Source organism: Hemiscyllium ocellatum, chromosome 16 (genome assembly GCF_020745735.1).
Source record: "Hemiscyllium ocellatum isolate sHemOce1 chromosome 16, sHemOce1.pat.X.cur, whole genome shotgun sequence".
Lineage (NCBI taxonomy): Eukaryota > Metazoa > Chordata > Chondrichthyes > Orectolobiformes > Hemiscylliidae > Hemiscyllium > Hemiscyllium ocellatum.
The window spans coordinates 41,602,764-42,756,196 of record NC_083416.1 but is presented as its reverse complement, the minus strand read 5'-3'; the positions used below and the strand labels follow the sequence as shown (position 1 = coordinate 42,756,196).

Here is a 1,153,433-nt window from a genome sequence, read left to right as displayed (position 1 = left end):
CAAAACCATCTTATGGATATTTCAGGGAATTTAGGGAATTTGCTACCAACCTGATTTTCTCAGTCCACCTGCATATTGAAACCTCCGTGACTTTTGTAATAGTACTTTTCTTGCATGAGTTTTTTTTAATCTCCTGATGTATTTTCTTCCCTATATCTTGACTACTGCTAAGAGGTCTGTACACTACTCCCATCAGTGTCTTTTCTCCTTCTCTACCCACCCAGATTCCACACCTTCTGAATTTATATTACTTCTTCCTATTTATTTAATTTCATTTCTAACTTGCAAGAAAACCTCACTGTCTCTGCCTATCTGCCTGTCCTTTCGATAGGACATGTATCCTTGGATAGTTAGTTCTCCCTGATCCCCCTGCAGCCACATCTCTGTGCTAACCACAACAACTGAACTGCTGATTTCAAACTGTGCTACAAGGTCATTTACATTGCTTTGCATGCTGCATGCATTTAAATATAATACCCTCAGTCTTGCATAGTTGTCCATTTTTCTGCTGTGCTTGAAGCTAGATCCTAACCCTTTCCATATTTTCTGTGCTAATTTCTGGTGTGGAAACTTTAATAACCTCTGCTAAGCTCTCCCCATATCAAACATTTTCCATAATTTTTCCATGCAATGAAACATCTCCCACCCCCACCTATTTAGTTTAAAGCTGTATCCAACACACTCTTCTCTGGAATCAGGCAGTTACTTTAACATCAAAGCAAACTTGTGCCATCATAATTGAATTTCAGTTTCCAGTTCTACAATCTGCATTTATGCCTGGAGTGAAGGGAATTGAGACTTTGGGTTAAATTTCACCTTTCCACCTGTGAACCTAGAAGGCTTATAAAAGCTTGACCTGCAATAACAAAGGTACCTTGGTGTATACATGCCCTGATCAATTAAGGTGGCAGGATGGATTGAAAGAGCAGTTAAAGCATATAGAATTATAGGCTTGATAAATCGGACTATAGAACTGAAGGAAAGGAAATTATAAACCTGTTGAAACATCAGTCTGATCTCAACTAGATTTTTTTGTCTATTTCTGTGTGCCACACTTTAGGAAGAATGTGAAGATTTTAAAGAGGGTGCAGAAAAGATTCACAAGAATAGGTCCAGAGATGAGCAACTTCGATTATGTAGTTAGGTTGGAGTAGCTGGGACTGTTCTCCCTGGAGAGGAGAAGGCTGAGCAGAGATTTATCAGAAGTATTTAAAATCATGGGGCTCCTGGCTGAATAGAGAGGGAGAAACAATTCCCATTGGTGAGAGAATGAAGAATCAGACGGCATAGATTTAATATGATTTGCAAAAAGAAGAAATTCAGCATGAGAAAAAGCCTTTTTACATAGTGAGTTGTCAGAATGTGGCATCAAATTTGATCACACCATTTAAAAAGAAAATGGATCATTTCCAATGGATATGTGTTGTGGCCTCTTGGATGTCCTTACACTGACTCTATGGTAACCGCCTTGGACATTCAAACTTCCATTGGGTTTGTTCATGTTTGTGCAGCAATGGGGTAGGAGCGAGAGAACGAGAAAAGTACATGGGAATTTAATCTTCCAATGGGCATATACTCGACATTTGGAATCCTCAGATCCCTGAGCCATGTTTCTGTATGCTATTATATCCCAGTCCCATGTTCCTAACCATGCCGTGAGTTCATCTGCCTTCCCTGTTAGGCCCCTTGCATTGAAATAAATGCAGTTTAATTTATTAGTCCTACCTTGTCCCTGCCTGCCCTGACTGCTTGACTCACTTCTGTTCTCAACTGTACAAGTCTCAGATTGATCTCTTTCCTCACTATCTCCCTGCATCCCATCCCACCCCCGACTCCCCACCTCCCCCCCCCCCCAAGTTACTAGTTTAAATCCTCCCGAGCAGCTCTAGCAAATCCCACTGCCAGTATATTCATCCCCTTCCAATTTAGATGCAATCCGTCCTTCTTTTACAGATTGCTTCTACTCAAAAAGAGATTACAATGGTCCAAAAATGTGAATCCTCCCATACACCAGCTCCTCAGCCATGCATTCATCTGCTCTATCCTTTTATTTCTGCCTTCACTGGCTTGTAGCACCGGGAATTATCCAGAAATTACTACTCTCGAGGACCTCCTTTTTAAATTCCTGCCTAACTCTCTGTAATCTGCCTTCAGAATCTCAACCTTTTCCCTTCCTATGTCGTTGGTTCCAATGTGGACAATGACCTCTTGCTGGCCCCTCTCCCCCATGAAAACATTCTGCACCCTCTCTGAGACATCCTTGATCCTGGCACCAGGGAAGCAACACACCATTTTGATTTTTGGCTGCTGGCCACAGAAATGTCTGTCTGTACCTTGGACTAGAGATTCCCCTAACACAATTGATCTCTTGGAACCCAATGCACCCCTCATTGCATTAGCGCCAGTCTGAATACCAGAAACTTGGCTGTTCATGCTACTTTCCCCTGAAAATCCATCACCCTCTACATTATCCAAAACAGCACACTTGTTTGAAATGGGTATAGCCACAGAAGACTCCTGCACTATCTGTCTACCTCTCTTACCTTCCCTGGAGTTAACCCAGCTATGTGACTATATCTGAGTCATTCCCCCCTTCCTATTACTGCCATCCATCACGTACTGTTGCTGTTGCAAATTCCTAATTGTTTCTAACTGTCTCTCCAACCGATCCATTCAATCTGATAAGCTTCGCAACCAACAGCATTTATGGCAGATATAATCTGCAGTAAACTCTAAACTCTCTTTCACTCTACTAGAGGCCATTTTTGCTCCTTCACAGTCTACAGATCCAGAAAATAACACCGTCTTATTCCTCTACAAAACACTGCCCCAGGTTAAATTAATAGTTATGGCTTATATTTTAAGTTTAATCAAGTTTAATCACTCTACTCACTACTACAGACTTTCTGTAGGTCACACTTAAAAACAATACACTTATCTGCTTCTGTGCAGTGAATTTTGCCCAAACAGTTCCTCAAAGATCAGTTGTGAATTTCACTGTTAATTTTCCCAGATGCATTCCGATGTCCAGCGATGAATTCAAACAGCAAAGGTAGTAATTTCTCACTCTGTGGAAACTTCTCGTGACACACCATTATTTCAAGGGTGGAGGATGAAGGTATTAGATGGTCCAGAGATCAGTTGTTGTTTTACCTCATTGAAAAGAGAACATGGCTTGCTTTTTACATTTAAATATTCCCTGGGACTGATTATCTTAGCTGGAAAACATGTTTAAAGTCTTTGGAAACTCAATTGCCAACTCATACAGGGGACTGATTTTGCATTGTCCCTACTGTCCAGGGATGGATGGCATGGTGACATTCCTAGTACCTACCTTGCTACTTCCACTCTTCCTCACTCCTACTGCAATTTGACCTGCAGTGAGAGAGGGATAAGGAGGCCCACTCATCCTGTGAAAACTTCCTGGCCACTTAAGGGCCTGCACCCACCACCAATAGGCAGTGACAGATTGGCACCAGTGACCAGCCCATGTAATGAAACCTGCCAGACTGATGGCCAAGCTAGAGACAATACAGGTCATACCTCCCTGTGTCAGTTTGATGCCCATTCCCATCTTTTGGGTATTCCTGCTTGAATTATCCTCTCCCTCACCCTGCCAACTCCACTCCCTCACCTTCTTCAACAAGACCCATAGCCTGGCCCTGGACTCACCTTCAAGCTTAACTCAGTTGCAACTCATTTTTCTCTGGGTCTCATTGCAATCCCAGCAGTGGCCACTGTTTCCAATGGTACAGCTGGGGCCCAGTGATATACCAGCTATTAAATGACTACAGTACAGGCCGGGTGAGCTTGATGATTGCTTGACATTTATACTGGAGGCACAGACGCTGTCCCCAGTTTGACCATCAACTTAGCTGATCCCAGCTGGCATATCATGCACTGGAGGAAACACTGGACAAAATTCTTTAGCTAACCTAAGAATTCTCCCTGTTAAGATTTTTGTAAATGTAGAAAGAGTGCTGAGCAAAAGACTAACCCATCCCATTGCTAATTTGGATTATGAGTGTAAGTCAGATGTTTTTGGAACCTGATGGGTTCTAAAAGTACCTTCCTGCCTGGATGTGACTGTTTATCCTTTGCAAGTTGTGAATTTTGGACCTCTGGACATTTGTAGAAGGGAAAGACACAATTTGAAAGTATGTTATTGAATATACTTAGGCTTTTGCTATTAATGTTTGTCTGAAAAACAGACTGCTTGTCTATCTCAACTGGCAGGTCAGATTGTGCAAGACTCCTTCATCACCATGGCAATAGTATAATTTTCATCGATGCTGTACAACAAGCCTCCCTCAATTTTCTCAGAGCTGAAAGAAAAAAGTAAGACTTATTGGTGTGCTGTTTTCCATGCTGTTACTCCCCTAATAGGTAGTGAATAGCAACTTGGATGGAAATTGGTTTCATTCAACTATTATTAGATTTTCAGCACTCCCAATTTTCTGAGGAGGGGATTTTTGTGGTATTTAAAGAACCTGCTTCATTATGACAATGTGAAACAGGGAGGGTGAGTGATACTGCCAATTTCCTGGAAAATAAAACAGCTGAACTCGAAGTTACCAAATTCATAGAGAAGTTACTTGCATGAGTTTTGAGAAGATTTGTAGCTCAAGTTGAGGTTCTAGATGTAGGGGGGTTTGCTCGCTGAGCTGGAAGGTTTGTTTTCAGACCTTTTGTCACCTTTTATATGGTATAGAATTTAAATAGTTACACATATAAATAATGTATATCTACTTATATTCTAGAAAGTGGGCAACACCAACAGTGCCTCATCCGGAGGGTCACTGAAGATATTATCTAGTATGGTGACGAAACGTCTGAAAATGAACCTTCCAGCTCAGTGAGCAAATCTACATCCAGAAGCTACTTGCCCCTCCATCTTGTAGAATGTGGCCTAAACATGAGTTGGAAGGTATAGAGATCATTAGATAGTCAGTATTTTTAGGCCTTTTGTAAGCACTTCTTATAAGCTCTTTTATTTTCTGTTGGCACTTAAGTTTTCATTTGTCTTAAGCCAACTTTTTTTTGATATAGCTTCTTCAGATTTGAAGATCATTTAAGCTGAAAACATAGAGGTAAAGGACTTCCACTGCCACGCCTGGGTGCCCAAGTGATATTCCCATTGGCTTCTATAACCTCGATGAGTACAGTGAAATGTTAACATTCACTTTCCTTTGGAGGTGTTGCAAAGTGCATTTTTACAAAGGAGTTTGCACCAGCGTCAATCTGTCCACCCACCAGCAATCATTATTATGACATTGAAAGAATCTACGAACAGTTCTGTTGTCGAGTTCTTCAGATATGTCTCAGTCACACGATGTCAATGTTTACATGGTGGTGCATGGGGGAGGTTATGTCAGGGTAACCATTGGCTAATGTTAGGTTCTTAGCTATACCTACAAAATAATTTCTGCAGACATTAATTCACCTTATGTGAACATTATGACATTATCTGTTGTCTCAAAATCATGCTCAGGAGAAAGTGAGGACTGGAGATATTGGAGATCAGAGTTAAAGACAGTGATGCTGGAAAAGCACAACCAGTCAGACAGCATCCGAGGAGTAGGAGAATTGACATTTCAAACATAAGACCTTCATCAAGAGTGAGCTGACGCCAGTGGGTGCGGCTCATTCCTGATGAAGGGCTTATGCTCGAAACGTCGACTCTCCTGCTCCTTGGATGCTGCTTGACTGGCTGTGCTTTTTCAGTACCACACTCTTTGATTCAAAAACACACTCAGCAGAATGCATGCAAAACACTTCTGTCTCTCCTAATTATTTTGCATTTTTCCCTGAATTCTCACTTTTGCGTTAGCAAAATTCATGTTTGTTTCTTCAAAGTCTTTTATTATTACTTTAATTCTGTCTATTAATTGGCTGAAATACCCTGTCATATCATTCCACTGATAACATCTGCCTGTTTGTTTGGTTCCTTTGTATATTTCTGATCATTTTAATATGCCTGGCTATCTCCTATTACTGAAATTTGGTGCTGGAGAAGGGTGAGCTTCCTTCAGATGCTGATGACATGTTGCATATTTCTAGATTTTCGAGATTTTATTTCTATTTTCCAACAACACTATATTTTATTTGGTGCTCCACCACACAAGAGAGGCACAATTTGGACCTAAATCTTTACTGCACTTTCTTTTCTCACATATTATTTTACAGGAATAGGGCTGTGGAGTGAGACTGAAAGACAGCTTAAAGTTTACATAATATCAACTCAACTTCAGCAGCCCTCAAACACAGAGCTGGGTGTTGAGCCGCTCTGTCACCTGCCAAAAAATGTATAGTTGTACTTGAGGATTCCTTACCTTTACTTTGATCTGCCACTTCTTAATCAGCCTTAATCATCTCATAAGACTTAGCAAAGGCCAAAGATAATGCCTTTTAAGATTCTTGGAAAGCTTTCTGAATTTAAGTCTCTTGTATTGATGTGTTCAGAGTTGCGTTACTTTCGGTAACATTATGTTAACTTTGCTAAAATGAATACTGAAATTGTTCTCATTAAGAACAAATATCGTATAGAGCAACAAAATGTATTATAACTCTTTCACAGACATTATTACAGACTAGGCTGAAGCTGGTTGACTAACCGACTTCCTTGATGGATTAGAAAGTACAGCAGCAATTACTCAAGATAGAACTGTTATCATTATACAAGAATATCACAAAGTATACTCATGCCATCACTTAACTCTCTTAAAGGTGCATGCTTGCCTGATTACATGTACATGCAATATCACAACAATCTAAATTCCCACTAACTACACAATCCTATATTCCTTGTCATAAAATATTTTTGGGGAAATTTCCTTTCAAAGTGTTTCCATTGGCCTTTTCTAACTCATTGTTCCTGGTAACGTTTGAAATATTGACTGGCTTTCAACAAACAAGAGACAAAATTTTTGATTCATTTAACATTTGCAAGCAACTTAACCTCCACATATTTAATAATAGATTTATTTTTAAACATGTCACATCCATTGAATTCTTAGGGATTATTAGTTAACTTATGCTGAGGCGAAGAAATAAAACTGCAAACTGCAGAAAGTCTATGGCAAGTTTGATTCCCAGGCCAAATGCAATTTCAAAATTAATTTCTTAATATGGCTAGTAGTCTTAAATTTCCATTTATTTTTCAGAAGATCTTTTCATTTTAAATCTGTTAGATCAATAATTTATTTTGGCTGCTACAAAATCTGTATTTTATTATTATTTGCTTAATTTAGAATCAAGAGTCAAAGATGGAAAATAAAGTATTAGTTGTTCAGTGTCTCATAAGAATGCCAAAGCTGTTCTTTTCATTGTGTCTTATGAAATGTGAAAATTATTTTCACCTTGTTTTGCAGATTTTACATCATGAACTGCCAGACTAATTTGGAGTCATAGAGTTGTGCAGCAATTTGTCCATGCCGACCAGATATCCTAAATTAATCTAGTCCCATTTGCCAGCATTTGGCCCATATCCCTCTAAACCCTTCCTATTCATGTACCCATCCAGATGCCTTAAATTTTATAATTGTGCCAGTCTCCACCATTTCCTCTAGCAGTTCATTTCGTACACGCACCACCTTTGCATGAAAATGTTGCCCCTTAGGTTGCTTTTAAATCTTTCCCCTCTCACTTTCAACGTATGCCTTCTAGTTTTGGACTACCCTACCTTGGGTATTCACCCTATCCATGCCCCTCATGATTTTATAAACCTGCACAAGGTCACTCCTCTGCTTGCAATACTCCAGAGAAAACAGCCCCAGCCTATTCAGCATCTCCCTTTAGTTCAAACCCTCCAACCCCAGCAAAATCAGTGTCAATCTTTTCTGAACCCTTTCATGCAGAGAGTGGTATGGAATGAGCTGCCAGAGGAAGTGGTGGAAGCTGGTCGAATTAAAACATTTAAAAGTCTACTGGATGGGTACATGAATATGAAGGATTTAGAGGGATATGGGCCAAGTGGAGGCAAATGGGACTAGATTAGGTTAAGATATCTGGTTGGCATGGATGAGTTGGACTGACGGGTCTGTTTTTGTGTTGTATGACTCTATGACTCTAAGTTTAACATCTTTCCTATATCAGGGAGATCAGAATTGAATGCAGTATTCTAAAAGTGGCCTAACCAATGTTATATACAGCCCTAACATGACATCCCAACTCCTATACTCAGTGCATAGACCAATAAAGGCAAGTGTACGAAACACCTTCTTCACTAACCTGTCTACTGTAACTCCACCTTCACGGAACTATGAACTTTCACCCCAAGGTCTCTGTTTGTCAACACACACCATTACCATTAAGTGTATAAAGTTCTGCCCTTATTTATCCTACCAAAATACAACACCCCACATTTATTTAAATTAAATTCCATCTGGCACTCTTCGGCCCATCCACCCATCTGATCAAGATCCCATTCTGCTCTGAGGTAACCTCCTTCACTGTCCACTACATCACCAATTTTGGTGTCATCTGTAAACTTACTAACCATTCTTCCTATATTCACACGCAAATCATTTATATAAATGACAAAAAGCAGTGGATCCATCATGGATCCTTGTGGCACACCACTGGTCACAGGCCTCCAGTCCAAAAAACAACCCTCCACCACTTTGTCTTCAAACATATTGATATTGGAGAACTGCAACTAGGTTATTCTTGTTACTGAGACATGTCTCCTTATCAGCAGCATTTTCCATTTCACCTCAGCTCTCTCCCACTTCGCTGCCACACTCTCCTGGTTTGCTATTATTACCCAAAAATGATAAAAATTAGAACAACCTCAGGTCAGACCTTTGAACTTTTACAATTGCTATAATTTGGCATGTTGGCTTTTTATTGTGAATTTAAATATTCAGAAGTCAGGAATGTAAAAGAAAGAATGTTGAATGAGTTCAATAAACAAAGAAATCCATACAAATTTGGCACTTAGCTGATTTTTTTTTGTTTGTAAAATTCAACCCTACACGTTCTCCCCTTTACCATGGAAAAGTCAATTTCCCATCATAGCACCTTAGGTGCCACCTAATGGTGATTTTAAAATACTGCACATAAATGCATTAATCATGCTTCACATGGCAGTGTTGTAAGCAGTATTATTTCAACTTGAAGGAAAAAAAGGGCAAAAATCAAAATTTAAAAACAGAATTTAATAAATCTATATGACTTAGTGGAGAAAGATAAGTCCTTCATCAAGCACTAATGTTTTGTTTCATTTCACTTCAATTGAGTACATTTGAGTTCTTGAATTGAGATTTGCTTATTGCCATGCACTTCTGAAAATCATAGAATGTTGCAAGGATAATGTGGACTATACATAATAAAATAATTGTATGAGTCACCACAAGTAAAATAAGTAATTAATTCAGATTCTAAATAAAGCCAACAATGTATGTCAAATGAAAAATTAGGATGTAAAATATTACGGATGAAAAGCTAATTTCGAGAAAAGATAACAGTTGCTGAGACTATTATTTAATTACCGGTTAATGTTATGTTGGCCACTAATTTAATTTAATTTAATTTGTCCTGTGCATTGTGGCTGCCTCACTGGCCACATAAGAGTCACTGCAGTTAAGAGTAATTCACTGTTTGTGAATATTGTTTCAGAATGAAGTGTTGTATAAACGGAATGTTTTATCATTCAATGTATCACTAGTTTTGTCTCAGGTGCAGTGATTGTGTCATCTCTAACTGATGCCCCAAGTTGCTTTTTGCCAATCATCAACATGCATGTAATTTTCAGTTTGGTACATTTGTGACAAAATGAAATTGCGTTCAGCTTCAATTGTAAAAATGTAAACATTCTACATGTTTCCATGAAATGTTAAAATCATAGAATCCCTACTGTGTAGATAGAGGCCATTTCACCCAGTGACTTGACACCAACCCTCTGAATAACATCCCACACCTGCACTCCATCCTCGTATTTATCATGGCTAACCCACCTAGCCTGCAAAACCCTGGCCACTATGGGGCAATTTTTAGCATGGCCAATCCACCTAATCTAATAGAACCCCAGGTCCCTGGTGCTGAGAGGCAGCAGTGTAAACCACTGAGCCACTGAGCCACCCCTCATGACTGTGAGAACAATCAGAAAGAAAATGCCAGTCCAGAATGAACATTTGAAGAGAAAGATCTTTGACTTTACACTAGAGAGCTGTATTTGACAACTTAGTACCAACAGACAGAAGTAAGGGAGGTTTATAATACTTAGTGATTGCAAGCAGCCTCAGGGATAGCATATGTGCAGACACCAGAAATACTCCAGACTATTATCACAAAATGCAGGTAGCAGTGTTGCTTTAAAGCACAAGATAAAACATGAGCCACTTGATGGTTCCTTTAGTGGTGTGCATTTTATGTTTCAGATCGATATCTCTAACTTGTGAACAATAAATGTAAGGATTTTACTATAACAGTAGATACATAATGATTGCATAACAACAATGAATATGTAATTCTTATCTTGAGTTAAAACACTGTGAAGCTTATAGGTTTTGACACTATCCCAGCTGTAGTACATTGCAGATTTACACAAAAGCAATAACTGTTTTCCAGCAAAGCTACAGATTGAAGCTACAAGTCTAGAATCGAGCTGCTAATGTGGAAATTTGTCCAAGTATGTCTGCCCATTAAAAGCAGTGCAAATCTAGTTCAGCCAATTACCATTCCATTTGCATCTTCCCAATCATCAGCAGTGATGGAGAGATTCAGCAACAATACCATTAAGCAACTGCTTACCAAGAAACTGCTTCATGACCTTTCCATTCTCAAGCTTCCTGTGGGGAGCCAGTTTCTCAGGAAAAGCTTGCTGTTTCAATTCAAATTAGGCCTGAGCACTAAAACGACACAAGCGGAATAACCTCAACCACAGCCAACTTAATTAACACGATGACCTAAAGCAACACCATCAAAATAAAGGCATTTGCCAAGAAGATGATTGATGATACATGCTATCTTTTGCTGCCTTTTTTGTCAACATCATCTGAGAAGTGGAGACAACATGAACAACGTTGTCACTATCTGTTTTTCTAGTCTGCTTATCAAATTAATCTGCCATCAGTGAATATTGCTCTGAGTATTTCTGACTGACTGAAGTCCCAATCTACAACAGGTAATGAACACAGGCATTAAAACAGTTAACTTTACTTAAGCTAGAGGCAGGAAGCAGAATTGTGAAATAATATTTAATCAATCACTTGTCTTGAAACAATAATTTGATAATTGTGAAATGTCAAATTTCTCTATTATGATAACAAAAACTTCCACAACTTCATAACAACTCACATTTATTTTGGTTCATTTATGGGATGTGGGCATCACTGACTAGGCCAGCATTTATTGCCTGTCCCTGGTTGCCCTTGAGAAGGCAGGGATGAGCTGTCTTCTTGAACCACTGCAGTTAATGTGATGTAAGTAGACCCAAAATGCCCTTAGACAGGAATTCCAGAATACTGACTGTAGGTACAATGAAGAAATAGTGATAAATTTCCCAGTCAGTACAGTCAGTGGCTTAGAGGGAAAATTGATGGATATTAATTTTCCTCCAATGGTGCTGTTCTTATCCTTTGAGATGGGATTGACTGTGAGTCTGGAAAGTACTGGATCAGTGGTGCTGCTGCCTGGATTTCGCTGCTCGTTGGATGCTGCCTGAACTGCTGTGCTCTTCCAGCACCACTGATCCAGAATCTGGTTTCCAGCATCTGCAGTCATTGTTTTTACCCGTCTGGAAAGTGCTATCAAAGGAGCCTTAGTGAATGTCTGCAGTGCATCTTATTGATGGTACACATTGCTCTTTTTGAGTGACAGTATTGTTATTGATCTGGTGCTAATCTAGTGGGCTGTTTTATCCTGGATGGTGTTAAATTTCTCGAATGTTGTTGGAGATGCACCAATCCAGGCAAGTGCTCTATCACTCTCCTGACTCGTGTCTTGTAGATAGTTGACAGGCTTTGAGGACTCAGAAGGTGAGTTACTCACTGTAGCATTCTGAGCCTCTGACTTGCTCTTATTGCCACTGTTATTTACATGGTTAGTTCAGGTTCAATTTCTACTCAATGGTGTTGATAGTGATAATAATGCCATTGAAAATTAAAGCATGATGATTAGGTAAATGGAAGTCTTTTTTGAATGCTGTGCCATGAGCAGGGGTTCAGGAGAATGCCAGGCTTAATGAAAACCCAAGAGTAACAAGGAGAAATCAGGGGTGATTTGGGGATAGGGTTTTCAGATAGGGACCTAGAGAAATGGCAGGAGACTTCAAGTTAGAAGAGTGGGTTGGGTTGGGACGTGAAAGTGTATAGTGAGAAGACACTGGTGTTTTCCATCTGCCCGGGTGGCGGGGGTTTGGGGGTAGTCAGAGTAAAGAAGGGGAAACTGGTCACCATAGAATTGCCTGACAGGAGCCCGTTGGCTTGCTGGCATGTGGTCCTGCTTTATCTGATACTACACCCTGAGGAGAATACGCACTTGGAGGGTAGTCCCAGTGCAATGGCCAACCTTTTCATAGACAAAGATATGTGCTTTTATGTCTAAACAGTGGGAGAGCTCGTGGCGTGCAAAGACTCCTCAATGACCAAAGCAAAACTGTGCTTTTAACCACTGGAAACTCTGTTGTATATTCCCCTACACTCTTAGAAATGGACAGAATCTTTTCTTTGTGACCACAAGATCCAAAGACCTGTCATCATCCAAAGGCCTGTCCCCTTTGTGTCTGTGGTCCTGACAGTCACGGTTTCTATCAGTTACTGGAATATGGCTGTACTGTGCTCACAATGAATGCAGCCCTAATTCAAAATGGAACTTCTCCACGCCCTGGATGGGAATGGCTGCATTGATGGAAAATGCAGGTGAGACAGGTGATTGCGTACCAATGTGTGACTGATATCATTTTCCTTGGAGGTGGAATGTTTTTTTTCTCCAGGAGTGGCTCAGTCCTGACCTTTGAATTGCAGAGACCAATAAAGGAATACAAAAACAAACACAAAAAGCTTCCATAGTCTTTGAACACAGCACAGTTTCTGATGTGATCCTGAGTGCCCATATGGCTGTGCCAAGTTAGATTTCCTCTCACTTTAATCCCTTGTCACTCCAGCTTTGCTGTTAACTATAGTTGAAGCATAATTTTTGTTTAGAGTTAGTTCAACCCACCATCTTATGTAGATAAATAATAAGTCAATTGAGTTTGTTCAAAGTTCAACTGACTTTAATATCACCCTGGCATTGCCTTAACTTGGACCATGTGGACAGGGAGGAGGAATGGGCTGCCATTACTTTAAAAAAGACATTTTTAATTTGGTGGGGATGTTCTGAGGATGCCCTTTAACCTCACCCAGGAGAGAAAGCCTGCGCCCTCCACTCCGCCCACCCCCACCGTCTTTTCAATACGCATTGACCTCAATACACACTGATCCAATATCCTTGTTCTGCCCTACCCAAAGTGGAAAAGCCTTCCATGCCCCCAAATGGCTCGGATCCAGAATTCCATCAGACCACTGCAGAGCTCTGTCACTGCTGCAGCTGGCAGCCAATTAGATTGATTTGCAGTTCCAGAGTGTGGCTGTTATTGTGTGGGGCAGGCTTGCTCTTTATCTATTGACTGGCTTCAGAACAGTCCACAACCATGACTTTCTACCTGTAGGATTAGATTCTAATGTGCAGTTGGGATCTGAATGTCTGCAGTAGCTTTTAACATTGTCACTGCATTAAAATGTGATGTCTAGGTTGCCTGGCCAATGTAACATCAGTGGAATCGACAAATAAAGTTTTAACAGAAGATAGGGCCTCAGGCTTCCTTGTATTTATATGATGGAAGTTTCTGTTTATTCAGCACAAGTTATCAGACAAACAAGTTTGATAATTTAGAAATAGTGGAGTAATAGAGAGTGTCAATTGTAAGGTCACAGCTGGGTGCCATCAGTGTATTTTTTTTTTCTTTTTTTTCTTTAGACACAGTGAAAGACACAAGGTGCACGAATCCTTATTCAAATTTCCACCACCAGGAAGAAAGGAAACACCTGATTGGCCAGTGACAAGCATTGCCCTTCACACCAAAGGGCAATGTTGTGTGATTAAACAGTGAAGGGGAGGGCAGGGATCAAATCAAAATAGAGTTGGAGGGAAATAATGCACTCCACTCTCTGCGGCACCCACCTCTCCCTGAACCATAAGTGTATATGTGAAAATGCAATCATGTTTCCATTAAGTATACATAAAAACTAATTTCCAGTTAAATTTCTACCTTCTAGTAGTTAAAAACAATTCATAATATTTATTTAAATTGAAAATTTTATAAGTGAATTGGCTGTTTCTGCATTTATCATGGATAATAGTTAATACTATCATTAATTCCATGTATTCCTCATGCCTGTTTTCCTACAGCAGGTGAAGGTCATAAAAATAAGACTAAAATCATATTGGCCTTTCCGCAATTCACAGTCCTTGTTTGCAAGGTTGTTTCATTGGAATTCCCCTTTATATTTATATGGAACAACTTTAATTCTGGATCTTTTCATCCACTAAGTAATTTACATCAGAAATGTGTGTGCTTGCCAGAAATATTTATTTAAAATGGTCAGAAGACCATCAGCAATACAGTATTGAATTTCCAAACTACACTTCTGCTAGGCAAGGTGCCAAGTCAGTGGTATGATGTTTAAAATTGATCTGTATATATTAGTTTACCAAGTCAAGATTTATAAATGTTACAGCCTATCTCAGAAGCTACTGCAGATCATTTAAGTGTCAGCACCTTCCTATAAACTTCAGCACTCTTCATCTTACTGCCTTGTTTCATTGCAGTTTCCTTCATGAAATGATATTTATCAGTTTTTATTCTTTTCCATTTCTGCAGTTTGGTTTCTTGATCTTTTTCACACCACCTCCAAGCCCTGCCCTACTTGTAGCTCACAAATGCCCCAACATGACGAGTGAGCGTTACAAATTCAGATTTCCTAATATACAAAATATGCATTTGTTTCCAGGTGATCAGTTGCTTTTGCCAATTTAAATGTTTGAATCATTTTTGCATGTTTCTAAAAGAGTAGTTCAGATTTCTACAGTTTATAATTTGTAGTATATAGATCTGAATTCAGCCTTTAATGATTTCCATTCATTAGCAGTGCACTTTTACACAGCAATAATTTATTTTGTCAATGGGGTGAGTTTTAAGAAGCACATTAAAGGAGGAGAGAGAGTGTGTGGTTAAAGGAGGAAACTTTAGAACTTAGCTCCTCAATGTTTAAATCATGGCTGAATAGGGGGTCTTGCTCCAACAACGATCATGTCCCCCACCCCATCTCACTGCGTGTCTCTGCCACAAAGAACATTCCTAGTGCACACTTACTGTAATGTACACATTTACAAGTACCGTAAATTGGATAAACTTTAACTTGGAAGGCAAAAACACCAGCTGATCTGCTGCACAAACAAAACTGAGATTGATGAGAAGGAAATCAATCAGCAGAGATGTTTTCACACAGGAAAAACTTAGAGTAGGTCTTTATGTTTTAATTTATTTGAATTTGCTGCATCAACAGGATTTATTTATGTTTCATTCACAATTGAGAGACGAAGCTACAGATTCAAGTTCTGGAAGAATGCACCAGCAATCGTGTTTGAAGGAGGTTCTAAAATGTCTTAATTCAAAACTTGAATGGTGTAATACTCATTTGAAGCTAGCAAACCAACCCTAACATCTGCACAAACTCATGCCAATCTTTAGCCAAAGTCACAATGATATTAGAAATGACTCTGAAAAGGCAAACTTTTCTACCTGTCCGTAATATTCAACATGGTTGACCACACCATCCTTGTCCAGTGCCTGTCCAATGTTATCCAGTTGGGTGGGACACACTCTCTGGCTTAAATCATAGCAATGGATTCCCACCTACTCCCAGGCTATCACCTTTGATATCAATCAATGATGTAGCCCCTTCCTATTTCTCAATCATATGTTTCCCCACTGCAATATCGTATGAAGGCACCTTGCTGGATCAGTGTTTATTTGATCGTATGAAATTCAGATATCCAGGAAATATAGGGTAGTTCCTTGCCAATATATCTGCAAAGGAAAATGAAAAGTTCCAGCAAGCCATTACAAGCACTCTCTGTATAATAGAGTTCACTCTCTTTGAGATATACAAATTATGAAAGGAGGTAAGAAGGATGCAATATCAAACTAAAAATTAACAACACAGTCACAGTAAATTAGATGTTTAACCCAAGTTTTAGTACTAAGACTCATGGAAATTTTAATAAAAAGTAACAGAAAATCAGCATTGGCTGGATTTACAGCCTCCATTAGCTCCTTCCCCTTATCAGCAATAGCTTGGCCTATGCAGCATCTTTGTTTGGACTATACTGAAGGGCTCTCCCAGACTAGTCCAAGCAGTGGAATGTATCTTCAATGATCCCATAGTTTGTTTCACCATGACCTTGATCACATCATGTGCACAACTTATTAAAGGTGCTGCTTCAGCTAAATGAGCACACTTTACATCAAAAAGACAATGTCTGCTGTGTTCTGACCCCCTTCCCACCCCAGACCCATGACCACTCCACTTTTCATTGCACTCAATGGAGACCATTGTCATATGTAATGCAGCATTGTGCCCCTTGTTCCATAACGGTTCTGCAAATTTCACAAGTGACAGGCACCGTTGGACAGCATTCACCTTCTTTTAGTTAGTGCACTAATTTCTGCATCACTGAAATGACAATGTTAGTTTAGCCAGCATCAGTACCATAACACAATCTGTCTTTAACTTGCATTTGATGCATAAGCACATTCACTTGGCATATGAGGAAAGTAATATGTGCAAATTAAGTACAGCTGGAATTTGCTTTGAAACAGTTGCTTCATGTATTTGCCCTGCAACGTCTAATGTCCAGATGTGGCTTATGTGCTTTTGCCCATCAAACTGACTCTGACTTCAACCATCCTGGAAAACCACTTTCCTGTTGCATTCTATATGGAGAGAATGGCAAGTGGTGGCAGGGAATGCAGCTTGTCATGACACCATCAGCACTATTTGGTTGCCAGGTAACTTTATTCCCTTCCCCTCATTCTATCCTGACAGCCTATTTCCACCCATTGCACTTTCCTTCCCACAGTGTATGTTACATCTGCACCTAAATCTGTCCTCCTTATAGACCCCACATTCTACCTAATGATACCCACCCTGGTCCTCTATGCTTTATCTACGTTGTGGTCGTTGCCCATAACCATTCACCTGAGGGCCTACTGTGCCCTTTGATGCTGTGTTGACTTTGCTTTTCTCCCCAAACCTTGAATTCCCATCTCTTTTGGAAGTGATCTCCTCACACCTTCCTTAACAATCAACAGATTGACCAACCCCGTAGGACTGTATTCACCCCTCCCCCTCATACCTTTGATCAACTTGAACAAGACAGTCCTAATCAGAACCTCAACTGCCATTTTTGTTGCTTCCTGACTAATGTTACATGGTTCCTTTGACTGCTGCTGGCCTCACTGAATGGAACATTTCCTGTTCTGTGCATCAAAGTCAGAAAACTCCTCTGACAGCTGATGACCCAAGCTGTTGACAGCCCATGACCAAACCCCTTTACAGTGTGCAGACTGTGCACCTAACAGTACCAGGACACCCTGGTCAATGGCAGCCCTTCCTGATTGGACTGAGGCCTAGCTCTTACCCAGTTCCAACTTGACTATTCAATGTACAAAATTACAATGTATTGAAGTATATAAGGAAAGGGGAAAGGAACTTAAGCCTTTCTAATTCTTTCTTTAAAGGGGTCATGAAAAGTAATTAGCAAACAGGATTAATGTGAATCCCACGGCATTTTATACATACATAAAAAGAGGGTAGGCAGAAGAAAGGGTTGACCTATTCAAGGACAAAGTAGGAATATATATGTGGAGCCAGAAGAGGTAGGTAATGTCCTAAATGAATATTTTGTGTCGATATTCACCAAAGAGAATGAATTGGTGGAGGATGACCTCAGCGAAGGGAGTGTTGAATTTTTAAGCCAAGTTGGTATTAAAAAAGAAGAGGTGTTACACATCTAAAAAGTATTAAGTTAGTTAAGTCCTCTGGTCCTGATAGGATCTATCCCAGAATATTGAGGTAGATAAGAGAATAAATTGATAGACATCTTTGTTTTTTTTTGGCCACAGGTGGGATCTCAGAGGACTGGAGAAAAGCCAATGTTGTCCCATTGTTTAAGAATGGTAGCAGTGGTAATCCAGGGAATTACAGATCTGCGAGCCTTACATCAGTGGTAAGAAATTGTTGGAAAAGATTCTCAGGGATAAGATCTGTATGTATTTAGAAGCAAATGGACTTATTAGCGATAGACAGCATGGTTTTTTTGCAGGGGATGTTGTGCCTTACTAATTTGATTGACTTTTTTGGAGGAGGTGATAAAGAAGATTGAAGAGGGAAAGTGTTTGATGTTGTCTATATGGACTTCAGTGAAGCTTTTGACAAGATCCCTCATGGCAGATTGGTACAAAAGGTGAAGTCACATGGTATCAGGGCTGAGCTGGCAAGATGGATACAGGACTGGCTTAGTCATAGGAGACAGAGGGTAGCAGTGGAAGGATGCTTTTCAGAATGGAGGGCTGTGAGTAGTCATGTTCCACAGGGATCAGTGCTGGGACCTCTGTTGTTCGGGTTCTGCACAAATGATTTGGAGGAGACCATGGTTGGTGTAATCCTAAGTTTGTAGATGACATGACGTTTGGTGGAGTTGTGGATAGTGAGGAGAATTGTCAGAGGATACATCAGGATATAGATCAGTTGGAGGCATGGGTATGAAGATGGCAGATGGAGTTTAATACGGAAAAATGTGAGGTCATGCATTTTGGAAGGTGATGTACATGTGGAAATTATACAGAATAGAGGGATATGGATCCTGTATGTGAAGACAGTTTTAGTACGGAAGGGAAAAATTAGTTGGTGCAGGCTTGGAAGGTCAAAGGTCCAGTTCCTGTGCTGTATTGTTCTTAATGTTTCCTGCTCAGGCAAGTGACACATGCTGTAGGGGTTAAATTGGTGTTCTTGGTGTACTGTACAGCAAGATATTTCGCAACCAGCCCCTTCCTCCTCCACTGGACAGATTCTTAATGGCAAAAGCCTGTCAGTGTAGCTGTGCAAAATAGCACGTCAGTATAGAAATACTGAAAGTCTTTGGCACTGGCTGTAGTACTAACGCACTAACAGACATCATATGACAAGGCAAGGCACACTTGCTGATTGCAGGCACTAAATGAGTGAGTGCTAAGACAGCAAGTGAGCAGCCCGGAGATGCAGCCTGGTCCAATGTGGGTGCTTTCTCTGCACACAAGGTCCTGTTGCAGCCTTTCAATGTTAGTTGCAAATGTTCCCTATAGTGCAAATCTGTATGGCTTGAGAGAGATTTGCAAATTAATCAGAAATAATACACAACGGTTATGAGAGACTGGCACGCAACATTTGCCTATGTCCATGAAAGAGAAGGACATGCAGCTGCTGCCTTTAAATGCTGTTTGGTGCTGGGCAACATGGAAGTTGCTTGCAGCCAATGGTAAGCTGAAGTTGCTGGGTACCTGCTGATTTCCATGTCAAGGTTTTTCAACATCCAGCTTGTTTGGTGCATTTGTTAAAATAAGAAGCTGAATATTAATGAGGCAAGACACCTTCTTAATAAGCATTAATAAACACATTTAAAAAGCTATAATCCACTTAATTGGCAACTCACCGTTGCTGAGCGAGAAACTGACTGTGTCTCTTGGCAAATGCATAATATATGCAACAAGTTGTTTCTGATGTTTGGATAGGCCTTACTGACTCTTGTCCAATTCTGCCACATTTCTCAGCATAACCACTTTGCTTTTATAGGATTCTATCTTTAGTATTTATAACTTGCTTTATATATATTTCCCCCATTTGATGTTATTTTACTTGATATTTTAAGCATTTCTTTTATGTCATTTTACTTTTTTCTCAGTTGTTCTTGCATATTACAATTCCATGCTTGAATGCCTATTAATTTTTAATTCAAGGTCTGAAAACAAAATGTTTCACTTCTGCTGTAAAAGGGAATGAAGCATGATCACTTCAATGTTCAAAGCAATTTGCAGGCACAGTTTACTCTTTCTGACTGAGCAAGCACAAGTTTTTAATGTTCTATATTAAGCTACAACCTCAGCAGGGGAGAACAGACATCAATGTAAATAATGATCAGAGCCTCCCAGAAGCATCAGAAGCTTAGGTCTAAACACACAAAAAAAATCTAGGTGATGAGCAGGGAGATTAATATAAGGGACTATGACATTTTATTTCTTTCATGAACAGGAATCCATTCATTAGCAAAAGGAATTATCTTGTGAAATAATAATTTGATATTTACTAAGGCCAATAAACGTAAAATGATAATCTTTACTAATGGTATGAGTAGTGATATCGGAACTCAGTACCTGTTATTAACCTATGCGGTAGGATATAGAAATCAGCTTCTTTCTTTGATTGAAAGTCAATTATAATGACAATACCTCGAGATGTCATAGATGGTGCATACCACTGGGTGAACAATTCAATATGGAAATACACTCATCTTTTTCTGAGAAATTAGAATATACACCCATTTGACTTTAGAATCATAGAATCATCATAGAAGCCCAACAAGCCATTCGGCCCATCGGGGTAAGTGACCATAACTCTATTAGTTTTAAAACAGTGATGGGCAAGGGTAGACCGGATCTAAAAGTTAAAGTTCTAAATTGGAGAAAGGCCAATTTTAACGGTATTAGGCAAGAACTTTCAGAAGTTGATTGGGGGCACATGTGCACAGATAAAGGGTTGGCTGGAAAATGGGAAGCCTTCAAAAATGAGATAACCAGAGTCCAGAGACAGTATGTTCTTGTAAGGGCGAAAGGCAAGACCGGTATGTATAGAGAATGCTGGATGACTAGAGAAATTGAGGTTTTGGTCAAGAAAAGGAATGACACATATGTCAGGTATAGACAGCAGAGATCAAGTGAATCCTTAGAAGAGTATAAAGGCAGAAAGCGTATACCTAAAAGGGAATTCAGGAGGGTAAAAAGAGGACATGAGATAGCTTTGGAAAATAGAGTTAAGGAGAATCCAAGGAGTCTTTACAAATACATTAAGGACAAAAGGGTAACTAGGGAGGGAATCAAGCCCCTCAAAGATCAGCAAGGCAGCCTATGTGTGGAACCAGAGGATATAGGGGAGATACTAAACGAGTATTTTGCATCAGTGTTTACTGTGGATAAGGACATGGAAGACAAGAGAAATAGATGGTGACATCATTTTTAAGAAGTCCATATTACAGAGGAGGTGGTGCTGGATGTCTTAAAATGCATAAAGATGGATAAATCCCCAGGACCTGATCAGGTGTACCCTAGAACTCTGTGGGAAGATGTGAAAGTGATTGCTGTGCCCTTTGCTGAGATATTTGTATCATCGATAATCACAGGTAAGATATCAGAAGACTGGAGGTTAGCTAGCACGGTGCTACTAATTAAGAAAGGTGGTAAGGAAAAGTCAGGGAACTATATACCGGTGAGCCTGACATCAATGGTGAGCAAATTGTTGGAGGAAATCCTGTGGGACAGGATTTATCTATATTTGGAAAGGCAAGGACTGATTAGGGATAGTAAACATAGCTTTGTGCTTGGGAAATTATGTCTTACTAACTTGATTGAGTTTTTTGAAGAAGTATCAAAGAAGATTGAGGGCACAGTGATGGACATGATCTATGTGGATATCAGTAAGGCATTCAACAAGATTCCTCATGGTAGATAGGTTAGCAAGATTAGATCACACGGAATACAGGGAGAACTAGCTCGAAGGTAGAAGACAGGGTGGTTTTGGAGGGTTGTTATTCAGATCAGTGGTGTGCCTCAAGGATCAGTGCTGGGTTCACTGCTTTTAGTCATTTATATGAATGACTTGGATGTGAACATAGAAGATACAGTCAACTAGTTTGCAGGTGACACCAAAATTGAAGTTGTAGTGGACACTGAGGAAGGTTACCTCAGAGTACAATGGCAGGTTGATCAGATGGGCCAATGATTCAATTTAAATACATGTGGGGTACTGCATTTTGGAAAGGCAAATCAGGGCAGGACTTATACACTTAATGGTAGGATCCTGGGAAGTGTTGCTGAACTTGGAGTGCAAGTTCATAGTTGCTTGAAAATTGAGTCACAGGTAGACAGTGACAAAGGCTTTATTGGTCAGACTATAGGAGTTGAGAGGTCATGTTATGGTTGTTCAGGACATTGGATAGGCCACTTTGGGAATATTGTGTGCAATTCTGGTCTCCCTCTTATCGGAAGGATGTTGTGAAACTTGAAAGGGTACAGAAAAGATTTACAAGAATGTTGCCCAAGTTGGTGGGTTTGAGGTATAGTTGAAAAATGTGGCACTGGAAAAGCACAGCTGGTCAGGCAGCATCCAAGGAGCAGGAGCAGTATTCCTGATGAAGAGCTCATGCTCGAAAATTTGACTCACCTGCTCCTTGGATACTGCCTAACCGACTGTGCTTTTCCAGCGCCGGACTTTTTGATTCTGATCTCCAGCATCTGCAGTCCTCACTCTCTTCTGGGTTTGAGCTACAGGCTGAATAGGCTGGGGCTGTTTTCTCTGGAGTGTCAGAGCCTGAGGGGTAATCTTCTATAGATTTACAAAATCAAGAGGAGCATGGATAGGGTAAATGGACAAAATCATTTTCCCTCGGGTGGAGTAGTCCAGAATGAGAGGGCATAGGTTTTAGGGTGAGAGGAGAAGGACTTAAAAAGGACCGAAAGGGCAACTTTTTCACATAGAGGGTGGTACATGTATGGAATAAGCTGCAAAAGGAAGTGGTGGAGGCAGGTATTTTCAAATGTTGATTGGGGGCAGATGTCAAAGGCATCTGCATGGGTATATGAATAGAAAGGGATCAGAGGGATGTCAGCCAAGTCCTGGCAAATGGGGCTAGATTAATTTAGTCCACACCAACCCTCCAAAAGCAACCCAATCAGACCCATCCCTCTGCCCTATCCCTGCATTTCCCAAGACTAACCCACTTAACCTGCATATCTCCAGACACTAAGGGACAATTCACCGAGGTCAATCCACCTAACCTGCACATAATTGGATTGTGGGAGGAAACCAGAGCCCATGGAGGAAACCTCATGGAAACAGAGGAAGAATGTGCAAATTGCACCCAAATCAGTCATCTCTGATCCAGGGCATGGATTCTGAGTAATCCAAGATGGAGAGTAGGAAAAATTTCTGGCTGCAACAGCTGTTCCTTTTTGAGGTATTTTAGGTACTGAAGGTGATTTCCTCAAATTCAAGGAGGAGCAGTGACTGTTTTACATGCTGTTGCATTGTTTTGGAACTTTGGAAAAAAAAGTCAAAACAACAGCAGTTTTAAAAGGGAGAAAAACAGACAAAGGAAGCACGTGGTGAGGTCAGTCCAGTGAGGGGGTGGGGGGGGGGGGGGGAAGAGAGAGAGAGAGAGAGAGATAAACTGACACTGTCTTTGCTGTTTGAATTCATGTATCGCTGGACATTGGAGTGTGTCTGGGAAGATTAACAAACAGTGAAATTCACAACTGATCTTGGAGGAACTTTGGACAAAGTTCACAGCACAGAATCAGATAAGTGTATTGTTTTAAGTGGCCTACAGAAAGTCTACAGTAGTGAGTACAGTGGGCTTTTTCTTGATTATATGTTTTTAGAGATACATCTCTTGATTAAACTTAAAATATAAACCATAACTATTAATTTAACCTGGGGCAGTGTTTGTAGAGGAATAAGATGGTATTATATTCTGGGTCTGTATATTGTGAAGGAACAAAAATGGTCTTTAGTAGAGTGATATGTGCTTCTTGTCAGATGTGGGAGTTTAAAGAGAGTTTAAGGGTTACTGCGGATTATATCTGCTGTAAATGCTGTTGGTTGCAAGTCTTATCAGATTGAATGGATTGGTTGGAGAGACAATTAGAAGCAATGAGGAATTTGCAGCAGCAACAGTATGTGATGGATGGCAGTTATAGGAAGGTGGGGGGCGGAATCTCAGATACAGGCACATAGCTGGATTAACTCTAGGAAAGGTAAGAGAGGTAGGCAGCTAGTGCAGGAGTCTTTTGTGGCTATACTCATTTCAAACAGGTATGCTGATTTGGAAAATGTAGGGGGTGATGGATTCTCAGGGGAACGTAGCACAAACAGACAAGTTTCCAGTATTGAGACTAGCTCTAATGCAACGAGGGGTATGTTGGGTTCCAAGAGATCAACTGTTTTAGGAGAGTCTCTAATCCAAGGTACAGACAGACGTTTCTGTGGCAAGCAGCGAAAAATCAGCATGGTGTGTTGCTTCCCTGGTACCAGGATCAAGGATGTCTCAGAGAGGGTGCAGAATGTTCTCACGGGGGAAGAGGGGCCAGCAAGAAGTTATTGTCCACATTGGAACCAACGACATAGGAAGGGAAAAAGGTTGAGATTCTGAAAGGAGATTACAGAGAGTTAGGCAGGAATTTAAAAAGGTCTTCGAGAGTAGTAATATCTGGATTACTCCCGGTGCTACAAGCTAGTGAGGGCAAGAATAGGAGGATAGAGCAGATGAGTGCGTGGCTGAGGAACTGTTGTATGGGAGAAGGATTCACAGTTTTGGATCATTGGAATCTCTTTTGGGGTAGAAGTGACCTGTGCAAGAAGGGCGGATTGCACCTAAATTGGATGGAGACTAATATACTGGCTGAGACATTTGCTAGAGCTGCTCGGGAGGATTTAAACTAGTAAGTGGGTGGGTGGGGGGGGGAAACACCCAGGGAGGTGGTGAGGAAAGAGGTCAATCTGAGACTGGTACAATTGAGAACAGACGCGAGTCAAACAGTCAGGGCAGGCAGGGACAAGGTAGAACTAATAAATTAAACTGCATTTATTTCAATGCAAAGGGCCTAATAGGGAAGGCAGATGAACTCAGGGCATGGTTAGGAGCATGGGACTGTGATATCATAGCAATTACAGAAACACGGCTCAGTGATGAGCAGTACAGGCGGCTTAATGTTCCAGGATACAAATGCTACAGGAAAGATGGAAAGGGAGGCAAGAGAGGAGGGGGAGTGGCGTTTTTGATGAGGGATAGCATTACGGCAGTGCTGAGGGAGGATATTCATGGAAATACATCCAGGGAAGTTGTTTGGGTGGAACTGAGAAATATGAAAGGGATGATTACCTTATTGGGATTGTATTATAGACCTCCTAATAGTCAGAGGGAAATTGAGAAACAAACTTGTAAGGAGATCTGTAAGAACAATAGGGTGGTTATGGTAGGTGATTTTAACTTTCCAAACATAGACTGGGACTGCCATAGTGTTAAGGACTTAGACGGAGAGGAATTTGTGAAGTGTGTACAAGAAAATCTTCTGATTCAGTATGTGGATGTACCTACTTGAGAAGGTGAAAAACTTGACCTACTCTTGGGAAATAAAGCAGGGCAGGTGACTGAGACGTCAGTGGGGGAGCATTTTGGGGCCAGCAACCATAATTCAAATAGATTTAAAATAGTGATGGAAATGGATAGACCAGATCTAAAAGTTGAATATCTAAACTGGAGAAAGGCCAATTTTGACGGTATTAGGCAAGAACTTTCGAAAGTTGATTGGGGGCAGATGTTCGCAGATAAAGGGGTGGCTGGAAAATGGGAAGCCTTCACAAATGAAATAATGAGAATCCAGAGAAAGTACATTCCTGCTAGGTGAAAGGAAAGGTTGGTAGGTATGGGGAATGCTGGATGACTAAAGAAATTGAAGGTTTGGTGAAGAAAAAGGAAGCAAATGTAAGGTATAGACAAAATAGATCGAGAGAATCCTTAGAAGAGTATAAAGAAAGTAGGAATATTCTTAAGAGGGAAATCAGGAGAGTGAAAAGGGGACATGAGACAGCTTTGGCAAATAGAATTAAGGGGAATCCAAAGGGTTTTTGCAAATACATTAAGGGTAACTAGGGAGAGAATAGGGCCCCTCAAAGATCAGCAAGGCGGCCTTTGTGTGGAGCCACAGAAAATGGAGGAGATACTAAATAAGTATTTTGCATCAGTATTTACTGTGGAAAAGGACATGAACGATATAGGCTGTATGGAAATAGATGGTGACACTTTGCAAAATGTCCATATTACAGAGGAGGAAGTGCTAGATGTCTTGAAATGCATAAAGGTGGATAAATCCTCAGGACCTGATCAGGTGTACCCTAGAACTCTGTGGGAAGATAGAGAAGTGATTGCTGGGCCTCTTGCTGAGATACTTGTATCATCGATAGTCACAGATGAGGTACTGGAAGACTGGAGTTTGGCTAGCATGGTGCCACTGTTTAAGAAGGGTGGTAAGGACAAGCCAGGGAACTATAGATCAGTGAGCTGACCTCAGTGGTGGGAAAGTTGTTGGAGAGAATCTTGAGGGACAGGATGTACATGTATTTGGAAGGGCAAGGACTGATTAGGGATACTCAACATGGCTTTGTGTGTGGGAAATCATGTCTCACAAACTTGATTGAGTTTTTTGAAGAAGTAACAAAGAGGATTGATGAGGACAGAGCAGTAGATGTGATCTATATGGACTTTAGTAAGGCCTTCACCAAGGTTCCCCATGAGAGACTGGTTAGCAAGGTTGGATCTCACAGAATACAGGGAGAACTAGTCATTTGGATACAGAACTGGCTCAAAGGTAGAAGACAGAGGGTGGTGGTGGGGGGTTGTTTTTCAGACTGGAGGCCTGTGCCAGTGGAGTGCCACAAGGATCGGTGCTGGGTCCTCTACTTTTTATCATTTACATAAATGATTTGGATGCGAGCATAAGATGTACAGTTAGTAAGTTTGCAGCTGACACCAAAATTGGAGATGCAGTGGACAGCGAAGAGGGTTACTTCAGATTACAACTGGATCTTGACCAGATGGGCCAATGGGCTAAGAAGTGGCAGATGGAGTTTAATTTAGATAAATGTGAGGTGCTGCATTTTGGGAACACAAATCTTAGTAGGACTTATATACTTAATGGTAAGGTCCAAGGGAGTGTGGCTGAACAAAGAGACCTTGGAGTGCAGGTTCATAGCTCCTTGAAAGTGGAGTCATAGGTATAGGATAGTGAAGGCGGCATTTGGTATGCTTTCTTTTATTGGTGAGAGTATTGAATACAGGAGTTGGGAGGTCATGATGCGGCTGTACAGGACATTGGTTAGGCCACTGTTGGAATATTGCGTGCAATTCTGGTCTCCTTCCGATTGGAAAGATGCTGTGAAACTTGGAAGGGTTGAGAAAAGTTTTACAAAAATGTTGCCAGGGTTGGACGATTTGTGCTATAAATAGAGGTTGAACAGGCTGGGGTTGTTTTCCCTGGAACGTCAGAGGCTGAGGGGTGACCATATAGAGGTTTACAAAATTATGAGGAGTTTGGATTGGGTAAATAGACAAAGTCTTTTCTCTGGGGTCAGGGAGTCCAGAACTAGAGGGCATAGGTTTAGGGTGAGAGTGGAAAGATATAAAAGAGACCTAAGGGGCAACATTTTCACATAGAGGGTAGTATGTGTATGAAATGAGCTGCCAGAGGAAGTGGTGGAGGCTGGTACAATTGCATCATTTAAAAGGCATTTGGATGGGTTTATGAATAGGAAGGGTTTGGAGGGATATGGGCCGGGTGCTGGCAGGTGGAACTAGATTGGGTTGGGATATCTGGTCGGCATGGATGGGTTGGACCGAAGGGTCTGTTTCCGTGCTGTACACTCTATGACTCTACGACACCTCTGCAGGAATTCCTCAGTGTAGTGTCCTAGGCCCAACCATCTCCAGCCTCTTCATCAGTGGCCTTCCTTCCATCTTAATGTCAGAAGTGGGAATGTTTGCTGATGATTGAACAATATTCAGTCCCATTCGTTACCCCTCAGATACTGAAGTAGTCCAGGTTCAAAAGCTACAAGTTCTGGAAATGATATAGGCTTGGGCTGCCAAGTGACAAGTAACATTTCTGCCACACAAAGACCTTCACCAGTCAGAGATAGAGACAATCTGACCTCTGCCACTTAACATTCAACAGTGTTACCATCACTAATCCCCCACTATCAACATCCTGGAGTTATCATTGACACAGAAACTCAACTGGACTCATGGGCCGGGTGCTGGCAGGTGGGACTAGATTGGGTTGGGATATCTGGTTGGCATGGACGGGTTGGACCAAAGGGTCTGTTTCCATGCTGTACGTCTCTATGACATAAACAGAGTGGCCATAAGAGCAGGTAAGAGGCTAGGAAACTTTTGACGTGTAACTTACCTCCTCACTCCCCAGAGCCTGTCTGTCATCTATAATGCACAAGTCAGGAGTGCAATGGAATACTTCCCAGAATGAGTGCAGCTTTAATAACACTCAAGAAGCTTGATTTCATTCAGGACAAAGCAGCGCATTGATTGGCATTACATCCAGAAATATTCCCTCCACAACCAACACACAGGAGCAGCATTGTATATTGCCTGCAAGACACACTGCAGAAATTCACCAAATATCCTCAGACAGCACCTGTCAAACCCATCGTCACTTCCATAGAGAAGGATAAGGGCAGCAGATACATGGAAGTATCACCACCGTCAAGTTCCCCTCCAAGCCATTTACCATCCCGTCTTGGAAATATATCACCATTCCTTCACTGTCACTGGTTCAAACTCCTGGAATTCCCTCCATAATGGCATTGTGTCAACCCACAGCAGGTAGACCGCAGAGGTTCAAGAGACAGCTCACCACCACTTTCTCAAGGGCAAGTCGGGAGAGCGATAAATGCTGGCCAGCAACACCCATATCCTACAAATGAATTTTTAAAAACTCCAAAGATGAAACCTTGTTGTTAGAAATATTTATATCAGGTTTGTGTGTCTAGTATATAATTGAATGAAATCATCTCAAAAATATTTGAATGCACTTAAAAATTAACGAATGATACTCAGAACCTTTGAAATGTTGCATGTTTTATGTTAGTAACCAAACTGTAGGAATTGGAATTATTTTGTATGAGACAGGAACCATGTGAATCCAACATTGACACATTTATGTTTCCATGTATTTTCATGTATCAGAAATTTCACTATTGAGAATCTACTCTTCCAGGCTGGATTATTTGCTCTCGATGGGGTTTTATTAAGTAAAATAATGTTTTGACTTCAGTAGCTGCTTTGCAACAATTCTTCCACATACTTAACTCTCATCTTTCCTATGGACAATCCTATTTCACATCACTACCTACGACGAATTGAAAAAAACATGATAGCACATTTGAAATGGACTATTTGAGATTATTCGAGTCTTAAGATTTTAAAATTCCACTTAATCTGCAGTATATTAGATAGTGCCTAATGTATTATTCATCGCTAGTTCCCAGCCTTATGCTGACCTGTTTTCTGTCAGCATCACCTTTACTTTATACTAAATCCCATCTATTGCCATTTATGGAGTATCATACATAGACACATTTCTTATTTATACTTGCAACAATAAGAAATCCTGCACAATTTCTAAAATCAGCACTAAATAGTTATCCAGTCGTCAGTTATTATTAAAAGTTTATCAGGAAATCAACATCATTTTAGCAGCATTCACCACTCAGTTGATTATTTCTACACTGTGCCGAGTGAACTGTGACATTATTAGGAATTAACTGCCCAAGATAAAGAAAAAAAACTTTGAATCAACCATCGATATTCAACTTACAATTCCATACAGTCCATTAACTGTGTACAGGATAACATGCAAAATTGTTGAAACTGCTTTGATCACCTTACGGCGTGATAATCAGTTTAAGTATAGTTGCCAGATTTAATACAACAACAGGATAGAAATGTCATCTGTAAGACTTTAAGCTCCTTCATTTTAATCAAACGCTATTAGTCTTTAATATTTCTTCATCAAAATCTGATTTATGTTTAGTTGTCTTTCCAAAGTTCTGTGGGTTGTTGAGCCATTGTGATTTGCTCAGATTGTGAGACTAATTGTAATTTTCACCTCATTCAATGAAATATATTTTGCTCCTTGATAATCATGTGGAAACAGGCCATACCGCCCAACAGGCCCACACCGACCCTCTGAACAGCATCCCACCCAGACCCATCTCCTTACCTTATCCCTGTAACCCCATGACTACTGCACCTAACCTACACATCTCTGAACACGATGGACAATTTAGCATGGCCAATCCACCTAACTAGCATATCGTTGGAGGTCTAATATCAGAGTCAGCTTGAACCATGTCATTGGCCTCTCAGCAGATTCCTAGGAGGAAGAACTCCTCCTTGATGGACACTCCATGGTCGATGTGGGGGATCCCAGTATTACTGGTTGCCCCAGGCCCAAGGGAGTGACACCAGAACAACCTTCACCTCACCTCCAAGTCAATTTGGGTTATTAGACCTCACTTCTTTACATAATATTAATCTATCGGTTAACCAGTTTTGTTTTATATCACTGCATTTGGAAAAATCAGTCAATAGCAATTCACTCTGAAAGCCTGATTGAGTTATGTATTTGTTTGAGTTAGTATGTATTATGTTACAAAATTAATTAATTAGCTATATAATACAGACGCTAGGATACTCAGTAAATCAGTGATTCACTGTAGTGCAGATACATAGCTGATGGTTATATAAAGACATTGCAAACTCCAGCAACCCTTGTGTCAAAAGCTAGAAACTATGATCCAGTCAAGATTAATCAGGTTGTATCAGTGGAAGTGAACAGATGTTGCACATAATGAATAGGGCCCTATTTACTGCTGCACGTTTTTTTTAATCAGTTTGAATTTGTAATTAAAATAAAATCAAATTAGTAACAATCAGAACTAATAATTATTCTAGTTTGGCTCTGACTGCAAGATCGTGCTATGGGCAGAAAGGCATTAAAAAATGGAGTTTCATTAAGTCCTGATACACAGAATCAATAGAAGACTGTAATTGTAACAGCCCATTCTGAGGAATAAAGAGCTTCTCCATACGTGTGAAATACCAAGACCAGAGGTAAAGAGGAGACTGTTGAATGCACTGTGACCAAACCATAATCAGAAAGCACAACTGAATACAAAGCCATTATCAGAGGTTCGTTTGATATAATTTTGTAAAGTAAGTTTCTCAGGTAAGTCTCCAAGCATCCTGTTGCCTTAATCGATTTAATCTCTTCAGGATTAAAGGTGAATTCACCTACACCCTATTGGCTAGGCCTGCCCTTCCTTCCCAAAGGAACTCACCAAAATACACCCTCATGCTTGTGCTGTTGCCTCCAATAAGCACCAGTAAGAGAACTGAGTTGCTGAGCAACAACTCTATAGGACTGGCCTCCATCCAACTGAGGCAGCCACCTGTTAACTAGCCACAAATTGTCATGCCAGGGTCTTTTTGAAGGAGGATTGACTTCTGCTTTTGTTCTTTTGGCAGGACTACATCCTCTGCTGATATTTTAGACCTGTGTTTGAATGGATGTTAATGAATGATAAAGCAAAGAGAACTATGAACAAGGGATAGCCGGTATTAAAGGACAAGCTGCACAGGTTCAGGAATCACGAAAGGCAAATGGGTATTGCATGAAGAGAATTCACAGCATGAAAATTGTGATTGAAGCCAATTATAATATTTCCAGTAATTGTAAAATTGTGAACCCCCTCCCCCCCCCCAAAATTAAAACTGTACCAGATTAGTGCAACATTATTTACAGATCTATTGGAACCATTCACATTATAAAATAAATAAATCTAAACATGTTTCATGTTTTAAAACCACAAAACAATGTTCAAAATAATTCTTAGTATTATTCCAGTTTCTCTATCAATACTTCCGTGTAACATGGTTGTTGTAGTGACATCTATTGTAAATATTAACCCACAAATGCAAACCATCGTTCAGGGAACAAAATGACAGCGAAGACTCTCACACAGAACTGGAGACAATATTAGAAGAAAAATATGAATATTTTAATAGTTAATTCATCTAAAATGATTTACAAATGCTTTGTTTCATACGTGGAGATGGCGTTAGGTATATTGCTCAGAGAGCTGGTACAGATACAAGAGGCTGAATCATCTCCTCCGGAGCTCATGATTGTGGGAAGCGATTTGAGGAGGTGTGGGAGCTGAAGAATCAGGGCCATCAAGAAATACATTAACTCAATCTCACCAAGTGAGGAATAGGATTGATGCTCATGGTGTAAAGAAGTTAACGAAACACAAAGGAGGAAGAATTGTGCCAGATGTACTACAAATATAGTTTGTTTTATACTTGTGTTTAAACATTTAGCTTTATTTATATTTCAGAGTGGCCATATTGGATGCTCACGTCGAGGAGACTTGATATTCCCCCTGGATCATTTAAACATGGCCAGGTTTTCAAGGCTGAGTTTTTGGTGAAGAAATTGCTTGACAATTCCAGGCTGCTCCACTATTAAATAAAACTGGCATTTGTATCAACTTCCCACTATGCCATTTAAATTACTGACAGGAACAGGTCAGAAAGTAATTATTTTTAATTAGTTAACTTTCTAGATTTAAAAGTTATTTTAAAATTGTTACAAAATTATTAACCTCACTGAAACAACTCTTACTTCTTTGGGGATCGGAGAAATCCACTGTGTTACTTTGACTTTTAGTTTTGTTAATACCTGATTCCTGAGGCATCCATCCACAAGTACCCCCTTGTCTTCATGAGGTAGTCTTGGAACCAGCAACAACTGTCTTACTATGTACAGCAAAGGAAATACATCTACTTCTGCCTTTCTCTTCCTTTTGACTTTTTAATAGCTGTCATCAGGATTCCTATTTTTTGTCCTCTGTTGGATATCTTCCCTAACAAATGTCAATTTTTCAGCACCCATGATTTTCATGTGCTTCTGTCATCATTTGAGATTTGACATTCTTTAAATCTGAGCTACAGTTGGGAGATGTTCTCCCTGGAGCAAAGGAAATTGAGGGGGGATTTGATGGAGGTGGACCAGATTATGTCAGATTTAAATGAGGATCAAGGAAAAGCTGTTCCCATTATCTGATCATGCAAGGATTACAGGGGTGTAATTTTAGGTTTTGGGCAAGGGATGTAAGGGATTGTGAAGCAGAAAATGTTTTCTTAACAAATGGTAATGACTCTGACCCCTCTGCCTGTGAGAGTGCTGGAAGAAGAAAAACAATCAATGATTTTGAAAAGAAATTGAATGGAAACTCAAAGGGAATAAACTTTCAGGACTTTGTGGTTGGAGTGGGGGATTAGGACTGACTGGAATTCACTACAAAGAGCTAACATGGACTTGGAAGGCTGAATGTTCTTCTTATGAGCCAGAATGGGTTTGATTTTATTGGACACTGTAGTCCTCAAACAGGAACCCTCACCACCCCTACCAGGTTTAGAAGTCAGGGTGAACTCACATGCCATCCTGACAGTTATCCCAGTAGCACCAAGTGGTTGGAGGTAGGATTTCTGTTGAAAGAGAGTGGTCTCTACACAGAGGAGCCTGGGTATGTTTGAGTTCACAGATCCTGATGAGGATGGTGAATAGGATGGGGTTGGGGCACTGGCTCGATTAACCATGCGACGCACAGTTAAAGTTCAGGAAGGTCTTTACATTGCAGTGATGGACGGGTAACGTGGTCCATTGGAACCTTACAAAAGGAAGAATTAAAAGATCACCCCATCTGTGCTAAAACCAAGGATGACTGCAGGTCATTGCAGATGGAATGAGGTACTAGAGAAAATGGTGGATATTGGAATAATTACAGCATTCAAAAGGCATCTCAATGGGTATACGAAGAGGAAGGGTTTAGAGAGATATGAGCCAAGTGCTGGCAAATGGGACTAGATTAGGTTGGGGTATCTGGTCTGCATGGACAAGTTGGACCGAAGGGTCTGTTTCCATGCTGTACATCTCTATGACTTTAAATAATTCTACAGTTTCCCTCTGAAAGGCCCAGTGAAACTTGGTGGCGCATTCTAAGGAACAGCTACTTCAGTTGTCCCAACACATTCTTTCACTGCCCTTCCAAATCTATTTGGCTGCCAGTATCATCTCATTGTCCTCCCTATTACTGTCATGATTCCAGTTGTGTTCTATTGACTCTGCCAGTGGAGTGGATATCATCATCACTCTTCACATTTCTCTTGTTATGATCCCAGCTGATGATAATACTGGACAAGTTAAACACCAGAGGAAAATCTAGGTTGATAATGCCACTTGTTTTATCTTTGCAATTTGGTTAACATGGTGATCTGTCATTGAAAATATTTACGAAAGTCTGCCAGCATATCTTTGAACAAAATAATATTAATATTTATTACACACAAAGGAAAAGGAAACGAACTATTTCATACAATATATGGAGGGGCCTGGATTAACTGAAGTACACAGCCTTCATTCTGTTAATTGAATTCCAGATAATCGAATGCTGGAAAACATAGTGGAGTCAAGTATCGGGACCTTGTGTTTTTGCTGGATAATCTGATATTCGGATAATCGAATGCCAGATAATGGAGGTCCCTCTGTAAAGACTATGTGAAACAGCTTTAATACAAATATCAAGAGTGGAGGAATTTACCCTCAATAGCGTTACAGATACACAAACCTTAGTGAAGGGTCAGAGTCACCGTATTCTGGCGCATTTCTCTTAATAACTTCTAAGCAACTGAGGACTGCTTTTCTTCTGCCCTTAATATTCTGGAGATTACCAAAGTGTACTTCTGCTCTTATAGGCCTTATAGAACATAGAACGTTACAGCGCAGTAGAGGCCCTTCAGCCCTTGATATCCATCTAACCTACACCATTCCATTATTATCCATATGTATGTCCAATACCCATTTAAATGTCTTTAACGTCAGCGAGTCTACTACTGTTGCAGGCAGGAGAACTACCCCGAATATCTGTCCGAAATCTATCACCCCTCAATTTAAAGCTATGTCTCCTCGTGTTAGCCTTCACAATCTGAGGAAAAAGGCTCTCACTGTCCACTCTATCTAACCCTCTGATTATCTTCTACCGCTCAATTAAGTCACTTCTCAACCTTCTTCTGTCCAACGAAAACAGCCTCAGTTCCATCAGCCTTTCCTTGTAAGACCTTCCTTCCATACCAAGCAACATCCTAGTAAATGTCCTCTGAACCCTTTCCAAAGCTTCTACATCCTTCCTGCAATGCAGTGACCAGATCTGCACACAATAAATCCCCCTATCAATAAACGCCAACACACCATATGTCTTCTTAACAACCCTATCAACCTGGGTGGCAATTTTCAGGGATTTATGCACCAGGAAACAGAGATCTCTGTTCATCTACACTGCCAAGAATTTTACCATTAGCCCAGTACTCTGTATTCCTGTTATTTTTTCCGAAGTGAACTACCTCATATTTTTCCGCACTAAATTCCATCTGCCACTTCTCAGCCCAGCTCTGCATCTTATCTATGTCTGTCTGTAACTCATAACATCCTTCAGCACTATCCACAACTCTGCATACCTTAGCATCATCTGTACATTTACTAACCCATCCTTCTATGCCCACATCCAGATTACTTATAAAAATGACAAACAGCAGTGGCCCCAAAACAGATCCTTGCGGCACACCATTGGTAACTGAGCTCCATGATGGTTATTTCCCATCAACCATCACCCTCTGTCTTCTTTCAGCTAGCCAATTTCTGATCCAAACCGCTAAGTCACCTTCAATCCCAAAACCCCTAATTTTGTGCAATAGCCTACCGTGTGGAACCTTATCAAACACCTTACTGAAATCCATTTTCACCACATCAACTACTTTACCTTCATCTACCTGTTTTGTCACCTTCTTGAAGAACTCAATAAAGGTTAGTGAGGCACTACCTACCCTTCACAAAACTGGGTTGACTATCCCCAATCAAATTATTCCTTTCTAGATGATTATAAATCTTCTTACAACTTTTTCCAACACCTTCCACACAGCCGAAGTAAGGCTCACTGGTCTATAATTACCAGGGTTGTCCTAACTCCCCATAGTAAACTAAAGAACAACATTTGCTATCCTCCAGTCTTCTAGCTGTTGGCAGTGATGACAAAGATTGAAGTCAAAGGCTCTACAATCTCCTCCCTGGCTTCCTAGAGAATCAGAGGATAAATCCCATCTGACTCAGGAGTCATATCTATTTTCAGATCTTCCAAAATTGCTAAAACCTTCTGTTTGTCAACCTCAATCCCACCTAATCTTATAGCCTGTATGGATGTAGGTTTGCTCACTGAGCTTCAGTGAAACAGGTTTAGTGAAAACAAACCTTCTAGCTCAGCGAGCAAACCGACATTCAGAACCTTGACCTGAGCTCCAAATCTTCTCAAAACCCACTTGTAGCCTCTATCTCCGTATTCTCACTAGCATTGCCCTTTTCCAATGTGAATACTGACTAGAAGCATTCATTAAGCACTTCCTCTATGTCTCAGATTCCACAAACAGCTTTGTACTACTATCTTTGATTGGCTCTAATCTTACTCTAGTCATTCTTTTATTCCTGATATACCTATAGAAGGCCTTAGCGTTTTCTTTGATCCTATCCACCAACAAATTCTCAATTTCACTCCTGGCTCTTCTTAGCCTTCTCTTTAGATCTTTTCTGGACAACTTATAACTCTCAAGCTCCCTATCTGAGCCTTCATGCCTCATCCTCACATCAGCGTTTTTCTTCGTCTTGACAAGAGCTTCAACTTCTTTAGTAAACCATGGCTCCCTTTCTTGAAACTACCTCCCTGCCTGATAGGTATATATTAATCAAAGACCTGCAGTAGCTGTTCCTTGAATGAACTTCACATTTCAAGTGTGTCCATCCCCTACAGTTTCCTTCCCCATCCTATGCATTCTAAATCTTATCACATTATAATGGGCTTTCCCCTAGCTTTACCTCTTTCCCTGTGGTATATATCTATCCCTGTCCATTGCTATTGTAAACCTAATCGAATTGTCGTGATTGCCAAAGTGTTCACCTACCTCCAAATCTAACACCTGGTTGGGTTCATTCCCCAGTACCAAATCCAATATGGCACCATTCTCTTATTGGCCTGTCTACACTGTCAGAAAACCCTCCTGCACACATTGAACAAAAACCGACCTATCTAAACTATGTGAACTATAGTATTTTCAGTCAATTGTCGGGAAGTTAAAGTCCCCCATAACAACCACCCCATTACTCTTGCTCCTATCGAGAATCATCTTTGCAATCCTTCCCTCTACGTCCCTGGATCAATTCGGAGCTGATAGAAAACTCCCAGCAAGGTGACCTCTCCTTTCCTGTTTCTAACCTCAGCCCAAACTACCTCAGTGGATGAGTCCTCTCACGTTGTCTCAGCTGCTGTAATACTACCCTTGATTAACAATGCCAACACCCCCACTCCCAACTTTTTTTAACCATCATCTCTAAAACATCTAAATCCCAGAATCTGCAACAACCATTCCTGTCTCTCTTCTAGCCATGTCTCAAATGGCCACAGCATTGAAACCCCAGGTACTAACCCCATGCTGCAAGTTCACCCACCTTAATCCGGATGCTCTTGGTATTGAAGTACACACATTTCAAACCAAAATTCTGGTTGCCAGTGCGCTCTTGCAACCTTGTAAACTTGTCCCTGACCTCACTACCTTCAACCTCCTGTACATTGGAACTACAATTCAGGTTCCCATCCCCCTGCTGCATTAGTTTAAAACCCCCCACCGAGCACTAGCAAATGTCCCCCCCAGGATGTTGGTATCCCTCTGGTTCAGGTGAAGACCATCCTGTTTGCAGAGATCCTACCTTCCCCAGAAAGACCTCCAATTATCTAAGAATCCAAAACCCTCCCTTATGCACCATCACTGCAGCCACATGTTCAGCTCCACTCTCTCCCTGTTCCTTGCTTCACCAGCACGTGGCATGGGCAACAAACCAGAGATAACATCTGTTGATTCTATTCTAAAGCATTCACCCTAGCTCCCTGAATTTCTGCCTTAGATCCCCACCTTTCTTCCTACCTATGTCGCTAATGTCTATGTGGACCACAACTTGGGGCTGCTCCCCCTCCCCTCAAGCATCCTGAAAACATGATCAGAGAGATCATGAACCCTGGCACCTGGGAGACAACAAACCAACTGTGAGTCTCTCTCATTCCCATAAAATCTCCTATCTGTCTCCCTAACTAGAGTCCCCAATGACTAAAGCTCTGCTCTTCTTCACTTCCCATCTGAGCAACAGGGACAGACTCTGCACCGAAGACCTGTGTCTCATTGCTTATCCCTGGTAAGTCGCACCCTCCCCCAACAGCATCCAAAACTGTATACATGTTGTTGAGGGGAACTACCACAGGAGATCCCTGCACTGCCTGCCAGTTCCTTTTCCTACCCCTGACAATAATTCATCTACCTTCTTAATGAGGCTGTGGAGTAACTACCTCCCTGCAACTCCTCTCAATAACCCCCTCCTCCTCCCAAATGATCTGAAGTTCATCCAGCTCCAGTTCCCTAACACCGCTCTAGAGGAGCTGCAGTTGGGTGCACTTCCCACAAATGAAGTCAGCAGGGACACTAGATGTGACCCTTATCTCCCAGATACTGCAGTAGGTACATTCAACTGCCCTAGCCTCCATTCCCACTATTCTAAATTTTGAAAAAATGAAACATGAAACAAAAATACTTACCACCTAACCAACCACCACACAAAACATTTTTTTTAGTTAGAGGAGGAGGATGAGTGGGAGACACTACCAGAGTGGTGTTTCGAGTAAAGTAACCACCCAAATATGTAGCCTTGTGATTTCTCCGACAGCCTCCTGCTTGACGCTCCCACAATTCCTGCTGCTGGAACAGCATTTTCTCTCTGAATGCCTGCTGTCTCTGAAAAAAAACCTGTACAACCACTGACTTTCTGGATAGTTCGTTTTAAAGTAAACTATTTCTGTCTCTCTCTCCATGTGTCATAGGACATCTTGCTATTAGGCAACAACTCAATTTGTCATCTCCCTCGGCCCTTATTTTCTAAGCACTTAATTATTCATTTCTAACATAGTGATCTATTTAAATACTCATAAGCAAACTATAGACAATCCAAAATCACACTCAGAACTCAAGAGTCTAAAATGAAATGAATCCTATTTTTTCCTTCACAACAGAAATACAAATCAAACCTAAAGCTATACATGGTTCTGTTCATTTTATTAACTATGTACAAATAATATCTTGAACCCTCACCCCCTTCTAGAATATATGTTCACTTGTGAATAAAGCCCTTGCCATCACAAACAATCTTGACATTGGCCTTAATGGAGACATGGCTCAAGAGTGATGATATATTTCCCTTTAATGAAGCTTCCATGCCTGGCAATACATTCCACCACTTGCCTCAAGTAAACTTCAGATCGTCTTCAGATGTGAATAGGTCCCATTCTGGAGTCTGTTTGCAAGTTGGTTTGTAACATGTCAGAACGCAATGCAGGACAATAAACAGAAGCTGTTTGTAAATACTAGAAATATTTGGAGGTTGAATTTTTTAAAATTGGACCCTGTATGAGAAAGTATTGTAAGTACAATTGTTCCAAATTCGAATGCTTGTAAATCCAAGACCCTCTGTACTGTGACACCTCTAACGCACACCTGGATTAGCCTTCTCCTCCTCTGGCAACATCTCATCTTTCTCTCTTTTCTTTCTTCACACTTGCCATTTAAAATCCTTGTTCTGCACCCACTCATTCCAAGTTTCTCACTAAGAAAACTTCTGTTTTCCTTCCTCAGCCTCTCACTGAATATCCCTTGATTTCAATCTCCATCTCAGCTCTTCTTGCTCTCTCTCCACTCAGTTACCATCCTCCTTTCTTCCTAAGTATCTACATATAAACTTCCTTATACATGTAGATGGCAACCCTTTTGAGCTTATCAAGCCAAGTGTCTTTGCTACTTCCATCACCGTTATCACTCATTGTGCAGTCTATGACCACTTGTTCTAGCTGTTCTCTACCAATATTTCCCTTTACCCCTGGTTCAAACTCACTTCTGTCTGTGTCCACCCTGGTAAAAGAATCTTCCTCTGAAAAATTCACTTTCAAATTTCCAACAAACTTCCCTTTGGGCTACAATTCATCATGAAATTTCTACAGTTATGTCAGATCGTCCCCTGACCTATTTATGTCTTTGCTTTCATTAGAACTATTATTGACTTTCACACTTATCATTATCATGAGTAAACATTATCTGCACTCTCTTTTCCAAAGAGCACAGTACTTGAATGTCCTTGCTGAGCAACTTGCTTAAGCATCCATCTCCAGATCTGGCAAAAGCCACAAAGCATTTATCAAATTAGGCTGTTTTATGGAAAAGTTACTATTGAAAGATCGTTTAAGCATGCATAGAAAATCCTTGGCTTCTCTTCGCCACATACCCCTTTCACCCTCACCGTCTAACAATAAATGTAAAGAGCTCATAGACTTATCTGCCATAAATATCACAACCATTTATTCGCACCCCATCCTCAAAAAAACATTTACCCTTGATACCTTTGGCCTTGCAAACTATTGTACCATTTCCAAACTTTTTCATCTCCAAAGACATTTAACACATGGTCATTTCCCAAATCTGTATCCATTCTTTTAGCAATTCTTTAGTTAAATCCTCAATCAGGTTTTTGGCCAGGCCACAGTCTTAAAATCATACTTGTCAAAATTATACATTACATTGTGTGACAGTGACCGTAATCCTTTTTGTCTTAGAACTTATTTCATTCTTCTTCATCTAGCTTCAGTTTTCTTTACTAATTATGACACCACCCTCCTCTAATCCAGCATGGAACTGCCTTAACTTGGTTTGATTCTTGTTTATTGAATTGCTGTTAGAAAATCATCCACAATAGATCTTACCTCTGCACTGTTATTTTTGTAATTCTTCAAGGATCTCCTTTCTATTTTTCAACGACATGTTCCTCCTTCGTGACAACTTCTACAAAGATTCCACGTACATGCAAAAGACGTGGTTCTATTCCACCAGATGCACTTTTGACCCTTAAATGTCTCTGGTTTGCCACATTGTCTGATATCCAATATTAGATTAACTGAAATTTTGTCCAACTATGTGTCTAACTAAAGTCATTGCTTGTGGTTCCCATGGTCATAATTCCATCCATTGCAATGAATGAGCTAAGACCAGTCATAACCCAAATTTGTATTTTACTCTGAAATGAAACTTTCTGACATCTCTCAACCATCATCAACACTGTTTCTCACCTCTGTATTGTTATTTGATTCTGACATCACCGTATCTCATCAACTACTGAAATGCTCAACATACTTGTTGCTTCAATAAATGACTGTTCCTATGCTCTCCTGAGTAGACAGGCAGGAGGCTGGAAGAACACAGCAAGCCACGCAGCATTAAGAGGTGCAGAAGTTGATGTTTCAGGTGTGACCCTTCTTCAGGACAGGGGGGGGTGGATGTGGAGGGAACTGCAGATAAAAGCAGAGGTGGGGCAGGGAAAGTGGGGATAGGTGAAGACAGGTAGAGAGTACGACCTGGTTGTTCAATGGGAGGAATGAATATGGTCGATGTCAGGGAGCAATGGAAGGGAGGGGAAGAGAGTCAGGGGATGGGGAGGGAGGTTATTTGAAATTGTTGATTAGATTAGATTAGATTAGATTACTTACAGTGTGCAAACAGACCCTTCGGCCCAACAAGTCCACACCGACCCGCCGAAGCATAACCCACCCAGACCCATCCTCCTATATTTATCCCTTTATCTAACACTACAGGCAATTTAGCACGGTCAATTCACCTAACCTGCACATTTTTGGATGGTGGGAGGAAACCGGAGCACCCGGAGGAAACCCCCACAGACATGGGGAGAATGTGCAAACTCCACAGAGAGTCGCCTGAGTCGCCCGGGTCTCTGGCGCTGTGAGGCAGCAGTGCTAACCACCATGCCGCCCACAAAGTTGAGTCCTCCAGGCTGCAGGGTGCACAGGCAGAGGATATGGTGTAGTTCCTCCAATAGGACCTGTGGCTCATTTTAGTAATGGAGGTGACCAAGGGTGATCATGTCAGAAAGGGAGTGGTTGGGGGAGTTGAAATAGGTGGTGACTGGGAGATCCAGTTGGCCCCTGTGGGCCCGGCTGTGATGCTCGGTGAACCATTACCTAAGTTTATGTTTGGTCTTACATCCACCGCCTTACACACACACACACACACACACACACACACACACACACACAAACATGAAGTCTACAGTTCAAAACCAGGTTTTGTCAGGCTTGGGATCGTCACTGACCTTGCAGTATAAAATGCTTGTGCACACTGGAACTTGGCCCATTCTTTGCAGACAAAGAGAACATATACACATACTGCACATTTCAATTTTTAAAAAGGTGACAACCATCCCACAGGGGGTGGGGTTAACCAATCAAGTTCAACCTACCTAGTTTAAAATCTAAACAAAGCTTGACATTCAACTGTTACTTACCATATAATGGTGCATTTTCCATGATGGTGCCTCTACAAATCAGAGCTTTTATGCTGCATGAAAGGAAGCTGGCAAGTGGACTGTCTTCCCTTTACATTGGTATTTCTCATGAACTGTCCTGATGAGTGCAAACTGCAAGCTTCAATAAAACGTGTCGTTTCAGCAATACTCAAATTAAGATCATGTTTAAAAACCCCTCAATGGCCTTCTCACTCCGTCTCTGCTGCCTCCTTCAGCTCTCCAAGTAAGCCTTTGAGCTATTCAAATTTTGGTTTTTATATATCTCTGATTTTAGTAGCTCCAAGACTGACAGCTACTTTCAAACACCTTGGTCCTAATCCCTAGAATACTCTCCCTAAAGATCTCTGTCTCACTGTAAGATGCTTAAAATTTACCTTTAATCAAGCTTTGGTCTTCTGTCCTGCTTTTTTTTCCATGGTCTTTATTGACATTGCTTTTCAATGTGTCAAGAAATTCTACATATCTATAAGTTACTGATTTCCAGGAAGAGAATCTGGAATATCATGTAAGTAAAACTGCAATAGAAAAAATGTGATAAAGAACATAGAACAGTACAGCACAGGCCTTTCGCCTCAACGTTGTAGCGGCCTCTTATCCTACTAAGATCAGACTAACCCACATACCCTTCATTACATTCCACGTGTCTATCGAAGAGTCAGTAAATCTGTATTAATAGTGATTAAGTGATGCTTTCTCCTTAATGTACAAGCCAATTCTTTGTTATTTAGCTGTTTTAGCTCACAACTAGGGATAGACATTAAATGCTGGCCCAGCTGTGACACCCATATCCCATGAATGAAAAAATATGTAAATTCATATTATGACTGCAGATCCACAGTACTGATGTCTGGAGATTACTTTGGAAAAAGGTTGAATGCAAAATTATCTAAAATCACTGAAATGTCACAATCCAGCGTTCCTAAATGTCTTTTCTAATAGAAAAAGGTTGTATATATCTGTATCATTCAAAGGCAGGTTTTTCTTCTCCATGGCAGCTTGTGGGAAAAGTATCAAATTTGACAGGAATATGAGTGGCTGACTAGGAAGCTGACTAAGGCAGAAACTGAGGATTCATTGGCTGGCAGATGCAAATTAAGGCTGTAAATGGATTGTAAATCTTTGTTTTCTGGCATTGCAAAGGCTAGCTTATGAAGGTTGTCTTTTTCAATGTGCACAAGATCAAAATATTAGAAGATGACCTGAATGGTACCAATTAGTTATTTTTTCTAAATTGAAAGACCAAACGCAAGAGAATGTGATACTTTGATCAATTGAACTGCAAAGGTTTTAATGCTCATAAGTTTATCTGCTGTGGGGAAAAAAAAGATTCCACAAGTCAATTTTTAAAAATCCAAAGTTGGTACCAATCACATTTGCTTTTGAGTCATTACAATGTGTAAGCACTGCAGAAGTTCAGTTCAACCAGAGAGAGGTGAAGGTATACAGCAGGGCAGTTAATTTTCATATTTGTTCTCCTGCCCATCTACCTTAAGTTCAAGGGAAGAGCCGCACAGATTCTGCAAAAAAACACACCAAAGTGGGAACAGTGAATTCAAAACCTTGTTTCTTTACTGACAAACATCGGAGACCAAGTTGCCTGTATGTACTTACAGAAATGGATGGCGGTTTGGATAGATTTACAAAAGAAAATACACTGAGGATATTCAATACATTAATGTTGTATAAATATGGATGATACATCTGGAAACAATTGTTCAAAAACAGGCAAAAGAATTTTATTTTTCAAACATATTTTCAAATAAAATATTGCAACAGCAAAGTATCAGAAAATTCATCATTATACATCCAGTCACTGAAGATATTAATGTTATTGTTTCCTGGTCTTTGCTTCAAATAGGGAAAAAATAGCTTGGATAACAACGCATGGATTTTCTCATCTGGGTGGTGTGAAGATGATCTACCTTAAATCATCATAACTTATACTAAACTTACATGCATCCCTTATGGCCTTCACTCTTAAGTATGTTCTGTCACATTAACAGGGTAGTTAAACTGAACTAAACTTGGGGACTATGCAATTTAGATTTCATGCAATCTCGGTTTCAGATCAAATCAAGTTAAGGAACTCTCAACCACCATATAACCCTGAGCCTGTATCAGGTGGTAAGACAACCGAATTAAGGACGTAAACTAGTTACAGTCCCAACAACCTATTGTACACATTCCTTTAATGATGGTACTGGGAAGAGTGACCAATATACAGTCCTCCTCAAAGCAAAATTTCACTCTCATAATAAGGAGGTCCTCAATCATGCTACTATGTCAAAGCAGAACAAGGCCAGATCTAGCAACTCAGACTGGTATCCAAGAGGTGTTTGAACCAGTACATTATTGAACTGGAGAATGTTTGCATAACTGCAGCACAGATTTGTAAATGTGGTATGATGTACAAAAATGTAAATTTGTCCACCAGTAGCATGAAGAATTAAAAGAAAATGTTGCTTGAACAGGATGAAATTGCAGAACACTATGGTACAAATAGCTCTGAGTATTTAGGTACATCAAATCACAAAAGGTTAGTATGCAAGTGCAGCAACTGATTAGGAAGGCAAATGAAATGCTGTCATTTATGGTAAGGGACCATAATTTAAAAGGCAGAAACTGCTAGAGAAATCTGGCAGAATCTGTGGACAGAAAGCAGAGTTAACATTTTAGGTCCAATGATTCTTCTTCAGAACTGAAAAACGGTCACTGAACCTGTAATGCTGACTCTGCAGTGTCTCCACAGGTACTGCCAGACCTGCTGAGTTTCCCCAGCAATTTCTGTTTTTGCTTCAGATTTCCAGTATCAGCACTTCTTTAAATTTTCATTATTTAAACATGGTGTTTTGCCTCAGTTGCAACTATTACTCAGTATCTATGCTGATATTAAAGAAAGCTATACTTTTTGCATTAAAATACCTGATTTTCTTTAATATCCAAACAAAGACAAACTACTAAATCCAGAATAAAATTTTAGCTACTACATTTATCCAAAAAAAATTCAATATATTTTACCTTGCAGACACTAAAGCTCATGTTTATCAAATCAAATTAAAAAATTGTGCACAATGAACTTTGTAGTGAACACAACCCCTATTAAGTACCCATGTAACAGTGCTTATCGTGGTACCCTTTTTTGGGTTTGGAAATTAATAACACAGTATAATTAGAAGATTGTAAATGAGTTTAACATTTCTTTCCCGTGTGATAGACACAGAAGTAGTTATATTCATAACACTTTGCTGCATATAGCCTCCACATTTCAGAAGTAGTTCATTCTGCAAAGTGTCTTACCTTTTTTCTTAATTCATCCTTGCAATGAGATTTGAAAATGCTGAACTTGTAACTTAAAAAGCACCATATATCAATTCAACCTTTTAAACGAGAACTGTATTACAATGCGAATGCAAAGGCTGCGAATGATTCCAGAATATTCAGTAATTCAAGCGAGTTTTGTTATGATCAAAGGTCCAACGTTATCTCTAGTTTCTAAATTATGCTTCTCGTGAGTTCCATCACAGTAAGGGAACTGCAAAAGACAATCAGAGATCATTATTCAGAATTGAAAAGTATACCACCCCCAGATTCAGACTATTCAAGATTTATAAAATATATCATTAGCTCATTTTAGTATTTACTGAAGATACGCAAGTCGCAAACCAACAAAACCTCTCCCATGCAATCACAGGATATGTAACATACTTCCTCCCTCCTCACTGTCGAATGCCCCAAACAGACTTTCCAGGGGAATCACTGATTTATTTGTACTTCTGTCAATCCAATTACTAGATTCACTGCTTGGAATGCAACCTCCTCTACACGAGGGAGACCAAACAAACACTAGGTGACCACTTTGTGGAAAAGTTCTGCAAGCATGACTCAGAGCTTCTGGTTGTTTGTCATTTCAAAATGCTACCTTGTACACATTCCTGCTGCAGTGTTCATAAAGCCCAATTCAAGCTGGAGCAGCAGCACCTCGTTTCTATTTTACTTTACACAAAGGAACTTTAAATCCTTCTGTCTTGAACATGGAGTTTCAGATCATTAGATCTGTCCTACATTTTGCTGTATTTTTTATTTATCTTTGTTCCACTGTCTTTTTTCCATGATTTGTACTTTTGAAGTTGACCAAAAGTTCTGCTTTGGATCTATACTTTATCCCTTCTCTAAAACCTATCACCATTCCCTTTGCCTTTTGTTCCACTTAATCTTGATCTACCTGTCTCCTAACCTTTCCTTGATAGAACAAAGAAAATTTACAACTCAGGAACAGGCCCTTTGGCCCTCCGAGCCTGAGCTGATCCAAATCCACTGTCTAAACCCATCTGTATCCCTCTGCTCCACACCTACTCATGCATCTGTCCAGACACACCTTAAATGAATCTACCGTGCTTCCCTCTACTACTTCTGCTAACAACCCGTTCCAGACACCTACCACCCTGTGTAAAGTACTTTCTGCGTGTATACCCCTTAAACCTTTCACCTCTCACCTTGAACACGTGACGTCTCATTATTGAATCCTTCACCCTGGGAAAAAGCTTACCTAAATCCACCGTCTATACCCTTCATGATTTTGTAGATCACAATCAGGTACCCCCGCAATCTCCTTTTTTTCTAATGAAAACAATCCTAACCTACTCAACCTCTCTTCATAGCTAGCATCTTTCATACCAAGCAACATCCTCATAATTACTGTTCTGCACCCTCTCCAAAGCTTCCACATCCTTTTGGTAATGTGGCGACCAGAACTGTACACAGTATTGTAAATGCAGCCGAACCAAAGTCTTGTACGTTTTTAACATGACCTGTCAGCTTATACTCAATACCCCATCCAATGAAGGCAAGCATACCGTATGCTTTCTTGACCACTCTATCCACCTGTGCAGCCATCCTCAGGGTACAATGGACCTGAACTCCCAGATTCCTCTGCTCAACTTTTCCCAAGGCTCTTCCATTTACAGTATAGCTCACTCTAGAATTAGACTTCCCAAAATGCAGCACCTCTCTCATTTGCCTGGATTGAACTCCATCTGCCACTTCTCCACCACACTCTCCAATCTATCTATCTATATTCGCCTGTATTCTTTGACAGTCCCCTATGCATTCTGCTACTCCAATCTTCGTGTCATCTGCAAACTTACTGATCATACCAACAATGACCTCTTCCAGACCATTTATGCATATCAAACAAGTGGCCCCAGCACTGATCCCTGTGGAACACCACTGGTCACCTTTCTCCAATTCGAAAAACTCCCTTCAACTACTATTCTGTCTCCTGTTGCTCAACCAGTTCTTTATCCACCTAGCTAGAACACCCTGCACAGCATTTGACTTCACTTTCTCTATTAGTTTACCATGGAGAACCTTATCAAATGCCTTACTAAACTCCATGTATACGACATCGACTGCCCTTCCTTCATCTATCAATTTGGTCAATTCCTCAAAGTTCTCCATTAAGTTGGTAAGGCACGATCTCTCCCGTATAAAACCATGTTGCCTATCACTGATAAGCTAGTTCTTTTCCAAATATAAATAGATTTTATCCCTCAGTATCTTCTCCAGTAACTTGCCCACCACTTATGTCAGACTCCAATGGTCTGTAGTTACCTGGAATATCTCTACTACCCTTCTTGTACAGGGGGACATGAGCAATCCTCCAGTCCTCCGCCACTTCACCTGTGTTTAAGGATGCTACAAAGCTATTTGTCAGGGCCCCAGCTATTTCCTCTCTTGCCTCCCTCAGCAACCTGGGACAGATCCCATCCAGTCCTGGGACTTGTCCACCTTAATATCTTTTAGCCTACCCAACACTCCTTCCTTCTGTCAAGGTGATCCAGAGTAAACAAACTTCTATCTCTAATCTCAACATTCATCATGTCCTTCTCCTCAGTGAACACTGACGCAAAGCAATCATTGAGAATCTCACCCATTTTCTCAGGTTCAACACACAACCTTCCTTCCTTATCCTTTAGTGAACCAACCGTTTCTCTAGTTACCATCTTGCTTCTTATATAAGAATGAAACGCCCTTGGATTCTCTTTAGTTCTGCTCGCTATAGTTATTTCATGACCCCTTTTAGCCCGCTTGATTCCTCATTTAAGATTGGTCCTATTCAACTGATATTTCTCCAAGGCCTGTTCTGTTCTTAGCTACCTGAGCCTTATGTACCTCTTTTCCTCTTGGCTAGTTGCATTATTTCTCCTGTCGTCGATGGTTCACGAATTTTGCCTTTTCTATCCCTTGTTTTCAAAGGTACATGCCTATCCTGCACTATCTTCAAACTATCTTTGAAAGCTTCCCACATATCAAACATGGACTTTCCTTCTAATAGCTGCTCCCAATTCACATTTCCCAGCTCCTGTCGAATTTTAATATAATTGGACTTGACCCAGTTTAGTACTCTTCCCTTAGGACCACTTATCTTTATCTACGAATATTCAAAAACTTATAGAATTGTGGTCACTATTCTCAAAGAAATCCCCCACTGCAGCTTCTACCACTTGGCCTGGCTCATTCCCCAACACCAGATCCAATATGGCCCATTCCCTCATCAGACTATTGACATACTGCTCCAGAAAACTTTCCTGGATGCTCCTTACAAATTCTGCCCCATCCAGACCTCTGACACTCAGTGTATCCTAGTCAATGTTGGGAAAATTAAAATCTCCCATCATCACCACTCTGTTGTCTCTACACCTTTCCATAATCTGTTTACCTATTTGTTCTTCTATCTCACGTTCACTGTTGGGAGGCCTGTAATACAGCCCCAACAATGTAACTGCATCCTTCTTATTTCTCAGCTCTACGCATAATGCCTCACTGCTCAAGCCCTCCATAGTGTCTTCCTTTAGCACAGCCGCGATATCTCCCTTCTGTTACAATTGCTCCTTCCCCCTTTTCCAACAGAAAAAAAATATATTGTTATCAACTTCTCCTCAGTTCCAATGAAGACTCATATTGGGCTCAAAACACTAACTCTATTTCTCTCCATGCAGATGCCAGACCTGAAGATCTCTAAAACTTTGTTTTTATTTCAGATCTCCAGCATCTGCAATAAGTTTTACTTTTGCTTAATTCTCAATTCATTGCCACCTCTCTTTCACGAATGTCAAACTTGAAAAAGTTATGCTCTTCTGTACAAGATGTTGTTTTTTTCATGTGGTTCACTGTTAAGAAGATGTAGGAGTACTCTACTTTTAAGAGAGTTGAAGGACTTAGAGAAGCACATTCAGAGAACTGGAAAACTTAAAATGTAACATTTGGTCAAATGGCTAATTAGCTGAGTTGCCTGGATACAAAAACTAATTTGATTTTGGCCAATCAGTTTGAGTTATGCACAAGATACCAAACTCCAATCAGGTTTGAATTTGGTATTTTGACAATATTAAAACCAATTAAACAATCGGATGCTTTGGGGCATAAAACCAAAAAATATTAAGGGGAGGACTGCCATTCCAACAACACATACAGACTGGCTGCAGAATAGCTTTATTAGATGTATTTTTATCTATCAACGACTTGTGAAACATCCCCAAGAAGAAGACAGAGGGAGATACAAAGAGAAGATTAAACAGTTGGCTCGTTTTGAAATTTGAGTTTTTTGTTAAATCTTAAATCGGGAATTTTATTGAACCAGTACTGTATAAGGGGAAATAAAAGATAGGTTCAAGAAAGGAGTTGTAAATAGTTGTTAGCTATTTTTTAAAAGTCTGACAGTGAATAATTAAAGTTGTTAATTTTTACTTTAAATAGTGACTTTTGGGATATTTCTTGGCTCTTCAAATTTTCAGAGATTACCACATTCCTCTCTCTTCAAGTGTTAAGGAACACAAGTTCCAACCGTATATGAGGACCAACATTTCTCAGGATTCTTCCTCCCCTGCCTTTTCCTCTGACTCAATTTCTTCCTCTAATCACTCTTCATTGTGTATTCTCAGCTGCTGTCTGCTGAACAATCTGTGCTTAACAAAGAACTCAGCTTTATCCCCTCATGGGCCCGGATCAATTAATTTTGGGTGCAGCATGGTATTAAATTCTTCTTTTGCTACATTCACATGGTGGCTCAGTGGTTAGCAATGCTGCCTCACAGTGCCAGGGACCCGGGTACAATTCCCGCCTTGGGCGACTATCTGTGTGGAGTTTGCACATTCTCCCAGTTCTGCGTGTTTTTCCTCCGGGTGCTCCGACTTCTTTCTACAATCCAAAATGTGCAGGTCAGGTGAATTGGCCATGCTAGATTGCCTGTAATGTTGGGTGCATTAGTCAGTGGTAAAGATCGGGTAGAGGAATGGGTCGGTGTGGATTATTCTTCGGAGGGTTTGTGTGGACTTGTTGGGCTGAAGGGCCTGTTTCCATACTGTAGGGAATCTAATCTGATCACAAGAACTCTGTGGCCACTTCATGGAGCTGGTGCCCTCGTCCCGCTCAACCAACACTTTCACTCATTTCTAATACTGTCTGTTCACCTGGACTCCTCTGGCTTCTTACCCATTTTTGATCTTTTCATCGAGAGCTGTTGGCATGTTCATGGCCATCTTAATGTCTCCACTCCACTCCTCTAACCTCTACCCTTCTAGAACATAGAACATAGAAGGATACAGCGCAGTACAGGCCCTTCGGCCCTCGATGTTGCGCCGACCGAATCCTACCTAACCTATACTAGCCCAATAACTTCCAAATGCCTATCCAATGCCCGCTTAAATGACCATAAAGAGGGAGAGTTCACCACTGATACGGGCAGGGCATTCCATGAACTCACAACCCGCTGTGTGAAGAATCTACCCCTAACATCTGTCCTATACCTACCACCCCTTAATTTAAAGCTATGTCCCCTAGTAACACCTGACTCCATTAGCGGTAAAAGGTTCTTAGTATCTACCCTATCTAAACCCCTAATCATCTTATACACTTCTATCAGATCTCCCCTAAACCTTCTCTTCTCCAATGAGAACAGCCCCAAGTGCCTCAGCCTTTCCTCATAAGATTTTCCTACCATTCCAGGCAACATCCTGGTAAACCTCCTCTGCACTCGTTCTAAAGCTTCCACATCCTTCCTATAGTATGGCGACCAAAACTGCACACAATACTCCAGATGAGGCCGTTTCTGAGCTCATTGCACTCTGTTCTCTCAGGTCTCCTCCTGATTTTGTTATTAAACTTGCTGACAAGTGTGATGTCATTATCTGGAGTACAGATTTCTACTTTGGGAGAAGCCAAATACCAAATCCAATACAAAGTGTCCTATCTCCTCCAGACCATGACTCCACCACTGAACATTAAGCCGTTGCTTCCAGAATTGTGACTGGCCTGAAATCTTTGCTTCATAGCATCTGACCTCATTGAACCCCAAACTCAAACAGCTCACTTCTACTTACTTCTCAAAGTCCACAAACAGGACTACCCTGCAGACCTACTGTTTCAGCCCTCTGCCTCGCTGAGTTTATTTATTCTTATCTTGACTCTATTTATTCCTTCCTTGTCCAGTCTCTTTCCACTTATGTTTGTGATTCTTCTGAACACATCATTTCAACTATTTCCAATTTCCTGGCCTTAACTGCCTTCTCTTCACTACAGGTGTCTAATCCTTCTACACCTCAATCCCCCAAAAACATGTTCTCCTACTTTGACTGGAGGCCTGAGAAGTCCCTCTGCATCACCCTCCTCCTTTGTATGGCTGAGTTTGTCCACTCATTGAACAATTTATCCTCTACTCTTCATGTTTCCTGCAAATAAAAAAAGTGTAGCTATGTGGAGCATTTCTTGTTCCAGTCCCACAGTTCTCATTTTCTACACCACCAGCCTCTACATTCTAATGATCATCCTTAGTTACACCATCCACTTTGAACACTATGCCAAATACACCTTCTCGTGACTTTCTGTCAGCATTCTAAATGGGAACATTTTCTGGTCTCTCCTCTATTATCAACAACTCATTCCCCTCCCATTGCATCTTCCCTTGCAATTTAATGGGGTGAATAGCTGTCTTTCTACCTCTTCTTTTCAATCCAATGGCCCAAACATTTCTTTCAGGTGAACCAGCAAATGAGTTGTACTTACTTCAATCTCATCTACTGTGTTCATTGCTCACAATGTAGTCTCCTAAACTATAGCAAGACCAAATGTAGATTGGTAAGTGCTTGCAGAATACTTAGCCAGTAAGCATTACTCAAACCATCCAGTCCTTTGCCATTTAAGTGCACCATTTTGCCCTCATGCTCACATTGTTGTCCCAAGCCTGCTGTAGTATTAGCAAATCCCAATGCAAGCTTCAGGAACAACTCATTTCCACTTAAGTCATTACATTATATAACCTTCTGGACTCAATATTTGAGTTCAAAAAATTTAGAATCTGAACTCTATCCTTCATTTTGGTATTTTTTATCTTTCCTGGTGTGCATGCCTTTGTTTCATCTATTGCTTTTGGTTTGAGCCGACCTATGGTCTGCTCTAAAGACTTAGCCTAAAACTCTGCTTCGTCTCTTCTCTACAACCATTATCACTTCCTTTGCCTTTTGCTCTATAACATCTTTGATCTCTAATCTCTCTTGCTTTTTAACATTATCTTGACCTTTCCTTCTGTCCCACTTGAAACCCCTCCTTTTCAAAAGCAAAAAAAAATCACATTTCTACTTCTCTTCCATTCCCAAGAGCCAAACTGAACTTGGTTTCTTCTTTCCACAGATGCTGCCAGACCTGATGAGTTTCTCCAACACTTTCAGAACTCCTGCATCCTCAGTATTTTGCACTTAAAGGATAGAAAATGTTGTTTTTGTCTAAATTGTTTTCTCACTTTGCCAGACTATTTGATTTTTCCTCCGCAGCTTCACAATTTAAATGTGTCGGACTTGCACAAACTGTTTTAATCAATTATTAGGAATGCTCCGAGAATGATACTTTGGTTCTCCTACCTTTCATCTACCCTCCTTTCGAGAAACATGTGTACTCTCTATATCTGCCTGGTAAGGCAGGTGTAGTTGGATCTCACTAACAGAAACACAATCACCATCAAAAAGACATCACATAGTACACAAGTTTGCTTTGTATAATTCAGTCTCAGGCTGTAACCAACATCAAAATGAAGATTTCTTTTTAAAACTCAGCTGGTCCCCAACTGAGCTAGTCCCCGCTATTAAGTAATATTTCTATTTATATTGTAAACAAGCATTTACAAATAGTGAGCAAATAAACTACTTAAAACTGTTTCAAATTCCAGAGGCAAGATACCTTGAGTCATAATAATCCCTATGCTGTTCATTCAAGGGGTCAGGGAACAAAATGTCGATCATATCAAATTATGATCTATTTTTCAGGTCAATGGACAGTCAACTAGTCTTACAGTAATCAGCTTACTAATTGGAAAAGAAAAAAATTTATAAATTAGTCTTCCAAACTAATATCTTTACCAAATAGACACATTTTATATTTTTGAGCAACAAAAGCAGAAATTGCCGGAAAGGCTCAGCAGGTCTGGCAGCATCTGCGGAGAGAAATCAGAGTTACCTTTTCAGGTGGAGTGACCATTCCTCAGAACTAGAACTAGGTTCTGAGGAAGGGTCATTCTATGTGAAACCTTAACTATTACTTCTCTCCACAGGTGCTGCTAGACCTGCTAAACCTTTCCAGCAAGTTCTGTATGTTTCTTATTTATTGCATCCAGTTTTTAAACTTATAGTTTTTGAGCACCAGCTTAATCTTAAAAGGCATGAAAGGCAGAAAAAAAAAATGCTTATAAAAATGTTGAAGGATTAAATACAGATAAAACCACAGAAAAAAAATAAAAAATGATCCTTCTTAACAGACATTTTCTAACATTACCATTACAATTTAAAAAACGATTTTTGTACTGAAACAATGCTGAAGGAGGTAAAGTTGATAATGGAGGATGCTGTCAATACTGAAGAACACAAGATTGAAGTAAATCTGAAATTATATATCAAGCTTTGCTTTAAAGACAAAAGCAGCTGGATTTTTCCTCATAAATGACTATTAAGGATTAGGCTTACAAATAGGGAATAGATAGAAAAATATTACTATAGAAGGAAGGCAAGTCTGAAGGAGAAATATTAAAACAATGACGCAGAATTTTCAGTAATACTGGTGACTGATTGTCCTGGATACTGCCGTTAGCAGTGAAGGAACAGCATTATGCCCTACACCACACAGCTGCCGACACACATTGAGCAAACTTGCCAATACAGATTCCCAGTATTTTACCATCTGTTCAAGTCTCGCCAATTCTTCAGGAAATCTGTCTATGAGATGGGCAGCATCAGGAGAACCTTTCAACCAACTAATGAAATTGAAAAACCTGCATAGATGGCAAAAGCAGGAATTTAAAACAAAAAATTGGGAAATTAATTTAAATAATTGTGTAGGAAGCAAAATAAAGATTGGGATTACACACCTGTTCAAGGTGAAGTGAAAGACATAAGACCAAACACACAACTATACAATATCTGTAACACTAATTTTCTGAGGGAACAAGTCCATACTTGCACATTAATTTTCAAGGTTAGATAAATTGTACAGCAGTAATTATGATTTCTGCACTGAACACTCAGTTAGAAATAACTGAGCAACACTTAAGCCTCTCATCAAACTTAGTGTCTTTAATGTGATAATGTAATAAATTTAAGTTCACAGCATTTATATGTAGATTTCCTTCGCAAAGACTGCAACAGCATTGCTTCCGAAAGAGCGGAGTATCACTGGAAGAAATTCTGGAATTGTGTGCCTCACTGTCCAAAATATTATGATAAAAGTTGCTGCCAATTTTAACTTGGTTAACTGTAAATTCTAATAGCCTCAGCATTATTAGTACAAAGACTGGGTTAGACTGCAGTGTTTCCCAATCCTTCATTGCAAAATTCACACCACATTTGAAATCACCATAGCAACGATAGCATGGAGTAGTGTCCAGTATTTGAGTCACATTGAAGGTACGGAGTCTGACACAGAAGAACTGATTACTCTTTAATTTTTACAATGTAACCTGTCTGATCTGAAAGCGCAAGGATGGGTCACAGTTCAGACAGAATGCCTAGATCGGATCTAGTTGATCAATAGGCTTTTCATGACATAATAAAGCTGCACAAATGGATGTTTAAAAGGGATGCATATGTATACAGCTGTCTCCTGTAAAGCATTTTATCATTAGCCATATTTCATGACTGATTGCAATCCACACATAAAACCACAAAGCAACCTAAAAAATTTCCAGTTGTTGAAGCACTATTTAGATTAAAGTTTAGGATTTCAATTAAGTTATTAGAGCAAGTCAGAAAACAAATTCAATTACATACTGTGTATTTGAATACCGATTCTGAATTCTGATGCATCACAATGCTGTTAACAGAGTAAATTTGCTCTTGTAGTTGATATTAAGAGGAGTGGACAGATGATAAATCGGTTGTCCACCTTTTTATTTGTGAGGATCTCGGTGAGAGAGTGTACCTGTCCCAACAAATTATGACATGCCATACCTAATGCTATAAGTCACCCATGCTATAATGACCCAGATTTCACCATCATAATCCCCTTTACCATAGATCCACCATTAAAATTGTAAATTTTCAAGATAGTCAAGTCCATCAATTTCAGTGATCTGTCTTGATTTGAGCACAATAATGAGGGGCAGTGAATTTGCAACCTGAGATGTTAGTTTAGCACAGTTAATGTTTCTAGTTCAAACAAAACATTTTCAAAATAGCACCAGAGAAGAAGTTGGAGATCTGATGTGACTCAGATATTATGTGTTAGATAAAGAACTATTTCTTATACCCTGTTCAAGACTGTAAAGCAACATTAGACGAACTTTCACCTGGTCTAAATTGTATTCAGATCTAAAATTATTTTAAATTTATAGCTAGTTAACAATAGTTGAGGAAAATGTATTTGAATCTAAAGCTGGGAGGAAGCTTTAACAATGTGTAACAAGCTCCATTCTCTCCCACATCTTGCTGATCCTTTCCCTTGCAGTGCATCACTCCAACCTCATTTCCACCCGTTTAAGTGTCTCTTGCCTTTGCTGGAACATATTACGAAGCATAGAGCACACCATGATATACAACAAAATTTTGCAGATGAGTATTGTAGGGTTCATCCGAGCGATTTAGGTAACAAAAGTGCACTTTGAACAGGGAAACTGTTTGATGAAGATTCTTGTCACAAGATGGCTGTTATTGTAATGCCTTAGGAGTACAGATGTGGCAGAGATACAGCGAAAAGAATGCATCACCTCAGAGGATAGGTGTTGTCCCATGAAATGTGGAATGGAAGAGTGGAGAATATTTGTATCAATGGCAGATTTCAGGAAATTTTGCACAAAGATGAAAGCAGTTTTAAAATTGTGGTCCAGCTGTATAGTGGTATACCTATCCATTGTCGTTGCTTGACTTATCACTAGGCGCCCTAATGATCATATAGATACAATCAATGATACTCCCTTATTTGTAGGAATTGGATAATTGCAGCAGATCCAGCTGCATTCAGAACATGGAAGTCCCCAGTGAAAAATTTTATTTAAACTCTAACTTTCACATAAAGACAATCTGTAACCATAGTTATGCAACTGCATACACCCAACTGTGAAATGCCATTGAGATCCGCAGCTAAACTTTGAAATTATTTACAGGTGAAAAACTTCAAGACCACAGTTACCTTGACAACTTGTGGCAGGAACCAGCTATGACTAGACAACTCTGAACTCTTCATTGACAAGGGCACAGTTGTCTGCAACCAGCTGGAGCATCACAGTTGCCTTCAGCACTGTTTTCCTAACATGCTTACTTGCAATTTTTCTTATATATCTTGCGCTCTGGGTAGAGTCTCTTCTCCTCTGTGGTTCTGCATAATTGATGTTAGGCAATCCTTTCTCACTGCATATGTTGCTGCTGCAATGTTTCAACAGCTTCTGTGCATGGTGAAACAAGTAACTTCAGGTGCACTGCATGCTGCTCAAGTGACATCCAAGCAGGCTTGGTACAATGTCCAAAAGCCCAGCGTATACCAATTATCTTCACAGCCCAAGGTTGCAGCATGATGAGCTTTGGCAGCTTTTCAGTACATAAAATAAGATGTTTCAGCCGTTCAAATAATATACAAAATTTTACAAATACTTTCATTGCCTATTGACATAATTCTGCCAGACTCATCTCCATTCAACTGAAGGCTCATGATTCTCAGTCTTTGCCTGGAAAATTACTTGTCAGCTAATTTGGGGCCAGGTATTGCAACCTCAAACAGCTTAAATTTGAAAGGCAGCAATATGATTGGTCTCCATAATCTTTTCTGCTGTTGTAGATTTACTGCCATTAGAAACAGAGATGGGACGTCTGGCCATCCTATTGAGCTATCATCGTTTTTTTGCCAACTGCCATCGTTTTATCCTAACTTGGGACAGGAAACTGCAGCCCAAGTGTCAAGTCATCATAGATATGAGGCGTCAGCTATTGCTTCAGTTTGTGAGAAGCACAAAAAGCTACTTAAGAATTAAAGAAACAAGATTTAATATCCTAAAGAAATTTAAAACATTATGATGTAATGATTAATCTGTTTAAGTATGCAAAGGGTGCAGTTTACAAAACCTCTACATGTAGGGTTTGAAAGAGGCTGCACACAGACAGGAACAATCATTCGGATATAACTGGATGCCTTTCATACATCATTGATTTAAATGTAAAAATAGAAATAGAGAACACACACATTGAAGAAGTCAAGTTAATGAACAATTTAAAAAATAAACTATGTAATGACAAATGCAGCACTGAAAGTAGATCATCTTATAACACAACTTCCAGTAACAAGTTGCATTGGTAAGGGAGGACACTGAGCAGGGTAACTTGAGTAGTTGAGCTGTGACCTCCAGCAGCAGATGATGATGGCAAGGGGGAGAAGGCAGTTTGAGCAGTTGATTGGGCCCTTTCTGAATAAAAGGTCTTTTGAGAAAAGAGGGCTGATGGGAAGAAGCAAAGGATTCGTCAACTCAATTTAATTTGCATGCCTAGTTCCAAATAAAAATTTCCTTGTTTAACCTTAATGTTTGTAATGATCTGATGCCAATGGAATAAAAAAAAATCCTTGCTTCCTGATCTTTGGGTCATCCATTTGTTCAAATCTTGTGTTGTATTTTGCTGATAATTTTATCAGAAATGCAGAAGACCAGACTGTTTGCAGACATTCAAGTGAATTACAAATTACAACTGCTCAAAGGCAGTGTTTTAGAAATGTCTAAGACATTTCAGTCTGTTCTTTGAGAGTCTCGCACTCCTCAGGGATACGATTGCCTACGTGCAGGACAGAGGGTTGGACGCCTGCCTCATCAGCCTGGACCAGGAGAAAGCCTTTGACAGGATATCACATAGGTATATGAGAGATGTTCTCTCCAAAATGGGCTTTGGGGAGGAAATCTGCAATTGGATCAGACTGCTCTACACCAACATTGTCAGTGCAGTCTCAATCAATGGGTGGGAATCAGACAGCTTCCCAGTCAGATCTGGAGTCAGGCAGGGCTGCCCTCTCTCTCCTGCCTTGTTTGTGTGCTGCATAGAGCCATTTGCCGAGTCCATCAGGAAGGATGCGAGCCTGAGAGGGGTGACTATTCCTGGCAGCGGGGGCCTGCAGGTTAAGGCCTCCCTGTACATGGATGACGTCGCCGTTTTCTGCTCGGATCCGCTGTCCGTGCGCAGACTCATGTGCATCTGTGACCAGTTCGAACGGGCCTCGGGGGCCAAGGTAAACCGAGGCAAGAGCGAGGCCATGCTCTTCGGGAACTGGGCCGACCAATCCTCGATCCCCTTCACCGTCAGGACCGACCACTTAAAGGTGCTGGGTATTTGGTTCGGGGGGTGCTGGGGCGTGCGCCAAGTCTTGGGAGGAGCGTATCAGTAAAGTGAGGCAGAAACTGGGCAGATGGAAGCTACGGTCGCTCTCCATCGCGGGAAAAACTCTGGTCATCAGGTGTGAGGGACTGTCATTGCTGTTGTACGTGTCACAGGTCTGGCCTATTCCCAGAACCTGCACCGCTGCAGTCACCTGGGCCATCTTCCAGTTTATGTGGAGTTCAAAGATGGACCGGGTCCGAAGGGACTCGCTATACAAAGATCTGGGCAACGGGGGGAAAAAATACACCCAATACCACCCTCACCCTGATGGCCACCTTTGTGTGTGGCTGCATCAAGCTGTGAGTGGATCCCCAGTACGCAAACGCCAAGTGTCACTACGTACTGAGGTTCTACCTGTCCCCGGTGTTGCGAAGGATGGGCCTGGCCTCGCTGCCACGGAACGCTCCGAGTAGTTGGACCGTTCCGTATCACCTGTCCTTCGTGGAGAAGTTTATGAAGAAAAACACCTTTGACCACAAGTCCATCAGGAAGTGGTCAGCACATAGCGTCCTCCAGACCCTTAGGGAAAAGGAGAGGGCGGATCCTATCAAGCGGTTCCCTGAGTAGACTGTCAAAGCCATTTGGCAGAATGCCTCATCGCCAGAACTGTCCAACAAGCACCAAGACATGGTTTAGCTGGTGGTGAGAAGGGCTCTGCCTGTGAGATCCTTTATGCACGCCCGGACTCTCAGCCGCACCGCACGCTGCCCTCGAAGCGGCTGCGGGGGGGAGGAGACTGTCACACACCTCCTTCTGGAATGTGCCTATGCAGAGGAAGTCTGGAGAGGAATGCAGTGGTGTTTGTCGAGGTTCGCCGTGACGCAGGACTCCGTGCTCTGCGGCCTGTTCCCTGGGACGCACACTGAGACAAACATCAACTGTGCCTGGAGGGTCATCAACTCGGTGAAGGACGCTCTCTGGGTGGTCCGAAACCTGTTGATCTTCCAGCTGAAGGAGTTGACCCCGACTGAGTGTTGCAGACTGGCACATTCCAAGGTCCAGGACTACGTGTTGAAGGACGCGCTGAAGCTTGGGGCAGCTGCCGCCAAAGCGCGGTGAGGAAAGACCACCGTTTAACATCTGCCTGCCTAGAGAAGAACAGGGGGCCCATGCAATTGTTTTAGGCTCTGCTGACGCCTCAGCTAAATATATGGGCATATGAGTGAGAAAGGCACAGACCTGTATATCTGAAAATGTGTTGCTGGTTAAAGCACAGCAGGTCAGGCAGCATCCAAGGAACAGGAAATTCGACGTTTCGGGCATAAGCCCTTCATCAGGAATGAGGAAAGTGTGTTCAGCTAAGATAAAAGGTAAGGAGGAGGGACTTGGGGGAGGGGCGATGGAGATGTGATAGGTGGAAGGAGGTCAAGGTGAGGGTGATAGGCCGGAGTGGGGTGGGGGCGGAGAGGTCAGGAAGAAGATTGCAGGTTAGGAGGGCGGTGCTGAGTTTGAGGGAATCGACTGAGACAAGATGGGGGGAGGGGAAATGAGGAAAGTGGAGAAATCTGAGTTCATCCCTTGTGGTTGGAGGGTTTTACAGGTTCAAATGTGTTGCTGGTCAAAGCACAGCAGGTTAGGCAGCATCTCAGGAATAGAGAATTCGACGTTTCGAGCATAAGCCCTTCATCAGGAATCAGGGTTTTACAGGTTGCCCTGTTGGGTCCAAACTTTGTTGGTCGGAACGTAGTCCGGAGTCCGTGCGGGATCAGTCGGTTCCGTAGGCAGATGCTGAGGAAGGAGATGTGGCTGTGGTAGCGAGTCTGTTTGAGAACGTGGCTGAAAGCAACAGACCTATATATACCAATGATAATTTCTGATCTGTGTATGTAAATGTTGACATTTTTATGGCATGACCAAATGTACAGACCATCAAATTATTTTATGATTATTTTACGAATAAAGTATATTTTTGAAATAAAAAAAATTTCAATCTGTTCTTTGTAATGTTAAGACATGCAACGTATATATCTATGAACGACATGACAAATTGTACAGGTACCAATGATTTATTTCTATGAATAAAGTATATTTTGAAATTAAAAAAGACAGCAAATGATAAAAGTTTGCAAAAATCAAGCGAAAAATAATAATACAAAAATTAAGACTCTGCCATGGATTCCAGAAACTTGAAATATTAGCAAAATTGCTGGAAATACTCAAAATCAAGCAGCATTTCCAGAGAAATATGTTAATATTCCCTTTTCAATGGACACTGCTTAATACAAGGGTATTTCAAACATTTTGTTATTACGTTAGGCCAAAAATTACATTGGTCAATGCGATCAAGCCAAAAATTTGAAGGTATTAAATTATTTGAGAAAGTAAACATTGAATTTTAGCAAAAACTGTAATATTATTACTTCATTACTGAATTTTATCATACAAGTTGTGTCCTTTGAAAAATATCTGGTACTGGGAATACTGAATCTGACCAAACTGAGACAACTTATGGCAGTAACCAGCTATGACTGGAGAACTCTGAGCTCCTCATTGACAAGGGCACATTTGCACAGAGACTCTAGTCAAAATGGTCTCATTTGTATGTGCATATCACACCTACATAATACCTCTACCAGCCCTGCCAGTGGTGTCATTCTATCCTATTCACTCAAATCTATTGTGGTAATCTGAGCAGAACCATGTTTTTGTTTACTGGCAGGGTGTTTCACAGAGCTTTCTGCATGTGGAGTGAAACACAGGCTTTAAAGAATAAAGATCTCCCTACAAGTCAAAATGTGACACAGTACTAGTAATTTATCTACTAGAAAAATTATTATTATGGTGTAGACCAGCAGACACACAAAATGCTCTGCCTAAATTTTGGTGAATTTAAAAAAACAAAATAAACTAAATATTAGCCTCAAGTTAACAACACAAGAAAGAATTATTGAGAACTGGTCTTTTTTCTCTCATCCAATCTCCTTTTCCTAGTTTCAAATTATAAAAGATTGATATAATAGGCTTTATGGAAAGGAAAGAACTTGCACTCACAAAAGCATTTTCATGAATTTCAAACAGGCAAAGTGCTTTATAACACATGAGACAGCTGTAGTTGAAGTGTAGCCATTTCAAAGAGGTTTAAAATATTATGCTCCAGATGCAAGCTCCTAAAATCACCCATGTTAACATAAGAAATATTGGCACAAGTTGATATCAAAAAGTTAAAAATTTCTAAGGCCAAAATGACTTGTATTATTTCACTCACTGAGTTGGGGAAATTTCCATCTTTATCTACAGTTGTTCTCTAATCAACCTGTTCAGAGATGTTATTATGCACCTCTGGAGCAGATGGAACTTGAATCCAGGCCTCCTAGCTCAGAGATAGGGAAACTGCCACTACATAAGAATCCTACTCCAACTTTATCTACACAATAACCTTGGTAACACTGCATACCTGATAAAGGGCTGTAGACTGAAACATGCAACATTGGGCGGCACAGTGGTTAGCATTGTTGTCTCACAGCGCCAGAGACCTTGGTTCAATTCCCACCTCAGGCAACTGTCTGTGTGGAATTTGCACATTCTCCCCATGTGTGTGCAAAATATGCAGGTTGGGTGAATTGGCTAAATTACCCGTAGTGTTGGGTGAAATGTAGGGGAACGGGTTGCGGGTCAGTGTGAACTTGTTGGTCTGAAGGGCGTGCTTTCACACTAAGTAATCTAATCTAATTGGAATACCTTTGTTGTATATTTCTTAACCAGAAAAGAATCCAAGTTCAATTGAGACAGCATTGACTAAAGATTAAAACCCTCGGTAACTTTACCATTTTATGTCTGCTCCCCATGTTACGAATCGTGCTTTAAATGTCTAAAATCACTAACCTTTGAAGATCTCCAACATCTGCAAAAGGCCGTGTTGGCACCCAAATCTTCTATATCAAAACTATGAACCACTTTGGCAACATCTTTGCTGATTGCTCGGTTCACTCTGCTGTTCCTTTCTATTTTACTCCTAATCATTCGATACAGAAAATAGCCACCAACCATTCCTCCAACAGTTAATGGTAATATAATCCAGTAAGCTACAATTAGAAAAATAAATTAATACAACTTAAGTCAGAAGTTAACATGATCTAGACCATTACCTAACAATTCCTTTATGCATGTGATTTCTATTAATTTAATTCAATTTTCTGGTAATTTAACCAATTTCAAATTTATTTTCTCTTTTACCAGGATGCTAGAATAGCTGGCACCATTCAATTCTTTTGCATTTTGTGTAATATAACAGGCTATTCCTATGATAGGAAACTTTCAAGTTTGGAAGATCTAATCATTTGTAAAATAATGTAATTTTGGAACAGGCTTATCAAGGTTTTGTATCATGTCTTTTTAAATTGGAGTATGCATTTGAAATCAAGGCATAGTCTATATCTACAATTGTATGAAAACGTTCTTTTTCACATTATGTGCATGATCTTAAGAGTGGGAATTTGGATCAGAACGCCACGTGCATATTATTGACAATACAAATTAATTGCAGGGTATACGTCCAATAATACAAATTTCATCTCCCCAGAATGTATAAGTAATATCTTATACCTAAAATCTCCATAAAACATTAAACTTTAAGTTCTCCTTTGAGTGGAAAAAAGTACAGGCAAATCATACTGACTACAGTTTATTCAACAGTTTTACTGCAGTCATCCTTGTCAACTGATCAGAGTGTTTTAATGTGGTTTAGGAAAGTTTTAATTCCTATAAATTTAATTTAGATTCTGTATGTTTACCTCAGGTTTGCCCAATTAACACACAACGTTACTTTTCATAAGGAACGTAAGACACATTTTACTCAAAATTATAAAATGTTGAATTCTGTAAAATGCATTGTTCGCGCCCAAATGGCCGTCGGAAAACATTACAAAATAACGTGTTATTACCTACTTCACAGGACGGGGTCTATGATTGGAACAACCAAAATGGGAAAGTGGATAAAAATACAGACAATCCGATGATGGAAAGAAAAGGCAAATCCGTAAAATTATTTTTAAAAATAACCGCCCGCGGGTAATTATTAATTTCTACATTGATTGGCGAGGGGGGAGGAGTAACAGACAGACTATTTGTTACAGGTGTTCAATCCTGCAAATATCTGCCGCAGAATTTCAAACTAGAGAATTGAAGGTACGCACATTTCTGTTGGAGACCAGAGGCCCATGTCTGTCCAGGAGCCTCCACCCGGGTACCTCCCTGCACCTGCCCTTCCGACATGGCTGCTCCACCCAGGGGGCGGTTACCACCGCCTTCAGCCACTCTGTCCCCCCAACCTCTCTGTCTCCCTCCCTCTCTGTCCCCACCCACTCTGACCCCCCAACCTCTCTGTCCCCCTCCCTCTCTGTCCCCACCCACTCTGACCCCCCAACCTCTCTTTCCCCCTCCCTTCTCTGTCCCCACCCACTCTGACCCTCCCACTCTGACCCCACCCAATCTGACCCCCTCCCTCTCTGTCCCCACACACTCTGACCCTCCCACTCAATCCCTACCCACTTTGTCCCCCTCCCTCTCTGTCCCCCTCCCTTTCTGTCCCCACCCACTCTGACCCTCCCTCTCTGTCCCCCTCCCTCTCTGTCCCCACCCACTCTGACCCTCCCACTCAATCCCCACCCACTCTGACACCCTCCCTCTCTGTCCCCACACACTCTGACCCTCCCACTCAATCCCTACCCACTTTGTCCCCCTCCCTCTCTGTCCCCCTCCCTTTCTGTCCCCACCCACTCTGACCCTCCCTCTCTGTCCCCCTCCCTCTCTGTCCCCACCCACTCTGACCCTCCCACTCAATCCCCACCCACTCTGACACCCTCCCTCTCTGTCCCCACCCACTCTGACCCTCCCATTCAATCCCCACCCACTCTGTCCCCACCCACTCTGACCCCCTCCCTCTCTGACCCATGCCCACTCTGTCTCCCTCCCTCTCTGACCCCCACCCACTCTGACCCCCCCACCCTCTCTACACCCCCACCCCATCACCAAGTTTCCAGTCTAATCGGTTCACTTCCCCAGTGGTCAGGGAATGAGTTGTACATTTCTCACCCCGCTACACTTTAGTTTCTTTTTTTGATCGTTGGATTCTAAAGCACTGCTTTGTTTTGTTTTGTGAGAATTGGAAGTGTCTGACTCAGACCCAATGGGTGGATTGGCCTCCTCTTTCTGCAACAAAATGTGCCTGTTTGTGTTAAGGGGCATGGATCCTGAAGTCTAATGCTGACATCAGGATTAATGTTAAAAATCACACACCAGGTTGTAGTCCAACAGGTTTATTTGGAAGCACTAGCTTTCAGAGCGCTGCTCCTTCATCAGGTAACTAGTGGGGCAGGATCCTAACATTGAATCTATAGCAAAAGATCACAGAGTCATGCAATTAAAACGATATATTGAAATACTTAACAACAATCTAAGTTTGAACATGTGTTGCTGGTTAAAGCACAGCAGGTCAGGCAGCTTCCAAGGAATAGGAAATTCGACGTTTCGGGCATAAGCCCTTCATCAGGAATGAGGAGAGGGTGCCAGGCAGGCTAAGATAAAAGGTAGGGAGGAGGGACTTGGGGGAGGGGCGATGGAGATGTGATAGGTGGAAGAAGGTCAAGGTGAGGGTGATAGGCCGGAGTGGGGTGGGGGCGGAGAGGTCAGGAAGAAGATTGCAGGTTAGGAGGGCGGTGCTGAGTTGAGGGAACCGACTGAGACAAGGTGGGGGGAGGGGAAATGAGGAAACTGGAGAAATCTGAGTTCATCCCTTGTGGTTGGAGGGTTCCCAGGCGGAAGATGAGGCGCTCTTCCTCCAACCGTCGTGTTGTTATGTTTTGCCGGTGGAGGAGTCCAAGGACCTGCATGTCCTCGGTGGAGTGGGAGGGAGAGTTAAAGTTTTGAGCCACGGGGTGGTTGGGTTGGTTGGTCCGGGCGTCCCTGAGGTGTTCTCTGAAGCGTTCCGCAATAGGCGGCCCGTCTCCCCAATGTAGAGGAGGCCACATCGGGTGCAGCGGATGCAATAGATGATGTGTGTGGAGGTACAGGTGAACTTGTGGCGGATATGGAAGGATCCCTTGGGGCCTTGGAGGGAAGTGAGAGAGGAGGTGTGGGCGCAAGTTTTACATTTCCTGCGGTTGCAGGGGAAGGTGCCGGGAGTGGAGGTTGGGTTGGTGGGGGGTGTGGACCTGACGAGGGAGTCACGAAGGGAGTGGTCTTTGCGGAATGCTGATAGGGGAGGGGAGCGAAATATATCCCTGGTGGTGGGGTCCGTTTGGAGGTGGCAGAAATGACGGCGGATGATACGTTGTATACGGAGGTTGGTGGGGTGGAAGGTGAGAACCAGTGGGGTTCTGTCTTGGTGGCGGTTGGAGGAGCGGGGCTCAAGGGCAGAGGAGCGGGAAGTGGAGGAGATGCGGTGGAGGGCATCGTCGATCACGTTTGACTCCCTTCGTGACCACCAGGGATATATTTCCCTCCCCTCCCCATCAGCGTTCCACAAAGACCACTCCCTTCGTGACCACCAGGGATATATTTCCCTCCCCTCCCCTATCAGCGTTCCACAAAGACCACTCCCTTCGTGACTCCCTCGTCAGGTCCACACCCCCCCACCAACCCAACCTCCACTCCCGGCACCTTCCCCTGCAACCGCAGGAAATGTAAAACTTGCGCCCACACCTCCTCTCTCACTTCCCTCCAAGGCCCCAAGGGATCCTTCCATATCCGCTACAAGTTCACCTGTACCTCCACACACATCATCTATTGCATCCGCTGCACCCGATGTGGCCTCCTCTACATTGGGGAGACGGGCCGCCTATTGCGGAACGCTTCAGAGAACACCTCAGGGACGCCCGGACCAACCAACCCAACCACCCCGTGGCTCAAAACTTTAACTCTCCCTCCCACTCCACCGAGGACATGCAGGTCCTTGGACTCCTCCACCGGCAAAACATAACAACACGACGGTTGGAGGAAGAGCGCCTCATCTTCCGCCTGGGAACCCTCCAACCACAAGGGATGAACTCAGATTTCTCCAGTTTCCTCATTTCCCCTCCCCCCACCTTGTCTCAGTCGGTTCCCTCAACTCAGCACCGCCCTCCTAACCTGCAATCTTCTTCCTGACCTCTCCGCCCCCACCCCACTCCGGCCTATCACCCTCACCTTGACCTCCTTCCACCTATCACATCTCCATCGCCCCTCCCCCAAGTCCCTCCTCCCTACCTTTTATCTTAGCCTGCCTGGCACCCTCTCCTCATTCCTGATGAAGGGCTTATGCCCGAAACGTCGAATTTCCTATTCCTTGGATGCTGCCTGACCTGCTGTGCTTTAGCCAGCAACACATGTTCAACTGTGATCTCCAGCATCTGCAGACCTCATTTTTTACCCCAACAATCTAAGTTTGTTCAATATATCATTTTAATTGCATGCGCTGTGATCTTTTCCTATAAATTCTATGTTTTATGAACCTGCCCCACTAGTTACCTGATGACGGAGCAGCTCTCTGAAAGCTAGTACTTCTAAATAAACCTGCTGGGCTATTGTGTGATTTTTAAAATTGTCCACCTTGTCCATCATGGCTACCAGGATTAGATCCAGAGGTGCCCTCCACTGCTGTTTTCCTGTCAACAGGAAAACTCCTTGTGCATGGGTCAGGCTGGTATCCTTGCTAGATGTGCAAATCCCTTGTGCAAGCTGGTACTTATCAGCTGGTAAATTAATTCTGCTTCTGCCGTTTTGTGATTGTGTTACATATTACCTCATGCCTGTGTCTCATCACTGGAGTTTATTGTCACAGCTATTGTGTGAAAATGACACCACACTTTGATAATAATGTGGCACCTTAATTATAATCAATTTCTAAACTTTCATTTCCTGAGTGCAGTCCACCATGTCTCTGATATTAATAAAACACAACCAACTATTTCAAGATCTTCCAGGGTCAAAAATCTTACTTTTCAGATTTTTTAATTACAGGACTTGAACACAATTTCAATCCTGATATTTAAGTGCAGGACTGAGGAATTGCTGTGCTATTCGACTCAACTGTCTTTTGGATGAAAAGTCTAAACCAAAGCCCTGTTGTTCTCTCAGATGGATGTAAATAAAACCATGGCACTATCCCAAAGGATGGCAGGGAAGTTATCTCTAGTGACCTGGCCAGGATTTATCTCTCAAATCAACATCACAAAAGAAATTATATGGTCACTTCCATAAAAATGACTACACTTCAATGTAATTGGCTGCAAAGCATTTGCAATGCCTGGTGATTGTGAAAGTTGCTCATTTTCCTTTTTTATCATTGCAAGTACAGTACAGAGTTGAAAATGATTTTAATTAACTGCACCACAGATACTTTGTTATCTCGAACATCACAAAACCCTGGTGCTTAACACATTTCTGAGAGTTCATGCAAATTAGGTGCCATATTTCTCACATTACAAAATTGACTGCTCTTCATTGGGTGGCACGGTGGCACAGTGGTAAGCACTGCTGCCTCACAGCGCCAGAGACCCAGGTTCAATTCCCGCCTCAGGTGACTCTCTGTGTGGAGTTTGCACATTCTCAGGGTGCTCCGGTTTCCTCCCACAATCCAAAAATGTGCAGGTTAGGTAAATTGCCCGTAGTGGAATGGGTCTGGGTGGGTTGCACTTTGGTGGCTCGGTGTGGACTTGTTGGGCCGAAGGGCCTGTTTCCACACTGTAAATAATCTAAATTTAATTGGATGCAGACTACTTTCTGATATTCATAGTCATGATAAGCTTTCTTCTTTCACTGTTAGTTCATTTGGCTCCAACAGTTAGCTCTAGCTGTAAATTAATGACTAGTTTATCTGGGTGACTAACCAATGACTGCCCACCTACAGCATCCTTGCATCAGACCACTGTTTGGAACAGCTGCATTTCATTGTTGGATGACATTAAAAAATTACAAAAGATATTGAAAAATCTACTCATCAGTTGATTAAATTTCAAGTTTACCTTGTCTAGCTTACAATCTGTTTGTAGAAGTGCACCGTGACTTGTCATGTGAACTCTCTCATAATTGCTTTCAGTTTAGGAAGAGAAATTATTAAAGTCTGCACATGGAACACTGTTAGAAGTGAGCATCTGAAATTGTGAGGATTTTGATAGCTGGAGGAGAGCAAGGTACTGTAAGAAACTGTAACAATTAATTAGAACTGCCATCTGTAACTCATGTGAGTCAAGACGGCTTTGAATTTTCTAGTTCCTGTTCCTGTGGTGATAAGAGACAAAACTGGAGTGTTTTTTTTTAAACCAATCTCAATGAACAAACTTATGAAATAGCCACAGAGTTAAGCAGAAAACCTGAATATGTAAGAGTGCAACTCTGTTACCAGTGCTAGGGATAAAATGCAACACTCCGTATCACACCCTTGACCTGAGAAGCAGAGAAGTCAAACTGGTGAAATATTGAAGGCTTTGAAGATCCATTTTGAACATTATACTATCGTTACTTATGAACAGTATACATGTATCATGAAGTATTTTCTATGTTTCTAAGAAATATTTGCAGAAAGGTCAAGGCTGGCATAGGAAATGTAAATATTGTAAAGGAAACCACAGAAAAGGAAGCATATCCATCATGGGGAAACCAGTGCTTCAGCTATAACAAGTTGTATCACTTCACACCGAAGTGTTTCACTCCAAAGTAGAAAAGCAAACCTATGAAGAGTAACCTACAAGAATTTGGCACAATTATGGCTCCTAGTTTGATTTGTAACATTGGAGTTGACGCAAAACTAGAGTATCAAGTGATTGGGCCGGCTGGGGGTGTGAGTGTAGTGTCAGTTAGATAGCACTGCTTCATGCAATATTTTTATCCTGACAGATCTGTATGGTGTGGCTCAAGATGGTGACTGAGAAATTACACCAATGAAGGTAAACTTGAGGCTGGATGATGTAACAATACTCAACACAAAAAGACAAATGAAGCTGAGAGCCTAATTCAGTAGGAAGATCTATAGTTTTAAATAGCAGACATTAAGCAAATCTGCTCATCTCAGCTGAAACAAATCTAAAACTTGGACCAGTAAATTTACATATACCAGAATAAAGTTGCAGTGTTTTTGCAGGGCAGCGGGTCATCAACGTATCTAGAAAGATCTTCAAAAATTACTACAATAATTTTATAAGTTTTGGATGTCTTTCTCGTGAAAATAATCGCAGAGTAGATGTGAGTATAAGATCAATTCTGTATATGCCAATGAGCTTTCTAGCTGTCCTCAAGTCCAACGTAGAGGAAAAGATAAAGGAGATGCAAGGGAAGTGCCAACTCCTCCTGGATCAATTTCAATCATCCATGGTGAACATGAATGACCAGCTATATAGTCACAACAGCAGACATATACCTAACAGTGAAGACGCTGCCCCTTTGCTGCAGGCAGCTGATGTGGAATATGTGATGCCATTAACTGCACAGAGTACAGAATGATTATCAATCCCAGAGGTTCCACTTTCTCCAATAAAATTAATGGATTAGCAACAACAGCTATGATTGTAGCAACACTCACTGTGGGAATAAGAATCCATGGAGTAATTGATGACACCCATGCCTATCCTTAAAAGTCCTGAACACTTTAAGGATTAAGTCTGCAATGAGTGTGCAGAAATTAATGGGGGTGTGACTGGGGAAAAACAATTTTGTTCATGAGTGATGATTTTCTTTAAATAAAGATTGAGCAATTTGTAATTGCAAAGGATAGTGCATGCTTTTTTTTAAGAAACTGATTAGTAGCCATACTCGTAATGTAGGTAAAAACAATGACTGCAGATGCTGGAAACCAGATTCTGGATTAGTGCTGCTGGAAGAGCACAGTAGTTCAGACAGCATCCGAGGAGCAGTAAAATTGACATTTCGGGCAAAAGCCCTTCAACAGGAATAAAGGCAGAGAGCCTGAAGGGTGGAGAGATAAGCTAGAGGAGGATGGGGGTGGGGAGAAAGTAGCATAGAGTACAATAGGTGAGTGGGGGAAGGGATGAAGGTGATAGGTCAGGGAGGAGGGTAGAGTGGATAGGTGGAAAAGAAGATAGGCAGGTAGGACAAGTCATGGGGAGAGTGCTGAGTTGGAAGTTTGGAACTTGGGTGAGGTGGGGGAAGGGGAAATGAGGAAACTGTTGAAGTCCACATTGATGCCCTAGGGTTGAAGGGTTCCGAGGCGGAAGATGAGGCGTTCTTCCTCCAGGCATCTGGTGGTGAGGGAGCAGTGGTGACGGAGCCCCAGGACCTCAATGTCCTCGACAGAGAAGGAGGGAGAGTTGAAATGTTGGGCCACAGGATGGTGTGGTTGATTGGTGCGGGTGTCCCGGAGATGTTCCCTAAAGCGCTCTGTTAGGAGGCGTCCAGTCTCCCCAATGTAGAGGAGACCGCATCGGGAGCAATGGATACAATAAATGATATTGGTGGGTGTGCAGGTAAAACTTTGATGGATGTGGAAGGCTCCTTTAGGGCCTTGGATGGAGGTGAGGGAGGAGGTGTGGGTGCAGGTTTCGCAATTCCTGCGGTAGAAGGGGAAGGTGCCAAGATGTGATGCCAGGAAGGTGGGTTGTAGGAGAGGCGTAGACCTGACCAGGTAGTCACAGAGGGAACGGTCTTCGCAGAAGGCAGAAAGGGGTGGGGAGGGAAATATATCCCTGGTGGTGGAGGTGGCGGAAATGTCGGCGGATGGTTTGGTTTATGCGAAGGTTGGTAGGGTGGAAGGTGAGCACCAGGGGCGTTCTGTCCTTGTTATGGTTGGAGGGGTGGAGTCTGAGGGCGGAGGTACGGGATGTGGACGAGATGTGTTGGAGGGCATCTTTAATCACGTGGGAAGAGAAATTGCGGTCTCTAAAGAAGGAAGCCATCTGGTGTGTTCTGTGGTGGAACTAGTCCTCCTGGGAGCAGATACGGCAGAGGTGGAGGAATTGGGAATGCGGGATGGCATTTTTGCAAGAGGTAAGGTGGGAGGAGGTGTAATCCAGGTAGCTGTGGGAGTTGGTGGGTTTGTAAAAAATGTCAGTGTCAAGTCAGTTGTCATTAATGGAGATGGAGAGCCCCAGGAAGGGGAGGGAGGTGTCAGAGATGGTCCAGGTAAATTTAAGGTCAGGGTGGAATGTGTTGGTGAAGTTGATGAATTGCTCAACCTCCTCGCGGGAGCACGAGGTGGCGCCAATGCAGTCATCAATGTAGCAGAGGAAAAGGTGGGGAGTGGTGCCGGTGTAATTACGGAAGATCGACTGTTCTACATAGCCAACAAAGAGACAGGCATAGCTGGGGCCCATACGTGTGCCTATGGCTACCCCTTTGGTCTGGAGGAACTGGGAGGATTTAAAGGAGAAATTGTTAAGGGTGAGGACCAGTTCGGCCAAACGAATGAGAGTGTCGGTGGAAGGGTATAGTTGAGGATGTCAGGAGAGGAAAAAATGGAGGGCATGGAGGCCCTGGTCATGGCGGATGGAGGTGTAGAGGGATTGGATATCCATGGTGAAGATGAGGCGTTGGGGGCCAGGGAAACGGAAGTCTTGGAGGAGGTGGAGGGCGTGGATGGTGTCTCGAACGTATGTGGGGAGTTCCTGGACTAGGGGTGATAGGACAGTGTCAAGGTAGGTAGAAATGAGTTCAGTGGGGCAGGAGCATGCTGAGACAATGGGTCGGCCAGGGTGGTCAGGCTTGTGGATCTTGGGAAGGAGGTAGAACCGGGCAGTGCGGGGTTCCTGGACTATGACGTTGGAAGCTGTGGATGGGAGATCTCCTGAGGTGATGAGGTTCTGTATGGTGTGGGAGATGATGGTTTTGTAATGTGCCTTGCCATGGTCATGTGACTTCTGTTGTAGTAGGTTTGAGCTTGAGGAGGGGAACTATTATGGACCCAGCCCTCCAACCACGCCTCCATAAAAGATACCATAGATGATTATCCTGGTTCTACTGACTCTTCAGCTGCAGTCTATTTCCTAGCAGGGATTTCATTCTTGAGAGCCCAATTCAATTTCTCAACTACTTCTAGATCTTAGTTACCTTAAACATTATCCTGTATGGAATCCTGAGCACCTCCTGGATCTTCATTCCAGAGAAATATCTTTGCAGTTCCTTTGTCAATACTATCCATGAAACAGCCTTCCAAAACTGTCTCCATATCTGGGCAACAGTTTTGTCAATGCCTGAATGAAAACAGAAAATGGTGTAGAAACTCAGCAAGAGTCACAGGACATGAGACATGGACTCTGCTTTCTCTCTTCAGATGCTACCAGACCTGCTGACTTTCTCTTGCACTTTTTGTTTTTATTTCAAATTTCCAGTATCTGTGGTTCTTTGTTTTTGTCAGTGCTCAAGCCTGATTCTACTCTCCCTAAGTAACTTTATCCAAGATTTGGAATTTGGATTTTAATGGTAGACTGTTTCCTGTTTTTTTTTAATATATTCAGCATTCATAATCAGACCTTTTCTATTCTAATCACAATAGTGCTCTGTTGTTATAAGTTTTAGGTTTTCTTTACATCTTGAATCTTGAGCTGTTTTGAGGCAAACAAAATTCACACCACACATTACATACAAGTACTATCTCCAAGAAAAAGAGGTTAGCAATCTCTCTTTGACATTCAGAAGCATTGCCAACATGAAAATCTCTAACATCAACTTTCTGAGAATTATTATTGACAGAAGCCTCACCAGTCACATAAATGCTCTGGTTAAATTCCAAGTCAGAGACTCAGTCTTCGGCAGTGAGTGGCTCACTTCCCAACTCCAAGTCTGTCTAGTACCTTACAAACACAAGCCAGGAGTTTTATGATATATTCTCTATTTACTTGGATTTGTACAATTTCAACAACCACCCAAGGAGCTTTAAGAGGAAGCAGCCCATTTAATTTAAATCATCTACCACCTTAAATATTTAATGCCTCCCCCACCAGCATATAGTTCGCATATTAGTGTACACCCTCTACCTATACATTGCAGCAACTCTCTAAACCTTCCTTTACAGCATCTCCCAAACTTGCAACCTCCACTGCCAAGAAAGAAAAGGGCAACAGAGACATGGGAACATTGGCACCCCCAAATTCCCCATCATAATTACATAACATTCTGACCTGGAAATATATTGAAGTGCATTTGCTGTCACTGAGTCAAAGTCCTGGAACTCCCTCTCCAATAGCACTGTGGATCTATCTGTACTATTCCAAATGCTGTGGTTCAAGCAGGAAACTCACAACCACCTTATCAAGTGTAATTCAAGATGCTCATTAATTTATAGCCTGTCCAGTGATGCCCCATATCCATGAATCAACATGTTGTTAATATAAGATTTGAAATTTCTATTTCTATTCCTATATTAACATATTTTATTTTCTCTACCTTTGAAATTAAGCTCATTAAATTTTAATCGATAGTTTCATTAATATATCTTGAGATTTACGGTACAGAGTAAAATGGAACAAACTCTCCAATTTCAAGGAGAATAGTTTGTCTACTTCTGTTGATTTCATTTTTTTTTGTTTGTATACTTTCCAGGAATAATTAGCACAATGAACAGATGCAAAATTCTCTTGGTACTAACTTGGAACACAGCATTATAGGATACCACTTGGTTGAATTTGTTAATCATTACTGGTTTAAATGTTTCAGTTGTTGAATACTTTGAAGATGGATTAAAAAATGGAATTGAAGTAAGTACGTCAATGTATATCGGGGGAGATTATTTAGAAAAAGTACACTATCATGCAAATTTAGTTATTTGCAAAATATGTAAGTTCTAATTTATTGCATTACTAATATGTTGTATGAAAATATCTGCTCTACTGTAAATATGTTATTTCAAACATAAAACTCGTTTCCTCTTTTATCGCAAAAATCTTGACTTTTTTTTACCACATTTTTAAAGGAAGATGAAATATATGAGTTTGATAAGATTGACTTCCCATGCCCAATTTCATGAATATGACTATTGTGAGGGCAAATTTTATTCTTTTGAAGTGTAGACTTAAAAATTGGAAATTATTATTATATCAAGAAACTAGAAGAGAATGTTGCTGATGTTTTTTAAAACGGAAATCATTGTGTGTAGATCTACAATGTTGCCTTAGTCAAACCGGAAGGAAATATGCTAGACGCCTCTACTCTGTAGTTATGTGTCCAGGGTATCATTTTTTTTTGCTCAGCGGCAGACGTTTGATTGTTGTTCAGAGGACCAGTTGTGTATATCAGGAGTACTCAGCATGGTAACAACTTTTTGATTGGTTCCTGGAAAAGTGACTACAGCTCGATGTTTGGACTATACGGCAGAAACATGCAGCCTGGAAAGGAGAAAATATCTCTCTCTCTGTTCATTGAGCTGAGAGATAAAGAACATTACAAGCAGCCTCTGAAAATCCCTTTCTTCAAAGGAAAATGGGGTGTGTAAAAAAACTATCTGCAGGGACATTGAAAGGCTGAAACCACGATCGTTGAATGAGGTTGAGAATCAGTGTGTACACAACGTCATGTCCTCTTCAAAGAGTTGAAAGGAATCAGAAGGGTATTGAAAGAAAACATCCTGTCGACACCTACGATCTAGAACTGCTGCGAAAACAGTGCTTCACTTTTTGTTTGTTCCTTCTCCACTTGTAATATTCGTGTCTTGCATTTTGTTTTTTTTGTCTCTGCCCGTGCAAGGGAATTTCTTAACTAGGACAGAATTTAAGTTTATAGTTATTAGTTAAAAACAATCTGCTTTCAATAAATAGCTGTTTTATTGGGATGTACAGAAACTTGAAAAATGTTTTATTTTATTCAGTAGGTAAATTGGTGACTTTGGATAATTCAATCTTTTCACATTTGTGATGACTGCAGATACAATGAACTATTAAGTACAAAGAAATTACGCTATATAACTTAAATTCTATCCTAGTTAAGAATTTGCCTTGCACATGCAGAGACAAAACAACAAAAGACGAGACACAAATTTTACAAGTGGGCTTGATTTCCAATGCAGTAGCTCAGAGTCATGATAAAGTTTGGGGGCACTTATGGGATTTTGAAACAAAGACAACAGAACATTGGTTGTGGAGCTAGGCTAAGAGAGAAAGTTAAAAGAATAAACAATTTGTCTTGTATATACAGAAATAAGATGACATTAGAAGCTGCTAAAGCTTTTCTGCAAGTGGAGGAGCTAACTGATGAAAGTAAAAGAGAGCACTGAAGCCAGGTTATTTGAATTTGCAGGTAAATTAGGAGTGGAATTGCCTGCCAAAACTAAGAAGGCAGAGTTAATTGAAGAACTAGCAAAATATTTCAGTTTAATAGAAATACAAGCGAGACCTGGTAGAGAAACATAAGAATCCATTCACATTTAGTCACAGTTAAAGCAACATGAGGTAAAGGAACTATAGGAAAGGGAGATGGAATTGAGAAAACTGTAATTAGAATCACAAAGACAAAGAAGAGAAAGGCAGGGAAGAAGAATGGAGGCTTAAAATGCTGCAGTTTAATCGAAGATACTGATGCAGACTCTGATGGAGAGAATCCTCGTCATAACCTGAAGTTCAGTCAGGTGATGTTTTAAGTTTGTACAAGCCTTACCAAAGTTTGAGGTTAAAGCAGCACTCTATGTCAATGACAAATATGACACAAATGAATTGGCCAATGAAAACTGGACATTGCTTATTTGGAATAAAAAGTGAGGTCTGCAGATGCTGGAGATCAGAGCTGAAAATGTGTTGCTGGTTAAAGCACAGCAGGTTAGGCAGCATCCAAGGAACAGGAAATTGGCAAGCTGATGGGTATTTTCCACTGTTGGAGAAGGTTTCTAGGGAAAGAAAAATGCTGGGTGCATTTGAGTTACTTCCCATTTGGAAGTATATGGGCAGAAGTGTTCAAATTTCAGGAATAAAGCCTAGATAAATTTGCCTTGAATCTGAAACAGTTAAGCAAAATACTTTTGACAAGTAACTACCAGTATTAGAAGTTAAACCAATTAGATGTTCTCCAAGGGATCATCGTTTAGAAGAATTTGGAAACTCAGTGCCTTTTACAATAAGTTGGAGACTAAAGGGTTGCAGTTATGGCTTATAATAATGAGCTGATTCATAAAACTGAACCTTTTTTCCATCATCCCTCTAAACTTGAATAGAATAGAGTATGGGAGAGTGAAAGGAAGACAAGTAGTCAGGATAAAGAAAGGAGAGCTGGGAACGCAGTCTGCAGGTCAGAAATGAAGATGCTGAGGGTAGGGGGTGAAAATTGAAGACCAAAGTGTTACTATTATAATAAAGCAGGAAACCTTTGAACAGAATGCCGAAAATTACTAGGGAAACACATGGAATTTGTTAGGGTTTTGTCTGGAAAGGAACATCTGAAAACAATATCACAGGTCAAATTGTAGCTTTAACTATAACCAGGAAGTCAGAGATAGAAATGATAGACTATGAATGCAATTGAGGTGAATAGGGTAGATAAGAAATATAAAGGGTTTTTATCAAAAGGGAAAATAATTCTATTTTTTCTTCTAATGATGCACTGAAACTCATAACTATATTAAGGAGCTACTCAGACTTTTTGCCACCAGAGTGTTAATTGAAAGCCTAAGCACTGGTAAACAGGATCAATGCGAAAATGTTCTCAATTCCATTGTTGAATGTGCAATTGGAGTGTGACTTATTGTCTAGAACAGTGGTAACACAATAGTTAAGAAAATACCTATGGAAAGACTTATTCTGAGTAATGATTTGGCTGAAGTAAAAGTTATAACTTCACCCATAATCACAGAAAGCCCAAGGGAGGTTAAAGAGTTGGAATAGATTTCAGGTATAGTTCTATTGTGTGTAGTGACCAGAGCAATGACTAAGCAAAGTCCATCACCAGAAGTCAAAGTAATACTACAAGCAGATGTGAAGTAGCTGAAACTTGGATTACTATTATTCTTTTCAGGACAGAGTTCGGATGAAGAAATTATTTTATCTCTCAGATATGAGGAAAGGACTTGATCATTAGATAGTGGTATCACCCAAATGTTATATGGAGATGTTGTGAGCAGCCCATAAAATTCCTACAGCAGCACATGTAGGAATATGGAAAATTCAAGCATTCACAAATGGCATTTTACATAGCCAAGATTGCATTAAGACATTGTGCAATTCTGCATAATCACGTAATCAAACCATACTTTTAATACATATACCAGCTTTTAAAGAGCTATTTAATCATGTGTTGATAGATTTTGTAGCACCATTACCCAAAACAAAAGCAGAACATCAGTATGACCTTACCATTAATATGAGAATCCAATACAAGAGACTATTGCTTTCAGGTCCATTACAATATACTTAATGGTAAGGTCCTGGGGAATGTTGCTGAACAGAGACCTTGGAGTGCAGGTTCATAGTTCCTTGAAAGTGGAGTCGCATGTCGGTAGGATAGTGAAGAAGGTATTTGATACGCTTGCCTTCATTGGTCAGAGCATCGAGTATAGGAGTTGGAAGGTCATGTTGTGGCTTTACAGGACATTGGTTAGGCCACTTTTGGAATGTTGTGTTCATTTCTGGTCTCCCTGCTATAGAAAGGATATTGTGAAACTTGAAAAGGTTCAGAAAAGATTCACAGAGATGTTGTCAGGGTTGGAGGGTTTGAGCTACAAAGAGAGGCCGAATAGGCTAGGGCTATTTTCCCTTGAACATCAAAGGTTGCAGGGTACTTTATAGAGAATTATAAAATCATGAGGGGCATGGATAGGGTAAATAGACAAGGTCTTTTTCCTTGAAAGTGAAGTCGCAGGTTGATAGGATATGAACCAAATGCTGGCAAATGGGACTAAAATTTACCTCGGATATCAGGTTGGCATGGATGAGTTGGACTGAAAGGTATTTTTCTGTGCTGTACATGTCTATGACTCTATGACTACTTAATGAGGAGGTAGATAAGTTTTTGAAATATCGAGACATTGAGTGGTGTAATGAGCTGGCATGAAAGGGGAGTTGAGGCCTCAGGCAGTTCAGCCATTATCTCGAGAGAATGATAGGGCATGCTTGAAGAGATGAACACCCTACTCCTGCTCATCTTTCTAAGGCTCCTATGTTAGGCACAAATTTCTGATGAAACACATGCATTCCAAAAAATCTCATGATATCCTGTTTAGTTTCAGGAAAAGTGAATTCTAGCACAGCCTTTACTTTTGCCACTCTTGGCAATACTTAGCAGACTACAATATGTAGTAGGTAAGTTACCCTTTATTTTGTAAATTCACTTTTGGCCAGATTGATTACAAATCCAGCTAACAGTAATAGCTTAAATAGGTCCTCTAATTGCTTACATGCTCTTCATATCTATCACTATATATTACAGTATTATCTAAATAAAGGACAGAGTTTGTTATTTTAGCCACAACTTGATTCTTAAGTCTTTGGAATATAGCTGGTGTGAATTCAAATGGCAGCACCAACATTGATAAAACCCATTGAAGGTGGATATTTTGTCAATACCACTTCAACAGAACGACTTTAGAAAGAAGTAAGGCATTGCCAACCTTCAATATAGTCTTCCAAGTGAAAAATTGGATAAGCACCAAGTTATGTAATTGCAATTGCTTTTCTGCAATTAATGCAGAATCTAGCTATTCCATTTGGTTTAGGGATAAATACCACTTGTACACTCCAGCTGTTTTGACTAGGTTCAATCAAATGTCTTCCCCTATGTACTATATCTCTGTTAGCACCAGTATTTATCAGGGCTTAACTGACAAGAATGTGTTTTATCCGTATTAAGTCTCTTACAACTTGCTAACATTATATTTTCAAATGTATCACTACAGAAACCCTTTCGCTCCCTCAATGACCTGACCAGATCTTCCTATTCAAAAAAATTTCACCTATTTTTCTAGTCAACATGTTCAGAGATGTTATTACACATCATTGGAGCAAGTGGGTCTTGAACCCAAAGCTCCATGACCAGGGATAGGGACACTACCACTGTGCCACAAGAAAGCCCCTTTCTCTAAATACAGAAACACAATATCTAACTGTTTAGTTCATATTGGCTAATGGAATTGTAGGATGTTTGCTTTGTGAACTGACTACTTCTCCGTCTTTACCCTTACTGTCTCTGCCATCCTCCAAAATATTATCTCTCTCACCTTTTTCCCTGCAATTATATTGCTTCAACAAGTTTACATGACATCATCAATTTTTCTTCTTATGATCAGGAGTGTTGATTAGATAAGTCACCTTACTAACCCTCCTAACTACCTTTTAGGGACTATTGAATGTGGCTTTCAGTGATTCACCTTGTAAATATACCAATAATTTAGCTCCTGCTTGAAACATTCAAGGCATAGCATATTTGTCTGCACATTCATTAATTTTTGCTTGTGAGGTTTTTTAAATGCTCCTGTGTGACTTTCTATCTTCTTTAAGTCTCTCAAAAAATATGTTCACATAATCAAACATTTACAATTTTTTTTTGTTTCAAAGATTTTTTCCTTAGTCAATTTTAATGGACCACTTATCTCATGTCTATAGATCAGTTTGAATGGTCTGAACCCAATAGATTCATTTAGGGTAATTCTGGTAGCAGTTAATAAGAAATCTAATCGTATTTCAATCCTGTGGGTATCCTTAACAACACACTTTATATATTGTTCTGAGAATCTGACAATCTACCTGTTTTGTGGATGTTGGATAGTAGAAGATATTACAGCCATTTTACTGATTATGAGCAGGAAATGTTTAGTAATACAGGTGTAAAATTAGAGTTATGGAGATGTACAGCATGGAAACAGACCCTTCAGTCCAACTCGTCCATGCCGACTAGATATCCTAAATTAATTTAGTTCCATTTGCCAGCATTTGGCCATTATCCCTCTAAACCCTTTCTATTCATATACCCATCCAGATACCTTTTAAATGTTGTAAGTGTACCAGCCTCCACTACTTCCTCTGGCAGCTCACTCTATACACATACTACCCTTTGCGTGAAACAATTACCCCTTAAGTCACTTATAATTCTTTCCCCTCTCACCTTAAACCTATGCCCTCAAGTTTTGTGGACTCCTATACCCAAGGGAAAAGACCTTGTCTATTTACCGTATCCACGCCACTCATGATTTTATAAACCTGAATAAGGTTACCTCTCAACCTCTGATACTCCAGGGAAAATAGCCCCAGCCTAATCAGCTTTTCCCTATAGCTTAAACCCTCCAACCCTGACGACATCCTTGTAAATCTTTTCTGAACCCTTTCAAGTTTCACAACATCCTTCCTATAGCAGGGAGACCAAAATTACACACAGTACTGAAATTGTGGTATAACCAATGTCCTGTACAGCTGCAACATGGCTTCCTAACTCTTATACTCAATGCTCTGACAAATAAAGGCAAGCATACCGAACGTCTTCTTCACTATCCTATCTACCTGCGACTCCACTTTCAAGTAATTATGCACCTGCACTACAAGATCTCTTTGTTTAGCAACACTCTCGGGACCTGACCCCATTAGGTATATATGTCCTGCCCTGATTTGCCTTTCCAAAACCAGCACCTCACATTTATCTAAATTAAATTCCTTATGCCACTACTTGGTCCATTGGCCCATCTGATCAAGATCCTGTTGTATTCTGAGGTAAGCGTCTTCGCTGTCCACTACACCTCCAATTTTGGTGTCATCTGCAAACTTACTAACTATACCTCCTATGTTCACATCCAAATCATTTATATAAATTCCAAAAAGCAGTGGACCCAGCACCGATCCTTGTAGCATGCCATTGGTCACAGGCCTCCAGTCTGAAAAGCAACCCTCCACCACCACTCTCTGTCCTCTGTCTTTAAACCAGTTCAGTATCCAGATTGCGAGTTCTCCCTGTATCCCATGTGATCTAACCAATCTACCATGAGGAATCTTGTCGAACGCCTTATAGTCTATAGATCACGCCCACTCCTCTTCCCTCATCAATCCATTTTGTTACTTCTTCAAAAAAGTCAATCATTTTAGTGAGACACAATTTCCCACACAGAACACCACATTGACTATCTCTCATCAGTCCTTGCCTTTCCAAATACATGCAAATCCTGTCCCTCAGGATTCCCTCAAACAATTTTGTCACCACCGATGTCAACCTCAGCAGTCTATAGTTCCCTGGCTTTTCCTTACCCACCTTTCTTAAATAGTGGCACTATGTCAGCCAATCTCCAGTCTTCTGCCACCTCACCTGTGACTATTGATGATACAAATATCTCAACAAGGGGTCCAGCAATCACTTCCCTAGCTTCCCACAGAGTTCTAGGATACACCTGATCACACCCAGCGGTTTTATCCACCTTATGCGATATAAGACATCCAGCACCTCCTCCTCTGTAATATGGACATTTTTCAATATGTTGCTATTTATTTCCTCACATTGTATATTTTCCATAACCTTTTCCACAGTAAACACTGATGCAAAATATGCTTTTAGTATCTTCCCCATCACCTGTGGTTCCACACATAGACATCCTTACTGATTTTTAAGGGGCTCTATTCTCTCCCTAGTTACCCTTTGGTCTTTAATATATTTATAAAAATCCCTTTGGATTCTCCTTAATCCTATTTGTCAAAGCTATCTCATGTCCCCTTTTTGCCCTCCTGATTTCCCTCTTAAGTATATTCCTATTGCTTTTATACTCTTCTCAGGATTCACTCGATCTCCACTGACTATACCTAACACGTGCTTCCTTCTTTCTCTTTTTCTGGTGATCCAGCATTCCCTACACCACCAGCCTTACAGTCATCTAGAACTCTCAGAGGTAGAGAACATTAATCATTCACCACCCTCTCAGAGACGAAATGTCTTTGAATCTTAGTTTTAAATGAATATTCCCTTGTTCTATAAATATGTCCCCTAGTTCCTCCACTAGATTAGATTTACAGTGTGGAAACAGGCCCTTCGGCCTAACAAGTCCACACCGACCCGCTGAAGCGAAACCCACCCATACCCCTACATTTACCCCTTACCTAACACTATGGGCAATTTAGCATGGCAAATTCACCTGACCCGCACATCTTTGGACTGTGGGAGGAAACCGGAGCACCCGGAGGAAACCCACGCTGACACGGGGAGAATGTGCAAACTCCACACAGCCAGTCGCCTGAGTCGGGAAATGAACCCGGGTGTCAGGCGCTGTGTGGCAGCAGTGCTAACCACTGTGCCACCATGCCACCCACTAGTGGAAACATCTTCTCAACATCCACCCTGTCAATCTCCCTCAAAATCTTGAATGGCTCGATAAGATTACCCCTCTTATAAATTCTAATGAATAAAGGCCTAATCTGATTTTTTAAAAAGTTTTTTTTTTAAAATCCCTTCATCCCAGGAATTAGCTTTTGAAATGCCTCTAATATCAGTCTAGCTTTTCTTAAATATGGGGACTAAAACTGTACATAATTCTTCGGGTGTGGTTTCACTATCAAGGTGTACCATCGTAACAAGACTTCTCTATTTCAAAAACCCATCCCTTTAGCATTGAAAGTGTGTCTTTTCTTGTAACCTGGATTTGTCAATTGGTTAAGTTGGGGACTCTGGATAGTTTGATTAAATCTTTTACATCTGGGAAAAGTGGGGCTTGATTTCCTGAACACTACCCCAGTGAATTGTGATACTCGGCATTTTCATACTGAGTTTAGTTCTGTGTGAGTTATGTTTTATTCAGGGTTTTCATATCTGTCTAACCTGCCTAATATTTAATTGTAGCATAACCCATGGATGCAACAATAAGTCCCTCTTTGATCCAGACTTCAATATTAAAATGAGACAAGGTCAGGTCGAAATCGTTAATCTACTGTATTTTACAGACAGCGTGTACTGTACGCTTCATGTTTCCAAGTCAATCTTTTCATTTTTACTGGCTCTGCATTTGAGATAAGCAAATTCACACCTGACTTAATTTACCGACTGACTGAGTGATCCTGTGACTCCCTGTCCTTTTCTCTACCAAGTGGGAGGCCTAATATTCGTTCTTCTTCAGTCATGATTCACCAGAATGCCTCTGAATTAAATTGTCTGCTTCCCTGTTTTCCTTTTGGTGTTGGTTTATTACCTTGCTCATCTTGAGGAGAATATAGACATCCTGTCTTAACATTCAGCTGAATGAATTGACCTTGCTTTTTTTCAGTTTGAACCTGAACATACCACAAAACTGGCTCAACATGATTTAACACACACACAGTCTTTTGCAGGATCAGCATGCTTTTTCAATCAACCCAGCACATCTCTCATCAGGCACTGACTTTGCACAACACAGTTGAGTTGAAGAACTTTTCACAATGCAACTTTAAGGGATCATGCAGCATTCACAGACTGGTTGGTGGTTTTTCATTTCTGACTGCTGCTTGCCCTCTAAGTTTTTTTTCAGTTTGTTGTATCACTGAACTTATCAAAGTTCTCTCTGTGAGAAGAAACCTTTGATCAACTCAACAGGACATGAGATCACTAGATTTTTCATTCATGACACATTTTTTCAGACTGCACACAAATTAGCCTTTCATCATTAGCTTGTTATTTTTGTCGATTAGAAGAAATTCCACTCCCTTGGAGATCCCAATTGACTGACTTCCCAGGTATTATACAAGACATTTTAACTTGTCTCTGACTCTGAGTCAGAGCAGGAGACTTAGAAGTGTTGCAACTTCTGTACCCAGTTACTTAGGAAATATTAGATAAATTAAAGAGATGTCTAACTCCTAGGTAACTGTAATCTCTCATAATTACCCACTAATCCATCCTGAATGCCTGACCCATCACTGATCTCTCAACCTTCCAAACTCCCCCAATTCTCTGACTCCCACTTGAGCCTCTGACTTCCCATTAACCTCTGACATTCTCTGGCCATCTGACTGTCTCCCTGACCTTCAAGACCTGTAACTCCTCATCACCATCCAACATCCATCCTGACCCTCAGAGAAGTCCTGTCCCTCTGATCTCTATTTAAATCTCTGACTTCTTCCTGATTCCTAAATAGGCTTTGACCCTCTGAATCTTCCTGACTGTCCAATATTTCCCTCCATCTCCCTGAAACCATCTGACTCTCTCCTGATCTCTAAATCTTCTTCTGACTCTCTGATCACCCCAACCTGTCCATGACTAGACCTCACCACCCTGCTTAATTGCTTACCTTTTCACTTTATCCTCGTGGGCACCCCACTCACACTGCCTGTCTGCCATGCTTTCATCCTACATGGCTCACACCCTATTCTCTTACTTCAATCAATATTCACTAACACGGGGAGGAGCTACTTAAGTATCCGAATGCTTTGCAAATATTCGTGAATGATGACTTAACAGAATATGACAGTTAGTATTGTATAAAGGTAGCTTAGCTTGTCTTTCCATGACAATCCCGCACCCCAAAGAAGGACTTGGTTGTAACGCCACTTGAATTTGTAAAGATGCTAAGGTTGAGAGGTCCCAACCAAAAGTGCAAACCTCCATTGTTGGGTAAAATAAGTAGGAGCAGAGTGGCATTTCAGTGGTGATTGAGCTGAATCTTCTTAGTGGCAAAGCTTCAGACTGAATGTAACATATTCATTTTACTGATAATATTGGGTTAAGCAGGGAAGCAAGATGTGAGGAGAGTACAAAGGATGTGAAACTTATTGGTGTAGCAGGTGCATTAGAGACTGAAGTCCATTGTGTGTGGTGTCTTGCAGGGCTGGCTGCATCTTGCGTTCTGTTCTGATTGGAGCAGGTGCAAGCACACCTTGAATTACACATCTTGCTGTCCTGAAATCGCACATCCCAACCGACCGAAGTGTTGCCAACTGTAATTAAGCAATTCTAATCCTAGCAAAGGATTGGTAGATTTATGAAAGTTTTCTCATTATAAAACGTGTGAAAGTGCTCTGAAATATTTTTGGGGATATTGTGGAGATTTCTTGCATTTGCTAAAGATTGTTACTGTGATTGTTTTGGGTGATGCACAGAAGTGGGCAACCATATAAAGGTAGCTTTTCTGCTGCACTAGCAATATCCCTCCCTCTGGGCCTAAAGCCCTAGATTCAAGTCTTATTTGCTACATAAAAACCTTGGTCTGTTGAGGCATAGTGGTCGTGTCCCTACCACTAGGCTACATGACCTGGGTTCAGGTTTCATTTGCTCCAGAGGTGTGTCATAGCATTCCTGAATATGTTGATTAAAAAGCACTTATAAAGTTGACAACAGCATGAGGGCAAAACTGCCTATTATCGTTGTGTCTGCAGCATGTTACAAAGGTGGAACAGAATGTGTTGGGAGCTATGGATGCTGAACTGACTGTTTTTATCTGTCTCTACAGAATAACTGCAAAGATTCTTCACAATATCTATGAACATTTCTGATTTTTGTTTTCTGCTGAAAGACCCCCATAGCATTTATGGTGATTTTGTTTTAAAAGAGAAGCTGTGTTGAATTTTGAGGCTCCCTGTATGGTGAAAATGAGGCACTGATGCCCCTAAAGGAATTGTAATTAGAAACTGGGAACAGTAATTCTCTCCTTCTGACACCTCTGGGTGACCAGGGTGGCCTCCCTGCATCAGACAAATGAATTGTTTATAAAAGAAACCGTGGTCCTATGACATAAATAGAGACCAGACTACCATTTTAGGGCACTACTGGGTGACTCAATGAATTACAAAACTCTGGTGCGATCGCACTTGGAGTATTGTGTACAATTCTGGTCACCGCATTATAAGAAGGATGTGGAAGCTTTGGAAAGGGTGCAGAGGAGATTTACTAGGATGTTGCCTGGTATGGAGAGAAGGTCTTACGAGGAAAGGCTAAGGATCTTGAGGCTGTTTTCGTTAGAGGGTAGAAGGTTGAGACTTAATAGAGACATATAAGATAATCAGAGGGTTAGATAGGGTGGACAGGGAGAACCTTTTTCCAAGAATGGTGAGGGTGAGCACGAGGGGGCATAGCTTTAAATTGAGGGGTGATAGATATAGGACAGATGTCAGAGGTAGTTTCTTTACTCAGAGAGTAGTAAGGGTATGGAATGCTTTGCCTGCAATGGTAGTAGATTCACCAACTTTAAGTACATTTAAGTTATCATTGGACAAGCATATGGACGTACATGGAATAGTATAGGTTAGATGGGCTTCAGATTGGTTTGACAGGTTGGCCCAACATCGAGGGCCGAAGAGCCTGTACTACATTGTTATGTTCTATGTTCATTTAACATTATGGGATGAGGATGGGTAGAGTTGTTTCTGTAGGGTTCACAAAATTACTGTGGACTGCTCCAAGCCAAGTCCTATCTTCCCCTGTCCTTCCCTCCCCTAATCACCTTAACCTTACTTTTTTCCTCAGCCGCTACAGCCAGCAACCCATTGTATGACATTTTTGCAGCACGAAACCTATCTCAGTTGCCTTGAGGTGTCCATTTGTTGACAACTTATTGGTCAGATTTGAAATAGGTTCAGTCTTTTTTTGACTCCAGAAGGCTCTCCCTGCTGAAACCACCCCTCTGTAGACAATTTTGCTCATTTTTTGTACTCTCCTGATTCTGTTCCTTTTGACTTTGCCTGGGAAAAGAAAAGCTCAGCTTTCTGTTTTAAATTCTGTGAAGACAAGTTAATTTGCAGGATCAATATTTTAGAGACCAAATCCCCTTTCCAGCACCTAAATTATGGCCTGAGGGCCATCGTCTGACACTAATGTCTTCCTAAAAGCCTTTCTGTTTATATGATGGTGGTTTATACAGAGACTGTGACCCATCAATTAATCTATTTGGCTTGCAACTTTGACAGTGTCTACAACACTGTGACTCAACTCTTAATTAGATATATCCGGTTAGAAGCATCTGGGGATGAGGGTTCTTTAAAATTAGTTTTTTTACAAAACAGTTTTACATTAGTCAGCATTTTCCAAAGTTCAGTCGTGTGTTTTAAGGGTAACGTTCCACATAGAATGTTATGGAGTATAAAGCTCAAGGTTTAATGCAAAGATCACCAATCGTCTAGTTCAAAAGACTAGACTAGTCGCAAATGAACAGAGTTTACGGCTATGACAGACGATAACAGCATCCTAATATTGAGCAGGAGGATTTTGCATTTCATCAGGATATGGTTGAACAAACACAGCTGAGCCTTGAATCCTGCTACAACTGGTGAGAAGAGGTGAATCAGCAGGCCCTCTTCTCAAACTCCCTGGTTTGCTGCAACCAGTATTTAATGTTCTTTTTTGCACGAGGCTATATTTCATTCCAATAAAAATGTGGTCAATGATTTTTAGTGCAATGGTAAGGAACCAGTTACAAGCTTGTTTTGAGTGAGAGAGAGAGAGAGCAAATTTATTACCTGCTAATCCTGAGAAAGATAATAAAGACATGGTATCAAGCATACACACTGTTAAAAAAAGTTTTTTAAAAATTATGCTTTCCAGTACAAAAAGAAAACTGAAGGAATATACACTTTAAAGTATATAAAGTATCCTTAAGGCATAAATGTTTAGTCTGAGACCATGGTAGTTTATTTAAACCATCAGTAATTGTGATTACTTTAAGTAGTCCTTTGAGTTCTATGTTCTGATGTTTCTTTTTGATCAGTCTTGTCATCAGGTGAAAATTTCCATACAAGTATGAATCAAAATAGATCATGAGGGCTGTTTCAGTGCTGACAGGGTAGACTTGTAATTGTGTCTTTGATAACATTTCAATTTAGAATTGCTGACTTCATGAAAGTGTGTGACTTGACTACAGTGTGTGCTCAGGTGATTGCTGTGGAGATCCCACAAGGGGTATGGAGAGGAATAGTCTGGCATGGAACATATGAGGGCAATGGGGTAAGTGGAGAAGCATAGCTTGAACATGAAAGATATGAAGGGCCATGACAGAGCGTGGAGAATTATAGATTGGAGTGTGGACAAGGAAGGGTAAGACCTTGATGAAACCTTTCAAAAGCTTCCCTATCACCTCTGAGGCTCCGTAAATCATGAATCCTTTAAAAGCTTGCCTGATTCCAGGGAAAATTCAGATGACGAGGACATGCTTATCTCCACAATGGAGTTTGCCACTCACCCATTGTCAATAGTTCATATGTAGGCTTGTGTTCTGATCCCATCTGTGCCTTGTCCTGATTTAAAATGGGAAACCCAGAGAATGGGGTTTGGAAAGCTGGAATCAAATCTGGCCACTATTTTCATCTGTCCATGGAGTCACTCTGACACCATGAAAATCCAACCCTAACTGTCCATCCATTGACAATAGAGATTCATTTTACTATTGTCTTTGAGTGTACTTCAATTGAAAGTGCGACAATATGACAGGAAGATCAACAAGGCATCTGGGATTCTACATATCAAGAAACTGCTGAACATACTGGATACCGCAAAGTCTGTGAGCTCTGAATACCTGAATAGAGTTCAATATCTGTGCTGAAGACTTGAGCTTCAGAACCAGTCACACTCTTTTTAAAAAAAACCTTTCTAAAACCTAAATCCTCAAACTGAAAGCAATAATTATAACCATGGTGTAGCTATGCCATCCAAATGGGATATTTAGAACATGATCATGCATTTGTTAAAATATTTATTTGAAATCACAAAGTCTACAATGTTTAGCTTTTTGCCCCCTGCTGACAAATCAGCCCCCTTTTCTCCTTTAGTATAAATTATTATGAAAACTTGAAATTTCCATTTGTACTGACAAGTGGAAGAGGAAAAGCTGTGGCTATACATCTCTCTTTTTGTCAACTTTCAAGTTCTATAATACTGAGCAATTGATTATTTAATAGAAAATAAAATAAAGAAAAGGATGAATATTTATTTATAATGGATTTGATGGCATTTGGTAAAATGACAACACTTCTGGGATTCATAATGAGTACACATTCTTTCTCACCTGGAACTCACTAAAATATCAGTATATCCAGGAATTCTTCTCGATACGGGGTACATTTTCTTGATTCAGATTTACCTCATACTGGCATCAAATGTATATTTTAGAACTGAAACTATTTATTAGTATAAAATATATGTTTTCAGTTTCTCTTTATTATGAGCATATTCAAGAATTCACAACTGAGAATGGTTATGGAAGTGCATAGTACATTCTTTTTTAAAAAAAGATCATCCTTGGATAACCATAACATGTAACAAACTGCAGTGCCAGGAAGACTTCTTTTGTTCTTCATCTTCTCAGAGATGGAACAATTTATAATGACAGGAGTCTCCTGTTAACTCTGTTTTTCTTTCTTCTTTCCATTTCAGATTTCCAGCATCTACAGCAGTTTACTTTTGACCTACATAGAGTAAATGATTGTATGGACAGTTACACATAAACAGCTCTATAATAGATCTCCTGAGCATTGTGCACAGTGACTTAGAAGTTTATTAAGAATAGGGACATAATACAAATCATTACTTTACAGAATTTGAAGTTTTCTGTGATTTTGTTTTACAAACATCTGGATAACCTTCTCAAAGTGCAACCACATGCTGAGTCTGGGACTACAGAAAGACAACTGCTTGTCTTCCAAATCCATAAATTTAAGATCCTAAGATCCCTGTTGTGGTTATGGGATTTGATATCATTTGGAGAGGTAACCTGGTCCTAGGAATGTTAGGAAAGGAGTTTGAAAACTTTGCAAAGGTTAATGGGACTTGGAGTACACCTTGATACTAGAATTGGGCAGCACCTGTAATGCAGCATAGCCACTTGTGAGAGTTGAATATACAAACTAGAAACAGAAGAAGGACTTCTAGCCACTTGAGCCTATTCTGCCATTCAATAATATCATGACTCATCTGACTGTAACTTCAAATCCAGATTCCCACCGACACTGAGAAAGTTTCACCATTCTTGCTTAAAAACAATCAATCTATCCTTGCATTTTTTTAAATCATCAATTACTTCTTCTCAGATATCATAGAGTTATAGAGATGTACAGCATGGAAACAGATCCTTCAGTCCAACTTGTCCATGCTGACCAAATATCCCAACACAACCTAGTCCAATTTACTAGCACCCGGCCCATATTCCTCCAAACCCTTTCTATTCATAAACCCATCCAGATGCCTTTTAAATGTTGCAATTTTACCAGCCTCCACCACTTCCTCTGGCAGCTCATTCCATACATGCACCTCCCTCTGTGTGAAAAGCTACTCTTTAGGTCCCTTTTATATCTTTCCCATCTTACCCTTAAACCTATGCCCTCCTGTTCTGGACTCCCCCACCCCAGGGAGAGTGACCTTGTCAACTTACCCTTAACACACCACTCCTGATTTTATAAAGCTCTATAAGGTCACCCCTCAGGCCCTAACACTCCAGTGAAAACAGCCCCCGTTTATTCTTCCTATCCCTATTGCTCAAATCCTCCAACCCTGGTAACATCCTTGTAAATCTTTTCTGATCCCTTTTCAAGTTTCACAACATCCTTGATAGGAAGGAGACCAGAATTGCACACAATATTCCAAAAGCGGCCTAATCAACGTCCTGTACAGCTGTAACATGACCTCCCAACTCATATACTCAATACTCTGACCAATAAAGGAAAGCATACCAAATGCCTTCTTCACTATCCTATCTACCTGTAACTCTACTTTCAAGAAGCTATAAACCTGCACTCCAAGGTCGTTTTGTTCAGTAACACTCCCTAGGACATTACTATTAAGTGCTCTGATTTGCTTTTCCAAAACGCAGCACCTCGCATGTATCTAAATTAAACTCCATCTGCCATTCCTCAGTCCATTGGCCCATCTGATCAAGATCACGTTGTAATCTGAGGTAACCTTCTTCGCTGTCCACTATATCTCCAATTTTGCTGTCATATGCAAACCTACTAACTATACCTCCTATGTTCACATCCAAACCACTTCATCATTTACATAAAAGTAATGGACCCAACACTGATCCTTGTGGCACTCCACTGGTCACGGGCCTCGAGTCTGAAGAGCAATTCTCCACCACAACCCTCTATCTTCTACCTTTGAGCCAGTTCTGTGTCCAAATGATTGGTTCTCCCTGTATTCCATGAGATCTAACCTTGCTAAGCAGTCTCCCGTGGGGAACCTTGCCAAAAGCCTTCCTGAAGTCCATATAGATTACATCCACCACTCAGCCCTTGTTTACTACTTTTTCAAAAAAACTCAATCAAGTTCATGAGACATGATTTTCCACACACAAAGCCATGTTGACTATCCTTAATCAGTCTTTGCCTTTCCAAATATGTCTAAATCCTGTCCCTCAAGATTCCCTCCAAATTCTTGCCTACCACCGTCATCAGGCACCTCATCTGTGACTATTGATGATACAAATATCTCAGCAAGGGGCCCTGCAATCATTCCCCTAACTTTCCACAGAGTTCTAGAGTACTCCTGATCAGGTTCTGGTGATTTATCCACCTTTATGCATTTCAAGACATCCAGCATCTCCTCCTCTGTCATATGGACAATTTTTAAGATGTCACCATCTATTTTCCTACATTCTGTATCTTCCATGTCCTTCTCCACAGTAAGCACTGAAGCAAAATAATTGTTAAATATCTTTCCCCATCTCCTGCAGCTCTGCATATAGGCTGTCTTGTTGATCTTTGAAGGGCCCTATTCTCTCCCTAGTTACCCTTTTGTCCTTAATGTATTTGTAAAAACACTTTGGATTCTCCTTAACCTTATTTGCCTAAGCTATCTCATGTCCCCGTTTTGGTCTCCTTGTTTCCCTCTTAAGTATACTCCTATCTTTATACACTTCTAAAGATTCACTAAAATGAATCTATACCTGACATATGCTTCCTTCTTTTTATGAAGCAAAACCTCATTTTCTCTAGTCATTCAGCATTCCCTACACCGATCAGCCTTTCCTTTCACCCGAACGGGAATGTATTGCCTTGCCGTCAAGGAGTTAAATTAATGGACAGGAATCCACGATTGCAACAGATATGTTCCTAAGATACACAGGAAGTGCTCTTGTAGTAAATTTGTCAGTTTTTAAAGATTTTAGTAAGCTTCTGTTAGCATTTCTGTTAATAAAACTAATTATGTTGTAAGACAAAGCAAGCTTTATTATTTATATAGTTTTTATGGTCTTCATAAAAAGGTTAATATATTGTTTAAAAATATGAAGTTCATATTTATTTTGTGTGGGGGTGGGGAAGGGAAAGGGGGCTGGAATGATGACATAATGTTATTATTGTTGGACTCCTATGCAAGAAACCCAAGTAATGCTCTGGGGAACCAAACTGGTTGGACAAGTTGAACCAAAGGGTCTGTTTCCGTGCTGTATGACTCCATGACTTGCATCGTAGGCAGGTGGTGAATTTAATTTCAAAATGTCTGGAATTATCATTTATTTCAGCAGGAACAGGCAAAATGAGAAACAAAAACAGAAATTGCCGGATAAGCTCAGCAGGTCTTGCAGCATCTGCAGAGAGAAATCAGATTTAAGGTTTCAGGTCGAATGACCCTTCCTCAGAACCGGGCAAGGATCACCTGACACGAAATGTTAATTCAGATGTCTCTCCACAGATATGCCAGACCTGCAATTTCTGTTTTTGTTTCTGATTTATGGCATCCACAGTCATTTCGGTTTTTATTAGGCAAAGTGAAGATCCTGAGATGGGCAGTCAGCCTGACTGACAGAAGGCTAGGTGAGTTCCTTTAAACAGAGGAGCAGGTAAGGTGGGAATCCCATGACAAAGGGTTAAGAAAGGTAAAGCTTCTGATATATATTTAATATTCTTTAAACCAACAGCATATTCTGGTTAGGGTGAAAAAAAAGGCTGGTAGGAGTAGGGAATGCTGGATGACAAATTAATCCTAAGAAGAGTATAAAGGCAGTAGGAGTATATTTAAGAGGGAAATCAGGAAGAGGGTTAAGAAGAATCCAAAGAGTTTTTAGAAATACATTAAAGACAAAAGGGTAACTAGGGAGAGAATAGTGCCCCTGAAATATCAACAAGGCGGCCTTTGTGTGGAGTCGTAGGATATGGGAAAGATACTAAACAAATATTTTGCATCAGTGCATACTGTGGAAAAGGACATGGCAGATAGAGAATGTAGGGAAATAGATGGTGATATCTTGAAAAATGTCCATATTACAGTGGAGGAAGTGTTGGATGTCTTGAAACACACAAAGTGGATAAATCCCTAGTATGTGATGAGATGTATCTTAGAATTCGGTGGGAATCTAGGGAAGTGATTGTTGCTGAGATATTTGTATCATCAATAGTCATGGGTGAGATGCCGGAAGACTGGAGGTTGGATAACATGGTTCCACTGCTTAAGAAGGGCGGTAAGGATAAGCGAGGGAATTATAGACCGGAGAGCCTGATGTCGGTGGTGGGCAAGTTGTTGGAGAGAATCCTGAGGGACAGGATTTACGTGTATTTGGAAAGTAAAGGACTGATTAGGAATAGTCAACATGTCTTTATGTGTGGGAAATCATGTCTCAAAAACTTGATTGAGTTTTTTGAAGAAGTAACAAAGAGGATTGACGAGGGCAGAGCAATGGATGTGATCTATACGGACTTCAGTAAGGTATTCAACAAGGTTTCCCGTGGGAGATTGGTTAGCAAAGTTAGATCTCATGGAATACTGGGAGAACTAGCCATTTGGATGCAAAACTGGCTCGCAGGTAGAAGGCAGAGGGTGGTGATGTCTCAGACTGGAAGCCTGTGACCACTAGAGTGCCACAAGGATCTGTACTGGACCCACTGCTTTTCGTCATTTATATAAATGATTTGGATGAGACCATAAGAGGTATAGTTAGTAAGTTTGCAGATGACACCAAAATTGGAGGTGTAGTGGACAATGAAGAAGGTTACTTCAGATTACAATGTGATCTTGATTAGATGCGCTGATGGGCTGAGGAATAGCAGATGGAGTTTAATTTAGATAAATGCGAGTGCTGCATTTTGGGAAAGCAAATCTTTCCCAAAGCAGGTCTTATATACTCAATGGTAAGATCCTAGGGAGTGTTGTTGAACAGAGACCTTGGAGTGCAGGTTCATAACTCCTTGAAAGTAGAGTCGCAGGTAGATAGGATAGTGAAGAAGGCATCTGTTATGCTTTCTTTTATTTGTCAGAGTATTGAGTATAGGAGTTGAGAGGTCATGTTGCGGCTGTACAGGACGTTGGTTAGGCCACTTTTGGAATATTGCATGTAATTCTGGTCTCCTTCCTATCGGAAAGATGCTCTGAAACTTGAAAGGGTTCAGAAAAGATTTAAAAAGATGTTGCTAGTGTTGGAGGATTTGAGCTATAGGGAGAAGTTGAATAGGCCGAGGCTATTTTCCCTGGGGCATTGGAGGTTGAGGGTAGACCTTATCGAGGTTTATAAAATCATGAGGGGCATGAATATGATAAATAGACAAAGCCTCTTCCCTGGGGTAGGGGGAGTCCAGAACTAGAGGTCATAGGTTTAGAGTGAGAGGGGAAAGATGTAAAAGAGATCTAAGGGGCAACTTTTTCAGGCAGAAAGTGGTACATGTATGGAATGAGTTGCCAGAGGAGGTGACGGAGGCCAGTAAATTGCAACATTTAAAAGGCATTTCAATGGATATATGAATAGGAAACATTTGGAGGGACATGGGCTTGGTGCTGGCAGGGGGACTAGATTGGGTTGGGATATCTGATCGGCATGGACAAGTTGGACTGAAGGGCCTGTTTCCATGCTGTACATCTCTATGATTCTATGACTCTAAGAAGTAAAAGGAACAAGAGTAATTTAAGGGTACATTGTGGCACAGCAGTTTGGCCCAGTGGAATTCTCCTCCAATATGAAATGGGAGGTCAGGGACACATCCAATGTCTAGGGTGACCAGGTGCTCAGTGAGTATACCCAATAGCAGCTAATGGAAATCCATGTTTCATATCAGGAGCAGTTGAATGTTGCCTCTTTTATGAAGGTAAAATGGAAGAATAAATTTGCTCTGAACTCTGCCTGAGAACAAGCCACATCAGCTTGATTGGTGTAGGGATATGGGAAACTCAAGTCAAGAGATGTGTTGAGAAGATGCAAGTTATTCACACCTGTGGACAACTTCAAGACCAGCTGTGCTGACAATGGCTAGAATGTTAGTCTCCAATTCTCACTGGTAGATGTTGGGAATGTAGGATTTTCCAAATATTATACTTTAAACTCTCGGTTGAATTCCAGGTGTGGAGAAGGAAGAATGAATCGTAGCAATATCATTTCGAACTGGATACAAAGCCTCTATGTTTCATGTTGCCATGGAGATTTGGGTTCTAGGCATCACTGGTAGGGTCAACATTTTTTGTCCATCTTTAACTTGCCTTGACCTGAATAGTTTGTTTAACAATTTCAGTGAGCAATTGAGAGTCAGTGACGTTATGGTTGTCGTTCTGGACTACATAAGGTTGACAGGTTTTGATCCCTAAAGGATTAATTTTTTGGTGATGACCATGGTTTATATTAGGCCTTTTTTTTTTAATTCCAGGTTTTTAAATGTAATTTAAGTTATACCAGCTGCCATGGTGGGATTTGAACAAATGCCCACTGATCATGAGCCTGAGCCTCTATTATTTGTCCAGTGACATTCAATCCTTACAGCTACATCGGCATCTCTCCTTGATTGGTTAACAGACTTTTTAGCATTTTCACTGAAACTCCTGAACACAGGTGAGTCTGCAAAAAATCAGAGAGAGGGAAAACAGGAAGTAGAGGCAGCTAGTCCTGTCCCTAAATAAAAGAAAATCTTTATTACTAATTATTATACAGAACACAGATGGGAGCTCAGACCCACCTGAAGAGACTCTGCTTGTAAGGATGTAAGGAAGCTTTAAGATAACCCCAGCTTGGGCTTTAGGGAAGGGACCTCCCATGTAATCTTCACAGTGAAAATCAGTTCTGGCCTTATTATTCAGCAAGAAAAACTGAGGTAAGCACTTCAAACCCAAAAATAACTTTGGAATGAAATAGAAATTACTGGTGGAAGTCTGCAAGTCTGGCAACATCTGTGGAGAGAAAGTAGAGTTAATGTTTCAGGTTCAATTATTCATCTTCAGAAATTTGCTTGTTTGCTTTATAACTTTGAACTGGTTTTAAGGATTAATGGAGATAAATTGTGTCTCACTAACTTGATTGAGTTTATTTGAAGAAGTGATAAAGAAAATTAAAGAAGGCAGAGCAGTGCATGTTGTCTATATGGATTTCAGTAAAGTGTTTGACAAGGTTTTGCATGTTAGACTGCTCAGTAAAGTTAGATCACATGGAATCTTGGGGGACCTACCTAACTGAATACAAAATTAGCTTGAAGATAGGAGACAGAGGGTGGTGGTGGAGGGAAGGTTTTCAGACTACAGGCCTGTGACCAATGGTGTGCCACAAAGAATAGTTTTGGATCCATTGCTTTTCATCATTTGTGTAAATGATTCAGATGTGAATATAGGAGGTACAGTTGGTAAATTTGCAGATAACACCAAAATAAGTAGTGTAAATGACAGTGAAAAAGATTATCTCAGAGAAAAACGGGACCTTGATCTGCTCAGCCAATGGGCCAAGGAGTGGCAGGTGGAGTTTAATTTTGATAAATGTGAGATAAGGCAAACCAGGGCAAGACTTATGCAGTAACTGGAAAGGCCCAGGGGAGTGTTACCAAATAAAGAGACCGAGGGGTGCAGATGCGTAATTCCTTGAAAGTGGAGTTGCAATTAGGCAAGGTAGTGAAGAAGGTGTTTGGCACTCTTACCTTCATTGGTTATAACATTGAGCATAAGAGTTGGGAGGTCATGTTGTGATTGTACAGGACATTAGTTTGGCCACTTTGGGAATACTATGTGTCCTATAGGAAGGATGCTGTTAAATTTGAAAGAGTACAAAAAGTTTACAAGGATATTGCCAGGATTATAGGGTTTGAGCTGTAGGGAGAGACTGAATAGACAGCGTTGATAAAATCACGAAGAACATGGATAAGGAAAATAGCCAAGGTCTTTTTCCTAGGGTGAGGGCATGGGTTTAAGGAGAGAGGTGAAGGATTTAAAAAGGACCTGGGGGGATGCAGAGGATGGTGTGCTTATGGAATGAGCTGCCAGACGAGTGGTAGAGGCTCGGACAATTACAACATTTAAAAGGTACCTGGATGGGTATATGAATAGGAAGGGTTTAGAGGGATATGGGCCAAATGCTAAGAAATTGAACTAGGTCAGACTGGGATGTCTGATTGGCACAGATGAGTTAGATTGAAAAGTGTGCTTCATGTTGTCTGATTCGATGACTCCAAGACTTAAGGACAGCATAAGGTATAACAATGACAGGAAAATTTTGGCAATTTTAGTGGCTAGTTGGAGATCCTTTTTAACAATTGTGAATATAAGTTATCTTCCAAAGCAATGTTTGGTTAATGTTACTTTTAGCTTCATTTTACAATAAAAATCTTAAAAATGGAAATTTTGCTGTGTTTTCAATCTTTCCAGTCAGTCACTAGAAATTCAGATATCTTTCCAAAGGTTGTTGGTCTCTCTAGGTATCATCAACAACCTCAATTGTTTAACATAGATCTTTACTGAGTACTTAACATTAAAAGCAATTTTTGCATGATCTATTCTTTCAGGTAAAGAGTGGGTGAGTTATGGACCCTGGAACAGCAGCACCAAGAAGAATAGGTGAGGTGGGCACTTTGAGATAGGCAGTCCAACAGTACAAAAAGGAGTTGGTGAGTTAGGGGCACAGCAACAGGCAGTCCAACAACACACAGAGAATGGGCAAGGTGAGGGTTTTGTGGTAAGCAGTCAGAGACAAAGCTAATTTAATTGACACTGATTGAATTGATTCTTTCTCTACTTCAGAAAAAGTAGCTAGCTGTTTAACGATTGTCTACTGCGTCGTTAAGATCTTATCAATTCTTACATTTAAACATAGTGCACAAAATGGTGGTAAAGTCTGTAAAGTATATATAAGACAATGGATATAAATTAAACAATTAAAACCTACAAAGATGGCAGTTCCAGTGATGTGTTACTCCAATATGTAAGTGTTTCTAAATACCAATGTGATCAACATTCGCTGTAATGCCCAGCAGCCAATCAGAAGTCCCCTGCAAACCAATCAAATGCTGACACATTGACCTCTGCAAGTAGAAGTCGCTACTGCATACAGACCTTGGCGGTCCGAGTAGCGGAAAAAGAAAGGGGAGAATGTTCATTAACAAACATATTTGAAGTAAATTCATGATGTTTCATGATGGTCTTCAGTTCCAGATTTATGAACTACAGGCACAGCAATTCATCATCAAGGGGTTTCGCCTTGACTGTTTGTACCAGGAGTCGGTCACATCACTTTGGACAGAATCTCCTGTTTTGGTCAGTGGTCAGGGACAGGAGAGTATGACTGTGAATGAGCAGGTATGGAGAGTCAGAGGACAGGAATTTTAGCCCCAGCAATTGTCAAATACTTTTTAAGATCTCTCAGTTTGAATGAATGAGTCCAGGTCACACAGGGGGGATGTGCAATCTGGCCATATACTGGGAACCATTAAAGTGGGTGGAACAACAAGGAATGTGGTACTATTAGATGATAGCACACTGGGGGGAATTGGCACCATTCTTTGCAGCAAAGAGAGAGGGTCCAGACTGCTGTGTTGTCTGCACTGTTCCAAGTTTCAGGACATCTGCTCATGGCTGAAAAAAGATCTTCAGTGGGAAAAGGGAGGACTGGGTGGTCATGGTGCAGGTAGAACTAGGGAAAATGCTTTAAGTAGAGAGTATTAGAAGCTAGCCACTAAATTTAAAACTGAATCGTTAAGTTATAATCTCTGAAATTTTACTGGAGTTGCAATCTTTAATATAGATAATATTTTTAAAAACCCAGTAAAAACTGTAAGTCAGGGGGTAGAAGTGAGAGGAACTTAGTAAAATTACAACCACTAGAGATTGATGTTGACGGATAAGTCCCAGGATGAGGTGGATTAAATCCTAGTGTCTCTAAAGAGGTTGCTAATGAGGTAGTAGATATTTTACCCCCTTCAGGAATGGTTCCATTGAACTGGAAAGTATCAAATATAACTCAATTTATTCAAGAAGTGATGGAGGCAGAAAACAAAAACTGTAGGCTGGTTAGCTTGTTATAGGGAAGGTGTTAGAAATGATTTTTAAATGAATTTATAGCTTTGAAATTCTCAAGATAATTGGCAAGAGTCAACATGGTTTCTTCAAAGGGAAATGATGTCTAGACAATCCGGTAAAAGAATAAAACATACCGTGGATCTAGGGGAGTCTAACACACTGTCTTTGGATTTACAGCATGCACTTCAGTAGGTGCCATATGAAAGATTACTGTGGAAACTAAAATACCCATGGTGTAGCAACTAACAATTAGAATGGGTAGAAGACTGGCTGGCTGGCAGACAACAGAAAGCTTGCATCAATGGGCTTTTGTTTGTTTGGCAGGATGTGATGAGGGAAATCTCGCAGGAGTCTGTGTTGGGGTTTAAGCATTTTATTTGATTTATATTGATGACTTCAAAGAGGGGAACAAAGGCACGGTGGCTAAATTTGTAGATGACACCAAGTTGGGTGAGAACGTATGTTGGGGAAAAGATATATGGAAGTTGCAGATGGACATCTACAGGTAAGTGAGTGCACAAATACTGGCAGATGGGGTATAATGTGGGAAAAGATGAAGTTAATCACTTTGACATGAAGAATAAAAAAAGCACAGTATTACTTAAATAGAGAACAACTGCAGAATTATATACTGAATATGGATTTAGTAGAGGAACTGCATAGATAAGTAAAGATATAATGCTTCAGTTTACAGGGTATTGGTGAGATCCCATCTGGAATATTTTCTTCCAACATTTAAGGAAGTATGTAAATGCATTGGGGCAATTCAAAGAGGATTTACTAGATTGATTCCTGGATGATTGGATTGTTTTATGAAGATAAGTTGGACGCAATAAATTTGTTTCCACTGGAGTTTAGAAGGCTGCAGGGTGATTTGATTGAAATGTATAAGATGCTGAATGGTCTTGATGAGCTGGAAATGGAAAGGATGTCTGCTCTTGTGGGCCAGTCTGGAACTAAGGGGGAATTCTTTAAAATTAGAGGTAATTCTTTTAGGTCAGAGATGAGGAGGAGTTTTTGCTCTCAGAGAAGTGGGCAATGTTGGAATGGTCTGCCTCAGAAAGTAACGGGGGTGGAGTCATTGAATATTGTTAAGGCAGCATTGGATAGATTCTTGTTAGGCATGGGTATTAAGGGTTAATATAGGTAGATGGGAATGTGGAATTCAAAACACAAATCAATCAGCCATGATCTCATTGAATGTGTGAGCAGACAGTGGGCTACGTTTACTCCTATTTCTTATGGTTGTATTTTTATAAACAGTCTCTGTATTCTGCCATGTTTCTGTCTGAGATGCATTTCTGATCAGGTGAATGCCATACTAAAAGCAACTATGTTCACCTTAACAACATCACCTGACTCTTAGTGTGTCTCAGTGTATCTGTTGCTGAAGCTCTTATCTGTGTCTATGTTATGTTTAGACTGATCTATCCCAATTTACGACAGGCTGGCCTCTCAATACCTGAGTTTAGATCAGAGTGGTGCTGGAAAAGCAGAGCAGGTCAAGCAGCATCCGAGGGGCAGGAAAATCGGGAATAATGAAGGGCTTTTGCCGAAACGTCGATTTTCCTGCTCCACGGATGCTGCCTGACCTGCTGTGCTTTTCCAGCACCACTCTGATCTAAACTCTGGTTTCCAGCATCTGCAGTCCTCACTTTTGCCTAGCTGGCCTCTCAATACTTGTCTTCCAAACTTTTGAGGTCATGCAAAGGCGCAGCAAATTCTATTCACCATTCAAAGGTTCCTGGATAAGCATTGCAAACAATGCTGACCTATAGTTCTCTCCATACCTTCCTCCTCCATATCTCAGGAACAATTTCCATCCCTCCAATACTTTGAGATATGTTCAGTCATTTCTCCTGGATTCTTGAGCATCGCTGATTTCAATCAGCTTGCCATTGGTGGCTAAGCCTTCAGTTGCCAAGATACTAAGGTCTCAAATTGCCTCTCCAGACCTTTCAAACCTCTCTTTCCTCATTTAAGATGTACCTTAAAACCACGACTGTGACAAAGTTTGTGGTCATCCATCAACAAAACCTTTAAAATTCAAAGTCGTTTGGAAAGAAGCTCCCAAGTCTTTACAAGATCCAGACAAACCCTTCAACTCATAAAGGTTGCATGGTAGTAAGAGTTTGCAAAGCTGAACCTGCTCAGAATCCCAGAGTTACGTGTTAGTCAGTGAAAGTAGATTTGCCACTGATTAAAGAGATTGTAAAGGGGCTAAGACCTTCAAATAAAAACTTTTGCAAGGATATTAAAAGACTTAAAAGGCCATTCAAATTTTGCAATTAATCATGCTGTTATGACATATGTAACAGTTATATTTTTAAAAAGGAGATCTTGCTTCAAACTTTCTTTGAAGAAAGATCAGATGAAAATTGTTTCGAAGGGTGACAAATCTCTTTGCAAATACTGCCATCTAAGGGTAAGAATGAAGAACTACAATCACAGACCAACTTACATAGAACAAAACAAATTGAAAATGTCACCAGGCAAAGTCACCAGATCTGAATGCAAATATTGTTGAAGTACCTGTTGGTACTTTTGGTTTTGGATTTTAAGTTGGAAAGATGAAAGAGCACATAATTTTTAATCATGTTCAGACTGCTGAATGAGGATTATGTTTAAAAATGTGATGTAGGTTGATAAATTGGTTGGGAAAGAGGAGACAAAGACTAAAAGTCAGAATCTTTCCATCAACTGAGGGCGTGGGCAATGGCAAGAAAGTTGAGAAAATCATATTAGATGTCTGTCTTGAGCAAAATGGCTGACATTCCAACTAAATATTGAATGGTAAGATGAGATTCTTGCTAGTGTGCAGTGAGAGACACTAAGATGTAGGAGCAGAAGTAGGCCACTTGGCCCATTGAATCGAAAAATGTGGTGCTGGAAAAGTACAGCCACTCAGGCAGCATCTAAGGAACAGAAGAGTCGCCAGCCTGATCACCTATGCTTTTCTAGCCCCATACTTTTCGACTCTCCTAGCATCTGCAGTCCTCACTTTCTTCCACTTGGCTCATTGAGTCTGCTCCACCATTCAGTTATGGCTGATATGTTTCTCAATCCCATTCTCCTGCTTTCTCATGGTAACCTTGATTTTCTTACCAATCAAGAAACTACCTATGTTTTAAATATACTCAGTGATTTGGCCTCCACAGCCCTCTGCTGCAATGAGCTTCACAGATTCACCATCCTGTAGCTGACAAAATTCCTCCTCATCCTAGTTTAAAAGGATCGTCCCTTCACTCTGAGGCTGTGCCCTCAGGTCCTAGTCTCTCCTACTGGTGGAAACATCTTCTCCACATCCACTGTATTTAGGCCCCTCAGTGTACTGTAAGTTGCAATCAGACTCCCCCCCCCCCCCCCCCCCCCCCACCTCACTCTTCCTTCTAAACTCCATGGAGTGCAGACCCAGAGTCCTCAACCACTCCCCATATGACAAGTCCTTCATTCCTGGGATATTCCTTGTGAACCTCTTCTGAACCCCCTCGAAAGCCAGCACATTCTTCCTTCGATACAGGGTCCAAAACTGCTCACAGTGTGGTCTGACCAGAGTCTTATACAGCCTCAGCAGTACATCCTTGCTCTTGTACTCCAGTTTTCTCTAAATAAATTCTAACATTGCATTTGCTTTCTTAACTGAACCTGTATGTTTACCTGAAAAGAATCCTAAGTTTCTTTGTGTTTCAGATTTCTGAAGCCTTTCTCTATTTAGAAAATAGGCTATTCTTTCTATCAAAGTGCATAAACTCACACTTTCCCATGTTGAATTCCATCTGTCACTTCTTTGTCCACACTCCTAAGTTGTCCAAGTCCTTCTGCAGCCTCACCGCCTCCTCAACACTACCTGTCCCCCCGCCTATCTTAGTGTCATCTGCAAACTTAACAACAATACCCTCAGTCCTTTGTCCATATTGTTAATGTAAAACGTGGATAAGTCTATGTGAATGCATTCACATCTCATTATAACCTAAAGACACTCTTTAATGTTCAGTTGTCTACCCATGGGATAGAAAGGAGAATACTGATTCCAGACATGGAAGTCAGCGTGACTCCAGATTATCGTTTGTTCCTTTGGACCTCCATTTCAGGTACCAGGTATCAACATCCCAGGGCACACTACGTGTGCAGCCATGTACACATCTCTCCATACATGGACAGTGGCATTCAACAGATTATTAGCCTCACATCTTTGATCTGCTTACAGTATGGTTCTTTACTTTAATGCTGCACCTTAGAGTGTACCATTTCATTGCAATTTTACTGCATGCAGTCTTTATGCACAGAGGCTTGCACCTACATCATGATTGGACAGAAAGTCAGGTGTCCTACCATCTGTCTTGGCTCTTTCTGCCCTATCCTGGAATGAGCAAAAGGAAAGGATTGAGTGAGATGAAAGTGAATGGTCCTGCTGTTAGTACTAGTGCAGGTGGGGAGAAAGGTATCCTGGGTGAAGCTGAGTAAAAAGTGTAGAGACTATTCTGAGTGAATACTGTGGGAGCTTTGGGGTGAATAAGAGTAGATGAGGGAAGATGTTGCATGCAATATTGTAAGTGGTAGACCATGAGCATTGGTGGGAGGTGGATGCAGTAACAGGGATAGAGTGATGTTGATGGAGCAGAGTAAAGATGGTGCCACTTAACCTGATGGAGCAGATAAGGTCACTGACCTTCTTCTTATACTGTTGGGGATTTCTCCAGAACATGGAGACCACACAGAGCTGAGAGGCATCTTCAGACCCTGCTGACAGTGTCTAGTGATGTGGTCTCCCTTGCCAGTCCTGGGCAAGAGGTTGGTTCTCTTCTGAACCTAATCTTTTCACCAAGACCTCCAGATCTTTGTTTGCAAAGTTAGGGCACCAACGTGATTATAACAAATAAATCAAACTGACAGGGCAGTGCCTAGTTGACATGCATTTGACTGGGTGCACAAGGGCTTTTAAATATGGTGTTCTTGGATGTCCTGGGATGTCCCAGCAATGGCAAGTAGTTCAATAAGTTGGAGAATATATGAGATGGGCACCATAGGGGCATGATGCACAGATAATGAGGCTAATTTGAGTCAACATTGTGAGAAAACCCCACTAAACCTAATCAGGAGAAAACTCCATGACTTACCAAAAGTGGACTTTACCAGTTTCCTCATTTCCCCTCCACCCACCTTATCCCAGTTCCAACCCTCCAGCTCAGCACTATTCTCATGACCTGTCCTACCTGCCAATCTTCCTTCCCACCTATCTGCTCCACCCTCCTCTCTAACCTATCACCTTCATCCTCACCTCCATCCACCTCTTGCACTCTTAAATACCTTCTCCCCAGACCCACCCCCTCCCATTTATCTCTCCACCCCAGAGGTTCCCTGCCTCATTCCTGATGAAAGGCTTTTGCCCGAAACATCGAATTTCCTGCTCCTCAGATGCTGCCTGACCTGCTGTGCTTTTCCAGCACCACTCTAATCTTGACTCTGATCTCTAGCATCTGCATTCCTCACTTTCACCTACCAAAAATGACAGCCAATTCCCATTAAGATTCACTCTTACTGATAAAAGGGATATTCGCTTTGATAGCGTGGTGCTCCCCATGTATCTGAACTGTTGACTCAGTATTTTACCACATCTATCAATCAAGACGGTGAAGGAATACAGAGGGATGTATATCCAACTTTTCCAATGACAGAGATTAAGGAGGAACAACAAGTTGTGTAGGTCGGAGCATGGTGTTACAAAGAGACATTCACAATTTAAATAAATGGCTAAAACTATTATAATGCCATTCACTGGGTATCGAGAAAATCAAAAAGGCTTGGGTGTCTATCTACATAAATCACAATAATGTTCACAGGTTTGAAATGTGATCAAAAGACTCATGGAATGTTGATCTTCATCTCCAAGGGTATGCTACTCAAAAGTGAAGACATTTGGCTTCAAAGCTTTTGTTCAACTTCATCTGATGAAGTGTCTATAAAATCTCAGAAGATATATTGACTTTGCAAATAGCACTGTATAAATTCACCAGAGTTGTATTAATGATTAAATAATTAAATTATGAGGAAAAATTGCATACATTTTGCTGTATTCCTTTGTGTTTAGCAAGTTAAGGTGTTTAAAATAATAGATCAGTTAAATAGAATGGAGGAAGGGAAACTATTTCCTCTGGTGAAGGAATCTAGAACAATTAGGTATAAATTTCAAATTAGGGGTTGGACATTTTGGGTGAAATGAATACATTTCTTCTCACAAAGGGTAGCAAAACTAACATAATTTACAAAATACTGTGCAAGGACTCTAACAAACACTACATTGGAGAAACAGGCAGAAAACTAGCCACCAGGATACATGAACATCAACTAGCCACAAAAAGACATGGCCCTCTCTCACTAGTATCCCCACATACGGATGAGGAAGGACACCACTTCGACCGGGACAATACATCCATCCTAAGACAAACCAAACAAAGACACGCACGAGAACTCCTAGAAGCATAGCATTCCAACTGGAACTCTATCAACAAACACATCGAGTTAGACTCCATTTACCACCCCCTGAGAAAAGGAACAGGAAGTGACTTCACCAAGGAAATAATATACCACAGGAAATGACATCACCAACCCAAAGAAATCCAAACATATAAATAAAAAGCAGAAATTTTCAGCATTCCTTAGCATGAGGTCCATTGAAGATGTTACCTCGTATGGTAACGAAACATCTGGAAATGAACCTTTCAGCTCAGCGAGCAAAATTACATCCAAAACCTCAACCTGATCTATAAATCTTCTCAAAACTTGCAAATGGTAGTAAATGTCTGGATACTGTCCTCCAAAACGTTTGGCTGGTAGATCAACTCAAATTAAGATGAAATTGAATTTTGTTTGGTGGGGTATCAAACAACATTGAGCAACATCACTGGCAATGAACATGAGATATAGATTAGCCATGATCTAATCCAGGTTTGCTTGACAGATAACCCATGAACCAGAATATGGCACATCTACGAGTCCTACCTGTCTACAACACATCATTCAAATCCAGGAAAATACATGTGGGAAAGTTTGCAAGAAGCTGTTCCTCCATTCAAAGAGCATTTTTCCCACACTTCTGTTGGCTGCTGATGAGTAGCCAAATGTAGAAAGAAATGGCCTGTGATTGAAGAAGCAATGAGCTGTAAACGTTCCCACCTCCAGGGCACCAAGAATGGAATTGTGATTCCAGTCGTTTGGGGAGACTGCAAAGGACAGTTTGCTTGCTGGATAGGTCTGGGGATGGGGCGGAGTTGACAGCAGACATGCAGATTGGCAGCCCAATAACCAAATAGGTCAGGGAAAGATGCAGCTTGGCCTCCAACTTTGTCCTGTCCTGTGCTGGAAGATTTCTAGATTTCCTGGAGAAGATTGAGACTGCTTTAACCTAGGTGGCAACCTCAGACTAGGCAAGTCTTGGCGAAGGAGGAAGACCCTGCTATGTAAGTAGGGGGGCTGAGGGAACAGGTGATCTCCCCCTGTCAACCATGTTTGGGGCAAATGTCAGCAACCATGTGGCACAACTCAATCTTGTCAGTGGGCACAACAGGCTTTAGAAATGGCATTGGTACAAGGGATGCCAACAATTCAATGGATATTCACTGAGTGGCCAGTTGTTCTGGGAATGACGTGATAAAATGGGGCAGAAATCTGAGATAGGGCATGATAGGTAAGTAATGAATCGAATTTGCCAAGATAGGGTGAGAGATCTCTATGCTTCATAGTGAAAAGCCCTCCAAAGAACTAAACACAACTTGCTCTTAGCCAAAGAAAAATAAGATTCGGCCTAATGAATTGTGCTGAGTAACTGTCTTTAAATGTTTTCACACCGTGACCAGGCTGGTTTATGTGTAATTGTCGCTCTCCTTTTTTTTGAATGGTGTTGTCATGTTTGAAAACATCTAAGACCTCTGGCCCTATTCACAAGGAGAGATTATCACCAGACCCCTTTACAAGTTCCACTTTCCTCATTAACCTAGATAAATCTAATCCAGAATGACTCCTCCACTTTCAGCATTTACAACTGTTTGAAGACATCCAAAAAGAAATTCTTTTAGCCTGATTTTAGATCTACAAGGGAGGTAAGAGCTACTGGGGACAGGCTGGAAAGTGGATAAGGCCACAGTCAGTTCAGCTATGATGTTTAATGAATGATGGGACAAGATCAAATATCCAAATATCTATTCCTGCTCCTATTCCTTATGTTTCTTCTTCTTTTGATCCTATCCACTTCCTTTACAACTCCCATCTTTTGAGGGACATTGTAGCATCTTCTTTTGGAAAGACAAATACAAAGCACTCATTAAGCACTTCAGCCAGGTTCGCTGTCTTCATTCCTTTTGATTCCTAATTGGCCTCACCCGTCCTATGATTGTACATTTCCAATTTGAAAGCAGGACAAAAATAAAGAAATAGGATATGTAGAGTCACTATTAGTTACATCTGTGATCAACATAAGGTTCAGCTACGTAATATGAATGTCGGCATTGCAAAACTCTCAGAGCTTTTTATGAGAGCTGACAAGTAATGGTGCATTATAGTGCCAGCCAGAATGAGCAGCAGCAGCTGATCTCCTGACGAAATGGCAACAGAAGAAACGTGAGCAACAGCAGCTTGTCACACTCTGACAGGATTCTTAGCATTGTGATCATACAGTGAGTAAAGCCATGACCTTGTTTGCATTCATACATTCAGGAAGGTTGAAAACTTCATCTACGGCAGCATCCAAATACTTATTAGCCGATTCCAGGCTTTTTGCCTTCGTTATTTCATTTGGCAATTTATTCCATGTATTGCTCACTCTGTGTATACTTCATAAATTAATGTTGGCCTGGGCTGTAACTCTTGTTTATTGTCCTAATCTCATAGACCAAACTCCGAATTTGCTTCCATTGTAAGGAATCAGTAGGGTGGCCATACTCCTCCACATCACACTATGAATGACTAATCTACTTCTAACCCTCCAAGTTTTTCCCAATGCTCTTATTTGATGGACAAGATAGGATTGAAGCGGAAACACTCATAAATCATGATACTGCTGGAAGAAAGGATATTTTGACTATGTGTAGACATTAAAAGGCAGCAATATTTTGCTCAAAAATGGCTAAGTAAGTGGTAGTTTTGCAAGGATAGGATTAATTGGGGGTGGTTAACAATGAATGTTCTTCCATATTCGCAGATGTATCCCTAACGATTCTTGTATGGAAATCAAAACCATTATTTAGGAAGATAGATGAATGACATCTTCTGAAGGGAGGCTTTTGAGCATCAGTGAAATTTTCAATGCTGACTAACATGACAGTCTCAGTCTCAGTACTGCTGCCAATGCACCTTCAGTTTTCATGCATACATTTTCCTTTTAACATCTGGGTATCAAGAGAATTAAAGAGCAATCTCTGCAAATGCTCTGGAAACATTTTCTTTACTCAAATTGCTTTATCCTGTGCTTGAAGTTAATACTGCCACCTGCACATTATGAGATATGTCTGGAGTATCTCAAGCTGTGGGTCTCTACACACAGTCCCTGAGACTTCTTGCTCATCATCTCTAAGGCCCTTAGCTGTTTATCTACAGTAACACTTCATTCATTTACATCTGTCTGCAGTAAGCTCTCATATATAGCTCTCTAGTGTATTGTGTAAGATCACTCTCATTTCAAGCTCCTGCTAGGCTTATGTCTTCTCTCTCTTAGTGATGTCATGGTTATGTGATTAGTTATCTCATCATGAGTTATATGAGTTTATAACACACCTACTTGTTTCTGTTTCCTTGGTCTATGTTATCCCAGCTGTTTACTTTTAATTACTTGCATAGTCTTTGTAATCAACAACATAATTATTAACATCTTTATTACCACTATTACTGTTATTACCATTGTCACCATCGTCAGCCTACAAAGTCCACATTTCACAGATTGAGATCATCTGGAACTCTGACTGGGTGTATTGATCTGTCTCCTTGGAGATCAACACTAGGGTGATGTAATTGTACCATGTTTGAAATTGTTATACCTCTCAGAACATTGTCTCATGTAGTATAGGTTTTGCAAGGCTTGTAGTTTTTGTTTTGTATCTAAAGTTGCATTACTTCTGCTGCTTTTTTTTGTGGCTTTTCTTTTATTAGGTTACTTTCTGCTCCAGGTCTTTAACTTCTTAAACTTATTCCTTTCAGATAGTAAATATGTTATTAACTTACAACTTTCTCTAAAGTTTCTCAACTGGTCACACTTTTAGCACTCATCTCTCTTACTAGATATTTGTTATACTTGAAATTCTGTTTGGACACACATCTTGTATAACCTAATATTATGTTTATGATTCACTAGAACCATAAATAGAACATGAGGTAAACTTTAACGGGGAATACTTCATTGTAATTCCTCCCAGCTCCACAGTTATTTTTGGACTACATCCCCTAGCTGCTGCCTCCAGGTCACCTGACACACTCTCTTAAAGGGGCAAAACACACACAACTACATAAATTACGCCTCTTTGGTATTTTGTCAGGCATTCAGGACAATAATGATGCTATATTAGGGACTGAAATATTTGATGTGACAATATGAGAAAAATCCCAAAATGTTTCCAAACTGCACTGCCCCAATTTTGGTCCTGACTTCTGTCTGCATAGCAAATTAGGACGTATGTTCCGGTACTAAATAATGCATATATTGAGGAAAGTCTAATAAGTTCTCATCCATCCCAACAATTACTCTATAATTTCTAATGCATTGTTAAACCTGATTGTATAAATCCATTAAAAACACTTTCTATTGATTCTTCAAAATGTTCAAATTGCACATTGGATCTCACCCTTTCTATCACAAAATTTCTTTTCAAGCTACCATATGCATTGAATGGTTTAGTTAATGCATCATACTCCAAAAGTATTTTCTTCCATGCTTTGTCTAACCAGAAGATTAGCTATTGGTCCTACAGCATATAAAGTCAGCACATGCTGACGAGATGATGATATCCTTGTGTCAGCCTGAAATTGTCCTATAGCACTGAAATTGCCACTTCCTAAACTCCTATTCTGGTCGCACTATGGCATTCCATGTTGTCGAATGGTTGAGGTAAAGCAAACTTTTCACTGGAGCTGAAAGTGAGGACCGCAGCACTGGAGCTGCCATCCCTCATGTGCCTGATAGAGCTGGGAGAATGCTTGGGATTTGTCCTTCTTCCTGACAAGATGTTCCAATCCTGTGATATTCCTCCCCAAAATATTGCTGGTTTGTGACTAGAGTTTATAGTCTGCCAAAGTTCTTTTCCGCATCTGTCAATGTCTTTGTGTTCTGTAGATCTGTAGTCAAAGTCTTCTGAGGATTTTCCCAGCTGTTGGAGACTCTCCTTTTCCACTCTTTTTTTCTCTTTACATCAACCTTGACCTGTCTTTGACGTATTTCCTTTCAGCTGTGTTCCCTGGACTCTGTTTTAACTCCTGAAGGCTTTTAGCCCAAGCCACTGCTATGATTTATCTTGTGCTTTAAGGCAATGCTCCTAACTGCCTATTAGTATAGGTGATCAGTGGCTGCACATACACTTTCCCTGAGGCTGCTTTATCCTTATCTCTAAGTTTGGTTCTTCAGCTCCATAAGTACTCCTTCATTTTAATCTGTACATAGTAGGTTCTCAAACACAGCTCTCTAACATAGTGTCTCAGACCTGTCTTCACTAAACTGGTATTTTCTCTCTTATTGCTATCAAAGCCATGTGATGGCTGTATCATCTTAACTTACACCAATCTCACTCAAGCACATACACCAGTCTACAAAGCCAGTCTGTCACAAAGGCTACACTTCAATTATACTTCATTTAAAAAGGAGAATGCACTTCCAAACATCATTACGTAAGATGCATTAAGTCATATGAAATGAAGTCTCTCTGTCATCACCCAATCTTCCTTCCACTTCATCTGAAGGTCAAAGATGGATCATATTCACAAGGATGCCATGTACAAAGCTCCAGATAAAGGGAGTAAGGTTGTACCCAATGTCACTTTCATCCTAATAGCCACTTTTGTGTTCAGCTGTTTCAGGCCGTGCATAGACCCTCAGTACACAAATGTTAAGTGTCACTAAATATTAAGGTTCTAGCTAACCCCAGTGTTATGAAGGATGGGCTTGACCTTGTTGCTGCCGAATACTGCAAGTAGTTGGATCATTCTGCATCACCTGTCCCTCATGAACATTTGCAAAAGAAACATCAACTGTGCCTGGAAGACCATCACCTTGGTAAAAGACACTCTTTGATCTGCCTGAAACTTTTTGGTCTTCCTGTGTAAAGAGCTGACAGTGTTGTAGACTGGCACGTTCAAAGGTCCAGGACTATTTGCTGAGGAACACACTAAAGCCTGGGGCAGCTGCTGCCAAGGCGCAATGGGGAAAGACTTAGGATGGTCTAAGGTCTTTTCGCCAAAGTATAACGGGGCCAGATTCCCCTTGCCTCAGAATGTATGTAAATATTCTTCCTGCATGATTTAAAAAGGGCTTTGTTTTTGTAACTGCATGTTAATGCTATTGAATGCCAAATTCCAATATGCTATTTGTTTAGTTTCTCTCTGCAAAGACTACTGAATGGACTGAGATCGTATGTACTTATAGATAATTATTTATGAATAGAGTATATTTTTGCAATTAAAAAAGGAAGTGGCTCTAACAAACAAATGCCTTTGAACTATCTACTCTTCCTCTTTTAAGGTGGCTGACATGCCAAGAAAATGTAACTAGTATAGGAGCAGCACTGTGTAGAATATGACAGTACTCGCATTCCTGATGAAGGGCTCCGGCCTGAAACGTCGAATTTCCTGTTCCTTGGATGCTGCCTGACCTGCTGTGCTTTAACCAGCAACACATTTTCAGTACTTGCTGAGAACCAATGATAAACGTTCCTCAGCATTAAGGTGAAAAGAAAAGGATTGAGTTTTAACACCCAGACACAGTGGAGTTGGATTCAAGTAAGATGTTAACATTTTAAAAATCCCAAATACAATCCCAGCCCTCTCATTTAGAACCATTAGCAACTTTACAGCACATCAGGAGGTCATTCAACCTCTCATGTATGTACTAGCCGTAAAAGACAGCGTTGTGGAATGGTTATGTTAGAATTGTATAAACACTGGTTATACTATTGCTAGAGTACTGAGTACAGTTCTGATCACTACCTTAGTGGAAGGTCATGATCACATTAGAAAGCCGAGTCCCAGGATGTGTCTCCTGGTTTGTGACCATTCAAGTTACAAACCATTGAGTACATATCTAATTTTTTTTTTAATTCATGAGGGTTTGTGCTTCTGTCAAGCTTTCAGGCAACAGGCCTGAGACCATCCATAATATTCAGGTGAAAAACTATCCCTTTAACTTCTCGTCCCACTGGTTATGCTCACCTTCCTCACTTTTGATGGTACGCATTGCCTTTAATAGGCTTTGCATATAAATTAATCAATTAGAGTGGGTGATTTACTGGTAGTGGTTGATAGGTGAAAAATACCAAGGGTGACTTTATGATGGGGAAAAATCCTAACAAAAATGTTAAATCTATGTCACTTAGCTAGATATCTCTGAGAAGGGATATAGGTGGTTCTTATCCATTCTATCTGTTTTATAAGCATCCTGCGGTCTCCGCTGTTCTAAGACAACTCTAGCCTGACCATTACTCATAGTTAAATTCCCCAGTCCTAGCAGTATCCTTGTAAATGTCTGTGGCACCCCCCTAGTCTGATCAAACCTTTTTGTAAAAGTACCCCAGCTACACCTTATACAATTCTGATATAATCTCTTTGGTCTTATGGTCTATACCTCATCAAATAATGGCAAGTAACCCAAATGCCTGCTTGACCATTTTTTTTCTTGCTGTCCTTCATCCTTTAGAAATCCGTGGCCATTTATGTCAACTTGCAACATCCAAGTTTCCTTGAATTTCTTGGGATTCAACCATTTATTGTATATTCCTTTTCCTTGTTTCCTCTTTGTTGAAATCCATTTGTTACTTTCCTATGCCACCTTGCCCAGTCCATTGATAACTTTTTGCAGTCTGCCACATAACTAATTTTTGTATCATCTCCACACCACTTAACCATGCCATTAAACTTTGGTCCATTGATATATACTACAGAAAGCAAGCGATTTAGGTCTAAATCCTCAAGAACCTCTGAAAAGAACTATTCAGTCAAAAAAACAGCCATCCATTTCCCTCTGCATCATGCCACTGAACACATTTGTGATTTAACTTGCCACTTTTTCTAATATCCCATTTAATTTCCTGATTAGTCTACCATGTGGAATTGTCACAAATCTTCTTAAAATCCATGTAGACTGTTCATTTGATACAGTACCCTCATTCAATTTTTTGAGGAGGCAGCAAGGAAGATCAATCATATTAATCAGACATGACAAGTTTTTGCTGACTATTCTGAATAAACCAGCCTAAGTCAATTAGGATTGTCACTCAATTTCTTCCACCATCACAATTAGGCTGCCTGACCTGTAATCATTATGGTAAAAGAACTCAGAAGCAAGCAATTATTTTAAAACAATTATTCCCAAATGAAATAAATTGAGAGCTGTAATGCTATTGTTCCAGTAGGAATTAAAAAGCAAGACAAAGCCACATTTACAGATTTCTGACGACACGATTTTCTTTTCAAAATATCATTCAGGAGATATAACATGGGATTTGATTTTTTAGTGTGATCAAGACCTTTCAGTCGGTTTTGATCAGAACTATACTCAGTTCTCTAGCTATAGTGTAACCAGTGCTACATAGAGTCATAGAGATGTACAGCATGGAAACAGACCCTTCGGTCCAACTCGGCCATGTTGACCAGATATCCCACCCCAATCTTGTCCCACCTGCCAGCCCACATCCCTCCAAACCATTCCTATTCATATACCCATCCAGATGCCTTTTAAATATTGCCATTGTATGAACCTCCACTACTTCCTCTGGCAGCTCATTCCATAAACTCACCACCCTCTGTGAAAAAGTTGCCCCTTGAGTCTCTTTTATATCTTTCCCTCGCACCTAAACCTATGCCCTCTAGTTCTGGACTCCCCCACCCCAGGGGAGAGATTTTGTCTATTTACCCTACCCATGCTGCTCATGATTTTATAAACCTTTATAAGGTCACCTCTCAACCTCCGACGTTCCAGGGAAAACAGCCCCAGCCTATTCAACCTCTCCCTATAGCTCAAATCCTCCAACTCTGGCAACATCCTTGTAAATCTTTTCTGAACCCTTTCAAGTTTCACAACATCCTTCCGATAGGAAAGAGACCAGAATTGCATGCAATATTCCAACAGTGGCCTAACCAATATCCTATACAGCCACAACATGACCTTCCAACTCCTGTACTCAATATTCTGACCAACAAAGGAAAGCATATCAGATGCCTTCTTCACTATCCTGTCTTCCTGTGACTCTACTTTCAAGGAGCTATGAACCTGCACTCCAAGGTCTCTTTGTTCAGCAACACTCCCTAGGACCTTACCATTAAGTGTATAAGTCTTACTAAGATTTGCTTTCCCAAAATGTAGCACCTCACATTAATCTAAATTAAACTCCATCTGCCACTCCTCAGCTCATTGGCCCATCTGGTCAAGATCCTGTTGTACTCTGAAGTAACCTTCTTCATTGTCCACTATACCTCCAATTTTGGTGTCATCTGCAAACTTACTAACTGTACCTCTTATGCTCACATCCAAATCATTTATGCAAATGATGAAAAGAGGTAAACCCAGCACCGATCCTTGTGGCATTCCACTGGTCACAGGCCTCCTGTCTGTAAACAACCTTCTACCACCACCCTCTGTCTTCTACCTTTGAGCCAGTTCTGTATCCAAATTCTCCCTGTATTCCATAAGATCTAACCTTGCTAACCAGTCTCCCATAAGGAAAAGGAAGGGAGGAATATGTGCATTATCATGAAAATAGCGTAATTCATTACAAGCAATGAAGAAGCCAAGAGCTGGTTTTTATGCCCTTACTTTGAGTTTGGTTAAATCTTTGGCCATGTCCATATCCTTCTGAGGAAGAGTCACTCGACCCAAAATGTTAACTCTGATTTCTTTCCACAGATGCTGCCAGACCTGCTGAGCTTTTCCAGTGATTTCTGTTTTTGTTTCTAATGTTAAATATTCCATTCTGTAATAGCTGGCTTGTGCAGATGATAGGGTTTTGAAACTATAGGTTTCATGTCTTGTAAAAGACACACACCCACGATGTTTTGTAATACATCCACTTCAGGTATTATATCCTTTGGGTGTTATAATACCTTTATTGTATTGTGCAGGATTTGACTATTGGAACTTACTTGAGAGAATCTTATTGGTCATTTTTGTCACGCATATGGAATGGCCTTGAACAAATCTCTCAGCAGAGATACTTTTTCAGTGAAGTTGGGACCATAAGCTGAGAGGAAATTTAATATCCAAGACAACATTGCAGATCCTCTATACTCTCCTGTGAGGATAGAATTTAACATATTTAACATTTATTTAACATCCTCACACTTTATTGAATTGGGATAGACTCCATGGACAGATTAAATGGACCCAAAGGAGTTTATTTGGCTGGTGTTGACTTGCAGTTTGATGGTGTTACACAGCAGTCCTTGTTGTCACACTGCTGTCATCAGTAGGTGAAAGTTGTGGTCAGGCTCTGTCTTTATCTTACCCATAACCATATTACCATCAGCTATGCAAAAACAGCCAAGTACATATTCAATAATCCTATTCATGTGCTGCTGTAAACAGTATTTTCCAATGACATCCTAAATGTTGTGAGCTCTTGAGATTATTCTGCTAAATGAGCAGGCCAGTTTCTATGCATTTTATTATCTTGGAAAAAAATCTTCCACTGGAAAATTTGGGATTTAATTTTTCCACTCTCAGTATTTTGTGTGGACATCTGTTAAGTGAAAGGTTGAGGGATCTTGGATCTTGCGTATTCTTAAAATGCCACCTTAGTTTAAGATGAAATTGATGGAGCTACAAATCTGTGTGGTGGCTAACCTTCTGAACTGTAATATTTCACTCCATTTCATTCAGTTGTAGTCAAAACTTCCCCTGAAAATGCACATTACACCTCCTTGGACAATCAGTAATCCAAAGATGCAACTTTATCATCCCTAAAATGATCAAACATTTCAAATCATCTGGCTGCAGGCATTGTAAAACTTTAACTGATATGATTGTGTTTGCATCTGGTCTGTTCCACCACAATTGGTATGGTTTGAATTTCATGAATTGCGACTAAACTGAGATCTGCGCATATTGATATTGCTGCAACTGCAGGACTGATAGTATCTACCAAACAGAAGATTTTTGGAAGTGAAGATGAATTTGCATGTTGGCACTGCATTGTAATTCTGCCAAAGCACAGAACTGGTGAGCCATCATAAGCTATGAGATAGTCTTTAGTAAACTGCAGCATGGAATGCCACTTGCTTAGGTATATTTCTTTCAGAATGTGCAGTGTTAATGTGTTAGCACTAACCCCTGACTCAATCTTAGTTATTACTGTTAGTTGTCCTACCTTTTAGAACATATGATACTAATGATTGCAGAAGTCTCTGATCTTATTACAATTCACATCGTTAGTGAGATTAAAAATGAAAAGCTTGGTCATCTTCTGAATTTTGTATTTTTTTTAGTTAACTCTGAACTTAACAGACATGTTTATGTTTCTGCACCTTCTAACACTTCCTGTTTTTCCAACATTGAACAGTTGCACTGTCTGCTGGGCTGCTTCTTTATTCTTCTGGGGTTTGAGAGTCTATGGAACCAGATTTCCTGCATATGTTGCTTGTTGCCACGTGCTTTTCAGATATTGAGAAAAGCTAGACTGCTTTTGAGTGGGCATTGCACATCACACCTGTAAGAAAGATTGTTGGTTTGGTATATTTTGCTGTCTGTAACAGCAGTGTTAACTGCACCTAAAGGATGCAATTATAGTTGGCCTGCCACAAAAACTTCATACTTGCATTCATCCTCAAGTAATATACCAACTGTAAGGCCCTTTGTATTATCCAAATGGTGTTTTTTTTAAGGCAGCCAAGACATTGAAGTCTTTTCTAAGTGGTCAACACTGCTAACAGGGTGAGTTCACCTCAAACAAGGCATTTTACTTAAGGTTACAATGCACGTGTTTGCTCCTGCATAACATAAGAAACTGTGCATGGATAATGTGTTACTGAAGAATCCAAAAGACATGTATTGCAACAAAGTATTATGAACAAACACTACACTCCTCATGCACATTTGTGCCTGGGCTGTAATTAAGCTAGTAGTTTAAAACGAAAGAGCATGGTAACAGAAGAGTCTCATGATTAAAGTAACCCAAGAAATGGAGGATTTTAAGATCTTTGTTCACTCAGGATACATGCTATGATGCAGTGATGATATCATGAACATGTCACTAGATTGTGAAATAAACACAATCACAAATGAGGCACACAGGATACCAGCCAAAATGTAGATGAACGCAAATGAATTAACCCATTCATTTTGGGATTCTTGATTTTCATTTCATATTTTTCTCTTCCTTATAGTCATTTAAACTCCTCTAATTGCAGATCAATTCTTATCAAATTAATTTTAAACATTAGCCAGTATTTAAAAATGTGTGTCAACCCTTAATATTCCACAAAATGGGATGGATTTTACATGCTTACTTTCAGCATCAATACTCAGCTTAAATAGCTTATCGAGTTTTGAGAAGATTTGTAGCTCAGGTTGAGGTTTTGGATGGAGGTTTGCTCGCTGAGCTGAAAGGTTCATTTCCAGACGTTTTGTTTCCTTACTAGGTAACATCTTCGGTGGACCTCAAGTGAAGCAATGCTGAAAACTCCTGTTTTCTATTTATATGTTTGGGTTTCTTTGGGTGGGTGATGTCATTTCCTGTGGTGATGTTATTTTCTGTGGTGTTGGTGATGTCATTTCCTGTGGTGATGTTATTTTCTGTGGTGAAGCCACTTCCTGTTCCTTTTCTCGGGGGTGGTAGATGGGGTCTAACTCAATGTGTTTGTTGATAGAGTTCCGGTTGGAATGCCATGCTTCTAGGAATTCTCATGCATGTCTTTGTTTGGTTTGTCCTAGGATGGATGTATTGTCCCGGTCGAAGTGGTGTCCTTCCTCATCCGTATGTGACAATACTAATGAGAGAGGGTCATGTCTTTTTGTGGCTAGTTGGTGTTCATGTATCCTGGTGGCTAGTTTTCTGCCTATTTGTCCAATGTAGTGTTTGTTAGAGTCCTTCCATGATATTTTGTAAATGATGTTAGTTTTGCTCATTTTCTGTACAGGATCTTTCATGGCTCATTCTTAAATGGCTTATCATAATTCAATGCTGCTAAATCTGGAGCTCTGGTCAGTATAGCTTTCAAGCTATCAAAGGCACTCCAGCACTTTCATCCATTAACATTTCTTTGAGTAACTGTTGTGCTGAGAATCAAATGGTCCTGGTTTAATGTTGAATGAACTCCAATAAAATCTACACTTGCTGATATATCAATAATATATAATAATTCAAGACAGCCCCTGTTTTTACATCTTTGAATTCTACTTTATCTTGCCCCACAATGGGGCTCAAAAAGTCACCTTTGATTTGACAAATGTACTTTAAGTCACAGTTATGCAAATTCTTTATAACCAGTCCATACAAAGTGTGGAAGCAGGCCATTTGGCTAATTGAGTTCATACTGCCCCATCCATAACCTTGCATTTCCCATGGCCAATCGATATAACCCGCACATTTTTGGACTGTGGGAGGAAACCCACGTTGACATCGGCAGAATGTACAAACTCCACACAGACAGTTGACTTAGAGTGGAATCGAACTCACATCCTTAGCAGTGTGAGACAGCAGTGCTAACCACTGAGTCAGGTTATTTGCAGACTTGGCTGAACACAATTAAGTCATCTATACACACAACACAGTTGCATAATCCTTTTGACCTTAATGGTTAATCATTGAAAACTTACTGGTGCATTTTCCATTCAAAACAGCACAACTTTACATTGATAAGGTCCATTTGATGTTTCAAAGCTGATAACTTATTTTACTGCATTAGTCAATGGAACCTTGCTGAATGCATTCCACAGCTTTTCAGGATTTTTATGATTGTACACATCCATTCTTTTTGTGTTTAATCTTCAAAGATCCCCCTTACTGATGACAAGCAAGATTTTCAGAGCTCTTCTTAATATGAAGTGTAGATCAAAACCGCATGTTACTTAAAAAGTCATAATTCAGTGAAGACATCATTGGCTGCCCGGTCCATAATTGGTGGTTCCCTTCCATTTCATATTATATTGGTTTATTTAAGTGGGTTGATTTGAAGATACATGGGACTGTGCTATCATAGCAATTACAGAAACTTGGCTCAAGGATGGACAGGACTGGCAGCTTAATGTTCCAGGATACAAATGGTACAGGAAGGTTAGAAAGGGAGGCAAAACAGGAGAGGGAGTGGCGTTATGGCTATACTTAGGGAGAATCCTCCCAGGAATACATCCTGGGAGGTCATTTGGGTGAAACTGAGAAACAAGAAAGAGATTATCATCTTATTGAGATTTTATTGTAGATCCCCTAATAGCGAGCAGGAAATTGAGAAGCAAATTTGTAAGGAGATTTCAGTTATAACCTACCATAACCAATAACACGTTGATTATGGTAGGGGATTTTAACTTTCCAAACATAGACTGGGACTACCATTGTGTTAAGGGTTTAGATGGAGAGAATTTGTTAAGTACGTAAAAGAAAATATTCTGATTCAGTTTGTGGATGTACCTACTAGAGAAGGCGCAAAACTTGACCTACTCTTGGGAAATAAGGCAGGGCAGGTGACTGAGGTGCCAGTGGGGGAGCACTTTGGGGTCAGCGACAATAATTCTATTAGTTTTAAATAGTGATGGAAAAGGATAGACCGGATCCAAAAGTTGAAGTTCTAAATTGGAGAAAGGCTCATTTTTTTCAGTTTTAGGCAAGAACTTTCAAAAGCTGATTGGGGGCAAATGTTCGCATGTAATGGGATGGATGGAAAATGGGAAGCTTTCAAAAAGAGTCCAGCGACAGTATATTCCTGTTAGGGTGAAAGGAAAGGCAGGTAGGTGTAGGGAGTGCTGGATGACTAGAGAAATTGAGGTTTTGGTTAAGAAAAAGAAGGAAACATAGATAGAGTAAATAGTCAGAGACTTTTACCCAGGGTAGAAATGATTAACACAAGGGGACATAATTTTAATTTGATTGGAAGAAAGTTTAGGGGAGATGTCAGAGGTTGGTTCTTTACACAGAGAATGGTGGGTGCATGGAAGGCAATGCCAGTAGTGATAGTAGAATCAGATACATTAAGGACATTTAAGCAACTCTTGGATAGGTACATAGTAAACTGAAGGTATTTTGGCCAGTTTGATCTTAGAGTAGGATAAAAGATCAGCACAGCTTCATGGGCCAGGGGGCCTGTGCTGTGCTTTACTGTTCTATGACTATGTTCATATGTCAGATACAGGCAGGAGCAGTCGAGTGAATCCTAAGAGTATCACAGTAGTAGGGCAAAAAGGGAACACGAGATAGCTTTGGCAAATTTCGTTAAGGAGAATCCAAAGGGATTTTATAAATACATTAAGGACAAAAGAATAACTAGGGAAAGAATAGGATCAAAGATCAGCAAGGCAGCCTGTGTGTGGAGCTGTGCAGATGGGGAGATATTCAAAGAATATTTTTCTTCAGTCTTTACTGTGGAAAAGGGCATGGATGATATAGAATGTAAGGAAATAAATGGTGACGTTGAAAAATGTCCATATTACAGAGGAGGAGGTGCTAGATGTCTTGAAATGCATGGAAGTGAATAAATCCCCAGGACCTGATTAGGTGTACCCTAGAGCCCTGTGGGAAACTAGGGAAGTGATTGCTGGGCCCCTTGCTGAGAAATTTGATCATCGATAGTTACAGATGAGGTGCCAGAAGACTGGAGGTTGGCTAACATGGTGCCATTATTTAAGAAAAGTGGTAAGGAAAAGCCAAGGAACTATAGACCGTTGAGCTTGACTTTGGTGGTGGGCAAGTTGTTGGAGAGAATCTTGAGGGACAGGATTTACATGTGTTTGGAAAGGCAAGGACTGATTACGGATTGTCAGCATGGCTTTTTGCGTGGGAAATCATATCTCACAAACTTGATTGAGTTTTTTGAAGAAGTAACGAAGATGATTGATGATGGCAGAGTGGTAGATGTGATCTATATGGATTTCAGTAAGGCATTTGACAAGGTACCTCATGGGAGACTGGCTAGCAAGGTTATCATGGAATACAGGGAGAACTAGCCATTTGGATGCAGAACTGGCTGAAGGTAGAAGACGGAGGGTGGTAGTAGGGAATTGCTTTTTGGACTGGAGGCCTGTGGTCAGTAGTGTGCCATGGGGATCAGTGCTGGGTCCACTGTTTTTTTTATCATTTATATAAATGATTTGGATGTGAATATGGGAGGTATGGTTGGTAAGTTTGTGGATGACACCAGAATTGGAGGTGCAGTGAGTAGTGAAGAAGGTTACCTTGGAGTACAAAGGGATCTTCATTGGTTGGGCTCGTGGACTGAGGAGTGGCAGATGGAGTTGAGTTTGGATGAATGCGAGGTGCTCCATTTTGGAAAGGCAAATCAGAGCAGGACTTATACAATTAATGGCAAGGTCCTGGGGAGTGTGGCTGTACAAAGTTGGAGTGCAGATTCACAGTTCCTTGAAAGTAGAATCACAGGTAGATAGGATGGTGAAGAAGGCATTTGGTATGCTTTCTTTTATTGGTCAGAGTATTGAGTACAGGAGTTGGGAGGTCATGTTGTGGCTGTACAGGACGTTGGTTCAGCCACTGTTGGAATATTGCGTGCAATTCTGGTCTCCTTTCTATCGGAAGGATGTTGTGAAACTTGAAAGGGCTCGGAGGAGATTTGCAAGGATGTTGCCAGTGTTGGAGGATTTGAGCTATAGGAAAAGACTGAACAAGCTGGGGTTGTTTTCCCTGGAGCGTTGGAAGCTGAGCGGTGATCTTATAGAAGTTTATAAAATCATGAGGGGCATGGCTGGGTAAATAGGTAAGGTCTTTCCCCTGAGGGAGTCCAGAACTAGAGGCCATAGGTTTAGGGTGAGCAGGGAGAGCTATAAAAGAGACCTAAGGAGCAACCTTTTCATGCAGAGGATGGTATGTGTATGGAATGGGCTGTCAGAGGAAATGGTGGAGGTTGGTACAATTGCAACATTTAAAAGGCATCTGGATGGGTATATGAATAGGAAGGGTTTGGAGGGATATGGGCAGAATGCTGGAGGGTGGGACTAGATTGGGTTGGGGTATCTGGTCGGCATGGACAAGTTGGACCGAAGGGTCTGTTTCTATACTGTACATCTATATGACTCTGCGATAACAAGCTTGTGCTTTTTCATTAAGTACAGGCTTGTATAATTGCTGATTTCAGCCACTAGATGGTGGTCACGCAAAACATGGAATGTGTCTGTTGTGTTTTCCTCTCCTTTCATGCCAAATTGGATAGAAACAAAAATCACAAAATCAACTCATCTTTGCACAAAGGTGTTGAAAACAGTTTTAAACAACTTTTTCCAGCTGCTTTTTCTTCCATGAAAACTTCAGAGCTGCCAGTAATTACTGAGAGCAAGAGACTTGTTGGAAATTAGATTACTTACAGTGTGGAAACAGGCCCTTCGGCCCAACAAGTCCACACTGACCCGCCGAAGCGCAACCCACCCATACCCCTACATATACCCCTTACCTAACACTACGGGCAATTTAGCATGGCCAATTCACCTGACCCGCACATCTTTGGACTGTGGGACGAAACCAGAGCACCCGGAGGAAACCCACGCAGACACGGGGAGAACGTGCAAACTCCACACAGTCAGTCGCCTGAGGTGGGAATTGAACCCAGGTCCCTGGCGCTGTGAGGCAGCAGTGCTAACCACTGTGCCACCGTGCCGCCCTAAAGTTGGTACAGTAGCAGAGTTAAGGGAAGTGTGAGGTATCAGAGAGAGGATAATGGCACATATCTGATGGTGTGGAGAAAGGCACTGATGTGTTTCCAACAGGACTGCCATGTCCGGGGCATATGTCAGGAACCACGCCAGGCAGCTCTAGTCAGACAGTGCTTGTTCAGATACATATTGGGCTTTCAAAGTTGACACAAATGCAAGAGAGCCAGCAATCTCCAGGATACCTTTTGAGTGCTGTGTATTCACTTTGATAAGGAATGACAAGAGATCTTATTATGCCCCGTGTGAAAAACACTCCAGAAAACTCAGTGCAACCTGATTTAGTAAAAGAAATGTATGATTCAGCAGCATGGATTCTCTCTCTTTGAAAGTCTAGCTTTTTAAATTTGATTTTCCTTGCCTTTTTTGTTTCTCTTTTGCTATTAAGTTTATCATTTTCAAAATCCAGTTCATTCAAATCTTGCAGGCTCGTGGGAGTTTTCTTTTCCCTTCATTCTCTCCCTTTCTATTTCTCTTGACATCTTTCCTTCTCGCTTCTTAATTCTCCCTGTCTCATCTACTTTAAATTTCTAAGTTCTTTTTCTCTCTTAGAGTCAAGTTTTCCATTTTTAAATTAACATTAGCTAATTGTCACTGTGGCAAATTAAGTTCTGGTTAACTTTTCATTCTAAATTTGAATAATCACTTCCAGCTTTTAATACTATCTTCACTTTATCTGCTAACTTTCTGTGCAGCATTAATTTATGACTTCAAATAATCTAGTTCTATTTTTGACTCCTCGGATAATCTTAGCAACAGTCATTTTGAAAGTCCAATTAACATAATATATTTCATGACAGTACTTGGGGTTTACATATACTAATTTCTTTAAAGATTTAGAAATTTATTTCAAATTCAACTTCTTTCATTTCAATAATTCACAGGATGTGGACGTCACTAGCTAGACTAGCATTTCACTGATCATCCTTCATTGTCCCAGAAGTCAGTCGACAGTCAATCACTTTGCTGTCGATCTAAAGTCACATATGGGCAAGACCACGAAAATAGTGATCCTAAAGGACATTAATGAACCAGATCAATCTGACAATTGACAATGATTTTGGTTTCATTGTTATCATTAGCTTCTTAATTCCAGATTTATATTTGAATCAAAATTTTACCATCTGTCATGGCAGGATTTGAACCTACATCCCCAGCTCATTATTAGGGTCCTTGGATTAATAGTCTAGCGATAATATTCCAAAGTGTGTTCCATTAATAGAACCTACTTTGTTATGATTCCAGCTGATGGTAATATTGACCAGAATCCAGAGTGAAACCTGGCTTGATAGGCCATTGCCAATTTTCAGGAAAATTCAACCAAAATGTTATTTTCATGAAGGGTTTCTTTCTGTAAGCTGCTGTGAGTTTTCTCATCCAATATTATGCTGCTCACCAGTTCAAATGCACCAAGATATAAATTGTATTTCATAGTTGCAGCATGGGAACAATTGCCCTGGAGATGGTTGAGAGAGGCATGTTGACATTCCAAACTGCTAACAGGGATCTGAAGGTGTTGGTGGATGGATGGCAGAGAGGAGGGCTATCTTCTTTTCCCAGGACAACCTGAGAAGACCCTGAAAGCTTGGACCATGATAAGTACCAAGATCAGTGCAGTGATCACAATCTGGAAAAGTCTCGAGAATTTCAGTGAACCTTTACACCTCACAAAGATGAATACACCATCTTCTTTGACCTACTAACTCCAACTTAATAAGCTCTACTGCATTGTGCCACTATTTAAGAAAGGTGGTAATGAAAAGCCAGGTGAGCCTAATTTTACTGGTGGGCAAGCTTTTGGAGGGAATCGTGAGAGACAGGATTTACTTGTACTTGGAAAGCAAGGACTGATTAAAGATAGTCAACATGGCTTTGTACATGGAAATTGTGTCTCACTAACTTGACTGAGTTTTTTGGAGAAGTAACAAAGAGGGTTGTTGAGGGCATAGCACTGGACATGACCTATATAGAATTCAGTAAGGTGTTCAACAATGCTCCGTATGATAGACTGGTTAGCAAAGTTAGATCACTTGGAATACAGAGTGAACTATCTATTTGAATACAGAACTGGCTCGAAGGTAGAATGCAGAGGATTGGTGGAGGATTACTTTTCAGTGGTGTGTCACAAGGATCGGTGCTGGGTCCACTACTTTTCATCATTTATATAAATGAATTAGATTTGAACTTGGATGTTTGTTTCATAAATTTGCAGATAACACCAAAATTGGGGATGTACTGGACAGTGAAGAAGGTTACCTCAGAAAACAACAGGATCTTGATCAGATGGGCCAATGGGTTGAGGAGTGGCAAATGGAGTTTAATTTAGGTTAATGTGAGGTGTTGCATTTTGCAAAGGCAAATCAGGGCAGGGCTTATACAGTTAATGGTAATATCCTGATGTTGATTAACAAGGAGACCTTGGAGTGCAGGTCCACAGTTCCTTGAAAGTGGAGTCCCAGGTAGATAGGATAGTGAAGAAGACAGTAAGTAAGATTGCCTTTATTGGTCAGAGCATTGTGTATAGGAGTTGGGAGGTCATGTTGTGGCTATACAGGACATTGGTTAGGCCACTTTTGGAATACTGCATGCAATTCTGGTTTCCCTACTATAGGAAAGATGTTGTGAAACTTGAAATGGTTCAGAAAAGATTTGCCAGGATGATGTCAGGGTTGGAGGGTTTCAGCTATAGGGAGAGGCTGAATACTTTGGGGCTATTTTCCCTGGAGTGTCAGAGGCTGAGAGACAACCTTATAGAGGTTTATAAAATCATGATGGGCATGGATAGAGTAAAGTGTCAAGGTCTTTTCCTCGGGGTGAGGGAGTCCAGAACTGGACGGCATAGATTTGAGGTGAGAGGGGAATGACTTAAAGAGGACCTAAGGGACAACCTTTTCATGCAGAGGGTGGTGCGTGTATGGAATGAGCTTCAAGAGGAAGTGGTGGAGGCTGGTAGATTTACAACATTTAAAAGGCATCTGGATGGGTAGATGAATAGGAAGGGTTTAGAGGGATATGGGCCAAATGCGACTAAATTTATTTAGGGTATCTAGTTGGCATCGACTAGTTAGACTAAAGGATCTGTTTCCATGCTGTATAGCTCGATGACTCTATAACAGCAACAATTAAACTTTACTAAAATGTTCCATTGTATTTCACAGGAGCATTACACAGTAATGTTTGACACTAAGCTACATAAGACATGGGGCAGTTTCCAAAACTTGATATCAGTTGTAAGCTTCAAGGATCATCTTAATGGAAGGAGAAGAGATTTGGAGCTGAGGTTTCAGGAGGAAATTCCAGAGATTGTGGCTAATGCAACTGATGGCACCACTACCAATGATGGAGCAATTAAAATTGCAGATATGCAAGAGTCCAGAACAGACAAGTATGGATATCTCAGGTAGCATTTGGGCCGCAGGAGACTGCAGAGATGGACAGAGGTCAATCCGTGGAAGGACTTGAAAACAAGGGTGAGAATTTTAAAACTGAAGTTTTATTCAGGGGAAGCATGGTCTTAGTGATATTATCACTGGACTAGTAATCCGGAGTCCCAGACAATGTTCTGAGGATCTGGTTTTGGATACCACCAGAGCAGATGGTGAAGTTTGAATTCAATAATAATCTGGAATTAAGAGTTTAACTGTGGCCATGAATTCATTGTCAATTGCGTGAGAATCCCATTTGATTCACTGATGACCTTTAGTACAGCATAGAATAGAATAGAATAGAATAGATAGAATGCTTGGTGACCTGCTGCAAAGACAGCAATCCCTCCCTCAATCTCAGCAAAACTACAGAGCTGACCATCAACTTCAGGAAGCAAGGAGGAGGACATGCCCTTATCTACATCAATGGTGCTGAGATGGAGATGGTCAAGAGCATCAAGTTCCTGGGAGTGACGAGAACCAACAATCTGTCCTGGACCACACACATTGATGCGACATTCAAAAAACACCTCTTCCTCCTCAGAAGGCTGAGGGAATTTGGCATATCCACAAAGACCCTCATCAACTTTTACAGATTCACCATAGAGAGCATTCTATCTGGATGCATCGCAGCTGCCCTTCCCACGACTGTAAGAAACTACAAAAAGTTGTGAATAAGCCCAGACCATCGCGCAGGCCAACCTCCCATCCATTGGCACCATCTACATTACTTGCTGCCATGGAAAGGCAGCCAACATCATCAAGGACTCCTCCCATCCATCTCCTCCAACCTCTTCTGTCAGGCAGAAGATACAAAAGCTTAAATATACCAACCAGCAGGTTCAAGAACAGCTTCTTCCTCACAGTTATTAGACCTCTGAATGGAACGCTCAAATTTCAAATCTAATCTTGATCTTGCTTTTTGTACATCTTCTTTGCAGCCATAACTTTGTATTCCTTGCTCTTTTCAATCACCCTATGATCTGCTCTACTGCATACAAAACAAAATTTTTCACTGTACCTAGGTACATGTGACAATAATAGATCAAATCATAGGAAAGGAGACTACTGTCCTCACCTTGTCTCGTGTGCACATGACTCCAGACCCACAGCAATGTGTTTGATTCTTTACAGCTCTCCGGACAATTGGAGATGGGCAATAAACATTGGTTGAGCCAGGGAGACCCATCTCCTGTGACTGAATTTTTTAAAAAATTGCATGAATGGGTGAGGGCAGCAGCCATTATGTCTGACCTTGTGCTTATGGGAGATAGAATGTGTGGGGATAGCCAGTACTGTTTTGAAATAGTTGGATCTAAACATAACAAAAACATTTTCAATAGCAGACGAGCTGATGCATGGTCAGACTGAGCAATGCTTTGCAGAGATAGAAAGGGTTAGTCTTAGTGATAGGGAGAACATGTCAGAATCTCACCTGATGATCAAATAAAGCATGAAGATTACAGACAGCCTGGTTTGGTTTCTGATTCTTAACAGGGAGAAGGATGGAGTTGGTAGCTCAGGTATGGAGTCTCCAGCAAGGTCAGAAGACAGTGGCTTTCACCATTCCAATGTTTAATTGGAGGAAATCTCTTTTCATCTAGTATTGTCTTGTGGATAATCAGCCTGATAATTGAGCAACATTGCAGCAGTCAAGCAAGGTGGTGAGAAGCAGCCAACAAGTACAGTATTCCTACTCTCTGACCTGACCTTGTAGTCACTATACAGTGAGTCCAGTTCAGTTTCTGGTCAATTAAAACCCCATGGATGTTGATTGTGAGAGAATTCAGTGATGGTCATGCCATTGAATGTCAAGGAGTGGTGGTTAGATTGTCTCTTATTAGAGATGGTTATTGCCTGGCATTGAAGTAGCATGAATGTTACTTGTCACTTGTTATCTCAAGTCTGGATATTATCCAGATCTTGTTCCATTTGAACATGGATTGCTTCTGGATCTGAGGAATCACAAATTCTGCTGAATATTATGCAATCATCAGCAAATATCCTCACTTCTGACCTTAGGAAGGTCATTAATGAAGTAGTTGAAGGACACTACCCTTAGGAACTCCTCCAGTGATGCCTCGGAATTGAGAGGACTGACCTCACACAACCACAACCCTTTTCCTATGTGCCAGGTATGACTCCAATGAGTAAAGATTTTGCCCCTCGATACTCACAGATTCCAGTTTTTGCTAGGGCTCTTTGATGCCAAACTCAGCCAAATGTGGCATTGATGTCAAGGGCTATCACTCTCACCTCACCTCTGGAATTCAGCTCTTTTCTCCATGTTTGAACCAAGGTTATGAGTTGTATGACCATGGTGGAAATGAAACCGGGCGTCACTGAGTAAATTGTTGCTGCTGGGTAGCACTGCTGATAATATCTTCCATCACTTTTATGATGATCAAAAGTAGTCTGATGGAACAGAAATTGACCAGGTAAGATTTGTCCTGTTATTGTGTATAGAACATACCGGGGCAATTTTCTGCATCATCAGGTATGTCCTAGTGTTATAACTGTGCTGGAATAGCTTGGTTAGGGGAATGACAAGTTTTGGAGCACAAGAGTTCAATACTTTTCCTGGAATGTTGCCAAGGCATTTGCAGCATCCAGTACGTCCAATCATGTCTTGACATCACAAGGACTGAATCAAATCGTCTGAAAACTGGTATCAGTGATGCTAAGGACCACTGGAGGAGTCTGAGATGGATGATCCACTCAGAGATTAACATTAGATTTGGGACTCGGCAAGATCGCAGTGATTCTGTAGAACTGCTGTGGACAGCTCTGCCTAACATCCCTGGCCAACTTATATTTAAAACCTCACAGAACACTTATTTGTTAATTATTGCGAGTGGGAAGGATGCCCAAAGGGAAAAGGAGCAAGCAAACAGCAACAGGGAGGACACTCCCCTACAGCACCTTACACACCAGAGACTGCAGCAGCAGCAGCCTCTCTTGACTGCCCCGGGGACCCGACAGACTCACAGGAATTGGCTGCGGCGATGAAGAGACGTACCTTGAAGGTTGGGGCTGTGATTGAGGAGATCTGTGGGGAGATTCGTGCCCAGGTCCAATCCATCATATCCATGCTGCAGAAGCATGACTGGGAGATCCAGGGCCTCGGGAAGCTGCTGGAGGAGGTGAAGGGTTGAACCAAGGCTTCGGAAGCAGCGATGGAGACCTCATGCAATCAGATCCAGGTGCTGGAGCGAGAGAAGCGTGCCCTGAGAGACACATCGACGACCTTGAAAATCGAGGTCGGAGGATAAATCTTCAAATTGTCAGGCTCCCAGGTGAGCGAGGTGAGCAGCTAATCAGCTTCTTTGAAAGCTGGCTGCCAAAGTTTTGGGCCTTCAAATTGAGTCCAGCCAACTGCAAATTTAAAGGGCTTATCAGGTTACAGTGCCCAGGTCAGGGCCAGTACAGCGCTGCCCGATCCTGGTGCACTTCTACTCATATAAGGACAAGCAAAAAGTAGTAGAAGCCTCCAGATTACTGGGAAAAGATCCGCAGGCATTGCTGTACAAAGGGTCAAAAATCATGTTTTTCCATGATTTCTTGGCAGCTTTAATTCGAAAGAGGAAGTCCTTCGATGAAGTTAAAAAGAGGCTGAGGAACCTGGATATCCAGTACTCAATGAGGTATCTCGCAATGCTTTGTTTCAGCCACGAGGACTCGGTTTATACATTTGGTTCAGTGGATAAAGCTAAAAGCTTTGTAGACACTTTAAAATAGATGGACTAGCCTGAAGAATACGGTTAATGTTTGCCCTCTTTCCCCATGTTTTCCCTTCCTTTTCTTTCCCTTTCTTTCTCCCCAATCATTTATTTTTGGGAAAAAAAGCATGGAATATGTTGTTAAATTGTTTTTATAACTGGATTTAATAATGGGAAATTTTGTGGATGTTCTTTGTTGTTCCCGCCCCCCCCCCCCCCTTTTTGTTTGTTCTCTTTCTCTTTTAGTCACAAGTCAGGGTGACATGAAGCCAGGGTTGGGTGGAGTGCTCATCCTGACTTTGTCTTTTCTCTGTTGATTTAAGGATCATCTCCTTGTTTTTTTTCACCTCAGGCTGCGGCACAGCCCAGGCTTCATGGAGCTGTGAAGGAGGGGATGTGTAGGATGAGTGCCCCCTATGGGCAGGGGAGGAGAGTCTTCTGTTCAAGGATTTGTAGTTGGTTTTCTAGTAGTTTTTTGGTAGTAATTATTGTTTTTACTCACGATAGAGTAGTTTTTGTATACATAATTCTTTGACTCTATGAGTCTTTATTTACTTGTGGTTGGCGCTTTGTAAGCAGGGTTCTCCCTCCCAGGGGTTCAAGGGCCTCTGAAAGAGGATATGGCTAAGTGTCTTATTAAATGGTGCACCTGGAATATCAAGGGAAGTCATTCACCTGTTAAAAGGAAGAAAAAGTGCTTTCTATCCTTAAAAGGGAGAGGGTTGATATTGCTTTATAGCAGGAAACCATCTTGATGATGGGGAACACCTGAAGTTACAACAAGGGGGTTATGAACAGGTATTCTTTTCATCCTTTACTACTAAAAGTAGGGCAGTAGCAGTACTTATCCAGAAAAATCTTCCGTTCACATTATTAAAGCAGGTGAAAGATGAGCAGGGTCAGTTAAAGCTCTGATACATGGGGAGGAATATAACATTTTAAATGTCTACTGTCCTCTGGCGCACCCCCTCAAATTTTTGATTAGTGTTTTCTCTAAGCTGAGTGCCCTTGGAACATGGCACATTATAAAACATAGAACATAAGAACATAGAACATAGAACAGTACAACACAGAACAGGCCCTTCAACCCATGATGTTGTGCCGACCACTGATTCTCATGTATGCACCCTCAAATTTCTGTGACCATATGCATGTCCAGTAGTCTCTTAAATGTCCCCATTGACCTTGCTTCCAAAACTGCTTCTGGCAACACATTCCATGCTCTCACAACTCTCTGTGTAAAGAACCCGCCTCTGACATCCCCTCTATACTTTCCTGCAACCAGCTTAAAACTATGACCCCTCGTGTTAGTCATTTCTACCCTGGGAAATAGTCTCTGGCTATCAACTCTACCTATGTCTTGTATACCTCAATTAGGTCCCCTCTCTTCCTCCTTTTCTCCAATGAAAAACGTCCGAGCCCAGTCAACCTCTCTTCATGACATAAGCCCTCCAGTCCAGGCAGCATCCTGGTAAACCTCCTCTGAACCCTCCCCAAAGCATCCACATCTTTCCTATAATAGGGCAACCAGAACTGGACGCAGTATTCCAAATGCGTCTAACCAAAGTTTTATAGAGCTGCAACAAGATCTCACGACTCTTAAGTTCAATCCCCCTGTTAATGAAAGCCAAAACACCATATGCTTTCTTAATACCCTGTCCACTTGGGTGGCCATTTTAAGGGATCTATGTACCTGCACACCAAGATCCCTCTGTTCCTCCACACTGCCAAGAATCCTATCCCTAATCCTGTACTCAGCTTTCAAATTCAACCTTCCAAAATGCATCACCTCGCATTTATCCAGGTTGAACTCCATCTGCCACCTCTCAGCCCATCTCTGCATCCTGTCAGTGTCCTGCTGCAGCCTACAACATCCCTCTATACTGTCAACGACACCTCCAACCTTTGTGTCATCTGCAAACTTGCTGACCCATCCTTCAATTCCCTCATCTAAGTCATTAATAAAGATTACAAACAGTAGAGGCCCAAGCACAGAGCCCTGTGGAACACCACTCACCACTGACTTCCAGGCAGAATATTCTCCTTCTACTACCACTCGCTGTCTTCTGTTGGCCAGCCAATTCTGTATCCAGACAGCTAGGTTCCCCTGTATCCCATTCCTCCTGACCTTCTGAATGAGCCTACCATGGGGAACCTTATCAAATGTCTTGCTGAAGTATAGTGGCGATTATTATAGGGTGGGATTTTAATTGTTTTTTGGATCCAACAGAGGAGAGAATGCCTCGTGGGCCCTCAACTAGTTCTTCAAAGGCCAAGCAGGCAGCTGACTTATGCGAGGGGTTGGGGCTGGTGGACATTTGGAGATGTCTTCACACTACCAGCACGGACTTCACCTTTCTTTCAAACCCACATAAATGTCACATGACAATTGATCTCTTTCTGGTTCCCTCAGCTCTTTTGAATTTGGTTATGGGTTGTAAAATTGAGAATATAGCTATCTCTGATCATGTGGTGGTATATTTGGAAGTTAAGACTAAGAGTGAGGGACTAGGTTTCCAGCACTGGCATTTGGACCCTTTCTCCTTAAGGATTCCAAATTTGTGAAAAACTTTTTGAAGGATTTTCAGGAATTCTTGACAATCAACTCAGGCACAGCTAGTAGTCCGTCTGTACGGTGGGAGACCGCTAAGGCCTTTGCTAGGAGATTAGCTATTTCCTATTTGGCTAGCCAGAAACAACAGAAGGGGGAACGCTGTTGAAGGTTGCCAAGGCGGCACATTTTGCGTGGCCTTCGGTGATTAAGCTACAGCGGATCGCGGTCCTTCGGGCTGCATTGAATTCAGTACTTACACAGAATGCAAAGGAAGAACTTGCTTTTGCTCGACAAAGGCTGTTCAAGGGGATAGGCCAGGAAAATATTTTGCTTACCTGATTAGGAAAAAGCGTGCTCCCCAATCCATTACTGCAAATCCGAGACAGCGCCGGGGTCCTTACATATGATGCCAAAAGGATTAATGAGGCTTTTCTGAGTTGTTACTCTGAATTGTATCGGTCAGAAAGTTCTGAGGACAGGAACGCTAAAATGGAGGCCTTTTTTAAGAACCTGGACCTCCCAGGGGTAACCTTGGAACAGGCCTCTCTCCTTATAGCCCCCTTGACAGTTCAGGAAATACAGGAGGCAGCTAGGCAACTTCAGAGTGGGAAAGCGCCTGACCCTGATGGTCTCCCGGGTGAGTTTTGTAAGGAGTTCATAGGGATTCTGACAGGGCCAATGTTGGAGATGTACAATCACTTCTATATGCATGAATGCTTCGCACCATCTATGAGAGAAGCTAATATTTCCTTGATTCTTAAGAAGGGGAAAGTTCCTGAGGATTGTGCCTCATACAGGCCCATCTCGCTATTAAATTCAGATTTCAAGATTCTGTGTAAGATCCTGGCACTGAGATTGGAAAAGGTGTTGCGCCATATTGTTAAAGAGGACCAGACAGGCTTTATAAGGGACTATAGGTCCTCCAATAATTTTAGAAGGTTGCTGAATATGATCCAAGTTTGTCAACAATGATCGATTCAGGGTTGGTGATTTCCTTAGATGCAGAGAAAGCATTTCACAGGGTAGAATGGCCGTATCTTTTTTATGTCTTAGAGCGGTTTGGGTTGGGTGGGGTCTTTGCTATGTGGATAGATGTTTATATCGCCACCCTTTGGCCGTGGTCATCACCAATGGAGTGAAGTCTGGGAATCTTAGGATTGGTGGGGGTAGTCATCAAGGCTGCCCCCATTCACCATTGCTGTTTACATTGGTGCTAGAACCATTGGCAAACCCCATTTATCACAATGTCCATATAACCGCTCCAGAAGTGGGATCGAGGGCACACAAGATTACACTGTATGTGGATGATGTCCTGTTTTTATCGAACCCGATGACTTCTGCTCCCCATTTGAAACAATGTATCAATTCACTTGAGACTATTTAAGGAAATAAGATCAACTTTGCTTAATCGGAGGCTAAGCCTTTGGGGAACCTCAAGGATTGCTGGAGGTTGAAGGTGGCCCTAAGTTCCATTTTAAGTGGTCACAGATGGGGTTTCAATACCTAGGCATTTTTATTACCTCCAAGTTTGATCAATTATTTCGGACTAACTGTGCGCACTTGCTCGACAATATTAGGCGGGATCTCCAGAGATGGGAGGCTTTCCAATTTCATGGTGGGGCCGAGTATCTCTCATTAAGGTGAATGTTCTTCTTCGTTGGCTCCCTATAATGTTTTCCAAGTCAACAGTGTGGAAACTTATGGGATGGTTTGGTTCCTTTGTCTGGCATCATACTCGGCCCCTCATCAAATTTACTAAATTGCGGTTGCCTCAAGGAGGGGGAACAGTTGATTTCTCATCAGGAGGTATCAAGTGAATTCCTGTGGTCCTTTGTCTGTGATTGGGTAGGTAACGATCCGAACTCAATATGGCTGGATATTGAGGCCTCCCAGGCAAAATGCCCTCTTATTAACCTGTTGTTCATGGATAAGATGAGGACAGTTATGGACCACTGCTGGAACTCCATTGTTATTAGTACAGTCAAGGCATGGAGGGCGGTGCGTCAGGGTGAGGGTTGCTTATCCAAAACTTCGCCACTCACAACTCTAGGGATGATGGACTCAGGATTCAAATTCTGGGCAGCAAGAGGAGTTTCCATTTTGGGAGACTTGGTTGAGGGGAAGGTTCTGATGTCTTTTGAGCAACTGAACCACAATTACAGGTTGCCCAGCAGAGATTTTTTACGTTGGGTTTCAGGTTAGGGATTTCATCCAGAAGAAGACTACACTTCTCATTAAGCCGTATAAGCCCGATACAGAGAGGTTGTTGCGATGTTCGACAAGCACCTTTTTGGTTAATGCCCTCTATCGCCTGCTGGGCGGCATGGCCTGGCAGGATATGAACTAGTTATGTGAGCTGTGGGAGCAAGAGACACGAGTGGAGATCTCTTTTGAAACATGGGAGAACATATGGGAGAATGTTGAAAAGATCTCAATCTGTAATAGAACATGCTACACAGTTAAAAGTCCTGCACAGGGTTTATCTGGCACTGGACCATTTGGCAAAGTTTAAAAGAGAGGCCTCTCCAATGTGTCCCAAATGTAACATAAGTGTAGGTTCTCTTACCCATTGCTTCTGGACATGCCACAGGCTCCGTGTTTATTGGAGCGCGGTGGTGGGAGAGTATTGAGGACTGAAGTTAAAATAGACCTGATATCTCTCCTCTTAGGTCTACCAAATTTACCATCTTTAGACGGGCATGGGAAGAAACTATATAAAATTCTTGCATACTGTGCACAGAAGAATATTCTGATGAACTGGGTGTCTGAGAACCCGCGGGGGTTGCTGGGATGGCAGAAATTAATTATGGAGCACATTCTCTTGGATTCTTTTACAAACACAAAACAGACCATGTTTATAAGAAATGGCACCCCTACTTGAGTTATTTGAATACAGATTTGTATCTTAACTAGGGCGTTTGTTTAACCAGGATGGTTAGGTTTGTTGAGCCCCGGAGCTTGAAGGGGGTCTCCTGAGTTAATGCAGGCATATATGCAGCTTTCTTGTTCTTTTGTTTGGGAGCTTTGCAGACAGCATTGCTGTTTTGTATTTTGTGTTTTTTTTGTGTTTTCTTTTGGCTTTTTTTTATCTCTTAGTTACTTACTTATTTATTGGTGTTGCTTTATACACTCTTCAGGTTTGTTTTGTGTTGTAGAGTGGGTCAGTAGTTAGTAGACAGCAGTTGTATTGTAATTTGTGGGTTTTTTTTCTCTTTATTATACCATTATTTGTTATTGATTTTATTTTTCAATAACTTTATATGTTTGTAAAGTTAAAAAAATTTACTAATAAATATATTTACAAAAACAACATTAGATTTGAAATTTGAGAGGGCCATTCAGAAGTCTAATAACAGCAGGGAAGAAGCTGTTCTTGAAGTTGTTGGTACATGTGTTTAAGCTTTTGCACCTTTGACCCGATGAAAGAGGTTGGAAGAGACTATAAGCAAGGTGGGAGGGGTATTTGATTATGTTGTCTGCCTTGTCAAGACAGCGAGAACTAAAGATGGAGTCAAAGGATGGAAGGTTGGCTTGCGTGGTCAACTGGGCTCTTTCTGAAATTCACTGCAGCTTCTTATGGTCCTGGGGAGAGCAGTTGTCATTCCAAGCTGTGATCCATCCAGATAGAATGCTTTCTATAGTGCATCTACAAAAATTGGAAGGGGTTTTTACTGATATGCCAAATTTCCTTAGCCTCCTGAAGAAATAGAGGCATTGTTGTGCTTCTTGACTGTTGCATCAACATGGGTGGACCAGGGCAGATTATTGTTGAGACTGTGGTGCTGGAAAAGTACAGCAGGTCAGGCAGCGTGCATGCAACATGAAAATCGACATTTCAGGCAAAAGCCCTTCATCAGAAATGAAGGACGGTGATCATCACTCCTGGGAATGTGATACTCTCAACTATCTCCACCTCAACCCCACTGATGTAGATAGGGGTGTGCCCTCCACCTTGCTTCCTGATGTCAATGACCAGCTCTTTCTTTTTGCTGACATTGAGGGAGAGATTGTTATCTTTACACCCTGCCACCAAACATTCTACCTCTTTCCACTATTCGGTCTTCGCATTGTTTGCGATCTGGCCTAAAATGATGGTGTCGTCAGCAAAGTTGTAGATGAAATTTGGCCACACAGTAATGAGTGTATAGGGAGTATAGTAAGGGCTGAGTACACAGCCTTGCAGGGCACTGGTGTTGAGGATTACTGGGGAGGAGGTGTTGCTCATTCTCACTGATGGTGGACTATGGGTCAGAAAATCGAGGATCTTGTTGGTGAGGGCAGAGCAGGTCTCGGGGTTTGAAGATTAGGTTAGTTAGAATTATTGTTTTGAAAGCAGAGCTCTCGTCAATAATGTTATGGTGCGGAGGTCAAACACCTCTGCTAATTAAAACTTAAATACCCTGAAAAGCTTGCCCCACCTCGTAGTCTGCTAAAAGTGTGAGTAAGTGAAAGAAAACCCCTCATTTTGACTGTTTAAAGAAAATCTGACAATTTGTTTTCCTAACTGTAACAGTGGACATTAAACAAAAGCTTGTTATGTTCTGTCACCATAATCTTATCTGATCGTAGGGGCTGCTCTCTTATTAGAGAGAAGTGACTGGTGGTGATTTAACCTGAGGACCACCAGACCTCAGGTGAGGGAAGAGGTGAGAAAGAGAGCCCTTCATGGTAACCTCAAACTGGTGATGGGAATTGAACCCACACTGTTGGCATCACACTGCTCTGTAAACCAACAATCCAGCCAACTGAGCTAAACCAATTCTCAAACCAAAGCTATTAGCAAACTCAAGCCCTCTTCTTCTTAACTAATCACTATCTGACCCCAACTCTATTAAAATGCTGCTCCGATAACACAATTACTAAACATTAAATTAACTTAATCTCTCAAAACCCATAGAGTCTCTTATGCTGTTTTCCCTCCGGTCTTCTGAATCTGCTGTTTTCTTCTGTCTTTCTGATTCTGCTCTCTTCTTCATGGGCTATCTTCTACGTTATTTTTAAACTGTGGGTGTCTGTATAACATTCCTTGGTACCTGTAATAGATGGTGCCTTCTGAGAGATTTCTTTCAGAGCGTTGTGAGCCCTTTCAGATGATGTGTAGTCTCACATTCAATGGGTCGTTAGCTCTGACTAATATATTCAAAATGCCCTTCCTTTATTACATCCCTAAGACTCATATCCTGTCATTGGTCTGATATCAATACAATCAAATTCAAATTCAATTGGTTTTTGGTATCCTGGGCATAATTTAAATTATTTGGTTAAATTTAAATCCAGTTGCCTTAAATCAAACACAACCCCAAGTTGATTGTTACATATTATCAATTCTCAGCACTCTGCATCTGTCAGCTAGTCACAGACACGTGTGCTGTCACAATCTCCCAGCTCAGCAGAGCCCCTTCTCTCTTAAAGTGATCATACACTCTTTCAGCTTTGTAACAATAAGTAGGAGCCTGACATAGTTATCCAAATGTTCCAGGAATGAGTACAGGGCCAGGCAGATGGCATCAGCTGTGGATCTATTGCAGCAATAAGCAAATTGCAAGGGATCAAGGCAGGCTAGGAGGCTAGAGTTCATGAGATCCATAGCTACCCACTCAAAGCACTTAATAATTATGGAGGTCAGAGCCACTGGGCAGTAGTCATTGAGTATTGCTGCATGGGATTTCTTTGGCACCATGATCACGGTGGTTTTCTTGAAGTAGTTGGGAACTTCAGATCAAGGTAAGACGAGGTTAAAGATGTCAGCAAATACTTCACCAGCTGGTATGTGCAGGATCTGAGTGCATGGCCGGGGACTCCATCTGGGCCAGTTACTTTCCATGGGTTCACTCTCAAAAAGACCATTCTGACGTCTACAGCGGTGACTGAGGGAACAGGTGCATCCATGGCTGTTGGCCAGGTGACATCGTCTCACTGACCTGTTTGAAATGAGCATCAAATGCATTGAACGTGTATTAGGGACATCAGAATGTGACTGTAAGTGAGGCAGGTAGGGGGAACCTGAGTTCAGGAGTGCAGGAGCCTCAGCCCTTGACTTTGTCTAACAGGTATGAGATTCTTGCTCCCTGTACAGATGAAGAAAAGGGCTCTGGACAGGATGAGTCAGCTGACCACGGCACCATGGTGCAGAAGGCCACTCAAGAGGGGGGAGCAAAAAGACAAGTAGTTGTTATAGGGGATTCTATAATTAGGGGGACAGATAGTATGCTTTGCAAGCCGGATCGGGAGTCTCGCATGGTGTGTTGCCTGCCCGGTGCCAGGGTGCGGGACATCTCCGACCGGCTTGAAAGGATATTGGAGCGGGAGGGGGAGGATCCAGTTGTTGGGTCTACGTTGATACTAACAATATAGGCAAAACTAGCACTAGGAAGGAAATTGAAATATAGGTCCTCAAGGGTCATAATCTCCGGATTACTGCCTGAGCCACGTGCCAATTGGCATAGGGATAAGAAAATTAGGGAAGTAAACATGTGGCTAAGGGATTGGTGTGGGAAAGAGGGATTCCACTTCATGGGGCATTGGCATCAGTTTTGGAACAGGGGGGATCTGTACCGTTGGGACGGTCTCCACCTGAACCGATCAGGTATCAATGTTCTAGCGAAGAGGATAAATAGGGTGGTCAGTAGGACTTTAAACTTCTGAGTTGGGGGGAAGGGAAAGTGAAAGCGACAGGGAGTATGGAGTTAAATGGAAAGATAAGCAACAGGATAGCATATGTGCAGGTGGATTTAAACTCGAGGCAGACTGGGAATGCAGCAAAAAGGAAGGATAACTTAGGACATCTTATGACTTCCAATATCTCTAATGATAAGAAAGTTAGTATTAAGGCACTTTACCTGAATGCTAGTAGCATTCGTAACAAAGCAGATGAACTAATGGCACAGATCATAGTGAATGATTATGATGTGGTAGGCATCACAGAGACTTGGTTACAGGGGGTTCAGGGCTGGAAGTTAAACCTCCAAGGATTTTCAACTTATAGAAAAGACAGGGAGGTAGGCAGAGGGGGTGGGGTTGCCTTGTTAATTAAGAACAAAATTAAATCTATGGCACTGAATGACATAGCATCGGATGATGTGGAGTCTGTGTGGGTGGAATTGAGGGACCACAAAGGCAAAAAAACCATAATGGAAGTTAGGTACAGACCTCCTAACAGTGGTCAGGACCAGGGGCACAACATGTCCCGAGAAATAGAGAAGGCATGTCAAAAAGGCATGGTCATGGTGATCATGGGAGACTTCAATATGCAAGTGGACTGGGTAAATAATGTAGCCAGTGGATCCGAAGAAAGGGAATTCATGGAATGCTTACAGGATGGCTTTTTGTAACAGCTTGTGATAAAGCTCACAAGGGAGCAGGTTATTCTGGACCTAGTGCTATGTAATGAACCAGACTTTATAAAAGATCTTAAAGTAAGGGAACCCTTAGGAAGCAGCGATCATAATATGGTAGAGTTCAGTCTGCAGTTTGAAAGAGAGAAGGCAAAATCGGATGTAACGGTGTTACAGTTAAATAAAGGTAATTATGAGGGCATGAGAGAGGTACTGACAAAAATAGACTGGAAGTAGAGCAAAAATGGCAGGAGGTTGTGGGTATAATTGAGGACATTTTACAGAGGTTCATCCCCAAGAAAAGAAAGATTATCCAGGGAGGGATTAGACAGCCATGGCTGACAAAGGAAGTGGCCAAGAGCAGTGGGAAATCAGAAGATTGGGAAGGCTACAAAAATAAACAGAGGATAACAAAGAGAGAAATAGGGAAGGAGAGGATCAAATATGAAGGTAGGCTAGCCAGTAATATTAGAAATGATAGTAAAAGTTTCTTTCAATACATAAGAAACAAACGACAGGCAAAAGTAGACATTGGGCCACTTCAAACTGATGCTGGAAGCCTAGTGATGGGAGATAAGGAAATAGCAGGAGAACTTAACAAGTACTTTGTGTCAGTCTTCACAGTGGAAGACATGAGTAATATCCCAACAATTAAAGGGTGTCAGGGGGCTGAGTTGAGTATGGTTCCCATTACAAAAGAGAAAGTGCTAGAAAAGCTAAAAGGTCTTAAAATTGATAAATCTCCTGGCCCTGATGGGATACACCCTAGAATTCTGAGAGAGGTGGCTGAGGAAACAGCGGAGGCATTGGTTGAGATCTTTCAAAAGTCACTGGAGTCAGGGAAAGTCCCGGATGATTGGAAGATCGCTGTTGTAACCCCCTTGTTCAAGAAAGGATCAAGACAAAAGATGGAAAATTATAGGCCAATTAGCCTAACCTCGGTTGTTGGTAAAATTCTAGAATCCATCATTAAGGATGAGGTTTCTAAATTCTTGGAAGAGCAGAGTCTGATTAGAACAAGTCAACATGGATTTAGTAAGGGGAGGTCGTGTCTGACAAACCTGTTGGAATTCTTTGAAGAGGTGACAAGTAGGTTAGACCAGGGAAACCCAGTGAATGTGGTCTATTTAGACTTCCAAAAGGCCTTTGATAAGGTGCCACATGGGTGGCTGCTGAGCAAGGTGGGGGCCCATGGTGTTCGAGGTGAGCTACTGGGATGGATTGAGGATTGGCTGTCTGACAGAAGGCAGAGAGTTGGGATAAAAGGTTCTTTTTTGGAATAGCAGCTGGTGACAAGCGGTGTCCAACAGGGTTCAGTGTTGGGGCCGCAGCTGTTCACATGATATATTCATGATCTGGATGAAGGGACTGGGGGCATTCTAGCGAAGTTTGCTGATGATATGAAGTTAGGTGGACAGGTAGGTAGTACTGAGGAAGTGGGGAGGCTGCAGAAGGATCTAGACAGTTTGGGAGAGTGGTCCAGGAAATGGCTGATGGAATTCAATGTGAGCAAATGCGAGGTCTTGTACTTTGGAAAAAAGAATAAAAGCATTGACTACTTTCTAAATGGTGAGAAAATTTGTAAAGCCAAAGTACAAAGGGATCTGGGAGTGCTAGTCGAGGATTCTCTAAAGGTAAACATGCAGGTTGAGTCCGTGATTAAGAAATCTAATGCAATGTTGTCATTTATCTCAAGAGGGTTGGAATATAAAAGCACCGTTGTGCTACTGAGACTTTATAAAGCTCTGGTTAGCCCCCATTTGGAGTACTGTGTCCAGTTTTGGTTCCCACACCTCAGGAAGGACCTACTGGCACTGGAACGTGTTCAGTGGAGATTCACACGGATGATGCCTGGAATGGTTGGTCTAGCATATGAGGAACGGCTGAGGATCCTGGGATTGTATTCATTGGAGTTTAGAAGATTAAGGGGAGATTTAATAAAAACTTACAAGATAATACATGGCTTGGAAAGGGTGGACACTGGGAAATTGTTTCTGTTAGGCAAGGAGACTAGGACCCGTGGACACAGCCTTAGAATTAGAGGGGGTCAATTCAGAACAGAAATGCGGAGATATTTCTTCAGCCAGAGAGTGGAGGGCCTGTGGAATTCATTGATGCAGAGTGCAGTGGAGGCCGGGACGCTAAATGTCTTCAAGACAGAGATTGATAAATTCTTGATGTCACAAGGAATTAAGGGCTACGGGGAGAATGCTGGTAAGTGGAGTTGAAATGCCCATCAGCCATGATTGAATGGCGGAGTGGATTCGATGGGCCGAATGGCCTTAATTCCACTCTTATGTCTTATGGTGTTATGGTCTTATAGGGATGTCCAGGAATTTGAAGTGAAATTTAATAAATCAAGTTCCACATGCTCTCAAGAACTGATGAAGTGCATGGTTGAGAATTGGGAGTTCAAACTAAAAGGCGACTAATTTGCACATGATGATCTCCCGCAAATAACAATATGATAATGACCGAATAAAGTCTGTTCGATGATGTTGACTGAAAGATAAAATGAGTCAGGACACTGGGGGCACTGCGTCCTGGCTTCTTCAAAATAGTCTCATAGGATTTTTCACATCTACCTGAAAGTGTACGACAACACTTCAGTTTAACTTCTCATCTGAAAGACACTGATGGTGCACTCCCTCTACACTGAATTGAAGAATTAACCTAGTGTTTTATGCTGAAAGCTCTGAAGTAATTAAATCCACAACCTCTGATATAACAGTGCTTCCAACCAAGACACAAGGAACATTCCAGAAAAACAATCACTAGAATTCATAAATAGGGAACACTATCAGTCAAATAAATGAGAGTCATGGAGTCATAGTGTTTTACAGCATGGAAACAAACCCTTTGGTCCAACTCGACCATGCCCACCAGATACCATAAATTAATTTAGTCCCATTTGCCAGCATTAGGCCCATATCCTTCTAAAACCTTTCTATTTAAAACCCATCCAGATGCCTTTTAAATGGTGTAATTGCACTTCCACCACTTCCTCTGGCAGCTCGTTCCATACATGCACCATCCTCTACGTGAAAATGTTATGCCAAGGGTTCTTTTTAAATCTTTCCCCCCTCATCTTAAACCTAAGTCCATTAGTTTTGACTCCCTCACTAGGAGAAAGACTTTGACTATTCATCCTATCCATGCTAGTCATAATTTTCAAACCTCTAAAAAGTTGCCCAGTGCCTCTAAAACTCCAAGGAAAAACGTTCCAGCCTTTTTGGCCTCTTCATATCGCTTAAAAATTTTAACTCCGGAAATATCCTTAAATCTTTTCAGCAGCCTCTCAAGTTTAACATCTTTCTGATAGAAGGACAACCAAAATTGTACACAATATTCTATAAGTAATCTCACCAATGTCCTGTACAATTGCAATATGACATCCCACTCCTATACGCAATGTTCTGATCAATGAAGACAACCATGCTATTATATACTGATGATATATAATGGTGTCAGTCCTACATGATTATGTTGAGCAAACTAGGAGGGAGCAGAAACTCTTGGTGTTGAGAGAATATTTGTACAGACCAAATTGTAAATAGAGAATTCTTGCCAGAATTTCCATGGATTCAAGCATGAATATTTCAAGCAATTAAATAGAGTTAAACCCCATACATGCAACAAATATTGAGTACAAAACTTTGAGCAGTTGAGTGTGTGAAGACCCAGGTGTAAATTGTTGCAAATGGACTGCAACTCAGGCAACTGCTATTTTGTAGCTGTTGGCTTACAGTCATGAAAAAGCAGACATGCTGGTATTTTGGGAGAGAGAAACATGCTCCATTCTCATAGCAGCACTGCCTGGCATTTCTATGAATCGGCAGCTCATCTCTCATTGCAGGAAAGAGAAAAATGAGGAAATAACTGATGCCTTGAAATCCCCATTAATTCATTCATTGCTTTTTCCTACCTAGAACCTAAAATCTGGAAAGTAAACATTTCAGCTTCTACTAAATCTGAAAATAAATGACACCAACTTTTGATATAGGGGCTCGTTTATGGTAACCTTGGAGATGTCACAAGCTTCCTGGTAGACTGCTGTTGATGTATTTCAAGGTGTCAGCAAACTAGCTGGCTTTGGATTCATCCTCACATAAGAATCCATAAATGAAAGGTACATCAACAGCAGCTTTTGATCACAAAGGAGGGAAAAATGGACAGGTAAGCGCAAAGATATTGAAAGCACTCCTGTCCCTCTCAATTTCCAAATAACACTGATGAAACAGTATCTAGGGAAAATATGTCCTATGGGTGTGTGTTAGATGTCAAATTTTCTTCCTTATTTGGATGTGCCAACAAAGCTCCACTCTCTTTCTCTCAGGTAAGCGTTGGGATTAGCTCTCTTTAATTTTGGGTCTTGTAAACTAAAATTAGCCTAATTGTTATGTACTTAAAACAAATTTTAAAAAAAGGGAATTAATCACTCCTCCTCACTTGACCTTAACAATGTGGTGTTGGTACACCCTTGAGGAGGGGATTTTCAAGTTTTTAACCAGCCTCAGCGAAGAAATGACAATATTTATTAGTCAAGATGTCACGTGGTTTGCAGGAAAAGTTGTGTAGGGTGTGTTCCCATGCTAGTATGTTCCTTCATTGCTGGACAGAAGGGATATAAAAATAAGGAGGTTATGGTGCAGCTGTATATCATACTGGTAAGGCCACACATAGAGTACCGAGTACAGTTTGGTCTATTTACTTGAGAAAGGATTACTGGACTGGGGGTGAGAAAGCTGGTGGCCTTACACATCTGCTGTAGGATATGCGGGAAAGTGGTTGACCACAGGGAGGGGCCTATTTGTTCAGAAGAATTAAGGACATTGTTCTTAGTATCAATGGATCGGTGTAAATAAGGTGATAACATTTGTTCACTTGTGGAATGTGTGGTAGTATTTCCTTCTCACCCCAGGACTGGAAGCTGTGCATATTTCACTGAATTTCTGCTTTATATTGAAGACTCTTAAAATAACTCATACTCAATAAGAAGAGAACTTGTAATTTAATAGGTTGAGTGGAATATGCACATGAAGGAACAATCCTGATATATTTTCATGTATATCACACTGAGTAGGTTTGAATTTATGAAGCTCAGCTCCCTAATCTTGACTGTTCTGGAATGTGAATGTCTCATTACCCTAACAAGCTACGTAAACACAAAGGCTGAAACCGCCATAGTAAGAAAGTTGGAAGATGTTCATGTGTGTAAGAGAGAGAGAGAAAGAAAACATTTTTCTGTTAATTACATTCCAAGGGGTTAAAGGGACACTGGGGGGCGGAGAGAGAGAGAGAGAGAGGATGGAAGCTGGTGGAAAGGTTAACTCTTTGTGGTCTGATTTGAGTGTACATTTGCTTGTCATGGATTGAAAGTTTGTGTGTTGTTCCCTGGAGCTCAAGATCCGGGAACATTATGAATTTAATTTGCATTTTGGGAATCTAAGGTGATTTGAAAAGACAATGATACTCAGTATGTTAACTGAGCAAAGTTACCCATGACCTTTTCCACATAGTTTAAACTAGTCTGTCATTATGATGTACTGTTAAAAGGGAAGGTTATCCAGCAAAAGCAATTGATCATTTGGCCTAGCTTGATCAGGGTTCCCACTTTGATGTGCATATAGCTAATTTAGTCAAGCATGCTCAGACCTGTCAATGAGTTTCTCTTCCTCTGCAAACCTTTGCCATTTTATTGCTGCTTATCTAATTAAGGACATGTGGCGTTTTTGTAATTTTAATACCAATTTCTGTATAAGGACAGCTTGCTTGCAGCAATAAGGGAATAGCCTGAGAGAGTTCTAAGGGGTAAGAGCTGGCGCTGCTACTTTGCTAATGATTTTAGGACCTTTACTCAAGCCTGGCTTGTAGGTATCTATGTTTTAGTGTAACATTGATGCCATTGGTAAATAAAAGTAATAATTTAAACTAAACTATCTGTAAGAGCTTTATATTCCAGACTACCACAGAGTTTGATCTCAGGGGCGAACCAAGAGAGACTTACAGGTCGAGTCCATCAGGGATTCCCTGAGCCATCTTGAATCAGTACTTTAACAATTTGGCGCTGCAAGCGGAGTTCCAACAAAGGATAAGTGTGAGTGAAACTGGAAAAGAGGAGCTTCATCTAAAGGTCGGACTCAAGACCAATGGGCCCACAAGGTAAGTTTATACCTTGGTTGTTTCTGTCTGCATTTTTGTGTGCCACTCCCCCATTTCACCCTCACGTACCCTGACAGAACCCCAAATGAGATCATTTAAATTGGCACTGAAAGTAGAGACCTTGCGAAGGTAAGAGACAACGGTAAGAATTTTGTGAAGGTATACAATAAATAGGATAAATATGGGTGTGACCCTTTATAAGATAGAGGGCAAATGTCCCTTAATAGAGATAGTGAGTATGTATCCTCATTATGAGAAACAATTAAGGGGAATATCGGGTGCAACTGCCCAACAGAACAAGGACTGGCCTCTGGGAGGCACACATGATCTAAATCAACTTATGGAAGCTGAACAAGAGATATGCAAAAAAGGTTGTGGGAATAAAAAGAAAGAAGCCATATCCATGTTGAAAAGTGTAGCTAAAGAAAAGTGGGAATAATCCATACAGTCATCATGGAGACAAAATTGTATTAAAAGGGGTATCAGTCCATTAACTGAGGGAGGATCTGAATTAGGTTGGACAGAACTAAAACGCAAACGTGAAGCACGTGATTTAGAAACAGAATTGGAGTTGGCTAGAGAAAAAAACAGCAAAAAATAAAGAAGGCAGAGAACCACAACCTAGTCTGAAAATTCAGGGGCGCTGGCGAAAAGGTAAATACAATTCAGACTGCAGCTGCAGCGGCACAGCACCAGAGAGACAACAAGGACAACTCCTTATACCCCACCAATCCCAAAGATCTATAATTAGAGGATAATGATTCTCCTGCAAGTGAGGAATTTGAATCGGATTCAGAGGAGGAGGTCTTTTATTATGCCCCTTCCCTCCTGTAAACCGACTTCTTCCGATTCCTCAACAAGGATGTCCTCGAAACATACCCATAGTAAGACCAAAACAAACATGCGCTACGAAACAAAAACATCTAATCCCTCCCTTCCAATTCCGAGGATGACCGTGCCAAGGGCCATACCATTGTTCCCTCATTTGCCTCTCCTGTCCAGCACATTGAAAATTCGGATGATTGAGGTTACCATAATCCCATTGCCACCTGCACAAAGAATCAATTAAGATTAAGTCATGAAGGAAGTCATGAGAAGATACCTTCAAATGCCACTGCCCCACCACAAAAGAGTCCTGAAGACACTGATGAATTACAGTTCAGGTTTAGGGACCTTAATGTTAGTCCTCGCACTCACCATGGCATGAAATGGCCAAGGGGAAATTTCCCAAATAGAAAAGTCCCTAACCCACTTGTCCAGAATCAGAGACAAAATCCATTGGTTAATCTTTATCAATCTTGGAAGCCTCATGAACTCTCTAGCATCATCAATAAGGCTCCAGACTATGGAAAAATTCCAGAAGGATTCGATAATTATATTGATAGGACTAGGACTATTTACAAAATGGCCTCCCAAGACTTAATTAACCTCATAGAATGTGCTCTTCCCCATGAAAAATGGACTAAGTTCTTAAAAATTTTACAATGTAATAATCATACCCAACTCATGCGTAGCATCCAGGTAAACCTAATAAGTCAGATTGAATTATTACCTGTGTTCATCAAGCAGTGCATCATACAATCGACATGAGTAAGGTCCTCACATATAAACCTTTTTCAAGCAAAGGAGGTGAGGATTTCCTTGTTCGCTTTAAGGACTGGTATGGTGCTTACTCTGGTGACGCTCAGTACCCACAAGGACAATCACCCCAATGTAATGCCTTATGTATGAATGTCCTTCCTGACCAGGTACTGAAAGCTATTAAAACCCATAATATGCACTGCAATGTTGAATTATTCAACTGAGAAGTATGTTACTTCTGGGAACTAAAGAACCCTGACAGTAAGGGTTCTTCCCTTTTCTTCAGAATGGCAAGACAATTGTACATCAACAAAATTCCAACAGTCCATGATGCCCCTTACTCCCTATACATCCTCTCACTATTACTATTCCTCTCTGCCTCTTCCACTCCCTAGAGTATCTAAAAGACCAGACATTTGCTTCAACTGTAATCAACCAGGACATTGGTCCAAGAACTGCTGGTTCCCAAGGCAGCCCCTTGTTGATCACCAGAATGGAAGAAGCTAGCAACCTTCTGATCCCCCTCCCCAAGGACCCCACCAGGTTGCTTCTTTTACTGCACAGAGCCCTTTCTGAACCTGACTCCCTGACGTAGGTCATTCACTTCCCTTGAATCTTCCCATGGTTACCTCTAGCCCTGAGGATGACCCTATGCTAACCTTAATGATATTGAATTCATGTCGACACACCGAGCCACTGTTTCATCGCTTTCCGCTAATCTTGTAAATGTCTTTGACTTTCAAATCTCAGACGATGTTGAAGCCCTACAAGGTTTTGATGGTTCCTCTAATTGTTACGCAAATGCATGTCAGGATATGCGATTGTCACTTTGTCTCAAAAGATAGAAACTTATTTCATCGTTCCACCCTGTTCTGCTCAACAAGCCAAGCTCCTTGCTCTCACCTGTGCCTGCATACTTGCTGAAGGGAAGTCAGCTAATGTCTACATTATGACACTCACTAGACCTTCGGATTTTGGTCAGCTCTGGCAACAGCTTGGCTTTCTTACCTCATCAGTAACCATTATCCTCAATGTTGCCTACGTTGCTAACCTCCTCTGCACTATTCAACTTCCCTCTCAATTGGCAATTATCAAATGTTCCGCTCACTCCTCTAATGCTTCTGATGTCACTAAAAGCAACCATGCTGCTGATGTGGCTGCTAAGAAGGCAGCTTTTGAACAAAGAGATATGGTCACTCAAATGACAAACAGGAAACCAAAGGAAAATTCTCCTTTCTCCTCTTCTGATACCTCGACCATGCCTGACCTCGGACAAATAACGCCTTTGATGAGGAAAAACAAAAATGGATGAACCATGACGGTTATGTAAATTATTATACAGAAATTTGCGTTATGCTGGTAGGAAAGACACATCTGTCTGTTTAACTTTTGCCTATTCTAGTTGATTATGTTCATATCCATATGCAGGTAGGTAAGGAGGGAATGGTGGACAGAATTCCCCAAACTTGGTGGAATCCTTACCAAATCTTTGACCTAATTTGTCAAAAGCATAATTCCTGAAAGGTGTAAAGTGTCTACCTTTTGATACTATTCAATTGGATTTTTTAGAATTACCAAGATGCCATTGTTATAAGAATTGCTTGGTGATAATTGATGTATTTAATAGATGGATTGAAGCTTACCCCTGGATTGACTGCACAGCAAAAACAACCTGTAAGATTCTACTCAGGGAAATAGTACCCAGGTTTGGAATATCAATAACTGACTCTTCAGTTAATGGCCCTATTTCATGTGGAGCTAAACAAGGCACTCCGTAAGAGTTTGAACATGAATCAGAGATTCCATTGTGCTAACCATCCCCAAGAAGCGGGAATTGTAGAAAGACCAAATGGTAAGGCCATTTAAAAGGCCAACTAAGCAAGTTGGTAGAGGAAATGGGCCTTAATTGGCTGCACGTTCTCTCAATTGCCCTTTTTAATATGAGAACCATGGCCCAGAAAATGACGGGATTTTCATCGGCTGAACTAGTATATGGAAAGTCCCTGAGGACTCTCTGCTATGCACCATTGATGGTCTAACATCCTATTGGTGTGCAGGTCATGGCAGAAGAAATGCACATGTACCTGATTAAGCTAACCAAAGCATTGTAGTCTTATCAACAGGTCAAAGAAGCTTACCGGGCACCAGGGAAGGAAGAAGGAAGAGCTCCAATGTTTAAAGATATCAACCCTGATGACCACGTACTATTGAAAGACTTTAATCGGGAAAAATTGGGCCCTCTCTGGAAAGATCCTTCTGACAACTGAAACTGCAGGAATGTTCAACATGTGTCTACAAAGGACGTTGCAATTAATTTCATCACTCTAAACGATACTTCAGAGGATATCACATACTGAAACAATGAGACCATTAGATGCCCATCAATGGCTTGTCCTCTTACACCAACGACCATCACTATCACCTATATCGTTACACCACTCATGACATGAAACAGCAGAAATTAACAACACTTACTCTGCTAACCACTACCCGATTGCAATTCTGAACACTACCCTTGATACCGTGAGAAAACTAACGTGTTCCACTTGTGACACCAATGCCACTTGCAGAAACAAAACCAACAATTTAGGTGTAGAATACCAATGTAATCACAGCTACATTGACAATGGCATTGGTGCTTCGGGTAGCTCCGATGACAATGAATGTATTATTTTCCCCACTGCTCCCCCTGAAGATAGAATTTGTCAACTCCATGAAACGTATACCAATACTGTTGAAAGCTACTGTCCAGCTGAAACTCATTTAAGCTATTCACATTGCACATCCAAACTTCACTTTTGACATTATTGTCACCCTTGCAACACATCTATGCCAGTTGTCATGAGATGGCATGATTCCATAACGTCATCCACTCCATCAGCTGAAACGAGTTACTTTGAAATGTTTGTCTGTTCCCCTCCCAAAATGACCCAAATGAATTGCAGTATTGAACACATAATACCGACGTCACAGAACCCTAAGGCATCTATTGCTCTGAGACTGTCAACCTATATGATGGACTCTTCTCCTATCCAACCTAGTGCTACTGGCAGCTGCTGCAATCAGTAGCTATGGCAGTTAACAAGTCAAGCTGGAAAGGTGATAAAAGACCAAAAATACTATGCACTTCTAATCCCTCTTCTGTTGCCAATGGTTTATTTATTCAAACTAAACACCCCAATCCACGTGTTGTCTGCTCATTCTTCCATCATTCTGATGTACAATGTATGAATAAGACTTATCCACTTATGCAACCCTTCCCCTGCGATGACAAAACCCATTTGGTAGAAGATGCGCATCGCTGTGTGAAGTGCACTAACAAACCTGAAGGATTCAATATTCAGGTTGTTCCACTGTTAGAATGGTGCATTGAAAGAACTTCCGGTACCCACGACATGGGGCAAGAGAAACAAGTACTGTGTAAAAATGTTATAAAATACACTGGTCATACTCCTACTCTCCATCTGTTAATACACTTGGATAATCAAACTTTTGATAACATCCATTGTTTACAAGATTCAGCCCTTGCTCTGGGTGGACTCATCATTCATGCACAGAAGTGCAGTCTCGGAACTCTGTTTAGCCTTCATTGGCTATGCGAAAACAAGGCCTACCCAAATTTACCCAATGATTGGTATGGACATTGTGCTTTAGTGCACGCCTTACCACTTTTTGCCCTCCACCGTAAAATACTTAAGGTAGATGATGAATGGAAAGCCCATCAGTATGTGAATCGCTATGGAACAAAAATTAGAGGAAAAACAAAACAAGACTTACATGACGTCTTCCATCAACAAACCTGGTGGTCTAGGTTAACAGGAGGCCTTATCCCTGGCTGGGGTGTTGAGATGGCCCAAGATCAAATGGGTGACCTTGTGTATGACGTCAAAAAACTTGCCAACTCAACTAACCATGTTTGAAACTCATGTACAAAGACCTGGATGATAATGCTTCAGAATCGATTAGTGCTAGATTTCCTCCTTGCTAAAGGAGACGCTTGTTCTGGCCCACAATGTTGTACCTACATAGACGATTTCACTAAAGACATTTTATATGACACAGATATCATCAACAAGATGCAGGGAAGATAACTGCCTGACCATTGTCCGACTCATGTGGATGGAGACCCACCTTCTGGTTATGGTCACTGTGTAGATGGTTCATGTGGAATGCACTGATAATCCTTGGTCTCATTTTAGGATTATACATTGTTGTTACCTGGTTGATCCTGCCAGTAGCATATGCTTGTCTCAAAGATTAAGCCATGCATGTCTAAGTACTCACGGACGGTACAGTGAAACTGTGAATGCTCACTAAATCAGTTATAGTTCCTTGGATCGCTCCAAACGTTACTTGGATAACTGTGGTACTTCTAGAGCTAATACATGCAAATCAGCACTGACCCATGCGGGGATGCATGCATTTATCAGACCAAAACCAATACATTGTTGTCCGCTTATGCATAAAGTGGACAATGCATTGCTTTTCACCTAAGCCAAAGAGGAAACTTGTAAATTGACCATTGTTCACTCCTGTAGCACGATGTCTGAACTTTTATGCTAAAATCGGGTATGTTTCTGACTCTGCTTCTCCAGATGACGACTCACCAGAAGAGGCGCTTGACTTGTTAAAAGTACAAATTGACTGAATGGACAAATTATACTTGTATACTCTGTATTGGTATCATAAAATTGATAAAAGGAGGGAATGAGAAAGCAGGTAACCTTACACATCTGCTCATGATATGTGGGAAAGCACTTGACCATGGGGAGGGGCCCATTTGTTCAGAAGAATTAAGGACATCTCTTCTTAGTATCAATGGATCGTTGCAAATAAGATGATAACATTTGTTCACTTGTGGAATGTGTGGCAGTACTTCCTTCTCACTCTGAGGCTGGAAGCTGCACATATTTCACAGTGGGATATGGATAACTGTTTCTGGTTTATATTGAAGACTGCTAACAAAACTCAGCCTATTAAATTACAAGTTCTTTTCCTATTGAGTATGAGTGGAATATGAACATAACGGAACAATCCTGATACATTTTCTGGCATACTACACTGAGCAGGCTTGAATTTATGAAGCTCAGCTCCCTAATCTTGACTGTTCTGGAAAATGAATGTTTCATTACACTTACAAGCTAGGAAAACACAAAGGCTGAAACCAACATAGTAAGAAAGTTGGAAGATGTTTGTGTGTGTGCGTGCATGTGAGAGAGGGACAGAGAGAGAGAGAGAGAGCAAAGCATTTTTCTATTAATTACATGCACTGACTGAAGGGTTCAAGGGACACTGTGAGAGAGAGAGAGAGAGATGGAGATAGATAGATAGAGAGAAAGGACAGAAGCTGGTAGAAAGGTTAACCATTTGTGATCTGTTTTGAGTGTACACTTGCTTGTCATGGATTGAATGTTTGTGTGTTGTTCCCTGAAGCTCAAGATCCAGGAATGTTATGAATTTAATTTGCATTTTGGGAATTTAAGATGATTTTAAAAGAAAAAGCTATTTTGTAGGACAATGATACTGGGCATATTAGCTGAGCAAGGTTACCTCATGACCTTTTCCACATAGTTTAGACTAGTCTCTCATTATGATGTACTGTTAAAAGGGAAGGTTATCTAGCCAAAGCAATAAGGGGGCTTTTGCCCAAAACGTCAATTTTCCTGTTCCTCGGATGCTGCCTGACCTGCTGTGCTTTTCCGGCACCACTCTAATCTTGACTCTAATCTCCAGCATCTGCAGTACTCACTTTTGCCCAATTGGCCATTTGGCCTGGCTTGATCAAGGTTCCCATTTTGATGGACATGCAGCTGAATTAGTCAAGCGTACTCAGACGTGTCAATGAGTTTCTCTTCCTCTGCAAACCTTTGCCATTTTATTGCTACTTATCTGATTAAGGACATGTGGTGTTTTTGTAATTTTAATACCAATTTCTGTATAAAGACAGCTGGTTTGCAGCAATAAGGGGAGTAGCCTGAGAGACCTCTTAGGGGTAAGAGCTGGCACCACTACTCTATTAATGGTTTTAAAACCTTATCTCAAACCTGGCTTGTAGGTATCTATGCTATAGTGTAACATTTATGCCATTGGTAAATAAAGTTAATAATTTAAATTAAACTATCTGTAAGAGTTTTATATTCCAGTCTACCACAGAATTTGATCGCAGAGATGAACGAAGAGAGGCTTACAGGTCGAGTCCATTAGGGATTCTCTCCACCATCAAAAAATTGATACTTTAACAGAGTGGGTGCAGAAGAGGTTCACTAAGTTGATTTGGGATTTAAGAGGGTTGGCTTATCAGGAAAGATTGAGTAGATTGAGTCTACACTCATTGGAATTTAGAAGAATGAGGGGGGAATCTTATAGAAACATGTAAAATTATAGAGGTAATAAGTAAGATAGAAGCAGAGAGGTTGTTTCCACTGGTGGAACTAGGGGCATAGCCTTAAAATAAAGGGGAGCAGATGTAGGACTGAGTTGAGGAGGAACTTCTTCACTCAAAGGGCTGTGAATCTATGGAATTTCTTGTCTAGTAAAGCAGTTGAGGCTATCTCGTTGAATGTTTTTAAGGCAAAGATAGATGGATTTTTGAACAGTAAAGGAGTTAAGGGTAATGGAAAATAGGCAGGTAAGTGGAACTGAGTCCACAAAAAGATCAGCCAAGATCTTATTCAATTGTGGAGCAGCCTCGACAGACTAGATGGCTGACTTCTGCTCCTATTTCTTATGTTATTGTAAATTGGCTGCCCTTGTCCTATGAGGCAGCAGAGGTCATGGGTTTGCAAAGATGTTTGTGGATGTTGTTGCTCCTTGATGCCATTTCTGGAGGAAGTGAATATTTAAGGTGGTCTATGTGGTGCGGTGAGGCAGGCTATTTTGTTTTGGATGATTTTGAGGTTGGATCTTATTGGAACCACAATCATTCTAGGCAAATAGATAGTATACTATCACACTACTGAATTGTGCCTTCCAGATGTCAGACAGGCTTTGGGGAGTAAGAAGGTGAATTACACACCTCAGAATTCCCAGTCTCTAAAATGTTCTTACAGCTACTTTATTTATATGGCTGGTCCAGTTAAGTTTTTGGTCAATGGTTGCCCCAGGATGTTAATGGTGATAGATTCAATGATGGTAATATCTTTGACTGTCAAAGAAAGACGTTCTCTCCTGTTGAAAACGGTCAATACCAAGCACTTAAGTGGCAAATAACAATCTTACCAGACATGGCTGAAATGTTTGTGAGATATTGCTGTGTACAGTCTGCTTCAGTTTCTGAACCATCACAGAATGCTGTGCAATCATCAGTGCATATTCCCAATCTGGAGAGAAGACCATTGATGAAACAACTCAGGATTGCTAAGCCTAAGACACTCCTCTAAGGAGCTCCAGCACAATGTCGAGAGCTGAGATGACTGACCTCAAATTAACACCACTGGCTTCTTTTATGTAAAGTATGACCCCAACTGATCTTCAGTACTATAACCTTTACTCTTTCAGTTTCCAGACTGAAAATAATTTGTCTTGATATCACATAAAATAAATTAAAATAGTTTTAGACTGCCAGCTGAGATCCTGGGGACCTAAGGATGAAGACTGTATGGAACATCAAATTATTTCTGGCTAAAGATATTTGTATGTGTTTCAGTGTTGTTTTTTGTGTTGATGTGGTGGGCTGCCCTATCATTGAGGATAGAAGTATCTATGGATTTCTGCTTTGATTATTTGTTCTATTTTCTGATTGTTAACTTGTCCACTGACATCCATGGCTGGATGTGGTAGAAATGTTTCAGAGGAGGTAGTCTTATTTTAAGGTTTATTTTAGATGCTACCACTTAATAAAATCCATTGTATGAGGTATTAGAAACAAAACTACAACCGAGAAATTTCACCACTGTTTTGCAACCTTTGCCCAGGCATCTTTAATTACCCAACCTTTTGTTTTGGTCAGATTCTGTACCTATTAGGATGTCAGTTTAGGATAATGAATTCATCTCAACTTTCTGACAGGTGCAGCATCATTAAATGCAAGGTACTGCTTCATATCGACAGTTTATCTCAACTCCAGCCTCAAATCAGAAATGTTTACTGTATTAATATGATAACTAATTATTTTGTACAAGGTAACATAGGTTGTCTAAAAAGATTTAAAAGCAATTAACTTTGAACTTTGAACGGAAATCAACTATCAATGAATGTGCATTTCTGCTATGGTTTCAGAGGAAAGTTTCAGAATGACAAGCAACAGATGGTCAGCTTGACCAAGATGTTGGACATTCATAATTTCTGGAGCATCATGACAAGGCACTTCCTATCCCCTCACAATCTCCTGTGTAAAACAGTTCCATTTTATTAGATAAAACAAAGAATTTCAGATGCTTAAGATCTGAAACAAACAAAAACAGAAATTGCTGGAGAAACTCAGCAGGTCTGGCAGTATCTATGAAGAGAGAAACAGAGTTTACAGCTGAAGAATGGTCACCAGACTCAAAATGTTAACTGTGCTTTCCCTGCTAGATCTGTTGAATTTCTTTAGCAATTTCTGTTCTTGTTTGTTCCATTTTATTAGCTTGGGTTGACTTTAACCTCAGATATTAGAAAGGAATGGACAATGCACTAAATCATTTGGCCATCTAATTTGAATTGGCTCTATCAATCCTAGGATCATAAATATATATATAAAACAGAAAAAAAGTTAGCTGTGAAGCTTTCTAAATAATAAAATTCGCATTTACAGCATCCCAATAGAACATCTCCTTATTTAAGAAAGGATGCCCTGGCACTGGTAGGGGATGCAGAGGAGGTTCGCTAGGTTGGTTCTGAAGTTGAGGGGGTTGGCTTATGAAGAGAGACTGAGTAGACTGGGATTATATTCATTAGGATTTAGAAGATTATGGGGGGGGGGGGGGATCTTATAACATCATACGAAATTATGAAGGGAATAGATAAGATAAAAGTAGAGAGGATGTTTCTGCTGGCAGGTGACGCTAGGACAAGAGGGCATAGCCTCAAGATTAGAGACAGCAGGTATAGGACTTAATTGAGAAGGAACTTCTTCACCCAGAGGGTTGTTAATCTATGGAATAACTTGCCCAGTGAAGTTGTTCACACTACTTCAGTAAATGTTTTTAAAGCTAAGGTAAATATTGTCTTGAACAATAAAGGAATTAAAGGATACAGTGAGAGCACGGGTAAGTGGATGAGAATCCACGAAAAGATCAGCCATGATCTTATTGAATGGCAGAGCAGGCTCAACAGGCTGGACAGACTACTCCTGCTCCTAGTTCCTATGTTCAATAAGGCACAGATGACAATATATATCTTTAAATATTACCACCGCATATCCAGTATTTCAAATTTAAAGGTTCAGTAAAATGAAAACATATTATAACAATATGGACAATTTAACACAGAGATTCTTTTTTACAGTTTTAAACAGTAGTGCAATGATTGAGCAAAGTCAATATTTCTTCTGTACTGTACAGTGAATGGCAAATAGTTACATTTGGGTATTTCATGTTGCACACATGTACCATTCAAGTCTTAAGTGGAGATTTTACACTTGTAACATGTTGGAATGCTTTCCACAAAACAAAAAGGATACAATGTAAAACAATTCCAATAAACAGCTTGATCATAGATTACTACAAAACAAATAAACAGTATCATTTTATGAAAGCAAAAGCCAATCTTTACAAATAAGTTGTGAAAAAATTAACTTAGGTATTCATTAATTGATACAATCTGCATTGGTTGCATATTTATTTACACAGTTAAAATTGTGCTTACAATAACAAGTTACGCATTCCTGAAGTCTGACTAAGGAGGAGAAAGTGAGGACGACAGGTGCTGGAGATCAGAGTCGAAAAGTTTGGTGCTGGAAAAGCACAGGCTGTTAGGCAGCATCCAAGGAGTAGGAGAGTCGACGTTTCCAGCATCAGCTCTTTCCTGATGATGCTGCCTGACTGCCTGTGCTTTTCCAGCATCACTTTTCGACACTGAAGTCTGATCAAGGCTACCCTTAATTTTACCAGTTTCTAATTTGCTGATGAGTATTCATTAGCCAAAATTGCCAAGCATCATTCAATAGATGCCAAAATCTTATTTACAGATCCGTGAATATGACTACTTGACAAACTACTTTTGTGCAGCTAAAGCATCACATTGCCTGCCCAGGTTTTACGAACTTTGCCAATCCTTGCAAAATGAATTGATAGCTGTTCCATGAAGTAGAAAACTGTGACAGTCATGAGCAGCACACTGAATGAAGCTGGTTCTAGTCCTCACTTCTCAGGCTGATGGAGTTACACTGAGAACTGCTGCAGCTCTCATCCGGAGAAAGAGAGATTCACAGTAATTGCAGTTCCTGCTTCTCACTCACAAGACGAGACAGACTGACACCAAGCAAAGATGGTCCCAGAACTACATGATGTGCCCCATTGCTGATGCTCACACCCCAGGGTAAGATGAACCCATACTGAGTAATCTTACATATCCTGACAACCTTCTGAGTCTGATGTACTCTCTCTCACTAACTGCCTGAGGAAGGAGGGGACTCCAAACGCTTGTGGTTTCAAAATAAACCCATTAGATTATTAATCACCGAAGAGATTAACTCTTTCGGAGTGAATCTACTGCTGACTCTTCTCACACCCCGGGGACATTGACCTGTTCAGAGTGAACCCAGTGAAACCCTCACTCACTCCACAGGCACACTGGCCCTCTCAGAGCAAACCCCGTGATGACCCTCACTCACTTCCTCCCTCCCCAGGGACACTGACCCTCACTCACTCTCCAGAGGGACACTGACCCTCTCAGAGTGAACCCAGTGATGACCCTCACTCACTCCCCAGGGACACTGACCTGTTCAGAGTGAACCCAGTGATGACCCTCACTCACTCCCCAGGGACACTGACCCCCTTGGGGTGAACCCAGTGATGACCCTCACTCACTCCCCAGTGACACTGACCCTCTCAGAGTGAGCCCAGTGATGACCCTCACTCACTCTCCCGAGGGACACTGACCCTCTCAGAGTGAGCCCAGTGATGACCCTCACTCACTCCCCAGGGACACTGACCCGCTCGGGGTGAACCTGCCGCGGGTGGGTTGTCCCTCTTCGACTCCAGCCGCCGACCCTGACTGCGCCTGCGTGCTGCTGGAGGAGGGGGCGCAGCGTCCAGCGCTCGCGAGAGCTCGGAGACAATCGAGCCGCATCACCTCCCTCGGTGTGGCTCCGCCGCTGACTTCCTTTTCCAGAGGGACAAGGGGGGGAGCTGCTTCAAAAAGGCGGGGGGGGGTGGTCGTGTAGCTGTATTGGGAAATGTCACACACACACACACACAATTCACATAAAATCCAGGAGGGTGGGCAGGCGGTGTCTGAAAAGAGAGGGAAAGGGCGGGGGTGGGTGACTGGTGTGTGTGTGGAAATGAGTGTCGTTTCCCCCCCTCGGCAGCGCCTCCCCCTGCAGCTGGCGGACGGATACACGGGGACTACTTTAAAGCGGCCGGTCCTTTCCTTCTATTTTCTCGGTGTCTCCGAGCGGACTCGGCGGCTTTTCCGGGTTCGCCTTTAAACCCGGCTCTGAGCAGCAGCACACACATACACAGAGAGGGAGTGGGCCAGCACAGCAAACACAGCCCCTGCCCCCAGGCCTGGCCCGAAATCTAACCAGAGCAGACCCCAGCACCGCACAGCCCATTTGCACTCCAGTGTAGTCCAGCGCAGCCCGATAATCACAGCTAACGGCCCGGCACTCCTAACATGGCTCTCAAAAGAATCCACAAGGTAATGGGGGAAGCGGCACCCACACCCGCCGTTCATTGTCTCTCTCTCTCTCTCTCTATACAGCTCTCGGTTGTTTCTATTCAAGACGTTACCCCCTCCTTTCCTGCTCGCCACCACCTTCCCGACCGCAGGGCCCGGCCGACCATCCTCTATCCTCGCCATCCGATTGTTTCCTTCTCTTTCTCCCCCCCTCCCCCGACCGCCATTTGCTCTGAGGCCTGTGGTTTGGGGGGGGGAGACCAGGCCTCAATGCCAGGCCGCAGTGTACCCGAGTGGAGGAGGGGGGCTATGGGTTATCTTTTTGTTGTTGGGGGGGGGGGGGGGGGAAGGTGCCCGTTCAACGGTTCGGTTATGTGCAGCTTGCGGGCGGCGGTAGCGAGGCGGAGGGAGGGAGGCAGGTCGCCCCCCCCCCCCCCCCCCCCAGGCGCTTCCTTTCTCACTCCCACGCCCTAGGGGGTTCAGGAGGAAGTGGCGGGGGGCCCGGCCACCACCCAGGTGGGGACCGGGGGAAGGTGGGGGTGGTCGGCGGCTGGCCGTGCGGTTCCCATCGGGGGTAGTGGGTCGCGCCGTAATGTCAGAGTCACCCCCAGCACCGGAGCTGGGCCTCGGGTCGCAGCGGGAGTTTGTCTCCGGGTCCGATTGACCAGTCCCGGGCCTACTGCGTTTCTTCACACAAGCCCAGGGCGATGCTGGAGGACCTAAGACCCTGGGGCGCCCATTTTTTTCTCCCTCGGTGTTCTTACTCTGGAAGTTGGTTTCTTGCATCCTGTTTCCATGTGCGCTGTTTGTATTCTCTATTAGATTCCTCTCCGAAAAGCAGAAATCAAAATCCCATCTCCGTCCTCGCTGTCTCAGTTGATGAGTAGGAACTGGAAGCAATAACTGTAACTTTTTAATGAATAATAGGATGAGTTTTTTTTATGTAACTAAAGATGAGAAGATGTTTCTATTGATTGCACAGAGCGTGTGGATTGGCGTTGGATTTGCTAGTTTTCATTGGTGAATCTGAGTCTTTTGATCTGTCTTTCTCTTAGCGAAGAATTAGTACGAAAGAAAAACTTGGATCACGTTTAATTTACAGTTAATGTATTGTTGTCGTTACTTCCATTATCCACAGTAACGAAGCATAAGATTTCTGAAAGCTTGATTTCGTTATTTTTACTTGAATCTGATTAGTGATGAGTTGTGTATTCATAATTGGCATTTTGTAATTGTGCAAGTTGGCATTTGTTTTTAAGATTCTCATTTATGTGGTAAATTTTGATCATCTTATTACACTGGTTTCTTATGTTAATCTATTTGTTTGTCTTTAAGTCTGTTTACTTTGAAAAGTTTTCTGATTTTTGGGTCAAATGACCTTCAAGTACATAATGACTGCAATGAAAACTTTAAAATGTGACATCCTTGATTTGGGTTATGTCCTGTGGGAGCTCTTTATGAATAGTCAACTATTTCTTTAAAATCTGGATATATCGAGTCTTTGACGTCACTTAACATGGGTTGCAATTGTTCAATTAATCAAAAGTTTCTCAATTACTTTTTTAAAACTAGTTCTTAAATATTTTGGCATATAGCACCACTTACCTGTATTAACTAGCAAGCAGTGCCTTGAATTTATTGTTCATCTTTGCATTTAAGTCTCATGGCTTGACCCTTCCTATCCATACAATTCTTTTGAGAACTCTGAATTACTTTCATTCTGTATTCTTGTGCATCCCTGATTTTTATCTTGCTCCAACATTGACAACTAATGTTTCAGGTCTGTGGAATCTTAAAATTTCCCTTCAATAACCTCTGCACTACTTGATGTAGCTTTTGGCTAATAGTGTGCGTATGAAGCACTATGGCATGCTTTATTACTTTAAAGTCGGTATGTTGAGCAAATTCTTTGATTTTTAATAAATTGTTTTTGGAATTAGTCAACTTTTGTTACACTCCATGAGGTCATACTTTGCTGTGATTTGTCATGTTATTCGTCAAGATCATATGTGCAATGTTAATCACTTTTTAAAAATCTTTTGTTGCAACCTAATTTCAAAGTCAAGCTGTTGTGTTCATTTGCTTTATAAGAAAACATGTTGTTTCTGCTTCAATTGCATTTGTAGTCATGGAGACTCTTAGAAGGGAAACAGACCCTTTGGTCCAACTCGTCCATGCTGATCAGATATCCCAACTCAATTTAGTCTCACCTGCCAGGGTCCATATCCCTCCAAAACCTTGCTATTCATATACCCATCCAGATGCTTTTAAAATGTTACAATCGTACTAGCCTCCACCACTTCCTCTGGCAGCTCAGTCTGTACACGTTCCACCCTTTTCATGAAAAAGTTTCTCTTCTATCTTTCCCCTCTAACCCTAAACCTATGCCCTCTAGTTCTGGACTCCTCCCAACCCAGGCAAAATACTTTGTCTATTTATCCTATCCATGCCCCTCAGATTTTATAAACCTCTGAGATCCACCCTCCGCCTCTAATGCTCCAGGGAAAACAACCCCAGCCTATTCAACCTCTCCCTCAAATCCTCCAACCATGGCAACATCCTTGCAAATCTTTTCTGAACCCTTTCAAGTTTGAGCATCCTTTCAATAGGAAGGAGACCAGAATTACATGCAATATTCCAAAAGTAGCCTAACCATGTCCTGCACGGTGCAACGTGACCTCCCAACTCCCAAACTCAATACTCTGACCATTAAAGAATTCTGGACTTTTGTTTTCCCTGAAGGCAAGTATGCTTTAGGAATGGTGCAGTAAAAGACAGCTAAATTAGTAGTAGTGATTAGACACCTGAGTTTCCACAGGAAACTGTTGAAGCTGGAATTGTTTACTCTGCAAGCGCTGAGGTAATCTGACCGTCTTTTCTGTTGAAGATCCTTTGATGACGGACTCCAAAACATTTAACAAAGTTGCAGGTTCTTGCACACGTAAGCATAATCTTAAGCTTGGGTTGGGGTACATGGTGCCTTGCAACGGTTTTGTTTGTGCTAGGTTACAAAGTAGATGGAATGACCTACAAGGGAGTCAGAGGGAGCTGGTTTATGTATCAGGAAAATTGGTTTCTAACCTAACTCGAATTGTTCTCCAAGTAATGATGGATGCTGTGATATGTATTTCCCAGTCCTTGCAAGCTGACCAAAGGAACTAGTGATATTTTCTGATTTGTATGTTGCTTTGACATTTGTCTCACTAATTCATGGATGTATTCAGTACTCACAGAAACAGTACATATTTTGAAATTGTGTTCATTTTTACATCTGACCCCATTCACCCATCACCCTGTACTTGCTGATGTATCCTTGGGTAGCAATGTCACAGATTTTAAAAATCTCCTCTAGTTCAAATTCCTGTACCTCTCCACATCTCTGCAAATTCTTTCAGTCAATCAACTGAAATATTTTTCAAATTTGCATCTTCGCTTTTTCACATCAATTGGCTGCTTTCTCTGAAGCTGTAAAGATCATAAGCTCCTAAATTGGCGCACCCCCCCATGTCTCTTCTCTGCCCCTGTCAGGTACTTGTTCAGAGGTTAATTCAAACAAATATTTTGATTGCCTGTCTTAATGTCCTCTTGTGATTCAGTGTTGGATTTTTGTCTAACACCTATGAAGTGTTGCAGTGTAAAAATTCTTATTACAAAAGCAGTTAGCGCTGTAGCCACCTTTTTGGAGTTTAGTTAACAGATGAAGTGTATTTATTTGCAGTGTTTTAAAAATACTTGCTATTATAGTTAAAACTAGATTTTGTCTACACATTTTTTAGAACAGTGTGCAACAGCATCATGTGCTTCACTCAAATGACACATTCTTGTTCCTTTCAACTGTTAGAGACATTCTGATGTACCACAGGTTCTAATTGACATTGTTTCATGTCCTTGTTGTAAGTGTATTACAGAGCACTTGGAATCTGGTGCTGTATGTTCCTGAGATTAATACAACCTGTGTAAGGTAATGATAGTTTGCAAAATTTAACAAGTTGAATTTGGAAATGTATTGTTCTTTTGAGGTGATTGTAACCACTCAGGTGTTCAAGATATGAAGCTGACCATTTGGCCTATCAAGTCTGGTAGTCTCCACCTGCCCCAAGTTGTTTACTTTCTACATGTTATTCTGATTTATTTCTCACCTGTTGATTTCTAACTTTAAAAAAATCTGCCTTGCTGTTAATTCAACATCTAAAATTCACATCTGTATGGTTGTCAAACTCAAAAGCAAGTCGTACTTAAAATTTCAATGTTCTTGAATGGTACACGTTTGAAAATTATTGGTGAAAAATCAAACATGAAGTGCTAATCCAAGGGAGTAAATGTTGTCCAAACCTGCCAATAATCTGCACCCACCTGGGAATGACATGTTGAAATTAACGACCTTTCATTTACAAGTCGGCTACCAATTATATTTCTAGTAGCCGCATTACAGATCACTTCATACCCATTGGATCAGCCTGATGAGTTTCTTGGGGGTGTTGTTAAAAAGCAGGTGGAAAGAACATCTGTGTAAACAATTTTGGATGTGAGCATACGTATAGTTAGTAAGTTTGCAGATGACACCAAAATTGGAGGTGTAGTGGATAGCAAAGAAGATTACCCTTAGATTACAGTGGGAATCTTGATCGGATGGAGTTTAATTCAGATAAATGTGAGATGCTGCATTTTGGCAAGGCAAATCAGGCAGGACTTATACACTTAATGGTAAGGTCCAAGGAATGCTGCTGAACAAAGACACCTTGGGTTGCAGGTTCATAGTTCCTTGAAAGTGGAGTTGCAGGTAGATAGGATAGTGAAGGTATTGGGTCTGCTTTCCTTTTTGGTCAGAGCATTGAGTATAGGAGTTGAGAGGTCATGTCGTTGTTTTACAGGATATTGTAAAGGTCACTTTTGGAATACTGCATGCATTTCTGGTCTCCCTCATATTGGAAGGATGTTATGAAACTTGAAAGAGTACAGAAAAGGTTTATAAGCATGTTGCCAGGGTTGGTGGGTTTGAGCTACAGGGAGAGGCTGAATAGACTAGGGTCATCTTCCCTGGAGTGTCGGAAGCTGAGCGGTGAGCTTACAGGTTTATAAAATCATGAGGGGTATGCGTAGGATAAATAGAAAAGTCTTTTTCCTGGGCTGGTAGTCCAGAAATAGAAGTCATAGATTTAGGGTGAGGGGAAAGATTTAAGGGGCAACTATTTCATTGGGTGAAAAGAGGGTGGTGCGTGTATGGAATGAGCTGCCAGAGGAAGTGATGGACACTGGTACAATTGCAGCATTTAAAACGGATCTGAATGGGTATATGAATAGGAAGGGTTTAGTGGGATTTGGGCTAAGTGCTGGCAAATGTGACTAGATTAATTTAGGGTGTTTGGTTGGCATGCAAAGTTGGACCGAAAGGTCTGTTTACATGCTGTGCATCTGACTCTATAGTTAAACAACCCTTTTTTTTTCAAGGGTTTATTCCTATATAGTTTCTGAAATTTTACTGACTTAATTATAACATTTTTCCTTTTTAAAAGTCTCATTATTGGAAAGCTTAATTGACTTCATCCCAAAACACTTAATGGTAAGATCCTGGGGAATCTTGCAAATGAGGAGGATGATAATGGTTCATATTTTGCTGAAAGCCAATTAAGAATATGTAGATATTGGGAAAGACATATCACTCTCGGCGTGAGAGTCCAGGCTCTGCAGTGTTTGTATACTTGCAGTTTAAAGCTTGTTTTTGTCAAAACCTCTTGAAATGAGGTAATCACGAGCTAATGATACCTGTTGCACTATGCCTTAATATCAGCCACTGCAAATAGTTGTGAAAGCGGAAATTAAAAGTTTTGCACTATCCATTTTAATTCTGAAAGTTCGTCTGATATGAAAAGGTTACCTGTGTGCTTGGTGAACTTAATACCAAGTTTCTATTACTGATTTCCTACTGTAGTTGTGATGTTCGGCATCTAGATTTTTGGAAGTGTAATTAGTGGTACTTGCATACTTATTGAGCCTCTTGTTAACTCTTGAAATTGAAAACCGTGCCTAGAAAATGACGTGGGAAGGTAATCTTTTCTGCAATATGCAACATTTCTACATTCATGAAGAGAGTTCCTCACTTTAATTCCAAAGTTTGCTGAAATATCAGAAAATTGTGCAGTTGTGTGAAAATATTTGCTAAAGTGTTTCATTGAAGGTCAGGATCAAACCACACTTTGTACCTAATCACTTTTTACTTGCCACCCAGTTGTTGTTCTGCAAGTTGTGGAGAAGATTGTTACTTTGGGAAAACTACTTTTGAAGCTTCCAAGGTGCTTATTTATTGTGGAAATTGAGTTAAAGTTCAACCATCTCAAGTTTGCTTTAATGCCAATATAGTCAGATGCTCCCTGTTTACAAGAAAAGCTGTATTCATGATTTGTGGATTTGAGACCACCTGGAATGTAAATGAAGTTGTAAGCCATGAATCTTAGATTTTGCTGTTCACGTAAGGTTTACACCTCAAGGTAATGTATCCTTCTTTGATCTGGAATTTGCTGTGGTTGTACTGAAGTCCAGTGGTTTAATCAGAATTGCATCAAATGCAGGTGAATTGACTTGCTCCTGCTTCCATGTTGTCTCTAATCAGTTGGATCCATGCATGAACTCTTGATTCTAGAAATACTCATTATCATTGGGCATAGGCAACTTGCCTGTATTAATGACAAAAACTGTATTGAAATTGCTGTTTGGATGTCTCATTTGCTTAGAGTGGATTGTTTTCCAAAGACTGGAATTTATAACCATACTGAGGGGTCTTACCTGATGCCAAATATAATCTAAAATGCTATTGCGGTTCTGAGTCACTTTGAGAAACTTTGTTAAAGGTATACATTTGGTCTAAACAATTGCCACATAGATCACATTTTATAGAGTGGTTTTCATCTTTGGGGATAGAAAGCAAGCTGTCAGATCAGTTGGCTGTTTCTTCAACCCAGTTTTCATAATGAAAAGGGTGGCTGATTATTTTTCTTCTTGCCAATTTTCCATCCTTGATGAAATCATGCTTTTTTAAAATCTTTTTTGGTTGGGGGGGGGGGGGGGTGGTTTGAAGTTAGTCATTACTTTGGGCAGTAGCAGGATCTAGTTCTGGTCTCTTTCAGATCTTACCAAAAAAACCACCTGTACCCAGTGCATTCTCGTACTGCTGATTGGACTTTCAATGGCCTTTCTGTCCAGAATATGAAGTAGTAATGTCATGAGAGAAAGAAAGGTGATTTGTTCAGCTGACTTGTGTGTGAATGTCTTTAAATCGAACTTAGTATGCTCTTTTCATGTGAGTACAGATTATTGGCAGGTTTGGAAAGCAATTTTCCCCTTGCATCAACACTTTATTTTGCTGAAAATGCAAACAAATGTTTTGTGACTTGCTGTTCAGAGCATTGATGTTTTAAGTTGATCTTGCATTTGACAAGTATTCAGATGTTCTACTTAAATGCAGGATTGACAGTTCAAAGTTTTTGTTTTTCCTCTAACTTAATTTTGTATGTTTTTAATACTTTAGACCAAGGAAAGATGTCCTGAAACTCTAATGAAATAAGGATGCGAGGTTTCTGCAGTGTTGAAATGCAGGAAGGCATCCATCCCATTGACTATCAGCCAACTATCTTTGAGTAAGACTAGCTCATCCAATTTTCTCCACTCTTGGCCTTGTAGTTTAGTAATTTTTTTTTCTCATGTTTATATATTTCCCTTTTTGAAAGCCTGAAATCCAGCTACACATCATTCAAGTTCTTTGGCTTTTTCATAGTTGCACTATTGGTTTTAATTTTTAAACAATATTAACTGTTTTTAAGTACCTGGGTACTCAATTTCTTTGTGTCAGACCTCTAAATGTTTTCATATGCATATGCAACAGTTACAAGGGAAGAACTTCTGTGGCTTTCCAGACATTTAAAGTTACTGTGTAATCTCACATATCATTTAAAGGGAGCATCGTCTTTAACTTTGATCCATTATATCGTAGACACCAGACTTGTAACTTTCCAGTTGCAAAGACAGATATATTCTGAAGTCCCAAAACACTCATCCGTGTTTATTTTTTTGCTCCTGGTTAAACATGTGACATGTGCTTAAGCCCTATTTGTTTAAAGCACTGCTTTGGTTCCCTTGTGTGCTAGCAAACTTCAAAACTAATTTCTTCAAGCTGGCTTTTCTCTGCATAATATTACCACTCACCTTCCAGTTTAAAAATGCAATATGTTTGGCTGAACCACTCTTTCATAAAGCATTCCAAGTTTTTAATAACTTCCTGAACTAGCCATCTCTTTTAAAACGTTTCGGTGAACATTTTGAATTGAATATCCTCCATTGTTCTGGTTTGGGATAAGAAACGTTTCATCATATCAAACAATACTGTAACTTAAAAATTTCTGACCTTTTTATTAAGGGATTGGGACACTCTGGAGGCAGGAAACCTGTTTCCACTGATGGGTGAGTGCCGAACCAGAGGGCACAGCTTAAAAATACGGGGTAGACCATTTAGGACCGGGATGAGGAGAAACTTTTTCGCCCAGAGAGTGGTGGCTGTGTGGAATACTCTGCCTCAGAGGGCAGTGGAGGCTCAGTCTCTGGATTCATTTAAGAAAGAGTTGGATAAAGCTCTCAAGGATTGTAGAATCAAGGGTTATAGAGATAAGGCAGGAACAGGATACTGATTAAGGATGATCAGCCATGATCATATTGAATGCTGGTGCAGGCTCGAAGGGCAGAATGGCCTACTCCTGCACCTATTGTCTATTGACCTTTTTTGGCTGGGGTGGGAATAGCCAAAATATCCTGTCGTAATTTTTTTCATCCCTGGCATCATATGAATCAGTGCTGTCCGATGTCTTTAATACTTCCTTTATTGGGCTTTCTGGAATATATTTGATGTCTAGTTATGGAAGTCAGTGTGTTGTATTTTATTTTATTGCATTTTCACAAATGATTGTATAAAAATGCAATAGAAAGTGCAACATAAATGAAACCTATTAGAATTTGAATTGTGTAAGGTGTCATAGGGATAGCTGTATTTTCAGTTGTTTCATCCTACCCTTGCCAAAAACAAATCGTTCCATTCAGTGACCTGAAGAAGTTAGCATTTTTAAACTTTTCTCCAGGAATGAGAATTTGAAAAGGTTGCGCAAGATTAGTTGGAGGTATAAGAATTCACTTTATAAAGCACACTAAGCATTAAATGATGTCCAGTGAAGGAACATTGTTGTAAAGTGTCATCTTTGTTTTCAATTCCCTCTGTGGCCTTGCCCCTGCTCTCAAATATCTTCTCATCCTGCAACTGCCCCTGAACTTTTACTGTTTCACTATTGGTAGCTATACCTATAGCTCCTTGGGCTCTTAAGCTCTGGTCATCCGATTGTAATAGTTCCTTGTCTGGATGGTTTGTTTGATTGTGCTTTGAAATGTGCTGGGATGCTTTAAGTTAGAGATGTAACATTGATATTTGATGTATTGATGTAAAGTATTGATATGTAATCTTTGTGGTGTGTTCAAAGAAGCAGTTGAGAATAGAAGTGAAGAATTCCAAGACTGAAATGCTCTCCAAGTGTCACATGTGCAAAAGCACATGATGATCTGTTTGGTATGTATGTTGGCAGCTGTTCTGTGGTATCTCATAACCACATGCAGACACGTCAGAGCCCTAAATGCATACTTGCTTCGGTTAATGGTAACCCTTTTTACTCAGGTGGATTTGAGCTCACTGCATGTTAAGGTAATTGCCTTCTAGTTGAGCAGTTAACTGCCAATGGAGTGCTGCAAATGTGTAGTTTAGGTATATGCAGAAAAAAAAAACCAAATGTACCAAGCAGTTGTTGAATACAATCTGTTCTATTTCACTTTGTGTAGAAGAGCTGTTTGCGTAAATGGGATATGTCAATTTGTGCAAAAGCCTTCCTTTCATTGGTCTATTTTGTGAACTATGCAAGTTGTAGATAAAGAATTGCTTCAGAAAAACTAATGAGAAAATTGATTTTTACTTTTGCCCTTTTTCCTCAAAGATATACTTGATGTAAAAATAAATCAGGATGCATGTACCAAAGCCATTTGAAAATGTTTGTCTTCACCAATGATCCTTTTAGGGTAATGGTTTATGATTGTGCTTTGATGTATTCCCATTTAAGGAAAGCGATAATAATCTTAACTGAAATTCAACTTGAACATACTCAGCATTACGATTTCCCTGCTAATTAAAAAGAAATTGCATAAGTTTGGTTATGAGAGAAGGATAGAACAAGTTACACTTTTATTATATAGGGCACTAACATTTATGCACCAATTGACTTAAGCTGTGAGATTTTAAATGTAGCCATAGAATTTTTTTAAAAAGTTAATCTGTTCGGTGTGCGTAGGTGTTTCAAATACATTAGAGGTGGTAGGTGAACCTGCCCTCAAGTCCTTCACAACATTCTGGTCAGCCTGCTGGATAATTAACTCTCAGAAAAACCATTTCTTTATCATGTGAATGGAAGAAAAGGATGAGATTTCACCTTCAAGTAAGAGAATTGGCATTTTTTTTGGATGAGCAATGAGAGTTGATCGGGGCTGCCATAGCTAATTTGTTGGGGCTTGGAGTAGGTATCCTGCCAAAGGAGGGAAGAGCTGTTTTAGTGAGGTGACAATCTCCCTGTTGAAGCTGGACTGGAATGGAGAGGTTGCAAAAAGAGAACAATTTAAAACTTGTGAATAAAGGACCACTCGGCAAACTAGGAATAAGGAGTACATGAAATTCCTAAAATAATTAATTTACAAATGAATGTGGTATCTTGGTTCATGTGTTTAGGAGTTGGGAGGTGGTTTGGGTGATATGTCAGTTGTATTGCAATAAACTTTTTGTCAATTGTTAAATTTTAAATCTGATACTAAGATCTGTGACACTTACAGGTTGTCAAGAGCCAAATGAATGTGAAAGTAAGGACACCATGTTTCAATTGCACAGCATATTAGTAAAACCATGTTTCAAATGTGTGCAGTTTTAGTCTAGTTCAAAGGAGGTTAGCAGTTTGATATCTGCAATGAGTGGGTTGTTTTGAGGATAGATTGAAATAGAATGTTAGTGATGGATGATTTGAAGCATACAAGATTCTGAATGGCCTTGACAAGGAGGATCAGGAAAATATATTTCCTTTGGAGTCCAGAACAAAGGGATGTTCTTTTTTAAAAAGGAAAACGTTTCCCTTTTAGGACATATGTAAATTTTTTCTTGAGGGCTATGATACTTTAAACTTTGCTTCAGGTGGTAGTGGAGGCAGGAAAAATGAAATATTTTTAAGCTAGAGGTAGATTCTTAGAGAAGGGAATCGAAGGTCAAGAAGGGTACATGGCAGTCTAGAAATCAGGTCACAGATCAACCATGATCTTATGAGAAGTGGAGGCTGGGAGGGTTGAATGTCAAACTTTTGTATATATGAGCTTATTGGGCTGGAAGGTGTGTTTAGGGTGATGGCTTATTTTAATGCACAAGTTTCTGTCAGCTGCTTTGGAAAAATAAAATTTGCAAACTTAGGCTGCTTTTGTTGTGCCAGTTTATCTGCTGTGGTATCTAGGAAGTTAATGTTTTCCTTGTGTTGTGGCTTACGTTGAATGGGCAGTTGATAATTATACTTCCAATTCTGCATCCGAGTCCAAACAATGCACAAGTCAGCATAAATACAAAAGGTAATATTACTTTGTAACAGTAATGACCTCTGTGACCTAATAAGAGTTAATGTGAATGATGAAACACCTGAAAATTAAAAAAAAAGCCACTTGATATATATTGAGGGCTGAGCTGTGAGAAGGGAGAGGCCTGGTTGCTGAAATCAAAAGTTAAAACTGCAGTTCAGTTTGTTCAAATAAGCAATTTTTCCCCTGTGCAAAGAAAGAAACATTGAGATTTGGCTAACATAGACTATGTCATTTTTATCAACTAAGAAGAGAATTCTTCGTTAGAGTGAAGTTCACAGGAAGGCCAAATAGAGTAGCTCAAAACTGAAAGTTTTAATGGAATATGAACTAGCAGATACAGTTAAGGTGATTAGCAAAAGAATCCTTGGGGTTTGGTGGTGAGAGAAAAATGTGATGTTTTCTTTATACAGCAAGTACATGGAATATGCTGCCTGAGAGAGTGAGGAAAGAAGATTCTATATAAGTTTCAGAAGAGAATGGATTTGCCTAAGGGGGCAATATAGGGACATGGAGGAAGAGCAGGGCAGTGGAACCAATTGGATAGTTCCCTCTAAGAGCCAGCGCAGCCATCATTGGCGCGAGTGACCTCCTGTGTTCTGAGACTTGATGAGGTAGGTCAACACACCAATCAGTACTACTCTTGCATATAATTGCACTTATGTCATGAGTTGGGATAAGAACATAAAAAGAAAAAGTGGGGTAGGGCATTCATCACCTTGAGCCTTGTAAGATCGTGGTTGGTTTGGCCCAGGCTTCAACTCTATCATGTCAGCTCCTTGTAACTCTAACTCCTCAATTTCTAAACTCTACCTACCTCCTCTTTAATATTTTAATCTAGCTTCTGCAACTCTCTGTGGGTTAGAAGATACCAGGCGTTTACTACCCTCTGAGAGAAGTTCCCTCACATCATCTCTTTAAAATCAATATTCCCTCACTTTTGTAATTGGTGTAGTCGAGATTCCCTCAAGTAAAATATTTTCTCAATCAACCTTGTCAAAATTGGAGTCTTGGATATTTCAAAAAGATCACCCCTTGTTATAAATTCCAATAAATAAAGGCCTTTTTAAAAATCAACCTTTTCTTCCCAGGAATCAGCTTAATAAATCTGTTTTTGAAAGACCTCCCAAGCCAGTAATTCCCCATTAAATATGGGGGCGACAGTACTCCAAGTGTGCCACAGTGTACAGTATTAAAAAGACAACTCTATTTTTAAATTTCAATGTCCAAGTAATGAAGGCCAAGTTTCCACTGCTTTCATATTTACTTGCTGCATCTCCATGCTGGCTTTGTTTTCTGTACAATATCACCAATTCCTGATGAATTTTTTTGAAGTTTGTTTCCATTAAAATAAGAGTCTGCCTTTTAATTTTTCCTCAGTGTATAACTTCTCTTTCATGTATTCTATCTGCCATATTTTTGCTTGCTCACCCTATCCATATCCCCTTGCAGATCCCTTATCTCATCACAATATTCCCTCCCATCTATTTTAGTATCCACAAATTTGAATTGATTAGACTGTGGTCCCTCTTCAAAGTCATGCACGTAGATGGCAAATACTGAGATTCGAGCTGTCTTTCTGAACTGCAAAAGACTTCTTAATTCTGACTGTCTTTAGTGTGATAAACAATCCTCAAGCCATGCTAATGTTTGCCCCAATACAGAGATCTTGGGCAGTTGCTTTATATGTGGAATGGGGGCATCTTATCAAATGTCATACATTTGTTTTCCCCTTTAGCAACTCTGCTTTTTATCCTCCAAAGAATTCCAGCAAATTTGTCAAATGATTTCTCTATTACAACGTTGTTTGACTCTGATTGCATTAAGCTTTTTAAAATTGTGCTGCTATTGTTTTCTTTATAAATGGGCTCTGCCTATCATCTTTCGGGGAATGCTAGCTAGTTTGAAGTTTCCTGTTTTGTCTCCAACTTTCCCTTCAACAGCAACATCACATTAGAGGTGTTCTAATCACTGGAATCCTGTGTATTCTGGAACATTTCAGCCATTCAAACTTTGCTATCTCTGGAGCCATTCTTCAAAAGCTCTTGGATGCAGGAGGGGAAAGTAGCTGCGAATGTGATTGGTAGATGAAGGGTGGGGATGGGAGGGTGGAAAGGAAGATGGACAGTTAAAAGGGTCAGTACTGCATTGGAGGCTTGAACCTGGGATAAGGTGTGTGGAGGGAAAATGAGGAAACTGGTGAAATTGACATTGATCCCGTGTGGTTGCAGGGTCCCAAAGCAGAGCATAAGGCATTCTTCTTCCAAGTGTCAGATGACTAGGATTTGGTGGAGGAAGCCCAGGACTTGATTGTTCTTGGCGGAGTGGACGTGTAGGCGCATGTTTTGCACTACTTGTGGTGGCAGGGGAAGGTGGAGGGTGGGTTGGTGGAGGGCGTGTGGACCTAACAAGGGAGTTGTGGAGGGAAAGGTCTCAGTGGAACGCACGTAGGGGTGGGTGGGAAATATATCCCTGGTGATGAGGTCTATTTGTAGCTGGCGGAAATGGTAGAGGATGACGTATTGTATCTCAGCAACAAGGACAGACCCACCCCCACCTCTGCATACAACGCATCATCCTCTGCAACTCATTCATTCCTGATGAAGAGCTCATGCTGGAAGCATTGACTTTCCTGCTCTTCAGATGCTGCCTGACTGGCTGTGCTTTTCCAGCACCCCATGTTTCGACTGCTTTAGTTATTTTGTCAAATATCTTGTCATTTGTGGTAGAGACTGTTAAAGACTCTTGCTTCTGTTAGCACCTTACTTATCTGTCATCTTTGAGATGTTTAGTACCTCCCCCTCCCTCCACTAGGAAGACAAAGTATCTGTTTATATTGTCTGTATGGCATTTTCATATTCCCTGTTATCAATTCCCCAGTCACATCTCCAAGGGTCCCATACTCCAGCTGTTTGTTTTTCACATGAACTTAGAAGCTTTTGCTTCATACTTTTATTTTTTTGCCCATTTTCTTTCTTCAATTTTTTCCGTAATAGCTCATTTGACATCTGGTACCCTAAAGCAAAGTTGCCAATCCTGTGGCCTGCCATTTATGAATGCCTTCGGTTTTGATTAGATAATCTCCTTGACCACCTTTTTGTTAACCACAGGTGGTTCATCCTTCCCATTGACTCTTCCTTCCTGATCAGAATAATATTTTACTGGCCATTCTGGAATGTCTACTTAAATGTTTGTTTGCTGCTTATTGACTGACCACTTCCTTAGTCCAATTTTCCTAGCCAACTTCAAAATCTCTTTCTTCATGCCTCAGTTCTTGCCTTTAATGACACTTTCAAATCAGCGTTACCCTCCTCAAACTGAACTTGAATTTATACTGAGATGTAGTTGCTATCCTCTATAGATCCTTAACAAAGAGTGATTTTTTAAAAAATTGTCCCTCATTCCTCATAACTAGATTGAAAACTCCCTGTTTCTGGGTAGGATGTACTAAGTACCACTTCAAGAAACAATCCCTGATATATACTAAAAGTTAGTCTCTCATGTTACCTATGTGTGTCTGATTTGTCCAGTTAGTATGTAATTAAAATAATCAGTAACAGTCAGAATACTCTTGCTTCCAGTATTTCCTGTTTTCCGGTCTCTTCTACAGCGAGACAATCCTTTTGGGGGCCTATATAAATGATGTTCACCTATAATTTCTTTCCCTTGCTATTCCTTATTTCAACACTGATTTCATACTACAGTTATTTGCACCTATACCACTTCACCTTTTACTGATGCCTTCATTTATTAACAAGACTACTCCAATTCCTTATTGCCTATTTTTCAAAATATCGAATACAGTTGACTGTTAAGTTCCCAGTCCCATTCACCCTGCACCCACATATTACAAAATCCTCTAGTGATGGACAGAGAAATCAAGGGTTACAGTGCAAGGGCAATAAAGTGGACATGAAGAACGTCTGATCAGCCATGATCTTATTGAATGATGGAGCGGGCTCCAGGAGCTGAATGGTCAACTCCTGTTTCTATTTCTTCAGTCGTATTTGCTTATTTCTATTCTTGCAACTTTTTTTTTCTAAATAAAAATGCAACATGCATGTTCAGGTAAAGAACATTCAGCTTTTAGATTTCATGGTTGTTATTTATAATTACTTCTGACTCTAATTTTTGACACATTCTTTTGCTTCTATTATCTGCCTTTTTTCTATCTCATTTTGATTATCATTCACCTCTTCACTACCTTCACCTCTGCTGTCTTGTTTCCTTTTGATATTTTTGTTTAATGTAAACTTCCTCACTATCAATCTACCCAATCATCCAAAGCCTTAACAGCAGCCCAAGTAATGATTTGTGAGGATGCTGGTGCCAACATGGTTCAAATAAAGGCTGTGTCACAGGACACAGTTCACTCTTCCTAGAATTGGCAGCAGAGCCCATTTCTCCCACACTGTTCTTTGAGCTACACATTTACTGCGTGCCAGTTTTCATTACCATTGTGTTTATACCATTATGGTTCTTTCTAATTTGTGTCGAGCTGCTTGTAATCCCTCAGAATCTCCTTCCTGCTGGTACCTGTGTCATTGGTACCAAATGGATTCTTCTCCTATTCCCAAGTTACCTTACAACGCAGAAGAGATGTTCTGAGCTTTGGCACAAGATAGGCAACACAACCTGTGGGATGTGTCCTCTGGAAAAACAGCAAATATTGCTCTGTGATCACCTATTACTAATACATTTCTTTTTCCTCCACCTTATTGAATATTCTGTCACTGATTCACTTTAACTTGGTCATCCTCCCTGCAGGCCGTGTTGTTGTCCATGCTGGGAGGCGGACCATCCTATTTGAACAACGGCACTGGCTGAGTCTCATCCAAAGTTAAATTCTGGATCCCAATACTTCGTTCTGTGCTAGCTAAGGACACCTAGCACACCTCCCTATTTCGAACTGAGGACCATATTTAAGCGGTGTTAGGTTTTCAAGAGACAGTGTCCTGGTAATCTCTGCTCCCCCACCCCCCTCAGCCAGGTCAGTGTCCACAGTTCAAACTCCAGCTCATGATTTCCAAGCTGCAATTCCTCAAGCGGCCAGCATTTGCTGCAGAGGTGGTCACCGTGGATTTCACCAGCGTTCTGCACCTCCATATACTATAACTAGAACACACAACCCTGCCGGTCATCTTTATTTAATTCAATTAATCAATTGTGAATGTTAAATATTTAGTGAATTTCCCAAGGTACTCTTCAGCTTGTATGAAGCAACACAGAATAAATACCAACCAATCACCTTGCTGTTTCCCTGTGATGCCCCACTTTGACAGGTAGCATTTGAAGGGACACTGCCTCTTGTTTTCATCTCGCTGCTGCTGACCACCTCATGGAGGTCTGCTTTCCTAGTCTGCTTCACTGATGCTGACTGGCTGCATGCTTCTCCCCATCTGCTTCACAGTGATGCTATGACTTGGTATGGTGAATTCTGGACCTCAACCAGAGCCAAAGAAATGCTTCTCTTGGTGCAGTTGAGCACTGAAATCATTACTTTTTATGATGCTTACCCAATTCTGATTATTTTTTTGCTAGGTATTTAATTACTAAGTTATAAGCTAGTAAGTTCAGTTTTTTGAAGGGATGACTTTATCTGTCGTCTGGTTCTTTACACAAGAGCTCTTACTTTGCATTTAATGTTAGTTCTTGGGAATTAAACATCCTCCTCTTTCACAATCATACTACTTCCAGATAATGCAACAGATTGAAATTTGATCACCGTTTATTGCCTATTGCATTAAGTAGGATTTTTATCACTTCCTTGTCAGAGCTAAATTAATGGTTGTGTGCTGTAGGGGCATTGACACTAGAAACTAGATTGATTAACATCATGTGATTCTTCCAGTAGACTGAGGCGGCTTTCATCAAACAGTTTGGCAATAGTTAATCTGGTCCAGAAGTAGAAGTTTGAAATCTCTATGTACAACCTACTTTTGAAGATTTTTATTTTTTATAATTTGAATTTCTCCTGCAACTTGTAATCAGAGTCTATGGTTATACTAAATGTTCTGCTGAACTCATTTGTGCCCAAGCATATCAAGTGAAAAATAGTGGAATACAAAGTGAAGAGGGCAATCAAGAGGGCTCACCACAAGTAGCATCCTTTATTAAACTGATCTGGTAAACCATGACTGACTATATTTCCTAAGCTCCCCACCCCAAAAAAAAACAATTTTTACACTTTATCCCTCTTCTGTCTAGGATATAACCATAAGGCAGAGGAGCAGAAGTAGGCTATTCAGCCCTTTGAGTCTGTTTCTGTCATTCAGTAAGATCATAGCTGATCTGATCCTTTTTAACTGACTTTCCTGCCTTTTGCCGGTTAAGCTTTGATTCTCTTCCTCATTGAAAATCTGTCTGTCTCAGCTTTGAAGATGTTGAATAACAGCCTTGATAACGCTCTGCAGTGGCTCAGGTGCAAGACTGAATAACTATGCTAATATTGCTAGTAGTTACTGTACCTCCCTGATTTCAGATTCCCCTAGTTTCTCACCTATTTTCCCTTTGTCGCCATTTCTGGTTCACTTCCTGTTCCCACTAAACTGTTGGCAGCCAACTCCTGTTCCTGGCCTCCATGTTAGCTGATAATGTAATCATTTCCTCTCTTACTTTGCTGTCTCCAGTCTTCTCAAGCCCACATTCTTGACTCTACCATCCTTGCAAACTAGAATTCAGTTTCAAGTTTGCTTTCCTTGCGAGTCCTTGAAAATGTTTTGTCTAAAGTTCATACTCTTGCATGCTTAAATCCCTCCAAACTAATTTCCATCCCTCATGTAGTATAAATAAATGGCTTCCATCAAAACATAAGGTTGTTCATTGACTTACCTGATATGGATGCTGAAAATGTGTTGCTGGAAAAGCGCAGCAGGTCAGGCAGCATCCAAGGAGCAGGACAATCGACATTTTGGGCATGAGCCCTTCTTCAGGAATAAGGAGAGTGTGCCAAGCAGGCTAAGATAAAAGGTAGGGAGGAGGGACTTGGGGGATGGGCGTTGGAGATGTGATAGGTGGAAAGAGGTTAAGGTGAGGGTGATAGGCCAGGGTGGGGGCGGAGGCGGAGAGGTCAGGAAGAAGATTGCAGGTTAGGAAGGTGGTGCTGAGTTCAAGGGTTGGGATTGAGACAAGGTGGGGGGAGGGGAAATGAGGAAACTGGAGAAATGAGTTCATCCCTTGTGGTTGGAGGGTTCCTAGGCGGAAGATGAGACGCTCTTCCTCCAGCTGTCGTGTTGCTTTGGTCTGGTGATGGAGGAGTCCAAGGACTTGCATGTCCTTGGTGGAGTGGGAAGGGGAGTTGAAGTGTTGAGCCACGGGGTGGTTGGGTTGGTTGGTCCGCGTGTCCCAGAGGTGTTCTCTGAAACGTTCCGCAAGTAGGTGGCCTGTCTCCCCAATATGGAGGAGGCCACATTGGGTGCAGCGGATGCAGTAAATGATGTGTGTGGAGGTGCAGGTGAGTTTGTGGCGGATATGGAAGGATCCCTTGGGGCCTTGGAGGGAAGTAAGGGGGGAGGTGTGGGTGCAAGTTTTGCATTTCTTGCGATTGCAGGGGAAGGTGCCTGGATGGAGGTTGGGTTGGTGGGGGGTGTGGACCTGACGAGGGAATCACGGAGGGAGTGGTCTTTTCAGAACGCTGATAGGGGAGGGAAATATATCCCTGGTGGTGGGGTCCGTTTGGAGGTGGCGGAAATGACGACGGATGATGTGATGTATATGGAGGTTGGTGGGGTGGTAGATGAGGACCATTGGGGTTCTGTCCTGGTGGCGATTGGAGGGACGGGGCTCAAGGGTGGAGGAGCGGGAAGCGGAGGAGATGCGGTGGAGAGCATCGTCGATCACGTGTGGGGAGAATTTGCGGTCTTTGAAGAAGGAGGCCATCTGGGTTGTTCGGTATTGGAACTGGTCCTCCTGGGAACAGATGCAGCGGAGATGAAGGATTTGGCAATATGGGATGGTGTTTTTACAGGGGGCAGAGTGGGAGGAGGTGTAGTCTCGGTCGCTGTGAGAGTCTGTCAGTTTATAGTAAATGTTGATACGGTCGCCCGACATAGAAATGGAGAGGTCTAGGAAGGGGAGAGAGGGGTCTGAGACGGTCCAGGTACATTTGAGGTCGGGGTGGAAGGTGTGGTAAAGTGGATGAACTGTTCAACTCCTCGTGGGAGCACGAGGCAGCGCCGATACAGTCATCGATGTAGCGGAGGAAAAGGTGGGGGGCTCAACTCCCACTCCACCAAGGACATGCAAGTCCTTGGACGACTCCATCGCCAGACCATAGCAACACGACAGCTGGAGGAAGACTGCCTCATCTTCTGCCTAGGAACCCTCTAACCACAAGGGATGAAACTCAGATTTCTCCAGTTTCCTCATTTCCCCTCCCCCCACCTTGTCTCAGTCCCAACCCTCGAACTCAGCACCACCTTCCTAACCTGCAATCTTCTTCCTGACCTCTCCGCCCCGCCCCCACTCCGGTCTATCACCCTCACCTTAATTTCCTTCCACCTATCACATTTCCAATGCCTCTCCCCCAAGTCCCTCCTCCCTACCTTTTATCTTAGCCTGCTTGGCGCACTCTCCTTATTCCTGAAGGAAGGGCTCATGCCCGAAATGTCGATTCTCCTCCTTGGATGTTGCCTGACCTGTGCTTTTCCAGCAACACATTTTCAGCTCTGATCTCCAGCATCTGCAGTCCTCACCACCTCCTACCTGATATGGATGGCCATACCAAGCACCTCTTTGATCATCCAGCTTGATTCCGTTTTGCCCATGATAACACTTGAAGTGGTTTTTCCTCTTTTTGTTTCTGCACACTATTACTGAGAAATAAGTAGCCAAAGATTGATCCGGAAGCTGCCATAGTTACTTGGTGAGTTTTGTTAAGATTGCCACTTACCTGAAGCCTCCAGGCATGGTTTATAATTCTCAAGCTTGAGATGTTTCTGTTGTGGAGGAGGGCCTTGGAACTTGAGAAGGGAGTGCACTTTGTAATTCATTAGTGGATGCAGAAGGTATCTGCAATCTAAAAGGTTGAATAGAACTATAGTGACTGAACACTTTTTTTAGTTATGATTTAGTTATTACCCCAAATGCTTACTAAGCAATTTACTGCTTGTGGTCTTGATCAAAGTTAGGCTGTGTCTCCTGGCATGGCTGAAAAGGTCTGTGCATGCCCACTTCGTCAAATGCTCAGGCCGTAAAAATCATGGCACCCAAATGCATGCAACAAGTAAGTGAACAGAATGGAGTAATGTCCTGTCCTATGTGCCTTGATGGTGTCAGTAGGCCTCAGCGCCAGGGACCCAGGTTCAATTCCCACCTCCGGCAATGTGTGGAATTTGCACATTCTCCCTGTGTCTGTATGGGTTCCCTCCGGGTACTCTGGTTTCCTCCCACAATCCAAAGATGTACAGACTGTGCTAAATTGCCCATGGTGTTCAGGGATGTGTAAATTATGTGCATTAGTTAGGGATAAATGTAGAGTGATAGAGGAATGGATCTGAGTGGGTTGTGCGGACGTGTTGGTCCGAATGAATGGCCTGTTTCCACACTAGGATTGTATGATTTATAACCACAGGATTAATAATCCCTGTACCAGGGTATCAACTGAGGAATTCCTCTGTGTAGGTATTTTCTACTCGACCTGTTCAGACAGGTTATTACATACATCTGGAGCAGGCGGGACTCGGCTTAATCATCTTCAGCTGTTTCATCAATGAAACTGCCCCTAACATCAGGTGAAAGTATGCATTTTCACTTTTAAAACAATGACTCAGACAGGTTATGATCTGCCTCTGGCTGGCCTTCTGACCCACAGGTCACCTTTGCTTTGCAAGAACCCTTATGTGAGATGTACATCTTTTTTTAATTAACCTGTTCAGATTCATTACGATACACCATTGGAGCATTTGGGACAACCTCAAGTGTCTGGTCCAGAGATTTTTTTTTGGATTTGGCGGGGGTGCAGAATACTGCTATTGTATCACCAGCACTCAATGTTGTAACATTGGATTTTTTTTTTGAGGAAGCTTTTCCATGGATGGAAAGTTTTCAGGAGTTCCATTTGTTGTCAATTGGTACAAAATCTTTCATGGTATTCATTTAAAATTCTGGTTGTTTTCATGCATCGATCTGTAGCTCCCTTTCCTACTGCACATGTTTCTGACTGATATGAAATGTGTTGAACAGCAAGCAGTTCTAAGTTATGATGTTCAGGAGGGTCAAAATGACTGACAGTCATTTTGAGGGAGAAAGTGAGGACTGCAGATGCTGGAGATCAGAGCTGAAAATGTGTTGCTGGAAAAATGCAGCAGGTCAGGCAGCATCCAAGGAGCAGGAGAATTGATGTTTTGGGCATGAGCCCTTCTTGAAGAAGGGCTCATGCCCAAAACATCGATTCTCCTGCTCCTTGGATGCTGCCTGACCTGCGTCTTTCCAGCAACACATTTTCAGCACTGTCAGTCATTTTGAGTCAATCACAGTACTCAACCCAACGATCTGCCCAATCTGAACAAGAGATCCAAATCTGAAATTCACGTAATATTATAAGATTGAGAATTTAGTATGCAGTTTGAAGTTGGTTGGCTGCTTGGCAATGCAAAGTAATGCCAACAGTTTCAGTTCAATTCCCATACTGGCTGAGATTACCGTGAAGGAGTTCTATAGGTTGGGGCATGGCAACCCTCTGGTTAAACTGCTATCTCTGTCAAATGAAAGAGCGGTCCTGTGGTCCAGAAGGGCTACAGTGACTTTAGACCCATCTCTGACAAATAAAAACAAGGTTCATCAGCAAAGTCCTTACAGTTACTTCAAGAGCCAGTCAGCACCTTCTGTCGAATATTATTTTTGTCATTTTTTTTGCATAATATGGCAATTTAGTCAGTTCTGAACTTCTTGGTAAATTTGATACTTTAATCACGGGATGGACTTTGGTGTCCGGCATAGCAAACCATTTACTGGTGGTATTTAACATATAGTACCAAAACACTTGTTCTTGTTGATGCAGATGTTTTGAAGTTTATTAACAGCGCTAACTATTTATATTGCTGCAACATCACAGATTGGACACTTCAGTTTTTTGCTCAGTGATGATATACTTTACACACACGTGACAGAAGGCACCACACTGGCTCCATTTAAGTGGCTGAATGTGAGGTGGTAAGCTTTATACCTAACCATGTCATGTTGTGATGTCCTGTAACTACTTTAGAACTGTCTGGTTTGAAATGTGTGAACTACCATCAAATTCACTTTGTTCAGGTATGCTGAAAGCAAAGTGTAAACAACTATTGCGACAAATCAGCAATACCACTAATACAGTAAAAGGAGCTTGATGGAATAGTCAATTGCCAGAATGTAATTAATCATTTTTGAGATGGAAAGTCGGTGTGGTCTTGCATCATGGTTTTGGAATGAATTTTGTCTGGTAGTAGATCTCTTATTTTGTGGTGGTTGGAATTAATGTTTCACATAACATTGATCAAATGTCCTTTTATTAATGTCAGAAAAATCAAAGAGATGATCCTATCCCCATAGAACCTGTCAAATTACCACTTGTTTGCCTTTGAAGATTACTTTCTTAGAGAATCCTTGTTCTTAATGACTAGAATAGGTATGTTAGCTTGGACCTGTTAGATGCATTTGCAGCCACTGATGATCCCTTTTGAGCTGTTGCTGGTCGTTGTCTGACATAACTTGCTGAACTTGGCTGAACAATGATCAAAATGCTAGTGATCCATGTTAAGACTGTGGTCTTCCAGCTTAGGTTCATTTTAATATTCACATCTAGGTTTAAAGGAATATCTTAGTGAGATTTGAAAGTTGAAAAGTAGTAGAGATGGTCATTTGGGGACCTGGCTTGTATTGTAGATGAAAATATTATCCTTGAAGTTAAGTAGAAGTTGTAGTCATGGAGCAGTATTTGAGATTTTCTCCAGACCCTTGTTTCTAATAGTTCGCAGTTGTATGAAGAGTCAATTTTTTTTTAATATTAGAGTAATTAACCTGAGCTGTTGCAAGGACATTAGAACTGAATACACTTCATTGTCATCCAATAATGAACATACTAAGGCCTTTGAAGATGCCACTATTTCCCAATGTAATGAGTTTGTCGGAATTATAATATTGAAAGATGCATGTACTAGAAAAAGGCACATTTTTTGATCTTGCTGCATATGTTTTTTGAGAAAATCATGAAGGTTTAATACTTTAATCGCAAAACTCTGCGCATGGGAATTTAAGTTGAAGAAACTGAGACTTGAGGTCAGCTTTTGTCTTGCAGAGTAAATATCTTCTGCACATTTTGATAAAAACAAATCATACGGGTTGACTAGTAGATTGAACTGAAGTAATTGATTTGGCTTGTTGATATGTCACTCCATTCTCATGCTAAACAAAAGGCTAAACAGAGGAATCTCGATTATCCGAACAAGATGGGTGGGCACTATTTCATTTGGATAATTGATTTCCTATGAGGCTTGATGTTTTCTGTGAAGTCTGCTCTCCGTCCAGAAGACTAGGGCAGCAGCCCACCATGCGTGAGCCCCTGACCCTCAACTCCGCCTCCACTCCTGCCTGCCCCAGCCCTGTCTGCCCATCCCCAAAATCCTGTCCTGCCCATACTTCATCCGCTCCCAACCCTGTCCACTCATGCTCCCACCCTGTACACCTCCAATACCACCCCCAGGCAACCCGCTCCCTGCCACCGTGGGGCAATCGGACTGTACACCAACAGTAAGACTGCTGCCTTTGTGGGGTAAGTCTCCAAATAGCACACGCGTGCGCACCATTTTTTTTTTAACTGCAACATTTTGACAGGCCCAGTACAAAGTACAATGATGGAGATATTATCTGGCAAGGTAGACTCTGGTGTAGAACTCCAGGGACTGTGTGTGTGTGTGTATGTAGTGGCAGGTTAGTCATCTGGAGACAGCACCTGGGCTGTCTCTGCAGCATTTCAGTGAACCAAGTTCAAAATTTCATCATTGTACCTATAAACAAAAGACGTGATCAGGGTTGAAACAGCTCTTTGACATAATGTTTCCATTGGCACTTCGATCTCCTTCGGATTATCTGATATTCGGGTATTATAGGTTTCTTTGTACTTGATTACCACTAATGGGAAGCTTTATATCATGCTTATATTTAGTTTTTAAGAATTGCTGTATCATGTGATACAATCGCTAGTAGATTGGCAGCAAGCTGATGCATTTGTTAGAATGAGTCCTAACTGATGAATGAAATGGGAATCTGAAAACTCTACCAAAAGGTGTTCTAAGAAGTTAACTGTTCCTGTCTTGTTGGGGGAAGATGTGTGGACCAACATCCAATCCTGACATTGAGGTTGCACAAATACTTGCTCCTTAGAATGTGGAATTAAGCTCTCGGTGATTACATATCTTGTGTAGACATGCATTTTTGTGCATTATTAGGCCATTATTAGATCTAAACACATGCACATTACTGTCTGTCTTAAAAATGTACATAATTGACCATGCATCAATTAGTATGATGCTCGACTTTCTGGATTTTTCATCATGGAATCCAGTTCCAATTTGAATGCGTGCTGCACTTTTTTTGAGGTAAAAACTGAATTGAATGTCATCTTTCGTATGTAATTGTTTTTATCTATGAATGTTCCAAACTTGCATCCTTATTCTAGTAGAACATCAATGGTGACTTCCTTATCTTCTAAAGGACTTTATGGATATAGAGGACATGCCAGTTCTCTAAGCCTTTCAGCTTAACATCATGTCAACTTCACCTGACTGTTGTCAGTGACATGAACTTAAGCATGCAATTGGAAATTTGAGTCAAGCTGCAAGTTGATGTTCTGTAGTCTGAAATATTTTTTCATGATCTTTGTTTTCATAGTTAGAAATACTGAAACTTTATTCTTCCCAACACTTTCATTTCCCAAAATTAGTATGACTCTCTAAATTTGTTCTTTGTCAGTTCCCTGCTGCTCCATAATTTGTTCGAATAGCTGAAGTTCTAGTCTGTGGTTATATATTGCTTTCCATCTTTCTTTTGATTAGTTTATACTCAAAAAAAATCATGCAAAATTCTTTTTTGCGATGTAGTTTCATTGGCTTTTTATTTTGTTACTGCAGCTTTGAGTTGCTGCCCAGTTAAGCAGTCTGTCACTCAAAGGTGAAATTCAGAATCGGTGGCACTCTTCTTATGACCTTTTTTTAAAGTTTTGGTAAAGAAAATGGCAGTTTCAATTGAAATCTAGACATAGGTAAGTTTTTAGTATGAAAATATTTTTACTTTTTGTACTTAATGCAAGGATTGTATCTTTGATCATGGTTCTCCATCACTTCTAAAACACCTATGTTTTTTAATGAAGAGAGCGTACTTGCTGTGCTTCTAAATAGGCCTGTAGCCTTTAGTTTGTGTTGTACTATTATAGTCTTGGTTTGATTTATAACTTGGCTCCAAACTCCAATTTGGTTGGCTGATCAGGAAAAAACTGTTCACAACTGCTGTGTTGCTATTGTCTTTCCAACCTTCAGTGAGCACTTAGGATTGCACCTAGTTTGTGGTACTTTTTCTGATTCTTTAGTTGATTCGGTACAGTTAGGTTTTAAATTTGGGCTTGATTGTGTACTTGCTGACTTGGAAGATCTGGATGTTTAACATAAGCCAAAGGCTCTTTCTACTCCTTTTTGGTGTGAAATAAATAATATTTGCGTTAAGTTTTTACAGTAGATTTGATTATTTGGTTGTCCTTTATAGGATTTCAATGCACGGGAGCCAGCGATCACTTCCCTAGCCCCTCAGATTTCTAGGGGAGACCTGATCAGGTCCTGGAGAGTTATCCACTTTTATGCATTTCAAGGCATCCAGCACCACCATCTCTGTAAAATTTCCTTCCCCCCCCCCCCCCCCCCCCACAAAAAAATAAGATATCACCATCTATTTCCCCACATTCTGTATCTTCCATGTCCATCTTCACAGTAAATACTGATGCAAAATACTCACTTACTATCTCCGGCTACACACGTAGGCTGCCTTGCTAATCTTTGAGGGGCCCTATTCTGTTCCTTGTTACCCTTTTTGTCCTTTAATGTATTTATAAAATCCCTTTAGATTCTCCTTTACTCTTTGCCAAAGCGATCACATGTACCCTCTTTGCCCTCCTGACTTCTTTAAGTATGCTCCTATTGCCTTATACTCTTCTAAGGATTCACTCTATCTCTCCTGTCTATACTTGTGCTTCCTTTATTTTTCTTAAACAAAACCTCAGTTTCTCTAGTTATTCAGCTTTCCTACACCTACCAGCCTTTCCTTTCATCTGAAAAGGAATATGCTGTCTCTGGACCTTGGTTATCTCATTCTTGAATGGTTCCCATTTTCCAGCCGTCCTTTCTTACCTGCAAACAGCTGCCCCCAATCAGATTTTGAAAGTCCTCGCCTAATACCGTCAAAGTTATCCATCCTTCAATTTAGAGCTTCAATGTTTAGATCCAGTCTATCCTTTTCCACTACGATTTTAAAAATAATAGAATTTATAGTCGCTGGCCCCAAAGTGCTCTCGGACTGACACTCCAGACACCCACCCTGCCTTATTTTCTAAGAATAGGTCAAGGTTTGCTCCTTCTCTAGTAGGAACATCCACATACTGAATCAGAAAATTTTCCTGTGCACACTTAACAAATTCCTTTCCATCTAAACCTTCAACACTCTGGCAGTCCATCAGTTTGGTAACTTAAAAACCCCTACCATAACCATCCGGTTATTCTTACTGATAACTGAAATCTCCTTACAAATTTGTTTCTCAATTTCCTGCTGACTATTCGGGTGGATCTCATAAAATCCCAATTAGGTGATCATTCTTTTCTTATTTCTCCGTTCCACCTAAATAACTTCCCTGGATGTATTACCAGGAATATCTTCCTTTCCTAAGTACAGCAGTAACGCTATCCATCATGAAAAACGCCACTCACTCTCTTCTCTTGACCACCCCCCGCCCCCCAAAAAAAACCTTTTCTATCCTTCCTATTGCATTTGTATCCTGGAACGTTAAGCTGCCGGTCCTGTCCATCGCTGAGCCACATTTCTATAATTGCTGTGATATCACAGTCCCATGTTGCTTACCATGCCCTGAGTTCATCTGCCTTCTGTTAGGCCTCTTACATTGAAGTAAATGCAGCTTAATTTATCAGTCCTACTTTGTTCGCTGCTTTGTTCCTGTCTGCCCTGACTGTTTGACCCTCCTTTTCCCGACTGTACCAGTGCCTGATCGCTTTCCTCACAATTTCCTTGGGTTCCTTCCAAGTGTTAAATCCTCCTAAGCAGCTCTAGGAAATCTCCTGCCAGTATATTAATTCCTTCCAGTTCAAGTGCAGTCTGTCCTCCTTGTACAGGTCACGTCTACCCCTAGAAGAGATTTCAATGATCCAAAAAAGTGAATGCTTCTCCCCTGCACCAGCTCCTCAGCCATTCATCTGCTTTGTCCTCCTACTGCTATTTTCACTAGCTCATAATACCAGGAGTAATCCCGATATTACTACCCTCCAGGGTCTGCTTTTTAACTTCCGGCCTAACTTTATATGTTTTCCCTTCAGGACCTAATCATTTTTCCTTCCTATGTCATTAGTTCCAAGGCATATAATGGCTGGTCCCTCTCCCTTTTAAGAACATTCTGTACCCTTTTGTAGATATCCTTGATCCTGGTGCCAGGGAGACCATGTGCCATTCTGATTTTTCGCTGTTGGCTGCAGAAACATCTGTCTGTATCTCTGACTCGAGTCCCCTATCACAATCGATCACTTGGAAACAGACGTACCCCCCCATTACATTACAGCCAGTCTCAATACCAGAAACTTGGCTGTTTATGCTACATTCCCCTGATAGTCTATCATCACCTATATTTTCCTAAACCACATACTTGTTTGAAATGGGGATAGCCACAGAAGAATCCTACACTACCGGTTTACTACCCCTTCTACCTTTCCTCTAATTAACCCATCTACCTGACAGTATCTGCAGCTTTTCTCCCTTCCTATAACTGCCATCCATTATGCCCCTAGCTCTTATAAATTCCTCATTGCCTCTAACTGCTGCTTTAACCGATCCATGCGATCTGATAGGATTCGCAACCAAACACACTTGCTGCAGACAAAATCATCAGTAACATGGAAACTCGCCCTAATCTTCCATATCCAACAGGAAGAGCACATCACTACCATCTTTGTTCCTTCACAATCTACAGATCCAGAAAATTGCACTGTATTTTGATTTAAAACCGTGCTCCAGGCTAACTTAGTACTTATGGTTTATATTTCTAAAATTTTAATCGAGACATCGCAATAAAACATAATCGAGAAACAACCCACTCTATTCACTATTGTAGATTTACAGCAAGATTACACTTAGAATCTATGTAGTCATTTGTTCCTGTGCTGTGAGCGCGCTCTCACAGGTTCCTCCAAGGTCAGCTGTGAATTTTGCATTTTTTTTCCCCTAGAGGCACTCCAATGTCCAGAGATACATGAACTCAAACAGCAAAGGCAGTGACTGTGCAAATGCACAGCTGTGTCAGGTTTCTCTCTCTCTCTCTCCCTCTCTCTCTCTCTCTCTCTCACTGTCCATGTTTTTGCTGTCTTTCTGTGTGTCTGTCTCCTTTGAAATGTGCTGTTGTTTTGATCTTTGTCCCCCAAAGTTCCAAAACAATGCAACAGCTTATAAAACAGTAATTGCTGCTATTGGAGTTCGGGAAATAACTTCCAACACCTAAACTACCTCCAAAAGGAGCTGCTCTTACGGCCATGTTTTTCCATCCTCCATCTTGGATTACCCAGAATCCTTTCATTAAAAATATGTACAATAATAACAGAACATGGACACTATCTTGCATGTCTACCTTTGTTATAGCTTGTTTTATTTAATACTGGATAAGTAAAATAAGTAATGTGATGCACTGTATGAGTTTTATATAACTTAATGTAATTTATTTCAGAATTTGGATTTTGAACTGGTAGTATGTAGGCTTTTGTCTGTGAATGAAGGGGTTTTAATCAAATTGGTTTTTCTGGACCTATGATTTGTGTCAACTGGTATCGGAGAGAAGGCTCTTGAACTTTGTTAGTATTGTGAGAGTTATAAATAAATATTGACAAACATCAGCTAGCTCTCAATATAGAGTCAAGAATTGTTTTAAAAGTTTTGTAATGTAGTTTGCAAAGCTTTTGGGTTTCAGTTCACAAGTTCTTCTTTGAAATTAAATGTAAGAATATAGTAACAAATTACTACAAATGCAGGAATCTATATTGAAAACCAATTTTTGGAGATCATAGCAGGTCAGGCAGCATCCCTGGGGAGAGTAAGCTAACATTGAGTCCAGATGACACTTAACAGCTGAAGTATGGAAGGAAACTTATAAAGGTGGATATGTCCCCAGGACCTGATCAGGTGTACCTTAGGGGAGTGATTGCTGGGCCTCTTGCTGAGATATTTGTTTCATCGATAGTCACAGGTGAGGTGCTGGAAGTCTGGAGGTTGGCTAACGTGGTGCCACTGTTTAAGAAAGGTGGTAAAGACAAGCCAGTGAACTATAGACCAGGAAGCCTGACATCTGTGGTGGGCAAGTTGTTGGGGGGAATCCTGAGGGACAGGGTGTACGTGTATTGGAAAGGCAAGGACTGATTAGGAATAGTTAACATGGCTTTGTGTGTGGAAAATCATGTCTGTCAAACTTGATTGTTACTTCCTCAAACTCAAAGAGGATCGATGAGGGCAGAGCAGTAGATGTGATCTATATGGACTTCAGTAAGGCGTTTGACAAGGTTCCCTGTGGGAGACTGGTTAGCAAGGTTAGGTCTCGCAGAATACAGGGAGAACTCTCCATTTGGATATAGAACTGGCTCAAAGATAGATGAGAGAGGGTGGTGGAGCATTGTTTTTGAGACTGGAGGCCTGTGACCAGTGGAGTGCCACAAGGATTGGTGCTGGGTCCTCTACTTTTTGTCATTTACACAAATGATTGCATAAGAGGTATAGTTAGTAAGTTTGCAGATGACACCAAAATTGGAGCTGTAGTGGACAGGGAAGAAGGATACCTTGGATTGCAGCGGGATCTTGATCAGATGGGCCAATGTGCTGAGAAGTGGCAGATGGAGTTTAATTCAGATAAATGTGAGATGCTGCATTTTGGGAAAGCAAATCTTAGCAGGGCTTATACAGTTAATGTAATGTACTAGGGAGTGTTGTTGAACAAAGAGACCTTGGAGTGCATGTTCATACCTCCCTAGAAAGTGGAGTCGCAGGTAGATAGGATAGTGAAGAAGGCATTTGGTATGCTTTTAGTGGTCAGTGTATTGAGTACAGGAGTTGGGAGGTCATGTTGCGGCTGTACAGGACATTGGTTATGCCACTGTTGGAATATTGCGTGCAACTCTGTTCTCCTTCCTATCGGAAAGATGTTGTGAAACTTGAAAGGGTTCAGAAAAGATTTACAAGGATGTTGCCAGGGTTGGAGGATTTGAGCAATAGGGAGGGTTGAATAGGCTGGGGCTGTTTTCCTGGAGCGTTGGAGGCTGCGGGGTGACCTTAGAGGTTTACAAAATTGAGGAGCATGGATAGGGTAAATAGGCAAAGTCTTTTCCCTGGGGTCAGGGAGTCCAGAACTAGAGAGCATAGGTTTAGGGTGAGGGGAAAGATATAAAAGAGACCTAAGGGGCAACTTTTTTCACGCAGATGGTGGTACGTGTATGGAATGAGCTGCCACAGGAACTGGTGGAGGTTGATGCAATTGCAATATTTAAAAGGCTTTTGGATGGGTATATGAATAGGAAGGGTTTGGAGGGATATGGGCCAGGTGCTGGCAGGTGGGACTTGATTGGGTTGGCTATCTGGTCGGCATGGGTGGGTTGCACCGAAGGGTCTGTTTCCATGCTGTAAATTTCTATGATTCTATGACAGCATTTGTGCTGTACCTCAGGACATGGTGGTGGGCCTAGTGGTGTAGGGTGGTGTTGGGGAAAAAAATATGTTGATAATTCATTGTGAATGTGAGAATAGCAGAATAATCTGGTATGTCTCCTGCCCAGTGGGATGTGGGAAGAGTGGGCATGATAAGCTGAAAGAACGGAAAGAAATAGTTCACAATTTCAAAATGTTGAACTTAATATTAATTCCAGAAGGCTATAAAGTGCCTAGTCTGAAGATGAGATGATGTTCCTCCAGTTTGCACTGTGTTTCACTGGAACACTGCAGCATGCCAAGGACAGACATACTGTCAAAGCATCTTCTCACTTTCACCCTTGACTAACAACTGGGATATCATGGAGATCATAATATGGTACGTTTCAGGTATAAAATATTTTTTGGTAGTGTATAGAGCGTTGCTTAACACAAAGTTTGTTGGAATAAATAATTGGCCAGGATATTTAAATGTCGTTCACGGGTATAAATGTGGATTCCTTTGTTTTTCCTGAAACGTTGATCGGGCTCACTTCAGTTCACCCATGCAAAGGCGCAATAGTTTAAATGCAGCTTTTCTTGCACACACTCTACCAGCTTCCAGAAGCTGGTCTATCACATTTTGGGCAGGGAGCTTTCAAATCTTCATGCTGTATAAGCAGTAACCCAGAAGAGTGTCTAAAAGCAGTTCAAAACAAACAACTTTTCTGACCCAATTAGACTGATCAACACTCTCCTCTGTCACCATTCACTAACTGCCATCTGCTTGAACATGGTTCCATTAAGGCTAGAGAAGATCTAATTCCCAGGTACTGGCCTCGTTAATTGCAAACTTTTGCTATCTATTAAAAACAGACAGCTGTGCTCTTCTCAGAAGTCTGTTAAAACCTTTAAATTGAGGTTCAGCTTGCAAGCTTGGCCCTTCCAAGCAAACTTGCTTGGCCTGTTCTTTTCAATCCAAGCTGTCCAAACATCCATCAGTCCTTTTCAGCTAATAATTCAAAATTAATTCATTTAATTTTTAAATCATTGGTAAGAGTTCTCTCCTCTTTCCACTGTTTGAAATGAGGTTGTAATACATTTGTGGTATAATTTCTAGGACTGTACCTGCTATGTTGTGGGCAGTTTTGTCCTTTGTCAATGTAAGATTGTATTTGCCTTGGAAGGGATGTAGCCAAGTATTGTTAAATTGATTCCAAAAGAATGAGAGATGCTTTGATTTCAATGTTTAAATAAAGGAGTTTTAAACTGTGCTAAGTTTTTCCTGGCTGGAAATTTTAGATCTAAAGGGTCATATTCTATGATAAGGAGTTTAAATTTTGCTACTTTCAAATAATTTTACTCTAGGGCTTATGAAGCTTTCAATCCTGTTTCTCAGTTTCCGTTGGTTAATGTATTCTGGATGGAGATCAATTGATTTATGGATCCTACACAAATTGAGGGATTCCTAAAGAAATGAGGGCTGGAAAGTGAATTTCAGGTAGAAAATCAGCTGAACAGCTTCTAATGGCTGAGTAGCTCGATTTTAGTTTACTCATTACTTTTATTCCTTTGCTGTTATAATCCATGCACTTACAGAATCTGTCCCAAGAATATTTCCTTTATCTTCCTACCACTCCTGTCAACTAATACTAAATCAGTAACTAATGTCATATTCACCAACCTCTGGGAAGGTGGGCATTGGAAATTTAATAAACTGCATTTTATATTGGTTCCTCCATCTCCCAATTCTTACTGATTTTGCTGGGTAATTTTATGGATCATGTTCTTTGCATCCAGGCCTCTGTGGTTTAGATTTGGAATTGCAAGAGGTAAAAACAATGACTGCAGATGCTGGAAACCAGATTCTGGAATAGTGGTGCTGGAAAAGCACAGCAGTTCAGGCAGCATCCGAGGAGCAGGAAAATCGACGTTTTGGGTAAAAGCTCTTCATCAGGAATACAGGCAGAGTGCCTGAAGGGTGGAGAGATAAATGAGAGAAGGGTGGGGAGAAAGTAGCATGGAGTACAATAGGTGAGTGGTGGGGGAAGGGGGGGGTGAAGGTGATAGGTCAGAGAGGAGGGTGGACTGGATAAGTGGGACAGGTAGGACAAGTCATATAGACAGTGAGCTGTAAGATTGGAACTGGGGTGAGTTGGGGGAAGGGTAAATGAGGAAACTGTTGAAGTCCACATTGATGTCTAGGGGTTGAAGTGTTCCAAGGTGGAAGATGAGGTGTTTTTCCTCCAGGTGTCGGGTGGTGAGGGAGCGGCAGTGAAGGAGGCCCAGGACCTCCGTGTCCTCGGCAGAGTGGGAGGCGGAGTTGAAATGTTGGGCCATAAGGACGGTTGGTTGGTTGATTGGTGTAGGTGTCCCAGAGATGTTCCGTAAAGTGCTCTGCTAGAAGGTGTCCAGTTTCCCCGAGACCGCATCGGGAGCAATGGATACAATAAATTACATTGGTGGATGTGCAGGTAAAACTTTGGATGTGGAAGGCTCCTTTGGGGCCTTGGATGGAAGTGAGGGAGGAGGTGTGGGCAAACTGAAATATTTGGCATGGTTTTCATATCCTTTTGTAATGTGTGTATTTTAAAGTTGGCTACTTTGACTTGCTGTATAAATTGATATGTTGCAATGGAGAAATTAAGAGTTGAGAGTGTGGATCTTAATTTTGTAATTTTGGAATGAAAAAAATGCTTCCAACTTAAATACTCCTTTCACTGTGCAGTCATCCTAGTGTAATCTCTTGATTGTATTTTAATGTGAATATTCTGACCTTCAAAGGGAATCACGAAATTTTCATGCTCCTCATGCACTTCTCTTCACAGATAACCTAGTTCCCCCCTCCTGTTCTTCAGAGAGATTTATATTTGAATATTTGATCATTTTGGTCCTGTTAGTACTTCTTTTTCAAATGATCTATTCCCCAGATCTTGAGCAATGATGATTTTTAGTGGTGATGAGCCATCAATTTTTCTCTAAGCAAGGTAAGTTTTCTTCACGAAAGAACTAGCAAGGAAACAAATACAGAAATTATTTGAGAAACTCTGGTCTGGCAGCACTTGTGCTGAATGTGGAGCGGGAAAGAGGAGTGACAGGATTGGCAGTGATGGAGCCCAGGAAGGTAGAGAACAAGAGCTAGGGAGACAAAAAGCTGTTTTTCCTTGCTGGCAACAGTTCTGAATAACTGAACTTGAAGCATTGACTCTGCCTTCTCTCCACAGGTGCTGCTTGATCTACTGATTTTTTTTTCTTCAGCCATTTGATTTGTTTTCTGATTTCTGCAGTTCTTTGTTTGTTCCCTTGCTATAATAAGTGTAAAGTAATTCCAGAAATAAATGTGAATTTCATTAACTTGCTTCAGGACTTGCATTTATCAAGTGCTTCACATGATCATAAGTCATCTTGTAATCACTATAAATTGGGAAATGTAGGGTTACAAATGTATTTATACACAACAAATTCCACAGTGTCACATTTTTCTGGTTAACGATTTGTTAAGCAACACTACTTGTAACAGAGGTTAGGTGGATCCTCTGTTTAATATCTTGAGAGAGGCTCTATACCTTGCTCAGCTACTTCAGTACTTTATAAGTATTGAGCTAGGATTCTGTGTATTAGTTAGTTGAAGTTGTGGTTTAAAGCTCCACAGCATCTGATCTGTGCTAATGATCTCCTGCATTGGGCATCATGTTTTCCCTTTACTTGTCATCCTTTTTATCCACCCGTGGGTGCAAGTTTATTTGGAAGGGTTGTCTGTGTTGGGTTGACTTCACAGTTCAAGTTAATGCTTATTTCAAAATCCTATCATCATGCACTTGTATATTATACCAGACATCAAATATTTTTAATAACATTAGCCTGTTAGTGATGTGGCAATTTGAATTTTGTTTTTTTGGTAAATTTGTAACTGGTTTATGTGGTCTCATTTTATTGATCAGAGCAGGATAAATAGCTCCTAATTGTATCTTTGAATGAGTATATTGAAGCTTTTTTCAAATGCTCCCTATAGGAGTTGAATGATTTGGCCCGTGATCCACCAGCACAGTGTTCAGCAGGTCCAGTTGGTGACGACAGTAAGTACACTTTCTAAGTTGGTAAACGAAATATGAAAGAAATCTTGATACTTTCTACAGCAACACTAATATATGACTGAAGACTTTTTAAAATTCTTTCTGCAGTGTTCCACTGGCAAGCCACAATAATGGGACCGGTGAGTTAGTTACTTCTGTTAACCATAAGGGATGAGTGCGGTCTTAAACACATTGGATTCAAATTAAAATCTCTTTTTCTTTCCAACAGAATGACAGTCCTTACCAGGGTGGTGTATTTTTCTTGACCATTCACTTCCCCACAGATTACCCCTTTAAACCACCTAAGGCAAGTATACTTGTTTGCATCAAGTATCTCGTCAATATAACTCTGCCTTGATATTAAAATAACTTTCATATCTATGCATTTTGCTAGGTTGCATTTACAACAAGAATTTATCATCCAAATATTAACAGTAATGGCAGCATCTGTCTTGATATTCTACGGTCGCAATGGTCTCCGGCGTTAACTATTTCAAAAGGTATTTGTTTAGTTGAAATCTGGTGCTAATCTTAACATGAATGTTTTTCAAGTACTAATCTCCAAGACTCGCCAGCAAACTGTTAAAATGATGTCGAGCTATAAATACTGTAACATTAAGAAACATTCTGCATTGAAATCCTTAATATATTTCATAGCAAAGAGTACAATGCTCGTTTGTCCTAGCAAATAATGAGCTTGTGAAATGTTTCATTGAACAAAAGTGCTATTTGAAAGAATTTATTTCCCTTGCACTTTAACTCTGAGTCACTTCCCGAAGTTGCAACTTGAGAAATATATGTAATATAGTTTGGGGTCAAGTCCATGCTGAATTTTGGATCCTACCAGATTTTCAGGCCTAGTGCTTTTGACCAGGTTTGATAGACATGGCCAGGTCAAGTCAGGTGGGATTGTGAATTGCTCTGAAGACTTGGACAGTGGGCTTAGATTTGCTCGTGAAACCAATAACTAGCCTGCATTGATACCATACCTAACCAAACAAGCTAGTAAGTTATTTGACTAAGCTAATGAGAATTAAAATGTATGCATGGCAGCTTATAAAAGCATCGTTTGTCAGTCACCTGATTTTCGACTAGCTGGAATTGAGACACTAATTGCTGATGTTATCTTCTGAAACCTATCTCAGAACAAAGATAGATGGAAGCATTTGTGGCTGAATGAGTGTAGAAGTATTTTGATTCAGCCATTATAGAGCTGTTACCCGGAGTTGTGTGGTGGCCTGAAAGTGAAATGCATAAAATATAGGTGGTTTTGTTTTTGTTTTGAACTTTAGGAGATGGGAGAGACACTAAATGAATATTTAATGGCAGACTTGACTGGAGAAGGAAACTGGATCTAGAGAATGCAGAGAAATAAACTTTGATATTTTAAAAACTGTTCACATTACAGAAGTGGACATTTGGGAGGTCTTAAAGAATATAAAGGTGGATAAATCACCAGGACCTGATCTAATGTATCCCAGAATGTTGTGGGAAGTAAGGGAGGAAGTTATGGGACTCATTGCAGAAATTTGCATCACTTCACTTGAGTGAGGTGCCTTGATAATTGGAGGGTGGCTAAATTTGTAAGGAGAAATCAGAACAATAGACCTGTGAGTCTGACTTTGGTTATGGATAAATTGTTGGAAGTGATTATAAAAGACAGGATTTATTGATATTTTGTAGGCAGAAATTGATTAGGGATGGTCAGCATGGTTTTGTGTAAGGAAAATCATGTCTCCTCAAATTTGAGTTTTTTGAGGAAGTTACCGAAACGTTTGACAGAGCAGTAGATATTATTTACTTGGATTTTAATAAAACCGTTTTTGATAAGGTTCCGCATGGTAGACTAATAAGTAAAGTCCTCGTTTCTCATTTATATAAATGATTTAATGGGAATAAAGAAGACATAGTTAGTAAGTTCGTGGATGACACCAAAAATGAGCTTCAAGTGGGTCAATGAGCTGAAAATGGCAGATGGAGTTCAGTCTGGATAAATGCAGGGTATTGCACTTTGGCATAACAAACAAGGATAGAACTTGTACAATTAATTGTAAGGCCTTAGGTAGTGTTGTAGAATAATGACCTAGGCGTGCAGGTACATAATGTGTTTGAAGTTTGTGTTACATATGGACAAGATAGTTAAAATGTCTTTTGGCATGCTTGCCTTTGTTGCTCAGTTTTTTTGAGGCTTGGAGTTGAGAAGTCACATTGAGGTTGTACAAGACATTGGCGAGGACTTGTCTGGAATATTGCGTCCAGTTCTTGTCATCCATTTGCAGGAAGGATATTCTCAAGCTGGAGAGAGTTCAAAAATTTGCCAGGTTGTTGCATATGAGCTGTGAAGAAAGGCTGGAGTTTTTTTTCATGAGTAAGGAGGATGAGAGGTGACTTGACAAAATTAAATAATGAGAGGTATAGATAGAATTAATGGTAGTTGTCTTTCCTCTAGGATTGGGGATTTCAAGACTGGAGACATTTAAGGTGAGAGGAGAGAGATTGAAAAAAATGAAGGGAAGTTTTTTACGCAGGTAATTTGTTTGTGGAAAGAACTTCCTGAGGAAGTGGTGGATGCAGGTACAATTACAACATTTAAAAGATATTTGGATAGATACAAGAATAGAAAAGATCTGGAGGGAAAAGGGCTGGGAGCAGGCATTTGCGACTTGTTCAGTTTAGGATTATGTTCGGCATGCCAGCATGGACTGATGGAGATCTGTTTCCATGCTGTATAACTGACACTATGACCTGGTCCATGTTCCATTTTTTTTTAATCAATGTAACCAATAGAGATTAGTTGGATAAATTTATCTCAGGAATTGTCGTCTTGTTTAGAAGTTACATTTACTGGAAGAGTACCGAACTATAATGGCCTGCTTTAAGGCAAAGGCCATGATTAGTTGTAAATGTGGTACCAAATTTGAATTGGTACACTTAGCATTTTGTTGTTAAATACTTTGCGCACAACTATATTATCAGCCAGAAATTTATCCAGATTTTCTCTGCAATTGTTTTTGCGGCATGGTGGGCTGCATGTGGTAAACGTTTCCTTAAACGATTTGTTCAAATATCTTAATGTGCTCATTAATTAACCGCATCCACAGTTCTCAAGATTTTAACATTTGAATCATGACCCACCATCACCTCATCAATTCTGTATCCATTTGAATAATTTAATTTGTCACTTAGTTTTTCATTGTGCCAAATTATTTGGATTGGATGCATGTACTGTAATGTTTTGGTCAGATGCGCCAATGCATAATTTCTAAGCTCAAGGAATGATGCTTTGTAGTCCGGAGTTGTACAATTAAAATGCAGTTGAGTGCTAATATTGTAAAACAGCAACATAAGGAACAGGAATAGGAGTAGGAGGAGTAAGTCATCTGGCTCTTCCACTCTCTGGGTAATGAAATATCTTCTCTTACCAGTGTCTTAAATGACCTACCCTCTCGTTTAGACTCTGACCACTGGTTCTGAACTGCATGTTGATCGGAACATACTTCCTTTGTTTACCACGTCTAGTCCTATTAGAATTTTATAAGTTTCTGAGATTTCTTATTGAAAACAACCAAGATAAGAGGACTCATTACTTTAGACCCCCACAGGTAATAGTACAGCGCAAATTGCAAGCAATGGGTCCAGGCACTTTGTAGTGATGACAGCATAACTCCAGCCAACTCTCATTGCTGGATGTGCTGGTTGTAGGATATGGGCAAGATGACAAAAAGAAATGGTTATATTCTGAAGTTAATGACTTTGCAGCTTAAAGTGCTGTTCGTCATGCTTCAGTTTCAAGTTTCACTAAGGATGGAAGGTTCAGAGACAGAATAGTTGGAGACTTCAAAATGCAGTGACTGAATGTGGACTAAAAAGATGTCTAAGAAAGCCATCATCTGATCTGTTTCATCTCCCAGTGGATGGAGACTGCATCATGCGCAGTGAATGCAGTACAAAAGGATGAAGACTGCAAACCTATTGATAGGTAGACAAGGCTGTCCATGTTCTTCAATAAAAAATTCTATTTCGTGCAACCACTTATTTAAAATGGTTGATCTTAGTGCAGACAGCAAAACAAAATTTCCACATGTTTCAGCAATGTTGTTTTATTGTGAGGGAAATTGAATGCAAGCAAAAGGAGGTAATGTTTCAGTATGCCAGGTATTGGGGAGACCTCATCCAAAGTACTTTGATATATTGGTCACTGTATTTGTGTAAAGATGTGAAGGTTTACTAGACTAATACCTGGAAAGAGCAGATTGCCTTGTATAAGGGAAGTTTCTAGACAGGTTTAACCCGTGGCATGTGGAGTTCAGAAGAATCAAAGATGACTTGATAGAATTATACAAGCGCCTCTTGGGTGCATTTGGGTAGGGTGATTCTTCTTGAGGGAGAGTAAAGCACTAGGGGTCCATAGAATCTCAACAGGGAAGCGAGCCATTTGGCCCATCGTGTTGACACTGATCCTATGAAGAGCATCCCACCCCTCTACTCTATCCCATGGCTAATCTATCTAATCTGCACATCTTTGAATTGAGGGAGGAAACTGGAGCACCTGGAGGAAACCCATGCAGACAGGAGAATGTGCAAACTGCATGCAGTCACCCAAGGGTGGAATCTCCCCTGTGTCCCTGGTGCTGTGAGGCAGCAGTGCTGACCATTAAGCCACTGTGCTGCCCCTCCTAGAATATTTCCTAATTTGTCTAAATTGAGTGGTATTCCTATTTTAATGTTAAATATTGTTTTTGGAATTCCCTTCCTTTTTAAAAGGCAGTTGAACAGAATCTTGAAATATTTTAGTCAGATTCTTGGTTACCAGAGGGATGAATGATATTGAGAGTATGTTGAGACTGGAATCAGATCAGCCATGATCTTATTGAATGGCATGGAGACTTGAAGTGCTGAGTGGCCAACTCTTGCTCCTTGTTCCCAGTAATATCTTTTCACACAATTTCAATTCCAAATAATTTTCCAATCTCAATTCTGCATTTTTACTTTATCCTTCAATTTATCTTCCTTGGGTCTGTACAAACAATGTTAAGATTTCCTTCTGTGTCCACTGGTATGAACCTTTCAAAATTCTGATCTCCATTTTTTTTCAATTCTAGCAACAGTACCTTTCTACCCAGTTTGTCCTGTTGTAGAAACTGTACAGATTAAACGACTTCTTAGGTGACTGGTTCCCTTCAACTAAACTCCATTCTCAAGCTAGACTGAATTGTTCTCCCTTCTGAACTGAACTTCTGATCCTTCTGTTTTGAGGTCAAGCTAAGCCCAATTGCTTTCTGTTTTAAAACTCAGCAGTATAAATATTCTATTCATTAACATGACAGAGGATCATGTCTGCATAACTGCAGTGAGTATTTTCATGGAATTTATGGACTTGTCATCTTTCCAAGTAGCTTGTCGAATGAAATATTACTTCCTCAGAATTGACCTACAACCATCTATCTGCATTTTTGAAATCCAAGTGCAAAAACATTTCTGATTATCCACCTTTTTATCATTGTCCACATTACCCCTATTTATGATGCCCTGGTTCATTTTATGCTTTATATATCCTTGCACCTTCAGTAGTCTGTGCAATCCCGTATCCATCTATCTTGCACCCCATTTAAAGTTGCATCATTTGGCATGTATTTTCTCTCGTGATGAGAAGACTTATCTAACTTCAAAATTTTCTATACTTTCAACTTTGTCATATGCAAATTTTGGAATTGTAATGCATTAACAATTCCAATAAATCATTATCAAAAGTGACAATGTCCCAAGTACTAAATATTGGGAAACAGTGACTCAGCACGTCTTAACAACTTTGTATCCATAATCCTATTTTCCCCACTGGCTTCAAGTTTGCTGACAAGCTAAATAGTTGGAACTAATCAAATTCCCTTGATGATCTATTCCCATGTTTCATGTGTTGTCTTTCCCCAACTTGTAGATCAAGAAATGCAGTCATATTTTTCCATACATAATTTGTCTTGAATGAATGTTTTTGATTAATAATGAAGATCCATGCACATCCAAGTAGCTGACCGTTTCCTCCAGAATTTTGTTTATTTAACTTTGCTACTTTTGTCAGATTTTTCATTCAACCGTTTTTTTTGCTTTAGTGTGGTATTATATTTTCACCTCCCCAGTCTTTTGGCATTGTCCTTGTACATAAGAAGAAGAACTTGACATTTTGGTCAACATTTCTAAAAAAAAATCTGTCCTTTGTTTTCTTCTGCAACTTTGGCGCATCCAGACCAGATGAATTATCTATTTGCAGTAATGCCCTTTCTTCCTAATGCCAACTCTAATTAATTTTTTTTTCTCTTCACTAACCTGGCAACTCTTCATTTAACAAGGCTTTTGCTGCTCTTTCCCTTGGAAAACACCAATGCAAGATACTCCACTGAGTACCTTGACCATGTCATTTGCTGTCACCGATACAAGTACATTGCCTACTTAATCAGGCTCACTGCTCTTTGTAAGAATTTTCTTTTTACTGAACAGATCCGTAGAAACTCTTCAGCAATTATATAGTGGAGTCTTGGTTTTACTGTCTCTGTGCTGATGTTATTTCCTTTTCTCAGATGTGCGCTGTACTTATCAGCCTTATTTGTTCTTCCTTGTATTATCAAAGCTGCTATCTGAAATGCCCTTTTTTCTATTGCTTCCTATTTTCTAATTCTTACTGTCCAAAGAGTAAGACTTTGCTCCACTTTGCATTCCTATGAGGGAGAAATAGATCTGGAAGGTATCGAAAACAAACCATTACTACTTTAAAGGTTGTACATTGATATGTTCAATTTCTGCATGTCTTTTGGCTCCATTTTACCCATGCCACATCCACTTCAATTCAATCAACCCCCTCCTCTAGTTAACAAGCCAAATCTAAATTTTAAAAAAAATTGTGAATTGCCAAGCTTTGGTACAAAATTGCAGTTCTCAAACTGAGGAAAAATACAGCAAATTAAACTCAGGAAGATTGTTAGATATTTTAGGAGATGATGCAGTTCATTGCAGAGAAATGTGAAAGGTAACATTTAAGGAGTGAAAGAAATTTCATCCTAAAATGCAAAACTTGGATGTTTTCTGGGATTTTTGAGCATGGCGATTTTAAATACAGTATTGAAATGAGTGAATTGTCACAGTTGAGTTTGCATTTGCTGGGAAACAAAATCCAGTTCTTTCACATACAAATCAGGGAGTGACCGTGTGCAGCAGTTGAAATGCCATTCTTGAAAGATGAGAACACTAGAAAGGGGTAAGTTGATAACTTGTTAGACTTGATTTGGACCTTGATGACTGAGATTTAAGTTGCAAATTTTAAATTAATTTCTGATAGATTTTGGATCTTTGAATGCTCAGGCTGTGACCTATGGTTTCCAAATTGGTGACAAAATGACCTAAAGAGGATTTTAACAGGGTGGTTAGATTTAAATATAGATATTGAGGCAAGGCTATATAACATGTTCAAAGGAGCTAGTTCCACTTTCAGAATGTCTTGTAAAAGATTGCAGAACTGGAATTAAAATCTCAATTGCCGCAACTAAGCTAGCAGAGCCATAGTAAAGTAAATGACCTTCAATTTCTGTAACTTCACTGTTTGTTTGTGGAATTTGGAATAGCTGAATTGTGTAGTACCAGCAGTAGCATATATTATATGTTCAAAACTCTGGAACTTGGGCATGTGGTTCTTCCATAAGATGGGTTATGGGATTAAATATTTGTTGTACCATTCAGTTTAGGTTTTTACTTCCAGATTTCCTCTTGAGGTTCATCATACTTTAATCTTTTCTTTAATAAAAATGAAATGCCATGTTGATTTGTTCACTAACTATCCTTTGCAGTGATAAATAATGCACAAATGAAAATGAATTTCAAACTGGTACCATATATTTTAAGGTATTATCAGTTGCAATGTATTTCTAAGACTGGATGCAAACGTATACACTATTCAAACATTTTAATAAATTTAAGGATTTAAAATTATGCTGTATATAGTAAAGGCAAGTCAAATAGTAGAATTCACATCACAATTTAACTTCAATGTTTTTTTTCCAGTTCTTTTGTCCATTTGTTCACTGTTATGTGATCCAAATCCAGATGATCCCCTAGTGCCTGAGATTGCACGTATCTATAAAACAGATAGAGAAAAGTGAGTATTATGTTTCAGGTAGTTAAATTTAAAGATATTAATTAAGTCAAGTACCTTGCCTTACTAACCCTGAATAGGAAATACTTTGAAGAAACCATGTTCTGAGCAAAATGTGTTGTGGAACTCTGTAATGAGACTGACCATAAGTATTTCCAGAAGAGCCTTGATTATCTGAATATCAATTATCTGAATTTTGGATTATCCGAAGATGATCTCAAGATCCCGATAAAAACATTACATCAGGTGTTTCCAACACTGATCTCGTCTTTTGTTTACAGTGATTAAAAATGAACTCTCATTACTGAAATGCTGTCAAGAACAGTTCTGGACATCGATGGGAGCCTAGACACTGTCTCCAAATGACTGATCGTCTGCACTTCCTCTCTTCCCCACCCTTTCCCTGGAGTTCTACACAGGGATATGCCCTAAACCCCCCTTCCTCAGATAATCTTTCCAACGTTGTGTCCCGTACAGGGCAAAGGTGGAACTTGTCAAAAAGGCTGCGTGTGTGTGCTATTTTTGAGTCAACCCCAATGGCAGCAGCAGTCTTACTGTTGGTGTCCAGTCTGGTTGTCCCGCAGGGTTCTGGTTCAGTTGGAAGGCAGGGACTTGCACGAGGTGTGTTGCTGTCTGGTCTCCTGAAACAGGGAGTGGACTTGGCAAGTGTTCGCTGTGTCAATCCCATTGAATTGTTGGTGGGGGGGAAGCGGAGGCAAAGCTTCAGCAATGTTGCCGCTCCCTTACGCACGTGTCTGCTCCGAAACAAAACGAGACTCAGAGGGAACAAGGCAGGCAGAGTGAGGAAAAAGGAAACTTCAGAAAACTCTGAGCCCCGTTGAATCAATTAACCGAATAATCAATTATCCGAACGAAATAGTGCCCAACTATCTCATTCAGATAACTAGGTTCTTCTGTAATTATGCTTGTAAATGATGGAAATAGTTTTGTTTCTGTAGATTTCATTTGATTTACTCATTTGATTTTTACATTGACGTACTACTGACATTTACCCAAATTTCTAATTCTACAGTGGTTATTCCTGCCTTGTTTAAAATGTTGCATGCTGAAATTGGCCGATAAACCTTTTTTATTTAAATAAAAGTTGAAGTAGTGCTTTAATGTTTAGTTTTTGTTTTGCCGATTTGTCTCATGGCTGCGAACAAGTTAGCCCCAAATGTGTAATTGTATTCTGACCTGTTTTAGATCTCTTCCTTCCTGCTTTATTGTACCAAATTTACACCTGAATATTTCTGATTAGAACGCTAAATTAGTTATGAGGGTGTGTGCAACTACAAATTATCTCATTTGGTAATGTATGCAGTTTTAAATCTGGCTAAGGCTTTATTATTCAAATTGCAAAGTAAGTGTCCTTCAGTTTCTATGATTTTGCTGTTTATGACAGTTGGCATCGCTGAGTTGTGCAGTACCAACAGTAGCACATAATATAAATTCAAAACTTGAGCACATCACTGTTCCACAAATGGGATTAAATATTTAATATGGGATTTACCAGGTTTAATATTAAAAAAATTTATTTTAACTATTAATGTTAAAAATTTGATGTTTGATTAAAACTTTGCAGAAATATGGAGGAGGAGGAATTATTTGCCCCATTATGCCTGTTCTTTGAATGGGCTCACTTTGTTAGCTGATTCTGACTTAAAAGTTTAAAGCGAAATTGCTGAAGATTTTGATATACTTAACACTTTTTTTTTCCCTTTACTTTGTAGGTACAACAAAATAGCTCGGGAATGGACTCAGAAGTATGCAATGTGATTACATTAAAATGTTGACGAACCTCTTATACAGCTGGGGGAACTTGCAAAACAAATTTCTTTGGTTTCCATTTGACTGCTTTCTTTGAGCCCACGCCTCTTCCCCTGTGCACATGTTCACCTGATCCAGCAGTGCTGCGTTGTATTGTGTACATATTTGGAACAGCTGATAGAAATGCCCCTTTCTCAATTGTTTGAAATTCAGACTACTTACAAAGCGAGTGTTAATTGTCCAGTTCTTCAATCATAACATTTGTGAGACTAAAAGCATTCCTAGTCATTGTAACAAGATGGTTTAAAAAATTCAGGGTTTAAGTGCTTCCGGGGGTGGGAACTTTTCCTTTTATAAGATGTATGTTGGAATTCTTTTAAACTCATAATGGTTATGAATAATAGAATGAAGAACTTTAATTTGTTTAATGTTTTGCAATTTTTATGCTGAAGAATGCAAATCTACATTCTAGTTAAACGTTGGAATGGAAAGTTGAAAGCATACTTGTGTCCTATAAAATTGAACAGCCATTTGAATCATCACCCATCACAGTTAAATGGATTGGAGCTATTAGTTAGCCAGTCATTCAATTTTCAATACCTTTTTTGGGTTTATATTTGGCTTACAGTGAATGAGTAGCTAATAGCTCTAATTTTTTTTTGTTTTGTTAACTAATCTTAGAAGTCTCATCTGGATGTAAGGGTAAAAATTCATGACAGAACTTGTGTATATTTAATGACCCAAAGGCTCTACTGGAGCTTGTATGTTCAAAATGATTAATCTGTGTAATAAACTGATTACTAAAGTCATTAAGTATTTCTGTGAACAGGATAAAAGGCACATTGAACACTGCCATCTTCAGTAACTGATTAGAGTGCTAGTACTTGAGTTCAAGCAATAACCATGTGGCAACTAAGATCATAATCTGCAGTTGTTTTAATGATAGCATTCTGTTGTGCAGTGACTAACTTGCTAGAGTTCTCGTATTGAGTCTGGTAGTTACATGGTAGAGATTTACGTCTCAACTGCTAAAACTGTATCTTGTCCATTTTTACAAAAATGGGCACCTGACCTCCGAAAGTCCCTTTTTTTTTCCCCTTAGAAACCTGCATAGGATTTGATAAACTTGCAATACCTGTCATAGTATAGCAATCGTGTGCGATTGCACAAATCTTGCAGCATTGCAACAAATCCATTAAATATTCTGTTTTATGTAAAATTATCCTCTGGATTTAGAGGTTGCCTGTTGCCACATGGCACCCTGAACCTATGGTGCATTAGATATGCTATAACTGAAGTCATTGTCGTCGTACCCCCCCCCCCCGCCCCCAAGATTTAAAAGTTGATCTTTTTTTGTGTATTTATTGAGGAAGGATTACTTCTGGAAGTGCCAGTAGTTGCTTTTAACTTTTTGCCTATCCTTAAATGTTAAACCATTTTTTTCTTCTATCCAGATTCGTATCATTCAATCAGAAATGAGGCTATAACTACCCATAGTGCCTGTACCACCTCATTTGAAAGTGTGTTCCAATTTGCTGTATCATTTCCCTATTGCCTTCCATGTTTTCCCTTTTGACCTTTTTTAATGGTGGCTGTAAATTCATTCTTCAGGTGTTGTATGCTAGATCACGAACTCCCTGCAGGTTTTTTAACCAAAAAGTTAATTTCCTGTTTGGATCTTTAAGCATTCACCTTTTTAAATCTGTGCCCTTTGATTGCCAGTCTTTGGACACTCATTTACTCTCAAAACATCTTTTTAATATTTTGAACATCTGTTAATTTTCCCTGCTGGTCTTCCTGCTCCTGAGAAAACCAGCCCTATCCTTACTAGTCTCTTCATATCCCTAGCACAAATCTGCATCCTAACCAAGTTTTGACATCTTTTTCTAAAATGTGCCCAGAATTGGCTTGTGTTCCAGCTGGATCCTTAATGTTTTATAACACGTCAGTATAACTTGCTTTTGTATGCAGGATCTCTGATCAAGACTGTCACCCTTTAATGACAACTTTTCTTAACCATCATGAAAGGTTTAAATATATGCAACTTGAATGTTGATTTTTGCACTTCATTTAAAATGTTATTGCCCCCAAACAATTCTTGATATCAGTGTCACTTCACACTATGTATTTAATTTTGTTTTAGTTGCAGCAACCTGTATGCCCTCCAGAAGTCTATACTATCTTCACAATTTACTACCTTTCAGAATTGTCTTCTACAAATTGTGTGCTGTCTACCCAAGACTCTCATTAATATATTTTTTTAAAAACGCATGCTGGTAACAGTTGCTCGGGTTGCTGCAGGACATGCTTTTTGCTTCTCTCCAGACTGGGAAATTGCCATTTATCAAAACTTAATTTTACCTCTTGACTAATTTCATATAATTCTGTGAATTTCACTTTTTTTTTTGCTCATTCACTTGAGCTACTCTGTCAAACGTTATTTAAACTTCAGTTAGGCAACCATAATTTGCCTGTAACAATCTTTGCCTGACAACGCAGTTTTTTCAGTTGATCACTTTTCTTCAGCCTGTCAATTTCCCTGCCACAGGCATTCACCAGGTTGGTTAATAGTAGCTGGGTTTGCCCTTTCCTTAATTTGAGCATGTAACGTAACACTTGCAATCCTCCACTGCTCTATTTGCTTTTTCTAAGAAGGAATAGAAGGTTGCAGCCAAAGCTGCTGCTGTCTACAGTCCTTATTTGCCTCTGAAATTGGATGCATCTTGTTTGGATGACCACTGCAAATTTGAAAGAGGTTTCTAGAGGCCTATCACATTATGTACCTTCCATACTGGAATTCTTCTGGTTGCATCTGCAGCATGTTGGATATGGATATTAATTTTCAGCATCACTAGAAGGCCTTCCTGTTCGGCCTGGCCCTTAGAAATTTGCTCATTATTGCAAGACTGTCAATGGTTTTTCAGTAACTTAGTAAATTCAATGGCCTGTACTTTTTTTTGGCCCAGTTCATATTTTCCTTGAGAGATTTTGGATTCCTCCACATGTTTATCTCACCCCTCTCACTGATCACTTTGGTTCCAGTTTGCTTTGTGAAGTTTATTTTGCAAGTATTTAATCCCCAATTAAAAGTAAAACTGGATAATGCATTGAAACAATAGATTTTAAAAGGATGTGGAATGGTGTCAACCTGTTCTGAGGGTGTTGCCATATAACCAGATTGAAATCATTATTATTTTTAGAGACAAATGCTAATTAGTTTATCTCGATCCCCTTTTTTGTGTATGTGTACAAAATATACAAATTTATTTTAAATGTAACTTGTGGGTAAGACTGTAGGTTACTTTTGCACATACTGGCATTTTAAGGAGTGTTGCTATCAAATCCAAACCATTAAAGGAATGTGGTCAATGCTCTTTCATTTTCCTGTCCTGTCTCGACAGTAAGTGCTTGGTCATTGTCAGAGCACTTTTATCATGGTTAAACGTCTGTATTATGCTATTCAAGTATCTATATAGTTGTGATTCTAAATATCCACAGCTCTGTTGCTCCCCAAGTTGACTGCAAACATTTAAACAAATGCCCTGCTGGCAGAAATTGGCTGAATTGAAAGTAGAGCAAAAATAAAGTCTCCATGTACTTAAGATGGCTCCTGATTTAGAGATTTGATCTTTAAGTATGTTTTTCATATTCAAGAATTAATATTCCAGCATATTTGATATAAAAAATAAAAGTCTTGCTGTATTTTAGTTCGCCACTACACTTTTAAAGTCTCTTTATATGACTAAGAATTCAATTCCTAGTCACAATTGGCTTATTTTTAGCCTGATGTCTTATCACAAGCCATTAAATACATCAGTGGTTTAAACTGGGCATATGGACCGTTGAGTACAACCATGTGCAAGTTTGTACAAGGTATCCTGAGGTTGGTAGACAGGTAGCTTTATAGCTTGGGCCTAGATAAAAGAATAGCATACAGATTGAAGTAAATGGACTGTTTGGTCAGTTGGGTGCATTGCATGCACTTCATATTGCACTATTCAGTGGTTCTATGACTAAAATCTTTCTGAAAGCAAGCACTTCGCATTGCTGAAATGTTGGTCTGCGGTATTTTTATCTACTGTTCTATTTACCATTCCTGATGAAGGCTTTTACCTGAAACGTCATTTTTTTTTCCTGCTCCTCAAATGCTGCCTGACCTGTTTGTGTTTCTCCAGCACCACATTCTTGACTAATCTCTAGCATCTGCATTACTCTTTTTTTTAAATCTACTGTCAGGTAGTTGTATGAACATGGGTTATTCTTGGTCATGTTATCAAACTAACATTGAAAATTTGACTTAAATTCTTGGTTGCACGTAGATCGTCTTGATTGGTGAGCTTTTCTCAAGTTGGAGGAACGAAATAGTTATAGAAATTCTTGGACCATTTTGTTAACACCAACATTGCAGTCACGTTTTCAATCAATCTTTTCTAACAATTTCTGCAATAGCACTTTTACAGATCTTGTGCATCTCTGAAGAACCATTAATTATAAGCTTCATTGGATGCAATTAGTTTGTTGCAAAAAAGTACATTTGCAAAAATTTAGTACAAATTGGGAGCTTGGACTTTTTTGTTAATTAGAAAAGGTTGGGTACAATTTCTGAATTCTTTAGATTGGTAATAGTTTTTAGACAATTGTGAAGGTTGGAGGTCAGACTTAAATTTAATTCATTATTTTAAATGAGTCGACTTGGTTCTTTTTCTACCTGGCCTTTCTCTTGCCCCCCCCCCCCCCCCCCCCCCTCCAATTCTTAGCCAGACCTCTTCACAATGGAAGTAAAACTAAATGCCCATATCCCCATTTTTATTCGTACCATTTGTGTACTAGTATTGCAGGTTCAGAGAAATGAATAATTAATGAGATGTCGCATTGTTTTTTGTTTTTCTTTTGGTGAGCTTAACTATTTCCAGATGTAAGATTGGCACACTTGAATGCATGTAAACTAGATGATCGTGCTTGGCAGAATGTTGTTTTAGACTGGCAAGGTAATGGCAAACCTCAGGCCATGAAAACTTCAGTTAGCACACTGATGGACCACTCGGTTATTGTAATGAACTGGTGCAAAGTTTGTGACGCTCCAAGCCTATGGTGTATGTAAGAATCCAGCTCTTTGCAAGACTCATTACATTATGTCCCAGTGGTCTTTTTGCAAGATGATTCTGTTCTGAGCAGGTTGTTTAGCTAATATGGGATTGTAATAAAATCCGTTGGTTCTGTTGTTTTTGCATGAAGCAATGTGTGTTAGCTAAAACCAATTCTTGAAATCACTAAACATCACTCGGTATCATGTGGAGTTAAGCTAAACTATTTGTCATACCAAGATAAATTTTAATTATTGGGTCAGGTTTTGAGTTTTCTATTGATGGTTCACTGCATGGTTCCTCCTGAGTTTGTTACTCTTGTCAGTGCTAGTTAGTTTTTTATTCTAGCATTGAATTTAGCTGAATTATTTCCCATTAAATTCATTGACATTCTCTTGGCACTAGCTGTAATTCCTGCTGCCTTGCATTTTAGTGGGGAAGCATTCATCTGACAATTTTTTGGGGGTGGGTAGGGGCTTAACCATGAATGATGAATGTTAAAAGTTGATGAACTTTAAAAGCTGCCCAATCTTCTAAATCCTGACTACTGTCTGTGATGCAAACATTGCTGTTCAAACAAAATATTTTGAAGCTTTGATCCATGGAAACAGTGAACTTCATTTTTGAACCTTGCTAGTTTCTAAACTATGCTTTTGTTAAATTATTAAAGGAATTTTTTTTTAACAGTTTGTGCATGGGATTTTATCACTTTTTTTTTCCTCCCCACTCAAATCATTCTAGAAGTGGTAGACATTCTAAGCATGCTTTTCCCCAATATACCTGATTCCAGGTTGGTGTCATGTTACAACCTGATGGAACAAAATGGTAAGTAAATTATTTATTTTTAGGATCATTATAGTAATCAAATAGGATTTTGGATAAAAATGAATATTATGGAACCTAATCCAAAATTACCAGTGAAAGCAAAGCTATAACTTTACTGTAAGTGGTGTCAAGCACTGCTGCATTGTATAGCTACCTGGGAACACACACTCATCCCTGTATAACTCACTCTTTTTTTATTATTCAGTAACACTGAATAACTCAGTCATACTGGCAATTTCTCGCTATCTCTACTCAATAACATTCTGAACACTCAGGAATTGAACTAATGGAAGAAAACTCTATTCCATTTCAGTATAGGCTGCAGGGCCAGTACATCTTGTAGGTCCTTTTTGAAAAATAAGATTTGTGTTTCAAATGTGATCTCAAGTTGCTATATTCATGACGAGTAGTTGCATTGGAACGGAGTCTGTATTGATAGAGAAGGCATTTAGTTTGTTTTATATCTATCTACCTAGTTTAATCCACATCTGTCATGTGCAATACCCAGCGTGATCTGTGAGCTCCAAGGGTTAAGCTAGCAGGCAATTGCTTTCATGAAATTTAGGTTGTGATTTTTTTTCACTAAATATATGTATTTTCAAAAGATTGAATTGGAAAAAAGCATTTTTCCCCACCAGCTAAGGAATCTGGAACTAGAGCATGGTATTTAGAACCAAATCTTGAGTGAAATTTGACAGTACCAAAGGTGGTAGGAGTTTGTGAATCTCTTCTGCCAATGGCAGTTAATGCTAAATCAATCTAATTTAAAATTGTTGACTAAAGATATTCAGGGGACAAAGGTGGACATGGGTTACTTTGCAGATCAGCCATTTAGTTTGGGAATAGCAGAAGTTTCCATATTGTGCTCTTTCCCCCTACCCAGTTGAAACTTATAGATGCCCTAAATATTGTTTGTTCCAACTCAAAACAGCTACCTGTAATATGGGCAACTTCTGAGCTTTAAAGCAGTTTTATTATGGTTGGTCATGATTAACCTGTTTTAATAATTTCTACAAAAGACTACTAACTTGAGTCATTCCAAATTGATTGAAATGGTGCAGGAGAGCTAGGCACCAAATAACCATTATCAACAGCAAGAACTTAGTTTAGAACAAGTGACATTTCACCTAAATTTTGTATACAACTTGTCCTGTTGCCACACTCCTCCATAATACCCCCAAATTTTGGTCCTGACCAATCTTATGATGGAGCAAAGGAAATCTGCCTGTCTGCAGAACCCAGTGGAAGTGAATGAAATGAAAATTGGATAGCTCTTTAGCTGTTCTAACTCACTCCTGAGGTGTAGGCTTTGCTGGTTGGGCCTGCATTTATTGTTTATCTCTAGTTACCCTTAAAGGGGGTGGGGGCGCTATTTCATTACTCACACCCCTTTATACAAATCTGTTTCAGTAGCTTGAAAGATAATAAAGCTGAATTCTTGCGGAACTAATGTAAATCTCTTCCACAAACTGAATTTTCCATAAGTCTACATGGATATGTTTCTTTAGCCGTTGTTTTGCTATTGTTCAAGACCTGTTATATCCTAAATACTTTCAAACACTGGCTGTTTTCTCGTACAGCCCTTCTCACATATCTTGCCTCGTTAAATGCCACTACTGTTAGTTACATATGAAAAACTGCTTTGAACCAACTTTCACTTTTTTCCTGCTGATCACTGTTTATGTCCGACAAATGCTTTTATTCATCAACTTTAATGTGATAATTGTTCTTTATTTCCTCCTTTTTCTATTATCTCTTTTTAATCCTCCTGTTTCTTGGAATATTAAGCTTTGGTTTACAAAGCTAAACTCCCTGTCATCGATGCCACATTTTTCAAATGCTGCCTCGAAGGATTGTAGTAGAAGAGGAGTTACTGGGAATCAAATGGAAAGCTCTGGTTAGCAGAAATGGTGGTTGTTGATGGTCGATCTTTGTTCCTGCACAATCCTGTATGAGTTTCTCTAGCCCAACCAGCTTTGACTGCGATGTCAATGCTCTCCATTGTCAAGGTAGAAATGGGGATGTTTGCTGTTTGTGAATCGTACTGAATGTTATGCATTGACCCATACTGAAGCAATCCATGTCCATATGCTGCAAAACCTGAACAACATTTAGGGTTGAGCTAATAAGTAGGAATGCTAACCATTGAGCCACCATGCCACCTATTTTCATTCTATCTGACATGCAGGCTGGTACCACCATGAATCTTATGGCCTGTGCTTTTCACTAGAACTGCTTTTGAATGTTTCCACTTTACCATTTGATTTCTGGGTATATCAGAATTAATGGGTTTTTCATCCATGCCGTTGATGTGACATGGGTAGGAGGCATTTTGCCATTCTTCTACTTTTAACAATTCAGTTTTGGCTACAAGGTCTTTCAATAGTTTTTGAGTTCATTTGTCATCTTCCACAACGTTAGGCATTTTTGCTTTTAATTAAACCTACCCTGAGTACTGTGTCCAGTTCTGATCTGTTGTAGGAAGGGTAATAAGCTGGAGACTTTTTAAAAAATTCACTTTGTGGAATGTGAGCATTGCTGACTGGCTGGTATTTATTGCCCGTCCCTCATTAAAATTGAGAAAGTGGTGCTGAGCTGCCTTGAACTACCACAATCCATGTGCTATGGGTTGACCCACAATGCCATTATGGAAGGAATACCAGGATCTTGACCAAGTAACAGTGATTGTTTATTTCCAAGTCAGGATGGTGAGTGGCTTGAGGCACTTAAAGGTGATGTTTCCTCTGCTGCTCTTTTAGATAGAAGTAGTTGTGAAATTGGAAAATGCTATCTGAGCTTCTTTGAATTTCTGCAGTACATCTTGTAAGTAGTACACATTGCTGCTACTTTTGGTGGAGGGAGTGGTTGTGCTAATCAAGGCTGCTTTCTCCTGAGTGGTGGCAAGTTGCTTGAGTGTTAAGGCTGCACCCATCCAAGCAGATGGGAAGTGTTCCATCATGCTCCTGACTTGTACCTTGGAGATGATGGGTAGATTTTGGGGAGTCAGGAGCTGAGGTAGTAGCCGCAGTATTCCTAGCCTCCGGTCTGCTCTGTAACAACTGTTTGTGATGAGTCTCATTGAGTTTCTGGTTGATGACTTTTAGGATGTTGGTAATGGGGGATTCCGTGATGTTAACACCATTGAATGTCAAGGGCAGGTTGTTAGATTGGCCGTCACCAATAATAGACATGGTCAGGCATTTGTGTGGTACAAAGTTATTTGCTCCTTGTCAGCCAGAATCTGGATATCCAGATCTTGCACATGGACAGCTTTAGTATTTGAGTCGTCTTGAGTGAGGCTGAATATTGTGCAGTCATTGGCAAGCATCCCCATTTCTGACTTTTATGATGGAGGCAAGCTCATTGATGAAGTAGCTGAAGATGTTGGGCCTAAACACTACCCTGAGGAACTCCTGCAGAGATTTCCTGGAGATGAGGTTCTCACCTCCAGTAACCATGACCATCTTCCTATGTCAGGCATGACTCCAACCACTGGAAAGTTTTACCCGATACCCATTAATTCCATGGTGCTAGGGATCCTTGATGTCACACTCTGTCAAATGCAGCCTGGATGTCAAGAGCTGCCCTCTCTCCTCTCCTCTCCTCTCCTCTCCTCACCTCACCTCTGGAAATCAGAAGAGATTAACCGGGATGTTGCTAGGTAAAGAAGATTTACATTGAGGTTGTAGATTTATTTGCTGAGCTGATGTGTTTTTCTGCAGATGTTTCATCCCCTCACTAAGTAATGTCATCCGTGTGCCTCCAGTGAAGTATTGGAGGTCTGTCCTGCTTGGTATTTGTCCGTTTTCTGGTACTTCCAGCTCTGTATCTGAGTTTTTCTTTAGTATATGGGGCCTAGTTCAATAGGTTTATTGATTGAGTTCTAGTTGGAGTGGGAGAAAGCGAGGACTGCAGATGCTGGAGGTCAGAGTAGAGAGTATCTTATGCCCAAAACGTTGATTCTGCTGCTCTTATGTTGCCTGACCTATGTGTTTTCCAGTTGGAGTGCCAGGCTTCGAGGAATTCTCTTGCATGTCTGTTTTGCTTGGTTGGGTTATGTTGTCCCAGTTGAATTTGTCCTTTGTCTGTCTGAGTGGGAATAAAAGTACTGATTGTGTTTGGTGGTGGCGAGCTGATGTTCAGGCAGTTGTATAGTCAGTTTTCTTCCTGTTTGTCTTGTGTTTTTCAGCTCTTGCAGGGTATATTGTAGATTATGTTCATGCTGTTGGATGTGGGTGTTAGGTCTTTAACTTGTCAGGAGTTGGTGAAAGTTGTTTACTGGTTAGTGGGTCACTGAATCCTAGGACATTGGTTAGGCCACTTTTGGAAAACTCTGCAATTTTGGTCTCCTTCATATAGGACGGCTGTTTTGAAACTTGAAAGGGTTCAGAAAAGATTTACAAGGATGTTGCCGTGATTGGAAGGTTTGAATTTTAGGTAGAGACTGAATAGGCTGGGGCTGTTTTCCCTGGAGTGTCAGAGACTGAGGGGGTGACCCCTTAGAGATTTATGAAATCATGAGGCATGGATAGGATAAACAGACAAGGTTTTTTTCCCTGGGGTGGGGGAGTCCAGAACTATTGGGCATAGATTCAGGGTGAGGGAGGAAAGATATAAAAGAGACCTAAAGGGCAATCTTTATCACACTCAGGATGGTGCATGTATGGAATGAGCTGCCAGAGGAAGCGGTAGAAGCATCTGGATGAGTATATGAATAGGAAAGGTTTGGGGAGTTACAGGCCAAGTGCTGGCAAATGGGGCTAGATTAGGTCAGGATATCTGGTCGGCATGGACCGAAGGGTCTGTTTCCATGCTGTACATCTCTATGGCTCTAGTCATTTCTGATATGTTCTTAATGTAGGGTATGGTCACTATCATGTAGTGTTTTCTTCATTAGGTTTGTACAAATACAGTACTGGAGGGTAGCGCTCTTGAGGTACCCATTCTGTTTAAATCCTTGGAATAAGTATTCCTGTTCTGCTTGTGGAATTCTGGGTTGCTGCAGTGTGCCTTTGCCTATTTAAAGCTTCATTTGTACTCTCTCTTGTTTCCACCTACACAGAATGAAGGGCATAAATTCCACTGGGGCAATGTAATCATCCTAGCATAAGAGACATGCAAGAGAATTCCTTGAAACCTGGCACTCAATCAATAAACATGTTGAACTGGACCCCATAAACAAACCATTCAGATACAGAACTGGAAGTACCAGAAAATAGACACGAATGTCAAGTGGGATAGACCTCCAACACTTCACTGAGGTGGGCTGATTACATCAGCTCGTTAGGTGATGTCACATCAGCAGAAAAACGCCATAAGCTTGGTGAACGAGCCTATGACCTAATCTACATATCTTTTCAAAAACTGTTTAAGTTTTATAAATAGCTGGGACTTTTCACTAGAGCATAGAGGATTGAGGGGTGACCTTGGGTTTATAAAATCATGAGCATAAATAAAGGTGAACAGCTGGTGTCGTTTCCCTAGGGTGAGGGATTTCAAGATGGGGCATGTTTTGAAAGTGAGAGGAGAATGATTTACAAAGGACACTAGCACCTTACACAATGGCTTGTGTATGCAATGAACTTCCAGAGGAAGTGGATTTGGGTACAGTTATAATATTTGACACGTTTGGGTAAGTACATGGATAAGAAATGTTTCTAGGGATATGGGCAAGTGCAGGAAGGCAAGACTAGTTTAGCTTGGGATTATGGTGAGCATGGACTGATTGGACCAAAGGTTCTGTTTCTGTGCTGGATGACTCAGCTAAAGCTCTGTAATCTTTGTGAAACTTTGAATTTGATTCAAACCACTTGAACATATGTATGCATTGAATACATGATCCCCAGAAATTCATTCGGATGATTGGAGACCTCCGATATGTGACTAATGCAGGTCCCTATCATCTTGCCACAATTTGGTTTTGAATATCTTCAGGGTGTACTTTTTCTCCTTTCAGTGTTTCAGTGACATTGAATTTCTTCGCGATAGTTATTTGACAAATTACTAAATGTGATAACTTTTAACAAGAAGTCTTGTGCTCCCCAGGAAAATGAATCAAGTACACTTCTGTTCATTTGTATTACTTCAGTATGGAAGTATTTATTCCTGTGCATCTCGGCAGCAAGGCTCATAAATACTTAATCCCATATGCCAATTTATAACATTGTTCCACCATGCATTTTGAGGTTAAAATTTGAGGATGACTGTGAAAAAAATAGCATATTACTTCTCAGCAGGAAAAGGAATCCACTGAGGCCAAACATAGGCATAAGCATGATTTTTGGCTCCAAAGCATAGGGTCATTTTAAACACCAGGCTGTCTTCATTTGGCAATCAGTGACATGGATGTTTTCATTGTCTTGCACTATAGAGATGTACAGGATGGAAACAGACCCTTCGGTCCAACTTGTCCATGCCGACCAGATATCCCAACCCAATCTAGTTCCACCTGCCAGCACCTGGCCTATGTCCCTCCACACCCTTCCTGTTCATAAACTCACCCAGGTGCCTTTTTAAATATTGCAGTTGTACCAGCCTCCACCACAACCTCATTCCATACACGTACCACCTTCTGTGTGAAAACGTTACCCCTAAGGTCTCTTTTATATCCTTCCCCTCACCCTAAGCCTATGCCCTCTAGTTCTGGATTCCCTCCACCTCAGGTCTATTTATCCTTTCCATGCCCCTCATGATTTTATACACCTCTGTAGAGTCAGCTTCCGACGCTCCAGGGAAAACAGCCCTAGCCTATTCAACCTCTTCCCTATAGCTCAAATCCTCACATCCTTGCAATATCCTTATAAATCTTTTCTGAACCCTTTCAAGTTTCACAATCTTTCCGACAGGGAGGAGACCAGAATTGCAAGCAATATTCCAACCAATGTCCTGTAGAGCCGCAACATGACCTCTCAACTCTTGAACTCAATGTTCTGACAAAGGAAAGCATACCAAACGCCGCCTTCACTATCCTTTCTACCTGGGACTCCACTTTCAAGGAGCTATGAACCTGCACTCCAAGGTCTTTGTTCAGCGACACTCCCTAGGACCTTACCATTTAAGTGCATAAGGCCTGCTTCGATATGCTTTTCCAAAATGCAGCACCTTGCATTTATCTGAATTAAACTCCATCTGCTACTCAGCCCATTAGCCCACCTGATCAAGATCCTGTTGTAATCTGAAGTTGCAATGAAAGCAAATAACCATTTCTTGAGCACTTTTTTTTGTCATCTCATCTAGTAAGTATTAACTTACTCTGGCACTACACTTTGTAGATTAATTTCAGTTTGTTTTGTGGGCTGCATATTTCAGATCAAATTCCTGTTTTTATTCAGTCGTACACTTCATTCAGTGAGCCGGCAGGTTTTTAATTTTTCCTTCAGTTTGAAATTTCTTTTGAGTGTTGGGCTACACTGAGTAGCCACTGCAACATCTCATCATGCATTCATTCACCAAAAATGTAGAAGACTTTTATTTAGTTGTGAATGTGGTATCTACTTTGGATGAAGTGTCACAGAAATAGTTATTGAAATGTTTTAGGACAAAATTGTGTCTTGCTTTAAATTTTTGGTTGCTTTCTCTATTCTCCCTTTAGCTTAAAAGTTAATGTTCTGAACTTAATTTGTTTTTCACAATATTTTAGTGCATATTTGTTTTATTTGTATTAAATAACTTTTTAAAGTATAGGCACTTTTTTTTTCTTACTCTTACTGAAAGGAAAATCCAGAACTGGAGCAAGATCTGAGGCAGCAAAAAATGGACCATTTGAAGGGGTAATCGCTTAGGAGGGATCTTCTATTTTGAGAAGGCAAGCAGAGGAAAAAATATTTCTTCAAAATTACTGGCTCAAAGAAAAATCACTTTGAGTCCTAAGTTGGCGGTTCTGTTTAATACCCTTTCCTGTGCTTTCTAGCTTATTCTATTAAATGTCCAAACTTATTAAATGTCCAAAGGCCCTGGCACTATCCATACAACAAATAAATGCCTGTTTTGTTTGATATAGGTTCTGTTAAGGTAACTTGTTTCTTTGCAGAATGAAGCAGAGCTGTTATTCTTCATGCTAATCATGTATATCTCAATGAGAATAACTTGATAGGAATGTTGTTGGCAGGGAATAGGAATTATTGGGAAAAAAGTTTCAAAACAAAAATACCTTCTCCTATGACGGGCTATATTTGTTAGCATCTATACATCAATAAGGTTTTGAGTTGTCTCAGTAGCATGAGAGAACAGATAAAAGCAAACAGGAGAATGTATAGACAGCAAATGAGAGCACAAATAAAAGCAGTCAACCTAAGACAAGGTTATCTTACAAGTTTTCATTTCCCAAATGATTATAGATAAAAATGGATATCAAGCCAGAAGATGGTGAAAAATGTGACTGAATGTTTGGTTAAGTTAGGTGAATTGAAACAGTGGTTCAGAAGGCCTATAGGATCCTTGGGTTTATGAATGGAAGCCTAGTGTAAAAAAAAGGAAGTGATGCTACACCTGAATGAGTCATTGTCAGACCACACTTAAAGCATTTTGCTCTGTTCTGAGTAACTTCATTGAAGGAAGAATGTTAAACCCTGGAGTTAGTGCAAAGGAAACTTATTGGAATGATACCAAGAATGAGGGATTTCATTTGTAAAGAAAGATTAGAGAATTTGAGCATATTGTCCATGGAGCATTTCATTTAATGAAGTGTTCAAAATTGTGACAGCATAAAGAAGAATATTCTGTTTCCATTAATTGTTATGTCAGTAACTATGGGTCAAAATCTTGAGATTCCCAAAGAGAGCTGAGAGTGAGATGACAAAAAACATTTACAATTTGGAATGTGTTGTATGGGCGAGTAGAGGAGGCAGATTCAGTAGGAGGTTTCAAGAGTTGGATAAATATGTGAAAGTGAATAATCTAAAGGACTGCAGAAATAAGGCTGGAGACAGAGTCAAGCTGAGTAGGTTGGGAGCTGGTACAGATAAAATGGATCAAATGGTCTCCGGTACTATAAAAGTTTTTATATGCATGTTTGTGGGGTTGGAGGCAATTAGTGATTTGGGGTGGGTGGTGGAAAGCAGAAAATTGGAAATAATGAGAAATTGAAAAGGTTTGTTGCAGCCAACCAAGGTGTAGGTCAGCTAGTACAGGTGTTAGGTGATCAATATGGTTTGAGTTGAAGATACCTGCAACAGAATTCTTGGATTACTCTTGTATGGAGAGGGTAGAGGGAATAGGCAAGTCCTCTGGAGGTAGCAAAAGCATGAATGAATGTTTCTGCATCTGACTCAACCCTCACTGCTGTTAAAGAGGAGTAGTGAAGTCTATAACTAGATAACTGAGTTTAGAGGGGTGCTAAAGACCAGGAACTCTCTGCTCCTCCAATATCAGACAAGCTGTGTATTGGTATAGCAAGAGTAATGAGGCATTTCAATTGTTAATCTAAACATGATTGGAAGAAAATTATAAAATCAAGTTTACTAAGTAGTTTGGTGCCATCTTGTGGAACAAATTTCAATTTTATCAAACAATGCAATAAGAGCACTTGGCCTTTTCCTTTAAAGTGGTCCTTGCCTCCCTTCAACTTGAGGTTTGTCAAGATGAACCTGAGAATGACAACTTTGGTCCAAAAAGAATTAAGTTATTTTTAATAATGGTGAACAAGTATTCAAATATTGAATCAAATATATTTGTGATTGTTTTACTTAATATGAATTCAAAGCCATAACTCTGGGCTCGAGTCCCTTTATCTATGAACGGAGTTATCTGGACTGTCGAAGTTTACTGCATGAACCTCCTGATTTTTTTCACTTCAAATTGTGCCAATAAATCAAAAGAAACAGTATTCAGTGGTGGTTGGCGTAGTGTTAAATTGGCTTTGCAATGGTCTCCAGTTACCACTTTGGGAAAATCTATACAATCGCTAGCAGCTTGAAACCAGGCTGACTATCCACCTGAACTGAGAGAGACACCTTTTTGAGTCAGCAACAGGTGTTAGAATAGTCTAACATTGCACTAAGTTCAGGCATGGTAGGGTACCTCATTCATCAATGCAAATTCTGTGCCAGATAGGAAATCCAATATTTTGTGTTTTGGTTAACCATGTGCAGGCTGTTGGAGTTCATTCAAGGAGTTGAAGCTTTATCATAGCAATTGGTAGAATATTTGTAAGACTGAGACAGATTTTTTAGATTTTCAGAGATGTAGCCAGGGAAACATTCATTGCCTACTGTACTGAAGCAGGCCAAGTCATGTAGGTATATTCAGTGACTTAAGTATCAGGATATAAATCCTGTGACTGTGAAGCAGCAGTGATACAATTACTCAGTAGTAACGGTATGGAATGCTTTGCCTGCAACGGTAGTAGATTCGCCAAATTTAAGTGTATTTAAGTAGTCATTGGGCAGGCATATGGACGTACGTGGAATAGTGTAGGTGGGATGGGCTTGAGATTAGTATGACAGGGCGGCGCTACATCAAGAGCCGAAGGGCCTGTAGTGCGCTGTAATGTTCTATGTAATTCCAAATTGGGAGATAGTGGCCCAGTAGGTTACTAATCCAGAGTCCCAGTGAAATGATCTGGACAGCAGCATAGCTGATGATTGGATTTTGAATTCAATAAAGGCAGAATTAAAATCTAGCCAAATGGTTAAAAATCACACCACACCAGATTATAGTCCAACAGGTTTAATTGGAAGCATGCTAGTTTTCAGAGCGCTGCTCCTTAAGTGGTTGTGGAGGGTACAGTTGTAAGACAGAATTTATAGCAAAAGTTTACAGTGTGATGTAACTGAAATTATGCATTGAAAAATTCCTTGATTTTTTTTGTTGAGTCTTTCATCTGTCAGAATACCATAGTTTCACTTTCATATGTAAATCACAAGACTTTTTTAAAGTTATATTCTCAGGTTAACTGTAGCAATTGGTGCCAGCCAGATAATATGTTGAAAGTGTTAGCCCCCTGTGCTCCCTGTCTGTGCTATAATGTTTTGACTGATTCTAATCTGAAAAGTGAGTTACCAGAGTCTTACATGGATTCATGTCAAATGGTAATTATGAAATATCATTAAATCCAACTGAGTTCATTGTTATCCTTTTTTATGAAAGGAAATCTGCTGTCATTATCTAATCCAGCCTATGTGTGACTTCAGACCTTCAGCAATGTGGTTGATCTCTAATTACCATCTGAAATTTATCTAGCAAGTCACTCTATCTAACTACTCAAGTCTAAGGAACAAAACCAGATGGGACACCTATCAGTGGTCTGGACAGTCAGTTGAACTAAAATCTGGGAGCATATGCCAAAATGATATTTACTAATAAAGACTATAAAGACCAGCAGAGAGTGACTAAAATAATATAACGAGGTGCAAATTGGAGTATGAGAGGAAGCTAGCTAGAAACGTAAAACCATAGCAAGAGTTTCTATAGGTATTTAAGATGGAAAAGACCAAGCAAAATTTGTTAGTCATGGAGTTCAGAATTATCAAAGGTGACTGATAAATATAAAATTTTATAAGAGGGATGTTTCCTCTTAAGAGGATTGAGAGTTAAAGTTCATTATTAAATTCAGGTGTCTCCCTTTGAAAACAGCAATGGGGTGGACTTCTTTGAGTTGTAAGCTCTCTTGAAAAGTTGGGAGAAGCAGTCATTGATCCAACGAATCCTTACACTGCAAAAGGAGACCATTCAGCCCATCAAGTCCATAGTGAGCTGATAAAGAGCATACCACCCAGATAACCCTACACCCTATGCCTGCATTTACCATTGCTAACCTATCTACCCTATCCATCCTTTAACACAATGGGCAATTTAGCAAGGTCAATCCACCCAACTTGCACATCTTTGGACTGTGGGAGGAAACCAGAGCACCCAGAGGAAATTCATGCAGACGCTGTGAACCTGCAAACTCCACACAATCACCCAAGGCTGGAATCAAACCCAGGTCCCTGCTACTTACCACTATGTTGCCCCATTGAAATTTTTTTAAAAGGCAGAAATGGATGGATTATTACTAAGTGAGGGTCAGATAGATTTTCATCAGTAGAAAGGAATGTTAATTTGCAATTACAATCAGACCAGCCATCATGATGATAGAGTAGGTTCAAGGGGTTGAGTGGCATATTTCTGTTCTGACTTTGCATAATGTGTACATAGAACATCACCAAAATACTGTGACTTTATTAGTTGAGTGAGATTTAAAAAAAATTGGACTGACATTTTGACTGGGTTTGAGTATCTGTAAAGGATAATGCCAGAAAGCTGTTTTTGCTATATATTATTGCAACTGGGGTGACATTCTGTAAATTGAGCTTCAGTACTCCCAGAATTGTATCCAAGTGTTAAATTTTTTTAAAAGTACACTTAGTCTGACTTTCAGAAACCTGTGCTAACCAAGGATTATTGTTTTATTACAAGTCATTAGACTAGCTGCCAATAAACAGATATAAATCATTGACTAGCACTCTAATCCCTTTAAGGTCCACCTTTCCGACCCTGACACACTCATACCTGCACACAAACCGAGATGATAGATTGTGGGCTGAGATAGCAAAGTGATAATGTTTGTGGTATATTTCTCCTGTTCCTAATGATGAAATGACCCTTCAGCTGGCCAGACCCAGGTCAGATATGTGACAAACCCATGGATTCTTCTCTACAGAAGTACAGAGTGACCGACTTGGGAAACGTCTCTGATTTTATAAATTCAAAGGTCACAGCTTATAGCAACTGCTGCAGGAAAGATGATTCGTTTTTTCAAAGATGTTTTTCTTTTAAACCACAGGAGCGCAACTACACACATCTGTTTCCTTTTGTGTGTCTGTTTCTAACTGGCTTTGAGTTCAAACCTGCTCAGTTAGCTGAGAATCAATCCACTTCATTTGTAAATTGCTCCTCAGGTGCTGATCCACTCCACATAACAGAAGCCTGTTGCCCCTAAACATAACTCACCATAGGTATCAAATTCATTGCTGTGAAATGCAGCCATCCTGGTAAGTCTGTATTTCAATGACAACTCTTCCTCAGAGTCCACAGGTCAAAAGACATTTCCTATGTTATGATTTAAAATTGTTTCATATTGCCATATGAAATTAAAAAAATATGGCTTTGTTTTAAAAATAAATTCTCTTGGATAAAGAAACTTGTTAGTCTGTTTAAAAGTACATAGGCTGGAAGAACACAGCAAGCCAGGCAGCATCAGTAGGTGGAGAAGTCTGTTTCTGGTATAACCCACCTGAAAATTAGATGCTGCCTGGCTTGCTGTGTTCTTCCAGCCGTCTGCCTGTCTACTTTGCATTCCTGCATTTGCAGGGTTTTTTTTTGTCTCAAAGTATATTAGCAGCCTCCTATGACTGTTTCCCAGCCTCTGAATGACATGGGCCATTGTTCCAGAGTTTGCACAATACAGTGAGAATTTTTAAGAAAATGGGATTCTTGACATTGAGAAAAATAGTCTGATTTTCCATTTAATGTTTGACCTTTAGATGAGACTCCTTCTGGTGAGAGGTGAGGTGCCTAGTTGCATCTATTAACATCTCATTATCACCTAATCATAGAATCTCACCTCATTTATTTGCAGATTGTTACTTTCCCAGATACTGGTACTGGATGAATCCTGATTTTGGAAGTCTGGTTGTTAACAAGTGCCTGCAGCTCATCGGCATCTACTCCAAGTGTTTGCCATGTTCAGAATTCCTCAACATCTGAGGGTATGCTCCATTGATAGCAGCTGTCTGCACCATCCATCCTCAGCAGTTGGCGTTGGCAAAGCAGCCTTATGACATCATCATGGCATATTTTTTAATACAGTTTTGCACTTCAGTACTGCTTTTTGGAGCGCTCAGTTATGCTTTATTTTGAAATGGTAGTGTTAGACTCCTTGGTGCCTATGTCCAAGCATAATCATGCATTGAAACAGGATGCATTTCTGGCCACTTCGGTTGCTGTGTTCGTGTTCACTCCCTTTTCCTCTCCTTGGATGCTCTCAGAATATCTGCTTTGCGTTTTCGTGCATTGCTGCTTAATTCAGAAAGGAAATGTGGAAACCCACTGAGGGAAAATGCTGTATGTGACAGTGGGAGTGGTCACATTTAATCTAAAAGTTCCCTGACGGCATCACTATTTTCGGCCAGATCTCAAAACAATGAGAAGACCAAATACTGGAAAGAGAGAGTGACTAGTGGCCTGATGTAAAGATAACAAGCTCTCCCTCAACATCAGTAAAATGAAAGAGTTGGTCATTGACATCAGGAAGCAAGGAGGAGGGCATATCCCTACCTACTTCAGTGGGGCTGAGGTGGAGATGATTGAAAGCATCAATAATCTGTCCTAGTCTACCCATGACAGTCAAGAAAGCACAACAATGCCTCTTCTACTTTGGGAGGTTAAGGAAATTTGTCATGTCAGTAAAACCTCTACCAATTTTTAGATTGCTTTCTGTGATGCATCTATATCCAGATGGCTCACAGCTTGGAATGGCAATTGCTCTGTCTAGAGCCACAAGAAACTACAGAGTTGCCAAAAGAGCCCAGCTGATCTCTCAAGCTATCCTTTGACTTCATCTATAGTTCTCACTGTCTTGGGAAGGCAGGCAATATGATCGAAGACCCTTCCCACCCTGCTTCTACTCTCTTCCAATCTCTTTTGTTAGGTAGAATATACAAAAGCTTAAATACCTACCAACCAATTCAAGAACAGCTCCTTCCCGATTGTTGTTGTTGTTTGTTGTTGTTGGACTTCTGAATGGACCTCTACAATTTTGAATCTAATGTTAATCTCACTCTTTGTGCATTATCTCTGTAGTCATAACATTGTACTCTTCACTCAGTTCTATTATCCTAATGCACATTGTATAGTATGATCAGCCAATACTGCAAAACAAAACAAACTTTTCACCGTACCTAGCTACATATGCCAATAATTTGGGAAGCACATTGGCTTAGTGGTTAGCACTGCTACCTCAGTGACATGGAGCTGGGCTCGATTCTAGCTTCTGACTGTCTCCTCATGTCTGCGTGGGTTTCCTCCCACAGTCCAAAGATGTGAAGTTCAGGTGAGCTAAATGGCATGTTTCCACATTGTAGGGAATCAATGATAAATAGCTGTTTCCCTTGGAGTGTCAGAGGCTGAGGGGTGACCTTATAAAGGTTTATAAAATCATGACGGCCATGGATAGGATAAATAGACAAAATGTTTTCACTGGGGTAGGGAGTCCAGAACTAGAGGGCAAAGGTTTAGGGTGAGAGGGGGAGCGATATGAAAGAAACCTCAGAGGCAACTTTTTCACACACACTGTGGTACATGTATCAATGAGCTGCCAGTGGAAGTGATGGAGGCTAGTACAATTGCAACAGTTAAAAGGCATCTGGGAGCATACATGAATAGGAAGGGTTTGGAGGGATATCTAGCGGGCATGGATGAGTTGGACCGAAGGGTCTGTTTCTGTGCTGTATGGCTCTATGACTCCAAATCAAATCATCAAAACCACACGGGCGCTTTAATACTTGCTTTGTTTCTTGCAACAGTGAGTTCTACAGTTCAAAATAACTTAATCAGCTGCATGTAAAGCATTTGGGGGCATCCTGAAAAATGGCAGTTAGATACAAGTCTTTTTTTTCACTTTATCATGCTTTGTACACAAAGACGCATTACGAATTCCTGACTCAAAGTACGATTAGTTAGTTAACCTTGGCAAATAATGTGTCAATGACTCAGATACTCAGGCGTTCTGCTGTTTAGAAAATGTGGAGGATAAGACTGGAATGAGTTTATAGTTTAAAAAAAACCCTATAAGGTCTGTTGCCAAAACAGATATAGGAAACGTTAAGTCTTATTGCAAAAGATCAGATTTAGTTTTGGGTAGTTAACACTCTATGGGAGCTTTTTTTTATTGTGCATATCATCTTGATCGTCCATGCATTCTTTTGCTTTTCTGTCTCTCTATCTCTCCCATTCCTCTGGCTCTCGAGTTGCAATAGCACGTTTTAACAGAACAGCAAGCCAATTAGTTTTCCTGGTTGCCTCTTAGTTTGAGCTCCTGACACTTTGACTATGCCCTGAGTCAGTTCTGGAAAAGATCTGGATCTTGATTATCTTTCAAATTATACATCAAATTCCTGGGCTTGTCTTGACATAAAAATAATATTTTTGGACTTGATTACCTGGACAATAAGACTTAGCTTGACTTTAATCTGCTGTCTTTTGCTATATTTTGAAGCATTTTTGGGCCATGAGCAGCCTGCCCTTCTCTGCCCCCACCACCACCATCCTACCAGCAGGACCATCCTATCAGCACAACCATCTCCCCGCGCTAGTGACTGAGGAAATTTTATTTGATTAGATTAGATTAGACTTACAGTGTGGAAACAGGCCCTTCGGCCCAACAAGTGCACACCGACCCGCCGAAGCGCAACCCACCCATACCCCTTACCTAACACTACGGGCAATTTAGCTTGGCCAATTCACCTGACCCGCACATCTTTGGACTGTGGGAGGAAACCGGAGCACCCGGAGGAAACCCACGCAGACACGGGGAGAACGTGCAAACTCCACACAGTCAGTCGCCTGAGTCGGGAAATGAACCCGGGTCTACAGGCGCTGTGAGGCAGCAGTGCTAACCACTGTGCCACCGTGCCGCCCACTGCTGTGCCTGTGGCTTGCCACTGATTATACTAGATTTTCAGCTCCAGTCTGTTCCTGGCATGACCTTACTCAGATGGAACAGTACACCACACAAACAGGCTCTACAGCCCAACAAATCTGTGCTGACCATGATGCCATTCCAAAATGATCCCATCTGCACATGCTCTATTCCCTGTCTGTTCATCTGTCTCTCCAAATGCATCTTAAACTTTGCTAATGCATCTGCTTCTGGCAGCATTTTCTAGGTACCTAACACCATCTATGCAAAAAAAATGCCTCGTACATCACCTTTAAATTTTACTACTTTCACCTTAAATCTATGCCCCTGAGCGTTTGACATCCCCACCCTGGGAATAAGTCTGTAACTGTCCACCCTATTCACACGTCTCGTAATTTTGTTTTCTTCTATCTTAATGTATCCCTTGATCATCATTCACAATTCCACCAGTTTCCATGTCATCTAAAAGCTTATTAATCAAATTGGATCTTTATATAAATTATCATTTGTGACATTTTCGTCTAAATAGAGTCCCTGCACTGATCCTTGCAAAACACCACTGATCACTCACTTTGTCAGAAATAAACCTGCATGATTACCATCTCTCCTATGATGAAGCCAATTTTATTTTAATCCAACTTGCCAATTCACCATGGATCCCCTATGACTTAATCTTCTGGACCAGCCTAACATGAGGGACCTTGTCAAGGTCTTTAGTAAAGTCCATATAGGCAACATCCACTGCTCTATCTTCATCATGCCTCAAAAATCTCAATCAAATTTGTGAGACAAAACCTTTCCCACACAATGCCAACTACACCTCATAAGTCCATTCTTTTTCCAAATGTGAGCAAGTCTTGTCCCTAAGAATCTTCTCCGTGAATTTCACTGCCAATAATGTAAGGCAATTGTTTTGCTAGAGCATCCAAGGCTGAGAGGTGACCTGATAGAAGAAAATAAAATTACGTGACGTGTGAATAGGGTGGACAGTTGCAGATTTATTCCCAGCGTGGGGATGTCAAATGTTCAGGGGCATAGATTTAAGGTGATATACATTTATTCCTGTTACCCTTCTGAAACAAAGGAATAACATTGGCGTCCAGTTTTCTGGGACCTCACCTGTAGGTAGAGGATGCAAAGAGCTTTGTCAAAGCCCAGTGAGTTCCTCCATTTCCTCTTTCCCATCGGATTCTGGAGACTTAACCTAATTTAATGTTTTTCCAGATACATAAAACCACCACCTCCTTAATATTGGCATGCTGCAGGATGTCAACCTACCTTCCCTAATCTTACTATCATCCATGTCCTTCTCCTTGGTGAATACCAATGCAAAATGCTCATTAAGGATGTCACCCAGTTCCTCCAGCTCCATGCATAAATTCCCTCCTTTGTCTTTGGATGAACCTATTCTTTTCCTAGTTGCCCTCTTGCTCCTAATATACATATGAAATGTTTTGTGATTCTCGTTAATTCTCCTTGCCAAGGACATTTCATGGCCTCTTCTAGACCACCTAATTTATTTATGAAGGTGTTTTCTGATTCCTTTATACTCCGACAAGGGCCTTGTTGGATTTCAGTTTCCTAAACCTTGCATATGCTTCCTTTATCTTTCTGAAAAAAATTCAATATTTCTTGTTAATCTTTCATTCTCACACGGACATGTTAATCCTGAACTCTGATCAACTCGCCTATAAAAGACTCCCACACATCAGATATGGATTTACCCTCAAACAGCCAAGCCAAATCTAATTTCTCCAGTTCCTGCCTCCTACTGTTACAAATAGCCTTACTGCAATTTGGTACTTGCACTTGATGAGCAATCTTATCCTTGTCCATAGCAGTTTTACAAGCATGGAATTATGGTCACTGTTCCCAAGATGCTGCCCCACTGAAAAATCTGCCAAACTCATTCCCCAGTACAAGATCTAGTATGGTCCCTTTCTGAGTTGAACTATTTACATATTGTTTCAAGAAACTTTCCTGGATATACCCAACAAATTATTAGATTAGATTAGATTACTTACAGTGTGGAAACAGGCCCTTCGGCCCAACAAGTCCACACCGACCCGCCGAAGCGCAACCCACCCATACCCCTACATTTACCCCTTACCTAACACTACAGGCAATTTAGCATGGCCAATTCACCTGACCCGCACATCTTTGGACTGTGGGAGGAAACCGGAGCACCCGGAGGAAACCCACGCAGACACGGGGAGAATGTGCAAACTCCACACAGTCTGTCGCCTGAGTCGGGGATTGAACCCAGGTCTCAGGCGCTGTGAGGCAGCAGTGCTAACCACTGTGCCACCATGCCGCCCATGCCATCTCCCATCTGAACCCCTGGTACTGAGTCCCAGTCAATATTGAGGAAGCTAAAATAACCCACTATAACAACCTCATTGTTTTTCAATCTTTCCATGATATTTTTACGTTATCTGTTCCTCTTATGTCCCATCGCTATTCGGAGACCTATAGTATAACTTTTTAAATTTTAAAAATAAACTTTATTCATAAAATTATTTGGATCTCTATACAATTGGTCATGCCATTCTTGTGCAGACATTACACTGCTTTACATACAGATATTAAAATTTATTTTTCATATAAATGTCTGTACATTTACTATCCAGCTCTTCTCCTGAGGCATCAGCGGAGCCCAAATGACTGGGTGGACCCCCTGTTCTTAGGGGGGCAGATGTTACACGGTGGTCTTTCCCCACCGTGCCTTGGCAGCAGCTGCCCCAAGCTTCAGCGCATCCATCAACACGTAGTCCTGGAGCTTGGAATGTGCCAGTTTACAACACGCAGTTGGGGTCAACTCCTTCCGCTGGATAATCAACACGTTTTGGACTGCCTAGAGAGCGTCCTTCACTGAGTTGATGATCCTCCAGGCACAGTTGATGTTCGTCTCGTTGTGCATCCCGGGGAACAGATCGTAGAGCACGGAGTCCCATGTCACAGCTCTTCTTGGGATGAACCTTGACAAACGCCACTGCATTCTATTCTCTGGACGTTTTCTGCATAGGCACATTCCAGAAGGTGGTGTGTGAAAGTCTCATTCAACCCACACCCCCCAGCTGCTTCGAGGGCAGTGTGCGGTGCGAGAGAGAGTCAGGGTGTGCATAAAGGATCACACAGGCAGAGCCCTTCTCACCACCAGCCAAGCCATGTCTTGGTGCTTGTTGGAGAGTTCTGGCGATGAGGCATTCTGCCTAATGGCTTTGACAGTCTGCTCAGGGAAGTGCTTGATAGGATCCACCCTCTCCTTTTCCCGAATGGTCTCAAGAACACTACGTGCTGACCACTTCCTGATGGACTTGTGGCCAAAGGTGTTTTTCTTCATAAACTTCTCCACGAAGGACAGGTGATACGGAACGGTTCAACTACTTGGAGCATTCCGCGGCAGTGAAGCCAGGTCCATCCTTCACAACACCGGGGACAGGTAGAACCTCAGTATATAGTGACACTTGGTGTTTGCATACCGGGGATCCACGCATACCTTGATGCCGCCACACACAAAGGTGGCCATCAGGGTGAGGGTGGCATTGGGTGTATTTTTTTCCCCCTTTGCCCAGATATTTATACATCGAGTCCCTTCGGACCCGGTCCATCTTTGATCTCCATATAAATTGGAAGATGGCCCGGGTGACTGCAGCGGCATAGGTTCTGGGAATAGGCCAGAATAACAGAATAACTGGGAATAACAGTAATGACAGTGCCTCACACCTGATGACCAGGTTTTTTTCCTGCGATGGAGAGCGACCGTAGCTTCCATCTCCCCAGTTTCTGCCTCACTTTGCTGATACGCTCCTCCTAAGACTTGGCGCACGCCCCAACCTCCCCTAACCAAATGCCAAGCACCTTCAGGTGGTCGGTCCTGACGGTGAAGGGGATCGAGGATCGGTTGGCCCAGTTCCCGAAGAGCATAGCCTTGCTCTTGCATCTGTTTATCTTGGCCCCCGAGGCCCGTTTGAACTGGTCACAGATACACATCTCAGTGGATCCGAGCAAGAAAACAGCAATGTCATCCATGTACAGGGAGGCCTTAACCTGCAGGCCCCCACTGCTAGGAATAGTTACCCCTCTCAGGCTCGCATCTTTCCTGATTGACTCTGCAAATGGCTCTATGCAGCACACAAACAAGGCAGGAGAGAGAGAGGGCAGCCCTGCCTGACTCCAGATCTGACTGGGAAACTATCTGATTCCCATCCATTGATTGAGACTGCACTGACAATGTTGGTGTAGAGCCGTCTGATCCAATTGCATATTCCCTCCCCAAAGCCCATTTTGGAGAGAACGTCTCTCATTATACGTGTATGATATCCTGTCCAAGGCTTTCTCCTGGTCCAGGTTGATGAGGCACGTAGGCAATCGTATCCCTGAGGAGTGCGAGACTCTCAGCGATCTTCCTGCCTGGTCAGGGTGAATCACCAACCCCAGAGCAGACCTGACCCGGTGATTACCTTTGACAAGATTTTGTAATCCACATTCAATAGTGAGATTGGTCACCACTTTTTGAGTTCCTCCCTCTCCCCTTTCCGCTTGTCGATGAGGATGATGATGCCTTTTCTCATGGATTCACTCATGGTACCTGCCCAAAGCATACTGACATACATCTCTAGCAGGTCCTAACAGTCCCACAGAGCAGAATAGAGCTTGACCGGTAAGCCACTGCTTCCGGGAGTTTTATTCTTTACAAAGGACTCAAGGGCCTTGGTCAGCTCGTCTAGTCTCTCCTGTGTTCTGTCGTCTAAGACCTCCGTGATAGAGGACAGGAACGACTGAGAGGCTGCGCTGTTGGTTGGCTTCACGTCATACTGACAGGCATAGAAGGATTTGCTGATCCTCATGATGTCAGCCCGAGATGACGTTATCGAGCCATCTTCTTCCTTCAGGCTGCTGAGCACGGAGCTCTCTGTGCACCTTCTGGAAGAAGAAACGTGAGTGTGTCTTGTCCTGCTCCACAGAAAGGACTCAGGACTGGAAGATTATCTTGGAGGCCTCCGAGGCAAAGAGCGAGGCTTGCTGGCCCATCACCTCCTGGAGGTCCTCCGTGACATCGACCCCTATCGTCTGCAGCAGGAGCAGGTTCTGCATACTTTCCTGGAGCTGGGACAGTTTTCCCCGCCTCTCTCTCGCCTCCTGAACACCTTTGAGGATGAAGAACCTCTTGATGTTCCCTTTTACTATTTCCCACCAGTCTGCTGAAGACTCAAAGAGGGGCTTCACGGTTCTCCAACCTGCATAGTCCCTCTTGAGCTCCTCAATGTTTCCTGGGGTCCACAGCTTTGTGTTCAGCTTCCACGTTTCCTTACCAGCCCTCTGCTTGTCCTGTAGGTGACAGTCAGCTAGCAGGAGGCAGTGGTCAGAGAAGAACACCGGCTTGACATTGGTGGATCTTACTGAGAGCATTCGGGACACAAATAGGTAATCTATCTTTGAGCGGATAGACCCGTCTGCCCGTGACCAGGTGTATCTACACTGTGCTCCGTCTGCAGGGGTGCTGAAGATGTCATGCAGCTTGGCATCTTTTACCGTTTCCATCAAGGCTTTGGACATCCAGTGTACTGTTTCCCCGTCCCCCCACCACCGGATCGTCCATCTGCATCAATGATACAGTTGAAGTCTCCGGCCAGAATGACTGGCTTGAACGTAGCCAGCGACAGTGGAAGCTGCTGCAGGACTGCCAACCGTTCACTCTTACCCGCTGGGGCGTACACATTAATCAGTCTCAGGGGAGCATTCCTGTACATGACGTCGGTGATGAGGAGACGCCCACTCACCACCTCCTTAACCTCGGAGATGGTGAAGTTGCCTCCTCGCAAAAGGATACCCAGGCCGGAGGCATGGCTATCGTTGCTCCCCGACCAAACTGATGGCCCATGGGCCCACAAGCTTGACCATCTCCTGTAGCTGCTGAGGTGCGGTATCCCACACATTCCTGCAGAAACAGGATGTCGGCTTCAACTTTGGCCAGGAAGGCCATTGTAGAAACAGGACGTAGCCAATTTGATGCTACACACATTGATGCTGGCAATTTTTATCCCCATTTTAACAGTTTACGAGGTTACCAGTGTCCATTTGCTGCTGGTCTTGCCTCTCTGGGGTAGCTGTGTGCATCTCCATTGTGACGGCAAACTGCTGGACCCTCCCAGGGCTGAGATAGCTGTCCGGCTCCACGCTGAGGCCATTTCCCCACTCTGGTCGGGCCCAGGGTCCGCACATTCCAGTTCTCTGTCCGACAGCGGGGCTGTCACAGGACCGCTGCTCCCAGTTACCTGGAGCTGTGGGGTGGGGGGGGGGGTGGATACCTCTTGGTTCTCACCGGGTGGGGGGTGGTCTTTACCCATCCCCTCAGAAGTATCGCATTTTCCTGTTTGGGCGGTGCTGCCCTCCTTTTTCCCCGCAGCGCTCTGTCTCTTCCTCTAGTGACATTCCTCTTTGCGCCCGTCCTCACCGTCGGAAGAGCTGCCTGTATCCTCATCGTGTAGGTGTCATTTCCCCCTTTGCTGGGTAGCTTTGGGGGCCTGGCGAAGTTTCCTCTTCCTGCTTGTGACAGTAATCCAATCCTCTGCCTCCTTTGTTCCCTCCTCTTCCATTTCCTCCATCTGTCTTGAAGGAGCTTGGATCAGCTGCTGCACCTCCCCACTGTCTGTGGTCTGCTCCGCTGCAGCCTGCCCTTCCTTCCGGGTGCCACCAGACACCATTCCCTTGCTGGTTTGTGGTACCATGCTGGTCTTATGCGGTCCACGGCTCGTGTTGCCACCTCCGGCCATCTGTGCATATGTGGCGGCCTCTCGTCTTGGGCAGGCCTTGTACATGTGGCCCGCCTCTCTGCACAGATTACAGTTCTTGGCCACTTTACATTCCTTGGTCGGGTGGCCTACCTGCTTGCAGTTTCAACAGACAGTCACCTTACAATCTGCCGCCATGTGGCCTGACCTCCCGCAGGTTCGGCACACTTTCTGTGTCCTGCGTATGTCAGGTAACCTTTGCTTCCTCCGATAGCAAAGCTGGAGGGTGGGTGAAGGATGTTCCCACCGGCATCGACCCTCAGGGTTACCCTGACCTATCATTTGCTGGTCCAGATCCCGAAAGGATCGACAACATTGGTGCTTCCTCCCTTGACCTGGACGTATCTTCTCAGGAAGGTCAGGACATCCGCTGCTGGGATGTGGGGGTTGTACATATGGATTGTAACAACCCGACTCATCTGCGCAGGAAGCACACACAACAGGACCACCAACAAAATGGAGAACAGAGATTTCCCTTCCTTCTCTTTGAAGACCTTCAGGAACTGCTCACAATTCTTCACACTCCTGAAGGTCACGTCGAAATAGCCTGCCCCAGGGAAATCCTGCAGGCAGTACACATCCTTTCTTTTGTTTCAAAATATACTTTATTCATAGAAATAAATATTTGGTACCTGTACAATTTGTCATGTCATTCATAGATATATACATTGCATGTCTTAACATTACAAAGAACAGATTGAAATAATCGAATTTACAGTTATCCTATTTACAGTTCCCTTTATTAACCATCCAGTCTCTTATTATTTAGCTGTGGCTTCAGCGGAACCCACCTAGTGAGTGGGTGCCCTGTTATACGATAGCAAAGGAACCTCCTTTAATCCCCAGTTTATGGGGTTACCATTGTCCATTTGACTGTCCTGTGGTTGGTCCTCACGGTGAATGGGATTGAGGATTGGTCGGCCCAGTTCCCGAAGAGCATGGCCTCTCTCTTGCCTCGGATTTTGCTGGAGTGCTTCAAACCCGCAGCACTCCTGCAAAATCTTCTTAACAAACACTATCCGATCGACCGGTGTGCGCTCCTCCACCTTTTTCACAGTCACCCTGACTGTGTTGCGAATGCCCTGGTCTGGGCTGTGAGCGGCTGCTGAGGCCGTAGCTCTGAGGTTGGCTGGTACCTGAATTGATGTTAGGCCGAAGCCAGCATAAAGATGGTGCTGTTGGGATGCTATGGGTTCGCCACAGTGGATGTACACTGCCTGCAGGCACTTGATCTTCTTGTCGTGACAGGTGTCGAGTTGTGCGTCATCAGAGCTAGTGGAGATCATTGCTGGATTGTGATTGGATGTTGGAGGATTGTTTGGTTGTGCTGACCTGCTCTTGGTGGATCATCATGCTGGCTTCGGCCTAACGCCAATTCAGGTACTAGCCAACCTCAAGAGCTATGGCCTCAACAGCTGCCTGCAGCCCTGGACAGGGGGTTTGAAACACAGTCAGAGTGACTGTGAAGAAGGTCGAGGGTCGTACACCAGTCGATCGCATCCTGTTTATTAAGAAAGTGTTTTTGGGATGCTGTGGGTTTACCACAGACGGTTGGCTGTCCTGCAGAACCTGTTTCTGCTGCAGACGATGGGGGTCGATGTCACGGAGGACCTCAAGGAGGTGAAGGGCCAGCAAGCCTCACTCTTTGCCTCGGAAGCTTCCAAGATAAATTTTCAGTCCAGGGTCTGCTTGGTAGAGCAGGACGAGACGTGCTCACATTTCTTCTTCCAGAAGGTGCACAAAGAAAGCTCTGTGCTCAGCATCCTGAAGGAAGAAGACGGCTCGATAACGTCATCTCAGGTTTACGTCATGAGGATCAGTAAATCCTTCTATGCCAGTCTGTATGTCGCGAACCCGACCGACAGCGCGGCCTCCCAGTCGTTCCTGTCGACTATCACGGAGGTCTTAGACAACAGAACACGTGAGAGGCTGGACCAGCTGCTATCTCTGGACGAGCTGACCAAGGACCTTGAGTCCTTCGAAAAGAATAAAACTCCCGGAAGCGACGGCTTACCGGTCGAGCTCTATTCCGCTCTGTGGGACTTGATTGACCAGGACCTGCTGGAGGTGGATGTCAGTATGCTTCGGGCAGGTACCATAAGCGAATCCATGAGGAAAGGTATCATCACCCTCATTTACAAGCGGAAGGGGGAGGGGGAGGAACTCAAAAATTGGAGACCAATCACTCTGTTGAATGCGGATTACAAAATCCTGTCAAAGGTAATCGCCAACCGGGTCAGGTCTGCTCTGGGGTCAATGATTCACCCTGACGAAACCTGTGCTGTGCCGGGCAGGAAGATCACTGAGAGTGTCACACTCCTCAGGGATACGATCGCCTACGTGCAGGACAGAGTGTTGGTCGCCTGCCTCATCAGCCTGGAGCAGGAGAAAACCTTTGACAGGATATCACACAGGTATATGAGAGATGTTCTCTCCAAAACGGGCTTTGGGGAGGGAATCTGCAATTGGATCAGACTGCTCTACACCAACATTGTCAGTGCAGTCTCAATCAATGGGTGGGAATCAGATAGCTTCCCTGTAAGATCTGGAGTCAGGCAGGGCTGCCCTCTCTCTCTCCTGCCTTGTTTGTGAGTTGCATAGAGCCATTTGCCGAGTCCATCAGGAAGGATGCGAGCCTGAGAGGGGTGACTGTTCCTGGCAGCGGGGGCCTGCAAGTTAAGGCCTCCCTGTACATGGATGACGTCGCTGTTTTCTGCTCGGATCCGCTGTCCGTGCGCAGACTCATGTGCATCTGTGACCAGTTCGAACGGGCCTCGGGGGCCAAGGTAAACCGAGGCAAGAGCGAGGCCATGCTCTTCGGGAACTGGGCCGACCAATCCTCGATCCCCTTCACCGTCAGGACCGACCACCTGAAGGTGCTGGGTATTTAGTTCGGGGGTTGCTGGGGTGTGCGCCAAGTCTTGGGAGGAGCGTATCAGTAAAGGGAGGGATTCCGGTTTCTGGACAACTGGGGTCCTTTCTGGGGAAGGTGGGACCTCTATAAAAAGGATGGGCTACACCTGAACCTGAGGGGCACCAGTATCCTTGGGGGGAGGTTTGCTAGTGCTCTTTGAGAGGGTTTAAACTAACTCCGTGGGGGCATGGGAACCAGGACTGTAGCTTTAGGGTACAGGACCTTGAGTGTAGGGAGGTTAGGAATAATGCAGTGATCTCTAAGGAGGGTGCCTGTAACCAAAAGGGTGGATTGAAGTGTGTATACTTCAATGCCAGAAGTATAAGGAATAAGGTAGGTGAACTTGCAGCATGGGTTGGTACCTGGGACTTCGATGTTGTGGCCATTACAGAGACGTGGGTAGAACAGGGACAAGAATGGCTGTTGCACGTTCCAGGGTTCAAATGTTTTAGTAGGATCAGACATGGGGGTAAAAAAGGGGGAGGCGTGGCATTACTTGTCAAAGATAGTATCACAGCAGTGGAATGGACGATGGAAGAGGACTTGCCATCTGAGGTAGTTTGGGCTGAGGTTAGAAATAGGAAAGGTGAGGTCACCCTGTTAGGTGTTTTCTACAGGCCTCCTAATAGTCCTAGAGAAGTAGAGGATAATATTGCGAGGATGATTCAGGAAAAGAGTGAAGGTAGCAGGGTGGTTGTTATGGGGGACTTTAACTTCCCAGATATTGACTGGGAGAGCTATAGCTCGAGTTCATTAGATGGGTCGGTGTTTGTACAATGTGTGCAGGAGGGTTTCCTGACACAATATGTCGACAGGCCAACAAGAGGGGAGGCTATATTGGATTTGGTTCTAGGTAATGAACCAGGCCAGGTGTTAGACTTGGAGGTAGGTGAGCACTTCGGGGACAGTGACCACAACTCGGTGACTTTTACTTTAGTGATGGAGAGGGATAATCGTGCGCCGCAGGGCAAGAGTTATAGCTGGGGGCAGGGAAATTATGATGCAGTGAGGCATGACTTAGGATGTGTGGATTGGAAAAACAGGCTTCAAGAGAAGAACACTAATGAGATGTGGGGATTGTTCAAGGAGCAGCTACTGTGTGTCCTCGATAGGTATGTACCAGTCAGGCATGGTGTAAAGGGCCTTGTGAGGCAGCCGTGGTTTAGTAAGGAATTGGAGTCCCTTGTGAAAGGGAAGAAGGCGGCATATGTAAAGATGAGGCGTGAAGGTTCAGTAGGGGCGATTGAGAGTTATAAGGTAGCCAGGAAGGAGCTAAAGAGGGAGCTAAGAGAAGCGAGAAGGGGACATGAAAAGTCTTTAGCTGGTAGGATTAGGGAAAACCCAAAGGCTTTCTATAGGTATGTCAAGAATAAAAGGATGACTAGGGTAGGTATCGGTCCAGTCAAGGATAGTAGTGGGAAGTTGTGTGTGGAGGCGGAGGAGATTGGAGAGACATTAAATCAGTACTTTTCATCAGTATTCACTCAGGAACAGGACACTGTTGCTGATGTGAATATGGAATCACAAATAATTAGAATGGATGCCCTGGAAATATGCAGGGAAGAGGTTTTGGGAATATTGGAAAGGATGAATATAGATAAGTCTCCTGGGCCTGATGGCATTTACCCCAGGATCCTATGGGAAGCTAGGGAGGAGATAGAAGAGCCATTGGCCTGGATTTTTATGTCGTCATTGTCAACGGGAATAGTACCAGAGGACTGGAGGATAGCGAATGTGGTCCCATTGTTCAAGAAAGGGAGTAGGGATAGCCCTAGTAACTATAGGCCAGTGAGTCTGACTTCAGTGGTGGGCAAAGTCTTAGAGAGAATGGTAAGGGATAAGATTTATGAACATCTGGGTAGGAATAACGTGATCAGGGATAGCCAGCATGGTTTTGTGAAGGGCAGGTCGTGCCTCACAAACCTTATTGAGTTCTTTGAGAAGGTGACTAAGGAAGCGGACGAGGGTAAAGCAGTAGATGTTGTGTATATGGATTTTAGTAAGGCGTTCGATAAGGTTCCCCATGGTAGGCTAATGCTAAAACTACGGAGGTATGGCATTGAGGATACATTAGAGGTTTGGATTAGGAATTGGCTGGCTGGAAGGAGACAGAGGGTAGTAGTTGATGGATTATGTTCATCTTGGAGCGCAGTTACTAGCGGTGTACCACAAGGATCTGTTTTGGGACCATTGCTTTTTGTTATCTTTATAAATGATCTAGAGGAAGGACTTGAAAGCTGGGTAAGCAAGTTTGCGGATGACACAAAAGTCGGTGGAGTTGTGGATAGTGAGGAAGGAAGTGGTAGGTTACAGCAGGATATAGATAAGTTGCAGAGCTGGGCGGAAATGTGGCAAATGGAATTCAATGTAGCTAAGTGCGAAGTCGTTCACTTTGGTAGGAATAACAAGATGATGGATTACTGGGCTAATGGTAGGCTACTTGGTAGTGTGGATGAGCAGAGGGATCTTGGTGTCCATGTACACAGATCTCTGAAAGTTGCCACCCAGGTAAATAGTGCTGTGAGGAAGGCATATGGTGTACTGGGCTTTATTGGCAGAGGAATTGAGTTCCGGAGTACTGAGGTCATGTTGCAGTTGTATAAGACTCTGGTGAGGCCTCATCTGGAGTATTGTGTGCAGTTTTGGTCGCCATACTATAGGAAGGATGTGGAAGCTTTAGAACAAGTGCAGAGGAGGTTTACCAGGATGTTGCCTGGAATGGTAGGAAAATCTTATGAGGAAAGGCTGAGGCACTTGGGGCTGTTCTCATTGGAGAAGAGAAGGTTTAGGGGAGATCTGATAGAAGTGTATAAGATGATTAGGGGTTTAGATAGGGTAGATACTAAGAACCTTTTACCGCTAATGGAGTCAGGTGTTACTAGGGGACATAGCTTTAAATTAAGGGGTGGTAGGTATAGGACAGATGTTAGGGGTAGATTCTTCACACAGCGGGTTGTGAGTTCATGGAATGCCCTGCCAGTAGCAGTGGTGAACTCTCCCTCTTTATGGTCATTTAAGCGGGCATTGGATAGGCATTTGGAAGTTATTGGGCTAGTATAGGTTAGGTAGGATTCGGTCGGCGCAACATCGAGGGCCGAAGGGCCTGTACTGCGCTGTATCCTTCTATGTTCTATGTTCTATGTTCTAAAGTGAGGCAGAAACTGGGCAGATGGAAGCTACGGTCGCTCTCCATCACGGGAAAAAACCTGGTCATCAGGTGTGAGGCACTGTCATTGCTGTTGTACGTAGCACAGGTCTGGCCTATTCCCAGAACCTGCTCCGCTGCAGTCACCCGGGCCATCTTCCAGTTTATATGGAGTTCAAAGATGGACCGGGTCCGAAGGGACTCGCTATGCAAAGATCTGGGCAACGGGGGAAAAAATTCACCCAATGCCACCCTCACCCTGATGGCCACCTTTTGTGTGTGGCTGCATCAAGCTGTGCGTGGATCCCCGGTACGCAAACACCAAGTGTCACTACGTACTGAGGTTCTACCTATCCCCGTGTTGCGAAGGATGGGCCTGGCTTCACTGCCGCGGAACGCTCCGAGAAGTTGGACCGTTCCGTATCACCTGTCCTTCGTGGAGAAGTTTATGAAGAAAAACACCTTTGACCACAAGTCCATCAGGAAGTGGTCAGCACGTAGTGTCCTTGAGACCCTTCGGGAAAAGGAGAGAGCGGATCCTATCGAGCGGTTCCCTGAGCAGACTGTCAAAGCCATTTGGCAGAATGCCTCATCGCCAGAACTGTCCAATAAGCACCAAGACATGGCTTGGCTGGTGGTGAGAAGGGCTCTGCCTGTGAGATCCTTTATGCACGCCCGGACTCTCAGCCGCACCGCACGCTGCCCTCGAAGCGGCTGCGGGGGGGGGGGGGGAAGAGACTTTCACACACCTCCTTCTGGAATGTGCCTATGCAGAGGAAGTCTGGAGAGGAATGCAGTGGTGTTTGTCGAGGTTCGTCCCGAGCAGCGCCGTGACACGGCCTGTTCCTCGGGACGCACACCGAGACGAACATCAACTGTGCCTGGAGGATCATCAACTCAGTGAAGGACGCTCTCTGGGCTGTCCGAAACCTGTTGATCTTCCAGCTGAAGGAGTTGACCCCGACTGAGTGTTGCAGACTGGCACATTCCAAGGTCCAGGACTACGTGTTGAGGGAAACGCTGAAGCTTGGGGCAGCTGCCGCCAAGGCGCGGTGGAGAAAGACCACCGTTTAACATCTGCCTGCCTAGAGAAGAACAGGGGGCCCCTGCAGTTGTTTTAGGCTCTGCTGACGCCTCAGCTAAATATATGGGCATATGAGTGAGAAAGGCACAGACCTGTATATAACAATGATAATTTCTGATCTGTGTATGTAAATGTTGACATATGTATGGCATGACCAAATGTACAGACCATCAAATTATTTTATGATTATTTTACGAATAAAGTATATTTTTGAAATAAAAAAGAACGTGTACTGCCTGCAGGATTTCCCGGGGGCAGGCTACTTTGATGTGACCTTCAGAAGTGTGAAGTAGTGTGAGCAGCTCCTGAAGATCTTCAAGGAGAAGGAAGGGGACCCGCTATTCTCCATCTTGTCGGCGATCCCATTGTGTGTGCTTCCTGCACAGAGGAGTTGGGTTGTTACAATCCATATGTACAACCCCTATGTTCCAGCAGCTGACGTCCTGACCTTCCTGGGAAGGTACGTCCAAGTTGAGGGAGAAGCCACCGATGTGATCGAACCCATTGGGGTCTGGACCAGTAAGCGGCGGGTCAGGGTAACTCTGAGGGTCGATGATAATGGGATCATTCTCCACCCACCCTCGAGCTTCGCAATTGGAGGTAGCAGAGGCTACCTGACATATGCAGGGCAGCCGAAAGTGTGCCGAACCTGTGGGAAGGTGGGACACGTGGTGGCGGATTGCAAGGTGACCATCTGCAGGAATTGCAAACAGGAGTGTCACCTGACTAAGGACTGTTAGGAAGCAAAGAGCTGCAACCTGTGCGGAGAGGTGGGCCACGTGTACAAGACCTGCCCAAGATGGGGGGGGCCCCACTTACGCACAGATGGCTGGAGGTGGCAATGTGAGCCGTGGACTCCCAAAGACCAGCAAGATCCACCCAGACAGCAGGGAAACTGAGTCTGGTGGCACCCAGAAAGAAGAACAGGCTGGAGTGGAGGAGGCAGCAGCCAGCGGAGAGACACAGCAGCTGATCCTAGCTCTAGCTGGGCAGATGGAAGCAATGGAGGAGGAGGTAATCGAGAAGGCAGAGGAGTGGATACCTGTTAAAAACAGGAAGAGAAAATCCTGCCAGGCCCTCAAAACCTCCCAGCAAAGGGGTAAAAGACAGTTGCACGAGGGAGAGACGGCCAGCGCTTCGGATGGGGAAGACAGGCGCAAAGAAGGTCATCACCACCAGAAGAAGAGACAAAGCGCCATAGATAAAGAGGAGGGCATTTCCTCCCAACCAGGAAACGTAACTGAAAGCTGTGATCCTCTGACAGTCCCATTGTCAGACACAGAACTGGACGGTGCGGACCCTTGCCTTGGCTCAGCCCAGTGAAGGTCCAGCAGTTCGTGCTCACCATGGGGATGCAGACAGCTACCCCAGCGACAGGACAGTCAAATGGACAATGGTAACCCCATAAACTGGGGATTAAAGAAGGTTCCTTTGCTATCGTATAACAGGGCACCCACTCACTAGGTGGGTTCCGCTGAAGCCACAGCTAAATAATAAGAGACTGGATGGTTAATAAAGGGAACTGTAAATAGGATACTGTAAATTCAATTAATTCAATCTGTTCTTTGTAATGTTAAGACATGCAATGTATATATCTATGAACGACATGACAAATTATACAGGTACCAAATATTTATTTCTATGAATAAAGTATATTTTGAAATAAAAAAAAGAAATAAAAAAAAGAAGCCAGCATAAAGATCCACCAGAGCAGGTCAACACAACCAAACAAACCTCCAACGTCCTATCACGATCCAGCAATGGTCTCCAGTAGCTCTAACGACTTGCCAATGGCCCCCGTGATATCTCCCCTGCCAGCACAAACCTGCAGCACTCGAGCCGAATCTCTTCCATCGGCCCTCGGGAACTACGCATTGTTCTAAGCCAAGAGGCTGAGAAGCGATCTACAACTCATAACCTTGGTTCAAACATGGAGAAAAGAGCTGAATTCCAGAGGTGAGGTGAGAGTGATAGCCATAGATATCAAGGCCACATTTGGCTGAGTTTGGCATCAAAGTGCCCTAGCAAAACTGGAATCCGTGAGTATCGAGGGGCAAAATCTCTACTTGTTGGAGTCATACCTGGCACATAGGAAAAGGGTTGTGGTTGTGTGAGGTCAGTCCTCTCAATTCTGCAACATCACTGCAGGAGTTCCTAAGGGTAGTGTCCTAGAACCAACCACCTTCAACTACTTCATTAATGACCTTCCTAAGATCAGAAGTGAGGATATTTGCTGATGATTGCATAATATTCAGCACAACTTATGATTCCTCAGATCCAGAAGCAATTCATGTTCAAACGCATCAAGATCTGAACAATGTCCAGTCTTGAGATAGCAAGTGACAAGTAACATTCATGCCACGTAAATGCCAGGCAATAACCATCTTTAATAAGAGACAATCCAACCACCACCCCTTGACATTCAGTGGCATTACCATCACTGAATTCCCCCCAATCAACATCCATGAGGTTTTAATTGACCAGAAACTGACCTGGACTCACCGTTTAGTGGCTACAAGGTCAGGTCAGAGACTAGCAATACTGTACTTGTTGGCTGCTTCTCACCACCTTGCTTGACTGCTGCAATGTTGTTCAATTATCCACAAGACAATACTAGATGAAAAGAGATTTCTTTCAATTAAACATTGGGATGGTGACAGCCACTGTCTTCTGACCTTGCTGAAAACTCCATACCCGAGCTACCAACTCCATCCTTCTCCCTGTTAAGAGTCAAAAACCGAACCAGGCTGTCTGTAATCTTCGTGCTTTATTTGATCATCAGGTGAGATTCTGACATGTTCTCCCTATCACTAAGACTAACCCTTTCTATCTCTGCAAAGCATTGCTCAGTCTGACCATGCATCAGCTCGTCTGCTATTGAAAATGTTTTTGTTATGTTTAGATCCAACTATTTCAAAACAGTACTGGCTATCCCCACACATTCTATCTCCCATGAGCACAAGGTCGGACATAACGTCTGCTGCCCTCACCCATTATGCAATTTTTAAAAAATTCAGTCACAGGAGATGGGTCTCCCTGGCTCAACCAATGTTTATTGCCCATCCCTAATTGTCCGGAGAGCTGTAAAGAGTCAAGCACATTGCTGTGGGTCTGGAGTTACGTACAGACCAGACAAGGTGAGGACAGTAGTCTCCTTCCATATGATTTGATCTATTATTGTCACAGGTACCTAGGTACAGTGAAAAAACTTGTATGCAGTAGAGCAGATCATAGGGTGATTGAAAAGAGCAAGGGATACAAAGTTATGGCTGCAAAGAAGATGTACAAAAAGCAAGATCGAGATTAGATTTGAAATTTGAGCGTTCCATTCAGAGGTCTAATAACTGTGAGGAAGAAGCTGTTCTTGAACCTGCTGCTTGGTATGTTTAAGCTTTTGTATCTTCTGCCTGACAGAAGAGGTTGGAGGAGATTATAACCTGGATGGGAGGGGTCTTTGATGATGTTGGCTGTCTTTCCGTGGCAACAAGTAATGTAGATGGTGCCAGTGGATGGGAGGGTGGCCTCTGTGATAGTCTGAGCTTATTCACAATTTTTTTTGTAGTTTCTTACAGTCGTGGGAAGGGCAGATGCGATGCATCCAGATAGAATGCTCTCTGTAGTGAATCTGTAAAAGTTGATGAGGATCTTTGTGGATATGCCAAATTCCCTCAGCTTTCTGAGGAGGAAGAGGTGTTTCTTGAATGTCACATTAATGTGTGTTGTCCAGGACAGATTGTTGGTTCTCGTCACTCCCAGGAACTTGATGCTCTTGACCATCTCCACCTCAGCACCATTGATGTAGATAAGGGCATGTCCTCCTCCTTGCTTCCTGAAGTTGATGGTCAGTTCTGTAGTTTTGCTGAGATTGAGGGAGGAATTGTTGTCTTTGCAGCAGGTCACCAAACATTCTATTCTATTCTATTCTATGCTGTTCTAAAGTGAATCAAATAGGATTCTCAAGCAATTGACGATGAATTCATGGCCACCATTAGACTCTCAATTCAAGGTTATTATTGAATTCAAACTTCACCATCTGCTATGATGGTATCCCAAACCAGATCCTCAGAACATTGTCTGGGACTCCGGATTACTAGTCCAGCGATAATATCACTAAGCCCATGCTTCCCCTGAATAAAACTTCAGTTTTAAAATTCTCACCCTTGCTTTCAAGTCCTTCCACGGATTGACCTCTGTCCATCTCTGCAGTCTCCTGCGGCCCAAATGCTACCTGAGATGTCCACACTTGTCTGTTCTGGACTCTTGCATATCCACGATTTTAATTGCTCCATCATTGGTAGTGGCAGTAGCATTAGCCACAATCTCTGGAATTTCCTCCTGAAACCTCAGCTCCAAATCTCTTCTCCTTCCATTAAGATGATCTTTGAAGCTTACAACTGATATCAAGTTTTGGAAACTGCCCCATGTCTTATGTAGCTTAGTGTCAAACATTACTGTGTAATGTTCCAGTGTAATACAATGGAACAGTTTAGTAAAGTTTAATTGTTGCTGTTTTCGAGTCATAGAGCTATACAGCATAGAAACAGATCCTTTAGTCTAACTGGTCCATGCCGACCAGATATCCTAAATAAATCTAGTCCCATTTGCCAGCATTTGGCCATTATCCTCTCAACCCTTCCTTTTCATTTACCCATCCAGATGCCTTTTACGTGTTGTAATTGTACCAGCCTTCACCACTTCCTCTGGTAGCTCATTCCACACATGTACTACCCTCTGCATGAAAAAGTTGCCCTTAGGTCCCTTTTAAATCATTCCCTTCTCACCTTAAACCTGTGCCCTCTAGGCATGAGTCATAGAGATGTGCAGCATGGAAACAGACCCTTCGGTCCAACCCGTCCATGGCGACCAGATATCCCAACCCAATCTAGTCCCACCTGTCAGCACCCGGCCCATATCCCCCCAAACCCTTCCTATTCATATACCCATCCAAATGCCTCTTAAATTTTGCAATATTACCAGCCTCCACCACATTTTCTGGCTGCTCATTCCATACACGTACCGCCCTCTGCATGAAAAAGTTGCCCCTGAGGTCTCTTTTATATCTTTCCCCTCTCATCCTAAACCTATGCCCTCTAGTTTTAGATTAGATTACTTACAGTGTGGAAACAGGCCCTTCGGCCCAACAAGTCCACACCGACCCGCCGAGCGCAACCCACCCGTACCCCTACATTTACCCCTTATCTAACACTGCGGGCAATTTAGCATAGCCAATTCACCTGACCCACACATCTTTGTGACTGGGAGGAAACTGGAGAACCCGGAGGAAACCCACGCAGACACGGGGAGGATGTGCAAACTCCACACAGTCTGTCGCCTGAGTCAGGAATTGAACCTGGGTCTCTGGCGCTGTGAGGCAGCAGTGCTAACCACTGTGCCACCGTGCCGCCCACTTCTAGACTCCCCGACCCCAGGGAAAAAAATTTTGTCTATTTATCCTATCTATGCCCCTCATAATTTTGTAAACCTCTATAAGGTCACCCCTCGGCCTCAGACGCTCCAGGTAAAACAGCCCCAGCCTGTTCAGCCAATCCCTGTAGCTCGGATTCTCTAACCCTGGCAACATCCTTATAAATCTTTTCTGAACTCTTTCAAGTTTCACAACGTCTTTCCGCTAGGAAGGAGACCAGAATTGCATGCAATATTCCAACAGTGGCCTAACCAATGTCCTGTACTGCCGCAACATGATCTCCCAACTCCTGTACTCAATACTCTGACCAATAAAGGAAAGCATAGCGAACACCTCATTCCCTATCCTATCTACCTGTGACTCCACTTTCAAGAAGCTATGAACCTGCATTCCAAGGTCTCTTTGTTCAGCAACACTCCCTAGGACCTTACCATTAAGTGTATAAGTCCTGCTAAGATTTGCTTTCCCAAAATGCAGCACCCCCGTTTATCTGAATTAAACTCCATCTGCCACTTCTCAGCCCATTGGCCCATCTGGTCCAGATCCTGTTGTAATCTGAGGTAACCCTCTTCGCTCTCCACTACACCTCCAATTTTGGTGTCATCTGCAAACTTACTAACTGTACCTCTTATGCTTGCATCCAATTCATTTATATAAATGACAAAAAGTAGAGGGCCCAGCACCGATCCTTGTTTCACTCCACTGGTCACAGGCCTTCAGTTTGTAAAACAACCTTCCACCCTCTGTCCTCTACCTTTGAGCCAGTTCTGTATCCAAATAGCTAGTTCTCCCTGTACGTGGAACCTTGTCGAGCACCTTACTGAATTTAATACATAGATTATGTCCACCACTCTGCCCATATGAAGCCTTTTCATTGCTTCTTCAAAAAGCTCAATCAAGTTAGTGACAAGCAATTTCCCATGTGCAAAGCCATGTTGACTATACTTATTCATTCTTTGCCTTTCCAAAGGCAAGTAAATCCTGTCCATCATGATTCCTTCCAGCAACTTGCCCACCACTGATGATAGGCTCACCTGGCTTTTCCTTACCATCTTTCTTAAATAGTGGCACAATGTTTACCAACATTCAGTCTTCTGCCACCTCATTTGTGGTTATCGATGGGTGCAACTATCTCAGCAAGTGACTCAGCAATCACTTATCTAGCTTCCCCCAGAGTTCTAGGATACACCTCATCAGGTCCCAGAAAATTATCCACCTTTATGCATTTTAAGACGTCCAGCACCTCCTCTTCTGTAATATGGACAGTTTTCGAGATGTTGCTACTTATTTCTCCACATTCTCTATCTTCTCTATCCTTCTCCACAGTAAAAATTGTTGCAAAATACTTGTCCAGTATCTCATCCATCTTCTGAGGTTTCACATATAGCTCTTTTAGGGGTTCTATTCTCTCCCTTGTTACTCTGTTGTCCTTAATGGCCTTTTGGATTCTCCTTAACCCTATTTGCCAAAGCTATCTCATGGCCCCTTTTTGATCTCCTGTTTTCCTCTTTGGTATACTCCTACAGCCTTTATAGTCTTCTAAGGATTCACTTAATCCCTATTGTCTATATCTAAAATATGCTTCCTTCTTTTTCTTTATCGAAACCTCAATTTCTCCTGTCATCCAGAATTCCCTGCACCTACCAGCCTTGCCCTTCACCCTAATAAGACCATACTGTCTCCCAACTCGTCATCTCAATTTTGAAGGCTTCTCATTTTCCAGCCTGCCCTTTATCTGGGAACATCCACCTCTATCAACTTTTGAAAGTCCTTGCTGAATACCATCAAAATTGGCCTTCCTCAAATTTAAAACTTTAGCTTTTACATCTGGCATATCCTTTTCCATCATTTTTTAAGAACTAATATAATTATGGTTACTGGTTCCAAAGTGCTTCCCACTGACACCTCAGTAACTTGCCCTGCCTTATTTCCCAAGAGTAGGTCAAGTTTTGCACCTTCTCTAATAGGTACATTCACATATTGGATCAGAAAATTTTCTTGTACACACTTAATAAATTCCTCTCCATCCAAGCCCTTAGCACTATGGCAGTCCCAGTCGATGTTCGGAAAGTTAAAATCCCCTACCATAACCACCCTTGTTCAGTGTCCAGAGCTACAATGCCATTTGTAGAGCAACAGAGTTTCCTAATGCACACGTCTGCAGTAACCCATCAATGATCCTGTTTGGGGTTGTTAATCTGGTCCTGACTGACAAATATAAACAGCAGTGTTGGGGTTCTGTTCACTCTGGGACCCAGCTCTTTGCTAGCTGGGTCAGTGTCATATACTACGCATCTGTAAATAAAGGATGACTTGATGATGGGGTACTGACCGTCATGGAATTATTTCAGTTACAACGAGAGAAAAAAAAGCCACTGAATAGATTCACTCGCAACAGTTGTCTTTGAATTGGAATAAGCATTTCTGGCATCATGCCACTATTTGGGAAACTTGAATCTTTCAATTCTGTTGTAGAAGACTGAGCCTAGTATGTCAAAAGAATGTGCTATTTTCTCTGGGCAAATAACATTAGGGCTGAGGAAAAGCAATGAGTAATCTTTCTGACTGCTTGTGGGTCTGCAGCATTTTCAGCTATTAGACGTTTAACTTTCCCAGAGGCACCAGATACTAAAATCTTTCAACAGTTGTCAGATTTAGCTAAGGAATATTATGAACCCAAACCTCCACTAATTCAGAGACACTCACTTTAACTCAACAGTTCAATAATGAGGGGAATCCATATTGGGATTTTTGATGAGGGTAAGATGATTGGTAGCGGCATGTGACTTTGGTTTTACCCGAAGAAAGATGCTGAGAGAGAACTCCATACCATCCATTGTCCAATAGTCTGGCAGAAAGAGCAGTTCAATCTTTGGAGGCAGGCTTTAAGAAACACAGTCTACAGCTTCACTCCATATCAAACTCGCCCAGTTCCTGTTTGATTATAGGACCATCCCTCATACAACTATAGGGACAGTTCCAGCAGTTTTGCTAATGAGGTTAAACCTGATCTTCCCAGACATGGGGGACAGTGGTGAAACAGCGTCAGGAAAACCAATGCTGGACACAGGACTCCTCTAAGCAAAGGAGGCACTTTACTTCAGGGAATAAAGTTTGGTGTTGAAACTAGTCAAATGTCCCTGCATGTGTAACAGGCATGGTCAACGTGAGGTCAGCTCCCATGTCATACAAAGCTCGTGGAGGAAAGGTGGTCTTGAACAAGCAAATGGACCACATGAAAGCTACAAACAGGGCAAGAGCAAAACATACCCAGCCCATCAGAATATCCGGCAAGCCTGTCAGCCTAGCATCAATGAGTCCTCTGAGTCTGACATTGACACAACAGATATCGCAGCCTTGATACTGTTACCGCCTGAACAAGAAGATGAATTTCAGCCAAGAAGCTCTGGATGCAAGAGGCGGCTGCAGTCCTGTAAATGCTGCCAGTTTCCATGGCAGAAACGGAGGAAGTGGACTTGGTGTGAAAATACCCCAGGAAAAGCTATCAGAAAAAGAACAACCCTATGTCGCAAAACTCAGATGTAGTGAATGTAACAGGTTAGCTAGGTACACCTGATGGAAGATGAGTTCCCTGATTGGATCTGTTAACCCAGTCCAATCAAGGAACCTTGGCTGACAGATATAAACAAGGGTGTCAGGGGTTCTGTGTCATGTACTATGCACATATAAATAAAAGGTGACTTGATGACAGGATACTGGCGTTCATGGAGTTAATTCAACCACCTAAAACAACAAGAGCAACAAATAAATGGGTCCACCCCCACCATCTGCAGGTTCCCTTTAAATGATCATATCATCCTAACTCAAACATGTATCACCTTTATTGTCTATCACTGGGTCAAAATCCTGAATTCCCTTTCCTAACTTACTCTCCTTCCTTACTTCCAGTGTTTATGTTTTGAAGAAGTCTCACTAAACCCAACACATTAACTCTGCTTTCTCTCCACTGATGATGCCAGACCTGCTGAATTTCTCCAGCAATTTCTGTTTTGTTTCAGATTTCTAGCATCTGCAGTTCCTTTATTTTAATGTTTTCTTGGAATTGCCTTCTGTGTAGGAAATACTGCCATCTGGTGGACAGCATGTTACGGGTCAGACATTATGAGCAAGTGATCAAATTTACATTGAAACTTACAGCTCTGCCTACTGGCATCAGAGGAAAATGCAAGGTCAAGAGTAATGACATAAAATGGACTTTTTTTTAGCACTAAATGTCCTTTGCATAATTAATACAGTACTTTTCAATTTGTTAACTTTCTCCTCCAACATGTCCAATGAAAGTGAAACTTACTAATTCACCCAGGATGTACCATGATTGAAGCTTTTCAATTCTTTACAATTAACCTCTCTTGGGAATTTAGATCAAGGTGAAAGGTGACCACAAGGGAAGGAATTCTTTATTTTAATTTAACCATTTGTAATCATTAACGTGATGTTTAAATAAAGAAGGGCAACCAGTTTATTCCTCATTGCCTGGGAGCCTAATTGTTTGGTATATCCTGTCTAGAACTGTAATGAATTAGGCAACATCACTTAGCGTCTGGTCGTAACAATCTCTGACACATTCCACTCACATAACAATATTTGCAAAGTGGCTTTTATTAAAGAAATGAAGACTCAAGGAAAAACAGAAGTAATTTGCACCATCACCTTTAAATTGGTTCTTAACATACCCTTAATAATCAAACAACCATTAATAATGGGTCTGTTTACTATCATGCACAAATACAGTATTTTGTGAGTGAGAGCCAAAATGCACGACTGCTCCCTTGATGCTAATGAAATTGTAATATTTTGATACTTGTAGTGCAGGTTAGTTTCAAAGCAGAGACATGTGAAATTCAGTTCCTGAAGTACATTTTGTTAATCTGAAAATTCAAAGGCTGAAATTCCAAAAAAATTAATAGAACATTGTAGGTTAGGGAATTGTAATTTAGTGGTGTAGAATGTAATTTCATTCCATCTTTATGTTGTCATTTGGAATTGTTGCCTGTCTCTGAGAGACAACAGTGTATATGTAGACAAAGAATCAGTGGGAGATATTTCAGAGCACTATAAAACTCAATTAATTTATTAAGTACTTCAACAAATAACATACGCGTTTAACTACTAGAGATATCTGAATCACTGTCTTTCATTACCATGGGTTCTATAACTAATCCAAAACATTATTGCCTGCGACAGTTGGTAGCTGGCCAGGCTGGAAATCTTCTCAACATCTTCACCAGGCCTCTTAATATGGGGTACCTCCTGCAGTGTTAATCTTTGAAGTTCTGTTGAACAAAGGATTTTCTTAAGCTCTCTATGCACAGGTCTCTGTGCCAAGCGTAGGCCTTATTTGGAATTATCTATACACATGACCAATCTCAAATATTTCATCTTAATTTGGTAGAGATAGCAGTTCCTGAATTCTGGCACTCTTAACTGTTCGCAGACCTGAATGACTCACAAAGCAGCCCATTGTAAAGCCTGTTATCGGTTCCTGTTATCTTCAGCCTAATCCAACAGAATCTATATGACTACAATGGAGTTGGGGGTGAAAGATGATTATGCAGTGTCATATTCATAAAATCCTGTTTCATATTCACATCAGAAATACAAATGTTGTCTGGTTAAACAGGTGTCACGAACTATCTCAGGAGGTAAATAAAAATATTGGCATAAAGACTACTTTTGAAATTTTTTTCCCTTTTTTAAATTTTAAAACTTTTCAAAATCTTCTTCAAATTTTCAAACTTTTCAAATTTTAAATTTCAACTTATTTTTAAATATTGGCAACAACCAAAATTTTAAAGGTCCTATTAAGTTTGGTTCCGTAGTTTCATTTAGGAAGATCTTTCTGTCTCCAAGAATAGAGAAGACTCTACAATGGAATGAGATTTATGTCTTATCTACATATGGGTCACTATCTTTGGCCAATTTCTTGCAATTGGTGCTTCATAATTTTACTATGGCCGAAATTCACATCTCGATTTGGGCAGGAGGAAACATTTTGTGATGGCTACTGCAATGTCACATGGATAGCACCACCAGGAAAAGCAATTACATTTCGTTTTAAAATGTGCCTCCTGTCTTGCAAATGCATTTAATCATTTTATAGCAATTTAAATCTGGGATTACTATTATTATTAGACTGATAACACTTCCCGAGTGTAGGGGTATCAAAATTGCTGCCAACATGAACTAATAACACATTGTGCTAAATTTCAACTATAATGCTCTTTCCTATAAATGAATGTCAAAGAAGAAAAGATTAAGAGGTGCTTAAAATTGGATTAAAGAGATGTTTGGGGAGATGGAAGATATTAAAGGATATAAGGATAGTTAAAAAGGGGAAACTAAGTGGGGAGAGGTGGGGTGGTTGGTGAGTATGGCCTAGATGACTAAAATCCTGGCTGCTAATATTAGTTGACAGTGCGATTAGTGAGGCTGTCTTGTTGGGCAATAGCATGGACAGAGAGAGTTTAACGTAAACTGGAGTCTGTACAGGGTGGAGGAAGGACAGCTGTCCTGTAGAGCATCAGCTGATAGTCCAGCTATAAAGGGGATGGTGAGAACAGGTGTTTTTCAAGATATACAGACCCATGTTGGCTTCCTTATTTTTCTTGTTAACCGAAGCTAATGATGTCCAACCCTCAAAGTAGAAGGGACTGCTGCAGGATACAATTGGGTAGCTTGTCAGTGAGTAGAACCTCTCAGCCGTTTAAAAGTTCATAGAGGGAAATTACTTATCCCACCAGATTACACTTCAAATGTACTTTATTGAATTTAAAGTAACTTTATGTGTGCTGGGGACATGAAAGACACCCTGTAATTGAAAGGCATTATTTCACTACCTCACAAGCCAACCTAAATGTACAACCTACAATCTCAAACACCCATACTCCTGATAACTTTCCTTGCCATTACAATTCACTCAGTTATTTTTAAAAAATTAACATTTTTTTAATGTACTATGAAGAAAATCCTTAAATGCTGTTGGATACTTGGCCACACTTCATTCTTGTGAAATATTCTGAAAAGCCGGGCTACTTGCAGTACTGCGAAACAACAGGAGAGGGCATCCATTTCTTGATATTCCTGGAAATATGATTCAGATGCATTTTGTGAAACAATGAAAGAAACGAGCAGTCTTATGTAATGGAAGCTAGTCGTGGTCTCAATTTACCTGAAATGTGCCAGGAGATCAAAGTTTTTGTAAAATCTTTGAGGAAGTAAAAGTGCACTTGCATGAGATTTCTATTCAGATCTTGGCAAGCAAACTGGGGTGATTAGAATCAGGAATTCTCAAGAAGTGAGAATTGGAGTAATGTCCAAGAACAGATCATAGAGATGGGGGGGCAGAGGCCATGAAAGAATTTAAAATCAAGGATGAGAATTTTAAAGACAATACATTGCTCACTTTTTAAAAAATTCACTCATTGGCATCATCAGCTAAATCAGAATTTATTGTCCATCCCTGTTTGCCCTGGAAAAGGTGACAGTGAGCTGTCTCATTGAATTGCAGCAGTTGGTTTAGATAGTCCCTCAATGCTGTTAGAAAGGGAGTTCTCAGATTTTGACAAGAACACTGAAGAAATGGTGATATATTGCCAAATTAGGTTGCTGAGTGGCTTAGAGGAGAACTTGACCGTGATTGTGTTCCTATGTACCTGCTGTCCTTGACTTTCTAGGTGAAAGTGATTGTATGTTTAGAAGATGTTGTCTAAGGAACCTTACTGAATTTCTGTAGTACATCTTGTAAATAGTGTACACTGCTTTTACTAAACATTGGTGGTGGAGGGAACAGATGTTTATGGATGTGGTGGTGCCAATCAAGCGGGTTGCTTGGTCCTGGATGATATCAAGTTTCTTTAGTGTTGTTGGTGCTGCACTCAACCAGGCAGATGGGGGTGTATTCCATTAGACCCCTGTCTTGGCTGATGGACAGATTTTGGGGAGTCAGATGAGTTACTCACTGCTAGCCTCTGATCTGTTCTTGCAGCCATATGACTAGTCTTGTTCAGTTTCTGGTCAATGGTAAACATCAGTACCAGACAAGCCTGAAAATGAGGTGTCAACCTGGTAAAGCTACCAAACAGGGCAACTTGCATGTCAAACAGCATAAGCAGCAAGTGATTGACAGGGCTAAGTGATTCCACAACTAATGGATCAGATATAAGCTTTGCAGTCCTGCCAAAGTCATTCATAAATAGTGGGGAACAATTAAACAACTTGCTGGTGGAGGCAGCTCCACAAATATCCCCATCCTCAATGATGGACGAACCCAACACATCAGTGTAAAAGGTAAGCTGAAGTATCTGCAGCAATCTTCAGCAAGCAATGTCAAGTGGATGATCCACCTCAGCCTCAATCAATGGTTCCCAAGATTACAGATACCAGTCTTCAGCCAATTAAATTCGCTCTGATGATATCAAGAAGTGGTTGGAGACACTGGATACTGTAAAAGTTATGAACCCTGGCAACAGTACTGAAGAAAGCTCTTCCAGTACAGTTACAACACTGATATCTGTCCAACAATATGGAAAATTGCCTAGGTCCTGTACATAAAAAGCAGGACAAATTCAATCCTGCCAATTACCGCCCAATCAGTCTACTCTTAATCATCAGTGAAGTGATAGAAGGTGTCATCAACAACACTATCTAGCAGCACCTGCTCAGCACTAACCTGCTCAATGATACCCAGTTTGGGTTCCACAGGAACATTCAGCTCCTGACCTCATTACAGCTTTGGTTCAAACATGGACAAAAGCGTTCAATTCCAGACCTGAGGTGAGAGAGACAGCCCTTGACATCAAAGCTGCATTCGATGGAGTGTAATATGAAGGAGCCCCAGCAAAACTGGAATTAATGGGGTATCAGGCACAAACTCTCCATTGGTTGAAGTCATACCTTGCATATAAGAAGATAGTTGTGGTTGATGAAGATCAGTCATCTCAGCACCAGCACACACTGATGCAATCCATATCCATGTTCAAATGCAAGATTTGGACAGTCACCAGGCTTAGGCTGACAAATAGCAAGTAACATTTACGGTGCACAAATGCTGGACTATGACCATCACTAATAAGAGACAATCTAACCACTGCCTCTTAACAGTCAGTGGTGTTACCATCACTGAATCCCCCACTGTCAACATTCTGGGGGGTTACCATTGACCAGGAACTCAACTGGATTCACCACATAAATACAGTAGCTACAAGAGCAGGTCAGAGGCTAGGAATACTACGGTCAGTAACTCACCTCCTGACTCCCCAAAACCTGTCCATTATTTCCAAGGGACAAATCAAGAGTGTGATAGAATAGTCCCTACCTGCATGGATGATGCAACTCCAACAACACTCGAGAGAAAGCAGCCTGCATGATTGGCACCACACCCAATCCCTCTATCACTGATGCTCAGTAGCAGCAGTGTGTACTACCTACAAGATGCACTGCTGAAATTCACCAAAGACCCTGAGACAGCATCTTCCAAACCCACTACTACTTCCATTTAGAAGGAGGAGGACAGCAGAATTATGAGAACGCCACCACATTCAAGATCTCCCCCAAGTCATTCATCATCCTGATTTGGAAATATATCGCTGTTCCTTCACTGTTGCAAGGTCAAAATCCTGGAATTGCCTCCTAAGCACATTGTGGATTGATCACCAATACCTTCCTAGGGGCAACCATGGATGGGTAATAAATGCTGGCCAGCCAGCGGTGCCTACATCTCACAGAAAAAAAGGAAAAACATTTTCAGAATGCCTTCATTTGAAGAGCCAGTTGTGAACAAGGATGGTTACTTGGAAACTAGGATTATCCACTGCAACAATGGCTGATGATTCTTTTACCCAACCCCCGACTGAGGCTGATATAGACACCATGCAATTGATTCTTCAACCAAGTCCATCATATAACAGATGATAGGTCTCCGAAAGCTAAGCTTCCAATGTTTGGATAGTCTGGATGGGCCTTCCAGCATATTCCATGCAAGGTGAGTCCCATAAACGTAGCATGTTATGTTCAGCATAACTGGAGCAGGCAAGGAAGGATGTGCTGAACTTTGAATGACAGGCACAGCGACATATGAACATATAAACAAGAAAGAGGAGTCGGCTACTCTGCTCTTTAAACCTGCCCTGCCATTCAATAAGATCAAGGCTGATCTGATTTTAACCTTAACTCTACAATTATGATCTATCTCCAAGAACCTTTTATCCCCTTGATAATCAACAATCTATCGACCTAGATACTAACCTTCTGCAATTCATGCACTAGGACATCCAGATCGCTCACCATTTAGAAAATATGCTTTTTTCTTTATTTCTTTCTGCCAGATCAGATAATTTGACACTTCCTCACATTTTCCAGATCGTTGCCCACTTGCTTAACCTATCTGTATCATTTTGTAGGCTCCTCATGTCCACTTGAATACTCACTTTCATATTACCTTTTTGTCATCAATAAATTTAACTATTATATCTTTGATCCCTTCATCCAAATAATTTATATAAGTTGTACAGCATTAAGGCCCTAGTACTGACCTCTGTAGCAAACTAATTGTGACATCCTGTCAGCCAGGAAAAGACCCAATTCCTCCTGCTGTCTGCATCCAGCTAGCTGTCCATCTTCTATCCCTGCTAATATAGATGTGGCCAACTCCTACACCATAAGCTTCTATTTTCTGTGACAGCTGAGGACTTTGAACAGGAGGAACATCTCCTGCTGCATGATCGAGCTCTGCAGCGTTGGGTGCAACAATCCAGAATGGACTTAATTAATGCACTCTTCCAGTAGATATGCGCTGGGTGCAGTGATTGTTCATGAACTGTAAATTTGTGGTTGCTCAAAAGGCAAGTGTCCTTGTTTATTTCCACAAGCAAATGGATCTTTTGTTTGTTTTTTCTTTGCTTTTGCTATTGTTGAATCCAATGAGGATTTTCAACCATTTGAAGACTTGCCAGTATCTGGTAATGACACATTAAGATGGTATGCTGAGTACTGGGAAAGAGCAACATTCTTTTCCTCAGGGTTCTAAGATGGGATGATGCTAAGGATGGGCAGCCTGTGTAACATAATTTTTGTACATATAGTTACAATGACAGTCAATCAGATGGACGATGATGAAAGAGAGCAATATATTTACTATTGTCAACTTGTGATCACAATGATATGTCACTCATGCTACCTATGTGCTCCCATAAACCAGAAGTTACATGACACTACGTTATAGTTCAACAGGTTTATTTGAAATCACAATCTTTTTGAGCGCTGCTCCTTCATTAATTTCACCTCTGAAAGCTTGTGATTTTAAATAAACCTGTTGGACTATAACCTGGTGTCATGTGACTTCTGACTTTGTTTGCCACAGTCCAAACCAGGACTTTCACATGATGGCTCCCAGAAACTATCCTTTCTCATTTCTGTCCAACTGCATGCTTTTATGATAGGCATCTCCTGCTGGCAACCTTTCACCTGGTGCACAGATAAACTTTGATAATGACACTGGCACCTGGCAGATCCTGGCAATGGTGTATCTTTCTGAGTTTACGAGAACACAGTCAGTTGCTATAGAGGCTTGGTGCTTAGCTAATGAAGCAAGCTGCACAGGACAGAATGAGATAACTCACCAGAGCTCACAGATAGAAACTCATGAAATTCCAAAAAATTGATGCTTATTTAGGAAATTTCAGTCCATTGTTGTCAAATTGCACCTGATATTGTCATAAAACATCACCCTACACTGAAATGTGTGTAGAATCTGATAATGCATTTGTAATAACTCAGGAAGCCCGACCAGAGCATCATTTATTGTTGAACACAAAATACACGCATGGTGTACATAGGCTAGTCCAGCCCAAGACAGACAGTTCTGTGACCCATCCCTGGGCCTGCTTTATTTCTTTTTTAGTTCCAGTTGGGCAGGACATTGCCTGTTACCAAGGGAATTCATACTCAATGAGCTCAATAGGGAGATTAATTAGGGATTTCCCTTGGGCCTTATAGGAGACATCAGAGTATTCATCGATGTAAACCTTCTCCCCTCTCCTTGTGAGCTTCACATTTTTAAGGGTTTCTACCAAATTGGAACATCCGGGCTCCTGAACACGCCCCCACTTGTTGTTCACTTATTCTGTCCTGGGCTGTTGTTAATTTGATAATATTTGTTAGTTAAGTTACCTCTATTTCCAAATTAATCACACAACAAAAGCTACATACCAAAATAATGAGTACATTATTTAATACACTATAATTTAAAAGAAGTTAAAAAAAACATAAAGAACAGAAGCTTATGGTAAGCTCACTAGTGACATATGCAGAAATGCTAATAGGCGTATTGTCTGCACCCATCCAATCTCATCATTCCACAACAATTGAAACTTTGTTGGGGGAGGGCCTTTGTCAGATTTCTGCCTGCTAAGGGATGGAGAAACCAACTAGAGATGGCTGCCCAGCAGCCCCATTGGGAGTACAATACATTCTGCCCAGCAGCCCCATTGGGAGTACAATACATTCTGCCCAGCAGCCCCATTGGGAGTACAATACATTCTGCCCGTAGAAATATTAAAAATATTGTCACAAAATTTGAACCGAATTGCTCAATTGTATGAGTTGTAGAATTGTCTTCAGGGACGAAACATCACTGAGCTTTGGAGCATATGTGTAAGCTGCGGTTTCCATGGTGATCAAATGTGACTGGATCATTTCCAATCTTTAGCAATGGCTGCATTCAATCCACATGTCTGGTCATGAAGGCTATATCAGGACATGTCTATAAAGGATCATGACACTAAAAAGCTAAAGTTCAAACTCAGGGCGGCACGGTGGCACAGTGGCACAGTGGTTAGCACTGCTGCCTCACAGCACCAGGGACCTGGGTTCAATTCCCACCTCAGGTGACTGACTGTGTGGAGTTTGCACGTTCTCCCCGTGTCTGCGTGGGTTTCCTCCGGGTGCTCCGGTTTCCTCCCACAGTCCAAAGATGTGCGGGTCAGGTGAATTGGCCATGCTAAATTACCCATAGTGTTAGGTAAGGGGTAAATGTAGGGGTATGGGTGGGTTGCGCTTCGGCGGGTCGGTGTGGACTTGTTGGGCCGAAGGGCCTGTTTCCACACTGTAAGTAATCTAAAAAAAGCCAACTAATTTGCTCCTGAAATGTAGATCTCATTGATAGCTTTTATATAATCAACAACTTTTAGTGTGAATTTTCTGCAATCAGATTAATAAGACAGTTTCCATTTTATTAGAATAAATGTATAATTTTTCTGCATAGTTTTCTTTGAAATGTAAATGAAAGATATAAGTCATGATGAAGGGTTCTCACCCTTTTGCAATAAATCAGCTTTTGTCTCCATAAATGCTGAATTCCAGATTTCCAGAATTGTATTTCTTTTTTCTGAATTCCAGTTCCTGCAGTGTTTTGCTTTTGTTCACATATATTAATGATGGATGAATTAAAACTCAGATCAACAAATGAAAGATCAGTGAAGTTTTGTTCCCTGTAACTGATGTAACTTTGTCAGCTGATGTGAGGTGTGCTCTCAATCCTATGAATAGCAGGACTTTTACTTCCCTTCAAATCCATTTGCACCTTTTCTAATTGTTAAACTGAAGCTGCTCGTGAGCCATTAAATTGAATAATTCAAAGTAATTTCACAAGCTGTATCTTTGCATGACAGAACTAGGCAGCTGAATAGCAAGGAAATTATTAAATAATGGTCAAGATTTTACTTCTCAAATAACAATGAGTTTAATGTTGCTTGTTGTTAATAATGGACATGTCATTCGGCAATTTATGTTTGGGAAGAGGTTGTCTGTGATTTAGAGGTTTCACAATGTTGCTGGATGATTTATTCCATTCCACCATTAGTTTTGCAAATAGGAACTAATACTCAACTTTTCATGAGTTTCAAGAAATCACTGCATTTACACATTAATTGTCAAACAAATAGGTCTCAGAAAGGAAGCACTGGTAATTAACAGTGTAATTACCTTTTAAGTAAAACAAATTCTGTTCTTTCACCTGTCAACCAACTCTCTGTTGTAAAAGGCAATGGTTACAAAACTGTTTTTGTTAATTTTCTGTTGGGCTCCACCAATCCTGATGATGTGACATCATTTTTAGGTGAGAAATCAGGCAGTTTAGCAGAAGGTCCCAATGGAGACAGATGTTCCAGCTCTGGCTGTTGATAGTCGGCCAATGTTCTACCAGTTCTCACTGATAATTAGGCAGGCCCTTAGAAACAAAGGAGGATTTTGTTCACCTCAGTCTGCCTCACTTCTATGGTTAAGTCTGGACCCATGTTTTCTTGGAAAGGGAACATGCAGTGACTGCCATCTATGACTAGTAGGCACCATGGGGCTGAAGTGTATCATTGAAAATTATATCTTAATTTGAAATACATATGATTCCTTTGAAATGCTGAGTTTTGTTACAATACCACTTAAGGGTTGTCAGTGATAATTTTGATGATTTTCACCACCTGACCACTTTAAAATAGTCGAGTAAAAAATGAGGTCTGCAGATGCTGGAGATCACAGCTGCAAATGTGTTGCTGGTCAAAGCACAGCAGGTTAGGCAGCATCTCAGGAATAGAGAATTCGACGTTTCGAGCATAAGCCCTTCATCAGGAATAAGAGAGAGAGAGCCAAGCAGGCTGAGATAAAAGGTAGGGAGGAGGGACTAGGGGGAGGGGCGATGGAGGTGGGATAGGTGGAAGGAGGTCAAGGTGAGGGTGATAGGCCGGAGTGGGGTGGGGGCGGAGAGGTCAGGAAGAGGATTGCAGGTTAGGAGGGCGGTGCTGAGTTGAGGGAACCGACTGAGACAAGGTGGGGGGAGGGGAAATGAGGAAGCTGGAGAAATCTGAATTCATACCTTGTGGTTAGAGGGTTCCCAGGCGGAAGATGAGGCGCTCCTCCTCCAGCCGTCGTGTAGTTGTGTTCTGCCGGTGGAGGAGTCCAAGGACTTGCATGTCCTCGGTGGAGTGGGAGGGGGAGTTAAAGTGTTGAGCCACGGGGTGATTGGGTTGGTTGGTTCGGGCGGCCCAGAGGTGTTCTCTGAAGCGTTCCACAAGTAAGCGGCCTGTCTCACCAATATAGAGGAGGCCACATCGGGTGCAGCGGATGCAATAGATGATGTGTGTGGAGGTACAGGTGAACTTGTGGCGGATATGGAAGGATCCCTTGGGGCCTTGGAGGGAAGTGAGTGTGGAGGTGTGGGCGCAAGTTTTACATTTCCTGCGGTTGCAGGGGAAGGTGCCGGGGGTGGAGGTTGGGTTGGTGGGGGGTGTGGATCTGACAAGGGAGTCACGAAGGGAGTGGTCCTTGCGGAACGCTGATAGGGGAGGGGAGGGAAATATATCGACGATGCCCTCCACCGCATCTCCTCCACTTCCCGCTCCTCCGCCCTTGAGCCCCGCTCCTCCAACCGCCACCAAGACAGAACCCCACTGGTTCTCACCTACCACCCCACCAACCTGCACATACAACGTATCATCCGCCGCCATTTCCGCCACCTCCAAACGGACCCCACCACCAAGGATATATTTCCCTCCCCTCCCCTATCAGCGTTCCGCAAGGACCACTCCCTTCGTGACTCCCTTGTCAGATCCACACCCCCCACCAACCCAACCTCCACCCCCGGCACCTTCCCCTGCAACCGCAGGAAATGTAAAACTTGCACCCACACCTCCACACTCACTTCCCTCCAAGGCCCCAAGGGATCCTTCCATATCTGCCACAAGTTCACCTGTACCTCCACACACATCATCTATTGCATCCGCTGCACCCGATGTGGCCTCCTCTATATTGGTGAGACAGGCCGCTTACTTGTGGAACGCTTCAGAGAACACCTCTGGGCCGCCCGAACCAACCAACCCAATCACCCCGTGGCTCAACACTTTAACTCCCCCTCCCACTCCACCGAGGACATGCAAGTCCTTGGACTCCTCCACCGGCAGAACACAACTACACGACGGCTGGAGGAGGAGCGCCTCATCTTCCGCCTGGGAACCCTCCAACCACAAGGTATGAATTCAGATTTCTCCAGCTTCCTCATTTCCCCTCCCCCCACCTTGTCTCAGTCGGTTCCCTCAACTCAGCACCGCCCTCCTAACCTGCAATCCTCTTCCTGACCTCTCCGCCCCCACCCCACTCCGGCCTATCACCCTCACCTTGACCTCCTTCCACCTATCCCACCTCCATCGCCCCTCCCCCTAGTCCCTCCTCCCTACCTTTTATCTCAGCCTGCTTGGCTCCCTCTCTCTTATTCCTGATGAAGGGCTTATGCTCGAAACGTCGAATTCTCTATTCCTGAGATGCTGCCTAACCTGCTGTGCTTTGACCAGCAACACATTTGCAGCCACTTTAAAATAGTGGAAAGCAGAATTGGTGACTGTACTATACCCAAACTACTCAGAGGCAAACACAGTACTATTCAGCTTAGAACAGGAACAATTCAAGTTATAAAATTTCATTCTTATAATAAGTTGCTGCTGGAGACATTTAAAGAAAATTTATATTTTCTTTCTGTTTCTTTATTCCACTTTTTCTGAAAACAATCTTTGATTTTTTCTCGTTGTTTCTCTTTGCCTATTGGATTTCACTTGAATTAATTCTATTTCCTCCCTACCCTTCATCTGAATGTTTTTATAATCTTTAAGCTTCATTGTTTAAAGAGAATTCTTGATCCTAATGTTCACCAAGATGGTGGCTGTCCTGTTGCCTTTGCAAAAATAGGGGAAACTGATTGTTTAACCAACAGGACATACAATGCAATGCCCTGTTCCAGCAAGATCGACATGAAAATTATTGGTAAGAAATTGATCAGTTAATTTTTGGCATAATGGAAACTATAATAGCTCACTAGACATATTATTTCATTTCTTTGTATCCCTTGAATTTAGGCTGATTACCTTTTAGTGCTCACATCAGCTTGTGTTTTCTTTTATCTAGTACAACCTGGTGCTCTGAAAGGCCAGCTTCTGTGCTGCATCTATGTAATTCTATGTAACACCCAATGGTTTACATTTCTAAACTGGCCTCAGTAACATTTGGAGGAAGGCTTTCTGCTATGCTATTCATGGCAAAATTCTCAATACATGAATAAAAAGAGAACATTTCCCCAATATTAATCAATTATGACTTTGATGGACATATTATTATATATTGTTTTGTAAGTTATACATTAGGATCTAAACATAAGAACTAGGAGCAGGAATAGGCCATTCAACCCCTTGAGCCTGCTCCACCATTTGATACAATCATGCTAATCTCACCTTGACCTCAACTCCACTTTCCTGCCCGCTCTCTATAACCCATTAACCCATTATTAATTAAAAATATATTTATCTCCTCCTTAAGTTTACAGAATTTTCCAGCAACCACTGCCTGCTGGGTTGGGGAATTCCACAAATTCATGACCCTTTGAGAGAAGAAAAGTCTCCTCATCTCTGTTTTAAATCTGCTTTCCATTAGCCTAAAATTATGACGTCTTGTTCTAGATTACCTCAAATGAAGTAACATCCATTCTACATCTACTTTTTCAATCTCCCTTAGTTTATATACCTCAATTAGATCTCCACTCGTTTTCTAAACTCCAGATAGTATAGGCTTAAACTGCACAATCTTGTTTCATAAGTCAAACTCCTTGTCTCTGGAATCAGTCTAGTGAACCTCCTCTGAAATGCTTCCAATGCAGTTATATCCCACTTCAAGTAAGGGGCCCAAAATTGTGCACGATACTCAAGATACAGCCTTAGCAACTCTTTCCTACTCTTATACTCTAGTCCTTTATCAATAAATGCAAAAATTCCATTTGTTTTCCTAATCCCTGCCTGTAGCTTCATACCAATCTGGATACATGAGGACATCCAGATCCCTCTTCAGTGAAGCACTCTTAAGTTTCTCTCCATTAGATAATAGGTTGTTTTTCTGTTCCACCTACCAAAATGGATAACATCACACATATCCACATCAAATTTCAAGGGCCTGATTTTGGGTCATTCACCTAATCTATTCATATCATTTGTAAATTATTTTTTTCTTCACTGCGACTTACTTTGTCACCTATTTTAATATAGTACCTTTTATCCCTGTATGCAAATCTTTAACATAGGTTATAAATAGTTAGGGGTTGATAACCAAACCCTGTGGCATCCCACTAGATACTTCATGCAAACCAGAAAAAGACCTATAGAACAGTTTTGTTTACTTGAATCTAGTTTCAAGTTTCTTAAGTGTTAAACACATCCAGACAAATGATTTCAATATGGGTATTGAGGGCAAAGTCTCTAAATTTGCAGATGATACTAAGCTAGGAAGAGTGGTGAATTGTGAGGATGATGCTGAGTGACTTCAGAGAAACATTGACAAGTTGGTCAAACAGGCAGAAGCTGGCTGACGAATTTCAATGCAGAGAAATGTGATGATTTTGGTAGGAGAAATATGGAGAGACAATACAGATTCAATGGTACAACTTTGGGGGACCACAGGATTCATGTGAATTCTTCTCTGAAGGTGGCCAAGGAAGTTGAAACAATTGTTCATAAGTCTTATCCAATCCTTGGGTTTATAAGTAGAGGCACAGGGTATAAAAGCAAGGAAGTGATGCTATTCTCTTACAAATCATTGGTGAGACCACATTTGGAGTATAGTGGGCACATTCAGTTCTGGGCACTTCACTTAAAAATGATCTTTAAGTCCTGGAGAGAGTGCAAAGGAGATTTGCTAGAATGGTATCAGGATTTTAGATACAAGGAAAGATCAAAGAAATTGAGCTTACTTTCCTCAGAGCAGAGAAAATTAAAGGGTGACCTAATTGAGGTGCTCAAAATTACAAACAAGGGTAAAGCAGGGTGTTCTGTTTCCACTTGTTGGTATGTCAGTAACTAGGGATCACAATTTCAAGATTTCTGTAAGAGAGTGAGGCCCAAGATGAGGAGAAGCATCTTTACTCAGAGAGTTGTTAGCATTTGGAATGCACTGCCTGAGCGAGTGGTGGAGGCATATTCCATGGGAAGTTTCAAAAGAAAGTTGGGTATATATTAGAAAATGATGAATTTAGAAGGTTATGGAGATAGGGCTGGAGAGTGGAATTAGTTCGGTAGCTCTTTTGGGAGTTGGTACAGCCATGATGGGTTGACTGGCCTCCACCTGTTCTGTAAAATTCTATGATTCTATAATATCAATACTACCGGTAACCTTCACTAAATGACCTCAATGTTCAACTATCTGCTCTCCCCAAACTATTTTGAGATTGATCTGTACATCTTTTTTTAAAGCTTTTGTCTTTTTGGTCTCACTTTTTGTTTTTTAATCCATGTATACATGTATTGCATTCTTAATTTGCCTTGCATTTTGTAATGAATACTCTTACCTTGTGTTAATTCAAGAAACCTGGTTAAAACAGAAGTTCATTTGAATCAAGCAGAAAGATATCCAGAAGAGAAAATATTCTTTTTAAATTACTCTTGGTGTAACCAGCTGAGGAAGTGAGTGAATAAAGAAGGGAAGCTAGCTTATCCCTCCTTAGCTGAGGGCTTAACAGTTTGAACCATAATGAACTGGGAGACCTTGCTTGGGTCTGATCGTAACAATGCATTCCTGCCAAACAGCTGTCCAAAATATATGTCAGTAAGCCTTCCTTTAAGATTGGTGTTTAACATCCTGGGAACAACTGACCTAGTTCCAATTCAAGAGCAAACTATACAGTAAATGGAAAGGTCCCGAGGAAAATTGACATACAGACAGATCTGGGTGTTCAGGTTTATTGTTGCCTGAAGGTGGCGAGTCAGGTCAGTAAAGTGGTCAAGAAGGCATATGGCATGCTTTCCTTCATTGGACAGGGTATTGAATACAAGAGTTGGCAGGTCATGTAACAGTTGTACAGGACTTTGGCTGGGCCGCATTTGGAATATGGCTTTTAGTTCTCCACATTACCAAAAGGACGTGGATGCTTTGGAGAGGGTGCAGAGGAGGTTCACCACGATGTTGCCTGGTATGGAGAGTGCTAGCTATGAAGAGAGGTTGAATAGATCAGGATTATTTTTATTAGAAAGACAAAGGTTGAGGGGGGACCTTATTGAGATCTACAAAATCATGAGAGATATAGACAGGGCAGATAGCACAAAGGTTTTTCCCAGAGTGCGGAACTCAATTACTAAGGGTCACAAGTTCGCAGTGAGAAGGGAAATGGAAGGGATACATGAATGGGCAGGGAGCAAAGGGATAGAGATCTTTAGAAAATAGGCAGCAGGGTTATATAGCGGATCTGGATTGGCACAGGCTTGGCGGGCCAAAGGACCTGTTCTTGTACTGTAATTTTCTTTATTCTTTGTTCTTTTGACCTTCCTCTTGTGCCAATCTGCCAGCTGCCACTTATATTCTTTATGGGCTGGTAGTTGACTGCTGGCATTTAGATGAGGTCTGGGTGTTAAAATGTACCGCATCTGCAATCTATTGTATTAGGTATAATTTGTAATGCACCAGCCCACGTAAATTGTCTCAAGGTTAAAATCTACTGGTTCCTTACAATAGCTTAGAGAAAAAAAAAACAGTAAGCAAGAACTAGCCAATAGATTTTATACATTTGGTTTTAATGAGTTCTATGTCTTATATCCTTTTCTAAATAACTCAAATTTGACTTTTCTTTTACTTTAATTTCCAAGAAATCACTTTGCTTGACACTATTATTAATTGCTTCACAATAACCTAAGAACTAGGAGCAGGAGTAGGCAACTCAGCCTCTCCAGCCTGCTCTGCCATTTAATATATTCATGGCTGATCTTTTCTTGGTCCCCAACTCCATTTTGCTGCTGACTCCCCATAATGCTTTAACCCATTCCCAATTAAAATCCATCGTACTCCTCCTTAAATTTATTCAGTGTCCTGACATTCACCACACTCTGCAGTCATGAATTCCATAGATTCAAGAGCCTTTGGGACACTTCCTGTGATTTAAATCTACCACCTCTTAACCTAAAACTATGATCATTCTAGATTGAGCTTTATGGGCATTCAATTCAAAGTTCCATCACAAAATATGCAGTGCTTCTTTCCATTTCAGTTAAGGGAGATTTCTGTGATGGTCATTCTTTAGATATACTCTCGGTATATGTCTGAGCAGTGACTTTGTATATTGGACAAGTCTTGCACTTTATAACTTATTTTCCTCTTTTGTAATGGAGGTAAATAATAAAAGTAGGTTGTAATTTCATTTTTCCAGTTGCCACTTCTTATTACTTAAATTATTCACCAGACAAAAGCATTATTTCTAAAACAATGAGAATTCTGGAGAAACTAAGCAGATCTGGCATAATTTGTTTAGAATCTGATATATGTCTTCTTTTCTCCTACTAGACCGGAAACATTAACTCTGTTCCTCTCTTTACAGATGCTGCCAGACCTGCTAAGTTTCTTCAGCATTCTCTGTATGTATTTCAGATTTCCAGCAACGGCAGTATTTTGCTTTTCATAAAATCCCTACAGGCCATTTGGTCCAACAAGTCCACACCAACTCTCCAAACAGTATCCCTCCGAGAACCATTCCCCGTTACCCTACAGTTCCCCTGTCTAATGCACCTAATCTACATATCCCTGAACACTATAGGTAATTTAGCATGGCCAATTCACCTAAGCTGCACATCTTTGGACTGTGGGAGGAAACCAGAGTACCTGGAGGAAACGCATGCAAACACAGGGAGAATGTGCAAACTCCACACAGACAGTCGCCTGAGGCTGGTATAGAACCCAGGTCCCTGGTGCTGTGAAGCAGCCGTTATTAAAGCATTATTTCTGGTCTGTTTTTCTGGTTTATTTCTTCTTGCTGTGAACTAACATTTCACAGTTATAAATCTTCAACAACAAGAGTTCATAAAAGAAGCAATTTTACTAAAGTCTCTGCAAAGTACAAAAACACGTTGTTTGTAACATCAAAGTATTAGATTTTAAAGTCAAAGACTACTGTACTTCCATTTGTCACAGATCTTCCATAGGCTTTTGCACTGAAACAATATGGGGGTTATTGATAACACCATAGCTAGAAATCCAAATTGATGTTCTGAGGGCTTGGGTTCAAATCCTACCATCGTAAATGAGCAATTTTTTAAAAAAGTCTGGAATGAGGAAGGAAAAGCTGTTGATTGCCATAAAAACCCACTGATTCACTAGCATTCATTAAGGAAGAAAATTGGCCATCCCTATATGGTCTCGTCTACATGACTCCTGACCCAGAGCAGTATGGTTGACTCTGGGCAACTAGGGACGGGGAACAAATACTGACATAGCCAGTGACTTCTATATCCCATGAATTAATTTTTAAAAATCCAAGGGTTACAAAAACAGAAATTGCTGGAAAAAGCCAGCAGGTCTGACAGCATCTGTGGAGATAAATCAGAGTTAATGTTTCATGTCCAGTGAACTTGAAATCCAGCATTCACAGTTCTTTGGTTTTGTTTCAAAGGTTAGTTTAGCTGGAACACCTCAGTCAGATATCTGAAATCTGTGTGAGCAGGATAAGCAATTGTACATTTCCTTAATGAATCAGATTGGAGAAAAATGAATTTTTCTTTTTTTTTAATTAATGACTTGGATGAGGGAGTCGAAGGGTGGGTCAGCAAATTTGCAGATGATACGAAGATTGGTGGAGTTGTGGACAGTGAGGAGGGCTGTTGTCGGCTGCAAAGGGACTTAGATATGATGCAGAGCTGGGCTGAGGTGTGGCAGATGGAGTTCAACCCTGCCAAGTGTGAGGTTGTCCATTTTGGAAGAACAAATAAGAATGCAGAATACAGGGTTAACGGTAGTGTTCTAGGTCAGGTGGAGGAACAGAGGGATCTTGGGGTCTATGTACATAGATCTTTGAAAGTTGCCACTCAGGTGGATAGAGCTTGTAAGAAGGCCTATGGTGTATTAGCGTTCATTAGCAGAGGGATTGAATTCAAGAGTCGTGAAGTGATGTTGCAGCTGTACAGGACTTTGGTTAGGCCACATTTGGAGTACTGTGTGCAGTTCTGGTCGCCTCACTTTAGGAAAGATGTGGAAGCTTTGGAGAGGGTGCAGAGAAGATTGACCAGGATGTTGCCTGGAATGGAGAATAGGTTGTACGAGGATAGGTTGAGAGTTCTCGGCCTTTTCTCGTTGGAATGGCGAAGGATGAGGGGTGACTTGATAGAGGTTTATAAGATGATCAGAGGAATATATAGAGTAGACAGTCAGAAACTTTTTCCCCGGGTACAACAGAGTGTTACAAGGGGACATAAATTTAAGGTGAAGGGTGGAAGGTATAGGGGAGATGTCAGGGGTGGGTTCTTTACCCAGAGAGTGGTGGGGGCATGGAATGCGCTGCCCGTAGGAGTGGTAGAGTCAGAATCATTGGTGACCTTTAAGCGGCAATTGGATAGGTACATGGATGGGTGCTTAATCTAGGATAGATGTTCGGCACAACATCGTGGGCCGAAGGGCCTGTTCTGTGCTGTATTGTTCTATGTTCTATGTTCTATGTTCTATGAATGAGCTGTACAAAGTCTGAACCAATTTGAAGTGTCACTTAAGAATATTGAATTCAGTGCTCATCATAATCAGAAAGCAAAATAGAGAGAGGAAAGACATGAAAGAATGATAGAAAGAAAATTTAAAAGCAAATGTTTTGCTTAAATATTAATTTAAAAAAAATCTCCAACAACAATTAAAAATGTCAGGCATGGGATTTAACAGTTTCAAAAAAACTAATTTCTGTACCACAGTGGATGCTTGAAAATGATTGAGAAAGATCACTCTACTGAACATTTACTTACACCAGAATGGACAAATCCTGGCATTTCTGGTGAACTTAATGGGTATCTATCTTATAAGTACAACTTCACTACATTATTTAATCCACTTCTCTTGACATGATGCAGATCCAGTGAAGCTACTGGAGGGGTAGGCCAACAGACAACAACTTCCTGATGTCTGTGTTTGACTGCATATTTCTGTTTGGTAGAAGTTGCTGTCCAAATTACTTTTCAATAAGTGAGTGCTGATTGATGCACTATTAATTCTACTTTAAAATCCAAGCTAATATCATGAATTAAAGTTCTAAATCACCTCTAAAGAAATAAAAACATAGCTTTTGGGTTTATGTATCCTGCTTAGCTTGGCTAGCCAGTCAGTTATTTTCTGCACTTACATTTCGATATATTCATTTATGGTAGCATTGGGCTGAATTTTCCAATTCCACTTCCAATACAGGTAAGTACTTGCATCTTTTTACTGCCATCTCAACTCTCATACAGCTATCACTCAGTCTAATGCTCACACTATACAAACTTTGCACCAAGGCTCACTGACTATAATTCACGATTGCATGCAACATGTCCACTCAATTGCTCTCACTCACCTCATCCTCCTAAACCACAGACCACTCCTGTTCTCTGCACTTCACAACTCACTTGCTGGGGACATCTTACCATTTTTCCTGCTTCTGTATCATCAATAATGGCTCTTCCATTCACTTCCATCCCACTCAATCCCTTCCTTTGTACCATTAAAGGAAGATTTACCCCACCTTCAGGCTGGAAGGGCTAGGACTGAGTGAGGAGGGGAGGTGGTGGCAGATATAAGACACCACATGCCATAAGAAAATTCTTGAGCTGTCTCGGGAAGAACATGACCACTCACATGGGTTGGGGTAATCTCAATGTACAATCAGTCAAGACAGCTCAGTTTCATTGGGTTGTGTTATCCTCCTACTATGACCAGTGCTAACTCACTCTTTTTTTTAGATATTTTTATTAGAAATTTAACATTTTTATAAGTTTACAAAAATAAACAAAACTCTCAAATACAAACATTGATGTACAATTAAATCAAATATACAATAGTCAAAATTTAACAAAGGAAAGAAAAAAAAACAAAATTAAATTAAAAAAAACAAAACTCAACTTTCTACTAATCTAACCTATAACTAACCAGAGTGTATACTTAAGTCTCTTACATGCTCGGAATGTATTAACATCAAATGTAATAAAACCCGTATTCGTGCGGGATTCCTCTCCCAAGGGGCCCCGGAGCAGCCAGGTTTGTAATCTTCACTAAATAAAGGCCCTTGTTAGGATGGCCGAAATATCTGCATTTATGTAATTCAAAAAGGGCTGCCATATTTTATGGAATAATGCGGTCTTTCGTTGCACCATATTTGTAAGGAAGTCAAGGGGAATACATTCCATAATTAATCTGTGCCAATTTGAAAGTCCAGGGTGGCCCTCAGCCACCCAGTTCACCAAAATATTTTTCCTTGCACAGAAAGAGAGAATAGAAAATAGTCTCTTCCTGTGCATATCCAGGGAGGAAAAGTTCGAAAAGCCCAAAAGGAGAGATATAGGGTCCACTCTAATTTCCGTTCCTAAAATTTCTGTCAGGGTACTTGCTACTTTAGTCCAATATCTACGGATCTTATGACAAGTCCATAGGCAATGTACAAGAGTGCCCACCTCTATTTTGCATTTGGGACACATTGGAGATGCTCCTGCCTTAAATTTTGCCAATCGAGCCGGTGCTATATGGGCCTTATGAAGTATCTTCAGCTGGATAGCCTGGGTTCTGTTACAGATAGTAATTCTTCTAGCATTTTCCCAAATATCATTCCACGTTTCTATAGAGATTTCTAGTCCCAAATCCTGATCCCATGTTTTAAGCAGATTGTCCATATCTCCCGACACTTCATCATGTAGTAAATGATAAATAGTACTAACGGAGGATACCCCCACTGGTCGTAGGACATTACATTCTCTATCTGATTTATAAAGACTATCTATTAACGTAGTCTTCTTCTGTATATAATCTCGAATTTGGAAGTATCAAAAGAGGTCTCCATTAGGTAATCCGAATTTCTGACGCAGCTGTTCAAAGAACATCAGGACCCCATCTTTAAATAGGTCCCCTAAACATGAGATACCCCTGGATCTCCAGAGTTTAAAAGTGGCATCTGTAAACCCCGGTTGGAATCCCCATGCCCCTACTATCGGTGCATGGGGGGATGTTTTATATTCCAGGCCTTAATTGTGTTTAGTATTATGGGGTTTTTACAGTGATCTGTAATGATTTTCCTCTTGTCTGAAAATAAGAGGTTAATAAGTGGGTATTTTACTTGAGAGGCCTCAATGTCCAGCCAGATTGATTGTGGATCAGACAAGACCCAATCAGCTATGTAACTTAATAGAGAACTTAACTGATATTTCCTAAAGTCTGGGAGGTCCAGTCCTCCCCTTGCCTGTGGAAGCTGTAGCTTCTTCAGCTTAATAAGGGGCCGTCTATGATTCCAGATAAAGGAACCCAGCCAGCCATATAATTTACGTAGGGCCATCCTTGGCAGCATCACCGGGAGCATTCTCATAGGATATAGGAGACGGGGCAGAACATTCATTTTAATTAGTGCTATTCTACCCAACCAGGAAATTGGAAGGTCTCCCCATCGCTGGAGGTCCTGCCTTATCCTTTCCAGTAATTGCACAAAATTAGCCTTATACAACTGACCAAATACTGGAGTAATAAAAATACCTAAATATAAGAAGCCCTCCAGGGACCAACGAAAGGGAAAAAGGGATCCGTCCACTAAGTGGGGTGTCATAACCAGGCCACCCATTGGCATAGCCTCCGATTTTGAAAAATTAATTTTATAGCCTGAGAATGCACTAAATGTATTAATAACTTGAATTAGACGAGGTACGGACATCAGAGGATTATTGAGGAATAAAAGAACATCATCTGCATAAAGGGTAATTTTGTGTTTACCTGTACCAATCCTCGGGGCCGTTATATTAGGATCAGTCCATATAGCTTCTGCTAGAGGTTCAATTATTAGCGTAAATAACAATGGCGAGAGAGGGCATCCTTGACGGCAGCCCCTGCCCACACTGAAGCTATCCGAACCTAATCCATTGGTAACCACAACTGCTTTGGGATCACTATACAATGTTGAGACCCATTTGGTAAACACCTGTCCAACGCCAAACCTTTCCAATGTGTAAAACAAATATGACCATTCAACCCTATCGAATGCCTTTTCCGCGTCTAATGAAACTACTACTCCTGGTATCTTTCCCTGATGACAGGCTTGGATCATATTCAAAACCCTTCTAATATTATTGGATGATCTACGGCCCTTAATAAATCCCGTCTGATCCTCCTTTATAATATATGGCAGTACCCTTTCTAGTCTCAGTGCTAACATTTTAGAGAGGATTTTAAAATCTACATTTAGCAAGGATATTGGTCTATATGATGTACAGTCTTCTGGATCTTTTCCTTTTTTAAGGATAAGAGAGATATTTGCCTCTTTCAGCGAAGGCGGGAGACAGCCCTGACTATATGCATAGTTATACATGTCCATAAGTGGATCAGCCAATATTTCTGTAAATTCTTTATAGAATTCAGCTTGAAAACCATCTGGGCCAGGTGCCTTTCTGCTCTGGAGTTGCCTAATTGCATCAAGTATTTCTTGGACTGTTAGAGGAGCATTTAGGGCCGATACCTGTTCTGGAGTCAAGCTCGGAAAGGTCAAATTTTTAAAAAATGACTGTATCCTCCTAGTCCTATCTTCACAATCCTGCGATTTATATAACTCAGAATAAAATTTTCTAAAGATCGCATTAATCTTTTTATGATCATGAGTCAAGATACCTGTACTTTCCTTGATAGTCGTAATAGTCTGAGGGGCCTTCTTTTTCTTTGCAAGAAATGCTAAGTATCTACCCAGTTTGTCGCCATATTCATATAACCTTTGTTTTGCAAATAATATTTCCCTCTTAGCCGTTTGAGTAAGCGTAGTGTTTAGAGCTGTCCTAAGAGCCGTAATCCTTTGCAATTTTATAATAGAAGGTCTATCAGCGTATGCTGTTTCAGCTGCTTTTAAGCGAGCTTCGAGCAGACGCTGTTGCTCTCCCTTCAGTTTTTTCTGGGTCGCTGAGTAGGAGATGATCAAACCTCGTGCATAAGCTTTGATGGTCTCCCACATCATTGATGGGTTGCTAGCCGTACCTGAATTAATTTCTAAGAAAGTTTTAAATTCTTGGGAGAAGTACTTTACAAATTTACTATCTTTTATCAGGAAGGGGTCCATACGCCAATGCCGAGCGGATATCCCATTGTTCCTTGCCTTAGTTTCCATATATACAGCAGCGTGGTCGGAAATTGCTATAGTATCTATTTTACAGGATAATATAGAATTTTAAAAAATCAATGGGGCAAAAAACATATCAATTCTTGTATGACATTTATGTGGATTAGAGTAGAAAGAAAAATCTCTACCCTGTGGATGAAGACATCTCCATACATCTACCAATCCTAATTCTTTATTCAGATCCGCCAATTGTCTAGATCTGGGAGATACTCCGGCAGCACTCTTGGGAACCCTATCTATTTCCGGATCCATAATACAATTAAAGTCTCCCCCTATAATTGTATGATGGGCACCAAAGGCCATCAATTTTGACAAAGCTTCCGCTATAAATTTAGAGGGGTGTACCGGGGGGCAGTACAAATTTAGAATCCCATATTCCTCTCCATTTACGAGGGCTTTAATCAAAATATATCGTCCAGATTCGTCCTTTATCTGATTTAGAATTTTGAAAGGGAATTTCTTCCGAACAAGAATAACAACTCCCCTGCTTTTTGAGCTAAAAGAAGAGAAAAAGGCCTGATCAAATCCACCCTGCCGTAATTTTAAGTGTTCTTTATCCGACAGGTGTGTCTCCTGTAGGAGAGCTATATCAACTCTTTCTTTCTTAAGATTTGATAATATTTTCTTCCTTTTGACTGGCGAATTACTCCCCTTGACATTCTAGGTGCACCACTTAACCGACTGATCAACCATAATCATCTAGGCAGATCCGAGACCCCTTGGGAGGGGAAACCCTATCTGGAACATCCCGAGCATGGAACCTATAAAATTTACAAAAATAAAGGCTCTCTAATACACTCACAACAATATAATAAAAAACTATTTCTAAATAAAAAAAATATAAAACGTACCTAAATGGAGATTTTCCCCCTTGTTCCCAGGGAGCGTCACTTCCTCTCCAAAAGTCCATCTTATCCTCTCCCAACCAATGCCCCACCCTTGACCCAGGTGCTCCTCAATAAAATGAGGAGAATTCAAATATAATACAAAGCTAGAGTTAACAGTGAGCACCCTACCCCCTCCCACACCAACACCTGGATATACTTGGGAATGTTAATACCATATATAAATATATAACTATTAAATTACAATCTCAACAAGTAATAATTAGATATAATAATACAAAATAACAGGGGAAAAACAACCCCGCTCCTAAAGACAGAGGTAAAATAGAATAAGGTAACCACCTCCCCCCCACCAACATTAACCAATCACCCCAACATATATATACATAAAGTAATTTTTAAAAAACCCAAGCGGCGGGGGGGGGGAGAAAATCAAATCCCTCTCCCCGCCCCCCCATGATAATATTAAACAATGAGGTAAAAAAAAGAGAAAAAAAAGAGGGGGATATAGACCAAAGTGGAGGGAAAGGCAAACCAACATCCACAATCTCTTACAGTTTATTTAAGAGAGTCCAAGAATTCCTTAGCCTTTTCTGGTGATCCGAAGTTATATATGGATCCTTCGTGGTTAAAGCGTAGCGTCGCTGGATAGCGTAAGGAGTACTGAGTATTTAAGTCCCTTAAACGCTTCTTCACCTCATCGAATGCCTTCCTCTTTCGGACCAGAGCTGGGGAAAAGTCCTGAAATAGCATGATCTTGGATCCTTTATAGATCATGGCTTGGGGATCTTTTCCAAGATTTCTTGAGGCTTCTAGGAGCATCTGCCTCTCCCTATAGCTCTGCAGCTGGAACAGGACCGGGCGTGGGCGCTGGTTTGAGCCGGGCCCACGTATTGCGACCCGGTAGGCCCATTCCACCCTTACCTGGCCTGATCCAGCATGCAGATTTAAAAGCTGTGGCAGCCACTGCTTCCTCTTCCCGTTCAGGAAGGCCCAGCAACCGAATATGTTTTCGACGACCTCGATTATCGAGGTCGTCAGTATGATTTTCTAAGGCCTGGACTCGCTGCTTGAGAGTCCGGACCTGATCCGCGGCCAATTGAGCTGCAGTCTCGGAGGTCGCGGCCTTTAACTCCGCCCCTCCGACTCGGCGCTCGAGTTCCTGGATGTCTCGGCAGTGCTTCTGCAGCGCGGCCGAGAGTGATTCCCAGCGATTTCGGGACTCCTCGATAAAGGCATCAATCTTCGCGTCCAGCTTGGCAATCATCTCCACAAGGCTTGTTACCGTCGGTAAGTCCCCTGGGGCGGCTGTGGACGCCTCTGCTGCAGCTGAAGAGGGAGAGGGTGGGGGAGGGGTTCATGCTTGTTGAGAGCTGCAGGTTCCCTTCCCTTTGGTCATTTTTACTAAATATTAAACTATTTAAATGTAATACTAAGCAACTATTTAAAGTTAACAGCTATTATGAATGATTTGGTGAGTATGGTGGGGGTGGGTGACCCACTTTACCCAAGTCTTGGGAAGAGCACTATAGACTCAGACTTGCTGGGTCGCCGCCATCTTGGATCCCCCGCTAACTCATTCTTAACTTTCAAAAGCTTCTAATCCTCTCTGACAATGAATTCTTTTTCATCTCTTATGCAGACATTAGCAGCACCCAGCAAAAATCTATCTTAAACAGGCCACCAAAAATCTATCTTAAACAGGGACTCTCAACTCCATCTCCACCTCTGAGAAAGAAGCCACTGAACCCTCAGAGAATGAACCAGCAAAGTTTTCACCTTCACCTTCTACCAACTCAGAGACTTTTGAGGAGGAGGATGAAGACATTGAGGAGAAAGAACATCATCTTCTACATGATGGAATGCTACAACATCAAGTGCAATAAGCCAGATGAGACTTAATTGACACCCCTTTCCAGTAGATGAGAGCTAGGTGTAGTGACTCCTTAAGGATATTCATTGACTGCAAATTTGTTGATGAATGAAAAGCAAGAGACTTATCTGTTCCCAGCAGCTCTTGTGTAGTTTTATTTGCTGTTATTGAGTAAAATTGGATGTTTTCAACTGTTTGATAGCTTTACAATATGTGAAAGTCCACATTGAACAATGAGAAGATGTTGGACTTTACTGGGAATTGGGGAAAGAGTAGTATTGCTGTACTTAGAGTTCTAAGATAGGATGAGGCTAAGTGCGAGCAAGCTTGTAGCTTGGTACTTAAATAGCAATGAATTTATGAATGGACATTTGTATTTGCAATGATGTAAGAGTTGTGTCATCTATGGACCCTAAGATTCATTTGTTTTTCGTTCCCCTTCCACTTCATGCACAGCAATGGTTAGGAGTGTTTGACCTGGGTTTTAAAAATGACTTCCAGGGATCACAGAAGGAAATGCCTATGGCAAGTGGAAAGATACAATGAATGGGGACACAGAGGTGTGGCACATAGTCATTGAGACTGAAAGCAGATATTTGGCAGCAGTGAGCTTTCAAGAAAAAAAGTATTAAGAGAGGTGCAATCTTTCAATAAATTGAAAATATCTGTATAAAAGGAATACAGTTTTTTTGGCTCTTCTTTTGCTTTAGACAGATTTCATGTTAAAAGCAAGAAAATGGTTTAAAAATGCAAAAACAAAAGCTCATGGTAAGAAAGATAATTTGAAAATCTTGATAATATTTTCATCAAATTTAACACTAATTCTCAGCATATTTTCAAATAAAATAGAATAAACTGTTAAGGTCCATTTATTTAAATAAAACATTCTCCCTATGAAACCATTTCATTTTATTTGCAACTGAAACAGTTTAGGAAAAAAACCATTTATATCACTTGAACACGGAGAGTAAGTGCTATTACCTGAATTACTTCATAGTTCAAACCATTTTTAAGTTTATTAAATGGCGCAGTCATACTGCTGGTTAACATTAAATGCAAAGTCCTTTTGACTTCGCAATGGTAATAGTTTTGTAAAATGGACCTCAAGGCCTGAAATATCCCCGAAGAACAGTGGATGATTCGTAGACTGTAGAATCCTACAGAGTTCTATGTCAGGGTCTCAAATATTTACAATCTATATCAATGAAATGGGACTATATTAATGCAGGGACTGAAAGAATGGTAGATGAATTTCCTGATGATACCAAGATGGTTAGGATGGTAAGTGGTTAAGGAGAGATAGAGTGTCTTCAAAGGGATACAGATAGTTTTAGTGAGTGGGTAAAAAGAAATGGAGTAAAATGTGGAAAAGTGTGAACTTATCCACTTTGACTGGAAGAATAGAAAAAAAAACTATTTAAATGGAAGGGATTGCAGAACTCTGAGACACAGAGGGATCTGGGTACATACTGGTATATGAATCCAAAAGATTATTATGTTTTTGAGTCAGTTATCAGAAGGACAAAAGGAATGTTGGCATTTATTGCAAGGACAGAGTAATACAAGAATAAATGGATTTTACTGAAAAAGCATGTGCTTGTATTAGTAATCATTCAAAGAAAGATCAGTTGACTAATTTCTCAGATGAACAAGTTGTTCCATGAGGAAAGGTTGAATAGGTTCAGCCATGCCCACTGGAGTTCAGAAGAATGAGAGGTGATTTTATTGAAACACATTCAGCCACAAGATGAATTTATTAGGTGAGTACTGGGAGCACTCCCCTTGTGTGGGTGGGCTCGAACTCAGGGACACAGTTTAAGAACTGTGGCACTGTTTTGACGGAGATGAGCAGAATCTTTTTCTCCCAGAGCTTGTTCTCTACCGAATTCTCTTGCCCAGAAAGTAGTGAAGACTTCGTCATTAAATGTAATACAGAACTAGATGGATTTTTGAAAAGGAAGTCAAAGGTTGTGGGATAGGGGTGGAAGTGAGAGGACTAACAGGAAAGTGGGATTGGGATCATGACCAGCTTTGCCTTGATGTAACTGAAGGACAGTGCAGACTCAAATCACCAAATTATTTAATCCAGTTCTTATATCCAAAACTTTTATGTCTTACATTTCTATGGATAACTCAGTGTTGATTTGTGGTCTGATTCCAAATGCGTTTACTATATAACTGCAGCATCATTGCAAAGTGAAGATACTGTGAATTGATGCTGCAATTATTGTGTGAATGTATCCTGAAACGTCTTCTATGTGAAAGGCTAATTAACCCAGGCTATCCACAAACACACAAACTGCATGAACAATGCTTGCAGAGATCAGGACAATTGTCACTTTCAGGGGTCAATACTTTAATTTATTGGCTGCTGACATATAACATAGGACTGTATACATTTTACAGTTGGCTTTCAGAATGGTATTCATGCAACTAAATTTAATTACCATGCACTGTGCCTAAGTAAGCATATTATTATTAAATTTATCTGAAATAGATTAAATTAAAACAGTTAAGCTCTGATTAGAATCAGGTTTTGATGTGCAAAGTATTAATTTAATATTTCTTACCTATTATTTAAAATATTTTGCAAAACAATATTGAAATTTGAAATCAAATTTGTAAGCAATGGTACAGACACTAAAGCATGCCCAGGAAAATAACCACATCATTCCAGGAGAAAATTAGTAGTAATCAATGCAACTTGTAATAAACATCACAAATTTGTAGTGGAAATTTCAAAATAACAGTCCATAGCTGTACCAAACATATGACCAGCATTTTTTCCTAATGGAGAACTTACTTTCTTAAACGAGTCTTTTTGCAATTTACAATAATGTCTCACAAAATGGTATTCCCATTTAATTACACGTAACTGTATGTAAAAAAAAGATATATATTATTTTGCTATATAACCATGCAATGTCTGTTTTCAATGAGTTATGAAATATGTAGCATTACTATATATTTCATTGATCCTATTTAACTGTGAGCATAAACATTATTACTACGAAAGTTCTCCAACCTGATGGAGAACTTATACATTGTTCCTGGCATCCTGTGTTGTTACCATGTGATTGTAAACAGCCAATGGCTTTTTTATTTCCCCGTAACTTGGCAGCTCACATGCAGGAAAGTAGGTCATTATGTCATTATCCACAGGAAACTGTAAACCTGTGGATAAAACATTCAAATATAAGCTCATTTCATATCTGCACATAAATTAGCAAATTATGACTGGTACTAATAATCAAATACATAACTTTGAAAGATATTCAGAATGTTTTCAAATGGCTCAGACAATGTTAAAATAAATCATTATATTATAAATGAATAACTAGCTGGATATAGCCACAATTTCTAAATTGATTTATTCATAAATAGTATATTATGCCTTGCCCTTCCTGAGCAGCGGTGTGAATTGACTGCTGTTGCTTTTTGAGAACAATCACGAATAGTCAATAGTAATAAAGCAGCAACCGAATTCTGATTATCAAAAATAAAATTAGAAAATATTGAAAATGTAACATGGAATTAGAAAACAAAAGTATGAATAATGCATTGTCAATATTTTGTCAAAGCGTCTGCCTGAGGTTTTAATCAAGCTCCTTTCATTTGGCAACTGGTTGTGAGTTTTAATACATTTCTTAAAACTTTTATCATGCAATTATGCTGCTTAAAGGTATGAGTTATAATTAGCACTGTTAAAGCTTAAACCACTTCAACAATAAAGAGCAAGTAAATTATGTGAGGAAATTGTTCAGCATTTTATGATAAACCACTTGAGATGTTGGAGCATAGTATAATTAGACCATTCACTCATGGGCAGCATAATGATGCACTCAAACATAGTATACATTTTTCTAATTGAGCTCTGGGGAATGGGAATGGCACAAAACAAATTTTTGTGGACAACAGCTGCTTTGGCCTAGATAAACACACTCAGCTCAAATATTGTAGTTGGCATTTTGTGCTGCCTACGGTCTGTACTGCACTGGCACATACCTAGCAATCTATCACAGAAGTTGATTGTCATAGTTTCACATACTTAGAAGAAAATGAGGTACATTTGACCTCATATGGGCAGGCACGGTGGCACAGTGGTTAGCACTGTTGCCTCACAGCGCCAGAGACCTGGGTTCAATTTCTGCCTCAGGCAACTGTCTGTATGGAATTTGCACATTTTCCCCATGTCTGCATGGGTTTCCTCCGGGTGCTCTGGTTTCCTCCCACAGTCTAAAAATGTGCAGGTTAGGTGAACTGGCCACGCTAAATTGCCTGTCGTGTTAGGTGAAGGGGTAAATGTAGGGGAATAAGTCTGGGTTGATTGTTGTTCGGAGGGTCAGTGTGGACTGGTTGGGCCGAAGGGCCTGTTTCCACGCTGTAAATTAAACCAAATTTTAGAAACATTTTAATATATAAAATGATAACTATTTTCATTCATGGAAGATGAAGACTACTTCTAGTCATGTGCAATCCATGCTATTGGATAAATAAAACTATTGGGTTACCTTCTGTATTCTCATCTTTTTCCGTATATGAAGGTGACATGAAAAATCCAGGTCTTTTTAAAACTGTCATTTCTGAAAGAAGATTCCACCATTACTCATGTTACCAACATTCCTGTTATGTTTGGAACAATATTTTTCTAAATCACAGTGGATAATCCTTTCCACATGATTCTGTTCCTCAAAATATTTTGGTAAAACTGTTTCTGTAAGTTTTCTTTTGTCTTACAGCCCTGCTCTTCACAAGTACTAAGAAAACGCTTCAGCACAGACTTTTGCCTTGACAAAGAGGCTCTCTGTCATGGGATAAATGGAGGAAAAGGCAGGAAAGCAGAGTCCATCTCCAAACATGGTATTTCTCATTTTCATGGGAAGAGAATGGAGCCAGGTTGTCTTTTGTGCACGTGCTTACTATCATTAATACTTGTTCGTCTTTTATTCTGGGCACTCTCAACACCTGTTCCTGTTCCACCTGTTCCTTCTTGCCCTCTATCAATAATTTATAGCCCCTTTCAGTTCTGAAATATCAGACATGAATCATTAACTCTGTGTCTCTGTCCACAGATCCTGCCAGACCTGTTGAGCTTCTCCTGCACTTTCTGTTTTTATGAAAGATTTTCTACAGAAATCAAGGCTGGCAAGGTTTAAAATACTATGAATCCCGAATAAAAATGATGTAGTATTGTATATGAGATAATTCTTCTCAACATGTACTTGATCCGCATTCTCATTCTCAGAGACAGTCAAATTGAGAAGATTTTAGCTCTGCATTACTTCAAATTCATAAGAATAATTGTCACTCTTACACCTTGAAAATTAATCCTATAACTATTTTTCAAACTTGGCAAGTATTTCTTTATAAAAGAATTGTAAAAACATTGTTCTTGAAATATACCTCTAAATTTTCTTAATAAAATGAAATATGGTTAACTTTCAAACTTGACTTTTTTTGCCCTTTATTACATGTTTGGCTGTTTTAGCTCTGCGTCATTTATTGAGGATTTAATTAAACTAAATAAAAATGCACAATGATCATAATATTTCATATTTAAGACAGTATAATTCAACAAAGTCATTAATGTAATTGCTTGGCACATCTGTTCAGGAGTTTTAAAAATGTTTTTAATAATTCTGCTATCACTGACAAATTTTAATCACAAGCCATTAATAATTATAAGAAATCTAGTGTATCCTGTGGGAAAATGTGAAGTTGTTTATTTTGGAAGGGAAAACAAAAGAACAGAGCATTATTTAAGTTAAACTGCAGAAAGCTGCAAAAGAAAAAGATCTTGGAGATACTGATATACTGTGTTAGCACGCAGGTTGAGCAGATAATCAGAAATGTTAATGGTATGTTAGCACTTATTTTAAGGGAGTTGGAGTATAAGAGCAGGGAAGTCTTACTGTAACTGTACATGGTGCTGGTGAGACCACATCTGGAAAACTGTGGGAAAGTTTGGTCCCCTAGTTTAAGGAAAGAGGGGAGACAATGGTCTACTGGTATTATCACTGGACTATTAATCTAGAGACCCAAGTAATGTTCTGGGGAGTCAGGTTCACTGAAGTGGAGGGAAGCACTTAGGCACAGAATATATAGATAGAGGCACTGGATACCACAAAGATTATTGGCCCTGACGACATTTCAGCAATAGTAGTGAAGCTTTGTCCTCCAGAACTTTCCACATGGTAGCCAGGCTGTTCCAATACAGATACAACCCTAGCATGTCCACCTGTATATTCTGTGCCAGTGCGCTTCCCTCTACTTAACCAGATGAAGGGGCAGCCCTCCAAAAACTTGTGATTTCAAATAAGCTTGTTGGACTATAACCTGTTGTTGTGTGACTTCTGACTTTGTGAGGAAACCAATAAGAGGAAAAAATATACTTGACTTCATCCCGAAAGATGTAAAAAGGACCTAAGGGACAACTTTTTCATGCAAAGTGTGGTGGGTGTATGGAATGAGCTGCCAGAGGAAGTGATGGAGTTGAAAAATGTGGTGCTGGAAAAGCACAGCAGGTCAGGCAGCATCTAAGGAGCAGGGGAGTCGACATTTCGGACATAAGCCCTTTTTCAGGAATGTGAGGGTGGGGGGCTGAGAGATAAATAGGAGGGTGAGGGTGGGGCTGGGGAGAAGGTAGCTGGGAAGGCAATAGGTTTGTGCAGGTGGAAGGGTGATTGTGATAGGTCAGTGGGGAGGATGGAATGGATAGTTGGAAACAAAGATGAACAGATAGGACATCCTCTCTCCACAAGGACTGCCACCTTCCCAGCTATCTTCCCCCCAGCCCCACCCCCACCCAACTATTCATCTCTCAGGCCCCTTGCCACCCCCCCCCCCCCCCCTCCATTCCTGAGGAAGGGCATATGCCCGAAACATCGGTTCTCCTGCTGCTCGGATGCTACATGACGCGCTGTGCTTTTCCAATGCCACACTTTTCCACTCTGACTCTCCAGTATCTGTAGACCTCACTTTCTCTCAGAGAAGTGGTGGACGCAGGTATAATTAAAATATTTAAAAGTCATTTGGATGGGTACATGAATAGGAAAGGTTGGGGGATGCGGGCCAGGTGCTGGTGAATGGGACTAGATTAATTTAGGATATCTGGTTGGCATGGATGAGTTGGACTGAAGGACTGTTTCCATGCTGGACTGTTTCCATGCTGGACATCTCTACAGCTCTATGACTGACCAATCTGCCAGCTGCAAATGCATCTGTCCATGACAGAATTGAGTGTCATGGAGATGAAGTCCCATGGCAGAGCATATCCCCCAAACAACCACTTCCAGCAAACCAGGATATTAATCTTGCTTCAACAGAAAATGCACGAGGGCATGCCAGGAAAAACACCAGGCATACCAAAAAATGAGATGTCAACCTGGCGAAGCTATGAAACATAACTAGATACATGCCAAACAGCATAAGTAGCAAGTGGTAAACAGAGCCCATAACCAACAGATCACATTTAAGCTCTGCAGTCAGCTACATCTAGTCACAAATGATGGTGAACAACTAAACAACTCACTGGAGGAGAAGGTTTCACAAATATCCCCAGTCTCAATGACAGAAGAGCCCAGCATCTCAGTGCAAAAGATAAGGCTCAAACATTCACAAGGTAAAAACAATGACTGCAGATGCTGGAAACCAGACTCTGGATTAGAGGTGCTGGAAAAGCTCAGCAGTTCAGGCAGTAAAATCGACATTTCGGGCAAAAGCCCTTCATCAGGACTACAGGCAGAGTGCCTGAAGGGTGGAGAGATAAATGAGAGGAGGGTGAGGGTGGGGAGAAAGTAACATAGAGTACAAAAGCTTAGTGGGGGAGGGAATGAAGGTGATAGGCCAGGGAGGAGGGCAGAGCGGATAAGTGGAAAATAAGATAGGCAGGTAGGACAAGTCATGGGGACAGTGCTGAACTGGAAGTTTAGAACTGAGGTGAGGTGGGGGAAGGGGAAATGAGGAAACTGTTGAAGACCACATTGAAGCCCTGAGGTTGAAGTATTCCGAGGCAGAAAATGAGGCGTTCTTCCTCCAGGCGTCGGGTGGTGAGGGAGCGGCAGTGAAGGAGGCCCAGGACTTCCATGTCCTCGGCAGAGTGGAAGGGGGAGTTGAAATGTTGGGCCACAGGGTAGTGTGATTGATTGGTGCGGGTGTCCCAGAGATGTTCCGTAAAATGCTCCGCGAGGAGGTGTCTAGTCTCCCCAATGTAGAGGTGACGCATCGGGAGCAACGGATACAATAAATGATATTGGTGAATGTGCAGGTAAAACTTTGATGGATGTGGAAGACTCCTTTAAGGCCTTGGATGGAGGTGAGGGAGGAGGTGTGGGCGCAGGTTTTGTAATTCCTGCGGTAGCAGGGGAAGGTGCCAGGAGGGGAGGGTGGGTTGTAGGAGGGGCGTGGACCTGACCAGGTAGTCACGGATGGAACAGTCTTTGCGGAAGGTGGAAAGGGTGGGAAGGGAAATATATCCCTGGTGGTGGGGTCCGTTTGGAGGTGGTGGAAATGTCAGCGGATGATTTGGTTTATGCAAAGGTTGGTAGGGTGGAAGGTGAGCACCAGGGGCGTTCTGTCCTTGTTACGGTTGGAGAGGTGGGGTCTGAGGGCAGAGGTGCAGGATGTGGATGAGATGCGTTGGAGGGCATCTTTAACCATGTGGGAAGAGAAATTTCAGTTTCTAAAGAAGGACGCCATTGGGAATACGGGATGGCATTTTTGCAGGAGGTAGGGTGGGAAATGGTGTAATCCAGGTAGCTATGGGAGTCAGTGGGTTTGTAAAAAATGTCAGTGTCAAGTCGGTCGTCATTAATGGAGATGGAGAGGTTCAGGAAGGGGAGGGAGGTGTCAGAGATGGTCCAGGTAAATTTAAGGTCAGGGTGGAATGTGTTGGTGAAGTTGATGAATTGCTCAACCTCCTCACAGGAGCACGAGGTGACGCCAATGCAGTCATCAATGTAATGGAGGAAGAGGTGGGGAGTGGTGCCGGTGTAATTACGGAAAATGGACTGTTCTACATAACCAACAAAGAGACAGGCATAGCTCATACAGGTGCCCATAGCTACCTCTTTGGTTTGGAGGAAGTAGGAGCATTCGACGGAGAAATTGTTAAGGGTGAGGACCAGTTCGGCCAAACGAATGAGAGTGTCGGTGGAAGGGTACTGTTGAGGAACGTTGGGAGAGGAAGAAACGGAGGGTTTGGAGGCCCTGGTCATGGCCGATGGAGGTGTAAAGGGACTGGATATCCATGGTGAAGATGAGGCATAGGAGTCCGGGGAAATGGAAGTCTTGGAGGAGGTGGAGGGCATGGGTGGTGTCTCGAACATATGTGGGGAGTTCCTGGACTAGAGGAGATAGGACAGTGTTGATGTAGATAGAAATGAGTTCAGTAGGGCAGGAGCATGCTGAGACAATGGGTCGGCCAGGGTGGTCAGACGTGTGGATCTTGGAAAGGATCAGGCAGTGCGGTGTTCCTGGCCTATGAGGTTGGAAGCTGTGGGTGGGAGATCTCCTGCAGTGATGAGGTTCTGTATGGTCTGGGAGATGATGGTTTGCTGATGGGGGGGTGGGATCATGGTCGAGGGGGCATTAGGAAGAGGTGTCCTTGAGTTGGCGTCTGGCTCCAGCGGTGTAGAGGTCAGTGCGCCAAACTACCACTGCGCCCCCCTTATGTGCTGGTTTGATGGTAGGTCGGGATTGGAGCAGCGAGATTGGAGGGCTGTGCGTTTTGAGGGTGAGAGGTTGGAGTGGGGGAGGGGGGTAGACAGGTTGAGGCAGTTGATGTCCCAGCAGCAGTTGGAAATGAAGAGGTCAAGGGCAGGTAATAGGCCAGCACGGGGTGTCCAGGTGGATGGAGTGTGTTGGAGATGGACAAAGGGGTCCTCGGAAGGTGGGCGGGAGTCCTGATTGTGAAAGTAAGCTTGGAGGTGGAGGTAGCAGAAGAAGTCTTCGACGTCACGGCATGTATTAAATTCATTGATGCGTGGGCGGAGGGGGATGAAGATGAGTCCTTTGCTGAGGACCGATTGTTCGTCCTCAGTGAGGGGGAGGTCTGGAGGGATGGTGAAAACTCGGCAGGGCTGGGAGCTGAGATCTGGTGTGGGTGTGGAGCTGGGAGTGGGGGCGGAGCCTGTAACTGAAGTGGGTGTGGTGGTGGAGTCATGAGCAGGGGTGGTGTTCTCCTCAGAGTTCTGGGGGCCGGGGATGGTGACAGTGGGATCTGTGGGGGACGTGTCAGCAGAATGCAGGTGAGTGGCATTGGTGGGGGCGGAAGTGGTGGCAAACACGGCAGTGGGGGTGGGGGTGGAAGTCACTGAGCGTGTGACATCAGTGATGATGTGAGGGGTGGAAGTGATGTCACTTGTGGTGCATGAGGAATTGTGAGGGGTGGAAGTGGCCATGATAGGGATGGAAGTGATGTCATCAATATGAGTGGGGATGGTGGCTGCACCAGCCGCATGGCTAATGGCATCTGAGCAGTTCCAGAGGCCAGGGGAGTCTTCTGGAATGGTTGAGGAGTGCTGGCTATGGAGGTGGGTAGATAAAAGTTTGTTGTACTTACAGTTTTTGATGTTTGAGATGGAGTTGAAATACTGTTTGTTAAGAGTATGAATTTTCCTGAGGATGCAGTATGGAGTGGGTCCTTTGCAGTTCTGAAAGAGTGTGGCCCTCAGCAGTGGCAGGACTGACTATAGAGAGGTTAGGTGCATTGTGAATCGAACATTCACAAACAAACTTTAGCCAGAAGTGCCGAATGCATATCAGCCTCCTCCAGTGGTTCCCAACATCACAGATACCAGTCATCAGCCAATTTGATTCATTCCATGTGATACTAAGACATGTTCGGAGGCACTGGATACTACAAAGGTTACGGGTTCTGGCAATATTTCAACAATAGTAATGAAGACTTGTGCTCCAGAACTTACCACACTCTAACCAAGTTTCATTAAAGTTACAACCCTGGCATCTACCCAACAATGTGGAAAATTGCCCATGTCTGTCCTGCATACAAAAAAAAAGGATAAATCCAACTTGGCCATTTTCTGCCCAATCAGTTCACTCTTGATCATCAGTAAAGTGATGGAAGGTGTCAACAACAATGCCTACAGTTCGGACAGGTGATGAAAATTTTGTATGAACTTGGACAAATCTTTTTAAATTTGGAATTTGCTCAGTTTAGCTCAACATCAAGTATAGCAGTATATATTTATATAAATATTTTAACATAATAAAACATCCTAAGTTGAAGTATTATCTGACAAAATATTGCACAAAGTCAAGTAAGGAGATATCAGATCCTGATTAGAAATTTGATCCAAAGGGTAGACTGATACTCGAACGCTCAGAACTCTTCAGTGACAAGTGAGCAAGTAACCGTAAATGGTGAGACAAGATCCTTCACCGAGACAAGGACCGGGTGAACCCCACCAAAAAAAATATAAAAATAAGGGATTCTGTAGTCAGAAGTACAGATAGATGTTTCTGTGGCCAGCAGAGAAAAAACAGAATGCTGTGTTATTTCCATGGTGCCAGGATCAAGGATGTCTCAGAGAGGGTGCAGAATATTCTCATGGGGGAGAGGGGCCAGCAGGAGGTCATTGTCCACATTGGAACTAATGACATTGGAAGGGAAAAGGTTGAGACTCTGAAGGGAAATAGGCAGAAATTTAAAAAGGAGGTCCTCAAGGGTAGTAATATCTGGATAACTCAGTGCTACGAGCTAGTGAGGACAGGAATAAGAGGATAGAGCAGATGAATGCATGGCTGAGGAGCTGATGGATAGGAGAAGGATTCACATTTTTGGATCATTGGAATCTCTTTTGGGGTAGACATGACCTGTACAAGAAGGACAGATTGCACCTAAATTGGAAGGGGACTAATATACAGGCAGGGAAATTTGCTAGAACTACTTGAGAGGATTTAAACTAGTAAGGAGAGGGGGTGGGACCCAGGGAGATAGTGAGGAAAGAGATCGATCTGAGACAGGTACAGCTGAGAATAGAAGTGAGTCAACCAGTCAGGGCAGGCAGGGACAAGGTAGGACTAGTAAATTGAACTGCATTTATTTCAAGGGGCCTAACAGGTAAGGCAGATGAACTCAGGGCATGGTTAGGAACATGGGACTGGGATAACATAGCAATTACGGAAACATTCACAAACAAACTTTAGCCAAAACTGGAGGTGTAGTGGACAGTGAAGAGGGTTATCTCACATTACAACAGGATCCGGACTAGATGGGCCAATGGGCTGAGAAGTGGCAGATGGAGTTTAATTCAGATATGCAGGGATGGGCAGGACTGGCAGCTTAATGTTCCAGGATACAAATGCGATAGGAAGGATAGAAAGGGAAGCAAGAGACGAGGGGGAGTGGCATTTTTGATAAGGGATAGCATTACAGCAGTGCTGAGAGAGGATATTCCTGGAAATACATCCAGGGAAGTTATTTGGTGGAACTGAGAAATAAGAAAAGGATGATCACCTTATTGGGATTGTATTGTAGATCCCCCAATAGTCAGAGGGAAATTGAGAAACAAACTTGTCAGGAGATCTCAGCTATCTGTAAGAATAATAGGATAGTTATGGTAGGGGATTTTAACTTTACAACCATTGACTGGGACTGCCATAGTGTTCAAGGTTTATATGGAGAGGAATTTCTTAAGTATGTACAAGACAATTTTCTGATTCAGTATGTGGATGTACCTACTAGGGAAGGTGCAAAACTTGACCTACTCTTGGGAAATAAGGCAGGGCAGGTGACTGAGGTGTCAGTGGGGGAGCACTTTGGGGCCAGCATCCATAATTCTATTAATTTTAAAATAGTGATGGAAAAGGATAGACCAGATCTCAAAGTTGAAGTTCTAAATTGGAGAAAGGCCAATTTTGACTGTATTAGGCAAGAACTTTCAAAACTGATTGGAGGCAGATGTTCGCAGGTAAAGGGACGGCTGGAAAATAGGAAGCCTTCAGAAATGTGATAACAAGAATCCAGAGAAAGTATATTCCTATCAGGGTGAAAGGGAAGGCTGGTAGGTATAGGGAATGCTGGATGACTAAAGAAATTGAGGGTTTGGTTAAGAGAAAGAAGGAAGCATACGTCAGGTATAGACAGGATAGATCGAGTGAATGCTTAGAAGAGTATAAAGAAAGTTGGAGTATACTTAAGAGGGAAATCAGGAAGGCAAAATCGGGACATGAGATAACTTTGGCAAATAGAATTAAGGAGAATCGAAATGGTTTTTACAAATCTATTAAGGACAATAGGGTAACTAGGGAGAGAATAGGGCCCCTCAAAGATCAGCAAGGCGGCCTTTGTGTGGAGCCACAGAAAATGGGGGAGATACTAAATGAATATTTTGCATCAGTATTTACTGTGGAAAAGGATATGTAAGATATAGACTGTAGGGAAATGGATGGTGACATCTTGCAAAATGTCCAGATTACAGAGGAGGAAATGCTGGATGCCTTGAAACAGTTAAAGATGGATAAATCCCCAGGATCTGATCAGATGTACCCGAGAACTCTGTGGGAAGCTAGAGAAGTGATTGCTGGGCCTCTTGCTGAGATAGTTGTATCATCGATAGTCACAGATGAGGTGCCGGAAGACTGGAGGTTGGCAAACATGGTGCCACTGTTTACGAAGGGCGGTAAAGACAAGCCAGGGAAGAATAGACCGGTGAGCCTGACCTCGGTTGTGGGCAAGTTGTTGGAGGGAATCCTGAGGGACAGGATGTACATGTATTTGGAAAGGCAAGGACAAATTAGGGATAGTCAACATGGCTTTGTGCATGGGAAATCATGTCTCACAAACTTGAGTTTTTTGAAGAAGTAACAAAGAAGATTGATGAGGGCAGGGCAGTAGATGTGATCTATATGGACCTCAGTAAGGCGTTCGACAATGTTCCCCATGGGAGACTGATTAGCAAGGTTAGATCTCATGGAATACAGGGAGAACTCGCCATTTGGATACAGAACTGGCTCAAAGGTAGAAGATAGAAGGTGGTGGTGGAGGGTTGTTTTTTAGACTGAAGGCCTGTGACCAGTGGAGTGCCACAAGGATCAGTGCTGGGCCCTCTATTTTTTGTCATTTACATAAATGATTTGGATGCAAGCATAAGAGGTACAGTTAGTAAGTTTGCAGATGACACCAAAACTGGAGGTGTAGTGGACAGTGAAGAGGATTATCTCACATTACAACAGGATCCGGACTAGATGGGCCAATGGGCTGAGAAGTGGCAGATGGAGTTTAATTCAGATAAATGTGAGGTGCTGCATTTTGGGAAAGCAAATCTTAGCAGGACTTATACACTTAATGGTAGGGTCCTAGGAATTGTTACTAAACAAAGACACTGTGGAGTACAGGTTCATAGCTCCTTGAAAGTAGAGTCGCAGGTAGATAGGATAGTGAAGAAGGCATTTGGTATGCTTTCCTTTATTGGTCAGAGTATTGAGTACAGGAGTTGGGAGGTCATGTTGCGGCTGTACAGGACATTGGTTAGGCCACTGTTGGAATATTGTGTGCAATTCTGGTCTCCTTCCTATCGGAAAGATGTTGTGAAACTTGAAAGGATTCAGAAAAGATTCACAACGATGTTGCCCGGTTTGGAGGATCTGAGCTACAGGGAGAGGCTGAACAGGCTGGGGCTGTTTTCCCTGGACAATCTGAGGCTATGGGGTGACTTTTTAGAGGTTTACAAAATTATGAGGGGCATAGATAGTATAAATAGACAAAGACTGGGGAGTTCAGAAACAGAGGGCATAGGTTTAGGGTGAGAGGGGAAAGATATAAAAGAGACCTAAGGGGCAACTTTTTCACACAGAGGGTGGTACGTGTATGGAATGAACTGCCAGAGGAAGTGGTGGAGGCTGGTACAATTGCAACATTTAAGAGGCATTTAGATGGGTATATGAATAGGAAGGGTTTGGAGGGATATGGGCCAGGTGGTGGTGCTGGTTGGTGCATGTGTCCCAGAGATGTTCTCTGAAACGTTCCACAGGTTGACGGCTTGTCTCACCAATGTAGAGGAGACCACATCGAAAGCAATGACGTGTGTGGAAGTACAGGTAAATCTCTTCCAGATGTGGAAGGATCCTTTGGGACCTTTGGGGGAGGTGAGGGGGGAGCAGTGACCGCAGGTTTTACACTTTTTGCAATGGCAGGGGAAGGTGCCGGGAGGGGACTGTGGTTTGGTAGGAAGCGTGGACCTAAGAGGGGAGTCACGGAGTCCTTTCCAGCACCACACCTTTTGAGTCTGATCTCCAGTATCTGCAGTCATTACTTTCTCCTGAGCATCAGGGAGCAGATTATTTCTGTGCAAAATGCTGTTCCCTTTCATGACTTTGCCTATGATCAATAATAGACTTGTAGGATGATGAGTGACTGGCCAGGATTTGCTTCACATAGAGTAATTTTCCAAATTGCTGGGTAGTTATCAGAGTTGTCAGTGTTGTAGCTGTACTGGAACAGCTGGGCTTGGGATATGGCATATTCTAGAGCTTCAGTCCTATTGCTGGAATACTGTCAGGTCATTTATAATATCCAGTATCCATCTTTTTCCATATCTTGCAGTGAATTCATTTGGCTGAATATTGGTATCTGTGATACTAGGGATCTCTGAAGGAGGCCAAGATTTTTCATGCACTTGGCATTTCTGATCGAAGACAGTTCCAAATGTTCAGCCTTGCCTTTTGCTCTGATATACTGGGCTACCCCATCATTGAAAGTGGGAATATTTCTGGGGTTCCATCTCCAAGCACTTGATTAGTTGCCCAATTGGATTGATGTGACAGGTCTGCAGAGCTTAGACTTAATCCATGGTTGTGGAACCACATAGCTCTATCTAGCACTGTTACTTATGTTTGTTGGCACGGAAGTAGTCTTGTGTTGTGACTCCTCATTTTTGGTATGCTTGGTGCTGTTCCTGGTAGACCCACCTGCATTCTCCCTTGAACCAGCATTGATACCCTGGCTTCATCATATTGTTATACTGGAAGGATTCTGAAGGTACAGATTGTGGTTGAATGGGATACTACTGCTGTTGCACTGCCTAATGGATACCCACTTTTTAGTTGCTAGATTTGTTCAAAATCTTTCCATTGAGTATTGCGGTAGTCCCATTCAATATGATGGAGGGTATCTTCAATGTAAAGACAGGATTTTGGCTGATTGGCAGAAGGCAGAGAGTGGGTATAAAGCGATGGCAGTAGGTAACTAGTGGAGTTCCTTAGGGGTCTATTTGAGACCAAAACTGTTTGTGTTATACATTAATGATCTAGGCGAAGGATCAGCTGCTACATTTGTAGATTGCATAAAGACAGATGGATGGCCAAGTAGTGCTGTGGAGGCGCGGAGTTTGCAAAAGGACTTGGACAAGCTTGGAGAGTATGCAGAGAAACGTCACATAGAATACCCATGTGGGAAAATGTGAGGTTATGCATTTTGGAAGAAAGAACAAAGTTGTGGACCACTTTCTAAATGAGGAAAAACTTCAGAAATCTGAAGCACAAAGGAGTCCTAATCAGGATTCTCATCAGGTCAAAATTTAGGTTCAGTTGAAAGTAGGAATGCAAATGCAATGGTATTATTCTTTTCAAGAGAGCTAGAATACAAGAGCAGTGATATTGTATAAGGATCTGAGGTTGTATAAGGCTCTGATCAGATTTCATTTGGAATACTGTGAGCAGTTTTGGACCCTGCAGAATCACTAAATCATCATAGAATCTCAACAGTAAATATAGAGGGTATTTGTCCCACCAAGTCTGTACTAACCCTTCAAAAAGTATCGCACCCCTCTAACTCCAGATTTATCATTGCTAAGCTACCTAGCCTGCGTAACTCTGGACACTACGGAGCAATTTAGCATAGTCAATCCACCTAACCTGCACATCTTTGGACTGTGGGAGAAAACTGGAGCAACCCGATGAAACCCATGCAAACATGGGAAGAATGTGCAAACTCCACACTGGCAGGTACCAAGGCTGGAAACAAACCTGGGTCACAAGTATCCCAAACCTGAAGAGATGATCCTATAGAATAAGATGAGGAGGAATTTCTTCAGCCATATCGTAACAAATCTGTGGAACTCATTGCAGCAGAAGGTTGTGGAGGCCAAGTCATTGAGTACATTTAAGACAGAGATAAATAGGTTCTTGACAGTAGGGGGAATCAAAGGTTATGAAGAGAGAAAAGAGAATAGGATTGGTAAACTTATCAGCCATGATCAGATGATGGAGCAGACTCAATGGGCCAAATGGCCTAATTCTACTCCTATATCTTATGGTGTTATGGTTTTGACAAGGAGCCAATGGAAACGGTAAGCAAATGGACAAAAGGTGATTGATGCAAGTTAACACATGGGCAGCAGAGTTTTGCATAATCTCAAGTTAAAATGGGTAAAATGTGGTGGACTGGCCAGGAGTGTACTGGACTGGTCAGTCAAATCTAGAGGTAACAGAGGCATCAATGGTGGCTTTAACAGCAAATGAGCTGAGATTGGGCAAGGTCTGAAAATATTACAGAAGTAGAAATAAGCAGTCTTATTCTTAGCAACGGCATGAGTGTGAGGTCAGAAGTTCATTTTGGGGTCAAATGTGACACAAGGTTGTGAACAAACTGGCTTAATCTTAGACTGTTACCATGGAGAGGAATAGAGTAGTAGCTAGGGAACAGAATTTGGAGTGGTGTGCACAAGTGATGGCTTTGACCTTCCCAAAATTTAATGGAGGAAATTTCTGCTCATCCACGATTGCAGTTTGAATAAGCAATGCAATAGATTTTTCTAAATAAAATCCTATTTTACCTTTTAATGACTCTATCATTTTGTACTGGATAAAATCATATATGCGCTTATTGTTTTTATATTTGTCATGAAGATGTATTGTAAAATATTAATTAATATAATTTAACTGGATATGTGTGTGTATATATAAACATATATTAATCTGAATTTATTGAAAAAAAGCACTTTACAAATGGTGAATACTTCTACCTCAGCACAAATGCTACATTTACACAGAACACAAGCTGCTTGTTGCTTGGGCTACAGCACTTTGAAGGAGGTCACATGGCACAGACAGACACAGAGAACTTGTCACAGGGCACAGCCTTCTTTATCTGAAAACCATCTCATTAACGTATGTGAGCTGAAAACGCCTGGAAGGCGTCAGTACTGCAAATGGAGGGTACTTAAAGGAGAGGTTTGAATCTACAATATTATCTCCAGGAAAATAGAATTGAACTAGCCTTGACTGATCCAAAAAGTAAAGCCAGCATCAAAAGCTTACTTAGAAAGTTACTTTGCCCTACAGACCAGTTTTTTTGGACAATCTGTGAACAGTTCTTTTCTTTGACTTCAACCATTACTTGGCCCAAATAACTTAAAACGTAATATTCTTAGAGTTTTATATCTTTGTTCCAAACTTGGAGAGGTTGTGTTCATGCCTGTGTGTGCTATTTTCAAGAAAGGTAGTTGAATATATTTGCATTTTTAAAATCTTACTTAATAGGTTTTGTTTCTTTGGTTCACTTTTTTTTGTCAATTAATTAGTTTACCCCTCCTTACTGGTTTGGAACTGGGTTCTTTCATGAGGAACCCTAGAGTCTACAGTGTGGGAGCCCACAGTGCCTCTCATATGAGATTAAAACTCTTTGTACAGATCAGAATGGAATACAAGAAAGTCTACTTCAGAGGAAAACCTTGAAGTTGGATGGAAGAAGCATTGTGGTGTGAGGGTCATATGAACTGTACCTGGTTGGTCAAAAGGGCCTGTTCAATGAATGATCAACCATAAATTCAGTGATGATTCAAGAGAGGGAGGGATTAATTGGATGAGTGTGGGTAAAAGAGCACCTTCTGATCAAGTTTGGTTGACAATGGTGCAAAAACTACAAGGTAGAAGTTATGAAAGTGAGAGATGTGATCCCAGTCTGCACGCCCCTCAAAGAAAATACAAAGGAAAGCCTATCTAAACCTGACAATTATATTTGAATTTAAGTGTTATATTTGCATTTTTAAGTCTTTACATCATGTTACAATTTCTCTGAGAAATCTGAACCAAACAAAAATCTTACAGTTTAACAATAATGAAGGATTCAAGAGAGATGATAATGTGTTGGAGTGAGGAGTTATCAGTGTTTGTATACAGCAGAATTGTCTGATGGTAGGAAGGAATGTTTATTGGCTGGAGGCATGTTTTCTGCCACTAGGATACATTCGATCTTAGAGAGTTACCACACAATCTGATCAGCCAACAATTCTGTAGTCTCAGTAGTACCACAGGAGCATTGGCAAATTGTTGCAACAATAACTGGTACCACCAATCAAAATGCTGCAAACTTAGGATGGATGCCTGAAGAATGTGGTGTCATGATTTGAAGGTAAAGTGGGTGGGAGAATGGGCCAGTAATGGAGGTGTCCACCTTCCCACCCAAGAGGGATCACCTGTTGGGTTTCCTTCCTGCCTCTGTACACGCCCACCTCAACATTGGGGCATTAAATATTAAAATATGACTATTTAAGAGTCTCTACTAGGAAAAGAATGAATGGACCTTCCTCAGCCAACTGGGAAACCTATCAGAAATGCCCACCCTCAACTCATTGATAGGGTTCTGTAAAATTCTGCCTATGTAAACTAATGCTGTACTCACGGATGATGTCACTAAAGGTGAGCATGTAGATAAGAAATGTGTGGGACCAGGATTGGAAGAAGTTGAGGGTGAAAGTGAGGGAGTAGGAAGAGGACCAATTGAAAGTGTTTCTTTGGTTGTGGTAAGACTAGAACTGAGCTCCCGTGAGTTGGACATTTGCTGGATTCAGCAAGCTCCAAAAATACTGAATTGTTACTGTTATTGTCTAATTACTCACCCCTTCCCAGATCATCACTATATATTCCTGCGTGACCTTCTGGTGTACCCTCAAAGTTATCTGAGCAATTATGTAAAGATTTGTGCCATTTTTTCTGAATGTGCTCTTTGTCTGGAAAAATAAAGAAATAAAGGGGAGGAAAGGAAATCAAAAAGTTATTCAATCTTATTAGTTGTGATATTTTTTAACTTTTAGCACTGGATAACATTTGACTGAAGTGAATTGACTACCACTTATATAGTTTTTTGAAATTAACAAGATATAGTTTATTGCATTTATCAATGACTTACAAGTCACATTGACATGATAGACATTTTTACAGAAAGTTTGAGGAGGATCAGTTGTCAAGATTTCACTTCTGCAAGATCCTAAGATGGTAAGTATGTACATTAGCTCACTAAACTCGAAGGCATGTTTTCAGATGTTTTGTCCCCATACTAGGTAACATCATCAGTGAGAGTCTCTGGTGAAGCAATGGTGGTTTGTCCCACCTTTCTATTTATACGTCTTGGTTTCGTAAGGTGGGTGATGTCATTTCTGTTTCTTTTCTTCAAGGGGAGGTAGATCGGATCTAAATCGATGTGTTTATTGGTGGAGTTCGGTGAGACTGCTATGCCTCTAAAAAAATTTTGTGCATGTCTTTGTTTTGCCTGTCCTAGGATGTGTGTGTTGTCCCAGTCAAACTAGTAGACCTATGCCTCACCATCCACTTCACATTCAACAACAAAACCTACAAACAAATCAATGGAACACTTATAGGATCACCAATATCAGGGCTCATAGTGGAAGCAGTAATACAGAGACCTGAACAAGCTGCCCTCCCGTCTATCCAACCCAAACCTTGGGTCTACTACATAGATGACACCTTTGTCATCCCAAAACGGAATAAATTAGAGGAAACATCAACACTATCCTGACAGGCATAAAAGTCACAAAAGAGGAGGAGAACTTCCATTATTAGACATGACAGTTGAACGTACAATTAACAGAGAGCTTCAAACTAGCATCTATAGAAAAGCAACAAACCCAGACCAAATACTTAATTCCAGAAACAATCATCCCAAAACCCACAAACAGAGCTGCATAAAGACATTATTTCAATGACCCACATCACACTGCTGAACCCAAGAACTACAAAAGCAGAAGAAAAATATTTATACAATGTTTTCAAGAAAAATGGGTACCAATAAACACAATCCACCAATTTCTCAGAAACAAACCCAAACAAACTATAGCCACATTACCTTACATCAAAGAGATATCGGAAATGACTTCCAGACTACTCAGATCCCTTGGCATCATGGTAACCTATAAACCTACCAACACATTTAAAGAGCTAACTCCACTTGAAAAAAAGAAACAGGAATGATATCCCCCACCTTACAAAACCAAGACCTAAAAATAGAGAGGTGGGACATACCACCAGCACTTCACTGGAGACCCTCACTGATGATGTTAGCTAGTATGGCAACAAAACATCTGAAAACATAACTTGAAGCTCAGTGAGCTAACCTACATCCATATCATCAACCTGAACTACAAATATTCTCAAAAATCACTAAGATCCTAAGATGCTCTATCCACAAGCCCACATGACATCATCATAGGGTTTATGGCACTCGGTATTAACCCTTCCAGAATTGTACATAATATAATTTTGCATTACCTATTGGACCTACTGCCTAGCTTGCCAATGAAAACATTATTCTTTTATTTCGGTGGTTGTGACATATTTTGTTTAGAGATAACAAAAAGTAAACCACGGGCTAGTAGCAAGCTTAATTTTTGTCAGATAACTATTTTACCAGAAAGTGGCCAGTTAATGTAGACTCTCGAAACCACAGAATCAGGTTTTGATTCCAAATCTGTTTGTCATCTCAAATCCATTTATTTTATGCAATGGGATTAGATAGTAAAGGCTGAATAAATAGTTTGAATTTTATCATCCGCTTGCAGGGAAATACTGAAGTGTACGCCACACTCTCGACAGCTTCTGATGTCTGATTATTAATGAAACGCCATGAGAGAAATCCATGAACTACTATAGCCAAAGTGGGGGGGGGGGGGGGGTTAATAAAGTAGCTTATAAAAAGTAGAGAATCAGAAATATTATATAGAAACTGCACAGAAATTAAACACCATATGCTTTATAAATTATTTGCATATAGGAATTCACAAGCAACTAATTTAAATAAATATCTGACAAAAGAGTATATAGAATTTTATATTTTAAGAACTGCAATTAACTATGAGAAAGCAGAATTATAAATTAATAATACTTACGCTTTGTATGTGGGTAATATATAAATGGTTTTGGTTGACTGGTTTCACCATCAGAACGTCTACGCAACTGGACAAATACTGAGACAGGGTTTGTAATGTGAATGTCAAAATATTTTGGCGTCTTGAAAACAATGGCAAACTGGAAAACATAACAAATTTTACAATTTACTATATTTTCTGAGAACAAACAAAACGCAATCCCTCAATCTGCGAATAGAATCATTATTAAGATCAAATAGAGCAACTGAAATAAAAGGGCACCCTGAATCCAATTTGCCTGCAAACCTGCTGCCCCATCATTATAAATGGTTCCAATACTTATTGTCAAGCTACTTATTTTGAAGTGAAATTATTTCTAAACTAATGCACCTAACAAAAAATTGGCAAATGTTAGTTCAATATATCATTCAGAAATTTTTTAGACATCAGTATATAACAAGATATTTTGGCCTATTAATCATTTAGAAGAGACTTAATAAATTCTTGGCACTGTTGTGCAACAACATAGAACATAGAACAATATAGCGCAGAACAGGTCCTTTGGCCCTATTCTCAGCTCGTACTCCTCCACTATCCCAAAATCATCCATGTGCTTATCTAAGGATTGTTTAAATCTCCCTCATGTGGCTGAGTTGACTACATTTAGCAGGTGCAAATGTGTTGCTGGTCAAAGCACAGCAGGCCAGGCAGCATCTCAGGAATAGAGAATTCGACGTTTCGAGCATAAGATGCTGCCTGGCCTGCTGTGCTTTGACCAGCAACACATTTGCAGCTGTGATCTCCAGCATCTGCAGACCTCATTTTTTACTCTTTACATTTAGCAGGTAGTACACTCCATGCCCTTACCACTCTCTGCATAAAGAACCTGCCTCTGACATCTGTCTTAAATCTATCACCCCTCAATTTGTAGTTATGCCCCTCATACAAACTGAAGTAATCATCCTAGGAAAAAGACTTTCACTGTCTACCCTATCTAATCCTCTGATCATCTTGTATGTCTCTGTCAAATCCTCTCTTAGCCTTTTTCTTGCCAATGAGAACAGGTTCAAGTCTCTCAGCCTTTCCTCATAAGACCTTTCCTCCAGAGCAGGCACCATCCTGGTAAATCTCCTCTGTACCTTTTCCAATGCTTCTGCATTCTTCCTGAAATATTCCAAGTGTGGCTGCACCAGCGTTTTGTATAGTTGCAGCATGATATTGGGGCTCCGGAACTCAATCCCTCTAAAAATGAAACCTAACACACCGTATGCCTTCTTAACAGCACTATCTACCTGGGTGGCAACTTTTAGGGATGTATGTACATGGACTCCACGATCTCTCTGAACATCCACACTACCAAGAATCTTTCCATTGACCCAATACTGCCTTCCTGTTATTCTTCCCAAAGTGCATCACCTCACACTTAGCTGCATTAAACTCCATTTGTCACCTCTGAGCCCAATTCTAAAGCAACACTTTTGCACATAACAAAGGTTTATGATATGGAATGGCTGATTGATAGAAATTCAATAGCAACCCTCAAAAGGAAATTAAATAAATTGATGAAGAAGAGAACAGCTATAACAGAGTCAGTCTAAGGGATTAATTGGTTGTTCTTTGAAAGGGACAGAACAGAATTGTCAAAAACTGATATTTCTGGAACAAAAACAGAAATTGCTGGAAAATCTCAGCAGGTCTGGCAGACCAAAACCTGTTCTGAAGAAGGGTCATTGCACCTGAGACATTAACTCTCATTTGTCTCCACAGATACTGCCAGACTTGCTGAGATTTTCCAGCAATTTCTGCTTTTGTACCAGATTTCCAGCATCTGCAGTTCTTTGGTTTTGTTTTAAAATCAATAATCGTGTTATGTCAAGAGAACAATGAATTTGATTATCTAGATAGTTCTATGACTACATATAGGATTATCTTTTTGAATTCTTTTAAATTGACATTTCTTAGTTAGACAGTCATATGGGCATCTCAAAGACTCCCCGGTATCTAAAAACCTGAACTTTGACTGAGTCAGCATAGGAAGTTTTGGGGAATGGCAATTGGCTATACGGAGGTGGAGGATGAGGGGGGAATAGGAATATGGAGAATGAAAGCGAGGCAGGAGGGATGGGAAGGATAGGGGACTTCATATTCATAAAAAAAGGATCAATGCTCCAGCAAATTGGAACAGGCCTTCTAATGTTTTTCTTTGGAAGTGGACTACACCTGCTTCTGTTTCTACCCTTATGGATTTGGCGGGGGGGGGGGGGGGGGGGGGGGGGGGGGGTGAATAGAGGGAGGGGTGCAGACAATGATGGGGTGCAGCCCCAACTCCAGCCCACTCCCTCAGACTCTGGAAGTTAAAAAATGGAGGACATCCAAGAGGCTGGATGCGATGTTGGGAAATGGCTCAAATCATGATTCCAACCACAAAGGAAAATCTGGCGCAAAATACCCATAATGCATTGTTCATTAATATTAATACTCAAATTGTGAGGAGTTTATGTTTAATTTTGTGATCAATACATCCTCTACACAAAACATTTATTTTCAGGAGCTGATGAAGCAGGTCATTCTCATGGCCATACTTTACTCAAGGTTAAAATACACAATGACACAAATTGTTTAAGTGCACTGAAAGTATATTGAGCTTTATTCTTTAAAAATATGAATTTTTCTTTTAATTGCTGGATTTTTTCAATAATTATCTTAATTTTACTTCTTAAAAATTAATAGTTTGTAGTTTAAAGCCTGAACATCTATTTTGTGTAGAGCTATGAAATATTCTGGAGCATGCTACCTGTCTGTGAACATCAGCTGCACCAAATTTTCCAAATGCCTCCCAAATATGGCCACTCTCATCTTCTTGATAGAAGCGTACCTGAATATCATCTGAGGGAAAAAAAATTAATTCAAGCATTGATAATTATCTACGTTCCTTTTATTTCACACTAATAAAAGGATAATAATGTGGTTCAGCTTACATGCAAAACAGTAAAAGGTAAGAAAAAACCTGTCAAATAATAACATTTCACAAAACTATCTACTAATCTTCAAAATGACAAATCAAAATATCTGAAAGAAAAGTAGAAATAATGTGAAATTTTAATTATCAGATGGTTTACCTTTTTGGACCTTATCACAAAGCAGAAAGACCTCATCCCCACCCAGGACACTTCCAGCTGTTTTAGCCATTCTTGCTATTCGCAAACTTGATGCATTCGGTGCTTCTATAAAACAAAACAGAATATTTAAAACTCATTCTGTGTAAAATCTGCCACTTAATTCTTTCTAAAGATGGAAAGCAATATACCAGAAAAAAATGGTTAACTAACAAGAAAATTTAATTATAGTGTTTGGGGAAGGCAGAATTTTTTTTATTTACTCTTGAGACATTGGCATTGCTGGCATTTATTGCCCATCTCTAGTTGTCCTTGACGTGGTGGTGGTGAGCTGTCTTCTTGAACTATGACAATTCATGTGATGTAGGTGGACCATTAATGCTATGAGGGAGGGAGTTCCAAGATTTTGACACAGCTACAGTGAAGGGATGGTGATACGTTGTTATGTTAGGATGGTGAGTGGCTTGGAGAGGAAACTGTGGGTGGTGGTATTTGTATGTATCTGCATCTCTTGTACATCTGGATGGAAGTGATCATGGGTTTGGATGGTGCTCAGGAATCTTGACAAATTTCTGTGATGCATCTTGTAAATAATACACACTGCTGATACTGAGTATCAATGGTGGAGAGAATGGATATAGTTCCAATCAAACGGGCTGCTTTGTCCTGGATGGTGTCAAGTTTTTTGAGTGTTGTTGGAGGTACTCTTATTCAGGTAAGTGGGGAGTAATCCATCACACTGCTGATATGTGCCTTGTAGACAAAGAACAAACTGTGGGGAGTCAGCAGGTGAGTTACCTGCTGCAATATTCCTAGCCTCTGACCTGCTCTCGGAACAATTATTTTTATGTGGCAATTCCAGCTCAGTTTCCGATCAACACAATCCCCAGGGTGTTGATAATGGGGGATTCGGTGATGGTAACGCAACTAAATGTCAAGAGACAGTAGTTATATAGCCTTTTATTGGAGATGGTCATTGCTTCGCATTGTACAGCATGAATATTACTTGCCACTCTTCAGACCAAGCCTGGATATTGTCCAGGTTTTGTTGCTTTTGAACACATATTGCTTCAGTATCTGAGGTACTGAACTTTGTGTAATCATCAGTGAACATCCCCACTTCTGATCTTATGATGGAGGGAAAGTCATTGATGAAGCAGCTGAAAATGGTTGAGCTTGGGGTACTAGCCTGAAGAATGCCTGAAGGGATATTTTGGAGTAGAGTTGACTGACCTCCAACAACCATAGCCATTTTTCTATATGCCAGATATATTCCAATCAAAAGAGAGTTTGTTTCTGATTTTCATTGATTCCAGATTTGCTAGGGTACCTTAGTATCCCACTCATTCAAATGCAGTCCTGATGTCAAACACCATCAATCTCTGGAAGTCAGCCTTTTTATCCCATGTTTGAATCCAAAGTTGTAATGAGGTCATGAACTGAGTGGGCTTGGTAGAACCCAAACAGGGTTCCAGTGAGCAGGTTATTGCTGAGCAGGTGTTGCTTGATAGCACCACTGATGACACTTTCCATCACTATTCTGATGATTGGACTGATGGGCAGTAATTGGCCAGGTTGGATTTGTCCTGCTTTTTGTCTTCAGAACATATCTGGGCGATTTTCCACATTGTTGAGCAGATGCTAACATTGTGGCTGTATTGGAATAACCTGACTAGAGATGCAACAAATTCTGGAGCAGAAGTCTTCGGTATTATTGCTAGAATGTTGTCGGGGCCATAGGCTTCGCAGTACCCAGTACCTCCACTGTTTCTTGGTATCATATAGAGTGTATCAAATTTGGAACGGGCATCGGTTTGCCAGGCTTCTAATTAGTCAGGTCCAAATATTGGTAGCATGCAACATCAGCAGAGCCTTTATGGGTGTATCTGGGACAGTGTCAAGCAAGAGTGTGTGGGAAAAACTCCTAACACACATAATTGCCAGATAATGTCTGTTGTGAGTTCTATTGTAAGCCTAATAAAGGCCCCAGAATGCATCTCAGCAATGGGGGTAAATAGTCTCAGAGCATATTGATTATATATAAAGAGACACTGGCACAACAAACAAAGAAACAAAAGGCCCAAACATCTTTCGCTCTTTATGAGTCTCAGTGTCAAACATCATCACATCATTTTGTCCTCCAAATGTTTTGCTGACGGTTGGGAAGACATGACTGTTGAAGTGCTGTTAAAGTGCTTTCCTGGAATAAATTAAGAAGTTTGAAATTCACCCCTAAATATAAACTCACACAGGTATTGACAAGTTCTTTGCATTATTGATGACACTAACAAAATTGAATAATAAATAATTCACTTATTCAAAATTTGGATTTAGTTTGTCCAATTTCATGAAAGTCATACATGCCCCATACTTCTTATAATTATATGTTATAAGTGTGCACTGAAATGTTTGCCTTAATATAATTTGAGCCATCAAGGAAAATTCAAATGACGGCACAAGAATAATTAATGAGATAAAAGCATCTTATTTAACTAACACATACATGTATATAATTTTAAAAGCACTCACTGCTGTCATAGATGGGATCTGACATAACAGAGCTAAGTCTACGTGTAAATTTGCCATCACTTCCTGGTAGGTATGGAGTAAACATCAGACGAACGACACTGAGATCCATATACTTGGTCTGCTTCTGTGCTTGCTGGCGGATTCTTTCCCTGTCTTCTTCTAATAGCAAAACAGATCAATACAGCATTAACTCCATAATTGTTACCTAATTCCAAGGACTGCCACTATCAGACATGGGTCAATCATTTGATGTTATGGGGCAACAAATATAACACCTAACATTTGTTAGACTTGTTCTTGCCGATTTAGTTGTGACAATATTTAATGTCCAATGTTGTTGAAAGTGTGAGTTTGGTTTGATTTATTGTAGTTATGTGTACTGAAGTACAGTGAAACGTTTTGTTTAGTGAGCAGTACAGGCAGATCATTCCAAAACAGAAGAGTTGTATTGAAGTAAGAAAAACAGGGAAAGAAACAGCTACTCAAATTTAAAGATTGCGAAATTCACAATACACTAAGTGAGAAGGAAATATAATTTAAGTGAGTGAATTCAGTGCCAAATTAGGTACAGAAAGAGAACTAAAGTGAAGCAATGGAAGATTGGATTATGAGGGAGAAGCAGGTGGGGAAGGTGTGAGGAAAGAGAAAAATAGAAATATAGACAATAGGAGCAGGAGTAAGCCATTTGGCCCCTTGAGCCTGCCCCACCATCCATGGTTATTCTGGCTGATTACCCCAACTCTATAGCTTGTTCCCACCTTACCCCCCATTATCCTTTGATCCAACCTAAATGCTATATGCAACTGCTCCATTGAAATCATACAATGTTTTAGCCTTGAAAGAGAATAAAAAAAAATATTTTTTAAGTTTACATTTTTAACATCTCCAACCTAAAGAAATATTTTACACATTAACTTATTTTTTTGAGCTAGAGAGGTTGCTTGTTAACTATAACATTAATTTTACATTGCTAAAAGGGTATTTAGATTAAAATAGATAAACATGACTTTCAATGGTAAGTTCACTTAGTATCTAAGGTGCAAATACAGTTACTTTATGTCAATTAATGTATTCCTAAGGCTGAAGAGAGTGCACAAATTGCTTTTGTATGGCTAACACTAGTCTATCATATCTCAGATAGCAACCTTTAGCTTTATGCATTGAAACACAAGTCTGCCCTTACCTGAAGTTGCTGTAGTATTTCTGTATAAAACAGTGAGCACCATTATCCACACTGTTGTTGAATTAACTTCATAAAGCCCGTTATTGTGTTATCAAGTCACCCTTTATTTACAAGTGCATATTACAAGACACTGATCCAGCTAGCCCAGAGCTAGCTCCTATAGTGAACAGAACCCCTGTTTATAGCTATCAGCCAGGCCTTTCTTACTGGATTAGGATAACAGCCCCAATCAGGGAACTCATATTCTATGAGGTCCGTCTGACTGACCTTGTTCCAATCACTACAGTTGTTTTGACAGCAACTTATGATCCAATGTGTATGAATACTGATCAAGGTTGCAACATATAGAAATGTTTGCTAAGATTTCACTTTAAAATAATTTGGCCAGAAGTAATAAAGTTATTTCCTACAGTTTTAATTGAACAAAATCTGTCTTTCAGTTTTGTGTTTTTTTTTGCTGGTGACAGCCAATTTGAAAAAGTATACAATGAATCCACATTTGCAAAATTAATATAAGATTTGTTGTCTTATCCTGCTTCAATTGCCTCTTCCCAGTAGTGAAGTACTGTAATTAGATTTATAGAACTTCAACTCCATGCTTGAGTATTTTTCTACAGGAAAATAGTTGCATTTCTCACTTCAGTCAATGACCAATTGCCGGTAAAATTGTAAGCATTTTTGTTTATCTTACAGCTATTTTACCGGAATGCAATATCCAAATTTAATTTATGAAGGAGCATTTCCATTCAGCCAGCCAAAGCTAGATTTCAGAACTTATATTTTATTTATTACAAAATGCCTCTAACAACTGAAAAAACAAACTAACATTTTGTGTAAAGCCCCAACAATTGTGCATTTTGATTATGAAATGAGGAGCTCATAGCTTTACAACTGGTGGTGAAGCCAACTACCAGCAACTTACATGTAAACGTTTACAGAGTATTCTATATTGAGAGCTTTAAATACTGAATGAACAATACAGCTGAATAATATCAACTCACTCTTTAGTTGTTTCTGTTGCAATTCCATTTCATTTTCATCATTTCCATTAAGAAGTGAAGCATTCCCATTTTGGGCATCTGAGGTCCATGACTTAATCAGCTGTTGTTCTATAATTGCTACTACATCCTTCTTAGGGACATGAAGGATTCCAAGGTTGGGAAAGCTAATCAGAAAATACATTTGTTAGTCACTCTCACAGAGAGATGCAAAAGAAAATCAGTTCACTATAATAAATATTTATAACCTATTTCCAGTCAGTTGACCTCATAGGATATGATAACTTTATTTAAAATGTATCATTTTGTCATGCAATGAAATAACTCTCTATTCGTTAGTCTCTGGAACATTAGTTCAAATAATGTTCAGATTGCTTAGATCAAAGTTTCCTTCCTTTACTATATGTTTTAGAATTGACTTTTAGTTTCAGGAATTTAAGCTTTGAGTACACAATAAATGGAAACACTTGGTTAAGAAACTGTCATGCATCTAATGTAAATGCATATCAAGCACTCCTGTTCTTACTCCAGCAGAAAGATAAACTGTGCTTATTTTACAAGGACATAGTGAAAGTGAGAAAATTAAACAATGAATGGCCCATCTTGAACCTCTCAGTGGAAACACAAGTTGAAATGAGGGTAACATATCCAATTGAAATATAAATTCTTGATGTATATCCCAGAATCAAAGAGTTGGGTTGTGAGTATAACATAATTAGATTAGGAACACCTCCCAAAGGCACGGTACATTAGCAGAGAGTTGCATCATAGAGATTAGAAGCTTCATTTATCTGGGGTTTTCTCAGAGAGGGCAACTGCAGGTCTGGTCTTGGGTGGCAGCTCGTTTTAAGTTCTTGAGAGAAAAGGTGATTTCAATTAGCTTGAAGCTGGAGGAGAAAATCTAGTTATTTTCAGTTAGCTTGCAGAATGCAGTGAAGTTTAAGTTTAAGATAAAAAGTCCACAGCCAGGACATTTTGAAGAAAATGTGGAGGATCGCTGAGTCAAAAGGTAACTGAAGGATCTCCATGGCATTTCACACCTCATACAAAAGCTGGAACATTAATAAAAATATCAAAGGAAATTCCAGAGAGCTGTGTTTTTGTTAAGGGAAAGGGAATGAACCGTCAAGATTTCATAATATCAAGGAAGTCTTGCTGGGTGTGATGGTTGCAGGGAACAACAAATGGTGGAGATCACAGCAGGTCAGACAGCATCCATTGAGAGAGTGCAAGCTAACATTTCAAGTCTAGATGACTCTTCACCAGCGTTGAAGTGTGGAGGGAACAGCATATGCTGCAGTTTGGAGGGGCAGGCTAGTGGGTATATAGGATGCTGGTAGAGAAGAGATATTGATAGTTCAGATTAAGTGATCAGAACGTGAGAAGGCAGAAGAACAATGATGGTATGTCTCCTGCTAGACTTGAAAGGACAGTAACTAGGATGGGAGGAGGGGAAGACATGAGAACAAGCTAAAAGAAATGGAAGAAATTGTTCACAGTTTAAAGGTGATGAACTCAATTTTAAGTTCAGAAGGCTGAAACATGCATGCAGTGTGGAGGTGTTCTGCAAGGTGGCCACCCAATCTGTGTTTGGTTTCTCTAATGTAGAGTAGACCACATTAGGCACAGCGAATACAACACACAAGATTGGAGGAGGTACAGGTGAATGCTGCATCACCTGGAAAAACTGTTTAGGCCCTTGGATGGTGAGCAGGGAGGAGGTGAAAGGTCAGGTGTTACAATTTCTGTGGTTACATGGAAAGGTGCCATGCTGAGGGGGGGTGGTATTGGTGGTTGTGGGAAGGACTAGGGTGTACGAGAGGGACCAATCCCTGTGAAATGCAGACAGGTGCAGTGAGGAGTAGATGTGTTTGGTGGTGGTGTTCTACTAGAGTTGTCTAAAGTGGCAGAGAATTATCCTTTGATTGTGGAGGCTGGTGGGATGAAAAATAAGGACAAGGGAAACCTGATCGCGCTGTTGAGTGATGGGAAGGGGCAAGGCGGAAACACGGGTGAAAAGTCAGGTGCATTTGAGGGCCCTGTCAACCAGAGTGGGCAGGAAACCACTGTCATGGAAGGAGCCAGCCAAGTCAGCAGCTGTTTTGGAAAGTGACATCATCTGAACAGATGTAATGTAGACAAAGACACTGGGAGAATGGGATGGAGTCCTTTGTGGAATGTGTGGTGTGATGAGCTTTAGCAAAGGTAGCAATGGGAGTCAATGGCTTTCCAGTGGATGGCAGTGGACAGTTTATTCCCTGAAATATAGACAGAGGTCAAGGGAAGGAAGGGAAGTGTTGCAAATGGATGATATGAAAGTTAGAGAGGGGTGGAAATTGGAATAAAAATGAGTGCAGCTTTCGAGGTCCTTGTGGGACCATGAAGTGGCACCAAAGCAGTCATCAATGTATCAGAAAAAGAGTTGTGGGAAAGGGTCACTGTAGGATTGGAACAAGGACAGTTCTACATATCCGAGAAAGAGGCAATGCATAACTCGGACCCGTGCAGGTATCCATAGCTACTCCTTTGATTTGGTAGAAGTGAGATGAATTAAAGGAGAATTTGTTCAGTCTCAGGCTCAGAGGTTGCAGGGGTTGGGTGTGGGATTGTGAGACCGTGGTGGAAATGTAAAATGTAAATTGTAAAAGTAAATGTAAAATTGAATTTATAGCATATAAGTCTTTGAACTAGTGCTCTTTCCTCTCAGCGAGTCTGAATTATGCCAACTCCTACTGAGAGGGACTTCAGAGGAGGTACACACAGTACCCCAGAAGCTTGCTCTTAGAAGTCTCCAGAGGTGCCCGATTGCACCCATTACACATCCACCCCCACCATCCCTATGATGCCAAATTGAAGGAGGGTGAGCCTACATCTCATCAAAAATTCTAGGCCCATATGGTTCAGGGAGGAATACACAAATTCTTCCAAGCCAAAGGTGCAACTACAGATTAGGTCCTCTCCAACCCAGCTGCGAAACACAGGACTGCACTTAGGTATAGTAGAAGATGTAGGATGAAAGCACTTCTGAGGGCAAATGGGTAGTGCAATGACACATAATTGTAAATCAATCTTGCTTCTTGTAAATAATTATGCACTCATACTTTTAAATAGCCTCATCTAATGCCTTAGTCACTGTCAGACTTAGTGAAGTCACACTCATGTGAGGAATGAGCAGCCAGTTTTGTATCTCAAGGAAGTAAGACAATATAAAGGAATTGCTCAACTCTCACAAGAAACCAAACGTTGATCATAGAGAGCTTTGGGATGTCAGGGAGCTTTGGACCATGGCATTGATGACTGAAGTGAAGGCATCGCATGTTAATATAGAGGCACTGAGGCTAAATACAACGAGCAGTGATCATACTAAGGCTTGGCTGCAAACATCTTGCACATTTATACCTGCCTTGTGAGTGAGAATACAAAATCAGTGATAATACTACACATCTCTGAAGGCAAATTTTCATTTTATCAGATGTTGAAGTGAGTGCATTGCCATTCAAGACTGGGAACTCACATGTCCATTCTCCCTCATAGCATGGAGGTTGGCCAAGAGAAGCTGCACAAAATGCTGCCCCTCTCAGGTTCAACACTATCCAACAGAATGTTGAAGCATTTCAGGGTTGTTTAACAGTCTGCATGGACTCAGAAACATTGAAGGTCAACCAACAATGGAAGGGTCAATTGCCTTAGGGTTCCACTTGGTCTGCTGCTTTTTATGAGAAACTTTATTGCACATTACTAGAATATCCACCTAATCTTAGGGCATTGTATTACTGACTGCTGCCTTTTCTCTAAAAATCAGTCAGATTTTTAATGCGTAGATTTGAAAGTGTCAAGATGTTAAGTGCAAAGTCGGATGGATAAAAAGGTATTTATTCATCAACTGAAAAGGTCAAGGACTGCAAAAATAATCAGCATATGTCCTTTGTACTAAGCAGGGGCTGCTTGCCATATAACTGACAAAGGCTACACAAGTAAGTTCAAACCCAGCTCATTCATTTTGGAAACAGGTTTCATTTAAATTGTGCTTGGTTTCTTAGGTTGACAATGAATTGCTCTGTCATTCCTGTCCAATCTGGTCAATGCCCTGATGGTCATCCTCTGAAGAGTGCTGTTGATCCCCATTTCCTCTTCAGCAAGGACATTGTCCCTTTTACTGCTGTAGTTATGAATGGCACAGCATGCCATAAAAATGCACACACCCTTTCTGGGTTAAACTGCAATGTCCCACCAGAGTCATCCAGGAACTGAAACTCCATCTTAAATAGATCTATATCTGTTGCACCCTGACTGTAGCGGAAGCATTGTATCATTATTTTGTGTCAGTCTGAAGGTTTAACAAAGGTGTTCTGATCCATCTTTGGAGGGGTTATCTTTGCCTCTGAGTAACCATTGCTGCTTGGCCCAAGGACTGTGGAGGAAGCAAGAATCTCTGGCATGTGCACATCATTGCAATTACTGGAATTTTTGGGGAAGACCACTAAAATCTGGCTTTCATAATTACACATAATTTGAACATGGATGGATTGGAACCATTTTCTTTTGACTAACACTGTGGGCTGATGATAGGGTGCTCCCAAAGTGGCATAGGTGTGAGTTGTAATGCCCTGCAGTTGGGAAAGCCAGTGGTGGTGAAAAGTCCCACTGTTACCTCTGTCTCTTTTTTACAGGGGAAAGATATGAACAGCTGTGATCAGGGTAAAATGGTATCAGATGCCTTACAGATAGACTTGTTGGTTGAGGATTTGGAGATGTTATAGGGGTTTCCAGTTATTTGTTGAAATGAACTGCTGAAATAAATATCCAATAACCTTGTTGGGCATCTTTCTCCATTCTTTAGAGTGCAAATTCTGCTCCAGCAGATGACACACTTCTGTGCTGACAGCTTGGGATATCCCCAATATGCACCTACACAGTATTTCAGAAAGCTATAGATATTGACAGCGAGGTCTGCATTCTCTTCAACCTCCTCCAGGGACTTTCACTTGCTGCTTTGCCCTCTGGTGGCTGTACTGGAGGTTGCTGCTCAATGCTGTCTTTGCATTTGAAGTAATGCCACAAGGAGCCACAGCGATGTTCGTGGCAGATGCATGAGCAGATAATCTGTGGAGAATGTCAGATAAGGAGCACCGTTTCATGAATGGTACTCCTGAAGCTTCACATCAATTACAATGAAGCTTCATGTTAAGCCCTGATAAAATGTGACATGGAGGCTCCGCAAAGAGGCCAATGTCACGCCTTAATAAGAAGGTCTGAGACATGTATCTTCAACCAAATATATGTTATAGAACCAAAGTAGTTAGGTTACAGTAAGAGAGTAGAATTTTGGCCGTAGGTAACTATTATAGCACCACCACACCCCCTCCCAAAATAGGCAGCCTTGCATGACACAGACCATGTTCTTGCATGCTTATAATTTAATGTGCAAATGTGATTGTTCTGAAGCGTTGACTTCCATTGACAGCAATGGAATATTTTTAAGAAATGTTAAGCCCAGGTGATGCTTTTAAATTAGTGTCTGATTGCATTTGCTGAGCTGACTTGACAAGGAGACAATTCATGCAAACAATGTAATACGCATGATTGCTTGAGGCCATAACTTACAATGAACATTCTGGATGATGAATTATCTTCCAGTGGAGTGCAATTTGAGCCCAAATGGGTGGCATTACTGAATCAGTGGATGCATGATTAACACAACTGCCCTGAGCAGAGTCTCACATTCAATTAATTTTATTCATTACACCAAAAAGAAAAATATTAACTTACTCAGTGCACTTTGCATGCAGTGGCAGCCATTTTGTATCATTATTACTCAGTTGACTCTGGATCAAAGGTGGCAAAGTTTCAACTTCATGTCCTTGTGAGTGACTTTCAGGCTGTGCCTGAGATGCTGGATATTCCCATGATCCTTCATGTACCCTGTTTTTATTCAAACTGACAAACTTTTGGTATCTCCCATTTCTTTTCATCACTTTATATACCCATTAATGACCTCCGGAGCCCATGACTTTGTTAATTCTCATGCCATTGTTTCTAACTCCTTTACCCATTCCAGAGTGATTGTGACAAACAGCACACATGATGTGGTGAGGCTGATGACTGATATTGTTTACGTGGACCAAATTCAGATGTGAGCCCTGTCCATGGAGCATTTAGGGATGTTGTGGTGAAGTTAGAGTTAATTGAAGATCAGGACAAGAAAGTATTGAGTTGCTAGCACCAGGTTCCCACTCTGACTTTTATGTTGGGAATTTGTACCATGTATTTGTTAACAAATCACATGAGAATTGAAAATGGCATATAAATGCGATGAACTGGATTAGTAATGAACTGCAAATGCCTGGAAATAAAGTAATCACCACTTAATAGTGAGATTCTGAAGTCAATGGTTAAAGTTTAAGTGAAAATTGGGTATTTTGCTCCTCAATGTTGAGATTGTATTTTTTCATTTTTGTTGTATTTTCCCAACTTTCACTAGTCCTAACTCCAGGGAGCAGAAAATTTCAACTGGAGAAACCATTATCCTGAATTTACTGGTGTTGAAGATGAGCAGGGGAGCCCTCAAAATGTTAAACTGATTCATTTAACAGCTGTAACATCATTTATCCTAATGCATAAACACTAAGAATTGATTTTAGCCTAATTAGGAAAGCAGATATGAGGCCAATGAGAGATTAGCATTGAGTGTTTATTGTTGTGCTTTTAAATTGTCAACATTATTTTAAACATTACAGCTCTGAATTTCAGGATGGGTGACCATCAGAAATGCAATTCAATAATGTTAATTAAATCCTCATTATCATCTAATTTAAAATCACGGGGAATCCCATTTAAGCCTTGAGAAATCTGCAAACATTGTAAATCTACAAAGTAGAAACCAATATAAACAGGAACGTTCAGGTGTAGGATATCAGATCATTTTGCTATGTCCTGGGGCGTTTTCTGTTTCCAGGTTCTTTCATGTACTATGTATGTTCAGTTTAAAAATATGCTCTAGGAAGGATCTATTGACCCAAAATGACCAAGAGGATCAAATTGAACCTAGGTTGCTTAAACTTCCTTCATAAATTCTTGGGTATCTGAGATTGAAGTTATTCAAAATAAAGAGATTTTGGTATGGAGAAATTATTTTCCCTCCTAGGGTCATATATATGTTAAAGCTGGGTAACTCAGGAGTGAAATCAAGAAGCAGATTTTCACAGAAGGGACATTAGAAATGTAAAACATCTTTTCTACAAAAGGATGTGGATGCTGAACAACTGAAGATTTCAAGACTGAGATACAAAATTGGTAGGTAAGTATGTCTAAATAAGGTGGAAACAAGTCAGGAAAACTAAGTTTAATCTTGAAAGATTGAGACTGAAGAGGTGTCTTGCTATTTCTACAATTCCCAGGGATTGAAATTCTTTCAGATTCAAGTTTTCATACTTAGACAAGTATTTGGATTTTAAATTAGATGTATGTGACCTAGTTTCTAAAATAATATCCATCCCCTAATGAAATAATATTTTTAAAACTGTAATTTTAAGTGTTTATGCTCACTCCTTTACAACACATTAGTTTATTGGAATTACTTTATGTTGTCTCCAGATGAAAAAAGATAGAAATTATAACATTACATTCTTTTGATTGTTTTCCATTCAATACTAAGAATCTGCATTAGAGAAACCCTGACAATCAATTTGATCCAATGATTATTATCTTATCAAATACAACATTTTTCATCTGGTTCAGAATACTTTAACACATGAAGACATGAACACACTGACTCAGGATACTTTAACACATGAAGTGCATTTGTGCTTCAGTAAGGTTATCTTATTTATACCAGTTGCTAAGCATCCCTTTTCGATCCTTTAGTTTATCTTGTCCCTTCTGTCGCTATCACAAAATACTAACTGCTAGTTCCAAGAAACATTGATGCTCTGGAAATTGTTCGAGACAGCAGGAACATCCAATTTGAGATAGCAATATCACTAGGGAAAATTTATTTATAGCCAGAGAATGTTACCTCAAAATATTTCATTTTGTGAAAATTTGACATTGGTGTGGACATAATTTGGTGAAAATAGGTCAACCATTTCTACTGCATCTCACCCACTTTTCTTGCTACTGACTTTATTAGACAGACAAATCAAACATAATGGTCAATTACACTGACTATTTTCACCTCAACTTTATCAGTAACATGATTTTTCAATGTGAAGTACGGTATGGGATTTATGTATTGTCATTTGAGAGTTTTGAAGTAATTGTATGTGGATTTTCTGTGCATCTGAAGAGGTTTAATGATTAACTTGTAGATATTTCTATAGCCATGGCATGTTTTTCTAAAACAAACAGACCGAGAGAGAGTTCAGGGAGGTTAATGACAACTTATTTATAGTGAACAAAGCAAACAGTGTGGTGTATTAAGCTTTTGAATAGAAGATTCTGGAATTTCTTTTTGGCTTGGCTGAAACACTATCGCTTGGGTGAGAAAGAAAGATTTTTAGTTTGGGAAGTTTAGACGTGTTGGGTGAAGCTGTATAAACTGGTGCTCCTGAGAAAAGGAGGTATTCTATTTTATCTTAATTTCTTTTGCATAATAAATTTGTTTTAAAGCTAAACTGAGTATGCAGCATTGTCTGTTTGTATAAAATACCACCTCATTAAAATCAACACAACACAGTATCAAGCCAGATTTCAGACAGGGATCTGACTTGTCCAGCTAGAATTATAACAGTCAGTAATTGACAAAATTGGCTATCCATCACCCTGCTAAATGCAATGGAAAATAAAATCGAATAAAATGTAAAGTGGGTGACTAAATCAACTCAGTAAGTAGGCTTGGTTACATTTTTCCCCTTTAAAATGACCAGAAACGCTGTTTATGTTTCTGTCCTAAAGTGCAAAAACCAATATTCAATTCTTGTACTTTTAGTTCTGGGGATGTCATACTAAAAACTGATCACTTTTCAAAACTTTGAAGTAGATACCTTTGCAACTAAAGTTCTTACATAACACTTATCCAATCTCCAAATTCTAATCTCAAATATGATTGCTGCAAGTGCTTGAAATAAATTACTGAATATTTGTATTACTGTAAAATCACATTCTCACCTAGCAGTCATGTCCTCAGAGTCCATTTGAATTACACAGATTCCATTTTCACATTGTCTTCCAACTAGGCTGTGTACATGTAGAAGTGGAGGCTCATCAATGGTCACTAACTGTACAATAATTTTGACAGGTCCAGTGTAGTTGTGTATCTATAATTGAAACAAAGATTGAGATTGATGATCATGTAGGGAAATTGTGTTAATGTAACAAGTAATTAAGCAGGCGACTGGGGTTAATTCATTCATTGACTGGGTAGATGAGGAGGGGTTCCTTCTCATGGATAGCAGGACTGGGTTCTAGTCCCTCCTGCTTCATAGGTGTGTAATAACTTTTCTGATCAAGTTGATTAGAAAAATAGACTAATTTTTTTTAAATGAAAAGGTAGATGAGGGCTGTTGTGGCACAGTGATGGTGCTCCTACTGCTGAGCTAGGAGGCCTGGGTTCCTACTCTGGAGGTGAGCAATATCGTATAAATAGGCTAATCAGAAAACAAAAATTAACATAGGAGATATGAAGGGTTAATAAATGGAACTGGCATGTGGAAACACCTGTAAAACTGAGAAGGAACCATACATTCCTCTCAGAATTCCCCTCTCAGAACACTCCAGAGATAGTCTGGTCCTCTGCCTCCACCCAATCTGCATCACTGACTCTTTGAAGATGAAGCAGAGGAGTGCTCATTTGCCTCTGGCAAGATGACTCTCAGCATTATTAGGGCTGTGCAATTGCAACCACCCTTGGGTACCTGACTAAACTCCTAGGGATGTTGGGCTCCATTGCCGAGAATGCTCCCTCCACATCAGCTGCAGAAGTAGGGACTACACTGAGCTGTAATAGTAGGCAGAGTCATAGTCCTACAGCACAGACACCCATCACATCCTAGGCCCTAAAGGAGTCTTCCACACCCATCACATTCAAGGCCCTAAAGGAGCCTCCCACATCCATCAAAAGTTTTACCTGCACATCCTACCAATATTATTTATTGTATCCTTTGCTCTCGATGTGGTCTTCTCTACATTGGGGAGACTGGACGCCTCCTGGCGGACCGCTTTAGGGAACATCTCTGGGACACCCGCACCATTCAATCACAATGCCCTCTGGCCCTATTTCAACTCCCCCTCCCACTCTGCTGAGGACATGGAGGTCCTGGGCCTCCTTCACCGCTGCTCCCTCACCAGTCAACGCCTGGAGGAAGAACGCTTCATCTTCCGCCTCGGAACATTTCAACCCAAGGGCATCAATATGGACTTCAACAGTTTCCTCGTTTCCCCTTCCCCCACCTCACCCCAGTTCCAAACTTCCAGCTCAGCACTGTCCCCATGACTTGTCCTACCTGCCTATCTTCTTTTCCATCTATCAGCTCTGCCTTCCTCCCTGGCCTATCACCTTCATCCCCTCCCCCACTCACCTACTGTACTCTATGTTACTTTCTCCCCACCCCCACCCTCATCTCATTTATCTCTCCACCCTTCAGGCACTCTGCCTGTATACGTGATGAATCGATGCCCAAAACATCGATTTTACTGCTCCTCTGATGCTGTCTGAACTGCTGTGCTTTTCCATCACCTCTAATCCAGCACAGAAGTAGACCCTTCAGTCCAACTCATCCATGGCAATCAAGTTTCCCCAAACTAATCTTGTCCCATTCGCCTGCATTTTGCCCATTTCCCTCCAAAACTTTCCAATTGTACCTGTCCAAATATCTTTTAAATGTTGTACCTGTAACTACATTTATTACTTCCTCTGGCAGTTCATTCCACATATGAACCACCGCCTGTGTGAAAATCATTGCTCCCTCAGGTACCTTTCAAATCTTCCTGCTGTCATCTTAAAAATATGCCTTCAAATTTTGAACTCCCCTACACTGGGGAAAAAGACCCTGGTTATTCTCCTTACCTATGCCCCTCATGATTTTATAAACCTCAATAAAATCACCTCACAACCTCCTATGCTCCAGTGAAAGAAGTCCTAGCTTATCCAGTCTCTCCTTATAATTCAAACCCTCCAGTCCGAGGAACATCCTGAGTAACTCTTTTCTGCATCTCTGCAATTTAATAATACCCTTTCCATAACAAAGAAAGCAGAAAACATATTGAGGGCACTTTGGGTAGGATGCATAACATTTCATGAAATTTCAAGTTTTAAAAAATATTATTGTTTGCATCCACATGTGTTTGTCTGAGTCTTTGTGTAGCCCTGAATGTGACTGAGCCAACATGATACTTAACTTCATGTCAATACAGGATATATCATGGATCAATGTGTGTGCTGAGAGCCTGCTATAGCATGTGGAAGCAACATACAAGGCAATGAGTCCATCGGTCCTTGTTCTACAGCATCCTTATCCACTGTATCCAAAAGTGTTGGTGTGAATGAGGCAGTCAGTGATGTCTGGGGCAGGGAGGTATGTAGCACACAGGCAGCCAATGCATTAGGATGGCCAGGGATTAGGGACAATACACCCATAAACTAACACATGTACCCTGACCACTTCAGGTGTGGTTGCAGTTATTTTCTTTCCCATTGTGTATTTTTGATTTGAGACAGAAATGTTGACCAAGGAACAAGGTGGTGCATTCAATGGCAGGCAACTGGAAGCTCAGTGTCATTTTTGCAGACAGGATGTGGGTGTTCTGCTAAGCAGTCATCCAGCTTGTGCTTTGTCTCCCCAACGTAGAGGAGATCACATTGTGAGCAGCAAATACCATTGACTTGATTGAATGAGGTACAGGTAAATTGTTGCTTCACCTGGAAGGTGTGTCTTGGGCGTCGGATAGTGAGGAGGGAGGAAGTAAATGGGAAGGTGTTATACCTTCTGTGATTGCATGGGAGCATGCCTTTGGGGTATGGGGAAGTGTTGCAAAGAGAGGAGGAGTGAACTGGAGAGTGTGGTCCCTGTAGAAGGCTAAAACCGGAGAGGAGGGGAGAAGAAATATGTGTCTGGGGATAGAATCCTGCTGGAGGTAATGGAAATAATGGCTAGTGGTCCTTTGGATGTGGCTGCTAGTGGGATAGTAAGTGAGGACCAAAGGGACCTGAAATTGGAGGGAAAAGAGAGGGTGAAGGTCAAAGAATAGGAGATAGGTTGGACTGGGTGAGGTGGCTGAGAGCTCTGTCAAACCTGATGATTGAGAAATCTTGGTTGAGGAAGGTGGATATTTTGGAGGGCCTTTGATGACACTGGCAACATTGGAACAGATGTGATGGAAGCAGAGGAATTGGGAGAATGGAATAGAGTCGGGATGTATAGTTAAGGTAACTGTGACAGTTGGTGGGCTTATAGTAGATATTGGTGCTGAGCCTATCCCCAGAAATTGTGACAGATATTGAAGAAAGGAAGAGAGGAGTCAGAGGTGGACCAGGTGAAGATGAGACCAGGGTGGAAATTGGAAGCAAAATTGATGAATTTTTCCAATTCCGAATGAGAAGAGGAAGCAGAACTGATTATGTCATATCAGAGAATGAACTGTGGATATTGGGATCCAGAGTTGGATCGAAACAAGAAATGTTCAATGTACCCCACAGAGGGCTAGGCATAACTGAGACCCATGCAGGTTGACCTTTGACCTGAATGAAGTCAGAGGAATTAAAGGAGAAGTTGTTCAACGGGATAACGAGCTTGACCAGATAGAAGAGGGTGGTGGTGGATGGGGATAGTTCAGGCCTTTTTTTCCAGTAAGACATCATCAGCCCTAAAACTATCTTGATGAAGGATGGACTGTAAAGGGATTGTACGTCTATGGTAGAAAAGAGGTAGCTGAGCCCTCACATTGGATATTCTGAAACTTGCATAAAGCATCAGAAGAATTATGGATTAAATAGAAAGGGATGGAGCAAAGAAAGAAAAACATTGAGTCAAGATAGGAAGAGTTGAGTTCTGTGGGGCAGGGGCAGGCAGAAACGATAGGTGTGCCTGAGCAATCCTGTTTGTGGATTTTGGGAAGGAGCTGGAAGTGGGCAGTGAGAGTTTGGGGTACCAGGAGTCTGGACCAAGTAGGGGACACATTGAGATGAAATGAGATCAGTGACCATGGTGGACACAATAGCCTGGTGTTACATGACAGGGCCAAGGATCAGAGGGAGATAGGAGAAGGTATTTGAGAGCTGGCACTCAGCCTCTGTGATATATATAGACAACAACAGCACCATCCTTGTCTGCAGACTTTATAACAAACTCAGCATTAGATCTGAGAACAAAATACAAGCCAACCTTTTTCTAGCTACATTCAATTCTGAAGAAAGGTCACTGTACCTGAAATGTTAACACCACTTTCTCTTCACCAGTGCTGTCAGACCTGCTGAGTTGTTCAAACAGTTACTGTTTTTGTTACTGATCTCCAGCATTTGCAATTCTTTGGTTCCTCTTGGAGTGACTTATCTGCACAGACCTGGACAACAAGTACCCAGACCCCTGACTAGTGGTTGTATATCACCTGACTATGTTAGCCAAACACCATGGACTGGTCTCTATACAGCCACAGGACAGATCGTGAACTGCTGTCTGGAATGCTGAGGCATAGATCCTCTGACCATTAACACTCCAACTTGATGCCTGACCATGACCAATCCCTTGGTGCAGTATTGGAAGAATTTATTGTGTTGGGAATCCCTTTGTCAACATGTAACTCCATGGTCTTTGGTGAGGACAACTCACCTAAGACTTTGAAATGTGTTTGCTATGTAAACTACTAACACATGGCGCAGGTGTGAGGTTGTCGCACTACACTGCCATAGAGTAGGATGTATGCCCCTTGACTAAGGACTGCTGATCAACCAGGTAGGCTGATTGGTTGTGTGATTGTGCTAAATGGTTCAGCAAGGCATGGATGGTACAAGTATGCACTTAGTGAGCAAAAGCAAAGAGTGCAAGCAAATAGTCCTGAAATATAGCTTAGTCCAATCCATGACCTGGGTGCCCATCACTGCATGCAAAGTGGCCATGTAGGAGCCTTTCAATGCTAATTACTGGTGCAAACTACAGCAGAGGCCTGTGTTTCCTAAGAGTTCTCCAAGTTGATTGGAGAGGTGACACAATGGCATGAGGGGTTAGCAAATATCAAATGACTGAGGGTGAGGGGTGCACGGAACTGGTACCCATGGATCCTGCCCTGAGATGCTGGTTTAAGCTGAACAATATGCAGGCTGATTGCAGCTAAGGATGAGCTCAAGTCGCCAGGTATTCGTTTGATTTCCAAGTCGAGAATTTTTGACATCTAGCTTGTTTGGTACATTTGGGAAGATAGGAAGCTGAATTTATAAGGCATTTAACAAGCTATAATTTCCTTAATTAGCTACTCACCATTACCAGCAAGAAAATAGCCTTGGCAAAAGTACAGCAGTTGTAGCCAGATGCTCATGACTTTGATTGAGGCCTTACTAGTCCTCTCTTCCGATTCTGCCATCTTACCATAATCTATATTGCTCAGACCCGTATATAATTCCATTCCTTAGATTTTTTTAAATAATAAAGATCAAGCTAAGATTAAGGAATGTAAGAGTACTATCTGGTTCAGATTTAGGGATGTCACTGTGCTGAAACCATTAAAAAGAGTAGTGATTCTCTGTACAATAGCCGAGTAAACCATTTTAGAAATAGTTCCAAGTTAAAAACTCTTATTGTTGAGCGGGTTGTCCATGAAAGCGTTCAAATTAAACTGGTCATGGAACATAACAAGGGTATTTTCCTTAGGGGATGACTACTGAATGTTGGCGCCAAAGTAACATTAGTGCCAGATGGACCCTGTGAGGTGAGAAATGCTATTCTAACAGAAGCAGGGAAAGCCAACCGGCTAAAATAAACTTTAGCTGAATGTGCAAGAAGAGGGATGGAAGGCATGAGCCATGATGGGCAAAATGAGGTGAAGACAATGAAGGCCTGAAAGTGCATTATGGGCTCTGACTGGACTTGGAAGTGATCATGCCCACGGGTCTTTCCCAAGCTTGCAAAAGGTATTCATAGGATAGGTGGTAGTCCAGAATGTGGTAAGACGGAAAGTAGAGGTCAAAGAACTTGGGTTTTGGATCAAGCTGGCAAAACCAAGAAAAGTAAGAGCCATTATGATCATGAAATTTTAGTAGCTATGAACAAATTAGGAAATAAGTTAATGATGACAAATAAAAAAGATTTGGACAGCTGGAAATAATTAGTTGCATAAATGGAGGTATCAAATAGAAGATAAGCAGCCTTAACATAAAAGTAGACATGCACAGAAAAAATGTTCCCTGATGGGACATATGCTGAAGCCAAAGCAGTGGCTCAGTATTTCAAAGAGAAATTTGGTGATCAAGACATTGAACTAGATTCCTCTCATGCAGGAAAAGTGAATCTTTAAGATTTCTTTAGCTTTTTCAGCAATGTAGCCCTGAGAATGTACGTCAATGACATTTTTAAAAAAGTAGATTTGCATGGTGAAAAATTTCAAAGGAAAGGTTTCCCTCAAGAATCAGATGAATTAGAAGGGAACCTATTGAAATTAAATAAGCGTGTTTATATATTGAATGGTGCAGTGAGGCTAACATATTTCTCAGTTAGGTCTTTGCTAAAAGTTGGTTGCATTCAGCTGAAACTGTCCCAGTAATTTTCTAATGGTATCGCAGACAGAAACTGGTAGACACCTTTATGATGCACAGTATAGGCCAGGGTCTGTTCTGCGCTGTAATGTTCTATGCTGTAATGTTCTATGTTAAGTATATCAATAATTTTCTGTGAGAATTTACTACAGAGCTTGAGCAATATTTGGTAAACAAAATGAAATGGAAATTTAAAATTGGAAGTCAGCCTTCTTGGGGCCTTTAAATATCTAAGATTAAACTTAAGCAGGGTAAGTCAGGATTGACTTTGGAACAGTAAGCTTGACTGTTGGAAAACATTCATCACATCCTGATAAATTGAATCAGATACTCATACCTAACCCAATGCCAATTATGTCATATTGAAATTGAATCCTAAGTTGACATATGCTATTGTTCTGGAGATCTGGAGTAAGCAAATAAAACATTAAAGAAATTAAATTCAGAGCCATGTACACTCAGGTTTTCAGCCTTGGGTGACACAGAATATATGAAGCTTTGTTTTTTGTGATACTTTGCATGCTAATATTCCAAATTACTACTTCAATATAGCAAGACTTATCATATTCTCGGTAGGAAAGTATGCTGTCTGTTGACTTGGGAAACTCCGAAAAAAAGATAGTTTAAAAGTATCTTAACTGCTGAAACATAGATGCCTGTAGCAGCATAGGAAATTGTAATACAAGGTGTAATTTGAAGTAACAAAAACAAAAAATTGCTGGAATAGTTCAGTATCTGTGCAGAGAAATCAGAGTTAATGTTTCAGGTCTGGTGACCTCTCCTAAGTTCTGAGCCAAAACGTTAACTCTGATTTCTCTTCACATATGCTGCCTGACCTGCTGAGCTTTTCCAGCAATTTCTGATTTTGTTTCCGATTTAGAGCATCTGCAGTACTTTCAGCTTTCATTTAATTGGTGACAAAAGTTGAAGATTGACTTTTCTGGCACAGGATATTTGTTGGAAAGAACACATTCCAAAATAAAGTTAGTGACACAAATAACCAGTTGTCAGGGTGTTTCACAAAAGAAGTGCTTGTTTCAAGAAAATATTGGATATTCCTGCAAAGGAATGATCGGTATTAAGAGGAGTCATAGAAAATTGAAAGAAAAATCAATGTTTATTTGAGTTGCTTTGTGATTAGATGTGTTTTATTTGTTCAAAAAATGGAGCATATAGGAAGCTGACTGCACCATATGGAATAGGAAAATAACATATATGTAATTTTGTTACTGTTCATTTGTACTGCAACATAAGATATGGAATATGAAAATATATCATTTTATTTAATTTTACTTCATTTTGTTCAAAATTTGTTTGTATTTATTCAGAGGTTTTATCGTTAGATAATTTGTCATTTACATAAATAATTTGGATGTGAACATAGGAGGTATAGTTAGTAAGTTTGCAGATGACAACAAAATTGGTGGTATAGTGGACAGTGAAGGAGATTACCTCATAGTAAAACTGGATCTTGATTAGATGGGCCAATGGACTGAGGAGTGACAGATGGATTTTAATTTAGATAAATGTAAGGTGCTGCATTTTGGAAGAGCAAATTAGAGCAGGACTTACACACTTAATGGTAAAATCCTGGGGAGTGTTGCTGAACAAAGAGATCTTCGAGTGCAGGTTAATAGTTCCTTTAAAGTAAAGTTGCAGCTGCATAGGATAGTGAAGAAGGCATTTGGTATGCTTTTCTTTATTGATCAGTGCTTTGAGTATAGGAGTTGGGAGGTCATGTTGTGGCTTAGCGGACATTGGTTAGCCACTTTTGGAATATTGTGTGCAATCCTGGTCTCCTTCCTGTTGGAAGGTCATTGTGAAACTTAAAAGGGTTCGGAAAAGTTTTACAAAGATGTTGCCAGGGTTGGAGGATTTGAGCTATAGGGAGAAGCTGAATAGGTTGGGCTGTTTTCCCTAGAGTGTTGGAGGCTGAGGGGTGACCTTATACAGGTTTATAAAGCCATGAGGGATACGGATAGGATAAATAGACAAGGTCTTTTCCCTGGGGTGGAGGAGTCCAGAAGTAGAGGGCATAGGTTTAGGGTGAGATAGGAAAGATATAATAGGGGCAATTTTTCCACGCAGAGGATGCTGCATGTATGAAATGAGCTAGTACAGGAAGTGGTAGAAGTTGGTACAATTACAACATTTGAAAGGCATCTGGATGGGTACATAAATAGGAAGGGTTTAGTGGGATATGGACCAAGTGCTGGCAAATGGGACTAGATTAAGTTAGGATATCTGGTTAGCATGGATGAGTTGAATTGAAGGGTCTGTTTCCGTGTTGTACATCTCTACAACTCTATGACTCTAAGAGCAGGACGAGTGAATACAGCTAGTAGTTAAATAGGCAATTATGATTTAATTAGTTAATTTACTAACTACATATAAATGGGGAACATATGGGACTGGTGTCCAGGAGGAACTATAAGACAGAACAGTTAATAAGCTATATTCACAAGAAAACGTCTTTGTTTCTGTAGAACCAACTAGCTCAAATCCAAATTGACAAAATATTTGAGGGAAATACTTAAAATAGTTAGGACCAGGTAATATGTGAAATATGTCAATTTTGTGCCACACAAATGCCAGACAATGACCATCTCCAACAAGAGAGAATATAACCATCACCACATGAGATTCAATGGCATTACCTTCACTATCACCATGCCAGTGATTATCAATCATCAGAAACTGAACTGGACCAACTACATAATGACTGTGGCTGCAAGATCAGGTCACAGGCTGGATATTCTGCAATGAGTAGCTCTCTATCTGAGTACCCAAAGCCTGTGCAATGTCTATGAGTCACAAGTCAGAAGTATGCCTGGATGAGTGTAGCTCCATTGACATTCAATAAGTTCAATAATAAAGCAGGAAAAGTTAAAAATCACACAATGCCAGATTATAGTCCAACAGGTTTATTTGGAAACACTAGCTTTTGGAGCGCTGCTCCTTCACAATCACCTACAATCCCAACCATCTAGATGGACAAGGGCAGCTGGTGCAAGGGAACACCACGTGCTGCAAATTCCCCTTAAGTCACATATTGCTTTTGTTTGGAGCTACATTGCTGGTGGTTCCTTGTCATTTAATCAAAATTCCGGAATTCTTTCATTAATAGCACGGTGGGTTTAACAGCTGTTGAAGAAGTTAGCTTACACAACCACCCTAAAGGAATTAGGACTGACAATAAATGTACAGTGGCAAGTTGGAATTCATGATCCTTAAATTGGCCGATAAGTTTTCAAACCAACACGATTTGACTATGTGTTACATGGACTGCAGCTGTTCTAGAATGCAGTGCAATAAACCTATTACCACCTGTTTCTCTACCAAAATGTAATATATCCCTCAAAATGTTAGTTTACATTTTTCTTCATTCATAGAACATTATTTAATGTGCCATGAAAAAATATATATATTAACAACGTAAGTTCACCAGGGGTCCTCATTTCTGAATTATGATTACAAACCTCAACACATCCATTGAAAGCATCATTGTTTAAGTTAAAATATAGGACATGCAGATAGAGACCAATGATTCCACATACATGTTGTGCTCTCCTTTTCAAACCACCATAGTTTGTTAATGTATTATAAGTGGCTTGTTACCTCTCTTTGTATATGATTATTTTCTGAATTTTGCTTTTGCTATTTATGTTGAATATTTTCTCAGTAACTTAGTATTTTACTGATAGACTGTCAAGATTTCCCCACCAATCCAACAATGGGCAATGGGGGATTTAACAATTTGAATGTGACATACTGTTTCCTTTTCAGGATGTCTGAATAAAATATTTAAATTCAGAGTTCCATTAGTACAGCAAGTTAAAACTCATGGACAATTTGCAGGTATTGATGAAATGTTCAGAGAGACAAATCAGTGGCAAATGAAGTTTAATACTGTGCCATGTGTAGTGTTGCACTTTGGAAGAAGTATAAGATAAGGGAGTACTCAATGAATGGCAGGTCACCAGGAAGCTCAGAGGAACAGAAAGATTTTGCGATGTTTGTCCACAGATTCTTGAAGTTGACAGAACAGATTAATAGGGTAGTCAAGGTATTTGGAACATGTGTCTTTATCAATGGAGGCATCGATTATAAAAGCAGGGAGGTTATGTTAGGGCTGGCAGGCTATGTCTCGTTCTGGTCGCTGCACTGTAGGAAGGATGTGATTGCATTGGAGATGATGCAGAGAAGATTTCCAAGAATGTTGCCTGGGATGGAATAGTTTAGCAATGAAAAGAGCCTGGTAAGTGTTAGACCAGAGAAGACTAAGAGGGGACCTGACCTGATACGGTTGTGGGAGATATGGGCAGAGGAGATAGAAAGCAGCTGTTCCCTTTAGTTAAAGGGTCAATAATAAGGGGCCAGACTTTTAAGGTGCAAGGTAGGAATTTTAGAGGTGATTTGAGGAAATTTCTTTTTCACCCAGAGAGCTGGAATCTGGAATACACTGTTCTCTTTACACTGAAATGTTGGCTACTTGACGTGGAAAACCTGACCAACCTTTAAAAGTACTTGGATGAGCACTTGAAGGCAATGAGCCAAGTACTAGAAAGTGAAATGTTTTAGATTTAGTGTTTTTGTTTGGTCAATGCAGACACTATGGGTCAAGGGGACTATTCTGGACTGCATGGTTCTGAGTAGGTCTGTCGGCCCTTCCGAGTCTGCCCTGCCATTCAATAAGATTACAGTTGATCATCCAACTCAGTACCCTCTTCTCTCTTTCATCCCATACCCTCTGATCCCTTTATTCCTAAGAACTATATCTAACCCCTTGTTGAAAACATTCAATATTTTGCCTTCAACCCCTTTCTGTGGCGGAGAATTCCACTTTATCTGTGGGAAGAAATTTCTCCTCACCCAAGTTCTAAATGGTCCACTCTGTATCCTTAGACTATGAAACCTAATTCTGTACTCCTCATTCATCTAGAACACCCTTCCTGTGTTTACTGTGTCGAATCCTGTTAAAATTTTATAGCTTTCTATGAGATCCCCACCTCACCCACCTCACCCTTCTAAACTCCAGTGAATATATTCTTAACTGATCCAATCTCTGTTCATACATCAGTCGTGCTATTCCCACGATCAGTTTGATAAACTTTCGTTCAACTCCCTCCATAACCAGAACATCTTTCCTCAGATAAGGAGACCAAAATTATGAACAGTACTCCAGGTATTGCCTCAGCAAAACCCTGTACAATTGCAGTAAGACATCCTTGCCCCTGTACTCCAATCTTTTTGTTCTGAAGGCTAACATACTATTGACACATGATTGGTGTACAAAGACATCCAAATCTCATTGCACCATCCCCTTTCACATTCTATTGCCATTCGGATAATAATCTTCATTCCTATTTTTGATACTAAAATGGTAATATTGCATTTATCCACATTACAGTTCATCTATCGTGTATTTTCCCACTCACTAGAATTAGAATCCCTACTGTGTGGAAATAGGCCCTTCAGCCCTACAAGCCCACACTGGCTCTTTGAAGAATATCCCACCCAGACTCATTCCCCTATATTTACCCATGATTCATGCACCTAACCTATACATCCCTGAACACCATGGGCAATTTAGCACAGCCAATTCACCTAACCTGCACAGCTTTGGTTTGTGGGGGGAAACCGGAGCACCTGAAGGAAACCCACACAGACACGGTAGAACATGCAAACTCCACACAGTCACCCAAGGCTGGAATTGAACCCAGGTCCCTGGTGTTGTGAGGCAACATTTCTAACCACTGAGCCACCATGCCGCCCAAAATTGCTTCACCACTGAAGCAATTCTGCATTTTCCTCATAGTTTGCCCACCCAGCTTACTTTATGTCATATTTCATAATGAATTTCATAAGTAAAATTCCCAAATTACCCCATGTCTCACAGAGCATCAATTTTAAAAGTCTAATTCCCATGTTGTATTATTTACCATTTTCTGTCACTTTCTGTTCTCTGTGTCCTTCTGCCTTACAATAAATCCTTTTTACCAGAACTAAAATCTCTCCTTGATGGTCTTGTATAATGTCTCAATTCTCTCTTAATATTTCTGACACTTCAGCTTTGATGAGTGCTTTTCTATCAGCATGTAGCACATGTCAAAGGATGGAGAAAGCAGAGTTAACAGTTGCTCCCTATAGTGCTGGAGGATTATCATACTATAGTGACGGCAGTTTTGAATTCTAGTCGTATACTAATAGGAATTGATGATACTCCCAATTATCTGTAAAAGATTTTCTGGCATGTACTGCATTTGGCAGTGCCATTTGTAACTTGCAGTTTACCTGATTTGCTCATATTTTGAGTAATATTTCATCAATTATTGCATGGATTCACTCACAAACTGATATTGAATCAATGTGCTGCAGCAGAATGTATTACTACTATAAAATTTAAGTTCTTACATATCACAAAATTTGTTATTCACAAATTCACCTCCATTATCTGTTAAGTTAACTATTTTTATTATAGCAATACACAGCCAATCACAATGTTTTCTTGGGTGAAAGAAAGCAAAATAATTCATGTATAGGAATCGTTCACTTCCTGAAAATAATGTCTCGGGCCTGGAATAGCAGAACCCTCATGGACAGCCTAACAGTGACATACTTGACTGTCACACTGCTATCTTAGCCCAGGAACTTAAGCACTATGGCACTGACATTGTTACCCTCAGTGAGACACTACGGTCAGGACAAGATCTTCTCAAATAACAAGGGAGTGCTTAAACTTTATTCTGGAAAGGTAAAACTGAGGCTCATCCTTGTTCAAAATCAGTATGCCACCATCATTATGCATGTACCCAATTCATAGAAGCAATGGATGAGGCCAGAGAGGAGTTTTATTCAAGTCTTGATTACTCAAGGCCCTAAGTTACAAGGGGAGATGATCTGATTTTCTTTGGTGATTTCAATGCCAGAATGCGACTGACAGAAGCCATCGAAAGATGTGATTGGTAAGCAAGGAAAAGTTAGTAAGTTTACAGATGACACCAAAAATCCCTTTTACATTTTTCCCCTTTTACCTTAAACTTATGCCCTCTAGTTCTGGACTCCCCCACCCCAGGGAAAAGACCTTGTTTATTCAACCTATCCATGCCCTTTGTGACTTTATAAACCTCTATAAGGTCACCCCTTAAATTCTGAAGCTGCAGGGAAAACAGCCCCAGCCTATTTAGCCTCTTCCATTGGCACAAATCCTTCAACCCTGGCAATATGTTTGTAAATCTTTTCTGAACCATTTCAAGTTTCACAACATCCTTCCAATAAGAGGGAGACCAGAATTGAACACAATATTCCAAAAGTGGTCTAACCAATGTTCTGAACAGCCACAACATGATCTCCAAACTCCTATACTCAAAGCTTTGACCAATAAAGTATATAAAACATCTTCTTCACTAGCCCATCTACCTGGGACTCCACTTTCAAGGAACTTTGAACCTGAACTCCAAGGTCTCTTTGTTCAGCAACATTCCCCAGGACCTTACCATTAAGCGTATAAGTCCTGCCCTGATTTGCTTTTCCAAAATGCAGCACTTCACATTTATCAAAGTTAAACTCCTCAGCCCATTGGCCCATCTGATCCAGATCCTGTTATATTCTGAGGTAACCTTCTTCGCTGTTGACAACACCTCCAATTTTAGTGTCATCTGCAAACTTACTAACTATACCTCCTATGTTCATATCCAAATCATTTATGTAAATGACAAAAAGCATTGAACCCTGCACTGATTCTGTATCCAAATGGCTAGTTCTCCCTGTATTCCATGTGATCTAATCTTGCTAACCAGTTTACAATGAGGAACTTTGTCAAATGCTTTACTGAAGTCTATATAGATCATGTCTACTGCTCTACTCTCGTTAATCCTCTTTGTTACTTCTTCAAAAAACTCAATCAAGTTAGTGAGGCATGATTTCCCACGCACAAAACCATGTTGACTATCTCTAATCAGTCCTTGACTTCCAAATACATGTTAATCCTGTCCCTCAGGATTCCCTCCAATAATTTCAACCTCTTGCACCTAGAAGGGAAAAGGCTGCAGGTCTTGCATGAACAGAACCTCATTAGTAGAAACCATTTGTGTATTTGATTTTGTTTAGAATCCAAAACCAAAGGTACACATTCAATTAATTAAGCTGCAAAAATTATAGTTTAAAACAAAAGCATTGATCTACCCCACAATCAAAGAACATGACCTCTAATAATTACATGTTGTAATTAAACTTTAGATACAATAACGATATTAAAAGTACAATGTACTCCAAACTGATCTCATCCAATCTCTCTTCTACCCCCATTATGCTGACGCCCAAAACTCAGGTCAGACAGATACCAAAAATTGGAAAATTAAGAGGAGTAACACTTAGTATTTAGCTCCCGCTTCTTCACTGTCTAAGACCCCAAATACACAGTGAAAAAGCTGACACTGACCTTCCTGTTTTAAATTTACCATCTTACTCTTATGTTTATATTTCTGTCCTAGGCCTGCTGTATTGTTCCAGTGAAACTCAACACAAGCTCGAGGAACAGCACCTCATACTTTGATTTGGTACTTTACAGTCTTCTGCACTAGTGCTTAAAAAACAGAGGTGAGACCAGGGAGTTGGGCCCAATAATTGGTACTGCACTGGAGGGCGATACTGTGACTGGGAGAAGTGAAAATTAGGGCAGGAGTTGTTGTTGCACCAAGAGCTACCAGTGGCCAGAGGTAGAGTCTTTTGATGAGGCAGCCTTCTGCTAAGGATGAAGGTCTTTTGTTGGATCCAGAAGTTCCCTTTTGTTAGATCCAAGGTGGTGTCATAGGACAGAGGAAAGCAGGGATGTGCGTGGAGCCTACTGTAATGAATAATGTAAATTTTTAAACATAACTAAAAGATTAAGAGACAAAATGTAGTAAATAGGGTAGTAATTGCCTGGTTATAATTTCAGTATTCTGCAGGAGCGTTTTGGGAATGATGACCTTTCATATATAGAAGTGTGTCAGTTGCTTTGAGAAAACATTTGTTAAATTGTGTTTTGTACCAATTCAAATACCAAGGTATCCAGTAAATTAATGATGTATATTGATTGGAGATACTAAGAATATTGTTAAATTATTCTAATTCTGCATCTGTGACAGTCCAGATACCTTTTACATCAACACGTATATGGAAGGTTTCTGCTATATGTCAGTATCACCTAATAAATCAGTTAATGAGAATGAAAAAGCAACTCCCTAAAATCAAACACTATCCCTTGAGAAAATTGCAAAAAAAAGAAAAAATATAGTGAACTCTGTTGTCAAAATTCTATTCAATAACTTCAGACCATAGACACTGTCTTCCAAATTGATTAGCTTCTTGCTGAGTGTCAGTCTATATCTTGTTTTCACATTTTTGCTTTCAGAGAGAACAATACTTTGGACCAATGCTTTGCTTCATTGCTATAACTATTACCACTCCCATTCCCTTTGTTCCATGATATCTTTGTCATTTAATCTACGTACCCTCCATCTTATCCCAGGTCAGTTCACTCTGTTAGTAGACAGGCAGGAGGCTGGAAGAACACAGCAAGCTAGGCAGCATCAGGAGGTGGAGAAGTCAACGTTTCAGGTGGACTTCTACTTTGGGTCTGGGGGTGGGAGTATGGGGGGAGCTGTAGATAAAGTGGGTGGTGGGGACAAGGTGATGAAGTGGAGATAGGTGATGACAGGCAGAGGGTACAACCTGGTTGGTCAATGGGAGGAATGAATCCAGGTGGTGGCAAGAAGGAGTGGAATGGAGGGGGAGGGGCTGGGAAAGGAGTTGGGGATGGAAAAGGAGGTTATTTGAAATTAGAGAACTCAATGTTGAGTCCTCCGGGCTGTAGGCTGCCCACGTGGAAGGTGAGGTGTTCTTCTTCCAATTTGTGGTTTTGTTCATTGTGGCAGTTTAGGATGCCAAGGATGGTCATGTCGGAAAGAGAGTGGGAAGGGGAATTAAAATGGGCCGTGACTGGGAGTCCGGTTGGCCCCTCCAGGCAGGGCTGAGATGCTCAGCTAATTGTTCCGTTTAGTTTGGTTTATGTTTGGTCTCCCCGAAGTAAAGAAGACCACACAGGGAGCACCTGATGCAGTAAACTCGGTTGGAAGAGAGGCAGGTGAACCTCTGTCTCACCTAGGACTGTTTGGGGCCCTGGATGGAGGTGAGGAGGCTGTTGTACCAGCAGGTTTTGCTTCTTTTCCAGTTGCAGGGGAAGGTACCTGGGGTTTCTGTTTGGTTGGTTTGGAGAGTGGCACAAACCAAGGACTGTCAAAGGGAACAGTCCCTGCATGAACATCTTACTCAAGCCTGCAGGGGCTGACCAGACCTCCTAGTCATTGCCCATTTTAACTCCCCTTCCCACCCCCTTTCTGACATGACCATCCTTGGTCTCCTCCATTGCCACAACAAACCAAACCGCAAATTGGAGGAACAACATCTCATCTTCTGCCTGGGCAGCCTACAACCCAGAGGGATCAACATTGAATCTCCAATTTCAAATAACTCCCCTCCTCCTGATTCCCTTCTCGGCCCCTCCCCCTTCCTGCCACCAACCAGATTCAATCCTCCCATTGACCAACCAATTGTATCCTCCACCTGTCTTCACTTATCCCCACTTCACCATCCTGCCCCACCACCCTTACACCCACCCCAAGTCCTGAAGAAGGGTTACACCTGAAATGTTGACTTCTCCAACTCCTGATGCTGCCTGGCTGGCTGTGCTCTTCCAGCCTCCTTCCTGTTTACTTCGGATTCCAGCATCTGCAGTTTTTTTTTAATCTTTAACACAGTTAGCTCTGTTGGCTGGATGGCTGATTTGCAATGCAGAGTGATGACAACAGTGTGGATTCAATCCTACATTGGCTGAGGCTACCATTGAAGGACTCCCATTCTCAACCTCTCCCCTTGCCTGAGGCATTCTACCTTCAGATTAAACCACTATCAGACATTTCTCTCTGATGACAGAGCAGCCCTGTGACCCTCCAGGGCTATGGCCAATTTATGTTTTTCCTATCTCAGACCTTCCTTGTTGTACTTCCTTCCTCTTCCTCCCTATCTACAGTATAAATTACATCATATTTCTCCCTTTCTTCAGTTCAGAAAAAGTCATGTTTGACTCATGTTTCTCTCTCCATTGATGCCACAAAACTTACTGAGCATTTTCATCATTTTGTTTTAATTTCTAATTTCCAGCATCTGCAGTATTTTTCATTTATCCTATAACTGGACAAGTAAATATTGAAAGTCAGGGTGGAAGCTTCTCCTGAGGTGAGTTTGGAGTCAACAGCATTTAATTGAATGGGAGGTATTGGTTGTGGATCACTGTCTTTCTGCCCTAGTTCAATTAAATCCTAGGTGGGAGTTCTTGAGGGTGGCTTTTGAACCAGGGCCAATTCTGGCTATTAAGAGGGCAACATATTTCCATTTAAGGGCTTCTTCCTCCCTGCTGTATTTGCTTACAACTTGTTCCCAGGAATGGGGTTGGTCTCTCATTGATTCAGTGGATGATCAAGAGACCTGGCATTAGGAAGGAGGCAGCCCACTGAGAACTACTCCCTGCCCTTTCTGCTGTCCTCGGATGCTGCCTGAACTGCTGTGCTCTTCCAGCACCACTAATCCAAAATCTGGTTTCCAGCATCTGCAGTCATTGTTTTTACCTTTCTTCTGAACCCCCTGCAACACTTAGCCAGAGAACATCCCCCCCCCCCAGCCTGTCAACTGGTTAAGATTCTAATCTAAGTGTGTGAATGAGAAAGCATGTATTTTCCTGTAAAGAAAAATTACATGGCAGGTGATGAAATAATCAGAGACCCAACAGGTATTTTTCATATATCTCTGTCCTGTGTATATTGCACTGATACAACAGAATTGATGTACTGCAAGTTGTTTTGTTTCAATATGTTTCCAAATCTCCTCACGACATAGATATTGACAAAATTATTAACAATATTAGACTGATACCCAATGTATAAATGCCTTACTATGTTTCAATAAAACTATTCATCTGCTGTGAAATCTACAGTAATTTTATTAGTACAAGTTATGAACTAGTCTTGATTGTTCCAAAAGTACATAACACCATTTGCTATACCATCATGAAAATGCATATCATAAATTCATTTGGCCCCTATGTGTCTACTACGTATTTAAAATACTCATCAAAGGTATGAAAGATTCCATTGGGAACAATTCCATTGGGATTCCATTTAGAATAAATAGCTCGTGGGGCAATTTCCAATGACAGATCACTCTGTTCAAGGGATGCCTGACAGTTGAGATTAGCAACTGTTCTGTGATGCTCAAAACCCAAAAATGCACTTTTAATACAGGCCATGAACACCCAGCACTAACATCGGAAACAAGAAATATACATTAGTACTGGAAAATTGGAGACAATTGTAAGACTTTCTTTAGAATGTTAAATTAGAAATGGAGGATGATGCGTGAGTGTGTTCCAATCATTTATTCAAGGCAGTGAACAATATGATCCCCAGCTTTTAAAGCATTGCTAGGAGGTACCTCAACCATTTTTTGAGAGTTCTTTTTGTGCAATCTGAAGGGACAGGAGTACTTATTCTCTAATAAGGGTCAAAATCATTTTAGTGTCGATTTATTGCCATTTTAAAATTTCTTTGCTCTTTTAACTGCTACAGTACTTTATAATTTTATTTTACAGTGGAAATGTATAAATTATCTTAAAAAACAAATCTTTAAATAGTTTGAAGATTAGTGTAAGCTTGATAGGTCATAGTCATTGTGTGGTAAACAAAAGTACCTTCACTGTTGGATATGTTTTCTTGTTCTTTTCACTTGAGACTCCTGGCAAGCCACCGTGAGATGGTCCTTCACATCCATAACGAAAGCGGAAACCTCGCTTAAAAGCAGAAATAATATGAACTGATTATTTGTTTGACAATTAATGCAACTTATTACAGTTTTGTTCAAGATTTTTATCTTGCACTCAACAGGACAATTTGCAAGAAATATCAATGTAAGGTGGAAAAAAATTATATTATAGGAGAGAAGAATGTTGATTGCTTGACAGGTGGACTCTGTTTTGAATGGACCAGATAGTTATGACAGAAAGTTAACTGCTTGGCTTTGATTAAATTTTAAACAGCACAGATTGATTCAGACAGATCAAGAAATGAATCAGAGAAAAAATAAACACTTATTTTATTGAAATGAAACAGGCACAAAGTGTATACATGCTCTCTCTGTTACAAAGAGTACAGCCCTGTATATTAATAACTGTAACTTCCGATACATGCAAGTACAATAATCTCTGAAACTGACTGACAAGTTTAAATTAGTTGGCCAGTATAATTCTTTGCACATATAGACTATTTAGCAAATGTAATTCAATCACAGACACACATTTAATGTTGAATATCATGCTCAGAGATTTTCGAGTGTTGGTTAGTTGGGTGTAGTCAGTACTTTGTTTACTCTGAATGGCCATAAGTCTATCCTGTTTGATATGATCTGCTAATCGTTGTTGCATTTCAGGATTGAAATTCACATCTCACACTTCCATTCGGGTGATAGGCAAAGTCTTCTTCGCTTGACAGCAGCATCTGGGCTAGGGGGCAAACAACACTCATGTTGCTATTGCAGATCAGTATTTTGAAACAGCTAGCATCACCTGTTGCTCAAACTTGTGAGATACCTCATTCTACAGAGGTAATCTGAAGGAGACTGTATATCTTCCAAGGCCAAAAATAAAGGCCTTGAACTTGTTCATGGATGTGCTTTATAGTCACAGTTTACCGGGGAAGAGAATGTTCCATGAGCAAACACAAACACGTGCATGCACACACTTAATAACACTTATTTACTGGGTATATTACGTATTCCTACATACCAAGATATCCAATTCCACTGCTGCGCAAGTCCCCACAAGTTTCATGAGGATTCACCACTCTGTACCTGATTGGACTAACAAATCTCATGACCTATCCCTCAAATCTCATTCTTAAAAGGACCAACTATTATTTTCTTCCACTTCTTAAAGTCCCTTATAACACATCAGAATTATAAATTACAAAATTACCAAAGCAGTAGTGAGTTTTGAGAAAATTTGTAGCTCAGCTTGAGGTTCTGGATGTAGGTTAGCTGCTGATCTGGAAAGTCCGTTTTCAGATGTTTCGTCATCATACTAGGTAACATCATCAGTGAGCTTCCAGATAAAGCACTGATGTTATGGCCCACTTTCTATTTATGCATTTAGGTTTCTTTGGGTTGGTAATGTCATTTCTTGTGGTGACACCATTTCCTGTGGTGATGTCATTTCCTGTTCTTTTTCTCAGGGGGTGGTAAATGGGATCCAAGTCAATGTGTTTGTTGATAGAATTCCAGTTGGAATGCCATGCTTCTAGGAATTCTGGTGTGTGTCTCTGTTTGGCTTGTCCTAGGATGGATGTGTTGTCCCAGTCAAAGTGGTGTCTTTCCTCATCTGTATGTAAGGATATTAGTGAGAGTGGGTCATATCATTTTGTGGCTAGTTAATGTTTATGTCCTGATGGCTAGTTTTCTGCCTGTTTGTCCAATTTAGTGTTTGTTATAGTTCTTTCAAGGTATTTTGTAAGCAGTAGTAGTAACATTATTCCATCAATAACTTTGTCAGATGACTTCTTTCTTGCTTAACTGACTGAAGTTCTTCCAATGAAATAGTCACTATTGGATTCAACAAGGACTTATGCCTTGTGTCATTGTTTCACCACCCTGTTTCCATTGTTTCCAGTGGGACAGCAGTCTGGACTTACTGGCTGATCTGACATTTCATTCCCCAGGTAACCCACAATGCTCCTGTCCAGTACCACGGAATCAAGGCATAACATTGGTTCTTGGGATGGCTCTTTCCCATGCAAATGGACAAAATAGTTTTTAAACATTTTTGTCTTGTATGCTACTTTTGAAGGACACTAGCTATGTTCTGGCTGCAACGACTACTGGAACTTAATTTGTTCCAATGACTAAAATTCTTCATTAACACTGCATCATTTATCTCAAATGTTCTTGTACTTCCAAATAAATCATTGTTCCTCACCTGGTTCCTCTGGCTTGTTTCCACCCTTCCCATGGAGTTTGGGAATACCTGGTTTAACCTGGTCCTCAACTGACAATCTCTTATCAACTAAGCTGGACAGATGCCAGTAGTCATTTGTGGGGTGACCCTAGATGATAGCAGGAACCTAGTTAACTTGGTGTTTAAAGAAGAGGGTGGTTGCTTCTTTGCCTTGAAATTCTGCACTATACTTTCAGCCAGTCCACTGGACGAAGGATGGTAAGATGCCATTCTGGTATGTTTTATTATTCTGTTGTAAGTCATAAACGTCTGAAACTTCACACTGTTAAAACTTGTATCAACATCCAAAATGGGGACCTTTGGTATCCTGTGGACTGCACAACTGTGGATCTCATTTTAAGCACCACCATCCATTTTGAACAAGTGACAAAAACATTATCTCCAAAAACAGTCCCACGTAGTTGACACTTCAATGGATGTAACTGAGTAGCAGAGGCAATCTCTGCTGAAATTGGCAACAATCGCTGTACTTTTTTCACCTTTTTGATTTCTTCCCATTCTTCCCGGAAAATATCCTGGTGCTTTCTGACAATTTCATCCTTGGTGCTGAAAATCTCTCGCCAATTTAATTTGATATCTTGGAGCCAATCACACTCCATCAAACTCCATCTTTGACCATCCACCATGAATGAAGGCTGCTGAGCAGACTACTGTTGGTAGCTCACTGGAGCCACTATGGTACCCACTATCTTAATGGTCTCCCACATGTATGTTGTCAGCCTGATTCCAATGCTGTTTAACCTCATGGGATGGACCCCTTCTTGAAGACAGCAGTAGGCTTCCTTCCCCTCAGTGGTGGGGAGGCCCCAGTGTTCAGTCCTTTCAGAATGCCTTTTCATTTGCCAATAGCTCCACGATGATGGGGACCACTTTGCTTGCTTTTACATTATTGACAGACATAACTATCTACTCCACCTCAGGAACATATTCTATTAGGTACACTGGTACTGTACTATTTGATTTACATGTGCTGAGCAGGCTCAGCTTATCCTTGCACTTATGCCTCAAATGTACCTTTTATTTGATATTTGAAGCTTTTAGCTTCCCCACATCTGAAACACTTTATGCACTCATGGTCTATCCAAGGCTATTGGTTTAATCTTCTGTACTTTCTGACTCTTCCAATTTCCAAAGTCATATGGGGAGGTATTGGTCTCGTGGTATCAGAGACCCAGATAATGTTCCAGGGATGTGGGTTTGAATCCCACTGCTGCAGATAGTGAAGTTTGAATTCAATTTTAAAAATCTGGAATTCAGAGTCTAATGATGACCATAAAATGATTGTTGAAAAACCCATCTAGTTCACTAATGTCCTTTAAGGAAGGAAACTGGTCTGGCCTATGTGTAACTCCAGACCTATAGCAATGTGGTTGACTTTTAATACCCTCTGGGCTTTTGGGGATGGGCAATAAATGTTGGTTTAGCTATCCTGTGAATTAATTTAAAACATTTCATTTCTGTGCATCATCTAGACCTTCACTTCTGGATGCCACTGCTTCTTGAGGTTTCTCGCTCTAACTGGTGGACTGCGCTGCTCAGAGCACTTTACAACTCCTGGGCACCCTACTCTGCACTATCCATAGCTGAAGCAATCTCTGATCAACCTTTTTAAATCCAATTCTATGTTTGCCAAAAGATCAGTTGGCTGGATGGCAGAGTGTAATGCAGACTAATGCTGACAGCGTGGAATGAATTCCTGCTCTGACTGAAGTTACCACAAAGGACTTCCCTTTTTAATGATCCTTCCGAGCTGACCGCTGATGACCCTCAGGTTAAAACACCAGCCATCTCTCTCTCTCATGAGAGAGCAGCCCTATGGTTCAGTAGGACTATTGTGACATTACCTTTTGCCCAATCTTCTGCAGCCAGATTGAACAGTTCCAATTTTCAGAAACAATGATTTGACTGCTATCTTCTATGCAGGCTGGGTTTGTGTGGGTTTTTTTTACATTTGAGTTGCATTTATCACCAATGTAATAACTTCAAAGTTTGACTCTGCCAATTAACTACATGTCTTTACATGCCTCGCTCCCTGATCTAACTATTGGGCAAGTCCCAACACACCTTGTGCAGCTCCATCCCTGATTGGACTAGCAGGTTACATGACTCCTCCCTCAGGGCTTATCCTTAAAGGACCAATCACTACAACTTGTGACAATGTCAAATGTTTTCTTGCCTCCTTGTGGGAACATCAAGAAGCTGGTGGAACCATCAAAGCCCTTGGTACAGCCAGTCCTCAAATCAACATTGGAAACAAGCTGTGTCACCTCAGGCAGCCAAAATACACAACTCATTCCAGTTAAAGTTCACTTGAGTACAAACAACTCAAAATTTGATGAGAGGAAATGTCATAAGCTGCTGAGAACATTTCACTTTCCAAGACTTTCACTCTGGTTTTAAAGCATCACTTAAATTTTAAAAATCAGACCTGCCACGTGGACACTAGAAATCAAAAACTAGGTGCTTAGTTAAACATAATTTTTAAAAGTGAACTTGTGACCAATCCCCTTGTGTGGGTATGTGTGGGAGAACAAGTGTGTTGAGAAATCATGTTTTAAATTCAGGGAAAACGTCTGACAAGAAATAGCTTTCTGTATTTTAACTTCTCAGGCACTTCTTCTGAAATCATTTAATTGGAATCCATACTCTAAGGACAAGATAAAGCTTACTTCCTGCTTGTAAAACATGCTGATCATGGACAATAGAGGCAACACAAATACTATGCCCATGAGAATATTTGTAATGTTTCATTTCTTAATTAGATGGTGACTGCGCTGCACACTAATCTGTCTCCATTTATATCTCCTAAAACTCTTGTCAAACAAAAATGCATCAGTCTAAGTAAGCAATGATACTATTCCTGAATGGTGGATCCTGGAAACCTGAAATAAAAACTGAAATTGCTGGAGGAACTCAGCAGATCTGGCTGCATCTATGAAGAAAGAAACACAGTTAATGTTTTGAGTCCAATATGAACTTTCTTCAGAGTCCATGACCCAAATCAACCCACACAGCCTATTGAACATATCCACATTTCTGCAGTGATAGTAGGTGATGCCTTTGCCTTACTGTGCCAGCAACCCAGACTGAAGGTTGTCTTCCATGATGACTGAAAAGTACTCCCTTTAAACTTTGGGTCTTGACCATTTGGTTGAAGAACATTCAGTATATTTACCACATATGTTACTGGCATACAGTATAGTGTGAGAACAACATAGCATTATGATATCCAGCAACATATCCACTCTTTTGACTGATCATCACTATTATCTATCCTTGAAATAAAGAACTGGAAATGACATCGCCCACCTTAAGAAACCAAGACCTATAAATAGAAGGTGGGACATACTACCAGTGCTTCACCAGAGATTCTCACTGATGGGTGTTACCTAAACATCTGAAAACAAATCTTCAAGCTCAGCAAGTGAACTTACATACTTACTGGCCATCACTAATTACCATGACAAGCTGGCTGGCGTTATATATGTCCTAAAACGCAAGTCCAGACAGAAGTAATGTGAGCATATAAACTCTTGCAGAGGCAACAAAGTGCCAAAGGGCAAGGCATGACAATGTTTATATTATTTCATTTGTATTTCTTTTGTGGTATAAACTTGTTTTATGGTTAAATCCACACCTGTAGCTTGGTGTTCTTCTGGTTTGGTGCAAGACCACTCCATCAAACATTTAATAAAATTATCTAACAAACCACATTTCATGTTAGGATCTATGCTGAAAGGTCCATACAACAAAATGGACTCAAGAAGGTGAGTCCAAAAGAACCTTGTTTTTCATAAATAAAACCAAAATTGCTGGAGGAACTCAGCAAGTCTGACAACATCTTTGGACAGAAAGCAAAATTAACATTTTGAATCCAATGACCTTTTTACAGAATGGAATTGTAGTTTTATTTGCAGATTGTAGGTTCATTCTAGTTTTCAGAGTTGAGGTTACACCAATGATCAATATGGTCAGAGTTTTGGCACACCTATCAAAAGCAGTGCTCACTTAATTTGACAAGATGAACAGTTGTGAGAAGTGGAGCCATATTTAATGTTACTCTTCAATAAGAGCAGCAATCAAAAAACTAGGCCTTTCTTTTATTTGAGTGCTACTAGTATTATTTAAATTGTTTTATCCTTTTCCTGAATTCCCTCCATTATTTGTCATTTTTAAACTAGCTGAGTTGTGGTGGTGGTGGGTGCAGTAGGGGTGTTTTGCTCTCTTTAAATTTGAATGACCTAATTGGGATTGGCTTCAGGATTTGGAAGTGAACTATCTGCTACCAGAAAAGAAAAGCTGCAAAAGAGGGAGTGTTTCAAACATTTTGTGATTTCTTTTTGATAATAAGCATACAGCAGATATTCAAGCAGGTTTAAGTCAGAAGGGCACCACTATGGCATAGCAGTTAGCAGTGTTGCCTCACAACACCAGGGACCAGAGTTTGATTCCAGCATCGAGTGACTGTCTGTGTAGAATTTGCACATTCCTCTGTTTCTGCCCACAATCCAAAGATGTGTAGGTTAGTTGGATTGGTCATGCTAATTTACCCCATGGTGTCCAGGGATGTGTAGATTGACAATGGCATATGTGGTGTTACAGAGAATAGTGTGGGTCTGGAAGGGATGCTCTTTGGAGGGTTGGTGCAGACTTGATGGGCTGAAGGCCTCTTTCTATACCACAGAGATTCTATGAAAAGTTAAATGTTTATTCAAACAACATCTCAAAATGAGGTGTAAATATAAGAAGCACAATTGTCCACTCATGCAGGCACACACAAAAGGAAAGATAGATTCTGAAGAATTAAGCAGATAAGGTTATAATGGGTTTCTGTAAAGGAAACTTTTCTCTGCTGAAAACAAATTGTTTCTTGTTGAATTTCTGGAGTTGACTGGTTGTTATGCAGGATTCTTTTGGCTAGAGGAACTGTCCCCCTGCTATTGGTTTTTATACTGACTGGTTTACCTCTGGTATTTGCGCTTATAAGATTTATTATCTCACTCAGCTTCAGTCATACGTTCAACCCTTCTAGTGTCCAACCAGAATAGTTTAAAGTTATAAGACTGTGCAGTACCACAAAGAATGGATAATGGCCTTCCACATCTATTTATCATTTGATTGGTTTTTTCATAGACCTCATTCGTAAGTTTCAAGCGCTGAGACAATCATTCCTGGAACTCATAGATTTTGAGCTTTGGGTAAGTTCACACACGATAGGAGGTTTAATTCCATCAATTTTTTTTTATCTTGGTGAATTCGTTGAAGGAAAGAGACCTTACTCCATCTCTCACAATTTAGAACTTGACAGAATTATGTTCAAACATGAGTTAGTCCTTTGTCTGTGAGATCAAAGAAGATCAAAGAAGGGCAGCCATCTAGGATCAGAGTTAAATGTTGATATGCCGTATTAGAACATAGAACATAGAAAAATACAGCGCAGTACAGGCCCTTTGGCCCTCGATGTTGCGCCGATCCAAGCCCACCTAACCTACACTAGCCCACTATCCTCCATATGCCTATCCAGTGCCCGTTTAAATGCCCATAAAGAGGGAGAGTCCACCACTGCTACTGGCAGGGCATTCCATGAACTCACGACTCGCTGAGTAAAGAATCTACCCCTAACATCTGTCCTACACCTACCAGCCCTTAATTTAAAGCTATGCCCCCTCGTAATAGCTGACTCCATACGTGGAAAAAGGTTCTTATGGTCAACTCTATCTAAACCCCTAATCATCTTGTACACCTCTATCAAGTCACCCCTAAACCTTCTTTTCTCCAATGAAAACAGCCCCAAGTGCCTCAGCTTTTCCTCATATGATCTTCCTACCATACCAGGCAACATCCTGGTAAACCTCCTCTGCACCCATTCCAGTGCCTCCACATCCTTCCTATAGTATGGCGACCAAAACTGCACACAAATCTCCAGATGCGGCCGCACCAGAGTCTTATACAACTGCAACATGACCTCAGTACTCAGGAACTCAATTCCTCTACCAATAAAAGCCAGTATGCCATATGCCTTCTTCACAGCACTATTTACCTGGGTGGCAACTTTCAGAGACCTGTGTACATGGACACCAAGATCCCTCTGCTCATCCACACTACCAAGTATCTGACCATTAGCCCAGTACTCCATCTTCTTGTTACTCTTACCAAAGTGAATCACTTCACACTTACCTACATTGAACTCCATTTGCCACCTTTCTGCCCAGCTCTGCAGCTTATCTATATCCCACTGTAACCTGCCACATCCTTCCTCACTGTCAACAACTCCACCGACTTTCGTATCATCCACAAACTTGCTCACCCAACCTTCTAGCCCCTCCTCCAGGTCATTTATAAAAATGACAAACAGCAATGGTCCCAAAACAGATCCTTGCGGAACACCGCTAGTAATTGCACTCCAAGATGAACCTTTACCATCAACTACTAAGCTCTGTCTTCTTCCAACCAGCCAATTCCTAATCCAAACCTCCAACGCATCCTCAATGCCATACCTCTGTATTTTTTGCAGTAGTCTACCATGGGGAACCTTATCAAATGCCTTACTAAAATCCATATACACCACATCTACTGCTTTACCCTCATCCACCTCCTTAGTCACCTTCTCAAAGAATTCAATAAGGTTTGTGAGGCACGACCTGCCGTTCAGAAAACCATGCTGACTATCCTTGATCACATTATTCCTATCCAGATGTTCATAAATCCTATCCCTTACAATTCTCTCTAAGACTTTGCCCACAACAGAAGTGAGACTCATCGGCCTATAGTTACTAGGGTTACCCCTACTCCCCTTCTTGAACAAGGGAACCACATTTGCTATCCACCAGTCTTCTGGCGCTATTCCTGTAGACAACGAGGACATAAAAATCAAGGCCAATGGCACTGCAATTTCCTCCCTTGCTTCCCAGAGAATCCTAGGATAAATGCCATCAGGCCCAGGGGACTTATATATTTTCACCCTTTCCAGAATTTCCAACACCTCTTCCCTACATACCTCAAAGCCATCCATTCTAATTAATTTTGACTCAATATTCACATCGGCAACAATGTCCTGTTCCTGAGTGAATAGTGACGAAAAGTATTCATTCAGTGTCTCCCCAATCTCTTCAGCCTCCACACGCAACTTCCCACTACTATCCTTGACTGGACCTATTCCTACCCTAGTCATTCTTTTATTCCTGACATACCTATAGAAAGCCTTTGGGTTTTCCCTAATCCTACCAACTTTTCATGTCCCCTCCTTGCTGCTCTTAGCTCTCTCTTCAGATCCTTCCTGGCTACCTTATAACTCTCAATCGCCCCAATTGAACCTTCACGCCTCATCTTTACATAGGCTGCCCTCTTCCCTTTAACAAGGGATTCCAATTCCTTATTAAACCACAGCTCCCTCACACGACCCTTTCCTCCCTGCCTGACAGGTACATACTTATCAAGGACACTCAATAGTTGCTCCTTGAACAAGCTCCACATTTCGATTGCGCCCTTCCCTTGAAGCCTACTTTTCCAAGCCACGCATCCTAAGTCATGCCTCACCGCATCATAATTTCCCTGCCCCCAGCTATAACTCTTGCCCTGCAGTGCACACTTATCCCTCTCCATCACTAGAATAAAAGTCACCGAATTGTGGTCACTGTCCCCAAAGTGCTCACCTACCTCCAATTCTAACACTTGGCCTGGTTCGTTACCCAGAACCAAATCCAGTATGGCCTCACCTCTTGTTGGCCTGTCTACATATTATGTCAGGAAACCCTCCTGCACACATTGGACAAACACCGACCCATCTAACATACTCGAGCTGTAGTTTTCCCAGTCAATATCTGGAAAGTTAAAGGCCCCCATAACAACCACCCTATTACTTTCATTCTTCTCCTGAATCATTCTCGCAATCCTTTCTTCTACGTCTCTAGGACTATTAGGAGGCCTGTAGAAAACTCCTAACAGAGTGACCTCACCTTTCCTATTTCCAACCTCAGCCCAAACTACCTCAGATGGCGAGTCTTCATCCATCGTCCTTTCCACCACTGTAATACTATCTTTGACAAACAATGCCACACTTCCCCCTCTTTTACCCCCACCTCTGACCCTACTAAAACATTTAAACCCTGGAACCTGCAACAGCCAATCCTGTCCCTGTTCTACCCATGTCTCCGTAATACCACAACATCAAAATCCCAGGTACCAACCCATGCTGCAAGTTCACCTACCTTATTTCGTCTACTTCTTGCATTGAAGTATACACACTTCAAGCCACCTTCCTGTTTACAGGCACCCTCCTTCGAGATTGATGCCATGTTCTTAACCTCCCTACACTCCAGGTCCTGCACCCTAAAGCTACAGTCTAGGTTCCCATGCCCTTGCAGAGTTAGTTTAAACCCCCACAAAGAGCACTAGCAAATCTCCCCCCAAGGATACTAGTGCCCCTCAGGTTCAGGTGTAGACCATCCTGTTTATAGAGGTCCCACCTTCCCCAGAAAGAACCCCAGTTATCCAGATACCGGAATCCCTCCCTCCTGCACCATCCCTGTAGCCACGCATTTAACTGTTCTCTCTCCCTATTCCTCTATCACGTGGCACGGGTAACAAACCAGAGACAACAACTCTGTTTGTTCTAACACTGAGCTTCCAACCTAGCTCCCTGAAAGCCTGTCTAACATCCTCAGCCCTCTTCCTACCTGCGCACTTTTATAGGGAAAAAAACCTACCCAGGTAAGTTTGCGCTACACCAGCTTCCGGGTCCGCTCCACGCTTTTTTAAAAAAAAACTTTCAAATTTAAACCGTTAAACAACGTCACCGAGCCTACAAGCAGCCACTGCCAAACAGCCATTACCTGCTCCGCTGAGAGAGTGAGCTACTGAATTTAAAATAAAAGTGTCATCTCCGTAAGCCTGCAGGTACAATGATGCCTACAATATTTGGTGCAGTACCCTTATCAGCACTAGTTAGATTTCAGTTCAAAGTGATGACAGAAAAAAATTCGAGGAGCCAGTAGCCAATTATTTATCTAGAAAAAAAAGTTAGCTTCTGTACTAGTGGAACAGTAGAGATCAAGAACTCATCATGCATTCTGCATCTGCCCTTTCTGTGATTCAATGTTCCATTACAATACAATGACAGCTGCATGCTGGGTTACTATGACACAAACAGAATAACACTAACATGGAGAACAATGTTCAGGTCTGCTGGGAAAAAATGTTTTAATACTTCAGATTCAAGTGGGGTTCCTAAATAAACTTATTGGTCTCTGGTGAAGTTTCCATTCCTTTTTGGCTGCTGGTCCATTGAAATCCAAACCTACCTAGTGGGTGTCCGGATTCCAACTCAACCACTGGGATCTCAATTTTCAAACCTATCCCATCAGATCTTAATCACATAGTTCTTTGCAAATTCCAAATGGTGAATCACTCCCAGGAATCTTCTGATATTAGAACGCCAGATTATCAAGCTTAGTTTATCTTGAATAGTCCCTCACATCCTGTAGAAACCACTTACTTTTTGGTAAGCAACTTCCCCAGCAACTTCTACTTTTGCCTCTTCCTCATCCTCCCACTCAGCTTGAATACTCAACACAATGGATATAATGCACTCACTGTGTTATGCGGTAAATATTTTACTGCACAAAAAGTTTTTTTTTCCCTCTTTCATGAAATGTGTTTTTGATAAAAATGGAACTCAGTCTAAACAATCATCATTAGGCAACAAAAGATGAAAGGCATTCCACTTCATTGCACTTGCTTTCATTTCTCAGTCACAGCTGAGAGCAAATACAGATGTACACTTACATATCCTTGGATTTCCTGGGACTCCCCAGATGATTTCAATGAAACTGTGCTTCAAGTAGGGACAGATTCAGCAAAACTATGAAAATAAGGCAGAGTGGATATCCCCTTCTTCCCACCTCAGATTCCTCTTAATGTGTAATTGTGTTCAGCAGTGAAAGAAATGTGATGGTGGAATATATGCTCTCTTCACCAAAGTACACAGCATTAATTATAAATATCATATTAACAGATAATCTTAAAGCAAGCATCTTGGGAGTAGCCTGATGATTCAAATGACAAGTGTAATATTTTATTTCATAACATTCCACCCAGGATAGACTTTAAAGTTTGGTAGCTGCTGTTGCCAAACTTGCAGATTATTATTCTTTCAAGGTGAAAGGGATCAGGAGGGTTATAGGAAGAATAAATATATTGGATGGAGTTGGTTTAATTATCCAAATGGTTTAGCTTGCACTTGATTTTCTTACATTTTTGTTAAAGAATTACTATGCTTTAAGATGAAGATTTTACTTAATGACTTTAGTAGTTCTCTGTCTATTTCCATACATTTTTATATAATACTATTGACTCTAGTAGTGTGTGATGAAATTGCTTGTTCAGTCCTCATAACAATATTCAAGTTTGTTGTAACATACATATTTACAGTTTCAGCAAAAATGAATAATTGTTCACAAGACTTGTAGCTCACCTGCTTTGGCTGTTCAATTATTTCAATGTAGGGATCACATCCTGAATGAGACAAAAATATTAGCCATTAGTCAACAAGCTATTGCAGTTACAAATGAAAAGAATAGGATAATGGTTATCTGACTGCCTCCTTCATTCACACTGAAAAATGGGCAATGACATTCAAGAATCTTAAAAAGCAATATAATTTACTGAAAACAGATGACTAGCCTCAATAAAATATTAAAATTGGTATCTTACACACTTGATAAGAACCTGACATGATTTCCAACTTCCAATCGTTAGACCATATACATGATCCATGCAGCATTCCAGATCTAGATCAGTTTAAAGTAAGAGTTATCAAAGACTGAATGCTCTTTCTGACTCCACAAAATCTTGCCACTGGATGACAGATGCTCAGTTCTCTTTGTCACTAGGATTTTCTCCGTTCTTTTAAAACAGATGCCTGCCCATACTAGCAATTCACTAAACCTATTCTAACAAAATTGAAATGATAATGAAAACCCATTCACCATGAAAATGGCTCCCACATCACATTTCAGCCTACGAGTCAGAGGTGTGATCACTTCACCCAATGCTTGCTTGATGTAACATATCTATGAATAATCAATTTCAATGTTCTCATAATGGATTTATCATCAATTGCTCCAGAAATTGTTTTTAACAAACTATACAGAATGACAAAAATTAATTTCAACCATCAATTTTCAAAAAGAACCATGTAAATATTATCATATTAATAAGCTAAGTTTACAGAGGTGGTGGTGGTGGTGTAGTGACAATGTCATTGGATTAATTATCTGCGGTTCAAGATTAATACTTTGGGAACATGGTTTTAAACCCCACCATGGCAGATGGTGATTTTTCAATCAATGAAAATCTGGAACAAAGACCTGGTCCATTGGCAAGCATGTAACTCCTGCTGATTATTGAAAAAATGCGTCTGATTCATTAACGTCATTTAGAAAGGAAATCTGTCATCCTTACCTGGTCTGGTCTACATGTGACTCCAGGCCCACAACAAAGTGTTGACTGTTATTTGCCCTCTGAAACTGCCTAGAAACTACACAACTTAAGCAACAATTAGGATAGACAATTAATGCTGGTCCTGATGAGGGGCTTATGCCTGAAACATAAATTCTCCTGCTCCTCGGATGCTGCATGACCTGCTGTGCTTTTCCAGCACCACATTGTCAACAATGTACACTTTTGGTCAAATTAATTTTGTTGAGTGGTGCAAGTACCTCAGACATTAAATGGAAATTTTCTATAGACTAAATTAGATTCCCTACAGTGTGGAAACAGGCCCTTCGGCCCAACAAGTCTACATTGACGCTCTGAGGATTAACCCTCCCAGACCCATTCCCCTCTGACTGATGCACCTAATACTATGGGCAATTTAGTTTGGCCAATTCACCTGACCTGCACATCTTTGGAATGTGGGAGGAAACCAGAGCATCCAGAGGAAACCTATGCAGGCATGGGGAGAATGTGCAAACTCCACACAGTCACCCGACTAAACCTGGGACCCTGGTGCTGTGAGGCAGCAGTGCTGACCATAGCTGACCGTGCCACCCATAGGTCTACACCAGTTGTAACCCATATTGTGGGTTGAGTGGAGACCAAAAAAACTTAAGGTCTCTGCATCAAAATTGGCAGCTTATTCAATACGTTCTTTTTTTGGCTTGGAATTAGTCAATTTGACAATGGCCGAGTCTCCTGGTGAGAAGTGAACATTATCAATACAGGTCATTCAGCCCCAGAGCCTAATCAATGAAATCATGGCTGAGCTCTGGTGTAAATCCACACACCCACCTTTGGCTGACATCCCATAATATCTTGCTTAACAAATATTTAACTATCTCAGATCTAAAACTAACAATTGACTTACCATCAATTGCTGTTGTGGAAGAGGATTTCAAACATCTACCATCCTTTATGTGTAGAAGTGATTCCTAACACTTTCTCTAGTTCTAGAATCTTCAACCTTTTAAAATAGTATATCTTTGTCTACACTGTCATTTCCTGCTAATATCTTAAAGAACTTAATCAGATCACCCCTTAATCTGCTAAATTCTAGAGAAAACAGCTGTAATTTGTATTATCTCTCCTCATAGCTTAATACCTGAAGTCCAGGTATCCTTTTTGGAAACCTACTTTTTACTCTCTCCAAGATTAATCTATCCCGCAGTGTCCTTATATGTATAAAAGACAGCATTAACCTTCTTGATTATTTTATGTGCCTGTTTGTGGCATTTTAAAGATCTGTGCACCTGAATCACCAAATCTCTTTGGACATTCATTGTATTTAACTTCATGCCATCTAGAAAGTACCCTGCTATCTTTTTTCTGTTGAAAATTAATAACTTTACACTTGCTTACATTGAATTCTATCTCCCATGGTTTGGTCTGGTCATCTACTCCATCAATATCTTATTGCAATAAAATGTGGAATTTACACAATAAAAGTACATAAATGGCAGCAAGGCACCCCTCCTCTGCACATTTTGTATTTATTCTCAAAATACAAAATCATTATTGAGAATCAGTATAAAACAGGTACAATATCATATTCACTTCACAGCTTATTGCATGATTTTCAAAGTACAAGAGTTTCTGTGACAATATGCAATACAATAACTTTTAGCTTTTCATGAATTACATTTCATTTACCACACTAACACAATTTTGCATTTATCTTCATTTTGTGTTTTTCTCTATCTGAAGCGGCCTCTGCACATTGCATCAGAGTTCTGTTGGCAATTGGTTTTGGCCCCACTGAGCTATAGGAATAAAGAAAAAAAAGTCTGATGGATTTAATACAGAATGCAGGGTTACACAAGTATGTGAGTCCATATACAAGTAGTCTTGAGATGTTGTAACTTGAAGGGACACTTTTATATCAACAGGCAAACTGGAGGTCAATCTGCAAGTCAACCTATATGTCAATAAGTTATTTTATATGATCAAACTTAAGTCAGTATGTGACTATACCTTGAATATGAGCTCTTTAAAAGAAATGACTTCGTAAATCTTCAACTGTACATTGTACCTCAAAGTTCAGTATGCATGAGATAAGATTTAAAAAAATACCCTTTAGGTTGTTTAAGGACTTTGCACGGTTGAACAATAAATGTGCATCAGGTTGTCAGGAAACATTTGTGATTTGCAAATGTGGACCCAAAGCATTTTATTGTTGGATAGTCTTATCTTGTCTTAATTGCGCTGACTTTCTGTGCATTTATTTTATGGTTCTGTTATCAGCAATTGGCTTAATCCCTAATTACTGACAGAACTCATGTGTAGATGTCTCAAGGAGAGTTACTCTGAAGTTTCAAACAGGACAATCGTATTCTCACTCTTTCTGAGCAATACCCATCCACATTTTTATCCATGGTTGCTCCAACGTGAGTACTTGCACAAATAGTCTAGTTCATATCTTTACAATGAGTTTCATTTTACTTCATTTTTAAATGTTGCTTTTCCCACCTCTCCCCCTTCTGTTGGCCTTGGCAACAGCTGACAAAATATTTTAAGCCATGATATGGAGGTGCCAGCATTGGACTGGGGTAGACAAGGTTAAAAGTCACATAAAACCAGGTTATAGTCCAACAGGTTTATTTGGAACGCTATTATTAATTAAATGCTATTTCAGAACGCTTTTATAAATTAATTCTGAAACTCTATAAAGACTGAGATTTCCTTTTAAATAATCATTTACCTTTAACTCTGTACTTTCTTATAAATTTCCACTATTCATTTTGTGGAGGCAGCAATGAACAATCATTCAAATATCAGAAATTGCTGGAGAAAAAGGAGAGTTAACACTTTGGATCCAGTGATCTTACTTCAAAACTCACTTGATCAGAAACATTAACTCTGCTTTCTCTACACAGATGCTGCCAGTTTTGAATTTCTCCAGCAATTTCTTTCTGTTTTTGTTTCAGAATTCCAGTATTGACAGTTCTTTATTTTGTTTTATATTAATCATTCAAGTATGTTTACCACAAAATGTCAGAGACAGCTATCTGATTTCATTATTGGTGAGACTTGTGTCAGTAACTAGGTAAGAAAGTCTGAATCATACCTAGTGAAGGAAATTGCCCTTATCTTTGTGACGATGCTGTCTGTCTCCATATGCTATAAACAGTAAACATTCCTTGTCATCCAGTAATAACAATAGTAGTCACTTACTGAAATGTGGAGCAGGATCTGAATAGTTCAAATCTTGACAGTTGAGAACAAAGTCAATGCCTGCACTATTGTAGTGATTCATACTCTCCATCTATTAAAAAAAGTCAACATAGAATTATACAAATGCAAAATGTTAAGTGCTTTGCATGAAACATCCTTTTAAATATTACAACATAAATTTTTATTAATGTTGATATAAAAATGCTAGTCAACCAATAAACTGATGACTGACCATGACAGGGTGTTTTATGCAATCTATTTGACATTCATATGATGGATTCTGTCAGTTCAGTCAAGCAAATTTGCAAGGCATCTAATTAGATTGAACACTTGCTTTTTGATCCATGACTCTGCATTGCTAACAGAGATGTGCATATCCTGCAGTTCCAACTGCCTGTTCACTGGCAGTAGTCAGACAAGCATAGCGACAGAAGTCCAAGTTGTGGAAAGAGATCCAAAATTACAGCAATTAACAGCATTTACAGAAGCCTTTGAAAGGATGTGTCATTGTATGGGGAGATTTGAGACAGGGTCAATTGTTGGAAGAATCAGGGAAAACTATACATAAAGGTTATTGAACAATAGTTCGATCAGAAGCTAATATTATATTGGTTATACTTTGTGCTTTGTCAGCTGTTTCTTCACAAAATGTGATTGCCTTTTATAATTCCATAACTAGGGTGATGCTACAATGACATTGTGCAATGATGGTGTTATACCATATGCTCAAATAGAATTGGGTGTGTAAGTTTTTTGATGCAAGACATCATAGCATCAAGCCTCAATTAACTTGGTTGGCTAAATGGTTGATATGTTATTCAGATTAATATCAAAAATGTAGGTTTAATTTTCATTATAGTGGAGATAGACTTAATTCCTCCCTCCTTCGAGCATGGTACACATTAATTTCTGTAGCCAATTGTTTCTCTCACAGAAATGCCTATGTTACTTCATGTCATAGAATCAATAAAAGGAATGGACTGAACAAAATTCCAAAATAAAGCTGCAATGTCTTGATCTTAAAAAGTTTCATTGTCCCATTAAATCCAGGAGTTTGAGCACTGGCTGCAGGCACCCTGACACAATAGGGTATGCTCTGTTTGCTTATTTCTTTAGGCGCTTTCCTTTATTTGTTTTCATTCTGGCCTTAAAGCCATCACATCACAATTTTAGCAGCTCCAGATGTTCAGCAAGTTTAAATTAGTAGTTTTTTCTCTTGAGGATGGTTGGTGAGGTGAGGGAGTAAAGGTTCTGGATCAGTGGTGCTGGAAGAGCACAGCAGTTCAGGCAGCATCCAACGAGCAGCGAAATCGACGTTTCGGGCAAAAGCCCTTCATCAGGAATAAAAGCTAAGGTGGTTCGGAATCTGTGTGGGATGAGTTGGTTTCAGAGGCAGGCACTGAGGAAGCAAATGTGGCTGTGGTACCGAGTTTGTTTCACAACATGGTTGAAGAGCTTCAGGGCAGAGGAAATGACCTGGGAGTTGCAGTGGGAGAGGGACTCCCTGAGATTCTTGTAGAGAGAGGAGGAAAACTTCTTCAAGGCAGGCATCCTTGCAAGAGGATTCGCAGTAGGGTTAAAATCAACAAGGTAAAAACGATGACTGCAGATGCTGGAAACCAGATTCTTGATCAGTGGTGCTGGAAGAGCACAGCAGTTCAGGCAGCATCCAACGAGCAGCGAAATCGACGTTTCGGGCAAAAGACCTTCATCAGGAATAAAAGGCCCAGGGGTATGGCACAGAGCCCAGCACAGCAGACCAGTCAGACCACTGCCATCTTGAATCTCTCAAGTTTCATTTTCATTGCAATGCTAATTCAATGCTAAGCAAGCACTCCACCTCAGGAAGGGAATCATGTAAACCACTGAGCAGCATTTCGTACTAATTTTCTTCTTGCATTTGTTAAAGGTTTAAAAAGTCAATGCATTAGCAAACCTATAAAAGCTCAACTGAAACAAAAGCTGCTACTTGTAACAAGCACGCTATACACACCATATCATGAAATAACTCAGTGCTGAAGTTGTTCTTATACCTGCCCTTTCATTACAGAATTGTTAAGTTAAGACAGGTGTTTTTTTGCCCATTGTGTCTGCACCAGAAATATCAAGAATTATACGTTTTTTTTTCACAATCAACCAAATGCAATCAACATACAGTCTATCAAAGGTTTCTTTAAAAACATTTTGATCAATTTGGATTTTAATTTCTATCATAGATTTTGAACAATTCGGTGTAAATGCAAACCAATACTTTGGGTATTATTCATGCCATATGATGCAAATGAAGTCATCCAGATTTCTCATGATTAATGCAGAAGAACATAGGTCTTTTCTAACTCTTCTCCCTGCTGACTGAAATACACTTTCAATAGGTTCTTTACATTGTTATGAAGACCATACATTTGACAAGAGCATTAAAGCTTCCTCCTTCAGTCACATCCTCCATATCAGATTTTATTGTTTCAGATGAATAAAATCAATGGGGCTTTGTTCTTTTGATCCAAGTCATTTTCTAATTTCTTAAAGAGATGTGTCACAGCGTTCCACACACTTTAGTTTTCTTCTCACTGATATTTCAAAAGTGGAACCTTCATTTTCATTTCTTTACAAATTTTTCAAATATTTGTTTACAGTCTTGTTTTTCAATTCCTTTTGAAGTTTGTTGATCAATTCATTCATATTAGCAACTGCTCCAACCAATTCAGTTGCTTTTATTACAGATTTATGCAAAAACTCTTACACAGGTTTGACAACTGCACGTGGGTGTTCTGTTCATTTTAGAACTTTGTTCTCATGGTTACTGATGGTTCCTTAGTCACTTTCAATTTACTCATCCACAACTAATCCCATTCCTTAAGATTTTTTGTAGCTTCTTTTATAGACAGTATCTGCATCTACATACCACACATTCTCATCATTCCTGTGCGTCAGATTGGAGTTCAAAACTTTGATTGGTCCAAATATTATTAAGTTCCAACAGTTTTTCAATTTGAGCTTGTAATTCAACCAACTGTTCACATTCATCAGCAATTTCACATGTTCAAGGTGTTTTTTAATGATACTTCATGGAGCCTTCTGTTATTTTAAAGTCATCACATTTTAATTGAAGATTTATCTCAATTGAATTTGCTTCCAAACAAATCATTCAAATTCACTTCTTGTCATCAATCCTCAAGTATCTTCACAGGTTCTCATTTTCCATTTGCAAACTCAACTTCAATACATGAAAGATGGTGTTCTACAATGCCCAATTTTCCTTTAGTGGAGCCTTGTTCCTTTCTTTCTTCATTCTTGGCTCTTGTTTTCTTTCCTCATTTCTTTCCTTCATTGCCAAACTCTCTCTCCCTGGAGTTCAAGTTCAAATTTTACTCATTTCACTTTCAAGTTCACAGTTTCTCATTTCTTATCCCTTTTGATTTCATGCTGAATTATGCTGGTTATTGATATTTGCAGATGAATTCTAGTCAATCTTACCTGTGTTCTAGCTGGTTTGGACTCTTCTCCTTACAATCCAAGTTGCTGTGCTATTACCATAACTATCTCTGCTCTCTTAGCACCTGTTTTAATACATACCCACTACCTTTCTGTGAATGCTATTAACCTAGTCTTGGGTAGTTCTTGCAAAGTACACAGGTCTAAATCTTGCCTTTCCAGAAAAGTCATAGCAATAGACAAAGGCATTTTTTTATTTTCAATATGTAAAATTCACTAGAAAATCTTAACTCAATCTCAGCAAGTTCCAATACTTTTAGTTGTATGTGGATTTCAAATGCTGCAAGAACTTCTAAATTACATTTGCATGCAGATTAGACCACCAAATTTGTGTTATGACCTGGCTAGGGACAGTTAACTACTTTTTAAAGTACAGAAATGTGCTTAGTAAGAGAGTAAAGAACAATGATTCTTTGCTTGTGAATTTTCTGACACAATACAGCCATCACCTGCGTTCTCTAGCAATTTGATTTATTCCATGTGACATTAAGAAATGACTGGAGGCACTGAAGGGGCTATGGGCCCTGACAACATTCTGGCAATTGTGCTGAAGACTTGTGGTCCAGAATGTGCTATGCCCCTTACCAAGCAGTTCCATTACAACTACAACATTGGCATCCATTCAACAACAGGAATGCATAGTGCATAAAAAGCGAGATAAATCTAACCTGGATAAGTACCATTCCATTAGTCTACTCTCAAACAGTAGCAAAGTGATGGAATGGATAACAACTCCAGGGCGTTGATAGTGGAGAATTTAACAACAGTAATGTCATTGAATATCAAGGGGTGATAGTTAGATTCTCTCTTGTTGGAAGTGGTCATTGCCAGGCACTTGCATAATGCAAATGTTACTTGTTGCTTTTCAATCCTAACCTCAATGGTGTCAAGGTTTTGCTATGTATGGAGATGAACTGCTTCAGTATATGAGGAGTCTGGAAAGATGCTGAACATTGTTCTGATCGAGTTCCAGAATGCTACCAAATCAAAAATAGTATTCTGATCAGGAAGTAGAGACTTCCTCCTAGGCCTGTGGACAAAAAGTGGGTCGGCAGATTGTGGTGCCAAAAAAATACAATGTAGACATATTGAGGATTGCCCATGAAATTCACATGGCTGGACATGTTGGGATTTGGAAGACCCAAGCATGTAATTTGATATTCTAACTGGCCTTGCTTCCACAAGGACTTAGTGCAATTTAATAAAATGCACCTAACATTTTAGATTGCGGGAAACCTCCAAACTGCAATAAAACTAACACCCCACTTCCCACTCAGATTTTGGGGAACTAGTTAATAGGTTGTTGATAGACTGGATGGGACCCCAGCCAAAAACATAAAAGGGGACACCCATATATCCTCACTATTCTAGATGAGGCTGCCCAGTTTCTGGAGGCGATTCACTGGAGAAACATTTCTGTCAAGACAGTGGTGGAGAAGCTAAACTCATTACCCAATATGGATTACCAATGAGATCCAGTTGAATCAACATGTCAACTTTACGTCAAAACTTGTCACAATAATATGGGTATATAACCCAGCTAAAGGTTTCAGCTTTCCAATTACAGTCACAGGGAGCGTCAGAATCTCACCATCAGAGCCCCAGCAAGATGATCAGGGTATGCTACCATGAATATTCTAGTGACCATGACAAAGGATTGGGATTTCTCTTGTTTGCCATCTGGAAATCACACAGTTAATCACAAAATTTTAGGTGGTTCAGAAGGCTGTCATTCAGCCTGTCATATCTGTACTGTGTCCACCAATTTTATTCCCTCTGAATTTGTTTATGGTCAAGAGGTAAGAGGGCCTCTAAAATTAATTTTAAAAGCATTATTAGGATAAGGGGTTGAATCTTCAATGTTAGACTACAAATCAATGTTCTGAGAGCAGATCACAAGAGGCTGTAATGTGACTTAGCAGTACGTTAAAACTCATAAATAACCATGAATAAATGAGCAAATGAAAGGCAAGATTTGAACATTTTAGCCAGGGGATTATATAATATTGTTACCTCTGCAGTTTAGTGCTTCATATAGAATAGACAAGATGATTGGTGAGGTGAATTATTTGATTGATGTCTCAGCGCACCAGAAAAAAGTTGGCTGTGTCACATTAACATGTTAAAACAAACCCGAGCTAGGAGCTGGATAAGCAAGGCCTGTTAGGTAGTGAGGGCACTGGTGGCTGAAAGACACAGGGGTATAAAACAGATAGAGACCTGGACAATTCCCAAATAGGATGTCATACCATCCAATTATTTAACACCGAACTATTAGGGACAATAGACACCATGTTCTCATATTTTGATGCAGACCAAATATTTTGATCTGGACACAGTACAGATATGACAGGCTGACTGACATCCTTCTGACCATTTAAAATTTTGTGATTAAGTGTGTGAATTCCAGATGGTAAACAAGAGAAATCCCAATCCTTTATCATGGTCACTAGAATATTCATGGTAGCATACCCTGATCATGCTCTAATGGTGAGATTCTGAAGCTCCCTGTGACTGTAATTGACAAGCTGAGACCTTTAGCTGGGTTATATACCCAGATTATTGTGAAAATATTTTGATGTAAAGTTGACATGTTGACCATTAGGGAGGAGATCTAATGAGACTGCTCACTTCATTTATAGAGCTCGCTAGGAACAAAACATAATGAACAACCTAAACCTAATGATGTGGATATAGAAGAGTGGCTCTTATAATGCAGCAATCATGTCATCGAGGTCCTGAGAAACAGGCCTAATTGAAATTCAGCTGCAAATGTGTTGCTGGTCAAAGCACAGCAGGCCAGGCAGCATCTCAGGAATAGAGAATTCGACGTTTCGAGCATAAGCCCTCCTGATGAAGGGCTTATGCTCGAAACGTCGAATTCTCTATTCCTGAGATGCTGCCCGGCCTGCTGTGCTTTGACCAGCAACACATTTGCAGCTGTGATCTCCAGCATCTGCAGACCTCATTTTTTAATTGAAATTCAGGTCTAATACATGTTGGAAAATCACCTAGTTGAACTCAGTCAAAGTAGTTGGAGATCTGCAGTTGTGCTAGTGCTCAGGCCTGATGGTTCAGTAAGATTCTGGATAGACTACAGAAAAGTCAATTCACAACCAACGTAGGCTCCTATCCAATTCCTTGCCTGGAAGACTATGTTGACAATGTTGGAAATGTCATTTTGCACGTAGACATTTCTGCTGAAGGTTACAGGTAGGTTCCCTTTACACTCCAAGCTAAATAACTCTCAGCCTTTGTCACACCAAATAACATTTTCCAATGTCATGTTTTGCCACTTGGACTAAAAAGATACGGTTCAGCCATTTTCCAGAGTCTAATGAATCAAGTAATACTTGACATTCCTAATTGTATTATGCAACTTTATAATAGACCTGTATACAGAGATACTTTGAAAGATTACTTGGAACAGCTTGAAATCCTTTTGAAAGAGTACAATCATCTGATTTCATGGTAAACCTTGTCAAAAGATCTTAGGTAACCTTTCTATGGCTGAGGCAAGTACTGCAAAGAACAGCGAAAGTATAACATTGATTGAGGTGAGGTGCTGCATTTTGGGAAAGCAAATCATAGCAAGACTTAATGGTAAGGTCCTAGGGAGTGTGGCTGAACAAAGAGACCTTGGAATGCAAGTTCATAGCTCCTTGAAAGTGGAGTCGCAGGTAGATAGGATAGTGAAAAGGGCATTTGCTATGCTTTCCTTTATTGGTCAGAGTATTGATTGGATGAGAAGGGAAAGATATAAAAGAGACCTATGGGGCAACTTTTCCATGCAGAGGGCAGTACGTCTATGGAATGAGCTGCCAGAGGAAGTGGTGGAGGCTGGTACAATTGCAACATTTAAAAGGCATTTGGATAGGTATATGAATAGGAAAGGTTTGGAGGGATATGGGTCAGGTGCTGGCAGGTGGTACTAGATTGGGTTGGGATAACTGGTCGACATGGAAGGGTCTGTTTCAATGCTGTACATCTCTATGACTGTATGACTCTGACTCCAACATCAGTCGTAACATCATTGTATATCTTTTCTTTCTCTGGACTTGCAGACCAATTTGTGCATTAATAACGTGTCACAAATACACGATTTATATTCAAGGAAGACTTGATCCAATTACTTTAAATATAGAGTCATAGAGTCATAGGAATATACAGCACAGAAACAGACCCTTAATTCCAATTCGTCCATGCTGTCCAGATATCCCAACTCAATCGAGTCCCACCTGCATGCATCCAATCCATATCCCTCCAAACCCATCCTATTGATATACCCATCCAGATGCCTTTTAAATGGTGCAAATGTACAAACTTCCACCACTTCCTCTGGCAGCCTACCACACATGCACCACCCTCTGTGTGAAAAATTTGCCCCTTAGGTCTCTTTTACATCTTTCCCCTGTCACCTTAAACCTATGCCCTCTAGTTTTGGACTCCCCCACCTCAGGGAAAAGACCTTGTCTATTTATCCTATCCATGCCCCTCATGATTTGGTAAACCTCTATAAAGTCACCCCTCAGCCTTCAATGCTTCAGGAAAATTGCCCCAGCCTCTTCAACCTCGTCCTATAGCTCAAATCCTCGAACCCTGGCAACATTCTTGTAAATCATTTCTGAACCCTTTCAAGTTTCACAACATCCGTCCGATAGGAAGGAGACCAGAATTGCACACAATATTCCAAAAGTAGCCTAACTAGTGTCCTGTACAGCTGCAGCATGACCTCCCACCTTTGTACTCAATACTCTGACCAATAAAAGAAAGCATACCAAATACCTTCTTCACTATCCTACCTACCTGCAACTCCACTTTCAAGGAGCTATGAACCTGCACTCCAAGATCTCCTTGTTTAGCAACACTCCCTTATCATTAAGTGTGTAAGTCCTGCTAAGATTTACTTGCAAATGCAGCATCTCATACTTATCTGAATTAAACTCAATCTGCCACTTCTCAGCCCATTGGCTCATCTGATCAAGATCTCGTTGTAATCTGAGGTAACCTGCTTTGCTGTCCACTACACCTCCAATTTTGGTGTCATCTGCAAACTTACTAACTATACCTCTTATGCTCACATCCAAATCATTGACATAAATGATGAAAAGTAGAGGACCCAGCACTGATCCTTGTGGCACACCACTGGTCACAGGCCTCCAGTCTGAAAAACCCCTCCACCACCACCCTCTGTCTTCTACTTTTGAGCACGTTCTGCATCCAAATGGCTAATTTTCCCTGTATTCCATGAGATCAACCTTGCTAACCAGTTGCCCATATGGAACCTTGATGAACGCCTTGCTGAAGTCCACATAGATCACATCTACCACTCAGCCCTTATCAATCTTCTTTGCTGCTTCTTCAAAAACTCAACCAAGTTTGTGAGACATGATTTCCCATTTACAAAGCCATGTTAACCATCCCTAATCAGTCCTTGCCTCTCCAAATACATGTACATCCTGTCCCTCAGGATTCCCTCAATAGCTTGCCCGCCACTGACATCAGGTTCACTGGTCTATAGTTCCCTGGGTTGTCCTTACCACCGTTCTTAACTAGTGGCGCCACGTTAGCCAAAGTCCAGTCTTCCGGCACCTCATGTGTGACTATAAATGATACAAACATCTCAGTATGAGGCCCAGCAATCACTTCCCCAGATTCTCACAGAGTTCTAGGGTACACCTGATCAGGTCCTGTGGATTTATCAACTTTAAAGCATTTCAAGACATCCAGCAATTCCTCCTCTGTAAGATAGAAATTTTGCAAGGTGTCACCATCTATTTCCCTACATTCTTTAAATTCCATGTCCTTTTCCACAGTAAACACTGATGCAAAATACTCATTTAGTAGCTCCCTATCTCCTGCGACTCCACACAAAGGCCACCTTGCTGATTTTTGAGGGTCCCTATTCTCTTCCTAGTTACCCTTTTGTCTTTAATGTACTTGTAAAAACCCTTTGGAATCTCCTCATCTCTATTTGCCAAAGCTATCTCATGTCCAATTTTTGCCCTTCTGATTTCCCTTTTAAGTATACTCCTACTGCCTTTATACTCTTCTAAGGATCAATTTGATCTATCCTGTTTTTACTTGACACATGCTTCCTTCTTTTTCTTAACCAAACCCTCAATTTCTTTAGTCATCCAGCATTCTCCATACCTAATAGCCTCTAACAGGAATATACTGTCTCTGCAATCTTTCTATCCCATTTTCCAGCCATCCCTTTACTTGCGAACATCTGCCCCCAATCAGCTTTTGAAAGTTCTTGCCTCATACCATCAAAATTGGCCTTTCTCCAATTTAGAACTTCAACTTTTAGATCTGGTCTATCTTTTTCCATCATTATTTTAATATTAATAGAATTATGGTCGCTGGTCCCAAAGTGGTCCCCACTGACACCTCTGTCACCTGCCCTGCCTTATTTCCCAGGAGTAGGTCAAGTTTTGCACCTTCTCTTGTAGGTACATCCACATACTGAATCAGAAGATTTTCTTGTACAAACTTAACAAATTCTTCTCCATCTAAACTCTTAACATTATGGCAGTCCCAGTCTATATTTGGAAAGTTAAAATTCTCTACCATAACCACGGGCAGCATGGTGGCACACTGGTTAGCACTGCTGCCTCACAGCACCAGAGACCCGGGTTCAATTCCTGCCTCAGGCAGCTCTCTGTGTGGAGTTTGCATGTTCTCCCTGTGTCTGTGTGGGTTTCCTCCCACAATCCAAAAATGTGCAGGTTAGGTAAATTGGCCAGGCTAAATTGCCCGTAGTGTTAGGGGAAGGGGTAAATGTAGGGGGATGGGTTGCGCTCCAGCGGGTCGGTGTGAACTTGTTGGGTCGAAGGGCCTGTTTCCACACTGTAAGTAATCTAACCTTCCTGTTCACTTCATTAAAGAACTCCAACAAATTTATTGTGGGTGGCACAGTGGTTAGCACTGCTGCCTCACAGCGCCAGAGACCCGGGTTCAATTCCTGCCTCAGGCGACTGACTGTGTGGAGTTTGCAAATTCTCCCCGTGTCTGTGTGGGTTTCCTCCCACAGTCCAAAGATGTGCAGGTCAGGTGAATTGGCCATGCTAAATTGCCCATAGCTTTGGTGAAGGGGTAAATGTAGGGGTATGGGTGTGCTTCGGTGGGTCGGTGTGGACTTGTTGGGCCGAAGGGCCTGTTTCCACACTGTAAGTAATCTAATCTAATCATAATTGGCCTATTATTCTTACAGATAACTGGGTTCTCCTTACAAATTTGTTTCTCGATTTCCCTCTGACTATTAGGGGGTCTATAATACAATCCCAATAAAGTGATCAATCCTTTCTTATTTCTCAGTTCCACCCAAATGTCTTCCCCAGATGTATTTCCAGGAATATTGTCCCTCAGTACAGTTGTAATGCTATCCCTTATCAAAAACACCACTCCCACTACTCTCTTGCCTCCCTTTCTGTTCTTCCTTTAGCACTTGTATCCTGAAACATTTTTCAGGATGCCAATCCTGTCCATCCCTGAGCCATGTTTCTGTAATTACTATGATACCCTAGTCCCATGTTCTTAACCATGCCCTGAATTCATCTGCCTTCCCTGTTAGGCCCCTTGCATTGAAATAAATGCAGTTTAATTTATCAGTCCTACCTTGTACTCTGCTTTGTCCCTGCCTGCCCTGACTGTTTGATTCGCTTATTTTCTCAACTGTACCAATCTCACATTGATCCTGAGCAGCTCTCGCAAAGCTCCCTGCCAGTATATTAGTCCCCTTCAAATTTAGGTACAATCTGTCCTTCTTGTACAGGTCACTTCTACTTACCCTAAAAAATTGAAAACATTTTGAAGTTATTTTATCATGATATACAATTGTGTATGCTATAAAAGGGTCTCAAAGAATTATCTGATCCATAAATGCACAGCTAAATAAATAGTAATAATAAACTGATATGCCCAGAATTGGATTACTGCCAATGAGGAGGAGGGATTTCCAGTCGGCTTAGTTCCTAATTCAAAAGAGGAGCCATCACTTCCATTGAAGTGACATGGATTTGTCATTGCATAAACAAGGGTCTGTAGATTTTGATATGATGCAATAAGATTGAAGCATGACATGGTCTTTGTGGAGATCTTGATTCCCTTGATTAGGTTGGAGTGGGACTTCTGGGCATATAAGACAAATTTTGTCAATATAACAACAGGCTTATAAGAAGTTTATGGAACATGTCAGTTTTCACACTCATCGCATGCAGAACATGGATCCAAAGCAAGAAAAAGTTTAATGGGTACAACATTGACTTTGTAAAATTGCTTCTTCCCCACCCCCACCCCCCCCACACCACCACCACTACCACCCCACACTCCCTTTCAGAGGAAATCAAAATCATGGAATCCCTACAGTGTAGAAACAGGCCATTTAGCCCAACAAGTCCACACCGACCTCCGAAGAGAAACCCATCCAGACCCATTCCTCTGCCCTATAACTCTATATTTCCCCTGACTAATGTCCCCAACCAACACATTCCTGAACACCACGGGCAATTTAGCATGGCCAATTCACCTAACTTGCATATCTTTGGTCTGTTGGAGGAAACCGGAGCACCCGGAGGAAATCCATGCAGACACAGGAAAAACATGCAAACTCTTGAGGGTGGGGTGGGGCACAGTGGCTCAGTGATTAGCACTGCTGCCTCAGAGCGCCAATGACCCAGGTTCACTTCCACCCTCAGGCAACTGTCTGTGTCGAGTTTGCACATACTAGACTGCCCATAGTGTTCAGGGATGTGTAGGATAGCTGCAATAGTCAGGGATAAATGTGGGATGATGGGGTAGAGGAATGGGTCTGGGTGGGTTGGTCTTCAGAGGGTTGGTGTGGACTTGTTTGGCTGAAGGGCCTGTTTCCAAACATTAGAAGGGCTCATTCTAATTCCTGTAGGGATTCTAATTCCACACAGACAGTTACCCAAGACTGGAATTGAACCCAGGTCTGCAGAATTGTTTAACAGGTGGGTCAGCTGATATGCATGGTTTATACCATCCACCAAAATCAAAATTACCCTGAATGACTTCACCGCTTGTCAAAGGTTCACCTCATACTGTGTCTTTTTTTTTGCATTAAGGGTTGCTGTGGAACTTTCTTCTCCTATCCAAGATCTACTACCTATAACGTCATCAATAATATCACATGCTGTACTTGTTAGAAAACTTAACACTCTGTAATTGATTGATTAACTTCCAACCAGTTTCTGCACTTTAACACCTCATTATATGCACTACTTGCTGCACCTAATTGTCAGTATTTAAGGTATATCATGATGTCACTAAGATCTGCATAATCCTTTTCTGCACTAAACATCAACAGCTTGGTTGCATTCACAGACAGAGATGCTACATAACTTAAACTTGGAGGGACCTACATTAAAGTGATTCACTTTTCCTCCAGTCATAATACCCATGGAATAGGAGACACTGGAGATTCTGAGGGCAAAATTGGTGGGATAAAGCATTCAAAGATTTTGTAAGAGTCTGTAGAGTTTGCCAACTCTGAGCATCCAACTCCCTCATGTGAGGAACAACAGCCTTCCACCAACCATGTTGAAGATAGTGTGAATAAAACTAAGTAAGAGCAGCAGTAAAATAACTCTATGAAAAGACAGTGGACAGTGAAGAAGGTTGCCTCAGATTACAACAGGATCTTGATCAGATAGGCCAAGGAGCTGAGAGTGGCAGATGGAATTTAATTTAGAAAATGTGAGGTGCTGCATTTTGGCAAAGCAAATCTTAGCAGGACTTACACATTTAATGGTAAGGTCCTAGGAAGGTTGCTGAACAAAGAGACCTTGGAGTGCAGGTTCATAGCTCCTTGAAAGTGGAGTTACAGGTAGATAGGATAGTCAAGAAGGCATTTGGTATGCTTTCCTTTATTGCTCAGAGTATTGAGTATAGGAGTCGGGAGGTCATGGTGTGGCTGTACAGGACATTGGTTAGGCCACTGTTGGAATATTGCATTCAATTCTGATCTCCTTCCTATTGGAAAAACATTGTGAAACTTGAAAAAGTTCAAAAAAGATTTACAAGGATGCTGCCAGGGTTGGAGGATTTGAGTTATAGGAGAGGTTGAATAGGCTAGGGCGGTTTTGCCTGGAGCATCGGAGGCTGACGTGGGACCTTATAGAGGTTTATAAAATCATGAGGGGCATGGGTAGGATAAATAGACAAAGTTTTTCCCTGGGGTGGGGGGAGTCCAGAACTAGAGGGCATAAGCTTAGGGTCAGAGGGGAAAGATATAAAAGAGATCTAACTTTTTTCACACAGAGGGTGGTACGTGTATGGAAGTATGGAATGAGCTGCCAGAGAAAGTGGTGGAGGCGAGTACAATTGCACCATTTAAAAGGCTTCTAGATGGATGCATAAATAGGAAGGGGTTGGAGGAATATGGGTCAGGTGCTGGCAGGTAGGATTTGATTGGTTTGGGATATCGGGTCGGTATGTGACGAGTTGGACCGAAGGGTCTATTTCCGTGCTGTACATCTCTATGACTCCATGACTCCATGACTCTATGACGTTAATGATAAACACATGGGTGAATATGTTATTTTCAGACCACTGTTGCAACCTTTAAAGAAACAGATCTTATACAACTGTATACATGGCATGCAATGTCACATGAGTGACTAGCATTGTTTTGCATTTCATCTTGAATGGTGTAAGAAATAGACAAAGCATCGAGGAAGAGTGGTCTAGGTACAAATGCAGTGGGAGAATTCAAGAGAATTGCAAGGTGAACTGATGGCCTGTCACAGCCAAAGCTTCTGACTGCTGCCGCCTGCAACTTCATTACTTTCCTCTTCTTCAGAATTATATAAAGCTTCCAACTGGAGGAAGTCGAGAATCTATTTATGCTGCATGACCATGCTGCAGAGAAAGTAGCATGCCATCATTTTGCATAGAATTCTCTAAGACTTACAGCAAGCTTCTCCATGGTCATCTAGATACTTTAACTAGTGTTCAAGAATTCTAATGACAGGCTAGATGATGGCATTGTTCATTCTGTGGTTATGATCGCATGATTGTCAGCAAGAGAGTGAAAGCAGAATAGCAGTGTCAATGGACTGGATGTTACAAGATATCCCTTACCACTTTGCAGTCATCCATGTACTGCTTTACCTGCTGGAGGTGTAGGGCAGTATTAGCACGTTATGACACCTCTTTGGAAAATGTGCACACATTGACTTGACTTTTATACCATCATCACTGACAACCTGATGTTGATGTCCTAAAAAATATCCTGATCTGCATCTAAAATAAATCTAAAAATCTATACGTTCTACAATCTCTGCAAGTATTTATGTTTAGTGACACAATCTGAATACAACAATAACATTCCAGAATAGTCTGGAATCCCTTCAGTATAATCTTCGTCTCCACAATAAAGAAATTGATAAGTGAACAGCAAAATGTACAAATGAATGTATTGGTCTGAATGATATAATTTTCTGATATTACTGTTTTGCCATTAAAAATGGTACAATAATAATAACGGTATGAGTGCTACAGCTCTTTAATAAACTACAAACCAAAAATTAACTTGCAACTCTGCACTCTGTTTCAATCTTAAAATCTTTCAGGAATTTATGACTTTTTGCTAGAGATTGCGGACATATTTTTAGTTATTTAAAAAGACAGTGCACAAATTTCTTAATTTAGAGAAACACCAAAATGCTTTACGTTATTAGTAGGCTGCAACTCTGCTCACTTGTTCAGTCACTTCCTTGAGTAATGTTTACTATTTGCAAGGCAGTTATAAAGCAGAAGTGAAACCTTAACATTAAACTGTGGTAACAAACTAAAAATTGCCACCTGGCATAAAGAATTAAATGAACTTTTAAAATTTGCTGCTAATGGATTTTTGTAACAAAAGGACATGGATGAAAGTTGGTACGAAACACCTTTCATCTATAAACATACAAAAAGGTTGATTATTGATCACTGGCCTTGATAACAATAAACTGCCTGCAATTTTGAGGCTATAGCATTTGTATTGGACTGGTGAGCTGAAGAAGACAAACAGATGTTCCACTAGAGCTCATCAGATTAAGGCTGACTAATGTTGGACTCCCCACCTCGCAGTAAGATTAGTCTGGGGTGGGTGGTTGCGAGGGAGTTGCTCTGGGTAGCAACATTTCAAAATGTTTTATGGTTGAGTGGTGTACATTTGCTCTGTTTGATTCCACAAAAATAATTTCAAACCTGCATTAGCTGGGCTTCTGTCTGACTATCATCTGTGGAATTTATCAGAGAGTGCTACTGATCTTATTCTTACCCTCCCATCTCCCTGTTAAGGTCAATTTTCCCCTGCAGAAATTGTCCCCAAATGTGCACTTTTGTTTATGAACTCATGAACCTGCAGCGACAAATGCAAAAGTAATGTTGCTCTCTTTAAGCGGTTGTAAAAAAAGATGTTTTCCAAAACCACGTAGGTCAAAAGTCCAACTACATGACACAAAGAAACCAAAATACTTACATCATACAGTTTTCATGTTTAAAATTCACAACTACACAAAAACTGGTACCAATATTGGACTTTAAAAATATCTTCATTGCCTGTATAATGTCGCATAAAATACACAAATACCAATGAAGTAAAAGAGTAATCAACCATTTATTCCGACACAATTCTATTCCATTACACAACTATTTTTAGTCTGTAACTTAAACCAAAAAAATTATACAATACCTTTGTAAAATTAAGGAATGTGCAGACTTTTAAGCTGGTAGAATTCATCAGTTGTGCAAAGTCTTGAATCACTGTCCATCCTAACCACCTAAGCCAAATGGCGGTTATGATTTCTGTTAAGCAAATTATTTTGCCGTTTCAAAATATAATTGGCTGAAAGATGTAAAGGCTGACATGCTTCGATAGCAACAGGATATTTCTGTCAATGATGTTATCTGACAAAGAATTCGATGGACTTTCAGATTCATATAGAAATGTGTCTGTTTATAAATATATATTAATATCATTATCAAAAGGAAAACAAGTAATCTTGTTTAATTTTTCGTTGAAATTACTCAGTGGCAAAATTGATCCTTATTTCAAAGCTGTTTTATTTATTTCTGTTTCGTGCTTTATTACAATAAATAAATTTTTCTCTTAGCTATCCAATCATGGCATTTCCTAATGTGGCTTTTCCTATCCTGGCAACTTATTCTTCACAATAGTATATAGAGTCATAGAGATGTACAGCATGGAAACAGACCCTTCGGTTCAGCCCGTCCATGCCAACCAGATAGTCCAACCCAATCTAGTCCCACCTGCCAGCACCCAGCCCATATCCCTCCAAAATCTTCTTATTCATATACCCATCCGAATGCCCTTTAAATGTTACAATTGTACCAGCCTCCACAACTTCCTCTGGTGGCTCATTCCATACACGTACCACCCTCTGTGTGAATAAGTTGCCCTGTAGGTCTCTTTTATATCTTTCCTCTCCTACCCTAAACCTATGCCCTCTAGTTCTGGATTGGTTGGTGCGGGTGTCCCAGCGGTGTTCCCTGAAATGTTCTGCAAGTAGGCAGCCTGTCTCCCCAATGTAAAGGAGACCACATTGGGCGCAGCGAATAGAGTAAATGATGTCTGTGGAAGTGCAGGTGAATTTGCCATAGATATGGAAGAATCCATTGGGGCCTTGGAGGGAGGTGAGGGGGGAGGTGTGGGCACAAGTTTTGCACTTCTTGCGATTGCAGGGGAAGGTGCCGGGAGTGGAGGTTGGGTTGGTGGGGGGTGTTGGAACTGAAGAGAGAGTCACGGAGGAAGTGGTCACTCCAGAATGCTGATAGGGGTGGGGAGGGAAATATATCCCTAGTGGTGGGGTCTGTTTGGAGGTGGCGGAAATGACGGAGGATGATACGATGTATCCGGAGGTTGGTGGGGTGGAAGGTGAGGACCAGTGGGGTTCTGTCCTGGTGGCGACTGGAGGGGCGGGGTTCAAGGGCAGAGGTGCGGGAAGTGGAGGAGATGTAGTGGAGAGCATCGTCAACCACGTTGGAGGGGAAATTTTGGTTTCTGCTGCACCTGATGTGGCCTCCTCTATATTGGGGAGACAGGTCGCCTACTTGCGGAATGTTTCAGAGAACACCTCTGGGACACCCGCACCAACCAACCCAACCACCCCGTGGCTCAACACTTCGACTCCCCCTCCCACACCAGTAAGGACATGCAGGTACTTGGACTCCTCCATCGCCAGACCATAGTAACACGACAGCTGGAGGAAGAGCGCCTCACCTTCCGCCTAGGAATCCTCCAACCACAAGGGATGAACTCAGATTTCTCCAGTTTCCTCATTTCCCCTCCCCCCACCTTGTCTCAGTCCCAACCCTCGAACTCAGCATCACCTTCCTAACCTGCAATCTTCTTCCTGACCTCTCCGCCCCCGCTCCCACTCTGGCCTATCACACTCACCTTAACCTCCTTCCACCTATTGCATTTCCAATGCCCCTCCCCCAAGTCCCTCCTCCCTACCTTTTATCTTAGCCTGCTTGGCACACTCTCCTCATTCCTGAAGAAGGGCTCCTGCCCGAAACGTCGATTCTCCTTCACCTTGGATGCTGCCTAACCTGCTGCGATTTTCCAGCAACTCCTTTTCAGCTCTGATCTCCAGCATCTGCAGTCCTCACTTACTCCTAGGTGTATTATACAATCCCAGTAAGGTGATCATCCCTTTCTTATTTCTCAGTTCCACCCAAACAACTTCCCTGGATGTATTTCCAGGAATATCCTCCCTCAGCACAGCTGTAATGCTATCCCTTATCAAAAACGCCACTTTCCCTCCTCTTTTGCCTCCCTTTCTATCCTTCCTGCATCATTTGTTTCCTGGAACATTAAGCTGCCAGTCCTGCCCATCTCTGAGCCATGTTTCTGTAATTGCTATGATATCCCAGTTCCATGTTCCTAACCATGCCCTGAGTTCATCTGCCTTCCCTGTTAGGCCCCTTGCATTGAAATAAATGCAGTTTAATGTATTAGTCCTACCTTGTCCCTGCCTGCCCTGACTGTTTGACTCGCTTTTGTTCTCAACTGTGCCAGAATCAGATTGACCTCTTTCCTCACTATCTCCCTGGGCTCCCCCCCCCCCCCACCGCACCCCACCCCCCCAACCTTACTAGTTTCAATCCTCCTGAACAGCTCTAGCAAATTTCCCTGCCAGTATATTAGTCCCCTTCCAATTTAGGTACAATCAGTCCTTCTTGTACAGGTCACTTCTATGCCAAAAGAGATTCCAATGATCCAAAAATGTGAATCCTTCTTCCATACACCAGCTCCTCAGTCATGCATTCATCTGCTCTATCCCTCCATTCTTGACCTCACTAGCTTGTAGCACTGGGTGTAATCCAGATATTATTACTCTTGAGGATCTCCTTTTTAAATTCCTGCTTAACTCTTTGTAATCTCCCTTCAGAGTCTTAGCCTTTTCCCTTCCTATGTCATTGGTTCCAATGTGGACAATAACCTCTTGCTGGCCCTTCTCCCCCTTGAGAACTTTCTGCACCCTCTCTGAGATATCGTCGATCCTGGCACCAGGGAAGCAACACGCCATTCTGATTTTTCACCGCTGGTCACAGAAACGTTTGTGCCTAGAGAATCCCCTAACTCAGTTGATCTCTTGGAACCCAACGAACCCCTTGTTGCATTAGAACCAGTCTCAATACCAGAAACTTGGCTGTTCATGGTACGTTCCCTTGAGAATCCATCACCCCCTACATTTTCCAAAACAGCATACTTGTTTGAAATGGGGATAGTTACAGAAGACTCCTGCACTATCTGCCTATCTCTCTTACCTTTCCTGGAGTTAACCCATCTATGTGACTGTATCTGAGACTTTCCTCTCTTCCAATATCTGCCATCCATCACATACTGTTGCTATTGCAAATTCCCCGTTGTTTCTAACTGTCCCTCCAACCGATCCATTTGATCTGATAACATTCACAACCAACAGCATTTATTGCAGATATAATATAGCAACCCTTTAATTCTTTTTGAACTTCTACATCTGACAAGAAGCGCATATCACTCTACTAAAAGCCATTTTTGCTCCTTCACAATCTACAGACCCAGAAAATAACACCGTCTTTTTCCTCTACAAAACACTGCCCTAGGTTAAATTAATAGCTATATCTTATATTTTAAGTTCAATCAAGAGACATATCTCAAAAAATATAATCAACAAATAACCCACTCTACTAATGACTGCAGACTTTCTGCAGGCCACACTTAAAAATTCACTTATCTGTTTCGGTGCTGTGAACTCCACCCAAATAGTTCTTCCAAGATCAATTGTAAATTTCACTGTTTGTTATTTTTTCCAGATACACTCTGATGTCCAGATACATGAATTCAAACAGCAAAGGCAGGAACTGTACAGGTTCACTGCTGTGTCAGTTTCTTTCTCTCTCTCTCCTGCACTGACCTCACCATGTGCTTCCTTTGTTTGTTCTTCTCCCTTTTAAAACTGTTGTTGCTTTGACATTTTTTTCCAAAGTTCCAAAACAATGCAACAGCATATAAAAGAGTAATTGCTGCTCCTGGAATTCGAGGAAATCACCTCCAATACCTAAAATACCTCAAAAAAGGAGCATCTATTACAGCCATAATTTTTTCCTGTCCTCCATCTTGGATTACCCAGAAGTATACGATAATATCACTTTATAGATGTTTTTAATGGCATATAATGCCTTTTACTGGGAGACCCTTTTATACATGTTATAGTTTTCCTTTTACTTCCTCTCTGTTATAAGGTCTTTGACTTCAGCCAGTTAGGTAAAAACAATGACTGCAGATGCTGGAAACTAGATTCTGGATCAGCGGTGCTGGAAGAGCACAGCAGTTTTGCCCGAAACGTCGATTTCGCTGCTCGTTGGATGCAGCCTGAACTGCTGTGCTCTTCCAGCGCCACTGATCCAGACTTCAGCCAGTTGTCAACCTACAGCTGGCCTTCTTCTGCCTTCCTTGCAACCTTTCTTTTAAATAAAAAAAATGACCCTACTAGCATAATCTGCTTCTGATTCTCTGCTTAATATATATTTGGAATTAAACCCAATTTACCAAACACCAGTTAAGTTATTCTTCCATGTTATGGTTACATGTGGGTGCAGTATTTGTATTTGTGCTCTTTCCAGTCAGTTTTGCTATATCTGTCTTGTGTTAAATTTAACATTTAGGGAGAATTTTAGTTATGGTAAGGGACTGTCCACTACCATTCTGTCTCCAAATTTCTACTCCACACTATGGAGCTAAATTAGATAACCCTTGAACTCAGGCATTGGATTGAGATATGTGATTATTCTACCTCTGGTTGAAATGTTATAGCCAAACTTTGTGCTGCCTGCTCATTTCCATGGTTTTGGTGTGCAGACCCAGGTTTAATACACTGTTGAGCGATTGTTGGCAACAGCAAATGGCTCAATTTTATGACAGACTGGTGTTACTTAATTGTAGAATGTACCTCTTAAAGGTGAGGGGCTTGAAGTGACTGTAACATTGTAAAGGCTTGAGTAAGAACTCAAGAGTTTGAATAAAACCTGATGCAACAGACAAGAGTATGCCACCAGATTTTGACCCAAGTGAACAACTTCCTCATATGGTGGAAAGTTGATCTGCTTCCTGGGATAGGAAGGGGCAGGTGGCATGATGCAACTGTATTACATTCTTGGAAATTTAATGGAAGGTTGGTAAGCATTGGGAAGCCTTTTTGCATATATTTGTTGTCATGCTTCATTTAAAGATAACCTCGTGAGAATTAAGTACACCTTTCCAATATCATCCAGTACAGATGAGAAATGAATTCTAACTCCCTTATATGCATGGACTGGCAATATAATGGCCATTCAACATACATGACTAAAGTAAAGTTTAATGTATATTTACAAGAGAAATGCGTCAATACAATGAATGGACACTTATGCCACCTTCATGCCATTAGAACTCTTAGATTGTATCTTAGTGTTTTTTCGGCATAGTGTCAATTTCCTCAAATTTCATGGAGGATTTCTCTCCTCAAGTCCGAGCAAGATCTCTCACCATATCTTGCCAAACTTGCCACATTAACTACCTACACCCTGCCCTATTGCACTCCTCTCACTCAATCCTAGCCCCAATGAACCATTTGCCATTCCCAGAACTCCTCACTCATCGAATATCCATTGTAAGACCAGTATCTGATATCAACATGCACCCAAAAAAGTGTTGACAATGCAGTGTTGCCCAAGCTGCAGCCACAAAACTGTGCTGGTTACAAAACATTGCCAGGGTGCTTTAAACTCTGTTGTACTTTCTCTCACTAGGCTCCAAAGTTCATCTGTTTAACCAACAGGCCACACAATTCACCTCTCCTTAGTTACATTCTGGCTAAATATTCTAAGTCACAGCTATTCTGGCCCCAGTGTCCACAATAGATCCATATCTTGTCATTGTAAAGTAGTAGAACATTAGTGGCACACTGGTTAGCAGTGTTGCCTCATGGTGCCCGAGACCCGGGTTCGATTCCCACTCTCAGGCAACTGTCTGTGTGGAATTTGTACATTCTCCCCGTGTCTGTGTGGGTTTGCTCCGGTTTCCTCCCACATTCCAAAACATGTGCAAATTAGGTGAATTGGCCATGCTAAATTGCCTGTAGTGGTAGGTGTAGGGGAACAGGTCTGGGTGGGTTGCTCTTCGGAGGGTCAGTGTGAACTTATTGGGCCAAAGAGCCTGTTCTCACACAGTAAGTAATCTAATTACACACTGGCAAGCAATTAGACAATTCCAAACATGAACTTTTACTTACAGCCAGCAAAAGTAAACACAAATAAAATGAATAGAAGGCTGTTGTTCGCCACAACAGTGCAGACTAAATACTGACATCATGACCACAACTGTCTGCTGCATCCAGCTCTCATCTGTTGGAACCAGGTTTCAGTCAGGTCTTGTAATGCCTTGTACAGCCTGATGCAGATGAGCTCTCCATTTCACACAGAGAGCTTCCTCCTCCCCAGCATCCTCTCCCTCGTCCTTGGAAGACTGTTTCCATTTCCCAGCTGCTCAGCATTTATCACATAGTCTCATTGCCTGTTCCAAATGGGCAGAGCGCAATATGCCAGGATAAATTGGAGAAAGGCCAATTTTGACTGTATTAGGCAAGATCTTTCAAAAGCTGATTGGAGGCAGATGTTCGCAGGTAAAGGGACGGCTGGAAAATGGGAAGCCTTCAGAAATGAGATAACAAGAATCCAGAGAAAGTATATTCCTGTCAGGGTGAAAGGGAAGGCTGGTAGGTATAGGGAATGCTGGATGACTAAAGAAATTGAGGGTTTGGTTAAGAAAAAGAAGGAAGCATATGTAAGGTATAGACAGGATAGATCGAGTGAATCCTTAGAAGAGTATAAAGGAAGTAGGAGTATACTTAAGAGGGAAATCAGGAGGGCAAAATGGGGACATGAGATACCTTTGGCAAGTAGAATTAAGGAGAATCCAAAAGGTTTTTATAAATATATTAAGGACAAAAGGGTAACTAGGGAGAGAATAGGGCTCCTCAAAGATCAGCAAGGTGGCCTTTGTGTGGAGCCACAGAAAATGGGGGAGATACTAAATGAGTATTTTGCATCAGTATTTACTGTGGAAAAGGATATGGAAGATATAGAGTGTAGGGAAATAGATGGTGACATCTTGCAAAATGTCCAGATTACAGAGGAGGAAGTGCTGGATGCCTTGAAATGGTTAAAAGTGAATAAATCCCCAGGACCTGATCAGGTGTACCCAAGAACTCTGTGGGAAGCGAGAGAAGTGATTGCTGGGCCTCTTGCTGAGATATTTGTATCATTGATAGTCACAGATGAGGTGCCGGAAGACTGCAGGTTGGCAAACGTGGTGCCACTGTTTAAGAAGTGTGGTAAAGACAAGACAGGGAACGATAGACCGGTGAGCCTGACCTCAGTGGTGGGCAAATAGTTGGAGGGAATCCTGAGGGACAGGATGTACATGTATTTGGAAAGGCAAGCACTGGTTAAGGATAGTCAACATGGCTTTGTGCATGGGAAATCATGTTTCACAAACTTGATTGAGTTTTTTGAAGAAGTAACAAAGAGGATTGATGAGGGCAGAGCTGTAGATGTGATCTATATGGACTTCAGTAAGGCATTCGATCTCATGGAATACAAGGAGAACTAGCCATTTGGATACAGAACTGGCTCAAAGGTAGAAGACAGAGGGTGGTGGTGGAGGGTTATTTTTCAGACTGGAGGCCTGTGACCATTGGAGTGCCACAAGGATCAGTGCTGGGCCCTCTGCTTTTTGTCATTTACATAAATGATTTGGATGTGAGCATAAGAGGCACAGTTAGTAAGTTTGCAGATGGCACCAAAATTGGACGTGTAGTGGACAGCGAAGAAGGTTACCTCAGATGACAACAGGATCTTGACCAGATAGGCTAATGTGCTGAGAAGTGGCAGATGGAGTTTAATTCAGATAAATGCGAGGTGCTGCATTTTGGGAAAGCAAATCTTAGCAGGACTTACACACTTAATGGTAAGGTCCTAGGGAGTGTTGCTGAACAAAGAAACCTTGGAGTGTAGGTTCATAGCTCCTCGAAAGTGTAGTCGCAGGTAGATAGGATAGTGAAGAAGGCGTTTGGTATGCTCTCCTTTATTGGTCAGAGTATTGAATACAGGAGTTGGGAGGTCATGTTGCGGCTGTACAGGACATTGGTTAGGCCACTGTTGGAATATTGTGTGCAATTCTGGTCTACTTTCTATCGAAAAGATGTTGTGAAACTTGAAAGGGTTCAGAAAAGATTTACAAGGATGTTGCCAGGTTTGGAGGATTTGAGCTACAGGGAGAGGCTGAACAGGCTGGGGCTGTTTTCCCTGGAACTTCTGAGGCTAAGGGGTGACCTTATAGAGGTTTACAAAATTGAGGGGCATTAGATTAGATTAGATTATTTACAGTGTGGAAACAGGCCCTTCGGCCCAACAAGTCCACACCGACCCGCCGAAGCGCAACCCACCCATACCCCTTACCTAACACTACGGGCAATTTAGCATGGCCAATTCACCTGACCCGCACATCTTTGGACTGTGGGAGGAAACCGGAGCACCCGGAGGAAACCCACGCAGACACGGGGAGAACGTGCAAACTCCACACAGTCAGTCGCCTGAGGCGGGAATTGAACCCAGGTCCCTGGCGCTGTGAGGCAGCAGTGCTAACCACTGTGCCACCGTGGCCGCCCTTAAATGGAGAGGATAAATAGACAAAGTCTTTTCCCTGGGGTGGGGGAGTCCAGAACTAGAGGGTATAGGTTTAGGGTGAGAGAGGAAAGATATAAAAGAGACCTAAAGGGCAACTTTTTCACACAGAGGATGGTACGTGTATGGAATGAGCTGCCAGAGGATGTGGTGGAGGCTGGTACAATTGCAACATTTAAGAGGCATTTGGATGGGTATATGGGCTGGGTGCTGGCAGGTGGGACTAGATTGGGTTGGGATATCTGGTTGGCATGGATGGGTTGGACCGAAGGGTCTGTTTCCATGCTGTACATCTCTATAACTCTATGAGTCTACGTGACTTGCTGCCAGACTATAGTGGAGGAGCCCCCCAGATCAGTCCAAGCAGCAAAAGCACATTTTCAGGAACTCTATCATTATTCTACCATTGCTCTGGACTAAGCATGGGTAGCATTGCATCTCCACACCTAATCAGTCAGGGAGTTACACACGTCATAGTGGGTAGCTGTTGTCATGCAATAATCAAACCTGTCAGGCACTTGAATCCTCAAACACATCAGGTACATGAAAATACTCCAGGGCATAGGCTTCATGACAGCTGCCTAGATAGTGGGCACACAACATCAGGAAGTGATTACAGTGATCAAAGATCATGTGAACACTATTAAATGGAAGCCCTTCCTGTTGATGAATTCTGCAGTGTTGTGACATGGCTCTCTTAGTGCTTCCTATGTGCAACTGATGGAATGTTGGAGAAACTCACTTAAGGCCCCAAATCCTACTGCCTAGGCTGCAGCACTGACTTCATCATTTGGAAAGAAAATAAGAGGATGGCCTCCAACACTTGCAATCTCAGGCCCCCCTCTAGTATTGAGCACCATTTCATTAATATCCAAGGACGTACTGAGACTGTGTCAACACCATATCTCATTCATCCCCAGAAAATGGAGGTGGGAGTGGAAAGTTCTACACCTACTTCAAATCTGACACATCCCGAGGTACTTTGAGGCTGCAAACTCTGCCTGAGTTGGGTGCTCCCCACTTTCAACACTGCCTGCCTTTACTCCTGAGCTGCCCTCAACCCTGATCCCCTGTGTTCACCTTTATCTTCTTAGGAAGGTATTCACAATGACTAACATCCCACCCACAGCTCAGTGCATGACTTGCTGGAAATTACCAATGTTAGGAACATGAGGTACAAAACAAAATTTTAGCTATAAGCATACTCAGTGGTGTCATACCATGCAGATAAGGGCTGCACATACTCCTCCATACTGTAAGACATGCAGCACCCCAATGATACGGGCCTTGTCTCCATTAGTCATTCAGCTTCAACCTCAGTGTGTGCACCAACTTGCCTCACTTCAACCTCAACCTGCAATCTATAAGTACAGATGCTGTAACATGGTGTGATTTTCTCCCCCTCCCTACCCTGCTCCCTCTCCTCAAATCTCTTCTTATGCATTTAAACTTTTGGAACAAAAGACAACAATAAATTTTCCTCTCCATGTTTATAGAAACTCTGAGAATTCCCAGAGTAGGGAACTGTAAAATGCTAGAAATGTCAAATGCACCAGCCTGGAAGGACCAGCTATTTTAAAATTAAGGGTGAGGACCACCTTGAGAGCCACAGAGAGTAGCGTTCTTCCACTACTCTGATGCTGCAGATCCAGTTTGAATAGGTGCGATTGCTTTGAGCTCACCTCCTCAATGGAGTGCAGCACCCATCACACTGCTTCCATCTCGGAAGTGCTCACTAAAGACTATCCCAAATTCTTTCACTTTCCAGAAAGTTTTCTGGTGCTCTGCCACTGAATAGACTGAACCATGATCACATTATTGGATCACACCCAAAGGCATTTTTCTGGTAAACAACTCCCACATGTAAAAGCAGCCACACACCATGCTTCACATATGTCATGCTGTTAGCTCAGTCTCTCTCTCTCTCTGAAGAGGTGCGACTTCTTTGAGATCACCTCCTCAATGGAGTGCAGCACCTAATACACTGCTTCCGTCTTTTATGTGTCACTAAAGATAGAAACATAGAAACAAATAAAATAGGATCAGGAGTAGGCCATTCAACCCCTCGAGCCTGCCCCACCATTCATCATGATCATGGCTGATCAATGAGCACAATACGTCAATCCTGCCTTCCCCCCAACATCCCTTGATTCCTAATTCCTTTAGCCACAAAAGTTACACCAGCACCTTTTTGAAAACACATTGTTTTGGCCTCAACACCTTCTATCATAGTGAGTCCCAAAGTCTCACCATTCTCTCGGTGAAGACATTTCTCATCTTAGTTCTAACAGGTTTATCCATTATCCTAAAATGATGACCCGGGATCTAGACTCTCTCACCATTAGGAACATCCTACCTGTATCGAATCTGTCTAGTCCTGTTAGAATTTCACATGTTTCTATGAGATCTCCTTACTCTCATTCTTCTAAACTCCAGTAAATCCAGTCTTAATTGACTCAATCTCTGCTCATGTGTCAGTCTTGCCATCCCAGAAAACAATTTGGCAAATCTTTTCTGAACTATCTTTATAGCAAGAACAACTTTTTTCAGATAAGGAGACTAAACTGTGCACAGTTTCTGAGTGTAGCCTCTGGATAATTGCAGCAAGACATCCATTTACCTGTAAAATCCTCTCACTGTGAAGGCCAACATATAGTTTGCGGCACGGTGGCACAGTGGTTAGCACTGCTGCCTCTCAGCGCCTGAGACCCGGGTTCAATTCCCGACTCAGGCGACTGACCGTGTGGAGTTTGCACGTTCTCCCCGTGTCTGCGTGGGTTTCCTCCGGGTGCTCCGGTTTCCTCCCACAGTCCAAAGATGTGCAGGTCAGGTGAACTGGCCATGCTAGATTGCCTGTAGTGTTAGGTAAGGGGTAAATGTAGGGGTATGGGTGGGTTGCGGGTCGGTGTGGACTTGTTGGGCCGAAGGGCCTGTTTCCACACTGTAAGTAATCTAATATAATCTTTCTTCAGCCTGCTGCACCTGTGTTCACTTTCAGCAAGTCATGCACGAGAACACCAAGATCTCATTGAACATTCTTCTCTTTCAATTTGTAGCCATTCAAATAATGATCTTCCTTCCTTTTTTTGCTATCAAAGTGGATAACCTCACATTTATTCATATTATACTGCATTTATCATGCATTTGCCCACCCACTGAGCTTGCGAAATCACACTGCAACATTTCTTCATTCTCCGCATAGCTCCCTCTTCCACCAACTTTGCACCATCTGCAAACTTTGAGATATTACATTTAGTTCCCTCACCAAATCATTAACATACATTATGAATAACTGCGGTCCTAGTACAAATCCCTGCGTTACCCCACTAGTGATTGTCTGCCATTCAGAAAAAGAAAGTTATTCCTTATCTTTGTTTTCTGTCTGCTAATTGATTCTCTATCCAGCTATATTATATATAAAACCCCTAATAATATATTACCCCATAATATATTACCCCAATCCCATGTGCCTTAATGTCATACATTCATCTCTTACCTGGGACTTTGTTGAAAGCCTTCTATCGGTCCAAAAAAAACCCAGAACCATTGCCCCCCACCCCCCCCGATGAACTCTATTAATTATATCGCTGAAGAATTCCAGTAGATTGGTTCAACATGATTTCCCTTATGTAAATTTATGTTGACTGGATTGATTCTATCATTGTTTTCTAAGCAGTTTGCTATAAAATTCTTGATGTGGAGGTGCTGGTGTTGGACTGGGTGGACAAAATCAGAAGTCACACAATACTAGGTTATAGTCCAACAGATTTCATTTGAAATCACAAGCTTACACAGCACTGCTCCTTTTTCAAATGAAGTGGAGTGAAGTACACAGGTACAGAACTTATATTCGGAGAGATAATAGCAAGATGATTCCATGTCGTTAGGTGTGTCAACAAATAAAAACAAATAATATGAGTGAAGTGTCGAGGCGTGAATAACAAGCCTTTGTAGGTGATCAAAAGTGTCAAATTTTGTGAGTAAGCAGCAGAAATTAAGTGAAGGGATGACCTATGAATTGATTAATTAAGGTGGACAACAATTCCAAAAGGTCAAAAATAAGATGGTGCTGGAGGCAAACTAAATGGCTGGAATAACTCAATAGGTATCAGAGTCACATGACAAGGGACTAACCAAAGTAACAAGTAATCCAAAACTGTACAAACTAATAAAGGTAGATAGATCACAATAAGTTAGCAAAATGTTGGTGTCAAAACAGAGCAGTGAGAAAGATCTTACAAACTCAGAACACTATGGAGGGCTTATATGTAACATGACACAAACCCAAGATCACTATTGAGGCTGTCCTCATGAGTACAGAACTTAGCTATCAGTTTCTGCTTGAAGGCTGCTTTGGAGGACACTTAGCCGAAGATCAAAGGCTGAAGGTCCTTGACCATTGAAGTATTCCTCCATTGGGAGGGAACATTCCTGTCTTGAGATTGTTGCATGGTGTCCATTTATCCATTGCCCTAGCATCTGCATGGTTTTGCCAATATGTCATGCCTCAGGACATCCTTGCCTGCAGTGTATGAGTAGACAACATTGGCCAAGTCACAGGAGTACGTACCGCGCACATGATGAGAAGTGTTCCCACATGTGATGATAGTATCCATGTTGATGATCTGACAGCGATTGTGGTGGCAGGGTTGTGTGGTGTTATGATCACTGTTCTCCTGAAGGTTGGGTTGTTTGCTGTGAACGATGGTGTGCTTGAGGTTAGGTGGCTGTTAGAAGGCAAGAAGTGGAGGCAAAGGGGATGGCTTGGCAAGATATTCATTGTCATTATGATTTGTTGAAGGCTGCAAAGAACATGGCATAGTTTTTCCACTCTGGGGAAGTACTGGATGACGAAGCAAAATCAACCGTGCCCCGTGCGTGTCTTCTGAGGAGGTTCTTGTGATTTGTTGCTGTGGCATATCAGAACTGTCGATCAATGAGTTGAATATTGTATCCCATTCTTATGAGGGTGGCTTTTAGCATATTTAGGCAGCCGTCATTTTCCTCCTTGCCTGAGCACATCCTGTGTATATGTAGGTTTTGTCAGTAGGGGAAGACTTCTTTAATATGCTTAAGGTGGGGAATCCAAGATGGCGGCGACCCAGCAAGTCTGAGTCTACAGTGCTCCTCCCAAGACTTGGACAAAGTGGGTCACCCACCCCCACCACACTCACCAAATCATTTAAACTAGCTGTTTAATTTAATTAGTTGTTTAGAATTGAATTTAAGCAATTTAATCTTTAGTAAAAATGACTAAAGGGAGGGGAGCCCGCAGCTCTCAGCAAGCAGGAACCCCTCCCTCACCCTCTCCAGCTACAGCAGAGGTGTCCGCAGCCGCCCCGGTGGGACTTACCTACGGTGGCGAGCCTTGTGGAAATCATCTCCAAACTGGATGCGAAGATTGACGCTTTTAATGAAGAATCCCGAAGTCGATGGGACTCACTCTCGGCCGCGCTGCAAAAGCACGACTGAGACATTACGGAAATCGAGCGCCGAGTCGGAGGGGTGGAGCTAAAGGCCATGACCTCCAAAACTACAGCGCAATCGGCCGTGGATCGAGTCCGGACTCTTGAACAGCAAGTCCGGATCTTAGAGAACCACATTGACAACCTCGAGAATCGAGGTCCTTGAACAGTGGCTTTCACAGCTGTTAAATCTGGAAGCTGGATCAGGCCAGGTAAGGGTGGAATGGGCCTACCGGGTTGCAATAAACGGGCCCATTCTGGTCCTGGTCCTGTTCCGGCTGCAGAGCTATAAGGAGAGGCAGATACTCCTAGAAGCCTCCAGAAATCTTGGAAAAGATCCCCAAGCCCTGATCTATAAAGGTTCCAAGATCATGTTATTCCAGGACTTTTCCCCAGCTCTGGTCCGAAAGAGGAAGACATTCGATGAGGGGAAGAAGTGTTTAAGGGACTTAGTACTCCTTATGCTACGCTTTAACCGTGTATAACTTTGGATCGCCGGAAAAGGCTAAGGAATTTTTGAACTCTCTTAGATAAATTGTAAGAGATAATTGATGTTAGTTTGCCTTCCTCCCACTCCAGTTTATATCCCCCCTTTTCTTTTTTCACCTTACTGTTTAATATTATCTTGGGGGATGGGGAGAGGGATTTATTTATTTGTTCTCAATGGTTTTCTCCCCCCCTTGTTTTTTTTAAATTATTGGCCGGGGGGTCTAGTTAATGTTGGTGGGGGGAGGTGGTTACCTTATTCTATTTTACCTCTGTCTCTAGGAGTGGGGTTGTTTTCCCTTGTTATTTTGTATTATTATATGTAATTATTACTTGTTGAGGTTGTAATTTTATAGTTACATATGTTTATACATGATATTAACAATACCAAATATATCCAGGTGTTGGTGTGGGTGGGGGAGTGGGGTGGGGGCTGGGGGCAGGGTGCTCACTGTTAACTCTAGCTCTGTCATATATTTTAATTTTCTTCACCCTATTGAGGAGCACCTGGGTCAAGGGTGGGGCACTGGTTGGGAGAGGATACGATGGACCTTTGGAAAGGAAGTGATACCCCTTGGGAACAAGGGGGAAAATCTCCATTTAAATACGTTTTATATTTTTTTTATATAGAAATAGTTTTTTATTATACTGTTGTGAGTGTATTAGAGAGCCTTTATTTTTGTGAATTTTATATGCGCTATGCTCAGGATGTTCTGGATAGGGTTTCCTCTCCCGAGGGGTCTCGGATTTGCCCGGACGATTATGGTTGATCAGTCGGTTAAGTGGTGCACCTGGAATGTCAAGGGGAGTAATTCGCTAGTCAAAAGGAAGAAAATATTATCAAATCTCAAGAAAGAAAGGGTTGAGATAGCTCTCCTACAGGAGACACACTTGTAGGATAAAGAACACTTGAAATTACGATAGGGTGGATTTGATCAGGCCTTTTTTTCTTCTTTTAGCTCAAAAAGCAGGGGATTTGTTATTCTTATTCGGAAGAATTTCCCTCTCAAAATCCTAAAACAGATAAAAGACAAATCTGGACGATATATTCTGATTAAAGCCCTTATAAATGGAAAGGAATATGGGATTTTAAATTTGTATTGCCCCCCCCCCGGCACATCCTTTTAAATTTATAACGGAAGCTTTCTCAAAATTGATGGTTCTCAGTACGCGTCATACAATTATAGGGGGAGACTTTAATTGTATTATGGATCCAGAAATAGATAGGATTCCCAAGAGTTCTGCAGGAGTATCTCCCAAATCTAGACAATTGGTGGATTTGAACAAAGAATTAAAACCAGTAGATGTATGGAGATGTCTTCATCCACAGGGCAGAGATTTTTCTTTTTACTCCAATCCACATAAATGTCATACCAGAATTGATACGTTTTTTGCCCCCTCGATTTTTTAAAATTCCATATCATCCTGTAAATTAGGTAGTACAGCAATTTCCGATCACGCTGCTGTATATATGGAAATAAGGCGAGGAACAATGGGACATCCCCTCGGCATTGGCGAATGGACCCCTTCCTGATGAAAGGTAGTAAATTTGTAAAGTACTTCTCTCAAGAATTTAAAACTTCTTTAGAAATTAATTCAGGTACAGCTAGCAACCCATCAATGATGTGGGAGACCATCAAAACTTACGCGTGAGGTTTGATCCTATCATACTCAGCGACCCAGAAAAAATTAAAGGAGGAACAATTGCGTCTGCTCAAAGCTCGCTTAAAAGCAGCTGAAACAGCATATGCTGATAGATGTTCTATTATCAAGTTGCAAAGAATTACGGCCCTTAGGACAGCTCTAAACACCACACTTACCCAAATGGCTAAGAGGGAAATATTATTAGCAAAACAAAGTTTATATGAATTTGGCAATAAACCTGGTAGATACTTAGCATTTCTTGCAAAAAAAAAGGCCCCTCAAACTATCACATCTATCAAGGAAAGTACTGGTATTTTGACTCATGATCATAAAAGGATTAACGTAATCTTTAGAAAATTTTATTATGATTTATACAAATCACAGGATTGTGAAGACAGGACTAGGAGGATGCAATCATTTTTTAAAAAATTGACCTTTCCGGACCTAACTCCGGAACAGGTATCGGTCTTCAATGCTCCCCCAACAGTCCAAGAAATACTTGACGCAATCAGGCAACTTCAGAGCGGTAAGGCACCTGGCCCAGATGGCTTTCAAGCTGAATTCTATAAAGAATTTACCGGAATATTGGCTGTCCTGTATATGTATAACTACAGATACAGTCAGGGTTGTCTCCCGCCTTCGTTGAAAGAGGCGAATATCTCTTTTATCCTTAAAAAAGGAAAGGACCCAGAAGATTGCACGTCATACAGACCAATATCCTTACTAAATGTAGATTTTAAAATCCTTTCTAAAACGTTAGCATTGAGACTAGAAAGGGTATTGCCACATATCATAAAGGAGGATCAGACGGGTTTTATTAAGGGTCATAGATCATCCAATAATATTAGAAGGGTTTTGAATATGATTCAAGCCTGCCATCAGGGAAAGATACTAGGAGTAGTGTCTCATTAGACGCGGAAAAGGCATTCGATAGGGGTGAATGGTCATATTTGTTTTACACATTGGAAAGGTTTTGCGTTGGAAAGGTGTTTACCAAATGGGTCTCAACAGTGATCCCAAAGCAGTTGTGGTTACCAATGGATTAGGTTCGGATAGCTTCAGTGTGGATAGGGGCTGCCGTCAGGGATGTCCTCTCTCGCCATTGTTATTTACGCTAATAATTGAACCACTAACAGAAGCTATATGGGCTAATCCTAATATAATGGCCCCGAGGATTGGTACAAGTAAACATAAAATTACCCTTTATGCAGATGATGTTCTTCTATTCTTCAGTAATCCTCTGAAGTCCGTGCCTCGCTTAATCCAAGTTATTAATACATTTAGTGCATTCTCAGGCTATAAAATTAATTTCTCAAAATCGGAGGCAATGCCAATGGGTGGCCTTGCTATGATACCCCACTTAGTGGACAGATCCCACCTTCCTAGGACAGGTCCCTGGAGGGTTTCTTATATTTAGGCATGTTTATTGCCCCAGTATTTGGTCAGTTATACAAGGCTAACTTTGTGCATTTACTGGAAAGGATAGGGCAGGACCTCCAGCGATGAGGAGACCTTCCAATTTCCTGGCTGGGTAGAATAGTACTAATTAAAATGAATGTCCTGCCCCGTCTCCTATACCCTATGAGAATGCTTCCGGAGATGCTGCCGAGGCTGGCACTACGTAAATTATATGGCTGGTTGGATTCCTTTATCTGGAATCATAGACGGCCCCTCATTAAGCTGAAAAAGCTACAGCTTCCTTAGGCAAGGGGAGGATTGGACTTCCCAGATTTTAGGAAATATCAATTAATTTCCCTATTAAGTTACATAGCCAATTGGGTCTTTTCTGACCCGCAGTCAATCTGGCTGGACATTGAGGCTTCTCAAGTAAAATGCCCACTTATTAATCTTTTATTTTCAGACAAGAGGAAAATCATTACGGATCACTGTAAAAACCCTATAATACTAAACACAATTAAAGCTTGGAATATAATGCGGCAAACTGAGGGCAACTCACATAAAACATCCCCCGATGCTCCGATAGTGGGAGCATGGAGATTTCAACCAAAGTTTACAGATGCCACTTTTAAACTCTGGAGATCCAGGGGTATCTCATGTTTAGGGGACCTATTAAAAGATGGGGTCCTGATGTCTTTTGAACAGCTGCGTCAGAAATTCAGATTACCTAATGAGACCTCTTTCAATACTTCCAAATTCGAGATTATATACAGAAGAAGACTACGTTATTAGATAGTCTTTGTAAATCAGATAGAGAATGTAGAGTGCTACGACCAATGGGGGTATCTTCCGTCAGTACTATTTATCATTTACTACATGATGCAGTATCAGGAGAAATGGACAATCTGCTTAAAACATGGGATCAGGATTTGGGACTAGAAATCTCTATAGAAACGTGGAATGACATTTGGGAAAATGCCAGAAGAATCACCATCTGCAACAGAACTCAGGCTATTCAGCTGAAGATTCTTCATAGGGCCCCAATAGCACCAAATCGATTGGCAAAATTTAAGGCAGGAGCATCTCCAATGTGTCCCAAATGTAAATTAGAGGTGGGCACTCTTGTACATTGCCTATGGACCTGTCTTAAGATCCGTAGACACTGGACTAAAGTAGCAAGTACCCTGACAGAAATTTTAGGAACGGAAATTAAAGTGAATCCTGTATCTCTCCTTTTGGGTTTTTCGAACTTATCCTCCCTGGATATGCACGGGAAGAGACTATTTTTTATTCTCTCTTTCGGTGCAAGGAAAAATATTTTGGTAAACTGGGCGGCTGAGGGCCCCCCGGACTTTCAAATTGGCACAGATTAATTATGGAATGTATTCCCCTTGACTTCCTTACAAATATGGTGCACCGAAAGACCGAATTATTTCATAAAATATGGCAGCCCTTTTTGAATTATATAAATACAGATATTTCAGCCATTCTAACAAGGGCTTTTATTTAATTGAGATGGCGAACCTGGCTGATCCAGGGCCCCTTGGGAGACGAATCCCGCATGAATACGGATTTTGTTACATTTGATGTTAACCTGCACATTCTGAGCAGGTATCTCGCTATCCAATTTCTGTGTTATCCGTTGTTTTTTTTCTTTCTCTTATTTGAATAATGTCAGGGACTTAATTATACACTCTGGTTAGTTGTAGGTTAGATTAGTAGTTAGTTGAGTTTTGCTTTTTTTCTCTCGGTATTTTTCTTTTGTTTAATTTTGGTTGTTATTTATTTAAGATTTAATTGTATATCAATGTTTGTATTTGAGAGTTTTGTTTATTTTTGTAAACTTGTAAAAATGTTACATTTCCAATAAAAATAATATGCTTAAGGTGGAAGCTAGAGAAGTGAAGCATCGTGAGGCTTTCTGTGGGCTTGCTGAAAGGTAAAGTACTGAGGTTTCCGTCCTTGATGGAGATGAATATGTCCAAGAATGAGGCTGATTCAGAAGAGTAATCCATATTAAGTTTGATGGTGGGATGAAACTTGTCGATAATTACTTGTTGATAAAATCCTTGATAATGGACTCTTGCAACGTCTCCACTACTCACTGGTCTATAATTCCCCTTTTTCTCTCTATTTCCCTTTTTTAAATGTGAGGTTACATTAGCTGTCCTCAAATCTTTAGGAAGTATTCCAGAGTCTAAAGAATCCTGGATGATCATTTACTGTTTCTAGGGCCACTTCCTTAAACACTGCAGGATGTCAATTATTGAACCCTGGGAATTTATCATCCTTCAATCCCATCAATTTCTCCAACATTACTTCAGTACTAATGCAGATTTGCATCAGTTCCTCTCTCTCATTAAACCCTGTGCTTCCCATCATTTCTGGTACATTAATTTTGTCCGCCTTTGCAAAGACAGAAGCAAAATATGAATTTAGCTTATAAGTCATTTCATTGCTTCCCATTACAAAGTCACTGTTTTCTGATTGTAAAGGACCTACTTTAATTTTCAGCAATCCTTTTCTCTTTACGTACTTATAGAAACTTTAATAGTCAGTTCTTAAGTACTCCGCAAGTTTACTCTCATAATCTAATTTCCCCTTCTTAATCAATTTCTTGACCTTCCCTTGCTAACTTCTAAACTGTTCCCAATCCTTAGGTCTTTGCATTTTCTTGCCTATTTGTATGTTTCATTTTTATACCTACTATTTCCAACTTCCTTCATAAGGCAAGGTTTGGCCGTTCTTCTCTTCACAATCTTCCACCAGACAGGAATCAACATTTTTTGTAGATCACTTTGTTGTTCTTTGAATTTTTGCCACTGCCTATCTCGTGTCATTCCTTTCAGAAGCATTCCTCAATCTGTCATAGCCAACTCATGCCTCATACCATCATACTTTCCCTTCTTAAGATTTAGTGATCCAGTCACAGAATCAACTACCTCACTCTGCATCTTCAATTATATAATGGTCACTCATCCTCAAGAGATCACTCATAACTACATTACCAATTATTCTTTTCTCATTACAGAATGTCCTGTCTCAGATGTCCAGTTCTCCAGCTGTATCCTCAATGTATTGGTCCAGTCATTGCAGCATTCCATTGTTTTATGACCCAAATCATTCTAGAACTCCAGAACAAACATGTGTGGCATCTCACAGGCAGCCACTTATAGATGCATCTGAGAGGTCACCAATACTCAGTCAGAATCGCCAATGAGTTGGTTAAATTTACGATAGATTCTGTGGGTCAAGTTGCCAGAATTGTCAGCTTTGGGGCTATTTTTTGTTTCCCACAAGGACAAGGTGTTAAGACTGCATTCTTGTGGTGATCAGAGCTCCCTGGGAACAGCCAGCAACATTCACTAACTAGAAAGAGTTCCACTCCATCAATGTGCAAGTCATCTGTGACTACCACAAACAAATCATCCAAATGTGAGTTTGGTTCCCAGGGAGCTCTCATATTCTTACTTAAGTTAAAACATGTAAGTGTCACAGCTTCCTGAGACCCCCACATGACTACAGAGATAGATTCTTGATGACAGGAGCTGTCATTACAAACATGGGCTTATGCCAACTATATGGAACTGCACCACCTAGTGAAGGATTGAAGCAGTGCTTCCCATGATTCCACGACTGAACTGTGCAGACCAATGGATTGTTAAAGGTGAGTTTTCACTTTCTGGACTGACCAGGCATGACATTACAATATGCATCTCAGTGGATGCCCAGGCTATTATGATTAGTGAAGATCTGTCAACTAGAGAGTTGGAGAGGCAACATTCTTCCTCAGATGAGGAGAAATAGGAAGATTCAGAGAACCATGGGGACAAACATGATGCAATTCCATTAGGGAATGCCAGGGCAATGAAGCAATACTCAAGGAACTAAGAACATAATATAGGAGCAGGAAAACACCACATGGCCTATTGAGCTGTTCTGTCATTCAAGATGACCATGGCTACATTGTGCTTCAGGTCTACTTTCTTGCCTACTCCCCATATCACTTGTTTCCCTAGGACATTAAAATTCTGCCTAACCCATATCCTGCCACCAAAATTATTGATATTAACTTCTTCTATGGCCTCTTCCTATTGGTGACAGAGCTATTGCCTGGAGGGTTTTCTGCCCACTGCAGCAACCAAGACCTCACTGCTCCTGAATCACAATTGCCAAGGCAACCAGGGACCCTGGAAGCTCTTTGTTCATTTAGAACCATTCTTTTCAGTCAGCAGCAAATATACACCCTCCCCTTGAAGAGCTATTAGCTGTTTTTACATGGTGTTAATAAACCCAATTTAAAACCCACAAAAAAGTATGCAGACAATTAATATTAATAAGAATTTTGCAAGGTTTGTGAAGGTTTGTAGCTCAGGTTGAGATTTAGGGTGTAGGTTTGCTCGTTGAGCTGTTTTGGTGTTTTTGATGATTTTTAGGAATTCCTGGGTGGAATGGATGGAGTGCTGTGACTCTTCTACTAGGTATTTCAATCTTGCGTGTAGTTCTTTGGCCAGTCTGTAAGTTGGTGTTCCAGGTAGTGCAACTATAGGTCTGAGGGGGGCTCCTGGTTTATGGATTTTTGGTAGTCCGTAGAATCGTGGGGTGTTGGTCCCTTCGGGTTTCATTTTCTGGAATCCTGTCTTGTTTAATTGTCCAGAATTGTGTAATTTTCTTAGGGGATATGTAATTTTGTTTCCTAGTTGTGGGGTCAGGTCTAGTGCTACCTGTTGGTAGGTGTTGGTGGCTGCGAGTAGTGCATTGGCTTTCTCGATGTAGTCCCTTCTGTTCAGGTGAGCCGACCTTTGTCTGCAGGTAATATAACGATGTTTTTGTCTTTTTTGAGGTTTTCTAGGGCTTTCTTTTCTTGTGTGTTCAGTTTGTTTCCTTCCCTCTTTCAGCTCAGAGTAGGTGCAATTGTCTGTCTGATCGTTTGTTGTGTTTCTTCCGTGAGTTTATTGTCCTTCAATGTGGTTTCTAATGCCGCTAGAAAATCCTTCTTGTCAGCGTCTCGGTAATTGAAATTTAGTCCTTTTACTAGTACCGCTTTTTCTGTGTCTGACAGGGTCCGGTCTGATAAGTTCTTTATCCATGCCGCTGTGTTATCGGTTTTGTCTTTTTTTTTGTGAGTTTGTCCAGTTTTTTCTTCAGGTCCTGATTTTTCTTTATCTGTGTTTGTTGTTGTTTGGTGTTTATGGCTCGTTCTATCGCGAATGTCTAGCTCAACGAGCAAACCTACACCCCATTAATAAGAACTGTAATGAACTGACAGCGTCAGAGTTGATGCAAGCAAATCTCTTGTCTCTGGTGTGATTATTTTTTTCTATAATACACAGAAACTCAAAGCATAAGACTTAGTAGCAAGATGAGAGCTGATGATGCAGAAAAATAAAAACTAGCTTTAAGTGACAGTATGTCATTAACATAGTACAACATGTATCCATTTGTCTTTAAACTGTAAATTACACATTTTTTTTTACCTCTTAAAAAGAATCCAATAAAACTGAATTTTTGGGGTACTCATATTAGGCTACCCTAAAAAATGGAGCATTTTTAAAAAAAATTCTGCATTAAAGTAATCACCTGTGGTTTTTGCCGAGTTCTTTTTAGAGATATGGGGAAAATATTTGGGAATTCCATAAGATAGAGTTGTTGAAGTTCATAAGGTCTGAGAATGTTTGTGCTGAAGAGTTATGCAATTATAGCAATTCTTATGATCAAGAATCAAATGTAAATACTTCTAATCCACTTCAAATGAGTTGGGTTATTTGACCTATGGTCCACATTTTCTGAGGAAATCACACTCAGTTGGTACTCCACTCCATTTTTACATTAAGAAAGAGCATTCCATCTGACAGGACATTCAAATCAGGTCTTTTTCAGAAATACGGAGCCATACTTTAATGAATAAGTCTCTTGTATTGCTGGATAATGGGGCAAGGCAAACTATGTCTCCTGTTTCATAACTGTCAATTTCTGTATAATTTAAATGTCAAGCATCACAAACAGCCATTTGGACAGTTCTTGTGAAAGAGTAAGTAAGTAATTGTGAAATGAGGGTGGCAGATAGTAGGATATCAGGGTGCAAAATGAAAACCCTGCCAGGTAATTGATGGAGTGGTTCGGATAAGTTTGGGATGGTGGCAGCTTTTGAGTCTGGCAGTAGTTGCGGAAAGTGTTGCTGAGTCCAGTCCTGAGGGAGGAAGATGTTAGGTCCCATGAGGAGAGGAGCTACCAGATCATAAAACAATGGGAGGGTGGTGGATCCAGCATTGGAGGGAGGAAGATTGGGTTTGGCAGTGGTGGAGTAGAGTATTGGATCCAGCATCTGAGAAATGGGTATAGTATTGGTGGAGGGAGGGTTTTGGATCCTAGTCTGGAAGGGGATGTTGTCAGATCTGCTGGCAAGAGGTTTGGGGTCCCACAGGTAGGGGTATTCCGGTCCTGGGGAGAAAGGGGGCCGTTGTATCCTGGTTGCAGATGAGTTGTCAGATCTTAGGTGGAGACAGGATTGTTGGGTCAGGCTCTGGATGGTATAAGTGGTCTGTGGATGTCTAATGGGAGCATTTGTGGTAAGTTGTGGACATCAGTTTAAAAATTATTACAGACAAGGCATTCAATAGTCCTGTGTAGTTATTTCCTTAATTGCAGTGGAACCCTCTGAAATCTCCAGTTTAACTGGATACTTTCAGAGAGTTCCAGAATTTTGGGGATTTGCCCAGTGGAATGTCCAATTGCATTGGTAATTTGCCTGGAGTCAGCTATGTCAGGTATTCTGCAGGCTACTAATGTGCAACTCCCATCTGCGGAAACGATTGTCTGGCCATTGAAATTTCCAGGCATTCATTTCCTTTCTGGTTCACAGTATTGATGATAATATATGCATTAACCAAAGTGACCTTATCATTTCAGCATTCAATGCATTTGGCATCTGTAATACAGGATGAAGTTCATGCTAAGAACATGACCTTGCTAAATAATGTACCTGTGAAGTGAAACAAAGAACTATGGCAGTTCTTCATAAACAACTTTCCAACATGACTTCATTTTAACACCACTATGTTCTCAAGGACAATTATCAATAGACAACTTATGCTGGCCTTGCCAGTGATGCCCACATCTCATGAACAAATGTTTATAAATAAAGCTCGTCAAAATTAGCATGAGACCAGATGCCAGCAAAAAGAAAACAGTATAGAGCATAACAGCATGAAGCAACATGTTAACCCTTGCTGTGTTATTATTCAGATTGCATACAAAAATGAACATATATGTATTTTAAGTACTTTGTAATATTGTTATTATTTTAAATAGCCCTTGTAGATTTCAACTAAATTCTCCATTTTCCATCAAGACGGAAGACTCAGTGGAGAGCCTCTCAGCCCCACCTTTACAATGTAATCACCTCTTCCCCCTCAATGCACACATGTGCACACACATGCACACACACACACACACACACACATTCAGCAGTTCCTGTTCCTAAACCTTCTCTCCTTCACTTATACATCCCTTCCTCCCCATGTTATTCCTCCATCTCCATAGCTGTCCACCTCACCCACCACCTCCACAATCCTATCTTCCCTCCTTCTCTCCACAACGTCACTCACCCAGCCTTGTTTCCTTCCCCACACAAACCTCACTCACTCACCCCTCCTCCTTCTCCACCCTTCCCCATCTGGAATTCTTCTCTTTGTTCAGACCCATATCTTTGTCTTTGTCATAGCCACCTTGGCTGGCACCAAATTATTGAAATTAATTAATAATAACCCAGTATTACACTGAGGAGAATCCCATTCCCTTAACTGCATCTTCTTCATTCAGTGACTCCTCCGCATGACTTTTCCCACCAAACACCTCAAACAAGCACATATTAATGACATGGATTAAATATTCAACCAAGTGGATCTGCACTGCATTGTCAGCATAAGCCAACTGCTTCAGGGATAGGAGCTATGGCCCCAGGGGCACAGAACCCATGGTCAAGAGAATACAGCCTCTTCCATCACTATGTTCTTGAGTATCTCCATGGTCCTAAGCCAGGCTGAGCCAGAGGTGACACAAAGTTGCAACTGCTGACCTGGGTAGGATGAGGCAGAGAGCATGGCTGACTGAAATCTCTCACGTTTTGAGGCTGGAGTGGGAGCCTGAAGCTGAGTGATGGGCTGCAGTTGGTTCTGGGTCAAGTTGCTCAATTAACAAAATGAGTGAGTCCATTAGTGGAGGTGGCTCCAGGAAAGCACTCTCTTGGCTGAGGGTGTCTACATCTCTGAGTCACAGAAAGTGAGTCAAAACCAGGACAGAACTGGCAATGAACTAAATAGAGGGAGGCTGAGGGACAGCTCCCCAGGCGAGGTGGAGATTGGAAAAATAAATCCAAAGCATGGAATTCTAATGATCTGAAAGTCTGGTTTCTGTTAAACAGAAGAAATGTTTCAGTCCTGCCATTTAATCCGATTCCTGCTTCTTTATGTTTTTGTGACTGGTGAGAGTTGTATTTAAGATAAAAATCAGAGAAATTACAGCAAAAATTGAGACAATTCTCCAATAATAAGCTCTTTAACTGTAGAATCCAGCTAGATTTATACAACTTTGAATAAAATCCAGAAGTACATCTTGGGAACTTCATAAAGCTGTTAAATATGAAGAGGCAGAAAATTCCACATTAACTATGAGATTTCAGTAAATTATTCATCGTGAGTTTAGGTTCATTCAACAACTGGTTCTCTGGTTTATGGTTCAAAGAGTTTGTTAAAAGCTGCGTTTATCTCTGCAATCATGCCTACAGTCATATTGAAAACCCGTGTTTCTGAAAAGCTTTCGTGATTGCATTGCCTTTTGGGTGTACAAGGTCTAAACAAACTATTTATCATAATCACCTTATGATTGTTGAACATATATTTTGTTGTTTTCTTCTCACATTTCAAAGTGTAGAGTGCAGCCTGCGACAGAATGAGCACTTCAAAAGCAATGATAAAAGAAAGAATATATGATTTATTAAACTAACACAGACTCAGAACAATGACTGCATAAAACTCATAACTATTAGTTTAATAGGGAGACCTATGTCTGAGGTGATCTGTAGAAATGATAGAACATAGTATTTTACAAAATCTGTGTCAATTCAAATATTCTCAATTCTAGTGCTGTCTTCCTTTAACTTATGTTGCTATTCATGCTTCATGACTGTTTTCCTTATATATGTGCAGCTATATGTATACTCATTTGTAATATTGCCACCTAGTGCTAAGAAAGATTGAATGCCCAGATCTTAAAACAAACTTGCAGATAACACATATGCAATACCTGTAGATGGCTAAATTGGTTCATGGATCTCCAGACCTTGAAGGGTCAGTATTCCACTCATATGTGGTTTGTGGTAGCTAAGCCCTTGTCTTATTCTTTGAAGGTCTGATCCTCAATTTTACGCTGGAACTCATACAGTGCAGAGGGATGGGCAGATCAGAGGACTTCCTTGTGGTTTGCTCCTGCACCTGGCCAAGGTGGTCACCAACTGCACCAAGCAGTGGGCTAGGGAGGAAGTCATTAGACTCGACTGTCTGCCTCTCTTCCATAGTGGTCCCAACACTTGGATGGCTTGGTAAGTGGTAGCTAGCCATGTCCACTGATGAGCTTGAGGCCTTTTGCAACCAGTGGGCACCATAGGGACTGGAGTGTGTCATTGCTGTCCAAAACAACATTTTATTTTGTTAAGTTTCTTTTGAGGATTTGATTTGTGTTACAGTGCCACACCAACTTCTTACTCTGTCAGACTCTTTATTTATGCTTTTATTTCCTTCTATGGCCTTAGACAACTATCTGATTTATTAGACCACATTAGAGAGTATTTTAGAGTGTAGTGTACGAATTAAGTCATATGTAGGTCAGATAAGGTAAAGATGCTAAGCTTCTTTTTATAAAGGATTTTGGTAAATTAAATGGATATTATGACAGTCTGACAATGTCCTAGACAAGTTTAAATTGAATGGTGAATTTGACCTCATCTTTTGGATTATCAATCCAGGTGTCTAGAGTACTAATGGAATTATACAACTACTATGCTTCTGTATCTGCAAATAAAGAACATAGCGGCAAAAATGGCAATTAGTGACTGCTAAGGAGGGGTAAATATAATAAAATCTACTGAAAAAGAAATGAGAATTTGTGATAATAAAATAACGCCAAAAACGTTTTTCCATTTTTTGCATTTGCTTCCTCCACTAAACTGAACACTTATTGATATTTGCAAGTTTGTAACTATCTAAAGATCAACAAATTTTGAAATTTATCAGTGAATGTAGCCAGAATTTATTTTTGCACCAGGTATCTTATTTCTCAAAGATGCGTTTTCCCCCTAAAAATTATTTAAGTTTGCATAATCCATGTTTTTTTATAGCATACTATTACAATATGATTGAGATGTTTAAGATTATAAGGAGGATAGACAGGAAGAAACTTTTGTCCTAAGTGGAGTGATAAATGACTAGGGGGCATAGATTTAAGGTAAGGGCAGGAGGTTAGAGGGATGTGAAGAAAACATTTTTTCATTTGGTGAGAACCTAAAACTCATTACCTGTAAGGGTGGTAGAGGCAGAAATCCTCATAACACTTAAGAAATATTTATATGTACACTTGCAATACCAAGGCATGTATGGCCAAGGGCAAAGTGCTGGAAAATGGAATTAGAGTAGTTAGGTGGTTCTTGGTCATACCTCCCAAACTCTCCTGTCTTGAGGAACTAAAAGGATTCAGAATTCTCTATGTGGACTACAAAAGATGCACTGATGGTCCTGAAGATTCATCATTATCCCTATAGAAATATAGTGCTTCAAATTCATTGGAGAGAGTAAGTCCATTTGGATATTTCAACTTTGACTGACTTATGTTTTCATTGATCCACATTCAGATAGCTCCGACTTCTTCTACCATAGCCATTTTCCCATCTTTCATATGGTGATTAATCTCTGAAACTTTTGCTCATAAAGACTTAAGTATCTTCAGCTCCACATCATGTTCTGAGATCTTGAGCTCAAATGATTTCAGTTAAGAGAGATACATTCATCAGAGTTAACAACTGTTACTTTAAACTCCCACATTCTGCAGGAACCACAGGTAATGTCCCCTTCCTCTGTTGCTATTCCAGTTGTAATTGCTGCTTTGTTGTACCTATGAACATCATTAAAAAGGTATAAGCTTTTCATGTTACACTCATCAGAACTAGGAAACAAGAAACAGACCTAAGCAAAGGGAGATCATTTGATACAGCATGAGAAGAGGTGCTGATTGGTTAGGTCATCACTGATATGAAGATGCAGCAAGAACAGTTACCTGTAAATCTTAATTCTCAGGGCAGGCAGGTAAATATTGATTGGCAAGGGTGTTGCCATAGAGATATAGCAGAGACTGACTGTCTCTAAGATTATTTTTATTTCAAAACTGGGCAATGTATGTACAAATTCCTTCTGACCACATTTAAACTACAAAACTGATACTAGAATTAATTTATTAAATAATCTGGACTCTGCTAAGAGTTACACTGGAAACTAATTCAAGATCATTAGTCAGGGTCGCAGTATTTTATAATTTTATGTAGGCTGAAAGAATTTGTACATACATTGCATCTTTCTGAGAAGTGATCATGGAGACAGCCAATCTCTGTTACATCCCTATAGCAACACCCTAGCCAATCATAATTTACCTGCCTAGCCTGAGAATTAATATTGATAGGTAACTGTTTTAACTGTTCACATTCTCCTTTTAGCGATATTTACATTCTCGCTTGAAATGGTAAAATTATAGTTACATTTTGTACTTAAATTCCATTTACAAGTAATCTGCCTTCCTTCTCCTTCCTGCCTGTATCCATGACATAGGTGTTTCAAATTGTAAAATAATTAAACAATATAGCTACAAAGAAACTACTTCTTCTGGTGAAAGATTCCAGAGTCATAGAGAATAATCTTAAAATTAGGGCAAGGAGTATGGTGAAGAAGTATTTTTTCCATGCAAAGGATTTACAACTTGGAATTATTGCTCCCCACAAGGTTACTGGTATTCTACCTTTGGCAACCTTGAGTTTTGTGAGACAATGGCTTACACCTTATTAGTTAACTCAGTGCTAAATACTTTGCCATGACAGTCTCTGGCATATTTGCTGCATTATGAAGACAGTGGGCTGAGAAGGTACAGAATGTGTCGGTGTTTGTCTACTCTAGGTCCATTTTTCAGCTTTCTGTTTCACCACAATTCTTTTTTTACTCTAGCAGACATTCAACATTCAGGCAGCCGTCAACGATTCTCCCAATTGCTTGGTCAATATCTTTCACCTTCATATCTTATTCTTGTTTCCAGGTGTCCCTGTAGCAGACCTACAGACATCCAGCAGGTCATGATCCAGACATCGGTTCACAAAGCAAAAAAAAAACAGTGGGATTCACCTCAATACATAATAATTAGGAAACAGTATAATAGTTAATTTTCAGGGAACTCATTTTAGGCTGGTTTGAAATGGAGTTTACTCCAGGTTCGGTTAAATTCTTATTTACAGCTTCCATATTGTTAAGTTCCTTCACCTGTTCTTGATGTTGATTGAAAAGATCTCTTTGCAATAATAATTTTCATGATATTTAGCCTGGAATTCATTTTTCTTTGCTACTTGACATTTGGATGATATTTGGAAAAATTGCAGAAGCTTTTATTGAAATACGTCTGTATCATATGCTTTTTATTCAAATGACTGCTGTACAAATAGGTAATTACATTGATTTCACAGGCCAAAGAACAGATTGTTGCCATCTGGAAGTTATAATTTAAAAGGCATCTTTGGTCGATTTATTGACATAGGCTTCATGGATTAGTACCAGCACTGACCACCTGAAGTGCTTTTGATAACCATGACATTGTTGAGAGATATCAAATGGAGGCATGCCAACTGAGGAAGGAGAATTTTACAGGTAGATAACATGTGTAAATATGCTTACATTTCATAACAAACCAGTTACACAATGGACGTGGCAGTGAATCAGACTAAAGGCATTTTTTTTCTCACTTGTTGCATGGAGATGACCATTGAGGATAACTTAAAAATAGATTTCAGAGCAGCAAAAATATGAATTTATCCTCATGAATACTTTGGAAAATAAAATCTGTACTTTGGTGAGATAAATGGCATGGTGGCTCAATGGTCAGCACTGCTGCCTCACGATGTCAGGGATCCGGGTTCAATCCCACCTCACGTGACTGTTTACATATTCTCTTTGGGTGCTCTGGTTTCCTTCCACAGTCCAAAGACAAGCAAGTTAGGTGGATTGGCTATGCTAGATTGACCATAGTATGGAGGTTAGGTGGATTAGCCAGGGGAAATGCAGGATTATTAGGCAGAGGAATGGGTCTAGTTGAGATGATCTTTGGAGGGTTGGTGTGGACTTGATGGGCTAAATGGAATATTTTCACACTGTAGGGATTCTATGATAAACGTAACTACCATCTCATTTCATAGAAAGTACCCTTTTGCATTATTCTCGTTACATTCCTTGATCCTGAAAATAACACCAGATTTTATTTTATTCCTTAGCAGTTTATGATAGATATGAGCTGCAGCAACTGATATCATTGTGATGGTTTGAAATTGACAGATTTTGAATGATAAAAGCTTGCCTGAAACATATTTGATTGCATAGCAGTGTGACACAAAAAGGATCTTAAATGTTAAATACTGTTTTCAGATTAATACCATAAACTTGTTGTCAAAATAATTGTTACTTATGATTAGTGATTAATGATAAGGATGCAAATGGTTGCAGACACATTTCAATGACCCCATGAAAACACTAGAGTACATTTTGAAGAGATTTTTATCAAAGAACTTCTTGCTGAGCAGACAACATTGTCAGCAATTTTGTGATCATTAGGAGATACATGGTGTTAGACAAGCCACGCACAATAAATCTATTTTGACACTGCTAGAGCATCTTACATAATTTAACTGCAGTGTAAACATTGTACCATGCATAGTACTTACATGATTATGTTAATCACTACAGAAGTCACAAGTTATTATAAAGAACCTGTTCATTCTCAGGCTGTGCTCTCAGGACAGAAAAGGCTAAACCCTCATGGGCAGAAATGGCAAAATGCAAGCAGCCATGAAAGAATGATACACAGCAGTGTAGAAGCAATTTATGCTGAAGTGAATTGAAGGCATGCACATGAAACCAATCTCCAGATGCTTGCAGTAATACAGAAACAAATGAATAACTCGTATGTGGTCATCTCATCTTATCTTTCTGTGTGAGGGTACTATGTTACTGAGGAAATTTTATGCTTTCAGTGTATTACTGTGTAAAGATCTTGGAGAAGTGAGAAGAGCATGATATTGGTCATTGGGGAGTGCAATATTTTCTTAAGTAAATCTTGTCGATGATGCAGCTGCATTGCTCTGAAAGTTTGCATGACAGTTTAACCCTGTTTTCTTCATCCTCATTTTCCTGTTTCAGCACTTCTTCCAGTGCAGGTGGTTCAAGGATTAGTTCTTTTGCAAGAAGAAATAATGTTATTTGCAGCAGTCAACCCAAATGCTCCACTGTGGATTTATCCCATGATTCCTCCAGAACTGTTTGGGAGGAGAACATTTGTTCCAGAAAGAGGATGGTCTGTTTAATCAGAGCTCTGACTATAGTGCTCCTCAGATTGGCTTTTGATTAGAGTCATAAGGTATATGTTAGGTAAGTCTCTGCCTTAAGAAGCTAACCTGACACCTGACAGTCTAGATGTAATAATATAGTATTGATGATTCACGCAAGTTGAAACTATTGTGACCAATGTCAGGAACTGGATACATATGTGCATGACACATTGCTCAACGTCACAAACTATTTGCACATTGAGGAGCAAAACTCCTGTGTGATCTTCAGACTATCAACATTCAATTTTCATCACTTGGCTTTAACACCTGAGGTACAGGTTTAAAACATAGTTTTAAAAGGGACATTATGGACCTGAAATGGTCCTTCTGATTACCTAACTTGATCAGGCAACCTACATGTCATACACAAAACAGGCTATATTCCCTTTTTCTTGAAGTTGGGCAGAACACACTTCATGTTTCAGTCGAGAGTGTGGTGCAGAAAAGCACAGCAGGTTAGGCAGCAGCCGAGGAGCAGGAATTATGATGTTTTGGGTAAAAGCCCTTCATCAGGAGCAGTCGATTTTTCTGCTCCTCAGATGTACTTGACCTGCTATACTTTTCCAGCATCACACTCTTGACTCTAATCTCCAGCAGGGTAAAAGTGGGTACTGCAGATGCTGGAGATTAAAGTCAAGATTAGAGTAGTGTGAAATGTCGATTTTCCTGCTCCTCAGATGCTGCCTGACCCGCTGTGCTTTTCCAGCACTAGTCTAATCTTGACTCTACTTCTGCAGTCCTCACTTTCACCTCACTACATCTTTCAACTAAGTTCTAAGCACTGAGGCAAGATTCTCAAAAGACAACTCACTGCTGCCTAGCAAAGGGAATTGTTGCTTGTTAAAGACTTTATTAATTGCAGATCTTACCTCAATAATATGCAGCTCTCTGTTGGACCACCTGCTGGGAGCAAATTGGATGCTGAGAACTCTCAACATGGATGTCAGTGTGGACACTTCAGTTTGTTGATTTCTCCAAGGATCTTCATATGTGACATTGGGCACCAACATCTCAGGGCACATTCTACGGGTATCGATCACCCACAAATCATGGTTTAGATTAGAGTGGAGCTGGAAAAGTACAGCAGGTCAGGCAGCATCTGAGGAGCAGGAAAATCGATGTTTCGGGCAAAAGCCCTTCATCAGGAAGCTCATTCCTGATGAAGGGCTTTTGCCCAAAATGTCGATTTTCCCGCTCCTCAGATGCTGCCTGACCTGCTGCGCTTTTCCAGCACCACTCTAATCTAGACTCTGATTTCCAGCATCTGAAGTCCTCACTTTTACCCACAAATCGTGCCCAACGACATTAGTATCCAACATGTGCTAGCTTCTAAGAACTTTCATGGCAAATCTCTGATCCATTTAGTTTAAGCTTTTGGACTTCAATGTTGCACCTCAGGTGCATTGGCAATTATCATTGTAATGCTGCTGCAAGAACAATTCGCACTCAGGTATAGGCACCCAGCTCATACACTAGACCAGGCTAAATCTTCTGCCTGATTGCTTGGTCTCTTAGTCACCACCCACTTTAATGCTGCCTGGATGGTCGCATCATCCCTGCTCACCTTGCCTTTTTGTGCCTTGCCCTTGCTCAAAGCACTACTGCTGTGCCATGCCATTTAGTGCAGACATAAACTCAGGACGCTTGTCATAGTTGTCAACAGTGGTCAATAAGTCAAGGGAAATAACCTTTAATTATGTGATCCTGGCAAAGTATGTCAAGGACAGCCTCAGATAGCAGTCCAGGGGCTTGGGCATGGTAGCTAGTCTTCTGGGTGGTCAGAATCAGGATCTTCTCCTCATTAGGGGTGAGGAGCTGAATGTCAGGTGGCACATCACTTTTCTTTCTGCCAAATAGGGGACTATTTCCCTCCTAGAATGAGAGAGAGGCAGGTGTTAAAGGAAATGAAAGTGGGTGGCACAGCTGTTACTTTTGTTGCAGGTGAGGTGATGTCACAGGTGGGTGAGTACGCAGCACAGACGGCATGTAGGGTTAGTGGTGCTCAGGAATGGGGTGGGTGATCATGAGTGAGGTACGATGTTGCAGGGACTAGTGACAGTAGAGAAGCACAAGCTTTGGTGGAGGTGGGCAAAATAGGTGGGAGAAGTAGCAAAGATAGAGTGGGTGAGTGTATCAGAGAAAAGATTGCGACACTTATGCTAGCAGAACAGAGAGGTCATTGATCTCTGCCTACAGAGCTATGTATTCCTCCAGTCAGCTGAGTAAGCACTGACCTGGATTGTAGACCCAAACTAATCTGACATGGTCTGGTTTTGTTGTCTCTACTCCTAGGTGACGAGGACATCTCATCTCTGCACCACCATCCACTAGGTCCCTGTCTGCAAAGCGAGGCACTAATTTTCCCTCCTCTTACTGCCTTTATACTGTGAAAGCAGCTCTGGACTAACATTGCTTGTCCAGGAGCACACTGGCCTATTACAGAGTGCCGGCACGGGAGACGCAGATTCATTCCGGGAATTCCTGACATTGGTGATTTGTTCTGGGTATAGCGCATGGAAGAATGGGGCAAGATGAGATGGACACCGTAGGGACAGAGTAGGTAGTTAATGAGACTGTTTTGGTAAGTTGTAGTGAGAAGTTTCTTGGCTTCACGGGTATAATACTTCTGTGACCTCAACAAAACTGACACTTCGCCAAAAAAACCTTAAGATTCAGGCCACGTTTTTTTTCTTATTCTAAAATTGGTTGTAGAATTCTGAAATCTGCAAGATACAAGTCACACACTAAACTCAATTAGCATTACTTATTTGAATTAGACACCTGTCACAGTCTACATCATGTGCTCAATTAGAAGACAGATATTTTTAAAAATCTGAATATTTGCTCTTTGACACACATCTTCATTTGTCCTTGACCTCTTGGCCTTCCCAATTTTGTAAAACAGCCACTTCCAGCTGCTGGTATTCAATAAGGAGGTTGAGCACTCCAGTGGATCATGAGATAAAACTCAATGGTAAATTACACAACTGAACAACACCGCATGGCAATGCCAATCTCAGTTTCATTTAAATGCGTTTTATTTTTTACATCATATCTGACTCAGGCTATACATTCAGGTGCAGAGGCCGTTCACATATTTTCAGTCCTGTGTACTTCAAATTAAAATTTCAATGTTATGCCCTATCCATCCCTCATGCACAAAACATATCATTGGCATGTAGGAGGATCATCTATTTAATATTCCCTAATTATTTACATTTACCAGTGCCCAGCACATTAAATGTAATAAATCCATTTCCTAAATTGATGCTGTGCAATGGCACATAGTATTCCTAACGTCAATCCTAATGATGGAGGAGCATCCCCAAAATACCAGCAGACACTCCCACTTACACATTAATTCTCAGTCAGCCAAAGTTGCTGATTCGTCTTATTTTCAAGCTCAACTTGTAGCTCAGTTGAGATAGGGAATGAGTTTGTTGAATCAGAAACTAGGGTCCTGAATCAAACTTTAAGCATTTGACGCAGAAATTGGCAAGGATGGATTGGAGAACTTAACTGAAAGATGGTGAGTAGGCAATACTTCATACTTAAAGGTGTGGATGAATTACAGTAGTTATTTATTGCTGGTGAGTGCAAAATAAAATAGGAAAGGGAGGTCCAAAAGGCCTTTGACAAGATGCTGCACAAAAGATTGCTGCATAAGATGGCATTACGGATAAAGTATCAGCAAGGATAGAGGATTGGTTGACTAACAGGAAGCAAAGAATGGGGATAAATGAATGCTAATCTGGGGATAAATGAATGCTAATCTGATTGGGAATCAATAATTAGTGTTATGCCTCTAGGATCAATGTTGGGACCGCAGTTATTCACAATTTACATAGATGATTTGGAGTTGGGGACCATGTGTAGTGTGTCAAAGTTTGCAGATTGCACTAAGATGAGCGGCTGAGTAAAATGTGCAGAGGACTGTGAAACTATGCAGAGGAACATTGATACTTTAAGTGAGTGACAAAAGTCTGGCAGATGGAATACAATGTTAATTAATGTGAAGTCATCCATTTTGGTAGGAATACAGCAAAAAGGACTATTACTTGAATGGCAAAAAGTTGCAGCATGCTGGTCTGCAGAGGGACCTGGGTATCCTTGTGCATGACTCACAGAAAGTTGGTCTGCAGGTGCAACAGGTAATTAGGAAGATAAATGGAAATTTGTCCTTCATTGCTAAAGCGATTGAGTTTAAAAGCGGGGAGGCTATATTTCAGCTGCATCGGATGCTGGTGAGGCCTCCTTACTTGAGAAAGGATGAACTGGCACTAGAGGGGGTGCAAAAGAAATTCACTAGGTTGATTCCGGAGTTGAGGAGTTGGCTTATGAGGAGAGACTGAATAGGCTGGGTTATATTCAATGGAATTTAGAAGAATGAGGGGGGGATCTTATAGAAACATATAAAGTTATGAAGGGACTAGATAAGATAGATGTAGAGAGGATGTTTCCACTGACAAGGGAAACTAGGACATGAAGGCATAGCCTCAAAATTAGGGGGAACAGATTTAGGACTGAATTGAAAAGTAACATCTTCAGAGGGTTGTGAATCTATGGAATTCCCTGCTCAGTAAAGTAGTTGACTGTTTTTAAAGCTAAGACAGATTTATTTGAACAATAAAGGAATTTAGGGTTATGTGAGAGGGTAAGTAAGTGGAGTTGAGCCCACGAAAAGCTCAACCGTGATTTTATTGAAAGGCGGACCAGGCTCAAAGAGCCAGATAGCCTACTCGCGCTCCTAGTTCTTGTGTTCCTATGTTCAACCATAGCTTACAAAGGATCTTAGTGATAGCAATGAATCCAAAAAAACACACATATAAAATTGCCAGAATAAGTAGGAAGCATGAGAATTGAGAGCATTTCAGAACTCTGCAAAAAAAGTCATCAAGTTTGATCAAGAGGGGAAAACAGAATATGAATATAATTACAGGGAATATAGAAACTGATTGTAAAAGCTTCCATAAATGTAAAGACAAAAATTAGTAAGAAGAAATGTAGGTTCCTTGCAATTAGAAGCTGAGGAAGTTATAATGGGAAACAAAAAAATGGCAGAATTGAATACACATTTTGGTTCTGACTTCCCAAAAGAGAACACAAACAAACTCCCAGAAATGTTAGGGAACAACAAGGTTTTGAATGAGGGCAGAATTGTAGGAAACCAATCTAGGTAAGAAAGCTTTGGTAGGGAAATAGATGAGTTTAAAAGCCCTGATAATTTCATGATCATGGGGTATTAAGGGATCAGTGGATTGAATGAAACCAGAAAATTGGTGGAGAGCAATTCAGTCAAGTTTCCACATAAAAGCCAAAACGGTATTTGAGGTTTTTACCTAATCAAGCATTTGAACTTACATCTCATCCAAAAGATGGTAACATTTTCTCAGGACAATACTGGAACATTAGCTTGATTTTTGTGCTCAATTCCTGGAGTGGTATTTGAAACCACAACTATCTTTTTCAGGTAAGAGTATGACTGACCACCAGGATTCATCCAATAAAGTTAAAGGGTCACCTTGTGGAAGCCTTCCATTGTATATAATTTGAAGGTTTTGCAAGTATTGCTGCTTTTGTGCTTCCATATTTTAATCTTTAATTGTAAATCAAACTTCTGTTGGTTCTACAAGTCTTTTCCTAATTACATTTAGCTTGCTAACTGACGTCCCTGCTACCAGAAATTATTTTTCCTGATTTATTGAATTAGTAAATGTACTTGATTTACCTTTAATGATCTTGATGCGAAAGTGCCGATGTTGGATTGGGGTAGACAAAGTCAGAAGTCACACAACACCAGGTTATAGTCCATGTTCCATTTCTCCATAGCGTGGCCAACGCTCATTATTCTGCTGTTCTAGAGGATCACTTACTAGACAGCAGTTCACCTGAGAATGGAGCAGCGCTCCTAAAGCTTGTGATTTCAAATAAACCTGTTGGACTATAACCTAGTGCTGTGAGACTTCTGACTTCATGATTTTGAACACTGCTGTTTAACTTTTATTACCCTTAACCTCCTCTTCTAAGAAGAACAACCACAACTCTTATTCCCCACTTCACGTACAAACAAATATTAGCTTTTAAAATTAGATTTAACTAAATTCTAGTAGGTGAAGGAACACACCTGCATATTATTGAACACAAATGTAGACATGAGGGTTTTAGATTCAAATTCTAGTTTCTGTAGTTAGTTGATCTATAGCTTGTGCTGTACTATTATCTTGAGCAGCATAAGAAGAACAGTAAATAGTAATTGCACCATATCAAAGTGTGCATTCAATCTAGACATGCCAAGCACTAGCTACAGTGTCAAAATGCCTGTTCAAATTAACTTTGCTGGCTGCATAAAAGAGCAATATTTTTGGGAATTAAGACCACAGCAAGAATGGTTGAGGACAGAAGCAAGTCAAACAGTCAGGGCAGGCAGGGACAAAGCAGAGAACAAGGTAGAACTGATAAATTGAACTGCATTTATTTTAAGTCAAGGGGCCTAACAGGAAAGGCAGACGAAGTCAGGGCATGGTTTGGAACATGGGACTGGGATATCAAAGCAATTACAGAAACATGGCTCAGGGATGCACGAGACTGGCAGCTTAATGCTACAGGAAGGATAGACAGGGAGGCAAGAGAGGAGGGGGAGTGGCGTTTTTGATAAGGGATAGCATTACAGCTGTACTGAGGGAGGATATTCCTGGAAATACATCCAGGGAAGTTATTTGGGTGGAACTGAGAAATAAGAAAAGGTTGATCACCTTATTGGGATTGTATTACAGACCCTTTAATAGTCAGAGGGAAATTGAGAAACAAATTTGTATGGGGATCTCAGTTATCTATAAGAATAATAGGGTGGTTATGGTAGGGGATTTTAACTTTTCAAACATAGACTGGGACTACCATAGTGTTAAGGGTTTAAATGGAGAGGAATTTGTTAAGTGTGTACAAGAAAATTTTCTGATTCAGAATGTGGACCTACCTACTAGAGAAGGTGCAAAACTTGACCTACTCTTGGGAAATAAGGCAGGACTGAGGTGTCAATGGAGGAGCACTTTGGGGCCAGCGACCATAATCCTATTGGTTCAAAATAGTGATGGAAAAGGATAGACCAGATCTAAAAGTTGAAGGTCTAAACTGGAGAAAGGCCAATTTTGACAGGATTAAGCAAGAACTTTCAAAAGCAGAGTAGGGGCAAATGTTCGCAGGTAAAGGGGTGGCTGAAAAGTGGGAAGCCTTCAGAAATTTCAGAAAAATAACAAGAGTCCAGAGAAAGTATATTTCTGTTAGGGTGAACAGGAAGGCTGGTAGGTATTGGGAATGCTGGATGACTAAAGAAATTGAGGTTTTCTTTAAGAAAAAGAAGGAAGCAGATGTCAGGTATAGACAGGATAGATCGAGCGAATCCTTAGAAGAGTATAAAGGCAATCGGAGTATACTTAAGAGAGAAATTAGGAGGGTAAAGAAGGGACGTAAAATAGCTTTGGCAAATAAAATTAAGGAGAATCCAAAGGGCTTTACAAATACATTAAGGACAAAAGGGTAACTAGGGAGAGAATAGGGCCCCTCAAAGATCAGCAAAGCGACCTTTGTGTGAAGCTGCAGAGAATGGGGGAGATACTAAATGAATATTTTGCATCAGTATTTACTGCAGAAAAAGACGTAGAAGATATAGAATATAGGGAAATATATAGTGACATCTTGAAAAATGTCCATATTACAGTGGATGAAATGCTGGATGTCTTGAAACGCATAAAGGTGGATAAATCCCCAGGTCCTGGTCAGGTGTACCCTCGAGCTCTGTAGGAGGCTAGGGAAGTGATTACTGGGCCTCTTACTGAGATATTTGTATCATCGTTAGTCACAGATGAGATGCTGGAAGACTGGAGGTTGACTAATATGGTGCCACTGTTTAAGAAAGGTGATAAGGACAACCCAGGGAACTATAGACCAGTGAGCCTGATGTTGGTGATGGGCAAGTTGTTGGAGGGAATCCTGAGGTACACGATGTACATGTATTTGGAAAGGCAAGGATTGATCAGGGGTGGTCAACATGGCTCTGTGCATGGAAAATCACGTCTCACAAACTTAATTGAGTTTTTGAAGAAGTAACAAAGAGGATTGATGAGGGCAGAAAGGTAAATGTGATCTATATGGAGTTCAGTAAGGTGTTCGACAAGGTTCCCCATGGGAGTCTGGTTAGCAAGGTTAGATCTCATGGGGAGATCTAGCCAGTTGGATACAAACTGGCTCAAAGGTAGAAGACAGAGGGTGGTGATGGAGGGTCATTTTTCAGACTGGAGGCCTGTGACCAGTGGAGTACCAGAAGGATCAATGCTGGGTCCATTTCTTTTCATCATTTATATAAGTGATTTGTATGTAAGCATAAGAGGCAAAGTTAGTAAGTTTGCAGATGACGCCAAACTTGGAGGTGTAGTGGACAGCGAAGAAGGTTACATCAGATTACAGCGGGATCTTGATCAGGTGGGCCAATGGGCTGAGAAGTGGCAGATGGAGTTTAATTCTGATAAATGTAAGGTGCTGCATTTTGGGAAAATAAATCTTAGCAGGACGTATACACACGTAATGGTAAAATCCTAGTGAGTGTTGCTGAACAAGGAGACCTTGGAGTGCAGGTTTATAGCTACTTGAAAGTAGAGGAAAGTGAGGAGGTGTTTGGTATGCTTTCCTTTCTTGGTCAGAGTATTGAGTACAGGATTGAGAGGTCATGTTGCGGCTGTACAGGACATTGGTTAGGTCACTTTTGGGATATTGTGTGCAATTATGGTCTCCTTCCTATGGGAAAGATGTTGTGAAACTTGAAAGGGTTCAGAAAAGATTTACAAGGATGTTGCCAGGGTTGGAGAGTTTGAGCCATGAGAGAGGTTGAAACAGGCTGTTTTCCCTGGATCATTGGAGGCTGAGGGGTGACCTTATAGAGGTTTACAAAATCATGAGGGAATGGATAGGATAAATAGACAAAGTCTTTTCCGTGGGGTAGGGGTGTCCAGAACTAGAGGGCATAGATTTAGGGTGAGAAGGGAAAGATATAAAAGAGACCAAAGGGGCAACTTTTTCATGCAGAGGGTGGTACGTGTATGGAATGGGTTGCCAGAGGAAGTGGTGGGGGCTAGTACAATATTTAAAAGGCATTTGGATGGGTATATGAATAGGAAAGGTTTGGAAGGATACAGGGCGGGTGTCGTCAGGTGGGACTAGATTGGGCTGGGATCTCTAGTCAGCATGGACAAATTGGACCGAAGGGTCTGTTTCCTTGTTGTACATCTCTATGACTCGATGATTCTGAGCAACATTTTTAGGTCAAAAGTAAGAAAACTAAGAATTGTGTGAGAGTTTTAAACCTAAGTGAAAAAAACAAGTTGAAGTTTGAAATTTAGAAAACCGCAATGCAAAACCAATTACTGCTGTCTAGTAAGTGATGCTGTAGAAGCAGAATAATGTATGTTGGCCATGGAATGGAGAAATGGAACATAGAAACAGGAACTCTGTTCTGACTTCTCATGCTGTGTCCCCTCCTACATTCAGAATTGCCAGTTTGAATCCTGTAATCAAGGTTGACCCTAGATAGATGTGGGTGTAGCAATCTTAAATGAAGTCCTTTTTTGCACCAAAACCCCAAAGACATCTGTACTGTAGGCACCTTGGTTGTGGCAGCAACAGAATAAGGAGCCTCCTCCAGCTTAGCTGTATCGTGCAGAAGTAATTAGAGAAAGAAATCTGTTAGTGATTTACAGCAATGTCATTATTTTTATGCTTTTGAAATTTCCAATGGAATACTAACTAAGTGTGCATTCCAAGATTCCAACATTGAGTAATCTCTATCTAACTACCCTGTTCCCTGGCCAACATCTCCGTCTCAGGCCTGCTGCAGTGTTCCAGTGAAGCTCAGCGCAAATTGGAAGAACAACACTCATTTTCCACTAGGGGACCCTGGAGCCCTCTGGCCTCAATATCGAGTTCAATAATTTTAGGGCCTGAACTCTCCCATGTCCTAGCCTGCTACCTCACAAACCTGGCCTTGTTATCACAAGGCTTTTTTCCACAAACCCCCTGACTCCCACAGTTACGTGGATTCCACCTCCTCCCACCCTGCCTCCTGCAAAAATATTATTCCTTATTCCCAATTCCTCTGCCTCATCTGTTCCCAGGAGGAACAGTTCCGTCACAGAACACACCAGATGGCCTCCTTCTTTAAAGACTGCAATTTCCCCTCCACATGGTTGATGATGCCCTCCAACGCATCTCATCCACATCCTGCACTTACACCCTTAAACCCCACCCTTCCAAGGACAGAACCCCGTTGGTCCTCACTTTCCACCCCACCAACCTCCATGTACGTTGCATTATCCTCTGCCATTTCCGCCATCTACGAACGGACCCTACCACAAGAGATATACTTCCTTCCTTACCCCATCCGCTTTCTGTAAAGACCATTCGCTCCACGATTACCTTATCAGGTCCACGCCCCAAACAAGACACTTTCCCCTCCTGGCACCTTCCCCGCCACCAGAGGAATTGCAAAACCTGTGTCCACACCTCCCCCCTCACCTCTGTCCAAGGCCCCAAAGGAGCCTTCCACATCCATTAAAGTTTCACCTGCCTCCTACGCATGTCATTTACTATATCTGCTCCTCCTGGTGCAGTCTCCACTACATTGGGGAGACAGGGCGCCTACTCGCAGAGCACTTCAGAGAACATCTCCAGGACACCCTCACCCATCAACCCCACCACCCTGTAGCTGAACACTTTAACTCCCCCTCCCACTCTGCTGAGTGGCATGCAGGTCCCGGGCCTCCTCCATTGCCACTCTCTTACCACCCGACACAAGGAGGTAGAACGCCACATCATCCACCTCTGGACCATCCAACTCCATGTCATCAATGTCGATTTTACCAGTTTCCTCATTTCCCCTCCCCCACCTTACCCCAGTTCAAACCCTCCAGCTCAGCATCTGTCCATCTTCCTTCCCACCTATCCGGTCCACCTCTGACCTATTTCCTATACCCCCATCTCTGTCCACCTATTGCACTCTCAGCTACCTTCGCCCCAGCCCCACCCCCTCCCATTTATCTCTCCACCCCCGAGGCTCCCAGCCTCATTCCTGATGAAGATTAGATTAGATTACTAACAGTGTGGAAACAGGCTCTTCGGCCCAACAAGTCCACACCGACCCGCCGAAGCGCAACCCACCCATTCCCCTACATTTACCCCTTTACCTAACACTATGGGAAATTTAGCATGGCCAATTCACCTGACCTGCACATCTTTGGATTGTGGGAGGAAACCGGAGCACCCAGAGGAAACCCACACAGGCACGGGGAGAATGTGCAAACTCGGGTCTCTGGCGCTGTGAGGCAGCAGTGCTAGCCACCGTGCCGCCCACGGTGTTTTGCCCAAGTTTTGCCCGAACTGTTGATTTTCTTGCTCCTCGGATGCTGCCTGACCTGCTGTGCTTTTCCAGCACCACACTCTAATCTCCAGCATCTGCAGTACTCACTTTTGTCTTGTCATCACATTAACAGCTACTCTCCCTCTCAGCCAGATCATTATCTCCTCCTTTGTCTATCCAACTGCTCCTCTCTCTTTGGGCTCTATCCCTACTTATTGTTCACTCCTTACCCCCTCCCCCACCCTATCTTCTGCATATATAAACTGACATTTTCCTAGCTACCATTAGTTCTGAGGAAGGATCACCAGACCTGGAATGTTAGCTCTGATTTCTCTTCACAGATGCTGCCAGACCTGCTGAGCTTTTCCAGCAAACTTCTGTTTTTTTTCATCTCTATTGCTGCTATGTTTTGTTAATAGAGAATGATATGATAAGACAATGATTAAAAGGTACTGATGGAGGGTGGAAGTATTACTGATTTGTATGGGGTTTTCAGATTAGAAGCAATGGATTCAGCATTGTTATGATTACTCAAATTAGATTGTGCCTGCATTGTTTCGTTGTGGGCTTCTCTGATACGGACGCATCGACAGCAGGAATCTTGGCAACTTCAGGGGTTTGATCATACTGTTTCTCCTCCTCAGAAGATGCAGAGTGATGTTCACCTTCTTTCTATAGCTCATGTCCTCTCTGCAACTCTATGTAGAGGCAGTACTCCAAATCCAGCAAAACTGCAAGTTTTCTGATATTCAGTTAAATGGTGATGACAATCTATTTTGTAAGTGTACACACATCCTGAGTGTGTTGGATGCGATGGATTTGTGTCTCAATTATCAACTACTATCCTCCCATTTTGCAACAAAAGGCCATGTGCTTATTTTATTGCCCACCACCATTGCATGCAGTTGATTATCAAGATTTCTAATCAAGCTGTTCAGAGATGGTATTACACACCTTTGGAGTAGGTGGGACTTGAACCTAGTTCTTCTAGCTCAGAGGTAAGGTCACAACTACCGTACCATTACAGCCTTTGCTGTTGATTATACTGCATAATCAAAGATATCACAATTGCAGTAGTTGCCTATAGTTTACTGGCACCTTCTATCGGAAAAGGTAAACATATTTGCATGAAATAAAAGCCAGCAAGTGAAGGTCTGCATTAAAGCACGGGTTGCTGTTGGTCACTGGTCACACCTGTTTCTGATTGCTACCTTGTCTGCCTTCCTGGACTGACCCCCGCTTCTAGCTCACTCTTTCACTCAACATTTATTTGAGACACCTAGCACCATTAAATTAAAATAGCCTTTGCCAAGTTTCCTGTGGATAAAGAGCAGATACGTGTGATGTGCTGCTTTCATGTCCACTCTCATTGATTACAAGAACCATGTAAAAAATTGGGAAAAACCCAAAATCTGGCAAGTTTATACTTCCAAGTTTGCTAGATGTTGGATCTCAATTGGGGCGAGGCACAACAGGCTGTATCCATTTGGGTCACCTTTTCTAGTACATAATGGTGTGGGTGCTTGGCGCCAGAATTTTATCTTTCCTAACAGATTGGCTTTCTCAAAGACTGTTCTTGTGATCATCCACCTCCAGATGTTGTTCGTCTGTATCAATGGTATACGTATCAATCCCAGTTATTATCAGCCCCATGCTTGAAGGGGAGCCATCTGTTCACTGTATGAAGGTGCAAAGATCTACAGGAGGCATGACTGGAATATCATGAAAGCATTATGGCAACTTGCAGGATATCTTTCACCAGTGTGCACAAAAATCTTCTAGTCAAAAAGCTACTGAGCATTGAACAGACAGATGCTTCAGATGTCACAGACATGATCAAAGACATGTACTTCATTGGCCACAGGTGGGAGCCTAAGATGCTATGTCACCTTCCTTGAGCCAGGGTTTAATATATCATTGAGCAACTGCAGACCGTTCTGTGGAGAAAGGTGAATAGCTAGAGTCCTTATCCACAACGTGAGTAAAAAGAGGCATGAGATATTGTAAACAATTTTAAAGAGCTAGGTAAAAGATTAATAGTGAGATTGCAAAGGTACTACATTCCAAACTGCTCTTGGTGCCACATGCTGGAATGTCAGAATATGTAGATAGAGCAAACAAATGTGTGGATGGAGAAATGGTGCAGGAGAGAGGACTTCAGATTCCTGGATCTTTGGAACCAGTTCTGGGGTAAACAGTTGGGGGAGATGCACAGTGCATGTAGTTTGCACTCCAAGGAGCCAGAGCCAATGTCTTCATGTAGAGAATGATTAGTGCTGGAGAGAGTGCTGGCTTAAAGTAATTTTACAGAAATAGGTAGGTAGATGCAGCATTACAAGAGAAATGAGGTGTACGAAGGAGAGACAGAGTGAACAATAAGAAACCTAAAATGGTGAATGGGATCAGTCACGGAAGAATGTTGAAAAGTTCAGAACAGATTTGTTGTGCATATATGTAAATAATAAAGTGTGCTAAATAAGGTTGGTGACCTGTAGCAAAATACAGCCACATTAGAAAATGATGTCATAAAAGACTGGATTAAATAAACTTTAGTGGGAAGCTTAAATAAATCAACTAGTGGGAAAACTACAGAAAGGCAAATGTACAGACACATTAGAGAAAGATATGAAAGTTACATAAATAATGATAACAGGGAACTTCAATTAATGTAGTGGAGACTGAGATAACAACAATGCAAAAGTCCAAAAGGGAGAAGAATTTTTGAAAACAAAACAAAGAACTGCAGATGCTAGAAATCTAAAACAAAAACAGAAATTGCTGGAGAAACTCAGGTCTAACAGAATCTGTGGAGAGAAAGCAGATTAACATTTTGGGTGCAGTGGCCCTCCTTCAGAATTGGTCAATGTACCAGAAATGTTATCTCTACTTTCTCTCTATAGGTGCTGCCAGAATCCACTATTCTATTTCTATTTTAATCTCTATTTTTGCTGTGGAAGAATTTTTGTAGTGTGTTCAAAAAAATGTGCTTGATCAGTCAATTCTATCCCAATGAAAATGACAATCTTGCTGCACCTAATTCTAGAAGATAAGGTGGGTCAACAGGAACAAGTATCATTAGGTGAACATTTGGAGTACAATGAGCATTGCATCACAAGATGAAAACACTTAATTGAAGGAACACCAATTTTAGCAAGTTGAAAATGCATCTGGGCTGGATAACTTTGAATCAAAATTGGACAGCCTATAACAGGAGATAATCTGGATATAGTTGAGATATATTCCAAAGAGAAAGTTAAAAATCACACATCCCCAGGTTATAGTCCATCAGGTTTATTTGGAAGCACTAGTTGCTTGTCCTGATGAAAGAGCTGTGCTCTGAAAGTTGTTTAACTATAACCTAGTGCTGTGTGATTTTTATCTTTGTCCACCCCTGTCCAACACCGGCATCTCCAAATCCTAATAGAAAGGTGGGGAAACTAAAGTTTTGCGGATTACAAAAAGAGATAGAGCTAATCAAAGTAGAAAAAAACAACTCCAACAGATGTTTAGTTACTTATAAAAGTGAGAACTAGGCTGAATGTGGGAATTCAGAGAAGAATGCTAGAGAAATGTGACAGGCAATGGGAGAGTAAAAAGAAAGGAGATCCAAAAGTTTCCGACGGTCTAATTAACAGGACACGGTCGGAAAAGATGTAAACGGACAGGCCATACACGTGGAGGCAAAGGGCCTGGCGTAAGCGCTAAATGAGTACTTTATATCTTCTGTTATTAAGGATGATCACAGTAAAATAGGAGGTGGGTTACTGAGCAAACTGGGAAAAAAAGGTACAGGGAGATGGTTGAAAGACAGGCAGTTCTGAAGATAGATCAGGCACTAAGTCCAGATGGGATGCTAAGGAAAGGAGTGAATTACAGAGATACCGGTAATTTTGCAATGCTATGCGGATAGACGGATGGTGTCAGAGTTGGATCGAAGGGTCTGTTTCCATTCTGTATGACTCTATGATTGGAGAATTTCAACTGTTACATTCTTATTCATAAAAAGGATTTAAGGATACAACCAGCAATTATAAGGCAGTTTTACATCAGTATATAGGAAGCTTTTAGAAACAATAACCCTACACAGAAATAACAGAGACTTTAATAAGTGTGAATTAAGGAAACTTAACATTGGCTTGTTAGAGGAGACATTAGAAAGGTTGACTGATGTAAGATACATCAGTTAACAGATACAAGTGGGATATATCTTTATAAAAGCCAAATGGTGTTTAACCAGATAATCGGGTTTCTATTTTACTGAGTTGCGTATTAATTAGGGTAATTGGTTGATACGTTTTTTATTAACATCCAAACATTTGAAAAAATGCTACATAATAAATTTGCCACCAAATTTGAGTTCATTGAATAAAAGGTCAGCGGCAGCAAAGATAGGAAATTAGATAAAGGACAGGAGTGCAGTAAAGGTGTACAGTAGGGCATCCCTTCCGTAGTCGGAATTTATGTAATATTTACTAATAACTTGAAATTGAATGTAGAGAATGCAGTTTAACACAAAATGATACATAACATGGAAATGTAGTGAAAAGTGAGATGGTAATGGCTACAAGAGGCCATTGCAGTGTATTCTGTGGAATTGATATATATTTAAATACAACTTATGTTAGAGTCTGGATTCTGAACTGCTGGTGTGAGAGTTTTGGATTGTGTGTGTGGGAGGTTTTAATGAATAAATTGTTAGTATTTCTGAAGCCATTAATCTTTTTTATAACCAGTATGAGGCGGAGTCCCTGGGGTTATAATGGAAATTTTTCTGCACTGGGAATTTTACAAGTGGACAGATTAACACTGAAGAGCATTAGCTTGCCTTCTGATCAGAAGTGGCTGTTTATTTTTTTCTTTGGGAAAAGCCAAGAAAGCTTTTGCTTCTCAGTTTGCAGAGGTCCTGGTGCAAACCAGATGTGTAGAACAGTTTCTCCTGAAGGAGTTAGTTCTGAACAGTTATGAAATAGGTTTCCTCATTAACTTCTGGTTCCCTCACCAGAGGTTGAGATGAAAGATGGCAGTGGATTAGTAGCATTACATGTGAGCTCCTGACCTGGAGCTCATCCACTTACATTTGCTTTCTTTGTTTCTTTTATTTTCCTCTTTACTTTTGCTCTTTTTCTTTTTGCCTTTTCTTTCCCTCTTTTAAAGACTTATCCAGCATCTTCGGCAGGGTGAGAGCAGGCCTGGCCTCCGAAGCATGTGCCTCAGTGGCAACAGAGTTGGCTTCTGCAGGCATCAGTGGTGACAAGACTTGTTGGGGATGACAGTGAGCCCAGCGCAGAGGAGAGAACGAGCCCAGCGTGGAAGAAAGAGTGAGCTCAGTGCAGAGGAATGTGAGCTCAACATGGAAGAGAGAGTGAGCCCAGTGTGGAAGTGAGCAAACCCAGCATGGAGGACAGAATGAGCCCAACGCAGAGTAAAGAACAAGCCCAGCGCGGAAGAGAGAACAAGCCTAGTGCGGCGGGGAGAGTGATCCCGGTGCAGAAAAGTAACCCCAGTGCATAGGCAAACGCTGAAAATGTGTTGCTGGAAAAGCGCAGGCAGGTCAGGCAGCATCCAAGGAACAGGAAATTCGACGTTTCGGGCATAAGCCCTTCATCAGGCTTATGCCCGAAACATCGAATTTCCTGTTCCTTGGATGCTGCCTGACCTGCTGCACTTTTCCAGCAACACATTTTCAGCTCTGATCTCCAGCATCTGCAGACCTCACTTTCTCCCAGTGCATAGGCAAGCAAGCCTACTGCAGATGGGACAGCAAGCCCAAAGCAGAGAGAACAACCCAGCATGGAGGAGAGAATGGGCCCAGACTGAGAAGAGAACAAGTCTAGTGCGGAGTAGAGTGAGCCCTGAGGCGATGTCAGCAAGGTAGGCCCAGCAGCGTAAGATGACATTTGAGGATCAGAGGCTTTGTCATTGGTTGTGTCCATGCTGGCAGTGGGGAAGTAGTGACAGGAAGGCATCTTGGCAACCTCAACCGTGGTGATAGTCTCCAACATTGTTGTGCCTGGCATGGTAATGATGAAGATGAATTTGCCCAATGGTGAAAGAGGGCACTTGAAGATCAGCAATTGTGACGTTAGTTGGGTCTAGTGAGGCGGTAGTGATTCTGAACTGGCTCAAAACTCATACATAGATGGACATCTCTTTAAGCCAAATCTTTTCATTTTCTCTTATCATGAAGCTAACAAAATAGCAACAAATGAAAGCTTTACACTGTATTTTATTGTTTTCATTGTAAAATACACAATGACAACAAATCATTCATTCATTCATTCAGGTGTTCAATTTAAAAGTTCCATACCAAGAGTGTTTGGTTAGAATACTGAAGGGCTTGTTTTAATTTAAGAGGGTCTAAGCTCAGTTGTGTGACTAATCAAGGAAGAGGCTATCAAAGCTCAAGATCAAAAATTGAAAGAAACCACAAAGTTAAACCTATAGCTGTGATAAAAAAAGTGAAATCTCACTGGCATCTAAATACTGTAAAGCAATAGGATTAAATTTTTAAATTGTGCAATATGTGAATTGCTTTGTTTATTTCACTTTATCTCCTTTTCTTATATGTAATAAACTTGTTCATTGCAAAATCAATTCAGCTTTATTGTGTACTTGCACTTTGATGAAAGACCACCTTATTAAATGAAGTGATCCATCAGTCAAGACCTCAGTATGGATCTGACTTGTCTAGTAATAGCATCAGCTGGGATTGGGATCATTACAATTGGTAGCTATTGTGAGATTTGAATTCATTTGATGTAAGAGAGAGATCTGGTCCTTTTTTTAAAGTAAAAAGGTATGTGGTAGTCCTGGACATGATTCCATAAGGTGGGTGCAGTTTATTGGATAGAATCTGAAGGTGACTTTGAATGTTGCTAAGAGAATTTTGAGTGGAAGACAATGACACAGGTTTATCTGAAATCTTTGACTAAAGCTAAACTGAAAGGGTTAGCACATAAATTGAGTGTAAAAGTGAAAGCAGAATCTCTTAAGGATGGCGTCTTTCAGGTAATCATTCAAGGAAACCCGAATATGGGATGTCACTGCTGGAATTAGCTAAAATACATACTGAAATTTAAAAAAAAACTTGGAAAGAAGAAAAATACAAGATAATGGAAATTGAAGGAAGATAAACGGAGGAGATAGAGAGAGAGAAGAAAGCAGAGAATAATGGAAAACAAGCACAGAGTTAAGAAAACTTGAAGTGGAAAGGTCGGATGAAGAAAAATAGAAGATGGAAAATGAAGAAAGAGACAAACACATAGAAATAGAATTAATAAAACTCAAATTCCAAGGTGAAAAGAAACTTAGAGAATGTGAGTTGGTGTAAGAAAAGCTTAAGTAAAAAAGGAAATAATATTTTGGATAACGATTCTGTTTCCAGTGAGGGACTGATTTACTGAGGAGAATGGAGTCATAAGTATTTTACCTTACTTTTGAAAGTTGTTGGACAGATAGAGAGGCCAAACTGTGTTTGGAACTTAATATTACAAAGTGTTTTCCTATGCATAGCTACAACTGTAAATGCCATCTTGTTAGATGAATATGAGCTTAATGAGCTTGTACCAGAAGCTTATCAATTAAAATTTATGACTACAAGAAAGAAACCAAATCAGGCAATGAAAGAAGAAATGAAGTGGGATCAATGATCTAAATCACTTAAACTACGCAAAGAAATTGAGAACATAAGAGAAATTATGACAACTCTTTTGAAAACTTAAAAACTTATTTAGATGAATGTTGAGTATTCAGCAGTTCTGGTAGATAGTGATGATATCTCACAAAATTACAGGTAAAGTGACGATCATAAGGAAATCCTCTGGGAAAATGGATGAATACAAAGTCTGTGGATGGAAGAGGTACTAGCATTAGAGACAAAGAGAGAAGATGCCAGCACAATAAATGAGAAAGTCTTGAACCAAAACATGATATGAAGGAAGTAACTACAATGCTCCCATTATTGTAAAACTGGACATACCAAAGTCAATTGCTCTAAGTGGGAGAAGAAATGTCTCCAGAGTATTCAGAAAACGTACATTTCTGGCTGAATATGGGTGCAAGTACTGTACATCAGCCCTGTTTTTTGCACTGATGGTGATGGCCCCTCCCCCTCCAACTGCTGAGAATGGGGCTATTTGTCTCAACTGCTTGTGAACTGTTTAATTGTCCGCACCATTCCTGACTAGATGTGGAAGGACTTGCAAATGATACAAAAGAATCATGGGGTGGTAAATAGTGAGGAGGACAGCTTTAAGTTACATGAACACCTAGACAGGCTGCTTAGATGAGCTGATCAGTGGCAAATGGAATTCAATCTGGTTAAATGAGAGGTGATGCAAGACAAACAAGGTAAGGGAATCTTAATGAATGGTGCCACCCTGCATGCACACTGGTCCCTTAAAGTATCAGAACAGTGGATAAAGTACTTGAGAAGACATATGAGATACTTGCTTTTATTAGGTGAGTCATAAAATTTAATAGCAGTGAGGTTATATTGAAAGTGTACAAAATTTAGACCATTGCTATAGTGCGCAGTTCTGAAATGCATGTTATAGGATGGATGTGATTGTCCTGGAGATGATACAGAGGAGACTTATAAGCAAGTTGCTTAGGCTGGAGAATTTTAGTTATGATGAAAAGGTGGACAGACTGGGACTGTCTTCCTTGGGGTAGAGGAGACGGAGGCGGAGCGGAGTGGGGGGGGGGGGGGGGGGGTCACTGCTGAGATGTATAAAATTATAAGTGACATAGATAGGGCAAACAAGAAGGAGCTTCTTCCCTTAATGTGGGAATCAATGACCAAAGTACACTGATTTAAGGTAAGGGGTAGAAACCTTTGAGGAGATGTAAGGAAAATTCTTTTCAACCAGAGTGTGGAGTTTACTGTGATGGTAGAATCAGAAACACTCAGAACATTTAAGCAGTATTTAGAAGTGCATTTGCAATAGAAATGCATACAAGGCTACAGGGGAAGTGCTGGAAAATTGGATTAGAATAGTTGGGTGATTGTTTTTTCTTCAGCTTGAAGGTGATGGGCCAAAAAGCCTGTTTGTGCGGTGTTGAACGTGTGGAGTTTGCACAATCTCCCTGTGTCTGCATGGGTTTCCTCCGGGTGCTCCGGTTTCCTCCCACAGTCCAAAGATGCCCGTAGTGTTAGGTAAGGGGTATATGTAGGGGTATGGGTGGGTTGGTGGACTTGTTGGGCTGAAGGGCCTGTTTCCACACTGTAAGTAATCTAATCTAATACCTCATAGATACCGAATTTTGAGTTAGTATTTGGAGTTTGTACCATTTACCACAGTGGCAGTGCCACACACTATGAAGGGAATCCTCAATGTGAAGATGGAACTTTGCCTCAAGGTGGTCACTCTTAAGGATACTACCATGGACAGATATGTGACAGGTAAATTGGTGAGGGCAGGTCTAGCATTTTTTCCCCTTTTGATTGATTACCCCTCAGTTTGCTGCAGATCAAAACTAGTAGCTATATCCTTCAGGATTTGGCCAGCTTTATCAATAGTGATGCTTCTGAACCACTAGTAACGGCTTTCACCAAGTGGTATTCTGATTCATTATCTGAGGGGATGAGGTGGGGCCACTTTGTGGTCATCAGCAAAAGCTTTGTTTGTCATGGCTAACTAATTACCATTAAACATCACGGGGTCCAGAGTCAACATTGACAAGTCCCAATTCAATTCCATCCCAACTACCTACTATTTTGCTGCCTTTTCTATAGGTCAGGCCTGTCAGTGGGACAGAACACACTGAGGTTTGTTACTGGTGGGTCTGGGACATTAACCGTAAAATATGATTTAATGAATATGACCATGTTAGACATTTGCTTAACTTATGGACAGGTCTCCCAATTTCAACATAAACAAGATAACAAAGATGACTTTGCAGGGTTTGTAAAAAAAAGTGTATATTTGTCATCTCTTTGAGTGACTAGATCAATATCGATGGTCAGAATGGTTTTGTTCCTTGGTTTAGACTTAGGTGGCCTATTCGGCCATTTCAAAGGACAGTTAACTGACAGATTGATGTGGCTCTAGAATTAGATAAATGCCAGATTATTTAAGGACAGAAGATTTTATTCTCCCACAGATATAAGTGAACGTGATGAGTTTTTATGACAACCAACAATAGTTACATTACTGCCATGAGGTTGGCATTTAATTCCATATTTTATTGAATTTAAAATTTCACCATCAGCCATCGTGGCATTGGAACACAATTGCCCAGAAACATTACATTGGGATTCTGGGTCCAGTGACATTACCAGTACACCACTACCATCCTTAGCTGCAGGATTTCATGCTGCACTTCTTGCTCGTCATCATAGACATAACTTAGGGCTGCACCACAGTGAAGACTGATAGCAGGCAAGTTGAGATGCAAATGAGAAAAGTCTAAGATAGCAGAATCTTTTTTATTCACTCATGGAATGCGGGCTTTGCGGCAGTATTTAGTGCCTGTCCCTTTCTGCCCTCGAGTTGAGAGGCTTGCTAGGCCATTTCAGAGGGCAATTGAGAGTCACATGTAGACCAGATCAGGTGAGGGCAGATTTCCTTCCCTGAAGGACATTACTGAGCCATACGTTTTTTCCTCCACATTCAGCAATGGTTTGATAGTCATCAGTAGATTCTTTCTTTAAGACTTTAAAAAAAAATCAAATTCTATCATTGGCCATTTGAACTCAGGTCCCCAGAACGCTAACTAAGCTTTCTGATTATCACTAAAGTACTAATTTCACTGGCCATCATCTTCCCTATGAAATGGTTTGTAAGATAGTTGAATTATACTTTTAGAAATCAAAGCTTTGCATCCACACAAGAAAGCAGCTGTCGTTTCGATATTTAAATGTTTTCTACCATTACTTACATTAAATTCACAAACCTAAGATTACAGAGGGTTTCCATATACCTTCAAAAGCAAGCCAGTTAAATGCTGAAGTGCCTGGGACTACATTGGGTTCCTGATAAGCTAGCATTGCTAATATTTCAACCAGATGAGTTGCCCCCCACAGTTGTTGCCCCTTTGCCCCCAATTATAAAGAATATTATGGGTCCTACAGTAGCAGTAACAGAAATTTGGCAGGTGATGGGAGGGTCAATGGTAGTGTGGGAGCTGCAGTCCTTATGTGTAGATCCCTACGAAGGTGCAATTAAGTCTCTAATTTGGAACTGTAATTACATAGCCACCAGCATACTGCTACATGGGCAAATTGGGGAGGCGGCAAATTAAAGGAGGAACACTATCTGTAACAGTGGAGAATAATCAGAACCAGAGGCATTACACAGAGGGCACTATGAACAGGTTAGGCAGTCTGTGTGATCCTAATGACCCCCCCAAAATGGTTTTCCTTTTGAGGGCCTTCTGCTGTCAGCCATCTAGACATTTTAAGTTATACCTATGACTTTAGAAAACCTCTGTTGCGAGATGTCCCACAGTTTTCCTAGCTGCCTCAGCAGCACCAGCATCTCCCAGTGGGGTTGCTGATGTTTCAGAGCTGACAGCCACGTGATAGGGCTGGAAAAATGAGGAGTCCTTCATTGGAACACAGCCAATCAGGAATTCACCAACAGCTGGTCCTACAGCTACCAGGTGTCAGCTCAGAATCAGCACTTCATCTAATGTGCTTTTCTTTGGTGTGAACGTCCAAAGTCTGTCAGTAATAGCAACTTCTGAAACCTGAACTAAATGCTGTGATGCTCATCAGCAGGCTGATCACAAGTGAAACATTTGGGCAGCTGCACATGCAACCATATAGCTTAGCGAGAAAGTTGCTCAGGATCTCCATTAGAGTTTACTGAAACATGTCAGAGTCTTAGGGGGCTTCACAATGCAGAGGTTGTATCTCCCTCTGGGAGAGTCTAAAACTAGAGGCTGTAATCTCAGAGTGAACAGTCACCCATTTAAGACAGCAATGAGGATTTTTTTTTCCTCTGAGGATGGCAAATCTGTGGAATTCTTTATCTCAGAGGACTGTTGAGACTGAATCATTAAGTACATTCAAGGTAGAAGTAGACAGATTTAATTAGCAAAGGAATCAAGGGTTAGAGGGAGAAGGCAGAAAAAGGGAGTTGCCGATTATTAGATTAGTCATGATCTCATTGAATGGAAAAGCAGACTTCATGGGCCAAATGGCCAATTGCTGTTCCCATATTTTATTGTTTTATGAGCTGAAGCTTACAGTAAAAATTTGCCAAATGATTCTATGGTTCTCTGAAAATTTACAGAAGGAGTACAAGTCTTTCACATCAGTTGTGATGTGCTTTATAGTGAAAAATGTAAGATTGGCTCGATCATGAATTATATTTTGAACAGATATGTTTTACAGGAAAAAAAATCAGATAAAGTATTGCAGTAAGGCAGTTATAAAAACAAAAAACGTCCTAAGTACAAAACTAAAAACAGTATATTTAATGCATTGCATCATTTCATAGTTTACAAACACATAGCAGAGTGACTTTGTTTCTCTATGAAATGATATATACTTCACAGCCCTGTAGAATGGTTGATGCTTAACAATCACATTGAATAATGTACTTTGGAACACTATCATTGTTAAGGAATGTCAGTGGTTCCCAATTATTTGGTCATTTTATTTTCTATCAATCACTGGATTGTCTCACTGCCTATTTGAAAAAGATCAGTTTGCAACATAAGGAACATCTAGCTTGACATTACAAATTGGCAAAATGATAAATTTCCTCAGTTTTCATAAATAATAATGGAAACATTGTTGCTTCATATAACCTTTTTATTCAACAATTTTGATTCAACACGAATGATCATTGCCAGTGTTCTGTTTCAAGTCATTTCCATTCGATAATTTTTTCCTGGATAGAAATAGACTTGATTGAAAATTGAAAATCAAAGTATATCTTCTTATCTGTACAGTCAGGACAAAGGCAGAGGAATTGTAGTCCAAAAACTTTAGAAATATATTAAATCAGTATGTCCACATTATCAAATAAATTATCTATTTTGAAGCAAATTTCCCTATAATATTCCAGCATATTAGTTAAAGAAAAGGATTATCAAAAGAGAATCTACCCACTGACCCTTTGATGTTCAATGCATCACCACTGCTAAATCTTCCACTATCAACATTCTGGAGGATTACTATTGACCCAAAAACAAAATTGGACGAGCTACATAAATTGAATGACAACAACAGAGACTAGGTATCCTGCAATGAGTAACTTAGCCCCTGTCTCTTCAATGTCAAAGTCAGGAGTGAGAGAATACTCTTTTTTCCCCTTGAATGAGTGCAATTCCAATAATACTGAAGATGGTCAGCATCGTCCAGGACAAAGCAGCCCATTTATTGGCATTCCATGCATCACCTTCAATATTCACCTCATTTACTACAGATGCCTAATAGCAGCAGTGTGTACAATTTACAAGATGCACTGCAGTAACTCATCAAGGATTCTCCACATTACCTTTCAAAATGGTCACCTTAACATTTTGAAGGACAAGACCAGCAGATGCATGGAATACCACTGCCTGCCAGTTCCTCTGCAAGCTACACATTATCCTGACTTGGAACAAAACCACAGAGTCAAAATCCTGGAACTCTTTAACAGTATCGCTACATCCAAGGACTACAATGGTTGAAGAAGGCAGCTCGCTATCTTCTTCTCTAGGACACTTGGGAATGAGCAATAAATGTGCTTCAATTATATCCAGTAATTGAAGCACATTTTATGCTTTCATTTTCATTTATTTTAGTAACTTATGATTTTCCCATTGGTGTATCAGCACTGTTTTGCTATTGTGTAAATTTAACCAAGACCTAGTAGGCCACAAAGAATTTTGCTCTAGACCTTGGTTATAAACCCAATAAATAAGTATGTTGCGCAAATTATCTGTGTCTTGAATTGTAATAACTGTAGATTCAGCTTTATCTAAGAAGACATATATCATATTTGGAAATAAAAAGATGTTCCATGTTACAAGTACTCTCATTTGTACTGCAGCACAGTGTGACAATTTTCCATTCGCTGCCTTTCTCACTTTAAAAAGCTTGTAGTTTCAATCAAGAGGTATCCCAGCATACTATATCAATGTTGCTTATTTTCTGAATGATCTTGGAGCCATAAATCACATCTGTCAAATCACTACAGGCCACCAATGCCAATATCATGTAATCTATGTAGCAGTGGTTCAGAAACTTTGAGAAGAAAAAGAATTTTAATGATAATTAACATATGGAAATTCCAGAACTGGCAATCAGAAATTTGTCCATTAAAGAATATCTTCCATTTTCATTTATTTTTGCAATCTTAAAATATTTAAAGATAAAAGAGATTGATGCTTAAATTGCTGCCAAGGTTACAATAAAACATCTCTTGTTCTCCTTTAAATAATACCATGAGATATACATTCACTCAAGACAGTCAATGTATCCTTTGTTTATTCATTTATGGACTACTAAGTGGTTTTGCACATTCTTTGATGCAAAAATGGAAAACACTTGAGCACCACAGGAGTGTTATTTCTTAACATATTAATATTACTTATGCATAGGTACTCAAAAGCAATTCTGTCATATAGGGCAAGCAGAGTAATACTATGTTTCAAACCATTACTGCTAGTTACATGTCATATCAGTTGAATTGCAATGAACAGCAGTGAATGGAAAATCTTTAGTGGTTTCACTTTGGATAATCCTATTTCTAGTCTCATTACTTCCAGAATTTGTGGAGCTGTTTTTGTTACTTTTGATAAAAAGAAAGAAATTTAATGGGGCTACTTTCTCTTTAAAATACTCAACCATTCAAAATGAAAAATATAATGGCGTATTAAGTTTGGTTGAGTATGATGTAGTTTAGACTCAAATGGCTAGAAGTGGGTCTCAATTAAACAAACAGTAAAATTGCAGCATGTTGTTTGCATCCAATTTCCAAGATCAGTTTTTTTAAGCAGACCTGCACAACCACAAGAAGTACATTAAATGTATTTCATGTCGACCGTTCCACTTCAATGATTGAAGAGTTGAAAATAATTAAAGGGAAGTAGGTACTACAAATTCTGGAAATTAGTTATGTTCAGTTTTTCCTGCAAATACAGATAATGGGCATGTCATCTTGTTCAGTTCTACCCGCTTGGTATTCACCTTTGGTGCTCCACATATCATAATGCCGTATAGAAGATCCCCAGTGGGAATTCCATTACTACTGCAAGCAAGTGCCCTGCAAAAAAAAACATTGAGGCAAGTGTTCATAAGAATTCCAGAAAAAAAGCATCCACATAGTTAAGAAATGGCAAAAGTAACATTAGCTTATTAATGCTTCATCCTGTAAATTAGTATGTAATTATATGTAACTTTGGATGTTTGGTTCACAGATACATAATGCATCCAACATCCCAATTGTGAAAATATTTTTTAAAAACTGCCAGCTGTTTTAATGGATGTCTTCTCTGCACAGGTATTTCACTGTGCAGCTCAGATTTGTAAAGTGGTCATAATCCAGGATAGTAAATCTAATCATATCCTACAAATTGGACAGAACCAATTGGAAAGTTCAGGCTTCTGTGTCTATATGGCTGCTAGAAATGCATCCATATCAACTATTGTTTCAGTTTCCGTCTAACAATTAGAATACAGGCATTATTTAAACTTCATTTAAATATTAATAAAAGATATAATACAAACTTACATTTTTAATCTATTCATGGAATGTGGGCATCACTTGCTCGGCCAGCATTTGCTGCTCATCCCTGATTGTTTTTCAGGCGTGGTGGTGAGCTGCCTCCGCTGCAGTCCTTAATACTGCTAGGGAAGGAGTTCCAGGATTTTTACTTAGTGATACTATCGGTATGTCAAGCCAGGATAGCGAATTGCTTGGAGGGGAACTTGCAGGTGGTGGTATCTGATGTCCTTGTCCTCCTAGATGGTAGTTGTGAGTTTGGAAGGTGCTGTCATGCAAGCCTTGGCAATTTTCTGCACTGTATCATTTAGATGGTACAAATTGCTGCTGCTAGTATGCATGGTGGTGGGGGGAATAAATGTTTGTTGATGTGGGTAAATCACATGGAAAATTTTGTCCCAAGATGCTTGAATGTGGTTGGAGCTACAGCCACCTAGACAAATGGGAGAATATTCCATCATACTCCTGGCTCCATTGTAGTTGAGAGGTTTCAGACCTGCTCTTATAGTCACAATATTTATATGGCTAGCCCAGTACAGTTTCTAGCTAATGGTAACCCCCAAAATGTTAACAGTGGGGATTCAGCAATGGTAATGCCATTGAACATCAAGTGCTGATTCTTAGATTCTCTCTTTCTGGACGTATTCATCGCCTAGCACTTATGTGGCACCCTTTCAGACCAAGTCTAGATATTATACAGATCTTGTTGCATTTGGCCATAAACCGCTCCAGTACTTGAGGAGTTATAAGTGGTGTTGAACATTGTGCAACCAGTGTGTATCCCCATTCTGACATTCTGATAGAAAGAACTTCATTAACGAAACACCTCAAAGATACCACCCTGAGGAACTCCTGAAGAGATGTTCTGGAGGTGAGATGACTGACCTCCAACAATCACAAGCATCTTCCTTTGTGCTCACTATTAATCTGAAGAGAGACGTTTTCCTCTGATTCCTAAATGACTCTAGTTTTGCTAGATGGCATAGTTGATCAATTCTCACCTCTAGAATTCAGCTCTTTTATCCACATTTGAGACAAGACTGCAATGAGGTCAGCACCTATGGAACCCAAACTGAATATCAGTGAGCAGGTTATTGTAAAGCAAATACTGTTGATAACTCAAACAATTTTCCAATACTGTTTCATGCAGAACTGATAACTATCCTGATTTTACCTTTGATCCTTTTAAGTTCTCTACTGACAATTTATGAAGCACTTAATAAGACCATAAGACATAGGAGCAGAAATTAGACCATTCAGCCCATCAAGTCAATCAGCCCACCATTCAATCATGGGTGGTAAGTTTCTCAACTCCATTCTCCTGCTTTCTCCACATAATTCTTGATCCCCTTGATACTCAATAACCTGTCCATCTCAGTCTTAAATATACTCAACGACCTGGCCTCCACAGGTTCTGTGGCAATGACTTTCATAGGTAATGGAAAGCTATATCCAAAAGCACTTGACAGAGAGGAAAAAAACAGAAGCTTGAATAGCAAATCATGAATGGACAGCTATTTAACAAAATGAACAGCAGAACTTAGGCTGGCAATTCAACACATCAGTATTAATGAATGCTGACTATTGACTCTAGTAAAAATCACAATACAATGTTATTATAGTTGGTGAGATTTATTAAAATTAAAACCTTAGATAGCGAACCAGTTAATTGCTTTGATACCCTGGGGGTATTCCACAGAGCATCTGCAATTACCAATTGAAGTTGTGATTAAAGTTCAAGCACCTCCAATTTCTCAGCTTATTTAGCTGCTGCTTGGTCCAGAAATACACTTCAAAGTTTGTTGCTCCAACATTTGTTATGATGCTTTAGATATAAAGGAACTATCTTCACTGCCTTTTAAAATTATTTTCTATACCCGTTTGTGATATTTTTACAAGCTATGAATCTAGATCACTAAGCTTCTTTGGACCATCATCGTTTTGAGCTTTTTACCATTTACAAAGTTTCAGGTTCAAATCAGGTGACCTCACATCTGACTACATGGAAATCATTTTGTTATATTTGTTCCTTCACTTATCTATCAAGGTCTTGCATTTTATGCTTGCATCTAAACCATATATAATACTGCTTATTTTGGAGTCATCAGGAAACTTGACATGTGGCTTTCAATCCCATCATATAAATTGTTCATGTATACAGGGAATCACTGAGGCCCCAAAGAGAAATTTGTAAGCGATCCTGCCAATTACAACACCTGCTCATTATTTTTACTGTCTTCCACTGCTCGACCAACTGCCTAACCAGGTCAACAATTTGCCTTTAATTGATAAACTTCAATTTTAAGCAACATTTTATTTTAAAAAAATTATCAATGGCTTACTGGAAGTTCACAAAAATGGGCAATTCCCTTACTGTAAGGTTATCGATTATTTCAAAAAAATTCATCCAGATTTGTCTTCTCTGACAAGCCTATGTTGGCTCTTCCTTTCTGTTTCCTGCTACATTACCAATGAAGAATTGGCATGCACACAGAAATGTATTTCTTTAATTTCTTCAAAACGAATGTAGATTTAAAATTTAGTTAGACTTTTTTTTCCCAAAAAGGTTACTAAAATGATAGTACTAGATAGTTATGGCAAAACTTGGATTGTCTAGTTCAAGATGTATGATATAACAGGAAACAAATCATAAGTTTTTAAAAATAATATTATTCAACAATCTTTTGAAATAAAATTAGCTTGGATTTGCTGAAAGCAACATTTTTCTGATAAATGTTCATCAAAGAATTGACATTATTCTATTACGTTTGCAATTGGTAGAATTATGGGATTAAATTTTCTGCTGCTGGAAATAAATTTCTTCAATTTTCTTTTACAATAACGGAAAGGTTTATTAAGTTAAAAATATATATCAGCACATGAAGTGGATTGATGCATTAAAAATATCTGTAAACAAACAAAAAAGAGTCTGTTTATGAAGAAAAGCTGCATTGTTAAACACACAGAAAATATTTATTGTTTCTTTAGAAGCCCTTTTTGAAAATGCTCAATTAAAAGTATGGACTTGTATAATTTCATGGATGTGCTTTGATATTTTGTCTGAGTGATGAGACTTTACCCACCAACCCACATGAAGCATTAGTTAACTACTCAATTAAACAGTTATTATAACATTTGATCCTACCTTCACCTGATGATCTTGTATGCATTTACTAAGACATTAATGGATAGTAAAGGTAAAGTCACCATACTTTTACCAGATCATAGAGCTGCTCTCTCATTAGAGAGAGATAGTTGGTGACTGTTTAACCTGAGGGTCACCACTCCTCAGGTGACGAAGAGGTTGAGAAGGAGAATCCCTCATGGCAACTGCAGCCAATGCAGGAATTGAACCCATGCTGTTGGCAAGAGTCTATATACAAACTAGAAGTCCGACTAACTGAGCTAACCTACCCCTTATTGAATAGCATGGAGGAGAGGAAAACTGAGCTGATTTATCTCAATCTTTGAAAGAGGTCAATAGTGAGATTCACAAAATATCCTTTGACATCAGGTAATTTGGCTCAAATTTAATATCGGTTCAGTACCAACACACTCCAAGCTAGGAAATTTTGTTTCACAAAACAGTACATCAGTTTTTAAGATACATACATTAATGGACAAATATAAATGAGTGGATCTTACAATTATTTGGAAAGACAAAACATTACAGTTGTTGGAAATCTGAAAATAATCTGAAATAAACGTGAGAACAGAAGAATCATAATCAGACTTAAACAGTAACTTTGTTTCTGTGTCCACAAATGCTGTTAGACCTGAGTTTCTCCAGCACTTTCTATGTTTGTTTTGAAATATGTATCTGCTCGATTATAAAATACTGAGATGTAATGTGCACATACTAAAAATGTGTGAGAATTGACATCCTGTTGTCTTATGCTATTATTTCACAATGGTCTAGAGTCATACAACATGGAAACAGATCCTTCAATCCAACTAGACCATGCTGACCATGTTCTCAAACTAAATTCCTACCTGCCTGAACTTGGATCACCTCCCTCCAAATCTTTCCTATTCATGTACTTATCTAAATGTCTTTTAAACTTTATAACTGCACCTGCATCACCACTCCCTCTGGCAATTAATTCCACATGCTAACCACTCTCTGTGTAAAGAAGTTGTCCTTTGTGACCTTTTTAAATCTTTTTCTATTCATCTTAAAATATGCTCCCTAATTTTGAACTCACCCACCTTAGGGAGAAGACTTTCACTATTTACCTTAAGATTTTATAAACCTTTATAAAGGTCACTCCTCAGCCTCCTACACTCCAGTGAAGGATGTCCCAGCCTATTTTAATAACTTATACCCTCCATTCCCAGCAACATTTCTGAACCTTCTCCAGTTTTAGAACTTCCTTCATGTAACAGGCCAACCAGAACTGCACATAGTCCTCCAGAAAGGGCCTCACCAACATCCTGTAGAATCTCAACACAATGTCCTAACTCCTGTACTCAAAGATCTGAGCAACAATAGCAAGTGTGCTAAATGCTCGCTTAATCAACCAGTCTACCTGTGATGCAAATTTCAAAGAATTATGTACCTGAACCCCTAGGTTTCTCTGTTCTACATCATTACCCAGGCCCTACCATTAATTGTACAAGTCCTGCCCTTGTTTGTTTTGCCAAAATGAATCCTGCGCATTTATCCAAATTAAATTCCATCTGCCACTTTTCAGTCCATTACCCAATCGATCAAGATCTTGTTGTAATCTTACACTTGCTGTCCACTTTACTACCAATTTCCTATATTCTCATACAAATCGTTTATATAAATGACAAACAAAAGTGGACCCAGTACTGATCCCTGTGGAACACCACTGGTCACAGCCTAGAGTCTGAAAACAACCCTCTACCACCATCCTCTGTCTCCTACTGTAAAGCTAATTTTGTATCCCAGCTGGCAAGCTCTCCCTGAATCCCATATGATTTAACTTTACTAAATAGTCTACCTTGAAGAACCGCATCATAGGCTTTCGTAAAGTCCAAGTAAACAATGTTAATCGCACTGAATCAAGATTATGAGACACAATTTCCCTCCCACAAAACCATGCTGAATATCCCAAATCATTTATGGAATCCTCTCCAAATGCAAGTAAATCCTATTTTTCAGCTTAATTTACACCATGTTGTGATTTGGTTATTGATGTTCTACAATGTAGAACATATATACAATTACTCAAGTCTAATGAAAATTGATGCTGACTCTTTCATTTTATCCTCTCTTGTTCTATTATTTTGAGAATTCAAAAACATTTTAAATTGTCACTCAATTATCAAAACATGGCCAAATAGAATGAAAGATAATGTTATTTCTAATTGACCCATTTTTCTAATAACCTGTTGAGACACACCTCTGGAGCAGCTGGGACTTGAATCTGGGTCTCCCATAGGTAGGAAAACAACTACAACACCACACGTGGGAGTAGTTTAGTTTGGGATTATGGTCAGCATGGACAGGTTGGACCAAAGTATTTGCTTCACTGCTGTATGATCAAGAGGTCCCTTAGTTTTATGTACATGTTCTCAATGTAATCTTGAAATACAAATATTCATGAACAAAACTTTAGAAAGAGAGCGATAGCTGCTTCACCTCTAGTGGGACATGAACCCAAGATACTGATTGAAGCCATCATTGTGGATACTAAACTTGTCTATCAGCCTCTGCTCGGCCACCTAATCCAAAGTCCACCTTGGCGGACAGTAATCTAAATATCCAAGGCCGAATGTGCGTGATCACTGAAGTGCTCCCCGACTGGGAAGGAACAGTCTTGTCTGTTGATTGTTGCGTGGTCTCCATTCATCAGTTGTCATAGTGTCTGCTTGGTCTCGCCAACATACCAGGCCTCAGGACATTCTGACCTGCAGCATGAGATGGATAACATTGACCGAATCACATGAGTACCTGCCACCTACACAGTGGGGGGCGTACCCACAGGTAATGGTGGTATCCTTGTTGACACGGACACGTCTTGCAGTGGTTGACATGACAAGGTTGTACAATGTTGTGGTCGAAGTTGTCCTTCCGAAGATACACAAAGCCAACACACCTGGACGACCCAATGTATCAGGCAATGGGACCCTGTGTGAGAACCTCTCTGGCTATGTCAAAAAATCAGCTTGAAACCAATTGTAAAGTGGACCCCTCAGCTTCTGTTGCGACACTACAGATTTCTTACAGAAACTCAGCACCCATGGAAGAGTCGAACCGGGAACATTCCTTGCCACAATGGACGTTTCTGCATTCTACACCAGCACCCCCCATGGTGGTGACATTGCTGCAACAGCCTCAGTGCTCAATACCAACAACTGCCAATTTCCAAACACCATCCTACAACTCATCCACTTCATCCTTGACCACACGTTTTCACCTTTGACAACCAGTTCTCCATCCAGACACACTGTACAGCCATGAGGACCAAATTTGCATCCCAATATGCCAACATTTTCATGCACAAGTTCGAACAAGACTTCTTTGCTGCACAGGACCACCAACCAACTCTAATCACAAGATATATTGATGACATTTTCTTCCTCTGGACCCATGGCGAGGAGTCACTGACAACTACACAATAGTATCAACAAGTTTTATCCTACCACCAGACTTACCATAGACTACTCTTTAGTATCTGTCTCATTCTTGAAAGCATGCATCTCCATCAAGGATGGGTACCTCAGAATCTCATTCTGCCGCAAATCCACAGATAACCTCACAATGCTACAATTGCCTAACTTCCACCCGAAACATACTTAAACAGCTATTCCATACTGACAAGCCCTACGCAAACACAGGATCTGTTCAGATAAGGAGAAAAGTCATGGACACCTAAAGGTGCTGAAGAATGCCCTCATAAGAACAGGGTACAATCCTCAACTCATCGAATGCCAGTTCTGATGTGTCACCGCTAGAAATCGTAATGATCTCCTCAGGAGGCAGATATCATACAACCAATAGGGTACCCTTTGTTGTCCAGTACTTCCAGGGGCCAAGAAACTACGCCATGTTCTTTGCACCCTGCAATACATTATTGATGAGCGTGAGCACCTCACCAAGACTTTTCCTATGCCTCAACTTCTTGCCTTTAAACAACCACCAAACCTCAAACAGACAATCGATCGCAGCAAACTGCCCAGCCTTCAGGACAACATCGACCACAACACCACACAACCGTGCAAGATGTGCCAATGTGTCAACACAGATACCACCATTACCTGTGGGAACACCACCGACCCTTTACACAGTAGGTACTCATGTGACTCGGCCAACATTGTCTATTTCATACACCACAGGGTACACTGGTGAGACCAAACAGATGCTATGACAATGGATGAACGAACACCACATAACAATCAACAGGGAGGGATGTTCTCATCCATTCGGGGAGCACTTCAGCGGTTGTGGGTTTCTGCTTCAGATCTTTAGGTGACCGTCTTTCAAGGCAAACTTTGGGATAGACAACAATGCAAAGTGGCCAAGCAGAGGCTGACAGCCAAGTCTGTATCCACGAGGATGGCCTCAACCAGTATCTTGGGTTCATGCCACATTACAGGTGAAGCCACTACACTACAAACACACTCTCTCTCTCACACACACACACACACACACACGCACATGCACTCACGAGGACCCTTGCTCACTCTCACACACCCCATGCTCATACCCTTTCACAGGCTTATACTCCATCACACCCACACACACACTTTACCAAGCTTTCACACGCAAACACACACTCTCACGTGCACTCGCACTCACACATGCACAGACTCTTTCTCTCATGCATGCACACAGACATGGGGTGTGTCTATACAGAGAATTTGCATTTGCAGAATTATTTTGCAATACATTCTATTTTGTTCAAAAAATGCACAATCTGCAGGCAGTCGGTGCATGTAATATTTTGTAAATTCCACTTTGGAAACAGATGCAGTCTGACGCAAGATTGGGATACAAACTCTGACCTCACACCTTCAATGCATTGTCTGAGCTGAGATATCGCCTTTTTTTATAAACTCTAAGTTATCTCGAGAAGGTGACTTTAAAGTAGTTTTGGGATTTACATATTAATGAACCAAAATTTGCAACCCATTCTAAAAGATGGAAGACTTAACAGTCCAGGTTTATTCAATATATTATTGTACACTGTAATCTTTTGCTATAAGATCTGTGTCTTATGATCTTATACTCCACAACCACCTGATGAAGGAGCAGTGCTCCGAAAGCTAGTGCTTCTAAATAAACCTGTTGGACGATATAACCTGGTCAATCCAACAGCGATTCCTCCACATCATGGCTACCATCGACACCACTTTTGAAAAGAAAGCTCACAGAATGCATGAGAACTCAACTCAACTTAAACAAAATGCAAAAAGCTGCAAGTCTAAAATAAAATCAAAATGTTAAAAATGTTCATCAGGCAATATAGCATCTGACGTGAACACAGTTGAGTTAATGTTTTGGATTGTAACTCTTATTAAAACAATCTGGCAAGGAAAAAAAAGTAGACATTTGAAAGAATTTATGTACATTGAAGATATGCATCGAATTTAGATGAAGAATCAAGCAGCCAAATATTGCTGTATGGTCTCTCAACAGATGCTAGAATCTGAACTGTTGAGCAGTTGCCAGCTTTTCTGATTTTAGCTCTTATGTCCACCCCTCCTCATTCCCTTTAGGCAGACATGATGTAGAAAAGCAACCACCCGCAGTACACGTCGTACATTTTTATTATACGATGCTCAGCAATGTCGCGTTCGCTTGTGCGTTACTACCCCAACCCCCGCAATACCTGCTGGCGTTGGAGTCTCCTTCGAAATACCAACAGCAATACTGAGCAGCGGTTGGTTGGCTGGGAGGGAGGGGGTAGCCCTGCGCCTCCGTGAGAGGGCAGCAAGAGGCTGACCCTGGAGCCAAATGCGTAGGAGTTTCCCCCAGCAGCCGCCATCTTGATGGATGGCCCGGCCCGACGTCACGTGACCCCATCCCATTCCCGGCCCCAAACTAGGACAGGGCTCCGCGCGCAGCCGCGCTTCGCGTGACCGGCGAGGAGGGGACATCTTCCCTACCCGCAGGCTTCGCGCGAGCGAGCGAGCGAGCAAGCGCGCGCGCACACACACGGCTCGTGGCGGCGCCGCGCGTGCCTGGTCGCCCGCCCGCCTTCCTGCCGTTACTGGCTGCTTCTGAGTGGAGCAGCGCTGCCCCGGTGATGCTGTAGCAACTGCAGCCCTGCCGCACGCTTCAGTCGGGAGCACGGAGACTTGCCTGAACCCATTGCATTCGCACATGAAGATGTCCAACAATGACATAAACATAGCTACCACGGAGAGGATGGTAAAATGTGAGTACCAGCTCAGGAGCAATGCAATGCACATTTTGACAATTAAATATATAAATCGGGCGCTGGAAAAATTACAAACGGTTGAATGCCTATGTGATAATGGTGATATCGTTGAGTTGAGGAAGCTATAGGAGCTTATAGACAGCGTTGGCTCCCATTCGTTTTTAAAATACTGAACGTGTAGCAGTCGACACTGATACTGCACTTTAAAAAAAAATTGCTGTTGAATATTTTTCGATGTTAATCAAATTTAGCCGAGACTATGTTATCATGATTGCATGTTCTAATATTGCACATTCTGTCTTTGCGGCACTGTGTGAAGCCTCTAATTCTATCAGTTATGTTTGCCTCTGTTTTTTTTTGAGTATGGCTGTCGCTTGTTTGATTTTATTGCAGTCAACCTTATACCTATTTCCGAGTCCAATTATTTAGGATTTTTTTTATAAGCAGACTGGCGCTGTCCAAGTGTCAGCTGCTGATCTGCACGCACATCACTTGGTCAACGTGTACAAAAATAGATTTGAGTTGCAATTCTCTTATGATTAATGACAGTTAGTTTTGTTTATTTTATATTGTAAGGTCTTTCCGTTTGTTTTGATTTTCGCATTTAAAGCCACCGCCCGAGTGGAATATGCGTTTTATTGCAGTGGCTTCGCGGCAACGACCATTTCAGTGAGTGGGTGATTCCCTCATTTAAAGGTCTCCCCTGGAATTTAGAATATCTACGCAATAGGCATCACTGCAGATTGCTGTTTCGAAGTGGATTTAAAAAAAACAATAATCCGTTTCTTGTGCAAACGTTGTAAGTGTTCGCCTGGAACTGGATCACGATTGATAGCTATTAGTGTAATGAGTCACTGGGATTACCTGTGTGGCAGTAGTGTATTCCACACCATGGTTCTACACTGTTCAGTGGGGAGATGCTTATGGAAATACCGGGTACTTTGGAGTTAATTGGAATCTGATTATGAAAAAAAATCCCTGTACCGGAGGGTAGAAGACGTCAGAATGCGATAATCTTCACGTGTTGCGTGTAATATTGGTTCATCTCCATGCAACAGCACTGTCAGTGAATAATTGCCGTTTAAAAAGCTATGCAACTAAATTATTCTGGTATTATCTTGAATCTTATGTTATAATGGCTTGCTCAAATTTAAGAGTATTTTGATGAATAACAACATTTTGAGAAATATGATCTTGGACTCAGTTGGTTTTCCAGATGCATTTGCTGTACTGCATCCATACTCTTGAGAAAGTATTAACGTGGAGATATTATTTACTGTCATTTAATGAAAAGAATAAGTGCACAAAATGTACTTAACAAAGTGGTACAGAAAATTATCAGGCAGCATATAATATGCAAACTACATAAATGTTATTCAGTTTTTTTTCAAATGTTAATATTTACCCAAGCATGCTAAACAGTTTTCTCATGTAATTGTTCTGCAGTTGCACTGGCTAATATGTTGCTAATTCAGGAGAGCAATTTATCAGTTCATTCATTGTAATATATAGCATTTGGATTTTTAAAAGTATATAAATAGAAATTTGAGTGGGAGATGGAATACATTAAAGGCTGATTGAAGTGGAGGGATCGTGGGATTGATTCATTCACACTCCCTACCCATTATTTAAGTCAAAGTACAGTTTAGCATTGAGATGTCCAAACAGAGGGAAAATACAGATGTCTCTAATGTGTTTATCAGATTAATTGTTGGAGCAACATAGACATTAGAATCAAAAAGTGTGGTGCTGGAAAAGCACAGCAGATCTGACAGCATCCAAGAAACAGGAGAGTCAGCATTAAGGGCATAAGCCGTTCATCAGGAATGTGGGATGGGGATGGGGTTGAGAGATAAATAGGTAGGTGGGGGCTCGGAAGGTAGCTGGGAAGATGATAAGTAAATGCAGGTGGTGGATGATAGTGATAGGTCAGAGGGGAGAATGGAATGGATAGGTGGGAAGGAAGATGAACAGATAGGATAGTTCAAGAGGGCAGTACCGAGTTGGAGGGTTGGATCTGGTATGAGGCGGGAGGATAGATTAAGAAATTAGTGAAGTTGATGTTGATGTTATGTGACTGAAGGGTTTCAAGTCGGAAGATGAGACATTCCTTATCCACTCGTCGGGTAGCTTGGACTTGGTGGTGGAGGCGGCCCAGGACTTGCATGTCCTTGACGGGAGTTGGAAGGGGAGTTGAAGTGTTTGGCCACAGGGCGGCAAGGTTGTATAACTTACATTGCAAATAGCCAGACAACTGTATTGATGTTTAACAATATTTCGCCCTGCCCTCAGTCATAAATAAGTTAAGACAAATACCATTTACATTGATACAGGTGTGGCCTTTGCCAAACATTGTATTTTTCCAAAGTAAAATAGGTTTGCACATTTCTCTCCAAAAAATAATTTATAAAAGACTCTAAGATCACTTATAGCGTATCAATATATGCTTTTGTAACCTTTGTGTAAATAAAATTGAACACCAAATTATATTGTAAATTGCCAAAAAAGGTTTGGAAATAAAATTATATACTGGTGGTATCACAATTCAGTTCAATGATAGTTGACTGTATAGTATCCATTACAGATATTTCACATTTATCTATTGTGTCTTAAACTGGACATTTCATACATTTTCTCATCAGAGTTCTACCTTGTGTTCTCCATTTCCTCGTAACTTTCTTTTGATGTATGTCTACAAATAGCATGCGTGCACCTTCCTATATAAAATCGGAATTCAAAAGACTTCCTCCTTGCTCACAATACTCCTTATAAACTTCAAGATCTCCATGTCAACTTGTTTCCAGGTTTGATAAGAATTCAAGTATACAGCTGAGTGTTCTGGTAACTCCCTTGGATTATTGTGCTTGACTCCATATGCTGAGCTGTGACAATAAAAATCCTTTTCTGCCATCTATAAAAGCAAATAAATATGTTAAAATATAAAAAAAACATAATGACCAATAATGTATTACAAGTTTAATACTGATATGTAATTTTTCCTGTTCGCTTCAAGAAGTCAAATTTGTATATGAAAACAAAAATGTGTAACAACTTTGTCTCCTGTATTCACACTAATTTTGGTAAAATAATTTTGTCATAGTATCAATTTAACACTAAAAGTTACAAAATTATATTTTGTCACTGTCAGTGACATCTTACAAATTGGATTCTTTTCAGTTCCAAGTTACTTGCCAAAATCTGTTACAATTCTGACCAAGAAGAAATTAATTCTAAAGAATGGTGACGAAATCAGTAGCTTAGCAACAACAACTTGCATTTTTATAGAATGGAAATCTATTTTCCATTCCTACTAAATGGAATGGTTCAAAGTTCCATCAAAACATTAGGTGCTGAAGAAATCCTGTCCAAAGGTGCCAAAATGAAATACTAAATATACACTAAACACAACTAGAAAGCAAAATATTGCAGTTAATGGGAAAATTAGATCAGATTAGATTACTTAGAGTGGAAACAGGCCCTTCGGCCCAACAAGTCCACACTGATCCCCCGAAGCGCAACCCACCCATATCCCTACATTTGTCCCTTACCTAACACTACGGGCAATTTAGCATGACCAATTCACCTGACCCGTACATCTTTGACTGTGGGAGGAAACAGGAGCACCCGGAGGAAACCCACGCAGATACGGGGGGAATATGCAAACTCCACACAGTCAGTCGCCTGAGGCGGGAATTGAACCCGGGTCTCTGGCGCTGTGAGGCAGCAGTGCTAACCACTGTGCCACTGTGCCTCCCACTATGGAATTATGGAAATGCTTTGGAGATAACTGACAAGATTGCATTCAAAGGTGAAGTTTATTTACCCAAATAGCTCATGATGAAGAGTCCTCAACTTAAATTTTAATTTGTGCATTATCATTCTCTACAATTGTTTGATAGGCCTATTGAGTATTTCCAGTATTTAGTGTGACATTTAGGTATACTTCGCCAGCCCTGGATAAACACGTAATGGGGAGGGGGTGGTGGGAAATGAAGCGTGCATATATATAGTGTCTTTCATGATCTCAAGATGTCCTAAAGCACTTTCCAATATTTTTTGTAGCAGAGTCACATTTGTATTGTAGGTAAGGCAGAAGCCAATTTGCCAACCGCAAGGTCTTGCAAACAGCAATGTGTTAGTGGTTGTGAGATAAGTATTGGAACAATTTCCAGGGAAAATATCCCTACTCTTTGTTGAAGTGGTTCCATGGAAGCTATTATGTCTCTTTGAAAACACAAACAAAACCTTACTTTTAACATCTGAAACATGGTACTTAGAACAATGCTTTACTTGCTCAGTACTATATCTCAGAGTGCAAGCCTATAATTTGTACTTGAGTCATCTATATCAACTTGATTTTGTTGGGAGCTCACTCATTCCTGAATGATGATATTCCGAGCTTAAAGACTCATTCCAGGGCTTGAGCACAAAACTCAATATCACTCAAGTTCAGAGCCGTGGGTGAATTGCACTGTTGGACTTTGAATTAGATTCATCCTAAAGACAATGTTCCATCTGTCTTCTTGGATGGATATAAAATATTCCAAGGCCTGATTTCAAAATAAAGGGCAGGGTAGTTATCCCTGCTATCCTGGTCAATAATTTTTCCTCAATCAAATTAGAAAAAAAACAGATTATCTCATTGCTTTTTGTGGAAATCTGCTGAGTGCACAAGAGTTGCTGTATTTCCTAAGTTAGATTATTGGTTAAACTTTACAAAGTACTTCACTTGATTGTGAAGCACTTTGAGTTATTTGGTACTTGTAAATACAGTTTATAGTTGAGGTTTTTTTTTGCAGCTTGAACACACATGCTTGTGCATGCCAGAACCAAATGATTACAACTTGCTGCACCTTTAAGTAAAGTCATGGCTTTAACCATCCAACATAGGAATTAATAATGCACTTACAATTTTAATTTTACAAGTAAGTAGTCTGAGGTTAAGAAAACCAAGTGAACAAAATTTCAAAACTGATCAACGTTGCTTTAAGTAATTAGTTGCAATGCTTCTGGCAATATAGACAATGTAGATTTCTTTTCACCAATATTCATTTTAAAAATACCGAATGAAGCTTGCCAACATGATTGAGATTTGAGTAAAGTGACATCTTTGTGAATGAGATTCTCTCCATCTTTGGACTGAAAAGTAAATAATTTTTCTTGTGGTTTATGAGTAACACCTCCACAATTTCTTCTTTCTCAGGTCCCTCCCTGCATTGTTCCTGCCAATAAATCTTAGGTACCTGTCTTGTTTATCTGTTACATTATATTGTCAAATATAAAAGGAGTAGAAAATGCTGGAACTGTGTAAAATGTTGCTAGGTACTGGAGTACTGCATGCAGTTCTGGTCATCATGTTATGAGAAGGATGTGATTGCTTGAGAGAAGGTGCAAAAGAGATTTAAGTGGATTCTGTCTGGCCTTGTGATTTTGAGCTATGAGAAAAGCTTGGATAAACTGTAGTATTTTCCTTGGAATAGTGAGGTTGAGAGGGTTCTGATAGAGATGTATAACATCACGAGAGGCATAGATATGCTGTTAGGAAGGCATTTTGTTTGTTAGGGTCAATAATTGGGGACGTAGGTTTAAGATGAGAGGTAGAAGTCGAAGATGACAGTTAAGATCAGGTTGCCTACAAATTACCTACAGTGTGGAAACAGGCCATTTAGCCCAACAAGTCCAATGGCCAGTTCACCTAACCTGCACATCTTTGGATTGTTGGAGAATTGTTTTCACTCAAGATGGTGGGAGTGAAACCCGGTGCCTGAAAGGGTGGTAGAAGCATTTAAACAATATTTAGATATTCACTTGTATTGTCATCGCTTCAAAGGTTAGATTAGATTAGATTACTTACAGTGTGGAAACAGGCCCTTTGGCCCAACAAGTCCACACCGACCCGCCGAAGCGCAACCCACCCATTCCCCTACATTTATCCCTTTACCTAACACTATAGGCAATTTAGCATGGCCAACTCACCTGACCTGCACATCTTTGGACAGTGGGAAGAAACCGGAGCACCCGGAGGAAACCCACGCAGAGAATGTGCAAACTCCACACAGTCAGTCGCCTGAGTCAGGAAATGAACCCGAGTCTCTGGCGCTATGAGGCAGCAGTGCTAACCACTGTGCCACCGTGCCGCCCAAGAGCTGGAAAATAGGATTAGTACAGTCAGATCTTTGTTGACCAGCGCAGATACAATGGAATGAATGGTCCCCTTCTATGCTATAAACATCAATGAGTCTACAGTAATTTTTAAAAAAATTCTCTGTTGCAGTAAAGTGCATAATATAATGCATTACAAGAAGGGTCACTACTTGTGATGTATTTTTTTAAATATCAGATTTATGTGAATTTTAATTCTGCAGCTATAATAATATAAGTTAAGGCAAAAGTGAGGACTGCAGATACTGGAAATCAGTCTAGATTAGAGTGGTGCTGGACAAGCACAGCAGGTCAGGCAGCATCCGAGGAGCAGGAAAATCAATGTTTCGGGCAAAAGCCATTCATCAGGAAATATAAGTTAAGTTGTGACTCTTTTTTTAAAAAGCTGGCCTCTGAATGATGATTTTGTAAAATTTAGGGTCAGAGTCATAAAGCATCCAAACAGTTTATGTCTACTGTGTTCCCAAACTAAAGTAGTCCCACCTTGGTTTATGTGGACTTCAGTAAGGTGTTCGAAAAGGTTCCTCTTGGTAGACTGCTTAGTAAGTTTAGATCACACAGAATAGAGCGAGAATTAACCATTTGAATATAGAACTGGCTTGAAGGTGGAAGACAGAGGGTGGTGGTGGATGGCTGCTTTTCAGACTGGAGGCTTGTGATCAGTGGTATGCCACCAGAATCGGTGTTGGGTCCATTGCTTTTTGTCATTTATATAAATGATTTGGATGTGAATATGTCAGGTATGGTTAGTAAGGTTGCAGATGACGCCAAAAGTGGAGGTGTAGTGGACAGCGAAGAAGATTACCTGAGAGTACTATGGGATCTTGATCAGATGGGTCAATGGATCACAGAGTGGCAGATGCAGTTTAGTTTAAATAAATGTGAGATGCTGCATTTTGGAAAGCAAATCATGGCAGGACATATACACTTAATGGTAAGGTCCCGGGAAGTGTTGCTGAGTAAAGAGAATTTGGAGTGCAGGTTCATAGTTCCTTGAAAGTGGAGTCACAGATGGATAGAATAATGAAGAAGTGTATGCTTGTCTTTTTAGTCAGAGCATTGAGTACAAGAGTTGGGAGGTCATATTGCGGCTGTACAGGACATTGGTTAGGCCACTGTTGGAATACTGCATGCAGCTCTGGTCTCCCTGTGAAAGGAAGTTATGAAACTTGAATGGGTTCAGATGGGTATATGAATTGGAAGGATTTAAAGGGATAAGAGCCAAACACTGGCAAATGGAATTTATTTTGGATATCTTTCAGCATGGATGTGTTAGACTGAAGGGTCTGCTTACATGCTATATATCTCTGTGACTCTATGACTTGCCTGTGCTTAGTCCATATCCATCCAAACCTTTCATATTCATGAATTTATCTGAATGTTTTTAAACGTTGTAATGGTATCTGCATCCAGCACTTTCTCTGGCAGTTCATTCCGTACACTAACCACTCTGTGTAAAAAAACTTGCCCTTCATGAGCATTTTAAATCTTTCAAAATTCCATTTGAAACAAGAACACTATTTTAATATAAAAACTGCAAAATTTAATGTTGAAATTGAATAATAAAACCTTATTTCTCTAATCAAGTTTATATTAAAATGTTTTAATAGTTTTCATCTGCAGGGTATGTAGTGTTATAATGTGTTAATGCTTTGTGTGTAAAATTGCTATGATTAACATTGTAATCATTTCAAGTATTGATTTTGGATAGTGACAACAAAATATGCTTATCTTTGTAATAGCCTTACATGCTGTCATTGTTGAGTATTAATACACATGATGAAGGATAATCACAATACTGATGAAAATTTAAAAAAAAAGTAGTGTTATTTGTTCCACATTTTAAAAAAATTCTGGAATACGTGAAATGCTACTTCCTTTTCCCTTTATAATTCAGATGATGTTAAACAAAAGTATGGTCTGATTGCATGAAAAACTAAAACATATATCAAAATTGTGATTGTCAGACATAAAGGAATATTTTAATTAGTTATGTAAAACATCATAGAAGTTGGATCAGAGCCAGATCAAAAGTAGGCCTGTTGTTAAGCTAATAATGCCATAATGAACAGGCAGTGTTTCCTGTGGTAAGGTAATGAAGTCATGTAGTGCACTTGCATGCATTTGATATGCAATTATTTTTCTCACATTGATTTATCTTTACTACATATTTCATGTCAGTATACAGACTTGTCCAGCAAGATTACCTGTCTAGTCCCTACCCAATGATTTTCAGGAAGCATTTCCCCAACCTCCACTTCAAGCAAAAGCAATGCTTGAGATCCTTGATATTCACCAAGGAGGTATGTACAGAAATGTGCCATCCACTTCGAAAGGATCTGTAGCTTCATAACAATGGAGGAACACTGCTGGTGACCAAAAGTTCCTGTCATTCTCAACCTGCATCCATTCAGATTGGGACAAGTCACATTAAAAACGTATCCTACTATGATGCTTTCAGGAGGTGATGGAGTCCTTACACTTGATGAGAGTATAGTTTGTCATTTCCTTTCTAACCAGAGAAAGACAGGATTATAAGTCACATTACTTTACTAATGTCGTGGGATTTCCAATTGTGAAGCAAATAATTGACTGAATGCCCATAACACTGAAGCCAGGACACCTAAATGGGGAGAGGTACAGGAGCATCAAGTTGTTTAACCCATTAATGTGCAGTTTATGTGCAATCATGCCCAGGCATCATGTCAGTGAATACCCTCTGTCTTGGTAGCAGCCTTCATCCCAAACCTGTTGTCTTTGGAGCACCATAGAATACCAGAGGCTGGTTGTTTAGGTATTGATCAACTATACGCATGGCACATGACCTTTTTGCCAATTGTAGACACCGTCCACTTAGAGCCATCATCCACTTAGACAATTGTGGATCAGAACATCTGTATTTTCAAGCAATGATTCTGATGCCTGATTGCTTGGAGAGAGTCCTACAGTGCTCCCAATGGCATTTCTGCATGTTTGTGTAATCTGCATCAGCCAAGTCTTTCTGTAATGTGGATGCATCTGTTGTCACCAAGATTATGGGGAAAACCTCTGGAGAAGGAAGAAGAGGGAGGAGAAGGCATCTGCGACCATTTCACCATGGATGAACTCTCACTGGGAAGCTAATAAGACTCCGTTCTCTTAGCATCTCATTCTATCATCTCCACTGTTTCATAAGTCCACAGTTTACCATCTATCTGTGACATTCTGCCACAGCATTCTTTTGGCCAAAATTGTAAGTAAAGCCATCCAGAAAAAAGTACCCATTACAACTTTGTCCAACTACACAATCAATAATACATGTATTACTCAACAATGTTTTGTCTCAGCCTGTTCTTGCAGGTGCCTTTGCCTGTGCTGTTAGTCAGGCTACACCATGGTTGCAGCATGCTGGGAGCCTGAATCCCCTGTGGAATTTGACACTGACCTTGTCGTTCAAGGAGCTGGCAAGAATTTAGTCAGACATCCACACAGCATGGAAACCAACCCTTTCTTCCAACTCATCTGCACCGACCAGACATCCTAATTTGACCAAGTCCCATTTGGCCCATATCCCTCTGAACCCTTGCTATTCACATACCCATCCAGTTGCTTTTTAAAATGTTGTAAATGTACCTGCCTCCACTTCCTATGGCAACTCCATGCACGCACCACCCTCTGCGTGAAAACATTTCACCTCTCACGTTAAATCTATGTGTTCTAGTTTTGGACAACCTCATCCTCTGAAAGAGACCTTGCCTATTCACCCTATCCATGCTCCTCATGATTGTATAAACCTCCAATGCTCCAGGGAAAAAAAGTCCCAGCCTATTCAGCCTCTCCTTACGACTGAAACTGTCCAGTTCTGGCAACATCCGTGTAAATCTTTTCTGCAGCCTCTCAAATTTAACATCATCCTTCCTATAGAAGGACGACCATAAACGTAAGCACTATTCTAAAAATTCCTGTATAACTACAACGTGACGTTCCAACTCCTATTCTCAGTGTTTTGATCAGTGAAGTTAAGTGTGCCAAACATTGCTTTTACCATCTTGTCTACCTGTGACTCCAGTTTCAAGCAATTATGCATCTGCAGCCCAAAGTCTTTTTGTTCAATAACACTACCCAGGGCCCTTCCATTCATTGTACAAGTCCTGCCCTGGTTTGCTGAACCAAAATGCAAAACCTCACATTTGTGAAATTAAATTCCATCTGCCATTCCTTGGCCCATTGGTCCATCAGATCAAGGTTCCATTGTACCTTGAGACAATCTTCTTCACTACACCACCTATTTTGGTGACATCTTCAAACTTGCTAACCACGCCTCCTCTATTCATATCCAAGCCATTTATATAAATGATGAAAAGCAGTGCACTCAGCACCGATCCTTGTGGCACACTTCTGGTCACAGGCCTCCAGTCTGAAAAGCAATCCCCTGCCACCACACTGTCTTCTGCCTTCAAACCAATTTTGTATCTAATTGGCTAGCTCCCCCTAGATCCCACGTGATCTAACCTTAGTCACCAGTCTGCCATGTGGAATCTTGTCAAGCAATTTGTTGAAGTCCACATAGACAATGTCTACTGCTCTGCCTTCTTCAATCTTCTTTGTCACCTTTTCAAAAAACTCAATCAAGTTAGTGAGACACAATTTCCCACACACAAAGCCATGTTGACAATCTCTAATCAGTCCTTGGCTTTCCAAATGCATGTAAATCCTGTGGCTTAGAATCCTCTGCAACTACTGACATAAGGGTCACTGGTCTGTAGTTCCCCAGCATTTCCTTACTGCCTTAAATAATGGCACCTGACCTGTAGCTATCAATGATACAAATATCTCAGCAAGTGGCCCAGCAATCTTTTCCTCAGCTTTCCATAAAGTTCTGGGAAACACCTGATTAAGTTCCAGGGACTTATCTACCTTGCTGCATTTTAAGACCTCCAACACTCTTCTTCCATAATATGAATGTTTTTCACGTTAGCCATTATTTCTCCAAGTTCCCTAGCAATGTCCTTCTCCTTAGTAAATACTGATGAGAACTATTCATTTTATGTTTCACCTATCTCCTATGGTTCCACACATAATGCCACATCGATCTTTAAGGGGCCCTATTCTTTCCCTAGTTACTCTTTTGCTCTTAATGTATTTATAGAATCTCTTTGGATTCTCCATAACTCCATGTGCCAAGGCTAACATATATCACATTTTCACGTTTGTTTTCTCTCTCAAGTATACTCCTCCTGCCCTTATATTACTCTAGGGATTCATTCGATCCCAGTTGTCTATACCTGATGTATGCCTCCTGCTCTTCCTTGACTAGAGCCTGAATTTCTTTAGTCATCCAGCATTCCCTGCACATACTAGCCTTGCCCTGCACACTAGCAGGGACATTCTGTTCCTGAACTCTCACTATTTTAATCTTAAAGACCTCCCCCAATTAACTTTTGCAAGTTCATTTCTAATACCATCAAAAGTGGCCTTACTCTGACTTAGAACTTGAACATTTTTATTAGTTCTATCCTTTTCCACAACAAATTAAAAACTAATAGAATTATGATCAATGGCTTCAAAGTGCTCCTCCACTGACACCTCAGTCACTTGCCTTGCCTTATTTCCTAACAGACGGTCAAATATTGCTCCTTCTCTCAAAGATACATCCACATTCTTCACTTCCAATCTGATTGCAGTCCACTTATGCATGGTGATGCGCAATACGCAGATCCTGATGCCATATCATCCTCTAAAGAATGTGCAATGCCAGTATTCGACCTGGTGGCTATGACTGTCTATTTGATAGAATGACAATTTGCCTATAGAAGTCTGTCTTGGTCATGGAGCTGCGCTGCCTGTTCTTGGCAGCTGTTCTTGTGTATCGGATGATAAAATATCAGAAGGGGAAGGTTTGGGTGAGGGAAGACAGGGACGATGGGATGGATAACAAAGATCCATAATCACATTATCTGCAGTTTTCATTTCATGTCAGACACCAAGGTTGAGGGTGAAGTGTCAATTAGGTGTATCTGCAGGACAAGAACATACCATCATGCTGACTGTACTTGTGTTAGTACATGCGATGGTTTCTGAGAAAGCTGGGCACACACTGTTGAACACACTTTTCACCAGCTGCCCTAGTTGAAGATACATGCATATTCCCCATCAGTTGTGCATTGCTCTTTGCATTTGTGGTCATTTTATCTTCAAGAGAGAAGGAAGAATGTAATTATAATGTAGCATTGTAGTTTGTTGATATGCCAGTACAGCTGAATACCTGTAGAATGTTTAGAAACAGCTAGACATGGGCATGACGCTGAGGAGGAATATCTGAATGTTAGGCCTAATTCTCAATTGTTAGGAATGGTAAACACAACCTTGAATTTATGTCGTGATTATACCATAATGAATGGTCCTAAAATGCTTCAAAGGAGTATTGTAAGACAAAGAAAATTGATATCAGCCACATATCTTGGTACAGATAGTTCTCCCTTAAAATTGCATTTCCATTCCTGAGAATTGCTATTTTTAACAAAAACTCAGTGAAATATAGGTCTCCATAGAAGTAAATGTAAAAGCTGAAATTAAACTTCTCAGAAGTAAGTGTAAGTTGAAACATTTGATGTTGCTAAATTCCTATATTATGGAATGAAATATAAAAAAAATTTCTACTTACACAGAACTAGTCAAATGCCATTGTATCTTTCTCTCCAGTGCAATCCTCCATCCTTATTTTCTGATTCACTATGCAATGGCTAATCCTTCAGTCAATTCATTGCCATTTTTTGGAATCTCTTCCACTGCACTTCCATTTTTTTCCAAAAGCTCTGAATTTGCTTATACAAGGCTGTTGTGATCACCACTTCTTATGTAAAATGACTACTGAAGATGCTCCTGCCTCTTGTCAGCATCATTTGCATTGAAACCTCAGTAAATTGCACAGAGTGTTCACAAGTTACAGGGAAAGTACATCAAGAGGCTGCTATTTAGATGGTTGGACATAGCGAGAGGCCACAAATTGGTGAACCAGAGAGCAGATCATACCAGAAACAACATTAAAATTTGCATTGAGATGCTCAAATCATCTGGATGGAGGTTCACTCACTAAGCTGGAAGGTTCATTTCCAGACATTTCATCACCCTACTAGGTAACATCTGTAGTGAATCTTCAGGCAAAACAGTATACATGATTCCTGCTTTCTATTTATGTTTGGGTTTCTTTGGGTTGGTGATGTTATTTCCTGTTTTTTTTCTCAGGGAGTGGTAGATGGGGTCTAAATTGATGTGTTACCTAGTAGGGTGATGAAATGTCTGAAAATGAACCTTGGAGTTCAGCGAGTGAACCTACATCCAGAACCTCAACCTGAGCTGCAGATCTTCTCAAAACTCGCTATGCTCAAAGCATTTACAGGCCCCTTGAATTTAACAACATTAAAATAAAAATTACCTTGAATAAGGCAACATTGAAGGAGAACAGCCTGTATTAGATTAGATGACTAAAGTTTGGTTTAAAGGGTATGTTTTGAAGAGTGGCTTACAGCAGGAAAGTGATGTAGACAGCTGGAGAGATGTTGGGAGAGAATTCCAGAACTTGGAATCAAGACAACAGAAGGCATAATCTTTCATGGTGAAGCAATTACAATTGACAATGCACAAGAAGCTTGAATTAGAGGAGTACAGATTATATGGGAGGAATGTGGGTTGGTGGAGATCATTGAAATAGGGATAGCTAAGATATGGAGCTATTCTTTAATAAAAGAACTTTAAAATCAAGATGCTGCTTGAATGGGGACCAATGTGAACTAGTGAGCACAGGGATGAGAAGAGAAGAGAAGCAGGCCTCACTGTGAATTAAAACAGTCAGCTGAGTTATGTATGAGTTTACCAAGGTTTAAATGCAAGCACCTAAGCAGGACTCCATTGGAATATTCAAACCTTTAGCCAATGAAGGTATTGATGAGGGTTTCTGCAGTAGACGAGCTGAGGCAAGGACAATGTTGAGTGACTTTATCGAGGGACTGTTGATAAGTGAGTAATGTGACATAGTGCATTGAGCAGTGTTAGTGTCTGATGGGTTGGAGATGTCATGTGAAGCTGCCTGTCAGGCTGTGGGGAAGAAACTCTGGGAATTGATTTCCCTTTTTGAAAGGATGGTGAGCCTTATGTCAACACGATGTGAACGTGGGCTGAATTTACCTATTTGCAGTTCGTGTAGTGGTGAGTAGAGTTTAACAGCATACAGTCTACTGTGACCCATGGTGAATTTTCTTCTGCTTTTCATATCATGAATTATGAAACCAAAATACTGGATGCATTTCTTGGGGAATTAGGTAGTGAGTGATGTAGAAATGCTTGCTATTGCTGGGGCCACATACCTCCATTGCCATACTTAAGGCCCAGGTGTACAATGCTCTCCCAGGACAGAAGTGTGAAAATGGTGGTTGATGGGGCAGTGGAAAGGACAGCACCCCTTTCTCCTGCTGACTGCCAATGGGTGCCATGCCAACAGATATGGCCAACCTGTACAGAAATTTGTATAGAGCATGAATCATTGTGTAGAGCGTGTCCCACCACCAAAACGGATGCAAGAGCTGAATGATCATCTATGTTTCTCAAGGGTAAGTACCATCATTTTTGTCTGCTAACTTGTTTAAAGATCAACACTTAGTCTGACTTTGTTTCTGCATATGTTTCCTATCAAGGCTGATGGACTCAATATTCAGTATTGCATGCATCTTACAAACATACGAACAAGGAACAAGAGTAGGCCACTTGGTGCCTCAAGCCCGCTCCACTGTTCAGTAAGATCATGCATATGCTTTACAATCTTTCATCCCCTTGGTAATCAAGGGTCTACCTGCTCTGCCTTTTGAGGAAGACAATTCCGAACATAATTCTCAATCCTCATAGAAAAAGTTTCCACATCTCTCTCTTAATTTGGTGACCCCTTACCTTTAATCTATGTCGGCATGGTCAAGTCCACTCAAGAGATTGCATCCAGCTTCTCTGCTAAGTCTACTAATCCTTCATGTTCTCTATGTTTCCCATTCACCCCACTGCTTTTCCTGCTCATGCATGACTATTATCTGCTCTTAAACCTACTTCCAACAGGCTGAATATCTTGTTTGGTCTCATTGCAGGAGAATCTACTGTCTTAACCTAGACTAATACCTCAACAGCTTTCTGACTGACCTCTCAGACTGCTTGCACTGGATCTGCAGGACTGACTGTGGTCAAACCTGTACTGTAATTGGATGAGCTCTTTGACCACCAGTGGCAGTGTCATCGTACAGACTGCATTTTCCTTTCATTCCACAAAGGATTCTTCCATTTGGACTTTGACAGATCAACACCTATTTGAGGACATTTAGTGTGTCTGCTACATAAGCTGCTGGCATATGCTGCAGCTGTAATGTTGGTGTAGCACAGTTTGGTAAAGCGACATGCCCACTCTTTGACTGAAAGATTGACTGTTCAGTGCTCCCTACTGTCACAAATTCCCCACTTCCCCTTCTGAGCTAAAAAGCAAGATAAATTGCAGAGGCAAATTATCATGTAACTTTTTCTATGAGGATTGAGAATTATGTTCGGAATTGTCTTCCTCAAAAGGCAGAGCAGGTAGACCCTTGATTACCAAGGGGATGAAAGATTGTAAAGCATATGCATGATCTTACTGAACAGTGGAGCGGGCTTGAGGCACCAAGTGGCCTACTCTTGTTCCTTGTTCGTATGTTTGTAAGATGCATGCAATACTGAATATTTGTGGGCGGCACGGTGGCACAGTGGTTAGCACTGCTGCCTCACAGCGCCTGAAGACCCGGGTTCAATTCCCGCCTCAGGCGACTGACTGTGTGGAGTTTGCACGTTCTCCCCGTGTCAGCGTGGGTTTCCTCCGGGTGCTCCGGTTTCCTCCCACAGTCCAAAGATGTGCGGGTCAGGTGAATTGGCCATGCTAAATTGCCCGTAGTGTTAGGTAAGGGGTAAATGTAGGGGTATGGGTGGGTTTCGCTTCGGCGGGTCGGTGTGGACTTGTTGGGCCGAAGGGCCTGTTTCCACACTGTAAATCTAATCTAAATCAGTTGAATGATGGAATTACAGAATTATCGTGGTGCAGAAGGAGGCCATTTGACTCATCGTGCCTGGGTTGGTTCTTCAAGTAAGTATCATTACAGAGAGTCAATTTCCTGTTTCAAATCCCTATATCCTACTGGCATCTGTGTTCAGTGCTTAAGTCATTGAGCAATAAAAAAGCAAGTGAAAAGCGCGTGTTCATGTCAGCACAAAAGCATCCTGTACAGTTGCAGATTCATGAGCTGCATGGTTGTCACTGCATGCAAAACAACCTTTCAGAAGCACGCAGGTCATAGCTGTTAGTCAGTTTCAAAGCAAAATGTTAAAGGACTGAAGTGATGTCTGAGAGCAAGTTGAGGATAAGTCAGTGTATGCTGACACCCGGCATCACTTGCAACTGCATATGCAACAATGTGGGAATGCTGTGACAACACACAGAATTGTAATGATGTCATATGTAAAACAACTGCACAGGATCAGAATAGAAGTGCAGTATTGAAACAATTCAACAACAGAAATGAGGGAGTGAACGCAGAAAACATAGAGATTGGAAGTGAGCGCAGTAGGATTGAGGGAGTGAGGGTAGGGAAATGAAGGGAGAGGTGAGAGCATGAGGGTACTGGCTGTGTTTGGGGATAAGAGAACCAAAAGAGTGAAAGAGGTGGGCAGTCAGGGAGTGTGGATAGAAGGAGTGAGGGAGGGTTAGAGTCAGGGAGTGTGGCTTGGTGTAGTGAGGACTGGGGGAGGGAGGGAGAGTGGGAGTTAGGATGAGGGTGGGAGGGTGTGGAGAATGACAGCAAGGTAGGAGGGAGGGCAGAGTCATGGGGGAGGGTGGGACAGGAGTGAGGATGTATGGGAAGGAGAAATAAGCATGTGTTTGGGGATTGAAGATGGTGAAGAGAAGGAGTGGGGTGATAGTGAGGTGCGGGGGTCAACTGAGAGGGGCCACCAACCCCTTCTCTTTTCACTCCTCATTCTCCCCCTTCATAGACCCTTCTTTTGCCCCTTCACAGCCAAACTCCTCTCTTCACTTCACAGCTGCAACAAGTTCAAGGCTATATTTGGTATGCATTGTTTCACACTGGAATTTATGCAGTGCATAGTGTGCACATGAGTTGTGTAAATAGATATGACCAGTGGGTGAAGAGTCAAGGAGGATGGTAACCATGAAGCATAAAGGATATTATGTAGTAGAAGCAAATCCATGATTTGACAGGACAGATATTCAACAACCTGCTGAAGTTGCCAGTTACCCACTATGCTTTACCTGCTGTGAATTCGCACCACTTGATTTCTGGACTAAACTAAATTTAGTTCAGGAGAAGAAGAGATTTAGAGGTGAGATATAAATAATGTAGATTAATGAGGGGCAAATACATGAAAATTTGGTTGTTACCACTCAAGGATAAGCCTTTGGAGCCACTATTTAAGGCTTAAGGAGAAAATTGGGAGAATCTTTCTTGATGTTGAGAATCTGATTTTGTTCATCCTTGGCCTTATTGGTCACATGTTTTGCTGCACCAGGAAGGGAAAATTTTACCTTGGTCACCCATTGATTTTCTTGCTGGAAGCCTATCTGTTTATTCTTCCTCTATTTGCTACTCATAGCCTTCAGCCACTTGCACCAGAGATAATCAGTAACAGCTTCTTTACGAGTGCAGCTTCCTTCTTAGAGGAGCAGGCTGTTTTAAAGACGCACAGGCTAGCTGGAACACATGGCAGCACACTAGCTGCAGGGCCCTCTGTTGGGCAGTTTGGCTGAATGCCACAATCATTCAACTGAGGATGCAGCATATAAACTATGCATGCTTCAACTGGACCAGGGCTGAGATGATTGCAAATTGTGACCCAAAAAACATGAGCAAGCCAATTTTTAGACCATTACCTGAAGGAACACTTCAATCAGTCTTAACAGCCAACTTTTGCCTCATGCAAATGGGGCCTTTTAAAGCAGGGAATATGTAAATGGTTTTAAGGTGCAAATATTTTACCATAATGAAGTCAGCTAACACGGGTATGTTGGAGGTACAAACTTGCATGTAACATTTTCTCCTCCAATTCATTCCTTTAGAATTTTGTTATTATTCTGAAGAATAATTGGCAGAATTTATATTCATTACAGCTAAATCAATTTAAAAAAGAATGTATCCACATGAACAAGACACAGTACTATTATCTGAATGTGCAAATACACTGTGCAAAAGTAAAACAAAACAGAAATTGCTGGACAAACTCAGAAGGCATGTGTTGAGAGAAAGCAGAGTTAACGTTTCAATCCAGTGACCCTTCATCATAACTAAAGTGCAAAAGTGAATCTTTCCTTGTCAATCAGCTGTATTTCAACATTATGGGGATATTTGAGAAAAAAATCATTTTGTACATGGAAATATGAAAGGTAAGTTAATTGGACATGGGATGTCTTCATTTGGAACAAAACTGATTATATTTTAAAAATAAATGTATTATAAAATTGAGTTATTGGTACCCCTTTACAGTTGCATTAAAATCTAAACAATAGTGCAACACTTCAACAATGCTGTACCCTTATAACACTGTACTGAATTATCTAAATGAAATTGGTGATAATGCTGAAGTGAAAAACTGTTGCTATTGTTGGTATCAATCTTTACTTATGATCGTCTAAGAATTACACAGTCTTGCAAATATATAATTGGATTTGTCTTGATCTTACAGCAATATCTTTCTTTCTAGGTCAACAAAGTTACCGTAATGGATGATAAGAATCCAAGCAATACATTTCTTTAAGAAGTGTAAATAAACATAGTTACTTACCTCTGATAACAACATGATAACAAAGCTGCAGTCACATTGCTATCTAGAGGGATTGATTACATTTTGGTAGCTAATTTGGTAGCAAATTTGTCCCAATTTGGGAGGAAGTTATGCATGCCAATTTTTGAAATGATTGTTATGTGATGTTGATAGCTGGTAATGTATCACATGTTTCACATATCAATTAAATGCCATAGTGTATCAAAAGTTGATATTCCTGCCACCTTCTACCGTCACAAAAATCTAAAACCATTTTTTAAAAAGTGATCTGCAGGTAGAAAGTGCTGGTAGATATTTTTCCATGGTGTTATGGACCAGACAAGGTCCCCTCAAAATATATTAAGAAGATAGTCTGGATCCTAACTATTTCTTATTTTAAAGAATAGTGTAAGATGTTATGTTCCAGATGCAATTTGATTGGTCAAACTACTTGACTTTAAGCAAAACACACTTTATTTTATACTACAGTTAAAATACAGACAAAATAAAAATAAAACTAAAGCATTGGCTTAACTAAACTCTATCAAAATCCTTAATAAAATAATAGACATATTAGCTACTACTAATTAATTGTTCCAATATAGGAACATCCCATAAACACACCCTTGTCAAAGGGAATTTCAGCAAACTATATTGTTTCACATGCATTTCTCTTTATGAGGAAGGGAACCCTAGCTTTTAGCTGTGACCGAGAGAGGAATAAGAGCTTCCACATCCAGCTTCAAGACCCCAGGAAATGCTGAAAGCTAAAACTAAAATCCCGATTCTGTGGGAGTTTGACCCCATCCATTCAGGCTGTTCCCATTGTTCTTTTTTAAAAAAAATAAAACCCAACACCTCAAAAGATGTGCACTTTATTGGCTTTGAGCACACTACTCAACACATCTGTCGTAACCTTTCTTCGTTAAAAAAGCACCATGAGGCAAAATATACCAGTTAAGGTCATAGCTTCATCACAGTAGCTCCAATCATTAACAAATATTAAATCAGCAGTAAGGAAAGAAAAGATAAAGAATTTTAACATTAACTACTCACGAATGATTTAAATATAATGTAGCATTCCTGTAATTCACAATCAGATTAAAAAGTGGGCATGTAATCTTATCGGGTCTGTGGGCAAGATATGTGGTGAAATCGGGTGATAGGTCCAGCATGGCCTATCTCAATGTTGTGAACACCTGGCACCATCTTTTGATGCTTATCACATGGTGTGATGACGTGCTAATTGATTGGAATTAACACTTAACACATAAATTATCATTAGACCCTAATTCCATATTTTTATTGAATTCAAATTTCACTGTCTGCCATGGCAGAATTTGAACCTGGGTCCCCAAATTATTGACGGTCTCTGGATTAACAGTCCAGTGATAATACCATTAGGCCGTCACCTCACTAACGTTCAGCTCTTGTTTGAACAAACTCGCCAAAGGAGTTGTCAGGAAAACTCAACAAGAAAACCAGAGTGAGCAGTTGGTAGATTCAAACAGCTGCTTGCTCCGAATAATCTGTATGTTTAATATCAGCTGCTGATGTCTCAGAACATAGTCCACCATATTAGACCACGCATACCCCACATCTAAAGCCATGTACCAGCCCCTAAAAACCATCTGGGTATATCCAGTCAATTTACAAGACTCTTCTCTGCTGCATTGCGGGCTGCACTGGCAGCTATCGTTGTAATATTAGAGCGAGGACTTTATGTGCTCAGGGACAAGTACCTCTCTGATGGATTAGACTAGGCTGCAACTCTAGTTTTTTTGCTTGCTGTCATAGCAGTCACTACTTGGATGCTCACAACATCTCAGTCTTGCATTGCCTTGTCTCTTTGTGCTTTGTCCTATAAGCCAGTGATATCTTGTTCATATTGTTCTGATTTACCATTTGCCCAGACTCAAAGCCAGGAAGTTTGTGATAGTTGTCAACAGGTCTCAGTCAAGTCAAAGAGATAGCTTCACTCTGAGTTTCCCAGCTGTGTAAGGTAAAGGAAGCCTCTGATATTGGTCCAGGGCCTCCTTGGGCTGATCAGTGTTAGTATCCACTCATTATAAGGGTTGAGGAGCTCAATGATAGGCAGCACACCACTCGTCTTGACTGTATTTGCCCTCTTGTGAGCTTTTCTCCTCAAGGAATCAGAAGGAAGCACACATTATGGGGAGATGGATGTGGATGGCGCAGCTTTACTATTGTTTATGATTAGATTAGATTCCCTACAATGTTGCAGGTGTTAAAGTGTCCCGAGTAAGTGAATAGGCAGTGCAGAAGACATGCTGGGTTGGCATGGGTGAGAGTGATTGGTCAGGCAATAATGTAAGTGGTAGGAGCACAAATTTTGGTGGGAGTGGGAAAAATAGCAAAGACAGAAAAAGCGTGTGATACCAGACAGAGGATTGTGGGAGAATGGAAAAGATTGTTGACCTTTATAGGGCATACCTCCAGATGACTACTTTGACCCAGCTGGCAATCCCTGACCAGATGTGGTTTTGTGGTCTTTGGGAGAAAGAGGATTTCCTACCTGTGTACCACCCCATCCAGCAAGACCTTAAGGTTCCTACCTGCAAAGCAAGGCAACAATTTCCCTCTGTCTGCCATGTCAGATGTTTGGGTGCACAATGGGATTTTTAAAATGGCATTAGTGCAAAGGATGCTGGTTAGTTCTGGGAAATCTGTAAAATGGTTTGTTTTTCCAGAACAACATACAGTAAAATGGGTTGGAATTCAGACATAAGAGATATTATACATTTGTGATTGGTTATTAATGAGGTGAGTTTGTTAGGGTATGGGAGAGAACTTGTTGAATCTCAAGGTGACAAACCCTCCAAAGAGCTTGATGTAGCTCTGGCATAGCCAAATTTCATAAGAATCAGCCCTGAATATTTTATTCCAAGTCAGGCTTTGTTCTATCAGGGCCTTTCGTTTCATTAGTAAGTTGGATGGAGTAAGCAGGACAGCATAAATAGAGGAGCAGAAGATGACACATGAATGCAGACATACAGGAGTCCAAATTTGATGGTACCTGAACATAGAATGGCTGGTACACTAGATCAAATGCCAGAAAAAAAGACTTTAGGACAGTCCTTAGACTTTCTTTGAGAAAAATCCAAAGAGTTGCAGTTGCCAACGTAGAGTCTAATGTAGAGTCCTAGCTATGCTTTAGTAAGTTAGTTTGATCAATTTGGAATCTGATCTATCCTACAGGGAAATGCAGAAGTAAGTGGCAGATAATGTGGAAATATAGCTGCCAACAATATGTAGCATTAATGTGGATGAAGATTGATTCCAACTCTGCTTGGTTTCCTGTTAAGATGATGAGCCTCATTCCTGATGAAGGGTTCTTGCCTGAAACTTCGATTCTCCTGCTCCTCAGATGCTGCCTGGCCAGCGGTGCTTTTCTAGCACCCTACTATTGACTCTGACCTCCAGCATCTGCAGTCCTCACTTTCTTCCAGTTAAGACTAGACCCCTGATGAGGTTCTCCAATTTTTTTTCTGCTCCAAGACAGGAGATCTCCAAATCATTGAACACTAGGGCAACTGGCTCATCTTCTTTTTCATCCACTCCATTTGTTGGTCACAAAAAGGGAATCCTTACCTTGCATATAAGTTATCTCAGAACAAATGAAACTCTGCTTTATTCAGTTAAGCATGTGTTTATCTGATACAAATTTAGAAAATACATGCATGTACATGCATGCATGCACACACACACAGAAGAAATATTGCGCAAAAGCTTTTACAAAGTGAATCAGTCTCTGAGTCCCTAGTGAAGGAAAGACAGTGGAACATTGCAGTCATCCCATGATAGCTTTGATAGTAGTTAAATGAGTTTGCCTTGGTTCCTTTCAATAGTAGCTAGTTGGCAACACTGAAAATGAAAGAATGTCTTTCCCTTTCTTTATCTGCTCTGCAGGGGTGCTTAATAGCTGTTCTCAAGCTGTGATCTTTACAGCACATTTGTCCACACACTAGCACATCAGGCTGCTAATAAACACAGACAAGGAGTTGCAGTCAGTTTTTAACCTTTCCTTTGTATAACTCTGTAAGAGTCAACATAACCATTACTGCAGAAAATGATTTGCTGCTGAGAGGATGATTTGATTTCATTTGATTTGATTTATTACTGTCACGTGTGCTGAGTTACAGTGCAATGCTTTGTCTTTCTTGCTTTCCAGGGAAATCACACTTTACAAGTGCATCTGTATAACAGAACAGAGTGCAGGGTACAGTGTTACACCTTCCAAGAAGGCGCAGAGAGAGATCAACATCAACGTTAAACAGATCCATTCAAAAGTCTGATAACAGTGGGAAAGAAGCTGTGCTTGAATCTGTCCATATCTGTTTACAAACATTTACATCTTCTGACAGACGGAAGAGGTGGAAGAGAGTATAACCAGGGTGAAGGGGTCTTTGATTATGTTGGTCGTTTTCCCAGTGCAGCAAGAAGTGTAGATGAAGCCAATGGATGGGAGGCATGTATGATAGACCAAGCTGTGTTCACAACTCTTTGTATTCTTTCCCATTCCACACTGCGATGCATCTAGATAATATGCTTTCTGTGCTGCATCTATAAAAATTTGTATACATGGACATGCCGAATTTCTTTTTTGTCCTGATGATATAGAAGTGTTGCTGTACTTTCTTGACCATGATGTCAGTGTGGATGGACCAGGATAGATTGTTGATGGCGATCACTTCTAGTAACTTGACGCTCTCAACCATCTCCACCTGAGCACCATTGATACAGTCAGGGGCCTGTCCTTCACTCTGCGTCCTGATGTCAATGCCCAGCCCCTTTGTTTTGCTAACATTGATGGTTAGTCAGCCTCTTGGTATCCATTCCTTTTGAGTCTTGCTGTTTGTAGTTTCCCTGTCTTTGTATCGATGTGACTTTTCAAGGGTCCCTGAATCCATTAGGCAGGCATTTTAAAAACCACATGCTGGAATTAAAGATTTATTATAACCATGAGTACTTAACAATTTTGATATATTGTGATGACATTACACATTAAGGTTAACAAAAAGAATGACCAACCAATTTATTTTTAGTGACCTGCAACAATCCTATTAACAAAAAACATAAGAAACAGGAATAGAAGGAAGACATTCATCATCTTGAACCTGCTCAACCATTCAGTGAGATCTTTACTGACCTGATTGTGGTCCTGAAGCCACTTTTCTGCTCATCCTCCTCAATCTAGGTTCCCTTGTCAATCAAAAATTTGTCTAACTCAGTCATTAATATATTCAATGGTCGAGCTTTTGTTGTCTCTGTGGAAGAGAACCTCAAAGACTGAAGTCTCTTTGAAACTGTGCCCACTAATTCTAAGTGCCACTTCATGGGCAAACATCCTCCCAGCTTCTACCCTGTCAATTCAGGGGAAAACTAAGTAGGAAAGTAAAATTGTCAGGAGAATATACAGAGGAACCGTGGTTATCCGAATGAGATGGGCAGGCATTATTTCTTTCGGATAATTGTTATTCGGTTAATCGATTCAATGCCTTTCCTCTGGGGCTTGTAGTTTCTATTAAGTCTGCTCCCCATTCAGGAGATTAGCAGCAACACACTGCGTGTGAGCTCTCGCCTGCCCGCCCCCCAAACTCCCTCTAACACTGCCCCTCACCCACCCCCATCAGACACTGCCCCTGTCCGCCCCCTCCTGTGCAACACCTGTCTGCCCTTACCCGCTTCTGCCCCCACCCTTTCTTTGGGGCAGCCAGACTAGACACCAACAACAAGACTGCTGCTACTACTGCCTTTGGTGGGGGGGCGAGGGCAGGGGGCTGGGGGTGGGACGCGGGTGACTCCAAATAGCATGCACATACGCACACAACTCTTTACTTCAACTTTTTGACAAGTTCCACCTCTGCCCTGTACAGGTCAAAGTGAGAGAGATTATCTAGGGAAGGGGGGGTTTAGGGTACACGCCTGTGTAGAACTCAGGGAAAGTGTGGGAAGAGAGAGAGGGGAGGTGGGGGGTCAGTCATTTAGAGATGGTGCCTATGCTCCCATCAGTCTAAGACTGTTCTCGGCAGCACTTTTAATCACTGTAAACAAAAGACACATCAGCGTTGGACACATGTCTTTGATGTGATGTTTCTGCCGGGGCCTTGAGCTCTCCTTCGGATAATTCGATTTTTGGACATTTGGTATTCAGATAATCGAGGTTCCCCTGTACTCTGACAGTAAAAGCTTCAATAAGAATGTGATGAAAAAAGGATTAGTAAAGACAAATGTAGATGCCTCTTAATCAGGAACTGGGAAAGCTATATGGAGAGAAAAAAATTGCAAAAAATTGAACATATACTTTGGTCTGTCTTCACAAGAGTGGACACACACAATCTCCCAGAAATGTTAGAAAATCAGAGGTCTAGTGAGAAATTCGAATCAAATGAAATCAGTGTTAGGAGGAAAATGGTCCTGAGGAAATTAATGAAGTTAAAGGCTAACAAATCACTAGCACCTGATAATCTACATCCCAGTGTATTGAAGGAAGTGGCTGTGGAAATATTGGATACATTGGTGGTCATCTTCCAAAGTTGTATAAACTCTGTAGTTCCTACAGATTGAAGGGTGGTAAATGTAATCACACTCTTTGAAAAGGGAGGGAGAGAAAAGAAGTAGCTGAGAAAATTAGCTGAGAAAAAATGATGTATATTATTTAAGATTTAATAACAGAAAAATTGGAAGGAATTAAAGGGATTGGACAAACCAGCATGGATTTACAAAAGGCAAATCATGCTTAACAATTCTGCTAGTAGATAAGGAAGAACTGGTAGATGTGGTGTAATTGGCTTTCAGAAGGTTTTCAATGAGATACTCATCAGAGGGTATAGTTAAACACATGGGATGTTTGCATGGATCAAGAATTGGTTGACTAACAGGAAACAAAGGTTGTTATTTTTGAAGTGGTAGCCAGAGATTAGTAGAGTACTGAAATGCTCAGTGCTTGGTTCATACTGTTCATGATATATAAAAATGATGGATGAGGGAACCAAACGCAATATGTCCAAGTTTGCCAATGACACCAAAGTTGTGGGAAGTAGGCAAGGTGGGGGGGGGGGGGGATGTTTGAGGTGATTTAGAAGGGTTGAGTGCATGGTCAAACATATTGCTGATTCAGTAGAACGTGGCTAAATGTGCAGTTGTACACTTTGGTGTGAAAAACAGAAAGAAAGAGTACGATGTAAATGATATTGGTAAGTGTGGATGTAAAAAGGATCTGGGAGTCCTTGTATACTGGTAAATGAAAGTAGGTATTTGGGTGTAGCAAGCAATTAGAAAGGCAATTGGATTTGAGTTTACAGTAGTTTAAGTCTTACCATGGTCTGCAGTCTTTGGTGTCTCTACCCAAGAGAGAGAGTGCAGTGGTGGTTCACTAGTCTGGTACCAGGGATGGCAGGACTGTCTTATTAGGAGAGATTGGTTTGATTTGGGCCTCTATTCATTAACATTTAGAAGGCTGAGATGGGATCTGATTGAAATGTGCAAAATTCTTAAAGGGCTGAACAGACTAGATGCAGGGAGCATGTTTTCCCGTTTGGGAAGTCTACAACCAGGAGATAAAGTTTCAGGATATGGAATCACCTATTTGGGACTGAAATATGGAAAAGAATATTTGCTTAAAGGCTAATGAACCTGTTGAATTCTTTAGCACAGAAGGCTGTGCAGGGCAGGTCTCTGAATGTATTCAAGAAAGAGAGGGTTTTTAGATTTGGAAGGGGCATGGGGAGAAATTGGGAATATGACATTGAGGAAAAAAATCAGCTATGATCATATTAATTGGCGACATGGACTCAAAGGTCCAAATTGCCTACTCCTGCTTCGAGTTTTTATATTTCGATGTTCCTATGTTTAAGTCTCTGAGCACCTTATATGATTCAATAAGATCACCCCTCAACTTTCTAAACTTCAGTGCATATAGGCCCAACATGCTTAACCCTTCCTCATGAAGTAAACCATTCTCAATGATTCTTCCCTGAACTCCGATCGAGATATTTTCTTCTTTAAGGTGACCAATATTGTATATCAGCATGATAGGTATGGTTTCACCAATGCTCTGCAAGGTTGTAACAAGACTTTCATACTTTTATGCTCCATGCCCTTTGCAAAAAAAGCCAACATTTTATTTACCTTCACAATTGTTTGCTGAAAATCCTTGCTGACTTTGTGTTTCATGTCCAAGGACACCCTGATTCACTGTATCGCAGCATTTTGAAGGCTCTTTCCATCTAATATTCTGCTTTTTTATTCTTTTTGGTGATGGATAGCCTCACATTTTTCCATATTATACTCCATCTGCTAAATTATTACCCAATCATTTCAGTTATTTCTGTCCCTTTGCAGACTCTTTTTAGACTGTGGACCTTTTATAAATGACGGGTCTGGAAGTCTTCCTCCATTTTTTGCTTTGTTCCATTTTCGCTGATAGTGGAAAGGAGCCAGGGAATGAAGTGCACAGGCATAAATCATGATTCAGTTAAGCAATTTAAATTTAGTGTGCAGATAAGCTGTTACAATCAGGCCAAGTGCAAGATTCCCTTATTTGTTATGGTTTCAGATGGCACATCTGTGAGGAGGGATAAACTGGCTCTCCTTCTGTATTAACCTACCCCTTATTGGTCGCAATAGATAAATTTAAATCCCTTCCCTAGTACATACATTACTCCCAAGCCCCACAAACCTATGTTTTAAAAGGAGTCAACTTAACTAAGCTTTTTTGAATTAATAAAAGAGTGAATTTATTAATTATTAAACTTGGAAAAAAAAATAGTAGCACAATATACATAAAAATTTATATTAAGTGGGATGCACAGATGCACAGATTATTCTCCAAATTGATGCAAAGAGCAAATTAATGGATAATCAACAGTAGATGATAGAGAACTGTTGTATATATCGTCTCTCTCAAAATCAGTTAAGATTCCCAATCATTTTTAGTAATCAGTGATCCTTACTGGAAATATCCTCAGGATAATTAGGCATTTTCAGACTATTATGGAAATCCTGGCATTCTAGTTTGTCATTTGGTATGAACTTCTGTGAAAAGCTTAATGTGTGTGACACTTGGACTGACTAGTGACCTTATACTGCTCTATGCTATGAATGCCTCTTCAAGAACACTACAAGGCACTGGCAGAACCACTGCATAATGCTCAACCTGAAGATCTTGCCAGAGAGATTATAGATCTCTGGGTGCAATCAGCTTAGTGGTCAGAGGCAAGTGCCCTGCTTTGCCATCAGGCTGCAAAATCTGGCTCAAGGTTAATGAAGTCTGACTGCAAAAAACATTTAGTTGAAAGAGAACAGATGCCCTCTTAACATCCTTCGGAAGGCATAATTGTACATTAGAAATTAGAATTTCCCACTCACTGTCTGAACTTGCATATGAAGAATAGTAACTTCCACTCCGTATCTGCAAGCAGCTAACAAAAGTTACATAAGTGACTGGCAAAATGAACAAATATGAGGACAATTAAAGCATTGTCGATACTGAATGTTCTTTATACCTCTTGATTGAAGTTGGAGATTGTTTGCACTTTTTATAGTCAAATAACAAACCTTGAGCAATATTTTTGAAAGATTTATATGATGCAGCATTCATATTAGCTTTGTGATATTTCCATGGCAACTATCCTACCTAGCCAAAAATGTGAGTTTGCCACGTAGTCCCAAGCAACTGTGAATGATGATCTATAATTAGCCGTTAAGTGTTTAAAGTGAATGTCGCATGGTTCTGTCTTATTTTTGCCTGTTCCTGGTGGGAGGTGGCTACTCTCAATGGTTTCTTTCAGAATGACGTAATTGAAAGCAAAAATTCATACAAGTGATACAAGCTTGCATCTTTTCTCAGTTGCTGTGAATTGGATTTGGAGGAGAATTATGATTGGTTATCAATTTTAAATATGAGTGAGCAGTGCAGTGTGTTTCACAACCAAAAGGGGCAGCTTATTTCAGCAGGTGCAGGCATATTTTTGCACTGTGGTATAAGGTGTGAATGAGAACAAGCGAAGCTAAATTTGCACATCCACAAATGAACATATAAAGTAGTAATACTTGACATAGTTGCATATAAATGTGCAACCTCATTATTGGGAGTATTATTCTAGATGCATTTATCCCATATACAAATATCATGTATATTTTTTAAATGTGAAAATTCAGTTATTCCAGTAGTATATCAACGCTGGAGTGATGAACAGTGCTTTTAATTTAATATTTTAATGCATAAATTGACAGAAATTGCTGTCATTTAAGTTCTCCTGAAATAGAATGCAGTATTAAAGTAACAAGTTGAAGGTGATGGTTTCCACAAAAGGTCACATATTTCTCTTTAAGTCACAAAGCTTACATTTTAACTAAGGTGAGGCAAGAGAGATCTATTGAGGTTTAAATTTGATTGTGACGTGTTTTACAAGGAGAGATCTTCAATAACATTATGATAGTGGTATGAATGGACCATTATGAATGCATTATCATGATTTGACTTCTGACACCTGATTTTAAAATGTGTGACCTTGCCACACGCACTCAAGATGGCCACAGTGATCACCTGATCAGGTTGAGCCCAGCTTATGAAGCTATCAATTCATAAGACCCGTCTGAATTAAAATTAACACATCAAAACTCCCATCTCTGACTCCTGACCAATGTACAATTTTGTAAATAATTTACAAAATTGGATTAAAGACTCATGTGGAGAAAGTGAGGTCTGCAGATGCTGGAGATCAGAGCTGAAAATGTGTTGCTGGAAAAGCGCAGCAGGTCAGGCAGCATCCAAGGAACAGGAGATTCGACGTTTCCTGAAGAAGGGCGTATGCCCGAAACGTCGAATCTCCTGTTCCTTGGATGCTGCCTGACCTGCTGCGCTTTTCCAGCAACACATTTTCAGCTCTGAAAGAGTCATGTGCCAATTATTCAGCATAGGGAGAAAAACGTAGCCAAGCATAGAAATGCATAAAGGAAATGTGTTTCAGTCAACAGCTTTGGGACACAACAGGGAGGGAATAATGGATTCAAGGCAGAACAGCAGGCCTGCACATCCTCTCTCTCTCTCTCGCTCTCTTTCGCAGCCTTTCAAAATACAGTGACCAATGATAAAACAACTTGGAGACACATCCATTCACTGCAAACTCAAGGTTTTCTACAAATTCTGCCATTGCTGAGGATACACAGGACACCAGTGAAATAATTGAAGAAGACTCATTCCAGATTCAAAACATTAACTCTGTTTCTCTTTCCACAAATGCTGTCGGACTTGCTGAGTTTCCCCAGCAATATCCCCTGTGTTTTATTTATTCCAGCATCTGCAGTATTTCGCTTACTGTTGTCTCGGGTTAAGACCTAGCATCTCAAAGAATCTAAGGGCTCATTAAGCTACCTATTCTTGGCCTTTTTGTAATTGATAATCTCCCCTTTTAAAATTTATGTCAGTGCTTGCATCTTTGTTGAATATTGTGTTTTATTATTATTTTCAGGTTGAGTTAGTTATCCTTAATTTTAACTAGTACTAGCATTTTGACAAGTTAGATACAGCTGTGTGCCAAGAAGAGTTAAGAATTTTTGTTGTGATCAGTGAATGATTTGAAAAGAGAACAGAATTGCCTCATAATACCTGGTCATAATTGAAAATATATATGATGGAATTGATAATTGCAAACACCTCATACTCAAAGCAATGAACCTTTGTAGAAAATATATATAACATACTGCAGATAATTGAGATCTGAAATAAAAACAGAAAGTACCAGAGAAATTCAGCAGGTCCTATAGAATCTGTGGAGAAAGAAGCAGAAATACATTTCAAATCCAATATGATTCTTCAGAACTCTGAAAACAGGAAAGCTGAAACCTCAAAGTGAGTTGTAAGAAGAGTTTAGTATAAGGAAACTCTGACATACTTCCCAATACAATTACTTTAACACAATAATACTACTGTCAAAAGGTTATTGTCCATTGTCATTGATTATAATTCACTCTGATATATTGCACTATGGATCAGTTAGTCTATTAGAATTAATGTTTCTTTAGATATACAACTAATTGTGTGATTTTAGAAAAACTTAAACAGTACATGCGGTATTGCCTTACTTGTTGTGGTAACATTGTAAATCCAAAAATTATAATCAGTTTATCATTACAATCCATGAATGACTTAGATAAACTGACTTTGATAAAATTGAAGTTCTCAGACATCTATTGAGACATTTTCTTGCCAATGAATTTGGGCTACCAATATCTGTACTTTTGTTGCCTTGGTGGCATCAACCTCCAAATTTTCAAGTTGTTGTGAAGGTGAATATTTAATGTATACACCAAAATGAAAATTGGAGCGCAGTGGCTTCAAAAAAAGAATGATTGGTATAGGTAATGGAAAATGGGACAGACCGAGTTGCAAAAGAGGAAACAAGCATAAGTGGAATCCCTCTGGGATTATATATTTATTTTAAGATCACAGCCCATTAAAATATCTATTTTCATAATTTCAATTTTGTGCACAACACACGAGAAAATTCCTGTAAGGAGATTTATAAGAACAGTGTTTCAGGTAATTTAAAATTTTAAAGCTATTTTTGTACATTGTATGGAATTTGTAGCAATGTGCAATAGATGCAATTGCAGCATTAGCAGATCTGAGAAAATTGGGCTAAAAACTGAATTAGAGCTGAAAGTGTATTGCTGGAAAAGCGCAGCAGGTCAGGCAGCATCCAAAGAGCAGGAGAATCGACATTTCGGGCATGAGCCGTTCTTCATGCCCAAAACGTCGATTTTTCTGCTCCTTGGATGCTGCCTGACCTGCTGCGCTTTTCCAGCAACACATTTTCAGCTCTGATCTCCAGCGTCTGCAGTCCTCACTTTCTCCTAAAAACTGAATTAGACCCATGAGAGTGGAGTCGGTAAGCTGCATTGTAGAGTTGACTGGTTGAGCTGAGGCAGGCAGTTTCGGAGCTTTGAGTGGCATGCAGCCCAACTTGAAACATGCTGCTGAATGGCTGCAAGTTTAGTAGAAAGCCCAGAAATGTGCATGGCTAGTAGATAGCTAGTCTGCATTTGTTACAGATTACTTGTTCTTAAAGCAAGATTAGCTCATGCTACAGTGTAGCTGGAATTGTCACAGTCTGTTTAAGGGAAGGAAAGAGACTCCAAATAGAGCAACAGATCAAAGAAGGTGGTTCCAGTTTCCCTGTATTGCAGGTCCTAGTGCAGATGGAAAAGAGAAAGGGAGAAGCAATTTTTTCACATGGGATCAGGAGGTCCTCAAAACATAAGGTCTGAAACTAATAGGAACATGTGATGACCAAGATAAATTCCTGAAATCTGGCTCCAACAACCTGGGAGTAGTGCTGGAAAAATGCCCATGAGCTTACATGGGGGGGGCCACTGTCAGTGAATTGGTCTTCAAATGCAATTTTCTGTGAACTGTACCATCAAGCTGTCACCCTTTTCAATACAGTTGTGTTATTCAACCATCCACATGTGCAAGAGTGGAGGAAATGCCCTTTCTCTTTGAACAGACAATTGAATTAATTCTACAGATGTGGACTGATTTTTAAAAATCTCTCAAACTTACAATGACAGATTCTGAAATGCCATGAACTTGAGTTATAAGCCAACTAACCAAATGTTAAATAAACCTTAAGAATTCTGCTGTTTCGTTGCTAAGTAAAAATTAGCGATGTTCAAATTTATAAATAAAATATTATACCAGTGGAGAAGGTTGGGATCAATAATACTAGGTTCATCTTCTGGGACATAGCTTTGAATCTCTGCCTAGCAGAGAGCAAAATTTTGAATGCAGTTTTTTAAAAATCTGAAATAGAATGCTAAGTCTAATGATAAATATATGACTAAATAAATATAAAACGTCTGGATCACTCATGTTCTTAAGGGAAGGAGATTTGGCCCATGTGATTCAAGACTCACGACAGTTTGGTTGGGTCTTAGTTTCTCTATTCAAAAAACAATTACACTGTTAAGAAGGTGCATGTCACTGAAAATTAGATGCTGAGAAACTGATTTTAGAGAAAAGATTGCTAGACTTTGTCATCTTGCATGTTACTTTGAACACTGGAATCCACAACTTTAATGGCAGCAAAATGAACTTGCGTGACTGCATTCTGAGCTTGGATGGTGGGCCTAGTGTTTAATGACTGCTACTGATTGCATATGAAAGCAGTAACAGCAGAAGTAGAGGTCACATGACTACAATAAGCCAGCCAGTGCAATAAAGGTGCGAATGTATTTCATTAAACATCCCTTTTCCATGAATGAATTACATACACTATCATTTGCAGTTACAAGTTCCCAATATACATAGTGGCAAAGAAAATTATTAGTAATTAACAGAATGACAGAGCGATGTGTTAACTAGTCAGTTTTGCTTCCATCAGTGTCTGCATATGCATTGCATATTTAGTCTCTAAATTGTGATGGAGGGATATGGGCCGGGTACTGGCAGGTGGGACTAGATTGGATTGGGATATCTGGTCGGCGTGGACGGGTTGGACCGAAGGGTCTGTTTCCATGCTGTACATCTCTATGACTCTAAGTGACATTTGACTTGCTGTCATTTGACCCTGATTTGTTATTCATATCCTTTTTTACTTCTAGTTTTAGTTATTTTTAATTGACAAAATTGTTTGGGTACAGTAAGACATTAGTTTCATCTAGACAATTTTTCATGTCCTCAGTAGATGTGTTACTCCAATAAAGGACTGCTTTCTACAAGCCTGTGCTGGATTTTTTCATTTCTTGAAGTGAATTGATTTCCTATTTATTGCACAAAGAAGTCTGACTGCAATTGTATAATGCCTTTGTGAAACTGCACCTAGAATATTGTGTGCAGTTTTGGTCTCGGTATCGAAGGGAAGTTTTACTTGCCAGCAAGGCAACGTTGCAGAGGCTCTTGAGATCGATTCCTGGGATGGCAGGATTGTCCTATAAAGAGAGATTGAGGAGACCATGACCATTAGACAAGAGATAAAGAATTAGGCCATTTGGTTCAGAGTTGTTCCATCATTCGATCATGGCTGATGTGATTCTCAACCCATTTTCCTGCCTTCTACCTGTAAACCTTGATCACTTAATAATCAAGAACGTATCCATCTCTTTCTTAAAGGTACTCGAGATTTGATCTTCATAGCCTCAAATTAACTATCCTCTAGTTGAAGAAGTTCCTTCTCATCTCAATTCTCAATTCTCATCCCTTCCCTCTGAGACTGTCTCTTCAAGTCCATTCTATTCATGTCTCTCAATATTCTGTAAGTTTAATGAGATTCCTCCCCTCATCCTTCTAAGTGCCATTGAGTTCACACCCAGACTCCTTAAAGTCCAAATGTGATTTGGCCAGAACCTTCTACAATTTCAGTGGTACATCTCTGCTCTTGTATTCTAGTCCCCTCGAAATAAATGCTAACATTGCATTTGCCTCAACTTGCATGTTAGCGTAGAGAATTCTGAACTAGGACCTCCAAGTGCTTCAAATGTCTGAAGCCTTTCCCCATTAAGAAAATTGTCTTAGTCTCTATTGTTCATACCAATGTGGATAACCTTGCACTTTCTCAAATTGTATTCCATCTGCCACATCTCCTAACCTGTCCAAGTTCTTCTGCAATCTCTCTGTTTCCTCAACATTTCTTGTCCCTCCAGCTATCTTTGTATTGTGTGAGTGATTGGTCTATATGTTCCACAGTTTCGAAGAATTCGAGGTAATCGTTTTGAAACATGCAAAATTCCTACAGGGCTCAAAATATTGATGAGGAGAAAATGCTTCCACTGACTTGAGGGGAGTTCTCGAATATTTGTGACGGCGATACAGTCCCAGCATAAGGGTGGACTACTTAAGGCTCAGATAAGAAGGAATCTTTACATATAGAAGTGGGTGAATCTTTGGAAATGTCTACCTTTAGAGGTTTTGATATTCAGTCATTGAGCATTTTCAGGATAGAGATCAATACAGGTGTTCCCTGCTATCCGAAAGTAGGGTGTTCCTATGAAACTGTTCGTAAGCTGAAATGGCATAATACAAGGAAGCAATTACATTAATATATTTGCGAAACACTTTTGAGAGTTGCCAGACCCCAAAAAAACCTACCAAACAACACATAAAACATAAACTAACACTAATGTATAGTGAAGGCCTTCAGACGTTGGGGTGGTGGAAGATAAAGGAGACTGGGATGTAGGAGAGAGGGGAAGAGGGTAATCTATTAATATCTCATTGTCGTCTGAATTCATTAGGGCACGCAGGCCACTAACTTCTACACTTTCTTCTTTGTCTGCCTGCCTTGATGTCGAAGTTCGTCGTCTGATGTGGAAGGCTTGAAATATGATGGTATACTTGACTGCTAAGCTTCAAGCATTCTCCTGTCATACAGTTCTTTGTAGGCACTCAAAACATCCTGCAAACCTGCTCTAAACCTACGTGCCCTTTCAAAATTAAAGTCATACCTTTCTGTAACCATTGCAACACTGTCAATCAGAGCGAAAATCTCATGCAAGTGCTTCACTTTCAGTTCCTGAATGAGTTCATTTTTGGGCCGTTTGCAATTGCATTTAGTTTTGATTCGTATCCTTTCCTCTTGCAATTGAGTCAGCTCCTCATCTGTCACTTCTTGGTCATGGGATGCGAAAACCTCTTCAACATCATCTTCTTCAACTTCCACAAACCCAGCCTCCTTAGCCAAAGTTACTATTGCTGTATTTAGTGTTGTTGGCTCAAAGCCTTTAAAATTGTTCACTGCTTCCGGACACAGTTTTCTGCGAATGCCATTTCTCATCAAGACTGTTAGCCTATCGAGAGCATCTCCAAGGTTGGCGCTTGCCAATTTAATATTATACTGTTTCCAGATCTCTCTCAAAGATGCTTCGGGGTTGCCCTGTCTATCAATGGCACTTACAATAAAACGCATCACATTTTGCATAAAGTAGGCTTCAATTGTGGCTATTAGGCCTTGGTCACATGGTGCAGCAATGACATCGTATTCGACGGTAAGAACACAACATGAATGTTGCTGCTTTACTCGGCAAAGCCAGGTGGATAAGCAGCACAGTTATCGACAATCACAAGACACCTATTATTGTGGTTATTTTTGTACAAAATGTTTCAACTAAAGTACTAATGGATCCACTCGTACTCAGAAAAACTCACTTGGGTATTCCAACCAATTGGATGTGAACAAAGCGCAACAGGAAGTGTATTCTTATCAACACCTTTAAATGCCCTCGGATTATCTGAATGGTACACTAGTACAAGCCTAAGGACAACATCACCAGTGGTGTTAATAATAGGCATTAGAGTAAACCTGTCCTTAGGTGCCTTGTGTCCCTTAGCCTGGTTTTCTTTTATTGAAATAAATGACTTACTCAGCAATTTTGTTTTGAGTAAATTCCAGTTTTGTCACAGTTAAACACTTGCTTATATGAATAACCACCTTCTGTAATTATTTTCTTCAGTTTCTGGAGCTTCAGAGTCGGCCAAAACACTTGCTCCAGTAACCTTGAAGCGATGAAGCTGCCCTTGCCTCAAAAACCGATCAAACCACCCATGACTACCTTGAACCTCCACTTTTGTAACACTTTCATCACCATTGTCCAATGCTGTCTGTTTCAACTTATTAAAAAGACTGACTGATTTCTCCTTAAGTATGATATAACTTAATGGAACACCATGCTTTGGACACCCATCAGTCCAGTTAAGCAATAGATTTTCCATTTTACCCATGACTGGATGCTGCAGCTTTCAAGTTTCTTTCTCTCTGTAAATAGTACGATGGTGGATGCAGGCAAGTTCAAAGCACACATAATCTTTTTATTTCATTGACCATGAGTGAAACACTTAATTAAGTCCAGTTTTATGCTAAGCATAACAGCCTTATGAGCTCTCTTAGCCTTTTCTGATACCTTAGGACTCATCTGGCTAATGGATGCACCAAAATAAATTGAGATAAAGCACAGATGTGTGCGCACATACAGTTCAAAGCTATGGTGGCTTAATGCTGAGTGTAATTCGCAGAGAAGGGACTTGGTGGCGTCACTTCACTGTGCGCGCTTTTTCGTTAAAGCAAAAATCCTCTTTGGTTAGCGATAACAGGTACAAAAGTAGATCTTCTATAAAAATGAATTGGTGTAAAGCGAACATTTGAAAGTGGGGGAATACCTGTAGATATCTAGTTTTTAAAAGCATCATGTCATATGGCTATAGTGTGGGAAAAGAATACTTAAGCCAGAAGATCAACCATTATCTCGTAGTATGCAGAGCACATTGAAGAGACTAATGGTTACTTTTCCTTTGTTCCTGTAATACTCCAGAAATACCTTCCACCACCTTCCATAATCAGCTCCTCCTCCTCTTCAGATAATGGCTCTGACCTAAGGAATAGTCAACTGTTGGTGCTGGTGCTGCTGAAACTACAGAGCTGACATCCACTCAGATTCACTGTAAACTCTCTAACCCAGGATTTTATCCCAAGGTGCAGTAGAAGTCTCTCCTTGAGCCAATCAATGCCCCTTCAAGTATAAAATGGCTGTGGGATGACTGAGTTTTTCAAGATTGGGCTTCCAACCAACTTGATCAGCGGATGCAGGAACTGTTGAGTCTCATCAAATACAGCTCACATTTTCTGATAGACTTTTGACAGGCACATAACATTCTGTGAAAATTCTGTATGTTTTCCTTTAACCTGGCCTATCAAAGTCCTCATATAAATCTCTGCAGCAGAACTCTCATGCTGCCTTACCCTCTGTCGGGATTCACCTAAGATATCCTTTTCCTCCTATCCTGGAGTGCACTTATCCCTGGTGTCTCACCAATGAATATCATGCCTCATTGCTATCCTGTGTGATTCATGTAGTGCCAGTACTTGAATTGGAGGCTGCCAATGGTAACAAATGTCAAGGTTTTTTAATGATCACTTCTCAGTCTTCCTCCATTGCCTGGTCAAGGGGTCACTTTTACTGTGAAGCAGAATGAGGAGCTGAGGGTGTTAGTAAGAGTTGCGTGCTTACTCATCCAGTGCTTGCCAATCAGAAGAGAGGATGGATTGTGAGAAGGAATAGATAGGGATACAATCAACTTCAATGAATATAGCTCACCTAAGACCTTGGTTTTTGCACTTGTGTCCTGATAATAGCCAGCACTGCTTCGTCCAGGGATATCTCTATCTCTTTCTATATAGCACCTGCTGCCTTGTATGCACCACCTTCCCATTCAAGAGCAAGGACAGTGTCAATGGCCACGAAGCTGTGACGTGGCCAAAAAGTATGGTGCTGGAAAAGCACAGGTCAGGTAGCAACCGAGGAGCAGGTGAATCAACGTTTTGGGCATAAGTCCTTCATCAGGAATGTAGCAGGGGGAAAAGGGGCTGAGAGATAAATAGGGTTGGGGTGAGGGGGGGTGTGGAGGTAGCTGGGAAGGCTATAGGTAGATGCAGGTGAAGGGGTGATAGTGATAGGTTGGCGGGGAGGGTGCAGAGAGTAGGTGGAAAGGAAGATGGACAGGTAGGACAGTTCAAGACCGTGGTGCTGAGTTGGAGAGTTGGATCTGGGATGAGGTTGGGAGAGGAGAGATAAGGAAACTAGTGAAGTTAACATTGATGTCGTATGATTGGAGGGTCACAAGGCGGAAGATAAGGTGTTCTCCCTTCATGTAGGTTATAATACAACAAGACCAGGATATTATCCAGGCTTGGGATGACAAGTGGCAAGAAACATTTGTGCAATGACCATCTCCAAGAAGGCAATCTTACCACTGCCCCTTGACATTCAATGGTGTTACCATCACTGTCAAGATCGCTGGAATTACCATTGATGAGCAACTCAACTAAACTTGTGACATAAACACAATGGCTACAAAGAACAGGTCAGAGGCAAGGCATACTATAGTGAGTAACTCATCTCATGATTCCCCAAAGTGTATCCATCATCAAAAAGGCATAGGTGATGAAATACACCCCACTTGCCTGGATGTGTGCAACTCTAAAAAGCTTGACACCATTCAGGACAAGGCAATCCACTTGATTGGCATCATATTTACAAGCACCCATTTCCTCATTACTGCTCAGTAAGAGAAGTATGTACGATCAACAAGATGCACTGAATGAATTCACCAAAGATCCTAAAACAACCCATGATCACCTCAATCTTGAAGGACAAGGGCGGCAGATGTATCAGAACACCTAGCACTCACCATCCTGACTAGGAAATATATTTCTGTTCTTTCACTGTTGCTGGAATTTCCTCCCTAAGGGTATTATGGTTCAACCTACAGCATCAGGACTGCATCAGTTAAGAAGGCAGCTCAACACCACCTTCTTGAGGGAAACTAGGGATGGATAATAATTGCTGGACAGCCACAACAAGTGAATAAAAAAAACTTTAATCAGTATGAATACATAGTTTCTGTATGTTAACAATCCCTCTATCATCACTTATGCAAGTGGCCCCTAAATAATAAAATGTAACGAAGTAATTAATAATGTTTTTTTTAAAAGTAGCACAAAGACTACTATATGTTTCAAAATAAAATGTTATATAAATGAAACATCTTTGGCTAATGGTCTGAAAATAATTTATGTATTGTCATCCGAAATGCTGATTCCGTTCACACGTTAACATGTTAAGTCACATTTGTTGAAAATGTATTGCTGGAAAAGCGCAGCAGGTCAGGCAGCATCCAAGGAACAGGAGATTCGACGTTTCGGGCAGAAGCCCTTCTTCAGGACTTATGCCCGAAAAGTCGAATCTCCTGTTCCTTGGATGCTGCCTGACCTGCTGCGCTTTTCCAGCAACACATTTTCAGCTCTGATCTCCAACATCTGCAGACCTCACTTTCTCCTCAAAGTTACATTTGTGTCACGTAAGCCTCAGGCAATGTGGGATGACTTTGACCGAAACTTAATTAGATCAGCCATATAATACTGTGGCTCCTAGAGCAAGTCAGAGTCTGGGAGTCCTGCCATGAACTCCTCATCTTCTGATTTCTGAAAGACTCTTCAACATGAGATGTGTGATGGAATGGTTGCCTTGAGGTGTGTGACATCAACACCAAGAAGCTCAACATCATCCAGGACAAAGCAATCCAATTAACTGACTCATCATCCACACCATAAACATGCATTTCCTCAATCACTGATGCACTGTAGGAACAATGTGTTGCTCTTTAAACCATAGTGTTGCAAATCCCTAAGGCTTCTTCAACAGCACCAGGCAAAGCTGCAATCTTTAATATATAGAAAAAGGATGGCAAGCGCATGGGAACAGTACTGCCTGCAAATGTTCTTTCAAGTCATTTGCTGGCTTGGTACTCAATTGCAGTTCCTTTGTCTACTCTGGAACAAAATATTGGAAGCCCTTCCCTAAAAGTACTAAAGGCATAACTACACCGCATAAGCTCATTTGTTTGGGAGGCTGGTTTGTGATGCTGAGTGATACTAACAGTGTAGGTTCAATTTCCACACTAGCTAAGCATGTTGACATCTCAGCCTCATCCCTTGCCTGAGGTCTGGTGACCCTCACGTTTAACTCACCATTGGTCACCTCTCTCTCTGCTGAGAGACCAACTCTATGATTCTTTAGGACTATAGCAACTTTACTCTAACCATTCAGAAAGACAGAGCGTCAGTACCTTTAATTGGAGCAATTAGAGTTAGCATTAAATGCTGGCCTTGCAATATCGAAGTCCCATGAACATATATTTAAAAAATTGTATCAGATGTTCTGTACACATTTATGTTTCTTTTTTCTTCAAATGTTTATTTTTATCGCTAGCACATTGTGCAATGAGTGAATGCCTGTCAAACTAAAACTAAATTATTTGGAGCTCAAACATTGTGGAAAATAGTGAAAAACTTTGTTGGCAATGTGCCAAATCTTTGATGGCTTATTTAGGGTACTACTTAGTGTTTTATAAGTCAGTTTCATGTGTTCAGGCATTGATTGACAGTGACACCAAAACAGCGTAAACTCAGAAGCATGGAGACAAGTCATTAATTGTCAGATTAATAATAATAATGCCATTTATTCACTGTTATTCTTTACTGCTGCTGAGATGTTCTGATCCCAAGGAGCTATTGGGTTTTTTGAAGATGAAGTTTATTGCTTTATTTTACAGCAAAATTTAAATTGATTAAATTGATTAAACATAACATTGTATAATATTGTTTACTGGCTTTCATTTTTCTTTATTGATCTCAATGATTATTCAGAAAGAAATGAAACAAATAAATAAAATGATTTCCCAAAGGACATGAAACAGGAATGCATTTTCATTCTATAATTGCCTAGCATTTGCATATAGAATTATGTATTCCACGATGAGATGTAGTGAAGAGTTGACAATGTAATGGCCAAACAATGCCTGAGAATGCACTACACCACTGAAACAGTATGGCTTTTCTACTTCCTCCTTGTGTATATTTCTCTCTTGCATTGTTTTTTTTTCTTGCATCACTTTATTCGGCTGATGAAGCAGAGAGCACCTTCACCTTTACCATTGAAACAATGATGTGGCAGAGTGGTTCCTCGCCTATTGTAGAGCCTGCCCAATTTTCATTCATTTAGAATTAGTGGAATACTGAGATGGTAAATTCTAAAGTTATTTATTCTGACAAAAATGCTGCAAGATCAACATCTGAAACGGTCCAGTTTTGGTATTTTCATAAGAAAAGTATCCTCTGACTTTGGCACTTTTAAAAACTGTTCCCATTGGCGAAAGGGTGCAAAGCCAGTGGGCCTTGATTTGAGGTGATTGGCAAAAGATAGAATAGCAACACGAGCGAAAAATTTTATTTTTCACGATGATTGGTTAGGACATGTAATACACAATCTGAGAAAATGGAGGAAACAGACACAATTATGGCTTTCAAAATAAACTTGGATGATCCAAAGACAAATTATTTGCAGGGTAAAAGCCAGGGGAATTGAATTAATGTTTAAATTTTATGACGGCCACAGATAGGACAGTCTGAATGTCCCCTTCTGTCTTGTGACAATCCTATGATTCTGTTGTCTCAGCATCTAATTAAACTCGTTCATTCCACCTTCCAATTGTTACAAATCAAAATCATAGAATTCTTCTTTGCAATGTTGCGTTCAGCTAATAAAAGAAAGGGTTTCGTTTGGAATATTTTAAGAAGAACATTTTTAACATTTAGAAAACACAACCATGTGCCAACACTAATGGCTAACAATTCCAATATTGCACTTGTCAGACTCTGAATTTCAACTTATTCACTTTAATTGTTGAAAAATTGTTGTGTTTGAAGAAGAATTTTTGTTAAATTATTAAATTAGAGTTAAAAAGGGATTATAATTGAATAAATGTTGATGTGTTGTTGACTATGATCTATTATGCTTAGGTTTGGCAGCTTCACATTTATGTTTAAACCTGAATGCATTGAGGCACTTTTGGTTTTAACTGGGTAACATGTCATTCAGTTGCCCATTGAGTAGCCAATATTCATTGTTTACATCCACTGTGTAGAAAATATTGATGAATTTTCACACTATAATGTATAATTGTAAGCCAACCAATGGAAAATTAGTATGAATTCTAACTCAGAATTGCAATTCTAATAATTGGAAGTTATACACTTGGGATTAATTTCAACTTAACGCGTTAGGTAGAAAGTGGACTAGGGTTGGATTCTATGTCTATTTTATATTTGAAATATGAGTTGCTGTTCTTCAATCTTTGAACCGTTTTGGAACACTAGACAGAGATCTCAGCATGAGAGCAATTTGGAAAATTAAAATGGCAAGCAAGCTTGTGGCTGAATAGATGTGTTTCTCAGTGGCATTTGTGTTTGGTCTCCACCAAAGTTGACAACATCATATTGTGAGCAATGAATACTCAATACTGAATTGAAAGTCATACATGTAAGTCATTATTGCATCTGCAAGAAGTGATTGGGTCCTAAGATGGTGAGAAGAGAAGGTAAAAGGAAAGGTGCTCGATCTCCTTTGGCGACATGGGAATGTGCAGTGGGCAAAAGATAAGCTGTTGGGTTGATTGAGGAGTGAATCAGGGTTTATGATTCAAACCTGTAATGTGTATGACTGACCTGAACCTGTCTGTTTCCTGGCTGGTGGGATTTCATGATTTCAGTTGAAAATATTTTTGCTGGGGTAAAGAACAGAAGAGAGTCCAAAATAAACTTCCTTAAAAATTAAATTCAGTACGATATATGTAGTGCAGAAAATTGATAATTATGTGAAACACAGGATTAATAAACTGATAATTAAAATAATTAGTTGTAAGGAATGGGCAGCACAATGGCTCAATGGTTAGCCTCCCAGCGTCACGGACCCAGATTCTATTCTAGCCTCGGGTGATTCTCTGTGTGCATTTTCTCCCTGTGTCTGTGTGTGTTTGCTCCCACGTCCAAAGATGTGTAGGTTAGCTCATTTAGACATTGTAAATGTGGGGCTATGGAGATCGGTTAGTGGGCTCGGTGGGATGCTCTTCAGAAGGTTGCTGCAGACTCGATAGCCTCTTTCCGCACTAATTCGATGATCCTATTATTATAAGTACATATAAACATAAACCTGTACATAACCCTATACAATACAATTGAGTTGGTTAACTGTTTTTCAGAATAATTATAAATAGGAGCAAAGGCAATGAATTGTTCAATGTTTTCCAAGTAAAATGGGCTGATAGCGAGTTGGATCATGGGCTCTTGCAAGTCTTTTTGCCTTATTGTGTAGACAATCTTATGACATTTTAATACATTCTCAACATTATTTTTCATGTATTGACTTCAACTTTCGTAAAATGTTGCTGATTTGCTTTGTGTATTTTGCAAGTCACTTTAACCTAACCAGCACAGCAGGTTTATAACAGGCAAAACCATGAATAAAATGTTCTTCCAGTCCTATGTCTAAAATAATTCCAAATTTTCAGTGTAGAAGATATATTCCTGCAGCATTATAAATCCATACAGGATAAATGTGAAGTGGATATTTCTAATAGACAAAAATACAGATATTTGGCTCCAGTATAATTTAGAAAAAACATGCTCTGCTATTTTGCAATGAATGCATGGTTAATAAGCGAGCATCCTGTGGTTGCCCTTATACATTTCCTGGCAGTTAGAAGATTTGGGAGCAAATAATTCTCCGGGTCCCACTTATTGATTGATCTAATGATTCCTGAATTAAGGCAACTGTACAGGTAAAAAATATGTTTCTTCAGCAAGAATAATGTAGTGAAATCTATAATAATTGCAGGAATAAAGGAATGTTTCTGCTTAAAAGATGTTTGTGATTATAACCTGATGTAACTGTTTATTTAAATGGAAAATGCTGGAAATAGTAGGTCTGTTAACATCTGCAGAAAGAGCAACAGAGTTAATGTTTCAGTTTATCGGAACTGGTGAAAGGTAAGAAATGCAGTAGTTGTTATGTGGGTGAGATGGGGGAAGGTGGAAAAAGGAGGAAAGATCTGTGAAAGGGTGAAAGACCGGGGATAATAAATGGCAAGAGAGTTGTGTAGCAAAGTCCAAGAGAGGAGATAGGAGACAAATGCAGAAACAAAAGATGAGCCCAGAGGAGTTATGAATGGCAGAATAATGAACAGAGCCCAGAAGACGAACAAGTGCTAAATGAAATATGTTGCGCTGTTCTTCAAGCTTGCATTGAGCCTTTTTGGAAGCCTGGACAGAGATCTGGTGTGAGGGTAAGGTGGAAAATTGAAATGGCAAGCAGGCTTGTGGGCTGTGTTCCTTTGTGCCAGTAGAGGACACCACATTGTGAGCAATGAATGCAACATACTGAAGTGAAATTCTGGGTCAGTGGTGCTGGAAGAGCACAGCAGTTCAGGCAGCATCCAAAGTGCAGCGAAATTGACGTTTCGGGCAAAAGCCCTTCATCAGGAATAAAGGCAGTGAGCCTGAAGTTTGGAGAGCAATTCATCAACTTCACCAACATATTCCACCCTGACCTTAAATTTACCTGGACCATCTCTGACACCTCCCTCCCCTTCCTGGACCTCTCCCTCTCCATTAATGGTACCTTTCACAAACTGAGGTGGTAACTTGCCTTTCTTGTCCATTTCTGTGGGGATAATGGTACAGGACCACAGTCTGAAGGACAGTTCCTAGCTTAAATGGTTTGAAGTGCTGTGCAGCTGTTATTTAAATATGACAGCAGTAGCATGAATGTAGCAAACTGTTGGTAGTGTGAATCTTTCCACTAGTCCTGCTGCATGAGTCTATGTACTAAGCACTGTTGAGGCTGGTTACGTAATTAATAAGATGAAGGAAGGAATATAGCATGAGGGAAGTTGCAATGGGCCATGCCATACCTGGGGCATCAATAACTCTCAAAAACACTCTTCTTTAAAAATGGGAAATTTTAACCCAAACAGCAATCTAATTTGTGGCTTATATTGGAGCCAGGAGGTCTGTCCTTATCTCAATACAAGTGATACATTTTAAAAATGTAGTTCTTAGATGAAAAGACACAAAAAACAGTTTGTTAGAGCATAGAACAGTACAGCAGAGTACAGGCCCTTTGGCCCTCAATGTTGTGCCAATCTTTCATCCTATTCTAAGAACAAACAAACCTATAAACCCTTCATTTTACTATCATCCATGCGCCTATTCAAGAGTTGCCTAAATAGCCCTAATATATCTGACTCAACTACCACTGCTGACAGTGCATTCCGTGCACCTAACACTGTGTGAAGAACCTACCTCTGACATCTTGTGTAAACCTTCCTCCAATGACATTAAAATGATGCTATATTGTGATAAACATTTCAGCCATGGGAAAAAGTCTCTGACTATCCACTGTATCTCTGCCTGTCATCATCATGTACACCTCTATCGAGTCACCACTTCTGTGGCTATCCCCCTTTCAAACAAGTATGCTGTTTTGGAAAATGTAGCGTGGGGGTGGGGGGGAGGGAACGCTGTGGGAGATGGATTATCAAGGGAAGGTAGCACGAACAGCCAAGTTTCTGGTATTGAGACTGCCTCTAAGGCAATGAGGGGTATATTGGGTTCCAAAAGTTCGATTGTGTTAGGGGGCTGTGTAGTCTGAGGTACAGACCGACGTTTCTGTAGCCAGCAGTGAAAAATCAGAATGGTGTGTTGCTTCCCTGGAGGCAGGATCAAGGATGTCTCAGAGAGCGTGCAGAATGTTCTCAAGGGGGAGAGGGCCCAGCAGGAGATCATTGTACACATTGGAACCAATAAAGTAGGAAGGGAAAAGGTTGAGATTCTGAAAAGAGAATACGGAGAGTTAGGCAAGAATTTAAAAAGGAGGTCGTCGAGAGTAGTAATATCTGGATTACTCCCGGTACTACGAGCTAGTGAGGGTAGGAATAGGAAGAAAGAGCAGATGAATGAATGGCTGAGGAGCTGGTGTATGGGAGAAGGATTCACATTTTTGGATCATTGGAATCTCTTCTGGGGTAGAAGTGATCCATACAAGAAGGACGGATAGCATGTAAATTGGAAGGGGACTAATATACTAGCGGGGAGATTTGCTAGAGCTGTTCAGGAGAATTTAAATGAGTAAGGTTGGGGAGGTAGGGGGCTTGGGATCCAGGGAGATGGTGAGGAAAGAGGTCAATCTGGTACAGTTAAGAATGGAAGTGAGCTAAACAGTCAAGGCAGACAGGGACAGAGCAGGACTGATAAATTAAACTAAATTTATTTCAATGCAAGGGGCCTAACAGAGAGGGCAGGTGAACTCAGGGCATGGTTAGGAATATGGGACTGGGATATCATAGCAATTACAGAAACGTGGCACAAGGATGGACAGGACTGGCAGCTTAATGCTCCAGGATACAAATGCTCCAGGAAGGACAGAAAGGCAGGTAAGAGAGGAGAGGACGGGGCACTTTTGATAAGGGATAGCATTACAGCTGTACTGAGGGAGGATATTCCCAGAAATACATCCAGGGAAGTTATTTGGGTGGAATTGAAAAATAGGAAAGGGATGATCACTTTATTGGGATTGTATTATACACCCCCTAATAGTCAGAGGGAAATTGAGAAACAAATTTGTAAGGAGATCTCAGTTATCTGTAAGAATGATAAGGTGGTTAAGATCGGGGATTTTAACTTTCCGAACATATACTGGGACTACCATAGTGTTAAGGGTTTAGATGGAGAGGAATTTGTTAAGTATGTACAAGAAAATTTTCTGATTCAGTATGTGGATGTACTGACTAGAGAAGGTGCAAAACTTGACCTACTCTTGGGAAATAAGGCAGGGCAGGTGACTGAGGTGTCAGTGGGGGAGCGCTTTGGGGCCAGTGGCCATAATACTATTAGATTTAAAATAGAGATGGAAGAAGAGTGACTAGATCTAAAAGATAAAGTTTTAAATTGGAGAAAAGCCTATTTTGACAGTATTAGGCAAGAACTTTAAAAAGCTGATGGGGGCAGCTGTTTGCAGGTAAAGGGATGGCTGGATAATGGGAAGCTTTCAGAAAAGAGATAGTAAGAGTGCAGAGACAGTATATTCCTATTAGGGTGAAAGGAAAGGCTGGTAGGTTTGGGAATGCTGGATGACTAAAGAAATTAAATGTTGCGTTAAGAACAAGAAGGAAGCATATGTTAGGTATAGATAGGACAGATCGAGTGAATCCTTAGAAGAGTATAAAGACAGCAGGAGTATACTTAGAGTCATAGAGATACACAGCACGGAAACCTTCCATCCAACTCATCCATTAGGGTAAAAAGTGAGGTCTGCAGATGCTGGAGATCAGAACTGAAAATGTGTTGCTGGTTAAAGCACAGCAGGTTAGGCAGCATCCAAGGAACAGGAAATTCGACGTTTCGGGCCAGAGCCCTTCATCAGGAATCCTGATGAAGGGCTCTGGCCCGAAACATCGAATTTCCTGTTCCTTGGATGCTGCCTAACCTGCTGTGCTTTAACCAGCAACACATTTTCAGATCCAACTCATCCATGCCGACCAGATATCCCAACCCAATCTAGTACCACCTGCCAGCACCCAAACCATATCACTCTAAACCCTTCCTATTCATATACCCATCCAGATGCCTTTTAAATGTTGCCATTGTAGTAGCCTCCACCACTTCCTCTGGCAGCTCATTCCATACACTTACCACCCTCTGCATGAAAACGTTGCCCCTTAGGTCTCTTTCATATCTTTCCCCTCTCACCCGAAACCTATTCCCTCTTGTTCTGGACTCCCCCACCCCAGAGAAAAGACTTTGTCTATTATCCTATCCATGCCCCTCATGATTTTATAAACCTCTATAAGGTCATCCCTCAGCCTCCAATGCTCCAGGGAAAACAGCCCTAGTCTATTCAACCTCTCCCTAGAGCTCAAATCCTCCAAGTGTGGCAATATCCTTGTAAATCTTTTCTGAATCCTTTCAAGTTTCACAACATCTTTTCAATAGGAAGGAGACTAGAATTGCACACAATATTCCAACAGCGGCCTAACCAATGTCCTGTACAGCCGCAACATGACATCCCAAATCCTATATTCAATACTCTGACCAATAAAGGAAAGCATACCAAACGCCTTCTTCACTTTCCTATTTACCTGCAACTCCACTTTCAAGGAGCTATGAATATGCACTGTAAGGTCTCTTTGTTCAGCAACGCTCCCTAAGACCTTACCATTAAGTGTATAAGTCCTGCTTTCCCAAAATGCAGCACCTCGCATTTATCTAAATTAAACTCCATCTGCCACTTCTCAACCCATTGGCCCATCTTATCAAGATCCCATTGTAACCTGAGGTAACCTTCTTCTCTGTCCACTACACCTCCAATTTTAGCATCATCAGCAAACTTACTAACTCTACCTCTTCTGCTCACATCCGAATCATTTATATAAATGACGAAAAGTAGAGGACCCAGCATCGATCCTTGTAGCATTCCACTGTCTCAGGCCTCCAATCTGAAAAACAACCCTCCACCACCACCTTCTCTCTTCAACCTTTGAGCCAGTTCTGTATCCAAATGGCTAGTTCTCCCTGTATTCCATGAGATCTAACCTTGCTAATCAGTCTCCCATGGGGAACCTTGTCGAATGCTTTACTGAAGTCTATTTAGATTACATCTACCGCTCTGCCCTCATAAATCCTCTTTGTTACTTCTTCAGAAAACTCAATCATGTTTGTGAGACATGATTTTCCATGCACAAAGCCATGTTGACTATCCCTAATCAGTCCTTGCCATTCCAAATACATGTACATCCTGTCCCTCAGGATTCCCTCCAACAACTTGCCCATCATCGACGTCAGACTCACTGGTCTATAGTCAACATAGGGATAGTCAACATACTTTGTGCATGGTAAATCATGTCTCACAATGAGAAAAGCCCTATCTCCCTCACCCTTCCTTCATAAGACCTGCCCTCCAGTCCAGGCAGCATCCTGGTAAACCTCCTCTGCACCCTCTCTAAAGCTTCCACGTCCTCCCTATAATGGGACGACCTGAACTGAACGCAATATTTCAAGTGTGCCGTAACCAGAGCTACAGCATAACTTTGCAGTTCTTCAACTCAAACCCCCTGTTAATGAAAGGCAACACACCGTAAGCCTTCTTAACAACTCTATCAACTTGGATGGCAACTTTAAGGGATCTATGGACGTGGACCCCAAGATCCTTCTGTTCCTCCACACTGCCAAGAATCCTGCCTTTGACCCTGTAGTCAAATCTGACCTTCCAAAATGAACGACTTCACACTTTGCTAGGTTGGACTCCATCTGTCACTTCTCAGTTCAGCTCTGTATCCTGCCAAGGCTTTGTTGCAAACTACAGCAGCCCTCCATACTATTCACAACTCCACCAATCTTTGAGTCATAGGTAAACTTACTAACCCACCCTTCCATTTCCTCATCCAAGTTTTTTATAAAAATCACAAAGAGCAGAAGTCCCAGATCAGATCTCTGTGGAATACGATTGGTCACTGAGCTCCAGTCTGAATACCTTCCATCTACCACAATCCTCTGTCTTTTATGGCCCATCTAAATCTGTATCCAGACAGCTAAATTTCCCTGTATCCCATGCCTCCTTTCTGAATGAGCCTACCATGAGAAACCATATCAAACTCCTTGCTAAAATCCATTTACCCTACATCACTGCTCTACCTTCATCAATGTGTATTGTCACATCCTCAAAGTATTAAATAAGGCTTGTGAGGCGTGACCTGCCCTTTTCAAAGCCATGTTGACTACATCTAATCAAATTATGCTTTTCCAAATAGTCATCAATCCTGTCTCTCAGAATCATCTCCAACAATTTGCCCACCACAATATAAGATGGTATGTGTAATTCCCAGGATTATCCATATTCCCTTTCTTGAACAAGAAAATAACTTTTGCCACCCTCCAATCATCTAGCACTACTCTAGTGGAGAGTGAGGATGCAAAGATAACTGCCAAAGGTGCTGCAATCTCTTCCTTCACTTCCCACAGTAATCTTGGGCATAATCTGTCTGGTTCAGAGGACTCATCTATCCTCATGTTTTTCAAAATTTTCAGCACATCTCCTTACCATCAACTTATTTGAACATATCAGCCTGTTTCCTGCTGTCCTCACAAACGATGAGGTCCCTCTCAGTCATGAATACTGAAGAAAAGTATTCATTAAGGACCTCCCCTACCTCCTTCGACTCCAGGCACAAGTTCCTTCCACAATCCCTGAAGCCCTACCTTCCCTCGGGCTGTCCTCGTGTTTCTCACATATGTGTAGAATGCTTTTGGACTTTCCTTAATCCTTGTAACCTTCTAGAGCAATGTCTGATCCTCGCTTCCTTCTTCCTCTTGATGATATGTTCCACATCTATTGTCATCCAAGGTTCCTTCGCCTTGCCATCCTTTCCTTGCCTCAGTGGGACAGGGTAGTTCTTTGAAAATGATAAGTCTGGAGAAGGAGCAGTTACATGCATTAATGATGTAAATTATTCATTTAAGTTACAGAATCAAAGAGTTGTGATGACAATCAATGGATAACGATGCTTGTCTGAGAGTTGCCATATCCATTTAAAATTGTGACACCCAAAATTTCACTTGATTAACAGCGGTGTCCCTGGATATCCTGGTATGGGAGTGAGGGTCCATGAAAAGTATTTGGTGGCATACTTGTGTTGCACAGCCTGGCATGCTAAGCATCCCTCCCAACTTCGCCACCTTCCATGTAGTTTATGGCTCAGAACACCTCTGAAAGGTCATGAACCATACTGTTTGGAAAGCTACACTGTTTCCTATCTTAATATCAATGTGGGATATTATTGCAAATATTCTGAGTGACAATTTTAATCATCACTTAAAAAGATTGGAATTCGTTGATAGTCAGTGGGGATTTATTGAGAGAAAGCTGTTCTCAACCAGCTTGATTGATCCTCTTTGTTACCACTCCATAAAATTCAATGAAGGTAACACATTTGACATTGTGAACTTGGATTTGAACAACAGTTTTGATAAGGTCCCACATGGCAGGCTGGCCACTGTGCTAAAAGCCCATGCAATCCAAATGAAACTGACTAGTGCAATTCAATGGCAAAAAAAATGGAAGGCTGATTTTAGTAGGAAACACAGGACTCAGTATTGCTTCTGTTGCCTCTTATGGTGTTTATTTAAAGATAATCATTGAGCCTTCAATGTAGGATGCATGATTAAAATGTTCACAGATGATGCAGAATTTAAGGAAGTTGGAGACAGCTCAGAGAATCCGATGGATTGATCAAGTGAACAGAAAAAGTGATAAACGGAATTCATTCTGGAGACCTGTGAGGTGAAGAGGCAAGCCAAAGAAACCCACAAAAAATTATTTAGTAGTGAGAAATATAAAGGAGCAGAAAGACACATTTACAGCACTTTGAAGGTAGCAGGACAGTTAGATAAGGTGATTATAAAAGTATACAGGACACTTTCCTTCATTAGCATAAGTACAGAATGTACGAACAGGGAGGTTATGCTTCTATTATATAAAATCACTAGCAGGGTAACAGCTGAGTACTGTGTATCTTTGGTTCTACATTAGTTTCTGTCTGTGAGGAAAGATGTGAATTTACTATAAAGGGGACAAAGGAGATTTATGAGGATATTTTCAGAATCGGCAATTTTTCTTTGCTGTGAGGAAAGATTGGATAGGTTGTGTTTTCTTTGCAACAGAGGAGGCAAGGGAAATTTAATTGAGAGGTATCAAATTAGGGGCCACAATTGAGTGCATAGCAAGAACTATTTCCGTTTAGAGAACGCTATTTGGTTATTGATAAAGACTTAAGCTAACTGGTAGGAGGAGTATAGAGGAAGTTTGAGGGAGTCTTTATTTTTTCCACTCAGAGTGTTGGAATTCAATACCAGCAAAGATGGTAGAGGCAATTTTTTAGATATTTAAAATTGTAGATATTACTTGAGGAGCTGAAGCCAGCAAGACTCAAGATTGTGGGCGGCACGGTGGCACAGTGGTTAGCACTGCTGCCTCACAGCGCCTGAAGACCCGGGTTCAATTCCCGACTCAGGCGACTGACTGTGTGGAGTTTGCACGTTCTCCCCGTGTCTGCGTGGGTTTCCTCCGGGTGCTCCGGTTTCCTCCCACAGTCCAAAGATGTGCGGGTCAGGTGAATTGGCCATGCTAAAAATTGCCCGTAGTGTTAGGTAAGGGGTAATGTAGGGGTATGGGTGGGTTTCGCTTCGGCGGGTCGGTGTGGACTTGTTGGGCCGAAGGGCCTGTTTCCACACTGTAAGTCTAATCTAATCTAATCTAATCAAAAGCTGGAAAATTGGAAATGTCTGGATAGCTGTTTTCTGATCAGCATGAGTAGCTTGGGTTGAATAGCCTCTTTGTGTGTTTTATATTTCTAAGGTTTGATGATTGCGTCAAAATCAATTACTGTAAAATTTCTTTGTACTGTGATTGGAATGCTTGCTACTTTTTAAAAAAATGTAAACAGAACACTCTATTGCTACTCATGTAGTTTGAGCATGAGGGCAGAGGTGTATCTTATAATGTGATAAACTAAGTGAGGCCACATTTGGAATATTTCAAGTACACACTTTAAAAAGAAATTGAGCCCTTCAGACTGCAATTAATTAATTGTTGAGTTGGTAATCATGATTAAGCAGGCTTTTTTTTAAACAGGGAAAAAATGTTGAAACTGTTCTTCTGAGTTATTGATATTTGACGAAAAATATATTTGACTTCTATAATCATCAAATAGAAGATAGAGTACCCCCAAAATAACAGTAATTTGGATTTCAACAAACGTCCATAGATATAACAGGCTGCAATAGATATTGGTTACTGAGGTAGCTATTCTAAAATAATTGTATCTCTTATGACAGCTAGTTTATCTAAAATAAATCTGTTAAATGTGTGAATCTGTGATGAATTTTTAACAAATTTTGAAAACAAAATCATTTGATTCCCCTTCTCAGTAAGCCAAGTTTCTGTCTGTCAAACTGGTGTTAGAGAACCAGTTTTTCTGAATGTGAAATCAAAGACAGCAGGCTTCACTTACAAGCAATGTGTGTAGGCATTTCAAGATGTGGGAGACTGCATCATTGGAGTAGATGCAAAAGAATTGGAGGATCTGGGAAAATGGAACACAATTTTTCAAGTAAGTAAAGGACAGCAGAAAAAGTGGTGGGGATGGTGTCTTAATTACATGTGAACTGAAATCTCTGCTGACAACGAGTTCAAATGTAATGTTACATTGTAATGATAGGTCAGGCCTCATGCCATCCAATAGCAGCTTTCTAGTTCAAATACATTTGCAGCCATGAGTGCTCAATACCTTTTAAAATTCAGTCCTACCTTTAAAAATAACTCACCAGCACATAAGCATAAATTATACAAAAGAGACGGTTTGCACCTTAATATGTTGGGGACCAGCATTCTGGCAGGCAGGTTTGCTACTGCAACACAGCTGCGTTTAAACTAAGTAGCAGAGGGGGAGGGGACAAACTGGAAGTTTAAGAAGGAAATTGAAGGGAAAGTTAGAACAAGGGAAGTCAAGAAAGACAACGGTATCAATAAAGCAGAAAACTCAAAAAGGGATCATGCCGTAAGGTTGAGTGACATAGGGGTTGATAGGAAGGGTGAGGGCAGTAACAAATTAAAAATACTATATATGCATGCATGAAGTATTAGAAATAAGATGGATGAGCTTAAGGCTGTTTTGGAAATTGGCAGCTATGATATTGTGGGAATAACTGAGACGTGGCTCCAAGTGGACAGGGCCTGGGAAATGAATATTTAAGACTATATGTGCTATCATAAGGACAGACTGACAGGCAAAGAGGGTGGGGTAGCCCTGTTGGTAAGGGATGATATTCAGTCCCTTGTGCGGGGGGACCTAGAATCAGGGGATGTAGAGTCAGTATGGATAGAGCTGAGAAATTCTAAGGGTAGAAAGACCCTCTTGGGAGTTATCTACAGGCCCCCAAACAGTAGTATGGATGAAGGGTGTAAGTTGAATAAGGACCTGAAATTGGCCTGTTGCAAAGATTTTACTACAGTTATTATGGGGGATTTCAACATGCACGTAGACTGGGAGAATCAGGATGGTATTGGACCTCTAGAAAGAGACTTTGTGGAATGCCTCCGAGATGAATTCTTAGAACAGCTGGTGCTGGAGCCTACCAGGGAGAAGGCAATTCTGGATCTGGTATTGTGCAACGAACCAGAATTGATCAGGGACCTTGAAGTGAAGGAGCCATAAGGAGGTAGTGACTATAATACAATAAGCTTCAATCTGCAATTTGAAAGGGAGAGGATACAATCGGAAGTGACAATATTTCAGTTTAACAAAGGGAACTATGGAGCTATGAGGGAGGAGCTGGCCAAAGTTCAATGGTGCAATACCTTAGCAGGGATGACAGTGGAGAAACAATGACAGATATTTCTGGGTATAGTGCAGAAGATGCAGGATCAGTTCATTCTAAAAAGGAAGAAAGATCCTATGAGGAGGCAGGGGTGGCCGTGGCTGACGAGGGAAGTTAAGAAACATATAAAGTCAAAAGAGAAAAAGTATAACATTAGATTAGATTACTTACAGTGTGGAAACAGGCTCTTCGGCCCAACAAGTCCACACCGACCCGCCGAAGCGCAACCCACCCATACCCCTACATATACCCCTTACCTAACACTACGGGCAATTTAGCATGGCCAATTCACCTGACCCGCACATCTTTGGACTGTGGGAGGAAACCGGAGCACCCGGAGGAAACCCACGCAGGCACGGGGAGAATGTGCAAACTCCACACAGTCAGTCGCCTGAGGTGGGAATTGAACCCAGGTCCCTGGTGCTGTGAGGCAGCAGTGCTAACCACTATGCCACCGTGCCACAAAGATGAGTGGGAAAACGGAGGACTGGGAAGCTTTTCAAGAATGACAGAGAATTACTAAGAAGGAAATACGCAGAGGAAAAAATGAGGTACGAAGGTAAACTGGCCAAAAATATAAAGGAGGATAGTAAAAGCTTTTTTAGGTATGTGAAAGGGAAAAGATTTGGGCCCTTGAAGACAGAAACAGGGGAATATATTATGGGGAACTAACAAATGGCCGAAGAGTTGAATTGGTACTTCAGATTTGTGTTCACTGGGGAAGACACAAGCAATCTCCCAGAGGTAACAGTGGCTGAAGGACCTGAACTGAAGGGAATTTATATTTGCCAGGAATTGGTGTTGGAGAGACTGTTAGGTCTGAAGGCTGATTAGTCTCTGGGGCCTGATGGTCTACATCCCAGGGTACTGAAGGAGATGGCTCGAGAAATCATGGATGCGTTGGTGATTATTTTCCAGAGCTCGATAGATTCAGGATCAGTTCCTGTGGATTGGAGGGTGGCTAATGTTGTATCACTTTTTAAGAAAGGAGCGAGAGAGAAAGCAGGAAATTATAGACCAGTTAGTCTGACCTCAGTGTTGGGAAAGGTGCTGGAGTCAATTATAAAGGATGAAATTACGACACATCTGGATAGCAATAACACGATAGGTCAGAGTCAGCATGGATTTATGAAGGGAAGATCATGCTTGACTAATCTTCTTGAATTTTTTGAGGATGTAACTCTGAAGGTGGACAAGGGAATTCCAGTGGATGTAGTGTACCTGGACGTTCAGAAAGCCTTTGATAAGGTCCTACATGGGAGGTTAGTGAGCAAAATTAGGGTGCATGGTATTGGGGGAAAAGTACTGACTTGGATTGAAAATTGGTTGGCTGACAGGAAACAAAGAGTAGTGATATGGCACTACTTTCGGAATGGCAGGTAGTGACCTGTGGGGTACTGCAGGGATCAGTGCTGGGACCGCAGCTTTTTACAATATATAGTAATGATATAGAAGATGGTATTAATTGTAACGTTAGCAAATTTGCTGATGATACAAAGCTGGGTGGCAGGGAGAAATGTGAGGAGGATGTTAGGAGATTACAGGGTGTCCTGGACAGGTTAGGTGAGTGGACAGATGCATGGCAGACGCAGTTTAATGTGGATAAATGTATGGTTATCCACTTTGGTGGCAAGAACAGATTACTACCTAAATGGAGTCAAGTTAGGTAAAGGGGCAGCACAAAGAGATCTGGGTGTTCTTGCATACCAGTCAATGAAGGCAAGCATGCAGGTACAGCAGGTAATGAAGAAAACTAATAGCATGCTGGCCTTCATAACAAGAGAGATTGAGTATAGAAGCAAAGAGGTTCTTCTGCAGCTGTACAGGGCCCTGGTGAGACCGCACCTGGAATATTGTGTGGAGTTCTGGTCTTCAAATTTGAGGAATGAAATTCTGGCTATTGAGGGAGTGCAGCATAGGTTCATGAAGTCAATTCCTGGAATGGCGGGACTATCTTACGTTGAAAGATTGAAGGACTGGGTTTGTATACCCTTGAGTTTAGAAGACTGAGAGGGGATCTGATTGAGATGTATAAGATTATTAAAGGTTCGGACACTCTGGAGGCAGGAAACATGCTTCTGCTGATGGGTGAGTCCTGAACCAGAGGACACAGATTAAAAATAAGGGGTAGGCCATTTAGGACAGAGATGAGGAGAAACTTCTTCACCCAGAGAGTGGTGGGTGTGTGGAATGCTCTGCCCCAGAAGGCAGTGGAGGCCCAGTTTCTGGATTCGTTTAAGAAAGAGTTGGATAGAGCTCTCGAGGATAGTGAAATCAAGGTTATGGAGATAAGGCAGGAACAGGATACTGATTGAGGATGATCAGCCATGATCATAATGAATGGTGGTGCAGACTCGAAGGGCAGAATAGCCTACTCCTGCACCTATTGTCTGTTGTCTATTGTCACTGATTTTGCCATCATTGAAAATCGGTGTGCATCAGTTGGATTTATCCATTTGGATCTCAGATGGGCTATTGTTTTTATGGAAGTCTGTGACAGAGGGAATGGGAACAAATGACCAGATTGGATGGGGTGAGGGGTGGGGGTGGGGCTGCATTGTTATTGAAGGTCAATCATCTCAGGCAGAGGACATAGCTGCAAAAGTCCCTCAGGGTAGTATCTTAGAACTAACCATCTTCAGGCGCTTCATCAATGACCTTTCTTCCTTCGTGAGATCAGAGGTGAGGATATTTGCTGATGATTGCCAGTGTTCAGCACCAGTTGTAAATGCTGATATAATATATGTCCAAATGTAGTTAGACCTAACAGTATCCAGGCTTGGACTGCAACTGTCAGGTGCCATTTGTGCCACACAAGTGCGATACAATGACCATCTACAATGGGACAGAATCCAACCATTGCTCATTGGCATTATCATCTCTGAATCCTCTTCTGCCAACATCTTGGTGTTTCCTTCAGATCAGAAACTGATTAGCCATATATATGCTGAGGCTACAAGAACAGGAAAAAGACTGGATATTGTATAGTAGATAACTTCCTTCCTGATGGGGCAGCACGGTAGCTCAGTGATTAAAAATGTTGCCTCACAATACCAGGGACCTGGGTTCGCTTTTAGCTTTTCGCAACTGGGGTGGAGCGTGTGCACATTCTTATCGTGTTGCATGGGTTTCCTCGAATGCTCTGGTTTCCTCCCACAATCCAAAGATATGCAGGTCAGGTGGATTGGCCATGCTAAATTGCTTACAGTGTCCAGGGATGTGCCATGGGAGATGTAAAATTACAGTTATAGATTGAGGGGGGTGGGGTAGTGGGTCTGGGTGGGACCTGTTTGGAGGCTGGGTGTGGACTCGATGGGTTCAATGGCCTGCATCCACACTAGGGAATCTATGGATTCTATGATTTTGACTGCCCAAAGTCTGTCAACCATCTACATGACACTAATCAGGAGCTTAATGGGATCCTCTACACTTATCTGATGAGTGCAGCTCTAACAAAACTTAGGAAGCTTGGCACAGTGGAGGAGAAAATGCTAGCACCTCATCAGAGACCTTCAGCATTCACTCCCTCCATCTGACGCAGAGTGGCAGCAGTGTGTGCCATTCTCAAGCAATAGCAGTGGTAAGTGAGGAAAAAAATCCTTTCAAACTGGTGATCTCTCCCACCTAAAAGGTGGTGGATGGCAGATATATGGGAGCACCACTACATGCAAGTTCTCCTCAAGATACACCATGCTGACTTGGAACTGTATTGTTGTTCATTAACTGTTATTAGCGTCAATTGTTTGGAACCCCCTTCCTAACAGCACTGTGGATGTAGCTCCTTCCCGTAAAGGTTCAAAAAGACACAGCTTACCATCACTGTTCAATGGCACTTATAAATGTGCAATCAATTCTGGTCAAGTCAGCATTGTATGAATGAATAAATATAAAATACCTAGCCTTGTTTCATGACTACACACATCTCCCCTGTCTGCAGTATGCACTTTAAATTTAAATTTGACTTGTGTGAACACAGGATCCTGAAACAAGTAGAAGTGACAGTCATTTCTCATTCCAGTATCTCTCATGCTTCTCATTAAATGCCACCTGAAAAGTGAACAAATGTAATTGAGGTAATCCTTTAGATCTGTAGATTTGTAGTGGATGTTGGTGTAATGCCATCCTTAGCAACTGAGACAGAAAAGTCCAGAAAAAAAAGTCAGTGATTATGCCATGTGAAACCAAGAGAATGGTCAAAATTGGAAGCAATGTTGATGATATTTTCCACTTCAGGCTGTGAACATAGAATGGCACCAATTGAAGTACAATTGAATGAAAAATGAGGGAGGATACCTGAATAGGCCTGGGGTGTGGAATTTTCCACTTATCTCTCAAAAAGGCATTCTAAGGCCTGTGTGTGTTCCCATTGGAAAGTCATTGGAAGAAACAAGTGAGTTAAAAAAGGAACAAAACCGAATATTTTCAGTACTGCATGTCTGAAATAAAAACAGAAAATTGTAGAAGCACTCTTCATGATTTGGGAATTCAGTTCTCTGAACTCTGGCAAGGGAAATAGTTAACATTTTAAGTTAATAACTTTTCATCAGTTGAGGGGGAAATTCACCCCACAGAGCAGTGCAGTGGTGGGTGATGGCTAGTTGAGCTTCAGTTTAAGAAAGAAATGAGAATCTTTGGGCCATCAAGGTGGAGATTGAGGTGTAGTGATTGAACTTCCATGGTGAAAAGGAAACAAGGCCAGAAAATCATTAGAGCACTGGGGAGCATCAGAAAGGTTGCACATATTAGTAAAGTAAGTACACAAGAAGAAAACAAATAGACTGAAGTAGGAGGATATTAATTCAGTGGTACAAGAGTTGGCTCAGACAACGGATCTACAAGATTAATTCTTCATTTGTATCAATGAAAGCAGACATAAACAGGCTCTATTGTTTGGCAGATTGAGGTTGGAGCCATGGAGGGAATATGTTCAGAGGAGATGTGATTAATAACTGTCTTGGGAACAATGGTTTGATGTTTGGCGGTAGGGATCATGGTGCATGCAGGATGAGGTATTGGAAAGTTTATGTTCTGTCTCTATAATGCAGAGATTAATATGCAAAACAGCAACAGCACCATTCTTGTTTGTAAACTTGACAATGTTAGGTTTAAATCTGAGAGAATGGAGTACTGCTAATTCATAGGAAAGATATGTTAAAATGAGTGAAAGGAATAGAGAAGTCTACAGTCAAGACAGTGGTCCTCAATGAAATAATATAAAGATGGTACATCCAGAACAAGGGAGCCTGGTTGGAATAACAATTCTGAAGATGAAAGTAAAGGTCTGTTGGCAAAGGGTAAATATTCTTGGCCAGTAAAGTGGGTGCAAAGGTGATGGAAGAAAAGTTCATTATATTGGGCTTGAAATGCATTGATGCGAGTTACAACAGGATGGAGATGAGGCTTCTACAAAGTATTGATCATTCAATATCAGAGTTGTACATTTGTAGTATCAGAAATGTTTTATTTCTGAACTATCTCCTTGATGGATAATGATGGTGATGAGCTTCTGATTTTTTTTCTCTATTGCATATATACTTCTGTTCACATGCTAATGAAAATTCAAATCTGGAAAAAGTTATGAAATTTATGGAACCAAAATATATGTTGTGGTTCTATTCGGCGAGCTGGGAATTTGTGTTGCAGACGTTTCGTCCCCTGTCTAGGTGACATCCTCAGTGCTTTGGAGCCTCCTGTGAAGCGCTTCTGTGATGTTTCCTCCGGCATTTATAGTGATTTGTATCTGCTGTTCCGGTTGTCAATTCCAGCTGTCCGCAGCAGTGGCCAGCATATTGGGTCCTGGTCGATGTGCTTGTTGATTGAATCAGTAGATGAGTGTCATGCCTCTAGGAATTTCCTGGCTGTTCTCTGTTTGACTTGTCTGATAATAGTGGTGTGTCCCAGTCAAGCTCATGTTGCTTGTCATCTGAGTGTGTGGCTACTAAGGATAGCTGGTCATGTCATTTCGTGGCTAGTTGGTGTTCATGGATGTGAATCGTTAGCTGTCTTCCTGTCTGTCCTATGTAGTGTTTTGTGCAGTCCTTGCATGGGATTTTGTAAACTACATTAATTTTGCTCATGCTGGGTATCGGGTCCTTCGTCCTGGTGAGTTGTTGTCTGAGAATGGCTGTTGGTTTGTGTGCTGTTATGAGTCATTTTTTGTTTGCCTGGAATGTTATTTTGCAATACATACTGTTAGTCTTGCAGAAAGCAAAGACAGCCTCTTGCCTTTATAGTTAAACAAAATAACTGTTGCAAAGTGAAATGGGATTGAGCACCACACGATCAAATTCCATGTAACCAAGTGTCATGTGAACAACCCATGACAAATATGCAAAACCAGCAATTGCAATTTCTCGGTCTATAGCTGAGCCACTAGCTAATGCCCCCACCTGAACTATGTGAACCTCAACGGAGAAGCATGACAATGGAGCATATGGCTGAACCAGAATGGTCATTGGGAGGATAATCAAAGTTGTAAAGGCTATTTTTTTAAAGCGGGTTGAGTAAACATCAGCTGTGTGGTTTAGATTGCTGTGTGGTGTACTGTTCCCTGTTTAACAACATCATGCATAAAAGATATAAACTTAATAGATCATAAGATGTGGAAGCAGAAGTTGGACATTTGACCATTGAGTCTGCTTCACCATTCAATGGGATTGTGGCTGATCTGATGAACCTGAACTCCATTTTGTGGGCGGCACGGTGGCATAGTGGTTAGCACTGCTGTCTCACAGCGCCTGAGACCCGGGTTCAATTCCCGACTCAGGCGACTGACTGTGTGGAGTTTGCACGTTCTCCCCGTGTCTGCGTGGGTTTCCTCCGGGTGCTCCAGTTTCCTCCCACAGTCCAAAGATGTGCAGGTCAGGTGAATTGGCCATGTTAAATAGCCCGTAGTGTTAGGTAAGAGGTAAATGTAGGGGTATGGGTGGGTTGCGCTTCGGCGGGTCGGTGTGGACTTGTTGGGCTGAAGGGCCTGTTTCCACACTGTAAGTAATCTAATCTAATCATTTTCCTACCTTTTTTTATTGTTGCATGTTCACGGGCACAAGCTGCCAGTTGCATTGGTGGTGTGATAGTGATTTTCATTCAGACGACAGACCTCCTGCAAAGACCATCAAACAAAACTGATGTCTTAAGTTTCCCCTATTTCTTAATGCAGCATGTCTTTGTCAACATTACTTTAGTTATTTCTTTTCTCCCCCTAAAGTCAAGCAGAGGTCTGTCTCTCTCTCTCTTTGAACCAAGTGGGGTGCTACTTTCTGTGTATTCTAATTTTGCTGTGCATGATGGTGCCTCTTCAGAAAGAGAGCTCCTGTTTGAGATATTATTTCAGTTGTTTTTCTTGGGTTGATGCTATTAGAAGGGATAAAGTTGAGATGCTGATAATGCAGCATGATGTAGTAAATGTGCAAATTATGTGTTTTCCTAAGGTTTATGAAGGAATGTAAATAAAACTTGGAGAACCCCATTCAGAGAAATTCCTCACATTGTAATGTATTTATTCCAACATCTCTGAAAAGGGGTATTGATTTGCAGCATTTCCTTTTCCAATTTGGTGAGATTGATTTTCGATTATTTTTCGCTGGGCATGGGATATCTTTTTCTGCAAAGGGTGATAGGCTTGAGAGTGTCTTTTGCAGTGGGAATGTAAATGTGTGGGGTTTCTATTTATTGTGCAGATATTAAGAGTAAAAAGCAAATGATGTGAGATTTGAAGGGAAAGGAACAACTGGAATGGTGGTGATCCTGGACTCATAAGAAAAGTTAGTGACCTTGCTAAACAAACCATAAATGAGGAAAATATTCTCGTGATTACTATCAAAAGTGAAGGGAAGTGATGAGATTAATGAGTGTAAGATGTTGTATAGTATGTTCTTGTCCTTATGTTCAGTGGTAAACATAGGGAAGAGATCGAATTGTTGTGAGTCCTAAGAGAAGACGGTAAGATTAGTTAACATCAGCGCAATTGTAGAAGAAACTGAATGATTTGAATTTGGGTAGAGTTGGATGAGATCATAATCTTGATGTCAAGATATTATCTCATTGTGACTTCTGTGCTCTTTGCTCAGATGGTGTGGAGAGATTCTCACTAGGGAGCAGGAAGTTCCCAATTAGCTCTTTTTATTGCTTGTTTAACAGTTTGTTAACAGTCCAACTCACCACAGATTACAATCTTCCTTCTTATTCCTTCTACTGTTTATTTATCAATTCATAAATTTATTGGTTAGGGAGTCACATTGTTTGGTTCATTGTTGACCAAAGCATTTTATACCCTATTGTCTTTATTACATCAATACCAGTTCATGCTTCCTGCAGCATTCTTAGAAGCTACTTTGAATATTATACATGAATTGACTGGGCAAGGTGTGAAATACCCACATCTAGCAAAATCTGAGCCAGTGTTTATGCACAAGATTCATCTAGCCCATCTATGAGGTGTGAATAAAACTATAACCCACAATCAAGGTGATCTGAAGGTGTACCCCCACTATAATCAGCCATCTGCATATGAGTAAAGCAATAATATAGTTGTGTTGTGTACTAATATATTTATTGTAGTGAGGAAAATTGTGGCCCAATACAACTGGGCTTAAGAAGAAGACGACCATTTCTGTATTGTGCTTTGAATTTAAGAACTAAAACAAGTGAACTGAATTATGGTTTGTTGGTGAAAGCAGGTTTTAATCTTAACAGTTTTAACTGTAATAATTAGACATGGTTTTACCATTTTTCTTTCAACATGTAAATTAGATTTGCTTTTATCTGTTAATCTTTTGATAAATTCCAAGTTCATTAAGGTGAAGGACATTAGTGCTGGAGAATTGAAGACTTTTGAACCCAGTTAGTTTGGTTTACAGTAAACATTTCTTCACTAATACTTCAATAATTCTTTAATTTTGAATCAACATTGCACGAGTATGACTTTATACTCCAGTGTGAAATCTTCTAATTTCACTCTCTTGTCTACATGGTGGGTGTTAAAATGAAATTTACAATTCGCTGTCATGACAGCAAATGAAGGACTTGGCCATAGCAGTCTGATCACCATTGTTGAGGGGAAACTCTTCCACATGGCAACCTGTGGTCTCAAATGTGGCCAGTAAACTGGGAGCCTGGTTAGAATGCAGTTTTCCATGAGGCTTCGTTTTGGCATGCACATGACATTGCACGATGCTACAATACTGACTGTGGTGTTCTATTGGGCTTCTGATCATTGGCTTTTAAGTTATTTAATAATCTATCCTTGATGAATGGGTTGCTGTTGTGTCCCTGATTTGATCTCTGGAAAAATGGCTTGGGGAGCAGAATGGGAAAGATTAAAATTAACCAGAAGGAATAAACTAATTGATTTACATAGCATAAACTACTAGCACTGATTGTAATCGGGTATTTCAACAAGTGCTCAAAGCTAGGTGAGATGGGCAGTCCACATAAAGTGACAACGCCTTCAGACGGAAGATGGACTTGGAAGAAGAAAGAAGGAAATCCCAGAGGAGATTTTCTGATCACTTGATGAAAGAACATTAACGTTGTTTTCACAATTTTAATAAGACTGACACACTCTGTGCCAATTGCTCTTTGTGCTCTAATATTAGTGATTCATCCTCTATTGTCACAGATCATACAGAGCATTATCTGTCCAATTAATTAATGCATTATATTTAAATAGCTGTTTCTTAACAAACGCAATAAATTATTTGAAATGGCCTTGGGAATGGTTGACTACAAAAGTATGTATTTATAAGACCATAAGACATAGGAGTGGAATTAAGGCTATTCGGCCCATCGAGTTCACTCCGCCATTCAAATGGCTGATGGGCATTTCAACTCCACTTACCTGCATTCTCCTCGTAGCCCTTAATTCCTTGTGACATCAAGAATTTATCAATCTCTGCCTTGATGACATTTAGCGTCCCGGCCTCCACTGCACTCTGCTGATTCAGAACACCTAGAATCTAACACATTGCACAGCAATAGTAGGGATAAATTTACAAAGGGGGAGGTGGCAGTGCCAGATGTGTCCTCTGACAAGCAGACTGCTGACGATGAGGTAGTGGTTGGTGCAAATTCAGGGAAAGAAGCTGGGTTATTGAGCAGTTCAGCATATGGGCCTGTGACATCCTTATTGTTCGTAGATTCTAGGCCACGTGAAACACTGTGATATCCCGGCATCAGTCATGCAGCATAAAAACAGGCTGTTCAGCTCACTATGTCTATGCTGACCAAAAGCACATCAAACTACACTATGTCGCACTTCTGGAAGGTTCCACTTAATAAACAACAGGAAAAATCAGCTTACTTATTGCTACAGCTAAAATTCCAGGTTTAACCTTATACGCATTTTGCATTAGTGTGATTGTAAGAATTTCGCCTTTAATTATAATGAACAAAGATACATTCCTCCAAAAAAAAACCTGAAATAACTGCTGGAAATCAAAACACCAACAGAAGTTGCTGGAAAACCTCAGCAAGTCTGGCAGCATCTGTGGAGAGAAATCAGAGTTAATGTTTTGAGTCGGGTGGCCATTTATTCTCAAGCATTGGTAGATGATCATAAAAGATCAAAACAGTTCTGCTCAAGTTTACTGGACACCTTGATTATACACACCTCTAGCACAAATGTAACCCAGATCCTTGTTAGTTTAATCGTCACAAGAATATGCAACATTTGTCCCTGATACGGCTATTGAAATCTGAATTTTCATTTCAGATTTCACTGGTTTTGACTTCAGAAGGGTTTACGTTTTGGAGATTTTGAAGCTAGCGCTAAACAGATTTGAATGCTTATTCCTAAAAATATTCTGTGAGTATTTAATGTTGCTTTATTTTCAGTACTTGTAACAATATGAAAATAAGGTGTGATTTGCAACTACTTTTAGTGCCAACTGACACTTGGAAATGCTGCCTTTCAGACTTATTTATGATTCCCATTACAAATGCTTAGTTTATTTCAGTCTGTGTTAATTTAAAAATAAAATGTAGCCCAGTTGTCATACTACTGCAGTACCATTATTTTGTCAAATGATTTTGAAAAGGATGATCCGAACAAAGATGCATGGCTTGCACATAGTCTAAGAACTTGATCAAGTATCCTTGGAATACTGTATACCATTTTGAACTCCTTATGTTGGGGAGCTATTTAAACTGTATAAAGGAATACAGGTGAGTTTGCAACAGGGTTGTGAAACTATTTGATGGTGTAAAGTGTCTTTGATATCAGTATTGCTTAAACAAAGTTGGTATTTTACACTTCAAAGAAGTAGAATATGAATACAATGTGATTAAGATTTCTAAAATAATAAGAGGAATAGTTTGCATTCCAGTTGATAGTTCATCTGAAATGAATAGATTAGAAACTTAACGGTCAGAAATGTAAATTGTAAAACTTGATCTAGATCAGATCCAATTCTTTTTCCAAAATAATAACAAATTTCCATTACAGAGTTTGCAGTAAACTCTGACTCTGAAAAAGGCAGTGATGCGATAGCTGCTGAACAACTTTTTCTGACTTCGAGCCTCTAAACAAACTGGTTGCTCTTGGAAATGGCATTAATTGGCATTCCCCTTGGTCTACAAGATTACTTGGAGAAGGACTAAAGGACATACAGAATCTACTAGAAAAATGAGGAGGGGTGTAGGAGACAGGCTGTCAGGAGGAGAACAACATTATTCAGGATGTTCAGTGAGCAATTCTCCTTAACTGAACCCTAATGAGGAACATTGTGCAAGATGTCTGCTTTTCAATAAAGGTAAACTTGTCATGGTTCTACCATACCATAGGACTGTTCTGAGACACCTGGTAGTGGTTTAATCTAAAGGTCACCATGCCTTAGACGAGGGGAGAGGTTGAGAAGAAGAATCCTTTGTGTAACCTTAACCAGTGCAGGAATTGAACTCTCACAGTTAGCATCACTCTGCATCGCCAACCAGCCATCAAACCGCATGAGTTAACTGACCCCCTATTATTTTATGCAGATGTATTTGTTTGGTGACAAAATGAATGTTTTGAACAGATTTCCGTGAACTTGTACAATTAGAGAAAAATAAGACATAAGTTATGTAAATTAATGGACAGATGAAGCATGGCGGGTAAATAAATCTGTGATGTAGAGTGTAGCTATTGGCAGTATTTTGTTACTCAGCAGTAGTATTCTCCTGATGAGACATTTATGATTTGACCTCAAGACACTCTCCCTTCAGCTAGCTTGTGGTTTCTGTAGCTAAATCTTCAACATACTGTTCTGAATTTTATACTTAACAAGTGTGTATTGTATCCTGGGCTAGTGTACATTTGATCTGTCACATGTTATATCCTTCTGTTATTTATGTGATAAATCATACATCGTTAGTTGATTAGTTTCAGCTGATCACATAATTCAGTGAACTTAATTAAGTTCATTGAGTATCAATGATTAAAATCTTATGGTGCTTTTTCAACTAAAATTCAAGAAAGCCAACTTTACATCTAAACTTTGGATGAACTTTGCAACTTGTATCACAAGCAAATTTGATGTATGATTTCCAACCATCAAACTCTCATATCTTTTCAACATACCAAGCAGTTTGTCAAAGGCAATGTTTTTTTTATGATGCAACTTACTGAGTTCTTTCCAATCATCAACACTTCGTGACTTTTGATGCTTACTTTGTTTTTTTTAAATTAGAGAACAATTTTATTAAGTCCAAGAAGACTGCCAATAGCATTATGCAGAGAGAAAGTAGAGTTTGAAATTTGGAAGCCAAGTCAGCTCGGAAGATTTTGGATTTTAAAACTGCTGGTAGTATTCAGGGTTAGATAGATACAAGGGCAGGATGGAGAATACCATTAGAGGTGTCTGTGAATGAGGTGGTGGATTCTGTTACTTGATATACTGAGGGATGAAATTCAAAAGGTCTGATAGTGAAACAGGAAATGGCATAAGGGTTTTGGATAAGTTTGAGTTTTGGAAAGATATAATATGAGAGGTTGTAAGATGGAGATGAAAAGGTGTTACCATTCCACCCTTGCCACTCATTGAAAACCTGGAACTTCCTTCCTAACAGTGCTGTAGGTGCTTGCACTGAGGCTTGCTGGAAAACCTCAGCAGATTTGCAACAGAAATATTAGTGTGGGAACAGGCTGCTATGTTGAAGCGGCAAGTGACTATAGAAGCTCTGGGTCATTTTCAAGGACAGAGCATAGGTGTTCTGCAAATCAGTCACACAGTCTGCTATATGGCAGTAGCATGCTGTTCAAGAGGCCGACTCATTGTCAGCTTTGAGAGAATAATTAGGCATGAGTAATAAATATTGACCTCACCAGTGCTGTTCAAGAATAGCTTTTTTTTTTGAAAATCTATTAATTGTACACTCTGTCTTGAGAGAAGGAATGGTCTACTCTAGCCAATTATCTCCGATGCATTCTTCATGGTTGACTTCAAAATGTTATCTCTTGTATCCAAATACCACGATGTGAATTGTTTGTGTCCTCCACGGTAAAAGAAAAATAATTACATTTATATAGCCCGTGCCAAAAGCCAGCATGTCCAAAAGTATTGGAGCCAATAAAGTATTTTTGAGGGGTTCGTTTGTCACGTAAGAAACACAGAAACCAATTTGTGCACAGTAAACTTCTAAAACTCATCTCTACATTGGTCTTCTCCAAATTGCGGAGATGAAATGCAGACTGTGTGACTGATTTGCAGAACGCCTATGCTCTGTCCTTAAAAATGACCCAGAGCTTCTAGTCACTTGCCACTTCAACATAGCAGCCTGTTCCCACACTAATATTTCTGTTGCAAATCTGCTGAGGTTTACCAGCAAGCCTCAGTGCAAGCTCAAAGAAGTCAATGTTAAGTTCAAGAACTTTACAGCTTGATTTTGTGCTACTGTGCTTTTTACCAATTCTCATACCCAGTCCTGTTAAGACATGTTATCCACTCATTTGGCTGTCTAACTGTTCCTCTCTCTCTTTGGGCTCTATCCCCACCTATCATTTACTCCTTCCCCTCTCTTCCCCACCCTGTCTTTTGTATATAAACTAACATCTTCCTTGCTACCATCAGTTCTGAGGAAGGATCACTTGACCTGAAATGTTAACATTGATTTCTCTGCATAGATGCTGCCAGCTTTGCTGAGTTTTCACAGCAATTTCTATTTTTGTGCGTTATGACATGGGTTGATTTTACTACAGTCAACCCATTTTCATATTACATCATTTGCTTTCAGCACAGACAACCTATTCTGTGCAACTGTCACCTGTTATTATCACTTAGTCACCTTCTCCTCTGTCCTGGCTTGCTATCCATAATGCTCTCATTTGCCTATCCTTTTCATCTCTTTCTGTGGTTTGATTTGATTTGACTTGTTGTCATGTGTACCTAAATACAGTGAAAAGCTTTGTAGCAACTTGACGCTCTCAATCCTCTCAACCTCCACTCTGCCCTGACGTCTGTGCTTCACCTCCATCTGTCAACTTACCTCTTCTCTCTCTCTCTTTCTCTCTCATGCTCGCTCTCTTTCTCTCTCTCTGTGTCTCTCTCTTCCCGTAACCCCCACCCCCAACCTTGTCTTCAGCATAAATAGCAGTTATCCCTAGCTGCTATTGGTTCTGATGAAGAATCACCGGACTCCAAAAGTTAACTTTACTTTCTTCCCACAGATGCTGCCAGCCCTTCCGAGTTTCGCCAGCAATTTCTGTTTTTATTCTGATCTTGTAATATTGATTAAGGAATAAATACTGACCTAAACACCAGGTCTCCTGTTATCTTTCACTTCTACTGGATCTTTGTTAAATATTTTTTCAGCAATATGACACTTTTCGCAGTGCAGTATTATCTCAGTGGAATATCAGCCTGGGTTTTTGTGTAGAACTGAATTGAACTTGACTCCATAATCTTCTGATTCAGAGGTGTAACCTACTAATTGAACCATAGATAACACTCCGATGTGCTTAAAAGTTCATAGCCATCATGGACGTTAATAATTGCAGTTTCGGAAGTATCTTCCATTGATAAAAATAAGGTTCTGTGGGAATAAGCAAAGTTTCCAAGAAAGTAAGATGAGGCAAACATCTAGTAAAGCAGAAATGAGGTGCAAAAACATCTTTATTCACACAACTCACAAATATAAGAAGCTTTGTTTGAGGTAACAATATTAGTGAAAGGGCACTACACATGAACAGCATTGTTATGCTTCACATTCGTGTATAATACATAATTGGTGGTGGAATGAGGTGGGGTGCTGATGTAGATAGTGCTGTTGAAGTGGTGCATTGAAACTCATGGAATTCTTTCCATTAATGTAGCCAAGTGTGCAAAACAATGTTAAATTGATTTGGTACCTTGTGTATCCTCATTTGTCGGGCTAAATTTTACTGTGGGTTTTGCGATCTCATGTTGGACCCCCTCATGGCGGTCACATACCTACACACACCGGTAGTGGCAATGGCTAGCAATGTTTCCAGATAGATCCTCCAAATTGTCTCCAAACTATCTTTGGACTCATTGGCCAATTAACAATGTTGGGCATGATGCAAATGTTGCTGACCCAAGATGAGCCTTGGGAGTTCTGAAATCTCAGCAAACCCACTGGGATCAAAAATATGCCTTCATTTTGAGGGGCTGTCAGACAGGCTTGTCAATGTTTTAAGCTTAGGGAACCATGTGCATGTCCTGGACCCTTGGGAGTTTTGAAGATATCCTTCCCAAGCTGTAGCCTCCTCTTTTGGACATGGTGCCTCCAGCTCATAGATCTTCAGGACTGTGACAAGAAACTTACTTGAGGAAGTTGTGGATAGTTGATGTGCGGGCAGTTTGCCATTTGAGAAAATTGCCCTTATTAGTGCTTAAAAGACTTAAATTGCCTGTTTACCTCTGCTGATCCATAATTGGCCGTGCCACTGGGGACTTACCCAGCAGCTCACCATTCCCTTCTAGCTTCTGCCTCTGAGGGCTGGGAAAATTCCACCCATTTTAAAATGTCAGAAAGTGGTTACCTACAGAGAATGTAACCTCCATCCTTTGCACCAATTTCTACTATATAATTTTTTAAAAAGCAATGCGTTTACAAAACCTATCAGAAACTTGGCTGTGTAGCCATATTTCTGCTTTTTGAACTTTCTCAACTCCTGCAACAATGCCCCTTTAAAGTTCTTTCAGAGCTGCAGCATTAAACAATTTAATAGGTGAGCTTCCAATCCTCACTGTGACGCCCTTCCAACTTTATCATAATAGTTAATTATGCTGAACGATAAGGATCATGTGAGTTCACGCTCATAGTTTTGGGTGACTGCTGCTCATGTTTCCAACACTTGAAACCAAGAATGCCCCCATCCTTCCATGCCTTATGAAAGGAAATGTGTGTATTTTATGACTTGCTCATTTGTTTTGCTGCATTTGCCATTTCAGTGGCTCCAGTCTCCAAATGCAATCAATTGCATGCTGTTCAACATGAGTGATTCTTTCTTTTTGGGACAACCTCAGTCATGATTGCCTTAGTGCAATTGATACTCTGCAGTCATCTATTTGATTCAACTGCTGCGGGAGATTAATTTTAACATACTAACTGCTCAGGTTTACAGATAGGTTTGACTGATTCTCTGTTAATTTGTATATATTTTGTAATGAATAAATAAAGAAAAGAAGATTGTCATTGTAATGTATAAATCACGAGTCATTGACTGAGGATATTCATGTATTAGAATTTCTCCCTTCCTGCAATATGGATTAACCTGCTGTGTGATACTAATGTGTACAAGCATAATCATGTCACAGTGATCAAGGCTCCAATTTGGAATAGTGAGAGTGTTTAAACCTTCCTTTAAAAAAAATACTTTACTGCTTCAGTTAAAATTGTTTTCTGCTGGCACAATAATAAAATGATTAAGATAGAAAGTAACGTATTTTGTAAACCTATAAATTGTACTTGTTTTATGTAAAGGATATTTTCCTACCTTTCCTATGTGTAATAATGACAAGGACTAAAAAATCTTGTTGCTAAGGCCTGCTGATGGCTGAAGAATTGAAGGTTGAGCTCCTGAGGGGATATTTTTTCAAGTATTCAGTTCAAGAAGGCCATGTGAATTCTGGCCGAGAGTGTCATTCCTCAGGTTGGATCAGTACACAATGGGAAGAGGGAGCAGGACTTGGGAATTGGTATAAATACACAGAATAAAAACAGCCAGGAAACCTCCAACTAATCTTCCTTACCATCCAAGCAGAGAGGCTGGCTGGGCACCAAGTGGGAAGTCCTGTGATAGCGGGATGGCTGAGAGTAAAGAGGAGAGATTATGGTCTTGGTGACGTTGTGGAGAAACAGTGGGTGGGGAAGGGATGGGGGTGAGGGGTTTACCAGAGTGATGGCAAAGAAGTCATTGGGACTGGGGGATTTGGAGAAGAGATTGTGGTATGGAAGGAGATGGAGGGAGAGGGAGTCATGAGCGTCGGGTGGCAGGTTAGTGGGTAGAGGAAGAGGTTGAATTTTAGTGGTAGTATGGGGGTTTCAGTTGTGAGGAAAAATGGAGTTTGTGTTAGTGGGCTAATTCTGGGAGCTTTCCTTATCCTCCAAGTGCCCAGAATTGCTTTAAAAAAAATGAACTGTTAAATGTAGCCAATCTCACCTCCATTCAGCTGCTGGATTTCCTGAAACAAGGAAACCTTGCACAGAATAACTAAATTTAACCCAGACCTAAAATCTAAGGCATTCAATCCCCTCAATATAATTAAATGGCAAGACCACGTTTGGAGGGTATATGGGTCATCTGTCTCCAACCTTGATCTGTTAAAAATAAGAATAGGTATTTAGGAGGTAGTTTGGCTTCAGCTTTTGCATTTTAAGAACTTTAATCCACCTCTGCCTCACTTCCAACCATCATGTGTTGAAATTTATTGAAATTCTCTCAGAAGTCTCTTAAAGATGCAGATAGCCTGATATTTTTATCAGACTTTCATTTCGTTTTTATCGTGTGGAATATGTTTGAAGCATGATATATATAACATATAATGTTGAGTAACTAATAGTTTCAGGATATACACATCTGTATGTATTTAAAGTTTATATTCTGAATATTGGTGATTACTTCAACAAAATAGAAAGATTGTTTCAAGATTGCAAAATGTTTATAGAATAACATATGGAGATAATTGCCTAATATTTACGTGGAATAATTTCACTAATTTAGAAAGCTAGCAAATTGTATGCTGCAATGGGGCACATTATTCTTTTACTTCTGATGTCTGTATTTGAATGCTATTCTTAATGATGCATGTAAATGAGGCCATATTTCTCACTTTATTCCTAATAGTTGAGGTGCTAATAAAGTCTCCAAAGTGGCTAGGATCGTGCCTTAAGTTTCTGGACCTGGTTAACCCATCCTTAGTTCAAAAGGTTATTTTGGTAAAGCATGTTTTGTGTGTGCCAGTAATGGTACCTGAGGATGTTTAAGTTATCGAATGCCAATTAAAAAGCCCCCTAAAGTTCATTAAAGATTGCGCATGTATTTTTTCCTGCCTAGTTCAGTGCTTACCCATCTTTCCTAACTCCAGTCATCAGAACAAGGTCATTGGTGAAATTTGGAATGGCTACTTCTGGGTATGTTTGTGTCTCACTGTTCACTTGCTGATAGTGATTGACTAACCTGACTGTATTTGGAGGATTTTTGATACGTGTTGGTAGATCGTTGCAGTGCTACTGTTTGCTACTGGAAATCTTATACAAGTCACCAGGGTAAAGGGAGTGATTGGCTTAGTGATAACAAGTCATCACTACTGCTAGTCTCATTACCCGAGAATAATATTTGATTAGAGTGCTGAAGCAATTATTCTGCTCCCAAAATCACTCTGGAGCAGTGGTCTAGTTATCACCAGAATGGGTATTCTAATTTTTGGGATGTGCTGCAATCTCCATAAAATGGCAATCATGATGACATTGCCCTGACCACCATAGATTTGACAACGATCTCAAGAAAAGGAGGAACGGCTACAACAAGGCAGTGGCACATGATAGCATTGGTTGGACTGTCTATAAACATGCCATTTGACTGTGCTCATATCCAGATTGTGTATTTGATTCATTGTTATGATTCCAGCTGATGGTCATACCTGACAGATCAGATACTAAATTGAAGCCAGGCTTGATAAAACATCAGTTTTTGCAATTTCTTTATTAGAATTACCAGTTACTGATATTCAGCAGAGACTGCCCCTGTACTTTTAACAAAATGGCATAAAACATATTCCATAAAAGGAAAAAAAGTTCCAAGTACATTACAGTTTGCAACAATGATTTGTAACAGTCTTCTTGCAAGTATCCAAAAGAAAGAGTCAACCCTTTTACCCTCACCAGAATCTTACAGATACTCAAACCTCAGCAAAGGATCACCCTGTCTCCACTTAACTGCCTCTTGTTTTGCTGACATGGCTGTAACTCTTTTGCAAGTGTCTGCATTCATGTCTCTTCTTGAGACCTCTAAAAATGCTACAACCATTCATCTATTACTTAACACAAGTTTCTTGATGTCTCTTCTTGAGACCTCTAAAAATGCTACAACCATTCATTTATTACTTAACACAAGTTTCTTGAACTAATATCTTCCATTGTTCTCTGTTTCTGATGTTTTCTTCTCAATAATTCAGAAGTTGTTACTAATTCATAGACTGTGAATATGACTAGATTGGCCAGCATGTATTGCCCATCCTAATTGCCTTTGAGAAGTTTATGGTGAACTTCCTCCTTGAACTGCTGCAGTTTGCTTGGTGTAGATAGAACCACAATGCCTTGAGACTGGGAGTTCTAGGATTTTGACCCAATGACATTGAGGGAGCAGTGTTATATTTTTAAGTTGAGATGTTTAGTGAGTTGCTGGGGACCTTGCAAGTGGTGTCTGCTGCCCTTGTCCTGCTAGTTGGAAGTGGTAATGGGTTTGGAATACTTGCCATACAAGTGAACTGCTTTGACCTGGATAGTGTCAAGCTTCTTAATTATTGGAATTTCATTTAGAGAGTCAAATGGAGAGTATTTGCTCATGCTCCTCACTTGTACCTTTACAGGTGGTGGACAGGTTTTGGGGAATCAGTAGGTGAATTACTCGGTGCAGGTGTTCAAGTCTCTGATCTATTTGTATAGCCACAGCATTCATAAGACTAGTCCATTTCAGTTTCTAGTCAGTGGTAATTCCAAGATGTGGATACTGGAAATGTAATTATGGTAATGCCACTGAATGCTAAGGGATGAAGGTTATATTATCTCCTCTTGGAGTTGACCATTGCCCATAAGTTACTTCTTACATGTCAGTTCAACCTAAAATATTGTCCAGGTCTTGTTACAATTAGGTATGAATTGTTTCAGTATTTATGGAGTCATGAATGGTGTTGAATATTGTGAAATCTTCAGTGAACATCTCAACTTCTGACCTTGAAATGGAGGGAAGGTCATCGATAAAATAGCTCAATATATTATTCAGGACATTACACTGGAGAACTCCTGCATACATATGCTGGAGTTGAGATAATTGACCTTCAACAACCATAGCCATCTGACTTTGTGCTTCCAGTCATTAGAGAACTTTCCCCAAATTCAACTGACTCCAGTTTGGTTAGAGCTCCTTGATGCTACACTTGTTCAAATGTTGTCTTGATAGCACTGCCACCTCACCTCAGGAATTCAGCCTTTTTTCCATGGTTGAACCAAAGCTGTAATGAGGTCAGGAGCTGAGTGGCCCTTGCAGAACCCAAACGGAGTGTCATCAAGCAGATTATTGTTGAGAAAGTGCTGTTGATGACATCTGCTATTCTAACAATTGAGAGTAGAAGGTAATTGGTATGGTTGGATTTGTCCTACTTGTTATGTACAGAATTTTCTGGACAATTTTCTACATTGTTTAGTAGATGCCAATGTTATAGCTGTAATTGAACGTTGTCTAGTGGCATGGCAAAACGTGGTACATGGTTATTATAACATGCAGGTTGTAAGTCATAAACAATTGCAGGATAAGGATGGAGGGAGATATGCAAAAGTAGATTAGTGTGGAATGTATTATCACCCTTAAATATTTTCAGCTGTGCAGTGGCCACTCCCTCATTCTTGGCTAATGATTTTGAAAGAGGGAGACTGTGTTTACCTAATTTAATAGACTTCTTTGAGGAAGTAGTGTGCATGGTGGATATGTAGCTGTGGTGCATTTGGATTTCCAAAAGGCATTTGATAAGGAGCCACATTATAGGTTACTACAGAAGATTAGAGCATATTGTATAGTTGTTAACATATTAACGATGATTAGCTAACAGAAAGAAGAGATGAGGGATAAATGTGTCTTTTTCATCTTCGCAACTTGTGGATCAGTCCAGGGGTGTCAGCTATTTCTAGTTTATATAAGTGACTTAGTCAAAAAGTCATACAGGACAGAAACAGACCCTAAAGTCCAACTCATCTGTGCAGACCAGACATCTCAATTTGACCTGTTCCCATTTACCAACATTTGGCCCATATCCCTTTAAACTCTTTCTATTCGTCTACCCATCCAGATACCTTTTTAAATATTGTAATTAGACTCACCTCCACCAGTTCTTCTGGCAGCTCATCCCAGATGTATACCATCCTATGCATGAAAGAGTTACCCCTCAGGTCCTTTTTTAAATATTTTCCCCTCTCACCTTAAACCTATGTCCTCTAGTTTTGGACTCCCCCACCCTAGGAAAAAGGACCTTTGCTATTCACTCATGACCCTTATGATTTTATAAACCTCTATAAAGTTATCCCTTCAGAGAAAAAAATCCTGAGTTTATTCCACCTATCCCTATAGATCAAACCCTCCAGTCCTAGAAACATTGTTATCGATTTTTTTCTGCAACCTGTCATGTCTAACAACACCCTTCCAACAGAAGAGCAACCAGAATTCTACACAGTATTCCAAAAGTGGCCCCACCACATCCTGTACAGCTGCAGAAATGTCTGTCTGTGCCCTAGACTAGAGAGTCCTGAAGGGGACATATGTACAGTAGTTAAATTTGCCAATGATACGAGGAAAGGTAGGAAAGTAAGTTATCAAAATAAGGTAGAGAATATGCAAAGTGATATGGATAGGTTAAGTGAGTACGTAATTTGACAGATTAACTTTACTTATTATTTCCCAGGAAATTAGCATTTTTGTCTAGGCCAGCATTTATTACCCATCCCTAAGTGACTTTGAGAAGTTGCTGTTGGGCTGCCAAAATCCATGTGGTATCGGTGCATCCACTGAGGAAGAGTATTCCAGGATTTTGAAAGTATCCTGGAAATATTGGGCAGAAACTTGCTCTAACTTTGACTTCAGTAGGATGCTTTTACTACCCTCACAGTCGCTGGAATTGTGTCTCCAGATATAAATAATGCATGAATTGTGCATTATTTGTCTATAATCAGTTATATGTGGAAATTGGAACTTTGTAATTGTCATCTGGGTGATTTATAAGATATATTGACAATTATGAACGAACAAAATGAATATATTATTTTAAAATGAAGAAGCAGGAAGATATGTGGGAGAGAGTGACTGATGGAATTATTTTGGATTGCTCTGGCAGAGTCAGCAGAGAGGTAACAGGTTAAATGGCCTCCTCTTTGTTGTAATATTTTTATGATACTATTACAGAACTGCCATTTGGAAATGTATCAATCCCCATACCGAATAGCCAAGACTGATTTGTTTTCTACTTATTATAGCGCTATGTAAACCTGATTTAAGTTAATTTGCTTTTACCATCTCAAGCTTTGTTATGGGGCAATAAGGATGATACCATTGGGAAATTAAAAAGTTTCATGTTATATTTTATATCTTATTTTTGTAATAAATAACTTTGCTCATCGCACTTCAGGTAGTTTGAAGCATCAACTCATAGGCGAAGAGTGATTTCAAAGCAAAGTATGCTGTATTAGTGACAGAGCTGAAAATGTGTTGCTGGAAAAGCGCAGCAGGTCAGGCAGCATCCAAGGAGCAGGAGATTCAACGTTTCGGGCAGAAGCCCTTCTTCAGGAATGAGGAAGTGTGCCAAGCTAGCTAAGATAAAAGGTAGGGAGCTTTTATTTATTAATACATTCTCATGTATTAGTGACAGACCCAGGACTCACTGTACACCAGATGCAGTTAATCATTTCTTTGATGTTAGTGCCCAACTGATATTGCACATCATGACTTGTGACAGCAGGAAGGAATATTACGTGTAGCACTTGAGGGATCAATGTGCAGTATCCACTTTAAATAAGGACTAAGACAGGAAGCTGTAGTATATAGTTTGTACTGCTATAACACAAATTAGCTTTAATACAGTTGAAGAAATTGGACCGTTATTTGTAAAATGCGAACTATCCCTGTGTTAGCTATAATGCGATTCCAGCCCCATTAGTTTGACTGGTGCAGCTATTGTGCAATGTTCTTATAATGCGATCTCGCATTATATCAGAACAGACGTATAGTGCTAACAATATTATGATGATGTAGGGAGGGTGCGTTAAATCAATGCAGGAAACATTTCAGTTATTTTTCATTGCAAGTTATTCATGAGAACTAAGTAATTAGATTTAGATACAATAACATCAGTTGGATCTATAACTAAAATATTGATCTATTAAAAAATGTGTTTCAACTCGACATCTAAGATTTGCTGTGGTTCAAATTGCAGACACATTTCTTCTGGTATTTCAAAGGCACTATTGTGATTGAGAGCTATCCAGCTAATAGCACTAAAGTATCTTCCAGGAAGATAGATAGGAGTGAATATAGATTGAGGTATACTGTGGAATTAATGAACAGAAGTTTTGGTAGTGTGGTGAGACTGTGCCAACATTCTCATGTTATCAAGATATTTTTAATTTTGATAGTAGTTATTTTAAGACTATTATATTCACAAGTAGGAATGCATGCATCGCTTTACCAGATTATAATTAAGAAAAAATCTCCTGCTGTAAAGGAGGAACATTATCCTTCAATAGACTTCAATCATTCAAGCCCTTGTTTCAAATATTTTTGATTTTCTTTCATCAGATGATATTTGTTCACTGATTGTGGATATCACTAGCAGGATTATTGATTGCTCATCCCTAATTGCAGGGAATGCAAGTTGTTATGTGATAAAGGTACACTTGCAGTGCTGTTATGAAAGGAGTTCCAGGATTTTGACCCAGTAAAGGAAGAGCTAAATATTTCCAAGTCAGGTTGGTGTGAGACTTGATGAGGGAACTTGCAGGTCCTCGTCATGGAGTCATTATGGCACAGAAGGGAATTATATGGTCCACCAAGTCCATGCCAACTGTTGCTTCCAGTCTCCAGCTCTGGCAATTCTGAATGAGAATAAATACTGACCTAGCCACAACCCATGAATAAAAAAAATTGCTATAACCCTGTAAGCTTATTATGTTAAGTACTTCAGTTTTCTTTTAAAATCATTGATCATTTGTGTTTCTTCCACTCTTGAAGGTAACAGGTTACACACAAAGTATTTACTACATCAAAAAGTTCTTCCTTACATCGCCCTGCATATTTTTCTGAAAAGATTTGTGAATCCTTTAGTCCTTATACTGTCAGCTAATGGAAGCAACTTTTCTTTGTTTACTCATCTGAACTCGTAACCCATGATCAAGTCTCCCCTCAATCTTCTTTGCTTGTAGGAGAGCAACCCAATCTTTTTTCCCCTGTTCAGAAGTGCAGAGATGGGACACTTCCCAACTGTGCAAATCTAAATAGGGAGGTCAGATTTTCATTTTAGGTGGTGGAGTTCATTGAAGGCAGGTTGGGAATCTGGAACAGGATGAAAAGCTGTTCGCTGGCCAAAAGACCTGACTTACTGCATTTACGCTCAACTGAAGTTTAATAATAAAAAATTAAAACACCCAGCCAGTCCTCTCAATCCCTCCTTCCCCCAAAACCCCCATGCCCCCTCATACTACACTATATCTCTTTACATGCCTCCCTGTAGCCTTTCATACTCCTTTGGAACCCAAATACACTCAAATGATCAAACATGTTCCCTCATATATCCTTATTGCCAAAGTGTGACTCCAAAATTTGACTGGCTGTTTATAAACCCGATGCAAACTTAGCACCTATGGATGTATATCCACCCACCAGTCTTTGCCCTCTCCTTTCCAAACCAAGTCATTTAATTTCCACCATGCCAAATCTCATGAGATAAGTTAAAATAATTGAATGTCTATTGCTGTTTTTAAATTTTAAAAAATTCTTATTGATACAAAAAAAATCCATTCAACACAATGAAATTCCTTCAACTTATCTCGCAAGGAAACACATTTCAGTGCAGAATCTCTTGTGAAAGTAACCGTTTCTATTTTATATGTCATTTTAGCTGAGCATCAAAATGCTCATTTGACAGATACTGCATTGTGAAGATGATGGTTTGGGAAACAAAGTCATGCAACCTATCATGGCTTATGTCAACGGGCACACAGAAATATCTGGCCCTGTTATATTAAGTCCACACATTTTTTGGACAGTTTTGATGGTTCTTTGACAAACCCAGTGCACATTTTGCAAATAAGTTTGTCTACTTTCTGACATAACTCTGCAGAGGCCAGTATCCTGTCACAAAGATACCCTTTATTTATACATGAACAGTCCATGACTATAGTTCTGTCTCTAACAGAGTCTGGCATCTGTATCCCTGATCCCAGAGTGCCAGCCACGACTCCCTAATTGGACCAGATTAATAATCCAAATCAGGGAACTCAAATTCTATGAGGTCTAGCTGCTGAACTCACTACAAACACCACGCTTTCAACATTCCGAAGAGATACTGTACATCCCCTGAAGGCTGCCTTACCTCTAACAAAGGGAGGCTTAGTTCCCTCAGAAGTGTGTCCTAGGACCAGATCCAATGGGTTACCATAGCTCTGTAAAAGGGTGCAACTCATCCAAATGCATCCATAAGGTTCAGACCTGCTCTTAACTGGTCTAATCTGCATATTTTGCATTTCAGATACCTCACTAAAATCACACAGGATTGGAGGCAGCTGATGATTTAAGTGGCAAACTGCCTGTGCAAATCCTGAACCTACTTCATTCCCACATTCATGACAAGAGAAAATGCCATGTTTATGTGTGGGACTTGAGGTTTCCAAGGATTTCTGATATTTTTGCCATTATGGAGGTGCTCTCTCTTGGGAAAAAAAGAACAAAATCTCTATTTATAAAGCCTAAGGTCCCATAGAATAAGTATTCTCGCAATGCTGCTGCTGTATTCAGATGAACCCCCAGCTCCCTCCATCCCTGTGCACTCTTCAGAACTGTGCCATTAAATCTTTGTATTCCCTAACTGACAAAATCCTCACAATTCTGTTTTTAATTTCATTTGATAATTATCTGCTCATTCTGCCGACCCATCGATGTCCTTTGCAGTCGATGTATATTAGACTTGTTGTTTGGCCAAATCTCAAAATTTGGTATATTGCCAAAATTCAAAATTTTACTCTATATTCCAATATCAAAATCATTTACATAAAAGATAAAATCATAGAATCCTTACAAGATGGAAGCAGGCCAATTGGCCCATCGAGACGACACCAATCTTCTGAAGAGATCCCATGCAGACTTACACCCACTATCCTAGTAATCTTGTATTTCCCATGGCCAATCCACCTAACCTTTGCACTGTGGGAGTAAATTACAGCACCTCTAGGAAACTAGCATAGACAAAGGGAGAATATGCAAACTCCACACAGGGGGCGGTCACCCAAGGGTGGAATCAAACCCAGGTCTCTGGTACTGTGGATTAGCAGTGCTAACCACTGAGCCACCATGCCACCCTATATGAGGGAAAAAAATGATTCAAGTGTGGAAACTTGGACATTCTACTGTCTGACAATTTTGAGTTAATGAACAAAAATATAACATGACTTGCTCTTTTCTATATTGAAGGTATTATTTTATCCAAGAGGGCACTAACTCTCGAGCTCCAACAGCTCTAAAAGACAGCTCACCACCTCTTTCTTAAGCACAGTCAGTGATGGGCAAAAATATTGCTCTAATGGGCAAAAATATTGCTCTAATTTGTCCACATCCCATGAACAAATATATGAAACAAATCATTAAGTACACTTTTATGTAATTCTTTGTCAAATACTTTCTTAAAATTCTTATTGATGATAACTTATGTTTACATAATGCCTTTAATGTGATTAAATAACCAAGTGTAATATCAAATTACATTTGAAGCTATTAGGTCAGGCAACCAAAGGCTCAGTTGCCTGAAGGCATAGCTACTAATCATGGGCAATTATATTTGGGAATGTTCAAAAAGTCAGAATTAGAGGAGCACTGATATCTCAGTGCTGTGGGGGTGAGAAGATTGTATACATAGTAATAAGTAATGCCATGAAAGATGTGAATTTTACAAAATAAAGGTGTTGCTTGGTCCAGAGCCAATGTAGGTCATGCGATATGGGAATCAGGTGATATGGGAATGGGACTTGGAGTTAAGATGCAGGCAAAAGAGTTTGGATGATTTCAAATTTGCTTTCCTGCCAAGGAAGAGATCGTGAAGGTGGTTCTCTTAGAACAAGGCTACCAAATTGCACTTTGGATGTGCTGACACCTGCCAAGTACCCAGATATGGGATACTCAACTACAGATCGTAGGTTATGGGAGAACAGTGAGGAATGTTATTGAATATTCATCTGGGGTAATAAAAATATTCTAAGGGTTTCAGCAGCAGATAAGAAACATTGACAGTTTTAGCTTTACCAAAAATTAGATTAGACAAGCATTACCTGCATTTTACAAATGCATAATTCCTCATGCGCTTGCCATCTTTGATTAGCTGGGTGATAAATATTCTGTGTCTGGAGATGCTGTCAAAGTAGCTTTTAGTTGCAATTTGTAGATAGAACATTGCTTCCCCATTGCTCAGGTATTGAATGGAGTGAGTGTTTGATGTGTGAATGGGACGCTAAGAGAGGCAGCTGTTGTTTTCATGCATGGCTTGGATTATTTGAATGGAGTTGGAGGTGCAGGCAAGTTCAGAATCTGCAATCATACTCCTGCTTTGTGCTTTATAGATAGTCAGATTGTGGGGAGACAGAAAGAGAGTTATTCCCAGTCTAACCTGTTCTTTTCACCACAGTATTTATGTGGCTGTTAGAGTTAAGTTTGTGAATAACATCTGGTAGATGACGACAGTGGAGTCAATAATGTGAATACTCATGAGCATCAATGGGAAATGGTTAGACACTTTCTGATTGGAGAAGAACAAATGTAACTTGCCTGCTATCTACGAATGAATAAATATTGTCCAGATCTTTCTACTGGGGACAGTATCTGAGGAGTTAAGAATGGGACTGAACACAGCGTAATGATAAATAAATATCTACAACCTCCACCTGATGGAGAGAAGATCCTTTCTGAAGGAGATGAAAATGGTAACAGGGCAGAGAGAAGTACTAAGTAGAAAAAAACTTCTAATTTTTTAATCTTGAGTCTTGATAAAGTTCTTTTAAGAAAATTTTAGAATGCACATTCCCTTGGGTCCTATCTGTGCAACGTATGATTTGCTCATGGCTGCTTATGCATATTAAGTGTCAATTACTTTCAGGAGTCTGCATATACAAACAAGGATTTCTGAGTGTTCCAATAAGTGTTAAATGCTTCCTTTTTCTGTTCCCTATCATTCTCTAGTGTAATCACAGTTAAAATGTCAGCTTTAACTGAGGTTTCCATAACTTTCTTTAACATTACTTCTTTGCTTCTATAATTTTTTCTCCAACTATAGTTCTATGAGACTCCTTATGACATTTTTCTATACTAAAAGCATTAAGTTGTTAATATAAAACATGGTGAGATATACAAAAATCAAAGAAGTGTGCATTTTTTTCAGTTTGGAAGAATTTTTAAAATATGGCAGTTCATAAAGGTGTGGAAATGTTTAATTTAGACACTTATGTTACTTGGATGACGTTTTAGCTGTTCATTTAATTCTGAGATATTGTACGTTGTTAAGACAGTATAAAGTAAGCACCAGCAAAAAAAATCTTATTTAAGATCTTCTTTTGTAAATTGCAAGAAAAGTCATTGATCAAAGACATGAAAGCACCATTTCAAAATTCAAGTTAGTGAATCCTTTGAATTTAATTCTCATTTCATTAGAACTGATGGGAAGTTCTTTAAAAAAATTGATACTATTTCACACCAATGTTGAAAGAGTATGGGTGTTAATGTGATGATGCCTTGGAGATGATGACGTGTGCAGTGAAGCAAAGAGACTTGCCCTGCTTACGACTCCATTGTGTTTTCTCCAGAGAAGCATTGTTCAGCAAATTTGACAGGAGATATCTGGCAGCTCCTGTGTTACATTCAGTGGCTCCAACTGCAAGAGTAGAAATGGGAGATCTGAAGAAAGCTGATAATGCTGCACAAACAAATCGTAAACTAAATGACAAATATCTATTCCAGTCACGAATGCCATAAATCTTATGAATATTTTATTATTTCCCCATCCAAAAGCTAAAATGCTGTCAAACATAAAGCATTGCACATTTAAAGGATGCAAGTTCCATTTAATACTGTTGATTGTCTGATATCTGAATAGTGATTCATTCAGCAAATCTTTCTAGCACACTTGGAAAGTTGGAAAATGCATGATTTGTTGCTGATGCACAGGAAATGACGCAGGTTGATCATATGAATGTCACCTGTGACACTCTTTTGTTTTGTCCCTTATAGACGTGGGCAACTTGGTCTACTGCAAGTGCTAGTAATCAGAAAAATGTATGAACACATTATCCCTGCTTCAGTTATTCTTGATAAATCTGTGATTAATAACTGACACTGCAGATGATCCCAGTGTTACCGTGCAAGATGGGGAAGCATAACCGCTGAGGGTTAGGTACACAGATACAGGACACTATCCAGCTCCAAAAAACTGCACCTAGGGAAAATAAGTCTTGGAGATTGGATTTTCAGTCCACTGTAGCAGAACTGGGAGTTGGGCCAGGTGACTCGAGAATGAGTACAGAGACTGCTGATTGCAAATTTAAATTGGTGCACCAGTAATCTGTAGAAGTTTGTTAAAATAATGAATGAAATCAAAAATAGCCTTGCAGCCTTTACATTACGTAATTTCTCCTTCACACATTCTCCTGTTCCCCATCCATGCAAATGCTTCAACTTAATGCTCTGTAACCAACCGCATGGCCTCAAGACCCTCCATGCATCCTATATGCACCTATACACAACTCCATGCTCCCCTAGGCACCTATACCATCCTATGTTCTTATTCCTATTTCCTCAACCCACACTCACAGCTCCCCAACATCTCCTATGCATACCATGCCCCATTGAGTTACAGAGCCATTGAAGGCCCCTGTGCCAAAATTCTGTGCCAATCTGTGTTCCCACTCACTCACCTTTTCCCTTTTTTTGATATCAATTTATCTATTATCCACCTTGGGCAAACCACAGAAGGCATACTGATATAAAATAAACTTCTGATTGGCGAGGTCTTAATAGAAATTCCTCTCATTGATTAAGTTACTTCATATAATACATTGAAGTTCCTTATAATTAATCTTTCATGGAAGATGTATTCTGACTTCTTTTGCAGCTTTGATGGTTCTTTGACAGTTTGATTAGATTAGATTAGATTCCCTACAGTGCAGAAACAGACCCTTCGGCCCAACAAGTCCACATCGACCCTCCAAAGAGTAACCCACCCAGACCCATTTGCCTACTTCCTACTAATGCACCTATCACTATGGGCAATTTAGCATGGCCAATTCACCTCACCTGCATATCTTTGGACTGTGGGAGGAAACCGGAGCACCCAGAGGAAACCCATGCAGACACAGGGAGAATGTGCAAATTCCATGCAGACAGTCGCCCGAGGCTGGACTCAAACCTGGGTCCCTGGTGCTGCAAGGCAGCAATGTTAACCACTGAGCAACTGTCCTGCCCTGACATGTCTTTTTATGGGTAGGATGTTATTAAATTGGAAAGGGTTCAGAAAAGATTTACAAGGATGTTGCCAAGATTGGATAGTTTGGGACTTTTTTGGAGTGTGGGAGGTTGAGGGATGACTTTATTGAGGTTTATAAAATCAAGAGGGACATAGGTAAGGTGAATAGCAATTGTCTTTTTCCTAGGGTAGGGAAGATTAAAACTAGAGAACGTATTCTTAAGGTGAGAATAGAAAGATTTATGACCAACCTGAGGAGTTATTTTTTCACAATGGGTGGTTCGTATGTGGAAGGAACTGCCAGCGGAAGTGTGGATGCAGATACAATTACAACAAGAATAGAAAAGATTCAGAGGGCAAATGCATGCAAATGGAACTAGTTTAGTTTGGGAAACATGGACTGTGTGAACGAATTGAACTGAAGGGTCTGTTTCCATGCTGTATGACTGACTCTATGAATCTGTGACCCTATGGTAGACTGACAGTTCTTTGACTGTTTAAGTTTCATGGGTTTATGCACTTGCTAGACAAGTTCTTGTCTACTTTAAACAGTGTCAAAGGCTACCTCAGTCCTCACATCCCCAAGTTCATCCGTCCCTCTGCTGCCAAAATACACCTGAGGCACCTAAGGAACCTGACAACTACTACCCTGCTTCTTCCTCAAGTTTCCTTGGATCGTACCCACAGGATTACTTCAACTGTCCAGAATAGCACCTGGATGTCCAAAATAAATTCACTGAAATTGACCTGTTTTGATTTATTTTATTTTATTATTTTTCTATTCAGATACATAATTTCCTCCATCACCCCCATTTCCTTCTCAGGCAGTTCATTCGAGATCCTAACCACTCCCTGTGCGAAAATGTTTTTCCTGAAATGACTATTGTTTCTATTAGTACCTTCAATTAGTACCCTCTGGTTTTTAAACCATCAGTTAGCAAGAACAATTTCTCTTTCCTGGATAGCTCATGATTTTGAAAAGTTCTATGAAATATTATCTCAATTAGTTCTTCTCCATGGAAAATAATCCCAGCTCCACCAGTCAATTCAAGTAACTGAAATCCCTCATCCATGGAACCATTTTCATAAATCTGTTGTGCATCCACTCTAAGTGCTCCCATCATTCCTAGAGTACATTATCCACAATTGGACATAAAATACAAAAATTGGAAACAAGAGTACGGGGTAAGGCCTCTTGAGCCTGCTCCATCATTTGATAAGTTCATGATTAATTAATTAAATTAATTTTCCTGTATGTTCCCCAGAACTCTTTACTATGAAAGCTGCAATGATAGATCAAAAGTTTATCAAAATCAGCCTTGAATTTATTTAGTGATGCAGCTTTGACTCTCCTGTGGCAAAGAGATGTGCACAGATTAACAACCCTCTGAGAGAAGGCATTCTTTTCATTCTAATCTTAAATGGGCGATCCCTAATTTTTGAACAGTCCCCTGTTCTAAACTGCTGCATGGGGAAGCATCCTTTTAGCATCCACCTGTCAAGTCCACTCAGGATATTATATGCTTCTAAAGGATCACATTTAATTCTCCTAAATTCCGATGAGTCAAGCTTTTCTCCATAAAATAATGTCTTCATCCCAGGAATCAGTCAAGTGAACAAATAAACAAAAACTAGACACAACACTTTAGATGCAATACAACTAAGGCTCTATGCAGCTCTAGCTCCACTTCCCTACTTTTAGACTCCATTTTTCTCAGAATAAACAGCAACATTCCATTTGCTGCCTTAAGTACTTATCGCATACGCATATTTAACTTCTGTAATTCATGTTCTAGGCCCAGCTAACTGTGCACTCCCGTGTTTTTGCAGGCTTTCTCCATTACAATAATTTATTACATTTTTACTCTTCCTACCAATAAGTTTCAAATCATCCCCATTACAATCCATTTGAATGAAGTAAAGAAGCAAATAACATTTTTTACATCACACCTCGGCAAAATGAGTTATTCCTGGTATTCTCATCATTGTGTTTCTATTTACACCGGGAGGACATGATCACTGATCAAGAATCATGCCTGTATTTGATTTGCGTATTTGGAGCAAAATCATTGTTTTAATGTATGATTTGACCACCTATCAGTATAAGATGCTGCTATGTTATTTGCCTATAATATCTGCACTATGTGATTTGCATCTGGTATAACTGATTTTCCTTTTTTTTTGGTTTGCTTTTTATCCTACAATTGTAAGTTTGAAAGTCACTTGGTGCTAATACCGCTCACCATTGGTCAAAAGATTGCAGGTCACAGTTTAAGTTTAGTTCTATATGGCACATCTAGGTTGACTCAGTGCAATATTGAGAATGATGAATCTGCTGTCTTTTGCTGTATATGTCAAAGTAAAGCTTTATTTGTCTGTTGAGATGGTTGTTTCAACAAAAAGCTCCATTGTACCTTTTCGGGATGGGGTGTTTTTTGTTGTCCTGGCCACTATTTACTATATTTATAGCATTGCTAAAAAAGATTAACTAACCATTTGTTCACCCATAGAGGCCAACTTGTCCATGTTAAATACTCATATAGTAAGTATCTGACATGACAGCACCTCTTCTGTCTTTACTGCTGATATCTTAATTGCTATGGAGGAGAGATGTTTATAGCACGTGCTAATTATTTGCTTGGTGTGGAGTGCAGTTGATTTTCATTTTAAATGTGTGTACCAATTTAGTAGTCAGTTTTTGGTGATAATCTGTTGTATTAGTTTAATGGAATTGATGGATAAAAACAATGTTTTTTTTAGATTCCCTAAAAATGTTGCTACAATTTTCACTTTCGTCACTACTACCATGAGCATGAGTGTAATGTTGGGAAAGTGCATATATGAAGCAATGCAAAAAATAAATTCCACATTCCACATTTGACATCACTTCAATAATATCAAATATGAAAGTGTAATAAATTTTAAAAAGCCTCGATTTTATTTTAGATATAGGAAGATATATATTTTCTGAGGGTATTAATCATGGATATGTGTTTGTATTTGTGTAATCTGGTTTTCAATTTTTTTTCTTTAGTGCTTTAAATAGTTATAGGACCAGAAAGTGAGTAGAAATTGAAAAACCTTTAAAAAGCAAGGCACTTGAGTCTACTTTTAAATTTTGTGATTGCAAGTCAAAAAGACCTTCCAGCAAAGATTTTAATTAAAAAAAACATCCATTATCATAGCAGCAATTAAACCATGCCTGAACTGTTTTGCCAGGGTAACTTTTGTTGGAGATTAGCATGAATTGTACTATTAAACACTAACTTCCATTTACTAGTAATTTTATAAGGGTATAGGTGACTCCTTTGCTAATTAATTACTGGTGTATTTAACAGGAATTTCATGCCATAGAAATAAATAGGTAAGCTATGTACATGAATCACTTGAACTTATCGTCTTTGCTTAAGTGGATTAGCTTGGAGTTTAAAATTACACCAAGCAGCAAATATACAATCCAATCTAATTGAATCAATAACAGTTATGTACTGGATTTGTGTGGGGCAAAATTTTATATTAAAAAAATTAAATGTCACTTGTGTACATATGCATATTTTCATCCATAATATTTAAATCATTTTCCAATTAAAATGTTTGTGAAATGAACAGTATGTGCTTAAACCAAATCTGCAGCATTGCATACTTATGTTTTAATGAAAGATGACCTCGTTAAATTGTGAAAAAGAAGATATGATCTATTAAACCAGATTCAGCCAAGAATCTGACTTGTCCAGTGATAGTATCTGCTGGGATCTTAACACTGTAGAAACATTTTTCCAAAGCAGCCAAAGTTTGGTTAAAAGATATTTAAAGAAAATAATGATAATTTGCCAGTTGTACAGTGAATCATGAATGACATTTTGCCCAAATCTTCCAAACTGGTTGGGATCCCAATGTCTGACACCGATCAGCCAAAACATTATTCAGTACTGTGGGTGGAATTTTCTGGATAACAGTCTTGGCTAGGAGCTTTCTCAGCTGTGACAGTCCAGTGGAGGTCAGCTGTCCACTCAGACCCCAGCACAGGTCCTAAAACCACAATCCTAAATTTTGACAGCTCCTGACAAAAGATAAGTGAGGGGGTTGATTGTCAGGTGTGTAAGGAGGGATGGGGCGCTAAGTTGGTGAGGAGGTTGGTGTACAAGACGTAGAAGGATGGGTGGGAGTGTTTCGGTGCCAGGTTGATGAAAGTATATAGTGTCAGAGAATACAGAATATTAAGGAGAGACAATTGCCTAGTGACATTGTCACTAGACCATTAATCCAGAAGCTCAGCTAATGTTCTGAGGAATCTGGCAGAATCTGGAATTAAGGGTGTAATGATGATCATGAAGCAATGGTTGAGTGTCAGCAACGCTCATCTGGTGTCATGAATGTCCTTTAGGAAGGGACTCCAGACCGACACTAATATGATTGATTCTTAACTCGTCTTTGGGTAATTAGGGATGAGTGATAAATGTTGACCTAGCCAAAGATGTTCACATGCTTTGAGTGAATAAAAAAAATTAACGTTAGAGGAGGAAGGGCAGAGTGCCAGATGGGTTGTTATGGAGGTTGTTAGGGTGGCATATGTGTAGGGCATGGGCTTATGGTAATTTGGAAGGTCAAGTCAAAATAAGTTGGGTGCTTGGGTCTGTTGGCAGTAGGTGGTCAAGATTGGAATTGGTGTGTCCATGGGATTTGTGGGGGAGTCCGGAGAAGGTTGGTGGGGCGGGGGTGGCAGATGTGGTGTCTAGTGCTCCCAGGTAGTATCCAGAATGAGTTCCAGGATAATACACAGTTTACTAGCTGAACTTTGCTATGAAAATATGAGTGGAATTTGATGGGAATAGAAGTTTAAGCCTGGTGAAATGAATAACTCTTCATAAGGTCAGCTGTGAACCACTGACCTTTGCATTTCACTAGAGTAAGTTAAGCTTTGCGTACATAGTGCGCCCAGGAGGGGAGAAGCGCTCATTTCCTATTTTAATGGATTGGGGGCAGGGGGTGATGGTATAATGTTATTGATTTATAATCCAAAGACCCAGGTAATGTTCAGGGACTTGGGTTTGAACCTCACTTTAGATGAAATTTTGAATTAAAAGTCTCATGATGACTCTGAAATTAATGTTGAAATTTGTAAAAAGAAAATCCATCTAATTCTGAAATGTTCTTTAGAGGAGGAAATTTCAACATGTTGTACATCTCTATGACTCTGTGACTCCAGACCACAGTGATATGGTTGACTTTGAACTTCCATCTGAAATGAACTGGAAAGCTATTTAATTGTTTCAACCATTGAAGAGGAATGAAATGAGACAGATCATCTAGCATTGACCTAGGCAACAGAAATGACAAAGGCAAACTCAGTTCTGCTGACTGTTAAGAAAGGTGTCAATGTCTGGGTGCTAGTGCCAAAATTTGGAGATCTGGCTCACAAACTAATTAACAAATAGCCTGACATATAGAAGACTCAAGGATTTATACCTTTCATACAATTTCCTACTCAATGCCATCTCTATCACAGTGAGATATGGTTGAGAGGGAGTTGTCGTGGGAGTTAACAACTTTTACTCCAAACCCCATGACACTTCATAGCATCAGGTCAGCCATGTTAAGGAGCTTCCACCTACTAGCCATCTACCAGCCACTCCTCCTTCAGCTGAAAATCAGTGCTCCTCTGTGTTGAATGTTACTTGGCATCAACACAAATGGTGACAAGGTGCAGTACATACTCTGAGTGTGGGATTTCAATGTTCATAACCAAGAGTGGCTAGGAAACAGCATTACTGATTGAGCTGGATGAGTCTGAAAGGACATAGCTGCTAGGCTGGGTCTGTGGCAGGTGACAAGGTAACTACCAAGAGACAGAAAACATATTAATCTCATCCTCACTAATCTGTCCTATTGATGCATCTGTCCATGTTAGTATCAGAGTGACCACCACACAGTCTATGTACAGATGAAGTCTTGCCTTTACATTGAGAATACCTTACTTTGGATTTTGTGGCACTATCATCATGCTAAACAGGATAGACTTCAAGCAGGAGAAAGTGAGGACTGCAGATGCTGGTGATAAAAATCAAAAGGTGTGGCGCTGGAAAAGCACAGTCGGTCAGGCAGCATCCTAGGAGCAGGAGAGTCTTACCCTCAAAACGTTGACTCTCCTGCTCCTAGGATGCTCCTGACTGGCTGTGCTTTTCCAGCGCCACACTTATGGGCTTCAAGCAGATCTAGCAGCTTATGACTGGGCATCCTGAAGTGCTATGAAGCATCAGTAGCGGTAGAGTTGTAATCAATCACAATTTGCAACCTCACGGCCTGGGAAGTCCTTCGCTCTTCAATGATCATCAAACCAGGGAATCAACCAAGTTTAAAAGAAGACTGCAGGAGGGCATGCCAAAAGTTGCGCCTGGCTTATCTAAAAATGAAGTGTCAACCTGGACTATTTGCACAAGCAACAAGCGAAAGACTCAGCTAAGTGATTCTACAACCAACAGATCAGATCTAAGCTCTGCAGTCCTGATTGTGGAAAATTAAACAACTCACTGGAGGAGGTACTCCACAAATATCCTGATCATTAATGATGGGGTATTTCAACAGAAAAGTGCAAAAGTTAAGGTTGAACATTTGCTTCAGTTTTCAGCCAGAAGTACTGTGTTGATGACCTATCTTGGCCTCATCCAGAAATTTCTGACATGATAGGTGCAAGTCTCCAGTTAGTTCAATTCACAGCATATAATATCAAGATGCAACTCAGCCTAGAAAACATTTCGGCAATTGTACTGAAGACATGTGTCCCAGAACTTACTGTGCCCATAGTCAAGTGGTTCCAATACTGCTACAACACTGGTATCTATCCACCAATGTTGAAAATTGCTCATGGATGTCCTGTATACCAAATCCCACCTGACCCATGAGATTACTTTTAGTCATCCATAAAATGATAGGTGTCATCAACAGTGCCATCAAGCAACACTTGCTTAGCAATAACTTGCTCAGTGACAGTCAGTTTGAGTTACACCAGGACCGGTCAACTCCTGACCTCATTACAGCCTTGGCTCAGACATTGATCAAAGAGATGAGGAGAGAAAGACTGCCCTTGATGTAAAAGTCTCATTTGGCCTAGTAAACCTGGCGTCACTTGGAATTGGTACCTAACACAAAGTAAGATGATTGTGGTCGTTGGAGGTAAATCACCTCAGCTTCAGGATCTCCCTGCAGGAATTCCTTAGGCATCTTCATCTATCTTCAGCAGCTTCATCAATGATGCTCCCTCAATCAAAAGTTTGGAAGTGGGCATGCTCACACCATTTGTGACAAAAAGTTGATGAGGACAGCCTCATTTGTTACATAAAAACCGAAAGAACTGCAGATTCTGTAAATCAAAAGCATAAATAGAAATTACTGGAAAACCTCAACAGGTCTGGTAGTGTCCGTGGGGAGAAATCAGAGTTAATATTTTGGGTCGAGTGAGGAAGGCTCACTTGATCTGAAATGCTAAGTCTGATTTCTCTCTACAGATGATGTCAGACGTGTTGAGCTTTTCCAGCAATTTCTATCTTTGTCTTATTTGTTTACATTCCTTCTTTAGATATTAGGGATGCTTTATTAATGGAAGATTCACTTGTTTCCACCATATAACAATGTCAGCAGAAAATGTAACATTCACTCTTCTCAAATCACGCAATATGCTCAATGCAGCCTTACAAAGGAGCCCTTAAATTAATAATTTGATTAGATTAGATTACAGTGTGGAAACAGGCCCTTCGGCCCAACAAGTCCACACCATCCCGCCGAAGCGCAACCCACCCATACCCCTACCCCTACATATACCCCTTACCTAACACTACGGGCAATTTAGCATGGCCAATTCACCTGACCCGCACATCTTTGGACTGTGGGAGGAAACCGGACCACCCGGGGGAAACCCACGCAGACACTGGGAGAACGTGCAAACTCCACACAGTCAGTCGCCTGAGGCGGGAATTGAACCCAGGTCCCTGGCGCTGTGAGGCAGCAGTGCCACCCTCAATCTATTGCTTTAACATCACCCCCCACTGGTCTAATCAATCATGACTTTATATTCATCGTCAGATAAGTTGAAAGAGCACTTATTGTCTGGCATCCTATGTCATATACTCTAAGTTAAGTGCTTTTAGGCAGAGTCCAGGCATTTACTTTCTAGTCAGAGTTTTTTCCAACCACATGCCGTTAGATCCTCCAAACCTCTGGCTGACTCATCTTTATGTTCATGTTAATGCAATTACCTAATTTGTTCTTAGCACCTATTTACTTTGTTGCTTTCAACTCCTAGGCATACTGCATCCTATTAGCAGATTTAGATACTACCAGTTTTCTCTCATTTAATAAACGTGAAAAAATAAAAGATTCAAAACAATAATACATTATATTATCTGACTAAATCAGACTTTTCACTGTACCTTTCTTCGCCATCTCTTCTTGTTCACTTTGAAGAGTCAGTTTCCAGGTGAAAATCTTGCTGTCTGCCATAGTCCCACTGAAATGTACCTGAGTTGAGGCATGATTTGCATGAGTACTATGCTGGTGAAGCATTGAGTTGAGAGTGTGGTGCTGGAAAAGCACAGCAGGTCAAGCAACATCCGAGGAGCAGGAAAATTGATTTTTTGGGCAAAAGCCCTTCATCAGGAATTGGAGCATTGAGATCCTGTGAGCATCATTGATGATTTCCGCTTCTTCCTTTATGGGGTTGGAAGGCCCAATGGGATATAAAATACATGAATTAATCCTGGCAAGGTATATAAACGCTGCAAGTTGTCATAGGTTGTAAGTTTGTTCACTGAGCTGGTAGATTTTTTCTTAGACATTTCGTCACCATGCTTGGTAACATCACCATGTTATGTCTGAGAACATAACTACCAGTTCAGCGAGGAAACGTACAACCTGATCCACAACCGAAGCTACAAACCTTCCGCAAAATCGTAGAAGATGATCATATTTCACTCACTGATGAAACCTAGTTGAAATATTTGAGTATGAATTGATATTTGAATGGCTTTTAATTATATTGTGTCTCATCGCCATCAACAGGAACACTGAAACTCCTCTGATCTTCAGTGCATGATTCACCACTCCACTCAGTCAAGGTACAAGTGTTTGGAGGACTCCCCCAGTGCTCTCCCACTTTTTGGTGTGCTGTTCTCTCTTCAACAAGGAGACAAAGAAATATCATCTTCCAATGGATAGGGAATTGCTTCCATAGACACTAAAAGGGGTGGGCATGAAGTTGTGTGAGTGGGATTGGTGGATGAGTAGATGGGAATGTGAAGGAATACATAGACAATGATTGCTACATGTGCAGGATTATTGGGCATGGGATTGATTTACTGGCAAAGGCATGACAGGGCAGAGTAATGTGTGGGACACTGTGGACAGCGGGATGCAGCTACAGGACCTGTTTAGGTCATTCAGCTGTTCTCTGGGCTACACACTCTGTTGCTGCAGATCTCCATTATTGTAATGTACGTAAACATCATGTTCACTGCTGCTGATTGAACAGGATGTCTGGAAATGAAATAACAATAAGGTGACTGAATTTTTTAAAAAAAGCTGACAAATGTTTTGCAAGTGCCTCTGGATTTCCTTCACAGTCATGATCTAGTTGAATATTGGTGTACGTTTGATGGCATGTATCTGCCTGTATTTCTTATGTTCCTATTGTGCATTGTCACTCCTTGTGCATTGTAAAATTAAAATTGTGACCCACGTGCCAATTTCAACCTATCTTTTACATGTCACAACGCCACTTACAGCTGCCAACAATTGTATCTTCAATTTGAATGATTGCAGTGAGTCTGCAGTCTCATGTCCCAACAACTTCTTCCATATTCTTCCATATGTTGGTCACTCTCTGTGAAAAGAGAAACCTCCTAACATCACATCTAATTCTAAATTTATCCAATTTCTGCATGTGCCCTATTTAACTCAATATGCCTAATTCTGATTCTCGTTGAATTTTGAATGGGTTAAAATTGGGTGAAGTAGTCTATTTACATTGCAGTGTAGTATTGTGATATTTGAAAACTATAATATATAGTCCTAAAATGTATCATTTGTACCTCTTCCAAGCTCTGTCATGTTTGACCGTCTGTCAACCAAGTCAGTGAGGTGAACAAAATTATGACAAAGTTTGAACTGCATTGCACTCACACTTTTTCAGAAAATAAATTAACAAATAGAGTATATCTTGCATTATTTATGATTTAGCAGTTATAGGAATCCATATTTTAAGTGGGAAAATCAGCAATGTATGAATCCTGTCCTTTTACAGAGCAATTAATTCAATTGTTTGACAGTTCCTGAACAAGTCATTGATATGATTTAAACTTTTGCTGAAGGATAAGTCTCATGTCAATGTTCTGAACCATGAAATCAATTTCTAATCATGATTTGAACTACAAGTAAAAGGCTGCACAAGTTATCATAAAATTAATCCATCTTTGTGAGAAATATATGCCAGTTTAAAAAATGTCAAGTATTGATAAATTTTCTGAAGGAAGTACATTATTAAAAATATTTTGCTGCATTCATTGCAACTGTTATGAACCAAGCCAGACCCCCTCCAAACACTTCAAGAAAGTAGCCTGGACCTAACTTTGCTTGTTGTTTTAAGATAAAAAGTGGATATTCCAGGACTGGTACAGCTGGCCAAACCACTTAGTTTTAAACAAAGCAGTATTTATTTGCAAGATTACTGAATGAAACACAAGCAAAAGAGAACAGAATATAGAATAACTTAACCGATCTGAAAACCCAACAGACTATTGCAACCAAATCAGAGCAACTTCAATTATCCGAATGAGATGGACAGGGTGTATTTTGTTCAGATAATTGATTGTTTGGATAACTGATCTATTTGTAAACAAAGGAAGCATTCTCAAGTGTAAATGGAACCCTGTGACACACAGCCATGGCCAGAAGCACCAACTTGTGTTATACCAATCAACTTGATCAATCAAAACAAGGGCAGTTATTATGGCAGATAATTTTGGAAATGGTTAAAATAGATTGAATTGTTCCATGATTTAAATGGAAATATTTTAAAGAAACGTTGAAGTGGATCAGAGCTTCCCAGATAACTCTGAATATTTGCAAGCACAGTCCAGTTCCTTTAACACCAAGATGTAGTTTTAGGTACTACAACACAAGTGTAAGGTCTTTACGTGTTTTCTAGTAAGCTTTCTGAAAAAGTTTTAATTACATTTTTTATAAGAAGTACCAAGATGCTAAATTGAATTTGTCCTGCATTGTTGGAAATCAGCTTCCCATTTTGAACATAAACAATTGTACCTGTATCTATGCTGGGAATACTAGTTGATGATGATGGAAAGTAGATGTCCCCAGAAACAAAAAGTGAAAATTTTTCATCAGCAGGACTAATTTGGAATATGCGGAGCTACAATCTGTTTGTAACATCCTTTCCGCTAGGTGGTACTTACACTGTGGTTTATCAGCATTTTAACGCATTATGAAATGAAAAACACTCAGTAAAAATGTTACTGCAAAATAACATTTGGCGCAATGGAAAGTATATGATTATCTTTGCAATAAATCTTGGTACAGTACATTGTTTTCAGATCAAGGACAATTTCTTAGTGGCTGCGGTAGTGGGTAGTTTATAAAGCTAATGCTTAGGTTGTTTAATTAAATACATGTCAACAAATGGTCTTTTAGTTCACTGCCATTCCTGTTACATGTAGAAGACAGGCAAAGACAGGCAGGTAGGCACAGACATAGACAGACATGGATAGAAGTTGCTGAGTGCACTGGTGGGCAGTCTGCCTTGGAAAGAGAATTTCTGCAGGTTCTGTGATCTCAAACTTCAAGACCCTGAGATCTTGTTCGGATAATCCAAAATTTGGATAATTGATGTTTGGATAACCAAGGTTGTACTGTACTTGCAACAATCTCCATGGACACCCCTTGGCAAAAAAGGTAAATTCAAACAGAGAGTGTTAAGGAGAGAGAATGTTATGGCGAGAGAGATTCAGCATGGAACACCTTCTTTCATGTAGCTGTTTCTTGGACCAGCAGCCTCAAACTGATTGTTTGCTAAAACTAAACCAAACCCAAACCAGGGAAAAGCTGAGCTGGGACAATTGGCCACTTCCCTTTCATTGTACAAGTCTTTTTTGAAACTTAAAAGCTTCTTTAAGTAGATCAACCCCAGACATTTCAGAATCTGTCTTTATGATCTCCTGAGAAAAGAACTGAGGACAATATAACCTTGCTGAATGAGCATCATTAGCACAGCAACCAAGGAATACAGTGTGTGCATTGAAGTACAGTGCTGAATATACAAAAATGTATGATTTGATTTGATTCATTGTCACATCTACCTAAGTACAATGAAATGCTTTGTTTGCGAGCAGTACAGGAGATCATAGTAAGCAAGGACATACAGACCATGGGGTAAAAAGAACTTGGACAGAATGAGGCATCCAGGTTACACCGTACAGATTTGCACAAAGCAAGATCAACATGACTTGAAGTTCGAGAGTCTATTCATCAGCCTAATAATGGCAAGGAAAAAGCTGTTCTTGAAACTACTGATACATGTGTTCAAGTTTTTGTATCTCCTGCCTGATGGAATAGGTTATGTGAGGGCATTTCCGGACTGGGATAGGTGATGTTGGCAGCCTTTCTGCAGCAATGAGAAGTGTGAATGAAGTCTATGGATAGAAGATTGGCTTCTGTGATGGTCTGGGCTGTGCACATAACCTTCTGTAGTTTCTTACGGTCCTGGGCAGAGTAGTTGCCATACCAGGCCATTATACACCCAGATAGTATGTTTTCTGTGGTGCATCTGTCAATGCTGGTGAGAGTCCTTATGGACACGCCAAATTTCCTGAACCACCTGAATAAGAAGAGGCATTTTGTGCCTTCTTGATTAAATATAAAATTTACAAATGGGCTAATAGTTAGATGTTTATGTGGAACTTTGTTTATTGTCCCCTTAATGAAACTCTGGAAGTACAGTCAAGTTTGTGTATTTCTTCATTTTAAAAATATTTGATGGAGATTGCTGTGGTTAATCAACTCAGCTGATAGTATATGATACTGGAAATTAAGGTAATGCAGATCACTGCTAATAAAATTAAATATGATGATACTATCACAGGTAACTTAAAAGTGGAAAAAGTAATTATCTGAAGGATTCATATGATGAATAGCAACTATTGCCAAAGCATTGATAACATGGTGAGTGTATAAGAATGAATAGATGGCCAAAGACACAGTTGCAGTACTGTAATATACAGATAAAACTCCATATACAATATGTTCTCCTTTTTGATATAGTTTGCATTCTTAAAAAACATTAACTCTTGTAGAGTTGAATTGTTCTTGCAGAGAGCAAACATCGACTTGTCAGGCTGAATGGACTCCTTCTAGGTTTTAACTGTTCTACGATGCAATGAATGTGAAAGGCAGCAAGCAAGATTGAACAAGGGGCAATATGGAATGCCCCAGGCAGAGCTCCTATCCTAAGAACTAAACTTGCATTCATTGGAACAAGTAATTTAACAGGTAAATAGTTATTTATTTAGCCATGAAGGGAAGTGAATCAAAAGATGTGGAGATGAAATAGTGGTCAGGATTTTATGGGCAGTGGTGAGGCAATGATGCTTGCTGCTGACCTCAATGCAAACTGCCGCAAAGATTCAGCAGTTTCTGTGGTATAAATCTTTCCCTTCCCAACATGAATTTGAATCAGTTGTACATCCAGGGGAACTCTATGCATCCAGTAATAAACAGAATAAACAACTAATCACTCTGATATAATCTTACAGACAGCCTTTAAATCGAGAGTTTTACAGAAAGCAAAATAAATGATTCAAGCATAATCATAGGATTAAGTATAAACTGAGACGGAAGAATGTTTTTAAACATAATTTGGAATTTTTTTTATTATAATGGGAAATATAAAATTAGCTGTTCACAGCCAGTGAGGCTTTGAGTAATTATAAACATAATATGCTGCTAAAAACTCAAATACACCTCATTGAGATAGTTGTAACTTTTTCAAGAAATTTTGCGTGAAGATTAATAGTGTAAAAATGTAATTTTTTATTAGTTCTGTGATTTTGGTTTAATTGCAACAGTACACCCCATCATGAAATGTAAAATACTAACAGTTATTTTAGGTTTATATGTTTAAGTGACCAGAACTTAGTTCTATAAGTTCCTGTCAATTCAGAGGAATATTGATGGTGTTAACTGAGATTTTTCTTTGGCATTACATCACAAAATCTGGGCAAATTTAGTTAAACAAGTTAAATATAACTTCAGAACTGTAAATTCGTACTTTGCGAGATGGCTGCAGATTCATGGAGTCCTTTACTAATTCAAGTAAAGCATTAATACCAAAAATGACTTAGAGTTTAGAGGGATATGGACCAAATGCTGGCAAATTGGATTAGGTCAGATTGGATGTCTGGTCAGCATGGGCAAGGTGGACTGAATGGTCTGTTTCTTTATTCCTAAACCAAAAGGGAATGCATAAGTTTGAAGGGATAGCGATGATCTAAATTATTTCCTGACTTTTATAATATGTAAATCAAATTGCTGAAACTTTCCTGGGGAAATATTCAGCAACCAGAGATGGTTATGTAAACTAAAAACAAAAAACCCAAGGTAGTTAAATGAGAATTATTCATTTATCTTCCCTCAACAAACAGAATTTTGTTGCTCCATTCCCTGGACTTCCTCACATTGACGCTAAAATTAATCTGATGGTTTAGCAGTTTCAGAAGGGAACACAGTGTTCGTAAGTTTATTATCTCATAGAAGTATGATAAGATTCTTACAGCAGGCAGGATGTTTGGCATATATAGCAATAGCTATTGAGTAAAAGAAACAAGTCAGTGGTGAACGCTTGATTGGAGAAGACTGGTGCTTTGAATTGTGAAGGTGTAGATGGAGGGCAAATAGTGTGAGTATAAATTGTAGGATAGTGGATGCTACTCTGGGAAGTGTAGGATACCAGTTGGGGGAGAAATCTGTGGACAGCAATTTGTAGTAAGAGTGTCAATGTGATGCAAGAGTCAGATAGAAAAAAAATCTGCATGGATTGAAGAAAAGGTGGGCATACAACCAGAGAAAGGAGGGAATTTCAAATATTAATGAGAGAATAATCATATCTGGAAACACACCTATAACTTCTCTACAACAAATGAAAGGAAATTATTATAATTTTGGCAGGAACTTTTTGCAGTTTTCATTAGGCTTGTTACTGATCAGAAAATCTTAAGGCAATCTTATTTTTCCTAATATAGGACATAGGTAAGTTTAGCTTCCAGTACTAATTTTCTTAATGTGTAACATCAAATTTGCAGTTATAAACATCATAAGTAGACCGTATAACATATTGAGTCTGCTCTGGCATTCAATATGGTCTTTGCTGTAATTTCGCTTTCCAGTCTGCTCTGCATATCCCAGGGATCACTAAGTGATCAAAAGTCTGTCTATCACAGTCTTTAATATATTCAACAATAGATCATTCAGAACCCTTTGGGGTAAAAAATTCAAAAGATTTCCAACCCTATGAGTAAAGAAATTTCTTCAGGGCGGCACGGTGGCTCAGTGGTTAGCACTGCTGCCCCACTGCACCAGGGTCCCAGGTTCAATTCCAACCTCAAGCAACTATCTGTGTGGAGTTTGCACATTCTCCTCGTGTTTGTGTGGTTTTCCTCCAGGTGCTCCGATTTCCTCCCATAATCCAAAGATGTGCCTGTCAGGGGAATTGACCCTGCTAAATTGCCCATAATGTTAGGTGCATTAGTCAGAGGGAAATGAGTCTGGGTGGTTTACTCTTCGGAGGGTTGGTGTGGACTGGTTGGGCCGAAGGGCCTGTTTCCATACTGTAGGAAATCTAATCTGAATCCAAAATGATTCGGGGAAAAAATAATTAAACTAAGTACTGGAAGCAGTGGCTGCAGAGCTGAATTTGAAGCGTCGGAAACCTGTTTCAAGAGCTTAAATAAATCAGTCAGAACAGGGAATCAGTTTTGTTGCATGAAAATCTCATCCTGAAGTTGGGATTGGAAAGCCCATGGCCATTATTTTGGAAACAGCAAAAGGCACATATCGACCATTTTGTTCCAAGTTAAAAGGCAACTGAAAAGTATTTTTCTCAGCTATCAGAAGGCTAGGAAGATTTTTGAAAATGTTTTTAAAAGATTTCAAGTTTTGCTGTGATAATACTCCTATATTTAGAACAGATTCAAGAGCCTATTACAATAACATTGTTACTTTGAAGAGATTCAAGCCTTCAAACAACTTACAAATACCGCAGCTTCCATAGAAAAGTACAATTTAAAAGAGAACAGCAGGAAAAATGAGTGCAAATGCTTGATTGATAGTAGGCAAGGCAAGTTCAAAGGCATATTGACAGAATGTTCACAAATTTCCTAGTTTATTTTGGGACACAGCAGCCCTTCTAATGAAATTAAAAATGTTCAAAAATGGTCAGAGCTATGGATTTTGGATTCACATATGTCTGATTCAAAGAATCAGGTAGTTGAGATTTGCTTAGCAATTGAGAACCAGACTTAATATGCCAGGAGTAAGATCCAAAGAGCTAAAAGATCCCCAAAGGATATGGACGACATAAGAAGACTAGTTCACAGTCAGATTAAACTTCCATTTTCATCAACTAGAATTTCTGTCACTTATTCAGAAGCCTAAAGAGCAGAAAGACCACTTCATGAGTAGATGCAGAGGAAAGGACTTAGTATGTGACTTTTCAGATAGGAACTCACAGAGTTGTTTTTGGTGATCACACACATTCCCATAGAAGCTTTCCAAAAAGATCTGCCAAACTGAACACTTCCAGTAGCCAACAGCTTCTGAATGATGAACCTCAGTCAGCGATCTTCACAGGTCAACCAAGATTGTTAAGTATAAACTAAATGATTTAAATAATCACTAGAACACCCTAGTAAGCTCTGTATGTGGCTTTCTATTTTGAATCAACTTTGCAAGGCATATGGCAAAGAAAGGCTATTGGCTTAGCACTAGAGCTGAGGCAGTTGTATTTATGAAGAGCCATATACTAATTAAAACAGATCATACTCACAGTATCTTCAGGCTACCTTTGAGACTGTCTAGAATCCTGCAATATGGATATATATTAGTTGATTGAACCTGCCGATGTATCCAATAAGACAATGGATGGTGAACACTTAGTTCACATAGTCATTCTTTTGGAAGACATCAAGCCATCCAAACATTTTGCAAAAATTCATATTTTTTGGCTTGAGAAAGTTGTTGTTTGTCATTCACTCACATTGATGCAGGGACAAATACCAATATGCTTTCTTTGATAGTTCTAAAAAATATGTATTCGCAAACATGAGAAGCCATAACTTAACCAACAAATATTAATCTTTGACAGCAAAGCAGTTTGCCAATTCAATGTGCAAGATCAACAGCACTGGAGGGCAAATACACCACAATTTGCCTAGACCACACAATGTTTCACATTGTAGCTGCTGCTGGATCAGTAATTGTCAGTGTAACAAAATGTCAATACCTGAGACAAAGGCAGAAATTGCTGGAGATACTGAACAGGCCAATGCCTTAGTCACAATCCATAGAATTAATCAAATAAAAATGACAACAGAAACTGCAACAGACTATTGAAAAAGTATGTGTAAAACAAAATATGGAAGAAAAAGAAAACTTGTTACTTCCTTCTGAGGTTCGCAGATTTAAAATCTCAGCCTTGTGCTGTAGAGAAAATAAAATGTAAGTTCAAGAGAAAAAGGCTCAGGATAAATCCAAACTTGAGAATATCACTTCCGAGATGTACAACTCTTTAGGATATACCTTTGCTTGAAGTTGAGTGAAGAGCTGAAACAGCAAAAAAGGAAGCGTGATGAACGGCACACTAGTTATCATCAACTCCTGAAGACCTGGAGCAACTTACAAAGGTAAGACAACCGGGAGTGGCATTTTTAATAAGGGGTAGCATTACAGCTGTACTGAGGAAGGATATTCCTGGAAATACATCCAGGGAAGTATTTGGGTGGAACTGAGAAATAAGAAAGGGATGATAACCTTGTTGGGATTGTGTTATAGACCACCTAATAGTCAGAGGGAAATTGAGAAACAAACTTGTAAGGAGATCTCAGCTATCTGTAAGAATAATAGGGTGGTTATGGTAGGGGTTTTAACTTTCCAGACATAGATTGGGACTGCCATAGTATTAAGGGTTTAGATGGAGAGGAATTTATTAAGTGTGTACAAGATAATTTTCTGATTCAGTACGTGGATGTACCTACTAGAGAAGATGCAAAACTTGACCTACTCTTGGAAAATAAGGGAGGGCAGGTGACTGAGGTGTCAGTGGGGGAGCACTTTGGGGCCAGCGACCATAATTCTATTAGATTTAAAATAATGATGGAAAAGGAAAGACCAGATCTAAAAGTTGAAGTTCTAAATTGGAGAAAGGCCAATTTTGACAGTATTAGGCAAGAACTTTCAAAAGCTGATTGGGGGCAGATGTTCGCTGGTAAAGGGATGGCTGGAAAATGGGAAGCCTTCAAAAATGAGATAACGAGAATCCAGAGAAAGTATGTTCCTGTCAGGGTGAAAGGAAAGGCTGGTAGGTATAGGGAGTGCTGGATGACTAAAGAAATTGAGGGTTTGGTTAAGAAAAAGAGGGAAGTATATGTAAGGTAAAGACAGGATAGATCGAGTGAATCCTTAGAAGAGTATAAAAGCAGTAGAAGTATACTTAGAGTCATAGAGATATACAGCACGGAAACAGACCCTTTGGTCCAACTCGTCCATGCCAACCAGAGTATAAAGGAAGTAGGTGTATACTTAAGAGGAAAATCAGGAGGGGTCATGAGAAAGCTTTTGGCAAATAGGACTAAGGAGAATCCAAAGAGTTTTTACAAATACATTAAGGTCAAACGGGTAACTAGGGAGAGAATAGGGCTCCTCAAAGATCCGCAAGGCGGCCTTTGTGTGGTTCCACAGAAAATGGGGGAGATACTAAATGAGTATTTTGCATCATTATTTACTGTGGAAAAGGATATGGAAGATATCAAATGTAGGGAAATAGATGGTGACATCTTGCAAGATGTCCATATTACAGAGGAAGTGCTGGATGCCTTGAAACCAGTAAAGGTGGATAAATCCCCAGGACCTGATAAGTGAGCCTGAGAACTCTATGAGAAGCTAGAGAAGTGATTGCTGGGCCTCTTGCTGAGATATTTGTGTCATTGATAGTCTCACATGAGGTGCCGGAAGATTGAAGGTTGGCAAACGTGGTGCCACTATTTAAGAAGGGTGATAAGGACAAGCCAGGGAACTGTAGACCAGTGAAGCTTATGTCGGTGGTGGGGAAGTTGTTGGAGGGAATCCTGAGGGACAGGATGTACATGTATTTGGAAAGGTAAGGACTGATTAGGGATAGTCAGCAAGGCTTTGTGCGTGGGAAATCATGTCTCACAAGCTTGATTGAGTTTTTTGAAGAAGTAATAAAGAAGATTGATGAGGACATAGCGATAGCTGTGATCTACATGGACTTCAATAAGGCATTTGACTAGGTTCGCCATGGGAGGTTGGTTAGCAAGAGAGCAAGAGACTGAGAGCCCAACTTTGTTTCTGCTTAGAGCTAAATGGTTAGTTTAAGGTATAATTGGTTACAACCTAACATTCACATTTTTCTGGGACTTTGGAGATTCATAATGTATCTGTTGTTAACACATAGGCTGTCACTGTAAAATACTTGGAAATATTTTTCAGTAAAAAATTGTGTTGCCTTTAATCTCTGAGTAAGAAACAATCCAGGCTTGTATTTGGACAGATGGCAACTAGATCACGTGACTTCCTTCATTTTACTTAAAATTGAGGTAAAGCTCATAATTGTAACAAGTAGAGAATGAGACCATCTCCCCCTAATTGCAATCCCTTTTGGTCCCACAGTGGTCACCTGGAGAGGTTTTGATATCACAGAGATGCATTTTTCAGACTCACAGAAATGAAAGTTTTCTGGCTGTAATGTTTTTAGTACATTATAGTAATTTGTCTTTGAGTAAAACAAACACTGTACAAATATTCCATTATATTGAAATTATAAATGTGCTTCTTAATGGCTATTATATGTTTTTAACCTGTACAAGGCATTGTAAAGTCTGCACCTGGAGTATTCCATACACTGTTGGGTCCCTTGAGGAGGAAAGTAGTTGCATTTGAATCAGCTCAGAGGAGGTTCACTCAATTAATTTCAGAGATATGGGTATTTGATGAACAAAGGTGAGCAATTTAGACTTTTACTCTTTGGAGTTTAGAAGAATGAGGGAGATTTAATTGAGATATGTAAGATGCTAAAAGAAGATTGACAAAGTAGTAGTAGAAAGAACATTTCCTCCTGTTGGACAATCTAGAGTGAGAGGTTGTTGTTTCGGAAGGGGTTAACCAAATTAAGAACAAAGATGAGCAGAAATTACTTCTGTCAATGGATTGTGAACCTGTGGAATTCACATCCTCAAACATCAATGAATGCTGGGACATTGAGTAAATTTAAAGAGGAGATGGGTTGATGGGTGGTTGAGCATGGGCAGGTAAGTGGATTTGGGGCTGAAATGTGATCAGCCATGATCATATCAAATGGCAGGACAGATTTGAAGGGCCGAATTGCCAACTCTTGCTCCTTGTTCTTGTGTTATAATATCTATGTGATACGGTTTAGAAAATTAAATAGAGTATAATGGTGTCGGTATTTAATTAGAGATATCCTAAGTTGTATAGTGAAGTCATTTTATTTTTTTCTTTTAACAGAGAATTTAGTAACAGTGTATTGAATCAATTTGTACAGTTGAACATGAGTACTTTGAGTTAATTAACTAATGCTTAAATATATGAAAAAATGTCCGAACTCTGAGCTTTGTAATAATATAATTTAGTTTAATGTAGGCAATAATGATACACAGACTAATACAAAACAGTGGACTAAATTATACGAAGAATTAGGTTCCCCACTCAATATATCAACTCTCTTACAGCCACTTAATGTTCAGTTGCTATTAATAAACTTGAGGTGGGAGTCTTCCCTTTTGGTTCAGGAAATCTTCCCCCCTCCCCCCCCACATCCAGTCAAGAACTGGCAGCTCCCCAGCACTTCGAGACATTGACATATGGTGTTGGATCACTATTTGGACATACGTTTGGGAATCCCAGAAAGGGCTAACCTGCAGAGACTCAAATACAAACAGAATGGTGGAATGCTGCGGGATGAAGGGACTGAGACAGCTGTCTGCAGACCAGATATTGACCTTTGTGATTTTCTGTGTATGGTCTCACATCAAATGGTTGCTGAAGGAGTGAAATAAACTTCATTTTAAAGGACAGAGTTACCGTGTGCATTCATAAGTGATGTGTGTATAGTTAATGGAACCCTGCACCATGTGGAATGCTGCAACCTTAGTAACCTGTATACCTGCACTCCCCTGCTCTGGTAGTAACAGTGGACAGCAAACTGAATGTTGCAAGTATCTCAAGTTCCATCTTGGAAGGAATTTGACGAGTTCACCCTCCATTGTCAACTTCAGGGATACTGGTAACAAGGTTCTTGTCCTCCTCTGTGGTTGCGATTGCAAGTATCATATTTTAGTAAGGTTATCCATTAGTTCAGTTGGTTAGTTGGCATCACTAAGTGTTGCTAACAATTGTGCGTTCAATTTCTGTATTGGCTGAAGTTACCATGAAGGACTTTTCTTCTCACCTCACCTGAGAGTGGTGAGTTTCTGGTTAATCCACCATCAGTACTCTCTCTGATGAAACAGCATCCTTTCTTCCACATCTCCCCTCTCTTTTGTAGCGATTTCCTCTGCTCTGCATGTCATCTTCATGTCATTTTCCCAGTAATGCTGTAAATCAAGGGGAAAGCCAATTAATGCACCCATTTCTGGGAGCAACTAGTTTGTTCAGAAGCCTGAAGTTAGAAAAAAAAGGTTAGCAGTTGTCACATCACTGCCTCTTGACCACAAATAACTGCAGAATGCTATAAATATTTGTGTAATCATAGCAGCAGATAGAGGAAATCAGCCAGCAACTAAACTGTAAGTGGTTAATGATCGAATTAATTAACACTGGTTGAGTGTCCTTCATATTGTTGAATGCCTTGTTCGGTTATGTGTGATGAAAAAAAATAGAGATGGTGATAGTTAGAGCTTTGAATTCCAAAATGGCAGCGTGGCATCAAATCAGCATAATAGACTGATGTCATGATCTACCTGTAAAGCATTGCTCTGGTAGACTCTCCTTGCAAACCTTTTACTGTGCTTGGCAATGTGGAATACAGAACAACTGCCCCTAAACTTTCTGCATGCATCTCAGTTTCCATTTTTGACGTTACTCAACCAGTGTACAATAAGCACATAAAGAAAATAAGAGTAGGAAAGAGCATTTGATCCTCCTAGCCTGCTCTGATATTGAATACAATTTGATCTAAGTTTTGCTTTCTGCCCTGTTCCTCATGATACTGGGCTGTCTGTGACATGACCTCCCTTTTCCTCAAGTGTGTAGATTTCTACCCTCTGCACCTCATACCTTGATGTGGTTGCCTTTAATTGTACTATGAATTTCCAATTGCATTGCTGAGACTGCTAAGTACTGGGTTCCAGCACAGTCCACTCATGTCAGGCTTAACTAGCTTGTAGTTCTTTTTTCACTCTCCCTCCTTTCTAGAATAATGGTATTTAATTTGTTGACTTGTAATTTGTAGAGAGCTTTCTAGCATTTGAATAATTTTGAGTAATGTATTTAGCAAGTTGACTGACGCTATTCTTTAAATTTCCCCAGTGCTATTTCTCTGTTGATTTGAATTACTTTAATTTCATTAATTACATTATTGACTAGGTTAGCCTTCATTTCTTATAAGTCTGAATTTTATGACAAAAAAAAGTTTTTCTTGATCTCTCAGTTAAAGGGACTTTGTGTTACTTATTCAGCGAAAAATATGTGATGGCTTTTAATCATTGTCAGTGTTCCTTTTTTGTGATAACATTATATTTGTAATAAAGATACTGAGGTGTTCCTGAATGAAGTAATAGATTGTTTATATTTTAAAAGGAGACTCCATCAGAAATAATATAATTTTGTAAGCTTTTATTTGAATTTCATGCCTGTAGTAGTTTTTTTCTAGTGTGATCTCCAAGATTTCTTGGATTACACTAAAACTCCCTCTGGTGGAATATTTATAAGATCATTTCTGAAGCATTCTTTGAGGTATAACGTTTTTAGCAAATGTTCTTTGAAGTGCATTTTCAAATGCAAAGAACAAATGGCAGTATTTTTGTTTTATCCACTGTGTATTACCTATTTTCAGTTCATTACCAAAGTTACTGATGAATGCAACATTTGATCTAATAAATGGAAGTTAATGTAGTCCACCTAGTGATGTCAGACAGTGATGTTTAGCAGTACTGTACAGGTTTTTTCTCTGAAATCAGGAGTAGAGGATTTTGAATGACAAGTCTGATTGAGAAGTTTTTTTTGGAGTGCTCAGCTTGTTACTTTTGCAGGTTCTCTTCTTCAAAATGCAAATCATTCCCTGTTGAAAGTGCAGCAAACAATTGATTCCTAGACTCCTTTGCCATTTTTTTACATTGTGTCTAGAAAGGAAAAAATGAGATCTCATCTCCATGCTGTCCCGATGATCAATTGAAATAAGGACTCTAGATATCATAAATATCTCACTACCTTGTAGCAATATTGTTATGGACCAGACCAAACTCATTCAAAATATATTAAGAAGATAGCCTAAACTTGAACTTATTCATATTTTTAAAGGCAAATGTATGGCACTGTGCTCTGGGATAATTATTCAAATAATTATGAATGATAATTTAATAAACTTAACCTGACAACAAAGGCAGCATGATGGTACAGTGGTTAGCATTACTGCATCAGATCACCAGGGACCTGGATTCAATTCCATCCTCCGGCCTATTGCCTGTATGGAGTTTGTAATTCAATGTGGACTCAAAGGGTTGAATGACCTGCTTCCATACTGTAGGGATTCCATGATTATCTAGTCAAACTACCAGGCTTGAAGAAGAATTGGAATAGCAACACTATTGGAAAATGTAACAGAATAATAGATTTTTTAACTACTGAACAGAAAGGTAGATAGGATAATGAAAAAGACGTTTGGTATGCTTTCCTTTATTGGTCAGAGTATTGAGTACAGGGGTTGGGAGGTCATGTCACATCTGTGCAGGACATTGGTTAGGCCACTGTTGGAATATTGCATTCAATTCTGGTCTCCTTCCCATCGGAAAGATGTTGTGAAACTTGAAAGGGTTCAGAAAAGATTTACAAGGATGTTGCCAGGGTTGGAGGATTTAAGCTACAGGGAGAGGTTGAATAGGCTGGGGCTGTTTTCCGTGGAGCATTGGAGGCTGAGAGATGACCTTATAGAGGTTTATAAAATCATTAGGGGCATGAATAAGATAAATAGACAAAGTCTTTTCCCTGGGGTTGATGAGTCCAGAACTAAAGAGCATAGGCTTAGGGTGAGAGGGGAAAGATATAAAAGAGACCTAAGGGACAACCTTTTCACACAGAGGGTGGTACATGTATAGAATGAGCTGCCAGAGGAAGTGGTGGAGGTTGGTACAATTGCAACATTTAAAAGGCATCTGGATGGGTATTTGAATAGGAAGGGTTTGGAGGGATATGGGCCGGGCGCTGGCAGGTTGGTCTAGATTGGGTTGGGATATCTGGTCGGTATGGACGAGTTGGACCGAAAGGTCTGTTTCCGTGCTGTACATCTCTATGACTCTATAATTGTTCCAATATAGTAACATCCCATAAACACACCCTTGACCAAAGCAAACTTAATGAAATAGATTGTCTTACATGCAATTCTAGCGGTATGAAGAGAACTCAGGCTTTTAGCTGTAACAGTGACATGAATAACAGCTGGACATCTAGCTTTAAGACTCCAACTACTGAAAATTAAAATGAAATCTTAGTTCTGTGGGAGTTTGAACTCACATCTTCATGCTGCTTCTATTGTTCCAACTTTAAAAAAGCCAAGACCACTTTAGCTGTTTATTGGCTTTGAACAGACCACTCTGCAATTATGTTTCAACCTCTCTTCATAAAAACAAAACAGAATAAAATGCATAAAGCCATAGTATTGTCACATTATATTTGTGATTTTGAGCTGGAGTGGTACAATGACCTTCCAATTTAATCTGATCTGCAGTCATGTCAAATTTTGCCATGTTTACATTTGCTTTTTTTGCTTATCCAACTGCAGTGATTGTGAAGAGGTCAGCTAGGTGGACCTTTAAGAATATGAGTTCCCTAATTGGGGCTGTTAATCTGGTCCTATCAGGGAGCCCTGTCTGACCAGAACTGGAGGGTCAGACATCCTGGTCATTCTGAAAGCTGGCTGTGATGGAGCTGGATCAGTGTCAAGGACTCTTCAGAAGTAAATAAAGAGTGACCTGGTGATAGGAAACTGGTACCTAGAGTTACTTCAGTGGCGAGGAGAGAAGAGCACACTTCTGAGGAAATTTGCCTGCAACAGTCATCTTTGAATTGGGGTAAGCATTTCTGGCACCTTGCTGTAATTTGAGAGGTTTGACATGTTCAATCCTGTCGAAGACTAGGCTCAGTACATGGCAAGAGTGCATTTTTTCTGGGTAGACGAGAAGCAATGAGTAATTCTCTTGACAACTTGTGGACGTGCAGCTTTTATGATTATTAGGAGCCTAACCTTCCTTGAGGCACCAGATTCTAAAACCTTTCAAGACTTGATGGATTTTGTGAAGGAAAATTATGAGCCCAGCCACCTCTAATTCTGAGATGCCATTGATTTTACTCAGCAATTTGAGAACCAGGGGAATCCACATCAGGATTTTTGACTGGGTTAAAACGGCTGACAGAAGCACTTGACCTTGGTTTAATCCTTAGTGAGATGCTGAGAGATTATTTGATGTGTGGGCTAAGAATGCAATTGTGTAAAAGAGCCTACTAGCTGAAGCCCAACTGGACTTCAAACAGGCACTAAAATTGGCTTTTTCATCAGAAAATGCAGCAAGTGGAGCAGATGAGTTGCAGGGTATTACAATGGAGGTGGACACCCTCACCAGTCTGATTTGAGCTTGGGGGACACCACTTGAGTGAAGGCAAAACCCCAAAACAAAACCAAAACTCAGCCAAACAGTTAAATTTTCTTCAGGATACAGGCCAGCAAGCCATTGCAGTCGCTACTGGTATGCGGATTCGAGACAGCAAGAGTCTCTCACATCCTAAACTAAGTAAGAGAACTCATAGGCTGGAATGCAGGAGAGTGCATATTGTGGAAAATCCACCTACATCTGTTTGGAACAGTCAAACATCCAAATGAGAACCAGCCTTGAACAAAATTCGTGCTGGATTCCAACCCTTAGGTTTGCACATGATGTTGGCTAGACTGAAAACCTACACCGGGGAACCTTTACAGATCAAGGGTATAACGTTGATACTGGTCTCTTATGAGAAGCAGCTGGTTCAGTTACCACTAATTTTAGTAAAGGACTCAGGCCCAAGCTTGATGGGATGATATTGTTTGAGAAAGATTCATCTAGATCGGCTCAACATTTTTTGATAGCAAAATGGCTGCCTGAGTGAAATCCTAATTAAATATCCAGTCTTTTTTCAAGAAAGTCTAGGAATTAAAAGGGAGCCAAGGCCATCCTGTTTGTTGACCAGGAAGCAATTCTACGATTCTGCAAGTTCCACCTAGTGCCAATTGCCTTACGAGCAAAAGTAGAGGCAGAAATCAGAAGGCTGCAACATAACTTCCCTGCTTTCAAACTCTGTCTTTTTAGCAATGAAGGAGAGTTCCATTTGCCTGCTTAATTGCCTGCAGATCAACCTTCTGTGATTCGTGCACAAGGACACCCATGCCCCTCTACACAGCAACGTGCTGCAATTTTTTTTACTATTCAAGTAATCATCTTTTTTACTGTTATTCTTGCCAAAATAGATGACTTCACATTTATTAACATTGTACACCATCTGCCAGACCTTTGCTCACTATCTCATTCCCTTTGTGAAGTTACATAGTGCTCTGCACACTTTGCTTTACTCTCATCTTACTATCATCTGCAAACTTTGACACAGTACACATGGTCCCCATCTCTAAATCATCTATGAATGATTGCAGAGCCAACACTGATCCCTGAGACGTGCCACTAGTCACTGATTAACAACCAGAAAAGCACTCATTTATTCCCACTCTTTGCTTCTTGTTAATTAACCGATCCTATATCTATGTTAATAAATTGTCTGTAATGCCGTACATCTTTAAGTTATGCTGCAGCCTTTTGTGTAGTACCTTGTCATATGTCTTTTAGAAATCTAGATACACCACATCTACTGGGTCCCATTGTCCACCACGCTCATAATGTCTTCGTAGAATTCGAGTAGCTTAGTTAAGCATGACCTGCCCTTCATGAACCCATGCTACGTCTGCCCAAAGGGATTATTTCTATCTAGATGCTTTTCTATTTCTTCCTTGATAATAGACTCAAGCATTTTCCCAGTACGGAAATTAAGCTAACCGGTCTATAATATCCCATCATTGGTGATCATATATGGAGTCAGAAAATTCCACCAATACCTTTACGGATGTAAACTTGTATTAATAAAGGACCACAAACCCCTGCTAGCTCTGCTTAAATAGGACAAGGCAGTGCCACCCATAGCTTCAGGCCAGATTTAGTGGTGAGCTCTAACACTAAGTATGTTTAATTGCAAGTTGGAACATGGTCCGGGAGGCCAAGTGACAAATGTGGATGCCTTCACACTGGCAGGTACACCACCAGTGGTAACACTGTAATGGCTTTAAACTTTCTGGACACAGTTCCAGTCACAGCTGACAGACTTTGGATTCAGAAAGATCCTGTCCTAGCAAAACTGAAACAGCTCGTAGTGATGGGGGAAGCCAAAGGGCTGTCACAAGCAGAATTGAACCCCTTTTGGACCCGGAGAGACCAGATCACAGTTGAGGATGACATATTGTTATGGGTAACAAGTGTGATTGCCCCAAGCAAAGACTGGTGCCAGATGCTGGCAGAACTCCTCTGGGGTCATCCATGGGTTTCCAAAGTGAAGAGGTTGGTGAGAACATATGTCTGATGGCCAGGATTGGATGCAGGTACAGTCACTTTGGTAGGCTAGTGCCCATAGTGCCAACAAGCTCAAACATTACTACTGGCAGCTCAATTACATTTGTGGGAATAACCTGGTAAATCCTGGACTTGGTTAGAAGTCGACTATGCAGGTCCTTTCATTAGCTCAACACTCAGTCATTGTGGATGCCCACTCAAAGTGGCTGGACATATATGGAGTTCATTCGTCACACACGGGACGACAATAGTAAGACTGCATACATCTTTGGCAAGACACAAACTCCTAGTAGTGTTAATCACAGATAATGGACCATCATTTATTAGTAGGGAATTTGAGTACTTCCTAAAGTCGAAAGGTATTTGTCATACAAGGAGAGCTCCATTCTATCCATCATCCAATGGTCTGGCAGAAAAAGCAACCTAAACTTTGAAGGTAGACTTAAAGAAACATTCTATAGCTTCACTAAATACCAAACTGTCCCGGATTCCTATGTGATTACAGTTCCCACTCATGCAACTACAGGGATAGTTCTAACAGAGTTCCGAAAGGGGAGAAAACTCCATACATGGTCATATCTGATCTTTCTCAACCTGGGGGAGGAGGGCGAAAAGGCTTCAAGAACGCCAATGTCGGACACAAGACTCTGCCATGCGGGAGAGAGAGTTTACTTCAGGGGTTGATGTTTAGTGTAGCAACATTGGCAATAGCCCAAATGAGTAAGAGGCATGGTCAACATGAGGTCAGGTCCAGTGACATATAAGGTTTGGGTAGGTGCAACGGTCCTGACCAAGCATGTGGAGCATACGAAAGCTGCAAACTCACAAACAGTGTGGGAGCAAAATGTGTCTAGCTCCTCAACAGCCTTTCTGACTATTGTAGAACCCGTGGGTTCTCCATCTCCATCAAGCATTGAAAATACCTTTGGAATCTGAGATAGACACAGTGGATATCACTGCCTCGATGCCTTTGCAGCCTGAAGAAGAGAATATTTTTCTTTCAAGATGCTCCGGTGCAAGAGCCAAGCATCTTTGTGTTATATGCTGCCCATATCAGAGGAGAGTTGAAAGAACCTGATCTGGTGCTAACATGCCACCAGACCACAAGACATAGGAGCAGAAATTAGGCCATTCAGCCTTTCAGAGTTTGCTCTACCATTCAATCATGGCTGATTTGCTTCTTAACTCCATTCTCCTGCTTTGTCCCCATAATCCTTGATTCTCTTTATACTCAAGAACCTATTTATCTCAGTCTTAAATATACTCAATGACCTGGCCTCTTCAGCCTTCTGTGGCAATGAATTCTATGGATTCACCACTCTCTGGCTAAATAGGTTTTTCCTTATCCCTGTTATAGGGCGGCACGGTGGCACAGGGCGGCACGGTGGCACAGTGGTTAGCACTGCTGCCTCACAGCGCCAGGGACCTGGGTTCAATTCCTGCCTCAGGCGGCTGACTGTGTGGAGTTTGCACGTTCTCCCCGTGTCTGCGTGCGTTTCCTCCGGGTGCTCCGGTTTCCTCCCACAGTCCAAAGATGTGCGGGTTAGGTGAATTGGCCATGCTAAATTGCCTGTAGTGTTAGGTAAGGGGTATATGTAGGGGTATGGGTGGGTTGCGCTTCGGTGGGTCGGTGTGGACTTGTTGGGCCGAAGGGCCTGTTTCCACACTGTAAGTAATCTAATCTAATCTAAAGAGTCATAGAGGCATAGAGATGTGCAGCATGGAAACAGACCATTCGGTCCAACCCGTCTATGCCGACCAGATAGCCCAATCCAATCTTGTCCCACCTGCCAGCACTCAGCCCATATCCCTCCAAAACATTCCTATTCATATACCCATCCTCTTAAATGTTGCAATTGTACCAGCCTCCACCACTTCCTCTGGCAGCTCATTCCATACCCATACCACCCTCTGTTTGAAAAAGTTGCCCCTTAGGTCTCTTTTATATCTTTCCCCTCTCACCCTAAACCTATGCCCTCTAGTTCTGGACTCCCTGATCCCAGGGAAAAGACTTTGTCTATTTACCCTATCCATGCCCTTCATGATTTTGTAAACCTCTATAAAGTCACCCTTCAGCCTCCAATGCTCCAGGGAAAACAGCCCCAGCCTGTTAAGCCTCTCCCTATAGCTCAGATCCTCCAACCCTGGCATATCTTTTAAATCTTGTGAATCTTTTCTGAATCCTTTCAAGTTTCACAACATCTTTCTGAATGGAAGGAGACCAGAATTGCACACAATATTCCAACAGTGGCCTAACCAATGTCCTGTACAGCCGCAACATGACCTCCCAACTCCTGTACTCAATACTCTGACCAATAAAGGAAAGCATACCAAATGCCTTCTTCACTATCCCATCTACCTGCGACTCCACTTTCAAGGAGCTATGAACCTGCACTCCAATGTCTCTTTGTTCAGCAACACTCCCTAGGACCTTACCATTAAGTGTATAAGTCCTGCTAAGCTTTGCTTTCCTAAACTGCAGCATCTCGCATTTATCTGAATTAAACTTCTCAGCCTATTGGCCCATCTGGTCAAGATCCTGTTGTAATCTGAGGTAACCCTCTTCGCTGTCCACTACATCTCCACTTTTGGTGTCATCTGCAAACTTACTAATTCTACCTCTTATGCTCACATCCAAATCATTCATGTAAATGACAAAAAGTAGAGGACCCAACACCGATCCTTGAGGCACTCCACTGGTCACAGGCCTCCAGTCTGAAAAACAACCCTCCACCACCATCCTCTGTCTTCTACCTTTGAGCCAGTTCTGTATCCAAATCGCTGAATTCCATGCGATCTAACCTTGCTAACCACTCTCCCATGAGGAACCTTGTCGAATGCCTTACTGAAGTCCATATAGATTACATATACCACTCTGCCCTCATCAATCCTCTTTGTTACTTCTCCAAAAAACTCAATCAAGTTTGTGTTTCCCATGCACAAAGCCATGTTGACTATCCCTAATCAATCCTTGCCTTTCCAAATACGCATACATCTGTTTTGAAAGGTTTTCCCTTTACTTAAAGGCTGTGCCCTCGGGTCTTAGTCTTTCCTACCAATGGAAACATCTTCCCACCATCTACAATTAAATGTTTCAATTAGATCCCTCCTCATCCTTCTAAACTCAGTGCACCAGGAGGAGTATGTTTTTTTAAAAAAAACTGACCTATGTCTTAGGACTCAGGGGGATGGGATGTGATGATTGTAACAAAGTCAGTCAGGTAGGCCTCAATGATTTTCCTGATTAGGATAATTAACCTGGTCCAATCGGGGAACTCTGGCTGTCAGATAAGGAGCATCAGATATCCTGTGAACTCCGAGAGCTGATTCTGAGAAAGCTGAATCAGTGTCATGGACTCTCCATGTGTAAATAAATTGTGATTTGGTGATGGGAGTTATTTCACCAACCTATTATGTTCGAAGATTAGTAAATTAGAAGCAACAAAATTCAAGCATTAAAGCTTTTAACAATTGTTAATTTTGCAGTGGTCTCTATCTGTATCTCCAAACTACAAATCATCCCTTAGAGAATTCCCTGCTTGCTGACTTTCAGGCCCGGTTGACTGTATTTCCTGCAGCTAGCAAACTGGAATGACTGTTTCTCCGTTTTCCTTTTAACTAGCTCAAGTCACACTTCAAACAGACTGTTTTTCAGTGCAATCATAAGTTTGGAACAGTGTTTCTGAGTTGCTTTATTTTCAAATGAATTGAAGAAACTTCTTAAAATAAAAACAAATCGTCTTAAAACATTATAAATCATTTTCATGCAAAGAGATTGTTCAGTTAGGTTCTATTAAAAATTCAAAAGTAGTTTTAAAAAAAAAGTGAGGCAGAAATATTACTTACCACTTCTCAACTTTGCCTGGATAATGTGCAGGTCTTGTTGTATGTGAGCAAAAGCTGCTCAAATGAAGAATTTTGAATGAGCTTGTATTGTAATCATCAACGAATAACCTACTTATGATTCCACAACCAAAGCCATCTTCCTTTTTATCAGGTATGAATTCAGCTATTGAGAGTTTACTGCAAATACCTGGTCACTTCACTTTTGTCAAGGCTCCTTGATGCTCTCCGTTGTATGTTGCCTTGATCTCAAAGGCAGTTACTCTGATTTCATTTGAGATTCAGCTATTGTTTCTATGCTTGGATGAAGGTTGCAATGAAGTTTAGAGATTGTTAACTACTGGAGCCCAAATGGAGTTTGATAGATAAACTCACCTGCTACTGGTAAATTAGTGGCATTTAATAACACTGTTAAAGTATCTGTCAATTTTCTGATAAGTGGGTTGTAGTAAACCCTTTAAGGCCAATGGGGAATCACAAATCAATCTCCCTATGGAGCTTGATGAGTATGAATTATCTTTGGAATTCTTCACCTGAGCCCTTTACCCAGTGATGTTGGGGGTGGGGGGAGAGGGGTGGCATTCTTGTGGGGCAGAAGTAGTATCCCTGTTCCTGTCCCTGGACCAGAGATGCTTGAGTTCAAGTCCCACCTGCTCTAGACGTCCGTAATGACTTTTCTGAACAAATTGATTAGATCCTGGGGGCTCTTGTGATACAGTGGTAGTGTCCCTACTTGAGCTAGGAGGCCTAGGTTCCATCCCACCTGCTCTAGATGTGCATCAGAACATGCTGATTGAAATATCTATAAAACAGACACAGCATCCTTGTGGCACAGTGGTAATGTCCCTGTCTTTGCGTTGACGAGGCCTACTTCAGAGGCGTAAAAGAACATGTTTGAACAAATCAGTAAGAAAATGTCTATAGGGTAGACCCAGAAGACTAGCAGCTGCATTTTGGTATTCAATAATAAAGGATGTTCCTTTCCAGTCAGGCTTCCTGAGTTATTATATGAGTACAGGCTCATAGGGCCATAGCTGATGTTGACTTTGTTTTGTGCTTTGTGGACAAGGCTTAACTGTACCATTTGACGTATTTCTGTGTTAATGCAAATGTTTTATCTGTACTGAAACAGTTTGGTTAGGAAAACAGACAGCTCTGTTGTACAGACTTCTGGAATACAAATGGTATTTTATAATCATCTGTAGCTATCATTGTGTCCGGTACACCAAGAGTTTACTATAACCTCTGTCATAAATTAAATTGGCTGAAAACTGGCATACATGTTGATGTGGAAGTCAGGAGCTTGCAATTCATGTTTTTAAACTCCTGTATTGCATTCCCAATTCTTTTTAAAAGCATAATCATTCACTGACATCTGCCTGCCAATGTGGAAAATTACACAAATGTGTCCTGGGTTCAAAAAACAGGACAAATCCAATGTGGCCAATTCCTGCTCTATCAGTTTACCTTGATCATGAGCAAAATGATGGAAGGGATTGCTACAAAGTTATCAAGCAGCACTTGATTAACAGTAACCCACTCACTGATGCTCAGTTCTACCAAGGCTTTCGTCCAAGCATAGATAATCAAGTTCAACTCTGGATCTGAAGTGATAATGACTGACCTTGACATCAAGACTGCATTTCGCTAAGTATGACATTAAGCAACCCAAGCAAAACTGGACTCAACAGTAATTGTGGAAACTATGATCAAAAGAATAAACATTCTTTTGAAGATCAGATTTTTGATAATATCGGAATGGCTGGTGCAGGCAGGCAGAGACGTCATTACTTTTTAAAAATCATTCTGACCCCTGTCATACCAATAGGATGCAAAAGCAATTTAACAGCCAATAAATGCAATCACACAGCTTCAAACCCAGTCATGATATTGGCTGTGACACAGGAGTGGAAATAAAAAGGTCCAGGACCATAAACATTTAAAAACTGCATCTTTTAGGTCAGTGGGATTATCCACACAGTCGCCTATCCCTACACTGTTCTGCTGACCTTTCATCTTACCTGAGGGATGATGGATCATTCCCTCACGTCTCCAGTGGAGGCCTCTTGATGCTGATATCTCACACGACTACTGGATACTTTTAGCTAGCCAAGACACCACAGGGAAAGAGGCCAGGAACTAAAACCTCTGCATGTGTCTCATTGCTCACTCCAGCCCCCATACACTCTCATTTCATCTTAAAATCTAGTTTGAATGAGTTCTTCTCACTTGGAGAGTATTTTAAGCAAAAACGTATCTTACTGGCATGACAGAGGCCACAACAATTAAAAAAAATAATGGCCCTCCCTGCCTGTGGCAATCACTCTGACATTATCAAAAATCTGATCATCAAAATTGTGAGAGGTGAGACTGTGCAAAAACAGAGTGAAAGCCAAAACTGTCATTTTAAATCCTCATCCGACTAATCTTGTGGTATGAATAAAATCAGCTAACTCTTGCACACATACAGGAAAGCATTTCTGTCTCTCTGTTGGGTCAGGATGAAGTCTTAGGAGGATGGGAATCAATACTAGATATGCAGACTTTTCAGGTTGTAGCATGAAACCATTATCAATGTCTTTGATGTCTCGAGCTCAACTGTGGCTTTACAATCTTTGTGATCTGCAAGAGTTCTTGGAGAAGCTCAACTCACTGACAGAGATCATTAAATAATAGATAGCAGAGAAACAACATCAAAGCCTGTGGTCTATGGAGTGTGCAAAGCTATCTACAGAGCTTTCCTGCAGCGCACAGTGATAAATTGTGTAACATGTGTAAAAATGTCTATCTGAGTGGAAGTCTTGTTGTTCCTATTCAATACCTGAAAAGGTTAAGTCAAAAAGAAAGCATGAACACATTGAAAATCCAGTTATTTTAAGAAGGGTGTTCAGTTTGCTATCTGAATAACCCAAGTTTAAACCACTGAAAATTATTTTTAAATTATTTTTTATTTAGTGTACTATACTTTCTTAGCAACTGAAACAAGTTTTCACTGAAAATACTTTTAAATCATGCCTACAAAAGATTGTGAAACCAAGAAAATGCAAATTGCAGAATCTTCCCAAACCAGTACAAGTGGAATCACAATAAAAAAGTAGCCTGGTGTGAGGAACTTAGGAAAAGAAGAAAACATAGACTTTCACTTATATAGTGCTTTTCTTCATCTCACATTCCCTGAAGTACTTTACAGTTAATTATGTACTTTAGAAACAAATAGAGAATGGTGGAGAAACTAAGCAGGTCTGGCAGCATCTGTGGAAAGATAAAAACAGTGTTAATGTTTCGAGTCCAATATGACTTTCCGTCAGTTTTCAGGATTATTTCCAGTCCCATGTGCAAGAATGTGGGAAGATGGTCTCAAGATAAAGACCATGCTATTTAAGACTGAGATGAGGGAAGAATTTCTTCACTCAGAGAATAGTGAGGGCTGTGAAAGTCAATCATTAAACAAGTTCAAGACTGAAGTCAATAGGTTTATGGACACTATGCAATTGAGGCATTCGGCAATAGCATGGGAAAATGGCGAGGAGATGATGAAGAATGGTTGGTGGGCAAGTTGGGCTGAATGGCCAATTTTTGTTCTTCTCTTCCTTTGTGCGCTCCAGGACCCAAATATCTGCAGTTGCCTCAGTGATAACCTTCACAAAATCAAAAGGGGAATTATTCGCTGATGATTGCGATACTGCGCTTCATTTAAAATCCTTCAGACAATTAGGCAGACCTTGCCTACATGGAGTAAGACCTGAACGTTATTCAGACACAAACTGATATTGGCTAGTGATATTCATGCCCAACCAATTTTCTGAGTATTTTAGAATTCTTAAACACAAACAACCAAAAACTTAGGGCTGAATCTAAATGACTTTGGCTAAGTCTGAATTGAGTTGATTTTGTTTTTGGAGGATTTGTTGCCATGAGATCTAGCAGGCTGTCTCACCGCACCTTACCACAGTGACCACATTAGTTGAATAACACCCCCCCCCCAACCTAATCTTTCAAGTTTGGTTTCTTCCCTATCTTACCATGTGTCATTCCCAGGACAACTTGCCATCAGAGGATATCTGCCAAAAGACTGGCAACAACTGCCCTCACACCACCTTTTAAAAGCCTGTGGTGTACCTGGATAAGTGCTGTCAGTCTGTATCGTTGCTGACATTTGCCCTGGACATGGAAGACAGGGAAATTTGTTCTTTGCTTTGTGGGCAGGCTCCTAGAGGTCTTGTTGGACTGGATGGTGTTGATATGGGACTTTGCTCTTTCCCAGGACCTGCAGTGGATGCCACAACATCAGATCATACCAACTAGGCTGGGTTGCCAACCAGGTTAGAGCAGTCTCAGCCATCCGGAGGAATGTACAGCCAACTTTCTTCCCCAATCCACCAGACTAAGTGCCACCCCTTCATCCTGATATTTCACATTCACTATACCTCTGCTGCTGAACCTAGCTTCCACCAAGACTTGTACTCTACTACTCTCACTGTCACATCTTCCCTGTTGCTGTCACCCAACCCCTGACACCCCTAACAGAGCATGTCCACATCGCTGCCTATTCACTTGCTTGGGACACCTCCCCACCTACTCCAAATGTAACAATTGTGCCACCCATTTTCATCCCCCATTCTCATTCCTGGAACAAAGGAACCCACACCAGGGCAGAAAGAGTTAAAAGAGGTAGTGGGCTGCCCATCATTCATCATCTCACCCCTTACAAAGAGAGGATCCTCACTCTGACTTCCACGAGTGGGCACTGGACTGGAAGTGGATGCTGCCCTTGACTTGCTGTCCTGAAAACCCAAGAGTGAAGGCTAGCACCTTGACTGATGCCTGCTAGCAACTTGACAAGGTTCCTAACTTTGTTTATACTCTAATCAGCAAGGCAAGACATCAGTATTACATGTCTGGTACATCTGGCTGAGGCATTAAGCAAAGAAGGGATGCTGTGAGATTCCAGGTAGGCTCAGTGTGTATACCCTATGTGTGGAGATGCAGCCTGGTCCAGTCCATGAGTTGGGTGCATGCACAAAATATCTTTGCAGCAAAATCACACTGGTGGTTGCTGGCACAGCGTCAAAGTACAGAAGCATTCTAGAATTGGTTTGCAGATTCAAGATTGGCAATATTGGATAAATCGAAGAGTGTGGTGCTGGAAAAGCACAGCTGGTTAGGCATTTTCAAAGAGCAGGGGAATTGACGTTTCGAACATAAGCTCTTCATCAGGAAAAAGCTTACGTGCGAAACATCGATTCTCCTGCTCCTTGAAAATGTCTGACTAGCTGTACTTTTTCAGCACTGCACTCTGATTGCCAGCATCTGCAGTCCTCACTTTCTCCCAATATTGGATGATTATTGGTGTGCATAGAGACCAGGGTGTCCTTTTACATGAACAGCTGAAAGTTAACATATAGATACAAGCAAGAAATGAGAAAAAAAAACACATGATATATTGTGCGTTAATTCCTTTGAAAGAAAGGCTAATGGTGAAGATGCAATTATGTACGGCCTTGGTGAGACCACACCTAGAGCATTCTGGACAATTTTGGTCTCCTTACCCATGGAAGAAGAGTTATGCTAACCTTGGTGGGGGTGCAATGCAGTTTAACTAGAGTGATTTATGAGATGCATGAATTGACTGGATGTTACCTCTGATTTCTGGAATTTAAATTAAAAACAAGTTTTATTGAAAATATAAAATTCTTTTAGAGATTACTAGAGTAAATGTTGTGAATGTTTATCCTTCCAGAGCATCTAGAACTAGAGGTAACATTTTCATATGTAGAACTGAGATGATAATTGTTTTCTGTCAGAATTGGTGCACCTTTGGAATTCTTTGGTCTAGAAAGCTGTAGGGGGTTTAGTCATGAAAACATTTTTGTTCAAGACAAATTGAAAGTTAATTGACAGATGTGTGGATATTGTAGGGATTAGGATATGAGGAGAATGTTGGAAGGTGGAATTGAGGTACATTATCACTCCTACTAGCCATCTTGAATAAGGAACAGATGAGATGAGCTCAATGATCTATTCCTATTCCCAACTTTTGTGTTGTTTCCAGCCTCACTTGTACTGCCAATGTAATGTTTTCATTCAGGTGGCAAATACTGCAGCCAAACTTTCTTCCATTGCATGTGCTACACAAATTTATTCTAATTGGGAGTATACCTGTTGCTATTCACATCCCTTGACACTTAGACTTACAACTGAATTAAAACTCCTACCACTCCACTGACTAACACTTCCATATTGAACCCCAATCCACAAGTATCACTTTCTTCTCTCCCACTTAGACTTGGACTTGTGCACAATACATTTAAATCAGTTTCCTCACTTTACTCTTGAACTCTGCTTTCCACTGGAACCAGAAGCATGGCCTTGGCTGCATGGAAGAGCCACATTCTGTCTTTTCTTCTGGATAACAGTGTGCCTGTTCACACACGACTGGCTCCCCCAGTTCTCTGAGATGCTGCAGTCAACGACTATTCCCCAATGCCCAGGGCAGCTCATGATGAATTGAAGTGCCTTAGGTAGAAGCTCAACAGGTTTTCACTTCCATGCAGCCAATGGACATATACTTTGTAGGAACACCGGGAGATAAGGGAACATCCTTGTGTGCATATTTCTAATTGTTATAGGCAGGTGGGGAATTGATTTTTTTTAATATTTGGTCCTGTTGTTAATATTTATTGTGAAATGAGGTAAGATCTATGTGGTTATTGCTGCTCTTGATCTATTTGCTGCATAGGTAATAGTGGTGAAGGTTGATTCATTATTGTTATTAAATCACACCGTTTATATGCTATTTGGCCACAGATTTGGATTCAGGATTGTCGTGAAAAGCTCTTTTTAAATGGTCTAGGGAGCCATTACATTGCTTGAGACTGTCTGATTCTGATGTTTCTGATAGCTGCATGGCTTTCATTATGGGCAATCCCTGTGGCTCACTGACAGGAATCATACGCCATGTCTGAGTGCCTTGTCATGCAGAAATCTGACAGTCCCATAGGAGCATAGGCAGCAATCTTTTCTCTGAGATCCTATCAAATGCTTTTTGAAAATCTGTGCAACACCTCTCATTTTCTTCATCTATTCTAGTTGTTACATTCTCAAAAACTTGATTAGATTTGTTTGAACAGGCTCTCTTGTTCTCTTTCATAAAGCCAGACTGATTTTGCCTAATTGTGTTATGATTTCTCAAGTGTCCAGGTGCTGCTACTTCTAAATTGGGTTCTAGCATTTCCCAACATTGATATCAGGTTAATTGGCTGATGGTTGCCCACTTCTTAAAAGAAACATTACATTCACAATCTTCCAATCCACTGGGACTGTCCCAGAATCAATTACATTTGTAAGATCCAAATTAATAATTTTAATATTCCCACAGCCACTACTTTTAAAATCTTAGGATACAAGCTATTGGGTCCAGTGGATATTTGATTTTTGGATTGACTAATTTCTCCAGGACTTCTCTATTTTTGTTAATTACTTTCAATTTCTCACTTTCACTAGATCTTTGGTTGAATTGGTCTTTTATTTAGTTTAATCAGTTACCTATTATATGTGGGTGGGTAACTTTATTGCTCATCTAGGAGATAGTGAGGACTGCAGATGCTGGACAGTCAGAGTCGATGAAGTGTGGTGCTGGGAAAAGCACAGCAGGTCACCCCATCCTGCCTCAGACATATAGAGGTAGAGTAGAGCTAGGGATCTGGAGTGCAGTGGCGCTATTTTCAGTGTCTGCTCACTTCCATACCTGGCTCAGACAGAAACTCAAAACCCAGTGTAAAATACTTACTATCTTGCCCACTTCTGTCTTGGAGTAAAAAATAAGGTCTGCAGATGCTGGAGATCACAGCTGAAAATGTGTTGCTGGTCAAAGCACAGCAGGCCAGGCAGCATCTCAGGAATAGAGAATTCAACGTTTCGAGCATAAGCCCTTCTGTCTTGCCCATAATTTCTCCTACTGTAACCTATAAAGGACCTATACCTGTATTTGCTTTCAATAATCTGTTCCTTTTTGCATAGTTTGATTTGATTCAATGAAAAGTATTGTTTTGCACACAAACTAGACAAATCATATCTTACATAAGTTTATCAGGGTAATAGAACAGAATGCATAATAGTGTTGCAACTGCAGAAAAGATGCATAGAAAGATCAACTCTAATATATGAGAGGTCTGTTCATAAGTCATAGAAACTCTAATGAGCTTGCCTTACCAAAAAAAAGGTTCCAAAGAGTCCATTTTGCATTTCACATCAAGTGTAAACTGCACTTGAAGATCTACCCTAACCTGTCTTTGGTAGCTTATTCCCACAGTATTAATTCAAAATGATGTTTATTTTTCAAATCTACTTGCAATTTATCAGCAACTCTAAAGCTCATCCATATTTGTGACTGGAAGGTGTTGTGTAATTGTATCGATTTCAGATCAGACAGGCAATGTACCTTTAAGAGAGTTACATGACATCATAACAGGTGACATTTCAAGATCCCCACTTTGCCTTCATTCAGACTGTTAGTACAAAGGGGTCACTGTAGTGTGTTCAGTCAGTCAATTATGTGTATGCAATGTATAGTAACATCAGTAAGCACAGAACCCAGACTATGGTAAGTCTACAAACTGTAGTTTTAATAAACGATAAAACATCTGTCTCAACAAGACTCTGTTCTTCATGGTATATGTTACATGAGCTAACACACTGGACAAAAAGCAACAATATCATGCTGGCTGAGGTGTTTGACCCAAGAAAATGCATAAGATATGATAAAAATCGAATTATTCCCAAACATAAATTAGAATTCTTCCTTTAATATTACTCACTATTTAAGATAAAATGTTGTCAGCATGAGGTTTTCCAAAACTGTTGCCATTGCTTGCGTTGAATCATATACAACCATTACCCAGATCTTGCAGTTCTAAACAGGCTCTCCTACAATGCTTTTGTGTTAAAATTGTCATCCCTGTTGTCAAATTCCTCTACAGCTCTCTCTATTTCTGTAATCATCTCAGGCTGACAAACATCCAAAATATTTTGCAATCTATTGCAAGCTAATTCTGGTTACTTAAGTATCCCTAATTTTAATGATTCATCATTAGTTTCTGTGTCTTGAGCTAGAATTTCCTCTTGGAACTTTTCTGCATCTCCATCATTTATCCCTCCTCCAAATCAATTCAAAAGCCTGTCTCTTTCACCAACCTAAACCTTGCCTTATTGCATCATAATTGCCTTTCTATCAGCTATAACTCTTACCCTGCAGAATATACTTATCCCTTTCCATCGCTGAAGTAAACATAACCGAATTGTGGTCACTATCACCAAAGTGCAAACCTACCTCGAAATCTTTTGTTAATTTTCCCTAAATCAACTAATATGGTTTGGTGTAATATTTTGCTTCATGATGGTTGTCATTGAAGTTCCTTTTGACATTTCATTATATGAAAAGCATTATTCAAATTCAAGTTGTTGTTCTTGATCCTGTAGATTCAACCATAAATGAAGTGCTAATCACAAACTGCTGAAGTTTCACTCTTTTTATGTGAAACTTGTGATGAACTATTAAACCTAGGATGTCTCTTCAATGCAGTTCTGCAGGAAGCCACATAGCTGGATGAGGTATTAAACAATGGCCTTTTTTTTGGGGGGGGTCTCTGTATTTGCTGACAAAAATCAGTATTAACTGGGTTCACATCTTTTTCTCATTACTGTTTTATTTTTCCTATTCCCTGTTTCTAGTTGCATCTCAGCTCCCTACCCAACTCAGTCTTTCCTGTTCATACTTGAATTTGGACTGAGGTCCTTTCATCGCGACATAGAGGAGAGTCATGAACTCCTGTCTAAGTTATGCATTGATAAGTTGTGAAGAAACAGCACTGAGGAACTCTCCTTCAGTCCCTAAGCACAAGGAGTTGGAGAGGTACACTTGAAAATGGGAGGATGGGAACTAGATGACATTGTATGGAAGATGGAGGGGCTGAAAGAGATGGAAATAACAATGAGGGGAAAAAAATTATTAAAGATGGGAAAAGGTGAAGCAAGGAGTGACATTCAGGAGATAAGTATATATAAGCATTAACTGGGAGAAGGGAAATGGTTAGGATAGAAATGCTATCATAAATTGGGAGTAGGACTGCAAGAAGGGAGGGTTTCGGATACCTTGATGATTGGGGCTCATTCTGGGGTAAGTGGGACCTCTACAAACAGGATAGTCTACACCTGAACCAGAGGAGTACCAATATCCTGGGAGAATAGCAAAGATGATTCTGGACAGGAGCGAGACCAACAGGATAGTTGTTATGGGGTCTTTAACTTTCCAAACATTGACTAGAAATACTATAGTTCGATTAATTTAGATGGGTCAGTTTTTGTCCAATGTGTACAGGAGGATTTCCTGACAGTATGTAGACAGGTCAACAAGGGACAACCCCACATTGGATTTGGTACTGGGTAATGAACCCGGTGAGCTCTTAGATTTCGAGGTACGTTTGCACTTTGGTGATAGTGACCACAATTCGGTTATGTTTACTTCAGTGATGGAAAGGGATAGGTATATTCTGCAGGGTAAGAGTTATAGCTGATAGAAAGGCAATTATGATGCAATAAGGCAAGGTTTAGGATGCATAGGATGTGGAAAGAAACTGCAGGGATGAGCACAATAGAAATGTGGAGCTTATTCAAGGAACATCTACTGCATGTCCTTGGTCAGTATATACCTATCAGGCAGGGAGGAAGTGGTCGAGTGAGGGAACTGTGGTTTACTAAAGAAGTTGAATCTCTTGTCAAGAGGAAGAAGAAGGCTTATGTTAGGATGAGACTTGAAGGCTGAGTTAGGGCGCTTGAGAGTTACAAATTAGCCAGGAAGGACCTAAAGAGAGAGCTAAAAAGAACCAAGAAAGGACATGAGAAGTCATTGGCAGATAGGATCAAAGAAAACCCTAAAGCTTTCTATCAGTATATCAGGAATAAAAGAATGACAAGAGTAAGATTAGAGCCAATCAAGGACAGGAGTGGGAAATTGTGTTTGGAGTCTGAGGAGATAGGAGAAGCGCTAATTTTTCACCAGTATTCACACTAGAAAAAAACACTGTTGTTGAGGAGAATATTGAGATACAAGCTACTAGACTAGATTGGATTGAGATTCACAAGGAGGAGATGTTAGCAATTCTGAAAAGTGTGAAAATAGAAAACTCCCCTGGGCTGAATGGGATTTATCCTAGGATTCTTTGGGAAGCCAGGGAGGAGATTGCAGAGCTTTTGGCTTTGATATTTATGTCATCATTGTCTATAGTAATAGTGCTAGAAGACTGGAGGGTACTAAATGTTCCCTTGTTCAAGAAGGAGAGCAGAGACAACCCTGGTAATTATAGACCAATGAGCCTTACTTCAATTGTGGGTGAAGTGTTGAAAAAGGTTATAAGAAATAGGATTTGTAATCATCTAGCAAGGAATAAGTTGATTAGGGATAGTCAACATGGTTTTGTGAAGGGTGAGTCGTGACTCACAATAGTTATCGAGTTCTTTGAGAGAAGATGACCAAACAGGTGGGTGAGGGTAAAGTAGTTGATGTGGTGTATATGGATTTCAGTAAGGTGTTTGATACAGTTTCCCATGGTAGGCTATTGCAGAAAATACAAAGGCATGGGATTGAGGGTGACTTAGCGGTTTGGGTAAAAAATTGGATGGCTGAAAGAAGGCTTAAGTGCGGTGGTTGTTGGGAAATGTACCTCCTGGAGTTCAGTTCCTAGTGGTGTACTGCAAGGATCTGTTTTGAGGCCACTGCTGTTCGTCATTTTTACAAATGACCTGGATGAGGGTGTAGAAGAATGGATTGGTAAATTTGCAAATAACACTAGGTCGATGGAGTTGTGGATAGTGCTGAAGGATTAGATTAGATTACTTATAGTGTGGAAACAGGCCCTTCGGTCCAACAAGTCCACACCTACCCGCCGAAGCAAAACCCACCCATACCCCTACATTTACCCTTTACCTAACACTACGGGCAATTTAGCATGGCCAATTCACCTGACCTGCACATCTTTGGACTGTGGGAGGAAACTGGAGCACCCCCACGCAGACACGGGGAGAACGTGCAAACTCCACACAGTCAGTCGCCTGAGTCGGGAATTGAACCCGGGTCTCAGGTGCTGTGAGGCAGCAGTGCTAACCACTGTGCCACCGTGCTGCCCAGGATGTTGCATGTTACAGTGGAACATAGATAAGCTGCAGAGCTGGCTGAGGGGTGGCAAATGGAGTTTAATGTGGAAAGTGTGAGAAGGAGCAACAGGAATAATGTGTACTGGGCTAATGGTAAGATTCTTGGTATTGTAGATGATTAAAGAGATCTTGGTGTCCATGTACATGGATCCTTGAAAGCTGCCACCCTGGTTGATAGGGTTATTAAGAAGACATACGGTGTGTTAGCTTTTATTAGTAGAGGGATTGAGTTTCACAACTCTGAGATCATGTTGCAGCTGTACAAAACTCTGGTGCAACCGCACTTGGAGTGTTGTGGACAGTTCTGTTCACTGCATTATAGGAAGGATGTGGAAGCATTGGAAAAGGTTCAGAGGAGATTTACCAGAATGTTGCCTGGTATGGAGGGAAAGCCTTATGAGGAAAACCTGAAGGATTTGAGGCTTTTTTCATTAGAGAGAAGAAGGTTGAGAGGTGACTTAATTGAGACATACAAGATAATCAGAGGATTGAATAGGGTGGACAGTGAGAACTTTTTTCCTTGGATGGTGATGGCTAGCTTGAGGGGACATAGCTTTAAATTGAGGGGTGACAGTATAGGACAGATGTCAGAGGTAGGTTCTTTATTCAGAGAAGTAGGGGTATGGAACACCCTGCCTGCAACAATAATAGACTCACCAACATTAGGGCATTTAAATGGTCATTGGATAAACATATGGATGAAAATGGAATAGTGTAGGTTAGATGGGCTTCAGATTGCTTTCACAGGTCAGTGGAACATCGAGGGCTGAAGGGCCTGTACTGCACTGTAATGTCCTACTAAGTAAGGGAGGGCATGTAGGTTTGCTCGCTGAAGGTTTGTTTTCAGACGTTGCATTATTATACTGGGTAACATCATCAGTGAACCTCTGGATGAAGCACTGATGAAGCATGGGCAGCTTCTCACCTAAACACATAAATAGAAAGCGGGCTATGTCACCAGTGCTTCATTTGGAGGCTCACTGATGATGTTACCTCGTATGGTGATGAAACATTTGAAAACGAACCTTCCAGCTCAGCGAGCAAACCTGCATCCAAAACCCCAACCTGAGCTACAAATCTTCTCAAAACCCACTAACTAATATTAGCAATCAGAAGTTTAAATGGATTTGACTGCTGTGGGAATAGTTGTTTATGTTGAAGGGGGATAGAATGAGAAAGAACAGTGTTTTTGTTCAATAATGAGGACTTATATGCAGCTATGTATTTGAATATCAGTTAGCTGCCTGGAGGTGTGACAGGGTTTTTGTGAACTTGGGTCATGAGATTGCATCGAGATGTATGATTGTTGAGATAGCTTTGGTGAATTAAAGTGCAGTGAATTAACATTCTAGATTTCTCTTTGTTTGTTCTTTTTCATGTTTAAATGACTATCAATTGCGAAATGCAAATATGGTTAAAATCACCAAGTATTTTCATGAGATTGAAATGGAAACTTTTCTGAGAGAACATGTTTCTTTCAAACCCCACAGCCCCAAAAATATATCACCTATTTGAAACAGAAAATACTGGAAATACTCAGATCAGGCAGCAACTGTTTTAAGCTAAGGACCTTTCTCATTTTATTTCTGATTTTCAGCATCCTCTGAATTTTACTTTCATTTTAATGCACCAACATTCTTGTACCTTAAAGACTGGCCTTCACCCTTCAGGTTTCATCAAATCACGTGAAGGGATGGCTTATACACAAAGGCCAGGCTCCCTGCAGCCCAGCATGAATATAAAAGCATGTCCACGTTCCTTTACCTGCAAATAGCCTCCACAATCGATTGTTAACATTGGTGCAGCACAGTGGCTCAATGGTTAGCACTGTTGCCTCACAACACCAGGGATCTGGGTTCAATTCCAGCCTTGGGCGACTGGCTGTGTAGAGTTTGCATGTTCTCCCTGTGTCTGTATGGGTTTCCTCCAGGTGCTCCGGTTTCCTCCCACAGTCCAAAGATGTGCAGGTCATGTGAACTGGCTATGCTAAATTGCCTGTAGTGTTAGGTGCATTACTCAGAGAGAAAATGGATCTGGGTGGGTTACTCTTCAGAAGGTCCAAGTGCACTTGTTGGGCTGAAGGGCCTGTTTCCACACTGTAGGGAATCTCATCAGAGAGAGGGAGAGAGATTTCCATCACTCTCCTGATTTGTGTCTCCTATTTAGTGGAAAGGTTTTGGGGAAAACAGGAGATAGGTTTGTTACCACAGAATTCACAGGGAGAAAGGAACAGGAATAGCCCATTCAGCCCCTCAATCCTGTTCCAACATTCAGTGATGGTATGGAGGGGCCGGTGTTGGAGTGGGTGGGCAAAGTCGAGAATATGCTGCTGGAAAAACTCAGCAGGTCAGGCAGCCTCCAAGGGGCAGGAGAATTGATATTTCAGGCATAAGCCCTTCATCAAGGGAGGGCAAAACTGGAAGTCACACTACACCAGGTTAAGGTCTAATAGATTTATTTGAAATCACCAAGCTTTCAGAGCACTACTCCTTTGGTGAGGGAAGTGCACAGGCATAGAATTTATAGGTGGAGAGATAATTGCAAGATAATTCCAGGTAATTAAGAATGACAAAACATAGTACAAATGGTATCAGTGGAGTGTCAACAGGCTGAATAACACATCTTTACAGGTGATCAATTTTTCGGATCATAGGTCATCCCTTCACTTACTATTCAGCTGTTGACACTTTACTCACACCATTTGACACTTCTGATAACCTGCAAAGATTTGTTATTCAGCCTGTCAACACTGCACTCACACCATTTATACTATCTTTTGGCACTACTAATTACCTGCAATTATCAGTCAATTATCCCTCTGCTTATAAATTCTGTGCCTGTGCATTTCCCTCCACTTCACCTGATGAAGGAGCATACTCTGAAAGCTTGTGATTTCAAATAAACCCATTGGACGATAACCTGGTGTCATGTGACTTCAGACTTTGTCCACCATTCAGTGAGATCATGACTGATCTATGGCCTAACTTCATGCATTTGTCTTGGCCCATATCCTCTAATACTTTCCTTAACAAAATCAAATCTATCACTGAAATAAAATTAACAATGGATTCAGCATCCACGGCACTTTGTGGAATAGAGTTGCAAACATCTACCACTCTTTTTGTGTAGAAGTGCATCCTAACACTTCTCCTGAATGGCCTGGTCCTTATTCAGAGTAGTCTATGTCCCCTTGTTCTGGAATCCCCAACTGGAGGAAATAGTTAACTTTTATCTACCAAGTCTTTTCCTGTTCATAGCCTCTGTCCTGTCCTTGTGTCTGAAGCAATTGTGGAGGGAAAAGCAAATTGGTTGTTCCAAGTCCAGTGACCCTTTGACACAACTGAAAATAGCTTGCATAAGGGTGGTATTTGTGTTGATGACTGGCTTGGGGACAGTGAGGAACCGAATCGCATACATGAGATAGTGTCCAGAGAGAGAGAAAAGGAGATAGGCAAACAAAGGCATTGCTGATGATACTCAATTAATTTCTAAGCTTTATTCTTCCTGTCATTAACATAAATGCCACCCTATCCCAACTATTTTCAGTCCTGATAAAGAGTCACTGGACTCAAAATGTTAACTTTGTTTTTCTCCCTACAGTTACTGCCAGACCTGTTGAGTTACTTCAACACTTTTTGTTTTAGTTTTAGAATTCTTGCATCCACAATTCTTAATTATTATCATGTTTTCTCTCACATTGGTTGAAAGATGGTATCAATCTAGGCAGCTCTCTAATCATCTTTGAAGTTGTGATGTTTTGTTGGTTTTTTAGATTGGTATATTGCTCTTTTATTCAACCTTACAATATAGTTCCATAGTGAATTGACATTCACGTACCAAATCTAGAAATAGCTTCAGATTTCTCTCAACCTATCTTTGACCATTTTTATGCTATGTATAGAGAATATGCCACTGGACTTTTAAAATGTTTATCATATTTTATATTATTTTTTTATCTGCCACTTTTCTTCTCACTTATGGACAGCCTAGCTCCTTTCCTTAACTTTTAGATATATCCCTGATTTACCTACATTTGCATCATGGGAACATGTGAAATTCTGAGTTTGAGTTCAGTTAAGTGTAATTCGTGATGAGAGTTTCTATGGTAATTTTAACTTGCCGTTTTTCCAAAACAAAATTTCGCTCCTCCATATTTTTTATAAAGGTGCAGGTCATGTCAATTCTCAGTTAAGGTTAGTCTGGAAGTTGCTCTCTGAGACATGTTGCTATACTGTTAACGTTGTGAAAATGGCATCTGGCTCCTGTTATGAATACAATCTTTGGAAGATTGTCATGCTTTGGGACTGTCATTTTAACTTAAGAAAAATAATGAGGTAATCATGGATGCCATGTGACTGGCTTCATATTCTGTTTGACATCGAGTCTGGATGACTTGTTTGCTGTAGGTAGAAGGGGAGCTCTGGGTGTCTTAATGGAAGAAAATGCCAGATGTTCAGTTAGACAATGGCTAGGGCCGCTACTCGCATTGTATTTGGGTCATAAGTTTTCCAGGTCTCTCAGAGAGGTGTTAGGAAAGTAGGCTTTGTAAGTGGTTATATTTCAATCTCAGTTTTATTTCAAAATAGAATGGAGTTGGAAAATAGCATTTGTCTTTGGATACGAGGCACGTATTTCATATCGTTATGGAGGTGATTTTTGCAAAGGAAACGTCAGGAGAAAGTTTTTATGATATTGGGTTGCAGTTCTTCTTTAAGCTTTGTTGCTGAAGCCCACAGACACAAGTCACTCTGCAAGTATCTCAGAGAGAGAGAGAGAGAGAGAGAGAGGGAGGAGGCAAATAGAAGCAATGAGTTCTGCTCCAAAGTAGGGAAAATGATGACTTTCTTGGTCACCATGCAAAATGGAGGTGCAAGCTCATGCTCACATCAAGGAGACTAAATTCAGGAAGATGTAAAGGAGGTTGGAAGATTTGCTTAACTTGGACTAAAGGGAAGAATCTCCAGTTAATCTTCTCAGTGAAAATCAGTTCCAGAGTTAAAGGTTACTCAGCTGGAAAAGGAAGAAGGAAGGAAACCATTGGGCGCTAAGAACTTTGGACTAGTTCCTGGAGAATGAGGTATCTACTTCATGGTAATTTATAACCATAGCTTGAAATATTATGTTAAAAATGGTGAGTTTCTTATCCTATCGTGTAAGTTGCCAACTGATTAGCATTTAGACAATGTTGCATTTAGTTTATTTGTTATACCAAATGTGTACAATGATGAAATCTTGTGATCCTTCCAATCAAGTCACTGGAAATACAATTACCTGAAACCTCATTGCTCTCACAGGAGTGTAACACTTCTAGTTCAAAGGTATTGAATGACTTGAAGTTCTGAGATATAGTAATCATTTCACAATATTAAGAAGATACACAATTGCGAGACCTGTTCACACAGAATCCATAAATCCTGTAGAATGGCTTCCAGTGATAACCCAGCACTATGAAGATGGAGACCTATTTACACTGTACTCCATATTTTTGAAGAGGCCAGCATTACAATTCTGATTAAAAATATGGAACTTGGTTGTTGCTTAAAAATGGAAGAGTGGAGCAGCTATCCCAAGATGATTGCTCCTTGAAACGGGTTTTCATCCTTGTAATCTGAGGTCCTGACATATGCACAAATACAGTAGTAATGTTACTTGCATGGTATTTTCATACATTTGACCAAAATTCAGAATGGAACTCCATGAAATGACAATCTTTTCACACCAGATGCTTTGATTACAGAAGTTTTCAGTGATAATTGTTGGAATAAAAGAGATTGTATTAGTAAAACACAAAAAGATGTATGAATCTAAAACAAAACCTACAAACACTTTAAATGTAGCCCATGTGAAAGTTTCTGCAACAAAAATCACACTATTTTTGAAAATTATGTTTTTGCCAATTACTTCCTCCAGATAGGCATAAAAGTAAGAAAAATTGTTTTATCATAAAACACCTCTGCTCATTGCTACTGGACTATTGCTCATTTATGTATTTCTCAGTTATTTGCATCTAATCTTTTATATATCTTGTTAACTTAGCAGTTTTGCTTTATGCACCCATTCTCATCATTACATTGTAGATTAATCATTGTGTTTGATCGATGTAAACATTGTAGTGCATGCAGTTGGAAGCTATTGTATTACAATCTAAATAGTGTACAGTTAATTCTGCAATAATGCACATTTTTTCCATGAGAATTGACTATAATGTGATTGAAGAATTTAGACCATTATTTGTAGAATGCAAACTTTATATTGGCTATAATGTGATTCCAGTCCCATTGGTTTAAATGGGTGCTGCTATTACATGATTTTCTTATAACAAGGGATCACATGGGAAGGAACTATTGTGTTATATCAGAATAAACTTGTACTTTTAAACTGAGTAAGCAGACCAGCCAGTTATAAAAACAGGAATACACTAAAATTCAAAAAATATTGTGGCATAATTAAAAATTCTAATGCAATGTCAAAAGATTTGCAATGCCAGAAGTGTTAGTTCAAGTTTTAGATTAACCTAACAAAAAATAAATCTTAATCGTTTCAAGGAGAGATGGTGGAGCAGTAATCTGACCTGGTAATCTAACTGCTTAGACTAATGCTTTGAGCCATGGGTTCAAATACCACCATGGTAGATGGCGGAATTTAAAGTTAATAAATCTGGAATTAAAAACTACCCTTAGTAATGATTATGATAATACCAGGATTGTGAAACTGTTGATCAAAAAGACCTATTTAGTTCACAAGTCTGCTTTTAGTTATCCTTATCTGATCTGGTCTGTATGTGATTCCAGGCCCATAGCAATGTATTGGAAATAACCTAGCAAGCCCCTCAGTTGTATCAAAATGTTGCAAAGTTACAAAGAATAAAACTGGATGGGCCATCTGCTATCGACTTATATACTGGAACAATGGTTAACACTGTCCAGTTGACCCTGCAAAACCCTCCTTTGGGGACATGCCCAAAATTTAGGAGAGCTATGTTAGTCAACATCCTGACACAGGCATACTCAATGACTTATACCTTAAAGATAGTGACCCAGAAATCACCACAATGTCAGTATGTCCTGTCCCAAAGGTAAAATAGGCCGAACAGAGCTTGAGGCTCAGGGGCATGTACATGGTGGCAAGTTGTCTTGGGAGCCTTAATAGTAAATCTGGATTCTGTATCATCAGTCAAACATGGCAAAGGAAACTTGTTGATAATCACCTTTTGCTTCCTCAACTCCCCCCCCACCAATCTGAAACTCCTAAGTTTTCAGACACTTGGAGGAGGTCTTAAGGGTGGCAAAGGTTCATAATTTAGACTGATTGATGGACTCCATTTGTCACCAATAGTACCATTAATGATGAACTTCCCTCAATTCTGAAGTGAAAAGCTGTTAGATTGCATCTGTGGCAGATGATGAGGGAACTAATCAGACGGGAAAACCTGACCTTGTCCTCACCAATCTACTTGTAACATCTATGCATCTATCCATGCCAGCATCAGGAGGAATGACCACTTCAGTCCTAGTGAAGTCAACATCCTGGAATTCCATTTTCACATACCACTCCATTGTGTTTCACTACCACCATGCTAAATCAGATAGATTTAGGGCAGATCTTGAAACTCCAAATTGGGCAGCCATGAGATATTGTGGTCCATCAATAGTAGCAAAATTGTATTCAACTGCAGTCTGCAAACTTATGATCTGGCATATCCCCTGCTCTATAGATACTATTGAGTCGGGGTAATCTGTTCAATGAAGAGTACAGGCAGGCATGTGATGAGCAGCACTAGCCATACCTATAAATAAGGTATCGACCTAGTGAAGCTGCAAAACAGGTCTGTTTGCATGCCAAGCAGCTGAATAAGCAAGTCATGGAACAAAGCAATTCATCAACTAATGATTCAGATGTAAATACTGCCATATCCCGCTGTGAATGGTGCTGAATACAATTAAACAACTAACAGGAGGTGACATCTCCATAAATTTTCCCATCCTCAGTAATGGAGTAACCCAGCACATTAGTGCAAAAGACAAGGCCAAAGCCTTGTACCACATTTCCAACCATCTTCAACTGGAAGTGCTATTTGGCTGATCCATCTTAACCACCTCCAGAGGTCCCCACCATCACAAATGCTATTCTTCAGATGTTTTGATTCACTCTGATAGACATGCCTAAAGGCACTGGATGCTGCAAAGGCATTGTATCTTCATAAGTTCCAGTGACAGCACTGAAGGCGTGCCAGAGAGCTAGCTTGTGCACTTGTCCAAATTATTTCAGTACAGGTTCTATACTGGAATTTACCTGGCCAAATGGACAATTGTTTAAAAATGTGTTGCTGGAAAAGCGCAGCAGGTCAGGCAGTATCAATGGAACAGGAGAATCAACATTTCGGGCATAAGCCCTTCGTCAGGAAATCTTCAGGATTTCCTGAAGAAGGGCTTATGCCCGAAATGTCGATTCTCCTGTTCCTTTGATGCTGCCTGACCTGCTGCGTTTTTCCAGCAACATATTTTTAAGCTCTGATCTCCAGCATCTGCAGTCCTCACTTTTTCCCAAATGGAAAATTGCCCAGGAATGTCCTGTCTCAAAAAGCAGGACAAGTCCAAACTGGCCAGTTACAACCATACTCTAAAATACAGCAAAATGATTGATGAAGTCATCAATAGTGTTATAAAACTGCACCTACATATCAGTAATCTGCTCATTGATGCTCTATTTCAGTTCCACCGTGGCATTTAGGTTCTGACCTTATTGCAATCTTGGTCCAAACATGGACAAAAGAGCTTGACTGAAGAAGTAACATTAGAATGACCACCCTGGATACTAAGGCAGCATTTGACCAAGATTGGCTTCACAAAGCTCCCAAAAACTGAAAGGTGATTGAAATAGATTAGATTAGATTAGACTTACAGTGTGGAAACATGCCCTTCGGCCCAACAAGTCCACACCGACCCGCCGAAGCGAAACCCACCCATACCCCTACATTACCCCTTACCTAACACTACGGGCAATTTAGCATGGCCAATTCACCTGACCCGCACATCTTTGGACTGTGGGAGGAAACCGGAGCACCCGGAGGAAACCCACGCAGACACGGGGAGAACGTGCAAACTCCACACAGTCAGTCGCCTGAGTCGGGAATTGAACCCGGGTCTTCAGGCGCTGTGAGGCAGCAGTGCTAACCACTGTGCCACCGTGCCGCCCACAAATAGTTGGAGTTAAATCTTCTGAGCCATAGGACATCACATTAGGAATTCCTCAGGGTCATGTCTTAGTCTCAGCCATTTTCAGCTGCTTTATCAATGATCTTCCATCATCATAAACTCAGATGTGGGATGTTCACTGATGATTGCAGAATGTTCAATGCCATTTCATGCTTAACAGATATTGAAGGATTCAGCGTCCATGTGCAGCAATATCCAGGCTTGGGCTGTCAAGTGGCAAGTGAACATTTGTACCACACAATTACCAAACATGTGGCTACACCATTACATCAGATGCTGCAAATTCTCTGCAACATAACTCACTTCTTGATGCCTCAAACCCTGTCATCCACCTACAAGGTGCAGGTTAAGAGTGTGATGGAATACTCTGCACTTGCCTGGTTGAGTGCAACTCCAATTGCATCTAAGAACCTTGATTGTATCCAGAACAAAGCTTGCTTGATTTACCACTGATGCATAGAGGCAGCAATATGTACCATGTACAAAATGCATTGCAGCAGGTCCCTAAAGCTCCCTTGATAGTACCTTTCAAAGTTGTCCTTCCAGGTACAAGTGTTTATAAGGGCAGCAGATGCATGGGAACACCACCTCTTGCAAGTTCCATTTGCAAGCCACAGACTGTTCAGACCAGGAACCACACCCTTCCATCAACTGTTATCACTGTCTAACTTCCTTCCTATTAGAAGTGTGGGTGTGGCAATGACAGATGGCCAAGAATGATTCAAGACAGCAGCTCACCGTTACTTTCTCAATGGCAGTTAGGGATAAGCAATAAATGCTAGCCTAGCAAGCAATACCCCAAATTCCATGAGAAACAATTTAAAAAATACAAAATATTGTGCTATTAAGTTGACAAACTGGATTTCTAGAGCACAAACATTTTTTTCATTTAATTATGTAAAGTCATTTCTGAGACATTTGGAAAAGGCTATTGAAATCAAATGTAGACCTTCATATTAAAAAGAACAATCATAATTTGCATGGAGTGTAATTTTCTTTAAGAAAGATATTTATCTTATGAAATATGTTGTATCAAATCCTTTAGTTTTCAAATCCAAGTCACAATCACCAAAGATGAAGCAACATTTGCCTTTTGATGTAGCAGTAGATATAGTAACAATTTTAGCTACCATTTGATAACTTAAACAATTCCAAATAAATTATTTTCATATGCACACATACATCACACAAATTTCTGTTTTAGTGTATACAGCTCAAACTGAGAACAGAGACCCCTATTCTACGGACGGCAGCACCATCCTGAGCCAGACTTCCGCTTATAGCACGAATCCAACTGCTCAGCATGAAGTCACAAAGGATTCTTCCTTCCAACGTAAAAGTAAGTGAATGGTTAATTCCTGAGTTTTTCTTCATTCTCGTCACTTGAAGATGCAAAAATTACTGGCATTTTATAACAAACATGGCATACGTGGAATGTTATGGGTTAGTGACTAGAATGCAGAAAAAAATTATTTGGGAATGACCTGCATGCCTTACATATATCATGAAATGTTTTCCGTGCCCCGTTTGAACATGTGGCACCACTTCAAATGTTTCCCTTGTATCACATTTCACAAAGCGGAAAGCTTCCCTTGAAACATTAAAACTTGCTGTAAAATAATACTTTTTTAGAAAAATATCTTTTACTAAAAATAATTGTAAAAATGAAATAGTTTTTGATTTTAAAACCATGAACTGCCTTAATTTTAAAATACAAACATCCACATTTCTTTGCTCCACATTTTTCTTCACCTAGTTACTCACTCTTTAATATTTGTTAATAGTGGCTACAATGGATATCAGTAAACAATGAAAGGCAAAATCAAAGTGTTTGTGATGCCTTACCATTTCCTCAAGCATTCAGTTTGCACATAGCAAGATTCCACAATCAGCAATAAAGTGACTTGGGTGATGCTGAATGTGGAGATAACAGTTGCCTTTGTTACCAAGGAAATTCCCTTAATTGCCTGAAATAGTGTACAGGATGTAACATTTACCTTAACAGGCAGCTATCACTTTAATGTCTTATCTCAAACAAAAGAACTCTGATAATGAAGCAGTCCTTTGAAACTCTATGGGGGAAAAGATCACCATGGTCTTCTGACTTAGAGGTGAGACTGCTACCAGTTATGCCATGCTGATTCTTAGTTTTACAATATTGCGTGATTTTCAGTGGCACATTATTGCCTGGAGCAAGCTGTAACATAACAGAGTCTAGTCTGCTTGGTTGAAACAAGTGAAATTCACATTCTGTTTTGAACTGTAGAGTGAAAGATTTGTAGGTTAATTACCCTGGTAATGAAAGATATCCAATAAAGCAGTTCGTTTATTTGCATTTAAACGTATTTGGAATTATTCGATAGAGATTGTCAGAATTGAAATCCTTTTAAACTAATCAGAATTGATGATTTTCACATAGTTATTTCTTATGCTTGTGATGCCATCAAGAATGTTTAGTTATCCTTTTCTGTCATCATATTCTATTGAGATTAGAGACATATCACATTCTACCCTTTGTAGAAGCCATTTAAAATTTGTGTCCTATGTCACATCCATTAAATACAAAAGTATGCTAAGCAAGCCCCGAAGATAATTTCACATCAGCACATGAGGTCACAAATAAAATTTGTGAGTATTTCAAACTGAACTGCCTGTACACTTACTTCATGAAAAGTTGTTACTTTTTGTGCAGTAAAATAGAATTTACAATCTGCATTTTCAAGTATGTTGGAATAGTTGGTTTAGCTGGGTGAACTCCTGCCAGTAGACCATTCAAATTAAGAAACGTGACACTATTCTTACAAAAAAAGGGAGCTAATATTTGTACTCTTGTCTTCTACTGAAGGCTGAATGTAAAGTTTATTTTGGATTGTCAGCTTGCTTATAGCATTTCTCTTTTATATAAGAGAATTATTGCACTCTAGTTTACTTCTGTCGCAGACGTCCTACATATCAGATAATTTCAGCAAAGGCATTAGCTGGCTCTCAGTTACAGGCTCAGCTATTTTAAAATGGAGTCGATGGCCTACATTTTCTGACTGAAATGCCAATGATATTATAATTAGAAAATCTAGTCTTATCATAGGACATCTGTGCAAGAACAAGAGAATTCCACTTCTTAAAAGCTTGAAATCTGGGGAGATGAGGTAATGCTCAGGAGAATAGGGAGAGGTGGCAGTATTGATGGAGAAGTCTGTGGCTGTATGTGAAGAGATTTTGATGGGGATCCTTGATGTACAAAGGGGCCCCTTAATAGAGCTGCCCCTCTGCCTACCCAAGGCCAAACAAGGTGACCTGTCAAGTTCTCCCTTTTCCCTGAACACCTCCCAGAAAACTCAAAGTTGTGGCCCTTCCTCAACAGGTGGGATGTCCCAGCCCTCACCACCTGATGTAACATTCCTTCATCAATGACGTTTCCTCCATCAAAAGATCAGAAATGGTGATGTTTGCTGATGATCGCACAATGTTCAATACCATTCACGACTTCTCAGAAACTGAACCATGTTCAAATGCGACAAGACCCAGACAATATCAGATTTGGGCTGAAAAGTGGCAAGTAACATTTGCACCTCACAAATGCCAGGCAATGACCACCTCCAACAAGAGACAATCTGCTCACTGTCCCTTGATATTCAAAGGCATTACCGCCACTGAATCCTCCACTGTCAACATCCTGGGTGTTACCATTTCCTGGAAACACGACTGGACTTGCTATATACATATAGTAACTACAAGAAGCGATCAGAGGCCAGGCTCCCTTACTGGCATTCTAGGTGACCATGGGTGCAGGAGGTGCTCTGAAGTGCATACACTTGAGCTCTAGGTTTCAGAGCTTGAGCAGCAGCTGGAGAACAGTGTGACACATCTGCAAGGCTGAAATTTATACAGATGGCATGGAGAGATATGGTCACACTGTAGTGAAAGGACTAAAGGCAAGAGGAAATGGCAGTCAAAAAGAAACAGGGAGTGCAGGAGCTCCTGTGATTCCCTCTCAAATTGTTTTTTTGTTCTGGAAGCTGAGGAGAACGCTAGTACCTCAAGGGAGTGCAGTCAGAGCCAAGCTTCTGGCACCATAAGAGGCCCGACTGTACAGAAGCGGAGGAAGAAGAAAGCAGAAGCAAGTGTTAGGAGATTAACTAATTAGAGGAACATACAGGCATTTCTGTGCACCCAGATATGACTCCAGGATGGTGTTGGTTCCTGGGGCCAAGATCAGGGATGTCACTGAGTAGCTGCAGGGCATCCTGAAGGACGAGACTGATTAGACAGAGGTTTTGGTGCACATTGGTACCAGTGGCATAGGTGGAATGAGGGATGAGGTCTTGCATCAAGAGTTCGGGGAGCTATGCAGTAGGTAAGAAGCAAGACCTCAAAGGTTCTTATCTCAGGATTACTCCCATGCCATGGGGAGCAAGCACAGAATGGGATAATAGAGCAGATGAATACCTGCAAAGTTGGTGCAACAGGGAAGTGGATCACTGGGACTATTTTGGGGTGGGACCACTACAAGCAGGATAGTCTGCATGTGAACTGGATTGGGACTGAAATCTTTGCAGGGTGTTTGCTAGTGTTGTTAGGAGGAATTTGAATGGTTCTGTAAGGATAGGGTCACAATTTGTTACTTCAGTTACATCACAGCATGACTTAGAAAAAGAGCCAAGGCAGAGTGAATTCAGCCATGTGGTGTCTCAAGGTGCCAAGGTGATACTGGATTACTTCTTTAACACCTAGAATATTAGAGATAAGGCAAATAAGTTAAGGATATGAATTGCCACATTGAACTGCAATGTTGTTGACATTACAAATAGTGGTTGAGGGAAGAACAAAACTGGCAACTTAACATTTCCAATTATAGGATCTTCAAGCATGTTAAAGTAGGAGTGGTGTTGCATTATTAGGTAGTGAATCAATTACTGCAGTAAGGAAGGATGATAGAGGGGTCAAAACAAGCTTTGTGGGTAGAATTTAGGAATGGCAAGCATGCAGTCACACTGTTAGGAGTATACTATAGGCCCCCAAATAGTCAGTGGCAATTGAGGAGCAGATATGTAGTCATTTCATTGAACTGTGTAAGAATAACAATAGGGCAATTATACCAAAAGATTTCCCCTTTCCAAATATTAATTGGGACAATCATAGTGTTTAGAGTAGACAGATTAATTGAAATGTATCCAGGACAGCCTTTTATATCAATATGTAGATGGTCCTGCAAGTGACAGTGCAGAGCCAGACTAATTCTGGGGAATGAAGCAGATAGATGTTTGAAGCGACAGTGAGAGAGTATTTTAATGATAGCAACCACAACATCATATATTTTAAGTTTTTTATGGACAAGGAAAAAGATTGTCTGCAAAAAGGGCTTTTGGATTGGGCTAAGGCAGATTTTGTTAAAATAAAGGAGCATCTAGCCAAAAGAGGCTGGAAAAGCTATGTGAAGGTAAATCTATAGTAGAACATTGGGACACATTCAATTAAGGTACTGGGGTGGGGGGTGAGAGGTAGAAAAGGCCCAATACGTTCCCTTTAGGGTGAAATATGGAAGCAACAAGCTCGGAGAGCCCTGGATATCTAAGAATATTGAGGACTGGGTATAAAGGAAAAGAGATGTATAATGGATACAAAGGAAGCAAGGCAGTGGAGGCCCTAGAGGAGTGTAGACAGTGTAAGAGGGAATTCAGGAAAGCTATTATGACAGCTAAGGTGGTAAGGTGGGGGTGGGGGGGGGGGGGGGGGGGAGAAGGTGGTGTGGAGGAAGGGGGGGATAAAAAAAAGTTAGTAGCCAAGGTTATGGAGAATCCCAAGATATTCTGCAAGTATATCATGAGGAAGAAAATAACCTGGGAAAGGGTAGGGTCAATAAGAAATCAAGGAGCGATTTGTGCATGAAGCCAGGGAGACATACTTCACATCTACCTTTACTCAGGAGAAAGAGATTGCAAGTACAGATTTTGAGAAGGTGGTTTGTGAAGTTCTCGAGCAGATTGATAAAGGAAGCAAGGAAGAATTGGACGTTTTGGTGAACTTGAAAGTGGATAAAAGTCCAAGTCCAGATGAATTGTATCCAAGACTATTGTGGGAGATGAGGGGCCCTGACCCAAATTTTGAAATAATCTGTGGCTTGGAGAATAGTTAATGTGGTTCCAGTTTACAAGAGGGGGGGGGTTAAGATAGACTAGAGAACAATAGACCAATGAGTCTAACCTAAGTGGAAGGGAAACTATTGGAGAAATTAGTGAAGGAAAAATTATTTAGAGAGGCAAGGTTTGATCAGGGACTATTATCATGGCGTTGTCAGAGGGAAGTCATGCCAAACAAATCTGGTGGAAATATTTGAGGAACTGACCAAGTTTTTGGATAAGTGTAGGGCAATTTATGTAATTTATTGATTTCATTGAATCATAGTCGTACAGCACAGTAGCAGACCCTTTGGTCCAACCAGCCCATGACGAACATAATCCCAAACAAAACTAGTCCCGCCTGCCTGCTCCTGCCATAATCCCTTCAAACCTTTCCTATTCATGTGTCTATCCAAATGTCTTTTGAATGCTGTTCCTGCGCCACATCCACCACTTTATCATGAAGTTCGTTCTACATGTGAACAACCTTCTGTGTAAACAAATTTGCCCCTCACATTTTTTTTTAAACCTCTCTCCTCTCACCTTAAATATGCTCCCTACTCTTGAAATCGTCCATCCTGGGAAAAGACTATCTATACCCCTCAGGATTTTGTAAATCTCTATAAAGTTACCTCTCAACCTCCATCCTGGCAGTGAGAAAGGTCCCAGCATATCCAACCTTTCATTATAATTCAAACCATCTATTCCCAGCAACATCCTGGTAAATCTCCTCTGAATCCTCTCCAGCTTAATAAATGTTCTTCCAGTCTTAGATATGCATGGGAAACTGATGAAAAAGGTAAAAGCTTGTATGATCCAATGTAACTTAGCAAGATGGATCCAAAATTGACTTAGTGCTAGGTGACAGGGTGGTGGTAGAAGGCTGTTTGTGTGACTGAAGCTTGGTGTGCAGTGATGAACAGGGATCAGTGTTATGTTCCTCATTGTTGTTATATTCAAAAATGATGCATGTTAGAATTTGGGATAAGTACGTTTGTGGATGATACAAAAATTGACCGGGTGGTTGACAATAAGAAGAAAGGTATTTGGTTCCAGGAAAGTACTACCTGCCATTGATCAGATGGGCAGATCAATGACAGGTAGAATTTAACCCTGATAAAAGTGAGGTATTCAACTTTGCAAGAAGGAACAAGTCAAAAGAGGACTCAATGAATAGTGAGATACTAGGAAACTCAGAGGAAAAGAGGGATTTTGGGTTACTTATCCTGTCACTTCAAGGATCTATGGATATATTAATATGGTAGTTAAGAAGGGATAAAGGATTTATTAGTCTTTATTAGTCATAGAGGAGAAAGTGAGGACTGCAGATGCTGGAGATCAGAGGTGAAAATGTGTTGCTGGAAAAGCGCAGCAGGTCAGGCAGTATCCAAGGAACAGGAGAATCGACATTTCGGGCATGAGCCCTTCTTCAGGAGTGAGGAAAGTGTGTCCAGCAGGCTAAGATAAAAGGTAGGGAGGAGGGACTTGGGGGAGGGGCGTTGGAAATGCGATAGGTGGAAGGAGGTCAAGGTGAGAGTTATAGGCCGGAATGGGGATGGGGGCGGAGAGGTCAGGAAGAAGACTGCAGGTTAGGAAGGCGGTGCTGAGTTCGAGGGATTTGACTGAGACAAGGTGGGGGGAGGGGAAATGAGGAAACTGGAGAAATCTTGTGGTTTCCATCCCTTGTGGTTGGAGGATTCCTAGGCGGAAGATGAGATGCTCTTCCTCTAGCCGTCATGTTGCTATGTTCTGGCGATGGAGGAGTCCAAGGACCTGCATGTCCTTGGTGGAGTGGGAGGGGGAGTTGAAGTGTTGAGCCACGGGGTGGTTGGGTCGGTTGGTCCGGGCGTCCCAGAGGTGTTCTCTGAAACGTTCCGCAAGTAGGCGGCCTGTCACCCCAATATAGAAGAGGCCACATCAGGTGCAGTGGATGCAGTAAATGATGTGTGTGGAGGTGCAGGTGAATTTGTGGTGGATATGGAAGGATCCCTTGGGGCCTTGGAGGGAAGTAAGGGGGGGAGGTGTGGGCGAAAGTTTCGCATTTCTTGCGGTTGCAGGGGAAGGTGCCGGAAGTGGAGGTTGAGTTGGTGGGGGGTGTGGACCTGACGAGGGAGTCACGGAGGAGTGGTCTTTCCGGAACGCTGATAGAGGGGGGAGGGAAATATATTTCTGGTGGTGTTGTCCGTTTGGGGGTGGCGGAAATGACGGAGGATGATACGATGTATATGGAGGTTGGTGGGGTGGTAGGTGAGGACCAGTGGGGTTCTGTCCTGGTGGTGATTGGAGGGGCGGGGCTCAAGTGCGGAGGAGCGGGAAGTGGAGGAGATGCAGTGGAGGGCATCGTCGATCACATCTGGGGGGAAATTGCGGTCTTTGAAGAAGGAGGCCATCTGGGTTGTACGGTATTGGAACTGGTCCTCCTGGGAGCAGATGCGGCAGAGAAGAAGGAATTGGGAATATGGGATGGCATTTTAACAGGGGGCAGGGTGGGAGGAGGTGTAGTCTAGGTAGCTGTGGGAGTCGGTCGGTTTATAATAAATGTCCGTGTTGATTAGGTCGCCCGAGATAGAAATGGAAAGGTCTAGGAAGGGGAGGGAGGAGTCTGAGACAGACCAGGTAAATTTGAGGTCAGGGTGGAAGGTGTTGATAAAGTGGATGAACGGTTCAACCTCCTCGTGGGAGCATGAGGCAGCGCCGATACAGTCATCGATGTAGCGGAGTAAAAGGTGGGGGGTGGTGCCAGTGTAGCCAGGAAGATGAACTGTTTCACATATCCTACGAAGAGGCAGGCATAGCTGGGGCCCATGCGGGTGACCATAGCTACTCCTTTGGTTTGGAGGAAGTGGGAGGATTGGAAAGAGAAATTGTTCAGGGTGAGGATCAGTTCAGTCAGTCAAAGGAGGGTGTCAGTGCAAGGGTACTGGTTGGTATGGTGGGAAAAGAAGAAGCGGAGGGCTTTGAGTCCTTTGTGATGGGGGATGGAGGTGTACAGGGACCGGATGTCCATGGTGAAGATAAGGCATTGGGATTGTAAGAGCAAGCAAGTCATGTTGGACCTATATAGGACTTTGGTTAGGCCCACAGCTGGAGTGCTTAGTCCTGGTCAGCACATGGTAGGAAGGATATTATTGCAGTAGAGGAGTTCCAAAGGAGATTCACAAGCCAGTTGCCTGGGATTGAGCATTTTAGAAATGAAGAGAGTCTGCATAAGCTCAAGTTGCTTTCTTTGTAGCAGAGGATGTTGAGGGGGTATTTGATAGAGGAGTATAAGATTGAGGTGAATAGGAAGCAGCAGTTCCCCTTAGTTGAAGGGCCAATAATAAGGTGGCTTCATGTTAAAGTGAAAGGTAGGGGGTATGGAGGAGATTTGAGGGGATTAGAAGTGCATTGCCTGGGAGGATAGTTCAGACAGGACACCATACAAACTTGAAAAAGTACTTGAAACATTCAAGGCTATGAACTTCAGTGCAGGAAAGTGGGGCTAGTGTAGATTGTGATATATATTTTGTGTACAAAGTTTAAAAATCACACACACCAGGTTATAGTCCAACAGGTTTAGGGCGGCACGGTGGCACAGTGGTTAGCACTGCTGCCTCACAGCGCCAGGGACCTGGGTTCAATTCCCGCCTCAGGCGACTGACTGTGTGGAGTTTGCACGTTCTCCCCGTGTCTGCGTGGGTTTCCTCCGGGTGCTCCGGTTTCCTCCCACAGTCACAAAGATGTGCGGGTCAGGTGAATTGGCCATGCTAAATTGCCCATAGTGTTAGGTAAGGGGTATATGTAGGGGTATGGGTGGGTTGCACTTCGGCGGGTCGGTGTGGACTTGTTGGGCCGAAGGGCCTGTTTCCACACTGTAAGTAATCTAATCTAATCTGTAAGGTTTATTTGAAAGCACTAGCTTTCAGAGCACTGCTCCTTCATTAGGTGGTTGTGGAGTATAACCTAGTGTTGTGTGATTTTTAACTTTGTACACCCCAGTCCAACCTATCATATTTTTGGTGGTACAGACTTCATGGACTGAAAGGCCTCTTTTGTGTGGTCTGGTTGTATTATTCAGTGAATATTGCAGTGAGTAACTGACCTTCTCATTCCTTGAAGCCTGTTCGCCATCTGCAAGGCACAAGCCAGGAGCGTGATGGAATATTCCCCACTTACCTGGATAGGTGCAGCTTCAACAACATTCAAGAGGTTTGACACCATCCATGACAAAGCAGCCTGTTTGATTGATACTACATCCACAAGTATCCACTCCCTCCTCCTTCAGCTTTGATTCTGCTAGGTCATTTAGCTCCTGATCTCTTTACAATCATGGCCCAAACATTATGAGAACGGCTCAATTTCAGATGGCAGGTGAGAGTGACTATTAAGGCAATCATATGGCATCTGAGCAAAACTGGAGTCAGTGGGAATCAGATGGAGATCTCTAAGCTGATTGGAATCATACCTAACACAAAGGAAGATGGTTGTGGTTATTAGAAGTCAATCATTTCAGCTGATGGGCATCCTTGCTAGATTTTCTCAGGATAGTATCCTAGGTAGTATGATCTTCAGCTTCTTCATAATCTTCCCTCCATCATAAGGTCAGAAATGAAGAGAATCACTGATGTTTGCACAATGTATGACACCATTTGTCACTGCTCAAATACTAAAACAGTTCATGTCCATATATTACCCGAAATGGAAAATAACCAGCCTTGGTCTTGTAAGTGGCAAGTTTCATTTGTGCTGCACAGTCCCAAGCAATGACTGTCTCCAATAGGCGAGTGGCTAACCATCTCCCCTTAAATTACAATGGCATTACTATTACTGAATCCCTCATTATCAATGTCTTGTGGGTTACCATTAACTATTAAATAAAACTCGACCAACCATATAAATGCTGTGGCTACAACAGCAGATCAGTGGTTGGAAATTCTGCCAGTAGCTCATCTCTTGCCTCCCCAAAGTTGAAAACATCTAAAGGTACACGTCCATGGTGTGATGGAATACTCTCCATTTGTCTAGATGGGTGCCTGCCCAACAACACTTGGTCATAAGTACAACAGATTCAGGACAAAGCCGATTACATTGTCGGCCCTTCTCCCAGCTGCATCATGTACTCCCATCATCATTGAAGCAGTGTGTACCATCTGCAGGATGCATTGCAGTAAATCAGGCAGCTTCAACAGTGTTTTCCAAACCCATGACCTTTACCATGTAAAACGATGAGGGGAGCAGATACATAGGAGCACTATATTCTCCTCCAAGCCATACTTCATTTTGATATGGAACTATTTCATTATTCATTACTGCTGCAAGGTCTGAATCCTGGAATTCCTTTCTAACAGCACTGTGGATATATCTTCACCCAAGCACTGCATCAGTTCAAGAAGACAGCCATTACCAACTTCTTGAGGGTAGTTAGGTATGGGCAATACATGTTGTCTCAGCAAGCAAGACCCAGATTCCACAAATGAATAAAAAAAAAGTCTCCCACTATACATTTTCCTCCAGTCTGACAAACACTGTTGCGCACTATGTTCTGTTTCCTGTGACTCCACTATATTTGTAACAGTGGTGATACTGTCCCTTATCTTCCATTGGTCTCAGATTTCTGTATCAAGACAATGATTTTTGCTGTCATGATCAAAGCAATTACACATTGCCAGGGGTGGCTGAAAGGCCCCACTCTTGCATGGCACAGTCTGAAGCATTTCCTACAGAGGAAGACAATGTACAAAAATGATACACAATTCAGTAGCCTCTGTTTTCTTTCAGTTCTCTGCTCAGCTTGCTGAGATTTTAGTTTCTGCTTACTTCTTCCAAGCATTCAGCATCCAGAGAAATATCCCATTGTTGAGAAGCTCTAAGCACAATGATCAGTGTGTTCCATGCGTGGACTTTGGAGAGTCACACAATGGCAAAAACCTCGAGCAACTGTCTGTGTGGAGTTTGCACATTCTCCCCATGTCTGCTTGGGTTTCCTCCGTGTGCTCTACTTTCCTCCCACAGTACAAAGATGTACAGGTTAGGTGAACTGGCCATGCTAAATTTCCCATAGTGTTAGGTGCATTAGTCAGGGGTAAATGTAGGGGAATGAGTCTGAGTGGGTTGCTCTTCGGAGGTTCAGTGTGGACTTGTTGGGCCGAAGGGCCTGTTTCCACATTGTAGGGAATCTAATCTAATCTATTACCGGGAACATTACTGCAGAGGTTATAATCATTATTAGCAGTCTTCCAGTTACCAGTGTCTTCATATCTCACTTACAAATGTAATTGCAGAATGGATGCCGAGGAGGTTGTGATCCACTGGTCAATTCACCACAAGTAGGTTTTTGGATATATATTTGACATCAATCAGAAGAGTATGTCCAAACTGGTGTAAATGTTGCTGGTTTAGCAGTGATTGTATGATGATAGAAGAGCATGTTTCGAAGCCTTTTTAACAGTGACCTTAATGTGTCAAGAGATGCTGAAGACATCTTTTTTTAAAAAAAAGCATCGCAGATGCTGAAAATCTGAAACAAATTGCTGGAAAACCTCAGCAGGTCTGGCAGCATCTGTGGAGAGAAAGCAAGGTTTATAGTTTGGGTCTAGTGACCTTTCTTCAGAACTGGATCCAAACTATAAACCCTGCTTTCTCTTGACAGGTTCTGCCAGAGTTACTGATTTTTTTCCAGCAATTTCTGTTTTTGATGTTGAGGACATGTCTTAAACAATGATGGAAACTGTTCAGTTATTTCTCCTGCCTGGCAGTTGGTATATAGAGGTCTCCACTATTGAGAAGTGCACTGGGATGTAGGCTTGGTGGGTTTCTGTTGTTCCACACTTTGCTGGACGCAAAAACTGAAGTTGTTGGCAATAACAAGTTATTCATTGCTGTAATTATGGAGCCTAGATAAGTGAAGCTGCCAATGTTGTAGTTTAAATGGTGACAGTGGTGGTATGGATATCCTGGATGATGACCTTGTCCTGGATGTTGATAGTCAGATCAAAATCTTTACAGGTGTATGAGAGCATGACCGGTTGCCACTATAGATATTTCTATTTTGAATATTTGTGCAATATTATCAGCATGGGTGGGGACTTGTTGCACCTTTGATTGGGGTCTCAGGTGAGCAGAGCTGAAGAGCTTTCTGCATCTGGTATGCAAGTAGCCACAAAAATAGATGACTGCAAGGCATATGATGGCAGTACAAACAGGAATATGTTAAAGTGTTTGTTTCAGAACAAAACTCTGTGTGACCACACTGCAGATCTCAACTTTTGCTGTTGTCCCGTTATAGTTGACCTATCATGCTTTTATGGACAGAGGAGACCATGTTGACTAGCTGTTTAGGGCAACCAATTTTTCATGAATTTAAAATGTGCCTTTGTGAGATTGACAAAGGCAAGTATATTGTGATCTCATTTGTTCACAGCACCTCTCCTGCAGTTGTTGGACATAATATCAATTATAAATGGTCCAGGTCCGAAACTACACTAGATATGGAATATATATATTTTCAGCCAAGACTTATAGAGGGGCAAGGGCAACATGGCAAAATACATTTCTGAGATGTCTCATGTTAGAATCACTGCTCTCATTCGTATTCTGGATTAGGATCATGGTATTTGCATCTGGGTCACTGCTCCTGCCTCCTGCATTAAAAGGTATCCATGAGCGAAGTCTGATTTATGAATATCAGGATTTTGTCCATATGCTAGGCAATCTGCACATTGCATGTCTGAATGCTGAGCCTCATATATTCTCCATAATCATTATGCATCTCTTTTTTTGAGCACCTTATATTGAAATATTTAGAATCCAGTCTTACCTTTTTGAGCTATGTCCTTGCTATTGACACTTTATTTATTCCAAGCCTTCCACAAACTTATTTGTTTCATCCTGGTGTCAACCCCCCCCTGTCAATTTTGTTTTGACCTTCTCTCATTTCCTTCTTGCAAACCATCCAACTTGAACATTGATCCTACTCCTGGACAGGTATAAACGGTCTTCCTTCTCCAGAACTATTCCCAGAGTTCTTTAGCATTGCTTTTGGCAAAAACTCCAAGCACACAATCCACTGCTTTAAACTGCTATTTCTGCACTCTGCAAATACTTCAGAAATTACTACCTTTTGAGGTCCTGCTAACAAGTGTCCTTTTTCATTCCCCAAAACCTGCCCTCAGGATCTCCTCCTTCAATCTACCTTTGTCATTGGTACCAATCTGAAACATAATCACTAGCTGTTTATCCTTATAATGTTATGCATCTGCTTGATGACATTGATGACCCTAACAACAGTGTAGTTCGACTCCTCAAAACATTTTTTAAGCAGGTAGCCCAGTGTAGGGGAGTGGATGACTATCAGTCAAGGTGGATCAACCAGGTGGTGGAGGAGCTTAGAGTGTAACTTGGTCTCCATCCTGTATTCATTTCTGTAGCCCATGGAACCAAGATGGTCAAGCTCACAATAAAAGAGAAATTTAGGAATGTAATAGTGGTAGGTTATCAAATGGTTTAGGAAGCAAACAAGGAGTTCTGCAGTCACTCAGATGAAAATGGTCCTTTCTAGGTGCTACATGACAGTCCCCTCATAAATATAAAAATTACACAAAATAGGAATGATGTTATAAGAATGCATTAGTAGGAAGTTTGTTTCTACAGTTCTTATTAGTAACCTCAGTAGCTAATAGTGAGATCAGTACATCTGAACGGTTAATCTACACCACTAATTCAGATAAATTCAAACCATCACTGCACAAATAATTTCTTCTAAATTATACAACTATTCATCTACAAAAATATATTGCTGAAAAGACACATTTTATCAAAGCTTTTCATCATGCACTCATCAGGACAGTTCATAAGAAGAATAAAGGGAAGATATACTGTATAAGAGAAAAGTGCTAGTTGGTATGTAGACTCTGATTGTTCGAGGCATTGAGATGGAGAAAGCAACAGTTGACAATGATTGACTATTAACTGCCTAGCTTTCTTTTAACTTTAAAGAAGGCTTTGCATTGGTCAAGGCATTGTCTTAAGAAACGAACCAAAAAATGGCTATCACCTGTTGTCTTGCATTGAAACAGACACAGTGGTATGTACATGCTCTTTCTGTCCACCAAGAACAATGCCCTAAGCTTAATACATGTAGCTTCCAGTAAACCCCAAGTAATACTACATGCCTGACAGGCAATTCTGAACTGGCTATATGCATAATTCTTCACACCCACATTTCAACACAGTATCTTTCTAGTTGCAAACAGCCAAAGGGATATACTGTTTAATATGATCACCAAATCAGTCTGCAAAGCTACCGACACATTGGCACTGAAATTCATATGCAAAGTAACTTATTTGCAGTAGCTACAAATGTTGTGTTTGCCACTAACAAAATGCTGCCCCCCAAGTCAATAAAACATGCTGCCCATCACACAAATGAGCAAGGGTCTGACCGCACCCAGCTGGTCTGAGTTCACAAATCACAACACAGTGTGTGATATTAGATGTAATTCTGAGATAAACTATCATTGCTTCAGACTTGGACTGATTTCCATATGATCTAAGATCTGTAGTTCTCTCTTTTTCTGCATGGTCTTTAGACAACTTCATTTCTTTTGAACTGACTTTGGTAATGCACTGTTGTTTTTAATAGTTATCATCCAATTCCTGTGATAGGAAGTTTGTTTGTCTTTCCAGTATCTTTAAATTTTTCATATTGTTAGTCACTTTTTAGATGTGTTTTCTGTGAAGTTCCATGCATCACAACTTCAAGTAATTTCAGTGGAATGTTTTTCTCATTCTGAAAATAGTTTTGTGTTGAAGTGGGTGGATTTATTACTTCAACTACCTGGGCATTTCGAGGTTTCTTCTCTCTTAGTAATTGAATTATTTGTGAAACCAACTTGATTGCTTCCTCAGTCATGTTACTTGAAAGTGCATTCATACTTGATGTGACATCCATTCTTGTTGCTCTTGATTCTTCTTTGTAGGTGGGGAGGTTGGATATTTTGCTTCACCTTGGTACTTCCTAAACACTTCAACTCCTCATAGCACTGCTATAGACCAGGCCAGACCTCCTCAAAATATTTAAAGAAAGAAGCCTAGACCTTACTTTGCTAGTTGTTTTAAGTAGGTGTAGCACAGATATTCCAGGAGGGATGCAGCTGGTCAAACTACTTAGCTTTAAACAAGACAATTTATTTACAAGATTACCGAATGAAACGCAAACAAAAGAGAGCCAAATACTGAATAACTTAACCTATCTGAAAACCCAACAGATCATCCCAACATAATGATGCTGTTCCCAATACTTGCAACAATCCCGAAAAACACCCCTGAGCACAAAAGGTAAAATCAAACACAGGTTTTTCTATGAGAGAAGTCAGAAAGAGAGAGAGAGAGAGAGAGAGGAGGATTAGTCTGGACCTGCTTCTTTGAGTTCAGCAGTTTCAACCTGCCTGACTGCTTTCTGTGAATAGCGAGACTACTGAAAGTCAAATCAAACCAGAGAAAAGCTGAGCTGGGAGAACTGGCCACTCCCCTTTCATTGTACAAGCGTTTTTAAAAAATACATGAAAGCTTTTTGCCTGAGGCAGTATCTGTTATCTGTAATTAAATTGGCCCTAAAACCCTCCAAATTTAGACTTTTCTGTGTCTGTGTCTTTTACAACCTCTGTGAGAAAATAGCCAAGGACAGCATAATGTGTTAAAGGAGCAGCATCATCACAACTTCCCCCCTTCCCCTCAAAAAAAAGCATCAATATCCAAAGATGTTTTCATTTTAAAGCCCTATCATCTTAAATGGCTCGTATTCTGCAACACCCATATACATTACATGGACAATAATCATGCATACATGCACTATTACATTTTGTTTCAGTCTGTTTTACTATTGTCATTGAACGCCTCAGTTTCTTATTCAAGTCTTGACAATACATCAGCAATCACGGTTTCTTGTCCTGCCACATGCGCAATTTTCAAATTGAATGGAGCTGCAACAACAAGCTCCATCTAAACAGTCTGGCATTATTGTGCTGAAATTTCTCCTCAAACTTCAATGGGTTATGATCAGTGTATATGATTGCCTCATATACATTACTGGTCATAAACAATGAAATGTTGTAACACCAACTCTAAGCTCAAAGTCTGCTTCTCAGCTGTTGAATTTTTCTGCTGACGAATGTTCAGTTTCCTGATGAAATACTAATAGGTCTTTCTTCTTGTCATCTTCTTGCAAGAGCACAACACCGACACCTACATCACTTGCATTGATAGCCGCCTTGAATGGCTTTGTGTAATTAGATGTGGCTAATACTGGGACAGTGGTTAACACAGCTTTCAGACTGTCAAATGCCTCTAGTCAGTCTGCTGTCCACTGAAGCTTCTTGCCTTTATTTAGCAATTCAGTGAGTGGAGCAGCTAAAATTTGGTGCGAATTTTCGATAAAATCCAATCAATCCCAGGAACTGTAATACTGCTCTTTTTGCCAAAGTATGGGAAGCTCCCCAATTACCTTTGTTTTTGCATCCTATGGTGCCATTTGTCCATGTCCAATAACATGGCCGAGAAAGGTAAGTTGGGATTTTGCAAATTCACTTTTAGTGAGGTTTATCACCAAGCCTGTCTTCTGAAGTCGATTGAACAAGCCTGAAAAATGTTGCACATGTTTCTTCCATGTGTGACTAAAAATCACCAGGTCATCTATCTATATGAGACACAATTGGGTAATCTGGCAATGGACCATATTGGTTAGTCTTTGAAATATGGCTGGTGCATTTTTCATACCAAATGGCATGACTTTAAACTGACACAGACCATTCGGCATTACAAAAGCTGAAATTGTCTTCGCTGTTACAGATCAAACTAGAGCAAGTCCAACTTAGAAATATAAGTTACTGGTTCCACCTTCTCAAAACAGACTTCCAAACATGGAATCAGATATTCGTCAATCTTTGTAATTGCATTGACTTTGAGATAATCCACACATTACCGTTGGATACCATCTGGTTTTGGCACCATTACTATGGAAGAGCTTCATTCATTTCGATTATATCCTCTTGAAGCATGCATTCAATCTCCCTTTGAACTTGTGCCAACTTTAGAGGATTATGCCTTTAAGGATGTTGCTTAATTGGAACAGGTTCTCCAATATCTGCATCATTTATAATTAGGTTAGTACTTCCCAGTATTTATTTTCACATATCTTCCCATGTGATAGTAATAACTCTTTCAGGTCATTTCAATTTTCCTTTGGAAAGTAACTCAATAATTTATCCCAATTTTTGACAACTTCCTCATTGTCCAATTTAATTTGAGGAATCTCCAATTCAGAATTCTCTGAACTTAGTCCTTCCCTCCATGTTGTAACTAATAACATTCTCCTTTGGCTTTCCTTTCCTGCCAAAATACCTTCTGAGCATATTCACATGACACACACTGTGAGATTTCTTTTGGTCTGGAGTCCTTATCAAATAGCTCTCCTCACTCAATTTCCTTTTGACTTGGTAAGGTCCACTAAACCTTGCTATTAAAGGTTCACCTATCACTGGAAGTAACGCTAACACCTTATCTCTGATAGCAAAATTGTGAGTTTTTGATTTCTTGTCTGCTTCCTGTTTCAGTATATGCTGTGATACTTTTAAATGCTGTCTAGCCAACTTCCCCACTCTATTTAATCATTCCCGAAAATTTGACACATAGTCCAAATATGTGGTCACTGAATCTTGACTTACCAATTTCTGTTCAATCAATTTCATTTCATGGCCAAAAACTAATTCAAATGGACTGAACTTAGTCGATTCCTTTTTAGAATCATAGAATCCCTGCAATGTGGAAGCAGGTCCTTCAGCCTAACAAGTCCACACCAACTGTCTGAAGAGTAACCCACCCAGACCCATTCCCCCTACCCTATCAATCTTCATTTACCCCTTCCTAATGCACCTAACCTACACATCCCTGAACATTATGGGCAATTTAGCACCACTGCATCTCTGATCGCAAAAAACACAGAATTCGCTTACCATTACCATCTGGATTGTCTTGACTATAAGCTCTCAACATGTCTTTAATGTCTGATGCCACCTTTCTCATGCTCCCTGTAACTCTGGATGGTATGCAGTATATTTGAATTGTTACATTCCTAAGCTGTCCATAACCTTGAATAATTTTGATATAACGTTTGACGCTTTATCTGATTGTATCTCTGTGGGTAGTCCGTATCTAGTGAAAAATTTGAATAACTCCTGTATAATTCTTGTAGTGGTGATATTGCATAGTGGAATGACCTCTGGAAATAACATCTGTTATTGTTAACAAATGCTCATTCCCACTTTTTGTTTTAGGCAGGGATCCTACACAATCAGTGAAGACTCTTGTACTCTAGGTATTAAAAGTGTGGGTTTTATTACTGCCTATAGTTTTCCAATTACCTGACATTTATGACATATCTAGCAAAGTTCAACTATATCCTTTTGCAATCCAGGCGAGTAAAAATGCTTTTGTATTTTAGCTTGAGTTTTTCTCACTCCTAAATGACCCCTTAGAGGTAACTAATGCTTCACTAGCAGCTCCTTCTTCCTATAACCCACTGGCAATACGACTTGATGAACTTGCTGTAACTCAGTTAATTTATTGAGCTAACGATGTCTGCTTTGTTGTCTATCTGCTCTTGGTTTGCCTCACCCATCTGATCAAACAGGGTCTCTGCTAAGTCCATTTCAATGTTCTTACCTATACGCTTTGATCTGTCCTATTTCAACTGGTGACGTGGTGACCTTGTTACCACACATTTGGGAAAAATCCCAGGAAATGCATCCTTTAATACTTCAGTTGCTTGAGTTTCCATGGGCTTTTTAACTACAGTGGCCACAGTCCTATGTGAACCACTTATATCATTCACAGTGACAAATTGTATTCCTGGAGCTGAGAGCTTGTCCAGTACTCCTACCACGACTTCCCCATTCTTCACAATACACTCTAACCTCACTTTAAATAATTGAGCGCTTCTCATCTCACCATCAATTCCCGTTATTAGTACCTTTTCTGGCAAGAATCTTTCAGAGGTACATACCTCATCTTTCAATATCACAGATTGAGAGGATCCTGTGTCTCTTAATATTATAACCTATTTACCTGCTGCTCCTGGCCTTTGCAAGTAAACTTTACCTTCACAGGTATATGGTTTAAGAAGATCTGGCACTTCCTCCTTTACTGACCTCTGACCAGGCTGTACATTCTGATGCAGTTTTCTAGCCTCCAATGTGCTTTCCATTACCTCTCCAGTAAAATTCACTGGCTTATCCTGCTTTCCAACATCTGGCTTCCCAGTGCTTTTCCTAACCCATCTACACGGTGATTTCATGTGGTCTACTTTATTGCAGGGAAAACAGGGAAAACATCAGAGCTTTTTAACTTCTCTTTCCCATTCAAGAGTCTCCTTTTTACCCTGTGGTAAGTTATTCTTATGATCTTCACTGAGATCTACCTTTCCCTTTCCATTTCAGGATTTCTCTTTTCCCCAATTTCTATCCCTCACAGATTGAAATTGATTTTGGGGAAACTTTGATTGATGGATCAACTCATAATCATCAGCCACTTCAGCTACTAATCTTGCCATTTTAACTCTCTGCTCTTCCAAATACCTTCTCACTACTTCAGAAAGTGAATTTTTGAACTCCTATCTAAATGCCAATTTCTGAACTTCAAACTCCCTTTCTTTCTCCCTTTTCTCTCCTCTCTCTGTTTCTCTTTCTCTCTCTCTCTCTCTTTCTCTCTCTTCTCCCTTTCATTTTTTTGTTGTTCTGCCAAAGTGATGTGTTCTTTTTCTCTTTCCTCTGGTTTTAATTGTAATTCAAACTGTTTAATTTCTGTTGCCCTTTCCTTGTCTTTTGCCTCTAACTCAAGCAGCTTCATTTTCAATTTAATTTTAGTCATCTCTAAAGATTCTGATGGTTTTTCCAGCAAAATTGAATGCTGAGCTTTTGCTGTGATTATGTCTCCTTTCCTTATGAAAGGAGGTAGCACCAGCTCCAGTTTGTCTGCTAATTCCAGCAGCTTGGCCTTAATCACTTTTTGCAAAACACCCAAGGTCACTTCTTTCATCCCAGCAAACTTTTGGTGACTGCAAGAGCCACTGCTATTCCAAGCACTGTTGAAACCAACCGAATTCAACACCTAGAACAAAAGACACGAACACGTACCGCTCGCTGCCTTCGAGTCCAACAACCCTAATTCCAATTTGGAACTAAAAACAAATCCCACAAAGAGCCCCAATCTATTATGGACCTGGCTGGACTCCCTCAAAACATCTCAAGTAAATGGCCCAGACCTTAACTTTGCTAGCTGTTTTAAGCAGGTGTAACACGGATATTCCAGGAGGGATGCAGCTGGTCAAGCCACTTAGTTCTAAATAAAACAAAATTTATGTACAAGATTACCGAATGAAACACAAACAAAAGAGAACTAAATACAAAATAACTTAACCTATCTGAAAATCCAGCAGATCATCCCAACTTAATGATGCTGTTCCCAATACTTGCAACAATCCTGAAAAACACTCCTTGGCACAAAAGGTAAAATCAAACACAGGTTTTTCTATGAGAGAAGTCAGAGAGAGAGAGAGTGAGAGGAGGATTAGTTTGGACCTGCTTCTTTGAGTTCAGCAGCTTCAAAACTGTCTGACTGCTTTCTGTGAATAGCCAGACTGCCAAAAGCCAAGTCAAATCAGAGAAAAGCTGAGCTGGGAGAACTGGCCACTCCCTTTCATTATACAAGTGTTTTTTTAAAAACTTGAAAGCTTTTTGCCTGAGCAGTATCTGTTAGCTATAATCATACTGGCCCTAAAACCCTTCAAACTTAGACTTTAAGGAGTCTGTCTCTTTTACGACCTCTCTGAGGAAAACGCCAAGGATAACATAACTTTGTTAAAGGAGCAGCATCATCTCAGCACACATGAATTTGAAGTAGATAGTTGGTCACTATGCAATATGGCAATCTGCCTCTATTCAGTTGTAGATGCTTCCATTTTTTTTTATCTGTTAAGATAAATCTCAAGTGATGTAGATGGTTCAGTTGTTGCTTCTTGTCACTTGATGTCTGAACTCACTTTCACTTTGATAGCAGTGGAAAACATTTCAGCCACACCAGCTTTCCATACCTCAGACATTCAGCTTTCTGTTTAGGTTCTGCTATACGCTAACAAGCTAAGCAAAAGTTTTCTACTGACTAGTGTACCTAGTCCCATTCCCCTTTTTTTTCAGTAGTCTTACAATGTTTTCTCTTCAGATAATTATCCAACTTCCTTCTGAAAGCCTTCATTTAAACTGCCTGCACCCCTCATGCCCTCAGGCAGTGCATTTCAGATTCCAATCATGTAAAATGAGTGTTTTCCATCATGTTCTTTTGCCAGTTGCCTTCAATCGAGGTCATCTGATTCATGATCTTTCCGCACATAGGAACAAGTATCTATGTACAATGTCTAAACCTCTCTCATGATTTTGAACATCTCTCTTAAATCTCCTCTCAACTTTTTCTGCTCTGAAGAAAACAGCCAATCTGTGACGTTAAATCTCTCATTCTCAAAATGATTTTTGTAACTATTATTGAGTCCTGCAGAACCTCACTGAAAATAGTCCTGGTTTCATAACACCAACTGTCATAGTAAAAGTGAATAAAATGTATGTCATTTAGCTAAATAATAGAAACTTAACAGTGCATTTTATAATACACTCGTGCATTCCCTTGTGAAATCTCTCATTTCCTTTTGCTACTGCTCCTGTCATAGGGACTTTGGAGGTTACTAATTCATTCTTTCTCATTGCACAATACTAGATCTTAAATAACCTGTGTCTTAGCTGGTCCTCGACATATTTCTTCAGAAAATTATTTTCATCACATTCCTTCATAGCTCTGGTGCCCATTGGATATAGAGCTGAAAATGTGTTGCTGGAAAAGCGCAGCAGGTCAGGCAGCATCCAAGGAGCAGGAGAATTGATGTTTCGGGCATGAGCCCTTCTTCAGGAATGGCTCCAGCATCTGCAGTCCTCACTTTCTCCTGCCCATTAGATATATCCTGCTTATACGTAAACTGAAGTCAGCCATGATTATTGCATTCTCCTTGCTATAAGCACCTCTAATTTCCTGGTTGATGTGATGCCCTATATTACTACTACTATTTTGTGGCCTGTAAACCACTTTTACCAACGTTTGCTGCATGTTGTTGTTTCATAGCTCCACCCAAACAAATTCTATATCCTATTTTCTTATCAGAGATTATCTCCCACAAATAGACTGGTTTTCATCCCCTCTTATCAGCACTCTACCACCACCTTTTCCATTGTGCTTATCCTTCCTAAGTGTTGCATGTTAAGTTCCCAGATTTGATGACTCTGCAACTACATCTCTGTTATGGCAGTTAAATCATACTCATTCACTTCTACAAGCACCATCAGTTCACTTATCTTGTGAATACTGTGTGCATTCACATTGAGTGCTTTTAATTGTACCGTTTTGAATGCTATTCTGTACATTGATGGTGGTTAATAATTGAATTCATTGCTGCTGTTTTCCACTTTCATTTGCAACTTTTTTTTGTTTCCCATAACAAGCTTTGATTTTATTCCATTTGAATTACCATCACCCTGTCAAGTTAGTTTAAACCCTCCAAAACAGCAGTAGCAAATCTCCTTTGAGAATATTTTCCTGGTCCTACAAATATGTAACTTGTCCTCCTTCTAAAATTCCAACAGCCTAGAACCAGACCCAAAGCCTCAGAAATTTTATCCCTACAGCCCTAAATTTCTTGGCATATTCATTTTCTCAATCTTCATATTTTTATGTTTCTAGTATGGTAGTACTGAGAATCATGGTGGGCGGCACGGTGGCACAGTGGTTAGCACTGCTGCCTCACAGCACCTGAGACCCGGGTTCAATTCCCGACTCAGGCGACTGACTGGGTGGAGTTTGCACGTTCTCCCCGTATGTGCGTGGGTTTCCTCCGGATGCTCCGGTTTCCTCCCACAGTCCAAAGATGTGCGGGTCAGGTGAATTGGCCATGCTAAATTGCCCGTAGTGTTAGGTAAGGGGTAAATGTAGGGGTATGGGTGGGTTGCGCTTCGGCGGGTCGGTGTGGACTTGTTGGGCCGAAGGGCCTGTTTCCACACTGTAAGTAATCTAATCTAATCATGGTGAGATTGCTCCTTTAAGAAGTCTTGATGTTCAAACACTTCCCTAACTCCCAAAATTGTACTTTCTTGACCTCATCCCTCTTTCGACCTATGTTGTTGGAATCCAAGTGAACCACAATTCCTTTTTCTTTACCTTGACCCAAAAGATATCCTGCAGCCAATCGGTGACATTATTGATCCTGGCACCAGGAAAGCAATATTCTGGAGCCACATCTATGGCCACAAAAATAACTCTCTGTTCCCCAACTATCTGATCATTTACTACTATTGGCCTTCCATTCTTCCTCCATGTCACGTGCAGCTGAACCAGTTGTTGTATCACAAGCTTGATAGTTTCTGTATTTCCTGCCTATACAATAAACAATGTGTTAGTGACTGAGATACACCCAGGGGTGTCCTGCACTTTCAGCCTGGTTTTCCTACGCTGCAAAGCAGTCACCCACTTCCTCTTTTAATTAAAAGCAATAAACTATGGATTTTGGAGATATGAAATTAAAAAAACAAATCACTGGAGAAATTGAGCAGGTCTGGCAGCATCTCACTCTTTTATTTCGAAGAAATTACATAAGACGCAAAATGTTAACTTTGTTTCTCTCTCCATAGATGATGCCAGATCTGCTGAGTTTCTCAAGCATTTTCGGTTTCATTTCCAACTCTTTTTCTGCCAAATTCTACAGTGATTTTTGGGTGAGCATGGAAGTAACTGCATATAAGGATGGCTTAAACTTAAGAAAGCAGATTCAGTGAATGGGATAATATGCAAAACAGTACCTTATTAGGCCTGTTTTCTGTCCTCTGCTGTCTCGTCTGCGCAGTACTGATATGCTCCCAAAAGATGAAACCTCCTTTGAGTGCCACTGTCAAGTCCCCTCAAATCTTACATATTTCAATGAGATGACCGGTCATTCTTCTAAATGCCATTAGTTGTAGGCCGAGCCTGTCAATCTTTCTTTGTAAAATAATCCCTCTGTCCCAGGCATCAGTCAAATGCCCTTTCTCTGAACCACTTCTACTGCATTTCAATATTTTTTAAGATGAGATCAAAACGATATATAGTACTCCAGATGTGGGTTCATAAATGTCTTGTCTAAGCGTGGCAAAATATCCCCACTTTTATCCCTGATGAAGGGCTTTTGCCCGATTCTCCTGCTCCTCAATGTTGCCTGACCCGCTGTGCTTTTCCAGCACCACACTCTTGATTCTAATCTCCAGCATCTGTAGTCCTCATTTCACCCATCTCCACTTTTCTATTCTATTCCCCTTGCAATAAATTACAATATTTCACTTGTGGCAGCATCATTCCTCAATGGTTCTCAATGCGGCCTCACAACACCAGGGACTTGGGTTCAATTCTAGTCTTGGGTGACTGTGTGGAGTTTGCTCATTCTCCCTGTATTTGTGTGGGTTTCCGCTGGGTACTCCAGGTTTCTCCCATAGTCTAAAAATGTGCAGTCTAAGTGGAATAGCCATGGTAAATGTGGAGTACAGGGATAGGGTAGGGGCATGTTAGTTGGGTGGGATGCTATTTGGAGGGTTTGTGCAGACTCAGTGGATTGAATGACTTCTGCTCAGTAGGTATTCTATGATTTGCTTGTCCCCCAAATTACTTGCTCTGTTTGCATTCTCACATTTTGTGATTCATGAGTCCTCAGCACAAGTCCTTGTGAGTCCTGTGACACATCACTCATTACATCTTGACAACCTAAAAATGACCCAGTTCTGCCTAATGTCTATTTCCCGTTAGCTAACCATTTTTTTTATCCAAATGATTTATCCATCCTGTAAGAATGTATTCATATTTGCTTTATAAATGTTGATGCACTATTTCTCAAATGCATCCTGGAAATCTAAGTACAGCACATTTACAGGTTTTCCCTTAATTCACATTGTTTCTTACTTTTCAAGGAAGTCCAATACATTATTCAAACTTTAATTCCATTTCACAAAAAACTACGTTGACTTTGCCTGATTATATTGAGATTTTCTAAAGGCTTCACTATATTCTTCTTAATAATAGATTAAAGTGTTTTCCCTGTGACAGATGTTAAGGTCAGTAGTTTCCTGCTATCTGCCTCCCCCGCCCTCCTTTAATAGGGGATCACATTTTCTATCACACTATTTTACGTTCTAATGAGCTTTTCCAGAATCAAAGAAAATTTACAGCCCAGAAACAGACCCTTCGGCCCTCCAAGCCTGAGCCAATAGAGAATTTTGGAAAGTTAAAACCAATGTATCTACTTTCCCAGCAACCATTTTTGTAAGATTCTAAGATAGTGTCCATCAGATTCTGTGAACTTGTTAACTTTTAGGTCCAATAATTTCTGCAATACCATTTCCCTCATGATTGTAACTGTTACATATTCCTGCCTGCCTTCAGTTCCTGATTTACGATTATTTCTGGGTTGTCTGTGTCATCAATGGTGAAGACAGCTTAAAAATAATGTACACAATTAATCTACTAATTCCTTGTTTTTCCATTATTAATTCCCTAGACACACACTCTCAAAGGCCAATGCTCTCTCTATTTATTCTTTTCCTTTAAAATACCACTGGGAACTCTTACTATCTGTTTTTATATTTTTAGCCATCTTTCTCCCATAATCTAATTTCTCCCTCCCTGTTCAGCTTTAAGCCAATCTTTGCTGTTCTTTACATTCTGTTCAATTTTCTGACCGGCCACTTTATCTTTCAACTAGAAAATACCTTCAACTACTTCATTTAGCCACAAATGGTGCATCCTTACCTTAAACTCCTTCTCACTCACGGAAAATGTATCTTTACTGAATATTTTGATCTATCTCCTTAATATCTGCCGTTGCATCTCTGTAACCTATCCCATAACATCATTTGCCAGTTTATTTTAGCCCCCTCTGTCTTCTATACTATTGCCCTTATTTCAGTTTAAAAATGTCATCTTAAATCCACCATTTTAATGAAACAGAGAAAATCAATAAGCTTTGCATGGTCAGGAAGGAGAGAGATCAAATCCAGAGTGAGAAACAGCCCAATAAGTGTACAGTTGGGGAATTTGGAAGCAGAGTGGAAATTCAGTGCAGGGCCAACAGGATTGAAGAGGTAAATGCCGGGCTTAAAGATCGGTGTGGAGAAAACAGGTTTGAATTCATGGGACATTGGCACTGGTATGGTGGAAGGAGCGAGCTGTAGATAAATGTTAAGTAGTGGGAGTGGGGTCAGTTGCATGGAAAGTTATGCAAAACGTTAAAGGTGGGGAGGGCTCAACAGAGGTTAGTAAGGTTTCCAGAACAAATGATAAGATAGAGAGTATGGTTAGTGCCAGGAATCTTTCTTTAGGCGCAACAGATAAGGGGACAGCAATGAAAAGGGGGGGGGGGGGGGGGGGGGGGTGCGGGGGAGCAATCAACACAGGACTTAAATGCACACAGTATACAAGAAAAGGTAAATGAGCCTGTAGCACAGATTGAATTTGGCAAGTATGATGTTAAACAAAATGGCAAATAGAATACAATGCAGGAAAGTGTGCAGTCATGAACTCTGGTAGGAAGAACAGAGGCGTGGCCTTTTTTCTAAATGGGGAAAGGCTTTGGAAATCTGAAGTGCAAGGGGACTTGGTGTCCTAGTTCAGGGTTCTCAAGGTTAACCTGCAGGTTCAGTTGGACATTAGGATGGCAAATATAATGTCAGTATTCATTTCCAGTGGACAAGAATAAAGGAGCAGAGATACTCTGCTGAGACTGTATAAGGCTCTAGTTAGACCACATTTGGAATATTGATAGCAGTTTTGGGACCCCTCCAGAGAAGGGGATGAAAATCTTGCCACATGAAGAGCAGTTGAGGACTCTGGGTCTGTAGTCAGAAGAATAAAGGGGGGATTTCATTGAAACTTAAAGAATGCTGAAAGGCTGGATAGATTGGTTATGGCGAAGATGCTTCCACTAGTAGAAGAGACTAGGACCTAAGGGCACAGTCTGAGTGATAGGATGATCATTTAGACCTGAGATGAGGAGAAATTCCTTCAGCCAGAGGGTGGTTAAATTGTGGATCTTATTGCCACAGAAAGCTATGGAGGCCAAGCCATTGAGTGTAATTAAGATAGAGATAGATAGGTTCTTGATTAGTAAGGGGATCAAGGGTTACAGAGCAAGGCAAGATAATGGGTTTGAGAAACATTTTAGCCATCAGTGAATGTCATTGAAGACTCAATGGGCTGAATGGCCTAATGCTACTCCTATATCTGATGGTCTTATGGTCTAATCTAAGAGCCTGCTCCACCGTTCATTTGATCATTGCTGATCCTGTAACTCAATGCCTTATTCCTGCATTTTCCTCATACCCTTGATCCTTTCAAGATGTGGAAATTTATGTACACCTTTCCTGAATATATCTATTGACTTAGACTCCTCAGCCAGAGATTTGCTGCCCTTTGAAGACAGTGTCCTCAGACTGTGGTTTCTGTGGTTCTTGACTCCCCAAGCAGGAGAAAGATCCTCTCTGCATCTAGAATGTCCAGCACTGTTATAATGTTATACTTTCAATTGGATTCCCACCATCTCCTTCAAAATTGTACTGAATGTAGGCCAATCTCTCCTGCCATCACCCAAATGAAACTCTGCTACATTCTTTCTATGCCACGTATATCCTTTCTTATGTAGGGAGATTAAAACTGCACACAAAATACTCCAGATATGTCTTACCTAGGCTTTGTATAACTGCAATATCCTGCCCAAAATCCACAAACCTGCCTGCCCCGGCCGACCCATTGTCTCAGCCTGCTCCTGCCCCACCGAACTCATCTCCCAATACCTCGACACGGTCCTGTCCCCTTTAGTCCCAGAACTCCCCACCTACGTTCGGGACACCACCCACGCCCTCCACCTCCTCCAGGATTTTCGCTTCCCCGGTCCCCAACGCCTTATTTTCACTATGGACATCCAGTCCCTGTACACCTCCATCCCCCATCACGAAGGACTCAAAGCCCTCCGCTTCTTCCTTTCCCGCCGCACCAACCAGTACCCTTCCACTGACACCCTCCTTCGACTGACTGAACTGGTCCTCACCCTGAATAACTTCTCTTTTCAATCCTCCCACTTCCTCCAAACTAAAGGAGTTGCCATGGGCACCCGCATGGGCCCCAGCTATGCCTGCCTCTTCGTAGGATATGTGGAACAGTCCATCTTCCGCAACTACACTGGCACCACCCCCCACCTTTTCCTCCGCTACATCGATGACTGTATCGGCGCTGCCTCGTGCTCCCACGAGGAGGTTGAACAGTTCATCAACTTTACTAACACCTTCCATCCCGACCTGAAATTCACCTGGACTGTCTCAGACTCCTCCCTCCCCTTCCTAGACCTTTCCATTTCTATCTCGGGCGACCGACTCAACACAGACATCTATTATAAACCGACTGACTCCCACAGCTACCTGGACTACACCTCCTCCCACCCTGCCCCCTGTAAAAACGCCATCCCATATTCCCAATTCCTTCGTCTCCGCCGCATCTGCTCCCAGGAGGACCAATTCCAACACCGCACAGCCCAGATGGCCTCCTTCTTCAAGGACCGCAGATTCCCCCCAGACGTGATCGACGATGCCCTCCACCACATCTCCTCCACTTCCCGCTCCTCCGCCCTTGAGCCCCGCTCCTCCAACCGCCACCAAGACAGAACCCCACTGGTTCTCACCTACCACCCCACCAACCTGCGCATACAACGTATTATCCGCCGCCATTTCCGCCACCTCCAAACGGACCCCACCACCAAGGATATATTTCCCTCCCCTCCCCTATCAGCGTTCCGCAAGGACCACTCCCTTCGTGACTCCCTTGTCAGATCCACACCCCCCACCAACCCAACCTCCACCCCGGCACCTTCCCCTGCAACCGCAGGAAATGTAAAACTTGCGCCCACACCTCCACACTCACTTCCCTCCAAGGCCCCAAGGGATCCTTCCATATCCGCCACAAGTTCACCTGTACCTCCACACACATCATCTATTGCATCCGCTGCACCCGATGTGGCCTCCTCTATATTGGTGAGACAGGCCGCTTACTTGCGGAACGCTTCAGAGAACACCTCTGGGCCGCCCGAACCAACCAACCCAATCACCCCGTGGCTCAACACTTTAACTCCCCCTCCCACTCCACCGAGGACATGCAGGTCCTTGGACTCCTCCACCGGCAGAACACAACTACACGACGGCTGGAGGAGGAGCGCCTCATCTTCCGCCTGGGAACCCTCCAACCACAAGGTATGAATTCAGATTTCTCCAGCTTCCTCATTTCCCCTCCCCCCACCTTGTCTCAGTCGGTTCCCTCAACTCAGCACCGCCCTCCTAACCTGCAATCCTCTTCCTGACCTCTCCGCCCCCACCCCACTCCGGCCTATCACCCTCACCTTGACCTCCTTCCACCTATCCCACCTCCATCGCCCATCCCCCTAGTCCCTCCTCCCTACCTTTTATCTCAGCCTGCTTGGCTACTCTCTCTCTTATTCCTGATGAAGGGCTTATGCTCGAAACGTCGAATTCTCTATTCCTGAGATGCTGCCTGGCCTGCTGTGCTTTGACCAGCAACACATTTGCAGCTTTGTATAACTGCAGTACAATTTCCATGTTTCTGAACTCAACTCTGCTTGCAATCAAAGTCAATATACCATTTGCCTTCCTAATTGCCTGCTGTACCTGCTTGTCAACTTTCTACCCAAATCCCATTTCCCAATACATCACCAGCCAGCCTTCCACATTCTACTGTATGCTTGTGATCATCTAAAAGTCTGCTACTCAAGCCCTAACCTGTAGCATTTCCCATTCAACTACCCTTTCTTTGGATGAGTATTATTTTAATGGTGATGTATTGGGAAATGGGATGTATTAGGAAATCCTTTCTGTTTTTCACTGAAATATGACTTCACATTTCGCCACACTTTATTGCCTCTGTCTTGGATTTGCCTACTCAAGACTAAATCACTGAAGACTTTTTCCCTCCACACATTCCTGTCCAGATTTGTGTCATCAGCAAATTTTGGAAGTGTTGCATTCATATATATATGTTATGTAATATATATGAGTTTAGTGAGGCCTAAGCACTGATTCTTGTGGTATACAACTCATCACTGCCACCACTCAAAAGAAAAATGCCACTTATTCCCATTTTCTATTTCTTGTCCATCAGCCAATTCTCAACCTATGCTAATATACTACCCCCATGCTTAAACAATTCACACTAAACTCTTTTGATGGACCTCATCAAAAGCCTTTTGAAAGTCCAAATACACCACAACCACTAGTTCTCCCTTACTTATTCTATTTGTTGTATTCTCAAAGATCTCTCAATGGATTTGTTAAGTGAAATTTGTCTTTCAATAATCCATGCTGGCTTTGCCCAATCGTTAATACTTTGCAAATGTTCTAATATCGTGACTTTTATAATAGACTTTGACATTTCCTCTCAATTTCAACTTCCTCTGAATTCCTTCTGAAATCAAATACAGAAAATGCTGAAAACACTCAGTTAGTCAGGTAGTATCTGTAGACATAAACAGAGTGACATTTTAGGTTGATGCCCCTTCATCAGAATAGGTAAACCAGCCAAGAAAGGGTAGTTGAATGGGAAATGCGACAGGTTAGGGCTTGAGTAGTAGACTTTTAGATGATCACAGGCTTACAGAAGATAGAATGTGGAAGGCTGGCTATGAGTGCATTCAAATAGTCAAATCTGAAGTAACAAAAGCTTAAGTACAGGTTTCGGCAGAGCTGAGTTGAGGCAGTGATGGAGCTGGGTGTGAAAGGGAAAATCAGTAGCTTTGGTGATGATGTGGATATGTGGTTAGAGTAATTCAAGGGTCAGATATGACACCAAGGATGTGAACAGTTTGTTTCCATCTCTCACATATTTGCCAGGCAACTAAATGAAATCAGGATGAGGGATGAATTTGGTATCTAGGAACAAAGCCTGTAGGGGAAATCAAAGACCGTGATTTCATTATTCTCAAGGTTCAGTTAAAAGAAATTCCTGCTCATACTGTATTACAATTTTAAAACATGGTTGATTGTATTTCAGTACACATGACAATAAATCAGCGAAAAGCTTTGTTTACGAGCAGTACAGGCAGATCATAGTAGGCAAGGATGTACAGATCAGTGATTGTAAAATGTCTTAGAAGCATGTAGGTTACATTGCACAGAGTGTGCGCGAGATGAGATCAATGTTAGAGGATCAGCATTATTTGAGGTTAGAATCCATTTATCAGTCTCATTACGGCTGGAAAGAAGCTGTTCCTGAACCTGCTGGTTCAGGCTTCTGTACCTTCTGCCTGACGGAGGGGGTCAAGAGAGGTGCTAGCGAGGTCATCAATGTACATGTTCAAAAAATATCTTTTTTAGGAATGATGTTGCTGAGGGGCAGTGTGTAAATGAGAAATAAAAAGGAGTCAAGAATAAATCCATGAAGGATCCAGCAGTGGCAGTGTGACAGCAAGCGGGAAAACCATTACAATTGTATCTCTTGAAAATAAGCTGACAAACAATGGAATTTATTATTGATTCTTAATGAAATACAGGTTGTAGAGAAAGCAGAGGTTTTGATGTAAAGAAAGTTAAAAATCACACAACACCAAGTTATAGACCAGCTTTATTTGGAAGTACTAGCTTCCAGTGCACTGCTCCTTCATCAGGTAACTTTGATGAAGGAGAAGCACTCTGAAAGTTAGTACTTGCAAATAAACCTGTTGGACTATAACCTGCTTTTATTTGATTTTTAACTTTATCCACTTCTGTCCAACACTGGCACCTCTATAACATTGATGTGAAGAGTACTGTTGAATTCAGCTGATCCAATGAAAAAGCAAATTTCAGAAATCCTAATGTTTCTTATCATTCCAAACTGTCAGTCTTACTGTGAGTGGGTCGATAGTTTCTTGTTAAGGATGAGAGTAAGTTTGTTTAACGAAGGTCAGGGCATATTCCGATTTCAATACCCTGATGAGGCACAGCATCCAACTTAAACAGCATTACATGCAGCACTGCTGTTCACGTGATTGATATAGTGATATATGTTTTGTAGATGGTAAGTATGCCAATTTGCCTGTATTCATGATTTTGAGTCAAAAATTCTTAATTGAAAATAAATATACAGTTTAGTCAGTCATGTGAGCATTTGCAGCTAACTTTGTGCAGATTAATGCTCAGCAGGGATTGCATTCTGGCACCTAGTGAGAATCAACTTGTGCAGGTCAGTTAGGAATTGTGCATGTGGTTTGACCTTCCATAAGCAAATAATTTTGCAAATCCATCTCTAATGTACCTTCTGTTGCTGCATCTTGTTGCACACATGGATTGAATGAGTCATTGCAAAATAATGCGTCAATGTGAGACAATAACCTTTGCTTTCAATTTGATTCCTGAAATCTGAAAGATTTATATGCCACTGTCAGAGAAATTCAGTCCAATGAATCAGAGACCACCAATGAGAATCGTGGTGAAATTGACAAGCAATTTATTAAACAAAGTAATATCGCGGAAGAGAAATTGACAAGGCTGACACAGAACTGATTCTCTGCACAGATGGCCAGAATTCGCTTCCCCCAGCAGGTGCCGGTAGGTTTTATTAGGTTACAACACAAAGGTGATACAGTACAATGGTGAAAATTGTAAAATGATCAAAACAAGAATAAACTGAATGGAAATTAATAAAGCATCCGACAACAGCAATTCATTTGCAATTGACACAGGAGATTCCAGCCATCTCCGTGAGTAGGTGAGAATTTCTTCTTCATTGTATTTCCTGTCCGTGCAAATATGTGCAATGGGAGCAGTACAAACGGAGGGCCATGACCAGGACTACAAACCAACAAGAATGACAATAAGGGCTGTCAGTCCCTGCAGCAAGGCTGTGCCCCATGAACCAATCCATGCGTCAGTTCTGTTATATTTTTGCTGGGGTCAGAGATGTAGATACAGCAGTCCGCACCAATGAGGGGGCATGTGCCCCCTTTTAGCCAGCAGGTAGCCCGGGGCTATTCCGTTTTGTAGGGCGACAGTGCGAATAGCGACAGTCTCTGCATTCAGCTGGGCAAGTGTTTCAGCTGTGGCATTCGCTATCTCCTGTAGCGTGGTGGCCGGCTGATGTGCCTCTATGTCCAGGCACAGGGGTGTGTAAGTGGGCACAAATAGGGAGAGTATGTCGTCTAGGCCAGTGAGGGTGCGTTTTCTGTGGGTAACAAGCTTCCAGGAGGGAGAAGATTGGGAGTGGTAAGTAAATGGTACCATGTACCCAACGCAGTCCATGACAATGGCAGCCAGGGTTATGCCTTGTGGCCACAGACAAAATAAGTGCCATTGTATGTTCTTAGGTGGTGAGTTTGGGTTCCTGTCCACATGGTATCGAAAGTGGAATTGTGGGCTGACTTGTTGGGGGCAAGTAAATGCTGTGCTTTGCTGTGGACCAATGCACTGTGGGGTCAGGAGGAGTCAGTTAGTGCACCGGCTCCAGACAGCCTCCCATCCAGACAGCTGGCTTCTCATCAGGCACATGGTTCCTATGGGTGATCTCTGTCTGGTGGTGTCAGTGATAGTCAAGGCTGGGGGTTTGTGTGAAAGGTTATAGGCTGGGTAGAACCATCCTGTGAATTTGTCTCAGCGTGACCCTGTGGATTTCCAGCAATCTGGGCTATTGGTTCCATCAGTAGCCAGTCTGGTTGGCAGAGTGAGCTTTGTGACCTCAGCAGATCTGTCTGGTTCCAGCCGCCATTCCGCCATCTCTGCAGTGTTAAAAGGGACTGTGGCTGGGGGAATATCACCATGGGAATGGGCAGGGATGTGGGCACAGACCCAGCAGCTGGTCTAGTTCACCCTCTGGGCATACCCGTGGGTCATGTTAAGGAAAGTGTTTGCCTTCAGCTCGCAGTGGATTAAGTGCCTCATTCTATGTTCCCTGTTACCAATCCATGGTGATGTGTAGGTCAGACAGAGTGATGATCCCGATGGTTGTGCCGGGTAGCTGGATCCCTCTGCAGTGTCTGGAGATGTATCCTGTCCTAGGAGAAAGTGAGGACTGCAGATGCTGGAGATCAGAGCTGAAAATGTGTTGCTGGAAAAGCGCAGCAGGTCAGGCAGCATCCAAAGAGCAGGAGAATCGACGTTTTGGGCATGAGTCCTTCTTCATCCTGTGTATCCTGTCCTGCTTGGTTGTTGTCCTGCGGAGGGGGAGTCCCCTTGCACTGGGCCGTGTGTGTCCATCGGGTCTCCGTTGGAATTTGACAGCTGTCTTTGTTGTGAGCAAGATCAGGTATAGTCCTTTCCACCTAGGGAAGAGAGAATCTTTTGGCAGTGTCATTACTTGGCCCCCAGGTTTCAATGGATGAAGTGGTTCCTGCTGTGGTGTGGGCAGTGCAGCTTTTACCAAATCATGGTTTAAAGTGATCCTTATACCAAGGGCTTAAATGTAATCTAAGAGAGCCTCCTGTGTTAGGAGCAGTGCTGTGTCAGTGGCTAGTTTTGGGGGTTCTGGTAGCTATGGGCAGGGGTCATCCCACTAGCACCTCAAAGGGCGTAAATTCTCTCATTCGGTTTACCTGTCCTCTTATTGTGTACAATAAGTCGAGTCAGTCCTTTGTCCTGAATGATTTTCGTGAGGGTGGTTTTGAGGGTGCCATTCATTCTTTTAACCATTCCTGATGACTGGGTTGGTAGGGGATATGGTGTCTCCAGGGTATCCCTAGGGCTTCATTAATCACAGTAATGAGCTTTGCGGTGAAATAGGTCCCCCTGTCTGTTTCTATGTTTCCACGGACACTAAATCTTGGAATAACATCCTGCAGGAGAACTTCACCGCTGTCCAGGCATCATCCTTTTTGGTGGGGAATGCCTCTACCCATTTTAAAAACATGTCTACAATGAATAGGACGTATTTGCAATCCTGTTTCTGAGGCATGTGGGCAAAATCAATCTGGAGATGGGTGAAGAGCCCCTCAGGAACTGATAAGTGGTCATTTTTGGCCACAGGCTTCCTTGCATTGTTCTGTAGTCAGATGAGACACTGTGACAGCAGGACTTGGGCAGCTGCAGCAAATCCCGGTGCATACCAGGAATGGCTGACAGCATGTACCATGCTTCTCTTGCCGTTATATCTGATTCAGTGTGCTGCCAGGGACAGTAAGTACAGGTGGGCTTTTGGGTAAATGATGCGGCGATCATAAGTAACTGTAGGGAGGATGATTGTACAGCCCCAATACAGGCCCAAGCGACCCTCTCTTCTGGTGGAGCAGCTTGCTGAGCTGCTTGGACTGTATCAAGAGGGTTAGGGGACTCTGGCTGTTTAGCCACCTTGTGGGTCTGCAGGACATAAGTGGCCGGATGTAGTGCAGCTTCCCGGGCTGCTGCATCAGCTGAGGCATTTCCTTGGGTCATGGGATCAGTGGCAAGGTGTGGGCGTCACATTTTATAATTGCTACAGCGGAGGGTAGCAGGACTACTTCTAGGGGGTTGGCAATGAGTGCAGCATGTTCGAGTGGTCTCCCTGCTGAGGTGATGAAACCCCTCTGCTTCCATATTGTGCCAAGGTCATGAACGACTCTAAAGACATATCTGGAGTCTGTGTAGATGTTAGCTGTGCTACCCTTTGACAGGATGCAGGCTCTGGTGAGAGTGAAACGCTCTGCAGCTTGTGCGGACGTCCCGTCTGGTAATGCAGCTGATTCGAGGGTGGTGAAGGAGGTGCAGGTGGCATATTCTGCTAATGTGCATTGGTCTGATGGCCAGAAGGAAGAGCTGTTGGTGAAAAGCATTAGGTCAGGGTTTTCTAGTGGTGTCTCACATTGCATAATGACATGCTGAACCAGGTCTAAAACAGTCATGGTCGTCCGCAGGATCGTGCTGGGTGAGCGGCAGTAGGGAGCGCTCTGTAGGGAGAGATTTGCCTTAGATAGCAAAGTGACATCATAAGCAGTTCTCCGAGTTGCAGCAAAATGGTGAGTTGCTGCTGAATTGAGCAGCAAGAGGACCGAATGTGGGACCAAAATAGTGCACAGGTGATCCAGTACAATGGGGGTGGCCTTTTCCACTGTTACTACAGCTGCTGCCACCATATGCAAACCTGCCAGCATTCTCCTCCCAACAGGTGGGAAACGTACAGAATAAAAGGCAACAGGGCGACGGAGATGCCATGAAGCTGCGTTAAAATACTGGATGTGAACCCTTCTAACTCGGTTACATAAAGAGAGAAGGGTTGTGAGTAGTTTGGGATTCCCAGAGCAGGGGCGGAAATTAGTTGTTGCTTCAGTTCAGTGAATGCCCATTCCATTATGGACATCCACCTCAGATTGGCTAGCTGTTTAGGGGAAGTTACCCCCCGCAGGGGTGCATCAATGACATGGTGATCAGGGATCCAGTGTCTGCAGTAGTTTACCATCCCCAGAGAAGCTTGCAGCTGAGTCCTTGTGGCAGGTGGAGGAAGTTGGGTGATGGCTGCCACATGCTCCTTGGACAGTGCTCCAGGTGGTACTTGGTTGTACCCCAGGTGTTGGACCTTTTGCTGACAGAGCTGCATTTTCTCGGTAGACATCCTGTGCCCATCCTGTGCCAGACAGTGGAGCAAGGCCACCATATCCTGCACACATGCAGCAGTGGAGGTGGAAGCCAATAGCAGGTCATCTGCAGACTGGAGGAGGGTGCTGTGGCATGGCAGGTGGAGGATGGACAGGATGCGGTGTAGTGCAGTGCCATAAACTGTGTGGCTCTCTGGATACCTTTTGGGAAGTTGGGTCCATGTATATTGGCAGCCACCGTATGTAAAAGCAAAAAGGTATTTTTTCTCAGGGGACAATTTAATCGAGAGGAAGGCTGAGCATAGGTCGATTACAGAGAAGCAGGTGGCAGAGGCAGGGATACTGGTCAGGATAGAGTTTGTGTCTGGGACTACGGGGGAGCAGGAAATAACAGTGACATTAACAGTCCTAAGTCTTGCACAAATTGCCATTTTCCTAGTCTCCCAGGTTTTGGGATAGGTACAATAGGCATGTTGCATGGGCTGGTTGTGAGCACTCGGATTCCCTGTTACAGAAGTGACTCATTACCTGGTTTGATCCCCTCTACTGCTGGGGATGATAACGGGTGTTGTGGTATTGATGGTAGGATGGCTTCCTGTCTGAGTGTAACTGTATGTTGTGGGGCCGGCATTACCTGGCCTGCATGGTTTGAGTGCTGTGCCCACAGTGAGTTTGGGAGATCAGCTAATAAGAGGAGGCTTTTGGAGGGGGCAGCGCCTAGGCTCTGTTTTGTAAAAGTAGCTTGTAGTAATGCATGAGTGCAGCGCATGCAGAACTCATCTTGTCTAATCTATGCAACCTCTACTAAGAGGTCAGTGTCTTGCCCAAGAGGTGTGAAATAAAGTGGTGGTTGCATGAGCTGCACTATCATGGTTCTTTGGGGAGCCATGGGCTCTTAACAATCGAGGAACATGTGGAACCGCAGTTGGGTTGTTGCAGGCCAGTGCAGCCTGCTCTATGCTGACTTGTACTTCTGCTGCAACACCCTGTGGTCGGACAAAAGTACCTGCCAGTGATCGTTAGTGGGGAGGTGAGCTCGAGATGTGAGTCCGTGAGTACAGCATATGTTGCTGCTGGTTCCTGCAGGCCAGAAGCTGCACAGTAAAACTGACAGACAAAGTGGCCTGTCAAATTATCCACTGGACGAAGGATAATGTGGGGGATGAAGGGGTGGCTGATAGCCAGGAGAGGAGAGAGTCAAGAAGGGCGGGGTAGGTTCAGGCGGGCACAACCAGGCATAGTGAGAGTTTGCCTGGTCAGGGGGCTCGGGCTGTGGGAGATGGCTGCCCACAGCCTGGAGTGGTGTGCTTCTGGGATCTCAAGCATGAGTCCTTGGGGAGAGCAGTGGATGCTGGCATTTAACTTGCACAGTGTCTGGCGACCCAGGAGGGCTGCTGGGCAGGGAGTAGAGATGATGGCAGCGTCTGGGACCGTGGCAGGTCTTATGCTGAACTGCATGGGATGGAAAGTGGCTGCACCATGGGTACTCCCGAAACTCCCACGGTTCATACAATTTTCGAGCTCAGGATAAATTCCGCTGAGGGAGGTGCAGATGAATGGGTGGGCCTGGAGTCCACCAGGTAAAAAATGAGCCGTTCCCCCAACCTCGACATGCATCACAGGATTTTCAGACGGGGAGTGGGAGAGGCATATTGAAACCGCCGCGGAGCTTCTATCCCGTGGCAGCCCTAGTTGGGTTCTTGGGTGCAGAAAAAGGGGGTCAGTCATAGTGTATGCAGCCTGTCATGGCTACCACTTGGGGGCAGTGGTCTGTTGCAGTGCTGGGGAGGTAGGGGTGGGTGTAGTAGGGAGGAGGTGTGGGGTGGCTGGGTGACCATGCCTAGCTCCTGACCTACATTCCCTTTCCACCTTCCGCAAAGACCGTTCCCTCCGTGACTACCTGGTCAGGTCCACGCCCCTAACAACCCACCCTCCCGTCCTGGCACCTTCCCCTGCCATTGCAGGAATTGCAAAACCTGTGCCCACACCTCGTCCCTCACCTCCATCCAAGGTCCCAAAGGAGCCATCCACATCCATTAAAGTTTTACCTGCACATCCATCAATATCATTTATTGTATCCATTGCTCCCGATGCGGTCTCCTCTACATTGGGGAGACTGGGCACCTCTTAGCAGAGCGCTTTAGACAACCACACCAATTAACCAACATTTCAACTCCCTCTCCCATTCAGCTGAGGACATGGAGGTCCTGGGACTCCTTCACCACCACTCCCTTACCACCCGATGCCTGGAGGAAGAATGTCTCATTTTTCACCTCGGAACACTTCAACCCCAGGGCATCAATGTGAACTTCACCAGTTTCCTCATTTCCCCTTCCCCCATCTCACCCCAGTTCCAAACTTCCAGCTCAGCACTGTCCCTATGACTTGTCCTACCTGCTTATCTTCCTTTCCATCTATCCACTCCACCCTCCTCTCTGACCTATCACCTTCATCACCACCCCCACTCACCTATTGTACTCTATGCTACTTTCTCCCCACCCCCACCCTCTTCTCATTTATCTCTCCACCCTTCAGGCACTCTGCCTCTTTTCTGATGAAGGGTTTTTGCCCTCAACGTTGATTTACTTGCTTCTCAGATGCTGCCTGAACTGCTGTGCTTTTCCAGCCCCACTCTAATCCAGAATCCCTTCCCTAGCCCACTGTCCCACTCTCTCACAGAAGTACCCCCTCAGGCGTCCTCTGGGCCTTTGCGGTGGCCTGTTGCAGTTTGTCCAGTGGTTCAGTTGCCTAAAATGTCAATTTTCCTGCTCCTCGGATGCTGCCTGACCTGCTGTGCTTTTCCAGCACCACTCTGATCTCCAGCATCTGCAGTCCTCACTTCCGCCTAGCAACTCATTTCTGTCCAGTTTGTTCAATGTTGTTAACGTGTCCCCCATTCTGCTGTTGCCAGGTTAAGTTGTGTGATTTATATATTTGGACATAGGCCAGCAACATGCAGTTTACAAGGGTTGGATTTCCAATAACTGGATGCCTGCTGAACAATTCCAGCTTCTTTGAAGCAGGCTATGAAGTCTGGTAGGGATTTATCTACACCGGGTTACAACACCAAAATCTGCACGCTGCCTTGCACTAGTTTATATGGCCTCTTTTATACTATTGTCCAGCCCGCGCTCACAGTCTGATGTGGAGTCCCAGGGTCGGGTAGGGAATTCTATGGTGGAACGAACAGTTCCCCAGTGGGATCCATTTGCAAGTTGCAGCAGGGTTTGTATGTCTTAGGGAAGCAATTGTAGATGGCTAAAATTTGCAGTAGTCAATTGTGGAATGGCATTGGCCCTTTTTTAAGGAAGCTGGGGCATCCTGCAGCATGGTCCAGACCTCCGCATGGGTCCAGGGCTTATGCATTGGAATGGAGCCGATCATGAGGCAATGGAATTGATAGTCTATGCCCTGTGTTTTTAGGTAGTAGCAGCAGTTCTGCTGCGGGGACCTACGATGTTTTTGGTGGTGTCTGGCGGTGGTGTTGTATCAGGCTGCGACCCCTCCCAGGACTGGGTGTCGGCTAATGCAGCACGTCTGATTCCGATGGTAGTAGGGGCATAGGGCGGCGGGGCGGGGCCACGACTGGGCATTGTGGGGAAGGGGGGGGAATCTGTTTTACAGGGGGTCTGGCAGTGATCTTTTACTTTAGGGAGCTGGTGCTGCCTCGCAATTTCTCTGAATTTTCCCAGACACTGCAACATATAGGCAGTGTCACAGGAGGGGTTCCCCTTCCCTCCCGCAATGGCCATGGTCCAATAGTCAATTTTTTTCAAATTTAAAGGACCCCTCCTCCCATATCACCAATTTCAGTTAGACCCAGGTGTACAGGTCCGCAGTGAAGGGGATAACGTATCGGCTGTCCTCTGTCTCCTTGAGCACTGTGTCTGCTGGGGACCCTGTTATAAGAGGATCTCCTATCTTTGTCTTGAAGGTAATGTATATACCGAGCCTCCTAAGTGTCTTGTCCAGGATTGGCGGCCGTGAACCATTCTCCCCACGCGACTGGGGCAGCAACGTGCCCCCGAGTGGTACCTCCCGGCAGAGAGTGGACCTTCGTGCTCCCGTACTGTGAAACTGTTTCTGAGCCGAGCTTGCAGGCTGTGAACGTGGATTTCAAGGAATTCAGCAAATTCACCTGCCTCCAGACACAGTCACCGCTAGTTAAATAAACAATCAAACGCAGGACAGGTTAATTGGCGATCGCAATATCAACAACCTCTTAACCGTAGGATCACACAGTGTAGAAGCGCAAGCCACCGGGAGGTGGGGATCCCCAGTGGAGGGCTCTCTACGTGGGAGTCCTCCCCCTTTCTCTCGGGGATCTGGGGTGGAGGGTGTTGCATGCAGCAGTCCCCTGCAACTGCAGATTGCGGTGGTTCATGGACTCCCAGCCCAACTGCTTGTTCTGTGGCGCTGTGGAGTCCGTGGACCATGTGTATATTGGGTGTGGGCGTTTGCACTCCCTCTTTGATTTTCTGAAAAACCTTCTCCTCTGCTTTTGGTTGCACTTCAGTCCCACACTCCTGATCTTCGGGCACCCGGTACGGAGGAGGGAGGGCAGGTCTGAAGACCTCCTCGTGGGTCTGCTCCTGGGCCTGGCCAAACTGGCCATAAACAGGACCAGGCAGCGGGCCGTGGAGGGGGTCGTTAGGGCCGACTGCCTGCCCCTCTTCCGCGGTTACGTTAGGGCCCGGGTGTCCTTGGAGAAGGAGCACGCGGTGTCCACCAACACCCTGGAGTTGTTCAGGGAGAGGTGGGTGCCGCAGGGAGTGGAATACATCATTTTCCCCTCCAACTCTATTTTGATTTAGTCCCTGCCCTCCCCTTCACTGTTTGATCACACAGCATTACCCTTTTTGATGTGAAGGGCACTGCTTGTCACTGGCCACTTGGGTGTTTTCCTATCTTCCTGGTGGTGGAAATTGAATAAAGATTTGTGCACTTTGTGTCTCTCACTGTGTCTCACACCTGCACACACACACCATGGGTGCTGGGGAAAAATAAGCACTACTGCAGTTAGGCGGTAGTGTGGGGGTTAATTTAAAAAAAAGGAAAAAAAAAGACAAAAGGAAAAAAAAAACAGGAGTAAAAAAAAACAAGGAAAAAGAAATAGAAGCGCAAGCCAGAGACTGAAATTGACCAGAAGAATGCTCCTAAAACTACTCGGGCATGCAGTGACAGACCATGGACAAATATTTACAAACTGCAAAATAAACTCTTGAAAACCACAAACATGCAGGTAAAAAACACCCAGAAGACAGACAAGCAGGCCAGCAGCTGCTGCCCTTGTCATTTTTTCCATTCTTTAGATCTTTTAAGCAAGGATTTGATGGATGGTCTTTCCTTCTGTCTCATTGAGAACTCCTGCAGGTCCATCTTTCCCCTGGCTGGATCAGACACGCGGCTGCTGTCTGGCTCAAGTCTGATTACGCATCTGCGTAAATGGGCACCATTTGGGGTATAATTTGACCTGCTTCACTCCAGCACAGAAAACAGCTCAGTGCCAAAATGCTGCCGCAGTAGATCAGAATTGTGACTACTCCCCCCATATGCCCAACTTGTTGTAGGTATGACCCGCTGGGGCAAAGCTAGCTGCCGGTTCTGAATTGAGCACTAGATGAAAAGTCAGGTTCACTTACCCTGTTGATAGAAAGGGCCAAACTGTCAGAGAAATTCAGCCCAATGAATCAGAGACCACAAACGAGAATCGCGGCGAAACTGACAAGCGGTTTATTTAAAAAAAGATATCATAGAAGAGAAATTGACCAGGCTGACACAGAACTGATTCTCTGCATAGGCGGCCAGAATTCTCTTCCCCGAGTGGAAGGTGCCAGTAGGTTTTATAAGGTTACAACAAAAAGGTGATAAATGGTAAAGCAGTTACAGTATAATGGTGATAATTATAGAGGGATTAAAACAAGAACAAACTGAACGGAAATTCATCAAGTGTCCGGCAGTAACAATTCATTTGCAATTAACATAGGAGATTCCAGCCATCTCCGTGAGTAGGTGAGAATGACACGGAGCTTGTCATGGAGCCCACAAGAGAGCAGGCTATTCTGGACCTAGTGCTTTGTAATGAACCAGACTTTATAAAAGATCTTAAAGTAAGGGAACCCTTAGGAAGCAGCGATCATAATATGGTAGAGTTCAGTCTGCAGTTTGAAAGAGAGAAGGCAAAATCGGATGTAATGGTGTTACAGTTAAATAAAGGTAATTATGAGGGCATGAGAGAGGAACTGACAAAAATAGACTGAAAGCAGAGCCGAGTGGGGAAGACAGTAGAGCAAAAATGGCAGGAGTTTGTGGGTATAATTGAGGACACTGTACAGAGGTTCATCCCCAAGAAAAGAAAGATTATCCAGGGAGGGATTAGACAGCCATGGCTGACAAAGGAAGTCAGGAAATGTATTAAAGAAAAAGAGAGATCCAATAAAGTGGCCAAGAACAGTGGGAAATCAGAAGATTGGGAAGGTTACAAAAACAAACAGAGGATAACAAAGAGAGAAATAAGGAAGGAGAGGATCAAATATGAAGGTAGGCTAGCCAGTAATATTAGAAATGATAGTAAAAGTTTCTTTCAATACATAAGAAACAAATGACAGGCAAAAGTAGACATTGGGCCACTTCAAACTGATGCTGGAAGCTGAGTGATGGGAAATAGCAGGAGAACTTAACAAGTACTTTGCGTCAGTCTTCACAGTGGAAGACATGAGGAATATCCCAACAATTAAAGGGAGTCAGGGGGCTGAGTTGTGTATGGTTGCCGTTACAAAAGAGAAAGTGCTAGAAAAGCTAAAAGGTCTTAAAATTGATAAATCTCCTGGCCCTGATGGGATACACCCTAGAGTTCTGAGAGAGGTGGCTGAGGAAATAGCGGAGGCATTGGTTGAGATCTTTCAAAAGTCACTGGAGTCAGGGAAAGTCCCGGATGATTGGAAGATCGGTGTTGTAACCCCCGTGTTCAAGAAAGGATCAAGACAAAAGATGGAAAATTATAGGCCAATTAGCCTAACCTCGGTTGTTGGTAAAATTCTAGAATCCATCATTAAGGATGAGGTTTCTAAATTCTTGGAACAGCAGAGTCTGATTAGAACAAGTCAACATGGATTTAGTAAGGGGAGGTCGTGTCTGACAAACCTGTTGGAATTCTTTGAAGAGGTGACAAGTAGGTTAGACCAGGGAAACCCAGTGAATGTGATCTATCTAGAGTTCCAAAAGGCCTTTGATAAGGTGACACATGGGAGGCTGCTGAGCAAGGTGAGGGCCCATGGTGTTCGAGGTGAGCTACCGGTATGGATTGAGGATTGGCTGTCTGACAGAAGGCAGAGAGTTGGGATAAAAGGTTCTTTTTCGGAATGGCAGCCGGTGACAAGAGGTGTCCCGCAGGATTCAGTGTTGGGGCCGCAGCTGTTCATATTATTTTTAATGATCTGGATGAAGGGACTGGGGGCATTCTAGCAAAGTTTGCCGATGATACAAAGTTAGGTGGACAGGCAGGTTGTACTGAGGAAGTGGGGAGGCTGCAGAAGGATCTAGACAGTTTGGGAGAGTGGTCCAGGAAATGGCTGATGGAATTCAACGTGAGCAAATGCAAGCTCTTGCACTTTGGAAAAAAGGATAAAAGCATTGACTACTTTCTAAATGGTGAGAAAATTCGTAAAGCCAAAGTACAAAGGGATCTGGGAGCGCTAGTCGAGGATTCTCTAAAGGTAAACATGCAGTTTGGGTCTGTGATTAAGAAAGCGAATGCAATGTTGTCATTTATCTCAAGAGAGTTGGAATATAAAAGCACCGTTGTGGTACTGAGATTTTATAAAGCTCTGGTTAGGCCCCATTTGGAGTACTGTGTCCAGTTTTGGTTCCCACACCTCAGGAAGGACATAGTGGCACTGGAATGTGTTCAGTGGAGATTCACACGGATGATCCCTGGAATGGTTGGTCTAACATATGAGGAATGGCTGAGGATCCTGGGATTGTATTCATTGGAGTTTAGAAGATTGAGGGGAGACTTAATAGAAACTTACAAGATAATACATGGCTTGGAAAGGGTGGACGCTAGGAAATTGTTTCCGTTAGACGAGGAGACTAGGACCCATGGACACAACCTAGAATTAGAGGGGGTCAATTCAGAACAGAAATGCGGAGACAATTCTTCAGCCAGAGAGTGGTGGGCCTGTGGAATTCATTGCTGCAGAGTGCAGTGGAGGCCGGGACGCTAAATGTCTTCAAGGCAGAGATTGATAGATTCTTGATGTCATGAGGAATTAAGGGCTAAGGGGAGAATGCTGGTAAGTGGAGTTGAAATGCCCATCAGCCATGATTGAATGGCGGAGTGGACTCGATGGGCTGAATGGCCTTACTTCCACTCCTATGTCTTATGGTCTTAAAGTCTTCTCGAAGATTCTTTATTGTATTTCCCGTCCACATAAATATGTGCAAATGTCCCTTTTCCTAGAATCCAGGTCTGTCCGTTCTGTTCATCCTGCGCACAAAGTCTTCTGGGCCTTTCAGTCTGCCTCTTTGTTTATGTGGTATCGGTTTGAATGGGAAATGAGCCTGCCCTTAGGGTATTGGGACCACAGTGCTAATCCGGGCTGAGAGCTTACTGGGAAGGTTGTTTGGGAAGTGTATTCTCTTGTCTGGGAGTAGCTTGGCCATGTCTGGTTTCTTTGTTAGCCTGTTTGGCCGAGACTGGGGCGTTGTGGGTGTGTTCTGTGTGTGTTGGCAGGCTTGATCTCTGAGTTTCACATGTGGTTTGTATGTGGTCATGCTGCAAGGTAGCAGATCTTTCCCCCACGACCATCAATAACATTTTAATGTTAAGGACATATTGAGTGTTCCAATAATTATCTTGATTTGGAGATGCTGGTATTGGACTGGGGTGTTCACGGGTCCTAGTCCCTGTACACGCACTAGCAATGATATGTTGGTGATGGAAAAAGACGATGACTTTGATCCAGGTGGTACCAAGCTTTCTTAGTGTATTGATTTGGGTGCCTTGCAGGTTACTGTGGGACTTTGGGTAGGCAAGAGATGAGTCACTCATCACTGAATACTTAGCTTCTGACCTACTCGAGTTGGTACAACTTTATGTCACTGGTCCAATGAGTTTCTGGCCATTAGGGACCCCCTGGTTGTTGCTTTCGGGAGATTTCAACCATTCAATGTTAAGATGAGGTGATGAGGCTCTCTCTGAGACCTATGTATGACATGAATGCTACTTCTTAGACTTATAAGCCTCAACTTGAATGTTGTCCCTGTCTTGATGCATGTGGAACTGCTTCATTATCTGAGGAACTGTGAAGGAATTTGAATTGTGCAATAATTATCAAACACCTACTTTTGATCTTTGCAATTTGTCTGAATTAACTATGGGCTCTCTGGTTTGCAATATTAGTGACTGTTGCCCATCCAGCCTTGCTAGTAACATTAAAATATTATGGATTGAACAATTCATGTTCATCTTCAGGACAAAAGTAGATTAACAGTTAAAATAATGAAGCCGGCAGTATGCTTCAAGTGTAACATAAAAATATTGAGCTGGATTTTAACTTCATCCATCAAAAATCTGGCAGTAGACAATAAAAGGTGTGGAAGAGCAGGTGTTGGACTGGGATGGACAAATTTAAAAAACACCCAACACCGGGTTATGGGCTAGCAGGTTTATTTGGAGTACTAGTTTTCGGAGTGCTGTTCCTTCATCGGGTGGTTGTAGAGTATAAGATCATAAGACACTGAATCTATAGCCTTATGATCTTACACACTACCACCACCTGATCAATGAGCAGCACTCCAAAAGTTAGTGCTTCTAAATCAACCTGTTGGAATACAACCTGTTATTGTGTGATTTTTAACAATTAAAGGTGGTCATGGGTTTACTCACTGGCTTCTTGCCCTTAACTGGGAAACTTCAGCACTAAATTGTAGGCAACAAGAATGCTGCTTAACAGTGTCATGATCCTTTTGAGCTCCAGTTGTTTAACTGTGATCATAATCTGCTGTTTTATCTTAAAACTGTACTGAGGGAGCAGTGATAGCAAACCCTTTAGTTTCATTCGCCAAAAACAAGAGTATGGTTCAAAGGGAACCTGGATGGCAGGTACCTTTGATTAAAACTAATTGCATCTTTGGATGTAGGTTGGCTCACTGAGCTGGGAGGTTCATTTCCAGACGTTTCGTCACCCTACTAGGTAACATCTTCAGTGGGCCTCAAGTGAAGCAGTGTACATGATTCCTGCTTTCTATTTATATGTTTGGGTTTCTTTGGGTTGGTGATGTCACTTCCTGTGGTGATGTCATTTCTTGTTCTTTTTCTCATGGGGTGGTAGATAAGGTCTAACTCGATGTGTTTGTTGATAGAGTTCCTGTTGGAATGCCATACTTCTAGGAATTCTCATCATTGTTTCTGTTTGGCTTGTCCTAGGATGGATACATTGTCCCAGTTGAAGTGGTGTCCTTCCTTATCTTGTGTAAGAATACTAGTGAGAGAGGGTCATGTCATTTTGTGGCTAGTTGTTGTTCATGTATCCTGGCGGCTAGTTTTCTGCCTGTTTGTCCTATGTAGTGTTTGTTACAGTTCTAGCACAATATTTTGTAAATGACCCCTTGGTATCATGGTAACCGATAAACCCACCAAAACAGTTAAACAACAACTAATGAGCTTGAAAGATCCTATACAGACAACAAGCAAAACTAATGTCATTTACAAAATACTGTGCCACAACTGCAACAAACACTACGTTGGACAAACAGGCAGAAAATTAGTCACCAGGATACATGAAGACTAGCTAGCCACAAAACGACATGACCCTTTCTCACAAGTATTCTTACATAAAGATAAGGACGGGCGCCATTTCGACTGGGACAACACATCCATCCTAGGACAAGCCAAACAGAGACACACATGAGAATTTATAGAAGCATGACATTCCAACAGGAACTCTATCAACGAGCACATTGAGTTAGGCCCCATCCATCACCCGCTGAGATAAAGAACAGGAAATGACATCACCATAGGAAATGACATTACCAATCCAAATAAACCCAAACATATAAATAGAAAGCAGGAATCATGTACACTGCTTTGCCTGAGGCCCACTGAAGATGCTACCTAGTAGGGTGACAAAACATTTGGAAATGAACCTCCCAGCTCAGCGAGCAAACCTAAATCCAGACCTCAGCTTGAGCTACAACTCTTATCAAAACTTGCTAATTGCTTCTTTGTCGATGGATAGAGCAGGAATCAGCTTCATCAAAAGAACCTGTGTGGATGTCTCCAAAGATTTGTCAGCCCTTTTAACAACTGACACTCTTAAGGCTACTTAGTGTTTTGATTGCTGATCTGCAGAAACATGTGGGCCTTTAAGAAGGGTGTAGCATTGAATTCATCTCTATCCTGGTGCCTGTGAGCCTGTGAGAAACAGTATTATCTCCCAGAAAGAAATTAGCAGTGGGTTAGCGGCAATAACACAAGCAAAGGTGTTAGCCTTGGCCATCTGCTAATCTGCCAGTGGAAGAAAAGCTCAGACAATATTTTCCATTATTTAAGTATTCTGTGTTAACCATCCATTTTTACAATCGAAAATAATTGATTAACTGAAAAATTATAAAATATGCTTGACAGGATGTCACTTAACTGATTCACAACAAAGTTTCAAGCGGGTAGAGTCAGTGGCCAAGTAATGGAATAGATTGGAAGATTGCCAAAAAAAAACTGAGAGCAGAGAATGAAAGTTAAGGGAGATTTCTTGGTGTTGTAGGAGATTCAAAGTGTCATCCCATTTGGGATGTGTATTAAGACCACATACACAAATAATTTGGACTCTGCAATTGGAAGTCTTGTGTTAAAATTCTTTAGTAATACTACATTGATTGGTGCCGTTAATAATATGGAAGTCAAGGGAGGTATTTTTTTAGAAATAATATGGAGCTCATTTATTCCGTGTAGGATAAGAAATTAAAGCAGCAAAGAAATTTGCTATAACAGATATCTACATTGTTAAAAATAGCAACACAAAATTTTGATATGGCCATAAAAAGTGAGAAAATAGAGAAAAATGGGAAAACTAATCTCAACCCACCTTTGATAGGCCCACTTCCAGTATTAATTGAGGTGGGTTAGGAATGTGACTCATCTGTCCTGTTTAGGCAGATTGGTCACTTAAATTATTTTAATGAGGCTGCGTGCCTAAGATTTTATCTCTGTTGCAGATTTAACGATGGCAAACCGGGTTTCCCGAACCTCGGGAAATCCGAAAGGTGAAGGGAGGCGCGAACGGCTGGATGGAACAGGTAAGTGCCTTTCCAGCACTACTTGTGGGTCAGGAGGAGCAGGAGTGCTTCCCTAGTCCACCAAGCTTACCTGTTTCCATCCCTTTGATCAGACACCCCTACCACTACCCAGCACGATTTCTCTGTCTCCAGTGCCTGAGTCTGAACCCAAAATCCCATCCCACACCATTCTCAAATCTTCAGTATATATTTAGAAGGATCACTGCTGAACGATAGATCACCATAAGCACCACCATGTCTGCCTTTCCCTACACATTACCTACCCCTGCCCACTCCCTACTCTCTGTTACAATTGAGACTCAAGATTTTGACAGGTAGAACTATTTAACATAATGAAGCATTTCAATTTGGTTGATTTGGAGAAACTGTTCCAACTGTAGGTAAGTCCAGAACAATGAGGACTAAATATTGAATATGCATGGATTTAGGAAGAACATATATATATAGACAATGCTGAAAATGTGGACCTCATTGTCACATGAAGTCGTTAAACAATAAGTGTGTTTAAAGAAAATCTTAATGCGCATATTAAAGAGAAAAATATAAATAGCATTGGGAGTGGTGATTTAAAGGGAAGGTATTTGTATGAGGACTGAATACCAGCAGAGATCCTTTTAGTCAAATGGACTAAACAGTAGTTTCTGTGCTGATAATTCTATATAATTCTATGTTTAAATAATTTATTTTATCTGTTGCATATTTAGTTTAAAATACTACTGAATAAATGGAACATTACTATATTCAGACATTAAACTGCACTATGACTGTTGGTCAAAATTTATATTTAAGTGCAAAAATATAACTTTTGACATTTTTTTGGTTGTAAATGAATTGAAATATTCAGGTTATACATTTGAACGCTGAGCTGGTAGATTTGTTCTCAGATGTTTCGTCACCATGCTGGGTAACACTGTCTAGTTTCCTGGCTGAGAAAGTAAATAGAATAGTGTGAATTTATACTTAGAAGGCAGGGGAGTGGGTTGACTAATGGGCCTTGTTTTGAAAGTGCCAGGGAGGGCAAAGGAGACAAAATGGGCAAAATAATTAAGGGAAGGCTTGAGTATTGACAGTGAACAAAGAAAAGGCCACCTTCCAATGGGCAAGAAAGAGGTGGGGCAGGTTTAAATTTTGTTTATGTAAGTACACGGAGTATCGTGAACAATATTGGGGAATTAGAAGCCGAAGTTGCTCCGGATGATATGACAAAATAGTATTAAGAGAAACATGGCTCAAGCTAGGACTGGATACCACATCCCAGTTATAAGGTTTTTAGTAGAAACAGAGTAGGTAAAAAGGGAGGAGGTGTAGCAATCTTGGTCAAACATAGTGTTGTTGAGCTTGAACGAGATGCAGTTACTGAATTAGAATCTATATAGTTGGAGGTGAGAAACAGGAAGGGAGCAGTTACCTTGTTTTTATTTATTATAGGCTTCCAAATATTTGGGAGGAAGTAGAAGAGAGCATTTGTAGATAGATTATGGAAGTCTGCAGGACAAGTAGACTTGTGGTAGTTGGTGATTTCAATTAGTCGAGGGTAGAGTGGGAAAGAGGTAGTGTGGGGGGTACAAAAGGGGAGAGATTTCTGCAATGTGTGAAGGGGAACTTTCTGGAACATTTCCAGCCCTACAAAGAAGAAACTGTGCTGGTTCTGGTTCTAGGAATGAGGTAGACTAGGTGGAGAACATGAGAGCGGGAGAGCATTTGGGAAATGGTGATCATCATATAATCGGTAACTTATTAAGTTGGAAAAGGATTAAAGTCAATGATTAATATCCCAGACTGGAAAATGGCAGATTTTAGGTGTCCAAAAGTTTAACTGGAGCATGTTGATATAGAAACACATTTTGGCAGATAAAGCAATAGAAGAGATATAAATAGGGTACAAGCTAGGTACATACCTGTGAACAATAAACACAGGGTATCAAAAGCTAGTGTACCCTGAATGTCTAAGAATAGTGATGAGAAAATAAAGAAGAGAAAGAAGGTATATGATGTACATTGCTATAATTATTCAATCACAATCAGCAAAAGTATATCAAATCATGAGAGAGGCTAAGGATAGAACAAGGAAGTATGAGTAAAGGTTTGCAGGTTGTGCTAAAACAAATCAAAAAATGTTCTTAAAACATATTAATACTAAAAGATAGTGAAGGATAAAGTGTGGCCCATAAGGAACAAGCAGAGTAAGCTGCTTACTGAAGCAAAGGGTATTGCAGAGATACTATGTGAGTACTTTGCATTTGGCTTCACCAAATTAGAAGTTGGTGACATTGGCTGAGTTGAAAATATAGGTGTTGAGCAACAAAGCAGCACACTGAAAAAGTGCAAAAATGTTTGGCAGCACTTTAGGTGGAGAGATCGCTGGGCCAGATTGGGATGGTAGCTGAGAGACATAAGGAGCAAATTGCAGAGTCTTTGACAGAAATTTTCCAGGTGCCTCTGAACACGGGATTAGTCCCATGGCACTGGAGGTTTGCAAATGTGATACCATTGTTTAAGAAAGTGGCAAAGAATAACCCATGAAGCTAAAGGCCTTACAGAATGAGGTCAATAGTGGGTAAACTGATGGAAACCCTAATATGAGTCAAGGTAAATACACACTTAGAGAAAAATAAGTTAAATCTAGACAGTCAACAGCAGGTCATGCCTAGCAAATTTAATTGGATTCTTTGACAGGTGATACAGGCAGTAGATGAGCATATTGCTGTATGAGTTATATATTTTGACTTTCAGACAACATTTGATATGATGCTACATTGCTAGTTGATAAGCACAATAGAAATATTTGAGATTGATGGGTTCTTGGCAGCAGAGGATTAGAAATTAGCTAAAAAATAAGAAACAGTGCAAAGTTATAGATGGACATTTGTGATTTTTGAGAAGATTTGTAGCTCAGGTTGAGGTTCAGGTTGTACGGTTGCTCGCTGAGCTGGAAGGTTTGTTTTCTGACATTTCATCACCATGCTTGGTAACATCATTAGTGAGCGTTTGGTGAAGCGCTGGTGTTATGTCCCGTTTTCTATTTATGTGTCTTGGTCTCTTAAGGTGGGTGATACCATTTCCAGTTCTTTTTCTCAGAGACTGGTAAGTGGGGTCCACATCAATGTGGTTTATTCATGGAGTTCCATTTTGAATGCCAGGCCTTTAGGAATTCTCATGCATGTCTCTGTTTAGCCTGTTGTAGGGTGGATGTGTTGTCCCATTCGAAGTGGTGTCCTTCTTCGTTTGTGTGGAAGGATACTAGTGATAGTGGGTCATGTCCATTGGTGGCTAATTGGTATTCATGTATCCTGGGTGGCTAGTTTTCTGCCTAAGAAAATTACTTCTGGTCACCCAGTTATCAGAAGGATATTTTCAAGCTGGAGAGGGTTCAGAAGAGATTTACCAGGTATTGGGCATGGAAGGTTTGAGTTATAAAGAAAGGCTGGAAAGACTGGGACCTTTTTCACTGGAGCATAGGAGATTGACGTCCTCCTAAAATAATGAGAGGTATAGATAGTTTGTGATAGTTGTCTTTTCCCGAGGACAGGGAATTTCAAGACAAGGGGGCATATTTTTAAGGTGAGAAGAGGTATTTTTTTTAAAAAGGCAAATTTTTTACACAGAGGGTGATTCACATTGGAATAAACTTCCTGAGGAAGTGGTTAATGTGGGTACAATTGCAATGTTTAAAAGACATTTGGATAAATACATGATAAGGAAAGGTTTAGAGGGAAGCGAGCCAGGAGCAGTCAGGTTGGACTAGTTTAGTTTGGGATTATGGATTGGTTGGACTGAAAGGTCTGTTTCCATGCAGTGTGTCTCTATGACTCAATGGTAGAAGAGACACAGGGACAATACAAGCTCAATGATACAACTGCGGAGAGTACAGGAGCAGAAGGATCTTGGGGTTCACATGCAGAAATCTCTAAAGTTGAAACAGTTGTTAAGAAGGCTTGTAAGATCCTTGAGTTTACAAATAGAGACATAGAGTATAAAAGCAAGGGAGTGATGGGATTTAAGGAAGGGTGTTAGAGCCTTGGAGATTTGCTAGAATGACAACAGGAATGACAGATTGGATTAGAGAATTTGGGCATGTTCTCCTTGGAGCAGAGATTAAGAGGAGTTCTTATTGAGGTGTTCAAAATTTTGAACAATTTTAACAAGATAAAGACGGATATTCTGATTCCATTAATTGGTATATCAATAATTATGGGTCACAATTTCAAAATTGTCAGCAAGAGAGCTAGGAGTGAGATGAAGAGTAACTTCTTTGCTCAGAGAGTTGTGAGGATTTGGTATGCGCTGCCTGAGAGAGTAGTGCATGTGAATTCCATGGGAGGGTTGAAAAGAGCTGGATATATATTTGAAAGTGAAAAATTTAGAGGGCTGGTGAATCCCACTAGCTGGGTTGTTCTTTCAAGAGCAGGTGCAGACATGATGGGTTGAATGGCTTCCTTCTTGTAGTGCCGTAGAATTTAATGATTATATATTTTAATTTTGTTAATTTATCAACGTACGTGTCCTTGGGATAAATACAGAAGAATCTGCCATCCAATTTTGTTGTTTGGAATGTGTTAGGACTTATTAATCTACACAATCATATCTTTGTTAAATAACAAAAAATATTCCTTCCAAAGCACAGTTTTATTTCCTGGCAATGTTTCTATTTCTTTGTTATATTACATTGAAATATTATTGATAAAATGTAATTAAGAGTAATGTTCTCAAAGCTTCTTAAAATGTCTTAAGAGGAATGTGCTAATGATTTGTACAAATGATGGATATTCAACAAAGAACGGTGAATAAAACAAAGTATGTGGGCACAGTTGTAAGTAAAACTGATTTCAATGTACTACTAGAGATAAGGCAGGCAAATTGAGTTGAAATACAGCTCAGTCATGGTTTAATTGGATAATGGAGACTCTTGGCTGGACAATTTCTGATCCTTTGTTCCTTACGTGTATGCTCTGCAAGTGCATTTTGGATAAGTGATCATCCTGACCTAATATGACATCACCTGGGATTGTCAGCACACTCATTTTTCTAGTTTAGTAGAGATGTTCAGTAAATGCTACTATTTTCAAATTCTTCAGTGATTTGATTTGGAGTTTGTATCACACATTGATGTCTGTGACATACATAAACAATAATCACATGACCATAGCTATTTCTGAATGAATTTCTTGAATGACATAATTTGCTGCTGAAAAGGGCCCAAGCCTTTGACTGACAATCTGCTTTTCTCACCGAACATTCTTGTCCCTGCATGATAGATATTAGGTCAAAGTTTCTTAAGCCAATGTACTTATTCTCCAATTGGTTGAACCTACCTCTTGCCTGAAAGGTTGAGGTTTAAGTCTCACCTGCTCTTGCAGTGTGTCATAACATCTTAGAACAGATAGCTCAAAAGTAACTTCTAATCACAGGAGTTTCTATGAATGCATACCAATTTCGAGCTCCAGTACACAAGTGCAACATTCCCAAACATGTAATCAGTTTATTCAAAACTTTTGCTGGCTATTAGCCAATTTGTGGTATGTTCTGCCTTGCTGCTGATGATCATAGGATCACTATCTGATGCTGAGTGTATGCATTGACTGGGTCAGTTATTTTGGTGCCTTCAGTCTTTGATGGTTTTTATCCTGATCGCTATTCAGTTACGCTTATTTTAATTTGTTGGCCAGGTTTAAATTTCTGGATAATTGACAAGTCCATTTAGCCACCTTCTGCCTGCAGCCTAAAGACTCTCTCCCTATAATAATCCTTCACTTTCATCAAACCTATGTTATGTTCATAATTTCCAAAATTGCATTTTTGGAAATAAGTTATAGTAAATTGGGTGAGACTGGGAATTTTGTATAGAAGTGCTAAGATCTTGAAACCAAGAGCAATAGTAAATAAATAAATCAGGGTCATCAATTAGACCTAATGAGATGATAAATGATACCAATGTTATTAGGATCAGAAATGCGTTAAATAAAAATTGACTATGCATAAATAATTGAATAATAAATAGGTGTACAAAACTAAAAAAACCCTATAATTAAACAAACATTTAAATGAGTTGTTGGGAAAGCTGAGATATGTTGTTCGTAATTCATGAGAAATTTTCAGGACTTTCTAGTTGTCCTTAGAAGTCATGCAGAAAGTAACAGGAAGTGTCTCCAGTAATTAAAATTTCGAGCGGCTGGGTACCGAGTGGGATATCTGAAATGCTGGGAATTCCCCACAGAGTAGTTCTAGGAGGTAGTCACTTTGTAGTGAGCTACAGCTGCAAAGGACAGGAAAATGATAATTATTTGGCCATTCAAAGTTGTAGGAAGAGGCAGGTAGCACAGGAATCTACCAGGTTTGTTGCATGGTCAAGTTGATTTTTAATGCTAAATAGGGATGTGCATACAAACACCCCTGGGAGAGTGTCATTGGCACTCTGGGGCAAATGATTGTACAAGATTGGGGGAAGTGAGGGCAGATTGTTGGGGTATAGCAAAGTATAGAAATCCAGCATGTTTGATATTCAAGAGTATGGACTGGTGTTTCTATGATGGCCAATGGGCTCCCACATCCTGGTGCCAAGGTAATGGACATCACTAAAATGTCTACAGGAATAATTTGAATGATTTCCACATCAATATAACTGGGGCTAATGTGCTCATGGGAAATTTGCTGGTGGAATAGTGAAAGGAAATTCAGCACCATTTGCTAATGATTTTTCTTTAGATAGCTCGCAGCAATGATATTTTGTATATTTGAGAGAACAGATTTGTAATGGGTCTAACTATGGCATTCCTGACTTTGAGAAAGATGAAGTGAGAAAGTACAACCAATTTTAAATCCTATGTTGTCTAAGTATAATTGTAATTATTTGAACTTTTGTTTAGAAATGTTGTTTACGTTGGTTTCTGTGCAAACCTAGACATTAAAGATTTTTTAATGAATTGTAAACTAATGATATGAATGTTAAAATATTCTCATTCAAATTCCAATGCTAGCAGGGAACCAATCTACGTTGCAATTTATGGAAATTATCATGGTTTAAAATTTGAAAGATCTATGTGCATAATAAACCTGGCCAAGTCTCAATACTAACTGAAAATAGCAAAGTTATCTTGCAGGATTGTGAGTAACAAGAGGCCACTACAGATGTAAAGCCAAGGGACCACTGCAGCTTTGTTAGTTATGCCATTTAGCTTGGGTTACTTAAGAAATAATAATATGGAAACAAATATACTTGCTTAATATGAAGCTCTGCAAAATCCTATACTGAGTCACAGCTTAGAGGCATAGAGTACAAAAGCAAGAATGTCATGATAAGTCTTGATAAAACACTAGTTTGCCCTTGACTGGAGCATGTATCCAATTCTGAGAATGGTAACTTTGGAAGAATATGAACGATTTAGAGGAGAGGTATAAGATTGTTCCTGGGTGAGGATGTCAGTCACATGGATAGATTGGATAAGCCAGTTCTTAGAGCAGAATAGATTAGAACACAACATAGAATTTAGAATAGTACGGCACAGGAACAGACCCTTCAGCCTACTGTGTCTGTGCCGATTATGATGCTATTCTAAACTAATTCCAACTGCCTGCACATGGTCCTTATCCCTCTATTTCCTGACTGTTTATGTGTCTGTCACCTCCCCTGGCAGCTTGTATCAGGCACAGACCAAAATAACTCAACAGAGGCCTGTATCCTGTCACCAAGTCACCCTTTCTATACATATGGAGAGTCATTGACACTGATCCAGCTCCCTCAGAGTCACCTCTCAGAATGAACAGGATGTCTGACACTGTCAGTCAGGGCATCATGATTGGGTCAGATTAACAGCCCCAATCAGGAAACTCATACCCTGAGGTCCACCTGGCTGATCGTGTTACAATGAGTACACCTACCACTCTCAATATAAAAAAAACATAACTTGTACATCTCCTTAAACCTATGCCCCCTGGTACTTGACATTTCCACACTGGAAAAAAACTCTGACTATCCACCATGTCCATGCTTCTTATTTTATATACTGAAATCAAGTTGTTCCCTCAGCCTCCAACACTGGAGGGAAAATAATCCAAGTTTTGACAAACTTCTCCTTATAGCTAATGCACTCCAATTCATGCAGCATCCTAGTAAGGCTCTTTTACACACTTTCCGAAACCTTTGCATCCTTCCAATAGTGTGGCAACCAGAATTATACACAATATTCAAGGTGACCGGACTGAAATTTTTCTAGCTGCAGCATGACTTGCCAACTTTTATCTTCACTGCCCCAACAAATGAAGGCAAGCAATCCATTTGCTTTCTTTACCACCTTATCAATTTGCCTTGTCATTTTAAAGGAGCTATGGACTTGCACCCCAAGATTCCTAAGTATATCAATGCTCCTAAGGCTGCTGCTGTTTACTGTATGTTTTCCTCTTGCATTTGACCTCCCAAAATGCATCACTTTGCACTTGCTCAATTAAACTCCATCTGCCAGTTCTCTGCCCAAATTTCCAACAAGTATCCTTTGATACCCTTCCTCACTATCCACAGCTGTACAAATGTTCATGTCATCTGTAAACATAATAATCAGACCACCTACATTTTCATCCAAATCATATATATATATATATATATATATAAAACACATATAAAGAGGTTCGAGAAATGATCCTTGTGAAACACCATTGCTCACATACCTTCAGTCAGAAAAACACTCCTCGATAATTACCCTCTGTCTTCTAAGACCAAGCAATTTTTTTATCCAACTTATTAATTTATGTATCCCATATGAGTTAATCTTCTGAATCAGCTTACCATGAGGGATCTTGTCAAATGCTTTGGTAAAGTTCATGTATACACCATCCACAGCCCTAGGCTCATCAATCATCTTTGTCACTTCCTCAAGAACTCACAGTTTTGTGAGACAAGACCTCCCCTGCACAAAGCCATTGTGACTATCCCCAATAAGTCCATTCTTTTCCAAATGTGAGTAACCCTTGCCGCTTAAGAATCTTCTCCAACAATTTCCTATTTGACAGAGGTGTTCAAAATACTTATAGATCTGGACAAAGATGAGCTCACAATATTGGCAAAAGGATTCAGAATCAGATTAAATACCCTTAGGTATTTGAAAAAAAAACAAAGGAAAAGGAATAAACTTGTTTATAATGCAATAAATGATAAGAGTCTGGTGTGTACTGCCTGAAAGTCTGAGAGGAACATATTCAATCATGCCCTTCAAAATGGAATTGGGAAAACACTTGAAGGGGAAAACATGCAGTGCTGTGGAGAAAGGGCATTAGACTGGGGTTGGATGATGCGCTTTTTGCAGAGAACATGGCAATAAATAGCTAAATAGTCCCTTTCTGTGCTGTGATCATTCTATGCAAGTCAGTCTCCAATGCAACCTCCAGCAGGGCTTCTATAATATCAAACCATGGATTGACAAGTATCATTACTGTTGCATAGGTTCAAGTTAATGACTATCTATAACAAACTGAAAACAACAGCATTTATGTTTGATGCCTCCTTGTCAAGTTCCCACCATCAACATATCACAGATAACATTTGAACAAAATCTTAACTAGAATAACCATAACAGTTGATGGCTACAAATGCAAGAAAGAATTTCTCTGATAATTGATCTGATGAAGCCTCTTCAGTATCTACAAAGCTCAAATTAGATGTGTGATTGAATAAATCGCCATTTGTCTCAAACGATACTCAAGAAATTTGACACCATTGAAAAGCAAAACACTTTAATTGATGAGATCCTTGGCACTGAATCAATATTTTTCCCTCCACCACCAGCACACTATGTACAATTTTTAAACTGCACTAGGTAGAGGAAAAATAGAGTTCAATTTGTATACCTTAATTAAGCCATCTGTCAGAGTCCTTTATTCTAAGGAAAGCAACCATAGCATATTCAAACATTCCTCATTGTTGCTGTTTTCAATCCCTGGCAACATTCTTGTACACTTCCTCTGTACTGTTGCTACAGTAATTACATCCTTCTTGTAATATGGTGTCTAGAACTATGCACAAAACCCCTAGCATTACCCTAACCAGCAAGTTATTATAAGGTTCTAGCCTCACATTCCTGCTTCCATATTCCCTATGAATGGAAGCATCCCATATACCTTCTTCACCACTTTATCTACCTGCCCTATATCTTCTGGGACAATGGGGATGCAGTCTAAGGTGTCTCACTTCTATCACACTTCTCAATACCCTCCATTTATTATGTACTCTCTTTCTTTGCTTTCCCTACCCAAACACACAACCATGCTGTTCTCTGGATTTAAATTCATTTGTTACTTGTCTGCCTACTCAACCAAACCATTGATATGCTCTGGATTTGATATTCATGGTCTTCACCATGAACTGCCTGGTCAATTTTTGTATCATCTATATATTTCCCAATAATGCCTCCCACATTAAATTAAAATTATTATCTGCCACCATTAGCAAAGAACCTAATCCTGACACCCTGTGAAATCCCCTGGAAACCATTTTCCATTCCCAAAGCCAGCTGTTGGCTGATGCTGTTTGTTTTTTGTGATAGAGTCATAGAAATATACAGCACGGAAACAGACCCTTCGCTCCAACTCGTCCATGCTGACTAGATATCCCAACCTAATCCAGTCCCATTTGCCAGCACTTGGCCCATGTCCCTCTAAACACTTCCTATTCGTATATCCAGCTGGATGCCTTTTAAATGTTACAATTATGTCAGCCTCCAACACTTCGTATGGCAACTTATTCCATACACACAGCATCCTCTGTGTGAAAAAGTTGCCCCTTAGGTCCCTTTTATATCTTTTTCCCCTTATCCTAAACCTCTAGTTCTGGACTCCCCCATTTCAGGAAAAAGACATTGTCTTTTTATCCTATCCATGTCCCTACCCCTCATGATCGTACAAACCTGTATGAGGTCACCCCTCAGCCTCCAATTCTCCAGCCTATTCTGCCTCTCCCTATAGCTGAAATCTCCAAACCTGACAACATATTTGTAAAACTTTTCTGAACCCTATCAAGTTTCACAACGTCCTTCTGATAGGAAGGAGACCAGAATCGCATGAAATATTCCAAAAATGGCCTAACCAATGTCCTGTACAGCCACAACATGGCCTTCCAACTCCTATACCCAATGCTCTGACCAATAAAGGAAAGCGTACCAAACACCTTCTCCACTATCCTATCTACTTGCGACTCTTCTTTCAAGGAGCTATGAACCTGCACTCCAACGTCTCTTTATTCAACAACACTTCCCAGGATCTTACCATTAAGTGTATAAGTCCTGCTCTGATTTGCTTTTCCAAAATGCAGCACCTTTCATTTATCTAAATTAAACTTCATCTGTCACTCCTCAGCCTATTGTCACTGAACTAATTTTGTATATTACTCACTACATTTTCCTGTATCCTGTCGTCTTTAATTTTTCCGACCATTCTGCCATGTGGAATCTCGGTAAATACTTAACCAAAGCTGATGTAAACAACATGCCTTACTACCATCAATCCTCTAAATCTTCATTGTTGTTTGGTCAGAATCCTAGAATTCTCTACCTAACATCATCAAAATGCACAATCAATATATGCTGAAACATCTAACTTAGCTTCAGAATCATGTAACACCACCCACAGAACGAATAAATGATCAAACATGGGCGTGTACACTTGCCCATAACACTGCCACTCTCCAGTAGTGCTGATTTGCAGTTGAGGCAATAAAGGGAGAAAGAGGATCTGGAAAACCAGAAAAACATAAATGTTGTATTCTTTGTAGAAATGTTATTATACACGGATACATTGAAGATCTATTTTATGCTACTAATTAATTGGCAGAAAACAGAGAGCTAGACTTTGCAGGGGTGGCAGGCATCCTGCTGCAATGGCAAAGTATAGATGTGTGCTTAATCACATTTTGGTGGGGAACGTGATTCAAGGACATGTTTTGTCATCAGCAGCCAATGTATGGTTTTGCTATTAAGCAGCATCACTGGAGTTAATCTGCAGAATGAGGTTGCACTGATGGCCACAATCTCAAAGTCAAGTGAGTGGGCTGTGGGGTAGTCGAACTAATCAGACAGGACTCATTATGGGAATAGGAGAGGTGGTTGCTGAGGGAATACAACGCTGGAGTGGAGGTAGTTGGGGTAGCGGGGGTGGAGGGGGACCTTATTGTGCTCTCTTGGGGTCAAAGAGTACTTGAAAGGAATGACACATTCAGCCATACAGCCCATTGTGAAGATGCCAGCATTTATTTGGTGGATCTCTCCGTGCCAGATGGTCCTACTAAATTAGGCACCAGCTGGTTCGGCTATTTCCCACCTTTTCCACCACTGGCATGATGCAAGGAAATTCAGGATGATCATTTTTACCCAGAGAATGATGAAAATGTGGAACTTGCAGAGAGTAGGTAAGGTGAATTAAGGGAAGATTGGATAAACATACAGGGGTGAGAATGTGTTGCTGGTTAAAGCACAGCAGGTTAGGCAGCATCCTAGGAACAGGAAATTCGACGTTTCGGGCCAGAGCCCTTCATCAGGAATGACAGGAAATTCGACGTTTCGGGCCAGAGCCCTTCATCAGGAATGACAGGAAATTCGATGTTTCGGGCCAGAGCCCTTCATCAGGAATACGGGGAGAAATGACAAAAAGTGATGGTATCAGACTTAGGTGAGGAAGGACAGGAGGAGGCTGAAGTGGAGCATGAATGCCAGCATGAAGTGGTCAGGCTGAAGGAACTACTTTTATGCTTTATATTCTATGTAATCCTCAGTAAGATGGAACAAAAGATGTCATCAACCCTAGTTTCATTTCTGGCAAAATAGAATTTAGACTTAATTATGTACGATATGCTGTAATTATTTAAATGATGGCCAACTCCGCTTTAATTTAACTATATAATGCATACTTTTTGATAAGCTAACAAGATAAATCTTCAGAATGATTGTAGAATTGTGTTGCGATTCTAATGCGTATTATAACTGCACCTTGTCACTTCTACAAAAGTATATTCTTTAATATTGCTAAAAAAAGACCCATTTTGTCAAAGCTCAAAACTCACAACATAGTATCCAACATCAGATATGATTTCCACAATGGGAAATGTTCACGAAATAATCCTGAGTGTGTGAAGAATTATGTGGACAGCCATTTTATAATTGGTAGTCAGGCTTGTCGTATGGTACAATTTCACCCTTTTCTTTGTAGACAGAAAGAATAGGTGCACAGAATTGCCTGTTTCAAATCAACACAATAGATAATAGCCAATGTCTGGTCCATTTCTCAGGGCAAAGCTTTGACCAATCAGAGTCAATCTGCCTCATTTAAAATTTAAACAAAGTTTGGCCCCTGTCAGTCAACATCAAATCATGGCAACACCACCACTGATCAGAGTCCACTTTCCATCCAATCAGTACTATCCTCTCTTAGAGTATAAATATAGTTTCTTCTTTGTTATTTCTGATGAATCATCTTGATTAGTATAAGACAAAGCATTGACAAAATGTTTCTTTCTTTCAGCATTACTCAAGTTTTGTACCATCAAATGAAAAGTATGTTCTCTTCTGCAGCATTCAATGTAATAATATAACTCGTGATGAATCAATTTGGTCTGAATGTTAGTGTTCTCAACTTTCCAAAAATGATAAATTTATTTGCTTTAAAATAGAAGACTTTTAACAATGGGCTGGATATTACATGTCCCATTGAACATGTTTTTGGTTAGTGTTAATGTAAACCAGGAGGTAGCAAGACTACCACCTTCTCAGCCACCCATGAGCTCACCTCTATATAAAAGAATGTGTGGCCTCTGTAATCAGAAGTCAGCTCTTCATATGTAAATAAATAAATAAGGATGAATTGGACTTGTTAACGAGCTGAATTGATCCCAACAATCACTGTCCATGCCAGAATACAGTTGATATGGGCAGATGGATGGGAGTGGGCATATTTTACATACATTTTCAAATAATGGGAAGGAAGAGGGCTCTCTCTATTTTCTGTGATAATACCTCCATCCTGCTCACCTCATCTCCAAAACCAACTCACTTGCCCTGATCCCCACTACCTAAGATTGCCAACCCCACCCACCCTCCCAAACGTGCCCACTACAGAGTTCATGGCACTGCTAGAGTTCCTGCCATACAAATCAGAAAGCAACTCTTAAGGGTAGGAATTCCTCCCAGCGAGGGGCAGTTTCTGCCCTCTTTGTGTTATTGTTGTCACACACCTTTAATTTCAATTGTCAGTTTCTGACTGATATTTTATTCGGGAGAGTGAGTTGTTGTGACATCCGGCACAAGATATTTTAATGAAATTTTTGTAATGAATCTGATTGTTCTGCCACTAATCTGCTATTAATCTGCATGCTAATCTCTCTCTGTCAAATTTGTAGTGGCAACATATATAATATTAATAGTGATTTGATATGCAGTTCATGTGCTTAACAGAAGATTTTCCTAAACCTTAGTGATACAAATTTGTCAGTGTTTAATGAATTAAAAGTATATAATGTTAGATAAATTGCCCTTCAGCAGTCTGCATGCTTCAGAAAATAAAGTGCATTATTAGTGGCAATGTTTTAGTTTTAACCACTGTAGGAAATATGTAATGGCATTCTTTTCTAGTGGAGTTGGATAGTGAAGGAACAAAAGGTGCCTTGTGAGGGAATTTTTATTGCCAACATGACTTCAAAAGGAGTGCATGAATCATGGTGAAGAGAGACCTTCATTTGGTTGGAATAGTATGATGCTAGGATGGAGTAAACAAATATCAGGTTTAAGAAATGATGGAAAATCATGTAGTAATTCAATACATGTACCATCCTAAGTAGAAACATTTCTATCTCCTTCCAGCTGATATTCTAGACGTGTTGCCTCAATCCATAATTGTTTTGCATGGTAATATATTCTAGCAAAACATTCTAATATAGAAATGTCACAAATCGCAAATAATGAAGACACAACAACTGTACAACCATTTGGCTGTGACATGACAAAGCGAAAGACAGAAATAATTCAGTGCGCTTCTAGTTTTTTTGATATGGTTAATAGAAATAGGCAGAATTTGGCATGATTCAGATTTTTTTGTATTATGGAATGAGCAGATATAAACAATAAATATCAAACCTGCAAGTAATTAATATAATATTACTAACAACTAAAATTAATGACTGAAAATGCCCTAACAATGCACAAATTTTGGTTTGTAATCAATGGAAAGAGTGTGACTAGAAGTAGTGATCTTATTTTGCATTTAATAAACATTAAGCTTTTCATAACAGAATGGCTCAAAAATGATTCTTTATTATGAGTTTGTCTGGTCTTGTCCTTTTTTTTGAACTGTTACAATTACACTGTTCATAAAATTTGAAAAGTGACAAATTTAATAGTTCTCCCATCCCAGCACGACATCTAAGCACACATCTAAGCAAACTTCCCTCCATCACCTACTTGTGTTACTGTAATATCGGAGGATATTCACCCCAGCACTATTAGAATGTTTCTCCGATCCTTGGGAGAAAGACTATCATTTGAGTCCAATGCATAAATGAATGTGCAGATCAGGAGGCAGAATTAGATCATTCAGCCCATTAAGCCTGTTCCACTATTGAGCAAAATCATGAATGTGTGGCAAGTACCATATTTCCATCTACCCATGATAATCTTTCATTCCTTGCCTGACAAGAATCTATCTAACTTCACTTTAAAAATATTCAATGGCAATAATCCCACCGCCTTCTGAGCGAGAGAATTCCAAAGTCTGTCCAACCTCGGAGGGAAAAATAATTCTCTCCATCACTGCTGTCTACTAGTTCTGGGTTTACTCTTCCTTCTGTAGTAGAAAATTTATATTTGCTACTTTCCAGTTTGATGGGACCTTTCATGAATCTAGTGAATTTTGCTAAATAAGCAACAATGCATCTGCTAACAAAATTTTATGCTTCTTCCTTAAGTTTGATGCATTTCTTAATTCCTTCAGTTAATTGCAAATTATATGTCCTCCATTTAGGATTTTTCCTTTGTCATAGGGATATATTTTTTCTGAGTATTTTGAAATATTCCCCTAAAAGCATCCATTTTCTCTATTGATCCTGCTAACACTTAGCTTAGTATGTCAGTTCAGTTCAACCAGCTCAGTTTTCACAACCGCGTAGTTGCCCTTATTTAAGTTTAAAATACTTGTCTTAGTATTCCCACTCTTCTCCCTTTCAAAAAGGATGTAAAATTCAATCATATTGTCACCTATTCTCAGGACATCTCAGAGCACCTTAGAGCCAGAAAGTTAACTCTGAAGTAGTCTTATACAAACACATTTATCAATCAATTTTTGTACAGCAAAGACCCAAAAAATATCAAATGTAATGTCTGAGAATTGTAGTTCCGTAGCAGTGCCAGACCTTCCTCCATTTTCTGGGGAGTCTGCAGCCTCACGTATCGCTACCTGCATGACATCCATCATTAGGGTGGGTACAAACACTAGCATCATCAGTGTGAGCCAAAAGATATGTCAATACACTATCTTTTAACCATCTACCTTTTAACACCAAATTGCCAAAATTGGCCAGTATGGGTCCTGGTATGGTCTTAGTTATCCATTTTTTAAAACAAAAGGATGAAGAAATAAGATACATCCAGCAGTGGCATTATATAAATAACCATGTTCCCCAATTACTGATAAGTAATATTTATTGAACTCCTTTCATTGGAAAGTGTCTGATGCATAAAGAATATATTTTTTATAAGTTCCTTATTGCTTCACAGCAGTGCATTATAAAATAAATAATGACATACATCAAGTCCCAAAAGATGACATTAGGTCTGATGATGAAAAATTTAATCACAGAGGGAAGCTGTGTCTTAAAGGAGGAAAATGAAATGGAGCGGGGTGGAGTAGATATTCCAGAGCTTGGAACTGAGACAACTGAATGAAATTGCCACCAATGTTGGAGCAGTGACAGTTAGGGAGCACAAAAAGCCAGAAATGGAGGAATGCAGAAAACTTGGGATGTATTGAGGTTAAAAATCACACAACACCTGGTTGTAGTCCAGCAGGCTTATCTGAGAGTTCAAGCTTTCAAAGCGCTGGTCCTTCATCAGTTAGCTAGTGGGGCAGGATCACAGGACACAGAATTAATAGTAAAACCTCAGTGTCATACAACTGATGCGATGTGACTTGAAAGAAGTCCTGGAACTAACATGTTAATGAATCGAAACCTGCAACACATTCTAAGTGATTAAGACTTAACAGCAATCTATGTTTGTTCAATTCATTATAGCAGAATTGCATAAGAAGCAACAAATTCACAGTTATGAATGAAATTTATACTGAAGCACATTACAAAGATCTGTCAAGCATAAAGCACCCCTTTAAATTAGTGGTAGTTCTCTTGACAACTACACTGTTAGAGGTATATGGCTTAGTTATCCTCTACATTATAGAGGGACCATCATCCATGATGGCAAGGGGACTATTTTCCTTGTGTTCAGGAACAGCAGAATTCCTAAAAATGCAGAAGTTATATCAACTTTCAATAAATTTGACATTTGTAATGGTTTCTTTATATGTGGTCACACACATTCAATGCATTCAGTGAGATGAAAATCTTTTCCATTATAAACACTGATGGATTGAATGACATAAACTTGCAATATTTTTGGAGGCCATTTATTGTGCTGTGGAGAATACAATAGTATGATAAAACAGTAAATCTGTCTTATGCAGTTACCTTGCTATCATACCCAAAGGAGATAAATCACTGAGTTTTCCCAAAAGGGTGTATCAATTATTTGCATTTCCATGCATGCAATGTCAAGCACAGTTGACGGCAATGGACAAATGATCTTGATTGTGTTAGCTGGCTGCATCCCATTATTGTCTCATTCTTCTCACAGAAACCTCAGTGAGATATTTATAATATCTCTGTGACCTGTAAATTTTTTGGGTGGGTATTTCTGTTTCAGTTCTAACCTCCATGTATCTGATCTCAATTTTCTCTGCTGACCGAGATGTTTTCCCTCTTTTGTTTCTCCATTAAAATTCCGAACAAAGGAATACCCATTGGGAAACCCATATGTATGTCTCAGAACATTTCACAGTGGGTGCACTCAAAAATGGCTTGGTAGTTCCAAAATAACTTTGTAGTTACATAGGCCTTTGCCTGTCTGACACAAATCCAGCTATATTAAGGTACATGGTAAGAGACAGAGCATTCTCAAAGTTATTTTCTGAGTCTAGGAAGCACTTGCCAAAATCTCTTCACATTCCAAATTTTAAATTAAAAGACTTTCACTCACTGAAGTTGGCAGTTGCTGTGTTTGTTTTTAAAATAATTATTAAATATGTAATATTCTTGGTGCATTAAGGTGCATCGTGGGATTTTGGTTCCAAATCACAATGGAAATTTCAACTCTGCCATTATTCACCCTAAAGTACAGTTAATTAGTTTTAACCTTGCTAGATCCAGTAACTAAACTTTAGGTCTCAGAGTCCTGGGAGAAAAAAACATGCTGGATTTTGGTTTGGAGGTGGGATCCAGCCATGGCAAAGGAGAGAGAGGGGGTTTCAAGTTAGAGGCACCGTCTTAGTAACATTTTTTGGGGGTAAAAATAGACAATAGACAAAAGCGTGTGAACCATAATTATTGGGTGAGTCTTTCCACAGAATAATCTATGGCCACAGTCATAGCATGTAGGTATGGTGATTGTAAAGAGAGTGGAGTCCTCAAATTGATCCAATCTGCAGCCAGGCAGCTATCTGCAGGTAGCTGTTGAGATCTGGGCTGTGCGAAAGTACATGGGTTGACTAAAAAGTTCCTGTCGGTCTCAACATTATCGTAAGTAGGCCTTTTGATTTCTCCTAGAAGATTTTAACCTAATATCATCAAATATTTTGATGATATTAACAAGCTATCTGCTGCTTTCAAGTAACTAGCATCACCTACCTGACTGTTCCAAAACTATGGCTTGAGGATTGTGACATGCCAACATCCTCGCTTTGCTTGGAAATTCTGAGCCCGATCACCTTCATTTGGATTCTATAGTTCTGTCTTCCAATTTATATGTTAAGCTATCCATTCCTTCGAGTGTAATCGAGTCAGAGGGTACAGCTTTCAAATGTTTTGCAAAATAAATATGAGGAGAGAGAAATTTTTTCACACAGTTAATGGTCCGGATTTGGAAAGCACTACCTGGAAATGTGGTGGTGGCAGGTTCAGTCAAGGTATTCAAGAGGGTAGTGGATGATTATTTAAATAGAAACGACATGAGAGGTTATGGGGAACAGGCAGGAGATTGCACTAATTACGCACGCGCACACACACACACACCTTGCCCCTCTCTACTTACCATGCATCATTCCTGCACTAGTGTGACCCTGTCAGTGTATCCTGCAAAGGACAAGCATTTCCAGCATTGGCATCACCTTTAAGGGTCAGTCGCGCACCTTCAGTTCAGAGCTGCCCAGCTCAGTTCCTGATATTTGGCCTGGACATGGCAGATAAGAGAAAATTGTTGCCCCACTTTATAGGCAGTGATCTGGAGGTTCTGCTTGCCCAAGCTCTTCCTCAAAACTAGCAGAAGAGGCCACAACACCAGACCACACCAGCCTGGTCCCAGGTTGCCACCTGGGTCAGTGCAGTCTCAGTTACCTGGAAGGATGCACAGCAATGTTGGAAGAAGGTCAGTAATGCTTCCACCGTTCTCACTATTGACTACAACATGTCCCCAACACCCAAATCCATTCACCCTGCCTGCCCTCTCACTATTCACTCTCTCAGGACACCTTCCCATCTGCACCAAAAGTATGAGCTGTCCCATCCACTATCATCTTCTCTAATACCTGCCTCTGTCTCATTCTAGGAGGAAAATAACCCAATAGGTCAAATGTACTCAATGAAACTGGTGGGCTACCTGACATTCATGTCCTCACCCCTTATATGGAGATAATATTGACTCTGACCACTCTGAGCACTGATTGAGCAGAGTCACGCCCCTGCACTGCTATTGGAGGCTGCCCTTGACTTATTGTGTTAAGGTCCTGTGAATAAAGGCTATCTTGACTTGACTGATAACTGTACTAACAACTATGACAAATTTCCTAGATTAGTATCTACTTTAAACAGCACAACAATACAGCAGCACTGTGTGTCTGGTGTCTGTCTGACAGGGCAAAACATAAAAAGGCAATGTGTGGAAGGGTTAGTTTATGCATCTACATATTTTCAAGTGAGTGAGAGCTATGATAGCAATTGAAGAGGCTGAAGATGTAGTCTGGATCAGTTTGTGAGCTGAGTGCATGGCCCTGAATGTAGTCCTTGCAGCAGCATTTCAGTGGTGGTTCCTTGTACAGCTTTTAAATGCAGAAGTATTCTGTACACCAATTCGAAATATGCCATGGGGGTTCTTAGAGGCTGGTACATGTTGGATGTCTGTGGATGTAACGGTGTGTGGCTAGTGTCCATGGAGCATGTCCTGAGATATTGGTGCCCATGGTTCAACATGGAATTCATTTGAAGCAAGTGGCGAGCCACGTACACACACTGTGCTACATGTTGAGAATTCTTGACTGGTGAACATCTGATAAGATGGGAACCTGCATATTAATGAGGCAAGATATACAGTTAGTAATGTGTTTAATAAGCAATAAGCCTCTGTAATAGGCAACTTCCTGCTCCCGAATGAGAAACTCACTTCAATGCCCAACAGATACATAAGAAATGCATTGAGTTACTCCTAATGTCAATGTAGGGCTCGCCAGGCTTCGCATGTAATTCTAGCAAATCTCACCACAGCCCATGTTGTTCAGGACCTGACATGATCCCACACAATTAGCAGAATGACCTCTTTCATACTAACGATTTTATGATTATTTGATTTGCTTTATGGATTTTTGCAGCTGGCACTCATCCAACTTGCTTTTGAATGAACTGAAAACAAATCTTGGAAGTCCATACCATACTTCGACTGCATGTTGCATTAATTTGTTCTTAATATTCTGAGAAGCAAATGAAGGTGAATGTTACTAATACCAGTGCTGTTGTTATAATCTAGGAAGTTTGCTCATGACAGAACAGAGTCGAGAGTGTGGTGCTGGAAAAGCACAGCAGGTCAGGCAGCATCCAAAGAGCAGGCGAATCGACGTTTTGGGCATAAGCCCTTTCTCAGGAATGGCTTATGCCCGAAATGTTGATTCTCCTGTTCCTCAGGTGCTGCCTGACTTGCTATTGCTTTTCCAGCACCACACATTTGACTCTGATCTCCAGCATCTGCCGTCCTCACTTTTTGTCCTCATAACAGAACAATCAAGGGCTTGACAGGCAGTAAAAGGAATATGAAAATCTTCAGCAAAATATATACAGACTAATGCAAAGGCAGGTGACAGATACACTTTAATGTGCATGCGTGTGAGATATTTTTCAAAAGGAAAATATAGGATTGGCAGTATAAGCTCAGTGGGACTACTCAGAGTGTAGAAAACCAGAGAGACCTCGTACCTCAAGTGCTTTGATAATGACTTCAGTCTATAAGAATGGATAAGTTTGTTTCAAAGGCGAAGTTCAAAATAAAAAAAACCCAACTTACCCAGCACCCTAATGTCACCATTAACTTGTGTACTTATCGTTTGACAGTAGCTTTCAAGACCTTTAAATGCCTGAATCCAGCAGCTGACTACGGTGAAAAGAAGGCATGAGTTATTTTTCCCTGACAGCTCTACATTACACAAGAAACTGTCAGAATGGAGTGCTTCTGACCGAACCCTGAGTGGAATGTCCTCTCAGAAATGCAGAGCTCCATTTTTTGTTTTTGTTTGTTTTCAAACAAGAAGGATTGGAGATGCAATAAGCTAACTCTGTAATTCGCGAGGCAACACATCAATCATGAGACATGCTTGTTAATTAGTCCTAATAAATAACAATGAGGGACACATTAAAATGAAATCAATATAATGTACAGAATTTGCATGTGACATTTAAATTTGAAGAAAACCTTTGTTCTCCCTGTGGATATTATGTTTGTGCTTATGGTCAGTATGTTTTGATGCACCCATGACATCTGATGGGGGAGAGGCAATCTGCTAAGTATATTGCTCCATTGACTTTGATGAATGTGCTGTGCATCCTCTAGAAGTCTGAGGTATTAACCACTCTGGCTTGCTGATATCTACTGCAGTTTTGCAGGGGTTTGTCCATGGAATTGCCCTCTGGAAGCAGTGGGGTTGATAGCGGAGGCAATGAAGAGAAGCTGCACACTATATGAGTTCCTTGAAAGGATGACCCTGATACAGCTGTCACCTGCTTCCCCGTCTCGGTCCATAATGGCAGCTCCCTGTCTTGCAAGGGGAAGGAGCTCCCAGAGCAGGTTCAGGTGTGGCTTCCCTATCTTGCTTTGCTGCTGCTACTCTGCAGTCATGATAAAGCAGTGGCATGGAAGCAAGGTCCAAGTGGGCATGGATGTGGTTGCCGGCCATTGTCTCCATGAATGGAGGCATATGGTTAGATTCCTGAGATTTGGCAGAACTCTTGGCATCCCACTTGTGCATAACCTCTGGTATCTGGCAATACCATATGTTTCTCTACCTATTGCTGCATCTCTACAGGCTTCGCATTGCCATGAAGAGGTACAACAGTGTGGGGCTAAATAGGAATATGGTTCCACCAGTCCTTTTGAGTGTCAGAACATTTGGATATCATATTCTCCCTCAGTTGCTGTGATCCTGAAATTGTGCTGCTGCTTCTAAATGCGAGCCCATTGCAACCTGTGTGAGTGTAACTATTAGTGGACATAGAGTCATAGAGATGTACAGCATGGAAACAGACCCTTTGGTCCAACCCGTCCATGCCGACCAGATATCCCAACCCAATCTAGTCCCACCTGCCAGCACCCAGCCCATATCCCTCCAAACCCTTCCTATTCATATACCCATCCAAATGTCTCTTACATGTTGCAATTGTACCAGCCTCCACCACATCCTCTGGCAGCTCATTCCATACACGTACCACCCTCTGCGTGAAAATGTTGCTCCTTAGGTCTCTTTTACATCTTTTCCCTCCCTCCCTAAACCTATGCCCTCTAGTCCTGGACTCCCCGACCCCAGGGAAAAGACTTTGTCTATTTATCCTATCCATGCCCCTCATAATTTTGTAAACCTCAGGTCACACTTCAGCCTCCGATGCTCCAGGGAAAACAGTCCCAGCCTGTTCAGCCTCTCCCTGTAGGATCCTGGCAACATCCTTGTAAATCTTTTCTGAATCCTTTCAAGTTTCACAACATCTTTCTGATAGGAAGGAGACCAGAATTGCACACAATATTCCAACAGTGGCCTAACCAATATCCTGTACAGCCACAACATGACCTCCCAACTCCTGTACTCAATACTCTGACCAATAAAGGAAAGCATATCAAATGCCTTCTTCACTACTCTATCTACCTGCGACTCCACTTTCAAGGAGCTATGAATCTGCACTCCAAGGTCTCTGTTCAGCAATACTCACCAGGATCTTACCATTAAGTGTATAAGTCCTGCAAAGATTTGCTTTCCCAACATGCAGCAATTACTTTATCTAAATTAAACTCCATCTGCCTCTTCTCAGCCTATTGGCCCATCTGATCAAGATCCTGTTGTAATCTGAGGTAGTCTTCTTCACTGTCCACTATACCTCCAATTTTGGTGTCATGTACAAACTTACTAACTATACCTCTTATACCCACATCCAAATCATTTATACAAAAAGTAGTGGAACCAGCACCGGTCCTTGTAACTCCCCACTGGTCGCAGGTCTCCAGTCTGAAAATCAACACTCCAGCACCACCCTCTGTCTTCTATCTTTGAGCAGTTCTGTATCCAAATGGCGAGTTCTCCCTGTATTCCATGAGATCTAACTTTGCTAACCAGTCTCCCTCGGGGAACCTTGTCGAAAGCCTTACTGAAGTCCATATAGATCCCATCTACTACACTGCCCTCATCAATCTTCTTTGTTAATTCTTCAAAAAACTCAATCAAGATGGTGAGACATGATTTCCCACGCACAGTCATGTTGACTATCCCTAATCAGTCCTTACCTTTCCAAATACATGTACATCTTGTCCCTCAGGATTCCCCATTTTGAAATGTGTGTATAGCTATGCTATACAATGATTGACAAATATTCAGGTGCAATTTCTTTGACATAATATATTTTAGCTATATTATCAAATAGAACTGCAAAACAATAACACTATGTTCCCAGCTGAGATTGAGCAAGATGGTAGGTGCATTAACGTAATCGACCCTTATTACAACCAGGAGTTGGTTGCATATTAGTTTTAACCTACACTGCAGAAACAAATTATCTGGACATTTAAAAATCTGGGCTATGTTTAATCATTATCAGAAAATATCTCTATTTATTGTAACCTACAAATCTAACAAATTGCAGAGAAAGTGCTACCTCGTTTGCTACTATGCAACTTAAAATATGTCCCTTTAAAAGCCCCAAAGCCACAAAACCTTGTTGACGAATACAACAGACAGAAGCCAAATGATTTGGTAAGGATATTATAATTGGAATACAATATTGACAGGGAATAAGCAGTCTTTCCCTAACTCCTGGTGTCAATCTGTCTCATAATAACAATCTCACTGCTTTGAAAAGCAACATTATGTTGCACAACCAAAAATTAGGCACCACTTGATTTTTCCAAAGTTGCAAAATTGTGCTGATAATTCAAACTATATAACAATCATGCTTCTGTTTCAGTTTATAATCCAAAAAAGAAAAAAATGTGGTATCTTACATTATGGTATTTCATTGTATCTGAATATTACATTAATTGGAAATTAAATCATTGGACCATTATATTACAAACATCCATTTTAGCAGAATCTGAAGAATCATTTTATTTCAGTCTAGATAATTGCTTTCCATACAGCCAAATAAATGCCAAACAAACTCTGAAATGCCATTATGTGTTGTCACAATAAATCATTTGTGGATTTTCCTGTAAAAGTTTGAAATCCACCCACAGTTGAAATCACGGGGAATTTTAGTTGAACTAAAATTAATTAAATTGTAATACACCTCAGTGTACAAAATGTTGCCACTTGTGGGGAGTCAGAAACAAGAGCCTATGAGTATATATTGGTGATCAAATAAATTTAGTACGGAATTTGGAATGTGGAACTCAGTACTGCAATAAATATTTGAGATGAATGCTAGAGGTGGAATTAAGAGGATGTTGCATCATCATGTGATGAAGGAATAAACGGCTATGCTGACAGTGTAGGATCACTAATATAGACCAAATAGATTGAATGACCTGTTTCTTACTGTACATTCTGTGTTATACTATGGTTGGCTAAGTTCATTTATGGGCAAAACATAAACAGTGCATACATATTTAGGTTGCTAAACACACTATGCTGTTTACTTTAGAAGGTGAAACCACAGTGTCTTTATGATTTTCACCAAAATTATTTTTCATATAAAGTTCTGAATTGGTACTATGCAGATTCTCAACCAAACCCTTCCTGAAAATTTGTTTGATCTTCCCAATGTCAGTAAATTATATATAACTTCATTGTACTGTACTGTTTAAATTGTCATTTTGGTGATTTATTTGACATTTTATGATAATTGTTGCTCTGCTGTTGTCCATTATAACCTTGCTTTAACATTTGAGAATTAACAAAATAAAAACATCAATGAACTGGCAGAGTAACATTTAACAGAGTTGTAAAACTTGCATAATGTAGTCAGTATGTAATACATCTTAGAAACACATAAAATCTGTTTCTTAAATTACTTTGTAAAATGTTAATATTTTATGTACTGAGGTATGTTTCAGCCAGACTCTACATTCCCCAGACAGAAAACTCCATGAAGCCCCTTTATCACTTCCACCATATACAATTGTAATGTGTCCTTATCTCCCTACATGGAGCAACGATGAGCCAGCCAACCAACAGGAAGCTCAAGCTGTTCGAAAAGCTTGATTTCCAGCCCAAGCTAGTGTACAGCTGATTCACCTATGCCATGTTTCTCTTATGCCAACCAGCTACTGTTTATTAAGAATTCCATATTTTTCTTCAATATTTTGATTTTTATAAAAATATACTTTTAATTGGTCATGAGAAGAAAATATGTTTCCCAGGAATGAGACTTCAGCTGAAAATATCCGATCCAGTGTACAAAAGGATGAATTGGGGAGGGGATGAAACCAATGATGTGTACCTCAAACAGCATGTTCATAGTGTCTGCACTGGGCGGAACTCTCCTCACTGACGAGGACAGACTGAGAAATGAACAGGGCGATTAGTCTTGTAGGAGGGGGGGACCTTGCAATGCAAAGTACACCGCACATATCATAATACTTATGTTTAGTTGGAAGCACACAATATGGGTTTGTTTGCCACCTATATTTCTCCTTTTATGTTACAGCTGTTCCTTTTCCACTAAGCCATCGACTGACCATGAAGGAAGTATTTGACTGTGATGGCAAGCCACGGGTTGATCTTTTAAAGGCTCATCTCACCAAGGAGGGACGAGTAGAAGAAATTGTAGCACTTCGAATTATTAATGAAGGAGCTTCCATTCTTCGCCAAGAAAAAACAATGCTGGATATAGAAGCTCCTGTGACAGGTAGAACTGTGTAAACTTGTTAGCATTTTGAAATTTAAAACAGATTTTAGGTGTGAATATAATATGAAATGAACTGTGATGTAGCAATGCTAAGTACATTCTAAATATAACCCACTTCAAAAGTTAACAAAAGATATTACGAATTTCCTCAAAGCTGTTCCTAACGTATCACTGGATCTTTGCTGAAAATAGAGCAGAAACTCCAAAGCCCAGAGTAAATAGAGTTTCTGCTGCATATCCAGCAATATCCTGGCAGTGGTACAGAAGCAGTGGAGAGAAATTCCTGACAATTTGAATGTAAACTATAACATGAATATTGTTCCTAAAAATTGAAAAAAGTTTGAAGAAAACTATTCACATCAGATGAGTTGATGCTAGATCATGTTTAAGCTTTGAGAGTTATATCACTGTGATATGTTGGCTGTTAACAGATATCTAACTGCAAGAGTTTCCAAGAAAACTACAAATGCATAAATATAACATCCAAGAATTATGGATTAGGTAAAGAGATGCCTTGTGAAACAAAACTATTGGCCAAATGATGGAGCTAAGGATTATGTTTTGGAGCTATTTATTCATTTTATACCTGATCATAGGTGAATTTTGTACCTGATCTTGCGTACAGGTCCCCTAATAATAACCAATATTCTTAAGGCATATGTAGATAGTGAAATGAACAGTCCTTGACTTTAGCACTGCCTCAGTCCAAGTCAGCTATCAACGATGACAGTATCTCGAATACGTCCCTTTTTTCTTCTTTTTTTCACTGTTGTTTCTCCTTTTTTTTAAAATCCCCACACTACTGCCTAACTGCGGTAGTGCTTATTTTTTCCCCAGCGCCCACTTCCCTTTTTTGTCTTTTTTTACAGAACCCCTGACATTCCTTTTTTTCTTTTTTTTGAACAGAACCCCTGACAGTCTTGTTCTTCTGTTTCTTCTTTATTTTCTTTCTTTTTGTTTAACCCCCACACGACTACCTAACTGCGGTAGTGTTTACTTTTTCCCCAGCACCCATGTTGTGTGTATAAGTGAACACTTCCTTTTTTTCTTTTTTTTCTTTATTTTTTTCCTCAGCACCCATGTTGTGAGTGTGCAGGTGAACACTTCCCTTTTTATTTCAAGAGGAGAGTCCTTCCCACACTGGTCCAGCTCCCTCAGAGCCAGCTCTCAGAGTGAACAGAACCTCTGATGTTCCTATTTTTCTTTTTTTTTCATTTTTTTTCTTTTTTTTTAAAGTGCCAAGATCTCTGACACTCCTTTTTTTTACCCCCACATTACCGCCTAACTGCGGTAGTGCTTATTTTTTCCCCCAGCACCCATGGTGTGTGTGTGCAGGTGAACACTTCCCTTTTTTTCTTTTTTCAGAGTCAGTCTCAAGAATGAAGAGACTCTTTGAATCTCCTGTTTATTTTAGTTTTTTTCTTTTTTTTCCCCACACTACCGCCTAACTGTGGTAGTGCTTATTTTTCCCCTGCACCCATGTTGTGTGTATGCAGGTGTGAGACACAGTGAAAACACTTCCCTTTTTGTTAAATTAACCCCCACACTCCCGCCGGTGGTGCTTATTTTTTTTCCCCAGCACCCATGGTGTGTGTGTGTGTGCAGGTGTGAGACACATTGAAAGACACAAAGTGTACAAATCTTTATTCAATTTCCACCACCAGGAAAAATAGGAAAACACCCGAGTGGCCAGTGACAAGCAGTGCCCTTCACATCAAAGGGCAATGCTGTGTGATCAAAACAGTGAAGGGGAGGGCAGGGACTAAATCAAAATAGAGTTGGAGGGGGAACACTTCCCTTTTTATCTGGCAGCCAGTGCTCCCTGGTTGGACCAGATGAACAATCCCAATCAGGGAACTCATATCCTGTGAGGTCCAGCTGGCTGACCTCATTACAACCACTACAGTGATTCTTGATAAGCAAGGAGTTGAAAGGTTATCAGCAGTAGGTGGGAAAGTGGAGTATTGAGATTGGCGATGATCTTACTGAATAGTGGAGCTGATTTGTGGCATGACCTGTGCCAGCTCCTAACTTGAATTGTCATGTATTTTATTTATCAGTTTTTTTTTACTTTTATATTATTTTCAAATAAGGTATTTATATTTCTTTCTAAGGACAATGTAGTTGAAATGATTTATTGAAATAAAATCCATGTGTTGTGTGTAGCTGAAAGAACGTACAACTTTGGCATCAGGAAGGATTTCAGCAATAAAATAATTACCAACACCTCTATTTCTTATTGATGTTTATTGATGAATGACTATAAGCCAAGGTACTGAAAGAACTCCATTGCTGTTTCTTGAATAGCCTCATAGGATCTTTTATATAAAAGGGCAATTGGGGCCTTGGTTAACACCTCATTCAAACGACAGACATTGGCCAGAGAAAGGCAGGATATCTGAACAGGAGGTGAAATCTCATATAAGTACAGTATTAATATGATTGGCTAATCTCATTTGAGTCAGGTGAAAGTGATATTAATCACAACAGTAACAATTTGAGCAGTTTTGACCTGCGAGGGGGTGAGGAGTAAGTGCAAGTACATTTTTCTAAGTATGCAGAAAACCTCATACAAGCAACCAATCAAATTTAAATATTCAACAGCATATTGACTGCAGCTTTAACTTGTACGTATTTTAATCAACCTGCTCAGACATGCTGTGACACTCCCCGGGAGAGGCGGGACTTGACTTTGGATCTCCTGGCTCAAAGGTAGGGACACCTTCACTGCACCACAAGACTCCAACTTTCACCCTGTCTTCTGGCTTTAACTAGTAGCATAAGGGTTTCTCTGACTATCTACATTTAACTCATCAGGTACAACTAGGAGAAAGTGTTGTTATGGTTAATGAGATTGAGTAATTGGTAGGCTGAAAGCTATGGTGGCTACTTCTTTACCCAAACATTGTGCTTTTGCTCACAGGACATGTTCTTTTAAAATTCTAGAGGAATTTTCTAAAACTTGAGTTTATTTCTGCTACCTTGGACTTTATTTTGCCTTTGATCTGTACTTCTTAGCTGTTCATCCTTCTCAAAAGCTTCTGATTAGCCTTCAGCAATAAGACCAGGAGAAGGAACTAATCCAGTAGGTGCAGCACTTTCACTCTGCAGGACAGAGGGACAAACACACCTCTTGCTCTCAACAGGTGATACATCATGGAGCAGATTGGAAGAGTGTCAGCTTTCTCGGCATGACTAACACCAATTGTTCAGACATCCAGTCTTTAATGCAGATCATTGATGACACCTGGAGCTTTCTGGGCAATCAGCCCCTTTAAAGTGATCTACATTCTGGATGCATTGCCAGTAGCTATCTCAATTAGCACAATATGAAATTTCTTTTTCACAGGGAGACGGATGGTGATATCCCTTAGACTCCCCAGTCTAATATACATAAGTATATGCCTCAAATCACAGATGTATTGTTTGTCTACTGTCAACACTAGTCAATATGCTTCTGATGAGGGCAGACAAAATGAGAAATTCCTCAGATTTGCTAGTGATTGGATTCCCACCAGTGCAGGGAGTCATAGATTATGGTCAAGATCACCTCCACTGCGCCAGTGCAACCTTTGACCATCTGAGGAACAGAGTGTTAAATGAAAAAGACCTCAGACTCTGCACCAAACTCATTGCCTGCAGGGCAGTAATGTTAGCTGCCTGACTGTATACATCAGAGATGTGGACAATATGCATCAGACATCTCAAATATTAAGAAATGTATCAGCACCGATGCCTCCATAAGTCCTGCAAATTCAGTGACAGGTTCAACACACCAATATCAGTGTCCTCTCTCAGAAGTTCTTTCACACACATGCTCAAATTCCAGTTTCTTCGTCAGTTTCTCAAAACTGAGGATAATGTTTTTCCACCCTGGAGTTTGGAGTCATGAAGTTACAAAATAGTTCAATACTGGATCTACACACCTTGCTACAGATGGGGCAGATGGTGTTTGAGGAGGTGGGTGTATCAGATTTTCAGATGTTTGTACACTCCTTCCACATTTTGAACTTGACTTCCACACGCACCTATTTGAGATACTTAAGATGGTTGACTCTTTTGTAGATACTTCTTCTCCAGTTTTCAATCTTTCTAGAGATCTCCATGAGTCAGTGGAAATACTGCATGTTTTCACGAAGGCTTAAAAGATGTCCTTAAATCATTTTCTCTGCCCTGCTGAGAAGCATTTACCATGACAGAGCTCAGAATAGAGAGCTTGTTTTGGAAGTCTGTGTCAGGCATGTGGATGCATGACCTGCCCAGCATGACTCATTGACGGTAACCACTGCCTCAAAGCTGGAGATGGTGGCCTGTGAGAAGACCATTGCATTCCCATCCTCAATGGTGGAAGACCCCAAGACATTAGTGCAAATGATGAGGCTGGAGCATTAACAACAATCAACAGCAAGAATGGGTGATCTATCTTGGTCTCCTCAGCATCACAGATACCAAACTTCATCCAATTTGATTTACTCTGCATGATATTTAGAAAAAGCTGAAGGCTTTAGAAGCCCTGATAACATTACACCAATAATACTAAAGACTTATATTGAATGACGGGACAGTGTTTAGGTCCCATGTGACAATTCTAATTCATATGTTCATATGTGCCAGCTCATTAAAAACATCATTAATCAAGCCAACTTGAAATTGGGGCAATTTAAAATGTGGACTAACTGTATTCCTTTTCTTACTACTTCACCATATTGTTATCCTGGTTCTTTCTGCAGAATCTGAAACAGGCTGTTATGCCCCGCTGATTCCTGATGAAGGGCTTTTGTCCAAAACGTCGATTTTCCTGCTCCTCGGATGCTGCCTGACCTGCTGTGCCTTTCTAGCACCACTCTAATCTTGACTCTAATCTCCAGCATCTGTAGTACCCACTTCTGCCTGTTATGCCCCTACTTTGACTACTCAGATGTGCAAGGCCAATGACCTTTGGAATTTAGAGCTTATGAGACCCCTGACAAAGACTGTCCCACTGTGGGGCTCTGATTGACTGTCAATTGAGAAGGTTGAGGAACGAGGGAAAGAGCTGAAGCACTTTGAGCAGGGTTTCCAATTCCATTTTCTCTTTGTACATTTTCCCTTTCCAGGTCCACCCAGACCACCATGCTTATTTAAGATTTGGACACTTGAAATTCGAACAGATGCTGAAGAGAGAGGCGTTCCGACATCAATAATTAAGCTGCTGGACTGAGTATGCAGGCTGTTGCACTCCATTATTGGCTGCATCTGATGCTTCATGCAGGTGTCATAGAATGGACATCTGCATTAATGCCTGATGAATCTCAGAGTGAACTCAGTCTGTTCCAATCTCATTGCAATGATGCACAGTTTTTTTCTGGAAATGCAGATAGAACCTCACAAAGTTTCTGCTTCTGGATAGTACTGATTGTTAATAATCTTTGCGGCTCAGCCTTTGTGTGGAGAAGAGCAGAGCCTGGAGTCCCTCTGTCTAAACCAGCTCCTGCTCACTTGTGTGTGACTCACCAACACATATGCTTCTCGTGGGATGTACAGCAAGTTGTATGTTTCTGAGCTGATGGAGGTTGAATTTGAGTCTTGTGACACTGCTTCCTCAGAGTACACAACCTCCTCAGAGAGTAGTCATTGACCTCTTGAATCAGTATCTGCCTGATGCTTGAAACAAATATTGGAGATTAATTAGACGTGAATTAAAACTGACAAGGTGAAAGGATTCAGAGTTATCAATGTGCAGATCATCATCGTTCAGTAACTGCTGACATCAGGTCAACATGAATGTGTGTTGTATTCTATGTGAATGTTTGATGATATATTCTGTATCTTCACTTCTGTTATGGGCCTGGCCAGAACCCCTCCATCCCCACCACCAAAACATTTCAAGAAAGTAGCCCAGACCCTAACTTTGCTAGTTGTTAAAGCAGGTGTCAAGTGGATATTCCAAGAGGGTTGCAGCTGGCCCGAAGCCAAAATGTATTTGCAAGATTATTGAATGATGCACAAACAAAATAGAACAGAATAATTTAACCTATCTGAAAATCCAGTATATTATCCCAATTTAATGATGCTGTTCCAAATTCCTGCAACAATTTCCATAAGCATCCCTTGGCAAAGAAGTTAAAATCAAGCACAGAATCTTACAGGAGAGAGAGGGGGAGAGAGAGAGAGAGAGAGAGAGAGAGAGAAAGAGAGAAAGAGATGACCGAGGGACTCAGCATGGAACACCTTCTTCCGTGTAGGTGTTTCTTGAACTAGCAACCTCAAACTGACTGACTGCTTTCAGTCAGTGAGCAGCCAGAGTGCTAATAAAACCGAGCAAAACCAAAGATAAGCTGAGTTGGGAGAACCGACCATTCTCCTTTCAATATGCAAGATTTTTTAAAGCTTGAAAGCCTTTTAGCTTGAGAGCAGTATCTGTCAGCAATAATCGAATTGGCCCTAAAACCCTTCAGACCTAACCTTTTCAGAATCATTGCTTTTACGACCTCTCTGGAAAAAGAATGCCAAGAACAGCATAACCTTGTCAAAGGAGCAATATCATCACACCTTCAATGATGTTGCAATCTAACATCCTGCTGATCTCTCATGCGTTACTCTTCCACATTGGCTAGGCTTTTACTGGTGGGAAATGGAATATATTGAGAGGACACAATGACAGCATTTGTGGAACATAAATGTTTGGGACGGGAATGAGAAAGCACTAACATAGGTATGAATCATGAAAGGTGAGTCTAAGCAATATAAGTTGAGATGGCAATGGGTAAACATGCCTCACAAAAATGGTGTAGATGTTTTTGTCCATGGACCACTGTGCGGGCGAAAACTGGGAATGCCAGGGTGAGGGTGGCTGGTACACACATGTGGAAGGCCACTCACCTTTGCTGCTCTGATGAGGTAATCTTTTGTGGCATTGTATGCATGATCACAAAATCACTTGCTGCTGCTCACCTCCTCAGTGACTTCCAGCTATCCCTGCTTTCTTTCAAAGGCACGCATCTTCTTCCAATCTTTCTTGTGACTCTCGTAGCCTGCAGTATGATTTCCAGCAATGACTTAGACAGCACAATGGGCTAAGAGTATTGATAGTGGTGCAGTAGTGACATAATGGAGAACAAGAAGACTGCATCATAGAGTTGCTACTTTTCTCCTGACGTTTGGAGAATGGATCTACTTTGTCCCTTCTGGCTAGGGTCCCTTGAAAGTCTAAGACTTGAACATGGTTTACGGTTATGCATGCCTCCTGTGGCGGGGGGTACCTGCATGTGAGATGCTAATGACATGATTGAGTTAAAAATTCATCGCTAAATCTGTCCACTTATTTTTGTGGTCTTGTTCCATGATTGACCATTGCTAACTCTGTGCAAGTCCAAAATTGCTTCTTTTGGTAACCCAATAACCCTGACCATTGATGGAAATCGTTTGTGACATCTGAATGCAATTGCAGACTCATATAAGCATATAAACAGAATGCATGCTTAAAACTGTGATTGAGGTGAAAGGGGAAAGAAGAGAAATTGGTTAATGATTCCAATTCACCAGTCTATAAATTACAACCAAAAATGATGTCTATTTCTAAACGTTTGCTTGGCAAATGTTAGGATTATTTAGATAACTTGCATAAGTCAATTCACACGCTAAGCATGTGTCTGTTGAGATTTCAGAGAACAAGTATTGTTAAAACAGATGGCATTAATCTGGCAGAAGAGAGTACTAACAATTGCTGAATAAATTTGTTTACGTTGTTGGAATAACCAGAAATATTGCTATTGTTATCAACAATTTAACATACAGTTGAATTTAAATGGCATTGGTTGAAAAATAATAGCACTCCAGTTCCCACTCTATCCCTCATAATCTATTTCTTCCTGAGGATGTTTTGCAGGTTCAGCCCCCTGATGTCTGCTGCTCATTTCTTCAATCTAGCTGCAATTCTTGTCACTCTGATTGCCAGTTTCTTAAGGCAGTGCCACAACCCCTTTAACAGCAGCAGTTTTCATATTCTGAACTCTGCTTCACCCTCACATTTTTCCAATTAATTTAATTGTCAGAAAATGTTGCAGAGTTATGTCAGTTTTAGATTATGTGTACAAATGGATGAGGCCATGCAAAATTGGGAAATTACTGATTCTTTTTTGGTTCACTGTGACTGAGACATATTTACAAGCAAGAAATGTCTGGTTACTTATTCAGTTTGAATAAAATAACATATTAATATTTTTCTACATTTGGAAATGCTGACTGGACATTCTCTCAGGACTATCCATTCTGAGAGAAATAAACATTACTTTATTGGAGATGTAAAAGAAATACTAGATGGAACTTTATGCCCCTTCCCGGGGAACCATTTGGGAGGCAGAGCCTATCTTCTGATGTATGTTCCTTGAGGATTGGAGAAGGAGGAAATGCTGGTGATCCTGATGAGGGGATGGTTTTGGGCAGTGGGTTGTGAGTGGGTTTTGGAGGAGGGGGGGAATCCTCTTTTACAGACCTTCTGGAGGTCAACCTGTCATTGGTATGACCTTCCTCTTTGTGTTACTTAGTGGACCACCTCATGCAGGCTCTCCAATCTCCCTCACTAGATCCTCCCAGCCCACTTCCAGGAGAATTCCTCTACTTCACCATATGGTTGATTAGTAGCACCAAGAGATGAAGTTTCCTCTCAGATAAGGGCAGAAGTAGTTTTGCTCTGATCCATGGAGGCTGGCTCACCACTGACTTGTGCAATCCTCATCTTTACACATAATTCTACCTGATGTAATCCCTATTTAAAACCACCATACTTCTGGAAACGCTGTGATAGCAGAACAGGACTTCCTTTAGTTGTCCAGTTATGAATCACAGGCTCCAGGTAACTTCAACATGATAAATCTTTTTTTTAAATTAATGTACATAAATTTTTCCATGTATTTGGTTCTTGAGTGCATGTGATATAAATGTTTAAGGAGATTTTTTGATATGTTTTATATTACTTTTTATGATTCTTTCACTTCCAGCTTATATTGTTGAAGCCTACTCCTTAATGGGTTTTCTGAAGAGCATACAGTGATGAATTACTGCAAAGAAACTGGTTGACTATCTGTGACTATGAAGGGCTGAGATTTATGACCAGTAACTCAGTTATGTATGTATTAATCCCAGGAGTGCCCTCTGGTGGAGATGAATTATTGTTGTACACGGTGCCAGTAATCTCTGGTAACTCTGAAAATAGCTAGAGCAACAGTGGGAGCATTCAGAAGATATTTTTATTTCAATGTGAACAGTGTAAAATTCTAGGACAAAATGTGCAGTTGCTGTTTGTGTTCAGCAACATGCAGCAATCCAGACAATCAGTTTTACATGGATCTGAAATTAAGTACATTCTCAAAATTTCAGTTTGAAAATATTATGCCCCTGCTGAATTTAAAAGTCTCAGTTGCCACCTGCTCTATTTCTTGGTTCCTTAGCAGCCCACACATGTGCTGAACCTTCATCCTTATTACTAAAGAATTGATGTTGAACTGCTGTTTCACTGAAGAATTATTTATACTGTGCTAATTATGCTTCTGCTGTTGTCTCTCTCAAGATTTGGCTCTCCATATTCTGCAGTGATAAACCATGGCTCACTATTAGAATAAAGTGTACAATTAATATGATACTTTACAGATGACCTGTCCAATCTTTCGATGAACGGTTTTGTAGAGTCTCCATCATATTTTGTTAGGGGTTTTCCTGGAGTGAGCTTCCAACTGTTGGGCTCCTTGTCTGAATGTTCAGTTCAAATTTGGCTTCTCCTTTCCCTCTTTCCATCTGGATTTCCCTACATGGTTTACTAGAAAGTAAATATTCCAGTTCATACTTGTCATTTAAACTGAGGTGGTGTGCCATTCTGGTGAAGTTTTCTGTCCACTGGGGAATCAGAATGCTGCAGCAAATAAGGCAATATATATTTATATTTACAGCTTTCTTATTTACTGTGTCACAAATGATACAGTAGTGATATAATTAACACCACCTAAGCAAATCCTCTTGTGATTCCAGTAAGCCATCACCTTCTGTCTCTTACTATTTCTACACATAATGCGACACTTGGGGCTTCAGTCAAGCTAAAAGCAAGCTATTGCTATTCTTCTGATAAATGAGATGCTCTTGACTAACATCCTTTGGGCATTAGAGCGCATAAGAGTTTACAAAGGAGATCACGCTGCCATTTGTGCAGGAACAAAGTAGGTTACTGGTGAAGGAGGCGGCATGTGAAGCTTTGTCTGAGAGGAATGGGGTAAATGGGTAACGCGGTGGGAAGCCTTCCTAAAATTCCCATTTCAAAGTACCTACTAAGCATCCTCACTTTTGGGACTCACCTGCACTTCTCTAACAGGAGAGTACTTTGCTGTGTGATGGTGAGGCAATGAGCATCTGCGGTAAGACATTTGTCCATCCTTGTGTCAAGTGGCAGGCGGATGTGCAGGCCATTGGTCAGGTTCGGCATGCATGTACCTGAACCTTCATGCGAATGGTCACACTTTCTGTGGATGTCATAGGGGGTGCCTGGGATATTGTGGCACTCATTTCAGATGGACTTCTCCCATCTCTGTGCTCCAGACTTCATTTCCTTGCTTGTCTTAGCATCTCTTGCTCATAGGTGTTCCAGATTTATGTAATGATTTGTAGCTCAGGTGCACTGAAGAAGTCACCTAGACAGGGGACGAAACGTCTGCAAATCAACTTCCCAGCTCAGTGAACATACCCACAACTACAACAATTGGCATCCGCTACAAATCTTTACACAGACCTCAAACACCTATGGGTGAGGGATGCTAAGACAAACACTGAAATGGGAATCCTGTGCCAACGGTTTAAGCGCTACCTATGAACAACTCCAATTCCAACATGGATGTCAAAGGAATTACATACTACCACGCTGTGTCAGATACAGACCAAAAAATAACCATAAGCCAGGGAAACAGTAACCATGGCACTCAGCCATGGACTCCATCAACATTGACCAACACCCAACATACCAACCACGACAACGAACAATCAGAACTGGCAACCGAAAGCAGCAGAAACAGAATCAAATAAATTCCAGAAGACACAGTGCAGCACTGCTTCATAGGAGGCTCCAAAGCACTGAAGATGTCACGTAGACAGGAGATGAAATGTCTGCAGAAGAAACTTCCCATTTCTGCAAACACACCCACAGCCAAGACAATACTAGGGGAGTTGGTGTGAGTCCTGCTTTTGGGTGGAGGAGGACCTTTGTCTTACAGGCATCCAGGTACAACCATATGCTTGATGGAATTCTTCAAACAGGTGAAGGGTGACATGGAAGTCCTCTTTTGTGTGCTGCAGTATTAACACAGTCTTTTATATTAAGATATCTTTTCTGACCATTCAAGAGGGCTTGGCCTTGGATTACAGCCTTGAGAGTTCAAAAGCTTCCCATCAAACTTGCATTTTAGACACTGAGTGGCAGGATATCTTTGACTATGTTGTGTTTGGCCATGAGGAAGAGAGAGTACAGGGTGGACAGAAGTACAATAGAAGCATTTGGTGTATTCAGCAAGCACTGAATCAAAATCACATCTAGACTAAAATGTGATCCAAATTGTTTCTGCCCTGCTATCTTAATTTGCTATTGAGTGAATACAACTCAGAATGTTGTGAGTTATTCTGTTCTGACACAATCTAGCACCTTCATTTGGATTATTCTTTTCATAAAGCTATTACTAACCATTATCTCAAGAGCATTTTTTTAGTGCAGATATATTGTCCTTGATTTTGCGTGAATTTTTAGAGCCAGTATTACCTTTGGTTAGCGGGAGGTTTACAACTATTGTTATACTTAAAGGAACAATTTTCTGCATGTGTCAAAGGGATTTTTACTGAACTTCACCAAGGTTTAAAAAAAATGTAGATCAAGGTTAGACGTGCATACACTGTCACAAATTAGTTTTCCTTTCAAGACAAGTGATACATTACAGTATTTCAGTATAAATTCACTACAAAAATATTAACAGTAAATGACAGACAGTGGAGAAATAGTTCATTCACTTACTTTACTGCAGTTTCCTCAAATTAGACTATTTGAAATTCCATCTCAATGTAAATTATCCCCTACTTCTAAATTATAACAATGGTTGACCAATGCTTGTGGTTTATTTAGTCTTCATTGCTCTTGAACAAATATGGTGATCAGTTTTGAGAGGCTTTACTGGTTAAGGGTCCTGCTGGTCAATGTAAGCTTCAATAAAGCTCTAAAAATTATTCATATAGATATGTTACTAAATTTTATTGATATCTTGCCACTTCCCTCTACATATAAAATAGGTGTTTGTGTATTTGGAAAATATTGTCTGTAGATTTTGAAGTCTTAAAGGTGAATGGAACGTTAAAGTTGTTTATTATCAAATTCTGTTACTTTGCCTTTAGCATTACTTGTCTACATTTATATTTGATTCATGTGTTTCTGTTGCTGTTCAGGCCTGACATTTTATATTTAAAATTTTATTTTCTGTCTCTGTTTGTTATAAGCATGATGCTTCCGGTCACTATTTCATTTGAGGAGCCGATGAGGATGGAATAGCTTTTCTTTTGCAGTTCCAGTGCAAAAGAAATTATTGAAGATGATGTTTTCACAAGTTCAATAAAAATGCGCTGTTCAGTACTACTATTGTCTGTCTCAATTAACCGTTCCAGTTTTGGTAGCCCCACTTCATATAGAAGGCCGCATAATCTATAGGAGAAAGTGAGGACTGAAGATGCTGGAGATCAGAGCTGAAAATGTGTTGCTGGAAAAGCGCAGCAGGTCAGGCAGCATCCAAGGAGCAGGAGAATCGACGTTTCGGCATGAGCCCTTTTTCAGGAATGAGGAGAGTGTGCCAAGCAGGCTAAGATAAAAGGTAGGGAGGAGGGACTTGGAGGAGGGGTGTTGGAAGTGCGATAAGTGGAAGGAGGTTAAGGTGAGGGTGATAGGCTGGAGTGGGGGTGGGGGCAGAGAGGTCAGGAAGAAGATTGCAGGTTGGGAAGGTGGTGCTGAGTTCGAGGGTTGGGACTGAGACAAGGTGGGGGGAGGGGTAATGAGGAAACTGGAGAAATCTGAGTTCATCCCTTGTGGTTGGAGGGTTCCTGGGCGGAAGATGAGGCGCTCTTTCTCCAGCCGTCGTGTTGCTATGGTCTGGCGATGGAGGAGTCCAAGGACCTGCATGTCCTTGTAGAGTGGGAGGGGGAGTTGAAGTGTTGCTGTGGCTCAACACTTCAACTCCCCCTCCCACTCCACCAAGGACATGCAGTTCCTTGGACTCCTCCATCGCCAGACCATAGCAACACGACGGCTGGAGAAAGAGCGCCTCATCTTCCGCCCAGGAACCCTCCAACCACAAGGGATGAACTCAGATTTCTCCAGTTTCCTCATTACCCCTCCCCCCACCTTGTCTCAGTCCCAACCCTCGAACTCAGCACCACCTTCCCAACCTGCAATCTTCTTCCTGACCTCTCCGCCCCCACCCCCATGCCGGCCTATCACCCTCATCTTAACCTCCTTCCACTTATCGCACTTCCAACGCCCCTCCCCCAAGTCCCTCCTCCCTACCTTTTATCTTAGCCTGCTTGGCACACTCTCCCCATTCCTGAAGAAGGACTCGTACCCAAAATGTCGATTCTCCTGCTCCTTGGATGCTGCCTGACCTGCTGCGCTTTTCCAGCAACACATTTTCAATACGTAATCTATATGTGATTTCTTGAAACCTTATTTATGGCCATATTGTGTCATAGACATGGTTTTTCAAGGTCAGAAGTCACATGACACCAGGTTATAGTCCAATAAATTGATTTGAGATCACAAGCTTTTGGAGTGCTGCTCCTTCGTTCACCTTACAAAAGGACAGCCCTCCGAAAGCTTATGATTTCAAATAAATCTGTTGGACTATAACCTCGTGTTGCGTCACTTCTGGCTGTGTCCACCCCAGTTCAACACCGGCACCTCCACATCCATGTTTTTTTCAGTGAGTGTACATGACGATTTTTTTCTATCCAGTTGGATCTTTACATTTTACCACTTTATGATATTTAGGGAATCTAAAATGTCAACAGATGCAGCAAACCAGTAGTAAAGTCTGATTGCCAAGTGGCAATGCATTATTAATTTCTGCTGAGATGTCAATTATTTGCTTCAGCAGATACAGAATGTTCGATCAGGGACAGGTTCCTAAGAATATAAAGCAGCAATGATGATGCCGATGTAGTCTGCAAACCATTCTGCCTAACCCTTCGCCACCTGGAGACTCAGATATCCTCTGTCGAGGGTCTTTTTAAATGTACAATGTGCGCAAGTGTAGTTGTTCTTTAAGTTTAAACTCCTAGCTAGATCTTGTACAGTCATTTTAAAGCATTAGTGTCAACTGTGTTGAAGGCTGAGGTAAATTATTCCAAGAGTTCGTACACAGTCACCTCCAAGCTGTGTGAGCAATCTTGACTCAAGTAGCCTCTTACTTTTGGCAGAGATTTAACTTGATTAATGAAGCTAAGACTACAGAGCTAGCAACAATTTAACTCCAGTACAATAAACACAAGTTGTTTCATTGGCATTATGTAATTCTGTGCAGTGAAATGTTTCTGAGCAATGCTGTGGGGACAAGATAGTTCATGAATCACTCTGCCACCAGCCTTATCGTTTTCAGATGACCATGATGTAGAGGCGCTGGTGTTGGACTAGGTCAGAAGTCACGAGACACCAGCTTATGATTCAAAAGGTTTATTTGAAATCACAAGCTTTTGGAGCGCTGCTCCTTCCTCTCCTGATGAAGGAACAGTGCTCTAAAAGCTGTGATTTCAAATAAACCTGTTGGAATGTAACCTGGTGTTATGTGACTTCTGATCATCTCTGATGAGGTCAACTAAATAAGTACAGGGATTTGTCTCCAAAAGGAATGAGGCATTTAAAGGTAGTCATATTCTCTCTGATGGCCTGTCTTCTATGCCATTTTGTCCGGTAAGAAGATTGAATAGATGAGGGTAAAGTTTGCAGCTGTACCATGTGCGCTAATACTATGACATAGTGGAGGTACAAATTGTGGGTGTATGAGACTACTAAAAGTGATAAAGAGTTATTGAGGTTGTGGGTAGTTATTGCAAAATGCCTAGCTTGGTCCACTCTTAAATAGAGTGCTATATGAAGAATGAATTGTACATGTATTGCTTGAACAGGATGAAAAGTCTGCTTTTGCCAGTGTGGACAAAAAAGAACAGGAGGGTATCTAGTTATTTATCTGCCAGTCCTGATGAACTTTTTGTATACTGTTCCAAAAGCTAAATTTCTTGGTAGCCTGGTGTTGTACTTCTTGGATTTCTTCAAGGAAGATGTGGTTGTCTCAATCAGGGAAGTTCTTCGTTCCTAGTTTAGTGCCATGGTTTAACTGCCCTTTGCAAAGAAAAGATAAAGTCGCCATTGTTGCAGACTGAGATAGAGCTACTTTAGTATTAGAAACAGATGACTGATGGTGAGTTTAGATACTTTCTGGTCAACCTGTTAAGAGATATTATTACACAAATGTGGAGCAAGTGGATCTTGAACGTGGGACTCGACTCAGTGGGAAGGACAATTCCACTGTTCCAAAAGAGCCCTTCTAGTGGTGAGTTTAATCTGAACCTCACCACACACCAGCCAAGAGGTGAAGTAGAGAAGGCATGGCTGCCTCAGCTGGTATTGGAAATGAATCGGTGATTTTAGCATTACTCTGCATTGCAAACCAGCCATCCTGCCAACTGAGCTAACTGAGCCCCTCTGTAAATGTAAAATAACTATGTAGCCATAATTCTTTTGAAATTTTGGAAGCAATTGCTAAGATATGGGGAGTATTTTTAATACAGTTTGGAAAACGGACACCCAAAAGAATTCCATGTCCCACTCCATGCCCGAACCTTGTTGGTATCATGAAGCTAATTTAAAATTTTGATGGCCTAATTGACCAAGAAGTGAGTTCACTAGCCATACTGCACAGTTTCAGCATGTAGGAACTGGTTGCCTGGCATCAGCTGTCACAGCTTTGCCAGTTCGAGCAGGTGGCTCCTGGATGGCCAGGAGATCAGAAGTGACCACGGACAAAAAGATTTGGTGCAACGTTTGTGCAATAGTTGGCCTCTCCAATTTCATTTCAAAGGAATTGTTGAGAATATTACTCAGGCCTATCTAGGCTGGCAAATCTTGCTGGAGAAAATAATTCTAAATCCAAATGGAGAGGGCATCTTAACATGTGCCTTAATGAGCTTGTGGGCTTGTTAATTCATTAATGGCAACTGTGGCTTCCTGCCTATTTCACCGCCTGTCCTTTTGAAATTCATAGCTACCCTGGAGTCATCAGCATTCCAAGCCAACCTCTAAATCTTGACCCAATGACCCTTTGAAAATCATGATTTTAGAGAGTAAAAGGAAAGAGTGAAGTCCTATTTCTATTTTTAATAGATGTATCCCAACCAGCTTCTAATGAGTGCAGGCTGACTTGTCTTTTTAAAAAAATGTAGAAGTTTTAAGATAATCTAGCTGCTTCTTGTCTATCCGATACAGGTTTTACATTGATGATTGTAACGATGCAAATTCAATTGACCAAATTCTGGAGATCTGATGCAGTTCCTCTTTACTACATCATATATTGTGCTTAGAATTTGTCAGAGAAACGAACATAATTTTTGGTCTGATGCTGAACAAAATTTAATTTACAAGTGCTACCACGATCAAGACCTTTGCCTGAATTTTGAAGGATAAACCCCCATCTCATTCATGCTGTTCTGATTCAATTAACTGGTGTAGTGTGCTGTAACTAAGGAGATATTTTCAGACTTTGAACAGAAAAACTATTTCTATTATTTGATATCTGGACTGTTTTTCTTTCTGTGGGAAAGTTTTTATTGGTTTTATTTGAGGAGAGGGGCTGTAATACTAATGTAACGTATTTTGTAGATAATCTAGTCCATTTTCATTTTATGCCCCATTAAATGGCTGAGCATGTGCACTGATATTGTGCCAATTCTGTATAATGACAAAAAAACCATGAATGATAAATCAAATCCAGTTGACCTAGTTATCAATCTAACTTTGAAACAATCCCACCCACAGGCTAGTAGACTTGCTCCAATTAAATTGAATATGCGTATAGCTGAATGAAGCACTTTGCACAGATTTAAGGCCAGACGATCAGGCAAGCGGAACATTAGAGACGAGGAAATAACTTTGATTATATAGCACCCTTCAGGACCACAGGCTATCTTTCCAACCAATTAAGTACTTTTGAAAACCCCAAAGAATCGCAGATGCTGGAAATCTGACACAAAAACAGGAATTGTTGGAAAATCTCAGCAGGTCTGGTAGTATCTTTGGAGAGAAATCAGAGTCAATGTTTTGGGTGCAGAAATTCTGAAGAATGCTCACTGCACCCAAAGCTTTAACTCTGAATTCTCTCCACAGATCCTGCCAGATCTGATGAGTCTTTAAAGCAATTTCTGTTTTTGTAGAATATTTTTGAACTGTAGTCACTAGGGTAAGGTAGGAAAGCCAAAATGAAGCAAAATAAAAACGTTAGACATAAGGTGGAATTTTCCACACTCTGCAGTGGAGTGAGCAATGGCTAGATAAGTTGGGAAAATACAGAACAAAAATATTCAATTCTCAATGTTGAGAAAATGTTTCCAAATTTTCTCCATAAGTTTTAAACAGTGATTTCAGAATCTGGTCACTAAATGGAACTATCTTATTTCCAGATATTTGCTTTTCATTATTAGCCCAACTTACTTCATTTATGTGGCATTTCTGATTTCCTGGGAAAAGAGATTGTGCTGGAACCTGATATGAGAATCAGAGTTGTTACTTGGCAGCTATCTGATTATCTGGGCCTTCATCCAACTCTTTGTTCACCACAATGCTCCTGCATGCTTTGTGAACACTGTCCTCCTTGCAAGTTGGTGACAGTAAAGGAATGGCAGTATATTTGCATGTCTAGATGGTGAGTGGCTTGGTTAACTATCTCATCAGGACTGGCAACTAGAACAATGCAGTTCATCATCATCACCTCAAGGGTAACTAGGGATGGACAATACATGATGCCCACATGCAATAAATGAATTTAAAAAGTGTTTGATATCTTCAGGTAATCCCACTTTCAAATATCTGCACATTACAGACTCTATCAACTGTTCAGAAAAATCGAGACAGGACATTGATATCGCATGCTGCTGTGGTTAGGTAGGTGTTAAAGTTTCAGTTAGCGTAACAGTATTGTACAGTGAAGTCTCTCATGATATGCAGCCGGTTAATAGAAATTCTAAGGCAACTTGTTTTTGCTGTTCCATCTTCGGTAACCTTCAATGTATCAGATCAGAGCATGCCTAGACTGCTAAGTTGCCATGAAATGCATGAGCATCCTGTAGGACAGTGTTGAACCTGAGAGAGGCAATATTTTAAGCAGCCTCCCTCAGCAGACTACTACACCATGAGGAAGACTGAGCATGTGAAGTGCTCATTGTACTTCTCCCAGTGTCCCTTGAATGCCTACCCATCAAAGTGAAAGTCTTTGAGCTGGTGGAGGGTGCAGATGAAAACCTGACCATGTGCGTCCTGAGCGGAGAAAGAGGTGGAGTTGCAAGTCTCTGAAGCTGACCTCTTTATGGCAGATGTTCACGGGGTGCTGGAAATGCCTGCATTAGAGAAGAGATGGAATTGGTTGTCTTAGAAGGATAAAAGCTACTGCAGATTAAGATTGAGCTAACATTGAAGATAATGAAAGCGTAGCATAGCTCAGTGCAGTAAACCTTGTTAGGTTGGTTGTTGACTTAAATTTTCCCATCTCCACATGAGCAATTGGTCTTCCCTGTCCAGGTTTTGAATTTTCTTCTCATGTGGCATGAGGAACCTTATATCGAACTAATATAATCACCCACTCAACCCTGTCCCCTACCCACCTGCTCAGTTGGTCTTAGCTCGCTCCCAGTTGTGGGATTGAATCATCGAGATTTGTTACTTAAATCACTCAGATGGAATCTTTGCAATTGATGCTCGGAAAAGGTGATGTGTTGCAACTTCTGTAACCTCGCTATTATAATGATCCAAACGCTACCTCCTGGGATATGGAGGCCATCTTTGGAGGTGGTGATGGAGAAAGAAGACAAGGAGGAGAAAGAGAGGAGACCATATGCACTGAAAAGTCAGTGAGACTTGGTGAAGAAAACAAAAAGATTGATGGAGAAACTCAGCAGATCTAGCAGCATAAGGGGCAGCACGGTGGCTCAGTGGTTAGCACTGCTGCCTCACGGCACAGAGACCCGGATTCAGTTCCCGTCTCAAGCAACTTTCTGTTGGAGTTTGCACACACATTCTCCCCGTGTCTACGTGGGTTTCCTCCAGGTGCTCTGGTTTCCTCCCACAGTCCAAAGATGTGCAGGTTAGGTGAATTGGTCATGCTAAATTGCCCGTAGTGTTAAGTACATTAGTCAGGAGTAAATAATGGGAATGGTTCTGGGTGGGTTACTCTTCGGAGGGTCAGTGTGGACCAGTTGGGCCGAAGGGCCTGTTTCCACACTGTCAGGAATCTAATTGTCTGCGGAGAGAGAAACAGAGAGGTTATGTTAAAATGGGGGTACAGCCTTGGGACTGACACTTTGAATTGCCAGAGGAGATTCTGAAAAGTGGTCACCATTCCAAACCTTACCTATAGAAGCTCAACTAGTAAAACTTGCTGAACTACTTGTTTAGCCTGGCATCCCTGTGTCGTGGATAAATTAGCAGGGGTGAGAAGAGACAGTTGAATGGCCATTACTTATCTCAGTATGACCCTTCTTCACTAGCTTAGCATTCAAATCATCAGACAAAAAATAATACTCATACCTATATTTTTGTTATGGTCACGGCTTCTAATATTTCCATCTGTGTCCTTTTTAGAGTTTTCAGATGAAATACTCATTCAGTGATCACCTGTAGTAACATATTTCTTTGTTATCTGTGAAGCATTACACCATAAGTTCTTACAATAGAAGAATACAAATCTATAAGACACATCATGCTAGATTCTACAGAGTGCCATATTGTCCAGACCTTGAACTAAAAGTTGGTCAGGAGCCAGCCCAAATGGGAATTTAATGGCCAGAGGAGCATTACCTGGCTGATCAAAGGGGACAAACAGTAATTCTTGGAGATTAAGGTACTGGTCTGACTGGAGATCCATTTTGAAGTATACAAGATAATTTGGGCCAGTATGTCTCATTTGCCAGTTTTACTGAGTTTCCCTTTTGCATAGTGAGGAGGTTCTACTTTGCAGGCAACTCTGTTATCCCAGCTACCCCAGATTTGAGCAGTAGCTACAGCTGGGATTACAGGACATGTCGAAGGGGAAGAATTTTGAAACTGGACAAAAGACAAGTCCAGATTCTGGCAAGGCCTGACAAATCCAACAGGGATTTGAGGTGAGGAGCCGACTTGAGAGGTCATGTTAAAGTTGGGGCATGGTCTTGGGATTGAATCTTTGAATTGCCAGAGGCGTTTCCGAAAAGTGGTCACCATTCTAACCCTTACCTGTAGAAGCTCAACAAGTAAAACTTGCTGAGCTACTTGCTTAGCCTGGTGTCCCTGTGTCATGGTTAAATTAGCAGGGGTGAGAAGAGACAGTTGAGTGGCCATTAATTATCTATTGAAGGGGTTCAATAGGCAAAGTGGCATACAAACAACCAGTTATGAGAAAGTGAGGACTGCAGATGCTGGAGATCAGAGTGTGTTGCTCGAAAAGCACAGCAGGTCAGGAAGCATCCGAGGAGCAGGAGAGTCAACATTTCGGGCATAAGCCTTCATCAGCTGTCACCTGCACGAAGATGGTTAGGTGAATGTTGAAGCTCCCCATCCTCAAACAAGATGATAGGGCCTTTAAATGTTGGTTATTCAACTTGTTCTTAGAGAGACACCTCTGGAGCAGGTGGGGCCAGATCATGGGCCTCCTAACCCAGAGTTAGGGACACTACCGGTGTACCACAACAGTGATCTGGTGAAGGCTTTAAAACATTGGCTGTTAATTCTGGTGGAAATTTTAAAGAAGCTAGTGAAAACTTAGTTTCCACTGAACTTTCAAAAAAATGTTATAGCAGCAGAGTAGGAACAGCTCTAGATAAGTGTTTTTTTTTGTTCTGGGCTCTACAGGAGTCAGATATGATAATGCTTATTGTATGCTGGATAGTAGGAGAAAAACAGGTTTTCATTTATATCACCATAGGGAAATTTCTTCATCCGAAAGTTTCCCATGTGTGGAAGGGAGATAAATTAGAAGTCTTTTCTATAGCTACTTAGAGCCATTTACGCAAAATTAATCAAGGCTTGTGAGAAGAGATCCATCTTCTCATTTCATGAAAAATAGGCTGGAAGACAAAATAAAACACATTTTTAATGCTGCACTTACACTACCTAATTGACATTTTTACTTTGCACTGACATTTAGAGGTTGTCAGAGGTAGAGGTAAAATTGTAGAGGTGAAATTTTGCATCATTGGTAAAATGAGTTGAGGTGGCTAGTGCTGCAGTGCATAGGGAATAATGAATTTTATATTACAATTTCCCACCGCTGACTTTGAAGAAGTTCATCTCAGGAAAAAATCTTGGATAACAATCTTCCTGTATTGCTGGACGGATACGGTTTGACAAGACAGCAATTCTGAAAGGATGTAGCTAATGATTAAATTTTCCATGGTATTAATTATTTACAATATCATTGGAGATCTCCCCACTGAGCTCTCAGATAATTCAATTAGGCATACACAATCTTGACCAACTTCATATCAGCAATCATATTGCATAAAAGGATATGATTTACTTATTTAATAACTTTGTTGCAATATTAGCAAGTATGCTTACCAATTGTTTTTTGGAAGAGCTGTATGGTGGCTCAGTGGTTAACACTGCTGCTTCATAGCGCCAGGGATCCGGGTTCGATTCCAGCCTCAGGTGACAGTGTAGCTTTTGCATGTTTATCCTGTCTGTATGGGTTTTCTCCAGGTGTTCCATTTCCTCCCACTGTCCAAAGATGTGCATGTTAGGTGGATTAGTCATGATAAATTACCCATAGTGTTCAGGGATACGCAGGCTGCATGGACTAGCCCTGGTAAATGCAAGGTTACTGGGATGGGGTGAGTCTGAGTGGGATGCTTTTCGGAGGGTCAGTGTGGAATTGATGGGCTATACTGCCTGATTTGGCACTGTTGGGGTTCTATGTTTCAGAGTAATGAAGTCAGAGTAATTATTTCAGTGAGACCTTCCTTCAGAATCCTGTGTATAGTTTCTCATGCTTGTCTGAAGATTTAATGTACTGTAAAGAAACGCCCTGCTGAATCAATGAACCTGAAAGCAATCAAGACAAAATTGAAGAAAAGAAAACCTTCAGGTAAGAAGCAGCTGATATAAGCCTCTGAAGTGTGTGATAATGTCCCAATCTCAGGACCAGGAGGCCCGTGTTCATGGCCCCACCTACTTCAGAGGTGTGTAATAAAATCTCTGAACGGATTGATTTGAAAAATTAATTACATAAGAACTAGGAGCAGGAGTAGGCCATCCGGCCCTTCAAGCCTGCTCCGCCATTCAATAAGATCATGGCTAATCTTTTTGTGGACTCAGATCCACTTATACGTGTTTTCACCATATCCCTTAATTCCTTTATTTTTCAAAAAAGTATCGACCTTAGCTTTAAAAGCGATTACTGAAGTAGCATCAACTACTTCCCTGGGCAAGGAATTCCACAGATTAACAACCCTCTGGATGAAAAGGTTCCTTCTGAGTTCAGTTCTGAACCTGCTTCCTGTAATCTTGTCTTGTCTTCCCAGCCTTAGCCACCAGTGGAATCATCCTATCTATTTCTATTTTATCGATTCCCTTTATAATTTAAATGTTTCTGTAAGATCCCCCTCATTCTCCTGAATTCCAATGAATATAATCCCAATCTACTCAGCCTCTCCTCATAAACCAACCCCCTCAACTCTGGAATCAGCCTAGTGAACCTCCTCTGCACCTCCTCCCATGCCAGCACATCCTTTCCTAAGTAAGGAAACCAAAACTGCATGCAATACTCCAGGTGTGGCCTCACCAGCACCCTGTACAGATGTAGCATTATCTCTCTGCTTTTAATCTCAACCCCTTTAGCAATGAAGGACAAAATTCTATTTGCCTTCCTAATTACTTGTTGTACCTGCAGACCAACCTTCTGCGATTCATGCACAAGGGCATCCTGGTCCCTCTGAAAATCAGCATATTGCAACTTTTTAACCATTCAAGTAATAATCTATTTTGCTGTTACTCCGACCAAAATGGATGACTTCTCATTTACTAACACTGTATTCCATCTGCCAAACCTTTGCCCACTCACTCAATGTGTCTATGTTCCTCTGCAAAGTTTCACAGTCCTCTGCACACTTTGCTCTGCCACTATTTGTCATCGGCAAATTTTGACACCGTACTCATGGTCCCCAACTCCAAATCATCGATATAAATTGTGAATAATTGTCCCAACACCAGTCCCTGAGGCACACCGCTGTTCACTGATTGCGAACCAGAATAGCACTCATTTATCCCCAATCTTTGATTTCTGTCTTTCCATGCTAAAAATCCACCCTTAACACCATGCATCCTTATCTTATGCAGCAACCTCGCGTGTACACCTTGTCAAAGGGCTTTTGGAAATCTAGATATACCAGATCCACTGGGCCCCATTGTCCACCTTGCTTGAAATGTCTTCATAGAATTCTAAATGATTTGTGAAGCATGACCTGCCCTTCATGAACCCATGCTGCGTCTATACAATGGGGCAATTTATTTCAAGATTCCCAGCTATTTCTTCCTTGATAATAGACTCAGGCGTCTTCCCCACTACAGAGTTAAGGTCACTGGTCTATAATTGCCCATCTTTTGTCTACTTCTCTTTTTAAACAGTGGCGTCACATTTGCTATTTTCCAATCTGCTGGGACTGCCACACAGTCCAGTGAATTTTGGAAAATTACGCCAGTCCACCTGCTATTTCTCCTGCCATCTCTTTTAGTACCCTGGGATGCATTCCATCAAGGCCAGGAGATTTATCTATCCTTAGCTCTATTAGCTTACCCAACACTATCTCTTCCGTAATAATAATTGTTTCCAGGTCCTCACCTACCTTCATCTCTTCGTCACTTACTGGCATGTTATTAATATCCTCCACTGTGAAGACCAATGCAAAGTACCTGTTCAATGCCTCAGCCATTTCATCATATCCCCTTCTCATCCTCTACAGGACCAACATTTACTTTAGCCACTCTTCTTCATTTTACATATTTATAGAAACTTTTGCTATCTGTCTTTATATTCTGTGCTAGTTTTTTTTTCTCATACTCTATCTTTTCTTTATAGCACTTTTTGTGGCTTTCTGTTGACCTTTAAAGTTTTCCCAATCTTCTAGATTCCTGCTGTTTTTGGCCACTTTGTATGCCTTCTTGTTCACTTTGATAGCCTGCCTTATTTCCTTAGACACCCAAGGCAGATTACCCCTCCTCATACAGTCCTTCCTTCTCACTGGAATATACTTTTGCTGAGCACTTCGAAATATTTCTTTGAAGGTCCTCCACTGCTCATCAACTGTCGCACCATAAAGTCTCTGTTTCCAGTCTACTTTAGCCAGGTCCTCCCTCATTCTATCATAGTCCCCCTTATTCAAGCACAGGACAGTTTCATTCATTCATTTATGTAAAACTCCGTTATCTCACTTTTTAGATTAGAATCAATCTAAACATTATGGCATAGACAGAGAACACAGAGGGCCAACACCTTCAACATATTGTCTAGCTATCACCATTGTTAACAGCTAACCTGAGAATGCAACTTTTTAAAAAAAGGTTTTGTGATTTACACATGAAAGAAGTGAAACTATCACGGTAATTTAACAGATGAAAGGCTTAACAGATAGTCAGTTTTTCAATGTATAGTTTCAGTTACATCACATTGTAAATTCTTGCTATAAATTCTGTTAGGATTGAGCCCTCCACTACCACCTGATGAAGGAGCGACGCTCCGAAAGCTAGTGTGCTTCCAATTAAACCTGTTGGACCATAACCTGGTGTGTGATTTTTGACTTTGTACACCTCAGTACAATAAAGGTATCTCCAAACAAGAGAACATGTTTCTCTTGAGATATGTAAAGTAGACCAGAAAACACAACAGCAGAAGTAGGTGTTTCAGCTCATGTAGTTTGCTCCACAATTCAATGAGGTCGTGGTTAATCTGATATCACTCAACTCCATTTTCTTGCCTTTTGCCTATAGCCCATGATTTTCTTCTTGATTATAAACCTGTCATTCTCAGCCTTGAATATACTTAATAACTCTGCCTCTGCGGCCTTCTTTAAAAGAATACCACAGATTCACAAATCTCTGAGGGAAGAAATTCCTCCTTACCTCTGACTTAACTGTATAAACCCTTATTCTGAGATTATGTCCTCTGTTCCTAGACTCTTCCACAAACGGAAACAACCCCTCTCTGCATCTACCCTGCCAAGTTCCCTATGAATCATATATGTTTCAAAAAGATCTCCTTTCTTTCTTCTAAATTCCAACAAATACAGGCCCAACCTATTCAATCTCTCCTTATAAGAGAGCCCTTCTGTACCTGGTCTTGTGAACCTCCAATGCCAGTATACATTGCTTGAGTGAATGTGGCTGTTTGACCACATTAGGTGGAATTTTCCTCTCAAATGGCAAGAATAGTAACAAGTCATAAATGATTCAAAACTTTAGGTGCTTGCTGCTGAGAGAGAATCTTACAACAGTGCCTTCAGGGGAGGCAGGCACCTTGTGGTGGTGGGGAGCACTGGAGAGTAAATGTTTGAATCAGGGAGTATACATCACCTTACAACCCATCGTTGCATGAATGTCAGAGGTTCAGCTTGTGCCAGCAGTTTACGAAGCAAATATAATGCAAGCGCTTGAAGAATATGACAGTGTATGAAAGTTGAAGAATAGGAGTGTTCAGTGAGGTCAGGGTGGACTCCAGTCAGTTAGGGTGGTGTTGCCACAGTCATTGCAGGAGTGTTGGCCACAGTCAGCCAGACACTTGCCCTACTCCATTCTGCGGATCTGTGCCTTTGCTGTCTGGCGTTTGGGTCACAGTCAGTTCTTGAAATCAAATGCAAGCATTTTAGAATTAAATATCGGTCAGTGTGATGCTGTTGCGAGATCAATCTGGAAGGTGGCTTGTGCTTGGTTGGATCACAGCCAGTCATGAAATTTTGGTCATGAATACTCAAGGGTTTTTATTGGTGTACAGTCCATCTTCTGCTCTGAAAAAAGGGTGGCTCGATTTTGGAGATGCGCCTCATTTTACTTGGTCACTAGTAGAATGGTGAAAGTCATCAAGGGTATTTGGAGACAGTAGTGTGATACCTGATAATGAATCGGAGAGGACTGGTACCTCTTGAAAGGGCATATTCAAGGAGGTCATGGTTACTCTGGCGTCTACATCCCCAGATCACAGGCTCTGGGAGTAAGGCAGGTAAATTGATGATAATGAAAAGGAATAGAACAAAACTGGGGAAGCAGAAAGGTCATATAGGCTTAGGAGCAACAATACAAAAGAGAATATGAAGGAGAAATTAGATGATTCTTAAATTAAAGGTAGAGCCTGCAAGCTACTCGCACAGACAAAACATTGAAACCTCACTATATTGATCTGAAAATCAACTGCAATAAGTTCAAAAACTGGCTGGAACTGCAATCAAATTAGGAGGAGAAAGTTACTAACAAAAACAAGTTGCTGGAAAACGTCAGCATTGAGGAGGGAAAGCAGAGTTAATGTTTTAGGTCCAGTGACCCTTGTTCAGGACAGACCAGCTAACATTTTTCAGCAATTTCTGTTTTTGTATCTGATTTTCAGCATCCACAGTTATTTTTTGATTAGGGAATAAGTTGCTGTTTTTTGTTCCTACAGTAGAGTTTGCAACACTTTTTCTGAGGCACATTTTGGGTCAATTACACCAATTATGTCTCCTTTGATTAAGTAATTATACCTATCTGACTAAGTTTTCATCTGGAGATCAATATACTTGTCAAAGAATATACATAAATTATGCCTCGATGCAGTCATAAGTATTACATTATGGCCGTGGATTGCCACCTTGTAGTTTAAAATCTTAATGTCACAAGGAACTTAAAAGTTGAAGTTGAAGTTGAAGTGCCAATTGGCCAGACCTATCTATGGCAAGTACTGGAAAATAACACATAACTGCTGCCTTCTCCTCACACAGAAATGTAAGTCTGCGAGGGCATGGGCTGTAATGTGGAAAGGAGGTTGGGGGATACATTTCATGGAGGCTTACTGACAGAAGCCTACTTGAAATGGAATGTGGATGACCATGTCACATAGCTCAGATCTTGTTACTTAGCTATGACTGTTACCTTTTAGAACAGCCTTCATGCAACCTTGTGTCAGGCATAATATTCAACTTGTTTTTTAAGGATGACAGAGCACGGCATCACTTTGAAAAGACTGTGATATCTCTCAAATTTTAGATGTCTGTGCCAAACGTCTTGTGAGTTAGCTCTTTTCAAGGTCCCCACCCCAAATAGGTTTGACTACCATGAGAAAGGGGTTTTGCTTCTATAAGACCTGTAAGACATCTACAAACAAGCTGTGAACGAAGATAAATACTTCCAATCGAACTATTTTTCAATAGATCGTTGGCCTCCTGAAGATGAGGTTCCATGCCCAAACCACACAACCATCCTTTCAACACTTCAGCATGCTCTGAGACTGTAAAATTGCATTAATATGTGTCACCATTCTCCATGACAATCTTTACCTTGCCAAAGTTCTCCGCGCCAAATTAATCCAAACCATTACATTATAAGGGACGTTGGATGTGTTGAAACGATGAATATCACTGCACACCCTTGAAAATTTCACTCACAGAAATTACCTTTCCCCATTGGAATCATCAGTGATCAACACTTTCACTTGTATGTTAGATGGAAGTGTCAAACTATATGTGCAAGTCAGACCCTGGTACCTTTCCTCAACATCACCTTCAGGCTCAGTGTCTTCTACATGGGCATGCAAGACATTGTTTACAATCTCCAAAGTTAATGTTTAAAGATTCCTGGTGAATGAGGCTAGCTGCATTCAGCGACTTGATTCCTTGTGAGAGATAATCATAGCTTGATTATTACAACATCTTACATCTTCGGAATATATGTGACCAATCTACCACATAGGTTTCACTCAACCTGCTCCTATAGCAGCAATAATACTACAGCAGCTATTATGACAGTGTAAAGGAATAGTAGTTTATGAAAATGGTGGCTTATTTGCAATGCCATAACACCTGTTCTGTCTATGTGCTCTCACTGTGTTTTCCTCTTCCTCCCCCTTGCACTATGTATGGGTGCAGGCCTGACTTCCATAGCTAGGGAGGGAGAGGTCTGGTCTGTTGTTCCCCATTGACTTGCAAGGTTTAGTCAATCATTCCTTGGTTCCTTGCAGCCTAGAGGGCCCAATCCTGTTGAGAGCCTCCTACCCAGATATTGGCTCAATCTTCTTCTTAGCTTGAATTGCTGCAGTTGAAAGAGAAAAAGTATAACATAGCAAAGATAAGTGGGAAAACAGAGGACTGGGAAGCTTTTAACGAACAACAGAGGATTACTAAGAAGGAAATATGCAGAGGAAAACTGAGGTACGAAGGTAAACTGGCCAATAATATAAAGGAGGATAGTAAAAGCTTTTTTAAGTAAGTGCAAGGCAAAAAAATGGTTAGGACTAAAATTGGGCCCTTGACAGAAACAGGGGAATATATTACAGGGAACAAAGAAATGGCAGAAGAATTAAATGGGTACTTCAGATCTGTGTTCACTGGGGAAGACACAAGCAATCTCCCTGAGGTAACAGTGACTGAAGGACCTGAACTTAAGGAAATCTGTATTTGCCAGGATTTGGTGTTTGAGAGACTGTTAGGTCTGAAGGTTGATAAGTCCCCGAGGCCTGATGGTCTACATCCCAGGGTACTGAAGGAGGTGGCTCGGGAAATCATGGATGCGTTGGTGATTATTTTCCAGAATTCGATAGATTCGGCATCGGTACCTGAGGATTGGAGAGTGGCTAATGTTATACCACTTTTTAAGAAAGTGGGAGAGAGAAAGCAGGAAATTATAGACCAGTTAGTCTGACCTCAGTAGTGGGAAAGATGCTGGAGTCTATTATAAAGGATGAGATTATGGCACATCTGGATAGTAGTAACAAGATAGGGCAGAGTCAGCATGGATTTATGAAGGGGAAATCGTGCTTGACTAATCTTCTGGAGTTTTTTGAGGATGTAACTCTGAAGATGGACAAGGGAGATCCAGTGGATGTAGTGTACCTGGACTTTCAGAAAGATTTTGATAAAGTTCCACATAGGAGGTTAGTGAGTAAACTTAGGGTGCATGGTATTGGGGGCAAAGTACTAGATTGGATTGAAAATTGGTTGGCTGATAGGAAACAAAGGGTAGTGATAAACGGCTCCATTTCGGAATGGCAGGCAGTGACCAGTGGGGTACCGCAAGGATCCGTGCTGGGACCGCAGCTTTTTACAATATATGTTAATGATATAGAAGATGGTATCAGCAATAACATTAGCAAATTTGCTGATGATACAAAGCTGGGTGACAGGGTGAAATGTGATGAGGATGTTAGGAGATTACAGGGTGACCTGGACAAGTTAGGTGAGTGGGCAGATGCATAGCAAATGCAGTTTAATGTGGATAAATGTATGGTTATCCACTTTGGTGGCAAGAACAGGAAGGCAGATTACTACCTCAATGGAATTAATTTAGGTAAAGGGGCAGTACAGAGAGATCTGGGTGTTCTTGTACACCAGTCAATGAAAGCAAGCATGCAGGTACAGCAGGTAGTGAAGAAGGCTATTAGCATGCTGGCCTTCATAACAAGAGGGATTGAGTATAGAAGCAAAGAGGTTCTTCTGCAGATTTACAGGGCCTTGGTGAGACCACACCTGGAGTACTGTGTGCAGTTCTGGTCTCCAAATTTGAGGAAAGACATTCTGGCTATTGAGGGAGTGCAGCATAGGTTCACGAGGTCAATTCCTGGAATGGAGGGATTACCTTACACTGAAAGACTGAAGCGACTAGCCTTGTATAGCCTTGAGTTTAGAAGACTGAGAGAGGATATAATTGAGACATATAAGATTATGAAAGGATTGGACACTCTGGCAGCAGGAAACATGTTTCCGTTGATGGGTGAGTGCCGAACCAGAAGACACAGCTTAAAAATACGGGGTAGAACACGTAGGACAGCGATGAGGAGAAACTTCTTCACCCAGAGAGTGGTGGCTGTGTGGAATGCTCTGCCCCAGAGGGCAGTGGAGGCCCAGTCTCTGGATTCATTTAAGAAAGAGTTGGATAGAGCTCTCAAAGATAGTGGAATCAAGGGTTATGGAGATGAGGCAGGAAGCGGATACTGATTAGGAATGATCAGCCATGATCATATTGAATGGCGGTGCAGGCTCGAAGGGCTGAATGGCCTACTCCTGCACCTATTGTCTATTGTCTATCTATTGTCAGTCTTTGGGATCATAGAAGAGGGGGATGTGATGCCATTGGGCATCTCAGTAGCATCCTGTGAAGAGGTTTTTACAGATGACTATGTGTCGTTCTTCGTCCCTGTAGCTGCCTGCTGGCACAACTCTTTCCCTGGGAAGGATGAGCCTCTAGAATAAGGTCAAGATCCGTTATGCCCCTTCTGCCTTGCCTTTGATATTTAGCATCTATGGCTACAGGAAAGGTCCAAGTGTAAATCCAGCAGCCACTGTGCATTCTGCTGGACCTGAGTCTTCACAGTGGCTGCCACCCTTTCCATGGTCAGCCAAGGGTTCACATGCTTGAAACCACCACAGTAGAGGAAATGTTGAAGGACACCTCCATTTTTTTCTTCCAGCTTCCCAGATTCTTCTGATACACATGATTGATGTTCCCAAGCCTGTTTTGTGGAAAAAGGAGAATGGGATGCAGTTAAATTATGATTGCCTTTTCCCTCGAGCACAAGTCAGTGAGATATTAAAAGCAGAAAATGCTGGATAAAATCATGTCTGGCAAAATCAATATTAACATTTAAAGTCCAATTCCTCTTATTGAGAACAGTGAGGTAATTGTTTGGTAACTCCTTTATGCTTTTTATTCCTATCCCTTATTGAGGGTGGTCCTCAAGCCATAATTTGCAAATTCCAATTTTTGAAATTAACACTCAGCAAAGTCCATCAAGAAAGCAAAGGTAGGGTTTTTGAACAGAACATTCAAAATGCAAGGTAATGGCTTTGCCACTCCATTCACTCATTAACTGTTGGGAATATATATTTACATATGTGCACTCTGAAGAAAATTAGGATGGTATTGGACTATTGGAGACGATTATGCTGATAGCTATCTCGCAGCTTTGGTCAGGCTCTTCTTTTTCTGTGCCAAACACCTGGGAAGGTCAGAAAGAAAGTAACATTGTGGACAGTTGGCAGAGAAATGGTAGCTGAAAACAAGTGAAAAAAGTTGTAGCTCTCTCTCCCCCTCACTGTACTGGCTCAATTTTGAAGTGTGTTTTATTTTACAATATTTGCACCACCTTTGCTAACCTAAAAGAAGCTAAGTTGTGACCTCGATTTAAAGGCGTAGGTCTGATTGGATTTCCATCGAGCTAAAGCTTGGAATGAATGAATTTTTCATTGGTGTACAACTGTCAGCAATTCAGCCTGGTTCACATGAATCACAGTATCTGAGAGGATTCATGAAACTTTATCCTTTGTTTCACCAACCATTGGTCAATCAGGGTGTTTTGGTCTTTTGATTTTTTTTCAAATACCATCTCTGCCGTGTTTGATGTCTGTTTGTGTTGTGTGAATGTTTGTCTCCATTTAAGTGTATACAGTTCTAATTCTGGATTGGAGCTTAGTCGTTTACCAGTTTTTCAACTGTTTTAGGAATACGTTTTGGTTTAGGCAGACAGAATATTTTTGAATTAATTGATAAAGCCTGGTGTCAGTGTTCCCTGTCTGAGTAATAACGTACAAGGGAAACAATTGGCCATTTTAGTGGTTGGAGTGCATTAATGGTGAGACTGGTGTGGAAGAGTTGGGCTTGGTGATCAGCACATTGCTCACCATCACAATCATAACAAAACACTCAGAAAATACAGGAAATCGAGATGGGAGAGAAGATCAACTATAAATTAGACATTCTTGTTGATCCACATGGATTAAAACAATCAGTTCAGTTGAGAAATCAAATCCTGTAGTTTGCCTTCTTACAGAGAAGCGTTAGTGTTTTTCCTGCAACTTGAAGATGGATAGAGTCTCTGGGAAGTTACTAACTCAACCCTGAATTATGCTTTTCCTCCAAAGGTCAAATAACAACTCACCTGGAATCCCAGATTTGTATCTGTAAGCTGTTTGACAAGATCCTTTTTCAGTCATGTGACAGTCAAGCATTTTCAGTGCTGCTAGCCAATCTTGGTTGGCTAATTGGAAACTGTATAGCTTTATCTCTCCCATCACGTTTCATTGCAAGGTGAAGAGGTCATGGTAAAAACAATTGGCATCCATTGTATTCCTCGTCTGAAGTGGAGTTATGGCTGAGGGGTTGAAGATATGGCCTCTTCATTGCTGAGATTCCCTATGTAAGAGATGAGAGAGAATCACTTGTTAAAAATGGATAAAAGCTTGTGCAAAACAAGAATAGGTTAGTGTTGGTAATTGGAGAGCAGCCCAGCACAATAGAGTTTACTGGGTTGGTTGCCCATTCTTGTCATCTTGTCACTACATGAGTAGTTTTGGTCTTCTCCAACCAGCTCATCTACTTTCTCAAAGAGGTGGAGAAGCCTGATGTCTACCACCCATTCCTATAATGGTTTTGGAACCCTCGGCCTGGGAATTGGCAAGAATTTATTCCTGAAATGACAGGACAGAAAATATTGATTATAGACATACACGCAAGAGCAGTTAGTGATAATGCATGACCCCGTGAGAGGTAGTGATGTGTCTTAAGGAGTAAGTATGAAGCACAGAGGACAAGAAAAGTGAGTATTAATACAGGATAAGGTGGGGGTCTTGAGTAGACATGATTCATTTGATGCTGAGGGCTACAGTTCATTACATTTGGTCATATGCATTGGCAGAGTAAGACTGAGTGGCCCCGTGAGAGTGAGATAACAGAGAGAAGGTGGTACCATGTACCCTTCCAGAGTACAGGAGATCATTACACCTCTTTATGCACTGCTGAATGACCCTTTTCACATTGGAGATAGCCATTTCCGCTTCCAGGACTGGCTGAGTCAGCCTCTTGTGGCATTCTGCAGGGAAGACGACTGACCTACTCATTATTACTCTCTGCACCAGCACCTTGATGGTTTTCTCATGAGCAAGCATTTAGCTTATTTCAATTTTGAGCCATTTGTTGAGACTTCAGGATTGGCCACCATGGTGTAAGAGGCAGTTCCTGGCTTGCAGCATCTAAAGTAGTGTTCAGCTGGTTTTTACACATAACAGTCAAGAGTTTAGTAATGGAAAAGCACAGCAGGTCAGGCAGCATCTGAGGATCAAGAGAATCAACGTTTTGGGCATAAGCCCTTCATCAGAAATGGTGAATTCATGATCAAGGACTTTTGCCTGAAATGTCGATTCTCCTACTCCTCAGATGCTACCTGACCTGCTATGCTTTTCCAGCACCACACTGTCGACTCTAATCCCCAGCACCTGCAGTCCTCACTTTTGCCTAGTTGATTTTACGTAACAGCAGAGCCTTGGGACCCAGAATGCCCCAGTGAGGTGAAAATATTCATCTTACTTGCCATGTGATTCACCAAGTAACTCATAGAAATTCTCACTTGCATAAAACAATGAACTGAGAAGTGCATGACCGTGAGTGATCACCTGGATGTAAGAACATAGAATTCCCTTGTCACCATTTTCACAATCATGAATTGTAATTGAAGGTTTGGACCTGTTCATTGATCTGACAACACAAACAACACACACACACACACTTTTGGATTCAGAAATAAAAACATCTATGCCTTGCTTTGAGATAAATCAGATAAATAACATACAGCAAATAATCCAGGCACAATGCCACATTATTGTTTAATTGCTGGACAGGTTTTGCTTTGACAGCCAATATTAAATGTTGATGCAAACAGAGGGCAAAGTGAGTTGACATGGAGATTAAAATGATCAAAAATAAACCCTTCAGTAAGTGAGGAAGGTATCTTGTGGAGAAGAATGGGTTGAGTTGCATGCAGGTAGCTGAAAATGAGGATGTGAAAAAATAGCTGAGAGCTGGAGGAATAAGATGAGGTCCATGAACAAGAAAGCTAGTAGGAAAGTAGAAGAAGAGACCAAATAACTGCTTAGTGTTTAAAAAGAAATACACCACCATGTCATTAGTCCAAATTGAGCCTTAAACAGGCTTCACAGACCCTATTTGGAAAGGTGCAGAACCAATTCATATTCAGCTGCAGCCACTGGACATCACTTTATTGGCATTTACCATGTGCCATACATCTAGCACAAAATGCACTGTAGGTTGCTTGCAGTCAACCATTTGGCATCCATTTTGTACCTATAAAAATAGGCATGATGTAGATCAGTTACTCAGCCACTATCAAAGCTGCAATTAAATGTTAGTCTAATGGCCACGATGTAACCATTGTCAATTGTCGTGAAAACCAGTTTGGTTCACTACTGTCCTTTAGGGAAGGAAATCTGGCTTTTACGTATCTCCAGACTCTCAGCAATTGACTCTTAACTGCACTCCAGGCAATTAGGGATGGGCAATATGTGCTAGCCTTGCCAGTGATGCTTACATCTCAGGAACAAATACGTGACAATAATCTGTTTTAACCTTCTTCAGTATGCATTTTACTGCCAACAACTCCATCTAAGTTTCTGTTGTTCTGAGCCAACTCTGTTGTCTGATCATTTTCTTTCTTCTATTTAATAGACTTGTTTTTATATGATAAATTCATGGCCTAAAAGCAATGTTCATCCAGCATTAAAGTTTCATACTCTTGATTGGTAATTAGTCTGGATAAATTGCACTTGTGATCAAACAGGCATGTCACCTATTTCCCATGGCCATAAATCAATTTGAACCTGTGCCAATAAAATGCAGAATTTCAGGAAATTATTTCGAAAGTGAATGATATCTAACCTTTAATCAGTAGTATATTATATGAACCTTTTTATGAATGAAAACATGTTGAGGTATCATGTAGCAGCACTTGCAATACTGGCGCCGTAATGGCTTCTGGGTGAAGCACTCAACCATTCAGTGCATTTACAAAAGAGTAACAGCCTGACTATAATTTGCTGAACTTGGTGGATGCCAGCACAAAGTAGTACATTGTGATTAAGTGTATTGATTTGTCTGGCTTTGGGTTGCATATCACCTAGCCAAATTGTATCAAGGATATCCAATGACATGACTGTATGCAAGGTTCATTGTAGCCCTGGATTTTTTCAATTAGGTGATTGTACTGTGATGCACTTTGGAATACCTGGACATAGAATTACTTGGACAGAAACATTCTATCTGTGTCTATCCTGTCAAACCATTCTGTAACCTTACAGCTCCCCATCATGACACCCTTGAGTCGTTTTTAAAAATATTTTTATTCGCTCTTTCAATTTGGTAACAACCTGAAATACTGGATAAAAAGTCATTCCTATTGTTAGTCTGACACATCAGCCATATTTGTGATCTACCGCATATAGGCCTCAATTGAATAAATCTGGCATGCTGCCAACAATAACAACCACCAGTCTACAAGCAGCTCACTGGCAGAGCAGGGGTCAATTCTTTGCGACTAAATTAGCAGCCACTCTTAGCTAAATGCACTTTGCCGCAAGGGGAGGTAGAGGCAGAGAGAAAATAAAATGGGCACAATCATGACATCTCAACCGCTTTTAGCTCTGAATGAAATTTTAAAAGAAAGCAAAGCACAATGTTTTTCGTGGCACCTGTTTGTTTGGGCAGATGTCTTGTGATTAATAAAAACTGATGTGGTATATGGCCACACCTGCTCCCAGCAATGTCACCTGATTCGGGAGGAGTTTCTAACACAGTATTCGCTCCCTCATTAGAAAAGAGCTGGTGCTTATTTCTGTTCTGTGATATATATGCTATTGGAATTAAGGGTTACGGGGTAAATACTGGAAAGTGTTGTAGTGGTTCTGTTCGCCGAGCTGGAAGTTTTTGTTGCAAACGTTTCGTCCCCTGGCTAGGAGACATCATCAGTGCTCTGGAGCCTCCTGCGAAGCGCTTCTTTGATGTTTCTTCCGGTATTTATAGTGGTCTGTCCTTGCCGCTTCCGGGTGTCAGTTTCAGCTGTCCGCTGTAGTGGTTGGTATATTGGGTCCAGGTCGATGTGTTTGTTGATGGATTTTGTGGATGAATGCCATGCCTCTAGGAATTCCCTGGCTGTTCTCTGTCTGGCTTGCCCTATGATAGTAGTGTTTTCCCAGTCGAATTCATGTTGCTTGTTGTCTGAGTGTGTGGCTACTAGGGATAGCTGGTCGTGTCGTTTCGTGGCTAGTTGGTGTTCATGTATGCGGATTGTTAGCTGTCTTCCTGTTTGTCCTATATAGTGTTTTGTGCAGTCCTTGCATGGTATTTTATAAACTACATTAGTTTTGCTCATGTTGGGTATTGGCTCCTTTGTTCTAGTAAGTTGTTGTCTGAGCGTGGCTGTTGGTTTGTGTGCCGTTATGAGTCCTAAGGGTCGCAGTAGTCTGGCTGTCAGTTCTGAAACGCTCCTGATGTATGGTAGTGTGGCTAGTCCTTTTGGTTGTGGCATGTCCTCGTTCCGTGGTCTATCTCTTAGTCATCTGTTGATAAAGTTGCGCGGGTATCCGTTTTTGGCGAATACCTTGTATAGGTGTTCCTCTTCCTCTTTTCGCAGTTCTGGTGTACTGCAGTGTGTTGTAGCTCTTTTGAATAGTGTCCTAATGCAGCTTCGTTTGTGTGTGTTGGGGTGGTTACTTTCATAGTTTAGGACTTGGTCTGTGTGTGTTGTTTTCCTGTGTACCCTTGTGGTGAATTCTCCGTTCGGTGTTCTCTGTACTATCACGTCTAGGAATGGGAGTTGGCTGTCCTTTTCTACTTCTCTCGTGAATCTGATTCCTGTGAGTGTGGCGTTGATGATCCGGTGTGTTTTTTTCTATTTCCGTGTTTTTGATGATTACGAACGTGTCATCGACATATCTGATCCAGAGTTTGGGTTGAATTTGTGGTAGGGCTGTTTGTTCTAACCTTTGCATAACTGCCTCTGCTATGAGTCCCGAGATTGGTGATCCCATGGGTGTTCCGTTGAATTGTTCGTATATCTGATTGTTGAATGTAAAGTGTGTAGTGAGGCACAAGTCCAGTAGTTTGAGTATGCTGTCTTTGTTGATAGGTTCCGCCTCCTGTTTTCTGTTCTGTATGTCCAGTAGGTTGGCTATTGTTTCTCTGGCTAGGGTTTTGTCAATCGAAGTGAACAGTGCCGTCACGTCGAATGAGATCATGGTTTCTTCTTTGTCTATGTGTGTATTCCTGATGGCGTCCAAGAATTCCTGTGTTGATTGTATGGAGTGTTTGGATCCACTGACCAGGTGTTTCAGTTTCTGTTGTAGTTCTTTGGCCAGTTTGTATGCTGGTGTCCCTGGTAGTGATACTATGGGTCTGAGTGGGATGTCTGGTTTGTGTACTTTGCGTAGTCCATAGAATCTGGGGGTGTTGTTGCTTTCCGGTTTCATTCTTCATAGGTCTGTTTTGGTTATCTGTCCGTTTTTTTGTAGATTCCTTAGTGTGTTGTTTATTCTATTGGTGAGTTGTGGTGTGGGGTCAGAATCCTTCATTTGGTAGGTGTTGGTGTTTGCTAGTAGGTGTTGTGCTTTTTTGATGTAATCTGACACAACAAACAGTGAGACAAACGGTCGTACCTATGATGATAAGAAAAAGACAAACACATAACCTCAACACCAAGGAGAGGGAAGCACTGAAAGCACTAAGAAATGATAAGAACATAATCATACTACCAGCAGATAAAGGCAGAATGACTGTCATCCTAGATAAATCAGATTACATCAAAAAAGCACAACACCTACTAGCAGACACCAACACCTACCAAATGAAGGATTCTGACCCCACACCACAACTCACCAATAGAATAAACAACACACTAAGGAATCTACAAAAAAACGGACAGATAACCAAAGCAGACCTACGAAGAATGAAACAGGAAAGCAACAACACCCCCAGATTCTATGGACTACCCAAAGTACACAAACCAGACATCCCACTCAGACCCATAGTATCACTACCAGGGACACCAGCATACAAACTGGCCAAAGAACTACAACAGAAACTGAAACACCTGGTCAGCGGATCCAAACACTCCATACAATCAACACAGGAATTCTTGGACGCTATCAGGAATACACACATAGACAAAGAAGAAACCATGATCTCATTCGACGTGACGGCACTGTTCACTTCGATTGACAAAACCCTAGCCAGAGAAACAATAGCCAACCTACTGGACATACAGAACAGAAAACAGGAGGCAGAACCTATCAACAAAGACAGCATACTCAAACTACTGGACTTGTGCCTCACTACACACTTTACATTCAACAATCAGATATACGAACAATTCAACGGAACACCCATGGGATCACCAATCTCGGGACTCATAGCAGAGGCAGTTATGCAAAGGTTAGAACAAACAGCCCTACCACAAATTCAACCCAAACTCTGGGTCAGACATGTCGATGACACGTTCGTAATCATCAAAAACATGGAAATAGAAAAAACACACCGGATCATCAACGCCACACTCACAGGAATCAGATTCACGAGAGAAGTAGAAAAGGATAGCCAACTCCCATTCCTAGACGTGATAGTACAGAGAACACCGAACGGAGAATTCACCACAAGGGTACACAGGAAAACAACACACACAGACCAAGTCCTAAACTATGAAAGTAACCACCCCAACACACACAAACGAAGCTGCATTAGGACACTATTCAAAAGAGCTACAACACACTGCAGTACACCAGAACTGCGAAAAGAGGAAGAGGAACACCTATACAAGGTATTCGCCAAAAACGGATACCCGCGCAACTTTATCAACAGATGCCTAAGAGATAGACCACGGAACGAGGACATGCCACAACCAAAAGGACTAGCCACACTACCATACATCAGGAGCGTTTCAGAACTTACAGCCAGACTACTGCGACCCTTAGGACTCATAACGGCACACAAACCAACAGCCACGCTCAGACAACAACTTACTAGAACAAAGGAGCCAATACCCAACATGAGCAAAACTAATGTAGTTTATAAAATACCATGCAAGGACTGCACAAAACACTATATAGGACAAACAGGAAGACAGCTAACAATCCGCATACATGAACACCAACTAGCCACGAAACGACACGACCAGCTATCCCTAGTAGCCACACACTCAGACAACAAGCAACATGAATTCGACTGGGAAAACACTACTATCATAGGGCAAGCCAGACAGAGAACAGCCAGGGAATTCCTAGAGGCATGGCATTCATCCACAAACTCCATCAACAAACACATCGACCTGGACCCAATATACCAACCACTACAGCGGACAGCTGAAACTGACACCCGGAAGCGGCAAGGACAGACCACTATAAATACCGGAAGAAACATCAAAGAAGCGCTTCGCAGGAGGCTCCAGAGCACTGATGATGTCTCCTAGCCAGGGGACGAAATGTTTGCAACAAAAACTTCCAGCTCGGCGAACAGAACCTCTACAACAAGCACCCGAGCTACAAATCTTCGCACAAACTTTGAACTGGAAAGTGTATGTGAGGAATGTTGGATCAGCTGGGATCCTGTTGAATGATGGAGCAGGTTCAAAGTGCTGAAAGACCCTATTTCTTATCATATTTAAATAGATATCAGGCACAGCTCCCAAATGTTTTTCTGGTTGTGTTCAAGCATGACAGATTTTTCTTTTAATATGGACCTCTGACCTGCAGTTGCCCACCTGGAAAATGGGGAAGAAAGGTTGCATGTCAATGTTGTTTGTAGCCAGGTTTTATGTTACATCAATATTAAATAACACAATAAAGTTGGAACTCACTCATCATTCCCTTTTTCATTTTAAAAATTCCGACTATTTCTAATTGCCTACCTCGAGTTGAAAACTGCCCCGCACCCCCCAAAACAAAACTATAAACTGCATCACCAGCTCATTCTCTCCCTCCTACATTGCTTTTTTGAGGTCCAAACAATATTCCAATAAAAATGCAGTTTGTTCATTATGGTCAAATTTTGGTGAACTGAAGAAGAGCTGGGATATTAAATCATGACATTAGTTTAGCATGATGGTAAATTTAAATCTACAGCTGTTACTTTAGGAAAGTTTTCTTTCTGATGATGAAATAATCTAAATTTTATGGGGACGGTATGGACAGTTATATTACTACCATGTAGGTTATTCCTGCTTTATACAAAAGGAGAAATGTACAAAGTTCCTGCTAAAGTGATGCCCCATGTTTGTTAATTCATCTGTGTAGGATAACATTCCTGCTTTTTAAGTGTAGCAAATATGTAATTTAAAATGTTCATAAAATTAAAATTAACACAAGGCCACAAGCAACAGTCTGATAATAATTTTGATCTTTTTCTCATTATTCTCTATCTGTTACACTAGCCATTAGTGATCATTTCTAACTTTGTAAAATCTAGGATACTTAATTAAATTTAGTTCTTTGTAATACAGTTTTCAAGACATGCAGTGCCTGATACAAATCATCTACTTTTGCTCATTGCGATTGTTCTCATCATGGAAAAACAAATCAACAAGTAACACAGGATGAATAACCAGTGTCTTTCTAATATGTAAAATCATTAGGTAAATTTACACATATCCCAGCAATTCTTTTTGAGTATTAGCAAATCCTCCGGACTTTTCTTGAGGCCAATTTGGTGAGGCTATTATCTTTATTATGTTCTTCATTGAGGATTGGGAACCTTACTTTGCAAAGTTAGTTTATTTCTTGAGAGTGAGGTCACATTTTCTATGTTGACTGCAAAGCATTTTATGCTTCTGAATGGAAATGCTTGAGGTGCAGAGACACTTACTGTGGATCACAGTCACATTGTGAAGTAGGAAACACTTTAAAGTGGAATTAGTTGCTACCTTGTTGTCCTCCTGTTTTGATGTTAATCTTTCCTTTTATGTCTCTGTTACTCTTTCTATTTTACTCTTGTTATTCCATATTTGCTCTTCTGTTATTGTCACCTTATCTCCTGTAATTTTTGGTTTTCTATAACAACAGCTGTTCATATTTATTGTGAGCTTTACCGTAATGAAATAGACCAAGACAATCCACATGTAAATTATAAAACAAAGATAACATTGAGCCATGACATTAGATTAGATGACAAAATTGGGATTTGTAATTGGGAAGATTTTAAGTAATACCTTCAAGGAGGAAAGGGAGGAATAAAGGTGGTGAGATGTAAGAAGAGAATTTCAGAGCTTGGAGCCTGGACAACTGAAGGCATGTCCATCAGTTGTGGAACTATTAAAATTAGGATTTCAGAGAGAATATCCTGGGGACTTATGGAACTGGAGAAGATTACAGAGATAGGGAAGAATGGATCCATGGATGGGCTTGAAATCAAGAATGAGAATCCTAAAATCAAGATGATACTTGACCTGGAGCCAATATAGACCAGTGAACACAGGAGAGTTTGGAGATGTTGCTGCAAGTTAAGACACAGGCACCACAGTTTTGGATGACCTCACATTTGTGGAGTCTAGAATGTGGGTGATCAAACAGAGTGGCATTAGAATATACCAATCTACAGATAACAAACGATAAATGAAGGTTTCAGCCTCAAAAGAGACTGGGTTGAAGTCATGTTATATTATTGATGTGGAAATAGGAATCTTCATAATGGCATGAATTTGATGTTAGAGGCTGACCTTGGGATCAAATGTGACATCAAAGTTGCAAACTGACATGCTCAATCTTTGGGTTCAGGCTGAGGGATAGAGTTTATAGCAGAAAGATGAGTTTGGAGCAAGGACTGAAAACTGTGGCTTCAGTCAGTCCATATTTAACTGTGTGAACTTTCTGTTCATCCAATCCTGGATGTCTTGTAAAAAGTGATAATTTAGCAACAATGAGAGGAGTTGTGAGTTGTCATGATGTGGTAGAACTGTGTGTCATCAGTGTACATATCAAAATGAATACTGTGCCTTTGGATGCTATGGATCATGTAGATGGAAAACAGGTGATGGTTAAGCATATTCCTTGGAGATACCAGAGGTTATGATGTAGAGGGGAAAATAAGCTATTCATTCTCTGGCTATAATTAATTAGATAAGAATGGAACTAGTTGAGAATAGTTCCAACCAGTTAGGTGTAATCAACTCTGCACACTCAGATCCTATCCTGAATTTGTAATCAAGCCAGCTGACAAAGGTAGTGCTATTGTTGTCTATTGACCACGACATTGCAGAGGCTGAGCACCTCCTCCTATTAACCCATGGACCATGACCCCATCATTGAAATGCAGGCTATTGTGTTCACAATAGTCACTAATCTCGTATCATCTGGTGATCCTTGCCACCCTCAATGCCTCCAAACTTATAATACCCAAACAATGCACAGTCTGCTTCTACCTTCTTCACAAACAGGGCTGCCCATGCCAACCCATTGTTTATGCCTGCTCCTGCCCCACAAAGTAGATCTCTTCCTACCTAGACTCAAAGTTTTTCTTCCATTGTCCAGTCCCTTGCCAGTTCTTCTGATGCTTTAGGTCAGCTTCAGAATTTGCAGTTTGCGGGCCTGCAGCTGCCTCCTCTTTACTATGTATGTTAAAAACCCTTTGCATGTCTATCACCCATCAGGATAGTCTCTGGGCTGTCTGCTTCCTCCTGGAGGAAAAAAGCCTGAACCATCCCCATCCACCATCACCCTCTTCCGTCTGGCTGAGCTTGTCCTCCCAGTTCTGAAGAAGGATCATTGGACATGAAATCTTAACTCTGCTTTTTCTCCACAGATACTGCCAGACCTGCTGAACTTTTCCAGCAATTTCTATTTTGTTTCTGATTTCCAGCATCTGCAGTTTTTTTATGTTTTTGTTAGTGTATTCTGTAAGTGTTTTTTAAAGTGTTTTTTCCAAGCTTTTGCATATCCAACCTAACATCCCCTTATGTGGTACAGTGAATGATAATGCACCTATTAATTGCCTTGCAACATTTTACTGCTTTAAATTATACATAAATGCAAGATCATGGGCAGAAACTTCCCAACTTCTAAGCAACATGGGCTTTGGAAAGGAAGTTGAGAAAACTGTGTGAGACTGGCAGTGAAAAGTTTTCTGACTCTGAGAGCAAAAAGTTCCATTTTCCAACCATTATTAAACAGTGAAATGAGATTTTTGCTTTTGAGTGGCAGGAAATCTGTTTCCCTGTATTAGCATCCTCATTGTTATATCATCTCACTTCATTGATGTGCAGTTTCCCATTCTCCCACCAACCAGATAGCCACAATTCTCAGCACTATATGCAGAGAGGTAGCCTAGTAACTCCAGCTTGCTGCTTGTTCTTCTGTCCCTCAATAAGTCACCAACATTTGATTCCATGGGCAATGATCTCACACTTTTCCTGTCCACTAAGATCTCTAGGTGCCTGTTAGCAAAGCCAGGTACTAATGTTTTTCTGTTTGTCATGTCTGAGGAAATTGACTGGAACTGTGCAGGACATTTCTGGACTATTTGGTGCATGGCTGAGCTTGAAAGATGACATCAGTTTCAGGAATCCTGGGAAGTCCCAGCAGTGGCCAGTATTTGTTGAGTGGGAGTAAAATATGATGAGCAAGGCACCAGAGGAGCACGGTTTGAGATGAGTAATGAGAAGAATTTGGGAAGAAGTCATGGAGGGAAACCCTTCATGAAACTCACCAGAAATGATAATTAGCTGTTTTCTATTAAGAATCTGTCTGATATTCTGTTTTTTAACCTACCTCTGTAATCCATTTACCCTTCCTGTTCCTCCTTTAATGTGCTATTTTGTGTTTTTGTAAAGTGGAATATTGCAACCACATTTATTTTACCCTTCATGTGCAGAGATTTGAGACCAGAGTAAGATAAGAATGAATTGTGTCGAATGAATGTAAAAGTAACCTTACCATTCTCTGTTTGCAAAAAAGCAATCTTATTTGATGAATTATTGTCTTTGTGCTTTCCCTGTTAATGGGAAGGTTGCTTTCTGGAAGTTGTGGTGATAGTCATCATTCTATTTTTTAGGAATTTTTTCATAAAGTAAGACAAATTTTCAATTAAATACAATCTAACATGATAATAGGTTAATAACGTAAGTTATAAGTTCATATCAAATTTATTTTTGTACAATATATATTACTTGAAACACGTTTTGTTTACAGATCTTTAATGTGATCTTGTACATTGACAGTGCTTTTGACAGAAGCAACAATTTTGGCATTACATTTTTTATTCTTTAAGAGCCAATGTGACTACCTATACTGAATACTGAGTTGTCTACATGCATATGGTATCACTTTGGCATTTTATTATGTTCACTCCATTCTAATTAAAACCAAAAAATAGATTAAAACTAATCAAATTAATTTGCAAGATGACTATTTAATAAATATAATATATTATTATAGATATTTGAAACACAAGATAAAAATCAAAGTTCCCAGGTGTCGGAGAAGACTCCATTATTTTGGTCCATTTCAAATCTTGACATAAACAGCAACTTAAATACAACAATAACCACTTTTTTAACAATTTGTGTTGAAAGTGAAAACATTGTGCTGGAGGATCCTATAAAAAAATAAGTCTGATCTAAAAAATATTGGTAGAATTCAATCTGGATAAATTAGGAGGTCCTGAAGGCATTATATGCAGACTGATGAAGTAATTCAGAGAAGACAACATAAACTCTGGCACAATTTTTGAATTCTTAATCAGATTATGTTTTGAGACAAGAGTGAGTTCAATCTAATGCATTTTTTCAAGAAGGGAAGAATGACAAGCCATATTTGTAATGAGCAAACCCTTTGAATCATTATTCATGATAAAATTAGTAAGTGTTTACAATTGTGTGGGATAACTAAAGGCAGCCGCCACTAATTTGTAAAATGAAGATTATTTTTCCAAAACTATTGAAGAGCAAAAGAGCACAGGTGTTATTATCAGCATCGGATGGCAATAGTCAGTGCTTCCTGTGTCTGGTTAACCCTGAATATTGGATGAGAGTGAACCGGTCATATGGATGAGTATTTGAAAGAATAAATTGAGACTATTGATGGAGGAAATAGCATCATAAGCTGATTGAGCTAATCTTGGAGTTAGGCAAAACATTCACAATATGCAATGTTAAGCAATTGTGGTACATAACAAGTTAATAAAAGACCAATCATTGAAGACAACAGCAGCAAAACCTTGTATCTTATCTAAAACCTTTAACATAATAGAACATCTCAATTTGTTTCAAAGGACCACAATAAAACAAGATTTGGTCAAAGATTTTACTGAGCATGTTAAAGAAGAAAAGAGAACACAAAACCCTTAGGTATATTGGTTTGATACAGGAGCTCCAAAAATCTTTCACCAGTGATGATGAATCCATTACGTAAAGTTAATGTGTTTATTATATTACAGCATGGTGCATTCAGTCACTTACATTTCAGTATTTGGATATTCAGAAAATATTTGATAAGAGGTCTCTCAGGAAGCTTAATAAGGCATATAGTATGAAAAGAAATGTAAACATTAAATTGACAGACAAGCAGCAAATTTGTGTATCATAAAATGTGCTTTGCTTAGATTGGGGAAGGGTGGAAGTAATATGTCCCAGCATTTAATTTTCAGTATTAAAAAACATAGTTTAGATTTTGAGTTAGGAAGCACAATCTTCAAACTTGCTATGGCACAAAGGACTGAATTTTCTTGAAGGTTTTGTGTGACTGATGGCTACTGCTGAGGCTGTAGACTGAAAGTAAGAGTGTCTCAATGCTGAGGTAATATTATGCAAATCAAGGCACTTTTTACTGAGTGTGGGTCAGGCAAGTTGAGAAATAAATACATTGGGAACCAAAATCTTGCCACGGAGTATAAGGATAAAGAGGTTTTTTTAAATATAAAACTTCTGTTAGGCCACAGCTAAAACACTACATTTTGTAAGGAACTCTGTTGTAGGAAAGCTTGTGAGATAGTATGATTTATCATGTTGTTACATCAGGGAATGTTATGAGAAAGAAGTCAAGATTCTGGCAGTGTTTGTACTGGAGCTAGAAGGTTAGATTTAATCCAGTTTTAAAGTATGAGTGGGGAATAGGATTTCTTTTAGTGGAGTTGGTAATTTTGTGGCTTAAAGCTAAAGTTGTTATTGAAAGTGTGAAGCCTTCGGAGATTTTTTTTGATGAAGAGTTTTGTTGAGGCAGAGACCAATTTAGTTTTAAGGAAAAAGTAAATACAAATGCATGGAGAGACCACACGAGAGCAAAGGTGGTTTTGGATTTCGATATCATAAATAGTCTTCATCATTGTGCAAACGTCTGGTTGTATGTCACTTGAATTACAAATGGATCTCATTGCTGGAAAGAAGTTGAGGCTGCATATTCCATACAATTTCTTGTCCAGTGAAAATGTCGATATTGCAAAAAAGAAAAAGCACCTAGTTTTGCTGGTGTGTTATAAGCACTCAGGGAATCCACATTGCTCTGGCAATATGCACTTCCACATGCACATGCTAGTCTGGAGCTAAGAGTAGTGATGGTAATGGCTTCTTGCCTTCACAAGATCGACCAGGAATCTCTCTCCCTCTTACTGCCTATCATTGGCTAGTCTTGGAAGAGTTTGCAAGTTATTAGTAAACCTGATTGGCTGTACTATGAATACACCTCCCTTGGTCATAATGTACTGCAGAGGGATTTGAACCTGATGTTTTGGCTAAGAAACATGAATGCTGCCTACTGTGCCAGAAGAGCCCCCATCTAGTTTTGATCATTTCCTCGATGTTATAGGTCTCTTCCTATATCAAGGCATTGGTTTCAAGTTTGTATTCCTGAATTCTACTTGATTATACTAACAAATGACTCAACTATACCATTATAAAAGTGATATTAATGCAAACTATGTGTACCTTGGTGAAAGCAATTATCAGTACTTATCCAATAGATTGTTGGTATCTGGCAGACCTTTATAAGAGAAGCAATAACTCAGATTAGATTTTGGTTCCAAGCTGGTGCCACTGAGTTGTATGCTTCCACTTCAGGAGTTTTAAGTATTACGTCACCTTGGAAAGTGTTTTGCATGTGAGTTTCATGATCCCAATATCAGGTTCAAGTGGGGCTGGGGGTGGGGTCAAAAGCCCATATTTGGTGAAGAAAAATAATTCACTGTGATGTCCTCAGGCTGGGAAGCTTCAGCAGGATGCCCTTACAGATAAATGAAGTACAGGTGTCCCCCGCTATCCGAGAGTGATCCTCCAAAACCATTCAAAAGCCGAAGTGGCATAAAGCAAAGAAGCAATTAACATTAATTTATGTGGGAAAAGTTTTGTGCATTCCCCGACCCAAAAAAAACAGACCCAACTTAAACCTGAACCAACACAAACATATAGTAAAGGTTGTCAGAGGTTGGGGCGGTGGGAGGACAGGAGACTGGGATGTAAGAGAGAGAGGAAGAGGGTCGTGCAAATGGTGTCCTGTGCTTGATCCATGTAGGGGGACATGTTCTGACAGAGTGTCAGTGTTTTCTCAGTGTGGGAAGTGCTGCATTTTCATAAGGGAGTGAATCCAGGACCTTACACTACCTGGGTGACTTCCAGGCCAGCTAGCGGCAACAGATTCAATCTGGTTGATGTGAAAGTGGCATCACCTGCTAGGGCAGGCTGCTGGCTGTGTTCTGACCTGGTTTCAGTGATTTCCCATGTGAGAAGTGCTCCATTTTTACAAGGGAGCAAGAGCCTTAAGAGGTAAAGTGAGTAACCAATAAAGTTTAGGAGAAGTGCCCGAATGTTTTGAAAACTGTCATATCAGTACCCAGACAGACTCAGGAACTCTTTACGCTAAGTGTAACAGCCTTAAGAGCTCTCGTAGGCTTTTCTGATACCTTAAGTCACATCTTTGCTAATGGATACACAGAATAAATCGAGATAAAGCACAGATGCTCACACACACACACAGTTCAAAGCTATGGCAGCTTGATCCTGGGGAAGGCGCTTTACGGCACCACTCTCGCTGCGCGCCTTTTTTCGTAAAAGCGACAATCCGCTTTCCGTTCGCGAAAATTAAAGGTACTAATGTAGGTCTTTCTGAAAGTGAACTGGTGTAAAGCGAACTTTCAAAAAGTGGGGGATACCTGTACATAAGGGCATGAGACGGCAGTGTCTTCTCTTCAACTTGCGAAAAATCTAAAAGGAAAAAAGACCACTGTTGAGGGGGGAACAGGGAGATCATTTGCACAGGCCTGCAGCTATTGCTGGATCCAGGTAGGCAGTGGAGGCCGTTAAACTTGCCCTGGAATGCTAAATCCCTCATATGAATGTGAATCATCTCTAGAATACTGCCCTGTTCCCTGCAGCTTCTAGAGACCTGGAGACTAATAGGAAAATCCCTGTTGTTCCAACAATAGACCTTAATAGGCCATAAATTAGGATACTTTGCTAGCTATCTCCTACAGGCAGGTAGCCTTGTCATTTGGCCCCATCGTACTTTTGTGAAAATGTTCTGTGGTGTGATGGAATGAGCAACTTGCACAACTTGCCACTCACTGCCCCCATTTATGAGGACCCAAAAAATTAGTCCCTTAAGTCTGAATAAATTTAACCCAACATTAGCTTACACCTCTCTCATCCTTCAAGATACTCAGTTATTTCTTTTTTATTACTGTTTATTTGCTAGAGATTGCAATTGGATGGATGCTTTGCATTAACTTGATACATAAACAAAGCTGTGATTTTCTTTATTTGTGCACTATTCACTATGAGTTAAAATAGAATAGATTTTTTTTATTTGGCTTGAAATGACAGCAGAGTTTAACTATGTTTTCTGTAAGTTTATGTTAATAGAGAGATATGGGATATATTATTCCTCTTGTCCTCCTCCTCTTGACTAACCACAGCAAAATATAATTTTTGAGAAGCCTGTTAGCCCTTTGAATGCAGTAACTTTAGAGAATAGGCACACAACTAGGCTTTCTTGTAATTTTTAATTAAAATAAAGGATAAATGTTTATTTCTGAAACACTCAAAATATGAACCCTCTCAAATACACAGATGCAAACACGTAAGAAATTACGATGTCTAATGATGTTACATGCATGCACAAGTAAATCACAGAACTCGAGCGGGGTAAGACAGAGACAGGTTATTTACTTACATAGTCCTTAAAACCATAAGACATAGGAGCAGAATTGGGCCATTTGGCCCATTGAGTCTGCCCTGCCATTTGATCATGGCTGATCAAACCCATTTTCCTGCCTTCTCCCTGTAACACAGGATCCCCTTACTAATCAAGAATCTATCTATCTCTGCCTTAAATGCACTCAATGACTTGGCCTTCACAGCAATGATTTCCACAGTTTAAACATCCTCTGGCTAAAGAAATTCCTCCTGATCTCAGTCCTAAAAGTGCCTTAAATGCACTCAATGACTTGGCCTTCACAGCAATGATTTCCACAGTTTAAACATCCTCTAGCTAAAGAAATTCCTCCTGATCTCAGTCCTTCACTCTGAGGCTGTGTGCTTGGGTCCTAGTCTTTCCTACTGATTTTCAGATGGTTAATGGTTAAATGAAAATTAGATAGATTATGGTTAGTAGAATGTTTCTAAGCCTGTCCTATGGCACTGTGATTCAACTTAGAACTTTACCCAGTAAATCAATTCACAAGCTTCACATTGACTGAATACTTTAAATCAATCCTCAGTTATCTCATACAATTTCTTTTCTATTATTTACTTGTGAAATATTCAACTGTTTGTTGTGAAAACTAGTTATGTTTTTTTTTCAATTGTGTAATTAATAACATGGTTAGCTCCAAGTCAGAAGTTGTTGAGTTCAGAGTCAACTCCAGAAAATTCAGATGACAAGCTAGGCTGACATTTCAATGCAATGCTGAGGAAATATCTTCATTGGTGGTGCCATGTCTTAGCTGAGACAAAAACAAAATGTTCTAGGAGAAGGTGAGGACTGCAGATGCTGGAGATCAGAGCTGAAAATGTGTTGCTGGAAAAGCGCAGCAGGTCAGGCAGCATCCAAGGAGCAGGAGAATCGGCGTTTCGGGCATGAGCCCTTCTTCAGGAATGAGGAAAGTGTGTCCAGCAGGCTAAGATAAAAGGTAGGGAGGAGGGACTTGGGGGAGAGGTGTTGGAAATGCGATAGGTAGAAGGAGGTTAAGGTGAGGGTGATAGGCTGGAGTGGGGGCGGGGGCGGAGAGGTCAGGAAGAAGATTGCAGGTTAGGAAGATGGTGCTGAGTTCGAGGGTTGGGACTGAGACAAGGTGGGGGGAGAGGAAATGAGGAAACTGGAGAAGTCTGAGTTCATCCCTTGTGGTTGGAGGGTTCCTAGGTAGAAGATGAGGCGCTCTTCCTCTAGCCATCATGTTGCTATGGTCTGGCGATGGAGGAATCCAAGGACCTGCATGTCCTTGGTGGAGTGGGAGGGGGAATTGAAGTGTTGAGCCACGGAGTGGTTGGGTTGGTTGGTCCAGGTGTCCCAGAGGTGTTCTCTGAAACGTTCCGCAAGTAGGCGGCCTGTCTCCCCAATATAGAGGAGGCCACATCGGGTGCAGTGGATGCAGTAAATGATGTGTGTGGAGGTGCAGGTGAATTTGTGGCAGATATGGAAGGATCCCTTGGGGCCTTGGAGGGAAGTAAGGGGGGAGGTGTGGGCGCAAGTTTTGCATTTCTTGCAGTTGTAGGGGAAGGTGCCGGGAGTGGAGGTTGGATGGTGGGGGGTGTGGACCTGACGAGGGAGTCACGGAGGGAGTGGTCTTTTCGGAATGCTGATAGGGGAGGAGAGGGAAATATATCCCTGATGGTGGGGTCCATTTGGAGGTGGCGGAAATGGCGACGGATGATATGATGTATATGAAGGTTGGTGGGGTGGTAGGTGAGGACCAGTGGGGTTCTGTCCTGGTGGCGATTGGAGGGACGGGGCTCAAGGGCGGAGGAGCGGGAAGTGGAGGAGATGCGGTGGAGAACATCATCGACCTCGTCTGGGGGCAATTTGTGGTCTTTGAAGAAAGAGGCCATCTGGGTTGTTTGGTATTGGAACTGGTCCTCCTGGGAGGAGATGCGGCAGAGACGAAGGAATTGGGAATATGGGATGACATTTTTACAGGGGGCAGGGTGGGAGGAGGTGTAGTCTAGGTGGTTGTGGGAGTCGATCAGTTTATAGTAAATGTCCGTGTTGATTCGGTCGCCCGAGATTGAAATGGAAAGGTCTAGGAAGTGGGGGGAGGAGTCTGAGATGGTCCAGGTAAATTTGAGGTCAGGGTGGAAGGTGTTAGTAAAGTGAATGAACTGTTCAACCTCCCCATGAGAGCATGAGGCAGCGCCGATGCAGTCATCGATGTAGCGGAGGGAAAGGTGGGGGGTGGTGCCAGTGTAGCTGCAGAAAATGGACTATTCCACATATCCAATGAAGAGGCAGGCATAGCTGGGACCCATGCGGGTGCCCATGGCTACTCCTTTGGTTTGGAGGAAGTGGGAGGATTGGAAAGAGAAGTTGTTCAGAGTGAGGTGAGCAATAGTAATAAAATAATCGGAGTAAAACAGGCCATTAATTTATTTTTGTCCCATTTTACAGACTACTTTAACCTACCGTTTTAACATAATTCTTATTCAGTTTAATAATTGAATGTTGCTGAAATATGTTTTCTCTTTGACAAAAGAAGTTAGAACATTTTTGGTATCCTAGTACTTGTTATGTGGGGGTTAATTGGCTGGAATGGCAGTTTTGTGATGGAGAGTGAGTCAACAGCATAATCTGAACCTATTGAGGTTACTTTGAAAATACCATCATCTCAACCTCACCCTTCAACTCAAAGCTCTGAGGCTAAAATACCACCAGTTGCCTCCCTCTCGCGCTCTCTCTCTCTCTCTCTCTCTCAAATGAGAGGAACATCATCTAGGACTATGGCACCTTAACCTCGAACTGTTAATTGCGTTTAAGTTAATATTGCATCTTAAAAACCTTGGTCATTTGTAAGAAAAATGGTATATGCACCTGCCCATACAAAGAACATGAAACACATTCAGCAACAACTTAATTAAATTTGATGAAAGTATCGGTGACATTTCATAATTCGGTGGAAAAATACTGCATTAATAAAGAGAACTGAAGAGAGAATGCTCTGTCAAAATATAATGGGCTGCAAAGTAATTTTTTTTTGTAAGATCTGTACCTGTGTGTGGGTGTCTGTGGAAGGAGGTTGATGAGAAATCCTAGCAGCAATAAGCATTGCCAGCTCTTTGCGAGAACACAGATCAAAGGCCTCATTTGCTCGGTAGATCCAAGCTTAATGTAATTACAATTCTGACAGCTCAGTATAGCTCCTGAAAGTAGCATCTTCATTAAAAATGGATGAGGCTTCTGCAGCTGATATAGAGTTCACACAAGAATCTCTTTACAACCACTGCATTATGTATTTTACCTTAAGCTACATCGTTATGCTTCATTTGTTACTGGTATAAATCTAGACTGTGTATTTGAACTCCTTAGTACTGATATGAAGTTAATTGTAAGAACATGGTACATTATGTGCTTCTGACATTGCTTGCGCAGTACGCCACATTGGAAAGGGCACTACTGTGCCCGTTTTTGTGTGTACCAGAAGAGTCAGGAATGGTAGGATCATTGGTGAGCATTTACAAACTTTAAGCCATGTAAACCTTGGATAAAGTGAGGATTGCAGATGTTGGAGGTCAGACTCGAGAGACTTGTTAACCTTGGGCTTGGGGGCCTTTTAAATAAAAAAAAACCGAAAGGGATTAGCACATAGTCTGTCGGTGAGTTGTTTTTGACTTGTGCTGTGGTACAATTTGGAGAAGTGCTCTGACATGTTTTTGGAAGTCTTTTTGATGAATTTGTGCAACAGATCAAGGAGTGAAAAAGATTTGGTTACCTGTAGTCATCAAACCTGCAATGGTGTCAGAGCTGTAGCTGCACTGTCTCAAGATTCATAATATAACCAACAAATGGAGTGGAGACTGCAGAGAGGGACAAGTAATGTGAAGAACTAACCCTAACTCACCATTCAGAGAAATGGTTATACCCCACCAAAGAACAATGCCTGAGGCAACTCATATTCAACAAATAGATAACTGTGCCACCTTCTTCAACAGGACCTGCAGCATCACATCAGGATAACAACAGCACTCCTCATGACTATAACAGTCACAATGGCATTAAACTTTTAAGTGCCCAGATCACATGAGATAAGAGTAAGTGATTTCATGAACATCTCCTAGCACGCTGACCAATATTGCATCTGGGAGGTGACAGAGACCTTAGAAACACAGAAAGTAGAAGTAGACCATCCAGCCTTTCAAACTTGTTCTGCCATTCAATATGATCATGGCTAATCCTCGATCACAATGACATACTCTGATCCTCTCCCCGTACCACTTGACACCTTTAGCCTCTAAAAATCATGTACTTCTTTAGCAACTTTGCCTCCACAGCCTTCTGTTTCAGAAAATTCCAGATTCACCACTCTGATTGAAGAAATCTCTCCTTATCTTAGTCCGCAATATTGACCACATATCCTGAGAGTCCAACCCCTTATTCTGGAAATCAACATTCCACGCCCTACCCCCGCAACCGCTAGGGAAGACATCTTCTCTGCATCCTGTTTGTCCGCCCTGTCAAAATTCTCTGTTTCAACAAGAACCCCTCTTATTATTCTTAAGTCCAGTGAATATTGGCCTATTTGATCCAAACTCTTGTCATGTAACAACATTGGCACCCCAATAATCAGCCTGGTGACCTTTGCTGTACTCACCATATAGCAAGTTTATCTTTTCTTGAGCAAGGAGTTCAAAGCTGCACAGAATACTCCATGCCTCACCTCAGTCTACAGCTGCATTAAGGCTTCTTTGCTTCTGCACACAAATCCTCATGGGATGAAGGCAAACATACCATCTTCCAATTGCTTGCTTCACCTGCCTTTCAGTGATCGGTGTAGGGCTTTACAGCCAAAGGGATCAAAGGGTATGGGGAGAAGGCAGAAACAGGGTACTGAGCTGGATGATCAACATGATCATATTGAATGGCAGACCAAGTTCGAAGGGCTGGATGGCCTGCATCTGTCTTCTATGTTTCTGTATGTGCAAGGACACATGGGTCTTTTAAATGTGAAAAGAGGTATTTTCACACATTCTGCGAGTAGAGGGAAGTTGTCATTGAGAGGTTTAAAGAACAACAGGATTTCCAAGGCTTCTGAGGATCTTGACCACATATACATGGCGCTGTGGGCCCCACCAACCTGCCCTTTAAGCTGTGCATTCAGCCGCTGCAATGTTTCATGCATACTGATCTGTGTTGACAAAGTGACCGCAGCATTAACTTCGAGTTCTAAAATTGCTGCCACACATACCCCTTGGATACTTGCACATCCAGAAAGAAAATTTAGAGGGAACGCTGGTCCAGCACCTCTGGGAGAGGCACAAGAACTGCAAAGACTACCATTCCACCAGTTTGCAGTTTGTGTAGCCATGTACAAACAACAACAGTGAATGCCCACTGTTCTGCAGGATGTCAATGTGCTACATCCTGATTCACTCTGCCATTTTTTGCCAACCAAACAGCAGAGGTTAGCTGCTCAGAGATGAGACCTGCCCCAGCTGAAACTGATTAATGACTCTTCATCCACAACCTGACCTCCCATGTTGGGGACCAAACTTATCACTGAAAGCCATAGAGCCATTAGAAACATAGAACAGTCGATCAGTATTCTCAACTACTATCTACACAACATACTGGCAGCTCTACATTACTTGCTGGAGTGTCTTCCACAACTGCTTCATCGTGGAAGTGTCTGGCTGGCTGGCCATTCAGTGAATACCTCTGTGTACAACCTGATCAATTTCTATTTTGTTCAGTCACATTGAAGACCTCATCTGAGTCCTTCCACCGGGTGTCCGAGGACCACCTCAGGAGGTGGATTAGGAACAGGAGAACGCAGCAGGACTTCTTTTCCCAAGAGAGGCTATCTAAGATGATCTACTCAGACACCACTCATCACAGTCATTGAACCAATTCCTATTTTACTGTACATATATAATATCCCAGTTACATCCCTTTCGACAAAGATCCTGTAATGAAAGCCACTAGCAGCTGTTTTCATTCATTGTTATTCAAAAAAGATCCACTTATGCAAACAAAAATTGGTTTGTATTGCCTTGGTTCCTATTTTGTGGATTCATTGATTTGCCTAGTTCTACTGCAATGGTTGCAGCATAATTGGTGGAAAGCTGCTGACAGTCACTCCAGGGAACTTCAGATGTCCTTTGAAGCACTTGTTTGAACAGCTCTGTGCTGAAAATAAATTTGTGGCCTATTTTAGACTAGTCATATTTTCTTTTGCATTGGATGAAATCAAAGTTAAGTGTGGTGCATTCCATCACTACATGGATGACTGCAGTCTGGGCTGGCTGACTGGCTAAGAAGCAAAAGCAAAGGCATCCTGACTGGAAAGGTAGTGGTGGAAGGACAGTTATTGGAATTCTGAGAGAAGGCAGCATACATGTGTTCACTGGTCTCACTGCCACATCCAGAGTGTGATACCTCACTGTTTTTGGTCATCTGAGCAGAGATTGCTGAGAACCTGCCCGTATGGTCCTTGCAGCACAGCAATCCACAGCCATGCATTATAACTGAGAATGCATGGCAACAAATGACACTCCTATAACCTTCATCTGAATGTCTACTGGAGCACTGAGACAACTGGACACTTTGTTATTGCCTGTGCTGCAGTGTGAGCTGAAGGGGACCACCAGACTCTATTTGAAGGTTGGTTCTGCAAGCATTGTCATATTGTTGGCCACTATTTCCACAATGGAAATGATGGGCCCAAGAGCTGTATGATTTCTTGTAATACATTGAAGCATGGAGGGGTTTGGCTCCAATGAAAGTAACAGAAGACTATCTACCAGATCATCTTTATGAATCATTTATTGTACAGAGCCCTATTGATGTCCTCGGCTGAAGCAAAACCCACTTGCAGCATGTCCCAACAATGAGCTGGACCATTAGTAGCCCTTAATGTGTTCTCACCTGGCAGCGACTCATCACACTGAACATTCATCATGTTCTGATGCTCATTGTAAAATTTGCACAATACCAATATTTCAACTAGTGGCAGATCAAATGCAATGCATCATTTATAATTGTTGCTGCTCTGTCTCTGTTCCTTATACCATGTGTTGAGATGCTTGGACATTAGAAAACATAAGATTAAAAGTGAGTGAAGGAGTTTGGATTGGAAAGGAATATGTCCACTACAGTGCTAACTGTAGACTTCTCTTCATGCCAAGAGTAGGTGAAGCGGCATAAAACAATAATGTCATCATCAAAATGTTATGTCACTGCCAGACCCATGATGTTCCACACCATCTCCTCCATAGATTTCATAGTGATTGCTTACATGTCTGTCACCTGTTGCCTCGGCCCTGTTTTCCTTCAGACATAATAAAATATCAGCATTTATGTTGCTTCGTGTTTGAATAATGTAACAACTGTTCCATAGCCAATTCATGTTGTCAATTGCTCTACTTATTTTAAGTTTTTGTTTAATTTCATCTCCCTTTGTTTTTCTCTCTCCTTACTTGCCACTTTTCTCTGTTCTTCTAACTCAAGTTTTTTGTTTCATTTTTTCTCTCTAGGTTTAAGAGTTTTCATTTCAAACCCTATCTTAGCTAATTCCAGATGTTACATTTTAATTTCAGGTTTAGCCAAGGAAGGATGGATGTGAGGTTGGCATCATCATCCTGTTAGGGTGAAGTGGAGTATCTAAATTTAAGGCCCAGGTCCTTTCTCCAGTGTTCTCTGGATAATTGAGTGATGAGGTGTGATGTGTATGAGATGCTACAAGCAAATACATCAACTGACATTGAACATTTACAAAAAAAGAGATGGCAGGTCCATGGTGTAAACTTCTTGCATTGACCTTCCCTATCAACTGCTCCGATTCTCTTAATAGATCCTCTTAATAGTTCCTTCTTGTTTTTGAGGGAGGGGATCTTGCAAATTTGGCAAGTTCAACAGAATGAGTATGTAGAGGATTTACTTCTTACTCTGAATGACATGCATCTTCCCTGTGACAAACTCTAGCCCATGGCATGATCAACAGACATCAGGTGCCTGCTTATAACCTCCACAAATGCCACTGACCCCTCGGCATGTCTGATTAGTTTTTGTTTTCTAGTGTCAATTTTTTATTGATAAACTTAAGGGTCAAGCTCAAATGCATTGATGTTTGCTTTTTTGATTGTTTCATGATCTGTAAATTGATGTCCTGAAACTGGCATTTACAATCATAGCTATGTCTGACAAAACTCTCTTAACACTAAAGTCCAAACATCTGTCCAGCTACTTTCTGAAGTACCTTTTCACTGCTTCCTCAATAAATTTAAGTGCAAAGTAATAGTTTTTAGTTCAAAACAATCCTCCACTGGAACCCGAATCATTATCTGAATTAGTATCTCCTTCTTCCTTCCTTTTATTCTAAGTTGTTCCATTGCCAATTCATGTTGTCTAATTTCCCCATTTGTTTAGACCTTAACTTTTTGTTTAATTTCACCTTTCTTTGTGTTTCGCTCTCGCACTTGCCATTTTTCTCTGTTGTTCTTTTAAGTCAAGACTTTCATTTCACTTTCTCTCTCTAAGTTAAGAGTTTTCATTTCAAACTGTATCTTAGCTCATTCCAGTCATTACATCTTAATTTCAGGTTTCCCTACCTCCAATTCTAAATATTGGATAACCAGTTGAAGAACCTCCTCATTTTAATACTGTTTTGAATTTATCTGATCTCAGTGTAGCTTTAGTCAAAGATTTCAAATAATTTGCCATTATGTCTTCCACTTACAGAAAATTCTAAGCATCATTCAAAATATGAGCAGTAAACTTGACCACAACATAGCTGTTTTATGTTGAGAAGCTTCACACACCTGTTAATGTTTTTAAAAAGACCTAAATCTTCTTTAAATCCAATTAATTCAAATCTTGCAACAGGCCCCACTTTTTTATGATCCCTGTGATTTTAATAATGGGCATGTGCATTCTAAGATAGCTTGATTGATAATATTTTCCTCTTGTTTATTTAGTATGGTGGTATTTCACTGAAGCATAATATTCAATGCTGCAGATTTAGCTTTAACAATAAACAAAAGTTTATTCTGCCAAAAAGTTAAGGTATAAGAGAACATATCAAGCCATTTACGTTTAACATGATTTGAAATATTTCCAAATGGATGGCTGAACAAAATCCCATTTATCTTAAGACCATGACTTTTTGTACCATAATACTAAAGGTATCTTCTCTGTCATGTCTACAGATTTGATTTACCTGTTTCTTTCAATCCTGATCTTGGGAGCTTATTATCCTTTTTCTTGATTCTTCAAACAACTGAGCTTAAACTTTCTAAGCTCCAAATAGCCTCTTCACATCTCGACCCAAACACTTTTGGTCTGGAAAACTCAAACTAAAACTCTTAATTTTTTACTGTTCTGAATTAATTCCTTTCTCTAAGAGAAACTGTACCTCTATCTGGCCCCTGCCAGGTCTTCTGCAAACAGAAATCAAAATGCATCCAATCTACGCTTTCCTAAGTAAAAATAATTAATCCTTGATTCTTCTAAAGCTAACTCCTTTCAACATTTGTTCTCTCTATTCATAAATCCTTCACAATACAAGCAAACTCTCACATAATCACTCTAAGAGGACTCCAGTCACTTACTGTATATCACATATAGTTTAAAATTATGCCTACAGAAATACTGACAAATTAATTTTTAAAAACTCTCATTCGTGTAGAACAAACCCAATTGTCTCTCATTCAGTGTCCAAATAATTATAGAATTGGGCCAATCTCATGAAGCTTGCCATTCTTACACTTTCACTTAATGAAAGAAGTGGCCTGTGCATTTCTGAGAGAAGATTCCACTCAGAGCTGCCTCAGATGTGTGAGGCAGTACTTCCATTTTAATAGTTCTTTTGTAGTACATAACTGTAAGTGGAAAACAAACCACAGTTACTTTTCTACAGCAGGCAGTTGCCATTATTATGAAATTTAAAGGTCCAGTCAACAGTCTGGGAGTGAAGAGTTTGATCAGATCTGGCAAATGGGAAGATGAGTGTCAGTTTGATTCAGGTCTGCTGGGGGAGGAGAGCAGGTGGTCGAGTCTGGCAGTGGGTGAGGGGTAGATGAGATTAAGATGGGGTTAGGTTGGGCCAGTGGTAGTGGAGGAGTAGGGTTTGTGGGTCAGGTTGGGTCAGGCTGGTGAGGGATGCAGCAGGTGCAAGTTGGGTCTGGCAAGTGGAGGAGGGTTTGAGGGGTTGGTGCAAAGCGAGGATTTTGGTTTGGATTGGGGTGGGGGAATGGTGTGGGCTGTAGTGTTGGATGGCAGGGAGGAGTGAGTTCCCAAAAAGGATGTCAGTAAAGGTTTGAGGTGTTTAAGGGGTTTTGGCAGTTATGTTGGGGGTGGGTTTGATAACTTTAATAGTTACTGAAAAGTGACACTGTGTATCTAATAGCCTAACCTTTCCGGAGTAACTATATTACTTTGGAACTCTCTGATTGAAATTGAAACATTTTAGAGTCATAGAGATGTACAGCTCTGAAACAGACTCTTCAGTCCAACCTGTCCATGCCAACCAGATATTCCAACTCAATCTAGTCCCACCTGCCAGCTGTGGGACTGGCCCATATCCGTCCATACCCTTCCTATTCATATACCCATCCAGATGCCTTTTAAATGTTGCAATTGTGCTAGCTTCTACCCCATCCTCTGGCAGCTCATTCCATACACTTACCACCCTCTGAGTGAAAAGGTTGCCCTTAGGTCTCTTTTATATCTTTCACCTCTCACCCTAAACCTATGCCCCCTAGTTCTGGATTCCCCCTCCCCAGGGAAAAGACTTTGTCTATTTATCCTATCCATGCCACTCATTATTTTATAAACTTCTATAAAGTCACCCCTCAGCCTCCGAAACTCCAGGGAAAACAGCCATAGCCTATTCAATCTCTCCCTATAGCTCAAACCCTCCAACCCTGATGACATCCTTGTAAACATTTTTGGAACCCTTTCAAGTTTCACAACATCTTTCCAATAGGAAGGAGACCAGACTTGCATGCAATATTCCAACAGTGGCCTAATCAATGTCTTGTATGGCCACAACATGATCTCCCAACTCCTGTATTCAATACTCTGACCAATAAAGGAAAGCGTACCAAATGCCTTCTTCACTATCCTATCTATGTAAGACTCTGCTTTCAAGGAGCTAGAACATGTACTCCAAGGTCTTTTTGTTTAGTAACACTCCTTAGGACCTTACCATTAAGTGTATAAGTCCTGCTAAGATTTGCTTTCCCAAAATGCAGCACCTCACATTTATCTAAATTAAACTCCATCTGTCACTTCTCAGCCCACTGGCCCATTTGATCAAGATCACATTGTAATCTGAGGTAACCTTCTCTGTCCACTACAGCTCCAATTTTGGTGTCATCAGCAAACTTACTAACTATAGCTCTTATGCTCACATCCAAATCATTTATATGAACGATGAAAAGTAGTGGACCCAGCACCAATCTTTGTGTCACTCCAATGGCCTCAGGCCTCCAGTCTGAGAAACAACCCTCCACTAGCACTCTCTGTCTTCTACCTTTGAGCCAGTTCTGTATCCAAATGGCAAGTTCTCTCTGTATTCAATGAGATCTAACCTTGCTAACCAGTCTCCCATGGGGAACCTTGTCGAATGCCTTACTGAAGTCCATATAGATCACATGTACTGCTCTGCCCTCATCAATGCTCTTGTTACTTCTTCAAAAAATTCCGTCAGGTTTGTGAGACATGCTTTTCCATGCATAAAGCCATGTTGACTATCCCTAATCCATCCTAGCCTTTCCAAATACAGATACATCCTGTCCCTCAGGATTTCCTCCAGCAACTTGCCCACCACCAACATCAGGCTCACTGGCTTGTTCTTACCACCTTTCTTAAACAGTGGAATCATATTAGCCAACCTCCAGTCAACCTCACTTGTGACTATCGATGATACAAATATCTCAGTAAGAGGCCCAACAATCACTTCCCTATTTCCCACAGAGTTCCAGAGTACACCTGATCAGGTCCTGAGAATTTATCCATTTTTATCCAAGACATCCAGCACTTCCTCCTCTGTAATGTGGACATGTTTCAAGATGTCACCATCTATTTCCCTACATTCTATATCTTCCATATCCTTTTCCACAGTAAATACTGATGCAAAATATTCGTTTAATGTCTGCCCCATCTCCTGCGGCTCCACACAAAAGTCGCCTTGCTGATCTTTGAGGGGCCCTATTCTCTCCGTAGTTACCTTTTTGTTCTTAATGTATTTGTAAAAACCCTTTGGATTCTCCGTAACTCTATTTGCCAAAGCTATATCATGTCCCCTTTTTGCCCTCCTGATTACTTTAAGTGTACTCCTACTGCCTTTATACTCTTCTAAGGATTCACTCAATCTATCCTGTCTATACCTGACATATGCTTTCTTCTTTTTCTTACCCAAACCCTCAATTTCTTTAGCCATCCAGCATTCCCTATACCTACAAGCCTTTCCTTTCATCCTAACAGGAATATACTTTCTCTGGACTCTTGTTATCTCATTCCTGAAGGCTTCCCATTTTCCAGCTGTCCCTTTACCTGCTAACAACTGTCCCCCAATCAGCTTTTTAAAGTTATTGCCTAATACTGTCAAAATTGGCCTTCCTCCAATTTAGAACTTCAACTTTTAGATCTGGTCTATCCTTTTCCATCACTATTTTAAAACTAATAGAATTATGGTCGCTGGCCCCAAAGTGCTCCCCCATTTGACACCACAGTCACCTGTCCTGCCTTATTTCCCAAGAGTAGGTCAAGTTTTGCACCTTCTCTAGTAGATGCATCCATATATGGAATCAGAAAATTTTCTTGTATACACTTAACAAATTCCTCTCCACTTAAACCCCTAACACAATGGCAGTCCCAGTCAATGTTTGGAAAGTTAAAATCCTCTGCAATAACCACTCTATTACTCTTACAGATAACTGAGATCTCCTTATAAATTTGTTTCTCAATTTCTCTCTCACTATTAGGGGGTCTATGAGACAATCCCAATACAGTGATCATGCCTTTCTTATGTCTCAGTTCCACCCAAATAGCTTCGCTGGATGTATTTCCAGGAATATTCTCCCTAAGTACAACTGAAATGCTATCCCTTATCAAAATTGCCACTCCCCCTCCTCTCTTGCCTCCTTTTCTGTCCTTCCTGTAGCATTTGTATCCTGGAACATTAAGCTACCTGTACTGTCCATTGCTGAGCCACATTTCTGTAGTTGCTATAATATCCCAATCCCATGTTCCCAACCATGCCCTGAGTTCATCTGCCTTCCCTGTTAGGCCTCTTGCATTGAAAATAATGCAGTTTAATTCATCAGCCCTACCTTTTTCTCTGCTTTGTCCCTGCCTGCCCATTGAAATAGACACTTTGAGGATTCCAGATCGAAAGGGATTGCCAAACACGTCATAGAATTGCCTGGGAATTTCCCTCAGAGTGTGTTATGATGGGAATTCCACAGGTTCCCCATTTGCATATTCGAGCTACACTGACCTATATGACAGTTTGTCTTACAGAATGTCTGGCCCAAGGTGTACAAGTGAAGATCTGAACCCTGGTGGAGGGGGGAGGCTCGGTTCCGTGATCGGTCAATAAACACGCCTGTCAATGACTCTTTGTCAATCACGCAAGCAATCGTTTATTCTTTGATACGGCTGGGTCAGTATACTCTGATCCACCCAGAAATATGTGTACTCCTAAGCAACTAAAAGAATCCATCCATTTACAGCGTTTGCATAGGGTTCATATATTTGTTCCTAGTCAGGCATGGAGCATGATCACTTGGTATCAACCAATGAAATAGCATAAAAGACCTCATGCATTCTGTGTTAGCCTATCACGATTTCTTGTAAACAACCTGTTCTTAGAATCGTCATTGTCCTTCTGTAGTTTTTTGGCTTCACATCAGTTTGCGGTTTCTTGTTTCTATTTGGTTCAGTGCAATCTCAGTTAGCAATACAGAAGCCATTTTGTGCGGCTCCTTCAGCCATTTTGTCCTATCTTCCAGCTGCCCATATCCTCACATGTTTCACATATTACATCGCAATTTAGTTATTGAAGTCAAAATATGTTAGTATTTTAGAATGGGCTAAATAAATGATTGTAGAATAGAGGGGGAGAAAACTGATACATAAAAGGGGTAGACATGTGAACTGAGGATAAGTAAAACATTTCTTAAAATCACGGACTTGTTCAACCGAATGATCTATTTTCATGTTGTAATTTCTGGGTACTTCTATGATTAACTAGCTTGATTAGGGAGATTCTTTTACCAGATATGCAAAACACAATGTCCACATATAGATCCACCCCCTACCTTTTAATAAGTTACCCAACTGAATGTAACACGTTCAGTTTGCAACAGTCCTGAGATTTGAATTTTCAAGCATCTTTAATCACTGATTACATATGCTAACCTTTTGCTTATTTTTGTAATTAATATAAGATGAAAATGAAAAAGATATAAGCTAACTAGCATGAAGGCAAATAGCATTAAATGTATACCATATAAAGTGTGCTGACTATGAGGATATTTCATAACATTTTGTCTATCTCTTTCTTTCCCTTCATGATAAACGTATGGTTCTATATTTTAAATTCTTGCTTGCTGTGTTTTATATATTAATTCAATTTTTACATTCATATTTTCTGGTATTTTGCAATGCTGAACACAAACAATTCTGAAGCCAATTTATAATAAAGGTGAATATGTGTAGTTGATGTTTCTGCAAATATGGGTGATACAATTGTCATGCAGTTTTTTAAGAAATACCTAACCTTAATCAATGAAACTATTTGAGAATATAATGAATAAACGAAAACTTGGAATCATTTGTTGGTTGATTACAAAATGCATGTGCAGATCTGCTTGATTCTGTATTGGGATCACAGGCCAGATCTGAGACCTGCATGTGGTTCACGTTGCAGGAATATAAAAAGAAATATTATCATTTAGATCCTTCAAGCTTGTGAAATCTAAAATATTTCACTCAATTTATTTCTGAGTAAATTCCAACTGGAAATTTGTTAAATGTTAGTGTATTATGCTTTAATATTAAGACAGTGTTTCTAAAATATTGATTACCATTTTAGTCCTGAAAATGTGTTGCTGGAAAAGTGCAGCAAGTCAGGCAGCATCCAAGGAGCAGGAGAATCAACGTTTCGGGCATGAGCCCTTCTTCAGGAATTCTTCAGGAATTTCGGGTTCATGCCTGAAATGTCGATTCTCCTGCTTCTTGGATGCTGCCTGACCTGCTGCGCTTTTCCAGCAACACATTTTCAGCTCTGATCTCCAGCATCTGCAGTCTTCACTTTCTCCTACCATTTTAGTCCAACTACTTGTATTTGCTGTAATCTCATAATTGAACAGCAGATGCTAGACTTAACGTGTTTCAACCAAATATGGATTTAATGAATACATTGGAGTGTTTACTTATGTATAAAATATAATTTAGGAATGGCAAAACATTCCCAGGGAATATTGCACAGAGAGGCCTTGAGCTGATTATGCAGTGATTGGCATTGAAAGCATTTCAGACAAAATTACAAATTCTATTTACTTATGTCATATCCGTTTTAATGAAATTATTTATGTTATTAAGTTTTCAAAGCAAGCATTAGTATTATTTCAAATGTAAATGATGAATGATGTGTTTATCCAGAGCAATCAGATTGCGTGATCATAGAATATTGCAACACAGAGGAAGCTTTTCAGCTCATCAAGATTATAGTGGCTTTGTTGACATATGAGTATGTCGTTTGATGAGTATATCAGTAATACATTTGAGACTTTTCCCAATAGCAGTCAAGATTTGGCAGCTTTAAGCATATGTAGAATTGTCATTTAAAAGTTGCTACAAAATCTGATTTCATCTGGTTACTAGTTTCATAACTAATTTCTCTCTCTTTTCCTTGCCAGAGGGAGTAGTATCTCTCCAGTTGGTTGATCAAAGCCTTTCATAATTCTGAATAATCTCTCGTACATCTCCCCTTAACTTATGTGCCCAGAGATGAACAGTTCCAATTTCTTCATGTAGCTGAACTCCTTCATGCTTTAGAACAGAATCATGCTGATAAATTTGCTAGGTCTATTATTAGCGGGGAGTGTTAAAATAGGTCAGCTACTAGTTCACTACCTTCCACCCATCTACCCCTGATCTTACCCACTTAATATGGACGGTGGGCAGGTTCCAAAATCGGTTGCCTGTCTACCAAATATAAACAATTAAAGGTCAATGAAATTTGTTAAACGCTCAATTGACACAAATATTACTCTGTCTGACATGGGCAGGATTTGGCAGCCCTTCTCTTTTAACAAACTTATAAAAGAGCAAGAAGGAAAGGGGTTTTATTTTGGAACATTTGCTTTGTGCATTAGTAGCATCCTTCCAGAAGATAGTAAATCTCTTCTTTCCTTCCCACAAATATTATTAAAATACTTTAACACCCACCTCTCCACCCCCTTCAACCCTCCTGAAGGTCGCCAAACCTTCCTAGTCAAATGTCTCTTATGTTTCAATGTTTGGGATCCATTGATACCTTCATTCTGTACTCACAGTGCTGGCTGTGGCCACTATGGAGATCTGGTACTACTGGCCAATGAGATTGGCCAGTTGCTACAGAGGGTGGGACCCCTTGCTATGAAGGGACTGAAGTTCCACTATCCAATATTGACCACACACTCTATGTGTTTTGACAGTGAGGGACGTTTATTTTGAGTCTATCGCCTGGTTGCTAACATGCCTTCTGAACTCTATGATCCAAACCCACTTAAATTCCTTTCAATTTTCTGTGTGGTTAATGAGCAGAGGTAATGAATTATAATGACGAAAGATAATAATCTCTCAATTATATCTGAATCTGCCCAAAATATTCAAATTAACAACAAGAAAATCAATGAATGTTTTGTGATCTGCAAATTAGGACAATTTTCCAGAGTGCATGAATGAATTAGATCTTCCTCAAGTTTGCATTGTCTTCTGATTGAATCAGATTCATCTTTGCCAAATGAACATATGTCTGAACTAAATCTATATGTTTCCTTGCGGTTCATAAAGACTCAGACATATGGTTAACTTTGCCCAGAGCATGAAAATGGCATTCTAGATTGGTCTGCCATTATAGAAACTGTTTGACTTTTATTTCCAGAATAGATTTCCATTGGTCTGCTACATTCTCTCAATGAGAAAATGGTCCAAACAATCTGACACCTGACATTATAGTGGTGACAATAATCTTTAACTTAAGTACGCAAAGGGCAATAAAATATTACTAGGTTAGTTTTATAAAAAGATATTTTGTCAGGTAACAGTTCACTGGGATGTTATTATCAGTTGGGCTTTTGGCAATCTGACAAATGTAACAATTTACTCTTTAGAAAATTAATTTTACTAATGAGATTGTCAGTGGATGTTGTTTTATTTATAGTTATTGGCTTTTCAACATGTATAAGCCAAAGATCATTGGATTTAGATGTTTTTGGGCAATAAAACAAAAAAAAAGGTCATTGATGATTATAGATTTTATTTCAAAAATATACTTTATTCATAAATACTTTGATCTATACAACTGGACATGCCGTACATAGGTAAACATTCTATTTCTTTTCATACCGAAACAGAGTAATCATTCCTATTTACAGGTCGGTATGATTATATTTTGAGCTGAGGTGCCAGCAGAGCCCAAATGACTACGTGGGCCCCCTGTTCTTCTTAGGCAGGCAGATGTTACATGGTGGTCTTTCCCCACCACGCCTTGGCGGCAGCTGCCCCAAGCTTCAGCGCGTCCCTCAACATGTAGTCCTGGACCTTGGAATGTGCCAGTCTGCAACACTCAGTCGGGGTCAATTCCTTCAGCTGGAAGATCAACAGGTTTCGGACCACCCAGAGAGCGTCCTTCACCGAGTTGATGATCTTCCAGGCACAGTTGATGTTCGTCTCGGTGTGCGTCCCCGGGAACAGGCCATCGAGCACGGAGTCCCGCGTCACGGCACTGCTCGGGACGAACCTCGACAAACACCACTGCATTCCTCTCCAGACTTCCTCTGCATAGGCACATTCCAGAAGGAGGTGTGTGACAGTCTTCTCCCCCCCTGCAGCCACTTCGAGGGCACTGTGCGGTGCGGCAGAGAGTACGGACGTGCATAAATGATCTCACAGGCAGAGCCCTTCTCACCACAAGCCAAGCCATGTCTTGGTGCTTGTTGGAAAGTTCTGGCTATGAGGCATTCTGCCAAATAGCTTTGACAGTCTGCTCAGGGAACCACTCGACAGGATCCGCCCTCTCCTTTTCCCAAAGGGTCTCAAGGACACTACGTGCTGACCACTTCCTGATGGACTTGTGGTCAAAGGTGTTTTTCTTCATAAATTTCTCCACGAAGGACAGGTGGTACGGAACAGTCCAACTTTTCAGAGCGTTCCGCTGCAGCGAGGCCAGGCCCATCCTTTGCAACACCGGGGACAGGTAGAACCTCAGTACGTAGTGACACTTGGTGTTTGCGTACCGGGGATCCATGCACAGCTTGATGCAGCTGCACACAAAGGTGGCCATCAGAGTGAGGGTGGCATTGGGTGTGTTTTTTCCACCATTGCACCAGTCTTTGTACATTGTGTCTCTTCGGACCCGGTCCATCTTTGATCGTCATGTGAAGTGGAAGATGGCCCTGGTGACTGTGGTGGCACAGGTTCTGGAGATAGGCCAGACCTGTGCCACATATAATAATACTGACAGCACCTCACACCTGATGACCAGGTTTTTTCCCGTGATGGAGAGCGACCGTTGCTCCCATCTGCCTAGTTTCTGTCTCATCTTCCTGATCCGCTCCTCCCAGGTCTTGGCACACACCCCAGCCCCCCAAACCAAATATCCAGCACCTTCAGGTGGTCAGTCCTGACAGTGAAGCGGATAGAGGATTGGTCTGCCCAGTTCCCGAAGAGCATGGCCTCGCTCTTGCCTCGGTTTACCTTGGCACCCGAGGCCTGTTCGAACAGGTCACAGATGCAGATGAGTCTGTGCACGGACAGCAGATCTGAGCATAAAACGGCAACGTCATCCATGTACAGGGAGGCCTTAACCTGTAGGCGTCCACTGCTAGGAATAGTCACCCCTCTCAGGCTCGCATCCTTCCTGATGGATTCGGCAAATGGCTCTATGCAACTCACAAACAAGGCAGGAGAGAGTGGGCAGCCCTGCCTGACTCCAGATCTTACAGGGAAGCTATCTGATTCCCACCCATTGATTGAGACTGCACTGACAATGTTGGTGTAGAGCAGTCTGATCCAATTTCCAATTCCCTCCCCAAAGCCATTTGAAGTGGAAGATGGCCCTGGTGACTGCGGTGGCACAGGTTCTGGGGATAGGCAGACCTGTGCTACATATAATAATACTGACAGTACTTCACACCTGATGACCAGGTTTTTTTCCCCTGATGGAGAGCGACCATTGCTCCCATCTGCCTAGTTTCTGTCTCATCTTCCTGATCCGCTCCTCCCAGGTCTTGGCACACACCCCAGTCCCCCAGACCAAATATCCAGCACCTTCAGGTGGTCAGTCCATCAGGACTGACCACTCCATTTTGGAGAGGACATCCCTCATATAAGTATGCGATATCCTGTCAAAGGCTTTCTCCTGGTCCAGGCTGATGAGGCAGGTGTCCACCCTCCTGTCCTGCACGTAGGCAATCATATCCCTGAGGAGTGTAAGACTCTCAGAGATCTTCCTGCCCGGTACAGCACAGGTTTGGTCAGGGTGGATCACCGATCCCAGAGCAGACCTTACCCGGTTGGCGATGACCTTTGGCAAGATTTTGTAGTCTGTGTTTAACAGTGAGATGAGTCTCCAGTTTCTAATTTCCTCCCTCTCCCCCTTCTGCTTGTAGATGAGGGTGAAGATGCCTTTCCTCATGGATTCACTCATGGTACCTGCCTGAAGCATACTGACATACACCTCCAGCAGGTCCCAGCCAATCAAGTCCCAAAGAGCAGAATAGATCTCGACCGGTAAGCCGTCACTTCCGGGAGTTTTATTCTTTTCGAAGGACTCGAGAGCCTTGGTCAGCTCATCCAGAAATAGCGGCTGGTCCAGCCTCTCTCGTGTTCCGTCATCTCAGACCTCCGTGATAGAGGACAGGAACGACTGGGAGGCCGTGCTGTCAGTTGGCTTCGAGTCGGTTGGCATAGAAAGATTTACTGATCCTCATGATGTCAGCCTGAGATGACGTTACCGAGCCGTCTTCTTCCTTCAGGCTGCTGAGCACGGAGCTCTCTTTGTGCACCTTCTGGAAGAAGAAACGTGAGCATGTGTCGTCCTGCTCCATGGAGCGGACTCTGGACAGGAAGATTATCTTGGAGGTCTCTGAGGCAAAGAGCGAGGCTTGCTGGCCCTTCACCTCCTGGAGGTCCTCCGTGACATCGACCCCCAATGTTTGCAGCAGGAGCAGGTTCTGCATACTTTCCTGGAGCTGGGACAGTTTTCCCCGCTTCTCTCTCGCCTCCTGAACACCTTTGAGGATGAAGAACCTCTTGATGTTCCCTTTTACTGTTTCCGACCAGTCTGCTGAAGACACAAAGAGGGGCTTCACGGATCTCCAACCTGCGTAATCCCTCTTGAGCTCCTCAATACTTCCCGGGGTCAACGGCTTAGTGTTCAGTTTCCACGTTCCCTTACCAGCCCTCTGCTTGTCCTGTAGGTGACAGTCGGCCAACAGGAGGCAGTGGTCAGAGAAGAACACCAGCTTGACGTCGGTGATTCTGACCGAGAGCGTTCGGGAAACAAACCTAGAGCGGATAGTGACCAGGTGTATCTATGCTGCGCTCCGTCTGCAGGGGCGCTGAAGACGTCGTGCAGCTTGGCATCTTTTACCATGTCCATCAGGGCTCTGGACGTAGCGTCCAGTTTACTGTCCCCCCCCTGCTGGATCGTCCATCTGCATCAATGATACAGTTGAAGTCTCTGGCCAGATTGACCGGCCTGGACGTAGCCAGCAACAGTGAAAGCTGTTGCAGGACTGCCAACCGTTCACTCTTACCCACTGAGACGTACACGTTGATTAGTCTCACGGGAGCATTTCTGTATTTAACATCCGCGACGAGGAGGCGCCCGCCCACCACCTCCTTAACCTCGGAGATGGTGAAGTTGCCTCCCCGCAACAGGATACCCAGGCCTGAGGAGCGGTTCTCGTGGCCTCCCAACACACTGACTTTTTTTTAATTTCAAAAATATACTTTATTCATAAAATATTCATAAAATAATTTGATGGACTGTACATTAGGTAATGCCATGCATATTTCCACATTTACGTACACACCTCAGAATTATCATTATTACATACAGGTCTGTGCATTTCTCGCTCTTACGCCCATATATTGAGCTGAGGCATCAGCAGACCCCAAATGACTGCATGGGCCCCCTGTTCTTCTTTAGACAGGCAGATGTTAAACGGTGGTCTTTCCCCACCGCACCTTGGCTGCAGCTGACCAAGTTTCAGCATGTCCCTCAACACGTAGTCCTGGACCTTGGAATGTGCCAGTCTGCCACACTCAGTCGGGGTCAACTCCTTCAGCTGGAAGATCAACAGGTTTCGGACCACCCAGAGAGCATCCTTCACCGAGTTGATGATCCTCCAGGCGCAGTTGATGTTCGTCTCGGTGTGCGTCCCGGGGAACAGGCCGTAGAGCACGGAGTCCCGCGTCACGGCGCTGCTCGGGACGAACCTCGACAAATACCACTGCATTCCTCTCCAGACTTCCTCTGCGTAGGCACATTCCAGAAGGAGGTGTGTGACAGTCTCGTCCCCCCCACAGCCGCTTCGAGGGCAGCGTGCGGTGCGGCTGAGAGTCCGGGCGTGCATAAATGATCTCACAGGTAGAGCCCTTCTCACCACCAAGCCATGTCTTGGTGCTTGTTGGAGAGTTCCGGCAATGAGGCATTCTGCCAAATAGCTTTGACAGTCTGCTCAGGGAACCACTCGACAGGATCCGCCCTCTCCTTTTCCCGAAGGGTCTCAAGGATGCTACGTGCTGACCACTTCCTGATGGACTTGTGGTCAAAGGTGTTTTTCTTCAAACATTTCTCCACGAAGGACAGGTGGTACGGAATAGTCCAACTACTTGGAGCGTTCCACGGCAGCGAGGCCAGGCCCATCCTTCGCAACACCGGGGACAGGTAGAACCTCAGTACGTAGTGACACTTTGTGTTTGCGTACCAGGGATCCACGCACAGCTTGATGCAGCCACACACAAAGGTGGCCATCAGGGTGAGGGTGGCATTGGGTGTATTTTTTCCCCCGTTGCCCAGATCTTTGTATAGCGAGTCCCTTCGGACCCGGTCCATCTTTGAACTCCATATAAACTGGAAGATGGCCCGGGTGACTGCAGCAGTGCAGGTTCTGGGAATAGGCCAGACCTGTGCCACGTACAACAGCAATGACAGTGCCTCACACCTGATGACCCGGTTTTTTCCCATGATGGAGAGCGACCGTAGCCTCCATCTGCCCAGTTTCTGCCTCACTTTACTGATACGCTCCTCCCAAGACTTGGCGCATGCCCCAGCACCCCCGAACCAAATACCCAGCACCTTCAGGTGGTCGGTCCTGACGGTGAAGGGGATCGAGGATTGGTCAGCCCAGTTCCCAAAGAGCATGGCCTCGCTCTTGCCTCGGTTTACCTTGGCCCCCGAGGCCCGTTCGAACTGGTCACAAATGCACATGAGTCTGCGCACGGACAGCGGATCCGAGCAGAAAACGGCGACATCATCCATGTACAGGGAGGCCTTAACCTGCAGGCCCCCGCTGCCCGGAATAGTCACCCCTCTCAGGCTCGCATCCTTCCTGATGGACTCGGCAAATGGCTCTATGCAGCACACAAACAAGGCAGGAGAGAGAGGGCAGCCCTAACGGCAGTAGGAGATACAAGCTTTCATTTTGTTTCATAATTAAGATCTGCAATTCAAGTGTGTATTTGCTTAGATTACCTCATTAGTGTTCATGTTATTATACTCAAGTTAGTACTGAGGGAGTGCCATGCAGCTTTCGTCAATCTCACAATCAAGGGGAAAACAATTTCTGTATTCTTCTTGTTTGTGGCATTTTAATATTTCATTAATCACATCAGATGATAAGAGCATGGAATTATGGGAAATAGGGCTTCACTCAGCAGGAACTTTGCCAATCTTCTTTTTATTCATTCATGGGATGTAGGCATCAATGGTTACGCTACGTTTATTGCTCATCCCTAATTGTCCAGAGAAAAGAGCCAACCACATATCTGTGGCTCTGGAGTTGGATAGTCCAAACCAGGGACGAACAGCAGATTTCCTTCCCTGAAGGACAGTCGCGAACAAGATGAGTTCATGTTACGATTGACAATGGGAGCTATCAGGCTAGCTGGAAATGTGAGCAGACTTGTATAAGCCAGTCTTACAATTTCCCACTACAGATTCTACACACTTAGAGTATGGTGTTAGGCCTAGGCTAATGAGTACTGTTTGTAGGAAGTTTTAGTTTGAAATAAAATACATGAAACTATGTGTCAGACTTCTCATTGCAACCCTGCATTTTTGTGCAAATGCGAATTGCTCTACTTAATGGTGACGTTGTCTGTAAGCACAGCAGGATGTATAAGATCCTGTGGCCTTATTTCAAAGAAGACTAGAGTAATTATCCCGTGTCCTGGAAAATACTTATCCCTCAATTGACTTCTCAAGCAACAGAAAATCTAGTCATTATATTGTGAGAGTTTCCTTAGTGTGTTTCCTGTTAAAAGAATGGCTACACTTCAAAAAAGTACTTTGATGGCTGTTAGCTCCCTGAAGCATCAAGTGGTTGTGAAAAGTGCTAAATACACGAGAGTATTTCTTTTAGTCTTGCTCAATGTATAAAATGTCTTGGAAGATATTATTTTAATTCATTCATATATAGAAATAAAAGCATAAAGAAATCAGTTAGTAATTGAATTTTTTTATCATGTGAAAAAGCAGATATTTATGTATTAAGTGTACTGTATTAAAAATATAATTGAGAAGAGTGGCAAAGTTATTGATGACTTAAGAGAATCTCACCAAAGATGACAGAGGAGAAAGCCCAGTATTTGTGCAAAATACACATTTTCATGGCACATATAAAACACATACACTAAAATACTTCAATTGCTCTGTTTGTGTCCCACTTTCTTCCATTAGAGACTATCAGTTCTATTTTTTAACACAAACAAAACACCTGTAGCAGACTGATTTATTTGTAATGATTGACTAATGTGGAAAATCCATTATTTCCAAAATAGTACAAAATGTTTCGAGTTTGACACAATTTAATTTTGTAACTTTTATGGCTTAATAGTTTGAGTACGGAATGAGCATGCTAGAATATTCTATCTTAGCTGTGAGGTAATGTCATGGAATTGTTGGCACAGATAAAACTGTTTTTAGCTGGCAATGAAATGATTATTAACTGCTGGCTGACTTATAGAATGAATAGATTTTCACATTCCAATTGTATCTTTCAAGTTACCATTGTCTAACTAGTGCTGTAAATAGTAATACTTGATTTTTTAAATTCCATATTTAATGACTGATTATTGGGGAAAGGGAAATGATGACAACTTGTTCATCACATATATTTCTAATCAAACTCTTTCAAAAAATTATTAGGTGAACATTTGTAAAATAATTCTCGAGACTGAAAGCAACTAAGGGATGTCTCTGTTTATTTCCTGTACTCCTGACAGTCATAGAACCATAAAGACTGGGTGAATATAATTCTAGTCGAATTTACAGCTTTTATTCCATTATAACCCTACTATGTATTGAAGACGTTTACCATGATGGCATAGGTTTCTGAACTTTACTGCCTGGTGATAACCTGAAAACAAAGATGGCTATCCTGTATGGAACCTACTTTGAAATGAAAACTGAGAAATTGCCATTAATGACAGGTGATCTTCTCTACAGAATATTATTCAGCCAATTTTATGAAGACATATTATTGAAATGTTAAATTAGAATGTTATTAACTGGATATGTAACTGTATCTTATTTTTTTGGAAAGAAAACTTTGCAAAGCAAAGAAGCCTAGAGACAGCAAAGAAAAATGTAGCATTTATAAAGAATATGAACTGCTTGATTTGAGGTTTAAAATCTACAAAACTTTCAGGGTGGGATTACATAACACATTGTGTTAAAATCCAACAATTTTATTACAGTCAGAAATGTAGCTCATCTGGAGTTAACGATGTTCACACTTTCTCTGGAAACCTTTTAATTAAAGTTTGCAAGTTGAATACTAACTGGGACACTATTAGTGGAATATTCATAGAGAAGAACTCAAACCTACATCATTGATCCCAGAAAAAGAAAATTCATTGAATTACAACTGATCCAGGAAGACACTCCTGGTGATAACAAATTGTGCACAGTGACATCAGTTACAGACAAACACCTGGACAATTTGTGAATAATTATTTTGCCTGAATGTAACTGTTACTTGAGAAAAGTACTTGTAAGATAAAATCCACAGAGTATTTTTCCCCCTAGATTTGTTTGGGTATGTATGTGGTTTTGTTTCAAGTAAATTAGTTTATTACTTGTAATTATAGGAGTCTGGCTGACTTGTTTCTGCTACTTATATAGCATTTGAAATATCACCTCATCTTTTAAATTTAAAATTTATTGCTTCTAGTGGGAGTGTAGCAGAAATTTCCCCTCCTTACTTAGACCAGCAAACACAAAAATCTATCCGTGTCTTGTAATTATTTTCTGAACTGACTAAAGGGCTCAGTTGGTATGCAATATTTGTGAATATTTGCACTTGGACTGAAAAATTCAGGAATTTGTAATGGTCTTTATTAATATAATACAGGTTTGCAATCCTTTATCCGAAATTTCGAAATACGAAAAGCTCAGAAATCCGAAATCTTTTCCATGGAGTGTGTAGTGTCATTTTGGCGTGCGAACAAGTGACTCAACTCCACACCTACTCGAATCATGTCACTCAGATGTGATGTGGCAGCGTGGCCCAGCATTGGCAGGCGCCAACTGTGTCTCAGCACTCATACTAGTCACAGGCGGGTCTGCTGATGGGTAATTTTAAAAAAATATTTCACTGTGAAAATGTCATTTATTCTGAAATCCGAAGAATTCAAATTCCAAAAAATAACTTGCCCCAAGGATTTTGGATAAAGGATAGTGTACCTGTACCAAGTTGGCAATTCATTTCACATGGGGAGGGTATATTCTGTTCCATGGTTGGCTCATGAGAAAACTTTAGAAAGATCATAGTTGCCACAATAGTAAACATAAGTTTCTTCAAAATATATTCAAAAACTATAAATGAATCATCAGTAGAAATAACATTAGTAAGTGTCAAACAGCAAAGCTTAATTTTAGTGCCACTTTTTAAAATCCTTTTTGGTTAAGAAGCAGAGCAAGGAGAGAAAGAAAATCAGCTTCAGTTCATAATCATCAGGGAAGGAGTTGGTGAATGGGCTGAGCTAAGTAGTTAGCTTTAATTAACACTAACCTTGGTTTCCTTCTGGTGGGACACATTCTGAGGTGGCCTTGGCAGAATTCATGTGTAGGTGGGAGTCAGAAGTAGTTCAACTTTTGAAGCTGGAGTTTCTCTTCGTACGGCTTGTTTTTCTTTCTTTCTTTCTTTCTTTCTTTCTTTCTTTCTTTCTGTCTCTGTCTCTCTGTCTCTGTCTCTCTGTCTCTCTCTGTCTCTCTGTCCCCCATACTTTTATCCCTTTCACATTCACTCCTTTCTCATTTCACATTTACCCCCTCTGTGTACTCCTCCTTCTCCCTTTTAATCCTCTTATATATTCTGTCTTACTCTGCCCACTTTAACTTCAAAAAAGTAATCCATGGTACTTTGCACTCCAAAAAGCACTATTATCCACTAGCAAACTTTATGCATTCAAATGAAAGTGGCCAGCATTTAGAACACATTAACAGTATAACACAGGAATGGGCGCTTTGACCCACATGTTGTGGCGAACACGACAACACCAAATTAAACTAATCCCTTCTGCCTGCCCATGGTCCATCCCTTGCATGTTCATATGCTTATCTAAAACTCCCTTTAACCCCCTATAATATCTGCCTCCATCATCACCCCTAGCAGGGCATTCCAGACTCCTCCTATTCTCTGCGTAAAAAAAACGTGCTCCTCACATCTGTATGAACTTGCCCCCTCTCACCTTAAATGCATTCGATTTTGCAGAAGGACCTAAAAGAACTTTGGCAAAAGTGATTTTTCTTTTGAAAGATTAAATTAAAAAAAAACATTGGGGAGATAACCTGCTGTAGGAACATTGCAACACATTTGCTGAAAGCTATTTCCCTCTTGCACTGTAAGATAAATTAAACTAACCTCCTCGAGCTCATTTGCATCTCTCTTTCGATGAGACAGTGCTCAGCATAATTGCTGAGTCTATTGCTGAAACGACACTCAAGCTGCAGTCTGATAAGTTTTATGAGTTGCAGATACTATAAACATATACTTCTTGCTTTTCACTGCTCCATTTGGTGAATGGTGATAGATTGGTAAAGTGGGAGGTTCTGCGAAATTAGTGTCTTTCTTCACCAATCACTGAAAATAAGCATGCAGATGCAGCAGACAGTGAAGAAAGCAAATAATATTTTGGCCTCCATTGTGAGATGATTTGAATACAGAAGCAAGGATGTCTTCTTACAGTTGTACAGGGTCTTAGTGAGACCACATCTACAGCATTGTGTGCAGTTTTGGTCTCCTTTTCTGAGGAAGGATATTCTGGCTATGAAGGGATTCCTGAGATGTCAGGACTGATATGTAAAATGAGCTAGATCAGTTAGGACTATATTAACTGAAGTTTAGAAGAATAAGGAGGAAATCTCATAGAAACCTATGAAATTCTGGCAGGACTAGACAGGGTAAGTGTTGGATGGATGTTACTGATGATCAGTGAGTCCAGAACTAGGAGTCACAACTTAAGGATGCAAGGTAAGCCATTTAGAACTGAGATGAGGAAAAATTTATTTATCCTGAGAATGGTGAGCCAGTGGAATTCTCTGCCACGGAAAGTTGTTGATGTCAAAACATTGAGTGTTTTCAAGAAGCACCAAATATAGTATTTAGGCTCAAGAGATCAAAAGATCTGGAGAAAATGGGAACGGGGTACTGAGTTGAATGGTCAAAAGTTATCAGACTGAATGTAAGAGTAGGCACAAAGGCCGAATGGTTTACTCCTCCTCTTTTCTATGTTTTTGCATTTCCCTTATCCCTTATCCCTGTCCATTTTTGCTCTCAGATGTCTACATCTGTTGTCTGGCTAGCCATGCATCCTGAGCATGAAGGCCCAGAAAAACTGCATAGATTTGAGAAAGAAGCACCATTATTAAATCTGACACTTACAGCTACCTGCACAGATACTGTCACTGTACATCCCTTAGAGGCTATTTCAGTGACTGGATATACATGCGATGAGTTAATGGGCATAATTGGGGGCAGTCAAACCAGGTCAAGGAATAGACTGCATGCCAGGTCCCTGCAGGATGAGATCGTAAATAAGGTTTGCTGAGTCTCATTTGCAATAATGAGGAAATTGATGGACTGCACACAGAAAAAGGCGTAACAACCCTAACATTTGGTTCATTAGCATTTGGAAGAATCATAGAGTTCCAGCTTCAACCTGGAAATAGATTTCATACACCACTTGATGCAGGACATCTTTTCCGGTTGTAGAGGATGTTAGTGAAGCCACTTTTGGAGTATTGTATACAGTTCTGGTCACCTGCTATAGATAGTTTACAGAAAATATTTACCAAGATGTTGCCAGGTTTGGAGGATTTGAGTTTTCAGGACAGAGACTGGAATGGTGGAGGTTGAGGAGTGACTTTATATAAAGATTTAGAAAATCATGAGGGGCACAGACAAGGTGAAACGGAAAGGTCTTTATCTTCGACAAGGGAGTTCAAAACTCGAGGGCATATTCTAAAGATGAGAGGAGAAAGATTTTACGTGAAATGAACTACCAATAGAAGTGGTAGATGCAGGTACAGTAACAATATTTAAAAGCCATTTAGAAAGGCATATGAATAGAAAAGGTTTCGAGGGATATGGGCTAAATGCAAACAAGTGTCATTAGTTTACTTTGAAAAATTTTGTCAGTATGGACAAATTGGGCCGAAGGGTCTTTTTCTATGCAGTCTAACCCAAGCAGTCAGTTTCTTGAGAATATGTGAATTTAACTCTGATATAACATCTAATATCAATACTTCAGCTTCCATTGCAAATGGGTAGAAGCATTGGAGTGTTACATTGAAATCTGATTGTAACCATGGGATCTCTGGTCAAGTCATCAAGCCTAGCATGATGCTTTAAATGGCTTTTGTGATGCAATGGTGATAACTCAACCTTTGGACGAGGGGTCCCAAGTTCCAGTCTCACCTGCTCTGAGGTGCATGATAATGCCTCTGAACAGGATGGTTAACAAATATCCAGCCTGATGCTTTACAAAGAGACTGTTGCTATCAGTCACAGCAGATTGCATAATCAGTGGTATATGGAAGGTTTCACAGTAGTCCAGCAATCTGTGTTCCGGCAGATCATTAGGATTCCTGAGACACCAGCCCAGGGAATAGTGATAATTACAGTCTTTTGATGATAATATTTGTCCTCTCATCATTGCCATCTTGCTAGGGCCTCTACTTTGGCCGATCAGCTAGTCAGCTGAAACTACTGCTGCTCTTCTTGCAGTCACATGGTCCAGAAATGGGCAGTGTGTATGAGAGAGGGTGTTAGCAATTCTTAGAAGGTCCAATGTGGTGAGTCAGGGGTCCAACCAATGTTAGTTTCTTGATTGTTGTCATGGTCTGCTTACTTAGCTGCTTCTGGCTTGTGCACAGGACTCCCATGCTCTCATTTCCCACAGCATAGTGACTGATGCAGGACATTGCTCAAGCTTTTGGGAACAGCTTCCTCCATTTTATTCTTTACTTGACATTCATAGTGGCAAAGTCCATGACTCCTTGAGACTAATTTTTTGGCTGTTATGTTCAAGCATCATTTATTTACAGCTTAATGTTATTCAGTTCTACTGAGATGGTTAATTATTTTGGTTGTGTTTAACTGTATTTCCTCTGATCATGAATGATACTGCCACCACAACCTGGTTTAAAAAAAAATGAAAAGAACCTGAGGAAAGCAGTTAGGATTGGGAAATAGCTGAATTGATTTAAAATATGTTTATCATTGGAGCACTGTATCTTTCCTTTTCTAGTAACATTTTGATCATTTTAATTATGATTTTAAATTTGAACTAGTATTCATTGGCAATAAACAAATGCCATAGATTTTTTAGACATAATTGTCAGGAATAAAGCTGGTCAGTTGGTTAAGTGTCAGTGGGTGAACATTTTGCAGATAATAATGATAGCTCTTCAGTTTCAAAGTCATTATGGAAAGGGATAAGGATAATGCAGAAGTTGTGTTTAAATTGGAGGAAAGTTGATTTCAATATCATGAGAGAGGATCGGGCAAACGTAGACTGGGAGCAGCTACTTGCAGCTATGATTACATTTACAATGTTTGCTGTAAATATGGAGAATATAGGGGGTGCTTACAAAAACAAGGGCAAAGAGATGCTATTAATTACACCAGAAATGTTGACTTCTCCACCTCCTGATGCAGCGTGACTTGCTGTGTTCTTCTTGCCTACTATGTGTCTCCCTTGGATTCCTGCATCTGTGTTTTTTTTGTCTCTAATTAAATACATTCGGCAGGTAGCATTAAGGAAAGCTCCAAGGTATTTTGATTTTGTCAAATGTATTTTACAGTAAGAATATGATACAATTCAGTGAAAAGCTTTCATTTGTTGCACAGAACTGCACCGTTTTGAATAATTTAAGAATAAAGAAAGAGAAAAAAAGAAAGGTATAACTTGAACAGAGTCCATCAGTCCTGAGCCAGCTCATCACCATTAACAACGTCTCCACCTCCATCCCTCCACCACTGCTTCATCGTCATCTACACTGGACCCAAATCAACATTGAAGTTGCTGATCTTTGCCATTAGGCCAATACTTCTCTCCCCTACCTTGTTGCTGCCTGCACCAGGCCAACTAATGTCTCTTACCACTAGACCCATCTCATCGAAGTTGCCATGATGTCCTTCCACTACACCTTTGCTGCTGCCAGCACTGGATCCAACCAACAATAAAGTTTTTGATCCTCAGGCACCATCTTTTCCCGGTGGGCCGACCTCACCAACGTTGATATAGTAGCTTCCAATTCCAGGTTCTGTGCCTGTTACGGGAAAGTACGTAGGGGCTCATGCTCCTGTGTGATGGACCTGCTTGAGGTAGGTCCAACCTAGGTCCATATCTTGGGCCTGTTTGAGGTCTGCATGCTGAGCTGTCACTGCTGCTGATGTCATCCAAGCTCAAGTCATAGTAAGTAAGTTAAGAAAAGGGAAAAAAGAGAAAAAGAAATGCATTCAGAGTGAATGAGCTCTGGCACAGGAGCCCTACTCCATTGCCATCTTTTGCAAGTATATTAAGAGTATGAGGATTTCCAGAGAAGGAGTGGAACCTATTAGAGACCAAAGGGACAATTTGTGTGTGAAGCCAGACGACATGGGTAAAGTCTTAAATCAATCTCCCCGTGTCTGCGTGGGTTTCCTCCGGGTGCTCCGGTTTCCTCCCACAATCCAAAGATGTGCGGGTCAGGTGAATTGGCCGTGCTAAATTGCCCGTAGTGTTAGGTTAGGGGTATGGGTGGGTTGCGCTTTGGCGGGTCGGTGTGGACTTGTTGGGCTGAAGGGCCTGTTTCCACACTGTAAGTAGTCTAATCTAATCTAATACTTCTCATCTGTGTTGACAAAGGAGAAAAATGTTGTTGTTGAAAATTTTATTTGGGTTGGTGAGGTTCCAGAGCTTGGTAAAATCAATAAGGTATTAGAGGTTTTAACTGACATGTAGGTGCATAATTTACCATGGCATGATGGGATGTAATCCAGGCTGAAATGGGAGGTTAAGGAGGAGATTGCTGGTACCGTGGCAGAGATATTTAATACTTTGCTTGTCCCAGGTGACATGCCAGATGACTGAAGGATAGCTAACATGGTTCCTTTGTTTAAACAGGGCAGCAGAGATAGGCCCGATAATTACAGACCAGTTAATCTGATGTCAGTGTTAGGGAAATTATTGGAAAAAATTCTGAGGGACAGGATTAACAGCACTTGAAAAGGCAGGGATTGATCAGGGATAGTTAGTATGGATTTGTTCGAGGTGTTCCTAGCCCATAATTTAGTGGAGTTTTTTGAAAAGGTGACTGAATGTATTGATAAGGGTGGTGCAGTTGATGTGGTTTACATTGACTACAATAAGGCCTTTGACAAGGTCCCACATGGAAGGCTGGTTCAAAAGTAAGAGCCCGTGGGATCCAATACAAGTTAATAAACTGGATCCAAAATTAGTTTATAAATATAGGGTGGAGCATTATTTTTGTGATTGGAAGCCTGTGCCAAGTGGTACCACAGGGATCAGTATTAGGACTCTTACTGTTTGCTATGTACATTAACAACCTGGAAGTGAATGTAGAAGGTATAATTAATAAGTTTTCAGATGATGCAAAAATTGCTAATAGAATTAGATTTATTGTCACGTACTCACATGAGTGCAGTAAACTGTTTATCAAGTTACCACTTCTGAGTGATAAATAGAAAAATGTTGTTGATAGTGGGGAGGATGGTGTCAGGCTACAGTCTGATATCGATCAGCTAGTAAATTCGACAGTGTGATGATAGATGCAATTTAATCCAGATAAGTGTGAGGTGATGCACTTTGGGAGTGCTGTTAAGAAGAGGATTTACGTAATGAATGGTAGATTCCTAGGGAATATTGAGGAGCAAAGGAAACTTGGCAGAGAAGTCCATGAATCTTGAAGGTGTCAACACACATAAAGTAGCGAAGACGTATATGAAATTCTTGCTTTCATTAGCTGGGTCTAAGAATATGAGAGCAGGAAATTTGTTGCAAATTTGTAGTGCACGGTTAAGTCATAGATGGAATACTCTGTGCAGTTCTGGTCACCACACTATCAGAAGACATTATTTGCAGAGGAAATTCACCAGGATGTGCCTGGGATGGAAAGTCTGAGTTATAAGGAGAGACTGAATAGGTTGGAGCAGAGGAAGCTGAAAGAGGATGTAATTGAGTTATACAGCATTATGAGAGGCATAGATAGGGTAGATTGTGAGTATCTTTTCCCCATGGCAGATGTGTCTAAGACTGGACAGTGCAAGTTTAAGGTGAGGAGTAAGTGGTTTAGAGAAATTTGAGGAAACATTTCTCACCGAGAGGGTAGTAGACATATGGAATATGTTACTTGAGAGGGTGGTAGAGGCCGGTACTCTAACATGTTAGACAAGCATGTAAAATGCCAGGGCATACTGGCTATGGACCAAGTGTAAGCAAATGGGGTTAGTATAATTTGTTGGTCAACATTAATGTGATGGGCTGAAGGGCCTGTTTCTATGTTCTATGACTGTCTATTTATCTAACTAAAAAATATGAACAGACTGTCTGGTATTTATGTTGTTCCTGCTTAGCTTTCTGAGCCAGGGTTAATGTACTGTAATGTAATTGCATAGCACCATAATTGATTAATATCTTACAACAGCACTGTGTCTGAGTTAACGAATAGACTCTGTTTTAAATCCAGTACAAAGAGCTAAGGGCAACAAAAATCAGTGCCAATTGGATGGGAAAAAAGCAGCAGCTGCTTTATAAGTCATCCACAGTCACAGCAAATTAATAGCAGATAGAATTATAACCTAATGGAAAAACTAATGGAATAAGTTTCCAATAAAGAGTGAAAATTAGTCTGAGTCTGTTCCCACGCATGAAGCAAGAAACTTGAGGATTGAAATACTCTTATCCTCGGGCCTCATCTGAATAATTAAAGAGAGTTGTCATCACTGGTCACTCCTCCACAGGCAACTCAGACAACTGGAGTTTCAGGTTGTCTTTGGTGGTAGATCTGAGTTGGGTATTGTTCATGGATTATGGTTGTGGATTTGTTCTGAGGGAATTGGAGAACTGGGTTGTCTGGGAGGGGGAGTTAACTGTGAGTTTTGTGGAGTTAAGGAAATACCCCCTTTCCTCTGCTTCAGTGTAAGTGGTAACTCAAAACAAAATTTGACAACCGTCCTTTGATAAACAGCAGCAGGAGCTGCTGAAGAATCATGGGTTGATACTACCCTTTCTGGCAAAGGTCGCAAACTCCTTATTTACAATGGTAGGTAGATCATTGTTAATAGGGAAGTGAAACATTTGAGGTTACAATCAGATCAACCATAATTTTTGAATGGCGGAGAATGTTTGAGGGGTTGAATCGATTATTTGCGCTTCTTAATTCATCTGTTTGTACATATTCAAGACGCCTAAAAATGATCCGACAAAGATGGCAGTGATACTAACACAATGGTATTAACCATTTGGAAATGGACTATCTCACTGTTAAAACCAATGCTTGACTATTTATAATCTATGATACATGATTGGCCAACAAGAAACAGAGGGCAGATTCTTCTGTTATGTAATCTGAGTCAGACAGGTACTGGGCATCAATCAAGCTTGAGATTGGATCATGTTTTCTCATGCAGTCATGTGGTTTTCAGTTCATTGTATATGCATGTGAATTTCAGAATGAGGTAAAAGGCAATTGAGGTGGAGTAGGCAAGACGTTCTCACCTACACTGGGTCAAAGGCCCAGGCATCCTATTAAAAGACCACCCAGACAGCCCTTCACTCAGTGCAAGCCTGTGTTAGTCACTCTGACTTTTCCTCTCCTGGAGAGGTCTGACACTAAGCAGAACCTGACTGCTGGTTTAATATTACCCTTAAAGGTTCTCATCCAGGCTATTCAAGAAAGAGGAGAGGTCATGTTCCCTGGAAGGCCCTGCCATCAGTTGAAGGTAGCCTGGATCAAAGTCGCAGTACAGCTTGGTGTCTATGGACCTCACAAGGACTTGAGGCTAGTGCAAGAAGAGGGTGAACATTTCCTGTCCTCTGCAAAGATAAGTGGCACAGTCTACTTACTACATGCTGTCACTCACAGGGCATCATTCAACAAAACTGTGTCATTGAACAGGCATGTCACAGGATGATCATCTGCAAGAATCAGCATCACTTGGATATGCGCAGTGAATAGCTGTCAGTTCAAGCTGTCAGTATTGAACCAGTTACATGACAAATCTAATTGTTTGGCTGGTATGGTTACAGATGTTCATAAAGTGCTCATGAATCCATTACCAACACACTCAATCCTCCAATTTCTCTGTTTGTAGGATAAGATTGACCACAACATGAAGGAGCAGGCCTTGACTAGTGGAGGGGTGGCTTTTCAAGGGAGGCTCCGTAGCTGATGGGGTAGAGCAGAACATGACAATGCCTATTCAGATGAAGAGCCGGGACTCTCACAAGAAGCCAGTCTGTTGTTCTGTGATGTGGAGATAGTGGCACATTGTTTAGATGAGAAACTGTGTATGTTTAGCAGGTAATTCTTTCTCTTCTACAGTCTACAAATGGATACCGGAAGAGATGGAAGCAAAAGAGGAAATGGCCTTCCCCGACCCCAGCACCACAACCACCATCTTCAAGGACAATGTCTCTGAAGTCTCATAGGAAACATTGCACAGCATTGTCTGCACTGTCCACCAACACAGGGACATTCACCTCAATTAATGCACTATCAAGGGTAGGCTCAGGGTCACAATCTGGTGAGCATATTGTTGGCATGGATCCATGGCTGATGAAGAAAGCAATGTCTAAGACCTCTAACAGCCAGAGGCTCCTGCTCAGTCCCATGCAGATGACAAATCTGTGTATTTGTCCATTAAAAATATATTGAATATGCAGAGAGACAGGCAGCAGAATGTCAAGCAATGGATGCCAAGGGCCATGAATTAAACAGGTGGAGGAAACCTTGCAAGTCATGGCTCTGGTATGCCTTCATTGGAAGCATGACAGCCACATTGGTAATCCAGGTCCAGCAGAATACATACATGCAGAAACATAAAAACTAAGAGCAGGAGTATTCATTCCTAATGAAGGGCTTCTGCCCGAAACATCAATTCTCCTGCTCTTCAGATGCTACCTGACCTGCTGTGCTTTTTCCAGCACCACATACTCAACTCTGATCTCCAGCATCTGCAGTCCTCACTTTTTCCTAGGAGCAGAGTAAGCCACTTAGTCTTTCAAACCTATTCTGTCATTGTACATAATCATAGCTGATCTGCTATCTTAGTGCCATGTTTCTGCTTTCACTTGATGCCTTTAATAGCTAAATATTTATCAGTCTCTCTGTTGAATATACTTATTGTCTCAGCTTCCTTCTATGAAAGACAATTCATTATTCCTGATGAAGAGCTTATGCTCGAAACATCGAACCTCCTGTTCCTCGGATGCTGCCTGACCAGCTGTGCTTTTCCAGTACCACACTTTGTGACTCTAATCTCCAGTGAATACAGGCATAGTCAAATCAATCTCTCTTCATAGACAGTCCTGCCATCCTTGATATCAACTTAGTAAGCCTCTGCTGCACTCCCTCTAAGGCAAGTATATCCTTAGGTATGGAGACCAAACATGCACACAATAGTCCAGGTCAGTCCCATCAAGACTCTTAATAACTTCACAAGACATCCCTACTGCTGAACTCAAATCCTTTTGCAATTAAGGCCAGACTATAATTTCCCTTCCTAATTGCTTGCTGCACCTGTCCATTTACTTTCATTAACTGATGTAGAAGGATACTCAGACCCCTTGTAAATGTGAATGTACAAATACATCATCATTTGAGTAATGCTTGGAGCCAGTACTCCATCATTATAACCTTATTTTAACAGTATCAATGCAGGACAAAGCAGTTGTGAAGCACCACTTTCACCTTCCAGTGCTCCTTCTCTTCAAGGAGTCATGGAGATTCTACAGACACTAAAACGGAGGGGAACTACCAGTAGCCCATCCCAGGATTTCATCTCAGAACATTCCAGAGGTGTCCTGCCTCTCCACTTGACCTTTGCCTGTAACCCATTACTTCCAGCAGGTTAGGCCATTGAGAGTGACAGAAGCATTCTAGGCCCTGAGATCCCAGTGGCTGTCTGCCAAATTCATCACAGTCAGCAGGAAGCCTCCACTCTAGCTGTCATCTAGCCGCCCTGGGATGCAGTGGTGCTGAAGGACAGATCATGTTTCGAGGGCACGAGTGGCGTGGATATGCATTTAATTTATATAGTCTGCACTTCTGTAAAAATCTTCACTTCACACATGAGCTCGCTGTTGTCTCATTACTGTACTCTGCTAGGTGTTACATTATTGGCTAAAATGAAAGTTCAACATCTTTTCCATCTGAGATTGCTGGCCTCTCAGTAGCACACCTTTTATTGTCTTGCATCAATGGCAATGTGCAAATTTAATATTGTTCTCTTTACCTAACAAAGAATTGACATATCAAAGGAGCCAATTTAGGGATCAGTTGTCATGTTGGATGAGGTGAGAGTGAGATGTGATGGATATGTGGAACATTTGAAATGGTGGATTATAAGGAACCAAGCTGAGCCAAGACAGTATGTAGCTTTTAAAGTAGTGTGCATATGGTCTTGCCTGAGGCAGGTCCCATAATCATGCTTCCCTCTGAAGGTCCCAGGGGTGTGCTGTCTTTTGCAGGTACAGTTGAACACAATTAGTGCAAAGGCTAGACTTCATTCTGATGAAGGGCTCCTGCCTGAGACATCGATTTTCCTGCTCCTCGGGTGCTTCCTGACCTGCTGTGCATTTCCAGCACTACTCTAATCTTGATTCTATATGCAAGGTGAAGTTTTTAAAGGATTATCTTTATTTAATGCAACTGATGAAACTGGAACGTTATTCATTCAATAACATATGTCCCAAAGAGGTTACACAAGCTCCCAGCCATCTTTATAAACCAAGTATTCTTAACTCACTCAACTTAGAATCTGATAACAGTAAAGTTTTCTCGGGCATTGCCCTGGCTTCTTCATAAGCAAAAACAACATCCTGGTCTTCACCACTGTATCACTTCCCCTTTCATCATTGGAAGGGATGGCTTAGTTCTCCATCTCTTCTTCTCCCAAGCATATTTCACTTGGCCAAGTGAGGTGCAGAGAACACAACAATCTACAATAATATGAAAAAGTTTTTATGCGGTGTGTTTTAGTACAGCATATGAGTGGTCCAGGCATCTGAAACTCATTTTGATGGCTTTGATGGAGGCATATGCAGCTTTGTACTTTTCCGCAGTGTCATGATGAGGATTTCTCGCTGTTAGCTCATCTGGAGGTAGGCTCTGTCTCTCAGTATCCAGTCCTGAAAATGACCAGGGCATTAAAATGTCAGCCACCTAGGAATGCTCCAGAATGCAAGAGTCCTGACAGATCCCTGATATTGAGAACACACCAGGAGTGTTTGGCTGATGTGATCACATATATTAGTTGCACATTAAGGTTTATGTTCATTCTCCTTTAATAAACTAATAGCACTTGTACTATATGCTACTCTTGCTTGGCTCTTCATTCCATATACTTTGATATTTCAAAAGTGTTCCTTTTATTAATAGTCCTTTGCTAACTACCTTCTCAGATTTTTATGGTATGAATATAAAAGTAAATGATCAGGCTTTGAGAATAAATTGAAAGATGTTTAGTTTTGCCCTATTATTTTGTCTGAATAACATTTTCTGTTCTCTTTGACTTATGCTGTGTAACGATAGTCACCCATTTCAAATATTCAAGGAATTTTCAACTCTGTATTGGTGACAATGTGCTATATAAATGTTTTCTTGCCTCTTAGTATTTGTGTGAAGTGAAAACATTAATTTCTAAAGCTCAGCCAAGCTGTATCCACTGTTGATGGTTGGAAAGTGGAACAATAACAATCAGCTGATAATGTAACATCTTAGTTCTTTTTTTGCCAAGTTTACTAACCAAATCATAACGGACAAAATGGGGCAAAATTGGATTTTTGTTTTGTTTCAGAAGTTTTAAAATTCTGCCTAACCAGTCATGCTGTTTGAAATTTAGTAAATAATTCCAAAGACAAGTTAACATAATGATGCTTTAATTTGGTATTTGATAAGTATTCTGCAATACCATTCGCTAAGTCTTCCTAACTGGGTCTTATTGTGAGAGTTTTCCTTAAAGCTACATTGAGTGTAGAGATCACGGAGAATCAATTTCTCTTCTTCTGGCGAGTTTAAACTGCTGTGAAGATATTTACCATATCTGTGACAAGTCCATTCCTCATAGAGGAAATTGCGGCCTTCAAGGTTTCACAGTCCTGTAGAAAGAAAAATGTAATTTCTTGAATATGCTGACCTTTTTCATGATCCTTTATAGGTTAAGTCATTAATTATGTTGTTGTAGTCTTGTGCTATTACATAAATTATATGTACGGGATACGGGAATTCTCCTGTGACATTTCAGAACTTGTTTCTACAGCATTGCAGATGTTCCAATTTATGCTGAAAATAGTGCATGTGCATTGTTTTCCTGTAAGTTGGATGTGTGTAAATTAAACTTCTGTACATATTTTAAACATTCTTGAAATTGGGCCCATACATCTTGGTTGTTATTTTTAAATTTTTAATCATGCAGCCTTTAATTCATCCTTTGCATGATTGATCTCTATTCTATAGCTGGTCAGAATCCGAAAGCAGATGAGTTAAAATAAAGACTTATAAAGTACAAACAGGAATAAGCCTCATGGTACCTCAAGCCTGCTACACTATTTACTGGGATCATGACTGATCTTCTACCCCACTTTCTCATTCTAATCCCATATTCCATTGATGCCCAAAATCCTATAATCTCAGTCTTGAATATAGTCAACAACTGACTGTCCACAGTCCGATGGTGTAGAGAATGCCAAAGTTTCACAACTCTCTTGAAGAAAGGACTTTCTCCTCATTTCAGCCCTGTGTGTTCAACCAGTTATCCTGAGACTATGATTTCTAGTCTAGACTGTCCAGCAGAAGAAACAATCTCAAATTCTTCCTTATCAAACCCATTAAGAATTCATAAGTATTAATGAAATGACTTCTCATTCCTCTGTACTGCAAATTATGTAGGTCCATTCTACTCAGTGCTTCCTCATAGGACAGTTCTTGCTCCAGGTTACAACGTAGTGAAACTTCATTGCAGGTTCTCCAAAGCAATAACACCAGTCCTGAGGATCCCATTTGCCTTTCTGGTCGCTTATTTTACCTGCACATTGTGCTAGTTTCTACTTGATGTGATCCTAGGACATCATGCATCCTCACTGAAACAGAATTAGCTTTGAGACAGCTTTTTGTAAATAAAATATACTGAAATATTCATTGGTTTAATCACTGGGCTTTTAGTGAACAATTTAATTATTATTCATCCCTAAAATCTGAAACAGTGCATGAAAAGTGTTTAAAGAAGTCTAAATTTGGGTTTTGTTGTCACTTTATAAGCTCATAGAAAGTTCATTTATCAAAAACAAGTAGATATAAAATGTAAGCATCCTAACATTTTTAGCAAAATATGAATAATAGATGCTAGTGTTTATAAAGTAAACATTTGAGTGGAACAATTTATTTAAGTTTAGCCTAATTTCACAAACAGTACAATTACAAAGCCATCTAGTTAAGTAAACTCCTGTATTTTGTTTCCTAGTTTGTGGAGACATTCATGGTCAGTTCTTTGACCTGATGAAGCTCTTTGAAGTGGGTGGGTCACCAGCCACTACTCGCTACCTCTTTCTGGGAGACTATGTGGACAGGGGCTACTTCAGTATTGAGGCAAGTACTCTATGTGTATAGAAAACATTGAATAGTGTGGAATTTGTTACACACACATACATACACATACATTTACTTCATAAGTGAATATGTTCTTTTGATAGAATTTTATGTCATATGGCAAAATATAGTTCTCCATTGTTTTGAGTTATATCTTAGTATCAAGAAAGTTATGACCTAATTTACATCCAAATAATTCATTGGAGTTATATTTTTAGATGAAGCAACATGATTTTTTTAATGTTAATACATATTAATGCTTCTATATCAACATAAAAGTTGAATAGCAACACAGTCACACTTATCATTCAGTAAAAATGTCCTACGAACCATCTAACCTAGTGTCCGATTATATTTCCTCATTGGGTTCCTGAAACAGACCCTATTCGACAAGAATCTGCGAAGAGTCTTTTTGCATCCTATCATAGAAGTGTACAACATGGAAACAGACCCTTCAGTCCAACTCGTTCATGCTGACCAGATATTCTACATTAATCTAGTCCCATTTGCCAGCATTTGGCCCATATCCCTCTGAAGCATTCCTATCCATATACCTATCCAAATGCCTTTAAATGTTGTAATTTTACCAGCCTCCACTACCACCGGCTCATTCCATACATGCACCACCCTCTGTCTGAAAAAGTTGCACCTTAGGTCCCTTTTAAGTCTTTATGCCCTCTAATTCTGCATTCCTTTACCCTGGGCAAAAGACCTTGACTATTCACGCTATCCATCCCCCTCTTGATTTTATAAACTTCTATAAGGTTCTCCCCCATCCTCTGATGGTCCAGGGAAAATAGCCCTGCACTATTCAGTCTCTCCTTACAGCTCAAGCCCTCCAACTTTGGCAACATTCTTGTAAAGCTTTTCTTAACCATATCAATATCCTGTGCAGCGTAACATGACCTCCTAACCTCTATGCTCAATGCACCTCAGGACCTTACCATTAAGTGTATAAGTGCCTCTCTGATTTGCTTTTCCAAAACACAGCTCCTCACATTTATCTAAATTAAATTTCATCTGCCACTCCTCAGCCCATTTGCCCATCTGATCAATGGTACTCTGAGGTAACTCCTTCGCTGTCCATGATATTACCAATTTACTAACCATATATCTGATATTCACAACCAATTCATTCCTTTTTTTTTGTCCATTATGATAATCTGTTCCACATTCATATCTTATTTACATTAAAACAAACTCCCTGCCTCTAGGTCATATTAATGGCTCAGAGTATGACTTTTCCTCCTCTTTAGAGGCACAATAGTGTCACGGTAATGATCCAGGAAGAACAAGTCAACAGTCATGAGTTCAAAGTCATCATGACAAATTATAAAATTGCCTTGAATAAGTCTAGCAATCAATAGGCTGTTAGTGAAAAAGAAAATGAATCTGCCAGATTGTCACAAAAGTGTAAATCTGCCATTGATTTAACAAAAGATAACTCAATGTCAGATTGTCATTAAAACCCGAAATACATTAAAGTTGTTTTGTTCTCCAAAGACCAAAACCTCCTACTTGGACTAGAATAAACACAGCTGCAGTCCCACACTATGGCTAACTACCAATGGTGTCTGAACTGACCTGGTAAGCCATCAGCTGTAAATAATCAATACTAAATTCTGTGTTCTGTAACAGGAAAAGGTCTAGATCAACAAAAAAGGAATGAGTTAAGGACAGTTGAATCATTCCAAAACATTCTCACTAACATATGGCACTTAACGTTTGGAAAATTGTTTCACAGATCAAGCAAGCAACAATTGTTACCTATCAACTGGCACTACTCTGCACACACCTGGCTATCCCTTGTTGCTATGATGGACTACACTGAATTAGCTTTGGAAGTTTTGTTTTAATCTTGATTCTAGATCCTGCAAAGTCCCTTGACTTCTTTCAAACAAGGCTAATGAAATCTGCTGACTGCCACAGGTTGCCTTTCCTCAACTCCTGAATTGATATTTCTCAATGTTGAGATCTACTTAACAGAAATCTACAGAAAGTCACAATGTAGATTATGCACTAAGTGGGCCTCCAGTGTTCACCATCATGCAGCTTGATAATTTCACCACTGACTAAATTCTGAAGGACATAGCTGCCATAATAAGTCTTCAATAGAAGATAGACTAATCCAGGAGAGTGACCAATCCACCTTCATATTTACAAACATACTTTTTCAGAAGGATTTGTCCATGATAGCATGTATTTGATCACATAGTGTATGTGAAAGTTGATTGTTTTTTTTTCACAGTTTAGATTCCCACTATTGCATAATGTGAAGATACTGTTGTGCCTTGAGGGGCATTTAACAACTGATCTAGCAGTCTCAAAATGAAGCTACTGACCCTTATTTATGTGGACTATCAATCAAATTAAAGATTTTTATTTCTTTAAAAAAACTCATTTGATGTGCAAACTACTGACAAGGTCAGCATTTATTGCCCATTTCTGATTGTCCTTGAGAAGCTGGTGGTGAGCTACTAGCAGAATCTGTAATGTTCTGGTCCAGCATATTTCTTGGTCTTCTAACACCATGAAGCAGGAAGACCAATCACAATTTAGTGAATTGTTTTCCATCAGCAGTGCACTATCCCCAGAGCCAGGCAATCCCACTCAAGAGAAATGATTTATAGTTGTACCTCAAAGCTGGCACTGGACAGCTAAAAGGAAGGTGAGACTCTTGGTTCATCCCCATCCTCGGCCAAGATTGATCTCGGTATGTGAGTGCAAAAGAATATCTTCGGGTTTCACCATTGACCAGAAGCTTAGCTGGACAAATAGTATCTGTTGTATAAGTTAATGATCTAATGCCACACAAAATTTGTGACTGGAAACTAGGAGCTTTCAGAGGGAGCAGGTTCATCTAGTACCAGCTCCCTTAGGGAATGGTAATTATCCCTGACCAAATCTACTTGTATTCAATGCTATCCTGCAATTAATCTTCTTGTTATCTAAGAACAGTACCCTCTCTGTAGATACTCTGTATTAGTGTATTCTCTATGAATAATTACTGGACAGCCCAAGACAAAGCAAAGCCAGAAGAGGATTGGTTGCAATGAACTTCCTCAAAAAACATTTACCCAGATAAAGGCAAAGTACTATGGCTTCTAGTAATCTGAAGCAAACACAATGGTGTAGAAACTCAAAAGTCTGGCAGCATCTGTACAGAGAAAAATAGAGTTAACTTTTTGAGTCTGACTTCTGAATCCTTACCCAGTACCTCTCACTAGTAAGGATGACAAATGCCACAAGGTATCCCACAGATGGTCATCTGGGAAAACACAACAGTATGAACCATTTGAATTTTAGGTCATGAAAGAGACTGCGTAGTCTATAATACATGGCTGACTTGATGCCCCCTTGAAATCTCCAGAATTGAAGGATTGGAATGGAATAATTGCCAACAATCTGGATGAGTGTAGGTGCAATAACTGTCAAGAAATGGAACACAGTACAGGACAATGTAGGAGTTCATTTGTTTCCCTTCCCTTGGCTTCCAGCCCTGACATGCTGTGGCCTGCAGAATTCATAACCTTATGCAAGATTAACTAGCCAAGATTACTTGAAAATCCAATGTGAGCAGCAAGTTATATTTACATAGCACTTTTAGCATAATAAGACATCTCTCTACAGACATCAAAACAGTTTAAAACAATCTAAGAAAAGAAGCCACATAAGGGGGACAGCATAGTATTAGGTAAGATCTTGGTCAACATGGTAGGCCTTAAGGAGTGATGAGGAGAAGAGCAAAGTGGCATGGTGGAGTAAGGGAATTTCAGAGCTTGAGGCCAAAGCATCAGAAGGCACCAATATTAGAGCAATTATAAATGGAAATGCCCAAGCAGCCAAAATTAGAGAAGAGCAGATATTTTGGAGGGTTGGGGATTTGGAGAAAGTGACAGAGATTTGGAAAGGATAGTCAGGTTTTGGAGGGGTTTAAAAACAAGGATGCAAATATTAAAATCAAGGCACTATTTGAATGCAAGTTAATGTAAGTAATTGAGTACAAGGTGATATGTAAACAAGACTTGCTGGAGTTGAGACATGAGCAGGTGAGCTTTGGATGAGCTCAGTTCATGGAGAGTAGAATGTGGGAGACCAGCCAGGACTGTATTGGAATAGTAAAGGCTAGAAACAAAGAAGGTATGAATGAGGATCATGACAGCGGATGATCGGAGATGGAAAAAGATGGGAAATGAAGTTGGAAATTGGCTGTCTTATTGATAGCACAAATATAAGACCACAAGTTCATCTCAGGATCAAATATGACACTACAAACTGACTGGTTAAATTTTAGACAGGTGGCAGGAAATTGGTGGTACTTAGGAAATATAGTTTTGAGTTGGAACAAAAACAAAAGCTTAAGACCTTGATGGGATAAGTGCAGGACAGCAATCTCACAGGAACTTAGACATCTTTGCGTTCACTGAATCACACAGGATCCTGACTTGGAGATATGCTGCACCTTATTCAGTGTTTCTGGGTCAATATCCTGAAATTTCCTTTCTAACACAAGCACAAGGACTTCAGCTGCTGAAATTGAAGGCTGAAGTGCTGCCTTGAGGCACTAAAAATGGATAATGTGTGTGGCTTTGTCATTACCTTTATCACACACAAACCTTAACTTGAAATTGTTGCTCCTGGGCTTGAAAATAATTTTTAATAAATATTTTTATGATTGCAAACTGCTAATCTAGGAGACTGTATCATTCAGTGAAAAACAGGCATCATATAGAACAATTAAAGTGATTTTTCATTACATTGAGCATTGCTTCCCTCTCTTTATTCTATATTATAACAGCTGAGAAGTTGCTGCTATTTTAAGGTAACCTTGAAGTTAAATTGTAATAACTTAGCAAAGATTCTTTTAGACTTATTTTCTATCCTATAACCATGAAAGTGCTACTTAAAAATAGACTACCTGCACATAATGATCTAAACCACGTCAACCTGTTCCAGTTAAATAGTCAAAGGACAAAATGCAAATTGAAATACTTGTATTGTTCTGGCTGGTCTCCCTCATTCTCCTCTCTATTGTGGGGAAAGTGTAGAAGTCCTAATATTTGATTTTAAACTACTGACCTAAGAGACTGCTTTATTCATGAGGAGAGAGACATACACAATATTTGCAGTATTAAACTGTTTCTTTAGTGCATTGAAAATCAAATTTTGTGACTTTCTACCTGATCTTTTTGGTGTTCATGGTAGTGAAGAAACGATCATTGTGTGAGACATTGAGTGAATTCAAAATGTAGTTTCAACATATGAATGCTTCATTACAAATAATATTTAACAAACATTAAAATTAGTAGCGATATAACATTTGATAAATGAACCTTTTCAGATACAAAGAGCATTAATGAGGGTGAATAAAAGCTAGCATGTTGATTGATATTGAATGCATTTGTTTATTGTCATGGTATTAGAGAATTTTAAATATATACATATTATATAGGTGTTTTTATTACTATTCTAAAATTAATTCCTGTTTATTTATTTCTTCGCAGTGCGTTTTATACCTGTGGTCATTGAAAATCCTATATCCAAAGACACTGTTTTTACTCCGTGGAAATCATGAGTGTAGACATTTGACAGAATATTTCACTTTCAAACAAGAATGTAAGTACCTTAACACCACAACAAAGGTTTTTAGCTAAAAGTTGAAGCCCATGAAATTAAAGACGAGTTAGTTTCAGAAATTGGTTGAAGAGCAAGAGATATAGAAGGTAGGGAAAATGGGCAACAACTCCAAGTGGCAGATTTAACTCGTACTATCTTCAGGACTTATGCTGGGACCATATTTATTAATAATCTGGATGATGGAATAGAAAGCTTCATATCCAAATTTGCCCTCCAGCAAAAGTGAAACTTTCATTTCAATACATGTTTCCTTTAGAGATATTTTTGGCTATGTTGCCCCTATAAGGGGTGATTCATGAGCTAATTAGTTTATTTGTTTATTTGAATTTCAGTACAATTCAAAGAGACACTTACTGACATTGATGAAGGGTTGTAGAGTTAGGAGCTATACATACATCACATATTTAATTATTGCAGTTGGTTAATGTGGTGGTTAGATACTAAAAAATATTCCTGCAAGGCTGCAGATGTTCTTAAACAACAGAACGTAAGTTTATTACACAAAAGAAATAAACAAACAAATCTATATATAGAAGATATTTAGAAAAATCTGAACACAAGCATCAAAACAAATTTCAACCTGTTTTCCAACACCATCCATTACATAAACTCAATCGAAGAAAAATATCACTTCTATTTCAACTTTTTAATTATTGACTGAACTGACACTTGCCAGTTTCTTTCCCTTACATTCCTGAGATGCTTTGTTACTACTTTCCAAGTTTACTAGCATGAACGTTTCACAAATCTGGTGGCCTGAATTTTCCCAATTCTAACAACAAGACCATTTCTATATATGCTGTCTTAGCTGGGGAACTCCGCACTGAAAACCTTCATTGGAGTGGCTGGTGTTATGGACCAGACCAGACCCTCTCAAGATATTTTAAGAAAGTAGTCCAAATCCTAACTTTGTCTTATTTTAAAGGTAGATGTGAAGTACATGTTCCAGATGTGATGCGACTGGTCAATCTGCTCAATGTTAAGCAAAATACAATTTATTTAAACACTATAGTTAGAATACAAACAAAAGAAAGAGGAATTTAGATTAACTTAACTACTGGAACACTTATCCAATTAATAGATACAGTCCTATTACTAAATACCTCTTCCAATGTAGTAACATGCCATAAACACACCCCTTGGCAAAAAGGCAAATTCAAACACAGATTCTGGATGTGGGTTTGCTCACGGAGCTGCAAGGTTCATTTTCAGATGTTTCGATACCATACTGGGTAACATCATCAGTAAGCCTCCGGATGAAGCACTGACTACATTGTTAGAAGAACCAAAGACAAATACACCAAACAGCACCAACTTCACCAGCAAGGACAATGTCATCAAGTTAGTGGACCTATGCCTTGCCACCCATTTCACCTTCAACAACAAAACCTACAGACAAACCAATGGAACACCCATGCGATCTTCGATATCAGGGTTCTTAGCAGAGGCAGTAATGCAGAGACTTGAACAAACATGTCTGCCAACCATCCAACCCAAACTTTGGGTTTGCTATATGGATGACCCCTTTGTCATTACTAAACAAAACAAATTAGAGGAAACCTTCAAAACCATCAATAATACCCTTACTGGCATAAAATTCATTAAAGAGGAGGAAGACAACAACAACTGCCATTTCTAGGTGGCGCAGTAGAGTGAACAGCCAATGGGGATCTTCAAACCAGCGTCTACAGGAAAATAATACATACTGACCAAATATTGAACTACAGGAGCAATCGTCCCAACACCCACAAATGAAGCTGCATGAGAACATTATTTCAATGAGCCACCACATACTGCAGCACACAGGAACTACATAGAGCAGAGGAAAGTCACCTATACAGTGTATTCAAAAAAGAATGGGTACCCAATGAACACAGTCCACCGATTTCTCAGCAACAAACCTCAACAAGCAGACAAAACATGTCCAAAAACCCTAGCCACTCTCCCCTACATCAAAGATATCTCGGAAATGACTGTCAGATTAGTCAGACCTTTTGGCATCATGGTAGCCCACAAACCCATCAACACACTAAAACAGCAGCTAATGAACTTGAAAGACCCTATATAGACAACAAGCAAAATTAATGTCATTTACAAAATACCTTGCAAGAACTGTAACAAACACTACATTGGACAAACAGGCAGAAAACTAGCCACGAGAATACATGAACATCAATTAGCCACAAAAATACATCACCCACTTTCACTAGTATACTTACACACAGATGAGGAAGAACACCGCTTCAACTGGGACAACACATCCATCCTAGGACAAGCCAAACAGAGACACACAGAAGAATTCCTAGAAGCATGGCATTCCAACCGGAACTCTATCAACAAACACATTGACTTGGATCCCATTTACCACCCCCAGAGAAAAAGAACAGGAAATGGCATAATCACAGGAAATGGCATCACCAACCCAAGGAAACCGAAACACATAAATAGAAAGCAGGCCATGCTATCAGTGCCTCATCCGGAGGTTCACTGATGTTGTTACCTAGTATGAAGAAATGTCTGAAAATGAACATTGCAGCTCCACTGAGTCCCTCTCTCACAGCATCCCCCCTCCCCAGGTCATCTCCTCTGCCCTGAAGCTCTTCAGCCACGTCCTGAGACAAACTCGCTACTCCAGCCACATCTCTTTCCTCAGCACCTGCCTACGGAACAGACTGACCCCGCATGGACTTCGGACTACATTCAAATCAACACAATTTGGACCCAACCAGGACAACCTGTACCTGCAACAAATCTGAAGCCTCCAACAACAGATCTCCCTCCGGATCCTCCGCTCCATGCTTCAAGCCATGCGCCGCCACCTACACTTCCTGCAGTCAGTCCTGCCCCAGCTCAGGACAACACTCTCACAGACCTACAAAGGACCTTTGCTGTTCTTCATCCTCAGAAGGATTCATACACTGAACAAACGTTTTTTCCTAGTCGTATCGAATATCAAAGAAAGTAAATACAAAAAACTTTCATGAACTCACCCCCACACTCCAGATTCCTCGACCGTTCCAGAACCTTCTCGCGACCTCCGGAACAGCTCGTGCGTCATTGCCCACGTGGCCGCTGCAGCCACCACTGCCGCGGCGAACGGTGATGTCACTTCCGCATCCACTGCCGCACGGACAACAGACACCACCGACCATGCAGCCTTCACAATTGCCGCTCAGACAACCACCTCCACGATCGCCAGGAAGACCATCGCCGACACATACGCAGCTGTCGCAGGATCCACGGCCACTGGGACCAGTGCAGTTTCTGACCGGCGTGCTACTTCCGCCCCTGGAGTGGCCATTGCCACAGCCACTTCTGCCCCCAGTGATGTCACTCACCTGCTCAAGGAGCACGCCGCCCCCACATCGATCTCCGCCCCCATGACCGACTCCGCCCCCACTCCCAGCTCCAGCCCCACACCAGGTCCTAGCTCCCAGTCATGCCATATTTTCAGTAACCCTCCAGATCTCCCCCTCTCTGAGGATGAACGATCATTCCTCAGCAGAGGCCTCACCTTCATCCCCCTACACTCCCGGATCAATGAGTTCTACATGCAGCTAGATATCGAGCATTTCTTCCACCGCCTTCACCTCTGCACCTACTTCTTCAACAAGGACTCTCGCCCACCCTCTGACGACCACTTCTCCTGCCTCCAACACACCCCATCCACCTGGACACCCCATGCTGGCCTCTTAACCGCCCTCGATCTCTTCATATCCAACTGCCACCGCGACATTGACCAACTCAACCTGTCCACCCCCTCACCCACTCCAACCTCTTACTCTCACAACACGCATCCCTCCACTCCCTCCGCTGCAACCCCAACCTCACCATCAAACCGGCAGATAAGAGAGGCGCAGTGGTAGTTTGGTGCACCGATCTTTACACCGCTGAGGCTAGATGCCAACTCGCAGACACGTCCTGTACTGCCCCCTTGACCATGACCCCACCTCACACCACCAAACCATCATCTCCCAGACCATCCATAACCACATCACCTCAGGGGATCTCCCATCCACCGCCTCCAACCTCATAGTCCCACAACCCCCCACCACCTGTTTCTACCTCCTACCCAAAATCCACAAACCTGACTGCCCCGGCCGACCCATTGTCTCAGCCTGCTCCTGCCCCACCAAACTCATTTCTGCATACCCCGACACTGTCCTGTCCCCCATAGTCCAAGAACTTCCCACCTACGTTCGGGACACCACCCACGCCCTCCACCTCCTCCATGGTTTTCACTACCCCAGCCCCTAACGCCTTATCTTCACGATGGACATGCATTCCCTATACACTTCCATCCCCCATCACAAAGACCTCCAAGCCCTCTGCTTCTTCCTCTGCCGCCAACCCAACCAGTACCCTTCTACTGACACCCTCCTTCGACTCACTCTTAACAACTTTTCCTTCCAATCCTCCCATTTCCTCCCAACCAAAGGAGTAGCCATGGGCACCTGCATGGGCCCCAGCTATGCCTGCCTCTTCGTCGGATATGTGGAACAGTCCATCTTCTGCAGCTACACTGTCATCACCCCCCACCTTTTCCTCCGCTACATCGATGATTGTATTGGCGCTACCTCATGCTCCCACGAGGAGGTTGAACAGTTCGTCCACATTACTAACACATCCCAACATGACCTCAAATTTACCTGGACCAGACTCAGACTCCTCCCTCCCCTTCCTACACCTCTCCATTTCTACCTCGGGTGACCGACTCAACACAGACATTTACTATAAACTGACCAACTCCCACAGCTACCTAGATTACACCTCGTCCCACCCTGCCCCCTTTGAAAACACCATCCCATATTCCCAATTCCTCCGCCACTGTAGCATCTGCTCCCAGGAGGACCAATTCCACTACTGAACAACTCAAATGGCCTCCTTCTTCAAAGACCGCAATTTCCCCTCCAACATGGTCGACGACGCTCTCCATTCCCACACCTCTGCCCTTGAACCCCGCCCCTCCAATCACCACCAGGACAGAACCCCACTGGTCCTCACCTTCCACCGCACCAACCTCCGGATACATCGTATCATTCTCCATCATTTCCGCCACCTCCAGACAGACCCCACCACCAGGTATATATTTCCCTCTCCACCCTATCAGCATTCAGGAGAGACCACTCCCTCCATGACTCCCTCGTCAGGTCCACACCCCCCACCAAGCCAACCTCCACTCCTGGCACCTTCCCCTGCAACCGCAAGAAGTGCAAAACTTGCGCCCACACCTCCCCCCTCACCTCCCTCCAAGGCCCCAATGGATCCTTCTATATCCGTTGCAAATGCACCTGCACCTCCACACACATCATTTACTGTATCTGCTACACCTGATGTGGCCTCCTCTATATTGGGGAGACAGGCCGTCTACTTGCAGAACGTTTCAGGGAGCACCTCTGGGACACCTGTACCAACCAACCCAACCACCTCGTGGCAGAACATTTTATCTCCCCCTCCCACTCCGCCAATGACATGCAGGTCCTTGGCCTCCTCCATCGCCAGACCCTGGCCACATGACGCCTGGAGGAAGAGCGCCTCATCTTCCGCATAGGAACCCTCCAACCACACGGGATGAATGCAGATTTCTCCGGCTTCCTCATTTTCCCTCCCCCCACCTTATCTCAGTCCCAACCCTTGGATTCAGCACCGCCCTCTTGACCTGCAATCTTCTTCCTGACCTCTCCGCCCCCACACCCTCTCCGGCCTATCACCCTCACCCTCACCTCCTTCCACCTATCGTATTCTCAGCGCCCCTCCCCCAAATTCCCTCCCCCTACCTTTTATCTCAGCTGGCTTGGCACACCACCTCATTCCTGAAGAAGGGCTTATGCCCGAAACGTCAATTCTCCTGCTCCTCGGATGCTGCCTGGCCTGCTGTGTTTTTCCAGCACCACATTTTTCAACTTCCAGCTCAACGAGCATACCTACATCCAGAACCTCAATCTGAGCTACAAATCTCCTCAAAACACAGATTCTCACATGCAGTTCTCTAATCCAGGAGGAAGAAACCTCAAGAGAAATTTTAGAGAAAGTAACAGCTAGGAATCATTCATTGAAGCTTCCAACTCCTCTAAGACCCCAAACAGCTTCTGAGGCCACTGAAAAAAACAAAACCCAGAAATCTTGATCTGTGAGAGATGGCCACACCCATTCAAGCTGTTTAAATAAAACCCAAGGCCTCCTCAGCTTTCTAAAGTCATAAACATAGTCATGGTCACAGAAGTGTACAGCATGGAAACAAACCCTTCAGTTTAACTTGTCTCTTCCAACCAGACATCCCAACCTAATCTAGTCCCACTTGCCAGAACCCGGCCCATATCTCTCCAAACCTTTCCTATTCATTTTAAATGGTAAATTGTACAAGCCTCCATCATTTCCACTGGCAGCTCATTCCATACATGTACTACCCTCTGCATGAAAACGTTGCTCCTTAGGTCTCATATATTTCTCCACTCATGCTAAACCTATGCCCTGGACTCCCCCACCCCAGGGAAAAGACTTTGTCTATTTATCCTATCTATCCCCTCATGATTTTATAAGCCTCTATAAGGTCACCCCTGAGCCTGTGATGCTCCAGGGAAAAAAGCCCCAGCCTCTTCAGCCTTTCCCAAAGCTCAAATCTTCCAACCCTGGCAACATCCTTGTAAATCTCTTCTGAACCCTTTCAAGTGTCACAACATTGTATTATGAGACCAGAATTGCCCGCAATATTCCAAACGTGGCCTAACCAATGTCCTGTACAGCTGCAACATGACCTCCCAGCTCCTGTACTCAACACTCTGACCAATAAAGCAAAACATACCAAACGCCTTCTCACTATCCTATCTACCTATGAATCTACTTTCAAGGAGCTATGAACCTGCACTCCAATGTCTCTTCGTTCAGCAATACTCCCGAGGACCTTACCATTAAGTGTATGAGTCCTGCTAATTTTTTTTCTCAAAATGCAACACCTCGCATTTATCTAAGTTAAACACCATCTGCGACTCTCAGAATATTGGCCCATCTGATCAAAATCCTGTTGTAATCTGAGATAACCTTCTTCACTGTCAAATTGTGGTGTCATCTGCAAACTTACAAATTATACCTCCTATGCTCACATCCAACTCATTCATATAGATGACGAAAAGTAGTGGACCCAGCACCAATCCTTGTGGCAATCCACTGGTCACAGGCCTCTAATTTGAAAAACAACCCTCCACTACCACCCTCTGTCTTCTACCTTTGAGCCAGTTCTGTATCCAAATGGCCAGTTCTCCCTATATTCCATGAGATCTAACCTTGCTAACCAGTCTCCCATGGGGAACCCTGTTGAATGCCTTACTGGAGTCTATATAGATCACATCTACCACTGTGCCCTCATCAATCCTCTTTGTTACTTCATCAAAAAACTCAATTAAGTTCGTGAGACATGATTTTTTTACTTAAGCTATCTTCAATAGTCAGTTCTATGCTTCTGCCTTTCAACCTTGCTTCAAAAAAGCCATGGCAAAATAACCTTTAAAGTAACAGCCTCGTCACACTAGTTCCTCTGAACATGTGTCTCCAATGAGAAGAAAATGTTTTATCTTCTGAAATGAACTGTGGATTCTTCAAAATTAAAGCATTGACTTTTCTGTTTGATTGTTAGAACAAAAATAATTGACTTAATGTTGTTGATTCTGTTGATAATAAACTTGAGAGAAAGTGAGGACTGCAGGCGCTGGAAATCAGAGTAAAAAAGTATGGCGCTAGAAAATCACAACAGGTCAGGCAGCGTCCGAGGAACAGGAGAGTCACCATTTCACGTATAAGCTCTTCATCAGGAATGTTGGGGGGAAGGGGGTTGAGAGATAAGTAGGAGAGCGGGGGAAAGGTAGCTGGGAAGGCAATAGGTAGATGCAGGTGGGGCTTGATGGTAATAGGTCAGAAGGGAGGGTAGAGTGGATAGGCACAAAGGAAGATGGACAGGTAGGACAGTTCAAGAGAGCAATGTTGAGTTGGAGGGTTGTATCTGAGATGAGGTGGGGGAAGGGGAGATAAGAAAACTGATCAAGTTGATGTTGATGCCATGTGGTTGAAGGGTCCCAAGGTGGAAGATGAGGCATTCTTCCTCCAGGCATCAGATGTCTTGGATTTAGTGGTGGAGGAGGCCCAGGACTTGCATCTCCTTGGCAGAGTGGGAGTTGGAGTTGGAGTTGGAGTTGAAGTGATCAGCCAAAAGGCAGTCGGGTTGGTTGGTGCGTGTGTGTCCCGAGATGTTCCCTAATACGTTCAACAAGTTGGTGTCCTGTCTCCCCAAAGTAGAGGAGACCACATCAGGAGCAACAGACACAATAGATGTGGTGTTTGGATGTGCAGGAAAGTCTCTGCCAGATGTGAAAAGATCCTTTGGGACTTTGGACAGAGGTGAGGAGGAAGATGTGGGCACAGGTTTTACTCCTTTTGCGGCGGCAAGGGAACATGCTGGGGTAGAGAGTGGGTTGGTGAGGTGTGTGGACCTAACGTGGGATTCATGGAGATGATAATCTCTGTGGAATGCAGATAGGGGTGGGGAGGGAATAATATCTCTGGTGGTGAGGCCTGATTGTAGGTAGTGGAAGTAGCAGAGGATAATGCGCTATTTCTGGAGATTAGTGGTCTGAAAGGTGAGGCCCGGTGTGGGTTCTATTCTTGTTATGATTGAAGGGGTGAGGTTCAAGGGCTAAGGTGCAGGAAGTGGAGGAGATACACTGGAGGACATTGTTGATCATGTAGGAGGGGAAATTGTGGTCCTTGAAACAGGAGGCCATCTGAGATGTTCTGGAGTGGAATTGCACTTCCTGGGAGCAGATACGGCGGAGGCGGAAGAATTGGGAGTAAGGGATAGTGTTTTTTACAGGGTGGGAGTGTGAGAGGAGGTGTAGTCCAGGTAGCTGTGGGAGTCGGTGGGTTTGTACTAGATTTCCATGTTGAGTTGGTCGCCAGAGATGGAGATGGAGAGGCCCAGGAAGGGAAGGGAGGTGTCCAAGATGGTCCAGGTGAACTTGAGGTCATCATTAAGGTGTTTGTGAAGTTGATGAAAAGTTCAACCTCCTCATGGGAGCATGAGGTGTCACCAATACAGTCATTAACATAGCGGAGGAAAAGGTGGTGGATGGTGCCAGTTTGACTGCGGAAGATGGACTGTTCCACGGGTATCCGACAAAGAGGCAGGCATAGCTGGGGCCCATGTGGATGCCTATGGATACCCCTTTGGTCTAAAGGAAGTGGGAGGATTTGAAGGCGATGTTGTTGCGGGTGAGGTCTCGAATGAGTATAGAGGCCTTCGCCATAGCAGGTGGATGTCTATAGGGACTGAATGTTCATGGTGAACATGAGGCGTTGAGGGATGGGGGAGCGAAAGTCAGGGAGGAGGTGGAGGGCATGGGTGATGTCCCGAACATTATGTGGAGAGTTCCTGGACCAAGGGGGACAAGACAGTGTCAAGATATGAGGAGGTATATTTGGTGGGGCAGGTGCAGGCAAAGACGATGGATTGACCGGGGGAGTCAGGTTTGTGGATTTTGAGTAAGTAGTAGAACTGGGACATTGAACTTCTCTTCCACCATCCCTGCCTCCGCACTTATGTTTTCCATTGGGACTCCCACCCAACCTCCAAGGAACCCTTCTCCCATCTCCAACATACTCCATCCACTTGGACCCCCTTCCTGATCTGTTACCTGCCCTTGATCTCTTCATCTCCAACTGCCACTGTAACATTGACCACCTCAATCCGTTCACCCCTCTCACACCCCCACCTCTCACCCTCGCAACACGCAGCCCTCCACTCCTCTCCAACCCCAGCATCACCATCAAACCAGTGGACAAGGGTGTTTCGGGTGGGGGTGGAGGGAGAGGGGCGGTGTGTGTGCACAGTGGTAGTTTGGTGCATCAATCTCTATGCCGCAGAAGCCAGGTGACAACTCATGGACACCTCCTCCTACTTCCCCCTCAAACAAGACCTCAACTCCCATCACTAAACCATCATCTCCCAGACAATCCACAACCTCGTTGCCTCAGGGGACTTCCCATCCACAGCCTCCAACCTCATAGTCCTTGATTCCCGTATTGAGCTGAAAATGTGTTGCTGGTTAAAGCGCAGCAGATCAGGCAGCATCCAAGGAACAGGAAATTCTACGTTTCGGGCACAAGCCCTTCTTCAGGAATGAGGAAAGTGTGTCCAGCAGGCTAAGATAAAAGGTAGGGAGGAGGGACTTGGGGGAGGGGCGATGGAGATGTGATAGGTGGAAGGAGGTCAAGGTGAGGGTGATAGGCCGGAGTGGGGTGGGGCGGAGAGGTCAGGAAGAAAATTGCAGGTTAGGAGGGCGGTGCTGAGTTCGAGGGAATCGACTGAGACAAGGTGGGGGAAGGGGAAATGAGGAAACTGGAGAAATCTGAGTTCATCCCTTGTGGTTGGAGGGTTCCCAGACGGAAGATGAGGCACTCTTCCTCCAACCGTCGTGTTGTTATTTTCTGGCGATGGAGGAGTCCAAGGACCTGCATGTCCTTGGTGGAGTGGGAGGGAGAGTTAAAGTGTTGAGCCACGGGGTGGTTGGGTTGGTTGGTCCGGGTGTCCCAGAGGGTTTCCTGAAGCGTTCCGCAAGTAGGCGGCCCGTCTCCCCAATATAGAGGAGGCCACATCGGGTGCAGCGGATGCAATAGATGATGTGTGTGGAGGTGCAGGTGAATTTGTGGTGGATATGGAAGGATCCCTTGGGTCCTTGGAGAGAGGTAAGGGAGGAGGTGTGGGCGCAAGTTTTGCATTTCCTGCGGTTGCAGGGGAAGGTGCCGGGATTGGAGGTTGGGTTGGTGGGGGGTGTGGACCTGACGAGGGAGTCACGAAGGGAGTGGTCTTTGCGGAACGCTGATAGGGGAGGGGAGGGAAATATATCCCTGGTGGTGGGGTCCGTTTGGAGGTGGCGGAAATGACGGCGGATGATACGCTGTATACGGAGGTTGGTGGGGTGGTAGGTGAGAACCAGTGGGGTTCTGTCCTGGTGGCGGTTGGAGGGGCGGGGTTCAAGGGCGGAGGAGCGGGAAGTGGAGGAGATGGGAAGGCAGGTATATAGCATCAGCATCCGTGAAGCAGTTAATAGCACCAACATTGTGGAAGTATGGAAAAGAAACTGGAGAAAGGAATGTGAACCATATCAAGGCCAAGGACCACTTTCACCTCCCAGAGACAACCGCCAAATGTGTTGTCAGAGACACAGCTTCAGAATTGGGTTCATCAGCCACAAGGACCCACAAAATGCATGGCCAGTGGATTCTGAGGTGGACAGTTGTACAGGTTAGTAGGTGATTGCCAATGATTGGCTTGAGCTTTTTTTGTCATGTACTCGTTTACTATTCTCAATAAACACTCAAAAGGTCTTGACAATGGGATATGTATTTGATTCAGGACAGGTGGTAACCTCTTCAACTTAGAAAAATACAAGCCTTGCATAAAAGGTAATGAGCGGGGACTGAGTGCAACCTTACTTACAGATGACTGCTCTCTGATTGCTATTAATCCAGAGGACATTTAACTTATTGTTAATTGCTTTGTCCCAGTTTTGGAATACTTGAACATTACAATAAGTCTGTAATGAAAAAGAAATATCATGTATCAACCAGTCCTTGACCACATGCTCCAAGGTCCTGTAGCCACTACCAACACCATATCCTCCCTGTTCCATCAGATTTCTTTCTATCTTCTCCACTAGTACTACATTGGATGGCAAAATTAATCATTATCTAACAAAGTAAAGCTCAATTTGACAGGCTGCCTCACAGACTTTGGAAGGCACATGGTATTTGTCTCAGAACAAATACTAAAGTCTACCAACCTATGGTTCTTCCATAATTTATTTATGTTTGTAAAATTGGCAACCAGAAACATTACATCTTTGCTGTCTGAGATCTATTTTCAACATCAAATGGCAGGACAAAATTCCCAACTCCAAGATAGTTGCAAAATGTTGTGTACCTGGCATCGAAAGTATGCTTTGTCAGAACTCAACTTTGGTTCACATAGAGGATTCCTTGATACCAAAGACAGTGGCCTTTAGCCACCTGAAAATGGGTATCTGTACCAGAGGATGTCTCAAAAATAGGTATGAAAACAATTATATCAAAGGTTAGAAGTGGGTATGTTCAGCAATGATTGCAGAACTTTCAGCATCATTTGCAACTCCTCAAATACTGAAGCAGTCCATGTTCAAATGCAATAGGATCTGGACAATATTCAGGTTTAGGCTGACAAGTGGCAAGCAACATTTGTACCACACAAATGCCAAGCAATAACCATCTCCTATGACTACTGTTTCTTGACATTTAGCGACATTGCCATCATTGCATTTGCTGCTATAAACATCCTGGTAGTTACCATTAACCAGAAACTCAACTGGATTCACAATACAAATACATTGGTTACGAGAGCAGGTCAGAGGCTAGTAACTAACTTCCTGAATGCCTCAAAACCTGTCATCCATCTATAAAGCACAAGTCAGGAATGTGGTGGAATATGTCCCACTTGCTTGGATGGACGCAGTTTCAACAACCCTCAAGAAGCTTGAAACCATCCCCAACAAAGCAGCCAAATTGATTGGTACCACATACAGAAATATCCACTTCGTATACTACTGATGCTCATGAGGAGCTGTGCATATAATCTAAAAGATGTAGTGCAGAAATTCACCAAGGATCATTAGACAGCAGCTTTCAAAGTCCAAGACCACTGACTCTAAAAGGACAAGAATGAGAGATAAATGGAAATACCACCACCTACAAGCTATTCATGATCCTGACTTGGAAATATATCACCATTCCTTCACTATCTCTGGATCAAAATTCTGAAATTCCCTCTCTAATGGCATTGTGCATTTACCAATAGCACGTAGACTGCGGTTCAAGAAGGTAACTCACCACAACCCTCTCAAGAGAAACTAAGAACAAGCAGAAAATGCTGGCCTGCCAGTGATGCCTACATTCAATGAGTGAATAATCTGAAAACCAACCTCAGTTTACAAGCTGGATCACATTACATGGGACAACACAAACCTGGTCAGACCCAGATGGAGTAGCCTCTCTCATCAATATTTTAGGAGGACAGAGATAATATTTTCTGAACAAGTGTGTGCAATGCAAAGCCAATACTTCCACCCATTACTCCAGCACTGACTTCATAAGCAGATTTATCATTGCTTATGCAAGTAGAACCTTGGTCTGATGTCATGCAAGAGACAACAGCAACCCACAGGCAGATTGTAAACGTTTTTGCTGAGCACTCAAAAATCATAGGAGAATTCACTGTATGTACAAGCAGACCGAAGTCTGTCTGAAATTCAACCTTTACCAGTTAAATGCCTTTTAAAAAATATTTTGCTATTTTTACAACCAAAGTGAATAACCTAACATTTCTCTTTAAAATATAGCATCTGTCACTTTGTTACCCACTCCCTGTCTATATTTCTTTGGCACTATTGTGTCCTGTTCACAACTTACATTCTCACCTAGATTTTTATCATCAGCAAATTTAGATACATTACCTTCTGCCTCTTTGGTTTAAATTATTAATATGGAATACAAATACCTGAGGCCCTGTCACCAATGTATGCAGCACTCCACTATTCAGCCTGCAAAATTGGAAATATCCCATTTATCTGTCCCCTTCACTTTTTGTCTAGTAACCAAACCTCTATCCATGTTACCATGTCAACCCAAGTCCAACAGCATTTAAATGTTTCATGGCATCTGATTAAAAGCAATTTGATAATCCAATCAGCTACATTTACTGGTTCCTTTTTAATCTATCATTCTGGTTGTATCCTTCATGACTCCAATGAATACATCAAGTGTAATTTTTCTTTTGTCAAACCATATTAATTTTGTCTGACATACTATGTATTTCTATGTGTATTTTTAAAGGCTTCATGGTAGCTCAGTGGTTAGCACTGCTGCCTCACAATGCCAGGGACCCTGGTTTGATTCCAGCCAAGGCAGCTGTCCCTGTGGAGTTTCCCTGAGTCTAAGTGGCTTGTTCTGGTTTCCTCCAGCAGTTCCAAAGATGTGGAAGTTAGATGGATTAGCTGTGCTAATTTCCCCATAGGTGCATTAGCCAGGGGAATTATAGAGTAGGGGATGGATTTGTTTGGACTGAATGGCCTGTTTCCACACTGTAGGGATTCTATGTTCAATATCGAATGTATGCATAGTTATTTGAAACTGTAATGAGTTGTTTGTTTTTCACCTGAATTTTGAGGCTAGTATTGTGTTTAGAAATATAATATTTAATTAATCACATTTGCTGTGTAGACATCACAGAAGGATTCATTTGAAAAATATTTATAAGTTTTAAGATTTGAGAAAGATGATATCAGAGGTCATCATCGTTGAAAGCTGACCACAGAGCCTACAGGTTGGTCTGATGTTCGTCAAATGAATTTCTTTCAAGTAAGGCTATAGAAAAGTTTCTGAACTGTCACCACAGAAAAGTGACATTTCCTGAAGCTTGCATCCCCCATGGTCTATAAACCAGCTGGAGTCACATCCTGACTGATTCTGTCTTAATTATTTTGCATGAAAGAGCATGATTCGCTCCATAGAAGTAAGAAAGTAATGTCGGGGCTACAAGTGAAGAGATGTGGCATTGGAATGTGAGGCAGGATCTTGCTCCAGCATGACCGTGTGACCATTTCCTCAATATCCTCTTGTTGATGTCATCAGCATTGTCCATGAAAAGCAATTTCTCTTTTTCCTCATGTTCTCAATTTCTTCTTCCTCTTCATCAGTCACAGTGAAGAAATTACAGTAGGTGAGGAGACACCCTGAGATTTTAATGGGCTGGATTTGATCACAAGCCTTGGGACGCCTGCATCAGTGCCAGTTGCCTGCAAGACCAGTTCAGCAATATTTTTGGAGGCAGCCAGTTAATTGACCACCTTTGATTTTACCATCATATTCAGGAGTTTGGGCAAATGCTGCCAGTCCAATCAGAGGGCCAGCAAATCTAAAAATGTAATGCCTCAAAATGTAGCAACCTAGGATGTATGAGTGTTGGAGAAGGCTATGTGGGATGAAGGGTAATTCCCACCAGGGAGCATTGGAGTCACAGAGATTGTCATTCCTGGTCTCAGAGCTCTCTTTTGAGGATACAACCTCCACTTCTGGCTCCCTGAATAGCCACAGAAAGGGCATATCCCTGAGGTGGGGAGGTGGCCCTGAAAGGTGCTTCCATAGAGAAGACTAACTTATTGAAATGGGCTGTCTGCCTCCATATTGTAGCCAGCCAATCCAGCTCACAACTCACTGCTGAGAAATGTCTGGTGCAGTTATCTGCTATTTTACTGGTCATCCAAGCCTCCTAACCTACCATTTAAAATATTGCCTGAAGAGTTAGAGATATATGAAACTTAATGGCTGAATGCAGCTCATTGGGATATCATTGCAACCAACTCCGTGTTTACCTACTGATTTTCTGTGTCCCTCAGATCTTGCCCTCTATCACAGAGTCATAGAGATGTACAGCATGGAAACAAATCCTTCGGTCCAACACGTCCATGCCGACCAGATATCCCAACCCAATCCAGTCCCATTTGCCAGCACCCGGCCCATATCCCTCCAAACCGTTCCAATTCATATACCCACCCAAATGCCTCTTAAATGTTGCAATTGTACCAGCCTCCACCACTTCCTCTGGCAGCTCATTCCATACACGTACCATCCTCTGTGTGAAAAAGTTGCCCCGTAGGTCTCTTTTATATCTTTCCCCTCGCACCCTAAACCGATGCCCTCTAGTTCTGGACTCCCCAACTTCCGGGAAAAGACTTTGCCTACTTATCCTATCCATGCCCCTCATGATTTTATAAACCTCTATAAGGTCACCCCTCAGCCTCTGATGCTCCAGGGAAAACATCCCCAGCCTGTTCGGCCTCTCCCTATAGCTCAAATAGCAACATGCTTTAAAATCTTTTTTGAACCCTTTCAAGCTTCACAACATCTTTCCGATAGGAAGGAGACCAGAATTGCACACAATATTCTAACAGTGGCCTAACCAATTTCCTGTACAGCCGCAACATGACCTCCCAACGCCTGTACTCAATACTCTGACCAATGAAGGAAAGCATACCAAACACCTTCTTCACTATCCTATCTATCTGCGACTCCACTTTCAAGGAGCTCTCTTTTTTCAGCAACACTCCCCAGGACCTTACCATTAAATGTATAAATCCTGCTAAGATTTGCTTCCCCAAAATGCAGCACCCGACATTTATCTGAATTAAACTCCATCTGCCACTTCTCAGCCCATTGGCCCATCTGGTCAAGATCCCGTTGTAATCTGAGGTAACCCTCTTCTCTGTCCACTACACTTCCAATTTTGGTGTCATCTGCAAACTTACTAACTGTACCTTTTATGCTTGCATCCAAATCATTTATGTAAATGACAAAAATTAGAGAACCCAGCACCGATCCTTGTGGTACTCCACTTGTCAGAGGCCTCCAGTCTGAGAAACAACCCTCCACCACCACCCTCTGTCTTCTACCTTTGAGTCAGTTCTGTATCCAAATGGCTAGTTCTCCCTGTATTCCATGAGATCTAACCTTGCTAATCTGTCTCCCATGGGGAACCTCGTCGAATGCCTTACTGAAGTCCATATAGATCACATCTACTGCTCTGCCCTCATCAATCCTCTTTGTTACTCCCTCAAAAAACTCTATCAAGTTTGTGAGACATGATTTTCCATCCATACAACCATGTTGACTATCCCTAATCAGTCCTTGCCTTTCCAAATACATGTACATCCTGTCCCTCAGGATTCCCTTCAACAACTTGCCCACCACCGACGTCAGGTTCACTGGTCTATAATTCCCTGGCTACCCTTCTTAAATAGTGGCGCCACATTAGCCAACCTCCAGTCTTCCGGCACCTCAACTGTGACTATCGATGATACAAATATCTCAGCAAGAGGCCTAGCAATCACTTCTCTAGCTTCTCACAGAGTTCTCGGGTACATCTGATCATGTCCTGGGGATTTATCCCCTTTTATGCATTTCAAGACATCCAGCACTTCCTCCTCTGTAATATGAACATTTTTCAAGATGTCACCATCTATTTCCCTACAGTCTATATCTTCCATATCCTTTTCCACAGTAAATACTGATGCAAAATGCTCATTTAGTATCTCCTCCATTTTCTGCAGCTCCACACAAAGGCCGCCTTGCTGGACTTTGAAGGGCCCTATTCTCTCCCTCGTTACCTTTTGTCCTTAATGTATTTGTAAAAACTCTTTGGATTCTCCTTAATTCTATTTGCCAAAGCTATCTCACATCCTCATTTTGCCCTCCTAATTTCCCTCTTAAATATACTCCTACTTCCTGTATACTCTTCTAAGGATTCACTCGACCTATCCTGTCTATACCTGACATATGCTTCCTTACTTTTCTTAACCAAACCCTCAATTTCTTTAGTCATCTAGCATTCCCTATACCTACCAGCCTTTCTTTTCACTCGAACAGGAATATACTTTCTCTGGATTCTCGTTATCTCATTTTTGAAGGTTTCCCATTTTCCAGCTGTCCCTTTACCTGCGAACATCTGCCCCCAATCAGCTTTCAAATGTTCTTGCCTAATCCTATCAAAATTAGCCTTTCTTCAATTTAGAACTTTTAGATCTGGTCTATCCTTCTCCATCATTATTTTAAATCTAATAGAATAATGGTCACTGGCCCCAAAGTGCTCCTCCACTGACACCTCAGTCACCTGCCCTGCCTTATTTCCCAAGAGTAAGTCAAGTTTTGCATTTCTCTAGTAGGTACATCCACATACTGAATCAGAAAATTGTGTTGTACACACTTAACAAATTCCTCTCCATCTAAACCCTTAACACTATGGCAGTCCCAGCCTATATTTGGAAAGTTAAAATCCCCTCCCATAACCACCCTATTATTCTTACAGATAGCTGAGATCTCCTGACAAGTTTGTTTCTCAATTTCCCTCTGACTATTAGGGGGTCTATAATACAATCCCAATAAGGTTATCATCCCTTTTTTATTTCTCAGTTCCACCCAAATAACTTCCCTGAGTGTATTTCTGGGAATATCCTCCCTCAGCACTGCTGTAATCAAAATTGCCACACCCCCCCCCCTCCTCATTTGCCTCCTCCTCCTCCCCCCCCCCACACCCCCTCACTTGCCTCCCTTTCTATCCTTCCTGTAGCATTTGTATTCTGGAACATTAAGCTGTCAGTCCTGCCCATCCCTCAGCCACATTTCTGTGATTGCTACGATATCCCAGTCCCATGTTCCTAACCATGCCCTGAGTTCATCTGTCTTCACTGTTAGGCCCTGTGCATTGAAATAAGTGCAGTTTAATTTATTAGTCCTAACTTGTCCCTGCCTGCTCTGACTGTTTGACTCACTTCTGTTCTCAACTGTACCAGTCTCAAATTGATCTCTTTCCGCACTATCTCCTTGGGTCCCACGACCACCTTACTAGTTTGAATCCTCCCGAGCAGCTGTAGCAAATCTGCCTACCAGTATATTAGTCCCCTTCCAATTTAGATGCAATCTGTCCTTCTTGTACAGGTCACTTCTACTCCAAAAGTAGGGTTTCATCCCTGAGATTTGTTAGGGTAAGATAGCTGAATGTCTGAAATGCCACTTTTGACTTCCTTTTCTCATGGACTTTGCCTAATTTGCACAAATAACTTTTGTGTAAATTGGATCAGTCTTACAATAGATGGCTAATCCACTATCAAGTTATAGTCCAAGTTGAAGTTGAAATTATTTTGAATAAAGGTCTTACCCATTATTCTTTTCTTGTTATGTAATTAAATAGAATCTTGCATGATTTATCATGCAAAACATTTAGACCTTCAGTATACAAAAATAAACATGGATTTCTTTTTTTCATCAGGTAAAATCAAGTATTCAGAACAGATATATGATGCGTGCATGGAAGCTTTTGACTGTCTTCCACTTGCTGCGCTGATGAACCAGCAGTTTCTTTGTGTACATGGAGGTCTTTCCCCTGAAATACACACCCTGGATGATATAAAGAAGGCGAGTTTTTCAATGTTATGGTTTAATATTTTATGAAGTGGTAAACTTATCTTTCTCTTTTCTTTTCAAAAGCTGTAAAACTAAAAAAAAAGAAAATCATAGGAACAATGATGAAAGAAATTGAAGAATTTACTGGCTTACACATGATTGATAGTGCCTGGATATTTAAAGTGTGTTTGCTAAATTAGTGAGGGATAGGAGGCCTAGAAAAACTGCTGTAATAGTCTAGAGGTCTGGTAATATAGACCAAACAAGCAGTTGTGTTCAATGAGAGATCTGCATCCACTGCTTCCTGCATCCCCAAAAGTGCTGATGGTGACAAGTGATTCAGTACTTGTGAGAGCAAACCTTTAATTGCATTATGTATATTGTGCATTAGGTGTATGACTCTTCCACACACTATGTTTGCTCGTAGTTTTAATGAGGAATAATATGTTAAGAGTGTTTAATCATCTTTAATTAAATGAGTTGTTTAATCACTATGCTCTCTGCTGTAGTTTGTGGCTGATAAACAACAAAACTGTGTGCAGAGAATCAGAAACGTGTCTCTTCATTGACTTGGAAAAATAATTGCTGAATCAGCAAGTGTTCCTGAAGAGTTCAAGTCGTTCACAATGTTGGGACTGAAATTCCTTTCATAAACCATCTTTTTTCTTTTAAGATCATCCTGAAGGGCTGAATTCTTGAATCAAATCTCAATGATTTCTGCAGCCACCTCCTTCATTGGCTTTCTATCCATTTTTCTTTATAGGTTTCTATTTAGCATCATATTAAAGCTACTCTATCAACACAATTTATTCATTTCTCATGAAGTGTAGACCATCTAAAGTACATGCAGAATGTATTTTCTGTGATTGGAAAATGTAATGAGCATTTAAAAAAATAAGTAGTGTGCTGACATCGAAATCAGGATGTTTTATACTCATTAGGTGCAGCAGGAGGAAAATGCAATGTGTTTCTTTTCACAGTTAGACAGATATAAAGAACCACCAGCTTTTGGTCCAATGTGTGATCTCTTATGGTCAGATCCTTTGGAAGACTTTGGAAATGAAAAGACACAGGAATATTTCAGTCATAATACAGTGAGAGGGTGCTCTTATTTTTATAGGTAAGTCCTTGAAATAATATTTATCAGTTTACATTATAAACGTGACAGAACTGATTATGATGGACAGTTGTATTTGAGCAATGATTAAGAGTGAGGTGAAATGCCAATAACTTGTAAGTATAATTTTTATAAGGGACCATTTCAAACCTATTCGCCTTCTTTGTTCTTTGTGTTCACTCAGAGGCAACTTGTTGCTGTAAGTCAGAATTAAAGGTACATCTTCTCTTCTATGAAATCCAACTTGGTGAAGTCTTAATTCCAGATGAATTCCAGAAGAATTCATGCAGACATTTTGAAATATTTAATGTTTTGCAACAACCATGATGATTGACAATGGCAATAGGAGATTTTAAAAACTATCACCCATGTTTTTTTCTGGCCATTGCAACTAAAACTAACTCAATCTAGTCTCAGTTAGTCTGACGTAGTCTTTTACTCACTGAAGTCATAGCTAGCGAAAGAAAAATGTTTGTAGTTGTTGAGGCCAGTTACCTCAACCACAAAATCTTATAATGAGAGTTCCACAATAGTGTGCTCAACTATATTCACCGGTCAAAAAGCAAAGTACTTCAGATACTGGAGATCTGAAATAAAAAGAAAGTGCTAGAGAAATTCAGCAGGCCAACTCTGTGGAGACAGTAACAGAGTTAATATTCAAAGTCCAATATGACCATTCTTCCATGATGGGAGGAACAGTAGCGAAATGTAAAAAGTAAAAGTTTTTTTGTGTTGAAACTTTTCAAAGGTTTTCAAGTAGCACTTCAATATAAAAGAGAATGCTGCTTTACAAATTAGAAAAATCATTGCCTCTCTTTCAAAATGTTAGCTAAAATAATTCAATGACAGAAGAGGAAATGACAGCAACATACTTGTTACAGGTTTCTGTGTAAAGAATGAAGCTATAAGTTTACAATTGCCCACTTGGACTGGAAAACATTTGATATATAATGTTTATGCCATCATAGTTTTCCCCCGTTCCAAACTTGAATATTATTTTCTTAACTAAATTTATTTCAGTATTTACTGTTGCTAAACCTGACAGTAAGGTCAACACAACCCATCTCAGAGCTGCAGAAAAACAAGCTTGTACAGTAAAAGCACTTTTGTAGAAAATTTACCTTGCATGCAAATATCTACTGACTGCCAATATATTTGTTTCTTCATGAGTATTTTATTACAGCTCAAAACAAGTCTTAAGATATTTTGCATTAGAGTGATTTATCATTTTAATGATTTTATTATTTTAATCATTTTATGAAAATAGCATGCGTGGAAAGAAATGAGAAAGGACCTTGAGGAAATAGAAATTTGAAAACAGCATTATTAAAAAAACTAAGAATCAGTTTTAAAGTTAAAAAAAGTGTTATGATTTAAAAAGCCTAAAATGAAAGAAACATATTATTCATAAGCTGAGGAAAAATGTGCACCATCATTTTCATCAAGAGGTGACAATAGTTTGCCACATCATCAAATATGGTATCATTGCCAGATTTTGAAATTTTATTCTGTATTTTTGTATACAAGTCATTTATTTACATATATAATAAAGTCCTAGAATTGACCCTTGGAGTATATTACTGCCTACCATGTTTCACTCTGAAAACAACTATTTACTCAACTCACTATTTTATGTCCTCAATTCAATGATGAACAAAGCTAACTTAATGATCTGCCTATTTCCATGAAGCATAATTCTGTTAAATTGCCTTTTGTATGGTATTTTGTCAAATGCTTCTTTAAAATCCACATGAATAATTGCAATTCTTTCAATAGCCGTCTTTCTTAGTTTATCAAAAAATTCCCTTCGAATAGAAACTTGGAGCAGGCTTAGATGATATAGTCATGGTTGATCCTTTATCTAAATGTCATATACCCACCATTTCCCTGTAGCCCTTGATGCCTTTAAAATCAAAAAAGAAAATTATCTCATGGAGACTATTTTAGTGAAGCATGGTAATGCAAATTTTCTTTTGTTCTAATTATTTGTTCAGGAATGCCATCTCCATATATTGCAGTGGTACCAACATGCCTCAGGATCTTTTTTTCCCCTCCCGTTCCCTCTGACTCCATCCCTTCATATAATCCTACTTCTTGCCATATGTTCACTATATTCTCTGACCTTTCCTTCTCTGTTGTTGAATGAACTGTGCCCAGCCAAAGATTTAGCTTTATCTTGTCATTTGTGCTTATTTCTTTGGACAGGAATCATCTCTGCCATGCAGACCTTTTTACCCATTTCCAAAACTACTCCTCCACCTGAACCCATCCCTCTAACTTTGTAACATCACTTAATTGTTTCATCAAGAACTGCTAATTGACATCGAACACCTTGGTTTCTGTGCTTCCCATCGTCCAGTCTACCTGTCTCTCTCTGAACTTCCAGCACTCAATTTCCTTGGGTCCAACCATAAATCTGTGATCAAACTGGCTGATAGTGTTATCATCTAGTGTGCTGACGCCTAACTTGCAGAGGCTGAGTGCCAGCTGTCATATATTTCTTTCCATCCCCTACTAGATCATGACCCTACCACTGAAAATAAGACTGTTATTTCTAGGCATGTCTCTCTGGTGATCTCCCCTCCGTAGCTTCCCACCTCATAGTCCCTCAACCCACACAGCCGGCATTTATTGTTATTCACAAAAAGGATTACATTGGCAGATCCATTTCTTCAGCTTGTTCCTAACCTTAATTAATGTTTTTTTTTCGCTACCTTGGCTCTATTATTGCCCCTTGATCACGCTTGCCCCATTTACTTTGTCTTAGCAATTGTTCTGATCCTTTATATTGGTTCCACAATTTCCAGTTTCATGGCTCTAGCTGCTTCCTCTTCACCAGTGATGTGCAATCTCTCTATGCATCTATTCCCCATCAGGATGGTTTTCTTCTTCCTTCTTGAAAAGAGATCTGCACAGTTTCCATCTATCTCTATCTCCTTCACCTGAATGACTTTGTTCTCACATTGAACAACTTCTCTTTTAGTTCATCCCACTTTCTTAAACCAAAGGTATGGTAATGGATGCTCACTTGGGTCCCAGCTCTGCCTATTCCCTGATGGGGTATGTGGAACATTTCTTATTCCAGTCCTACTCTGGACTCAACCAAAACTCCTCTTCTCATACATTAATTATCTCATTGTCGTCTCCTGCTCACGACTAGAAATGGAAAAGTTTCACAATTTTTCTTCCAACTTCCATCATTGTCTCACCTTCACCTGTTCCATCTGTGGTCCTTCCCTTCCTTTCCTTGACTTCACTGTTCCTAATGATCTTTATGGTCTGACTTTTTCCCTTTTCCAACAGCACTTTAAATTGGAATGTAATAACTACAGTGCCAACACACTGCTAAGTAGCAAATCACATTAAAATATTCATGTGCAGAAAATCAGAAAGTTAAAAGAACTTAAAATCCTACTCTTTTAATATACATTTTCAGGTAGCAAAATAAATGAACAGGCTCTTGGGGCCAAACGACTCTCTCCTGTACTTAATTCATATGGGTATGTTCGCTGTTTGAGTTAAAGCAAAAACTATTTGGTATTGGATTTTCATTATAATTATGGAGAAATTTCAGATTCCACAAAAAGAACTATAGCTTTTCAGGACCATAAGGGCGTTTAGCAGAACTTAATATGCTGTTAAAAATTCAGTCACATATTTGACAAGATGCATCTCTTGGGGTGTTATGCAATGAGACAAACAGCGTAAGAAAAAAGTTCTTGTCAAATAAACTGATTTCCATTGATTCCATTGTCTGTGTACCTCAACAGCACACCCTCTGGCAGAGAATCACTAATAGCAATTTATGAATTTCTATGTTATTCCAGTCATGTGCAAACTCCAGAATTTGCTATCCATTTTGATAGAGTAAGCACATAAGAGCATAAAAGAAAGAGAAAGAATAAGCCATTCAGCCTTTTGAGCTTTTTCCACCATTCAATAAGATCATGGCTAAGGTTATGCCCCATCTACATCCAAAGTAATACCCCAAAATCTAACAATCCTGGTCTTGAACCTACTCAATGGTTAAACATTCACAGCTTTTTGGAGTAGAAAATTCCAAAGATTTACAACCCTTTGAGTAAAAAGATTTATCCTTATCTTAGTCATTCTGGCTGACCTCCTTTGCTGAGACTGCAACCAGACTTCCTGTCAGGGAAAACATTCTTCTGCACCTAACCTGTTAAACCTCTTAAGATATATTTTAAATCTTCAATGAGATCACCTTTCATTCTTCTAAAATTTAGGGCAATATTGCCTATTCACCTGGAGGCAGTCTGCTCATCCCAAGAATTAAAGAAACCTTGTCACATTCCTCCAAGACAATTAAACACAAGAGATCCCGACCTACTAACACCCAACTTACTAACACTCATACATAGGAACACAGTCCCAAACAGGAGTGTAATTTTAAAGACCTGACATGCAAACATATCCTGCATTTATGAATGGCTGTTTTATATTGTATTCCAACTTGCATTTCAATCAATTTGCAAACAAACTCCAGAACAGAACCCGTTCATGACCCAAGGATTGCCTTTAGATAAGGAAACCAAAACTCTAAATTTGGTCACTCCAAGGCCTTGCGTGATTTTTATATAAACTTTTATTTTATTTTCATGTTCTCAAATTTCTTTGTATTAAAGGCTAACATGCTATCTGTTTTCCGCATTGCATGCAAATTTACTTTTTTGTGTATATTGATATCCAGGTATGCCCAAATACCAAAATCTCCCAAACTCTTACCATTTAAAAAAAAAGTGCTCTGCAGGTCATTCTGTTATAACAAATGTTTCGTTAATGCAAATTCATTGTAATGCAATTGATGAATTGAGGACACTTTCTAAAGAATGAACTTTTAAAATGTGTGTTGGCTGTAATGCAATTCAATCACCAATGTTTTAAGTACTGGTTCTAAAGTACAACTTTTCTATAAGGCAAAGTTGCACAAGAATGCAACCATCATGTTATAGAAGTATTTTTCATTTCACATATCTCTATATCATATCCCAGTTGCCATATTCTTACATGCTCTACGAACTTATCGAGGTCCTTTTCCTGTTTCTCTCACTACTTGCCTTCCCACGTGGCAACATTAAATTTGGATACATTTCACTTAATTCTCTTATCTATGTCACTGATATAGATTGTAAGTAGTTAAATAGCTTAAACAGTGATCCTCGTGGCAATCCAAAAGTCATAGTATGTCAATCCAAAACTGACCCATTTATTCCACGGGACCTTTGTTTGTGAGCAATTCTGCAATCCAGGCCAATGCATTAACCCTAATTTAATCTAATTTTATGTGATAATCTCTTCAGGGGCACCATATCAAATGCATTTTAAATTGCTGTAGTTAACATTTTATGTTGATTACTTTATATTAAAACTTATTTTGGCAGCTTATAGCTATAATTTGTTATCTTATAATTAGGTCTCGGGAATAGAACTATTTCTGAAAATGAAAGAGTTGAAAATTGGGAACTTGGAGTAAGAATATGAAAATAAAAGCAAAATACTGTGAATGCTGAAGATCTGAAACAAACAAAAATATGCTGGAGAAACACAGCAGATCTGGCAGCATCTGCTAAGAGAAGAACACAGTTAACATTTAGAGTCCAGTATGACACTTCTTCAGAATGTAGGCTCAATTCTCTAGTTTGACCTCATGATAGAGTCTCACTCAGCTTTCATAATTTTAAAGGAGAATGTATTAGACACTAGAATAGTAAAATACACATAATGCATGTCCAACATACTTGTTCAAAATCAGTGACCTACTTTGTCTCTCTTGTGAGGGAGAAGAAGTTGTTGAGGCATGTGGTTCTAGGTAAAGGCTACAAACTCAAATTCCTAGCTTTCCATCAGAGTCCTGATGCACAGAACAGGCTACGGATGCACAAAACTAGCATTTTGGATTCTTGGATGACCAATGCAGGGACAATAATCCATCTGCACATGAGAAGTGCCGTCAAAACCTGACTTCATAATCCATGGCAGTGGGAAAAAGGTAAGCCTCATGACCCCATGGTGGGCAAAAGCATGGGATGAAACTCCATTCTAAAAATGCACTGGTATACTAGATTCCAGGCAGTTACGGTTCACAAAAGCCATAGGAGCCATTAGATGCAGTTGCAAGTTGGGGCTAGGGTTCAGGACAAACTCTCAGATCCATCTAGAACATTTGGGGCTTGGAAGAGGATCTGAAAACAATTGATAGTGCAGTACAGTTGAGAGTGTGGGTGAAGGAAGCCCCAAGCAGTATTTGCTTGTTGCAGCTGAGAAATATTGTAACTTGGAGAAACCCAGTGCCAGCTGAGCCCGTGAAAGCTAGAATTGTGTTTAAGTGTAACTTAAGGAATTACTAAAATGCAGACTCGGGAAAAGAGATTGAACTACAGTACTAGGATGTTGGCAGTCATTGAGGCAGATCATGAAAAAGCAACTTTTCAGGAGGTTTCAAGAGTAGAGTGAAGAATGTAAGTGACCATCCTGTCACTCATATTTGGGTAGGTTCCTGAGAAATATGTGGGATCTGACTTGACCATGTTTACTCTTCAGTATGCTTAATGGGGTGTTAGACCACAGTTTGTCTGCTAACTCGTGTATGCTTTATATTAATTCTGGATAGTAGTGTAAAAGTGGTGATTTTGTTTGAACAAAACTGTGAATTTTGTGGTTTTACTCTCTTAGTATATACCTGGGATCTCAAAGTTATTCACCTTTGAGGGGCGGCACGGTGGCTCAGTGGTTAGCACTGCTGCCTCACAGCACAAGGGCCCCACGTTTGATTCCAGCCTCGGGCGACTGTCTGTGTGGAGTTTGCACATTCTTTGTGTGGGTTTCCTCTGGGTGCTGCAGTTACCTCCTACACTCCAAAGGTTTTCAGGCCAGGTGAATTGTGTTTGAGTGTAACTTAAGGAACTACTAAAATGCAGTCTCAGGTGAATTGGCTATGCTAAATTACCCATAGTGTTTGGTGAATTGGTCAGAGGGAAATGGGTCTGGATGGGTTACTCTACGGAGGGTCGGTGTGGACTGGTTGGGCCAAACGGCCTGTTTCCACATTGTAGGGAATCTAATCTTCATAGAAGAAGGGTTTATTTGTCCCTGATCAAACCTTAACATACATTTGGCAGTCTTGTCCAGAATTAAAATATTGTGCATAAAATACGTCAAAATATGGTAGTTTTATTCATGTTTTTAGAATGTTTTGTTAACCATAAATCTATTGTCGACTGTTGGAAAAACCCATCTGGTTCACTAATGCCCTTTAGGGAAAGAAATCTTGTCTTACCTGGTCAGGTCTACATATGACTGCAGACCCACAACGATGTGATTGACTCTTAACTGCCCTCTGGGCAATTAGGGATGGGCAATAAATGCTGGCCTAGACAGAGCCATCCAATCCTGTGACTGAATTAAAAATAAATTTGGAATTGGATACAATCAACTAAAAAGGGTTAAACACCAGATTTCTTTGTTCTTCTCTTTCTGTGAAATTGTAAAGCAACTCCTCAGTGATTTTCTTCACGCTCACTTGGCCTGCTTTATTTCACAGTGGGAAATGTTTGTCTTTTCTAATTCTGTATAACATGGTCACTATAACCTACTTTCATAATTTCTGGAGGACAACGATGCCCAGGGGCAAAGATTTCCAGGTTGTTGCTAAGTTATTTTTACATGTAGGATTAATTATTAGTAACCGTAGTAGAATATTAATAGAAAGTAACTGCTGAACTTGCAAAACAACCAATGTTCTGCGAATTTGCCAGATGTCTGACAAATACTCTTAAAAAACGTAAAATAGTAGTGATGCTAGAAATCAGGAGAAAAAGGTAGAAAATCCCAGGAGTAATCTGGTTTGGCAGCATCTGTGTAAAGAAACAGAGTGAATGTTTCAGGTTAATGATATTTCATATTTTGATAGAAGTTCTGCATTGACCTGAAATATTGACTGCATTATTCTTTTCCAAGGACTTGCCAGACCTACTGAATATTATAAAATTTTCTGATTTTATTTGACATTTAGAGGATAATTTATTGGTCTCAGTGGAAGTTAGTTCCAAGGCAGAAGAGTGCACATAGAAACCCTATTTGCCATTTCCCCAGATTAGTCCTGTACGGAAGGCTTTCAGGCTTAAGGGTCATATCCCATCTCCACTGAAATTGAACAGAGTGACCAACAAGCAGACCCTGTCAAGCTGTATCATTATTATTTGTTTCCTTTCGTGCAGTAACATTTTTAGAATTCCAAATAAAACATCAGTTTAGGGTATTCAGTTAATTCAATCATAGCATGCTACCTTTCAAGACAATAAGGTCTGAGTTTGTGCATTATAGCAAGTGAGTATGAATTCTAGGCAGTTGTTTCTGTGTGTCTTCCAACTGGGATATTAAACTGAGGGCCTGTCTGCTTCTTCAGATTGTGTGTAAGTTGCTGTTTATCAACAAGGAATTCTCCTGATTTGCTGGCCACTCATTATTTTTCCGTCAGCACCAGTTTGGAAAGTAACACAGCAAAGTAGGTTTTTTTTCAATAGATATTTTTATTAAAAATTTAACATATTTTTACAAGTTTTACAAACAAAAAAAAACCCAAGTATAAACATTGATATACAATTAAATCTTAAATAAATAGTAACCAACATTTAACAAAAGAAAACTACCGAAAAAAACAAAACTCAACTATCTACTAATCTAACCTACAACTAACCAGAGAGTACAATTAAGTCTCTACATTATTCAAATAAGAGAAAAAAAACCAGACGGATAACACGGAAATAACATAGTGAGATACATGCTCGGAACGTATTAACATCAAATGTAACAAAACCCGTATTCGTGCGGGATTCCTCTCCCAAGGGGCCCCGGACCAGCCAACTTTGCCATCTCAATTAAATAAAAGCCCTTGTTAGAATGGCTGAAATATCTGTATTTGTGTAATTCAAGAAGGGCTGCCATATTTTATGGAATAATGCGGTCTTTCGGTGCACCATATTTGTAAGGAAGTCAAGGGGAATACATTCCATAATTAATCTGTGCCAATTTGAAAGTCCAGGGGGTCCCTCAGCCACCCAGTTTACCAAAATATTTTTCCTTGCACAGAAAGGGAGAATAGAAAATAATCTCTTCTCGTGCATATCCAGGGAGGGTTAAGTTTGAAAAGCCCAAAAGGAGAGATACAGGGTCCACTCTAATTTCCGTTCCTAAGATTTCTGTCAGAGCACTTGCTATTTCAGTCCAATATTTACGGATCTTATGACAGGTCCATAAGCAATGTACAAGAGTGCCCACCTCTATTTTACATTTGGGACACATTGGAGATGCTCCTGCCTTAAATTTTGCCAATCGAGCCGGTGCTATATGGGCCCTATGAAGTATCTTCAAATGAATGGCGTGAGTTCTGTTACAGATGGTGATTCTTCTGGCGTTTTCCCAAATGTCATTCCACGTTTCTATAAAGATTTCTCATCCCAAATCCTGATCCCATGTTTTAAGCAGATTGTCCATATCTCCCGATACTTCATCATGTAATAAATGATAAATAGTACTGACGGAAGATACCCCCATTGGCCAAAGCACTCCATGTTCTCTATCTGATTTATAAAAACTATCTAATAACGTAGTCTTCTTCTGTATGTAATCTCGAATTTGAAAGTATCGAAAGAGGTCTCCATTAGGTAATCCAAATTTCTGACGCACCTGTTCAAAAGACATCAGGACCTCTTCTTTAAACAGATCCCCTAAACAGGAGATACCCCTGGATCTCCAGAGTTTGAAAACGGCATCTGTAAGCCCCAGTTGAAATCTCCATGCTCCCACTATTGGAGCATAGGGGGATGTTTTATGTGAGTTGCCTTCATTTTGCCGCATTATATTCCAAGCTTTAATTGTGTTTAGTATTATAGGGTTTTTACAGTGATCCGTAATGACTTTCTTCTTGTCTGAAAATAAAAGGTTAGTAAGTGGGCATTTTACTTGAGAAGCCTCGATGGCCAGCCAGATTGATTGCGGGTCAGACAAGACCCAATCGGTTATGAAACTTAATAGGGAGCTTAACTGATATTTCCTAAAATCTGGGAAATCCAATCCTCCCCTTGCCTGTGGAAGCTGTACCTTCTTCAGCTTAATGAAGGGCCGTCTATGATTCCAAATAAAGGAACCCAACCAGCCATATAATTTACGTCGTGCCAGCCTCGGCAGCATCACTGGAAGCATTCTCATAGGGTATAGGAGACGGGGCAGGACATTCATTTTAATTAGTGCTATTCTACCTAACCAGGAAATTGGAAGGTCTCCCCATCGCTGGAGGTCCTGCCTTATCCTTTCCAGTAAATGCACAAAGTTAGCCTTGTATAACTGACCAAATACTGGGGTGATAAAAATGCCTAAATATAAGAAATCCTCCAGAGACTACCGAAAGGGAAAGTGGGATCCGTCCAATAAGTGGGATATACTCTCAAGGCCACCCATTGGCATAGCCTCCGATTTTGAGAAATGAATTTTATGGCCTGAAAATACACTAAATGTATTAATAACTTGGATTAAGCGAGGCACGGACATCAAAGGATTACTGATGAATAGAAGAACATCATCTGCATAAATTTTATTTTTACCTGTACCAATCCTCAGGGCTATTATATTAGTGTCAGCCCGTATAGCTTCTGCTAGTGGCTCAATTTTAGCGTAAATAGCAATGGCGAGAGAGGACATCCCTGACAGCAGCCCCTATCCACACTGAAGCTATCCAAGCCTAATCCATTGGTAATCACAATTGCCTTGGGATTACTATATAATGTTGAGACCCATTTGGTAAACACCTTTCCAATGCCAAACCTTTCCAATGTGTAAAACAAATATGACCATTCAACTCTGTCGAATGCTTTTTCCGTGTCTAATGAGACTACTACTCCTGGTATCTTTCCCTGATGGCAGGCTTGAATCACATTCAAAACCCTTCTGACATTATTGGATGATCTAAGGCCCTTAGCAAACCCTGTCTGATCTTCCTTTATAATATGTGGCAATACCCTTTCTAGCCTCAACGCTTACGTTTTAGAGAGGATTTTAAAATCTACATTTAGCAAGGATATTGGTCTGTATGTTGCGCAATCTTCTGGGTCCTTTCCTTTTTTAAGGATAAGAGAGATATTCGCCTCTTTCAGCGAAGGCGGGAGACAGCCCTGACTGTATGAAGAGTTATACATGTCCATAAGTGGACCAGCCAATATTCCTGTAAATTCTTTATAGAATTCAGCTTGAAAGCCATGTGGGCCAGGTGCCTTACCGCTCTGAAGTTGCCTGATTGCATCAAGTATTCCTTGGATTGTTAGGGGAACATTCAAGACCAATACCTGTTCCGGAGTTAGGTCCGGAAAAGTCAGGTTTTTTAAAAATGATTGCATCCTCCTAGTCCTGTCTTCGCAATTCTGCAAGTTTTATAAATCAGAATAAAATTTTCTAAAGATTGCGTTAATCCTTTTATGATCATGAGTCAAAATACCTGCACTTTCCTTGATAGATGTGATAGTTTGAGGGGCCTTCTTTTTCTTTGCAAGAAATGCTAATGCTAAGTATCTACCAGGTTTATCGCCAAATTCATATAACCTTTGTTTTGCAAATAATGTTTCCCTCTTAGCCGTTTGGGTAAGTGTGGTGTTTAGAGCTGTCCTAAGGGCCGTAATCCTTTGCAATTTGATAATAGAAGGTCTATCAGCGTATGTTGTTTCAGCCACTTTTAAGCGAGCTTTGAGCAGACGCTGTTGTTCTCCCTTTAATTTTTTCTGGGTCACTGAGTATGAGATGATCAAACCTCGTGCGTAAGCTTTGATGGTCTCCCACATCATTGATGGGTTGCTAGTCATACCTGAATTAATTTCAAAAAAAGTTTTAAATTCTTGAGGAAAGTACTTTACAAATTTACTATCTTTCATCAGGAAGGGGTCCATATGCCAATGCCAGGGGGATGTCTCATTGTTCCTCGCCTTGATTTCCATATATATAGCAGCGTGATTGGAAATTGCTATATTGCCTATTTTACAGGATGATATGGAATTTTAAAAAATCGAGGGGGCAAAAAACATATCGATTCTGGTATGACATTTATGTTGATTGCCCTGTAGATGAAGACATCTCCATACATCTACTAATCCTAATTCTTTGTTCAAATCCACCAATTGTCTAGATCTGGGAGATACTCCTGCAGTACTCTTGGGAATCCTATCTATTTCTAGATCCATAATACAATTAAAGTCTCCCCCTATAATTGTATGACAGGCAACGAGAGCCATCGATTTTGAGAAGGCTTCTGTTATAAATTTAAAAGGATGTACCGGGGGGGGCAATACAAATTTAAAATCCCATATTCCTCTCCATTTATAAGAGCTTTAATCAGAATATATCGTCCAGATTCTTCTTTTATCTGATTTAGGATTTTGAGAGGGAAATTCTTCCAAATAAGAATAACAACTCCCCTGCTTTTTGAGCTAAAAGAAGAAAAAAAGGCCTGATCAAATCCATCCTGTTGTAATTTCAAGTGTTCTTTATCCAATAAGTGTGTCTCCTGTAGGAGAGCTACATCACCCCTTTCTTTCTTGAGGTTTGATAATATTTTCTTCCTTTTGACTGGTGAATCACTCCCCTTGATATTCCAGGTGCACCACTTAACCGACTGATCAACCATAATCGTCTGGGCAAATCCGAGACCCCTCGGGAGGGAAAACCCTATCCAGAACATCGAGCATAGAGCATATAAACTTCACAAAAATAAAGGCTCTCTAATACACTCACAACAGTATAATAAAAAACTATTTCTATATAAAAAAATATAAAACGTATTTAAATGGTGATTTTCCCCCTTGTTCCCAGGGGATATCACTTCCTTTCCAAAAGTCCATCATATCCTCTCCCAACCAGTGTCCCACCCTTGACTCCTCAATTGGATGAAGAAAATTCAACTATACTTCAGAGTTAGAGTTAACAGTGAGCACCTTACCCCACCCCCCAAAACCTGGATATATTTGGTAATGTTAATACCATGTATAAACATATCTATCTATAAAATTACAGTCTCAACAAGTAATAATTAAATATAATAATACAAAATAACAAGGGAAAACAACCCCGCTCCAAAAAGGGGGGAGAAAATCGTTAGGTAGAGAACAAATAAATAAATTCCTCTCCCCACTCCCCCCCCCCCCCCCCCAAGATAATGTTAAACAGTAAGGAAAAAAATGGGTATAATATATTAAAAAAGGGGGATATAAACTGGAGTGGGGAAAAAAAGCAAAACATCATCAATTAACTCTTACAATTTATGTAAGAGAGTCCAAAAATTCCTTGGCCTTTTCTAGCGATACGAAGTTATACATGGACCCTTCATGGTTAAAGCGTAGCGTCGCTGGGTAGTGCAAGGAGTACTGAATATTTAAGTCCCTTAAATACTTCTTCGCCTCATCAAACGCAGTCCTTTTTCTGATCAAAGCTGTGGAAAAGTCCTGGAGTAACATGATCTTGGATCCCTTATGCATCATGGCTTGGGGATCTTTTCCAAGATTTCAGGAGGCTTCAAAGAATATCTGCCTCTCTTTGTAGCTCTGCAACTGGAACAGGACCGGGCAGGGGCACTGGTTGGAGCCAGGCCCGTGTATTGCAACCCAGTAGGCCCTTTCCACCCTTACCTGGCCTGATCCAGCCTCCAGATTTAAAAACTGTGGAAGCCACTGTTCAAGGAACACCCTAAGCTGACCTTCCTCATCCCATTTGGGAAGGCCCAGCAAACAAATATTTTTTCGAGGACCTCGATTCTCGAGGTCGTCAGTGTGATTCTGTAAGAATCGGACTCGCTGTTCGAGAGTCCGGACCTGATCCACAGCCAATTGTGCTGGAGTTTCGGAGATCGCGGACTTTAGCTCCACCCCTCTGACTCAGCGCTCAATTTTCTTGATGTCTTGGTCGTGCTTTTGTAGCACGGCCGTGAGTGAGTCCCATCGGCTTCAATAAAAGCGTCGATCTTCGCATCGAGTTTGGAGATTATTTCCACAAGGCTCGCCACTGTAGCTAAGTCCCCCGGGGCAGCTGCGGACACCTCTGGTGCAGCTGGAGAGGGTGGGGGAGAGGTTCCTGCCTGTTGAGAACTGCGGGCTCCCTTCCCTTTTATCATTTTTACTGGAGATTAAATTGTTTAAATTCAATACTAAGCAACTAATTACATTAAGTAAAAACTATTTTAAATGATTTGGTGAGTGTGGTGGGGGCAGGTGACCCACTTTGCCCAAGTCTCGGGATGAGCACTGTAGACTCAGACTTGCTGGGTCGCCGCCATCTTGGATTCAGCAAAGTAGGTTAATGGATCATTCACCTCATTACTTCGTGGAACCTTCCTATGTACAAAGGTTCCTATGTGCAACTCGATCCTCAGTTTCCTGACCCACAGGCCACAATCAGTGAAGATTGGGGACAATATTTCATCCTCACTAACAGTCAACACTGGAGTCCCCAGGGGTGCATACTCAGCCCCTACTGTACTCCCTGCGTCGACAAATACCAAACTAATGCCATTTACCAGTTCGCTGATGACACCACCATCGTTGGTCGAACCTCAGATGGCGACGAAACAGACTATAGATGGGAGGTGGAAGACCTGGGAAAAAATGGTGCACTGAGAACAGCCTAGCTCTCAATGCCAACAAAACCAAGGAACTCATTATTGACTTTCGGCAGGATGTTACTCATGCCCCGCTACACATTAACAGCTCAGAGGTGGAACGAGTGGAGAGTGTCAAGCTCCTGGGAGTAGTCATCCACAATAAGTCTTCTTGGACTCATGTGGACACACTGGTTACAAAGGCCCAACAACGTCTTTTCCTCAGGTACCTGAGGAAATTTGGCATGACAGAGAATACTTTTGCCAACTTTTATAGGTGTGTCATCGAGAACATTCTGTCTGGATGTATCACTACCTGGAATGGCAATTGTACCATTCAAAATTGGAGATGGGTTACAGAGAGTGGTGAACTCAGCCTGGACAATCACAAAGACCAACCTCCCGTCTATAGAATCTATCTACCAGGCCTGCTGCCAAGGAAAGGCCGCCAGCATTCTCAAAGATCCATCCCACCCTGGCAATGTTTTTCGATAACCTCTACTATCGGGGATAAGGTACAGAAGCCTGAACACACGCACCAGCCAGTTTCGTAACAGTTTCTACCCTACTGTTGTTAGAATACTGAATGGACTCACAAACTCTTAACATTCTCGTGTACCTGTGCTTTTGTTTTTGCTGCTGTTACCTATTATTTATTTATCTATGCTACTTAACTTTGTGATCTGCCTTAATTGCTCACAAGACAAAGCTTTTCACTATGCCCCGGTATATGTGACAATAAATTCAATTTAATTCAATACTTCATGGAAGCTTCCTATGTACAAATGTTCTACTTTATTTGACTATAAAAGGAACAGTGAGTACTCTTTTAAAAGGTCATTCATTAGCATTATGAGGAAATCCTGAAAACGTGGAAGAATCCATATAAAAAAAAGCAGTTCTTGAAAAATAAAAACGTAAGTGCCAATGTAAAACAGAAAATGTAATGAACTACCAGTTTTGAGAATATCATTTTTAAGTTTTACAACAAGTACTTAAATATATTTAAGAGTGAATAACATGCCGGCAATTCTTGTTGGTATTGTCACACAACATTCTTCTGTTTATTGAACCCAAGGCGTTACTATCATGATAATTTTAATATGAGGGGAAATACTAAATAAAGGCTAAAATCATGAGAGCAATATCTATAATTTTAAAACACATCACCATGGTTTCTGTTTTAAATCCTTTGTTACATTTTAGAAAGTGAATGTATATGTAAATTGAAAACAAATTTTGGAGATGCATACAGAATTCTGTACACGGCAAATATATAATAATATTAGTTGCTAAGAAGAAAGACATAGGCCAGAATTGTTACTATCAGAGGGATGATGGTGCAGGACCAGTGTTTGATTGGAATAAAGGACAAGGGATGTGTTTCCATCCTAGCTGTTAGCTGGTCAATCTGTTGGACATGGGATGCCAAAGAGAGGGGGAAATACTCACCACATCAAACTGGGCTGCATGCCCAAAAGGTCTTAACTGGTGCTGGTTCAACAATGATGCAAGAGAATTATTTCCTTAAGTGACCAATTGAGAAACTCAATTAGCTTTTGGGTGGGAGCGCTATGATCAATATCATGCTTTATTGAGAGGAGTTGTGAAGGCAGTGAGCTTTCCATCCTAAACTTTCCCATCCCATTATACAACATCAGGGTAATGGGTCCTAGCCTGTTCCCAGAGGACATCAATTTCCAATCAGGATCATGGATGGAACCTATATGACCTTAGGCTGTTCCTTCAACTCCATATCCTCTCCATCATAAAGACTGAGCACAATGTTATGCCTCCCACTTGGTGAGTTTGGTGGTTGGAGGGTGATAAATTGATTCACAACACACCTTCCTGCCTTTGCCCAATTCAAGTCCATGGCTGAAAGGCTTTCATGCACCAAAACTAATTAAGATGGTTGAATTAGAAATTGATATTGACCTAAGGCTTCACTCATCATTCATGGTAATTAATCCACTTGGAGGGTTTAGCATGTCAGGTTGTTTGCAGACACCCAGGTAGGTTCTCCTGATCACTGTGCCTGATTGCAGGACCCAACATTGAGAAGGAGTCTCACTGAAAGCAACCCTATGATCATTGTTTCAATGCCACTATCCCCCACCCACAACTCTGATTCTAACATCACTTGCTCTGGGCCCCTCAGCCTGGGCTGGGGATGTCTGTGTGGAGTTTGCACATTCTCCCTGTGTCTGCGTAGATTTCCTCCCACAGTCCAAAGATATGCAGGCTAGGTGAATTGGCCATGCTAAATTGCCCATAGTGTTCAGGGATGTGTGGGTTAGGTAGATTAGTCAGGGGAAATGTAGAGTACTTGGGGAATGGGTCTGGGTGTGTTACAGTTCGGAGGGTCAGTGTTGACTTGTTGGGTCTAATGGCCTGTATTCACACTGTTGAGATTCTATTCTAATTCTAATTCTGTGTTCCTCAAGCAGTTTTTTTTTGTGTATCCTCCTGCCCCTCCCCTTCATCCAAGTCAGTGTAGAGTCATATAGATGTGCAGCACAGAAAAAGACCCTTCAGTTCAACTTACCCATGTCAACCAGATATCCTGATCTAATCTAGTCCCATTTGCCAGCACTTGGCCCATATCTCTCTAAATCCTTCCTATTCATATACCCTTCCAGATGCATTTTAAAGGGCTGCACGGTGGCTCAGTAGTTAGCGCTGCTGCTTCACGATGCCAGGGACCCAGGTTCGATTCCAGCCTCAGGCGACTGTGTGGAGTTTGCACATTTTCCCCATATCTGAGTGGGTTTCCTCTGGTGTTCCAGTTTCCTCCCACACTCCAAAGATGTGCAGGTCAGGTGAATTGGCCTTGCTAAATTACCCATAGTGTTAGGTAAATTAGTCAGAGGGAAATCGGTCTGTTTGGGCCGAACAGCCTGTTTCAACACTGTAGGGAATCTATTCTAATGTAAAGATGTTGTAATTGTACTAGCCTCCACCACTTTCTCTGGCATTGCATTCCATGTGTGCACCATCCTCTATATGAAAACATTGTCCCTTAGGTCCCTTTTAAATTTCGCCCCCTCACCCTAAATCTATGCCCTCTAGTTCTGGACTCTGCCATGCCAGGGAAAAGACCTGGTTTATTTATCCAATCCATGCCCCTCATGATTTTATAAACCGCTATAAAGTCTCTGATACCGATGGGAAAATACACCAGCCTATTCAGCCTTTCCCTGACCCCCAACCCTGGCAACATCCTTGTAAATGTTTTCTGAACCTTTTCAAGTTTCACAACATCCCTCCAATAGGAAGGAGACCAGAATTGCACACACTATTCCAAATGTGGCCTAACCAATGTCCAGTATAACCTGGCGTTGTGTGATTTTTAACTTTGTACACCCCAGTCCAACACCGGCGTCTCCAAATCATGTCTTTTAAATGTTGTTATTGTAATGGCCTCTACGATTTCCTCTAGCAGTTCATTGCATAAATGCACTGCCCTCTATGTAGAAAACTTGCCCCTCAGGTCCCTTTTAAATCTGTCTCCTCTCACCAATGCCCTCTAGCTTTGGACCCTTGGAAAAAGACCTTGGCTAATCACCTTATCCAAGCTCCTCATGATTTTTTAAACCTCAACAAGGTTACCCTTAGCCTCTGATGCTCCAGGGTAAGAAGCCCCAGCCTATCTAACTTCTCCTTATCTCCGGGACACCGGCACCAATCATCCACACCGCCCTGTGGCCCAACATTTCAACTCCCCCTCCCACTCTGCCGAGGACATGGAGGTCCTGGGCCTCCTTCTCCGCCGCTCCCTCCCACCAGACGCCTGGAGGAAGAATGCCTCATCTTCCGCCTCGCAAACCCTCCAGTCCAGGCAACATACTTGTAATTTTTTTCTATACCCTTTCTAGTTTAACAACATCCTTCCTGAAGCAGGATGACCAGAATTGTACGCAATATCTAAAAGTGGACTAAGCAATGTCTTGTTTCTGGATTAGTGGTGCTGGAAGAGCACAGCAGTTCAGGCAGCATCCAAGGAGCAGTGAAATCGACGTTTCGGGCAAAAGCCCTTCATCAGGAATAAAGGCAGAGAGCCTGAAGCGTAGAGAGATAAGCTAAGGAGGGTGGGGGTGGGGAGAAAGTAGCATAGAGTACAATAGGTGAGTGGGGGAGGGGATGAAGGTGATAGGTCAGGGAGGAGAGGGTGGAGTGAATAGGTGGAAAAAGAGATAGGCAGGTAGGACAAGTCCAGACAAGTGCTGAGCTGGAAGTTTGGAACTAGGGTGAAGTGGGGGAAGGGGAAATGAGGAAACTGTTGAAGTCCACATTGATGCCCTGGGGTTGAAGTGTTCCGAGGCGGAAGATGAGGCATTCTTCCTCCAGGCGTCTGGTGGGAGGGAGCGGCGGAGAAGGAGGCCCAGGACCTCCATGTCCTCGGCAGAGTGGGAGGGGGAGTTGAAATGTTGGGCCACAGGGCGGTGTGGATGATTGGTGCCGGTGTCCCGGAGATGTTCCCTAAAGCGCTCTGCTAGGAGGCGCCCAGTCTCCCCAAGGTAGAGGAGACCGCATCGGGAGCAACAGATACAAGAAATGATATTAGTGGATGTGCAGGTAAAACTTTGATGGATGTGGAAGGCTCCTTTAGGGCCTTGGATAGAGGTGAGGGAAGCGGTGGCAGGGGAAAGTGCCAGGACGGGAGGGTGGGTTGTAGGGGGGTGTGGACCTGAGCAAGTAGTCACGGAAGGAACGGTCTTTGCGGAAGGTGGAAAGGGGTGGGGAGGGAAATATATCCCTGGTGGTGGGGTATTTTTGGAGGTGGCGGAAATGTCGGCGGATGATTTGGTTTATGCGAAGGTTTGTAGGGTGGAAGGTGAGCACCAAGGGTGTTCTGTCCTTGTTACGGTTGGAGGGGTGGGGTCTGAGGGCAGAGGTGCGGGATGTGGACGAGATGCAGTGGAGGGCATCTTTAACCACGTGGGAAGGGAAATTGCAGTCTCTAAAGAAGGAGGCCATCTGGTGTGTTCTGTGGTGGAACTGGTCCTCCTGGGAGCAGATACGGCGGAGGCGGAGGAATTGGGAATACGGGATGGCATTTTTGCAAGAGGTAGGGTTGTAAGAGTTGTAATCCAGGTAGCTGTGGGAGTCGGTAGGTTTGTAGAAAATGCCAGTGTCAAGTCGGTCATCATTAATTGAGATGGAGAGGTTCAGGAAGGGGAGGGAGGTGTCAGAGATGGTCCAGGTAAATTTAAGGTCAGGGTGGAATGTGTTGGTGAAGTTAATGAATTGCTCAACCTCCTCGCGGGAGCACGAGGTGGCACCAATACAGTCGTCAATGTAGTGGAGGAAGAGGTGGGCAGTGGTGCCTAACCAATGTCTTCGAGGAGAAAGTGAGGTCTGCAGATGTTGGAGTATCAGAGCTGAAAATGTGTTGCTGGAAAAGCGCAGCAGGTCAGGCAGCATCCAAGGAACAGGAAATTCGACGTTTCGGGCATAAGGCCTTCATCAGGAAGCCCTTCCTGATGAAGGGCTTATGCCCGAAACGTCGAATTTCCTGTTCCTTGGATGCTGCCTGACCTGCTGCGCTTTTCCAGCAACACATTTTCAGCTCTAACCAATGTCTTGTACAGCTGTAAAGTGACGTTCCAACTCCTATGTTCAATTCTTTGGCCAATGAAAACAACCATGCCAAACACCCATCTGTACCACTCTGTCTAGATGTGACACCACTTTTAAGGAACTATGAAGCTGCATCCCTAAGTCTCTCTGGTCAGCAACACTTCCCAATGTCCTACCATTAACTCTGTAAGTCAAACAGCCTTGAATGGCAGAAGGATGCTAATTATTTGCCATTGAAACAGAAATAATTTCTGTGAGGAATAGTTTCCAATAAATGACTGTGTAAATGCTGCTGTATCGGTCAAGCAACACTATTGCAGTTAGTCGTGCAACAGCAGTAGCATGTTACACTCTTTTGGTGCAGTCAGCTCTCTTATTACCTGTTATTGATGCAGCAAAACCATATCTTAAATAGTAAGTTTTCAAACTGTTTCTCATTGCAGTCTCAGCAGTTTTAAGGTCCAACTATGTTAACATGTACGTTATCAGTGTTTGCTGTGGCATTTAAACTTGAGGGTAATTCAATTCTAGGGATTTGTTGGATTGCATAAAGTTTATGATGCCATTAAATTGCAATTTTAAAACATCTTCCTCAGCTTTTAGAATGTATAAATACCACTATGTCATTTACTGTTAGATATAATCTAATGACAACATAAATTTACATTTGAAGTGCATAGAAGAGATATAGAAGTTAAATTAACTGATGGAATTGATGTTCAACGGATATAAGCAGTCATGTGGTTTTTAGCACAGCTGGTACTGCTTTGGTTGCCTGTTGTGGCCTTGTTGAATATGTTTGTGTCACAATATCTTGCTACAATTAAGTTCTCCTTAATAAGATCTTAGGAATAAGAATAAGCCATTCAGTCTCTTGATCTTGCTTTACCATACAAATTAGTTCATGACCAAAGTGTAACTCAACTCTATTGATCCCTGCATTTGAACACTTCAATTAACCTATCATTCAACCTATTTTGGATGACAAATTCCAGATTTTCACTAAACTTTATATGAAACATTACTCCCTGGTTTCAATCCTGAAAGATCTATTCTATTTTTCGCTTTTTTTTCTTAAGATTTTGGACCGTTCTGTCATTTCCAACTGCATTAATGAGTTGGTAGCAGATACATCGTCAGTTCAATCTGAAAACGCTGTTGTACAGTAAGATGTGTGCAGAATTAAAACTCTGTTAGGAAAATTGTTCAGAAATCTGGAGCCTGCTGATTGGCGAAGAGAAAGAAATTGAGCCAGGATTCAAGACGTGTCCAGTTCAGAGTTAGAACTTGAATTCGTCCCCAGTGACACCCCAGTCCCTATTTGTCCCCTCCTGTCTCATGCTATACCCTTCCCTTTCTAGCCTGCTTCCTTCCTGTTTCCCTCCTTCCACATTAAGGTTGTCATATATAGTTGGACATCGTTCTGACATAATCCCTGCCTTTAATCATCTTACCAAATCAAACAACATTTTCAAACTCCAACGTATTTATAAACAATCAACAAAACGAGTCCCTTTGACTCCAGAATAGTTCCAGAAGTTTGACACATGAATTAGTCCTTCTCGACAATGTAAACTAATAAGAAATTCTCTTTAACTCAGATAGTTTAAAAAATCACCAGTGGTGTCATTTTAGCATTCTGCATTCCACCTCATGCCAGTACTTAATCTCACACAGAACAAATGCTTAGCAGCAGTTAGGATCCCTTCCTTCACTGCCCAACAACTTCTACCCCTTCCCATCAGCAATCAATTCTACAAGAGTTTGGTGCTTTGTACAGTGATTCATGAACAAGGACACCAACACTTCACAGTATCTTCTCATTTAAAACATAGTTTGTCTTCCAGTTAATTTCTATGAAAGTGGATAAATACAGACTTATTCATAGTATATTCCATCTGCCATATTCTTGGCCATTCACTTAGCCAAATCTGTTGAAGCTTCATTGCATATTCCCCATAACTTGCATCGCTACCCAATTTTGTGTCATCAGCAAACTTGGAAATGTTACAATTGGTCCACACCACTATTTACACCCTTGGCCTAAGCACTGATCCTTTCAGTACCTCATTAGTCACCACCTGCCAACCTGAGAATGACCTGTTCATTCCTATTAACTATTTTCTGTCCAGCTACCACCTCTCAATCCATTCTGGTATATTACCCCCAATTCCATGTACTCTCATTTTGTTTATTGAACTGTGTGGGGCCTTTTTGAAAATCTTCTGAAATTGAATTATACCACATGCATCCAGATTTCACCATTCCACTTTTAACCAAGGGAAAATTACATATTCGTTTCAGCCATACTATTAATATACATAAAGTTGCTGCATTTATGCAGCAGATCGTTTAGGGCTCGTGAGTGGCAGCATATCCGCCTACGTACTGCCATAATATGTTAATGGCAGTCAATCAACCTCTTCACTACTACAAATAGCTATTATAATTGTTGGCTCTTAGTGTTTTAGTTTGTGAATTATTTTAGGATAGTTTAAAAGATGGTAGTCGTTTCTTCCTTTTTTGTTAACTATTTCAAACTTTTTCTCCTTTATATTTCCACCTTTACCTATTTTGGCAATAAATCCACATTCCTGAATGCATCACCCCCTCTCAGCCTTTCCAGTGTTGGTTTCCCAATGCTCTTGATTGGTTAGGAACTGTTTCTTTCATAGCACTGCTATTTGCTTGCATTTTTAGGAAGTGAGTGGACAAAAGGGGTTTGAGCTGAAGGTTGATGGGGAAGTTGTACTAATGGCCAATTGTATTAGGTACATTGTTGTAGCAAAATCTGCCCCTAGGTTTATTGGACCTGGAATCATTTGTTTTTTTTTACTTCCACCATGACTTAAATAATGTTTCAGTCATGCAGGATGATCATGACAAGAATAATATGTATGACTTGATTTTGGCAGGCATCTGAATGTATGTGATAATGCCAAATATAGTGTGCAACTTGACTATAAATGTCCACTGAATAAGGAAGCTGAAATGTTATGTTTTTATTACAGGGACAATTGATTTGTCTTGCGACACCATCTGAATCAAACATTTGAAATATTGTGGCACGATAAGCCAGTAAATGAACTCCATCATGCTAAGTCACCCATAAAAGTTTGAGGAGGAGGACATTCATTATTAATTCGATTACTGCAGTTTTGATATTGGCATATTAATTAGCTACTTCGTTAAATTGTAATCTGTATTATAAGAAGTTCAGAATGTTGTTTAGAATTTGTATGGTGTCTCCTGTAAGTTTTGAAATAATGACCCTGTGCAAAACTTGAAAGCAATTTCTACTCACTTCAGCATTAACCAGTTCTTAATATAGCAACTAAACACCACAGGAAGAGTTAATTTCAGCAGGGGAAGGCCACTGAGGCAGAAAACATAAAACATTCAAGAGACAATTGGGGGAATTGAGAGAAAGAGAGAGAGAGATAATGAGAAGGAAAGTAGGCTGAAATCAACAGAAAAGGAATGGCTTGCTGATTTAAGTGCAGGGATTTATCGCTAACATTTCCTGTTTCCGAGGCATATCCTACTGTCAGAAGGATACAATACATTTTTGAAAAGACAGAGTATTAACCCTATTTCACGAGATGTCAATGGACCGTATTATCTATTTATAGAGTTATCTACAAGAATTGAGATACAGAAGATCAAAACAATTTTTCTCCTCTCTGAGTCCTCCAATCTAATATGAGAGAACTGCAATTAGACTTGAGAGTCAAGGAGAACTTAGTTTCAAAATTAAAAGCATCATACTAAAGTTCACTACTGTTTTTAAACAATATAGAAATCATTGATATCACATATTATAAGTCCAAATGGTGAGCAAGAGGTTTTGGATTGAATTTGAAATAATTGGTAGCGTCATAACCAAAGCTGATGAATGCAACATTACTCAAGTTCAAATACTCCACAATTCACAATGAAAAATACAAAGAAACCTTTCCTTTTACCAAGATGACCAATTAAATACCTTATCTATATCTGAGTTTAAACAAAATCTATCAACCAAGTTTCTTAACAAATGCAATTATTGGTTTATTATCAAAGCAAAAGGTATTCAATAAAGATGCAGTAATTGATTAACATGTATAGTATTAAAGAAGAAAAAATACCTAACCCTCTAAATATCCCCAAAACATCAATGGGCAAATACATGTATTCTTCGAATAAAGAGAACACAAGACGGATTTCTCTGCAGAGATAGGCTTTCTGAAAAAAAAACACTTGAGCCAATCAATTATTCTTGAAGATGAAAAGGATAAAGCATAGAACACTCTGGAATCTTCTGGACTAATGTACTAGTTGTTGTGGTCAAGTCACTGTTCATGCACATTTGTCTCTGAATCTTTGCAGATACATTTTGGTCAGGAAATCAATTTCTTGATGTTTCTTCAATCATTCTTTCAAAATAATAAAAGTTTTACCCTGAAACCGATGAGAGGGTTGTCTTTTCAGAAGTGAGAAAATAATTCTTTTATTCTCTAGTGGGATGTGATGATCAGCATTTATTGTCTGTCCTTAGCTACCCTTGAGAAAATGGTGGTGAGCTGCCTTCTTGAGCACTTGCAGTCCATGTGCTGTAAGTTGAACCATAATGCCTTTAGAAAGGGAATTCCAGCATTTTATTCCAGTGCCATTGAAGAACAGTAATATATTTCCAAGTCAGGATAGTGAGTGACTTGGAAAGGAACATGGTGGTGTTCCCATGTATCTGCTGCCCTTGTCCTTCTAGATGGAAATGGTTATGAATTTGGAAGGTGCTGTCTGAGGATCTTTGGCAGATTTCTGCAGTGCCTCTTGTAGAAAGTAGCAGTGGTGTGCACTGAGCATCATTAGTGGAGGGAGTAGATACTTGTGGATGTGGTGACAATCAAGTAGGCTGCTTTGTCCTGGGTGGTGTCAAACTTCTTGCGTTGTTGGAGATGTACCCATCCAGGCAAGTGGGGAGTATTCCACCATATTTCTGACTTGTGCATTGTAGATGGTGGACAGGCTTTAGGGAGTCAGGAGGTGACTTACTCACCACAGTATTCCTAGCCTCTGACTTGTCCTTGTAGCCCCTGTATTTATATAATGGGACCAGTTGAATTTCTGGTTAACGGTAACACCCAGGGCTTTGAGAGTGGGGCTTCAGTGATGATAACTCCATTGAATGTCAAGAGATGGTGCTCAGATTGTATCTTCTTGGAGATGGTCATTGCTTGTCATTTGTGTGGCAAGAATATTACTTTTTACTTGTCAGTCCAAGCCTGGATATTGTACAGGTCTTGTTGTATTTGAACGTGGACAGCTTCAGTATCTGAGAAGTCATAAATGGTGCTGAACATTGTGCAATCATCTGTGAACTGCCCTACTTCTGAGTTTATGATGAAAGAAAGGTCATTGATTAAGCAGCTGAATATGATCAGGCCTAGATCACTATGCTAAGTAACTCCTGTAGCGATATAGTGGAGCTGAGATGACTCAGTTCTTACAAGCACAACCATCTTATGTGCCAGGTATGACTCCACCCAGTGGAGCATTTGCCCTTGATGCCCATTGCCTCCAGTTTTCCAAGAGCTCCTTGATGCCACCATCAGTAGATTGTGACTTTGATTTCAAGGGATGTTTCTCTCACTTCACCTCTGGATTTCAACTCTTGTCCATGTTTGAACCAAGGCTGGAATGAGGTCAGGAGCTGAGAGGCTGTGGTGGAACACAACCTGGGCATCATTGAGCAGTTTGTTGCAAAGCAGATGCTGCTTGATAGCACTGTTGATGACACCATCCGTCACTTTACTTGAGTAACTGGTTCTTAGGAAGCTTTCCACTGTTAACAAATTGTTAGGAGGCTTAGGTATGGCTCGACATTCATTTATTTTCATGCAAACGTGAGGAAAGTTAATCTTGCAGTGTAAAGTGTAAAACCAACTCTCCAGGGTTATAGCCCCTCCAACCTTTATACAGTATATGTTATAATATTACGTATTGCAGCACTTACGGCACACCGCCTAGGTGTTAGATATAATTTGTCTTTGCAGACCTAGTCTATAGTTCCAATGAAGGGCTTGAGCCTGAAACGTCAACTTGCCTGCACCTTAGATGCTGCCTGACCTGCTGTACTTTTCCAATGCCACGCTTTTCGACTCTGATCTCCAGTATCTGCAGTCCTCACTTTCTCCATGATCTATTGTTCAACCAAGGCCTATACTGGCCTGCTGATAGTGCGACCACTGCACTGACCTTGAGTGTCTACATGCTTTGTTTGTTATCTTGCCTAAACTATACTGATGCAACACCTTAAGCTCCCCATTTTGACCATTGGTCTTATGGAGTGTAGCAAACTGAGTGGCAGTGCTTTTCTCCTTGCACTCCATAGCCCATAGATACAGACCAGATATTGAGTTTAAGCTTGTAAAGGTATTCAGTTACACGCACTCTGTGCTGTCCATTAACAAAGACTCCTGGCTCACATGTTCTGGTGCTGCATTCTAAAACTCCCAGGCTTCTTGCCCTGTCTTGTGTGTCCTTTTTAGGATTTTAAATTAAGTAGTTATGCAAAATACCAGCTGGTGATACCAAAACAAGGGAGGTGATCCTTAGTCATGTCTGTATCTGTATGTTTGATCCCCAATTCCACAGGTCCTGAACCCAAGTAGTATTATTCAACCTCATCTGCTGATACCCTAACTTGTTGCTGGGTAAATGGCATTCTATGTTTCTACTGGGCCTCATCTTGAATACCTGTAAGGTGTTCAGGCAGCAGTGGAATTACACAGGAGACCTGGCTAAGATATTATGTCAAATTTCAATTGTTTCTCTTCTGTGATTTCCACCAGTTCTCCCTTTCCCACCCTGACCAGCACCTCTGGTCATGAACACACAATTTGGCTGTTTGTAGGACTAAGTGTGACTCCTCTTTCACAAAGAAATGCAGTATCTCCCTATACTGGGATATGCAATTTGAGTCAGGTTCCACTGCAGCCCAGACAGCTTCCATCATACAGTTAGCTGTTGCAGTAAACCTGCATGTACCTCCTCTGTCTCATGTATAGATGTGGACACACTACCAAAGAGGTTTCTACATTTATTTGAAGTGCTGCTTATTATGTAATCGTATCACCACTGAATGTGACAGTGTCTTATGATTCCTCACATATGATGTCTCATATCATTTCTAATTAATGTAATGTCTTAATGTGTGTCAACTCTGATACAACTAGAATTGCCAACACAATGCCTATTAACATATCATTATGTATGACCCATTTCACATCAGTTTTAACTCCTCATTTAAACCCCTGATCTAGCAGACAGCCAGGCCATGCTCCCTATATTGTGATAGCTTAAACAAGTGTGTATTTGTTAGCTCACCCTGATGAGCTTTTCAGGCGCCAGCTTTACTGTGCATAAGAAGACAGAGATTTAATGTCATGTGCAAAAGAAGCAAAGATGATTTGAGAAAACATTTTTCTCACACAGAAAGTAGGTAGGGTTTGGAATGCACATCCAGGAAACTTGATGGGAGCAGGTTCAATTTGAAGCATTCTAGAAAGCATTGGATGATTATTTGGATTAAAGTAGTATGCATGAGTATGGGGAGAAAGCGGGAGATTAACACGGAGTAATAATCCTCATTTCAGTGGCCATTATAAGCACAATGATTCTGTTCAGCAGCTAATGGCTTAGTGATCAGTATCTTAAATTTCTCTGGTAAGTTTGGGTTGACCACTCCAAGCTTTAGCCTTGCTTGAGCTCTCGAGTGAATTTTGCTGACCACCTCCCACTTCGAACTGCAGATTTTTATTCTTCCTGTTGCATTGGGCTCTCAACTTCATTTGTCGTCTTAGAGTAAATATCATTCCATCAAATGGCCTCAACCTTCCTTCAAGGGCTTAGTTTTGGTTCATCTCATGAGCCACTTCATACAAGTCTGCACAGTTCATAATTTTGCATAACGCTTTGAAGCTCTCCCTCTGCAGTTACCATGCTAACCATCACAAATCATTTATTACCTTTGGACCTGACAAGGTCAACCTGTTTATGGTTTAATGATCATTTATCAGACGCAGCTGAAACCTCTACAACAGTCATCTTTATAAGCTTGACTTTCTGACTAGATATTTGTGCACAAAGTGATGCAAGTAGTTAGAGCACAGATTTCCATATTTTCGATCGTTTCTTTTATCTGGTGTTCTCCACAATATTTACATTCTGCCCTCAAGTCTTAGCCTTTCTGCAGACTGTTCTGAAAATATTTCTTCCTTTCTTTCAATATATGGTATCTGCTCATCATGGAATGTCTCTCAACATAATGCAAAACCATGTTTATATGATATTAATACACTGTAGCTGATGATTGATAATTTGAGCTTCTGCAAAATTCAATAGCCCTATTGAGAGTAACCGCTCCCCTAAAATGTGCTGTCATAGCAGGACCTTTTCATCCTAAGACATTCCTATCCGTAATGCGATCGTAGTTCAGTTGTCCAAACACTTAGGATTTGGCTAAATGTGTCAGTTTGATCAATATTTATGAATGAAGATCGAGTCTATTTTATATAGAGATAAGTAATTGATTCTTCATTTCAGTATAGGTTAGTGACTGTATCTTGTTTGAATGTATGACACATATTTAGTTCATTCATGCTGCACTATACTGTTAGAAGAGGACTGGAGATGCTGAAGATCAGAGTTGAAAAATGTGGCTCTAGAAAAGCACAGCTGGTCAGGCAGCATCCAAGGAGCAGGAGAATCAATGTTTTGGGCATACTATTGTCAAACAAAATTAAATCAAATATAATTCTTCTAATAACATTTGTAAAATTCATCAGTGCTTGAAAACCATATAACTCTTGACTGACCCCTGCTCTCAGTAGTCGTAGGATCAAAGTTAAATTCTCCTATGCAGCAACTTAGTTTTATGTCCCTCCACAAAGCACTAATTATGTCTCTATTTGAGACATGTTGGTCATGCATCAAAAATTTGTTTTATTTTAAATGATGTGAGGAGTATGCAAAGTGTCGTTAGGTGCTGAGCTGTTTCCTCAAAAGTGTTCAGATATCTCTTAACCTTAAGTTGCCTTGCCGTTTAATTTTTTTTGCATTCTGAATTTCTAATCGTCAGTATTGTTAAATGCCACTAATGGATCGAAATGATTTTTAATTGCTACAAAGATTTTTCCAGAGTTGTTGTCTTTCAATTTCAAGATGTCCATTTAATCATTCCGAACCTTGTTACATTCAGGAAACTTGCAATTTCTATGTTCACAAGTTCCAAATCTAGCATGTGTATTAGAACGCAACGTTCTGGTCTAAGCTATAACATACATAACATACAGGCTGCAATTTCTGTTATGAAATTGGTTAAAAGTGGCTTCTACTGATACCACTGTACATGTTCTGTTTTTCAGTTATCCAGCTGTTTGTGAGTTCTTACAGAACAATAATTTATTATCGGTTATTCGAGCTCATGAAGCACAAGATGCAGGGTGAGTTTAAAAGCTTCTCCATACTCGGTATAGCTGTTTTAGATATTCTTGGATGAACTTCCTGTGTTTGATCCTGGACAATGCTCATTTCTCTTGATGCAAGTACATGGCATTCACAGTAACCCAGAAATGTCCACTCCCCACTTTTCCTCCCAATGTAACACTTTGGTACAAGATAAGCAGGCAGAAGATCTGCCTAGGCTTCCATGATCAATATTTCTTGCTCTAGATACAATCTGCTGGAATTCCCAGAAATCTAATGTCTTCTCCTCTATATGGGATTGATTATATTTATAATCTCTCCAAATCATAAATTTTGAGCGCCATGTATTTCATCCTGAATTAGGGTGAAATGAATTCTGCCATCTGCACCAGCTGTAGTTCAGTAATTTTTTGATTTTATTCAGTATAAAATGACCTAGTATTAAAGTGCAGTCTATGGAAAAAGATTATATGCTTAAAAGTGAACATTAAGATGCTAAAAGGTACAAACTGTCAACTTATCCTTCTTTCTAATTTGTACTTTATGCCTTTCTTATGCTTTTTTTTAAATGAACTCAAAATGTCACAGTAATTTGCAACATGTCAAGAATTAAAAACTGATTTTTTTTACTGCTTAGTGCTTTGATCAAAAACAATAACAAGTAAGGCTGAAAGTCAAATTGAAACTGAAATATTTCTGCATAACAGCTTTGTATTAGAACAGAATATGGAACCCAGATAAATTATTCTCTATATTAATGTAGCATAATAAAAGAATACCCAATGACTTGGGTATCGATGGTTTAGGGAGTGGGGTGGGGGGGGTGTGGGGATGGTGGGGATGGTGGGGAAAATGATCCTGCAACTTAGGCAGCTAGGTAGAAAATTAACAAGCTGAACTCCAAACATAGTAATTTTCAGATTACTCCTCGTACCACATGTAAATGCATATAGAAATAGGAGGGTCAGAGGATGAATGCTGAGCAGAAAGATGGTGCAGGATGGAGGGCTTTAAATTCCTCGCCACTGGACAGACTCCGTGGAAGATGACCCCTTTACAAGCTAGATGGATTGCATCTGAACAGAGCTGAGACAGAAGTCATTGTGAGTATTTAGCTAGGGCTGTTGGGAGGACTTGAAATTAACTTGACGGGATGTAGGAACTGAGGGAGAATATTAGAGAAGAATACCAGGTTCACAAAATACTTGATGAGACAAATTGCCTTAGCATAAAGAAAAGAATATAGAATAGCCCGGGCCCTTTGGCCCATGATGTTGTGCCGAGCATTTATCTTACTCTAAGATCAACCTAACCTACACACCCCTCAATTTACTGCCATCAACGTGCTTGTCCAGTAGTTGCTTACATGTCCCTAATGTCTCTGACTCTCCTATCACCGCTGGCAGTGCATTTCACCGCCACTACTCTCTGCAAAAGAACCTCTGACATCTCTCCTATACCTTCCTCCATTCACCTTAAAATTATGACCCCTCATGACAGCCATTTCTGCCCTGGGGAAAAGTCACAGGCTATCTACTCTATCTATGCCTTTTATTACCTGTACTCCTCTATCAAGTTACCTCTCTTCCTTCTTCTTTCCAGCGTGAAAAGCCGTAGCTCACTCTATCTCTTTCTTAAGATAAGCCCTCCAATCCAGGGAGCATCCTGGTTAATCTCCTCTGCACCCTCTCTAAAGCATCTACATCATTCCTATAATGAGGCGACCAGAACTGGACACAATACTCCAAGCATGGTCTAACCAGGATTTTCCAGAACTCCAGCAAAACCTCATGGCTCTTAAACTCAATCCCCCTGTTAATGAATGCCAAGACACCATACACATTCTTAACAACCCTATCAACTTTAGAAGAAGGAGCAAAACTTGAATTACTCTTGGGAAATAAGGCAGGGCAGGTGACTGAGGTGTCAGTGGAGGAGCACTTTGGGGTCAGCGACCATAACACTATTAGTTTTAAAATAGTGATGGAAAAGGATAGACCAGATCTAAAAGTTGAAGTTCTAAATTTGAGGAAGGCTTATTTTAACAGTATTAGGAAAGAACTTTCAAATGCTGTTGGGGGACAGATGTTCGCAGGTAAAGGGGCAGCTTGAAAATGGGAAGCATTCAGAAATGAGATAATGAGAGACAAGAGACAGTATATTCCTGTTAGGGTGAAAAGAAAGGCTGGTAGGTGTAGGGAATGCTGGATGACTATAGAAATTGAGGGTTTGGTTAAGAAAAAGAAGGAAGCATATGTCAGGTAAAGACAGGATAGATCAAGTGAATCCTTAGAAGAGTATAAAGGCAGTAGGAGTATACTTAAGAGGGAAATCAAGAGGGCAAATAGGGTTAAGGAGAATCACTTACAAATACATTCAGGACAAAAGGGTAACTAGGGAGAGTATAAAGCCCCTCAAAGATCAGCAAGATTGCCTTTGTGGGGAAACGCAAGAGATGGGGGAGATACTAAACAAGTATTTTGCATCACTGTTTACCGTGGAAAAGGACATGGAATGTATAGAATGTAGGGAAATAGATGGTGACATCTTGAAAAATGTCCATATAACAGAGAAGGAAGTGCTGGATGTCTTGATATGCATAAAAGTGGATAAATTCCCAGGACCTGATCAGGTGTACCCTAGAACTCTGTGGGAAGCTAGGGAAGTGATTTCTGGGCCCCTTGTTGAGATATTTGTATCATCGATAGTAACAGGTGAGGTATCTGAAGACTGAAGGTTGGCTAATATGGTGCCACTGTTTAAAGAAAGATGGCAAGGACAAGCCAGGGAACTACAGACCGGTGATTCTGATGTCGGTGGTGGGCAAGTTGTTGGACGAAATCCTGAGGGACAGGATGTACATGTATTTGAAAAGGCAAGGACTGATTATGGATAGTCAACATGGCTTTGTGCGTGGGAAATCATGTCTCACAAACTTGATTGAATTTTTTGAAGAGGTAACAAAGAGGATCGATGAGAGCAGAGCGGTGGATATGATCTGCATGGACTTCAGTAAGGCGTTCGACAAGATTCCCCATGGGAGATTAGTTAGCAAGGTTAGATCTCATGAATATAGGGAGATCTAGCCATTTCGATACAGAACTGGTTAAAAGGTGAAGACAGAGGTGGTGGTGGAGGGTTGTGTTTCAGACTGGAGGCCTGTGAGCAGTGAAGTGTCACAAGAAATGACTCCTTTTCATCATTTATACAAACAATTTGGATGTGTGCATAAGAGGTATAGTTAGTAAGTTTGCAGGTGACACCAAAATTGGAGATGTAGTGGACAGCAAAGAAGGTTACCTCAGATTACAACGGGATTTCAAACTATAACAGGCCAATGTACTGAGAAGTGGCAGATGGAGTTTAATTTAGATAAATGCGAGGTGCTGCATTTTGGGAAAGCAAATCTTAGCAGGACTTATACCCTTTAATGGTAAGGCCCTAGGAAGTGTTGCTGAACAAAGAGACCTTGGAGTGCAGCTCCTTGAAAATGGAGTCGCAGGTAGATCGAATAGTGAAGAAGGCATTTGGTAACTTTCCTTTATTGGTCAGAGTATTGAGTACAGGTTTTGGGAGGTCATGCTGCGGCTGTTCAGGATTTTAGACCACTTTTGGAATATTGCATGCAATTCTAGTCTCCTTCCTATCGGAAGGATGCTGTGAAACTTGAAAGGGTTGAGAAAAGGTTTACAAGGATGTTGCCAGGGTTGGAGGATATGAGCTATAGGGAGAGGTTGAATATGCTAAGGCTGTTTTCCCTGGACTGAGGGATGACCTTATAGAGGTTTATAAAATCATGAGGGTCATAATACGATAAATAGACAAAGTCTCTTCCCTGGGGTGGGGGAGTCCAGAACATAGGTTTAGGGTGAGAGGGCAAAGGTATAAAATGGCACAAAGGGGCAAAGTTTTCACACAGAGGATGGTATGTGCGTGGAATGAGGTGCCAGAGGAAGTGGTGGAGGCTGGATTGCATTGAAAGGGCATCTAGTTGAGTATATGAATAGGAAGGGTTTTGAGGGATATGGGCCAGGTACTGGCCAATGGGGACTAGATTGGATTGGGATATCTAGTTGGCATGAACAAGTTGGATCGAATGGTCTGTTTCTGTGCTGTACATCTCTATGACTCTAACTTGGGTGGCAATTTTGAGGGATCTATGTAGATCCCAAGATCCTGCTGTTCCTCCACACTGCCAAGAATCCTGCCTTTAATGCTGTATTCAGCATTCAAATTTGACCTTCCAAAATGAATCACTGCATTTATCCAGGTTGAACTCCATCTGCCACTTCTCAGCCCAGCCTATGTGTTCTGTCAATGCCTTATTATAGCCTGCAACAGCCCTTGACACAACCTACAACACCACCGACATTTGTGTCATCAGCAAGCTTACTAGCCAATCCTTCCACTTCATCCGAGTCATTTATAAAAACTACAAAGAGCAGAGGCCCAAGAACAAATCCCTGCAGTATACTACTGGTCACCGACCTCCAGGTGGAATGCTTTCTATCCACTGCCATTCACTGTCTTCTTTCACCCAGCCAATTCTGTTTCAGACAGTCACTTTCCTTTATTCCATACCTCCTGACTTTCTGAATAAGCCTACCAGGGGGAGTTTTATCAAATGCCTTATTGAAATCCATATACACCACATCCACTGCTCAGCCTTCATTAACTTGTCCCATCCTCAAAGAACTCACTAAGGCTTGTGAAGCATGGGCGGCACGGTGGCACAGTGGTTAGCACTGCTGTCTCACAGCGCCTGAGACCCGGGTTCAATTCCCGACTCAGGCGACTGACTGTGTGGAGTTTGCACGTTCTCCCCGTGTCTGCATGGGTTTCCTCCCACCGTCCAAAGATGTGCGGGTCAGGTGAATTGGCCATGCTAAATTGCCCGTAGTGTTAGGTAAGGGGTAAATGTAGGGGTATGGGTAGGTTGCTCTTCGGCGGGTCGGTGTGGACTTGTTGGGCTGAAGGGCCTGTTTCCACACTGTAAGTAATCTAATCTAATGTAATCTGCCCCTCTCAAAGCCATGCTGACTATATTTAATGAACCTATGTTTCCAAATAGTCATAAATCCTATCTCTCAGAATCCTTTGCAGTACTTTGCTTACCACAGACATAAGATTGACTGGCCTGTAATTCCCAGGAATTTCCCTATTCCCTTTCTTGAACAGAGGAACAACATTCACCTCCCTTCAACCATCCAGTACGCCTCCCTTGGAGAGTGAGGATGCAAAGATCATTGCCAGAGGCGCAGCAATCTCATTCCTCATTTCCCGTAGTAACCTTGGATATATCTGGTCTGGCTCTGGGAATTTATCTATCTTGATGTTTCCCAGAATTTCCAGCACATCCACATTCTTAATATCAATCTGTTCAAACCTATTAACCTGGTAAATGGTATTCTCATGATCAATAAGGTCCCTCTTTCTAGTGAATACTAAAGCAAAAAATTCATTTAGGGCCTCCTATATTCCTTCAGACTCCAGGCATAAGTTCCCCCCACTATCCTTGATCGGCCCTACCCTCTCTCTAATTATTCTCTTATTACTCAAATAAGTGTAGAATACCTTTGGGTTTTCCCTAATCCTTCTGGCCAAAGCCTTTTTGTACCCCCTCCTCGCTCTCAGTCCATTTTTAAGTTATTTCCGAGCTACCCTGTAATCCTCTAAATCTGTGCTAGATCCTTGCTTCCTTCTTCCTCTTGACAAGAAGCTCCTTTTCTCTTGTCATCCAAGGCTCCTTCACCTTACCATTCCTTACCTGCCTCAATGGGACAAAGCTTTCCAACACTCGCGACAAGTGCTCCTTAAACAGCCTCCATATTTCTGTTGTACATTTCCCGTAGAACAGTTGTTGCCAATTTATACTCCACAGCTCCTGTCTGGTAGCAATGTAATCTCCCCTCCCCCCAATTAAATGCCTTCCTATACTGTCTGTTCCTATCCCTCTCCATAGCTATAGTAAAGGTGAGGCACTTGTAGCCACTGTCACTGAAATGCTCTCTCACTGAGAGATCTGACACCTGGCCTGGCTCGTTGCCTAACACCAAATCCAATATGGCCTCCCTCCCAGTCGGCCTACCTACATGTTGAGTCAGGAATCCTTCCAGGACACACCTGACAAAATCAGCTCCATCCAGACCATCCACACTAAGGAGGTTCAAATCAATATTGGGAAAGTTGAAATCACCCATGACAACAACTCTGTTACATCTGCACCTTTCCAAGATTTGCTGTCCAATCTGTTCTTCCATCTCTCTGCTATTGGTGGGGTTCACGGAAAACACCCAAAAAAGTGACTGCTCCTTCCGTGTTACTGACTTCCACCCATATTGATTCAGTGGACAAACCCTCCTTAACAACCTTCTTTTCTGCAGCTGTAATGCACTCTTTAATTACCAATGCCAATCCCCCTCTCTTTTATTCCCCCCCCCAGTTCTTTTTAAAAGATCTAAATCCTGGAACATCCAGCAACCATTCCTCCCCCTGTGAAATGCATGCCTCGGTTATGGCCACAACGTCGTAGTTCCAAGTGTTGATCCATGCTTTCAGTTGATCACTCTTATTCCTGACATTCCTTGTATTGAGTTGAGAGTGTGGTGCTGGAAAAGCACAGGAGGACAGGCCACATCCAAGGAGCAGGAGAATCGACGTTTCAGACATAAGCCCTACATGAGGACTCCAACGCATTTCTTGCATTGAAACAGACACACTTTAATCAATCTGTTTGCCCTACCAGCTGTGTATCCTTCCTGACAGACTCTCTGCATTGAATTCCTGCCCGTTCAACAACTATCCTGTCCTCTGATCTGTAGCTCTGGTTTGCATCCCCCTGCCAAATAAGTTTAAACCCTCCCAAAGTGCTCGAGCAAATCTCCCACCCAGGACATTGGTTCCTGTCCAGTTTATGTGAATCCGTCCTTCCTATACAGGTTCCACCTTCCCCAGAAGGTACCCCAATGAGCTATGTGTCTGAAGCCCTCTCTTCAGCGCCAGCCCTGTAGCCACGTATTTTGCTGCACTCGCTCCCTGTTCCTTGCCTCGCTAGCACGTGACATTGGTAGTAATCCTGAGATTACTATTCTGCTGGTCCTGATTTTTAGCTTCCAATCTAACTCCCTGAAAACACCTTTTAGATCCTTATCCCTTTTCCTAGCTGTGTTATTGGTGCCAATGTAAGATAATAGATGAAGTCGATATGAGGGAGAAAGTAATGAAGTTTAAATCAGGATTATTGCGTATGAGTGTGAATGCTCAGGTTATAGTACATAAAATTAGGGAGATAGAGGAGCTGATTGGCATGCGGAAAGATGATGTTCTAGCAAATCAGACTATCTCAAAGAAATGCAGGCCTGGGTCTTAAATATTTCAGTATACAGTGAGTTTAGAAAAGATATAAAGGGAAGGAAATGAGAGAAGTAGCAGTTTTGCTTACAGCGAACATTGAAGCACGAAAGAGAGAGGCTGTCCCACAGAGTTCATGGACAGAATCAATTTGGCTAGAATGAAGGAACAATAAGGATGCAATTACATTGCTTAGTGTATTTTATGGACCACTGACAAGAAGGATGTGGAAGAAGAAATCTGCAGGAAAATTGCAGAGAGATACCAGCAGTATAGAGCAGTAATAATAGAGGGTTTTGATTACCCAAATATAGACTGAGATATTCATAGTATAGGGGGAAGCAAGGGACAAGCATTTCTATATTGTGTTCAGAAGAATTTCCTGCAGTAATATGTATTAAGTCCTGGGAGAAAGTGAGGACAACAGATTCTGTAGAGACCGAGTTCAAAAGTGTGACACTGGAAAAACCGTAGCAGGTCAGGCAGCACCCAAGGAACTGTAGAGTCGATATTTCGGGCATAAACCCTTCATCAAGAATGTGAAGGGGAAAGGGACCTGAGAGATAAGTAGGAGGGTGGAGCTGGGGGTAAGGTAGATGGGATGGCAACAGGTGGATGCACGTTGAGTAGAATGTTGGAATATAAGTTTGACAAAACTATGGGACCAATGAAGGTGGCAAGACAGATGGAGAGTCAAGTTAATAATGAATACTGTTCTTGGCTTTATTAATAGAACCATAGAGTACAAGAGCAAGAAGGTGATGTTGAACTTGTACAAGACACATTTTAGACCTCAGCTGGAGTACAGTTGTGGCTGCCACCAGATAGGAAAGATCCGAATATATTGAAGACAGTGCAAAAGTGATTTGCAAGAATAATTCCAGGAATGAGAAACTTCAGTTATGAGGATAGATTGACGAAGTTGGGACTGTTCACCTTGGAGAGAAGAAGACCGAGAGGAGAATTGATCAAGGTTTTCAAAATCATGAGCAGGCTGGATAGAGTAGATTGGGAGAAGCTGTTCTGGCTCATAAAAGAAGAAAAAAGAGGGTTAAGAGTTAAAGAGAAGTGCAAATGGAGCAAGGCTAATGTGAGAAAAACACCTTCTTACAGTAACTATTAGGGTAGAGAGTTCACTGCATGGGAATGTGATGGAGGCAGTTTCAACTGGATCATTCAAGAGAGTAGTGGATGATTATTTGGATTGAAACAATGCATAGGGATATGGAGAGGAGGCAGGGGATTGGCAGTAGGAAATAGAACCAGTGCAGGTGAAATGGGCCATATGGGCCTCCTTCAGCGCTATAACAATTCTGTGATTCTCTGATTTTGATTGTGATTTTTTTGTAGGAAAGAATGGACAGACAATATTAAGGAAGGGATACAATTCTAAAGGGGATACAGGAATTAAGGGACCTGTGTATATTTGTGCACAGATAATTTAAAGTGACATGATAGGTGAAGAGAGCCATTAATAAAGTACCCTGAGTTTTATTAATAGCGACATAAAGAACAAGAGCAAGGAGGTGATGCTGGACTTGTATAAGACTTCTACTGGACCTCAGCAAGAATGTATTGCTCAGTTTTGGACCTTACAGCATAGAAAGGATAGGAATGCATTGGAAAAAGTACATAAGAGGTTTATAAGAATGGTTCCAAAGATGAGAAATGTAAGTTACAAAGAAAAATTGGAGAAATTAGGACTGCTCTTTTTGGAGAAAGAAAGATTAAGAGAATATCTGATAGGATTTTTCAAAATTGTGAGGAGGCTCGGCAGGGTAGATACGGAGAAAAGGTTCCTGCTCATACAAGAATCAAAAATAAGAAACTGCAGATTTAATGATTTATACATAGTGATTTGGAAATGTGATGTGAAAATTAGTTTTTGCACACAACAAATGGCTTAGGTCTAAAATACACTGACAGCTAGTGGAAGCAAATTCAACTAAAGTATTCAAGAGGACATTACATGAATATTTAGATAAAAAGAAGCAAAGTGCAAGGGTATGGTGAAATGATAGGAAAATGGCAATATGTTGTAATGTTCATTTGGAGAACTAATATAGGCATGGTAGACCGAATGCTCTGTCTTGCAACATGTCTGTGATTCTGTGATGTGCTTTGTTTTACATGCTTCAAAACGACTACATCATATAATCCTACTAAGATTACAATTCTTAAAAAACAAATTGCTGTTGTCAGTATGTTCTTGCTTGTTTCATTAAATTTATGACTTGATAGCTAGCAAGCCTAGGAAAGCATAAAGGAGCATGTGGAAATAATATAGTGTAATTGCATAAAAATCTTAGATTTATTTACTTTTCAGCTATCGCATGTACAGAAAGAGTCAAACTACAGGCTTCCCTTCACTCATCACTATCTTTTCAGCACCAAATTACCTTGATGTTTACAATAACAAAGGTAAGGAGTTCAACTGTAAATTAAATCATCAAATGAATATTAATCTTGAAAACATCATCTTGTTAAAAGGGTGCATGCTTTCTCTGTTACTTAGTATGTTGCATGTGAGCAATCACCATTACTCCAACATCAAAGAATGAGTAGTTTTACTTCTTTTCAATAAGGTAGCAAAGGAGGCAAAAAAAAACATTTTAACTGGGAGCAGGTGTTGTATGGCCATGAGTTGGGGTGTGGAATTGAATAGTGACAGATTCAAATCAAGTCCTGGGGAGCTGTAATTCCTGGACCTGATTTACAGATCACTCAGCTGCTCACCCAAGATTGTTTGAATCATGTCATCCAGCAGCTGCACACCTCTTAAAAGGTTAAAAAAAGGTGATAGAATGTGGACAGTTTTACAGATGGGAAGTAAATGAAAAGCCTGAAGCAGCTATTATTTAGACATGCCAGCTCACTGTGAGCTGCTGCTCATGATGATGATTGCTGACACTATTCCGTTTAAGTTTAGGGAGCTACAGGCCTCCTTAATTGAGTGCAGTAAATGAAAACCACTTCCTGGTATGATAGACATCGCATTACTGGGGTGGCATGCTGGAAATCAAGCCCCACTATTTCCAGAATCATCACAGAAGTTGAAACTTTGATCAAAGTTCACCTAGTCCTCAATTTACCTGTTTATTGGACTCTAGTTAACAGAAAGTTCAGACCAGATTTCTGTACTTAACAATTAAAAAATAAATAATATCTAATCATAAGTAAACAGCTATGAACTGTTGGCATATAGGTCTAATAGTAACTATTTTAACCCTCTTCTGAAAACACACACACACACACACACACTTAATTTTACAAGAAGGGGAGAAAAAGGGACTAGGAAAACAGTTAAATGACACCAGTCTTCAGAATTCCATATCGGGGTTTCTTTTACTTCCATGTCCTTCAATACTCTGATCTTTTCCCTCAGGCTCTTTCACTTCTTCACAGAAAGCACAGATTTACTAGTTCACAGATTATAAAGTCTCTGATGTATTAATCAAAAGCAATAGCTTAGAGCAATTGGTAAGAGAAAAGAAATGGTTTTCTTTAGCTTCAGTTATTTACTGGAGAGAGAGAGAGAGAGACCATCTCCCATTCTAGAGGTCTGAGGTTTCTCACTGTAATGCTCACACCCATCAGGCATTCATCTACCTAGGAACCAGTTGTTGTTATTGTCAGCAGATGCTGAGTCCTGATGGAGAGTCAGTGGACTTGAAATGTTAAGGCTGCTTTTTCCTGACAGATACTGCCAGGCCTGCTGAGTTTTGCCAGCAATTTCTGTTTTTGTTTCAGATCTCCAGCATCTGCAGTACCTGTCAGGAAAAAGCAGCCTTAACATTCAAGTCCACTGACTCTCCATCAGAACTCAGCATCTGCTGACAACAACAACTGGTTCCTGGATAGATGAATAGCTTATTAAAATAAGTTTCAGCAACTTGCTTTTTAAAAGTGCAGCTATCCTTCCTCCTTTTTGTAAATCAATTATTACCCAAGAGTCCACAATTTTCCTTTAAAAAGCAATATTTTTAAAAATTACATTCTTTAGAATTGTTATAGGCATTTCAAGGAGGACTAGATGTTAGGTCTCACTCCTTTGAGATCCTGAGTTGTTCTGCTTACAAGTACAAATATTATCGTCATAGTTAGTGATGCTAATGGCATTCCCCTTTGTGACACAGCTAGGATAGCATCCTAAGTATGTAAAGGTGGATTGTTTCCAGTCCAGCTCGCTCATTCTCCTTTTAGCTCTTATTATCATTTATTCAACTTTTCTGTCTTGGCATGTCATCCATAATCTACTTGTTTACCTACCCCTTTCAAAACTCTCTCTCGCTTTCTCTTTATTTCTCTCCCTGTCTCTTTCTCTCTCTCCATGCACAATATTAGCTCTAAAGCATTGTTTCCTCTATTTAGTTCTTCAAAATATTGTTCTTGACACCCATCTCATACATTCCAGGAATTTATCCTCCACAACATTTATGATAATTGGTTTTCCTAGTCTGTAAGTAGATTCAAGTCGCCATGATTTCTATATTATACTTTGTGATACATATACACCTCAAATTATCTGATCTATATTTTCACTGCTATCACTATGTGGTCCTATTCATCATTCCCACCAATGGTTCTTCCCTTTTTCTCTTTCTTAGCTCCATTGTTTCTATGTCTTGGCATTTGAACCAAGATCCTCTTTCACTAATAGATTGAATTCAATCTTTATTAATAGCACAAACAACCTTTTTCCTTTTTGCCTAACATTCCAAAATGTTAAATGCCCCTGAGGATTCAGTTCCTAGTCTTGGTCGCCCTGCAACCATATCTCCATCATGGCAATTATATCATACCTGTTTGTTGTGAATTACAATGTGAATTTAGATAGAGTGCCTTTAATCTTTTCTTTTTATCATTTTTGCAACCTCTAGCCTTATCTGCTGTTCCACTGTTTAGCTTGTATGTTTGTCCCATCCTACCACACTCAGATTATCAATTCCTGTATTGCTACCTTACTGCCTTTTCTACTTCACTCTTATTAAATCACATCTTCCCTCATAGGCTCACTTGTTCCCACAGCTTAGTTTAATTAATACCTTCAATTAAATGACTGATCGGAATACTGTTTCTAGCAGAGTTTGGGTGAAGACTGTGCATTTTTCCCAGTCGTGGTTCCACGAACCAAAATCAATTTCTAATTCACTAATCTTTCGCTGTCTAATTGTATTAACCCCATTCAAATTTGTTCTATACTCAGTTATTAATCTATTGATTGTTACCTTTAAGATTTTGCTTTTTAATGTAATCCTAGCTGCTCATAACCTCTGAGCAGAGCCTCTTTCCTATCATACTTATGTCATTAGTACCTCGATGAATCATGACAAAAAAATCCTCACCTTTTCATCATTAGTTAATTTTAAGAGTAGTTGTCAACCCTGGCACTGGTAGACAGCACAGCCTTTTCAACTTCAGTTGCAGAGAATTGTGTCTGTCCATCTTACTGTCCTGTCCCCTACCACTGCATTTCTATTAACTTGAGCTCCCTCCTAGTATCCCACCCCTCCCAAACCCCACACAAAGTTTCAGTTATTTTCCTTACCACTGAGTCATGCTCTTTTTTTATGGTCCCTGATTTTACACACACAGCCTTCACAAAGGAAACAAGTAACTCATCCTGAAAATGGTGGAAAAATAGTGTTTTGTGAGAAGGAGGAACTGAGGGAAATTCATACTGTTAGGGAAGTGATGTTGAGGAAATTGATGTGATTAAAAATCAAAACATCACCAGAGCATGATAGTCTACACCCCAGAGTACTTAAGCAGGTGACCCTACAATTAATGGGTGCATTGATGGACATCCTTCAAGGTCCTGTTAACTTTAATTGGAGGGTAACTAACCTAATCCCAATATTTAAAAAAGGACGTAGAGAGAAAACAGGCTGACATTGATAGTCAGGAAATTGCTCAAGCCCTTTACCAAAATTTTAATAGAGAATACTTGGAAAATGGTGATAGATTTGATAGAGTCAGCATGAATTTACAAAAGGGAAATCATGGTTGAAACATCTACTGGAATTTTCAGGATGAAACTATCAGGGTTGATAATGGGAAGCTAGGAGATGGGGTTTACTTGGACTTTCCAAAGATTTTTGTAGATGTTCCGCATGAGAGGTTAGCATGTATAATGAAACCTTGTGGGTTTAGGAGTTGTGTACTGACATGGATAGATAATTGGATGTGCCATGGAGAGTGAGCAAATGACTTGTGCACGATGGATGAGATTGCTGAATAGGTCAATCTTAAAATACATGGAGCTGTACAATTTCCAACACATGCATTGATCAATGGAAGTAAGCTTGTGGTAGACGGTAATAAGGAATACATTATCAGATGTATCATACAGCACTTCAAGACAAAAGAGCTTACTGGATTGCTCCATTTCAAAGGTGAATTTGAGCATAGGATGAGGTAAATTAAAGTGTGTAATGAAATTATTATATACAGCCAAAAGATTCAAATATTGCAAATGTATCTATCAGAAAGTTGCAAATGTCTCTTCTGGAGAGACATTCCATAGAAAACAAGTTTTTGTAGAAAACACCAAATATGTCACTAACTGGAGAAATGGCAATGCTATCTAGTTGGCTAAAATGGTTTTGTAAAAAATTGAACTCAACTCCACAAGCTGCTGAGTTCAAAAGTTCAATGATTGCAAATTCAGAACACAACAGTCTGTATTGATATACGGAGGAATCTTGATTATCTGGCATGGAATTATCCGAATAGCAGATTATCCAGCAAGATCGCAAGGTCCCGATGCTTGGCTAAACTATGTTATCCAGCATTCGATTATCCAGAATTTGATTAACCAAATGAAATACTCCTGCCCTTGTCCTTTGGATAATTGAGGTTCCTCTGCAGTGACATGACGAAAATGTCCATGGTCTCCTTGGGTGACTCATTAGGCTTGCCAGTGTTGGAACAAGTACAGAGATAGGAACTGCTTTCAATTTGCAGATCATGAAAAGTATTTGTGAAGGTGAAGGAATCCTTCACCATATATGCAGAAAACTCAGTCTGAACTAGTTATGGCAACTCATTCAACCATTTATCCAATTCACGTTGTGCAGAACAATTAAAGATAAGATAAGATGGAGTGCAATGGAACATCACTCTGAGTGTTTTACAGAATTCATTTGTGCTTGGACATAGGATTGTTTATTGTGGTTTACTATTAGATATACTACAAGGCAGCTTGTTTCTCTCACACAAGTTTAACAAATGATTTTGTAATTTTCTTTTGAGCAGGGCTGTGCAGTCATGCTTGGCAGTAGATCTATTGATACAATTGTTATTATAATTGTGCTTGTTAAGAATGATTATTCCAATCACTTTGTCAGGCTCGCAAGTGTGGATGTCTGCTTTGAGGTAGTATGAAGCCACCAGATATTTGCACTGTTTGTGAAAGTCAGATATTAGCACTTTACATGCACTAGATTCAATAAGAGCACTTTCATAGACTCTGTATTTTCAAAGTAAAGGTAAAGTCACCATAGCCCCAGAGGACCATGGGACTTCTGTCTCATCAGAGAGAGATGACTGATGGTAGTTTAACCTGAGCATCACTACACCTCAGGTGAAGGGGAATCTTTCAAGGTAACCTCAGCCATTGCAGGAATTCAACCCATGCTGATAGCATCACTCAATATTAACCAGTGCCCATCTTTATTTTTCTGTATATCCAGAAGTGGTTTAATGCACAACTGAACATTTTTTTTCCCTATTACCACATCCCTCATGGTATTTTTTCATCTATTAACCACCACCAGTAAATCAACCATGTTTTCTAATTGATTTAAGTTATGTGCTAAGCCCATTAATGATAATTCAGACCAACAAAGGTGAGGAATGAACTCAATGTCCAATCTTTCAGGCACTATAAGCGGTTAACATTTCACCAACATGAATAACAACATATTTCCTTAAATTAAGAAAATCACATACCAGCTAGTTTTTGCGAGAAATTTGAGCAGAAGTTGCTCACCCAAAGATTCTGCATGAAAAACAAGGCACAACAAAGCAGGGGTCTCCATATTTTTTACCATCATCCTGTCTTGTGATGCACCTCTGGAGCAGGTCAGGCCTGAACCTAAGCCTTCTGACACCACCAGTGTGTCATAAGAATTCTAATAAACCAGTGTCTGGATATTACCACATCAACCTGTTCAGAGATATTATTACACATCTCTGGAGCAGGTGAGACTTAAACCCAGGCCTGCAGGTCTAGAGGTGGGGATACAACCATTGCACCATTGGAGCCCCTACAAACCAGTGTCCAATGAAAGATTCAACAAGAGAAAAACAGCTGTGGGCTTTAAGTTCAGTTAGCTAGAGAAACAATTAATTAGATAGGCAGACTTAGTGGAAGGATTGGCGATCTGCTGCAATGGTGACCCTGGCCATAATTGGGCCTTCTGGTTGGGTGGTAGGGTCGGGAGGCGGCTGGGAAGAAAGGTGACTGAAAGAGGTGAACCCTTCTTTCACAATCAATAGATGAGCAGGGTACACCAGTATTAATGTGATGAGACCCTTAATTGACCACAAATGTAACAATTGGCATCAGCTTTTCCATGCAGTTGGATTGTCTTGCCTTCTGATGACCCACCTGATTAAATGCATTCCCCCAACTCCCAGCCTGGTCCCCTTTGGGCGAGTGGGCATTAAGTTCACTGATTGCATATATTTTGAGTACTAGGAGCTTGCATGAAAGACAATTAAGATAACAGTGATTCTCGCTTTGTGATAACAAAATTTGTTGAAGTAGCAAATATTTAATCTTCAGTGAACCAAGAAATAGAGAATTCAGGAACAAAGTCAATGAGCCTTGAATAAGTTTACACTTCAAACGTTCTTCATTTACATTGAATTACTTTGCAATTTCTTAATAAATGTTTGTTACTTAATAACCCACAAGATTATCCTCGCAAAAATTAATCAAGGAAGTTTCTGCAGCTGCTATTGTGGTATATAACCTAAGTAACTGATACTGTGCTAAGCTGTTACTGTGTCTCTCTACTTCATTTTAGCTGCAGTATTGAAATACGAGAATAATGTTATGAACATTCGACAGTTCAACTGTTCTCCGCATCCTTACTGGCTACCAAATTTTATGGATGTCTTTACTTGGTCCTTGCCTTTTGTTGGTGAGAAAGGTATGTGAACAAACTTTTGAGCTTCAGCTCTCAAGGCTTCTATATATAATTTCCAATGTAATTTTAGTCTGTAAATTACATGGATTTAAATTTGAGTTACTTTAAATGTTGTGTTAGATTAATCCAAATTATATTATTTTAGTAATGTGTTCCTCTGAAATTTTGGTGAAATAATTTAGAAAGAATCCAATTTTCTCATAATTTAAAAAAAAAGCTCATCTGTAAATAGTGTAATGTGAATCTTAATTGTGAATGGGGGCAGAAAAGTGAGAATATTGTGTTGTATCCCTTCTCCATGATACTCTTATAGATAATTCCAAGGTGGTACCTTTTACTGGGATGTAAAAGGTGTTTGAGCAAAACTTAAATATTCACAATATTTAATCTGTAATCAGTCACATACTATGGGTAATGTCTTTGTCATTCAGCAGCATGGTGATTGCTAGTATTGAATGGTCAATCATTTATGTTTGTTTATACGTTTGGAAAAATAAATTTATGTGGCAAAGCCTATTCTGTCTATCAACTATAGAAGGATGTTTTCTTTCATCTGTTGCCTTGGTTCAAACTTTACGTAGAAACAAACATTCTCTAGTTCTGTAATCATAAGCTTTGTTGAACATGTGGGTCTCCTTCCATTTTGAAAGGAAATTAATGTAAGTTTCTGTTTCAAACACACAAAGAGAAAGCTACCTAAAATTTAATAGGATAGCCAAGTTTTCACGAAAATAATATGATTCAAAGCAATCTAGGTTATCCTGTTTATTAGAAATGCAGTTGGTTAGCTCAGTTCGCTGGGCAGCTGGTTTGTGATGCAGAGTAACACTAAAAACATGAGTTCAATTCTTGCAACAGCCGAGGTTACAATGAAGGTCTTTCTTCTCATCACGGGTGTAGTGACCTTCAGGAAAACCACTGTCAGTCATCTCTATAGTTTATTACTTAGATTGCCATGTTGTAGCTTTTATATTTTTCATTTTATATTTATCTTTATTATTTTACCAATTGGTAGAATTAGATCAAAGCATGTCAAAACAGATTTTAATCAGACTGCCATCAAGATCCTTGGTTACATCATCACCATGGAAACAGCAAAGCTTGTCCCAAGACTAAATGGAAGATTCGTGATTGAACAGTCGTTTTCTGTACTTGTGGCTTCTAGGGTATATCCAAGGAAACTTGGATCATTTAGGTTGAGCCAAGTAACTTTCCAGGCAGTTGTAAATACCAATGCAGTAGGTGCAAGAAATGGCCCACGACTGAAGCTAATGAACATTTATAACAGACAATACGATTTTGATTGTCCTTCATAATTGCTATTCAATATTGTAATAATTTAATTCTCACTTAGGTTTAAGTAAAATCTTAATTCTTAAGAATATGAAGCAAACTTTAAAATATTGTAGAACTACAACATTTTTTGATGAACTAGATTTAAATTGCAGACATAAGATGCCATTTCACACAAGTTTTGTTACAATTCAGTTGATTTACTGTGCAAAACATGACCATCACTTCAAATGATTGAACAATACTGTTGTTTGTGATGATGAAGGTTTAACTCCTATTATCATGCAATACATGAAAATCTGCTAATAATATTAAAATTTTTTTAGTTCTTTTTCATGGGGGGCGCGGGGGAATGCATTTTATGCTCTATAATCTTTGATCTTCATCTTTCTGGAGTTTTCACAACTCGCAGATAATCAATTGGTTTGCTTTGAGGCAGTAACGTGAAAGTGCACAAGAACACCCTAAAGTGATGTATCCTCCTTCTTCACTCTCTCTCTGATTTTCATTAGTCTCATCAGCATCTTTTCCAATAAAGAGGTTGTGATCAAGATGATGGTATGATGGTCAAGATTAGCAAGGTGATGACATTGTTCTGAAATTTAATTTCATTCTTTTCTTGTTTCAGTGACAGAAATGTTGGTGAATGTTCTAAATATCTGCTCTGATGATGAACTCATGACAGATGGAGATGAGATATTTGATGGTAGGAGTACTTTTTACAATTTACAATATATAGAAAAAGAGTTGCCTTCGTATAGCTGACACAGTGTGAATATTCTGGCCTATACATGATTCTTTAGAAAACACTTCTCATGAATAGAAATACCTCTGGTACTTAAGTATAGTCTCTTAAATGATGGAGAAAAAGAAGGTGTATAGCTAAGACTACAGTCAGGAGAAATGTAGAGTTCTGAAGATAAGACTTGGGACAAGAATAAGTTACAGAGATAATGAGATTTAATCAAGATGATAATTTTGAATTGGAGGGGTTGCAGGAATGTGTCCACATATATCAGTAAAAGTCAGGCTAATGGGAGAACAAGTCTTGCAGCAGGAAGATGGGAAATCAGAATAGCTAAGTGTAGAGATAACAACGGCACAAATGTGAATTTTATCAGATGGCTGTGGGTGGGACATGGGTGAGAATAGATAATCTTCGTGTTGGAAATGACAAGATCAAATAAGATCCACACCTACTGAATTGAACATTATCAGCAATATGTGGAAACTCAACCCATGTAATTGTTAATGTCACTAAGATGCAGCACGTAAGCTAGAAAGCAAAGAAGGCCAAGTACAGATAAACTGCTGAAGTAAAGGTGGAGCTGAACAAAAGGAAATCATTACTCAATGTGTTCTGGTTATAAATAATTAAGTAATATAAAATTAGAATCACAGAGATATACAGCACAGAAAGAGACCTTTCGATCCAACTCATCCCTGCCGACCGGCTATCCTAAATAAATCTAGTCCCATTTGCCAGCATTTAGCCCATATCCCTCTAAACCCTGCCTATTCATATATCCATCCAGATGCCTTTTAAATGGTGTCATTGTACATCCACCACTTCTTCTGGCAGCTCATTCCATATACACATCACCCTCTGCATGAAAAAGTTGTCTCTTAGGTCCCTTTTAAATTTTTCCCCTCTCACCTTAAACCTATGCCCTCTACTTTTGGACTGCCCACTCTGGGGAAAAGACCTTATTCATGTCCCTCATGATTTTATAAACCTCTGTAAAGTCATCCTTCAGCCTCCGATGACGTAGGAAAAATAGCCCCAGACTATTCAGCCTCTCCCTACAGCTCAAATCCTCCAATCCTGGCAGAAAACTTGTAAATCTCTTCTGAACCCTTTCAAGTTTGACCAGAATTACATGCAGTATTCCAATAGTGGCCTAGCCAATGTCCTGTACATCTGCAACATGACCTCCCAACTTCTATACACTATGCACTGAAAAATAATGGCAAGCATAACAAATGCCTTCTTCACTATTGTATCTACCTGTGATTCCACTTTCAAGAAACTATGACCCTGCACTCTAAGGTCTCTTTGTTCAGCAACACTCCCCAGGACCTTAGCATTAAGTGTGTAAATTCTACCCTGATTTGCTTTTTCAAAGTGTAGCATTTCACATTTATCTAACTTAAACTCCATCTGCCATTCCTCAGCCCACTGGCCCATCTGATCAAGATCCTGTTGTATGCTGAGGTAACCACCTTCGCTATCCACAACACCTCTAATTTTAGTGTCATCTGCAAACTTACTAACCATAATTCCTATCTTCACATCCAAATTATTTATATAAATAATGAAAAACAGTAGATCCAGCACTGACCCTTGTGGCACACCACTGGTCACAGAACTCCAGTCTGAAAAGCAACTCTCCATCACGGTCCTCTGACTTCTACCTTTGAGCCAGTTCTGTATCCAAATAGCTAGTTCTCCCTCTATTCCATGTGGTCTAACCAGTATACCATGACGATCCTTGTTGAATACCTTACTGAAGTCCATTTGGATCATATCCACTGCTCAGTCTTCATCAATCCTCTGTTACTTCTTAAAAAAACTCAACCAAGTTTCTGAGACACAGTTTCCCATGCACAAAGCCATGTTGACTGTCCCCAATCAGTCCTTGCCTTTCCAACTATATGTAAATCCTGTCCCTCAGAATTTCCTCTAACAGTTTACCCACCACTGTTGTCAGGCTCAGCAGTCTATAGTTCCCTGGCTTTACCTTCACATCTTTCTTAAATAACCAACCTCCAGTCTTCCGGTGCCTCACCTATTGCTATCAATGATACACACACCTCAGCAAGGAGCCCAGCTACCTCTTTCCTAGCTTCCCACAGAGTTCTAGGGGACACCTGATCACCTTTGTATTTTAAGACATGTAGCACCACCTCCTCTGTAATATGGACATTTTTCAAGATGTCGCTATTTATTTCCTCATGTTCTCTATCTTTTATATCCTTCTCCACAGTAAATACCAGCAAAATAATCATTTAGTATCTCCACTATCTCCTGTGGTTCCCCACATAGATGGCCTTACTGATCTTTAAGGGGCCCTATTCTTTCCCAGTCACCCTTTTGTCCCTGGAATCCCTTTGGATTCTCCTTAACCCTATTTGCCAAAGTTATCTCATGTCCCCTTTATGATCTCCTGATCCCCCTCATAAGTAAACTCTTCTAGGGAATCACTTGATTTCTGCTGTCTATACCTGACACATGCTTCCTTCTTATTCTTGACTAAAACCTAACTTTCTCTCATCATCCACCATTCACAACAATTACCAATTTTGTCTTTCACCCTAACAGGAACATACTGTCTCTAGACTTTCATCTCATCTCATTTTTGAAGGCTTCCCATTTTACAGCCACCCCTTTACCTACGAACATCCGCCCTCAATCAACTTTTCAAAGCCTCTGTCTAATACCATCAAAATTAGCCTTGCTCCAACTTCAAACTTTAACTTTTAGATCTGGTCTATCCTTTCCCATCACAATTTTAAAGCTAATAGAATAATGGTCACTGGCCCCAAAGTACTCCCATACTGATACCTCAGTTACCTGCCTTGCCTTATTTCCCAAGAATAGGTCAAGTTTTACACCTTATCTAGTTGGTGCATCCACATACTGAATTAGAAAGTTTTCTTGTACACACTTAACAAATTCCTCTCCATCTAAGCCATTAACACTATGGCAATCCCATCCTATGTTTGGAATGTTAAAATCTCCTGCCATGAACATCTTATTATTCTTACAGATGAATTGAGATCTCCTGACAGATTTGTTTCTCAATTTGTTTCTGATTGTTGAGGAGTCTACAGTACAATTCCAGTAAGGTGATCATCCCTTTTTCAATTCTCAGTTCCATCCAAATATCTTCCCTGGATGTATTCCCAGGAATATCCACCCTAAATACAGCCGTAATGTTATTCCGAATCAAAAATGCCACTGCCCCTCATCTCTCGACCCCCCCCCCCCCCACTTTCAATCCGTCCTATAGCATAATAACCTGAAACATTAAGCTGCCAGTCCTATCCATCTCTAACCTACACCTCTGTAATTGCTATGATCTTCTGCCTTACCTGTTAGGCCCTCATATCATAAGAGCTGGTCTTGCTACCAGAAACCTGTCTGTCAGTGCTACATTCCCCTGAGAGTCCATCACCCCCTACACTTTCTAAAATAGCATATTTGTTTGAGATGGGAATATCCATAGGAGACTTCTGTATGACCTGCCTCCCTCTCCTACCTTTTCTGGAGGTCACCCATCTACCTGACTGTATCTTCGGTTTATCTCCCTCCTTGCAACTGCCATCCATCACTCCTGATAGCTACTGTAAATTCCTCATTGTTTCCAACTGCCACTCCAATCGATCCATGTGATAAAATAGGATTCACAATCAAGCACACTTGGTGCAGATGTGATCATCAGTAGCATCGGAACTCTCCCCAATCTCCCTCATCCAACAGGAAGAGCATATGACTCTACTAAAGGCTATTTTTGCATCTTAACAATCTACAGACCCAGAAAATACCACAGTCTTGCTGCTCTAAAAACACCACTGCAGGCTAACTTAGTACCTATGTTTTTATATTTTAAAAGTTTAATCAAGAGACTGGTCTCAATAACAACATATAATCAAATAAAAAAAACACACTCTACTCACTAATGTAGATTTACAAAAGAAAAACAGTAAGGTTACACTTTGAAAAGCCATTGAGCTGCTCCTGCTCCCACATACAGGTTTCTGTGAATGTCACTGATTGGAGTTTGTTTATTTTTCTTAGAACTTGACCAGAGATACTTGAAAATAGACAGCAAATGCACAAGCTGTGCAGATTACTGCTGTGTCAGAAAGCAGTGTAGGTTTCTTCCTCTGTTTGAATTACTGCCCATGTGGTCACTACCCTTTGTTTTCCTCCTTCTTAAAGTTGCCATTGTTTTGATTTATTTCCCCAAAGTTCCAAAATAATGCAATAGCTTATAAAGCAATAATTACTGCTCCCAGAATTCAAGGAAGTCAGCTCCAACTCTGAAACTACCTCAAAAAAGGAGCAGCTCCTACAGTCACCATGTTTTCCCCATCCTTCATCTTGGATTATCCAGAATCCTTTTATAGCAGTCCCATTGAGATAGGCAGTAGCAATGAGACAATGGGGGAGGATGACATGCACAATTATCTCAAAGGGTGGCAGAGAGGTTTAAGATGGCTTAATGTGTTTTGACAGTCGAAGAGGTAATCTATACATTATTTTGGGCAATTTTGATGCTTTATTCGAGGTGGAAGCCTGATTCGAAATGTTCCCATTTTGTTATTTCAAAAAAATGTGAAGAGAATTTAGGCTTCTCTTTTCTGAATCAAGTACTACTTTTTGTTCCAAGCAAATGCAGCTGCCGCTCGTAAAGAGGTCATCAGGAACAAAATTCGAGCCATTGGCAAAATGGCAAGAGTATTTTCTGTGCTCCGGTAAGAGTTTACAAAGCTTTTTCTTTTCACTGATTTTTTTAACTGATCTCTTGTACTTACTCAAATTGTTTTCAATAATGTATAAGATGTTCATTCCAGCATTCATAGAATTATAGAATCCTTCCAGTGTGAAAGGAGGCTGTTTGACCTATTGAGTCCACAGTGACCCTCTGAAGAGCATCACACCCCGACCCAAACCCCTGCTCCAAATCCCCATGGCCTCATATTTACCATGGCTAACCCATCCAGCCTGCACTTTCCTAGATTCTATGGACAATTTACCACTGTCAATCCATATTTTTGGACTGTGGGAGAAAACCGGAGCACCCAGATGAAATCCGTGCAGACATGGGGAGAACATGCAATTTCCAGACTGGAATCAAACCTGGGTTCCTGTTGCAGTGAGGCACTGAGCCACCATACCTCATTGTAACTGTTTAAAGGACTTCAAAAGTACAAAAAGATTAATTCACAAAGTATCATTTAAAATGTGTTCTATCATTTTAATAATTACTTCAAAAGTAATCCAATAGTTATTATTTATGTATCAATTTTGCTAATAATGTATAAAACATAAAAATAATTCATGTACAATATCCATTGATTGCCCAAATTTATCTTAAAAAATGTTGCAAGTAAAAATACACAACTTGAATTTTATCATGCAATTATGAATTTAAACTGATTCTTCACATAGATTCTTCCAACAGGCACCTACAAAAAAAAATACACTAATCAATATTCTATGTGTAATCAGTATGTATATATATTTGTATATGTGTAATAAGCAGAACTCAGAGGTGCATATAATGATGGAAATTATAAAACAGGAGGAAGTTGTTCTTCCTACTGCATCCAGGGTTGACTCTTTAACTGAAGCGATTTACTATTTCTCTGTCATTTGCCTATATTGATTTATATTTTTCTTCTTCAAGTACTTACCTCATTCCATTTTAATTTACATGTGTAGCAGAACAAAAACTGCCAATGGGAAGCTTGTTCTAGTGTGGACAGCAAATTACAAATGACATACAGTCAGGGACCGAATGTGGTTCTGCCACTTGAAAGTTTAACCAGCATGCACTGGGAGGCATACACAAAACTGTCATGTTAATCAGTCACTTCAGTGTGGAAGTGGACTAATTAATTGTGATTTAATTGAGAATTCATAGGCAATGTGAGCAGGAGTAGTTCATACAGCCCATCAAACCTCAAAGAGCCAGCAAATTATTTTGAACTCGGCCAGGTATACAAGTGAGAGGACAGCGAGGCAATATGGTTCTTTGAAACGGCCCTGTTGGTAAGCTTATGAACAATGAAACAAGGTAACTCTTGAACTGTTACATGAAAGATTCTCACTACACAAATCTGTTCGCTAAAGATTTCACTGCTTCATGCATAACCTCTAAACTTCTAAAAGTCATTGTACTTTACTCACCTTGATTTGTACTTCTTTACTGCTGGCCTTCACTGCAGGAAGTGAAGAGTTTTGCAGCTCTTTAATGCAGACCTTTAGTGAGTGCAAGAGAAGCAATGCTGGAGAAATGCCAGCAGCTACACCAGCCTCTATTTGCTCAGCTCATGCTTCTTCACAGGACAAAGTCAATGGATACGGAGATCAGATGGATAGAGTCATGGAGTCATAGAGATGTACAGCATGAAAACAGACCCTTCAGTCCAACTCGTTCATGCTGACCAGATATCCCAACCCAATCTAGTTCTATCTGCCAGCAGCTGGCCCATATCCCTCCAAACCCTTCCTATTCATATACCCATCCAAATGCCTTTTAATGTTGCAATTGTACCAACCTCCACCACTTCCTCTGGCAGCTCATTCCATACACGTAGCACCTTCTGTGTGAAAAAGTTGCCCCTTAGGTCCCTTTTATATTTTTCCCCTCTCACTTAAACCTATGCTCTCTAGTTCTGGACTCCCCCACCCCAGGAAAAACGACTTTGTCTATTTATCCTATCCATGCCCCTCATAATTTTGTAAATCTCTATAAGGTCACCGCTCAGCCTCCGAAGCTCCTGGAAAAATAACACCAGCCTGTTCAGCCTCTCCCTATAGCTCAAATCTTCCAACCCTGGCAACATCCTTGTAAATCCTTTCTGAATCCTTTCAAGGATCACAACATCTTTCCGATAGGAAGGAGACCAGAATTGCACTCAATATTCCAACAGTGGCCTAACCAATGTCCTGTACAGCCGCAACATGACGTCCCAACTCCTGTACTTAATACTCTGACCAATAAATGAAAGCATTCCAAACGCCTTCTTCACTATCCTATCGAGCTGTGACTCCACTTTCAAGGAGCTATGAACCTGCACTCCAAGGTCACTTTGTTCACCAACACTCCCTAGGACCTTACCATTAAATGTATAAGTAAAAAGTGAGGTCTGCAGATGCTGGAGATCAGAGCTGAAAATGTGTTGCTGGTTAAAGCACAGCAGGTTAGGCAGCATCCAAGGAACAGGAAATTCGACGTTTCAGGCCAGAGCCATTCCTGATGAAGGGCTCTGGCCCGAAACGTCGAATTTCCTATTCCTTGGATGCTGCCTAACCTGCTGTGCTTTAACCAGCAACATATTTTCAGCATTAAATGTATAAATCCTGCTAAGATTTGCTTTCCCAAAATGCAGCACCTCGCATTTATCTGAATTAAACTCCATCTGCCACTTCTCAGCACATTGGCCCATCTGATCAAGATCCTGTTGTCATCTGAGATAACCTTCTTCGCTCTCCACTACACTTTCAATTCTGGTGTCATCTGCAAACTTACTAACTGTACCTCTTATGCTCGCATCCAAATCATTTATGTAAATGACAAAAAGTAGAGGACTCAGCACCGATCCTTGTGACACTCCACTGGTCACAACCCTCCATTACCACCCTCTGTCTTGTACCTTTGAGCCAGTTCTGAATCCAAATTGTTAGTTCTCCCTATATTCCATGAGATCTAACCTTGCTAACCAATCTCCCATGGGGAACCTTGTTGAATGCCTTACTGAAGTCCATATAGATCACATTTACCACTCTGCCCTCATCAATCCTCTTCGTTACTTCTTCAAAAAACTCAATCAAGTTTGTGAGACATGATTCCCCACACACAAAGCAATGTTGACTGTCCCTAATCTGTCCTTGCCTTTCCAAATACATGTACATCCTGTCCCTCAGGATTCCCTCCAACAATTTGCCCACCACCAACATCAGGCTCACTGGTCTATAATTCCCTGGCATTTCCTTACTACCCTTCTTAAAGAATGGCACCACGTTAGCCAGCCTCCAGTCTTCCGGCACCTCACCTGTGACTATCGATGATACAAATATCTCAGTAAGAGGCCCAACAATCACTTCTCTGCCTTCCCACAGAGTTCTCGGGTACATCTGATCAGGTCCCCTGGGGATCTATTCACCTTTACGCATTTCAAGACATCCAGCACTTCGTCCTCTGTGATATGGACATTTTGCAAGGTGTCACCATCTATTTCGCTACTTTCTGTATCTTCCATATCCTTTTCTACAGTAAATACTGATACAAAATACTTGTTTTTCTGCATTTTCTGCAGCTGCACACAAAGGCCACCTTGCTGATATTTGAGGGGCCTTATTTTCTCCCTCGTTACCTTTTGTCCTTAATGTATTTGCAAAACCCCTTTGGATTCTTCTTAACTCTATTTGCCAAAGCTATTTCATGTCCCCTTTTTGCCCTCCTGATTTCTTTCTTAAGTATACTCATATTGCCTTTGTACTCTTCTAAGAATTCACTTGATCTATTCTGTCTATACCTTACATATGCTTCCTTCTTTTTCTTAACCAAACCCTCAATTTCTTTAGTCATCCAGCATTCCCTATACCTACCAGTCTTTCACCCTAACAGGAATATACTTTCTCTGGATTCTCGTTATCTAAATTGTGAAGGCTTCCCATTTTCCAGCCATCCCTTTACCTGCGAACATCTGCCCCCAATCAGCTTTTGAAAGCTTTTGCCTAATATCGTCAAAAGAGAAAATATCCTACAGAGAGAATCTAAAATCTAGGGATAAGCTTTCTTGATGTGGGTGCACACCATAGTGTGTCATGAGCCAGGCTTTCAAGGCAACGTGTACTAACATTTGCCATTTACTGGTGTAAGACCTCTTTCGCTCTGGCCTCAGTGGGCAGTCATTGATTGTCATGGTGGTTATTGCTAATGAAAACCTCAGTTCTCTGAATCTCTCTGGAATTCTGAGCTCTCTTCTAAAAGGTGAGAAAACAACGAGTTATGAGTGTGAGAAATTGTGTTTAGAAAAAGGAGGTAAAATGTTTGTGAAGGGTGACTAAGAGGCATGGGTGTGCAATGACAACGAGGTTGAATTTCAATATAGGCCATTTAGATGGGAATTTCAATGGAATAGCTCTGTTAAGCATCTGGAAAACCATGTTAGAGCTGTTAGAGCTGGAAAACCATGAATGGGAGTAGTTTATAGGCCAACTAACAAATTCACTGAAGAACAGAATTTATAGGACAAAATGTGGAGTTTTATGAGAAAGATACGGTAATAGTTATTGGTGGTTTTAGTCTTCATACAGATTTGGCCAAGCAGACTGATCAAGCTATTCTGGAAGATGAATTCATAATATTTATTTAGGACAGTTTATTAGTGCAGTACATTCTAGTGCCAACCAAAGAATAGACAACTTTAGACCTATTTTCCTGCTATCTCATAATGAAACTAAATGTGTTAATGATCTCATAGTGAAGGAGCTTCTAGGCAAAACTGATTCTAACATTTTAGATTTCAGTTTGAAGATGAGAAGTGTGGGTTGAAAGAGTATGTTAAATTTAAGTAAACAGAATTGCAAACGTCTGAGAACTGGTTTTGCTGAAAACAACTGGGTAAACAGGTAGGAAGTAGAGAATGGTGGCAGATACTTACTGTGTGGAAACAGGCCCTTTGGCCCAACAAGTCCACACCGACCTGCCGAAGCACACCCACCCAGACTCATTCCCCTACGTTTACCCCTGCACCTTTCACCATGGGCAATTTAGCATGGCCAATTCACCTAACCTGCACATTTTTGGACTGTGGAAGGAAACTGGAGCACCCGGAGGAAACCCACACAGACACGGGGAGAATGTGCAAACTCCACACACGCAGTCGTCTGAGGCGGGAATTGAATCTGGGTCTCTGGTGCTGTGAGGCAGCAGTGCTAACCACTGTGCCACCGTGCTGCCCACTTAAAGACCTATTTCATAACTCATGGCTTAATTATATTCCTTTAAGAAAAAGAGTATATGAAAAAATAGCATTGTGAATAGCTAAATAAGCAAGTTAAAGAGAATCAAATTAAGAGAAAAAACATAAAATAGTGTAGTGATTATTTGTAGGTCAAAACATTAAATAGTTTTTAGACGCCAACAAAAAATGACTTAAAAAGAGAATTAAATCAGAGTATAAGAGCAAACTAGCTAGAAATATAAAAGCAGATATGAAGAAATTTTAATAAGAATTTAAAAGGAAAATGAATGTAGCTAAACTAATTGTTGATCCCCTAAAGAATTAGACTGGGCAATTAATGAAGAGTGGCACCACATCAGCCAACCTCCAGTCTTCCAGCACCTCGCCTGTGACTATCGATGATACAAATATCTCAGCAAGAGGCCCAGCAATCACTTCTCTGGAATTATTGAATAGATATTATGTATCTGTCTTCACTGGAGAAGGCACAACCAAATGTCAAAAATATTGGTCAGAGTATTGAGTACAGGAGTTGGGAGGTCATGTTGCGGCTGTATAGGACATTGGTTAGGCCACTGTTGGAATATTGCGTGCAATTCTGGTCTCCTTCCTCTCAGAAAGATGTTGTGAAACTTGAAATGGTTCAGAAAAGTTTTACAAGAATGTTGCCAGGGTTGGGGGATTTGAGCTATAGGGAGAGGCTGAACAGGCTGGGGCTGTTTTCCCTGGAGTGTCGGAGGCTGAGGGGTGACCTTATAGAGGTTTACAAAATTTATGAGGAGTATGGATAGGATAAATAGGCAAAGTCTTTTCCCTAGGGTCGGGGGAGTCCAGAACCAGAGGACATAGGTTCAGGGTGAGAGGGGAAAGACATAGAAGAGACCTACGGGGCAACTTTTTCATGCAGAGGGTGGTTCGTGTATGGAATGAGCTGCCAGAGGAAGTGGTGGAGGCTTGTACAATTGCAACATTTAAAAGGCATTTGGATGGGTATATGAATAGGAAGGGTTTGGAGGGATATGGGACGGGTGCTGGCAGGTGGGACTAGATTGGGTTGGGATATCTGGTCGGCATGGATGGGTTGGACCAAAGGGTCTGTTTCCGTGCTGTACATCTCTATGTCCCTATGACTCTAATACATGAAAATCAAGAAGTGAAAAGAAGGGAGGTACTCAAAATAATTGTAATTACCAAGGAAAAGATGCTGAGAAAACTATTAGAACTGAAAGCTGATAGTTCTCCTGGATCTTCTTGGCTGAATCCTAGGATCTTAAAATTTAAGTGGCTGCAGGAATAGGAGATAGATTCATTATGATACACCAAAATTTCCTCAATTTAGGAAAAATTCTAGCCAATTAGCAAATCACCAAATTGACTTTTTAAGAAAGGAGGGAGACAGTTTCCTGCTTTCTGTCAGCCAGTTAGCCTAACATCTGCCTCAGCAAAAATGCTAAAATCCATTATTAAACAAACTACAGCAGGAAATTTAGAAAATCATATGATTAGTCAGAATCAACATGGCTTTGTGAAAGGGAAGTTGAGTTTGACTAATTTATTAGAATTCATTGAGGAGATAACAAACAATATAGATAAAGGGGAACCTGCACATATGGTATACCTGGGTTTCCAAAGGCATTCAGCAAGGTGCCACATCAAGAAAAGCTGCTCATAATATAAGCGACGACACATCTGTTGATGTCTTTTTTCCACAAATCTAGACGACACAAGTTTTTGCGCAAAAGCAGATGCTTTATTATCGGACAACCAGTGAGAGATTCTCAATGTGACCAGAAGTAGTCCTTCATCGACTTGTGGTGACACCTCTTCATGAATCTCTGCCCTACACACAAAGACAGTATTTTTTAAAGGGATAAAACAAAAGGTTCATCAGTCACATGGTCAATTGTCATTACGTAGTTTGAAATAGGCAATTATGAATTTACAAAACCTAATGAATGTCGATATCCTGTGATAACTTGTGAATGGATTACAGGGACTGATTATCGTATTCTTCATGATCATGTGTTGATGGGAAGAGATTAAAACAGTACTTATGCTAATACGGAGGGGATGTAAGACAGTGGGAACAGGAGCCTGCAGAGGAATTCACATGTGTGGCTCCACTGGATCCTTTTTCTGGGATACAATCAGCCTCCCCCCTACTGAGATGTTCTGTCTATATTGTAAAAGGACAGACATACAATTGATACTGCAGTGAGTCTCGTTGGCAGTGGAATGTTTAACCCTTGAGCCCCCAGAATGCCTTGAAAGAGAAGTAAAACATGGAACTGATCCCTTTGTAGCTTTCTAACTTCCTCATATCAACATGGCAGAAAGCAGACAAAAGGGATAATGGATCATTTTTGGGTTAGTAAGCCTAGAATAGTGAAGTGCCATATCATCAGTTCATGGGCTTCATCCATTTACAACCCATATCAATGACATGACAGCTTGGTTTGCTGATGAAACAAAGAAAGGTAAATAAAATTAAATAGTTAAGAAGACATATAGGCCAACATTTTCATCATCAAGTTTGAAAATACAGAGTCAGGAAAATTTCTGACTTAGCACACCTCACACTGGGTTTAGTACAGTGACTCAGGGATTTTCAATTGGATCTGGTGATGGTGGTGATGGTGGTTGGGACGGAAGTGGTTTGGCAAGGTGACAGGTGCTGACTGAAGTTGGGTATGACACATCCCAGACACAGTGCAGAAGGAGCTATAAGTGGTGGAGTAGGGCTAATTAAAAGGCCCACCTTGGCTCTCTGCTTCATCCCTGTTTCAATAAGCGCAAAAAATATAAAGAGCATTCTAGCAATCACATCTCCCCTGTCTCACCTTCTAACACACTTTCCAGGTTTCAAAATTGTCAACCCACTGTGTCCCTCACCTAATAATCCCACACACCCTTCATGCCAACCTATGCTTCCATACCAACTCCCAAGGTCCTCCATACACTATACACCCACCAATGCCCTCAACCTTACAAACCTCTGCCACCCAACCACCTCATAGCCTTTTGTAGACCTAAGCAAGGTTTGTGCAGAACCACCTCACTAACTCATCCAGTTTCCACCTGGGCAGACCAGAAGAGCCATGCTACGACAAAATAAAACAAAGTTCAAAGTATTTATTTCAGATGTCACTGTCTATAAACCTCTTGTTTATGTAAGCCTATTCAGTACATTAAAGTCTCCCAAATATTCAATTTCTTCTGAAGACAAATATTTGTATTCTTAGCTCTGCATCAAAGCAACTAATCTCCTAAAAACTACTTGGAGCTGTGAATCAAATAACAAATTTACAGGTGCCCCAATTTGACAATGACAAGTTTTTGGAAACAGTTAAGCAGAACCAATAGCTCTCAGGGTCACAGCAAGCACCTGTGGAATCCCAGCAATGAAAATTGCTTGTGTTTTTAGTATACAGCTGCTTCCATGATAATGGTAAAGTAGCCATTATCCTACCAGCCATAAGGCTGCTCTCTCACTAGAGAGAAATGATAATTGGGGGTTAAACTTGAGAGTCACCACATTTCAGGTGATGGGAGAGTTTGAGAAGGAGAGTGATTTCACGGTAACCTCAGCCAATGCAGAAATTGAACACATGCTATTGGCATCACTCTGCGTCACAACTGGCTGTCCAGCCAACTCAGCTAATTCATTGTAAGAGGAATTGAATAAAGAAGTAAGAAAATGTTGCTATAGCTGATTAGTGTCTTTATGCTTCTACATCTGATGTTGTTGTGTGCAGTTTTGATCTCCATATTTAAAAAATTATCAAATTACAACAGAGACAGTTTGCTCAACCGTTAATGGGAAGAGATTAAAACAGTACTTATGCTAATATGAAGGGGATGTAAGAAAATGGGAACAGGAGCCTGCAGAGGAATTCACATGTGTGGCTCCACTGGATCCTTTTTCTGGGATACAGTCAGCCTCTCCCCTACTGAGATGTTCTGTCTATATTGTAAGAGGACAGACAAACAATTGATACTGCAGTGAGTCTCTTTGGCAGTGGAATGTTTAACCTTTGAGCCCCCAGTATGCCTTGAAAGAGAAGTAAAACATGGATTCCTGAAATGAGAGGTTTATGAAGGAAGTTTCTGCAATTGGAACTTAGAAGATTGAAAAATGATCTTATTGAAATATATCAGATTGTGAGGGGAATTGACAGGGTGGATGCTGAGATAACGTGCACATTTTATAGATTTGCATGTCCTTTGTGTGGATCCCTATAGCTAAGGGCCACAAACTAAAATTTTGGAGATCTCCTATTTAAGGCTGGAAGGAGGAGAATCTTTCCTTTTCTCAAATTGTCTTTCATCTGTGGAATTCTTTTTTGGAGAGGGTGGTAGACATTGGACATTGAAAATATTCAATGCTGAGTTAGATTGTTGATCACAATCAAATGTAATTTAGGAATCATGATTTGGAGATGCCAGTGTTGGACTGAGGTGTACAAAGTTAAAAATCACACAACACCAGGTTATAGTCGAACAGGTTTAATTGGAAGCACACTAGCTTTCGGAGTGACAATCACCTGATGAAGGAGCGTCACTCCGAAAGCTAGTGTGCTTCCAATTAAACCTGTTGGACTATAACCTGGTGTTGTGAGATTTATAATTTGGGGAGGTGGACATAAAGAGGTAGGTAGACATAGATAGAGTTGAGACTGCAATGAAATCAGTCATGATGTTAGTAAATAGTAGAGCAGGCTCTAGGGGCTGAATGGTCTACTGTTGTTTCCAGTTCCTGTGTGCTTGTGTTATGTTCTTGTGTCATGCAAAAATGGGCTTATAATTTTATAACAGGATGTCAATAAAGGCTACAAATCCAAAGAACCCTACTTGCACTTCCTTTATTTCTTCTGGCAAGCTGCAAAATGCTTTTAAAAAATTAATCTCAAGTGCTGTCATTTCACTAGAAGAAAATGTTGTTACATTCAGGCATGTTCCCAGTGGCTGGCTGTTTTACCCCTCACTATTGCCCTACCTCATTATAGTTATTTTAAAACATTGCCAATTTTTTCTACATCAACGCATGAAAAAAATCAATGCAAAATTGCTGTGATTGGATCATTAACATGCTCAGTAAATAAACATTTCAAAGTAGTCTATCATGCCCATTCACCATTTTAATTTAAGAGGCTTGTAGCAGTGTATGCTGACCTGTCTTTATCATATCTTATTTTATTTTGTTGTGGTGAGGGTATGGTTGGGAGGCTCACCTGACTTATGATCATACAATTCAGCTCCATGAGTGGGACCCAAGAGAATGGGCACTACTTTTGTTGCATGTAATCTCTGCTGTCACTGTATTTAATTTTACACTTCAAATTTATAAATGAAAGAAGCTTGAAAAAGCAAAGTATTGATGAATACCAGGAAAAATCACAACTATTTTGTTTCTTTTTCAGAGAGGAGAGTGAGAGTGTTTTAACTTTAAAAGGCCTGACTCCAACCGGTATGCTGCCCAGTGGAGTGCTCTCTGGAGGCAAACAGACCTTACAAAGCGGTTGGTGTGCTTTGCAGTCCATCCTTCATATTCCTTTACTGTGCCTATGTCAGTTGTACCCTGATGACAAGAACCTTCTGTTATTCCCTAGCAGTTCTTATTAAGCTATTTTTCAAATTTCTACTACAGATTGTCTTCTACTGAGAAGAAATAGTTATTTTTTTAAAAACTTCTTAACATTAAAATGTCCACAGTTATTTTTTATAATATAAACAAAGTTAAACCTAGGAAGTAAATATGCATGTTTTTGATGTATTGATTGCCAATAATAGTATACAAATCATGAAGTATTGCAAGCAACTTGCAAATTCTGGACAATTTAAAAGTTATTTCCTGCTTTCTGCAAGAACATTACATACAACCATTTCCTTTGCAAAGGTCATGCAGAAATTGGGAATTCCCTTTATAAGGAACTATAGAAATAAAATCCTGTTTAGTCACTCCATGATATTGGACACTCCTGTATGGTGTAGTTAGGCTGCTCTCATGTGACTAGGACATAAGTATCTGTAAGAATCCAGATATTCTGGGTTGGATAATGGTTGATTCTTTTGAAAGGGACATGTTCTATTAATGAAAGCTGGTGGTGTAATAAACTAATAGTAACTTATTTTATAGTAATTCCAAGTTTAAGTCAGACATGGGATGCCTTTAGATCTTAGAAATGAACTGTAGACTAGGACTATAAGTTTAGTCACAGTCACCTGGGATTGAAGATGTAACGGATCAATAATTGATGTCTCCCAGGTTTAATGACTTGCTTAAAATTTATAATCAGTACTTCAGAGTGGAGCACATTCTACTAATTGTTGGTGTAATTGGTTTCTCAGTGCTAAAAAGGCACCTTAAAGTCCTGACTTCAGTCATTGCTCCTTTGATTAAATCTTAACTATGATACTTTCTTTAAATGCCACTTATTCTTCCTGACTGAAAATTTAAATGGCTAAATTCAAATTTACTCTTGTGTTCTTCATAGGCATCAGTATCTTGTGCATTAAAAATCTAAGACATGAATATTGAGCCAGTAAATGACTAGTCTGTTACTTTTTGACTTACCAGTTTTGAGAGGTAGTGCTATCGGGCATTAAGAATTAAATAGGTGCATTGAAATTCCAATATGTTTTGTCATTGGCCTGATTTGGTTTGGTGTCAGCAATATTTTGTGCAGGGAATTTGTAATCCACATAAAAATGCTGGATAGCAGTGAGTACAGGCAGGTGCTTGCCCCATCGTCATGTAGGAAGATCCCAAGTGCCAGACATGGTCCTCCTGTGAACCTTCCAACTAAATAGCTCTTGCTTTGGCAAGTGAAATATCTGCACAGAGGCCGGTATCCCTTCACCAAGTCACCCTTTATTTACACTTGCCTAGTACATGAGCTCTGATAAGCTAGCTCAGTGTCACTCCCTCGAGCGAGACTCCTCTATATATCTGTCACCTGAGAGACCCTGATTGCCCCAATCAGGGATATTATTCTCAACAAGATCCACCTGGCCAACCTTCGTCCAATCGCTAAGCTGGCATAAGTATATGATGTGGACAATTGCACAAGCATGAAGATAAAGCAAATTAAGACTTGCAAGATTGTATTTTCAAAGTGCTGTAAATGTAGACAATCAGTAAATTTTGTTCCATTCAAGCCATTAGTGGCAAGAATATACTTTTGTTTAACGGTTGTATACTGGGACGTGGTCCCCTGTGGGATAGCAAGATGAGGTTCGAGACTTGTGAGCGCCAAGCAACAATGACTGAGTGTTCATACCTGTAAGGCCTCAAGTGCTTGAGTATCTTTTAATGGTAGGTGTGGCCTAACTCATCAATCTTTGAGGCCTAATGCCTGCCACAAATGAGCCAGTGAAAAGTTTTTAATTCCTTTTACCTCATAACACACTAACCCCCACCCCACAGCTCTCTGTCCTAGTTTCTCAGTTCTTACTGAGGCACCAAGGGCTTCCAGCAATTTCTAAGCTATGAAATTGTTAACAGTACAGAAAGAAAAATAGCAAGCACTGTTTTATATTGTGCTTTAAAAAGATGTAGTTTGAGACACAATGTAATTGAATAGGTTCCTGACTATTTCATTTCAACTTCTCAAACTGGAAAAAAAATATAATTGTGCTGGCATTAAGATCCTCTGTAATTCCTCTATAGAAATCAAATGTTTAACATTTGAATATTATAATGGCCCCATTTTTGTGAATGACTGGGTGATTAAATTTTCTATTATAAACAGACTCATTTGTAAGCAAATAAATATTCATACAAGTTTCTGCCTGCTTTCTGTAACAATATCCTGCAGTGATTAGTAAATGGTAAATTTTAGTTAGTAGAAATTCTTAGAGTGAATGTGCAGGCAAATCTTTAAGGCAGAGACACATATGCTCTTAATTAGTAGGGGTTACAGGAGAATGGGATTGGGGATTATCTCAGCCATAATTGAAATGTGAAGCAGACATGATGACCAAATAGCCTAATTCTGTTCTTATGTCTTTTGGTCTTATGTTCTAAGTGTAGTCTAGCTACTTATCATACTCATGACTGAGAATGTTGTGAAGGTGGGTACAGCATACATTAATCTATGCAATTTCCTTATCTGTATGGCTGTAGGTTCATTGTAAATGCTAGGTTAGGAGGTCTTGTCTACTAATGATCTGTTGAAAGAAGAAAAGTTCATAGCTGAACAGACTCATGGCACTGAAACTTTTCATTTGCAGATCAAATGTAAGAATGCCAAATTTCACAATCTCACAACGATTTATTCTGCAGGAGAAAAGACAGGTTGGCAGTTTTTGACAATGCCCCATTCTCCTTGCTGTTTGGAATGTATTCAGCTAATTGATGTAAGGAGAGGGCATTGGCTAGACCATTGATATACTGATCAAAATGATATTGTTAGTGACTTCCTGATGTGCCTCACTATCACACTTCAGGAGGATGTTAGCTGCATGGATGCTTATGGCCATACCAAGATGTATTTGGCATTTGTTATTGCAGAAGTGCATGAGTGAGCATCAGATTCCCTTATGGTTCCCAATAGCCACCCTTGGTACTCAAACAATGGCTACTATTAAATGCATTTTCAAAGTCTAAACCAGGAAGGACATGCTGGAATATTTCATTCCAAGATAATTGTAAAAGTTTACTGAAGCTTGTTTACATTTTACAATTTACAGTCCAAAGTAAAATTTATTTTAATAATTTCATTGTTTTTATTATGTTTAGTTTTAAAGTAATTCATTCATGTTCCATACTTCTGATGATTGAATATGAATCTGTTGGAAATAGAAAGCTCCTTAACACTTTCCTGATAGCTCAGTGACTGAGTACACTGTGCTGCATGGGCCTCAGCCAGTATAAAACTAGGAATAGTCCATGTTTGAAACTGATTGATTGACATTTAGTTAACTAAATGGTGGTGAAGAAATAACAGTTACCCTACTGATCCATGGTTGAGATGACAAAAGATCTGTTCTTTATTATTATCCAGGTCTTGCATGCACATATTAGATTAGATTAGATTAGATTAGATTACTTACAGTGTGGAAACAGGCCCTTCGGCCCAACAAGTCCACACCGACCCGCCGAAGCGAAACCCACCCATACCCTACCCTTACATTTGCCCCTTACCTAACACTACATACAATTTAGCATGGCCAATTCACCTGGCCTGCACATCTTTGGACTGTGGGAGGAAACCGGAGCACCCGGAGGAAACCCACGCAGACACGGGGAGAACGTGCAAACTCCACACAGTCAATCGCCTGAGGCGGGAAATGTTGGTTCAAATGTTGGTTGAATAGTACCCAACTTGATTTTGAAAACTTATTGTGTGACAATTTAATGTCTCCCAGTTGCCTAGCATTGCACATATAAAATAGCCATTTGAGTGAAGATGGACAGTACAACTATTATACCCCAGCAAGCAAGATACCCCAGATTGATAAATCATCTTTTCTCTAAAAGATGAGAAAAATTAGCTGAAATTGAAGTAGTAGGCTACAGCATTTGTCATTTTACAACATCCCTGTAGTGAAATGCCTTACCCAGCTTTAGATCAAGATTAGAGTGGTGCTGGACAAGCACAGCAGGTCAGGCAGCATCCGAGGAGCAAGAAAATTGATTTTTCGGGCAAAACCCCTTCATCAAGAATAGATGAAGGGCTTTTGCCTGAAATGTCGATTTTCCTGCTCCTCGGATGTTGTCTGACCTGCGGTGCTTTTCCAGCACCACTCTAATCTTGACTCTAACCTCCAGCATCTGAACGGGCTCAAAGGTAGAAGACAGAGGGTGGTGGTTGTGGCCTGTGACCAGTGGAGTACCGCAAGAATCCGTGCTGGGTCCACTACTTTTCGTCATTTACAGGGGAACCTCAATTATCCGAATGTGATTCGCGGGCACTATTTCGTTCAGATAATCGATGATTTGGTTAATCGATTAAATGCCTTTCATCTGGGGCTTGGAGTTCTTAAAGTCTGCTCCCCATTCAGAAGATTGCAGCAGCACAGCGTACCAGCCCCACCCCACGACCCTGTCCAAAACTGTCCACTATTCCTAACCCCGTGCAACACCGCCCCCTTGCCCCCAACACTGTCACCCGCCCCCAACACTGCCCCCTCACCCTCAAAGTCACCCCCCCCACCACAACACTATCCCCCCACCACCTAACACCATGCAACACTGCCCCCCGCCCCCCCATCCCCCCAAGGCCATCCCAACACCACCCCCCACACCCAACATTGCTCCCGCCCTGTGCAATGCTGCCCCTGCCCCCGATACCCGTGCAATACCACTCCCCGCCCCCAACACTGTCCCCCGCCCCCAACCACATCCAACAACACCCCCCACACCCGTCCAACACCGCCGCCCCATATGCACCTGTCCCCTCTCTGGGGGAATTGGACTGAACACCAACAACAAGACTGCTGCTGCAGCAACTGCCTTTGTGGGGTAAGTCTCCAAATAGTGCACACATGCACGCACACACACACACAGCCACACACACAACTCTTTTCTGCAGCTTGTTGACAGGTTCCACCTTTGCCCTGTACAGGGCAATATTGGTCAGATTATCTTGGGAAGGGGGCGGGGTGAGGATACACCCCTCTGTAGAACTCCAGTGAAAGTGTGGGAAGAGAGAGAGGGCGGGAGGTCAGTCATTTGGAGACAGTGCCTGTTTTAATCACTGTAAACAAAAGACGCGATCACTGTCAGAAAGACGTCTTTGATGTAATGTTTCCATCGGGACCTGGAGATCTCCTTCGGATAATCCGATTTTTGGATAATTGGTATTCAGATAAATGAGGTTCCTCTGTATATAAATGATTTGGATGTGAGCATAAGAGGTATAATTAGTAAGTTTGTAGATGACTCCAAAATTGGAGGTGTAGTGGACAGTGAAGAAGGTTACCTCAGATTACAATGGGATCTTGATCAGATGGGCCAGTGGGCTGATAAGTGGCTGATGGAGTTTAATTTAGGTAAATGTGAAGTACTGAATTTTGGGAAAGCAAATCTTAGCAGGACTTATTCACTTAATGGTAAGGTCCTAGGGAGTCTTGCTGAACAAATAGACCTTGAAGTGCAGGTTCATAGCTCTTTGTAAGTGGAGTCACAGGTAGATAGGATAGTGAAGAAGGCATTTGGTATGCGTTCCTTTATTGATCAGAGTATTGAGTACAGGAATTGGGAGGTAATGTTGCGATTGTACAGGACATTGGTTAGGCCACTGTTGGAATATTGTGTGCGATTCTATCGGAAGGATGTTGTGAAACTTGAAAGGGTTCAGAAAGGATTTACAAGGATGTTGCCAGGATTGGAGGATTTGAGCTATAGAGAGAGGTTGAATAGGCTAGGGCTGTTTTTCCTGGACTGTCAGAGGCTGAGGGGTGACCTTATAGAGGTTTATAAAATCATCAGGGGCATGGATAGGATAAATAGACAAGTATTTTCCCTGGGATGGGAGCGTCCAGAACTAGAGGGCATAGGTTTAGGATAAGAGGGGAAAGATAAAAAAGAGACCTAAGTGGCAACTTTTTCACGCAGAGGGTGGTGTGTGCATGTACGGAATGAGCTGCCAGAGGACGTTGTGGAGGCTAGTACGATTGCAACATTTTAAAAGGCATCTGGATGGGTATATGAATAGGAAGGGTTTGGAAAGATATGGGCTGGGTGCTGGCAGGTGGAACTAGATTGGGTTGGGATATCTGGTCAGTATGGATGAGTTGGACCGAAGGGTCCGTTTCCATGCTGTACATCTCTATGACCCTATGACTATATCTGCAGTACTTCCTTTTACCGAGCTTTAGCCCAGCCAAAAATCTATTCCAGTGTTTAGCAACTGAACATAACTCTCAAAACATTTACTTACCCAAACTCTACTAGTTAATTAACAGTTTATTAAAATGACCACTGTTTAATGTTCTCATTGTGTCACACCTTACGTTGCTATTGCAAATGAATTCAATGAATATAAGTTGGCCATTCAGCCCCTCAAATTTGCTATGTCATTCTGTCAAGTCATGGCTGATCTGCAGGTCTCTACTCCCCTTTCATGTTAATTCTTCATCAATATTCCCTCTAATATTTTTTTTGGTGCATGGATTCTAAAGTCTATGCATAGCAGCAACTTCCTAAACAAGAATGCAATGCTGATTGATGTATGGAACCTTGGAGTGGCTGCGCAGCCGAGAGGGAACATTGCTCTTCATAGCCTCAACATGATATCTCAAAAATCTATCTACTTCCTCTTTGTATGCTTTCATTGATCTAGCCTCTGCAACACTCTGTGGTAGATAATTCCAGATGTTCACAACTCTGAGGGAACAAATTCTTTATATCTAATTTTTAAATGAATGACCCTTATTTTGTAACAATGCCCCCTAGTTTGAGGTTTGTCCAAAAGTGGAAAATGTTGATCTCAATTTTGAGAGTTCAAACTGTGTAATGTGACTGACTATTGTGTAATCCCTAACACAATGGATAACTGTGTGTAAAATGATCCAGTTAAGGATATGCAGATTTGTCAGACTTGTCAAAATATTGATCTTGTTATTCCTGATTATCCTTATGTTAAATTATGTAATTTATTGACATGAAAAGATGATGCTTTTGACCGATCACAAGGTAAATATATTACAGTTGCACAGCATGCCACAGAAACTCTGCCCATCATTCCCATCGTTGTTATTTCATAATGATATATTATTTTCCTTGAAAATATTTTAACTTTAAACAAACAAACATTATGCTTGGCTTATAAAGGAGTATGAGTTTTAACTTCTCAAATAAATTTAATTGCTACAACCAAATTAAAGTTTATTGCATAATTATAACTTGAGTACAAAAAGCAAGGACAGTGATTGGAGAATAATAATATGCTTGATATTGTAGTTGTTTTCACATTTTTGCAGTTTGAACTGTCAAAATGGATTGAAATTTAAGATAACCAAAGCTACGTTTGGCCTATGAAATCTAAAATCTATCAAGGTATCTCTGCTACTTGCTTTGATGCGTGGACAACATCGAGAATATTATCTGCCTGGAGATTTATGTCATAAAATATTTACATTTGGGCACTATAGTTTGATTTCAGTTTCACATGTTTTGCAAGGTATGGATGCTGACCTGCTGTGGATCATCGTACCAGTTGATACTTTATTAGTTGTCTGAACAATTCTAGACTACAGAGTAAAAATATTTATTGTTTTCTGCTATTTTCTGGTGTATCACCTTGTTCCATTTTGGGCAGGGTGCCAGGATGAAATTGCTTCACACATCACAGCACAGTTCCTGAGTTCATTTCCTCTCAGATATATAAAAACTTGTTACAATGAACTCTGAAACCTGACAATCAAGGTATACAAGTTTAAACAATTAAGCATAATTGCAGTTTTGTGTCAGCATTTCACCCCTTACACAGTATCATATGGTGTAGGAAGCTCTTTTATCATCCCTATAGAAGGATCACCTGTCCTATGGCTACCAGGGTTTAATGACACACAGAGCTGTCAGGTCTTCGGACTATTTATTTTCTGAGGAATTGCAACCTTACATGAATTATTTCTCTGTCCCTTTTTTTGACAAAAGGAAGAGGCTCCGCATTTCTGAGAGGAGAATCCATACAGGACTCCTTTGGAAATGTGAAATTATGCTTCCATGCTGACAGTTCTTCCATCTTGCAGAGCAGTCAGGTGGAGGAAATCTACGTCTTTTTCACAGCAACCAGGTGTTGTATTTTGAAATGTAAAGATCTTAACAGCCACTTTGACGGCTGCTGTCAAACCATAAACACATAAGATAGGTAGGGTACCTGGCACCACTTGCTGGATAGGGTGCTAAGGGGACAAGGGAAGTGATGCAGTGGTTAGGGTGAGCTAGGTTGGATGAGAGAAATCAAATCTGGCGGGGAGGGTGAGAGAATTTGGGTGCCATTACCATGGCGAGGGAAAGAAGAGCACCATTTCATGGGATTTGAGGAGGAGGCAGATTGGGGCCAGAGCAGGGAAAGGGTTTTGGTTTCCTGAGGCAGGTCTGCAGCAGGCAAAGCGGAAGGAGACTAAGAACGGTAGAAGCAGATCAGATGCACAATGGGAGACCGGGTGTTTGTATCCTAAAGAGTAAAGTCATTGTCAGGTCTTGGGAGTTAAACATCAGGTTCATGGCTGGTAAAAAGGGGTCAGGCCTCAGAGGTGTCAGTCAGGATGTGTGGTTCAAAGTGCTTTGGGGTTGTAGTTGGGTATGTGTGTGATGTATTATGGGTCACTTGAATAGTTACTCAGGAGTTAGACCATTTATTAGTCATACATTTCATGAGTAACTATGTATGTAATTAAATCAGAAACTTCTGAATTCTCTGATTCAAATAGAATAGGTTCCCTACAGTGTGGAAACAGGCCCTTCGGCCCAACAGGCCCACACCGACCCTCCGAATAGTAACCCATCCAGACACATTCCCCTACCCTATTATCCTATATTGTCCCCTGACAAATGGATCTAACCTACACATCCTTGAATACTATGGGCAATTTAGCATGGCCAATTCATCTAACCTGCACATCTTTGGATTGTGGGAGGAAACTGTAGCACCCAGAGAAAACCCACGCAGACACTTGGAGAATGTGCAAACTCCACACAGACAATCACCCGAGGCTGGAATCAAACCCGGGTCCCTGCACTGTGAGGCAGGAATGCTAACCACTTAGCCCCCGTGCCGCCAACTGGAGTCTTTTAGAGGGTTTCAAGCAGAGGGAATCTGCCCAGCAAAGTATTCAATTTCCCAGGTAACTCCCTTACAGTTTGCTTCAATGGGAATTCTACAGGGTCCCCAAGCACAACTTCCAGTTCTGCAAGAATGATGAATGTCTGACCAGTGGAAAATCCAGACACTGGCATCAATAATAGTAACCGGGAAGCTATGATCAATTGTTGTAATTTATTGATGTCCTTTAGGGAAGGAAATCTGGCATCATTGTCTAATGGAAGTCTACATGTCTCTTCATACCTTCAGTATTGTGGTTGACTCTTATCTGCTCTCTGAAGGGTAGTGTACCTGGCAGCAGGTAAGTATCGCACTTGCTGGGTAGGATGCCAAGGGGTCCAGAGTGTAAAGTCCAGTTCACTGTTCCAGGTCTGTGACTTCTCCTCATTTGAGCATGTTGAATATTCAAACAGATCATATTTGATCTACAACTCAACTACGTGAGCCCATCATTGCATGATATTCTTAATACCTTTGGATAATCAAAGCTCTAAAATTTTACAATTGATCGATGAACAGATGTGGTTTGAAAAAGAGTTCTGAACTTCTGCCATGCTTCGTAGGGAGCTTTTCTCTAATCTCCTTCCTGCAATATCTTCCCTCCAATTTTAAGAATAAGTCTTCCATTTCTTGACAGCTCAACCAGCAGGAAGTGCTTCTCTTTATTTACCCTACTTTATATCTTGCAAATCTCAAAGAGGTTGTCCTCCAGTGTTCTAATTTCCAGGGAGAATACGATAATTTGTGTAACCTATTTTCATTATAGTATCCTTGGAGTTCTGTTATCATTCTGATAAATCTACGTTGGCCTCTTTTTGTTTTAAGACTTGTGCATCCTTTCAAGAATTTGATGCCAAAAACTACTAAGTACTCCAGATGTAGTCTAATTAGGGTTTTGTATAGCTGAAAAATAACTTCTACTCCTTTATTCCAATCTACAAAACATAAAAGCCAACAATCCAAAGCCTTTCTGATTGTTTTCTGAACCTGTTTAATTAGAAATGCATCTGGACCCCTCATTTCTTTGGACCTTCACTGTTTATAGCTGGTATTTTGCAAATACACTTGTTTAGGTCCAAAGCTGATGACCTCAAGTTTGCACACATGCAAATTGAATTGTCACAAATTTACCTATTCACTTAGCTTATCGACATCTCTTTGTTCATTCCCATCACCTCTAGTGCTGTTTTATCTTTGTCATTTGAAAATTTGGATATGCACTATAATATCCTATTATCTAAGTCATTAATAAGTATATCAAATAATTGAGGTCTCATTGCAGATCCTTGGATAGCTCTTATCAATTGCAGTATCTCACCATCATTTCTAAACTGTCTTCTGCTGTTCAGCCAGCTTTATGATCAGGTCAACAACTTGTCTTCCATTCCATGGGCTTCAGCTTTAGTTAACAGTCTTTGGAAGTCCACATGAATAAAGTTATCTATTTTACTCACCTCTGGGAAAAATTTAATCAGACCCATGAGGCATGGCCTAATCTTTTCAAATCTATGCAGCCCTCACTATTTAGCTGCTAAGTTTCAAAATGTTCAGTCACCCTCACCTTAACTATAGTATTTAGTGAATTTTTACACAGATATTTAGTTAACTCGTTTATAATTCACTTTTTTTCACTCGCTCATCTCTCTTAAATAGTGATTGAGATGCACATTTTCCAAGGATTGATTCCTAAATTGAGATTACCTTGAAATATTATGTTCATCTCAACAGCAGAAACCTGGATAATCAGAATTGGCTTCAACAGCTGTTTGCAATAATGTTCACTATATCTCAGTTTAACTAGTCAAGATTTTTTGTGTTTCAATTTGAATATTGGGAGGCAGAAAATTATTTAGCTGATCTGTGAATTTCAGATCTGGAAGTTTCTGTCATAAATTATATTTAACATTTCTTGTGTGGTTTGTATGAATGTGTTTTAAATTAATTTATTGCTTAATTATTAACTTGATTGTGTTTGTCGTGATTTGGACAATCACTTCTTTGATGCTCTTCCCTCAGTAAAACCTCTCCTATCCTGTTCAAGCCTGTTGGTATGGTTCCCAATCTTCACTCATTGAGGATTACAGGGCACAGACTTGAACACATTTGGTACACAGTAAATTTAATAATCAATTGCTAAATTTGGCTGGACCACATTGACTGCTGAGTCTCACTCTGCCAGAACCATTCAATACTTAAAATTTATTCAGACAAGCAAAGATAACTTCTGCATCCTTCTCTCTACTGGCAAATGTCTGCTTGAATAACAGCATCCTAATTTTCGATAACAAGTGTAGCAAGTCTGTGGATTGTTGTGCTGCCACATTAGAACCACTCATTTCGATGACTTGTTTGCTTTTCCTGTTTTCCTCTTCTGTGACTTCATGTCCCTTTCGGAGGTAAATCAGTGCTATTTTCTGAAACTATTGATCTCCTAATTTCCTCCATGGCAATATGCTGATGACGGTGAAGCTTAAATGGTTCATTTTCTTCAGGTACTGCACCACATTTTTGAACCAGCTTTATTACTCCTTCAATCATCCACCTTCAGTCTCCTGGTCTTGCAAAGTACTGTTCAATTTCTTATCTCCCTTTTCCCCTCAAATATTTAATTGTGCTGTTGCCTCAAAAACCAATGCTAATCTTTACCACATGTTTGATTATCTTCAGCCTGGCTATTGGCCTTTCACAAAACCTAGATAAAGTTTAAAAAAATCACACAACATCAGGTTATAGTCCAATAGATTTATTTGGAAGTACAAACTTTCAGAGCGCTGCTCCTGCATCAGCAGGAAGGAGCAGTAACGAAGGAGCAGTGCTATGGAAGTTTGTACTTCCAAATAAACCTGTTGGTCTATAACCTGATGTTGTGAGATTTTTAACTTTGTCAATCCCAGTCCAACACTGGCACCTTCACATCACAAAACCTACAGACTGTACCCATGATCAGAGATGACTTCCTCTGTCATTGCATCTAAAGTGCTTTATTCCTTATCATCATTGACAACCATTCCAAGTCTTTGATATGTTAAACCCAATCATCTCCTGCATTATCAATTTTGTAGAATTATGGTCATTTGAGTTTTCACCTATCCCATCATAGACAGGGCATCTCAAGCATAATGTTCTCTTCCTTTGTTCTGAATTTAGAAGATGAAACACATTATTTATTGAGTTAATTGTTAGCTTAATGTTTAAAAGCTTCTCATTATGCATTGTATTCCTTTACAAAATTAGAACATTGGGACTTAATGTAATTTAATAACTTAGAAGTTATAAGAATGCCTCCTATTACATTTTGTGAAGTTAAAGCTGACATTTTTTTTGAGCCAATACCATTGCCAGTATAATATGGTCTGAGTATAACCCTATATGATAACTCATGTTACATATACCACAAAGACTGGGTCCCTGTTGAGACAGATGCCTTAAGCTTTTTTTCCAACACTGTTTACACTGTTATGATAACTCAGATGTATAGTCTGAATTCTATGCTTCCTGATGTAATTTTACATTCATGTTCATAACTGACTGACTGAACACATTACACTGACTCTATTGCACCAGTAATTTATATTGGAATGTCACATATTACATATCATGATGTCATGATTACATAATAATAGTCTTTTGTGGCTGAAATTAACATTAGTGTATCACTGCAGTTGTATCCTTTTGCATTCATTGATATAACGGACCTTAGTATGTTAAATTAATTATAATGAAGAAAACTTTTATTATTGATTCATGTCCATTTCTGTAGCTAAAGGGACAATCATTTACCAATTACAATTCAAACATTACCACCATTTTCTGAAGGTGGTATCATATGCATAACTTAAAATTTAGGAGCCTTTTTCCTCATTTGTTGAGTACATGAAACACCAAAAACCAATAAATATTCTTCTCTGCCATTGATATCACTCAGCTGTTTTTTGCCATGTATTAACAAAGATATTTCTAAATCTTTGTTACATTTTGGTAATGCCATTAGATCTTTGGTCTCACTGCTATGATATATACTGGAGCCAGTTTTTCTTTCTTTTCCTAATTTTTCCTAATTGAGGCAATGAGATAATCCATTAAAATTCATCAAAGAGCTCGTTGTCTTTGCAATCAGCGTAATCACAATTCAAGATCCAAATTAGAATTTCTAAACTTTTTTCAATGAAGTTTTCATAGAATCCCAATGTAATTTTCATTTGAAATGAGGCATGTGTGTTGTTGACTTTGTGCTAGTGGTAATTTAAACAGCAGAAGAAAATGTATCCAAAGTTATTTTTATTTTGATAAATATAATTAATGTAACACATTAATACTCTGAAGACTCATCATGCTTTGTGTTCTGAAATATCAGTGTTTTCTATTTTTCTTTAGTCTTTTGTTGAATGAGTATTTGAAAAATAATCAAATGAATAACAGTACAGTTAATTATGTTTGTAAAATCAGCTACTGTTTTCTCTGAAAATATGTAAAACACTGATTGTTTATTGATAGAAAGTGTTCTTTCTGTTTGGGCACCTGTCATAGGTTAAAATATCATCGATAACTAAAACATTCATAGCTTCATTTCAGTGAATAATGTCCATTCCTAAACAGATGTATGAATTGGATTATTAAATTATATTTCTAATAAAACAAAAGTCATGTCCATTTACCTGTGGATACATAAAGCATTGTGGTTTCCCTTCACTTGAAAAGGTGCTTTTAAGACATGATTAATAACTTTTTGCTAATTGTTTATTTCTGTTTTGCACTCCCATTAGGGATGGGTTATCTGCAGTCATAGAAAACTAGCTAGCAAAATATTTAAATCTCATACTGATTTTGACATAATAGTCTGGATATTCCAAGGAGTAGTGCTCAGTTAGATTTGTTTTCTGTTAGGAAGGAGATGTGCATTTCTAGTCAGGAAGTCTGATCCTGGTTACTTCAGACATGCAGAGTGAATGTAAAATCAGCACACCATCTATTGTGCAGGATACCTGGGGGAGGTCAAACCTGTGTTGGTGTGTAATGTAACTGTGAGGTTAGGGCTGCAGTTCTTTAAGTACTTGTGTCTCTAGTAACTAGGATTCCAGGTAAGTAGCAAAGTGTTAGTGTCTGTTGGCGTTCAGTGTGCAAGGTGATTGTTGCAGCCAGCAGAGCAGAGGTGGGTGTCAGGGCCGACAGGAATGAGGATGTTCTGCCCAATGATTGAGGTGAGTGGTGTGTGGATGAAGGTTTTTTTGGTAACCCATTTGTGGAAATGCATTAGGTTGGCAGGGTTGGGTCAGTTGGGGTTGGGGGAGCAGATGTAATTGTCCAGGACTGGGAATGTAAGTGTTGGGTAAGGTGTAGTTGGGGGTGGGGGTGAGTGGTAAATTGATGGCTCAGCTTAATAATCAGCCAGGAGTTGAATTAGGTTTCTTTTTGTCTAACTTTTAGTTATAGTCTGTTACATTTGGTATTCCATAACGCCCTAACAAGTAAACACAGTCCATTCTGTGTTAATGACTACTGCACCATTGGAATACGAGGGCCACTATACTGTATAGTGGTATAGTTCCATAACACAACTGAATGACTCTTGCCTGTTTCTAGCTTAAATGATTGATACGTAAAAATAAATACTGATTTTTTTTTAACCCATTCTATACTTTGCTAGTTCACCTAATGAAAAATGCACGTTGTATTTAAAAACAGACTGACTTCTGAAAATTTTTAATGTTGAAATAAAGGTTAACTTAATTTCCTATTGAAAAAGAAATTATTATAATTTATCTATAACGTACAGTATCCTTAAAAATGCTGTTATTTGATTTTCGTTTCTGACACTTGATGGAAAATTTTCATGACAAGATCCATGGAAGGAGCTGTGAGATCCTAAATTATCAATCAAATATAATTAAGCTTTTAAGGTTGGGAAAATTAACTGTTAGCACAAAGTGAATACATGTAATTTAGGGGCATTGTTAAATTGCAGGTAAGAGTCTGATATGTTGTGGAGCTGGCAGAACAGGATTGTTTTGTCAGTTCATTTATTGTCTGTCCAACAACAAAAAGATATACACTGCTCCATTCTCTTTCAAATTTAATGTTAGTGCTTTGAGAGTGAGAATGTGAGCAGGAGTATGAGCTCTTTCACAGCAATGGAAAATAAATCGAGAGCAGCCAATGGATCACCTGGTAGCTTTTCACGAAGTGAAGTTATAATGTTTTGCACCTTTAGGCTCATTGCAATCCAAAGCTACGTTACTGGCGCAGCTCTGATTTATACCATTGTTTTTGTGTTTTTCTTCTTATATTGAAAAACACTTCTGTGAATATGCAAAACATGTAGTTGAATGACAAGATCTGTAAACTGTGACTGCATTTTAAAAAAATTCTTTATTTTTTGTGCTGAAACAACAATGACCCATTTTCTATTATTTGTTTTGAATGATTAGAATTGAAAGCAAACCTGTCCCTGATATATTTGAACAATTTGTGTTTCTACACTATAAGAGAATGATAGGCCTGATGAACAGGCATTCTTTTAATGTATTAGTCAAAATTGCTTTGTCTGTGTTTGTTAATTATAATCCTATGTTACAGATGTTTTCTAATTAGCTTTTATTAATTTTATTGACTTGTTAAACTTTCTTCCTGCTAACCTTCCATTCTATGCTGTTTTAGTCACAACTGTAATATTTCCTCCTTTCTATTTCTCTGAACTGTTTCTCTTTTTTTTCTGTCATCTCTTCCTTTAGAACAATCAGGTATTCTCTCTTTTCTGCTTCAATTTGTCACAGTCTCACATCTGTCTGATTAACCATTCAGAATTTCCTGTATTATTAGTTTTGTAGCTTTGCCATTGCAATTAATATTCATCAAACAAAGAGTTTGGGTTCCCTGACATTGGAAGTTTAAGGACAAGCAATAAACCACTGGTCACTAATTCGCCATCCACAGAGTGATGGGCATGAAATTGGATAGGACTAGAAATAGATTGAGTATCACAATACGGCATTATCCCATGCTCAATAATTCGGATAGAGGCCATGCACAAACTTTGTGTTGCCTGTTAATTTAAATGATTCTGCATGTAGCCAACAATGTGCTGTTCAGTGACTCTACACCTGCTCTGAGGGTGCAAGTTCTATGAAACTAACAAGAGCTAAAACTAGCCTGCACTACCTGAAGTGATTCTGTAGATCTTATAGGGGAAGTGTTTCATGGCTGCAAAAGGTGTTGGAAGTCATTCACAATTGCTTATGACCTGGGAAGGATAGAACATTGACAAACCATGAGAAAGAGTTGTTTAAAGATTTTCTCAAGCTGAACTGGAGACTGTAAGTGATGCCAGAGAGAGAGAGAAAAGGGGAAAGATGTCATCTGTCCACCGAAGAATAGAAGGTTCAGAAGGAAAATTCTTTACAGCTGTTTCAAGAGCTGTGGCAGCCAATGTCAATTGTAAAATCTAGGATAATGTAGTTCCAAAGAGGTTCAAAGGCCTAACAAAGGCAACATCTTGGAATAAAATATTCTGCCAGCTGCACCATTTGCCTCAGAGACTGCTAAATGTTCCGTACACCCAACACTCACCTATACACAATCTCTAACAACCATAATTCATACCTATCATTCATACCTTCACTTTATCCTTACATACTTAGCAGTGCTGTACATTTCATACGGAGATATCACAGCGTGTACACTGTCAACTGTTTAACCATGTCCATGTCATTTTACACCATACTCAATGACACACTTCCTTGTCAAGTTAGTGCACAATGAGAGGCAGTAACACCAAACTGGCAATATTTCACTTCTCTGTAACATTGCAGGATGCACCAGTCACTATTGTAGGAACAACCAAAACTGAGGAAATACCAATCACTGGGTCTGAAATCATCGATAATAATGGCATCATTGTATCAGATCATTATCTCTCTCACATCCTATTTCCCTCATTCTACAACCTACCTTTGTACTCTTCATCTTCAGTTAATGAAAAAAACTGCAATCTCATCAGCCAGGTACAACAGGAAGACAGTAATGAAGAAAAGCATTGTCACTCACTTTCATACTGGCTGCCTCTAGCTCAGACACTGACACTGGACTTGTTGATAGGGTTTGCCTGTTGTGAGGCTCCAGTGTGAGCCAGGGTTGGGCTCCTGTGCTAGTGTGCTAGTTCCATGTGCTAGTTCACCAGAAGTCAAAGTTGGCATGAGTTCTACTGCAGGACTTTCAACTGGGGGCTTTGAAAAGGCTGTTTACTGTCGCAGGCCAATAAATGCATTTAAATGCTTTTTGCATTGGCAGACCTGTTGGAAAGCCTGTGATCAATTTCAGTATGAAGTGCTTCCAAATAAACCTGTTGGACTACAACCTGGCGTTGTGTGATTTTAAACTTGAAACAAGGCATTGTGCAGAGCATCTAGCCTATCCTTTCCATCATGGAAATCATGGCCTACTCCATTTGCACACATGCAAATCCCAACAACTTGCAGCATCTAATGGCAACATTTGGGTGCTGCAGTGGTAACTCAAGGCTGAAGTTATGCAGCCAAATATGTTGCCATACAAGCAAAGACTTTTCTCAAGTAAGTTCAACTTGTTGTCACGCAAACACAATTGCGGTCTATCACAGCAAGCAGCAATCTGCCCTTGGATGTGTTGTCTCAGAATGGGCATGAAGCATCAATCTACTTTCCTCTCTCAGGGTGACACCATTGCCATTTTGCCAGTGCCCACACTATTTCCAGCCAATCTGACAGTCAAGATTACAACAAAGTATGCCAAGGTAATACAGCCTGAAGCTAGGCTATCAAAGACTGGAGTTGCTGGAGGTCATTCTCCAAAGGCAAATGTGTACTCTGCCCCTTTGAAAGCTATCAGCTCTGTGAGCTGAGAATGCAGAAACACTAGAAGAGGAAAGGCACGTGGAATACAGCAAAATGCAAGGGGAAGATGCGTGGATGATTGTTTGCAATGTGACATGTTTGATTTACAGTTTTGTTTGGAACATGTAGTTTGTGGTGACTTCTGCATTGTAGTCAAAGGAACGCACTGATAGTCAGTAATAGAGGGAAGATAAGATGTCGGACTTGTGGTGAATGAGTATCAAGGTTGTTTTTCCTGGTACTGTTGTCAAGTGAGATGATTGCATAGAGTCTAGCCAGGAAAGAACTGTTGGTTGTTTTCACCCTTCCTCCTGCTCCTTTTACGTTGTTTGTCACGTAGCTGGTGATAGGGATGTGCTCTCATGATGGCAAGGTGGTGAAGCATGCCACATACCACCTGCAAAGCAGTCCAAGGAGCAAATGCATTTTTTAAACAGCTTGACAGTTCCATACAAGTACGGCTAACGTTATATGCGTCCTCCCAAGGCAAACACGTTCATTTGTTGTGCACTAGAACCCACTGGTTTGTTATACTGGCTCAAATGGAAGTGATACAGCAGAATGAAGACTGCTCCCAAAATACCAGGCTTTGATCTGCGTGATACTTTGCTATAACAACACACTAACAGGATGTTACGACCGTGAATTTGCTTTGGCTGAAGTAAATCTCAGTATCATATACAGGCCCCACAAAGCAAATTCATAAATCTGTGTGCTCACTCACTCCATCTGCTGCTCGCTGGCAAGACAAGAGGAAATGTCAGTTTTCTTGGAATATGGAGCCATAGTGGTCTGTATTTTGCAACAGTATGTAATGGTGACTCCAGCAAAAGGTGGAAACAATGAGGAAGCACATTACTTGAGCAGTTGTGTGAACCTCTCTGGAACAAAGGGTACCTTATCTGAAAGAGGTCTTGTGGAGAGAAGGAAAGCCAGACAAAATATTGTGTTGACAAGTTGTGAACTACAGGCTTAATTCTACATAAATACTTTGGTTTTCTTGTTTAACTTTAATTTTCCTTCATGTTCATGAAACTTGCTACCACTGGAATAAGAATCCCTGCTTCATGATCTATGGGTCAGCCATACAATTCCATTTCCACAATATTGGTAACAGGTCCTGGCAGCTGAAGGCACCTGGCCTAGATGGAGTGGATGATGGAAGAGCTGAAATGGGTTGTGTCCTCAAGGAACGTCAATGGTGCTCTGGTTTCATTAGAGGCTTGAGCATTGGCAGAGAAAATTGGACCTTTAGACAAAACTGGAATAGGTTCCCCAGTTGCATTTGTTTGATAGTATGAAGAAAGGAAGCTGCTGCTTATATTTGACAATAGATAGGAAACTGGTCAGATGTGAGGAATTCCTGAAACACCTGAAGATCCAGTGATTGAAGACTGGACTCAGGTGCACAACTGGTTATGGTGTCCAGTTGCATTGGTGTGAGAGGAATTGGAGTTCACAATAGAATATCTGTTTGGGAAGGCCATTGGGAAATATTGGGATGAGGTCCAAATATTCAAATGTCTGCAGCAAATGTTTGAGTAGAAAGAAGGAATTTGAGCATACTGGTGGTATTGGGGTCAAATATGTTGAGAATGATCCAGGCATCCTTGGAAAGCATAAATGGTGATTGCTACTACCTTACAAGTTCAGCAAGTAGGGCTGAGGAGTCTTTGGCCTTGCGCTGTACACTCCAGTTGTATCATCCTATATGGAACCTGTGAAATGTTTGAAAAACAGGAAATCTGGATGTTCTCTCACCACCCCCCCCCCCCCCCCCCCACACTACCACTGTTCTTGAAGGGTCATGCCAGCCCTCTCCAAATGGTCAATGTCAGGCTTTGTTGGAATGCTAAATCTAGCAGGGCTCCCACTCTGTAATCCTGTGGGTGGGTGCAGATTTCCAGTGACAATTACAACCTATCAAGAAAACCCAAACGTATCCTTACTGTTGTGGGCAGTGGACTCACTGCATGAAATATCTCTCTAATCTCATTTCAAAGATGGATGTTAGTGAGTTTGAGAAGACCCTGAGGAGATAACTTATTGCTTCTGTCACCAAGTATGGGATGACTTTCAGTAAAACTAAATTTGACATTGGGCATTATGATCTGCTGAAGCACAGAATTATGAATGTAAATGACCATCCAGTACCAATTCCTTACCTAAAATAAAATCAAACAGTTGGAGAAACTCAGCAAGTCAGGCAGCACATGTGAAGAGAGAAGCAAAGTGAACATTTCATGCCCAGGATGACTTCTTCAAAACCGGCCAGATTTCTCGCATCTGCTTTAAGGATTTCTTTGTTAAGAATGTCGCCCACTTCAAAGGGAGGAAACCTTGAACTACTTTCAGACATCTTTGAAGTGAAATGCCATCCAAGAGTCATCAAGTCCAATGTTTCCCTGTAGTCTTTGGCAGGAAGAAAAACTGAAAACTAAGGATCTCTGATGATTACCAGGCATGCTATGAAAAGATATCTAAGGTTGCTTACTCTTTACCTAGGATTAAGAAAGCTTTGCAAGTTCTCAAGTATGCAAAGTATTTCTGCAGTCTAGATTTGGCCTAATGTTATAAGAAGCTACCCATCACAGAACAAGATATTGAAAAGACAAAATTCTGAATGGTTACCATGGGTCTGTAGAAATATACAAGAATACCATCTGGGCTTTGTCATTCCCCTGCTACCTTTATGCATTTGAGAGATAAAACTCTTGTCTGCCTTAATTTACAGTTCCTGCTTGTGTTTCTAAACAATATGCCCATCTTGAGTTCAACATTTGAGGAGACCCTAGACAGAATAAACATCACCTTAGCCTGCTTGTCACAGTATCCTGAAAATCAGACTAGAGAATGGCCAAATGGATAGCTGAGCGTCACACAAGGCTAAAGCAGGGTTATTTATAACAGAGCCTCCAGCAGAAGGTGACAATGGTGACAGAGGGTGCCAAACAGAGAGCTTGAGCTGTTGAGTTCTCTGGAAGAAAGGGTGTCTTTGTCGCATGAGGCATCACGGGGAGAGGGATAGACAAATGAATTCCTCAACCAAATGTCAACCAGTGGTTTAATTCCATGTAAATACTGTTTTCCTTGTTTAATTTCATTTCATAATTTTGTAAAAACCTGATGCTAGTGGAATAAAGAATCTCTGCTTCATGATCTTTAGATTATCTGTGTGTTCAATCTCATGTTACAAGTGGACTAGAAATAGTTACAAATTCCACGTAGGAATGAATCTGATGCATAAAGGTTTCTGGCCATACTGCTATTGGCAATGTTGCACAGGACATGCTCAGCAGTTGCAGTCATGGCTGTAGTAAATATCAAATTTCAGATTGGAAATTCTGACTGAAGCAGAAATATTGAACAAATTGTTTACTGCTGAAACTGAGGTTGGAGAATTGCTTCCAGGAAAATATAGCTGCTTCCAAAGGACCCTTCCCTTGCCTCTTGTCCTAGAAGCTTGCCCTTTGTTCCTCTTTGCGTGTTCCCTTGATGGTATAGCCCAATGAGAGTTTTGTGTAGAATTCCTAAATTCATTCAATATCCAACACAGCACTTCCGTGGACTTGAGCAACTTTACACAACTCTGAAAACTGTCAAACACTGTTATAATTACAATAACAGTGAATAGAAATCAATCAGCAAATCACCTGAAAGTCCTCTTTCCAATAGCATAGAAAGTGGGCTGAAGATGGTGGAAGATTCTTCGTGTTCTTGAATGCAGGTTCAACTGTGAAAAATTAAATTTTTTATATATCTGAAGAATTGAGTTTTGGAATGGCAACTCTGAAATTTGATCTGCCTACTTTCTTTTGGCCACTCCCTGTGTGCATGTTAATGCCATCACAAGAATGTGAGCCTGTGAACCTAGCACTAGAAACGTTCACTGGGGGGATTGGTTTGGAGAAAAGATGGCACTCACTGTACCAAGCCAAAGTTTGTAGCTGATTAGTTTTGTCCATTCTTGACTGAACAACTAGATGGTAACAATATGCAACATGAAAGGTCTCATCTAATCATTTCTGCAGTCTGCTGTAGACCTGTCAGCTATACTTGGAAAGACAGAATGCAGGCAAGTCAGTGGTTTTCTTGTCCAGGTTCTCAACTAATCAAGGAAATATGATGCCAGAAATACCAAAAATAATGAAACTGGTGGGACACAATGTTCACTTAAATTACCATTGTATTTCATTATTGTTTTACATTACTGAAATACAAATATTGAGTAACTCATTATTATACTGTAAAATCAGAACATCTTGTGCCAAGTGATGGAAATACACAAACATTAATATGAATTAAAGTAATTTTATATTCCTCACATATCTGTGGTTTTACTATATAACAAATGATATTTTTTTCTAATTCAGACTTCATTAAGTTTACTTGTGTTTGGACAATTACTCATTGACGTAATGTAAATATGCTTCTAATATGTTGTGTGGTACTTACACTTAGATATATGAAATGATTATAGTTCTTGAAATTTTTTTGATTAAATGTAGTTTGTCGTAGATATAACAGTAGATTAAAAGTTCACAGTATACTCAGCAATGGTGTTTTCAGTTTAACTATAAAAGCATGCCATCATTGTAAGGTACAGGTGGAGAGATGATTACATTCCAACATCAATAAATTAACTGCAACAAAGTTATTCATTTTCATCCAAAACAATCAACCTGAATATTCTCATATTATCACAATTGACTTTAAATCTGCATATTCAATTTTACAACCTTATTCAAAGGTTATAATTCACATAAACAACCTGAGCTGATTCAAAATGGGATGCCACACCATCAATAGATACGCAATGACATTTAATATTATTGTACAAGTGTTAATAACCGGAAGAAGTGCTCTCTCTATTTCCAAGGGAAGTTGCAGCTGTTACACAAATCAAAAGGATCTCGACATTTATTAATAAGGGAAGCCTAATCTAACAACTAGGTGAATGTTACAGCAGTTACACCAGCAGAGAGAATGTGGTTCTTGTAGGTTAGAATAGAAAAACAAAAATCTGGCACTGGAACGTATGTGCCAGTCTGCCACCTCCTTTTCTAACTCTGATCATTTTTCCAAGTAAGAGCATGATGGGTAGGTGATAGATGGGGAAGTGAAGACAAACAACTCATTAATTAGGCTGATCATTAAGAGCTTACTTTCCGAACTTCCAAGAGTTTTATGGGGATGGGAAAACCATTAAGACTTCACTTGGTTGACCATCAGCAACATGTTTAACAGTGTGAAACAATTTAATGTGAAAAAGTGAACGTTTGGGCAAAGAGCTACCAAGCAGTAATTATATTATATTAGCCAGTCTTTTCCGATCCAAACTAGGTATCTGGGTCCTAGCTCTCCATTTACCCATTCCTCATTCTAAAGATGAAAATGTTCTCATTTCTTGAAAAGCAGGTACAGACAATAGCCACAGCAATAGCTGCTGATTCAGGTCAGTACCTGGCCCAATAGTTCATGTCCATTTGCAGATCTTCTCCATGTTAGGAACATTGGAGTTTCATTTCTGATACATCTGGCAGGAGCAAAGTAGCAGCTAACTGTAGAAGCTCTGAACATTTAAGATGGCAAGCAGACTGAGGCAGGGGGTGGGGTGGGGGTGGCGGTTGGGTGGGGGGGCGGGAAATCAGGAGACCCAGTCAAAAGGACTACAGTGATACAGGCTGACAGAATTACCAGTCCAGAAGGAAAAAACAGTTCAACTGTTATGAATAATCTTTGTACCAGAAGGCAATCACACCTGTTAGGTTTGCATTGTCTGGTATGGTCAGTGTGCAAGGACAGGAGAGTGATTGTGAGTGAGGCAGCTATGGAGAAACAGAGGACAGGAACCTTAGCCTTTGCAAATTTCATGAGTTTGAGGTAATTTTCAGCTTGTCTGGATGTGAGGCATGGCTGCAGGGGTGATCACCAATTGCAGGGTCTTCAACACAATTCGCATATACAGATACATTGATTTTAGTTCCTGAGATCGCTGCAATACACAAACCTCAGAGATCAGTGCAGCAGGAGGAAAAATGAAATGATACATACGGATGACCATGACACTAAATTACAGGAAGCCGCTTAAGAGGAGGGAGTATGAAGAAATGAAATTGTAAATAAATGAGGTAGTAAAGGACAGTGTAGTGAGGGGGACTGACACTGTCAGTGAGTTCAGATAATTGTAATGCCTGCCTAGTACCAAGGTTTGGGACATCTACTCAGCACTGGAGAGCAACTTAGAGTGGGGGGGAGAGGATTCAGTTATTGTGGTCAATGCAGGTATCAATGATAAATGTAGGACAAATTAGGAGCTTCTGCATAGGCAATATGATGACCTAGATTCTAAATTAGAAGAATCTTAAAAGTCATTGGCAAATCAGATAGAGAAATGAACGTGTCGCTCAAAGATAGAGGTGGGAAAAGTGATATCCAGTTCTTGTGGTACTGGCAGAAAGTGGGATCTATACCAATGGGACAGTTTCCACCTGAAGTAAGTTGGAGCTGGTGTTCTTCCCAAGCACACAATGAGGGAATTAGAGAGAATCTTAAACTGGATAATGTGGGCAAGGGTTCAAATTTGGGAAGACGTGTTAAATCTTGGGATAGAAAGTATGAATCTAAGAATCAACTGACAGTTAAGATTATCATGTACAAAGAGAGTAAAGAGATAAAGAGATGATTTCTGAATATCTGAATTCATAAAGTATTCAAAACAAAACAGAACTGAGCCAAATAGAAATGAATAACTATAATCTGGTAGTGGTTATAGATACATGGTTGCAGATAAAAATGGATTGGGACCTGAATCTTGAAAAGTACAATTAGTTTTTTATGTTATTAGCATAATAGAGACAGATGACCTTCTGGTTCAGCGAACCAAGATGCTGGAACAGTTTGGGTAGTAATGAAGAACGAAAAAGGCAAGAAATCACTTTTAGGGGAGGTGTACCAGCTCTTTAAGAGCAGCAACATATTAGAATGGATCACACTAAATACAGATTACTAAATATTGAACCATCTTGGTTTTCATTCTGGGAGAAGGGGTGGACATTGATGAGACAGGTATCGTGTGCCAGTACCTCACATAAACATTTCCTTCAGTTCACTGCAAAAAGGACAGTGTGCCAAAAGGGCCAATCATGTTGGAGGAGAAAACCCTTGGCAACAGTAACAATGGATGAGTTGAGGCCTTTAAACCTCACAAGACTGTCACTGGGGCACGGAGTCTCCCACTCCATTGCTAAAACATCTACTGCTGGGAAACATTGAATATGATCAAAGTCTGTTGTGCAGAGACAAATGGAACAAGTAATATAGAATAAGATCTATGCAGAGGAAAATAGTTGACAGAATAATTAACAGCTTCTGTTTGAGAGCAAAATGGCAAAAATAAGACTCAGACCGAAGCATTCAAAGGAAATGAAACAAAATGGAAGCAGAGATTATTCAAATTAGTGTAGTATTTGTAAGTTGAAAAATATTTAATTGAAAGATGCGATACTGTGTTTTGAGTTTATATTGAGTTTCAATGGAATTCTATTGGCTGAAGACAGAGAAGTCAGCCTGAGAATAAGGTGAAGAATTAGAATGAAAAATAAATCAGTATCTTGAACTGAACAGAGGTGTTCAGCAAAGCACTACATAATTTATGTTTGGTGTTCTGATTTCGAGTAAACTGCATTGTGAGCAGCAAACATATGTTATAAGGAATACACATAAATCATTGTTTCATCTGGAAGGACTGTTTGGAGCTTTAGACAGTGAAGAGAGAGGAAGTTAAAAAGACAGATGTTATATTTCTTGTGCTTGCATGGAAAGGTGTTGTGAGAAAGGGAAGAAGTTTTAGAGGTAATTGAGTTATTAAATAGGGTGTTGCACAAATAACAGTCTCTTTGGAAAGCCGAAAGCGGGAAGGAGAGGAAAAGATGGTAGTGCCATCAGACATGAGGTGATGGAAATGTCAGAAAATGATCCATTGATTGTGGTTTTAGATATAAAGAAATGATGGTCCTGAGAGAAAGAGGAGGGGCAGAGAACAGAACTTCAGGAAATGGGTCAGACATGGTCAAGGGAGAAAACTTGGTTCAGGAAATAGAAGCCAAGTCTGAAGCATTGGAGTTGAAGGTTGTATCCTGAGAACAGGTGTAATAGTGAAAGAGGAGTGGGACCATGGAATAAAGTCCTCACAGGAAGCAGATGTGAGTAAGTGAAGTTGAGGTAATTGTGGAAGAGTCGTAATGAATGTTTGTTAATTGCTTATCTACAGAAGTGGAGAAAGAAAAGTAAAGGAGGAAGGGGAAAAGATAAAGATGGACTATATACTGAAAAGTAAATTGAAAACCAAGAAGTCAAAGTGAAGGCAGAACTTGAATGATTCACCTTTACCAGGAAGATTAAAGTTTTGGGGCATTAGAACTAAAAACTGACAAATCCCCAGGACCTGATAGCCTACATCCTCAGGTTTTAAAAGAAACACCAAATACTTACTTCACCAAGCTCCCCAGCTCAGAGAGTAGTAAGGATATGGAATGCTTTGCCTGCAACGGTAGTAGATTCGCCAACTTTAAGTACATTTAAGTCATCATTGGACAAGCATATGGACGTACATGGAGCAGTGTAGGTTAGATGGGCTTCAGATTGGTATGACAGGTTGGCTTAACATTGAGAATCGAAGGGCTTGTACTGCGCTGTAATGTTCAATGTTCTATGTTCCTCCTCACTTCAGCCTCGTGAGGCAGATGATGAAAAAGCAAATAGAATGAACAGCTACCTTTCCATGCCGGCTGTCACATAGCAGGAATTGGGCCTGAGAGAGCAGGCAATTAAGCAATCCTCTCCAATAGAAAAAGAACTTAGATTTTTAAAGGGCCCATGGAGCTGTCAAGAATCAGTCTAAGCTCCAGAACTACTATTGCTGCTTTGGAGTTTGCAACCCAAAATAGCCTTAAACCAAAGTGAGGGGAGCCCTTCGATGCTAAACTCCAGAATAAGAGAATTCTTGTTGGGGAATAACCTTACTCAATAATTTAGAATGTAACATAACAGGTTTTATTAGCCAACAAAGATTAATACCTAACATTCAAACAGTTCCCTCTAATGGCATAGTTCTCAAGGTCAGTGCATGTTAGCTTGTATTTCTATGGATCCTGGAACTGCTGAAGTCTTCTCTTGGTTTCTTGTCTCACAATGTACTTGAACCTGGTCTCTTGACTCACAATGTCCTCAAAGTTTTAACATAGTCAGTGCATAACTCTTCAACTGAAACTTTCCAGTCTACCTTAACTATGTAGCTACTGCTAGTTGCTGAATGCTTCTCTCTCTAAAACTTCAATTGAAGGTTGTCAACTGATCTAACAAAGACATTTTGCTTTCATATTCTCAAGGCAATTCTTTTAGCCCCAATAGTGCATTAAAATAGTCATCAAATTCCTATGTCTAGATGTCTTATGGCCTATTTACGTGACCTGTACCTGGACATTTTTTAAAATGGCAAATCATTTTGCCTATACCTGGGTTTCATACAGAAAGTCTCAAGATATACCTGGATTTATTATGTCAAATCCTGAACCTATGATAGTTACCTTTTGATGATGTTAAACCGCTGTCATGTGCCCACTATGAACTCTTAACTTCCATTTCTGGCAAAAGCTCCCTCCAGCAAGTGTCCTGTTGACAGTTGATACCTCCTGGCTAATGTAAAAACATCTGGCTCTTTGTATGCCCTTTCTTGCAGACAGCCCTTGCAACATTCAGCCCAAGCTGTGCATCTGTTAAGTGCAATTAATAACATATTCCTGAATATTTATAACTATCGGCCAATGGAAAGTGAGCTTATTCTTCCCTACTGCAGCTCAACCACTTGTTACTTTTATATGTAATTCTTGCCCTCAGGCTTTCTTCTAGATAATCAGCGTAAACATTTGCTTCTATTTATTCCTAATGCTAGAAAGATTGGAGCCCAAATGCAATAAATATATCCCAGCCTCAACCTCAGTTCACTCCTACAATCTTTTTCTCTCTCCTTGAAGCTGCAACACAATATTTGACAATTTGTATATTGCTAACATAAGGCTTCTAACCACCACATCTGCCACCACCCTGGACCCTGCAGATTTATTTGAGGAAAACGTGTTGCTTTTCTATAAATTAATGTGACCATCGCTTGCACTCATTATGCACCCTTTTTCTAGTGGAAGATGGCAAAGGGTAAATTTACTAAATACCCACATTGACCATGCCAACCATTCTAATTTCCTCTCTAATCCTGCAATGTAATTAACCCTGACATGAGGTAGGCAGCACAACCTTCAGGTCTCATGTTTTTGCCACAGACAACAGTTTCTACTTTCCCCCAAACAATATTGTCCCCAGCTATGGTACGCCTAGTTGCTCTGATCAATTTGCTCATACTCCCTGCAATTCCAGCTCTTATCCACAAGATGCAAGAACTTTGAACATGTTGAACATTTTGTAAGGGCTGAGGGTCCTCCATTGCTCCCTTTTTGGATACGTATACCTGTCATAGTTGAAGGCATGCCTCCTTGTTTCTGACCATAGACCAAATCTGAAATGCCTAGTTTAAAGAGTATAACTGTCTTCTAGAACAAAGTATCCAGGTGCTTTTCCCCACTACCTGATATACCTCAGAGTCTGAAGCTCTGCCTAGAGCTCATTAACTCTGAGCCAAAGTTCTTTGAACTGCGGACACTGACTACAGATGTAGTTACTGTGAATCACACAGGATTCCACCAGTTCCCTCATGCTACACCAACAACACATCATCTTGATTTTAATTTGTATTTGACTAATTAGCTTTTAAGATTAAAATGCCACTCAATGCCCATCAATTGCTATTTTTACAATTAGTTATGCTGTAAATGTAATCTAATATTTATTTACCAGCCCTATACTGTTTGAAACCCAGTTTAAATAGAAAAAACACACTCAAACTCTTCAAGTATCTATCTGCACACTACTTAATGCCTCTTGACTTTAGCTCTTAGGACAACTATCTTCGGCTACCACTCCACGTCTCTTATATTTTATAAAAGACCTTCTCCCTCACTGCGCAAATTCCCAGATTTAAGGACTCAGTCCCCACTGCTGCAGGTGTGCAACCCACTGACAGAAATGGAAAAATTCAGCCCACAGTTTCTAACAACTATTTCAGAAAAAATATATATATATTTTATGTAACAATTAATACTTGTGTAGTAAATAATAGCAGAAATATTGATGGCTAAATTAAAGTTTTACATAAATGTTCTCTATCATTAGCTTCTTTTTTGCATTAATAAGCTGAAGAGTGATTAAGTTGGTGAACGCAATGTTACCTAATATTGTAAATGGAAAACATAGCTATAATATTGCACAGTGAGCTTCATATTTTGTATATCATTCAATAATCAATTTTGAGAAAGAATTTAGGTATAGTATCAAGTTTTTTAACCCAATTTATAATCTACATATTTAAAAAACAAAATACTGATCACAGAACTCAGCTGATATAAAGATCGTTGGATCACAAGTTTCAATGTATGAAAGTTGACTTACTAAAATCTATTCAGCAACTTTTGACTCCTCATCACCTGAATCACATGTTTAGACATTTTAATGGAAATTCCATAACTTTTGTAGCCTTTGTCAGTTTTTTTAAGGATGACAAGATTTCATTTGATTATGAGAAGACACCTGAAAAACTCTACAAGTAAGGAACTAAATTTTGTATATATGGTGTTGTAAATATTTTCAAACAAAACTAGCACTTCACGATGTATTAATAGAGGTATTCTTGTATCTTACCATTTTGATTAGCCAATTGCAGCTTTTATTATGATCAAGATGCATTTTTACTATTCTCCAGTATAAAGGCTGCTACATTTTTCTTTCCCTTCATGATGACTCCATCGAATTGCAAGTCAAGATTTGTAATTAACAAAAATAGTTACTAAAAAAAATATAAAAATCCCTATATTTTTCACAGTTCACAATTTAACTTATTACTAAAATGTGGTGGCGATCAATAAATACCAAGAGCAAATACAACGGTGCTGCAACAGTGCTTCTCATGTACATTATACTGGAACCTATTTTCTAACCACAGTTATATTTTTCCATATAACTAGGAACATGATAAGGACAGAATATTCTATTAATGTTGCAATTGTAATACTTTTTTTAAAATCATGCAATAGGATGTTCTTTTAAATGGTTTGATGTAATTGCAGGTCAAGATAGACAGTTTCAGCTGTCACGTGGTGTGATTAAATTAATTTTGTGCAGCAGAGCTTCTAATTGATATGATGCATGATTGCATTTAAAATAAATAGCATATGTTCACTTATTGATAGTAATTCTACAGAATATGGAGAATTTATAAGGATGTCAAAAGATAAGAATTGGTGTTAATTTTTCAAACATTAATTTCCAATATTACTCATCCATGAGAAGAATGAGTTACAAACATTTCACAAGAAAACTACAGGTGTTTTCTCAAAAAAATGTATGTGTACATGTATCAGACAAAACTAGCACAATTGCTATGTGTACATCTGTTTAATCACCAGAAAACACAAGTATTAATTCTGAATAATGTCTGGTTTTACAGTATATATATTCAAAACATGCAAACAAACTTTGTATTTTGTAGCTATAGTCAGCCATCTCTTCTGCTCTACGAATTGCCTAAAGATCATTTTATAATATTGTTTCATAATACCATTTAATTCTGAAATGATCCATTTTGTGATAATAAATTAAATTTTCATGTCATTTAATCTGCCCATTAATTTTTCCATTTCTCTTTATATGCAGAAAAATTGGCTATATTTTTGTTGAAACTATGCTAATGCTTTCTTTCAAGTGTACTGTATATGCAACTGCCACTCCCACACTGTGCTCCATGGGGCTTCCTGTTTTCAACATGTTGAATATTTATTACACTGAAAACCCACTCAATTTTCTCATTCATTTTGCATGCAACCCTTCTCTTCTCTTCAGCTACTGTTGAGGCTATTGAGGCCATTGAGGGTGTTGAAACCCATGAAGGTAATATGGGGCATTTGTTCACTGTATTTGTTGTGATAGACTTTAGTGCTGTTATTTTGTTTTACATACATTCTTCAGGTTCGAGAGCCATGGGCGTAAATAGGCTTCTTAATGTGAGAGAACCAAGCTCACAATGTGAAAGAAAAGTTGATGTATTTGCCACTTGCCAATATATTTATCATATAACTAATCTCCTATTGAAAATGTAGGATAGTGAAATGTTTTCAATTTGCCTTATTTACGCCTATGAAAGTAGAAAGTGAGCTACATGCCATAACCATGATATACACTGCAGTTTTAACAAACACCATCATTTTTGTGTCTTGATCCTTTCCATTATTTAGCTGCAGTTGCACAGTTTGTTCTTGTTTACTTCTAAATTTAACAGTATATCGCTGAGAAATACAGCTGACCAATTTGTACAGGTAGTAGTTTGTTTTTCTTTAAGCATAAGTTTCAAATACACAAGAGCAAAAACAACTGTTGACTAAGTGGCTGTCTGGTGACTGGTGATGTTTGTTGTACAAAGGAACAGCAAGTGCTCCTCAAACCCTTGCAGGTTGCAAGAGTTTGCTTTTGATTTTGATTTTAATTTCCTTTTGAAGATTATTGTAAATTTCCATGTTTTATGACATTAACCTTTGCCTGTCCCCATGGAGAGATTTTTATTTGTTTTACAATATCCTAAATAATATTTGTTCTGAATTTCCATTATTAAACTGAAAATTCTCAGGGCAGCCGAAGTGTATTGTCATTTCTTTCATATATAGGCCTTTTGTCTACATCTAATTGCTAAGAAAACATTACTAAGTTACTGAGGTATGCAGCAATGACTTCTACTTCAATAGATAGTTGTAATTTCTGTCAGCTTTTCATGTTATAGTTTCACATGGAAAAGAGTATCGCGTTTTATAGCTCTTACTAACATTCATGCATAAAAAATGTCAGATTGTTGAAAACAAAATCTGTTTCAGGAAAAGTCTTCAGCTGATGGTATTTAGTAAAAGAAATTTAATAAGCAAATATGTTATTAATCAAGCTTTACAAACTAAGGCAACTGTTGTTGAGTTACAAAACAAAAATTTGCAATTAAAACTCCAAATCATTTTGCACTAAATTTCAACAAAGGATGTGGTAAATGTCCTCTGCAATGTCTGAATCTGCAAAAACCACAGGGAAATTGTCTTCTTACAGCTATTTATAGAACCAACCCTCTGCAGAAGTTCAATCGCAAATTTGCTTTAAGTGAAACTAAATGCTGATCAGACAAGACTTCTTTTTTTTAATAAATATATACTTGAAACAATATAATCTGTGGTTAATTGCATTTTTCTCTTCTTTTTCACTTCTCAACAACCACAAAACAATAATCCAATTCTAGCTATTCGAGGATTTACACCTCAGCATAAAATCAGTAGTTTTGAAGAAGCAAAAGGCCTGGACCGTATCAATGAGAGGATGCCTCCTCGAAGAGATGCAGTATCCAATTCTGGCAGTCTTCATTCAACTGGGAAAATGAATACATCAGAGTCTAATGGAACAGATGACAACAGCAACATCCAGTGACCTGCTTATAAGACTTCAACAGTTCTGCAGTTGTACTATGTCAACTGTTTGTTGTTCCAGCCTCTCATATCCAAGACAGTGTATTGCTCGTTGAGAAGCAACCAGTTTGAATAAATTTATAAAAGAAAACACAAATCCCATAATTTCCACACAGAAAATTAGTGATAGAAAGCTGGAAACCTTGGCCATCTTGTTTAGAGGGACTGCCATCAGTGCTTATAGACAAGGTGAGAATAAATGCAGGTTATGTATTAAAGCGTGATCTGAGGCTGTTCAGTTGTTTACTTGTTTTCCCTAATGAAAACAAGAGTAGACATTTACAAAGGTCTCTTGTAAACTTGAGTAAATTGTTTCACATTGATACATCCAGTGGTGCATTTCAGAGTAGCACCAAACATTTCAAAACTGTTAAAAGTAAAAATGTTTCATGCATAAATATAGTTATATGATTAATATAACTCAATTTAAAATAAAGATTTTGCTACTAGTATTGAAATTCTGCAATTATGTAAGTCTTAGAAAAACAAATTTGAAGTTGCAAAATGTTTAAATGCCAAATACCAGATAATTCTGTTTTGTATAAAGACCCCTGTCCAATTTCTGCGTATTTGGATGCTATCAGGTCTGTTTGATGGTAACCTACTATCCGATCATGTTGCTTGTAACTGGAATCCAATTTACTGGTATTTATCTTTTTGTTGCTAAGTTCTGACATAAAATAACTAGGTTTTGCTTGTCACTTGCCTGTAATGAACAATTACAAATGGCACAGTATTTTTTGTAAAGTATTTAACGTGCACCACTATAGTGCCAGAATTAGGATTTGTACAGCATCTATAGAATGCAACTATGCATGTGGTTAAGTTTCTTAACAATATGTGGAGCTATATGTGTGCGGTGTTTAAAAAAAATCTGGCTGTGTTGTATTCTTACTTGCTTTCTCTCTGCAGAATTGGTAAAGCTTTTGAGTTATCGCAATTGATGTACAAACATTGCAGTTAATTTGACAGTTAAAAATTATTTGTATTTTTTAATTTCTCTATATGTAAAGGAGTGGCTGATAGCACGAATGAGCATATTCAGTGAAACGTTGATTAGTCCAAAGCAACATGTTTGGCTGCCAATGCATGATAGCATGGGTATCAAAACTATTAAATTAATTAAGGCACAGTGTGGTGCCTCACTAAAAGCTAAATTAAGCATACCATCCATTTACTTCCACTCTTTGTTGACTCTTGTTTTGTCAAAGCGTGAAAACTTTTTGAAGATTTTCATGGATATGATCTTGTAATTCCTCTTGTAATTTTCTCATCTGGAACTGAGGCTTCATATTTAACTTGTTATTTGAAACACTGACATTGTGAGCATGCCCTCTGGAAACTCAAAAACACTTTTTTTACTATTCAATAAAATGTGCATGAACCCATCAATTTTTTGGAGATACCATTTTGTAACATCATGAACATAAGCTTACTAACTGAAGAATAGTAAGTAGGTAGTTTTGGTCACCCTGCTATAACAAGGATATTATTACATAGGTAAGATTTATAAGGTTGTTACCTAGATTGAAGAGTTTGAATTATTGCGAGTGGCTGGATGGGTGGGAACTTTCTTCATTGGAGCGTAGGAGACTGAAGGCTAATAAAATCATGAGGGGCATAGATAAGATGAAAAGCCAAAATCCTTTCTCTAGGGTTGGGAATTTCAAAACTCGAGAACATAATTTTAAGGTGAGAGAAGAAAGATTTGAAAGGGACCTAAGGACCTTTATCACACAGAGGGTAGTTTGTATGTTGGATAAATTGCCTGAGGAAATGGTAGATGCAGGTACAGTTTTAAGAGACATTTGGACAAGTACATGAATAGGAAAGGTTTAGAAAGATATGGGCTAAATATCGGCAAATGAGACTAGTTTAGTTTGGGAAACCTGGTCAGCATGGACGAGTTGGACCGATGAGTCTGTTTCCATGTTGTATGACTCTTTGACTCGATAAAAGTAAGTATAGCCCTATATTACTTCACGATGTGTTAACCTCACTGTATGTCAGAATACAATAGAATTCTAACATTATCATTAGAAAAACATCAGTAACACAAAAGAGAAAATTGCTTAAAAAAAAGGATTCTAATTGTAATTTCTCGTCAAAGAGCAATGCCTGGATGGTTCCCTAGGAAAATTAAATCATTACTGGAAATGTGAGAAAATGCTTACAACCTGATAATTTCAGCCAGAAATGTTTATAGTTTTGCAAGATGCTTAAATTATGTTATTTTAAATTTACAACAAACTGCAGGATGCAAGATTATAACATGAACAAAATCACGTATTTGCTTAGTTCTTACTCTGATGTGAAACTCCACAAATGCTCGTGCCATTTTCCTTATGAATATATATGCTTTTACCCATGAAGTTGATTGTATTGCAGCATTTTCTTCGCCATTACAATTGTTTTGATATTTAATTTTACCATGCCCCAAAATTGGTTTGAAAATATCTTAAAACACAATTATCACTCATTATTATGTTAAAGTTTTTTAATTTAAACAGCAAGAAAACATGGCACAATTCATTAGGTTCTTTTAATAAACGATGATGGATTTATGTAATTATGAAGCATTTCCTGAAACTATCATGTCAATTTCATCTTGGCGTTTACAAAGTCAATAAGTGCAGGTCATTTCTCATGCCCACTTTGGTTATCAGCTGAAATATTGCATAAATCATTGCTAAGACTATATTTTAAATTTTGTGTTCCATTTTGAGAATTGCTCAGATTTTCCATGCCAACAGTAATTATAGTTTGGTTGGATGCCCTCAAACCAGTCCTCCTGGGAGAACCTCAGCGATTCTCTATCCAGATGAAGCTCAGGAGTATGTTCTGGTGAGTACATCACAGATCTGTCACCACAGGAAGTTGAGGAAGAAACAGCCCAGGTCTCTAATACTCAGACTTCAGAGACCATGCCCCTGCTCATCTCGAGGCAAAATATGATATCGTCGTCTTGGCCATTAGTGACTTTGTTAAAATTCACAGGTTGGCACAAGAACAGCAAAATGATTTGTCAGAGCTAGTCATAAACTGGATTGAAGGATGGAGGAATCCACTACCATTATCAGTGCTGGCTCTGACATGTGCATCTGGCTGTTTCCATGGACTGGCTGGCCACTACATAGAGACCCAAGTCCAGTTCGCTCCATGTCTCAGTAGATGTATGCATGAACCTCCCCTTCATCACTGTAGTCATAGGAAATCAGCACCGTTGACTACAGATAGCCTCAAATGTCAAGGATCCTTGATTCATGATGTCAATCACTGCAGTCAAGATGAGCATAACTGAGGTGACTAGCAATGTGCAGAGATTGTGGTAGTGCCTGCCCTACACAAATCAGCTATACTTACACCTATAATAGGTGAGAAGATGGAATCACTATAATTCCACACATCGCTGGAGGCAAGGTTTCTTTCTATCTTTCAGATTTTCAAGGCAGCATACATTGGCATTGTTGAGAGATAAGGTCATCTCTCTACTCTCCCTCTTAGCTCAGTGGTGTTCTGTCACAACCGCACAAAAGGCTATCTCTTGAGGTTAAACACTGTTCTACAGGATGCTGAAGCATTTTTGGGTCAATTTTTTGCTCTGTGCGAGCACTGATATTTTGAAGGCTAACTCATGATGGAAGTTTCAAAAGGAGGTGCCTCAGCTTTGTCCTCAACCTGCTGCCTATCATGAGAAATATCACTGCAAACACTCATGCTGACCTTCGCACCATGCAATGTTATTGCTCTTTCTCACTCCCCACTGCGTTCTTCTGAACAGTCAGAGCTATAAAGTGTAGTTATGTGAAAGTGGGATCAATTTCAGCAACAGAAAAGATTAAGGGCGACCAAAATAACTGTAATCTTTGCACTAAAGGGGTGCTGCTTGCCATGAAACCAACCAAAAGTTATGCAATGAAAGAAGGTCCAACCTACCTCATTCATCCTGAACGCAGGTTCCAAATACGTTCCATCTGGCTTCTTGTGCCTGAAGATGCATTGCTCTATCTTGCTGTCTTTGATGTCCCTCCCAGGCAATGTCTTCATGCTCATCCTCATCTTCTTTGTCAGAACATTGCTGTTAATCCTCATTTCCTCTGTACCCTGACATTCCACTTGTGAAGGGCACAACAGGCAACAATAGTATGGCTCACGTTTTCTGTGCAACACGGCAAGGCCTCATGAGAGAGGCCTTGGCATTGAAATCTCATGTTGAGGAGGCCTATGATCTGCTGTACTAATGACCTACTGAAAGCATTGACAGTGTTGTGCTTTAGTTCTACAGCTGTCTGGGGGTTTTAGAAAAGTTTCAATAGCCATGTATGGAGGAGGTCTTCCTGATCTCTCAATCCTTGCATGGACGAGGACCTTGGAAGTGGGGAGGAATCAATGAGTTGTCCAATATGTATGCATCATGGCAGCTCTTGGACATCACACATCTCTAAAATCGTCACAGATAGGTTGTTCATTGTTGAGTGGAACAGTTTTTCTGTTGATGACCTTTCAGAGTTGGTGATAGGATGCTCTCAAAACAATCTGGGTGCAGGGTATGGCGACCTGCCCTGAGTTAGCCAACGATTGAGGGGAATCCCAGTGCCCAAGTTGCTTTGACTCTCCTCACCATGGTAAAAGCATTAGTGACATATTGGGCACATCTGTGAATCAAGGGTTGGGTGTTGCCACACAGCTCCCAGTTGCTCCCTGAATCAAGCTGCAGACACTAAAGTTCAAGGCAGCTGTAATCTTGACAGTCACAGGGTTGGGTTGGTTGCCTACTGCTTCGGAGCACAAGCCCTGCTCCAGCAGATTATGTAGTTCTATGATAATCACCTGGGACGTCCTCCATCTCTGACTCCACTATGTTTCTGTGAGCTGTACAAATGACAGTGGGTCTGTATATGTGAGGTCAGAGCATTTTCTCCTGCTTCCTGATGGGATCTTCACCTGCTTTTCCTTCCTTTGTATACTGTATGGTATCTTCTGGAGGTTGCTGGGCTTGCTGAGAACAATTCCTTTCCTTCAACAGTCATTGTAATTGCAGCAAGGCTAAAAGGAGTATACCGATTGCAATGTCCAAATAGAGTCAAGAGATAAACAGCAAGGAAACAGACCCTTTGGTTCAACTCATCCATGCTAACTATTTGACAGCATTTGGCCCATATCCCTCTAAACCCTTCCTATTCATATACCCATCCACATGCCTTTTAAATGCTGCAATTGTACCAGCCTCCACCACTTCCTCTGGCAGGTCATTCCATATACGCACCACTGTCTGTGTGAAAATGTTGCCCCTTAGGTCTCTTTTATATCTTTCCCCTCTCACCCTAAACCTAAGTCCTCTAGTTCTGCACTCCCCCAACCCAGGGAAAATACTTTGTCTATTTATCTTATCCATAGTTAAAAATCACCCAACACCAAGTTATAATCCAACAGGTTTATTTGGAAGCACTAGCTTTTGGAGCACTGCTCCTTCATCAGGTGGTTGTAGAGTATAAGATCGTAGAACACAAAATTTATACCAGAAGTTTACAGAGTGATGTAGCAAATTATATATTGAAAAAGACCTGGACTGTTTGTTAAGTCTGTCATCTTTTATAATGGGCATGTTAGTTTCAGTTCTTTCTTATGTAAATCCCATAACTTTATTAATGTTACATTCTCAAGTGAACTTTAACAGTAGGTGGCATGTTGGCCCAGATAATGCTTTGAAGGTGTGAGGTGCCCTGTGTGAGGCTGTCTGTGTCCCAATGTTCAGACTGATTCTAATTTAGAAAAGAGATTTAAAGAATCTTACATGGATTCACACAGTTTTTGAGCAAAATAAAATGCAATTCTGCAAGTACAAATTCACCCCACAAACTTACATGTGTGTATGTGCGTGTGTGCAGAAGGGTATGAGTGTCTGAGAGAGAGTGTGTGTATGTATATCTGGGTGTGAGAGTAAAGGGTATAAGTCTGTGAGAGGGTGCATGTGTGAGTGTGAAATTGTATGTGTGAGTGTATGAGAGAGAGCTTGTGTATGAGAGAAGGTCTGCATGTGTGTATGGGTCTGTAGGCGTGTGTGTATGTCTGTTTGTGTTTCTGTGTGTAGTGCAGTTGGGTCACCTGTAGTGTCACATGAACCCAAGGTTCCAGTTGAGGCCATCCCCATGAGTACCTATCCATGCCCCTCATGATTTTATAAACCTCTATAAGGTCACTCCTCAGCCTCCAACACTCCAGGGAAACCAGCCCCAGCCTATTGAGCCTCTCACTACAGCTCAAACCTTCCAACCCCAGCAAAATCCTTGTAAATCATTTCTGAACCCTGTCAAGTTTAAGGAATAGATATTGCGTGTCCTTGACAGGTATGTCCCTATCAGGCAGGGATGAAGTGATAAGGTAAGGGAATCATTGCACCTCTTGTTAAGTGGAAGAAGGAGGCTTATGTGACGATGAGACAAGATTGTTCAGGTGAGGCAATGGAGAGTGACAGATTAGCTCAGAAGGATTTAAAGAGAGAGTTAAGAAAAGCAAAGAGAGGACATGAGTAGTCTTTAGCAGGTAGAATAAAGAAGAACCCTAAAGCTTTCTATTGGATGTGAGGAATAAAAGGATGACTAGTGTAGGAATACGGCCAGTCAAAGACAGAAATAGGAAGTTGTGTGTGGATCGAAGAAGTGATAAACCAATTTTCTCATCAGTTTCACTCAGGAAAAGGAGAATATTGTAGAGGAGAAGTATGAGATATTAGACTAGAAAGGATTGAACTGAGTAAGGAAGAGTTGTTATCAATTCTAGAAGAAGTGAAAGTAGGTTCCCTGGGCTGGATGGGATTTATCTGAGGATTCTGTGGGAAACTAGGGAGGAGGTGTTGGAGCCTTTGGCTTTGATCTTTGAATCATCATTGTCTATAGGTTTAGTACCAGAGACTTGAAGGTTACAAATGTTGTGCCCTTGTTCAAGAGGGCCAGTAGAGATGATCCAGGTAATTATAGACCAGTGAGCCTTACATCTGTTGTAGGAAAAGTTTTGGAGAGGATTATAAGAGATAAGATTTATAATCATCTAACAAGCAACAATTTGAATGCAGATAGTCAACATGGTTTTGTCAATAGCGGGTCATTTCTCACAAATCTCATTGAGTTTTTTGAAAAGATGACCAAGCATGTGGATGAGGGTAGGGCAGTTGATGTGGTGTACATGGACTTCAGTAAAGCATTTGATGAGGTTTCACATGATAGGCTGTTGGAGAAACTGCAGAGGCATAAAATTGAGGGTAATTTAGCATTTGGATTAGAAACTGACTTTTCTGTCTGTAAGAAGACAGCAAGTGGTAGTTGATGGAAAATATTCAGTCTGGAGTCCAGTTATGAGTGTGTGCCACAAGGATCTGTTTTGGGACCACTGCTGTTGGTCATTTTTATAAATGACTTGGATGCAGGCATAGGTGGATGGGTTAGTAAGTTTGCAGATGACACTAGAGTCAGTGGAGTAGCGGACAGTGTGGAAGAATATTGCAGGTTGCAGGGGGACTTGGATAAACTGCAGAATTGGGATGAGAGGTGGCAAATGTAGTTCAGTGCAGCTAGATGTGAGGTGATTCACTTTGGGAAGAATAACAGGAATGCAGAAGACTAGGTCAATGGAGAGATTCTTGGTAGTGTGGATGTGCAGAGGGATCTTGGAGTCCATGTACATAAATCCCTGAAAGTTGCCACCCAGTTGATTGTGCTGTTAATAAGGCATACGCTGTGTTAGATTTTATTGGTGGAGGGATTGAGTTCTGGAGCCGCAATATCATGCTGCAACTATACAAAATGCTAGTGCAGCCGCACTTGGAATATTGTGTACGGTTCTGGTCGCCCCATTACAGGAAGGATGTGGAAACATTGGAAAAGGTGCAGAGGAGATTTACCAGGATGTTGCCTGATCTGGAGAGAAGGTCTTATGAGAAAAGGTTGACAGACTTGGGTCTGTTCTCATTGGAAAAAAGAAGGCTAAGAGGGGATTTGATAGAGACATACAAGATGATCAGAGGATTAGATAGGGTAGACAGTGAAAGTCTTTTTTCCTCGGATGATAACGTCAACTTTTATGAGGGGGCATAGCTACAAATTGAGGGGTGATAGATTTAAGACACATGTCAGAGGCAGTTTCTTTACTCAGAGAGTGGCAAGGGCATGGAATGCCCTGCCTGCCAATGTAGTTAACTCAGCCACATTAGCGAGATTGCACATAGGATGATGATGGGATAGTGTAGAGGGATAGGCTTAGATTAGTTCACAGTTTGGTGCAACATCAAGTGCTGAAGGTCCTGTTCTGCGCTGCATTGTTTTATGTTCAAGTTTCAAAACGTCTTTCTGAAAGGAAGGAAACCAGAATCGCGCACAATATTCTAAAAATAGCCTAACCAATGTCCTATACAGTAGCAATATGACTTCCCAACTCCTATACTCAATGCTCTGACCAATAAAGAAAAGCATACCAAATGCTTTCTTCACTCTCCAATCTATCTGCGACTCTATTTTCAAGGAGCTATGAACCTGTACTCCAAGGTCTCTTTGTTCAGCAACATTCCCTTGCACCTTACCATTAAATGTGTAAGTGCTCTTCCAAAATTCAGCACCTTGCATTTATCTAGATTAAACTCCATCTGCCATTTCAGGTAGACCTGAAAATTTTCACATACACTTCATATTTTTTTTTAAGAAAGATGTATTTTTAAAAAGTGCAATGAAATAGTATGGGAACAAAATCATTGAGCTAAAAAGATGAGATCAAGAGGGACGGGAAAGGCTTTGGTTCAAATCACAGGCTCGAAAAATGTCGTTTTTAGAACAAGGGCAAGGTAGAGTTTAGGGCTGAAGCACAGACACTCAATGAGGGGGGATAGACATCAGAAATGTACAAGAGGCCAAAATTGACAGGAACACAGGAAATAGACAGAACATAGATCTAAGAAATGTTAGTGAATCTAATTGAGGAAGAGGATGAGAACGCTAGATTTGAAACATTGACAGACTGAGACCATAGCAAGGAAAAGGATGACAAGATAAGATCCAGTCCCTGGAGGTCCAATGACTATTTGATTGTTTCCTCCTCATCCATATTGATATTATATTTCAGCCATCTTCTGTGTAAACAGCAGCAATTACCTCTGCACTCCTCCAGCAGTCACTTATCCAGTCTTCAATTAAAAATTGGATGCAGCCTCTGACTCCATTTTCAATTGACATTTTCATCCAACTACAATCCTTGCTCAGCCCCCCAAGAAGAAAACTGCCAGCCCTCTGCCTCACCTAACTCTGCCTCTGCTTCAGAGACACCCAATCATCTCCAGGAAGTTTGAGCTTACCCAGATTCCAGACTGTAATGAGCCAGATCAGGTGACATTGGAGTCAGTCATATAGAGGCCCTTATACAAACCACTCTGGCACACCACATAATAAAGAAAGAAATCTTGTACTTGATGTTATCCAAGATATCAGGACTACTTCAAAACCAGAATGACAGCTAAGAAAAAGAGAGCGTTGTTAAGCAGTCCATATGGGGCTCCATTAGCTCAGTTGATTGAATGACAGTGGCGCCAACAGCACTGGCTGCAATCTCCACAAAGGTCCCATTTTCTCAACTTCTCCCCTCACCTGATATGATGATCCTCAAGTTAAACTCACTACCAGTCATCTGCCTGGAAGAAAGTGAGGACTACAGATGCTGGAGACCAGAGCCGAGAGTGTGCTGGAAAAGCACAGCAGGTCAGACAGCATCCGAGGAGCAGGAGAATCAATGTTTCGGGCAGGAGCCCTTCATCAGGAATGTGGCTGAGAGCCTCAGGGGTGGAGAGATAAGTGGGAGGAAGGTGCGGTTGGGGAGAAGGTAGCTGAGAGTGCAATGGGTGGATGGACATGGGGGAGTGAAGATGATAGGTCGGAGATTGACAGGTAGGACAGGTCTTGGGGATGGTGTTGAGCTGGAAGGTTGGAACTGGGATAAGTGGGGGGAGGGAAATGAGGAAACTGGTGAAGTCCACCTCAGCAGCTCCAGGAAATGGTCAAACTAATGGACACAGAGGTCTTCAAATTGGCTGGGGGGAAGCCGATTGCTGTTCCTGCAGCCTGGGTATTCTGCTGTGAGGAGGCAACTTCACCATTTCTGAGGTTAAGGAGGTATTACACTGGCACATCCTCATAGCAATATTGCATACAGAAACGCTCCCCTAAGACTAATTAATAGGTACGTCCCATTGGTAATGAGTGAGCAGCTGCCTGTCCTGAAGTAGCTCCCACTTCTGCTGATGACGTCCAGGCTGGTCAATTCAGCCCTAGAATTCAACTGCATCATCAATGCGGATCAATGGTCCAGAAGGGCTGACAGCGCACAGAAAGCCATGTCCAGATTTCTGATGTAAACAATTAAAATCACCAACGTCATCAGCACCCCTGTAGATTGAGGATAGCATTGATACACTTGGTTGCAGCCAAATGGGTCTTTCTACTTGAGGATAGGTTTCCTGTTCGCAGTTAAGTCCACCAACGTCAAGCTGGTGTTCTTTTCTGACCACTGTGTGCTGCTGGCGAACTGTCAAGATGATAGCAGACTGGCAAGGGAACATGGAGTTGAACGTGAAACTGTTGACCCCAGAAAACACTGCGGAGCCCAAGAGGGATTTCACAGGTTGGAAAATGGTGAAGCCCCTCTTTGGGTTTCCAGCAGACTGCTGAGAAACATTCAAATGGAACATCAAGATGTTCTTTATCCTCAAAGGTGTTCAGAAGGAAACTGAGATGGAGAAAACTATCCAAACTCCAGGAAACCATGCACAACCTATTGGTGTGTGGTCGATTTGACGGAGGATCCAGGAGGTAAAGAGCCAGCAAGCCAAGTTAATCTTCCAGTCCAGGGTCCGCACTGTAGAGCAGGATGAGACTTGCAGAAGATGCACAAGGGGAGCATCTCAGTCTGTCACACACTGGATCAGCATATCCTTTTATACCAATCTGTACAACATGAAGCCCACAGACATTGCAGCCACCCAATTGTTCCTGTCTTCTATAATGGACGTCTTAGACAACAGCGCACAGGAGAGGCTAAACCAATCATTATCTCTAGATGAGTTGACCAAGGCCCATGAGTCCTTAGAAAAAATAAAATTCTCAGAAATGACTGATTACTGGCTGAGTTACATTCAGCTCTATGGGACTTTATTGGTCAGGACTTCTATATGTGGAATGATAGCTCAGTGTTTGGCACTGCTGCCTCACAGCGCCAGGTATCCAGGTTCGATTCCAGCTTGGGTGACTGTGTAGAGTTTGCACATTCTCTCCCTCTCTCTCTGTGGGCACCACCCTTGGTGCCCTGGCTTCCTCCCACAGTTCAGAAACGTGTGGATTAGGTGGATTTGCCATGCTAAATTTCCCCTAGAGTGCAGGGATAGCATAAGGGTGGCTCCGATGGTCTTCAGAGGGTTGGTGTGGACGCGATGGGCTAACTGGCCTGATTCTAGACTGTAGAGATTCCATTCTGTTCTCTGACCTGCTAGCAATGAATAACGATGTGCTTCTGGTAGGTAGCTCGTGTGAATCCATGAGGAAAAGCATCATCACCCTCAGCTACATGTGGAAGGGAGAGAGGAAGGGAATTAGAAATTGGCAACCAATCTCACTACTGAATGCAGACTGCAAAATCATACCAAAGGTCATCTTCAACTAGGTCAGTTCTGCTGTGGGATCAGTAATTCACTGTGACCTGTACTGTGCAGAATGATCTCTGAGAGCCTCATGCTCCTCAGTGATATATCACCCCTATGTGCAGAACAGGGTGGGGAGGACACCTGCCTGATCAGCCTGGATCAGGAAAGACCTTTGGCAGGAAATCATACACCTACCTGTGGGATATGGAGTCCAAAATTGGCTTTGGGGAAGGCATTCGCAACTGGATCCTACTGCTCTACACCAACACTGTTAGTGCAGTCTCAATAAACAGAGTCATAGAGATGTACAGCACGGAAACAGACCCTGTGGTCCAACTCGTCCATGCTGACCAGATATCCCAACCCAATCTAGTCCCACCTGCCAGCACCCGGCCCAAATCTCTCTAAACCCTTCCTATTCATATACCCATCCAGATGCCTTTTAAATGCTGCAATTGTACTACCTTCCACCACTTCCTCTGGCAGCTCATTCCATACACGTACCACCATCTGCATGAAAAGATTGCCCCCTTAGGTGTCTTTTATATCTTTCCCCTCTTACCCTAACCTATGCCCTCTAGTTCTGGACTCCCCCACCCCAGGAAAAAGACTGTGTCTATTTATCCTACCCATGCCCCTCATGATTTTATAAAACTCTATAAGGTCACCCCTCAGCCTCCAACGCTCCGGGGAAAATAGCCTGAACGTATTCGACCTCTCCCTATAGCTCAAATCCTCAAACCTTGGCAACATCCTTGTACATCTTTTCTGAACCCTTTCAAGTTTCACAACATCTGTCCAATAGGAAGGAGACTAGAATTGCATGTGATATTCCAACTGTGGCCTACCAATGTCCTGTACAGCCACAACATTACCTCCCAACTCTTGTATTCAATACTCTTACCAATAAATGAAAGCATACCAAACATCTTCCTCACAATCCTATTTACCTGTTACTCCACTTTCAAGGAGCTATGAACCTGTACACCAAGGTCTCTTTGTTTAGCAACACTCCTTAGAACCTTACCATTAAATGTTTAAGTCCTGCTAAGATTTGCCTTCCCAAAATGCAGCACCTTGAACTTATCTAAATTAAACTCCATCTGCCACTTCTCAGCCCATTGGCCCATCTGATCAAGATCCTGTTGTAGCCTGAGGTAATCTTCTTCGCTGTCCACTATACCTCCAATTTTGATGTCATCAACAAACTTACTAACTGTACCTATTATGCTCATATCCAAGTAATTTATATAAATGATGAAAAGTAGTGGACCCAGCACTGATCCTTGTGGTACTCCAATGGTCACAGGCCTCCACCACCACCCTCTGTGTTCTACTTTTGAGCCAGTTCGGTCGCCAAATGACTAGTTCCTCCTATATTCCATGAGATCTAACCTTACTAAAGAGTCTCCTGTGGGGAACCTTGTTGAATGCCTTACTGAAGTCCATGTGGATCACAGCTATCGCTATGTCCTCATCAATCCTCTTTGTTACTTCTTCAAAAAACTGAATCAAGTTTGTGAGACATGATTTCCCAAGCACAAAGGTATGTTGACTATCCCTAATCAATCCTTGCCTTTCCAAATACATGTACATCCTGGCCCTCAGGATTCCCTCCAACGACTTGCCCACCACCGACATCAGGCTCACTGATCTATAGTTCCCTGGTATGTCCTTACCACCCTTCTTAAACAGTGGCACCATGTTAGCCAACCTCCAGTCTTCTGGCACTTCACCTGTGACTATCGATAACACAAATATCTCAGCAAGAAGCCCAGCAACCACTTCTCTTGCTTCCCACAGAGTTCGAGGGTACACCTAATCAGGTCCTGGAGATTTATCCTCTTTTACTCGTTTCAAGACATCCAGCAATTCCTCCTCTGTAATATGGACATTTTTTAAGATGTCACCATTTTTTCCCTACATTCTATCTCTCCCATGTCCTTTTCCACAGGAAATACTGTTGCAAAAGTCATTTAGTATCTCCCCCATCTCCTGCAGCTCCATACAAAGGATGCCTTGCTGATCTTTGAGGGGCCTTGTTCTCTTCCTAGTTACTCTTTTGTCCTTAATGTATTTGTAAAAACCCTTCGGATTCTCCAAAGCCATTTCATGTCCGCTTCTTGCCCTCCTGATTTCTCTCTTAAGTATACTCCTACTGCCTTTATACTTTTCTAAGGATTCACTTGATCTATTCTGTCTATGCCTTACATATGCTTCCTTCTTTTTCATAGCCAAACCCTCAATTTCTTTAGTCATCCAGCATTCCCTATACCTACCAGCCTTTCCTTTCACCCTAACAGGAATATAGTTTCTCGGGACTCTCGTTATCTTATTTCTGAAGGCTTCCCATTTTCCAGCCATCCCTTTGGGTGGGAATCAGAAAGCAAGAATTCTGAGTTAGTGTTAAAATTACATCAATGATCTTGTTGAATCATGGAGGGGGTTTGAATGGCCAGTTCTTGTTCCTTGTTCGGATTTAAGAAAAGTGATCATTTGATGCCTTTTCCTCAACTTAATTACTTCACATCAGCGTGGAAGATTCCTTCACTCTAGACAGCATGCAGTTTGTTGAGTAAGGAATTAACAAGTAGTGATGAAGGGCTCTTACTTAAATTAATTTTATAATCTTAATAACTTACATTGCATTAGAAATTCCATAGCTCTACTCACTAATGCTTGCTGGTGGATTATACAGTGATAATTGACAAAGAGGAGAAATCAGGATCATTCTTCAAAATTGCAACAAAGCATGTAGCTATGCCACGCATGGCTCGTGTACCATCAGTTGTCCTTCCTTAAAGGACATTAATGAACCAAATGGGCTTTTCCTGACAGTCGGCAATATTTTCAGGATCTTCATTAGACTCTTTTTTTCCCAGATTATTTCTTGATGGAAATGTTTTTTTTCATGCAGGTACCTTTTGAATTTGTTATTGATATTTTCATGTCTTGTTTTGAGCAGCAAAAAGGTGAGAAATTCCTCTTACTGTATTCTTTACAAATAAAATCATCTTTGGACAAAGTTTCCATTTGTGTTGCTACTGTGGAAACATCAGGTGGCAGGTTCTGGATCATTGGTATTATTTTCTTCTTGAATAAAATGTCAGTAGTCATAGTCATTGCTTCTTTAATTACCATGTTACCTTTGAACGATTTCTTGTGTTTTGTCAGAAGATGGCAGTCATGAAATTATGCTTCAGTGCAGGCCTTACCTTTCACTGCTGGTTTAGAAAAATATGGCTGTTAATTTTTCAAAAGGACCTTCAATCTATTAATTTTCTTTGTCCGAAACACTGTTCACAAGAAAACTATCCTTGAATTTCTTGCGCACCATTTTGTGGTGTCATTTCAAATTCTCCTTTTACCTTTGGTAACTTCATGGCAAATGTTCTCACCTTTCACAGTAGTGAACAGAAATTTATTTTCCTATTCTGCATGGAAGTTGTCATTTCTCAGTTTCCTTTTTAAATGGTCCAGGTTCATCACTCATTACTATCACCTTGTAGTTTGTGATGTCACTTGGCCACTGGTCACATTTTAAAAATTAATTTGCGGGATATGGAAGTCGTTAGTCGGGCAACATTTATAGCACATCCCGAACTGCCGAGAGGGGTCAACCACATTGCTGTGAATCTGGAATTACATGCAGGCCACACACCAAGTAACAAGGACAGATTTCCTTCCCTAAAGGACATTAATGAACCAAGTGGGTTCTTCCTGATAAGTCGGCAATAGTTTCAGGGTCTTCATTAGACTCTTTTTTTTTCCCAGATTATTATTGAATTCAAGTTCAATCATCTGCATGGCAGGATTTAAACCCAGGTCCCCAGATCATTCCAATGGTCTCTGTATTAATGGTCTAGCAATAATACTACTAGGCCATCGCCTACCCTACACTGCAGTTAGCCTCTGAATTCCTACCTCTAGAACTTTCAGAATGTTCAGATTCCTGGACCTCTGGTTGTTTTGCGTTGCTTGGATATTGGCTGGGGTACACAGAGTTCCTAAAACTTTTCATTGTCCCACATTGATCTATTAGATAAGTAGTTGAAGGAAAAAAAATATGCTGGTCTATAGCGAACAGTGAGGAGGAATGGAACTTGTTGAGTTGCTTATGCGCGGAGTTAACAAGCTTCCTATATTTCAAGTACTGTGATATTCTAACTTCACACATAGCTCCTAATATATTTCTTATTTACTTGGTTGTACTGCCACCACAAAAACTACTTTATATTTAATGACAGCACAATGCTGCAAGCTGGCAAAACCGGTTAAGAGCATGCACGTTTCTCTAGCCATGCAGCATCCAGAAATGGAAGTCATGCAGCAGCACAATGATTGACATGTGCATAGCGAGGGATCACAGATGGGCCGTGAGATCAACTGCCAGATGCAGTTAGTGTGAACACAAGTGTGCAGTGAGGGTGATTGTCAGAGGTTCACAATACATGATTTGGAGACCTTGCATCTACAGTATTATTCACCTTATTTAAGGAAGGATGTAAAAACATTGCAAGCAATTCCGAGATGATTCACAGACTAATATCTGGCATGGTGTATTTTCTTATGAGGAAAGATTGGATAGGCTTGTATTTGTTGGAGTTTAGAAGACTAAGAGAAAACTTGATCATGTTTGTTAAGAGTATGTGACTTCCTTGCTTTTCTTTATGTCTTTACTTATAAAACTCAGGATGCCTTATGCCTCGTTACACACTCCCCTGACCAAGCTTACAATTCAAAAAACTATGGCTTATAAAACTTTTATTTCAGGTAACTCTGTCCCTGCTAGCCCTTTAGCATTATACTGTTTATGTTATATTGGCTCTCGTGACTTTTGGAATCTTATACGTGCTTCCACTGTCAAACCATTAAGAGACTCTGAAATATCACCCCCCAAATCCGTTCAATCCCCAAACCATGTAAGATACTGAATATGTCTGAATTTACTTGGACGTGCAATCACTGAGTGACATCAAAACGCCTGAGTAACAACAGAGTTTTAAGTAACCAGTTAAGCTATTCCCATCAAGGGTTCTATTGTGCTCAAGGACACTCCTACCTATTGGGGTGTGCAGATAATTAATAAAGACAAAGAGTTGTCCTCTGTGTGCGAAAATGACCAAGGAAGATAAGTGTTGCCAAAGCTAACAATTGACAAGCACTTTTTTATTTTAAATTGCATTCAATTTCTCCATTAGACATGCCAAGGTTTCTGATCTGGCTTTTTAAATATGTTCGTTCACCTGTTTTTAGATGTCCCCTTTCTATTGTGATTTTACAAGTTTCAATAAGTCCTTGCTTCTGTAGGAAGGGGCTCAGTGAGGATTCTGTACCACAAAATTTTTCAAAGTCTACAATTACATCAAAAATAAAAAAAAGATTTGAATTAAAATCCACACAAAATATGCCCAGCAATAAATTAAGCATTAAATTGTGGTGATGTGTCTGTAATTTGCTTTTTACTACTTTTCATTATTGCTTGGGTTTTCTAAAATTCATTTCCTGAAGTTGTAGTCTGATTTGCCTTTCCAAAATGCAGTACCTCATGTTTATCTAAATTAAACTCCATCTGCCACTCCTTGGTCCATTGGCCCATCTGATCAAGATCCTGTTGTAATCTGAGGTAACTTTCTTCACTGTCCACTACACCTCCAATTTTGGTGTCATCTGCAAACTTAGTAACCATACCTCCTATGCTCACATCCAAATCATTTGTATAAATAACAAGAAGCAGGGGACCCCAGCACCAATCCATGTGGCAAACAATTGGTTATAGGCCTTCAGTCTGAAAAGCTACCCTTTCCCACCACCTTGAAGGTCTTCTACCTTCAAGCCACTCTGTACCCAAATGGCTGGCTTTCCAACTTAAAACACTTAATGGTAAGGTCCTGGGGGATGTTGCTGAACAAAGAGACATTGGAGTACAGGTTCATAGTTCCTTGAAAGTGGAATCGTAGGTAGATAGGAAAGTGAAGAAGATGTTTGGTATGCTTGCCTTTATTTGTCAGTGCATTGAGTATAGGAGTTGGGAGGTCATGTTACGGCTATACAGGGCATTGGTTAGGCCACTGTTGGAATATTGCGTGCAATTCTGGTCTCCCTACTATAGGAAGGATGTTGTGAAACTTGAAAGGATTCAGAAAATATTTACAAGGATGTTGCCAGGATTGGTGTTTTTGAGCTAGAGACAGAGGCTGAATAGACTGGCATTATTTTCCCTGAAGTGTTGGAGGCTGAGGGGTGACCTTATAGACGTTTATAAAATCATGATGGGCATGGATAGGGTAAATCAAAAGGGTGTTTTCCCTGGGGTGGAGGAGTCCAAAATTGGAGGGTATAGATTTTAAATGAGAGGAGAAAGATTTAAAATGGACCTTCAGGGTAACCTTTTTCATGCAAAGGGTGATGTTTGTATGGAATCAGCTACCCGAGAAAGTGGTAGAGGCTGGTACAATTACAACATTTAAGGGGCATCTGGATGGATACATAAATTAGCAGGGTTTAGAGGCATATTGGCCAAGCGCTGGCAAATGGGACTTGATTAGGTTTGGATATCTGGTCGGTACGAATGAGTTGGACGGAAGGGTCTGTTTCCATGCTGTACATCTCTATGACTCTGTAGTCAAGTTGCCTTATTCTCATTGATTTGTCGGAGCAAATATGCATTTGTATCACTCAAATTCTGCTTTAAAACATCACTGGTTTCCAGTAAAGTTTCTTTTCACTTACATTTCATATTAATACCCATGAATGAAGAAAAAAACTCAGTTTAAGGAAGTTGTTATATTTCCTCTCCCACAAATGAATCATGCATTAAACTATCAGGTGACATGCATCTGTTAGTTTAGTTTTCATTTGACTCCAATTGACTCATGTCCATACAAGCACCCATCAAAATGATCTTTCTTGGAATGAGTTCAACTTGCAAAGAAAGATCTTAGCAAATTCTATTCAATTTGTTGAAAACACACCAGTTCTACTGGCAAAGAAAAATCCTCCCATTTCACTGCCAGTGATTGCCAGTTCAAACATCACCAGTGATACAATCACTTCAAGTCATCGAAGTGAGGGAACTGGACTTCTTTTTCCAATTGTTAACTTGTTCAGCATTCCGCTGGTGCCAGATCGAGGAAGTTCCATGAGACGAGAGTTATTCGCAAAATGTTGTCGATCAACTGATGACAGTGTCATGAAAAAAGGAAGCAAAACAGGCTTGTTATTCCCCCAGACCTCCTTCTTCAAGGACCGCAGATTCCCCCCAGACGCTCCTTCTTCAAGGACGGCAGATTTCCCCCAGACGTGATCGACGATGCCCTCCATCGCATCTCCTCCACTTCCCGCTCCTCCGCCCTTGAGCCCTGTTCCTCCAACCACCACCAAGACAGAACCCCACTGGTTCTCACCTACCACCCGACCAACCTCCGTATACAGCGTATCATCCGCCGTCATTTCCGCCAACTCCAAACGGACCCCACCACCAGGGATATATTTCCCTCCCCTCCCCTATCAGCGTTCCGCAAAGACTACTCCCTTCGTGACACCCTCGTCAGGTCCACACCCCCCACCAACCCAACCTCCACTCCCGGCACCTTCCCCTGCAACCGCAGGAAATGTAAAATTTGCGCCCACACCTCCTCCCTTACTTCTCTCCAAGGCCCCAAGGGATCCTTCCATATCCGCCACAAATTCACCTGCACCTCCACACACATCATCTATTGCATCCGCTGCACCCGATGTGGCCTCCTCTATATTGGGGAGACGGGCCGCCTACTTGCGGAACGCTTCAGGGAACACCTCTGGGACGCCCGGACCAACCAACCCAACCACCCCGTGGCTCAACACTTTAACTCTCCCTCCCACTGCACCGAGTACATGCAGGTCCTTGGACTCCTCCATCAGCAGAACATAACAACACGACGGTTGGAGGAAGAGCACCTCATCTTCCGCCTGGGAACCCTCCAACCACAAGGGATGAACTCAGATTTCTCCAGTTTCCTCATTTCCCCTCCCCCCACCTTGTCTCAGTCGGTTCCCTCAACTCAGCACCGCCCTCCTAACCTGCAATCTTCTTCCTGACCTCTCCGCCCCCACCCCACTCCGGCTTATCACCCTCACCTTGACCTCCTTCCACCTATCACATCTCCATTGCCCCTCCCCCAAGTCCCTCCTCCCTACCTTTTATCTTAGCCTGCCTGGCACACTCTCCTCATTCCTGATGAAGGGCTCTGGCCCGAAACGTCGAATTTCCTGTTCCTTGGATGCTGCCTGACCTGCTGTGCTTTAACCAGCAACACATTTTCAGCTCTGATCTCCAGCATCTGCAGACCTCACTTTTTACTTGTTATTCTTCCCAACTATTTAAGAATAACAACATGGAAACAGACCCTTCGGTCCAAATGGCCCATGCCAACCAAATATCCCATCCCAATCTAGTCCCACCTGCCAGCACCCGGCCCTTATCCCTCTACACCCTTTCTATTCATGTTCCCATTTAGATGCCTTTTAAATGTTGCAATTGTACCAGCTTTGGCAGCCCCTTTCGTACACGTACCACCCTCTGTGTGAAAATGTTGCCCTTTAGGTCTCTTTTATATTTTTCACCTCTCACTCTAAACCTATGCCCGCTAGTTCTAGACTCCCCCACCCCAGGGAAAAGACTTTGTCTATTTATCCTGTCCATGCCCCTCATGATTTTATACACCTCTATAAGGTCACCCCTCAGCCTCCAATGCTCCAGGGAAAACACCCCCAGCCTCCAACCCTGTCAAAATCTTTGTAAATATTCCCTGAACCGTTTCAAGTTTCACAACATCCTTCTGTTGACTTTGTAATTTGATATGTCCACAACACTTCCGGTTGGTACCTAGGGTAGAGCAAAATTACATCTGCCGAGAATCCGAAATAGTGTCAGGAAATGTCACCCCATCACTTCATTAATGGGTACTAATCAGTTCCAAAAGAAGATTTCAGATTTTGGACTTTCAAGATTTGCCAGAGGATTCATTGTGAGTTTTAAAGAAGGAAAAAGACCACTTTTACCAGAAGGGTTGAAATATTTGCTATCCAATTGTTAGAATCAGTCAGAAATTCTTGATTCTGATTAACACCAGTAGTTTTCTTCATAGACTGGGAGCAATTGAGACTGGGAGCTTTCTGGTTCTTGTTGACACTGGTTGCTTGGCAGTTGCCAATTGCTCAAATTAGTTTCATGAGGAGATAGTGTGGGAGCACCATGCTGGTATGCTTATGGTTTAATTTAATTACTTCCCCAATAAGGTTAAGCTTTGCATGATGTTGACAAAGTCAACTCATAAGAAGTGGAATATATCAGATGAGTGCTGAAAGGTGCAGGTCTACATATGCATCATGTATAATTGTCAAAAACCTGAAGGAATTCTGTATATTAAGAGTTTAAAAAATTAAGGGGGCAAAAGCAAAATTAATGCATGAATAATCACCTCGAAGTGTGAATACACAAATTAAATAATAAATGCACAGACAAATCGAACGAACAAATTCAAAAACAATTCATCTCAAAGAAGCATTGCTTCTAATTGAGTTTTCATGTTTACATTGGAAACATAAGTCTTCTTTTACCTGTTTTTCCATTTTCTCTGTATTTAGATCTTGTGTCTGATATATGAAACATTCTAGTAGGTAAGAAGAAAATTCAGGGCAAGGTTCCCCTGAATTTACCAAGCAAGGTATGTTCCAAAGAAGACAGAACAATCTCAATTCAGCAAAATAACAGCAGCAAATCTATCTTAACTAATGTCAATATTCTCAAATGTTTTCTCCACAAATTTCTGCAAAATAATAGAAAATAAAACATTAATTCCAAACCAGCCTGAAACCTGAATGGTAATTGTATGCTGAAGTCTCTCACTTATTTTTCTCCAGCAACCATGCTGCATTTCCCTCACTCTATATTTCTCTACAACTATTTGCAAAGAAAATACAATTAAACAGAGTCTTGCTTGCAGACCTTCAGTATTAATTCTAGGTTGAAATCTCTTTCCCTGTTTTGCGGTTTCATTACATGTGACCAGTTTCTTATAAGCTTTGATTCAAACTACTCACTTCACACAGACCAATCAGCTCACAGTTTCACTGAGCATGAACCAAATAGGACACAGCAGAGGTGCAATCAGATTCCATGCTGTGAGGGCATTCGCATCAATGGGCACTAAACTCGTAGCTAGCCAATGCAGGTGCCCAGATCAGAAACAAAGATAGGGGTGCTGAAGTTGGCACCATTTGTGTTTCAGCAGCAATGGACGATGTCTCAAATAAAATGTAAATGAACTTCTAAATAGGCGTGTGCCTGCCCTAAGTCTCCTTTGGCCCACTGAGTTTGTACCAGTCAGAAAGAAATACCATTTTCCAGTATCTAGCCCATTGTAGTGTATGCCTTGTCACAGCAATTGTAAATCTAAGTACCTCTTAATGGTTATGAGGGTTTCTGCCTCAATCCCGTACAGGCAGTGAGTTCCAAACTCGCACCACTCCTACCAAGTTGGTAGAATTTCTTTTCCTCACAATCCCTCTAAACCCCCTGCCCCTTCCCTTAAATCTATGCACCTTGATCATTGATCCCTTCATCAAGGGGAAAAATACCTTCCTGTCTACCCTGTCTATGCCCTCATAATTTTATGCATCTCACCCATGTCCCACCTTGGTCTCCTTTGGTCCAACATAGACAATTTCAGTCTATCCAGTTTTTCTCTTTAACTAAAATTCTCCTTAGCACCCTCTCACATCCCTCTTATAAAGTGGATTCCAGAATTGCATACAATACTCTAGCAACAACTTAATCAATATTTTATACAGTTTCTGCATAACCTCCTTGCCCCTAAACTCTGTCTTGGCTACTGAAAGCAAGTATACCTTATGCCTTCTTAACCAACTTAACCATCTGTCCAGCAACTTTAAGGGACTAGTGGACATGCACACCAAGGTCCTTCTGATCCTCAATGTATCCCAGGGTTCTACCATTCAGCATGTATTCTGTGCCTTGTTTGTGTTGCCCAATTGGACCAACTCTCTGATTGAATTCCATTTGCTACTGATCAGACTATCTTTCTTGTTCTATATTTTTAATGCCATTCTCCTCACTATTTATAATCTCATCAATTTTAGAGTCATAGAGATGTACAGCACGGAAACAGACCCTTTGGTCCAACTTGTCCATGCCAATCAGATTATCCCAACCCAATCTAGTCCCACCTGCCAATACCCGGCCCATATTCCTCCAAACCCTTCCTATTCATATACCCATCCAGATGCCATTTAAATGTTGCAATTGTACCAGACTCCATCACTTTCTCTCACTGTTTATTCCATACACGTACCACCCTCTGCGTGAAAATGTTGTCGGTTAGGTCTCTTTTATATCTTGCCCCTCTCACCCTAAACCTATGCCCTCTAGTTCTGGACTCCACCACCCAGGAAAAAGACTTTGTCTATTTATCCTATCCATGCCCTTCATGACTTTATAAACCTCTATAAGGTCACCCCCCAGCCTCCGAAGCTCCAGGAAAAACAACCCCAGCCTATTCAGCCTCTCGCTATAGTTCAAATCCTCCAACCCTGGCAATATCCTTGTAAATCTTTTCCAAAATTTTTCAAGTTTCACAACACCCTTCCGATAGGAGGGAGACCAGAATTGCATGCATTATTTCAAAGGTGGCCTAACCAATGTCCTGTATAGCCACAACATGACCTCCCAACTCCTTTACTCAATACTCTGACCAATAAAAGAAAGCATACCAAATGCCTTCTTTACTACCTGAGACTCTACTTTTACGGAGCTATGAACTTGCATTCCAAGGTCTCTTTGTTCAGCAACACATGCTAAGATCTTACTATTAAGTGTACAAGTCCTGCTAAGATTTGCTTTCCCAAAATGCAACACCTCATATTTATCTAAATTAAACTCCATCTGCCACTTCTCAGCCCATTGGCCCATCTGATCAAGATCCCATTGTATTCTGAGGTAACCTTCTTCGCTGTCCACTGCACCTCCAATTTTGGTGTAATCTGCAAACTTACTAACTATACCTCCTATGTTCACATCCAAATCATTTATATAAATGACAAACGTAGTGGACTCAGCATCAATCCTTGTGGCACTCCACTAGTCACAGGCCTCCAGTCTGAAAAACAACCTTCCACCACCACCACCCTCGATCTTCTACCTTTGAGCCAGTTCTGTATTTAAATGGATAGTTTTCCCTGTATTCCATGAGATCTAATCTTACTAACCAGTCTCCCATGGAAAATCTTGTCAAACACCTTACTGAAATCCATTTTAATATTATCTGTGAATTTACTAATCAATCCTCTCACATTCAAGTCTGAATCATTTACTTATATGACAAACAGCTAGGGTCCCAACAGTAATCCCTGTGCAACCCACTGGCAACAAGCTTTCAGTCACAACTATACCTCTCAACCATCACCTGCTTCTTCCTGCCACTCAGCCAATTTGGATCCAATTAGCCAAGTTTCTTTGGATCCCATGGGCTTTTCTGTTTCTCTCTCTACATAGTTGCTACCAGGCCCTCAACAAAACCGAAGAGCTAGTCATTGACTTCAGGAAGCATAGTGTAGGATGTGCCCCTGTCTACATCAATGGTACTGAGGTGGAGATGGTTGAGAACTCAAGTTCCTAGGAGTGACGATCACTAACAATCTGTCCTGGTCCACACACGCTGATGCAATAGTCAAGAAAGCACAACAATGCCTCTACTTCCTCAGGAGGCTAAGGAAATTCGGCCTCTCCATAAAGACTCTTATCGATTTTTATATAGTCAGCATGACTTGGTATGGCAATTGCTCTGTCCAGGTCCATAAGAAACTACAGAGTTGTGAATACAGCCTAATCCATCATGTATGCCAACCTCCCATGCACTGCCTCCATCAGTACTTCTTGCTGCTTGAGGAAAGCAGTCAACATAATCAAAAGACACCTCCCAACCCTGTTATGATCTCTTCCGTTGAGCAGATGGTATAAAAGCTTAAACGCATGGCCCAACAGATTCAACAGCTTCTTGCCCACTGTTATTATTTTCTGAATGTCCCTCAAATTTTAAATTTAACGTTGACCATGGTGTTTGTTCACCTTCTCTGCAGTGCAACACTGTATTCCTCACTCTGTTCTGTTACCTTTTTGTACATTGTATGGTATGATCTGCCCGTACTGCATGCAAAACAAAACAGGCTGAGTTTCTGCAGAACTTTCTGGTTTTTATTTCAGATTTCCTATACCCACAGTATTTCGTTTTCAATTGGTAAATGACAACTGAGATCTGTTGCTGTATTCAAGATTATATCTGGAGAGCTTCACTGGTTGTTCTAGTTAGACAGCAGGTAGGCATACTTGCGTCTTCTACAGATTTCAACCACATTTTCCCGTCTTGAATTCGAGGTGCATAAATGCAGGAAACTGTACATATTTAGATTTTCAAAACTGAAATATGCAAATAAAGGCAAAGAAAAAAAATTCCAACGTGCAGTTTATGAACCCGCCTCCAGACCCATGCACACCTCAGCAGAAGCTGAATTCTTTTGTGTGCAGAATTCAGACACTTTCTCCGCAAAGAGGCAGCTTCTTCACATCACAGGTAAAAGAGGAGCGGTCGGGCAAGATTCAAAACTGAATTCCTGCCTGCACTTGCGCCACCTGAGAAACGTATAAAGTGAAACTTAGATCTTATTTTATTTAATTCCGCCGGTTGGGATTAAGGGGTTGCCCTGTCTCCCCGTGGCGGTCTCAATTGTTTGCGGAAATTCAGCCTGTTTCTCTCACTCGGAAAGAGAAGTGGATTACGGGCGGGAGTGGCTGGAAGATCTTGCCGGTCGTCAGGGAGTTGTGTACCAACACGATTTGGAGATTATCGCCTGATGAAGGAGCGTCGCTCCGAAAGCTAGTGTGTTTCCAATTAACCCTGTTGGACTGTAACCTGGTACCAACACGGACAGCGAAGTGAGTGAACTCATTCAACAGATAGCTGCCTGCTAGATACCGATATCCTGTTCATTGGGAAGTTTCCTTCAATAGAAAGTAAGAGACTTCCAAGTAATTATTCTATGTTTCTGTTTAAACTATTAAATCGGGGGAGTGTTCGAATTGTAGACCCCCCCCCCCCCCCCAACTGCGGCTCGGTTATCCTGTCTTCAGAAAAATTGCTTGCTATGCTGGTCTCTCACTCCAGTGCCAGTGTGTTTGTAGAGAGCACTAAGGGAGTGTCTGTGGTGGGTTCTTTTGGATTACATTCGTGCATGCAAAGTAACTTTAAGATATGACTTCAGTGTTTTATAGCAAAGCAAATCTCTTTGCTGCATCGCCAGTAGTACCACGGGTGAAAGTCATTGCTGCTGATGTTGCAAATCTGCAGTAAAAGTAGGAAATAGTCAAAACGCGGTAAAAATTGGCAGCGACAGGTGGAAAGAGAACCAAAGTTCATGTTTCAGGTCTTTCATCAGAACTGGTAAAAGTCACCGAGATGCGAAGGGTTTTGAGCAAGCGAAATGGGTGATGAAGAAAAAGTAAAAGGGAAATCTGAAATCAAAAGAGAAAATACTGGAAAATCCCAGCAGCTCTGTAAGGAGAGAAAAAAAAGCTGACGTTTCGAATCTAACTGACCCTTTGTCGAAACGTCAGCTCTGGGATTTTCCAGTATTTTCTCTTTTGGTTTCAGATTCCAACATTCGCAGTAATCTGCTTTTATAAAAGGGAAATCTGTTAATGGATGGAGAGCAAGAGGGATTAAATTTGAAAAATTTCATGATGCATGGTCAAAGGCAGCGGTAATGTGACAGATAAAGCACCAAAAGATGGATCTGGAATTAGTCACGCACAGAAGGAAGTCATTTGGCCAATTGTGCCTTTTCTGATTCTGTTTTCCGTGCCTTCCACCTAAATCCCTGCACGCCATTTCTATCCAAATAATAATCCAATGCCCTCTTAAATGACACAATGGAACCTGCCTCCACAACATCTCCAGGCAGTGCATCAACTACTCCATGTATGAAAAAGTTTCTCCGGATTTTTTTTGTATCTGGCCCACTCATAATTTTGAAAACCTCTATCAAATTTAATTCAGCCTTCTTGGCTGAAAGCAGAAGAGTCCCAACTTCTTTAGTCTATCCTCAGAACTGAAATTTCTCATTTCTGTAAAACTGTAAAATGCTTCTGCACTCTCTTCAATGCATTCCCATATTTCCTATAATGCAGCACCCATAACTGCACGTAATATTTAGCTGAGGTCTATCAAGTGTCTTGTATAAGTTCAATATCACCACCTTGCTCTTGAACTATGCCTCTATTAATAAAGCCAAGGACACTGAATGCTTTACTAACTGTGCTCTCTATTTGTCCTGCCATCTTCACTGATCTGTTCTCATACATTCTAGGATGTTCGAATCTTGCATCCCTTTAGAATTGTGCTCTTAATTCATTAACTCTTTCAATGTTCTTCAGTTCATGTTCTTGAGGTGGCATGAATGGCATGAATAGTTGCCAAGGGAAAGCCAATGAATGATAGAACAAAGAAATAAAGAAACAAATCAGCAGAGGTGAAGGAAACAGAAATGGTGGGCATCAGAAATTACAAACTATCAATGATAAACTGAGTCCAGAAGGCTCCAAAGGTCCATAGATATGATGTTCCTTGAGCATGCTTTGAATTTAATTGGGAGGCCGCAGCAGATCAGAACAGAGAGTGGGAGCAAAGTGAAGGGCAGATGCCTGAAAGCTCATAGTCGTACTTGCAAACTGTGCATGACTGTGCGCCACAACAATCATCCAGCCGCCATGAGGACTCCTCAGTGTAAAGGAAAGCAACAAATCCATATGTTAAATTGTAAGACATATGAGCAAATCACTTCTTCACCTGGAAGTAGTGTTCAAAGTATTGATGGTGAGAAGGGTGAAGTTATAAAGACTGGTGCACTTGCATAGAAAGGTGCCAGGGAAATTAAAGGGATGAAAAGAGGCACCTATCAAGGTATTACAGAGGGAATAGCTTGCTGGAATGCCATTGGGTAAGGGATAGGAAGATGTGTTTAAAAGTAGCATAGCACAGTTGGTGATGCAAATATTGGAGAATGATCTTTTTAATACAGAGACTGATGTAGTGGAAGTTGAGGACAAAGTGAACTCTATTGTGGTTCTGGAAGCAGGGTGAAAGGGTGGGTAAAGGAGTGCATGAAGTGGAATAGACATTGAAGGCTCTGTCTACCATGGCATGTGGCAGAGGGGGATGTGCTTGTTTAAGAGCAAATGATGACAGATAGTAAGCACTTGTGCTGAAGATTGAGTAACCTGCAAGGAGATGAGGAAGAAAACAGGAAATTGGCATTAGGAAATGACATCCATTTGAAGAGCTGGTACAGACACAATGGACTGCATGGCCTCTTGATGTTTCGTAAGACTTCTTTGATAATCAGAATGAATGTAATGGAGACAGAATGGAATCAAGTTCTGACCAGAAATGAGAGACTCTTGCTGGTGAATGTTAAAAGTCCCATGCTACTATTTGAAGGAGGTCAAGGGAGTAGAAATTCTGATGTTCTGGCCAATGGCTATCTATCATTCAACAAATAACCTAAATTATCTGGCCATTACCATATGTCTGCTTTGGTGACCTCTCTGTGTATTACAGTATGGACTGTTGCATCTATGATTGAATTTCATTCGTAATTAGCCATTCATTTTGCTTTTGTTTGTCTTCCTGCAATGTTTCAGACTATCAGTTATAGCCTCTAACTTGGTACCATTTTTAAAATCCAAAAAACACAGCTCCAATTCTTAACTGTATTATTTTTAAGTTTTAATTGTTATATCTGGGATGCTAGAAATAGATGTCATCCTGTCACTGTTGTGCAACACAGTTACAATGCACTACAGAATATTGTAGGTAGATGAGTCCAGTGGCTATTGTTCTATCTAGTCTCTAGGTTATATTACTAAACCCCATCGACCGCCAGCTCTGATGTGCCACAGCAAGGAACCGTAATAACCTCGTCAGGAGACAGACACGTGCTGCAACCGACAGGGTATCCTTTGTTGTTCAGTATTTCCCAGTGCTGAAAAATTACGCCATGTTCTTCGTGACCTGCAATACATTATCATTGAGGATGAGCACCTCACCAAGACCTTCCCCACATCTCCACTACTTGCCTTTAAACAACCGCCAAACCTCAAACAGATCGTTGTTTGTAGCAAACTGACCAGCTCTTAGGACAACTCCATACAAGCGTGTCACGGAAGACACTGCAAGATGTGTCAGAGTGTGGACATAGATACCACCATTACGTGTGGGGACACCTCCCACCTTGTACATGGCAGGTACTCATGTGACTCAGCCAACGTTGTCTATCTTATACTTTGCAGGCAAGGATGCCCAGAGGCATGGTACATACACACACAGAGATACTCCTACACACACACACTCTCACACACATACAGACACTCCTATACACACATGCACACGGACACGCATACACACAGATGCGCACACAGACACCCACACACACCCTAACAGATACCCACACACACTCCCACACTCACACGTGGACCCCCTCACAGATTTAAGACACTCTGCACTCACTACACACACACACACACACACACACACTTGCTCACACTCACAACCTCCACCCCAGACAGACACACAAAGACAGACAAAGACCCACATGCACACATATATTTTGTGGGGTGAATTTGTACTTGCAGAGTTACATGGTACTTTGTTCAAAAACTGCATGCATTCATGTAGAACTCTGAGCTCAAAAACTGCATGAATATATGTAAAACTCCGTTATCTCACTTTTTAGATTAGAATCAATCTAAACGTCATGGCATAGACAGAGAACACATGGGGCCAACACCTTCATTTATTGTCTAGCTATCACCATTGTTAACTGCTAACCTGAGACTGCAACTTTTACATATAAAAAAGGTTTTGTGATTTACACATGAAAGAAGTGAAATTATCACTGCATTCTAACAGATGAAAGGCTTAACAGACAATCAATTTTTCAATGTAAAATATCAGTTACATCACACTGTAAATTTTTGCTATAAATTCTGTTATCACTTGATGAAGGATGTGATTTTTAACTTTGTACACCCCAGTCCAACCGGCATCTCCAAATTACCACAGCAATAAGCATTTGTCATATTATTTAAATAAATAACTTGCACTTGTGTAGCTTCTTTTGAGCAAGTCTACGGCCTTAAAACTTGTTCTTAAACATTTAGACCAAATGTTATACTGAATATAGAACACATTTGCTGCGCACTAGAAAATAAATAGGGCAGACAGGGAGGCGTCAAGACACAAAAAAGGGGGAACCCAGGATATGCAGAAGATAAAAACATCTGTCCTCATTAAGTGATAACAGGATGCTCTAATGCAATTAAGAACATTTACTTTAACATCAATGAATCTGTATAAACAATACACCGAGTGATAGCATTCACGGCTATTCTCTTGTGAAATTAATGACTGTTTGATTCTGACCTCGAAACAAAACTCGGTATCATCAAAAACCTTGTAATTAACGGTCAGGTCCTATCAATTATAATGGATTCTTTATCATCCTTGCAAGCTGGGCAGACACAGACGGAAAAACATCTTTTCTGATACAAGTCCCTGACTTGAGAGTTCAAAAAGACACTAGAGAGAGAGAGAGAGAGAGACCATTTTAGAGCTGATATGGCAGAAACCAGTAGAAATTTAACTTTTCTTGCTTACTTGTAATGGATTGAATTTAATCGCGTTTTGGGACTTTACAAGGATTTTGAGTAGCCTTTGGGTTATGAAATACAAACTCTGTAAAAGGTAATATAGATGAAATTTTAACTTACTTGCTATTCTTACAGATGATTGACTGCCTCACTTTCAATTCTAACTAGTCAGATCTTATGTCTTATCTGAATTTGAATCACAACCCTGAAAAGAAAGCATGTTAATTCAAGACTAATACATCATTTTACATACCACCTTCTGGTAACAGTTCAGCCTTGGGTACAGAATGATTCTCTGCTTAAGATAAAAAGGAGGAGTCTGCTCCTGGCTTAAACATTATTCTAAACCTAATATTAAAGAGGTTCTGACACAATTTGTCAGGAAGCCATTTTATGGTCAAGGTTTGCTGTCCTTGCTAAGAAACATTTTGTAAAACAATGATATCGGACAATGGGCTGTGCAAGGTTACCTTATTACCTCTCCCACTTAGTTTAGACTAGTGCCTCTTTATGATAGGAACTTATCTTGCCAACATGTGCCTGACTTGGTTGGATTTGGTTTTTCCACCTGATGGATGGCTAAGAATTTAACCTGACAATTAATTCCCTTCCTTACAAGTTATTGCCTTTCCACTGTTACCTGACTAATTAAGGTCGTGCAGGGTTTTTGTAAACATTTTGTATAAAGGAAGCCTGCTTGTGACAGAAAGAGAGTAGCCTGCAAGGGCTCTTGAAGAGCTGGTATCCTACTCTACTAGGTTTTAGAACCTAGTTAGCTTGGCTTATAGGTATCAGTGTTATATTCTAACAGTGATGCTATTGGTAAATAAAGGGAAAGACTAAAATTAAACTAAACTGTCTGTAAGAGATTTTTATTCCAGACTACCAAAGAGTACAATCTCCAGGATGAACCAAGAGGCTTACAGGTCTGAGTCCACAAGGGATTTCCTTGGCCTCTCAAATCTGTACCTTGACACTTTCATCTCCTTGGAATCAATTAAATGCCAAAGACTACAATTACTTTGAAGTGTATTCAATCCACTGTTGTAATGAAAGTAAAGGTAGCAGATATTCAAGCAATGAAGTGTTAGCTAATTTGCCATCCTTTACCTATAAATGTCTCCCTTAGCTGCATGGCAATATACTTGGAGAAAGACATCTTTTTAATTTTATTCATGGGATATGTGTATTGCTGACAAAGCAAACATTACTTACTTGAGAAGGTGATGATGGTTTGACATTGTGAATTATGCAGTCCATGTAGGGTAAGTACACCAATAGTGCCTTTGGGGACTTCTAGGATTTTTGCCTCTGTGACAATGAAGGAATGGTGATTTATTTCCAAGTCAGAATCGTATGTGACTTGGAGAATAACCTATAGCTGGTGGTGCTCCTATGTGCTTGCAGATCTTGATCTTGTAGGTGGTAGGGACCATGGGTGTGGAAGGTGTGTTTAATGTGGCCTTGAAAAATTGATTCAGTGCATGCTGCAGTTAGTGTGCATTGCTGCCATTGTTGAACAGTAATGGACGAAGTGAACGTTTAAGGTGCAAGACAGTGTGCCAAACACAAACAAAAGAAGCAAGATTGCTGATAGGGTGGATAAATGGAAATTGAACTTCTAGTACTGTAAACTCTGAAGTGGTTATGCAATCTTTTTTCATAAGTATATGTTCTTAACCCTACTTTAATTAGAATAAACCTATGCAGCTTTTTTCCAAATGTTAGGTTTATTCTGACAATCCTTGAATTGTGCAGTGGCTAACATATGTTATATAATTAATATTTTTATTTGCTGGAAATCATTTCTATATGTGTTCACCTGCACATTTTTAACTCTTCAATCATGGTAGATTAGTCTTAGCCATAGGAAGTGAATCCTGAGAAGAGTATAAAGGCAGTAGGAGTATACTTAAGAGAGAAATCAGGAGGGCAAAAAGGGGACATGAGATAGCATTGGCAAATAGAGTTAAGGAGAATCCAAAGGGTTTTTACAAATACATTAAAAACAAAAGGGTAACTAGGGAGAGAATAGGGCCCCTCAATGATCAGCAAGGTGGCCTTTGTGTGGAAGCACAGGAGATAGGGGAGATACTAAATGAGTATTTTGCATCAGTATTTATGGTGGAAAAGGTCATGGAAGATATATAATGTAGGTAAATACATGGTGACATCTTGAAAAATGTCCATGTTACAGAAGAGGAAGTGCTGGATATCTTGAAACACATAAAAGTGGATAAATCCCCAGAACCTGATCAGGTGTATCCTAGAGCTCTGTGGGAAGCTAGGGACATGACTGCTTGGCCTCTTCCTGAGATATTTGTATAATCGATAGTCACAGCTGAGGTGCCGGAACACAAGCCAGGGAACTAAACACCAATTAAACTGATGTTGGTGGTTAGCAAGTTGTTGGAGAGAATCCTGAGGGACAGGATGTGCATGTATTTGGAAAGGCAAGGACTGATTATGGATAGTCAACATGACATTGTGTGTGGGAATCATGTCTCACAAACTTGATTGAGTTTTTTTTTGAAGTAGCAAAGAGGATTGATGAGGGAAGAGTGGTAGACGCCTTCAGTAAGGTGTTCGCCAAGGTTCCCCATGGGAGCCTAGTTAGCAAGGTTAGATCTCATGGAATACAGGGAGAACTAGCCATTTGGACACAGAACTGGTTCAAAGGTAGAAGACAGAGAATGGTGCTGGACGGTTGTTTTTCAGACTGAAGGACTGTGACCAGTGGAGTGTCACAAAAATCGGTGCTGGGTCCACTACTTTTCATCATTTATATAAATGATTTGGATGCGAGCATAAGAGGTACAGTTAGTAAGTTTACAGATGACATCAAAATTGGAGGTGTAGTGGACAGTGAAGAAGGTTACCTCAGATTACAATGGGACTTTGATCAGATGGGCCAACGGGCTGAGAATTGGCAGATGGAATTTAATTTAGATAAATGCGAGGTGCTGCACTTTAGGAAAGCAATCTTAGCAGGACTTATACACTTAATGGTAAGGTCCTAGTGAGTGTCGCTGAACAAAGAGACCTTGGAATGCAGGTTCATAGCTCCTTGAAAATGGAATCATAGGTAGATAGGATAGTGAAGAAGGCGTTTGGTATGCTTTCCTTTATTGGTCAGAGTATTGAGTGCAGGCATTGGGAGGTCATGTTGCGTCTATACAGGACATTGGTTAGGCCACTGTTGGAATATTGCGTGCAATTCTGTTCTACCTATCGGAAAGATGTTGTGAAACTTGAAAGGTTCAGAAAAGATTTACAAGGATGTTGCCAGGGTTGGAGGATTCGAGCTATAGGGAGAGGTTGAATAGGCTCGCGCTATTTTCCCGGGAGCATCAGAGGCTGAGGGGTGACCTTATAAAGGCTTATAAAATCATGAGGGGCATGGGTAGGATAAATAGACAAAGTCTTTTCCCTGGGGTGGTGGAGTCCAGAACTAGAGGGCATAGGTTTAGGGTGAGAGGGGAAAGATAATGAAGAGACCTAAGGGCAACTTTTTCACACAGATGGTGGTACGTGTATGCAATGAGCTGCCAGAGGATGTGGTGGAAGCTAGTACAATTGCAACATTTAAAAGGCATCTGGATGGGTATATGAATAGGAAGGGTTTGGAGGGATATGGGCCAGGTGTTGGCAGGTGGGACTCGATTGGGTTGGGATATCTGGTTGGCATGGACGAGTTGGACTGAATGGTCTGTTTCCATGCTGTACATCTCTGTGACTCTAAATGCCAACCTTGAAAATAGAAAGCAGTTGTTCACCTATAAAGAGGCATAATTTTAAAGAGGAAGGGAGGAGGTTTAAAGGGGAGTTGAGGAAAATTTTTCTCTCAGAGGGTCGAGTTGGGTCCAGAATGCACTGTTGGAGGAGTAGTTGAAATGGGAAATCTCACTAATCTTTAAAAAGTATTTGAATAAGCACGTGACATGTCATAAAATTCAAGGCTATAGGCATAGAGTGGTTAAACGGAACTAGTGTAGATAGTGGTATATTTTCGGCATTACAGACTTGGTGGACTAAAGGTCCTCTTCTGTACTGCATGTTTATGGGACTCGAAGAAAGCCTTTCCTAAAATCTTGTCTCGTGTCAGTCTGCTCATGTTTCAACCTTTTGAAGACAGAAATACTCAAATATCCATTCTGCACCACTAGGGGATGCTATTGTAACATTCCTGGGAGAGACTCTTCTAAATGTTGTTGGACAGAAGTGAATCAGAACTACTATGTAGAGTCATAGATAGAGTCATAGAGTCACACAGTGTGGAAACAAACCCTTTGGTCCAATTTGTCCATGCCAACCAGAATTCCCATTCTGACCTAGTCTCATTTGCCAGCATGTGGTCCATATCTCTCTAAACTATTCACGTAACCATCCAGATGCCTTTTAAATGTTGTAATTGTACCTGTCTCCACCACTTCCTCTTGCAGCTTATTCCAAAGAAGCACCACCCACTGTGTGAAAAAATGACCCAATAGGTATTTTTTAAATCTTTCCCGCCTCACCTTTAACCTATGCCCTCTCGTTTTGGACTCCACATCCTAGGGAAAGGCCTTGGTTCTTCACCCTATCCAAGATCCTCACGATTTTATAAATGTTTGTAAGGTCACTCCTCAGCCTCGATACTCCAGGGAAAAAAGCACCAGCCTATTCAGCCTCTTCCCATAACTCAAACCCTCCAGTCCCAACAATATCCTTGTAAATCTTTTCTGCATCCTCTCAAGTTTAACAACATTCTTCCTCTCGAAGAGCAATCAGAATTCTATACAGTATTTTAAAAGTGGCCTCACCAATGCTGTGTCCAATGTAACATGATATCCCAACTCCTATACTGAAACGCCAAACGCCTTCTTTGGCATCCTATCAAACTGTGACTCCACTTTCAAGGAACTATGTACTTGCACCCCTAGGTCTCTTTGTTTGGCAACCCTACCCAGGGCCCTACCATTAATTGGATAAGTTCTAAGGGAGAAACTAATACCATTGAACCTGAGACAATTTGTTGTGCATACCTGAATTTGTGTCACCAAGATGGTTATTTTTAATAATGTCATCAAGAAATACATCCTATTTTAAATACAATCTTACTAAGAAAATTTTAACTCCAACAAGTGGGTGAGGTTGGGCCCAATCAGAGATGAAAGATCTAAACATCTGAATCCTAACTTGACAAACTTTGGTAATTTCAGTATGAAAGTGAGGCTACATGTCTTATTTTTAGACAGTATTTCAAGTTTAACTGGGGAACTAGATTTCTCAAGCTTTGCGACATCTAACACTTACAGCATTAGGAGAACTTCTGCAACCTTTTCACTCACCCGGTGGGTTCAGCCTGCCAATTTCACCAACTTCTGCATTTAGACACCTAACACAGCCCTTGCCCTTTTCATTGCCCCAGAAGCTGTTAATCCCCCCTTGGACTCCTACCCTCCAGATCTCCAACCACCCCTTCTTACTGGCTTAGGGATTGGTCCTGCCTAGCCTTATGACCCCGTCTACAATAGGAAGCCAAGCCTATCATCTTAGGTTGGCTTCTGGGCAAGGTAAGGAAATACACAACAATTAGGCTTCTCCCACTGTACCTCACCCTTGTCCATCTGCTAGATTAGAGTGGTGCTGGAGAAGCACAACAGGTCAGGCAGCATCCGAGGTGCAGGAAAATCGACGTTTCGGGCAAAAGCCCTTCAGATTCCTGATGAAGGGCTTTTGTCTGAAACGTTGATTTTCCTGCTCTTTGGATACTGCCTGACCTGCTGTGCTTCTCTAGCACCACTCTAATCTAGACTCTGGTTTCCAGCATCTGCAGCCCTTGGTTTTACCTTGTCCATCTGCTCACAACCGATCATATATTTAATTAATGTTTCCCTCTGACAAGTTTGAATTTCTGAGAAAATGGTATAGGATTTATTTCTAATTCAAAAAAGTTTTGAATGATTCACTTCATTCCTTTTATTGTTAGGTGCTTTTGATCGCTCTTTCAGACTTGATTGGTTCAGTGAATTATAGTAATTTCTCATCAGTAATACGCCAGCTCCTTAACCTTAGTTTCAGTTTTGTATTCCTGAGGTAGTTCAGCTCCGTTAGACTTTTACAATAAAAAGTCATGTTTAAGTGATAATTTTGGATAATTATATCAGATAATTAATGGAATGAAAAAAATGCAAGAAATCACTTCAAACTAATCTGTGTAATTAGGAGGTGGGGACACAGGTTCACAAGCAAAATGCAGGTTTCAGAATGAGGTCAAGAAATTTATCTTCACATAGAGGGTTTGATCTTGACTTTGTGCAACAATGTAAAATGAGTAATAGGTTGACAACACAGAGATGTACAGCATGAAAGCAGACCCTTCGGTCCAACCCGTCCATGCCGACCGGATATCCCAACCCAATCTAGTCCCACCTGCCAACACCCGGCCCATATTCCTCCAAATCTTTCCTATTCAGATACCCATCCAAATGCCTCTTAAATGTTGCAATTGTACCAGCCTCCACCACATCTTCTGGCAGCTCATTCCATACACGTACCACCCTCTGCATGAAAAAGTTGCCCCTTAGGTCTCTTTTATATCTTTCCCCTCTCACCCTAAACCTATGCCCTCTAGTTCTGGACTCCCCCACCCCAGGGAAAAGACTTTGTCTATTTATCCTATCCATGCATCTCATAATTTTGTAAACCTCTATAAGGTCTCCCCTCAGCCTCTAACATTCCAGGGAAAACAGCCCCAGCCTGTTCAGCCTTTCCCTGTAGCTCAGATCCTCCAACCCTGGTAACATCCTTGGAAATCTTTTCTGAACCCTTTCAAGTTTCACAACATCTTATCTCTCCCATGGTTTTATACACATTGCAATAGCTGTAAAATGAGCAGCAAATTTTCTATCAAACATTTTGTAAGAAATAATGATAAATGCATAGAACTGTTTCGGATCGAGTTAAGAGCTAGTGAAAACCCTGGTATCGTTTAAGTACAAATTGAATCTACAGGATGTTCCTGGATGGTGTAAGTAAAATGGGCTATTTTGACCATTTGCATCAATAACTCCTGGTTTGTGATTTCTTTCACTCTCACAGATGGTAGTCTTATCACAACTGTTCGCAGATGATATACCACTGCCTCGTGGTAATGCAGCCAAATGGTCATCCATCTTTGTGATGTTTGCGTCTTTCAGCTATATGTTTACTTGCACTGAAGTAAACATCATTGCACAGCAAATCATGCTTCAGCTTTTTATATCATTATTAGCTCAAAGTATGTTAAAGCTGTGTGATTTTCTGGAAGAACTCAGGCACATTCCTTCCAGGTATGTACATTCAGTTGTTAAAGAAAGAATGTAATTATCAGCAGTTATGTAAGTACCAAACATTCCAAAGCAGTTTTATAATTCATAGTGCCCCGTTTGATTTGCTGGATCATGTTGTTGACTTTTGATATTTCCTAATGTAAAACTAATGATACAAATGTATAAAAAATGTTAAATTTTCATTAGGTCTTTAGATAAAGTCCATGTTTCTGTTGCTAACCATAAAGGCTTTGGTGGTAGGTCCTTGATTTTGAATTGAAATCAAATACAAATATATTTTGTTCTTTAATTCAAGTATTGTTGTCTGAAAAATATTACTAAGACATTGCTAATATTTTTACACATAAAGTTTGTGAAACAGTGAATCTAGATTTTACAAATGATAAAGAATTATCTGTTCTTGCAATAACACCACTTGAGATCACAAATAACTGTTCTAAAACAATTATATAAGCTATAATACAGGGCTGTAACTAAAAAAAATCCTGTAATCCTATTTCAATGCTGCAAGTTTGATATTGACATGAAATGACTGCTATACCATTCATAATTAAATGATTGGTCACAAAATGTATATAGATATTATATTAGGGATACAATATTGCACTGTAGTAACATGCAAACAAACATATTAAACTTAAGTATACCAAAAGCTTTTGTGACAATTACAATGTTTAGGCAGTCATTTACAATTCCATGCTAAGAGATCCTTTCTGTACAGAATAAGGTCAATTAGATCATCCTCTCTGTGCTGTCTATCTCCCAGAAATTAAAACCAATTCCACTAAACTGCTTTCTTTCTGTATACCTGTAATTTCCACTCCCATAAGTACTTATCTAGAACCCCCTTCAAAACATGCAACAGTCTCTGTCTCACTCAATGCTCATGATAAAGTATTTTAACCTACAATAATTCTCAGTGTTAAGAAACATCTTATTCTCTGACTCTCTAACCATGTTCAATAGTTTCGTCATACTCAAAAAATGAGCTAATAACAGTATCTATGGAAAGACTGCTAAACTGTTAGCAAAAGATATTTTAAAATATTTTCTAATCAACATCCTCAGAGGTGCTTTTCACACCTCGGGAGCAGGGTAGGACTTGAACCCAACCTAAGAAATATTTTACTTTCAAGCCTCTTAATTCCTTCCACATGATGATGGTTAATTTGTATAGCTGTCTATGGATCGAAATTGAAGATTGCGCAATTTCTAATTGGCTAAGAATCTATTTAAATTTATAGCACTATAAAAACTGGGTTAATTATTTCTTGTATGAGTAAAGTAGTTTAATTTTTCTTACTAATATTTATAATGAACTTTCAATTATACTCTTATTTTGCAGATACAAAAATAGCTGGAAGGCTTTTAGTGCATCATTTAATCATAACGGATATGGCTATCGATTAGTAGTATTTATACTGTTCTACTGCATTGTTCAGCACTGCAGGATTGATGATGTTCATTTTATAAGTTCTTTGGCATGGAATGTAAGCAGTTACTGTTTCTGCTGTGCTTTCCTCAAGGTTTTTGGATTCCTTGTAAGTATTTCTTAACTAAAACTACATTTTGTAATATTTAATCCTCAGATATTTTCAGGAATCCTTGTTTCAGGTTTTTTTCCTTTGACACTAATTGGCTGGTGAATTCTATGGCATGTTTAGTTAAGGCGGAAGTAGAATCTAAGAAGTATATGAATGGTGGAGAAGTGATGGTGTGACTGGGCTGGTAATCCAGAATCCTAGTCTAATATGCTGGGATGTGGGTTTGAATCCCACCATGACGATGGTGAAATTTGATTTCAGTGAAAACTTTGGAATTAAACATTATGATGACCATGCCACCATTGATGATTGTTGAGGTGACCCATCACTAATGTCCTTTTGGACTGGTCTACATGCACCTCCAGACCTGCAGTAATGTTGTTGATTCTGAACTGCCCTCTGAAATGGCGGTATTCCTCCAGCTCCTGCTTGTCTACTCTGAAATGGCCCAGCAAGCCACACAATACAAGGGCAATTAAAGATGGGCAATAATCCTGACCTGACCAGCAAATCACACATCCAATGAGTGAATAAAAAAATTTCCTTAATAACAGCTTGACGTACAGTTCGTAATACAGTTATTTTGTGAGTTAGTTTTATTTTATATCAGCTTTTACATTTAAGCAGAAAGTCAGATTTATTTAAAGGGTAACAAAATTCCTAAAATACCTAACTATTTAATTAAGAAACAGTAGGATTTTTATCCAATATTACTCTATACTATATGTTAATGTCTTGGAGTTCTTGTCCAATATGAACATTTGATGGGACTGAAGGAATGACAGTCATTGTGTGGTGAAGGAAGAGATTTCAGTCATTGAGTGTGTTGGAGTAGGCTTTAATTTTTATTGGGGTCAATCTGAGCTCTACAGTAGCCATTGCTGCCTCAGAGCTTTCAAACCCAAATTGTTCTCTCAACCCACATGGGAGTTTGTGAAACCCTGGAGTCAGGAATCTAATTAAAAGTAAAGTTAATATTTGTGACCCTGTAGAAACACAGGGTGTCATTTTCACCTTTCTAAGGTGATAAAAATAATGGCGAACAGGATGATGTAATCAAATGAGTCCAAAAGTCAGATTTGTGTGTTGGGAAGACACAAGTCCTGTCTTCTCCGATGGTGCGATCAAATTCCCACCATAGGGTGACAGGAAGCCCATTTGTATGAATTTGTATCTCATTTCTTAAACAATGCACCCTATTAACTTCCCCTGAGTTGAGAAATTTGATGCTTCAAAACAGTAAAAATGAGGTAAGTGTTGGGTTAGTTCCCCTGGCTCACGTCCATGAGACTTCACGATTGCTTTGGTATCTATTCTTTACTTTAGATGGAACTTCTACAATTGTGGCTCGTATCTCTGTGATCACCAGATATGGTGTCTCCTTATCCTACATCTACACAACTGGCCAATGGACAATGCAGCAGCTTCAAAACATCAGGCAACATGATATCAGTTAGGCTGTGGCAGCTTTGTTGGGAAGCGTAGTCAGTAGTCTCTGGTTCTGAGGTTTAGATTTAGTTCAGAGGCCACAGTCAGTCAGTATATAATCTGGGGCATTTCAGGGATATTCCATGATGTTGTTAATACTGCAGGCAACTCAAAACTGGGGATTGGCCTCATTATATTTGATTGCAGAGGGAATGATCACAGTTATGGGAGGCAGTTGGTCTTAGGATGGATGGGATCTGGTAGTGTATAGTTGGGGACTGTGTAGTCTTGAAGTAGGTGACCTCAAGGCAAGTCATATTCGCTATGGGAAGAGTACCAATCTGGAAAACATGTAAAGTTCACAAGGTATAGGCACCTCAAGAGCTATGGGCTCCGGGGTAAAGCTCTGCCTGTGATCCACGACTTAACCCAATCTTCATATCCCACAATGTGCTGTAATCCCTGGGGCTCCTAGCTCTTGAGATGTCTATGCCCTGTTGGCTTTACACGCTTCCCATATTCTGTGAAGTTTTCTGACAGTTATTCCAACATCATCTTTCTTTTGTTGCATTTTAACTATAGTGTTTGAATAAATAGTGTTTTGCTTAATGTCAGGTAGTTTGACCAATCAAATTGCATGTGATATTTACCTTGAAAGTAAAACACAGTTAGGGTGTAGGCTATCTTCTTAATATACTTTGAGGGGGCCCAATCCAGTCCATAACATATTCAACTTGCACTGTATTGAATGAATTGTGTAGCATCTTGCTTGTGTTGATAAAAAGCTGAGAAGTGCATGCATTATACCTCACTGAGCCATGACGCACATGATGCCATCCAACACATTCTCCACCGTTTCTACCTTCATAGGGAACTTCAGCCCTATGAGTACTGTACTTGGGCTGACATATTGTGAGTTTCAGAAAGGTATAGATGCTGATCAGTAGATTTTCAATAGGAATGAAAAAGAAATCACATTCTCAAAAATACATATGGTATGTTTAAAGTTTTGGAGAGAATACTTTTGTCAATGTTTTCTTTCAATTTGGACATTGCAGCACTATTGTGTTAAATCTAATAAATGTGCCTATGCCTATGAAATACATATTTTCTGTTTTTTTTGCATATGTTTATTTACCTGAGTAATATGTTTTGACATTATTCTGCAGGATCTCACTCCAGCTGAAATTTCAGAAATCTGTGAGAAGAGTAAATTTAATGTTGCTCATGGATTGGCTTGGTCCTATTACATTGGTTACCTGAAATTAATTTTGCCAAGTGAGTATTAATAACATTTCTTTTGTAAGTTTTCTACTGATGCCACTATAATACCAGTCAATGTCCACTGGCCATATTGCATTATGAACTATTTAAAATCTACCCTATTTGGTTGTATATTTTATATATAAATGTTAAAAACTAATTAGATTCATCAATTAATTCCATAACAAGTCCTGATGTAATTCACACAATGTTCATAGAATGTAATTAGGAAAGTTAATAGAATGTTATTGTTTATTGCGAGGAGAATTGAATACAAAAGTAGGGAGGTTATGGCTTTTCTATTATGCATTGTTGAGATAATATCTGAAGTACTGTGTACTGTATTGGATTCCTTACTTAAGACAAGATGTAAGTCTGTCTGGAAGGTTTACTGGACTAATATCTGAAATGGACAGGTTGCCTTATGAGGAAAGGTTGGACAAACTAGATTTGCATCCACCATAATTTAGAAGATTTAGAGGGTAACTTCATTGAACCATGTAAGATACCATGGGATCTTGACAAGGCAGGTATTGAGAGGATATTTTTCCTTTGGAAATAGTCTAGAATGAAAGATTACTGTTTAAAAAAAATCAAGAGTCATCCATTTAAAACAAATGAGGCAAAAAAAAATCTCTCAACAGCATTATCAGTCTTTAAGGCAGAGATAACAGAGGTATTAAGTATTTTTAAGACAGAGTTAGATAGATTCTTGATGAGCAAGGTCATGAAAAGTTACCAGGAGTACTCAGGAATGTGAAGTAACTAGATCAACTGTGGCTTTATTGAATGACAGAGAAGGTTGAAGAGGCCAAGAGACCTACTTGAGCTCCTAATTTGTATAGTGTGATTATGATACATATGAGTCACAGTTTAGTTGAGGGACTTGATAGAATAAGTCTGTCGATACCCAGACGACAACAAAATATTCCACATTCTTTGTTCTTCTTGCAGATGTGCAACGTTCATGATGAACAGACTGATTCCTTGGGAATTGTTATTCATTATTGTTTAAAAACATTATTGCTGGCAATGAACTTGTGCAAGGATTTGGTAGCTCTAATCAAAATCCTTTCTCTGATGTTTTAAGGGAGGAATTGACCATTTTAATGAAACATCAAAGCAAAAGAAAACGATGTTTGAGATGTGTACCAAGTAATCAATTCATTCTTGGCCAATATGACCTTAACAACAAAAAAAGACCAGCAGAACAATAATGATTAGACAATTACTTGGTACAGTCCAAAAACTATTGAGCTGTTTATCCCAACAGAACAGGGAGGGGTAAGGGGATCCAAGAAGCTTGACAGCATAAGAATTGCTCAATTCCTGACGTATATATTTTCCCAAACAGCAGGTGTTATGCAAACCTCAGTCTGCGACTTCATATCCCAATCAATGATAACACTAAGGACATGGTAGAGGAAAATTGAATGAGGACTTCATAGATATGTTCTAAGTTAATGAATCATAACTTTCAACATCAGACAGTGCATTCCAAATATCATTGGCAATGAATGTAACTAAACTTGACATTTATGATACATTAACCTCCAATAATTTGTAGGTAAATTAATATTTATGAATATTACTTATAAGGACTGTAGAAAGTACATGGTGAAAGCTCTCATAAGACACAAATAGCTAAAGTTGATGCTAATAGACATGAAGGCAAGTTATTGCCCTGATTAAGAAATGTGTTGAAAGCCAGGAAAAACTACAATAATCAGGCCCTCTAATTGGCAGAATATGACAAGTGGCATCTTGTGAAGGAGCTATGCTTTTTCACTGTATTAATGAATTACTTAGACCATGGAATAGAAAGCCAAATGAACAAATTTGTCCATGATGTGGTATTAAGCATAAGTAGTGTAATTGAAACCATAAGATTACAAAGCAATATTGAGAGATTAAGGAAATAAGTATAATGACAGCACAAACTATCAAGTTATAATCCACTATAAGTATTAGAGCAGCAGTTTATCACATCAGAACATTTGAGAGAGGGAGGGTGTAAGATGTTTGACTCACAGCATTCACTATACCAAACAGCAGGTGTAAATACAGAATAATGGTCAGCTACCAGATTGATGTGTGACCACACTGATCACCAGGTAGCTATTTGTCCCATTTCCTTTATCTGCACAGGATGCCATTTTTCTTGTGTTTCTGCTGCAGCAATATCGGCAACTGTCCAAAATCTCCTCCTCTGGTAGATTGAGATTTTTCACGTGTAGCTCCACTGTGCTCCTGCCGTCAGCCACAAGGTGGAACAAGCGCTATGGGAGAGCAGGCAAGCTGGAAGATTGCAAGTTTGCTTTCTTCTGCTCTCATTTCTTGAGGTGATTAATATTAAGTCCCCTCACCGTCTTATTTCCCTTATGCCACCATGCCTCAACGACAGCCAAAGTTCCCCATTCCCAGTCTCACCAGCAAAATGATGAACAATGTATATCACAGTGGCACAAAATACAAAGTGAGCACAGATCCTATAGAAAATCAAGACAATTTATATAAATGACTTGGATGCAGGAATTGAAGTTATAATTATCAAATTTGCTGTGGATACCAAGTTAGGTCACAAAATACCTTGTGAAGTAAAAGTAAGGTGACTACAAAAGAAAATAGATAGGCTTAATGAGTGGGCAAAGATATGCCAAAAGGAATGCAATTTGGGAAATTTGGGAAAGGAATGCAATTTGACAATTTTGGCAGGAAGAATTAAAAAAAACATATTATCTAAATGGTATGGAGTAGCAGAGCACTGTGTTGCAATGATCCAGTGCATTAGTTGCAAAAGAAACAGTGATTAGATATGAATACGAATAGAATGTTATTGCTTATTGTAAGTGAATTCATTATAAAATTAGTGAGTTTTTGCTTCATTTGGACCACTGGGCACAGTATTAGTCACCTTATTTAAGAAAGGATGTAACTGCATATGAAATAGTTCAGAGATGGTTTAATTGGATGAACAGGGAGTGGATAGGGGTAAGGGAAATAGGGGAACACAGAAAAGAGAAGCAGGAGTAGGCCATTTGGCCCTACAAACCTGTACTACCATTCAATATGATCATGGCTGATCACCCAAAGTAGTACCCTGCTCCCCTTTAGTCCTAAGAACTACATCAATTCCCTTGTTGAAAACATTCAATGCTTTGGCCTTAACTGCTTTCTGTAGAAGAGAATTCCACTCTCTGGGTGAAGTAAGTTCTTATCTCAGTCCTAAATGGCCTATCCAGTATCCTTAGACTGTAATCCCTAGTTCTGGACTCACTGGTGATTATGACCATCTTTCCCCCATTTACCCTAGTCCTGTTAAAATTGTAACAGTTTCTGTGAAATTTCTCCTTATTCTTCGAAGTTCCTGTGAATATAGTCCTCGCTGATCCAGTCTTTCTACATATGTCAGTTCTTCATCACTGAAGTTATCTAATAAACCTTGATTGCACTTCCTCCATAGCCAAAGCCTCCTTCATTAAATAAGGAGACCAAAATAGAGACTGGTTTAGCAGCACAGTTCCCTGAATGAGTGTTGCCTTTTGAGGAAAAATTGGATAGGTTAGACTTTATCCACTGGAATTTTGAGGATTAACACATGACTTGATTGGAGCATAGATGAGGTAACAATCAGATCAACATAAATGGTGGAGAAGGACCAAGTGGCTCAAATTGAGATATAGACTTTCCAGTCTTGTAAAAAAGCTATACTCATAATGTCTTGATTTCCTTGGTTGCTTAGATTCTCAGTTACTTTGTTTCCTTGAGAGTTTATTGTTGTGTTTTTCTGTCATTTCTTCATACTCCCTTTGTTAATACATTCTCCCTGAAGTCTTTTTATGGTACTTCCCTTTTATATTTTTTTGCACACCACTAACTTTTAGTATCCAATGTACCCTTCCACGGTTTGATTGATTTCTGACGTCCGCATTTTCTTTTGATTTTTTTTCACTCACTATTATTATTATTCATTCTTAGAATATGAGTTCCTTTGGCAAGACCAGGATTTATTAGCAATCTCTAGTTACAGACCAGCAGCAGGAAAAGATGAGCTGGTCCCTCAAGTGACCCACATCACAATGGTTTGACCATTACATTCCAACAGTCTTTCACACCACAGGCATTCCCAAGGTCTGTAGGTTCCTGGAAGACACAAAAGAAACAGAATACCCAGAGTCATTAAGGAATCAAATAAAAGTGTAAAATGATTCACAGCTCCCTCAGGCAGTTAAAGCCATTTCACAAAATCATCTGAGCCAAACATTCCAAAGAATGTAATCTCTGCCTGTCTAGAACCTGATCCAGCTCCTTCTTGAGATTTATAAAGAATCAGAATACCATTGGGCAATGATTTCCAAATACTTAAAATAATCTCTAATTTCTGATCTACTCTGGTTCCTATTGTTTAACAGTGTCTCATCTGGTTCACCTCAAGCTGCAAAAATGAAAACAATTACCCATAGGACAACCTATCTCTGATTAACTGGTGTTCCTTTGCAACAAAATTTATTGTAGCTTTCCTCTGAACCTTTTCCAAGGTCACTGTTATTAAAGGTGATGGTCCTGAAAGGATTAATGTTGGAGACTGCATTATGCTCTACCTAATCTCACATCACATAGTCTTGGGTGGGGAAAAGCCAGAAGATTTTCAGATCTCAAAGAGAGCAGACCTGTTATGCTAGGTCTTCTCATAATCTTTGTAATAATGGTCAACTGCCTAATGTAACTTTTATCTGATGGTATCATGCAATGAATTACATTTTGTTTACAACAATATTCTGGTTAAGATTTACAAGTATTTGATGGGCTGAAGAGCCTTTTCTGCACTGTATCAATCTATGAATCTAGCTGGAAATGTTCATGACATTCCAGCACATACAACAGTCACCATCATTATGTCTAATCCAAATTCCACACAAAATGCTTTTGTAAAGCACTGCACAGTAATCATATACAGGAAATCTCACCAAATCCAACTCTGACTTGGAGGTTGGTTAACTTCAGAGCTACATAAGGACTGACTTTATTAAGTTTCACAGTACAGAGTACTGTACATTTACTCATTCAGATCATTTACATTTTGTTTTATTAAGAGTTACTCAAATTAAAATAATTTGCTTTATCTTTAACAGTAATTTAAATACTACAGTAACATTTTACATCACATAGAATTAACATTCAAACTATTAACAGTGGTTGTAAAACTGAAGTAAAATGGTCAAATTGAAACCTCACCTCCCTGTATGCTTTGAAGTTAAAAATATTACTTCACATTATTTATTTTGTATTGCTGCTTAAGTTAACAATGTTTTGTTTTATTTATCAGATCTGGAAGAAAGAATAAAGAAATGCTATGTTAAAAATGTACTAGATTGCAAAGAAAATTGGAAGTTATACATCCTAATCCCATTCAGCTGTAAGATTTATGGCAAATTGGAGAAGATGGACAGCAAGATTGAATTCTGTCAAAACCTGCCAGAGATCTGTATTGACAGAGCTGGAATAAAAGCAAGAAGTTACAAGAATAGTATTTATACCATTTATGATCAAAATAGCAGGGTACAGAATGCATTGCAAATAATTAAAGATTATCTTATATCTTCTGGAGTTGAATTCTGTGGAATATTTAAGGTCTAAACTTTATATGAATGCATAAGAGCTGTTTACAAACTGAAAATTTTTTGGTGACATTCATTCTAAAAATTATACTTCAGATAAATAAATATTGACCTATTGATATGAAAATAGATAACTTCATTAACTCGCTCCTTCAATTTGCTATTAACCATAACACTAATATTGTGCCTTCCTCCTTGTCATAGCCTCATCATTGTATCCTTGAATATGCCACACCACTGGGGTCATTGTTTGAAATGTCGAATGATGCCACTGCAGCCTTTAACAAAGAACAGCGTCTAGAGCAGGCCAAGTTGTTCTATATCACCTTAGTGAATATCCTGAACAACTCTCAAGAATGTGCAGGTTACTTTAGACTAATTCCATATGATGGTATGTATGAATATTTATTTCTGCACAGAATATGTTTAGTCCTTATTCATATGATTTACAGAATCTCAAGTTTAGTCCATTGAGGCAATCATCAGATGACTTACATCAACTTCCTATTCAAGTATAACTTTATGCAAAAACTCAATTTTTCATCAGTCTTCAAATGAGCAAAATGTCTTTCCATAGGCAGCAAAGAGACATTACTCTAAATTCACTATATAATGTATGCAGAGTTTCATGATTCAAATAAATTGTTATTCTTCTGTTCTCTTTTTTTAAGAATGCTCATGTATTCGCTCCATTTCTGATTCATGCATTTGTCAACCTCTGACATACCCTTTAACATCAAAATAAAGCCATCAAAGGGCATAGATTCTGAATCATACCTGACAGATAACTTCCCTGTGAAGTCTGGGCTGGATTTTTCTTCCTGACACTGAGCAAACACACACCAGGAGAACCAAATGAAAGGCATGGGGGGCTGCAGTTTACTAAGTAAAGTCATAAAGATATACAGCAGAGAAACAACCCTTCAGGCTAACTTGTCCATGCTAACCAGAAATCCCAAATTAGTTCAGTCCCATTTTCCAGAATTTTCCCCATACCCCTCTAAACCTTCCTATTCATATACCTGTCCAGATACCTTTTTAATGTTGTAATTTTACCAGTCTCCACCACCACCTCTGGCAGCTCATTCCATACACGCACCACCCTCTGCATGAAAAAGTTATCCCTTAGGTCCCTTTTAAAACTTTCCCCTCTCACTTTAAACCTATGTCCTCTAGTTTTGAACTTCCTTACCCTGAAACAGCAACCTTAGCTATTCCCCCTATCCATGCCCGTCGTGATATTATAAACCCTCAGCTTCCGGCACTCCAGGGAAAATATCCCCAGTCTGTTCAGGCTCTCCGTGTAGCTCAAATGCTCTAACTGTGGCAAAACATCCTTGTAAATCTTTTCTGAACCCTTTCAAGTTTCACAATATCCTTCCTGTAGCAGGGAAATCAGAATTGCATGCAATATTCCAACATTATTCAGACAGCCTTCCAAACCTGGGAAAATCTTTTGGATCCTTAGCTGAGCATTATTAGCAGAGAGAGAGAGAGAGAGAGTGCAGAATGTTGCAGTACAGAACAATATGAATGTTCTTTTACATGAATCACAAAAAGTCAGCTTGCAGTTACAGCAAGTAATTAAGAAGGCAGATTTAATTTTGGTTTTCACTGCAAAATGGTGTAGAAATAAAGTAAGGAAGATAACAGTCATACACTTAAAGTCATATTAGGGTTGCTTTTAAGTGCTTGTTCAAATACAGCCTTCCTTTAGGTTGTTATATTCACCAAACTGGGTGTATTCCTGAAAACTGTAGGAAGCACACCACCAGCTGAGTTAATTCATGGTGCTTGGGGTAGAGCTCCAAGGATTTGGGAGCCTTTTCAAAGGTAAGTATAATCCCAGTTGCTAACTACAACTATCTTATAAAGTGAAATGTCATAAATACTGTGAATGATTATGGGGTTCTCTCCGTTAAAGGTCAGAGACTATTAAATAGACTAATACTGTGTAAGCATGAAAGTTATTCAGTGGATTAAAATTGTCTGTATTCTGCATTCGATATGGAGAATCAGATATTACAGTATGTAAGAGATCCTGTAGTTCAATTTTGACATTAGTATAAAATGCTGAACGTTTGATGCACTCTTACTAACTCGTATAAGCATTAATCAAACACAGCCATTCAGATAGGGTAGATAAAAAGCAGATAAAAAGAATTAGTCTCTAGTGTTTGGGATTCTAGAACAAGGGGCATAGTAAGAGAATTAAGTCTAGACTGTTCAAGAGAGATGTGAGGAAGTACTCCTACACATGAAGGGTGGTAGGTGTTTGGAATGGCCTTTTACAAATGACAGTGGATGCTGGATCATTTGTTAATCTTCAATCTGAGATAGATAATTTTTTGTTAAGCAAAGTTTTAAAGGGATATGGGCCAAAGGTTCCAGTCATGATCTCATTGAATGGCAGAACAGGCTTGAGGGGCAGCATGGCCTACTCCTGTTCCTATGTTCCTTTATATTCAGTATAAGATGGTTTGATCTACTTACTGTCTCCTAATATTGTCCAAATAAAAATCATGTAAACTTAAGAAAATGAGCAGGAGTAGCTGCTTTAGTCCCTCAGTCTGGCTCTGCGATACAATAAAATCATGTTTGACTCGACTATGTGGCCTTAAGTTTAATTTCTACCTGACCACCCTAATCTCTTCACTCCCTTTATCAGTTATTAATCAAACAGCTGGATAGTCGACCCTGGTATAAAAGGAAGATGAATGGAATATACAGTTGAATGTTTGTTAGGTAGCTTGAGCCATAAGGTTTTATCAATCTTGAGATGCCAAGTGAGAGAAATTTCTCAAGTACTGATGTTAGAAATCCATCTCCCCTGTTCTGCATAGTGCAGTTCCCTGAAATACAGGCTGGTTTCTGTACTTCAATGCCAGAGTCCATTGTTTCCAAACTTGATGATGCCTTTCATCTCTAACATTTAAAATATAGATAAGTGAGGACCTTTTCATACCTGAGTGGGTGGACTAGTTTGAGTCTTTTGATAAAATGTTAGTTCAAGTTTAGGTGGTTTTAATTATTTTATCTTAGTTTCTTGCAGCTTGTAACTAATATGTGTGACGTGGTCAACTCATCTTGTACCATCTCAGTTTGTTAAAGTCAGAGGGATTAAAATCGGATGATGGAATTCAAAACTTATGTTCCATATTTTGATGCAGAGAGGTTGTTTCCCCTTGTGGGAGAATACAGGAGCAGAATGCATAATTTCAGATGAAGGGATTGCACATTAAAACACAGATGAGGAGGAATTCCATCTCTCAATCAATCTGTGGAATGCTTTACTGTAGAGGCTGAGTGGCTACGTATTTTCAATGCTAAGATAGATTTTTAACCAGTAAAGGAATCAAGGGTTATGGGGATAAAGCAGGAAAGTGGAGTTGAGGATTATCAGATCAGCCATGATTTCATTGAATGATGAAACAGAATTGATGGGCTGAAATACCTGATTCTGCTCCAAAATCTTATGGCCTTGTATTTTATTGCTATCATGACATTGTACACAGTAGTCTAGGTTATTGCCTCATCAATGCTCTGGGAAGCTGTAGCAAGACTTCCTTATTTACATTCTGCATCCCCTTGCAGTGAAAAATCAATGTTCATTTTTCCTTCTAATTACTTGCTGTACCAGGATGCTAACATTTTGTGATTCATGCAAAAGAACACCCAAATCTTTCTGTACAGCAGCATTCTGCAATCTCACTCAGTTTAAATAATACTCTGTGAAGTACGTCCACAGAGGCCGATATCCTCTCACCAAGTCACCCACGTGGAGAGTCTTTGACCTTGATCCAGCTCTCAGAGCCAGCTCTCAGTGTGAACAAGCTGCCTGACACTCCTATTCTTATCTGTCAGCCAGGGCTCCCTGCTTGGACTAGGTTAACAGCAATCGGGGAACCATGTTCTGTGATGCCCACCTGGCTGACCTTGTTACTACACTCTGCATTTCTGTTTTTCTCTCTGCCAAAGTGGACAACTTCAGAACTTGCCACATTATACTCCATATTCTAAATGTTTACTCATTCACTTACCCTATCTATGTCCCTTGCCATACATCCAGGGTAAAATCATGTGATCCCACCAGAAAAATTTAGCAAGATGGGCCAGGGAATTTAATTGTGTAGGAATCCCAAAATTAGCTTCCTGGTATCAGCAATGGAACTTGGGAATCAAGTCTTTCAATTTTTAAAATGACAGACATCATGAAGCCCTCTTGCATGCATTTGCATGTCATGTATTCTCATGAAAGGCCATGTCACCAGAATTATTTCTCTTCCCAATTAAATTTTCTGTGCATATGCAATGCTGGCCTCAGATTCATGACTGGATATAAGTGACAGGCAGCAAGTGTGTATCAATTGGATTTAAAGTGAGTAGCCATTGATTGTACTCTTAGGGAAGTGTTTTCAAAACAGGTATTATTGGGATTGGGTGGCACCAGTTGAAGGTGATACAGAGTCTGGCCAAGTGAAGCAGGGTGCCTAGAGAAGGCTGTCCTATGTAAAGGAAAAGGAAAGAGATTTAGTGTCATCATGTACATGGCATGTATTGGCAGAGGAAAGAGATTTAATGTCATCATGTACATGGTCCACCTCAAGATGGATGAAGGTCTTAATTCCATGCAGGAATGAGAGAGAAATGATCCCAAAAGGCATTGTTGAGGGTATTGGAGAGCAGGTGAAAACCTGACATTGAGGATGCAGGAAATGGGATGCAGTGATGGGGGGAATGGGATGCTGTTGGGTGGGTGCTCCAGGGTCTCAGGTGCTGGATGATTTCTTGTGGGGCAGTGCTCATAGAATCTAATAGAATAGGTGGCTTGGATAACAGGAGAACTAGGAGTGTTCAGTGTAAATAGAAGTCATCAACTGATTAGGAATTAGAGAATAAAGGAGAGATTTTGTGAAAATATGAGATTGCATTTTAAGGATAGTATACAAGTAGGATTTTGAAATGAGTAGTCCTAGATGCTGGCAATTGTGAGTAAAAGAGCTTTAATTTCTTTGTATAAATCTAATTTTGTATGCAGTTAACTAAAATCTCCTATTTTAGTTCTCAAATTCTAAAGCTTAAGATTTTACACATTCTCCGCTGAGGAGCAGTTGAAATGACATACTTATGGAAAGCACCTTTTTCACCTTCTACAGATTGGTTCTTACTCTAGTATTGAGGAAGGAACTAGCTGTTTATTGAGTATCTGGTGACTGGTTAAAGTCTGTTCTATTCCTAAGACCTGGATAGTATGGGAATTGGTGGTAAGGTTAATAAAATTTATTTTGAGAAAATACACCTAAGTGAATAAAATGATTAAACAGTTAATTAAAATAAACTTACAGGTGGCAGGAGTGTCAATGTGCCAAGCTGCAGCTTATGGACCTCATGGATGCCAGTGTGACTCAGGGCAAAACGCCAATAGGAAGCATTTGCATTTGGAGGAGTGTGGGCTCAGAGTTTGAGTTGGAGCTGATTTTAAGACACTGTAACATATCAGGGTGGGAGAGAATTTCTTGGATGCTTTGGACCAAGAAGCAGTCACACCCTTTAGATAAGGTTTTCTGATTTGGACAGATGAGTATGACTGCAAGTGAGGCAGGTAGGGGAACCAGGATGCTTGCACTAGAAACCTCAGCCTTTGCAATTGTCCAACAGGTTTGAGGTTCAGCTTGTTTTGCTGACAGTTGGGGTTGCAGGGTCGATGAGCAAGTGGGGCAGCGAAGTGGAATGTAGTGGAAGTAGGGGAAAGTACAGTGAGGGGAACTGACAATGTTCTCTCCAGCAAAGAACAAGAGTCCAGAAGGCTGTAATGCATACCAGATGCCAGGGTTTAGGACATCTACTCAAGACTGGAGAGGAAAGTTTTTCGGAGAGAGTGAATTGCAAAAGGCAAGTATAGGAAAGCTAATCAAATGTTGTTACTGCAAAGGGAAATGCATACAAAAGTAGAGTATTACTGGTCTCTTTTTTGAAGGAAGAAAGTAGATGCATTGGAATGAATTCAGAAAGAGTTTACTAGACTAATACCTATATTGGTATGTTGTCATTTGAGGAAAGGTTTGATAAGCCAGATTAGGAAGAAGCAACTGGTTGAAACATAAAAGGTTTTGAGGGGCATTGTGTGACTTGATATGAAAAGGATGCTTCTGCTTGTGGGAGAATCTAAATTAGTGGTCTGTTTTAAATTAAAAGCTTTGCTATTTAAGGTAAAGCTGAGATGACTTATTTCTCACAGAGCATCAGCAGTCTTCCTGAAAGGTGTTGGAGGCAGTCTTTCATTTTTTTAAGGCAGAGGTGGGTAGAGATTTGGCAAGTGAAGTGGAAGATGCTTTGAGGGTAGGCAGGCATGTGCAGTTGACGTTACAATTAAATCAGCCATGATTGTATTAAATGGTGCAGTGAGCTAAATGGCCAGTAGGCTCACTTGTGCTGTATCCCATACATTTATATCTGAGGGGAACAGAAAAACTTGAGGTATTTGAACAAAAATAAAACTAGGGTCTGTTTAGGATTTGGCAATAAATGCTCTAACAGTGTTGTGACAATATGGGTGGAATAGTTGATGGAACGTGTAGCAAGATGTTCATTCGGGAGTGAATAGTACCACTGAATGTCAATAAATTCATTCACAATGGATAACAACAGACTTGACGGTGAGGATGCAAACCTCTTGGAAGCAACCAGTAGATATCAACAATGTAAAAATGCATTAAACAGAAGGTGGTTTTCCATTGAAGAAACAATTCCTATTATTGTCCCTGAATCAACAGTTCTTTGATATTTATAACATTGCATTTTATATGTATTTCAAATCGCATATCTATATATTTTACATTGCAGATGACTTAGGGGAAGGACAAATGGACTCACATTTTTTATCTACCCTGATCCTGAAGCATCTGGCACAGGAGAGAATAGAATATACTGTACCAGAACAAGCCACTTGGAATGAACTATTAAATGAAGACCAATTAATGATCAGCAAAAGTGATGATCCACAGACTTTACAAAGTACAAATCACTAAGTGGTGTATCTTCATCTATATATTTTACTGTAATTTTTACTAGTGCCTTATTTCAAGATTTTATTGCACTATTCAGTGTTGACACAATTATCGATGCCTATGCTAGATTTAAAAGTTGTCCATATTCCTTTTGAGATTTAAAATGGAATATCAAATTCAAGTGACAAATATCAGCCAAATTTCTGTACAATTCTCAAGAGCTCTTATCCTATCTACTATGTGTGAGATATTGTCTAAAATAAGAGTGCTTTATTAGATTATTAATAAATATTTACAATACTGCACAAGGTTGGTCAATGGCTGGCAATTCTTTTTTGTAATAGTGATAAACTTCATGCATGAAGCTGTCAAGATTGTGCGAGCCACTCAAGCTTCAAAATTGAATTTATTCCCAATTTACTACGTTATTTAGGGTATAGTTTGTTTTGCTTGCTATCTGCTTTATGGATATTCCAAAATGAGGATCACAAATAAGATTGTTGCTACAAAAAATAAATTCATCCAGTTTAGAACGTAGAAGTTTGCTGTCACATGCTGTAGTTGAGGCAAATATCAGATCCATTTAAAGAAAATCTATGTTAGTGCATGTCTGAAAAAGAAGGTTATGTTTATTTGGGGAGATGAAACAGAATACGAGGCAAATTGTGTAGAGGAACATAAAGAGCAGATGAATCAGTTGAAATAAGTTGAATGGCTTATTTCTGGTGTGGTAATTTCGTAATCTAAGGGCTGGGTGCTGCAATGTTTTCTTCCTTATTCCACCTTACTTTCAGTATCTAGCCTCTTAAGTTTGATATCACACATGTTAAGTTTCCTTCATACTCCCAGCAATGCTGTTTTTTTTCAATCTGAGAGAAGCACTAATGTCATATTACCATGTTCCAAACCAACTATCTGAATCTTACTAAGAGTAACAACTTAATATCATCTATAACTGAACCATATACAATTAAAGAGAATAATTTTTCGATTAGATTAGATTAGATTCCCTCCAGTGTGGAAACAGGCCCTTCAGTTCAACCAGTCCACACCGACCCTCTGAAGAGTAACCGACCCAGATCCATTCCCTCTGCCTAATGCACCTAACACTCTGGGAAATTTAGCATGGCCAATTCATCTGAACTGCACATCTTTGGACTGTGGGAGGAAACCGGACCACCCAGAGGAAAACCACGTAGACACAGGGAGAATGTGCAAACTCCACACAGACAGTCGCCCGAGGCTGAGATTGAATCTGGGACCCTGGTGCTGTGAGGCAGCAGTGCTAACCTCTGACCTGTTGTACTCAGCAATTGTTCCAAGCAGCACACCAATGATCATTGTTTTATTATTTATTTTCTGATTGTGCTGCTGGCAAAGTGTAATTCCTTGAGACTTTATCCATGTCTTGAGTAATGTTTTACTTTTCCCAGATTGTTGGAGAAAACCAAAATTCTTCAAGTTATATAACCTTAAATAATCAAACCAATTCAATTATAAACAATAACCTGAAATAGTCATTACTATCTATTTATATTGGGATGATAAATTGCTTTACATTAGTGCAGCATTTTCATGTCTAGATTTTATTATTATTATAATATTATTGTAAATAAAGAATAAATAATCAGAGTAGAAACCATTGGAACTATGAAGAATTAAATTACTTGAGTTTTTAAGATATTTACATAAACTTTATTACTGGACTATGTGCTTTGTCGTAAAACTAAAATCTAGAGATAGTAATATTATGAGGTAGATTTTAATTTGGGACAAATCTAAGTGTTTTGAAATATTTGAATTTTTACCCATTCAATTTTACAAACAAATTCTTATAAAGGCAGTTGTCCCCATTTCCAATATTCTGAGAGGCCAGTCTGTAGGGAGGAATTTTGCGATGTGCATTGGGAACCCACTGTTGAATAATTTCCAGGTCGTGAACCCACTCAAGGTGGCTGTACAGTTTTGGGCACAATTGGACGCAAAGTGGCCAATTAGAAGTCACCTCAATGCCATCTAATTAGGAATAGTGGGTTGGTTCTGGCAGAGGAAGCTGCAACCAGCTCACCCCACTCCAAAGGAAGCCAGCATCCCTTACGAATGACTCTGCTGAGGCTCAAGTAACATCCATCTCCAGCCCTTCGTCACTGAAAACAAGGCTGTGAATAAAAACACAGCAGCTTTGCAATTTTCTGCTGGAAGTGTTTAGATCTCTTTAAGCTGTACACTGGAACTGCTGGTGTATTGCTGCCTGCTCTCACTTGTCAGGGTACAAGCAGAGGAGGAAGCCTCATGCTGCTAAGCTTACAATAAGTTCAATTAAGTATCTTCTTAATTAGCTCGATTGCATTGCCGGCAGTATGGGTGAGATGACTGTGACCACAGGAATAAGTAAGGAGGAAATAGGGCATGTTGCATTACCACCCCGCTGTTTACTAACAGAATTTTGACATTCCTAAACCTCTGAAACTGCTTCTATAGAACTGGCAAAATTCTGTCTTGTATGTTTTTATTGAATATAAAATGTTGTTCAGGTCTTCAAATCAAAATCTTTGCCACATATTTTAAGCATTTTGTTGTTTTCCTATTCCATGTTGGCAATAAAGGAACTGGATCAAAAATAGCTTTAATTTTATAGACATTTACTGATAAGCAGCAGAACCTATCTAAAGTCTGACAATTTTAATAAGATTGTTGTTTTTGGAATTTTTGACAAAAAACATCTTTATTTTTATAAAGACTACAATGTTAAGATTGAAAAATGAATTCATGCCAAAGTCAGTAAAACCTATAAGCTGGATGATGGTTTCTAATTGTTCCTTAAAACTTCAGAGAAGTAAAGCTCGTTGTTGTGAAATAATGAGATCCACATAAATCACAATGATGTATCTGGTCATTCTCTTATTGATGTCAAAGTTATGAGATACAATTCTGAATGACTATGTGAAGAAGGTCATCTGACACTAGACAGCTCTATTTTCTAACCCACCACACACATTTCAACAACTGTGTATAAAGAGCTAAAAAGCTTTGCTAAGCAAAAAGGAGCAAGCAGTTTAAGGGACATTGTCTGTGCAATTATTCACAGCCTGAGCTTCTCCAGACCAGTACCTCAATGTGCAGGCAGCAGTTTTCACATAAGTGCGAGATAAAGCATGGTGATAGCTAGGGAAGAAACCTCCAGAGTCAGGACCTGAAACAGACTTTGAGAGATAAAGGAAAAGGGAATACTCCAAAGACAGAACAGGACCTCAGAAGATTTAAAATGTACAGCTGAGTAAAAAGTGCGAAGGCAAGACAAGACCCCTGAAGAAATTGAGAAAAATGAAATTAGACAAATGCCTGATAACATTTTGACCCCTTAACAAGAATCTAGCTCCCACTGCTTTAACCATTTTCAAGGATTCTGTATCCACCAGCTTTTCACGAAGAGAGTTCCAACGATTCATTATTAGAAAATAAATTTCGCTGAATTTCCGTTTTAGATTGGTGATTTTTAAACAATACACTCATTCTCGATTCTCTCATAAGAGGACACATTCTTCCCACATTAACCGATCTAGACCTCTCTGGATTTTATATGTTTCTATCAAGTCATTTCTTACTTTGCTAAACCGGCAGATACGAGCCTTCCTTGTAAGGCAGTTTGCTGTGTTAGTCTAGTAAACCTTCAATACATTTAGATTCTTCCTTAAATATGGTGACCAATACTGTGCACAGTACCTTCAGATGCATTCTTACCAATGCCCTGTATTACTGAAGCATTATCTTGCTGCTTTTGAATTAAATTCACCTCACAATAAATAATAATCTTTTCTGAGCTTTCCTCATCACTTGCTGTATCTGCATAGTAACCACTTGTGATTCATGTATGAGAACATGCAGATTCTTCTTCATCGCAGGTATGCAATCTGTCACCATTTAGATAATATGCTTCATTTTCATTCTTCCTGCCACAATGTCTTCATGAATATCTTCTAATATTTACCTTAAAGCAGCTGCTAAATTAATTGGCTTGTAGTTTCATGCTTTTTGTCTCTTCTTATATGAAGGATATATTGCTTTCTTCTAATCTAAGGTGAACATCCCTAAATCAAGGAGTTTAAGAAATTTAAACCAATGCATTAATGAACTCACTTGCACTTTTAAGACCCTAGGATGAAATCTATTTTGAGTTCTTCACTACCTTCCATTTCCTGATTTATTGCTGCTTTTCGGACATTACTTGTATCCTCAATGGTGAATATACTGTTAAATTTATCTGCTATTTCCTTATTTTCTATTATTAATCCTCCAAACAGTCCTTCAACTAATTGATGCAGACTTTGTTAACTCTTCTTTAAATATTTATAGAAACTCTATCTGTTTTCGTGTTTCTGACTAGTTTTTCTCATACTGCTCTTTTTACAAGTTTTTTGGGAACTCTTTGCTGTCATTTCTAATCTGTCTAATCTTCTGACTTGTTGCCTGTATCTGTACAGTTATGCCTTATTTCTCTTTTAAATTTTGTACTAGCTTTATAATATCTGTTAGCCACAGGTGCAAGGTTTATTATTTGGAATTTTTCTGCGTCACAGCCTGAGATCTTCCAGACAGTACCCCAGTGTGAAGGTGGCAGTAATTGTTCCGAAGCTCAAAATAAAGCAGTTGTGATTGGATTGTAAGTGGAGCACGATGACAAAATGGGTTGGCATTCTCGCCAGATTTCCATTCTTGTGGAAGAAACAGGTCAAATTACTGCAGTTTCATCCCAACGTTTTTCAGGATTAAGAAAATTTGCCATCAATATTGAGTATTCTCCCAATAAGGTCATCTTGAACACTATACTTTTTAAGAAGAGGATCAAACACAGATAATCACACTTGCAGACCAGAAGTAGACATCTGAAAAACACTGACAATCCAACAAAAATAACTCAACAAGCAGAACCTTGAGTTTTTTTTCTTTTGAATTGTGTCTTTTTAGGTATTTTGCGGCAGTCTAGTAAGTTTTCACACCATATCTCACCAAACCTGCTTCATTAACTGTCTTCTCCAGCCCTATGGTATTTGTCTCTATAATTCTGGCCTGATTTTGCTAAGCATTGTCAGAATTTAGGGAGCTGGGTAGAAATTCAGCTTGCAGTATCTCAAATGTAGTAATCTTCAGATTGCTCCCAGTACAGAAATATGAAGAAACGGCAGATGAGCAAGTGGCTGGAAAGACAGTGCAGCCGGGAGGGATATAGTTTCCTGAGAGACTGGGACTGCCTCTGAGGAAGATGCCACTTGTGTAAAGTGAGTGGTTGCACTTGTTCAGAGCTGCAGCTTAATTTCTTGTGGGATCTTTTGCTAGTGTTGTTGGGAGGGCTTTAAACTAATTTGGCAGGTGTGTGGGAACCAAAAGAGAATAGCGGAGCAGAATACCAGGGTTCATAAAATTCATGCAGGTATATTTGACTGTCTGAGAGAGAGAGAGAAGCATGTTAATAGGTGAAGATGGTAAGTTAAGGTACTGCACGTGAATGCAGAGTACAGTAAGCAAGATTGAGACTTACAGGCCCAGATTTCCATCTGCAAATATGATGTAATGGGGATAACAAGGACCTGAGAGGAGAAAGTGAGAACTGCAGATGCTGGAGATCAGAGCTGAAAATGTGTTGCTGGAAAAGCGCAGCAGGTCAGGCAGCATCCAAAGAGCAGGAGAATCGACGTTTCGGGCATTCCTGAAGAAGGGCTCATGCCCTAAACGTCGATTCTCCTGCTCTTTGGATGCTGCCTGACCTGCTGTGCTTTTCCAGCAACACATTTTCAGCATAACAAGGACCTGAATCTAAAAAGGCCAATACTGGATACAAAGTGTTCACAAAAGATGGAAAATAAAGAAAGAAGGAGGGTAGCAGTATTGATTTGCAGTGCTGAAAAAAAACCTCAAAGGGTTCAAAAACATAATCAATTTAGCTAGACCTAAGAAACAAAAAGGGTGCAATTAGATTATTAGGTGTAGTCCACATGCCTCCAGCAACAGAAAGGCTGTCAGAAAAACGTGGAGTCATAGAGCTGCATAGCATGGAAATAGACTTTTTGGTCCAACTTGTTCATGGCAACCAGATGTCCTAACTTTATCTAGTCTCATTTGGCAGCATTTAGCCCATATCCCTCTAAACCCCTCCTATTCATATACCCATTCATATGTCTTTTAAATGTTATAATTGTACCAGCTCCCATCACTTTCTCCAGTAGCTCATTCCATACACATGTCACCCTCTGTATGAAAACGTTGCCCCTTAGATCTCTTTTAAATCTTTCTCTTCTCACTTTAAACCTGTGACGTCTAGTTTTGGACTGCCTCCCCAGGGAAAAGACCTTGACTATTCACCCAGTCCATGCCCTCATGATTTATAAACTTCAATAAGGTCACCCCTTAGCATCTGATGCTCCAGGGAAAACTGCCCCAGTCTATTCAGCCTTTCCACATAACTAAAACTCTCCAACCTTGGCAACAACCTTGTAAATCTTTTCTGAACCCTTTCAAATTTCACAATACCTGTCCAATAGCAGGGAGACCAGAATTACATGCAATATTCCAAACTGGCCTAACCAATGTCCTGTACAGCCACAAAATGACCTCCCAACTCCTATACTCAATATACTGACCAATAAAGATAAACATACCAAACATCTTCTTCACTATCCTATCTACCTGCGATTCCACTTACAAGGAATTATGAACTTGCTCTTCAAGGTCTCTATTCTGCAACACTCTCCAGGACCTTATCATTAAATGTAGAATTTCTGCCCTGATTTGCTTTTCCAAAATGTAGCACCTCATATTTATTGAAATTAAACTCCATCTGCCACTCCTTGGCCCATTGGCCCATCAGATCAAGGTCCCATTGTACCCTGAGGTCACCTTCTTCATTGTCCATTACACTTTCAATTTTGGTGTCATCAGTAAACGTACTAACCAAAACTCCGATGTTCACATCCAAATGATTTACATAAATGACAAAAAAACAGTGGACCCAGCACAAATTCTTGTGGCACACAGTTGGTCACAGACCTCCAGTCTGAAAAGCAACCCTCAACCACGACTCTCTGTCTTCTACCTTCGAGCCAGTTCTATATCCAAATGGCTATTTCTCCCTGTATTCCATGTGATCTAAACTTGCTAACTAATCTACCACGAAGAACCTTGTTGAACGCTTACTGAAGTCCATATAGATGCAAACATAACGCTTTGCTGGGCATTCAGAATTACAGGAGTTACAAGGGCGGCATGGTGGCACAGTACTGCTGCCTCACAGCGCCAGAGACCCGGGTTCAATTCCCATCTCACACTGACTGTGTGGAGTTTGCACATTCTCCCTGTGTCTGCGTGGCTTTCCTCTGGGTGCTCCAGTTTCTTCCCACAGTCCAAAAAAAATGTGCTGGTTAGCTGAATTGGCCATGCTAAATTGCCTGTAGTGTTAGGTGAAGAGGTGAATGGGTCAGGGTGGGATGTGGGTCGGTGTGGACTTGTTGGGTCAAAGGGCCTGTTTCCACACTAAGTAATCTAATCCACAACACTTTGTGTTTTTATTCCAATATATCTAGCATCGATGTGCAATTGAAATATGGTTCTATCAAAATAATAATGATTACATGTTTTAGAAATGTATTTTTATTGCTATAGCTGATCAGAACTGCTGTGCTCTTCCAGCACCACTGATCCAGAAAAATCATATATCACATGGACACAATATACTGGCATTTGGGTAAATACTGTTTTTCCATGTGAATGTAATCTGATGGATTCCTAAACAGTATTTTGACAGATTAAGATTAAATTCCCTACAGTGTGGAAACAGGCCCTTCGACCTAACTAGTCCACACCTCCTTCTGAAGCGCAATCCACCCAGACCCACTCCTCATTGACTAATGCACCTAACACTATGGGCAATTTAGCATGGCCAATTTACCGGACCTACACATTTTTGGACTGTGGGAACGAATCGAAGCACCTGGAGGAAATGCATTCAGACATGGGGAGAATGTGCAAACTCCACACAGACAGATGCCTGAGTCTGGAATTGAACCTGAGTCGCTGGTGCTGTTAAGCATCAGCGCTAACCACTTAGTTCCCGTGCCACCAAATGGAGTCCCTAACCCTGCTTGCTAAGGATAACTCATGACCCCTTTTAGCCCTCTTAATTCCTCGATTCAGATTGGTCCTGCATTCCCAATATTCTTCCAAAGCTTCGTCTGTCTTCAGTCACCTAGACCTTATCTACGCATCCTTTTTCCTCTTAGCTAGTCACACAATTTCACATGTCATCCAAGGTTCCCTAATCTTGCTATTTCTGTCTCTTATTTTCACAAGAACATACCTCTCCTGAGCCCTAATCAACTTCCCTTTAAAAGCCTCCCACATTTGAACGTGGATTTCCCATCAAACAGCTGCTCCCAAACTACATTTCCCAGCTTGTGCTGAATTTTGATATAGTTGGCCTTCCGCTGATTTAGCACCCTTCCTTCAGGATCACTTTCATCTTTGTCCATGAGTATTCTAAAACTTATGGAACTGTGATCACTACTCCCACTATTCCCTTGTAGAATCTCTTTGCATGACCCTTAACCTTATCCTTAACCTTGTGAGTGTTGTGCGTTCCCTGAAATTGGTTGTGTTAGTGCTGAGCACTCACTAAACGTGTGGTGGTGAGAGCACTGTCTCCTCTCTGAAAGCAATACTGTTAACAGGATGCCATGTCTAAACTCTGAAGCCTGCCTGTCAGTGACCGGATCAAATTACACATTGCAGAGAACTGGTCCAATCCACTCATGTTGCAAATAGACAGAGCTTATTTTATTTCTTGCTAGTGATCATCGTTCACCTCTATTTTACTTTCCCAGTGCACATAGACTAGAAATGAATTACAGTTGTAATGAACTTGTGCAGTTTCAGTACTGAATGTTTCACTCGGCCTGTGGCTATGACATGATAGGACTGCTTTTCTCAGCATGAGTATCACCCAGCACTAACTATAATTGTATTTATTTTTATCCGTTTCTCTGTGGGATATAATATTAATGTTGATGTGTGTTGCAAAGATAGTCAAAGGGCTGCATTCAGAACAGGAAAACTTACTTCAGGATACAGATGACTCTGTGTTCCCGCCTCACATTCTGGAAAAAGCTGAGTGCATTGCTAAGATTAGCCCGTTGTTCAACTCTGAAACAATGAGAGATTCCATTCAATCAGATCACTTTGAAATACCAAAATACTGGCATTGGTCTTGGGTTCAAAAACAACTGCCGTAAATGGCTGAGTCAAATATCAATTAAAGTATTTGGGATATAATTTTTTTTTGACAATTAATCCCAATTTATATGGTCTTGTCTATCACTGTAACAGGGTATTGAGTACAAGAGTTGGCAGGTCATGTTACAGTTGCATAATCCTTTGATTCGGCCACATTTAGAATACTGTGTACAATTCTGGTTGTCACATTACCAAAAAGATGTCGATACTTTGTAGACGGTGCAGAGGAGCTTGTCAGGTATGGAGGGTGCTAGCTATGAGGAGAGATTGAGTAGATTAGGATTATTTTCATTGGAAAGAAGGAGGCTGAGGGGGGACCTGATTGAGGCCTACAAAATCATGAGAGGTGTAGACAGGGTGGATAGCAAGAAACTTTATCTCAGAATGGAGGACTCAATTACTAAGAGTTATGAGTTCAAAGTGAGAGGGGAAAAGTTTAGGGGAGATATAAGGGGAATGTTCTTCATGCAGAGGGTGGTGGATGCCTGGAATACGTTGCCAGCGGAGGTGGTAGGGGCTGGAACAATAACATCATTTAAGATGTATCTAGACAGATATATGAATGGGCAGGGAGCAAAGGGATATAGATGCTTAGAAAATAGGCTGCAGATTTAAATAGAGTATATGGATCAGCACAGGCTTGGAGGGCTGAAGGGCCTGTTCCTGTGTTGTAATGTTCTTTGCTCTTGATATTAATAGAGCAACTACAGAGAGAGTAATGCCCCTTAAACATCAAAGAGGTGTTGAACATCATGAGGTAGGAGTGATATCAAATGAATATTAAGCATCAGATTTTACTTGGAGAAAGAAAGGGAGGCTAGAGACCACAGTGAAATAAACATTGATTAAAAACCATTGAAACTACAGATGCTGTAAATCAGAAACAAAAAGAGAAGTTGCCGGACTCAGCAGGTCTGGCAGCATTTGTGAAGAGAAATCAGAGTTACCATTTCAGCTCAGGTGACCCATCTTCAGATTCATCTCCTGTTCTGAGGAAGGGTCTCTGGGCCCGAAACATTAATCTGATTTCTCTTCATTGATGTTGCCAGACTTGCTGAGTTTTTCCAGCAAATAAATATTGATGTTTTGAAAACAGTTCACAGTACGGAAGAGGATGTGCTGAAGGTCTTAGAAAATAGGTGGATAAATCTCCGGGACTTGATCTGGTGTATCCCAGAACACTGTGGGATGTTAGGGAGGAAATTTCAGGGTTCCTTTCAGAAACATTTGTATCAAGTATAACTATGGGTGAAGTGCTAGATGACTGGAACATAGAACATAGAGAAGTCCACTACCACAGGCCCTTTGACCCATCATGTTGTACCAAGGATTAATCCTACTCTAAGATAAAATAACCTAGCCTACGTACCCCTCAATTCACTGCTGTCCATGTGCATGTCCAGCAATCGCTCAAATATCCCTAATGACTCTGCTTTCACCACCACCACTGGCAATGCATTCCATGTGTTCAAAATTCTCTGCATAAAGAACCTACCTCTGACATCTCCTCTATACCTTCCTCCTAACACCTTAAAACTATGACCCAGGTGATTCAAGATGGTGGCAACCCAGTAGGTCTGCCTGGCTGAGCTCTGCACCTGAACTCAGACAATGTGGTGCACTCACCCTACCTTTATTACACAATGTGATAGAAATAGTTATTTTTTGAACCTAGAATTATTCATTGTTAGTTTAAAGTCATTAGGAAAATGACCAAAGGGAAGGGACCAAGAGGATCTCAACAAGCAGGGACCCTCCACGTTCAACAACGGACACATCTGTGGTCACAGCATCTGCCTCCAAGATTGCCTCAGGGGACTTACCTATGGAACAGAGCCTGATCTCAGAGATGGAGGAAACCCAGGCCAAGCTTGAACTGTTCTCGGTCATGCTGCAGAAGCATGACCAGGAGATTCAGTGCCTTGGGCAGCATTTCGGGGAGGTAGATACAATGGGCTGCAGTCTCTGAAACTGCGGCAGAATCCTTGGTGGGTCTGATCCAGGCCTTGGAATGGCGGGTACAGGCCTTGGAGGAGCAGGTTGACAACCTCGTAAATCAAGGTCGTTGGAAGAACATCCGTCTGGTGGGGCTTCCTGAATGGGATGAAGAAAGCCGGCTCATCAGCTTCTTGGAGCAATGGCTCCTGCAGTTCTTGAAGCTGGAAGTCGAGATAGGTCGGGCCCACTGGGTTGCAGTACACAGGCCGGGATTGGACCAGTGCCCCCGCCCGGTCCTAGTGCGACTCCTGCATTATAGAGATAAGCAAGTTGGAAGTCTCTAGACAGTGGGGCAAGATCCACTGGCTCTGATATACAAAGGATCACAAAATTATGCTTTTCCAAGGCTTTTCTCCGGTCGTGATTCGTAAGAGGAAGGCCTTTCATGAGGTAAAAAGGCAGCTGAGTGACTTGAATATCCAGTATTCCGTAAGATACCCGGTGATATTATGTTTCAGCCATGGAGGATCTGTGTTCAGAAAAGCCTAGGGACTTCCTGGATGCTTTGAAATAGTCTGGCTGGCCTGAATAATATGGACAATAATGTTTACTTTGTTTTTCTCTGTTATTTGACTGGTTTACCTGTTTTTTTTTGTGGGGGGGGGCATTTTTAAAAATCTATGTCAGGGTCATGATTGTTTATTTTCTTCTCTCTCTTCTGCCTTCTCTCTTCCCTCCCTTCATCCTTTGTTCCTTTTTTTCTTATCATTTCCTTTTGTTCGTCTTTTCTGGAATGGATGGAGGGGCTGGGGGTGGTTTGGGGAAGCGGAGAGAGGTTATATATTTTTGTTCTACCAGGAATTCCTAGGGTTATAACATGGAGGGAGCGGGTTCAGTGCCCACTTTTAACTTCCTTGTTATAAGATGTGTGTATTTTTTCTCACTTTGTGTTGTCTGGGGCGAGGGCGTTGCTTTAGCTAGAAGGAACCATGGAGGGGTTACTGGGTATTATGATCGCCCCCATGTGGTCTCCTTTCATTTGTGTTATATGCTGGTATGTTGCAGAAGTAGCTGTTGGAAGTTTTGATTTGGTAGTTTTGGAAGATGTATTTTTAAATTTATATGAACTGATTATTGTTTTCCCTCAGCTCGCTATGAGTGGGGTTCTTCCTCCGGGGGGATCATGGACTGTTTCGGACGGTTATGGCTAGCCATTCGTTTAAATGTTAAAGGGAGTCATTCACCAATTAAGAGAAAAAAGATACTGTCAAGCTTTAAAAAAGAGAGGATCAATATAGCCTTGCTGCAAGAAACACATTTAACCGACAAGGAGCATTTGAAGTTGCATTAGGGAGATTTGGACAAGTGTTTTTCTCATCCTTTAATTCGAAAAGTACATAAGTTGCTATTCTCATCCGGAAGAATCTCCCATTTCAAATGTTAGACCAAATTAAGGAAGAAAATGGGTGATTCATAATTTTTGAAGCTTTAATACATGGAGAAGAATATGATTTTGAACATATTATTGTACCCCAGCAAACCCCCTTAAATTTTTAACAGATGCACTTTCCAGATTGATGGCCCCCTATCATACAATTATAGGGGGAGAGTTTAATCATCTTATTGACCCCAAAATGGACAGGATGCCTAGGGATCTTGCAAGTATGTCTCTGCAATCCAGGCATTTGGTGGACCTGAACAGGGAGCTGGACTTGGTGAACGTGTGCAGATGTCTTCACCCCAAAGGTAGGGATTACACTTTTTTCTCTAATCCACATAAATGACAATTTTTTGTCCCATCGACCTTTGTGAATTTGGTGCTGTCTTGCAGAACAGGGAACATGGCCAGTTCTGATCATGCAGCAGTGCACATGGAGTTCAAGGCCGGTGGTAACAGGATAGGCTCCCAGTACTGGATCATGGACTCTTTCCTCTCGAAAGGTAGCAAGTTTGTAGAGTATTTTTCACAGGAATTTAAGCTTTTGGGACATGAATTTGGGTACGGCCAATAATCCATCTGGGAGACTGCCAAGGGTTATGCACGAGGTTTGATTATTTCTTACTCTGCGACCCAGAAGTGGCAGAGGGGACAGCAGCAGTGTTTGCTCAAGGCTCGCCTGACAGACCGTCTGTAACCAAATTGCAGTGGATTACAGCCCTCAGGGCTACTTTGAATGCTGCGCCTACCCAGACAGCAAAGAGGGAAATCTCTTTTGCAAAACCAAGGTTACTTGAGTACAGTGATAAACCGGGTAAGTATCTAGCATACCTGGCCAGAAAGAAGAATGCCCCTCAATCTATCACATCCATCAGAGAGAGTGTTGGCACTCTTACTTGCAATACAAAAAAGATTAATACAGCATTTAGGAAGTTTTACTCTGAGCTGTACCAGTCAGAGAGCTGTGAGGACAGACTGGTGAAGGAATCTTTTTTAAGACCTTCCGGGTGTAACTTCAGAGCAGGCGTCCTTTCTGAATGTCCCCCTGACAATGCAGGAAAAACAGGAGGCAGTGAGGCTACCCCGGAGTGGTAAAGTGCCTGGCCCAGACAGATTTCAAAGTGAGTTTTATAGGAGTTTATAGACATGCTGGCCAGGCCACTCTTGGATATGTACAACTACTCATACAGTCAGGACTGCCTCCTATCCTCTTTGAGAGAAGCAAATATTGCTTTTATTCTTAAGAAAAGAAAAGCCCCAGGGGATTGTACTTCGCACAGGCCCATATCATTACTGAATGTAGATTTTACAATTCTGTCGAAAATGCTGGTGTTAAGGTTGGAGAGGGTTTTGCCTTTCATTGTAAAGGAGGACCAGACAGGTTTTATTAAGGGTCGTAGGTTGACCAATAATATTAGAAGTGTATTTAACATGGTCCAGGTATGCTAGCAAGGGTCGATTCCGGGCTTGGAGTCACCCCGGATGCAGAGAAAGCATTTAACCAGGTGGAGTGGCCATACCTCTTTTATGTACTGGAATAGTTTGGTCTTGGAGGGGTTTTTGCCAGGTGGTTAGCAGAGTTATACAGTGATCCAAAAGCAGCGGTTCTCACTAATGGTATACAGTCGGATAATTTTAGTATTGGCAGACGCAGCGATAAGGGTGCCCTCTCTCGCCGGTATTATTTACTATTGGTGATCGAGCTGCTGGTAGAGGTCATTGGAGGGATCCCAACATAATTGCCCCAGAGGTAGGGTCAGGCAGGCATAAGATTATCCTCGATGTGGATGACGTTCTTCTCTTTTTAACTGATCTGATGACATCTGTGCCCCATTTAATACAAGTGATTATTCTATTTGGTTTGTTCTCAGGGTACAAAATTAATTTTATGAAGTTGGAGGCCATGCCTGTGGGGAGCCGTAGTAGAATATTCGATTTTGGGGATGGATCTTATTTCCCTTCCAGGTGGTCACCGGGAGATTTCTTGTATTTAGGCAGTTTTATCACCTCAGCCTTTGATCAATTAAATAAAGCTAATTCTGCACAACTGCTAGAGAAAATAAGGCAGGACCTTCAGTGCTTGGAGGATCTTCCGATATCTTGGTTGGATAGAATAGCTCTGGTCAAAATGAATGTTCTTCCTCACTTATTATTACCCATGCGAATGCTCCCTTTGATGCTACTAAGGTTTTACACTGGCTTGGATCTTTCATCTGGCATCATAGGCGGCCTCTTATTAAGCTGGACAAATTACGGCTTCTGCAGGGGATGGGAGGCTTGGATTTTCCAGACTTTAAGAAATATCAATTGAGTTCCTTACTATATGAAAGGAGAAACCTGGGATCTTTCCACCTGTGAGTCTGACTTTGGCGGTAGGTAAGTTGTTGGAGGCTATTCTGAAAGATAGAATTTTTATGCATTTTTAAAGGCAATGAATGATCTGGGATAGTCAGCATAGTTTTGTTCGAGGGAAGTCATATCTCACAAACTTAACTTTTTTGAGGAAGTAACTAAAAGGTTTGACGATAGCAGAGTAGTAGACATTGTTTATTTGGACTTTAATAAAACCTTTGCCAATATTCCACATAGTAAACTAAGTAGTAAAGTTAGATCACATGGGATTCAGGGTGAGCTTGCCAAAAGGATACAAAATTAGTGGACAATGATAATGGAGGGCTGCTTTTCAGACTGGTGACCTGTGACCAAAGGTGTTCCTCAGGGATCAGTGCTGAGTCAGCTTTTGTTTGTCATTTATAAAAATGATTTAGATAAGAATATAGTAGGCATGATTAGTAAGTTTGCCGATGACACCAAAATTGGTGGCATAGTGGAGACTGAAGAGTGTTATATAAGCTTACAAAGAGATCTTAATCAATTGGGTCAATGGGCTGAGGAGTGGCAGATGAAGTTTAATTTGGATAAATGCGAGATATTGCATTTTGGTAAAACAACCAAGCGCAGGACTTGTACAATAATAGAACAAAGAGACCCAGGGCTTCAGGTACATAATTCTTTGCAGTTTGCATCGCATGTTTACAAGGTGATTTAGATAGTGTTTAGCATGCATTTTCTTCACTGCTGAGACCTTTGATTATAGCAGTTGGAAAAGTCTTATTGACGTTCTACATGATGCAGCTGAGGCCTCTTCTGGAGTAATGTATCTAGTTAGGGTTGCCCAGTCATAGAAAGGATATTATCAAGCTGGAGAGGATTCAAAAGAGATTTACCCAGGATGCTGCTAGGAATTAGGAGGTTTGAGTTATAAAGAAAAGCTGGAGAGGCTGGAACCGTTTTCACTGGAGTGGAGGAGGTTGAGGGGTGACTTTATAGAGGTTTAAAAAATAATGAGGGGTATAGATAAGGTAAATGGCATGTGTCTTTTCCCTATATTGGGGGATTTCAAGACAGGAGACATATTTTTAAGTTGGGAGGAGAGATTCAAAAAGAACATGAGGAGAAACTTTTTTACACAGAGAGTAGTTCATGTGTAAAATGAACTTACTGATGAAGTGGTGGAAATGGGTACAGTAACAAAGTTCAAAAGACATTTGAATAAGTTTGTGAATAGGAAATGTTTGGAGGGATATGGGCCAAGCGTAGGCATGTGGGACTAGCTTAGTTTGAGATTATGATCGGCATGGAATGGTTTGACTGAAGAATTTCTGTGCTGTTGATTCTATGACTCAATGACTCATGTGACTGGGTTCATTGATTGCACAAGGAGAGGCACACGCACTGTTGTGTCTACCATATCCAGCAGGTAGCCACAGAAGACAGGGCCTTCAATCACGTACATCCCATTCCGACACTCTTGCTCTCACTTTGTCACTTCTCTCCCAGAATTACAATAGGCTTTCCTCATCCTTATTTTCCCAACAGCCACCACATTCAATGAACCATCCTTACTGCCATTAAACACATCTGGTATTACTTTTTCAGTATTTTGCTCTCTCCCTTCAGCCTGGTACACTCTTCAATTGCTCTTAGCACAAAGTACTGTAACATTATAATTATGTAACTACACTAATAATCAAATAGTTTGGACTAAAGATCCAAACTTTACTTCAGTATATTAGGTAAATCTGAAATTTAACTTCAGTAAATTAAGTAAACCTGAAATTAAAAAAAACTGGTAACAGTTGTGATGACCATAGAATTACCAGATTATTATAAAACATACCTGCAGGTAATGTATAATAGGGAAGCAATTTGAGGTCCTTTTTTTGTTGACATGTGAGTCCAGGCAGGAGCAAGGACTGAAATGCAGGCTGCCAGTGCTGCTCCTGGCTTGGGCCCCAGGCTTCCAACTCAAACACTAAAGCCCTTCCAAGAGCCCGATGTGCCAGATACTATTGAGACCTAACACCAGGCCCACCGCAGTGTAGTTTAGATTGGATTCCCTACAGTGTGGAAACAGGCCCTTCGGCCCAACCAGTCCACACCGACGCTCCGAAGAGTAACCCACCCAGACCCATTTCCCTCTGACTAATGCCCCTAACACTATGGGCAATTTAGCATGGCTGATTTACCTGACCTGCACCTCTTTGGACTGTGGGAGGAAACCGGAGTACCCGGAGGAAACCCACACAGACACGAGGAGAATGTGCAAACTCCACACAGACAGTCACCCAAGGATGGAATCGAACCTGGGACCCTAGTGCTTTGAGGCAGCAATGCTGACTACTGAGCCACTGCCTCAAAACATTTTAAGAAGGTAGCCCAGACCCTAACTTTATTTTAGACAGATGTAGAGTGGATAGACTGATACGGCTTGTCAAACTACTCAGCGTTAAACAAAACAGAATTTATTTAAACACTACAGATTAAACAAGAACAAAAGAAAACAGAATTTAGAATAACTTAATTTATTTGATAACCCAAATGACTCTATCAATTTAACAAAGCTGTTCCAATTCCCACAACATCCCATAAACACACCCTGTTGGCAAATGGTAAATTCAAACTCAGGTTCAAAAACAACTAGAAAACCAAATCACAGCCTTATTCAAAAAACTTCAGAAATCTGGAGAATTAAACAAGACAGATGTTCAAAAAATGAACCCAGATGGATCCAATACACCATGCCTCTACAGATTACCCAAAATTCACAAACCAGGAGCCCTCCTCAAATACATCATATCGCTACCTGGAGCACCAACTTAAAGATTAGCCAAGGAACTACACCAAAGACTAAAACACTTAGTAGAAGGCTTACTCCACTCCATCCACTCTACCTAAGAATTCCTGAACACCATCAAAGTCACCAAGATAGAAGAAGATGAAATAATGGTCTCTTTTGATGTATCAGCCCTGTTCACATCCATCAACATCAACCTGGGCAAAGAAACACTGACTACACTATTAGAAGAACCAAATACACATACACCAGGTAGCGCCAACTTCATCAGCAAGAACAACATCGTCAAGCTAGTGGACCTGTGTCTTACCACCCACTTCACTTTTAAAAACAAAACCTACAGACAAAGCAACAGATCTCAGATGTCAGGGTTCTTAGCAGAGGCAGTTATGCAGAGACTCGAACAAACAGCTCTGACAACCAACCAACCCAAACTTTGGGTCTTTTACATGGATGACACATTTGCCATCACAAAATGAAACAAATTAGAGGAAACCTTCAAGACTACCAATAATGTCCTTATTGGTAGAAGATTCACAAAAGAGGAGGAAAACCACAGCAAACTACCATCCTTAGATGTTGCTGTAGAGTGAACAGTCAATGGGGGTTTTCAAACCAGCGTCTACAGGAAAACAACAAGTACAAACCAAATTGTGAACTACAGAAGCAATCATCCCTAAACCACAAATGAAGCATTAGAACATTATATCAACAAGCCATCACACACTGCAGCACAGAGGAACTAGGAAGAACAGAGGAAAATCATCAATGAACACAGTCTAGAGTGTGGTGCTGGAAAAAGATAGCAGGTCAGGCAGCATCTGAGAAGCAGGAGAATCAACGTTTCGCGCAAGAGCATTTCATCAGGAACTTTCCTGAAAAAGGCTTCTTGCCCGAAATGGTGATTCTTGTGCTCCTCCGATGCTGCCTGACCTTCTGTACTTTTCCAGCACCGTACTCTTGACTCTGATCTCCAGCATCTGCAATCCTCACTTTCTCCTAGATGATTTTTACTCAATGAACACAGTCCGCTGATTTCTCAGCAACAACCCAAACAAGCAGGCAAAACGTGCCCAGAAACCCTAGCCACTCTCCGCTACATCAAAGACATCTTGGAAATGACTGCCAGACTACTTAGAGCTCTTGGCATCATGGTAGCCCATAAACTCACCAACAAACTAAAACAGCAGCTAATGAACTTGAAAGACCCTGCACAGACAAAGTAAAACAAGCATCATTTACAAAGTACTTTGCAAGAACTGTAACAAACACTACTTTGGACAAAAGGCAAAAAACTAGCCACCAGGATATATGAACATCAACTAGCCACAAAAAGACATGACCCATTATCACTAGTATTCTTACAAACAGAGGAGGAAGGACACCACTTTGCCTTGGACAACACATCTACCCTAGGCCAAGCCAAACAGAGACACACAGGAGAATTCCTAGAAGCATAGCATTTCAACCAGAACTCTATCAACAAACACATCGATTTGGACCCCATCTACCACCCTCTGAGAAAAAGAACTAGAAATTATATCACTGGCACAGGCAATCACATCACCAATCCAAGGAAACCTAAATACATAAATAGAAAGCATGTCATAACACCAGCGTTTCACCAGAGGCTCACTGATGATGTTACCTAGTATGGCAATGAAAGTCTGAAAATGAACCTTCCAGCTCAGCAAGCAGACTTACATCCACAGGTTCTTACAGGCTGGAGAGATTTTAGAGAGAAATTTCAGGTAAGACCTCTGTTGAAGCATAGAATCTCTTTTCACTGCAGCTGCATCTCTAGGTCCTTGACAATTTCTGACTGCCTGCTGAAACAGACCAAATTAGATAAAAATCCTGACTTGGGATAACGGGCCACTCCCCTGCCATTGTTTTAAAGTATATATTTCCCAACATATTGGAATCTCTGCCTTATGACAACTTTTGAAAAAAATCTAAGGACAACATAACCTTGTTAAAGGGACAGCATCATTACATCTGACCACCCAACTTCCCCTGCCAACCATACAACAAGCTTGCATGAGCCCCTGACTATTTCTTCATCCTGACCCAGTTACCAACCAACCTGAACTGATTACTGCCAAATCAGTGACTTCTACCATCTGGAAGAAAAGCTCACTAGTTGAACAGAAAGACCATCACAAATCTCCAAGTTCTCCAAGTGAGAACATCATAACCTCAAATATAACATCATTCAGCAAGAATCTTGGAACTCCCTACCTATAATCAAAAGGATGTTTAATCAGTGGCAATTAAGGATAGGCAATAATGCTGGCCTTACCAACAATACAAACATTTACTGAACTGCCCTTTTAATGGTACCTTCCAAGAAAGACGTAGGAGATGCAAGTGCTGTACAACTCTATGACTCTCCAGTTTTTATTGTTAAATGCATTTTCTATTCTTCAGGATGCAGTACCTGCTTCCACAGGAGATTTTCCATTACACCTTCCGGACAGAAGCACCTTCCCCTCGCTACCTTGGTCAGCCTAGTCCCGTCACACAACCCCATCGCCTGAAAACAGGTATGAAGTTATTGAAAAAGCAAATAATCGATGAAGTGTTTGTTGGACATCAGCCTCCAAATCAAGGCAAATCAGTCCACAAAGTTCAAGAAATTCAGTTCCTTGGTTGTTCATGTTTGTTCCTTGTTGATTTCAGATGTTACAGGCCTGGAGGTTTGGAAAAGCTTGCATTAACACTGGCTTTATTGGTGGAAATTAGGGACAATGTGATTTATTAGTATCAAACGTAGAACATGATTCATCACAGAAGGATGCCATTAGGGAGAGGCTGAATAGGCTGGGGCAGTTTTCCCTGGAGTGTCAGAGGTTGAGGGGGTGACCTTATAGAGGTTTATAAAATCATGAGAGGCATGGATAGGATACATTGACAAGGTCTTTTCCCTGGGATGGTAGGAGTCCAGAACCAGAAAGCATAAATGTAGGGTGAGAGGGGAAAGATATAAAAGGGATCTAAGGAGCAACTTTTTCATGCAGAGGATTATGCGTGTATTAAATGAGGAAGTGGTGGAGGCTGGTACAATTGCAATATTTAAAAGGAATCTGGATGGATATATGAATAGGAAGGGTTTAGAGGGATATGGGCCAAGTGCTGGCAAAGGGGACTAGATTAGTTTCGGATATCTGGTCGGCAAGGACGAATTGGACCAAAGGGTCTATTTCTGTGCTGTACATCTCTATGACTCTATGACTTGTCCTTTTATCTCTGCCCTTTGCATGGCAAAACTACAAAGTTCTTTCCAGGGAAAACAATGACTTACTCAACAACAGAAACAGAAATTCCAGTGAAACGCAACAAGTCTGACAGCATCCGTAGACAGAAAACCAAGTGAACATTTCAATTCCAGTGACTAGAAATTCTGATAAAGGGTCATTGGACTCTATTTCTCTGTCTACAGATGCTGCCAGCCCTGTTGTGCTTCTTCAGCATTCTGTTTTTGTTTCAGATTCCCAGAATCTGTGTTCCTTTGTGTCTGTTTTACAGGTTTATTTATATTGTTTTCAATTTAGGATACTGCATGTTACTAAAGGAAGACACAAGGTCAAAGCTTTTCATTTAGTAGTCAACAGGACAAGAATACAGAAATAGACTTGAGAAGGAACCCCAATTTGTACAGTATGAAAAGAGCTGTTTTGTCGATCTTTGTTGACATGGAGATATATAAGACAATTAGCTGTCAATCTTAGTTTTTATCTGAGTTAGGTAGGATCTGATTGGTGATGTAGTTGTCTAGGGAATTCAGCAGATGTTATCAGTTTCCATGATCCCTTTCCTGATTAAAAAGATGCAATACCTGCATAATTTACCTTTACCAAAATAAAACATGTGTGTTAATATGTGTAGCTACCAGAACACCTAAATGCATCGTACTATGAACTCGGCTGACGAACTTAAATTGACGACCAGTATAATTAATCTAATAATGATGAAGAAATTATAGTATATTTTGAAGTTACGACAGTGAGTCATTTGGAGAACTTGGAGATAGATAGTGGGCTTCCTGTCTAACTAATGCCTCTTTTCTTCCTGGGGTTAGAAGTCACCAATTTGGACGTGGGTTTTGCAAGTTATTACAGTCATCTTTTACGTTTTACATACTGCTGACACTGTTTATAGTGATGGAAAGAATAAATATTTGGGATGCCAATCATGTGAACTTCTTTGTCCTAAATAGTGTTGACCTTCTTTCTTTGTTGTGGGAAATGCAGCCATGATCTGGATTACTAATTAAATGTTGACTAATAGCAAATTACATTGAATGTTTGGACATACTGTTCTGAGCTGAAAATGTGTTGCTGGAAAAGCGCAGCAGGTCAGGCAGCATCCAAGGAACAGGAGATTCAACGTTTCGGGCATCAGCCCTTCTTGGAAAATTCCTGAAGAAGGGCTTATGCCCGAAACATCGAATCTCCTGTTCCTTGGATGCTGCCTGACCTGCTGCGCTTTTCCAGCAACACATTTTCAGCTCTGACCTCCAGCATCTGCAGAACTCACTTTCTCCTCCATACTGTTCTGAGGCAGACAAACATAGCTGAGCATAACTGGAATGTTGTTACTGCTTTTGATCAATGGGTTTGATTGTTTGATATGATCTGCCAATTATTAGGACATATGGCCAATAAAAATGGCCAATAAATCTGACATTGCATTAACACTGAAACTCGTACATCATGTATTCATTTAAAGCAGAATGTCATTTTGACTTAACAGCAGCATCCTATTGGTGGAGTAAACCAGTCATGAGTTTATGACAAGGTAGCAGCATAGAACAACTGGCTTCACCCGTTGTACAAGTTTTTGAGACATTTTCCCTTTTCTGATTAATCTAAGGACGACTGGGCACCATTCAGGGCCAAAAGTGATAGATAGTCATTGGCCATTTCATGAGTTTACACAAAATACAGTCAGTAATGATTTTACAAGAGTAGACATCCTGGAGGATTCGTTTGATATGCCCTATCTCAGTGTCAAGCTTACATGGTGAGCAGATGCCTAGGGCCCTATTTACAGGGCTGTAATTAAACCAATCTTGTAGCACATGATACTATAGAAACCCCAATGACAGTGAACATTGACTTTCAGTAAAATAACCTATTAGCGAATTACTCAATGAACACATTGCTCATTTGATTGCTCCAGTTCCAATGATGGCCCTGCCAATTAGCATATCTTTATATGCCATACAAACTTTTCCAAGTCTAGATTTTTATGCCCTGGTCCTAATGAGTGAAGCAATGTTTTGTTGATAGTGTTCACTGCTCATTACCTTACATTGGGGAAATTAAATGCAAATGTCTATTCCAGTCTAACCTTTTCAAGTTCAAGTGAAAGGTCATTATCTTGAAATATTGAGCTGGATTTCACAAAACTCTGTATTCCCTTCACTCTGCATCCATCTCTAACTAAAATGTCCATCAGCAAACTATCCAAACTTCGTAGCCATTTAACCTTTGATCGGCGGTTAATTGGCTCAGGGTGAGATGACTCCAGTATTGCCTAAGCAAGTTGTTGGCCAACCTCATTGGCTGTCACTAGCGCCAAGTTTGAGTGGTGGTCACTATTGGAACTACACCAGTTCCCAAACAAGAGAAGGATGAGTATAAAGCAATCAAATAAATTTCATGTAAGTTTAAGATATTGGCAGGAGTTGATTGTCAGACAACAGTAAGGCAAGTGAAGAAGAAAATGGCACTAGTAGTGAGAGGAAAAGGGTGAGTTAGCAGAAGGAATATTTATCTGAGAGTGTCTGAAATGGTTAATACTAAGGAGTGCCAAAAGCAATATCCACAATGGTAGTGTCATATGGACTTTGAATCTTAAAGAGTGAAACCCTCTGGTCTTCCTCAAAGGTTTTAGAGCAATGTCTATCATGTCAAGGTAAACAAGCTAATTGAAAATATAAAAATGTCATATCTTGTTAGATCTAAGTGACTCTACTGGTTAGAGCACTAAGTGGGTTTCCTCTACCATACTATACCTTGTAATACTTAAAAAAGGATGATGGCACCAACTTTCACCATAATATTTTTTCCTTGTGACCACCTACATCTGTGAAAAAAGAACCCAAGTCCAGAGCAGCAGCTTGTACAGCATTGTGAGCTAGCATGCCATTCAACAAATGCAAACTCTGGGGGATGTTTTTGACAGGCCTATCCAACAAAATGAGTTACCCCCTTTCTTGCCTGATGCACTAACAAAAAAACAGGCTATCTAGCTGGTGTTGGCTTTCCCATAACATGGATAATAGTAGTGGGGTAGAGAGGCACTTTAATGTGGAGTAATTGACTAATAAAGTCTTCACTAATCCAAAGGGTAAATTGTCTATCTGACACTTACTCTATCCTTTGTAAAATCGGTCAGGGTTGTTGGGAAGGCGCATGGAAAGCCATGCGCTGTGGGTTATGAGCACTTCCACTTTCAAAGAGATCATCTAGGGGATGGGGATCCATGATGCCATAAAATACATTTCATCATCATCGTTATCTTTCATCATTGCTGCTGTCTGCTGAGAATTCTGCCACTTCCTGGTTTTATTTAGTTTTAAATGGATTTCATGCTGTAAATTTTAACCAAAAGTGAACAATTCCCTTGGCTGCTTCAAAATACTTGAAGATACCAACTGAGAGTGAAAATGTTTCAAGTTGAGTTAGTGCAGGGATTGCATATGTATATTTATAGTCGAGAGTGGGAAATCATGTTTCACAAACTTGATTGAGGTTTTTGAAGAAGTAAAAAAGAGGATTAATGAGGTCAGAGCGGTTGACATGATCTATATGGATTTCAGTAAGGCATTCGACAAGGTTCCCCATGAGAGACTGGATAACAAGGTTAGATCTCATGGAATACAGGGAGACCTAGCCAGTTGGATACAGAACTGGCTCAAAGATAGAAGACAGAGGATGGTGGTGGAGGGTTGTTTTTCAGACTGGAGGCCTGTGACTAGTGGAGTGCTACAAGGATCAGTGCTGGGTCCTGTACTTTTCATCATTTATATAAATGATTTAGATGCGAGTGTAAGAGGTATAGTTAGTAAGTTTGCAGACTACACCAAAATTGGAGATGTAGTCAACAGCGAAGAAGGTTGCCTCAGATTACAACAGGATCTTGACCAGATGGGCCAATGGGCTGAGAAATGGCAGATGGAGTTTAATTTAGAGAAATGGGAGGTGCTGCATTTGGGAAAGCAAATCTTAGCAGGACTTATGCACTTAATGGTAAGGTCTTAGCGACTGTTGCTGAACAAAGAGATGTTGGAGTGCCGGTTCATAGCTCCTTGAAAGTGCAATTGCATGTAGATAGGATAGGAAGAAGGCATTTAGTATGATTTCTTTTATTGGTCAGAGAATTGAGTAGAGGAGGTGAGAAGTCATATTGCAGCTGTACAGGAATACTGTTGGAATATTGCGTGAAATTCTGGTCTCCTTCCAATCAGAAAGATGTTGTGAAACCTGAAAGGGTTCAGAAAAGATTTACAAGGATGTTGCTAGTGTTGGAGGATTTGAGCTATAGGGAGAGGTTGAATAGCCTGAGGCTGTTTTCCCTGGAGCGTTGGAGGCTGAGGGGTGACCTCATAGAAGTTTACAAAATAATGGGGGACATGGGTAGGATAAATACACACAGTCTTTTCCCTGTGGTGGGGGAGTCCAGGTTTAGGGTGAGAGGGGAAAGATATAAAAGAGACCTAAAGGGCAACCTTTTCATGCAGAGGGTGGTAGGTGTATGGAATGAGCTGCAAGAGGAAGTGGTGGAAGCTGGTACAATTGCAACTTTAAAATACATCTGGATGGTTATATGAGTAAGAGGTCTTTGGAGGGACATGGGCCAGGTACTGGCAGGTGGGACTAGATTGGGTTGGGATATCAGGTTGGCATGGACAATTTGGACCTAAGGGTCTGTTTCTGTGCTGTATATCTTTATGACTCTATGACTCTAAGTGATCCTGTAGAAGTTTATAAAATAATGAGAGGTATATATAGAATTAATAGTAGTGGTGTTTTCCCTAGGATGGAGGATTTCAAGACCAGGGGTACATTTTTAAAGTGAGAGGAGAGAAATGTAAAAAAGAGATAAGATACAATTTTTGTTTACACAGAGTGTGGTTTGCTCATGAAATGAACTTCCTGAGCAAGTGGTGAATGTGGGTACAATTACAATGTTTAAAAACATTTGGATAGGTATTGAATTAGGAGACGTTTGGATTGAAATGGGCCAGAGGCAGGCAGGTGGGAGTGGTTGGACTGAACATTCTGTCCTCATGCTATATGAGTCTATGATGCTATGACTCTATTTGGCCATTTGATGAGGGAATGAAAAAATTTATAGTAATGGTGCAACTGTTGGTGAAGTGTGATTTGATTACCAATGTATTCCTCCCATCATATTTGTAATATTACTTGACTATCTTTTATTTCCTTGTTCCGTAGTTCATATTACTGTATACTGATATCACGGTGCATTTAGAAAGAAAATTGATTAACATTAAACAGATCTTATTCAGTTTCTTGTGAGTTATTATTTCAGTTAGCATATTGTGTCTCACTGTCATCTAGTAGGAAGATTACATTTTATCTTGATAGTAATGTAAAAAAGAAATGTAAGCCAAAATTAGCCAGACTGTTCTTGCTTAACAACTTAATTTGAGTACATTTTATGTAACATGTACCATTTTGATTGTAGGAGTAAGATTACTGACTATATTTATAAAGTATAGTACAGGAAGTCCTTTTTTGTTATTACATACTTTATGGATACTCATGAAACAGCTTGAAGGTGGATAATTGGAGACATCTCATGCAATTATAGCTCAAGATAAAAAAGACAGTACAGGAATCCAGTTTGTGAAAGAATCCATTTTATACTAAGCTGAATATTTACAGGTTTAAAATAAGAAACCTGCCAATGTGGCTGTCAGTGAAAAATAGCAGTCTGCTTTGTTTTTCCTTCATCAAGCCAGTCTTGTTAACTCTAATCATAAATAGCAATATTTCCTGCTAACTGTTAGTACTATATGACACCAGATAGAGATAATGTTTATATAGCCTGGAACATCTTGATAAAGATTGGTACAGTGTGTGTAAGGGTCATGAAGGATACATAGGGATTGACGCTTGGAAAAATATACAAATGGGGTACAATCATAACCATCAGATTGTTCTGACAAAAGATCATAGGCATGAAATGTTAACGCTCTCTCTCTCCAAGATGCTGTTAGAACTGCAGAGTTATTCCAGCACTTCCTGTTTCTCTGTCAGATTTCCAACATTTGCAGTAAATTGCTTATGTATTACTTTGTAATCCCAGTGCTGGCCATGATTATATGTTCATCACAAGTTAGTAAACTTGCAAGTGTTGGGTTTCAATTTGTTATTTATGGTACATAAACCACTCCGTCTATTGTACTATAAGAACATTCTGCCAATAAAATTTTAATTCTGTGGCAAAGTATTCTACTCCATTCTATAACAGCATGAGTCAAACTGGGAGCTCATTTTTGGATAATTAGTAATTTCCATTATGCTAATGAATAATATATGCAATCAATGATGCCTGCTGACATACAGACACTCTTGGAACTAGGATTAAGCCTGCAATGTTCTAAAAATTCTCTCCCCTCCTCATTTATTTACATTGTATACATAGATTGTTATTCGTCAATATGAGGACAGACCCAAATCTTTCGACAATCTCAGCACGATCTCATTATACTCATTGTACTCATTACAGTCACAGATTAAACATATTTTAATTCTATGCATTGTTCTCCAATATGCAGGTCGATAATACATTTTAGGTTCAGACTGTCTGTGACCACTGGTTCTGAAGTATTGACCTGGTGTTTTTGACCAAATGAACTGACCTTGTACAAAATGTTTCCTGGACTAGCGTTTGATGTTGACCTTAACAGCCTGAGAAGTTCCATTAACCCACTTTCATGTTCTTTTGTGATTATCCATAAAGCTTGTACTAAAGGAAAAGGACTTTGTCCAAAATGCACTATTTTACAAGTGTAGTCACTAATCTCATTTAGGCAATTGAAGTGATACATCCCCTTCTAAAACAAAGCAGCACTAAATGATCACGTCATTTAAATAAAAATGCTTTTGGCTCGATCACTTAATAAAAAAGGTTCTAGCATTCTCAGCATTTCGTGCATTTTGTGTTAATGATAAAACAATCAAAGAGATAATGTGAGGTATATTAGCTGAGAACCAAGTCAAATACAATAGGTCAGGATGGGAAGTGAAGAGGAAAATAAAATTGCAAAAGAAAGAATATGAGAATAGAAAGCTTATTACACAAAAGTGAACCCAAAAAAAATCAACTACTAGCATGTGAAGAGTAAGTGGGTAGTAAGAAATGGAGTTAATCTGGTTAAAAAGGATAAAATGATTATGAAAGTGCATGAGAAGGCTTGGAAACCTAATGAGTATGTTGTAACAACGCTTACTAAGGAAAAGGATACTGATGAACATTGATAGGAACAATGGTGGTGAATATGATGAATGGAGTGAAAATTGATATGCAGGATGTACTGGAAAGACTGATTATTCTTTGAGTGGATACATTGCCTGGTGTGGAAAATTGTTAAAGGAAGTAGGGGTGGTAATATAACAGCAGAAGGTATAAAGTCATTTACTGTCAGCAGTAATGGGTGAGGTTTTAGAAGCAATAATTCGAAAAAAATATCATCAGCACCTATAGAGGTTAAAGTTAATTTAACAGAGCCAGAACAGGTTTCTAAAAGGCAGAATATGCTTGATTAATCAAAGTGAATTTTTCAATGAAGTAGCAAAGTGTGCTGATGGAAGGGAATGCAATGTCCATCTGAATTTGAGAAAAGCCATTTGATAAAACATCACGTAAGATGCTGGTTAACATAACTAAGGCTCATAGAATAGAAAAATTGTTTTAGCTTGCATAAAAACTACCTTAAGGACAGAAAATAACAAATTTGTGATAAGTTTGTTTTCCAGATTGGAGGATGGTAGACAGCGACCCCGCCCCCCCCCCCCCCCAAAGGAGTAGAGCAGGGACCACCACTTCTTCTAAATTATATAAATCACACATATTTTGAAATATGCTGTAAAGTGATGATACAAATCTCCAAGTGTGGCAAATAGTAAGGTGAATACAAATCAACAATAACACATAAGAGTTAAAAAAATGTACAGCACTGAAACAGACCCTTCGGTCCAACTCATTCATGCCGACCAGATATCATAATCTAGTCCCATTTGCCAGCACTTGGCCCCTATCCCTCTAAACCCTTCCTATTCATTTACCTATCCAGATGCCTTTTAAATGTTGTAATTGTACTAGCCTCCACTACTTCCTCTGGCAGCTCATTCCATATATACTTGATCAATCAATTGACTGTGTACATATAACAGGGATACAGGCAGGACTGGTGTGTGGACGGAGCTGTGAAACTGAATAGATGATATGCATTTTGATTTCTGATTTACCAAATGGCTTGAATCTGAACTGACATTGGGAGCAAAGGATAATTCCCTAAAGTGAAGATTCAAACCTATGAGTTTTTTTCAGATAGAAGATTATAACTGAAGTTACATTAGAGAAAAATGGCTGAAACTAACTGTTAACTTACAATTTCCCATCAGTGTTCTACCCAGCTGAACCTTATGATAAATGGAAGAATGAAGTAGAAATGTGGACATGTGCTCTGTCCTTACCAAAGAAAAGCAGGGTATGACCTAGGTAATGTTGCTTCCCACTGGAAGTAGGTTTAAAATATTCTCTGGGCTCAAGGTTGAATGACTAGCATGATTTCCAGCATTAATCCAGTGAGGTATAACGGATGTGTTTAAAATTAGGTTAGATTCCCTACAGTGTGGAAACAGACCCTTCAGCCCAACTAGTCCACACTGACTCTCCGAAGAGTAACCCACCCAGACTCATTTCCCTCTGACTAATGCATCTAGCACTATGGGCAATTTAGCATGGCCAATTCACCTGACCTGCACATCTTTGGACTGTGGGAGGAAACCCACACAGACACGGGGAGAATGTGCAAACTCCACACAGGCAGTCATCCAAGGCTGGAATCGAACCTGGGGCCCTGTTGCTGTGAGGCAGCAGTGCTAACCCCTGAGCCACTATAGTAGAGAATCTCTTTCTATTGAGTAAAAGGTCATTGACCTAAAGAAATGGTATTAAAGTAATTAAAGTAATAAAAGGCAAGAGTGAAGTAAGGTCTTTAGCTGCCCAAGAACCAATCAGTGAGTTGTTGACAAGCTGATGACACCTGACACTGACTATGACTCTCACTCTGCACATACAGGAAAAAGTGAGGACTGCAGATGATGGAGATCAGAGTCAAATAGTCAAAGAATGTCCTGATGAAGGACTTATGCCCAAAATGTTGGTTCTCCTGCTCCTTGGATGCTGCCTGATCCACTGTGCTTATCCAGTGCCATATTTTCCGACTCTGCGCATACACTCTAGTGTTTTGCTGTTTTATCTCTCCTCCACCACTGTATGCAAAGCAACAATGAAAACGTAACTCACAATGAGTTCCAGCATTCATTTTAACAAGTGCAGATATCCTTCCTTAGTCTCTGGTTTTAAAATAATCCTTTTCCCATTTTAGACCCCAATAAAAAGTAAAGCCAATAAAAAGATGCATTGTCCAGATTTGGTAGTTGTCCAAATTGCCTTAAGCACCTTAATGTCATAGACACTATAGCTCAGGCATTGGATTCACTCTTATTTAGTAACTCCGAAATCAGGCAACACTCAGTTTTTGACAGCTGTTCCTTCTGGTCTGCAGCTGCTAACTGATTTCTTTTTCTGCTTGTCTCAAAATTGCTTCCTAGGTGTAAATGTCTATCTGTTTTGTAAGGAAATGTGCAGATAAAACACAAATCCAAGTAAATCACCTATCTGCAAAAGTATTAATACTTTTAATGGGACACAGAGGACATGCAAGGATAATGATGTTGGCAATTGGGGTGGGTGACAGTGATTGACAGAGTTGTTGCAGGCTGTAATGAGAGTGATGGAGCATGAGCCTCGATGGAAGGTGGGTACGTTAGCAGAGATTGATGGGGTGAAAGGTATTGGAGAGAATATGGTGCCACTTATAGTGACAGAGAGGACAAGGACACTGACCTACTTCTTACATTGTTCAGCATTCCTCCAGTTAGTAAGAGTGCTATATTGTGGTTAGCAGCATCAGATCAGAATGGCATGGCCTACTGCCTGTCCTGGGGGAAGAGGAAATTGTGTGATGTCAGCCCTCCCCACACCACCTTCCCTTGGGTCTCCAGGACTCTGCTGTATATTAGGGCACCAAACCCCCCCTGTCTGTCATGTTCAAGACAATTGTCTAGAGTCATGCAGAGTGGCTTTGGACTGACAATGTTTGTTCAGGTACATTACCAGATTTTAAAGATGGTATGGTACAAGCGCTGCCAATGAATTCTGGATATTCACTGAATGGCAGGTGATAGGATGAGATGGAAATCAGACATAAGAGATGCCATAGGATGTGGTAGGCAATTAATGAGGCAAATTTGGTAAGCTAAGGTGATGAAACTTACTAGGCATCACAACAAGAACTTGCGACAATTCAGACTTCGGTGAAAAATAAATAAGATTCATACAGTTACACTGAGTTTTGGAACAATGATCGAATTAATTTTTTTTTGTGTTGCAGAAATGTAGGAACTTGGGATGAAGGAGATGTGAGTATCATCCCATTGAGCCTGCTCTGCCATTCAATAACTTCGTGGTTCACGTTGCTATGGTCTCAATTCCGCTTTATTGTGTGCCCACCATCACCGTTGACTCCCATGTTTATCAAAAATCTATAACTCAGCTTTGAATAAATTCAATGACCCAACACCCATTATTTTCTGGGAGAAGAGAAATATAGATACAAACAAACTTCTTGGGGAGAAAAGTATTCTCCTTGTTATTAATCTTAAAAGTGAGACCTCTTATTTGTAAAATGTATCCTTAGTTCTAAATCTCTCCTACAGGGAAACATCCTTTAGAACAAAGAACAAAAAAACAAAGAAAATCTACAGCCCAGGAACAGGCAGTTTGACTTTCCAAACCTGAGCCGATCCAAATGTACTGTCTAAACCTGTTGGTCAATTCCTAAGCATCTGTGTCCCTACGCTCCCCACCTATTCATGCATCTGTCCAGACGCATCTTAAATGAATCTACTGTGCCTGCCTCTACCACGTCTGCTGGCAACGCCCGCCACTCTTTGTGTGAAGTACTTGCCGTGTGTATCCCCCTTAAACTTTCCCCCTCTCACCTTGAAAGCATGACCTCTTGATTTTGAATCCTTCACCCTGAGAAAAAGCTTACTAAAGTCCATGTATATGACATCAACAGCCCTTCCTTCATCTATCAATTTGGTCACTTCCTCGAAGAACTCTATTGATTTGGTAAGGCATGATCTCCCCTGCATAAAACTATGTTGCCTATCACTAATAAGTCCATTCTTTTCTAAATATGAATAGATCCTATCCCTCAGTACCTTCCCTAGCAACTTTCCCACCACTGACATCAGACTCACTGGTCTGTAGTTACCTGGAATATCCCTACTTCCCTTCTTGTACAGGGGGACAACATGAGCAACCCTCCAGTCCTCCGTCACCTGTACTTAAGGATGACACAAAGATATCTGTCAGGCCCCCAGCCAGTTCCTCTCTCGCCTGTCTCTACCTTTCATGATTTTGTAAACCTCAATCAGGTCCTTTTTTCTAATGAAAATAAACCTAACCTACTCAACCTCTCTTCATAGCTAGCACCTTCCATAGCTAGCAACATCCTTGTAAACCTTTTGTGCACCTTCTCCAAAGCATCCACATCCTTTGGTAATGTGGTGACCAGAATTGTACACAGTATTCTAAATGTGGCCGAATCAATGTCTGGTAAATTTTAACATGACTTGCCAACTCTTATACTCAATACCCCGCAGGCACACTATATGCCTTCTTGACCACTCTATCCAGCTATACAGCAAACTTCATGGTACAATTGACCTGCACTCCCAGATCTCTCTGCCCATCAACTTTTCCCAAGGCTCTTCCATCCATTTTATAATTCATTCTAGAATTAGTCTTGCCTAAATGCACCACCTCACATTATCTGGATTGAAAACCATCTGCCACTTTTCCGCCCAACTCTCCAGTCTATCTATATCCTCCTGTATTCTCTGACAGTCCCTTATGCTTTCTGCTATTCCACCAATCTTCGTGTCATCTGCAAACTTGCTGATCATACCAACAGTGCCCTCTTCCAGATCATTTATGTATATTACAAACAACAATGGCCCCAACACTGACCCCTGTGGAACACCACTTTCTCTATTTCAAGAAACTCCCTTCAACCATTACTCTCTGTCTCCTGTTGCTCAACCAGTTCTTTATCCACCTAGCTAGAATATCTTGCACACCATGTGACTTCACTTTCTCCATTAGACTTCCATGGAGAACCTTATCAAAGTAGCTGTATATGACATCAACAGCCCTTCCTTCATCTATCAACTTGGTCACTTCCTCGAAGAATTCTATTGATTTGGTAAGGCATGATCTCCCCCACATAAAACCATGTTGCCTATCACTAATAAGCCCATTCTTTTCTAAATATAAATAGATCCTATCCCTCAGTACCTTCTCCAGCAACTTCCCCATCGCTGACATCAGGCTCACTGGTCTGTAGTTACCCGGAATATCCCTATTTCCCTTCTTGTACACAGGGACAACATGAGCAATCCTCCAGTCCTCCAGCACCTCACCTATATTTAAGGATGCCACAAAGATATCTGTCAGGGCCCCAGCTATTTCCTCTCTCGCCTCCCTCAGCAACCTGGGATAGATCCCATCCAGTTCTGGGGATTTGTCCTCCTTAATAACCTCTAGCCTACCCAACACATCTTCCTTACTTCTATCAATGTGATCCAGACTAATCAAACTTCTATCTCCAATCACAACATTCATCATGTTCCTCTCCTCAGTGAACACTGATGCAAAGTAATCATTCAGAATCTCAGCCAATTGCTCAGGTTTGACACACAGCCTTCCTTCGTTATCCTTTAGTGGACCAATCCTTTCTCTAGTTACCCATTTGCTTCTTATGTAAGAATTAAATGCTTTGGGAATCTCCTTAATTCTGATCACTAAAGCTATTTCATGACCCTTTTTAGCCCTCTTGATTGCTCGTTTAAGACTTGTCCTATTCTTTCGATGTTCTGCCAGGGCCCATTCTGTTCTTAGCTGCCTAGACCTTAAGCACACTTCTCTTTTCCTCTTGGCTAGTCGTACAATTTCTCCTGCCATCCACAGTTTAGAATCCATTCTGTCTAGACCTCTCAGCATCTTACAAATATCCATAATATCGCCTCTTTCACGATCTCACCCGCATAAAACCATGTTGCCTATCACTAATAAGCCCACTAATAAGTGGTGCAGGCTCAAAGGGCAGAACGGCCTACTCTTGCGTCTATTGTCTATTGTCTAAACGCCGATGGGTAAAGGCTCAACCAGTTCAACCTTTCTTCGTAAAATAAGATTTTCATCCAAAGAATGTGAGTCTTCTCTGAACTGCATGCAATCCACTTATATCTGTTTTCAAGTAAGGAAACCGAGATTATCCAGAACACACCAGGTGTGGTCTCACCAAAGCCTTGTACAGCTGCAGAGCAATTTCCTTTTCCTTACATTCTATTCTCCTTGCAGCACATGCCAACATTCCATTTGGTTTCCAAGTCAATACCAGAAAGTTAACATTTTGTGATCCATATAGATGGACACCCAGACACCCTTCTATTTGCAATCTCTGTCCATTTAAATAATAAACTGTTCTCCCTGCCAAAATGGATAAGTTCTCATTTATAGACAATTTTCCCATACGATACTCCAGCTCCGAAATGTTTACTACTCACATAACCTATCTCCATCTCTTTGTTCACCAAGACTGCCGAAAAATGCAATTTAGCTGAAGGCGTGGGTCTCTTTTGATCTGAACACATTAGGAGATGGAAAACAGAAGTAAAGTGAGCATTAGAAGAGAGACGCTGACAAGGACAAGTCTTGAAATGTAGTGAAATCAACATCAGAGAGTGCCTTGGAATAGAGTAGTTTTCAGCAAGAGAAAGAACAAAGAAAAAAGCATAACGTCCAACAAAGGGTTGGAAACTTAAATCATTTATAACATACGTAACAATATTGTCCAAATTTAGAAACTGGCTCCTTTGTAATATTGTGTATTCTGTTGTAGAATAGACTTAAGAAAAAATACACTTAGAAATTGGAATTGATATTTTAATTATATGATCATAGATAATTTAAAAAAGGTTTTAGGAGCTAGGCTTCAACTAAAATACAATTGATGCCAATTATTTGTGAATTTTTAAATGCGGACTCTCACACCCTCTGAATCAGATTAGAGCATTACAAAAGCAAACAGTCTATGGTCTTCATTCCCATGTGATCTCATGCTACTTCCTCCTATTCTTTTAAAGGAAACACCATGAATAATCAGTACAGACCCATGCACTTATGCACCTTTTCCACTTCCAAGGCAGAGCAAGGTTGAGAAAATATATTTCAGTCCTACTTGCTGCATTAAAGCGACAGAAAAATGGCAAATTTAAGAGTCATCATCTTCCAGATTTTCTTCTTGTTTCAGGTTCAAAAAGGTAGGAGTGCCTTATGTCTAGCTTCTTTTGGTCCTGCTTTAGGTTAAATAACTAGTTTAATGAGAATCTATTTCAATTAGAGACAACGCTGTTTTTGGTGCTAATCCACATACTACCAACGGTCTACAGACCACAGCTTAGTAAAGTATTGACAAAAAACAAAAGAAGGTGTTCAGCCTTCCCAACAGCATTACTTTTTCCCCCCCCCCTACAAATCCTATACTTATAACATGTTTAATATTTCTTGCTCTCAAACCAAGGTCAGAGAAAATTAATTTTAAGTTTGTTTCTTTAAAAACATTCATCAGAAAACTGAACTTTTCTTAAGTTTCCCTCAGATATTTGTAATTTTCTGTTTATTGTTCATGTATTTTCGTACTATTACTCAGATATTTAAAAATGATGTTTTCTGTCACTCAATATAGCTGCAATAATATGCTACTGTTTCTCTATATTCATACTCCGAATATTGTGATTTTCTGTTTTATTACAAATCACTGAATGCAGTTATTATGAATATTGAGTGTCTTTTCGTTGTGCTTGAGCAGGCAAATTTTACAAAGCACCTACCATTTTAGAATTGTTGAGACTTTGTGGCTATCGAAGTTACAGATATATAAGCTAGAAAATTAGTCATTGAAATGACCTCCTGTTAACTACACAACAATGAACAACACCTTATTGTAGGGATTATAAAGGGGAACAAATGACCTTTGAAGATAGAGGAAAGAAGTCTTGACTGCAATGTATTTTATCATATCCTTAGGACATCCTAAATTACTCTCATTGCAATTAGTTGTTTTTTGACAAACGGTTACTTGTTCTAGCAGCCAGTGGCATTTGGGACGTTTCCAAAAATAACAAGTGAGAAGAATAATCAGTTGTCATATTTTATGATTCTGGTTGAAGAAACAATAATGGCCAGACAACAGGAAAGTTCACTTCCCTTCTTCAAGTAGAAGAACAAAAACTTTTAAAGACTTGGAGCCTTGTGCCAATACATCATCTGACTAATGACAATCTCTGCTGATTGGCTTCATGTCCTTGAGCCCTCTGCCAATCTATATCAGACAGACTGGAAATATGCTAAATACTATTCCCGATACTTCTGTCTCATGAAGGGAAATGCCAACAGCATAAATGTGTCTGCATGCAGTTCAGTGCCTTATTCCTTGCTATTCACACTGAGGACTCTTACTGATGGGTACTTTCGTGTTGAAGGGACACCAAGCCTAAAAGGATAGAAAGTACCTCTGCAAGTTCTTTCAGAGATTTTCTATGCATTGATCATATCAGCAAAGATTGAAATACACATACCTTGAAAGCTATTTTTATGTAGGCAATCTTCAGGATACCTTTGTGACTTGCCATTACACATTTCCCTTCCCATATTGACTAGATTGACTGTCAGAGGCAGTAAAATGCACTTTCCTTTTTGTATTTGTTCTTGAGGTATAGATTTAGGGTGAGAGGGGAAAGGTATGAAAGAGACCTAAGGGGCAACTTTTTCACACAGAGGGTGGTAGAAGTATGGAATGAGCTGCCAGAGGAAGTGGTGGAGGCTGGTACAATTGCAATATTTAAGAGGCATTTGGACATGAACAGGAGGGGTTTGGAGGGATATGGGCCAGGTGCTGGTAGGTGGGACTATAAGACCATAAGACATTGGAGTGGAAATAAGGCCATTCGGCCGATTGATTCCACTCCACCATTTAATCATGGCTGATGGGCATTTTAACTCCACTTACCAGCATTCTCCCCGTAACCCTTAATTCTTGTGACATCAAAAATCTATCAATCTCTGCCTTGAAGACATTTAGCATCCCGGCATCCACTGCACTCTGTGGCAATGAATTCCACAGGCCCGCAACTCTCTGGCTGAAGAAATGTCTCCGCATTTCTGTTCTGAATTGACCCCCTCTAATTCTCAGGCTGTGTCCACGTGTCCTAGTCTCCTCACTTAACGGAAACAATTTCCTAGCGTCCACCCTTTCCAAGCCATGTATTATCTTGTAAGTTTAAATTAAATTGCCCCTTAATCTTCTAAACTCCAATGAATACAATCCCATGATCCTCAGCCGTTCCTTGTATGTTAGACCAACCATTCCAGGGATCATCCGTGTGAATCTCCGCTGGACACACTCCAGTGCCAGTATGTTCTTCCTGAGGTGTGAGGACCAAAACTGGACACAGTACTCCAAATGGGGCCTAACCAGAGCTTTATAAAGTCTCAGTAGAACAACGGTGCTTTTATATTCCAACCCTCTTGAGATAAATGACAACATTGCATTCGCTTTCTTAATCACGGACTCAACCTCAACTAGCACTCCCAGATCCCCTTGTACTTTGGCTTTACGAATTTTCTCACCGTTTGGAAAATACTCTATGCTTTTACTCTTTTTCCAAAGTGCTAGACCTCGTATTTACTCATGTTGAATTCCATTAGCCATTTCCTGGACCACTCTCCCAAACTGTCTAGATCCTTCTGCAGCCTCCCCACTTCCTCAGTACTACCTGCCTGTCCACCTAACTTTGTATCATCAGCAAACTTCACTAGAATGCCCCCAGTCCCTTCATCCAGATCATTAACATATAATGTGAACAGCTGCGGCCCCAACACTGAACCCTACGGGACACCGCTTATCACCGGCTGCCATTCCAAAAAAGAACCTTTTATCCCAACTCTCTGCCTTCTGTCAGACAGCCAATCCTCAATCCATACCAGACTAGATTGGGTTGAGATATCTGGTTGGCATGGACAAGTTGGACTGAAGGGTCTGTTTCCATGCTGTACATCTCTATGACTCTATGACTCTAAGTGTAGCCAAGACTGACAAGAAACTTTTATTGCCTTTCCCAGTTTCCCTTATACCAAGACAAGTTCAATCTACCACCTCAATGCTTGCTGACTCACATTGGTTCCTGATGAGGCAGCACTTTGATTTTGACATTGAAATAATTTCCACATGCTTGGCTTTCCTTTGTTGCTGTAACCTCCTCCAACAGCTCAGGTCTCTGAAATAACAAATCTTAACTAATGCTAACCTCTCTATCGTTCCTGATTTTAATCATTTCACCAGACCTTCACTTACCTCAACTCCAGACTAACCTCAAATGGAAATTACTGAACTGGCAAGAACTCCCACTTTCACGTTATTAGTCTTGCTTAACACCCTTACAAAACTTATACATTTTTGTTTGAGGTATACCCTTAAATTAATAAGTATTGAACATGCTTATGGTCCTGAAACAGTAATTTTCAATTTTGTAATGCCATATTTCACCATTATGATTTTTAAAAATTTTACTAATGATTTTTTAAAAAATTAAAAACCTTTGCAGTATACCAGCTTTTATCTTAATCCCATGATTGTCTTCCAATGAGTTATTTTGATAATGGTGAAAAAAACATCAATGCCATTTAGTTGTTCACTTGCTTTTGTTTTCACTTCAGACATGGGATATGGGCATCACTGGCTGGGCTAGCATTCATTGCCCACTCAGGTTGCACTTGAGAAGGGGATGGTGAGCTGTCTTCTTGAATCGTAGCAATCCATTTGGTGTAAGTCAACTCACAATGCCATTAGGAGGGGCGTTCCGAGATTTTGACTGAGTGACGCCAAATTAGGTTGGTAAACAGCTTGCAGGGGAACTTGTAGGTTGTGGTGTTCCCAAGTATTTGCTGTCCTTGTCCTCCTAGACGAGTGTTGTTGTGGGTTTAGAAGATCTGTCTGAGGAGAACATACATAAATGTAATTAGCTATTCATCTATGTTTGTTGATATCTCAATACTGGATGTCTGTCCAGATTCAAACTGATAATGGGAAAGGGGAAATATCTGACATCAAAGTATGTTTTATTCCAAAAGAAGTAGGAGCAGAGATAGATCATTGAGCCTATTCAGCTCACTCAGTAATTAAATAAGATCACAACTGATCTATGGTGGCCTTATCTCTGCTTTCTTCGGATTAAAAGACAATTGGAGATTTGGATACTGAACTCAAGTGTCCTACTTCTTCTTTGCTGTGGATCTCTAGCATTATATTTTCATAGTACTCTCCTATAATGACAGAACACATAGAAATACATGTAAAGGGTGTGCAAGTCTCTAGTATAGGTACAGTAGATGGAAAAGTGTATCAGCGATTAATAATTCGAAACATAAAGGAATGAATACCTAGTTTTGAGGAAACTGGTACAAATGTACTGTGCTTCTTTTCAAAACATTCAAAATATTCCTTGACAATGTAAATGAAAAGTAGCCACATACTATTCTGGTGTAATATATATTACTTATATGAAGGAACGCATTATTAATACGAAGTTATGATGGAGTTTCCTGTCCAGTACAATGTGCAAGATCCTTAAATATTTTGCAGCATTGTAGCCAAAGATGGCTGAATAGATCTGGATGTAGCTTGCTCGCTGAGATACTGTTTGTCCTAAGCAACTTCAGTATACATTTACTTCAACATTTATTTTACAACCTTTGAAGCATTAGAACCGTACTATTAAAGTATTTTTGTCGGAAATTTTCAACAATGAAGAAAAAGACTGGTTATTGTATTTCATTTAAAAAGGAACACTTGAATCTGCTTCATAATTGGCTTTTATATTTACAATGCACTAATTCTTAATCCTATACATGTCCTATATAGAGGATAATATGCTAAATTTTGCAATAAACAATGAAACAAAACAGCATAGCACAATGTTTAATAAGTTGACATGTATATTCAGAGGTTAGATTTTATTCACATTTGGCTGCCACTAACAACCATTCAGTTTTACAGCACCTAATATCAGCATTCTTTGAGGAAAACCACAGCCTTGTGATGATGTATAAACTGGAGAACTGGAAAGAATAAATGCTTACCAATGAGACATGCTAAGGATTCCAGTTGTATGTTTGTGATAGAGTACATAATAATGTGCTCCCTGTCATGCTGCTTTACATTAGCTGTCTTATAGACAAGGGGTACAGTATGGTCCTATAATGCTATATCATCCCCATGGTACTCACAGAGGGGTCTCTTCATAAAGGGAAGAAGACAAGGAATAGGTTTATGACAAATCATGGTGAAATATGATCCAGAAACTTGCTTACAGAAGTAAGTAACTTAGAAATATATCAGAAATGCAATGGCTCTTAAAGTTCCACTAGATGGAGGTTTTTCCCACAGAATATAAGTCAACTTTGTAGATTGCAATGAGCCAGATTAACAAAAATAGCTTGAACAAAGAAATGATTCATTCCTTATAGGCACCCGAGTTATTGAATATGTCCACCAACCAACCAACCAAGTGTCACTTTCAGTTCACTTCCCATCTCCACCGCCCCCCCTCCCAGCCCTTCCTGCCAAGCCACATAATCTTCTGAGAAAGACCCAAAGACATTAAAGGACGAATGCCCATGTCTTCCAAGTCAGCAGGGTCAATCACAAAGTACTCTGGCTGCAAAATTCATAAATGCACTGGGAAGAAGAGGAAAAAGAAAACAAACTGAGGAAACGTAGGTGGCATGAGTGCTACATCAATATATATGCGCCATTATTTTTGCCAATATGTTTTCACTTGCACTGTTACAATTTTTGCTGTAGTATTATTTACATTTTAGGACCTGGTTAAGTTACACTCCTGTGAATGATGAGGTACGTCTTAGTAAGTTCCAAAGATGTAATAAATTGCAATCACCTAGCATTGTTCATCTCTCAAAGCAACAGAGTCATTGACTGCAGACAGCCACAAGAATCCTTGAGCCTTGAATGTAAGGACTACAGTCAAGGTGTTACTTGTTAATCTGAAGGACAAGGAGATTAAAGACAAAATCCAGGGAATGTTCCAAGGTCGGGGCAGCACATATCTTTCAGAGCTAAATCACATTAGTGTACTGAGATGTAACTCCACTGTCTTTCTCACTGCTGTCTTTTCCCTAATGAAGATATAAGGCAGATTCTGCATTGTTATTTTCTTTGGCTAGACTGAAGAAATAATTTCCATATGAACATGGATCACATAACATTTAAAATGCAGCAGGAAAAATGAAGAACAGCAGACTTACAAGTTAGCCATGTCCTTTATACTAAGTAGGGGCTGACTGTTCAGATAAGCACTCTGACATGAAAACAATCAAAATCTGAACCCAGAAAGTCATCCAGGAAGTAGCAGACAATAAATACAATCTGGCCACTCAACCTCTCTGTATCATTGCTGTGTCCTTCTCTCATGGACAGCCCCCTCGGTTAATGTCCTAATGCTGAGCTTCATCTTCAGCCTCAGAGAATTTTTTTTATTAGATTAGATTCCCTACAGTGTGGGAACAGGCCCTTCGGCCCAACCAGTCCACACTGACCCTCCGAAGAATAACCCACCCAGACCCATTTCACTCTGACTAATGCACCTAACACTATGGGCAATTTAGCATAGCCAATTCACCTAACCTGCACATATTTGGACTGTGGGAGGAAACCGGAGCACCCGGAGAAAACCCATACAGACACGGGGAGAATATGCAAACTCCACACAGACAGTCACCCAAGGCTGGAATTGAACCGATTTTTCTTGTTCCTCAATTTAATTTGCATCCAAGACATCCTCCATTGTCTGGACAAATTGGAAAGGGCACAGCATATTGCAATGACATCTGTGTTATATTATAAAGCCATGCTGGAATGGACCAGGCATCAAACCTTCATCATCAGATAGTTTATGGCTTGTTCAATATGGTACTGCAAGAAGCAGGCACACCACTTTCCCATAGTACTGCAGCAATCTGTGCCTTTCCTACAGTTGCCATGATCTGGTCTCAGAGAGGTTACCATCTGTCTGCTAGTCAGAAATAACAAACCTGAGTGCTGCTCTCATCCCTGACTGGAACATAGGGGCCCAACCTGAGCTCAGCACAATTAGCTGACCCCGATGTGAGTGCAGTGGTTCTGTCCTTGATGTGAGCATTACAGACCATCTAGAGCCATGGGTCCTGATGTACCCTACTGTCCTGAATATTGCTCCCAACAGCCATCTCTGTATGGACTGAGGACCTCTGGAAGAAACAGCATTTTTATCATGCAATTTTATTGTCCCCAGTGTTTTCTAGTTGCATTTCACATCTAGAGAACAGCAAGTGACAGTAATGGCAGTAGACATGGTCAGCACTAGATTCTGTCTAGTTACCAGGTACTATCCCCTTCCCCAGAGCCTCCATATCTACTTAATTTTCTGCAGTATTGCAATTTTAACATTTGTCCATATCTGGAGTGAAGCAAATAAGTCCTAGTCCTTAGCATTCCTGCGTGTCTTCTTAGTGGATTCTGTTCTGCTGCTTCTCTCTTTGGATATTGGTGGTTTTGCTGGGCTTTCTAAAGGACACTACATTCTATTCATATTAATTGTCAGTGGTTGCAAGACCACCTGAATAGCAAGATGGACTTCAGACATTCCAGATCCATTAGCAAATAATCTGTGAGGAAAGTCAGAGGAAACATACAGTGTTATTGAGGGATGCCTGACCCCTCACATCATAATCATGTTGACTATTATACACTCACATATTAAGGCATAGAAACTATCAATCTGTGACAAGGAACTCCAAGATGTGTGACTTTTCCAAATGCACAGCTGTCAATCAATGCCCCTAGACTTCTGCGAGGAAGACACCATGAAATGCACCTCACTTGTAGCCGTACCTTTCACATCACAATAGACTTGCTGACTTTTCTGCGTGAGGCTATGGAGGCTGCTACAAGTTGTCTTCCAGTTCTTGCTATAGATTGTCAATGGGACAAATCCCATCTATCAAATGGGAATGTCAGGTTTAACTTTTAAGTTCCTTCTTACAATAGAACTTGTTGAACCTACACGACAAGGAAGCAGTCAATGGGAATAATTTTACGCTCATGACTGCTCGAAGCCATAATTATAAGCTGTAGGGGCAGCATGGTGGCTCAGTGGTTAGCACTGTTGCTCAGAGTACCAAGGCTGAAAATGCGTTGCTGGAAAGGTGCAGCAGGTCAGGCAGCATCCAAGGAGCAGGAGAATCAATGTTTTGGGCATGAGCCCTTCTTCCTGAAGAAGGGCTCATGCCCAAAACGTCGATTCTCCTGCTTTTCCTGAAGAAGGGCTCATGCCCGAAACGTCGATTCTCCTGTTCTTTAGATGCTGCTTGACCTGCTACGCCTTTCCAGCAACACATTTTCAGCTCTGATCTCCAGCATCTGCAGTCCTCACTTTCTCCTTCACAGTACCAAGGACCCGGGTGCGATTCCAACCTCGGATAACTGACTGTGTGGAGTTGGCACGCTCTCCCTGCGTCTGTGTGGGTTTCCTCTGGGCACTCTGGTTTCCTCCCACAATCTAAAGATGGGCAGGTCAGGTGAATTGGCTATGCTAAATTGCCCCATACTGTTATGTGCATTAATCAGTGGTAAATATAGGATAGAGGAATGGGTCTGGGTAGGTTACTGTATGGACTTGTTGAGCTGAAGGGCCTGTTTTCATACTGTAGGGAATCAAATCTAATCTAATCTTTGACAATTATTGACTTCAAAAGGAATGGTGATTTGAAGGCAGATAGATAATACTTTTTAATCAATGAAGACATGATAACTACAATTGCCTCTTGCAGGGCCACAAAACAAATATTCCAAATTTCACCCTGTAGATGGAAACAGTAACTTGCTCCTTTTACTTTATGCGTGATCCCATCATTTTGTAAACCTATTACACAGTTGACTTTCAGTCCAATTTGTGAGGTTCCAATTTATGTTTCTGAATGTGAATTGCAGACACTACCTATGACCCATGTATTCCCCTATTCTTCAAATTCTATTTTATGTTGTTTTTGTGGCCCTGATGAACTTTCAGCCTTCCCACAGTTTCAGTTTATCTACTGTACATCACTTAACATGAATGTTTTACCTGCAGAACCCATGATGCAGGAGGTTCTTGTTGGCCCCACAACCTCCATGCGTAGAAGCCTGAGTAACCATGACCTACATGAACTTTCCTTCAAAAGGTCCCAGCCCCGTCCCATTCACTAAGATACCCCACTCTAATATCGACAATCCACTTTTCATCATCACCCTTCTCTCAGTGAGCCAGTACAGCGAAGCTCATCCCCAGACTTGATCTACCCACTTTCTCCAAGATGTCATACATTGCCCTGATGGGCTCCCAGGCTATTAGTGATGCTGACTGACCTCCCTGTAAATCATTAGACTGCTTACACTTGACCACGTGGCCCAATTACTGGATTGCAAAGATAAAGATTCCTGGACTCAGCTAACTCCAAGTGTCTGACTGACTCTGGCTGAACCCCTGAACCAATATCTAACCTATTGTGGCAGTATCCACACACTGGCTAAAGCTCATCCGCACTCACTAAGCATTCATCTCCTTCAGCTTTAATGGATCACCATTTCCTTCCAGTGCATAAACTGTTTCCTGAATCAGCTATTGGCACATGCTGCAGCTCTGATGTTGACGTAACTTTGTGTAACACATTTCCACACCCTCTCTGACTGAAAGATTTACTCTTCAATGTTCCCCACCACCCTGCCATTTGCTCTGTGGTAAAAAGCAAACTAAAACATTGAGGGTACCTGCTTATAAAAGAGCCTAAAAGATAGAAGCTGCCTGTCTCCAAAAGACCTTGTGTGCTACAAAACAGGCTAGGAGGCAGAAGATACTTGGTTCCATGTCAGAAATAAACATCCTCTATAGGTGCATAAAATGCCTGGCTGTTTAGGGTAAACTGATCACCCACAAGCGAGTAAGTCCTGACCAGTTAGCCTAACACCCATCACTGGAAAAAAATCCAGAAGTAGCAGAACATTGAGAAAAGGTTAACACAACCAGACAGAGTCCACATGATTGGGTGAAAGATGTAGTGATGTAATGCGATCAGCCAAGTAGACTCCATGGAATATGAGCTCCCGGAATAGGCCTGTTAATCTGGTCCACAGAATCATAGAGTCATAGAGATGTACAGCAGGAAAACAGACCGTTCAGGCCAACCCATCCATGCCAACCAGATACCCCAACCCAATCTAGTCCCACCTGCCAGCACCTGGCCCATATCTCTCCAAACCCTTCCTATTCATATACCCATCCAGAAGCCTTTTAACTGTTGCAATTGTACCAGCCTCCACCACTTCCTGTGGTGGCTCATTCCATACACATACCACCCTCTGCATGAAAAAGTTGCCCCTTAGGTCCCTTTTATATCTTTCCCCTTTCACCCTAAAACTATGCCCTTTAGTTTTGGATTCCCTTACACCAGTGAAAAGACTTTGTCTATTTATCCTATCCATATCCCTCATGATTTTATAAAACTCACTGAGGACACCCCTCAGCCTCCGATGCACCATGGAAAACAGCCCCAGCCTACTCAACCTCTCCCTATAGCACATATCCTCCAAACCTGGCCACATCCTTGTAAATCTTTTCTGCACTCTTTCAAGTTTCACAACCTCTTTCAATAGGAAGGAGACCAGAACTGAACACAATATTCCAAAAGTGCACTCCAAGGTCTCTTTGTTTAGTAACACTCCCTAGGACCTTACCATAAGTATATAAATCCTGCTAAGATTTGCTTTCCCAAAATGCAACACCTCGCATTTATCTAAATTAAACTCCACCTGCCACTCCTCAGCCATTGGCCCATTCGATCAAGGTCCTATTGTAATCCGAGGTAACCTTCTTCGCTGTCCATTACACCTCCAAGTTTGGTATTATCTACAAACTTACTAACTGTACCACTTATGCTCACATCTAAATCATTTATATAAACGGTGAAAAGTAGTGGACCCAACACCGATCCTTGTGGCACTCCACTGGTCACAGGTCTCCAGACTGAAAAGCAACCCACCGCCACCATTCTCTGTCTTCTATCTTTGAGCCAGTTCTGTATTAAAATGGCTAATTCTCCCTATATCCCATGACATCTAACCTTACTAATGAGTCTCCCATGGGGAACCTTGTCGAACCTTACTGAAGTCCATATAGATCATGCCTACCATTCTACCTTTATCAATCCTCTTTGTTACTTCCTCAAAAAACTCAGTCAAGTTTGTGAGACATGATTTCCCACGCACAAAACCGTACTGACTATCCCTAATCAGTCCTTGCCTTTCCAAATACATGTACATCCTGTCCCTCAGGATTACCTCCAAAAGTTTGCCCACCACCGACGTCAGGCTCACAGGTCTATAGTTTCCCGGCTTGTCCTTACCACCCTTCTTAAACAGTGTAACCACATTAGCCAACCTCTGTTAGTCTTCGGGCTCCTTGCCTGTGACTATCGATGATATAAATATCTCAGCAAGGGACCCAGCAATCACTTCCCTAGCTTCCCACAGAATTCTAAGGTACACCTCATTGGGTCCTAGGATTTTATCCACTTTATGTTTTTTTTTAGATTAGATTACTTACAGTGTGGAAACAGGCCCTTTGGCCCAACAAGTCCACACCGACCCGCCGAAGCGCAACCCACCCATACCCCTACATTTACTCCTTACCTAACACTATGGGCAATTTAGCATGGCCAATTCACCTGACCCGCACATCTTTGGACTGTGGAAGGAAACCGGAGCACCCGGAGGAAACCCACGCAGACACAGGGAGAACGTGCAAACTCCACACAGTCAGTCGCCTGAGTTGGGAATTGAACCCAGGTCTCAGGCGCTGTGAGGCAGCAGTGCTAACCACTGTGCCTCACAATGTGTTTCAAGACATCCAGCACTTCCTCCTCTGTAATATGAACATTTTTCAAAATGTCATCATCTATTTCCTGACATTCTATAACTGTCATGTCCTTTTCCACAGTAAACACTGATCCAAAATACTCATTTAGTATCTCCCCATCTCCTGCAGCTCCACACAAAGGTTACCTTGCTGATCTTTGAGGGGTCCTATTCGCTCCCTAGTTACCTTTTGTCCTTAATGTATGTTTAAATACCCTTTGGATTCTCCTTAACTCTATTTGCCAAAACTATCTCATGTCCTCTTTTTGTCCTCCTGATTTCCCTCCTATACTCCTACTGCCTTTATACTCTAATAAGTATTCACTCAATCTATCCTGGTAAAAACAATGACTGCAGATGCTGGAAACCAGATTCTGGATCAATGGTGCTGGAAGAGCACAGCAGTTCAGGCAGATTCCAAAGTGCAGGGAAATCAAAGCCCTTCATCAAAGGGCTTTTGCCCAAAACGTCGATTTTGCTGCACTTTGAATGCTGCCTGAACTGCTGTGGTCTTCCAGCACCACTGATCCAGAACTCGATCTATCCTGTCCAAACCTGACTTATGCTTCCTTCTTTTTCTTAATCAAACCCTCCATTTCTTTAATTGTCCAACAATCCATATACCTACCAGCCTTTCCTGTCACCCTTTCAATAATGTACTGTCTCCGGACTCTTGTTATCTTATTTCTGAAGGCTTTCCATTTTCCAGCCATCCTTTTACCTGCGAACATCTGCCCTCAATCACTTTTGAAAGTTCTTGCCTAATACCATCAAAATTAGTCTTCCTCAAATTTAGAACTTCATCTTTTAGATCTGGTCTATCCTTTTCCACCACTATTTTAAAACTAACAGAATTAAGGTCGCTGGCCCCAAAGTGTACACCCATTGACACCTCAGTTACCTGCCCTGCCTTATTTCCCAAGAGAAGGTCAAGTTTTCCACCTTCTTTCATTGGGACATCCACATACTAAATCAGAAAATTTTCTTGTACACAGTTAAGATATTCCTCTCCTTTTAAATCCTTAACGTTATGGCAGTTCCAGTCTATGTATGGAAAGTTAAAATCCCCAACCATAACCACCCTATTATTCTTACAGATAACTAAGATTTCCTTACAAATTTGTTTCTCAATTTCCCGCTGACTGTTAGGAGTCTATAACACAATCCCAATAAGGTGATGATCCCTTTCTTATTTCTCAATTCCAACCAAATAACCTCCCTGATGTATTTCTGGGAATACCCTTCCTCAGCACAGCTGTAATGCTATCCCTTATCAAAATGCCACTTCCCCTCCTCTCTTACCTCCCTTTCTGTCCTTCCTGTCACATTTGTATCCTGAAACATTAAGCTCCCTGTCCTGTCCATCCCTGAGTCACACTTCTGTAATTGCTACGATACCCCAGTCCCATGTTCCTTAGTATGTCCTGAGTTTATTGCCTTCCCTGTTAGGCCTCTTGCATTGATATAAATGCAGTTTAATTTATCAGTCCTACCTTGTTCTCTGCTTTGTCCCTGCCTGTCCTGACTGTTAGACTAATTTCTTTTCTCAATTGTACCAGTCTCATATTGAACCCTTTTCTCACTATTGCCTTGTGAACCCCAACCCTCCCACCAAATTACTAGCTGAAGTCCTCCTGAGCAGCTCTAGCAAATTTCACTGCCAGTATTTTGGTCCTATACCAATTCAGGTGCAGTCTGTCCTTCAGGGAGTCCTGGCTGACAGATATAAACAGGAATGTCAGAGGCACTCTTTACTCCAAGAGTTGGCTCTGAGACAGCTAGACTGCATCAGTGCTTTCCATATACAAATAAAGTGTGACTAGGTGAAAGGACACCAGCCTCTGTCGAGTTATTTCAAAATTTAAAACAATTTTCTAATTGTTCTTTGTGGATATAACAAGCAGTATTGATAAAGAAGGACCAGCAGATGTAGCAGATTTGGATTTTCAGACATCTTTGTATAAGGTGCCAAAAAGAAAATTATTGCTCAAGATAGGACCACATAGTGTTGATGGTAATGTACTAGCATGAATTGGAATTGATTACACAAACATTAGATAGAGATTTGGGATTAATGGGTCTTTTTCAGGATGGAAATCTATAACTAATGAGTGCCATAATAATCAGCCTAAAGGCCTCAATTATTTACCATTTACATTAGTAACTTGGAGGAGGGAGCAGAGTGTAATGTGTCGAAATTTGCTGATGATACAAAAATAAATGGGAGGGCATGTTGTAATGACATAAGGAATCTGCAAGGGGATACATGCCAGTTGAGTGACTGGCAAAAACTTGACATTTGGAGTTTAGTGTAGGAGACTGTGATGTTATGCACTTTTGTAAAAAGGATTAAAGACAGAACTATTATTTAAATTCAAAGAACCTCCAACAAAGCATAGCACAGAGGGATTTGGGTGTTCTTATACATGAAGCATGTAATGTTAGCTTGCAGGTGCAGCATATAAAAAAGAAATTTATCCTTTATTACTTTCAGGCTGGAGTTTAAAAATAGACAGTCTTGTTACAAGTTTACAAGGTGTAGGTGAGGCCGCAGAGGTGAGACTCTGTACAGTTTTGGTCACTGTTTTAAAGAAATCATACATTGGTATTTGAAACTATCCAAAGGGATTCACTCAGCTGATCCCTGGGATGAAAGGATTCACTTATCAAGAATGGCTAAACTAGTTAAGGCCTCTACTCATTAGAGTTTAGAAAGATGAAGGTAATCTTATCAACAAATATATGATTCTGAAGGGGCTTGACAGAGCTGGTTTTAAGATTAAAAACAAAATAGTGTGGATGCTGGAAATGTCAAACAAACAGAAAAATTACTGGTGGAACTGAAATCTGGCAGCATCTGTGGAAAGAGAAACAGATGTGAAGGAGAGTCACACAGGACTCAAAATGTTAACTCTTTATCTCTCTGTAGGTGTCCAAGGTCAGACCTACACAGTTAATTGTAGGTCCCAGGGGAGTGTTCCTGAACAGACAGATCTAGGGGTGACGGTAGATAGTTCCTTGAAAGTGGAATCGGTGATAGATAGGGTGGTGGAAAAGGAATTTGGCACGCTTGCCTTCATCAGAGCATTGAACACATGAGTTGGGATGTCATGTTAAAGTTGTACAAAATGTTGGTAAGGCCACATTTGGAGTACTACATCATGGTTGCCCTGCTATTAGAAGGATGTTATTAAACTGGAAAGGGTGAATAAAAGATCGACAAGGAAAGGTTGGATAGGCTGGGACTTTCTTTCCCTGGAGCATGAGAGACTGAGGGGAGTGACCTTTAAGAAGATTATAAGATCCTAAGGGGCATATATAAAGTGAATAGCCAAGTTTTTCTCCCCAGTATAGAGGAGTCTAAAACAAAGGACATAGGTTTAAGCCGAGAGAGGAAAGGTTTAAAAGGGACTTTAGGGGCATCTATTTCACACAGAGGTTGGTGCATATATGGAACAACTGCTAGAGGAGTGGTAGGGGTGAGTGCAATTATAACATTTAAAACACATTTGGATAGATACATGGACAGGAAAGGATTAGAGGGATTTCAGCCAAATGTAGGCAAATGAGAATAGTTTAGTTTAGGAAGCCAGGTCAGCATGTATGAGTTGGTCTGAAGAACATGTTTCCGTGCTATATGACCCAATGATTCTATAACTGTATGTTGAGAAAACATTTCTAAACTTGCTGCTCTGCTTTTCCCTCTAGTTTATTCTCCAGTTATCAATTTTTTGAGTGATCTAAGTAAAGGATCCTAGTCATAGAGTCATAGTGTCATAGTGATGTACGGCAGGGAAACAGACCCTTCTGTCCAACTCATCCATGCCAACCAGATACCCCAACCCAATCTAATCCCACCTGTCAGCACCTGGACCATATCCGTCCAAACCCTTCCTATTCATATATCCATCCAGATGCCTTTTAAATGGTGCAATTGTACCAGCCTCCACCACTTCCTCTGGCAGCTCATTCCATACACGTACCACCTTTCGAGTGAAAATGTTGTCCCTTAGGTCTCTTTTATATCTTTCCCCTCTTACCTTAAACCTATGCCCTCTAGTTCTAGACTCCCCACCTCAGAGAAAATACTTTGTCTATTTATCCTATCCATGCCCCTCATGATTTTATAAACCTTTATAAGGTCACCCCTCAGCCTTCGACACTCCAGGGAAAACAGTCCCAGCCTATTCAACCACTCCCTATAGCTCAAATCCTCCAACCCTGGCAACATCCTCGTAACTCTTTTCTGAACCCATTTAAGTTTCACAATATCTTTCTGATAGGAAGGAGACCAGAATTGCATGCAATATTTCAAAAGTGGCCTAACTAATGTTCTGTACAGCCATAACATGACCTCCCAACTCCTGTACTCAATACTCTGACCAATAAAGGAAAGCAGTCCAAATACCTTCTTCACTATCCTATCTACCTGCGACTCCACTTTCAAGGAGCTACGAACCTGCACTCCATGGTCTCTTTGTTCAGCAACACTCCCTAGGACCTTACCATTAAGTGTATAAGTCCTGCTAAGATTTGCTTTCCCAAAATGCAGCAGCTCGCATTTATCTAAATTAAACTCCATCTGCCATGTTTCAGCCCATTGGCTAAAAAAATGTAAATATTCCTAGGAATCTACTGAAATTGTTTGCACTAAACTGTGACTTTATAATCAAGCAAGTTATCCAGTTCTATGTGCCTGTGAACATCTCATTGTCTAAAGGTTTCATGAAGACCTAGCATTCATCATTTGAAACTGTTTCATTGAATGGCAAGTTATAATTCCTTTATTTTCTCTTTAACATATTCTTTAACTGTGTCTGTCTGTGTGTGATTGAAAATTAAGATCAAAGATTGCAAATATTGCTTCAATCACTTGTTTTATCTTTGTTCTGCTAAAGTTACATTGTTAATAATAAATTGATTTTTTAAAGTTATAAACTTGATGTTCTTTTATTTGTAAAGTCTGGTTAGGAAGAAATGTGAAATGTTTAGAGTTATTGAATGTTTTAATTTCACTGTGTTGCAAATCCAATGATAGTGATGCTAATTTGGTTGACTTGCTATATCTGTGTTGTAATATTTCTTCTTTGCTTGTGAGTGGAGGAGGCGGGGAAGGGTGGATGCAGGGTGATGGTGTGGATGAAGTTGGGAATTTTAACAATGTACAGTCACCCCTTTTAGGCTAAGTATTTTCCTAATCTGCAAATGCATTTATTTCAATCAAGGAGCAAACTTTCATAACTATCCCACATTAAGCATAGGATCCAATTATATATTTCTATAACATTTATTTAATGCCTCATGCATCATTACTGGAGAACAATAATTATCACATCCCTGCACCCTACTGTATTGAATGGGTTCTCTTTCCTGTTCCTCAGGTGCTGTCTGACCTGCTGTGCATGTCCAGCACCACTCTAATCTCGACTCTAATCTCCAGCATCTGCAGTCCTCACTTTTGCCTGGAGGGAAGGTAGCTGAGAGTGCAATAGGTAGATGAAGGTGGGGGTATTTTTGATAGGTCAGTGGGGGGGTGGAGTGGATAGGTGGGAAGTAAGATGGACAGGTAGGATAGGTCATGGGGACAGTGCTAAGCTGGAAGGTTGGAACTGGGAGAAGGTAGGGGGATGGGAAATGAGGAAACTGGTGAAACTCGTGGATACAGGTCCAGTGCTGGTTGGAGGAGGCAGAGGATCAACTCCGGTGCTGTCTGGAATCAGCTTATTGAGCTATGTTCAAACAATCCACAGGTACCTTGGACGGGTACACCACCACCGTCATAGACTTTATCAGCAAATGTGTAGGGGACAGCATACTGAGGAGGTCAATCCGGGTGTTTCCCAACAGGAAATCCTGGATGAATCAGGACATAAAGAACCTGTTAAAAACCAGGTATGAGGCCTTCAGATCAGGAGAACTACTCAAATGTAAGGAATCCAAGTATGACCTTCGCAGAACCATTAAGACAACCAAAGACCAATACCGATCCAAACTAGAGACCCGGACAGACACCCAGTGACTATGCCAAGGACTGAATTTTTTGCATTGTCATTTGGGTGACATAGGTGAATTTTTAAGTTCCTTAATTCCTTCAAACATCTTTATGTGGAATTATTGGGATTGAGTCTTCATGCCAATGCAAATACAATGCTCTTGTAAAGCAGAACAATGAATGAAGAAATATAGCAGTTACTTTGGTCAATACTTTAAAGTTAAAGTAATGCATGCAAACTAAATACATGGGTCCGATTTCTTTGGGGTTGCTGCATTGCTGCAAATAAACATGTTAGAAATCAAAATGCAAAAATGCTTTGCAACTAATTGTTGAAGAGTCAAGATTTTGTTCATTGTGGCCTTGTCTCTATGCCCTTATATTCAAATTGCCCAACATCTTTCATATTTCAAAATAAAAATGATCATGCCAAAGCTGTTATTGGCCAGAACCAAAATCTGTTTGTTCACCAGAGTTTCTGTAAAGATGCAAAGCTTTGATGAAATTATAATCATCTTCCAAAACAGCAAAACTGAACAATGAATAAGATTCAATCTACTGGCTGGTGATACAACAACTTCCTCTATGCCCAAGGAAACAGGGTTTGGTTCCTGTTGGCTGAGCCAGCCAGAGTCTATTTGCAGAACAAAGCTATTTCTAAACATCCTCTACTGACCCTTTCTGTTTTATGAAGCTTTCAACACAATTGCTTGAAGTACACTGAAATTATTTTATCTCATTATTATCTAAATACTCCAAATGTATTTTTGCATCAAAAACACTGTTAGTTTATGGCATTTTTTGGAAACTCTGTTAAATCTAACTGTAAATGCAAGCAATTTTAAATTATGAAATTAACAGAACGTTTGTGATAAATTATTAACAGAATCCCGGGCAGCTTTTATTAAATTTTAGTAAAATTATCTCATTACATTTTTCGTCAATTCCTCTTTCAAGTAATACCCAAAATAACTCCACAACTTCTGTGACATCTATCGAAATAAATCCAGCAACCTCAACAGATATTTGTTATAAGGAGTCAAAGGTTATTGGGGTTAGGTCAAAATTGTGGCCATAGTTAAATCAGCCATGATCTTATCAAATGTTGGAGCAGGCATGAGGGCCTGAATGAGCCACTCCTGCTGCTAATTCATTCATTTTTATGTTTGTTTTTAACACTGTTTACACTAGACAGTCAAATACTTTGGCATTAACAAAATTGCATTGACTTGATCCCTTATTCCCCTAAGATACAGACTTACAATTATTTTGTTTTGTGGTTACTTCCAGTTTAGATTATAAAACAAAATTAGTATTAACAATCACAACATGATTAGAAAGCTTTGTGACAAAGAGTTCCAAATTCTAATAAGTGATTTTTTTTCTGCATCACCCTTAATTCTTTAATACACTTAAATATTTGTCTCCCTTATTATATATCACATACAAGTAGAAACAATTTACCATGAAATATGTTAGTATAAGTATTCATTCCTAATAATATTTGAGTGAACATAAACAACATTTTCTCTCTTTTTGATACTTCAAATAATACTGCTCAAAATTACATACAACACAGTGTAGCTGTGGTTTAATTAAAATCTGAGCCAGGGTCAATATTTTGTCTCCACTTTTGGATTATATGCCTCCAAACACAAAGCTGGTGTTTCCCATATCCTTTGAAAGATCTGTAAGGTTGAGTGAAATAGGGGTTGATGGGAAGGGTGAGAGCAGTAACAAATTAAAAATACTATATGTGAATGCACAAAGCATTAGACATAAGATGGATGAGCTTGAGGCTCTTTTGGAAATTGGCAGATACAATATTGTGGGGATAACTGAGACGTGGCTTCAAGTGGACAGGGCCTGGGAAATTAATATTCAAGGCTACACATGCTATCGTAAGGACAGACTGACGGGCAGAGGGGGTGGGGTGGCCTTGTTGGTAAGGGAGGATATTCAGTCCTTTGCACGGGGGGACCTAGAGTCAGGGAATGTAGAGTCAGTGTGGATGGAGCTGCGAAGTACTAAGGGTAAAAATACCCTCTTGGGAGTCATCTACAGGCCCCCAAACAGTAGTCTGGATGTCGGATGTAAGATGAATCAGGAGCTGAAATTGGCCTGTCGCAAAGATGTTACTACAATTGTCATGGGGGATTTTAACAGGCAGGTAGACTGGGAGAATCAGGATGGTATTGGACCTCAAGAAAGAGACTTTGTGGAGTGCCTCAGAGATGGATTCTTAGAGCAGCTGGTGTTGGAGCCGACCAGGGAGAAGGCAATTCTGGATCTGGTATTGTGTAACGAACCAGAATTGGGCAGAGACCTCAAAGTGAAGGAGCCATTGGGAAGTAGTGACCATAATACATTAAGCTTCAATCTGCAATTTGAGAGGGAGAGGGTACAGTCAGAAGTGACAGTACTTCTGTTGAATAAAGGGAACTATGGAGCTATGAGGGAGGAGCTGGCCAAAGTTCAATGGTGCAATACCTTAGCAGGGATGACCGTGGAGGAACAATGGTGGATATTTCTGTGTATAATACAGAAGTTGCAGGATCAGTTCATTCCTAAAAGGAAGAAAGATCCCATGAGGAGGCATGGGCGGCCGTTGCTGACAAGGGAAGTTAAGAAACATATAAAGTTAAAGGAGAAAAATTATAACATAGCAAAGATAAGTGGGAAAACTGAGGACTGGGAAGCTTTTAAAGAGCAACAGAGGATTACTAAGAAGGAAATACGCAGAGGAAAAATGAGGTACGAAGGTAAACTGGCCAATAATATAAAGGAGGATAGTAAAAGCTTTTTTAAGTATGTGCAAGGCAAAAAAATAGTTAGGACTAAAATTGGGCCCTTGAAGACAGAAACAGGGGAATATATTACGGGGAACAAAGAAATGGCAGAAGAATTAAATGGGTACTTCAAATCTGTATACACTGGGGAAGACACAAGCAATCTCCCTGAGGTAACAGTGACTGAAGGACCTGAACTTAAGGGAATCTGTATTTGCCAGGATTTGGTGTTGGAGAGACTGTTAGGTCTGAAAGTTGATAAGTCTCTGGGGCCTGATGGTCTACATCCCAGGGTACTGAAGGAGGTGGCTCAGGAAATCGTGGATGCGTTGGTGATTATTTTCCAGAGTTCGATAGATTCGGGGTCGGTTCCTGAGGATTGGAGGGTGGCTAATGTTATACCACTTTTTAAGAAAGGTGGGAGAGAGAAAGCAGGAAATTATAGACCAGTTAGTCTGACTTCAGTGATGGGAAAGATGCTGGAGTCTATTATAAAGGATGAAATTACGGCACATCTGGATAGTAGTAACAGGATAGGACAGAGTCAGCATGGATTTATGAAGGGGAAATCATGCATGACTAATCTTCTTGAATTTTTTGTGGATGTAACTGAAGTGGACGAGGGAGATCCAGTAGATGTAGTGTACCTGGACTTTCAGAAAGCTTTTGATAAAGTCCCACACAGGAGGTTAGTGAGTAAAATTAGGACGCATGGTATTGGGGGCAAACTACTAGATTGGATTGAAAATTGGTTGGCTGATAGGAAACAAAGGGTAGTGATAAACGGCTCAATTTCGGAATGGCAGGCAGTGACCAGTGGGGTACCGCAGGGATCAGTGCTGGGACCACAACTTTTTATAATATATGTTAATGATATAGAAGATGGTATCAGCAATAACATTAGCAAATTTGCTGATGATACAAAGCTGGGTGGCAGGGTGAAATGTGATGAGGATGTTAGGAGATTACAGGGTGACCTGGACAAGTTAGGTGAGTGGGCAGATGCATGGCAGATGCAGTTTAATGTGGATAAATGTATGGTTATCCAGTTTGGTGGCAAGAACAGGAAGGCAGATTACTACCTCAATGGAGTCAATTTAGGTAAAGGGGCAGTACAGAGAGATCTGGGTGTTCTTGTACATGAGTCAATAAAGGCAGACATGCAGGTACAGCAGGTAGTGAAGAAGGCTAATAGCATGCTGGCCTTCATAACAAGAGGAATTGAATGTAGAAGCAAAGAGGTGCTTCTGCAGCTGTACAGGGTCCTGGTGAGACTACGCCTGGAGTACTGTGTTCAGTTCTGGTCTCCAAATTTGAGGAAAGACATTCTGGCTATTGAGGGAGTGCAGCGTAGGTTCACGAGGTCAATTCCTGGAATGGCGGGAATACCTTACACTGAAAGACTGAAGCGACTGGGCTTGTTTAAAGACTGAGAGGGGATCTGATTGAGACATATAAGATTATGAAAGGATTGGACACTCTGGCAGCAGGAAACATGTTTCCGCTGATGGGTGAGTGCCGAACCAGAGGACACAGCTTAAAAATACGAGGTAGACCATTTAGGACAGAGATGAGGAGAAACTTCTTCACCCAGAGAGTGGTGGCTGTGTGGAATTCTCTGCGCCAGAGGGCAGTGGAGGCCCAGTCTCTGGATTCATTTAAGAAAGAGTTGGATAGAGCTCTCAAAGATAGTGGAATCAAGGGTTATGGAGATAAGGCAGGAAGAGGATACTAATTAGGAATGATCAGCCATGATCATATTGAATGGCGGTGCAGGCTCGAAGGGCTGAATGGCCTACTCCTGCAGCTATTGTCTATTGTCTATGTCATACCAAAGTGTGCTGCCACCTTTGATAATTTGTGTTGTACCTGTAAAATCGCCTCATTGGGTCTAAATTTTCTGGTCCAAATATTAATTTCACACAACAACTCAGACTTCATTCCACTTAATGAGTTACCTGTTACTAAATTTCTAAGTAATACTACTTACTCACAACAACACTGATTTCTGAGACATCTTACAAACTACGGTGTGTCTTAAGTGGTCAGCCCATCAACAGTTGTCCTGGCATGTCTTCTGAAGTAGGTGACCAAACTGTTCACAAAGTTGTTTCTTTATTCCCCTTTCTATGCTCCGACCATACCACATAAGATAACAATTGTCTTTATCCCATCCAAGTGATTTTCAATGAAGTTGCTATTGTGTTTGAAGCCTGTATTTTCTCTGGACCCTTTCTTCAAGGCAATGCTTGACTAAATGCAAGCAATTGTTTAAGATGGTATGCCTAATATGTCTCAATCATTGAGTGTAGGTTACAGTTTTCCAATCACAGAAAAGAAATGTCCTTCACAGCTTACACGACGTAGAAAATTACTAGAGACTGTCAACAAACATTGGTGGTTTGACCAATTTCCTTGCATCCTGCATACCTGTCCTCATGCCCATAATTGCAGTTCTACATCTAGATTACCAATTAATTCCTCACTGAACATTCCACCACCATAAGACAAATCTAGCTCAGAGAACTTCACCACAACAAGCTAACATTCATTAATAATAAATTAAAAAAAAGCCTGGTTACATGATTCAAAGTGATTGATACAAGAATAAATAACACTTGGATCATGGATTTAGTGTATGCTTGTATCTGTTTCTGCATATTATTACATATTATTTTTATCACGTTCTTCTCATACATTTAAAACCATATGATGTAAGGTATAGTTGCCACATACTGTATACTCTTGTTTCTAAGTCGTCTATACGTTGCACCCTATCTGCCACTTCTTCACCCATTCAAGCTTCACCTATGTCTTCCTGCAGTATTTTTATCCAAAATAGTAATCAAATTTTTCTTACCTCTGTACTAATTGAGTGACACTAGGTCATTCCAATATTGTTCCCTCAGATCCAACATTATATCCAACTATTTATATACAGCAAACCTAACAAAAACCATTGTGAAATACGACAGTCTACAACTTTCTGGATTTCTAGTCCTATTATCATGTTAATTTGCCTTTTGATATTCATCAATCTACACATCTGAGTCAACCTTAAAGAATTCTTTGTAAGAACATTTTAGGATAGATTTGAAATTAAAGGATGATATTTGCACAGATATTCAAATTCATTTATGAAGTTTTTTTCTACATGGAATTAAAGGGAGTATTGCCTAAATATCATCCCTTTAATTTCAAACCTATCCTTAATTGTCATTGTAAGGAATTCTTAAAGGTTGATTCAGCATGCCTGTCATTTAGAAAAATCACACTTAATTCTATCAAATTTTTAAAATTATTTTTAATGATTCTATTTTATTAACTCTAATAACTTACAAAAAATTCTGAGCAAAGTTAATTGTTAAATATTTCCCTAACTTATATCTATCTTCTATTTTAAATAAATCACATTTTTTGGGTTTAGTAATGGTGCAACATCTGCTGAATTTTGGAAAATTATAGCCTGACTTCCTTTTATTGCTTTCCTACTTGCTTTAGGCTTCTGGATGTAAATTAGCACATCCCTATAATTGGTCTCATTTATACTTGAGCACTTCCTTTATGAAAGTATGATCTATTACCGTAAAAAGACAGCCACGGTCTCTGTGTCTCAGTACACATGACAATAAATTCAATTCAATTTAATTCAATTTCCAGTGTACAATAAAGATTGCACCATGAATACATTGAAACAACTTTGTTAAGTATTTTGATTAAAAAAAGTTTGTAAAATATTCCAGTTCTATAACCATCTAAAGGAGAAAGAAGAGGTGACACTTTAAGATGGACAGTTTATTATTTTGCTACTTCTGATGATCCCTTTTCTTGCTCAGTAATGAAGGCCACAATGTGTCCCAGGGATATGATTGGAAGAAAAGGATGATGAAATGTGTACACAGAGCTAATTAAGACCATGCCTTCGTTGCAAATTAGACAACTACCCCATATTCTGGTGGAACATTTGATCAGAGAATTTACCAGTAAAATTTCAAGGAAAATAAATTACCTGTGCCTTATGCCCGATCAGTGCCCTTGCCCATTTTCTCGTGCACCTCCTCTCCAGGTATCCACAATTTTTATTGCATCAACACCTGACATTAACAATCGTCCAGTGTAATGTTGATAAGCAAAAAAAAAACTTCATAGGCTAATGGTACCTATCTCTGATCATCCTCAGCTTCAAGAACTGAGTGTGTAACCATTGACTCTGGTCATTAATCTTTTATTAACAGAAAATAGAAAACTATTCTATGAATGTCATGCCCTAGGAATAACAACCAGAGGAGAGACTACAGCTGTTAAAACAAATACATCAGAATCAACAGTGACATGGGGCAACACAACTACACAAGATGCAGGTAGCCAGCAAACTACCAGAATCCCAGGTAAGTGTTTAATGTTTCAGCTTTCAACAGAAAGGTTTATGAATTTGGAATAATACAAGTCATTAACTTTAAGGCCAGTAAGACTCCAAAGAAAGGGTTGTGTGCATTCTAGCAATGTGCACTTCAGCAGCAAGAATAAAAAAGCAGAACATTATTTAAAGCAGAGAGGCAACAAACTGCTGCAGTACAGAGGGTTCTGGGGTTCTATGTATCACAGGAAGTCAGCACATAGGTACAGCTATAATTAGGAGGGTGAGCAGATTCTGTGCTTTTTTTGCAGGTGAGCCTTGGCTTACTGTTTGGCAGCCAGAAAGCCAGAGGCAACCATACTGCAGTCATGTTTTTGAGACAAAAGGTATGCTCCTCTGAGTGTAAATTCCTTTCCTGATCAATAATAATTAATTTTAAGGAGCCTTCCAGTGCACTAAACAATACAATAGTCATCATAATTACAAAAAAAGGTTCATGTAACAGGTGTTTCAAAGTACAGATTTTTATTACCTTAGGCAATCAGATGATGGCTGGTGTAAAAAATAAAAGATTTGACAGAACATGAAGGATTTTGTCAAGGCAAATGACAAGGGACTCGCAATAAAACAGTAATTTTGCAGTTCCCCAGTTGGCGCCATTATTATCAGAGAGCACAAGTCAGAGGTTCAAGTTTAATTTTCAGGCTTGTCACTGACTGCCACTCACTGCAAGCATACTCTCTGCTGGAAAAATAGGATCATAGAATGACCCCTTTAATCATAATGCAGGGTACAACTGGGTAATAAGAATGCATATCAATTGAAATAATTTCCATTTCTCAACTGAGAATGCATGCATTTTTGTCTCATAAATTGAAACAGTAAAAGCTATTGCTTCTTTGTTAGCTAACAAGTATGTTGCAACTAGATGCTGGCAAGGTTGCTCACTTGTATGGTTCCAAGAGGGATATCACATACAGTTAAGCTCCCAGGTGACAAGGAAAAACTTGTTCTTTTCCTTAATTCACTTATTCCATTTATTGGTTACAACAAGGTTAAGTTAGAAAGGATTCCTTCACTTCTGCATACCTTCTCCAAGACCCAAACTTTAAAAAGGAGCCAATTTAACAAGGCTTTTTTGGATTAACAAAAGGAGTGATTTTTTTTTAACTAGATATGAGAAGAAATACTACCACAACACACACACACAGCAGAATTTTCCCAGAGCATGAATGAAATGGGCTATGTGTAAAAAAATTGGATGAGATGTCCAGTGGGGCCCTTCTCAACATTAACACTGAAAAGTCATATTTTCAAACTAAATCCTGGTCATCCAGACGAGATTCTTGCTAGTGAACAGTGAGAGGCTATTACGGAGATTATCGTTCTAATTATTTTTATTTTTTAAAATTTGTTCATAAATGCATCACTGGCTGCATGTTCAACACCCCCTCCCAGTCCACCAAGGATATACAAATCCTGGGCCTTCTCCACCACTAAATCCAAGGCACCAGACGACTGGATGAAGAATGCTTCATCTTCCACCTTGGGGCCCTTCAACCACATGGCATCAACGTTGATTTCACCAGTTTCCTCATCTCCCTTCCTCCCACATCCAATTCACCAACTCGGCACCACCCTCTTGAACTGTCCGACCTGTCCATCTTCCTTCCCACCTCTTTGCTCTAACCTCTGTTCCGACCTATCACCATCAGCATCCACCTGTATCCACCTATTGCTTTTCTACCTACCTCCCTACCGCCCCACCCCCACCATCTTGTTTATCTCTCATCCATCTTCCCCTTCCACAGTCCTGATGAAGATCTTATGCCTGAAACGTCAACTCCCCTGCTCCTCAGATACTGCCTGACCTGCTGTGCTTTTCCAGCACCTCACCTTTTGACTCTGACTCTCCAGCATCTGCAGTCCTCACTTTCTCTCATTAGCAGGAATAACACAAAGGAAGGGATTGAGATGAAAGTAGTGGCACAGTTGTTGGTGCTTGTGCAGGTTGGATAAAGCTGTCCCAAGTAAGTGAGTTAACAGCACAGGGGACATGCAGAATTTATAGTGTGACAATTTTCCTTTGTCTATCATGTTTAGGGTAAATGTTGCAAATTGTACAGTCTGGCTCTGCACTGCCAACTTTCGATTGGTTGTGCAAAGGCCTTCCAAAAATGGTCATGACACTGGGATCCCAGGATATCCTGGCAGCAATGATTATTTTCCCTATGATGACTAGGAGATTTAAAATAGCATCAGGTGATGGGGTGCATGGATTCATGGGATATAGTTAATGAGGTGGTTTAGGGACAATCCTGTGAGAAAACTTACTCATCCATGGAGCTCAATGAAAATGACAATTTTAGTAAGGTTCAGGCCAATTGCACATGGATTAGAAATAGGAGGTTACTCTAAAAAAGAATAAAAGCCAGGTTATTTGGTTGTATCTGAATTGTTCTGTATTGCAGGAATATTTGGTTACACCAGTAAAGTTGACATTGACAGTTGAACAGTTGATTTTTGAGATCCTAGATTTGCAGGTTGATTAAAATGCTTTTCACCTGATTCCTTTTTTAAAAATAATTGCTTGTGGGCAGTCAGAGGCAGACATATGTCCTTAATTTCTTTAACTGTGAGCATAATAGGCATGTACTAGTTCACAGCAGCTTAATAATACTGTTAACTAGTGGTCAATTTCTTTTAAGGCTTTAAAAAAAAAATTCATAGAATGAGGTTGTCACTGGATAGGCCAGCATTTATTACCCATCTGTAATTGCCCAGAGGGTAGTTAAGAGTCAATCACATTGGTGTGTATCTGGAGCCATATGTAGGCCAGTAAAGTAAGGATGGCAGTTTCCTTCCCTAAAGGGCATTAGTGAAGCAAGTGGGTTTTTCCAAAAATTGGCAGTGGATTTGTGGTTATCATTATACTTTTTACTCCACAATTTTTTTATTGAATTCAAACGCCAGTCTCTGCCATGATGGGATTTGAACCCAGGTCCCTAGAACATTGCTTAGGGTTCCAGATTAGAAGTGCAGCGATACACTCAGTCATTAACTCAGCCCCTTTTTTGCATATTCCTGGAAGAGGAAACCACAAAGAGTATCTGTAAGAGATGGTTCACTGCCAAGGGGTGAAAAGTAGTGGAGTGATGATCATTACCTTCGTTATCTCAAGTTGCTTTCTGTGTGAACTTTCTTTGACACTTTTATGTGTTAAATACTATTGATTCCACACAGAATTCTTTTTTAGTAGCCAGCCACTGAATTCATACCTGTGGGTATTTTGTGTCTATTGCATTCCTCTTTTTCCTATTAAAAAATATTTTTGAATTAAGAGTTAAAAACGCCATAGTGTTTTGAGATTCTGACACGGTGTTGTAAACAATTGCTTTGAACTGTTGTGAATATTTGTATCATAATCAGAAATACTTTTCATTTTATAGTGTCAAGTATCCCTTCAGTGACAGACACTTCCACCATTGTACCATCTACAGGAAGCAAAAACACAACATTTGGAACAATAACCTCTCAGAAGAATGAAACAACAGGTAAAACCTGTCACTCCATTAAAATGTTGGTACTTCAATGTGGTGTAAACAATCCATCTATACTGGTCATTTTAGGCTTGACAGGGTTTGACATAGATTAAAGGTTTTTCCATGTGACTGTTCTTAACAATGACACAAGAGGACAGTTGATGCTTGAAGAGGTGAGCTATTGCACCTTCTTATGGAATGTCTAAAGTCACAATATGCCTCAGGCAGGATTTTTTCAGTCATAGGGAATGCACTGTAGAACAGATATTTGCGATCAACAGTTTGCAGATGATCGTGGTGTTTTGCATTCTGCACTAGACTTGAATGTCACTCTCACTCTCTTCAATGCTGCACACAAAACCCAGCCTGACCCTGAATGTTGCTAAACAAAACTCATATATCAACCCACACATAGCCAGCCTAATATTTTACCTCTCACATATGTCGAAGGAGAAACTCTGGAATATGTTAAGCATATCCCAGACCTCAGCTGCCACTTTTCTGAAAAGGTGGTTAGCAATGAGAAGATCCAACACTTGAATCAGTTGCTCCCGTTTAGCTTTCTTCAAACTACTACAATAATAAAAAAACAAAGTCTTAGTATAGAGAGCAGTTGTCATCTCCTTACTACTATGGTGGCCAATTTAGACTGTGCATCAGTGATGTGTAAGAGTACCACAGAAGGTTCATCAGCAAAGCTCTTCCATATCCTCCAGGTTTATTGTAAGGAACATCAAACACACATTTGGGTGCCCTCTTTGAAGCCAGCTCCATGAGCAGTGAGGTGAAACTCTTGCAACTTCAGAAAACTGGACACTATGTCTGAATGGTCAAAGTTCCATCAGATCCTGTTTTCTCAACTCTCAAATGGTCAATATTCCAGGGGAGGGCAAAGAAAACTTTTCAAAGAAACAGGGTAGTATTGATAATAATTATTGGAAGGAATTTTTACCTATTGGTCAGAATGACAACAACATGCCCATTAAGCTGCTTCACACTTCAAGGTACACTGTCTTAATAGTAAGACCAAGTGGAAAGAAGAATAAGCTAATTCTGTACTCTGGATCCCACTATCTCATGGGGCATCCTGATTTTTGTGCCCAAAGATATACAGTTCGAGAACTGGCTTATTCATTCCAAGTTCATAGCGCCAACATTATGCAACTCGTTGCAAGCAGATCTAACTCAAACATCTCTTATAACTGTACAAAACATCAAAGATCAATGATTGAAATTCACACCTCAGAGGGGACATCATTACTGAATTAAGGGGCAGGTGTCACTAACAAACAATCAACATAATTTGTGTATGTATTTGTGCATATTTTTATTAAGTAACTACCTCATCAAATAAACATTGTTATAAATTAGGACAGAAAATTCATAAAATGGTCCCAGTTCTTGACATAGCGAGAAAAACATGAAGAGATGGGTTTGAAAGGTAATATCTGGTTAATGAACAGGAAAGGGTTAATGGGGTTTTGCGGCATGCGGCAGAAATTATTGCTGAAAATGTGCTAACAACATTGGTACAAATTAGAATTCAATACTTGATTCACAATAAATTTCTCAATTACAAAATTAGTCTCAACTTTTCTCTCCATCCTACATCTTCAACTTCTTCCAGTGATGCATGCTAGTTCACAACATAAGTTCACCTGAATCCAAGCTTCTTAATCCTCCACTGTAAGGGATCTTCCCAATACTTCATCCATAGAAGTTTGCATTGCGCAAGACATGAAAAGAAATAATGGCACTACTCAAAAGGAAGCATCTAATAATGAAATGGAGTGGGGCATTGATGCCCCTGAAAGGGAGCAAGCCTGTTAGCAACAAGGAACATGGAAAGTAATAAAAGAAGGTTGGAGGCATGGGAAGAAAAATGACAGATAGAGTTTAATCCGGGCTAATGAGGTGATGCATTTTAGATGTTCAAGTACAAGTGGGAATTATATAATGAATAGCAGAATCCTTAGGTGCATTGATAGTCAGAGGGATCTGTGTGTGCAGGTCCACAGATCACTGAAGGTGCAGCACAGGTGGATAAGATAGTATGGCATGCTTGCCTTTATTGGAAGGAGCATTGACTATAAGGATAGGCAAGTTATGCTGCTGCTTTATAGAACTTTAGTTAGGTCACACTTGGAATATTGTATACAGTTCCAGTCACCACATTACCAGAAGGTTGTGGATGCTTTGGATAGGATACAGAAAATGTTTACAAGGATGTTGTCTGGTATCAGGAATTTTAGTTATGAAGAAAGGTTGGCTAGACTGGGTTTGTTTTCACTGGAACACAGGAGGTTGATGGGCGACCTGACAAGCGTTTATAAGATTATGAATGGCATTGACAGAGTGGAAGGTATGAGATATTTTTCCCAGAGTGGAGGGGTCAATTACTAGGGGACACAGGTTCAAGGCAGAGGAGGGAATGTTTAAGAGATGCACGAGGCAAGTTTTACACATGAAGTGTGGTGAGTGCCTGGAACATGCTGCCAGAGAAGATGGTGGAAGCAGACACAATAGCAACATTCAGGAAGCACCTGGATAAATACATGAATAGGAAAGGAATAGAGAGATACAGATCCTGTAAGTGAAGGCAGTTTTATTATGGAAGGGCAAAATGTGTCAGCGCAGGCTTGAAAGGCCAAAAAGCTGCTCCTGTATTGTACTTTGTTGCTCTTTGTTCTTAAGGCAAAAGACGCTCGGCAGTTTTCTACAACATGATGGCTGTGTTCTTGTGCAACCCCAAGTAAAAGAAAAATCGCGCTTTAGAAAGAGCACTTAGAATGTAGGCGATATAATTGTGTTACAGCCAAAACACATTTTAAAAGTTTATGCTTTAGAAACAGGGTCCTCAATTCGTGAATCGTGTTACAGCAAATTTGTGTTGACGAAACAAACATTAGAACAGAATGTAATAAAACTGGGATTTGGGGGCTAAGGGTGGAATTTATTATGGTGAAAAAAATAAATGGAGACTATTAAAGAGGAGAGCGTTGGTAAAATCAGATGACAAAGGGAGAAGACAAAATCTAGCACTGGTGCTTTTTGGGGAAAGAAGGAGGAGCTGGAAAGTTAAAGGAGGAGGTGTTATCTGTTCTGGAGCTCCGATTTAGAACATCGCCTAAAAGATTCAATTAATAGAATTCAGGGGATTTGTGGTAATATGGATCCTAGTTCAAGTCCTTTGTCGCCATTCTTATTTGTTAATATTTACAATTATTAATTGCATCGCACCTGTATTTTCTTGATTTTTCCTTACAGTTAATACAACCACTGCTACTCAGTCAACATTTATCTCTGTGGCATCTACTAGACCGGCTACATTCTCTATGATCCCAATCAGCAAGCCTGAATTAACAGGTAAAGACTGTCACTAGTTTTACTCTCATATTAAATTAACTCTATATTTGGCAAGTGGCCAAATAAAGTAATATGTAACCCAGTAAAGCCAGACGAATGGTCTGGGGATCAGGATTCAAATTCCACCATGGCAGATGGTGAAATATGTTTAGAAATGACCATGGAAATGATGAAACTTTTCATCCTTACTGAAATATCTCAACTACACTGACTCAACTTAAATGTGGGTTGCAGCAACATCCTTTCAGTCTCAGGAACTAAGTTTAACAAACACTCTATGAAAATATATTTTTCCAACATGTCTATTTATTTAATAAACATCTACCATAGTTCTGTGAATAAAGAAAATAAACGATCTGCCTAATCTCTTGTCAGCCAAAGCCTATACCTAAAATGGCTACAATAAGCATTGTCAAGGGTAAGAAGTTATTTTATAAGGAATATCATTGTTCCAGTTCTGGAAATGCCTAACATAAACCAAAGTGACGCAATGACGCTGATATTTAATAGGAGGAGAGGAACACATGGGCAACCTCATCAAGCAGGGCACATCAATTTCTGTGAACCTTAAAGGCACAGCCGAAATAGTACTCTTTCCTTTTGCTTTCTATCATTCACCTTTCAAATTACCATTGCCAGGAAGATCTTTGTCAATTTAGGAAGTTGCAGATTGGTGCTTTGTGAACCAGAAGAGAGGCTGTTATGGAAGGGGAGATGTCAATGTTCAGGGACCAATGGTCAGAAGAGGAGGCCATCTTAGCAAGGGGAAGGTTGCTTGCTAAATGAGTCTGGGGGCAGGCAATGAGGGATCAGATTTCCCTCAGTCGATTTGAGAAAGACGTGATCATGATCAGCAAATGGAACGTGGAGGGCTTTCATGAGAAGTCGAAGTTCTACTGCTCATCCTGGCCTAGCAGAACTTCTGTAAATAGTACATATCTGTGTGGAACAAATGATTCTATAATGTTTTTATTTCTCAGGTTACCAACACTGGCAAACTACCAATATGGTTTAAACTGGGCTGGCAATTGCAATGTAAAAGTTTAATTTAAGTAGATAAATTAAATGCCCCCCCCTTTCCATTGTAGGGGGCTCTAATGACATGAAACAGGTCATTTTAAAAAGGATGGCACAGTGGCTAGCACTGCTGCCTCACAGTGCCAGGAACTGGGGTTCAATTCCCAACTCAGGTAACTGCCTATGTGAAGTTTGCATGTTCTGCGTGGGTGTGCTCCACTTTCCTCTCCACAATCCAGCAATGTGCTGGTCAGGTAAATTGGCCATGCTAAATTGCTTATAATGTTAGGTGCATGGGTTTGGGTGAGTTACCCTTTGGAAGATCAGTGTGGACTTGGTGGGCCAAAGGGCCTGCCTCCATACTGTAGGGAATCTGATCCACACAGCTGGCATATTGTAGGGAATCTAATCTAGACAGTGGATGATTAGTGTCCCATAGTTTTATCTTTAATTCCCCTACCTTGACCTTGTCCAAATATTAACATAAAAGCTCAAAAGTCTGGCAAGATCAGATGTTTAGACTTGATAAATACAGGACGAGGAGATCATCTCAGTTTACGAAACAAAATTAAAGAACAGGTCTCCTGAAAGGAAATACGGTCTTGAGGTATACACATTAAAGCACCTCCAGGTCACCTTACTTTTATCTCTGGAAATGTAAATGTGACTTCTCTCCTCCCAGCCTGGGCCAACAACTTTTCTATTGAATTTCCTCATCAACTTATTAAATTGCAGTCAGGACATCAAATTGGTTACGGTTCCTGTGCTTCAGAAAATTCTCATCCTAATGCTAATTATATTATTTCACAAAGGCACAGCTCTCAGAATTGATGGTAAACCTATGTATTGTATTGAGGGAAAACTAGGTTTCAACTGCTGTCAGATTTATAGTGCCTGGCTGAATACTTTGTTGATAATGCAGTTGATTGGATACAACACTGGTAATGCAATCTCCCTCACTTTCTGTGTTTACTCATTCACACAACGCTCAAAAGGCATTATCAATATATCTTAAGGAATAAGAGGTGGGTAGATTTACATGCAGAGAAACCTATACAGATTCCATTGTGAAAGAAATCTGCCTCAGAATCCAATCAGTTATTGTCAATGCAATTTGCAAGTGTGACTATTTTTTAAAAAGTTAATTTATTGTAGGCATCGTTGGCCGGGCCAGCTTTTATTGTCTATTGCTAGTTGCCCTTGAGAATGTTATGGTGAGGCACCTCCTTGAACTACTATATACATAATACTGATAGAGAAGGAGTGGAGGATTTTGACACAGCAATAGTGAAGGAATAGCATTATAGCTCAAGGTCAGTATGGTCTGCTGCTGGCACTGTGCATCAGTGACAGAATGAATGCTGAAGACGTTAACTGAGGTGCAAATCAAGCAGACAGCCTTGTCTTGGATGGTGTGAAACTTCATCAGTGCAGTTGCATCCAAGCATTTGGAGCGTATTCAATCACACTCTTGACTTATATCTTGTAGATGGTAGATGGCCTTGCAGGAGTTAGGAGTTTAATTGTGACATAAGTTCCAGACTCTGATTTGCTTTTGTAATCACCTATTCATATGGCTAGTCCATTACAGCTTATAGTAATTAGCAATAGTAACCCCAGCATGCTAATAATGGAGGATTATCGGGGCAACCCCCACTGTATACAATGTCCCACCATCTCTCGTGGGTCTGTCCTGTCAGTGAAAAATAATCTACCTAGAGATAAGATGGTGATGGTGCTGTCTGAAACATTGTCTGTAAGGTATGATTCCATGAAAAGATTGTGTCAGGCTGTTGCTTGATTATTCTGTAGGATACCTTTCCTAATTTTAGAACAAGTCCCTTGACATTAATAAGGGGAACTTTTCAGTGTTGATAGGTATATGCGTGTTGTAGTTATTTCTGGTCTGTTGGTCAATGCCAGACAGTGTCCAGTTTCATTCTTTTTATCAGTATTTTTAGTATTTAAAGATAATCATGTGGATTTAATACAGTATTTGAGTAACAGGTTTTCATACTTAATTGTGACAGTGAAATCCTCATTTCTATTAAAATAGTTTACAAATGTTTCTAAGCATAATAATTCAATGCAATTGTATGTTTGTAATAACATCCCAAAATTTGATAAATGTAGCTCAAATCAAAGTATCTTAGTCCTATGGTTTTTATTTTAATTGCACATTCAATAATCAACATGTTACTGACTTTTTTTTGTCCTGATTCCTTTTGATAGATCCTGCATCTTCATTACAGACAATTTTAACTACTTCTGCAAATGGATCCAGTCCTTTGTCTGTACTAGCCTTTGGTAATTTTATGCTGTAGAATACACAGTTCGTTTGGTCAACCTAACACTGTCTTTTATGTTTGTGCTTAGTTCTCACGGGTGGCCATCAAAGGTAGGGTAAAAACAAAAACATGGAGGTGGGCAAAATGGAAATGGATACTTATAAAGAATACCAATGATTCCCAATTTTGATCATACCTTTTTTTTATGCATTAGAGATCTCGGGGTAAATCTTGCTGGGCTCAATTCCTGACACAAAGGAGCAAATTATCAGTACTGAAGTAATTAGCCCAAGTCAGGAATTTCCTGACTCGCTGAAGCTGCTTCAGTAAATAATGTGCCACTACGTGCAATCTTTGGTTCGGGAGAGCAGGGCTGATAAACTGGATGTATCAGCCCTGGAAGCAGTCCCGAAAGCAGAAAACTGTGAAGTTGAACTGGCTAGAATGCCAACCTCTATTCTCTGGGACTTCACTCCAGTTTTTTTTAAGTAAACTACAAGGTCCTCCAGTCTAGTCTCCACTTAAAAAAACCACCAACATTGTATTCAGGCCGCAGTTCAAGGACAGTTAATGCTTGAACTGCCTCTATAGCAAGCAAATCAGGTGTGAACTCAGAACCTCCTGCTGAGATAATTGTAGCTTTTGAAACCCAGCCAAGTATCACTCATGACATAATAATCGTCCTTAGGTCAACAAAAAAATCTATTGAGGTAAAGTAAGGACTGCAGATGCTGGAGATTAGAGTCCAGAGTGTGGTGCTAGAAAAGCACAGCAGGTGAGGCAGTATCCAAGGAGCAGAAGAGTCAACATTTTGGGGCAATGAAGGACTTTTGCCTGAAACGTCGAATCTCCTGCTCCTTGGATGCTGCCAGAGCGGTGGTGTTTTTCCAGCACCACACTCTCGAAAGAAATCTATTGAATCAACCTGACTAGATGCTATTTTTTTCTTACCTATACCTAGTAGTTCCACATAAGATTTACTTCTGTCTCAGTGATAGCTGCAGTTTTGTTTAATATTTAAAGGGTGGGCCTTTTAAAATCTAAATAGATCTTACCTATCCTTCAGGTATGCTTATGTTAACTCCATGAATTTGTGACTCCCACACTGTAGATTAAAGCCCTTGCAACAGCAAAATGGGGTCTTTTTAAATTCAGCACTAACGGCCCTACAGAATTCAGATTTCCTTTCTGTGTGAATCTATGGTTCTATGGGTGGCATGGTGGCACAGTGGTTAGCACGGCTGCCTCACAGTGCCAGAGACCTGGGTTCAACTCCCACCTCTGTGTGGAGTTTGCACATTCTCCCCGTCTGCATGGGTTTCCTCTGGGCGCTCTGGTTTCCTCCCACAGTCCAAAGATGTTCAGGTCAGGTGAATTGGTCATAGCATTAGGTGAAGTGGTAAATGTAGAGGAATGGGTCTGGATGGGTTGCTCTTCGGAGGGTCAGTGTGGACTTGTTGGGCCGAAGGGCCTGTTTCCACACTGTAACTAATCTAATCTAATCATGCCTTTTCCCTGTTAAAATTTGTATCTGCCAAAATAGAGATGGAATCTTTGCAACTGAATCTGGCTACCATTTTTAAAAGTCTGCCAGTCCTGATTCTCGCTGGATGAAACACAGAGATGTGTACATAAAAGTCCAGATTTTGCAAACAAACATTTAAACGTACTGAAAATCTAATATTGAAGGACATTGTTGCAGATTAATTACTGAAACACAGAACTCTCATTGTGAAAAAGAAAGTCATTCAGCCCATTGTGTATGCATCAGTTCTCTAAGCATTTTGCCTTAGCACCAATCTCTTGCTTTTCCCATACCCTTACACAATGCTTCTATTTAAATAATCATATAATGGCCTCTTAATGCCTCAATTGAATCTGCTTCCCCAGACTTCCATGCAATGAATTCTATCCTAACTCCTTGTTGTCTGAAAAAGTTCTTTTTCACTTCTTATTTCTTTTGTTCTGCAAAATGTTTTAAAACTGTCCCCTCCCTTCTCCTTTTGAGGGGTCCTTTTACAAGTTGGAATAGTTTATCTCTATCTACTCTGTCCAGACCCCACATAATTTTGAAAACTTCCAATAAATCTCCCCTCAGTCTTCTTCTATCCAAAATGTATAATCCCAACTTTTCCAATCTTTCCTTATAACTGAAATTTCACATCCCTGGAACCATTTTTCTAAACTTCATATGCATTCTGTAATGCGTTTGTATGTTTACTAACATGTGGCACCCACAACAGTACATAATACACAGCACACAGCCGAGGTCTAACTTGTGTCCTATATAGGTTCAGCATAAAATTCCTTGCTCTCATACTCTATGGCCCTATTAATGAATCCTAGAATACTATAACTGTTATTAACAGCTCTCTCAACCGATCCAACCACTTCAAATGATTTATGCACGTACGCATCTAAGTATTTCTGCTCCTCTACAACCTTAAGAATAGTAACCTTTCTTATAATTGTATCTCCAAATGCACTGTACCAAAGTGCATCACTTTACTCTTCCCTGCATTGAATTTCATCTGCAACCCATTCTCTCACCACACCAACTTGTCAATTTACTTTCCATATTCTACGCTCTCCTCCTCAAAGTTTACAACTCTCCCATGTTTTGTATCACCTGCAAACTTTGAAATTGTTCCTGTTATTGGAATTGTCCAGACATAGATCATCAATAAATGGGAAAAGCAAGGGTCCCAAAACTGACCCCAGGAGAACTCAACTCCAAAGAAAAATGCCCATTAACCATTCATTGTGTTCTATCCGTCAGTCCATTGTGTAACCATGTACTACTACCTCTTTTATTTCATTGTCTATAACTTTCCCCAAATGTGAATTGTGTGTTAAACATCTTTAGGAACTCCATTAATTTAATGTTTATTCTAACCTTACCTACTTGCCTATTAAATTAGCCTCATCTTCTTTGTTGTCATTTTGAAATTCTTCCTTGTGAGATGTAGCATTTTCACCTTATGAATGTTTTGGATGTGCTTTCAGCGGTGATCATCCTGATCCTGATCCTTGTAATAGTTGTGGTGATTCTCGTCAGTGTTATCAGCCTGCGGTTTAAATGCCGTGATGTTCAGGATGCATCAATAGGTATCCAACCCATTTACAATACTTTTTAGCTAAAAGTTACTGCAAGTTAACAAATATTGTAACATAGCGATAAAACTGTTTTTAAAACTTAAATGTGTCATGAAAAAATATGACTGTATCTTCTAGCATTTCCATTTCAAAACATGTTTCATAGAGTAATATAATATTTATATAATGATTAGAAATAATCAGTTATTACACTTACTACATCTTTCAAAAAAACATATGAGCAGATACTGAAAAAGGATAAAAAGAAACTATTCAGCAAAGTATTTTGTTCATACGTGAACAAGAAAGATTTGGAGGGAGATGGACCAAGACCAGACAGGTGGGGCTAGTTTAGTTTGGGATTATGTTTGGTGTGGATTAGTTGGATTGAAGGGTCTGTTTCTGGGCTGTATGACTCCATGACTCTATATCTTGCTAGTGACTCTTTTATAGATTCACCTTTTTTAAAAATTCTTTAGATTCAAGGAAGGCAAGAAATGCTGCACCATCAGAAAGGTAAGTAAGTTGCATTTAGACAATTCAATATTATATTTCACAATTCCTTAAAAATTGAGAAGTAATAATTGATACAGATAATATTGGTTTTTAAAAATCTATATAACTGCATTTCCCTCAGCTCTCAGGCTAATGGAGAAAAAGAGAGCATTACTCTGGTTTCTATGCGAACTCTAAGTACTGAAACTGGTGCGTAATTACAGAATACATCATTCAGAACATTTTGTTCCTATTGTAATTGGATTCCGCAGTGATAATGTTTATGCTGTACTTCAGGAGGACCAGAACCATTAATGCTGAGGTCTCTTCAGAATGATGCTGCTGAAGCTGGTGAGACTGATAAAAACTTCCAACAAATAAATAATACAAAGGTGTGTGTTTTTTTTAACAGTAAAATGCATTGTGGATAAGGTGCATATTAAAAAGTCTTCCTTGCATATTATTCAACTTGTTTTACCTTCTCTACATGTGAAGAAAAATCTATATTGTTTTCAATTCATCTTCTCATCCCACATAATTGTTCTTCTACTGAAATAAGAATAGCATATTCTTGCAATTTAGTGATAATCTATCTCGTTAAAAAAAAAGCCTGAGTACACAATAGTAAAAGAAATCACTTCACTTTCCTTAGAGAACTCTTCTCCATTTACCCAGATTTGGGTCAGTATGAGAGAGGTATTAAATCTAATGATATAAAATATGAAGGAAGTAAATTATTCCTTAGGTGTTATTTGGCCTTTTAATTTTGAAGAAAAATGATAATAAATTGTTTCTTACAGAATTAACAGAGGACCCATCAAACTGGCAACCAAGTGTAATTTTCATGGCTGGGAGAGGGGAAGAAGTGAGGAAAACAAATGAGGGAAAGGAGCAAGAACAAGACAGGGATGGCAACTGATAGAAAGGATGAGAGGAGGGATGGGGAGGAGGAGCAATGAGAAAAAGGAAAACTTGAATGGATAATAGGGAGAAATGCAGGAGAAGAGATAAATGGAAGAGGAAAGCAGGGAGAAATGAAGACAATAGAGGAGAGGGAAAGAAGGGAAGTGAAAGATAAATACAAGCAGGAGGAGGGGATTGAAAGAGACAGAGAAGAGCAGGACAAAGCAAAGAAGGAGGAAAGATGGGACATGGGTTAAAAGTAAGAATAGTGAATGAAAATAGAGAAGGTAGAGGTGCATGGAGAAAATAGATAGGAAGTAAACGAATTAAAAAGCATTTGTGGATCAAAGGTTATTGCCAACAATCTTTTTTTTACTGGTATCGACTTAATTGATTTATAGTTGTGGAGGATCAACTATTATTGACATTGAAAAAAATGGATTTTGTTTTTAACGTGAGGGTAATCAGTAATAAGTTGCATTAGTTCATTAGACAATATTGGGCAACTGAGGAGACTTGCGGATGTACATATGCACTCCATGAGATCCTAAGATGTTCTGGTTTATCCCTAACTAATCTCAACAGATTATGCAGAAATTAATGCAGTCTCTAACATTAAAACTTTGAGAACCATGACTCTAAACATCAGGAAAGTGAGTGACTGAAGCGTGAGAATGGGTAAGGAATGTAAACTTAACAGTTGTCTCATTAGTCTCAGTCACATAATGTTACATTCATGGGTCCTTACAAGTGCAACAGCTTTGAAATCTTGTGATCACTCAGCATTTTAAATATATAACTGATATTATCTTTTAAAAATAATCTATTTTATCATAATTAGGAGACATGTTTTGAGATCCAAAATGGTACATATCCTGAGTGATGTTTTCTGCTTCTTATTATTGATTTATCCATAATCACAGTGGCTATGTCACTACAATAAACTGTTTCCTGTTGCTGTTATTTGTTAACTCTTCTGGAACTTTATTTCAGTTGGTATCAAGAAATTGACAGAGGCCAATGCTGCAGATAGGTATAAACTCCGGAGAAGCATGGAGAGAATCTTACAATGCAACATGGTCAACTCAATCTGTTTGTCTTCCCTATTATTTTAAATAAAGCAATATCTGAAACATTTTACATGCTATTATGGACTAATAAGTGAACTATATTCCAGAGTGCTTCACCACTTTGGGAGCTAAAGTAACATTTATATAAGCTGTAACTTTGTAAATTATTGTTTTGTTACTTATTATTTCTGTCAATAGATGTGTAAAGAATAATGAAGACTAAACAAGATGAAACACTGATAATTTTAAATGTATGATATTTGAATTTGTTTGATTATAATACTTGTTACAGAGGCATGTCCTCCATTCAAAACTTTGATTTGTTCTGAGATGATTAGATTCAGAGAGGGAAATAGAGCTTAACTTTGCTTCTAAACTTCTGTTAACCCAATTTTCAAATCTGTATACACAAAAATGCCACTCCTGTTGTTGAAAAGACAATTATCTACAACTTCCAATACAACAAATACATGTAGGTAAATATATGAAGTGGAATACTATAGATGTTTAATTAATACATTTAGACATATTTAGTTCCTTCATGACTCTATCTCCCCATTGCATCATTTCCAGTTCCTTTAGGAAGTATAAAGTTATTTTATGGCAAAAATGCATAAAAGTAAATGGGAAGAATGTACCTGCAGTAGAACCTGGATTTGTGATAGGACTCTTATTGACCAGATTTTGTCCTACACAGGTTCAAAAGTACATGCAAGGTCTTGTGGATGAGCTTGAACATCACTGCTTGTGAAACGTCTCAACCCAAACCTTTCAAATAAATAATGCATGAATGAGGGGCCAGTCTGGGGATTCTCAGATAGGATTGGCTCAGGCCTATCAAAAGGTTTTTTTTTGCAAAATGGGAGGTGGTAAGCCAGTAAGATGAGATATATTAACTCCAGAAAGATGGCAGTGTATGTCATCAAGAGGGATTTAGGTTAGAGATACATAATGAATCCTTGAAAATAAATATTAGTACATTTCAATTCAAAACAGATCAGAGGTAATCTACATAGAATCTCTTGGGGAGTAGTCTAAGCAGCCCCCAAAGACTGCCAGGTATGGAAGTTCCCAGCTCTGACGTAGAAAGAGTCCAGTAATCTAAATGCATTGGCCCTATTACAAATTACCTTCCCTCACAATGTTCTTACTAGAACCCTGGAATTTGCACTAAAGACCAGTTTTTGATTGGAGCAGCATTAATTATACAATCCTTATTGCCCTTTAGGAGCACGGTGGTGACCTGCCTTTGTAAGGTACTGCAGTTCAAGGAATGTAGGTATGGCCACAAAACTGTTAGGAAAGGTATTCTAGGATTTTGACCCAGTGACAGAACAGCAATGGTGATAGTATTCCAAGTCCGTGTGCTATGTGGCTTAGAATGAAACTTGCAGTTAATTGTGGCTCCATGCATCTGCTTCCCTTTTCCTTCATGGTGGAAGAGGTTATGGGTTTGGACAAAGCCATCGAAAAAGCTTTGGTGACTTGTAGATGGTACACATTGATGCCATTGTGCTTTGCAGTGAATGGGGTTCCAGTCAGGCAGACTGTTTTGTCCTGAATTGTTGTGAGCTTCTTGAGTATTTTTTGACCTCTACTCACCCAGGCAATTCCATTACTCTCCTGATTTGAACCTTTTAGGTGGAGGTGGACAGCCATTGGGGTTACAGCAGTTGAATTACTTGTCACAGAATTCCCACATCCCAACCTGCTCTTATAATGACAGTATTTATATAGTTGGTTCAGTTCGGTTGCCAGAGGATGTTCGGAGTAGAAGATTCAAAGGTAGGAATGCAATGAATATCAAGAGGAGAAGGTTAGATTCTCTCTTGTCTGATGTGTCTGGTGTTTGCGTGACATGAATGTTACTTGCCACTTATCTGCCCGAGAGTGGATGCTATCCAGATCATGCTACATATAGACAAGGGTTCACTGTTTGAGGAGTCATGAATACTACTGAAAATTGTGCAGTTATCAGTGAACATTTCCATTTCAGACATAATGATGTTGGGAAAGTCATTTATAAAGCAGCTGAAGATGGTTGGGCCTAGTGCACTACACTGAGGAACTCTTAGGTAAAAACAATGACTGCAGATGCTGGAAACCAGATTTTGGATTGGTGGTGCTGGAAGAGCACAGCAGTTCAGGCAGCATCCAACGAGCACCAAAATCGACGTTTCGGGCAGAAGCCCTTCATCAGGAATAAAGATGCTGCCTGAACTGCTGTGCACTTCCAGCACCACCAATCCAAAAACTGAGGAACCCCTGCAGAGATGTTCTGGGGCTGAGATAATTGGCCTCCAACAACCACAACCATTTTTTTTGTGCTAGGTATAATGATGGAGCATTTTCCTCCTGACTTCCATTGAATTCAATTTGGCTAGAACTCTTTGATTAACTTTCATGTTTGTAAACTGTAGTTTTCCTGGGTATTTAATTTAATCTATCCACTCTCTAAGAAAGAAATTAAAAGAAATGAATAAACAGTTTATCATTTACATTTTAATTTAATTTCTTATTTTCAAAGTGTAATGACATTTTCAAAATTACTTACCAAATCTCTCCTCTCCTGACTTCTACATTGGATTGAAATAAAATGTTGAAATGCTTAAAAATATAAAAATTTGAAAGGTGTATTTGTCAGATTTCATTAAATTTCCAGAACATAGAAATCACTACTTGCAGCATTAGGTTATATCTATACTTAATGGATTCATAATACATTTCTTTGCCTGTTGTAAACCTTATTCCATTTATAATAACTAGTTGACACAAAGGTCCATTTGTGTTCATTGACAAATGAAGCACTCCTTTCTCACCTTCTTGCATTTCAATAATTTCAAACTTGTCTGATTTTTGCTCCCCTAACCCATTACTGCATCTTGTCCTCCTCCAAGTACAGTAATAATTGATGCAGTTAAGAAATTGACATAATAAATTCCCTCAGTTGGGGAATTATGATAACTAAATTTTATTTTGTCTGATCAATGTAGGAACTCATGGTGATCAGTCTAACATATCATACTCCCCTTTGGAAAGCCCCAGTAAAGCCTTAAACTTCCGTATCACATATTTTGTTTTCTTGTCTCTTTGGTCAGAGGATTATGATAGCTGAATGTTAATTAGCCTAAAGAACACATCATTTTGATGTGTCACACTCCAGATCAGAAAGCACAATCTAAGTTTTGTAACACTAATGTCACTCAGAGTTTGGTTTTGGACTAAGAACACAAGATGCTTGAAACAAGGCCAGCTAATCTCATGTTTCCAGAATACCATTTTGACCATTCTATTATAATAACAAATGATTTCCTAAATGACCTTTCCCAGCAACCAGTTATCTATCAACTTAGTTCAATAAGAACACTTTTACCTTTGAGTTAGTTTATTGGTTAAATCACCAAATAATGTATGTAACAAATAATGACATTTCAGGACAAGAGAATGTTGAATTAGAGGTGTCGATCATAGAGGGGGCATTAGACAATGTCCCCATCTGCCCATTCTCAGGGCTGTAAAGGGTACATCTCGTACTTGAGGAGAAGTACAGAGTTCCTCAAATGAGCTGGTTAACATTCATCCAACAGATAGAATAAAAACAGATTAAATAATTAGCTACCTTTTATTATTCACTTGTGGGATATGGGCATCTCTGGCTGGGCCAGCATTCATTGCCTGTCCCATGTTGCCTTTAAGAAGGTGATGGTGAGCTGTCTCCTCGAACTGCTGCGAGTTGACCCACAATGCCATTAGGGAGGGAATTCCAGAATTTTATCCCAGCCTCAGTGAATGATATATTTCGAAGTCAGGATGGTGAGTGGCTTGGAGGGGTACTTGAAGGTGGTGGTGTTCCCGTATATCTATAACTGTTATCCTTTTAGATGGAACTGGTCATGGATTTTGAAGGTGCTTTCTGAGGTTCTCTGGTGAATGTTGGCAGTGCATCTTTTAGATGGCAAAAGTGAGGACTGCAGATGCTGGAAACCAGAGATTAGATCAGAGTGGTGCTAGAAAAGCACAGCAGGTCAGGCAGCATCCGAGGGGCAGGAAAATCTTTTAGACGGTATACACTGCTGCTACCAAGCATTGGTGGTTGATGGAATGGATGCTTGTGCATGTGGTGCCAATCAAGTGGGCTGCTTTGTCCTGGATGGTGTTACGTTTTTTGAGTGCTGTTGGAGTTGCACTCATTCAAGCTGGTAGGGAGTATTCCATCACACTCTTGACTTGTGTGCCTTATAGATGATTGGCAGGTTTTAGGGAATTAGGAAGTGAGTTAATTGTTGCTGTATTCCTAACCTCTGACCTGCTTTGTAGCCATTGTGTTTATGTGGCAAGTCAAATTGAGTTTCTGGTCAGTTGTAACCCCCAGGATATTGATAGAGTGGGATTCAGTGATGGTAACACCATTAAATGTCAAAGGGTGGTGGTTAGAGAGTCTCTTATTGGTGATGGTCATTGCCTGACATTTGTGTGGCACAACTGTTACTTGCCACTTGTCAACGGCAGCATGGATGTTGTCAATATCATGTTACATTTGACCATAAACTGTTGCAGTATCTGAGGAATCACAAATGGTGCTGAACATCGTGAATTCATCAGTGAACATATCCACTTCTGTCTTTGTGATGGCAGGAAGGTCATTGATGAAGCACCTGAAGATGGTTGGGTTTAGGACACCACCCTGAGCAACTCCTGGAGCTCTTTTGCTATTTGTGGCATCAAGCTGTCCAAATTTGGGTGCTATGTATACTATTTTGACTTCACATCCTCACTCATTATATATCAACACAATCATATTTGATCGTAAGGATCATTTCTGCTTCTATATAGTCTTTTAATAAGAATGTAAAATCTTACCAAATTTAGTTCTTAAGAATTTAGTTTGCCTAGAGTAAGGCCAACAGTCTCTTGCTAGATCCCTGTTTGGCACTAAATTCTGTTATTGCATGTTAAGTAAGTTTTTTTTTAAGGCTGTATACTTTCTATCTGTCAGAATAGAATAAAATCACAACTGGCAATAAGAGCCAATTATTTAAGCAGTGTCATTATTGTAAATAATTTTATGAGGTTATTTTAATACTATCAGGTCTCACATAAGCTTGAAGAAAAATAGCATTTTAGTAAAGTATACCCTTACATACAATATTATTGGAGATCTTACAGCAAAGCAGCAACTCATTTGGTTCAGCTCAACATTAAAATCTGTATTGGTGATTTTTATGAACCACTTTTACATTGATTTAATCAGTTATGCCATAATTAAGTATGTAAATAACAAAAAGCAATTGTGCAAATAGTTCATGTAAAAAATTGCTATCAATTCTGGTGGGATAATTATGACAAATACTGATTGTTTTTGCTGTCATTACTGTTACAAAATATAGATTCGTGCTTATGAATAAAAATCCACAACCATAAACACACTTATTTGTTGGGTAAAGTGATTTTTTTTTCTGTAACATAAAATATTAATTTTCAGGGTTTGTTAGGTGTGAGAGTTCTGGAGAAAGTAGACATGGAGAAATTCCTCATTCATAAATGAATCAAGAACCAAGGAACACAGTTTCAAAGTGTTTTGCAAAAGAAGCAGACGTTAGATGGAAAATATTTTTTTCACCCAGTGAGTAATGAGAGTCTGGAATGCACAGTCTGTAATGTGGAAAAGGCATTCAGAGGGCATTGGATGATTATTTAAATAGAAATTATGTGTAGGGTACAGGGAAAAGGCAGGAGATTTGCACTAAGTTAAGATGAGCAGGGAGATAGGGCAGACATGGTAGACTGAATGGCCTCCTTCTGCACCATAGTAAGTTGGTGATTCTGTGATATTATTACATATTTGATCATTTTAAGCAGTGGGTAACAATTAAAAATGGACACATTTGCTCACAAAAACATCTTAATTGATAGTAAATTGATTTCAACTCTCCGTACAAAACACAGAATTCAAGTGTAAAAATTATTTACCCTTTTTGCCTAAATTGATCAATTATCTCAAGCAAAAAAAAATTTTTTATAATTTTAATTATCAATGGGTTAACTGTTATCATTGCATTTGTCACTAGTCACCCAAACACAATAAATACATTCAGAAATACTTATTGTGAAAGAGGATTTTATTCAGTTTATTCTCCTTTATTTACATTGATCAAGTGAGCAGCAGTTATAAAAAAGGCTGAATTTTCCCATAGTTTGTCAAAGTACCATTTTCATCAATTTTCTCAAAGGGTTTCTCATTACGAGTCCTAACGGGTTTTCTTGTGCTATTGCCCTGAACTTGCCTCATTAACTACCAACCCTGTCACACCCCCTGTTATTCGATGTTAGCTGGATTCTAACTCTCACCAGACCCAGAAGAAGCCATTCCTGCTGTGATATCCTGGAATAGACCAGCACCCTGTGTACTCAGACATGCATTGGCACTTCAAAACTGCCTTTCTCCAAGCAATACAGTGGCACAACAACCAGAAATCCATACTCTCATGGAGCATAGTTGACATGGCTTACACTTCCTTGCATAAGCAATACCATTGTCTGACAATCACTGCTTAAACACCAGGCCACACATCGCACCTGTCCTTAGAAAAATCGCATCTTACCACCCTATCACTGTTATTGTTTCTCCAATGTCCATTGGAGACTATTCTCTTATCATTATTCAGTGGGTGGCCATCATATACAGGCAAATCTTCAAATGACAATCTTTTACTTGTAACACCAAAAGCAAACAGAAAGGAAAGAAGAGGAACTGCATTTCTCTCTTAGAATGCAAACAGATTACTTGCATGTGGAACAACACCAATTTTACCGTCACTGAGTCATCATTGAGCTTTCATTTACTGTTACTGTTTGTCAATTAATTCCTATCTGACTTGTACCATCTGACGCAGCTGCACTGAGTCATGCAAAAGATGATGTTCCTTCTGCTTAACACCCTCAATCTTTGAAACACCGCTTGCACTCTCCTAGTTCCTCAGCATCTATCAAATCTCTTTGTCGCTTGCACCAGTTGTGCAGGGCATAGTATGCGAGGATGATGCAGCGCATTCTATCTGGAATATATTGAAGGCCCATTAGACAGGTCCAAGGAGTGAAACTACACCTCCAGCAGGTCTATCATCTTCTCCACTATGGTCTGATAGGCAGGGAATAAAGGGATATGGACCATGTGGAGGTGAAACACTTTTAGTTTAGAAAGATATTCATGTGTCAGTGCAGGCTTGGCAGACTGAAGTACCTATTCCTGTGCTATACTGTGCTTTGCCTTTTGTTCTTTACTCTTTGTACTCACAGTTCAGGTGCAGAAGGATTCAGTCCAGTGCCCCTTTGGAACCTTACATCAACTATGTTCATTGTGGTCCCACGGCTGCCTCTTTTAATGTCAGCTGTGGTTACTTCTGCTACATTGAGAAGTCCATCTGCAATTTGCAAAGATTAGTGACTGCTACCAGTATTTGCATACCACCTGTGTGCATGCATTTCATACTCACCACGATATGATTACAAATGATATGAACATGCACTCTGCAGTTGCATGATTGGTGTATTTGCCTATTGAAGGACATCCTATCACACAGAAATGGAACTCACACTTTTGCTTATCAAACACGGACATGGATTGCATGCACCCTGGGCACGTTCTAATGGCAGAGCTCTTTCAGCAATCAGCAAGTCATGACCGGAAACTTGGATCATGCTGGACACTGTCAGGGTAAGGTTTGACCTGGTCATTAAATTCCTATAGGCAAGAGTGAGGACTGCAGATGCTGGAAACCAAAGTCTAGACTGGAGTGGTGATGGAAAAGCACAGCAGGTCAGGCAGCATCTGAGGAGCAGAAAAATTGATGTTTCGGGCAAAAGCCCTTCCTATCTCCACCCTCTCTTCCCACAATCTCATTGAGCCTTCATGTCATGTTCTAGATTGCTCTCCCTGGACAGTCCATCTTGACCAAATCTCCACATTGTAGAAACCCACCACATTGTTGTACAACCACAACATTTTATCTTACTCCCTGAGCCCTGCCACTACAATCTGGAAGTGCCTATTGTCCTACTGTTTGCCAGTACAGGTCACAGTAGTAGTGACTCCTTCTCCCACATCTTCCACAGCATCTCCTGTCATCCTATTCACTACTGCTCCATCACCCAGTGCTTCAACTTTCTCCCCATCAGTGGCCTTGGCCTCCTCACAACCCAGTTTTCTGCCTCCTATCCCTGGTGTCCAAACAACAGCTTCTTATTGCTACAGTGTCCCATTTCCCCCTACCACAAGACTCAACCAGCAAGTCCCAGGACTGACTGCTTCCAATTTTACTATCTTCAGTGGACAGCCCCGCTGCATGACTGAGCAGACCCCTTAATACTTTCCTTGCAGCTCCCTCACTGACATACTGCAAGTTATCCGACTCCCGCACTGAACTTATCGTATTGACCCAGTCCCACTACTCAGCCTATTGTAAGATGAAACCCCAGAGCCATCCAAGCACCTGATTGACAGTTCACATGCCCCTGGACTGTGTGCAGTAGCTGCCCTTGACTATAACATGACTATAACATAACAGCAGTCAGACTTGAATCAACTGTGGACTACTGTCTCTGGACATTCACACTTGGCCTTTTGATAGATTCCTGTATATGTTTCCCACACATACAGCTTGTTAATGCTGTAAGTGTGAGCTTGATGTAGCTCAGTGTTCTACAGCAAGATGCCCACCTCACTCTGATCACAACTGTCAAGCATGACCAGCAGCCTGGCTCTGTATCCTCCGCACTGAACAGCAAGTCAAGACTATAAGTCATCTTATAGTTAAGATCTGGCCTATGTATGCATCAAAAGCTAAGAGGCATAACGCAGCAAGGCATGGTAAGACAAAACAGGGATAATGTGAACATGTAGGTAGGCACAAAGTAAGTGAGCACTGAGACAGCACATGAGCAGTCTGCTCCAGTCTTTGAGGCTTGGTACCCTTGCAGTTGCTTTGCAATTACAGTTGACAGTGTGCCCCTTTGGGCAGCATTACATGCCAGAAGCGTTCTGCAAGTGGAGTAAAGATGTACCACGATGGCGCTGAAAGGTTGACATATGTTGGACACCACTGTTTGTGGACATAGTGTGCAGTGTGCATTGAAACATTGGTACTGTCCAAGATGGTAGCCTGGAGGAATAATCTGGAACCACCAGGAACCCTCTCTGATGTTTATGGCAGGAATTCTGGGCATCCACTCATTCTGTGGTACAATATGAAGATGCATATAAATCAGGCAAGACTCAGCATTGATCATTTTAATAATTAATTATAATAATTAACATAGTTATGTGTTAATCGGCATCTTGCTGCTCTCTAGTGAGGATCTCATCTTGACATCCAGAATTTTATTGGTAAATGCAACTAATTACTCCTGAGTTTCAAAAAGACCCTTCCTTGACCTCTCCCACAATTCTTCCAGATTTCTCACCAAAATTCACATCATTCATGGCCCTATAAGACTCCATACACACTTGTTAATTTAAAGTGTGGCGATAACTGAATGAAAGTTTAAGAACTGTTGGCTAATGTTTTTGGTAAGGACCAGTAGAATGTATCAAACAGTTTATTTCTGCACTGTTAATAAAATGAAAATTTGAAATATGCAACAGTAGAAAATTGTTTTTCTTTACTTCATTTTTGCTTGATAATTTTGGAAAATGGAAGAACAAATAGACTTTAAATTTTGATACCATTGCAAAATAACCAATTATTTTGGATGTTGATAATCACAAATAAAACTAAAAGTAAAAAAAAAATGCTAGAACTGCTGATTTCTTCAAGGGTTTTCATTTTTATATTATTACAGACCTATGTTTATCTGTATATATTTTCCAAATCAACCTGTTCAGAAATGTTGAAGTCTGGAGTAGATGGGACTTGAATCTCAGCCTTCTAGTTCCAGATAAGGACACTACCACAAGACCCTCTTCCCTTTTTATTTTAAATTTGCACAATTTGGTGAATAACAATCAGATATTCTGGTAAAGTAAAAAGAAAATCTAAACATAATAATTTATATACTGTTGTTGAAGGGAAACACCAACTCAGCTGCCTTTCATGGACAAATGCTTGGTTATGTTACTGTGCATCATGGCAGAGTCATAAGCAACACAAAGTCAAAGTTAAAAGAATTTGAGATACATTTTGTTGAGGAATGGGATTGTGATGTGTGTCATGTTGTAACAATGAAATGTATAGTCATGTGTAAGAGACTGTGAAGGGGGATAGAATGGTTTATATGAGGGAGGTATACTTAGCTCAATGTGTCGAATGCCCAAAGCACAAATAAAGAAGTTTGAAAAAGTTAGATTTGAGTAATTTGTGTATAAAAGGAAACTCTCCTGATCTGGAATAGGTCACATGTTAACTGAAGGGAAATCAATCCCATTCAAAGTGGAAGCAAATCACAAAGCGGACATTGCACTTCCTCTTTGATGGAAGGTGCTTGTTAAATCAAGCTGGCAGTCTTCCTGCCATCTACCCATCTCCCTTTGCTGTCATCACAACTATACCAGTGGCAGGGATGGCATTGAGCCGACTGACCATTTTTGGACAATTGAGCAAGGCAACTGATGGTGTTGCAATGGGAGGATGAAGGCTATCGCCTTGGACTCTGAGATGTGCAGAAAACCCTATGAAGGTAATTCTATTAAATAGCGCTTTCCTCTCTGAATCCTGGTACATCCTTCTCATCTTTCCTTACAGAGCAAATGACTGTACTTATACATCTGAAAGCAGAAAATAAGAAGAGCAAAGGGGGAGTCTGGGATATTGGCTGAAAGGTATAATTCTCAGCATGACTCCATCAGGCTATTGTTTGACTAACCTGTTTTTTCCAAATTTTGACGCAAATCTCTTCTTGAGTGAGTAGGATTCTACAAGACTGACTGGAATTTGTACCTTTACTGTGTCTATGCATGTGATTGTTTGACGCAGGTTATAACAATTGTCATCATTGACAAAGCAAAAACAGGAAGCTCATGACAGCTCAGAAAATTACCATTCTTACAGGAATTTCTGTGGTTGGTGACAAAGAGCTGTGTGAGTGCTTGCAGTAATTTCTGGGAAGTGTGTGATAAGGCATTGCTATGAGTCTAATGAGAAAACAAGCTTATCCTGCATGTTAAAAAAATCCTTATTGGTCATTTGTAACATTTTGTGCAAGTAGAAGGATCTAAAACTGATGAAGGATATGAGTACAATCCTGTGTTTTCAGATTAGACTGAATGTATTATCAGTGGAAAGTTAACACTCAACCAGAATGTTCAAGTACATTTTTCATATCTGATCTTGTTAACTTACTGGAATGTGCCAAAATCTGCCATCTCACAGAGGAAAGGACAAGAGTTATAAAACTGATATGTGTAAACTAGTGACTGCAGACAGTTTTAAAATGTCATAAAATGTCAAGTTAGATATCGAGATTTTGAGAGGATTGTGAAATTTAAATGGAAAACTGCTTATAGCCAATGTGAAAAGTCAGCACATACAGATTCAATATGGTGGCATTATATAAAGCCGAGATATAATAGACAGGCCATTATGTTTGTCACTTGGTCTGCTTCAGTGAAAATGATGCAGAAATATGCAACTCTCCGGAATGAAAACAAGTAGCTTTTAGTGCCTGTAGAACAACCCAAGGCCGCGAGTCAAGAAGGCAGTATTGGAATAGATGAGGGCTGATGTCCAAAGGCAAATCTGATTCATAAAGTACAAGTGGTGGAATAAGAAAACCTAAGAAATCCAACACTATGGTGCCATCATGATTCAAGAAGTCCTTTTGAAACAGCAGGGTGATCTACAAAGCAAGGTCAAATGATGAAAATCCCCTTCACTCACAGGACTGTGTTTTCTTGAGAATGACAATACCACCTGTCAAGGCTGGAAAGGATAACAATATTGCAGTGGCATGGTGGCTCAGTGGCTAGCACTGCTACCTCACAGTGCCAGGGACCTGAATTCAATTCCAGCTTTGGGTGACTGTCAGTGTGGAGTTTTCACATTCTCCCGATGTCTGTGTGGGTTTCCTCCGGGCTCTCCAGTTTTCTCCCACAGTCCAAAGATGTGCAGATCAGGTGAACTGGCTGTGCTAGATTGCCCATAGTGTTGAGGGATGCGTAGGCTAGGTTCATTAGTCTGGAATAAATATAGGGGGAATGGGTCTGGGTGGGTTACTCTTTGGAGGGTTGGTGTGGACCTGTTGAGTCGAAGGGCCTGTTTCCACACTATAGGGATTCTTGACAAACTCCTCAACATTGAAGTCACAGTGATAGCTAATACTTCTCATGTCATCCCCATACCTAGTAGTAGAATCAATGAGTGGTCCTCCATTGATGGGAGATTTGGAACAAGAAGTCAAATAGATGAAAAACAACAAAGCCTATGATGATAGTCAAGTAATGTCCTCAAAGCTGATGGGTTTTCATTCACATCAAGACTCTGTGCACTGATTCTGCACTTTTGGAATGAAATAGATGTCCCCTGTAACTCATGTAGTACACGTGTTGACTCAACTTGATGGCTAATATTGCAATGCTATTGCAGCATATCCAATAACCACCAACATCAGAATACTACAGAGGAAGTTCATTTTGCTGTGACTGAAGTTTAAATTTCTGTCATCACGGTACAATCATTTGCTCAGCCCATCTGGGTGTCGCAAATGAGCGAATGGAATCTAATAACTTTTTATGAATAGACGGTGCCATTAGTTTCCCTTACGCAGCATTGGTTGACACTCAGTGAGATGTTCCAAATATTTATACTTCCAGCCTAGAAGGAGTCAGGCGCATAAAGGCTCAATGCCACATCCATGCTAGTCACTGGCAACTGGGTCCTTGCATTGCTCAGAGGTTGCAGTTCTGTTTGTAGCAGCTAGCAGATTTCAGTGAGGACCTTCTCACTGAAGTGCAGATGTAGGCACACAAGGGGAATTTGATCCTGTGCTTGGAGGGGAATTTGGAAGCATGGTGTGAACAAAATAGAAACCGTATCGGGCTGGTTTACTGACATGTTCCTGCATCTGGCTGCTGAGTATGATGGCAGGAAAACAATTTAAGGTAGATAATTAAGCAATTAAAGGCAACCTTCCACAAACTCTACACTTTTCCTAACACTGCGTAGATTCCAACTGTGTCAACAATTCAGCAGAGGCATTTATACAACAGAAAGTTGAATATGAGAGGTCAAAGCTTTTTACCATTTAACAGCAGAAATGCTATTCTATGAGGAGATTCTAGAGACAGGAGTTGTACCTATAGACAGCAAATAATTCATGATGTTATTATGCTGAGTTGATACCATTTTGGCAGATATTGACTGTGCACATCCACTGCAACATTGCATCAAATGCAATTCACACCCACAAATGTGCACATTTATCACAGAGGCATTTTGCAACTTTAAGGACACTCTCAAGTGTTTGGAGAAATGTGTTTGAACATTGTAAAACTGTGGGGTGCCATAGTCATGTAACCTGTGCTGTAACTTGCTTTCACTTTAGAATGAGCAACCACTAAAATACATATACATGAAAGGTGGTATCAGAAGCGTCCAGCTGAAATTGTGAGCACTTTCAGAGTTGTGAGAGAGACAATTATTGTAAGACATAGCAAGGAAGTATCAGAACAGCAATTTTGTAATCCCTGGGAGAGTAAGGATGCTGTGAATTTACCAGGTCCCAATGTTGTGGAAATGAAAGGTGAAATGAAAGACAGAATTGGAAACAAAATTCTGAACTAGCTTCAAAATTGAACAAAACAATAAAATTAATAATTCTGTTAGCTGTGCTTTTGTTATGTGCAGAGGTCTGAAGTTACCATTAGCTAGAGAATATTAACAGAACAGGTGAGATTCTACGTTTTGCTGAGAGACATTTCAGGCCACATAAGAACAACATATTGAAAAGAAAAGAAGGACCAACAGAAACATTAAAGCCAGAGTACAGGGATAAGTATTGGAAAACACACCATACACAAGAAAAGGAAACATGTTCAGCATTAGATAAATAGATCTCGAACTGCAAGAAACTGAACCGGTTTGCATGCAAATGTTCAAGTAGGAAGAAGCAAGGCCAATCTGCAAAAATGATTGCTGAATGATGATCCTGATGACTATCTGCACCACACAACAGTTTGGCACTGGCACATTTAAAGATGATAAATGGTCTATAATGGTTCGAATGAAGCCATTGGCTGCTGAACAGATCTGAGAAAATGATAAAGATGTTTTTACATGACTGGATGGCTTACTGGCAAATATAATCTCAAAGTTGATGTGAATGTGCAAACAACATAGTATCTGCTAAGAAGTGTTACAGCTTAGGGTGTAGCATAGTGGCTCAGTGGTTAGCACTGCCCCATCACAGCTCCACGAATCTGGGTTTGATTCCAGCCTCGGGCGACTGTCCATGTCTGCATGGGCTTCCTCTGGGTGCTCCGGTTTCCTCCCACGGTCCAAAGATGTGAGGGTTAGGTGAATTGGCCAAGCTAAATTGCCCATAGCGTTCAGGCATGTATAGATTAGGTGCATTCAGGGGAAATGTAGAGTAATTGGTCTGAGTGGGATACTCTTCAAAGGGGCAGTGTGGACTTGCTTCCACACTGTAGGAATTCTAATTCTAATTCTAATTCTAATTCTGTCCTCAAGTTCAGCATGAAAGACAAAATAGAGGAATCAATGGTTCTATTGCCCTAGGAAGTAATGCAAAAGGGAAAAGCAAAGATAATAAAACCAAATTATTCTTTGAGGAACTTGCAACTGATGATACACAAGTGAAAGTAAAATAGGCAGTCTTAACCAAACAATAGAAGAAAACCCGTGATAAGAAAAAGAGTGAAACCAGAAGAAAAAAGAAGCAATTGAAGATACCTTAAGTCAAATATATAGGTCATTTACTGACAGTGAAATGCTTTAGTCCATATTCTAATATGGTGAGAGCTGTAGCAGCAATGTGATGAATGTTGGCTATGAATGTAATCTAACAAAGTGTTGGATTTGTGAATGATTTAGCAACGCTCTTACATTATGTGTCACTACGAAACTCATGGCAAGCTCGTTGATAAGATTGAGCAGTGGCATATGGGTAAGGATCAAGAAGCAGTTTTCACTCGAAACATGCAACTAATGATGACAATGCCAACGCAGAGGTATAACAACATCAACGATTGAGTCACTTTGCAGAAACTGGTCTTGGATCAACTCTTATTCAGCAAAGACAACCAATTGCATTTCCATCCATGGTGTTAACCTAAGCTGAATGATGCTATGCACAAATTGCAAAAGAGTATCCTTCCTCATGAGTATGCTAGTCAAATTCTGCTGGAATAGTCAAAATAAGAGTAGAGTCTGACCACTGGCCATATCAAAGCATCTTTCTCAAACAACCTCTATCTGTTCAAAGGTGACTGTTTGCAGAGATAAAATTTGGAATTGACATTAAAACAAGGTAAGTAAATGGATATAGGCTGTCAGAAACAGCGCTGTCTATGAAGAAAGCTGAGGATACTAAGACAGTGTGAAACTTTCCAGATTCAATGAAAAGCAATGGCTCAGCGAGTTCTACAAATCATTAATTTAACAAAGACAAATGAAAGGAAGGCAGACTTGAACTAACATACAGTTTTGTTCAGGAATGATTTAACATTATCATCTATCTATACTGTCAAATGATAGTGCATGCATTTGTTTTGATAAGAGTGATACCTGGAGAGGTGCATTTGTACATCATACAATTAATGCCTTGGTTTTATGATCTCTGTTGTAACTTAAAATGAGCAGCCATTAAACCACATTATATGAAACAAAGTGGGTGTAAATGAGACTGGTGCATAACAAGACTGCGGATAGAATGGAGATCGCTTAAACAGGAAAAGAGGTTATGGAAAAATTGATGACAGTTTACCAGTCAGAAGTAGAGAGAATGGTACATTGGACAGTGAGAAACTAAGCCTGTGGAGAGAATAAGAACAGGTGAAACAACAGAAAATGGTGACAATGGAAACAATATATGCAGATTAAACCAGGAGAAATTGACTAGAGAAGATAAGGATGGAATATATTATGACACAGACTGTGAAGAGAATGAAAATTGATTCAACAAAGACTGATCACAACAAAATGCGAGCAACCTGAATTTTGAGAAACTTAAACGAGCATAAACAAAAATGGCTGGCAGTTAAAGACTGAGTTGCAAAAACAATAGAGAATGAAAGGAGTTATTTGTAAAAGACAATGGGGATCATTTTAATTTTCAGCAATGATATGAAGGATCAATTTTATTTATATTAAACCATCACCAGGAAAATAAAATGGTGATGTACTGTTCTCAATTTAGAGATTAGGCCTTTTCTCTGCATTTTCTCTGGATTACTATTACAGATAAAGCACTTTGAGGCCTATGCCTACGTTTCTGATGGAATTTGCACCAATATTTTTGCAGTGTTTATTTGGTAAAGTTGAAATGTCTTGTATAATAATTGTTGGGCTGTTATTCTCTGCAATATGATGCCTCACCCTTAGACAGTTTTGCCTCTGCCATTCCTTTTCCTGTTCTATTACTCTGTAAATCTAATAGAACATTCAATAACAGATCATGATAATGAGGAAGGATCCTGAGCAAGGTAGCTAAGACAGTTATACTGGAACCTCCAGCAGAAGCTGAAACCAGTGAGGGAGGCTATCAGGAAAACAGTCAAAACGATACTTTTAGATGAAAGGGATTCTTTGGGGAAGCAGATAATGACTACAAGAATTTGAGGAATTGATGATTTTCTTAAAACGAAGCAAAGCACAAGTATAAGTCCACGTAATTATTGTGTCTTCCACGATTCAGCTGAATTTCCTTTTATGTTTGGAATGACTTGATGCAGCGGAATGAAAGATTCCTAATTTATGATCTTTGGGCTATCCATATGTTCAAAGCTCCACATTTCTTGCACTGTTGGCAGGACTCCATAGCATGGGCATCAAGTCATGGCAGATGAAATTAAAAAGCTCAAAGCTGAGGCATAGGTGAAGGAAATCAGACGTTATAACCTAATCTGGCCACAGGCTCCCCATGATGTTATGGAGGAAAGAAGCAGTATATCTGGTTGAATATTTTTCTTCCAACGTAGGGGAAGCTGGACAGATTTCAGCAATAACCAGAAATATTTAATGAGTCAGTAATTAACGACTGAGGACATGAGGTTATGGCATCCAAAAGCGTCAACATCAGAAAGCAGACAGCATTAACAATGGAAGATTGGAAAGTCTGTCAGGAAATACTAGGAAGTGATGCAAACATGCAAAGAGGTCTGCCACAAATCTTTGAAATAATTTCAAGTGTTTTGGGGAATAACAGTAGTCTGACACTTCTAGTGTAAATATCTTATTAGGACGAACAAACGGGAGGGGCTGGTCTACTTATCTCTGGAGTTATGAATTTGTTCACCTTTTAGATAGGCAGCTGAAGGATAGCCTAAGGAAGCATAGAAGGATTTGAAACTCTAAATGGAAGTAAGGTGGTTTAATAGTGACAAACTCAATTGTCTGCCTTAGATGCATGAGATTGCATCATCTGGATTGGGAGAAAGATCAGAAACATGTCTCTCCCTGATGTGCATAATGCTTTCAATGCTTGGCTCAAGCAGAATGCCAGTGGTGTGGTGTTACCTGCCCCGACAGCCCCAGACACACCACTGCAAATGTCAGATCAGTGTTACTGAGATAAAACCCAAGAAAAATGACAGACCCAGATGGAAACCCTGGCCGTGCACTTAGATCTTGTGTGGACCAAATGACAGAGCTATTTGCTGACATCTTCAATCTCTCCTCGCCACAAACCAAAGTCCCCATCTGCTTCAAGGAGGCCACCATCATCCGAGTACCAAAGAAAACACATGCAACAATGACTACCGCCAAGGGCTCTGACCTCCATAATCATGAAGTGCTTCAAAAGACTGGTCATGGCTCACATCAACTTGAACCTCCCAGCCTGCCTTGAGCCCTTGCATTTTGTCTATCGTTGAAACTGTTCCATAGAAGACACCAGTTTCCTATCCCTACACTCATCCCTGGAACATCTAGATAACAAGGACATCTACGCCAGGCTCCTACTCATCAACTACAGCTAAGCCTTCAACTCCAAAATCCCCTTCGAGACTAAAGTCTTGCCTCCTCCCTCTGTAGCTGAATCTTTAGCTTCCAGATCCAAAGCTTGCAATCACTGAAGATAGAGTCAAAGATCATGGTGCTGGAAAAGCACAGCAGGTCAGGCAGCATCCGAGGAGCAGGAGAATTGATGTTTCAGGCATAAGTCCTTCATTAGAAATTCCTGATAAAGGGCTTATGCCCATAACATTGACTCTCCTGCTCCTCAGATACAACCTGACCTGTTGTGCTTCTCTAGCACCACAATTTTTGACTCTGACTCTCCAGCATCTGTGGTCCTCACTTTCTCCTAATCACTGAAAATAGACAACAGCACGTCCTCCACTAATCCCCCAAGGATGCATTCTCAGCCCCCTACCGTACTCCCTGTGCACCCATGACTGGGTAGCCAAATTCCATATGAACGCCATCTACAAGTTTGCTGATGACACACCACTGTGGTAGGCCGGATATTAAACAATGAATCAGAATACAAGAAGAAGATAGTGTGCTTGATGATGTGTCACAATGATAACAACTTCTCTCTCAAGGTCAGCAAATGATCTGATCGTTGACTTCAGGAAAAAGGAGAATGATACGCCCCTCTCTACATCAAAGTGGTGAGGGTTGAGACCGCCAAGTTCCTAGGAGTGATGATAACCGACAATCTATCCTGATGTCCCAAGCAGATATGAAGGTCAAGAAGGCACAACAGGTGGCTTAGGAAATTCAATATGTCCATAAGGGCCCTCAGCAACTTTTACAGATGCACCATAGGAAGCATTCCAGCCATGTTCATAATGGCCTGGTATGTCAATTGCTCTGCCTATGACCATGAGAAACTACAGGAAGTAATGTGTGCAGCCCAGACCATCACAGACACCAACCTCTCATTGCTATGGAAAGGCTCCCAACAACATCACAGATCCCTCCTAGTGTAGAATGCTTTCTTTCACCCTCTTCCATCAGGCCGAAGATACAGAAGCTTGACACACTCCCCAACAGGTTCCAGAACAGTTTCTTTCCTGCTATTATTAGACTATTGAATGAATCTCTCTAACTTCTAATAGAGCTGATCTTGCTTATGTTGATCTTGTTTTGTGCACCTCCTGTGCAGCCATAATCTTGTATGGCTCATTCTGTCTGAGCATCTTATGATCTGTGTGTTCTTGTTTGCTATGATCTGCATGTACTGCTTGGAAAACAAAGCTTTTCACTGTACTTAATTACATGGGACTGCAATAAATCAAGTTCCCCTTCGGATGCTCCAAGGAGATATTGGAATCGTGACAGGGCTGGGCACTTCAGATATGACAGCCCTTATCAATCATGGCCTTCATTGTTGTCAGGTACAAAGACCCTATGCAGTTGGGGCTCCTACTGACAGTCAAGTGAGGTGTGAGGTTCTTCAGGAAGAAATAGGATCGTATGTAGAGTGGTAGGGACTTGCCCATAGTGAGCATGAAATTTGGCAAGGTAGAAGCACGATGCTTAATTAACACAGGAACAGATGTGTCAACTCTTATTCACTGTTCCTTTTATGATCATCTGACAGAGGCATGTGACCTGATTAACATCTCTTCCCTCATTCAGGTTTCTGTTTTGCAGGGGTTGACACCCCTTACTATGGCTAAATTGAGCTCCCCCTATCCTTCCTCAATCATACTTTCCATAGCTTCTATCTGCAGAAGCCTTTGAAGCAAAATACCATCTAAAAGTTGTCTAGACTGTATGCTTCCCCCATTGTCCTTGTGAAGAAGAAAGATGTAAAACTGAGGATCTGTGTTAATTATTGGGTGCTTAACAACAAGACTCATAAGATGCTTATGCTCTCCCTAGGATTGAAGAAATACTGTAAGCTCCCAAATGTGCAAAACCTTTCTGTGGTCTTGATTTTGGCCTATGGCTATAATCAGTTATCCATCACTGAACCAGATAATAAATAGAAGTGTTGCCATGGGTTCAAGGACACAAAAGAGTGCTTTCTTCATACCAACAGTGCTGAACAACAAGAAAGTGGAGATTTATTAAAGTATGGAACTTGATCTGCTATCTTTGAGTTTGGCTATGTTCCAGATATTCAGTGATATTTTGATTGGTGCAGAATTTGATATGTTTACAGACAACAACCTGCTCAGCTACTTTTAGACGTCTGCCAAGTTTGGAGCAACCTAGACCCAATAGGCCATTGAGCTCAATAAGTGTTGATTCTAGATCTGGTACAGGTTAGGTAAAAGTAATGAGAAGATTGACCATAAAAGAGGCTGGATGGAAGGGGCTGTGGCTGATGATATACATTTGCCCATCCTCAACTCAAAGGTACCGTTCCAATTCCGATTTCCAATGATATTCGTATTATGATTCAGTGTCACCAAAGCACTTGAGTGAGAGTCAAACCAGGTCCAATCATGTCAAGCCAAGTCTGGTTTCACCTTTGCCATCTATCCCAAAAGAGGACCTCAGACAACTTTAGCTAATTGATGCACAATTCCTGAATGAGCCAAAACCAACTCAACATCAGCTGAAGAGGGAGTCCAGTGACCTGGGTGTTTTAAATGTGGTGCATGCATTCAGTTTGGGGAAGCCTCCTCCTGGTAAACATTGCATTGATGACTTGCCGAATAGCAGAAACTGAACCTACCTATCACATGACTCTTGCAAACTTGATTGACCTGGAGCCCAAAGTTGGTAGATCTGCCACTGAGACTGGTTCCCTTATTAGAAGGGACAAGGACAGATAAGAAGAGAGATCCTGGTGAGCAAATGTTGTTTACCACCTCAACCCTCAGTATCTGCATAGATTGATGATGTAAGAAGTCAATCCTGCCAAAATGTGGAGCCACACTTTCTCTCCAAAATTGTGCAATTAAACCTGCTAATCACTCAACTGCTTAACAAATAGTCAGTGTGTGCAACTGCTGGGATGCAAACCTCCAGAAGGGAAGTGAGTAATGGAAACTCCAGCAGCAGGTGATTATGGTGAAAGAGGGTGTCAAGCAGCACAATGAAACAGACTCTCTCTGGTAGAATGGGTGCCTCTGGGAGAAAAAAGCCTCTTGGGTCGAAGGATCAGCCAGTCAGCTGTGTATCCCATGCACCGCACACCTATTAACATCAAATGACAAAAAGGATTCTTAATTTTGGAGTAGTCAACCTCCCTCCTTTGTCCCATTAATGGCCTCCTCCTTTCCAGAAGGCCCACCCCACTCTACTCCACTCTGTCGCCAGCACCTCCTCAGTGGCATGTATGCTAATAGTGATGTCTCGGCATATGTGCAAGCACGTCCTACGCCAGACCTGTCATGGCCAGATGATGTCGCTGGCTGTGTCTCTACACATGCTGAAAATGTGTTGCTGGTTAAAGCACAGCAGGTCAGGCAGCATCCAAGGAACAGGAAATTCGACGTTTCGGGCCAGAGCCCTTCATCAGGAATCTGTGTCTCTATACATGCACAGCAACATATCGTGTTATTAATCGTCATTCCATTCCTCAATCAGATGCAACCCATTGGTATAATTCAATATAAGTACTGTATCTTCCATGTTTTACCTTAATTTCGCTTCATATCTCTAATAAGCTGATGCCAGTGAAATAAGAAAAATCCCTCGAAATGCGAGGAATTGCGCTCGCATTGCCCGGAAAATTGTGGTGCAAAGCCGCGTTTACAAGCTGTAAACCTGGCTTACTGAACCAGAGAGAGGACACTGCCCTACTGAAGATTGAAGGTGTTTATTGCCACAGGGAAACAAAATTTTACCTCGGCAAGAGATCTAATTAGGTCTACAAAGCAAAGAACAACACTGTTACTCCTGTTGGTAAACCAAACAAGACTGGTATCATTTGGGGTAAAGTGACACATAATCATAGAAACAATGACATGGTGCGTGCAAAGTTCAGCAGTAACCTGCCCACTGAAGCTATTGAGCGTAGAATTCATATGGTGCTGTACCGTCAAGCATCTAAAGCATAGCTGTCCATAAATTAACAATACATGGTAAAATGATTTTTAAAAATATGTTTCCTGAACGTTGAGCTATTTGAGTTTTCAAATTCCATGTTATGCAAAACAGTGGCATGATATTTGAAGCTATTCCAGTTGCTTAGCCTTTTTGAATATGTTAGAAGTTCAATGGCCTGAAAGGTTTCAGGTTTCAGGTGCATTGAGACTGTTAGCACTTTGGTTAGTTATAATGCTGGTTAGTTACCTTAAATTTGAAAAAAAATCACTAATAAAATTGCTATCAAGCTCTAATGATGTCAAATAGCATAATATTAAGTGATAGTAGGTATAAATTTAGTGCAAATGCATTACATGTTTTTGCATAGAATTTAATCATCCAGTAATATTATAATCGAAAACTGAATAAAAATCCATGCTTTTTCTTTCTACGTTCCACACTCCTATGTAATAATAAATGCAAAGCAATTCATAAAGAACGCATCGTGCCTTCCAATCTGCATGTGATACATTTCTATTAAAACACAAGGATGTAATGGGGTGTAGAGTAACTTTGATTGAGATGAGTGTTTGGCTGCCGCTTATGCAATACATCCTCTCAATTACACTGAGTGAGTCATTCACAGTGCAAATCACCTGACTCTGTCGTGCGACTAGTCCAGATCAAATGCAGCCTATTATTACCTGCAGTAAAATGAGAATCATATGATCATCTCTCCGAAAAATTCCAGTGACAGTTTCTGATCTCATGTTAGGAAGAGGCTATTTCTACATTTGCTACACCTCCAGTACTTCACACATTATTTCAGATTTGAACTTAATTGTTTCAGAAGAACATTTGCCAAAAAGGTATTGAAATCAGAGGATGAGATTTAGAAGCTTCCATTTGAAATAATATTAATATTTACTAAGGGAAGTTTATTTTGTAATTCTCAAATATAGCTGACTTGTGCCAGTCCAATGTGTGATGTAAGTGTAAAATTTTATAATGGACTTGTATTGCAGCTGTTGGTCTCTGAATGGCTCTGGCCAGGCAGTACCCTCGTTATATTACATGGCTCCTCCCTGGATCAATTGCTACTTCTTTGCTCAGCAGAGAGTTCCAAGTATGTGTGATTATACACCGCCAGCTGAGTTTCCTTCCAGCTGTTAAAAAATAAGTTTACGTCTTCTTTTTCGCAACCTCAGGACATTCTAAAGCACTTCACAGCCAATGAATTACATTTTAAGGTGGCCACACTGTTGTGAAGTAGGAATGTAACCATCAATCTGGTGTACATCAAGGTCCCATAAACAACAATAAAATAAATATGCAACTAATCTATTTTGTGTTGCTGTTGATGGTGAGCACACTGGTAGGGATCCCTGCACTTTATGGTTAATGTTAAGGATCTTCTGCATGAATCTGAGAGAGCACATGCAACCTCAGTTTTATGTCTCATCTGGTAGTAGCATCTCCAACAAAGCAGCACTTCCTCGATTCAGCTATTTGCACCCAAAGTCACTCAGAATGCTACCAAAGAAGGTCCGTGTTATTACACATTGTGATTTGGCTGTATAAGAAAGGAGGATGAATGTTTGAAAAGGAATAACGATAGGGGGTTAGATAGTTAGGGGAACAGAGCAGGATTTTATTTTGGCACACTGTGCCAGGGTCACTGATCTCCTGGAACAGCTGGTAGGCATTTTAAGGTTGCCACTTAGAGTTCACAGTCCATATCAATGCTACTGACTTAGGTAGAAAGAGGGACAACTGAGTTTAAGTAGCACTTATGGAGCAAAGAAAGAAATCAGAAAAAAAGGAACTTAAAGATCGTAATCTCTTGATTACATTAAATGCCATGCATCGGGGTATGGAAATAGGAGAATAGCAGAGATGGAAGATGATGCAGGAGGGAGAGTTTTAATTTCTTGAGCCTTGGGACCAGGGGAGATGAGACTTTCTGGCTGACAGTTGCTCTGAACACATTTGCTTACAGTTCCATTGAGTCTCAAATATCTCGCCTCACTGCTTGAGAAGACAAATGTGTAAACACAACTAATAATGAGTTCTAGTAACTTATGTTTTAAATTCCATAGCTCTTGGTTTACAGAAATATAGTTTTCCCATTTTGTTACACTATCCAAATTAAAGAAAACAATTATGTGATCTCTATATATTGAGGCATGTAGGAGATGAAGTGGAACCTTTGCTGAGCATTGGCACATTAGAGTTAGAGTGAGAAGATCATAGCAGACAGTGAAAAGATTTCACAATTTGAGGTTGGGAAATTGGATGGGGTCAGAGGAAAGTATCTGGAGGATATTGGTATGTAAGATTTGTGGAAGCTTGCAAACTTTGGCACCTGAATGGATGAAATAAGTTTTTGTCAACTTGTTTGGTGATGTAAAGGATGAAATAGAACTGTGGACCAGACAGGACGAAAGTGTTTGGTACACTTGCTTTTATTGGTCAGAGCATTGTTGAGTACAGAATTTGGGAGGTCATGTTGCGGCTATACAGGACGTTGGTTAGGTCACTTTTGGAATACTGTGTTCAATTCAATACTAGTCTTCTTCCTATAGGAAAGATGTTGTTAAACTTGAAAGGGTTCAGAAAAGATTTACAAGGATGTTGCCAAGGTTGGAGGATTTGAGCTATAGGGAGAGGCTGGGGCTATTTTCTCTGGAATGTCTGGTGACTTTATCGAGGTTTATAAAATCATGAGGGGCATGGACAGAGTGAATAGTCAAGCTCTTTACTCCAGGATAAGGGAGTCTAAAACTAGAGGGCATAGGTTTATGGTGAGAGGGGAAAGATTTAAAAGGCACCTAAGAGGCAACCTTTTCACACAAATGGTGGTGTATGTATGGAATGCACAGCCAAAGGAAGTGGTGGAAGCTGGTACAATTACAACATTTCAAAGGCATCTGAATGGATATGTGATTGGAAGGGTTGAGAGAGAGATGGGCCAAACGGTATGAAAAGGGGTTAGATTAATTTAGGAAATTTGGTTGGCATGGAAGAGTTGGACTGAAGGGTTTGTTTCCATGTTGTACATTCTATGACTCTATTACAGCATGGAGATAGAATGAATCAATGCTGCAAATGGAGATGTTATGTGTAGCATGTGATGTTGTGCATGAATATATGAGTGCATCAAGTGAGTGGTTTGTGGAACACGAAATTTCATTGCAGGTAACAGCAATCATGGGCAAATCTGAAACATAAGAGGTTGAATTTCATTTGAAGCTTGAGATATTTGCAGAGAAAAAAAGTGACTGTGAAAAACATTTTGGGAGTCACCTGATTGCATGTGAGAAAAGAAACAAGAAACAATGAAGGTGATCAAGGTAAAAGAGACAAATGGAAGTCTTGGTGCCAAGAAGAACAGAACTTCTTCAAGAAGGACATTCCCAGATGAGAAATGGCAGCAAATTACAAAAATACATGTTGTATCACCGAGTGAAATATCTAGCACAAATAAAGAGCAGCCAGTGGAGTTGGTGCCAACAAAATAAAGAATCTAAATCTAAACCTAAATCTAAAATACACCCACTGCGGAACTCATGGGATTATGGCTTACAGGAACTCCCTGCAGAACTAAACATTTTAATCAGCAGCAGCAGTCCATGCTGTCATTCGTTCTAAAGATGTTCTTGCAATAAAGCAAAAACTATGACGAATTGCAACTTTGGCAAGGGTGCAGCCAATCTAAGAGATCTAAGCTTTCTATTTAGCATAAAATATTTGAGAGAGCTGCTTTTAATAAGTCAGAAACTTAGTAATAATATAGCAAAAAACAATAAAGAGTGAATTTTATTCAAAATTCTTGTGCATGCTAGTTGAAGAAAGTAATTTAATTTTTTGGCTTGGATAGTGAAAAACTTTTAATTTCTTGAGCCTTGGGACCGGGGAGGTGAGATTTTCCGGCTGACAGTTGCTCTGAACACACTTACAGTTCCATTGAGTCTCAAATATCTTGCCTCACTGTAACTGGAAAACTAACAAAAAGATTTCAATCTTGAAATATCCATTCAATTAGGGTAGGATTTCATTAACAATTAATTTTAATTTGTTTAGCCCCATTTCTTATACTGGCAATTATACAAGTTGGACTACCCATCCTAAGTCTGGGAAATAAAAAAAGGAGGTTAAAAATAAGATCTAAAAATTAAGGTAAAGAAAATGTTTTAATGAAGTCATATGCTGAAAATATTTGCCCTATGAGCATGTGTACAAAATAAGGTTGATATTAAAGCTGAAAACCAAACCATAATAATTTATTTGAAATGTTTCTTATTTACATTAGATTTCATTCAGTAATTCACTTGATTAATTTCTTTCACACAATTACATTAATTAACAATTATCTTCCCACAAATGTGAAACACAAATACTTCAATTCACACAAAAGTTTATCCACAAAAAGATCATTTGAGAAAAAGGTATTTATTTATTTTACTTGCTTCTATTTAGTTTAATTATTCATACAAATCATTCCCTACATCCTCAGTAGCATTCTCAAAATCCACCACATCAAAATTTACATCTACACATATTTCTTTGTGAGGAAATTTGTAGGTGGTATGTTCTCATGTGTTTGCTCTTGTTCATCTAAATGGCAGAAGTCACAGGCGTGGAGGGTGTGGTCGAAAGAGACTTGGTCACTTGCTGCAGTTCATTTGTAGATGGTACACACCGCTGCTAGTGTGCACTGGTGATAGAGGAAGTGAATGTTTATGATAGTGGCTAAAAACTGCTTTGATGTAGTGGTAGGAGCTGCACTCTTTCAGATAAGTAGAAAGTATTCTATCACATTCCTGATTTGTGATATGTGGATAGAGGACATGTTATGGGGAATTAGGAAATCAGTTAATTACTGCAGAAATCCCAGCCTCAGATCTGCTCTTCCACTTACAGCAATTAAATGGTTGGTCAAGTTAAGTTTATGGTCAATTGTTGTGCCTAGAATATCGATGGTGGGGAATTCAGCAATGGTACTGGTATTGAATATCAAGGGGAGAAAATGGGATTTTCTTTTGTTAGCGATGACCATTTTCTGGCAGTTGCATGACACAAACACCACTTGTCACATATCAGCCTAAGCCTGAATGTTGTCCAATTCTAGCTTCATTTGGGCCTTTGCTGCTTCATTATCTAAAAGTTGGAAATAAGATAGGGAATCTAATCTAAATCTAAATATGGAATGCTTTGAAAGTATTGACAAACATCCCACTTCTGATAGTATAACTGTGAAAAGATTATTAATGAAAGAGCTGAAAAATGTATAAATGAGTGGACCAAAGTTAAACCATGAGATTTAAGATAATTGACCTCAACAATTACAACAATTTTCTTTGTGCAAGACATGATTCCAACTAGTATTGGATTTTCCTCAATTCATCTTGGCTATTTTTTCTAGGGGTCTTGATTCCATAATTGTTCAAATGCCTTGGTGTTAAGAATAATTACTCTCACCTCATCTTCATAATTTGCATTTTTGTCCATGTATGGTCCACTTTCACAATGAGATCTAGTTGGCTGGCCAAGGCAGAACTCAACCTGAGCATTAATGTGTAGGTTGTTGCTGAGTACTATTTATTGTACAGTAAATTGATCAGGTGCTAATGGGTCACACTGGATTTGTCTTGTCTTTTGTGGGCATGATATAGCTTGTCAATTTTCCATGTTGTTGGGTAAATGCATGTGTTGTAGCTGTGCTAGAATACCTTAAAAACAGGCACAGTTAATTCTAGAAGTCAAGTCTTCAGTAGGAGAACTGATATGTTAGCAGAATGCATAGATTTTTGCTGTATCCATTTAGGGGTGAATATTGGTGAGGACTAATTTTCTCTTCTGCACATGGGATATTTTATATCCAAAGGAATGGGCAAATGAGTTTAACAACTCATCCAACAGATCAAACATCCAAAGGTCAGGCTCCCTTGGTACTGAACACTCAATTTAGATTATGTATTATCTATCTGGAGAATGACTTAAATTTCTACCTTAGAGATCAGGGAGACGCCACTAAGCCAAGACAGACACCTAATACTGATGATGGGCTTAAGTTGCAAAGGCATTTTCTGCTTATTTAACTGCAATACTTAATTATTTTTCATCAGTGCTTGACAACAGTATTTGTGCTACCTAGTTTCACATTTATTTCCATGTTGTTAAACATATCAGTGTTATGACCAGGAAAGGAGGGGTGGAATGGCTTCCTATCTTTTCCTTCTCATTTGGTTTTAATAGATGGACTGAACTTCTGAAGAAAACAAATTTGCCAATGCGTGTTTGTAATTAACTGTTGACATGGTAGTTGTAAAGATTCAACCAGGTTTTTTTTCCATTTTTAAGTGTAAGGTCAGGTTTTTGTTCTGAAGCCAACCTGGAAAAAAAATTAATAAGCCCCAAAAATGCAAAAGCAATTCCACACACACAAACGCATATTCGAAGTAGAGATCAGTGTATTTAGGCAAATGCAAAGTCATGAACAAAATAAAATAAATAATTCACAGTTTGTAGCTGGCAGTCTGATCTGGCTGCATATTTCACAGGCTTTTGTTTATCAATCTTTTATTATATTCGTTCATTGATTATTGTTGTTGCTATTAAGGAAGCAATTAAGAGTTAACCAAATTGCTGTAGGTCTGGAGTCATATGTAGTTTAAATCAAGAACATATGGTAGATATCCTTGTCTAAAACACATAAATGTACCAGATTTTTAAAAAGATAATCAACAATAGTTACATGGTTACCATTAGTTAGCTTTTAATTCCAATCTTTATTTATTTCAAATTTCACCATCTGCCACAGTAGGACTCAAATCCATGTTACTACCATGACATTGCCTTTCTCCCTTTGAGATGATGTCCTAAAATGTACTGGAATGTCTCTTTTTCTTCTGGAAAATTGTTGTAGAAATTGAACAGCTTTACCTGTGGAACTTTGTCTGCTTTCAGGGAATTAAACATGGTTCAAAACTCAGCAAACCAGGATCAAAACTTAGCTTTTAAATTGGAGAGAGAGAGAGAGAGCTCAGCAGTTTGTATCACTGTTCAAATTCAAATCCAAGCATATTATCAAAGGTTGTATCATTTGACCTCTCTCTGTGTTAGTTATATAATCCCAATGAAGAAAGGGAATGGATTAGGCTATCCTTACCTTTAGCCGTTGTCATAAAACTCAGGTGATGAATTATTAATATACAGGCAATTAGCTCATTATTCTATCTTGATGAAAAGCTATCAAACCTTTTGTGGTTATTATTGTTCACATAGGGTCCTGGAGACAATACGTCTGATGCTGCAATCAGTTTTGGCCATCTAGATATTGGTAATTTGCAATTTCAACTGAAAAGTTCAGTATGTGAAAACAACTGATGAGATAACAAATTAATATAAGAAACAAGCACTTCTGTAGAGCAATAGGACACAGACATTTAAAGATCAAGACATAATTTGGATGATTGGGTTCACCCTTTCAATTTTTAATTCATACAAACTCATATTTTTATTACTTGTACTTATATAAAACATTTTTGTTTCAATCACGAAGGAAAAAAATTATGAAGCTTCTACATCAGTTGTTACATTATTTTTCATTTTTCAATGATCTCTTACTTATGTAACACTGAGATCAATAGGAATATTGACATTACTGCATAATTTTAAAAGATAACAGCTTGAATTATCACAAACAAACAATGTTCGCACATGCTGACAATTACCTCATCATATTTAATTCTGTTCTGACAAACAACACCTGTGTATGGCACCAATTACCTCATTGTACTTTTAGTTCATCTAAAAATACTGCACTTTCAGATAGAATTTGTTCTGAGATTATTAGACTCAGCATTCAATGACACAGGACCATCCAGAGCCAAAAAGCTCAAGGATCAATGGAAATTTGTCCTTAGGTTTCAACAGCATACTTGGTGTGAGCTGTTGTTGTTGATCATGTTTCCACAAGAGGCTGACTCAAATGTAGAGATGGAATGTCAAATCTTTACAATGGCATAATGGGTAGGCCTGTGTAAGTGATTTGGAAAATTATGCTTGGTTCAATTTCTGTACACCTGTAATGTGGAAGATTACAATTCCATCAGATCAGTAAATAAGGAATTTATTAACAATTTTCATATCACCTCTTAAACTAAAGATTACAACATATAAAACATTGTTTATGCTTTTAGTAATTCAGTTGAAATCAAATGAGTCTGAAAGACTGTTAACTATTTAATTGAATACTATGTCATGTTCAAGAGCAGTCTGTTTCATCACTGCTCAAGTTCCTCAATACCATCTTTGCCTTTATTTACAATGACTTAATTGAGAATAAAATAAATAAATGTATTTTAAAAAGTGCAAGACAATTCAATGAGACAGAGCCTAACTTCAAATAGAAAAGCTATGAGAAAGGTTCTAAGAGATAAGATTTACTTTGAGCATTTACAAAGGTACTACAGTATAATGGCTAAAACACTATAATTCTGATGGACTGACTAGTGCTTTCCTGTCCCTGACGTACTCTCATGTTCTGGGGTTACTATGTTGAAAATGAAAAGTTATTACCTATCTCACCATACACTTGGATATGATTCAGAAGTGCTGTATATCATTATCACAAAAACACAATCATTCCACAGTAGCCAAAAACCAGCCTCTGTCAGAGGTGGACAAGCTTCACTCTTTATACACTTCAAGTTCCCTATTGGATGCTTTTGACTTTTCTTGGTGTGTTGATTCTGTGAAATCTTGCCAGAAAGCTGAAAGGTTTTGATTTAACAGGAAGGAGATCTCATCAATTGGTCTGGGAAAGAATTATGATAGGTCATGAATGAAAAATGGTAAAATGGGAACAAACAACATAGCCAATGAAACTATGGCCGGGATTTTCCCATTTGATGTTTTAGATTTCTAAATTTGTGGCAAGCAACTTTCTTGGTGTTATATCTGCCATGGACCAGGGTAAATCATCTTATCTTATCATTTATGCAAGTGCGGTGTGAGCACATTACTTGGTGAGAGGAACAGAAATACTCACCACAACTGGGACCTTCCAGCTTCTAAGGTTCTTGTACCATATTTACACTAACAACCAATTTTTCTGTTGCACTCAAAATGTGCCACACTTACACTTACAAGATGGTATTTAAAAGCAAGGATATAGGAGAAAGTGAGGACTGCAAATGCTGGAGATCAGAGTCGAGAGTGTGGTGCTGGGAAGGCACAGCAGGTCGGACAACATCCGAGGAGTAGAAGCATCAATGTTTCAGGCATAAGCCCTTCATCAGAAATGAGGCTTGTGGGCTGGGGGGCTGAGAGATAAAAGGGAGAGGGGTGGGATTGGGGGGAAGGTAGCTGAGAATGTGATAGGTAGGTGAAGGTCAGGGAGAAGGTGATAGATCAGAGAGGAGGATAAAGTGGATAGTTGGGAAAGGTGATGAAAAGGTTATGAGTGTGGTGCCGAGTTGGAGCTTGGGACTGGGGAAATGAGGAAACTGGTGAAATCCACATTGATCCCCTATGGTTGCAGGGTCCCAAGGAAAACATGAGACATTCTTCGTCCAGACATCGGATGGTTAGGCTTTGGTGACGGAGGAGGCCCAGGACCTGCATGTCCTTGGTAGAGTGGGAGGGGGAATTGAAGTGTTCATCCACGGGCCAGTGAAGTTGGTTGGTGTAGGTGTCCCAGAGATGTTCTCTGAAGTGATCCACAAATAGGCGTCCTGTCTCCCTGATGTAGAGGAGACCACATTGGGTGCAACAGATACAGTAGATGACATTGGTGGATGTACAGGTAAATTTCTGTTGAATGTGGAAGGATCCTTTGGGGCCTTGGACGGAGGTGAGGGGAGTAGTGTGGGTGTGGGTTTTGCACTTCCTGTGGCAGGGGGAGGTGCCGGGAGTGGGTTGTGGGCTGGTGGGGGTTGCAAACCTGATGAGGGAGTTGCGGAGCAAATGGTCTCTCCGGAATGCTGATAGGGGTAGGGAGGAAAAAATATATCTGGTGGTGGGGTCGGTTTGTAGGTGGCGGAAGTGGTGGAGGATGATGTGATGTATATGGAGATTCGTGGGGTGGAAGGTGAGGACCAGGTGGGCTCTGACCTTGTTGCATTCAGAAGGGTGGGGTTCAAGGTGGAGGTGCGGGAAGTGAAGGAGATGTGCTGGAGGACATCATTGATGATGTGGGAAGTGAAATTGCAATCTTGGAGCAGGAGGCTATCTAGGATTTTCTAAGGTAAAATTGGTCATCCTGGAAACAGATGTGGCAGAGGCAGAGGAATTGGGAATAAGGAATAATGTTATTTACAGGGGGTAGGTTGGGAGGAGGTGTAATGTAGGTAGCTACAGGAGTTGGTAGGCTTGTAGTAGTCGGTTAGTCAGTCGCCGGAGATGGAGATGGAGAGGTTCAGAAAGGGGAGAGAGGTGGCCGGGATGGTCTAGGTGAAATTGAGGTCAGGGTGGAAGGTGTTAGTAAAGTTGATGAACTGTTCAACCTCTTCGTGGGAGCACGAGGTAATGTCAATACAGTCACTGTAGCTGGTGTAACTGCAGAAGATAGACTGTTCCACGTACTCGATAAAGAGGCAGGCATAGCTGAGTTCCATGCGGGTGCCCACGACTACCCCTTTGGTTTGGAGGAAGTGGGAGAATTGGAAGGAGAAGTTGTTAAGGGTGAGGACCAGTCCAGCCAGGCGGATGAGGGTGTCGGTGGAAGGGTACTGGTTGAGATGGCGTGAGAGGAAGAAAAGGGGAGGGGGACAGGATTGGAGCCCATCACTGTGGTGGAAGGATGTGTACAGGGACTGGATGTCCATGGTGAAGATGTGGCATTGGGGGCTGGGCAAATGAAAACCCTGGAGGAGGTAACAGGCATGGGTGGTGTCCCAAACATAGGTGGTGAGTTCCTGGACTATGGGGCAGGACGGTGTCAAGGTATGCAGAGATGAGTTCAATGGGACAGGAGCAGGCTGAGATAGTGGGTTGACGGGGAAGTAAGGTTTGTGAATCTTCAGTAGGAGATAGAATCAGGCAGTGTGGGGTTCACGGACAATGAGGTTGAAAGCTGTGAATGGAATGATGAGGTTGTGGATGGTCTGGGCGAAGATGGTTTGGTGAAGGGAGGTGAGGTCATGGTCAAGGGGACAGTTGGAGGAGGCGTCTATGAGTTAGCACCTTGCTTCAGCAGTGTAGAGGTCGGTGTGCCAAACTACCACTGCTCTCCCCCCTTGTCTGCAGATTTGATGGTGAGGTTGGGGTTGGAGCAGAGAGTGTGGAGAGCTACGCATTTGAGGGTAGGAGGTTGGAGTGGGTGAGAGGGATGGACCAGTTGATGCAGTCAATGTCATGGTAGCAGTTAGAAATGAAGAGGTCAAGAGTGGGTAACAGGCCAGCATGAAGTGCCCAGAGGGATGGGGTGTGTTGGAGGTGAGAGAAGGGGTCCTCGGTGGGTGGGTGGGTGTCTTGATTGAAAAAAAGAGGATCTGGAGGTGGTGGAAGAAATGTTCAAGGTTGCAATGCATATCGAACTCATTGATTTGAGAGTGTAGCAGGATGAAGGTGAGGACTAAATCTTCATCCTCAGTGAGGAGGAGGTCTGGGGGAATAGTAAAGACATGGCAGGGCTGGGAGCTAGGATCTGGAGTGGGGCTGGAGCTGGGTGTAAAGGCGGAGACAGTCACTGGAGTAGGCATGATTCGAGGGTCAGGAATGATGTTACCAATAGAAGTGTGCTCACAATGGGGGCACAAGTGGGGCGTACAGCATTGTCCATGGGGAGGAAGTGACATTGGCAAAATATGTCCAGGCAATGCACTTTGTTTAACATGAACAAGATTGTGAAGGACAATAGATTCCTGGTGTGTTCTCTATGGCAATACTTTAAACAGTCAGAATTGACTTTACAATGAATCAATACCTTTTTCTCATGCAGGATAAATTGTTGCTTCATTTGAAATTGACATTCTTGCATCTGTCCTGACAGAATGTTTGCTATTTCAATAGTGTTCAAGTTCTGCACCACCAAAGACCAATGATTGATATTGGTTTCTCCTTCCATTAATGTTCAGTATTTCTAGCATTTTCTGTTTTCTGTTGCAGATTTAACAGGTACAATTAGCTAAGCACTGCACAAAACTTTAGATGTGAAATTTCCATACAATAACCAGGTGGCTTCATACCGTAATTACTATGGGCTGAAACTTACAGTGTTTTGGTTAAATGCCAAATGAGTCAAATGTTTTGAAAGGCACAGTATTTTCTCACCATGATATATTAAATTTACATCATTCACTACTTACCTCACTGCTATATTGGTACTCTAATCTGATTCTATTCCCATTTTACCTCACGCAATTCCCAGAACAACGTGCTACTGCTAAAATTGATGGCATCCCTGGTACTGGCACCACCTTTAGAAGCCTGTTGTGCACCTGGGCATGTATTATAGGTCTGGACCTGCCATTCATGATTCCTAACATTTGATCTGGGCTTGATGGACAAAGAAATGTAGGTACCCTGCTTTGTATGCAAGGATCTGGAAGTCCTGCTGGATGGGACAATGAAAATGCAGGGAATCTTCTTCCTTCAAGGCCAACAGGGGAAATCACAACACCAGATGAATTGTGGCCCAAGGTTGACAGCCAGTCAATGCAGTCTAAGCCAATTGTTGGAACGCAGAGCAATGGAGAAAGAAGGTCAATCTCACCATAGCCCATGTCATTTAGGCCTCTATAAAATTCTGCCATATCTGTCTTTTTTTAATGTGCGCATTAATTCAGTTAAAACAAGTTTATGTCTTAATGTGCACAGTTAAGCAATCCAACTAATCACCATTGAAAAAAATGCTTATTACAATACCACAATAATGTATAATTACCTGACTTTATTTGTGGGGGGTTCTCAGCATTAAGAACAGGAAGATTGAGAAATTATTCAATGTCAAAGGAAAATGAACTAATTCCTGAGCTACCAATTGGTATAGAATGCATTGCTAGAAGGTGCTCTTGGAGCCTATTTCTTTGACCTTTCACTTGACGATTTTTAAAGTATTGCTTTGAAATTGAGCCATACCTTTTGATTTCATTTTACAAAACAATTGTTTCACATGCTATTTCCTGCATTTAATGTATTTAATGCTCATTCCGTTTTGGAATTAGCTTGTTGTCAGAACCACTTAATGCAATCATATAACAATCCTCATTTTGTTTGTGCTACGTTGTAGTTCCATCATGGGAATATTACATTGCACCAAAATTGTTCAACACATATTTACAACTCTACATAATATTCTCCATTCCAACACAAATGAATTTTCATTTTGCTGAATAACATTTTGATGGTCCAAGGTTATACAGACACCATGTAAAGTACAAACATTTGTTTCATAAGGACCAACATAGTATTTGTAGTACTTAATCTGCCTATCATGTATCAGAAGTTGCCATTATCTCAATGACAATTTTACCAAAACAATGGAAATAGCTGTAAATTGGCTGCTTAGTAAATCCAGACAACCTTTGATTAGGCAATAATTAGGAATAACGTTTAGCCTTTAATTCTGCAGCAATTAAAAATCTGCAACCTTGACAATTGTTTACAGCTAAGACTTTATGCAGATTTCCAATTCAGCCAGACTAAACTAAAAAACATTAGGAATAACTTCTAGAAATGAATTCAGGAGATTCCACAATCTGGTTAAAACCTTATAACACAGAAGAAGGCTATTCAGCTATTGAGCAAATGCTAGGTCAGCTGAAAGCATTTAATTTCAATTTAATCTGTCATCTGACCATTTTCAATATAATCTTACATATTAGTCTTTTTTATCTCTACACATCAGTTATCTTCAAGTGAGTATCTAATTGTCTTTTGGAAGTTCCAATAAAATCTGATTTCATCATACTTTCAGGTAGTGTGTTATAGATCAGAACAACCTTCTGTGTGGAAAAGACTCCTTCATTTCCCCTTTATCTTCTTGCCAGTTATTTTAAATCCATGGGACTTTTGATTTCAAACACACTTGCCAGAGGAAGTAGCTTCTCTTTGAATGGGATCTCTTTTAATCCTGAATATTTCTACAAGATTGCCCTTAACCTTCCCTGCGTAAGGAGCATGATCCCAGATTCTTTAATTTCTCTGTGTGTGAGTCTTAGTTCATTAAAACCCCTTGTCTCATTCCAAAGACTTTTTATATTTCTTCAAATGTGGCATAAAGGATTGTACAAATTATACAATTGAGGCCTAACCAGAAATTTGTAAAGGTTTAGCATGACTTTATTTTTGCATTTAATGTCCTGAATTAAATAGTTCAGACAACTTAATAGATCCATCATGCATCTGCTCATTCTCCCTGTCTCCCTCAAAAGTAAAAGCTGTGTCAGCCAAATTCATATCTCAGTAGACCTACCATTCTTTCATTGCAGGAAGATAAGAACCCACATCAGGGCAGAAAAAGTGAAAACAAGTGGTGTGCTGCCTTGCTTTTGGCTCATTACTATTTACAAGGGGACAATGCCGACACTGACCAGCCCTGAGCAGGCCCTATGCTCATATTAGAGGCTGCCCTTGATTTACTATGCTAGAAACCTCTGAAAAAAGGCTATCGTTTTGATTTGACTGAAGTTTTCTGACAACTATGTGAACATCTTGGCTTTGTGTCTGCGCTAAATGGCATGGCAGAACAAACGTAATGTAAGCCGATGGTATGAGCAGTCAGGTAGGTGAATGAGTAAGGTCTATCATACCAACCAAAGATTCAAAGCCTGATCCAGTCCGTGGTTGGGTGCATGTCCTTGAGCACAAAGTGTTCTTCCTGCAATATTGCAATGAGCGATTGGTGCAGTCCTACATGCAGCATGGAAGTGCGGAGCATCCTGTAAATGCATTGGAAATTTGCCATAATGGTTGGATTCCATTATCCATGGACAAAGATATGTGTGTGGCGAGTGCCAATCAGTATACGTTGAGACGTTTGTGCCTGCTTTCCAACATTTGATCATTTGGAAAAAGTAGCAAGTTGAATGCCCACTCCAGTTTCTTTGTTGAGATTTCCCAACATCTAGTTTGTTTGGTAGTTTGGTAAGATTAGTGAGGTAAGTTTGGTATTAATGAGGCATTTGACAAATGTTAGTCTCCACTAATTGGCATCACGCTACTGCTTTCCAAGAATTTCTCCACACCTTTGTGAAAAGTATAAAAGATGGGGTAAGATGCTCTTGACCACGAGACTTCAATATCCTCCAAAGCTGTGCTGCACACCTTCATACTCCTTGTGCTTTCCCTTTCACCATACTTGTCTCCACTTCTACAAATGACTGTGTTTCCCTCCCTCAGTCTTGATTCACCCATGCACCCTCCTGAAAAAATGATGGAAGGACTCCCAGGACTGTATTCACTCCAGATCTCTGACTAACTTCACTGAACAGCCCCTAGACTTGACTGACCAGATGGCTAACCACTGTTGTTGCAGCTGATGATACCTAATGCCTCAACTGATTATGCAGGCTGTACAGTATGGACCACTGCACATGCCTCAGGCTGTGCTGGCACAGATCACTGGATCATGAGCATCCCAGGTTGATGACTGACTGTGGTCTATATGCAGGCTATGCCTTAAGAGCTGCCCCGATTGGCAGCACAACAACAACCATCACCCTCCCCGCCCCACCCTTTCAACTCCCCCAGCCAGGTGATGGGAAAGCTTGTACCCACTTTCTGACATGGCCTTTTGATTAAGAACATGCAGTATGTTTGTGCTCAGGCAGCTGGCACATGTTTTAGGTGTTAGATTGATCCTTGTTGTATTGTCAAAATGCTCCCCATCCCCAGACAGGTTCCCACTGCAAACCAACCTGCCCTTGTCTACAATAAAGAGCTATTCAGTACAACAATATTAATCTCCTCTGGCTCTGGTTGAAGTGCAATGCACTAACAGACATGTTGTTAATAGCATGGAAAGACATGGATGCTGCAAGGATGCATTACAGAAAAGCGTTAACTAAGCGAGCCCAAAGAGAACAAGCAAGCAGCCCTGAGATGCATGCAGCCGATCCCAATCTGTGATCTGGGTGCCTGTCCTTGCGACAGCTTCTCAATGCTATTTTCTGTTGCACCCTCCAACATGATTCATGCTTCCTAAGTGTATCAGTGATGGCCAAGATGGATTGGCACAGGCCAACGCCTAGGATGTCCTGGTTTCCACACTGAGTTTCTTGATGTCTAGCTTGTTTGACAAATTTAGTAAGACTGGAAGTTGATTATTAATGAGGTGAGTTGGGTTGTCAACAATATGTTCAATTAATTATAATTCCACTTAATTGACAGCTAACTAAATAAAAAAGAGGCTTATGGCACTGTGGGCTCAATACAGTAGGGTGAATACATATGATCATAAATAAACATGTGGTCATAAATAAATGTGCTACATTCCAATTCAACACTCAAACACTTTAACAGCAAATAATGAGAGGCTCCTCAAAAAAGAAACAAGGTTGCTGCTTTGAAGTTGCTTCAGTTGGGGAGCAATATCAGGCTGTTAAGAAATCACATTTGAAAAGTTTGAAGGAAATGATCCTGAGAAAATTATGGAGAATGTTTTTATTGCTAGGTGAAGCAGGCATTCTCATCCATTCTCAACTAGAGGAATATAAACACAAAATTAGGAAGGAAAGGTAGTGCATGGGAAAGAAATGCAGATGGAATGACGAAAATCCCAAATCCCTATTTTATAAATGTATAAAATGCATATGAATAACTAGGGAAAGAATAGATGTGATTGATGTGTGGACCCAAAAGATGTGGGCATAGTTGTCAATGTCAGTCAGTCTTCAATACTTTGTGTCAGTCTTCACATTGGAAATGAATAATGCAGACATCAGAGTGAAGGACTGTAAAATATTAGAAGAAATTAACACAGAGAGGGGAAGTACTGGTGGATTTAGCAAACTTAAAAATGGATAAATCTCAGGCCCAATGAGACGTATCCCAGGCTACTGAGGGAGGCAAGGGAGGAGTTACCTGGAGCTTGGACAACAATTTTCCAATTGACCCTGGCCACAGGTGAGGACTGCTATGTTGTTCCATTATTTAAAAAGAGAAGGTAAAGACCAAGAAATCACAGGCCAGTCAGTCTAATCCTGGTGATGGTAAAGTTATTAGAAAGAGTTCTGAGGCACAGAATGTGTGCTTTGGAGAGACAGGGAGTAATTAGAAATATTCAGCGTGGGGTTATTAAAGGGACATTGAGTTTGACAAATTTGATTTTTTTTGAGGAGGTAACTAGGAGTGTTGATGAGGTTAATGCATTTAATGTGATCAACATGGACTTTAGAAAGGCTTTTGACAGATTTGTCAATAAAGTAAGAGCCTAGGGGATCCAAGACAAAGTGGCACATTGGATCCTACAATTGACTGAGAGGCAGGAAACAGAGGGTGACAGTCAAAGGATGTTTTTGTGATCTGAAGTCTATTGCCAGTGGAGTTCTACAGGGGTCAATTGGTTTCCAATGATTTGGATTTAAATGTAGGGGGGTGTTCAAGACGTTTGAGATTGACATGAACATTAGTGGGTGAAAGTGAGGACTACAGATGCTGGATATCAGAGTCAAGAGTGGAGTGTTGGAAAAGCACAGCAGGTCAGGCAGCATCCAAGGAGTAGGAGATTTGATGTTTCTGCCAAAAGTCCTTCATCAGGATTCCTGATAACCATTAGTAGGCTGGTTAATAGTGATGAAGATATCAATAGATTGGTCAGATGGCCAGAGCAGTGGCAAATTGAATACAAACTTGAAAGGTTTGAGGTAATACATTTAGAAAGGATTAACAAGGCAAAGAATGACACTATGAACAACAGAATTTTGGAAAGTACTGAAAATCTGAGAGACCTTTCTGTGCATATCCTAAGATAGCTGAAGACAGTAGGCCAGGTAAATAAGATAGTCAAGTAGGCATATGGGATACTTCCCTTTATTAGCCTAAGTACAGAATACAAAATCAAGAAGGTTATGCTGAAACTGTATAAAATGCAGGTTAGGCCACAACTAGGGTGCTGTGTGAAGTTCTGGTCACCACATTATTGGAAGAATGTGATTATAATAGTATAAAGAAAATCTACCAGGATGGTGCCTGGGCTGAATGCTCTGAGATGAGGAAAGATTAGATACACTGGCAATATTTTACTCTTGGGAGTGAAGGTTGAGAGAGACCTGATAGACCTGTAGAAGGCTATGAAGGGCATATGTAGGAGGGATAAGGTCGCACTTTTGTCTTTAGTAGTGGGGTCAATAACAAGGGAGCATAGAATCTGAGGTAACCTTCTTTGCTGCCAACTATACCTCCAATCTTGGTTTCATCTGCAAACTTACTAACCATACCTCTTATGCTCACATTCAAATCATTTATATAAATGACGAAAGGTAGTGGACCCAGCACCCGTCCTTGTGGCACTCTACTGGCCACAGGCCTCCAGTCTGAAAAACAAACCTCTGCTACCACTCTTTGTCTTCTACCTTTGAGCTAGTTCTGTATGCAAAAGGCTAGTTCTTCCTGTATTCCATGAGATCTAACATTGCTAACCAGTCTTACTGAAGTCCACATAGATCACATCTACCACTCTGCCCTCATCAATCCTCTTTTGTTATTTCTTCAAAAAACTCAATCAAGTTTCTAAGACATGATTTCCCATGCACAAAACCATGTTGACTATCCCTAATCAGTCCCTGCCTTTCCAAATACAGGATTCCCTCCAATAATTTGACCACCACCGACGTCAGGCTCACTGGTTTATAGTTCCCTGGCTTGTCGTTACCACCTTCCTTAAACAGTGGCACCACGTTAGTCAACCTCCAGTCTTCTGGCATGTCACCTGTGACTATCGATGATACAAATATCTCAGTAAAAGGCCCAGCAATCACTGCATTAGCTTCCCACAGAGTTCTAGGGCACACCTGATCCGGTCCTGAGGATTTATCCAATTTTATGCACTTCAAGACATCCAACACTTTTCCTCTGTAATATGGACATTTTTCAAGATGTCACCATCTATTTCCTTACATTCTATATTTTAGATTAGATTTACAGTGTGGAAACAGGCCCTTCGGCCCAACAAGTCCACACCGACCCGCCGAAGCGAAACCCACCCATACCCCTACATTTACCCCTTACCTAACACTACGGGCAATTTAGCATGGCCAATTCACCTGACCCGCACATCTTTGGACTGTGGGAGGAAACCGGAGCACCCGGAGGAAACCCACGCAGACACGGGGAGAACGTGTCTTCCATGTCCTTTTCCACAGTAAATACTAATGCAAAATACTCATTTAGAATCTGCCCCATCTCCTGCGGCTCCACATAAAGGCCACTTTGTTGATCTTTGAGGGGCCCTATTCTCTCCTGAGTTACCCTTTTGTCCTTAATGTATTTGTATTCTCTTTAACTCTATTTGGCAAAGCTATCTCATGTCCCATTTTTCCCCTATCTCACGCCCTCCTGATTTCACTCTTGAGTATACTTCTACTGCCTTTATACTCTTCTAAGGATTCACTCGATCTGTCCTATTGATAACTATATCCATGCTTATAGCCAGAATGACGCTATGCTTTTGAGTTTTCGTCATAAAATGTTTTGCTTCTTCCCTATTGCTCTTTCCTTGAAACATTCACTAAGGTAAAATGCTTTACTGCCTGACCCAAAAGCCCATTCCTTTGCCTAACATCCATTTTTCCCATTCATTTTTGTCTCACATTCATATGATGTCCTCATCAAATACTCCAAGTATGGAGCTGGGAAATACATTATGGCTATTGGAGGTTTTGTGAGCATCAATTAATGTGTATTATGAGGAAGGAACACTGGACCCAAAACGTTAACTCTGATTTCTCTCCACAGATACTACCACACCTGCTGAGCTTTTCCAGCAATTTGTTTTGGTTCTGATTTACAGAATTCACAGTTCTTTTGGTTTTTAATTGATATGTGTATTTTTTTTTAAGAACATTCAGTTCTGTACACCTTCCCTACCTCAATATAGGAGTTTGTAGTATTTTCTATGTTTCTTAACAATTTCAATAGTAGCGAACTACAAAATACGTTATCAGACTGGATTTTGGTTCTAGTGCTCAGACTGGTGTTTACCAAACTAAGAACAATGTTTGCTTTTAATACTGGATCACAGTATTGTCTGACTATTGATATGAGAACTGTATTCTCTCTCAGATCTCAGCCTAACTGGCCCTGAGGTGCTGTTTCACTGATGTGTTGTGTTTGTCCGTTTTGACATGTTGTGGGGCTTTGATCTTCTGGTAGCTCGTTTTTTAATGCTTGCAGAATGGACGAGAATGCTTGCTTCACCTACCAATAAAAACATTCTCCATAATTTTCTCAGGATAATTTCCTTCAAACATTTCAAATGTGAATTCTTAACAACCTGATATTGCACCCCAACTGAAACAACCTCAAAGCAGCAACCTTGTTTCTTTTTTGAGGAGCCTCACATTATTTGCTGTTAAAGTGTTTGAGTATTGAATTGGCATGTAATACATTTATTTATGACCACGTATTTCACACTGATGCATCAATACAAAAGTATGATCTAATTGTGTTTTTAAATTTTCAAATTAATACAACTGTTGCATGGATATCTCCATAAACTTGATGTTTTGATTTACTGGAAGTACATCTTAAAACACTCAGCCAATTACAACAAGAGCTATGACTGTGGATAGTTTTACTTGAGCGATGTCTTAGTCCACACAGAAGAATAATTTAGAACAATGGGCTGTATTTTACTAGGAATGGCAATCTCACCCAGATTGACCGTCCATTCCATTTTATATGTAACAAAAGAGCTCCGCATTTCTGATACGAGATTCTGATCAGAATTCCTTCAGAAATGCAGAACCAGACTTCTATGCTGACAGGTCTTTTGCAGCATAGAAATTTAAAGGTCACAAGGGCCACTTTAACCATTGCTATAAAGTGGTATGTACAGTATATAAGGTAAGTGTGATGTTAGGGTTCCATTAATAGAGTGACCATAATTGCACACAGCAATTCAGGTGCAACCTCACTAACATGGTTGTACAGTTGTAACAAAACTTACCTATTATTAAACTACAACTCCCAAGCAATCAAGATCAAAATTCCATTTGCCTTCCTAATTACTTGCTGCACCAAATTCTAGCCTATTGTGTTTCATGTCCAAACCACCCAGATCCCTTTGTACAGCATTTTTTGGAGTCATAGTCTGCCTTTTAATTCTTTCTACCGAAGAACATGACCTCACACTTTCTACATTTAATTCCATCTGTCAAGTTTTTGCCCACTTACTCAACCTATCTATATCCTTTTGCAGATTTCTTATTCCTCATCACAACTTGCCCTCCCAACTATTTTTGTGTGATCAACAAATTGGGATTCATTATTCCCTCGTCCCTCTTCCAAACTATTAACACAGATAGCAAATAATTGCGGACCCAGGGACCGATCTTTATGACACTCCACTGGTTCCATCTGTCCAACCTAGAAAAACACCTATTAATCTTGACTCTCTGTTTTCCATGTGTTAACCAATCCACAAGCCAGGCTAATGCATTAATATTAGAATCGTGAGCTCTTATCTTGTGCAGTAATCTTCTTTTATTCATGTAATTCTGTAACTAGCATGCTGCTTCTGCTATTTGAGTAAAAAGTGAGGTCTGCAGATGCTGGAGATCAGAGCTGAAAATGTGTTGCTGGTTAAAGTGCAGCAGGTCAGGCAGCATCCAAGGAACAGGAAATTCGACATTTCGGGCATAAGCCCTTCATCAGAAGGACTTCCTGATGAAGGGCTTATGCCCGAAACGTCGAATTTCCTGTTCCTTGGATGCTGCCTGACCTGCTGTGCTTTAACCAGCAACACATTTTCAGCTCTTGCTTCTGCTATTTAACATGCACTGAGTTTGTATTGCAACTTTACTAGTGTAGCTTCACTAGTTTAGCACCTCATTTTTAGATATGCCTGGTGTTGTTTCTGACATATTCATCATTGAACAGTTACTTGGCTTGATGGCAGTGGTAAAGTGGGGGATATCCTAGACAATAAGGTTACAGATTGTGACAGAATACAATTCTGCTGCTGCTGATAGCTTCCTGTGCTGCATGAACGGCTAGCTTGGAACTGCTAGTTCAGCTTTGATTCTACTCCACATAACACAAAAAGACATAAAAGGACAGAGAGATGTTGTTTCTACCAAAATAGTCATAGACAGAGATCTCTGCAACAAACAAATTTATAAAAATTGGTTTTCCCCAGAGTTTGTTCTCTCAGCAGTTGCTTCAACCTAATTTGGCAGTTAACTCCTTTAGGACTAGACCAATTCAGTCAGTATTGATGCTACTGTGTCACACTTGGTCATGGACATGTCGGGAGTATGTTCTGATACATTTCTACTTTCATTGCTTTTTCCAGTGATATTCAATCTGGTGAAGTACAGACTCATCAGCAGGTAGCCTGGTGCGTTGCTATGAAACTTCATGTTAAATCAAAATTGAGGAAGCTGAAAATGTGTTGCTGGAAAAGCGCAGCAGGTCAGGCAGCATCCAAGGAACAGGAGAATCGACGTTTCGGGCATAAGCCCTTCTTCAGGAATTCCAGCAACACATTTTCAGCTTTGATCGCCAGCATCTGCAGTCCTCACTTTCTCCTTCAAAATTAAGGCACCCCAGGGCTAATCTTCCATAATTGTATATCACTGTACAACCGCTTATAATGAGTCTATTCTGCATTTAGGACAGGACATACCTAGGGATACTGATGGAATAATTTGGGACATTGTCTGATAGGGAAGTCAGTTGCTGCTTGATAGGCTGAGACAGCTCTGACAGAAATCACCTGAAGTTAGTGTGTAGAACTTTGCAGGATTAGAGTGTGCCTTTGTAATGTCCAGTCCCTAGGATAATATCATGTACTCCATCTGGTTTTGTTCTTCTTGTAACTTTTTGCAGTACATCACTGTTTATGTGACACAATGCTCACATAACCAAAACCATTGCTGTAGATATTGCTGCACATATGGGAATATTTACAACTTATCCACAGAAAAGACAATCTAATAAAACAGGATGATCTGTCAAAATAATATGGTGGTAGTGTAAAGATAAAGACACAATATGTTCTTTGTAAAACTACTTGGGAGAAGCCAATGTTCATTATTAGTGCTGAGAAAGCAAATCTATCCAATACAGAATCTGATTATTGTTCCAAACACCAAGTACTATATTTCCAGTGTGTTGAATTATTCTGTTCAACAATAAATTGTTCAATTAAAGCTGCCTTGAACTAAATATAACTAAGTTTCAAGACTATAAAAATGCATGTAATAAAATGACTACACTAAGACCAGTTAAAATCTGAAAAATAATTGCAATCACTTGAGTCAACTGGTTTGCCTAGACATTGAGATCTCTACTTATTCATTTGTTGAACTCAATGTTAAGTCCAGAAGACTGTAAAGTGCCTAGTCTGAAGATGAGATGTTGTTCCTCCAGTTGCGCTGCGATTCACTGGAACATTGCAGTATGCTGAGGAAAGACATATGGGTATGCGAGCAGGACTTTCAACAACTTTAAATTGTGAACCGGCTCCCATTTCTTCCCTTTCTTGTAGCTTTTTATTATATCCACTCTCCCCATCTCCACCACCCCCCCCCCACCTCCCCCCCAACCCCCTCCCCCACCCCACCCCAAGAGAGATTATCTGTCCTGTAATGTCTGGCAGGATGGTTCTGCCATTCTCACATTCCAATCACTTAATCTGAATTATCAACATCCTTTTTTCCACTAGCACCCTACACGCAGACCCCCCCCCCCGCCAAACCATTGCATAAATGCTGTCCCCTCCACACTTCACGTCTGCTCTGATGAAGGGTCATCTGGACTCAAAACATTTGCTTGCTCTCTCTCTCCATGACTGAAAAGGACTTGGAAGCAGGAATCAGAGGAACCTGACTACTTTCTTACTGACTACTTTCAGCCAGCATCAGCTAAGTCCCGGCAAGTGAAAGCTACCAGGCATGGAAAGATTGAATAATAACAAGTCCTGGCAAGCAAAAGGATCAAACCTCTTGTGGGGGCTAATTGGCACAGCAGCGAGAGTGGGCTGTGTGCAGAATGGTGGCATCTCCTGTTGTTTGGGGTCGGTGACAGCAGCGCTGATGGCAAAGCCCCTCCAGCGGTCGGAGATGGTGACGGCATCAGCGGCAGCGAGAACATGGCTCATTGCAGCGATCAATGTCAGACCGCACAATGACCGAGACACCAAGCCGTATATAGGTCCGAGTGCCTGCATTGGTGATTCCAAAACTCTTTATGGAGAGAAGACTTAGACTTTGCGAGATCTGGATATTTTTCTTACCTTTGGTTTTCTTTTATTTCTGCTGTCCTGTTTTGAGATTCTGGTTTTGTAACCACAATGGTACTGGAGAACGGTGACTTTATACACTTTTTACTGTACTCATACATTGAGTACATATGACAATAAGATTTAATACTGCATTGTACTTCTTGTGCAAGGTTGTTGACAGCTTTGAAAACAATGATGGCAATTTAAAAAGGAAATGGTGCTGGACTCGGAAGCAATGCTAGATCTTGGGTATTGTAGTGGTGCGTAGGATTCAAAACCAGAGGTTTGAATGAAGTCAAGGTTGGACGAGTTGCAAAATCATTTGCATCCAGCAGAATATTTAAGTAATTGAGTTTAGAGGTAACAAAGCATGGATATAAGCTTACATAGCAAATAAGCTAAACAGTAGTGGATTGAGTTAAATTACAGGAATTAAAATTCATCCAGTTTCCAAAAAGGAAGAGGATAAAAATTATTAAACATTTAGCAACCATACCAACAGATATTAATACCATCCATCTATTTAACAAACATTTTAATTTCAAGCAGTCTAGCAAGGTTGTTGTCAGAATGATCCTTTTAGATTCAGGAAAACTGAGCTTAATTTATATTCCCAACAATCTGCACTTACATCTGACAGTTTGATCAATATGCCTTAGTCTTTCAAAGGTTTAATATGAGGTCCATTTTCCTAGTATATCTAAAGGCAAACCAATCAAATATTCTATTCAAGAAAGTCAGACAGTGAAGGATTGAATTGGAGCCAATTATTACAAATTTTTAGAAGCATTTATTTCCATTACAAACATTTGCATTACAAAGCACTACCTCATCCAACAGGAAGAGGAGTCATTTATTCAGTTCCTTGGGCCTATTCCGCCATTCAATTATATTTCAAACATTCAAATAAGGAACAAGAATAAACCACTTGGCCCTTTGATCCTGCTCTGCCATTCAATAGTGTTTCCTTATCTCTAATTTATGTGACTGCCTCCTTATTTTTAATGATAACTCTGAGTTCTAGACTTTCTCAAAAGAGGGAAACATTCTTTCAATATCTACATGGACAAGTCCCCTTGGAACCTTATGTGTTTCAATTACCTCAGCTCTGACTCTTCTAAACTCCAGAGGAAAAAGGCGTTGCCTTTCTAGCCAATTTGCTCATTCTGGGTATTAGCCCTGTAAATCTTCTCTAAACTACTTTCAACACATTAACATCTTACCTATGGCAGGTGTTAAATTAACTGGCCTATAAATTCCTGCTTTCTGTCACCATTCCTTTTTAATAAAGAAACTACATCTGCTATTTTCTGATATAATGAAATCTTTCCCCAGTCAAGGGAATTTTGGAAAATTAGGAACAAGGAGTCAAGTATCTCATTAGTCACTTCTTTTAAGATGCTATAGGACTTTAGGGGACTGTTAGCAAGTACCTCCAACAATTTCCTTAGTTATCACTTCCCTGGTGATTGTAATTTTTCTTCAGGTCCTACAGTTAAGGCTGATACAAATCCCTGTTCAATTCATCAGTCATCTCCTTTCTTTTCATTATTAATTTGCCAGATTCCCTTTCCAAGGGACCAATGTTTAATTTGTTCTCTCTTTTTTCTTTATCGATTATTTAATTTAGCTTGATCTCTCTCGTCCTCTTAATTTTTCCCCTCTTATTCCTCTCTTAGTTTTTAAGTATATATTATTAAATCTTCTGACTGCCCTCCAAACTTTGCACAATTATAAACTTTTTCCTTAAGTCTGATACTAGTTTTGACTTATTTTTAGTTAACAATGCATGGTTAGTCGTTCCTTGGAACCTTTCTTTCTCATTGAAATTTATCTGTTTTGTATATTCTGAAATTACCATTAAATGTCTGCCACTGTATTTCTATTGATCAATCTCTTAATATAATTTGCCAATTTATTTTATCTAACTTTGCTTTCATACCTCATAACTGCCCTTTTCTTTAAATTTAAAAGTCTAATCTTGGACCTTGTATACTCTGTTTCCCCTTAATCTCAAAACTAGATTCAATCATATTATATTCCTTTCAACCGAGGGGCATCTTCATAATGAGGTCATTATTTAATTCTTCTCATTGCAAAATACGAGGTTGAGTATAGCCTGCTCACTGGTCAGCTTCAGAGCACGTTGATCAAAGAAATTATGCAATTTTCATCCAGCTGATTTTTCCAATCTTCATGTAGATTAAAATCCCCCATGATTACCATCATACTCTCCTGACAAGTTCCCATTGTTTCTTCCATTATACTCAATCCTACTGCTTGGTTGATGTTAGGAAGCCTGCACACTACTTCCAAAGTGGCTTCTTCCTTTTAGTCATCTCTTATTTTGGCCTAAACTGTTTCTATTTCCTGGTTTCATAAGCTCAGGTCATTTCTCTGTATTTTGCTAACACCATCATTAATTAACAGAATCAGTCTCCAACCTTTCCTGGCTTCCTGTCCTTTCTAGGTGTTCTATATTCTTCAATATTCAAACATTCATCTGTACAGTAATGGGTATCAGATCATTCTTATTTATTTCTATTTGCGCTTTCTGTTAATCTGTTTTGTTCCAAATGGTATATGCATCAAGATACAGAGACCTAGTTTTGTCCAAAGCCAATGAGGTTCACAAAAGGTAAAGCATCTTGGTAGCTGGAATACTACCTTGTCATCTTCATGTGGCTGTTCACTGATGAAGTTGGGGAATCTGAGGAGTTCAACTTGAGATTCCCTAATACTGAACCACCACCTCCAACATTTGAGAATACTACCACCTGTTAGAATATGAATGAAACTTGACATTATCCGAGACAGAGAACTCTTTTTAATTAGAATCCTGCCTTTAATTTGACAACCACCCTTCCAGCATCAAAATATTGTTTCTGTCCTGTTAACCAGTAGGAAGATATAAAACAACAACTTTAGATGGGCCACTGGGCTGAGGAGTGCAGATGGAGTTTAATTCAGATAAATGTGAGGTGCTGCATTTTGGAAAGGCAAATCAGACCAGGACCTATACATTTAATGGTAAGGTCCTGGGGAGTGTTGTTGAACAAAGAGAACTTGGAGTGCAGTTTATAGTTCCTCGAAAGTGGAGTCGCAGATAGATAGAATAATGAAGAAGGCAGTTGATATGCTTTCCTTCATTGGACAGAGCATTGAGTATAGGAGATGAGAAGACATATTGCGGTTGTACAGGACATTGGTTAGGTCACTTTTGGAATATTGTATGCAATTCTGTTCTCCCTTTTATCAGAAGGATGTTGTGAAACTTGAAAGTGTTCAGGAAAGATTTACAAGGATGTGCCAGGGTTGGAGGATTTGAGCTACAGTGAGAGGCTGAATAGGCTGGGGCTATTTTCCCTGGAGCATTGGAGACTGAGGGGTGACTTCATAGAGATTTGTAAAATCATGAGGGACATGGATAGAGTAAATAGATTAGGTATTTTCCCTGGGGTGGGGGAATCAAGAACTAGAAGGCATAAGTTTAGGGTGAGAGGGGGAAAAATTTAAAAGAGACCGAAGGAGCAATATTTTTATGCAGAGGGTGGTGCTTGTTTGGAATGCCAGAGGTGGTAGCTGGAGCAATTACAACATTTAAAAGGCATCTGGATGGGTATATGAACAGGAAAGTTTTAGAGGGATATGGGTCAAGTATTGGCAAATGGGATTAGATTAGATTAGGATATCTGGTCAGCATGGGCAAGTTGGATTAAAGGGTCTGTTTCCATGCTGGATATCTCTATGAATCTATAACCTGCCAAACTAACTTCAACAACAGTCCATATACAGTCCGTTCTGATATAGCATGATAATTGCATTCCCTTGCCACCCTACATTAGAAGAAAATCGCATAATAGCAGCACCTTTTCAACCAATGGGACTCGAATTGTATTATAGCCAATACAGTTAAGGTAAGCTTGTGTTCTACAAATAATGATCAAAATTCTTCAATCATGTTATAGCCAATTTATGTTGAAGAAATGTACATTATAGCAGAACTGACTGCATTGAGACATCTACAGCAAGAAAGCCAATAGAAGAATGGAAACATCATTACCTCTAAAGTACATACTATCCTCGCTTGGATCCCACATCTCTTCTTTGGTATTGGTCAAAATTATGGAATTCCTTACTTTGCATCAACAAGGATACACAATTAATAATAGAACAGCTCGTGGTACTAGAGTCATGTATATCATTCTGACAGGGTTAGACAAAGTAGATACAGGAAGGATATTCATGATGACATGGGAGTTCAGAACCAGGTTCCATGGTTTATGGATACAGTTAAATCATTTAGGACTGAGGTAGAGAAAACATTCTTCACCCTGAGACTGATGAGCTGATGGAATTTGCTGCCACAAAAAGCAGTCAAGGCCAAAAAAATGTGTAATTTTGAGAAGAAGTTGGTTATAACTCTTGGGGTTGAAGGATTCAAGGTTGATGGCCATAATTGCAATGAATGGAGGAGCAGACTTGAAGGGCCAAATGCTTTTGCCTGCTCCTATTTTCTACGTTTCCATGGTTCTAAAGGGCTTATCAGCACCTCAGGTAAAGTAGGAACATAACACAAAATGAAGGTGGTGGTACAGAAGTAATATCACTGGACTTATAATCAGTGTCTAGGCAAGAGGTTCACACTCCACCATGGTAGCTGCTGGAATTTAAATTCAATTAATAAATCTGGAATACTAAGCAAGTGTCAGTAATGGTGTCATAAACCTATTGATTTTTGTAAAACTATAATTAACCCAGGAGGAGCAATTGCACTCCAGGACATCCCAGATGTCCTCCTCTTTCATGGACCATAACTTCCCCTCCCATAGTCAACAATGCCCTCCAGCATATCTCCTCTACTTTCTGCACTTCAGCCCTTGAACACCTTGCCTCCAACCATGACTAGGATAGAATTCTGCCACACCCCCCCCACCAGCTTCCCCACTCCCAACCCCCATCCCAACCTCGGTCATCACCTTCCACCACACTAATTTGCTGGATTCCTCCACCATTTCTGCCACCTACAATCAGACCTCACCACCAGAGATATATTACACTGCCCACCCCTATCTGCATTTCACAGAGACCATTCTCTCTCATTAGGTCCATGCATCAACCCACCCTACACTCCAGTTACCTTCCCTTGCCACTGCAAGAGGTGTAAAACCTGTGCCCACATCTCCCCCCATAGCTCCTGTCCAAGGCCCCAAAGGATTCTTCCACATTCAGCAGAGACTCTCCTGCACATCCAAACACCTCACCTACTGTGTCCATTGCCCTTGATGTGGCCTCCTCTACATTGGGAAGACAGGATGCCAACTTGATGAACATTTCAGGGAACAACTCTGGGACACATGCACCAAATAACACCACCACCCTGAGGCCAATCACTTCAACTACCCCTCCAGTCCACCAAAGACATGCAAGTCCTAGGCTTCCTCCACCACCAAATCCAAGCCACCTGACACCTGGAGGAAGAACACCTCATCTTCTGCCTTGGGACCCACTAACCACAAGAAATCAATGTCGATCTCACCAGTTTCCTCATCTCCCCTACCCCCACCTCATCCCAGATCCATACCTCTAACTTGGCACCGCCTTCTTGTATTGTCCTACCTGTACATCTTCCTTCCCATCTATCTGCTCCACCCTCCCCTCCGACCTATTACCATAAACTACCATATGCATCTACCTATCACCTTTCAAGCTACCTTCTCCCCCAGTCCCACCCTCCTTTTTATCTCTCAGTCCCCTTTTCCCACCTCCCCTCTCATTCTTGTTGAGGGCTTAGGCCCAAAACTTTGATTCTCCTGCTCCATGGATGCTGAATGATGTGTTGTGCTTTTCCAGCACATACTTATTGACTCAATCTCCAGCATCTACAGTTCTCACTTCCTCCTAAAAGTAACCTGGTCTAATAACATTCTTTAAGAAAGAAAATTTGCCATCGTTATCTCGTCTGGCCGAATTTGACTCCAGATCCACAGTAATGTGGTTGACTTTTAATAACTTCTGAAATGGTCCAGCAAGTCACTCATTTCAAGGTTAATTAGGGATGATCAGCAAATAGTGACCTTGTCAGCACTGACCTCATCCCATGAAATAACAGAGAGAAAAAAATAAGTTTATCTTTGTCAATATCGTTCACATTTTCGAGAACAAATTAAAACTGATATAGTAATCCTCAAAATGAAATGGAAAGAATCTAGAAATGCTTATTTTTATTTATACGTTTGTTGCTCTGTTCAGTTATCAAAATATATGAACTATATCATACAGAAACGTTGGAATATAGAAAATGAGTAATGTAAATAATGTTTTATAAATTTAAATGTCAAACTTACACCAGAAGTTCACCACTAAATGACCCAAAACAATTAAGTTGAAAGTTTGAAAGCAATTTTGAAAATATAAAACTGTTCTTATTTACAATTCCTATATATTAACAAAAGTCAATAAAACATTTGCAATTAACAAAATAACTCGGCAGATTGTGGGTGGCATGGTGGTTAGCATTGCTGCCTCACAGCACCAGAGACCTGGGATCAATTCCCGCCTCAGGCGACTCTCTGTGTGAAGTTTGCACATTCTCCCTGTGTCTGCGTGAGTTCCTCTGGGTGCTCCGGTTTCCTCCCACAATCCAAAAATGTGCAGGTTAGATGAATTGGTGAGGCTAAATTGCCCATAGTGTTAGGTGAAAGGGTCTGGGTGGGTTGCGCTTCAGCAGGTCGGTGGGGACTCGTTTCCCAAAGGGCCTGTTTCCGCACTGTAAGTAATCTACAGTATCTAAATTGCCCACAGTGTTAGGTGAAAGGGTCTGGGTGGGTTGCGCTTCAGCAGGTCGGCGTGGACTCGTTTCCCAAAGGGCCTGTTTCCGCACTGTAAGTAATCTAATCTAGAATGATAGGATCCGAGCAAGTCCAGACGATCATAGGGACCTTGGTGTGCATGTTCATAGATCCTTGAAGGCATCTGGACAGATATACAAGATGGTTAAGACATCTAGGCATATGGGATAGGTGCCATAATTAGTCAAAGCATTGAAAACAAGAGCAAGCATTTTATGATGAGCTGTGTATTACCTCAGTTAAATCACAACTAGAGTACTGTGTGCAGTCTTGGTCACCATACTATATGAAGAAGGTGGTTACACTAGGGAGGGTACAGATGAAATTCACCAGGATGTTGTTTTCATGATTCAGCCATGAAGAGAGACTAGGTAGGTTGGGGTAATTTTCCTTAGAGAGGGAAGGCTGAAGGGGGATCTGATTGAAATGCAAATGTTCTGACAGACATAAAAAGGCAGATCAGGAGAAACATTCCCTATTTATCACTAAAAGCATTTAAAATTAATTAGAAGCTTGGATTACTGTTGGTCCTTAAAGTTGAAAAAGCACTAGATGAAATGTATCCCAAATATTGATGCAAGTGAAACTTAAAATTGAAGGGGCACTCGCCATAATCTTTCCTTAAACTTAATGGAGATGCCAGAAGACTGCAGAATTGCAAATATCACACCCCGGTTCATTAAACAAAACTTTTAGAATAATCCCAGCAATTACAAACTAGTCAGCTTAACATCAATGGTGGGGAAGTTTCTAAAAACAATTATTCAGGGTAGAGTTAATAGTCACATGAGAAAAAAATGTGGATTAATTTGGAAGAGCAAGCATAAACTTTTAAAGAGGAAATCATTTTAACTAACTTGTTGGGAGTTTTTTGAAGACAGAATAGAAAGGATTGATGAGGATAATGTTGAGATGATGGATACTGAGCACCAGGTGTTCGATATCGTGCCACAAAACAGCCTTGAGAGAAAAGTTGTAGCTCATGAATAAATGGGGCAGTAGAAACATGGATACAAAATTGTTTGAGTATTAGAAAAAGTGAGTAATGGTCAATGGATCTTTTTTTGTTGTTGGAAGGATTGTAATGGAACTTCCCAGGGGTCGATATTGGCAGCCTTGCTTTTTCTGATATATATTAATGATCTAAATCTTGATATGCAGGGTACAATTTCAAAGATTGCAAATGATATGAAATTTGGAAGCATTATCAACTGTAAGGGGGACAGTGTAAAATTACCTAAGGACAAAGACAAATTGGTAGAGTGTGCAGATAGTTAAAAGAGAAGTTCAATGCAGAGAAGTGTGTGCTGATGCATTTTGGTAGGATGAATGTTGGCAGACAGTAGGAAATAAGGGGTACAATTCTAAAATGGATGCAGAGATAGAGGGACCTGGGTGGATATGTGCATGGGCACTGAAGGTGGCAGGACAGATTGAGAGAACAATTAATAAAAATTATCCTGGGCTTTTTTTATTTCTTATTTTTACTTGACAGGTCAATTAATTTCCTCTGCTCCCTCAGCATTTCCCTGCCACTGGCCCAGAGCCCTCAGGCCCACTGCCTCCTCCTCCCAACTTTGGCTGGGTTTCCTGCCCCCCAGATAGCAGCTCAGCACTCCTTGGCTGCTTTCTGAGGCACCCAAATCTGCCCTGCAGGCATATGGACCTTAATTCCTTTGGTCATCTTCCTCCGGTCACTGGTGATTCTGTCCTCCTTCCTGCTGCCCAGTGACTTCTCCTTCCTGGGCCGAGCTCCTCCCTTCCTGCTGCCATAATAGAATTTAAAGTACATGAGGTGATGCTGAACTTATGTAAGGCAATGTTAGACCTCAGTTAGAGCATTGTGTACAGTTCTGGGTGCCACACTATAGGAAAGATGTGAATATTCTGGAGAGGGTGCAGAAGAAATTGATAAGAATGGTTCCAGGGATAAGTTGGGATGATAGAATGGAGATACTGGAACAGTTGTAGAGAAAAAGGCGAAAACAAAACTGATAGCATTTTCAAAATCATGAGGGGACTGGATAGAATAGATAGTGAGGAATTGTTCCTGCTCATAGAAGGATCAAGAATGAAATGACCACAGATTTAAAGTAATTTGCAAAGGAGCAAATGCAAAGTGTATTTTTCATACAAAAGGTGGTGTGGATCTGGAATGTACTACCTGCACGTATATTGGAGGCAGGTTCAATTGAGGCTTTCAAGCAGGCATTGGATGAATACTTAAATAGAAACAAATGCAAGAATATTGGGGAAAGGCAGGAGAATAGCATGCAGCGAAAATGTTAATTAAGAGAGCCTGTACAGGTGTGATGGGCTGAATGTCCTCCATGATAACACTAAGCTGATTCTGAAATTGGTATCGTTATTGCAACAGTACTTCTTTAAATCCAGATGCCTAGTTATTCTTTCACCAAAAACTTTTAACAAAATCAAAACTTCTCACATTGAAAAATCTACATTAAGCTAGCCATATGCAAACATACACAGATAAACTTTTTTTTCAAAACTCTGGCCTTCTTACATGTCCTGAAAATGTGTTGCTGGAAAAGCGCAGCAGGTCAGGCAGCATCCAAGGTGCAGGAGAATCGATGTTTCGGGCATGAGCCCTTCTTACATGTCCATCAACATAGAATATCAAAAGGTAATTGGGAACAGGCTCAATGTTATTTTAGGAATTTGTAAATCTATCTGTTTTACTTGCATTATCTTTCATTGAGTAAAATGGTTTCCTTTCTACCAACTTGTTCCATGTTAAAGTTTTGTTCAGGATTCAAGGTTTGCAGCAATGCCATAATTCCTTCTTCTTTAATAGTCACAGTAAGTCTAGGCTTACGTAATTGCAAGTCTACTGGAGTTAGGCTGCGCAGAATTTCTAGAGAATATAGACTACTGTCATCTTCTTTGTCAATAGAATCGATGCTAATTTATGTTTTTAATTCAACACACTTTTTAAAAACCTTTTTCTTTCAAATTTTTAGAAAAGCTTCTGAAGAACACATTATATCAATTGTTCCCATCATTTTGTCACACTTACAGTTTGAGGTGTACAGCGTGGAATTAGGCCCTTAGGGCCAAGATGTCCATGTTGACCAGATATCCTAAATTAATCTAGTCCAATTAACTAAGATTCACCCCATATTCCACTAAACTATTCCAATTCATATACCCATCCATGTAATTGTCTTAACCTGGCATTTTACCCCTAACTCCCAGGTCAGTTCCGTTTCACTTTTACCATCCCCGAACTTCCCATCAATTCCATTATCCGTGAAACAACTCATGTAGCCAAAGGAATTTGTTGTTGGGCTCCCATTCTCCAATTTTCTTCTACACCCATTCTAGTCTCCAAAACTCCCCACCCTCCCTCTATTATGACCACCACCAAGTATTACGAATTTCAGATCTCCACATGCTCTATGTGTTATGCGTTAGGCACAATTCACAAATATACCCTCCGACAGAAACTTAGGTCAGAAACTGGATATCGTTATTAATCAATGTTAACGGCACCATCAATGTATTCCCTATTTTGGATCTGCTCAATAATAATCGACATCCATGGAATAAAGAAAACAAAAATAGTGAACAATTGAACAGAAAGTTACTTTTATTCCAAAGAAGAAGAGTACAAAGTAGACTGTTTCAGTACAAAATTGTATTAAAATAAAACCTTAGTTGATTGGTTTAAAGCAGGGGAAAAGGCAGTAAAGTTCCACCACCCCGTCTTGCAGTCAAAGTGAGTCACAAAGGCTCCGCCTCTGTATCTAGGACTCACCGCGGCACATAGTAACAATTCTCTCATTGGTTTTGCAATGTATCAATTCTGGTACGACAGCCAATGAATGTGATGGGTTGGGCCCTAGTCTTTTGACATCAGATCATGTGCCTCTCAACAGCTGATGCAACGTTCGAGTAGAAAGCGGTGGCTGTAGTCGGCTCTGATCTGTATTCGGTGCTGCTAACGAAGAGGAAGAGCTGGCCGGACACGGTGGGACACATCACTTAGCAGTGATGGTGATGATGTACGTTCAGACTTTTGGGGGCACGACTGTTTACAGTAAAAGGACAAGCCCTACAGGCGATGAAGGGGATAGTGTAGTCCAGTTGGTGAAGAAACTCATTCAGCACAGTTTCGCAGGCGAAGCGGTGACAAGTTCAAAGAAGATAAAAAATGGTGACATGCCTTTTGAGAGACATTATAACGCAGATGACGAAAGCCTTATTCCTGGATCAGGTGAGCTGATAGGGTCGCTCGGTCGCTTTGTTCTTGGGGTTGATTGCAACAAGTCGATACTAAGTGACTAAAGTCTTGGCATTTTCAGTACTCGGGGTTCTTTCTAAATGTTCTCAGTTCATATAAACTTTTCCTAAATTGGTCCAAATTAATAATTAGATAAACTGCTGCAATCTTAAAACTGAATTATGGGATTTTTTTTCTGACCAAACCCTGACGTGTTTCCTTTTCAAATGAGGTTTTGTTTTTCTCTCAAACCTATGAAGTAACGTGCGTTTTTGTTTCTCATTTCTTCTGTAAAATATCTTCCATCTGAATTCCGATTCAAACTAATCAGTTACATCATCGCTATTCTAGAATCGAGAATTCAGAATAAAGATATAGCAATTGCATAATAATAAATAGTAACCGCTTACCCCTCTCAAACACTGAACAGAACCATTCTAAATGTAGTAAAACTGCAATATTAAGTTTGTTCAGGTGATGGCATTAAATGTATGGTCCATAGCAGAAATCACAAACTTGAAACTAAATATGGTAATACCCTATTAAAATGTATTGTTTTATTTTCATGAATATCAATACTGCAGTATCACTATTACCAGTAAGTGCACTTGTGCAGCAAATTTAAATTTTAAATAAAACTCTTGCTTGGTGAAGAGAATTTTTTAAAAAGTATAACAGATGCACCCTTGTATGTGGAATAATTGCTTTAAAATGGTAACTCCAAGTCAATCAGACTTTTGGCTCAGAATATTATTTGAAAAACATTCAGATGTCCTGAATGCTGGAAGATAATATCTAATATTGAACCTGATAATGTACCACATTCTTTGTTTTGGGCATAGGATGTGAACTTCAGATGGCTGAAATCAATATTTGACTTCTGATTTGGATAGGATCATCTTGAATCATATTTGTCAGTATAAATTACATTACCTAAAAATGCATTTCAAAGGTTTTCACATATTACTTTTTTTTTCAGATGCCTATTTCTTGAAACAATCTGGTAATGACTTTATTTTTCTGGAGGAATTCTTAGAAGAAAGGACATGCCAAAATCTTGCTAAGCAGATAGAGCATTGCTTGTCTAATTCAAAAAAATCTCAGCTGCACTGCCAAGAGCTCTTGATCCCCCAGTACATGAGTAGGAGAATAGCCCGAGATGTACTTCGAATGGCTGCCAATGAGCCTTGTGGACTGCGTGGTGCGGTGATCTATATCAATCTGGAGCATGAGAACACAAGTAAGAAGCTGGGCAAAATTGTATATGACAGCAGTGTCATTCCTACCTTTGAATTGACTCTAGTCTTTAAACAAGATGATAACAGCTGGCCAAGTCTGAGTGACTTCTTCGCTATAGGAGCCTGTTTCTCTCATTCATCAAGAAGGGTGCTGAAACTTAGTCCAGGCTTTAGATTAGTCAAAAAAAAGTTATATTCTTCTGTGGGACCAATTGTTGAAGAATGCTGATTGAATACCAAACTTGCTCTTCAAGGGTAATTTTTGTGCTATTAAGATTAAGACTTAAGTGCTATTAAGCCAGCAATAGAAGTGTTGCTCTAAAATACAATTGTTAATAACTTGAACTTCACTAATTATTTTGGATTCAGAATATTGTGTGTACATATATATAATGCCTACTTTAGCATCCAACGCATTAAGTTGGGAGTGCAGTAGGCAGAGGATCCACAATGGACACTTACATACAGCTTTCCTATTGTCTTTTTACTGATACCACTGTTTAGAAGTAGACTTTTTTGGTTATGGATGAAGACAATTAAAAGCATGTAGTGATGGTATACTGAGCAAAATGCATGGGGGTATGGGTCTGAGGGAAAGGAAATGAAAGCATGAAACACGTCTGTAAACTTTTTTCTTTGAAAGGTGAAGGTACTCTACATTAATGTTTAGCTGCAAGTGGTACTAGATTAAAACAGAGTTTAAAAGTTGTGATATTTATTTTACTGATGTTCAGTATTGTTAAATGTTTGCACATTTTTGCACTGATCAGTTGAACCATTTTTGTATTTGTATGGGCATGCTGGACTTGCTCTAACATAGTACCTTGCATTTATACAAACAGTGCAAGCTTCCTGTAGTGGATGCAGGGTAGTTAATTGCTACCTTTTATCTACTGCAGTGCTATGATTATGTCTGGTTTTGAAGTGTAAGAGATTGCCAATAAACCTTTTTTTTTATAAAATAAACACTTTCTCCATTGGTTTCACATTGTGAATGATTTATTTTTAAATATAAAATCTTCCAACCAATTTTATACCACAAGGATAACTCTGACTATTGCCAAAACTGCTGCTCATCCAGACCATAATGAGTTACAACATAATGTTGCAAAATGAATTTGCAAAATAATTTTAGGTCTGATCCCCAAATGTTTAAAGTGGTGTGCCTATGTGTCATTCACTTGCCAGCATGTATACAAGTTACAAGATGAAGAGCCCATTCAATGCATTTAGTCCTAGTCAGCATTTACCCTCCATATAAGCAAATGACCCTAATTTCATTTATTCAGTCTACTCTCATTTCCCTTTGTCTCCATTTCTTCCAGCTAACTATTGAATCTAGCTTTTATATTGAACACTTACTGCTTCAAGGAGCCTGGAAGTGAGTTCCAAAACCTATCAAGTTTGTGTAATAAAGTTCCTCCTTGCCTCTTTTTTTTTTAAAAACCTCTAGAATTTAATGCACCTTTTTGTCTAAAGCCCTAAACTCGCAGAACTAGACTAAATCTGTGTAGCCTATGCTTTTCAAAGGTATTAAAATTATCATTTGCCCCTAACTTCCCAATTTTTAGAATACAAATAGTGACATAAATCTCCTCAATGTATATGTTTCTTGTGGTTATTGTTGAAAACAGTACAATGAAAGTTAAGATTATTGACAACTCCAGAATAGGTGGAATGAGGAGAAATAATATGGAAATGCAGTTGAGCGGCATGGAAAGAAATGGACTGTGACTGGGAAAAATAGCTGGCAGAGAGGTATAATCAACAGGCTTGGTTTAGTAACAAAGCTTTGAAAGCATTACCAAAAAAGCGGTGACTTTTAAAAATATAAACAAATGTAAACTGACTGCGAAGAATGAGAAGGAAAAGCTAGCCTAAAATAAAAACCACATGGGGTAATGTAAATACGGGGGTGGGGGGTGGCTGGTCTCATGACTAATTATATGGTTGCAACCCAGTTTTTAACCATATTGGAACTTGTGGAAACGGTTGCACCATTGCCAGTACTACTGTAGGCCACAGCTCCATCAATGGAGCATTGGAACCCAGAGATCAGGGGGTAAACTTATTAGGGTCAGGCAGGTATGCCCTGAAGAATAGGGAGGAACATAAGTCAGTTTAAAGGGCACAGGTATTTTCAAAGGGAAGATTTCAACTAAAGAAATTTCCCCCTCTTGCTATCAAGGGGATCTCTGGAGTTTGAGTGGAAAGGGTCCCTTTTCTTTACTACAGGTAAGTACCAGCGGTGTTAGTTTTAAAATCATTTAAGGACCTCAACTGAACACCATATGAGAAGACTATCCTTGATCCTTCCTGTTTGAGTCATTAGCCTTTCCTGAATTCTCTATCTTCTCTGCCTATTCCAGCTTACAGCCTACCTGTGCCTAGCCTCTTCCTGGAGAAAACTGTAAATTCTACCCAGATGTTGCTCTCCAGATGTTGCCAGAGTTGCAGTGTATTTTCAGCACTTCCTGTTTTTTAATTTTGGATTTCCCTCTGTTTGTAGTATGTTTTTGGTTAAATCTACTTCATAACTTCTGTTTTTCCTGACATATTTCAAAAATGTTTATATAAAACAATGACAATGGAAATATTGTCTGAATAAAGACTATCATTCAATGTTTACAAAAGTCACTATCCATTTTGTATCTGATTACTTTCATAAAACTTTCTTGGGACTTCAAAATAAGTAGAAATGTATGTCGGGGTCTTGTGGCACTTATGGTGCCCCCATCTTTTGAGTACAAAGGCTTGGGTCCAAGTTTCATCTACTTCAGCAATGTGTCATAACATATCTGAATGGGTTGGTTAAAATAATTGTAAATTGGGATCTTGCCACAGTTGTCGTGTCAAGTTAAAGTCCCATCTGCCAGACAAGTATTGTAACATATCCCAACAGGTAGATTTCAAATCACTATTAAATCCAAGTTCTTGGTGTTAAGAAATATTAGAATTGAGTAAATTTTTAAAGTAAACAACATGCATTTTTGAAAGTACAAAAGATGCTAAAGTTCAAGGTTGGTGAGGCTTCTAGCTCTGACAACTTTCATCCTTTTGGGTCCTGAAGCAAAATGGACATCAAACAATGGTAAGTTCTTGTGCAGATATTGTTTGAGTGCACTTGATACAGACTAAGCTTAGAGATTGGATGATGTGATTCATACTGTGAAACCTCTCTCTTTTTCTCCATTTCTCTTTTTCTCTCCTCCTTTCCTCTCTCTCTTTCCTCCCCCCCCCCCCCCCCCCCCGCCAAAAAAAAAGGCATATAATTGAATATCTTGAGGGTCATTAGGATTGGCTAAACAGCTCTTTGAATGAATTTTCAACTCCATTCAGTTTTAAATCATTTGTAATCATCATCACAAAATTCAGAAGTGGGAATATCAAGGCTACTGATGAAGCAGCTCTTTTTTTTTTAAAAAAAGCCAAAGATATAGCCCCGAAATACTCATGGACTTCTATCCTGGGGTTTAGATGACTGACCTTTTAACAATTGTGTAGGTAAAAATGAGGACTGCACATCCTGGAAAGCAGAGTCTGGATTAGAGTGGTGCTTGAGAAGCACAGCAGGTCAAGCAGCATCCAAGGAGTAGGAAAATCGATGTTTCTGGCAAAAGCCCTTCATCAGGAATACAGGCAGGGAGCCTGCAGGGTGGAGAGAAAAATGGGGGGTGGGGTTGGGGAGAAGGTAGTATAGAATATATTAGGGGAATGGGGGTGGGGATGAAGGTGATAGGTCAGAGAGGAGTATGGAGTGGATAGGTGGAAAGGTAATGAGGACAGTGCTGAACTAGAAGGCTGGAACTGGGGTAAGGTGGAGGGGAGGGGAAATAAAGAAAGAAACTGGCGAAGTTCACTGGTGCCCTGGGGTGAAGTGTTCTGAGGTGGAAGATGAGGTGTTCTTCCTCCAGGTGTTGGGTGGAGAGGGAGCAGCAATGGAGGAGGCCCAGGACCTGCATGTCCTCAGCAGAATGGACCACAGGGTGGTGGGGTTGATAGGTGCAGGTGTCCAGGAGATGTTCCCTGAAGTGCTCTGTGAGGAGGTGTCCAGTCTCCCTAATGTAGAGGAGACCACGTCGGGAGTAACGGGTACAATAAATGACATTGGTGAATGTGTGGGTAAAATTTTGGATATGAAAGGGTCCTTTGGGGCCTTGGATGGAGGTGAGGGAGGAGGATGTGGAAGGTTCCCATCAACCACACCGCCCTATGGCCCAACATTTCAACTTCCCCCCCCCCGCCACCCTTCCACTCTGCTGAGGACATGCAGGCCCTAGGCCTCCTCCACTGCCACTCCCTCACCACCCAATGCCTGGAGGAAGAATGCCTCATTTTCCACCCCTGAACACTTCAACCCCAGGGCATCAATGTAGACTTCACCAGTTTCCTCATTTCCCCTTGCTACCTCCCTCCCCCCACCTTACGTCAGTTCCAACCTTCCAGCTCAGCACTGTCCTCATGACCTGTCCTACCTGCCTATCTTCCTTTCCACCTATCCACTCCACCCTCTTCTCTGACCTATCACCTCCATGCCCACCCCCATTCACCTATTGTACTCTATGCTACTTTCTCCCCACCCCCCCTCATTTATCTCTCCACCCTGCAGGCTCCCTGCCTTTATTCCTGATGAAGGGCTTTTGCCTGAAATGTTGATTTTTTTTTCCCCTACTCATTGGATGCTGCCTGCCTGACCTGCTGTGCTTTTCCAGCACCACTTTAACAATCATGTTCTTTGAGCTTGAGATGACTTCAGATGGTAGGGAGATTCCAATGATTCCCAGTGAATTCAGTTTGATATATTTGATCAAAGACTGGAATGATGACAAAGCAGCCATTCTCACCCCCTTTAGCTAAAAATGAAGACTGAGAAATGTAAAGTAATAACGTTATTTCAGAGGAATGTTGCTTTGGGGTACTAATATGCTTTTTCCAAACATATATCGCTCCCATTTATGACCATGATCCAGTCCAGCCATATCATGCCTGATTGCTTAACACCCTACTGTTGTAAATAAACCATATTTTCATTTTCACAGTTCGAAGGTTACTGGGATTGATTCTCAATGATCTTGTGATTTAATTAACTTTTTTATATTCTCTGCATTTGTGCTAACGTAAAGAAAACTGTCATCTGAATTTAATCCCATTCATTTCAGCTGGGAATACATTTTCTCCAATTTATACTCTTTGAAGATAATATGTGCCTTATGTTAAAGGCACACTATCAATGCAAATTGTTGATTATGCTGCTAATGTGAGGCTGATGCAAATGTGAACATTACTATTTTTATGTAATATAACTCAGATTTATGATCATGACATGGCTAAATTAAACTTGATTTTTTTTCTTGAAACCATAAGCTATCCAGAGCACTTTTTGTTGTATCTTGCTGTGTGTTGGTCCTTCAACCTCAAGGCTTACCAGTTTATGTCAATCATTACTGCAGTTACCATTTCTTCAAAAAACTTTGCTAACTGTTCAAGCTGTAGAAATGTATACTTCAGCAATGCAAGTACAATTCCAGATATCTTCATCAAATCATTTTTGGTTAAACATAATCAAATAAATTGTTAATATATTGACAAAATTTTACTACTATTAGAATCTTTCCTTTTTGTTATGTTTTCATTGGCTGGAATCTTGTACCCTTCCCTGTGATGAGTCTGTCTGGGCTGAATTCCTTAATCAGGTATGAGGGTGTAGGGTTTCTGGCCTTTGCCTGAACTTAACCTATGGATACCTTCTTTCCTGGTGTCAATTGAGGCCCTTAAGTTGGAAAATAATGCACACTTAGACATCTTATCCCATCACGCGTGGCATCAATTTAATGGCATATGGAACATAACACAACAATAAAACTTGAGGTGCAGATTCACTCATTCTAACCCGTACAATGTCTGACTTTTGGACTACCATTGGTCCTGCTGGAGGTTGGTTAGCTCAGTTGGCTGCAGGTTGGATTGCAATGCAGAGTGATACCTACAGCATGCATTCAATTCTAATAAGGTTACCATGAAGGTCTCAACTTCCCAGCCTTGCTACTGTCCTGAAATGTGACGACCCTCTTACCATAACTGATGATGAGTTTATCTCTCTAATGAGAGAGTAGCCAGATGATCCTCTGGGACTATGGTAACTTTACCTTTATTCACTAAGAGCCAGCACCCTGCCTTTGCTGTGAAACTTGTCCCCTTCGACTGCTTCCCATTGTTCAATAGTGGAGCTGGCCTTTTGGTTGCTCTGAGAGTGGGACCAAATCCCAGAAGTCCTTGATGCAGGGAAGGCCTGTTCCTCCCTAAGTGCGTGAATGGAATACGATACAGCAGGCATCCTGAAAAGAGATGCTCAGATCCCATTGCCTCCCCAAGATTTTTGACATTTATCCTATTTTGACAATTTATAACTTATTTTCAAATCAGAATTTTAAAAAAAATTAATAACACTTGCTGTGGGAAGTTAAAAGGCCAATAACACAAATTTACACACATCACTGTAGCTGATTGCTTAGAAAACAACATCGACCCCTTAAGGCAAAGGCAAACAACTATAGATGCTGAAAATCTGAAATGCAAAAAAAAGTGCTGGAGAAACTCAGCAAGTCTGCAGCATCTAGAGTCATAGAGATGTACAGCACGGAAACAGACCTTTTGATCCAACTTGTCCAGGACGACCAGATATCCTAACCTAATCTCGTCCCATTTGCCAGCATTTGGCCCATATCTCCTTAAACCCTTCCTATTCATATATCCAACTAGATCCAACGGCACTTCTAAAAGGGAAAAAAACAGATGAAGACAGTGAGTATGTGGTCAGCAAGGTGGGGGGGGGGGGGGGGGGGGGAAGGGGGGAGAGAGAGTGGAGGGAAGAGAAAGAAACCTACATTTCTAACTGAATCAGCACAGTTACTGCCTTTGCTATTTGAATTAATGTATCTCTGGATATCAGAGTGCGTCTAGGAAAACATACCAAACAGCAAAATTCACAACTGATCTTGGAGGAATCTGTAGGGGCACTCAACATAGGAACAGATAAGTGCATAGCGTTTAATGTGAAACCTTGCCGTAAATCTACATTAGAAAGTATCATGGGTTCTTTCTTGAGTATATGTTTTATTGAAATCTGTGTCGATGAAAAATTTTAAAAATACAAACCATACGTACTAAGTTAGCCTGAAGCACGTTTGTTTTAGAACTGGGACTGCCATAGTGTTAAGGGTTTAGATGGAGAGGAATTTGTTATGCATGTCCAAGAAAACTTTCTGATTCAGTATGTGGATGTTTCTACAAGAGAGAGTGCAAAACTCTTGGGTAATAAGGACAAGTGACTGAGGTGTCAGTGGGGGAGCACCGTGGGGCCAGCGACCATAATTTTATTAGTTTTAAAATAGTGATGGAAAAAGATAGACCAGATCTAAAAGTTGAAGTTCTAAATTGGAGGAAGGTTAATTTTGACAGTGTTCGGAGCAACTTTCAAAAGCTGATTGAGTGCAGTTGTTCACAGGTAAAAGAATAGTTGGAAGATGGGAAGCCTTCAAACATGAGATAACGATAGTCCAGAGACAATATATTCTTGTGAGAGTGAAAGGAAAGGCTGGTAGATATAGGGAATGCTGGATGACTGAAAAAAATTGAGGTTTGGTTCAGAAAAAGAAGGAAGCATTTCTAAGGTATAGACAAGAGAGATCGAGAGAATCCTTAAGAGTAACATGCAGCCAGAATATACTTAAGAGGGCCAAAAGGGGACATGAAATAGCATTGGCAAATTCCTGATGAAGGACTTATGCGTGAAACGTCGAATTTCCTGTTCCTTGGATGCTGCCTGACCTGCTGTGCTTTTCCAGCATCACATTTTCAGCTCTGATCCCCAGCATCTGCAGACCTCACTTTCTCCTCCAAATAGACTTACGGACAATCCAAAGGGTTTTTATAAATATATTAAGGACAAAATGGTAAGGGAGAGAATAGGGCCCCTCAAAGATCAGAAAGGCAGCCTATGTGTCGAGTCACAAGAGATGGGGGAAGATAGTAAATGAGTATTTTGCATCAGTGTTTACCGTGGAGAAAGATATGGAAGATATAGAATGTGGGGAAATAAATGATGACATTTTGAAAAATGTCTATATCATAGAGGAGGAGATGCTTGATGTTCTGAAATGTATAAAAGTGAACAAATTGCCAGGACCTGATCAGATGTATTCTAGAACTCTGTGGAAAGCTAAGGAAGTGACTGTTGGGTCCCTTGCTGCGATGTTTATATCATCGATAGTCACAGATGAGGTGCCAGAAGACTGGAGGTTAGCTAATGTGGTGCCACTATTTAAGAAAGGTGATAAAGAAAAGCCAAGGAACTGTACGCCAGTGAGCCTGACATCGGTTGTGGGCAAGTTGTTGGAGGGAATGCTGAGGAATAGGATTTACATGTATTTGGGAAGGCAAGGATTAATTAGGGATTGTCAGCATGGCTTTGTGCATGGGAAATCTTTCCGAAGAAGTAACAAAGCGGATTGATGATGGCAGAGTGGTGGACGTGATCCATATGGACCTCAGTAAAGTGTTTGACAAGGTTCTTCATGGGAGACTGGTTAGCGAGGTTAGATTTCATGGAATACGGGGTGTACTAGCCAGTTGGATACAGAACTGGCTCAAAGATAGAAGACAGAGGGTGGTGGTGGTGGAGGGTTGCCTTTTCAGACTGGAGGCCTGTGACCAGTGGAGTGCCAAAAGGATCGGTGCTGGGTCCACTACTTTTTGTCATTCATATAAATGCTTTGGATGTGAACATAGGAGATATAGTTATAAGTTTGCAGATGACACCAAAACTGGAGGTATAGTGAACAGCGAAGAAGGTTACCTCAGAGTACAATGGGGTTTTGATCAGATGGGCCAATGGGCTGAGGAGTGGCAGGTGGACTTTAATTTAGTTAAATGCAAGGTGTTGCATTTTGGAAAAGCGAATCAGAGCAGGACTTATACACTTAATGGTAAGATCCTAGGGAGTGTTGCTGAACAAAGAGACCTTGGAGTGCAGGTTCATAGTTCCTTGAATCTGTACAAAGAGAAGCGGAGATAATGTTTAAAGTCCTGTGATGATTCATCAGAACTTACTGATAAACTAATTTAACTCTGCTTCTCTCTCGACCAATACTGCCAAACCTGGTTAAGTTTCTCCAGGACTTTGTTTGTGTTTCAGCCCTTTAGGGAGTTGACAAATGGATACTTCATATTTTAACATCTATTCTCTGGGCTTTTGAGAATGTGCCACTAACTCTGAAGCTGAGGCATTTTCTCTTATAAAATGCAATAACAGAAATAAAACTTCTTTAGAGATGTCCCTTAATTTTGTTTTGTAATTTATCTTAGTATAAGCATCTTTATATAACACATTTTTGCAAGATGAATCGTTAGGATTCATTGAGCTACAAAAGAATATTATAATGTATGCAAGCCTTTTCAAACCTTCTAAAGTAGACAATAATTGTGAACTGTCAAGCATTTGTATTTGTTTCTGAAGAGCCATTTGGAAATCTTTTGTCATTACTGTCATATTTTATAATAAAGCTACTTTCATAAAAGGTGGATCACAAATCATTTCAATGACCAATTAAAAATCACAATTATATAATTAACCATTATAATTCATAAACTGTTCTGCAAATATTAACTAATCTATTCAAACACTGGACATTATAATATAAATGTGGCTTTTATTTCATGATTTTATGATTCACACTTTTGTTTTATGATTGTAATACCATCTTCAGCAAAGCCATTGATCCAGCACAAAAAAAAGGTATTTTTATCTTCCCACATATTGAACAAACCATGGCTAAAATAATCCTCAAAAGGAATAAATGTTTAGAGGCTATCTTGCTGATTGGTCCAGTGAAACCACATCAGATCTCATGGGTCTGACAGGCATTAAAATACTGAACAAAGCCAAAAGCAGGATAAATCTTCATCTAATCTGTATTCAGCTTCTCTTTTCACAGACTGGAAAATATGTAGTAAACAATCCCACAAGCCACTAGGATGCAATCAGCTGATCAGGGCCGATGAGCTATTTCGGAGAAATGTAGTCCATATGTCTCCGAAGTATTTTTGCATCGGCTTAACTTTATAGGACAAGCATCAGAATCAAACAAGATGTATTCATCATTTGTCTGAAAGCAGCCTTTTGCTTTGGTTAATTGCCTAATTGTTCAGATAACAGTTTTTGTAAGTACAAAGTTAAATTCTGTGTCATTTTTCTTGGCACATACAATTTGCATTGTCCAGTTCTAAAACTTACCCACAATCACACAATTATTCACCGAACAATCTAATGGAATAACTATTAATAAAAAAAATTAGATGTACATTGGTTGAATAGATTCACTATAACCCTCATAATAACATAAAAATACTTTAAGGTCAAAGAAACTCTCTGTTTACAGGAAGCTGATCAATTGCTCTTTCTCGCAGCTTAATAGCTGCCCAACTTCCATTTTATACAAATGAAAGCTGCAATTTCCATTCTAAACACTACTAATTTGACTTAAAGTATATGAGAGGTGTAAATTCCTGTGTATGATCATCAAAAAATCATGCACTTCCCAAAGTAGATGTATGTCCACTTTTTAAGTTATATCCAAAATGATGTGAAAGTTAAATACAGAGTTTCAACATGGAATTTTTATAATTACAAAGCAATGATAGTTTCCATTTTATTAATTTGGTAGGTATGCAATGCACTTAGTTAGACACTTTTATAATTGCTGTATGCAGAGTGCTTGCTTGTGCAACTTGTGCAAATTAGCCAACAGCTACTGCTAAAACAGTGATTACTCACAAAAAAAAACTTAAAGCTCTCTGGGGTACCCAATGAGTGTGAAATGCAAAGGTCAACGATAATTGAGTTTATATGTTATCAAACAAATTTGTTTCTTAGACAGAAAGAACTATGATTATCTGGCAGTGATTACAAGAAATTCATTATATCTTAAAATATGACAAAATTGTTAAGAGCGTTGTTAATCATAATCTAAATATGACAATAAAAATAGTTTCAATCTTTAGTAATGTTTACAAGAAACCATCTGAAGAAGGATGAGGATCATTAAGAATCAAATCCTTCATCAGTTGACCTGGAGAGGTTTCATCCCATTTATCAACGCACAGACTAATCACCAGAGTGTAATTATGTTTAACATTTTTTAAGAATTATCTTTATGTTGCAACTTTGTTGGTTTGTACTCAGGTGGAGCAGTTTCACTCAGTTACAAATAACAATATGCTGCATTTTCTCAAATAATTTCTTAGATGATATTACATATTAGAATCTGCAACCTGTAAGGAAGAAGGCAGTGAAAGACTGATAGTTGAAATGTGTCGATGCACAAATTTAGTTTTTTAAAAAATATGTAAAGGGAATCAACCTTTCTGATCAATGTTGCTAAATTGCCTTATTGACATGTTTGGTTAGAACTATTAGTAATTTTGAAAAGAGTATTATGGAAAAAGAGATGGTATTATGACGTGACTTTTTTTTAAACCTTGGTTTCCTGTTGCCATTCTCCTTCACATAAATTTGATTCAATAGATTGATCAGTGATTGAGCATCAAAGCATGATTGGAAATTTGTAAGTATTATTCCATGAAGAATGGAAATGGGTAATGTATAACTATCATTGTAGGATCAATTGTGAAGAAATAATTGAAACTTATTAGCAGAAAAAAAGGCCTTGATGGGTGGTGGAATGGTTTTTGGGCTGGGAGGGTGACGGAAAGGGTACAGAGGCAATTGAAAATGGGCTGCTGGTGATCAGAAGTTGAGTACAGTCATTGTAGTTATTTTGAGGTAGGAGGAGAGAAAGAAGAGATCAGACATTATCACGTTGGGGGGAGACAGTAGGGAAATTTGATATAGCTAAATAAACAGGGAAGTTCAACTATCCTGACATTATTGGGAAGAGAGAGAGACACCTTTTTATTCTCCCAATTCTCAATCCGTGGAAAACATTCAGCAGTGCTGAATTTTACAAACTGAGCTTCAATTGCACCCACAATAATTTGGTAGTCTGCCTTTCCACAACAGAACACTTGGATATCACAATATCTGGTGCTGTTTTTAAAAAAAAAAGGCAGAGGGCATGTGAATGGCATGTTAGGGAAATCTTCCCCCGAATCAAATGTTCAACCCTTAGGTCCTTTGTCACTCACACTGGGAGTTAATATTTAAGCTAGTGCCTCAGAACTTGGACAAGTATCACCCAATTAAACAAAAGATTTAACAGTCAGTTCTGATGAGAAAGGCATTTTAAACATGTACACCTCCATAACTCTATGTATTACATTCCAGAACACTATGTCAGTATGGGCCCAATAACCTTCAGAAACACACCATAAAAAGTGAACAGACTAAACTGAAGAGGTGCAAACTGAGAAGTTTAGTAGCAGATTGTTATATCATTATTTGTGGAACCATTTAAACTTGAACTGCTGACTATTTCCAGCATTTCCTGCTTTTAGTTCTTCACAGAATCATACAGTGCAAGAGGTCATTCAGCCCATCATGGCAGCATCAACTCTCTGATCAATTTAACACTGCCAAACACTTGCCTTTTTCCATAGCCTTGCACATTGGATATTTAAACTGAAACAATGCTCTCTTGAATGCCTTAATTGAACTGACCCCAGTATATTTGCAGGCAGTGCATTCCAAATCAAACTGTATATTGTATGATAGTTTTTTTTCCAATTTCTCAGTTACTGTTTTTGCAAAATATTTCAAATTAATGCCCTCTAGTTCTTAATCTGTATTTGAGCAAGAACACATTCTTCCTACCAATGCTGTCCAGACTCCTTGTGATTGAGAAATTCCATCTAATCTCCCCAAAACCTATTCCTCTTCAAATAAAATTGTCCCAACATCTCTTGTGTATCCTCACAACCAAAGTTTATCATCCTTTGAAACATTCTTGTAATCTTCTGCGATCTTTAAAATGCATTCAGATCTTTCCTATAGTCTGACACATACAACTGTAGACTATGGCTTAAGTCTAACCAGTGTCCCATTTAGGCTTGGCATTGCTTCTCTCTTATACTCTGTCCCTAACTATGAAGCATAGAATACTGTATGGATTTTTGTAAACAGCTCTGACTACCCATCCTACCACATTCAATGATCTGTGCACTCATACACTGAGGTTTCTCTGCTCCTGCAAAACCTGTGGAATATTAGACCTTACACTGTCTCTTCGTATTCGTTGTATCAAAGTGTATCACTTTACATAGCCAAGGTCTCTTTTTCTAGGGTGGGGAAATCCAAAATTGGAAGGCATTGGTTTAAGGTGAGAGGGGAAAGATTTAAAAAGGACCTGAGGGATAATTTTTCAACGCAAAGGGTGGTGCATTTATGGAGGGAGCTGCCAGAGGAAGTGATGGTGGTGTGTACAATTACAACAGTTAAAAGGCAACTGGATAGCCATATGAATAGGAAGGACTTATAGGGATATGTGCTTAAAGCTGCCAAATGGGACTAGGTCAGATTGGGATGTCTGGTCAGCACAGATGAGTTGGACTGAAGGGTCTGTTTCTGTACTGTATGACTCTGTAATAGTAATAATTTCTCCACAATGACCATTACCTACCACCTATTCACCCACTTGTTAATGTGATTTAGAAGTTTTTTACTTCCATCTCTGAAAATATTCTGTTGTCTCCAAATTTAAGTTATCCTCAGTTCACCATGATCTAGGTCATATATATTCATCAGGAAAAGCAACATTAACTCTGAAGAACTCTTGCCTGAAAAATGCTGTACATGTTAACTGTGGCTGTGATTTGCTAATGCACTGCTGATTTAAGTATGTATGTGTTTAAATGGTTTTAAGGAATGGGATTGAGGTGAGGGAGAGAGGGGTGTGAGGTGAGGGAAGGGGCAAGAGGTGGGGAAGAGGGGAGAGAGTGGGCGGGTGAATGGTGGATGGGAGGAAAGAAGGAAGGGGGAAGGGAATGTGAGGAAGCAGAGGGGAAGAGGAAGAGGAAGGAAGGTAGGGAAGAGAAAAGGTTGGGGAAGAAGGGAGAGGGGAAGAAGTAAGAGGGAGAGGATGGGGAAAGAGATGGAGGAAGGGGAGAAATGGAGAAGACATTGGCCCCAGGGATGAAGGGTGGGGGTGGGTGCATGGTAGAGTGGGAGAAACTGGATACTGGGAGATAGAAAGATCTCAGGAGGATATGGGGGCAGAGGATCAGGAGAGAGGGAAGTGGGTGAAGGTATCAGGCAGAGGAATTCAGGAAAAGTGAGGATCTACTCAGAGGTAGGGTCGCTTTAAGAGGTGATTTTTATTGAAGAGAGGTTTTGAGTCATAATAACAAGCTGTCTTCTCCATCCCAATAAAGTAAACCCCTTGAGAGGTCTTGGGTTTTTTTTTTAAAACGTTGGAACACTAGAAGCAGCAAGAATGGGTGAAATCAGATTCCCACAGTACCAGGGTTTTGTTTTAGCTTTCAGTAGTTGTTGGGGTTTTGAAGCTGCCATACATCTCTCCCTGCTACAGCAAAACACAAGTATTCTTGCTCTCTGCCAGAATGTTTTCTTGATATTCATTCTTCCTGGACTGGAGAAAAATTGTATGCAAGACGATCTATTTAATTGAATTTGCCTTTACCAAATGGTGTGTATATGGGATGTTACTATATTATTCTATTATTAATCTATTGTTTTTAATTTTCCAATAAATTAAGCTATACCAATTCTTCTTTCATTTGTATTTTAAATGCAGGGAAAGAATAAAATGTACTTTGTTTCAAGCATAGTATAACCAATTGAATTATATCAGGAACACAGCGCCTTACACTTGCCTTTAAGAAATATAAAAGTTAGGATTTAGGCTACTTCCTTGATATGTTTGAAGGAGTTTAGCTTGATCCAAACTTGAGGAGACCTGGGAGGGGGCCTCCCCAGTTACGGTGCCCTCACTCTCCCATTTTTTCCTCATCCCTACTCCCCCCTCTGTTTCCATCCTCTTTCTGTCCCATATTCTCACTTCCTTCCTCACCTCCATCTTCACTATTCTCCAACCACATCCTGCGTTCTCACTGCTGCTCCCCCCAACCTGTTCCACACCTGACACCCTCATTCCTACCCCAACTCCTGTCCATCAGTGTAAGGTGTCCTTCACATCTTCACTACCCTCTGTTCTGTGTACTCACTACCCTGCATTTTGCATGCTCCCTCTTCCCATCCTGCTTCCGCACTCACTCCTACATCCTCAGTCTCATCCTGTCCCACATCCTCTCACCCCACCGCTGAATGCCATTGGAAAAAAACACATGCTTCTGTGCATGCGCAGTGTGGCCTTTACGTGTGATGTCATACATGACAAACTGGGTTTGAAATCATGTGCATTCATGTTTCTAGATTGGTGTGCAGTTGTGGGTGTCAGCAAACACTGCCTTAACTATTACTCTGTTTTTGATCACCCAGGCAATTTTCTATTCACGTTGCTAAAGTCTCTTTTATTCTATGAAGTATAAATTTTCTTATAAGTGGTATTGTATTAAATGCCTTTTGGAAATCCATATGTACATCATTGTCTTGTTTGAGTCAACCCTCTTTTCAAGAAACTCAAGCAAATTAGGCAAATTTTCCCTTAAATCCATGCTGACTCTGAATCCATCTACATGTTTTCCGTATGTCCATTAATTCTTTACCAAATAATTGTTTCCAGAAATTTCCCCAGCACTAAACTTAACTACTGGTCTACCTTCAATTTCAATTTTATTTTCTGGAACAAATGTTATTTTATTCCCATATATTATGCTTTCTATTGGTATAGCATACACAGCCAGTTGCTCAGAGGATTGTCGTAACACTGGAGAGTGAACGAGGAATTTATTAATGATCAGAGTTTAGCTACAAACTTAAGTTTCACAGAAATATATAAAATTACATGTAGTTGAGGAAATCTTGATCTGTGTGATACTTCTCTTCATTGGGTCTCCTTCCTCCAAAGACACCCTTTCCTCCAAAGAGGATGTGTTCAACTGCTCCAGCTACCCTGCTATGTGGCCTCCTACCCCTCACCACTTACAGTTGCTAATCATGATTATGTGGTTATACCATAAGCCTTCTATGCCAGAGTGAAACAGGAAGGTCACACCATGACCATGCACAGCTTACTCCCCCAATGTAAATCATTTGAAGAAGCTGCTGAATGAAATGGAGATACTGTTTGTGAGGACCAGAAATTGTGTGTTCAAGACAGAAGTGGACACTGGGGGAAGGGGTGGAGAGGCAGTCACCCAAGTTTACTATTTATATATCTATCATGGTTACTTCAATAGCAGAATAGGCAGACTGGAAGAAACAATAGAGAAGCAAAACCTGAATGGGAAAAGCATTATGTTTTTTATATTATGATATATTTCTTAAGTAAGATTTTGACAACATTGCATCAACTTAAGAAATTAGCTCCACACAAAGTCACGAGATTTTATAATGTTATTCATTTAATACTAATGTAAGGATACAATAATTGGAAAAAATAGACTATGCATTAGATCACAATTAAATTTGATGAAATAATGTGATAATTATTTAATTGTATTGCATGCAAACATCACTGAAATATTGCATAATTTCTAACCCCTTTTTAAGGCTATTATTAAAAAGTTTTCAGTTTTCTCTGTTTTGTATTTTTATGTTCAGTAATGTAATAAAATCTATGATTTAGCACCTTCTATAGGAAAATCATAGTATTACAGAAAGATTTGCCATATTTTCAGGACATCAAAAGCTATATTTTTGTTTCTTAATTTCATTAAGAGGTTTACAGAAATAAGTGATTTCACATTTAAAAAAATTAAGCAGCTGTGGAAGCTTTAAGGTACAGAAGTTGATTCATTTAACTCACTTGTGCAATGGTACTAAGGAACACAAAAATCTGATACCCGTTTGCGTGATTAAATTTTCTCACCTAAATTAATTTTAAGAATTTCTAATTCTGTAGTTATACATTGTTATGAAGATGTGGGTATACCTTTGAGAGTGTATACTGGATCTAGCACCAAGAGCACTCATTAATGGTAACAATGCAACACTGGGTCGAACCAGTCTATTAGCTTGTTGCTTGGAGACAAAATCAAATCTGAATTAAGCCAATCGTTTTAAATTGTATCCAAAATATCGCAAACTCTAATCAAGTTTTAATTGAGTATATTGGCAATCTTTAAAGACAATGACACAATCCGATGCTCTGGAGTAAAAAACTGGTGAAAATTTAATAGTTGAGAGGGGAACTGCCCTGGCTCAGCATGTGAACAGACTGTTTGAAAATAGCTCTCTCTTAAAAGTACCTTTTCGATCAATAACCTATAATGCAGAAATTCCTAATAAGGAAAAAAGACACAGGAAGATCTGAAGACAAGAGCCTACAGCTGCCTGGTTTTGAGATAAGTAGTGTTGTTATGTAAATTTTAATTGGGAGTTTTAATCTGACGAGTATTGTAGAAGGAAGCTAAAAGATAGGTTAGAGAAAAAAGTGTAAATAGTGGTTAGTTAATTATTTTCTGTTATACTTAAAGTAAAAATTAACGACTTTATTTCTTAAAGTAGTTCTTGGCCACTCGATTTTGACAGATTATTGCACGAGATAAATCTTTTCTGTGTTGCTGGTTTTACATTAAGCAGGAGGGTTTACCACGTGTCAAAACACATAATTGCTTTCAGAGGTCACACCTATTATAACTTGTGCAGAGCTATATTTTGGCACAACTGCAGCTTCTGAATGTCTCAACTGGCAGGCCTTGATCATAACCATGGTACTACTGTTAGAGGGCATCACATCAGAGGCCTTGATCCAACTGGATGTGTGGCTATACTAAGTTTCAGAATCTCTCTGCAGTAGTTATCACAAAAATTTGTAAACCTTAATCCCATAAAAGTCAACCCTATGATTTCTACCTTAAGAAAACATTGTTTTTTTTGTACAGATATGGTGTCCCAAATTTAGTATCCTCAGGACTACAGCATACAATATTTGGATTTTCCCAAATTTTGGATCCAATGTGCTCCTAAGCACATTGATGTCATAAACAATGACTCTGCTGTGGATCATGGGCGGCACGGTGGCACTGCTGCCTCACAGCGCCTGAGACCTGGCTTCATTTCCCGACTCAGGCGACTGACTGTGTGGAGTTTGCACGTTCTCCCCGTGTCTGCGTGGGTTTCCTCCGGGTGCTCCGGTTTCCTCCCACAGTCCAAAGATACGCGGGTCAGGTGAATTGGCCATGCAAATTGCCCATAGTGTTAGGTAAGGGGTAAATGTAGGGGTATGGGTGGGTTGCACTTCGGCAGGTCGGTGTGGACTTGTTGGGCCGAAGGGCCTGTTTCCACACTAAGTAATCTAATCTAATCACAGGATGGGAAGTGCATGTTATGAGCAGAAATACAAAGTTTTAAAAATTGAAATGGGAACATTTCCAAGAGTCTATTAATCTTACAGTGAAGTGATTCTTGCAGGAAAGACATTCACTTGAATAGCAATAATAGGGACAGACAGAAATGATTAATTTCTGATACTCTCCCTTGAAAGCAGCTGGGAATGTTGCAATTGGATTGTTCTTGTCAGTGGAATCTGTGTATCTGGGGAATAGCTGTATATCTGGACAACAGGGAGGACCAGGGAAGCAGGTCCTAAAGTACTGTAATGGAGTCAGATCTGCTGTTCACAGCTCTCACTGATTCTGCTCTTCTACAATAGCTCAAGTGTGGTTTCTTCATTCCTGCATTTGCATGAGCAGCACTGAAAGATAAATGCCCAATTCGCATTGCTTGACATTAGACACTGTATCTGTACTTTACATAAAAGTTGACCATATTTTTCCAGGTATCTAACCCTGAAAATTTCATAAGTGAAGAGTTTAATCATTCAATTTGTAAATACTAATGAAAATGACCCAAACTATGGGTCAGATACGTGGACGACACCTTTGTAATCATTAAAAACACAGAAATAGAGAAAACACACCGGATCATCAACGCCACAATCACAGGAATCCAATTCACGAGAGAGGAAGAAAAGGACAACCAGCTCCTATTCCTGGACGTGATGGTACAAAGAACACCGAACGGAGAATTCACCACGAAGGTATACTGAAAAGCCACACACACAGACCAAGTCCTGAACTATGAAAGCAACCACCCCAACACACACAAACGAAGTTGCATCAGGACATTATTCAAAAGGGCCACAACACACTGCAGTACACCTGAACTACAAAAAGAGGAAGAAGAACACTTATACAAGGTATTCAACAAAAACGCGCAATTTCATCAATAGATGCCTCAGGGAAAGACAACGAAATGAGGACATGCCATAACCCAAAGGACTGGCCACACTCCCATACATCAGGAGCACTTCTGAACTGACAGCCAGATTGCTGCGACCACTAGGACTCATAACTGCACACAAATCAACAGCCACTCTCAGACAACAACTCACCAGGACAAAGGACCTGATACCCAGCAGGAGCAAAACCAACGTAGTTTACAAAATCCCATGCAAGGACTGCACAAAACACTACATAGAACAAACAGGAAGACTGCTAACAACCCGCATCCATGAACACCAACTGGCCACGAAACGACACGACCAGCTATCCCTGGTAGCCGTACACTCAGATGACAAACAACATGAATTCGATTGGGACAACACCACTATTATAGGACAGGCCAAACAGAGAACAGCCAGGGAATTCCTAGAAGCATGGCACTCATCCACAAATTTGATTAACAGACACATCGACCTAGACCCTATATACCGGCCACTGCAGCGAACAGCTACTGACAACCGGAAGTGGCAGATTCAAACCAGTATAAATGCTGGAGGAATCAGCACAGAAGCGCTTCACAGGAGGCTCCCAAGCACTGAAGATGTCACCTAGAAAGGGGACAAAACGTTTGCAAGAAAAACTCCCAGGTCGGCGAACAGAACCACAACAACGAGCACCCGAGCTACAAATCTTCTCACAAACTTTGAACTAATGAAAAGGTAGCAAAGAGTACAATAGGTGAATGGGGATGGAGGTGATAGGTCAGAGGAGAGGATAGGTGGGAAGGGAGATTGGCAGGGACAGTGCTGAGCTGGTGCTTTTCCAGCACCACTCTAATCTAGTGCAGTTTTTCAGTCGATTTTCCTGCTCCTCGGATGCTGTCTGACCTGCTGTGCTTTTTCAACACCACTCTAATCTAAACTCTGGTTTCCAGCATCTGCAGTCCTCACTTTTGCCCCCTAAAAAACTGCACTGTTGTACCTTTAAAAAAGAAAGAGCAAGGTAAGGACCAAATAATAATTACAGGCTAGTCTGTTTTATGTCAGTACTGGGCAAGTTATTGGAATAAACAGTTGCTTATAAAAACAGGAATTAATTGAGAACAGTGTGTCTTTGCCAAGAGAACACAGTGTCTGACTAACTTAATTGACTGAGCAAATAAAAAGGATAATTCATTGGATAGTGTACTTGAAGTGATTTACATGGATTTTAGCTATTTTTTTTAACAAGGACCAATAGGGGAGATTGGTTAAAAATGTAAAAGCCCCTGGATCCTGGGGAATGTAGCAAGCTGTACACAAAATTGACTGTAGCAGGAAACAAAGGATTATTATTGACAATTGTCTATGCAAATACAGGTTGTATATATTAACCTTTTCAATGTAAATGTAGGGGATATGTATAAATAAGAATGACCATCACACAGTCCTTGTGGAGACAGTCCTGACTTCACACAAAAAAAAACCCTACAGTTGTGCTATGTAGCATGGTCATTGTAGTGAATGGGAAGATTTCAAACCTATCTCGTAACTCAAAACTGGGCATCCATTGTAGTCCATCAGCACAAGTAGAGTCATGCTTCATAACAATTTGCAAACTCGTGGCCCAACATATCCCCAACTCTACCATTATCATTAGGCCAGATGAATCAACCCTGGTCCAATGAAGAGTGCAGGAGGGCATGCCAATACCAGAACAAGTCATAACTGAAAAGGAGTTGTCAACATGGTGATTGTACAAAACGGAGGAGAAAACGAGGACTGCAGAAGCTCGAAATCAATGTTGAAAAGTGTGGTGCTGGAAAAGCACAGCTAGTCAGACAGCATCAGAAGTGCAGGAGAGACAACGTTTTGAACATAAGCTCTTCATTCTGATGCTGCCTGACCAGCTGTGCTTTTTCAACACCACACTTTTCAACAATGGTACAAAACAGAATGGTTTGCATGCTGAACAACGTAACGAGCAAGTGACAGATAATCTAAGCACTAAACAACTCACTAGAGAAGTTACCCCATTCTCAACAATGTGGGAGTCTAGTAAACCAGTGCAAAAGACAGTCCCGGATGCTAGATATCAATGCCTTGCAGCGTATTCCTGCTAACTGCTGTCTACCCTGGGCTGCTTGCTCCTATTCTTGCTGCTGGCCACTTGGGTTGCCTGCTCCTATTCAAATCACTGGCTGCCTGCTTGTACTCTCACCATTAGGCCCCCCCAGACTACCTTCTCCCGCCAGGGCTGTCTGGTCACACTCTTCCTGCTGGCTGCCATGAGCATGATTTCCCTTTTGTAAATTCATGCTGACTCTTTCTGATTCTACTGTTGTTTTCTAATTGCTCTGCTATAAAATCCTTGATAATGGACTCTTTCGCACCACTGATGTCAGATTGCTGGTCTATAATTCACAGTTTTCTCTTACTTCCCATGTGTATGACATCAAGGAGCTTGAGTAAAACTGGATTCACTGGGAATCGGGGGGACAACTCTACACTGGTTGGAGTCACATCTGCCAAAGTTAAGGCTGGAATAGATAGGTTTTAGGTTTCTCAGGGAATTAAGGAAGATAGTGAACAGGCAGTAAGTAGCATTGGAGCCAAACGTTACTCAATGATACTGAATTGGAAAAAAACTGAAATGTGTGGTCTATTCTTCCTTGTTTTTCATATTTTCACTACAGCCTTTGACCCTTGCAGTCTAACCAGGCCACAAGGCTGCTCTCTCATTAGACTGTTGGTGATTTAACCTGAGGACCACCATAATTCAAGTGAGAGGAGAAATTGAGAAGGATGGTCCTTCGTGGTAACCTCAGCTGGTGACGGGAATTGAACACATGCTTTTGGCATCATACAGCTTTACAATCCAATCGTCCAGCCATTTGAAGTAAACAGACCTCCAACTTGCTTATACTATCCCTATCGAAACGCCACTGCCATCATGTCCAGTCAAGTGGAACTACCTCACTCACCAACACTTGGCTTAGTGGTTAGCACTGCTGCCTCACATCTCCACAGATCCAGGTTCGATCCCTGCCTTAGGTGACTGTGTGGAGTTTGCACATTCTCCCAATGTCTGCGTGGGTTTCCGCCAGGTACTCCAGTTTCCTCCCACTGTCCAAAGATTTGCAGGTTCGGTCGATCGGCCATGCTAAGTTGACCACAGTGTCCAGGGTAGGGGGGTTAGCCACGGGGAATGCAGGGTTACAGGGGTAGGGTCAGGTTTGAGTGGGATACTCTATGGAGGATTGGTATAGACCGAATAGCCTGCTTTTAGGGATTCTATGAGAAAAAAAAACGCTTCTCCGTCAAGACCACCCCAGCAATTATTCTTCTTCCTGTCTTGATACCTTCAAATCTAGAACTGCTCAGGGACATGATCAGGAGAACTTGTTCCGTGTCAGTGAAGTGGGGAGAGATTGAGGAAACATAGAACAGTACAGCACAGTACAGGCCCTTCGGCCATGATGTTGTGCCAAGCATTTATCTTAAATTAAGATCAACATAATCTATACATCCCTCAATTTACTGCCATCCATGTACTTGTCTAGCAGTCGCTAAAATATTCCTAATGTCTCTGCCTCTACTACCACCGCTGGCAGTGCATTCCACACACCCACCACTCTGCAGAAAGAACATACTTCTGACATCTCTCCTATACTTTCCTCTAATCACCTTAAAATTATGACCCCTGTGACAGCCATTTCTGCCCTGGGGAAAAGTCTCAGGCTATCTACTCTATCTATGCCTCTCATTACCTTGTACACCTCCATTAATTCACCTCTCTTCCTCCTTCTCTCCAGTGTGAAAAAACCTAGCTCACTCAACCTCTCTTGATAAGATAAGCCCTCCAATCCAGGCAGCATCCTGGTAAGTCTCCTCTGCACCCTCTCTAAAGCATTTACATCCTTCCTATAATGAGGCTACCATAACTAGACACAATATTCCAAGTGTGGTCTAACCAGGGTTTTATAGAGCTGCAACAAAACCTCGCAGCTCTTAAACTGAATCCTCTGTTAATTAAAGCCAAAACACCATACACCTTCTTAACAACTTATCAACTTGGGTGGCAACTTTGAGGCATCTATGTGCACAGACCCCAAGATCCCACCGTTGCTCCACGCTGCCAAGAATCCAGTCTTTAACTTTGTATTCAGCATTCAAATTCGACATTCCAAAAATGACTCACTTTGCAATTATCCAGGCTGAACTCCATTTGCCACTTCTCAGCCCAGCCTTTGGATCCTGTCAATGCCTTGTTGTAGCCTGCAACAACCCTTGACACAATCTACAACACCACTGATCCTCGTGTCATCAGCAAACTTCCCACCCTTCCATTTCTTCGTCCAAGTCATTTATAAAAACTCCATAGAGCAGAGGTCCAAGTACAGAGCCCTGTGGGACACCTGTGGTAACCAACTTCTGGGCAGAATACTTTCCATCCATTACTAGTCGCAGTCTTCTTTCAACCAGCCAATCCTGTATTCAGACCTGCCAAATTTCCCTCTATCCCATACCTCCTAACTTTCTGAATGAGTCTACCATGGGGAACCTTATCAAATGTCTTACTAAACACCACATCCATTGCTTGACCTTCATCAACTTGTCTAATCACATCCTCAAAAGAACTCAATAAGGCTTGTGAGGCATGACCTGCCCTTACAAAGCCATGCTATCTTTAATCAAACTATGTTTTCCAAATGGTCATAAACCCTAATGCAGAATTCTTTCCAGTACCTTGCTTACCACAGATGCAAGATTGACTGGTCTGTAATTCCCGGGATTTCCCTATTCACTTTCTTGAACAGAGGAACAACACTCCTCTCCATCCAATCATCCAGTTCTACTCCGGTGGAGAGGGTGCAAAGATCATTGCCAGAGTCGCAGCAATCTCATTCCTCACTTCCTGTAGTAACCTTGGGTATATCTGGTCCAGTCCTGGGGAGTTATCTATCTTGATGCTTCCCAGAATTTACAGCACATCCACTTTCTAAATATCAATCTGTTCAAGCCTATTAACCTGGTCCATGGTGTTCTCACTGTCAACAAGGTCCCTCTCTCGAGTGAATGCTGAAGCACTCATTTAGGGCCTCCCCTACCTATTCAGACTGCAGGCACAAGATCCCCCCACTCTCCTTGACTGGCCTTACCCTCTCTCTGATTATTCTCTTATTCCTCACGTACGTGGAGAACGCCTGTGGGTTTTCCCTAATCCTTTCCACCGAGTGCCCCCTCCTCAGTCCATTTTTGAGTTTTTTCCCCGCTACCTTGCAATCAAAAAGCCGCCGTTCTCATTGACCTTGGTTTTAGCGACCATCCTTGTCCTCGATGATGAAGATGCCTCCGATCAGCTCCGGAACAGCCGGTGACCCGACCTCACAGCGGCCACGAGCTGGCAACACGTTGCTAAGGAAGTGCAATATTCCGCCGGTTAGCGCCCCCAACAGACATGGCCGCCGCGCACGCGCAAATGGCACCTGATCCTCGGGCCTACGAGGCTCGGTCCACGGGTAGAGGGCGGGATTTATTGGGAGGGGGAGCGGGGATTGGAGAGAGCGACGGAAGTAGGTGGGGTGAGAGTCAGAGGTGAGCGGCGATTGGAGGAGGATGATAAACGGGGGCGGATCGGGTCAGGGTCGCGACTGCTGTGGAGTGCGGTTACCACCGAGGGAGCGCGCGGCGGCGGTGGCCTCGGGAAATGGAGGCTGGGCTGGAGGAGGCGGAGCGCTATGTCGAAGCGGCACAGCGTTGCTTAAAATGCGGGGAGCGGCAGGAGGCCCTGCACTACTTATACCGGGCACAGCAAAGGTATCCCACCCAGCGAGCTAAAGGTAACAGCGTCCTGGAGAAATGCAGGGGTTTGTCCTAGCCTCAGCCCAGGCCCCGCTGAGACACAGGATCGTTCAGTGCTGGAGTATAGAGGATGCATGCCGATCGCAGGTAGAGCAGCTGTAAACGGGCACAAACTATTGGTGAGACATATGGGATGGTTAATGTTTAGGGAAGGATCAGCCTCGTGATAAACAGTTATATTCCTGTTTCTCCGACGCAGGCAGCTAGACTTGGCTAACATTCAGACTGGGGGAATGATCAGTGCCCATTAAATACTTACCCCATCATCAGGCAGTGATCATCTCCAACATCGGCTCAAACCATCTGCATGTGACATCCAGGGGCATCACCAATACCGAATCCCCCACCATCAACAATGGAAAGTAGGAGTTTGTTGCCACCAGTGTGACTAATTGTCCTGCATTTCCTCAGATGTCAAAAAGCCAAATTTTGGTGCTGTCCAGGGTTATGCCTTCTCAAATTCATCTGCCACTCTGTTCTTTGTGTCTGCACATGTTATAGAGTCAAAGAGTCATATTTGATTATGGAACTTGCTAACAAACAAAATGAGCTTATATCCATCTATACTGTGATGCCAGGTCATCCAATAGTTTGAGTTGTGAGAAAGCCTTTTGTATAAATTATGTTCAATTGCTATCCACAAATGTGCAGTTCTTCAAAGCACCTTGTTCTCCTGTGACGCATTTACCTGTAAGGACATAATACAGTTGGAAAATAAAACAGTCTTGAACTACTGTTGTCCATTTGGTGTTATAAAACACAGTGCTGTGAAGAATGGCATTCCCAAGAATTTGACCCTGCATCAATGAAGGTGCTGTTCCACATGCATCTGCTGTCCTTGTTCTTCTGGATAGTAAAGGTCACATGTGTAATTTGCTGCAATACCTGGTATGTACATGGTATATACTGCTGTCACTGTGTCAGTGCTGGAGGGAGTATCTGTTCAAAGAATGCAAGGCAAATGTGTAGGGTACGGATCAGCAGAGCAATGCTGGATTATGGTGAGTTTCTTGATTACTGTTGGAGTTGCATGCATTCAGACAAATGAAGAGCATTCCATCACACTCTTGACTTGTGCCGTCTTCCTATGCAGAAGCTTTGGGGTGCAGAAAGTCAGTTACCTGCTGCAGAATTTTCTTACAACAGTCTCTTCTACCCATATTTTTATACATGTGATTCAGTTCCATTCCTGGCTAACGGTAACCAATCTCATGGAGTGGTTAAAGGACTTTGACAGTGCTGTGGTGAGGAAGGAAATGGAGATCTTGAAAGAAGGCTGCGTTCAAATTACAATTCAGCATAAGATGTAGTAGAAAAATTCCACAGGTTATAAATTTCAAATACAGACGATAGTATTTCTGGGACTGTTAAACACAGACACAAAAAGACATATAAAGTGTTCTCTGGAACGGCAGTTTCTTATAAAAGAGGTATGGTTAATAAGTTTGCAGATAACACCAAAATTGGAGGTGTAGTGGACAGCAAAGGTTACCCCCAGAGTATAATGGAATTTTGATCAGATGAGATAAAGGGCCAAGGAGAGGCAGATGGAAGTTAGTTTAGATAAATATGAGATGCTGCAGTTTAGAAAGGCAAATCAAGGCAGGACTTAATGGTAAGGTCCTGGGGAATGTTGCTGAACAAAGACACCTTGAAGTGCAGGTTCATAGTTCCTTGGAAGTGGAGTCACCGATAGTTAGGATAGTGAAGAAGGCATTTGGTATGCTGTCCAAAATTGTAGGTCTATTGGATAGCAAAGAAGGTTACCAGAGAGTACAATGGGATCTTGACCAGATGGGTCAGTGGGTGAGAGGGGAAAGATATAAAAGAGACCTAAGGAGCACCTTTTTCATGCAGAGGGTGGTGCGTGTGTGGAAAGGGCTGCCAGAGGAAGTGGTGGAGGTATATACAATTGCAACATTTAGTAAGCATCTGGATGGATATACGAATAGGAAGGAGGGATATGGACTGGGTGCTGGCCGGTGGGACTAGATTAGGTTGGAATATCTGGTCAGCGTGTACAAGTTGGACCAAAGGGTCTGTTTCCATACTGAACACCTCTGACTCGATAATTGGGAGAGGAGCTAAGCAGGAAAGACAGTGGAACAACAATAGCAAGAGTATCTGAGAATTATTTGTGACCCACAGCAAAAGTTCATCCCAATGGAGGATGAGGCAACCATGGCTGACCAAGAAAGTCAGGGACAGCATAAAAGCAAAAGAGAAAGCATATAATGTGGCAAAGGAGATTGGAAAGCCTACAAAGACCAACAGGACAATGAAGAAAGAAATACAGATGATTAACATGAGGGTAAGGTATCTGGAAATGTTAAGAAAGATTGAAAGAGTTTCTTTAGATACATAAAGGGCAAAAGTGGACATAGGATCACAAAAATGATGCTGGAGAAGTAGTACTGTAGAACAAAGAAATGGCTGAGGAGTTGAATAAGTACTTTGTGTCAGTCTTTACAGTAGAAGACAGAGTACTATCCCAATTTCGTCTTGCTCCCCCCACCTCAGTCAAAGCAAAACGCCCAGAGACAGTAGTCTTACCTCCTTCATCTTTATTCCAGGCCCTGGAGGGACAGGGAACGATTGCCTATGTGCACAGGGACATGAGGTCATAGTCTCTGGAACAGCAGTTTTTCAATGAACTATATAGTCACTTTACAGGGAGGAGCATCCAGATAAGGCAACATACATATTGACTGGGTGATCGTTACAATCAGTGAGTGTAAATAATGAGGATTAAGCCATCTGTTGTTACTCAATAAATAACTGACTTCACATAATGAATACTTTTCACCTTGTTAACTGGCCTTTCATACTGAATGCTTCTAATATTGTTAAATGGCTCTACATAATGACTGCTATTCCACCTTGTTAATCCATCACCCTTGCCTCCAGTACCCCATTGTTAACTGTAAGTTCTTATCTGATCTGAGGCATGCTCAGCTGAACCTCTTGTTTCACAAAACTCCGAACCTGTTTCCCTGCCTGTTGATACGCTATACACAATGATTACAGTGGTTGGAAAAACTGAAAGGTCTGAAAGTGGATAAATCACTTGGACTAGATGGGCTACATTCTAGAGTTCAAAAGGACATATCTAAAGAGATAGTGGAGGCTTTAGTTGTGGTCTTTCAGGTAGCCCTGGAGTCAGGGAAGGTCTCAGAGGATTGGAAAATTGCTTAATGTAACCCCCTCTGTTTAAGAAGAGAGGTTAGAAGAGTTTAAACTGATTAGAAGAGTTCACAAAGTGGCAGATGAAATACAGTGTGGGAAAGTGTGATTTGGTAGGAAGAATAGAGGCATGGACGATTTTCTAAATGGGGAGAAAACTCAGAAATCTGAAGTGCAAAGGGACTTGAGAGTCCTAGTCCAGGTTTTTCTAAGGTAAACTTGTAGGTTGAGTCGGTAGTTAGGAAGGCAAATACAATGTTGTCATTCATCTCGAGAACTAGAATCTGAAAGTAGGGATGTATTTCTGAGGCCTAATAAGGCTTTGGTCAGACCACACTGAGTATTGTGAGCAATTTTGGGCCTTGTACCTCTGGAACAATGTATTCGCCCTGGAGATTCACAAGAATGATCCCAGGAATGAAAGGCTTAACATGTGAGGAACATTTGAGGACCCTGGAACTACAATCAATGGTATTTAGAAGGATGAGAGGGATTCTGATTTAGTTAAATGCAAGATCTTCCATTTTGACAAGACAAAACTGGGCAGGATTTACACAGTTAATGGTAAGGCACTAGAGAACACCGTCAAGCAGAGACACTGAAATATTTGGTACATAGTCCCTTGAAAGTGGTGTCACAGGTAGATGTTTGCCTTAATTGGTCAGAAAATTGAGTATAGGAGTTGGGATGACATGTTGCGGTTGTACAGGACATTTGCGAGGAGAAAGTGAGGTCTGCAGATGCTGGAGATCAGAGCTGAAAATGTGTTGCTGGAAAAGTGCTTTTCAGCAGGATATTTGTGAGGCCATTTTTGGAGTACTGTGTACAGTTCTGGTCACCCTGCTATAGAAAAATTTTATTAATTTGGAAAGGGCGCCAACACGATTTACAAGGATGTTGCTGGGACTGAAGGGTTTGAGTAATAAAGAGAGGTTGGATAGGCTGGGGCTTCTTTCCCTCGAACTTCGGAGGTTGAGGGGTGTCCCTGTAGAGGTTTATAAAATCATGAGAGACATAGATGAAGTGAATAGCAAAGATATTTTCCCTTGGGTAGGGGAGTTCAAAACTAGAGGGCTTAAGTTTAAGGTGAGAGGGGAAAAATTTAAAAGGGACCTAAGGGGCAGTTTTTTCATGCTGAGAGTGGTGCACATATCAAATGAACTGCCAGAGGAATTGGTATATGCAAGTTTTAATTACAACTTTTAATAGACATTTTTACATGCTCATGAATAGGAAGGATTTAGAGGGATATGGGCCAAAAGGGACTAGTTCAGTTTGCGAAACGTGATCAGCATGAATTTGTTGGATTGAAGGGTCTGTTTATGTGCTATGCTCATATTAATACCATCCTATGTGATTTGATAATTTTTGTTTGATAATTGCTCTGTGAAGTATGCTGGGATGTTTTACTGTATTAAAGACACAATCTAATGGTAAATAGTTGATACTATTTGAATAATAAAAGAAATAGTTTCTAGAATTTAAGATGTTATCCTCAGTTGATAAAAGGGATTGCTAAAGAAAGAAAAGAGCTCTCTTATTTTGCATCCTTCATGTCATCTGGTTGTTCAAATGCTTTGTGCCGATTGCAGTACCTTTTTAGAAATGGATCCATTTGTACTTTGATTGACTGCTAGACTTGTTGGCACTGGCTTCAGTAATGATGTCTGGTAATGAGGAAGGGTTCATTGTCTTCTGTTTCTCTGGTTTTATTTCTTAACCTTTGTCTTTTGTTTTCCTCTCAGGAAAGGGTAGAGGACAAGTAGCTTTAATGATTAAAAATGGAATATCCTCATTGATAGAGAATGAGATAGAAATAGGCAGTGGAGACTATATTGACAGAATTTAAAATTTAATGAAAGCTGGAAGTTCTTTATTGAACCCCTGATGCATAGGTGCATAAGAAGAGGGGTGGTTCTGGTACAGTGGTAATGTGGTTAATTGAGCCAGGATACCCAGTTCAAGTAGTACCTGCTTCAGAAATGTCATATGTCTGAACAGGTAGACTTATAACAAAGGCAGAGTGGTTAGAGTGGGAAATTTTGATTTGGGACAATCGAGTTAATGCATTGTCAGAATTTCTTGTATCCAGATACTTTTCTGCAACAGTGTTCTGGAACAGTGCTCCCAAAACTTTTTTATCACTGTGATCCCATTTTAATGCTTCAAATATTCAATCCCAGAGTGAAAGCAAGAGAGTTAGTGAGAGAGAGAGGAATTGTTGAGCGAGTAGAGTACTGTTGAGTTGTTGGGGGCAGGGTGAAAGCTGTTGAGTTGGGCTGATGGATTGGGGAGGTGAAGAATTGTTGAGTGGTTGATTGGCCCCTGTACCCCAGTCCCCTTGCCAATGATTCTGTCTACAACCATTTTGAGCTAGGACTGTCTAAGAATTGTGTGTACATTTAATGGAACCTTAGTGCTCATCTTAGGACTGTGTTGCTAGAAGCTCTGCTCAATGGTCACCATTGCTGCTCTGATCTTATTCAAAAATAATCAAAATTGTAACCTCTGTCCTGGAATTCATAAGGGAGCATGTCATATTAGATTTAGTAATGAAGGATGACACAGGTTTAGTTAATAGCCTCAGAGTCCATGAGCATTTTTAAAATAGCAACTAGGATGTGATCAAATAAAAGCAATATCCTGCAGGTGCTGGAAAGTAGAAATTCTCCACATATGGAGAGTGAAAGAGTGAAATGTTTTGAATCCAGTCTTCATCAAACTGATTGGGTCTTCCTTGATGAGTCTTTGATATTCAGGAGAATATATTTTTGTTGAATATTTTGAATTGTGTTTTTAATAATTTCTCATTTACTGCCTTACCACTTTATGTTAATTCAGCTAAACAACTGTAGCCAATCTTTCCTTGTGCTTGTAAAGTATTCTTCTATGATTTTTAATTGGAAGTGAAACTGCTGGAAAAGCATTCCTGATGAAGGGCTCATACTTGAAATGTCAATTCTTCTGCTCCTTTGATGTTGCCTGATCTTCTGTGCTTTTCCAGCACCCACTCCTGACTCTGATCTCCACCATCTGCAACTCTCTCTCTCTCTCTCACCAGCTGCTTAAACCTTTCTATTGGCTGTTGGACTTTTAACGACTGGACTTCTTTCAATGAGACCTAATGTTTTTAACCATTCATTTTGCAAGGCAGACCAATTGCATTACTACAGCATACCTGTAACCTGCAGTAGAACTGTATCTTTTTAATGGGCTGAATTTCAAAGACCGTGTAACATGCAACTTGATTGAGGGAAGGCATTTGTATTGTACAATTTCATGATCACTCTTTTGGGAGTTATTGGGCAATTTGCAGTCAGTTTTGAATAAATGCAAATCAATGTTATTTTCTTCAGCATATCTAGTTTGGGTTTATCTCTTGTTTCAGCAGTTAGTATGAACAGCTATGGTTTTAAACATTAATATTTGGAAATACAATTTCCTTAAACATTTTGGTAAATTTTGAATTATGAATACTTGGTACTCACAAGTGAAGACTTTGCTATTTAAAGAAATTTTAAATTATAAAATCTATAAATCATGTTTCTCAAGTTTCAAATGCAACATTTCTAAAAAAGAGGTTTTGTTGATTTTTGTTTTTTCTGTTTTCCTGTGCTTATTTTATTTTAATTTTAGCACTAATCCAATTAATTGTTAGAACTGGAAACTCAGCTGGCTGGAACTGTGACCGAGATGCAAATAACCTTGCACACAAATCCAGTAGATTGAAAAGGTGTGTGAATGCACCTACAGGAATCGGTGAAGCTGCCAAGAGTTACACTCGAGAGCAGCTGGAGGGTGTACAGAGGTGAGAATACACTAAATATATTGCACAAATTCTTAAGTTATAGAGATGCATTTATTCAGCATTGATAAAGTTGAGATAAGTTATACAGGAAGCTGCTTATTCCCCTCTCAATTGCTCAAATTTGTTATTTGATTGAACATGTTAAAAAAAAACACTTCTGTGGTTACTTAAACCACCTATCTGAAATGACTGATATTTTTGAGGAAAACAAAGACCTCAAATTAATTGTCAATTGTACTTTTAAAAGCAGAAACATTGTTTCTTTACAATTCACCTGCCTCTTGTTATGTATTTGCATAAATGCTGCATGGCACCTTTGCTGTTAGTTTGTTCTAATTGTTCTTCTAACACTGATTCATGGTGTGTTGAAATACCAATAGCTTTCCACAGAAAAGTGACAAGTATGTGTGGCCACAATTCTACAGAATTCTCAAACTGAACTGTGCTGATCTGGTACAATGCTGATTGACAGATAGACAAATTGAAAAGCAGACATTGTCAGGTTAGTTGAGAATGACAAAATTGAATGTCAGGTAGTGGGTTGCTAGGGATTTCAGAAATAAAAGGGGTGAAATAACAGGGTCACATTTTCTAAATACAAAATAAATGGGCTTTTGTGAGTATTATAAGATTGTATCTCCTTTGTGAATTTATATAAAGCTCTAAATTATAAAGCAGTTTTTGATTTGTAAGCAGCTAAGTCTTGAGAGTAAGAAAATTGGCACACTCTCAGCTGCCTCCAACCTTGACAGTAATATAACTTTTTAAATCTCATTTATTATTGACTCCTATTCATGATTTATATCTTTTATATTGAAGATAAATTTCTTGTTTCACCTTTGATTTCACCATGTTACCTTCCAACTTCTGCCCTTCAAGGTCTTAACCAGTATTGTTCTGAACTGACTTAAAAGCTTAATAGAATCATATGATGTAGTCTCCCTTCAACGTCATTTTCTTAACTTGCACTTTTTTTCCATTCCTGTGGCACTCCATTCCCTCAAACAAAATCACCGATTGTGAAACCTTGCGAGCTGCAAATTGACTGACTACTGTTTTTTTTCTTCATTACAGTAGTGATTTATATTCCAAAATCATTCAACAGCTATGAAGTGTTTTGTAATGTTCTGCTGCTGTGAGAGGAAAAAAGATTGCAAATCCAATACTTTCTTCCAATAAAATAGTGTAATTGAACTTTGGATTCTATCATGCAAAAAATGTTTATTCAGCAGTATAACAGTGAAATGCAATTGAAGTGGAATTTATAAAATAAGATTGTAGTTTAGAAATCAGCGTAAGTTAATAGGAGTGGTAAATCTTACATCAGCTTACTGTAATAGAATGAATTTTAAATCAAATGTTTGATCCAAATGTTGCTATGATTTGGCACCAACTTTCCTATTCTGAATATTACGAATGGAATATCAAGGCTGTGTTTATTTAAAAATAATATTCTGCATTGAAAGGCCATAATTATAACAGTGGAATTTATATTGAATGTATGGATCTTAACTAGAATATTTAAGTACTTTGCTTGATATAGAATTGCACTTTGAAGTTTTGTTTGTATCCTAAGAGTAATTTGATTTTTCAATCAGGAGATATGGAAGATTTATGAAATTGGAGTTCCCTGGTACTTAGCTTAATTTAAATCAGGCTGTGACATGACTGATTTGAGAATTTTAATGTTGACACTGAATACAGCAAACAAATGGACCAAAAAAAACTGCATTTAAAATGTATCTTTGTGCTGCTCTCCCAGAAGAGAATCTATTCTAGATCAGTCTATTCCAGATTACAGACTATCAGTTAATTGCTGTTTGATGTTTTACAGGATAAAAAGATGTAAGAATTATTATGAAATTCTGGGACTTAGCAGAAATGCAGATGAAGAAGATTTAAAAAGATCCTACAGGAAGCTGGCATTAAAGTTTCATCCTGATAAAAACTGTGCTCCTGGTGCAACAGATGCATTTAAAGGTACAAAGCTGCAAGTTTATTACAATGATGTAGAGTCCTAAACAATAGGGGGAAGGTTGAGGAACTAAATAATTAGTCCAATATGTACAATTAAATACCTAAAGCATTGATTAGATTAAATTCCCTACAGTGTGGAAACAGGCCCTTCGGCCCAACAAGTCCACAGTGACCCTCCGAAGAGAAACCCACCCAGACCCATTTCCCTCTGACTAATGCACTTAACGCTATGGGCAATTTATCATGACCAGTTCACCTGACCTGCACATCTTTGGACTGTGGGAGGAAACCGGAGCACCTGGAGGAAACCCACGCAGACACAGGGAGAATGTGCAAACTCCCTACAGTTACCCGAGGCAGGAATCAAACCCGGGTCCCTGGCGCTGTGAGGCAACAGTACTAACCACTGTGCCACCAAGACATCTCGAATTTTAACGAAAACCACTATCAGTTTTAGAAACTTTAAGGTTTGTTTTCATGTCTGAATGTATTCTACAAATTCCCTCTAATATTTCAGTGTACATCACATGCGTTGGATGGGTTACTGAAATTACTGCTTAAAATTTGAGTGATTTTTGTGCTCTTTTCAGAACATTTTGATCAGAACTAGATGATCTCTCTATCATAGGATTATCACGGCATTATCTCCATTACTGTTTCTCTTTTTAGTTTCCTGGAGATAAATTTTCACCTGTGAAACCTACTTTGGGCTTTTTTTGTTGTCAAATTGGACTTGTTCCCAATTTAATCCTTCTGAGCACTTTTTTTAATAATGCATGAAATGAATGCATAGAATTTCTTTTTGAAATAAATTTGACTGCTGTTGCCTCTTTTTAAAGGACCTTTAAAGTTTGTTGGTCCAACAAGGCATTTACTGATTTTATTGCTTTCGAGTAAATCAGACACAAACCGCTAAGCCACCTAAAGGCTTAATGTTTTTAAGAAGCCAGTGAAGCTTGTGTTTCTTACCAAGCAACAGACAAGTAAGAGATGCACAGAAAACAGAAATTGCTGGAAAACTTCAGGTCTGGCAGATCTAGGGATAGAAAGTAGAATCACATTTTGGGTCCAATGACCCTTTAAACTTAACTCTTCCTGAATTTTAATCATCATACTTGGACACAATTGCAACTACATATATTGCATTTGTTGTAAGTGGTAGTAAAGCATCACACAGGGCGGATATAATGAACACAGAATTTCACTGAAAACCCTTTTCTCAAAGAAATCAAAGACAGGTACCACTGATCACTGATGCTAGGTGTCATGAATGCCTTGGAAATGTAACTTGTGCAGTTCTGAAACCATGGCATCATGTTGGAAAAGGTTAATGACTTCACCCAAGTTGGGGAGAAATATGTATGTGTTTTCTTGTTTTTATTGTCCTCTCAGAATTCACACTCTTGAATTATTAAGTAGCTCATCCTTTACAGTACAGTATAATTAAGGGAAGTTCTAACTTGGCACCTTACACTATGGTCACTCATCTTCTCTCATAACCATTACTTAATATTCAGAACTTCTTCAAAAAAAAACCTTCTCCTGCTTCGCTCATCTTTTGTCTCCTTGCTTTGCCTGTTCCTGCTACTTGGCATAGTTAACTGCCACCCATATTCCTACTCAATTAACTTGTGCAAAACAGATTGACAGTGCTTGACACTGATATAAAATAGCCCTACTTTTTGATCCAATACTTACTTCAAGAACAGGACCTGTAGCTTGTCAGCACCTATTGTGCTTTGCTGTGGGAAATGGCAACATCAATGACAATATGCTAAATTCTGAAGAAGAGTAATGCTGGACTCAAAATGTTAATGCTCTTTCTGTCTCCACAGGTACTGCTAGACCTTCTAAGTTTTCCCATCATCTTGTGCATCTTTATCATTATATTGTTGACTGAGTGACTATACTATCGCCAGCATGTACACAACTAGAACATTTACCATGTGTCCATTTTTCCCTCTCCCTCTTCCATTTTTGCCTTCTACCTAACTTTTCTGCAGATTGTTCATTGCAATTGAGACATGGAAGAAAGATAAGTTACTAAGGATTTTGTTTTTCAATTCTGAGTGGGAAAAATATTGTTCCACTCTAGTATCTTGACCTGTTGGAAACTTTGCAAATAATTCTGAGGATCTGTCATTGTGTTCCTACTCATTGAAAAGTTGCTTCAAAGTCAGTGGAACCATAAATGGGCTTTTGTTTTCAGCTATGAATTTGAACATGCAGTTCAGATTGATCATTGACATAGCAGGTACACAGTCTCTCTGAAGTAGAAAGATGGGCTCCATGAGGTGGAATTTGCAAAAAACCTTTTAACCATTATGAAGTTGTAATAAACAAAATATCCTTAGAGCAGGATCATATCAGTCAAATTAGCTGAGCTCATATTTGTGAAGAGGGAGATAAAAGGGACCAATACATCTTGTTCCAATATTGTATATGTTGTGAGATATGAGGGTTTAGCCTAATAAATGCAACTGTTTCTTACCCATCTCAATTTCTGAAAAACTCTCGTGGACATTGACCCTTTTTGGGAATACATGAACATTTGGGTGGCACAGTGGCTCAGTGGTTAGCACTGCTACTTCGCAGTGCTGGGGACCTGGGTTCCATTCCACTCTTGGGTGGCTGTCTGTACATTGTCCCCATATCTTCATCTGAGTGCTCCAGTTTCCTCTCTCAGTCCAAATATATGCAGGTTAGGTGGGTTGGCCATGGGAGCTGCAGGGTTACAGGGCAAGAGTATAGATGGGATGCTTTTGAAGGGCCTCTTCTGCACTATAGGGATTCTGTAATATGTACCAAACATATAACAAAATCATGCCATTTCATGTAATATTACTAATTGCCACCTTTTTCCCATATCCCTTGTACTGTTTTGTTTGCTCAGTCATTTATCCATATGTTCTTAAATGTATCGACAAAGCTTCTGCCTTCTCCATTAATCAGGTGAATGATCTTTATATTCTTGGAAAACATTAGTATAAATGTTTCTCCTATCCTGTTCCAAATTTCCTTTATTCAATCTGGTATTTATAGTCCCTCATTCTTGTTTAGTTCAATGAAGAAATCCTGTCTGCTTTTGTCTTACTGTTCCCTGATCTACTTTGCTGTAATGAAGAAAGTGATTAATTTTTGTGCATGCATATAATTTTACTTACACTAGGCATCTTTCCAATGAAACAAGGCAATATACTGCAGATTCTGGAAATCTAGTTGAAGACAATGACCTTTCATTAGAAGCATCTAAATAAATCTGCTTCATACTTGATCTAAAGTTTCCATATTCTTCCCATATTGTGGAGGAAACTGCTTTCACCACACTGTTTAACAGTATATTCCTGACCAGCATAACCCAATTTGAATTTTTGGTTCTTTTCTCAACTGTGTTAATTCCCTACCATCTGGTTATTGCTCATGAAAATAATTTATTGTTTATCAATGTACTTCATTTCCAAATTATGTTCTGTAGCTGGTTAGGAGCATAATCCTTTTCATCACCAAAGTTGGTGTATAGTGGAAAATGAAGAAGGTCATTTGAGATTACAAAGACATCTTGATCAATTGAGTCATTGGGCTGAGGAGTGGCAGATGGAGTTTGATTTGAATAAATGTCAGGAATTACATTTTGGTAAAACAAACAGGACTTACACAATTAATGGTAGGGTCTTACATTGTGTTGTAGAGGAGAGAGACTTACGGGTGTAGAATTGTTTAAAATTTGTGTCACAGGTAGGATGGTTAAGGCATTTAGCATGCTTGCCTTAATTGCTCGGACTTTGAGTATATGAGTTGCAACATCATATTGAAGTTGCACTGGATGTTGGTGAGGCCTCTTCTGGAGGCCTCTTATGCAGTTCTCGTCGCCCTGCTATGGGAAAGGTATTATTAAACTGGAGAGAGTTCAGAAAAGATTTACACGATATTGCTGAATATGGAAGGTTTGAGTTATAAAAATAGGCTAGGGCTTCTTTCACTGGAGTGTAGGAGGTTGAGGATCTTATGGACGTTTAGAAAATCTGAAGGGCATAGCTAAGGTTAATAATAAAAGTTTATTTTCCGTATGATGGGCGAGTTCAAAAGAGGAGAAAGATTTTTTAAAAAATGAGGGGCAACTTTTTTTTTAGTGGCTAGTGTGTGGAATGAGCCACCAGAGGCAGTGGTGGATGAAGATAGTTACAACACTTAAAAACATTTGGATAAGTAAATGCGTAGGAAAGGTTTGGAAGTACATGGGCCAAGCACAGGTAGGTGTGTCTAATCTTAATTTGGGACAATGATTGGTGTGGACTAATTGCTCAGAATGGTCTGTTTCCATTCTTTACGACGGTGACTCCATCTACATGTGACTAATATCTAAAAGTTTCTACATTTAGTATTTGTTTGGCTTTTGTCACAATTCAGGAGGCAAGAGAATTGGCTCTTTTGAATCTCCTCTGGTTGGATGCAATGCATATTTATTATTTATTTTTAAGTACTTAGTTTTTACGCTTTGAGTAAAAGTAAATTTTAATTAATCAAAATTAAGGAGCCAATTCAAAGCTATTGAGTGGAAAAAAAAGAATTTTATTATCTACTAATCTCAAGGAAAACAGAATAAAATATTTTTTAAAAGTTTTGCAAATACAGGTTATAAATGTAAAAAAGAAAGTGGCTGGGGTAGTGAGAGCATCTTGTACATTTTAAAGTTATTAGAGTCATAGAATCCCTACAGTGGAAACAGGCCATTTGGCCCAACAAGTCCACACCGACCCTCTGCAGAGTAACCCACCCAGACACATTCCCCAACCTTATTACTCTACATTTACCGCTAACTAATGCACCTAGCATTGAGTGTGATTAGCTGTTGTCAGATTTCTTTAATATTTGTGAAATAATTAAAATTTTGAGACAAACCTTCTTGGTATTGTTATGAATCTATGTTTCATTCTCCCTCTGCTGTGCTAAGCAAATGACTAAATTGTGATTTTGTTTATATACTACTGAATCTATCTCCATTGTCTTTCCAAGCTGAAAACTCCAGGCAAACCATTAATTCCTCTGATATGGTAATTTAACTTGCGAGCGTGAGCTAAGTAGGAGGTGCAAATTTTTTGATTTTGTATTAGTAGTCTGGTTTCACAGTCTTTGTTTTTGAATAAAATGCAAATTTCAGTGTAGTTAGTTTAATGTAATAAGAGTGGGTGAGATCAGTATATCTCTGTTTGGGTCTGTATATGTCATCTTTAAAAGTCTGATAATGAAAGTTGATTTTTGATGGTGCGTGTTTGCTACTTCTGTAGTACTCGCTCTAAATTTATCACTGTGTTGAATAATATTGTTAGAATAGACATGAACAAAATTAACAGGAATTTAATGGTGAAAATACTAAATACTGAAATTACTGATATCTACTTTAGCAATAGGAAACGCATATGCTATTCTGAGTAACCCAGAAAAAAGAAAACAATATGATGAATATGGAGAGCAACCACCAACTGTCCATCGTCCTTATGCTGGTGGTTCAAATTATTACAGAGAATTTGAAGCAGATGTAACGCCTGAAGAGCTGTTCAACATCTTCTTTGGTGGAAGATTCCCCACAGGTTGGTCTTGGAAAAATATAATTTTCGCTATATTAAAGGAATTTAACTAAATGGAAATTATACTATGGTCCAGAAAGTTGGTTACTGCAGCAGTGTGACTGGCAGTGCAAGTGAATACCATGCAGAAGTCTGGACACAATTGTGCACAAGTTGCGCTGGTAGTTAAACTTATGATGGACACATTCCCAGCATTTGGAACCTTCTGGGAAAACATTTGAGTCTGAATAGACAGGAGTGTTCTGACTTTCTTACTTGTGTAGTTATCCAAGAAATTTTAGTAAACCTGCTCTAATTTCTGGGGAACTGTAAAACTTGACCTGTTGCCCTACCTCAGAACCTGATCCCATTGTTATTACTAACTACCTACCACTCATGTGTCTATTAAATTACCCAGGTATCGTCCTGACCTCTTACCCACTTCACTCATTGTGCTCAAGCATTCAATAAGAATCATCACAGATATGGTAAATAAGAAAATCTGGTTACTAAGGTTAGATCTCATGGAATACAGGGAGAACTAGCCCTTTGGATACAGAACTGGCTCAAAGGTAGAAGACAGAGGGTAGTGGTGGACAGTTGTTTATCCAACTGGAGGCCTGTGACCAGTGGTGTGCCACAAGGTTTGGTGTTGGGTCCACTGCTTTTCGTCACTTATATAAATGATTTGGATGTGAGCATAAAAGGTATGGTTAGTAAGTCTGCAGATACCTGAAAATTGGAAGTGTAGTGGGCAGCAAAAGAGGTTACTTCAAATTACAACGGGATCTTGATCAGATGGGCTAATAGGCTGAGAAGTGGCAAATGGAGTTTAATTTAGATAAATGTGAGGTGCTGTATTTTGTGAAAGCAAATCATAGCTGGACTTAGACACTTGATGGTAAGGTCCAAGGGAATGTTGATGATCAAAGAGACCTTGGAGTACAGCTTCATAGCTCCTTGAAAGTGGAGTCACAAGTAGATGGGATAGTGAAGAAGGTGTTTGGTATGCTTTCCTTTATTGGTCAAAACAATGTGTATAGGAGTTGTGTGGTCATGTTGCAGCTGTACAGGACTTTGGTTAGGCCAACTTTGCAATATTTTGTGCGGTTCTGGTCTCCTTCCTGTTGGAAGGATGTTGTGAAACTTGAAAGAGTTCAGAAAAGATTTAGAAGGATGTTGCCAGGGTTGAAGGATTTGAGCTATTCGGAGAGGCTGAATAGGCTGACACTGTTTTTCCTGTGACATCGAAAGCTGAGGGGCTGACCTAATAGAGGTTTATAAAATCATGAGGGGCATGGTTAGGATAAAGAGACACGGTCTTTTCCCTGGGGTGGGGGATCCCGAACTAGAGGACATAGGTTTAGGGTGAGAGGGGAAAGATATAAAAGAGACCTAAGGGGCAACTTTTTCACGCAGAGGGTGGTACGTGTATGGAAGGAGCTGCCAGAGGAAGTGGTGGAGGCTGGTATAATTGTAACATTTAAAAGGCGTCTGGATGGCTATATGAATCAGAAGGGTTTAGAGGGAATTGGGCCAAATGCTGGCAGGTGGGACTAGATTGGGTTGGGATATCTGGTTGGCATGGACGAGTTGGACCGAAGGGTCTGTTTCCGTGCTGTACATCTCTATGACTCTATGTAATGACATTATTTCTTTTAGAAATTCTAAATGACAAATTGATTACACTTACAGTTCGTCAATATCATTAATTGTTTAAAAGAAACAAAAAAAAATTAAACCATGCTATACACAATTTATTAAACTTGACTTGCAATTTTAATCTCTTTGTAGTGTGTTACTATACTTAAGGGGTGGTCCCAGCTCTTCTGTGCCGCATCACACCGTACCCACCTTTCTACATTTGTGCAACAGTTAGCTTAACCATAACAAGCGTGGATGGATAAGTATGTCATTTTCCCATGATTGGCATTGTTCAGAACAAGTCTCACACCAATCGACTAGTGTATAATCAAGGATTCCAGTATCTTTGTGAATCTAGATTTCCATTATCCTCAATTTTTTGTTTCTATGTGAAAGTTGACCTGATTAAAAGCTACACCAGCAATCTTTCATGGAAGAAGGCAATGAAACAGAGACATCCACGATATGCAAGCAGTTCTGGTTTTCGAGTGTTTCATAACTATAAATAATTTCTGAATAACCTTGATGAGTTTGTGGGTTGTGCATTGAGAGCAGCTGCACAGGTTCCCAATGGATCATTGGAAGGAGCAAGTTGCATATAGATTTAATGCAACTATCTTGACAACCTCATCAGGTTGCAAGTCCCACAACAGCAGATGGCATAGTTCTCTGATCATGTCCCGTGACATCCTTAGTCTGGGGTGCCCAATGCCACACTCATCTGGAGGAAATAACATTAAGGATGATATCTCTCTGCCTTTAGTACCTCTTTCACGCCAAAAGTGTTCCTTCTGCTGCAGTCGTTTCGTGTGGTTGTTCAGCAGCCAGGGAAGGTTGGTGCTGGTGTTTGGCTTGCTCGCACATTTGCCTGCACCTTCATTTGTCTAGTGGCCATGGTATCGATAATCCCTGCTGTGGTTGGATCCGTTGGTCTTTGTAATGGACCTGTCTGGGGAATTCAGAAACAGAGCAAGTTCTTGGTAAAGTGAGCAATTAGCAGTAAGATCTTTGCACGGTGAGGGTTTAAAAAGTAGTCCTCAATACAGTGTGACAAAGAGAACCATTGTAATCCTTGACATGGGCCTTTGATATAGTGGACTTTATTCTGATTGGTGCAGTACAATGCAAATCTAGTTGGAAGTTTTAAGTGTACAGGTTGTTCTGTTGTAATGCATGTTTCATCAACATTGACAAACTGAGGACACTGTTTCTACAGCATGAACCTTTAAAATGTGTGTTGGCTGTATCGCGATTATAGTGCCAACACTTCAAGCACTGTTTGTAAAGTGCAATTTTTCTATAACGTGGGGTTGCACTAGAATATGACCATCGTGTTATAGAAGAACTGACTGTAGTAGGTTACTGAAACGTTGCTCCCTTATCGTCCATGTCACCCAAGGATATGTGCATTTGTATAAGAATGTGCTGTCAAATACATTCAATGTGAGGAAATCAGTTCTATACCCTCGCACAGCCTATGAGATTCTGAATGATAACTTTCAGGTGATACCTGTTTAGTCATCTGTGATTGCTTCTGCTTCACAGAGATCACTGACACTGTTCAGCCTATCTGTGGTTAGGATTTGTATGCCATGTATTTCACATGCAGGATACTGTGATTACAGATATCTTTAATCTGTACTACATAAGTATCTGATTAACGGAACTGCCCCTTGCATTGCTGACAAGTAGAGCCCACATGCTCAAACAGCTAGAAAAAACCTACTTGCCCTCCCCTTAATGTAGAGGCAGCTTTTTAATTTTTGCATAATGAAAGCGATGAAGGTAAAAATCCTGAGGTTGATATGTTTAGCTCATCATCTTTTACAGAAATGAACATACATTCAAAATTGGTATATTAAAAACATAAAATATAGTAGCTGGAGTAGACCATTTGGCTGTTTGATCTTGCTACAATATTTATTATGATTGTGTCAATCATCCAACTTAATTCTCTGCTCCTGCTTTACTCCCATATCATTCGAACCCTTTAGCCCCAATGCTATTTCCAACTCCTCAAAATCAAACAATGTTTTGGCCTCTGGGGCTCAGGAGTGAACCAAATTGATCTGTGCAACATGGTCATCATCCAGATTTATTCATTCCATTTAATTTCACGAGCTAACTCTGTGGGATTTGAACCCACATACCCTGAGTAAATCAGTCCAGAGCCTTGGTTTCTTCATTACTTATCCAGTAATATTATCACTATGTCAGCATCTCCCTGTAGCTATATTCAAAAGATGCATTGCTGTGTGCCTGTGTTATAATATATTTTGATGCCCATAAATGTAAGATACTTGGATTCTTAAGTGTATAGCACTGATGAATCTATGAATAGCTAGGACCAATTCAAAACTGGTTACACTTAATTAAGACTTTGCTGACCTGACATTCTATCAGTATATGAAATGTTTATCATTCGCATATCAATGAAATGTAGAAAAATTCAGTACTTCTGATTGGAAGAAGAGAGCCATTTTATTAGCTCTACTGTTGCACTTCACTATCCAGTTTCTCAGTTTGTTTGCATTTGTTAAATGGGGTAGCCTTCTGACAACCATTTTTTTGACCAGGTAATATTCATGCCTATACAAACAGAACAACAACATACACCCATATTTACCGCCGGCGTCGTTATATGAATGACCATGTGGAAGAAGAAGAACAGGAGGCTAGATCTCAGGTTACTGTTAACATTTCTATGAGCTTGAATATGTCAGACTAAGCCATTAAACAGTATAGTGGTTTCAGTTTTATTCCTTAATACCATTTTCATTTGGAAATAACTGAAAGTTCCTGTATTCCTAAAATTTATAGACTTAACATGTTTGTTTTATCTTGTATTAAATGCCTGTTAGACCTAATTGTAATTAATGGTCAAGTTTCTTCAGTGGAATAGATTTGATGATCAAATCTGTGGTAAAATTGTATGACTGGCTTCTCTTTTCCATTTGAATCCGATTGCCATCCAGTTAACGCCAGTGTTGATGAAAAATCTCCTGACATAATTAATTGGTCGTTTTATACACAGAAGGGATCAGGGAGGAAGGACATTTTAATGCATAGTCAACATGGTGATATTATATGAAGGTCCCTACTCTAAATAAGCAGACTATGATTTACGTATTTTTTTTAATAATGCAGCAATGATTTTAAAAATATTTTTAAAGCATATGTGTAATGTATGTATAGGCAAAGAATTGACATAGATTATACATAATAAGGAAAGTACTTAGTTGCTGGGAAACAACATGCTACTGGGATTAAGGAAATACTGAAAACAAGGTTTCTCCCATTGTGCTTTGTTAATTTGAAATTTCTCAACTGACTGTTATTTTCTTTCCCATTTTGCAGGGAACATATTCAGTATTTTTGCAGCTGTTGCCGATATTTATATTAGTTCTTGTGTCACTTGTCGCCCAATTGACAGTGATCAACCCTCCTTACAGTCTTTACTACAAACCGTAAGTTTAATATTTTCAAAATATAATCATCTGTCATTGTTCTATAATTGGTGAGGGAATGATATATGTGGTCATAATTCTTAAGTGGAAGTTGAATATAAATGATATATTGCATTTTTTAAAAGAATCTAAATAGTTCAGTGTTAACAGTTTTATTTGTATTTGTTCCTGCAGCTGGCAAGATTTGCCAAATATCAGACTTTGATTATTTGCACTTGTTCAGTCCATTTTGTTTTTAAACTACATTGGAAAAAAATGGAGGGTGCTGTAAACTCCTTTATCAATAGAATCTGGTGCTGGAAAAGCATAACCGGTCAGGCAGCATCCAGGGAGCAGGAGAATTGACGTTTCGGGCAAAAGCCCTTCATCAGCAATGAGGCTTGTGAGCTGGGGGCGGAGATAAATGGGAGGGGATTTTGGGACTTGGGGATGTAGCTGAGAGTGTGATAGGTAGATGAAGGTGGGGGTAATAGGTCGCAGAGGAGAGTGGAGCGAATAAGTGGGAAGGAAGATGGACAGGTCATGAGGGTAGTGCTGAATTGGAAGGTTGGATCTGGGATAATGTTGAGGAAGGAAAATGAGGAAACTGGTGAAATTCATATTGATCCCATGTGCTTGGAGGGTCCCAAGGCAGAAGATGAGGCATCCTTCCAGGCAGAGGGTGTTTAGGGTTTGGCGATGGAAGCCTCAGCTTCTGCCTCGGGATCCTGCAACCACACTGGATCAATGTGGATTTCACCAGTTTCCTCATTTTCCCCCCCCCCCACCTTATCCCAGATGCAACCTTCCAACTCGGCACTACCCTACCTGACCATCTTCCTTCTCCCCCTCCAACCACATGGGATCCATATGGATTTCACCTATTGCACAATCAGCTACCTTATCCCGAACCCTAGCCGGTCCCATTTATCTCTCCACTCCTCGGTTTACAAGCCTCATTCCCTGGTGAAGGGAATGTCAACTCTCCTGCTCCTCAAATGCTGCCTGACCTGCTGTGCTTTTCCAGCACCACACTTTCGACTCTGATCTCCAGTCCTCACTTTTTCCTCCAGATGTAGTGTGTTTTGGTTACTATATTTTTGTCGATTAAACTGTTCTATTTCTTTAAAGATTATATACTTTGGTATGTTGCTTTTAGATGGGGGTGTTGGTTAATTGACTTTACTGGACAGATGATTTGCGATGGGTGGGTGGCTTCTGTTTTCCATCCCAGCTTCAGTTACTGTGAAGGTCCCACTCAAGGTCTCCTTGCTGAGGTGTGGCACTCCTCTGGTTAAGCTACCACCAGTTGTGTCTCTCTAATGAGAGAGCAGGACGTGTGATAAATCAGATAAAATTCTGCGTACTCAAGTAAAAACGTGAACGTGGTACATTATCAAAAAAAGGTAGATATTTTCCCAATTTTCTGTTAAAATTCACCTGCACCAATTAATTTGTTTTCATTGGTTATTTATCTTGTATGTTGCTTTTGTGGGACATTATGTAAAATTGGATATGTTCACCTATAAAATAATTGTAACCATTTATTTGAGGAGTAACTAGTTTAGTTGGAAAGGATTCAATGTCCAGAGAATGTAAAAGGCACTATTTAAATAGACTTTATTTATCCCAGCAAGGTTAGAAAAATAAACCTGATTGCAATGGAAATAAGGTGCTTGATACAAGATGGAAGATATTTGCTCAGGCTTTCTTTTTCTTCCTAGTTACTAGCTTCAAATTATATACAAGTATTGTCAATGGAATTGGCAGTCACAGTCATGACCCTTCCCTCAGTCATTCCTGGTTACTTCCAGCATTCACTTTCTTTATTGATACACAAAATCTAGTTGCAGAAGGAGTGTAAATGTTGGTGAAATACTATTTCAGGATCCCTAAATGAGAGAATTCCTGGTGGGAGAAGAGATCAAGTTTTTCTGTGTAAATGTATCTTTACTTAATGAGCAAACATGCTAATTTAGTATCAATGCAAAATAAATGGGATATTAATAATGAGGGCATATGCATCGGTTTTCTACGTTTAGTACAACCACAAGAGGGCAGAATTATGTTTTAATGTTAGTGCTGGATTGAAAAATTAAATGTACTGAAAATTGATTTTAAAAGTTGGGTGTGCATGGAAAGAGAATTGTAAAATATCATAGATGTTGGAAAGCTGAACGAGATGATGGCCATAACAAGGAAATAGTGCCTTACAAATCATTAATATATTTGTTGCACAAGAATGTACAAACTTGTTATTGCTCACTGCAGTAGTGTATTTGAATGGAAGCCCTGCTATTCTGACTGATCGCAAGTTAAGATTTTAGAAGAATATGCAAAAAAAAACACCCTAAACCTACCTGATTTTCATACCCAGTTTAATAGTAAATGTGGATCAGGTTTTGGTACTTAACAAGAATCACTACCTAATCTATCATGTGTACTTTAGATTGTAACTACAGGTAACAATTAAATGTAATTAATTAAACTTTAAATTTGTAAAGTCAAAACCCCTAATAAATTTCCCCTTGAAGACACAGACCGGGAAAAAAATGAATGGAGGTGAAACCGAAAAAGCAATTCCGTAATCTTTGTTCACTGGATCTGTTGGGTTGATTCTGGCTGATCCAAAGGTTTCTCCTTGACTTTTATCTGAACTGGAAACCAGTAGAAGCAGAAGCACAGGGTGGCTTTTTTTTTGTGAAATGTCTCTCACTGACCTAATTCAAAGTCACAATTTGTAGCATCTACTGAAAGAAAGGATGTTGTTAAAGGTTAAAAGATTTGAGGATGTTGCCAGTGTTGGAGGCTTTGAGAGGCTTTGTTGCCAGGGATAGGCTGATTGGGCTGGGGTTATTTTTCCCTGAAGCATTGGAGCTGAGGGGTGATCTTACAGAAGTTGATAAAATCATAAGGGGCATGGATAGGGTCAATAGCCAAGACTTTTGCCCCAGAGTAGGAGTTTCCAAAACTAGAGGCCATGAGTTTAAGGTGAGGGGACAAGATTTAAAATGAACCTAACTGTTTCATACAGGCAGTGTGTGCGCATAGAATGATCTACCAGAAGAAGTAGTGGAGGCTGGTACAATAACATTTAAGTCATCTGGATAGGTATATGAATAGGAATGGTTTAGAGGGATTTGGCCAGAATGCTGGCAAATAGGATTAGATTAATTTAGGATATCTGGCCAGTATGGATGTGGGTCTGTTTCCATGTTGTACACTTGGATGCATGTGTGACAAGCTGGTATATCTCTGGTTTAAAATGGCTTAATGCAGAGAACTGAGTTTTTTGGCAGGCTGCAGACCTGCTAGATCCTTTTCTGGATCGACTAGCTTCTCTCTGTCTTCTCTCCCAATCACATGGTTTTTGGCAGACAGAGGACTCCAGTCATTGAAAATTGACCACTGTTTCTTGCCAATGAGCTTTGCTTAAAAACAAGTTGGTCTGCATAATTCTGGAATCCGCAACCACAGAGTTTGTAATAGGTATCAAATTGTTTGCTTTCAAAACATCCAGCTGTGCTTTGCAATTCCTTGCTTTTAAATCGATTCTTTCTCATTTTAAGTCACGGTTTAAAAAGCAAAAAAAAATGTCTTTACACTTGTAAAAGTAAATCCCCACTGTCATTGTACCCTTTAAACAATAAAACCAGTTATTGTGACCTGCTTTTAAAAAAAAGTATATAGATATCTTGGCACTACTGCTAACAATATATTTTCAACACTGGATTGCAAAAGTAGGAAAACCAAAACAAAGGATGACATTGATCTTTGTAGTAATTCATACAAGGCCTGGAGTGTTCAATTTAACTTTATTGGAAGATCTCTGTCAATTATAATTATATACTGAGCTAGAAGAGCCAATTTTAAAATTATTTCAGTCCTGATTAGCTATAAGACCACTCCAGATATGAAAATATTTCATCAGTTTTACAGAATTCTTCAAGAAGTTCAAAATACTGATTGCATTCTTAAGCAGTGGTTCATTTGGTCCACATGGTACAGCTAGTGACTTGTAGTTAGAGACAAAAAAAACTGCAGATGCTGGAATCCAAGGTAGACTAGCAGGAGGCTGGAAGAACACAGTAGGCCAGACAGCATCAGGAGGTGGAGAAGCCAAAGTTTTGGGTGTAATCCATCTTCAGAACTGGGGATGGGTTTAAGGGGAGCTGCAGATAAAAGGGGTGGGGGGGGGGTGCAGGGTGGTAAGGTGGGGATAGGTGAAGACAGGTGGAAGGTACAATCTGGTTGGTCAATGGAGGAATGAATGTGATTGGTGGCTATGAGGAAGGGTCCTTGAGAAGAATGGAAGGGGGGCTGGGAAGGGAGTTGAGTGATGGGAAGGGATGTTATTTGAAATTGGAGAACTTAATGTTGAGTCCAATTTGCGATCTGATTCGTTGCAACAATGGAGGAGACCAAGGATGGTCATGTTGGAAAGGGAGTGGGAAGGACTTGTAGTTGACTATCACATGACTTCTGTCTGATGACTGAAATTGTTCTTCTGTTCTTTCTGTGCACCTAACCACTGAAGGTCATTTAACCCTTGCTAGTCACTACCCCTGTGCATGATCAGTGGCATCCTGAACTGATTCCCTGACCAATATGGGAACAGCATATGAGCAATCTCAAATTTGCTTTATGGTATGTACCCAATTTGTGATTAGCATCTAATTTATATTTTATTCATGGAATGTGGGTGTCATTATCTAGGTCAGTATTTATTGTGAAATATGGCGATGGCCATCTTACTGACATCTTCAACGTGAGCTGAAATGTTTGGATTATAAGCATCAGGGCAGCTGCGGCTACTGTGGTGTTACGACCAAGTCATAACAGCTAAGCTCTCTCTTTAACACGTAGCCCCAACCTGTTGTTCTCGCAAGTCTGTCTCCCCACATCATTAGTTCTTGGAGCACACAACAATTTTTAAGCCTCAAAATGGGGGCACATGGAAAATGGTTTGGGAAGTACTGGCATGAAAGATATGTATTGTCACATTCTAATGATTAATATTGTCCCAAATGCTTAATTGATATATCTAAATATCTGGCAAGTTCCAAAGCCTATCAATGTATTTTGATTAAAATTACTGTTATGATTTCATAATAGCTATTGCCATGAATAACTTAAAGTTACTTTATTCTCCAAAGAGTAAGAGTCACATTACTAGAATCCAATTGTATCACTTTACTTAAACTGTGCAGCCCAGGTTGTCTTCAAAGACCATTGCAAGAAACTTATTTCATAATTTAATTCTATTGTACTGTATGTACATAACTAAGCCAATTTAAGTAACAAAGCACTGCCTTTCAATAAAAGCTTTTATTATTCCAAAGTATCTTCACATTTTTTAAATCTGGGTTTGTTAGTTTGAGCCAAAAAAAAGTTCCTGCATTTGTTTATTTTGACCTGAGGCAATGTGGCACTCCAGTTAACACATAAACACATGCAAAAAGGATCATCCATTCAAGATACCAGCCTTACATTGACCATCATTAAGCAGTACCATATTAATACCTTTCTTGTTTCTCTATTGCATGTAACAAAACTATAACTAATTATTGAAAAAAACCAATCCTACATTCTTGATTTTGTCATAAACTTGTAGCATAGATGTTTGCTTAATGTGGCTTTTAAAAATAAATTGTGTAGGAGCCATATAATGTCTAACTGTGTAACTGCTTCCTGATTTGATTATCCAGGTCATTGGGCCATATTCTGTCCAGAGAAACTGAACGTTTTAAAGTAGAATATTTTGTTGACAAAAGATTTGAGAAGGACTACCAAGGCATAGCCCTACAAAACATGGAAAATAAAATTGAGAAGGACTATATTGACCACCTTCAAAATAGCTGCCGGAAGGAGAAACAGCAGAGTAAGAACACATTTAACATCATTTACAAAATGAATATTTTTTGCTTTCTCACTTTTGTGATTTTGTTTGCATCCAAAGATAGTCACACCTTTGGAAATCATTATCTCACTGATTAATGGCATATGTTTTCTGCATGCTCAAAATTAAAACTTATTTGGTTTGGATGAAAGCATTTGAAAGTATAATTTTGTATTAATTTGTACTAGGTTTTTTGGAATATTTTCAGATTAGAACAGTGTATTACTGAACTCAACCATGTGAGGGAGCTCAATTACCATTGGTTACATAACAGGGCCACAGTCTATGGGTTTCAGCCTTTTGAAGTGCCATTGGTGTCATGACTAGATCTGCTGGTCGTAATATACATATTCTTGACTAATAATTTCTCCACATCAGTTAACCTCTTTTCTACTGTGGTGTCTAGGCCATGGCAAAAATGTTGGAAGAGCGGTTTCACACATAGGCTGCCTTACTAATCATTTGAGTAGCCTTAATGCTCTCCCTCGTTATCCTCTTGTCCTTAATGTATTTGTAGAATCTTTTTGGATTCTCTTTAACCCTATTTGTCAAAGCTACCTCCTACTCCCTTTTTGCCCTCTTGATTTACCTCTTAAATATGTTACTTCTGCCTGTATGTTCTTCTAAGGATTCATTCGATTGCTGAAGTCAATACCTGACAAATGCTGCCTTCTTTGTCTTGTCCAAAGCCTCAGTTTATCTAGTCATCCAGCATTCCTTCCACCCATAGGTCTTGCCTTTCACCCTAACAGGAGTATACTGTCTCTGGACTCTCATTATCTCATTTTTGAAAGCTTCCCATTTTCCAGCCTTTATCTGCGAACATCGGCCCTGAACCAACTTTTGAAAGTTCTTGCCTATTACCATTAAAATTGGCCTTCCTCCAATTTTGAATTTCAACTTTTAGATCTGGTCTATCCTTTTTCCATCATTATTTTAAAACTAATAGAATTTTGGTTGCTGAACCCAAAGTGCTCCCCCTCTGACACCTCAGTCACTTGCCCTGCCTTATTTCCCAAGAATAGGTCAAGTTTTGCACCTTCTCTAGTAAGTACATCCACAAATTGTCTTGTACACACACGACAAATTCCTGTCCATCTAAACCCTTAACACTATGGCAGTCCCAGTCTATGCTTGGAAAGTTAAATTCCCCTACCACCCTATTCTTACAGAGTACTGAGATCTCCTGACAAATTCATTTCTCAATTTCCTGCTGACTATTAGGCAGTCTGTAGTACAATCACAATAAGGTGATCATCCCTTTCTTTCTCAGTTCCACCCAAATAACTTCCCTGGATGTATTCCTAGGTGTATCCTCCCTAAGTACAGCTAAGTAATGTTCTCTTATCAAAAATGCCACTTCCCCCATCTCTCTTGCCCCCCTTTCTATCCTTCTTAGAGCATTTGTATCCTGGAACATTAAGCTGCCAGTCATGTCCATCCCTGATCCATGTTTCTGTAATTGCTATGCTATTCCAGTCCCACATTCCTAACCATGCTGTGTTCATCTGCTTTCCCTGTTAGGCATCTTGCACTGAAATAAATGCAGTTTAATTTATCAGTCCTACCTCATTCTCTGCTTTGTTACTGCATGCCCTGACTGTTTGTTTGACTCATTCCTTTTCCCAAATGTACCAGTCTTGGATTGATCTCTTTCCTCACTTTTTCCCTGGGTCCCACACTCCCCCACACTAGTTTAAATCCTCCCGAGTAACTCTAGCAAATCTCTCTGCCACTACATCTGTCCCTTTCCAATTCAGGGGCAATCTGTCTTTCTTGTACAGGTAACTTCTGGGTTAGAAGAGATTCCAGTGATCCAAAAATGTGAATCCTTCTCCCATGCACCAGCTCCTCAACCACTCATTAATTTGCTCTATCCTTCTATTCTTACCCACGCTAGCACGTAGCACAGGGAGGAGTTCAGATATTACTACCCTCGAAGACCTCCTTTTTAAATTCCTGCCTAAGTTTCTATGTTCTGCCCTCAGAACCTCATTCTTGTTCCTTCCTGTGTAATTAGCTCCAAAGTGTACAACAACCTCCTGCTGATCCCTCTCCCCTTTGAGAATATTCTGCATCCTCTCCCAGATGGCCTTGATCCTGGCACCCGGGAGGCAACACACCATTCTGGTTTCTTGCTTCTGGCCATAGAAACATCTGTCTGAGACTCTGACTAGAGAGTCCTCTATCACAATGATTGCTTGGAACCTGACATACCCCTCATTACATTAGAATCATTCTCGGTACCAGAAGCTTGGTTGTTTGTGCTACATTCCCCAGAGATTCCATCAGCCCCAACACTTTCTAGCACAGCATACTTGTTTGAGATGGAGATAGCCACAGAAAACTCCTGAACTACCTGCCTTCCTCTCCTACCTTTCCTGGAAGTAACCCATCTACCTGACTGTGTATCTGTTGTTTTTCTCCCTTCCTGTAATTGTCATCCATCACACTCCCGGCTCCTGTAAATTTCTTATTGCCTCTAACTGCCACTCCAACTAATCCATACAATCTGATAGAATTCGCAACAAAACACCCTTGTTGTAGGCATATTCATCAATAACATGGAAACTGTCCCTAATCTCCCACATCTGACAGGAAGAGCACACTACTCTAGTAGAATCCATTTTTGCTCTTTAACAATCTATAGACCCAGAAAATAGTTTCACCTTATTGCTCTAAAAAACACTGCTCCGAGCTAACATGTACCTATGTTTTATGTGTTTAAAACTTAATCGATAGAGATCTCAATAAAACATATTATCAAAAAAAACCCACTCTACTTACTATTGCAGGTCAGAGATGGGGGTGATAGTGACTGAGTATTTATTTTGTGTCAGTGTTTACTGTAGAGAGTGAATGAAAGATATGAAATTTGGGGAAATACATGGTGACATTTTGAAAACTGTCCATATTACAGAGGAGGTGGTGGTTGGATGTCTTGAAACACATAAAGGTGGATAAATCCCCAGGACCTGATCAAGTGTGCCTTCCCTCTGTGGGAAGCTACGGAAGTGATTGCTGGGCCCCTTGCTGAGATATTTGTATCATCAATAGTCACAGGTGAGGTGCTGGAAGACGGGAGGTTGGCTAATGTGGTGGCACTATTTAAGAATGGTGGTGAGAAACAGCCAGTGAACTAAAGATTGGTAAGCCTGACATCGATGGTGGGCAAATTATTGGAGAGAATCCTGAGGAACAGGACACATTTGGAAAGGCAGGGACCGATTAGAGATTGTTGTGTGTGGGCAATCATGTCTAACTAACTTGATTGTTAATTCTTCAAAAAAAAAACTCAGTGGATTGAGGGCAGAGTGATGGATTTGATCTATATGGACTTCAGTAAGGCATTTGACAAGGCTCCCCATGGGAGACTGGTTAGCAAGGTTAGATCTCATGGAATACAGGGAGAACTAGCAATTTGGATACAGAACTGGCTCAAAGGTAGAAGAAAAAGGGTGGTGGTGGAGGGTTGCTTTTCAGACTGGAGGCCTGTGATCAGTGGTGTGCACAAAGTTTAGTGCTGGGTCCAGTGTTTTTTGTCATTTATGTAAATGATTTAGGTGTAAACATAGGAGGCATGCTGAGTAGGTTTGCAGATGACACCAAAATTGGAGGTGTAGTGGACAGTGAAGAAGGTTACCTCAGATTACAACAGGGCCTTGATCAAATGGGCCAATGGCCTGAGAAGTGACAGATGGAGTTTAATTTAGATAAATGTGAGGTGCTGCATTTTGGGAAAGCAAATCTTAGTAGGACTTACATACTTAATCCTAGGTCCTAGGGAGTGTTGCTGAACAAAGGGACCTTGGAGTGCAGGTTCATAGCTCGTTGAAAGTGGAGTTGCAGGTAGATAGGATAGTGAAGAAGGCGTTTGGTATGCTTTTCTTTATTGGTCAGAATATTGAGTACAGGAGTTGAGAGGTCATGTTGTGGCTGTACAGGACATTGGTTACACCACTGTTGGAATATTGCGTGCAATTCTGTTCTCCTTCCTATTGGAAAGATGTTGTGAAACTTGAAAGGGTTCAGAAAAGATTTACAGGGATGTTGCCAGGGTTGGAGGATTTGAGCTATAGGGAGAAGCTGAACAGGCTGGGGCTGTTTTCCCTGGAATGTTGGAGGCTGAGGGGTAACCTTATGGAGGTTTACAAAAATGAGAGGCATGGATAGGATAAATAGACAAAGTCTTTTCCCTGGGATGGGGGAATCCAGAACTAGAGGGCATAGATTTAGGGTGAGAGGAGAAAGATACAAAAGCGACCTAAGGGGCAACTTTTTTACCCAGAGGGTGCTGCCTGAATGGAATGAGCTGCCAGAGGAAGTGGTGGAGGCTAGTACAATTGCAACATTTGAGAGGCATTTGGATGGGTATATGATTAGGAAGAGTTTGGAGGGATATGGGCCGGTTGCTGGCAGGTGGGAATGGATTGGGTTGGGATATCTGGTCGGCATGGACGGGCTGGACCGAAGGGTCTGTTTCCATGCTGTACATTTCTGTGACTCTAGATAAATGCGATGTGCTGCATTTTGGAAAAGGAAATCAAGGCAGGACTTTTAAACTTCGTGTTAAGGTCCTGGGGAATGTTGCTAAACAAGCAGACCTTGGAGTGCAGGTTCATAACTTTGAAAGTGGAGTCCCAGGTAGATAGGATAGTGAAGAAGGTCTTTGGTATATTTTCCTTTATTGGTCAGAGCATTGAGTTGGGAGGTCATGTTACGGCTGTACAGGACATTGGTTAGGCCATTTTTGGAATATTGTGTGCATTTCTGGTCTCCCTCCCATATGAAGCATGTTGTGAAACTTGAAAGGGTTCAGAAAAGATTTACAAGGATATTGCCAAGGTTGGAGAGTTGAGTTCTGGGGAGAGGCTGAATAGGCTGGGGCTGTTTCTCTTGGGGCATTGGAGGCTTGAGGGATGACCTTAGAAGTTGATAAAATTGAGAGATGTGTGGATAGGGTAAATAGACCCTATCTATTTACCTAATAGGGTAAATTTTCCCTTGGGTGGTGGAGTCCAGAACTAGAGGGCAATGGTTTTGGGTGAGATGGGAAACATTTAAAAGGGACCTGAGGGACAACTTTTTCATGCAAAGGGTGTTGCGTGTATGAAATAAGCTGCCAGAGGAAGTGGTGGAGACTGGTACAATTACAACATTTAAAAGGCATCTGGATTGGTATATGAATAGGAAGGGGTTAGAGGGGTATGGGCCAAGTGCTGGCGAATTGGACTAAATTGGGTTGGGATATCTGGTCAGCATAGGCGAGTTTTACCAAAGGGTCTGTTTCTGTGCTGTACATCTGACTCTTAAGTCAAAAATTCCATATCCCACTCCTAACCTGGCAACTCCCATTCTCACAGGGTAGGATTGAGGGCAGTGTTTTGGTTAAGTGAGAGTTCTGGTTGCTGGCTATTTTCAATGATTCAATAACATTTTAGATTTTGTGCTTCTTGGAGTATGAAATCCTGAGTGAAAATCATGTGTTAAGACCCAAAACAGATATTGCTGGAAAATCTCATGAGGTCTGGCAGCACCTGTGGAAAGAAATCAATTACCATTTTGGGTCAAGCACCCCTTCCTCAGAACCGATGGTAGCTGGGAAAATGTCAGTGTATATGTAGAAGATGGTTGGGGGGGTTGGTGGTGATGGGGCGAGGGGTTAATGATAGGTGGGGATAATGCCTGAAGAGAGAGGAGAACAATTCAGCAGACAAAGGAGGGGATGACAAACTGGCTGGGAGGGTGAATAACTGTTAATGGGGACTGTTAGTGGTTGTGTTTAAAAGCCGATTAGTTGTTAACAAGGTCTGATATGTGGGGCTGGATGGTGTGTTGAAGTGGTAGGCAAGTGGGAGCTTTGGGTTTGTCTTGCAGTCAGAACATAAGTGTTGGTATGTATTGGTCTCTGTTAGTAGTGTGTTTGCTTTTTCAACGTATTGTGTTCTGTTCAGGATGACAGTCATGCGCCCTTTGTCTGCCGGTTGGATTACGATATTTTTGTCTTTTGAGTCCTTCCAGGGCTTTCCTTTCCAGTGTGTTGAGGGTGTTCCCTTCTTTCTTTCTGCTTAGTGTTGGTACTGCTGTCTCTGACTGCCTGCTAGATTTCTTCCGTAAGTCCGTAACTCTAGCTACCCTGCCATACATTAAGGATATATCAGAGATGACAGCCAGACTACTCTGGCCCCTAGGCATCATGGTAGCCCACAAACCTACCACTACACTGAAACAGCTCCTGATGAATTTAAAGCATACCATACCAATAACAAGCAGAAAGAACATCATATACAAAATATCCTGCAAGGACTGCAACAACATTACATTGGACAGACGGGCGGGAAACTAGCCAACAGGATACATGAGCACCAACTAGCCAACCAAACTACATGACCAACTATCACTGGTATCCATACAGGCTAAGATGGACACCAGTTCAACTGGGATAAGACATCCATCCTGGGACAGGCTAAACAAAGACATCGCACGGGAGTTCCTAGAGGCCTGGCATTCAAACCGGAACTCTGTTAACAAACATATCGATTTTGATCCCATCAATCTCGGAAAGAGTCTGAAGTGATATCTCCCATCGCAACAGACCAAGATCGATAAATAGCAAATGGGTTAGAACACCAGTGCTTCATCGGAGGCTCACTGATGTTACATAGAATGATGACAAAATGTCTGAGAACAAATCTACTAGCTCGGCGAGCAAACTTACTACCTGAATCTCAACCTGAGCTACAAATCTTTTCAAAACTCACAGGGTGGTACGTGTGTTTAGGAAGGTACGGTTGGCACTGATTTGAAATAGGTCGGTTCAGGAGACCACGATGGCTCAGTGGTTAGCACTGCTGCCTCACAGCGCCAGGGACCTGGGTTCGATTCCTGGCTCGGGCAACTGTGCAAACTCCACACAGACGTTCTCCCCATGTCTGCGTGGGTTTCCTCCAGGTGCTCCAGTTTCCTCCCACAATCCAAAAATGTGCAGGCCAGGTGAATTGGCCGTGCTAAATTGCCCATAGTGTTAGTTGCATTAGTCAGGGGTAAATAGAGGACAGGGGAATGGATTTGGGTGGGTTACTCTTTGGAGGGTTGGTGTGGATTTGTTGGGCTAAAGGGCCTGTTTCCATACTATAAGGAATCTAAAAAGAAATGTCATCTGCATAAAGAAGGACAAATCCAAGCCAGTTGATTTCCATCCCATTAGTCTCTTCTTGATTATCAGTAAGGTGTTGGAAGGTGTCGTTGACAATGCAATCATGCACACCAATAGCTGGCTCACTGATACTCACTTTGAACTTCTCCAAGGCCACTCAGATCCTGACCTCATTACACCCTTGCTACAAATGTGGATAAAAGAGCTAAAGTCAAGAACTGAGGTGAGACTGCCTCCTCTTGATGTCAGACCACTGTTTAACCAAGTGCGCTAAAGAAATGTCGCAAAATTGAAGTAATTGGGATTCAGAAATAAAGCTCTCCATTAGTTGCTGTTATATCTAACGCAATGGAACATGATCATGATTATTGAAGACAAATCTTCCCAGCCTGAACACCTTACAGTGTATCTCCTCTGTGAAGATTGATATGATTAGGCAAGAAGGACTGAGTCTGGTCCCATTTTTGAACTCTCCAGTTGGTCAAAAGATTTAAATTATTTTAAGTATGAGGCTTTGCCTCTCAATTAATAAAATATAATGTTTACTGCTATTATAAAAATATAGGTTGAGAGCCAATCACAAGCATATAGCCTTTGGGCAGTCGCAGATGGAAACTGACGTGAAGATTCTCATTGGTGTAATTCCACTTGGAGAGAACCTTTTCATGCCTCCAGTGGTTAGATTAGATTAGATTAGACTTAGTGTGGAAACAGGCCCTTCGGCCCAACAAGTCCACACCGACCCGCCGAAGCGCAACCCACCCATACCCCCCACATTTACCCCTTACCTAACACTACGGGAAATTTAGCTTGGCCAATTCACCTGACCCGCACATCTTTGTGACTGTGGGAGGAAACCGGAGCACCCGGAGGAAACCCACGCAGACACGGGGAGAACGTGCAAACTCCACACAGTCAGTCGCCTGAGTTGGGAATTGAACCCGGGTCTACAGGCGCTGTGAGGCAGCAGTGCTAACCACTGTGCCACCGTGCCGTCCACTAATGTGATATGGGGCTGAGGTTTCTGATTGCTTTCGTTGTGTTGGGGTGTGAAAAAAGTAATTTTAGTTCAGTTTTACTTTTGGTAAACCTACACTGGGTCAGGTTTTCTGTGTTGTTGGTTCCTCTTTTAAAATTATCTCAGTCCATGAGTATTCCAGGTATTAGAATAGACAATAGGATCCAAGGTTAATTGTCAAAATTGTTATAAAATAACAATATTGTGACGTGTTCTTGGCCAAACCATCTTCATCTGCTTCATGAATTACCTTCACTCCATCATAAGGTCAAAAGTAGCTATGTTCATGCAAGGCAAAACAGTCCACGTGCTCATCCACTACCATTCTTCTCTACTGTCTTAAACATTCACTTCCTCCACTATTACTGCACTGTTATGGCAAAAAATGTTTGCTATATACAAGAAATACTGGCAACTTTTCAAGGGTTCTGATGACCTCTGCCACCTAGAAGGACAACGACTGCATGTTGATTGAATACCTCTACCAGTGATGCTCACGTCCCATGAAATCACATTTTTTAAAAAAAGTGGTATTTGAACTATATTTAGTATCAATTGTACTTCCTTTTCTACTAAAGCAGCCTGTGCTGTTGCGCAGTAAGCCTTAGGCAACATTCAGTTGGCTTTGGAATGGTAATAGAAAATAATATTTTTGCCATACAAATTCCTGGTACTGACCACCTCCAACCAAAGTAAACGTAACCATCTTCCCTTGATGTTAAACAGCTTTCCCTTCACTGAATCCTCCACTATCATCAGCGTGGGAGTTAGCATTGGCTAGAAATGTAACTAAGCCAATGATATGATTAATGTTTCTTTAAGGTTTCTAACCTCTACATGTTAGAGGTTAAGAGTTCTGCAGACTGAACACCTCTGATCATCAAAGTTTGATCAACCATGTGTAAGGCTCTAATAGGGATTTGATGGCATATATGACACTGAAAAAGAAATCCAACACCATCCAATACTATCCAGTAGTTTTGATCAGCACCTCACCTACCTACTTAAATATTGATTCTGCTTTCACTAAGTCGTTAAGAGGCCATATAGGATACTTTATTAGCCAAGGCATTGAATTGAAGAGCAGAGATGTTATGTTGGAACTGTATAAAATGTTGGTTACTCCATAACTAGATTATTGTGTGCAACTTTGGAATTCTTATTACAAAAAGGATGTGATTGAACTGAAAAGGGAGCAGAATGTTGCCTGGGCTAGAGAGTTTATAAAGAGAGTTTGAATAGAACAGGGTTGTTTTCCTTAGAACAGGAGACTGAAGGGGAACGTGATTGACATTGAGGGGCATAGATAGAGTAGACAGGAAGGAACCTTTTCCAAGGTATCAATGACCAGGAGCCATAGATTTAAGGTAAGGGACAGGAAGTTTAGAAGGAACATGAAGAAATATTTATTTTGCCTGCAAGGTGATGGGAATCTGGAACTTGCTGCCTTTTTAAAGGTGATATGACGATTTCTATCTCTAACACTTAAATATTTAGATGTGCACTTGCGATGCCAAGGCATACAAGGCTATAGGCCAATTGTTTGAAAGTAGGTTTAGTATTGTTAAATGAATATTTATCACTAGCACTGACAGGGGATTTTCTTGTGCTTGAGAAATTTTAAGATTGATGCTCTCCCTGTGCACCATCTGCAAGATGGAGTCCAATTTGTGACACTGCCTTCTGTGTGCATGTCAACTAGCATCTAGAAGGACAGAGAAAGCAAATGGATAGGCATAGCAACGCCTGCAAGTTCCCATCCAAGACCGCCACCATCTTCACTTTGAACTAAACCATTACATTTTCACAGAAGCTGAGTTAAAATCCCAGAACTCCCTTGTTGACTGAACTGTAGGTGTAACTACATCTGATGGGCTGCAGTTGTTCAAGAAAGTGGTTCATTGTCACATTTTTGAAGGTATAAGTGGTGGGCGAAAATGCTGGTCTTGCCAATGAAACAGGCATCTGTTGAGTGATTATAAAGTACGCATGAATTCTACTGTGGTACTTCAAGGCAGAAGAGCTGGTCCTATGTAGGACAATTTTAATTTCTTTGTTTTCGTATCTGTTCTGAATATTGGCATGGTTCAATGGGCATTTTATTTATTTTGTATTTTTACCTTGGTTTTTTTTTCTGTACATCATTCATTCTGAAAATGTTTAATTTGGATAGTCTCTAAGCTCTCCATTTCCCCAAACTGTTTAAGATGGTTTGTTTTAGATGGAAGTGCATGATGAATTGTTCTGTTGTACTTGAGTCACTGTGTGGTGCTGGAAAAGCACACCAGTCAGGCAGCATCTGAGGGGCAGGAGAGTTGTACTTATGAGCAGAGTTCATAATCATTCTGTACCAAGCAAAATACACTTTCATATTTTGTTTAGTATGCATTTATGCAGCCACCAAGACGGTGCCCTCTGCTTTATTCTAATCTTATAATTGGATTGTTCTAAACATACTTTGTGTTGCAGGTATTATTCAATAACATAAGTTTGATTTTTCTTAACAGAAACTGATCTGCAGAACTTGGCCACTTTATACAGGGATGAGCGCCTGAAGCAGAAAGCTGAATCTCTTAAGACCGAGAACTGTGAAAAATTGTCCAGGCTTGTTGAACTTCAGAGGGGTGGATGACAACAATTGTAGCTTCATGTTACAAAACGTGGATTAAAATAAACGAAGAAGGTTCTATTCTGAGATTTAATATCAGATACAAACTTTAATTGAAACATAAAGGCATTTTTTAAAGTGTCATCATGCAGTGTGGTTCTAAGCAGTCTTGAGATTATTGGCTAAGTTAAATTGTTTCATAGTGAGCACTAAGGCTTTTACTAATCTTAGGTCAGTACTTCCTTTTTGCACATGGGGAATATTTATTTATTTACATTTAGGGTAGATAGTTTTAATTTATTTCTGTAGTTCTGTGTCTCACTCCAATTCCAAACTCGTTTGAATGTTTTGAACATGAATAGTATTTGTAACACATTACTGACTAGGTATTGACTGAAAAGTGTTTTCATTTTTTCTAAATGTTTTAATTGTAATTAAAGTATAGTACATTATTAATAAAGCATTCTCCATATTGATCAGTTTAATTATTTAATCACCACAAACATGTAGAGGTTGTCATATTTGAAGCTTTCTAATTTTCTACAATTTTTTAAAATTCCAAAGTTATTGTGCAAACCCTCTGTGACAATGAAAATTCTGAATAGTGCAAAAGTGCCAATCGAAGAACTTGTTTTTTATTTGGAAAGAATCTTGACTTAATCATATTCTAAAAGGTGCAAAGTCAGTAAATACTATTTAATGGGTTTGTGCAGCTGAATAACCTTTCTAACAACAAATTTCTGAATAAAAATAATTTGAGATGTTGATTAAATACAGAAATAATTTTAACAAAAAAACGGTATAATTGGAGCTATCATGTTGAGGAGTCTTTTCCACAAATTGCATGTGGTATATAAATTAGAGTATACTTGTTTGTATTAATATATTTTATAAATATAGTTCCAGATTTGCAACTAGTGCAGGAATTGTTGTATGTTATTATTTAATGTAATATTTATTGAAATCTATCATACTAAGATAGTGAAATTGCATGCTGTAAGGTATAAATTATTAACTGAATAAATCCCAAGTACAATATTTTTCAGTGGAATTATTGTATTTTGAGGTTTAAACAAATCAACTAATTGATAAACATTGTATAGTATCTAATTTCACAATCCCAATCCTTTGAAGCTGTTGGAATAAAATTATTTTTCAATGGTGAATAATTCAGTTTAAAAAAAGTGTAGTATTTGATTAGCTTATTCTTTTGTAGATTTGTCGTGTGTGTGCTATGCTACAGCTTCATCTACATTGTATAAATGACTGATTTTCTACTGATACCTAATAGTTGGCTTATGTATTAAATCTTAGAACAATCCCCACCACTTGCAGCAACATTTATTGGTCACAAATACTGATATTGACTTTTGTTATCATCAGTGTCCATAGCAAAGCAGCATGAAAGTGCAACTAGAGGCAATCAGAGTGATAGTTCAGGCAACTTCATTGCTGAATCTGGCAGAAGTCTTCATTTTTATAAGGAAATTTGGAGACTTATGAATTTAACTAGCTCAGTTGATTTGATTACTACTGTATAGCTTTTTACCATCTACCACATATTCATTTAACATTACCAAATGCACTGTGTCTGGATTCTTATAGGGGTGATGAGGGCTATGGAGAAGTATATAGGAGAATCATGTGAGAAGTTGAGTGAGGTTTTTCTGGACGTTAAGAGCAACTGGTTGTGTTTGCAAACAAGAGTTTGGAGCGTATAAAAGAGATTCTTGCAAAGCAGTAGTGAGATGTATTGTTTTTAGAGGGCATTATTGCATGTTAGTGGTCTCATTAACAACGAATCTCACCTCATTAATATGAGCCTTTCTATTATAGCATCTGCCTCAAGGAAACTAGTTGACCCGTTCCAGACAGAAGTCTGCATGTATCTGGCAACATCAGACTTGCTGCTTGCTCCTGTAGGTTATTATATTAGACATGTGGCAACAATATCTTTTGAAATGCTCCATGGGAACCCTGAAGCATGCACCCTACATTCACAAAAGCTGGTATCCTCTGTCACGTTCTCAGGACTCTCATGACACCTCTCTGATTGCAAGACACTTCTGCACTTTAAACCAGTGCCTTGGAGTGTAGCGACAATGGGATTGATAAGAGCTGTAAGAACAAATTGTGTGCAGGCACAGCATCCAGCTCATGGATTGGGCTAGGCTACAATTCTAGAAACCTTGCTTGCAATCTTAGTACTGTCCATTGGGGAGCTGAAAGTACAGGAATCTGGTCGGTACTTTTGTTGACTGGGGGAGGGCGTGGGGGGAGCGGGGTAGGAATGCTAGGGGATATGGAGTTCTATGTGGTGGGTTTCCACATGGGAAGGATGAAATACATATGGATGAAAATACGCTGCCTAGGTAATGCAAGGTAAAAGACTGTGGAGACTCCACATGAGTAATTGTTGACCAGGCCAAGACTGGTGCTGAGGGTATGCACCATGAATTGTAAACCCTTCCTTCACTGGCTGGCTGTTTGCTAGAAGTGACCTATAATTAGAAAATGCCGTGGATAACAAGTCAATGGATGGCAGAAAACATTGGTTCCACTTCTGCTTGACTGGAGAACAATGAAAGGGCAAAACTTTTCAAATATGCACTAGTAAAATACAGTATACTCAATTTCCAATCATGTCATTGAACATGTGAAATATTTGGGGCTCAAATGCTGGTTGAGGTGCTTTCCACAATGTCACTGGACCTGACAAATTGATCTCATTGAAGCCCATGTTATTCCCACTGATTTGCCATCTGCATTGAAAGTAGGCATGCAACACGCAGTGAAACCGTCTATGGTTGATGTAGGGCTGGGATATCTGAGGGTTCCTTTGGCTAGGAATGAATCTGAAGCAGATCCAGGCATTCTGTCATGCAGTCTTTTGTACTTGGCTGAACCCAGTTATTACTTGCATCCACAGAACGAGCCATTCTTGGTGAAATGGAGGAGATCAATTTAGTCCAACTTCACTTTGTAACACTGAGTTGTCTTGAGCAAGCTAAATGTTTTGGGCTGTCACGGTTCAGCACGATAAGGGTATGATTAATGATGTGATGGAGAGGGTGGTTAACTCTGTTCTGTAAACTGCTTTTTAAGGAAATAGAAGCAACTTATCTCAAAAACTTCTCCTGAGTAAGGCAGGGTCATTCTGATTGAGGTGTGTGGGAATTGAATGCTTCACATCTAGGGTGAGTTGGACATCAGATCTTAGGGAACGTGAACATTAGAAATTCAAGGGTAGGAGAATTGAAAACAAGATATTGGGAAGCAAGGCGACTTTGGCTTCAGTCAGAGGACGCTTTAGATATTAGATGTGGGTGGAGGTGTTAACTAGTCAATTTGTGGGAAATCAGATTGAGATGACATAGATTTGATGTGGGGCCCCCTGTGTCGAGATAACTTCCTAACTCTCATTTTCACCAAAACATAGAAGGCTGCTGGTGAAATGAAACAAGCTGTGCATGAGTCAATTAGAAGAGGATTAAAGGAAGAGGTCCTATAATGTCAGAAACACTGAGCACATAATAGTTTATTTTTCAAAAGTAAATGTAATTGGAAGCAATGTTTACAAATTATTTTTTGAAATTTGCATTAACATGTTACATAAGATGTGAAACTTGCAAGGGTTCAGAAAACAATTACAAGGATGTTGCCAGGGTTGGAGGATTTGAGCTATAGGGAGAAGCTGAATAAGCTGGGGGTGTTTTCTCTGGATCGTCGGAGGCTGAGGGGTGACCTTATAGAGGTGTATAAAATCATGAGCATGGATTGGGTAATTAGACAAGGTCTTTCCCTTGACGTGGGGGACTACAGAACTAGAGGACATAAGCTTAGGATGACAAAGAAAAAGTTTAAAAGGAAACTAAGGGGTAACGTTTTCATGAGGAGTGTGGTATGTGTATAGAATGACCTGCCAGAGGAAGTGGTGGAGGTTGGTGCAATTATGACATTTTAAAAGGCATCTGGATGGGTATATAAAGAGGAAGGATTTAGAAGAATACGGGCCAAATGCTGGCAAATGGGACTAGATTAAGTTAGGATATCTGGTCTGTGTGGGCGAGTTGGGCCGAAGGGTCTGTTTCCGTGCTCTGTGACTTTATCACTTTATGTAAATGAATAAAATAATGTAGACTGCATATTATAAGCTGTTGAAAATTATTTGAAACTTTATTTTCACAAAGATGTTACTGATTATAGGAATCAGTAATTTTAATGTAGCTTGTTAAGGCTAGTTAAAATGATGTCTGCTTTTACCCATTTTCTTAAACATTTAGGAAGAGGGGCATGTATGAATGTGTGGTGGGTATCAGAGAGGAAGGAGGTTGGAGGGAAGAAAGAGTTTAGTCACCAGGGAACATGGAGGTCTTGACTGCAATCTACCTATATGTGCAAAGTATATCAAAACACAAATTTTCTTATTAATATGATGTGTTATTTATGCTGTTGTGTATTATTTGATCTTTAATAATTATATGCTGACTGTTGCTACATTACTTTATTACTGTTTTTGCTAGCATCAACAGCTATGCTAATTTTCAAGAGCTTTTACAATATTGCTTTATGGAAGAATGTGAACATTGCTGGTAAAACCAATATTTGTTGCCTATCACTAATTGTCATTGAGAAGTTGGAACTGAGCTTTTGAAACTCTGCCGAATCCTGTGTTTCACAATTGCATTATCCAGTGGTGCTGATTTAGTATGGACTCCATCCTGTATTACAGATATCAACTGCACTCAACATTGAAGTGCTGAGGTAGGATTAGTGACTAGATCCAAAAGCATTTATCCACAGTCTTGACAGTAATAGAAGCCCTTAATCAGGAATGGATGAAGGGCTTATGCTCAAAGCGTTGATTTCCTGCTCCTTGGATGCTGCCTGATCAGCTGTACTTTTCTAACACCATGCTCTCAACTTTGATCTCCAGCATCTGCAGTCCTCACTTTCTCCTCTTGACAGTAATAGAAGGTAAACAAAGTGAAAGCAAATGTTTCTACACTATTGAAGTCTAATAATATCAACTTTTTGAAGTGTTCTGGAAGCATTCATATTCACTTCAAATTGCAAAAGCGATAATGTCATGATTCCTTGTCAGAAAACAGATCGTTTTCTCTTTGGTCACTAATTTTCTGATATGTGATGTTCAAGCACTCTCATCCCTGACTTACTTCAAGGTTGACTGTTAACTTTAAATCTGACATTAATAGAGTCTTGATAACCAAAGGTATTAATGACAAAGCTTGAGTTGTAGAGCAGTTTGATCTAATTGATGACCAAACAAGCTCAAGGGGCCAAAAGGTCTATTCTCTTTCTGATATTTGGATGTTGTCAAATGCTGCTGAACTAACAAATACACAAACTCTGGTGCATCCTCAATTTAACCATCTCCCCACTGAAGGCAGTGTCTTCAGCTGTGCCAAGCTTGAAAAATTAGAATTCCTTGGGCATAAATTTCCCAGGCCTGATTGACATGGATAATGACAAGACAGGAAAATACAGTGATAAGGAAATATGTGGTTTCCAATGCTGAGGAAAGGAAAGTGATTTCCACAAAAAAGTTTCAATGGATAGATGAGAATCTCACTAGTAACAGACTAGGAGTCTATTTGCTTGCATTAACTTCGCATTTTTCCAGGCATCTTCTCTGGGCAACCATTCAGAATAACTAGAATTCCCCAGCATCTTGGGGCATATCCCATGGGCAGCAACAGCCTGCACTCTGTCCATGCAAGTTGGATTTGAAAATGCACCAGTCTTACTGTGTCATTTTGGAAAATCTACAACGGTGCCTGCTGCTTTGCATTTAATGACAGACACTGATGTGTCTGGATTCTGAACTTGCTTTCTAAACGCTCACTCGTATCACACGTTTGGATGCTCACTGTACGTCTGTCTTGACTTGGCCTTTTTGGCACTACATTCAGAACGTACAGGCTCACATAGTCTTGCCTTTTAGTGCAGACACCAATCCAGGTAATGTATCATGTTGCCAGCCATGAGCAGTGATGAATGACTTGTTTCTCGATGGAATTGTGCTCCTGCAAATGACACCTGCTCTAACAGCCTATGTAGCAAATACATTGCACTTGTTTCAACCAAAGAGCCATGTCTCAAAGTTTAAGGATAACAATCCTTAATAAAACAAAAGGGCGACTGTCTACAGTGGGGTGGGGTGGTTGGGGGTACCCCCACAGAAAAGCAAGGGCATCATTCCAAGATCTGTCTAAGGGCTTGGCAATGTCAGTTGGGTGTTCAAGGTTACAGTTAGGGTTAGGATTTCAGAACATTTGAGCCTGGGAATTGACCTTTGTTGTTCTGCAGTTGAGTCTAACCATATGAGGGATTAATGATCTCACAGGGGTTTGGTTAATTATGAGATTGGGCTGTTCTACCTTGGTCAGGACGTTGGGCCATGGTCAGTCATTGTCATCTGTTAAGTTAAACTCAAGGAAGGTTACCAGAGGCTACTGATGTTGTAGGGATATTTAGAAAATCACTTGTGGGGATTACATGCAGCATCCTCAGATCCAGAGGGGACAATAATTACAAAAGGGTTGGAGGAGAGGGCAACTCAACATGTAAGAATGGGAGACAGTCGAACATCAGCCAGGTATTTCAGGACAAGCTTCGTTAATTGTCCACCACGACTGTGACTTTGATGAGGTGGAAGGAAGCAATGCATAACTAAGCTGCAGGCCAAGGTCTCAGGGAGTAAAGTGGGGAAATGAACAGTTAAGTAGAATAGTTGGGGATGTGGGGAAGCTCAAACCTAATTAAATTGACAGAGAGTACAAAGCTGACAGGAACATAAAGATTGAGTTAGGGGGAAGTAGTGGTCACTATATTGACATGCTGAGCCTGCAACTCAGTCTGCGAAGCTAATGTTGCCTTCCATCCTCATTCAAATTGCAAGTGCTCAACAGAAATGAAAAATGGCTTACAGCACATGCAAAATGGATGGCGTTTAAACTTGTGTACTTGTGACTAATGAGAGGCCCTCCAAATGACATGTGAATTAATCAGACACTTACACAGCATAGGTTAAATACATTCGTAGTCGCAGAATTCTGAATATGAACTTCATGCAATGTCCAACTCGGCTAAACTTCCTGACCACAAGCAAGTTTGGCCATGTCATTGATCATTAGAAATTAATCTTATTAGTTGTTTTGAGGCAGAACTATCATCAAATGACCTGTAAATTTTCACCTGTTTCCAAGATTCACAAACACATTCCAAGTTTTCATAGTTTGCATAAGGCCCATGAGCTATTTACCCCAAATCTTGAACAATAAAATGTTAATGCTATTATTTTGTATGGAATACTGCCTTTTCTTGATTTTATAATAGGTGGATGTAGGGAAGAAGATCTTTCTAACGTATTCACAATCTCTTACTTGATATATGTCACGTCTTGTGAGGTATCTCTCACATTCAGGTCTACCTCTGTAAAACTTTCAAGTCAAGGCATCTTAATGCCATCCCTGCTGAAGATCTCCATATCCCAGTGTTTGGAGGACCTTGGTTAAATGTCATTCATATGTGTTGTAACTGCTGACTGATCACTTGACTGAGAATCAGATTTAATTTTGATTCTCTCCTCATAAAGCTCTTTGGAAACACCATCAATGATTCCAGGCAGAGAATTTGTTATCTTCTCTATGCCTGCTGTACTACAAGCAGCTGCACATGGGAAAACTTGTGTATAGAAACCCAGGATGAGTAACAACCTGCAATGGATGTGGAGGAGCTTGCCATTGCAGGATTTTCAGTCAAAATATCCCCTGTGTTACAGAGAAAGTGTAGGAGACCCCAAGAATTTTGTCTTAGCTGGGATATCAACCAAATGAGTGAGGCACAGGGGCGTAACTGAATGAGCCTGTTCCAAGACATCATGGCAAACCTGTGTTCCATGGAGCATTCTAGGTGCAGAATGTTCTAGTATGGACATGGGTAACAGTCAATGCAACGTTTCCTACTGTGGTCACTGGGGCCATATGGTGTCTGCAGATGAAGAAGTTACCATATATGCACAGGTCTGGGGCTATAATGCAATGCAGGACAGACAGAGAGCACTGCATAAAACTTGCATGCTGAATCTGGACAATTGAAGCATGCAATGAGGGGATCTGCTGGACTATGAGGATCTTTGTGAGCACAGAATTCATCAAAGTATGAAAGTGAGAGTATTCATCAGAAGGAATATCACCTTTACCATCCTACTTCAGAACTGAGTCGGCCACTACAATCGTCGTAGTCAAGACTTTGTTGGCAACCACTTTCAACCAAACTGACTTAGGTGAAGTCATTTCCTGACTGTAAATGATTTGATACAGGAGAGGCCAGCATCCCCTGTATAATCTCAACTGCAAATGTACCTTCAATTCATGTCTCCTCCTTTTGCCTCTTGTTTACTAAGAGTTGATGTTACAAACTGATGAAAGCCTTCACTATATCTGATGTTTCTCATTCAATAAGAAGAATGTTTTATGATAGTATAGGCTCCAAGGAAAGAATGACTATCCTTCAGACAGGCTTATAACATCTTGTGGCACTAAGAATCTCTATCCTCTCTACCTTTGAATAGTAACTGAAGCTAAAGTGACAAGTCAATCACACAGGTCATAATGTAAAGTGAACACATAATTACAAATATGAGATTTTATTTACAATGAAGTTTTATTCATTCCACCTGTGAACTGTCATTTTAGTTTCTCTTCCACTATTCCTTGAGCAGTCCCAGTGTCTGTAGTTGGGATGGAGGCACCCTGTCCTCAACTGAAGCCTGGGCCTTTTAGGTGAACCTCAGGAGCTGTTGGGATGGGACATGCTGAGAGTGCTGGATGCATGCTCACTCTCTTTGGTTTGAACTCCTACAGTGTTGGAGATTGCAGGCAAGGTGAATGTGGAGGGGCTCAGCATCTCTAGTGAGTCTTAAGAGGACACATTTCGGGGCCTCTATGTTGTCTCTCCTCTGGATTCATACCTACTGGCACCACCCTGACACCTTGTGAAGAAGGGGCACTTAGAATGAGGTCAAGTTCCTTGTCATACTGTTGCTTTGCCATTGGTGTGGCTACCAATGGCTATAGTGATGATGTATCTCCAGCCCTGCAAGCATTCTGCTGGATTTTGACAATCATGGCAGATGCCAACCTGTCCACTGATATATCAAGGTGCCTGCATAATGATCCAGTATGGTACAGTTGGTGTTTTCCTTAAATTTTGATCCAGTTTATTGAGTGTCTCTGACAAACTTGCTTGCTGCTCCTGTGTCTGTTTGTGCATTTTGACAAAGTTGTTCATGGTTAAGTACTTGGAGTCTTCTCCTGCCTGGGGCTGAACAGTTACCTGGTCTCCGGCAGTCCTCTGAGTGCCAGTCACCTTAGAGATGCATCCTTGACCAGCTGCTGAGGCATGCCAGTGAGGTGCTCATCAGAATGTGTTCCTGAGTTTCATCTGTCTACAGTATGCACCAGGGTGTCAGTATCTCAGCTGGTAGAGGGTACAGAAGATAGCCTTGCTGGTGCATTCTCTGTGGGATCTCTGGCTTCTTGATCAGAATTGGAGGAGATGGTGATGTCCAAAGGGGCTATTTATTTCATGGCAGAGAATACTGACCATTTCTACAAAAGACGCAAGAAGGGATGAGATGCAAAATAGGGTAAAAAGTTGGGCATTATAAAAATACATTTACATTGCTAGTAATGGGAGAGCAGCATAATACATTGCAAAGAATCTTACTTGGTTCTTTGAGGTCTCAACATCACCAGATGGACAGTTGCAATGCTCTCATTAAGGCCAGTATTCTCTCCTGATAGTAAACTGATAAAATGAATGTTGAACACTCCACTATCTAGGCTCTCTCGGTCCCACTGTGAGGCATTTTCTCCTGCAAAAAGACAGGAGAGGAATTGAGTGATATTTGAGTGAGATGAAAATGGCTGGCACAGCTGTAAATGCAGGTGCAACATGGTGAGGTATCCTGAGTGAGTGAGTAGGAACTATTAAGCAGGAAAGGTCGTTAGGTTGGGGGTATGAATTGTGATGGACTGATTGAGGTAAGATGCTGCCTGCCACAAAGGGAGCTGTAGACTATAATCTTTGGTGAGAAATATGTCAGTGGCATGGCTAAAATGAGTGTGAGGTAACAGAGAGAAGATGTGTGTCACTTACCCTTATATAGCACAGCTAGTCATTTATCTTTGGCAGTAAATATTCCTCCATGTCACGCCACGGAAACTACATTGGCCCTGGTGGAACCTGAGACCATGCAAGCAGGATCTGGTGCTGTGGTCTCCTCTGTCAGCCATGAGGAAAGAATACAGCTCTTCTGTCCATCGCCCTGTCCACTGGCAAAGCAGGGTGCCAACCTGCCTCTGTCAACCATCTCCAAAATAAATCTTCTCACACTGGCAATGAGAATTCCAATTCCTGATTGCCATGTCTGAACTGGGCTCTAAGTACAGTGGCCAGCAGCAAGAAACCTACAAATACTCAGCAGCAGAAATATCTACTACTGCTGGTGAGAGCAAGATAGTGCCAGTGAAAACAGTACCTGTTATTTCCAACTTGCCATTGTTTAACACAATTTGTTTATAGTAAACAGTTATTTTCATTTTAAATACAAAATTGTGATGAATGTTTTCTTTTAACCTGAATTCATCAATCAGTTAAGTTGGAATTTTGGATAGTTGACTAAATCCTTTCAGACTTGTATCAACTCTGGGAATAGTAGGGCTGGTTCTCCAGCACGCTACTCCAATGAGTCATGACAATATTATTCAGCTAAATCTTTGCTACTCTCTCTCCAAGGTCAATATATCCTCTCTAAGCTCTAAGATCAGGCTGGCTCATTCTACTCCATGGGCCCATCTATAGTTTCAGTTTTAGCATAACTTCCATCCCCTTATATTCCAGTCTTGCAGACATAAAGGTCACCTTTCTATTAGCCTTTGTAATTATTTTAAGTACAGTTTAATTATCTATTTTCAAGAATCACAAAATCATCTTTTGAATTTCAAGGTTAGCAACATTTAGGAATTACAATTATCAGTCATTAGTAACTTTTCATATTCGGTCAATGTTCCTTGCATTGAAAATAAATCATATTTGCTTCAAGGAAGTGAATCATCCCAGTTTCATTGATGAATGCTGGGGGGTATGCTAAGAGCAGCAACAAGCATACCTAAAAATAATATGTCAAATGGATGAAAGTACAAAACTGGACTCCATATGTGCCAAACTGCATAAGGCAGTGTTGTGGGGAAAATCACCAGCCTTGGAGTCACAATCGGGGTTCATTGACAGAGTTTATTGCACAAGGAAATATTGGAACTCCAGGGAGAGAGAGAGACACCAACAGCACAGTGGTCAGCTGCAATTCTTCTCTCAACCCGGAGCACATGTCAAGATACTTTTATACATTTTGTGATTTAATAGGTCAGCGGTGAGGTTATTGTCTCTGTAACATAGTTTGTTTGTTGTAAACATTGCAGAATCATTGATAGTTGTGATGTAGTCATTGTCGGTTCCAACGTAGTCTTTGTTAATTTCAGCGCTGTCATTCTCAGTTTCAGCACAGACATTGTCAGTTTCAATTTCTGCACAGAAGTCCATTGCTGTAGTAATAGGTGCTAATCACTCTCCCTGATAAGGACAATTACTGCAGCACTATTACTGCAGACAGTCAATATGCTTTCGGTGTAGTCAATGACTACATGGTGGCATGGGGGCAGAAGAGGGTTCACCACCACAGGGGGATCCCCGACTAGACTAATAGCACTTTGTATTGAGCACATATCAAATTGTTTGCATTTCTATCAAAGGTGTTGACTGGATACGCTATTCATGTGTATTCTCTTCCCCACCTGCCTTAAACTAATCAATTAGGTTGTGAGTGCATTGTGCTGGCATTCTGATGGCCCCAGGCAGTATCTGTGTTTGCTCTGCTGTCTCTCTCCATATTGTAGTCTGGCGGTCATCTTGTGTGTCAAGTGGCCAATTATGGCTCAGTGGCCATCTTGTGTGCCTAGTGTTACCCTGCCCTGTGCCATCTCCCACTTCACTTCTCCCTTTGTGGTCAAGGAGGCGACTTCAGAAATCTCCTGCAGACCACCCAATTTACATGTAGATGTAGGTCATCTCCAGGAGCTCCTCCTCTCGAGGGGTATCATGAAGGGTCAATTTCATTGGGGGTTCTTCTATGGTGACACTCGCTGCTGGTACAGTTCTCGTCAGTAGAGCCTTACAGCAGAGCTTTAAACACCCGAGGCCTACACAGAATAGCGGCATGAGTGCAATGAGGAGAACTATCCTGTGTGACAAATAGGGTCCCCAAGATTTACATATCAACCAATTTAGCCAGCTGTCTGTAATTGTGGCTCCCTGTGATAAATTATCCAGCTGGTTTTAGATGTTCTTGATGGCTTCTGTAATGTTATAAGAGGCATCAATAACATGGGTGATACAATTGTCACCAATAATTGTACAAACTCCCTCTTGCTGTGCTAATTGATAATCCAGTGCATAACGTGTCTGCTGTGTGTAGAGTCTGAGTTCAGCCAACTCTGTATTAAATGCTTTCAGAGCTTTCGAGGTATTATTGCCTAAGGTAGTCAGGCCATATAGAAGGTAATTTTGGTTTTTAGCACTAACGAGCCCTGCTGTTTCTCCCAAAGATAGAGATCCCAAGAATCCATATCCCAATGATGACCCCAAATAGGTGGTGATCTGCCAGACAGCACAGAACTCCTGACTGATGGAGCGGGTCACTATCATTTTCCGAACATGTCCCCTGCCTGGGCATGGTATGTGAGAGGTGCAATTGTCCCCATTGTGAACACGTTTGGGAGGTCTGTCGCATAAATGCCCTTAAATAGAAAAACAAATCTCTGCGTCGCTCGGTAACATACATTGTCCTGTCCTTCTGTCTGTCCGTCTACCCATGTCGTCCTTGATCCCCGGGTGCAACCCCTGAGCTGTTAAGTATCAAATGAGTATGTTCATGTGGCAGAGCTGACATGGGTGCCATTGCACTGACCACATATGATTGTCTGCCCGTGGTCACATTCAAGCATGCCTGCTCAATGCAGGTGCAGGTATACTGTCCCCTGGTGACTGTCCAGTATTGATAAGTGCACTGTGTCTGGACACGAGTTATTTTTGGGAACCTGGGCATAAACACATCCCCAAAGTGAAACAAAGTGGGTAATTACCAGTTTTTAAATGAGTTTTCCCTTCTCTCAACTGGGAGACCCAGCTCCATGGGCTGGTGGTCCTGCCCAGCTGCACACATCTACCCTGGAGTCCCCGTTTGTATTTTCCTATCTGCTCTTTATATGCTGCTCTGTAACATAGTTTGTTTGTTGTAAACATTGCAGAATCATTGATAGTTGTGATGTAGTCATTGTCGGTTCCAGCGTAGTCTTTGTTAATTTCAGTGCTGTCATTCTCAGTTTCAGCACAGACATTGTCAGTTTCAATTTCTGCACAGAAGTCCATTGCTGTAGTAATAGGCGCTAATCACTCTCCCTGATAAGGACAATTACTGCAGCACTATTACTGCAGACAGTCAAGGTGTCTACTGTATACAGGTCATGAGAGGTCCACGCTGGGGTGGCTACAAATAGGGATTCTATTGATCACGCCAGTGCGTAGCAGATAGTTCGGTTCCCATGTAAACTTAGGTGGGTTTAATAGAAAAGGTTATCTTCAAATCCTGACATGCTCCTGACAGTTGTGACACTTAAACACAGTAAAATACATTACAGGTGTAGAGATTTTGCAGTTAAATTAAAGTTATCAGTCAAAGTCTTTGTTTTCTTCAGGAGGTGCTGTCATGCTTGGAAGAGCATGGCTTGATTAAATGCAGTCAACACGGCTTGGTGAGGGGCAGGTCATGCATCACAAACCTTATCGAGTTCTTTGAGGATGTGACGAGAAAAGTTGATGAGGGTCGAGCTGTGGGTGTGGGTATATATAGACTTCAGCAAGGCATTTGATAAGGTTCCCCATGGTAGGCTCATTCAGAAGGTCAGGAGGAATGGGATACAGGAGAACTTAGCTGTCTGGATACAGAATTGGCTGGCCTACAGAAGACAGCGAGTGGTAATAGAAGGAAAATATTCTGTCTGGAAGTCAGTGGTGAGTGGTGTTCCACAGGGCTCTGTCCTTGGGTCTCTACTGTTTGTAATTTTTATTAATGACTTGGATGAGGGGATTGAAGGATGGATCAGCAACACAACACAAAGGTTGGAGGTGTTGTTGACAGTATAGAGGTCTGTTGTAGGCTGCAGCAGGACATTGACGGGATGCAGAGATGGGCTGAGAGGTGGCAGATGGAGTTCAACCTGGATAACTTCAAGGTGATGCATTTTGGAAGGTCGAATTTGAAAGCTGAGTACAGGATTAAGGATAGGATTCTTGGCAGTGTTGAGGAACAGAGGGATCTTGGTGTACATGGATCCCTTAACATGGCCACCCAAGTGGACAGGGCTGTTAAGAAAGCATATGGTGTTTTGGCTTTCATCAACAGGGGAATTGAGTTTAAGAGTTGTGAGATCTTGTTGCAACTCTGTAAAACTTTGGTTAGACCGCACTAGGAATACTACATCTAGTTCTAGTCGCCCTATTATAGGAAAGATGTGGATGCTTTGGAGAAGGTTCAGAGGAGTTTTACCAGGATGCTGCCTGGACTAGAGGGCTTATCTTATGAAGAGAGTTTGACTGAGCTCGGACTTTTTTCATTGGAGACAAGGAGGAGGAGAGGGGACCTAATTGAGGTATACAAGATAATGACAGGCATAAATAGAGTTGATTGCTAGAGACTATTTCCCAGGGCAGAAATGGCTAACACGAGGGATCATAGTTTTAAGTTGGTTGGAGGAAAGTATAGAGGGGATGTCAGAGGCTGGTTCTTTACACAGACAGTTGTGAGAGCATGGAATGCGTTGCCAGCAGCAGTTGTGGAAGCAAGGTCATTGGGGACATTTAAGAGACTGCATATGGTCACAGAAATTTGAGGGTGCATACATGAGGATCAATGGTTGGCACAACATCGTGGGCTGAAGGGCCTGTTCTGTGCTGTACTGTTCTATGTTCTATGTTCTACATTCCCTATGTTCTATGCTTCTGTGTGGTTTGTTCTATTGTGTTTTCGGTATTCCCCCGGGGATGACCATCTTATTCACCGTTCCTGTCTGCATCCGGGGAATGGTCAATGATATTAGTTTGGTCACAGGAGTCTCTAAATGGTTTTAGGTGGGTACAGTGCTTCCATGTGCCTTTTCCTTTAATATCTATGCAGGCACAGCTGTCCCCACTTATTACAATGTTGTGTGGCACATTCCATTTTGGGACAAATCCTGGTTTATCGGGCAGTGCTCACACAAGGACATGCCTTCCTGCTGCTGGGACCTCAGGGAAGATTTTGAGTTCCCCTACCTTATCCTTTTTGTCCTGTTTGTTAGTCAATTACAGATTTCTGCATCCCTTTCAATTGGGCACTTAATTCTACCACATACCGCCAAATTTTGTCTTTTAGTGGACCCACATCGGTGCCACCTGTGATTATTGTCTCTGGCAATTGGATTGCTCGCCCAGTCATTAATTCATATGGTGTTAGCCCAGTTGCCTGATTCGTGGTGGCTCTTAATCTCATTAGTACGGCTGGCAGCAGCTCAGCCCATGTTCTGCCTGAGGTTTGCACAGCCTTAGCTAAAGTATTTTTGAGTATCCTATTCATTACCTCTACCATCCCTGAGCTCTGGGGATGACAAGGAATGTAAAATTTTTGTCTAGTGCTGAGTAATTGGCAGACAGTCTTCATGACCTGGCCTGTAAAATGCGTCCCTTGGCCGGAGTCGATCTGGAGGGGTAATCCCCACCTCGGGATTACCTCATCCGCTAATATTCTGGCTACAGTGGTCGCAGTGCAGCTTTTGGTCGGAGATGCCTCTACCTTTCGGCTGAATTGGTGTATGATGACCAGGAATATGTTTTCCCATGGGAGGGTAATAGTGGCCCCGTTAAACCTATCTGAAGATATTCCCAGAGTCCCCAGGTCTGTGCAGGTATCCCATCTTAACTTTTATGGGTCTCCCTGGGCTATGTTGTGCACAATCCATACATCTGTGGCAATACTTGGCCATGTCTCTTCCCATTCCCTTCCACCACCACTCTCTCCCTAGGCTTGCTATCATGGCCTTTCTACCTGTATGGGAGAGCCCATGGTGCAGTTTAAGCAATGTGCTCTGTATATACGCTGGTGCTACCACCTTGTTTGCTCACCTCCAGATGCCATTCTTCCCTTTGAATGCCCCCTGCAGTTTCCATTTGTCTCTCTCTTCCTGCAGGGTGTCTTCCTGTAGCTGCTGAATTTGGATAGCATCTTTTGCTAATTCAATAATGGCTATTGCAGCCTCGTCAATGGCTTCTCGTTCTCGGGCTTTCTGAGCTGCTCAGTCTGCTGCCTGGTTTCCTTTGAATTGTAGCCAACTTGGACTCTCTTTAGCTGGCTCCTTTTGATTTGTTTTTACTTTTATTACTGCGGCATCTTTTGGCTGTTCACTGGCACGGAATAGTACCTGAATTCTTAACTGGTGTCTGATCGGGGTTCCCCCTGCAGTGGTGAACCCTCTTCTGCCCCCATGCCACCATGCAGTCATGGACTACACCGAAGGCATATTGACTGTCTGTATATATATTCACAATTTTTCCTTTTGCTAGTTCCAGTGCTCCAGTGAGTGCTACAAGTTCTGTTACCTGCGTGGACTACCTTCCATCAATTTTTCCAGATGTAACTGTTTCTAATTTATCATTTACCATAGCCCATTCTGTTCAGGATGACCCTGCTACATATTTTCGTGACCCGTCCACGAAAAGGGTCTCCTCGGCTGTGTCTCAGAGGGATACCTTTTAATCTACCTCTATCTTCATCCCCATCTAGATCCCCACAATTGTGTGATTCCCCTGTGTCTGGAATTCCCTCAGCTGGGTTTTCTCCCATATCCCTATCTATTACCATGGACTAACTTAGAGGTAAAAGAACTACCTCCCACTTTGCCCTTCTCATGTTGGAGACGGCCCTCGTTTCCCTGTGTTCAGCATTTCTAATAGAGTGTGCATAGTGTGGAGAATGACATTCCCTGCCATTACTATGGGCTCACTAACCTTAACAGCCTAAGCAGCACAGTCTAAGGCTGCTATGCACCAGGGCAACCCAGTGACTACTGGTCCTTCTGTAGTTGAGTAGTACCCTACAGGCCTTCTCCTGCTACCGTGGTCTTGGTGACCACTGCGAAGTAAAATCCTCCCTCATTATTACTGTGGATGTCAAAATCCTTGCTGGGGTCTGGCAGGTCTAGCCTGGGGGCCGATATGAATGGTTGTTTAAGCTGACTGTATGCCTCCTCCTGTTTTGGCCCCCAGGTTACAGGTTCCAAGGCGGGCTTGCCTCCTTTAATTAATCTCTGGTTCAGTTCAGCCAGTTTTGCGAACTCGGGTATAAAGCGCTGACTGTCATTGAAAATTCCCGAGACCTTTCTGACCCCCTGACAGTGGCAGGTCATGGCATCTGTTAGAGCCTTCTTGCAGTCATTGGGCATTTGTTTGAGTCCCTGGGATATGAGGTGTCCAAGGTATAAGACTTATGTTTTGCCAATTTATGTCTTTGTGGTGCTAACTTTTAACCCTGTGGTTGCCAATTCCTGTAATACTAGACATAAAGCTTCCTGGTGTCCTGACTCAGGCTCTGAGGCAATTAGAATATCATCTGCATAGTGGAGGGCAGTGCTACCCACTGGTAAATCTAATCTCTTCAGAATGTTGCTTATCATCCTGTGAAAAATATTGGGGCTGTTGCAGAACCCTTGTGTCTTCTGACAGATAGACTACGGCCTGTCCCTTACTGTAAAAGTGAATTTATTCTGGGACTCAGGTTGTAACGGGATAGACCAGAATTGGTTGGCTCTGTCTAAAACAGTAAAAATCTTGTGTTCAGGGATCAAGTCGTTTAAAATGGTGGAGGAGTCTGCTGCAATGAGGTTCAATTTGGGGGTGACTTTGTAGTCCTGTATAATCAATGGTGACCCTGTAGCTACCATCAGGCTTTATTACTGGCTACATCCAGGGATTAGTTATACGTGTGGTTACTTTCAGGATTCACTGTTTCATTCATCCATTTACTATCTCCACCAACTGCTTTTTCTGCTTTGGGTTTCATTGGGTATTGCTGGTGGGGTTGATGCTCCGGTCGGGGAACCCTTATCGGGTCTATGTTAACTAGACCTGAACCTAACTTTGTTTCTGCCCATGCTCTGGGGACAGAGATGCAGATGGCTCTGAATCCCCCCTTTTCGAGTTTCCAGTCCCTACTGGTGCCTGTAGCCACTGTAATAGTTTCAAGGTGACTTGTAAGTTTCCCAATCTCAGTCTTTCGACCATCCTGCCTGGGCCAAATCAACTGCCCTTTTGCACAATCGATTAGAACATTTTATATTCTCATGAGATCATTATGGTGCCCTCATTATTTTGGCAGACGTAGAACTTCATGGGGATAGATATATTGTTAATTTCTATGAGGGTAGTTTCGCTTAGGTAAGCTGGTGCTTTATCCCCTCCTACCCCAGTTAAGTGAGTCATTTTTTTGGGGGGTAAAGGTAAGTTTTGTGATAAATATTACTGCGGGTACGTAAATTCTCCCCTGTCCCTTACCCTCAGGAATGGGGGCAGCTGGTTGTCAGTTCTGCTGACCTCGGGATTCCTGCGGTGTTCTGGGTGGTGTTTCGGGGTGCCTCATGCTTTTCCCTGCACACTGCTTCCATGTGTCCTATTTTGTTGCAGTGGCTGCAGTATTTTACATTGTTCCCTGCTCTAACTCTTGTACCCTGTCCTCCAGCTCTTTAACTTGCTCCTGGTTCTTTCTCCACCTACTTGTGGAGGCTCTCATTTGTTCAATTAGGCCTGCTAATTGGTACACTAGCATTACCCCTATCTTTTCAGTTTTATTCTGTTTCTGTTTATCCATCCACTCTCTCTGTTATGCTAATGTCTGGGATGGATCCCAAGCATTTTTCTTCATTTGCTCTGTCAACCCTTGTCTGTCTGCCTTGTATTTCTCAATAAGGGAACCTACAGTATCCCCCTTAGAACTTTGATCTGCCATTTAGCAGATTGTGTACTCCCAGATACCACCAACAGTAAAGTGTTCCGAACCAGTGGGGACATCTCTACCCTCAAGCCAATAATACCATTGCAGCACCATCCATATGGCCATAGGAGCCTCCTAGCAAGGTGTGCTTTCTACTGATGAACTTCTCTACCCTCCAAGCCACCACTACCAGACGGTACTTACTGGTCGTTTGGGAATGCTGGCTCAATAGGGTGTGCTCTCTACCAGGATGCCTCTACCCTCCCGGTCACCTCTACTGACCCAATGCCTCCCAATAGGGCCAGAAACCTACCTCTATCCCGGTGTGATCTCTACCGATGGGACTCTTTACCCTCTCGGCCACCACTACTACTCAAGCTCTGATTTTCTACTATGGACTGACAGGGTTTCACGGTAGTCACAGTGTCCACTCTCCCCACCTTGATATCCTGTGCTCTGCTGAGGTTTGGCTCTTGGCTGGAGTGATCAGCTCCTCTTCCTCACTACATTGCAAATTACAAATACAAACAGCACTCAACGTTTAACTTAAACTCTAACTGGACTCTGCGTTGTTCACCCCTACAGAGTCCAATGTTACCTGACTTTGCCACTTGTGCTTCACAACTCTTAGTGCCCTTGGCGCCTCAATTCCCACCTCAAATCCCAACCTTCACGTGGGGGGGGGGCTACCCCTCTTAACAACCGGTTTAGGGCAGGGTTTTTGAGACAGACACTACTTTGTCCTCTGGTTGTTTCAGCACAAGCAGCAGGTTCTTACAATAGTTAATATAGTTAACACTTATTCTCCACAGACAGGCACTTACCTTTTTTTTAAACTCAGTATTGTAGCAAGTTTAGACATTATAATCGGCCTACCTTTTAAACTGTGTCCTTGGCCTGGTTTGACTCTTCCCGTTTGTAGGTACAAATCGATTCTTATCCTGGCCCCCAGTCATGGCCTTCAACCAGGGCACCAGTAATAAGAGCCCTGCTCACAGCGCCAATTGTTGTGGAAAAATCACCAGCCTCGGAGTCAGAGTCGGGGTTCAATGACAGAGTTTATTACACAGGGAAATACCAGAGCTCTAGGGAGAGAAAGACACCAACAGTACAGCGGTCAGCTGCGAGTTTTCTCTCAACCCGGAGCACATGTCAAGATACTTGTATACATTTTGTGATATAATAGGTCAGTGATGAGGTTATTGTCTCTGTAACATTGTTTGTTGTAAACATTGCAGAATCGTTGATAGTTTTGATGAAGTCATTGTCAGTTCCAGTGTAGCCTTTGTTAATTTCAGTGTGGTCATTGTCAATTTCAGTGCAGACATTGTCAGTTTCAATATCCATTGCTATAGTAAGGGTGCTAATCAGTCTCCCTGAGAAGGACGATTACTGCAGCCCTGGCTATTAGAATTTTGTATTGAGTTCATATCAAACAGTTAGCATTTCTATCAAAGGTGTTGACTGGACCCAGACACTTTGGCAGGCAGTTTATGTTACTCATGTGTATTCTCTCTTCCACCCGCCTTAAACTAATCAACTAGGTTTTGAGTGCATTGGACTGGCATTCGCTCTAATTTACTTTCTGGCTGCATGTGTACCTCCAAGGTCTGTGTGTGGCAGTGACATTCAGAACTGGAACTCAATACCATGGTTACAGTCCCCAAAATCTTGAAGTTGCTGCAATGTGTGCTTGTGAGTAGCACTGCAGCTTGGAGGCAATGTGTTTTGTTCTACTTCATCTCAGCCAAAGAGCCCTGGCATCACAGTTTGTCTTCACCAAATTCCATTCACTCCATGTGATAATAAGAAATGTTTAAGTTTTTCTAAGTTTTTCAAGTTACTCATTTGGCACTTTCAGACACTTGTCTAAGTTTTGGATATTTCAAAGGCTATTGGCCCTGACGCTATTCCAGCAATAATACTGAAGACTTGTGCTCCGGAACTTGGAATGCCCCTGGCCAATTTGTTCCAGCAGAGCTACATTAGCATCAATATGAAAAATTGCCCAGTTATATCCAGCAGGACAAATCCAACCTGGTCAATTACTACATTGCCTGTATACTTATAATCATCAGTAAAGTGATAGGAATGTGACATCAATTATCACACAGCACTTCTTCAGCAATAATCTGCTCATTGACAGTCAATTTGAGTTCTGTTTAAGCATTCAATTCCTGACCTCATTACATCTTTGTTTCAAACATGGAGAAAATTGCTGAATTTCAGAGGTGAGGTGAGAGTGACTGCCCTTGACATCAAGGCCGGTGTAGTGTTTGTTACAGTCATTGCATGGTATTTTGTAAATGCCATTCATTTTGCTGGTTGTTGGTATAGGGTCCTTTAGGTTCATAAGTAGCCGTTTCAGGGTGTTGGTAGGTTTGTGGGCTACCATGATGCCAAGGGAACAGAGTAGTCTGGTAGTCATCTCCGAGATGCCTTTGATGTGTGATTGTGTGGCTAGAGTTATCCAATCAAAATGTTTGTCCAAATTGGATCAATCCAGTCCAAACTTTGTGTCCAATATGTGGATGACACTTTTGTCATCACAACATTCTTACTGGTATAAATTTCACAAAAGAGGAAAACAATAACAGACTCCCCTTCCTAAATGTCACAGTGGAACAAACAGTTGATGGAGAACTGAAGAGCAGCATCTTCAGGAAAGCCACACACACAGACCAGATACTACAGAAGCAATCATCCCAATACCCACAAATGGCACTGCATCAGAACATTATTTAAATGGGCCACAACATAATGCAGCACCCAGAATCTACGAGCAGCAGAAGAAAAATACCTAGATAGTGTATCAATAAACACACTGGTAAAAACAAGGAATACAGATACTGGAAACCAGAGTCTAGATTAGAGTGTTGCTGGAAAAGCATAGCAGGTCAGGCAGCATCTGAGGCTGCAGATGCTAGAAACCAGAGTCTAAATTAGCTGCAGATGCTGGAAACCAGGATTCCTGATGAAGGGCTTTTGCCTGAAATGCTGATTTTCTTGCTCCTCGGATGCTGCCTGACCTGCTGTGCTTTTCCAGCACCACTCTAATCTAGACCCAATAAACACAGTCCACCGATTCTTAAACAACAAACCCAAACGAGTAGACACAACAAGCCCAGAAACTCTAGCCACACTATCACTGATGATGCTACTGAGCATAGTGATGAAATGTCTGAAAACAAACCTGCCAGCTCAGTGAGCTAACTTACAACCTGAACCTTAACCTGAGCTACAAATCTTCTCAAAAATAGCATATTTTTCAGTTTACTATTTCAGCCAACTCTTCAAAATATCAATACGATTCTACAGGCATGAGCCAACTTTTACAAATCTCTGGTCCACTGAATATTTTCAAGGTATTCGGTAACTCAACCCAATTATAGATTCTAAAAATTCCTGACAACAGATGCTAAGCTGACTGGTTTATGATTCTTTGGTTTCCCCTCTCGCCTTTCTTAAATTACGAAATGACATGTGCAATTTCCTTATTTGTAATATGGGAGTCATTGATATGAGCTGCATTAATTGCTTATCCTTAGTTGCCTTGAAAAATGATGATCTGCCTTCTGTAACACAAGTTTCCAGGCCATTTCAGAGGCTTGTTAAGCGTTGGCCACATTACTGTGGGTCTGAGTACCACATAGAACAGACTGGGAATGTCAGCAGAATACTTTCTGTAAAGGACATTAGCAAACCAGATTTATTTTATTTTAATTGACATTTTAAGGTCTCTCTTATTAATATCTAGCTTTTCATTCCAGATTCAATTTAATTAATAGATTTTAAGTTCCCAAATGGTGGTGGAGCAATTCTCTGCAGGTCATTACTTTAGGTCCCTGGATCATGATCAAAGCTAGAATGAATACAGAAAATGTTGGAATAACTAAGCAGGACTGAATGTATCCATGGCAAGCCAAATAATCAATGTAAATGACCAGGGTTTGCCATCTATTTCTGGATCCTGGTGTCGTTCTCGTCAAAATACCCTGCAAACCCACTAGCAAGCAATCCCACTTGATCAATTACCACTCAGACTCTTACGTGTTAACTAGCAGGCTCCATGACTAATCAGGTCCCTCATTCAAGGTGTCTTACCCCACCTGAAGACAGTTGGAGGGCAGCAACCACTTTAAAATGCAGTCATATTGACTGAGAACATCATAAAGAGTCATTTTGAAGGGTTCGCAATGTGGAAGTTGTGCGGAGACAACAGTTTGAAGGCAAGAGAGTGACTTTTAATAGCCACTTCTCTCTCTCTCATCAGTTCTCTTAATTGTCCCATAACCTGGCAGGCAGGGCCCCCTGTTCTGTCTCATGAATGGCTTATGTCTGACACATCGACTTACCTGCTCCTTGAATGCTGCCTGACCTGCTGTGTTTTTCCCATGCCACAATTTTTGTCCCTGTTTTGTCAGTCTGGAGACAATCAATCAATGGTGGGGGCTGGTGGCATGTCATGGAGAAAATAGAAGAGCTCCTGTGTTGAGATAGCTCCCCGGTGCACTTACTTTGCCAGATAAGCTTCCCAGCTGTAGTCCCACACATTATATACTGGAGCAACAGTACTGGTTACACCCTGCAGAAGACATCTCCATGACACACATGGCCTCCTTCCTAAAGCAGCTCTTTAACCATTTATTTAACTGTGTTATCTTCCTATTCCGAGCCTTCCATGGTCATGTAGCACAGGGAGCAATTTTGAGGTTATGGCCCTACAAGTCCTGCTTTCAAATGTATCTAAATGCCTGAACTCCCTTTTTGCAGGATCTCATCACTCTTTCTGCCTACGTTGTCAATTCCAATATGTACCATGGCCTCTGGTTGCTCATCCTCCCTTTTGAGAATGTCCCATGCCCAGTCAGAGACATGGTTGACCCTGCCATCAGGGAGACAGTACACTTGCTTGTGGTAACAGAAATGCATATCCATGTCTCTGCCTATAGGATTCCCTATTATGACTGCTCTACTGCACTTTGATCCTTCCTGCTATGTAACAAAGCCAGTCGTGGTGCCGCCTTTCTGGCTGCTGACATCACCATAGTTAATACCATGCCTCCAATTGTATCATAACTGTGGAGACGAAGCATTGGGTACTTCCAGAGTCCTCCACCAACTCTGACATTGGCACCTGGATGAGTATTTTTCCAGATTAGAATTGAGAAAACATGCTAAATTACAGAATTTGAGAGTACGGGGGCTCAGAAGAAGCCTGAGTGAGGCTGCCTCCTACACTTTCCACTAGCTCAGATACTGACCCTTCAGTGGGGATTCACAGGGAGGAACAGAAGCAGCAGACAGGAATGTGGGAGACAATGGCCCTCGTTTCCTAGAAGTTGAGCAGAGCAGCAACTTATGCAACTGATTTGTTGCCTCCACAGACAGGTTAGCGGCTGCCATGGAAGGCTAGGTTCAAACACCCTCAGAATCTGCTAGAGGCATGCCCACACCTCATACTTCATCACCCACACCTATTGGTCTTCAGGACTGAAGGTATGGCATGTACTTCAGGTACACCTTCCTTACAAGGAGACATGATGTTGTCAGGAGGCATACAGCCCAAGGAGGAATCACACAGAGGTTATCAGATAACTCTTCTTAGAATAATCCATTGATGTCCTGCCCTCCTCTGAATCTTGGAAGAGAAATCCAGACATAAGTGCCCCAGTGTTGTCCGATGAAACCACCAGGTCTTGCTATCAAGATTATTCTGCATCCTTCAACATCCCTTTTGTTCTGTTGGCCTCTGTTCAAAGACTTTAGTGTGAATGAGGTGGTCAGCAACGTCAGCAGCAGGAAGTTGTGCAGACACAGGTGAACTAGGCCCAAAGGATGAAAAGGCCAATTCCAACTCCTATATCCTATATTTTTGTGTAAATACTAGCACAAATTATTCAACATGTCTCTTTTTTTTGTTTCATTGATGATATGATTATTACCAGTCTTCAAGGGTTTTGCTGTTCCTGAGCAATCTCTATATCCTAACATCAAAAACAAATTGTTAATTTTGATAACTCTTTCGAGTTTATTTACATACTCTTTTTTTTCTAGCTCTCACTAGTTTATTACTTACTGTTTCTCCTTGCATTCCTCTCGGTTGCTGACATCTGTACTATGCATTGCATGTTGTGTGCTATAAGTATTAATTTATCTTATTCCTCACATTTTTGTCAGCCACGGCTCGCTTTTTGTGCAAATAATCTTCTTGCTTCTGAGTGGCATAAATTTGTTCTATATCATATAAAATTATTTTTGGGTTGCCTCCCACTGATCTTTTGTGAAGTAAGCTTTTAATCGACTTGACTAATGTACTGGGGACTGGATCTATCTCATCCTATTTAAGTTCACTTAGATATGAAACGTAAGTAGTTGTTTCACTTTTCTCCCTTTCATAACAAAATACTTGTCATGTATTGTCTGTGAACTGATCTCTGGATTCTTCACAATTAACTTTAATTATAACAATTATTTCTGGCATCTAAGTAGGTGGGGGATACACGATGCAGCCTCAACTTTCTCTGCAAGGATACCTCTGTAATATTTCTGAGGTGATTGGATAATTTTGTAGCAGGTAAAGATGGATCATCCCTGATACCCCAAATTAGCATTGAATCTTTTCATAAACCTCAGACTCCAAAACAAAGGAGCTTCCTTAGAAGAGCAATGACAAGAGTTAATGAAGCCAAGTAAAAATAAATCTTTTATGAGAGAAAGCATGAGGTACTGTGACAAAGATTTTTATAGTGGGCTGTAAAAAGCTTCTTGATCCAACAAGCAGGCACACCATGACAGCCGCAACTTTCTGGCCAAACTCCACTGCCATTAATATAAGAGCTGAGAGCACAAAGATAGCATGGGTGTTTTTCAAAATTAAATTACTCAGGAGTATCAGATTTGGAATCAGAGTTGGCCATCTGTTCTATTCAGCCTGTTTTTCCATTTAATTAAATAATACCTTATCTGGGTGTGGTCAGAATTCCACTTTCCTGTTGGCCTCTTGTAACCCTTGACTCCCTTTCCAATCAAAAACACATTTAACACCACTTTGAATAAATTCAATGTCTCAGCCTCCAAGGTTTTCTGGGGAAAAGAATTGTACAGTCTAACAATCCTGTGTGAGAAAAAAAACTTCTCATTTTTATATTAAAAGTGTTCTTATACTGTGTCCTTTTTAGTTCAAGTCTCTCCTGCAAGAGGAAGCATGTTCTCAGGTGCTGTCAAATCTCCTTGGGATCTTGTATGTTTCAATAAGGTCACTTCATACTCATAAAGTCATAGAGTCTTAGAGACGTACAATATGAAACAGATCCTTCAGTCCAACTCATCCATGCTGACCAGATATCCCAACCTAATCCACTCCCACTAGCCATCACCCGGTCCATATCCCTTCAAACTCTTCCTATTCATATACCCTTCCAGATGTCTTTTAAATGGTGTATTTGTCCCAGCCTCCACCACTTCCTCTGGCAGCTCATTTCATACATGTACCACCCTTTGCGTGAAAAAGTTGACCATTAGGTTCCTTTTATATCTTTCTCCTTTCAACCCAAACCTATGCCCTCTAGTTCTGGACTCCCCCACTCCAGGGAAAATACCTTGTCTATTTATCCTATTCATGCCCCTCATGATTTTATAAACCTCTATAAGGTCAACCCTCAGCCTCCGACACTCCAGGGAAAACAGCTCCAGTCTATTCAACCTCTTCCTACAGCTTATATTCTCCAACCTTGGTAGCATATTGTAAATGTTTTCAAGTTTCACAACATCCTTCCAATAGGACGGAGACCAGAATTGCACACAATACTCTAAAAGTGGCCTAACCAGCATCCTGTATAGCTGTAACATAACCGAGAAGAACAGTTGGACAGACAAAGGAGTGGACAACAAACTGGACAGATGATTGAATAGCCACCAATGGGGACCACCAGTGGCCAAAAATGGGCTGCGTGCAACAGCAGACCACATGACAACAAAGCCTGGTGCATGGGTGCAGAGGCAAGGATATGGGAAAGCCCAAGCCCCAAAGCCATTGAACCCAACACTGAGTGCAGAAGGCTGTAGGGTCCCGAAGAGGACAAAGTGGGGTTGCTCTTCCAGCCCACACTGACCCTCACCGGAAAACTGCAGTACGCCTGAGAGAGACACACTGTCCAGGGCCAGGATGATGCACTGAAGTGGCAGGCAACCGAAAGCCCAGGGTCCTTTTTTGCAGGCAGAGGGTAGATGCTCTGTGAAACAGTCACGTAGTCCATACCTCGCCTCCCAAATGCAGAGGAAACACACCGTGAGTAGCAAATGCAGTGGACCAGATTGTGTGAAGGGCAGGCAAAGTACTGCCCCACATGGACAGTCTACTCAGGCCCCCAGACACTGAGGAGGGAGGAGGCAAACACCTTCAGCACTTGCAGGGGAAAGCACTGTGGGGCTGTGGAGGTGGGGTGTGTGTTGAGAGTGAAGGAAGAGTGGACCCTGCAGAAGGCTGAGAGGGAGGGGAATATGTGTCTGGTAGTGGCATCTCGTTGGAAATGACAGAAATGATGGCTTTTAGCTCCAGTGGCTAAAGGCTCTACCTGTTTGATCTTTGTCCCTAAAATAAGCTCTTCATCCCAGGAAATCAAAACAACTTTCTTTGAACTGGCTTGAAAGCAATTATATCCTTTTAACAAAAATGAGGACTAAATTGTACACTGTTCTCCAAATGAAGTATCACCAAAGCCCTTTGGAACAGCAGTAAAATCTCCCTATTCTTACTTTCATCCCCCTTGAAATAAATGCCAACATTCTGTTTTTCTTCCTAATTATTTGCTGTACTTCCAAGTAAACTTTTTGAGATTTCTGTACCAGAATACTAAGATCCTGAGTACCTCATCATTCTGCAATGTCTCTGCATTTAAATCATATGCTAATTTTCTATTCTTCCTGGGAAAGTGCACAATATTACATTTTCCAGATTAAAATGTAATCTGCCACATTTTGGCCTACTCACTTAAATTACTTATATCCTTACCTTCTCTTGAAAAATTACTTTACTACATACTTTTGTATGATTAGCAATTTTATCTGCCAGACATTTAGTTCCCATGTGCTTGTCATGAATATAAATTGTAAACAACTCCAAGACTGATCCCTGCGGCACTCCACTAATTAGAGCTTGTCAACCCAAAAACGACCTGTTTTCCCCTACAGACTGCTTCCTGTTGGCTAACCAACCCTTTACCCATACTAATAAGTTCCCATTTACACTATATTTTCTCTAGTAAAATTTGATGTGGTCTTTTATGAAATGTCACAGATATACCAAACTTACAGGTTCTCATTTATCTTCTGTAATAAATTACGGTAATAAATAAATTAAGCATAATTTTCTTTCACAAAACTATGTTAACTCTCCCTGGTCACATTATGATTTTCTAAGTTTCTTAATAAGTCCTTAAACACAGACTGTAGCTATTTGTCTATAACAACTATTTGACTAACTTGCCTATAATTCCTTGCTTTCTTTCTCTTGTCTCGAATGACACATTTGCAGTTTTCCAATCTATTTGTAATTATTTCATAATATATTAGTTTCACATTGTTTAAATGTTTTCCTATTTGTTGAGACTTGTTTAGGCCAATAATATTGTTACCCTTTGTGGTTGACGTGCATAGATGCTGCAGGTTTGTTAGGCATATCCTTATTGTAGCATGAACAATGCTGCGTATTTTTGTTCATTCTTTGTTGAATGTTGATTTTGATGTCCAACATATACATGCTACTCTGGGGGGACATATTTGAACTTATAGGCTCAGTTGGTCTGCTCTGCTTTGCATTGTGAAGGACATCACCACACTCCCCTCAAACCCCAGTCCCTCCATACTCAGAAGGCAAGACTCCTGCCTCTTCTATTTCTTTGTGTACTTGACCCACTTCACTGAAATTGATTCAATCTTGACTCACCTTACTGTTCCCATGTCTCCTTGTAAATTGCCATTCTCACCATCCCCTCCTTTGTGCCAGAAAATTAAATGAGGAACACTGCTATGCATGTGAATTGTGTGCCAATAAGACTCTTCAGTACCACTGACTTTATCTTGGTTGTAGGATGTGATTAACTAAAAGTTCTGTTCAAATTCATGGCATGCAAATGTATTAAAATTTGTATCCATGCAAGACAGGCAGCTGACAAGCAAGGGTTACAGGAATAGGATAGGGGGTTGGGTTTGGATGGGATGTTCTTTGGAGGGTTGGTGCATTATGCTGGGCTGAATGGCCTCTTTCCGCATTATAAGGATTCCATGATTCTATGATGTGTCTCAACATGCCACACACATGCTACTGCTGTTAAATCTGCATCTCCCTCCACCATCAGGAAATCACCATTTCACATTTCATTTTTTTGAAATCACCTCTGTATGCCACATTTCTCACTTATGCAGTCTCAGTAAAATCATGCCCAATCAATAAATGCTTATAAAGTTCCTATAACCAACAATGAGAGAAAAAAATGACAGTGATTTGTCCTGATGGTTTGATTTGATTTGGTTTGATGCCTTATCACATAAGTGGCATCTTAGATACTGCAGCACTCCCTCAGTACCACACTGAAGCATCAGTCTAGATTTTCTGCTAAAATCACTGGCCTGGGTCCTGAACACATGTGCTTCTGACTCAGAGGCAAACATTCTCCCAACTAAGCCAAGTCTAGACTATTAATCGCCACCAGTCACATCACAAAAAAGCTTTAAATGATGCAAGAAATATTTTCCAGTAGCTCTAATCTTGGCTTTGAGCCATAGACCAAGATAGATCTGCAATTGTATTACATCATTTAGAAAGATCTCAACAGTTCTGATGTTGCAAAATTCATAAGGAGGGAGTCAAGTAAGAATCTGACTCAAACTGTTCTTTGAGACAAGATGGTGTGTCTATTATTAAAAAATTCTCATGCTTTTAGAGGATAATATGGCTGCTCTTTTCTTACAGAGTGGTGATTATGTTTATTATGGATATTTTCTAATAACCTGTTCAGAGATGTTATCACTTGTGTTTGGAACAGATCAACATTGAACTGAGGTTTTTATGGCCCAGAGGTAGGAACATTATCTTTGCACCACAATACCGTCCCATATCTATTACACACTGAGAACAGTAATAGGGGGATGACAACAATGATTGTAAGGCAATTATATTGTAGCAGTAGACATAGAAAACAATGCTTCAGTTAACTATTAATTAGAGTTTGTCTCTGTATTCAGTTGCACACAATATAATGACACTTTTGTTGGAAACTGAACAAAAGTTGTCTAAATCAGCAATGAAAAATAGTTTTAATTGCAGAACAACTTAGAGGGATATTGCTGTGAACAAGTCCACCATTTTATTCTACTCAATTAATAAAAAGATTTTCTTTCTTGCAAAAGCTTTATCATCAAAAGAAAGAATAGATCCATCAATTTCTTTGCGTTGAAGGGAAATTAAAAAATAGTTCCAGCCAGGAAAATTACAATTCTTTATCTTAGATATACTTTAGTTTAAAATGACAGTCAAATTTAAAATGAAAGGGATCCACCATCATAATTCATTGTCATGTTTTCCACTTGATGTTGTCTATTACCACAACAAAAAATAATATTGTTTTCCTTTCTGCTGTCCTACATGACGTTGCTGACGATGATTGGGATGGTTCTGGATGTCTTCAAGTCTAATACTCAGCTGCAGTTCTTATATGTGATCTTATGTTATAAATGTTTAGGGTGCATCACAGTTGGTGTCAATACTCTCCTCATCTAATAACTGCTTATATGCAATTTCTAACAGTGGTCAGTGGATAGTCACTGGACACAAGATCCCTGTCCCTAGTTTATGACTGCAGAAATAACATACTATGTCTTGTTCTGATACCTGATACAGTCTGATAAGCTTTTAAGAGAAATAACTAAGTTTAATTGCAGCAGATTATTATCCATTTATGAAATAAAGTTGCAATCTGTATATATTTTTAAACATTACAAATATCTTACTATAAGTTTGTATGTGCCTTAACACAGTTACAGAATGTTATTGTGGAAAAACAATTTTGTTCTTATGTTAAACGCCTCAAGCTTACAAAACAATAACTAGCCCCAAATTTTGAAATGTGATTTTAACTTTTTCAATTACTTGAAGTAGGATTTGCTCATGGCTGTTATTCTAGCTGAAGGGTAAATTTAGCTATTCACATGACGAATCCAGCAGAAGGTTTCATATTCTGTTGCCTGAGTGTGGAATTGGCACTTGCTGTTAACGATAACTATCTTGCTACAGACAAGAACATGTTCATTTGGAGCAAAAGCAAAAATGCCAATTTAAAAGGAATTATGGAAGTTTTTGCAGCCATTTCAAAAAGGTAGTCTTTTTTTAAAATCTAATATGTGTGTAGAATTTGTTTTAGCAGAAGATTTGACTGCATATTACAATGGTGTCAGCAACCTCAGCATTGATCATAGTAACAGCTTAACAAATCAAACACAAGGAACAGTGTTTTGGTTGTACATAGCTTCAAGTTGTATGGTTCAGGAGTTAAGCACTGGGAGCATGCACATTTGTGTTGGCTGTAAGTCAAGGGCTGTCATGCTTCTTCAGCTAAAATTATAACATGGAGCCTTTGACCTGCTGTGCTTGTGATAGCCTCAGTCTGGTTGTGCATGGCTGCTGACACCATCGACTTCTCTGACCAGACTGACAGGATTCCAGATGAGAAATGGAAATGTATCTTTTATTCACCAGTTAAGGATATACACACTCAACTTTTCCATTTATTTCTGAAGGCCATTGCAAAAGCCTGCATACCAGGTAAAAGTATTATATCTTTTTTCCAATTGATTGCAGACTTCATATTGTATCATTGCTGGATCTATTAAATCTAATGTCTTTATCTTTTTTCACTTTGCTAATTACTAGAATAGATTATGGTGTCAAAGTACAAATATACACAGGAACCTGTTCATTAAAACAATTATATAACAGATTTATATTTCTTTGATATATATATATCATTGCCTGACATATGTGTGAAGTTAGCTGGAGTTTTATGATAAGAAAGATTATAAATAGTACGTCATGTTGGCTTCTCCGCTATAGAGTCGCTTCAATGTTTGTGTGCATGACCATTGCAAAATGCAAAGGTTCAAGCAGTTGAGTACACATTCATATATCTTTAAAATCTGATAATATTCATATCAATATGTTGCACCAGACAGTAAATGCAAAAAATAGAAAAAAAATTCAATTAATACAAACATTGAAAATCAATTTTTCAAACTGGTAGAAACTATAAAAGCAAAGCAGTCATTCTAAAGCTGATCCTTTATGAAAGGATCTTTTCATACAAAAAATTTCTTTGCTCACTGACTTGTCTTGACTACATTTGATTGTTTGGAAATGTCTTACTAGTAGGAAATATCAAAGCAGAACATCGGAATCGGTTCAAATCAATAATTAACTCCAATCAGTGAAAATACTCAATTTAAGCTTTCTATGTGATCTGTAGGTAACCTTCCTATGGATGAGTGCAGCAAATGAAGATACCGTGACAGGCAAAGTGAGAAAGTGGAACTGAACTGCTGAATTGCTCATAATAGAATGAGCAAAGATCCAACTAACTTTCTGATGTATGTTTAAAGACTTCCTTATTATTTTATGTCACAAAATATTTCTGCATTGTGTCCTTATACTCACTTCTCATTAGCTCCACGCACTGAGAACAAAGATAAACAAAGGTCTGGCAATGTCTCAACTTTAGCTTATTTATCCTTGTTTTCAAATCCGTCCATTGCCTTGCCCTTCTGTCACCCTGTAATTTCCAGCCTTACTATCTTACAGTCTCTGTGCTCCATTGATTTCAGTCTCTTGCACATCGTCAATTTATTCATCATATCATTTGGTGGCTGTGGGTTCAGCTGCCTCAGCTGAAATATTTGCAATTTTCTCCTTGTATTTTTCAGTCTCTCAGCTGTCAACCCATTTTTAAAGATGCTCCTTAGAACCTATTAGTGACAATCATTCTTTGCTAACTGTTCATTTAAGCTACTTTGGGACATTTTAGCTTGCAGCTGGTGCTGTATAAATGAAAATTACTTTACATGTGATTTCTTGTGGTCGCTGTGTTTAATATGTTCATTAAGACTAACTCCAACATGTACCAAGCATGGTATATGTTGGGGAGGGACAATGTAGACAACTCTGCACCACTACAGATAGAGGGGCAAGAGAAGGACTCCATTTTCAGCTTTATGGCTCTCCTGGCTGCTGGAGGTCTGTGCAAAAAGTGTTACCCAAAATGCCACTTTCACCAGAGGCAATATGCTTGGAGTAATGCAGCAGACAAGATCTGTGCTGGGAATGTCACTTACAAGGCCTGGAAACAGATGCTGAATAAGACACTATAACACTATGAGTACCATCTTAACTAAACTGTCAAATACAACTTACCCAATGAGGTCGCTCAGTAGCTATCTGACCCATGTATGCATGTGATTTTGTAAGCTGTGGGCCAACTGGTAGCAATCATTTCATTTGTGGCAATATATGTGGAGAAAATATCCATCAAATGTGACCAAACTTTCAGTTGAAAGTATTTGTGAGATTTCTTATGTTATTGTTAATTAGCACAAATTAATTAGCATGCACTTAGTTTACTTGAACATTTCATACAAGTTGAGTTCAGCTCAAATTACAGCTTGAAGTTACTGATAACCATGTATGCATCTGGACTCTAACTAGCTTTTGATACATTGCACTCAGCAGTTGGTCAAATAGTTTCTTCCTGGTCCTTCACTCTTTAGTATATCCAGCTATTCAAGGAATAATATAACATCCCTTCTTACCTTTAAGATAAAAATGCATATATTACAATAGTTGCAGGTCTACTGCACAGAATATATGTCTGCTAATTTTTTCAAGGCATATAAGTGACAATGTAACTTAATCCACATAGTGTGTCACATTCCAAATATGGAACGCAAGCTCACCTTTTTGTCAACTGTCCTTCTACTCTGAATCTTGCTGTCAGTCTTGCTGTTATCCTTATGTACATGCTTGCAAAAAGTCTTTGGGCAATCTCTGTTGTTGCTGCCAGCCTGTTGTACAAGCTTTTTGTTTGTTTTTGTCCCATTGTAGCCTCTGGTCTTTTCTTTGGAACTAGCTTTCTTGCTACTTTAATGTTTCTGTATGTGAAGGTTCAACAACGCAACTGCTGTGTTTCGATCACATTTGAAAAAAAACACTCTTCTGTGCATTTAGATGTAACTCAAGATTTTGTTTTATTTTGTATAGTTTTACAGCCCAATTTAGGAATAACTGTCAGCCTGAGCAGCCTCACAAATCAAGCATTACATGTTAAATGATTCTTTTTTCCTTATTCATTGATATGATGTGGGTGTCACTGGCTAGGCCAGCATTTATTTCCCATCTCGAATTGCCCAGAGGGAAGTTAAGAGGTAACC

At 40.6% G+C, this 1,153,433-nt stretch overlaps 8 protein-coding genes and 1 pseudogene across 18 annotated transcripts; 7 read left to right on the top strand and 2 right to left on the bottom strand.

Moving 5' to 3' along the window:
* Positions 1-43,792: 43,792 nt before the first annotated feature.
* Positions 43,793-64,629, bottom strand: LOC132823195 (CDGSH iron-sulfur domain-containing protein 1-like). The gene is made up of 4 exons (XM_060836792.1): positions 64,506-64,629; positions 63,196-63,395; positions 45,788-46,022; positions 43,793-44,007 (listed from the first exon to the last, which is right to left on the bottom strand). The coding sequence occupies exons 1-3, from the start codon at positions 64,582-64,584 to the stop codon at positions 45,936-45,938; spliced, it is 366 nt and encodes a 121-aa protein (XP_060692775.1). The 5' UTR covers positions 64,585-64,629; the 3' UTR covers positions 43,793-44,007; positions 45,788-45,935.
* Positions 64,630-160,617: 95,988 nt separating this feature from the next.
* Positions 160,618-207,253, top strand: ube2d2 (ubiquitin-conjugating enzyme E2D 2 (UBC4/5 homolog, yeast)). The gene is made up of 7 exons (XM_060837158.1): positions 160,618-160,907; positions 196,477-196,540; positions 196,646-196,677; positions 196,767-196,844; positions 196,932-197,037; positions 204,584-204,677; positions 206,408-207,253. Exons 1-7 carry the CDS (start codon positions 160,884-160,886, stop codon positions 206,451-206,453), a joined length of 444 nt encoding a protein of 147 aa, XP_060693141.1. The 5' UTR covers positions 160,618-160,883; the 3' UTR covers positions 206,454-207,253.
* A 74,773-nt stretch (positions 207,254-282,026) lies between these two features.
* Positions 282,027-439,129, bottom strand: LOC132823388 (nuclear factor NF-kappa-B p105 subunit-like). Of its 3 annotated transcripts, none has more exons than XM_060837156.1 (13): positions 370,799-370,868; positions 354,601-354,691; positions 350,405-350,445; positions 337,621-337,719; positions 318,266-318,414; positions 309,164-309,327; positions 306,980-307,138; positions 304,454-304,558; positions 304,129-304,220; positions 301,356-301,494; positions 299,073-299,183; positions 283,725-283,796; positions 282,027-282,387 (listed from the first exon to the last, which is right to left on the bottom strand). In XM_060837156.1, the coding sequence occupies exons 1-13, from the start codon at positions 370,844-370,846 to the stop codon at positions 282,251-282,253; spliced, it is 1,407 nt and encodes a 468-aa protein (XP_060693139.1). In that variant the 5' UTR covers positions 370,847-370,868; the 3' UTR covers positions 282,027-282,250. The 3 variants fall into 3 exon arrangements, with proteins under 3 accessions (XP_060693139.1, XP_060693140.1, XP_060693138.1); XM_060837155.1 differs by lacking the exon at positions 370,799-370,868 and adding an exon at positions 438,873-439,129 and having other exon boundaries at positions 282,030-282,387; XM_060837157.1 differs by lacking the exons at positions 299,073-299,183; positions 370,799-370,868 and adding an exon at positions 438,873-439,129 and having other exon boundaries at positions 282,029-282,387.
* LOC132823387 (protein phosphatase 3 catalytic subunit alpha-like) lies at positions 439,099-869,120 on the top strand. 7 transcript variants are annotated; one of them, XM_060837154.1, is made up of 16 exons: positions 439,099-439,421; positions 579,777-579,911; positions 628,574-628,654; positions 655,044-655,244; positions 745,334-745,458; positions 750,963-751,074; positions 769,991-770,136; positions 771,105-771,244; positions 800,879-800,956; positions 810,616-810,710; positions 817,325-817,450; positions 819,369-819,446; positions 824,137-824,221; positions 834,865-834,962; positions 866,088-866,135; positions 867,517-869,120. In XM_060837154.1, exons 1-16 carry the CDS (start codon positions 439,367-439,369, stop codon positions 867,699-867,701), a joined length of 1,788 nt encoding a protein of 595 aa, XP_060693137.1. In that variant the 5' UTR covers positions 439,099-439,366; the 3' UTR covers positions 867,702-869,120. The 7 variants fall into 7 exon arrangements, with proteins under 7 accessions (XP_060693137.1, XP_060693130.1, XP_060693134.1 ...); XM_060837147.1 differs by lacking the exon at positions 866,088-866,135; XM_060837151.1 differs by lacking the exon at positions 866,088-866,135 and having other exon boundaries at positions 834,865-834,966; positions 867,517-867,632.
* Positions 869,121-893,021: 23,901 nt separating this feature from the next.
* sting1 (stimulator of interferon response cGAMP interactor 1) lies at positions 893,022-922,534 on the top strand. The gene is made up of 7 exons (XM_060836610.1): positions 893,022-893,038; positions 905,254-905,483; positions 906,829-907,024; positions 909,625-909,733; positions 915,045-915,277; positions 915,541-915,727; positions 922,180-922,534. Exons 2-7 carry the CDS (start codon positions 905,254-905,256, stop codon positions 922,362-922,364), a joined length of 1,140 nt encoding a protein of 379 aa, XP_060692593.1. The 5' UTR covers positions 893,022-893,038; the 3' UTR covers positions 922,365-922,534.
* A 35,191-nt stretch (positions 922,535-957,725) lies between these two features.
* On the top strand, positions 957,726-1,000,621 carry ecscr (endothelial cell surface expressed chemotaxis and apoptosis regulator). Its single transcript, XM_060837146.1, has 10 exons — positions 957,726-957,858; positions 982,616-982,768; positions 986,187-986,291; positions 989,547-989,645; positions 992,895-992,969; positions 995,957-996,058; positions 996,526-996,562; positions 996,684-996,751; positions 996,839-996,933; positions 998,438-1,000,621. Exons 1-10 carry the CDS (start codon positions 957,801-957,803, stop codon positions 998,453-998,455), a joined length of 810 nt encoding a protein of 269 aa, XP_060693129.1. The 5' UTR covers positions 957,726-957,800; the 3' UTR covers positions 998,456-1,000,621.
* Positions 1,000,622-1,020,286: 19,665 nt separating this feature from the next.
* Positions 1,020,287-1,020,646, top strand: LOC132823068 (large ribosomal subunit protein eL33-like; annotated as a pseudogene).
* A 35,097-nt stretch (positions 1,020,647-1,055,743) lies between these two features.
* si:ch211-39i2.2 (DNA damage-inducible transcript 4-like protein-like) lies at positions 1,055,744-1,058,321 on the top strand. Its single transcript, XM_060836791.1, has 2 exons — positions 1,055,744-1,056,096; positions 1,057,082-1,058,321. The coding sequence occupies exons 1-2, from the start codon at positions 1,055,874-1,055,876 to the stop codon at positions 1,057,567-1,057,569; spliced, it is 711 nt and encodes a 236-aa protein (XP_060692774.1). The 5' UTR covers positions 1,055,744-1,055,873; the 3' UTR covers positions 1,057,570-1,058,321.
* A 23,988-nt stretch (positions 1,058,322-1,082,309) lies between these two features.
* On the top strand, positions 1,082,310-1,119,190 carry dnajc18 (DnaJ (Hsp40) homolog, subfamily C, member 18). Of its 3 annotated transcripts, XR_009645515.1 has the most exons (9): positions 1,082,310-1,082,478; positions 1,089,320-1,089,491; positions 1,091,326-1,091,471; positions 1,096,871-1,097,056; positions 1,101,253-1,101,362; positions 1,102,034-1,102,143; positions 1,107,831-1,108,003; positions 1,110,942-1,111,084; positions 1,118,703-1,118,766. XR_009645515.1 is itself a non-coding variant. In XM_060836788.1 (8 exons), the coding sequence occupies exons 1-8, from the start codon at positions 1,082,346-1,082,348 to the stop codon at positions 1,118,825-1,118,827; spliced, it is 1,155 nt and encodes a 384-aa protein (XP_060692771.1). In that variant the 5' UTR covers positions 1,082,310-1,082,345; the 3' UTR covers positions 1,118,828-1,119,189. The 3 variants fall into 3 exon arrangements, 2 of the variants coding, with proteins under 2 accessions (XP_060692771.1, XP_060692773.1); XM_060836788.1 differs by lacking the exon at positions 1,110,942-1,111,084 and having other exon boundaries at positions 1,118,703-1,119,189; XM_060836790.1 differs by lacking the exon at positions 1,110,942-1,111,084 and having other exon boundaries at positions 1,082,418-1,082,587; positions 1,118,703-1,119,190.
* Positions 1,119,191-1,153,433: the final 34,243 nt, after the last annotated feature.

Coding starts and splice junctions, on each gene's coding strand:
- dnajc18 (XM_060836788.1), top strand. CDS start 1,082,346: ATGGAGGCTGGGCTGGAGGAGGCGGAGCGCTATGTCGAAGCGGCACAG. Junction 1,082,479..1,089,319: donor TCCCACCCAGCGAGCTAAAG/GTAACAGCGTCC, acceptor TTTTAATTTTAG/CACTAATCCAATTAATTGTT. Junction 1,108,004..1,118,702: donor CCGGAAGGAGAAACAGCAGA/GTAAGAACACAT, acceptor TTTTCTTAACAG/AAACTGATCTGCAGAACTTG.
- ecscr (XM_060837146.1), top strand. CDS start 957,801: ATGGCAAATTTAAGAGTCATCATCTTCCAGATTTTCTTCTTGTTTCAG. Junction 957,859..982,615: donor CTTGTTTCAGGTTCAAAAAG/GTAGGAGTGCCT, acceptor TTTTATTAACAG/AAAATAGAAAACTATTCTAT. Junction 989,646..992,894: donor CAGCAAGCCTGAATTAACAG/GTAAAGACTGTC, acceptor TCCTTTTGATAG/ATCCTGCATCTTCATTACAG.
- LOC132823387 (XM_060837154.1), top strand. CDS start 439,367: ATGAAGATGTCCAACAATGACATAAACATAGCTACCACGGAGAGGATG. Junction 751,075..769,990: donor TTTCACTTTCAAACAAGAAT/GTAAGTACCTTA, acceptor TTTTTTCATCAG/GTAAAATCAAGTATTCAGAA. Junction 800,957..810,615: donor CATGAAGCACAAGATGCAGG/GTGAGTTTAAAA, acceptor TTTACTTTTCAG/CTATCGCATGTACAGAAAGA.
- ube2d2 (XM_060837158.1), top strand. CDS start 160,884: ATGGCTCTCAAAAGAATCCACAAG. Junction 160,908..196,476: donor CTCTCAAAAGAATCCACAAG/GTAATGGGGGAA, acceptor TGCTCCCTATAG/GAGTTGAATGATTTGGCCCG. Junction 196,845..196,931: donor ACCCCTTTAAACCACCTAAG/GCAAGTATACTT, acceptor GCATTTTGCTAG/GTTGCATTTACAACAAGAAT.
- LOC132823195 (XM_060836792.1), bottom strand. CDS start 64,584: ATGTCGGAAGGGCAGGTGCAGGGAGGTACCCGGGTGGAGGCTCCTGGA. Junction 63,396..64,505: donor CTCTGGTCTCCAACAGAAAT/GTGCGTACCTTC, acceptor TTCTAATTGTAG/CTTACTGGATTATATTACCA. Junction 46,023..63,195: donor GATGTTGGAGATCTTCAAAG/GTTAGTGATTTT, acceptor TGTCTTTTGCAG/TTCCCTTACTGTGATGGAAC.
- si:ch211-39i2.2 (XM_060836791.1), top strand. CDS start 1,055,874: ATGGTGATGATGTACGTTCAGACTTTTGGGGGCACGACTGTTTACAGT. Junction 1,056,097..1,057,081: donor AAGCCTTATTCCTGGATCAG/GTGAGCTGATAG, acceptor TTTTTTTTTCAG/ATGCCTATTTCTTGAAACAA.
- LOC132823388 (XM_060837155.1), bottom strand. CDS start 439,028: ATGGCGGCTGCTGGGGGAAACTCCTACGCATTTGGCTCCAGGGTCAGC. Junction 337,720..350,404: donor TAATTGAACAGCCAAAGCAG/GTGAGCTACAAG, acceptor TCTGCTTTTAAG/CGAGGTTTCCGCTTTCGTTA. Junction 304,221..304,453: donor TTGTGATAAGGTCCAAAAAG/GTAAACCATCTG, acceptor TTTTTCCCTCAG/ATGATATTCAGGTACGCTTC.
- sting1 (XM_060836610.1), top strand. CDS start 905,254: ATGGTAGTCTTATCACAACTGTTCGCAGATGATATACCACTGCCTCGT. Junction 907,025..909,624: donor TCAAGGTTTTTGGATTCCTT/GTAAGTATTTCT, acceptor ATTATTCTGCAG/GATCTCACTCCAGCTGAAAT. Junction 909,734..915,044: donor CCTGAAATTAATTTTGCCAA/GTGAGTATTAAT, acceptor TTTATTTATCAG/ATCTGGAAGAAAGAATAAAG.